Source organism: Mustela erminea, chromosome X (assembly GCF_009829155.1).
Source record: "Mustela erminea isolate mMusErm1 chromosome X, mMusErm1.Pri, whole genome shotgun sequence".
NCBI classification, from domain to species: Eukaryota; Metazoa; Chordata; class Mammalia; order Carnivora; family Mustelidae; genus Mustela; species Mustela erminea.
This window is the reverse complement of record NC_045635.1, coordinates 103,368,917-104,522,349: the sequence shown is the minus strand read 5'-3', so window position 1 is coordinate 104,522,349 and position 1,153,433 is coordinate 103,368,917. Positions and strand designations below refer to the sequence as shown.

At 37.7% G+C, this 1,153,433-nt stretch overlaps 5 protein-coding genes, 1 non-coding gene and 2 pseudogenes across 13 annotated transcripts; 3 read left to right on the top strand and 5 right to left on the bottom strand.

The window, feature by feature from the left end:
* Nucleotides 1–53,804: 53,804 nt before the first annotated feature.
* On the bottom strand, nucleotides 53,805–55,756 carry LOC116583152 (T-complex protein 1 subunit zeta-like). Its single transcript, XM_032331169.1, is given in 4 exon segments — nucleotides 53,805–54,768; nucleotides 54,771–54,981; nucleotides 54,983–55,003; nucleotides 55,005–55,756. Coding segments are annotated over 4 exon segments (1,593 nt in total). The 5' UTR covers nucleotides 55,722–55,756; the 3' UTR covers nucleotides 53,805–54,124.
* Nucleotides 55,757–77,636: 21,880 nt separating this feature from the next.
* On the bottom strand, nucleotides 77,637–80,220 carry LOC116582516 (testis-expressed protein 13D-like). The gene is made up of 3 exons (XM_032329998.1): nucleotides 79,448–80,220; nucleotides 78,479–79,345; nucleotides 77,637–77,917 (listed from the first exon to the last, which is right to left on the bottom strand). The coding sequence occupies exons 1-2, from the start codon at nucleotides 80,031–80,033 to the stop codon at nucleotides 78,489–78,491; spliced, it is 1,443 nt and encodes a 480-aa protein (XP_032185889.1). The 5' UTR covers nucleotides 80,034–80,220; the 3' UTR covers nucleotides 77,637–77,917; nucleotides 78,479–78,488.
* A 41,371-nt stretch (nucleotides 80,221–121,591) lies between these two features.
* Nucleotides 121,592–153,369, top strand: LOC116582345 (annotated as a pseudogene).
* A 62,023-nt stretch (nucleotides 153,370–215,392) lies between these two features.
* On the top strand, nucleotides 215,393–1,009,722 carry TENM1 (teneurin transmembrane protein 1). 7 transcript variants are annotated; one of them, XM_032329994.1, is made up of 36 exons: nucleotides 496,439–496,445; nucleotides 501,291–501,295; nucleotides 506,653–506,662; nucleotides 508,654–508,661; nucleotides 509,873–509,879; nucleotides 518,958–519,218; nucleotides 520,863–520,919; nucleotides 666,549–666,789; nucleotides 697,428–697,666; nucleotides 732,602–732,754; nucleotides 752,467–752,666; nucleotides 754,450–754,660; nucleotides 759,152–759,253; nucleotides 760,545–760,739; nucleotides 764,245–764,445; nucleotides 830,954–831,139; nucleotides 832,727–832,750; nucleotides 834,820–834,966; nucleotides 845,977–846,193; nucleotides 863,359–863,478; nucleotides 869,722–869,983; nucleotides 872,247–872,514; nucleotides 887,427–887,570; nucleotides 895,791–896,040; nucleotides 903,990–904,010; nucleotides 908,853–909,085; nucleotides 936,267–936,421; nucleotides 963,228–963,594; nucleotides 965,693–966,203; nucleotides 978,413–978,585; nucleotides 979,488–979,723; nucleotides 993,964–994,260; nucleotides 1,000,152–1,000,539; nucleotides 1,001,280–1,002,500; nucleotides 1,003,261–1,003,403; nucleotides 1,005,175–1,009,722. In XM_032329994.1, exons 6-36 carry the CDS (start codon nucleotides 518,960–518,962, stop codon nucleotides 1,005,931–1,005,933), a joined length of 7,980 nt encoding a protein of 2,659 aa, XP_032185885.1. In that variant the 5' UTR covers nucleotides 496,439–496,445; nucleotides 501,291–501,295; nucleotides 506,653–506,662; nucleotides 508,654–508,661; nucleotides 509,873–509,879; nucleotides 518,958–518,959; the 3' UTR covers nucleotides 1,005,934–1,009,722. The 7 variants fall into 7 exon arrangements, with proteins under 7 accessions (XP_032185882.1, XP_032185879.1, XP_032185880.1 ...); XM_032329991.1 differs by lacking the exons at nucleotides 496,439–496,445; nucleotides 501,291–501,295; nucleotides 506,653–506,662; nucleotides 508,654–508,661; nucleotides 509,873–509,879 and adding exons at nucleotides 215,393–215,715; nucleotides 232,162–232,228; nucleotides 448,675–448,955 and having other exon boundaries at nucleotides 732,605–732,754; XM_032329988.1 differs by lacking the exons at nucleotides 496,439–496,445; nucleotides 501,291–501,295; nucleotides 506,653–506,662; nucleotides 508,654–508,661; nucleotides 509,873–509,879 and adding exons at nucleotides 215,393–215,715; nucleotides 232,162–232,228; nucleotides 448,675–448,955.
* LOC116583743 lies at nucleotides 651,031–651,137 on the bottom strand. The gene has a single exon (XR_004282857.1). It is a non-coding gene; the product is annotated as a U6 spliceosomal RNA (small nuclear RNA).
* A 3,480-nt stretch (nucleotides 1,009,723–1,013,202) lies between the features above and the next one.
* SH2D1A (SH2 domain containing 1A) lies at nucleotides 1,013,203–1,036,267 on the bottom strand. The gene is made up of 4 exons (XM_032329997.1): nucleotides 1,035,304–1,036,267; nucleotides 1,021,203–1,021,266; nucleotides 1,015,985–1,016,117; nucleotides 1,013,203–1,014,935 (listed from the first exon to the last, which is right to left on the bottom strand). The coding sequence occupies exons 1-4, from the start codon at nucleotides 1,035,438–1,035,440 to the stop codon at nucleotides 1,014,895–1,014,897; spliced, it is 375 nt and encodes a 124-aa protein (XP_032185888.1). The 5' UTR covers nucleotides 1,035,441–1,036,267; the 3' UTR covers nucleotides 1,013,203–1,014,894.
* Nucleotides 1,022,209–1,022,292, top strand: LOC116583740 (annotated as a pseudogene).
* A 10,104-nt stretch (nucleotides 1,036,268–1,046,371) lies between the features above and the next one.
* On the bottom strand, nucleotides 1,046,372–1,049,461 carry LOC116582514 (testis-expressed protein 13D-like). 2 transcript variants are annotated; one of them, XM_032329995.1, is made up of 2 exons: nucleotides 1,047,031–1,049,461; nucleotides 1,046,372–1,046,665 (listed from the first exon to the last, which is right to left on the bottom strand). In XM_032329995.1, the coding sequence occupies exon 1, from the start codon at nucleotides 1,049,459–1,049,461 to the stop codon at nucleotides 1,047,041–1,047,043; it is 2,421 nt and encodes an 806-aa protein (XP_032185886.1). In that variant the 3' UTR covers nucleotides 1,046,372–1,046,665; nucleotides 1,047,031–1,047,040. The 2 variants fall into 2 exon arrangements, with proteins under 2 accessions (XP_032185886.1, XP_032185887.1); XM_032329996.1 differs by having other exon boundaries at nucleotides 1,046,372–1,046,657.
* Nucleotides 1,049,462–1,153,433: the final 103,972 nt, after the last annotated feature.

Below are 1,153,433 nucleotides of genomic sequence, written 5' to 3'. Positions count from 1 at the left end.
AAAACAGAGAAATATAAAAGGGCTCAAAAAAAGACGCACCATTGTCCCATACATAGTGTAATGGCCATGTCACTACCTTGGTTAAATTCTTAAAAATTATTGGTACCCTAAGAGTCATTCCATACCTGACACTGTTAAGAGAAAACTATCAATCTTTGCACCCTCAACGTTAAAAGATGGGCAACATCTTTTTAAGTCTTTTTGGGCTCTGGAGGCAACATATTCCTCATTCAAAAATTATATTTAATCTCAGTTGTGCTGTCATTGCAATTCAGCCCACTATATGTGGCACCCCCTCCAAAAAAGGCTCTGAGAATCTTTCCAAATAGCCATAGAACAGGCTTCATTTTAGAGGCTTTAGCAAGCTCCTCTCATGCCTCCCAGAATCTCTGGCCACCAGAGTTGCCTACAGAATTCTGATGCAAAAAATTGTTCTCTCTGGCCATATGTTATATACCATCAGAGCAGCAATTGCTGGCCACCTACTTGGCTCTTTTGGAAGTTTAGGCTCTCACAGGCCCTGGACCCACAACCCTCTGCACTCAAAAAACTGTTGTACCTTGGGTTATAGAAGCAGCACCTTGAAAGCTTAGCATGACTCCAAAGGCCCCTTTGGTACAGAATGGAGCTAAACCTGGTCCTCCTGGCACATCCCACCTGCAGGAAAGAGCAGACTCCATTCCCTGCTCTTAGTCCCTTGCCAGAGGCCATGGCTACCCAGAGAGTCCCTTGGGATCAACTGAATGAACAGCAATAGATGTTCATACATTTCAGGACAATATTGACATGATAGAAGTAATAGAGCTCCTAAGGGGTTGCTCCTCTTTCATCCCTTAGCTGGATGTCCTGGATGGGGCACCAGACCTAAAGCTCAACACAACTAACCACACTTCATACAGTCACTTCAACACCAGATGCTCTGGCCAACAAATGTCCCCACCTACAAATTCTTTTCAACTGCCTAAGAATTGTCCCCTCTGGGGTAAAGAACTCTGGGAATCTCTTGCCTCACCAATATCTAAAATATAAATCAAGGTAACGGATACTATGATACTAAGGCCATAATACAAGAATGCTTCTTATTTACTTCAGAGCTCCAGACATTGCTGATAGTGACCAAAACACTCATTTCACGTCTCTTAATACACAAAGCTTAGATCCTGAAGAAGGTATTCAATGGCACTTCCACCTCTCCCATAGGTCCCAGGAAACCAGTTTAACTGAGGAATAATGGGTTCCTCAAATAATTCCTATTTAAAAAGGGTGACATGGACCCCTTCTAGGTATCAATATTGCCACAGGCATTGGTTAACTTCATGCCCCATTAACACATGTACTCCCTACTTCAATGCCACATAGGTCTCTCAATTGCTTTAACTGGTCTTAAATAGGGACATCTCTAAAGTTCATGGTTTTTACTACCCCTTCACTGTGTGGTCCTCTTCTCTTTGGTCAAGAGCCTACTTGATTTCCTAAGGTGGCACTTCACCTATTCCCTAGAAGTTGTAGTCATCACCTAGGTTTAAAATGATATCAAGGGATCAACTGTTGTGTAGAGCCTAAAATTAAGACTCAATATTATGTGCTGTCATGATATCTGACAAAACTGGGAGGGCCTCAAATGATCTAACTATAAGTTGCCCTCCTTAGTATGTTCCCACAGGTAAGGTCCCATAGCCAAACAATCCTTCTTATCAATGAGAACAGACACGGTTCCTGCTTTTCCCTGAGTAGTGGATTTCAGTTCCTTGCTATCCACAAAATTATTCAAACAAGCTAAGCATAAACCAAGAGGACATCACACTTCCTTAATACTACAAAACCTGCCCCCTATAGGCAGTGGTGGTTTACTCTGTTCTTAAGAACAACCCCTGTGTGGCCCTGTGTGATATTATGTGCTCTCTTCCCCTGGGCTGTGTGTATATATGACTAATAATTACTGTATCGTCTGCCCAGCGTTGGATATCATATGCTTGGTCATATTCATAACTCTAGGGAAGGAATGTCTTCCTCACCAATAGAATAAATAAGTGATTAAAACACACCCTTTCATTGAGCCATCAATGAGCATGAATGAACACAAACACTAATGAACACATCTCTGTGCTTTCACGAAAGCCTGTCCTCTGCTAGGCGTGGAAAACAGAAGGGAGCAGGGACAAATTTCACTTGGAAGAAATACAAGCTATATCAGGGTAAATGTGGATCAGGTGGGAAAATGACATACAAATGAGTTATATTTGAGAAATACAGACTACACGATCTTCCTTATCCCAGACTAAAATTGTGAGTCATCAGAATTAACAGTATTAAAGTAAAAAGAGAGCAATGTAGAGGAGTTTAAATACCACTTTCCAAAATGTTCCTAAGGAACTTATGAGACAGGAGGTAAATGACTTAAAAGAGCAAGATAACAGGTGGATAATGCACAAACATGTGTTTAAATAGAAATGGGAGTTTTATTTAAACGGAGAAAAATGTGCATTTGTAAGAATTAGAACTAGAGAGAAAAGATCTGTTAGAGACAGGCAAGCACCATTTCTTTGTTCTTTTATTGTTACACAGGCCCGGAGATCCTAAAGAGCAATGGGTCCATGCAATGAATTTAAGAGCTCAATAGCAGATGTTAGAACCATTCAATCTACTAGGAATCTAAGATTCCTTTAGGCTCTTTTAAAAACAGATTCAGAGTTAGGCTTCCCCCTTCAATTTGAAACCTGGTAGCCTAAAATAGGAAAAAAAATTAACTTGGGAAAATTTGATCAATTAGTGCAGGTATTTCCAGGAAATTGCATCATAATTTTTGCAGCAAGCATGAACTAGGCTTCAGATGGCAACATCATCCTTCCAGAGCAGGTGAACACTCCTAGTTCTGTAAGTCAAAGTCTTCACCCCTCTTATGAAACCAGCATTGGATAAGAAACAATTATAAGAATCATTGTGATTTTCCTCCCTGGAAGCATTTTTGATTTAACTACAACAGATTTCTAATACCCATTATACAAGAGCTGGGTGCTCTTGTGATCGCAAGGAAATTCCCTCCTGCCCTGCTATCTCTGAATTTGAGATTTCCTTCAGTTGTCTGAACCTGGAATAATTCCACTTTGCTTTTCATTTTATTCTAGAACTAGTATAGTTTTTGAAGTTTGTATCAAATAAAATAAATAAATGCATTCAAAGCACTAATACAATTTACTATAAAGTGGCAGCTCTTAATTTTGATTGGTTTAGGAATTTAGAGTTGGGAAGTAAAGAAATGAAGGATATTGTCTTTGGTTTTATTATTTTTTTCTCATCACAGCATCTAGCAGAATTCTAAGCACATAGTAAGTGCAAATAAATTCATGATTGTTTTTCTACTAAATGTGCAAATACATGACTCTACAAATTGCTCCCATTCAGAGTGGTTTTTTTTTTTTCCAGTATGATCCATTTTTAATCAGAAAATATACAAACCCAAACCCAATGCTGGGGGATAAGACCTTTACAACTGTTTCCTGTATTCCTGCCTTAATAATATGTATTTACTAGCCTTTTTCTCCTGGATTGGGTAAAGAGAATTCTGCTTACTGGCACACGGTGTAGCCTAGTAATATGGTTCCAAATCTGTATATTGTAGACTCCTGGGCAACTAAGAAGTTATTTATTATAATTGACAAATGAATCTAAAAGCAACTTATAGGGCGCCTGGGTGGTTCAGTGGGTTAAGCCGCTGCCTTCGGCTTAGGTCATGATCTCAGGGTCCTTGGATAGAGGCCCTCATTGGGCTCTCTGCTCAGCAGGGAGCCTGCTTCCCTCTCTCTCTCTCTCTGCCTGCCTCTCTGTCTACTTGTGATCTCTCTCTGTCAAATAAATAAATAAAATCTTAAAAAAAATAAATGCAACTTATAATCACCTGCTCCACAAAGAATAGAACAATATTGAATTGATAGGAGTAAAATAGAAGTAAAAAACAAGGGTCTTTTTCCATAAAATCAGTTGAGACATACTGCCTTAGATAAACTCTAGATACTCTTCTGATCCAATAGTTCCACTAACAATGAAATATAAAATTATTAACAAGTGCTTTCTACATTCCCAAAAGTAAAATTTAAATTCAAAGCTCCAACATATAGTGTCACCCCTGATTTTGCAATATTCCCTGTAGTTTAATGACAAAAGTCTCCAAATGTTAAAAAAATCTTTGATTCTCTTCATTTTTAAAAACATGAACATATGCAAAAACAAGATACAACATTGCATCCAAAGTTCCATCTCAAAAAGACCATAGAAAAACAAAGTGAAATTATGGCTAATGTGTATTTTCTTCTTTATACATTTTTATATTTCAAAAATTTCTAAAACACAAAAATAATTTTTGTAATAAACAAATGTTTTCTAGGTTCTCTTAGGAGAAGGGCATCAGAGAATAATAATGTGTTGTTCCAAATCCAAAAGGATTTGGACATTTATATTTATATTAGGACATGCTGATTATCAAATCACATTTAACTTTCCTCTTGGGACTACTTCATATATTGTTATGTAAGTCATTACTACTGAAAAGCTAAAGTAACCAGAATGTTTTGGAGGCTTGTACATTTGTGTCTTTGGTCTTCTGCTTGCATAAGAGCAAGAAAGGACAAGTGAAGGAGACTCTACTAAGGACTTATTAAAATTTTCAGCTAATCAATTCAACCTCCACAAAAAAGCCCAAAATAGGATCAGTATCATTTAGACCTAAGTCACACTACCTTCATCCAAGATCCAAAAGTCCCTGCTGAGTCATCATACATAAGTGTATGCTATTAGAAGAGGAACAATAAAAAACTATACAATCATCTCAATAGATGAAGAAAGATAAAGCATCTGTTCACAATAAAAATTCTCAACAAAGTGAGGGAACATAGAACTAAGGAGGTAAAAGACCTATATGCTGAAAACTGTAAAACACTGTTGAAAGAAATTGAAGACAACACTAATGGAAATACCATGCTCATGGGTTGGAAGAATCAAAATCATTAAAATACCTGTACTACCAAAAGTAATCTACAGAACAATATCATTTTCTACAGAACTAGAATAAATAATCCCCAAATTTGTATGAAACCACAAAAGACCTCAAATAGCCAAAGCAATCTTGATGAAAAAAGCAAAGCTGAAGATATCATAATACCAGATTTCAAGATATGCTACAAAGCTACAGTCATCAAAATAGCAGGTACTTGCAGAAAAATAAACATATACATCAATGCAACAAGATAGAGAGTCCTGAAATAAATGCTTATATGGTCAATTAATCCATGAAAAAGGAAGCAAGAATATACAATGGGGGAAAGACAGTCTTTTCAATAAATGGCATGGGAAAATGGACAGTTGCATGCAAAAGAATGAAACTGTAGTATTTTCTTAAACCACAATCAAAAATAAAATCAAAATGGATTAAATACCTAAATGTGAGACCTGAAATCAAGCACCTTTGGTCAGGCCTTTAGGGAAACCTCAGAAAGATCAAAACAGACAAACAGAAGTTCTGCTATCTCTAAAAACAGGTACCCACACCAAGAATGTGCGTTGGGGCGCCTGGGTGGCTCAGTGGGTTAGGCTGCTGCCTTCGGCTCGGGTCGTGATCTCGGGGCCCTGGGATCGAGTCCCACATCAGGCTCTCTGCTCAGCGGGGAGCCTGCTTCCTCCTTCTCTCTGCCTGCCTCTCTGCCTACTTCTGATCTCGCTCTGTCAAATAAATAAATAAAATCTTAAAAAAAAAAAAAAGACAACTAGTGTGCCAGGGAGGAGAGTAGGGCAAAGCCAGTTGAAACAGCACAAAGCTCTACTTCTATGTTTAAACTGACTTTTTCTGAATTCTGCCTTTTTCTTGTTATTGCTTAGTTGCTGTAAACTTTTGTTTATTTTCCAGTTCTAAAAAAATATTTTGGTGAAAGTTTTCATTCATTTTTCAGTATTTATCTGGAGATACTTGCCCCTGGAGTTTCCTCCTCTACCGTTTTCACTTTCTGATCATTTTGTGAAAGTAGCATATAGATGATGGGATATGGTCAGAAGGAGGCAGAAGCACTGATCAAAGGTGATATGACTTTTGCTTTTACACTATTTTACCAATTATGGATCACTCCCATTGTGTTGAATACGTAAGAGGCTTGACAGATGTGACTCTCATGATAGTTCATATTGTTGAAGGCCAAGTCACCTTTTGGGTTGCAATATTAGTAATAAAAGGATGAGAATAAATGTGTGATTCTGACACATAATCTATATACAGAAGAGATCAGAGGTCTAGTCAGATTTGGAAGATAATTTAGAAGTAAAAAAAAAGTAATATTGCAGGTTGGAGCCCTCTGGAAGCAAATTTTAACATTTGGAAGGAAGAGGGAGGAAGGAGAATTGGGCACAGTGTAAAGACAAACTGGATGCAAATCTACGAATTTTTGGTCAGTTCCACTAGGAACTCTGTACCATTTATGGCCCTTTGGATTTGGGCCATGGTGAGCCAAAATGAATGGACATTTATATCCCACCTCAGTCAATCATTGGCTTTGGAAGAATATGATTTCAAACAGGTGATTCTCCACAGGTGAGTAACTACCTAGAACTGCTGACAACTGAGACAACATGTCCTTCCTTCCTGGGACTGAATGATACATCTCTGAGAAGACTATAAGCAGAATTTCTAATCCATATTAGGTGCATGTTAATATAACTGGAATCATTCCATATACAGATGGCACTATGAAAAGAAGTGTATAATGCAAAGTTTAAAGTTTAACTGAATAGGGATATATATTATAAAAAGTAATTCCATTTCAAAGCCCTTCAGTCATGCTTCTTAAGAAAGTAGATTTTAAGTCAAGTCTCAAAGGAAATTTTTAAAAATTTGATAATGGAAGGAAGGTCTGTAAAAAAGGAGTTATACTAAAATGGGAGATGTCAATATATTATTCAATTACAATTTTTTAAAAGATTTTATTTACTTTATTTGAGAGATAGAGATCACAAGTAGGCAGAGAGGCAGGCAGAGAGGGAGAAGGAAGCAGGCTTCCTTGCCAAATAAAACTGTAAAAAACAGCATGTTTCATATTTTCCAAAAATGTGACATTGCTGATCAAAAGGTTTAAAGGTATCGTATAATAAACAATGCTTCTCTCTGGAGCATCTGAACAGTTCAGTTGGTTTAGCATCTAACTCTTGGTTTCAGCTCAGTTCATGATTTGGAGTACTGGGATGAAGCCCCACATCAGACTCCATGTTCAGCAAAGAGTCTACTTGAGAATCCTCTCCCTTTCCTCCTACCCCTTTCCCCACTCATGCTCACACTTTCTCTCTCTTTCTTAAATAAACAAATAAAATCCTTTTAAAAATAATGCTTCATCCTGATTTGTTATGGAAAATGTACAAAAATACTAAGCAAAATAAACAACCATCAATACTAGTTAATGATGATATGCTAGGTATCAATAAACTCTGATTTCAAAATTAGTAATTTCTGTCTTCTAAGTCTGTAAATCTTCTTTTTGTCCTGCTATCCATTATTATAATATATTCTTTGTCATTAGAAAAATGTGTACTCTTAAAAAATCTGAATAATAAATGTCTCCTTTCTAAAATAAAATGCACCTAGAGGGTTTTAAGGATAAAGTGATTAAGTTGTGGCTCATATTTCTTCATACCCAAAAGGAAAATATAAAGGCCCCTAGAACATTGGCTCATTTATGAGAGTGAATTTGCCAATGAAATCTATATAACCCTTAACAGAATTTTTTTCTCAATTTTCAGTTCTTTGTCATTTATTTTTATGATCTCATGGCAATACTCTAAAAGCTTAATAAAATTGAGGAGGGTACAACTTAAAATTTCCATCTGAATCAACAAGTTCCTATAATTTATCAATTCAAAATTTAAAAGTTCCTGGGCCAAGCAGTACTTATTTGTGGTACATTATGCACATCTAAACCTGTATGAAGGATTATTCATGAACAAACATTAAGGGAAATCAGGCCAGTACTAAATATTATAGTCTAACAGGAACACCAGAAGCAGCAAAGTCTTCCCAACTCAATAAACAAAACCATTTTCATATTCATGGGAATGATGTGATCAGTAACAAACAAGTACAAAAATATTCCTGGTACAGATAATATTTCTATTTCCCTGAAATTATTCAATAGCTCAAGAAGATTTTATATACTGTGCCTTGGAGCTCCATGAAGTCCTACTCTTCCAATAGAATATTTCCTCCATTTTAATTTTAGAAATGTCTACTTTATATCAAAGAGAGGAAAAGATTTATTCATTCAGTCGGCCATTCAAGAAATAGTTTTAGTGGGGCGCCTGGGTGGCTCAGTGGGTTAAAGCCTCTGCCTTCAGCTCAGGTCATGATGCCAGGGTCCTGGGATCGAGCCCCGCATCGGGCTCTCTGCTCAGCAGGGAGCCTGCTTCCTCCTTCTCTCTCTCTGCCTGCCTCTCAGCCTACTTGTAATCTCTGCCTGTCAAATAAATAAATAAAATCTTAAAAAAAAATAAAAAGAAAAAAAGAAATAAAAAACGAAATAGTTTTAGTGCATCTATTATGGCAGGAAATAGACCAATAAATAATTATTTAATAAATGAAAAGTTGATAGATGATATGGAAAGGATAAACAAAGAAATAGGAACTGATAGGGTAGAAAAGTGGAAGTGTTGCCTCACAGATGGGAAAGACTCAAAGGGAATGCTGTCAGGAACAGAATGATCCAGGATTCTAGGAATCCCAGACTCAGAGACTGATGTGAACAGGACAGAGGACATCATAGGATTCATCCAAATAATTTCAGAACACATAATGGAGGTGAAGTTAGGACACTGAGGGGTCCAGGAGAGTGGTGGATCAAAGTCCTAGGCCCTTCCCTTCAGTCTTGCCAATGATTTCTGGGAAAGAAGGTAATTTTATCCTGAATTAATGGAGTCCTGGGACTCCTTCTTGACTTTTCCTGAGTGAGATATAGAGGCCTCCACATAATAAAATAGAACGTGCATTTTTTTAACACCTTAGAAACAGTGAACAACCTATTAAATGAAAAACAAAGGAAATGTTTTTACAACTATAAATAAAGCCTCACACCCACACTATTTGAGAGATGGCAAAGACTTGTGGACACACTGACAGACTTTAGTGAATTCTTTTTTTCTTAAAAAACTGTACAAGTTCATGGGGCTAGAAATTGCTGATAGACTTTACTTCATGTCTTACAGATATTTTATTGAATAGCACAATATAAAGCAAAGTACAGTAATCATGTATAGTTCACATTTATTCTTGAGTTTCTACTATATTTTACTGTCCACCAACATAAAAACAAGTAACCTGAGGCACTGGCAAGACTTTATTGTGGCATTCTTCAGTAACTTTTATATACTGTTTCCTTACATAATTTGAGAAGCATTAATGATTTTTGTTATAAATTTCTTCATAAATATTTTTACTGATGGATGATGCATTTATTTAAGCATCAGTGGACAAATAAAGTTATCCACGGGTGACTAACAACCTTGAATAAATACCACTTCACTCGGTTGCTATCCATAGTACCTAAGAAATGCAATTACATGCTGGGACCTATTATCCCAATTAATGGACTGTTTTATATTCACTGTGCATTATACTTCAAACACTTTAGAGGCCTGGCCTTCACTTAGCTACAGGCAAAGTAAAATTTATAACAAATAACCAAAAAAAGGCTTTCATTTACTTACCAAGATATGTAGCGTGTAATTATACTTTAAGCATAACTAGGCAGGAATCAAAAATGCCCTTTGATTTAAACCACAATAAAAGTATATTTTTAAAGCTGTAACAAATATAAGTTTGTAAGGAACAAGTTGTCATGGTTTGCTGCAACACTGGAGGTTTCATTATCAACTATGTCTATCTTTCTCTTCTTGTAAGGATATGGCCAAAGGTTAAATCTGATTATTATTTATTATATTCAGAAAGAGTCTCATTATTTCAGGCATATGAACTAAAAGAGCACCAATACATGGAGGTCTTCAGCTAGCTAGATGGGTAAAAAAAATAAAATAGTCTGCTAAGAAGTACACAATTCCTTGTTGTGTTGCTATTTTGTAAATGTCAGCCTTAGGGTATGTTTTACTGCAATGGAATTTGACCACTGAAGTTTAACTCTACTCCCTCTGGTGGTTTCCAAAGCTGTATTACCAAAGCTATAAAATAAAACACAGTTGTAATTCTTCTCCTTATTGTAAGAAGCATTGATTGCCTCTGATTGTATATTATAGCAAAGGGGCAGTCTATTACATAAATTTATTGCATTTTCTTCCTGATAATTACTGGAAGTTATTGAGCAAGGCAGGGAGTTATAGCCAGTAAGTTCCTGCTCTAGCTGAGGAAGCAAATCTACAGATATTTAGTGGACCTAAACAGCTGTAAACAAAACATCATGTTTACAGATTACTAGAAATTTATAATATACAGTGCATTTGAGGTTTTTCTAAAATCATACTCTCAATTCCACAAATATAGAATTGAAATATGAACTGTAGCAAAATACCATGCTAAGTACATCATCTTTGTTTTTTTAAGCCAATTTGACAACCTTTTAAATGTCAAAAGTCAAACCATCCGAACTTGGTATTTCACTTTCCTAAGACAGAGGTATTTTGTTAATTTTTTTTAAATGTGTCACGTGTAGCAGATAGATCATCTATGGTCATGTTAATTTCTGTACTTGAAATTATAATTATTTATATATCTAAACTCATCCTTCTTTAGCAGAAAAACTGTCCAATAATCAAAAATATAACCAACTTTAAAAGGATCCAGGTTACTAAAAGGAAAAGATACAAGTTAAAATACAATATTTAATGTCTCTTTCTGCAAAATACAAAATATAAAATAAAATATAGGGGCGCCTGTGTGGCTCAGTGGGTTAAGCCTCTGCCTTCGGCTCAGGTCATGATCTCGGGGTCCTGGGATCGAGCACTGCATTGGGGTTTCTGCTCAGCAGGGTACCTGCTTCCCCGTCTCTCTCTGCCTGCATGTGATCTCTCTCTCTTTGTCAAATAAATAAAATCTTTCTTAAAAGATTTTAAAAATAAAATAAAATATAAAAAAATTAGAAAAATAAAAACTAAAATATTTAAATATATAAGTATCCAATTCATGCTACCCTAAGTCTGAACTAAAGTTAAACTAAAGTTATATTTATACAGCATAACAGTCAATAAAATGTAGACTGAGATTCAGCTAGCACCATTCACTAGCTTTTCTTATTCATATATTCTAAAATCTAATCGTTTAGATGATCTCTGATAATGGAAGATTAATTTTTACAAGATCAACATGCCTATAGATAACAATTTGGGGGAAAAAACTCTGAAGACACTGGAAAGCAAGCAAAAGGAGGCAGATACTTTCGGGAGATTACACTTGGAAGGAAAGGGCAAAGGTTGAGTTTTCATATTTTAGAGCTTTTTGCCTGAAGAAAGGCCCAAGGCAGTCCCATCTGAGGTAGAAAAAATTGAGTAGAAAACCCAAAACCTTAATGACTTGAAGAAACAAGCAAGAGACTTAGGAGCAATGACAATAGCTGGAAAGTGGAGGCAGTAATTCATAAAGAAGAGAGCCCAGAGGGAGGCCCTGAAACTCAGTGTACAAAATCTTCCTATATATCTAGGTCATGATCTCAGTGTTGTGAGATCTAGCTTGTGAGGTCTGCTTAAGACTTTCTCTAAAAAGAAGGAAGGAAGGAAGGATGCAAGGAAGGAAGGAAGGAAGGAAAGAGAAATAAAGAAGAAAGAGAATCCCAGCAAAGAAATAAAACTATTTTTCAAAAGCCAAAGGGAAATTGGGAAAGGAAAAGAAAATTTCTGAGACAGAAATTCACCTGAATGGATTTATTACTATCAGATGGGAGATGAAAGAATAAAAGGTCAACAAACATGAAGATAAATCAATAGAAATTATCCAACTTAAAGAAAAGAGAAAAATTATTGAGTCTCGATAAACCTAAGGGATAACATCAAAAATTTAAACATACATGTAAATGGAGTATGAGAAGAAGAAACGAGAGTAATAAAATGGGTTGTGAAAACAAGATATTTAAAGAAAAATAACTAAAATTTTCTCAAATTTGATGAAAAATATAAGTGTAGAAATTCACAAAACTCAGCAAACCCCTTATAAGTTAATAGAAGGAAAACCATACCAAGGCATACCATGTCATTTTACTGAAAAAGATATAAATAGAAAATGCTAAAAACAAAGAAAAATGGTAAATCATATAAGGAAGACCATTTATATAAATTATTGTTGATTTTTCATTAGAAATAATGAAGGCAGAGTACAGTGAAATGACATTTTGAGATAAAAACAAAACTAATGTACAAATATCATTTTCACTTTAATAAACTAGTAACATTTAGAAATTATCATTTTTTAAAAATTGATTATTTATTTATATATTTGAGAGAGTGAGTGCAGGGGGAAGAGCTTGTGGAGGGGGGAGAGGAAGGGGAAAAATCTTAAGCAGATTCTCCTTTGAACATGGAGCCTCAGTTAGGACTTAATCTCATGAACCCAAGACCATGACTTGAGTCAAAACCAAGAGTCAGAGCATAACCAACTGAGTCATTCATATTCCTGAGAAATGATCAATTTTAATGCAATTTTATTCAAAAACTGCTGTAAAACATTATAGTAATAATTTGAACAAAAGGTATGCAAAACCTCTGCACTGAAAACTACAAAACATTGCTTAAAAAAATCAAAGATCTTAAAAAATAGAGAGATATACTATGCTCATGGTATTGGAAAGAGACAACATATACTTTAGTATATGTTAATTTCTCCAAAGTTGTATTTATTTATACATATAGATAGATAGATAGATAGATATACTGAAGGCTTATAAATTGTATATAAATACATGACATGTAGATATTATATAGCTCTTTTATATTATATATCCAAATATCTATATATTTATATCTCTCCCTATATATAATCTCATCTTTTTCTATATCTATATCTGTAATGTGTGTGTGTGTGTGTGTGTGTGTGTGTGTGTGTGTAGGCCATTTGGAGACTTTGATAAGTTGTAAAATTTATGTGGATTTACTGAAGACCTAGATTATCTAAAACGATCTTACAAAAGAATAGTGTTGGAGGAATTATACTACTTAAATTCAACATTCATTATAAAACTACAGGAAATAAGACAATGTAACACTGGCATAAGAACTGATAAACATCTGGCCAGACTTATCCAAAAGAAAAGAGAAAGGATCCAAATTAGTAAAATCATGAATGAAAGAAGAGAGATAACAACCAATACCAAGGAAATACAGGCAATTGTTAGAACATATTATGAGAACTATATGCCAAGAAATTAGGCAATCTGGAAGAAATGGATGCGTTCCTGGACACTTATAAGCTACCAAGACTGAAACAGGAAGAAGTAGAACATCTGAACAGAAAAATAACCAGCAAGGAAATCAAAGTAGTACTCAAAAACCTCCCAGAAAACAAGAGTCCAGGGCCAAATAGCTTCCCAGGGGATCCTAAAAAACATTTAAAGAAGAAATAATATCTATTCTATTGAAACTATTTCAAAAAAATAGAAATGGAAGGAAAACCTCCAAATTCATTCTATGTGGGCAGCATTACCTTGATCCCAAAATCAGACAAAGACTCCATCAGAAAGGAAAATTACAGACCAATATCCCTGATGAACATGGATGTCAAAATACTCACCAAGATACTAGCCAATAGGATCCTACATTAAAAGATTATTCACCACAACCCAGTGAGATTTATTCCTAGGATGTAAGGGTGCTTTAACATTTGCAACTCAAATAATGTGATAGAGCACATTAATAAAAGACAAGACAAGAACCATATGATCCTCTCAATTGATGTGGAAAAAAGCACTTGACAAAGTACAGCATATTTTCTTGATTAAAACTCTTCAAAATATAAGGTTAGAGGGAACATACCTCAATATCATAAAAGCCATATGGAAAGCCCACAACAAATATCATTCTTAATGGAGAAAAACTGAGAGCTTTTTCCCTTAAGGTCAGGAACATGACAGGGATGCCCACTCTCACACTACTGTTCAACATAGTACAAGAAGTCTTAGCCTCAGCAATCAGAAAATAAAAAGAAATAAATGGCATTCGAATCGGCAAAGAAGAAGTCAAACTCTCTCTCTGCAAATGACATGATACTTTATGTGAAAAACCCAAAAGATCCCACTCTAAAATTGCTAAACTCATACAGTGATTCAGCAATGTGACAGGATACAAAACCAATGCATAGAAATCAATTGCATTTCTATACACTAATAGTGTCTGAAGAAAGGGAAATTAGTGAATCAATCTAATTTATAATTGTACACAAAACCATAAGATACCTAGGAATAAACCTAACCAAAGAGGTTAAAGATCTGTACTCTAGAACCTACAGAACACTTACAAAGGAAATGGAGGAAGACACAAAGAGATGGAAAAGCACTCCATGCTAGTAGAATGTAAGAATAAACATTGTGAAAACGTCTATGCTGCCCAGAGCAACCTACACATTAAATACAATCCTTATCAAAATATGATCAATATTTTTCACAGAACTGGAACAATCTTAAAATTCGTATGCAGCCAGAAAAGACCCTAAATCACCAATGAAACATGGAAAATGAAAAACAAAGCTGGGAGCATCATGTTGCCTGATTTCAAGCTATATTACAAATCTGTGATCACCTAGATAGCATGGTACTGGCACCAAAAGAGACACATAGACCAAGGGAACAGAATGAAGAGCTCAGAAATAGACACTCAATTCTATGGTCAACTAATCTTTGACAAAGTAGGAAAGAATACCCAATGTGGGGTGGGGGAGAGAGTTTCTTCAATAAATGGTGCTGGGAAAATTGGATAGCCACATGCAGAAGAATGAAAGTGGACCATTCTCTTACACCATACACAAAGATAAACTCAAACTGGATGAAAGACCTCAATGTGAGACAGGAATTCATCAAAATCCTCAAGAACACAGGCAGTAACCTCTTTGACCTTGGCCACAGAAACTTCTTCCAAGACATGTCTCTAAAAGCAACAAAAACAAAAGCAAAAATGAACTATTGGGACTTCATCAAGATAAAATGTTTTTGCACAGCAAAGGAAGCAGTCAACAAACCTAAAAGGCAACCCATGGTATGGGAGAAGATACTTGCAAATGACATAACATATAAAGGGCTGATAACCAAGATCTATAAAGAACTTATCAAACTCAACCTTCCAAAAATAGATAATCCAGTCAAAAAACAGAAGACATGAACAGACACTTCTCCAAAGAAGACATACAAATGGCTAACAGACACATAAAAAATGTTCTACATCACTTGCCATCAGGGAAGTGCAAATCAAAAACACAATGAGATACTACCCTACACCAGTTAGGATGGCCAAAATTAACAAGACAGTGAACAATAAACGTTGGCAAGGATATGAAGAAAGGGAAACCCTCTTATACTGTTGGTGAGAATCGAAGCTGTTACGGCCACTCTGAGAAAGAGTATGGAGGTTCCTCAAGATGTTAAAAATAGAGCTACTTTATGGCCCAGCAATTGTACTACTGGGTATTTACTCTATAGATACAGATGTAGTGAAAAGAAGGGGCATGTGCACCCAAAGGTTTATAGCAGTAATGTCCACAACAGACCAACTGTGGAAAGAAATTAGATGTCTTTCAACAGATGAATGGATAAAAAAGATGTGGTTCATATATACAATGGAGTATTAAGGCAGCCATCAGAAATGATGAATACCTACCATTTGCATCAACATGGATGGAACTGGAGAGTATTATTCTATGTGAAATAAGTCAAGCAGAGAACAACAATTATCATATGGTTTCACTCATATATGGAAAATAAGGAATAGCCCAGAGGACCATAGGGAAAGGGAGGGAAAACTGAATGGGAAGAAATCAAAGAGGGAGACAACCCATGAGAAACTCTGTACTTCATGAAAGAAATTGAGGGTTGCAGAAGGGATTGGGTGGGGGCATGGGGTAACTAGGTGATGAGTATTAAGGAGGGCATGTGATCTGAGGAGCACAGGGTGTTATGTGCAACTAATGAATCATTGAACACTACATGAAAAACTGGTGATGTATTATATGTTGGCTAATTGAATGACATTTTTTAAAAAAAAAGAACAGACAACTATATCAAGGGAACAGAACAGAGCACCCAGGAATAAATCCACATTACAGGTCTATTAATTTTTTACAAAGGCAGCAAAGCAATCCAATAAATGTTCCTAGAATAATCTACCTCACATCATACATAAAAATTACTTTGGTGATAGCCCCAAAGTAAAAATAAATTATAAAATTTCCAGTAGAAAATACAGAAAATTGTTACTTGAGGGTTAGCAAAGGTATTTTTAAGACATAACCCAAAAAAACAGCAATAATAAATGAAAGTGATGAATTTACCTTCATTGATAGTAAAACTTCTGCTCACTGATACACACAATTAAGGAAATGGGTGCCCAAAATACAGGCTAGTAGAAAATATTTACAAAACATAATATGATAAAGGACTCATGACTTGAATTGACATTTTAACAAAAAAGGTAAACAAGGGGCCAATAAGAATATGAAAAAATGTTCAACATTATTAATCACCAGGCAAATGTAAATTAAAACCAGGATGATACACCATTACACACCCTCCAGAATAGTTATAATTAAAAGACTTGACAACATCAAATGTTGGCAAAGATGTAGAGTAATCAGAACTCTCATACACTGTTGTTCAGAATGTAAATGATAATAACCACTTTGAAAAAGCATCGAATAAGTTTTTTTAATAAAACTAAATTTATATTTACACTATCACCTAGAAATTTCACTTTTAGCTATTCCCCCAAGAGAAATGAAAAGAGATCTTCAAAAAAAGATATAAGAGACAAGATGGGATTGGGAGGGAGACAAACCATAAGTGACTCTTAATCTCACAAAACAAACTGAGGGTTGCTGAGGGGAGGGGGTTTGGGAGAAGGGGGTGGGATTATGGACATTGGGGAGGGTATGTGCTTTGGTGAGTGCTGTGAAGTGTGTAAACCTGGTGATTCACAGACCTGTACCCCTGGGGATAAAAATATATGTTTATAAAAAATAAAAAAATTAAAAAAAAGATATAAGAGAATATTCAAAGTAGCATTATTCATAATATCTAAAATCTGAAATCAATTCAGTTGTCTGTGACCAGAAAAATGGATAGACAAACTGAAATACATTAGTACAATAGAATTCTACCTTGTAATAGAAGGGAATAAACCTCTGATAAATACAACATGGATGAATTGCAAAAACACAGACCTAAATGGAAAAAGGCTTATACAAAAGAGTAGAAAAATCAACAGTAATGTTTATATGAAATTCAAGAACAGATTAAATTTATGATAGAATAAATCAGGTAAATGCCTTCTTAGGGTACTAGATGCAGAGACTGACTTAGAGGGACATGCAGGAATTTTCAGAGGTAATGTAAATATTCTGTGTCCTCATTAAGTTACCTTCAGGATTAGGTTCGGAAGTATATGCATTGGTTAAAACTTTAGCAAATGTTGCTTAAGATCTGTGTATCTCATTGTAGGTCCATTTTCTTTCGAAAGAAAAATATGTAACCATATACTGAATTCTAGTTAAAAATATTCATGCTAAAATGTTTAGGGATGAAATATGCCAAGTCAACTTATTTTGAAATGCATCAAAAATAAGATATCTTGATGCATCAATAGAGGAAGGGTAAGATAGATAAATGTGTGATAAAGCAAACCTGCCAAATTATTATTGTAAAATGGTGCTATATAGGTGAGCACTGTGTTATTCTTTCTACTTTCCCATATGTTTGAAATTTTCAGATTTTTTTTTCTTTTTTTTAATTAATTTTTTATTTTTTTTAATTATTTTTTTTTAATTTTTTATTTTTTATAAACATATATTTTTATCCCCAGGGGTACAGGTCTGTGAATCACCAGGTTTACACACTTCACAGCACTCACCAAAGCACATACCCTCCCCAATGTCCATAATCCCACCCCCTTCTCCCAAACCCCCTCCCCCCAGCAACCCTCAGTTTGTTTTGTGAGATTAAGAGTCACTTATGGTTTGTCTCCCTCCCAATCCCATCTTGTTTCATTTATTCTTCTCCTACCCACTGTCATATGATCTCCCTGATATGAGGAAGTGGTGATATTTTCAGATTTTTAAGTGTTGGAAAGATATATGATTAAAGAGACTTGGCCTTTTAGTTACCTACTGCCAATAAAGAAACTATTCCAACACCTGTAATTTAAAATAACAACAGTTTTACTTTATCCCACAATTATGAGAGTCAGGAATACGGACAGGATTTCGCTTGACAATTCTTCATGTGTTGTTGACTGGGATGACTTTAATATTCATTTAGCAGCTAAAGTGATCTGGAAAATAAATGGTTTCACTCACATACAGGATTGACTAGAAGACGGCACAGCTGGGCCCCTTGCCCTTTTCATATTGTTTCAAGAGTTCTACTGATCTTGCCACCCATATAGTTGGACTTCTTATATGACAGTTCACTGTTCTAAGAATCTATTGTGAAAGCTGTCTTAATGGTTAGGCCATCATATTTTGTTAATCAAAATAATCACAAACCAGATCAGATTTAAAGAAAGGAATATCAAATAATTTGTACCTGTCTTTAATCTGCCAAACTTAGCATAAGGGCTTTAACTGAAGCAATGTTGGTATTTAAGTGTTTGAACTATTGAATACAAATTTATTGACTTCCCAGTATAAGTATTCAGAATTTAGTGATACATGGTTTGATAACATGATTCCTACCCTCAATGAACTTAGAGTTTAGGTTGATAGGGAGAGGAGTAAATATAAACTTACAATACAATATGATAATTACTTTAATAGAGGTATATAAAGTGTAACTGGGAACATAGGGAAGGGAGAAGGGAGGAGTCAGGGAAATTTTACTAGAAGAGAGAAAAACTCTGTAGATTCTAATTTTACTAGAAGAGGGAAAAACTGTTGATTCTAAAACAGTAGCAGAAATTTGCCATACCGATATTAAGAAGATGGTATTCCATAAAGAGAAAAAAAGCATGTTACTTGGAAATCCTTTATTGTCCTTTTTATCCACTACCTAAATAATACTCCCCACTCCTTTATGTCCCACTGTAGTTACATGCATTTCCATCATAGCACTTAAATTATCCATTGTATTTATTTACACACATATCTCCCCCACTGAAACAAAAGCTCCTTTATGGCAGAGAAGATCACTTACTTATCTCTGTATCTCTGATGAGTGAAAGATCTCAGTTAATAAATTTTTATGAATGAGATAAAAAAAAATCTAGCAGTTGTTCTGACTTATTTTGGGGTCCAAATTATGGGGATATTTTAGCCTGGAACTTCACAAAATTGTCGAGGTATGTGACTTTGGGCATTGAACTGGAAACTTTCTTGAAATCCATCTCAAAGTGGGAAAAGAGATGCGTTTTAGTATTATAAAATTGCCTCTGTAGAGACAGCCAAAAGGAAAGAGGCCTCGAGCTCTGTTTCTCACGCTGGCACTTCTTCATTCAGAAAAGTGTGAAAGGAATGCACTTGTGATGAACACCAGCATGTTGTATGTAAAGAATGTTTCACTAAATTCTACACCTGAAACTTATATTACATTGTGTGTTAACTAACTAGAATTTAAATAAAAACTAGAAAAGAAAAAAAAGTAAAGCCCCAATCTTCAATAACATAAAAGCATGAAAGTTAAGGAACTGGAAACATTTCTATAAATGTATGAATAAATGAAAAAATAAAATAAAGCAAATAAAAAATTAAAACAAATGATGAAATAACTAAATGTCAACATTAATTCCATATGAGAAGAAGGGACACTACGCGAAGCCCTTTATTTTCATTTTTAAAAATTAGAGTAAATAAAAAGCTAACAAATGTTCTTTCAACTGAGGTGAAAAAAGCTTGTTTCCCCTCTGATCCTCTGCTTGAAGAAAGGAGTCAGAGTATGAATAACATCCTCAAAGTTCTTCAGTGAGACAGCCAAAAGCAGAGAGGCCTTTTCTCAGTAGAGCCTTGATGAAATACTTTCATACTAGATTCCCATATGAGCCAGGACTGTCTCAATCATTTCCCTGTCTAATCAGCAATATTAAAACCTATAACAGGAGATGGTGTAACTGGGTGATGGGCATTAAAGAGGGCATGTGATGTGATGAATACTGGGTGTTACAGGAAACTAATAAATTACTGAGCACCACATCTGAAACTAATGATGTATTATAAGTTGGCTAATTGAGTTTAAATATAAATAAATAAATAATAAATAATAAAAACCTATAACAAAGAAACTTCTGTCTCTTCATAAAAAATCAGCTTTACCTGATACCAAAGGCCTTGTAGTAAATTATCATTAAAGAGAATAAAATTATCACTCCTTAGTTCAAGAAGTCTCCTCAAGGCCATTCTGAAAACCCCAGTTATGAGAAAAGCCCAGCCTAAGAAAACAAGTGTACAATTTTCATATGGTTGTAATATTCAGAAACACTGGCTGTCACTTAAAGCAATTAAAGCTGTAATAAACAAGGACACTTGTGAGAGGCAAGTAAGAATTGTGGGCAAAAGAAAAATAAATACAACCATAACTAATATGTTACTGTACATGTTAATAATTGCTCTCTTTGAATTTGAGAGTCAGGGTGGGGTTCATGGGGTCTAGGGAGGGGAAGAAATGAAACAAGATGGGACAGGGAAGGGGACAGACCGTAATAGACTCTTAATCCCAAGAAGCAAACTGAGGGTTGATGGGGGATGGGAGGGGAGGGATAGGATGGTTGGGTGATGGACATTGGGGAGGGTATGTGTTATGGTGAGGCTGTGAATTGTGTTAAGACTAATGATTCACAGAACTGTACTCCTGAAGCAAATAATACATTATATATAAATAAAAAAAGAAAAAAAATAATTGTCTTCTTTTTAATTTCTTCTTTAGCTACAGATCTTTTATTTCCATCTTTCTCTCTCCTGTGTATATAATTTGAATGCACATTTACTCTGATTGTGAATTTTTTCATGTTAGTACAATTATATTGTCATTTGAATAAATATTTATCTATACAGCACACATACTTAGAGCTAAAACTGAAGAAAAAAATGAATTTTGATACATATCTCCAAACTTCTTTTGTCTATAATGGAAATTATTAAAATCGTGTTGTTATTATTATGCATGACAAGCTTCCCTAAATATTGTTGGCTTAACAAATATATATGTCATTTTTACTTTATATTTATTGACACATCATATTACTTTGGAGAAGATAAAGGATTTATCTTTAGTATAAAGCTATTATTGCCATAATATTTCACAAGTGACTTGCCAATTTCCTCCATTATCATAAAATCCAAATTATCCCTGATGATCAACCAAGTCAGAAGTAAAGACAGCATAAAAGACACCATATTAAAGGAAAATTTAAAACAATTCATCATTGTCCCAGCTTGATTTTTTTTTTATTTCCAGCATAACAGTATTCATTATTTTTGCACCACACCCCGTGCTCCATGCAGTCCGTGCCCTCTATAATACCCACCACCTGGTACCCCAACCTCCCACCCCCCGTCCCTTCAAAACCCTCAGATTGTTTTTCAGAGTCCATAGTCTCTCCTGGTTCACCTCCCCTTCCAATTTCCCCCAACTCCCTTCTCCACTCTAAGTCCCCATGTCCTCCATGCTATTTGTTATGCTCCACAAATAAGTGAAACCATATGATAATTGACTCTCTCTGCTTGACTTATTTCACTCAACATAATCTCTTCCAGTCCCGTCCATGTTGCTACAAAAGTTGGGTATTCATCCTTTCTGATGGAGGCATAATACTCTATCCCCAGGGGTACAGGTCTGTGAATCACCAGGTTTACACACTTCACAGCACTCACCAAAGCACATACCCTCCCCAATGTCCATAATCCCACCCCCTTCTCCCAAACCCCCTCCCCCCAGCAACCCTCAGTTTGTTTTGTGAGATTAAAAGTCACTTATGGTTTGTCTCCCTCCCAATCCCATCTTGTTTCATTTATTCTTCTCCTACCCACTTAAGCCCCCATGTTGCATCACCACCAGCTTGATTTTTAATATAAACAACTTTAGATAAAATATTTAGAATTGTGCCCTTTAATCTTTGTTTTTAAATAAAATGGAATTATAATGTTTTAAAATCTTCCATCCCTAAAAATCTTTCCTCTAAAAATCTTTCCTCCCCAAATATTAACATTTATTTTCTGTTCAATGCATATTTTATTGTTTACCAAATATAGGTGATTACTGTTACTTAATAAAAGCTGAATTCCTATAATGTGCCGGTTACCATTTTAATTGTTTCATATAATATTAACAATAACATTAATAATGACAGATAACATTTAACAAGTGTTTACTATTATATCTAAAGTATTATTCTAAGTGCTTAAATTCATTTAATTATAAAAGTCCTATGAGATAACATAATTTTTACAATTTTACAGATGAGAATATTGAAGCACATCAAGATTAAGTAACTCACAACACCAAAAGCGATAGCAAGAACAAAAAAGCTTTTGTTCTTAAAATAACACCAACAAGAAAGTAAAAAGATAACCCACAAAATGGGAGAAACTATTTCCAAGTCATGTATCTGATAAGGGACTTGTATCTCAAAAATATAAAGAACACTTACAATTCAATAATAAATGACAAATAACCCAATTACCTAATTAGGAAATGGGGAAAAGTCTTGAATAGACATCTGTCCAAGGAAGATGTATAAATGATATCATTATTCACCATGGAAATGCAAATCAAAACCATAATAAAATACCACTTCAATCAAATGGGATGGCTAGATAAAATGTCAGATAATAACAAGTGTTAACAAGGATATAGAAAAAATTTAAATCCTCATGCAATTTTGGTGAACCATGTAAAATGGTACAGTCATTTTGGAAAACAGTCTGGTAGTTCCTCAAATGATTAAATATAGAGTTACTATATGACCTAGCAACTCCACTCCTAGGTATTTATATACCCAAGAGAAATGAAAACATACACCCATACAAAAACATATACAAATGCTTATAGCAATATTAATCATAATGGCCAAAAAATGGAAACAACCAAAATGCTCATCAGTTTACAAATGGAAAAACAAAATTTGATATATCTATACAATGTAATATTATTCTGCATAAAAAGGAATGAGGCTATAACTCATGCTAAAACACAGATGACTCAAAAACATTACACTAATAAAAGAAGTCAGTCACAAAAGACCACATATTATATGATTCCATTCATATGAAATGTCCAGACAGGGAAAACTACAAAGACAGAAAATGGATTAATGGTTGCTTAGGGCTAGAGTTGGGGGTTGGGGTGTGGAGAGTGGGGGGGATGGTGGGATAATAGCTAAAGGATATGAGATTTTCCTTTTGTGGCAGGGAAAATGTTCTAAAATTAACTGTGGTGATTGTTACACATATATATGAACATACTAAAAATAATTTAATTGTAAACTTTAACTGAGTTAATTACATGATATGAATTCTATTTCAATAAAATGGTTTCTTAAAAAAATAGTAAATAACTTGTTCAAGATTCCACAGCTGTTAAGTGACAGAACTGGTAATTAAACTCATGCAGTTGAGCTCCTGAGTTCAAAATTTAAGCACAACACCTTTAGACTCTTATAAGTTTTCTTTAGTTTAATCTTTACAGTAATCCAGAGAGGTGGGTACTATTAATAAATACATGTTCTAGATAAATAAAAAATGAATATATAGACATGGTCTTCACCTTCAGGGAATCTTTAATTAAGCATGAGGAGATACATGCATTAAAAAAACTAAGCATAACACAAGACAAAATAAAATGAATATTGTAAAGGAGGTATGGAATATTGGTAAAAAATGCAAAGAGATCAAAGAAGCATTTGTTATATAAAACTTTTGTTGGATCTCATTCAAGAAAATTAGTCTGTAAAACACTGTTACTTTGAAGTGACCAAAAGGGGATTAGAAATAACATTTTTAGAAACTATTCAAAAACCTTCACTTCTCTATATTACCCACCCGTCATCACACTGACCACAAAATGAAATTCAAACTTCCCTTTGATGATATTTAGGATCTACCACCCTCTAACTTTAAATGAACTTCTTACATCATCTAGATCCTAATACACATCCTATGCTTTAGCCATAGTAAGCCATTTCTTTTCAGGCCTTACCACTTCTTGTCATGATTCCAGTATGGAATCCCATTTCTCCCTTCTCTTTTTATTAAAAAGGCAATTTTCATAGCTCAGTTGAAATTTCAACCCCTCCACTACGTTATGCAGTCTCTACCTATAGGTAGAGACAATGCATCATATATTCATTCCTCCTTTCTAGAACCTTAAGCACCATAAATGTTTGTTGAATAAATTTCTTCTAATTCCAAAGAACAATTATAAAAGTGTTCCATTGTACCTATTTTTTTAAATTTTTTCAATGTTCCAAGATTCATTTTTTATGCACCACACCGAGTGCTCCATGCAATATGTGCCCTACTTAACATCCACCACCAGGTTCACCCATCCCCCCACCCCAGTCCCTTCCAAAACCCTCAGTTTGTTTCTCAGAGTCCACAGTCTTTCATGATTCATCTCCTCCTCCAATTTCCCCCAATTCACTTTTCCTTTCCTTCTCCTAATGTCCTCCATGATATTCTTTATGCTCCACAAGTAAGTGAAACCAGATAATTAACTCTGTCTGCTTCACTTATTTCACTCAGGATAATCTCTTCCAGTCCCATCCATGTGGACACAAAAGTTGGGTATTCATCCTTTCTGATGGAGGCATAATACTCCATTGTATACATGGATCATATCTTCTTTATCCATTTGTCTGTTGAAGGGCATCTTAGCTCTTCCCACAGTTTGGCGATGTGGCCATTGCTGCTATGAACATTGGGGTACATATGGCCCCTCTTTTCAATACATCTGTATCTTTGGGGTAAATACCCAGTAGTGCAATTGTAGGGTCATAGGGAAGCTCTATTTTTAATTTCTTAAGGAATCTCCACACTGTTTTCCAAAATGGCTTCACCAACTGGCATTCCTACCAACAGTGTAAGAGGGTTCCCCTTCCTCCACATCCTCTCCAACACTTGTTGTTTCCTGTCCTGATCATTTTGGCCATTCTAACTGGTGTAAGCAGGTATCTCAATGTAGTTTTTTTTTTAATTTTTTATTTTCTATAAACATATGTTTTTATCCCCAGGGGTACAAGTCTGTGAATCACCAGGTTTACACACTTCACAGCACTCACCAAAGCACATACCCTCCCCAATGTCCACAATCCCACCCCCTTCTCCCAAACCCCCTCCCCCCAACAACCCTCAGTTTGTTCTGTGAGATTAAAAGTCACTTATGGTTTGTCTCCCTCCCAATCCCATCTTGTTTCATTGATTCTTCTCCTACCCACTTAAGCCCCCATGTTGCATCACCACTTCCTCATATCAGGGAGATCATATGATAGTTGTCTTTCTCTGCTTGACTTATTTCGCTAAGCATGATACGCTCTAGTTCCATCCATGTTGTCGCAAATGGCAAGATTTCATTTCTTTTGATGCCTGCATAGTATCTCAATGTAGTTTTGATTTGAATTTCCCTGATGGCTAGTGATGATGAACATTATTTCATGTGTCTGACAGCCATTTGTATGTCTTCATTGGAGAAGTGTCTGTTCATGTCTTCTGCTTATTTTTTGACATGATTATCTGGTTTTTGGATGGTGAGTTTGAAGAGTTCTTTATACATCTTGGATATCAGCCCTTTGTCTATAGTGTCATTTGCAAATATCTTCTCCCATTCCTTGGGTTGCCTCTTTGTTTTGTTGACTGTTTCCCTTGCTCGGCAGAAGCTTTTTATCTTGATGAAGTCCCAAAAGTTCATTTTTGTAAGTTCTGTGTCCGATGTCAAAGAGGTTACTGCCTATGTTCTCCTCTAGGATTTTGATAGATTCCTACCTCACATTGAGGTCTTTTTTTTTTTAAGTATTTTATTCAAATTCCAGTTAGTTGATATACAGTGTAATATTAGTTTCAAATGTACAATATAGTGATTCAACACTTCCCTACAGCACCTGGTGCTCATCACAAGTGTACTCCTTAATCTCCATCATCTATTTCACCCCTCCCTCTGGTAACCATCAGTTTGTTCTCTGTAGGTAAGAGTCTGTTTCTTGGTTTGCCTCACTCTCTCTTCTTTTTTTTTCCCTTTGCTCATTTGTTTTGTTTCTTAAATTCCACATATGAGTAAAATCATATGCATTTGTCTTTCTCTGACTGACTTACTTCACTTAGCATAATACTTGGTAGCTTCATGCATGTTGCTGGAAATGTATTTCATTCATTTTTATTATACCTGTTCTTATTTAGATGATAGTGTCACAAGCCTGTTGTAGACTTCATTGTCAATTGTCACCTGAAACCATTAGCTTATATATGAACTATAATGACTCTAGACCAAGTACCTTGAGGACTCTGAATTTATATTTTATCTCTGTTTCTCTAATACTGTGCTTTGTACACATTAGGCCTATAGTAAAGTGTTACTGAACAAATAAATATCCTAGAGACATAAAAAACACACATATTGTTATTATACAGATCATATCTCAACAATATAAATAATGGATATAGCATACACTCTTGTAGCTTAAAAGTTGTATAAGTGAAGATCAGTATCTACAGTGCAAATATTGCTTTACCACTCTCATTTCCCTTAAATTCCATTGTCAATCCTTAATTTCAAGACATTTGTTATCACAGCTGTTTCTTAAATAACTCGTCTGGTTATAAAAGAGAATAATGTAAAAACACCTTTAAATGTATGTCATGTCAGAAAATGAAGTGTCACCATGAATACTGTAATTAAGGCTAAAAAGACAACTAGACTATAAGCACATAATGTTAAGGATTTTGTATCTCACAGAAAGATCTGTGAAGGTAAAAGTTTTCATGATTGTTCTTAGACTATTTTATTTTAGAAAGTTTTGAGAAAAACGTGTCACTGTTTTATAGTGAAATGGCCTAAAATACATATTCTAGTCACTCAGAAATTATTTATATGCTTTTCTCACTGCTAAATGATTCAAACAATTTCATTTTGAAATGTCAAGCTTGTTGTGCATGCAATATTAAATGGTGATGTGTGACATTGCCATAATCAAGTGACTTTGATTTTCGAAATTGAAAAAAAAATGGAAATTTTAAATAGTGTATTTTAAATAGTATGCACTACAGGGATTTCTGTTCCTGCACAAAAGAGAAAAATCTGGTGTTTGCTCTATATTCTGCGGTTGTAGATATTAAAGGTAGTCAAAAGAGAGGATAAGAAATGGAGGGAAGAAGGCTCTCTCTTTTCCAAAAAAAAGCTCTTTTAAAATTTTTTTCTTGATTTTTCAAGAAATTTACATGACAGAAACATCCTATTTGAAAAGTCAAAAAGAAGAAATAATGCTCCTTTTCAGGAATCCATGCATCTCTTCTTCTTTTTCTTCTTCTTCTTCTTCTTCTTCTTCTTCTTCTTCTTCTTATTATTATTATTATTATTATTATTATTATTACTGTAAATAGAAACATTACATGAGATATATTCTCTTAAATTTTTAATATAATACAATTATTACTAAATGTAAGCACATTGTTGTACACCATATCTCTAGAATTTTTGGTCTTGTATGACTGAAACTTTATACCCATCAACATAAACTCCACATTTCCTCCTCCTCCCAGTTGCTGACAACCATCATTTCACTTTCTACTTTGATGAGTCTCACTAATTTAGATATTTCCTAAAAATAAAATCTTGAAATATTTGTCCTTTTGTGACTGGCTTATTTCACTCATCAGCATGTCCTCAAAGTTCATCCAGGCTATAGCATATGACAGAATTTCCTTCCTTTTTAAGGCTGAATAATATTCCATCATATGTATATACACTTTTCCTTTATTTATTTATCCATCAGTGGACACTTGGATTGTTTCCACATCCTGGCTATTGTAAATATTGCCGCAGTGAAATGGTACTGCAAATATCTCCTCATGATCATGACTTCAGTTTTTTTTTTTTTTTTTGAATAGCTGGAAGGATTTCTGGATAACATAATAGTGTGTTTTTAATGCTTTGAGGAACCTCCAAAGTGTTTTCTAGAGCAACTGCAGTATTTTACATCCCCACCAACAATGCACAAAAGTTCCAATTTCTCCACATCTTCATTAATGATTGTGGTTTTCTTTTTCTTTAATAATGGCTATTCTAAAGGTGAAAGGTGATATATCATTGTGCTTTTCATTTACATTTCTCTGATGATTAGTGATGTTGAGAATCTTTCCATATCTGATGGCCATTAGTATCTCTTCTTTGGAGAAATATATACTGAAGTTTGCCCATTTTTTACTTTTTTAAAATTTTACTTTGAGCTCCAGTGTAGTCAACATATAGTGTTAATATTAGCCTCAGATACACAATATAGTGATACAAAAACTGCATCTATCACCCAGTGCTAGTCACAAGTGTACTCCTTAATCCCCATTGCCTATTTTACCAATTCCCCTTACCCACTTCCCCTCTGGTAACCATCAGTTCTCTATAGTAAAGAGTCAGTTTCTTAGTTTGCCTCTCTTTCTTCTTTTTTGCCCTTTGCTCATTTGTTTTGTTTCCTAAATTCCACATATGAGGAAATCATATGGTATTTGTCTTTCCCTGACTTATTTTCTTTAGCATTATACTCTCTAGATAACCCCCATGTCATTGCAAATGGCAAGATTTCATTCTTTTTATGGCTGCATAATATCCCATCATGTATATATGCCACATCTTCTTTATCCATTCATCAATTGATGGACACTTGAGCTGCTTCCATAATTTGGATATTGTAGATAATGCTACTATAAACACATGGATGCATGTATCCCTTTGAATTAGTGTTTTTGTGTTTCAGGGACAAATACCCAGTAGTAGGAGTGTAGGATCAATAGAGTACTTCTATTTTTAACTTTTTGAGGCACCTCCACACTGTTTTTCAGAATGGCTGAACCAGTTTGCATTCTTACCAACAATGCAAGAGGGTTCCTTTTTCTCCACATCCACCACAAAACTTGTTTCTTGTGTGTTTTTTTTTTATTTTAGCCATTCTGACAGGTGTGAGGTGATATCTCATTGTAGGCAGAAGAATTGCACAGGTATTTCTCTAAAGAAGATATCCAGATAGCCAACAGACACATGGAAAGATGCTCAACCTCACTCATCATCAAGGAAATGCAAATCAAAACTACAATGAGTTATCATCTGACACCTGTTTGCTGATTTTTTAAACAGGTTTCATTTATGCTGTTGAGATGTAGAAGTTCCTTATATATTTTACATATTAACCCCTTATCAAATATATGATTTGTAAATATTTTCTCATTCCCTTGGTTGCCTTTTCACTCTCTTTTTCAGTGCAGAAACTTTTTTAGTTTGATATACTCTCACTTGGAATAGGAAAAAGAGAAAGAGGAAGCAGCAGTGGGCAAATGTCTTTATTGGGAGTCTAAATGGAATACACAAGCAAAAGACATAAGGTGATTTTATTGGTGTGTTTGAATGTCGGTAAGTCACAGTCAGGAAAGGGAAAGAAGGAACATAATCTAGAGACCAGCCTTATTACATTGGTGCACTGGTCACCTGGACAGGGTGCTTAAGCCTGTCTGTGGGGATGTTGAGGCAGAAGGAAATTATGAATTTTTTAAAAATTTAAAAGTGTTATTTTTGTGTGTTAAACCTTTGTTGCCATCACAGAGATAAATCCCACTTGATCAAGTTGTCTTATCCTTTTTAATATGATGTTGAATTCTGTTTTCTGGTATTTTATTGAGAATTTTTTGCATTTAAATTCATAAGCAATAATGTACTGTAGTATTCTGTGGTTTTTTTTTTCTGGCTTTGATAACAGAGTAATACCATCCCCATAAAATGACTTTGGAAGTACTCCATACTCTTTGATTTTTTGGAAGAGTTTGAGAAGGACTGGCATTAATTCTTCTTTAAATGTTGGTAAAATTCACTAGTGAAGCCATCTGGTCCTGGGGTTTTCTTTGTTGGGAGATATTTGATTACTGATCCAATCTCCTTACTAGTTTTAGAAATGTTCGAATTTTCTACTTCATCATGATTAAGTTTTCATAGTTACGTACTTCTAGGCATTTATGCATTTCTTTTAGTTCAATTTGTTGACATATAACTGTTCATAGTCGTCTCTTTTAATGCTTTTTTACTTCTGTGGCATCAGCTATAATGTCTCCTTTTTCATTTCTGATTTTGATATTTTATTTTTCTTAATCTGTCAATTTTGTTTTTCCTTTTTAAAAAAACAACTCAGTTTCATTAATTTTTCCATTGTTTTTCTATTCTCCATTTCCTTTATTTCTGCTCTTTTGTTATTTCCTTCCATCAGCTTTAGGCTTAGTTCTTCTTTTTCTATTTCCCTGAGGTATAGAGTTAGGTTGAGAGTTTTCTTCTTTTATTGTAGACATATATGGCTATAAACTTACTGCTATATTATTGTTTTTGCTGCATCCATAATTCTTAGTATGTTGTGTTTTCATTTTCATTTATCTCAAAATACTTTCTAACTTTGCTTTTGTTTCTTGGTTTGACCCATTCATTGTTCAAGAGTGTGTTGTTTAATTTTGACATATATGTGAATTTTCCAGTTTTCTTTCTGCTCTTGTTATCTAGTTTTCATTACACTATAGTTGGAAAAGATACTTGGTATGATTTCAATCTTCTCAAATTTGCTAAGACTTGTTTTGAGATCTCACATGTGATTTATCCTGGAGAAATGTTCCATGTGTGCTTGAGAGTATGTGTTGTGCTGTTAGGCAGAATGTTCTTTATATATGTTTATAAAGCCTGTTTGGTCTTTAGTATTGTTCAAGTGCTCTGTTTCCTTATTGACCTTCTGTCTGTATGTTCTATCCATTATTGAAAGTGGGATATTGATATCTCCTACTATTATTGTGTTACTATCTATTTCTCCCTTCAGTTCTGTTACTGTTTGCTTCATATACTTAGCTACTCTGATGATGAGTGCATGTATATTTATAATTGTTATATCTTTCTAGTGAACTGACCTTTTTATCATTATATTAGGTCTTTCTTTATCTCTTGTGACAGTTTTGGGCTGTGTCTATTTTTGTTTGATGTAAGTGCAGCATGCTTTCTTTTGGTTGCCACATTTGTGGAATAAAATGGAATATATCTTGATTTTTATTCATTCAGCCACTCCATGTCTTTTGGTTGGAAAGTTTAATCCATTTAATCCAAATTTATTTATTTTTTAAACATGTTATTTATTTGACAGACAGAGATCACAAGTAGGCAGAGAAGCAGGCAGAGAGAAAGGAGGAAGCAGGCACCCTGCTGAGTAGAAAGTCCAATGAGGGGCTTGATCCCAGGACCCTGGGATCATGACCTGAGCTGAAGGTAGAGGCTTTAACCCACTGAGCCACCCAGGCACCCCAGTTTAATCCATTTATATTTAAATTAATTATTGATAGGAAAACATTTACTATAATTTACTATTGTCATTTTGTTAAGTGTTTTCTATTAGTCTTGTAGTTCCTTTGTCTTTTCCTCTCTTGCTGTATTCCTTCATATTTCATTGATTTTTTTTTTTGTAGTGACATGCTTTGATTTCTTCCTCTTTTTCTCTTGTATATTTCTTATAGGTATTTTCTTTGTGGTTACCATCAGGCTTACATAAATCATCTTATACTTACAACAGTTATAATCTATTTTAAGCTGGTAACAATTTAGGTTCGGTTGCATACAAAAGGTACACTTATTTCTCTCCTCCTCCAATATATTATGTTACATTTATTACATCTTTCTATGTTATGTATTCATTAACATATGTTTATAGGTAGTTATTTTTTATTCTTTTTATTTCTATGCCAGAGTTAAAAGTGATTTATGCATCACTGTTATAGTATTACAGTATTCTCTATTTGTCTATATATTTACATGAGCTTTATACATTCATATCTTCCGTGTTACTGATTAGCATATTTTTATTCCAACTTGAAGGACTCTCTTTAACAGTTCTTGTAAGGCAGATCTGGTGGTGAACTCCCTTAGCTTTTGTTTGTCTGGGAATGTCTTTATCTCTCCTTCACTTTTAAGATATTTTTGCCAAGTATGATATTCCTGGATGGGAGGTATTTTAATTTTGGAACTTTGAATATATCATTCTGCTTCTTTCTGGCCTGCACAATTTCTGCTGAGAAATCCACTGATAGTTTTATGGGGATTCCCTTGTACATGATGAGTTGTATTTATCTTGCTGCTTTCAAAATCCTTTGTCTTTGAATTTTGACAATTTAATTATAATACGTCTCAGTGTGGTCTTGTTAAGGTCAAGTGGTATTCTTTTTCTTGGGGGGGGATTTTTTTTTAATTTTCAGCATAACAATATTCATTATTTTTGCACCACACCCAGTGCTCCATGCAATCCATGCCCTCTCTAATACCCACCACCTGGTACCCCAACCTCCCACCACCCCGCCACTTCAAACCCCTCAGATTCTTTTTCAGAGTCCATAGTCTCTCATGGTTCACCTCCCCTTCCAATTTCACCCAACTCCCTTCTCCTCTCTAACTCCCCTTGTCCTCCATGCTATTTGTTATGCTCCACAAATAAGTGAAGCCATATGATAATTGACTCTCTCTGTTTGACTTATTTCACTCAGCATAATCTCTTCTAGTCCCGTGCATGTTGCTATAAAAGTTGGGTATTCATCCTTTCTGATGAAGGCACAATACTCGAAAGTGTATATGGACCACATCTTCCTTAGCCATTCGTCCATTGAAGGGAATCTTGATTCTTGTCACAGTTTGTTGACTGTGGCCATTGCTGCTATAAACATTGGGGTACAGATGGCCCTTCTTTTCAGTACATCTGAAGAACATGCAGCCAAGAATACTTTATCCAGCAAGACTGACATTCAAAATGGATGGAGAGATAAAGAGTTTCCAAGACCGGCAAGGCTTAAAAGACTATGCAACCACCAAGCTAACATGGCAGGAAATATTAAGGGGGGTTCTATAAAAGAGGAAAAATCCCAAGAACAGCATTGAACAGAAATATAGAGACAATATACAGAAAGAAAGACTTCAAACATAACATGATGACAATAAAAACGTATCTATCAATAATCACTCTCAATTGAATGGCCTAAATGCATCCATGAAACAGCAGGGATTGCAGATTGGATAAAACGACAGGACCCATCCATATGTTGTCTACAAGAGACCCATTTTGAACCTAAAGATACACCCGGACTGAAAGTGAAGAGATGGAGAAGCATCTTTCATGCCAACGGGCCTCAAAAGAAGGCTGGGGTAGCAATTCTCATATCAAATAAATTAGATTTTAAACTAAAGACTGTAGTCAGAGATACAGAAGGACACTACAAAATTCTTAAAGGGACTATCCACCAAGATGATCTAACAATTGCAAATATCTATGCCTCCAATATGGGAGCAGCCAACTACATAAGAAAATTGTTAATCAAGATAAAGAATCATAATGATATGAATACATTAATGATAGGAGATCTTAACACTCCTCTTTCAGAAATAGACAGATCATTGAAGCAGAAAATCAACAAAGAAACAAGAGCATTCAATGACACATTGGACCAGATGGACCTCATAGATACATACAGAACATTCTACCCTAAAACAACAGAATACTCATTCTTCTCTAATGCACATGGAACCTTTTCAAGAATAGACCACATACTGGGTCAAAAATCAGGACTCAACCAATACCAAAAGACTGAGATTATTCCCTGCATATTCTCAGATCACAATGCTTTGAAACTGGAGCTCAATCACAAGGAAAAGTTCAGAAGGAACCCAAACACCTGGAAGCTAAAGACCACCTTGCTTAAGAATGCTTGGATCAACCAGGAGATCAAAGAAGAACTAAAACAATTCATGGAAACCAATGAGAATGAAGACACTTTGGTCCAAAACCTATGGGATACAGCAAAGGCAGTCCTAAGGGGGAAATACATAGCCATCCAAGCCTCCCTCAAAAAAACTGAAAAATCCAGAACACACCAGCTGTCTCCACACCTTAAAGAACTGGAGAATCAACAACAAATCAAACCAACTCCACACATAAGAAGGGAAATCATCAAGATTAGAACTGAGATCAATGAGGTAGAAACCAGAGATACGGTAGAACATATCAACAAAACTAGAAATTGGTTCTTTGAAAGAATCAATAAAATCGATAAACCAATCCAAAAGAAAAGAGAGAAAGCCAAAATTCATAAAATTATCAATGAAAGGGGAGGGATCATGATTAACACCAAGGAAATAGAAATAATCATCAGAAGTTATTATCAAAAGTTATACCTCAATAAGTTAAGTAGCCTAGAAAAATTAAATGCATTCCTGGAAACCTATAAACATCCAAGACTGAAACAGGAAGAAACTGATAACCCAAATAGACCAATATCTAGTAATGAGATTGAAGCAGTAATCATAAACTTCCCAAAAAACAAGAGCCCAGGACCCGATGGATTCCCTGGGGAATTCTAAAAACTTTCAAAGAAGAAATAACATCTATTCTCCTGAAGCTGTTTCAAAAAATTGAAGCAGAAGGAAAACTTCCAGACTCTTTCTATGAAGCCAGCATTACCCTGATACCCAAATCAAGTGGTATTCTTGAATCTGGATGCCCATTTCCTTTCCTAAATTTGGAAAAATTTGGCCCATTATTTCTTTAAACGAGTTTTCTGACCCTTTCTCTCTTTTCCTTCTGGAACTCCTGTAATGTGATGTCTCACCCATCCCTTAGGCTTTCTTAATATTTTTTTTCGTTCTTTTTTATTTATTGCTCTTTTGAATAGATAATTTTAAGTGGCTTATCCTTGAGTTCACTAATCCTTTCTTCTACTTGATCAAGTCTGCTCCAGAATCCATATAGTGAATTTGTCTGTTCAGTTATTATATTCTTCAGCTCCAAAATTTCTGTTGATTCTTTTGTGTATTTTCTCTTTTTGTTGAAATTCTTATTTTGTTCATGTAATATTTTCTGAGCTCACTGAGCATCTTCACAATGGTTATTTTTAATTCTTATATTCAGATAATTCACATACCACATTTCTTTAGTGTCGATCACTAGAAATTTGTTTTGTTACTTTGTTTGGACAATTATTACCTATTCATGTTCCTTGTAACTTTGTGTCAGTATGCATACATTTGAAAAATAAATAAATAAACCAGCCACCACTCACAGAATTTATAGACTGACTTTGAACAGAAAAAGACCTTCACCAGTCAGCCTGGATAGAGATTCTGAGGGCCTCTCAAACTGTTTCTGTGGATGTATCTTCTCCAGCCTTTTATTTTATGTTCTTCATAAAGGATTTTTCCAGTTTCTTTTTTTAGGGGCCTGCCATCTCCTGTTCCTTCTAATATTTGTCTGCTATACCATGGTCCCTTTGAACCACAGAGTAGCAACCTACCACCCACCTCCTTTTGTTCTCAGTGGTCTCCAGGCATCTATAATATGCTGTGTCCTGTCTACTTCCTAAGTTAGGTAAGACACAAACCAATTCCTTGGGCAGCTCTCCAAAAAAAAAACTGAATATGGTATACTTGCTCCACTCTTTGTTCACCCTGAGGAAAAGTCCATTAAGCTATATTCTCTAATTTACCAGATCCTCTGGAACAGTAGCATGAAGCCCAATTCTAATTTGTTCTCAGTTCCCCCACGCATCTAGACTATGTCAGATCCTGTCCATACTTGAGACATGTGAGACATTGGATCGCCCCCAAAAAAGCTGGAATGTTGGATGTATGTTACACTCTTCCTCCCAATGATGTGGTATTGTGCCAGGGAGAAAGAATATGATGAGAAGATGTAACAAATTTTCCAACTGGTTTTAGTGTGGATGATTTTGTACTTGCCTGGGGTACGAGAGTCTCTTAATCGGCTTCTGATTTCTCACAAAGGGAAACAGTCCATGTATTGTTGAATTGGTGTCTCTATGAAAGGAAAAAGGGCCCAGAACTTATTAATCTGCCATTGTGCTGATGTCACTTCCATGCATCTTGATTGGTAGTATACAGATAGAATTATTTGGGAGTATTATATTCATTCCAGTAAAATTAAAAGAGATTTCAAAAGAATTATGTCAGATTATGTTTTTCTAAGATCCAAATGCATGTTTGTCATGCTCTTTTTAACAGCAATCAAACCACTTAAACTTTGCCCTTCTACTTTAACAAACCAACCTCATTAGCTAGGTCTCCTTTAATTTTAGTCTAGTTTAGTTTAGCAGTTTATTCATTTACTTATTCATTCACCCATTAATTCACCCTTCCATTAATTCACTTATTAACATTCTGCACTTTCATGAAAGGGCTTAGGAGAAACACAGATTCCAGAGGTAAGCATACTATGACCCAACTCCAACACAACTCACTACCTGTTTTTATTAAAGTGTTATTTGAATACAGCCAAGCTTATTCATATTTTCTAAGCATACTTTCATGGTACAATGGCAGAGTTGAGTAGTTGTTATCATGACCATATAGCCCACAAAGCCTAAATATTCATTATGTGGTCCTTCACAGAAAAATTTTGAGTATCCCACTCTATGCTGTAGTTAGTTCTCATCATTGGCTTGTATAAACATTGTTCTTCATATAAGATAATGGTATTTCAAAATGTTTGCATTTAAATTATATTTATGTGAGTTGAAACGTGCTATAGGAACTCCATCTTTAAGCTTTGCCATCCATGAAGGAGTCCTTTTCTAGAACAAATAGTACAATGCAGATGTTCTACCAGATTTAAAGTATCACCCAGATAAGGTGGATGACATGCCAGGGGAATGGCATCAAAGAGCATTTTGGTCTTAAAAATAGGATATATGTCTTTTATAATCCACTATTTAAAAAGTTTCCACTTTGAAAATAAGGTATACACAGAAGCATCATATACCAGAGCTAAGATTTTAAATTATGACCACAGAGCTTTTAATAGTGGAATACTTGGCATTTATTTGAAACATAATTGTGAGTATTTCTTAATTTCTTTTTCTATTTCTTTTAAACTTGTATTTTTATATAACAGACTATTTTAAAGTAAGTTGAAATTTTACATTTACTTATAATATATTTGTACATACACCATGCACTTTATACATATAAATATATTGTTCATGTTTGCATGAGTAACTGCAAACCAGAGCCCTGTTCTTAACTTGTGTATTACATTACTATTTTATCTAAGAACCTTCCAAAATCTTCCTATAGTTGTATCATGTTACTTTTTAAAATTTTATAAAATGTACCTATTTTAAATAAAGATACCCTTATGAGTAATAAAGTGCATTTTATTCAATCATGTGTATATGTTAAATAGAATAAATAAATTCAATAATCAACAATATGTTATTCAGCAGCTACTGTAGTAGAAATCATTTTACATGTGGCTTTACCCATTTTCTAATGCTCTAATTAGAAATGGGAAAAAAACTAAATTCAGTATTTCTCAGAAGTTACATATCATTATCGATATATTAAAAAATCCAACTTTTTATTAACAAAGTTAATCAGCTTCTCTTCTGATTTTTATTGTAAGTTATTATGTCATAAATTGACTTTGCCTACATGATTGGAAAAAAACATAGTATTCCAAATTAAGTATTCCACTATTTAAAAATGCGCAGTCATGATTAACAATCTCAGCTTTTTATATATAATGCTTATCCATATATCTTATTTTCAAAACACAGAATATGTCATTTTTAATAGTGAATTTTAAAACACATGTTTTATGTTTTAAACACCAAAGGCCTCTTTGGTGTCATTTTGCTGACACACCAAGCCACCTCTAATTGTGTGCTAAAACAAAGAAGTTCTCATTTTACAATTTAAAACCTCCAGAATGTATGCCACTATGCCTAAAACATTTATATTTCTGCTTAAAGGATGGATGCTCCAATCTTCCCAGTTCTTTATTTTACTAAGCATAATCTGAGTAAAATCAAATGACCTTGGACATATTTTAAAAAGAGATGTTTCTTTGTTAGAAATTCTGTACACTTTGGCAAAATGATTTTTATGGTGAGAAAAACAGCTACAGTGGCAATCCATTAATTTAGTGTCTATTCTGCTTTTATTAAGCTCAGCTAATACAGATAGCAAGTACAAGAGTTGGTCTCAATCTGAACTTATTGAAACTATTTAAGCAATTGATATGCGAGTAAGTCAAAAGTTGTCCTGTTTTAAGATGATGGTTCACTCATCATCTTTATCATTCTAACAACACAAGCAGATTTAATTTACCTTAATTTAATTTAAGCAGTCAACAAACATGAAGACCATGTACACCATGTAAAAAGGTACTACATTGGGCACCACCAGTTGTAGATAAGTAAAAACCAATATCTGTGAACTGGATCTTTAGAAAACAATAAAGTGCAAATGTCCAAACAGCTATAATATATGGCAAACCATACTGCTTACCATTTAAGTGGTAGAGTACTGGAGGGGTTCAGAAAAGGTAAAAAGGGCATCTGACTAAGGAATCCTGAGACATTTTATGATTGAGGTACCCTTAAAATAAGCCATATATAAAAATATTAAAAAATAAAATAAGGCATATCTGATTATAATTATAATTAAATACTGTATTACAGAAATACATATTTAATGTATGTTTCCCTAAGTAGAATTTAAATTTCATGAAAACCGGAACTATGTTTGTCTTGTATCCAGTACAATGCCTACAACATTGTAGGCATCCAGTAATTGTTGAATGAATAATATATGAGTTAAAATGTAAATAAAATATTAAAGAAATATGACACATTTTATACTAGAGGAAAATAATGGAGCTTTATATAATTATTGTAGGGAATTTCCTTTAAGAGTAACCATAAAATAGAGGGAGCATAAGTTCTAGAGCAAGACTGCCTGAGTTTCAATCACAACTCTCATTTATAAGCTGTAACCACAGAAGAGTTATTGAATTTCTCTGTGCCTGATTTTCCTCATCTGTAAAATGAGAACATTAATGGTACATAACCCATTATTTATTGAGAGGTTAAATGAGATAATGCTAGTATAATACTACAATAAAACCTGCATACATTAAGCACTCAATAAATGTTAATTGTTATCATTACTGCTGCTGGTACTACTACTATCACTGTTATTAAATCTCATAAACTATTATTAAGGGCCAAGGATCCAAAGGTGGATAGTATCTCTCCATAGATTTTCTGGGAAAGAGATAAGGAAGTGAGTGATTACAGCAAATATTAGCTATTATTTTTAAAGACAAAAAATGGGATTTTTATATTAGGTATTGTGACTAATATAATGTTGCTATACCTGCTATGCACAGATCACCAATCCCCAAGGATTTTAGCTCCAATGAAGTATAATTGATGCTAAAAATAAAACTGCATATCCTAGAAGAGAACACAAGAAGTAACCTCTTTGACATCAGCCATAGTAGCTTCTTACTAGATATGTGTACTGAGGCAAAGGAAACAAAAGCAAAAATAAAGTATTGGGACTTCATCAAAATAAAAAGCTTCTGCACAGTGAAGGAAAAATCAGCAAAACTAAAAGGGCACCTACAGAATGGGGGAAGATATTTGCAAATGACATATCTGATAAAGGGCTAAGATCCAAAATACATAAAGAACTTATACAACCCCAATACTCTAAAAACAAATAATTCAGTTAAAAAGTGGGCAGAAGATATGAATAGATATTTCTCCAAAGAAGACATCCAGATGACCAGAAGACACATGAAAAGATGCTCAACATCACTGATCATCAGAGAAATAGAAGTCAAAACTATGATCAGATAATGCCTCACACTTGTTAGAATGGCTAAAGTTAACAACACAGGAAACAACAGATGTTGGCAAGGATGTGGAGAAAGGAGAATCCTCTTACACTATTGGCGGGAATGTAAACTGGTGCAGCCACCCAGGAAAACAGTATTGAGGTTCCTCAGAAAATTAAAAATAGAAGTACCCTATGACCTAACAATTGCACTACTAGATATTTACCCAAAGGATACAAAAATACTGATTGGAAGGGATATATACATCCTGATGTGTATAGCAGCATTATCAAAAATAGACAAATCATGGAAAGAACCCAAATGTTCATTGACTGATGAATGGATAAAGAAGAGGTGGTGTGTAATGGAATATTACTCAGCCATAAAAAAGGAAAGAACTCTTGCCATCTAAAACAACATGGCTGGAGCTAGAGAGTATTATGCTAAGTGAAATAAGTTAGTCAGAGAAAGACAAATACCATATGATTTCACTCATATGTGTAATTTAAGAAACAAAAGAAATGAAAATGGTCGGGGAGAAAGAGGCAAACCAAGAAATACCTCTTAACAATCGAGAGTAAACTGATGGTTGCTAGAATGGAGGTGGGTGGGTGGACAGGTTAAATAGGTGAGTGGATTAAGGAGTGTACATGTGTTGAGCACTAAGTATTATATGTAACTGTTTAAGCACTAAATAGCAAAACTGAACTAATAATACATTGTACATTAGCTAATTGGGATTTAAATAAAAATTTGGGGAAAGAAAAAAAATAACGAGTATTTGGGACCCAAATCCCTTCTTTATCCAAGCTTGGTAGATGCCTGCTATGTCTATTCTCACACCAGCAGAAGTCTGGGGTTTTATTAAGTAGGGCAATCTCTGAACCACAAGAGGCCAGGCACATACCCTCACCCCAACCCCAACCCTAACCCTAACCCTAACCCTTAATTCCTAATCCGTAACTCTAATTCTAACCATAACCCTAAACCTACCCTCTGAGAGGTCTCTGAAATGCAGGATATCAGGCACATATCCTCACCCTAACCCTAACCACTAACCCTGAACTCCTAACCATAACCATAACCCCTAACCCTAAAGCTATCCCTCTAAAAAGGTCTCTGAACTACAGGCAGGATAGTAAGCACATACCCTCACACGGTCCCTAAACCTAACCCTGACCATTCTTCTGGCCCTAAACCAAATCCAGTGGAATATTACTACATCATCAAAAATATGGAATCTTGCCATTTACAATGATGTATAATATTCTCTATAGTATATTATGCTATAGAGCATAAAGTTAAATCTCAGTTTTAATAATTTGACTTTGGGTATATGAGGACATTAACAATCTGAATGAAGACATTGAATAGAATTATGTCTTGGGTGCCAAGATATATATACAAATACACTATATTTGTATAGTATATACTATAGAGAGTATTATGCTAACAAGTCAGTCATAAGAAAACAAATACTGTATGACTTCACATGAGGAATTTTGTATCTGGAATTTAAGAAACAAAACAAATGAGCAAAGGGTGGGGGGAAGCAACAGAGAGGCAAACCAAGAAATAGGCTCTTAACTACAGAGAACACACTGATGGTTACTAGAGGGGAGGTGGGCAGGGGAATGGGTGAAAAAGATGATGGGGATTAAGGAGTGCACTTGTGATAAGAACTGGGGTTTGTATGGATGTGCTGAATTACTATATTGTACACCAGAATCTAGTATTACACAGTATGAGAACCAACAGGAATTAAAATTAAAAACTTAAAGTTTTTAAGTTTTAGTTTACTTCTTAAATAATTCAAATGCAGTTCTACTGTTTGCATTGTTTCAGGGTCATAATTCAATGACAAGCTATCAAGTATGGAAACACCTGTTAATGGACACTCTGGTTTGTCAAAATTAGAGGGAACCCAAACTGATATTTACAGAAAGATAATATGTTACAGGAGTATATTTAGGATTAATCTATTAATTTATCTAAATAAATTGTTCATTGTGAAAATGCTAGCAGTAAGTCTACCCATCTTGGGTATAACTAACTTAAACATGAAATTAACTGGAGCAAAACTGATGCAATTAATAAATATCACATTATTTTATAAAGTCTACTCTAACAAGACTTCAGGGAGAAATAACTATGACTATTAAATTACATTTAATGAAATTAGCATAAATAAATGAGGTTATTTGTCAAAAGCATTATATATCCACTGTTATTCCTTTACTCATTTTAGGAGGAGAGGGAGCAAAGTGAACACTATACAGCATTTATTTGTATGTCTGTGTGTGTCTGTGTGTGTGCATAAAATACATATATGGAAATGAAGACTTACATGCTCTCTATTCTTGATCTTGCTGAGAAATACCTAATATAGGTACAGTAAATACTACATATGTTCCTTTAAAATTAATAAGTATAAATCCCAGTATTTGATAAGAAATTAGAATTCAAGGACTTTAGTTAGTTGAAGACATGAGTATATGTGTCTTCAATTATTTCTTCCAACAAAAGATTTTTAACTTTTCATTAGTAAACTTGATCGCAAAGTCCTACCAATTTTCAGGAAAAACAAAATTTTTTTTTGCACTGAAGGAAAGCTAAAACACTGGCAGGGAAAAAAAACAAGCACATCACATTTTAGAATTTGGAATATTTCCTTATAATGATATGTTTTGTTGATTCTATTATGGGAATGTAGCAGTAAGCCCTGTGCTGCTTTTTGGATAAAAATACTGAAATAGCAAGAAACCCCTTGATCAATCATTAGAATGTGAAACTTAGACTAGCTGCTACTGTTGGAGATCTTGGGATTTTAGAATATTTGGTCATTGTGCAAGGAAAACAGAAAGAAATAAGCCCAATGGGAAACAAGGTTTTAGTGCTCAGATAATCTATCTACCTCTAAAAGTTCAGGTTTTTATCCCAGTTTGGTGTGGAAATGCACCAATTCTACATTTTCTTTTTTTTTTTTTTTTTACTTTTTATTTTCAAATAATTTTAGACTTACAGAAAAATGGCAAAAACAAGACATAATTCTTTTTTAAGTATATTTTATTTTATTTTATTGTATTTTATTGTATTTTATTTTATTTTATTTGACAGAGAGAGAGACAGTGTGAGAGGGAACACAAGCAGCAGAAGAGGGAGAAGGAGAAGAAGACTCCCCACAGAACAGGGAGCCCAATGCAAGGCTCAATCCCAGGACTCTGGGATCACAACCTGAATTGAAGGCAGACACTTAAGGACTGAGCCACCCAGGCACCCCAAGACATAATTCTATTCAATGCCTTAACTCAGCTTGTTAATGTCCTTATATATCCATAGTCAAATTATTAAAACTGAGATTCAAATTTGGTACACTACTAGTAACTAAACTAGAGACTTTGGATTTAACCAGTTTTCTAATAATATATTTTTAATCTTGTAATTTTAGAATTTGTAATTATTGGGACACCTGGGGGGTGTAGTTGGTTAGGCATATCCTACTCTTGGTTTTGGATCGGGTCATGATCTCAGGATTGTGAGACCAAACCTTGCATTGGGGTCCATACTCAGCACAGAGTCTACTTGGGATTTGCTCCCTTTGCCCCTCCCCCACCCTGCTCATGCACTCTCTCTCAAATAAATCTTTTTTAAAAATATGCATTCCTCTAACAACTAATGATGTTGCAGATCTTTCATGTGCCTGTGGGACATTTATATATCTTCTTTGGAGAGAAGTCCACCTGGATCCTTTGTCTATTTTATGATTGGGTTATTTGTATGCATATGGTTGAGTTATAAGAGCCCTTTATATATTCTGCATATAAATCCCTTATCAGATAAATCGTGAGGAAATATTTCCTGCCATTCTCTACATTATCTTCACTTTCTTGATAATGTCCTCTGATCAGCTCTCTGGTGGTCTACTGACTAGGATAATGTCCTTTGAAACACAGAAGTTTCCAATTTTGATGAAGTCAGTTATCTTTTTTTAATTGATTGTTCTTTTGGTGTCATAACTAAAAAACTGTGAGCTAATCCAAGGTCATGAGTATTTATGCCCATTCTTTTCTGAAAATTTTTAGCTTTAACTTGCATTTAGGTCCATTTTGAGTTGGCTTGTGACTGCCGTGAGGGAGGAGTTAAAGGCCATTCTCACAGCATCATTTGTTGAAAAGATCATTCTTACCCCCACTGAATGGTCTTGGAACCCTTGTCAAAAAGAAACTAATCATAAAGGCATGAGTTTATTTATGGACTCAGAATTCCGTTCCTTTTCATCTATATGTCTATCCTTATGCTAGTAACATACTGCCTTGATTACTGCGGGTTTACAGTAAGTTTTGAAATTGTGCAAGTGTGAGTCCTCCAACTTAGTTGTTTTCTTTTGGCAAGATTTTTCTGGCTATTTAGGGTCCCTTGAATTTACATATGAATTTTAAGATCATCTTGTCATTTCTGCAAATTATTGACTCCTATGATCAATTTTGGGAGTATTTACACATTTAAAATACTTAATCTTCCAGTCCATAAACATGATATATACTTCCTTTTCCTCTGTTTGCTTCTAAGATTTTCTCTCTCTTGTTGACTTTGCACAGTTTTATTGAGAACTGTCTGTGTCTGTCAGGGTTCTCCAGAGAAAGAGTATATAAACATAAATATAGATCTTAGATACCTGTATATTTACATGTAGAGATATATCCACATTTGGAGAGTGAATTAGAGAGAAAGAGACAGAGAAAGGAGAGATATTTATTTTAAAGAATTGACTCCTGTGGTTACAGGAGTAGATTAAGCCTGAAATCTTCAGGACAGGCTAGCAGGCTGGGTATTCTAGCAAGAGTTGATATTGCAGTCTTGAGCTCAAAGTTTGGAAACTACAGCAAAATTTCTCCCTTGCAGTATGAAGGCAGAATTCTTTTCTCTTCGGGGGACCTCAGTCTTTGCTCCTATGGCCTTCAGTTGACAGGATGAGGCCCACCCACATTATGATATGTAATCTGTTTTATTCAAAATCTACTGATTAAAATGTAATCACATCTTTTTAAAAAACCTTCAAGCACAGACTAGATATTGTTTGGCAAAAGAACTATAGGCAAGCCCAGGTTCACATATAAAATTAACCATTACAGTGTGATTTTCTTATTTTGTTTGGTATTTCATTGGGCTTTTAGAATTAGTGGCTCAATGCTTTTCATCAGTTTTAGAAAATCTTCAGCAATTATTTCTTCAAAAATTGCTTATGCTTCATTTTTTCTCTTTTCAATATGAGACTCCATTACCATATGTGTTAGACTTTCTGTATATTTTATGCTCCTTACATTCTGTGTATTGAGTTTTTTTGTCTCTGTGTTCTTCAGTCTAGTTATTTACCTGACACATTTTGTTTCCCTAAGTAACTCTTTAGCTGAGCCTAATCTTCTCAAGACCATCCACTGAGTTGATTTAGTTCACTGTATTTTTTAAATAAAAAAATTTTTATTTGGTTCTCTTTTATAATTTTCAGTTTTCTGTTTCTGTTTACTGTTTATACTCTTTTATCTTCATAGGCAGTTTTTTTAAAGTTTGGTATTCATAATTTCATTAGAATTTTCTGTGTTTCTCTCTGTGTTGTGTATTGTTTTTCTTTCGCTAATTTGTTTGGTTTTGGTCACTCTATCTCATTATCTTCATGTGCCTGGTTTTTTATCAAGGGCTGGCTATTGTATATTAACATCATAAAAAAGATATTGAGGTATGAGAAGATGCCATCTTCCTCCAAAGAAGATTTGAATTTGCTTCTGGGAAAAGGGCTAGGATACTAAAACAATACAGATCAATGCAACCCAGTCACAGAGTATGATATTTTTTGAAGCATACTTTCAGTTTCTGAGCATTCCAGAGTATTTCTGGCTCACCCTTAATATGTTATAATCCTTTAGAGTCTCAACCCCAAGTATAAAGGGTTCATAAGTTTTCCCATTCCTTGGTAAGAACCTAGAGAACCATATAACCTATGCTCAACTTCTCAGGTTTTCAACAGCCTCTTCTAATATTAGCAGATATCATTTAGGGAAAAGCTGACCCAAAGCAGAACTGGTTTAGTGTTTCTTTGTTCTCTCAGTTCTTGACTCCATAATTCCTCAATATCAGCTTTCTTTAGTCTTCAGATAGATGTTTTAAAACATTTTGTTCATGTCTTCTATTTGTTCACAGTAGGACAATTGATCAGCACTAGCTAGTCTGTCAGAGGATGTGAAAGTTTTCCTAAATATGACTTTAATGAAAATTTTCAAACTTCTTCCAGCCACTATGTTGGAACTTGATTGTTTTCTCCTTTTTCTGCCCTAAAGTTCAATTACCCAAAAATAGGTCAAAAGAGAAAGGGGAAAAAAGAAAAATAATGCACAACCTGGATAAATCCTCTGAACAATCAAGAACTAAGTCATTTTAAATGAAAAATAAAATGTGCATTAATTAAACTGAGATAATCACTATGATGAATACTGAACACTAATTATTTCTAAAACTTTGTTTTTTTTAACTAAACTTTTCATTGATTAGTCCCTCCTTTCTCCCTTGATCTAAATGCCACTTCTGTCATATACCACTTTCTTATTTATGTGTATTTCTATTCTGCTGATTCCTCTCTCTCTCTTCCTAATATACTACTCAATATTTTTGCATATATGTTTCTGATATTGGCCTGTTACTATCCTTTACTTTACTGTTCTTATCAATATTATGTATCAGGGTTATGAAATTCTCATAAAATTAGGAGAAAAAGTCTTTTTTTCTGTTTTCTGGCACTGTTTGAATAAAGAAAAGAATCGCCTGTACCTGGGGGGTTTGTAAAACATGTCTTTTTAAACCCACTAGATCAAATTCTTTCGTAATATTAATTCAGTGTATTTAACGTTCATAGGACTATTCTGAGTGTTTTAGTAAATTGATCTTATTTTGAAAATACATTATCTCTGATTTAGTTATTTTGCTTAGTGTCATACCCTCCAGCTCCATCCACATCATTGTAAATGGCAAGATTTTGGTTTTTTGATGGCTGCATAGTATTCCATACTATATATATGTCACTTCTTCTTTATTCATTCATCTGTTGATGGACATCTAGGTTCTTTCCATAGTTTGGCTATTGTGGACATTGCTGCTATAAACATTCGGGTGCACGTGCCCCTTTGGATCACTACGTTTGTATCTTTAGGGTAAATAGCCAATAGTGCAATTGCTGGGTCATAGGGCAGTTCTATTTTCAACATTTTGAGGAACCTCCATGCTGTTTTCCAGAGTGGTTGCACCAGCTTGCATTCCCACCAGTAGTGTAGGAGGGTTCCCCTTTCTCCACATCCTCGCCAACATCTGTCATTTCCTGACTTGTTAATTTTAGCCATCCTGGCTGGTGTGAGGTGGTATCTCACTGGTTTCAGAGAAAGATAATCATCTTATGATCGTATGATAATTATCATATGATCTTTATGATATGAGGAATTTGAGAGACAAGGTGGGTGGTCATGGGGGATAGGGAGGGAAAAAATGTAGGGGCCAGGAGGGAGACAAACCATAAGAGACTCTTAATCTCAGGAAACAAACTGAGGGTTGCTAGGGATGTGGGGGAGGGATAGGGTGGCTGGGTTATGGACATTGGAGGGTATGTGCTATGGTAAGTGCTGTGAATTGTGTAAGACTGATGATTCACAGACCTGTACTCCTGGAAAAAATAATTCATTATAAGTTAATCTTTAAAAACACATTTGTTATTATGTACTCATACTCTTTGAATAAGTATAATGATGTATTAAACTTTTGTTTCTTTTCTTTCAAAAAAAGAATAAGGAAAATACAGATTTACCTGGACATTTTTCTCACTTCATCTTGGTTTTCTAATTTATAGAATGAGAAATATCCTGTTATTAACTTCAAACGTTCCTACCAAAGCAATACAATGGTCCCCTTTTCGTGATAATACTTTTTAATTGTTTTTTATTTGTTTAACATTATTGTCAGAAGTTCCTATATCTTAATAATTATTATAAATATTTAGTATTTCAATTTTTAATCCTGTTGTTTCTTTGTATTTTCTTTAATATCTGCTTTCCTACTTGTGATTTTCTTCCATTTTTTGGTTTTATACTAATGTTCTCTGTCTAACTTTTCAAAGTGAATGTTTGCCTCAGTGATTTTCAATCTTTCCTCTTTTCAAATACATTTATTTCAGGCTAGAAATGTCCTTCTAAATACTGGATTTTTCTGCATTCTACAAGTTTTGATTTACAGTGGTTCCTTTGTTTTTCAGTTTTAAGTATTTGATAATCTCCATCATGGTTTCTACATGGTTTCTTATATAAATATTTATTTAGAAATTTCTTCCTTTAGGAGTTTCTGATTTCCACATATGGCAGTTGTACATGCAAGCTTTATTTGGGAGACACATTGACAGGTTTGCAAGCATGCAGGGAACTCCCTCACAGCATGTGACTGCTCAAAGGCTTTGGTGATGGTGGTCGCTACCATCCTGAAGGGGATGACAACAAGGGAACTCCAGGGTGAGGGGGATATCAGAGATGGGTCTCATGGTTCTAGGTGATGTCCCTCAGCAGCACCGCAGGGAGTCTTTGAGTCCAAAAGGTCTGAAAAGCAACAGTGGTTAAGAGCTTTACAGTTGGAGGATTTCTCTTATCAATGGTTAACATGTCTTGTAGTTTCACAGGGTATGCAAAGCAGGCAGATTCTAAATGGCTAAATATCTGCTTATTTCGGGTATGTTTAAAACAATTAGATGTGCAGGGGCACCTGGGTGGAATAGTCAGTTAAATCTTGACTCCTGATTTTGGCTCAGGTCCTGAGATTGAGCCCCAAAGGGGACTCCATGTTCAGTAGGGAGTCTGCTTGAGATTCCCTCTCCCTCTGCCTGTCCCCCCACTCTCCCTCACTCTTTAAAATAATAAATAAATAAATAAATCTTTAAAAAAAAAACCAATTACGTGTGTAAAAATTTGAGTTTAGTGCCAAAGGGAATTTAAGATAATGGATCTCACCCTGCTGTGTAGGAATAAACAGTCTAGGGACCAATATACAGAGAACATCTTTGGTTCATTTATATAACATGTAAAATAAGGGCATGTGCATTCATCCCATATAGCATGTTGCCTGAACTGCTATGTTTAGTTTTTTGCCAATGGAGCATTATGCAGAAATAATTATATTTCAAGTATACTAGGCTAATTCCTAAGGAACTCTTTTTAACTCTATTACTAATTTCACAATACATGGTAGTACAGTAGTAACTGGCAGTCTGTGGCCAAAACCTGGTCTTTCTATATGAGCCAAAGTAACTAAAATGTAAGATATTTGAGAGGAATGAAACTTGGATCTAGATAATCTGATCCAATGCTTCATTTAAAAATGAAAAAACTGAGTCACAGAAAGACTAAATGTATTATTTGCAGTTATATACCTAATTAGTGACCGAACTACAATTATAATTCAGATCTCTTGGTCCCTAGTCTAGTAGTCTTCCTGCTATGCCATAACAAGGTAAATCTACTAGGTATATTAATAATTTTATAAATAGTATCTACCAATTGCTTTGTTCCTACAGTAATCACTTATGTATTTTAGCTACATTCCTCATTTTTGCCTTTACCAAACCTCATGTTACAAATGATGGAAGTATAGCAAAAATGTAAACAGATATAAAGCCAGGGTTCACATCTAGATTTTGGTTCCCCCAAGCTCTTTCTCTTCGTGATACACAATGGTAATAGTGAGGATACATTTATAGTTAGTAGAGATACAGTTAGTACTACATTGCTATGCTGAAATTCCATCAAGACAATCATTGTTTCTTAATAAATCAGTTATATCAAAGTGTTACATGAAAAGAGCAACACCGAACAGGTTTATCAATTTCAATTATTTCTTACCAATGGGTTGTCATTTCAATAAATACTTATCTGAGTACAAACAAGTTTCTGCTTGCTCCCTAACAACTCTAACATCACAAGAAAGAGAAGGTGTATTATGAGATATGAGGGATATATACAATGGGTTTTATTTTGTTGTGCTCATTGCTGTTTCATGTTTCAAACAAAGTCTATTAATAACATTTACCATGCATTTATCACTATCTCTTGTCACTCAGATTTTTAAACATATAGACCTTTATGAGCATGTATGTTTGTTTAACTACTGTCTTGAGTTATAAAATTGAAATCAGGAATGCTTACAAGTTGCTTCAGTGCTCTTTTTAAGTTTAGACACATTTTTCTCTTCAAGTGGCATCTTAAAGCTAATTTTGGCTTAAAAAAAAAGCTGAGTATACAGTAAGCACAAAATTTACATTTACACACAGACATGAGAAAAGCAAGAGAGTCTGCTCTGAAAGGTAAATATTTCAGAAATATTTCGAGCATGTATATTTCAAAAGTAAGTTATGCTGATAACCTATCAATCTTGGATCATAGGTCATCTGTAACTAGAGTAATTCACCTGAGTCATGTTACTTTTACAGAATAAGGTATTTCTTCTTAGTTTATTAGTCTTCTTTTATTGCTGTTAGTACAAAGTGCTCCATAAGAAAAGTAACACTGATGACCAGACAACAGCATTTCATAAGTGTCTCTGGCATTAATCAGTGTGCTTGAATCCATGGAGCTATTATTTTATCCACATTTAAATCCTGATTACATTTTATTCTGTCTTGGCAATGCTCACAATGTGATCTTCATTAGAATGTATTTTAAGCTTTCACATGCTGGCATGACCATTATTTGTATCCTACGCTGTGAGCAGTAAATCATGTGGAAGATATCTAGATACAGAGTTCCAGGCTCCAAAATTGCCTTCTTGTTTTCATTTCATTCTTAGTGTTCTTCAAGGACTGAAAGGGAGTTTAAAATGTAACTATCTCTGGAAACTAAGCACTTTAACTGGAGAACCTTAGAGCCCTACCATTTGCAAATAAAGATGTCTACCCACTTCCCCCAGTACCTCCCTCTGATGAGTAAACATGAAGTAGTTCGAGTGTATCTGGCTATCTTAGTCCATAGTCTTAGTCTGCTGAATTACTTCAACTGTTTCAGGTATTTGCAGCAAATGTTAAAAGGCCTGATGTCCCAAAGCTCTTCCTATACCACTTGTATTTTTGTGTCCCCACTCTGGAAGTTCTTTTAATTCCCTTAAAAAAGGGCCCCGAGTCCTCACATTTTGTACATTTCCTTTAAGCAGTGTGAAGCTCTAATATAAGAAGGTATTTATGACGAGTTTTCCAATAATTGTGAGTTAGGTCAAATCTGGTATCCAGACCTGGCTTCCTATAACATAAAGCCTTTCATTTTGCTTGCTATTCAGGGTTTATCAAAGTCACATTCAATAGAGACAGTTTCACATAATGTTGAAATCATGAGATTCTGAATCAGATAGACTTGAGTTTGAGTCCTAGCTCCCTACCTTATAAGTTTCTAACCTAAGGCAGTTGTTTTCAACCCAAGATAATTTTATACCCTGCACATTCCATGCCTAGAATACTTGGCAGTGTCTAGAAATATTTTTGGTTATCACAGCTAGTGAGTGCAACTAGAATCTACTGGGTAGAGATTAGGGATGCTGTTAAACATCCCACAATACACAGAATAGGCCCCTAAAACAAAGACTTATATGAGCCCAAGTGTCAATAATGTCCAGGTTGAGAAGCCCAAATAATAAGGCAAATTATTTGAAAGTTTTTAGCTTCCTCATATTTAAAATGAGAGGAGTATAGTCATATCTCAATTATAGGGGTCAAACTGACTATTTGGACATTAACTTTGTTTCAAGTTCAGTGAGTGACTCATAATGTACACCTTATGAGGAGAAGAATTGCTCATTTTACCTCTAGACATATAAAAGAGGAGGCAAATTGCCCTGTGGTTAAAGCAGAGATAGAGGAAGTGGGCCAGGACTCCTCTTGCTAGGCCTCTCCATTTTATACCAGTCCCCAATTTAATCAGATTTATATTTGGCTAAATATCAGAGTATAACAGAGTCCTTTCTTGGTAACTTGAGTTAGTGCCCTTCTAAAGATAGTGCCCCCTCCTTCTCATTGTGTTTCCCATCAGTGGTTCTCTAATGGCTAGAGTTTCAAATCAAGAAGGAACACCATGAAAGTGCATTACAAGAGACAGTTTTCTTCTATTTGGTCCTTTCAGTATCCCACACAGCATACAATGGAGGCAGCTAGCTATCCTTCTGAAACAAAATACACCTTGTGGGTAAGTACATGAGACATTTATAATAACACTTATTTAGCATTATGTGCAAGACATTATGCCATCTAAGTCCTTTACATTATTCACTCATTTTAATCCTCACACAAACAATATGAAGTAGTTACTAATATCTTCTTTTTACAGATGAAGACATTTGGACACTGAGAGACTAAGTACCTTGCTCAAGACAATTATACAGCTAACAAAGTAGAAGGGCCAAGATTCAAAACCAGGATATCTGGCTCTAGAGAATCCAGAGCCTGTGCTATTAACAACTATACAAACCAGAGTCTCAAATAAGGAATATAGAAGAAACTTGGAGTATAATGATCTGTATTCCAAATAAATCTTGTTAAAAAGGCAATTGGAGGGGTGCTTCACTGGCTCAGTCAGAAGAGCATGTGACTCTTGATCTTGGGATTTTAAATTCAAGCTCCACATTGGGTGTAGAGATTACTAAAAAATAAACAAACAAAAAGAGGCAGTTGGAGTTTCATGAATTGGGTGGGAAGAAAAGTACAGTTAAATGCATAAAAACAAGTCAAATTTTAAAGTGGAAGTTAGTGCAGCATAGTGGAATGTATACTGGCTTTAAAATCAGAAAGATTCTGGGCCTAAATTTATCTAAATTTCTTAGATAAAAGAATTTAGTGATCTTGGGCATATTACAATAGTCCATGATCCTTACTTCTTTTTGAAGACAAAAATAACCAAATTTGCAAAATACCTCTAACAGTACCTAGGACATAATAGGCATTTTATAAATGTTCGTTTGCATTCTGCTTACATCTGTTCTTCCTGAAGGAACAAATGAATGTTTTCCTTGGAGTGCCCTAATCTACAAAAAAACATATCCTAGATCACATAGAGGAAATGGTGTCCTAGACAATATGGAGAGCTGTAAATTCTCATCGTGCTTAGTGGTGATGTATTTCTAAAACCTTTGAGTATATGTCTCTCCACCTCATGAATGAAGATGATGTGGTGCAACCATCATCATCAGAGATTCCACCTTAGAACACAGAGTATTAGTGGATTAAAAAAGGCAATATAATGGTCACCCAAAAAAATTTTAATAAAATAAACTAAACAGGCTTATAAAACCAAGCAATGAGCGTAAATATTGTGTTATGAAATAGTTGTTTTGACATATATACACACAGGCACATGATTATGTTCATATGCATATATTCTTATGTGCATACATATGTACATCTACAATCATAGATGGATAAATAGATAATAAGCCTTGACATAAAATGCATTTGTTTTGTGGGGGATAGATACATAATACTCTTGATGTAAAATGCATTTCTTTTGTGGTAAATAAAGATTGAAAAGCACTGTGTCAGAGTTGTGGGTTTTTTTTTTTTTATCTGACAGGATATGTTCACAATGTGCCATAAATAATCTCACAGAAAACCTCCCTTGTGATCAGGGCCCTGAAATTATAAGGTGACTAAGCTAACATGAGTAGGGCAAACAGGCTTACATCGTAAAAATACGATGTAAGAGAGTATTTTTACGTATTTTTGTTTGTTTGTTTTTCAAGTTACATTTAATAACAAGGTAGATAACATATACTTAACTAACATGGGACTTTTGTTATCACTCTAGCTAAAGCAAACATCCTTCTCATTGGGTAAAACCGGCCTGCTTGATGGGTGTACACTGCAGTGCGATTTAAAAAAATACTGTAATTTCAGAACTTCAGAATTTAAGTGTCAGTGTTCTCTTTTTTCATATGGGAAAAGAAGATGCTTTTGAAAATTGTTTGAAGCTTGGACAAAATTGTCGCTATATTCTTAGGATCACTCTATAGTCTTCATGATTTGGATGACATGAAGGAAGCTTCAAATTCAACCTTTTAGAGAAGACATTCCAGCTCACATGATCTCATCAACCAGGAGAATGTTGGTGGCAATCACAGTGCAGGAGTGAAGCAGCTGCTTCTTTACACAATAGTTATCCCATATGCCTACTTCGGCTGCTACCATTGGCTCACCTGTGTTCAGGTCCACACCGACAAGTTGACCTGATTCTGAATGTTCTGCTTGAACTTTAACTAGTGTTTCCTGAAGGTCAAAACCAGAATTCTGAGCAAGCACCTTGGGAATAATGAGCAATGCATCAGCAAATGCTTGAACTCCCAGCTGGGCCCTGCCCTTTACACTGGGCTCGTACTTAATCAAGGCTTCTGCCATTGCCACTTCCACTGCACCTGCTCCTGGAACTACACAGCCATCATCAAGAGAATTTTTAACAACCCTCAAGCCATCTCTTATTGCATCTTTGATTTGTGTGAGTGTGTGCTTATTTGGTCCTTTGATCAATAATGTGACAGAGCGAGGATTGTTACATTTCTCAATAAAAGTGAACTTCTCTTCTCCCAATGTATATTCATAGACAAGTCCTGCATGTCCCAAACAATCAGGACTTAGGTCATCAAAGGAATTTAGAGCCACTCCACCACAAGCAAGAGTCAGCCTTTCCATATTTCTCTTTTAGCTCTACACAGAGCTACTATACCTTCTTCTTTTGCAAGAGCATCTAAGGAAAAGAGGTCAATTCCCTTTTGATTAATAACAACGAATCCTTTATCTGAATCACCACAAACTTTCTTTTTCAATTCTATTATTTTTTTAACTCTATCTTCAATGAATTTTCTTTCAGCCTTTACAAGCTTCTCTCTCTCTTCCGCACTCTTGTAAAAAAAAGCCAGAATTCACTTCTGTTTTTTTCATATTCTAATGACACGTTGCATGTGAGGATGTATGCATCTTCTACTCTTTGTTTCATATCCCCATGTGCCCCATGGTCCAAAACAAGACCTCTGATTAAGCTCGTATCAGTTTCAGATTTATGTTTCATCTCCATGATCTCAACCATGAAGAGGTCGATAGGTTCATCTTGTTTTTTAATGGCCAAAATGGAGTCCACCACAGCCTCTGTTAAAACATCAGCAAGTTCAGCATGCACTTTAGTACGCAGAGATGTTTTGGCCACATCTATAAGTGTTTCCCTGTCCATTTCTTTGCTTACTTTGACTTGTTCCAAAAACTGAAGTGCCTTTTCCTTTGCAGCTTCAAATCCTTCTGTTATTATTCTGGGATGAAGACCTTCAGAAATGTAGAGATCTGCCTGCTTCAGTAGCTTGCCGATGATTAAGACATTGGAAGTGGTACCATCACCAGTTATGTCATCTTGGGCTGTTGCTACTTTGGCTATTAAGGAGGCTGTTGGGTGCTGAATTTGCATTTCATGAAGCAGTACATTGCCGTCTTTAGTGAGCTTGATGTCTCCAGCTCCCGAAACCAGCATCTTCATGGTACCTTTAGGCCCCAAGTTGGTCCTCAGCACGTCCTGCAGGTCCCGGGCCACGCTGATGTTCACCGCCAACACCGCCTGGGCTCGAGCTACCTCGGCCTTGGGGTTCAGGGTCTTCACGGCAGCCATGGCTAACCAGCACAGGAAGAGGAAGAGACCTGGCAGCGTGCCGAGTGTCCAACGCCGGCTCAGCGTGGCCTATTTTTACGTATTTTAAGTATTTTAAGTATCATATTTTTACGATGTAAGAGAGTCACTAAAAAGGACCACATAGTTATTTCTTGGTGTCCCACAGTACTCTCAATAGAGTAAGAAGTCAATAAATAACAATCTATTCACGTTCATGAAGCAATGCAGTAACAGATGAAGCACTACTTAAAACTTTCAGAACCATGTCCTAAAGCAGCCACAGGAGAACTTTTGTACTGACTCAACAAAATTTGCAAAATATATATAGAAAGAGATATAGATATATATTTTTATGTTCATTTTCTATTCTGGCAGGCTCAATAATTAATAGTCCAAGAATATAATAGTCCAACAGTAGTGTCTCTAGATGTTAGATTTTTGCCACATCCCAACAGGATAGAGAAATGTGAGACAGATGATGCTAACATTAAAGGAAAGTATAACTAGTTGAAAAACTAAAACAAAGGATGCAGTTTAACAAAATAGCGTCAACTTAAAATGGAATAATGACAACCTAAAAGGAGATCTCCAACAACATGCCAAAAAAGTTCTCTGATCTCTGGCCTGTTTAATAATTTGGTTAATGAATTCTTTGAAAATATGAATAGTATATCTACTAAATTGGTAGATACCACAAATCCAAGTGGAAGTGAAAGAGCTTTTAATGACAAAATCAGAATCCTTATGGATTATCACAGGTTGGCAAATAACACGTGAAATCTAGTAAGATAAATTATTAAAAGGATAAATATAATGTCCTAACTTTAGATTCAAAAGCCAACTATGGTTCTTAAGAGGTAAGGTGGCAGAGGAGGAGCAGACTGATATGACATCAGGTCCCAGGAGTTCAGCTAGATAGTTATCAAACCATTCCAAACACCTACAAACTCAACAGGAGATAGAAGAGAAGAAGAGCAGCAATTCTAGGAACAGAAAATAGACCACTTTCTGAAAGGTAGGATATGTGGAAAAGTGTTTCCAAAGCGGTGGGAAGATGGACTGTCGGGGGAGAGGCCAGCTTATGGCAAGTGGTGGAGCAACAAAGCACAAAATCAGAACTTTTAGAAGTCTGCTCCACTGAGGGACATTGTTCCAGAGGCTAAGCGGGGGTGGAGCCCTCACAGGGACAGTGTGGTCTCAGGTCCCACGGAGTTACAGAAAGATTGGGGGTGTCTGACTGTGGCAGATCTCCCAGGTATCAGAGCAGGTAAGCGAACTACAGAGACAGAGCCAAGGAGTGAGCTTTCAGATCAGGTTATGTTAAACCATTATCCAGGGCACATCAGGCTACTGCTTTCTTAGCAGGGACCCCAAAAGTGGCAGATCAGGGGAGACTCACCTTCCTCCTCCAGGAGGATCAGCGCAGCAGGAATTTCCTGGGTTTGGAGACTCCAAACAGGTCTGTGCACCAGAGATAGAAATGCTAGGTCACAGGCCCGGTGAGCACAGAGCACAGCCAGAGACCAGGGAGACAGGAGTGATTGCTTATCTCTGAGGGCACACTGGAGACTGGGGTCCTGAGCTCTCAGCTCCTCTGGACCAGAGATTGAGAGGCTGCCATTTTCATTCCCATCCTCCAGAGCTCTACAGAAAGTGGAACAAAAGCTCCTGAGAGTGAACCTGAGCCTATCACTTAGCCTGCCCCTGGCAAAGGTGGTGCAATTCAGCCTCGGGCAAAGACATTTGAGACTCACTGAAACAGATCAGCAAGAACATCCAGACAAGACAAAGCTCACCAATCAAGGAGAACAACAGAACTACAGAGCTAGGGGAAAGCAACACAGAATTCATGACTTTCTCCCCATGATCCTTTAGTCTTACAAAGTTAATTTTTTTTATTTTACTTTTTTCTTATTCTATTTTATTAACTTTTCTTCTTTTTTCTTTTAATATTTTTTAACTAGTTTATCTTAACAATACCCTTCTAGAAAATCTTTTTAAACCTTCATAGTTATAGCCATATTTTATCCCTTCATTGTATTTAACCTTATTTTTTGTATACATATAGGGTATTTTTCCTAAAAAAAAAATTGAGATATAATTCCTTCTAATAGATCAAAACATACCGTAAATCTAGCACATGGTTTTGTTCTAGTCTTCAGCCTGAGCACATGCTCTCCTCTTTTTTTTTTTCTTTTTCCAACCAACTTATCTTACCTATTAGTTTTTTAGAATTTTTTTAAAAAATTTTTATCTTTACAGTCATATTCCACCCCTTCATTGTGTTTACCCTTATTTTTGTGTATATATATATAATTATATATATATAAATAAATAAATAAATATATATATATATATATATATATATATATATATATATATAATTTTTTTTTCCTTCTTTAAAATTCTGGGAGGTAGTTTCTTCTAAGAGACCAAAATACACCCAAAATCAAGTGGGTGGCTCTGCTCTATTCACCAGTCTAACATACACACACACACACACACACACACACACACATAATTATTTTTTTAATTCTTTCCCCATTTCCTCTTCCCCCAGTTTTGGGTCTCTTCTGATTTGGTTAGCATACATATTTCTGGGGACTTTGCCACCCTTTTAGTATTTTATTCTCTCGTTCATATATTCTTATCTGGATAAAATGACCAGGTGGAAAAACTCACCACAAAAAAAGAAAAAAAATAAAGGTGGAACTGACAGCTAGGGACCTAATCGGTATGGACATTGGTAATATGTCAGAACTAGAGTCCAGAATGATGATTCTCAAGGGGCTAGCTGGGCTCAAAAAAGGTATGGAAGATATTAGAGAAATACTTTCTAAAGAAATAAAATCCCTTTATGGAGAAATAAAAGAACTAAACTCTAACCAAGTTGAAATTTTAAAAAGCTATTAATGAGGTGCAATCAAAAATCAAGGCTCTTACTGCTAGGATAAATGAGGCAGAAGAGAGAATTAGTGATATAGAAGACCAAATGATGGAGAATAAAGAAGCCGAGCAAAAGAGAGACAAACAACTACTGGACCACAAGGGGAGAAAGAGATAAATGATACCATAAGAGGAAACAATATTAGAATAATTGGGATTCCACACTTCACAGCACTCACCAAAGGATAAAAATATATGTTTATAAAAAATAAAAAATTAATTAAAAAAAAAAAGAATAATTGGGATTCCAGAAGAAGAAGAGATGGGGGCAGAAGGTATATTGGAGAAAATTATAGTAGAGAATTTCCTTAATATGGCAAAGGGAACAAGCATCACAATCCAAGAGGCACAGAGGATCCCCCTCAAAATCAATAAAAATGGGTCCACTACCCATCATCTGATAGTAAAACCTACAAGTCTCAGTGAAAAGAGAAAATCCTGAAAGCAACTCAGGACAAGAAATCTGTAACATACAAGGACAAGAAGTCTGTAACATACAATAGTAGAAATATTAGATTGGCAGACAGAGACCGGAGAAGCCAGAAAGAACTGGCATGATATATTCAGAGCACTAAATGAGAAAAATATGCAGCCAAGAATAATACTATATCCAGCTAGGCTATCATTGAATATAGAAGGAGAGATAAAAGGTTCCAGGACAAACAACAATTAAAAGAATTTGCAAACACCAAACCAGCCCTACAGGAAATATTGAAAGGGGTCCTCTAAGCAAAGAGAGAGCCTAAAAGTAGCAGATCAGAAAGGAACAGAGATAATATACAGTAGCAGTCACCTTACAGGCAATACAGTGGCATTAAAGTTGTATCTTTCAATAGTTACCCTGAATGTAAATGGGCTAAATGCCCCAATCAAAAGACACAAGGTATCAGAATGGATTAAAAAAAAAAAACATCAATATGCTATCTATAAGAAACTCATTTTAGACCTAAAGACACCTCCAGATTTACAGCGAGGGGGCAGAAAACAATGTACCATGCTAATGGACATCAAAAGAAAGCTGGGGTGGCAATGCTTATACTAGAACAAATAGATTTTAAGCCAAAGACTATAATAAGAAAGGAGGAAGGACACTATGTCATACTCAAAGTGTCTGTCCAACAAGAGGATCTAACAATTTTAAATATCTATGCCCCTAACTTGGGAGCAGCTAAATATATAAATCACTTATAACAAAATCAAAGAAACTCATCAACAAAATACAATAATAGTAGGGGACTTTAACACTTCTCTCACTGAAATGAACAGATCATCCAAGCAAAAGATCAACAAGGAAATAAAGGCCTTAAATGACACGCTGGACCAGATGGACATCACATATATATTCAGAACATTCCATCCCAAAGCAACAGAATACACATTCTTCTCTAGTGCACATGGAACATTCTCCAGAATAGATTACATCCTGGGTCCTAAATCAGGTCTCAACTGGTATCAAAAGATTGGGATCATTTCCTGCATATTTTCAGACCACAATTCTCTGAAGCTAGAACTCAATCACAAGAGGAAATTTGGAAAGAACCCAAATACATAGAGACTAAACAGCATCCTTTTAAAGAATGAATGGGTCAAGCAGGAAATTAAAGAAGAACTGAAAAAATTCATGGAAACAAATGATGATGAAAACACAATGGTTCAAAATCTGTGGGACACAGCAAAGGCAGTCCTGAGAGGAAAATATATAGCTGTACAAGCCTTTCTCAAGAAACAAGAAAGGTCTCAAGTACACAACCTAACCCTAAACCTAAAGGAGCTGGAGAAAGAACAAGAAAGAAAGCCTAAACCCAGCAGGAGAAGAGAAATCATAAAGAACAGAGCAGAAATCAATGAAATAGAAACCAAAAAAAAAAAAAAATAGAACAAATGAACAAAACTAGGAGCTGGTTCTTTGAAAGAATTAATAAGATCGATAAACCCCTGGCCAGACTTATCAAAAAGAAAAGAGAAAGGACCCAAATGAATAAAATCATGAATGAAAGAGGAGAGATCACAACCAAAACCAAAGAAATACAACTAAAAGAACATATTATGAGCAACTATACGCCAGCAAGTTTGACAATCTGAAAGAAATGGATGCACTCCTAGAGACGTATAAACTACCAAAACTGAACCAGGAAGAAATAGAAAACCTGAGCAGACCCATAACCAGTAAGGAGATTGAAGAAGTCATTAAAAATCTCCAAACAGGGGCACCTGGGTGGCTCAGTGGTTTAAACCTCTGCCTTCGGCTCAGGCCATGATCTCAGGGTCCTGGGATAGAGCCCCGCATCGGGCTCTCTGCTCAGCAGGGAGCCTGCTTCCTCCTCTCTCACTCTCTCTCTCTCTGCCTGCCTCTCTGTTTGCCTCTCTGCCTACTTGTAATCTCTGTCAAATAAATAAATAAAATCTTTAAAAAAAAAAAAATCTCCAAACATACAAGAGCTCAGGGACAGATGGCTTCCCAGGGGAATTCTACCAAGCATTTAAAGAAAAATTAACACCTCTTCTCCTGAAACTGTTCCAAGAAATAGAGATGGAAGGAAAACTTCCAAATTCATTTTATGAGGCCAGCATTACCTTGATCCCAAAACCAGTCAATGACCCCATTAAAAAAGAGAATTACAGAACAATATCCTTGATGAACACAGATGCGAAAATTCTCACCAAAATACTAGCCAATAGGATCCAACAGTACATTAAAAGGATTATTCACCACGACCAAGTGGGATTTATTCCAGGGCTGCAAGGTGGGTTCAACAACCACGAATCAATCAATGTGATACAATACATTAATAAAAGAAAGAATAAGAACTATATGATGCTCTCAATAGATGCTGAAAAAGCATTTGACAAAGTACAGCATCCTTTCCTGATCAAAGCTCTTCAAAGTGTAGGGATACAGTTTACATACCTCAATATCATCAAAGCGATCTATGAAAAACCCACCACAAATATCATTCTCAATGGAGAAAAACTGAGAGCTTTTCTGATAAGGTCAGGAACACGGCAGGGATGTCTATTATCATCACTGCTATTCAACATAGTACTAGAAGTCCTAGCCTCAGCAATCAGACAACAAAAAGAAATTAAAGCATCCAAATCAGCAAAGAAGAAGTCAGACTATCACTCTTGCAGATGATATGATACTTTATGTGAAAAACCCAAAAGACACCCCTCCAAAACTGTTAGAACTCATAAAGGAATTCAGTAAAGTGTCAGGATATAAAATCAATGCACAGAAAATCAGTTGCATTTATATACAACAACAGCAAGAGAGAAGAAAGAGAAATCAAGGAGTTGATCCCACTTATAATTGCACCCAAAACCATAAGATACCTAGCAATAAACCTAACCAAGGAAGGAAAGTATCTGTACTCAGAAAACTATAAAGTACTCATGAAAGAAATTGAGGAAGACACAAAGAAATGGAAAAACATTCCATGCTCATGGATTGGAAGAACAAATATTGTGAAAATGTTGATGCTACCTAAAGCAATCTACACATTTAATACAGTCCCTATCAAAATACCATCCATTTTTTTCAAAGAAATGGAACAAGTAATCCTAAAATTTATATGGACCCAGAAAAGACCCTGAATATCCAGAGGAATGTTGAAAAAGAAAACCAAAGCTGGTGGCATCACCATTCCAGACTTCCTGCTCTATTGCAAAGCTGTCATCATCAAGACAGTATGGTCCTGGCACAAAAACAGACACATAGATCAATGGAACAGAATAGAGAGCCCAGAAATAGACCCTCAATTCTATGGTCAACTAATCTTCGACAAAGCAGAAAAGAATGTCCAATGAAAAAAGACAGCCTCTTCAACAAATGTTGTTGGGAAAATTGGACAGACACATGCAGAAAAATGAAACTGGACCATTTCCTTACACCACACACAAAAATAGACTCAAAATGGATGAAGGACCTCAAAGTGCAAAAGGAATCCATCAAAATCCTTGAGGAGAACACAGGCAGCAACCTCTTCGACCTCTGCTGCAGCAATTTCTTCCTAAAAACATCGCCAAAGGCAAGGGAATCAAGGGCAAAAAATGGACTATTAGGACTTCATCAAGATCAAAAGCTTTTGCACAACAAAGGAAACAGTGAACAAAACCAAAAGACAACTGACAGAATGGGAGAAGATATTTGCATTTGACATATCAGATAAAGGGCTAGTATCCAAAATCTATAAAGAACTTATCAATCTCAAGACCCAAAGAACAAATAATCCAATAAAGAAATGGACAGAGGACATGAACAGATATTTTTGCAAAGACATCCAGATGGCCAAGAGACACATAAAAAAAGTGTTCAACATCATTCAGCGTTCAGGAAATAGAAATCAAAACCACAATGAGGCACCACCTCACACCAGTCAGAATGGCTAAAATTAACAAGTCAGGAAATGACAGATTCTGGCAAGGATGCAGAGAAAGGGAAACCCTCCTAAATTGTTGGTGGTATGCAAGCTGGTACAGCCACTCTGGAAAACAGCATGGAGTTTCTTCAAGAAGTTGAAAATAGAGCTACCCTAGGACCCAGGAGTTGCACTACTGGGTATTTACCCTAAAGATACAAATGTAGTGATCTGAAGGGGCACGTGCATCTGAATGTTTATAGCAGCAATGTCCATAATAGCCAAAATATGCAAACTATGCAACTGTCCAAAATAGCAAACTATGCAAAGAACTTAGATGTCTGTCAATAGATGAATGGATAAAGAAGAAGTGATATATATATATATATATATGCGCAATGGAATACCATGCAGCCATCAAAAGAAATGAAATCTTGTCATTTGCAATGACATGGATAGAACTAAAGGGTATTATGCTGAACAAAATAAGTTAATCAGAGAACGACAATTATCATATGATCTCCCTGATATGAGGAATCTGAGAGGCAGAGTGGCGGCCTTCGGGGGTAGGGAAGGGAAAAATGAAACAAAATGGTATTGGGAGGGAGACAAACTATAAAAGACTCTTAATCTCACAAAACAAACTGAGGATTGCTGGGAAGAGGGGGATTATGGAGAGAGTGGTTGTGTTATGGACATTGGGGAGGGTATGTGATATGGTGAGTGCTGTGAAGTGTGTAAACCTGATGATTCACAGACCTGTACCCCTGGGGCAAATAATACATTATATGTTAATAAAAATAATTTTTAAAAAACCAACTATTAAAGTACAGCATGGGAATGACATGGTTTAGCAACAATACATGCTTCAAAAAGAAAAAGACTGGACATTTTAGTTTAAAGTGAATACAAAATGAGTCAACCTTCCAAAAGTGCATTGCAATTTAGGTTATATTACTATACAGGCAAAAATTTTAAATAAAGGAGTTGACAATCTTGCTCAGACCATACCTGAATATGGCACTCAGTTCTGAAAGCCATATTTTAGAATTTGTTTATGTGAAAGCAGTCAAACTGATGACAGAACTTGAAACCATTTTATATGAAGAATAGGTAAAAGAACTAGTAATATCTAAGCTGTAAAGGTTAAACCAAAGAAAGAATACTAAACTACTTTTGTGAACTCCTAAAAGAAGACACTGGGACTTCTGGGTGAAAACTGACACATGTCAGCTTGCATCTTTTTTTTTTTTTTGACAGAGAGAGAGAGAGAGAGAGAGATCACAATTAGGCAGAGAGGCAGGCAGAGAGAGAGGGGGAAGCAGGCTCCCTGCAGAGCAGAGAGCCCGATGCGGTGCTCGATCCCAGGACCCTGAAATCATGACCCGGGCTGAAGGCAGAGGCTTAACCCACTGAGCCACCCAGGCGCCCCTGTCAGCTTGCATCTTAATGTAAGAAAAACTTTGCTGTCTCCAGAGATTATAAATCCCTGGATGGAATGATGGAGTTTTCATTTGGAAACCAGTCATTTTGCAGGAATGTGGCAAATAAGATTAAAATATTAGAATAGTATGATATATAGTGACTTTTAAGGTCCCTTCTATCTTTCAAAGTAAATAATTTTAAAAATAAGTGCTATACATATTATACATCATTTTGTGGCCCTAGGATTGTCCCTAAATAATAATAATAATAAGAAGAAGAAAACTAAGAAGAGGAAAGAATATTAAAAGTCCACAGCCTGGTGGTGGGTATTAAAGACGGCATGTATTGCATGGAGCACTGGGTGTTATACATAAGCAATGAATCTTAGAACACTACCACAAAAACTAATGATGTACTGTATGGTGACTACCGTAACACAATAAAAAAAATAAAACTCCACAGGATTACAAATTCTTTTTTTTAAGATTTTATTTATTTATTTATTTGACAGAGAGAGATCACAAGTAGGCAGAGAGGCAGGCAGAGAGAGGGGAGGAAGCAGGCTCCCTGCTGAGCAGGGAGCCCGATGCAGGGCTGGATCCCAGGACCCTGAAGCCATGACCTGAGCCGAAGACAGAGGCTTAACACACTGAGCCACCCAGGCACCCCAGGATTATAAATTCTTATATCAAAAATTACGTGACAAATATTAGCTGACATTGCCTTTACGTTTGGCACCAAGCAAAACTAAAATCTGAAGTAGAATGTATATTTTAAAGGAATAAGTATAATAAGCTCCATGATAGACTTCAAGTAGTTAGATGAAAACTAATATATCTCTCTGATGCCTAACAGATTATAAGAGACAAAATTTCACCCAAGTGTTTTTAGAACACCTGTATGGTAGAGCTCACACCTATTTTAAAAATTGAGGTATCACAGATTTTTTTTATATTTTTTTTATTTTGTTGTTAGATAAATGGAACCTGAATCCTCAATTGCAGACTGATTTTCTGGGAGCAAATTTGAGTTGGCTGCAGACATCCAGATGTTCTTCTATTCATTTGGTAGCTGGCAAATAGCAGAATTAGTTCAAATACTGCCCATTTTGGCAAATTGCTTTTTCAATTGTAAAAAAAAAAAAAAATCCCCGGAGGAGCGTTCTTAATAAGATAATAGTCTTTCAGTTATTCAATCATTAAAACAACAGAAAAATATGTAAATAATCAAAAAGTTGGATTATTACCACAGGACTGCTGAATTTTTACCATTTGTTTATAAATTCCCCTGAACAGGCTCTTTGCTGTGAGTTGTCTCTTTTGGCAGGCCACTTATCAAAGAGTTTTTAAAAGCACACCAAATAAAATGATTGGTTTCACTAATCATGTCATCGATGGTATTAATCATTGTTTTATTCCTAATCATGTTTATCACTGCTTCTGGGAGAGCAACTATATAGCCACTAGGCAGTAAGGGACCTTTCAATACATCATAGCATAGTATGGCATACCAAAGTATATCATAACATACAATCATCATGGAACATAGATATTTAAAATATTAGGTGATCAAAGTATAAATTTTATCTGCATGAATGTATATATGTATATAAAAATGAATGATTTTCAGCAGTAATGGCTTTTGTACAGTTTAAAGCTGAGGTTATTAAATGTTGAAAATTAACAGAAAATGGTAACAATGAACAAATGCAAATACCCCAATATATATTTTTTCTTATCTTGGCAATCTTATGCATGTTTGCATTTAATTAATTTATTTTTTTTAATTTATTTTTTTAAAGGAAAAACGTAGTCATATAACATGTATTATCTTTCATGCTATTTATTTATTTATTAAATCGCTTTCTTATCATTATTACTGGGAAATATTAAATTTTTTTTGATCTCATAACATCTTACAGAATATTACAAGTGTAAACAAAGAAGATCAAGAGAAAATGAATGTTATGTGCATTTGTAATATACCACAGCAGATAAAGTCATTTGTTTATTTCATTACCCTTTCTCTGGCAAAGAGAAGCTATGACTTTAAGCTTCAGAAAAAAGTTGGTCTTATCTATTTTACACACACGAGAGATCACACACACATACACACGCCCACAATTATAAATTATTTTAATCAAAAATAAAGTATCCAGGGCGCCTGGGTGGCTCAGTGGGTTAAGCCGCTGCCTTCGGCTCAGGTCATGATCTCAGGGTCCTGGGATCGAGTCCCACATCAGGCTCTCTGCTCATCAGGGAGCCTGCTTCCCTCTCTCTCTCTGCCTGCCTCTCAGTCTACTTGTGATCTCTCTCTGTAAAATAAATAAATAAAATCTTTAATAAATAAATAAATAAATAAAGTATCCAATGTGTAAAATCAAACTGTATGCAAAAGAAAAAGTGACTTACTCCAATCTAGTATGGATACCACATTTTTCTTTTAAAAGTGAGGAATATTTTCACTTTTGTTTCCTTTGCCTTTGGAGACATAGCTTGAAAGAAGTTGCTGTGGCTGATACCGAAGAGATTACTGCCTATGTTCTCCTCTAGGATTCTGATGGATTCCTGTCTCACGTTGAGGTCTTTTATCCATTTTGAGTTTATCTTTGTGTACGGTGTAAGAGAATGGTCAGTTTTCATTCTTCTACATATAGCTGTCCAGTTTCTCCAGCACCATTTATTAAAGAAACTGTCTTTTTTCCACTGTATATTTTTCCCTGTTTTGTCGAAGATTAATTGACCATAGAGTTGAGGGTCCATATCTGGGCTCTCTACTCTGTTCCACTGGTCTATGTGTCTGTTTTTATGCCAGTACCCTGCTGTCTTGGTGACCACAGCTTTGTAATAAAGCTTGAAATCAGGTAACGTGATGCCCTCAGTTTTATTTTTGTTTTTCAGCATTTCCTTAGCGATTCGGTGTCTCTTCTGATTCCATACAAATTTCTGGATTATTTGCTCCAGCTCTTTGAAGAATACTGGTAGAATTTTGATCGAATGGCATTAAAAGTATAGATTGCTCTAGGCAGTATAGACATTTGAACAATTTTTATTCTTCTGATCCAAGAGCATGGAATGGTCTTCCATCTTTTTGTGTCTTCTTCAATTTCCTTCATGAGTATTCTGTAGTTCCTCAAGTACAGATCCTTTACCTCTTAGGTTAGGTTTATTCCCAGGTATCTTATGGTTCTTGGTGCTATAGTAAATGGAATCGATTATCTAATTTCCCTTTCTGTATTTTCATTGTTAGTGTATAAGAAAGCCACTGATTTCTACGCATTGACTTTGTATCCTTCCATGTTGCTGAATTGCTGTATGAGTTCTAGTAGTTTGGGGGTGGAGTCTTTTTAGGTTTTCCATATAAAGAATCATGTCATCTGTGAAGAGAGAGAGTTTGACTTCTTCATAGCCAATCTGGATACCTTTTATTTCTCTTTATTGTCTCATTGCTGTTGCTAGGACTTCTAATACTATGTTGAACAAGAGTGGTGAAATCTAGAGGAGAACGTAGGCAGTAATCTCTTCGATATCAGCCACAGCAACTTCTTTCAAGATATGTCTCCAAAGGCAAAGGAAACAAAAGTGAAAATAAACTTTTGGGACTTAATCAAGATCAAAAGCTTCTGCACAGCCAAGGAAATAGTCAACAAAACAAAGAGGCAACCTACGGAATGGGAGAAGATATTTGCAAATGACAGTACAGACAAAAGGTTGATATCCAGGATCTATAATGAACTCCTCAAACTCAACACACACAAAACAGGCAATCATATAAAAAAAATGGGCAGAAGATATGAACATATACTTCTCCAATGAAGACATACAAATGGCTATCAGACACATGAAAAAATGTTCATCATCACTAGCCCTCAGGGAGATTGAAATTAAAACCACATTGAGATATCACCTTACACCAGTTAGAATGGCCAAAATTAACAAGACAGGAAACAACATGTGTTGGAGGGGATGTGGAGAAAGGGGAACCCTCTTACACTGTTGGTGGGAATGCAGGTTGGTGCAGCCTCTTTGGAGAACAGTGTGGAGATTCCTCAAGAAATTAAAAATAGAACTTCCCTATGACCCTGTAGTTGCACTTCTGGGTATTTACCCCAAAGATACAGATGTCGTGAAAAGAAGGGCCATCTGTACCCCAATGTTTATAGCAGCAATGACCATGGTTGCCAAACTATGGAAAGAACCAAGATGCCCTTCAATGGACGAATGGATAAGGAAAATGTGGTCCATATACACTATGGAGTATTATGCCTCCATCAGAAATGATGAATACCCAACTTTTGTAGCAACATGTAGGGGACTGGAAGAGATTATGCTGAGTGAAATCAGTCAAGCAGAGAAAGTCAATTATCATATGGTTTCACTTATTTGTGGAGCATAACAAATAGCTTGGAGGACAGGGGGAGTTAGAGAGGAGAAGGGAGTTGGGGTAAATTGGAAGGGGAGTTGAACCATGAGAGACTATGGACTCTGAAAAACAACCTGAGGGTTTTGAAGGGGAGGGGGGTGGAAGGTTGGGGTACCAGGTGGTGGGTATTATAGAGGGCACGGATTGCATGGAGCAATGGGTGTGGTGAAAAAATAATGAATACTGTTATGCTGAAAATAAATAAATTTAATTTTAAAAAAAGAAAGAGAAAAAAATAAAAGTGAGAAATATTAAAAAAGTGAGGAATTTAACAAAGGGCCACACTGTAAATATATTTCTTCTAAACAAAAATGTGTTTTTCTTTTCTTATTATCTTAGCTCAAAGCAGGTTTATAAAGCATTCATTTTTTTCCCCAGTGATACAATGTGATTATATATGAATTGTTCTTTGATAGTGTTTTAACTCATCATGTAAGTCATTATTATGAGGAAGTCAAATCAATATGCTCACTTTGCTTTTCTTATAAAGGCAAAAGGATGTGCGATTTGAATCCTTACCAAGTTGTGATTTTTTCAAAAACTTCAGAGCAAATCCTTCACTTTCAGTGTTCCTCATTACAAATCTTCCTACTCATAATAAATCAAGAAAAAAACAGTTTTTCATTTGAGACTTGTTTCTACATGTCTAAATATTGAACCATACAGGGGTATGATAATCTCCACAAAAAATAGCTGAAGGTCTTAGATATATGTAAGAATTTTCTGTGTGTGGATTTTAAGAATTAGCTTATTATTTCAAATTTCTGTTGCTACCTATCTCTCATAAGAGAGTAAGAGAGGTTTCTGTATTTTCATAATAAATTTTAATTCATTCTAATTCCTTTAATTATTTTTCCAGTGAAATACATGATCAACTTATTCTTCAGTGAAAAATAATGCTGTAGTGCATGGTTCACTGATACAAAATATGATTTTTATTCAACAAAAATTAAGTTAAGAACCAAATGCATATATCAAAATTAGTGTGAGGTATTCATAAAGGTGGAAAGTTTTGTCTTTTAATTTTCAAATAATTTCATAAAATTAATTTTAATTTTGACTTTACACATATGTAAAATACACTCATTATAAAACTTTAAAAGACTAGTAACATTTTAAACAAAGTATCTCTTGAAATCCTTTCACTAGATATCACGTTTAATATTTTTTCACTTCACTTTCTCATATTTCTATATATCCACATACATACATATTTAAAATATCTTGTAAAAGAAATTACAGCAAATGGAAAAGAAAACTAAATAGTGTAAGAACAGTGAGCTAGGAGAAAGGTTTCATGATTTCAAACATAAGAGAAATGCTGCGAGTATGTATCAGTACTTGTGATGGGCAACTTCTAACATGAAACTCAATGGTCCCTGTCTCCTGGAATTCACAACTTTGTGTGATCTCCTCTCCTCTGTAGTGGGCTGGACCTCATGACTTTCTTTTAACAAATGTAATACACCAAAAGTGATGAGATGTCATTTCTGTAACTAAGTTACAAAATACTGTGACTTCCATCTTTCTAGCACCCTCTCTGTCTTGTTCTTGCTCTTTCTGAGTATTTGCTCTGATGAAGCAAGTTGGAGGGATCCACATGGCAAGGGACAGAGAACAGCCTGCGGCCAACCACCAGCAAGGGAGTGAGGCCCTCACTCCAATAACCAATCACCCTTGAAAAACTGATTCTTTCTGGATTTGTTTACTATTGTTGCTATAATAAATGTTCACATATTTAGCATTTTAAAACAACACAAATTATTATTTTATAGTTCTAGAAATCAGAAGTTTGAAATTAACCTCACTGGGTTAAAATCAAGGCACCAACAGTGCAGCATTCATTTCTAGGGGTTCTAGAGAAGAATCCATTTCCTTGCCTTTTCTAGCTCCTAGAGGCTGCCTGCATTCTTAGCTCACACCCCATCCTGCCATCTTCAAAGCCAGCAATAGCCAGCTGAGTCTTTCTCATATCACATCACCCTCACACTGATTCCTCTTCTGTCTCCCACTTCCACCTTTAATGCCTACACTGGGCTCATCCAGATAATCTAGGATGATCTCCTTATATTAAGGTCAGTTGATTAGCAACCTTAATTCCATCTGCAACTATAACTCCTTTTTACCATGTAACATAACATATTCACATGTTTCAGGGATTAGAATATGGACTTCTTTAGGAGACCAATATTCTGCTTACCACATTGATCAATAACCAGGTTAGTGAGCTTGGAAGGTGATCATTCCACAGTGGAGACTTCATGTGAGTCCCTAAACCCTGGCTGATACTTCGATTGAAGCCTTGTTTAGCAGAGAACCAAGCTAAACCATATCTGGATTCCTGACCCACAGAAACTGTGAGATAATAAATGTACATTGTTGTAAACTGCTAAATTCTGGGTAATTTGTTACACAGCAATAGGTAACCATTACAGCACTTAAAACTAAATTATTGTTTGTATTTGCACATTTCCCCTAGATTTTATTTTGGCAGCCATTTAATTAAAAATAAATGTACTCCATTGATTTCAAGTTGTGGAAATTGCAGGTTACATTTAAGTTACCCTAACCAATAGCTAAAATGATCAATTATGATAGTGTTTATAATGAAAAGCTCCAATTTGCTACACTCACACAGTAATTCTATTACATCAACAATACAAATCACTCTTAGCTACAGACTGATCCTCAGAATAGGATTACAGTATAGGAAGATGATCAATCAGAAAAGGCATGGTGGCCCAGCTATACCACAATGCTTGTAATTATAAGGAAATTGTGGTGCATTCAACAGAAATTGTAGCTACTGGAATCAAATTAATGTGTTTTTACTTACATTTGTTATTCTTCAGAAATTAAGGATGGTTTCACTTCTTTATAAAATAAGGAGCACCAAGAAATGAAATTACTATAAAAACTGAGAAGCTGACTTATCTTTTAAAGCTTTTGGTATAGCAAATGGGTGATATCTATTCCAACTGATTTGTAACTGATTCACGCAATTAAACCATAGGGAAAATGACTGAAGCTAATTGCCCTAGATAGAATAGAACTCACGACTGTTTCCCTAGCACTAGAAAACATCATGAATATTGGCAGAAGCTTTGTCTCTCTCTAGCAAGAAAGTTTAAAATTATGCATTTCCAAATATATATTATTTGATAATTTTTCAGACAGATTCCTTATTTAATGCCTATCATTTGGGTTTCACTATTTCTTCTAAGTAAGGGGGGAAATTATACAATTGTCTTACAAACTGAAGGTAGCACTGTTTTAAGTGTGTTTTCATATATTATTTTATTTAATCCTCACAACATCCCCTATTCAGTACATATTATTATTCTAATTTTATAGATGGGAAAATTGAGCCATAGGAATAATAAGCAACTTTGCTTAACTAGCTGTCACCAGTGAATTCAAACCTAGTTTGAGAATTCAAACCTAGTTTATACCCTATACTAGAAACAAGTTCTGAGAGCTTAGTCTTAATAGTTCTTAAATTCAGAATCAAAGTAGAAAAACAACATTTAAGCATCTTAGAAGTTAAATTATGTCCCCTAAAAATTCAGATGATGAAATCCCAAACTTCAGAACCTCAGAATGTGACTTTTCTTGGAACAGGGTCATTGCAAATGAAATTAGCTGCAGTGAGGTCGATAGGGTGGGCCCTAATCTGACTAGTGTCCTCATAAAGAAGGAAATATGGCCACAGAGGCAGAGACACATAGAGGAAAGATTTTGAAGATGCCCTGGTAGAAGAAGCCATCTACAAGCTAATGAGAGAGGCCTGTAACAGATTTTTCTCTCAGGGCCTTCCTAGCCCAACTTTGCTAACACCTTGATTTTGCACTTGTAGCCTCCAGAACTGCAAGATAGTAAGCTGCTTTTTGAAGACCACACAAAAGTAATAGATTGAACTTTGAGATATTAGAAAGCTCTACTGAACAATGTCTTCTTCTAAGTTCAGGAAAACCGATTTCATTTAAAAAATGAGTAACAGAAGATGATAGGAGGAAATTTTCAAACAAAATTATTATAAACAAAAAAGAGAATAAGAAGCAGAATGACATCTCTCCTGTCAGTGTGGGTTTGTCCTGGAAGGGAGCTCTGGCTGCAGTTTTGAGAGCCCATAATTCCTAGATAATTCAACCCCTTCAACCTTAGGACGTATCACTTATACTCATTCTAGTTTCACTTGCTTTTCTCAACTCAGCCAACTGTTTTATCTAATTTGTACTTGTAGAGTATTTTAATTTGCAGAGTATTTTAGCATTTTCCTATCTTCCAGTCTGTCAGATGATCCATTGTTTCTTTATGATCACCCCCACACAGATTGCTCAGGTCTTAGAGCTGTGAATTGCCCCCAGCCTCTTTTATTTAGAGCTCATGGAAACATGTTATCACCTACTTTTTTGTAGATGTTGTCCATGGATTAATTAATTACATAATGTATTGCATGTTCAATTCACTTACCCTTTGTGGCCTCCATGGTTCTGTCCCTGCACATCCTCTGGGCCAGAGGCAATCCCCTCACATCCAGCCTAGTGCCTGTGGGATAAAGCACCACAGGCAGGGAAAGGCATGTGTGAGAAGGGAGGTTTGTGTGATAGGGGCCTGAGCCAGACTCCTTATGGACAAGTCTGGGATAACCAGAGTCCAGCACCCAGGAAGGGCAACCCAGCTATTTCTTTTCCCAGGACTCCTCTGCCAGCCATGTTAGATCTGCTGAGATCTAACGAGATCATGTTCTTCTGGGAAGAGTGATACCAGCAGCAGCATTTCAGATGTAATATCGACATCCTCTGAACCACATTTAAACCTCAGTCTATCCTAGCCCATCCTCTCCCTGTCCCTCTACCTGGACCTGAATTTACACCCCTATACATACCCGAAGCTACAGAGCATATCTGGAGGGCTCCAACTGCCCTGTTTGCCTTCTTTGGAAAAGCTACACTATATCCAGCTGGACCAGTCCCCAGCAGATAAGTGTTCTTCCTAGTGTTCAAAAGAGGTAAACATTTCCTGATGGAGAGGCTTGGGTGAAGGGGCCATCACTCGGTGCTGGCATTTGGACGAGGTCAGAGAGAGCAGAGAGCAATGCCTTAAGGCTGTACTTTGGGGTGAGAGGCTGGAGGTACAGGTAGCAATGATCTCCTGGGTCAGATTCTATAAACTTTGCTTCTATGGAGAACAACTGGCCCCAGTGATGTGTGATGGTACAGTGCATTTCAGTTGTTTCAGCCTTGGACCTTGGCAGACATCAGATTGGGGCCTCAGGGTTGTGCACCAGAGGCCCGTGTCACTGCTGAGGGGCCTTCGACCTCCAAGAAGGCAATAGACTTGCTGCCAGTGCTTGCACAGTTTACCCCTCCATTCTGGCCTCAGGCAGTCTTGCCCCACATTCTAGTCTAGCCTCTATATTAGAATCTGGTCCCTGACACCTGGCCATAGGATCCTGGGGTGAAGTACCACTGCCCTGTGCCTCTGAGTGGGGGGTGGGGAGGCACTAACAAGGATTGGAGTTTGATAGGTGGTGTGTTGGGACCTTCACCTAGCAAGGACTAAGGTATAAAAGGAAAAAATTAATATGTTAATTAAAAATAAGATTATATTAGGTATAAAGTTTCAGTAATGCAAGATAGAAAAACACTAGGGAACTGCTGTACAATGTTATGCTTATAGTTAGTAATGTAGTTAAATTTCAGTTAAAATTTTGTTAAGAGAATAAGATATCATTGTTTTTTTAGCCACCACAAAAGATAAGGTTATAAAATATTCTGTATAATTCCACATAAAGGATATTTTAAAAATCTATCCCACCTATCTCTGTGTACATATGTGGAATTAAATACATAAAAATGTAAACAGTGGTACTTATCTCCAGTGGTGGGATTATGGTTAAATGGGTTTTTTTTCCTTTTTCTGCATTTTCTAATTTTTCTAAAGTGAAATCAAGCTATATTTATAATCAGAGACATACTTAGAAAATGGTTTCTTCTGTTTCAGATCTCCTTGGTTCTCTTTTCATTTCTGAAATCAAAGAGGACTGGCCCCATCAGAAGACAAAACTCCTGTCCAGGATCAGACATCTTCAGCTGAAGCATGGTTTTATCCCCCAAATAATTATTTTGAATTACTCCACCATTTCAGTCCCTTGGTCTTTACCACATATAATTCTCTCATCCCTAAGGGATCTTGAAGAATGCTGAGCCCTTTGTTCCTGTCCCTTCTGCCCCCAGAGGCTGCTGCTTCCTCTTGCCTACCACAGGAAGTTTTTCTGTATCCCACACCTGTCAATATGGTAGCTGCAGATGCTCCTACAGGAACTACTCTTATTAGAACCACTTCTTCTAATTCTGCTTTTGCTAGTGGAAGTGGAAGGAGATAAACGATAGGTGGTATATTAATTGTGGAAATGGGAATGAGAGTTTGAAGGCATTGCTCCCATGAAGGTCTAGTTGCAGGTATGAAGTGAGGAAAAGGGTGAGAATGTGGAGTACGGGAGGTTATTGCCATGATCCTCTGCCTTTTCCACACAGAATTTTGCCTCTCCCACTTTGGAGATCCCACAGAATCTAAAAGTCTTTTTCCCACATCCCCTGCACTCTCCTGTTCAGAAAAATAGCTATTCTCATTCTTTTATCACCACCACCTTCATAAGTGCCTGTAAGGCAGCTGTACTAGGCCCACCCCTACCAACAGTAACTGTAGTACTTGCTGCAAGGTCTGATTCTTTCTCCTCTTTCTCCAGCACCATTTGAACTCTTCCTTTATTGTACCAGCACTAATCTTAGACCCAGCAGGAAAAATATCAGTACCTGCTCATCTCTCTAAATACACAGGAGACATTAGGATCCACAGGATATCATAGTATCTCCTCTCCTCCCCAGCCAAACAGTTATATGTTTCTTCCCCCCGACAGCCCTCTTTTATTCCTGCATTCCTATCCCAGGTAACCAAGGCCCTCCCTGTTAGTCATATCTCAGAGAAAAGGGATTTCTGGTATGACAGGATAATTTTTGTTGTCCACACCCTCATCTCACTACACCCATTCCAAGAAGGTGTCCAGATCTTTATCCCCGCCTTATACCAGAGGAGATTTACAGTACCAGCCTGTATTTAGTTTTCTATAATCCTGATCATTTTTTTTTCTAAATTTTTCATTTAAATTCAATCAATTAGCATGTATTGTATTATTAGTTTCAGAGGTAGAGTTCAATGATTCATCAGTCTTATATAATACCCAGTGCTCATTATATCATGTGCTCTTCTTAATGTCCATCACCCAGTTATCCCAACTCCCCACCCCCACCTGTCCCACCACCCTCAGTTTGCTTCCCATGATTAAGAGTCTCTTATGGTTTGTCTCCCTCCCTCATTATCTTGGCCAAATTTTGCTAAGGAAGAGAGGAATTACTTAGAGAACAGAGTGAATGGAGGAAGAATACTGTTTATGATACCTAAGCACTCTTTAACCCCTGCCATGACCCCAGAGAGAAGGTAGAGTCCCAGAGGGGAATGGCTACCTGGTGCATGTAGGGAAATGGACCCTAGGCATTAGGGCTTCCAGCGTTAGCAGACATCTCCAAACCCCACTGACCCTGAAGAAGCAAACATGCTTAGCTTCAAGGAACCATCTGGACTTGGTCAGTAAGGGTAGCATGGAATGAAGGCCCCAGAAAATACACTTTCCCCTCCCATTCTTGGGTAATTCTTATTATGAAAGGGGCCCTCTCATAATGAACAAGATTGAACTTTCCTTCACTTTGTTGGGAAAGAAGGAAGACACAGATTTAAGCTGCCACCTTTGACCAACCTGTCCCAACACATGACACAGAAGATACAGGGGGCAGTGCATACTCTTTATTACTAATTTGGATCAGAAAAACCCTGGCAGATATTGAGCTATGTAAGCTGGGCAGATCTCATGGGGGAAACTATAACATCTTTTAACTATAACATCTTTTAACTTATAACTATAACATCTTTTGTTCAGACTGAAGATGATCTACCTCCCCACCCCCTGGGCTCAACCCTGGCTCCCTCCTTCAGCTACCTCAGAAGAGCATAGATACTTGAAGAGAATACACCCAGTGGGAGAGAAGGGGACCAGGGGCATTCTCAAGAGTGTTTGTCCCAGTCCAGTATTATTTTTAATCTAATCCAAGAGAAGAACGATGTCTGTCCATCTTGCGAGCTCTTCATCCACTCTTGACTGGAGAGGGGCTTGGGATGGAGGTAGACAAGACTGAGGGTTCATGTGTATAGCCAATACTCCCTCAAACACTTTCTTTAAGTCACCCAGTAGTCTTTCAGGCCACCAGGAAGAATAGTTTTTCCATCTCAAAGGAAGAAATTACACTTTCAGAAAAGTCCTGCCTTTACTTCCTCATGCTACTTTCCCAATCTTTGCCACTGCTCATTTGTTTCACCTAGGAGCAATGAGATGATTAGTCTAGTAATTCTTCTCATGAAAGTCTCTTATGTTGCTCCCAGAACTGCAAAAATAACTGTTATTTTAATTGGCTTTACCCAAAGGCCATAGTATACACAAGGCAAAGAAGTCACCTCTTATCTCAAAGTATGCTCCCTCTTGTTATCTAAACAAACTCATCCAAAAGTTATGATGTGTGCATTAAATATTAACATATGGCTCTAGCTCCTAACATACACTAGGTAATCAACAACTACTTGTTTAATGAATTAAATGTAACCCATCAAATTTGCTATCGTCTATAGAATTTAACATTGCAAACCACTCAACTCTTCCAAATTAATCCCTTGTCCCAACAGAGAAATTCTAACAAAATTGTTTTGCTGTCCTTTCCCCCCTAATGAGTGCCAGAGCATCTCTTCTTCCCTGACTTCCTCTCATTCTTCTCAGTTACAGCCAATGGGGGTCTCAGTGAGGTGTGGGTCAGCTGGAATCAAGGTGTGATTTCTTTAGACTCCTGGGAGATCTTCTAATGGGATGGGTTCAGCTTCTTCAACAACAAAAAATTTCTGCAGGCTCAGAGACACAAAAACAGGCCTTCACCTATAAAACTTAAAAACAAGAAGCAACATGAACACTGTAGTAATTTAAAAAGGAATAATAACATTTTCAAGGAAAAACAATACTCCTGAAATTCAATACAGTTGTAACTTGAAAACACATGGTTGTTACTAGCCAGCAACATAACATTTTCAGGAAAAAGAGGTTAATAAGAAAACAGAAAAAAGTGAAAAAGGAAAAGGCTTCATAACTTCAACCTCTCCAGGGTGTCAACCAGTCAGCATCAGTTATCCAGAATCCACCATCTGTGAACTTAAATGCAATTAGGAAAAATCCCCTATTTAAAATGTGTGATACTCAAAAAGTAGTCTATCCTTGTTAAAATAGATACATAAAATAAAAACATAGATATATCTATGCTCGTGTGTGTGTAATCAGAATGATAAAAAGTGATTATTGGTATTGGGATAATGGACTACTTTATTTAATTTTTCTGTACCATAATTTTGGTTTTCAAATTTTCTGTGAAGTAAATGAGCTACTTTTTGATCGGGGTAGGGGGCCGTCTTACGAAATTGGTTTTTCTTTAGAGTGTTTCCATTCTTACTTACCTTCCTAAAATTAGTGAGGTTCTCCTGTGTCCAGGCCTCCACTCTCAACTGCCACACAGACTTTCTTGCATTGATAGCAGGGCGTGCACCATGAAAAATTCATAGCTTTACACCATGGGCAGTCCCAATTCTTTGGACTGCATCCTGAGGCAGGCTTCCCCTGGAGTTGGGAATCTGAGACTTTTTTCCCTTTTAATGGCTTGGCTTTCTGCCCTGGAGGTTGCTGTTTCCTGGGGCTTTTTATCACACCACTGCTCCTGCTGGTTCCCAGTGGGGATGTCCCCTGGGGCCTCTCTTGATCTTCTTGGCTGTGGCTCTTGCTGTTCTCCAGGGGGTACTTCTCCTGGGGCATCAATGGACATTCCTTCTGATTGGAGCTTCTGTCTTCCAGGGGTGTTGTCCCCTGAGGACTCTCCAGATCTTTCTGGCTGTGGCTTCCACTGTCCTCCAGCGAAGTCTTTCCCTGGGGACACACAGGACCTTCATCTTGGCTCTGGCTTCTGCTGTCCCCCAGGGGACATCCTCCCTGGAAGGTCTCAGAACATTCCTCCTGGTCACAGAACCTCTGTTCACACAGTGGTGCCATCTGCTCCTGGACCCCCACTGCAGCCCATTGGCCAGGTGGGTAGACCCCCAGAGGTGGCATGAGGGGCATCTGGAGTGGAACTGCTGTTGCTGTTGTTGTTGCTGCTGCTGTGTCTGCTTCCACAACTACTGAGTGTGGTAGAGGTGCCCAGTATGGGAATCCCATTTGGAATGATGCAGAGAATGGGAATGGATGTGGCACCTGCACTGGCAGAGAGGTTTGCAAAGCCTGGGCCCAGGAGCTTGGAAGTGCCTGCACATAAAGCATGGCTGCGGGAGCTGCTGCTGCGGCTGTGGGAGCTGCTGCTGCGGCTGCGGGAGCTGCTGCTGCGGCTGCGGGAGCTGCTGCTGCGGCTGCCGGAGCTGCCATCCGGGCCTCCAAACGGTGCATGGCCTGTGCCTCTGTGGCCATCATCTTGCTCTTCTCATCCATATCCTCTGGCCAGGCAGCGGCCCCACCTTGTTCTGCTCCTGACTCAGAGGTGACCTCCTGAGGAGGTTGGTCAACCCGGCCCGACTTCTCCGCCCGGAGCAGTTGCCCACGCAACACTTTTCTCTCATCCAACACATGCTGCAAAGCAGCCTGCGCACATCGAAGCTGCGCAGCCACCTCCTTGCGCTCCCTGCATAGCCGCTGCAGCTCGGAGGCCAGGGCCCAGGCAGCGGTCTCGCGCTCCTCTACTTGCTCCTGCAGCCAATGGACCCGGCACTCCTGCTGCTCGCGCTGCCTTGCGCCCACGCGCACGCTCAGGGCCAGCGCGCTCCAGGCACAGGCCCTTTTGATGGCGTGCGGCACCTGCGGGTCCGCCACCACGGCCAGAAGCCGGTCCTCTACTTCGTTCCAGGGCCGTGAGCGGAAGGCCACGTAGAAATCTGGGCCGCCGCCATTCAGGAGGACTTCATTGTTGATGAACCTGATCACCTCGGTATGGCGGAACCCGCTGGCGTGGTCCCCAAAGTCAACCGCCATGGCTGCTGCGGCCTAGTTAACCGACTGACTGCTGTGGCCTAGTCAACCGCCCGCCTCACAGGCGATGCCGCCGCCGCCAGTAAAGGTCCACCCCTCAGCTCCCTACTGAGTCCTGCCAAAGTCCTCTCCCAGTCCTAGCCTCCTCCTTGGCTTCTTTTCTCCCTCACTACCAAGTTTTTCCTTTAAAAGAAAAAGGAAAAGAAGAAAAAAGAAAGAAAGAAAGGTGGATTCTCTCACCACACCAGCCCCCCGTGCGTGAAGGGCGACAATAGCGTGATGCGTCACAGACAACAGCTCTGAGCTACGCACGCCACCGCAAGGTGTGCTGGGACTCATCTTTCAGGCTAAGTGCCCCCTGGAAGGCGAACCAGGTGGATGACTGCACTGGGTAGTACAATGGTCCTAGACAGGGATGGGGCACATCAGATTCCTCGGCGATAATAATAGTTCTCGCTCATGCACACAAGGTCTTGGGTGGGACTTTCAAACACACATATTCCCAGTCTTAAAGAAAGGGTGAATCAGAGAAGGTCAGAGAATTTCTAGGGGAGGGAGAGAGTCGAGGTGGAGTCTGATGTTGCCAGACCCCCTGTTCGGGGGCATAAATAGGGTGCAAGCCTGGGGTCTATCAAAATCTAGAAAAGGGGCAGGACAGTGTTGACAGTGAAGGCTGTGGTTGTGCTACCGCTGTGGGAAAGGGAATGAAGCTGCACGTTGGGGCAGCAGTGGGAACCAGGTAAAGAACAGGAATATGTCACCCCAAAATATGCTACTTTGCCACATTACTTTGAGATGAAGTTACATAAGAAACAGCTGATATAAGCAGGACATTCTAACCCTCCTTTGTGCCCCTGAAAGGAGGAACTAAATCACCCATGTGAAGTATATCCACTCTATACTCTATACCGAAAAAGTAGAAAGCACCTTACCACCAGAAATAGGGAATGAATTTAGGGCAAAGAAGGCTACATAAAATACCTTATTACTTCCTCACTAATTTACAACCCCAAACTCAAACCTCTTTGTCTTATGAATTCTTTACATTTTGCGGGGGGCCGGGTGGGGGATGGTGGGGAGAGGGGCTTGAAGTTATAAAAGCTGCCTGCTTGGGCACTTGGGTGGCTCTGTGGGTTAAGCCTCTGTCTTTAGCTCAGGTCATGATCCCAGGGTCCTGGGATCGAGGCCCGCATCAGGCTCTCTGCTCAGCGGGAAGCCTGCTTCCCCCTTCTCTCTCTCTGCCTGCCTCTCTGCCTGCTTGTGATCTCTCTCTCTCTGTCAAATAAAATCTTTTTTAAAAAAAGCTGCCTGCTTTGGTCACCTTTTTTTGAGTCATATTTATATGGAGTTCTTATATGTATGAAATTAAATTTGTTTTTCTCCTATAAATTGTCTCACATTTATTTAATTATTAGCCCAGCCAAAGAACCTAGAAGGGAAGAAAGGAAAAGTTCCTCATTCCCACTTCTACAGTTTTGGCCCCTAGCCTAGGACCCTCCACTACCTGGACATTACTCATTCTGGGGCTGCTGCACCTGATAGATGCTGGGATCTGAAAAGAGACCACAGAAGGTAAGAATTCTTATGACATCAGTCTCCTGGATCTCATAGGGTCTGGCAGAAGTGAAAGAGAAGGTCCTTTTCTTTTTCTAAATTTAATTTTGCAGAATATATTTGTGTGATCAAGTTCCTTGGATATAGTGACTCTGGTAAATATTTATTATCAGTACTCTTGTTTTCTTATTTTTTAATATTTTATTTATTTATTTACTTATTTGACAGAGCACAAGCAGGGGGAGGTCCAGGCAGCTGGAGAGGAAGAAGCAGGTTCCCTGCTGAGCAGAGAGCCCAATGTTGGGCTCAATCTCAGGACCCTGAGATCATGACATGAGCCAAAGGCAGACACCTAACTGACTGAGCTACCCAGGCGCCCCCAGTATTCTTGTTTTCTATTGATCTCTTTCCTCCCAGAGATGGGCATTGTTTTCTTTGGTCTCTATCCTTTGTGTCATTTGTCATAAGGAGGGAAACAATAGGGTAGAATACTTCTCAAACTGGTGAGTTCACGGTTCTCACCAGACTGGCATCTCTTTAAACAAACTTGGCTGTGGGTCCTTTATGTAAAAGCCAGATGAGGTTTTCTTTTCATCTTGTTCTGTCCTGAGCATATGGCCTTGTGACCAATAAGAATATTCCCTCTGGTCTCTGCCAGCCAGAAAGTACAATTACTGGCTTGCATCTGGTAGCCAGCCAAATGGGCTGGGAATCCAACATATGAACTCTCAGGCAACATTCTCTTTGTCCAACTATGCCAGCTCTCAGGGGAGTTTGCCATGAGGTATCCCAGTTCATAAGGGGCCTTTGTTGTCTAAACCACTGTTGTCTTGTTAGTGCTGAAAAAGTATAATTCTTTTTTTTAAAATTTATTTATTTGACAGACAGAGTTCACAAGTAGGCAGAGAGGCAGGCAGAGAGAAAGGAGGAAGCAGGCTCCCCGCTGAGCAGAGAGCCCAATGTGGGGCTCGATCCCAGGACCCTGAAACGTGATCTGAGCAGAAGGCAGAGGCTTAACCCACTGAGCCACCCAGGCGCCCCAAAGTATAATTCTAATAGCACCTGCTCAGTGGCACAGATTAGTGAGTCTGTGATTGGAGGCATCTCATTCTCATGGGAAACTGGAGACATCATTTTCACTACACCATTCTTACTACTGGTGACAACAAATGTTTTGTTTTCTTAGGCTAATTCTGGGATTGAGCTCTCTGGATCTTGTGAGCACTGCATCTTTTGCACTCTCTTTTGGGATGCCTCTTATGTTCATGATTAAGCTATAAAAAGTCTTTTTGGTTTGAGTCTCTATTGAGATTAATATAAGATCCTGCTTGTCAATGCCAGACAATAAATCCTTTGAATTAGAAAAACTTCAATATTTGAAAAATAATTAAAGAGCTCTCATCCTAAACAACTGCCTTGTTGTACCTATGGAAAGACCAAATTATAAAGTGGATACAGAGGAGTATAATTGCTAGCCTTAGAGACTCCCTTAATAAGATTAAAGAATAGAAATTAGAACAAAAATTAAAGTCCACATCCAGTATAAATTCCTCTTTTTAAAATCCAGCTGTGTCACTAAATTGTACACCTGAAACTAATATTACAGTGTATGTTAACTAACTGGAATTTAAATAAAAACCTAAAAAATAAAATAATAAAATCCAGCCCTGTCTTCTCAGCAAATTCCCTTAGCTCCTAAAACTCCTCCATGTTCCCCAGAAAATCCCTTAAACTTCTAGCTGCCTGTTTAAACCTCCCTTTCCCTACAAGATTTACTATAAGCACTCTGGCCTGGTCTCCAGGTCTAGGGTATACATGTTACTCATGTAAATGCTGAAAGCCAGGAAGTGAATTTAACAGAAACACAAAGATAGGTGGTACAATTCACTTTGCCTGTCCCTTACAACTCCCCCTCCTCTCCAGAGCTCTGTAATTGGGCTCATTTGTATTTCCCTTGGATGCAGGGGACAAATCATATTTCAATAGGAAAGAACAGATTGGATTTCCGGTGACAGTCAATGGTCAGAAAGATATTTCTCTTTTAGTTGAGAGGCAAAGTGGGGGGCTTGGGTGTAGGGAAGGAAAAAATGAAACAAGATGGGATCGGGAAGGAGACAAACCATTAGAGACTCTCAATCTCACAAAACAAACTGAGGGTTGTCGGGGGGAGGGGGTTAGGGAGAGGGTGGTTAGGTTATGGACATTGGGGAAGTTATGTGCTAGGGTAAGTGCTGTGAAGTGTGTAAACCTGGTGATTCACAGATCTGTACCCCTGGGGCTAATAATACATTATATGTGAATAAAAATTTAAAAATTAATAAAAAGGAAGATATTCCTATTTTGCAGTAGATTGAGCCAAGAAAGAAAGGAATGAAATAAGGTAAGAATCAACAGTGAGAAAAAGGTATACAGGTCTGGTCCAGTCATCTTGGGAAAGTGGTCTCCTTCAGCTATCATCAGCTTCAATTCCTAGAAATCTTTATATTCACATCAGCAGTTGGAGTGCAGATCTAGTCAGGTTTTGGTGCTTTCTGTAGATGTGACACATGGACACAAGGGTCTATTCTTTGGAGTTTGGCAGCACAGGGTTGGTTAACAGTACCTGATATGGGTCTTTCCAACAGGGTTGAAGAGAGTCTTTCTGGACATGTCTTTTCTAATAGATGAAATTCCTGGGCTGCAAGGTATTATGTTTAAGGTCTTTGTCTCTGCAGAGTACACTGTGGAAAGATTGCTCTACTAAAGCATGGTGATTCCCAACAGAAGCAATTAGGCCTTTGCAATATTTAAGCTTATCTCCTTTTACCATTCCTGGATCAAAAGAAGCAGGAGCAATGACACTGGCCATCGTGTGAGAGTTAATGAATTCCAAAAGGGGTTGACCTGAAATTTAGAACCACTAATGGCAGTGCTGTTGGTTGGGATATTTGAAGATTCTCTACAAATTTTGCCCAATAATGCTATTAGTGCTTTCAGTTAACCCTGAGGATTGAAGGCAGTAAGCACAGCAGAAGTGTTGTAACACTGGTCAAACATCACAGACCTGTTAAAGTGAGTTCCCTGGCCACTATGGAGTTTGAGAGGATTTCCCAGGTAGGGATGATCTTTTCTAGTAGAATTTTAGCCACAAATCTAGCAGTCCAGTAAGAAAACATATGAACTATTACCAAGACATGTTTATATCCATGAGATAGGGGAAGCTAAATAAAATCCATCTGCCAAAACTTGAGTGGTCCATTGGGCAGTTTGAAGGGTCCAGGAGCAGTTGTAGACTGCTTTTTCTGAATTATATTTCAGGCAGGTGAGATAAGCAAAGTAGGCAGTCTGTGATCTTATTAATATTTAGTCACTAGTATTGGCTTATAAAGGTTTTTATCAGTAGACTAATGATTCATTGCATATGTAGTAATGGAAATTTTAGAGTCTCTGGCAGCATTGGATTATTATTTGACTAAAACCAGAATTCCTTTTTTATTGAACCAACATTTAGTAGATTTCCAATATTGTTTTACCCTTTTCTGCAGCCAACTGTTGGACATCTCTAGTCTATTTTTCTGGATTATTATCTGAGGGAACATCACTTTGGACCAAGGCAGAGGTTTAGTTGTTTCTTCCTTTGAGAGCAAAATACTTTGCAGAAATAATCACCCTGGTGGTTTCCATTAGCCTCCAGGGAATCAAGTTTGGAATGTCCAAGGAACTTGATACTGGACAAAGTGTCTGCAAGAATATGACATCTAATAATATCTGTATATAAAGGCCATTGTTAATTTTATCCCTGCTGGAAGTAAGAAAGCCTTGCTGTTTCCGTAACATTTTAAAGTCACAAGCTATTCCAACTTACCTACTGTTAGTATAAATATTTGCAGTTTGGCCTTTGGCTAAAATGCGGGCCTAAGGGGCACCTGGGTGGCTCAGTCATTAAGCGTCTGCCTTCGGCTCAGGTCATGATCCCAGGGTCCTGGGATTGAGCCCCACATCGGGCTCCCTGCTAGGTGGGAAGTCTGCTTCTCCCTCTCCCGATTACCCTGCTTGTGTTCCCTTTCTCGCTGTGTCTCTCTCTATCAAATAAATAAATAAAATCTTTTTAAAAAATGCGGGCCTAATCAAGAATGGGAGAAGATATTCTCAAATGACAATACAGACAATGGGCTGATATCCAAGATCTATAAAGATCTGCTCAAACTCAACACACACAAAACAGATAATCACGTCAAAAAATGGGCAGAAGATATGAACAGACACTTCTCCAATGAAGACATACAAATGGCTGTCAGAGACATGAAAAAATGTTCATCATCACTAGCCATCAGGGAGATTCAAATCAAAACCACATTGAGATACCACCTTACACCAGTTAGAATGGCCAAAATTAGCAAAACAGGAAACAACATGTGTTGGAGGGGATGTGGAGAAAAGGGAACCCTCTTCCACTGTTGGTGGGAATGCAAGTTGGTGCAGCCTCTTTGGAGAACAGTGTGGAGATTCCTCAAGAAATTAAAAATAGAACTTCCCTATGCCCCTGCCATTGTACTCCTGGGTATTTACCCCAAAGATACAGATGTAGTAAAAAGAAAGGCCATCTGTACCCCAATGTTTATAGCAGCAATGGCCATGGTCACCAAACTGTGGAAAGAACCAAGATGCCCTTCAAAGGACGAATGGTTAAAGAAGATACGGTCCATATATACAATGGAGTATTATGCCTCCATTAGAAAGGGTGAATACCCAACTTTTCTATCAACATGGACAGTACTGAAGGAGATTATGCTGAGAGAAATAAATGAAGCAGAGAGAGTCAATTATCATATGTTTTCACTTATTTGTGGAGCATAACAAATAGCATGGAGGACATGGGGAGATAGAGAGGAGAAGAGAGTTGAGGGAAATTGGAGAAGAAGACAAACCATGAAAGACTGTGGACTCTGAGAAACAAACTGAGGGTTTTGGAGGGGAGGGGAGTAGGAGGTTGGGCGAGGCTGGTGGTGGTTATTATGGAGGGCATGTACTGCATGGAGCACTGGGTGTGGTGCATTAACAATGGATTCTGGAACACTGAAAAGAATTTTTTTTTTTAAAGAGTATACAATTCAGTCTGTTGGGCCAGTTTAGCCTAGGGCAAAAGTGTTGCTTCAGTGACTTCAAAAGGAGTTGCAATAGCATACCCAGCATAATATTTATCATTTTCACCTTTTAAATAAGAACCATCAGTAAACCACGGAGAGTTAATGTTATACAAAGCAGTTTCCCATAAGTTAACATGGACAGGAGGTGATCTGTCAGAGTCAAAGGCATGATGGGTATTGCCATAGAGAAGGGAAGACAAGTGGCAGGGTTAAGATTATTACAGTGAGAAAAAGAGAGTTTGAAATCCAATTTTGACAGTAGCCAGCTAGCCTGAGAAAACCTAATTAGCACTCAGTTTGGGGATGTTCAGGATGCCATGAAGCTTATTTGGATTGAAATACAGCCCTTGTTCTGAATATCAGGTCCCGCAAATATCCAACCTGAGTCTGAGCAAATTGCAGTTTCTCTTTGGAGATTTTTGTCCCTTTAAGGTTAGAAGTTTTAACAGGTAGATGTTGCCTTCCTGCAAAGAGGCCTGAGAAGGGGAGGAGAGAAGCAAGTCGTCTACATATTATAATAAAGTAAAGCTTCCAGCTAACTTTATATCATTTAAATCCACTTTTAAGATTTGGTAGTAGGGAGGATTTTTAGTAAAACCCTGGGCCATTACTGTCTAGGCACACTGCTTTCCTTCCCAAGTAAAGAATTATTAACTGACCTTATCCACAGAGAACTCAATCACAGAAAAAAATCTGATGGAGCAAATAAAAGATATTGGAATGTCATCTGATTTACTTAGTTGACTATTTTGGTTGCTATCAAACTCTAGAATCGTCTCACCCTTTCAGGAGAAAAATTCCAGCATGATATTTCTCTAAAGAATCTCAGCCTAATACATGAATAGGGGTGGAGGAACTAAGAAGAAAAGTATGAGTATCTCTTAGAGGGCCTAAATGAAAGGGAATAGGTTTATAGATAGAAACCTGTTTGTATTTATTAAAGATCCCCTCTCTTTGAATTGTTTCAGTATTTTGACATAAGGAGTTATTTCATAACAATAGGGTCAAGCACCAAAAGTGTAGCTCCAGTTCATAAGAAGTTCATAAGTTCATAAGAATTCTCTAAGCCTGGTAAGAGGAATGATTGGGAAAAGCCCTGTAGTTCCTCAGAACTGTATAGCTGGGTGTTTGAAGGGTATTGGAAAGGGTGGTTAAAGGGCTAAACACACATAGGATGCTTACATTTGGAACTATCTTTCCTACAGCATCTTGGTTTTTGCAAGAGTGGCAGAGGCCAGGAGGGGTTTGGTTTTGTTTAGGGGCTTCTATTTGTTAGATCTGGAAATCAAAGATCTTACTGGTATTCCTTTTACTTGAATCCTCTAGGGTATAGGTGAGTTGATTTGCTAAAAAACTGAATCTAGAGTGGATAGTTTCCCATTCCATCCTAGTTCTTTTAACTACAAGAGAAAGATCCGAGTTCAGCCCTTTAATGAACAAAGTTGAAGGTTACCTTAGTGGATTCAGCATCCATAAGGAGGGCAGAATTTTCCTTAAAAACAATGTGGAAGTGATTGTAATAGTTGTTCACAGGTTCACTGGGTTTCTGAATTGCCCAGCCTGATCATAAAAAGGCAATGGGGTTGGTCTCTCATTTAAAATTCTAGAGATTTGTTCAGGATCATCCCAATTAGCTGTTTTCATCCAGTGTTGGGCTTGGCCTTCACCAACATGCATGTGAAGGAGCTGGAACAAATCTAAGGAACGTGTTTGGTAAGTCTGAATGACTATATCAAATTCCTTGGCAAATCTATGGAGAACATCAATAACTCCAGGAAAATCTTTGTCTATGGCTTATAGTTCAGCTTTAGTCAAGGGGACATGGGAAATTAGGGGCTTAGCATTAGGATCTTAGCAAAAGAGGTGATTTCAGAGTCCTGAATACACTTGGAAGCCTCAAGATACAAATTGAAATAGGGGTTCCATTCAATTTTTTCATTTTAGAGCGATGGTTCTAAGAAAAAAAAAAAAAGATCGGGGAGATCGACAGCATCCCATGATAGCCATTGGAATTCTAAATTATTTTTGGTTAAATTGGTCCAAGTAGTAAAAAATGCACATGAGCAGGGACCATAGGGTTTGTTTGTGTGTTTTTTTTTTAAGATTTATTTATTTATTTTAGAGAGTGAGAGGAAGAGTGGAGCAGAGGGGTAGAAGGAGAGGGAGAGAAAACTTTAAGCAGTTTCTGCACTAAGCACAGAGCCTGACTCAGGGCTCGATCTCATGATCCTGAAATTACAACCTGAGCCAAAACCAAGAGTCAGACATTTAACTGACTGTGCCACCCAGATGATCCAGGACCATAATTTTTGAACATAAAACTGGCCTGGGAAATAGAAGGAGGTCCCTCCTAAGAGAATTTAGCAGATGGGGATCCCATTACTCAAAACCAGAGGATCAGAAAACAGAAGAGTACTCAGCAAGAACAGCAGTGCCTTCATAAAAACAAGCACAGATCCTGAATAAAGTCAGAGAGCTCAGCCAAAAGGAAGGAGTTCATATCCAAGAGGACACTTACTTAACTAAAAGGAAGAAGATGACTCACAGAAGCAGAGAGCATAAGGGACTCAAGTTGGTACTTCACATGATTCCGGAGATCATTAGTTTCTGATGGGTTTGTCTCCTTTGGGTCCCTTCCTGGTCACCATAGTCACCATGTAATGTTGACCTTAGAAAACGAAAAATCTAGTTATTTTACTACCAACTTAGTGCATTCAGGAATAGCAGAAAATTGCAATTCAGGACAAGTAAACTATGGCAAACCATTGGCAAGTCTGGAGGATAGATGAGATGAGCCTGCTTTTATACAAGAAAAGAGGAAGCTGGAAGCGGCTGTTTTGCTGAGTTCTCATTGGCTCAGTTTTTGCTGGTCAAGGAGAAATTCTTCCTCCTGCTGGGATATGAAAAGTTTCTTTCTCATGGGGGAATGTGAAGTACGATGTTCTAGAAATAATTCTAAGTCCACTTAATTTAACAACCTCAAACCTCCTCTCTTCATCTGAACATGTGTAGATATTATAAAAGATTGGGACTTTAGAAACAGAACTGTCCTGTACTTAAGAAAAAGATAGAAACTTACTTTTAAGAAATAATTACCCTACACTTCTGATAGTAGAGAAATATACCACAAAACTCCTAAGAGAAAACATAATTTTTGCTCCATCCCTTGAAGATCTAAATCTTAACATGTCTTTGAAATATAAACAACCCAGGAGATAAAACTCTGCTCACAATCACCTGAGACTAAAGAAAAAAAGGGAAGAAAGAAGCTTTTTAATATACAAACTTCATTAAAGGCTCCTTTGCCCAAACACTAGTTCACAGCCTTCTTAAGATTACTTATCAAAAACAAATACAATTCTTAAGAGTCTTCTCCACAAATATTAGTAAAAAGTTTTACTTTTTAAAAGTAAACTTTTAAAAGCAGGTACACATTTTACTCCAATTACAGAAATAGTTTGAATCCAACTGTTATTTATAAACTAGTGAGTTCTGTATTACCGTACCTAATTCATGACCAAAATTTAGAATGAAATTTATGAGGTCTCTGTATGTTTATGTATGTCTATAAATATATGTCATGTATATGTGATATTTTCTTAAACCAGGATGGTATTGCCAAAATTAATTTTTTAAAGGCTCCACTTAATGGCTTAAAGAAAAATAAACGCTGATCAAAATAAATACTTCTAAGCTTTCAGAAATATATTTGAAACTAACAGAAATGTTTTTCAAGTTCATGTGATTTGGAATAATCTTCAGTAAATAAAAGCTAGCTTAATTATATTGGTTTAATTTTAAAAAAATAATGTCTTCAGAGTTATCAGCATTAAATGTAGTGCAGACATATAACTTTTATTCCACCTGGTCTTATTTGTCAAATAAGTTCATGTTATCTCTGTTAGAAAAGTAACTTGAGATGATAGCTAGCTGCTTTAATATCTCGTGAAATTTTCATGAGCAATCTAGATATGATTGCTTTAAACAAATGATTTAAATAGATGTAAATGAGATAAAAGTTAATAGTAAAGTTTTCAATAATAATTAGATTGTATAATATGTCTACTTAAATAGTTTCCAAAATCTTCTTTGGTAACTTTAAACCTTAAAGTTTTGATAAATTAAGTTAAATGATGGAAACTCATTGACTGGATCATTTCCAAACAAATTAAATACTGAAAAATTAGTTACTAAACATAGGTCTAACCCCTTTTGGCTTCTTATTACAGAGAAACTAAAGATATTTGGCTTGGTCAGTAAACATGTTCTGTGCCACACTGAAAAACTGTACTATATAAAAAAAGTATATGCTTCTAAAAATCATGAAATATATTCATAAATCTGCTAATCTAAAGAATGTTGGATTTAACAGATAGTTCACAATTGCTCCCTTATCAGCTTTTACTAGAAATTAAAGTTTTTAAGGGTTAAAAACTATAATTAATTTAATAATTAGTTAACTAATGAGTTAATTTAGTAAGTGTACTTAAAACTCCCAGAAATAGTAAAGGAAGTGGTTTGGGCCTCTGCCTTCAGCTCGGGTCATGATCTCAGGGTCCTGGGATCGAGCCCCACATAGGGCTCTCTGCTCATCGGGGAGCCTGCTTCCCCCTCTCTCTCTGCCTGCCTCTCTGCCTACTTGTGATCTCTCTCTGTCTATCAAATAAATAAATAAAAATCTTTAAAAAAATTAGGATGTGTTTTTGACTAAGAAAAGTATGAGGTATGGAAATGTATTTTGTTAAAGGAAAAATAGTAATTTTGTTTAAAATAGAAAATCTGGTAATTTCTGAGTAACAAAGAAGAGAATAGAGAACAAACTAAATGGATATAGAAAGTTGAAAAGGAAGAAGGAAAAAAATCTTTCCTTATGTAGTCAAGCGGGCTAAAATTGAATAAATTTAAGGGCTTTTCGGTGGATTAAGCCGCTGCCTTCGGCTCAGGTCATGATCTCAGTGTCCTGGGATCGAGCCCCGCATCGGGCTCTTTGCTCAGCGGGAGCCTGCTTCTCTCTCTCTCTCTGCCTGACTCTCCGCCCACTTGTGATCTCTCTGTCAAATAAATAAATAAAATCTTTAAAAAAAAAAAAAAAAAAAAAAATAAGTTTTAATAAAAATTGTATAATTATGCTTATGTAAAACTAAAATTTAATATTCTTTCTTCTGCTAAAAGGACAAAGTTTTCTTTGACTATTGATCTGCTTCTGATAAGAGATTATGAAAGACTTTTTTTTTTACCTTTTAAGTAATCTGATTAGAAAACAAAGATTCTGTGTTTAATCAAAATAATTTAGTGTGTTTCATGCTGTCTTCATCAGGTCTTTCATTGTTTAAAACTCAGTCTTAATGTTAGAAGAGCTAAATTTTGCTTACAACTATGTAACCTTTTGTAACTGCCTTTAAATTGTCACTTTGGTTAAATGTATTGTTCCACAGTGATCTGTGATCCTATTTAATCAAGTATTTTAAAATCTTTCAATATTTTTTTAAAGATTTTATTATTTACTTGACAGAAAAAGAGTACGAGTAGGGAGAGGGAGAAGCAGGCTCCCTGCTAAACACAAAGCCTGATGCAGGGCTTGATCCCAGGACCCTGGGATCACTACCTAAGCCAAAGGAAGACACTTAATGGACTGAGCCACCCAGGTACTCCATAACCTTTTAATATTTTTGACAAATTTCCCCAAAATCAAATTTTAAATGAAGTTGATGTAGGAAAGACATTAGGGTTCAAAGCTGATGGCCAAGAAAGAATTTTTGAGATGTATTTGGTGCAAAAAGTTAATTTTATTAACCAAAAGTATCCATGGGCAGAAAGCTTCACTGGGGTCATGAACAGTGACCCATTATATACTTTCAAGTTGGGAGGGGGTTAGGGAGAGTGTAAGTCTCTAAGGAATTTTGGAAACAAGTTTTCTAGGACCTTGTGGGAGCTAGCTATTATTGTTAAAAGGTCATTTATTACCATCTAACAAAACCTTAGTCATGAAACCCTTCAGATGTATATTGGTGGGCCATATGCTTGGGGAAGATTGATTGTCAATCTTGGGGGTTTAGAGATAAAGGAAATTTCTAAAGGAAAGTTTGTATGTTAAAGTAGGCTTGCAAGATCCTGGAGTGAGGGGATGGGGGTCGGGCTATGATTGCCTTTTGCCCTTAGCAAAGTGTCAACACCAAGGCAGTTGAATCTCTAGAGGAATGTCACTCAGCCTGTTTCAAGCACAGAGTCAATTACAGTCAATGGGCTGTAGGTAATAAGAAAGTTTAACAATTTTTCTTCTGCCTTTGGTCCCCACATCAAAATCATTTTAATGTGGAACAAACTTTGAGATTTCCAGAGGGTCCATGGAACATCTCAAAGTTTTGTTCTCTCTTCCTCCTAGTAAAAGAGATGTTAAACATTAGTGTTGTTTATGTTAAATTACATGGTCAAATAAGCATTGTCAAATAAGAAGTGATATTTAACCTCCTTAGGTTATGTTCATATGGGTATAGGTTATTAATGTAAGTGTTACAGAAATTGTATAAGATTCCTAAAATTGATATGTAGTGTTATCAGTCATAATTCCAATTATTAATATTCCATATTAAAGTGTATGTCACAGAAATAACCAAATTTCTGTGTCAATTGTATTATACTGAACTCTTATCAGATCTTTAATCATGGCCATTTTTAAGTCCTTTACCATTTATACACAGTTGCTGTTTAACTCTGATGCTTTTGCAAGGATGTTCCTGCAAAAGTATTTCATCTTCAAGGAGACCCACAGAAGGGATTCTAACAAGTACATATTTCAGATGACTTTCAGACCATACCACTAACTAAGGATTTACAGAACTCTAATGAAGAACATGACAGCTTCATTAAACTGCTAATAAAAGATCAAGACAAAAAAATTAATTATATGGGACTGAATGAACTGATGAAGATGATTATATAATTTAAATGAATTTTTGAAACATTTTTGCTTATTTAATTTCTTATCTAGATTTAAGGAAGCTATTTTCTCTTTTCTCTTAAACTACCAGCAGTTTGGTAAAGTATACCTTTGTGAAGATAAAACAATTATTTTTTTTCCTTACCTGATCTCACCAGAATTCATAAACTCCTGGCGAGTATTCTTATTTTTGTGGTAGTATAGTTATTAGTAGAGTTCCATAAGAATCTGTTCTTCTTATAACATGACATAATTGAAACATTAGTTATATGACCAAGGCTTTGAATGGAATGTCATATTTGAAAAAGATGTACATAGACCCAGATATGACCAGAAATCCATAAGGACCTAAGGTTGACTTTCAGTAGCAAATATAGCCCCTTGGAAAAACAGTCTAGTAACTTGTTTACAAGGTTCTGGACAATCTCACCAGATGAGTAAGGAGAATTCCTTCCTGCAGGCTCAGGAATCAGGATATTTTGGGAACCTCAATAGGAAAGGAATTAATCCAAATGTGTAAGTATTGCAGGTCAAGACTGATGTTGTGTGTGTCCTTGGCTTGGTTTCCTAGGCTCAAGAGACTTCAAAGAGTTCAATCTGAATTTTTTAATGAAAAGTTCTAGTGAAACAGACTTAAAGAAGCCTGTATGGTCTATCACTATATTCTTGCTGTACTTATGAAAATAATCAAGTTTATTGTTTAAGGCCAAGTTTAATGAGACTAGACTTAACTTGCAAACAAATTAGTCTTACTTTGTTTATCTCTGATAGAAATGAGGTGACTTTCGAGAAAAAAAATGTTTTCAGTAAAATCTATAACAGTCTTGTGGATATCAGATTCTAGTCTTATTTAGTGTCTTTGAGGTTTTGTTATCTACCTATAAATTGGACTAGACTATCCAGAATTCTTACACCACAATTCTCCAAAATAACATTTCTAGTTTTTCTCTCTCCCTTCTGACTTGAAACGACTAAGAAGTAAAACTGCCCTTTTCCTGAAGCCATGCAAGATAAAACTGGACAACTATAAACTTCAGAGAAATTACAGCAGTTCATGTATGGACAGTCTTCATGTCTGTTGCTGTGTGGGCCACTCAGAAAGATCACCAGAGACATTCAAAGTACAAACTAGGAAAATCTGTCAGAATTTCCACTGCTTGCCTGCCTTCACTCCATCACAAGATGCTTTGAGCAAGACATCTAAAAATTTTTTGACTGGCTGCCCTCAGGACTCATACTGGGTTTTTAGTCCACTCCAAATATTAACCATTGTTTTCCTTTTGTTTCCATAGGAATACCTCTTATTAAATACCTGATGTACATATTTACACCATACAGGCCTAATTTGGGGAGCATACCTACAGCACTGCCTCCTGAAATGAAACACGGTTATTTAACTAAACTGACCAATTTTCAAGACTAAAAGACTAGCTCAGTTAAATGGAGAGATCTATCAACTCAACTTCTGAATTGTGAAATTTCTTACAAGTTTCAAAGGCAGGACTGAAGGAGAGCAGAATATGCTACCCCAAAATATGCCATTTTGGAATATTGATTATTTTGAATTAAAGTTACTTAAGAAAGAGCTGGAACAAAAAGGACATTGTAATCCTCCTTTGTCTCCCTGAAATGAGGAAATAAATCTCCCATGTGAAAGGTACCCTTCCTGAGACAGAAAGGTAGAAGGCATCCTTATCACCAGAAATAGGGAATTTAGGGCTGAGAAGGCTGTATAAACAAACTTTGTTTCTTACTCACTAATTTACTACTCCCAAAATAAACCTTCTTGTATCCTCAATCCCTCACAGATTTGTTGTTTCTTTATTTTAGAAGGTATGAAAGCTGGTTGGTATGGGCACTTCTTTAAGTCTCATATTTTTCTGGGGCTCCAGGACATATGAAGTTAAATTTTTCTCCTATTAACTTATCTAATGTCAATTTAACTATCAGACCAGCCACAAACCTAGAAGTGAAAAAGGGAAAAGTTTCTACACCTGCATAGGTTCAGTTGTGTACCTGACACATGAGTAAAGGGAGAACCTGAGAGCTATGAGGGATTGTAAGTCTCAAACCATTGGGGAAGTTTGGTTATGGGCACTAGAAAGAGATCCACTGTGATACTTGAGTGGATAAGGAAGAAAGGGAAGCCAGACCAAGATGCTCTGGAAAAATAGGGAGCTATCAAGAGCAGGAGGTTATAGTGAAGATGAGTGACCTGATTCTGTGAACAAGAGGGAAAGACATTTCTGATTTCAGCATTCCAAACTGGAGTACTCTGATGGATGATGAGACAATGTTTGTGAATATGTATGGAAAGGTGACTTGTGGATGCTGAATCTCAGATCTTTCTGGGGATTTCCAGAGGATACCACAAGCCATGTAGAGTGGTTTACAATTATGGAGTAGAGCAAAGGGAGCTGCCCTTTGCTCAGCTCCTTCTCTTACTTCTTGGTTGCCAAACTGTCCTCCAGCTTCCTGCTTAGTTCCTGCCTAACTTTTTCTCACAATAAACATTAAACTTTCCCTTATCAACAATCAAGCTAACTTCACATATGATTTAGATCCCAGCCTCTTCCATCTCTTCAGAAAGTTCAGTCTAGTCATGGTCTCTCCACTCTCTTTTCTATTTCAGTCTCTTCCTCTCTACTTGTTCCTTCCCCATCACAGTATGAATAAGCTTTTAAGCTTTTTCTATGCTGTATAATGTTCTTGTCTACATTTCCTGTACCTTAATCTCCACCCATAAAACTGCAGAAAGTGTTCTAAGGGCACCACTAGTAACTGTCTTCCCTCTCTTAATCCAACTTTCTTCTAAATTGAAATGTCTGTGGTCTTTGACTAGGTTGACCACTCCCTTTTTGAAATTCATCCTCCTTTTTCTTTTGGAACACCAAACTCTCTCAAATTTTCTCCCATCTTTATGGCTTCTCCTTCTTAGTTTCCTTTTGCTCCCTGCTATGTTTCCACTCATTCCTAAATGCTGGCATCTCCCTGAAAGTTGTCCTCAGACCCCCTTTTTATTCCAGGCACTTTCCCTCATTTCAGATACTTTACCTGATCTTGTCTATTCTCTTGATCTTAACTACCATCATTAATTGTGAAAGACTCACACAGCTTTCAAGTCCTCCTCCGTGTTCTACTAAGCTTCAGATTCATGAACAACTTTCTAGAAAGCTTTACCTGGATCTTCCATATTCACCTTATTCTCTACAATTCCTATTGTCATCAACACTACTTTGGATTAATGGATTGCCAACTTTCTCAACATTTTTAAGGATCTGCTTCCTCAAAGAGTTGTTGCAAAGGTAAAATAAGAGCATATATATTATGTGTATATGTATTCATATATATAGTCTTATATATATGTATATGTATCCATCTATATATTCTTACTATATGTATATATGTGTATATATATATGTATTCATATATATGTAATTCTCCCTTTTAACATATCATTCTCATTAGTATTAAAGAAGTCTTCATGCAGAAGGTGGGAGTTTATCTGGAAAGTGTGATTTGGACAGCAGGTAGAATTTAAGTGAGGATAGCGAGAGGGGAAACAAACCTGAAATTGACAAAATATATTTCTCTGTTATTTACTAATGACCTGCTTGGCCAAGATTTGTTCCAGGTCACCCTGTTCTGCCATATCCAGTTGAATTATATTGCTCAATTCATATGACAACTGACTCTTGTGCTTTCATTCCATTATGTTTTTAGAAGCTGTCATCTGGTTCCCCACCTACCTGCCTTCTACATTTCAGCTATTTCCATGGATGCTCTTTGCTAGAGCTACACATCTAATACCACCAAGGAGGCACCATGTGTGTACTGGCATTTGTGATATTTGCAGGATCTATGTTGCCTTCTGGGTGCTGAAGGCATCATCTGCCTCTGATCAGAAATGAAACATATTCTGTATATGCAAGTAAAAACAGTAGGGTTGTTGAAGCATAGAATTAAGACTACACTTGAAATATGCAGAAAAATAAAAATTCATATTAAGGGGATAATTATGAGGGTAAATGATTTTGTATACAATAATCATCTTTTCTTAGGCCAGGAATAGAAAAAGAAAAAGAAAATGGACAATTCCAGCATGACCTTGAAATATGAAAAAGCCACATTTGATGTGTTTATCTAGTGCTTTATATAGATAACAAGATAGATAACACCTTTCCCTAAAAATAATAACTTTTTAATGCTTGGACCAATTCAACTTGCTTATCATTAAGCAAATATTATAAGTAGCAGCACTGTTTTTACTAGCTATATAAAAAATCATTCAGGTGTAAGAGGAAAAATTATCAATATTACCAGCTCTAATTTTCAAATTGACACTAATCATTGTTGCATATTAAGTGAAGGTAGAAGTGATTCCATTTATCCTAAAAGTAAAGTTGTTCACTGATGATCTTTTCAATAGTCATTTGCATATTTATGTTATAAATAATAATAATGGTGCCAACAAAAAGTTTCTTTTCTGGCCTTTTTAAAATTTTTATTTATTTATTTATTTGACAGACAGAGATCACAAGTAGGCAGAGAGGCAGGCAGAGAGAGAGGAAAGGAAGCAGGTTCCCCGTTGAGCAGAGAGACCAATGCGGGCCTCGATCCCAGGACCCTGGGATCATGACCTAAGCCGAAGGCAGAGGCTTTAACCCACTGAGCCACCCAGGCGCCCCTTTTCTGGCCTTTTTAAACAGTAGTAAATAATAGACAACTTTTTAGTACTTACTCTGTGCTACATGTTTTGCACACTTGGTGTGCTTTATTTTATATAATCATCACCACAACCATGTAAGTTAAAAAACAGTATTACCTCCATTTTTTAAATAAGTAAAATGGGGCTTGAGAAAGCTACATAACTTTTTCAAGAGCCCACAGCTAGTGTATGGGGAAGCCAGAATTAATACTTTGATTGTTTCAGCACAAAACCCATGTTCCTAATATTATATATACTGCCTGCAGTGACATGTTTCCCCAGAACTCTGATACCCAAACTAATAAAATCAATGTGTGATAATGTGATAATATATGTGCCCATATACAATCCAACTGTCCCATCAGGACTACCCCAGCACAACATGCACCAGGACACCCCTGGCCCATGTACACTCTAACTCCTGCTGTCCTGTAATTTAAAAAAAGAATAACCAAACTGAAAAATACACTAGAAAGGATAAAAAGCTCATTAGATGATACAGAAGAATGGATCAGTGATCTGGAAGGTGAAGTAGTACAAATCATACAGAACAGCAAAGAGAAAAAAAAAATTTAAAAATGAGAATAAGGGACCTCTACAACAACATCAAGCACAGTAACATTCATGTTACAGTTGTCCCAGAAAGAAGAGATAAAGAGAAATGAGCAGAGAACATATTTAAATTAATAATGGCGAAAATTTCCCTACTGTGGGAAAAGAAACAGATGCCCAGGTCCAGAAAGCACAGAGAATCCCAAATAAGATGAACCCAAATAAATCCACACTAACACATACTTTAACTAAAGTGGCAAAAGTTAATGATAAAGAGATTATCTAAAAGACAGCAAACAAATAGTCACATACAAGGGAAACAATTTAAGACAATCAGCTGTTTTTTCAGCAGAAACTTTGCAGTCAGAAAGGAGTGGCAGGATGTAGTCAAAGTGTTAAAAGGGGAAAATTTACAACAAAGAATACTCTACCTGACAAGATTATCATTCACAATTGGAAGAAAGATAAAGCATCCCAGACAAGCAAAAGCTAAAAGAGTTCATCGCCACTAAACTGGCATTGCAAGAAATGCTAAAGGGTCTTTAAAGTATAAAAAAGGATAAAAGTTGGTTCACAACTATAAATGAGAGAATATATGAAAGAAAAGAAATCTCACTGGTAAAGGCAAAAATAGTAAAGGTCATAAATCAGCCACTTTAAAAGTTAGTATGAAGGCAAAAAGACAAAAACAGTGAAATCAACTCTAGCTACAATATGTAGTTAAGGGACATGCAAAATAAAAAAGATGTAAGATAAGGTGTCAGAAACATAAAGCATGGTGGGATAGTGAGTAAAATTGTAGTGTTTTTACAATGAATCTGAACTTAAGCAACTATCAGCTTAAAATAGGCTATTATTTATATAGATCAATATATATGAACCTTGCAGTAAATTTAAACCAAAATTCTACAGTAGATACACAAAAATAAAGAGAAAGGAACCCAAACATAACATTAAACAAAACCATCAAGCCAAAGGGAAGGAACAACCAATAGAGAAAGAAAGGAATAAAGAACTACAAAAACAACCAGAAAAAAAATAATCAAAATGGCAATAACTACATGCTATCAATAATCACTTTAAGTATAAATGGACTAAATACTCCAATCAAAAATCACAGAGTCAGAGAATGGATAAAATTAAGGCCTATATATATGCTGCCTATAAGAGACTCACTCAGATCTCAAGATACACACATATTGAAAGAAGTGTATGGGAAAAGATATTCCATGCAAATAGAAACAAAAAGGAAGCTGGTGTAGCAATAATCATATCAGACAAAATTGACTTCCAAAAAAATACTAGAAGACAAAGAAGGGTATTACAACATTATAAAGGGATCAATTCAAAAAGAAGATATAACATTCATAAATATTTATGCGCACAACATAGGTGCACCTAAATATATAAAGCAAGTATTAATAGACATAAAGGGATAAATTGAAAGTAATAGAATAATAGCAGAAAAATTTAACATCTCACTAACATCAATGCCTAGATGACCCAGAGAGAAAATCAATAAGGAAACATTGGCCTTGCATGGCACATTAGACCTGAATTATTTAATAGATATATATACAATGTTTCATTTTTAAACTACAGAATATACATTCTTTTCAAGTGCACATGGAACATTCTCAAGGATGGATCACATGTTAGGTCACAAAACAAGTCTCAATGAACTCAAGAATATTGAAATCATTTCCAAGCTTCACTCAAGCATCTTTTCTGACCGCAATAGTTTGAAACTTGAAATCAGTTATAAGAAGAAAACTGGAAAAACACAAACACATGGAGACTAAACAATGTGCTACTAAACAACCAATGAGTCAAAGAACAAATCCAAGGAAATAAAAAATACCTTGAGACAAATGAAAAAAATGAAAATGGAAACACAACTTCTGAAAGTCTACGAGACACAGTAGTAGCAGTTTGAAGAGGGAAGTTTATAGTGATATAGGCCTATCTAAAAAACCAGGAAGAATCCTCACAGAATATTCTTACTATATACCCAAAAGACCTATAAAAGTAACAAAGACCAAAGTTAGTAGAAGGGAGAAAACAATAAAGATCAAGCAGAAACAAATGAAATCAAGACTTAAAAAAAAAATAGAAAAGATCAATAAAAGTAAAAGCTTGTTCTTTGAAAAGACAGAATCAAAAAAACCTCTTCCCAGACTTATGAAGGAAAAAAGAGGACCCAATAAATAAAATCAGAAATGAAAGGGAAGTTACAACTATTACAAAAGATCTTAAGAGACTGCTACAATTATCTGCCAACATATTGGGCAATCTAGAAATGGATAAATTCCTAGAAAGACACCACCTTCCAAGACTGAATCATGAAGCAAAGGGAAATCTGATTAGGCTAATCACAAGCAATGAAATTGAGTTAGTAATTTTAAAACCCCCATAAAACAAAAGTCCAGGAATAGATAGCTACATAGGTGAATTTATATCAAACATTTAAAGAAGAGTTAATACTTCTACTTTTCAAACTATTGCAAAAATTTGAAGAGGAATGTGTGATTTCAAACTCACTTTATGAAGCTAGAATTATGCTGATAATAAAACCAAATGAAAACACTACAAAAAATAAAATTATAGATCAATATTCCTGATGAACACAAAATTAGTAAACCAAATTCAACAATACTTTGAAAGGATCATACAATGTATCAAGTAGAACTTACTTCATGGATTCAAGGATGGTTAAACATCCACAGATCAATCAACATGCTATACCACATTAACAAAATAAAGAATAAATCATATAACCATCTCAATAGATGCCAAAAAAAGCATTAGAAAATTCAACAGAATTTCTCAACAAAGTGGATTTAGAGAGGACATTCCTCAACAGAATAATAGCCATATATGACAAACTCAGAGCTAGCATCATACTCCATGGTGAAAAGTACAAAACTTTTCTTCTGAGATCAGGAACAAGACAAAGATGTCCACTCTCACCATTTTTACTCAACATATTATTGGAAGTCTTAGCCATAGCAATTAGGCAAGAAAAGGAAATAAAAGGCATCCAAAATGGAAAGGAAGTAAAACTGTCATTATTTGTAGGTGACATGATACTATATATAGAAAACCCTAAAGACTCCACCAAAAGCTATTAAATAATGAATTAAGTAAAGTTGCAAGATATAAAATTAGCGTAAAGAAATTGGTTGTATTTTTACACACTAATGAGCTATCAAAAAGGGAAATTAAGAAAAAAATCTTATTTACAAACTGCATTAAAAAAATAAAATACCCAGGAATAAATTTAACCAAGGAGGTGAAAGACCTGCATTCTGAAAATATAAGACACTGATGAAAGAAATTCAAGATGACACAAATAAATCGAAAGATACACCGTGTTCACAGACTGGAAGAATTAATATTGTTAAAATGACCATACTACTCAAAGCAATCTACAAATTCAATACAATCTCTACCAAAATACCAGTGATATTTTTCACAGAACTAGAACAAATAATCCTAAAATTTGTATGGAACCACAAAAGATCCTGAATAGCCAAAGCAATTTTGAGAAAGAAGAACAAATCAGAAGTTATCACACTCCCAGATTTCAAACTTTTCTAAAGCTATAGTAATAAAAACAGCATGATACAGGCACAAAAACAGACATATAAATCAATGAAACAGAATATAGATGTCAGTATTAAACCCACATTTATATGGTCAATTAATCTATGAGAAAGGAGGCAAGAATATAAGAATATAAAATGGAGAAGACAATCTTTTCAATAAATGGTGCTGGAAAAACTGGACAACTTGCAAAATAATGAAACTGGACCACTCTCTTACTTCATTCACAAAAATAACTTCACAACAGATTAAAGACTTGAATGTCACACCTGAAACCATAAAGTTCCTAAAAGAAACTACAATGAGGAAGCTCTTTGATATTTGTCCTAGCAATATATTTTTGGACCAGTTTCTTCAGACAAGGGCAACAAAAGCTAAAATTTAAAAATGAGATTACATCAAATTAAAAAGATTTACACAGAAAAAAAAGTCCAAGTGGAAAGGCAACCTACTGAATGGGAGAAGCTTTTGCAAATCATATATCCAATAAGGAGTTAATATCTAAAATATAGAGAGAACTTGCACAACTTAATATCAAAAAACAACCTGGATAGGCATTTTTCCAAAGAAGACATACAGATAGTCATCAGATATATGAAAAGATGCTCAACATCACTAATCGTCAGGAGGATGCCAATCAAAACCGCAAAGAGATATTACCCCACACCTGTCAGATTGTCTATTATGAAAAAGACACAAAATAACAAATGTTGGCAAGGGTGTGGAGAAATGGAAACCCTGGCACAGTTGGTAGGAATTAAAATTAGTGCTCCCACTATGGGAAACACTATGGAAGTCCCTCAAAATACTAAAAATAGAGCTACCACATGATTCAGCAATTCCACCTCTGGGTATTCATCTGAAGAAAATAAAAACACCTATCCAAAGAGATATATGCACCCCTATGTTTACTGAGGAATTATTTACAATAGCCAAGATCTAGAAACAACCTAAGTATCCACTGCAGAAGAATGAATGAAGATGTGTGTGTGTGTGTGTGTTGTGACAATATGGATGGATAATGTGTATGTGTGTGTGTGTGTGTGTGTATCTATAGATATAGATATAGATATAGATATATAGTAACAATACAGTTGGACCTAGAGGGTATTGTGCTAAGTGAAATAACTCAGAAAGAGGAAGGCAAATACTGTATGATTTCACTTATATGTGAAATCTATAAAAAAAATAAATGAACATGTAATATAGAAAAAGGCTCATAGATACAGGAAACAAACTGATGGTTACCAGATGGGTAGAGGTTGGGAGGCAGGTGAAATAGGCAAAGGGGATTAAGAAGTACAAAATTCCATTTATAAAACAAGTAAGTCATGGGGATGCAATGTACAGCATAGGGAATATAGTCAATAATATTGTAATAACTTTGTAGTGACAGATGATAACTAGACTTCTCATAGGGATCATTTCATAATGTATAAAAAAATCAAATCAATATGGTATATACCTGAAACTAATAAGATATTGTATGTCAACTATACTTCAACTAAAAAATTAACTAAAAGGTAAAAGAAATTACAAATAGTGACATTTATTTAAAAAAAGTTTTTAAGATTATTTATTTATTTATTTGACACAGAGAGAGAGAGAGATCACAAGTAGGCAGAGAGGCAGGCAGTGGGGTGGGAAGCAGGTTCCCTGCTGAGCAGAGGGCCTGATGGAGGTCTCGATCCTAGAACCCTGGGATCATGACCTGAGCCAAAGGCAGAAGCTAAAATAAAGTTTTAATTATATGTTTTAGTAACTGCCAAAATTCCACTAAAGCAACACTCCTCCCTGATTTTCTACTTCAAAAATGGGCATTCTATAGCTAACAAGAATTAACAATTCATTTTAGATGTCTCTAATAGGATACTATTGCTTTTGATTCACCTCTTTAGGTCAGCATTGTTTATTTTCATAGTAGCAAGCAGTTTTATATTTTCTAGAAAAATTATTTATTACTCTATTCTTGTGGTCTTGCTTCTGTTATTTTCTTCTCAATATTCTTTGCCAGAGAGCTAAAAATATTGTATTACCTTTATCAGATTGCATTTTAATTTGACAGGAAGATTAGGATACAGTCCAATCCCTGCTCCTATAGTTGTATGTCAATAGGGCAAATAAAGCCATGAGTAATAGTAATCCATTTGGTGTCAATCCAGACAATATTACAAATAGTTCAATGGGTGAGTGTTATAAAAACATAAGAAATGCCTTTATCCATTTCATAGGTTAATGAAGCCCCCACAAATAACCTTTTTATTAATAAATGCCATGGATCTGCAAGTCACAAAATTATCTAAAAATTTTAATTTTTTTTCAATCTGTATTACATCTTAGAAGTTAGAAATTATAGTACTCTTATACCTGCTCTATATAAAATAAAGGAAGGAAACATCCTTCTATTAATCCTAAATATTGCCCTCTTAGCTTCTCACTAAATGCTTAATTTCCTGCATTCTGGGCCTTATAACCCACTACTTTACACTTTTCCACTGATGATAAAATTACAGCTCAAGTGTTCAAATATTGCCTATGTTCTCATAACTCCTACATATATATCTCTAAAGTAAATCAGTCATTCAGGCTTAAGACTTGTACTAAACTGCACGCTAAGTGTCTTACAGAAATCTTAATACCACAATTGAATTCATCTCTAAATTCCATATTATATAGTCTCCTTCTTCTATAATTACTTGGCATCTGTCATCATCTACTTAATCACTAAAACCAGAAGTTTTAAAGTCATCTGGACTCCCTTCGCTCCTTCCCTCCCCCATATCCAATTGGTGACTATATACTCCTTAATATTCTATGGGTCTGTCATCACTTTAACATCCACACTACCATTACTCAAATCAACCATCATCATTTGCCTAGACTAACACAATGTCTTCCTAACTGTTCTTCCAACCTCTTATATATTCCCCTTCAAATTTATCTGCCAAAAAAGTTCCAGGCCAAACTATTTAAAACTTTACATATAAGCACATATAAGCATGCTTTAAAAGCCTTCAGTATCTATATTACTTATATAGTAATGTCCAAACTCCTTAATATATTATTTAAGCTTTTCATGATTGTCCCTATTGGCCTTACCAAACTCATTTTTTATCCATTCCTCTATTAAATGTTACATTCAACCAATGCTGAACTTCTTGTCATCATTCACACATCTTCTTGTTTCTCATGTATTTCCTTTGTCTTTTTTATTTAAATTCAATTAGCCAACATATAGAACACTATTAGTTTCAGAAACACAGTTCAGTAATTCATCACTTGCACATAACACCCAGTGCTCATCATATCACGCGTCGTCCTTAATGCCTGTCACTCATTTGCCCCATCCCCCCACCCACCACCTCTCCAGCAACCCTCAGTTTCTTTCCCAAAGTTAAGAGTCTCTCCTGATTTGTTTCCCTCTCTGATTTCGTCCCATTCCATTTTTCCCTCCCTTCCCATATGATCCCCTGCACTGTTTCTTATATTACTCATATGAGTGAAACCATATGATAATTGCCTTTGTCTAATTGACTTATTTTGCTCAGCATAATACCTTTCAGTTCCATCCACGTGTATGCAATTGGTAAGATTTCATCCTTTCTGATGGCTGCACAATATTCCATTATATATATGTATATCACATCTTCTTCACCCACTTATCTGTCAATGGGCATCTTGGCTCTTTCCATAGTTTGGTTATTATGGACATTGCTGCTATAAATATTGGGGTGCAGATACCCCTTTGGATCACTACATTTGTATTTCTGGGGTAAATAACTACTAGTGTAATTACTGGTTTGGAGGGTAGCTCTATTTTTGAGGAACTTCTATGCTGTGTTTCAGAGTGGATGTACCAGGATGCATTCCCACCAACAGTGTAAGAGGATTCCCTTTTCTCTGCATCCTCACCAATATCTGTTGCTTACTGACTTGTTAATTTTAGCCATTCTGACTGGAGTGAGGTGGTAGGTAGCTCATTGTGGTTTTGATTTGTATTTCTCTGATGCCAAATGATGTGAAGTCTTTTTTCGTGTGTCTGTTGGTCATTTGTATGTCTTCTTTGAAGAATATCTGTTCACGTCTTCTGCCCATTTCTTTACTGGATTATTTGTTTTTGGGTGTTGAGTTTGATAAGATCTTTATAGATCTTGGATACAGCCCTATATCTGTTATGTCATTTGCAAATATTTTCTCCCATTCTGAAGGTTGCCTTTTAATTTTCTTGATTGCTTCCCTCATTGAGCAGAATCTTTTTATCTTGATGAAGTCCCAATAGTTCATTTTTGCTTTTGTTTCCCTTGCCTTTGAGACATGTCTTGGAAGAAGTTGATGTGCCCAAGGTCAAAGAGGTTACTACCTGTGTTCTCCTCTAGGATTTTGATGAATTTCTATCTCACATTTGGGTCTTTCATTCATTTTGAGTTTATCTTTGTGTATGGTGTATGAAAATGGTCCTGTTTCACCCTTCTTCATGTGGCTGTCCAATTTTTCCAGCACTACTTATTGAAAAAATTCTTTTTTCCATTGGATATTCTTTCCTGCTTTGTCAAAGATTAGTTGTCCATAGAGTTGAGGTTCCATTTCTGGGCTTTCTATTCTATTCCATTGATCTATGTGTCCTTTTTTTGCCAGTACTATACTGTCTTAATGATCACAGTGTTGTAATAGAGCTTGAAGTCCAGAATTGTGATGCCTCCAGCTTTGGTTTTCAACATCCCTCTGGCTATTTGGGGTCTTTTCTGGTCCATACAAATTTTAGGCTTATTTGTTCCAACTCTGTGAAACATGTCCATGGTATTTTGGTAGGTACTGCATTGACTGTATTGATTCATTGATTCATGGTTAGGTTTATTCCTTGGTAACTTATGGTTTTTTGGCACAATTGTAAATGGGATAAATTCCTTAATTTCTCTTTTTTTTTGCCTCTTTATTAGTGTATAGAATGAAACTGATTTCTGTGCATTGATTTTATATACTGCCACGTTGTTGAATTCCTTTTTTTCTGCTATTAAGAATTTTCTTCCTATTTCCAAACACTTTTCACCTGGTTGACTTCTAATCATATTTAGTATTTAAAGTAGGTATCACCTTATCCAGAAAGCATTCCCTGACATCCCCACCTCAAGTTTTTTCCCCACTACCATATGAGTTATTTTGCTTTATTCATCTTTTTATCTCCATCCTCTAACATGGTACCTGTAATACAGTGAATGTGTATTGAATAAAGGAATCCAAATGGTAATTCCTATTAAATATTGAGATTTAATGAACATCTCTAAACTTATCCCTTCCCTTACAATGTGTAACCTTCAGCTTTCACCTTCTTAGACTAAAGAAAGCTACTCTTTATACTCTACTTTTAAAGATCTTGCTCATCAATCATCCTGATAACTTGTTACTTGTATTTAGAACTTTTCCAGTTCAAACATATCTTCTGGATATGGAGGTAAATCTTTAATTTTCACACAAAGTAGAATATTGCATTTTTATGTTTAATATCTACCATGATTATGCCCATTATTTTCTTAACCTTTTGGCCACAGCAGCATACTGAATTGATGCCTTTAGGACATTCATGTTTTCAACAAATATTTAATAAATGTCTGTTTTGTGCTAGGAGCTGATCATTCACCACAACAAACATAGCAAGAAAAACAAAGTCCCTATTCTCATGCAGTTTGCATCTTATTTGAGCATAGAGGAAGCCAACACAGACAACAAACAAATAAATAAAGAATAAACAATAAAATATGTGTGGCAAGTGCTATAAAGAAGAAAAAAAAGCAGGTGGATGTGATAAATCATCCTTGGGTGCCCAGAGAGGCTACTTTAGGCAGACTCAGCTCCTGTCTATACATGTAAATGGTAAACTAGGATTCCATTAACATAAATATAATTTGTGTTATTTCCTTCAAATGCATGCTGTGTACCACAGTCTCATCAGTGTCCTGCTCATTCACCTTTACAAGTCATACTTACTTTCTGTAATCAGTATGACACATCTTCCAATTCATTTGTGCCAGAGAAATGTTAAAAGTTATTCCACAGAGTCCCTGGTTGAATTCACCTGCTCACATTACAGGAAGTTAGAATGATTTTACAGAGAATGACTTTTTCTGTTTTACAAACTCCAACTTAGCATTTCACTTCTTAAAAGACTATGATGTTAACTGCAATTTTGCCAAATGTATTGTAGATTTACTCTTCCACATAATTTTATTTGACAAACATTTAGCAGACATTATATTATAAACTTATGAAAAGCAAGATTAGTCTCAGCATCTATACTTCTGAGACATCCCAGTTTCTACTTGTCTACCCAGAGAAGTATTTGGCTAGCTTCAATATGTCTACCCAGAGAAGTACATAGCTAACATAATAAAAAGTGTATGGCTAATATAAGTATTTAGCTCATGTGCTCAGTAACCCCTTCACTGTGATAAAACTTTTGTTTCTTTTTGAAAAAATACATTAAAAAATCCAACTGCTTTTGTTGGTATAGAAATAAAGAGAAAGAGAAAATGAGAAGATCTCAGAAAGTGATGGTTCCTAGCCAGCAAAATAGAACTTTTACATGGGAAATTTTAGTGATTATAGTGTTATTTGCAATATTGAGAAATTCTAAAAGTCTCTGGATATGTCTTTTGTGAACATTAAGAGTCTACAGTAGTATTTTCTAAAATTGCCTGATCATCAAAATCACATGAGTCACATGCAAAAGACACAGACTATGGGCTCCCTTCTCTGGATACTATGATTCATGAAATAAACTGAGGGTGAGGAATCTGTATTTTTAACAATTGTACCAGGTGACCGGAATATACTGGTCTATATTACTTTCCTCATAGGATAAAGAACTTGTGAAAATGGATTGTGGAGGTTTTCACAAATAATAAGTACTTCATAAATGTTATCATCTTCTCTACTTCTTCCTTGTTTTTATGGCCCTTCTATGAAGTTGTAATATTTAAGGAAGTCTATATATCTCACTTCTAGAGCTCTTCTTCCTATGTGAAAGTTCTTGCATTTAATTATGGTCTTCTCCCACATTATTACCATATAATCCCAACACGTTTTTTCACCCAAATACCATATTACTAACACGTCAAACCTTCTCGGTAACTGAATTTTATTCAAGCTTTTTTTTTTTCCAAATCAGAGAGAGAGAGAGAGAGAGAGAGAGCATAAGCAGGGGAATGGCAGGCAGAGGGAGAAGCAGGCAGCAGGCAGAAAGAGAAAGTCTCCCCACTGAGCAAGGAACCCAATGCAGGACTTGATCCCAGGACGTTAGGTTTATGACCTGAGCTGAAGCCAGCTGCTTAACTGCCTGAGCCACCCAGGCATCCCTAAGCTTTGTGTTTAGGCCATTCATCAGTATTATTTTACATTTGTCATGTTTTCCATTCAAGTGACTTTCAATTCTCAATATTTTTCTTAGGCTTAAAATAAGGATGATTTCATCCAATTTGTCATGCTTTAGGAAGAACAGATTGTATTACTATGACAGTATTTTAATCAGGACCATCATAGAACTAATTAGAGGAAGAAGTAAAACTTGAAAAGTTTTATTAATTCTTAGTCCAATATTCTTCCCATCACATTGCACTGCCTCTCAGCATGCATTAATGTAAACAATTATAAATGCTCATTTCAGAACAATAAACAAATTGTTAGCTATTACTTATTCTAGAACATCTTTGTTCTGCTGAATCTATAAACCATTTGTACTCAAACTCAATAATATATTTGGAGTAAATATTAATTTAATTTTTGAATTATCAAATAGAATTAGTGGTATCATTATACATTTCTAACCCTTTTACCCTTTTACATAGCAGAACTAGATATGTCAAGTTTCACTGTAAAGGTGAAAAGCAGGGGCATCCGGGTGGCTCAGTGGGTTAAGCCTCTGCCTTCAGCTCAGGTCATGCTCTCAGAGTCCTGGGATCAAGCCCGGCATAGGCTCTCTGCTCAGCAGGAAGCCTGCTTCTCTCTCTCACTCTCTCTCTCTCTCTCTCTGCCTGACTCTCTGCCTACTTGTGATCTCTCTCTGTCAAATAAATAAATAAAATCTTTTTTTTAAAAAAAGTGAAAAACATTCTAAGATGCATTCACTTCTGTTTACCTAAGTTTCTCAGAAATGACATTATTAGGAAAGCTTCCAGTAACACATAGATTTTTAAATATGCTGCATCACCTAATATGACGCAGCAGAAGTTTATGGGCTAATTATAAATTATCTTTGAATTTATATTCTTCTTTATATTGTTAGTTTCTCATCCATATGTCCTGTTTTCCCATACTAGATGATCAGCTCTCAGAGAGCAGAAACAATATGGTAATTTTTTTTTTTTTTTTTTTTTACCCAGAATGAAGTAAATTGTCATTAAGTACTTGCTATTTGGTTGATCATTTTCTCAGAGTATCACAAGGCAAAACAGAATCTCCTGGAAGCATCTAACTGATTTGGACCCCTTATTAAAATGAGGTGAATGGGGGCGCCTGGGTGGCTCAGTGGGTTAAAGCCTCTGCCTTCGGCTCAGGTCCTGGTCTCAGGGTCCTGGTCCCAGGGTCTTGGGATCGAGCCCCACATGGGGCTCTCTGCTCAGCAGGGAGGCTGCTTCCCTCTCTCTCTCTCTCTGCTTGCCTCTCTGCCTACTTGTGATATCTGTCAAATAAATAAAATATTTTTTTAAAAATGAGGTGAATGATTAAAACGTAGTTTTCACAGACTTCCCTCAAGCTGAACCTAGTCTTCATAGAACAGTTGTCATCAGATTTTTAAAAGAAACAATCTCAATAGTTCTACATCCACACTTTTCTGACATTTGTTACCTGCCTGTCATAAAGTAGCCACTGATGCCATTCTCCTCATGAAAATCTCTAGAGGAAAAGACTTCAAATATATAAATCATCAATTGAATAATCAAGAGTTTGCTTAGTAACCAACTCAGAATTCACTTTCATTTTCTTGCTTCTTTTCTACTTTTCAGTGATTAGACCAAACAAAATCTTTCACATTACAAATCTTATATTGAACGACTGTGACCAAACCACCCCTTAGCCATCCATTCTCAAGGGGAAATAAGCCTAATTCATTTCATTCATTTTCACAAATCTATTTTTAATTCCTTTCATTCTATTTCACTGATTCCAAACTCACCATCTCCAATCCCCACCACCACCAGTGATTAGAGCCAAATATAAACAGAACCATGTTTATTCCTTTACTTTAAACCCTTTCTGGCATCCTGTTGACTTTAAACCATTTCTGGTTCCCGTTAACCAAATCCCATTACTATGGCCTATAGGCCCTGAGGACCCAACTTCTAGAAAATTCTTCCACATAAATTCTTGCTATTCCTGTTTTTCATTCTATGCTTCAGCAACTTTATACTTGTGTTTCCCATTGTTTACTTATATGCTTCTGCTCCAAATGCCCTCCCAACTTGGAGTACCCTTACCAAGGTGTCTCCACCAATTTCTTACTCATCCTTTAAGGTTCCAGCTTATTCCCATTCTCCACTGATTTCCACAGTGAGGTGCACACACCTGAGGGGGTACACAGATGATGTACTGGACTGTGGAAAATACTGGAACTTTCATGTGTATGTAACCTTATCTTTTTATTATTGACTTTCTTATTGTATCTTTAATAAAAAATATAAAATATACACATGTACATCTAAACTAACATACACACACATGCCTAAAGGCTAAACACTTTTATAAATGAAATACATTACCAATAAAATTTAGAGTCTACTGCTTTCCTCTTTTCACTTTTGATTTCTCTAAATGACAGTGTAGCATCATTTAACATCTAAGTATTGATGACTACCACATCCATATTGTGAACCCAACATTGCTTCTAACCTTCACATTTAAATTTCCATGTAGGTGTTCTGGACTTATTTCAAAATCAATCTTTCTTAAGTTTGAACCAACATTTTGTTCCTCCTTATTTCCCCAATCTGTTGTTCCTCATTTTTTTTTTTACTTTCATTAACTACAAAATTTTCTGAGTGAACAACCTAGAAGCCTTTCTTGACAGCTCCTTCATTTCCTCCAAATACATTTTCTATTGTATACCCCTCTGATGATATGTTTATTTTAAGCCCTCAATTTTTTATTATAACTGAGCTGTTGGAAGCCTCTTAACTAGTTTCTCGACATCCAGTTTTATTTTCCTTCAGTTCCTCCTTCAGCCTACTGCCAGAGAATCCTTATGGATTGCAAATTAGACTATGTCATTTTTCCTTCTTAAGACTTTGTCAGCCACCACTGATTTCTCAGTAAAATGCATGTTCTCTTAGCATGGCCTGGCAGGCATAGAAGGCCCTTAATGATGATAGGGATCTGGCTATCTCTCCAGAGTCATCTTTGTCATCTTTTCACCCTCTCACAAGATATAGACAAGGGCTTGCTGTTTCCCATGCACCATGCTCTTTCATTGTTCAGTGTGTTTACTTAGGTCATTTGCTTTCTCTAGAATGCCCCTCCCTTAGAGTCCCTTGCAAAACTCAACTCATATGGCCAATTCAGTTCAATTGAATTCAAATTCAAATTCCTCCTCTAGAAATATTTGCTGATAACAATTCCTTCCAACATTTGTTTTGTCCATCAACTGTTAACAAAGAAACAATTAATTGTTAACAAAAAACAATTAATTGCTAATTAAAAATTGATCACGTTAATCTTCTTAGGTGTTTCATCCACAGTTCTATTATGTGTACAGTGTGAATAAATATTATTTTTGAATGAATGAATGATTTGAAGCTATTTTCTGAAAAATCTCCAAGTTACCCATACATCATTAAAAATTCAAAGTTTATTTTTATTAGATCTGAACTATTTCAGAAGATGGTGGAAAGATGACTTCACTATAACAGATTCTGAGAAATTTAGAGCTGTAAGGTAACTATAGCTGCTGATTATTCTCACTCCCATTTTGCTGGTGAGAAAACTAAGACTCAGAGTTTACATACTTGCCTAAGCTATGTAATTAATAAGAGGCAGAGCTGGAAATGAAAATAATCTCTCCTGTCTCTCTTCTCAGTGTGCATTTTCCTGACTACACTAGAAGTTCCTAACCCTTTTTGTGTCAGAGATTCCTATGACAATCTGATGAAACTTATGAATCTGTCCTCAAAACAATATTTTTAAATAAATAAAACACATAAGATTACAAAGAAACTAAATATGTTGAAATAAAGTTATCAAACTTGTTGAAAATTGTGATACAGTAAAATATATGTTTATTAAAGCATTAAGTAATAAGATCTATTGGCAGGTTTAATAATTATTCTAATTTTGAAGTAGTGATGACCATAACTGATGTTATGAGATAGCTACAAGAACTATAATGTGGAGGTGCCTGTGTGGCTCAGTGGGTTGAGCCTCTGCCTTCAGCTCAGGTCATGATCTCAGGGTCCTGTGATGGAGCCCCCCCTTCGGGGTCTCTGCTTAGCGGGGAACCTGCTTCTCTCTTTCTCTCTGCCTACTGGTGATCTCTCTGTCAAATAAATAAATAAAATCTTTTTTAAAAAGGAACTATAATGTGACTTCTATTAATAAAAAAGTCATAGGTACTGCTAATACAACTGTGTAGGCTTTTAGTTTGTTTGTTTGTTTGTTTGTTTTTTAACCTACATTGATCATTGAAGAAAGTGCAAATTTTCAATAACAGAGTAGTGGAAATAAAGAAGTAATAATTTTCTGATGAAAATTCATGGACCAGATACTTGAAACTACACATGTGATAAAAATGTATAGATCTAAACACGCATATCTACACACACATGCACACACACATGTGTGTATGGGTATAAATCTAGAGAAATCTGAATAGGATCAGTATATTGTATAACTCTTAATGTCCTAATGTACTATAGTTTTGCAAGATGTTTTCCATGGGGAGAAATTAGGAAAAGGGTAGATAGAACCTCCCTATGTTTTACAAATACATATGTATCTAAAATTACCTTAACAAAAATCTCAGTTAAAACATTCAAACTCCAAGTTAAGAACCCTCACACTATCAAAATCTTGTTGTAGTATTTCCCAAAGTGTTCTTGAAGATTTGTTCTAAGGCATATGAAAAGGACTGGGAAATCAAGAAACATTTTTTTAAATGCTCTAACTCAAACTTGTCTAAGAATATTTGCAAAAAAAAAAAAAAAAACCACATTATCTTTGTGGAATACTTAGTATCTCAAGTGGACTTGCATTCCACAAACTCCAATTTAAAAGTGCTGCCTTGTTCATCACAGGATCATGTCATCCCTTATCACAACAGCCCATGGAGAACATTCAAGATAGCATTTGAATTAGAATATTGCAGCAGACTGTTACCTCTCTTCTTTCATCCTTGTTTTTGAGCAACATGGTTTACTTTGGGGTGGTGTCTGTTTGGAAGGATAAGGCAACCAGGTGGAAGGGCTATGTGGGTGTACTATAACACTTTCACACTCATTATTTTCCTTTGCAATTCAGTGAGCTGTACCGAATTGAAAATAAATCTGTCAACAACCAAATCAAAAGAAAAAATAAAAATGTTCAGGGCAAAAGAAGAATCAAATTTAAGGGAACATAGCAAAAAATATTTTAAAATAAAAATACACTTACTATAAGATATGTACAGAATTCTCTTCACAAACTTATATATATAAACTCACATTTGAAGAAATTGAGGCATGATCTTTTGCATTTTCTTAGAGAAGGGACCCACCCCTAGGTTGAATTTTGTTCAGCATATCAGTCTTTCTGAATTTTTTCCCCCAAGAGTTCTGAGGGACTACTACTTTGAAATGACTATAAGTTGTATTCAACTTAGTGTAGTACAGTATAGTAAAAAGAGCACTCAGCCTGGAAACATGCAATGAGGATTTTAATCACAACTATGCCACTCACTGTGTGACTTTAAGCTAGTCATTTTGCCTCCCCTGAACTTCTTCTATATGTGCTTTGTTGCCTACTCTGACAAGTGAAAGAGAATAAAGTTTAGACTAGCTGATCTCAAAGGAATCTTCTAGCTCTACAGAAAACTTCTTGTCTTTCAATTATCATATGATCTTTCTGATATGAGGAATTTGACAGGTTGGACACAGGGGGAAGAGAGGGTAAAATGAAATAAGATGGGACCAGCAAGGGAGACAAACCATAAGAGACTCTTAATTTCAGAAACAAACTGAGGGTTGCTGGAGGGGAGGAAAGTGGGATAGGGTGGGTGGGTGATGGATATTTGGAAAGATATGTGCTATGGTGAGTGCTGTGAATTGTGTAAGACTGATGATTCACAGACCTGTACCCCTGAAACAAATGATGCGTTAATCTAAAAAATTTAAAAAATAAAAATTTAATTTAAAAAATAAAAATAAAAAACTTTTTAAAATTAAAAAAAGAATTCTTGTCTTTGATCTACTATACAAAACATATATTATGCTCAAAATGAAAGTATAACTGCCAGCATTTAATGAATACTACTATGCAATAACTATTTCATGTGCTTTACATACATTAGTTATTCTATTATTTATTTGTTTGTTTGTTTGATTATTATGTTACTTGGATTCTCACTAGACCCTGTGAGGTAAATATTACTATTACTACTGTTTTATAGATGAGAGACATAGAGAAGCCAAGTAACTTGTCCAATGTCATGCAGCTAATGAGTGGAAAAGCAGGAATTTGAACATAGGTAGTGTTGATGTGATACACAGAGACAGAAGAAAAATTATTAAATTTCCTTATCCACTGACAAGTCCTTCAAACAGGCAGAGTGACATTCCTCTAGGGACTCAACTACCCCCACCTTAAGGCTTTGCTAAGGGCAAAGGGCAATCCTAGCCTGACTGACCCCCTACCCCCAACCAGGATCCTGTAAGTCCACTTTAACAATAACTTTGGAAACTCTATCTGTAAACCCTCCAAGATAGTGTTGACAATCATACCCATGTATATGGCCCACTGATATACATCTAAAAGGTTTCACAAAAACATTTTATTACTGGTAATGAATAACCTTTTTCTCAATAATAGCAAGCCCTTGCTTCCAACATTCCTTAGAGACTTACACCATCTCTGACCCCCTCCCAACTTGCAAGCATATAATGAACCACTTCTCACAACCCCAGGACAGCAGCTCTTTCTGGCCACGGGTCTTATCCCCACACTTTAATAAACCACAATTTTGTACAAAAGATGTCTCAAGAATTCTTTCTTGTATGTCGACTCTGAACTCTACATTATTAAACCTTATCTATATACTAAGACTTCATCAGTCTGACCTCAGAAACTATGAGTTTAACCAAGATATTCAAGGGGAGCAGAATTTGCCACCCCAAAATATGCCTCTTTGGCATAAGAATTATTGCAAGCTGGTTATGTTTTTAATTGAAGTATAGTCTATATACAATGTTATATTAGTTTCAGTTATACTCCAAAGTGATTTGACAATTCGGTACATTACTCAATGCTCACCATAATAAGTATATTCACCATCTGTCATCATACAACATTATTACAACATTATTGACTATATTTTCTATGCTATAGTTCCAAATTACACAAGCTGGTTATTTTTAAGAAACAGCAGACACAGGGGAAGCTTTGAAAACAGGGTAAAACTACCCTTTTGTAAGGGACATTTACATTTATAAGGAAAAAATCTCCATTTGTAAGGATGTCTCCCTTCTGTACCAGGTCAGAGATCACTCTAAATTTCTAGAAATACTTATCAATGGAGAAGACAATGATCTAAATCCGCATAACACTCATACCCTTGTTTATTGTGCTTTTCCTGATACCCTCCTGTAACTGGTCCTCCCACTCTGGAACATTTTTTGTTTGTACATAGAGATGGCATTTAAAGTAATACCTTGGGGACCCCTGGGTGGCTCCACTGATTAAGGATTAAACGTCTGCCCTCAGCTCTGGTCAGGATGGCAGGGTCCTGGTGATGAGGGAACAGAAGGCTGGCTGAGGACAAAGCAGAAGCTAACACCCTCCAACTATCCCCCACCCCCACTCCTGGGTGGGACATATGTTATATTCTTTAGGAATCTCCCACCCATCTTAATGTTAATACCTTGCTAGAGGGCAAAAGGACCTTGGCAATGGCAAGGCTTCTGGTATCCAGTATCTTGTAGGTCTTCTTAAGCATATGAAAGTTCTATTGAAACCTCCTTTTTCCTTACCTGCCCCCAATTCCATGGTACATAACCTGCCACCCCTCACAATCCCAGGCAGCAGCTCTTCCTGCCCACAGGTCCTGTCCCCATGCTTTAATAAACCACCATTTTGCACCAAAGATGTCTCAAGAACTCTTTCTTGGTCATCTGTCTTGGACCTCACCCCACCGAAACTCACCTATATTCTAGAACTTCATCACTGGGGCCCAGTGTCCTGCATCAGGCTCCTTTCTCAGTAGGGAGCCTTCTTTTCCCTCTGCCTGCAGCACCCCTGCTTGCTCGCTCTCGCTCTCTCTCTCTCTGAAAAATAAATAAAATCTTTAAAATAAATAAATAAATAATAAAGTGATAGTTTGGGCCATTTGGGGGTGTTTCTCAGTTTTCTGGGTATATTCTGGGCAGACAAGAGATATGTATAATATTAAAGTTGTTTTTCTCTTAGTAGTCTGTCTTTTAGAGTAGGGAGTCTCAGCCAAGAACCTTAGAAAGGTAAAGGGAAAATTATTTTCCTACCCTAAAATATGAAAGAAAACTGAAGAAATAAATACACATGCAGAGAGAAGATGAACCAAAAAAAAAGAAGAAAAAATGCTCTAGCCATCCAATTTCAGTAGTTATGTATTCCATATGTATGTCAATACCTTAAGTGGTATTACACATATAGAACAACATGAAGCACTCAGGAAGCTGTTTCACTGTTCTGAAAGTTATCCAATAAAAGAAAGACACTATTAGAGAATAAAGCTTTAGTGGCCTCAAATCCTTATTCCCTGGACTTATTTCTGCACTCAAAAAAAATAGATCAATGTGTTGTTGCAGCAGCTTATGAATAAAATGTTTTTCTTCTGGTACATTCTGCTTGGCACATATAAAATAAAGTGTGTGTACTTTGTAGATAAAGAGCACTAGCCTAGGTGGCGCCTGGGTGGCTCAGTGGGTTAAGCTGCTGCCTTCGGCTCAGGTCATGATCTCAGAGTCCTGGGATAGAGCCCCGCATCGGGCTCTCTGCTCAGCAGGGAGCCTGCTTCCTCCTCTCTCTGCCTGCCTCTCTGCCTGCTTGTGATCTCTCTCTGTCAAATAAATAAATAAAATCTTAAAAAAAAAGCCCATTTAAAAAAAAAAAAAAGAGCACTAGCCTATATGCACAGAAGAAATCTTAATAGTTTCCAATTTACCAGTGAATGGTTATACAACAATATTTTGGTTGGCCATTGTCCTTAGTTGCTGGGAGATAACTTCTAATTCCTTGGGATTTCCCAAGTGATAAGAATGTCTTTGTTATTTATAGTAGGCTGTGATAGTTTATGCTATTAAGGTGACTCATAGTGGGATCCTATATAGTTAAAACCAACTGAGATGACCTAGGTTAGGAGATGGCCAAGGCAAAAAAAAACAAAAAACAAAACAGCTATGTGATTAGATGTTGAAGGCTTTAAATCCTTTAACCTCTGGGGAGGGAAGGTGATGGAAGTTGAACACCATCCCATAGCCAGTGATACAATTAATCATGACTATATAATGAAACTGGAGTAAACAGTCTGGACACTCAAGCTTAGGTGAGCTTCCTTGGTTAACAATACTCTGTATATACTGTTACATATAAATATGCCAGGAAGATGAAGCATCTTGACTCCACTGGGAAAGGACACTGGAAGTTTCATATTTGGCACCCTCCTAGATATAGCCATCTACATCTTTGCTTTTGGCTGATCTTGAGTTTTATACTTTTTGCTATTATAAAACTATAATCATAAGAGGCACTTTCTTGAGTTTTGTGAGTCATTTTAGTGAATTTATTGAACTTGATGGGGGTAGTGGGAAATCCTGAATTTATGGCCAGTTGATCAGAACTGCTGATGCCTGTGGACCTCCAAATAGGTGACTGATGAAGACAGTCTGAGGAAGATTGTGCCATTAACCTATGAAGTTTGAAGTTTGGCCTAATTCCAAATAGTGAGCATCAGGACTCATTTTAATAGTGTAGTAAAAACTTAGAGTATCACATCAAAAATATTTAAGAGAAATTGACTATAATGAAAATTTCTGGAAATTTCTATAATGCTTCAGGATTATACAAACAGCTCTTCATATAATATGCTTCTAATTTTTAATAGTATAAATCATAATAATTTTGAACTCTAAAATAATACTTTTATAGTCAGTCATTAAACCAAACTCATAATCTATGAAATCATGCATTTCAGTGCACTCAAATCTGAATTTCTTGGTGTAAACCAAGACATTCGCAATTGCTTTTTCTTTACTAAAATCAAAACCTTTCAACTTAGATATTATCATGACACTAGATTAACTGATTATATCCATCAGCCTTATGTCAGCATTGGGTAGGCAATTTTTAAACAAAATTTTATTTTTCTTTCACTGAGTCTAAATCCAAACTTTAATTTTTTATCTCTGTCTTTCAAACTCAACTTTCAGTGACATCAACAAGGTTAGGAAAAAGTCTTATTGTGTAATATGAAGATAATAGTGATGAATTTTCAGTAACATCACAGTTCTATGAATATGTCCAGTGATATAGAAACTTGTTATCAATACAAAAGAAAGCCATTTTGTTTGCTGACTATAATGGATTAATCTTATATCCAGATTAAAGAAAAAAATATCTCATTAAGTGAAAGAAGGCTAGGGTGAAATAAGGAATGTAGTAAATAAGGAATTAATTGAACTCATCCCCAACACTTGGAGGGTGAGTCGATTTATTTAGTATTTCTGAAAGAAGCTGTGACTGTCCAGACTGATTTTCTAACTAAATGAAGCATTATTGACCATTGCTGCTTAGTTCAGTTTTCCAATCCTCATGACAAAGAGTAGTTTTAGATCCAGTGCTTCGTTTATCTTTTCAATTTATTTAGTACTCCTTATGTATCCAGCACTATGTTAGGTACAAAGAAAATAGGAATTTTAAAAAAAATTCACTTCCTCCCCTAATGAGCTCTTATCCAATGGGAAAAACAAGCAAGAGAGCAATATGGTAAATTCTGTAAAAGTTATACTCAGTCTATTGGAGCAGAGAAGAAGGAGAACTTACTTCTGGCTGGAAGTATCAGAAAAGCTTTCACAGAGGAGATGGATTGCTTGGGCCAAGACTTCAAGCTGTAGTTTGAAAATAAATCAAGGCAAGAAAGGAGAGTTGTAGACATAGAATAGAGGCATGGAAACAGGGTCACTACACATCCTGCTTTTGCCAGAACTGAGGGGACACAGGATTTACAGTGCTAAAACCAGGAAAGTCCCAGGCAAACCAAAATGAATTGGTCATATTTCAAGGAAATTGTATTCCTTTAGTAGGTGAGGACCAGAATTTTTAAAAACAAAGAATGTATTGCAAGGTTATTATTTAATGACATTTTTGTTTCAGTAATGTGAGGGGTATGTGTCTGTGTGCCTGTATGTGTGTCTGCATGTGTCTCTGTGTGTGTGTATGTGTGTGCATGCACATGTGCATAAAGAAAACCCAAATCTAGAAATTTTTTTCAGATTTTTTTTCAACGATTTTTAAACACTTTTGAGTGGTTACCTGTTCAGAGAATAGACAGGGACCTATTTTCCCAAATAAGCACATCTTGCAACTAAGATAGGCTTTATGTGCATAAAATCCATGTAGTAAAGAGACTCTGATCCCAGAGGAGGCCTCACACTTGATTTAATGTTCTGCTGTCACCATCGTGAAATTCTGAATACTTTTTGGTGTGCATGTGTGTTTTACAAATGAAATCCAATGGCACAATGGAGTATGGGCATGCTGAAAGGAGATATGCCTCGTGGCAGCACCCACACCACCACCACATAAGCACTGAACTTGGGGCCTGAGACCCACTTGCTAGCTTAAGGTAGTCTAGGCTCTTCAGGGCCCTGAAGAAATGACTGGGCCCAAAACCAAGGCCCAGATAGAGAGATATAATGGTGGCAGCAGCAGTGGAAGTAGCAGTGATGGTGATAATGGCTGTGGTCTGGGGAAAAGAAGAGGTTCCTCAAGGAGGCAACACTGGACTTGCAGTGGGAGATCAGCTTGCCCATCCATCCTAGTATACTGTCCCTATATTTAAAGAAGTGTTAATACCTATTCATCTCAAACTGTTTCAAAAAATAGAAATGGAATGAAAATTTCCAAACTCATTCTACAAGGCCTGCATTACCTTGGTTCCAAAACCAGACAGATATACAACTGAAAAGGAGAAGCATATTTCTATATCCCTGATGAATATGGATGTACAAATTCTCAATAAAATACTGGTGAATCAAGTGGGATTTATTCCTAGAATGCTACAAGGGTAGTTCAATATTCACAAATCAATCAGTACCATATACTACATTAATAAAAGAAAAGATAAGAACTACATGATCCTCTCAATGGATGCAGAAAGGCATTTGACAAAGTTCATCATCCATTCTTGATAAAAACTATCAACAAAGTAGGCATAGAGAGAATGCACCTCAACATCATGTAAGAAAGACCCACAGCTAATACTACCTTCAATGGGGAAAAATTGAAAGTTTTTCCTCTTTAGTCAGGAACAATACAGGGATGTTTATTCTCATCATTGTTATTTACCATAGTATTGGAAGTCCTATCCTTGGCAATCAGACAACAAAAAGAAGTAAAATCATCTAAGTCATCAAGGAAAAAGTCAAACTTTCATTATTCTCAAGAGACATGATACTCTTTGTAGAAAACCCAAAAGACTCGACCAAAAAACTGTTAAAACTGATACATGAATTCAACAAAGTTGCAGGATATACATTAAGGTACAGAAATTTGTTGCATATCTATACACCAATATTGAAACTGCAAAAAGAGAAACCAAGGAATCAATCCCATTTACAATTGCACCAAAACCACTAGATACCTAGGAATAAACCTAACCAAAGATGTAAAGGATCTATACCCTGAAAATCATTGAATATTTGTGGAAGAATTTGAAGATGACACAAAGAAATAAAAAAAAAATTCCATGCTCATGTATTGGCAGAACAAATATTGTTAAAATGTCTATACTACCCCAAATAAACTACATTTACTGTAGTCCCTACCAAAACATCATCTGAATTTTTCACAGAAATAGAACAAACAATCCTAATATTTGTATAGAACCACAAAATACCCCAAACAGCCCAAGCAATCTTGAAAAAGAAAAGCAAAGCTGGAGGCATCATGGGGCTCCTGGGCGGTTCAATCAGTTAAACGTCTGTCTTTGGCTCAGGTCATGATCTCAGGATCCTGGGATCAAGTCCTGCATCATTATTGCTGCTCAGTGGGGAGTATGCTTTTCCTTCTCCTTCTGCCTGCTTCTCCCCCTACTTGTGCGCTCTCTCTCTCTCTCTCTCTCTATCTGTCAAATAAATAAATAAAATCTTAAAAAAAAAAAAAAAGCTGGAGGCATCACAACTCCTGACTTCAAGCTATAAAGCTATAATCATCAAGACAGTATGGTACTGGCTTAAAAATAGACATATAGTTCAATGGAACAGAATAGTAAACCCAGAAATGAACCTACAAGTATATAGCCAACTACTCTTTGACAAACCAGAAAAGAATATCCAATGGGTATTCTTTTCTGGTTTGTCAAAAACAATCTGAGGGGTTTGAAGTGGCAGGGGTGGGGTGGGAGGTTGGGGTACCAGGTGGTGAGTATTATAGAGGGCACAGATTGCATGGAGCACTGGGTGTGGTGAAAAAATAATGAATACTGTTTTTCTGAAAATAAATAAATTAATTTAATAATAAAAAAAAGAATATACAATGGGAAAAAGACAGTCTCTTCAACAAATGGTGTTCAGAAACCTGGATAGCAAAATGCAGAAAAATTAAACTGGACCGTTTTATTATGCCAAACAAAAAAATAAATTCAAAATGGATGAAAGACGTAAATGTTAGACAGGAATCCATCAAAATCCTAGAGAAGAATACAGGCTGCAACCTCTTTGACCTCAGCTGTAACACTTCCTACTAAATACATCTCCAGAGGCAAGGGAAACAATAACAAAAATGAACTATAGGGACTTCATCAAGATAAAAATTCTTCACGGCAAAGGAAACCATCAACAAAACTAAAAGGCAACCTATGAATGGGTGAAGATACTTGCAAATGAGATATTTGATCAGGGGTTCATACCCAAAATCTATAAAGAAATTACCAAGCTCAACACCCAAAAAACAAATAATACAGTTAAGAAATGGGCAGAAGACATGAACAGATATTTTTCCAAAGATTGCATCTAAATGGCCAACAGACACATAAAAGATGTTCAATCTCACTGATCATTATGGAAATACAAATAGAAACTACTATGAGATTCCACCTCACATGGTCAGAATGGCTAAATTAAAAACACAGAAACAACAGATGTTGGCAAGAATGAGGAGAAAGGGGAACCCCCTTACACTGTTGGTGGAAATGCAGGTTTGTGCAGCCACTCTGGAAAACAATATGGAGGTTCCACAAAAAGTTAAAAAGAGAACCACCCTATGACCCACCAACTGCACTATTAGGTATTTACTCAAAGGATACGAAAATAGTGTTTTGAAGGGACACTTTCACCCTGATGTTTATGACACCATTATCAACAATAGCCAAATTATAGAAAGAGCCAAATGTCCATGGACTGATAAACTGTGGTATGTATGTATGTGTGTGTGTGTCTGTGTGTGTGTGTATATATACCACAGTATGTATGTATGTATGTGTGTGTGTATATACATATATATACAGTATGTATATATGTGTGTATATATATATGTGTGTATGTATATATGAGTGTGTATATATATGTGTGTGTGTGTGTGTGTATCTACATACTAGAATATTACTTGGCCATCTAAAAGAATAAAATTTTACCATTTCCAAAGGTAGAGGAGCTAGAGTGTATTATGCTAAGCAAAACAAGTCAGTCAGAGAAAGACAAATGCCATATGATTTCACTCACATGTGGAATTTAAGAAACAACAGATGAATATAGATGAAGGGGGAAGAAAGGAGAGGGAGGGAAACCATTAGATACTCTTAACCATAGAGAACATAGGGTTGATGTGGGGGAGGTAGGCAGGGGTGGGCTAAATGGGTGATGGGTAATGAGGAGGACACTTGTTGTGTTGAGTGCTTGGTGTTATATGTAAGTGATGAATCACTAAATTCTATTCTATTCTATTCTATTCTATTCCTGAAACCAATATTACACTATATGTAATATTATGTAACTAACTTGTTATATGTTATATGTTAACATACTTGAATAAATAATAATTTGAAAAAAAATAGTTACAAATCATGTAAGCACTTTCATTTCTTCAACAACCTTAACAAGTTACAGAAAATGTCAGGAAATATTAAAATGCCACCATATAAATTTACATTTAAAATTAAATTCAAACTTACATGAAAGTGATTTGTATGAAGTTAAGTCTTTTTAGAAAAATTGTTCTTTAAAAAAATAATCAGTTTAAATGTGCTAAAATTTGTATTTAGAACTAATTTATAAGAAATTATCCCAATGGTGTAATTGCCTAGATAAAACTCATAATAGTTGCATCACTAGAAAGATCCTTCTCAAACTTAAAAATTAGCAAAACTCATTTGCAATTTTCCATTTGCCAAGTGCAACTGATGTCATTTGCAAATACAGCGATTGAAAATAAAGTTACTAAAGGTATATATTTTAATGATCTCAATGACCTAATAAATGAGTTTACAGAAAATGAGCCAGAAAAATATTTTGATGGGTCAAGATATCACATTAATAAAATATTATCATTTATCATATAATATAAAATAATTATACAAAAAAATTCTTTGTTCAATTTGCAAGGTTATGTTATCAATAATATGTTGCTAATGCCCTAATTATGGTTTCTTTAACATTTGTAATTTAAATTCAATTAATTAACATATAATGTATTATTGGTTTCAGAGATACAGGCCTGTGATTCATCAGTCTTATATAATACCCAGTGCTCATTACAACATATGCCCTCCTTATGTCCATCACCTAATTATGCCATCCTTCTACCTCCCTCCCCTCCAGCAACCCTCAGTTTGTTTCTTATGATTAAGAGTCTCTTACGATTTGCCTCCCTCTCTGGTTTTATCTTGTTTTATTTTTGTTGCTTCCCCTATGATCCTCTGCTTGGTTTCTTAAATTCCACATCTCAGTGAGATCATATAATAATTGTCTTTCTCTCACTGACTTATTTTGCTTAGCATAATGCCCTCTGGTTCCGTCCAGGTCATTGCAAATGGCAAGATTTCATATTTTTGATGGCTTCCTAATATTCCACTGCATAAATATACCACATCTTTATCCATTCATCTGTGGATACAGATCTGGGCTTTTTCCATAGTTTGACTACTGTAGACTTTGCTGCTATAAACATTGGGGTGCGGGTGCCTCTTTGGATCACTACATTTGTATCTTTGGGGTAAATACCTAGTAATGCAATTGCTGGGTAGTAGGGTAACTATATTTTAAGGAAAAATGTTTCATAGTTTAGTGCCTTCACACTTTTTTCTTGCTTTTGAATAAGGGATCCCACATTTCCATTTGCACTAAACCCTGCAAATTGTGTAACCTGCACTTATTACAAGTATTATCATAAAGAGAAACAGAGAATTTTAACCATTCTCCAAATAAATTTTTATTTTTAATAAATAACACAGTAAAAAAATGAAGCTATGGTATTATAAAAGTTATTGTCTTTGTCTATTCAAGATATTTTCCCAGCCCCATTTCTTGTAAAAATGAGGGAATATCTGACCCAGGCTAAAACCATTATAGTAACCCAATTGTATGACCCCAGTGACTGACACAGGATAAATATGCCATACTTTCATGCAAGCCAAGTCCTTCTTTGGGATTTTTCAGCTGTAGGTAATGGTGAAATGTCTCTCTTATCTCTAGTCAAGGAACTGAGAGGATACCAAAAAATTATAAGGATATGTCACTAGAAGTGTCAGAAGCTATTTTTTCTGTCAGGTATAAAAGCCTAGGAAGAAGAAACTAATTCTTTTTTTTAAATTTCTTTTCAGCATAACAGTATTCATTGTTTTTGCACCACACTGAGTGCTCCATGCAATATGTGCCCTCCCTAATACCCACCACCTGACTCCCCCAACCTCCCAACCCCCGTCGCTTCAAAACCCTCAGGTTGTTTTTCAGTAGTCCATAGTCTCTCCTAGTTCATCTCTCCTTCCAATTTCCCTCAACTCCCTTCTTCTCCCCATCTACTTATGTCCTCCATGTTATTTGTTATGCTCCACAAATAAGTGAAACCATATGATAATTGACTCTCTCTGCTTGACTTATTTCACTCAGAATAATCTCTTCCACTCCCGTCTATGTTGCTACAAAAGTTGGGTATTCATCCTTTCTGATGGAGGCATAATACTCCATTGTATATATGGACCACATCTTCCTTATCCATTCGTCCATTGAAGAGCATCTTGGTTCTTTCCACAGTTTGGTGACCATGCCCATTGCTTCTATAAACATTGGGGTACAGATGGCCCTTCTTTTCACTACATAGTAGTGCAATTGCAGGGTCATAGGGAAGCTCTATTTTTCATTTCTTAAGGAAACTCCACACTGTTTTCCAAAGTGGCTACACAAACTTGCATTCCCACCAACAGTGGAAGAGGGTTCCTCTTTCTCCACAACCTCTCCAACACACATTGTTTCCTGTCTTGTTAATTTTGGCCATTCTAACTGGTGTAAGGTGGTATCCAAATGTGGTTTTGATTTGAATCTCCCTGATGACTAGTGATGATGAACATTTTTTCATGTGTCTGACAGGCATTTGTATGTCTTCACTGGAGAAGTGTCTGTTCAATATCTTCTGCCCATTTTTTTATATGATTGCCTGTTTTGTGTGTGTTGAGTTTGAGGAGTTCTTTATAGATCCTAGATATCAACCTTTGTCTGTACTGTCATTTGCAAATATCTTCTCGCATTCCGTGGGTTGCAGCAACCTAGATGAAATGGATGCATTCCTGGAAATGTGTAAACTTCCAAAATTGAACCAGGAAGAAATTGACAACTTGAATAGACCAATATCTAGTAATGAGATTGAAGCAGTGATCAAAAACCTCCCAAAAAACAAGAGCCCAGGACCTGGTGGATTCCCTGGGGAATTCTACCAAACCTACAAAGAAGAAATAACACCTATTGTCCTGAAGCTGTTTCAAAAAATTGAAGCAGAAGGAAAACTTCCAGACTCTTTTTATGAAGCCAGTATTACCATGATCCCCAAACCAGGCAAAGACCACACCAAAAAGGAGAATTTCAGACCAATATCACTGATGAATATGGATGCTAAGATTCTCAACAAGATCCTAGCAAATAGGATCCAAGAGCACATTAAAAAGACTATCCACAATGACCAGGTGGGATTCATCCCTGGGTTACAAGGATAGTTCAACATTCACAAATCAATTATTGTGATAGAACAAATCAATAAGAGAAGAGAGAAGAACCACATGGTCCTCTCAATTGATGCAGAAGAAGCATTTGACAAAATTCAGCATCTGTTCCTGATTAAAACGCTTTAAAGTATAGGGATAAGGGAACATTCCTGAACTTCATAAAATCTGTCTATGAAAGACCCACAGCAAATATCATCCTCAATGGGAAAAAGCTGACAGCCTTCCTGTTGAGATCAGGAACATGACAAAGATGCACACTCTCACCACTCTTGTTCAACATAGTATTAGAAGTCCTAGCAACAGCAATCAGGCAACAAAGAGAAATAAAAGGTATCCAAATTGACAATGAAGAAGTCAAACTCTCTCTCTTTGCAGATGACATGATACTTTATATGGAAAACCCAAAAGACTCCACCCCCAAACTACTAGAACTCATACAGCAATTCAGTAACATGGCAGGATACAAAGTCAATATATAGAAGTCAGTGGCTTTCTTATACACTAACAATGAAAATACAGAAAGGGAAATTAGAGAATCGATTCCATTTACTATAGCACCAAGAACCATAAGATACCTGGGAATAAACCTAACCAAAGAGGTAAAGGATCTGTACTCCAGGAACAACAGAACACTCATGAAAGAAATTGAAGAAGACACAAAAAGATGGAAGACCATTCCATGCTCTTGGATCAGAAGAATAAACATTATTAAAATGTCTATTCTGCCTAGAGCAATCTATACTTTTAATGCCATTCCGATCAAAATTCCATCGGTATTTTTCTAAGAGCTGGAGCAAATAATCCTAAAATTTGTATGGAATCAGAAGAGACCCTTAATTTCTAAGGAAATGTTGAAAAACAAAAATAAAACTGGTGGCATCACGTTACCTGATTTCAAGCTTTACTACAAAGCTTGATCACCAAGACAACATGGTACTGGCATAAAAACAGACACATAGACCAGTGGAAAAGAGTAGAGAGCCCAGATATGGACCCTCAACTCTATGGTCAATTAATCCTCGGCAAAACAGGAAAAAATATACAGTGGAAAAAAGACAGTCTCTTCAATAAATGGTGCTGGGAAAACTGGACAGCTATATGTAGAAGAATGAAACTCGACCATTCTCTTACACCGTACACAAAGATAAACTCAAAATGGATAAAAGACCTCAACGTGAGACAGGAATCCATCAGAATTCTAGAGGAGAACATAAGCAGTAATCTCTTCGATATCAGCCACAGCAACTTCTTTCAAGATATGTCTCCAAAAGCAAAGGAAACAAAAGCAAAAATAAACTTTTGGGACTTCATCAAAATCAAAAGCTTCTGCACAGCAAAGGAAACAGTCAAAAAAACAAAGAGGCAACCCACGGAATGGGAGAAGATATTTGCAAATGGCAGTACAGACAAAAGGTTGATATCCAGGATCTATAATGAACTCCTCAAACTCAACACACACGAAACAGGCAAACATATCAAAAAATGGGCAGAAGATATGAACAGACACTTCTCCAATGAAGACATACAAATGGCTGTCAGAGACATGAAAAAATGTTCATCATCACTAGCCCTCAGGGAGATTCAAATTAAAACCACATTGAGATATCACCTTACACCAGTTAGAATGGCCAAAATTAACAAAACAGGAAACAACATGTGTTGGAGAGGATGTGGAGAAAGGGGAACCCTCTTACACTGTTGGTGGGAATGCAAGTTTGTGTAGCCTCTTTGGAGAACAGTGTGGAGATTCCTCAAGAAATTAAAAATAGAGCTTCCCTATGACCCTGCAATTGCACTCCTGGGTATTTACCGCAAGGATACAGATGTCGTGAAAAGAAGGGCTATCTGTACCCCAATGTTTATAGCAGCAATGGCCACAGTCGCCAAACTATGGAAAGAACCAAGATGCCCTTCAATGGACGAATGGATAAGGAAGATGTGCTCCATATACACTACGGAGTATTACGCCTCCATCAGAAAGGACGAATACCCAACTTTTGTATCAACATGGACGGGACTGGAAGAGATTATGCTGAGTGAAATAAGTCAAGCAGGGAGAGTCAATTATCATATGGTTTCACTTATTTTTGGAGCATAGCAAATATCATGGAGGACAAGGGGTGTTAGAGAGGAGAAGGGGGTTGGGGTAAATTGGAAGGGGAGGTGAATCATGAGAGACTATGGACTCTGAAAAACAATCTGAGGGGTTTGAAGGGGCGGGGGGTGGGAGGTTGGGGTACCAGGTGGTGGGTATTATAGAGGATTGCATGAAGCACTGGGTGTGGTGAAAAAATAATGAATACTGTTTTTCTGAAAATAAATAGATTGAAAAAATTTAAAAAAAAGAAATAATAGAACTGAGATTTGGGGGAAACTATTGACCCAAGTTTATATAATGGTAAGTGGCTGCTGAACCACTGGTTCCCCTTGACAACTAGTATTTTCTATATTACGATTGGCTCTGTTTTTGCCTTTGGCTACACAAAGGTGAGCAAGATTTTAGTCCCTAGTCCCAAAGAATTCAGAGTCTGGTGCAATGGTTCACAAAGACATACTCCTTATTTCTTAGTATGTCCTTTTCCATATTGTTGAAATGATTAGTCTGGTGGTAGGTTTGTACTAACTACATTTACCAAAAGTTCTCATAGTACCTGTGAGATAGAAAGATAGATAGATATCATATTTTAATTTTTATCAAATGATAAGATAATTTCCTGTATAAAAATGACCTCCTTCCATGGGAAATCTGCCGCATCCAGTACAGTACTAAAACGTGGCATGTGATGGACACTTAATGAGCTATATTGTTGCACTCCCCACTACCACCTCCAATTAGTCTTATTTAGAGGTGATGTATTCGGGTACTTAAAAGATTGGGATTTTGAGGGGTGCCTGGCTGGCTCAGTCTCTTAGTGTCTGCTTAGACATCTCAGATCATGATGCCGGAGCCCATGTGGAGCCCCAAATGGAGCCTCGTACCAGGCACCTCCTCAGGGAATCTGTTTCTCCTCTCCTTCTGCTCCTCCCCAGCTCAGGCTCTCTCTCTCTCTCTCTCTCTCTCTCTCTCAAATAAATAAAATCTTATTAAAAAAAAAAAAAGATTGGGATCTTGAGACAAAAAGGACTTGGTCAAATTTCTGTTCTGCTACTTATGATCTCTATTACTACTAGAACGTTTCATAATTTTTTTGTGTGCTTTACTTTTCTTATATGTAGCATGGAAATAATAACAGTACTTATCTCAGGATTTCAGTGTAAGGACTAAATGTAGTGTAGCAATGTAAAGCACTTAGCCTATATTTTGCTGCATAATAAATTTTAAATTTGGGCCTTTTTTCCTAACTCAAAGTTAAAATAAAGTATAAGAAATACCAGCAGGTTATTACATAATCAAAACAGTGTGATCTATAATAAATAAAAGGCATGCACAATGCTATAATAGTACACTGTCATAATTAAATAAATGAGAAAGGCTTACAGACAGCACTTTATATGATTTTGCCACTAAATATCTTTATTTAATTCTGTTTTGACATTACTATTGATATCACAACCACATTATTTGCAAGCACCTAGTTTATGAAACTTGCATGGTTCATATATTATCAAAATTAAAATAAATTACAAAGTAAACTGTTAATTCTATAGTTGACGTCAATAAGGAATACCCATTGAAATCTTTTTTCCCCTATTTACCTCCTTTTGAGAATAACACTACCCAAATTTCTTTTGGGAATTAATATTATTTAAGTCTGAACATGAATTTAGAAGTATTCAATGGATTAATCTATATATCTTGTTAATTTGTAGTAATTGCCTTAACTTTTTTCTATTCTAGTTTTTAAGAGATTTGAATATCAAAGTAGCATGCATTGATTAAATTTGTAAATTGACAAAGTCTATTAATTTGGGAAGCATACATTCTATGCAAAATATCTGTAACACATCCTACTTATTTCAATGTAGGATGAGCGAATATGGTGATCAAGATGCATGTAGATCAAATACCAGCTTCAGTCCTATAATATTTTTTTTAGGATTTTATTTATTTATTTGACAGAGATTACAAGTGGGCAGAGACACAGGCAGAGAGAGGAGGAAGAAGGCTCCCTGCTGAGCAGAAAGCCCGATGCGGGGCTTGATCCCAGGACCCTGGGATCAGGACCTGAGCCGAAGGCAGAGGCTTTAACCCACTGAGTCACCCAGGCACCCAGTCCTATAATATTTTTTTAAAAGAAAGAGTTGCTTTCAGATGCTGAATTTCAGTTATTCCTCATAAACATTTTGAATAGTTGCTCAGTTATAATGCATTTATTTAATGTCTACAAATACTGTATGTATTTTGGCTTACCAAAGACTTCCTTTGTTTCATAACATTTCCGTAGTATAAATCAGGGTTCTGCAAACTGCAGCCCGTGGGCCAAATCCAGCCTGAAATCTATTTGTGAATAAAGGTTTTTTGGAACACATCCACCCACTCCAAAATGTTTACGTATTGGTTGCTTCCTTGGCTTTATAATGACAACAGTGTTGTGACAGAGACAGGAAGACCCTGAAAATGTTTGCTGACCTCTCATTGAAATAACTCAAACCATTACATCATTTCTCTAATATCATGAATCTGTGCCTTTCCACTGGAAGTTTCACTAAACCAAATTTGATTTGGGAACTCCTTTCAACTATGTTTCACTTTCTTTCCTCAGTCAAATTTGTTTAGATTTAGTATAGACCCATTGGTCACATCTAATAAACATATATTCATTCCATGCCCAACTGTTCTATTTGAAGTTTACTAGAGTTAAACAATTTTAGGAGTCTCTTTTTAATCTTTACTATTCTAAACCTCTCATACATGACACATATGATCGCCCCACCAAGAAAGAACTCCTCTCTCATTGTTTGGCTCAGATATATGATAAAATATATCTCTCGTACCTATGGGTGCTCTTCTATAACTCTTCTTCCTCTCACCCTCTGTGAATGTTCTTCTTGGCCTTCTTCTAGTTTGACACTATGTATGTTCATTAAAATTTTCATTTATTCTCATTATTTTAATCACATCTATGACTGCTGACTCCAAAAAGACCACCAACAAATATCTGTTGGTCAAACAAATTTGGAAAATATTACTTGTTGTAATTAGGGAAAATACTACTTTGACAGTTTTTGTAGTATCTTAGAAGGGGAAAGTCAAAGGCAGATGTTTATAAAATTTGAAGGCTTGATTTAAGGTACCTTTTTCAAAGCAGGGATCTGATTAGAATTGGACAAAATTTGTGATATAGATTTTTAAATGTATGAATTGGTGAATACAGCAAAGCGAGAGTTTAAAGTAAGTCTTGTGTACTTTTTTGATTAATGGAGGAATTTTCCCACTGAGTAATCTGAGAATGGGGATATTTACCCTGATGAGTAACCTCTCCACTTGAGAAGAGCAACTATTTGAGCCAGCTTACTATTTAGATAGGTAACTTCTCAGAAAGTTCCTGAAACAGTTATTTGCAACTTTATCTTCATAGGCAACAATTTCCCAGATAGTAATGTTAATACCAATATCCTTACATTTCATCCTGTTGAACAGTATGTCTGTAGGAAATTTGTTTTCACTTCTATTTTAGTAAATATCAAACATCAGCTACAAAATGGTCCATTTACTCTGGTTCCCTACTATACCAGCTCTCATTCTTAGTTTCCTTTCTTTTTCATCTATTTCAGGCATCCTTCCTACACCCACCCCTCTGGCAACCATCAGTTTATTCTCTCATAGTTGTATTTGAGTCTGTTTTGAGGAGGTGAAGTTGTTCGTTTTGTTTTTTAGACTTCACATATAAGTGAAATCATATGGTATTTATCTTTTTCCATCTGACTTATTTTACTTAGCATAATACCCTCTAAGTCCAACTATGTTGTCACAAATGGCAAGATCTCATTCTTTTCTTATAACTGAGCAATATTCTATTGTATATATGTAGGAGTGTATGTGTGTGTGTGTGTGTGTGTGTGTGTGTATACCAAATGTATACCAAAACTTTTTTATCCATTCATCTATGAACACTGCATTGTTTCCATATTTTAGCTATTACAAATAATACTGTGATAAACAAAGGGGTAATATATCTTTTTCAAATTAGTGTTTTCCTCTTCTTTGAGTAAAAAACTGCATAGTGGAATTACTAAATATGACATTTCTATTTTTCATTTTTTAAAAAGATTTATTTATTTATTTATTTGACAGAGAGAGATCACAAGTAGGCAGAGAAGCAGGCAGAGAGAGAGAAAGGAGGAAGCAGTCTCCCTGCTGAGCAGAGCCGGGTGTGGGGCTTGATCTCAGAACCCTGGGATCATGACCTGAGCCGAAGGCAGAGGCTTTAACCCACTGAGACATCCAGGCGCCCCTTTTTTTCATTTTTTATTTTTTATTTTATTTATTTATTTATTTTTTAAGATTTTATTTATTTATTTGACAGAGAGAGGTCACAAGTAGGCAGAGAGGCAGGCAGAGAGAGAGGAGGAAGCAGGCTCCCCGCTGAGCAGAGAGTCCGATGCGGGACTCGATCCTAGGACCCTGACTGAGATCATGACCCTTGCCGAAGGCAGCGGCTTAACCCACTGAGCCACCCAGGCGCCCCTATTTTTCATTTTTTAAAGAAAAAAATACTCCATACTGTTTTCCACAGTGGTTGTTCCAATTAACATTCTTACTAACAGTGCATAAGTATTCCTTTTTCCTTCATATCCTCGCCAACACTTGTTATTTCATGTCTTTTTGATTCTAGCCATTCTGACTGGTGCAAGGTGTTATCTCATTGTGGTTTTCATTTGCATCTCCCTGATAATGAGCGATCTCTTCATATGTCTGTTGGCCATCTGTATGTCTTCTTTGAAGAAATGTCTGTTCTTATCCTCTCCCCATTCTTAATTGGATTATTTGAAAGTTTGGTAATATCTTTATATGTTTAGGAAACTAATCCTTTATTGGCTATGTCATTTGCAAATACCTTCTCCCATTCCATAGGTTACCTCTTAATTTTGTTGATTGTTTCCTTTACTAAGCAGAAGATTTTTATATTTTGATGAAATCCCAAGAGTTTGTTTTTACTCTTGTTTCCATTGCCTCAGGAGACCTATCTAGAAAAAAAAATTTGCTCAGCCAATGTCAGAGAAGTTACTGCCTGTGTTTTCTTCTGCGATTTTTATGTTTTCAGGTCTCACAATCAGGTCCTCAATATATTTTGAATTTATTTTTGTGTGTGGTATAAGAAAGTGGTCCAGTTTCATTCTTTTGAATGTTGTTTTCCAGTTTTCCCAGCACCATTTGTTGAGGAGATTGTCTTTTTACCATTGCATATTCTTGCCTTCTTTGTTGAAGATTAATTGACCATATAATTGTGGGTTTATTTCTGGACTCTTTATTCTGTTCTATAGATCTATGTATGTTTTTGTGCCAATTATATACTGTTTTGATTACCATAGCTTGTACTTTATCTTGAAATCTGGGATTGTCATATCTCTAGTTTTCTTTTTTCTCAAGATTGCTTTGTCAATTCAGGGTCTTTTATGGTTCCATACAAATTTTAGGACTATTTGTTCTAGTTCTGTGAAAAATACTGTTGGTATTTTAATAGGGATAACATTGTTTGTATTTAATAGGGATTAGTTGGGCAATATGGACATTTTAATTATATTAATTCTTCCAATCCAGGAACATGTCATATCTTTCCATTTGTTTGTGTTGCCTTCCATTTCTTCAATCAGTGTCATAGCTTTCAGAGTACAGGGCTTTCTTTTTTAAAAATGTGTTATATTTATTTCACAGAGAGAGAGCATGAGAGAGAGAGAGAGATCACATGCAGGGAGAAGGGGTAGAGGGAAAAGCAGACTCCCCATTAAGCAGGAAGCCTGACACAGGACTCGATCCCAGGACCCTGGGGTCATAACCTGAGCCAAAGGAAGATTCTCAACCAACAGAGCCACCCAGGTGCCTGAATACAAGTCTTTCACCTCTTTAGTTAAATTTACTCCTAATATTTTACGATTTTTGGTGCAATTATAAATGAGATTTTTTTCTTAATTTCTCCTTCTATTACTTCATTATTAACATATATAAATGCAAACAATTTCTGTATAATTTTGTATCCTGCAACTTTACTGAATCCATTTGTTAGTTCTACAAGTATTTTGGTGGGGTCTTTTAGGTTTTCTAAAAATAATATCATGTCATCTATGTCATCTGTAAATAGTGATGGTTTTACTTCTTCCTTAGCAATTTCAATGCTTTTTATTTATTTTTAATTTTTTATTTGTTTGTTTGTTTGTTTGTTTTGCCTTATGGCTGCAGCTAAGACTTTGAGTATTAAGTTGAATAAAAATGGTGAGAGTGGATATCCTTGTTGTTCTTGATCTTAAAGGAAAAGCTTTCAGTTTTTCACTATTGAATATAGTGTTAGCTGTGTTTTTTTAAAAGTCTTTATTTATTTGAGAGACAGCAAGAAAGAGCATGAGAGGAGAGAAGGTCAGAGGGAAAACAAGACTCCCTGTGGAGCTTGGAGCCCCATGAGGGACTCAACTTCAGGACTGCAGGATCAGGACCTGAGTCAAAGGCCATTGCTTAACCAACTGAACCACCCAGGTGCCCTAGCTGTGGTTTTTTGATATAGGGCCTTTATTATGTTGAAGTATGTTCCTTCTAAATACACTTTGTAGAGAGTTTTTACCATAAATGAATGTTGAATTTTGTTAAATATTTTTCCGCATCTAATTAAATGATCATATGATTTTTAACCTTCATATGGGTAATATGATGTATCACATTGATTAATTTGAGGATATTGAACCTTCTTGTATCTCTGGAATAAATACCACTTGACTTATTTTGTTGAGAATTTTTGCATCTATGTTCATTAGGCATACTGGACTTTAATTTTCTTTTTTTGTAGTATCTGTCTGGGTTTAGTATCAGATAATGTTAGCTTCATAGAACGCATTTGGGAGTTTACTTTCCTTTTCTATTTTTTGGAATATTTTGCGAAGAATAGGTGTTAGTTCTTTAAATGTTATTAAGAAAGTCATTGGGAAGGCAAAATACATTTGTAGTACTGTAGTTTAAACAATCTACATATAAGTGGACCCACACAGTTCATTCCTGCTTCTCAAGGGTCAACTGCATAAGGAAAATCTTCATTTGCAAGGCTGTCACCTTCTCTATAACAGGAAGAGAATAATGATTTAATCTCTAGAAATTTTTATCAATGGAGAAAACAATGACCTCAGTCTGTATAACAATTATACCCTTGTTTATTGTGCTTTTCCTGGTAACCCTCTATAACTAGATTCCCCACCTCCCAACATTTTCTTTTGTCTTTAGCTGGAGATGGTATTTAAGGTGGCAGCTTAGGCTGTTTCAGGGACTTACTTAGTTTTCCTGTATATCTTCTGGTTATATGTGAGGTATACATGCTATTTAACTTCTATTTCTTTTTCTCCTTAATCTTTTATTAGATGGGTGGTTCAACCAAGAGCTAAGGAGAGTAGAAAGAAAATTATTTTTCCTTCCCCACAACTTTCAGCATTCAACTAATCATTATGTGCTACCTGTTTACTCTGAATCTCTTTGATGAAACTCTACAAAAAGGTGATGAGATTGGTCTAAAGAAGAAGTAGTTGCACAGAGTTACATAGCATAAGACCAGAAGATGGCCAAGGAGAACATTCACAGAGAGTGAGGAGAGAAATATAACCGAGAGAATGTTATGAAGAGGTAGGAGAAATGGGATATTACTCTGTGTCAGAACCAGGGAATAAGAGAGGACTTCTTTTGTGGTGGGCCAATCCTAATTGTCATGAATAAAATATTTACAATAATAATTAAAATGAGAATAAGTACTTATATTAAACAATGCAAGAGTTAATTATTAATTTGAGGTTTAGGATTATACAACTTCCAGAATTGCAATATAGAAAGAAAAGTTTAACTTACAGGGCAAATGATGGGAGAGAGAGATCTGGAAACCATTGGTAAAACTGAAAGCAAAATTTGCAATGCTATGAAAAATCTTAATTCAAACCTACAACCAATTAGAAGTTAGAGGTCCAAATCATTCAATTTCAGTATTCAATCAGTATACTAAGTATAAAGTAGAATGAGTATTAGTTGAATTGAAATAATGAACCTTCACTATATTTGTAAATTCTCCAGGAGTAAAGGCAATATATTGTTGCTCTGTCTTAATGTACCCCAGAAGATAGAAGCTATAGAAACTAACAAGTCTCAACAAGTTGTTGAGTTTCCCTCAACCACTTCAATTCCTTTCCTCCTGCTGATATTCTGATCATGGATAGTTTGATATTTGGGGAAATTATTCTAGTTACCCATTGTCAAGGAAGTCCCCATTGTAACAAATAGACCTTAGCTGTTTTGGCAATTCTGTGACTGTCAAGTTCTTCTGGTACATATCAGCAGCCTCTAATGATTAGAATAAATGGAGGAGGATCAAACTCAACATCCCAAAACCAAAAAATTCAGTCAGGAAATGGGCAGAAGACATAAACAAACATTTCTCCAAAGAAGACATACAAATGGCCAACAGACACATGATAAAATGTTCAACATCACTCAACATCAGGGAAATCCAAATCAAAACCACAATGAGACTACCTGACATGGTCAGAATAGCTAAAATTAACAACTTGGGAAACAACAAATGTTGGTGAGAATGTGGAGAAAGGGGAACCCTATTACACTCTTGGTGGGAATCAAGCTAGTGCAGCCACTCTGGAAAACAATATGGAGGTTCTTCAAAAAGTTAAAAATAGAGCTAACCTAAAACCCAACATTGCACTATTAGGTATTTATCTAAAGGATACAAACATAGTGATTTGAAGGGGCACATGCATCCCAATGTTTATAAGCAGCAATACCTACAATAGCCAAACTATGGAAAGAGCCCAGGAGTCCATCAACAGATGAATGGATAAAAAAAGATGTGATATATACATACAATGGAATATTACTCAGCCATCAAAAATAGTGAAACCTTGCCATTTGCAGTGATATGGATGGAAATAGAGGGTATTAAGCTAAGTGAAGTAAGTCAGTCAGAGAAAGACAAATACCATATGATTTCACTCATATGTGGAATTTAAGAAACAAAACAGATGAACATAGAGGAAGGAAAAGAAAAATAAAATAAGATGATAATAGAGTGGAAGGCAAACCAGTAAGAGACTCTGAACTCTAGGAAACAAACTGAGGGTTACGGGAGAGGCGGTAGGTGGGGGGAAAGGTAATTGGGTGATAGGCATTAAGAAGGACAGTTGATGTAATGAGTACTGTGTATTATATGCAACTGATGAATCACTAAATTCTACCCTGGTAACTAATAATACAGTATATGTTAACTAAATTCTATTTAAATAAAGAATTAAAAAAAAAAGAAATGGAGGCTGCCTATCCTCTATTCTGAATCCTGCTACCAGGAGAAAATAATTCTCAGACCAAATTCCACCTAAGGTACTAATATTTCTTGGAAACTCATTTATCAATTTTTTAAAAAGTTCTCTTCTCTGTCTCAGATCCACCTTGCATGAAAGACTCACTCTGAAACAAATGCAGTTACATTCTTCCACCCTAAATGGCAGGATGTGGAAGCCTTGTAGTCATAGCAAGTGCTAAAGTTTTCAAGGAAGAGGAGATGCATGGTCAATAAGCTACAGATGTGAAGCACTGCACCCAGAACATAATTTTGGGCTTGCCAATTTTCATCACCTCATTCATATAAAGGAGATTAGTCTTCTTGCACTATTCTTAACTACTTAAATACCTTAGTACTGATATGTTTTCTAATCAAAATTACTTTTAACATTTCTTGTACAAATCAGATAATCCTAAGATGATAGTTTCATTTAAGATACTTCACCTGTTAATAAGCTAGCCTCCAAGTGTTGCTATAGATAAAGATGTTTCATATGGTAATTAGTCACTCCTAGGAATTTAATTGGGATTATGTTTTTTTTCTCTTACTCATCGCACTGCTTATACAGTCCTAAAATATTTTAAAGTAAACATTCAGACAATATTACTTAGCAATTCCTATGGTCTCATATATGTATAAGCACCAACGAAGCCTTTCTCAGCCTCTGTAAACTCGATGACAAAATGTGGGAGAACTACCTTTTATAGAGAAGTAGGATAAACTCAGCTTGACTCTTGGCTCTGCTCTTAATATATAATTTAGTATTTATGTCCATTGCCCCTACTACAATTCTAAATACTCTAAATATTATCTCTTTCTCTGAATTACCACAGCACTTTCGGATCTCTTATAAGATACTTAAGGCAAGGTCCAGTCTGTCTTGATTACTGCTCTATTCATGGCCCATAGAAAAGTTTCTGATGAATGAATGTATCAATGAATGAACACATTAATGAATAAGCTGAGTGATCCCAGACTACTACTGAATCACTCTGAGCCTCTGAAGTTTCCTTATATAAAGAATAGAAATAGTAATAGTACTCAATTTATATTACTAATTTGATATCCTTAATTCAAGTGCACTCTACATAATGTTACCACATTAATTTTCTTGAAACACTATTTTATACAACCCTACCACTGACTGCACTTTCCACAATACTGTGCATAATTATCTCTTTTCTTGTCTGATTTCCCCCCTAGATTGTGAACTTGTTCAAGGCTGAGACTTGACATTTTAAATTGTATCCCTAGATTTAACACGGTGAAAAGCACATAGGAAGTCTCAGTGAAAGATTGTTGAATGAATAAATCTGCCTGAGCCATTGAAATTGTTAAAACAAACCTAGCCACAATTTCCCTCAAATATCTGAGTACCAATTTAATGTTTTTCTTACTTCCAAAGTTTGCCCACTCTTAAGATTTCCACTCTATTATTAAATTACATCATGTTAGAAGTTAGCTTTTCATAGAAAATGAATTCCTCAGAGTAAGTTAACTAAATCAGTTGATTTGTGGCTATGTGTACAAAGGCAAATGAAATAGAAAGTTGAGTAATTGTTCTGTCAATTTAGTCAATATTGACAGCCATTCTAAAGTACTCACACAGTTTACTTTTTACTTAAACAGTACAGATAATTGTCTCAAATTTTAAAAGAATGACCCTGAATTTGTTCCCCACATGACATAAAACGGGTTGCTGTGAAATGGAAAATTAGAACTCATACAAAGATACTAGTACAGGAGTACTGTTCTGTAAGTCTCAGAGGAAACAGTTTTAAAGTGATTTTCCCTATCAGACAGCTGCATGGCATAAGCCTTGAAGAGAATACCAGTGGGGAATATACAGCTTTCAAGGGAGGTACCAAAGAGTTGGAATTTCTATTACAACCAAAACTCATTATTTACAATTCCACACCAACATGCTTAACCCTTCTTCAGAAACCTTTGTCCTACAAGTAAAAAGATAAAATTACTAGAGTCATAATACTTCCAATTGTTCTGGCATTATTCTAAAATAAACAGAGACCTTTAAATTTTGAACTTTAAATTTTTAAATACAAAAAAATTGAAAAATTATATTTCCAATTCTAGTTCTTACATATTAAAATCATTTTCCCTCCCTTCTTATCTTAATATTATTTTTGCTCAAAATCTGAAAATTATTTCAAGAGCTATAATTTATTTTACCTTGTTTTTATTTGATTTGTACTGTCAATCAGTTCCACCATTCATTAAAATTATTGAGTTGATTTAAATATTAAATCATATGTGATGATCATATACCCATTGTTAGTAAAAATAGAATTTTGCTTGGAGATTAGGTTGATCTAGTTATAATTGAGTCTTGAATTTAGTGCTAATCTTCCTGGATTCAGATAAAGTGAGCATTATGGGGTTATAGTTCTTACTTTCTGCAAAAGGCACTAAAATATTTTTTTTGCAGAGACAAATGTTATTGGCATTAAATTATTACATAAATTTGTACATGAATGAAGAACATGACACAGACATAGAGGCTATGACTGGCATTGAATTCCACTTTGATTTGATAGAAGATACAGAAATATTTTCCATGTGGCCATTTCTTATACAGACTCAAAAGTAAAATATAAAGTCATGACAGAAAGTTGTGATCCAATAAAATTGTTGTTGTTAGAAAAAAACAAAAATTTAAGTTCTGTTGAGATAATCTCAAATTCTTCTCCAACAATACTGCCCAGTCCCAGCAGTCTCATGAATATACCCTTCCTCCCTCTTCATTGAGTTTCCTGTCAACTCTGCAAATGCAACAGCCCTAGCTGACCCTGGACCAAATCCACCCAACTAACCAGCTCCTAGATCCCCGACTAACAGAAATCACAAGATAATAAATGTTTGTGTTTAAAAGCTGTAAGTTTTATGGTAATCTGTTACACAATTGTAGACAACCAGCATGTAGATAAAGGAAATATTATCAGATGCAAATGAGCAAGTTTCTGTAATGTATATCTTTAAGGAAAAGCACAACATTTTATTCTCTGGACTGCAGGTTGGCTCAGTCAGCAGAGCATACCACTATTGATCTTGGGATTATGAGTTTGGGCCCCATGTTGGGTGTGGAGATTAGTTAAAAATAAAATTTTCAAAAAAGAAAACAAATTAATTAAAAATAAAATAAAATAAAAATTTTATTCTCATTACTAAATCACTGTTATGACCAAATGGGCCTAACATCTAGACTCCCATAGTGTAATTCTGTGGAGTCATTAAATGAATCAACAAAACTAACTTTGAAATGATCATTTTGTGCCTGATGCATGTGCCTGTGGTATATCTATATATGTTTGTATACACTATAATAATTATAATATTGAAACAGTCTCATTATATTTTCTCTGCAGAATATTGTTGGTTCCAAGCACAATACCTGGCACAAATTATGAGCACATTTTATAATGTTACATTGAATTTAATGGAAGTTGATAATAATGCTGACACTTATCAAGAATTTAAAAATTTGTATTTTATGCTTGCTGGAGGGAAACATGGCATAGTTCAGTGATTCTTAAATTTCTATACACAGCAGAATCTACTAAAGAGCTTGTTTAGAACTCATATTTTAAAAAAAAGAAGAATTTATAGTCTCAAACCCAAGGCCCATGGATTTATTTTAATATGTTGGAGGGAGCCACATGACTTGTATTTTTAACAAGTACCTTTAGGTGATTCTGATATAGATAGTCAGCCTTTAGTATTGTATTTTGGACATGAGCTTAAGTATAGCTCAGATGTTAGCAAGTCCCCTTTAATATCCAAACAAAATGCCTCAAGCTCTCATCCTCTCTACTGTGGAAATTTGTCACAATACTCCAGCCTCCAGTATTTCCAATGGTTTCTTAAATATGATACCAAAAGCACAGACAACCAAAGAAAAAAACAGACAAATTTAAAATTCACCAAATTTAAAAATGTTTGAGAAAATGAAAAGACAACCCACAGAATAAGGAGAAAGATTTACAAATCATATATTCAATAAGGGTCTAGAATCCAGAATTCTTACAACTCAACGACAGAAAGAAAAATACCCCAATTTAAAATGGGCAAAAGATCTGAATAGACACTTCTCCAGCAGCCAATAAGCATATGAAATAATATTCAAAATCATTAGTCACAGGGAAAATGCAAACCAAAACCACACTATCACTTCACACCCACTAGGATGGCTATAACCAAAAGAACAGACAAAAAGAAGTGTTGGTGAGAAAGAAGTTGCAATCCTCATACAGTGCTGGTAGTAATGGAAAATGGTGCATACACTTTGAAAAACAGTTTCAGAGTTTCCCAAAAAATTAAATAAAGAAGTACTATATGACCCAGAAATTGCACTCCTGGAACATACCTGAAATAATTGAATTATTTAATTCAGATGTTCAAACAAAAACTTGTTGAATTATTTCAACAATTAATTAAAACTAATTGAATTATTTCATTTCAGATGTTCAAACAAAAACTTGTAAACAAATATTTGTAACAACATTCACAATAGCCAAAAGGTGGAAACAACCCAAATATCCATCAACAGATAAGTGGATAAACACAAGGTGGTATATCCATACAATGGAACATTATTCAGTCATGTAAATAAATGAAGTAATGATTAATTCATAATACATCATAAATGGAAACATTATACTAAATGAAAGAATCCAGACACAGACACCCCTACATTGTTTGATTCCATTTATATGAAATGTCCAGAATAAGATAATTTATAACAGCAGAAAGTAGATTTGTAGTAGGGGCTGGGGGATATGGGGATAAGAAGTGACTACTAATGGATATAGAGTTCCTCCTTGGAGTGATGAAAATGTTCTGGAATTACATAACGATGATCAATGCACAACTTTGTGAGCATAGCAAAAAAATCACTGAACTGTACACTTTAAAATAATTTTCACAGTATGTGAATTATATCTCAGTAAAATTTTCACAGTATGTGAATTATATCAAAGTAAAACTTTTCATTTAGGGGCCTCTGGGTGGCTCAATTGGTTAAGTATCTGCCTTCAGCTCTGGTCATGAACCCAGGATCTTGGGATCAAGCCCGTCTTGAGCTCTGTGGTGAATAATGTGGTGAGGAATGTGGTGAGGAGCCTGCTCCTCTCTTTTCCTCTCCCTCTGCCTGCCACTCTGCCTACTTGACTCTCTCTCTCTTTCTCTCTATCAAATAAATAAAATCTTTTTTAAAAAAACTTTTCATTTAATAAAGTTCCATTTTAATTGGGCATTCCACATGAAAATTAATAAAAACGTTTCAAGTATTGAAATGAATATTTCAGACTATAAGGCACATCACTACAGTTGTGTTTTGAGAGAAAGCATTTGTTAATATGAGAGCTAGTATCAAAGCTTTCTCCTTTCTTCATTCCAAATTTTATCAGGTATCATTTAGTTGGGTACAAAAAAATCTGACCAGAAGTGATATAAATAGCAATATTTAATTATTTTTCATAACTAGAATTCTGGAATCAAGCTGTTTCAGATCTGATATTGGACTTTGGTGATTTCACAGTACTACTGCTAGGTTGATATCACTTCAATTCACTTGGCCGTTCTGTTGTAATAAAATGATTATTGCCACAGCTCCAAATACCACATTCTTACACCAATATCTGAAACATGGCAAAAGGAAAAAAGGAATTTTTTCTAAGTTCTCACCCTTTTTTGAAGGGGGGATAATAAACTTTCCCAGGAAACCCCCATCAGACTTCTTTCACTTGCAAGAATTAGGTAACAAGCCTACACTTCCACCAATCACTAGCAAAGCAAAGGGTAACTTAAAACAATCATGATCCATTCCCTGGGGCTGGGAATGAATTTAGGATTCTATGTTGGCAAATAAGTTGAAAATGCCTGCCACAGGGCAGTCGAAATACTTTGCCACAATATCATTGGTCTCAGAAGGGCACAATAATTCTTAACTCTGATTACTGACTTCCTGCCACTTTACAAGAAATTCTGTGTTGAGGCACCTGGGTAGCTCAGTGGGTTAAGCCACTGCCTTCGGCTCAGGTCATGATCCCAGGGTCTGGGATCCAGTCCCGCATTGGTCTCTCTGCCTAGCGGGGAGCCTGCTTCTCCCCGTCTCTCTTTCTCTGCCTGCCTCTCTGCCAACTTGTGATCTCTGTCTGTCAAATAAATAAATATTTTTTTTTTAAAAAAAGAAAGAAATTCTATGTTGTTGGAGGAAAAAAAGCAAAACAAACAAAAAAAATTGCTCTACATAGATGCCCAAATGTTTGAGGAATAAAACTGATTTCTTTCCATAAAAATTACTACTGATTTTCCCTGATTATTCTAATTTTTATTGACCTCTCCTTCCTGATTTCCTTGAGCATGAATAACCTCTACTGAGGGGTGAATCCAAACATTGTGGGGAACTTAGTTTATATATAATTTGGGGAACTATATTTAAGAAACTTAATATACAGTTAAGTTTAAAAGTGAACAATTGTTTAGAGTTAGGAAATAAATCACAACAAATTAAACCTTTCAAGTTACTGACAAATACCACAAGCATTGAAAAAAATCAAGAAAAATAACAAATTTTATTACTTATCTGCCTGACATTCATTTTTTGGATGCATAATATTGATCATATCTTCATAAGAGTAATATTTTATAAGTCTTATTGTCTAGAGAGGGAATAGAAATTAATCTTTCTTTTACACAGTTGATCCTACTTAGTGGCTTTTCTAATATTACTAATAAATATGCATAAACATGTGACATCATAGAGATGCATTCACTATTTATAATAGTGTTATAGATTAAGTTCCCTGCAAACAGAAATTGTGATAAATTATATTTCATATAATTTCCATCAAAAATGAAAAGGAACATATGATCCTTTTATAATAAAATTATCAAGAACATTCCTGATAGGAAAGAACACTTGACTAGACTCTGGTGACAACTAAATCTTCTGCTAATAATTTTATATATTTAATGTTTGTAAGACTTTTGCATAAACAGGCTTCTGGTTTCATACATTTCAAATCTTGCTTATCCTTTATTTCCTTCATATTTTGTATTTCCAGTGCCCGGAGCTATAGGTCCTGTTCATATCACAACACACCTCCAACTTTGCATCTTTATGCTGTAGGCATAGGAGGGGATAGGAGTACTCCTGCAAACTACTCTTATCCTGGGGCAGCTAGTAATGACTATAAATAAAAGTAACTCTGAACCACATAGATAAATCCTCCTAAAGCCAAACTAAAAAATTTCCAACTCAACTTCCTCTTAGCCAGATCCTTAATGTGCTTGCAGCTGCTTCAGTCCCAATCTATATGAGCCAAATGAAGGTGAGGGGGAAAAGGTGAAATGTGGAAATGGCTTTGGAACTGAGTAATAGGTAGAGTCTCGATGAGTTTTGAGGTGCATGCTAGAAAAAGCCTAGATTGCACTGAAGATACCATTGGTAGAAATATGGGCATTAAGGGCAATTCTAGTTAAGAATCAGAAGGAAAAGAGGAGAGCTATACAACACTCTTATAATCTTAGAGATATACATATAGCATCATGAACAAAAAGGTTGGTAGAAATGTGAATAGTGAATGCTAAAGATATTTCTATTGAATCTCAGGTAGAAATGAGGAACATGCTATTGGAAACTCAAGGAAAAGTGATCTTTGTTATAGAGTGGTAAAGAACTTGGACAAATTGCATTCTAGTGTTTTTTAGAAAGTATAATTTGTAAGTAATGAATTTGGATATTTAGCTGAGAAGATTTGTGGTAAAGAACTTGGACAAATTGCATTCTAGTGTTTTTTAGAAAGTATAATTTGTAAGTAATGAACTTGGATATTTAGCTGAGAAGATTTGTATGCAATTTGTTGTAGGCCTGCCTTGGTTTCTTCTTGATACTTACAGTAAGTCATGAGAAAAGAGAGAATATTTGAAGAAAAGATTATTATGGAAAAAGGAACCCAAACCTGAAGATCTAGAAAATTCTCAGCCTATTCATATTGCAAAAATGAGAAAGCATGTTATGAAGAAAACATCAAGGGTATGGCAGAACAACTATTTGCTAAACAGATTATACTGTATTACTTAAGGAGTCAATCAACCAACCATTTCAGAAGAAACTGGAAATAGAGAAAGAGTTATACCAGTAGAAATGCTGCCAGCATGGCCTGAAGGGGACTGGAAGAAGGCTGTCAGACTTCTGGGATTCTCCAGGATGGTCCAATAGAGCTATCTGCCTGCGAATGGGCTTTATCTTTCAAGTAAAAGGAAGAATTACCCTGAAAGCAGTTCAGAGGTCAGTGGGGCTGCTACTGCTACTGTGGGCACAGGGGACCCAAGTCTGGGAACAGAGCCTTCTCCTCCATTCCAGAGGCATCAGGCAAACACCCAGAGCTGAGGGGGTAGGGCCACCTTCCAGAGCCAAGGAAGGGAGACTATCACATTGCTGGACCAGGAGGTAGAGCATCAAAGTCAAAGAAGATCATTCTTGAGCCTTAAAACCCAATGTCAACCTATAATCAGTTTCTTGTTTTAAATTTCTTCCTTTTTGGAATGGGAATGCCTGTGCCACTGATGTATTCTAGAAGCAGATAATTTTCTAGTTTCATGTGTTCACAGCTGGAGAGAACTTAGGTTCAGAATGCATGAAACCTGGAGTCTCACCAATATCTGATTTAGATGAGATTTAGATAAGACTTTGGAATTCGAGTGGATGTTGAAATAGGTTAAGGCATTTGTGGATGTTGGGATGGGCTAAATGTAATTTGTATGTGGTAAGGACGTGAATTTGTGGGGGGTGACTAGAGGGCAGAGTATTATGGATTGAATTGTGTCTCCCCTAAATTCCTGTGTTGAAGTCTTAACCCCCCGTGACTGAGAATGTGACTGTATTTGGAGATAAGGTCTTTAAAAAGTGATTAAATAAAAATGAGGTTATATGGTTGGTATATATGATTGGTATCTTTATAAAAAGAAGAAATTAAGACAAAGACACATACTATATGAAAACACAGGAAGAAGATGGCTATCTCCAAGCAAAGGAGAGAGGCCTCAGAAGAAACCAATCTTGCTGACACCTTGATCTCAGACTTCCATACTCCAGAATTGTGAGAAAATAAATTTCTGTTTAAGTTACCAGTCTGTGGTACTTTTTAATGACAACCCTAGGAAACTATCCCCCTAGGACCTTGCAAAGGACCCCTTCCAATAAGGGTCTCTGAAGCCAAAGTTTTATTAGTTTTGTGATATACAATCTCTATATCTCACAATTTATCACTTAATTTCCCTCTATCTTATATCATTCATTAAATATTCTATCCAATTCTCCTGTAAATGCCTCAAGGACATGGACAGTTTTCTGAGTTTTCAATATCCACCCCATGCTTACCTTACCCCTTTTATGTCCCAAGAGAAGACTGAACACAGGAGACTCTTAACAGTTAAGTTTTACTGATTTACTCACCACACCTACATGTCATGTCACCTGGAATTCTTAAAGGATTATTGAAGAGAAAGCATCTGCCAATTCCCTAAGATTAACTTCTTCTCTGAAGTTATGGTTATTGTAATACAGATTTTTCACATAATACTTTTGTTAAAAGCCAGTGTAATTTTAGTATACTGGTGAATACTATCATAGGCTGAAATTATGATATATAAATGTTAAATACCAGGTATCAAATAAATATCTATTAACAACTAAAAATAAGAAAACTAATTTATATCCAGGACCCATATAAATGACATGAAAAGAGAACTATGGTAAGTGACCAACTGAGTGTTGATAACCATTAACTTCATGTTTGTTGAAGCCAGGGCCTACTCCAATTAATAAATTGTTAATACAGTTTCCCAAGAGTATTATATCCCTCTACCCCCGTCTTGGAATCATAATCTGAAAAGTGTCTTTATATATGCAAAATCCTAGTTTCGCTTTTTCATATTTACAATTCTGGTAAATATGTGTAAATAAAAATTGAATTTAGAAAGTAAACTCATGCCTGTTTAAATCTAAAAAGAACTACAAATATCCTAAATTCTAAACATCTGTAATGTATTGCTCCAAATTCTGTTCTTTCTATGATAGACTCTTAAAATTGGTTTGATTTCTGTTTGCTATTCTTTTTTTTAAGGACTTTATTTATTTGACAGACAGAGACAACAAGTAGGCATGAAGGCAGGCAGAGAAAGAGATGGGGGAAGCAGGCTCTTAAAATTAATTTAATTATTTTCCTGATTAATAATGTAATGGGCTTTACTCTCCTAATTCATTAAAAGAAAATACCCAGGGCTGGGAAACACAATAACTGTTATTTTCATAATGATTTACATGGTTCTCCTGATTGTTTCCTAGGTGTTGTCTTGAAAATGAGGTTTAGGATATCTAAATCCATATTCAAATTTCTGACTTTTGAAGGCAATCTGCAGACAGACATTCTTATCAATCAATAAAATCCCACAATCGAGCAAGCCAGTCCTTTTCTTTTTTTTTAATTTTTTATTTCTTTTCAGTGTAACAGTATTCATTATTTTTGCACCACACCCCGTGCTCCATGCAATCCGTGCCCTCTATAATACCCACCACCTGGTTCCCCCAACCTCCCACGCCCCGCCCCTTCAAAACCCTCAGATTGTTTTTCAGAGTCCATAGTCTCTCATGGTTCACCTCCCCTTCCAATTTCCCTCAACTCCCTTCTACTCTCCATCTCCCCTTGTCCTCCATGCTATTTGCCAGTCCTTTTCTTAAATGAAACCTTTGTTTTACCTGACAGGTATATGGAAAAATGTTAGATATGGCCCTGGAAAAAGAGTGATAAAATCCCAGCAGGTCACATCCAGGAGGAGGAACAAAAAATTAAATAAGTCTTATATTATCTAAGGTTTTACAATGTGAGGAAAATTAAAACTAAGTATTATAAAGTAAGAAAAAAGATGTTGAATTGGATTTTCAAAAATCATGAACAAGAATGAAATGTACAATTAAGATATTTTAGTCAATGGGAAGTAGAATGTTTAAAGCATATCTATGTAAACTACCTATTTTCAGTTATGGGTCAATGTTTTGTATGTAATAAAATATTAGGGTTATTGAGCATCTTGACAAAATGGTTATAGTAATACATGTTGCTTGTTTATTTAACCAAAAACATATAACTATTAATGGTTTCAGCTAATAACCTTACAAAGCAAAAAGCCTTGCTTCTCTTTAACCTGCCATACCGAAGGCTAAAAATGTGTTTTATAAAGGGCTTCTGCCTTGATCATCATCATCATTATATAAAAGGGTAGATAATGAATGTATTTTCTAAGTTGGGCTCCATGATATGAAATGCTGAAATAATAAATTATACTTTCATAAAATCATAAGACAAATAAAATAGATAGGTGTTTGAATTGTCCAACCAAAGTCTGGTTATTGACTAGAGTCCCATTAATTAAATATGCATTCTGACTTTAAAAATAATATGTGCTAATTATAGAAAATTGAGAAAACAGAAACGTTTAAAACTAATACTCCATATACAGCTGTATCTCATTTTTTCTCATACATTGCATATCTTACACATCTCTCCATGTACTTCATAATTTTTTGCAAACATCATTTTCAGTGTTTTATTTTAATGGCAACTTACAATAGTGAGCTAAAGAAAAGGTTACACTTCAAAATATATTAGACATATTTAAAACTAAATATTCTGTCAAGAAAGAATATATGTAAGCAGAGTCTGTTATATGTTTATTGGACAACACTACATTTTTTAAAAAAATTATCTGTTTTAGTGGTTCATTTACTTGCTTTCTCATTTATAAAAATGAATAACCATGCCTGAATAAATATGTCTAAAACACATAAAGAAAGTATGTCATTAATACTTTCTTAGAAGAACTTTTAATTCAGACTTCCCCTAATTGATAATTGTAGTTTCTGGTTAAATTGATGTAAACATACAATAATTCAAATACTCAGCCACAAGACTTTTTAACACCCTAAATTATGTCTTCCCTAATTAAGGAACTCATTAAGCTAAAAGTTTAAGGTAGCATATATTCTCAGTACTTCTCTGAACTTAGGTCAGTCACTTGGTTTCATTTTTAGGCAGTGTCTATTCTGAGATTTTCCAGACCATTTTTTAAATGTTATTAAAAGACTATGACAAATTAGTGAACTGCTCGTGAACCTGTCCAAAGTCTTTACCAATAATTAAGAAAAATATCCTACTTTGTTCTTGATGTGGTTTCCTTAGAATAGGGAATAGTGAGAATCTTGAGATTATTTTTAACACATCCATTTCTAAAGAGAGAGAAAGAACAGGTGGCTTAAAGAAAGAATTTTAACTTATGAAAGTGACTAAATCTTTCTAAATCCATAAATAGTATCCAGTCCTCCAGTTGTTCAATTCTTAAAATTTAAGTGCTTTTGGCTATAAAAATATTGCATCTAATAATTTTGAAGTATGCTTTCAGTAATGCATTTTTTATTTAAAAATGTCTTAACATTGAGAATGTCATTGTGAATTATGGAACTTGTCTATATTTAATTTTATTTGGTGCCATGGGCTATGAGGAAAAGATTTTAGTGAACTAAGGGCTAATAATAACTTCACTTTAACCTTAATTATTTTTCTTTATTTCTTTGTTCTTTTTTTATTAGCTAATCATAATTGAGTGCCCTTTAAATCAGGACACCAATGACACTTTGTTTCCAATTAACAGTAAAAACCTTCTTTGATCCTTTGACTTTTTTATGGGATAAATTTATATTTTCCAGACTAACATGCATGACAACATAATTCTCTATACTCATTAATATTCAACTTTGCTGCTTTAATGAGAGAAACCAGGAGAAATGTAATGTCATCTGCTTATCTAAAGCATTAGTAACTTTTGTTAATATAAAGAAACCAAAAATGCTTTTGAATAATAAAGCCAACATCAATTGAGCACTTGCTATATGTCAGACAGCATTCTAAGTGTCCATTATGTAGGAACTCATTTAATACTCAAAAAAGCCTTATGAAACAGGAACTACAGACTAGTGAACACAAATAAATACATTTAACCTACTTTTAGATTTAGTCTTTTATTTATTCCTTGGTTCTATGTTACCACTAAAATGAAACTCTGAAAGAGAACAAACTGGTTCTCTCTTTTGTGACCTGGCTGAGCAAGAGGCACCATCATTGGAGTCAACATTTGCCACAAGGATGGAAAGTTTTGGCTCAAAGATCCCGAGATCTAGAACATTTACCTGAGACTGCTAGACAAACTGTACATGTTTCTGGCCAGACAAACCAAATCCACCTTTTACCAAATTGTGTTAAAGAGGTTGGTCATGAGTCTCACTAACTGGCCTCCTTTGCCCTTTTCCTGGATGATCCAGAAGATGAAGCTGCCTGGTCCAGAAGACAAAACATCTGTGGTTGTCAGGACTATAATCCATGATGTACATGTCCAGGAGAAGCCCAATCTGAAGGTGTATGCACTGCTGGTGGGAAGCCATGCCCAGAGGAGCATCCTCAGAGCTAGGGGCAAGATCCTCACCTTTGATCTGTTGACCCTGGACTCCCCCCAGGGCTATGGCACCATCTTGCTCTCCGGTCCACACAAAGGCCAAGAGTATACAGGAATTTTGGCAAGGCCCCAGGAACACTGCCTAACCACACCAAACTCCACCTGTCACAGAGGGGCAGGAAATTAGGCTGTGCCAAAGTACACAGGGCCAGCCTAGACTACAGAAACTAACCCCAGATCCTGGCTTGTTATTAAAAAGATTTTAGATGCTGAAAAAAAAGGGAAAAGAACAAACTGAGGGTTGCCAGAGGGGAGTGGGGGTGGGGGTTGGGTGAAATAGATGAAGGGGATTAAGAGGTATAATCTTCCAGTTATAAAATAAATAAAACATGGGGATATAATGTACAGCATAGGGAATATAGTCAACATAGGGAATATTGTAACAACTGTGTATGGTGACAGATGGTAACTAAACTTACTGTGGTAACCATTCTATAATGTACATAAATATCAAGTCACTAGATTGCACACCTGAAATTAATACAACATTGTTTTGCAATTATTTTTCAATTAAAAAAGAAACTCTGAAAATGATGCTTAAAACTAATATTTAATGACATGGAAAAGTGCATATGCTCTAATGCTTAAACTCCATATACAGTGTTATATTGGTTCTATTTTACACAGATATATATTCCTGTATATATAAAGAGAAGTTCACCAAATATGCATAGTGTTCCCTCCAGATAATGGAATTTCAGGTGGGTTTTCATTTTCTTCTTTGTATATTCTGTATGATTTGAACCCAGGCAGCACCCACAAATTTAGTCTGACAATAGAATATTAACAAAAATCACATGAAGAGGCACCTGAGTGGCTGTCAGTTCAGCATCTGGATGGCTGTCATTTAAACATCTGCCTTTGGCTCAGGTCATGATCCCAGAGTCCTGAGATGGAGTCCTTTGTGGAGGGCAGCGGCCGGGGGGGAGGGGGGGAGGGGGGAGTGTGTTGGTTCCTGCTCAGTCAGGAGTCTGCTTCTGTTTCTCCCTCTCTCCCTCACCCCACTTGCACATGTGCTTGCTCTCTCTCTCACACAAATAAATAAATAAATAAATCACATGAAGGTTGTGGACCTGACTGATAGAAAAATGTATTGTGCATTAGTGATTAATACTCCAAGACAGAAGGACTAGGTTATAAGAATTGTCGGTCTAGTTTCAGCTGATATTCTGGTGATCTGGAAGCTGTATTTGGTCCATAATAAAATGTGCAGGAGACAACATAAACATTTTCCTTTGTTCTAATGAACCAAATGATCATATACATAATCCTTACTGGTCCATTTCCTAGTCTTCTAAAATTAGATTGAAGTATCCAATGCTAAGGATACAAAAATAAAATCAAAGCATACTTTTTAACTTTATCCTATATAAATGCAAAGAGGTCCGTTTAGTTCTGATCCACATTTTAAAGGATTTAAATGAAGTGTAATGAATTTGAAAGGGGTTAATTACATCTTTATGAGAATGTATACATTCACTAAAAATATTAATTTGAAAACATGATCATAGGGACGCCTGAGTGGCTCCTTAAGTATCTGCCTTGGGCTCAGGTCATGATCCTGGGGTCCTGGGATCAAGGCCTCATCCATCAGGTTCCCTGTTCACCAGGGAACCTGCTAGCATCCTTCTCCCTCTCCCTCTGCCCTTCCCCCTAGCCTGTTCTCTCTCTTTCCCTCTTTTTCTCTCAAAATAAATAATTAAGATCTTTAAAAATTTTGACCATGTATAGCAATGGCAACATATTTAAGTTGATATAGAGAGCTGCCTATGCAAAGATTTCTGAAAGTATGACACCCTAGGTCATGTGTATCAGATTCATCTATAGTACTTGTTTAAAATGCAGAATGCTAATAAAATAAAAATAAAATGCAGAATTCTGGATCCCTGTCCCAAACTAATTGAATCTAAATCTCTGGGAGTGGGAGGCATATTATATGAATTTTCTTTTTTTTAAGATTTTATTTATTTATTTGATAGACAGAGATCACAAGTAGACAGAGAGGCAGGCAGAGAGAGAGAGAGGAGGAAGCAGGCTCCCTGCAGAGCAGAGAGCCAGATGTGGGGCTCGATCCCAGGACCCTGGGATCATGACCTGAGCCGAAGGCAGAGGCTTAACCCACTGAGCCACCCAGGTGCCCCTATATGAATTTTCAATAAGCTCCCTAAATGATGTTAAAGTACACTAAAGTTTTATAGTCTCTATCCTAGAAGTAATATTTTATCTCTGACAATGAGATATTGTTTATTTTCACAATAAACATAAGAACCATAATAGAGTATGCAGTTGTATTGCAAAGCTCAAAATTAAGGACTCAATTTTCCCTAAAGAACAGAGTGCTGAGGGTGAACACCTCCCATTATGCCTCTTGTGGTAACTTTAACTAATGCTTCTTGAATCTGGTTGATTCTCAGAATTTCCTGGCAAGATTTTAAAAGCACAGATTCTAAGGCTCCACATTTCATCTACTGAATCAGAATCTCTGAGAACAGGATTTGGGAATCTAATTTTTTAAACTCCAGGAGATTTTGATGATCAACTATGTTTAGAAACCACTAGTCTAGATTACATGGTAGGTCAAGGGTTTCATTCTGAACTAGTTTTCCTCTTTACCTAGAAGTTCATCTTTCTAGGCCCCAGAGTCTGCCCTAGAATGAAACTGATATTTTTCATTTTATTTTGTTTTTTGGGGAACTTGATGAAAATACTGTTCACTTTGACATCTTGTAGAATCTAGTTCATGGGTGTAGCAATGTATCATTAGATCTACTGACACTGATTTCTGCTAACTGCATTGTACAAATAAACTGTGGCCCATCGGTTGACTAAACATTAACAGCCAATATCAGTGATCTGCCCTGAGTGGCTTATCTGTGCGTAAAACCAAAGGACTGAAAATTTAAAACTAATTTGATTAAGTTTATTTCCCACCCAATTGAGAGTTAGGATTGAATCTCATGAACCTTAATTATAATAAAATGTTCTATGATTCTTTTTCTTGATAAGTGAAATTATATGAAAACTGACAATTCCTTCAAATTAGGGAAATTCAAAAATGGTTATACAAGAAGCCTTTAGTAAATATGCCTAACCACTGCCTGGTTCTTTACAGTTTTGTTTTTGTTGTTGTTGTTGTTGTTTGTTTGTTTGTTTGTTTGTTTGTTTTAAGTAGGCTCCAGGCCCAGTGTGGAACCCAACATGGGGCTTGAATTCATGACCCTGAGCTGAGGGGTGCCTGGGTATCCTCATTTGGTTGGGCATCTGCCTTCAGCTCAAGTCATTATCCCAGGGTCCTTTGATTGAGCCTCAAGTCAGGCTCCCTGCTCAGCAGGGAGTCTACTTATCCCTCTGCCCTTCACCCTGTTCATGAGCTTTCTCTCTCAAATAAATAAATTTTAAAATTTATTTAAAAAAATGAAGACCTGAGCTGAGACCAAGAGTCAGACCCTTAACCAACTGAACCACCCAGGCACCCATTTACTGTTTTCAAAAATCTTTCACATGCATTGTTTTATTTGACCCTCAGAGAAATTGGGTCAAATAAGGATGTCTACTATTAGCTTTCCCATTTTATAAAGTTGTAAGTTAAGGTCTAGAGATCAATTACTTTGTGTGTAAAGTCAGTTAGAGGTAGTACAATCATAGAACCTGGCCCAGAAACCAAATCTTCTATCTCTTAGTGTTTTCCCCCACTATATGATGCTACCTCGTTTATTAAACCATATTCAATGGCACAAAAACAGACACATAGATCAATGGAACAGAAAAGAGCGCCCAGAAATAGACCCTCAACTCTATGGTCAACTAATCTTCTGCAAAGCAGGAAAGGATGTCCAATGGAAAAAAGATAGCCTCTTCAACAAATGGTGCTGAGAAAATTGGACAAACACATGCAGAAAAATGAAATTGGACCACTTCCTTACACCACACATGAAAACAGACTCAAAATGGATGAAGGACCTCAATGTGAGAAAGGAATCCATCAAAATCCTTGAGGAGAACACAGGCAGCAACCTCTTTGACCTCAGCTGCAGCAACTTCTTCTTAGGAACATCGCCAAAGGCAAGGGAAGCAAGGGCAAAAATGAACTATTGGGATTTCATCAAGATCAAAAGGTTTTGCACAGCAAAAGAAACAGTTAACAAAACCAAAAGACAGCTGACAGAATGGAAGAAGATATTTGCAAATGACATATCAGATAAAGGGCTAGTATCCAAAATCTATAAAGAGCTTAGCAAACTCAACACCCAAAGAACAAATAATCCAATCAAGGAATGGGCAGAGGACATGAACAGACATTTCTGCAAAGAAGACATTCAGATGGCCAACAGACACATGAAAATATGCTCCATGTCTCTTGGCATCAGGGAAATACAAATCAAAACCACAATGAGATACCACCTCATACCAGTCAGAATGGCTAAAATTAACAAGTCAGGAAATCACAGATGCTGGCGAGGATGCGGAGAAAGGGGAACCCTCCTACACTGCTGGTGGGAATGCAAGGTGGTGCAGTCACTCTGGAAAACAGTGTGGATGTTCCTCAAAAAACTGAAAATAGAGCTACCCTATGACCCAGAAATTGCACTGCAGGGTATATATCCTAAAGATACAAACGTGGTGCTCCAAAGGGGCACATGCCCGAATGTTTATGGCAGCAATGTCCACAATAGCCAAACTATGGAAAGAACCTAGATGTCCATCAACAGATGAATGGATAAAGAAGAGGTGATACACACACACACACACACACACACACACACACAATGGAATACTATGCAGCCATCAAAAGAAATGAAATCTTGCCATTTGCGATGATGTGGATGGAACTAGAGGGTATTATGCTTAGCAAAGTGAGTCAGTCAGAGAAAGACAACTATCATATGATCTCCCTGATATGAGGAAGTGGAGATGCAACATGGGGTTTTGGGGGGTAGGAAAAGAAAAAATGAAAGAAGATGTGATCGGGAGGGAGACAAACCATAAAAGACTCAATCTCAAAAAACAGACTGAGGGTTGCTGGGGGGAAGGGGTACGGGAGAGGGTGGTGGGGATATGGACATTGGGCAGGGTATGTGCTATGATGAATGCTGTGAAATGTGTAAACCTGGCAAGTCACAGACCTGTACCCCTGGGGATAAAAACACATTATATGTTTATTAAAAATTTTTTAAATAAAAAAATAAAATAAAAAACAGCACTCAAGGAGGCAAAAACTGGATAGATAACTATTTGCTCTTTGGGGGAAGAAAATATATCTTTAATTGGAGCTTTTTCTGAATTCTACCTTCACTGAATGCTGCCTTACTAAAGCAACTCATTTCCAATAGACTTTGTTTAGTTCAGCCCCCTTGCAGATAACTCAGTCATCTAGGCTACAAATCAAAGTATGCAGCACTTCCACACTGATATATTCATAGTATTAAAAAGACAATATCCTTTACTGATAAACAGAGTTTCAAACCACTAATACATTACTTCATAAAAACATGAAAGCAAGGAATGCTGTGCAATACTCCAGATATTACCATTAATGGACAGCTAACAAAAAGAAACCAAACCATCATGACTGTATTTGCAAACAATAAGAAGGAACATTATCCACAATTTGATTGCTATTTTAAGGATAAAAGAAGATTGTAAAGATGTTATTAAATAAGGACCCTAAAAGGTAGGTCATACTGGCCTCATCAAGGTATTATCAGGTTACTGACAAAAACAAACAGGAAAAAATGGGGGCATTTTGAAAAAGAACCTATGTCAGAATGGTGATACAGAATAAAAGTAATTGTTTTTACTTAGGAAGATAGCCCTTTATACTGACTGCTTTGTGACAATTTTCAGGGACAGTGAATAATACAGATCAACCTTTCAAGCCCAGCAGGAAACCTCTTGCTACCATGTGGAGCAGCACATTGGTAGGAATTAGAATAGTTTGTTTGATTCAAATCAAGGACTTATACTGGACCTTAAAAAAATCATTTTATTTGTTGAAGAACAAGCCCTTTATCTCATTCTGTAACCGTCATCTCTTAGCTCTGCAGAGGTTTCAAAATAGAGGAGCCAGATCTTAACAAAAAAGTATAAGCGGTTTTTGAATCTTATCAGCAAACGTTTTCTTGATCAAAGCCGACTTTATCCAAACCAGATTTTTGTAGAGAATTTATGTGTGCCTAGAGGGTAATAAGCACTATAAACCCAATGAATAAAATAAAATATATTTGGCCATATTCTCTCCTGTGCCTAAGTCTCTCCCTGGAAAGTGAGCAAGGTGGTTAAGGAGGTACATTAATGTTTTTAGGCTACTTACTGCATAACTGTGAGAAGGGGTTAGTACCTTAGTGGGCTCCCTAAGCCTCTAACTTACTCCTAAAAAAAGACTTACTGGGAATATTAACCTCCAAATTATATAAAAAGCTTGATCAAGTACTAAAGGTACAAGGGAAGTATTATTCTAGATATGGAGGGGATAGAGCCAGCATGACATAACTTACCTAGTGGAAAAAAATGCTCCAGAAACTGCAATGGACCATGTTTCCCAAAGGAAAAAACAAGGTTTAAGCTACCCAGAAGAAATGAGTGTTTTTATTTTCTCACACAGGAAGAATTACTTAATAGCCCAAATAAATGTGGTTCTCCATTACTCTATCATATGCTTACATAAAGAAAAATAAAATATAACAAGGATACTAAATACTGATCTGTGCAGGTGTGTGTGTGTGTGTGTGTGCACACAAGTGTGTGTTTATTTATGCTTAAGGGAGAAGGGTTCTCCTAATCATATAGATACAGATAGATACACACATACATGCATCCTCTTAGATCAGTATTTGGTATCCAGTATTTGGTATTCTTGTTGTATTTTATTGTTGCTTATGTTCTTTTATATTTATGACATAGTCATCTAATTGTTTTAAATGGAAATATGTTTTCTAAGTGACTTCTATTGTTATTGTTATTGTTCTGTTTTTTCTTATTGAAATAGCAAAATGTCTTCTGTTTAGAAAAACAAGCAGGAAAAAAGAAAAATAATAACTCCCCAAATTCTGCCATTTAGATAAAACCACTATTAACATTTATTGTCCTTCCATTCACTTTTCCAGCATGGATAGAAATATTTTATGCTAAAATGCAAGTTTTGGACCACCTGGTGGCTTAGTTGGTTAAGCTTCAGATTCTTAGTTTAGGCTCAGGTTGTGATCTCATGTGTCATAAGATCAATAAGCCCCATGTCTGGCTCAGTATGGAGTCTGCTGGAGATATTTTCCCTCTGGCCTTCTCCCTAATCTCTCTCTCTCTCTCTTTCTCTCTCTCTCTCTCTCTCTCTCAAATAAATAAGTAAATCTTTTTAAAAATGTAAGTCTTTAAATCAAATGGTTTTATATGTTATCCCTCCCTCATGTACAAAGATAGTATCTTTTCTTTGACTTATATGGAAATCTGTTCATAAATGTTGATGTGAATACTCACGTATTTATCATTCTCTTATTTTAATCTAGGAATATGTATTTGGTTGAACATGCAAAGGTTTCTAAAATTCTATCAATTAATAGACAGATGATTTCTAAGACAGAGCCATCTTATCTGAAATAAAATAGTGCTTATCATAGTGCCTTTCCAAAGAGTTAGGATTCAGTGTTTGACCTGGATTGAACTTTGAATTAGAATTTTATTATCTATGTTTTAAAAATTGAGTCTTTATTTTTTTAAAAAAAAAAAAAAAAAGAAGAAGCAGAAGGAAAGAAGGAAGGGGCGAGCAGTATTTTTTATTTACTTCTAACATGAAGAAATCCTTATTATTTAAAATTTATAATAATATCTATATGTCAAAACATAACCTAACTGATTTAGTACATTAAAAGATTGTGGGAACTAGGCATGATACATCAAAGCAGTGGGGCATCTACTAAAATCTGAAAAAGATACTCCTGAGTGGAAATGACTAAATATTTTAAATTAAAAGTAGAAAAATAACTAAAGCATTTGTACTCAGTGGGGAAAAATATACTAATACTATCAGTATGCATATCTTAACATATTTTTAATTACTAAGTAAAATAATAAATTGTATGGAATCTATTCTTCCACTGAGGCATGAAGATATTATATAAGGTAGTAACAAATGAATCAATGAAAGAGTAAGCCATTTAGCATTTTGCAATTCTCTTTTTTCATTCATTCCTTTTCCCACATGAATATGACCCAAACCTCAGGACCAGAATCTACAAAATTACAACCTACAATAACATTCACTTTCCAGAAAAGTGCTGTGTGTTAGGACTTTGTATAGCTAGATATGTTTATCTTTGAGATTTGGGAACATTTATAAAAAGCATTATGCTTATAAAGTATCCTGTTTGAGATACCCACATTGAAAATATTGTTTTAAGGCAATACTTGCATTACATTTTACTTTCTTCAGCTATAGGCCACACTCTTCCCCATAGCATTTTGCAGAGCTTTTCCCGGCAAGGAATTTCTCACTGCCTTCATATTTCAGATACTGGTTTACAGGAAATTCATACACCCTAGGAAATTTCTGGGAAAGAGTATTACCCATTTGTTCAAATCTTTTTTTAATTAAATACGTGTGCATAACATAGAAGAATTTAATTGTGTTGCATATAAAACACTGATCGAGGCTGCAAGGTGTTTCAGGGATATGGAAATGCAGCTAACAAAAACATTTGTAAAATAAAAAATGTCAGGTGAACTTATCCAGATTCTATTTTAGATTCTTTGCATAGGGAAGCAAATGAAAACATTTAGATAAATCAATAGTCACAAATTCTAGCACTATTTTACCATGTTTCAGTTACACAAAATAAGAGATCCTTAGAAATTCCCAATGGAGATAAAACTCAACAACACAGAATCAAGGAGATCTGAAGAGGTTAGGGTACCTAGCTCCAGGGTCCTTGAAGTATATATATATATACTGTCTCAGATATTTTGCGCTATCATTCTCTTCAGAAAGATTAACCCCTCAGTCACCTGGAAATTCCTAATTCTGAATTTCTGATGACCAAAATGAATTTGGAACTGAAGTTTGCCTTTGTAATAATTGCAAAAGAAAGATTTTATAGAATTATGGGTTCGAGTCAGATAGCAAAACAAACATTCCATTTGATAAGCGAGCACACTTTCCAAACCCTCTTTAAAAATCACTTTAACTGGGGCGTCTGGGTGGCTCAGTGGGTTAAGCCTCTGCCTTCGGCTCCGGTCATGATCTTAGGGTCCTGGGATTGAGCCCTGCAACGGGCCCTCTGCTCAGTGGGGAGTCTGCTTCCCCCGCCTTCTCTGTCTGCCTCTCTGCCTACTTCTGATCCCTGTCTGTCAAATAAATAAATAAAATCTTTTAAAAAAATCACTTCAACTGTTCTTTTTTTTTTTTTTTAAAGACTTGATTTATTTATTTGACAGACAGGGATCACAAGTAGGCAGGGAGGCAGGCAGAGAGAGAGAGGGAAGCAGGCTTCCCGCTAGAGCAGAGAGCCCAATGTGGGGCTCAATCCCAGAAACCCTGGGATCATGACCTGAGCCGAAGGCAGAGGCTTTAACCCACTGAGCCACCCAGGCGCCTGACTTCAACTGTTCTTATTTCCACTAATGGAAAACTTGGGGAAAAACTCAAAAGCAGAAAGAAGAAAACTCAAAATTCCCAAAAATCCAATAAGTCAGAGATACCCACAACTAATATTTTAGATAGCAAAGGTTAGCAAACTTTTTTGTAAAGGTACAAATAATAAATATTTTAGTTTTTGTGAGCCCCATAAGTTTTCTGTCACATTTTTGTTTTGTTTCATTTTGTTTTTCAAACCCTTTCAGAATGTAAAAACCATCCTTAGTTCAAAGGTACACAAAAACAAATCCTAGACTGGACTTGGCCCATGCACTATAGCTCTCCAATCCCTTTTTAGTGTATATCACTAACAGTCATTTCTCTTTTAAAGATTATTATTTTCTATACACCATATCTTAAATAGTCAAAAATAACATTTATAATATTAATATTTTTACTTTACAATTTTCAGTATTAAACTTTGCCATATTTTATTTTAATTCTTCCTTCAAGAACAACTCAATATTACAGATACATCTGAAGTCTCGCTCCCTTCCCAGCAACCAACTTCTAGGGGTTTTATTACCCTGAAGTTGTATATGTATTACTCCTGCACGTGATTTTCAAGCTTTTACTAATCATTTATGTACTCACAATGATATTTTTGTGTGATTTTTAAATTTATATAAAATAATATTATCAAATGAACCTTGTGTTTTACATTCAACATTACGTTTTTGCGATGTCTCCAAGTGTTTTCCTCTTATTTAAGTCCCCTCGATAATGCTGTGTGCATATGTATAAGTTATTATAAGTCATTCTAACTTAATTTAGGGAGTTTGTATTTGGCAATGCTCTGTTAACAATTAGTCTGCATTACTGAATATGTTAACCTCACACCTTACATATCATAGATTAGAGCTGAGGGCACTCAGAGACTATCTAGTCCAAATCCCTTATATTACAAATGAGCAAACATGCCCAATAATAATAACTAGTATGTCCAAGATCACACAGTAAATTCATATAATATTCAGAACTAGAACCTGGTTTTCGTGTTTGTCACTTTGTAAAATTAATAAAGCTTTTACAACTCATGTGTTCCCAGGCCATACTAATCTTGCGTCATAATCAGGGCACAATTACAATAACGAAGCATTTCTCTGGCCTTGCTAGCACTTGTAGAGTTGCTGGAACTCCTGCACCCTTCAACTTGCTCCAATTCGGTGAACATACCACAAAAATTTGAACATGTGCATTGTTTGATTGTGTCACCATGTTCCTTTTAGATACCTTCCAGATCATAATCCTCTAGGAGGTAATCTTCTTGAATATGTTCTGTCTTTTTCTTTCTCTGGCTCCTAAGTGCCATCACAAGTGCTCAAATGGATAATATTCTCTTTGCCTTCTACTTTATACCCTCAGCAGAATGGTGTGTTTTGTTGTCCAGTGTCCTGTGCACATTTTGTATTCTAATAGTGACCACAAATGAAGAACATGTCTATCACATTCCTTGTTATAAGTCCTACAGAGATTTAGTGAAACAAATTTTTAAGAATTTATTGCAGCTCATCTCCTTAGGACTGTGGTAGATGAATATGAGGACTAGACAATGGGACAAATAAAAGTGACAAAATCATTCTGCCCATATGAACCTGTGGTCCCTTGAACAAGGCTTATTTGCCCAATTTTCTTTTTGCTAATAATGAGTCTCATACCCACTCTCAATCCAGGATTCTTCCTGATACTTCATGAAAATAGTTTCCTTGCAAATCAACTCCACCAACACTTAAGATAATGCCCAGAGAGCATAGCTCCTAGGATGATCAGTCTATTTCTCAAACAATGACTTCTTGATACACTACATTTTAAAAATTTTTTTACATTTAAAATTTTATGAAAGAATTGTTTATTAATTTATTCCAGCCTTCCTTATATCATTTTTATTCTGGTATTAAAGATTTATGAGAGCACATTACCTTTAATGAAAGCACTACATTCTTTTTTGTCTCTTCAGCTCTTTTGAGATATAATTGACATATGACATAGTATAGGTTTAAGGTATGTAATGTGATGATTTAATATATGTAAATCTGGTGGAATACTTACTGCAATAAGGTTAGTTAACATATCCTTCACTTCAATTAATTGTCATTTTGTTGCTGCTGTTGTTGTTATGGTAAGAACAATAAAGCCTTACCTCCATAGCAACTTTCAAGTATATCAATACAGTATTAACTATAGTCACCATGCTATACATTAAATCCTGGGAATTTATTCATCTTATACCCAGAAATATGCGCCCTTTGACTAGCATCTCCCCATTTCCCCCACCCATCAGGCTCTGGCAGTCACCATTTTGCTCTCTTTTTCTATGAGTTCAGTGTTTTTAGTTTCACATGTAAGATTGTACAGTATTTGCTTTTTCTGTCTGACTTAGTTCACTTAACATAATGCCGTCAAGGTCCATCCATGTTGTTGCAAATGGCAGCATTTCCTTAATTTTTATAGGTGAAAAATATTCAATTATATATGTACATAACATATATCTATTATATATTTACATACATGTATGTGTGTGTGTGTGTGTATCACGTTTTCTTTTTCCATTCATCCATTAATGAATATAGGTTGTTTCTATGTGTTGGTTATTAAGACAATGCTGCAATGAACATGAAAGTGCAGACTTCTCTCCAACTTAGCAATTTCATCTCCTTCAGATATATATCCAGAAGTAGAATCACAAATCATACGGTAGTTATATTTTTAGTTTTTTGAGGAAACTAAAATGATGTGTTCCATACTGGCTATGTGAATTTACATCCTTACCATCAGCAAGTACTGTATTTTTAATCCATAGGAAATACCATGTGAGATTTCAATATTTAACTACTATTACTATGAAGGAAAATTTAACTATTTATTGTTCATCTTTTTTTTTTTCCTTCTTCTCTTAATAATTAGTCAGGGTTAATGTAGGCATAATAATGGTCCACATCTTAACACTTGGAATCTGTGTATATGTTACCTTATGTGGCATTAGAGACTGCAGATTTGATTAAGGGTAAGAACCTTGAGATGGGAGATTATCCTGAATTATCTGGGTAGGCCCAGTGTAATCACAAGGGTCCTTAAAACTATAGAGTCTTTGTAGGATATAGTGAGAAGGAGATATAACTATAGAAGAACTGTCAGCTAGATGTGACTTTGCTTATATTAAAGATGGAAAAGGAGCCATGAGCCAAAGAATGCAGGCAACCTCTAGAAATTGGAAAAGGCAAGGAAAAGCATTCTAACCTAGAGTCTCCAAAAAGGAATGTAGTCCCGCTGATACCTTGAGCTTATCTTAGTGAGATCTGTATTGGACTTCTGATTCGCATAAGTATAAGATAACAAATTTATTTTGTTTAAACCACTACACAAACTTGTTAAGACATCTGTGATAGCAGCAACGGTGAACCAATCCAGTTAACCATCCATTTACAGACTATGTTTATTTATTACCCGTTTTGTTCCCAAAAATGCATAGAAGGATGCATACCATAAAACAAAGCAGTATAAACTAAATATAGGCACAAAAGAGGAAAAAGGCTAACTAAGAATAGCAACATAATGGGTGCCTGGGTGGCTCAATCGTTAAGTGTCTGCTTTCGGCTCAGGTCATGATTCTAGGGTCCTAGGATGGAGCCCCACATCAGGCTCCCTGCTCAGAGGGAAGCCTGCTTCTCCCTCTCCCACTCACCCTCCTTGTGTTCTCTCTCTTTCTGTGTGTGTCTCTCTCTCAAATAAATAAATAAAATCTTAAAAAAAAGGATGGCACCAAAAATGAAACCTAAGAAAAAAATTAATACAAAAATGCACACAATAAATATATGTATTACAGATGATCTCTAGCTTTCTAGTTGCCGATGTAAAGAAGGAAGTCTGATCAGTTCCATAATTCAAGTTATCATAGTATTCATTTAAAACAATGAACCATATGCTCAGAAATTCAATTTCACTGGAAACTTGGATCAGATGAGAAGTTTTCCTGAAAGAGTTTATAATATATTATGCAATGATAGTGTCCCCACCAAACTCCATATGATAGACATAAGTCTGACTAAGCTAAATTATACCATTAGTGCCATATTTTGATGAATAAAATTTCGTCTACAATTTGCCTAAATCAGTGTAACAATGATCTAAGTTACAAATCTTCACAAGCTTTCTTTCTAGTCCTTGAATCAACTGGAATTCTAGTTCCTAAAATCAAGGAATTTTAGGTCTCAGTGACCTTGAATATCATCTTGTTTGACTCCAAACCTCTACAGAGTTTTAGGATAGAGATTCTCATATCTAGAATCACACCACAAATTACTGTCAGAGCTGGAAATAGAATGCAGGTGTCTCCACTTTTGTTGGTTCCTCCCAAGTCCTTCGTAAACTTCTTTAAAAGACCAGGCACGGCTTCTTTAAAATGAAGGCACAAATTCCTTTTTTTGACATATTCTGCATCATAATTCCAAAGGGTACACTCTCCTCCTCTACTCCAAGCACCACATACTTGATACATAGACAACTCACAAATATTACCTTTTGCTGTTTCAAAACTGGCAGAGTTAACTGGCTAATGTATTCTGTTCTTTCAGTGGACTGTTTTTTCAATAGCTAGATTCCTTTCTTCTCCACAGAACAGAATTTCTTTCACTCTGTATACTCTTAAAAGTAGAAACTTCAGGATATTGCAGGTAGAATAAACTCTTAGTAAAGGGGGAAAAAAGAAAGATGGGTCAACACTAAATAAACATTAGCTACTTATAATTCATTGAGAAAAATGCTTTTTAGGTCAGAATCAGTGTTGCTTCATTTAGTCACACAGTTCTGTCTCTAATCTTCCTGGTAAAATAGTGGCAACAGACTGGCTTCAGCCAGAATCCAGAGTGATCTTTTAATCTTATCTCACGCATTATCTCCCATCTGAATACACAGATCCTTTTAAAAACAACAAGAGCTTAACACATGGTAGAGAGAAATGAGTAACAGAGCAACAAAAAATTTGAAGGGCTGCTATTAAACTGTATTACTGGATGTCATGGCTTTGTTTTGATTATGGTATTTGATGGATAAAATTTATCATTTCTATTGAATATTTAAATTCTGTTTGTACATTGTCTATTTCAATACTGTAATCCATTGAGATCTTTAAATGCTTCAAATTTGACAAATGAAAGTTAGGAATCAGTTATTATCTTAAAATATGGAGCTACGTTTTCATACTTAGAGAGTTTTTATTCTTTCTAACTAAAACAATATGGTCCATTGTTTAACATTCTAAAATCAGAAATATTACATCAGCCATGCAGATAAAGTACTAGACTTTACAATGAAATTTTAAAAGAAAAAGTAATTACCTAAGAGCTGTAGGGATGAATGTATACATAAGGGGCAGAATATGCCAGAGCAGAACTGACAGATTGCTAAGAATAAAACTGAGCAAAAAGCAATAAGACAATAATCATTTTCAATAGTTTTTTCGAGTCCTATTTGTACTCATAGACTCAGACATATTTTACATGTATACTTAGTCAATGTGTAAGCAAGTGTCAAGTGCCAAAGAGCATAGATACTAGAATCCTATTTAGGATGAGGTGACTGCAACAAAGCACATCAAATAAACAATGGGAAGAGTGGGACACTTGGCAAAGTTTACAGATACCCCAGCCATAGTGTATTTCAGAAGAAGGAAAAATCACCTGTGGATTCTATGTAGCTACCTTGTGTGGGCCTGAACAACTAGCCTTCTGGAGGATATCCTATCTTGTTTCTTAAGAAATAACTAAAGCCCTCTTCCGTTGTCTTTAGTTTTTTGGTCAAAGGCCAAAGGCCCTCAGGAGGTCATCTTACCTTCTGCATTTAACAAACGTAAAACATGAGGAGAATTCAGAAGCAATATAAACTCTTATGCAAAGTAAATAGCACAGTGCTTACAGACTAAAGATTTAAAAACTTCCATTTAAAGCTCTAGTCTTAAAACTGATATATATAAGACAGTGCTCAGAAAGACTCTGCCTTGTACACCACTTCCTACTTTCAAATAATGTTAAGGAATTAAGTTTGAAACTTACCTGGCCCTAAATCCTTGACTAGCCTTGATAAATCTGAATACTTCTTATTAGGGAACTTCTCATTTGCATTGATTAGAGAACCATCTGTCTATTTCAACACAAAATTCTAGAGGTAAAAATGATTATTTTTTCTTGCCTCATTCCTAGAATAATATGTTATTTCATAGTGGTATGAACTTAGAACATGTATATTATAGTCTATCTCTTCCTGTTTGGGTTTTACGCCCTGCTGGCACTGTGCAGTGGTAGGAAGTGGTAAACAAAGCAATGTCATTTTTTCCTTTCTAATTAATAAGAAAGTAGCAATTTATCTTTAGAAGCATGGAAAATAGAATGTGCGTATTTATTTCGATTGTGAATAATACCAAGAAAAAAGCATTAGCTGGAAAAGCCTAAGAAATTAGGATGGTGATATATTAAATCATGCAGATGAAAGAAATTTTAGTCAAACATACTAATTATTCAACACACAGTTTCTGTGTTCTTAAAAGAAATTCATGCCTGAGAAGGAAAAGCTGATATGGTAAAATATTGTGATAATGTTTAATACTAAATACTAATATTTAGTATTTAATGCTGAATAGTCCTACTAGTGGACTTTCTGTCTCTTAATCTGGACTAGTCAGCCACCTAATTTAAACTAGAGCACAGATTGCCAATTTCTTCCTTTTATAAGTTGCTTGGTAACTAGAGAGAAAATCTCTTTTCCCTTGTCACAGGCTACACCACTTAATAGCCACTGAGGAAATGCATGTACATAGGGGAATGTGGAGGGCTCAAAACACTGTGTCCTCTTGTCTAGGAGAGAAACAACACATCTCCTAACAAATGGGCTACAAATGACCTCTTCATATACAAAAGATGGTTCGTATTGTCTTTGAATCATGTTCATGACTTTGAAGATTGCCAGAACTCTTACCATCTTTATTCTTCCTACCCACTCCTCTTCTACGTAGAGTATATGTTCATTTAGCCCTGAATTCTCAATCCCTGATATCACAGAAGGTGTTAATCTTTCCTCCAAGGGTCAGAATGGGTTCTGGTAAATCATAAAACTGATGTTCTCAGAAGAATTCTTATAATCGCTGTTCTAATAGAGTTCTTTGTGTCTTTGTATCTACGGAGGGGAGGAAAATTTTTCCCTTTCCTAATTGTCTTTGCTTCTCCTTAGAATGCCCATTTCATTTAGTAGAATTATTTCAAAACTATTATTTAGAAAGTGATTTCTGTCATTCTTTATATCTAGTTCTTATGGGGCTCATTATACAGGTGTCCAGTCCAGCCTTTTATCTGTATGATACACAAACAACATTTTCTCTTCTCCATTTTCACGTCTATTTTTGCTTTAATCTCCACCCCTTTTTCTGTTGTCACCTTTAGGTCTATCACAAAATAACTTTGTGATTTTGAAACTCAATAAATAGGGTGCCTGGGTGGCTCAGTTGTTAAGCATCCCAGCGTCCTGAGATCAAGCTCCACATCGGGCTCCCTGCTCTGCAGGGAGCCTGCTTCTCCCTCTCCTATTCCCCCTGCTTGTGTTCCCTCCCTTGCTGTGCCTCTCTCTGTCAAATAAATAAATAAAATCTTAAAAAAATAAAATAAATAAAAACTTATTTTAAAAGTGCTCAGTTCTCAGAGTTGGAAGAATACTAATACTAAGAAAGTGGCTGTCAGAACCCACCCAACGTGGCCTTGAGGCACATTAGCCCTAATAAACCAGTAACGCCTCCAGCTCAGCATTTCAGATGAGTTCACTGTCAGAACCAATTATTCTTTAGCTCCTCTCCATAACAAATACCACAGACCAGATGGCTTAAGGAAGAGAAATATATTTTCTTATACTCTAGAGGCTGGAAGTTCAAGATTAAGGTGCCAACAAGGTTGATTCCTGCTGAGAGTTCTTTTCCTGGCTTGTAGGAGACCACCTTCTTACTATACCCTCATTCGGCCTTTCTTCTGCATAGAGAGAAAGATCTTTAGTGTCTGTCCACCTTCTTAAAAGACCACCAGTCCTATCAGATTAGGGCCTCCTCCTTTAACCCTTACTACATCCTTAAAAGCCTATAGCCAAATGTAGTCACAATGGGGTTAAGGGCTTCAAAATAGGAATTTTAAGGAGATAAATTTCAGTCCATAACAATACTGTTCTAACCTTGACTATCATCCTTCCCCCTCTCCACAGTATTCAGCCTTCCCCCTCTCAATAGTATAACTTACTGTGACATGACTTTTGAGTGATTGTACTTGACTTTTCAACCTGTTGTCTTGGTATTCCTAGTTCTTGGCTCCTTTGCCTCCATGGTTCAGGTACCACTTCTGTAGTTCTGACTCTGTAGTGAGACTATTCAGTGACTTGCCTCCCCAGTAATTTCCTTAATAGAGAGGCTTTTCTAGGAAATGATAGAAAGATTTTCATTTGATGTTAATGTCCTAGCTGAATTCCCTTAGAAATTAGTGAACTTCCCCCACTATCTATCTTCAACACACCCACCCATTCCCACACAGACTCATGGCCTGCTTCTCCCTGTCCTGGCCACAATCAATTGCTGTAACACTATACTCAAGTCAGTAGGCCCTGCCATGTCCTGCCTGAGTTTTTTTAAAACCCACATAAACATCAAACAAACCATATAACCTTACAGCTGTTGGTTTATTTGTTATTAATAATAATAAAAACACCACTGCCATTCAATAGTGACCCATAAAAATTACAAGTTCAGGTTTTTGGAAGAGCAAAGGTTTTTTGTTTTGTTTTTAAGATCTTATTTATTTATTTTTGTGTGCGCACACGAGAGAGAGAGAGAGAGAGAGAGAAGAAACAAACACAAGTGGGGACGGGCAGAGGGAGAAGCAGACTCCCTGCTGAGTAGGGAGCCTGAAATGGGACTTGATCCCAGGACCCTGAGATCATGACCTGAGCTGAAGGCCGAAGCTTAACTGACTGAGCCACCCAGGTGCCCAGTACAAAGTGAATGTGACGAGCTGAAGTCAATCGTTGACAAAACTATCATGAGATTTATTTAAATGTATTTTTTCATGTCTTTTATTAAATTTTAATTTATGATCATGCCCACCTTCCAACAATTACATTTTCTTTAAATTGAGCCATATGTATGTCAGCTGATACTTCTCCACACTCTAAACTTATATAAAAAAATAATTATCTCCATGGTTTTGTGGTAGTTTCTTCCATAATAGTTTTTGGACTCTTTTCACAATCAAGCGTTATGGAAATTCCAAGTAAATGGCTTAGATTCTTGAGGGTGGGGTAGGTAAAGGAGAAAAAGTATTTCTACTGAGAAAAAGAATCCTCTGAAGCATTTTGTACACCAGTGAATCCCAAAGAGAGAATTGAAATTGATGTCTCTGGGGCAAAAGAGCTCATATAGCCATAGGCAAAATTCTACCTACCTATCTAAACACATCTAACTGATGAGAGACTATGTTGCTTGAGATTCTTCTGTATTCCCAAATGTGCTTAACTTAGATTTCTATATCCTTTGTGCTTTCAGTGGAAATGCTCCAGGAAGAATTGCAGTGACTTAAAAATAGATACATGCCATACTTTTCTTTCCATATTTCATGGCAATTGACTGCTTATTATTTCAGAAGTTTGAATTCCAAAATATCCTAAGCCTGCACTGAAAATAAACAAACAAAAATCTATGAGTTCTGTGCATTCATTGTTAATGCACAGCTCCTGAACACAAGAATTTCATGTGTCTGTCACAAAATCCAGAAAAAACATTGGTGTTCAATGCTTCAGTGTCTAAATGACTGCCTAATGCTGAAGGATGAATAAAATTTGTCTTCAGAATTATTGTTTCTTTATAGTTCATTATGTCTTTAACTGAAAAGATTTTCAAAATAATGTGCATGTTATAAGAAGATTGCTATGCCAAAACCTTTCGTATGGATTTTTTTCTTTTTAATGTTTTCTCCATTGATTATAAAAATACTGTATACTCATTTTTTAAACTTTATAAAAATGTATAAAGAAAAAGAAATGGTCTTTTCATATCCTACCATCTTGAGATGATCACTTACATTTCAGCAAACATCTTTCTGAATATTTCTATAAATTTTACATAGTTGAAATGTATTACATGATTTTTGTATTATTTTAATTAAGATTATACCATAAGTATTTTCTTATATTATTAAAAAGTTTTTTAATGTAATATTAAATAGCGCAGTAATATCCCACCATATAGACATCCCGTATCTTTTTTATTAGAGAAAGAGAGGAGCAGAAGGAGAAGGAGAGAGAGATTCTTAAGCTGGCTCCCAGCCCAGCATAGAGTCCAATGCAGGGCTCGATCTCACAACCCTGAGATCATGACCTGAGCCAAAATCAAGAATCAGACACTTAACCAACTCAGCCACCCAGGCGCCCGACATTCCATAAATTTTTAAACATTCCTCTAATGTTGTGGATTTGGGTTGCCTTTAATTTTTCATTTCTATACATAATACTATGATAAACATCTCGATACTTAAATTTCTGCAGTTTCCTCATTATTTCTAATTGTGGAATTTTAAATTTCTAAATGTGGAAAATTTGAATGGATAAAATTATTTTTAAAAACAAGACAACTTGGGGGGGTGTCTGGGTGGCACAGCCAGTTGGGCACCTGCCTTTGGCTCAGGTCATGACCTCAGGGTCCTGGCATCGACCGGTGTTGGGCTCCCTTCTCAGTGGGGAGTCTTCTTCTCCCTCTCCTTCTGCCCCTCTGCCTGCTTGTGCCTCTCTCTCTCTCTCTCTCAAATAAATAAATACATAAAATCTTAAAAAAAAAAAAAAAACAAGACAACTTGGGACACCTGGATGGCTCAGTCAGTAAAACAACTGCCTTCAGCTCAGGTTATGATCCCAGCCCCACATCGGGCTCCCTGCTCAGTGAGAGTCTGGTTCTCTGTCTCTCATGAAAACACATTAAAATTCTGAATATAAAAAAGCAAAATTTAATTTTGCTTAAAAGCAAATTTCAGTGATATTGTCTTTGTTTCAAATAGGAGTTCAAAATTTAGATGACAACACATGCAGTGTGAGTAACCAAATGACTTTTGATGGTCACAAATTCTAAAAACTCTGACATGAAATTGTGTAGAATAACAAATTAAATCACTCAGGTTTGTCAGGTGAAAGTGAACATGTCAAAAGAGCTTCAGAATTCTCCAAGATACATCCAAGTATAGTTATGTCTTAGTATGTCTTTTGTTCTCCAATAAATAAAGCCATCTTTTGTCAGAATTTACTTTGTTGATGAGGTTCATTGTACTAAGAGATCATTTATAAATCTATGATATAACATCCACATCTTCTGAGTAGGAACTTTAAAAGAAGTCAGTAATGGTTTTAAGTATGCTCTAATTTCTGCATATAGAAAAGTTGATCAAGCTTTTCTACCCAGCAGAAAGAGTTTGCCCACGTTGACAAAGTTTGTAGATTTGCCTTTTTGTAATCCCCTCTTACAGAACAGCAAGCTTGGCAAAAAAAAAAAAAAAAAAAGAAAAAAAAAAGCAACTATAAAACTTGTAAATTTTTCCCATGGCAACCATAATGGCATTTGCAAGACCTTGAATGAGAAGATTCTTCTTAATCCTATGGCCAAAAACCATCAAAAAAGCCAAACACTCATTCTGCAAGTGAGAAATAAGCAAATAAGTAAATAAATTTAATTTCTTTATATATTTCAACCAAGCATGTTAGGACTTGTTTTTTAGGAGGCCAGCAAAATCCTATGTAGTAAAAAATCTCAAATTCTGTTTGTATTTCTCCACAAAGTTTCTTGAGAAAAAAAAAAAAAGTTGATTCAAGGTTTAGGCTTTCAGGAAGTTGACACATTCTACAATACCATAAGTCTAGCGAATAAAAAAAAAAGGACAGAAGGGAATAAGTCTCATGATGCTAGTCTGTGGAGGCACCACAAAAATGCCAATTTAGCCTATACATGACCATGTATATGGAGATTGGGCTTACTATAGAGTGAATGTTTGTGCCCCTCCAAAATTCCTATGTTGAAATCTAATCTCCAGTGTGATGGTATTTGGAGGTGGGGCCACAGGGAGGTGATTAGACATTGAGAGCAGAGTGTTCCTGAATGGCATTCGTGCCCTTATAAGACACTCTAGAGATCTTCCTTGACCCTTCTACCTTGTGAGGGAGCAGTGAGATGTCCCTCTATGACCGGGTAACAGGTCATCACCAGACACCAAACCTTACCAGACACAGAATCTGCTGGCAACTTGATCTTCGAATTCCCAGTCTCTAGAGCTATGAGAAATAAAATTCTGTTGTTTATAAACAATCCAGTCTATGACATTCTGGAAAACCTGATGTATGGTCAAGACTTGCAGATACTCAAACTGTATGAAAGACTACCAAGATATTTTTTTTAATACTGAAGTTTTGCTTGGCAAGTAACTTTTCATTTTCAAGACATCAACAACATTTGAGTCTCTAAAATGGGCTCCTAAAACAGGGATTCTTTTACGGCATTAGAATGCTTTTAACATATAAATACCATATGCAATCTACACTGAGAGATATGAGTGGTGCTATCTTATTCCAGTTCTTGCTGGAGCAAACATTTTAGCTGTCTATTTCTTTATGTCCCATTTCAAAATATTAGAAGAAAAATTATTAATTACAGTGTTTATGAATTTGACAGAAACACTGTCTGTATTTTCTTTGTTTTCTCTAACTCACAATCCAGTTCAGCGTCTTTTAGAGCACATGACTTCTCCTAATCCCTCAAAGTATATGTGGCATATTTTGGCTGGCAGTGTGAAAAGCAATCCTATAGGAAAGTACTAGAAAAGGTTTTGTGTTGAAGTAAATTCAAGTGTTGATTATTTCCTTGTCTTTTCAAATTGAGCTATCTTTTCAAAAATCTACACTGTTGGTTTTGAGTTTCCACAAATGAAATTTTTGATATCTAGGAAACATGATGGCTTTGTCACATCATATTCACGAATGAAAGTGAAGTCAAAGTATGCCTTAAGTATTTTAATACATTATTTTAACCATTTTTGCATTTTCCAACTTAGGCTTAGGGAGATATAAACAACAATATGTCCTTTATTGTAAACTAAGTTTTCTTTAATATGAACCAACATTAAATTATATGAAAAGTCAGAGTATTGTATTATTACTTGATAGTGACATTTCATTCCACCCCACAGTTAATAACACAATTTGGATAAAATATTTCAACACAACTTTGAAAATTAAGGGAAAAATATATACCCACACATATAAGTACATGCATCTATAGACATACATACATACTTTATACGATATACACTAAATAAAATGATTTGGAAACAATTTTTTCATGTAATTTCTAAAGTAATGAGGAAAACATTGAAGTCATGTACATATATTTACACATATATATTTATATATGCATGTGTGTGCATGCACACACATATAATTTTACTGTTAACAGTTAACAATAACTGCTATGCATCCTAACAGCTTCTGTGAGCATGACTATATAACAGGGATCACAGAATATGGGTATTCATGGTGAAGACTTAGTATAACTCCTAAACTGGAGTTATACTCAGTAGACTATAAATTCAGGGGATGAGTAATCCTTTTTACAAATATTTCCATCAAAAAATAAAGTGATATTCAAAATGTACAGATGTGCTTCTTCAGTTTTCATTGGCTGGAACTGTGTTACATTAAAAGTGTCACAGTTTTTGTATTCTATCATGTCCAGCAGTGAAATAAATTCAATGTATACTTGACATTTTCGTGCTTTCTCATGTTGGAAGTTTTCTAACTTAAGTTAGGTTCGTTGTACACAAAAGCAATCATCCATGATTATAATAGCTGGATACATTTTCCCTTATTCCTAACAAGGGAAATAATTCTAGATGTCATAATGTGACAATAATAAGGATCATATACTGTTGGTGCTCATTTAACATGCCATGCCACCTATGTTAATCAGAATAGGGTAGGTTGAAGTTGCAGTAACAAACAACCATATTTTAATAGCCTAACACAGAAAATGTGTAGCTCTCATTCCCACAAAATCCAGTCTGGAGCAGGGCAACTCTCCAGGATAGTTTTCCTCCACGTCATGGTAATTCCTACAGTAATTTGCCTGGCCCCCTACAATAATTTGACTCAACCATTTTAACAGAGAATTCCACAAGTGCCACAGAAAAGAAGGAAGAGCTGGATAGTTGTGCGCTATGTCATAAATGTTTCAGTCCAGAAGTAACATGTACTGTTGTCTACTTAGCCATTTGACCAGAAATGGGAATATGATCCCACCTACACATGAGGGATCTGGGAAGTTAGTCTTAAAATTACAGGAGAACAGGACTGGATATTGGTGAGTATTACTAATGTCTACTATACTGTTCTAGACTACCTTAGAATGAAGCAATACTTTAATAATATTATTCAAAGAACTAGGGAGAAAACCAAAAACGCTGTAAGGATCTTTTGGACCCTGGTTAAAGACTCTTGCTTTACTTCCTAAAAGTTAGAAATCCAACTTTCACTCAACTTACCCCAATAAGAGGCAGAATTATTTAATAGATTAAACTTGAATTTTGTGCTCAATTCTCAGCTGTATCATTTACTAACCATGTGAGCATATGTTCTTGGACAAATGACTTAATATCTTTAATCATTGATTTTCTCATCCTTGGAAGGAGGATGATAATGTCCAGCTTCCATGGAACTTTTGAAGAGTAAGTGAGATAATATGGAAAATGAACTAGCACTGCCTCTGGCACATTCTAGATTCTTAATAAATACAAGTTCCTTTCTCTATCTCCTTTTCCTTCTTCCCTTCACCTTTCTAAATATTTGCATTTTTCAAAGAAAAGAAAGAGCTTTTGTGGTTATGCGATTGTATTCTGAAAATACAGAGTTTGTATCTTAGCTGTCACACACTACTGTGTAATCTTGGGAAAATTACTTAGATCTCTGAGCTTCATTGTCCTCATCTGTAAAATAAGGGTTAATATAGTATCTAACTCATAAAATTTTTAGAAGGATTAAATTATAGTGTATATAGAATATTTAACAGATTTCTCAATAAATGTTAACAATAATTATTATAATCATTATCATTATTAACAATGCAGGGTACAGATTTACATCACAAATTTGGCCTCCTTAAACCAAGCTATAGAAAATGCATTATAGTATTGTATGGTGACTAACATAACATAATTTTTTTAAAAAGATGCAGTATATACATACAATGGAATATTACTCAGCCATAAAAATGAATGAAATCCTGCCATTTGCAGCAACATGGATAGAGCTAGAGAGTATTATGCAAACGCAAAATATGTCAGTCAGAGAAAGAAAAATACCATATGATTTCACTTATATGTGGAATTTAAAAAACAAACGAACATAGGGGAAAAGAGAGAGAGACAAACCAAGAAACGGACCCTTAACTCTAGAGAGCACACTGTTGGTCACCAGCAGGGAGGAGGGATGGGGGAAATAGGTGATGGGGATTAAAGAGGGGACCTGTTGTGATGAGCATGGGGTATTGTATGGAAGTGTTGGATCACTCGAGTGTACACTTGAAACTAATACTACACTGTAGGTGAACTATATTGGAATTAAAATAAAATAAAATAGTAAAAAATTGATTAAAATGCATTATAAATAGCTGTTCAAAATATAATCCATAAACTAGCAAAATTGGCATAATTTAGGAGCTTTTTAGAAATGTAGACACTCAGGCCCTGCTCCAAGTTCACAACAAAATCTATAGTTTAAAAAGATTCTCAGGTGATTTTTACACACTGAAGTTTGAGAACACAGCCCTAATATGTGGATTGGCTGAGTTTTTTTATGTGCTATGCATATTATCAGAATGGTGACAAATAGGACATCCAGGAAGACAGCACAATGTTCTGAAAGGGACAATTGATTGGGAAACAGAAAATCAACATTTAAATTCCAACTCCACCCCTGGCAAGATAATTGACCTTATGCAAATCTTTCAATCATTTTGGTTTTTTTTTTCCTCATTTATAAAATTAAGGAGTTAAACTCTACGTGTGGTTCTTAACCAGGAAGACATACCGAAATTAATAGAGGAGTTACTACAAAATATCTGACAAGCCTGGGACACACGAAGATTCTGATTCATTAGGTCTATCTTGGCATCAAAACTAGGGGTAGGGGGTGCCTGGGTGGCTCAGTGGGTTAAAGCCTCTGCCTTCTGCTCAGGTCATAATCCCAGGGTCCTGGGATCGGGCCAAGTCCAGCTCTCTGCTTGGCGGGGAGCCTGCTTCCCCCCTCTGCCTCTCTGCCTGTGTGTGCTTTCTGTCAAATAAATAAAATTTTTTAAAAAAAACTAGGGATAGCCACTTTTATTATGGAAATCTCCAGAGGTGGGAGGAGTAATAATTGGAGGGCATTTGTAAGACAGTCTCAGAAAAGAGCAGAAAGTGGGAACCTGGAAGCCAACATGCATCATGCGACAGACTTAAGTACTCTGGTACAGGACAAAATCCCATGAATAGGGCAGGTTGAAGAGCTACTATGCTCAGTGTTCTTGTGGGAAGAAAAGAAATTATATGGGGAAAGTGGGAAGGAAGTTCTTAATTCATTTCAGAGGAATCTTACCAATTTCCACATGGCATTACCCTACTCCAACTCTTACAGGTACAACAGACTGGATACTCTCAAACAACAACAACAACAACAACAACAACAACAACAACAACAAACACCTAGTAAGGAATTTGGGCAAATAAAACAGAACAATAAACATAATGTCTCACTTTATTAAACAATAGACCAAGACTCCAGACTGGTCATATAATTTGAGGGAGCTAGCGCAAAATGAAAATATAGGGACTCGTTTTACAAAAAGTATTAAGAATTTCAAGGCAATGACAGCAGAATATTAAACCAAGTGTAGGTCCCTTCTGCACACTGGGACTTGTGTGAAAGCACAGGTCAGATGCCCTGCAAGACTAAAAGAACCCTGGAATTGAAGTCTGAAGACCTGGAAAATATGCTAGATTGGCAACTTTCATGCTGGTTGATCAGCATCCCATCACTTTATTTCTTTGGATCTTAATTTCCATATCTGTAAAAGCAGCTCTGATATTTTATGGCTCCATGGCACACCTTGGAATTTCCTAGAAAATAGGTTGCTTAATTTTTTATTTCTTTGAATAATGTTTAAATGGCATTGAGTCCATCAAACAAATTCATTCAAAATTTTGATTCCCCCCCAACCTTTTATGTAATTTATGTTACTCATCAGACACTACATGGCTAATATAATTAATAAAAAATACTTTTTTCCAATATCTGAGGGCAAAGAGTCCAGATTTTCAGATAATAGTAGAATAGCCATAAAAGCACTTGGAGTTTCTAGTGCTGCACTGGAAGAAGGCTACAGATTTGTATGGAAAAATAATAAAGATAAACACCAAGGTCTAATGATAATATGCATGCATTATTTGGACTCCTCTCAATTATCTGAAATACTTAGTCTTACTAATAGCTCTCGCTATCAAGTTCGTTATCAAGTAAAACAATGACTGCTTCAAAAATACAAAGCTCCTTCTTATCAAGACTTTCATTTCATATACTAATCAAAGAGGAGAATTTAGACAAGCACCGGTGAAACAGAAGCTTAGCACATATGACCAAGATTAACTCAAAATTACTGGAAGAGAGACAGGAAAGAAAGAAGTTCATCCATATGCCCTTGCAAGGGATTTTTTTAAAATAAGCAAAAAGCTTGATAAAAAAACAAACCCTCCATGTCAAAGACTATTTGGACAAAAGCAACACTTAAACAAGATGAAACAGAATACTGCAGGCAGAACAGAAATGGTATCCACTGGAAAGCTAATGTTCCCCAAAGAAGGAAACTCCCCAGAAATTCAGAACAAAGTAAAGGCATAAAGAACCAAAGTGCACATTAAGAATATTAAATTCTACTAAATGAACAAAGTGCTTGATTCATAAACAAGCACAGTAAGGAAGCTTTCTGCTGAGTATTGTGTTCTGCCAGAAAACGTAGGCCATGAGAACATTCAAACAGGTATGCATGGCCATGCAGAGACCGACACCTTATCATAATGCTGTCTTTGGTGTTCACAGCATGGGACCACATTATGGATGAAATAGTCTCACAATGGGGTGGCTATGGACTGAATTGTGTCACACACACACACACACACACACACACACTCATATGTTAAAGCCCTAATCCCCAGTGTGATGGTATTTGGAGGTGGGGTCTTTGGAGGCTATTAGATTTAGATGACATCATGAGGATGGAGCCCCTAAGATGTGACTAGAAGATCAGACCTCTTTTTCTCTCTGCCTTATGAAGGAACAGAAAGAAGGTGCTATGGGCAAGCTGGAAGAAGGTTATCACCAGATACCTATACTACCAACACCTTGATGGTGGACTTTCCAGCCAGCAGAACTATGAGAAATAAATGTTTGTGGTTTAATCCACCCAATCCATGGTAGTTCTTATAGCAGCCATAGGTGATGAGGCCAAGGGTTCTTTTCACACTCTCAGAAGTAACATTTACACCCTACTCTGTGAAATCAGGAAATATCTAGAGATAGCTAATCTAAGCTGCTTTGGATAGTTTTGTAAGTTTTGCTGAATATCATTTGTAATTTTTAATTTTTAAAATTACATTTTATGTTTGCTTCAATTTATGAAATGTTTATTGAATACCTAGTACTTAAACAAATTCTTGTCATTGTATTAATGATTAAGAGTAAAGGAAAGTGTTATCTGTCCCCAGGCTATCTGTATTTCAAAAACCAACACTGGAGAATGCAAAGCATTCATCGTAAAGGAATGATTCCCTAATGGTGGGTCTGCTCACACTGAAAAGCATGGGACTTTTCACCAAACTTCTAAAATCATATTGGGTATGTAGGCACTTTGTCTACCTATAGAAAGGCTGATGTCCAGTTCTTTAACCTGTGACATCTTTATTTCCTTTTTTTTAAAAAGATTTTATTTATTTATTTGACAAAGAGAGAGAGAGAGATCACAAGTAGGCAGAGAGGCAGGCAGAGAGAGGGGGAAGCAGGCTCACTGCCGAGCAGAGAGCCCAATGCGGGGCTTGATCCCAGGACCCTGAGACCATGACCCGAGCCAAAGGCAGAGGCTCAACCCACTGAGCCACCCAGGCACCCCAACCTGTGACATCTTTAAACCACAATATACATAGCTTCTAGTATGGTATAGTGGTTGTTTCATTCATTCATTCACTCATTCAACCATTCTTTCTTTCTTTTATGTAGTCATTCATTTGAAGAGCCATATACTGTGCTACAACACTGGAAATACAATGGTAAACAGTACTGATATTGTCCTTTGCCTTTCAGTTATAGAATAATTAAGTATGATGAATTTTTTAAATTATTTTTGTTATTTTAAAAGTTTTTATCAATTCTAATTAGTAAACATATAGTGTAATATTAGTTTCAGGAATAGAATTTAGTGGTTTGTCACTTACATATAACACTCAGTGTTCATCACAAGTGCCCTCCTTAATGCCCGTCACCCATTTTTAACCCATCTCCCATCCACCTCCTTCCATCAATCCTCAGTTTGTTCTCCATCATTAAGAGTCTCTCTTATGGATTGCCTTCGTCTCCTCTTTGTTTTTCTTTTCCTTAGTGTTCATTTGTTTTGTTTCCTAAATTCTACATGAGTGAAATCATATGGTATTTGTCTTTTTCTGACTTATTTCATTTAACATAATATCCTCTAGTTCCATCCACATCAATGCAAATGGCAAGATTTAATTCTTTTGGATTACTGATTTATATTCAGTGCATATACATACCACATCTTCTATAGTCATTTCATCAGTCAATGGACATCTGGGCTCTTTCCATAATTTGCCTATTCTGATAATGCTTCTATAAACATCAGGGTGCATGTACCCCTTCAAATCAGTATTTTAATATCCTTTAAGTAAATCCTAGTAGTGTATTTGCTGGGACATAGGCTAGTTCTATTTTAAACTTTCTAAGGAACTTTCATACTCTTTTATAGAGTACCTGCACCAGTTTGCATTCCCACCAACAGTGTAAGAGGGTTCCCATTCTTTGCACACTTGCCAATATCTGTTGTTTCCTTGTTGTTGTTGTTTGTTTTATTTTGTTTTTCTTTTTTCTTTTTTTTAGCGGTTCTGACAGGTGTAAGGTGGTATCTCTTGGTAGTTTTTATTTGTATTTCCCTGATGATGAGTGAAGTTGAGCACTTTTTCACATGTCTGTTAGCCTCCTGAATGTCTTCTTTGGAAAAATGTCTATTCATGCCTTTTCTTTTGCCCATTTCTTAACTGGATTATTCTGGGGTGAGGGAATTGAGTTTGATGAGTTCTTTACATATTTTTGGATATGAACCCTTTATCAGATTTGTCATTTGCAAATATTTTCTACCATTCTGAAGGTTGCCTTTTAGTTTTGTTGATGGTTTCCTTCACTGAGCAGAAGATTTTTATCTTGATGGAGTCCTAATAGTTCATTTTTGCCTTTGTTTCCCTTGTCCCCAGAGATGTGTCTAGTAAGAAGTTACTATAGCTGATGTCATAGAGGTTGCTGCCTGTGTTCTCCCCTAGGATTTTGATAGTTTCATGTCTCATATTTATATCTTTCATCTATTTTGATTTATTTTTGTGTATGGTATAAGAAAATGGTCCAGTTTCATTCTTTTGCATGTTGCTGTCCAGTTTTCCCCACACCATTTGTTGAAGAAGACTGTCTTCTTTCCACTGATTATTCTTTCCTGCCTTGTTGAGGATTAGCTGACCATATAGTTTTGCTTCTATTTCTGGGTTTTCTATTCTGTTCCATTGATCTATGTATCTGTTTTTGGTACCAGTACCATACTGTTTTGATGATTACAGCTTTGTGATACAACTTGAAATCAGGAATTGTGATGACTCTAGCTTTGCTTTTCTTTTTCAAGATTGCTTTGGCTATTTGGGGTCTTTTGTGGTTACATACAAATATTAGGATTGTTTGTGCCAGCTCTGTGAAAAATGCTGGTGGTATTTTGATAGGGTTGCATTAAATGTGTAGCCTGCTTTGGATAATATATACATTTTAACAATACTCGTTCTTCCGATCCATGAGCAGAGGATGTTTTTCTGTTTCTTTGTGTCATCTTCCATTACTTTCATCAGAATTTTATAGGTTGCAGAATACAGATCTTTTACCTCTTTGGTTAGGTTTATTCCTAGGTATCTTACGGATTTTGGTGCAACTGTAAATGGGATTGATTCCTTGGTTTCTCTTTCTGCTGCTTCATTTTTGGTGTATAGATGTGCAACAAATTTCTGTACATTGATTTTATATCTTGCAATCCTTACTGTATCTTATATCTTTTATATATATATATCTTTATATATATATAGATATCCTATATTTATAATATATAGATATAGATATATCCTACATATATAGATATATCTAAATATAGATCTATAGATGTATATACATAGATCTATGATATAGATCTATATCTAGATATAGCTCTCTCTCTCTCTCTAGATATATTTTTAGATATTTATAAATATTTACATATATTTCCTTGACAAATATATATAGATATCTAAATATAGATATATATCTAGATATCATATATTATATATAAATATATTATTATATATTGTATATTATTATATATTATATATATAAATATAAAAAATAAAATACTATATATCTTTATATATATAATATAATATATATAATATAACCTTATATATATATATATATATATATATATATATATATAAAAAACTTATATCCCGCAATCCTTACTATATCCTTACTGAATTTATGTATCAGTTCCAGAAATTCCCTGGTGGAGTCTTTCGGGTTTTTAACATGGAGAATGACATTGTCTGCAAATAGTGAAAGTTTGACTTTTTCCTTGACAATTGGATGTCTTTTATTTCCTCTTGTCTGATTTTGACATTAGGACTTCCAGTACTATGTTAAATAACAAAGGTGAGAGTGGACATCCCTGTATTGCTCCAGACCATAGAGGGAAAATTCTTGTTTTTTTCCCATTAAGGATGACATTAGCTGTGGGTCTTTCTTAGATGATCTTTATGATGTTGATCTTCCTTAATGATCTTTATGATGTTCTCTCTATCCCTACTTTGTTGAGGTTTTTGTCAAGAATTGATGCTGTACTTTGTCAAATGCTTTTTCTGCATCCATTGAGAGTATCATATGGCTCTTAACCTTTTATTAGTGTGGTGTATCATGTTGATTTATTTGCAAATATTAAACCACCCTTGCAACCCAAGAATAAATCCCACTTGATCATGGTGAATGATTCTTTTAATGTACTGTCAGATTCAATTTGTTATTATCTTGCTGAGAATTTTTGCATCCATGATCATCAGGGATATTGACCTATAATTCTCCATTTTAGTGGGGTCTCCGGTTTTGGAATCAAGGCAATGCTGGCTTTATACAATGAGTTTAGAAGTTTTCCTTCCATTTCTATTTTTTTGGAACAGTTTGAGATGAATAGGCATTACACTTCTTTAAATATTTGGTAGAATTCCTTTGGGAAATCATCTGGGCCAGGACTTTTGTTGGTTGAGAGAATTTGGATTGCTGTTTCAATTTCTTTGCTGGTTATGGGTCTGTTCAAATTTTCTATTTCTTTCTGTTTCAGTTTTGGTAGTTCATATGTTTCTAGGAATTTATCCATTTCTTCCAGATTGCTCAATTTGTTGGCATATAATTTTTCATAATACTCTCTTATAATTGTAATTGTTTATATTTATATATGTATTTATAATTGTTTATATTTATAATTATGGTGTTTTTCTTTTTGATAAGTCTGGTTCTTGGTTTATCAATTTTATTAATTATTTCAAAGAACCAGCATCTAGTTTCATTGATCTATTTTATTGGGTGTTTTTGGTTTATCATGTAGGTATGTTCATACCATTCATTTCTGTACTAATCTTTATTATTTCCTTTCTTCTGGTTTTAGGCCTTATATGCTGTTCCTTTTCTAGCTCCTTTAGATGTAAGGTTAGATTGTGTGTTTGAGACTTTTCTTGCTTCTTGAGGTAGGCCTCTGTTGCTATATACTTCCCTCTTATGACTGCCTTTGCTGCATCCCAAAGGTTCTGGACAGTCATTGTTTTTTGTTTGTTTGTTTTTGGTTTTGTTTTTTAATTTTTATTTATTTTTTTAAACCTCTTTTCAGTGTCCCAGAATTCATTGTTTATGCACCACACCCAGTGCTTTATGCAATACGTGCCCTCCATAATATCCACCACTAGGTTCACCCAACCGCCCACCCCAAACCCCTCCAAAACCCTCAGATTGTTTTTCACAGTCCACAATCACTCATGCTTCATCTCCTCCTCCAGTTTCCCCCAACTCCCTTCTCTTCATCTCCCCATGTCCTCTGTGTTATTCCTTATGCTTCTGAATGTCGTGTTTTCATTTTCATTTGCTTCCGTGTATTTTTAAAATCTCCTCTTCAATTTCTTGGTTAACCAATCCATTTTTTGTAGGATGTTCTTTAAACTCCATGTATTTGTGGCCTTTCTAAATATTTTCATATAGTTTTCAAGTTTCATAACATTTTTATCTGAAAATATACATGGCATGATCTCGGTTGTTTTGCATTTATTGAGGCCTGATTTGTGGCCCAGTATGTGATCTGTTATGGAAAACGCCCCATGTGCACTTGCAAAGAATGTGTATTTTGCTGATTTAGGGCTAAATGTTCTGAATGTATCTATGAAGTCCATCTGGTCCAGTGTGTCATTCAAAGCCCTTGTTTCCTTGTTGATTATCTGCTTAGATGATCTGCCCTTTGTGTTAGAAGGGTGTTAATGTCCCCTACTGTTATTGTATTATTATCAGTGAATTTCTTTATATCTGTTATTAGTTGTTTTATATATTTGGGTGCTCCCAAGTTGGTGGCATAAATATTTATAGTTGTTAGACTTCTTGTTGGATAGACCCTTTTATTATGATATAGTATCCTTCTTCATCTCTTGTTATAGGCCTTGGTTTAAAGTCTAGTTTGTCCAGGGGAACCTGGGTGGCTCAGTTGGTTAAGGATCTGACTCTTGATCTCGGCTCAGCTCATGATCTCAGGGTTGCAAGATCAAGCCCTGCATCAGGCTCCATGCTGGGAGTGGAGCCTGCCTAAGATTCTCTCTATCCCTCCCTTACCTCTCTACAATAAATGAATGAATGAATGAATGAATGAATGAATGAATGAATAAAATCTAGTTTGTCTGATGTAAGTATGTCTACTCTGGCTTTCTTTGACATCCATTAGCATGATAAATGGTTCTCCATCCCCTCACTTTCAATCTGTAGATTTCTTTAGGCCTATAATGAGTCTCTTGTAGGCAGCGTATAGATGGGTCTTATTTTTTTATCCATTCTGATACTATACATTTTTTGACTGGAGCATTTAGTCCATTTACATTCAGAGTGATTATTGATAAATATGAATTTGTGTGCCATTAAATTACCTGTAAACTCATTGTTTCTGGAGATTTTCTTTGTTCCTTTCTAGTCTTTGTCACTTTTGGTCTTTCTTTCTCACTTAAGGTGTCCCTTTTAATATTTCTTGCGGTGCTGGTTTTGTGGTCATGAACTTCTTTAGTTTTTGTTTTTCTGGGAAACACTTGTCTTTCTTCTATTCAGAATGACAGCTTTGCTGGGTAAAATATTCTTGGCCACATAATTTTCACATTCAGCACATTGAATATATTGTGCCACTCACTACTGGCCTGCCATGTTTCTGAATAGATCTGCTGCTAACCTTATTTGCCTTGCCTTGTAAGTTGGGGATTTCTTTTCCCTTGCTGCATTTAGTATTTTTTCCTTAACTCTGCATTTTGCAAATTTTAATACAATATGCCTTGGTGTGGGCCTGCATTCATTGATTTTGATGGAAGTTTTCTGGGACTCCTAGATTTGGAAGTCTGTTTCCTTCTCCAGATTAGGGAAGTTTTCATCTATAATTTACTCAAATAAGCCCTCTGCCCCTTTTACCCTCTCGTCTTCTAGAACTCTGATACGAATGTTATGCTCTATGGAGTTGTTAAATTCTCTAAATCTACATTTGTGATCCAATATTTTTCTTTCCCTTTTCTTTTTAGCATCATTATTTTCCATAATTTTATCTTCTAATCATGTATTTGTTCCTCTGTTTCTTCTGTTGTGGTGATCATTATATCCAGTTGGTTTTGCATGTTGGTTATAGTATTTTTTATTTCAGCCTGGCTAGTTTTTAGGTCTTTTATCTCTGTGGTAGGGGACTCCCTGGTGTCTTCTATGTTTTCCTCAAGCCCAGCTAGCATCCCTATGATGATGATGTTGTTTTAAATTCTGGATCAGACACATTGCTCATGTCTGTTTCTACTAAATTGCTGGGCATGACATTTCCTTGTTCTTTTTAGGGAGACGAATTCCTCCATCTTGGCATTTTGTCTAGGTTTCTGTGTTCTTCTGTGTGTTAGGGAAGCCTGTTATGTTTCCTGCTCCTGAGAGTAATAGCTTTATTAAGAAGAGGTCATATACTTTCCAGGGCCTGTTGCATCAGGAAATGTTTCTGGTGTGTGTCACGTGCACTGCGCTGCTCTGTTTTGGTTGCTCTTTCCCTCGGGTCAGTTCTCTGAAGAGTTTCTCCTTCCTACAGTGAGGAATGTTTTGACCGTGTCCAGAGTGTCGTGAATTTTACTAGGTGTGCTCTGGTCTTCTTGTTTAAAAAAGCCAGATCCTATTCTCCCTAGGCCTGAAACTTTGCAGCACTCTAGGGTCAGTAGACTTGGTGCATGTGGTTGGGGGGGGGGGGGTGGAGTGCTGGTCTTCTGGGAGAGGGGCCCAATACTCTGGTTCTCAGGCACACTTGTGCTTGTAAAGAAGCAACTGCAAAATGCAGGGAGGCAGGGCTTGGTGTAAGTGGCTGAGCACCCCATTGTTGGTGCTGTTCTGCTCTCTGAGGTTGGTCTGTGTCAATGGGCGGGGGGAAAACTGATGGCAGCTCTCTCCCTCATCCCACTCCTCCCACTGCTGTTTGGGAAGTCCTCACAGAAGAGCAAACAATCTCCCCTTTATGTGTCCCAGGAAACCCTCAGATACCTGCTTTCACCCTGTCTGTGTCTGGGTTGTCTACCAGACAATACAGTATACCTGTGTTTTATCTCAGGCATGGTGACTGAATTTTAAAAGTCCAAACTTTAGGGGTCCCGCCTAGTGTAGACCCTCACTGGTCCTCTGGGGCAGGGTCTCACTGTGCTGGACCTGGTGTTGGTTTACCCCAGAGGGATAGTTGCACCAATGCATCAGGGCTTGGAGTTTAAAGTGCAACAAAAAAACCACCATCCAGGTTAGCTGCCCTCCGGTTATCTGCTCTTATGATAAGGAATGGGGCAGTACTATTGTGCCCACCAGCTCTTTTGTTCCCCTGAGAGGTAATGCCACCTCTCCCAGATGCACTCCAAGAAGAGGGAAAGTCTAAGCCTCTCCCAGTGCATCCTAGGGGATCCTCAGATCATGCTGTCCACTCCTGGCCCTATGGCCCCCACCACAACCACAGAAGCACCGCAACTCCTGCTGGGATCCACCCTGACCAGAGCCCGGACTTCTAAAACTCCAGTCTTTGAGCTCCACTGGTTGTAAAAACTCACAAAAACCAACCCTTATTGTTTTCCCAGTCAAAGGTTTTGGAGAAGTTTTTTCTTTTGCCATCCTCTATGTGCTTCTCTCTCTCCCTTTCTCTCTCTCCTGTCTTTATGACTAGCACTTCCTCCCCTCTGCAGCACCCATGATCCTTTTCTCCCCTAAATCACATCTCTACACCTTCTGCCTTCCACAATGTGGCATCTTGTCTTCCTCTAGTTGTGTAGTTTGTTCTCTCAGTCCTCAGATCAATTTCTTGGGTATTAAGAATGATCTGATACTTGTCAACATTTGAGGGACAAGGAAAACATAGGGTCCTCCTACTACCCCACCACCTAAAATGATGAATTTCTAAGATATTATTTGGAACATACAGCAATGGCTATTTTTTTCTGCATATATATTATAGGTAAAGGTATCCTTATAGCTTGGATGTAAAATAATTTAAATCACAATGGAGACATGCTTAGTTATCTTGTGAAGAGGAAGAAATTAATGAAAAAAAATCTACAAGGAAGTATTGTGAATTAGATAGCAATCTTCCACAATGAATTACTTTTTGAATGAGTAACTTCGGAGAATGTTCACATCAATATGGTTTGTTGGGTTCTGTGAATTTGGAAAGGAAAATTAACTAGAATATGTTAGAAAAATGAGGACAGTACTTCCCCACTTCTTGACAAACATTAAAATACACTTCTCTTTACTTAAAGATGAACAAAAGGAAAAGTATTTTTCAGGTCATTCAGCATTTAAACAGATCAATCTCACTAAAAATCATTGAGATTCAACATATTAAATGATAAAGCAGGGATATTGTTAAATACAGGGCTTACAGTAACAGAGCTGAAGAAACACATTAAGACTACTCCTTTGACATATCACTTTTAGTAGATGCCCTTTACAGAAGACCACTTAACTCTGCCCATTTAACAATCCATTCTTTGCCTTCTGCTTTTGGAAGTGCATTGACATTTGCTCTTCTTATTTCTGTAAACAGTGTCATAAAGCTTAATTTCAATCACAAGTTTCAACAGATTAGAAAATTTGTACCCTTCCATTTTTGTGATGAAAAGAAATATATTTTTCCAGAAGAGAAAAGTGTAATGAGGTTAAGATTTAGTGTTCATGATTATAAGTGATTTCTGTAGTTAATCCACTTAAGTCTTTTTAAAACGTGTTTTGGGCTATATGTTGCTGATATAATTCATGATGTTATAAAGCATATTTTTGTGTTTCTGTTAATTTCAGATAAAATTTTATCATTGGTTAATTAGCATTAACAAAATATGAGTGTTATTCCTTTAACCATAATTTACATCAATTTCAAGCATAATGACATCTTTTGCTTTATTTAAATAATATAAATGGATCATTCTAGGGTCACCTGAGTGGCTCAGTCAGTTGGGTGTCTAACTCTTGATTTTGGCTCAGGTCATGATCTCAGGGTTGTGAGATTGAGTCCCACATGGGGTTCTGCACTCAGCAGGGAGTCTGCTTGAGATTTTCTCCCCTTCTGCCCCTTCGCCTCATGTTCACATGCTCTATCTCTCAAATAAAGAAATAAATCCTTAAAATAAATAAATGTATCATCCCCCCTCCCTGCCCCACCCTGGACAACGGTCTATTCTCTGAATTTAAGAGTCAGCGGTTTTTTTTTGGTCTCTCTTTTTCTAAGACATATGAATGGCTAGCAGACACATGAAAAAAATGTTCAACATCATTAGCCATCAGGGACAGTCAAATCAAAACCACATTGAGATATCACCTTACACGAGTTATGACCAAAATTAATAAGACAAGAGACAACAGATGCTGGCAGGGATGAGGAGAAAGGGGAACACTCTTACACTGTTAGTGAGAATGCAAGCTGGTACAGCCACTTTGGAAAACAGTATGGAAGTTCCTCAAAAAGTTAAAAACAAAGTTACCCTATGACCCAGTAATTACACTACTGGGTATTTACCCCAAAGATACAGATGTAGTTAAAAGAAGGGGCACCTGTACCCCAATGTTGATAGCAGCAATGTCCACAATAACCAAACTATGGAAGTGGAAGGAACTAAGATGCCCTTCAACAGATGAATGGATAAAGAAGATGTGGTTCATATACACAATGGAATATTACTCAGCCATCAGAAAGGATGAATACCCACCATTTGCATTGACATGGATGCACTTATGCTAAGTGAAATAAATCAAGCAGAGAAAGACAATTATCATGTGGTTTCGCTCATAGGTGGAACATAAGAAATACTATGGAGGACATTAGGGGAAGGAAGGGGAAACTGAAGGGGAGGAAATCAGAGGGAGAGATTAACCATGAGAGACTATGGACTCCGGGAAACAATCTGAGGGTTTCAGAGGTGAGGTAGGGTGGCTGAATAGAATGGCCCCATTATGGGTATTGGGAAAGGCACCTGTTATAATGAGCACTGAGTGTTATACACAAATAATGAATCATTTAACACTACATCAAAAATGATGTACTATATGGTGACTAACATAACATAATAAAAAAGGAAAAAGAAATAAATAAAACAGAAAATAAATAAAATAAATGTATCATTCTTCTATCAAAGTTTTATTACCTTTCATACCATTTATTTTTCTTTTTCAGTACAAATAAAAAATGTACCTAAGGAATGAACATACTCAAATTAAAGTTGTACACACTTTGTCTTAGTTTCTTATGGCTGCTGTAACAAATTACTACAAACTTGGTGACTTAAAACAGCACACATTAGTCCTCTTATGTTTGGGGAGACTAGAATTGTGAAAACAGTTCTGCTGGACCTAATGAAGGTGCTGGCAGATGCATGCTCCTTCCAGAGGCTCTAGGGGACAATTATTCATTGTCTTTCCTGGTTTCTGATAGTTGCCCACATTCCTTGGCTTATGGCCACATCACTCCAATCTTTCCTTCCACAGTCATATTGTCTTCTCCTTTCCTGTGTGTCAAAATTTCCTCTGCCTCTCTCTTATAAGGATACATGTGATTATACTTAGGGTGTACCCAAAATAATCCAGGATAGTCTCCTCATCGCAATATTCTTTTTTTATTAACTATTTTTATTAACATATAATGTATTATTTTCCCCAGGGGTACATCTCAATATTCTTAATGGAAGCATGCTGGCAATGTCCTTTTTTTGATGTCATGTAAGGAACATTCAGAGGTTCCAGGAATTAAGACATGGCTATATTTTGGGAGCAATAATTCAGTCAAGCACACCCTCCTAAAGAACATTTAGGGCCATATTATAATTTCCATGGGCCATTCACCCCTTCACCTTTGTGGTCCTTTCCTCCAAACAGAAATTAAAAATTATGTTTTGATGCATGATATAAAGATAAATATTCTATATTCATAGTTATTATTAATATATATGCATTATTATTATGTTCATTTTTTTCTTCTGATGTCAAAGAAATTAAAATTAAAACTGCTGCGAACCTTTAAAAGTGTCATGGGCCCTAGGCACTACATCTAATGGAAAAGTCAGCACTGTATATATACACAACACATAAGGTCTCTGGATCTCAGCAGCTGATAAAATGTTTAAAGAACACAAACTCAGGAAAGAATTCTAATATATACATATATTTTTTATTGCACTTGGGTTCTCAAAATTCACAGGATTTCTGCTCCAGTTTAGATAAGTGCTCCATTTTCCAAGCTCAATCATTTTTTCAATTATGTAATCTTTAAAAAAGGAAAGACAAAATATTTTTAAGGTCTATTTCTTCTATACCTCAATGACAGAAAAATAATGTGGATGATCTTTTTTTTTTTTTTTTTTTTTTTTTTTTTTAAAGATTTTATTTATTTATTTGACAGAGAGATCACAAGTGGGCGGAGAGTCAGGCAGAGAGAGAGAGAGAAGCAGGCTCCCGCTGAGCAAAGAGCCCGATGCGGGGCTCGATCCCAGGACACTGAGATCATGACCTGAGCCGAAGGCAGCGGCTTAATCCACTGAGCCACCCAGGCGCCCCTGTGGATGATCTTTTTAAAAGTGATTTTAAAAATCGTTTCATTCTATGTCATCTCACTGCACATTCTGCATATAACAATACATAGATCATTGTATATGTTTTCTTTTTACTTTTTAAAGGTTGAGTATAAGAGAGAAATAACACTAATAACATTGAACTAAGTCACAGAGCTTCAATGTGACCTGGTTGGATGTCACCCAATTTATGCCTTGTCCAAATTAGGTTTCTCAACAATAATGTCGTTCTATTGTCAAATGGTCCATAATTGTAAACAGTTCATTTTTGGTTTGCAGAACTACATTTCTTTTGGCAATATAAGAAGAGTGAGAAATCATACAAATTTTTATTTTCAGTATGTAATGAAAGATTATGTTAATCAAAGAAATCACAGCTTGGGTATCTAATAGCAAATCAAAGGTTTTTTTTCTCCTTTAGTAGGAAAATGCTATTATTATTGTGCACTGCTTTTCAACTAGGAACTCAACAACTGTATATTTTCTAACATGTATACCTTGTTTCAGAAACTCAGTTCATTAGTTTTATTTATTTATTTTATATAATAAAATTATTTTATTAATAATTAATAAAATATATTAGTTCATTAGTTTTAATAAATTCTTTTGATTTACATGATGCAACATTTAATATTTTATTTTACATATTATTATCTCCAGGAATGTTTTAGCTACACCTCAAATAAAATGTGCTATTGCTGTATCTATTCACTGCTTTCTTTGGGAGAACAGAATGAGTAATTATATATGAAAAGAGTAAATGAGGGGCACCTGGGTGGCTCAGTTGATTAAGTGAGTTGACTCACTTAACTTAAGAGTCATTGACTCTTGATTTCAGCTCAGGTCATGATCTCAGGGTCATGAGATCAAGCATCCAGCTACATGCTGCTCATGGATTGTGCATGAGATTCTCTCTCTCTCTCCCTCTCTGTCTGTCCCTCTCCCTGTGTATGCATTCTCTCTCTCTCAATCTGAAAAAAAAATCAACATTTTAATACCTTTGTGGTTAAAGCTATTTTTAATTTGTTACAAAATAGCAGACTTAAACAGTAACTCCAGTCAGTTTTATAAATATATGGAAGGCACAAAGAGGATTTAGACAGAGAAAATTAATAAATCTATTGTTTTTATAGAAAGGGAAACCAACCAAAGACTATGTCCCACTGAGGAAGCGACAGTAGTGACACATTATAGGCGTTCATTGAAAGCACTGTGTGTTCTGCATTGCTATTTTAAAGATGGAGGTATCTCTACTAGCACGTGATGTTAGAAGTAAAATAATAGTGATAATAATAATAATACATGTATGTATGTTTACAAAAAGTACTCTTTGGCACACACACACACACATACACACACACTCTAACCAAATCCACAAATCGTTTCGATATTCCTAGAATCTAGGAATTGGAAAGAATTCTACTTGTAAGAGTTTCCAAGCACAGTTTATGAGCAGTGCAGATTCCCTCTGTGCTACTCCTGGTAGGTAGACATGCAGTCTCTGCATAACCCTGCCAGTAATGAGCAGTGATGAACAGCATGAAAAGGAGCCTGTTATTGTACAGTAATAGTTTTGAGATTTTGTTGTCTTACTAGGCTCCTCTGTACTCTCATTTATTAGGACTAGTTGGCTTTTTGAAAAGGACAGAATTAGACTTAATCTGTTCTCCACATGACACTATTTTAAGGTAACAATTATGTTCTTTCTCTTCCTTTGGCTAATCACTGCAGATTCTGTTAACCATTCTTCATATGGAATATTTTCATAGAATGAACATGCAGCTCTTAACTTACTACCTAATTTATTGTGGGCCAAAGATCACATGGTGAACCTTGTAAGTTATATGTGAGAGTCACTTATTTTCTATCTGCAACTTCCACTTAATTCTGAAGTTAACTATTCCTTTCCTGAAACAAAGCTCATGAGCGAAACACCTTCCTCTGATATCTCACTATGCCTGTTCTTAAGCAATTTAAAAAGAAAATGTCTTTAACAAAATTGTTGCTTGATGCAGAGGCACTTGAATTTGTTGTATGTGATCATGTATCCATGCAGTTAAAAGGCTTTCCTCCTCATGTGTCAGCATAGCATGCTTTCTTTTGACTGTTCATTATCTTGGCCTTGTGCCTACCCTATCAGTTTTATCCACATATTGCCATCAGTCACAGTCCTTAGGAAGTCATAAACATGTGCTTTTGTTTTCACTGTGTGAATCTAAGTCAAGTCCAGGTGAGCAGAAGGCTTAAAGGCAAGCATTCTTAAGGCTATCGTTTATTTTACCCCTTCCATCTCTTATATACACATTAACACTGAAACAACATGAGACCAACATTCTATTCAGAAACCTGAAGCCATTTAATCTTGTCTTCAATTTTTTTCTTTTTTTCTTTTTTTTTAAAAAGATTTTATTTATTTGACAGAGATCACAAGTAGGCAGAGAGGCAGGCAGAGAGAGAGGAAGGGAAGGAGGCTCCCCGCCGAGCAGAGAGCCCTATGCAGGGCTCGATCCCAGGACCCTGGGATCATGACCTGAGCTGAAGGCAGAGGCCCAGCCCACTGAGCCACCCAGGCACCCCTGAATTTTTTCATTACATATGCCTTCTCCAACTCTCAAGCCTCTATTACCTTGAACTTCCTCCTTCCTCCCAGTCTTCCAATGAGAAGACTTCCCCTCTTCATCCTTCCAAAGTCTTCCTCCTTTACATTGCTTTCCACTATGCCAATCTGTTCCATGATAAACAACCTACCTCTTCTTCACTTCATGAAGCAAAACGTTTGCTCTCTCTCAAGGAAAAGGAAGCTTCCTACAAGAAATCCACTGGAGGGAAAGCTACTTGTCAGTATGCGTTAGGTGAGTGGAGTGAAGCTAGTGTTCCCGGGAATAAGTATTAGCTAGTTCTCCTTGCTGCTTTCAAAATTTTGCTTCTCTACCCTCCTATTAATATCTTTCCTTGAAAATGGCCTTACCATTATTTGACCCACTCCATCACTATAACCTATAGATATCCTGGTCAGCTTTCTACTGTTTAGTTCTTAGAAGCCCAATCAGGTTATAGATTTTTTTTTCTGGAATACAAAATAGCAACATTTGAAACCCAGGATGAAATAAACAAAAATTTCTAAGACCAAGGTCAGAGTCTATGCCATCTGCTCCTGCCTCTCCTCATAGCTAGAGTATATTCATTCATTGTCTTCATTTCTGTTTCCTTGCCTCCATTTGGTAAACTCTCATAGACTACAATTGCCCTTTTGCCCTACCACTGCAAGTGAACTGTTCTCATTAAGCTCTCAATGTCTCCTGGTGGACAAATCCAGTAGATACATTCATTTGACATACCAGTCAAAGAAAGTAGGTCATTCTTAAAAGATCTTATACTCTGGCTCTATGACATTACTTTTCTCTAGGTTTTCCTCTTATTTCTGGTACCTCTTTCTAACCATCCCTTACATGTTGATGTTCCTCCAAATTCTGCCCTAGGATTTCTTCTGGTTTTTACTTTATACCCTCTCTTTGGGAAACAGAATCTTTCTTTTCATCTTTCCCCCTTTACCCTGATCCCAGACCTATCTACTTCTGTCTGATCCTTCAAGTTTCAACCCTAGAATTATTTCTTCTGAGGAGTCTTCCTTGATTCATTTCCTTTCTAACTCTTAGAACCTGCCACACTTCTTGTTCAGAATATGTATTAATTAAATCTTACCTTTACTTGTCTTAACTTTTTAAAAAAAGATCTTATATATTTATTTGAGAGAGAGATAGGAAGAGTGTGAGCAGAGGAGCAGAGGGAGAGGAGGAAGCAGGCTCCCACTGAGCAGGGAGCCCAATATAGGGCTCTATCGCAGGACCCTGGGATCGTGACCTGAGCGGAAGGCAGATGCTTAACCAATGGAGCCACGCAGGCATCCCTGTCTTAACTTTTTTTTTTTTAAGATTTTTAAAATTTATTCATTTGAGAGAGTGAGAGAGAAAGAGAGAGTGGGAAAGAGAGCACCAGTGGACAGAGGGGGAGGGACAGAGGCAGAGGGAGAAGCAGAGTCCCAACTGAGCAGAGAGTCCAACACAGGGCTTGATTCCAGGACCACAGGATCAGGACCTGAGCTGAAGACAGATGCTTAACTTACTGAGCCATTCAGGTCTCCTTAAGGCCTATGGTTTATTGTCTGTGGTTTGTTTCTTGTTTATTAAAGGTTTAAAAGGGATCATCCTTGCTGAATGTTTCTATTGTTAAGATTTCCTAAATCAGTTCTGCATTATTAGTAAATATAAAGTTCAAAGCAATATTTCCTATTTGTTTGGTGCTTTCTCCTTCTTTCCTTGTGAGGTACCAAATTGTCAGCAACATTAAGATAAGAATGTATAACTCTTTCTACTTTCAGAAAAAAATCATTCTAAAATATGTATATAGGTGAAGTTCTTATCCCTATGATGTCTTACCCATGTAAGAACTGAGGTATTTTAAAACAGATATCTACCATATTCTCTATTTGGGTAGCGTATATATGCTTTAAAAATCACATTATTTATCTGTCCTTTTCCTTTAATCTTATAAAATGTTCTTACCACATTCTATAGTAAGATTCTTGGATTTTCATGTGGGTGCTCATTTTGATGAATGGTGTCATTCCACAATTCTTATTTTTTATTTCCACCAGTTATAGTCTAATTATTAATCACATTTGTGGTTAAGCAGCATTCTAAGATGGCCTTGAAGATTCCCTCCCTTTGATATACAGAATTTGTATAAGCCTTTTAAATATGATTACACCTATGAATATGATGATGGCCTTGAAGATTCCCTCCCTTTGGTATACGGAACTTGTATAAGCCTTTTAAATATGATTACACCTATGAATATGATGAGACACCACTCCTCTGTGTAAGTTACTAATCAGTTTTGAGGTTTTTTTTAAAAGATTTTATTTCAGAGAGAGAGAGAGAGCACTAGAGGGGAAGAAGGGCAGAGGGCGAGGGAGAAGGGAGGGCTGAGCAGGGACCCGACACAGGGCTTAATCCCAGGACCCTGGGATCATGACCTGAGCTGAAGGCAGACCCTCAACTGACTAAGCCATCCAGGCACCCCCAGTTTTGACTTTCAATTAATCAAAAGATAGTGGGCCTTGTATAATCAGGTGAACTCTTTAGAAGAAGTGTCAAAGAGACACTTCTGCTGACCTACAAAAAAAGCAAGCATTCATGTTGTGAATTGCCTATGGAGATCACATGACAAGGAGATGTGGGCAGCCTTGAGAAGCTAAGAGAGGTCCCCAGGCAAAAGCCATTAAGAAAATGGGGACTTCAGGCCTACAACTAAAGGAACTAAATTCCACCAACAGTCAGTTTTATTTCAGTCCCCAGGAAATTCACTTTCTTTACTGTTCTGAGTCTCCCATTATTACAGTTTAACAGTATCTTCCAAATTTCCCTGGTGATAAGAACCACCTAAGTACTTGATAAAAACAAACCAAAAAACCTCCACAAACTCCCAAGCCCCACTCACACCCACTGAATAAGAATCTTTAGGAGGAGGGGCTTGATTATCTGTTTTACAAATAATTCCTTCTAGTAAATTTTATCCAGGAAATACGGAAAATACTGTTTTATATCATGGTCCAGAAAATCAGTTTATCTTGACACCAGCTATGGAACTACCTGATACACCAATATATCCTTTTAATGCTTCCTAAATCATGATGTTCGACTGGAAAAAAAAATGAAAATTGCACCTATGTCCCCACCCCCTCCATTTCCTATCCTGAATCAAAAAATTACTGGAGATTTATTATTGCTTACTTCTGGTAATAACGCATATTTTCTAATGCTTCATACTACATTTGGATCTCTTCCTCTTCATCCCATTGGTGATGGAAATATTCCCATCCTTATAAGAATGGCTGAACATATGACATCCATCACTGGACAGATGTGACTAACAACAGTTTATTAATCACATACACTCACAGTCTACAGGAGGAGGATACCACACGCCATGCAGAGCCACCCAAAATAGGGTGGGGATTTTACTTAGAAATCCAACGAAGTACCAGGAGCTGTAAGAAACAGGCTTTGTAGTACCAAGAAGGTGAGAGTGACTCCTGGTGCTCTCAGGAGGATATGATTGATTTGTTTGAATAATTCCACAGGCTAATGGAGAACTAAAACCTGCTACTCAGGGATAAGCAGGAACTATGCCTGGTTTCCTTGATAAGGATGGTTGTTAGACTAGGGGACCTTATCCATGGGAGCAGAGTGAGGTGGAAAACTTGTGCTATTTGAGGCCCTCCTGGTTTCACCAGATACCCAGGCAGCACATAATTTGGTGCCTTAATTTTAGACTTACGCCACACACTAGCTCTGAGGAACAATGGCAGGCGAGACCCTCAGTATATCCTGAATATGTGTACCAGGAAGATAGTTTATGCCCCTTTAATTATGCTGGAGTGAATCTTTAATGTATATTTACATGTAGTCATTTTTTGTTTGTAATATTTATAGCAATAAAAAATCATGTTCCTGGATTCACAGCTGGATGCATGTCATGCATTTATTTCATGTTGAAGTATCAAATTTTCAAAATTATTAATGGAGGAGGGTTATTAAACTATGTTATCATGTAGTTAAAGTCTGTTTTCAAAGTAATCCGTTTCAATTGTACTTAAAATATCTTACAGAATGGAAACATTGAGAAGACTGTAATGCTTTAAATCAAATAAATTTGTGCGTACTTCTTATTTCTTGGAAATTATTAAAAGACATATTTGTCTAAATAGATTTATCCCTGGCTCCAACTTCAGAAACAAAGAGCAGAAAGTCATTAGGTTTTTCATTCTTCTAATAAAAAAGTAGACAATTCTTTCTATATGAAAAAAAATTTAGTCATACATTTTCTTTTTATTTTCTATATCACTTAGAAAGCTTTTTCAAACTGGACATAAGTGCCCTCTTCTTTTCCTCCCTTTCTGCTCCACCATGTGTTGTTGCCCAGTAGAGGAGAATGCTTCCTCCCATATACATAGCTTATAAAGAAGAAAAATAAAGCTATATCCATCTGAACTCAGGGGAAACCATTATTATTTAGACATGCATTCCTATACATAGTACCCTTACTGACTGGGAGTAGTGATTATAACTGTAATAAAAACAACTAATGAAAAAACCCTAACTCTAGTGAGCTAAACTTGCAAACCCAACTTATGCAGTAATCACAAACATCATGTATGTCAATGCAATAGTTGCAAAAATGAAACATGATCTAGTTTAAACCACAATTAATCAGATATGGGCAATGGTTCAGAAATGTGCTGTTTCCATTTTAAAGGTGTTAAAATTTATTACCATATTAGCTTTAAAAATTTTTGGACACTGGGTGTAGGTTTGGAGGAATTTTGAAAATCAAAACTGACAATACATTTTTGACTATCATAAACCACTCAGCAATTATGCTTAGCTGCTATAGTCTCGTCCAATAACTCCACAATCTAAGAGCTTCTGTGCATATTGAGATTCCTATGGAAGTTATAGCATTAATGAAATTGAGTTTTAAATTTCCCTAGGCTCAACCTAGACATTAAGAATATAAATGTAAATTAACAGAGAAGAACTAGCAGCCATGAATACTAACACTCAAATCACATTCATTTTCATTTAAATTTTACACAGACATCAGGGAAACAATTTCTCCTTCCCTCCAAAGAAATTATATTAATAATTTTGGCAGCCTTCTTGTGAAGGAACAATGTGCAACATCTTTACATTACTTATAAAACGGGCATATTGAAAACTAGCAGTTGATAGATTATGTTTGCTTTGCTTGGGGCAATTTTAGATACTGAACCTAAATAGGCTACTCCTGAGTTTAAAGAGATTCTAAGGTTTAAATGTATGAGTTGACTATACTTACTAATCAATAACTGGTTAATGATACATAGTAAGTACTACCAAGTATAATAAAAGGAAGCATAACTTAGTTAAAACAACAAAAACTGTGCATAATGGTATAACTAGTAACTTCTCCCACATTTTTCTAAAGATTCTGCCACAACCAGAGGGTTGTGTGTCTCTTCCCTAGCTTGACTTCTCCTTCTTTCTTCCTCCTTTCTGTCAGACTTGTTGAACAAAAGAGGGGGAAAGAGTAACAAACTGCTAGCTATTTAGTGGTTCGTTTACTTGACATTTGGTAAAGGAATGAGTTTCCAGTAGGCAGAAAGAGAAGTACAAGTCATTTAGAGCTCCTGGGCAGACAAGTGGATACCAAGATCAATCTCTGCTGAGAGCAAAATGAAAGTTGTCCCATAAGTGGCTTCATTCCAAAGTTGTTTATTTGAGACATGTATTTATTCATTTAAGTATGGTTAAGTAGGACAGTAAGAGCAAGAAGCTTAGCTATTTGTCCTATCTCTTAGGACTTTCACTCAGGATAGGGATCTGATCCTCCTCATATGCCTCATAAGGCCTCCTTACTGGACTTCCCATTTGGATTCTCTTCTCTGACAGAAGATTATTCTTTAGTGTTACAGATAATTTTCCTCTGGGACATACATTCTTATATTTTAATTTTCACATAACAATAATCCAAATTCATAATTAATTTTCCACAAAATTCCTGATAAAGAGGTAGGGTCATTATAGGAAAAAAATCTGGGTAGGAGAAAGATCTTCTCTAAAGTTCATATAGGTGAAAAATGAACAATTTTTTTTTTACCTAAATAAATAAATAAAAACCAGAAGAGTGAGAGAGGAAGAAGAAGGTCTTACTGGAGAGATGTCAAAACATACTATAAACCACTATTAATGTAGCATGATATTAGTTCAGAGAAAGTCATTCAAATCATTGGAATAGAATTGAGAACTTTTAAAAAGATGTATACAAGTATGTTAATTTTATTTACAATAAAACTGATTGAAGGATTGTTCACATATAATGCTATATTAGTTTTGGATGTATAACATAGTGATTTGACAGTTTTATACATTATGCAATGCTTGCCCTGTTAAGTGTAGTTACAATCTGTCATCATACAATGCTATTACAATATGATTTATAGTGACTTTAGATAACTTAGAAAAAGATAGAGCTGTTATAAAAGGTTTGGGGACAAATGGTCAATAAAATTGAGAAGAAAAAAAACCAGGCTTTACCCTTAATGGAAACCATCAACAAATATGAACTTAAGAGTTATGATTTTAAAAATATTTTGAAGATAATAGAATAAAAGAATGGAAACTTTTTAAATAGGATGTGGTAAAGTCTTTTTAAGCAAAGTGCAAAACCCAGACTCCATGAAGGAAATAACTGACAGACTTGGCAAAATCAAGTGAGACTGAGAGAAGATATTGGCAATATATATAACAAAAGAGCAATATCTAGAATACATCAGAATTCCAACAAGTCCATGAGAAAAGGAAAATGATCTGTTATAAAATCAAGAAGTGACAAAAAGAAACTTTAAAAACAAAAACTATATTAAAAAGTTCTACCTCATAGGTGATCAAGCAAATGTATAATAAAACATCTGTGAGATATTTTTGTCCATCAAATTTAAAATGGTTGATGATGACACAGTGCCTGGGTGGGGCAGTCAGTTAAGCTTCTGACTTGGTTTCTGCTGAGGTTGGGGTCTTGGGGCTGTGAGATCCAGCCCTGTGTTGGGTTCCAGGCTCCATGCTCAACAGAGTCTGCTTGAGATTCTCTTTTTCTCCCTCTACCCCTCCTGCTCGCTCTCGCTCTCTCTCAAATAAATAAATAAATCTTTAAAAAATAAATAAATGGTTGATGATGTGCAATGTTATTGAGTATAAGGGAAATGAACACTTTCAGACACTCCTCCTAAACCCTGTTTGAAGGGATATTTTGCAATATCAGTCTTTAGTCCACTAAACCCACTCAAGGAAGTTCTTCCAAGGAATTTCTCAAAGAATTGTACAAAAATTTATAATGAAAAAAAAAGAGGATGAATTCATGAATGTTTATTGCAACATTATTTGTAAAAAAATAATAATAATAATTGGAAACTACTCGGGTATCCATCAGAAAATGGTTAAATAAACTATCACACTCACACAATCCACAAAATTGAATAATATACAGATGTTTTAAAAATGACATAGAGAGACACCTGGGTAGCTCAATTAGTTAAGTGTCTGCCTTTGGCTCAGGTCATGATCCCAGGGTCCTGAGACTGAGTCCCACATCAAGCTCTCTGCTCAGTGGGGAGCATGCTTCTCCCTCTCGCTCTGCTGCTCCCCCTGCTTGTGCTCTCTCTCTCTCTCTCTGTGTCAAATAAATAAATATTTTTTTAAATAAAATACATCTATAGGTACTGACCTTGCTATATTTTTAAGTAGAAAAAGCAAGTTTCAGAATCCTGCATATATTGTGATCCAATTAGGTAAGGGAAATGCATATAGCATATTTATATACATAATTGTGTAGCATATTTATATACATAATTGTGTAGAGCCAGGACTAAAGAAATGAATACCTAATTGCTGACGTGTGAAAGTAAGAGCAAGACTAAGGAGAGTTAGCAGAGTGGTTAAGAGCATAGACTCTGGGGTCAGAGAGTTTAGTGACTTTGCTACTTACTAGCTATGTGACCTTGGCAAGTTTCTTAACCTCTCTGTGCCTCAGTTTCTTTCTCTACAAAATGGTGGTGTTATCATTGCTTAGCTATAAGACTTGTTGTGAGGATTAAATGAGGCAATGTATGTAAAACATTCCAAATAAAGCCTGGCATACAGTATACGCTTATTGTGTAAACGTTTGCCATTTTTAAAGGTCTAATTTATTTACTTGAGAGAGAGAGTGGGGGGGGGGGGCAGAGGGAGAGGGAGAAAGACAATCTCAAGCTGACTCCAAGCAGAGCACCAAGTCCAACCTGGGGCTCAATCTCACGACACCGAGAAGATGACCTGAGCCAATATCAAGAATCAAAAGCTTAACCAACTAGCCACCCAGTCACCCTAAGAGTTTGCTATTATTATATTCCTTAAATATTTTGCAGTGAGAATGCATTCATGGATTTCATATGTAGAAAAAAAAGAAACTAAAGGAGAAACTAAAATGAGAATGGGACAGAAATGTTTCTAAAGGAAGAAGAAAAAAGGAAAAAATTATATCATCTACCCTGTAATTTTAAGTACAGCACAACACAATAGAACACTGAATTTGTAATCAGTCATATCTTAAATTGTGCCTATGGTACAAAGAAAAGCTTGGCCGCAATATTTTGTAGCTCTCTTAAAAGATGAACAGTCCAGGGGTACGTGGGTGGCTCAGTTGATTAAGCATCTGACTTCAGCTCGGGTCATGTTATCAGGGTCCTGATCACCTGATCAGGTCTTGATCACCTCATCACTGGGCTCCCTGCTCAGTGGGGAGTCTGCTTCTGCCTCTCCCCTTCACTGATGCTCTCGCTTGCTCTCTCTCTCTCTCTCAAATAAATAAATAAATAAATAAATAAATAAAATCTTAAAAAAAAAAAGATAAACAGTCTATTTCTCTGGTCCCGATTTTCTTTGAAAGATAGAACACAGCACAAGTAACATTGTATGTATTCTGAAACCTAGGCTTTTCCAGGCCTTGTCGCTTCTATCTTTGCTGTCATCGTGGAAGGTTGCCCTGACACCAGCATATCAGGCCACTAGTGTAGCCTACCACACCTACTGGATTCTCCTACTACACTTACTACATTCTCCTACTGGAGAATGAGAGACCATGTGGAAAAGAGCAAACATCTGAAGCACCCAGATGACACCCAGCACCTATTGCCAGATGCATGAGTGGGGCCACTTCCTACCTTTCAGCCTAGATAACCTTCCAGCTGAATGAAGCTGCATGAATGTGTCAAGGAAAAACCAGCATAGAAAATGTGTAGTTAATCCATAGAATCATGAGAAAAAATAAACTGTAAACTGCTGCTGTTTTAAGCAACTAAGTTTTTTAAAAATTAATTTATTTATTTTCAGCATAAGAGTATTCATCATTTTTCACCACACCCAGTGCTCCATGCAATCCGTGCCCTCTATAATACTCACCACCTGGTACCCCAACCTCCCACCCACCCGTCAATTCAAACCCCTCAGATTGTTTTTCAGAGTCCATAGTCTCTCATGGTTCACCTCCCCTTACAATTTCCCTCAACTCCCTTCTCCTCTCTATCTCCCCATGTCCTCCATGCTATTGTTATGCTCCACAAATAAGTGAAACCATATAATTGACTCTCTCTGCTTGACTTATTTCACTCAGCATAATCTCTTCGAGTCCCATCCATGTTAAGCAACTAAGTTTTAAGGCTTCTTAGGGCTTACGTTTCACTGTCATACAACAATAGTTAACTGATACAGAGGATATGAGATCTGATGGAGAAAGGCTACATGGACAGAGAGACCCGTATGCCTTAGTTGTTCCAGACACCCAGCTGAGTCATTAGACATATGCAGAAGGCCATGTGGAATAAACCCAGCCTTAGGTGACCTGTCAACTGAACGCAGCTACTTGAGTGATCTTGACAAGAACAGCGGAAAAAAATTTCCCACCTAATTCAATAACTGTGAAAACTGGTAAAATCTTTTAAGCTATGAACTTTTGGGGCAATTTGTTATGTGGCAGTAGATAATTGACACCAGATCCAAGAAGCCTAACTTACTAAATACATAGGAAGAATCTCTTTTAATTCAGCCCCCTGTTGGGCTCTGCACTGGGTATGGAGCCTGCTTGGGATTCTCTTTCTCCCTCTCCCTCTGCCCCTTCCAGCCCCCATCCCTGCTGGCATGCTCTCTCTCTTAAAGAAAAAAAAAGAAAGTAAGGAAGAAAGGAATAAGGAAAGAAAGAAAGAAAGAAGCTCTTTTAAACACAATATTACCTCTTTAGACATTACCATGGCATGGACTAAGTAAAGATGGTGCTAAATCAAGGCAGCAGATTTAAAGAAAATTTCCTGAATGAGGTAGGAAACTTGAATTCTAATTAAGCTTGGTCACTAGAACATACTACTTTTTCTCTTAAATCTTTTCATTATTTTAATAGTTTGCTTTAGTTATAAAGTTGTTTAATTCAAAACTTTTCTCCAGTTCTTTCTTTTTTAAAAAATGATTTTATTTATTTATTTATTTGAGAGAGAGTGTGTGCACCAGCATGGGAGAGGGAGAGGGAGAGGGATAAGCAGACTCCCTGCTGAGCAGAGATGCCAATGATGATGTGGGGCTCGATCCCAGGACCCTGAGATCATCACCTGAGCTGAAGACAGATGTTTAACTGAGTGAGCCGCCCAGGCGCCACTGTCAAATATTTCTAAAGGACCTACTATATATAACCAAGATATATAGAAGGACATGCTCCTGCCCTCGAAGAAATAAACCTACAACAGGAGAAATAAGCATCTAAATAAATAACTATAATACAAATAAGAATGAGATAAGGGACAAGAGAAGAAAGTACTTTAGCAATTCAAAGGAAAGAGCATTTCAGGATGGAAGTCCAGAGAGCTCTTCCTGAAAAAAGGGAGTAATGAATAAAAGTCTGATAAATATGAATGGACAGCTAGAAATGGAGAAAGAAAGGCCTCCCAGGCATATGTAGGAGTGTTTTAAACCAATTTTTAGGCTTTATTTACAACAGTGTTTGAATGAAAAGATAGACTGTCTCACTGTAACCAAGTGTCCATCTGATGGCCTATGGAATAAACTATACGCTGTGTCAAGACAGAAAGAGCTATAGTAGCCTGGAGCATCTAGAAATTCAAACAAGATATCAGGTATCCTAGAAAACTGATGAATCTACTTTGTGGTGAAAGATGAGTCTTTCCTATGCTCATTCTGTGATTAAAATTCCATTGGTGATAAAAGAAAGTGGTCCTAGAGGAGTCTGCCTTACTAAAATGATTATTACTGAAAAAGTATGTTTATAGTTTCTCTTGAGATAAATAGAATCATACTTTTAAAATTAAAGGCAAGAGTAGGTATAAGACTTATAAGGAAGATTGGTTATATTTTTATATTTTTAATAATAGCTTTCTGATCACAAATTAGTATGTATTTATTATGGAAAATAAAATATACAAAATATAAAAAAGAAAATTAAAACCATTAACAAGCTCATGAATCACTATTAACATTATAATATATTTTTCCTGGTCCTTTCACCATGCATCTATTTGCAAATATTTTATTTTTAGTCAATTCATAGAAACATGAGATTATATGTTTTTGTAATCTCCCATTTTCCTATTTAAAAATATATTGGGAATCAGGACGCCTGGGTGGCTCAGTGCGTTAAAGCCTCTGCCTTCAGCTCTGGTCGTGATCCCAGGGTCCTGGGATCGAGCCCCGTGTCCGGCTCTCTGCTCTGCAGGGAGTCTGCTTCCTCCCCCCTCTCTCTCTCTTCCTGCCTCTCTGCCTACTTGTGATTTCTCTCTCTCTGTCAAATAAATAAAATCTTTAAAAATATATATATATATATATATGGAATCAGTTCAGTTTAAACAAGTTGAGTTTGGAGTAATTATGAGATAATAAGAAAGAAATGTCCAGCCAGCTCTTAGAGATGGAGCCCAGGAGGAATGCTGGGACAGGGCTGTGATTTGGAAGTTATTGAACTAGAAGTAATTGTTGAAACCTGGAAATGGGATGAGATCATCCATACTTTTTCCAATTGTGGGTTACTGGGTTAAGAAAACAATTGATTTGCTTGGAATAGAATAGATAATTTCAAAATACATCACACAGCAGTTGTAAGTGACCATTCTGGATTGCAGTAAAAAAATCAATTTCTTATTGTGAGTCTAAGGATTGAGACTTTAGTAAGAGTGAAAAACACTGATAAGAGGGAAACTACAGCCAGTTTTAAGAAAAGAAGATCAATGGTTGGCATTGGTCTCTGGACACATTTACGAAACTCTGCAAAATTTCTGAAGCCCCCTAAATGCTATTATCTTTGTGGGCTATCTCCATTGGTATTTCTCTAGCAGAAGTGAAAACAGACATAAATAGTAATGTATCGATACTCTTAAAATGACAGTAATAAACTCATTACATGTTAACATATGTAACATGTAACATGTAAAACATAACTTTTATGAAAAAGTAATACATTTTCCCAAACAAAAAATTATTGAGAGTTATAGTATTATCTTTAACTCCTGGTTTAATAGAACATAGCTAAATTCTTCTGCTTTTGCATTCAATTAATTGACCTATGTTTGTAAGAGAATATGAGTGAAAGGCAAATAATATCTTAGTATTATTATGAAGATAATTTTGGCTACACAGATACCCTAAAATTCTCTAAGGAAATCCCAGGATCTCTGCCATTAGAGACCTTTCTTCCTATCTCTGGGATAGAAAGGTCAAGAAGAATAAGGATAGAAAAAGATTTATAACTTGAGGGTCAGCAAGTACAAAGACTTGGTTGAGATCCACTGAACTGTAAATCAAATCACATCACACCTTCCTGGACTTCCCACTGTCCCTAGGGCAGAACTGAAAAATCTTTATCATGGTCCCTAAACCCTTGTATGAATGACTTTGCTCTTTTCTGCCTGTCCTGCCTTATCGTATGTCACTACTCCTCCCCACCTCCTTTCCACTTTTTTTTTTTAAAGATTGATTGATTGATTGATTGATTTGAGACAGAGTGACAGAACAAACAGAGAGGGGGCATAGGGAGAGAGACTCTCAAGAAGACTCCCCACTGTGCACTGAGCCATGATTCTGAGATTATGAGCTGGGCTGAAATCAGGAGTTAGGAGCTTAACTTACTGAGCCACACAGGGGCCCCTCCTTCCACTTCTTACACTCACTACACTCCAGAGACATAGGATGTCCGTGTATTGATTGACTATGCCAAGATACTTCTCACATCAAATACTGTAGAGTCTTTTCTCTGATCCTGGAATATTAACTACTGCACATTCTCCAGGCCTCCGATTAGTAGCCACTTCCTCAGGGAAGCCTATCTAACCCCTCCAACCTCAATCTAAATTATGTCTCCTCTGCTGTTCCCTTGTCAATAGTGCTCTTTTCCTTCAGAGCATTCATCAGTTTAGAAGTGTGTATCTCATTGTGGGATTGGTTTTGTCAGTCTCCTACCAGTGGACCATAATCTACACAAAGATAAGAACAAGTGTGTTTTGTTTATCACTCTGGTCCCCAGTATTTAACACTAAATAGGCACATACAAGGTATTCTATAAATCTTTGCTTAATCAAAGTATGAACAAAAGGATGAAGACACATATGAGAGCCTGTTTCCTTAGTCTGAAAAGATATTATTCATGTTTATTGTGTTGCATGGAAAATGATATTCTAGTTTCCAATCTTCATATAAAATGCATTTAAAATCTGTTTATGATAGATTATCCTAATAATTGTTAGCATCTAATAGCAACTGTTAATGTATATAGCTATAAAAGTTTTCTTATGGTCGTTATTAAGCATGCGTTTTAGAAGCACTAAATGCTTTAGTTATTTCAATACAAATTAATAGTTACCTGTAAGTCAATCATGATAATAATTCATTTTAAAGGTTATTATGATGAGGTCACAAAGTTAGAGAGAAGTTCAAGTGCATTTAAATGCCAACAGAACAATCCTAATTGTTCTACACCCTTTTCAAATTCTCTTTCTGGCGTGTAATTTCATCTCTCAAACAGAAATCATGGTACATTTTGAAATCAATATTTCCCCTTTTCAACAACTGTAATAGTTAAAAAGTGCCAAAAAGTAATGTTCTTATAGTTAAAAAGTACCAAAAAGTAATATTCTTAAAAGTATTCCCAATAAAAAGACAAACACTAGCATAAAGCCAGCTTTCAAATTGGCAAGGGAAGGCACTCCGTTATCTTTATGTGGGTAGAAATTATTGCTATTGCCATATTTTTATGTGTATGCATATCAAATATAAGTGGATTTCATATAAATTAAAGGCCAAGGTGCCATTCTTTTCATTGTCTATAATTTCAAATTTAGCAATTATTTGAATCCATTATAGCAGTAATGCAAATGAATTGCCACTGCACCCTATTGAGAAGTCTTAGTTTTGAAGGTTATGATTAATCTGCATTAGGGATACATTTTATTTTGAGAGTAAGGTGCAGGAGCACTGATGGAGCCTTTCCAACGAGGGATATTCTGTATGAATGTACACCTCTGTAAGCAGGGCTTGCTATGTGGAATATGGAGTTACTGGCTGAAGCTCAAAGGGGGAAAACTATTTTGCTTCTTCTTGGAACTCCAGTCAGAAAAATGGATCTTCAGGATTCATTTGGATACCAAACAGAAATAGGTAAAGTGAAGACTTGATTGGCTTGTCAGTTGTTCTCTTGAGCCTTAATTGGGTGTGTGAAAAAACAATGTGCCCGATTCTGTTCTGAACAGATGGATGCAGAATCCTGGCTACCAACTGTTCACAACCAGGTTCAAGTGAACTTCCTCCAATGTGACTGCTGTCCCCAGAGGGGCCCACAGCCAGCCAGAAATGGGCACTCCCTAGCAGCATGCTGGTGATTGCAATTTTACAGCTCTGTTTATGCAAAGTGTTTGGGTAGAAAATCATTAAGCTACCTCTGTTGCTTCCAATCATTGTAGCCAAAAGTTAAGGTGCCAGCACCATTCATAATCTCTGGTAGCTGATCTCTGGATGACATTGTTATCAGTTGCAATAGGAAATAATGGTGCACCACAGTTTGTATTGAAAATGTGCCTTTGAATACATATTCCCATTAGACAAGCAACCAAACAAAACTCCTTCATTTCAGATAGTTCACATTGATTTTCTTTATGTAATTGTTATTGACTTTAGTCTTCTGATATTATTGTACTTACACTCTTACTTATGAGGGTACTTAGAAACAAGATTGAAATAAGTGATATTCTCCGTTGTGCATTCTTTGCAGAGAATGAAACCTATGGATGAAACAAATACATTAAAAAAAATTCAAGGCCAGAACATCTAAATATTGTTCTCTAGTACCGAATTGTTCTAGGTACATGGTAATGGCCACTCGATATATGCTTGTCCATTAGTGAATTGTTCACAAATCTTTGAACATCTCTTAGCTTAAGTCTCAATTTCATTACCTATCTCCATTGCTGGCACAGTTCCTGGAATGTAGTAGATGCTCCATAATCATTTGCTGAATTGAATTTGTGTAATTACATTGGTTCTGGGAATAAATGTCCAAAAGTGTATGCGTACGTGTGTGGTCTTTGTTAATGAAAAGGCTTATCGCTTTTAAAATTCCTAGCAAATTATTTGAATAATATAACCTAGGCAACTGAATAAATGTCCTATAAAGATTGTGTACTCCATTACAATTGGTTATATTTTCCTTTACATTGGACATCCTGAAACTGGCAATTTAGTGTGTCTTCTTCCTGATACTCACATTCGAAATAGAAATTCTTGCTCCCATGAGCAAAACGACTTGAAAATTCTGCAACTTCCTGCTACTTTGATGTGTCTAGGGAATCCCTAAAGTTGAATAAATGCTTTAGGAAATTCACCTACAGTATCAGGTTGTGGACTTCCAGAAGCAGTAAATCAGTTCTTTGGAAAGGAAGAAAAGTTGACAGAGCCCTCTGTACTTTGGAATTAGAAATGGAAACAATGTTTTTGAAGGAACCAAAGGGAGACAGCTGCAGACCAAAAGAATTAAGGACTCCTGGGAGCTGTGGAAGACTGGTAAGGAAAATGAGAGGGAAGAATGTGAGAGAAAATACAATGAGGATACAGCAATGGAGAGAATTAAAAAAAATGATTAAAAGGACTGTCAAATTGCCAAGAGAGAAACAAGCTGAACTTCCTTTAATGAAATCCCTAGTTATTAACCTCCCCTTCTTTCCTGGGTCTTCCAAAAGACAAAAGAGACAGCAAGTGTGAGTGAGATGATCCTGGTTTTAAATCCTATAGTCTATTTGCATGGCTGTTATGGTTTGTCCACCTCCCATTCTGTTAGAATTTCGTTTTCATTTATGAGTTCTTTCCTTAATAACTGGTTACAGAATTTCCTTAGACTCATAGTGTTTGGAGTCACTGGAGAAGTGACTGGCCATATGTTTCTTTTTCCTTCTTCTAGAACTCTTAGTTGCGAATTGAGGAGGTGTCCTGAAAGTCTTTTCCCTCCACAGTTCAAGATTCTGGTGGTTCCTAACGAGGAATCTTTCTTTTACTTAAGATATTTATGTATGTTTTATACATATACATGTTTTTTGTTTTGTTTCAGAGGAGGGTAGTGGGTTTTAGGAAGGTTCATTTACATATTCATGGCAAGACACAGGTTTTACAACCATGCCTTCTCCCGTTGTCTTTTCCACAGCTCAAGAGAGATGGTTCTGGAAGCAGTTGCTATCCCCTCACAGAGTGGAGTTGTCATCTTTTGTTTCTTTGTTGGCAGAGCGGTGGGGTGGGGGTGAGGGTGGGGGTGAGGGTGGGGGTGGGGTGGTGAACGGCAGGGATCCAAAGGATTCTTGCCCCAAACTGAAGGCGATGTTGGAAAAGGGACGAAGGGAAAAAAAAAAAAAAAAAAAAAAAAACAAAACAGCTCTTGATTCCCAGATTATTTCCCCGAGTGTTAAGCTCGGTATATTTTATTTCCTCTCCTCGGTGGTGTGCCGGGCTTACAGTGCACCCTCTTTGCAAATACCTGTATTAAAAACCAGCAGGATGGGAACACACGGTTCCGAGATCTCCCCCTGGCGTCACCCTATACTACCTCTCGTTCGGAAGTCGAATCCGGTACCCCCTGCTCAGGAGCTCGCAGACCTTACAGCCCGGAAACCGTCCTCGCGCAGCTGCCACCGCCCAGAGCGGAGAACAGCTGGACGCTTTGGTGCGCGCCCACCGCGCCGCGAGCAACTCTTCCGGTAATTAGCGCCCGCCAAGGCTCCAAATGTGCCTTCTTGCAACCCCTAGCGGGCTCTCAACTCGGCAATAGCTTCTCGCTTTCCTGTCCCTGCTCTTGCGGAGAGAAATTACAAACGTGAGTGCACACATACACATTCACACGCCCTTCTTTCTTCACTCAAGAAAACCGGCAGTAAACGTCGTTCTCCCAAAGAAGGTTCGACTCTTCCCGCTCTCTTTTCTTTACCTAGAGGTTAGCAGTACCGCGAACACACGTAGAGCTCTCTCTCTCTCTCTGCTGCTGCTCTGCGCGCCCCCTACCTGCCTGCGGCGGGGGTGACGCTGGGGGGAAGGGGGTCTGGGAGTACGCAAGACTCCTGTTTCTCCAGTTGGTGCAGCTCCCCTGGCTCGGCACTTGGTATCTCCCACGGTCTTGCTCTTGCTGGGAAGCCGGGAAGGAGAAGGCGACTGTGGGCGTCGCCGCCGCCCTTCCCGGAGCCGGAGCCAAACTCCAATAGGGCGCCAAACGCCTCCCTCCTAAGCCTCACATCTGGCCCAGCCGTGCAGATGTTGGCGGCCGGAGAGTTCCTCCACGCGAGGCACCCCAAGTCCTGAGCATGCCCAGTAGGACCCTTAAGGCTCCCTAAGCGAGTTTCTGGACATGTAGATTCCGCTTTTCCGCTTTTTAGAGGAAGCTGAAGAGGGTGTTTCGGAAAGGAAGGATCCTGGGCTTGGGGCAGGGCGCTGGGTTCGCCAGGGTACGTGCCCTCCGGCCCGGCCGGGTGAAGGGCGGAGCCGGTTGGGGAGTCCAGGGACCAGGGCGGCCTGACAGGGCAGGAGCTGGAGTATTGCCCCCCACAACCCCCTCCAAGAGGACTGTGTCAGTGCTGAGCTGACGCGCCGCCAGGAGGCTGCGGGTGGCCGGCCTTGGTGCGCTGGGGTCACACTGTCAGCTGGTGGCAGTCAGCGGTGCTCTCACACAGACGGACGCGAGAGAGCTTGCGGATCACTTACGCACGACACTCACGGGCTTGGCTTTTCTGGAAGGCGGGGGAGAGGGGAAAAGGAGGAACCCAAACAATTTCTCTCGCTTGCTCGCTTTTTTTCTTTTTTCTTTTCTCTTCTTTCTTCTTCTCCCCCCCTCCAAAGTTATACTGGCAAAAGACTTCACATTCTTTCTATCAGTCCTGAGGCTTTACACAGCGCCGCGGAGATCACGCTCCTTTGTGTGTGTGTGTGTGTGTGTGTGTGTGTGTGTGTGTGTGTGGTGTGCACGCGCATTTGTGTATGTCATGACTGTGAAACACTGTCCCAGGCTTATCTTGGGGGTGACAAACGCTCCTCAGAAACCCCTACCTCACCTAACCCTCGAGGGTTAAAAAAAAAAAAAAATCTAGTCATGAGAGTCCCCTGGTCAGGAACTTATTGTGGTACAAAATCTGAATTTAGTTGATCCATATTTCTTTCCTGTGTTCCCATCTCCAGCTTTCTCCTTCCTTCTCTCCATCCTCTGACACCCTGATCTTTCTCATCTCCACTTCCTTTCCTCTGCCGGTTACCTGCTCCCTCCGTCCTCCTCCTCCTCCAGCTCCTCCTCCTTCCCTCATCTCAGCTGCGGCTAAAACCTGGAGTCTTGGGGAAAAGGGAAAAAAAAATCCTCGGCTGTAGAGCTGTCAAACCGGGCATGCTCAGTAGACAGGGCAGGTTTTTTGGTCTCGAGTAGCGGAGAAACATTTTTTGCACCACCGCTACCAGCCTTAGAGCGCGGCGGCGGTGGCCACGGCAACATCAGCACAGCCATCAGCCGTGCAGACGCCCCGCACCCGGGAGCGCGGCGGGCTCCGGCTTAGCCCGGAGTTCACCTCCGAGTGCCCCGGGGGCTGAGCTCACCCCTTCTGCTCGCACACACACGCACACTGTCTCTTTCACGGACACACACACGCGTATACTCTCTCTCTCTCTCTCTCTCTCTCTCACACACACACACACACACACACACACACACACACACACGACCCCGGGCGCAAGCACCCTCTTGGCAGGGATCGTCCGCTGGCGCGGCAGTAGCCAGGTTCGGTCCCTGCCCCCGGCGGCCGCCGGCTTGGAGCACCGCCGCCGCCAGCCAGAGGAGAGCGATGCGGGGGCCCAAGCGGCAGCTCGAACAGTAATGTGGATTTACAGTCGTTTCCCGCAGGAACCGGCTGAGACGCCTGAAGTCCCAGGCACCGGCTGCGCCCGGCGGGGCTGAGCACCTGGCGAGGGGGCGGAGGACCGCACCTGGGGACGCCACCGAAACTTGCGCCTGGACTAGGTAGGTGCGTTTCTCCCCGCCCTCATCTCCTTCCCTCTGGCTCGAGGCCCCCACCCCCCACCTCCCACCCCAAGGACTCGGGCGAACTTCGCCCCGAGGCTGCAGGCGAAGGATGGCTGCACCGGGTTGTGAGCCGTGGGCTGTGTCCGCGCTGGGAGTCCTGCCCGAGGTAGCAGAACCTTAGCTCCTTCTTCTCTGGGTCTCCGCCTGGCCCGGGGCTCTGGACCACCCGGGAGAGGTGGGAGGTCGGCCTTGTTCGCAGTTCAAGCTTCCAATGGGCCCTGGGGGCGCTGCTTTCGGGGGCTTGCTGGGCTTTACAGGCGACACTTTTGCCAACCAACTCCTTTGGTTGTAAAAGGGGGGCCCTCGCCTTGGCTCTTGCGCAGAGCCGGGGCGCTCTAACAAGTGGACCTGGACGCTGGGAAAGGGGGGGCTCGGTCCGAGAAGAGACAAGGGCGCCTCTCCTCCGGCATCCCTCCCACCTGGAGCGTTCGCTCGGGGCTGGACCACTTGGGTCCTGCTGGTGCCCTCTCCGAGAGAAGATGCCTAGGGGCTAGGACGCACTTTAGTACCTGTTTGCTTCTGAATTTCTCTTTGAACCTTAACGCGGGGAGCCCAGATTCGGGGCAGGGGGAACTCTAGAACCCCCTTCTAACCTACACCGTTTGGGGCCCCACCCGGTGCGTCCTCCCTATACCTCAATCTTTGTCAAAAGAGACAGTCATTACGCAGTAGTCGGTGTTCGGGGAGCCGTCGGTTTTGGCTTTAACCACGCGCTCAGCTGCGCGGGTTTGTGTGTGGGTTTTTTGCATTACATCCCGGAATCTAGTAGCGGCCCGTACAACTGCGGAGCGCCAAGTACCCTCTAGGCATGCCTGGAGAAATGTAACCTCACTTCCTTCCACTCCACAACCGGCAGATTGACAATTCAGTTTTAGGATGCTTTTCCTAGAGGTGGTGAAGGGAGACTGTTAGCGCGACTTAGTGAGTGGATGTGTTTGCAGTCAGGAGTGTATTTAAACATTTCAGCAAACCCAGTGCAGCCAGTTGTTTACAATTGCAGAGACAGACGATCTCCCTCCACTAGTAGATGTTGTCTCGACATCTATTTCGCCACCAGGAGAGTAGGGGCGGGGGCGAGGGCTGGTTTGCAGCTCCCGCTTACTGTCGGCAGCTTCGGGTTAGCAGATCTGCATCACTGCTATTGGCGATATGCTAATAGGTATAGAAAAACTCCACATTTTCAATATGAAGCAGCTGGTCAGGAGTCGCCTCAACTTTCCCGGGTTTTTTTCGCCCTGGAATGTTGATCCCGAGGTGTGTTTCGGGTGGCCCAAAGAAATACGAAAAGAAGTTACTGGTGCTATGGAAGGGCAATTAGTAGCCATTCGGTTTTAGAAACCAAAAGGAAATGAAATACCCCAGTGGACTCTGATAGGTACTGTTTGATTAACATTTAGTTGATCGCGTTTGTGGTAAGGGTCACAGACAGCTTCCTTGAATTTTAGATTGTTGTTCTATGATTACAACTAACAAACCAGGTACACTATACTGTGAGAATCAGCCCCTATTCTTAACCTGTTCGGGGAAGACATTGCAGATGTCTGCTCTATTATTATCTTTTGGCTAAAATATCCTGGTTTATCTTCTTAGTCCAAAGACTTTCAATTTGGAGCATAGGGTACTTAAGTGCTGCCAAGAAAGAGTACAGTCTAAGAAGGAAAGGCATTTTATTATTATTATTATTAAAAGTAGAGCCACAGCTTTACATTATGCTCCATGATTACCCAGTATTTGCTTATTTGCTAAACACCCCCTCTTTGCTTTTCACATCTGCAATGTGGGGGAAATGAATTTTTATAAGACATAGTATGCCTCTTAAAGTAAATAACTGGAAAAGCAGAATCTTAGTTTTGCCATTTTGGTCGAAGTTTATAAGACTTTTCGGGGTGATGTATTAACTTATTTACTATTGCAGAGTTGGTTTGTTTTTGAAGGTAGTTCAAAGCTTTCAAATATATTCAACTAATGTTGGAACATTTTAATGATAATAAAAGTCACAAGATACATTTGAAGAGAGGTTCAGGTAATTTCCAAAATGAATCCATGCTTTAAATGTTAGTTGAAAGTGCTCAGATTGTCCCCCAGAATATTTTTGATAAACAGGTGTTTCTGGAACACAACTCTACAAAGAGATTTTGACATTTGCATAATAAAACTAACAGAGTCTAGTCCCCAGAACAATGCCAGACACAGTAGAAAAATGAATATTTTTAATACATGAATTAGTATTTGCCATTAGTTCTAGGTCCCAGTTATGAACATAATATGTAATGAGGCTGAAGGAAAGAAGGCTTTGTAGAATCATTGTGCTGTAAGGGTGATTAAGCAAGACTCCAAATATTCAAACATTTAGGAGTGTTAAAAAGTAAAATCAGATTATATGTAATTACGGTCTCATTCAAAGGCCTAATTCAACGTCTGTCCGAGTACAAATACCCTAGAAGTCTCATTGTTTCAATTCAGCTATCGTATGTGTAAATAACACTGACATAATCATAGTTTCCTTTATAGTCATTGTACCTTTCTGAAGCCTTTAATACAAAGACTCTCGCTGAAGCAGAACAGCTCAGTATAAGTTTATTCTGTACAATAATACTTTAAATGATCAAACTGCAAAATATTCTTTTGGCACATTGCTTCTGAACATTTTCCATGTCAATCTTAAAAACTTATAAGTGGTAAGAAGGTTCAGTACTAATTAACATAACAAATTTTTTTCTATTCTGTTAGAGATAGCCGTTAGAATCCATGTAATTTTTGCTTGAAGCTTGCTTTTCCCAAATGTTCATCAGTTTCAGTTTTTAGTTACTAAGTGCTTAGTATAGATTATGACTAATAAATCCCCTAAGGTTTCCTAAACTATTTATTTATTTATTTACCCACTTACTGACTGACCTGAGGTCAATAGAAGACCAGTGCTTAACATACTCATCATTTTTTTAATAAAAATAAATCTTTTATAGTACTCACCTATTTTTTCTTCCCCTTGCTCTTTCTCTTTCTTGCTCTCTCTCTCTCTCACACACACACGCTATCTCTGAAGAATGCCATGCATCATACATAAAACATGTATAATAATTTTATTAAAATTCTATATTTTTAAAAAATTCCTGTCAGTTTACCCTCAAAAGTAGTAATCCATGCACACTTAAAAAGAAAAGAAGCTTCCCTTCATTTACCATTTGGAATAAAGGTTTGAGCTGGATTACTAGCACAACTACAGGTAAATTAAATGATGAATATTGTAAAAAGGAGTATTTAGCAATTCTGATCAACAGTATATATCCATAGCTGGGAATGTAGGTGCTGATTATAAAAAATTAAGAAGAAACAAATTTCAGAACTGTTTCCATATACAATAAGTGCTTTAAATCATCTGCAGGCTCTGTGTATTAGGTTAAATCACTGTATTGAAGGTAGATTAGTATTATTTTTCTTTCCCATGAAAGGTAAAACATTCTGAATCCTGGATTAATACGTTATTTCTCTTTCTTTCTGTTATCCTGGCTTAATATATTATTTCTATTTCTTTCTGTTTTCCATTAATTTGTTTTAGAACTGAGGAAAGTAAATATCAAATAAATATCACCAGCTAGAACTGTGCTTAGTTTGACCAGATGAATGCTAGAAAAGGGTTCACACAGCTTTTGATTATTCCAATAACCTTGATAGTCCAACCATAGGTGTCTCTTCAGTATGTGGTACTCTGTTATGACAATTATATAATGTATAAGGATTTTGTAGATTGCTAGATGCATGGAGGTACAATTTAGCAAGACCAAAAAGACTGCTTACATTTGGAACCCATGAAAAGTAAGGCTGAGGAAATTGGAATTTGATAGCATAAACTGAAAATTATTGTATAATAATATTTATATCACTTGGACTGCTAACATTTTTGTGTACAATCAAAACAAACTAGTTTTAATTGGAGATAGTAAATATTTTTACAGTTGATGCTGGATCCCTAATATTTAAAAAATAATAATTTAGAGTTTGATAAATAAAGCCTGTTAAATTCTTATGTAACTTTAGGACTCATTTCTAGACCTGGAAGTATAATCTTGGATAATTTACAATTTTTAAAAAAATCCGACTTTTACTTCCTGTCCAAGCCTCCACTTTAGGTAAACAATAGCATATGGTGAAACATGCGTATATGCCAACTAACCACTACCTCTTGGATGATGTTTTCAATGTGATGTAATGATTCTGAAATATTGGGTTTTCCGTTCCCACCCTACTCTAACTGTATGAGTGGAGAAGTTAAGTGGAAAATGGAAATAGGAAAATGTGTTAAATACTCTCTTTTTATATTGGTAGATCACCCCCAGTGAAGGTCTTACTCTGAGCCCTCATTCCTGTGTTTTTGTAGGTATGTGCCAAGATTAGTATTTTTTTTTTCTGGGTGCTTATGACAGGTTTCTATGGCGCTGTCTCAAATATGTGAGTGAAAAGTTCCGTCAACCATCTAGCTGTTTGGGGTGATGCAAACAAACATCTGGTTGGTTGAGAGAATTTTTTACTTAGTCTCTGGATGTTTGGAGTCACTTAACAGGATGATGAATCTTAATATCCATGCCCAAAACAGAAAGCAAAAATAAAATTAAATACTTTAAAATAATGTAGAGTACCTTATACACTCTCGGATTACTATAAAATACATAATGACTTGTATGCCATCCTAAATATACAGCCTTCTATGAAATGTGTAAGATGTTGCTTGTATCCCTTAGCAATTACAAAACAGAAACACACTGGCCTTTTCAACAAGCCAGGAAATTAAAAACTTTAGCTTCAATTCTATCTCCCCCCAACGCCCCCACTACTGATTCATCAGTTTAAAGAAATCAACTTAAAGAGTTTGATATGTTAGCTTCTTAAAATTTTCTGCACCTCATTTTCCACCGATTCTTCCACTGCCATGGAAACTAGACGGGACAGACAGCTGGGAGTCACTAATTCAGGATGGGAACCTGCTTGTTAATTTAATTTCATGCCAGCCTGTTGGTCCCTGAAAGTAACCGTAAAAGGCTGGGGGAATTGAATTTGCGAGCAATAAATGATTACGCAGAACAAAAATCAGTGCCATCTTTGTCATTTTCCTGAAGATCTTAACGCTTACCCTCTTTGTCCCCTACTCAAGCAGTTCTTTCAAAATAATCACAGAAATAGAGTCTTGATTTGTGCATTCCTGTTGGTATTTATGTGTGCTGCAGAGCATTTTAATTCTATGAGGACATTTACAGCTGCAAAATAGTTTCATAATAGCTATTATATTGAAAAAATATGGTCTTTCAAATAATGATTTTGTAGACTTTGAAGAAACCTAGTTAGTGATCATAGTAAAGTTAAATATAAATGATGCTTGAATATTCCAGTAGGACTGGTTATTTTTCCTTTCCAAATATAAAAACTATTTTATTAAAATATCTATGCCCCACTTGTTTTTTTTTATTACAGAGACCAAATGGATTTGAAAACATTTATTTGAAATCTGTAAAACACTCATTTTACCCGTCACCGTAAAGCATACTGATTGTTCTAATTTTAATTGACTAAGTTGTCACTTGATAAGTAGTCAACAATGAGGAAATTGCCTTTTAATGTTTCTCATATTCTGTTGTAACATTTTTGTGGCTGATTATGACTTACAAAATTGAATTTTGGAATCACAAACTCTAATATGAGCTGAATTGCAATCCATGTTAAGCCTTTTGCAATATTATCAGTTATGGGTCCTGATAAACTAATATTTTTTCCTGTGAATTTATGGCTATAAAAAAATTTCTATATTATGGCTAAGAAAGAGCGATTCCCCAAAAGAATTTTCGTGGTGAGAAAAGAAGGAAAATCTATATTTATACGTCACTAGAATAAGTGACCAGAATTTCAAAATATAAATATCCTAGGCAGAATTATTAATGATAGAATAAGGTAGTGATTTAAAAATAGAAAAAAATAAGAAAAATAGTATTTACATTTTTATATTTTAGGGAATATTGATGATATTGGTACTCATTTGTGGGATATTGAATTGCATATATTTTGTTCAGTGGTTTATTTTTGTTACGTAAGCCATTTTAGTGTGATATGAAAATATCTGAGTAAAACATGAAAAATGCAATCATCATCATTGAATATGTAGATTTCCTAGTATTCTCTGTGTTCTTCTTCTGTATCATGTCCATTTCTTCTGGCCTTTCAGCAGATGCTTGGCATTTGGATGTACAATAGCAGTCAGTCATCTAAATGGTTCTAAATATCTGATCAATGAAATTTAGTTATTCATCCAAGTAATGTTCTGCTGTTAACACCTCAGTTTCCCTTTTGAAATTACTGTATATTTACTTTTCAGTTGTTTTCCTATTTAAATGTAAGGTTTTGTGAATATTTGGGATGCTGATGTAGTTGTATATATAAAACTTGCAGTAGAATCCCTATATGGTTATATCAAAGGAAATCCATTTTCATTTTAATGTTTGGAATTGCAGCTTAATGTTTTTAGCTGTCTGTTTGAATGAGAATTTTTAAAGCAGCCAAAATAAAAGCACATTGCGTACTTCGGGGAAAATCTGATCATTAGCTAAGGTCAAGAAGAAAATTTCCCAGTTGCATGGTTTTGCCTAATTGGTGGATTCTAAGTGGTTATATTACTTCTCATGCCTCTGTCTGGTTTAGACACCTGTCAAACAGAAGATGCCAGAATAGATGGTCAATTGGCTTATTAGGTATTATAATCTCTGTGTCCCAGCTGTATATAGGCATTTTAAGAAAACTCTTCAGTTGTTCAGAGAAATTAGAAAAAGATACTGCAGATGGCCTATCTCAATGATCCAGGTTTTTTCAGGTACATTTAAAATTAAATGCCCTAAGAGATGATTAATTCAGGGAAGTTATTGATAATGAACTCATCTTATGCTACACATCCTTTGCACCTATGATGATGCCTTATTAAAGGTGTCTCAATCTTGCTAATTACCACCTGTGTTTAAATATAGAGGTGCATAAATACACTACAACCACAGGGTGACTGGAAGCCTTCTAAATCTGCAGTGTTCCTAGCTAACTCAGTTCCTATCAACATAATGTTTCTGATCAACGTTTTGAATTTATACTCTTTGCATTACCTCCCTTTAGCATTAATGATTTTCTTTTTTTAAAGCTGCTCTTCTTAATTGCAAGCATTTGAGTGATATTGATGTGTGATCTCTTGCTCTATTAACTAGCCCCAAAATATGTTTGTATTTATATGTGAGGGGATGGGATTTTTTGCCAAAGGAATATTTATTAATAAGTATATGTACATTTTTGACATGGATTTCACAAGCATCATTCACAAATACGTACATCACTTATTTTCTTACTCTATGCTTGAAATGAATATATCTTTGTGATTGTGGCTGTTTTTATGTTTAGAACTTTAAACAATGTAGGAAAACATTGACATCATTGCTATGCAAGTCAAATAAGAAACTCCTTTTGGAAATACAGTATTAATTTCACTAATGAGATCTAGTGACTTCTAAGGGAAAAGGCTATGCAGTTGATTGGCCAATTGATACCTATAGCTTAGATTTGAGAAATCTAAGTGCCTTGAAATAACAATAAAGTCACTCTCATTTTCTCCTCCTTCTCTTTCTCTTTTCTTTCTTTCTTTCTTTCTTTCTTTCTTTCTTTCTAAGAATTGAGGTAGTGCATAGGTTTATGAAAAAGGAAGCTCTGAGACACTAAGTTTTTGCAGCAATTAATCTTTTTATTCTTTTTCTAAATCTGACCATTTCTTTATGTGTATCCTAGAGAATTCTAAATGTAATGTGAAATATTATTCTTTGTATTGTTTTTGGCTCGTACATTTTTTCAATGATCCTGGGTAGAAGCTAAAATAATACACTAATTTCCTTGGTTGTTATTCTTTATTACAGATGTACTCTGTGCACATATCCATACGTTGTTGGTGCGTTTGTGATTTATCTTTCATGTTTAGTGTAATAAAATGTCAACACTTAGGTGTGACACCATTTATTTTTGGTTTCAAACCTCTGAAGTGTTAACACAAGGGTGCTACATTTTTTTCATTGTTTTGTTCTTTTCCCATATTTGAGATACTGCCTTGATGAAACATTGGACAACTTGAGAAAGTGAGGTAATTTTAATGTAAACAATGAGAATTCAGTGCAACGGAAATATTTTAAGGGCATTTCAACACTGAATAGAGAAAATTTCAGCAATATATTTCTGTAAAACATGGAATAAAACATGTTTAAGAAATGTGTAAAAGAGGAATAGATGTAATGAGAGAACACTGGTCCCAGATATTTAGCAAAATACTTGGGACTTCTTTGTTGTTGAAAAGGCAGAAAAAGAATCAACATTACAGAGACTTCTAGGGCAATGTGTATTGAAGTCTCAAGTCTTTTCTACGGAAGACTCTCTAGGTCTTATGGACTGCCTTCTTCTTTTCCTGAAGATTTCAGTATTACATGGGTTAGATTATACATCATAAAACAATCTTCATGAAGAAAAAACTTTGTCTTTTCATTTCTTCATTCACCAAAACTTTTTAAAAAGCCTCTGTTTACCCAGTGATAGAAGGACACTTTAAAAACTTAGATTCTAATGGAGGAGACAAACCTCTATGCATATATTGTTATCTTGTAACCGATGCTCTAGAAGAGGAATAATTAGAATGTTTTGGAAGCTCAAAGGTAGATATAGTTTTGTAAAGGATGTGTCATTTGAATTGGCTTAGTCAAGAGAATATGGCGAACCACATTTCTATGGGAGTAGAGTTTCATTTTTTTTCCTATCCAGATGGGGAAATGGAGGTCAGGGTTAATGTCTTATTTTATATCTATGTGCCTGACACACAGAAGATGCTTAGTATATATTTGTGGAGTGAATGAATGTATTAAGATTTTCCTGTACGGAGAGTTATATTGGAGAATGGTAGTTTTCCTGCCATTTATCCAAACTCATGCAATGTAGTATGTTGTAGCAGAGTCTCTGGAATTAGATGAAAGGTTTTAAAGTGGGGAGAGGTCACCAGCTTTGGTTTTTAGAAAGATTGTAGGAAGAATGGTTTGAAGTGGATTAAGAGTAGTAGCATTGAGAGATTGAGAGACTCTGTTGCAACTGTGAGCAGTTATAAGGATAAGAACCAAGACAGTGACAGTATAGATGGGCAGTGGAGAATTCGAGAGCCTCTTATAAGGTAGCTTTAGTGGCATTTGGGAAATGAAAACATTTAGAGGGTGAGAGAGAGGGAGGAGTGACTTAGCGACTTTGACTTGGAAAATTAGGTAATGCCATTAAGCAATTTGGGAACATAGAAGAAAAAGTTTTGGTGAGGTTAATGAGGTCAGGTTTGTATTTATTTAATGTAAGACACCATCTAGACATCCAGTTGGAGATGGTTTGTAACAGAAGGAAATTACAGATCTGAAGATGAAGTCTGGAGGTAGATACTTGTGTGTCATTGGTCAGTGTAGTAGTCGAAATCATAGGAATAGGAAGGGGAGTTCTATAAACCTAGGGAGGGTTTATAGAGTAAGAAGAGAAGCAAGGGTCAAATCTTAAGAAACACTCAATTTAAGAGGTTGATGAAATAAGAGAAGACTTCAGGGAAGTCACATTAAGGTCAGAGAGGTAAGAGGCAAACCAGAAAATAGTGAAATCGAAGCTAAGGGAAGAAAGGATTTTATAAATGCCATCTAGACAAACCATGAAAAGATTATTCACACAAGGAAATAAAAACGGCCAATAAATGTGAAAAAAGCTCAAACTTCAATAATAAAAATAAATGCAAATTAGAAACAAATACAAAGGTGGGTTTTTTTGTTGTTGTTAGTTTTGTAAGGTAATGCAAAGTGTGCTTGCTCAAGTACTACACCTTAGAGTCCTTGATTCATCTTTTTTCACACCTGACATCCAATCAATTAACAAATGTTGTTGACTATACCTTCAGATTATATCGTCTGAATCATTTTATCTTCCTTCATCACTAACACCTTAGACCAAACCACCATCATCTCTCACCTAGGATACTGAAATAGCCTCCTAATTGTACCCTATATACATTTTTGCCCCTCCATAGTTTTTCACATAGCAGCCAGGGTGACCCTTTTATTTATTGTTTTAAAAGATTTTATTTATTTATTTGAGAGTGTGAGAGCGAGCATGGGGGTGATGGCGGGGAGGGGAGGGAGAAGTAGACTCCCTGCTGAGCAGGGAGCTCAGAGCCTGGTAACTTCATAGAGGGCTCCATCACAAGGTGCTGGGATCATGACCTGAGCCCAAGGCAGATCCTTAACCCACTGAGCCACCCAGGTGCACCCAAGGTGATCCTTTTAAAACATAAATAAGACCTTCTGATTTTCCCTCTCTTTTCCATCCAATAGCTGCCTTCTTCTCACACTTAAAATAAAATTTAAAAAATAATTTAAACATCTTTGCCATGGTCTACAAGACCCTACATGATTTGGTCTCTATTGGGCCTCACATCTTACTATTTTCCCTACCAAAACTTGGTCATAACATTCTAGTTACACTTTCCCAACATGCCATGCTTTTTTATTTCTCAGGGCCTTTGCACTTGCCATTTCTACTACCTGAAATGAATTTTCTCCAAGATTTCTATAAGCTTACTTTCCTGCTTCATTCAGCTCTTTGATCAAATATTTTTTTCATAGAGACCTTCTTTGGCCATCTTATGTAATGAGTCCTGTCATGATTCTTCATTTTCTATGCCTTTATATGCTTCTATTTTTCCTCATATTTTTCGTTACTATCTGGTATCCCACTGTACTTTTGTTTATTTATAATTTGTCAAATCTACTAGCATATTAGCTCTATGAGGGCATGGATTTTTATGTCTGTTTTCTTCACTACTGTATTCGTATCACCTAGCACAGTGCCTGGTACATGGTAGGTATTTAATAAGTAGTGGTTGAGTAAATGCATGAATATAAGGACATGATGAAATGTTTGTTGGTCTATATTTGGCAGTTTGAAGGAAAAGCCTCAAAAATGCTCATATCCATTTGACCCAATAATTCTACTTCTGAGAATTTGTCCTAAAGAAATAATGCAAAGCACAGAAAAAGCTTTATTTGCAAAGATTTTCACCATAAATTATTTGTAATAGTGGAAAAAAATGAAGGAACCTAAATGTTCAACAAGGGAATTGCTAAGTGATTTATGGTATACCGAGACAATGTAATATTTTATGGCCATTAAAGATGATGTTTGCAAATATTTTATGATAAAAGGAAAATGTTTATGTTATGCTATCAAGTGTTAAAAGAGGATACAAAATTGTATTTACCCACTATGTAAGAAAGGAAAAAAAAAAAGACTGGAAAACCATGCACAATAGTGCTAAAAGTGATTATGTCTCCTTGAGGGAGGTGGGTATTAGGTGATTTTTTTTTCCTTTATATCTTCTCTATTTCCCAGATTTTCTACAGCAAGTCTGTATGACTTTCATTGCAGAAAAATCCATTTACAGCATATCTGGGTGGCCAGTCGGTTAAGCGTCTGCCTTCAGCTCAGGTCATGATCCCAGGGTCCTGGAATCGAGCCCCACATATGGGTTCCTGCTCATGGGGTGTCTGCTTCCCCCTCTACCTGCTGCTCCCCCAATTATGATCTCTCTGACAAAAAAATAAATAAAATCTTCCTTTTATAACATTTATTTTATTTTTTTTGATTTTATTTTTTCAGTGTTCCAAGATTCATTGTTTATGTACCACACCCAGCGCTCCGTGCAATACATGCCCTCCATAATACCCACCACCAGGCTCTCCCAGCCCCTCAACCCCCTTCCCCTCCAAAATCCTCAGTTTGATTCTCAGAGTTCACAGTCTCTCATGGTTCATCTCCCCCTCTGATCTCCTACAACTCACTTAATAAAATCTTTTTAAAAAGAAAAATAAATTTACAAAACAAAGAGGAAACAAAAAACACAAAAATAAATATTGAACCTTAAAAGTGAGGTTTAGGGGCGCCTGGATGGCTCAGTGGGTTAAGCCTCTGTCTTCAGCTCAGGTCATGATCCCAGGGTCCTGGGATAGAGCCCCACATCGGGCTCTCTGCTCAGCGGGGAGCCTGCTTCCTCCTCTCTCTCTCTGCCTGCTTGTGATCTCTCTCTGTCAAGTGAATAAAATTTAAAAAAAAGTGAGGTTTAGGTAGTAAATAACAAAGAGGATAAACCTGGTCTCCTTGAGAGGTGGTGCTAGAGGGAGAGGAATATACCAGCTGTAACTGGGGCCAACTGTTCTCTGGCTGCTTCATTCTGAAGAGATCTACCGACAAGGAAAGTAATTGAGATCTACTGATCCAATCTAGTCTTTAGTCATTGGAGAACCAAGGAATGCTGAGTTTTCCTGTCAGGATTTGAACAAGATGTTCAAGGGAGATTAGGCAAGTTAAGACTTCATATTGCTGTGGAGAGCACTAGCAATTTGCTTCATGTAAAACAGGAGTGATTACTCACTATATTTCTTCATGTCATGTAGTAAAAACAATTAAGTGAAGTTAGACTATAGATTGCTTGGCTATTCAGCCACAGTCCCCTCTAATGGAAGAGAAGAAAAATAGCATTGACAAGTTTTGGCAGGTCTCATCATTAGAAATGCCCATATTGCCAGAACAAAAAGAAGCTGCAGCCAATAATGTAAACCAAGAAGTTCTCTAGGCCCCAAGGAAGAAAGTGACAATACAGAGTGTTGCAGCATTAATTGTCTGAGAGTACTGATCATTGTAATGGAGAAACTGTCTCTGCTATTAACACAATTATTTTCTACAAGGTCTTGGGTAAACGTCCCATTGGAAAAATGATAGGGCTTTTGAAGTATGTGTAGCAAAATGTAAAGATATACTCATTAGTAAAATGAAGTGTGACCTATATGCAGCCCAAAGTCCCTTGAAAACAGAAAGTGTTAATAAGTTGTTATAGTTATAATTAGTATATAATTGAATAATTATTGAAAACAAGTAAAAAATGGCCCATTTCCTAAACAAATAGGAGTTAACACTTTCTAAGTGCATCTGAGAAAGATATCTATCCATACACACATGTATGCATATTTTAATAAATGTGTGTTCATATATATAGATGTATTTTTTGAACCAGACTCTTAGACAATTCTTTTATTCATTTACCTTCAATTTATGCATTTCATCTCCACAGCCAATATCAGATGATGGTTTCATTTTAAGAGGCTGAGAACTGAAGAATGTAGAATATTATTCTCTATGTAGGACCAAACAAGAGGCAGTGGCACTAATTAAAGTGTGAGTTAGATGAACTCTTAATGAGCTGTTCAGATCTGACTTTAGGACTTTGCTTGCAGGCTCTAGCCTATTTTCAAAACCAATAGTCAATAGTGTGACATGCATTTCTAACATTTGTGGCTCCTGCTGTTTTTGCCTCTGGTGTGCATTATTTGGTTGTGTTCAGTGATGGTCCTGTCAAACTTTCTTACTTTTTTTTTTTTTTCCTAAAGGGTAGCAGGCCCACATGCAGTATTAAGACAGTTAGCAGTTTCTTTTTTGGAATGAATTCTTGATTGAAATAAAGAGGTGAAAGGTGAGGGAAGTGGTACATGTTTGAACTGATAAGTGATGGTAAATGACTCGGGGTATCTTATATAGATCTATGTATGAACTGGCCTTCTTTAGTCATAAATGGGAAGGATATCTTCCTGAAGGCTCCAGTTTGAAGTTTGAGAAGTGAGCAGAGAAGAGCTAAATCATTTCAAAGCCCTCTTGCTTCCCAGTCCTCTGTGTATCTCAGTGAGGCAAAATGCTCCATATAGGACAGTTTATTTATTGATTGATTGATTTAGATTTTATTTATTTATTTGACAGAGAGAGATACGGTGAGAGAGGAACACAAGTGGGGGAAGTGGAAGAGGGAGAAGCAGGTTTCCTGCTGAGAATGCAACCCGGATGTGGGGCTCAGTCCCAAGACCCTGGAACGATGACCCCAGCTGAAGGCAGACATTTAGTGACTGAGCCACCCAGGCATAGGGTGGCTCATCATCATTTCTAATGATGAGACCTGCCAAAACTTTTTAAAGCATTTTTTGCTAACCTCCTTGCAGAATCACCCTGATGGGTCTGAAGCCAATTTCTACAGACTTGCTTTCGTATATGTGGCAAAAGAGCCAGAAATACTTTTTTGTAGTCTAGATCTAAGTACTTTCTGAAATGTCTTCCCTTGAAAGATTCTAACTTAACGCTGTTATGGAACCACATGAACACTTGAGCAGAACTATGTCTTTTTTGAGCAACATTAACAGTGATGAAAAATGTACATCAGGCAGTTAGATTGCAACTAATCAAGAGCACTACTTCAGTCTATTAGGAATGATAGTATATATAATAATATATATATTATATTATATTATATATACTATATAATATATATAGTATATTGGATATGGCGATCATTAGTATTAATATAATACTCTATTATTATCATTACAAGTTCACATAGATGATCTTTGTCAAAGGTGACAATAATGCTATTGACCTACATTTTTTTAAAAATTGCATTTAGACGGGGCGCCTGGGTGGCTCAGTTGGTTAAGCAACTGCCTTCGGCTCAGGTCTCGGTCCCGGAGTCCCGGGATTGAGTCCCGCATCAGGCTCCCAACTCCATGGGGAGTCTGTTTCTCTCTCTGACGTTCTCGCCTCTCATGCTCTCTCTCACTGTCTCTCTCTCAAATAAATAAATAAATTCTTAAAAAAAAAAATAAAAAATTGCATTTAGATATTCTGTCACGATTTACTGTGCAGAAATTTTTAAATTGTTTGCCCTTATTACTGAGATTTTGCCTCAATATAAAAAGAATAGGTTTGGGGAATACTTGATTGATAAATTGGGGCCATAAGGTTAATTGATATCAATCATAAAATATTGGAATACTAAAGCTAAAAGTTTTTGTTTTCCTTTTTCTTTTGTGTTAATTCACCATACTGCCTTTTCTAAAATGGATTTTTGAAACCTTTTTTAATTTGTTTCATTTTCTAAAATTTATATTTCAATTAGTTAACGTGCAATGTAATATTAGTTTCTGGTATACAGTATAGTGATTTAACACTTCCATACAACACCTAGTGCTCATCATGACAAGTGCCCTCCTTCATCCCCACTTCCTATGTCTCCCATCTCCCCACCCACCTAAAATGGGTTTTTGGAGAATTTAAAGCATAGTTTTTTATGTATGAGTCATATATCTTTGTTATAGAAAAATTAGAAAATACGGACACACAGAAAGACAAAAATCATATATATATTACATACATATATGTCTGTTTTTTAAAAGATTTTATTTATTTATTTAACAGAGAGAGAGAGAGAGAGAGAGAAAGAACACAAGCAAGGGGAGTGGGAGAGGGAGAAGCAGTCTTCCTGCTGAGTAGGGAGCCCAATGTGGGATTCTATCCCAGGACCCTGGGATTGTGACCTGAGCTGAAAGCAGACGCCCAACGACTGAGCCACCCAGGCGCCCACATATATGTCTTTTTTAAAGCCAGACTCATGTAATTACTTTATAATGTGCTTTTTAAAAATTTATCAATATATTGTTAACACTTCTGTGTCAATAAAATATGTATACACACAAACACATGTGTGTATATGTAGAGAGAGAGACATGTATCTCTCAAGTTGGGTCAAATGGTAGGGATTATTATAGGACATATTTCCTGCCCTATTGCCCAGCACCAAGTGTAGCCCATCAAGACATATAGTTAATTTTATAACTGTCATGAAGAAAGTCACGTGAGACATTGGAAAAATGACTGAGCTGAAAGTGAGGGGACTTGGATTCTAATCCTTGCTCTGCCACTAACCACAAATGTGACCCTGTGCAAGCCATTTTACCTCTCAGTCTGTTTCTTCAGGGTTGTTTGGAGGATTAAATGAAATGTGTATGTGAATGTTTCTGGTAAACTATAAAGGACTATTTTAGTATAAGAAATTTAAATTACTATAAAATATTTATATTGGTGAAAATTCCTTGAAATTGTGGGCATTTCATCTCAAAATGAGTGGTATATTGAACAATAATTGAATACTGTTAAGCTGGGACAGTCTTTGTGGGTGAGAATTCCATAGACCTTTAGGTATACACATTGTTAATTAAAAAATTCTTCATTAGCAACATAATATGATTGAAGTTTCAAGCAGACCTTTTAGGAGACTGACCCCATTATTCTTTGTGAATTGCAAAATGAAGTCTTTCATTCACAACCCCCATGCCTCCTCCCACCCCAGCCTCTGGTGTGTCTCTTCCTTTCCCTCATAGAAGGACTGCTTTGGAACTGCTTGTACATATGTTTGAAGGATAATTTGGCCTAATTTGTTTACAGGAATTACAAGGGTGACCTTTATTCAGCTGTCTCCTTTTTGATTCCCATAACTTCTGGATCTATCAAGGTATGTGCATTCTACACTGAAATTTACTTGGGGGAATTGAACATTTTGTTGCATACTGAGAAAGGAATGGAATGTTGTATTCATTGAGTGTCATGTAGATGAAATGCATTATTTTAAACCCTTAAAATGGCCATGGTGTAGATAAGTTTGTGTCTGTGCTCCATAACTGTTAAGAGAGTTTTTGCAAAATCTAATATGCAAACTATCCTACATATTTGAATGAAACTGTGACCTTTTCTATATACAGCTGCTAAAACCAAGAGACTCCTTCACTAATGGGTGTATCTGCAGAGTACAAGGACCAGTAGTGGCAAATGAGGATGTCTGGAAACTATTTAGTAGTTCTTGTTGACTGCAAATAAGCATGGCATTTCTCCATATTAATGGAAAAAAATTTCATTCAGAGAATTTTACAGACAAAATAAATATTTGTCTCCTGAAATGAATGTTTTAATTTTTTAGGAAATTCTCAAGTAAAATATCTGTATTGACATGGTATTGCATTCATTTAGTCACCCTTACGCCCTTCTTTTCATCCATCCCTCTACCAGTCTATATGCACAATTAATATTTATTGTGCAACTACTGGGCAAAAATTATTGTGCCTTTTATTTTTGTAAATGTACCAAAGTAGATAGAATTCATCTGGAATATTGAGAAAGCAATTGCTTCTCTATTCAGTACTCTGGTAGAAGGAATATGCAAGAAAATGTAGCAAGGTGGGGAGACTTTAGGTTAATCAAAATCTAAACTTACCTGAAAGACTTCCCTCATTGACTTTCATTCTTACTAAAAATACAAAAAAAAAAAATTGGTCAGGGTGCCTTGGTGGCTCAGTGGATTAAAGCCTCTGCCTTCAGCTCCGGTCATCCCGGGGTCCTGGGATGGAGCCCCGCATCGGGCTCTCTGCTCAATGGGGAGCCTGCTTCCCCCTCTCTCTGTCTGCCTGCCTCTCTGCCTACTTGTGATCTCTGTCAAATACACAAATAAAATCTTTTTTTTAAAAAAGAAAAGATTATTTTTAAAAATTGGTCAATATTCGGTACGTAGTAAGAAATAGAGAATATTAGTTTTTTCCTTTGGTACCTATATTTGGTAGTACTACACATTATTCAAATATGATTCTCATCCCAACTTGTAAAGAAGTCAAAAGGATGATCTGAATTTTTGATAAGTTTTTGGAATCACTTGATACTTTAAGATATGTAAAACAATGAGATTACATAAATAATGAAACACTTAAAATCTTGGAATTTGCATTATCAATTGAAAATATAGTACAAATATGTTAAGTTTTTTTTTTTTTAAATTGGGTTCCAGTTAATTGAGATTAGTCTGTAATGGGAATTTCAAATGGATTTGTCAGTTTTAACAATGCATGTAGTTCCATTTGCTATTCTTCTTGAGGTACTGCCTTTAGGGAATACTATTGCTGGAAAGTTTTGATCGCTATAGGAAAAAAAGTATCAGAAAATAAAATGACAGAATAAAAAAGAAATTCACTAAGGAAGGAAGTCAAGATTTTTGTCTTTTGTATCATTTGTGAAAATAAGGCTCTTAATTTGGGAATTGTGAGTCTGCCAGTGTGTAATATTAACTGAAAGGTATTTTTTCATACTTAAGAAGGCTTAAGTATGTGAAAAATGATAGTCTTCTTAATCTTATGTGAATGAATAGATCAGAATGGAGGAAAAATGCCTAAAAGGCCAAAAGAATGCACATTTATGAAAATAATTGGCACTAAATATTTAAAAGGTTCAGAGAGCAGCTAGTTTTCCTCCCTTAGAGAGACAACATGGTATATTAGAAAAGCTTTTGCCTGTTAATCAGAAAATCTGGGCTCTGCTCCCAGTCTTATACTGCTGATATGGTCCTCCTTGGGTCACTTTTCCACTCTGAGCCTTGGTTTTCTCATATCTATAATAAAAACTTTGGATAGCTCTAACTTTCTTACTCCTCAGTCTATGATTTTTGGGAAGTTAAGGACTCCTCAAGTGTGCAAAATGGAATCAAGGCCATAAAACTGGAATACATATATCAGTTGTTAAAAAGATTTCTGCTTATTTAAGTGTTTTAGTGCATTGGTAATAGACATTTATTTATGTTTTATGTTAAAGTAATTGTGTTTCCTGGGGCACCTGGGTGGCTCAGTAGGTTAAGCCTCTGCCTTTAGCTCGGGTCATGACCCCAGGGTCATGGGATCGAGCCCCACATTGGGCTCTCTGCTCAGCAGGGAGCCTGCTTCTCCCCACTCTCTCTGCCTGCCTCTCTGCCTATTTGTGATCTCTGTCTGTCAAATAAATAAATAAAATCTTAAAAAAAAGTAATTGTGTTTCCTAACACCACTGCCCCCCACCACATACATACCAGTATTGGCATTATAATAAATAGAGTCAAGTAGAAGTTTAGTTAGTAGTCTTATTTTTTCCTCCTTGATAAAAATGCTTAACTTTGGAATGCTGATGTGCTGCTCCTCATTAAGTCTCTTGAAATTCAGCAAAACTCTATGTTTTCTCCCTCTTGCAAGGTGGTCATTCAAGGTCAAGCATCTCTCTGTAACTTGGACTAGCCAAGTGCATAACCCGATGGGTTCAGACTCCAGTGCTTTCAGTCTGGCATCCTTCATGAGCACTGAGTTCATATTAAAGGATTTAAAATATATTCTTCTTCATCTACATATCACAGCAATAACAACCTAGGCATAGGATAGTGCCTGGGAGCAAATAACCACTTGGAGTTAATGATCTGAGGGGCAGCTGAAGGACCATTGATTCTTCCTAGTCAGTCCTTCATCCCTATAAAATGCCTAGTCCTGAGATGGCAAGCCTTCAGTAATTTTTCTGTCTCACATCAGATGGAGTAGTGGCCATAAATAATAGCATTTAATACATAATAATGAGATGTTTTAATGCAATAAAATATCAACAATTCTAGTACCATACAGAGATGGCTATTGTGATCAAACCAAAAGGAGTGGAAAATGAAGTTCATGAATCATAATATTTTAGAAGTGACTTTCCCTTTATCGATTTGAAATGAAATATAAGAATTCATATGGTTTAGGGGAGCAGTTCCCTTTTATTTTTTGCTTATTCTACTGATGAATGATCCATATTAGAAATAATTTTAAAAATGCCTCTGACATCTATTTCAAATAGATTTTTAAAATAGTGTATGTTCAGCTTCCCCCTCCCTTTTTGGCACTAGATTCAACTTTCAAGATATGCACAGCTTTGAACTAAGTAACAAATATAATTCTACAATTTTTTTCCCAGAAGAAACATTTTTCACTTATTTATTACTGTGACAAACAAAAATTCCTATAGCGTGCCAGGCATGGTAAGGGCCATGGTCCCCAACCACAGGCTCATGGTAGAGAGGTGAGGCCTGACTTATATACAGAGAAATAAAATAATTGTTATAGGTGGGGAATGCATATGAATTTACTTGCTCATGCTATTCATATTTTATATTTTAATTACAAATATTCACATATCAGAGCCTACTCAGTAGGGTAATGAGATATATAATCTCAAATAGCTTCCCACTCAAAAAGTCTTTAGGAAACACTGGTCATGGTAGGCAGAATGGCCTCCCAAAGATGTCCATGTCCTAATCCCTGGAACCTGTGAATCTGTTGCATCACATGACAAAGAGGAATTAAGATTGCAGATAGAATTAAGGTTGCTATTCAGTTGACCCTAAAATAGGAAGATTATCCTGGTTCACTGGGTGGACTCATTTTAATCATAAGGGGCCTCAAAAGTGTAAGAGGGAGGCAGAAGTGAGAACCAGAGAGAGTGCAGCTTGAGAAGAGCTCAGCCGGCATTGCTGGCTTTGAAGACAGTGGCCATGAGCCAAGAAATGGGAGTGGCCTCTCGAAGCTGGAAAAGGTAATGAAAAGGATTATCCCCACAACCTCTAGAAAGGAACGCAGCCCTGCCAACACCTGTACTGTAGTCCATCAAGACTCATTTCAGATTTCTAACTTCCAGAACCATAAGATAAATCTGGATTATTTTATGCCACCGAGTCTGTGGTAGTTCATTATAGTGGCAACAGAGAAGTAGTACACTGGGGTTTACCCAGTACAGAAAATCTGCAGCAGAGTCTCTAGTAGCAGTCATGATTGCTGAAAGGCATGGTTTATTCTGATCTTGGAGCACAGAGATGTTTGTCTATGACCATTTTTGTTTTTTCTAGATATGCATTATCGGCCCCAACTTTAGAAGTACAACCATTTATGAGATCCCTAAAATCCTGCTGATTGTGTCAAGAAGAATATAGCCTTCTTTCTCTCTCCTTCTATGGACCATTTAGGTCCCTTTATTTCATCCCCTTGTCCCTCATCCCTCTGCCTTGATGTCTACAATGCAAGGTTTGTGGATAGGTGAAAAGTAGAACGTAACCCTTCTTTCATGGGACACCTACAGCAGCAAGAAAGATATGGGCACTACTATCCTAATAAATTATCCTGATGTGGGTTTTATGACAAGCATAAAATTGGGAATTGAATACAGTATGAAACAGGAGTCTCAAGCTAGTGGCCTACTATTCAGGATCAGTCTTTAAATATGTTTTATTTGCAACCCAGAGCTCTTCTTTTCCTCTCTTCCTCCCCTCCCCTTCCTTTTTTTAAGTTTATACCTTGAGTGTACCCTGTTCCATTCCATACTGTCTGCCACCCCCTTTTGTCTTATTCCTTGCTTACCTAACTCGTGTGTTATGAGCCTGGGCCCTGTGCTATATATAGAGAGGTTAGGTGCATATGCTTTGGGGTTTAAGTAGATAAGGTGATCCAATTCTGCCACATATTTGCTATACAACTTGGGCAAGTAGATTAAATATAATCTTTCCAAACTTTAGTCTCCTCATCTTTAAAATGGGGATTATAACACTTATCATGATGAGCACTACATTATGTATAGAATTGTTGTATCATTATATTGTATACCTGAAACTAATATACCATTGTATACTAATTATACTTAAAATAAAAGGAGGATAATAATTATACCTCATACTTCATAAACTTGTGAGGTTTAAGATGGCACTTTACACAATGATTGCATATAACATAGATCAGCTATTACTCTCACTGCTGTTAATTGCCACTGTGAGAGCACAGAGAAAAGTTAATCAGTTGGATCTAGCAGAGGGATGAGAAGCAGACACCTGAAAAGTCTTCATGTAGAAGGTGGTGCTAGTAATACTGGAGCCATCCTAAAAGTGTGGATTGATAGGAGATAGGGAACAGAAATTTGGTATTATCTGGTGAACAAATGGCAAGGATGGGCAGATGTTCTAAGCAAAAGAAACAGTGAAACAGAAACATTCAATAGTCCTTAGAGAAGCTGCATTCTTTCTATATAGGTAAAGGTGATGTGGAAGGTAAGCATGAGAGAAGATGAGGCTGGAGAGGTAGCCTGGAGATAGATAAAGATGGACTTCTGTGTCCTAAGGAGCATCTCCTTTCTCTTGTTGGCCAATGGTTTTGTAAAGCTACTTGTGAAATTTGAAGTTTGGTCTACTACCCACTGAGCCTCTGTATTGCCTGAGAGCAACCCTGGAAACAAATTAACTTCAGAACACAGTTTAAAAAACATTTCTATAGTCATAGAGGAGCTAGGGAAGGATACTAATATTCACATTTGTGATATGGAGGGTTCACTTTGGTGATAGTATAAAGGATGGCTTGGAAGATGCAATATTGACGGCCAATTAAGAGACTGTTGCCATAGGCCAGATGAGATGATGAGGGCCAGGTGGCAGTTGATAGTGGGAATGATGATAAAGAGATGGATTTGAACAGTGATTCTCAAACTTGAATGTACATCAGAATCACTTGGAGGGCCTGTTAAGTTGCAAATTGCTAGACGCTTTCCCCTAGTTTATGTTTCAGTGCCTCTAGGGTGGGGCCCAGGAATTTGCATCTCTTTTTTTTTTCAAGATTTTGTTTATTTATTGAGAGATAGAGCATGAGAAGAAGGAGGAGCAGAGAGAGAGGGAGAGAGAATCCCAGGCAGACTCCTCTCTGAGCTCAGAGCTTGAAGACCTGAGGCTAAATCAAGAGTTGGATCCTTAACTGACTGACCTGCCAGGTGCCCCAAGAATTTGTATTTCTTTATTTTAATTTTAATTTTGTTTATTTATTTATTTATTTGAGAGAGAGAGGGAGAACAAGCAGGGGGAGGGCAGAGGGAGAGGGAGAAGCAGGTTCCCCGCTGAGCAGGGAGCCTGATGTGGGGTTTGATCCCAGGATCCTGAGATGATGATCTGAGCCAAAGGCAGAGGCTTAACCCACTTAACCCAGTTGCTCCTGGTTGCTACATTCTTTTTTTTTTTTTTTTAAGATTTTACTTATTTATTTGACAGATAGAGATCACAGGTAGACAGAGAGAGAGAGAGAGGAGGAAGCAGGCTCCCTGCTGAGCAGAGAGCCCAATGTGGGGCTCGATCCCAGGACCCTGGGACAATGACCGGAGCAGAAGGCAGAGGCTTTAACCCACTGAGCCACCCAGGCGCCCCTGGTTGTTACATTCTTAAAGGGTTTTTAAAATCCTGTTCCACTTAACTTCTGTGATAGTTTTCATTTCAATGAAAATTTGAGGATTTTTAGAGGGAACCTGATAAGAAGCTACTGGTCACAATCAAGAACATACTTTATATACAGTGTAAAATGTGCCATCTGAAGTTTCTTGCATGTTTCAGGAGAAATTCTTTTAAGACTCAGATATTTTTAAGATGATAGCATTTCATCCTCATTTCTTTAAGTAGATAAAGTTAAACTGTCTTGGGCTCATCTCTCTCCCACCCATATCCTTTACTCTGATAACTAACTTTCTGCATCAATAATTACCGTATTTTGTTTTTGAAACTAGTAAAGACACGTTCCGCTAATACCGAGTAGCTTCAAGTATCTTCAGATTCATGCCCTATACTTCAGTTTGTAGATCTAAAAGGTATATAATATGTCTCATAAGAATATGACTCTTTTTTAAAAAAAAGATTTTATTTATTATTTGACAGAGATCACAAGAAGGCAGAGAGGCAGGCAGAGAGAGAGCAGGGGAAGGAGGCTCCCTGCTGAGCAGAGAGTCCAATGCTGACCTCGATCCCAGGACCCTGGGATCATGACCTGAGCTGAAGGCAGAGGCTTTAGCCTACTGACCCATCCAAGTGCCCCAAGAATTTGAATTTCTAACAAATTTCCAGGGAATGCTGATGCCACAGGTCCAGGAATGACACTTTGAGCACCATTAGATTTGGCATATGCTAATTGGCATAGGTCACTCATTAGATATAAGAAGTGAGAGAAAGGTTTCTGGCTTGGGAGACTGGGTAGATGGTAATATCACTCAGTATTACTGAGATCAAGTTGAAACTGAGTTGAAAAAATTTTTTCGTGGCCTTAGGGTCAGCTAAAAATTTTTAAACATGATTTGTAATCAGATCCTTGGCCCTTTTCTGGATATCTTGACACTGTTCTTTTGTAATGGTTGTTCCCACCCCACATCACCCCTACTCCTACCCAACTTCTATTCATCTGCTTTGGTGCCATTCACCTTCAGGGAGTGAAAGTACAGATTTTGGCCTTCATGGGGGGGAAATGGGGGGCATAGATGGGGATAATGAGTTCCATTTTATACCTGTTGAGTTTGAGGAGCATATGAAACATTTAAATGATAGAATCTCAGAAAAATAATTTAGGCTTCAGTTTTTGTTATTTTGAATTTAAGAAAAGTCTATCTCCTTATTTCAGTTTGGTCATCATCTTCTCATTATGCAAAACCAGAATAGTCAAGACATAGGTCCAGATGTAGTTAGATTGAACTTTTAGTGTTTGTGTAGTCAATCCTTTAAGGATATCTGAGTGTTAAATTTTCTCGTAGCTGACAATCATCCTTTTTATAGTATAGATCAGTGAATCCAAAACATGTTCATTTTAAAATTCCCCTTGAACATTCCAGTGACCTAGCTTTCTCTACTGATTCACCAAAAAGAAAAATCAAAGTACGGCAGAATATCCATGCTGTTCAGTAGGGGAGATTAAGAGAGTATCATGTAGGTTGCCAGTTTTTTGTTTTTTCTTTTCTTTTTTTTGTGTATGGCCTATTTCAGTAATGGTCAGATTTTACACCAAAGCTACAAGCCATCTCTCTAGGTTTGAGAGTAGGCAATGAAAAGATCTTTCAACAGGATAAAGTACCTACATGCAATGGTGAGATGAGGAATAAAACAGGGCCTAATAGACTTTAGTGAAGCAGTAGAAGTGGATACCTAAGCAAGAAGAATGAAACAGAATGACTTGATTTTGTTGCAAGGGGGCAGTTTGAATGTTTCTGGCATATGGTATATCCTTACAGATTAGATGATAGATTGATAGATTAAGAGATTGACAGATCAATAATCGATAGATTGATAGATCAGTGGATAGATATGGATTCTCAATTAAGTTGTCAGCTCATACTTCCATGAAAGTGTAGAATCATCCTTAATGTGTGGGCAGAAATGTGGTAAGGTGGTCAATTTTAGCCACTTACTGCCATAAACTTCCTTGAAAAGATACATTTAACTGTGCCATCATTCTCTTTTGGAGTCTACATCTTAGTGACTGATTACATACTTGTATTTTGTGGGTAGGACAACCATTCATACACTTCCATCTGCAAGACACATAATGAAACTTAACTTGTAGATTGCATTCATTTTCTTGAAGCATTTAGCTCTGATCTTTTAAGGAAAATGGAAACATTACTCGGTTGGTACTTAGTCCTCTACCTTAGGCGGGGGGAAATACAGAAAAACAACCATAAAACTGAAAACAAAGCCGTAGGCTTTTGCTAAGTGTTTATAGATAAGCCATAATCTGAAATGCATATGTATTTGCCAACAAGAAGTCCCACATTAGATGTTTAGGAAATGGGTTCAGAGTTAATAGAAATGGCTTTTGTGGTTTCTGGAAAATCTCTGAGCAGAACTTCTTTAGGGGTGTTATTTCAGCCCCATGATATTGCTATCCTGACGGCTGAATGCAGCAAAAGTGTCTTTTGGGTGAGGCAAAGTCCAGCCCTCCATTTCACCTTAATAAATTTGAAATCACTATGTCTTCAGCCTGACACACTTCCAAAGTATATTGAAAATCACTATATATTCTTTTTTAAAAAGCTGAAGAAAAGTGGAAAAAAAAACAATGACAAAAATTCTGAAATAAGTACAAAGCGGTAATGTACTCACATGCCATGTGGCACAGTATCTGAAGTAGCCAGGGTTCTTTCTATAGGGTAGTCATTGAATTGCTGACCTTCACATTTTGTCCTGTATTTGCTAGATGTCTGACAAATGTCAGATGAAACTGTTCAACTTACATGATTTTAAATGGCTGTTTTCCAAGAACACATCAGCTACCTATTTTATCCCAGACGTATGTATACTACTGCATGGGAACCTCAATTTTGAAAGATACACTTTAACTGACATGGCTGGCTATCACTGTGGGTGACAGATGACTGATTTTGTTCTCTTATTTGCAACACTCTCACCTGGTTAAATGGGGAGGGTATAATTCATAGTGTATGCTGCAAACCTCTAATGATAAATTAACATAAACACTGTGAGTTTTCAATGCCCTTTTTAGTTTTATTTAATTTTACACCCTTCTTTGTTCAAAAGCACCTTGATTGATGCTTGAATAGTTCGTATAGTGTATGAACACAAAATGAAAGATGCACTTGTGGGCATGCCTTGATCCAAGCTTACATCTACATACTGTATGATGTGAGTACCATCTCTGAGTACTAATTTGGGCTTTAATCACAAGAAAACACACAACATTACTATTCATTTTGCTGTTCACAATAGTGTGAGGAGGCAGAGGAAGGAGCTCAAAGAAGATTGGTAATTCTAAGAAAGGCTGATTTCCAGTTAAGTACATTTTCGTAAGTCATTTTGTCATTTGGTAAACACACGATGATTATTCCTTCAGACAGATGAAATATTCATTAGGAAGAGAAGTGAGGAAATCACAGTACTATTAAAGAGTCGCAAGGGAGTGGGAGACCTGTCAAGAACATTCTGACCCCAGAAAAAAGAAATCAGAATTGCCACAGAGAGGGACCACAGAATGCAAACTTTTTTAAAGGTTATTTCCATAAAGTCTGAGGAAATCTTGGCCTCCATTAAGATTTTTGTCCCTGAGAGCCTAAACTGTAAGTATGGTATCTGCTTTGTCTGCAGAATAAAAAAGGAGATCTTCGCTTAATCATTATCTTGGGAGCTGAACATCCTGCTACATTTGAATAAAAATGCCTACTTCATTACTGATGGGAACAGAGAGTTCGGGGTACCAAATGATTTACAGTAGAGCTTACTGACAGGGTTACCTTATAAATGAACAGGCTGTTTAAAGAATACTGGTTGTTAATGTGTTTATTATCAAAGGAAGTCTTGCTGACAATAATGCCCACAAATTCTAAAAAATTTACCAAATGAATGCTGTCTATTAAAAAGCAGGTTTGTTATGCCTTTAGGTAAAATGGGAAAGGATGACGTAGGAAATAGAACTGTGATGTGTCAACAGTATCATCAGCTTTCCTTTCTCTCATGAAATCTCTTAAAAATGATGAGAAACAGAGCTATGAAATAACTGAGCTTCAGGGGACCTTGAGAAATCATTTGCTCTAGGCTTCTGCTTTCAAGAATGTGAATGTCTACACAAAGGGTTTAGGGAGTCATGTCGTCAGGCCTGAGTGTAGTATTCTTTATTTTAGCAAATATATATAGCAATTTATGTGTCAGGCACTGTTCTTAAGTGCTTTATAAATATTAACTGGGCAAATCTGTCACAGCACTGATTTTTCCCTCCTTTCTTATTCTTTCTGCTTGTTTTTTCTCTCTGTATCTTTTCCTGTTCCCTTTTTCCATTATTTGTTTCTTAGTTTTGCCATTGGCCCTCCTCAGCACTGTTCCGGGCTTGTCAGGCCCTCCAGTGTAAGACTATTGAACTCTAGTGTAAACCCCCTTTTTTTCCCTCATTGCTTTTAAGAACGTCATAGAATTTAAGTCAGATTTCTTATTGAAATCAAAATTTTTACCATTTTGCCTTCATCTTGTCATTTTATCCTGGAAGGAAATAAAACTGGCCTAGAAAAATTTGATATCCGCATAACATTGATAGTTATTTCCAGTGTTTTAAGATCACTTCTTTAATGATAATACTTTTGGATAAGACTGGAATTGGAATAGGGATTGCATATAGACCATTCCTCAAATAATTTCCCATTTAAAATTTCCAGTTTTCCAAACCACATGAGCATCTTCTCTCTCTCTCTTTTTTCTCATTCCTGACATTTGGCAAAAGAAGGTGAATAGGCTTTCTTCATTTTATGCTTTCTCTTCTCATTCTTGAGTTTGTGTTTTTTTATTTTATAAATGTTGATGTTCTTTATAAATGACTTCTCACCTTGTTCTTTCACTTTTCTGTCTAGGACATAGATAATCCCACGTGACTGGCATACTTATATTTCAAATAATAGTAGATAATTTGGATTTTAGCTTATTTTTTAAAAAATTATATGGACTTTTCTATGTGTTGTTAATTGACATGAACATGTATATGTGAGAGAGATCTGGCAAGTTATGAATAATTGCTTTATGCCAAGGACTGTTCTATTTTAAACCTGTTATCTCACTTAATCCCCACAATAATTTTATGAAGCCTGTACTATTATCATCTCCATTTGTAAAGCTTAGAAGACTGAGGCCAAGAGAGGGTAAGTAATTTGGCTAAGGTCACTAAGTGTCATGGCCAGTATTCAAATAAGAACTGGGCTACTATTTTCGTATATCTCTATTTGTTCTGAAATCCGTTAAGAGAAGAACCCTGTTTTCTTTTTAATCTGATTTATGTTTATTGTTTGGGTGCCCTAATTTAGGAATTCTTAAGTTATGACGTCTGAATCTTAGACTGGACCTTAAATTTGGCAACAGAATTGCAGACACCTGCACAGAGAGTGTTCTTACTGTGGAATACTTCAACTAAAGGATCCTAATGTGACCCCTCTCAAGAATGATGTTAGTATATATTCTAAAATATAATCTTGAAATGTTGCAGTAGCCAGGATGTCTGGGTGACTCAGTGGGTTAAGCCTCCAACTCTTGATTTTGGCTCAGGGCATGATCTCAGAGTTGTGAGACCGAGCCTTGCATCGGGCTCAATGCTGAGTGTAAAGCCTGCCTGAGATTCTCTCTCTCTCTCTCTCTCTCTCTCTGATCTGCGCCCCCTCCAAATGTTTCCAGTAGCCAAAATCGATTGATCAATCAGTGGATAGATAAGGTAAATCAGAGAAACCTGATTTTCTGGTATCCCCTCATCCTGTGCCTTTCTATATTGCCACTCTGAGAGGAACTTGTCTTTTCTTTGGTATCGATGTTATTCATTTCCTGTGAATCTTCCTTGAGAAAAGAAACTGGAGGTTTCCTCCTGGATTATTTTCTGTTTTCTGTATTCAAACTGTGTATATATTCAAGATCCATTACTTGTTTTCTTCCCTCTACCTTTTCTTCCTTGGGGATTTCATCTACATTTATGACTTTAACTGGTATTTCTTACATATATGAATTTTAAAACCTATTTCTTTCACTATAGTCCCATACCTCCAACTTCTTGCCACATGCATATCCTTGGATATTCTGCTGATGTCTGAAATTCATCATATTTCTCAAGGTGAGCACATCGTCTTTTCAAGGTTGGATCCCTTGTCCACCTTCTCAGTTTCTGTCAGTGATACTATCATTCTTCCAGCTACCCAGGCTTAAAACCTTGGGTTTTCTTTGCCCCATCTTGTACTTTGCCTTCCATATATAATCTGTCATTATGTCCCACAGTACTTCATAATGTCTTTCACTTCCCTCCTTTTTTTGTATCACTGTTATGAGCTTTACTTCTAGTTTAGACAATTTAATATCATGCTCATTAATTCCCTCCTAAAGCTTAGTGTATTTCCTTGCCCACAGCAGGAATTTGGTGTGTTTTGGTCTGTGACTGACTGAGGAACAAGTTACTTCCTCACTCCAGCAGCAGTGAGCAAATCACTTTTGGAAACAGAATTTTTGGAGTCCATGTTTTCCTGCATGTGTGTAGTATCCCTTTTGTAGCCAGATGTAAATATGTTATTAGGGTTGATATTATATATCTGTCTTTCATGAGCTACTAGGAGGAAAAGGACTTAAATTGATCCTGAATTAATGACTTCCAAAGTTTAGAAGGACAATCAGTGCATTTTATCCAGTAAGAGTGGGATAATAAGCTCCATGATGATGGAGGCTGGGTAGACTTTATTTACTGCCAGATTCCAGCACCTAGCTCTGTCCCTAGCATGTAGTAGGTACTTTCAAATATGTGTTGAATGAATTAATATATAAATGCAATGATGGTGATAACTATGTTGCCCCCAAACAGGAGAAAAGAAATCTTCTGATGACTTGTCTTATTCCCTCTAATGTATTAGATTGAGGGGATGATACACAACATACTGAGTTTTTTTCCACATAGTCTTATCTTTAAGACAATAATTGAATCTTTAAGTAAAATTTATGTCCATGCTAAATTACTCTTCTTGTGGGATATCATGGCGTTATTCTACTTGGGCACCACAAATTATATTGATGGGGTAAAATATGTTTTCATGTCTATTTGTAAAATGTGGAATATTATTGAATTACTTTAAGTGTCATGTTTGAGATGAGTTTAGGCTGGTTTCTTTGCATTTGACACATTTCAGTCTGTCATCCTGTCCTTAGAGATGTTGAAAATTAAATGGGGATACTTAAATAATTTAATTTATAAGCTTGCTTACAGCTATGTGGTTTATCAAGCCAGATGTCGGTAGCCTCACTTCCTTGCAGCTCAGATGCTGCCAGACATAAATTAAAATTGTTTCTGCATGTCGGAGATTAGCATGTAGAAAAGGAAACTTTCTCTCAGATAGCCAGTCTCAATGTAGTCTCTGCAGGACATTGCCGTTTTTTCTTAGTCATTGACTAATTTTGAAAAAGAAGAAGAAGGAGAAGAAAAGAGTATAACTCATTCATAAAATAAGCTTATTTATATTTCTGGGGAAATCCAGTGCCCTGTGCATATGATGATGTAACTCACTTCTCGGTCACACAAAGTCTATAGTAGAGATGTCATTCTAGTTTCACGCCTCCCCCTCCCCAGAAGCCATTTTATGTTGTTGTTTAAATGCAGTAGATTTACTCAAGTTTTTATGGCTATACTGTCAACATTTCCAGTTTCTCTTTTAAAAATTGGTCTAGACAATGTTTTAGCAGGGTGTTTTTCCTAGCAAGCAAGTAAGCATCTGAGTTCATCTCCCACACAAACAGAAAATAAACAGTCTCTGTGTAATTTAAATGAGGTGTTGTAGGAGATGACTCCAGTGCATAGAAACAAGGAAGGATTTCTCTCCCCTCTCTGCCTGCATTCACTGTGGAACCTTGGGTAAGTCAGTTGCTCTATCTAGGTTTACTTCTTCTTATATAAATGAGGAGTTAAGGCTGAATCATCTGTGTTTCCTCGCATGCTCTAGAATTCTTTGAGATGTTTTTAAGTCTTAGGCGGCCTTTATTTCAACTCTTTTTGCATGGTTAAATTCTTTCCAACCTTTAAGACCCATGAAATAATCCAAGCTGCATGACTCTAAGTTGACTTTCCCATTTTTTAAAAAATTCCTACAACATTTATATAGACAGAATGCAGAGTTTTGCATGTTTGTATAGTCATATTCTTTTTTTTGTGCATTAAAATTATCTCCACAATTATCAAGGGTCTTGAGTATAGGAACAATGTCTTGTACTTCTCCTGTTTCCTTCGTTAAACCCATTACATTATGAATTACATAAAATTATTAATTGATTTGGATGAAATGTGAATTGCTTCTCACCTGGATTAAAAGAATTTGGGGTGTGAACAGAGAGAGCCTCTTTTCATGAAAGTTTGATTCATTTGGTAGCTAAAAAAGAGCATAGAGGTCTCCTGTGAAATTATTGCCCTAAAGCCCTTATACTGAAGTAATATCCCAGTCAAAAAGAATTTTTTCTGGGTCTTTAGATCTGGGGATTCCATTTGAGACAAACAAGTCCCTGTTTGGCAGGAAAGAGCTATTTTGGTCATTTTTCTTTTCTGGACCTCTAATATCAATTTTCTAATCCAATCCAGCCAACATAAATTGAGCACACACTATGTGTCATGTACTGTGATATACACTGTGATGGGCTAGAGGAAGATTGGTATGTGTAAAGATTGATAGGACAGGATTTTTGTCCTTGAGGGGTTCACAGTGTAGAAGTTGGGGTATAATTGACACAAAAAGAAACAAGCAAAACCCCTTACAATATAATATAATAAGAACAGTAATAGAGGTACATATGAAGTGATATGGAACCAGAAACAAGGAAGCTTCTGACTGTATCTCATGTTTTATGTCTAGGAATATACTACAGAAAGATGACATTTATTTGGGCTTTAGAAAATGACTAGGAACTTGGCTGTTAGGAAAGGTAAGGAAGTGAATCTAAGGTGGATATATTAAAGTAAGTAAAAGTATAAAGGCATGCAATCTATAGTATGTCTGAGAAGGGCCCATCTGGTATGGCTAAATTGCATGATGTTTAGGGAAAACATTTCAGAAGAAAGGACTGGAGGAGCAGGCCAGATTCCTGGCTTATTACTGATCATCCAAGTTCATTTAATTCCCTAGAGAATATATATCCTTGAGCATTTTCTAAAAGTAATGAAGGCCATGGGGTGGGGGGAGACCGTATACAAGAGAAGCTTGTGGAAATATATTCTTTTCTGCCAGCAATTTTTCAGAGCCACCTTCTTCACCTGTCCTATATGTTCAAGACAGGTAGGTTATTTGTTTTCGTTTTTGTTTTTTGCTGCTGCTCTTGCATATCTATTAGGAATGAAGAGATTGTTTTAATTCATTTTAGGACTAATTAAAATAGGAAAAAATCCTGAGTGTGCATCTGAAACTGAACTCTTACAACACAGAGCAGTACACAGCAACACACTCAGGCTTTGATACAATAGATACAGGAAACTTCTGAGCAAGTTTGGAATGCTTTCTTGTGTAACTTTTTCAATCTAGGTGGTGGTCAACACCGGTTCTTCCCTCAGGCAACCAGGGAATTTACATTTACCTACTTCCTTTGTGTCTGCTCCCCAGAAAACAAAGCCTACTCAGAAAAGGATCTGACAAACTTAGTCATTTGGCACCCTGAGCCACTTAAGGCCCTGGTGGGATGGTCTCCCAGTACTGTTTCTGTTTTCACAAGGGGAAGAAGGCCTTGCTGAACTTAAGAGGCTTTTCCTGGTAGTTACTACCCCAGCATTGAGAACAAGTCACTGATAACACTTCGCGGCCCTTTATCTTGTCCAATAATGTTAAGCTACTTGAAGTCTGATATTTCTCACAACTGAAATATGAGAATATAGAGCTAAATTTTTATAATAAAAATGGAATGAATGATTGGATTCTCCAGGCTATTTCTCACATTTACTGTTTCCCTTTAAAATAGTGATTAAACAATATTTTAGCTGGAGAGAAAAAGAGAATAAGAACAAAAGAAAATTCGGGGCACCTGTGTGGCTCAGTGGGTTAAGCCTCTGCCTTCGGCTCAGGTCATGGTCTCAGGGTCCTGGGATCGAGCCCTAAATCGGGCTCTCTGCTCAGCAGGGAGCCTGCTTCCCTTCCTCTCTGCCTGCTTCCCTGCCCTGCCTGTTTGTGATCTCTGTCTGTCAAATAAATAAATAAAATCTTTAAGGGCGCCTGGGTGGCTCAGTGGGTAAAGCCGCTGCCTTCGGCTCAGGTCATGATCTCAGGGTCCTGGGATCGAGTCCCGCATCAGGCTCTCTGCTCAGCGGGGAGCCTGCTTCCTCCTCTCTCTCTCTCTGCCTGCCTCTCCATCTACTTGTGATTTCTCTCTGTCAAATAAATAAAATCTTTAAAAAAAATTAAAAAAAGGAAAGAAGAAATGATTTTCTGGCTTCTCTTACATATTGCTGAGTTTAAGAAACTGATTTTTGATTGGCAAGGAGAGTGTTAAGGTTTTGAATGGAAACGTAGCTATTAAAAGAACTGTATTTTACATAAGCAAATTAGCATGGGCTCAGAGTGTTTAGTTTTGAGATAAAAGTAAGTCTATTAAAAACTATCTAAGGGTCAGATTATTTCTCAGTTCCTTTAAAAGCAAAGCCATAGCCTGACTGAGAAGCAAATTAAGATAGAGGAAAATAATTCTGATTTATACCAGCCATGTGTGGCCACCATAACCAGTTTGTTAGTCAGTTCATTGTAATTGGATTTCTGAATTATTCTTTTTCATCCTACATTATTGCCATCTTTAAAAGGAATGTGGTCATTTTTTAGCTTCTTGCATTGATAAGTAGGTACACAACCCCCACTGTTTTTCATGTGTGTCTAATTTTTGCCACTCTGCTGAAAAATATGTGACAAAACAGAAGTCTGTATATTGCATTTTACTTCCTCAGTAGAAAACAGTTTCAGCAGGAGGTACAGTATAATACCTAGTGCTCACAAGTAGAAACTATTTATTTCAACCAGCTATTATGTCTGTGGTATCCTTGGCTGGGCACTAGACACTGGGAGAGAAACAAAGCAAAAGATGTGTCTTCTTCCCTCAAAGTGCTTATCCTCTAGGATGAGAAATAAGATCTGCACAAATGCAGGTATATTGATTTCCTATGGCTCTGTAGCAAATGAGCACAAACTGAGTGGCTTAAAACAATACCAATTACCTCTATTTCCGTAAGTCAGAAGTCTGGGCATGACTTAGATTTCTCTGCTCAGAGTCTCACAAGGGTCCAGTCAAGGTGTCTGGGTGTTGGCTGGGCTTGCTCTCATCTGGAGGCTAGGCTGGGGAAGGATCCATTTTCAGCTCCCTTGGGTTGTTCAAGAATTAACTTCTTTGCCCCTTTAGAGTTCATGGCAGTTTGGTACTTCAAAGCCAGCCATGGTAGGAGAGAGAGTCTCTGCTGCTTCAAATCTCTAACTTCAGAGGTAACTTTAACCCTCTTGACAAAAAGGCCTTCCTGACAATATCTGACCCGCGTAAGATAAAATCCCTTTCGATTTAGCTAAGGACAACAGATTTAGGGGCCCTAATTACACCTGAAAAATCCCTTTGCCTTTTCTAAATTCTATTCATTAGAAGCAAGTGATAAATGGGGAGAGGGAATTGCATAAAGATGTGACTTACTGAGTGTTATCTTAAGATGTGTTGGCCACGTACATCAAACACTAAATATAAGCATTAGCAATAAAAGTACCTTGGTACAGACAAAAAATCTAAGTGGAAAGTAGGCACAGGAACTGAGGGGACAGAGAAAAAGGGTGATCCCTGCGTAGGAGTAGCTCATTTACTCAGCAAAAGTTTACTCTGCATTTACTATGTACCAGGCCTTGTGTTAAGCTCTGAGACTAAAGCAAATACTGAATGGCAAGTGCCTTAGGTTATTCTAGAAGATTCCAGAATCCTGTTAGATGTACTTATCTGAAAAAGAGATACTAAAGAAATAGATGATAATAAATACATTTAATTATAGTTATGGGTTCCTTATATCTTGTTTTAGAGGTACAATACAGATACACAGGTACACATACACACACATATATATATATATATATACATACCTTGGGGTAGAAAATTGTAATAATCAAGACCAGGTTTGAAGATCTCACTACTGAGTCAATTCAGATAATGTGCCTGGTAAGCAAAGAAGCTTTTCTTATCAGTCAGTGAGTTTAGTATATTAAAGTTTATTCGAATATTTTTTTTGAATTATTACATATTGGATCTGAACACCAGCTGTACCACATACACAGAGCAAAGTCCCACTCCACTTTACCCAGGAATTCCTTAGATTAGTTAAGCAGGATAGTGGAAAACAAGGGCTAAAACCTAAGGTCTATTATTCCAAATCCAGGGTTTTCTATATGATATTTATGAGTTAACAATAAGGAAGTAGGATGGAGAAGAAAAATAATATAGAAAACAAAAGTATGTGGCACCTGGGTGGCTCAGTCGTTAAGCCTCTGCCTTTGGCTCAGGTCATGATTCCAGGGTCCTGGGATTGAGCCCCGCATCAGGCTCTCTGCTCAGCAAGAAGCTTGCTTCTCCCTCTCCCACTATCCCTGCTTGTGTTCCCTCTCTTGCTGTGTCTCTCTCTGTCAGATAAATAAATAAAATCTTAAAAAAAAAGAAAACAAAAGTATCCAGGTTCTCCAGTTGTAACTTGTAATGTGAAATTTCCCTTCTGTGTTCGGTGAACACTTTTTTTTCCCCCTTATTCATTTTTAAGCCCCAAATCATAAGCCTGGAGTTCTTTATGGACTCAGAATACTTATACTCAGAAATTTAAGAAAATTAAAGTCATTGTCCCTGGAACACTTTTTTTTTCCTTGTTCATTTTTAAGCCCCAAATCATAAACCTGGGCTTCTTTATGGATTCAGAATGCTTATACTCAGAAATTTAGGAAAATTAAAGTCATAGTCCCTGAAATGTGCCCTTGGACTCACCTAGAGGGACCACTTGCTAGGAATAAGCTCTACTGAGAGTCCAAACAAGCTTACCATTTTCACAAGGACTGAAATGATGTGAACATTGGCCCATTGGGAATGAGAATTAAATCACCAAATAATTTTGTATAGGCTATTGTACAACTGATAGTTATGATAATAAATTTCAGGACGCTGCTGTCTGCTTGTTCAAATCCACTTTCGGATGTTTGCAGTTCACCCAGTTTTGCCCCAGATTTTGTGTTCTTAATTACTATTCAGGCTACTTTAAGCCAAATGTTTAGTCAGTTTTTCATTTTGTATCTTTACTGTCTACATTCAGGCTTCACATAGTATACTAGAGATACTGCTTGGTTATCTAAAGCTGCTAGGTCCTGTCAATGGAAAAGTGTGCTGCACACTAATTCCTGAGAAAAATGGGCCTTGCTTCATATAGGTGTCTCATAAGTTAATTGCAAAGGGCCTCTCAGGATTCCACTGCAATATTTGCTTTCTGCAGGTGAAAATTGAAGATTAAACAACAGTGTCGTATCTGACCAAAGCTAACAGCCTCAAACCAAACTAGTTGTGGGGATTTGATTATAATAAAATGGAATTTAGGATTCCATTGTCATTTAAATACTCCCTAATATGCAGTTTTATTTGTTTTCACTTACTTGTATCTCATTTCACAGACACATTGAAGGTACATCAACCCTCACATTCAACCATTGTTGGTAACCTGTTTCTCTAAAAATCTCTCCAGAAGATTAAATGTAAAGTTTTCTAGTATCTCAGTATTTAATATATTATAGTATAAACATAATGGACCTTTTATTTTTACACTATAAATACATTAGACTAGTAATTTCAGTCTTTGAATTTTAATTGCAAACTTTATTACTAACTAGCTGTGTGACATTGAGAAAGTCACATTACCTCTCTAGGTCTTGGTTTTCTAGTTTATTTCCCAAGGCTATAGTAATGAAATATCAAGATAGTGTACACAAATAATACTCTAAAGAAAACAAAGTGGGGGCGCCTGGGTGGCTCAGTGGGTTAAGCTGCTGCCTTCGGCTCAGGTCATGATCTCAGGGTCCTGGGATGGAGCCCCGCGTCGGGCTCTCTGCTCAGCAGGGAGCCTGCTTCCCTCTCTCTCTCTCTCTCTCTGCCTGCCTCTCTGCCTACTTGTGATCTCTCTGTGTCAAATAAATAAATAAAATCTTTAAAAAAAAAAAAAAGAAAAGAAAACAAAGGGCAGTGGACAGAGTAGTTATTAATAATAATATCAACTGTTGGTAACTTGGTTGGCATTGTTGTTTAAATTCATCATATCATAAAACTTGTGTAAAAGCTGTTCACTCCCTCATGTGCATATGGGCATTCTTAAAGTAGCGCTATTTCCTTTGAAGTTAAATGACCTTTTTCAAATGAGGTTAGGATGTTTTACAGTTATCAGGTGTAAATGAAAAGGGCCAAGTTTTTCAAAGATCCCTAATGATATCTTTTTTACATAAGACATTATATGTTATTAGATTCTATTCCCTAATAAGTAGCATACAAAATGAGGAACAGATATTGATTTGTTCTGCCTGCAATGCTATTATGCATCCATTTGCATTTTTGAAACATGCTCTATCTCAATATATATCACATGTGCAAATCTCGAGTGCCATCAGCAACAAATCATTTGAGTTATTCTTTACTAAAATTATTTTTCCCTCTAATGGCAAGAATTATGACCCTTGAAGTACCCGGAAAATAACTCAAGCCAACCATGATGGCTTAAAAATGTGATTACTTTATTAGTTTATGGCAGTGATAAACTATATGGTGTATAAGGGGAAGACAAAATGTTTTCCAAAGGAAGTGTCCATGTAATTTTCATTACCTGAGTTCTCCGTTGAAGCAAGGGTAAGGAGTTAACATAGTACTCTTCCTGAATTGTGGGCCTAGTGGTGCCAGTCTTTCAAAAGTTGAACAGAAAAGGAGCTCAGCTTTTATCTTCCTACTGTCATTAAAAACATCTCTGTTTCTCTCCCATCTACATGTACCCATAGGATTATCACCACATCAAGGAACATTACCTGTCATTGTATGCCTTTATGATGCAGGTGTCCAAATTTTTCTTTTATTCCATATTTCACGTAGTAAATTTAGGCTTTCTATGGAGAGAATAGCTTATAAATGAAATAATTCCTCAGCTCTGCATTCACATTTTTCTATGTTAGTGTCTAATGATTTTGTTTTGAGCCATGGGTATATTGGCTATTAATAGAGCCAGAGAATATGGCAAAAATCCAACTTCCTCCACATTTCTATTTAATATGCAAAACCAGTCCTTCTCCATCCTGTTCTTTCCCGCCTTCTCCTCCTGTGTCTCTTCCATCCTCATAATGGTGTTAAGAATTGGTATAATTTCATTAACTAGAGGTTATGCAAATTAATATAGAAGGTTTCTTTTGATGGCCTAGATAATGTGAATGAGAATCACTTTCTCACTGTAAACTAATCTATAATGACAGATACTCAATGTCATTTGTGTCACTGACAGCTTTTAATGCTAGCTTTAACAACACTTGTCCTCCCGAATCAAGTTTGTTTTCTAGTCATAAACATGATATTCCATCATGAATACCTTTTTTGGTGGAAGTTAAACTGAGAAGGTGATTGGTATTGGAAGTAAGCCTTACTCTTTTTCCAGAAACTTCCTATACTTAGGCCCAGTGCAGGTTGACTCTACTCTCTTATGTCTTCAGTGACAGAACAGTGCCTACAATTATGGTATACTGACATAAATTAACATTGATTTAGTGAAGAATGAAAGGCACACAGGAAAGGAGCTTTTCCCTCTTATTTACTTAGTGAAGTATAATTTGAAAGGCTGTTATCACACCTTAGGTGCATTTTTAGCCCAATGAAAGAAGTCAGTGAGGCAAGTTTACAAGTGTTCATGGAGTGTCTACAATGTGCTAGGTACTCTGTTAGGTGCTCTTCCAGGTAAAAAGCAATAATTTGACATTTCAAGTGTTCACTTTATGTTCTTTAGATTTTAAGTGCAATACAAATTGAGGTAAGAGAAACTCAGTGCAGACTGTAGTGCTTATGGATGCCTTTGTAGAGGAACCAAGGAAAATCTACAGTCTGGGGAGATTGAGAAGTGAAAATATTCAATTTGGGCAGAATGGCATAATCAAAGGCTCAGCCTTTATTTCATAGGCAAGATAAAATTATTTGAGGATTTTAAGCAGGAATGCGACATGTTAAAATGGTATCACAGGAGGGATAGAAAGTGGCTTGAGAGGTAAGTCTTTGTCATTTAGAAGGATATCACAGTAAGCCATGTTTATACATTACTTAAACAAATGGCCAGTTTCAGGCTTTGTGTACACATGTGACTGAAATCAGTCAAAGAACTAGTTGTTTTGAAATTAACTGACTTGGAACTGTTGTGAAAACAACCAGTTTGATTGAATTCCGTTGTTTCTCTCCAAATCAGCTCATTATTATAGAGGCACTATGTGTTAATTACACAGAAAAAAATCACTTAAGCTTGTTGTTTCATGGCTTACAGGCAAACCAGCTTGTAGATTACCTAAAAATTTGGCTTTTCAGCTGGAAGTTTCAGTGTTGTGTCGATACAGCCTTTTAAGAGTTGCATAGCTATTGGCAGGCAGTACTAAGATATGTTAGAATTACTAGGTGTTAGGAAACAGACTTAAGTTATCAACCATAGCAAAATAAATCCTTGAGCAAAGAAGTGACAAAAACCCATGTGGCATACTTATTAAATTATTTTCAGTCGTTTAGAATTTACTAACTTATAAGTTAAAATTTACAGAAGGGAGGATAGAGGAGAAAAATAGAGACCAAGAGGTACTTTATTTTATATATAATACTTAAAATAATCCATAATGAAGACTGTATTATTGTTAGGCAATAGGCTTTTCTGAAGCGAAGGCACTCATTTGTCAAGACTGTATTCCAAAGGGTTAGTACCAGGCTAAACATTGAGCAGAGGTCATGAATATTTTTTTAAATACTTATTTTCTCATATCTGAATGTCATTTCAAACTTAACTTTTCCTGAAGGAACACCAAACTGCTCTATCCTTAATGATATCCTGGGGCATCTTTATTTTTGCTTTTCATAGCCAGCCTGAAATATAATGGCTATATCAGTATCTCTAGAACATTAGCTGCTGTGCTTTCTAGATAGCTTTTATGATGGCGGTGTCAATGCCAAGTAAGTCACCTGGTTGTGACAACCTGTAGCAAGGGTTACTCACTGGCTAAATGGCACCACCCTAGGAGATGTAGGGCAGTATGTAGCTTCTTTGAGAAAGGGATATTTCTGTGGCAATTCTTGCCCAACAACCACATACTGCCACTATCAATTTCTTTCCTGCTTCTGGTTTATAGCTGTATCAGTAATACAACATCCAGAGAGACCAGAGGCAGGGATACTATTTGAGAGGCCTTTGGCACAGCCTAGGAAAGTGGTAATCCATATTAAAGTAGTGGCAGTGGGGGTAGTAAGAGATTGACATATGGTAGAGACATCATGACAGTTGAATTTTCTTTTTTTTAAGATTTTATTATTTATTTGACACAGAGAGAGAGATCTCTGTAGGCAGAGAGGCAGGCGGGGGAGGGGGGAGCAGGCTCCCTGCTGAGCAGAGAGCCCAATGCAGGGCTTGATCCCAGGACCCTGAGATCATGACCTGAGCAAAAGGCAAAGGCTTAATCCACTGAGCCGCCCAGGCGCCCCGACAGTTGAATTTTCAAACTTTGGTAATTCCTGGAAGATGGAATGTTAAGAGTGAGAGGGAAGGTCAAAAAGATCCCAGAGTTACAGTTTTGAGCAACTGGGGGTACTGTTAAGTGAAACTGGGATTCACAAGTTAGAGTAGGTTTGGGATGGGGAAAGAAATTCCATTCTGGATATGTTGTCTTTGAGCTGCCCAAAGGAATGGTAGTCAACTGATTGTTGGGATTGTGAGATTAGGGGGTTAGATAAGAGAACAGGGCTAGAGAATCAGATATGGGAATCATCAGTTTGTTCAGAATATAGGTGTTAATTGAAGGTGTGGCAATGAATACAATTGTCTAGGGAGAGAACTAAAGAGTATACAAAACAAATCAAAATGGACTGAGGGAAAGACTTGAGGGGCGGAGAGAGGAAGAGTAGCCAATGAAAGAGTTAGTGAAGGAGCAGTCAGAGAGATAAAATGAAAACGAAGATAATGTAGTGTTTTGGAGTCTAAAGGAAAATAGGGAATCAAAAGGTATGAAGGTGGTAAGCACTATGAAATGTTGCAGAAAAGTTAAATAGGCTGGAGGTTGAAAAAGGCACTTGGCACACTGTTGACCTTATTTAAGGGTTAATTTCAGTGGAGTGGAAAGAGCAGATACCAGATTGCAATGAGTTAGTAAGGAAGTGGAAGAAGAAAACAGATGTTAGGTCAGTCACACATTGTCAGTGGTAGGAACTATTGTGATAAAGTACAAAAAACATGAAAATTTCCTTAAGATTATGGATTTTAATTCTGAAAGTGTACAAGTGCTTCCTCCGTGAATCCAAGGTAGCACCCTGGAATTCTGTCAATAGCTGAGAGTTTTTACAGCCAAAACAGGGAACAACAGAGGTGAAGTCAAAGAAGTTATCCTCTTACTGAGTCCTTTTCACAGTTCCTCTGGGTCTCATAGTACCTGGCACATAGTAGTAGGCCCTGAACAACTGTTAGCTGAATGGAATTGAATCCTTTGAGAATCTTTCTCTTAACATACTGATTGTCTTAGGGAAAAAAAACAAATAAAAGCTTTTCCACTGGCCAGGGCCCATACATGCTACCATGTCTTTTGGGAAAGGAGAAGTTGACATTTTAATTCTTCAGTGTCACCATTTGGTACTGGGCTTGTGGTAAAATGTCCCCAGTTTCTTTGTCTTCCAAAGTGATTTTAATACTAGGAACATCATGTTTATTAGCAAAGGATCTTAACAGAAAGTGCCTCACCTTGATAAACATGCACATACACATACTGCCTCAAAGTCCGTTGGAAAATGAAGGGTTTTCTGTCTGGAACTAAGAATGATCTAGGTTTTTTTTTTTTTTTTCATTAAACATTTGTCAGATTGTCGCAGATAAAATGTTGCTAACATTCTTTCATCTGATTGGTTTATCATCCAGACTTAACCATCTGCATCAAATCTACACAGCCTAGTATGATTAGAACTCCTGTTAACATCCAAATTCTAAACATATGTAGTACTTAAACTTCCTTCCTCCAGAGTTTTTGCATGTTTTGTTATCATATTAAGATTTTCCACATAAGGCTTTATATATAAGAAAGAATTTTCTGGGAGACCTGTTGAACATTGTAAAGTGATGGAGAGGGAAAAAAAACTGAGGAAATTATTCTCTAAAAGTCTACTAATGATTTAAATAAGTTTCTCTCTCATAATGGGGTGTTGAGGTTTATGTTCAGACAGGGTTGATGGCTGTTTTAATAGGACTTCATAAGGAATTTGCTAACTCTTAATTTTAAATGATTATATAATCACCTCAAGTTGTTTTGGATCAAGACAGAGTATAAATAGATAAATTTTATTCCTTAGGATGCTCTTAACTACAACTTGAAAAAACCCCACAACTTGGAATGACTTTAACAATAGAGATTTATTATCTCACATAACAAAAATTCTTAACATAGGGTTGGTCACTTCTGTGGCTTAAAGACATCATTTTATGTCTTGCTTCTCCATCAACAGTATGTAAGGTAGCTTATTCTTCCTGGTACAGTATGGCTGCAAGAGCTTCAGGCATCATATCCTCATACAGTGCAGAAAGGGCAGGAAAAAAAAAAAGAATCATTTGTTCCTGTAACTCTCTAGTGCTAGAAATTTTTCTCACCCTTTTACCCCAAGAAAACTTTCCCTCATACTGCATTGGTCAAAATTGGGTCCCATGACTCTTCCTTAGCCAAAGAGAATGAAATTATCATAATGTAGTTACATTAATCAAGACTGACACTCTGTGATTGAGTCTGGATTTGGGTCTGGGTCTGCAGTTTCACTTGGAAGTAGGGCTAGGGCTGTGGATACAGATTTCTTAAAACAGCTTTATTGAGATACAACTCACATGCAAAAAAAAAAAATCATATATTTAATGTGTACCATTCAGTGGCTTTTGGTCTATTCACAGAATAGCCACCTTTGAACATTTTCATCACCCCTAAAAGAAATACCATACCATTTAAGTAGTTACAGTCTATTCCCTTTGTCCCTAGCCCCCAACAACCACTAATCTACTTTCTGTCTGTATGGATGTGCCTATTCTGGGTATTTCATATAAATGGAATCATACATTATGGGGCCTATTATGACAAGCTCCTTTCACTTAGCAAAGTTTTTTCAAAGTTCATCCATATTGTACCATGGATCAGCACCTCCTTCCTTTTTATGGGTTTATAATATTCTCTTTTATGGATACAACACATTTGTTTATTCATATGCATTGATGGAAATTTGGGTTGTTTCTGCCTTTTGACTATGATGAAAATGATGCTATGAACATTTGTGTACAAGTATTTGTGTGAACATATGTATTTACTTCTTTTACATATATACCTAGTAGTGGAATTGCTAGGTCATATGGTAACCCTATGCTTAAATTTTTGAGGAACTGACAAACGCTTTCCCATGATGGTTGAATGATTTGTTCCAATTTCTCCACGTTCTCTGCAATACTTGTAATTATCTTTCTTTTTTCTGTAATTATCCTAGTGGGTATGAAGTGGCATTTCATTGTAATTTTGTAGTCTTTCTTGAAGCATGTGGACAAGTGGAAGAGAAACGATGCCTGAACAAATCTGGGATCATATTAATAAAAAAGGAGAGAGAATTTGGCTGTTATAGGCCAATAACAGATTCTGATCACAAATAAATAAAAAATGTTCCTATTTAAACTGATTCAATAGCCTTATTCATTTTACTTCAACTTTACTTTTGTTATATGTTTTTAACTCAGAATTTCTCAGTTACTGACTAGAGAAAGATTCCAATATATAATAAGCAAATATATCTGGGCATAATAATTCTATAATTAAAATATGGCATGAACATTTTTTCATGGATCTGTTAGTTATCTGTATGTCTTCTTTGGAGAAGTGTCTGTTCATGTCTTCTGCCCATTTTTTGACTTGATTATTTGTTTTTTGGGTGTTAAGATTGAGAACTTCTTTACAGATCTTGGATATCCACCCTTTATGTGTAAAGTCATTTGCAAATATCTTCTCCCATTCCATGGGTTGCCTCTTTGTTTTGTTGACTGTTTATTTTGCTATGCAGAAGCTTTTTATCTTGATGAAGTCCCAAAAGTTCATTTTCGTTTTTGTTTCCCTTGCCTTTGGAGACATGTCATGAAAGAAGTTGTTGTGGCCAATGTCCAAGCCTGTGTTCTCCTCTACAATTTTGATAGATTCCTGCCTCATGTTTATGTCTTTCATCCATTTTGAGTTTATCTTTGTGTATGGTGTAAGAGAATGGTCGAGTTTCATTCTTCTGTATCTAGCTGCCCAATTTTCCCAGCACAATTTATTTAAGATACTGTCTTTTTTTTCCATTGGATATTTTTTCCTGTTTTGTCAAAGATTATTTGACCATAGAGTTAAGGGTCCGTATCTGGGCTCTCTGTTCTGTTGCATTGGTCTATGTGTCTGTTTTTGTGCCAGTACCATGCTGTCTTGGTGGTCATAGCTTTGTAATATAACTTGAAATCATGCAACATGATGCCCCCAGCTTTGTTTTTTCTTTTTCAACATTTCCTTGGCAATTTGGGGTCTTTTCTGATTCCATACAAATTTTAGGATTGTTTGTTCCAGCACTTTGAAAAATGCTGGTGGAATTTTGATCAGGATGACATTGAAAGTATAGCTTGCTCTGGGCAGCATAGACATTTTAACAATGCTTACTTTTTTGATCCATGAGCATGGAATGCTTTTCAATATTTTTGTGTCTTCTTCATACCTAAGTGTTTTTTGACTGAATTCAGTTTCCAACTGGTTAGTTGTGCTCATATTATATTTTAAAATCTCACCTCTTCATGTGCTCATGAACTATTTCTGCCTTTGCTCTCCTACACAGCTTGGGTCTCTGGAAGCTGACTCTAACTCTTTTTTTTTTTTTAATGATTGGATACTGCTATTTAGTTATCTACCATTTCCTCTTCCTTTGTTGTTAACATAATGTTATTTTTTTCCCGGGTATCCTAGAATCCTAGTGTCATAATCGCACTTGGTATTTTATAAATTAAAGAGAACTTAGAAGTTATTTAGTCCCCATTTTCTTACTGTGGGAGCTGCATTCAAGCCCATACCTTCCAGTTAGGCCTGGCACCTCAACCAGTGATCTCCATTAGTACTCACAGATAGACACAAACATACAGTGATTCCTTGATGTCGGTCTGAGCATCGATGTGAGTGATTTTTCTGACAAATACCATATGGGCCCTTGTTCTCTCTTGGGAACCTATTAAATCAGAATCTATAAGGAGTGGAACCCCAAATTGGTACTTTACAGGCTCCTAAGAATGATTAAAATATGCATCTAGTTCTGAGAGCTGCTGACTAGCATACTTCCCCAAAAATTGCTTTAAGAAGTTTGGATGTCAATGCCATAAAGGGCTGTGCTTGGGTGCTACCCTCAGTTTTTCTGGTTGATATCATGTAGAAAACCATGACCCTTTATCCCTGCTCTGAAATGCTCCTTGGTACCTCTATAAAGACCATCTTTGACTGGGAAGGACCATAATTGATTCAGTTTGGTATTTTCCATGATTTAAAAAAAATATTTATTATCTATGTCAAGATGTAGGTAAGAGCACATCCAAAAAATATTTCTTCCTCTCCATAAAATTGTTGTCTCTATTTTTGGTTTAGGGATGTATGTCTTAGAAAGTTTGATTTCTTTACATTAGTGTCATGTATGCTATATACATTTCGCTTAAAAGATGGGTTTTAGGAATCCTGAGGCACATTGACTATTCTGCATTTTTACCCATTATCATCTAGTGAGTTTGTTCAAATGATGACACATTCCCCCCTGATTTAGTGGGATTATTGCTCAGATATGTATTCAAGCAGTGTTCCAGGGAACATATTTAAGCATTTCCAGGTTTTTTTTTTCTGTGAATTATACCCAAATTAACTCTGAATAACATATGATTGTATTTTTATACCTCAGTTTTGGACTCCTTTCACTTTAGATGTGCATTCCAAACACGGCCATTGGTGTTGAATTCATAATGCAAAGTTGTTTGGAAATCATGGCATGTTATAGTTTGTTCACACCAAATAGACTTGCTGGGAGGTGAGCCGTTCTTGGAAATTGCTCCCAGAGAAACCAATCATCATCAAGTTTTATTACATGTGCATGGTGTAAAGTGCTTCAAAATCTATAACAGCAACAAAAAAAACATGGTATCAGTCGATGGATACAAAAGCATATGTAATATATAAGAGTCTATCTGCAAACAGCCTTGTGCTGAGCATGTGGACTGTGACCTGATACTGACATTTATATTTGCAAGCTGTATTGTATATTGGGGTGATTGCTATAACAAGATAGTTAAATAGGAGCAGAAAATTCTCTGAGAGGTTCTAATGTAAGGTAAACAGCCTATGTCTACATGTATGACTATGGAATCATTTTCTAAGTGATTAAGTAAAAAATGATCAGCTAGACCAGCGTTTCTCAGCTCTGGCTGCATATTAGGATCACCTAGGGAGATTAAAAAAAAATAATGACACCCAGTCTCTACTCACACAGATTCTGACTTAATTGGTCTGGGGTGGGGCGCAGGTGTCAGTATTTTTTAAGCCCCTCAGGTGATTCTAAGGTGCAACCTAATTTGAGAATTCCTGGACTTGACCATATGCCTTGTGAGGTCAGGACAGTGCCTAACATACAGCAGTTCAATAAAGATTTGTTTCATGCAAAGTTGCCAGCAGCAGAGTTGGTAGAAAGCTAAATATTTAGATTCATTTTTTCAGGCATTCAAATGACAACATTTGCTGAATGTTTAGAGTCATTGGAGAGCTGTGGATGTTTACAAAGAACGTGATCTCACAAAAACCCTCATTAGGAGGGGTTCTTAACTAATGGCCCATTATGCTTGTGTCTGGCCTAAGATACAAGTGTCAAGAACAGAAATGCACAGGTCCTGACGTCAAGGTAATCTGCAAAAACTCTACCAATTTCCCATGTTCTCCTTTCTGTGTGGTCTCCTTTCTGCTCTTACCTCTCTTAAGAAATGTAGACAAATTCTACTGTCAGGTGGTCTGCTTTTTCTTTTCATTATAATATGAAGAGGAAGGTGATAATATGTTGAATAAACAGGACAAGAGACCCCTGTGGAAGTTTCAAGATTGTTTCCAAGTCTGTTAGTGCAGTTAAGTCTGGGTTAAACGCATGCTGTAACTTCCTACTTTGAGATGTAGCTTACTCTTTTTTTTTTTTTCAATTGTGTTATGTTAGTCACCGTACAATACATCATAAGTTTTTTATGTAGATGTAGCTTACTCTTAATTGCATCTCAGAAACTTTTCCAAACAAACATTTCAAGCTAGTTTCCATCTCCTACTCTTTGTCATAACTTCGATGACTTCAGAGTCTTATCCCAAACACCAAGGTTATGACTCCAATTTAAATATGTAAATTTAAGAAATGTAATGCCAGTGCCCTTTCTTTTTAGTGTAGATTGGCTCCAAACACTAGCATAGCTGGGATTCCATAATTACTTTGGCCTATAGTAAATCTAGTTGGGTAGTGAATCAGGTAACATTTAACTAATTGATTGTATTTTCTTTTTATTAATTCCATGTTTGCAATTGAGTTATGTATGAAGCAGTAAAAACATCCTGCTGTTCTTTGAAAATGGTGTTATATTTTATCACAGTGTCTAAAGCAACCTAACGTTTAAGGAGATGACATGAGGATTAACCTGCAGCTTTACTTTATGAGCAACATACCTCTTCACAGTAGTCGACACAACATACATGTAGTGAAAATGACAGTAAGCTGATGTATTAAGTGTGGGGACTGGTCTTGTGTAAAAGTTATCTGTGTCACAGCTGGGAGACGTGCGTGTGCATTATTCATCTCTGCTCAGGCACTACATTCAAATCCTTTCCAAGTGTTCCCTTTTGAAGCACTTTTCATGCTGAATTGCTGTCTGTGAATTTGTGTCCTACGTTTAACACCCAGTTTGACTTTTCGCAGAATCACAGTAGCAAAGCAGGGTAGAAACTAAGGGTCAAAGAGTAGCTTAATCTGAAAATTCCAGCTTTATGTAGATACAGTTGGTTTAAGAGGACTCAATGAGGAAGTGCTCTTCGAAAATGAAAGCTCTACAAATGTTAGGTGGGATTATTGTACTCAAGTATGCTTGGCATGAAAACCACTCTGTTTTGCTGATTAGTAGACTTTCACTAATTACCCATCAAGAAAAAGGAAAAAAAAAAGAAGTACCTTTCAATTCTGCTTTCATAGTCTCACCTGACGAATTTAACCAGTTAGGCTTTTTTTTTTTTAAACACTCAGGAGATTAATTCAGTTTATATCTAAAAGAGGAAAAGACCTTTTTCTTCAAGGGTTGACTAGTGTAGAAAGGCCTATAATTAATGCAGCAAGTGATATTCTGGAAATTGCATTTGAATAGAATCATCTCCCCGCCTCTCCCCCACCGCCCCCCCCATCATTCACCCCAAGGACATTCTAACAGTTGAAACTCAGGGAGAAAATTCTGCTTGTTTTACCTTGTGTGTCTTAAAACAGAACACTTGGTGGCAGTCCTCCTTAAGCACCAAATTTTCTTGATTTAGCTCTTTCTTGGGGGAAACAAAAGAGTTTCCCTCAAGCTTTTCTTGAGCTCCTGACAGATTCCTTTCTCCTTTATGTGGTAACTGAATTACTAAGACATTTCCTCCAGTGAGGAAACAGCAGTTGGGGGACTCTAGCCTTATGATTGCTTTTTCATTTGAGACTCAGCTTGCTTAGGAACGAATTATTTCCTTGGGGTTTTTAAGGCACACCTCCATTCTTTGTATTATCACTGATTTAATTGTTCTCTATTCCTTCTTCCTTCTCTCTTTTCTCAAGCAGCTCTTTCAGTAAGTGTGATTTGGATTTAGGCTTGTCATATTGTCCTCTTCAATAACATCTACCAGCCTCTTGACCATACAACACATTTTGAATCCAGAAGGTATTCTTGGGTGGAAATAACGTTGGTCTTCTTCACAGTATCATAGTTCGCACAAACTATGGTCCTAGGACTGTATGGCTGTCCGCTCTCAGAAATTTCCTTATGGAACAATGGCTCCTAAGTTATACTGGAAAACTTTCTCTAAATACCATGAAAGGAGAATCTAAACGTCTGTGTTATTTTTGACCGAATGAACAAAACCTGTCACTTTTCTATAGTTCGTGTCCTTTTCTTTCATTGCAATTGAGTAGTATTCTATACATGTGACTTTTTTTTCTCATTAACCACCCACATCTGCACTATGTGGGGAGGAAAAATGATTTGTCCTGTACTCTTTTAGGTTCTTGGCTGAGATACCCCTGTGCTAAAAGACAGATTAAGAGGAGAAAAACAAGCAGAAGGTTAATAACATGTTTACCTCCTGTATGTGTGGGAGGTACCCAGGAAAACTGAGTTACTCCCAGAAATGGTCAAAACCAACACCTTAAAAATTATCTCTAGCTAAAGAGAAAAGAAATTTGGGCGGGTGGGGTGAGGAGCCAGTTATGGGAGGCTATCAGGACAAACACAGTAAACAAGGGTAAGGTTGTTATACAGTTCTAAGTCATTGCTTTCTCCACTGATGAAAGAGTTTCTAGAGCTTTAGAATCATCTTTCTCTTTTTGGTACAGAGAGGGAGACACCCTTACAAATGGATATTTTCCTTACAAATCTGAAAGTCTCTTATAAAAGGCTAAACTCTACTCAGTTTTCAGAGCTTTACCCATGTCAGTTGTTTCTTAAAAATAATCAGCCTAAAATAATCCTTATGGCAAAGAGGCATATTTTGGGGTGGTATATTCTGCTTCCCTTCAGTTGGTCAAATCATCTTTTACCTTCTTTTTTTAAAGATTTATTTATTTGAGAGAGAGCCAGAGAGCACATGCACAAGCTATGGGGGTCAGAGGGAGAAGGAGAGACAAACTCAAGCAGACTCCATGCTGAGTGCAGAACCTGACCCAGCACTTGACCTCATGATCCTGAGCCCAAACTTGAGATAAATCCAAGGGTTGGTCACTTTACTATCTTCTGCTATGTTTTGTACACTGCTTGGGCATGAGATCCAAGATGCTACTCCATATGACAAAGTTCAGTCTTTGTTAGCTAAAGTTCTTCTGAGGTTTCTGTATATTCACTTCATCCAGGGTTTCTCCACAAAGGCACTATTGGCATTTGGGGTTGGGTGATTTTTTTGTTGTCAGGCATTTGTCATGCACATTTTAGGATGTTTAGCAGCATCACCGTCTTCTACCCACTATGTGCCAGTAGCACACATTCCCCAACAGTGACAGAAACATATCCAGATATTGTCAAATGTCTTCATGGTGAGGTGGAATGGGGACAAAATTACCCCCAGTTGAGAAGTCCTGGGTTAGAACATCTGGTGTCTGGCCTTTCATTAAAAAGCTACAATCAGGTATCAGTACAAACTGTATATATAGTGCCAGTTATACTGTGTGTTTGCACCACACTCATGACCTTCACTATACTTCCTATATTTGAAGAGTTAAAAATAGCCTCATCTGTTTTCTATGATTGTGACATGATTATCCATGTAATTTATAATATCCTTCTTTAAGCCCCATTTTCAAGCATTTTCTCTTACAAAGCAATAATCTATAATATACCACAAATGGTTCATCTGTGTCATTTCTGCATTGGTCTCTGATCTGTGTGTTCTGCTGACTTGCCATTATTTTTAAAGCAGTGATGCTAAAACTATTTTGGATAAATAGTTTCATTGCTCTGTAACTTTGCTGGAAAGATTAAAGATACTTTATTTTAATATTTTGGGGAGATTTCTTTTTTACTAAGGATTTTTAGTCTGCATTGGTTTTTAAGATACCATGTTCTGATGATTTATTTTGTATGTTTACCCTTTCAACATAACTGCTGCTGTAAGCCTGAGATGCATCATGCATTTTCAGAACCGGTCGGGCCACTAGAATTTCCATCCCCTGCCCCAAAATTCCCAGGAATTTTATACAGACAGATTTCCTATGTAAAGATAACTTTGATTTTGTATAAACCTCACTATGCCATTTAAGTAATAAATATTGGTGCATGAACTGGTTTGACTTTCTGCTGAGAACTGCTAAAAGCCTTTTAATAGAAAACAATAGGGAATGTCAAACATTGAATCACGATCTCACTGAAGCAATTTTTCTTAGAAAGACTTTCGTCACACAGAAGTTTTATCCTTGCTCAAATTTTGCCAGAAATTAGTCAGGTTAGAATCTACTATGATGCTTTCTGCAGCTTGTTTACCCATGTTTTTATGAATAAAAGGCATGCTTTTAATATGTTGCTACCTTTTAATGTATTTAATTTTTATCTATCTATCTATCTATATCTATATATATTTAGAAACTAAATGAGATTATGACTTCTTTTTAGGTTAGGCATTCACTAGGAGAGTGGCATAATAGCCACATGCCTGTTTAATAGTATATGACTGGTTGCTTTGAAGCAAATAAGCTAGAATTCTCCCAGATGAGCTACTTATTTTCACTCTGTCTTCTTGCCAGTCTTTACCCTCTAACCTAGGCTACCTGTCTCACAACATAGACCATTTGAAAGGATTGTAGACAGGGCAGAGTTGTCACCACTATAGAAAATTAGTAGTAGATAGAAACTGGTAGTCTTATTTATTTTGGTCTTTTTCAACTACAGTACATTCTCTGTGAGTTTTCACTAGGCCTTAATTTTTAGAACTCCTCTAGATCTATTTAGAACAGTTGAGAAGGGGAAATGAAAGTGAAAACCAAACAGTAACTCAGATTACCTCTTCTGGCCTCATATAAACACAATCTTCATGTGGGAAATGTGAAAAGTCCCTTTCCACAGCTAACCACCATTTTATTTTTTTTAAAGATTTTTATTTATTTAACAGAGAGAGAGAGAGACTGACTGAGAGGTCACAAGTAGGCAGAGAGACAGGCAGAGAGATAGGGGGAAGCAGGCTCCCTCTGGGGCAGAGAGGCCGATGCGGAGGCTTAATCCCAGGAACCTGAGATCATGACCTGGGCGGAAGGCAGAGGCTTAGCCCACTGAGCTACCCAGGTGCCCCACTAACACCATTTTAGACATTTCCTTATCTCTCTTTCTTCCTCCTTGCCTGCCTTTGTCCCTTCCCTCCCTCTTTGCCTTCCTTCCATTTCTTAATAGAAATGTTTAGCTGGTGATGGTCTCCACTACTCATGCTAAAAATGTGTGTTCAATGCTAGAATAATAGTCTCAGTAAGCTAAGAAATAAGAATGTTGTCTGTGTTAGAGGAGGTGGTGGGTCCTAAGTCACCTAAAAGATGTAAGTTGTGGACAGATTGTATTTTATATTCCCTCATTGCATATATCCACCTTGATTTAGTGCCTCACATATGGAAGGTAATTAATTTTACTTTTTTTCTTTGATCAGGGTATCCTTACAGTAGAAGTAAAAGCTGATTCTGTTCTCTTCTATGTTTAGTTTCTTTGATGAACATAGTTATTTCCTTTTCCCAGAGGGGGACAGAAAATGCTCTATATAGCATTACTGCATGATATCTTAAATATGCTCGATTCCAGGGTATTTAAAGTATTAGAATTTATCCTTTGTTACATAGAAGTTATTTTTCTTAATAATTAAATATATTGGTTAATTCATTGACTGCCTACAGATTCACTGAGAACTAAATATTAACCAAACTCTGTGCTAGGTTCTGAAGATATAAGTAGATGTCATTCTTGTCCTCGGGAACTAATAATCTGGTTGATGAGAATAACAAATAACAAATAACTGTGGCTCTGGTGGAACAAGGGCTATAATATAGATATGTACAATATGCTGTGGCAAATAGAGGAGGTTAATTTCATTAATGGAGATGGAGTGGGGTATAAAGGAAGATGGTAACAATTGAGCTGGTCTCAAAAATTGGTTGGAGTGTACCAGTTAAAGAAGTAAGAGTGTATGCTGAGTGCAGGGTGGAGTGGTATCCCTTCCAAGCTACTGGGAGAGCACGAGCTAAGGCATGGAACCATATGACTTGTTTGACATGTATATCATGTGTTCCAGTGTGGCTGGAGCATAACTTGCATTGGAACCACTTAAATCATATAATACTAGAAAGATAGAATCTTGAATGCCAATTAATGAATTTACACTTTATTCTGTAGGCAAAGAGAGCCATTAAAGTGTCCTTTTAAAGTTTTTTTTTTAAAAAAGGTTGTATTTATTTATTTGGGAAAGAGAGAGAGACACAGAGCAGGAGTAGGAGAGGGGCAGAGGGAGAGGGAGAAGCAGGCTCCCTGCTGAGCAGGGACCCTGACAAAGTGCGGCTCCATCCCAGGACCCTGGGATCATGACCTGAGCTGAAGGCAGATGCTTAACCCAATGAGCCACCCAAGAGCACCATTAAAGTGTTTTAAGCTGGATTCTAATATGATCTTGTTTCCATTTTGTGGAGAGAATTTTGATAGCAGTATTGAGAGTGAATTAGAGGGAGAGGATATAGGATATGAAGGAACAAGTTAGGACTTTACTACAACTATCCAGGTGTGAGAGATGAGTGCCTAAATTAAGACAGGGCAGTGTAAAGGAAAGGAAGAAATAAACAGAACTTAGTAACCAATTGTATATGGGGCATAAGGACCAATAGACTATTTGGTAGACCAATAAAGACCAATAGACTATTTGGTAGACCAATAAAGACTACCAAAGAATGGTAGTCTTTGGCTACCACCTAGGATAATACCAAAGGAGGAGAAGGGTCAGGTTTGACTAGGAAAAGTGATGTGGGATGTATCTGTTATAAGATTACTATAGAACACTAGGCATTCAGAACTATTAAAATGGAGTTCAAGAGAGAATTCAGAGCCAGAGACATAGATTTGAGCATCATCAGTATATATGGAAAAGTTAAAACTACGATCTGTGAAATTGCTCCGTATGAGCATGTAGAATGAAAACAAGGAAGAGGACATAACTCAGGGGAAAGACCGGTTTTAAGAAGCTGGTAGAGAAAGAGAAGTAAAAGGATCAAGTAATCGGGCTAGAGATGTAGTAGTTAGATGATAGGAGAACTAACATATAGTGGTGCTTGTTGAGGAACTCAAAGACAAAAATGAGAACAGAAGGGATGAGAAGGGAGTGATTAAAAAACAGGGAAAGACTGAGGAATTAAGAGATGGAGAGAGATTGAGAAAGTAATTGCATTTTGGAGAGAGAGCAAGAGAATGAGCAAGAGAGAAAAAGATTGAAAAAGAGTGAGGTAGAGACAGATGCTTATAGAGAGTTAGAGAGAAAATTTGAGAGGGAAAATAATAGAGCACAATTTCAGAAGGAGCAGTACAAGGGAGATGGAAGTTAAAAGCACAAATGAGGGAAGCTTATTAGAAAATTAGGAGGACATTTCTTCCTTTGGTGCAGATGAGAAAGGAATAAGAATAGATGAACATGCATTTAGAAGGAAAAGGTAAGACAAGTTGAGAGTTCAGACCCTGATGAATTTTGACTTCTCTAAGAATAGGAGAAGTTGCCCTCCATGGCCATGAGAATGAGTTGGTCTGAGAGAAGCAGGGGTGAGTAAAAACAACAGTGCTAGATTTTTAAGGACCAACTGCTGTGAAGCAAACAAACATACATACAAACAAAAATCTTCACAGAGCTGCAGTAGAAGATGTAGGTTTTCTCTTGCTCTCAGCTGCCAGGGAGCAGGAAGGGAGAGAAAAAAGAATGAGGGCTGGGTGCAGGCTTGTCAGTTAGTGCTTCAGATGAGGTAGCAGGTGGGGCATAGGGGGTCTGTGGTCACTGAGGGCCAGGTAGACCCAGGAGTGTCATCAGAAAGGGGCTGGGACTGGGGACTTAGACACAATGTGATTGGAAGTTTCATTGAGGTTAAAAAACAGATTAATGAGAGTGAAGGAGTATATTTTAGGTCTAATTATAAGGTTAGAGTTTTGCAGATTTAAATAGAAAGTCTGTTCTAGCTCAACTAAGTTTTGTAACTTAAAGTAATGTTGAGTAGAACATGAAAAGAGTCCTTAAACTCCCATGAAACATGTGCCTGTGATTAGAGTTGTGAAAGCTCATACGAGTAAGATAAGAAAAACTGAAGCTGGAAATGAAATGCTCTGTGTTTGTGGGCATGTATGTGCATGCTTGTGTGCATGCATGAGCTAAAGCACGAGGATACATGACTTGTTTGACATGTGTACTAGAGCACAAGTTGCATTGGGAAAAATTAAAGTGTATGATACCAGAGAGAGATATATATACACACATTTATACTCATTGTTATATATAAATACTATTCTATATAATATACATCTTATAGATGTACATATATTTTTTTCTTTTATCCTATTTGAAACAAGAAAAGCTGAAAAAATTTGGTGAATCTCTGTTTTAGGGAAAAGGGAAGGATTGCCCCTGGGAGGAGCTGATGGAAATGATTAGGGTCTATGGTGAGATTCTTTGTAGGTGCGCTTAGAATTCAAAGGAACTTTAATATATTGAAGAAATTATTAGATATAGCCCAATTCAATGAGGGCATGTTATGGAATAACATGGGAGGCATTAAAAAAAGGAAAGGAAAGGAAATGAAAGGAAAGGAAAGGAAAGAAAAGAAAAGAAAAAACAGAAGGACAAGAAAGGAAGGAAGAAAAGAAAGAGAGAGAGAAAGGAGAAAAAACATGAATAAGGAAGGCCTGGTTCCTAATCATAAACCCTCTAACTCTTTTGTATGCCCCACTAAATATGTGTTGCATTAACTTAAAAGATGAGTAAGTTTTCCCTGTCAATGGGAAAAAAAATCTGCCAATTAATTCTATCCTTCACTCTGTATCCTAACTCTATCTTTCTCTACCAAAATTCTCTTCACAAAATGGGAACGGATCATGCTAGAAGCCTGCTTAAACCACTTTTAATGACTCTTTGCCTATAAAATAAAGTCTAAAATCCCCTATTCAGTTGGTCCCTAATTATGGTTGATTCTACCTCAGAAATATTTTCTTGAGTTGATCTTTATTCTTCTGTGTTGACATACTGGCCTTGTGTTTGCACAAAATTCACACAGATTGTCTAATAAATTTTGCTGATCATTTATGCCAATTAAAAGGTAACACACTGGTTGTAAAAGCTCTTTCTGAAAAGGGACAATGTTCTAGTTAGTTCTGCTATCATAATGTCCTCAATCAATATGTTTTCTATAATTAAGAAAGTTAGGAAGCAACTTGTAAAGATTTAACTTGGTTCTATGCCAGTGAACCCAAGCTGGATCAAACTTGAGTTCTCAGCTCCAAGAGGGGCATTTGTTCTGTGTTTTCTGCTTGATTTCCCTCGGTTGAAGTGAAATGGATGGAGAATTTTAATTTGTCTTTTTTTTGCATTCAAACATAAAAAGTCATTGGATGCTAGTTGAAAATTTATGAAGCGACAGTCTTGTTAATAAAGATAAATGAGATGGCTTGTTTTATTAATATTAATGTTGCACATAATATAGCTTTGCTAAATAAATATAGGGTTATCGTTTGCAAATTTTGCAAACTAAGAATCTATAGCAAATCTAGAGCTTAAAACCAAATTGTAATTTTCAGGTGCATTTCAGTTGTTGGTAAATTTAAAAAATTAGAGAGTCACTTGGATTTGTTTGAAATATTTGGGAGGTAACCTGGTTATAGCCTTAATGATTTCCAGTATTTGCAATGATGTCTCAATCATCATATAGTAGTGAGGACTAATGCAAAGCATAAAGTGACCTAGTAACTGAGAAGCAGGCTCGGTATCAGAGAATGGTGTAATACAAGTCAGTCCCAACACTGTGTACTCCATGGGGGGCACACGGTCTGGCTGCAGTGAAATGCTTGTACTCTCAAAGGAGCAATCAGGCCTACTTTTCCTATGGGAGATGAAGGTATGATTAATAGTTGGGGGAGGGATGGAAAAAGGGAAAGGAGAAGGCCTTAGACATGCTATTTCACTCACTCATTCATTCATTCATTCATTCATTCTTTCTTTCATTCAATATTTATGAGTACCTATTATGTTTCAGGTCTTATGCTAGGTACTGTGAATAAAGGCAGATAAAGTCCTTGGTCCTGTGGATATTTATCACTTTACTTCTCAGATATGGTACTCGTGTCCTCCTGGGGTGTTGTAAATTGTTTAGAGAATTTGGCTGAGTCTTTCAAGTCCAAGTCCTAACTTAGTAAAACTGATTAACAATGTTGAGGTAGAGAGAAGGCAGGGGAACTGTAGCTGAACAGAACTGATGTAGAGTTTAGTTCTCTTCTCACCTCTTCCCTCTTGACTGCCTTTCTCACTTTTACAATGGATTAGCAAATGGGATGTGTTCCACAGGCAGTACATGACTTCATTTCAAGTCTTTCATGATCGTTTTGAAAAGTGACAAGAATTAGTAGGCCACTATTGACAGCACAGGAGGTAGGTGTGACATTTATTCTGGACCCTTTTTTTATCTTTAGTTTTATGATATGACTGTATGATTACAAGTGTCACTGCATTACTCTGTATTACACTGTCTTACAGTGTAATCTCAGAATAAGCATTAAAGTATAAGAGAGGAACAAAATGTAGACATTGAGCTACATCTTTAGATTTACTGGAAGGTTAGTTTTCCTAATGTATTCTTTTATAAATGACTCAGAATCACTGACATTGCTAATGAATTGAACCAAAATTTATCATCAGAATGATCCTCAGACCTTGTGTACATTTGGATTTAGTAATACACGATTCTGTACTTCATGGGGAACAAAAACATTTCAAAACCAATCTGTTTTGGGGAATTTAGTTACTGCTTGCTTTCTTAAATAAAATGATTTGCATTTTGACTCAAAATTTCTGTGTCAGTGAGACATTTGAACTGTGAAAAAATAAAAACTATCCAAATGTTTTTGAAACATCCAGCAGTTTAATTTTATGGTCTAGAAAAATTAACCTCTAGATTGACTATTTCTCCTGATATCCAGAAATAATATTTTAAATAAGGTAAGGGGAGAAGAAGTAAATGCTATGTTAGTTTTTTTCACAAGAAGAATTGTGGCTTTTTTCTACTTTTTTCTTCACGGTAATTTTTTAATACCTCAATGTTAGTATGTAGGTCTTTTGGTGATAGGTACTTTAAAGGAAAGTTATGAAGGGTTGCACTACTTTCACCTAGCAGCTAACATTAGTTTCCATGGCTGAAGACATGTAAGCTATTGTCAGTTTTGACAATATAGAAATAAGATCAGCTTTACTCAAGAAAGTTTTCATTTAGGTTAATAATATTAGAATAAAATCCCAGCTGAGTCTACATCAGGAAATCTTTTATGCTCTGGTATCATTACACATTCAAGAATAACAACCGTTACTTTAAATAAAATTAAAGGGATTCAATTTGAGGCTGAATAAAAAAATATATTGGAAAACTGTGTATAGTGGAGATATATACTCTTGCTCTGTTGGGAACCCATTTATCTCTGACTCTGAGACTAATCATATTATTAATAGTCATACACTAGCAACTTGAAAAACAATCAGTTTCTTCAGTTCCAGAAGGACTCTCTGAGATATCTTCTCTTGCCTGAAAAACCCTCAGTTTGACTCCATTTCTTTATGAGATTATTAAGTATTTCTCTACAATTTTTGCTTTTGCATGTATATCTACCCCATGATGATGCTTCATACTTGAATTGTCTTTATTGTTCATATTCTTTTATCTCATTTTTTCTCCTTGTTGGAACCTGTCAAGTATTACTGATCAACAGATGTTCCCTTGGTGAGCCAGTTTGAGGCCCTACATCTTATTTCCAAAGAATCTTGCTTACCGCTGATCTGGTGAATCTAAACCCTCACTACTGTTTCCTTTTGATAAGTTTGTTCATGACTGTATAAGCAGCATACACCTATACCAATATACTTAAGATCAGTAGTATTTTCAGGCGGCAGTTTGGATCCATGTTAGAAAGAGAAAGATCTGAATTTGTGTGGTTATAGCTGTATTAGAATGAGGTGTCAAATAATGTGGATGTCAGACTCTAGAATTGCAGTCTAGATTTGATGTCCATGCCAAGGGAAAGTGGCTATGCTATATAGCAGTGGAGTTTTATAGCTTTTTTTTCTTAAGAAGTACAACCATCTCTTTAAGTAGAATCCTATGTGGAACCCCAGTACCTATAATTAAGAAAATGGAGCTGCCCAGAAGAGAGGGCTGAGGCCCAGTCTCTTACCTTCTCTGCTTTCTGCTTGGCCTCCTTCTAATCCTATAACCACGACCCTTAAAGAATTTCTCTGGAGACCTAAGGCTCCGAGGAATGAGATTGAAAAACCACTAGGGTAATAATAAAATGTTTTTCTTAGATTATTGATCATTGACTTTGGAATGTTCTTTTAAAAATTTTTTACATTCCAAAATCAAAGTGTTGGCTATTTCCTGAAGTCCTATCAGTTCACATAAAAATAATTAGTCCTATCATCCAACTGGCATCAGGTAGAATTAAAAAGCTGCCCATATTTACCAACTTATCAAAAGACTAAGTAAACATAAAAATTAATGAAGTTTCAAGTAATTTGAAAGGCATTTCCATAACAAGCCCCACAAATCCATTGCACTGACATGAGGGGAACTAATATTTGTTGAGCATCTACTACCTGCCAAGTGTCCTGTCATGTGCATTATATTCTCTAATTCCCATAACAATCCTGGGAGAGAGAAATTATTCCTATTTTATAACCAATGAAAATTTGGCTTGTAGAGATTTTAAAAAACTAAGGTCACTTAGCTAGGAAGTGGAGAACCTGATTCTGAACTCTAATCTGGCTGGCTTAAATGCTCATACCCTTTCCCCAATATTAGGCTACCTTCCCAATAATACAATGAAGGGAAGCAAGAAGATCAAGAAAATTACATGTACGAGAGTTCTGAAAATCTGTGTAGAGATGCTTTTGACCACAAATGCACTCTTTTTCATTTTCTACCCATGTACTACTACTGTGTTTGTGCCTCTTCTGTTTATTTGTAATACATTTAGTATACTCTTCCTTCTAAACCTGTCTTCTCGCATGCCTCTCTCCTCCTTTCTCCTTTTCCTTCTCTCTTTACTGCCACCTTTACAGTTATACGGTCTTTTTTTTTAAAAAAAAAAAAAAAAGAAAGAAACTAAGAGGTTTTTTAAATTAATTTTTTAAATTTTTTATACATTTATTTAGTTATTAAAGAGTTGGGGGGAGAGGGGAAGAGGGAGAAGGAGACCCGCTGGAAGAACAGACCCGCTGCTGAGCATGGAGCCTGATGGGGGACTCAGTGCAGGGCTCAGCATGGGGCTCGAGATCATGACCTGAGCTAAAACCAAAAAGATGGTCACTTAACGAACTGAACCACCCAGGCACCCCTACAGTTGCACAGTCTTAAGAGGGCTGGATCCTCCTCTTTTCTAGTCAAGGTTCTTTTGGTTGCAAAAAATGGAAACTCACTTAAGATAAAGTGGAAAGGTTATCAAAAGAATATAGAGATCTCACAGAATGCAATGGCAGGGTAGGCTTACTATATTAAAACTTAGTGGCTCTTTTCACCTCTCTGTGAGTGCATACTTTTTCTTACATCTGCTTCTTTCTCCTGGCTTTTCTCTGAACATCTCCTTTCTTCCCAAATACCTCTGCTTCCCTTGATTGACTTCCTCTTCTCAATTGTCTTGAGCATTGCTCAATATGGATATCCAGGCCCTAACTCAGCATGAGCTTTCAGACATAGTACCTGGATCGTTCCACTACATCTCTAAGCCTAAGTTTCTGATGGCATAGGATTGCCATCTTGGCCCAGCTCAAGATAGAAACCTTTGTATATTATGTGTTTTACTCTGGTCCAATTGGCTGAATTGGTATGGTAGGTCACAGGTTCAAATATGGTTCCTTCAGTAGAGACTATAGATAGGGTCTGAACCCCAAGACATGTCAAGTATCCTTTCCTTTACACTAGACTTTGATTCCAAATGTACTTTCCTCCCTGTACCCTAATTACTCTAAATTAGGACAGGAGGGACCCCTGTAATTAGCAGGATGTTCTTCTACAAAGGAGATCATATTGTTCAATTTGGAACTTACAGTGGGAATATATTCAGCTCAATAAGGCCTGGGCATCCCATCATGTAGCAGAAGGCTCAGGAACCGTTGTAGGAAAACAAATGGAAAAAAAAAATTTTTCTTGTGTGTTTTGTTTTGTTTTGTTTTTTTGCATGGAGTCAATCCTTACAAAACTGCTTTTCAAACTGGAATGAGCAACAGGAGAAACCTTTACCATTGGACACAGTTGATTTAGACGGGTGAAAGAGATGAGTATAATCCACTTTGCTTCAAGTTTTCTTACTTGGGTAAAGAGTAGGCAACATGTTTCTGTGAATAAGATGTACTGGATGCTTTGTTTGTGATGGGTTTGTCCATACTTGGAAGAGAAGAATCTGTGATGCTGCTGCCATTTAATTCCTGATAATATATTACAAAATCATTCAAAGAACAATCTTCAGTTACAGGGCAGCCCTTTCATACTGTGTGTGTGCGCTTTGTGTGTGTGTGTGTGTGTGTGTGTGTGTGTGTGTGTGTGTTGAGGATGCAGAATTGCAGTGTGAGCTGGGAGTAATGCTTGTGTTATAGGCTAATGAGGGTATGTTAAACTTTGGCTCTAGGAGTTATGATTTGAGTAGATAAGAGTCCTGATATAGAAAGACTTGATTAAGATCATTCTAGGGTGTGTGAGTCTAGTCTTGATTAATCATGTTGTGAGGTTGCAACTCTTTAATTTTCCAAAAAGCCTAAAAAGTTTTTTTAGTACTTCTTAAGCATTTTTTATTATGAACATTTAACCATGGAGGTATTAAATTGCAAAGTTCAATTGAGTAAATTTTAAAGATCTTATTGGCTTTATTCAGTGATTCATGGATTGGGCAGCATCCCATCTAGCAGATAGAAAGGAGCTCCGAGTAAATGTGCAAAATGAAAGACATATATACAATAATCAGAAAGCAGGAGGACAAGGAAGTTATACCAGCAGAAAGTGAACTGGTGTGTGGCAGGGATCTATGAGGAAGATTACCTGAATAGGGCTGATCAGGTAATTTCAGATTGACTACTTTAAGATTCCATTCCTGAAAGAGGCTGAAGCTGTACTTAGGTTAAGTCTCTGGTGATATGGAGCTTAGCATGAGTGACTCCACTTTGAGCCTCTTGTCTCTCTTTTAACAGATGTAAAGAAGATGATTATAACCAATAAGTTTTCAAACCCAGAAACGTATCACTTTCAGATTTGAGGGTTTTTCCTGAAACTGCTTTGCTTCTAGATAGCCCCTCTTATGTTCCCCACAGTGTCAGCAGGTTTAGTGGTACCTACAGAGAGCTAGCCACTCTGTGCTTCTTCAAGATTTTCTACCTCAGGACCTTCCTATATGATGATTTCCCTAAACTTCATGGATGATGACTTCCCACTTCAGGGAGGCCTTCCCCAACCATCCTATCTAAAACAGACCTCCTCATCCCCCCTCTTCTCTCACTTTATACTCTGTTTTATTTTCTACATTTTACTTATCACAATCTGCCATTATTTTATTTAATTATTTTATGCTTTACTGACTGCCTTTCCCACCAGACTATACGCTCTGAGAGGGTGAGGACCTTATATGTGTCAGCCATCATCAGTATCCCCAGTGCTTTCCACAGTTCCTAGAACATAAAAGGTGCTCAGTAAGTATTTGAGGGACAGATAAATGAAGAAAGCATTAGAACACTATCATCCATGATTACAAATGATCTACCTAAGCCACTGTTTCACTTTAGAAAACACTTAAGAAACCTATTGTCACAGTGGCTGTGTCTCTTATGTTCACTTGGTTTTCATTAGTCTTTTCCATAGAGAACAGAATGAGGGATTTGAGCAAATCATACTGCATGGAAAGTCCCCATATATACCTTTTAAAAACAATACTTATAAATATTATATATATATTATATAAATATAATATATATATAAATATTATAAATATTATATATATATATCCTTATTATAAGTGTGCAGGCTGATGAGTTTTTCATACACTGAACATACCCATGTAGCCAACATGCAGATCAAGAAACAAAATATCCTTGATACCCTGGAAGCCCCCCTCATGTCTGCTTCTAGTCACTATTCCTTCAAGGTTAACTACCATCTTGCCTTCTAACAGTATACATTAGTTTTGCCCATTGTTACTTTATATAAATGGAATAATAGTTTGGACTCTTTTTAATATTATGTTTGTGAGGTTCATCCATCAGCCATATTGTTGCATGTCCACACTTAATGTTTTTAAACAAGTGGAAATGAATTCCAAGACACCATGAGAGGTCAAGGTAAAAGGAGAAGGAAGTTAGTCATTTAGAATGAAGATTGGGGATTTATGTGCTGAAGCAAGCCATGTTCTATTAAATTCATTTTGCCTTCTTTGCTTCCTCTAGCCTTGCTTCCCAAATCTTAAACATGTAGCTTACAAATATCTGCCCTTGGGAAAAATACTTACCGATCCACTGAAAATCCATCTCTGCTACTGCAAAATAAATAAATAAATAAATATTTTGCGCTCATGCTCTCTCTCTGAGGTGTATCAGTAGTATAATTTCTTTATATGAGGGACAGCATTTAATTATTGATTCTTAATGCATATGTTCTGAAGGTGTTTATTAAACTGAGTTTAGGGACATTGTTCTTTGCATCTCAGTGCGGGAGGTATGAGAAGACCTACATAGGGAGGGGTGATGGAAAACTGATTAAGTTTCTGGACTTCACACAGAGACAGATAAAAATAGGATACTATGTGTGATTTAAAATTGGCAAGGACAGGCTTTCAGTATGAGGAAATTTCTTCAAGTTATTAATCGTGAGTTATATGTTTTTGTGACAGTGAAAGGTAGAAGCTTTAATTAAACACACCTTAATAACCTCCCCTTAGAAAATCTCTTTTTAAAAATAAATGTGGCATCAGATAATCTATGGAAGATGTGGAGTAACTCTCCTAGAGTCCTATATAATGAGGAAGCACTCCCTGACAGAGAAGGTTGCCAAGTACTTGCACAAATTACTAAGGAAGGCTGGGGAATCGATGGCCATCTGTTCAGCATGGTTCTCATGCAAGTGTGCCTGGAGCCAGGGGGCTGGTTGACATGATCTTAGAAGGAAAAGACCTTTTGTTTTTCATTTGATAATTATCAGGGTTCTTCAAGCCTAAAAAATCCCTTCAAATTTAAGGGATGAAATAAGTATTCCTTCGGTTCATGCAGTGTGTCTGCCTCTCTCTTAAGCATTTTCAGACTTAATGCCAGAGACTAGTTGGAGGCAAAAGACACCATTTATTTTACTCCTTCCACTCTTAGAATCACTCATTAAAAAAAAAGAAAAAATATTGTGCTGTTGCTTGGGCAAAGAGCTATTATTTACTGTTCCTCATTTTAAAAATATTATTATTATTGCTTTTTAAAGTGGTCAAAATGACACTTTTAAAACCCACAATTTTGTGTGACCTGCACATTGAACCAGCCCAGACACCACTTGAAAGGTCTTTGCAGGCCACTATGGCTCCATGCACAATAATAATCAATACCACTTAGACTACTTTTTGGGTGCATACAGGGTGCCAGGAACTGGTTAGCACTTTACATATATTATCTCATTTAATTTCTTAATGATCTGGCAAGGTAGGTATCATTATCACCCCACCTATAAATGAGGGAAATATTTTTTGGCCAAGTCAGAGAACTAGCCCTCACTCACATAGCTAGTCTTTTCAAGCACTGAATTATGCACTCCCATCCGTCTGACTGCAAGGCCCACATTTCTTTTCTATATTATGATTTCCTAATACTTTGAGAATCCTAACCTATTTAAAATAAGACTGAAACAAATACAACCCCTGATTTGGATATATTTTTAGGTTTAACTGATTTGTTTCCTAGTCATTTTTTATATACTGGTGAGATTGGGCTTTAGAATCAGATAGTCCTGTGTTTAACCCTGCCTTTTCAACTTGTCATTTATGTGACCTGTAGCATGTGACCCTTCAGGTTCCTCTTCTGTGAAGTATATCAAATCAACCTTATAAAACTGTCCCAAGGATTAAAGGATATGATGCAAGTAAAACCGAAATTATACCAAATTATACCAAATACAAAATTATACCAAAATAATAAAGAGCACATAGTAAATGTTCAAGAAGTATTAATAACAAAGATCCTAGGAATGGTTTTTGAACTCATGGGACCTCGACAGTCTCTCCTGTCCTGTTCAATATTTAACTTGGTTGCCTCCTTCAGAAGCTTTTTCTATTCCATCAGGGCCAGAAAATGTTTCCTACTGTTCATAGCTTAGGTTTACCAATTAAATGGAGGTTGTCAACAAAAGAATCATGGTTTTCAAACTTAGATTTTTTTAGCAGCCTGACTTCCCATCATTAAGGTCCAAAGAATAACCACAAGAATATAAACGAGCTTCAATCAAATGAATCATAAGTGTCCTAGAATCTCAAATCTTCAAAATACTGTAACAGCAGAATTCTTGCCTATTTACCTAGCCCTGTGCCTGTCCTATATGACAAACCAAAGACTGTGCCACATGGTCTTATAGAGAATTTTATTTTATTTCAGATTTATAATCTGATTTATAGGATAAGATCTATGGAAGGCTTTACTTATACATTAAATTATATATGTTATACACAAAATTAAATGTGTTTTATGAATCACTTTTATGGGGAAGAATGTAAGAATTCCAGAGTTGAACTCTCCCTAAGATCAGGGATATGTGCCACACCACATCCTTCTTTTGAGTAAAAGCCTATCAGCAATGTTTTTTAGTATACTTGAAAAGCACCTAGGTAGAAGGTAATTAACATCTACTGCAATGTTAATAACTACATTCCAGAATTTCTTTTGGTTTCTCTTGTATAGCTTCACTTGTAGAGCTCTTATTAATGCAATGATAAACTTACAGAAACACATACTTTATTTAATTTTTGGTGTCGGTAAAAGTGATGCATATTCAGAGGGGGGAAAGTTAATTAGCCCCAGGGTTTCATAGACATCATTTAGTAGTCGTCCAGTTAATCTAACATCCTGCATATAACCAATTACCATTGTAATGAGAACTTTAATTTTTAAACTTCCTATCCAATTTCTTTCAGTCATTGCTGCAAAACATTTGAAAGCCAACAATGCAGAAGTTGCTTTATAAGCCTGTGTTAGAAATGGTTAGATCCCCAGAGAGCTAAAATACAGATCACAGACGTGGAATGATCTTCTTTTTACTCTGAGCATTATATAATTTAGACTTTGAAAAAAATAAGGTTATACAAAGGAAGAAACCAAACAACTTTCAGTGATAAAAACATTGTGCAACCATTTTCGTAGAATACACACCAAAGGCCATTTTGCCTCCTTAGCTTTTGAAAGAAACAGTACTATTGAAACTGATATCTTAATAAAGCATGTTGAAGGCAATGGGTGTAAGATTTCTCGTTGGATTCTGCAGGTCTCTGGCTTTTGTTGTTCAGGGCCTTTTCTGCTTTTCTCCTCTCCACTTTCCTCTTCGACCTCTTCTTAAAAAGATCGACCTGTAAGCTGAGGAGGATTCATTTCTACTAGTGGTGAAAGACATTTTCATCCACTACTCTGAGGTTGTATTAATCTGCTAAGCCTTCATAAATTTCATTGTGAAGGGACTTAATTTGTTTCCATTATGAGAACTTTTGAGTACGTTTAGTTATCATAATCAAAAAGCACTTAACTGCATGTGTGCTATGCCAAGAGAATTACAGTGACACATTTTCTGCCCTCTGAGGGGTCATGTTTAAGAGTAATTGCCAGGTTTTGTGGATCACTATGCAGAAGGACAAGATGATGCTTGATCTTGGTGAGCAAACTTGGGATCCGGTTGTCAAGCTACACCACAGGATCTGTGTCACCACTGGGAATTTCAGGGGTGCTGGGAAGTGAAATGAGAGACCCAGCCATGATAGGGACATAAAGAGAAGCCTGGTTAGTTTGTGTGGATTGGAGAACTGCATCCAGAGGGTCAAGCGCAGCAAGAGGGTGCAGGCAGAAGTGGAGTCCAAGCATCGGAGCAAATTGGTCAAATTGCCATGTCAGGCAAGAAGAAACAGACAATAGAGTTTTAGCCCAGATTCAAAACAGATAGGAATGTCCACTTAGTAACACAGCCATGTGGCAATCTGTTTTCCTTCCCTTGCCCAGGTTTTAAACATTTCTGGTGTGTTTGGTTGATGAATACTGGTTTGGACTGCATCTTCAGGTGAGGCAGGCTGCTATAGACGTTGGGTATGGCAATACAGGCTGGGATCCTGGAGTGGGCTCCTTTAATTTTACCTTTGAGACTACATTAATCTGAATAAACATTCATTTGAAGGTCAAATGATATCTGGTGTCTCAGGGTTGCAGTGTATCTGGACTTCTTAAGATTCTGTCTTTCTTGGCAGTGAAATACACAATATAGGCTGACTCCCATCAAAGCAGCTTTTAACATTTAGAACTGAGGGAACCAATTGGTATCTGAATAGAATGTTTTTTTTCTCCCTCTTTCTCTTAGTTCCTAAGGGCAATAGACTTCCCAGAAAGAGATCTTAGATTGTGGTAAACTCCAGGTGATCAGTCGATCTGTTCAGTGGCAAGTACCAAATTAGTCTCTGTTTTCAAAAAAAAAAAAGTTCAATTTTTATTTGTTTTTAATTTTTCCTGATGAAAAGTAGCCACCCCTTTAGCTGCAGGATTTTACCTTGACCTCTAGTCATCAGTTAGTTCGATGCACATTGGCCACTACACTGATTTCAGTTTTCACAATGATACTATGTTTGTATAATGTCTTTGTGATTTGATAAACAGATACTAGTGCCCTTTCTGGAATAAAGGCAAACATAAGCCCTTGGATGAATGAGAGGGGAAGAGGCAAGGACTTTAAGCAATGCTTAACAAGCTGTTAATTACTCTTGATGACATTATGCCACAGTGCCTGTATTAAGGACCATGAAGATGTCTGGAGCAGGGAGCCAGAGAGTATCACTTGGAACCCTGAAGGCAGGGATGAGGTAGTGGGGGAAGCCACTCTATAAAACTCTGGGGCAATCAGTTCGAGAAAGTTAGGGCTCCAATTGAGTTTGACAATAAGCTCTCAGTGATACCTGAAGAATTAAACTGTCTCCTGGGTTCCTAAAGAGAGAGGGAGAAATGGGAGAGAAAGGAACCCACCATTTGTGCATTTGATCTTCATAAAGACATTATCAATAAGGCATTTTTTATCCTCTTTGTTTTGCAGTTGAATAACCTGAAGCTCAGAAAAGTTAAATAATTCACTTCAGCATCATGGTTAAGAATTGAGGCTCTGGAGGCAGAGGAAGCTGAGTTTGAATTTTGGCTTCCCCTAATTTGTAGCAGTAAGAACTTGGGATAGATAGACTTTTTGTGCTTTGGTTTCACCATCTATGAAAGGAAGAAAATAATAATATGTATAATCAAAGGGGCTTTGTGGATATTTAAGGGCAAAATGTGTGTAAATAACTTAGCACTGTCCTATATTCCTAGTAGGTGCTCAAAAAGGATATCTATTTATAGTTCCCCTCCTCCTCATAATCATTACCACCATCACCACGTAAATGTGTCAGGCCCCAAAGCACATGTTGTTTCTGGAACATTATAGTGCCTCCAAGTGCTAGTAAGAGTGGTGGTAAGAAGGACTAAGGAAAGTAGGGAAAGTTAATGTGTATAAGTAGAAAATGAAAAGATAAGGCAGTGAGGGGGAAAAAAGGAAGGGCAAAATTTAAAAAGGATAAAAGAAACTATAATAAGAGGTATGGTCAGGAGAAGGCTGCTGTTAGCAATTGTCTCAAATGCCACACACAGTGTGGTATACACTAGAACAACTCTTCCTTTCTGAGTCCCTAAGGTTACTAGATTGTAAAGAAAAAAACCTCATATGATCAATCAATCAATGAGATTGATTGATAGACCTTCATTAAGCTCTGTTTTAAAATACATCTAATAGATCTGGTCCTTACCCTAACTCAAAGGAGATTAAAAACTAATTATAAGGCCATGCACATGCAGTGAAAAATAATGGTCAACGCAACATGTTTATCTATCTTTAATGGCTGAATTGAGGCAGTTCCATGACCCGGGGGATAGAAGAAATTATTAATTAATTAATTAAATATATTAATCTCCCAAAGGCATGGCTTATCAATGTGCCAAAATTACTTAAATTGTACAAAAACTGTGAAACTATCATGGAACACGAACTCAATTATAAATCATTGCATGAACTTTGATATTGATTCATATGGACGTTCACTGCAACAGCATTCAGCAAAGTAACCAACTATGTGCAGCCCTTGGAAGAAGAATGACTCTACCATGTCTAGATGTACAGGAAAGCTAATTTGTAAGCTAGATGGAGCTCAGTTAGCTTAATGAATTTGCCTTCCCTGTGCTTGCTTGTTTGACCTTTGTTTTATTATGAAAGTAGGGATAAATAGGATCTTTTTTACTTTTCCTCTAGTAACTGACCACCATTTGTACTAATTCATTCTCAGGTTCTACCCCATTTTCTAAGGGGGAACCAGATGCCTTCCACCTGAGAAATTCCTGGTTCTAAGCTTCAGTTATTTTCATGAGTATTGAGTTCAATACACAAAACTATGGCACAATAGCAGATGAAGATTTAACCCCTTTTGGCCAGGTGGGACTTTTAAGTTCTGGGTAGAAATTTCTCACATTCTGAGATTTGAACTTTTGACCTATAGTGGGGCAGCTGATACCTTAATCAAAGCAGTGTTCTCTTTATACGCTGGGTGGCAGGATCTCCTTAATATAAATGTGAGGGAATACTATAAATGCATGTTTAGACCAATGCATCACTAAAGCTATCATTTTATAGAAAGAATGCATGCAAATGTGAACCCCTGAAATATTAAAACAGAACCTATGAAGAAAGAAATCCTTTGTGTTAAGCATGGCAGTTTAGGATTTAATAATAGAAAACAAGATTATTGTTCCTTTACATAATGCCATTTTGAAGAAATTCCGGTAGTAAATTAGACAAAAGGGAATGAATTAATAAACTAATTTATTCCTATTTTGCTGTTTGAAAGTTTGCTTCTTCCAGATCTCTGTTAAAATGCCATTTTATTAGTGGGAACTTAACTCCACTAGCATTCCCTGACCCCTGGATGTTGCTTTGTTTTCTCCATAGTACCTGTTGTGTTCTGACATACTTCATATTTTACTTGCTTATTTATTGTGTGTCTACCCTACCCTGCCCCCAGGAATGAAAGCTTTATAGGCAACGACTTTGTTTTATTCACTGTTGCATTCCTAGTATCCAGAACAGTGGCTGGTACATAATGGCCATTCAGTGCATATTTATTGAATGAATGGATGAATGATCATAAACAAATGAAGGTAAAGTCACAATAACTCGCAAGTTGAATTTTATCTTTGTAGGGCACCTGGGTGGCTCAGTTGTCAAGCGTCTGCCTTTGGCTCAGGTCATGATCCCAGGGTCCTGGGATTGAGCCCTGCATCGGACTCACATCTGCTTAGCAGGAAGCCTGCTTCTCCCTCTCCTGCTTCCCCTGCTTGTGTTCCCTCCCTCACTGTCTCTTTCTCTGTCAAATAAATAAATAAAATCTTTTTTAAAATAAAATAAAATAATCTTTTTAGAAAAGATAAATTCAATTAAGGCATGATCAAAGTAAACATTTTATACTATACAAGTTTTAATTTTATTTTTCTAAAATCATAAAAACATAAAATACTGTAATCTAAGGAGTCTAGTCTCCATTTTAACACTTGATGGTATCTAAGGTAATTAATTTTTAAGTAATTATGTCAAAACTGTTAGCTGTTCTTGTATCTTTTTTTTATGATTTTATTTATTTACTTGACAGAGATCACAAGTAGGCAGAGAGGCAGGCAGAGAGAGAGAGAGGAGGAAGCAGGCCCCCCACGGAGCAGAGAGCCCGATTTAGGGCTCGATCCCAGGACACCAGGATTATGACCTGAGCTGAAGGCAGAAGCTTTAATCCACTGACCCACCCAGGTGCCCCTGGGTGGGGCACATCTTTAATCTCATATCTTTAATTCTCATATCTTTAATCAAAATAATGAACCTTGTCATTGATAACATTATGATTTCCTGGCATTTTACTCTTTGATTTTAGTTTTTATTTGTGTTTTGAGCAGTTGTGTAATATCTTAGGAAAAATGGATAAGATGGTGATAACATTAGACAATTGAATTTGTAGCACGTGTGTGTTTTTAGTTTTTAAATATTCAAACTGCCTCTGCAGTATATCTTTAAAGTTTTACTTGTGATGTGGTAAAGAAAATCCTAGACTGAACATCTGAAGTCTTGGTTCGAGTTTTCTTGGCTTTGTTACTTTTCAGCTAGATGACTTTGGCAAAACACTGAATATTTCCAAGCCTCAAATCCCTTCTACATAAACTTGATGTAGAAGTTTTTACCCTGCCTTTTCATAGGATTATTGAGATATATCAGAAATTCTCTGTGAAATGTGAAGTCCTATTCAACTATAAGGAGTTATATCATGTTCATAAATAATCTCGTTTGTCGGGGCGCCTGGGTGGCTCAGTGGGTTAAAGCCTCTGCCTTCAGCTCAGGTCATGATCCCAGGGTCCTGGGATTGAGCCCCCGCATTGGTCTCTCTGCTCAGCGGGGAACCTGCTTCCCTTCCTCTCTCTCTGCCTGCCTTTCTGCCTACTTGTGATCTCCATCTTTCAAATAAATAAATAAAATATTTTTAAAAAATCTCGTTTGTCAAATGATTTTGCCTTTATTTTTTTAACTTTTTTTCAGTGTTCCAAGATTCACTGTTTATGCATCACACCCAGTGCTCCATGCAATACATGCCTCCTTAATACCTACCACCTTGCTCACCCAACCCTCCCAACCCCCTCCCCTCCAAAACCCTCAGTTTGTTTCTCAGTGTTCACAGTCTCTCGTGGATTTTGCCTTTAGAATTAGAGGTTGTTTTTTTTTCTTTTTTTAAACAAAATGTGTAATATTCTCAGTGTGATTCCTTAGAATGAAATAACATTGAATTGAGGAATACGTCAGTGTTAGGAACAAAGGAGGCGTTTGCAGAGCAGGCATACTTTGCTAAGGAAGAGGTCACCTGTGCCAGCTACTTCAGAGAGGGGTAAAGAAAAGTGAAAGCTAAAAATCCATTGGACTTGTATTTTGAGAGGTCAGTGGTTTGAGTATTGTGGCACCAGAAACTAAATTTCAGAGAATAAAAGAAAAAGTGGAAATAGAGAAGTGAATATGAAACACTTTATTATGTGGTTTGATGGCATAAGAAATCGGGGACTTGCTGATGAGCCTGGAACAATCTTGGCACTGGATGGTTGAGGTGGGGAGGGAGCTTCTAAGCCAGTAGGCAGAAGGGTAGTCTGAGTGAGAAGTCAAGTCACTATTTTCTGAAATGCCATGTGTGTGATGGTGAGCCTCTCTATGGCTGGGTGGGGAAGGATAATATATGCCCATTGGGGAGCTAAAGTCAGAGGCCTAAGAAAGTGGGTCTGTGGTCCAAACAAAAAGAAATGAGGTAATTAGCCAAGAAGCTAAGAGAGCTTAGGGGGATTCTTGGAATGTAGCTGGTGGCATCATAAAGTTTCAAGATCCATAGCATGTGGTGAGCTGCTGCTTTTATATGAACCTAGTGTATTTTGCATGTGTATGGGCATTTCTTTTCAAATTGCTGAACCAGGGGAGATGGGCAACAGGAATGAAGACAAGTTTCGGTTTTGTCCAGTCTTGATTATAGAAATTATTTTTCTAGTGGCAAAGGGCTAGTATACATGATAACAATATCTTTTGAAAAGTATCCCAAGTTTCCTGTTGAATATCAGCATAGATGGACCTTACTTAAGTTTCTGTTCCACAGTACAGAATCTTTCAAGTACTTTGTTTCTAATACACTCATGTAGGACTTGGATATGCTCACGCTGCCATAACAAAATACCATAGACTGGATGACTTATACAACAGAAATTTATTTTCTCATAGTTCCAGAGGCTAGAAGTTCAAGATCAAGATTCTGGCTAATTCAGTTTCTGGTAAGAACTCCCTTCCTGCCTTGCAGAGGGGCTGCCTTATCTCTGTGTCCTCACTTGATCTCTTCTCCCTGTGCGTGTGGAAAAGGCTAGCTCTCTGGTGTCTCTTCTTTTAAGAGTTCTATCTGATCAGGCTCCACCTTTATGACCTCATTTAACCTTAATTACTTACTCAGTGTCCTCCTCTCCAAATACAGCCACATGGTGTGGGGGCGGGGTTAGGGCTTCAACATAAAAATTGGGGGGAGGGGTCCCAAACATTTAGTCCATAACAAACTCCAACAGCATCCTACAGGAAAGTTTATAATAGCTGACTTATATTGAACACTTTTTTGGGTATTCCAGGTACTGTAATAGTTACTTTAAATGAATAATCTCATTGTAGTAGTCAAATATTATGGTGATTTATCACTTATTTGGTATTCATATCATTATCCCATGAGGGTCAGTAAGAGGAGCTCTTTTCCGTGTAATTACTTAAGATCCAGGCTCTTTCCATCTTGTGGCTCTGGTCTCCTCTCAGTCCTAGGAGTCCTCTCTTTTAGTCAGTGGATGATTAAAGAGAGTCAGTATGGCCTAAGGGGGTTTTTTTACTGCCCATGCTTGAAAGAGGCACATGACCAATTAATCTTTAGCAAGAATTTAATCACGTGGTTAAACCCAATAGCTAAGAAATACAGTCTTCCTGTGTTGAGGGAGAGGTGAACAAGGAAATGCAGATATTGGTGAGCTGTAGCAGTCTCTAGCACTCTCATTGAGTCTTCATAGTAATGTACTAAGATAGGTACCATCATTGTCCCAATTTTACATGCGAAGAAAGTGTGAGTAGTTTGTTCAAAGCAACTAGAATTTGGAGATGAACTCAGTGTGGCTTCAGAGGTTTGCTTTTAGCCATCTGTGCTATCTTTTCTGAACTCAGGATAAGAGTTTTATTTCATTACTGTAGTGAACGTTAGACACTTTTGAACTATCCCTCAAAGAGGTTTTAGTAAAACACTTACGTTTGGGTAAGTAACAGATCAAATACTTTGTTTAGTTTTACTTTGTTCTGTTGCTAAAGGAAAGAAGGAAACAAGAAAGAACATAAATGAAATGAAGAAGGGAGGGAGAACAAACAAGAATTACAAGGCATTTGTCGAGATGTTAGATGCTCTTTGATTATATTTAATCTTGTGTACTTGTTAATACCAGCTTATTCACCAGAGATACTTTGAATATATTTAGGGTATGGTTGTGATATCAAAGTATATGTGGTCTTTGTCCCCACATAGGAGGTTTTACTGTCCAGAGAGACTGTGTAGACTCATCTTAGAATTTGAATCCAGGGTCCCTGGGTGGCTCAGTTGGTTAAGCGACTGCCTTCAGCTTGGGTCATGGTCATGGTCCTGGAGTCCTGGGATCAAATTCCACATCAGGCTTCCAGCTCAATGGGAAGTCTGCTTCTCCCTGTGACCTCCCCTCTTGTGTACTCTCACTCTGTTTCTCTCCCTCTCTCTCTCAAATAAATAAATCTTTAAAAAGAATTTGAATCCATTTGTTCATATTGAGCACAAGTTGAAAGGTCAAGGACTAAGATACTGTTTCTCATTGAGCTAGGGGGTTCCTGAGGTGGGGAGGGGGAGGAGGGATAGGAGATTCCCTCTTTCCTTTTATCTAAGTGAATAAAGTGCTGAACATAAATAACAGTAGGCTGCCACTTGTTTTTTGGGTCTGGGTTGACAGTATAGCCACCTGGATTTGGCTTCCTTTCCAGTGTACTACATTAAATGGTGCATTGGTTGCTTTGCAATATTCAGCAAACATCTATTTTTCCCTACTCTTCTATTGTAGTTGGGAATTAATTTCCTTTTGATAGAGAGTACAATACTATCCCAATTCTAGATAAGTTGCACTAACAAACTACAGAATATGAAATTCTAAGCTTCTGAAAGTTATTTTCTTACCATTCAGATGGTATGTTTCCTAAAATGCCAACATATCTCAAAGACAATTTAATTCAGTCTTCTTGAAGCACAAGAAGGAAGTATTTTTCCAGCAAAGCTGTTCTCCTACCATATTAAGTGAAATTTCTTCAGTACTGTAATAGTCCTGGTAGCTTTTGAAGGTGGAAGGAGATAAACTGTTTAGACAGAGTGTGAAAAAGCTTAAATGCTTCCTTCCTATATTAAGGAGAGTAGCACTCTGGGATGGTACCATCTTAAAATAAATTTGTTGGTATGTGGTTGTTGGTAAAGGGATAGGGAAGCAGACACTGGACTGACCCATTCCATTATTAGCAGCCAAGTCAAGATTATTGCCTGTGCATATATACGTGGTCAAAGGAGGGTTCATATACAATGATATTACATTAGGCTTTCATCCTGTGCTGTTGATAGTAACAGTAATATGCATCAGGCCTAGCTTACCCATTCTGAAACACTCTATAATCTGAGAAAGCATTGAAATCAGACTTGTAGAACTGAATTAGAGATGTATGGGTATTAAAATACTCCATCCAACCCATTTCCACATGTACCATCTGTTGTTTCCAGATGTACTGCTTCCTAGAGGCGGTATTCATGGGCATGGTATTATAACAGCAACAAATCGGCATTCCTAGTTCTGGGAATTAATTCCCAGAAATACAAGTTTTCATTGGGTGCACTTCAGGGAATTAGACTCCTCTGTGGCTAGGGACATGCCATTACAACCATAGTAACGGAAATAGACCAATTCAGAGCTTATAAGGCATCAGGGAGCCGTCAAGTTGGGAGCAGTACAAAGTTTCTCTTATGTGCCTGTAACTCGAGGTAAGTTGGGCAGTGCTATTAATTCTCCCCCCTTTTGGTGATTAGATATGCCTAGCTCATTGTAGATAAGGTGTTGGAGGTATCTCTTCTAAGTTAAGTTTGATAAGGGAAGTTATAAAACGCTCCAAAGGCTCTAGAGTATATGCTTAAAGCCTCGTATATAGTCCAGCACCTTAATCGGGTGCTGTCTGTAAAGCAATGGGCTGTCACCTCCCTCAAGACCACTGCTTGCCTCATTAATACCACTGGAACAAATTATCACTTCACAGCCCAGAAATCTTCTATAGCAGTTGTGGTGATTGATGTAACAAGGCTAAAAAATAATGATGAAATGCATGTTCCAGAAGACAGATTCAAATGGCAGGAGCTTCAAAGGCAATTAAATGTGACACAGAAGGAGTCTTCCTGGAATAAAGTATTTTCAAATAAATGGTAAGATAAGTGTGATAATCTCCTAGACTCACATTACACATAAATTAGTTTGCTATGAATAATTATTTCTGAAGGCTTGGTGTGCATTGAAGTAAAAGTTTAGAAACAGCCAGTGTGAACCATTTAAAAAAATACATTTTTTTTTTTTTGGTTTAAGATGGAGCAAAAAACAATGCTTTGGGCTGGCCTCTATGCTTATGATAGGATTTATTTATTTGTGGCCATAGTATTTGAATGACATCTTTTGATATGCTTTAAAGTTTCCCGTTGGTTGGAAAGTAAAGAATCGTGACTACAGATGTCAAGTTTAACTGCCTTCCTCCAAAGTGAGTCAAATGATTCTCATGATGTATTGATTCTATACCACTAAGTTACTAAGCTGTGGGAGGAACCTGCCTACTCAAGAGAGTGCAGCTGTACATTAGATGGTCACCCCAAGGTCACTGTGAAGGGGAAATTTAAGACATGGGAGTAACTAGAACAGCTGTGCAGTGTTCAAGCACTCTGGCATCTAAAGCCTTGCAAAAGGTATACCTCGAACTGTCATTTTGGGTCTGTAAGTGCTATTCTCTTGTTTTTTTTGAAATAAAAACATAGGATAGGAAAAAGAAGTATTGGCTTAGATGTAGCAAGAGGATTTTACAGGGTTTCTTGACTGAAAGATGAGTTAATTGGAAGACTAGACTTTTAGAGAGTTTTAAGAATAGATTTTAGAAGTAACTTTTAAAAATAATGTTTGAGTTAAGTGTAAAATGATCTGAAGCTGTATTGGATATTTGTTTTTTTATTTTTTTTTATTTTTTTTTTTTTTTGCCATTTTTTTTTTATTTCCAGCATAACAGTATTCATTATTTTTGCACCACACCCCGTGCTCCATGCAATCCGTGCCCTCTATAATACCCACCACCTGGTACCCCAACCTCCCACCCCCCGTCCCTTCAAAAACCCTCAGATTGTTTTTCAGAGTCCATAGTCTCTCATGGTTCACCTCCCCTTCCAATTTCCCCCAACTCCCTTCTCCACTCTAAGTCCCCATGTCCTCCATGCTATTTGTTATGCTCCACAAATAAGTGAAACCATATGATAATTGACTCTCTCTGCTTGACTTATTTCACTCAGCATAATCTCTTCCAGTCCCGTCCATGTTGCTATAAAAGTTGGGTATTCATCCTTTCTGATGGAGGCATAATACTCTATCCCCAGGGGTACAGGTCTGTGAATCACCAGGTTTACACACTTCACAGCACTCACCAAAGCACATACCCTCCCCAATGTCCATATTCCCCCCCCCATTTCCTTGCTAATCTATTATTAGCTAAAGTTGATGAGGTCATTTGTTTATTCCTTGGCAAGATCAAAGGAACACATTTATTGAAGGTAGAATATGTATCATTCTCACCCAGGATTATCTAGATAAGAGTCGATGCAACCCCACAACCATTTATTGCATTTTAATAATCAGTTTGACATTTTTTTACAGTATCTTGGCTGCCCTCTTTAATAACATGATCGAATGATTCAGAAATTTGTTTCTCATTGTACAATCATTACACTGTTATTTACCCTGAAGGGGTTGAAGTGTCCTTTTAAAATACAAGTTAAGGACTATTTTGACCTAGTTCTTAAAACAAGTAATGCTTTTGTGCCAGGACACTAGTTAATATGTAAACAACAGATAGAAATATTCACCAACTGTCAAAAGAGGCTGAGAAATTATTTCCACTCTAAGATGTCTACAATTCACTAGTTAGACAAAGAGACACATACATGAATCAAGTGACTTGTTGTTGTTTTTTTAATGGACTTTTAAAAAGTGCATTAACCTCTTAAAAGCCTTGAGTTCGGACTTGGGAAATTCTGCCTTTTACTTACCTGGCTTGTTAATTTCTTGTACATACTGAAAATATATACTTATGGGTCATGGATGGCAGAAAACACATATGACTAATATAACAGCTGCTTGAAATAGAAAAAGCAATAAAATGACTTTGTACTTTTATGATACATTTATAGGCTGGTACTAAAGCTCCTTCCTAATCTCATCCTCTCATCACAACACCCAAATGATTTGTGTAATTATTATTTTATCTATCTTTTTAAACAATGAAAAAAACAGAAGATGAACCTAATGACCCAGTATTCATTTTTTATTGTTACCATCCTTCAATTACATGCACATAGTCATTTTTTAAAAAACCCTAGGTTTTTTTTTTTGTCCTATCCAGAAAGCATGTCACTAAATTTTCATATCTTGTGGCAACTAGCAAACAATAGCTAGAGTGGTTTTGTTTTTTTCTTTTTACACTGTGATTTTAAACAACATTAAGAATTGATTGCTTATATGATGTAGTTCAATTAAAGCACATAGATAAGCCTTTTTACTGAATACTTGGAACCACCCAATTCCAAATTTGTCATGTAATATTTTAAGAAAGGAAATATATTTACATGCACTGAGTGTCTGCTCTGGGCCAAACACTGTCATATATGTAAACTTATTTAACAGTAACTTCACAACAACACTGTGCGGTGGTTATTTTTAACCCTATTTTTATGAAGGAAGAAACCCAACCTCAGAGATGTTATGTAGCTTCTCCAGTGACACACCAGCTACTCAGTGGCAGAGCCAATATTCAAATGTGCATCTGCCTGGTTCTAACTACTACATTATACAGCTTTTAAATAAATGTGGAGAATATGTTTGATAATAATGGCTAAATCGAAATACATTGGAATAAATCTGTGTAATACTGTTCATCAAGGTAAAATTATGTGTTTAGTTTATTAAATTGCTTTATCCAAGACACTAGAATAAATTAAATGCATGAGTGATATCAGAATTTATAGAATTATGTTTATTGGATTAATGCTGTTTTATAATTTATAATGATGTACATCTCTGAACAGTCTACACAATATTTAATGGAAAAGATAAAGTTATTTGTACCCACACATTCATAAAATTATGGTTTTTAAAGCTAGAATTTCTATTTTCCACAACCTCATATATAAAATAGCCAATTACTGAAATTGAAAAATGATATTACTTCAGATTTGAGCTATCTATTGCTTGGTGTGAGGACTGTTAAAGATATTCTGGTACAAATTACTATTTAAAAAGAGGGCTTAAATTAAATACATTCAGCTGTATAATATACTTTTGGCTTTAGGGTATAATATAGTCAATTATTTCACTGTAATTTAATATTGACATATACCTGTGAAGAAAAAATCCAATTACTATGGAGAGTAATTGTATGATTCTACATGTGTAGAAATCTTGCAGTATAATTGCATTCCAGTTATTTTTTCTACTAACCATTTATGAATATTTAAGGCTTTTAATTTTTTTCACTTTCAATCTAAATGATACTTTCTTTTGCAGAATTACAGAAAAAATAGGTTCACTCTAAAAATGACTCTACTATTTATTAGAAATAGTAACTATTCCAGAAAGTATGGCAAAATAAATTCCTATTTCTTCACCAAATCAAGTGCTCAGTACGTATAACCTTTTAATTCAATATGACCTTGTAATTCTGTACCCTCTGTGAGCCTATTGCTTATCTACAGAATGGGATAATAACTACTTCTCAGGGTTGTTATGATAATTGCATTATACAACATATGAAAAGGGTAGTGAACAGTGCCTGGCAATGAGTAGCTATCAAATTGTTATTAAATCAATTAATGTATTATGCATGTAATTCAGCATTTTGAAATATGACTTTGGAACATCTTATAATCTGATGTAGAAATTGACTTTAAAAATGAATTAAATCTCAGATACAATGCAGCTGCTTATTGAATCCCTTTGATAGCTTCCCCAATATTGATCAAAATTATATAGACCTCTTAAGAGCATGCTTCCTTTGCCACATCCTACCTTACATCCCTCCTTTTGTGTTACACTAATTTCTCTCTCAAAGCAGAGCATTTTGATATAGCTGTGTTTCACATGACCATTTTGAGAGGCATATTGACATAACCATATCCAAATAATCCTATCAAATATAAAATCAGTTTTTTTCTTCTTCCAAGGATTGTTTATCTTATGAGACATTTCTGAGCCTGGTTCTGTCTCTACCACCCAGACTGCATGATTCCTTCTCTCCTACTTTACTTATATTTGAATTGATTTTTTATTAAATGTATTCCTTTTACAGTCATAAAAACCATAAGTATTTTAAAAAATTCATACAATTGAGTTAATCTCCAAGGGAGAGATGATTTTTGTCCCCCAAAACTATTGTTATGAAAGAGTGCTGCCTCATAATTTATGAGTACCATTGTGGAAACCGTTAAAGGAATTGTTCTCATAGCTCATCCCTAATGTCTTCTGGGGTTAGCAAAAATTAAGAAATCTACCAAAAATAAGCAGCCACTTAAAAAACATTTTCTGCAGGAAAACAGGACAAATTCCAAAATTATAGTGCTAAGCCACTTGAGGTTAAAAGCATGACTGTTAATAATTTTAAAAGATCAGATAATTTGACCATTCAGCAAACAAAATGAATTATGACTGATACTCTTTTGTGAGAAAAGCATATGTGATAAGCATGGGACCCCTAGTTCTATATCACCAGATGGTGCCGAACCCCAACCTCATCCTTTACCCCATTTCTGAGTTTGTTGTCTTTTCATACTCTTCTGGCATATAGAGCAAGGATGGGGTGAGGCTCAAAGATAGGATGAGGATGATTACCTCACATACTGCTTGATTCACAACAATCTGAATATTTAAACACTTTGCTATTTAAACCCGGTCACATTCTCAAAATATCAGGTACCCTCTTCTTTTCTTTTCTGTATACTTGTCTCCTCTCTCTACCAAAACATCAAGTGGTAGATAGTTGCGCTACAGGACAGAGTTTTATGTCTGTGTGTGTGCACATTGGTGGATAGGGATAGAGTGGAGAATGAAGTGTGCAGTTGGTATAAGAGGCTGGGCATTATCTTCCTTGATTTTTCATTTTGATTGCCTGCTTCAATGTCATGAGACAATTAAAAATTCTACAATTGTATTTTAGAATAACAAAGGATAACAAAATCCTTTTGTTAAAGGATTTTAAGATATTTCTAAATAATAAAGAATATCCATTTAAAATGGGTTTTCAAACCAAAAATTAATCCTTATTCAAAGATAATGTCTTGGAAAATGCAGTAGAAAAACCAGAACATCTGCAAAAGGTACAATTTACTCGTGTCATTATGGGAAATATGTGACATATTTAAAGAGATATTTGTGTAAAAAACAGGCTCAATTTTTGCAAGTAAACTACCTGATTACAGTTATGCAGTAATAGACAAAGATCTGAGTGAGTAGATTGATGAGAGAAAACATCAATATGGAACAAGCTGGTGGTATACTTTAGAAGGCCATGTTGGCCATTGCATATCCTATACAACAGGCATATGTTAACACAGTATCAATAATTATGTATTTGTTGAGCCTCCATGAGCAGTGTGTTTTTATAATATAATGGATGCGGACATTTTAATTCCTCACTATAGATGGCTTTCAGACTAGAGGGGACCATATGATATGCTGACATACAACTGATTGTAAAGAAGAACAGTCTTAAATATTGATTAGGTAGATATTTAAATATTGTTAGTGCATAGATATGATGTAATCTAGGTTAATCCAGAAAAGGTCTCTGAACCTTAAAAGATCAAATTTCTAGAAAAGGGTTTGGTTACTTGGTCTTATTTTTAAATCAGAGGTTTGGAAGACTGCTCAAGGAACCCTGTGATTTATATTATTTCTAAGTCTAGAGAGAAAGAGTCCTGTCACAAGAAAAAGTCCATGAAGAAAGACTGACAGAGGGGTTGGTTGGATGGTATACTATAATGATTATTACACACCACTCATACAGTTAGAAGATAGCAACCGTTCATTTCCATTTTGATCAACCTTATTTTTTTTCTAGGATATTTGTAGCTTATAAAATAGGATAACCTGATTAAATTTAGTCCCTGAATCAAAAGGAATTCTAGATTATTTCCTTTTTAATTCTGGGAGAACTTAAGCCATCTGTTGCCTTGAAGCAGAGAGATTTAGTAATCAGGCACAGCAGTAAGAAGATATTTGTCTAGGGATGCTATTAATTAACAAACTTGGAAAGCATTCCGCATTTCTTATCTTAAAGTCAAAGTACCCCTAACAAGTATATTGGACAATTAGATGAGAAAACCTGTCTTGGGTCAGATGCTCTTTATATTCTGCTTTGGATAGTGCAGAAGAAAATATGAATAGAACGTGCTGGATCCAGTACCATGGGAGGAAAAAAGCAGCAAATAACAAGAATTATTAATTGTGAGATCCCAAATAAGAAAACCCCAATATTTCTTACCTTATGGTATTTACGATTATTATGATAATCATAAAGTCTTATTATATTTTTACATAATCCTTTTTCACTTAAAAGTAACTCTCCTGGTTTTCCTTCTAATTAACTCCTAAATTTAAATTGGAAAATTTGAGCGACAATTTTTTTTTAAAGATTTTATTTATTTATTTCACAGAGATCACAAATAGGCACTTCTCTTCTCACAAGAGAAGCAGGCAGAGGGAGAGGAGGAAGCAGGCTCCCTGCTGAGCAGAGAGCCTGATGTGGGGGCTCCATCCCAGGAGCCTGGTATCATGACCTGAGCCGAAGGCAGAGGCTTTTAACCGACTGAGCCACCCGGGGCGCCCACGAGCAACAAATTTTGAGAGAATTAAAAAAAACATGTTTTTTTGTTTCTGTTTAAATCAACTTTGTTTAGGTGTAATTACCATAAAATAAAATGTACCCTAATTTTAGTGCATACTTTGAAGAGTTTTGACAAATATATATACCCATAGAACCACCACCACTACTCAAGACTTAGGATGTTTTCATCACCACTTAAGATTGATCCTCTTTTGCTCCTTTCTAGTCAATTCTCCCTGTCCCCAGTCTCAGAGAACCACTGATCTGCTTTCTGTCACTATAAATTAGATTTGTCTTTTCCAGAATTTCATATTAGTCATATCATATACTACTCTTTTGTTTATGACTTATTTCCACTCAGAAGGAGGGTTTGTTGTTTGTTTTTTTTTAAACCATCTTTATTAAGATATAATTGACAAATAAAAATTGTTTACATTTAAGGTATGCAACTTGATATTTTGATGTATGGATACATTGTGAAATAATTGCCACAAGGTGCTTATCATATCCATCACCTCACATAGTGACCATTTTATGTTATTTTATTTTATTGTGGTGAGAACACTTAAGATCTACCGTCTAAGCAAATTTCAAGTATACAATACAGTATTTTTAACTCTACCTACATAACTGTCCATCAGGCCTCCGGAATTTATTCATCATGTATAACTGATTGTACCCTTTGACCAGTATTACCCATTTCCTCTTTCCCCTAGCTTCTTTATTTTTTCCCTCCAGCTTCTGTCAACTACCATCTGCTTCCATGAGTTTGACTATTTGAGATTCCACATATAAAAGTGAGATTTTACAATATTTTTCTATCCATGTCTGGCTTATTTCACCTAGCTGAATCTCCTCCAGATTCATCCGTCTTGTTGCAAATGGCAGGAATTTCTGCCTTTTTTTTTAATTTTTTATTTTTTATAAACATATATTTTTATCCCCAGGGGTACAGGTCTGTGAATCACCAGGTAATTTCTGCTTTTTTTTAAGGCAGAATGACATTCCATTATGCATGTGTGTACATATGCATACATATATACTCATTTTCTTTATCCATTCATCTATCCACAGATTGTTTCCATATCTTGAAATAATGTTAATAATGCTGCAGTGAACATGGGAGTGCAGATATTTCTTTGTGATTCTGATTTCTTTTCTTTGGTTTTATACCCAGATGTGGGAATACTGGATCATAGGGTAGTTCTGTTTTTAATATTTTGAGGAGCCCCCATACTGTTTTCCATAGGGGCTGCACCAATTTACATCCCCACCAACAGAGCACAAGTGTTCCATTTTCTCCACATCTTCAACAACACTTGTTAGCTCCTGTCTTTTTGATAACAGCCATCCTAACAGGTGTGAGATGATATCTCATAATTTTGATTTACATTTTCCTGATGACTGGTGATGTTGAGCACCTTTTCATATATCTGCTGGCCATTTTTATGTCTTTGAAGACATTTAGGTCCTTTCCCCATTTTTCAATCAGGTGGTGTTTGGTTTGGTTATGGTTTTGGTTTTGTTGTTTTGCTATTGAGTTTTGTTAACTCCTCATATATTTTGGATATTAACTCTTTATTGGATAGATGGTTTGCAAATATTTTCTTCCATTCTGTAGGTTGTCTTTTCATTTTGTTGTACTCCAGTCCTCATATGCCTCCAGGATATATAAGAAAGTTGAGAATATTCAATCTAGACTTTAAGCAGACCTGTGTTTGAATCCCAGCTCTTCCACTGACTATCATTTTACTTTTGGCAAGTTATTTAACCACCCTAAATCATTGTTTCTTCAATTCAGAGTTAATGAGTGTACTTTGTGGATATGATTATTGCTAGGATTGAATGAGATAATCTGCATAAAGTGCTTTTTTTTGGAGGGCATGTCTTCTGGACTCTCCCAGTGTGGGTGAGTAAACCTTTTTTTTTTTTTAAATTAACATATAATGTATTATTTGTTTCAGGGATACAGATCTGTGATTCATCAGTCTTACACAATTCACAGAACTCACCATAGCACATACCCTCCCCAATGTCCATCACCCAGCCATCCAATTTCCCCCACCCCAGCAACCCTCAGTTTGTTTCCTGCAATTAAGAGTCTCCTATGGTTTGTCTCCCTCCCCAGTCCCATCCTGTTACATTTTTCCCTCCTTCTCCCCCATGACCCCCCGCCTCTCAAATTCCTTATATCAGAGAGATCATATGATAATTGTCTTTCTCTGATTACTTATTTTGCTCAGCATAATACCCTCTAGTTCCATCCAAGTCATTACAAATGGCAAGATTTCATTTCTTTTGATGGCTGCGTAGTGTTCCATTGTATATATCTACCACATCTTCTTTATTCATCTTTTGATGGACACCTAGGTTCTTTCCATAGTTTGTCTATTGTGGACATGGCTGCTATAAACATTTGGGTGCACGTGCCCCTTCGGATCACTACATTTGTATCTTTAGGGTAAATACTCAGTAGTGTGATTGCTGGGTCGTAGGGTAGTTCGATTTTCAACTTTTTGAGGAACCTCCATACTATTTTCCAGAGTGGCTTGCATTCCTACCAGTAGTGTAGGAGGGTTCTGCAGTGACTGCCACATAGAAGGTTCCCACAAATGTTGGTCCTTTTCTTATTCTCTTTGGTCCTTCTATCAGTTAGCTTAATTCTCAAGTAAACTTTTATACCTCCTGTCCTTCCCCAGTCCAAACTATCCTATGTACTACAATCATAGCACTCTCCTAAAAATACTTTTGGATCTTGCTGTGCTCTGCCAGTCTCCAATGGCACCGTGTTACCTCCTGGCTAAAGTTTTAACTTCTTAGCCCAATATTCAAGGCCTTCCACAATCTGACCCTAGCTATTTCCTCCCTATCGTTCTACATGAACTTTTTACTCAAGCTCAATTAGTAGACACCATTGTTTCTCTAAGAGGTTGGAGGGCTTGTTGTTTAAGGATAAGAAGGTTTGGTATTGTGGGGAAGGCTGATGGGGAGATGATGGTGGTGCTGATAGTGTTTCAGAGGAGGACATGATCAGAGAAAACATTTCTTTTTTCCTCTATTCCCCTTCCATTAAAATAGCCTTCCATGAAATAGGCCCAGATTATCTTAGTTAGGAGTATTTCTTTAAAAGACCCACAACTCTTGCAAAATATTACCCTAGGAATGAAGACTATACTGACCTTCTCAATGAATTTATCACAAATAGAAAAAGTAGACATGAAAACAAATAATTTTTAAAATTGTAATGATGTGATACTGCCTTTCTGGATGTATGTATATGTGTATATATGTATTTTCTGTAAAAACATAAAGGGAAGAGTGACAAATTGATATAGGTAACCAATCATTCATTATGAAGGTAACATTTGAGTGTGAACTTGAGGTGTGTAAAATTTCAAGGTGAAAAGAGCATTGAGTAATGGTAAGACAGGCAAGACGTTTGAGACACAGGGAACAGAAGATGCAGAAGGATAGAGATATGAAAGCGTTTGATGTGTTTAGGGAATCACACAAAGTCTAATGAGACTTCAGCAAAGGACTGGCATGGGGAGAAGTAGAAAACAATAAGAAATAGGTTCTGGAGTTAACTTTGAGCCAGCTTGTGGATTATATTATTACAACAATAACCAAATTATAATTTATTGAACACCTATTATATGCTAGGCACACTGTAAAATCCTGTGTATTAATTGCCTTTTAAAAGATTTCTTTTTTTTTTTAAGATTTATTTCTTTGACAGACAGAGATCACAAGTAGGCAGAGAGGCAGGCAGAGAGAGAGAGAGAGGAGGAAGCAGGCTCCCCCCTGAGCAATGTGGGGCTCGATCCCAGGACCCTGAGACCATGACCTGAGCCGAAAGCAGAAGCTTTAACCCACTGAGCCCCCCAGGCGCCCCAGCCTTTTAAAAGATTTCTATCAACCATATGATGCATAAGAAATATTATTATCCCCATTTTATAGATAAGGAAACTGAGGCAGAGATTAAGTAATTGCCCAAGGTTACCAGTTGGAGACAGTAGAGCCAGGACTCAAACCTATGTCTGTGTGACCACAGAATCCACAAACAGGAATGAATGAGGTAATGATGGTAATGAGGTCTATATAGAGCAGAGGGTGTAGACTCTCAGGCATCCTCTTAGGTAGAAAGTGTTAGTGTGGCTTGATGACAGGTTTGGTGTTTAGGGATGAAGTAGAGTGAGGCATGGAGAATAACTCTACGGTTTCTAACTGGGGACGTATTGTTTGGAGGATATGGTAAACCCATTTGCAGAGATGGGGAATTTAGGAGGGAGAGGAGTGATGGAGGGCATTATGACCAAACTTCAAGATCTTCCAGTAGACTGAAGGTAGTCACTAGACAGTTATAAATACACCTCAGGAGATCAGGACTGGACATAATAGATCTGGAACCATCAGGATAATGGCAGTAATAGGAGGTTTAATCATGGATAAAATTGCTCAAGGGGAATGTCTAAAGGTTAAAAAAGAAGAGCACCAAGGATGGAATGCCTCCTTTCTTTGAGATTTTTTTTTTTAACATTTCCATGTTAAAATAGCAGAAGCTTCCTAGTGTTATGTAGGGGATGTTGTTTTTGTTGTGTGGTTTTATTTTGTTTTAACCTTTCTGATATTTTTTGGACTATCATCTACTTGAGAATGGAGACCTCTGTGGTTAATTTTGACAAGCTAACTGCTAACCAGCATTTAGCAGAGCCTTGTGCCTAAGTGTGAATTCATTCTATTGGATTGTCCTAGAACATGGAATTGTGTTATGGATAGGCCTCTGAGAAACTATGAAAGAGGTGCTTTTTGGAGCTGTCAACTAGGAGCCAGAGAGAGTCATGCAGCAGGAGCAGTAGCGCCAAGAAGTTCTTTATGGCTCTTGTCTTACCAAGGCTTGGGCTATTTTCCTCATTTAAATAAAGGTGGAAGTAAGTATTCTCCGGCGTGGCATTTGATAGAACTTAGTGGAGGCAGAGAGAAGTCCTTCCACTAGAGCTTTCATGTTCTAAAGAAAACTTCCCAATTGTAGTAAATGACAAACCCAGTTTTTTATTTGTTTTCAAATTTAGGAAAAATATTTCAATAATGTATACAATGCAACTGTTTAAATGAACTATTCTTTGATTATTCTGGGAATGGAGAAGACACAGGCACCAAATAAAGACTACAATTATTATTTCATTGTTGCTAAAAGACAAAATCGATACTTGATTACTCTGAATTAGTATATCCAGCCATGCAAATCTTTAACCTCAGATTAACTAAATGTAGGACCATGACCCAACCTACAACATAACATTTAGAAATAAAGAATTAACTGATGCAAAGCTTATTTATAAAGCGTGGAGTCGCACTGATGCCCAAGCTATTTTTGTGACTATCGTTCTGTCTAAAATAGTTGCAAAATTATAGAAAGCAAAATTTTAACTAACTGGCATTTCTGTGATCCTTCCTCTTCCCCCTGTCTTTACTCCCCATTTTATAACACAGCTCATGAATGAGATCTTCTACCCACAGTGGTACTTTTTCATCGTAGTACAGGTTGTTTCTTTTGTTCATATTCCAAATAGTTTTACAAATTGTCATTTCTTGTATTTCTAATTATTCATTAAATCATTCAAAATTTAACAATTATGCATTTCATACCTGCTCTGTGTCAGGTAGTATAGTAGTGTACCAGGCCTTGGAGCTATCATGGTGAGGAAAACTCTCAAGGCCCCAGTCTGTATATCACCAGAACCAGGGGATCAGGTTGGAAAAGGATTCCTCCTGAAATGAAAGACAACACGAATCTTCCTAGAGTAGAAGCACAATTTTTTGCAGTAGAAGCCCAGTGACAGATGCATGAAGGTGCAGCTGTTGAGCTGGGGGTATGTCTAAATAGAAGACAGGGAAATGTCCCTCAGAAGACATCCATCTCAAAAGGATGGGAGATACCCTATAGTATCATGAGATATCTCTCATGGGAGATACCCTATGGTATCACTAATTTCAGCCTGTGCTTCAGGAGATGTCATGATGATGGAAGCTTTTCCTGTCTGAGAGAATTTTGAAATAGAGGAGTTTGAGTTCTCTGGTTTTTACACGTGTCCAAGGGACAGAGACTATGTGTTGGGGGCATTGAGTCCTTAGGAAGGCAGTCTTTGTAGTGCAATGTGGATAATGTTTTGGATTCCACCTGAGTGAGGGTAAAACTATGTATAGAACTCTCTAGTTCCCGGGCGCCTGGGTGGCTCAGTTGGTTAAGCCGCTGCCTTCCGCACAGGTCATGATCTCAGGGTCCTGGGATCGAGTCCCACATCGGGCTCTCTGCTCAGCAAGGGGCCTGCTTCCCTTCCTCTCTCTGTGATCTCTTCCCTTCCTCTCTCCTACTGTGATCTCTCTCTGTCAAATAAATAAATAAAATCTAAAAAAAAAAAAAAAAAAAAAAGAACTCTCTAGTTCCCCATTCTTAGAGTCTGTGTGCCCCAAATTGCCTTCGTATTGCCAAAAGTAACTTCATCTATTTGTCCTATGCTCACAAATGTGGTCACATGTGCACTCTAATTCAGTCATCAACCAAACCTACAAGGTAGGTTTTATTCTGTCAAAGATTATAAAACTAAGAACTATTGGAGATGCCCTCAGGAAATTATCAATCTTTACATAAAATGTAAGGAAATGAACAAATGTGGTGAATATCTTGGAAATGGAGCCAACAGGATTATTTTTATAGATTTGGTGTGGAAGATAAATAATATAGCTTCTTTATCATTGCTAGTGACAGAAATTGAATTAATTAAGGTTAGTCTATAGGTGTTGCTAAAAAGCAACTATTAATTTTTCAAACACATTGCTGTATTTAGGTCTCCAGCAACTAAAATAAAAACCTTTAGAAAGGCTTTTCCTTTTCTTTTTTTTTCTTTCTAGTTATTTTATCCTTGAGGTAGCTACAGATTAAGTCATCTAATTATGAATATTCTGTTTGTTGATATTAGGTACGAGGTTTACTAATGTAAAACATTTTTAATGTGAGGAAATTGGTTGTTTCCTTTAGAGGGTCAGGAGATTTGGTTGGGAATTGAGGGAGTTGGATCTTCAAAATGGGAGAAGACACTTTTACTAATGAAAAGTAGACTCCAACTATACAGTGACAGATGGATCCAAGGAGGTTCAAAACTTTGTGAAGGACATTTGACAATATATTAAATGGAAGGATGGAGTTAGAGATCTCATTTTTCCTAGACTTTTGTAATCAGTGATATGCTACATGTGAATCACTTGCCTTTCACGAAGTTGTTCTTCTTAAGGAAAATTTTGGAAATAACTGGGGAAGAGGAATTGAACTCAGATTTCTACACCTCTTACTGTGTGCCAGGAATTGTGGTGAGATTTTTCTGGATGTTATGTCATCCACTTTCCACAAAAACATTGGGAAGAAGTATTAAGCCCTTTTCACAGGTGAAAGGATGCCACTGAACCTTAAAAAGGTTAAATAACTTACTCAAGGGACAAAGCTGGTAAGAGGTAGATTCAAGATTCAAACTCAGGTGACTCCATAGCCTACCTTCTCTTTGTACTACAGACTTAATGGTGACATGAAAGAACTGACTTAGTTAAAACTGCCAATTTACTTGCATTTTTAAAATGTATGTCATAACCAAGCTTCTGACTGTGGTTAAATTTTAATTTTACATTAAGCATGACTGACCTCCCTAAACTGTGGAAATCGTATGGTTATGGAAAGATGTTTCAGTGGACCACATTTTATGGTACCTCATTTTGCTGTCAGGCTTAGGAGAGAAATCCCCCCTAAATAATAATCATGGTTTGGGGCTTCTGTTTTCTATCAGAATCTAAAGGGTTATAATGAAAGAAGAGCCCTAAAAATGTGAAAGAAATCATAGTTTGGGTCAAAGAGAACTCCAAACACTACCTAGCTTGGGAACCATGGCACGTGATGATGTACCATGGTACCATTAAGTCCTGCAGTGTTAGCTCCAAATGAGGACAAAATGGAACTAGAAATGTTTACAGCTTTCATGATGAATTTCTAATATTGAAATCAAATCAACTCAGGGTACCATTTTATAGTATCTATGTCAAAAAGAAAATTATTAGGGCTAGGAGAATCTGGGAAAAGCCAATAAGCACTGAAAAAGAAATCTTTATAATTGGATTTGTAAAATTCAGAGTATATAAATTCAACATAAATACCTACTTTTTGCATCAGAGTTATAAAATTTTTTATTACAAAGGAAAATATATTTTAATGTCAAGTCTGCCACCTCAGTAAGAATAATTTATTGAGAGTCAAAATGTGGATTTAAAACTAATTTCAAATTACAATTATTATTATCATGGACATTTGTTAATTTGTTTCTTATACTTAAGGAGAATTTATTTCAGCAGAATTTTCCTTACTATTTTGGCTTAAGTTTCCATCTCTAGGACATAATCTTGCAAGATCACCTCTCACCCTTATCTCTTGGTGACTGGATACTGAGACAGAACATTATGAACTTGATCTGACAACTTAATAAGATGTAATAAGACCTGAAATAGGGGCAGTGCCCTCTCAACTGAGAAGTTCTAGATAGGCACAGAATCTTTTCAAGGATATGTCTAACTAAATTCCATTTAAGACTTCCCTTTAAAGCATTAAATGTCTTTTCCTGTTTCAAACTAGAATGTGATCAGTTGGAATATTGGTGAGGAACAGGTCATTAGCTAAAACTCCAATGAAGACAATTGGCTTTGGGTTTGATTTTCCTGTTTTTGCGGTTAGCTTAGCACCAGATGGTGCCCTAGTGAGTTCTGTATAAATAATACAATCATAGGGTTGAGTGATTCTCTACCAGTCACAGACTCAAGCAGAAAATAGCACTTGTCTCTTTCCACATAAGCCCATGTAGATTCTCTTATTGCTGAATCGTTCTTATGCAGCTCTAACCTTAAATTGTTGTTATGGTTGGTGGGTTTTTTTTTTCCTGTTTCTTTATTGGGCAAGCAAGCAGCCAAATCCTCACTGTGTCCCACAGGGAAAGGCTACTGAATTTGATGCTCTTTAGCTCACATATCCATCTATGGCACAGAGGAGGAGAGATAAAGAAGCAAAATCTCTGTACTCCCTCTATCATTCCTAAAAGGGAAGTGTGGCCCCCAAACTCCCTTGACAGTTGGTGCACATTAGGGGGTGATGGAAGTGGCTTTGCTTACAGAAGCTCTGGCAACCCCTTGCAGGCTTTCAAGGTCCAGCTCAAGTGCCAACTTCAGCCCATCATGCTCAGTGATCTTTCCTCTTTTTCTGAGTTTATATGATAGTTACGGTTTGCACCTCAAGATCTAGCTCTTTATTATATGCTATTTGGTATAATACTTGCCCTGCATCTCTGCCTTTGGATGTAAGTCTTGTCTTACCTACAGGATTCTAAGCTCAAATCTATTTTCTTACAATCTGAACTACTTAAGACAGAATTGGGCATTTAATAAGTGTTGTTGACTTGATAACACGTGTGTGGGTCACAGCTCCCACACATTGGAGCACAGTTTTAATGGTTAGTACCCCATTCAGGGAACAGAGTTTGTTCATAATGGCACAAAGTATTCTAGTTTCTTAAAAGTGATAAAGAAAATGAAAAGCCTCCCCCGCTCTTCCTTTTCTCTTTACTGTCTAGAAGATTTGACCCATATAGCAGCAAACCACAGAAAAGGTGATGAAGCACATTAGGGGAAAATACGCAGAATCACTAAGAAACTTTTTTCTTTTGAAAGCTTTCTGTATTTTAACTTTGGAAGCACAAATAACCATATACTGTATCTAGCCTTCACATAGGCCTGCAATAAAATTGACCCATTCAAGTGTCTTTCTCAGTGAGTTTGGGGTGCCATTTCCAAGTGATTGTTGCTTCCTATGTATTTGTTGTTTTGTGTAATCTCCCTTAATGTCATTAGGCTATTCAGATCAGGCTACTTAAACCAGTAATTTATTAAATATTCAAATGACCCATTTCACATATTTTCCAAAATATTTTATGGTGTGCAGCAGAGTTCTTGAAGTGTGTCCTGTGGAATATTAGTATTCCATGAGTTATTAATAAATGCTTCTTGAAAACAAATTGGTTGTTTGGTTGTTAAGAGAAATGTTACATTCTCTATTTGTCTTTTGGAGCTTCATATAGCATATTAAAGGCCCCAAGGTGTCCTGCAGCAAAAAGATTTGTTTAATTTGTTTAACTTGACATTTAGCAAACATATTTGACCTTAAGAATAGGAATAATATTTAATGACTATTCTATACCAGGTATACATTAGGTCACCAAATTTTTGCAGTAAGATTCTAAATTGGGTGTTATTATGTATATTTAGAGATGAGGAACTTAGGTTCAACTACATTTTTTAGAAAGATTTTATTTATTTATTTGAGAGATTGAGAGAGAGAGAGAGACAGAGATCATGAGTAGGGGAGAGGGGCAGAGGGAGAAGCAGGCTCCCTGCTGAGCAGGAGCCTAATGCAGGACTCTATCTCAGAAGGAGCTGAGCTGAAGGCAGGCGCTTAACCGACTGAACCACCCAGGTGCCCAGGTTCCACTATGTTAAGGGGTTTGTTCCATGTCATACAGTGACAGATTTTTGTACGGTGAGTTCTTACATTGACCCTGTCACCAATTTTGAATAAGTATGTCAATCTTAATTTCCTTATCTGTGAGTCCCATTAAAATAATAATGTTGGTTTGAAGATTAAAGGAGTTGAATTTACATTATTATATTTTGAAGAAAAAAAAATTATGACACAAGTAGCATTTGTACCTTACAAAAATAGAAAGAGGAGGAAGAGGGCAACAATTAGTCCCAGGAAATAACATGTTCACTCATAATGTATAATGCTAAGTGCTAGATTTTTAAAGCAAAAGCAAACCAAAAAATAGTAGCTGCCCCGAATGATCACCAGAACACATACATTGTCATTTGTAAGTATGTGTATTTTGGGCTTAGTCAGACTCTCAGACTCATGGGTTGATCAAATTGGGTAGTATGGCATTAAGGCTCCCAGCAGTCCTGTTGGGAAATGTTAAGACTAGAAATACATTATGACTAGATACTGCAACTTTGGTCCTTAACTGCAACTTTCCTTGCTTCTATGGCTATAAGCCAGAAGCTGAGCTTCTTTCAATTTATTTTTGTGTCATTCATTAAATAGGCATTACATAAACCACTTGTGGCTCTGCCTTTTCACCCCACCAGTTCCACCATATGGTATCTGATTCTTAGGACACCATTGTCTCAACTTGTCAGATTTACCATATGAGGCAAACCCATTTATTCTTGCCCCTTGCAAGCTGAGTTTTGTGTGATTTTGAAGCAGATACCTTTTCCCCTTTATTTTTGTCTTTATATAACATTGTTCTAACTGTAAATTCCACAAATAAACAAACAACACAGTATTTAATGTAATACACAGTTCCTTTTCTCTCTAAACTTACTCTACATACTAACCTGAATGTGGTGATGGGTCTATGACAACAAGGAAAAGGACTACTAATTAGACGTCTACCTTGCCAAATTGGAAACTGATTTTCTCGTTACCTAAGTTGAACTGAATCCCGTTTTCAATCTAGAAGTAATTACCAAGGCAGTGCACAACTGAACTGGGGCAGACTTCATTTTGCATTCTGCCTCCCTCAACTATCATTAGCTGATATCATAAATATTGATATATAGTATAATACTCCACCAAGATTATTAAAAGAATAATTTAGAAGTCCATAGTGGTTTTATCATCCAGGGTTCTACCATTCTCAAAAGTGTGAGGAGTGTTTCCATGGTTTTCCTACATTTTGTATTTATGAGTTGTTTATGGCTCTGACATTATTTTATGCCAGAATTCATTAACCTTTAAAAAGTTTCTGATATGGTTAGGTGCTATTGTCACCTCTGGTTTCTAGACACACAGAATGCATCCTAAAAAGGGGAGGTGGAACTGACAGCATTCAGATTCACTGGAATCTGCTTTCTTTGGGCACTTGGTCTCTGAGGTGTAGGCTGGATGTACTGGAGAGGGCAAAACTGCCTTTGATGTGATGACATTACAGTTCCTTTGTTAGAGCCCCAAATTACAAGCTTCTTTCTCTGAGAACTGTGATTTCTTGAATGGTGCGCATCCATATCTTTACTGCAAAGAATAGGAGAGAAATAATACCACTCTTTAAAGAATGATTTCAAAATATAAAAAAGGGTAATTACCATGGAATCTGTGCATAGCCTTAACGAGTTTGTATTCTGATAAAAGCATTGCTCTGAAGCAACTCCATGGGTAGATTAATGCTACTATCTGTGGTCTGCTCAATAGAGCTTATGGGACTGAATGGGATGGACAATAAAAAACAAATGGACAGACATAAAAACAGAAACCTCTTCTACTTCTTTCTAAACCCTCTGGTCTTTATGTAGCTCAAAAGATGAAGCAAGTATCAGAAGTACTTATTAACACTTTTTTAAATAGTGAGGCTTCTGCTGTGAAGTAGTGACTTAGGAAGGACTAAGGCTGAAGTTAGGTTTTTTTTTTTTTTTTAAACATCGATTCTGGTCTGAAATAAATGTTCATGTCCTTGGTATAATTTGCTGGTGGTTGTTTGTTCATTATTTTCTTTAGATATTAAATAGGAAGTCCTTTGGTCTCCTTCAAGTTCTGGATGGGCTAATTAGCCATTTTGTAAACCAATATAGTACAGTATTTCATCTGGATAAATTAATTTATAGTCTTGCATTGAAATGTAATTAAAATGTTGTTGCAACTAGTTTTTAGTCCCTAATCAGCAATTGCTGTTACTCTATACATGAATTGGATGGTAAATTTCATTAGCTTGTTTTCCTGGGCAAAAGATAGTGTCTAATCAGAGTCTCTGATCCACAGAGCTGCAGGACAAATCCTTGACCTGAGCTTGCTAATAAGCAAAAGTTGTTTATGCCCTGTTTTAAAGATACGAGGATAAAGATGCTCCTTTTTGTTTTGATAATGTATTTTTCATTTCCTTGATGTTGTCTATATGCTTGATAATACCTGCCTTATGAACTTGAAAAAATAAAGCTATTTTTTGCTACAATTTAAGCCAACATTCATTTATTTTGTTCTTCCTTCGTAAATGCCAGGTACAAGTGCAATCGATTCATCAGTTCGTAGCCAACGCTACTGAAAGGTAAATTTTAGCATTGAAGCTTATCCATTCACTCCATTTATTCTGTCACTCAACAAATATTTATGTGTGACTACACTGTTCAAGGTATTCTGCTTAAATAGACCCTATGTTTTCTTTTTTTTGCAAACATAAGACAGTTTAAGTTTAAAATCTGATGTTAGTCAAATTAAAATTTTAAAATATCAGATTTTTAGCAGAATGAGACCAAATTGGTGACAGTATTTATCAGGAAGCATATTGCATCTTCAGGACTTTAATACTTAGTAACTAATTGTGTAAAGAGCAACGTATTTGCTGAATTAGTGACTTTTTTGGAAATTTAAATTGCTTGACTAATAGCCCTTTAAGAAAACACTGGAAGAATTTTCTGTAATGGTCTGTGCAATCATGTGATTCCCCATCGATAAGCTTTTTTTTCCTGGGAAGGTATGTTACCTCAGGATCAAAATAAGAAATACTGTACTATGTTTCTGTTACAGACCTCAAATTTTAACACATTTAGTAAATTCAATTGAATGAATTAAAAATCGGTGGGGCTTTTTGGTTGCCAAAGGTTATTTAGACTTTTTGGTAACATCTTAGATGAAAGTTTTTAAAATGCTAGTGTTGCTGTTCAACATTGCTTGAATTTGTAGAGATGAGGTTTTCTGATTGTTTCTACAAACACACACACATACACGTGAACACACACACACACACACACACACACACCAATTAATACCACAGTTGAAAAAAGAAGGTTGGGTCTAGGGGCCCCTGGCTGCCTCAGTAGTTGGAGATGTGACTCTTAACCTCGAGGTTGTGAGTTCAAGCCCCATATTGGATGCAGAGATTACTTAAAAGTGAACTGTTTTATGGGTGCATGGGTGGTTCAGTCCATTGGGCGTCTGCCTTCCTCTCAGATCATGATCCCAGGGTCCTGGGATGGAGCCCTGCATTGGGCTCCCTGCTTGCCCAGAAGCCTGCTTCTCCCTCTCCCACTCCCACTGCTTGTGTTCCTGATCTCACTGTCTCTCTCTCTCTCTCTCAAATAAATAAAATCTTTAAAAAAATAAACTCTTTTAGAAAAAAAAAGAAGTTTGGTTCTAGTCAGAACTAGTAGACACAGCATAGTTAATGAATCCATTTGTCTAATTCAAAGTATACCTTCCTGATTGGTAGGGGATAGACCAACAAATGATCCAGAAAGGGGTAAATTAAGAGCAGAAAACAGCCTCTCACTGAGAGGTGTTCTCAGACATCAGATCACAACTCTCAGTACCAGAAGCCCAGTCCTCAGTGGGTAGGTCCAGATGCATAGCCAGCTTTCTAACATGAGGGTATGAGGGTGGTGGTGGTTGGTGAGTGCCGAGGCTAGCCAGGCCTGGAGCTCAGGACTGCACTTTTCTGTGGTGGCTGAGCACACAAAACAGGATACCACTCTTTGACCAGCTTCTCTGTGTCCTACCAGCCTCTCATTTTCACATTGCTATCTCTAACATCTTTTCACCAAAGATTCAATCATCCTTCTTCCAATAGTTTATCATTAAAATAGCTGTAAAGACAGTCCCCCCAAAGCATGTGCTTGTTGGAGGGACTGTTTTTCCCAACACTCTGCTATTGTGGGAATTCTCTAGAGAAGTTTCCCTCACTAGATGCTCTGCTCCAGATGTCATAGGCAATTAGGGCTATTTATTAGTTTCCGTTAATCAAGTAGCATAGACTCCCAAGAGTAGGAGTAATCCTTATGGTCACTGAGGCCAGCATTCATCTGATGTTTGGATCGCCTCTGTTTTTAAAGAGTCTCACAAGTAACTGCCTCCTGAGATAGCCTTTATTCAGTATTTCCACAGGGGTGTTTTCTTTAATGCCAGTCCTAAAAGGTACTTTTCAAAAAGAAGTGGTCCATGGTCAGATAAATTTGAGAAGCAATGGTTAATTACCATTTAGGCTCTGAGCATATTCCTTCAGAAAACAGGCTTGATTAAATTAACCTGGAGTTTCCTTCAGGTGATTTTGTCATAAACCTCCTCCTCCCACATAACACATTTTAATATCTTATTCCACAGAAAATGCTTCAGTATATGTTTTTTCAGATAACACATATTTATTAAAACAACTTAAAATAGCATTAGCTATTTGGACTCCTATCAAGCTGATCTTTGACTCCATGAGTCTTATTCTTTAGTACAACTTGCTCTTTAGCCACATCTTCTTCATGTTTTACTGTACCTGGTTTTTGGACTCAAGTGTTGCTCTACATTTTTTTTTTTTTACATTCATCTTATTGGATCCAGCTCACTACTCCAGCTTGCCTTTTTGGATCCTGGTTATGTCACCCTGCACGTTCACAGTGGCATCTACTGATGTAGAGGGAGCATTCTCTCTACATCTTTATTCATTTTGTTGATAAGAAATGATCAACAGGACTGGGAAAGGTTGAGATCATTCCATAAACCACCATCCTGTGGTTCAGATCAGTAATCTCCCTAATTAGTAACAAATCCTTCAGAAGAGAGGTTCCTAATAGCTGGTGCCTCTAGGCTTTGTGGTTTGTAAACCTATTTTCTCCCTAAGTTTTTTCCAAAGCAAAACTGGTAATAATTTTGTTTCTAAATATAGTTGCTCATCATCTCTTCATAAAACTGATGAAACCTCTTTTGAAGAAGTAATTTTGATCAAAATCCCACTTTATATTTTGCAGAAAATATTTTTGGGATGCCTTAGAACACCCGTGGTGTCTTTCTGGTGTCTGGATAATTTGGTTTGTGTGTGTGTGTGTGTGTGTGTGTTTTTTTTTTACTGTATTTGTATTGTAATTTCCTATCTGGAGGAATAGTCTCTTGGAATTTTATACACTAATTAGTGTGGTTTGTAAAATAATAGATACTTTTCAATGTGTGGGAGGTAAGGCTTTCAAATGCAACATTTTAATATAATTGCTGTTTAAACATCATTTCACTTAAAAGACATGTATTCATTAATTTTTCTTATAACTGGATGTTTGGGGTGGCCTGTTGTTAATTAATCTCCACAGAAAGCAGAAAAAAGTCCAATGTATTTCCTAAACTTGCCCCAAACATCCTATTTTCCCCCCACACATCCTATTTTTAACGTTGTTTATTTAGACTTATGTGCATGTATTTGCAAAGGTTTAGTGCCTACTATTTATTTCCACTAAATAGAATTCTGGAGAAAATTTTTACTTTGTTTGCAAATCACTAGGGTAGTATTACTGAGATTTTGAATTTGTTTTTTTGTATCAGAACATCATTAGATTTTCATTATTAAGGTCAATTTAAGAAAGGAGTATGTCAGAGTCATAGAAACCTCAAGTTCTGAGACTGAACAGACAGGAGTTCATGATTGATAGCATGCCACTTTCTAGCTGAGATACCCTAAATAAATTATTTGGTGTGTCTACACCTCAATCCCTGATTTGTAAAATTGAGATGAGGATGCTGATAGATTATGTACCTCACAGGATTGTTTTGAAGATTACATGAAGAGCATTCAGATAAAGCACTTATTACATTGCCTCACACACATGGAGAGATGGATAAATGATTATCAATCTCTTAAGTTTTATCTATAAGCAAAACCCTTAAAATGTCCAGGAAAAGTTGGCATGTTGTAAATAAAACTTCTATTTGCATAGACTGGCAATCAAAACAGTTATCAAATCTGATGATGACTTTTGGTTACATTATCTGCCTCATAGTCATACAATATAGCAGTATTTTGGAATTCAGACTATTCCAGACAATCTGTTTAATATAACCACCATCCAGTAGTACCCAAGACATATCTCCGTCATGGCGCTTAGCAGAGTGCACTGAAATGTAGATTGTAAGTAGGGTAAAAGGGTCTGCTGCCCTTGCATGGATCAGACACCGCCCTGGCAGTCAGTCTGGAGGAAGAATAAAACAAAACAGTGCCTTTACAGCGCACATCTGACTGTTCTGAATTGTTAAAGTGGAAATAGGTCTCTTTAAGATCATTTAGGTTTAGGATGTGGTTCTGGATATTTTATTTCTCTATCAAAGCCAGCTAATTTGGTTAAAATTCTATTTTTCATTTCTTAGGAACAGCCTAAGTTACAAAAATATGGCAAGTGGTACTGTGGCTTGGAGTTAAATGTCTTTGGATGGAGTACACCCCTATGTAATATTAAAAGGGCAATGAAATTTAGTGACTACCAATCCCATGTAAGGACCCAGAAGAAGAGACCAGTCAGCTGCCCAAGTTCTCTGGAAAGACGACCCAGAGAACAAATCTAGTAGATGATTATCAAGCTGTCAGCAGGATCTCAAGGTTGCTTGTGCAATTTGGTTATTTGCATGAGGATGACCTAATGAGGGGACATGAGTTTGGGCTTGAAATCATAGCCTGCACTCCACTCACTGTGGGCCCTTTGTAGTTGTTCTGACTAAAGATGGCATCTTGTTGGAATTTTTCCTACCAGAGGGGGTGTTTTATTCTATTTTGCACAGAGGTACCTTACAAAGACTGCAGACCTGACAATCAGTCTCCACTCAGCCTTTGTTTCTACCCCCGTATGCTTTCTGACTATACTTTGAAGGGACAGAACCCTTTCATACAGAATTGTCATATGGTAGGGACTGAGAAGGCATCACCTAGTCCCTCTTAGAAAGATACTCTTGGTTCCTACAATATTGTGATTATATATATATATATATATATATATATATATATATATATAGTCATTCAGTTGACCAAGGCTTTCAAATGCAGCATTTTAATGTAATTGTCGTTTAAACATCATTTCATTTAAAAGACATGTATTCATTAATTTTTCTTATAACTGCATGCTTAGGGTGATCTCTTGTTAATTAATCTCCACACAAAGCCAAAAAAAAAAAAATCTGGACACTAGTCCTTTATCTGATATGTCATTTGCAAATATCTTCTCCCATTCTGTCAGTTGTCTTTTGATTTTGTTAACTGTTTCCTTTGCTGTGCAAAAGCTTTTGATCTTGATGAAATCCCAATAGTTCATTTTTGCCCTTGCTTCCCTTGCCTTTTGCGTTGTTCCTAGGAAGATGTTGCTGCGGTTGAGGGTTGCTGGGGGGAGGGGGTTTGGGAGAAGGGGGTGGGATTATGGACATTGGGGAGGGTATGTGCTTTGGTGAGTGCTGTGAAGTGTGTAAACCTGGTGATTCACAGACCTGTACCCCTGGGGATAGAGTATTATGCCTCCATCAGAAAGGATGAATACCCAACTTTTGTAGCAACATGGACGGGACTGGAAGAGATTATGCTGAGTGAAATAAGTCAAGCAGAGAGAGTCAATTATCATATGGTTTCACTTATTTGTGGAGCATAACAAATAGCATGGAGGACATGGGGACTTAGAGTGGAGAAGGGAGTTGGGGGAAATTGGAAGGGGAGGTGAACCATGAGAGACTATGGACTCTGAAAAACAATCTGAGGGTTTTGAAGGGACGGGGGGTGGGAGGTTGGGGTACCAGGTGGTGGGTATTATAGAGGGCACGGATTGCATGGAGCACGGGGTGTGGTGCAAAAATAATGAATACTGTTATGCTGGAAATAAAAAAAAAAAAAAAATCTGATGTATTTCACAAACTTACCCCAAACATCCTACTTTAAATGTAGCTTATTTATGTTTATGTGAGTATATTTGCAAAAGTTTAGCCCCAACTATATATCCACTAAATTGCATCTTATAACTTTTCAGGTAACCAAAAATATATTTCTCATATATCTGGTTTTCATTCTTGGCTTCCTAGCTCACAGCTCCCAAAACTCTTGGAATTTCCTCAGTATTCAGAGTAGTAATAGTATCTTTTGTATGATAATGACATGACCTTCAGAAAACCCTAAGGGTGGTGGCTGCTTGCCAAGGTAACCTACCTTGTGATTAGAGGGTTGGAACTTTCAGTACCCCCACCCACAACCTCCACGGGGTGGGGAAGGGGCTTAAGGTTGAAGAAGCACAGGTAGCAACCTGGGCTTGTGACTGGTGTCTGGGTAGGGGCAGACAGTCCTATGGGACTGAGTCCTCAACCGGGAGAATCTGATGCTGTCTCTGGATAGATAGTGTCAGGATTGAGCTGAATTATAGGACATTGAGCTGGTGTCCCTAGGATTGCTTGTTGGTGTGCAGACGCCCCCTCCTTGCCCCATGTTGGGAACTGAATCTCACAATACCAGAAGAGTCCCGCAATATCTCTAGGAACAGTACAAGGACCCACTTAGTGATAGGATGGAAAGAACTGACACTTTGTAGTAAGAAATAAGAAATCCTAGGATTTCTTTTTTTTTATTATTAACATATAATGTATTATTAGCCCCAGGGGTACAGGTTTGTCAATTGCCAGGTTTACACACTTCACAGCACTTACCATAGCATACACCCTCCGCAATGTCCATAACCCAACCACCCTCTCCCTAGGCCCCTCCCCACAACCCTTGGTTTGTTTTGTGAGATTAAGAGTCTCTTATGATTTGTTTCCCTCCTGATCCCATCTTGTTTCATTTATTCCTTTCCTACCCCCCCAAACCTCCTGTGTTGCCTCTCAACTTTCTCATATCAGTGAGAGCATATGATAATTGTCTTTCTCTGATTGATTTATTTCTCTCAGCATAATACCCTCTAGTTCCATCCACATCATTGCAAATGGCAAGATTTCATTTCTTTTGATGGCTGCATAGTATTCCTGTGTGTGTGTGTGTGTGTGTGTGTGTGTGTGTGTATACCACATCTTCTTTATCCATTCATCTGTTGATGGACATCTAGGTTCTTCCCACAGTTTGGCTGTTGTGGATATTGCTGCCATAAACATTCAGGTGCATGTGCCCCTTCGGATCACTACCTTTGTATCTTTAGGATAAATATCCAGTAGTGTGATTGCTGGGTCATAGGATAGCTCTATTTTCAACTTTTTGAGGAACCTCCATGCTCTTTTCCAGAGTGGCTGCACCAGCTTGCATTCCCACTAACAATGTAGGAGGGTTCCCCTTTCTCCGCATCCTCATCAGCATCTGTCATTTCTTGACTTGTTAATTTTAGCCATTCTGACTGGTGTGAGGTGGTGTCTCATTGTGATTTTGATTTGTTTTTCCCTGATGCCGAGTGATATGGAGAACTTTTTTATGTGTCTGTTGGCCATCTGGATGTCTTTGCAGAAAGGTCTGTTCATGTCCTCTGCCTATTTCTTGATTAGATTATTTGTTCTTTGGGTGTTGAGTTTGATGAGTTCTTTACAGATTTTGGATACTAGCCCTTTATCTGAGATGCCGTTTGCAAATATCTTCTCCCATTCTGTCAGTTGTCTTTTGGTTTTGTTAACTGTTTCCTTTGCTGTGCAAAAGCTTTTGATCTTGATGAAGTCCCAATAGTTCATTTTTGCCCTTGCTTATTCACAAATTACTACTTCTTTAGAGTACTTTACTAATATGAAAATATTTATTAATATTTACTAATTGCCCTTGCCCTTGCCCTTGTTTCCCTTGCCTTTGGCGATGTTCCTAGGAAGAAGTTGCTGCCGCTGAGGTCGAAGAGGTTGCTGCCTCTGTTTTCCTCAAGGATTTTGATGGATTCCTTTCTCACATTGAGGTCCTTCATCCATTTTGAGTCTATTTTTGTGTGTGGTGTAAGGAAATGGTCCAATTTCATTTTTCTGCATGTGGCTGTCCAATTTTCCCAACACCATTTGTTGAAGAGGCTGTCTTTTTTACATTGGACATTCTTTCCTCCTTTGTCAAAGATTAGCTGACCACAGAGTTGAGGGTCTATTTCTGGGGTAAGCCCAGTATTTCGATCCTAATTTTAACACTCACTGGCTTTGTGATCTTGACAAAGTTAATGAAAAATATGGGATATACATCATCAGATTGATTCTGTAATATTTTAAATGGTCACATATGCTGTGGATTTTCTTACATTTGAATGAAACTTGGCTTATGAGCAGAAAGAAATGAATGACTTTTGAGACAAGAAATGACTCCTCACTATTATAAAGCAAAATAGTCATCCTGCCTACAATATTTACCCTAGGCAAAAATCTCCTCTGGTCCATGGAGACTGATAGAATATATGTATGATTCTTAAAATTGTGTGAATTCTTAAAATCAGAGAACCAACTCTACTCTAATGAATGCCTCTGGGATTTAGAGGAAGTGACTCTTCTTGCTGTAATCTGGCCCACTGAGGTTTGAGCTGTAGAGGGGAAATGCCCCACACCAGTACATTTTGAATAGCTTGAAATTTGAGAGCAGCAAACCAGATCACAGAATTCAGTCATTGTAATATCCACTTTGCCAGGCTTACAAGTGTACTTCAGAAATTGCTATGTGGCTTACAAGAATCCTATTCTGCCAACGAAGGTTTTTTTCTTTAATTTCCCAAGTAGAAAGTCCTGTGGGGAAGGGCTCATTGCGTATAGAATACACTTATCAGCCATAATATTCCAGAGTTTTTATTTGTACAGGAGTCGGGAAAGCCAATTGGAGGCTCTAGGTAGCTTTCATTGATAGAATATGCTGTGTGTATAGATTCTCTAGCTGCTAGTCAGGCATTAAGTTGTTTAGCAGGAATCCTGAAGTGTAACCCAAGAAATACATAAGTACAAAATTAAACTCTGGTAATACCCTTATAACTCTTACTAGTCCCAGGAGTATGGGAAGAAGTCCTCCAGAAAATGATTTCCTTTCATGTAAATACTATCAGTAAACAACACTGAATCATAGAGAATATTCTGTGTATTGTTTACTAGTCACTTTTATAATTTGATCTGTGGTTCACATTTATAATTCTGTTCCATATCTATACCTTGTTATTTTCTGTTCCATATCTATACCTTGTTATTTCTTGTTATACATGTTATTTTCCTTGGGTCAGAATCCACATTACTTTGTGGTTTCTCAGGTTCACAAATTACTACTTCTTTAGAGTACTTTACTAATATGAAAATATTTACTAATATGAAAATATTTACTAACATGAAAATATCTAATATGAAAATACTAGACATAGAGCTAAGCTCTATCTAAAATTTGGATTTTCTAGCATCTGTGTTCCTTGAAATCACATCTGCTGTTGGATTTCACTTTCTTGAACAATATTGTCTTTCATTTGACTCCTTTTAATGTGTCTTTGGTTTTTTATTGTTGCTTTCATTGACTACATTTTTGGGAGAAATGTTAGATTAGTTCTACAACTCTTTTTGGCTTCTATAAAGTCTATAAAGCTTTAACTGCAGAGTGGTATCGGGAAAAATAATAATCTTATAATGCATAAAACACTTAATCAAGTTTAATATGACCTTTCCTTTTCCTTTTCTTGATTGAATAGCTTCCTTCTGTTGGGATCCTTAGATTGACAAGCTAGTTAAGCAGGAAATGTGTTTGGTAGATTGTTTGAGTTGTCACATTCTAGAGAGTTTTGCTTTGATGTGTGCTTTGATTAAAAGAAATTTATATACAAGAGAGTGGGGCATAATTTCAGCAGTTGGTAGGGACTACTGGGAATTTTTTTTCTATTTTCATGTGGATATCTTTCTATTCAAAATATTACATTGACAGATATTGGTGTAAATCTATTCCTAGCAAAAAAAAAAAAAAAAAAAAAAAAAGAAGTTTTAACCATCCATGTCCTCATTACCACAAAATCATTCACTTATCCTCTAAAAATATTCTTCATGCTTTTAATTAAAGCTCCACAGTAGATGCAAACGAAACACTTTCTCTTTTGTATTATTTTGGTTTAGGTGTTCAGTTCCCTAGCTGATAGATTTGGATCTCATGAAACTCTATTGTGAATGAACATTGGGCTACCCCTCCTGATCCCTAAATGGTCTTCTTGAGGGCAGGTTTCTGGCTACCTGTCATTACAAGTCCCCATGGATCAATTCTGTGACCCCTGGGATCATTTGCTTGACCCACTCAACCTACCTGGTCTCCTCTTAGTTGACTATACTATGGTTTAAAGATTCCTAACTTCATTGAGCCCTCAGCATTTCTTTTATAAGACAATCTTTATTCCTCCACAGTAAGCTTCTTTTTCCATTCCACTCGATAGCTGTCTCTAGCCATGTCTTCCTCCTTCCCATTAGATGATTAGACCCAATTTCATGAAGAAAATAGAAGTTACCAAACATAAACCCCCTCAGCTTTCCTCATCTCTGTCTTCAAAATATTGTCAAGCATTTTTTTCTCTTCCCTTCGTTTTTGAGTAACAAGCCTGCTTTGCCAATATTTTTTCATCTGTCCTTTCACTTTCTACTTTCTTGCTGCAAATCCTGTAATTCAGGCTGTCATCATTTGTCATCTTCTAACTATCATTGTCTCCAGTCCTCTCCCCCAACCTGCCAATCCAGTCTCCACAGTATAGCCAAAGTGAATTTCTATTCTAATCACATCACTCCCATTTCCAATTCCTCATTGCCTTAAGTTAAAATCTAAAATACTTAACATAGTGAGCAAAGTCCTTCCTAATCTGTCTCATTATATTCCCACTTTCCACCATTCCTTTTGCTGCAGTCATGATCACCGCCTCCTGAACATACCATGTAATTTTATATCTTTGTGCTTTCCCAGGCAACTGTCTTTAGAATGTCCATGTGAAGTCTTTCCCAGTTCACCAGCAAGGTGAACTTGTGTGGTGGTGGGAGCTTAGGGGGAGGCAGGAATAGACCAAGGAGAAGTAGGGAGGCAAATGAGCGGTTGACAATTATAGGTCCCTTCTCCATCCCATAGCCTTGACACATGTAACCTTATGTATTTTATCTGGATCCTCTTATGATCCTCTTATGTAAATATGAGAAGTCAGTATTTTCTATTTTTCTCCAGCACTTTCTCAAAGGGCCTTTGACTGTGTTCCTGGATGTTTTTCCCAATGCTCCTCCATGGCAGAAACACCAAAGGGAGGATGATTCAGCTTACTCCCTTCTTCAAATTACTACCATCTTCACACTCCTCCCATTTGGCTTTATCCCAGACAGCATGCCAAATATTTTTATGTAGTTCTGTTTCAAAAGGCTCTAAATAGACTTATTTGCACATTAAGAGTTATGACATAAGTTTAAATTATTAGCTTCTAAACCAAATTTGTTGAAAGATTGCCCCCATTTATTCATTAATTCAACCATGAGATTATGAGTTCCTACTGTGTGCCAAACCACAGAGTTCTAAGAAAAATGTTCATTGTGCCTTCCAGGGATGGCATATTCTCTTATACTAATTGGAATGGTGTATTCCTCCTGCTTTTTAAAGATTTTTATTCATTTAAGAGAGAGGGAAAGGGAGAGAGAATCTCTCAAACATAATCCTGCTTTGCACTCGGTGCAGAGTCCTGCATGTGGCTGTTTGTTGACCCCGAGATTATGACCTGATCCGAAACCAAGTGTCCCTGGCTCAATCTATTGAGCCACCCAGGTGCACCCTCTGCTTTTTAATTTTTAAGTAGTTTTTTGGAGTTTAATGACCAGTCATGCATAAGGATGAATCTTACTCTCATGCATAAGGATGAATCTTATACCCAACAATCTTAAAACAATCTCATTGCAGATGATACCAGGAAAATTTTGACAAAACATGTTCTTAAAGATAATGGTTTTACCATTCAGTTTGGTAAAACCATAACAGAGGGTTCTTTAATTGTGAGGATGACCTTGAAAATTAATGAACCTTCTCTGATTCATTATAAGATCCTTAGGAGAGATGAATATCCTGCTAAAATGTTATAGACAATCATAAACTTAGATCTGTTGATCTTTCTGAGGTCCTTTGAGCCCTAAGATCCTGTGATTAGAATCCATGCTTGATATCATACATTGTAGTACAAACCCCTCTTCATCTCTCTGATCTCTTTTTTAACATCCCATTTAGAAAAATGTAGTAAAGTTAAGCAGTCTTTGGGCTAATTTCAAATATAGTCTATACTCTTTACATCGCTGGTGATGGGGGAAACTATTCTATCAAGATTTTCCTGTATATTGGTATTTTTGAAGTTATGATTTGGCATGTGATATATAATTTCCTATTGTAATGACTTGTGACATTGACATTTAGATTAAGTGGATTTGATATTAGGAAAATCTTGACTAGTGTCATTGCCATACCCATTTTCCTTCAAAAGGTCAGTTTCTCCTCTTTCTTCATTATAATCCTGCAATTTTTCTGACCTTTGCTGTTTTTTAAAAAATAATCTTTAAAAATTAATAAACTATTTTTAGAACATTTTTAAGTTTACAGAGTAATTAAGCAGATAATAGAGATTTGCTATTACTATACCCCCCAAACTCCCTCTAGCACAGATTTTCCTTATTAACATATTGCATTATTATGGTACATTTGTTACAATTAATAAGCTGATACTGATTCATTATTACTTACTGCAGTCCATAGTTTATTTAGATTTCCTTACGTACCCGATGGGCTTTTTTCTGTTCCAGGATCTCATCCAGGTTACCACATTACAGTGAATAGTCATGTCTCTCTAGGCTCTTCTTAGCTGTGACAGTTTCTCAGACTTTTTTTGTGGGGAGTGACTTTGGCAGTTCTAAGGAGTATAGGTCAGGTACTATGTAAAATGACCTTCTTCTGGAATGTGTCTTAATACTTTTTTTCATGATCAGACTGGGGTTATGGGTTATTGGGAGGAAGGCCAGAAGCAAATAAAATGCCACTTTGTTCACAAAATATCAAGGATACATATTATCTATAAGACTTACTGTTGCTGTTGGCCTTGGATTGCCTGGCTGAGATAGTGTTTGTTAGGCTTCTTCACTGTAAATTTATCCTTTTTTCTCTCTTTTCTATAATGTATTCTTTGAAAGGAAATCGTTATGTGCAGCCCACACTTAATGAGTGTGAATTAGACTCTACTTCCTTGAAGGCAGAATATCTACATTACATTATTTAGAATACTGCATAGGGTATTTGTCTCTTCTTCCCCATTTATGTTTATTCAGTCATTCATTTATATACATATGGACTCATGGATATTTATTTTATACTTTGGGTTATAATAGAGTACTATAGTTCATTGCTCATATTGTTCCAATTTTGGCCATTAAGATATCTTTCACTTGGTTCTTGTGTCCCTCTAACATATCTCCACTGATGTAGGGTATTTTTTCTAGCATTTACTTAGTTTTTGGAACAACAAGATGCTCTGTTTCTTTATTTCAATTCCATTTTTCATATTTGCTTCTTTGCTTTTAATATCCGTGGTCATTGTAGACACTGTTAGAAGACCACAGATGACCAGAAAAAGCTGGTTAATGTCTTAGAAAAGTAGTGTGACTTCATGCCTTTTTTTAGTCTTTTATTATGACTTCAGATTGTAGTTAACAAGAACTCTTCTTATGCTTCATATTGATTCCTCCCCAAATTTAACTGATCTCTATATTAGAAAACTGGAATTGTGAGTGATGACTTTCATAGGTTTGTATAACCTTGGGGGGATTTTAAATTCACTGAATCAGCCTTTGTCTTTAGATGAAAGTAGTTGATATGTTTGTACCCAGGTATCATAGACATTAGTTACAATTCTATATAAAATATTAAAAGTATGTTATATTATTTAAATAATTGAAAAACCATGTAGATTATGTCCTGATAGTAACTTAAAGGGAGACAATGGACATTAAACATGATAAATAAGACAATGATTTTAAGAAAATAACCATATCGGCTTACATTTAGTGTCTCTGTATACAGATATTGTCACTTATACATGAGTGACATTACAGGTGCTCATGATACTACAATCTTCTTTTGTAAGGCTTGTCAGCATTTTCATAATAAACCTACTTTTCAAGGGCATATAACATCTCCTCTAAAATTTCATTTAGGATTTAAACTTGCCAAACACAATTGCAGACTATGAATTTTTTTTGAAAAATTTAATCAGAATCATTGTTTTTGCCCCAGTGCTTTGACTTGTGTGATAGCTACTTTCTTCCTTCTTGTACTCTTGATAAATGGTTTCTCTCTCATCTGAGAATGATGACTGTTGAATGAGAACATTGCCTTAAATTCTCTGAGTTTGATGGGTGGTGCATAATATCATAACTCTTTGATTCTACAGCAGGCAACTTCCAGCAGAGAATATGTTTTCTAAATGGCAGTAAGTGTTTCTTCTTTTTTATAATGGCCTATTAATGTAGTCTCTATGGGTTGTGCTGTACTTCTCTGTTGATGTATTAATAATAGCCAGTTAGAAATTATGAAAAAGTTTATTGGCAATACTTAAATATCTTCAAATTCTAAGAACAAGTTTAGCAAGAAAAATATGAGGCTTATATTTTCTTCAAAACTACCAAATTTCTGGAGGAACAAATTAAGCTTTAAATACATGGAGAGATATACCATGTTCTTGGCTAGGATGTGTGAATATTTAAAATATATAAGTTTTCCCAATTGATATATAAGCTTACAGGTAGAAGAAATTCAAAATTAGCTTATAGATTTCATATAAATTCAACGCAAATTTCTCTTCACTTTTTAGACAATATTCTGAAGTTTATTTTTGAAGAATAATCAGACTAATAGTTAAGTGTTTTAAAAACATCAGCAAGAGATACTAAAATGTATCAATTATAGTAATTACTAATGTGATAAGGTTGTAAGAATGGAGAGGTGATAAAATGAACTAGATAGACTTGAAAAAATAGATATTAGGCCATAAAATCTCAAGTTAGAATTTCACTTCACAATATATGCCTAAATACATTTTTGAAACATTTAAGAGTTAAATGTTTTTTAAAGTTTTAAAATAATAAAGTTGACTGTTCAGCTTATTTTATGATGAGAAGAAATCACAGAAGAAAAAATTATGGATTTAAATCTATAACAGCCTGTATTTTTTCTTAAAAAAAATCATTAACAGAGTGAAAAGGCAAATCAAAATCTTAGAAAATAATATGTGCAATATATATAATGATGTCCTAATATCTGTAATATGTAAATATCTCTTATAAATCAATAAGAAAGGGGCACATGGGTGGTACAGTTAGTTGAGCAGTGGACTCCTGGTTTTGGCTCAGGTCAGGACCTCAGGGTCCTGGGTTCAAGTCCCACATCGGGCTCCCTGATCAGTGGGGAGTCTGCTTCTCCCCCTGCCCCTCCCCACCCTCGTGTGTGCTCTCCATCCCTCTCTCTCCCTCTGTCTCTCAAAAATAAATAAATAAATAAAATCTTAAAAAAAAAAAAAAATTCAAGTTTTAGCCCAGGAATCTTGTTTCTAGAAAACAACCAAGAGATAATAATCTAGATATAGACAAATATATGCAGGGACAATCATTTTATCGTTGTTATTAATAATGAGTGACTGGAACAAATCTAAATGCCTACAAGATGGAAGGAAACATTAAATTATGGTACATGTATTAGAATAATGTATAGGCATTTACAACCATGTTATGTACATGGTTTAAGTTATTTCAGTAGGTAACTTTTTTTATCTTGCACATTTCATCCCTGAGCTTGATCAAATTAAAAGATTGGTATTTGAATCAGGGAAATTTTTGCAGCATTTCCAAATCTCCAGAAAGTTGCTATTCACTGGTTTATATGTTGGATCTTTTGGCCTGAGTCAGGATGAAGCTCTTTTGCTCTTTCATGGGTATCAAATTACACTTGTGATTTGCTTAGATGTCATAACCCTGAAAAGACCTCAGAACTTGTGTCCCAGTAAAGAACCCAGCTTCTCTTCCCCAGTAGGCATGTCAAAAGGTTGACCATTCACTTTTCTGCAACTGTCTTCTCTTTACTGCTAGGTCATTTCTCTCTCCTTATTCACCCATATTTCTACTTGTTCCAGTGCTATCTCCCTACTATGATGGGGGAATATACCATGTAGGTCCCTCAAACAACCCTCTGCCTTTCAAAATGACTGTGTTTAGGGTTAAGACACTTACTCCATCATGAAACAGAATGATAAGCATGGGATTTGGGGTCACACAGACCCCAGCTCTGCTACAAGTTAGTGGACTTTGGGTGAATGACTTTACCTCTCTAAAGCTTAGTTGTTACGGATTAAAAGATAAAATGTACATAAAATGCATTGGTTCATTGAGATACAATAGGCAATTAAATTGGTAGTTATTGTTATAACTATTTTGCATTAGGGACTGCAGGAGACCATTGAATTTCAAAGAAAATACTGATGTTTTAGGAAAACTTTATTATTATTAGCAGCTAATGCTACTAAAAGGGCAGTATCAGCTAAACTGCCATTCTGAGTTATAAAGGAAAGAAGTAGCTCTCAGGAAATGTTCTAAGCAAGTGGCACTTAGAGACCATGCTTCATCTACCTCTCTATCCCCAGCACCTAGCACACTTCCCAGTAGGTAGTAGTGCTCAGTAAGGATTTGTTGAATAGATGGATGGAAGGATGGCTGGCTGGCTGGCAGAGGTGTGACAAATCAAAGCCTCTGGTATCCAGGGAGTAATGTCAAGGAACCTAGTGCATGTGTATCTGGTAAGGAGAGGTAGGGAGGAAGTGAAGGGAAGCTTGATACAAAGGGAGATGGAGGGGTATGAAAAGATACTTCTCAGTGCCTTTTGGTATTTTCTAAAATACAAGGATTTTGTATCTTCTAAAATACAAGGGTTGGGGGGGGCTTTCCGAAAGGATGGTACTGTCATGGATTACACACACACACACACACAGTCATGACCAGGCTAGAGAAGCCCAGGTAGGACATGTTCAGTTTCAGGTTGTAGAGGTGTAGGGACCAACAGACATGGTGTTAATCAAACTTGACCAGTGAGGATAACAAAGTAGACTCCAGAACGCTGGAATTCAGGAATAAAAATGGAACTGCAAGGGCGATTAAGCATTTACTGGGATTGGTGTATAATTATTTATGCTTTGTAAGTAGACCAAGAAGTAGATGCATTTGTTCACTAGGAAACTGAATCTTTGTGAAAAGACCCCAAAAGATGTTGTGCTTTATGAAAGAGGAAAAGTACACATACGCTGTTGGTTTGAAAAGAGAACAGAATGAGGAAGGTTTCAAAGACAAAGGTGGTGTTGACTACCATTCATTCAGTCAACAAATACTCTTGGCAAACCTCTCCTGTGCCAGACAGTGTTGTAGGCACCAGGGATATAACAGATCTACCAGTTTCCTGCTTTCATGGAACTTACCTTCTAGTGGGAAGACAAACAGTTAAGTGAACAAATACACATATAATGTGTTAAGTGGGGATAAATTTATAGGGAAAAGAAACCAAGACAAGGGACTAAAGAAGGGTGTAGTGCAGCTGGAGTGTTATTTTAGCTATGATGGTCAAGGGTCTTCTCTCTGAGGAAGTGACACTTGACCAGAGACAGAAAGGAAGTGCTGGAGCTAGACGTACAAAACCTAGAGGGGGAGTGGAGCGACATTCCAAACAGATTGGTTAATAAGTGAATATGTCCTGAGGTAGTATTAACCTTGGTGAGCTGAAAGCAAGCAAGTAAGGTTAGAGTTTAGTGATATGAGGGAGGCAGGGGCAGTTTGTTATAGGGCCCTGTACAATGTGATGGAGAATTCATTTTATTTTGAGTTTGACTGAAAGCCATTGGAGGCTTTTGAGCAGAGGAGTTAGGTGATCTGATTTATGTTTTAGAAAGATTACACTGGTTGCTGGGTAGAAATTTTAGGAAGGTGAGAATTGAAACAATGAGACTAATTCAAGTTTTGTCATAGTCTGGGTGCAGGCTGATGGTGGTGTGGCCAAAAATGGAAGTGGTGAAGGTGGTGAGGCATGACTAGATTCAGAAGATACTTTGAAAGTAGACCTGGTATAACTTGGCAATATCCCACCTGGTGGTAGGATAGGAGGAAGAAATTTTCCTTGGTCCAAGCTTCTAGTTGGACTAAGAACTAAATTAACATGAGAGAGATCAACAGGAGAGAATCAATGTTCATTTCGTACATAAAGGGGATCCACACAAACAGGAAATTTCAAGACAGGCAACATGAAACTTCTATGACATTCTGAACTGACGAGAGGAATAGGGGTCTAACGATACAAAGGGGAGGAAGACCATTAGCAGAAAGGTGAGAAGAGATGGTCGGAAAACAAAGGTTGCTGAGTTATGCAGGTAAGTTTCTCAGGGAAAGAGGAATCTTTGACCATAGCTCTCTTCCTCGTACAGGCTCTGCTTTCCAATGTAAGTTTGGACAGTTGAGGAAGAGTTAAGAGCTTTTCCTGAATCTGCTGGGGTTTGATTGCTTATGAAAGCACAATAACCATTGTGCCAAAATGGCCCATCTTGGCCATTATGGTTTGGAAAGAGGAACCAGGGAGGGCATCAATGTTTTTGGTCTGAGTAACTGGGTAAGTAGTAATACCACTTATAGAGGTGGGGTTATAAGGGAAGGGAAAGTTGGGGAGGGAAATGAAGGGACAGATTTTGAACATGTTAAGTTTGAGATGCGTGTACTATAACCAAGTGGCAATTAGGAGTATGCAGTTGGATTCATGAGTATGATGTGCAAAGTTGATTAGGATTGAAGTTTTAAAGGATTTTTTTGAAGATTTTATTTATTTATTTGACAGAGAGAGATCACAAGTAGGCAGAGAGGCAGGCAGAGTGAGAGGGGTAAGCAGGCTCCCTGCTGAGCAGAGAGCCCGATGCGGGACTCGATCCCAGGACCCCGGGATCATGACCTGAGCTGAAGGCAGAGGCTTAACCCACTGAGCCACCCAGGCACCCCAGGATTGAAGTTTTAATCTGAAGAGTGGATATGTACTGTTTAAACTGTGGAACTAGATGAGATAATCTAGGGGATGAGTGTAAACAAAGAAGAGGTTCAACAAATATTCGTTCCGTAGAAAGTATCCTCACTGAGATTTATTCAGTCAACAAATATTTCTGAATGCTTCTTATATGTTAGGCACTGTTCTCAGCTCTGGGGATATAGGGAAGAACCAGACAGATAAAGCTAGAGTCCTTTGAGATGTTAGAATGAAAAGCTACATGGCTAATAAGAGGATCAGGACAAACGTGTTGGTCAGAAAGATAGATTAAAACATTGAGCTGTACAAAGAATAAAACAAACCTAACAACTGTTAAGTCAGAGTGCTCTAGTTAAGCCAGAAGGCAGAGAAAATAAGTATTCAGGATATGTGTGGGGGATCGGGGAGCAGGAGAGGATCAGAGTCAGGGACACCCTCAGGAATTAGGTTAAATATCTCTGGAGAACATACAGGTAGAGCTGAATCCTTGGATAGAAATTTTTGAGCCTATTGGGAAAATGTCTTTCACGCAGAGTAGATGTGGAATGGAAGGCATTCACATTGTGGCAGAAAAGACACCCTGGAGTCACAAGTAGAGAAAAGAACAGAAAGACAGTAAGTGGTTATGAGCTTGGGTTCCAAAGTCAGACAACCGTGACTTTTTATTTGCCACCTTTAGCTGTGTGACTTAGGCAACATACTCTTTCTGAGTCCCAGTTTTCCCATCTGCAAAACAGGGAAGAAAAGTACTGAACTCATATGCTGGATGTGAGGATTAAAGTGACGATGGATTGAAAATATCTAATAAGATGCCTTGTATATAATAAACACTGAATAAATGTTAGCTTATAATAATACCGATTCTGATGATAATAAAGTATGACCGTCTTCTACAACTGAGCTAATATTGATCTCCATCAAGCTGGTATTTCTTCCCAACAAATGGAGGACAGAAATGGGGTTCGTGAGGCTCATGGGTAAGCTATGTTGATGCTTGGTAAATAATGCCTGTTTTTGTACTTTTGTGACTTTTTGTTCTCAATTTTACATCTCATCCTCTCTAGAGCAGTGCTTCTCAAACTTGAATGTGCACAGGAATCACCAGGGGATCTTGCTAATGATTCAGATCCCTATTCAGTAGGTCTGGGCTTCTACAAGCTTCCAGGTAATGCTGTTGCTGGTGCTGCTTTCAATAAACCAAACTCGGAGTAGGACTGAGCTAGGAAACTTTTCTGGGCTCTAGACAATGAAGCAGAGCTGGGACAATCAGTGATCCGAATCTCAAAGAAGTGAGGCATGCCAGCGTGATTACACCTGCTTCTTATCTCAGTCTCAAGTGGTTCTGTTATGTTAACACCCAGTGTAAAGAGAGGATTTGGGGGTGGCAAATGGGGTTATAAAAACATGAATGCTGCACACAATCCCTTACAGCTTCCATGTTGCCCTGAAACAGATGTGAGTGCACAGCTGTCTACTACAAAGAGAGCTTCTGAAGGAAGTCTCCATGGAGCAATATATCTTACTTTTATCATTCTCCTCTTTATGATGTTTTCTTTTCTCAGTCCCATGAAAGATCACATAATGGGATTTTATTGTAGCCTGTTTGAATGAATAGGACAATGGAGAAATAATGTCAAGAAAGCATTCCCACAACTAGGAGTTTATCTGAGAAATGTTTGTGTCAGAACATAAGCAACCATTAGAAATGAAATTTGGGCAAGATGAAAAATCATTCAATATAAATTGCATATCGTTTATCAGAAATACTTGTAATATACAGAAAGATTTTCATTATGATTATTGAGATAAAGATGTGTCTTTCAAATACATTGTTCCAATATGACCAGCATATTTTATTGCAAAAATGGTCCTTCCTCAAGAAAGACCTCTGAAAAATAGAGGTGGAAATAGACAGTGTATTCAGATGCTATTGAATATCCTCAGATATCTTTCTTTTCAGCAAGTAAACCAGAAATTGATGATGACAGTGTTCCTGGTTTGTTGGCCTTTTCAATGTGACCCACTCTTTTAAGGAATGAAACATTGAGTTTTATTCTGTTAAAAGGCATTTATTATCTTTGTATATTGTTCAGTCATTCTTTGTTATTTACAATCATTTAGTTTTTTATTTTTAACTCACAGTTTTTTATTTTTTCTGTGTCTGATTGATTGATATGAGAGGCAGAATAGTGAGGCATTTAAGACCATGGGCTTTAGGAAAGATTTGAATCCTGCCTGGTACTTACTATTTATGTGACTTTGGAGAACTAACTTAAGCTCCTGGTATTAGTTTTTTCCATCTGTAAAATGGGAATAATAATAAGAGCCCTTAGTTTATGGAATTGTGTGTAACACGTGAGTTAATATGCGTAAAAGAGCCGAAACTAATGACCAGCGTATTTGTGAACCCTTACTAAGCACTCAGAATATTTCAGATGATCTTACTAATGATGTTACATGATAAACCATTTCATGGCAATGCTCACGTTTTATCTCCCCAGCTGGACTACAAACACATTTTAAGTATGCAGGCAATATCTTTTATTTTCTGTTTATTTCCTTCAGTACATTATTATTTCTGTACATTTGCCATCATCACTATAGATTTGGTTTGCAGATGCAGCTACCAAGAAGTGCATTATAAATTAAAAAATGGAAAGACCAATTAGGAAACACTGCCATCCATAAGCAGTGGGTAATGAGGTGGGGTAAATGGAAAGCACATATTTTCTCACTAATAATTAATTCTAATTATAACAAAACTATTTATCAAGTACCCATTTTACTCTGTTTAGACACTTTATGTCATCTCTTTTGTTCCTCGCAATAATTCTATGAATTGGAACACCGAAACTTGTAGAGGATTAGTAACAAGTTTCAAGTTATTCAATTAGGAGTCAAATTGATTACTCTCTAATTGCAAATACTTCGTTGGTTCTTCTCTTTTTTAACAATCTGAAATACGATTCTTGGCTAAAACAGCTGAACTGAGTTTACAGAACAGTTCTGCTTCTCACGATCCATGTGACAGCTTGGAATTCAGAACCCATGCTTATAAGAAAGACTCTGAAACTAAAGCTCCTTTGTGAAAGACTTCATCCTCTGCCACTCCCTGCCCGGCTCCTGTCTGTAGAACCACATGAGTTGATCATGTCTTCCAAATTTCCTAGTTAATTCCAATTCAAGACTGCACATTGTCTGTTATCATGCCCCAGGATTTGTCCTCCCTTTCTTCATAGGTATAAGTTATGATAATGCATTTCTGGTTTTCCATTCAGTGAGAATAATCCAAATACGAAAACATTGTATTTCTCCATCTGTTTTAACACTTGGGCTTGCTATCACATTGTAATTAGTTAAATTCTACTCTGAGGCAGTGGTGCAGAACAGAAAGAGGATGATCAATATTTCTGGTTCAACTCTAGATGTACTATAATGAGCATCTTGAACATAAACAGGATTACTTTGGTTGATTTATAGTCTTGGTATCAGAAGATTATTAAACCAGTGATAATCTCCTAGCTCTGCTTTGCCTGCAGCCAATAGTTTCAAGGGGTTTTCCCTTCTCTCTATCACTTCTGTTCCTTGCTATTGTTATGGGAGTGCCCAATGATGGGTGGAGGAGTTGGTCACTGGTAAGAGTAGAGTGGTAGATCAGAGAATAGGAGGAACTGTGAATGTATTTTTTATTCCCAAAAGTTCTTAATATGAGAATATATTTTAGTTTATATTGATTCTGTCACCTGAATAATATGTATCTTCAAAGTTTTGATTACAGATCCTTCATTTTCTTTTCTCCCAATTTGAGTATCATTTGCAAACTAGGAAATGTTTGCAGTATCCTCATCCAAATAATTACATTCATATAAAAAAATCTGTTAATGAAACATTAGAGCTAAGGGCTTAATTGCTGAAAAATCAAATCTCAGAGCTAGAAAATTCAGTTTAGGTTCCATGGCAACAAGATCTATTATTAACTGTATAAATGTTATCTAATAACATTTTAAAATTAACATGCTAGTTTAGGTACTTGCAGGACTATATGTAAGGTAAGGTGCTGTTTAAAAATAAAATAGTCTGTTTAAATAGTTTCTCTGGATGAAAATTACGGAAAACATCCAATTCGTTGCAATTATTTTATTTCTTATCAAATTTTATGCTCATTTCTCTATCAGTTAATGAGAAAACGCCTCATTTCTTTTGAAATACGACAGCATTTAATGTCCATGAGTCATATTTCTGTCTCGCTTTTTTTCTAAAGAAAAATCTAGCCAAAAAGGAAAATGCAAACACAAACTTAATGAAGTAGGAAAGCTACTATAGGATGTGTCCTGAGGAGGGAATCTAGGAGAACAGATTGTCCTTTGAAAGAAAGAGTTCTAGACATGAGAAAATATTTGTGAAATGTTTAAGTGTGATAAGGGTGACAAAGGTATCTCAAGTTGAGTAAAAGATATTACATACTTACTTGCTACAAGGTGAAAACCGGCCCAGACTAATAAAAATGAGCGTAGGAAGGTGGCAGGAGTTTTTAGAATAAGCACATCATTAATAACAAGGCAAAAATCATTGAATGTTGAAACTGCTGAATGTATGACTGAGAACTTGCAGTAAGCATATTGAGTGGGACATCAGGAGTGGGACGCTATGCTGGGATTTTCTTAGTCAGACAATGCCCATGTTATAGATGGCAAAACAGGCCAGGGCCAGGCAGCAATTTTCCCAATGGCACTCAGCACAATACTATCAGCCTCAGCACAGCAAAAAATGCCTGGCTCCACCCACCAGAGAGAAAACTTACCAGTATGAGAGAATCCTTCATGATGATGGGATTCAAACACTGGAAGAAGCATTTATTTGAAACACACTCTTAATTTTTTTGAAGATTTTATTTATCTATTTGATAGACAGATATCACAAGTAGGCAGAGAGGCAGGCAGAGAGAGAGAGAGAGAGAGAGGGAGAGGAAAGAGAGAGGAAGCAGGCTCCCCACTGAGCAGAAAGCCCAATGTGGGGCTCAATCCCAGGACACTGGGACCACGACCGAAGCTGAAGGCAGAGGCCCTAACTCACTGAGCCACCCAGGAGCCCCGAAACACACTCTTTATTCATCACTGTGTTGGTTAACTTATGGGATCCAAGCCAAAAAGACATGGTATTTGTCCAGGAAAAGCTTTTTTCAATTTTTGAAGACAAGATCTAACATATTTACATTAAGATCTAAGAACAAGTCCAAGTTCAGGTAAAACATAAGAATCTAAAAGACTACATGGTACAAACTATATACATGTTGGCTAGAGTAGTTAATTCTAGGTAAAGGTAGATAGTTCTGGGGTGAGGTGACTCTAAAATATGATGGAGCTTCAGCTGGACATGATATATTGAAGAGAGGGAAAATTGGCCTTAATAAGAGTAGATATTTAGGTTAATAACAAGGAATAACTTTCATTAATTAAAAAAATATTGAGGTCTTTTTAAAGTACTTTTTGGGGCAGAGAAATCAAATGAATTCTAATATGTGCTTCTTGCTCTTCCAGACTTTATGGTTTAGTGTTAGATACAAAGTATTTTTTTAAAGTTTATTTATTTCAGTAATCTCTACATCCAATGTGGGCCTGGGACTCACAACCCTAAGATCAAGAGTCACACAATTCTCCAACAGAGCCAGTCAGGGACCCCACATACAAGGTATTTTTGAGGTGTAAGACATAAGTAAGGAGGTTGATAATCGATTAAGTACTAAAGAAGACACATAAACAGGAAATCAAGTAAGCATTATTGAATGCTACCAGAGAAGGGGGACTCTGAGGATTAGTGACAACATGGTGATATGGAAATACTGTAAGATATGGAGTCATATAGATTGTGTTCCTATGCAGGCTTTGATGCTTATCAGGTTTGTGGCTTTGCTGAGCCTCTGTTTTCTTTATCTGTAAAACTAGGGATATAATACCTAACTTGTAAGGATCCTATTAAGATTGTCAATAATGGATGCAAGGGTATAGTGTTTCTTTTCGGGGTAGTGAAAATGTTAAAAGATTGATTCTGGCGATAGTTGTACACCACTGAATATACTAAAATCCACTGAATTGTATACTGAACTAGGTTAATTGTAAGATATAGATATCATATATATATATATATGCGAGATATAGTATATATATCACATACATATCACACACACACATATATATAACTGTAAGATATGTGTGTCCCATGTATAAGCTATCAAAAAAAGTTAAATATAAATTTACCATATGATTAAACAATCTACTCCTGGATATATCCATAAGAATAATAAGAATATATATATATACACACAAAAACTTATACTTGAATGTTTGTAACAATATTTTATTCCTAGTAGCCAAAAAGCAGAGACACAACCCAAACGTCCATCAACTGGTAATGGATTAGGAAAATCCAGAGGTAAAAGAACACATATTGTATGAATCCATTCACATAATTTTCTGAAAAGGCAAATCTATAGAGACAGATAATAAATTAGTGGTTGCCAGGGACTAGAAGTGGGATGGGGAGTGGCTGCAGATGGTCACAAAGACCATCACTTTTGGGGTGATGTAAGTATTCCAAAACTGGTTTGTGGTGGTGGTTGCACAACTCAGTAAGTTAACTAGGAATCACTGAATTATACATTCTAAATGGGTGCGTTTTATGGTGTGTAGATTATACCTCAACAAAACTGTAGCAGAGTCAAAATGTCAAGTAATATATAATAAATGGTATATAATATATAATAAATGGTAGCTTTTATCATTGTTGAAGCTCTCAGGAAAGGCCTTCTGGAGGAAGGGGACCTTTAGTAGTGGGTGATAGGTAGGGTTTGGCTGGAGGATGGGGAAGGGAAGAAGGTAGGAGAGGGAAAGAGTAATGAGCAGGAACCTGAGTGAGAAACGGGCCTGGTGTAATTAGGGTTGCTTTTAGAGCTGACTAGAGTATGGAGTATGGAGTTTATTTGAGGCAATATTGGTAGATAAGGAACTGCTGGAATCAGATCTGACACTGAATAAGGACTGGTGACGGGCCCATGGCTGGCACATAACAATGATGAGTGGGTATAAATGAAGAGGTTTGGGTGATAGAGGCCCAGGTGATAGAGACATTTTTATCAGCTGGCAGTTGCCGATCCAAAACCTATAGAAGATGAGTTAGGAAGAGGTCAGTGATAGGATGTGATTGGTACAGGACGGTGTGATTGGTGTGGCCTGACAGGTGCCTAAGCAGTAACTTATATGGGATCAGTTTTGTGTCTGAACAAGTAGGCTAGAAGGGCCAGCCCAATGGGCCAGGCCCAGAGTGACTGGCTTGGCAGCTTGTGAGGTAAAGTTAGTGTTGTGGAGACCTGTAGGTAAAGAAAAAAAATGGTGATGCAGCTGGCTACCTTTTCTCTAGCTGCTCATGGAATCACGTAAGCACTGGCTAACCTGCCTTCCAGTTTTATGAGTTATTTAAGTAAGCAGCCCTGTCAACATTATGCCCTCCAGCTTTCCAGCAAATTCAGTGAGGTCGCTGGGGGAGAACTCTGAGTGTCTTCTTGAAGTTGTCTAGAATTTTAAAGATTTCTCAACCAACTTGAAGCAAATTCTTACAGTGCTTAATCTAAGTGATGTGATAAGATCATGACCTTTTCAGAAATGCCTTTGATGTCAATCCTAATTCTGCTAAATTTTACTTGACAGGGTAAGAATGAAACATTATAAGCCAGTTTGTCAAGCATTTCAGTAATCTGTTGTGGCAATAATCTGCTACAACTCAGGTCTGCAGTGATGGGGCCTGGTGAGTGATGTTCCTTGACTTAGAAGGAACTTATTAAGTGTTTGGCTGTTGATTAATGAAGTAAAAATTCACCAGGGGGGCCTTGAAGTGATAAACTGAACAGGAACCTTGGCAACCATTAGTCCCTCCTGTCCACTACCCATACTGTGATATATTTTGAAAATGATGACTGCTCATTTTCTTACGCCTACAGTGACTCAGAAAAACCAGTGTTGACAGTCAACAGATACAGAAGTGAAAAATATTATAGGTAGCTCATTTTGAGTTTTAATTGTCATTATAAAAATGGGGGAAAAAATGTACCTGTAAAGAGTAGAGTTGTGAAAGCCCATTTTTCTTCAAATGGCCTTTCTGCTGTGTAAATTAAAAAGCTATGCTATCATTTTCGATAATATAAACATAAAAAAGCAAGGAAATTGAAATTTCATTTTTATTTTTTCAGGTATGTTTTATGATTGGCCATAACAGCAGAGTAATTATGTGATTTTTTTAGTTGATCATTTATTAAGTTTTAGAATGCTTTTCATCTCTTCTTCATCATTGTATCTCCTTTTCCCAGAGACCATAGACACTATAGTTCCCAAACAGAAGAAATGGGATTATTTCTGTCTTTGTTGCTTTTCTTAATATTTTTGTGAGCCATCATCTTTCTTTCTGTTAAAATTTCCTTCCATGTCCACATAGATTATTGAGTGCTTAGAGGATTGGCAGCATACAGCAAACTAATTTTCCTGCCCTCTGCCTTGTGCCTCAGTGTGATGCCTGAGGTTTGATTTGAAATATTTGATACTTAATATAGACTAGCAGCTCATGAATTCCTATTAACTTTTTTTTGTTTTCCAGGTTAGACTTTAGCTTGTAATTCCAGACTGTAGTCTTTGAGCTTCTTTTTAGAGGTATCTGTCAATGTGATCATAAGGCGAATGACCAAAAACCTCCTACTTTATCATAAAAGGAAAGACCTTACATAGCACTATGAATGTAACATAACATTCAGAATGTTCAAAACCAAGTGAGCTACAAAACCAAGGTGGCACGGAAGATTCCATCAGATCTGGAATGTTTGCCGGTGTTGCCTCGCAGTTTCTTTCCTGGACTTCTAAAGGCCTTTTGTTCGTCACAGCCCCTCAGAGCTTTGAATACTACAGCCCCAAACCTTGCTTCATGACATTCCCTGTCTGGGCAGTTCATTACCAAAAATTAGGATTTCTTAAAAATGTAGTCAGAAGTTCTTAGTCTGGTAATACAAAGCAACTCTTCATGTTTTGGTGTCCAACAAGTACTCTTATAAATTACTGACAAGTAATAGATGGGAATTCCTTCATGGTTTCCACTGATAGATAAATGTATACCATGTTATCCCTGCTTTTATTGTCTCTTATAAAATATCATCAGATTGATTTTAGAGTAGCAAGGATATAAAATAAATACACAAGATAACTTTCCAATAAAAGAGCAGGAAACCAGCCTTCTTTGTGCCCAAGAATTTTAGTGTCAAAATGGAATGACATTTCTGAGCCACTTCTTGTTTCAGCAAGAAGTGTATATCCATCTCCTACTTGACTCTAAAAAATACAGAGCCAGTTTGTTGTAGAAGAAAAATCACAGGACCAGGAAAGAGAAATACCAGTGTTTAGTCCTGCTTCTCACTAACAAGCTGTATGACCTTTAACAAGTCACTTAAGTTCTCTGCACCTTAGTTTCCACCTCTGTAAAATTATACAGTTAAATTAGATGACCTTCAAGATTCCTTTTGGTTTTAATATCCTATAGTCTAAGATGATGAATGCACATAATACCATATGTACTATATTTATAATTATGTACCTTATTTGTATGGCCTGATGGCAATATATGACTACAGAGGTAGCAATATTTTTAAAAAAATTTTTTTATTTATTTATGAGAGAGAGAGAGAGAAGGAGCACAGGGAAGAGCAGAGGGAGAGGAGAAAGCAGACTTTCTGCTGCACACAGAACACAACAGTGGGATTTAATCTCAGGACCCTGAGATCATGACCTGAGCAGAAACCAAGAGTCGGATGCTTACGGGACTGAGCCACCCAGGTTCCCCCAGAACTAGTAACTTTGTGAAGATGAAAAGAAAGAATGCAGGGCACCTGGCTGACTCAGTCAGTTATGTGTCTGCCTTCGGCTTGGGTCTTCATCCCAAGGTCCTGGGATTGAGGTCGGGCAGTTTCCTTGCGCAGTGGAGGGCCTGCTTCTCTCTCTCCCTCTCCCTCTCCCCCCACCCCCTGTGCTCTTTCTCTAACTCAAATAAATAAATAAATAAAATCTTTAAAAAAAAAAAAAGAATGTGGCTGCTGATGGTAATAATAATATAATAATGAAATAATAATAACTAAAACTTCAGTATTATTAATTCAATCAATGAATAATCATTGAACTCCTAGGTGCCATGTCGGTGGTAGGTGTAGAGGTAAAAAAGATATATTCCCTTTCCTTGCACATATAATAGTAAAGGCCATGGTTCTATAATATAAAATAAAGCCTTAATTAATTAAATGCTTAGGGAAGGGGATGCTAATTGAGGCTTTTAAAAAATTAAGTAGCACAGCTATCTTTTATTTCAATCTTTGTGGTTGGAATATTTTATAAAACTGTAGTCCATTTTACTACTTTAATAAGTACAGTTTAGTGAACATAATTGAATTTTACTTTAGTATTTGGAATATTTTTTTAGGGCCTCAAGTGCATCATTCTGAAATTAGTTCTTATTTTACGAGACAAGTAGGAGACTGTGATTAATTTATATTGGGCCAGACCACTTCTTGGGAGTTGAGTATGTTTTTCTTTAAGATATCTGCTTGCCTAGTTACCATGTTTCTTTTTCTCATAAAAGTTGAGTATAGGACATGAAATAAAATGTTTCATTAGTTGGGCTTCAGTTAATTAAGGTTTTACTGTACATAAAATTCTAATTAGTAACATAGGGATCCAGTTGCTTTTTTGGGGAGTAGTATGCTCAGTTTTTGGTGCCAGATTTGGTTAGGAACATGGGCTGAAAAACACGATGGTGTCCTGAAGAAATCAACTGGAAAGATGAAGGTAAAGCTTGTTGTTACTGTTTTTTTCCTACATTTATTGAGATATAATTGACATATAACATTGTGTAAGTTTAAGGTGTATTATGCAAAATGGATAAAGGAAGTCAAAGTGTGTGAAGTGAAGAGAAAAGAACAGGAGATATATCTACTGTCTATATGAAGAGCTTTCTTGTGGAAGAGAGTAGAATCTCTTTTGGAAGGGATCTGAAAGGTGTCTACTTAATACCTTATCTCCTTCTTTCTCTCTCTGTCTTTATATATATATATATGTGGATAGTTATATAAATGGATAATATAATATATATGGATATATATGGGTATATGTATATATATATGTGTGTGTGTATATATATGTATGTGTATATATATACATATATATATATATATATGGATAATATAATGCTTTAATCCCTTCTACAGCATTCCATTAGGTGACTGAGAACATCTGGAGAACTTCAGAAGCAGCCCATTCCACCCATGACTACCCCCTTTAGCTCTTCTTCATACTGTGCTCAAGTACGTATAGCCACTGGTTTGAGCCATACAGAGTGTACCTAATTCCTTTCCACACCATAACCCCTCAGATATTTGAAAAACAGTTAAGCATGTCCTTGGACTGGGTCTCATTTTTATTCCCCTGAATCTTAACAAGTAGACTTCACTCTCCAGAAGGTGGAGCTAGCATCAAAAACACTCCCCTGCTTAAAACCTGGTGCTTGCTGTTACCTGCAAGATACTGTACAAGTTCCTTGTCATGGCATTTAAGGCTCTGCCTAATTTGATTTTAATTCTTTCTACTTCTGCCACTGCAGGCTATACTCCAACCTCCCTGGGCCTTTCTCTGTTTCTTGAACAAGTTATTTTGTTTCCACTCATGCCTTTGCTGATGAAGGCTTTCTCTCTTCTGAAATAGCATTCTTTCCTTCTGAGACCAATGAACTTACAAGAACTGGATCAGGGAAATCCCAGGTCAAATGCCCTCTCTTTTGTCAAATCTTCATATAGTCCTCTTCATGCCCACTTCCTTTCCTCAGAAAACTGATCCCTAATATGTTCTTATACTCCTAGCCCATGCCTCTTTTAAATATTTTATATCATTTCATTATTTACCCAGCCAGAACGTGAATTTTTGAGGTTAAATACCATGTCTTGTTCATACTTCTTTCCCCTAGATTAACATATTTGCAAAAAATTAATGTATAAGTGATATATAAGCTTCATTCATCAATTTCGTGGGATGTTACCCAGTTTTACCTTTCTAAAATGTGATTCATTCAATCCACAACTTCATTTGTTAGATTTTCATTATGTACCATTCTTAACCTTTGTCTTTCCAGGTTGAAGATGCTTAATAATACTTTTTGTTCCCTATTCCATTCATTTTTTTTCTGGATCTTTTTCATATCTGTCATGGAGCAGAACACTGAACAAGTCTAATTGGGGTTGGTGGGGAGGCACTGTGGCAATTGATAGGATAATAATTCTGGGTGAAAATCCTGAATATTGTCAGACTACCATTACCATTCTTTTCACTCTATCTTGCCTCCCCCAGGGACAGCACCTCATTCTTACTGGATCACATAGCATTTGTGATCATTTCCAAGTCTGTAGCATATTATTAGTTCGTCTTTCTTTGCTCAATAACACAAATCAGAGAGTGTCCTTTTAAAAGGATGTGCACTTTAGTTTATGGTACTAGAATGTTAGTTCTTACTCTTCCCTTGCACATACATTTTCTAAAGCACTGCAGGTCAATTCTGAATCAACTTTTCATAGAAAAGTATAGGATACTTCAAAACCAACTTTCATTTTCTAAAAAAATAGAGAGGAAAGATGCAGAGGAAAAGCATAAAGTGTTGAATGGGAGCCTGAAGTCAGTTGCTTCTAGGTAAAAATTTGAAAGCAAAAACAACCTCCATCTGAAACAAAAACCACACAAAATGAGAGAAGCCATTTCAAACTCTAGCAGTATTAAGAAAGCTGTAGCCTGCTATGTACCTCAGACATGATAGAAGTTTGCCTGCCTCACCAATAGTCTTTGAATAAGCATTCCTTTTGATGACTGACCAAACTTTAGTTCATGAAAGCCTAGGAAAGTGATATAGTAGATCAAGTGGAACCCAAAAGTGAGAAACAGAGATGAATACTTTCTAAAACAGAGGGGAGCAATAGGGAAAACTTTCATTAGATAAACTATGGATTTCCCCCTCCCTGTGAACAAATAGCATTTCTTTCTCCCAGAGTCTCTGGCAAAATGCCCCTTACTTGGAAGGCTCCAACATAATAAACTGAAATCTATTTGAACACCAATGTTATTTTTGGAATAAGTGTTCTATAATTCTTGGGAAGCTACTCATGTCACAGGATTTTTGATGAGATTGGATTTTTCCCCAGACCCCTTGAGTTGGAGTCTAAGGAAAATTATCCCTTTCTTTGGGGGTGTTGAGGCAACAATGATGTGTTAACATTTGCTGTGCATTTCTGCAAACCAATGTACTATTATGGTGAGAAGAGAACCGTGATTCTCTGACCCGCCATTTCTATTTCTGAGACAAATTATATTTAGAAGTCACTGAAAATGAAGTACTTATGCCTTAAATCCTACATCTATAAATACTACACATTTGGGCCTTTCACTTTTTCCTATGCCAGGTATTTCTGCCTTTTAAATAAATGACATATCTAGACTCAAATATGTAACTAGAATCAAAAGCTAGAAGAAGCTATTTTAATTTGAAGAAATTCTGCTTGATGAAATTTCATAGTAGGGAGTCCCAGGCTCACTCCTCTTCGGTGGTCTGATAGGGCCTCTGACCTTCTCTCCCAAGCACTGAATTTTGGCGGAGTTCTTTTTTCACTTATCTGGCATTTGCATGCTAGGAGGCAGCTCTTTAAAGGATTGTGTGAGATTCTGTCAAATTGAACTAGTGTTTTCATGGGGCACCTGGGTGGCTCAGTGGGTTAAGCCTCTATCTTCGACTCAGGTCATGATCTCAGGGTCCTGGGATCAAGCCCCGGATTGGGCTCTCTGCTCAGCAGGGAGCCTGCTTCCTCCTCTCTCTCTCTCTCTCTCTCTGCCTACTTGTGATCTCTCTCTCTGTCAAATAAATAAAATTTAAAAAAATAAAATAAAATTGGACCTAAGTTTAAACAAACCAACCAAACATCAGACGAGAGAACATCTAAAGCATTTGGTACTAGAAATAAAACTATGTTTTCCTGAATCACTGAACTTAAAGTTCCTTGCTTTGTCTGGAATGAGTATGTATGTGGCATGGCAGTATTCCATTCCGTTTAATTCACTGACTCAAATGATGACTTCTTTTCCTGTTTTTTTTTTTTTGTTGTTGTTGTTGTTGTTGACTGATAAAAACCATAAAGTATTCTTTAAAAATTAACAGTTATGGGGACGCCTGGGTGGCTCAGTGGGTTGAGCCACTGCCTTCGGCTCGGGTCATGATCTCGGGGTCCTGGGATCGAGTCCCGCATCGGGCTCTCTGCTCAGCAGGGAGCCTGCTTCCTCCTCTCTCTCTCTGCCTGCCTCTCTGCCTACTTGTGATCTCTCTCTGTCAAATAAATAAATAAAATCTTTAAAAAAAAAATTAACAGTTATGATAGAATCATAGTACATTTCAATCTGAAAGTGATTTTAGAGACCATTTAATCTGACTGCCTTCTTTCTCAGATTATAGAATTGAGGAAAAAAATCCCAGCAAATAGACTCATGCAGGTTTTATATAACCTTGGTATACTCTCAGTTCAGTGATCATTCCAATACTACAAAGTGTTCCCTCTACAGTCAGCTCATTGGGGATTGCAACTTGAAGAGAACAATAATGAAGGACGATAAAAATTGCCACTAATTTTTGTTTCCCTTTATTAGCATAAGTAGCTAGGCTCTGAATCAGGTTTATTGCAGGAGGGACCCTGGGCTAGAAGCCAATAGGAGATGGAACTGGGGAAGGTAGTCCCAGACCATCTGAGTTTCAGAGAAAAGTTGACCCCTCAAAGATTTATCCATGAAATACCCATAGTCCTGTAGCAACCCCTGTGTTCCTTAATTCCCAGCTGCCTACCAGTTTGCCCTCTTTAAGGCACAGACTCAGGCTTGCAAGAGTCCTTATATATAAGTCATTTATTCCTGTTTTGTGTCCTTTGCAAAACTTCCTTGACAAGTAGCCATTGAACACATGCAGGAATGACACATCTTCATGCCATTCAGCTATCCTAGTCCTCTTCTCCACACAGCCTATTTGGTCTGTGGTCTTTTTAAGAGGAGAGGCCCATAGTTGTAATACAACAGTCTAGGTATAGTCCCAAATTACATCAAAAATTGTATCTTTTTTCTTTTGAGGGTCTACATTTCCATTTACACAGCCTGTGTTCATGTCAACCACATTATTCTGCCAACTCATTGTGCTTACAGTCAACTAAAATCTCTTAATCTATATACATATGTTATCTTAAAACCAATTCTCCCACAATGTACTTAATGTAGTAGAGATATTTTTAATGCAAATATAGGGTTTTATATCTGTCTATAAAATTATAATATATTATATTTGGCTCATAGTTACATTCTGACATGAATTTGGGGCATCCTACTTGTATTATTCAACAGGTTAGCTATCCTGACTAGTTCCATTGTCCTCTAAAAATGACTTCTTCACCCATGGAATGGATAAAAATATTAAATAAGATGAGGGAGAGGAGATAAGTCAAGACAAACTAACCAAATGAAACCTTGGTATTGTTGTTCATTCATTTATGTGTAAAATTAATTGCACCATCATATAGTGTTTAAACTCATCCAATAGTCTATCATGACAGACTTTGCAAAGTGCTTTGTTGAATATGAAACACTTAAATGTACCCATTTCCTTGTCCTGTCAATTTTGTCAGCCTGTTCAAAAGGAAAGTGAAGTTAGTCTGTTAAGACAATTCAGAGTATGTCCATGCTGACCACAGTACTAGTTGCTTTCTACTCTCAGAGGCAAGTCCTTACTCTCAGTAATCTTTCACGGGGGCCAAGGAACATAAATGTTTTTAACACTACCTCCTCATGAATGCTGGGCTTCAATTTATTCTTACTAATGATTCTGTTAGTCTTTCTAGTCCAAAAATAAATCTCTTTGACAGGAAAGACAGATGCAAAATAGAGGTTATCTACTTACTGATTTTAGGATGTGTTTGACAAGTATCATTATACCACTGACTCTAGAGGGTTCACATTTGCTCATTTTTAATCTTGCCCTAGATGTACCTACAAAAGCTTCTACTGCTGTGTTTATTGGTCTCTACATCTTTCACAAGTTGTATTAGTTTTAGCTCAATCAGACCCTATTCTTGATCCTATGTTATTATTTCCATTTTTTAGCATTATGGTTTTAAAAAAATCATCTGACTGTCAAAAAGTTCCCAACTGTGGCCATATCTTAATCTTACGTAAATTTCCCCTTTGTCTCCACCAATATTACCAGGATAATGATGATAGAAGGTTATGAAGATGTCCGTGACAGCAACAACAACAACAACAGTATTATAAGAGCTAATAGCTATTAAGTGCTTACTATGTGCTAGACACTCTTCCATCTTCGTCCATTCAGACTACTCAAACAAATTAATAAAGACTGAGTGGCTTCTAAATAACAAGAAATGTATCTCGCACAGTTCTGGTGCCCAGGAAGTCCAAAATTAAGATGCCAGCAAATTCAGGTTCTGGTGAGACCCTGCTTCATGTGGTGGTGGAAGGGTGGTGGTGGAATCTCTATTATGTGCACACTGGTCCCGTTCAGGAGGCCTCTATCCTCAGGACCTAATCACCTTCCAAAGACACCCCACCTCCCAGTGTTGCCACACTGGAGGTTAGGATTTCAACATAAGAGTTTTGGGAGAACACATTCCGTCCATAACATACTTAAAGTGCTTTTCCAATGTTAACTCTTAGCTTTTTAACTTAGAATTTTTAACTTAGAGTTTTTAACTTTTTAACTTAGAGTTAACTTAACTCTAACTTTTTATACCAGCCCTTTGAGATAGATTCTGTAGATCAACATCTCCATTTCACATATGAGTATATGAAGGAATGGAGAGGTAAAATTAGTTCGTTCCAAATCCCATGGTGAGTTAAGTCTCAGTACTGAAAGCCTTACATTTTGATTTCATAACATGGGATCCAAACCTTCATTTTATTGCTTGAGAACATAGGTTATACACTGTAAGTTTGAATCATTAGGGAAATCATGATGCAGTCTCAGAACATCTTCTAGGCAAAATTGTGGCTTATTTTGTACACTAATTCCACATTTGTTTTTGGCATGCCCCATCTCTTCTTCTGCACATTTAACTATCTTTACTCTTTCATGTTGCCAACCTCTGGGTTTCCTCTACTTGTAAGCTATCCTAAGCTCTTCAGCTAAAGTCCTTCATTACCCACATACTGTAGTCAAGCACACTGTTAAACCTGGGGTGTATGTGAAATCTTTGTGGGATTAAATAAATGAATTCCAAACTTTGGAATTCATTATGAATAATGAGTTGTGTTCTTCTAGAAGAAGTATGTGTGCACATGTGCATTCAGGAGCTCGAATGCTTTCCCAAATAAACAATGAGTAGTGAAGGCAAACACAGTACCTGGCATATAGCAGAGCTCAGTGACTGTCTACTAAATGAATAAATGAATGAGGCAGGGTTTCCCTGGATAAAGATCAATATCAATTGTTCCCATTTCTTATTTCTACAAAATATATGCCCTTTCGAACCATTAACTAATTGATGCAGTGTGCTGTCTTTTATTCACATCTGAGTCATAGTAATTATGCCAGCAGTTTACAATACTATTTCATTACAAGTTCAATTAAAAACGTGTGTGTGGATCTGTATGGGAAGGGTGTGTGTGTGTGTGTGTGTGTGTGCACGCGCGTGCGTGTGTGTGTAATCTCCAAAGAGAGAGAAGGATCTGATGGCTTTTTATTTGGGTAAACAGATCAACTCCTGGTGTCTTTCACCTAGGTGAATACAGTTTATTATCTTAGTATCTGGGTAAATCTTGAGGTGCAAATTGACTCAGACCTATTCAAATTTAATATCAGACTTTAGACAAATCCTTTCATAACAAAAAATAAATGGATAACATATGATGGCTTAGGTCTTTTATATATAATTATATGGTTCCCAGAGGGGAGTTATAATTGAATTATAAGCTGCCTCATGAGTATTCTAGCCGGTGTTTAGAGAACCGCGAAGCAGAGCTGAGCAATTTTTTTTCACCAGCTAGAATGTGAACAAGACACCCTATAATTCAATTATAACTAGCCTCCAGGAACCATATAATTATATTATAAAGTAGTTTGGGCAAACTAGAAAACTGAATGTTTTTCAACACATTGTATATGTTTAAATGATAATATGATGATTTTACTTTACCTCTTACCTTTACCAGTCACACAGGTATAGGGACACTTTTTGTGACCTTATTCCCATATACTTTTCACAACTTTCAGAATAAATTACCATCCTAGGAAGTCCTTAGTTTATTTTCCTTTGATTATGGGACTATCTGTACATACCTATGCATCACTTAAACTTTTTGGTCTTCAATTATTTCAACTATAAACTGATAAGATTTCATTTGGGTGATCTGTAAAGTGCTTTCTAACACTAACACTTGCTAAGTCTTGTATTAGTCTGGATTATTCAGGGTAGCAAAACCAAGAGGATCTATCTATCTGTGATGTGGGTGGATATGTGTGTATATACCCACATATTTGTATATATAGGATGTATATCTATCTATCTATCTGTCTATATATGTTGAGAGAGATTTGTTTTAAGGAATGGGCTCATGTGATTTGGGGGACTGGCAAACCCCAATCTGCAGCGTAGCCTGGCAGCCTGGAGACCCTGGGAAGAGGTAGTGTTGCAACTTGTGTCTGAAAGGAGAATACCTTGTCTCCCAGGGAAGCTCATTTTTCTCTTAATGCTTTCTACTGACTGGATGAGGCCGACTTACATTATGGAAGGTAATTTGCTTTACTCAGAATCTGCTGATTTAAATGTTAATTATATCAAAAAAATTACTTTTATAACAACAGTTAAGCTGGTGTTTTACCAATACATGAGTACCATGGTTTACCTAAGTTTACACATAAAATGAACCATCACAAGTCACCATAACAAGAGAATTTGTACTATTCAGGGTCTACTTCTCTAGATGGTAGATTATCTTTGGGGGATAAATTTACATTTATGTAAATTGGGAAGGTGAAACTTTAGCTCTGAAGCTTTGGTACAATTCAGCCTTGTTATGGGTATGATATATGGAGAAAGCAGATGCTATTATTTGTAACAAACTCATCATAAGAAATATTCTTTCAAGAAAGGAAAATGATGTGTTTAGATCTATTTCCTATTGAAAACTTTCTCAGAATTTCCACTCTGTAAATAACTGATGGAACAGTAACTCTCATAGAAAACCTACCCTATGCACTTTGCCACCATCTTATCATCTTCTGGAGGTGAAACTTCATCTTCTTGAGGTTTCCTCTGAACAACTAATAGCTATATTAATTTTTAAAATTTGGACTAGTTTTTATTAAAAAGTAATGCATACAAGTTGCTTTGTTACAATAAAACTAAATGTGTACACACACACACATACACACAAAGTAATGCATACACATGAGTGTACAGGTATGTAAATGCTCAGAGCAGCACTCTTCAGCCCAGATGTCTATCAGCTGGTGAATGAATAAACCAAATGTGGTATATACATACAGTAGAGAGTTATTCAGCCATAAAAGGGAATGGAGTTCTGATTCATGTTACAGTAATGCTGAACATTGAAAACATTATACTAAGTGAAGCAAGACACTCACAAAATGTCACATACTATATGATTCCAGTTATATGAAGTACCATGAATAAGTAAATCCATAGAGCAGAAAGTAGGTTGGCAACTCTCAGGGACTTAGGGCAAGAGTGGGAAATGGGGAGTGACCACTGATGGGTACAGAGTTTCTTTTTTTTTTTTTTTTTTTATTTCCAGCATAACAGTATTCATTATTTTTGCACCACACCCCGTGCTCCATGCAATCCGTGCCCTCTATAATACCCACCACCTGGTACCCCAACCACCCACCTTCAGATTTTTCTTTTTTGAGGTAATGAAAATGCTTTAAAATGAATTAGGATGATTGCACAACTCTGCCTAGACTCAAAGCCGTTGAATTATAGACATTCAATAGGTGACTTACATGGTATGTTAAGTGTATCAATAAGGCTGTGAAAAAGTAAAATACATATGGGAGAAGATTCAGACAACATTGAAGACTATATGTTGGAATTTTAAAGTCTTCCTCTCACTTGTACCCCAATCTGTATTCACCCCCTACTCCTTACAGCAACCACTGTTAATGTGTGTTCCAAACACTGTTTTTGTCCCTTGATTTTTTTTTTACTCAGTGATGTTTTAAAATTCTTTCTGTATCATCATATTAGTATCTTTGACATTCTTTTGAACAGCTGTCTAATACTCCATGTGAATGTATCAAAAGGTATTTAAACATTGCCCTTCTGAGGAATTCCGAGTTCTTTCCAGTGCCTGTGACAATGCTGCATAAACATTCCTCCATATCTATTCACAAGACAGTGCACAAATACATCTGTAGGTTATATTCTAACCCAGGAAATTGTTGAGTAAAAAGGAATGTGCATTTTAGATTTTGCTAAGTATTGATTGCTACATTGCTCTATACAATAGCTAGACCAATTTAGACTCCCATTGACAGTGCTTGAGAGTGCTTGTTCCTCCAATTAACACTAGATATTATCAGACTCATTAATCTTTTTCAATATGATGGGTAAAAAAATTTTCTCATGTCGGTGTTTAATTGTGAACAAAGTTGAACATCTTATATCTTGTCGTATATATTTTTTTCTTTGAGTTTTCTGTGCACTGTTTACATTTCTATTGGGTTATTGGGTTTTTTATTATTGATTTGGAAGCGCTCTCAAACATTAAGGAAATTAGTCCCTTGTCTGTCATAAATGCTGCCAAGATTCCACACTTTCATTTGTCTTTATCTTGTGTTTATGGCATTTTTTGGATGGATACTTTTTTAAAGCATTCTTTTTGTTGCTTTCAAATAGATTGGAATGTACAATGGAAAATATAGTACAAACTGAAAACATACTTTTACGTGACTCAGTTTTTTTAATCAGGCCATGAAGTCCCCTCTAGAGGAAACCCTGAAGTTACCAGGGGTGTCAGTACTTTACAGACCCTTACCCTCATGGATATCAGATATCCCTTAATTCTCATCCTGAAGTTTGCTTTTAGATAAGGGTATTTTTTGTTGTTTATTTTTTAATTGGTCACAGCTTGATCAATAAAAACATGATAACATTGAACAGATTTCAGATCTTTTTTTCCTTTGCCAGGGCATTCTCACTTCACTCAATGGAACAGCTGCCACAGTGCTTACATTATTTGCTAATTTAACGCTATTACTCCTTTCCTATATACACATCAGAGTCTTTACAACATGCGATTTTAACACCGAGACAAAAAGACACATAAAATCGTTTAACGTAAAAAAGGCCATTAAAAATATGAAAGACCTGACAATAGGGCATTAACTATTAGGACTATTACCTTTTCTCTTCCCTTCCTCCCTCCTTCCCTCCCTTCTATTCCTCATTTCTATTTTACTTTTTTCATTTTTTGTTTCCTTCCTTTCTTTGTTCTTTCCTTCTTTCTTCCTTCTTCCCTCCCTCCCTTGTTATAAAAGCAATACACTCTCACAATAAAACAAATGTGTATAGATAGATACAGACATATCATTATAAATAGTGTGTAGGGGCCCCTGGGTGGCTCAGTCGGTTAAGCATTATAAACAGGGTGTATAAAGTAAAACCTCCCTCACTCCCCTGCCTCAAATTGCCGTTCACATGCCCCAGAAAGTACCAGTTTTTTTTAGTGTTATTGGCTTTTGGAATTTTCTATGGGAATACGAATGGGTGTGTACGTATGTGTGCATGTGCATGTGTGTGCACACGTGCAATTTAATATATTATCTTGCAAGAAGATATGCATACAAATGAGTGTGATTCCCATGGCAATAATCATCTCAGGCTATACACTGATGCCTATCATTGCTAAAAATTTTTCTTAGGGTTTCTTTCAGGCTATTGCTTTTAGACCCTGGGAATTTTCATAAAATGTTCTCACTTCTGGGGGCATCTGGGTAACTCACTTGGTTAAGTGTCTGACTCTTGATTTTGGCTGAAGTCATGATCTCACATTCATGAGATGGAGCCCTGCCATGGCCTCTGTGCTCAGTGGGGAGTTTGCTTGAAATTATCTCTCTCTCTCTTTCTCTCTGCGCCGCCACCCCCCACCGCACCCCCCCCCCCCCCCCGCCGCTGCAACGCTGGCTCATGCACTTTCTCTCTCTCTCAAGAAAATCTTTAGAAAATGTTCTCACTTGTGGACTTTGTTTTCTTTGAAGGTGGATTTCATTTTTGAAAATAACCAAATGCTCTTTGGAGTCAAGTCTTTTCAATGTAGGTGTTCAAAATATCTACTATGACCTTTGATCAAAACTCTAGAGTAGTAAACCCAAGTTTTTAAAACAGCTTATAAACCAACACTAAAGATAATTATCAATAAATAATTCTAAAAATGTTTTGAGTAATGACAACATTGTGTGTTTATGGCATCACAAGGTGACATAATCAATGAAAGAGCCAAGGCTCATTTGGGTGTATGAATTCTGCTTTTCTGGTTTTGGGAAGACAGAGTTTTGCTTACAAAATTTGCCTTAGTTCCCCTCCTTAAGAGCCTAAGGAGCCTCATTCTAGGTCAAAGGTTTGGTGCATCCAGAACAGACTTCTGCTTCTGACAGTAGCCCTGTTGGGGTACAGTGACAATCTCAGAGGTGAGGAGAGAGCTCCCTGGATATTTTTGGTGGTCTTTACAAACCCATGGTATAATGGCTCTTTCTTTTCTTTTTTTTTTTTTTTTTAGATTTTATTTATTTATTTATTAGAGAGAGAGAGAGAGAGTGCACACAAGCAGGGCAGAGGGAGAGGGAGAAGCAGACTCCCCACCCAGCAGGGAACCCAACACGGGGCTCCTTCCCAGGACCCTGAGATCATGACCTGACCTGAAGGCAGAAGCTTAACTAACTGAATGGCTCCTTCTTTCTAATATATATATATATATATATATTTATGTAATATATATATATATATAATTTGATATATATATAAAATATATATATCAAACATTATATGTAATGTTTGATTATAGTCTTTCAGGAATAGATATGTTGTTTGAGTTCAGCTGAAATTCATTTATTATCTCTTTAAAAGAAGCAAGATAGACAGGACATATTCTATAATCTTTTATATTGAGACATTTTTTTTTAACTTTTTAAAAGCTGTCACTTAATGAAACCATTATCATGTTCTAACATTCAAGAAGTCCTTGCTTAAGGACAGCTTGTATTTTCAGTGGCTTTGATAGCTAGTTTGGTAGCTTAGAACTTAAACTAATGAAGCATACAACAACGATCTATGGTAATCTGGCCTAGTTTGGGTAGGAATTATGGCACAAATGAATTTTGATTTAAGTATAGTTGATACAGTGTTACATTGGTTTCAGGTATACAACACAGCAATTAGACAAACGACTTTCTTTTTCATTCTGTAACATGTGCAAACACTAGATGCAACAGAACTAGGAAAAACATTGCAATGTGATTATAAAGAGGATTTGTGGTACTAGGTGTGGGGCATGAAAGAAAATAATTATAAAAGCCATTCATGAGAAGTGAGCCTTGGTTTCTAAGCATAACAGGGTAGACAGGAGGACTCCAGTGATTTGGACTCTTAAGAGCCCTGATTTTCAAAATGAACAACAGTGTTCTAAATTAACTGCATATTTCCTTCAACATTTTTTTCAGATTAAACGTGAAACAGCAACCCTTTGTTGATTAATTATTTTAAATATATAACTGTTCAAGTTTACAATGACGCCCTTTGTCAGGCAGCCGTAGCTCTTGTTGAATAAGGACAGCCATATTCCTACTCATTGGTTTGTCCTTTTCAAAACATGGCCTGTCACTGCAAATGAATGAGTAAAAATGTGGGTGAAAGTGTCTTCAAAAGGTTTTATTGCATTTATGTTGACAAAATGTCATTCCTTTATTTCAACAACATGTGTTGAATACCCACTATGTGATAGTTACTGTGATGGTTAGTGGGAATATATAAACCAAGAAGATAGCATCTTCCCTTGCAGAACTCATAGGCTGAGGATAGAAGCTGAAATAGAAGTAGATCTGATCATCTGGGCAATAAAGTATAAAAGGTGCTGGGAAAGAAGTATTTTTGTGGTGTTGATTGACTATACTAAAGGCTTTCTCAATCTTCTCTTCCATTATAAAAGTAAATAAAAGGCAAACCTGAATTCAAATTGCAGCCCTGTCACTTGACTATCTGCAAAACCTTGTGCAAGTTCTCCAGATTCCGTGAGCCTATGTTTTCTCTTTGTCTAATCGAGATAATACTAATAATTACCTCACAGAATTTGGGTGAGCTTTATAATTTATACATATAGTATGACAATTCTTTTGTAAACACTCACTAAATGGCAGCTAGGATCATGCATATTAATACACAATTTGCTTATACAGCTTACATGATGTGTGACTGGGTTTTTTTTTTTCCTTTTCAGAAACAAGATTTTTCCAATTTAAAATGTGGCAAGTGTTAGAAAAGAAAATGGCTGTATTTCCCCAATGCCCTACAAGTACTTGTAGATCACATCAAACATGCTTTTATGGTTACACATTTTGTATCTGTCCAGCATGGGATGCATATTATGCTTGCCTTAAACACAGTAATTTCATTTGCCACTTAATTGCTGGCTCACCCTTTTTTTTTTTTTGTATTTCCCTTGTAGAGGTCATGCCAAGAAAGGCTGTACACAGAAGAATGTTAGCTGCCCTTCCCCCCACATCTCCTTTCTATTCTCTGCTATCTTTCTTGTCAAATTAAAGTCTTAAAATTGGGCTTACTTTAGGACGTAAAAAGCCATCACTGAATAAAGAAACAAAAATACTTGACCGTGACTTATGGCAGAAACTTACATTTGCTGTTTTCCTCTCTCTGTCCTTTATGTTGCTGGCTTCAAGCTTTCTCCACTTAATGTTGAAATATTCAGTCATTGGGGAAAAAAATCAGCCAAACTAGATGGCCATTTATAGATGGAATTTTTTAACTGACTGCACTTCTGGAGATTTTTGACTTCATGATATGTTGTTGCAGACTTATATGTATCTTGCAAATGAGAGATAATATTTGTTTTGGAAAGGAGTGCCAACTTAATCACTTTTTTTGGTTAACTGACTATTAAGCTTAAGTTCATTTTTAGTTTATTACTAGCTAAAAGCCCAATAAGTAATTTTACTTCCTTAGTAAATTCAATAAAGGCATGGATAGCACATTGCATATGTGTAAATTAAGAAATATGTGCCAGTTATTATGGTACCTACTGAGGAAGCTAATAAGATGTTCTTTCTTTCATCTTGGAGAAAGAAGAGTCACAGTATAAACAGAAACTTACTATAGAAATCTCATGTGTGCTATGATAGAAAAATGAACAGATGATAGGGTAATTACCTATCATTTATTCACTTAAGAAGTATTTCTTGAGCACCTATGAAATGTTAGTTACTATGGAAAGCATTAGGTATTTAACAATAAAATAGACATAGTCTCTGCCTTTATGGAATCTAAAGTTGAGACAGATAAGAAATAGCTGTAAAATTAAAATTGTGATAAATGTGGTGAATGATAATTATCAAATGCTATAAGAAAATTTATCAACGGGGCGCCTAGGTGGCTCAGTGGGTTAAAGCCTCTGCCTTCGGCTCAGGTCACGATCCCAGGGTCCTGGGATTGAGCCCCACATTGGGCTCTCTGCTCGGCAGGGAACCTGCTTCCCTTCCTCTCTCTCTTTGAGTGCCTCTCTGCCTACTTGTGATCTCTGTCTATCAAATAAATAAATAAAATCTAAAAAAAAAAGAAAATTTATCAGGGGCCTTAATTTCAGTCTGGTGGGGAGGGAAGTCTTCCTTAAGTGACATTTAAGTTGAAGGTTGAAGGAACTGCTGTAGTGATCATTGCAAAGAAAGTGAGACAAGAATTTATTGCATTAGTATAGTAGTTCTTGGGGTGCCTGGGTGGCTCAATTGGTTAAGTGACTCCCTTCGGCCCAGGTCATGATCCCGGAGTCCTGGGATAGAGTCCCGCATTAGGTTCCTTGCTCAGCGGGGAGTCTGCTTCTCCCTCTGACCCTCACCCCTCTCATGTTCTCTCTTCCTCTCTCTTTCTCAAATAAATAAATAAATAAAATCTTCAAGAAAAAAAAAAAACAGTAACTCTCAAGTAGGCTTGATTTTGCCACCTCTTCCAGGAAACATTTGCATATTTCTGGAGATATATTTATTGTGTACTAGGTATAGGGGTGGGAGACATCATTCTCGTTCTTAATGGAGTTACTCTAGTAGAGAAAATGTAGGTAAACTCTAGAAATAATGGAAGTGATATAAATAATCATTCTGTGCTAAGGAAGCACAGAAGGGATATCTGTCATATCTGGAAAAGGTCAGAAAAAATTTCCCCACAGATAGGATACTTGAATAGATTTTAAGTTGTGAGTAGGAATTCATCTTTCTGAAACTTCTGGAATCATTGATGGAAGAGAGTTGGAAATGTACTGTAGAAAGTTAGAAATGGACTAGGGAAATGAAGACTTGGGAACATAAGACAAAGGTATGACATTCCATAAACTAGCAAGCAGGTTCATGGAAGTGGTCCCTGGAACAAAAGTAGAAATAGGGATTCAGGCCTGTAGCTTGAGCTCCCCCCCCTTCCCTGTCATCCTTATTCCTGCACACACCATTTGGGCAAGGAATTGTAGGGTACAACGTGGTATGGATGGAGGGGAATAGCAGGCTTGGTGTGGGCATTGCTCCCTGGCTGTGCAAAATTCCCCTTCTGTGAGCAGGGGAGTGTCTAGATAAGAGCCAAATCAGGGTCCTCTAATGTGGGATTCAGTAACCCCATTCCAGAAAATGGAGGTAGAGATTTGGAGTCCAATGAGTAGTTAAAAGTCAGGCAGGACACAGAAAACACGAGATCAGGTTTTTGTTTTTAACACAAGATTAGTTTTAGGTAATGGATGTATTCTGGATTGAGGATAGCTTCAGGATAGTAAAATGAGACATCCCTAGCACAGACATCTTGTTCCTGAGATTCCAACCTCTGAAACACCTGTCTCACCAGAAGCTTCTTGTATTATCTCCTACTAGTGAAGGAACCAATGTAAAAGTATAAGCGCACAAAGGGAATTTCTTCAAATTAATTCAAAATGTTGGATATCTAATGTTCATTCTTTTTTTTCTCTACAGGATTGTAGCTAGAGATTTAGTTGATTTTATCTTGGCCCCTGGGATTAGGCTATGACTAAATTCTGATATTAGTTTAATTACCTCATTGTAGAACTATGAGATTTTTTTAAAGCAAAGAGATCCTTAGAACTCATATAGTTTGATGGGCTTCAAGATTTTATATCTTATTTTTTAAGCATCAGAAACATTTGTTTTTGAGATGACATTGCATAATGGTTAAGAGGGTGGATAGTGGACCCAGCCTGCCTGAGTTCAAATTCTGCATCTTTTATTTACTAACTTCAGAACACAGCCAAGTAAGTTACTTTCTCTTTGTCTCAGTTTTCTTCTGAAAAATCACAGTCATGTGAGGATCAAGTCAGCTAATGCATAAAAAGTACATAGAACACTGCTTGGCACAAAGAATGTATCATTTTTTTTTAAGATTTTATTTACTTATTTGACAGACAGAGATCACAAGGATGCAGAGAGGCAGACAGAGAGAGAGAAGGGGAAGCAGGCTCCCTGCTGAGCAGAGATCCACCCATGACCCTGGGATCATGACCTGAGCCAAAGGCAGAGGCTTAACCCACTGAGCCACCCAGGCGCCCCAAGAATGCATCATTTAAATACTTAGTACTTTTCCAAAAAGTAATCTTTTATAGAATCTAAACTTTTATAGCAGGCAAAAGAAGATCTGCTCTGGTTGAAGGGGAAAGGGTGCCAGAAGTAAAATTGGTGGCTGGCCACACCCCACCCTGATTCATTCCTTCATTGCCCCATAAAGGCAGCCTGGAAACACTTGGAAAACCTGAAAATATTTGGAAAACCACTGATCTGAGCCAGTCATCTCTTTTTGCAAATGAGAAAATTGCATTAGGTGTGCGAACTCATTTAATCCTCACAAAAGTTTCCATGCTTTTGAGGTTCAATAATTTGCTTAAGGTCAGGCTGCTAGTAAACTGCACAGATGAAATTTGAAGCCATATAGGAAAGCTAGTCAAAGAATATGGATATGTTGGCTGTCATCTCTACCAACTGCAAAGACTGTGGCACCTTCCCCAAAGAGGACTTTGTCAGCCATAGATTAGATACCTGATTTTGGAGTCATCTCTTAACTTCATTTAATCTCAGTTAAGTTAGAACATAGTGAATTAGAATATAGTAAATTTTCTATCAATATTAGCTATTTTTTCTTCCCAAAGATTTTCACAGTCACCTTCTACTGTGTTTTCTTTTTTACATAATAGTCTTAGCAACTAACTATGTTAACATACCACCTTAAAATTTTCGTAATTAAATTTGTGCCACTTTTGGAAAATGTGTTTGGGGGAACAACCATTATCTCTTCTTCTGTTTTCTGTTGGCAAAGTCGTAACATTTGTCTTCTGCTCATAAAAACACTTGGTGCTGTTGAGTAGGGGTGTGGGAGTTATATTATGTTTGATTTTATGGATCTGTCCATTGGATTGCAATTTTTTATATTTTAATAATATTACTCTTCATGTACATAATGAACTAAATGTTCATTTCACATTATTATTATTATTTTGTCTTTAAAGGAGATGAGACATCTGGTTGCTTCCTTTGATTTGATGTTGTTAGATACTTGACTGTGTGGGCCACTATAGTGTAGGGGTTGAGCTTGCTCCTGCAGGAAGGCAAACAAGGTTTTGGTGACTTGGGTTGGGCTCTTTCCAGTATAAAGTGTCTTCAGTTAAAATCAAATACATTAAATTTCTCTGCTGCATCCAATTACTCCAGTAATTGAAAAGGACAGCATTCTAGTTTAATTATGTGTTCTCATTTCTGCATTTCTTTTAATTTATGGAACTATAAAAAGTAAAGCAATGCAAAAAAACAACCATTTGAGGAGGCATTTGGTAATGTTCCTCTTTGACCCTGTCCATTTGAGATTTCCAGATTTTCTGTGATTTTGGTCTGTCTTCCTAAGCATGGTTTGTTAGCTTCACTGGTTATTTTCAACAGCACATTAAATGTCCCCTGGAACCCTGTTTTCTGGCTGACATTTGATACTGTTTCTGCTATCACCCTTAAGATTCTGTACTTCTCCAGCTATTGGGCTCTGTAATAATGTGCCTGTGTAGCTTACATCAGAATCGTTCAGAAATTACAAGGAAACATGAATGGGGATGTGATTGCATCAGTATTTCTGATGAGCACTTTACTTCCAATAGTTAATAAATAATAATAATAATCATAATCATAAAAAGGAGGGGGAAGACCAAGGTGGGGGGAAGAGGAAGACACCATCAACAAAGTGAAATGACACCCCATAAAATGGGAGAAAATACTTGTAAACTATATATCTCATAAGGGACTTGTATCCGTAATATATAAGGAAATCTTGTAAGTCCATAATATAAAAGTAAATTACTCCAATTAAAAAATGGTGGACATCGGCAAGATTGTGGAATAGAAGGTATCAATATTCATGTGCTGTCCCCCTCAGCAATAATACTGTGATAGCCATTCGTAGACATAAATACCTTTCTTAGAACTTTGAACTCCCAGTAGGAGACTATGAAACCCCAGTGGAGCCCAGGACTGAGGAGGGCCATTTTGAGAAGTTAGGCCTCTGCCCAGGTGGCAAATTTCCCAACCATGGTCCCCAGAAACAGCTTTGTCTCCTTATAGACTCAGCAACAGCCCTATTTGGATTTAGTCCTGCCACCAGCATCATCTGCCTAAGAACTTGGCCAGAGTCATGCCTGTCTGTGCCCCAGATAACAGGCCTGTTGAACTCAGCCCTTGCTGTGGACTATGAAGTGACTGTGACTTCAGCCCCTCTTAGCGTCCAGTCCCTCCTGCCCAGGAGTTGGCAGGAGATGTGCCTGACCATGTCCCTGAGATAGTCCTTCCAACCTTGGTCCTACTGCACATACTGAAATCATTCTGTCACTCAGTCAACCCCTCTCAACCATGGATAGGCAGCACTCCTGCCTACCCATGGGACTACGTGGGACACAAACTCATCCATGTCTCTGAAGCAATGTCTGTCCAACTGCCGATCCTCAACTGGCCCTGTGACTCAGCTCAAGCCCTTCTTAATCATGGGCCAGGAACACCCCTTCCTATCCAGGAAGATGCTGAGAAACCTGCCTGTCCGTGCCTCTGGAGACCACCAAACTTGGTTCAGCTATGGACCTTGAAGCAACTATAACCTGGCTCTAGCCCTTCGCAGTTGTGGCCAAGGAATGGTTCTCTTTCCCAGGGACCTGGAGGGAGCTTTGCCTGTCTGTGTCTCCTGAGGCAGGACTACTGACATCAGTCCAACTGCAAATCCTTAAGCAACCCTGTGACCCAACTTCTCCCCATGCATTCACACTCTGTGGGCAGTCCCACCCACTCAGGAACCTGATGCAAAGCATTCCAGTCTGTGCCCCTGGAGGCCAGCCTGTAATCCGAGGTCCCAACTGTGGACCATGAAGTAACCCTGTTCCTGGGATCCAGCCCCTCTTGACTGTAGTGCAGGGCCAATCCCACCTGCCCAGGGATCTTCCCCAACTTCCTGACCTGTTGGGAGTTTCCCCAGGGACCTGGAGGGCGCCACAACTATCTGCATACCTAGTAACAGGCCCACTGTCTGCAGACACTGAAAAGACCTCTTGTCACATTGCCAGCCCTACTGGCCAAGGTCCTGGAGGCAGTTGCATCCACCCAGGGATCAGGCAGAATCCACCCCCACCTGAGACCAGGGTGACAGGCCTCCCACCCGCATACTCCACTGCGGACCCAATAGCTGTCACACAGTCTAACTCTTAATACCTTACCCTCAATCCCAGAGACAATACCATTAGACTAGGGACTCTTTAGGACATGGATATTACCAGCTATAACCACGCTTTAGAGACTGGAAGAATTATTTGCTCCTTCAAGCACACCAACACCAATGCAGAGCTACACAGAGCAAGAACCAGGCAAACGTGACACCACCAAAGGAAATTAATAAAGATTCAGTAACCAACCCCAAAGAAATGGGGATCTGTGAATTCAGATAATCCCCCTAAAGAAATTATGAGATGCAAGAGAACACAGATTAGCAACTAAAAAAAAAAATCAGGAAAACTATGAATTAACAAAATTAACAAAATTAACAAAAAATTAACAAAAAGAAACAGGAACCATCAAAAAGCAGAACAAAAATCCTGGAACTGAAGAATACAGTGACAGAACAGAAAAATTCAGTAGTTTCAGCAGCAGACTTGAAGGAAGAATCACCAAACTCCAAAAGAGGTCACTTGAAACTAGCCAGTTAGAGGAGCAAAAAAGAAAATGATTGAAAATCCACACTTAATGGGGAGCCTGGGTAGCTCAGGCATTTAAGCAACTGCATTCATCTCATGTCATGACCCCAGGGTCTTGGGATCCAGCCTGGAGTCAGGCTCCTTGAACCTGCTTCTCTCTCTGCCTCTGTTGCTCCTTCTGCTTCTGCTCTCTTTCTTTCTCTCTCTCTCTCTCAAATAAATAAACAAAAACTTCAAAAAAATAAATAAAAAGAAAAAGAAAATCCAGACTTATATGGTCAACTAAATTTTACAAAGATATCTTGAGGAAAGAACAGTTTCTTTAGTAAATGGTGATGGGAAAACTGGATATCCACATGCAAAAGAATGAAGTTGGTCCCTTATCTTACACGATACACAAAAATTAATGTGAAATAGATTAAAGACTTAAATGTAAAACCTGAAACCATAAAACTTCTTGAAGAAACATAGAGAGAAAGCTTCTTGATACTGGTCTTGGCAATGATTTTTTTGAATGTATAGGTAATGCTTTGGGGTATGATGCCAAAAGCACAGGCAACAAAAACAAAAATAAACATGTGGGCCTGCATCAAAACTAAGAAGCTTTTTACAGCAAAGGTAACAATTGACAAAATTCAAAGGCAACCCAGGGAAAGGAAGAAAATATCTGCAAATTGTATATCTGATGAGGGGTTAATATCCAAAATAGCAAACATTTCCTACAATTAAATAGCAAGCAAAGGACCTGAATGGACATTTTTCCAAGATATTCAAATGGCCAATAGTGTGAAAAGGTGTTCAATATCAGTAATCATCAGGGAAATGCAAATCAAAACCACAGGGAGATAATCACTTCACACCTGTTAAGATGGCTATTATTAAATAGACAAGAGATACCAATTATTAACAAGAATGTGGAGAAAAGTGGTAGGAATGTAAATTGGTATAGCCATTATGTAAAACACTATGGAGTTTTCTCAAGAAATTTAAGATAAAACTATAATACGATCCAGCAATTCCACTTCTGGATATTTATCTAAAGAAAATGAAAACACAAATTAAAAAAGACATATGCATCCTTATGTTCATTGTAACGTTATTTACAGTTGCTAAGACAGGAATAAACGTGGGTGACCAAAGAATGACTGGATAAAGAAAATATGGTATATGTGTATATATAATGGAATATTTTTTGACCATAAAAAGGATGCAATCTTGTCATTTGCAACAACATGGATGGACTTGGAGGGCATTATGTTAAATGAAGTAAGTTAGACAAAGGAAGATACCTACTCTATGACCTCACTTACATGAGATGGAGGTGAAGGATAGGGGGTGGGCAAAAATGGGTGAAGGGGTCAAAAGGCACATACTTCCAGTTATAAAAGTAATCATTATTACTGCAATTAATAACACTGTATTGAATATTTGAAAGTTGTAAGAGAATAAATTATAAAAGTTCTCATCATAAGAAAATAAATTTTCATAACTATATATGGTGATGGATGTTAACCAGACTTGTTGTGCTGACCATTTTGCAATATATACAGATAGTGAATCATGTTGCCCATCTGAAACTAATATGTTGGATGTCAATTATGACAATAAAAATGTATAATAAAATATAAGTAGATATTTTCCTTCATAATTTAAAAAAAGGTGCTTTCATTTACTTTGATATTCAGTTATGAATATTTAAAATGATTTTATTCTACACACATATCTTGGACACCAATACTTTCTATTATGATATGAAATTGTGGGTAGGAAGATACACTGGAGTTTTGATTTCCCTTTTTGATGGATAAAAAATCAAAACAACCCCCCAAAATATGTCCAATTTACTCTAGTATTCATAGCAGCATTATTCGTAATAACAAAAAATAGAAATCCACAAATGTTCATTTGTGGAATGGATAAATAAGATGTAAAATATCATTACACGGGAATATTATTCATCCATAAAAAAGGACGGAGTTCTGATTCCTGCTACAACACAGATATACCTTGAAAACATGATACCAAGTGAAAAAGCCATACACAAAAGGCTGCCTACTGTATGATTCCATTTATAGTAAATGTCCTGAACGGCCCAATCCATAGAGCTAGAAAGTAGATTAGTAATTACCACTGTGGGGAGAGAAGAACTGGAAGTAACTGTTAATGACTATGGGGTTTCTTTTTGCAGCACTGGAAATATTTTGGATTTAGAAAGTGGTGATGGTTTTACAATTTTGTGGTTATACTAAAAACTGAATTATACACTGAATTATACACTTGAAAAGGGTGAATTATACACTTGAAAAGGGTGAATTCTACACTATGTGAGTTAGATCCAATAAGGCTATTACTTTTTTTAAGGAGAATAATAGCCAACACTAGGCACTTATATTCTAGGCATTAAGCTAAGTACTTTTCTAGCCATGGTCATATTTAATGGTAACAATAGCTGTATATGCATAGGTGCTGTATTATTTCCTCCATTTTACATATGTGAAAATTGAAGCTTAATAACATTACTCAAGTTACTTTGTAATTTGCCCAAGGTCCCAAAGCCTAAAATCCCAAAACTGGAATTTAGAAACTGGATAGCCATTCTGTACTCTTTGAGTAATACATGTTCTTCCTGCCCATATACATACATACATATATACATACATATATATATTTTTTGAGAGAGAGATACAGAGAGAATAAGAGTGGTGGGGGGTAGAAGGAGAGGGAGAGAAACTCAAGCAGACTACGTTCAGTGATGAACCCAGCACAGGGCTCAATCTAAAAACCCTGAGATCACTACCTGGGCCAAAATGAGGAGTTGCTGCTCAACTGAATGAGCAAGCCAGGCACCCCCTGCCTACATTTTTAATATTAGCTTTAAGATATTGTTAACATGCCCTGTCATTTCCCAATGTAAATGGACCACCCATTCAGATTTTTTTAAGTATATTTGCAGATATATGAAACCATCACAATAGTCAATTTTAGGACTTTCTTATTATAAACAACCCTTCTTTCCCAGCCCTAGGCAACCACTAGTCTGTCACTGTGGTGATAGATTGATAATGACACCTATAGCTATTTGCATCATTGTGTTATCTATTAAAATTGTGTGAGTCAATTATGAGAATTATGAGATGGTAGGATTCCTTTAAAAAATGGCTTGAAAACCTCCACTCTTAGGAGAGAGAATAACTGAATATGATACTTCTAAAGGCAAAGGAGATACATTACAGGTGTTGATTTGCGTTTCTGGAGTTCTGTGCATTGTTTTACTGAGGAAGTGGGTCTGCTCAATAAATAAATAAGTAAAATAAATAAGACAAAGAAGAAAAAAATCTTGATTGATAAAAGTATATTTTGCTTCTGAGAGAGAATGCAGAAATTGTCAGGAACTTTCTTTGCCTTTGAAATTGGCACCATGCCCTCTAGCTAAATGGTTTTGCTAAGTGGCTTTGCTAGAAACCTTTCCTACCCTCCATGTCCCGAAGCTACTGCTTTTCTTCCTGACCCTCTTGACTTCAGTTTGAGTATATGTCTTCCAGTTAACAAGTAATTTGGGGGAGTGTCAAAAGGTAACTAGCATCCCCTGGGTTACAATTAACCTAAAAATTAAAAGGTGCAGTTTAAAATCCTCATTAAGTATAACAAAAACATAAAAGGGAATTTCTGAGTTGGAGTTGGATTTAGAAAGTCACCCTTGAATTAATGAAACTGAATGTACTTGACCATGTACCAGGCTAGGCATTTGAGACAGGATATATATTTGAGAAAGGATATATAGTAAGTTCGGTGGCGATTAGTGGTTTAATCAAAATGAGTTGAAAAAAAATATTTCTAGGAGGTTTTTTCTGTGATCCTACCCACACACAGTGTAAATGCTAATGCCCTTCAGTTTTAATTGCCACTAATTCCTGAAATATGTGAGTGTTGTATTATTTGAATTAAAAATTAGTGTTTTCTTATTTAACCTGGCTGGATATTTGGCAACATCATGTTTCCCTAAGAAATTTTGTTGATTTATTTTTAAAGGTAACATAATAAAAACAGCTGGGGTCTCTAAAAATGATTGATAGTGAATTCTTATGGCTTAGTAATAAATTCTATCTAATATGTATTATTCATAGTGGATGCCTATATCTTGTTAACTCTAAGCTAAGAGTGGGAAACTGCATTATGGTTCTTACTATATAAACCTCAAGTACCCTTTTTGTGCTTAATAAACTCAAAGTGTAATGAATGCTTAAAATATTTAGTAGTTCAGATATGCCAATGTTGATTTTTAAATACTTCTAAAAATTGATTCTAAAAGCAATGAGGTTCTGGGTGGCTCAGTTGGTTCAGTGCCCAACTCTCAGTTTCAGCTCAGTTCACGATCATGGGTCATTACATGGAGCCCTGCATTGGGTTCCACACTCTGCGTGGAGTCTGCTGGAAATTCTCTCCCTATCTCTCTGCCTCTCCCCCTGCTTGTACACTCTATCTCTAAAATAAATAAATAAAATCTTTTTTAAAAGCAAAATGGTTTGTACTCTAAAATAGCATTTAGAATTCTATTTTATAGAAATCAGTTTGTGATCTCTAGAAGCAGAAGTATAAAAATATTACAATCGTCTGCTGAACAGAAAACACTGGGGAAGGATTAAAAAACACTGCTTGGGGCGCCTGGGTGGCTCAGTGCGTTAAAGCCTCTGCCTTCGGCTCAGATCATGATCCCAGGTCCTGGGATTGAGCCCCGCACCCCCAGCAGGGTGCCTGCTTCCCCCCCCATCTTTACCTGCCTCTGCCTACTTGTGATCTCTCTCTCTGTCAAATAAATAAATAAAATCTTAAAAAAAAACACTGCTTTTTTGGAATATTCAAAACTGAATTGTTCCTGCTGATGTGCATGCCCTTTCTTCATATATTTCTATTAAATAATGCTTCAGTAGTAATAAGCCTCATTTACTTATTTAAATGTATTCCTCTTACTCCATTCTTTAACTTGAACACACACACACACACACACATGTGCATGTGCTTACGAGTGAGCAAATATGCTGTGGGTTCCATCGTTTTCAACTTCTCAAGTTGCTTTGCTTTTAGGGAAGTTCATTTGGGAACACAGAAAGATTTAGAGATGAAATGAAGATGACCCTACTGACCCAAAGTCAGAGGGACAGGTCTCTTGAATTTAGAATGCATATGGCCTTGCCACTTTCTTTGTAATCAGTAAAATACATTTCTGCAGCAGTTGTTTGGGGTTAAGCTTTCCTCTGTATCTATGATACAGAGAAAAGATGAGGGGCCCATTTGAAGATGAACCTCCCCCTTTGTCTCATTAGTGCTGGGCATTAACCAACAGATACGGAATTACAAAGAAGAGAACAAGTAACAAGGAACAACTAGGAATTTTATGGCTGACAGAGAGATAGTGTAGGTATCTAGGACATTTTCTTCTTCATTAGGAATGTCTCTGAAGGCTCACACACTTGAGTTCTTTGGAGAGCCATTTAAGATTTCTCATGTGTAAGGTTGCTACTAGATTCAAACAGACTGTGGGTTTCTTGACTGAGGTCAAAGAAAGGTTTTTAGTTGGTGTGAGTGCATGAGCAAGCTTGACTCTTTTTAAAATACATGCTGTGTACAGATAAAAATAATACCTAAAAAGTATAGTGCTTTGTACTTATATCCTTCATCTTCAATACATCTGTAAAAAGTGAACAGATTTGGTTACTTAGTAGACCTCTTCTCAATTTAGTTCATATCACCAGAAATGGCAATATTTAGAATTTGCATTTTCTGTTTTTAGTACTACTCTTTCAATATTTTGTTTTTTCCAAAGTACCTCCAAATCAGGAGTGCAATGTAGGAGTTGGTTGCTCTGCTTCAAGAGGGGAAAAAAAGTTCTTCAAGAGAAAAAAATTTCTAGTGTTTGTAAGTGAAAGTGGTCTATTAATGAATATACAGGGGGTCTTTTAATTAAAATTAAATTGAAATTAATAGGTGAAACTGGCTTTAGCTGAATGAGCCATTGATGTGCTTTAAACTCTTCCAATAAACAAATACTTTTGTTGGGGAAAAAGAAATTTCTTCTGCCCTTCACAGTCCTTGTAGCTGGACTAAATCAAATTGACATGAGATAGATTAGGATAAACTCAAATTTGGTTTTGTACGTAAGGGAATATACATAGATATGAAATTCCATAGACATTCAGGCAACATGAAGTTTATGACATCCTGAGCTGAGGAAAGGGGTAGGGGTCAGAGGATCCAAAGGGGAGGAAGACCTTTAATAGTAGAGTGAGAGGAGATGTTTGCAAAACAAAAGGTTACACTGTTATGCGGTTAAGTTTTTTAGGTAATGAAGAATCTGTTAATATTTCTTTTAATGGTATGGGCTCTTCTTTCCAATGTAAATTTAGGCACTTGAAGAGGAATCAAATATTTCCCTGAATCTGCTGGATTTTGATTGCTTTTAACTCAAAATAGTTTTCATGCCAAAGTGGCCCATCTTGAGGCAGCTTGCCTTTGGCTCCTACAATTTGATGGTAGACTATCTAGAGCTGGCTGGTGATAATTTACTGTCTTGCCTGTTGGGAAATGACTATTTCCTATTTGCACTGAATTCACAGTGATGGTCAGAATTTCTATTGACAGGCTCATGCTCATGAACTCAGTAAACTGGTTTTCTGTCCCATACTTTATTAGTTTATACAGGTCATTTTCATGATTACTAACTGGCATAATGATTAAGAAATGTGGCTTTTCTGAATCCTGAATGTAGATTTCATAATGTCCCTGGCATTTAATATTGATCAGCTTAAAGCCACAAGTGGTAAGGCATCCAGGAGGAAATGAAAAAGGAAGAACATACTCGGTTCCAACTTTCTCCATGGGTATATACATAGGAATGGAATGTCTTAATATAGCTAGTTTATTTAAAACCAGCAACTAAACAAAAATTCTCCATAGCTTTGGGATTAAGTTAAACATCATAACTTTTAGGTATTTTTCAGAAAGAAATTATTATTATATCATTAAGAAATAAATCACTTATAGAATACTAACACTAGTGTTAATATAATAAAAAAATCATCATATCTTTTAACAAATTTGAAATTATTCACCAAGTTACAAGATTGGGTAGTATGCTTAAGCTCCCATTCCCCAGATGTGTGTGTTTTTTTTCCATCTAATAGAGAAAAGTATTCTTGTATAAGGACTTGGATTTAATGGAAAGATGTGAATATTTTCTAGGCTGATAATACACCACAACCTAGAATTTTTATGGTCTCCTTGGTGGTTAGTGATGAAAACGTAGGCTAAAGAGATGTATTTTTGTTTTAATATAGGTTTATTGAGGAAGGTATGATTTTATAGGTTTTATGTTTTTTATTTTTTTTTATTTTGTAACTTGAGAGGTACCTATTCATCTTTAAAGATGAAGGTCAAATTAACCTGTTCCTAAGCTTTCTACCCAAATGTGATTTCTTACCTGTAATACCCTAATTTGTAGAATGTGCTAACCAAGGTGTTATTTAACTCTGTGTCTGAATCTTACATTGGGCAACTCTCATCCCTCCAGATGTTTCAAGTATCAGCTTCTAGTCAAAGTTTTGAACTTTGTAACTTAGTGATAGCCTCTTGTAATTGTTCAATCACATTTTTTTAACAGTCCCACTTGATAAATAGTATAAAAGAAGAGGATTTCCCAGCAGTGCCCTCTCCGATGTATCTCTGTATTTTTCTTTTCTTTTTTCCCCAAACAACTCCCACCTATACCACTATGGTGCCTGAAATTCCTTCTTTAGAGTTAAGGCATTATTGCCCTAAGAGTCCCAGACTAACTTGCAGTTACATGTAGTGACATATTTTGATTGATTAGTTTATCCAGGTCATTTTCAGATTTCTTATTTGGGAGCAGAGTCCTAAAGGAAGTTTAAGTTGTAGCTTGGCTCAGGGGTGAGAAGAACAAGTCTGAAGATCATACTATTGTCCATTCTGCTCTTCAGTCAGAAGACTGTGTAAAATTACCGGTATTACCTAATAAGATCAACAAGGGGTGAGATACAGAAATAGGAAAAGAGGACTTAGAAGGAAAAGTAGATCTACATTATCTTCTTTATCCAAGCCTGCTTCAAAAATCTAAAGGTAACTCAGCTCGTTACTGGCATTCACTTAAAGGTGTATTGCTGGTTTTAAACTTAAACCATGTCTAATTCCGTGATGAAGAGAAATTAATGAACAACCTCAGCTTTCAAGTATTTTTTTTTCTCTAAGAACACTGAAGTCATACTTAAAGCTGTTGAACAGAAAGTGCCCATTAATTGAAGTATGGGGTATGTCCAGATACAAGAGGTTTTTTATCTTATGAAAAGTGCAATGAATAATATAATCTTCAGAAGTCATTAAAGACACACATTCTACTTGACCTGCTATATTTATGTATGCTTTGCCAGCATTTACCCATGTGGTTATATCCTCTTCAGTTTTTTTCTTGTACTTTGCCTCGTTTTTATCCTCCTTACTATTCATACATGCTTCCTTTGGCTCTTCTGGACATTGCCAAGCTAAAGGAGTATATAATCCCGTAAGTGGTACCACTGAGTGGTACCATTTGACGGATGTCACAAGATCTCCTTGCTAAAGAGGATCTTCTGCTGTGTCCTGCACTGGTGCCTGAAATTTCTAACGTTTGGTTATGGTATGTGGCTGAAGCATAGCTCCCTCCGTCCCCGCCCCCCCTCAAAAAACACAAAAAACTCCATAAGGATAGTGTATATGTCCCAAACATGCACATTCACATTTATTCCTTAGAAGGCAGAGAGAAGATAAAATGTCCCATTTACTTAGGACTTCGTAGCCTAGCATGTTAAATTCAGGAAGGATCCTTGAGGTCATCTCCAGTTTTTAATTAAAGTTGGTTTTTTTTTTTGAAGATTTTATCTATTTACTTGACAGACAGAGATCACAAACAGGCAGAGAGGCAGGTGGAGAGTGGGGGGAAGCAGGCTCCCCACCTAGCAGAGAGCCCAATGTGGGGCTCGATCCCAGGACCCTGGGATCATGACCCAAGCCGAAGGCAGAGGCCCCAACCCACTGAGCCACCCAGGTGCCCCAATTAAAGTTGGATTTTTTTTGGTCTCCTTTATGTTTTGTTTTAGAATCTTTTCATTAAATGAGATTTGATACAAAAGTTCAATGAGTAAAATAGATGAATGAGAGAATATTAGGGCTCGCCTCCTCTGTTCATTATCCATTATGTAAGTTTAGTGGTTCTATGGAGTTTAAAATGAACTCAGTCCCAGAGACATTTTGTGGAGACAGAGTTACTAGAAGCCAAATCTTCTGATTCTTAATCTAAGGCTCTTTCCATCCATTGAACTAGTCCCAGTAATTACTTTATTCTTTAAATCACCCAAATTTCTTCTGCTCCATGGAGACATTCTTAATTAACATGCTACATAATAATATTGGAGGAGTATATTGCAGTGGTACTAAAGAGTGAAATGACAGCTATAGGGAAAATAATCCTAAGAGGGAGGAAGAAGGATGATTCTGAAACAAATCTTACTGGCAGGGTCTACAGTGTCTAAGAGAATCTCTGAAATACATAGCTGACTATGGAGATTGGGCAAGTGTATTGTATTATTGGTAATTTTATTCCTTTAATGACTCCCCAGGTGACTTTAAGGCAATATCCAAGTGAAGTGGCCTTTAATAGGAAGGGGAATGAACTGTAGGTCCAATTCTCCCAACTCCAGAAGATTACTTTCTAAAAACAAATAGCAATATCTGGTGGAAACCAGTTTACTGAGGTCATGAGCCTAAATTTTATTGCAAAGCTCCAAATGATGAATAGTGTCAATTTTTTCCCCTTCGGGTCAGACTTTTAACATGAGAGAAAGGAATTTTATATATGTCAAAATAGATGTAATCAATGAATACAAGCAGAACAGTTATTGGGCAGTGAAAAACTGGCTCCAAATAGAATCGTATTAATAAGAATATGCTGTACTAATTAAGATGACAATGAATATCATAACCTACATCTAGTGATGTCTTAAAAGATAGTAATTGATGAGAGTTGCCCATATTAAACATATGAATTTTTTTTTTTTTTTGCAGTGGATGGACCTTAGCAGTTTCCCACTTTGTGGGCACTGCAATCTGAGTGTTTCAGAGGTGCTCACCACGACACAGAGAAACAAATATCATATTCTGACATATTATCGTCCTAAATTCCATAGAGTTCCAATTATTTGGCTTTTGTTATCCTAAGTTTCTATAGCTCTTCCTTCAGAGACACTTCTCTTTCTGAAAGATGTGCAGGCAGATGGCAATATATATTTTGTTGGGGCCTGAGGTTTATATAATTTGTGGTCCCCTCTTTAAAAAACAATACAAGATCACAAATGCAAAATTTGGTATAAAAGTGAATATTTAGAAGGCCTATGGATGTGCAGTGCCCTGAGGCTTAAGCTTCAAGGTAAATCCACTAGTGCATGCAGAACACACCACTAAATAATTTAGTAGTTGATCAGTGAAGGAGAGGGAAATTTTTCAAAAGCCACAACTCTTTGATATTGGAAGGGTTTTTGATATGTTAATGACATGTATAAATACAAGTGACAAGATTGCAATCATTTGGTCAAGAAAGGCAGAATTATAATGCACAGTTTGATAAGATGAGATCTAAATTAGATCAATTAAACTTTGATAGTGCTGAGACAATCTGGTATGTCTTTATGCAGTACATCTTGAGGAATTTAGTTACAATTATTTTAAATCACTGATAGTACATTTTATACCAATAAAATGGGAATTACCAAGAAATACATTGTTTGTTCAACGTTAATAAGAAAAGGCTCAACATTTTCATAAATGTCCTCTTAAACAGATGTTCTTGTGTAACATGTAAAATGAAATCTAGGACTAAAGTAATGATTCATTTTTTAATTTGTGATATAAACCATTTATCATATGGGTTGTTCATTAAATAATAACATCTAGTTATCTTCAGCCTAAAAAGCTTTGTGTACATATTTTTTTATCAGTTTTAGGTTTAGCTATGTTTTTTAATTCACTGGAAGCTTAACTTAAGGTCTATCTATATAATTACTAGCAGGAAAATTAGAATATATACTAATGGTTACTAGTGGTGGATGAACATGATTGACTCATGCTTTGGGGACCAGCCATATAGGCTAGAGAAGCATCTGGCTCCCAGAGTGGTACCATTTGAAGGGGTACCTCAAGATCTACTTGCAAGAATATCTCTGTGTCCTTCACTGATACCTGAAATTTGCACTGTTTTGGTTATGATTTGGGGTTAAAATACTGGCCTGAAAATACAAATCATCAGAAAAATTAAACTTGCCAGATGAAAAGAAAACTCACCTGATATCTATCCATGTCAATACAAAACTAATCAGAGCTTAGCTATAAATACAGTAAATAATGTATAGTCAAGAGGAAGATAATGAGTGTTATTGGAATATATTTATAGTTACACAACTTGAATTTAGGGATAGTATAGGTATGACAAATTGGCTTATTTGCTAAAGAGACCTTAGTCCTACTCTTTCCTGACCTGATTATTAGGTGTGATTTCAGGATTCATTTGAAAACCATAAGTTGTCCATCACGTTAACATGTAGTAATTGGTACCCTCCAGTGACAGAAATTCTTTTTACTTAAATACATGTTGAGAATCAACATTTTTTTAGCTTGATGCTCTGGAATATTAATCCAGAATTAATTAAATTGAGGTCGATAAATCACTTGTCACTGATGATCCTAGCAGTTAACATTTGGTGCTGTTCTACCAAATTCATATTCACTTTTTCCCTTTTCTAGTATTGACTTTTGGTGTTAAGGCCTTGGTCAATTATAATGGTTTGTGAGATGAAAAATAAATTGAAAATGACAATTTTATAGGCTGATTTTATTTTATTTATTTTTTGCAAGATTTATTTATTTATTCAAGAGAGACAGAGTGTGCATGCTCACGCACACACAGTGGGGAGGAGCAGAAAGTCTCAAGGAGATTCTGTGCTAAGCACAGGGCCAGACCCAGGGCTCAATCCCACAACCCCAAGACCTTGACCAGAGCCAAAACCAAGAGTCAGGCATTTACCCGAGGGTGCCACACAGGCTCCCCTAAAGGCTGATTTTAAATTCTAACTGGAAAATTGCCTGCTATAGACATGTAGTCATAATTCAGAACAGGTGTGAATGTCCATGTGTCCGTGATATCTATTGCATGTATTTGGATGTGGCCCTCAGAGAAACCACAGTAGAGTATCAGTTTAAAGAGCAGAGTGTGCCATTTGCCCGTAATAGTTATCATAAACAAGAGTGATTTTATAAAGCAAATATATTTATGTAGCACTACTTATGAATCAGGCCCTGTTTTGAGCACTGTAATATTTACTGATTTAATCTTTACACTATTATTATCTCCATTTTACAGATTATCAAACTGAGAAACAGAGATGTTAAGTAAACCTGCCTAAACTCAGAGCTCAGAGCGGCAGATGGGAGGGTTGAACTGTCTGATGCTGGAGTCATACTGAGTAAAGTAGGTATAGTAAGGAACATGAAAGAAGGCTAAAATGTCAAAGGTCATAGAAACATGTCTGTAAGTAGCCAAGCAGAACTATTTCACACCTAGGAAAATACATTCTAAAGCACATATAGTTATTAGGAGCCACTTACAACAATAAACTGCAAGAGTGGCTAGCGTGAGACAAAGAGGAAACAGCTGGACAGATGTGAAAAATGGGATCACGAAACTCTGTTTTCTTTTCTTTTTTTTTTTTACTGACTCTGTCTTGCTGCCTTTGTGTAATGAGGTATACCCATGAATGTGGCTTTCCACAGGCCAGTTTGAAACTGTTAAAGTTCTTTCCCACTCGATTCTGTTGGAATGACATGTGGAATTCAAGGTACCTTATTTAAAAAGTCTGGGAAAATGTAGTGCACACTACTGAGAACATTCTAAGAACCTAGAGAGACTAATTTATGAGGAAAGATTAAAAGGATTAATTATATACGGCTTAGCTAAGTAATGACTAATGAGAAACATGAGAACTGTCTATGTGTAACTGAAGAACAAATACACCAAGGAGAGAAGGGATTTACTTAGTTAGGCACAAATGATGAAGCTAGAAACATTGGTTGAAATTACAGAAAAGATCATTTTGGCACAATAGTTTATGAAACTTCTTGACAGGTGATATCTACTGGTCTGTAAAATACATTCAGGAAATAAAACAAAGTACAAAAGGGCCCAGTATGTCCTTTAAGTATATCAGCACGGTCTTGGGAAGGTGCAGTGATGTATATTAAGCAGTATAGTCTAGGTTGAATCCTCCGGTCTTACAGTATGATAACCCTTAGAGTTGGGAAGGTCACTGCCCATCCTTCGCATAACTGTTCTGGGGCAAATTAAGGTTGTTAACGTTTTACTCACCTTGCCCAGTGTTATGTCCAGTAGTTTTTATGCCTGGTTGTCAGAATGGGTGTTGCAACAGGAAGAGAGGGGACACCACTGAGAACCAAAACCTGTTCTCCTGTGGGAGGAAGTGTTTCAAGCAGATACCAGATGCTGGATCCCAAGAGATTACATTATACATTGGGCATTTTATTTAACATAGTAGATGTTCATTTATTGTTTACAGAATGAACAAACAGATGGATGACAAGCCTCACTGAATTGGAATGTGCTTAGCTATAAAATACAGTTAGCAAAAAGTGCATACCCATTAGCCAAATTAAAGAAACTAACTAATGTATGTGAAGCCTGACAAAAGGTATATATATTCAATAAATGGTGGCTCTTATCATCTGGTGCTCAGCGAACTGGTATAGAATGATACTTAAGCTCTTCCCTCAACTATTCTCTGCCCTTGTACCCCTGATTATGCCTACCTCATCAGGAGGGTGTTGACAGAGGTCATAATACTTAAACTCTTTGGAGGAATTCAGGACTACAAAATGAGCCACTATTGAAGCTTTCACTTTTGGATTCAAATTAAGTCATTCTGCACAAAGCAGAAGCCTGATGGTGCCACTGAAAAGAAAAATAAATTACCATGTTTCACAGTGTTGTTCTGGTAGAAGAGATTAAGATTATTTTATACCATAGGTTGCCTTACTGTTTTCCTATCCTTTTGATTCTTTGTCACTAGAAATCACCCGTGTTAAATAAGCTGAAAGTCCCCACTGGCCATTGAAATAGTCTCAGAAACACTTAATTTTGGTGAGCAAGGCAATATAGGAATCCCCTGCTTTTTGAAAGTTCCTGTTACACTACTTCGTTTTTAGGAATGACAGGCATGAATACCTGTTTTCGCTAACTGAAAGGAATCCAGGGAGGATTTTTGCTTTTGTGGAAAAAACCAAAAAGCAAAAATAGTATTCAGCATTGGTTTTGCAACTAGCTGTTATAAAGGCAGCTGGCACCTTGAGCAGTGAGAATGGCCGCACCAAGCTCCTTCCCCAGGAACTACGCTGAGAGCATCTCAACCTCAAGCCACCATAGCTTTGAACTGTGTCTGTGAACATCTGTGCTTCATCTGGATTTATTTTGTGCATCTTTTAGCATGATGTATCCTGAGGTATCAGAAAAGTGTAAGAGAACTTATTTTTCAGGTCTGGGAATGCTCAAAAATGTTTTCATATAAATTAATGGTAATTGATTCTTTTGGCTTATGAAAGGTTTCCTTTCAGACAGTGAGGGAATCCTATACTTTTCAATACAAATGTATTATGTCCTAACCTCTCCCCACACCCTGTATTATAGCTGAAATCTATGTAGTCTTTGTCTTTATGGTTCTCTTTTACAATTCTTTGTGCATTTTGACACCTTAACTCACAAGCATTTCAAACTTAAATGTGTTTTTAATTCTCAGATGTTTAAAATCAACACAAGTGTGTTGCAAAACCACGATGCTTTATTTAGGGTGAAAAATCATTCTTTTTAAAGATACAGTGGTTGAGCTTTCAACAAATGAATCCTTAAAATGAATATAACAAAAGCAACACCAGGCATAAATTATATTCAAAGATAAATCAGGTGGAAATAGAAAATTTTGACTAAGTGCCAACTGCTACATAATGTTGCTAAGACTTAAAGAATACATTTACATTTATTTAGCGAAGATTAAAGGCATCTCTGTTTGCAAAATGCCAATTAATAAGGACCTGCAGTTTTAGAGTGAGCATGCATTTTAATTGTTTCTGTGGAATTTTAATAATGCTTCAACTGTCCTTGTAACCCGATTACTAGCCCTCAGTCTCTAGAGTAGCCTGGGAGATAATACATAAAATAGTTTCTGCAATATTTTTTTATAAACTTACCCATTGAGAGTGACATGCTATTGTTTCTAATGGAGCACCATAATGGGAGGACAGCACACCTTCTCCATTCACAAGGGATAGGCCCTGAGACCTTCTTGACTCCCCATATCCTCAAATATCACTCTAGCATATAATTTCCCTCATAAAATGCAGTAAAGTATAACTGAAAAATTTAACAGACCCTTTTCAGACCATTAATGATTCTATAAATACAAGACTGAAGTCATTTACAAAGCCATTCTCTAAGAACTAGCACTTTCTTTTCACTGCCAGTATTAGCACTAGCAGTTGTTTTTCTTTTCAGGGTTATTTTTCATGTAGAAATCAAGTTATCTTTTATCATTATAGTAGAGATGCTGCATATATCCCAATATATATAGAAAGGCATAGAGTTTTGGATGCTGGGCAGTTGGCCAGCTTGCTCACTAGCTATAGTATACCAGCCTCTCAAATCCGAAGATTCAAATTCATGTGTTAGCAACATTATAGGTTAACCACAGGTCATGGGCCTGTGGAGTCATCTCATGAAGCGTTGAAATTACAAATGTTAAATCCATACATTCCAAGAATCTACCATATTTACCAGCTTAATGAGCTTGGAAGTTGCTTTTCACTGGTTATAGCCAAGTATCAAAGGCACTGGAGTCACTGGTGCTATCATCAACCCTACTAAGAAATCTAGAAAAATGTTTTATGTCATAGGTGTTAGACACCAACACTGGCCTTTATTCTGCTATCCATGCTTAGTTTTTGGCACTCCCAAATGTAATATACCATTTCCAGTAAATTTCATTTATTTTACTATTGAAAATGTAGAGAGCATTCTCTTTGTCTGAAAATTAGACGCTAAATAGTATGTATAAGCACTTACTACCTGCAATATACAAATACTGTGCCGGGCAAGAGAGTGAATAAAAACATTACTATAGATGCTTTCATTCGGTGGTTACTCATCTTGTGTCAGACATTGGGTAATCCCTTTACCCTCCTTATCTCATTATTCCTAATGATGAGCCTATGAGGAATTTTCTTTGCCCCTAAGGGGTCTGTAATCTATTTGAAGTGATTAGTCATAAATGTTACATCTGATTGATTCCTTAGGGTGGCCTGACAGACATGAGGGGTTTTACCCCCAAAATATATTAGAAGTCCAACATCCAATTTTCCAAGTCAACTGCATTTTCCCCACCGCAAACCAACTAACTTAGAATTTCTGTTAATTCAAGTAGGTATCTCTGAAGTATAGATACCTTTGTATATCTAATTTTTTAAAAGATTTTATTTATTTATTTACTTACTTACTTACTTAAGATAGAGCAAGTGAGAGAGAGCATGAGTAGGGGGAAGGGCAGAGGGAAAGGGAGTATGTCTAATTTTTAAGAATTTATCGGGAATATTAATAGGAAGACATTATAGTGAACACTTAGTCTTCATTGGACCAATCTGCTTTTGTGCTTTTTATTCCAAAAATTTCCATTGCACATTCAACAGAATCTTCATTTTCTATTAAAGTAGATTCTACAGCCTATTGGACTTGTGGTAGTTTGTAAGATACTATAATTCTTTCCCTGATCAAAATGTCATTATTTTCCATGAGAGTTGCAGGCATGAGACAGTTCAAACATTGTTCCTTTAGAGCAAGCTCAACTTACTGAGTTAGAATTTGTTGATCAGTGCAGATTGACGCCAACTTTCGCAAATGACAAATTTTGGTCTCCCGCCTGCTCTGGTGTAGAGTTAACTAAGAACAGTGTAACATAGAAAATCCTGCAAAACCAAACAGATTGCAGAAGTCTAGCATCTCGGATGGTATGTAGATTTGTTGCTTTTCCTGGAGGGCTCTTCTTATCTGTGAAGCAATAACGACAGATAAATAAAGTCTCCTGAGTAATATATTGTCTAGGGAGTCAAGAGCTCTGGCTTCTCGTCCAGGCCTCAACACAGACTATGTGACTTCTAGCAAGTTACTTTATTTCTGGGGACCACAGTTTCTGCAGAAAAATAAAATGGGATGATCATTTCATAGTGCTATTGTAAGGGCAAATGCAAAAAAAAAAATGTGTTCCTTTCAGAAGAAAGGCACAATGTACATTCAAAGTAGTGTTCTTAAATATGCATGTATGTGTTTTTTCATTGTAGACATGTATAATGAAAACTATTTGTCATTTTATTTAACTGTTGCATCCCAACAAGAGGTACAGATGAATAAAATTTGGTTATAAACAAAGGAAGAATATTGTATAGATGAGCTGAGTAAATTTTTCTTCGGCAATGTATGCAGTTTATGATTATTATAGTCAAGAAGAGGGATATGAAAAAAGAAAGCAAATCTGCAGTTAGTCAGCACCAATGTGGATACAGTAAAGTATTCTACAGCAAACCCATGGTTTAAGAGAAGAAACTGAGGCTTCCGGTGTTTTACCAACCCTTTATTCCTGGTCTCCTACTCCTTATTGTCCGAGGCTGCTTTTTGCACTCCAGAAACTTCATAGCTGGCCCTGAGGAGGTTTAGCAAAGTCTATTGTCACAGCTTTGTCTTCTTTATTGATTTCGAAATGCAGTGAGGATGACATGATAATCTGTACAACTATCCTTCCCCTGAATGACATAATAAACATTGAGTTTTAGGGTTCTCAAAAAATATATTTCGGGGTACCTGGGTGGTTCAGTGGGTTAAGCCTCTGCCTTCGGCTCAGGTCATGATCTCAGGGTCCTGGGATCGAGCCTTGCATCAGAGAACCTGCATCCCACACCCCCCTGCCTACCTCTCTGCCTACTTGTGATCTCTCTGTCAAATAAATAAATAAAATCTTTAAGGAAAAAATATATTTCAACTCAGTAAGCTTTACCTAGTACCTACCAAGTATCCAGCCCAGCATGAGATACTGTGAGCGACTGATGGAAAATAACCAATGTAGTCCTGACACCTAATAGTTTATGTGCTGAGATATAACATTGTTATGCATGACTCTCATACCATCTTTCCTTTGAACCAATAAACTCATTGAGTCCATGAGTCTTGTCTGGTTAATTTTGGGGCCTTATCTAGTAACTTTTTGGGAGAGAGAATTCTTTATACTATGGGACTGCCCCACACCATGGCATGATAAATATCATCCCTGGTTTCTCTAACTAAATGCCAGCAGCATCTCTCCATCACTGTAAGAACCAAAAGCACCCCTCCACACAGACATTTTCAAACTTGGGGCATCTGTCCCCCCAGCTGAGACACACTTTTTATAGTTTTATAGATATTACTTATACACGATAAGAGCTCTGTATACATGATAAGAGCTCTGTTATATTTTCTGGAGGGAGAAATTAATGAAACATAACAATTGGAGAAGAATACAGCAAAGCATAAAATCACATGCAAGAATCTTTGAAACAGAATACTAGTATATTAGGGCTCTGGGAAGTAAGACTCCATTATGTTGAATTATCTGTATGAATTATCTTGGGCTGTGTCTTAAAGCATAGGTAGGCTTTCAAAACTGGGAGAGCAGCAGCCCCTGTAAGTAAGTCAAATTTAAATAAGCACGGTTGTTGGAAGAAACCATGCTGACTGGGTTGGAATATTGCTTTGGGGAGAGGATAAAGAATGTTTGGATATGTAGGAGTGGACCAGATTATAGACAGCTGTAAAGTCTGGACTTGATCCTGTAACCAACAGTTTGCTCCCAAAGGCTTTTGTACAAGGTTATAAGGGTGGAAGTCTTATTTTATGAAGATGAATTTGGTTATTTGGATGTGAGTTGGATTTAAGAAAGCCCATACTGGGGCCTGGGGACAAGTTGGGAAGTTACTGCCATAATCTAGTTGGAGAATATGTAGTTTCCTCTTTTTGTTTGTTTGTTTTCCCATCCTCGTTTTTCTTATATTGTTTCTTATCTCTTTTAGGTAGTGGAATTTTCTTTTGAAACCAAAACTCATTAATGTTTTCTTTCACTTCTCCTTATCCTTCTAACACCAATGGAACATATTCTATACTTTTATAATTTAAAAACATCTGCTTAGTTTTATCTTGTAGCCCTGATTTTACAATTTAAAACCCTGAAACTTAAAGTATTGGAAGATGGAAACAAGAAGCAACTCACTGATCAATCTGTTCTCCTCCTAGAAGAACTGGAAAGCTTTAAATCCAGAGGTTCTTGGGCGCCTGGGTGGCTCAGTGGGTTAAGCCGCTGCCTTCGGCTCAGGTCATGATCTCAGGGTTTTGCGATCGAATCCTGCATGGGGGGGGGGTCTCTGCTCAGCAGGGAGCCTGCTTCCCTTCCTCTCTCTCTCTGCCTGCCTCTCTGCCTACTTGTGATCTCTCTCTCTGTCAACTAAATAAATAAATAAATCCAGAGGTTCTTGAATATGAATGGATGAAGTTCACAGAATAGCAATGCTTTCTAGTTTCTGAAAAGAAAAACTTGATGAATTTCATTATATTAACTCATATTTTTGTTTGCCAATCCTTTTATTCATTTGCCAGTAGTTTAAAATTTTGGTTGGAACTGGGTTAGAAGAGGGGAATGATATATGTCCTTCTTAAATCAATTATCTACTTAAGGTAACAAGAAAAGGGGCAATATAGTTAACATAGCAATATAATATGGCAACAATCCATTAATTTATATTCATAAAAATGATTAAAATTAATATACTAATACAAGATACCTAGACTAGTTGTTTAAACTTTTAGAGGAATACATTTCCAAAACATGTTTCTACTCAAGCATCCATTTATATACAAGTAATCAATATAGTAGTTCAAATTATTTTTATCTACTCATTAAATGTCCTAAGGGACCACTACTAGTAACACTTAGGGGTTAGCAAGAATCGTTGTTTGCAAATGAAAGTAATAAAGCTATTGCATTAATTAAAGTATTTTAGAATTTAGACTTTGTAAAAGAATCACAATTTTCTCACACCACCAAGATTTTATTCTCTGTATAATATATGTGTTAACGTATAACATTAAGCAAAACAACTGTTAGACTTTAGGTAGAGATAAATGAACTTTGGGCATCTGTCATATATAGTTTGAAAGAGCATTCTGGGGAATAGAACAGATAAGATTGAACATTTTTCATGAACAGATAGTTAAGAAAGTCTGGAATATAAAATCTGAGATGCTATAGGAAGCTATTCTGGTGACTCAAAATTAGAGAAAATAGAGCTGTGGCTTTTTACCTTGATGATTAAATTTCCTTTGACATCTTTTTTGAACTAAAGTTTTTGGTAGGCCAACAAAAGAACATCTAGGGTAGATACATTTATGGGGCAAAGAAAACAATAGTTAAGAATGAGAGATGTATTTCAGAGTCCATAGTCTCTCATGGTTCAGATTGCATGGAGCACGGGGTGTGGTGCAAAAATAATGAATACTGTTATGCTGGAAATAAAAAATAAAAAAATTAAAAAAAAAAAAGAATGAGAGATGTATTTTTCCTGTAAGTAAGAGTCCAGTTGAGCTTCCTGGGTTTCCAAATGCTAACCTTCTTTTTGAGTTTTTCAGGATTTAAGTTTGATGCCTAGCCAATTGTGATTCTGTGATTGGGGGCGGGGGGGGGAGGCCTCATGCTGCCTGCGAACTCTTGCAAAAATTAATTTGATTAACCAAATTATATGCAACATAATTATATTTAAAATGCCTTGAAGTACATATTAGTTAAAAAGTAGAAGGTGATATATATATAGTCAGTGATCAACTTCAATCTTTAGAGAATACAGATGGGTTGCATCCTTAGGCAGATCTCTTTCTTTCAGTTGTGCCAGTAAGTGGACCAGAATGGTCATTTCCAATCTTATTCTAAATAGCTACCATGGCCAAAGTCCCCCTGCTTGGCAACCTTGGTCCTCCATTCTGATCACTGCCTGACCCTGATGAACTGGGTTGAACCATGTGTCAACTGTAAGGACCCTTTTTGCCTTAGCCATGGGCAGGCTACAGGGATGTGGAGCACCACTGGTTTTCTCTTGGCTTTCTAGAAAAGGCCTGTAGTGAACTTGATCCTGTGTTCCCTATTTTTCTTATTGTAGCTGCATGAGTCCCCCCACACACCAATAAATATAAAGAAAGAAAGAAAGAAAGAAAGAAAGAAAGAAAGAAAGAAAGAAAGAAAGAAAGAGAGAGCAGTGTAATTTATTATACCTTCAAGGTTTACTAAGTTATCTTAAACATAGGAGAAGTGCATGGACTTTGTAAGCAGGCCACCCTAAATTCCAGTCCTAGGTTTGACAAACATGTGCTTTGTCATGGGATTGCAGACATGTTGCCATATCACTCTGAGTCTGGGCTCCTCATCTATAAAATGCTAAAATGCTTAGTACCTGCTAGAATATTTTGGCTTTAAAGTGAGGAGAGGCATGAGAAGGGTTGGGGTATCTTTTTCTGGATATTTGAAAGAGTTGGTATCATATAAACTGGTTCCCAACAAGAGTGATTAATACCTGTTGTTGAGGTTTAGACTGAGGATAAATAAGAACTATTCTTTTTTTTTTTTAATAAGAACTGTTCTTAACATCTGGCTTATGAATAAATTTAAGGAAAATCAAGTAGGACATAGATCAGGATAAAAGTAAGACTCCAAGGGACTGGAGATAGAGAGCTCTCCAGAAGAAGTATAAAAGAACTACCAATAAGTTCAGTGTTGAGCAGTCTAAAGACCTACCCTAAGCCAAGTGCCTTCATTACTTAATGTGCATCAAGGTGGAATCAGCAGTGCTCAAGGTATCCACAGAGCAGAAATTCAGACTATTTCACGGCCAACATGTATAAAGTGGAAGACTATGCCAGAAAAACAAGATGTGCAATGTCTTTTGTCTAATGCCTATTGGCCTCATAGCCTTTTTGCATCCATTAAGTCAATTAAGTCTCACCACAACTCTGTGAGGTAAGCATGACAGTTATTTCTATCTCTATCTTTAAAACTTCTTTTTAATAGACCAGTACAGAAACAGGTTTTGGAGAAGCAGGAAAAGAAAAAGATAAAAGGATAAATCCAGGCCCACCCCTAACATTTACCAGGCCTCAGAGTATGAGTACATATATATGGAGGTTGACTTACCCTATCCATAAAAATTTAAAAAGCTGTATTTTAAACTGGCATACTTTTAAATAAAATTATTTTGACAAATATAACTTTTTAGTGACCTAGAGGGCCAGGTTCAAATTTAGAACACTTGGGTACCTTTAAGTGTCCTAACATACACACAGTTGGCATTCCAGTCAATGTATAATCTCTAGCCACATCTTGCAAACAGCTATTCTTGACCCTGTTGGACATGGGGATGTGTACAGAGAAGTCACATCTGCCTTTAGGGGTAAGGACTTGGGGAAGAGACCCTTACAAATCTTGGAAATGGCTTCCAGCTTTTTGGGTAGGAAATTCCAGGATCTTGGGCAGCAGAATGAGGTCTCTGCCTCCGTTCCTTCCTCGCCCTCCATCTTTCCTTCTCCATCTATCATCTATCTGTGAAATTTTAGGTAATTATTCTGTAAGATATTTGACTTCTAAAGCCAAATGTCATTAAAGCAGCCTAGCAACAATTTGTAAGAAATTTCGGAATTTATCTGCAGCTCACAATTTTTAGGCTTCTTTACTTTCTCTTCTAACTACTACAATTTGGTGGTGGGGTGTAGCATTAAGTTGCATTAATATGTATTTAAATCAACTTCTCTGACCATTACATCATTTGATGTTTTATAGAATTTAGTATTTGGGGGGTTAATATTTGGAAATCTTTAGTGGCACGTGGAGTCAACATGTAGCTGCAAAATGCCAACTTAATTCCTCAATATGAAACTTTTCATTCTGCTTGAGCTTATCTTGGGTTTTCAGTGCCAGGCTGATGGCTGATTCATAAAGTGGAGAGAAATTTTTAGAAACATTGGATGAGATAGTTTTTATTTTCCCCTGTGTTTTTTAATGATGAAATACATCAAATGTACAGGGATTTCATATAGCAGATCCTTATATGCCTATTACTCTTTGACTCAACTTAAATCTAACATGTTACCATATTTTCTTTAGATTTATTTTTAGGAATTAAACAAAATAAAAAATACAAACAAAATAAAAACTTATTTACCCTCCCATCTTACTTCCCTTCTGCTCAAATACTACTCTTAGATGTAACCAATATCCTGAATTTGATATTTATCATTCCTGTATATACTTTTTTTTTTTTTTTTAGCAGTGTTCATATAGGTTTCTATTAAATACATATCCTTCTTCAATGTTCTTTTGTCTCTTGTTTCTGTGATTTAACTGCTGGTAGGTGAGGTGCTGTTTCATTTTGTTAATTTATATATGTGGTCGATTAGATGAATATACTAATCCTCCTCTGGTAATGGACACTTAGACTATTCCCCAAATATAATTTTACAAACTATTCTGCCAGTAAACATTTTTGTGAGTACTTTTTGTGTGTATGTGTGAAAGAGTATGTTAGAGTATACACCTAGAAGTGGAATTTCTGAGTCAAAGGACATGAATATTCTCAGTATCCTCCTTTACTAGCTGTTGCCAAATGGCTCTCCAAAGTACACGAGAGAGACGCCCACCATCAGTAGAAGAAATTGCTAATTCTCTATATATTTATCAACATTTCTTCTTGTTAAATCTTTGCCAGTCTGTATACATATTATGAGCCCTCACTGATGTAATTTACATGCCACTGATTGTGAGGCACAGGGCTTTTTCATGTGTCTGTTCAGGTTTACTTGTCTGAGAATTGCCTGGTGATAATATTTGTTCATTCTTCTGTCTTTTTTTAAGTTGTCATTTTATTAAAAAAAAAAAAAGTAAATACTGGGTACTAATCTTTGTAGTTCTGATCTTTGCAGTTGTCTCCCAGTTTGTGACTTGTGGTTTCAATTTGCTTCTCGTGTCTTTGATTGATTGGCATTGCATCAAATTTATAGATTAATTTGAGTACAATTCATGTTTTTATGATATTGAGTCTTCCAACTGATGAACATATTTTATTTCTCCATTTGTTATAATCTTTTATGTCCTTCAATAATTTTTGCTGCTTACTCTATAAAAGTTTTGCTGAGCTTCTGCTAGTTTTATTCTCAGGTTCTTTTTAGCCTTTGTTAATGCTATAAATAGTATCTTAGTTCTTATTGAATTATCTAATTGGCTATTATTTGCATAGGGGTTTGCTATTGATTTTAATATATCAATTTTGTTTCCAGAAACCTTGCCAAACTTTCTTGTTAGTTCTGATAGTTTGTACTTACTCTTGGATTTTTCTATGTTGACGTTTCTGTCATTTGCAAATAATAACGGTTTTATCTCATCCTTCCCGTTGTTTTAAAAGATTTTATTTATTTATTTGACAGAGAAAGACACAGCAAGAGAGGGAACAGAAGCAGGGGGAGTGGGAGAGGGAGAAGCAGGCTTCCTGTGGAGCAGGGAGCCCCACGCAGGGCTCGATCCCAGGACCCTGAGATCATGACCTGAGCTGAAGGCAGACGCTTAATGACTGAGGCACCCAGGCGCCCCTCATCCTTTCCATTTTTATATCTGCTTTATTTTCCGTGTTTTATTGTACTGTCTAGGACTTTGATTAGAATATTAAATAGAAGTGGTGAGAATGGGTGTCTTTGTCCTGACTTTTATGGGAACACTTCTAAAATCATAGCATTATTATGTTTAAGTTGTTAAAAGATAATCTTCAAGAAGTTAAGGAACTACAGATGTATTCCTAATTTGCTATATAAAAATAGGATTTTAAACACGAAAAATGTTGATTTTTGTTAAATGCTATTTCTGCATCTATTCAGGTCACATATATTTTTGTTGTTTTATTTTGTTAATTGGTTTAATAACACTGATTAATTCTTCCAGTGCTGAACCTGCCCTTCATTTCTTGGCTAAACTCAGTTTGGCCATGATATATTTTCTTTATTACACATTCCTGGATTTGATTAGCTATTCTTTAAGAGATTTCTGCATAAGTAAGATTAGTCTGGAATTCTTCTCTCTCAAATTTTCCTTGTCAGATTTTGTGTTGTGATATGAGCTACAGTGAATGTGTTGGATAGCATTTGCTCTTTTTTTTTTAGTCTCTAAAATAGTTTATATACAGAAATTATGTATTTCTTGAAAGACTGATAAATTTTGCATCGGAAATTGTGTGAACCTGTTATATCTTCAAGTGGGAGACTTTTGATTACACATTGCATTTGTTTAATGATTATTGTTTGGTTTTCATTTTTAGTTTTTTAGGTCTTCCTTAGATTGTTTTGGTTTTTTACATTTTCCTAAAAAATAGTCCTTTTATCTAATTTTTCTCTTTATCAGTTTTGCGAAATGATTGTTTATTTTATACCTTTTTTAATGAACCAGATTTTCATTTTTTTGTTCCTTTCTCTGCTTTCTACTTTCTATTGTAATAATTCCTAGTGCATATTTTTATTTTCCTTCCTTTTAACTTTAAGTTCAGTCTGATGTTCTTTTTCTAACTTCTTGAAATATTTTACTTACTTATTTTTTCACCTTTCTGGTTGGTTAATAAAAGCACTGAATGCTGTCTGTTTACCCCATTGTATACCTTTAGGTGTATCCCGTGAATGTTGCCATGTAGTACTTTTGCTGTCTCTAATTTCTAAATATATATATTTTAAACTTCTATTGTGATTTCATTTTTAACTCATTTAATGTTTAACAGTGCTTTTAAAGTTTCCATACATCTAGGGGTTGAAGACTGTCATTTTAGTGTTGATTTCTTAGTGCTCATTATGTTTTAGGGATCTCACTAATTCTGCCCTTGAGGCAGTACTTAGCTCCAGGCTGGAGCCTGTGCCTTGTTCTTTTCTCTCTAGGTCAGCCTTTGATTATAGATCTGTAACCCTGTTCAAGAAGCCTTTGTTACTCACCTAACCTGCCTCAGTGTACTTATACCTGACACCCTTCTGGAGCTGAAGTCCTGGGTAGCATTGCATATTTCTGGGCTCAGAACTCAGCACATCATTTGTTTCACACTGCTTTGCAGTTTCTCTTCTGTTCCCAGTCCAAGGAGATGTTAATCTTGTCTTTGAACACAGCTGGTGTTGTTGTTGTTGTTGTTGTTGTTGTTGTTGCTTTTATCTTTTTTATGAATAGTCTATCATTTCTATGTATTTAGAATAGAGGGATTTTGACTTTCTGTATCTTTCACAGTGTTAAAGCATTTACTCCTCTGTAAGGATGAAGAACTGACACAACATCCTCACTTCCCTCTTCTCAACATCAAATTACACTATATGTACTTACACTCTAAATTTTTTATTTTGACTAAGTACCTCTCTTCATACAATTTTGAAAATTTCTCTTTGCTTTATGGTCATGCAGAACAATATTTTTATAGGAACATTGCTCCTTTTTCTTTTGGACCCTTCAGAAGTCCTAAATTCCTAAATAAAATAACACTTTTGCATTGTGTTGGATATTCTCAATATAACTTTTAAAAAATTTTTAACTTTTCATATAAAATTGAAGGTCATGTTGCCTACTGAGAACCAGCTCATGCACGTAACAATGAATCATAAGGCCAAACAGAATTGATTGGGAATTGTTAGGACTCTGCATTCTTAGGGCTTATCAGGAGATTTAGTGGAAGCTAATCACTTCACTGCAAAATGAGCTAGAAATGTGAAGCTTCCTCTTGCATTTAGTAAAGCATATTGATAGTACTTAGACGATAATAAGGTAACTAAGTGCATTATTCCAAGCATACTAAATGAATAGTAAGAATACAGGTCTTGGTTTAAGGGAGATTGGGTGGCTTAGAGGGTTAAGCCTCTGCCTTCAGCTCAGGTCATGATTCCAGCGTCCTGGGATCGAGCCCCACATCGGGCTCTCTGCTCAGCAGGGAACCTGCTTCCTCCTCTCTCTGCCTGCCTCTCTGCCTACTTGTGATCTCTCTCTCGCTCTGTTAAATAAATAAATAAAATATTTAAAAAAAAAAAAAAAGAATGTATGTCTCTTATCAGCAGCATTCATGACCGAGAGTTGTGGCTCCATGCTTTAAAATAATTTTTAATAATTTTTTTTAGGGAAGCTCTATGCCAAATGCGGGGCTTGAACTCATGCCCCTGAGATCAAGAGTCATATGCTTTTACCGACTGAGTCAGCCAGGCACCCCCAAGTGGCTACATGTTTTATACGGAGCTAGCCAGGAACATTATTTATTCCGTGACCCATCCACTGAATTTTTTTAGATCCTTATTCATGAGGCACAAACTACTCAGTAAAATTGTACGCATGTCATCATCTATCATCATCCAGCATTACTCTTCTGGAGCATTACCCTCTCCAGGATGATGAAGAGCCATAAGACTTTGGTCAGTCTTCTAAATAGAATGTTAGTACATGTTCAGGTCTAAAACCTAGCCAATAGGGAATTCTACAGCCTGATACTTGCAGCTTTCAGAACTGATGTGGCCCAAAGCTTAGTGGACCACCTTGTTCTTTGAATACTGCAAATTCTATTCATTCAGTATGCAGAATATGTGATTTATAATAAATCTACATGAAAATGAATGATAACTGAATGCAAGAAAGAAATAAAGGTTATAAAACTAAGTTGTGTTGCTTGGGGGTTCCACAGAGAATATATACACATTTAACGTAGACCTATGTTTTCCAAATAGAGGATATCAGTTGTACTTTAACTCATACGTCAGAGGGAAAAATGATCTCTTTTAGTAGGAACTGCCTTTCTCTAAATTAATTAGACCCCTTGATGTTTGGGATGCTAAACAGAAATTTTAAAAAATAGTTTTGTAGTCATGGAAATACTCTTAGAAAGGTTCATTATATATCATATTTGAGACTGGAGATTTTAGAGCACTGGGCTATTATTTGAGTTCCCAAAACCAAGGATCAAACTCTGTTTACAGTCATAATTTTGCTATTTGGTCCTCATATCACAATGCTATCTGAATCTTTGAAGAGTTAACTTAAAAGTAGATCATATATTTTAAACATTTTGACCTGGAAGTTTTCATGTTGTTTTCAGCTTAATTTTATTGAATCCTGAGTACCATTTCTGTTTGTGCCTTATTGCTGTAGTTTTAGTTTCTTTGAAAAATCTGTATGGGCCTTTCAGCTACTGGGTGTAGAGTCACTAAGCTCTAAAACAAGACCTTTTTTCTTGTGGAGAAACTTGTATGGCCTGTGGAGGTGAAGCACGTAATAATATTTGAATGTTGGGGGACCCTTGCTGTTATATACAAGGAGATAGCAATTTGTTTCAAGCCAGCTAGGCACTCAACAAATAATTTGCTGAGTGAATTAATGGCCATAAATTCTTCTAGAACTTGCTACAACTTCTTTAACTTTTTAGTGCCATATCTGTCATTATCGGAGGTAAAAAGGAAAATATTTTCTGCCATGTACAAATGTCAAGGGACAACTCAGCAGGGGTTGGCAAATTATGATCCTCAGCCAAATATAGCCTGCCTTCTGTTTTTGTATGATTTGCAAGCTAAAAATTATTTTTACATTTTTGAATGGTTAAAACAGAACATCAAAAGAAGGATAATATTTTGTGACATGAAAATTATTTGAAATTCCAGTTTCTGTGCCCATAAACAAAGCTTTATTGAAACATAGCCACATTCATTTATTTACATATCACTTTTGCACTATAAGGGATGAGCGCTGCGTAGTTCAGACAGATTCTATATAACTGCAAAGCCTAAAAAATTCACTCTGTGTCTCTTTGAAGGAAAAAAAAAATGTTTGCCAACCCCTGACTTAGAGGATTGATGAAATGGTTTTCATAAAGATGTCTACTAGGGGAAAAACAGTGCTATATAAGCACAAAAGCGTTATGACTATTTCATTTCTAAATCTGTTGCTATTATTTCTGAGCCATTTGCTTGTGGGCCTTATAATGGTAACAGGTGCTAATGCACAAGAATAGAACAATAACTCCTACCATAATTGTCCACATTCATAGGAAACTGCAGGTATAGCTGCAGCCAGATGTTTAAAGAATGGGAACTGAAATGAAAATGTAAAAGTCTTTACCGGGGGATAAAAAAGGATAAATGATATCGGAATTGTACCTAAGACCTGCTAAGAAGCACAGGCAAAAGAATTATATGTCTTTAATTCAGGTGTATAATCCCTGGGATGGATTTTTAATTGACAATCTCACAGAAATTTTATAAGACCATAAACTGGTTTTCTCTTCTAAGGCAAAAACTTTAATTTTCATGAAGTTTACGTAACATCAACCTGTTCGGGTAAAGTTACATTTGATTTTATAAACAATGAGTCATTTAGAAGAAATTGGCAATTTATTTATAATTCTAATATAAAACCTTGGTGAGATGTTTATATCTCTATGGGGTAAGTGTATGGGGTTTTAATTCTGTGGTGGTGGGGGGAAAAGAATGAGATACCAATTTTGGAATAATATACGGAAAATTGAGCCAATTTTAGGACTATAGCTAGCCATATTTAAGGCTAAAAGCTTACAACAGGTTATCTTAAAACAGTACAAATGGAAGTGTAGTTTAACTAATGGAGTTCATTTAACTAATGTAGACAATAAAACCAGATATTTCACTCCTCAAATGGGATTACATTTTGGCAGTTATCTAGTTAATTTGATTCATGGGGATTTGTAAATTGGATCATTCAGAGTCTGCAGTGAAATGGTGATTTGAATGCAGCCCAGTGGTCTCTGGAGAAATAATCAATTCTTTGGAATTCGTCTGAAGAATTAAGTTTTATTCTAATTACTCACCTGGAGAATTGACTTGAGTCTTCATTCATTAGACTAGGTAAAAAATAAACTTGGGCCTACATTTAGAAAAACCCTCCATGGAACAACTTTGGAAAATTTTGAGCACAGTAATGACAGACCTAAAGCCTATGTACTTGATCAAAAACAAAAAATCAATTATATTGCTTCATGGGATTAGGAGATCTGCTCACTTGTTTATTTAGTAAATATTTATGAAATCCTTCTATATACCAAGACTTTGTGTAATCACTAGGAATTAAATTTACAGAAGTAAATATGTGGATGAGACAATAGGTTCTCTGCCTTCTTGGAGCTCATGTTCTTGTCAGGCAAGAAAGAGAACTACGTTTAAAAAGATAATTTCAAAAAAACTAAAAAGATAATCGCAGATGACAACACATTCCATGTCATAAAACAAGGTAATTCAATAGAGATTGAGATATGAGGCAGTGCTGTAGCAGGTGTGGTCAGGGAAGTCCTTCCCTAGGAGGAAGTCTGGAGCCCAAACCTGAAAGGCAACAAGGAGCCGGTCATGAGGAATAGAGAAGATCTACCCAAAGATGTGAAAATGACCCGAGTGTGGAAGCCAGTTCATTCTGTAGAGTATTTGGTTTTGTTCAACAGTGAAGCCCATCCCATCTTTTTAAAAAATTGTTTAAATGAATACTAATGAAACACCTTCGAAGGACAGTTATGACATGGACTTACTACTATCATTAGTTTTGTTATAATTAACATTTTGTAACTAAGAAGTTAGGTCTTTCCATGCACATAATTCCAATTTGAGCCTCATGTGGTAAGGGGACTAATAATCATCCTATTTCATAGAATAGAAGACTTGGGGTACAGGAAGATCAAGTAGCTTGCTCAAAGCCACCACACAGGAGAAGAGTTTCATAATTGTGGAAGTAGGGCCTGAAAGTCAGATTTTTTTGTTCCAAATTTCCAAATTGCTCATTTTATTACACCGTTTATACCTTAAGTTACACTTGTAATCATGAGAGTCTGGGTACTAATTAATAGCCACTGCAGACAACATATTTCTGTCTGATAAAGATTGCTACTATGTGCTACTTTAAGAAAAGTGATCTAAAAAATTTTCCATCTGAAACTTCATGATGGTTTATGATCAAAATAAAGGGTATGATGGTATGATCAATTATACTATCACACGTGATTGCCCATATTTAGTTTTTTGGCTCCCTCTTTTCAAAATAACTCAACTTGGGAAAATATCAACAGTGTTACATGTTTATTTTTAAAGGGAGAATTGTTCTTTGAACATCAAATCAGTCGTAGTATAAATTTGCAATCTGGTGGGGGTTGGTTTGGTTTATTTTTTGTTTCATTTTTGTTTTTGAGCTGCCCTGACACTAATGCTAAAATGCCCATCTACTCTGGCCTGGGTTTGTGGGGGTATTCATTGACTTAATGTCCATAGTAAAGTAGTGTACATCGTCTTATGTGCAAAACACTTTTGGCTATGGTTGACAGGATTTTCATTTTCCATTCACAGATGTAAAGCATTTTCAATATAACACAAACCTCAGCATAACAAAGTCAGCAATTTATGAGAGGCTCACAGCTCTGCTTACCTTTCATTTGTCAAAGGTTGATGGGAAACATCTATATTGCTTGTTCAATCTGTTAATTGTATGTTTTCATCCAAGCTGAACCGACAAGCTAAGATCTGTCCACTCATATTAGTCTGTAGGGATGTGCTTGTCAATAAGGCCTTTAAACTGCTTTACATGTGACCTATAACTCAAGTAATTCTTAATAAAACAACATTCAAAAGGTTATCTACACTTTAACATTACATTTATGGCACACTCTAAAGAACAGGATATAAACCTCAAGCAGTTTAGTCATTGCTAAGGTTTAGAATTTAGTTAATTTGAGATTGGTTACCATGAACTTTGAGGAAGGAATTTGGAAGTTTACCATTAAAAATACTATGCTTTTATTTTTAAACTACTCAAACTTTTACAAGGAATTTGGAGAAATTTGGATAAGTAACATAGTGAGTTTTAGATATTTTTCTCCCCAAATAAGATCTGAAAAAATTGTTTCAAAATCCAAAGTGTAGAATCTTTGAACTAGAAGCACAGTGGACTATAAGCCCCTTGAGAGGAGTATCGCAACTGCTTAGCTCTGTGTCTAGTGTATAAAAGGTGCTTAGTAAAAGACTGGTGAGTAAATCACCAGTCTAACTTACTAATTTTTCTGTTTTTGAATCGGAGGCCCAAAGAGGTGAAATGACTTTTACATGGTCACACAGCAGTTTAATGGTAGAAGAGAGAACTCTGGTCTCTTACATTCCATTCCACTCACCAGCCTTTCCTCTGTGACCTCGTGTTTCTTCTAGTTTATTTTATTTCCTCAATCCTAATTTCCAGTGACTTAGATTTGGTAGGCGAATGGCTATGTAGGCTAAGTCCCAATATAAGGCTGCACTCTCAACACAAAGAAAGCTTAGATACTCGATCACAGCCTATGTATGGAGCTTGTAAGGTTAATAATGATTCCTCCATAAAGGGGTCAGTTTTAATTTGCTGTGCCTACCATAGGTTGAATCTCAGCAGTGACAGCTGAAACTAATGCACAGCACAGCTTTTTCTCATTAAAGAGCTGTTGGGAAACATTGGGAGAAGAACACTTTCTGAATAAATGATCAAGTTGAATTGCTTGCTCTGATATATTACATATATGCTCCTATGATATATTGCATAATCCTTTGGGAAGTGTTATCTTATTTATGTGCTGGAGGGAAAGTTTCACTAAGGATTGCCAGATAAAACACAAGACGCCCAGCTGAATTTCAACTTCAGATAAACAATTAATATTTCGTTTTCATATAAATATGTCCCAAATGGGATTTATTTGCTAAATCTGGCAATCCGTGATTATTGGTCATGCAAAAACACCCAAGGATGTCTCTATTTGCTTTTTGACAGCCTGCTCTTCAGTGCTTGGTTTTAATAGTTGTAGTGATTACTTTGCTCACCATCTTTACCGTGTTTTTAGAGAATCTTCAGGGCATTACTTCAAACCAGTTGCTAGAGTGCTGGTGATTTACATGACCTGTTAACAGATTAGCAATCCAGGCATAATGGAAACATTTCCCCAGTTGGGAGCTGGGACTAAACCTCTGAAACTCTTCTGTAACCTATGCAAACACATACCTTCTTTTAAGAAATATAAAAACAGTGTCCCCCTGAACACCACTGAGAATGTAATTCTCTATAGATTCTTTAAGAAACTATTTTATCTTTTCTATTTTACAAATATAAAATTGCATTATGATAGTAAGTAGGCTTTTTCAAGTTATACTCCATATAACATTGCTCTAGAGATTTTGAAATCCACCCCTAGAGAACAAGGCCACCAGTCGAGAATAAGTGCTCTTTGAGAGGGTAAAACCAATCAGTGAAAAGTCAACTATTCTCTCAAGCTCTGTTCATTTAAAATTTGAGGAGTACCTGGGGACTCAGATGGTTGAGCGACTGCCTTGGGCCCAGGTCATAATCCTGGAGTCCGTGGATGGAGTCCCACATCAGGCTCCCTGCTCCCTCTGACCTTGTCCCCTCTCATGCTCTCTCACTCTCTCTCTCTCTCTCTCAAATAAATAAACTCTTTAAAAATAATCTGAAAAATTTATTTTATTTTATTTTTTGGTAAGTCATTGTTTCTCAGAGGATAACTTCAGCAAAGGTTAAATAATAATTACATAATTATTCTAGTGTGAATTAGAAAATAATGGTTTCCATTCTGTTATAGAGATAGAAAGCTTCAGTTTGGAAACCACTGGCCCATAGAAAAGCAGAGAAATAGTTTGTCTCTTAAAAAATTCTATTACCTTCCAATTTTTTCCTCCTAAATTGATCAGCTGGGTTGGACCTTTTGGAGGTAAGCAGAAGACTTCTGCCTTTAAAGATGGCAGACCACAGGGGCACCTGGGTGGCTCAGTGGGTTAAATCCTCTGCCTGCAGCTTGGGTCATGATCCCAAGGTCGTGGGATCAAGCCCCGCATCGGGCTCTCTGCTCAGTAGGGAGCCTGCTTCCCCTGCTCTCTCTGCCTGTCTGTGATCTCTGTCAAATAAATAAAATCTTTTTAAAAAAAGATTTCATTTATTTGAGAATGAAAGAGCGAGCGAACATGCCTCTCTGCCTACTTGTGATCTCTCTCTCTCTCTCTGTCAAATAGATAATAAAATCTTTAAAGAAAAAAGGTTTTTAAGAAAAGATGGCAGACCACTTACATACTTGAAAATCCTTTTATTGTGTACACTTATGTAACATTATAATACCTTGCATTTGTTCTCATTTATCTTTTCAACCCAGGGATATAATGATATTATTCCCATTTTGCAGATGAAGAGACTAAAATTCAGACTAAAGAGATGCTTGGTTAAACTATTGAGGATTGGATCATAATCTTTATTACAAACCATAGCTTTTTAAATTTCTATTGAATTAATTTAAAAAATTACATTATTGCACATTTCTTTGCTTCAAGTGTCTATTGATATATGAACTATTAGATTTAAAGGAAAAAGTTTTATGGGAAGATTAATATCTAGGCAATTATAGCACTAGGAAAGAAGCTTAGAACCATGTATTAATTCTCCTCATAGATGTTTGTTTTATTTTCATCCAATGGATAGCGTTAGCATACATAAGAAATATGTAATAGCAGTGTTTTGTATTGTCTCATCCACTTGTGGATTAAGTTTGCTGAGCCGCTGTAGCAGTCCCAGGATTCTTACACTTAATCTGGTTAGGCTGTTGCCTGCCGATTAACTAGGGTTTATTGATTTTTTTCAAGTTGGAGAGCACTGTGACTCAGAAATCTTTACCCTCTGATTTAATCAACCTAAAATAAATACCAAACTTAAACTGATTTCTGAGTTTATCACATAATATCACTCAAGCGTGGACCATCATTTATCATAGTGGCATATCCTGGCCTGCTAAAAAAGGAAAACACAAATTACCTAGTGTAATTTTTTGGTGGAAAGGTATGATAACACCATTTTGTTAATTAATTAGAGATCTAATATTAGTTCTTCATGATACCAAAAGTCAGAAATGAATAATCAGGACCTTTAGTGGTTTCTGTAATATGAATTATGTATTTTAAGGTTATTGCAGACTAAAGTATTAAGCACTGATTACTATTAAAATTAAATACTTAGATATTTATCAGGCTAACTTTATAATGCATAGTCTGTCTTATAGAAAAATTTCTACAGCATTAAAATTTAGATAAAATGTCTAAAATCTTACCCTAAAGCAATCATTATATAGTTACTCTTCTTTTATGACTGCCCGCCCTCATTTGCCTAGACATTTTGATTTTTGATACAATCAGTTTCGTCCTTTCTGTTTATCATCTTAGAACATAAAAAGTTATCAGCTGCTTTAGAGAGGAGGACAATGGGGTGTAGAAAGATTAAGTAACTTCACAAAGGAATTTTCTAAAACTTTTTCCTCAGCCAGCACTAGATAGAACTGTAAATATCGAACATTTGGGGGCTCTGTTTTCCTGATGGAAAAAATCATTCCTAAAACTGTGAAATATTGCTTGTTAACTAAGTAGACAATTTGCACAGTGCCCAACTTTTAAGTACTTTGAAGATATCTGGTTGATTATTTTCATTGGTAAATCAGATGCTTGACAACTATGTTGACTTAGCTATCTTCTATATACTTACATAAAGCTAAAATACCATTTTAGGCAATCAACTAGATACTAAATGACCTCAACTAATATCCATGAATTGTTTTGATCTTATGCACACCCATCGTAGGTCTTGTACTATATCACTGTTTTCATATTTCCTTCCTTTACTGTCTATTTGATTTTAGGGATAACAAAGTACATTTCACGTTAAATATAGTTCTCACGTGATTCAGAGTGTTTTGTTACAAATCTAATTTTTATAGTATTCTGTGGATATTTAAGTCACTTCCAATTGATTATAATGAGATTATCAAGATATATATCAAAGAGAATACTTTAATTAAAGTAATATAATCTAAAAAACTGGCTCTGGGTATGAGGATATGATTAAATTATTATAATTATATGATGCCTTTATTTTAAAGTACAGTTGTAAATATATTAAATTTGAAAATTTGATACTTAAAAACTTTAAGGAGCCAATTCCTTTCTACATAGGTAGTCTCATTTTAATATTTGAAAGTGAACAGGAATCTGTTCTTACTTTCTATCACTGGAATGTGGTATCAGTTTTCTGCCAGAGTTTTCTTGAACACTTAAGTAAACCTTAAATTCTGTTAGTGGAACATTTATCAAAATATGTTTTCTAGCGATAATCCTTAAACAACACATGCACATGTACACACACAGCTGCAGCAAAAACAACAATCGAAAGTTTACCATTTACTATGATGGAGAGATATTGCGTACTTACTGTCCTTTCATCTTGGAGATTCCCAGCATATCTTAGTTTACTAGACACTCCAAAAATTTCTGCAGTAAAGAAATCTGTTTAATTAACCCAGAATTTCCTAAACTCATTTGACCATAGAACTCTTTTTGTGGATGTGTATAATCGTTATTAGCTCCCGAAGAACGGATATTATGGGGAACACACTTTGGCTAATGCTGGCCTCATCTAATTTTTTTCGTTATTCTTTTGGACTAAATTTTGAAGAACAACTACATTTCCTGGAAAGAGCATTGGTCTAAGAGGCAGGAAACTTTTCATTGCCATATTCCTAGTGCCCAGCACAATTTCTGACACAGAAAAGGGACATGTCTCCTCAGTTGTTACAAACTTGCTCTAGTATCTGGGACTAGTCTTTGAATATTTGATCCTTAAATATTTTTGTCTTAAAGAAGGAAAGATCACTTGGCCCATATACTAATAGATGTTGAGAAAATAATGGAAATGAAACTAATTTGAAAATAAAAGTAAAATATAAAATTATGTTCTTTTATGCAGAAATATTCAGGGGAGAAAATATTATGATATCTAGAATTTACTTTAAAATACTCCAGCTTAAAAAAAAATGAAGCACATTTAGCAAAATATTGTAATTATTCAATCTAGGTGATAGGTATGTGTGTGTTTATTATACTATTATCTATTTCTAAATATGTTTCAAAATTTTCAGAATAAAAAGTCTTAAAAATTCAAAAAATGGTATGCTCTTTGTATACAAAGCTACAGTTACTAATTCAGACATGTTTGCATGATTTTATAGAATGAGGTGTAAGATTGCAGAGACGCATGCCTATTTAGTCATCTTGTTCTCCCTGCAACCAAGGGCAGACATTTGTTGAACTGTCAAGTCATTAGGGTGGTCACATCAGAATTTTCCAACTGACTGAAATGAGATTTGAACTTAAAACCCTATCCTCATTATGACCATGCTTTAACATAATAATTCCCAAAATGTGTTCCTTGAACCAACAGCAGTGTGGACAAAGCCTGGGAACGTGCTGGAAATGCAAATCCACAGGTCCTATCAGAAGCTCTGGGGGTGGAGTCTAGAAATCTGTATTGTAACAAGCCTCCCAAATGATTTTTTTTAAAGATTTATTTATTTATTTATTTGAGAGAGAGAGAGAGAGAGAGAGAGAGCACATGTAGGCAGAGAGGCAGGCAGAGAGAGAGGAAGGGAAGCAGGCTCCCCGCCGAGCAGAGAGCCAGATGCGGGACTCAATTCCAGGACCCTGGGATCATGACCTGAGCCGAAAGCAGAGGCCTTAACCCACTGAGCCACCCAGACGCCCCCTCCCAAATGATTTTGATGCATGTGCGGTTTTTAAAAATCCCTGCGGCAACCTATTGTGTTGATCTCTATAGACTGAAGTGCAATATGAAAACTCCATTTTTATAATTGGCATTGTGTGAATTCTCCCTTAATTCTAAATAGGAAAAAGTTAACAGGGATTGTATCATGGGTTGACTTAACATGCTGCTTCTCTAACTTTAGGGTACTGTTTACACAGGTTGAGTAGATTGAGTGAGGAGCTAAGAATATTCTACCATTTTAATTACCTGAGAACCTTGCTGCATACCACAGTGGTCCCATCCACACAAGGCATGCTTGTGGGATGAGAACCTTTCATTCTGCAGGTATATTTAGACCCATCATTCAAGTTGTTGATGGCTTATTATCTTGGTTTTGTGACAAGGATATTATCTAGCAGGGTCTGCTTATCTGTGGATAGTAGATAGCAGCCTATCTCCATCTCTGCAGCATATATAAAAGCACATGAGTTGCTGGATCCTAAAGTTTGGGCTCAGTTGCTATTTAACTATGAACTGGTCGCTGAAGTGGGAACATTCTTCTCAGTTTTGATAAAAAGCAAAAGGGACCAATAGTCATCAGACTGAGGCTTCCAGAAGTTATAAAGTGGTCCAAACTGTTCTCCTTGAGGCTTTCTGGTAGAGGTGGCAAATGTTTTGTATCTTGAAAATAAAATTCTAAATCAGGCTTCTTCAGAGAAATTTGTAAAGCTTTGCATTTCACTATTAACTTGTTGAATTGGAGAGGAGGGTAATTACTTCCGTACAGGGGGAAATTGATGAAGAAATGGAAATTTGGGAACTTTTCTCTAATTGCATAGTTGGCATTATATATGTATTCTAAATGCAAAGCAATATAGCCCTCTTTTCTTACAGTTTTTAATAAGGAAGTCCATTTTGTTGGTCATATTTCACTTTTTATGATAACACTTGGCAAAAGTTCTTCCCTAATGTTCATGGAAACCCAAAACTCAGGCATAGCACCACAGGAAATTTCCTGAAATCATCTCCTTATTTTTGTTGCCCCATCAAAAAATGGCAAAAGCTTTTGGCTTCATAGGGACCATGGCCATTTCTGATCATGATAGCTGCAGTGTGAGATTTACTGGCACTTTCTTGCTGGCAAATTGAGGGCATGTTCTCACTTTGTACATTGAATTAGTATTGCAATAGGTTTTACCATTTACAATGTTTCCTTCTCTGCCTACTCTTAATTTATTCAATTCTAGAGCAATGAGGATGGTGAAAATTTTCCAGTCCCATTTAAGAAATCTCTTGGGTCAGTCAGAAATTCAGTGAATTTATGAAGAAGTGAGTTATGGAAACCAGAGTGTCTTTTAATTAGTTAATAGAATTACTTGGCTTTGTAAAGGAAGGACCCAATTTTTTTGGTCTTTATCTTGCAGTTGCTACAGCAGAGTCTAGTAAGAAGGAAAAAAATGAGGGAGTAAGTCTTACAGAAGTGGCCCATTTTCTCCTTTTGCTTGATTTTCATCTAAATCTATAGGAAATGTTTTTAGTCAAAACCCATTTGGAGAGGGCTTAATTTTGTGAGTCGGATGTACAGCATTAAACATTGAAGTCATTTTTCAGCTTTATTGAGATATAATTGACAAGTAACATTGTATGTATTTAAGGTATACAACATTTGATTTGGTATACATTGAAAGTTGAGTGCCACAATCAAGCTAATTAACACATCCATTACCTCACATAGTTACCTTTATTGCATGTGGTGAGAACACTTAGGATTTACTCTCTTAGCAAATTTCAAGTACAGAGTAGAGTATTGTTAACAATCATCACCATGCTGTACCTTATATCTCCAGAGTCTGTTTATCTTGTAACTGAAATTTTGTATTCTTAGACCAACATCTCCCCCATTTCCTTCAACCCGCAGTCCCTGGCCACCACTATTCTTATGATATTGGGGACTCTAGCAGGCTTTCAGTCTAGGATGGGTTAAAGGCAAGTTTGTGATTAGAAGTGTTCAAACGATTCAGGGGTACCAAGACACTTTTGTGCTTTGACTTAAGCAGGAAAGGACTCTCAATCACTCAGGAGAAGAGCAAGTGGCTTAGAGGACAGGTCTGACTGAAAGCTTTTATGTATATAATTCAGGAACTATTTTGTTGGCCCTAGAAGGCATTCTCCATTTACAGAATTAAAAGAAATTCACCAAGTCCCAACTTTGATTGAACAAATATTGAGCACCTTGCTCTCTGAAGGAGACAATGTATAGCAATTATAAAGTAATAGGTTAATGGTAGTGCAAGGACGGGGTGCTGTAAGAGTCAAGGTGAGAAGCACTATGTAATTTAAGCCCTTGTTCATTTATCAAACAAATATTTACTGGATACCTACTATATTCCAGGCACTAGGTGCTGAGAATGCAGTGGTGAATAAAAAAGACTTAGCTCCTGACTTCCAGGGGCCATATAGTACAGGAAGGAAGAAAATTAAACAGCTATATTCCATAAGTATGATCAATTTAGTCATTCCAGGGTCATAGATACCTTCATGATAGGCAATGGAACCTCATCTTTGGCCTGAAGTGTGTGTGTGTGTGTGTGTGTGTGTGTGTGTGTGTGTGTGTGTGTGTTTAAAATCTCTCTAGACAGATAGAGGTGTAAGTAAAAGTAGCAGAAGGGGTAAAAATAGGTCTATGCCAATGAAGTTAGGGTAAGTAATACTTACTGCTGTAACAACTCTCAAATCCCATTGGTTAAATACAATGAAAGTTAATTTTTTGTTTTTTTGTTTTTTTGCTTACCTCCTCATCCAGTGTGCATTGGTGGGATAGCAGCTTAGGGATTCCACCCTATGCTCCCATGTCTCTCATTTTGGTACACAGCCTTTTCCTACCCTGTAGTGCATCCTTATATGGACATATCTTAACACCCTAACTAGGTTTCTAGCCTCCTTTAGAATCTCACCTCTTAGTTTCCCCAGTGCTGATCATATGCTTGTTGAAAATAATTTTCTAGAGATGTGTAGATTACTTACTAATGGAGTGGATTCAAAGGGAGTTGAATCATAGATGGTGAAAGCAGGGAAAATAACTTGGAGATCACCAAGTTCCAACTACCTTACTTTACAGATAAGGAAAGAGAGGTCTGCAAAATAGTTCTAAGACTATCATTTCTCTCAGTGAGTCTCACTTGATATAGTCAGCCAAGGGGAAACCCTGTCTTCTATGGAAAGGGTATTGTGGAACCAGAGGTGGAGATAAAAGGTAGTTAACCATGGTGTTCCCTGCTTCCCATTACTTTGCAAGACAGGCTAGAGCGGAGCTTTAGCTAACAGTTTTTAGTCCTTGGACCCCCTTTGTCATCCCATAAATTTATATGTACAATGATTCTTTTGAATATATAGCAGAATATAAAAAGAAATGAAAAATAATAAAAATAAGGTCATCATATATGCACTTACTGGATGACTGAAGTACACTCATACTGGGCATGCCCTTGGCAGGCTTATAAGCAAAAATTCCTCTGGAATTTAATCAAGATTCTAGTTTGAATTGAAATAGTTGGGGAGCAGTGGGAAGTGAGCTCATTCAACTACAGTAAATTTAATTCCAGAGAAGTCAGTTCCTGATTGTGATTAGAAGTCTTTGGAAGCTGTAAAAACTAGGAACAGGAGCCTCAACCTCATAGAGTTAGCTGCTCAAGACGAATTTAGGAAGGGTTTAGCTCAGAATATACAGGCATGCTTCATTTTATTGTGCTCCACAGATATTTTAAGTTCATGAAAGCCCTACATTGAGCAAATCTACGGGCACAATTCTCCCCATACCACGTCTACTTTGTGTCTCTGTGTCACATTTTGGTAATTCTTGCAAATATTTCAAACTTCATTATTTTTTAAAGATTTTACTTGATTGAGAGAGAGAGAGAGAGCAAGAGAGTGAGCAAGCACGCATGTGTGAGCTAGGGGAGGAGCAGAAGGGGAGAGAGAGGGGGGCAAGAAGACTCTGTGCTGAGTGGAGTCTGTCCTGGAGCTCTATCCTAGGATCCTGAGATCATGACCTGAGTGGAAACCAAGAGACAGATGGATGTTCAACAGACTGAGCCACCAGGTGCCCCCAAACCTTTTCATTATTATTATTATATTTGTTTCAGTGATCTCTGATCAGTGATCCTTGGTGTTACTATCAGTTTGGGGGGGAGGGGTGAACCGTGTCCATATAAGACAGTGAACTGATAGATGTTCTTTGTTCTGACTGCTTTCTTATGGGCTGTTTCTCTGCCTTTCTCCCTCTCCTGGGCTTCCCTGTTCCCCGAGGCACAACAATATTCAAAGTAGGCCAATTAACAACTCTATAGTGACCTCTTGACTATTTAAGTGAAAGGAAGAGACCCAGGTCTCTCACTTTAAAACAAAAGCTAAGTCATTAAGCTTAGTGAGGAAGATATGTTGACCGCCAAGATAGGCTGAAAGCAAGCCTCTTGTGCCAAACAGCTAAATTGTGACTATAAAGGAAAGTTCCTGAAGGAAATTAAAAGTGCTACTTCAGTGAACACACGAATGATAAGAAAGCCAAACAGCCTTATTGCTGATAGGGAGGAACATTGAGTGGTCTGGGTAGAAGATCAAACCAGCTACAACATTCCCTTAAGCCAAGCCTGATCCAGAGTAGGGCCTTAACTCCCTTCAATTCTGTGAAGGCTGAGAGAGGTGAGGAGGCTTGCAAAAGTAAAGTTGGAAGCTAGCAGTGGTTGTTCAATGAGGTGTAAGGAAAGAAGCCATCCCCATAACAAAGAATGCAAAGGGGAAACAGCAGTTCTGATGTAGAAGCTGCAACAAGTCATCCAGAAGATTAGCTAAGATCTTCAGTGAAGGTGGCTACACTAAACAGCAGATTTTCATTGTAGACAAACAGGCTTCTATTGAAGAAGATGTCAGCTAGGACTTCAGTAGCTAAAGAGGAGAAGTCAATGCCTGGCTTCAAAAGCTCAGAGGAGCTGACACTTGTTAGAAGCAAATGCAGGTGGTGACTCTAAATTGAAGCCATTTGACCATTCTGAAAATTCTAGTGCCCTTAAGAATTATGCTACATCTACTTGGTTCTCTCTAAATGGAACTACAAAGCCTGGATAACAGTACAGCTGTTTACAACATGCTTAATTGAATATTGTAAGACCTACTGCTCAGAAAAAAATTCTTCCAAAATATAACTGCTTGTTGACAATGCACCTGGTCACCCCAGAGCTCTGATGGAGATGTACAATGAGATTCGTGTTGTTTTCATGCCTGCTAACACAACATCCATTTTGTAGCTCATGGATCAAGGAGGAATTTTAACTTTCAAGTCTCATTTAAGAAATACATTTCCTAACACTCTAGCTGCCTTAGTGATTCCTCTCATGGATTTGGACAAAGTAAATTGAAAACATTCTGGAGGGAGTCACCATTCTAGATGCCATTAAGAACATTCATGATTCATGGGAAGTAGTCAAAATATCAACATGAACAGGAGTTTGGAAGATGTTGATTCCAGCCCTCAGGGATAACTTTGAAGTGCACAAGAGGAGGGAGTAACTGCAGATGTCGTGGAAATAGCAAGATAACTAGAATTAGAGGTGGAGCCTGAAGATCGGACTGAGTTGCTGCAATCTCCTGATAAAACTTGAACTGATGAGTTGCTTCTTATGGATGAGCAAAAAAAGTGGTTTCTTGAGATGGAATCTATTCCAGGTAAAGATGCCATGAAGATTGTTGAAAAGACAACAAAGGATTTAGAATATTGCATCAAGTTAGTTGATAAAGCAGTGTCAGGATTTCAGAGGGTTGGCTCCAATTTTGAAGGTTCTACTGTGGGTAAAATGCAACCTAACAGCATTGCATGCTACAGAGAAGTCATTTGTGAAAGCAAGAGTCAATGGATGAAGCAAACTTCATTATTGTCTCATTTTAAGAAATTACTACCAACCCAATTTTCAGCAACCACCACATTGATCAGTCAGCACCCATCAACCTAGAGGGAAGAACCTGCGGTGGCAAAAAGATTATGATTCACTGATAGCTCAGATGATGGTTAATGTATTTTTTAAAGATTTTATTTATTTATTTGACAGAGAGAGACACAGTGAGAGAGGGAACGTAAGCAGGAGGAGCAGCAGAGGGAGAGGGAGAAGCAGGCTTCCTGCAGAGCAGGGAGCCCGATGTGGGGCTTGATCCCCGGACCCTGGGATCATGACCTGAGCCAAAGGCAGACGCTTAATGACTGAGCCACCCAGGCACCCCTGATGGTTAATATTTTTTAGCAATAAAGTATTTTTTAATTAAGGTACATACATTGTCTTTTTAGACATAATGTTTTCGCATACCTAATAGGCTATAGTATAATGTACACATAAATTTTATATGCACTGGGAAGCCAGAAAATTCATTTGACTTGCTTTATTATGACATTTGCTTTATTGTGGTGGTCTGGAACCAAACTCTCAATGTCTCCAAAGTATGCCTGTATTCCTCAAAGGGCTGGGCTTGCTGGCCAGCAAAAAACCCCATTTGTTTGCAACGAATATAACATGTACCGGGTCATTTCTCATTTTATGGTAAAAGCAGACTCAAATAATGTCTAGAAGTTTTCACACAGTTTATTACTCAGTTTAAAAAAAACGAAGAGGGATGCCTGGTTGGCCCACTCAGTTAAGCATTCTACTCTTGATTTCAGTTTAGGTCATGATCTCATGGTTGTGAGATCGAGTCCTACGTTGGGCTCCACACTGAGCGGGGAGCTTGCTGGGATTCTTTCTCTCCCTCTTCCTCTGCCCCTCCCCCATGCTCACGTGAGTACTCTCTCCCTCTCTCTTTCTCTCTCTCTCAAGAAAATAAGTAAATAAACTTATCGTTTTTTTAAATATTTTATTTATTCATCTGACAGAAAGAGAGATCACAAGCAGGCAGAGAGGCAGGTAGAGAGAGAGGGAGGAAGCAGGCTCCCTGCTAAGCAGAGAGCCCGATGTGGGGCTCGATCCCAGGACCCTGAGATCATGACCTGAGCCGAAGGCAGAGGCTTTAACCCATTGAGCCACCCAGGCACCCCAACTTATCATTTTGTTATTAAGGCAAACAACTTCAGTTCATGCCAGAATCTCAGAATCTCACCCGAGTATAGTAACATGTCTCCTCTCATATTTGTAACATTTGCGTTTTGGGAATGTGATGTTTTTAAAAGAATTCTGGAAATACAAATCCCACAAAACAATGTAACTATCTTTTGTTCATTTACTAGTCTTTGTATCCTGACATAAACAAGAAGATGGCCCCAGTGTTCAGAGACTTCTGTTATTCTCAACCATGAATTTCAGATGAACTTTGAAGTTTCAAAATTTTCCTTGCTCTAGGTCAGATAGTATTTTCAATTATTAAAACCATAATCTTGAAGACAAGCATAATTTTTGTAGCTTACTTGTAAATTTGTAATTTTAATGACTTAGTTTATGCTGAACATGAATAATAAACTATCACCTATTAAACCTGGAGAGCACCAGAAGTTACTAATATGATTTACAATGCGCTGCAAAATGAGATTCATTATTATCTTGCATTTTTAGATTTGCAGTAGAGTAGTGTAAACACGTATTTACTTTAATTAAGGAAATAGCAAGTATTTTTTTAGGGCTGTATTTTATGTAGAAAATAGTTATCCAAGAACCCGAAAGCTCACACTCGGTAAAAAGAAATCTCTGCATTTACTGAATTCTACCAGAAAAATCTGTTCATCCTTTTGAAACACAATATCTACGCGTTCCTGATGGCTCCTTTCAGTTCTTGCCAGCTCACCCTGTCTTTAAAGCAAGGTCATTGGGGAGGGCCTTTATTCAAGGGAAAGAGAATTTGAAGTATCCATGTTACTTTTCTTTTCTTTTCTTTTCTTAAATTACCTTTGTAGAAGAAGACATTTATTAGTGGGCCTTGACAGACTTTTGAGACTTACAAAATCACAGGTGGAGGGATAATAGGCTAACTTTAGATCATGTTCAGACTTCTCAACTAACATTCCTTCAGCAAACGGCCGCCCTAGCCTGTAAACTGAGTCCACCATTCTGTGTCTGTCTCTTTTTGCTCTCTAACATTAACATCTGCTTCTATTGATGTTTCATTTAAAGATGGGTTTTAGAAGGCTGCTATTTCATATGGAGTTGAGTGTTTTTCAAGTCCTCTTTTGTTAGGAAATCAAGTTCGATTCCTGTGTCCTCCATGGAAGATCATTTCCCTTGCTTGTTGAAATTTAACCCACTGATCAAGCCCAGGTTTTCCTCACTGCTCTTCATGAAGTCTTTGTCAACTAATCTAGTTAATGATCATGGCCACATAATTTGAATACCCCTAGGACTTATAATGTATCTGTGCTTGGATATCTCATATGGGAACATTGTTATTCTCCATGGGTCTTACATAAAATGTATGATGTGAAATGTGTAACCTATTAATACAAACAAGATTTACATTTTTATATGAACATACATAACTAGAAGCAGAGTTTCTATCATTAAGTTTTCTTCCAGGGGAGTTAATAGTCAGTTTAGAGATGCCGCCACTGCCCCTGAATTTTGGCCAGGGAGTGCTTTCAGAGAAAAAGTCCGTCTCATTTCTTCATGTCACATTTTGTTTTTGACCCCAAATGAAATTATCCAGCTTGATAACTCATTTCATTTGACAGACTTCCTTCAACTTATTATTTTAGGTATTTCTAAAATTTAAATTGAACCTCGAAGATAGAGTATTTCCACTAGGGAATAGGACGAGTGTGTTCCAGGTTTAGAACACAATCAGTAAAGAAGAGTTCCAGAAGTGTTTGGAGCAGTGTAAGTAAGTGTGTGGCTCCCTACAGTGACTACTTTGAATAAGGCAACCCTCATTTGTTAGTATAAATCCTGCTCTTTTGTTAAAAATAAATCCATGATTGCTCTGTTCTCAGGAGGCATATATTAAAGTGTATAGCTAAGTCTTATTGCCTCAACCAGAAGGTAACCTCATGCTTCAGTGAGGCATTTCACCTCAGGAAAGTTACTGAAGTACTCTGTGTCTCATGTTTCCTCTAAGTCACGTGGTTATAATAAGGCCTGTCTCATAGGATGCTATAAAAATGAAATGAGAATATGTAGAAAGCAGTTACACATCAAGCATGCCATGCAATAAATACTCAGTATATGTTAGCCACTATTGTTGTTGCTATTATTGGTTCTGTAGAAGTCCTTGATTACATATATTCTCTTTTTACAAATCCTGTAGCTGGATTTTATATTTTGGATCCCAGTCATGTTATATTAAGTCACCATGCATAGCATTCCTGCTTAAATATCTGTTTCTGAATTTACTCCTTTTCTTGAAATGACTTAGTGGCTTCTTATTTACTTCTGTTCCAACATCAAACCCCTTGAAGCCAGTTTCCATGCTTATATCCTATTACCCGCATTGAAGACAGAGACTAGACTTCTTTATGGTATCTAGTTCATGTAAATTACATTAATAAATAATGGTAATACTATAATGAGCTACATTGAAGGACTAGAAAACCTGAAAGGCACTTAGGGGAAATAACTGGTAGGAAATTTTTTTTTTTTTCTAAAATGAAACTCTCCAGTTTGAGGCCACAGTGATTGGCCATAATGCAGGATCATATGTGAAGCAATTGAAAAACTCACCCCTTCTAAAGCACATGGACAACTGATGCTGTTAATAAACAAACTCAGGGATCACTGCCTTGACCTTGTACACAGATGAAAACAGAGTGGTTTAGGAGATAGAGGCTTTCCCCGGTGGTTTAAAAAATGGTCAGAGGTTGTTCTACTTGAACAACCTTACTATCCATGTTGAAAATGGGACAAGGGAGCAATCAGATCTAAAGTAGAAAATTATAGCCCAATTTGTGTTCAGGTCTCCTTTGTGTCTCCTTTTGGTGTCCAGAGCCACTGCCTCAGACCCTGCACTAAATGTACCAGGGAATGCAAGACTTTGGCATTTGACAGAGCACATTGTCAAAGTTCTTATCATTCCCTTGACCTAAATTAGTGGAAGCATTCATGACAAGAGCACACCAGTAATGTTAAACCACATTAAACCCAGACCTTTTGTCTCTGCAGAATAATGTTCTGTTTTGAGATTTCTCATTACACAAAGTAATGAAACAGCCAAATCACTATGTACATCTGTGTTTGTTGATACTTGACATTTGGTTTTAAAGTGAGATTTAGGAGGACCCTTATTTAATCCGGGTTGGACTCTCCTGTGATCCAATTTATTTGCTGCCATTTGGATTTCATTTCTATGTTGAGCATCCAGTTGCCCCAACATAAAATTAAAAGGCCCTCTTCCTTTAATTAATTATATTTACCATATTCAGCACCATTATTCAGTTCATTCACCTCAAAGAGTTGGAATTAACCCTATCACAGGGCCATAGACAAACGGCAGTCTTAGCTAAAACTGTACTTTGGAGAGATTTTAGAATACAGTTGTAGTTGCTGTTGGCTCACATTCAAACTCCTTAATCTAGCATTTGAGGCCTTCCATAATCTGGCCTCAATTTTTCTCATCCTCTCATAAAACCCCTTGCATGGTCCCCACACAAGGTATTTCTTAATGAATCAGTTATGTTCTACCTTCTCCCCAGCTTTCCTTGTTATGCTGTAATTGAACTGGTCTCTTCATGTTTCTCTGCTTTTCAAACCACCCATCCGTTAAAGTCCACTGAAATCCCACCCTTTCTTAAAAGTTTTCCTTTTAGGGCGCCTGGGTGGCTCAGTTGGTTAAGCAGCTGCCTTTGGCTCAGGTCATGATCCTGGACTTCCAGGATCGAGTTCCGCATCGGGCTCCCAGCTCCTTGGGGAGTCTGCTTCTCCCTCTGACTTCTCCTCTCTCATGTTCTCTCTCACTCATTCTCTCTCAAATAAATAAATAAAATCTTAAAAGGGAAAAAAAAAAAGTTTTCCTTATAGCCTCCATTTCTCTTTCTCTTGTTTCTCTGCTCAATGCTGGTGGCTAGTTGATAAATGTTTCACATAGGTAGATCTCTTCAACAAGATTATAATGGCCAAGTGGGCACAAGGACTGCATCTCATTCACTTGTTTGTCCTCCAGAGTGCCCACCACAGTGCTAAGCTTATAACCAACACTTACTTAATGATCTATGACAGAGTAATGGATTGGTCTGCTGTACCTTTTAATTGTTTATTTGATGAGTATATACTGCTTCCATTGAGTATATATTTCTTATGAGGGGGATTATGAGAAGTTAGAATTTTATGGTGAATGACATATGGGGTTGATTTTCATTTGAAAGTGCAATTATATTATTCTGGAAGGATAGAAGTGGGGGTATTTTTTGTTTACTTTGTTTTTGTTGTTGTTGTTGTTGTTATTTGCCTTTTGGCTGTAACGGAATCGGTAAATCCCCTCCTGGTTTGACATGGAATCTGTTGGTAAGCAGCTGTTAGGTTTCTAATCCTGAAATGCAGAAAATAAAATTGGACTTTGAACTGGAATATCTATTTTTAGGAGTGCTGTATTAGACATGTGTTTTCATAGGGACTTCTCAGAACCCAACTACATCTGTAAGATAGTTGCTAACATAGGGCAGCCTGAATAAATTAGGTTTTTGTGTCACTAAAATATTTTCAGGGACTTAACAGTGTTTGCAAAAAGCTAGGTCAAAAAGTTAATATGGAGACGGATTAAGGAATTTGAAAGATCAAGCACCTATTAGATGATTATAGTACTTCAGGATTATAACTTGGATTTTCTAAAGAATATGCATAATTCTAAGATTTCACTATTAAAAGTCTACTTATTAGTTTAAAATAAAAACCTTCTAAAAGTAGTAGTTTCTCCAGAGAAGCATTTCATACATTTTCTTTATTATTTCACTTAGCATTAAAAGCATAAAAATACAGATATTTCAGCTCATGTGTCTTTTTTCAAAGGAATAACAGTGTTCTAGTTTTTTTTTCTTTCAAATAAGTAGCAACTCAGTCTGTGAGTGGTTGTTTGTGATGTTTCTATAAAAACATTAGGCATTTTAAAGAAAAATGAAATTCAGAAACCCGGGTCAGCAAATTGGAAGTATTAGGGAAAAAATTTCAAAAAGAATTTAAATACTTATACCAGCACTACATGTTTTCCTTTTATGGTTAATGCTCAAATGCTTCCCTTTAAAATTCACATATATACTACTTTGCTGATAATAACAACACTCTGTACTCCTCTTCTTTAAAGCAAGTGATTTATTGTTCTAATGTGGGACTGAGTTGCTGATGCATTCATACACTTCCTTTGGTGAAAAATGCCATGCATATGTTTAGCAGCTGGCAGAAGTCAGGGTTTTAGTTTGTTGCCAAGAAATAGAAAAACACTGAATGTCCCAATCCTATGTTGTTGGCCTAAATAGAAGCAGCACTGTGCCCTGTAGAGTTCTGAACTTGGACTTAGGAAACATGGATTCTAACTCTATGAACTTCTGGAAATTCATGCATTAGTTCATTAAATTAATATTTATTGAGCTAAGGACAAAGCACTGGGCTAGGTATTGGGGCTATAGGAGACTAAAATAGGCAAGATCCCTGCCCTGATTAAACTTACAGTCTAAAGATGGACATTATTAAAATAATCACACCTATAAATTGTTAAACTGTACCTGTGATAAGTTTATGGAAGGAAATATAGAATGCTACAAAGGAGCATATAATAGGGGAACTTAAACAAGTCAGGAAGGTGAAAACAGACATCCCTGAGGAAGTAATGGTTTAATGCCGAAGTCACAAACTGGGCAAAGGTGGGAAGGGAATATCATTCCAGACATAGGAAAAACATGTGCAAAGGCCCAGTGGTGTGAGGAAGTTTGGCAAATTTAAGGGACTGAAAGCAAGTTTGAGTGGTTAGAGCAGAGAGTGAGGACGCAGGTAGTAAAAGATGAGGCTACAGAGGTCAGGACGAGCTGGGTAGTATAGGGCCTTTTAGGTCATATTAAAGAGTTTGCTATTTATCCTAAGATCAGTGGGAGGCCTCTGAAGAGTTTTAGGTAGAGATGGGATGTGCTCAGATTTGCATTTTGAAAACATCAATGACTAAGGCAAGAGGAGCAAATCGGAATGGGGCCAGAGGAAAAGCAGGGAGACCACTTAGGAAGACAGTTGCAATAGTCAAGGGAATGATGATGGCAGCTTGGATTAGGGTGGTGGCAGTGGAGAGAAGTGGAAAAATTCAACAGGGAGCATGTAAAATTAGATGAGCTTAGACTGGATCTAGGGATGATGAGGAGGGGGCTGTCAAGGAAGAAAGATTTGTAGATTTCAGGCTTGTATAACTTGGTAGATGGTGTGTCATTCCTTAAAATGAGGAACACTATAGAAGAACTGTCATTGGTTTTGGGGAACCAGTACAGTAACAAAAACCGTGCATTTTTTATCAGATATATTGAGTTTGAGTCATTTAACCTGTTGGGCCTCAATTTCCTAATCTGTAAGATAAGGGCGATGAATCATTGAGGTCTCCTTTGCAGAGATCAGTAAATTTTTTTTCTGTAAAGGGCCAGATAGTATGTTTGGCTTTGTGGAACTTGCAGTCTCTGTTGCAACCACTCCACTCAGCTGTTGTAGCTGAATTAAATTTACCAGCAGTAACAGTCCTTAGGCCATGTCAACACAAACCTGCCAATTGATTCGATCAGCTGTAGTAAATAATAAGTCAGTTCACTGACGAACTGATGGTATCATAATTTAATGAGTCAAATCAGTAAAATTAGGAGATATGGTAGACTTGAACAGATCTAACAATATGTACGTGTTACTGCTGCCACCTTAAGTGGTGAAAATCAGAAGAGTATGGATTACCCAACAATGCAAAAACTAAGCAAAGCAAATCAGAACAATCATCGTGAAATCAGGGATAAACTAGGCACTACTGTCTTGAGTAAAGTTTATGTTTTAGCGGATGTTGCTTCCTGTTCCTGTCATGGGTGTTGCCCCTGCCTCTGTCTTGGAGCTTCAGTGTAGCTAGTGGGACAGTCCAGCAATGGAGATGCTGTGTGTGTGTGCGCGCATGTGTGCATGCACGTGCGTGTGTGCAAATGCACACACTTAGGAAATACTGTATTATAATCTGCTTTTTAACTTAATGAATGTTTTGGACATTTGTTAATTTTATTAACTTTTGTTCCAAATATACTTATTCTTAATTTTGTGGACTGTCTGTATTTAATTCTCATTTGACTTTGTCTTAGCCACCCCAAATTTTTTTGAAACAGTGTCCTCTTATTCTCAGTTAGTATATATTTTGTCCATTGGCACAGCTCAATAAACATTTGTGTAGGAAGTGTAGAAGCATCATATAATGTATTCCTAAGGTTCAATAACTTTAGGTTTTAAATAATATACTATTGTTGATGAACTGTTTTTTCTGCTTCTTACTATTAACAAGGATGATCAAGGGTTAACTGTGTTTGAACATTATTTATACACTAGGTATGCAAAATGAGGCTTCTGAGTATATGGACTATGGCAATTGGGTGAATAATTGACTATCTCAGGAAAAAGTGAAAATTTTAATCGAATCATACCCATAATTCATCCTTATGAAATAGTAGTTCATTTCCATTCTTTACATCTTGTTATGAATGAATATAAGAAAGCTAAGCCTAAAGCCAAAGATATTTTTCATAAAATTCTTTCTATTTGAGACAGGTAGGTTGACATTTTCATGATTTATTTAATGAGATACTTTCTCTTTCATGCTATATTATTGTTATTTAATATTTATTGAATACTCTACATTGAGATCGTTGGAGGGGGGAAAGAAGGGTGTTTGTCAAGTCTTACTTTACACCAATAATCAGCAAAAGTTTTGCTTTAGCATTGAGTCAAAGCCACTAGCTCTATCATGACTAGGATATGGCAATAAGGTAGCCCAAACTAAAGTGGCCAAAATCTGAAATCCAGGAAGATGGAGAGGGCTAGACAGAGCATTGCAAAGATCCAGAAAGGTCTTGGTGGTAGGTAATAAACCAAAGGAAGTCTAGACATGTAGGTAATTGTCCTCAGGGAAACTGAGCTGTAAAATAAAATATCTAATAAGCAAGTTGAACATGCATCAGAGAAGGCCAAAGGCACATGTTTAGTACTCTGCTAGTCACTAAATGTCAGGCGTAGCCCTACTGGAAGATGAAAGGACCTGAGATTTGCAGCCAGGTTTCCATTCCACAGAAGAACTGGAGTGAAGGCACTGCCCACACCTGGGGGAACTGTAGTTCTAGGCAAGGGAGTTACAGGGAGGCAAGGCAAAACATGTGGTTCCTGGAACTAGGATCAAAGATGGAGCTTAATTATAATGGAGCAATTCTGAAATACTAAGAGTTCTCAGGGTGAGAGCAAGTCCAACAGCAAAGCTGGTTTGATGCCAGACATCTGAGTCATGTAGAGCTTTTTTTTTTTTAATTCTTCCAGTTGTTTCACAATTACTCCCAGATTCAGGGATGGAGAGGGAACGGGGAGTCTTGAACATAAACATGGGGTCTTAGCGACACTGGCTCTTTATATTAGAAGACTATGGATTCAAGACACATCTATACTATCATTGTCAGAGTCAAATGATAAGTGGTATAATTTCCTTTTTTCATCTATTATGTGATTGAAAATTATGGTAGAAATAGTCACAAGAACCACTTTGCTATGTAAATTTGAATTCTCTTACACACACACACACACACTCACACTTTCATAAATTTGTACATCCATAAGAAGAGAATGGAACTGTCCTTAAGTGCACATAGCCTTCCCTATGGGGAGGTGCTCTCTCCCAAATCTAGCCATCTCCTGCCTTGACTGGTCTGAAATCCCTATACAGCCCACTCCTTTGGGAAGAAAGAGAGATGGTTGCTACATGGTTGCTTTGAAGGAAATATATTTCAGATATTTCAGGGAAGACATAGAAGGGGATTAAGAAGTGGTACAAGAATCCCTGCTTGATTCTTTAGGTTTTATTTATTTATTTATTTGAGAGAGAGAGGGAAAAAAAAGGCAAGCGTGGGGAGGAGCAGAGGGAGAGAGAGAATCTTAACCAGATTCCCTGCTGAGCACAGAGCCCAATGTGGGGGGCTCAGTCCCATGACGCTGAAACCGTGACCTGAGCTGAAGTCAAAAGTCAGTCACCCAGGCATCCCCTACCGACACCTTGCCCTTGATATTTTTTGTGCTTTGGACGTATTTCAAGATTTCTTTTCATTTCTAGAAATTCTTTAATAGTTCACTATCACTCAATGATAATAGATGATTGTAGTATTGTGATTTATAAAAAAAAAATAAATGTTTGGTCTTTGTCCACTGTTCCTGGCACAAGGCTCCTAACACCCTTGGAATTTCCTAAGTGGTGAGAGCAATAAAATTGTCTCTTGCTTTGTTAATGAGGTGACTTTTGGACCATACCCGATACTGATTGCCACTGAAGCCAACCACGTGACTGGAAGGTTGGAACTTTCAGTCCCATCCCCTGAGTTTTAGGAAAGGGGGTGGGGGTGGGGGGCTCTGGAGATTGAATTAAAATGCAAATGACCAAAGATTTAAGCAACCATACCTACATAATGAAACCTCCACACAAAAAATGAAACGATGGGGTTTAGAGAACTTTCAGTTTGGTGAACATGTGGAGATTTGGGGAGAGTGGCACCCCTGGAAAAGGCAGGGAAGCTCTCTCTGCTCTCTTTCCCCTATACCTTTAAGATGCATCTCTACCATCTGGCTATTCCTGGGTTATACTCTTTATAATAAACTGGTGATCTAGTAAGTAAAATATTTCTTTGCGTTCTGTGAACTGCTCTATCAAATTAATTGAATCTGACAAAGGGGTTGTTGGAACCTTGCCAATCAAGAAGACGTTTAGGTAACGACTGGGACTTCAAGTGGTATCTAAAGTGGGAATGGGACTGAACCTTTCACCTGTAGAATCTGCTGCCATCACTGGGTAGAGAGTGTCAGAATTGATTTGGTATCCCAAGAATTGTTTGCTGGTGTGGGGAACTTCCCCTGCTACATTAGAATTGATACCAGAATCAATTTAATAATAATAGTGATAGCAGCATCCACTTTTTTGAGCCTTTATTTCATACCAGGTACTATATTAAGTACTTCACTTGCATTATCTCATTCCGTCCCTACCACAATTCTGTAGGGGAGGCACTTCCTACATTTCCTCTCTCTCCAGGCACCAAATTCTCTGTGTCTATGGGGAAGGATGAAAATAAATTTCTTATTGTCTGTAGTCTGAGAGACTAGCACTGTGGCTATCATGGTATAGGTATTCAATGGAAGATTACTGGTTGACTGAGTGAATGCTGTTTCCTTGCTCCTCAAAGCTTCCCATCATGATGTGTTACCTAGGCTTGAACACCTGAGCACATTCTTAGCTCCACCCCCATTAAATTGTATCTTTCCAACATTAGATACCCTCAGGGTTTTTATTTCTGCTGGACAGTTGATAAATTAATCCTGATAGGATGATAGCAGCAGATAATTACTGTGAGTATGTTAATGTGTCACCCCTCCTACATAGCTTATTTGCATTTTAATGGAGCAATTCTGGAGATAATCCCTTAAGGCAAAGGAATGAATCTTGAGGGTGAGAAAGCCATATTCAGTGCCAAGCTGCAGTTGTGGGGGTGGGGAGAAAAGTGGTGATGTACGTAGTTCAGAAATGACACCATTGAGATAGCTGCCTGCTTCACCTCTGTGTTTTGCCAGCTTTGCTGGATAATTTTTAAAAGCTCAGAATTATGATCTAGTGCTGTCTTTTCTTAATTTTATATTAGATTTGTTGATTCTCTAGAGCAAAACCTCAAAGCCCTTTTGGGCAAAGATGAATGGCTAAGCCTAATAAGATGCATGGTGCTGTGAAATTAGATTAATTAACTCGGATTTGAGTTGAAGTTGTTTTTAAGATAAAACTTGTCCAAAATGTATTTGTATGAAATGTTCATTTGCAATGCCTACAGAATGCCACATTGAATGTAATTCTTCTCTTGATACTGGGAAGGGGAGCATGTAGTCAGCCATCAGGAAAGAGGAGAAAAAAACATCTCATTCTCTACCCTTCTCTCATCCCAAAGGCCTGTTTAACTCACCATGTATATTTGGTCAATTATATCCCTAAGAGGGCTATAAGAAATACATTACCACAGACTTTTTTTAAGTTTTAGTAATTTCACCTAAAACATGCACATAGTCAGGTTTTATACATAAATGATTCATTTTGAGGTTAATGGAGCTAGATTATTTTCATAACAAGATGATGTCATTTACTACAGAGGATTAATTAAATCTCTCCAAATGGCTTACTGACCTAGTGTGAATGCTTAAGATGCCCATTTATTCAACAAATGTTTGATGAACACCAACTATATCAGAAACTGAAAGACACAATGGAAATATAAAAATTATTAATAAATATATTTCATATATTTTCAAGCCAGATGTTGGGTTTCTTTTTTTAAGATATTTTATTTATTTATTTGTCAGAGAGCATAAGCCAGGGGGAGCAGCAGATATAGGGAGAAGCAGGGTCCCCACTGAGCAAGGAGCCTGATGTAGGACTCGATCCCAGGACCCTGGGATCATGAACTGAGTTGAAGGCAGATACTTAACCAATTGAGCCACCCAAAACTTTTTTCCTACAGAAGACTTCTGTTAGAAACTGCTTCCATTTGGTTTACTGATCTACGTATCTTTTCTTACAACAAATACTATACTTTCTGGATTACTGTCATTTTGTAATAAGTTTTATAATCAAGTAGCATAATTCCTTCAACATTGGTCTTTTTCAAGATTATTTTTGCTAATCTGAATCCTGTGTTTTTCTACCTGAATTTTCGAATTGACTTGTCAGTTTCTACCAAAAAAGCCCTCTGTTACTTTCATTGGGAAGTTTGAGGAGAATCAACATCTTAATGATATGTATCCACAAACATAATATATTTCTCCGTTTATTTAGATCTTGTTTAATTTCTCTCAGTAATGTTTCACAGTTTTGCACATAGAGGTCTTGCACATTTTTGTTAATTTTTAAAAAATATTTTGTGGAGGTGCCTGGGTGTCTCAGTTGTTAAGTGTCTACCTTTGGCTCAGGTCATGACGCTCGGACCCTGGGATAGAGCCTTGCATCCGGCTCCCTGCTCACCAGGAAAGCCTGCTTCTCTCTCTCCCACTCCCCCTGCTCGTGTTCCCTCTCTCTATCACCGTCTCTCTCTGTCAAATAAATAAAATCTTTAAAAAATATATATTGTATTTTTTGATGCTACAGTATTTGGCATTTTAATTTTAATTTGCTAGTTATTGCTAGTATGTAGAAATATAACAGATTTTCATATAGTGATCACAAATCCTGTGACCTTCATAAATTCACTTTCTAATTTCTTTCAGCTAATTTGTAATCACCTTAGGATTCTCTCTGTAGACAGTCATGTCATTTACAAATTTACAGTTTTATTTCCTTCTTTAACATCTGAATCCTTTTTATTTCTTTTGCTTACTTGATTGTGTGGTCTAGGTTCTTCAGTACAATATTGATGAGAAGTGGTGAAACCAGACATCTTTTCCTTGTTCCTGATCCTAGGAGAAAAATTTCTCATCTTTCTCTTAAGTGATGCTAACTATAACTTTTTTCTTTTTTTTACATAGGCGCTCTTTATAGATTGAAGAAGTTCCTTTTTACTCAGTGTGCTAAAAGCTTTTTAAAATCATTAATGAGTATTAAGTGTTGTCAAATATTTTTCTGCACTCTTTAAGGTGATAATATGAATTTTATCTTTTTTTCTTTCAGTAGTGTGAGTAACATTGGTTAATACTTGAATATTGTACCAAACTTGCATCCCTGAGATAAACGCTATGTAGGGTTTATTTGATTTATTATCCCTCTTTATATATTGCTTAATTTCATTTGACAATTTTGTGTTCATGATTTTGTGTTTATGTTTATAACACATAATAATGCATAATTTTTTTTCTTGTAAGGTACTTGTCAAGTTTGTGTATCAGAGATATACTGGCCTAGTAAAATGAGTTGAGAATATTTCCTCTTCTATTTTCTGAAATAGCTTGTTTAAGATGGTCATTTTTTATTTTTAAAATGTTTGATAGAATTCACCAATAAAACTGTCTGGGTCAGAAATTCTTTTTTGCAATTGGTTTAAAAACTGTAAGTTCAGGGGCACCTGGGTGGCACAGTCTGTTGAGTGTCTGACTCTTGGTTTTGGCCCAGGTTGTGATCTCAAGGCCGTGATCTCAGGGTCATGAGATCAAACCCCCTGTTGGGCTCCGTGCTCAGTGCAAGACCTACTTGGGAGACTTTCTCCCTATCCCGCTGCTCCTGCCCCCACCATGTTCTTTCTCTCTCTGTCTCTTTCAAACAATTACATCTTAAAAAAAAAAAAAACCTACAAATTCAATGTCCTCAATAGGTGGGGATAATTAGCTTTTCTATAGCTTTTGGGGTAAGTTTTGCCAGTTTTTAAAGGAACTTTCCAATGTCATCTGTGATATTGAATTTATTGTTATGGAGTTGTCCTGAAAATTCCCTTATTATTCTCTTTAATGTCTGTAGGATATGTGGTGATGTCCACACTTTTCATTATGATATGTCTTCCACCTTATTTGGTGGTGGTTAGAAATAGTTCAATTCCAAGTACTATTTAGTTACAAATGTCCCTCTTTAGCCAATGCTTCTTAATCTCCAGGCACTTGTTTCTCTTTCTTTTCCATAACCCAACACTCACCTTTCCCAAACTATATATTTACACAGAAAAGCCATTTTATTTTTCTGTATAAACTACTGCTAGTTTATTCCAGAGAATTTTTAATCAATGAGAAAAAATAGATTATCTTGAGCCAATCAAACTTGATACCAAAAAACAGCTACTGCCTTTGAACTTTGATAATCTATAGTAGTTTTCAGATTGAAGAACAATAAAAATCCAGTGTTAGTGTAAATGCTTGGATTAATCATCCAGAGGTCATGTTCTAGAGGTGTTCCTCTAAAATCCTAAGGTGTGAAACATAAATGTAGTTAGGAAACAAAACAGATGAACATAGGGTAAAAGAGAGAGGCAAACCATAAAACAGACTCGACTACAGAGAGCAAACTGAGGGCTGTTGGAGGGGAGGTGGCTGATGGGATGTGTTAAATAAGTGATGGGAATTAAGGAGGGCACTTGTGATGAGCACTGGGTATTATATGTAAGTGATAAATCATTAAATTCTACATCTGAAACTTAATATTGCACTATATGTTAACTAACTGGAATTTAAATAAAAACTGAAAACAAAGAAGTAGTTAAGAAGTAGAAAATCTTAGCTGAAAATTAATAAGTGTCTTTGAAGACAGACTCATACTGTCTTTTAAAATTGAAAGATAGGTGAAAAGGATTAAGATGTACAAACTCCCAGTTATAAAATAAGTAAGTCATGGAGATGGAAAGTATAGTGTAGGGAACATAGTAATGTAATAATGTTGTATGGTAACAGATGGTGACTACTCTTATTGTGGTGAGCATTGAGTAATATATACAATTGTCAGATTACTGCATTGTACACTTAAAGCTAATATAATATTGTATGTCAACTGTACTTCAATATTAAAAATAAAGAAAAAAGATACACACACCCATAATGCAGAGGATGTGGACAGTATATATTATCCATAGTTCCAGCATCATAACTGTTACCACTTTTATGCATTTTCATTTGGTCCTTTTTAGGTGTTTCTGTTTGGTAGTTTTATGCACTGATTTGTTTTTAACTTAGTTATAAACAATAAAGTGTATTTATTTTTCCTTCACTTAACATTATATCATAAGCATGTTTTTAAGTCTCTACATCGTTTCTTTACCTTTACTTTTAATGACGGCATAATAATAAAGTAAGTGGCTATACATAAACATAACTATTTTCCTACTTTGACCTGTTAGGTTTTTTCCCCAGTATTTTGAGTCTCTAAACAGTACTAAAATTGAGTATCTTCACATATATACCTTTTCCCAATATTTTGCATTTTTAATTAGCATAGTTGCAGAGAGGTGACATTATTATCAGGTGTTAAATAAGAAAGCCACAGGAGGTTTTCTTTCTTAATTTGTCAACTGCAGAGACTTTGTGATCATGAACTTCTTATTGGATTTCCTTACATGTTGAAGATGATGACTAATATTGTTATCATGAGATCTCAACTTGGCATACTGAAAAAAATTCTCGAGTGCAAAAAGAAAGGCATAGTGTAGCAGAAACATAGGGACACTTTAAGCCTTTCAAGATCATGGATTTATTGGGGAAGGAAGTGATGAAGGGGTGTGCAGTTAATCCCACTGAAGAGCCAGATGACATGTAGCAGCTTAAAAAGTCCCGCTGCTGAGGGATCTGAGACACATTCACTGGGAAGGCCGTTGTTTCATAGAAAAGCCATTTAAATATTCTTTGTAAGAATTCAAAGCTATAAACAATATGATTGCTTCTGATGTTGTTAGGCAGTATATTGCCTTGTATTCAGAGAGAAGCATGGAAAGTACTTCATAGAAGATTGCCTCAAAGAGAGTTTTGTTTGATCAAGTAAACCCTAGGACAGTAGCCTCCACACTTGGAAATGTCAAGGAAGCTTTCAAATTCTTTCTCAGCATAAGGTTTAAGTAGCATATGAAAGTGACAACTTCATTTCATTTCTTAATTAAGAGGAGAAAGGTCACCCTGACCATCATGTACAGAAAGATTCATGAAAAAATTCAGAAGTATATGCTATGAATACCGTTAGGTTAGCCATTCCCAAAGAAATTTCACACCCTAGTATTTCATTTTCACTGCCTGAAAGGGAATCAGTGAAAGGCAAATACAGGAAATAGAAGATGAAAGAACTTCTTATTTAACATATATCTGATTTTGAGTAGAGCTATTATTAGTATTATTATTTAAACAATAATAGTGATCATCCCTCCTTATATTTACCCCTATGTGTCAGCTTGTTTACCACTTTTTCTAACTTACGTGCTGACTGTTGGTTAGAGACCATAAACTTTTAACTACCAGATTTCCCCCCACTGGCACTGGAGCTCACACTTGATGTGCCACATTTAATTTTCAATGCTTTTTAAAATGATGTTTGAGTTGTGATGTTGTGTAGAAATGTCAGGGCTACTGACTTGTCAACCTCATTATGCTGTGCTCTAGTGACTGCTTCCCAAACATTCATTACATTGCACAGAGACCATGTATATTGTTTTTAGGGCTTTTTCCCCCTTAAACTATGAACTTTAAATTGCTTTAAAAATTAAATGCAGCTAATTAGTGTTTATAATATTTTCTTAATTAAACACAATGAGAAGTCTAGGCTACGTTTTATATGAAACACTCACAGCATTGCCAAAAGATAGCTCACACCCAGTTCATTTTCTGTGACAAGTAGTTCATAAATGATTACGACTCATGCCACATTTGTCAACCTATGTGTATTCTGATGTCAAGATACCTTAGAGATATAAATGACTACTTATCTTTAAACATAGTGGTTGTCACCCATGTGTTAGTCACACTTACTCATGAGTAAATACTTTAAGGTGACACTGCATCAAAAAAAGTTATAGTGGGCCTAGAGGTTGATTCAGAGGTGGGTGCCTTGAGGGTAGTGTTTTTATAAATTGAGCATGTTTGAAGATTCAGATTCCCTGCTTAATCAAAGGGGGTGATTTGTACCACTTCCAAGGAATAAGAATTTTGTAAACTATATTAAATGTAAAATGATAATGAATAGCATATAGTCATTTTTTTATATTCAAAAGGCATTTCCAGTTTATGCTGCTCTTCAGGGTCATCATTAGAATTATCTTTTATGGTACTGGCAGAAGCTCCAATCAATAGAGTTTTCTTGCTGACAGAATGCCAGAACACAGAGTGTTGACTGTAATTCACATGCTTTGTTGAAGCAAAAGGCTCAGCGTCATTTACTGTGGGCATTTTTAACCTTAGATTTTTGAAAGAAACACCAAATGAGATGCAGTTAAGAAAAAATTTGAGAAATACCAATTCTTTTTTAGTCATTTGAGGCCAGTAGCTTTTCTAGGACTTGTATTAACATTGGCAGAGGGGGAAAATTGCTCTAGCTTTGTATCACTGAATCATATTAGAAGAATTTTATATAAGCACATGGATACTACAATTCATAGGAAGTCCCAAATGTTAACTTACTCAACAGTGTTCATTCATATGTTGAAGCAACCGGTAATATAACATGGAGTCTCTCTGAGGCTGTGAAGGGGAAGAAATTTATCATTATTAGTTTCTATCTAGGGATGAGCTCAATTCTTCTCACTTAATATTAAATCTACAGAAGGCATTCCATGAGGATTTAGGCAAGTCCTGTCTCTGCCCTGAGGCTCAAACAATCAGGTCCTGCTAGAAATCAACCCTGTAAAATCAGTTGTTGCTAGGGCATTTTGACTTAGGAAGCACAAAAGAAAGCACTTTGCAGTCACAAGATACCTTCCTCAATGGTCTACTCTGGGGCCTAAATATCAAAACTAAAAATTAACACCTTTAGTGAAAGGGCCTTTAGTGAAAAAGCCCTATTTTCAAATAACCTCTGTAAATTTTAACTTCTTCTGGGAGGGATAACCTATTTAGTTCTGATTAGTCATTAATCACTTTGAATAAGTTGTTGACAGGTTGACATCTGGCAAAGACCTTAGAGAAAGGGATACGTAGATGTACAAGTAACCTTTGATGAAGGAGAGGAAAGAGGGATAGATTTGGAGTAGGGAAGAAGGGGAAGTGCTATAGGAGTGTCTTTTGTTCAGTCTGGGCACAGCAAAAAGCCACTGGGATTCTGAGAAAGTGAGGGGAAGGAATTAGCGGTGCATGTGTTGAGCGCACACACATTGACATGATTGAGAGAGAAAGCAGTGGTTTTAGAGAAAAACTTTACCTACTGATTGTAATCTATAGGAATTGGTAAGCAATTATTGAAGAGCATTGTTATTCTTTAATTTTTATTATTGGAAATTCCTTTTCTTGATGTGATTTTATTTGTCTATGTCAAATCTTCATATCACTCTTGCATATACTGTCCCTTTGTCAAGATTTCCCACCACCTTAAGTCTGATTCAGTGAGGGCTTATCATGGTTGCTCAAGTTTGGGTTGATAACTTTCTCAACCAAGTCTGTTTATTCATGATTCATGAAATGGGATGTGTCCATATATGTATGTATGTCAGACAGTATGCCGGGCATTTTATTTGCTTCTGAGATATACAGAACTAAATAAGCTATGAAACCTATCTAAGCCTCTGTTTTCCCACTTATGATAGGAAAGATGTGATACTAATGACAACAATGATGACAGCTAATGATGAGGAAGTGAGGACTTATTGTGTGCCCTACACAAGAATAGGAACTCTATATATATTATTTTAAAATAATATGTGATATTTTTTCTTTATATTAGAATGTGTTCATTGTAAGAAAACACAAGGCAATAAAAGCAAAACAATAGAAGTTTGCCTTTAATCCCATCATCTAATAATCAGCCTAAGAGTTCTACCATCTAACCATTGCTGATACCTTGATGATGTATATGGTTTCAAACTTGTTGCTACAAAATACATCCAACATAGTTTTTGTTTCTCATATCAACATTGCAAGGTAGATATTGTTATTCCAGTTTTATAGATGAGCAAACATGAAATTAAGTGAATGAAAAAGCCGGTAATAGAACCCAGGTCTGTCTGACTCAAAAGCTTACTTCAATATGCCGCTTCTCATTCTTCTTTAATAGAGATACTCAAGGATACATACGCCTCCCTTTGGCCATCCAAATGTCTGCATCTGCAATGAACTCCAGAATATTTTATTTCTTCTCTTGTATGAACCACCTTCCTAGTAAGCAGTCATCTGCATGTAAGACAAGGTTTACCAGATAAGAAAGATTGATCATACCAGTTGTGAGGACCAAGTTATCCAAAATGACAGGGATGTTTCTGGAAAAGACCCTGGTTTCACCTAGTGAATGCCTCCACTTAAACACAAGGTCTTCTTTCGGAATTGGTATTTTCTCTGAGAGTGTTTGTTGAAGTGGTAACAAAGGTTCTTGTAGCAGATAAAGTAAAAATTTCTTGTTCTTAAAAATCTACAGACATGACTTCTTCAAACACCATGTGGTGCTCTGCTCTGCTCTCCAGCATCTCCCTTCCCTGTTAGAGAAGAAACAGACTCATTTGTAACAAGGATTAGATCCTTTTCACCAAACTAAGGTCTACTTGGGGATTTTACAACCCTTCCAGGCACAAAGATATCATTCTATATAAGAGCACTTAGCTGATGCATGCGTTGTTTTATTGTGCTTTACTTTGTTGTACCTTTTAGATACTGTGGGTTTTTTATTTATTTATTTATTTATTTATTTATTTATTTATTACAAATTGAAGGTTTGTGGCAATGCTTTGTCAAGCAAATCTATCAGGTGCCATTTTTCCAAGAGCATTTGCTTACTTTGTGTCTCAGTGTCACATTTTGGTAATTCTCGCAATATTTCAAACTTTTTCATTATTAATGTATTTGTTATAGTGATCTGTGATCAACAGTTATTACTTGCTGAAAGCTCAGATGATGATTAGAATTCTTTAGTAATATTCTTAATAAAAATATGTACATAATGTTATTGACATGATGTTATTGCACATTTAATAGATTCCAGAATTATGTCAGCATAACTTTTATATGCTCTGGGAAACCAAAAGATTCATTTGATTCATTTTTACTATGATATTTCCTTTATTGTGGTGGTCTGGGACTGAACCCTCAATATCTACAAAGTATACCTGTATTTTTAATGTACTTAGTTGCTTTCTGGATTAACTTCATTTTCTTTTTTCTTTTTGGTGGGTTGTTTTTTACTCTCTGAAATTAAAAATCCTTAATCTCCAGCCCAGAGATAAACCCAAGACCCACTTGTATCCTCACTTTCTCTGAGCTGATCGGGAATCCAGATGACAATCTAGAGTCCTTCGCTACAGTGGGTAATCTGGATTGTTTGTACCCACAAATGGGTCAAGCATATTGCATTCAATGTTCCCTCAAGTCATGCCAAGTCCATGCTCTCATGGGTTTAGATTTCAAAAGAAAGGGCTAGGAGGTTGTGCATTTCCTGGCATGGGGTATACCTCTTAGTGAAATGAAAGACACTTTGCAGACCAAAAGCTGGCATGAAACATACCTTTGATTTCATCAGCAAGCATGCCATATGTCACAAAATTCTCCTGCTTCCTCCCTGTTATTTCATCTGAATGCCTCTTTCCTGCACATGGCTCTTGTTTGCAGTTAAGTAAAATGAATAGTACAGTTAATTGATGTAAGTAACTTGAATTCAATTGGCCTGAGTTAGTTATTTGCTAAATTAATAGTATTCTGAATTGGATACTCTTTATGGGAGGAAACATGTTATAGTAAAAAGAGCACCAGACTAGGAGTCATGAAACCTGGGTTCTCATCCAGTGTTTGCTACTGCCTCACCAGGTTTTGCAAATATTTGAGGCTCTGTTTTCTTATCTGAAAGTGAGAGTAATAATGTTTTCCTCTGGTGTGCTATGTCATAGGGGTATAAGCATATAAATTGTAATATTGTATATGAAATTTAGAAGGTTTAAAATGTCTGAAATGCTTTGCCACGTGTAAGGTACTATTACTATGTACCTTATAATGAATGGCCAGATGGCTACACATCTAGTTGGGCGCGGATAGGAAGAGCAGAAAGGAAAGTAAAAATTACAAGTTCTCCACATAAAACTTGTCATTCCTATTTTTCTGATGGAAAAGTAAAACATCCTCAATGTAGAGAATAGGGAATATGTAATAAGGAAATAAAAATTACTCATAATCATACAACAGAGATAACTCTCATTAGCTATTTTGATGTATTTCCTTTCAGTTTTTCAATTTTTTTTCAAATAATTGGTAATAAACCTCTATGATGAGTACTGTTTTTCTGATTAAAAATCAATAGAGGTTAATTGTAGAGAATTTAATAGAAAGTTAAAATTCTGTGTAATCACCCCCCTTCACCTCCCGTGAAATTAGTTTTAACAGCATTTCATTTTTTATTTCAGTTTTGTATCTTATTTTTTTTCATATAACATTGTATTCTGGTGTTTTCACAAATCATTGTTCTCCAAAACTGTTTTAACTTTTTATTATCTAAAATTTTAAACATAAGCTGAAGTAGAGAGCATAATTGAATGAACCCAACTCTTAGCTATCACATAACTTCAGTAATTTTCTTTTCTTTTTAAAGATTTTTTTATTTATTTGTGAGAGAGAGAAAGAGCAGAGAGAGAAAGAGCAGAAGCTGGGGGGAGGGACAGAATGAGAGGGAGAAGCAGACTTCCTGCTGAACAGGGACCCGGATGTGGGACTGGATCCCAAGACCTCACGATCATGACCTGGGCCAAAGGCAGACAATTAACCAACTGTGCCACGCAGGCATCCTAATTTTCAAATCATGGACAATCTTGCTTCATCTACACTCCAACCAATTTCCTCTCTTACCTCCCTCAATTTTTTGAAGTAAGTCCAACATATCTTATAATTTCATGCATTATACTTCAGTATTTGATTATAAGTATGAAGACTCTAATTTAACTGTATTACCCTATTGCACCTTAAAAATAAACAATAAATCTTTAGAATCATTAGATATGCTGTATATTTCCAAATTTCCCAGACTATCTCATAAATGTATGTGTCATTTTTTCATTTGTTTGCTCAGATGAGAATCCTAAATAAGAGGTACACATTACAGGACATCTGGGTGGCTTTATTGGTTAAGAAGATGGCTCTTGAATTTGGCTCAGATCGTGATCTCAGGATCCTGGGATTGAGCCCTGCATAGGCCTCCATGCACAGCAGGGAGTCTGCTTGATGTTCTTTCTCTACCTCTCTTTCTGCCCCTCCCCAAGCCCTCTTGCTCTCTGTCTCTCTCTATATATAAAATAAATAAATATTTTTAAAAAGGGGTACACATCACAATTTTTTTAAAGATTTTATTTATTTATTTGACAGAGAGAGAGATCACAAGTAGGCAGAGAGGCAGGCAGAGAGAGAGAGAGGAGGAAGCAGGCTCCCCACTGAGCAGAGATCCCGATGCGGGGCTCGATCCCAGGACCCTGAGATCATGACCTGAGCTGAAGGCAGAGGATTAACCCACTGAGCCACCCAGGTGCCCCTACACATCACAATTTATAGCTGTATCTCTTAAGTCTCTTTTAATCCCTGCATTTCCCTTTACTCTTTTTGTTTCTCTCTCTTAAAATTTATTTGTTGAAGAAATTGCATAATCTTTTCCTATACGGTTTCTTATGCTCTAGATTTCCCTCTTTGTATCCCTGTTACATTATTTATGTTTCTCTGTCTCTAGTATTTTTTATAAACAGGATACTAGATCTAGACTATAAATATAATGCAGAACATATATTTTTCATAATTCTGGGGAGTCATATTAAAAAAGAAAAAATGAACATGTGAAATTCATTTTATTAATATATTTTACTTAACCCTGTATGCCCAAATATTTTAGTATGAATATATAATCAATGTATTTTTATTTCTTTTAAGATTTTATTCATTTATTTGGATGAGAGAGAGAGCACATGCATGAGCACAAGCAGGGGGAGCTGCAAGCAGAGGGAGAGAGAGAAACAGGCTCCCCACTGAGTAGAGAGCCTGTTGTGGGACTCAATCCTAGGACCCTGGGACCATGACCAAGCCAAAGGCAGATGCTTAACTGACTGAGCCATCCAGATGCCCTGAATATATAACCAATATAAAATTATTAATGAGACCTTTTACATTGTTTTTCTTGTATTAAATCTTTGAAGTATTGAGCAAAGCCCCCACAAATCCTTAACATATAAGATTTCTACAAAGTCTGCCATTACAAGATCAGTTGTGGGCAGCTGTAGAGTATTCACAAATCCACTTCCTAAAAAAACAACTATAAACCATAAAGCTTGAAAAGTTGACAAAAATAGCCCTTTAAGCACTCTGGGAATCAACAAAGACATATGACAATCCAAGAAGCACTTATACTCGAATAAATTATTGGACTGTGGGTAACAAAAGTGGATATCCTCTGGTGTTTGGCCTGGGGCTTCTCATGTTCTACCAACCACTTCTCCCAAAGACGGGTCAGTGCTCATGGTGGGGTAGGCTATAAGATTGTAGAGGCACTACCATGGTTGAAGATGGTTGACTTGATGTGGACAGGGGCATGACTCCCACATCCAGTGACAGTGTTTGTAGAAGTGGTAGTCTTGGTGGCGTTTGGTGTGTGCAGAGGGTAAACAGGTCTCCTAACCTGAGTAGTGAAAAGTATATTCATGTCTTAGACTATGCATGTGTGCAGGAAACACTGAGGATTTAAAAGGGCTCAAGCTAGCTACACTTGTACAAGAGAGATACAGAAAGGACCAATGGAAAATAAAAGTGGCAAACTTGAAAATGGCGTGAACTTCAAATGTGCTCCCTTTCCCACACAGAGATCTATTGCAGAAGATAAAACACAGGCTTGAGATGGTTAAGCACAACCTCTGTGCATCACTGGCCTCAAAGTTATAGGGACAGAGTTCAGCCTTAGGAAAGCATGCTTAAACAAATAATATATCAACGTGCCTGGGCAGCCTAGTTGGTTAAACGTCTGCCTTTAGTTCAGGTCATGATTCCAGCGTCCTAGGATCCAGTCCCACATTGGGCTCCCTGCTCAGCAGAGTCTGCTTCTCCCTCTCCCTCTGCCGCCCCCTCCCCCCGCTTGTTCTCAATCTCTCTCTATCTCTGAAATAATTAATTAATTAATTAATTAATGAAATCTTGAAAAAAGAAAGAAGGCAGTAACTTAAAAAAGTACAATAAAGATACAACCAAATAAATCAGCGGACACACATCATTGGGCAACATGTTTCACAGAGTTAGCCCAGGCAGATTACTAAATAAAGAATGAAAAAAATCAGCAACAATTACTTTCAGGGGAAAAATCAGAATCCAGAGTTGCTACAATATATTACTATCCAAAATGTCTAGTCTTCAACAAAAATTTATGAAATATGCAAGAATAGGAGAACATGACCTGTTCTCCGTAAAAAAAAAAAAAAATCAGTCATATAAACTGTCTCTGAGTGTCTCCAGATGTTGCAATTAGCAGACACATCTTCAAAGCAGCTATTAGAAGTATATTCAAAGAAGTAAAGGAAAACGTAAATACTTAATGAAAAGTATGACAAAAAAATGAACAAACTAGTGATTTTCAAGAAGGAAGTAGAAATTATAAAAAGAGCCACATGGAAATTTTATGATTGAAAAGTACAGGAATTAAAATGACAAATTCACTAGAGAGACTCAATAGCAGAGTTAGGATGGCAAAACAAACAATCAGTTAACGTGAAGACCGATCTGTACGAATTGTCCAATCTGAAGAACAGACACTAAACAAATAAAAGTAAAATGAACAGAGATATGTGAGGTAACATCAGGAATACCAGCATATACATAATGTAAATCCCAGTAGGAGAGGTGAAAAGGCCAGGGGCAGAACACAAATTTAACACATGTCAAAAGATTATATTTGGAAATTAACTGAACATGAAATACTAATACATGCTAAAGCATGAATGAACGAGAGCCAGATGCAAAAGGCCACATATTGTAAGGCTTCATAGAACAGGCAAATGTATAGAGACAGAAATTGTATTAGTAGTTCCCAGGGGCAGGAGGGAGGTTGAATTGGGAGTAATTGTTTCATGGTGGTGTTTTAAAACTAGATGGTAGTGATAGTTTCACAACTCTATAAATGTAGCCCCACATCATGAAATTTTACACTTAAAATAGATTGATATGTGTGTTATATAAGTTATACCTCAATTAACCTTTTTAAAAAAGAAATAGTAAACCAACAATACAAACAAGACAAAAAGATCAGTAGCATTGACAACTCCGAGTAGTATTTTTCCAAACAATAGATAACCTAGCGTTGATACATTTACTGTTGCAAAAATCAGCAATTAATAATTACAGCTATATAAGTTGTTTTATATTTTGCATGGTGCTTTCATATGTATTATTAGACTCATCTGCAAGCACTCTTAGGAAGGAAGGGCAGTTAGCCTTTATTATGCCGAAGGAAAAGAGGTTAGCTCATTTATCCAGTATCATACAGTCAATGACACAAGATGGGCCCAAACTCAGACTTCCTGACTCCAAAGTTAAGTGCCCTTCCTACATTATGCCAAACCGACTCTCTGTGGTGGCAACCCAATTGTAATTACATTGTATTACTCCCTGTAGGTGAATATGGAAATTTAGATATTAGAAGAGGGAATCACAAAGGTGAAAATTACAGTTTAATCCACGCTGTGTTCTTACTGAGTATCTGTTGATGAGGAGGCTGAGAAAGTCTAGTAAATTTCTTGCTTGTGAGTTGGCATGGTATAGAGATTTGTATCAAATTGGACACACATGACCCAGCAGTACCAAGTCAATTCTTGCTTTCTCATCTGGAGTGTCTAGTAAATGCAAAATGTGGTAAGCAGGGGAATTGTGTTGCACACTGACACCTTATAAGTAAAAGAACGAGAATCTGTGACCCTCATATAGCAAAGACGTTAAGAGTATAGACTCTTAAAAAAAAAAAAAAGTTACAATGTGCCTGAGTGGCTCAGTGGGTTAAGCATCTGCCTTCAGCTCAGGTCATGGTCTCAGGGTCCTGGGATCGAGCCCGCATTGGCTCTCTACTCAGCAATCTGCCTGCTTCCTCTGCCTACTTGTGATCTCTCTCTTTGTGTCTCAAATGAATAAATGAAATCTTTAAAGTACATATACATATATATATGTATATATATGTATATATATACAAGATTACATTTACCATTCTTTTTTTAAAAAAATGTTTATTTATGTATTTTCAGAAAAAGAGAGAGAGCGAGCACACAACAAGCAAGGGGAATGGCAGGCAGAGGGAGAAGCAGGCTCCCCATGGACCAAGAAGCCTGGTATGGGACTCGATCCCAGGGACCTAGGATCATGGCCAGAGCCAAAAGCAGATGCTTAACCAGCCAAGCCACCCAGGCATCCCAAGGGCATAGACTCTTTTTTTTTAAATTTTTTATTTCTTTTCAGCGTAACAGTATTCATTGTTTTTGCACTGCCCCAAGTGCTCCATGCAATCCGTGCCCTCTCTCATACCCACCACCTGGTTCCCCCAACCTCCTACCCCCCACCCCTTCAAAACCCTCAGGTTGTTTTTCAGAGTCCATAGTCTCTCGTGGTTCACCTCCCCCTTCCAATTTCCCTCAACTCCCTTCTCCTCTCCATCTCCCCTTGTCCTCTATGCTATTTGTTATGCTCCACAAATAAGTGAAACCATATGATAATTGACTCTCTCTGCTTGACTTCTTTCACTCAGCATAATTTCTTCCAGTCCCATCCATGTTGATACAAAAGTTGGGTATTCGTCCTTTCTGATGGAGGCATAATACTCCATAGTGTATATGGACCACATCTTCCTTATCCATTCGTCCGTTGAAGGGCATCTTGGTTCTTTCCACAGTTTGGCGACCGTGGCCATTGCTGCTATAAACATTGGGGTACAGATGGCACTCCTTTTCACGACATCTGTATCTTTGGGGTAAATACCCAGGAGTGCAATTGCAGGGTCATAGGGAAGCTCTATTTTTAATTTCTTAAGGAATCTCCACACTGTTCTCCAAAGGGGCTGCATCAACTTGCATTCCCACCAACAGTGTAAGAGGGTTCCCCTTTCTCCACATCCTCTCCAACACATTTTGTTTCCTGTCTTGCTAATTTTGGCCATTCTAACTGGTGTAAGGTGGTATCTCAATGTGGTTTTAATTTGAATCTCCCTGAGGGCTAGTGATGAACATTTTTTCATGTGTCTAACAGCCATTGGTATATCTTCATTGGAGAAGTGTCTGTTCATATCTTCTGCCCATTTTTTATATGTTTGTCTGTTTTGTGTGTGTTGAGTTTGAGGAGTTCTTTATAGATCCTGGATATCAACCTTTTGTCTGTACTGTCATTTGCAAATATCTTCCCCCATTCCGTGGGATGCCTCTTTGTTTTGTTGACTTTCCTTTGATGTGCAGAAACTTTTGATCTTGATGAAGTCCCAAAAGTTCATTTTCACTTTTGTTTCCTTTACCTTTGGAGACATATCTTGAAAGAAGTTGCTGGGGCTGATATCGAAGAGGTTACTGCCTATGTTCTTCTCTAGGATTCTGATGGATTCCTGTCTCACGTTGAGGTCTTTTATCCATTTCGAGTTTATCTTTGTGTACGGTGTAAGAGAATGGTCAGTTTTCATTCTTCTACACATAACTGTCCAGTTTTCCCAGCACCATTTATTGAAGAGACTGTCTTTTTTCCACTGTATATTTTTTCCTGTTTTGTCGAAGATTATTTGACCATAGAGTTGAGGGTCCATATCTGGTCTCTCTACTCTGTTCCACTGGTCTATGTGTCTGTTTTTATGCCAGTATCATGCTGTCTTGGTGATCACAGCTTTGTAGTAAAGCTTGAAGTCAGGTAACGTGATGCCCCCAGTTGTATTTTTGTTTTTCAACATTTTATTAGCCATTCAGGGTCTCTTCTGATTCCATACAAATTTCTGGATTATTTGCTCCAGCTCTTTGAAAAATACCGATGGAATTTTTATCGGAATGGCATTAAAAGTATAGATTGCTCTAGGCAGTATAGACATTTTAACAATGTTCATTCTTCTGATCCAAGAGTATGGAATGGTCTTCCATCTTTTTGTGTCTTCTTCAATTTCTTTCATGAGTGTTCTGTAGTTCTTCGAGTACAGTTCCTTTACCTCTTTGGTTAGGTTTATTCCCAGGTACCTTATGGTTCTTGGTGCTATAGTAAATGGAATCGATTATCTAATTTCCCTTTCTGTATTTTCATTGTTAGTGTATAAGAAAGCCACTGATTTCTGTACATTGACTTTGTATCCTGCCACGTTGCTGAATTGCTGTATGAGTTCTAGTAGTTTGGGGGTGGAGTTTTTTGGGTTTTCCATATAAAGAATCATGTCATCTGCGAAGACAGAGAGTTTGAATTCTTCACTGCCAATTTGGATACCTTTTATTTCTCTTTGTTGCCTGATTGCTCTTGCTAGGACTTCTAATACTATGTCGAACAAGAGTGGTGAGAGTGGGCATCCTTGTCATGTTCCTGATCTCAACGGGAAGGCTTTCAGCTTTTTCCCATTAAGGATGATATTTGCTGTGGGTCTTTCATAGATAGATTTTATGAAGTTCAGGAATGTTCCCTCTATCCCTATCCTTTGAATCGTTTTAATCAGGAACGGATGCTGTACCTTGTCAGATGCTTTTTCTGCATCAGTTGAAAGAACCATGTGGTTTTTCTCTCTTCGCTTATTAGTTTGTTCTATCACATTGATTGATTTGCGAATGTTGAACCATCCTTGTAGCCCAGGGATGAATCCCACCTGGTCATGGTGGATAATCTTTTAAATGTGCTGTTGGATCCTGTTTGCTAGGATCTTGTTGAGAATCTTAGCACCAAGGGCATAGACTCTTGAACTGGACTTTTTGGATTTGATGTCTGTCTCCACTAGCTGTGTGATCTGAAGAAAATTACTTACCTATTTCTGCCTGTTTCTTTTTCTACAAAATAAGGAAAACATATCTCATTATGAAATTTTTGAAGATTAAAAACAATCATGGATATAAATTTCTTTTAAAAAATATCTGGATTTTTTTTCTAGTCCTCCAACTTCTGATAATAATAATAATAGAAGAAGAAGAAGCATTATTATTTAAGCAAGCTGACCACTTAAACTTCTACTAGGACCTTTCCTCTGGTACTTGTTTTTTAAAACTGTTTTTTTAATCATATTATTTTCATGGGCTGCCGTGACCACCTTGTGAAAGTCATAGGATTAACGATATTAGGTATTTTTCCACTTTATAGTAAGAAGATGGTGCCATTCTACTTTGTCATAATGCGGGGTGTAGAACCTACATTTTGAAGCCCCTTCTAATATAGGCTGCTGCCTTTGGCATACCATAGTCCCCCCCGCCCATCCATGGTTTCACTTTCTGTGGCTTCATTACACATGGTAAACTGAGGTTTGGAAGCAGATGATCCTCCTGACATTTCTCAGAAAGTCAATAATAGTCTAACACCGTCACTAAGGCCTGTATCATTCCCCTCACTTCGTCTCATCCTGTAGGCACTTCATCATATCATATCGTCACAAGAAGAGTGAATGTACTACCATAAGGTATTTTGAGAGACTACATACATTCCCATAACTTTTATTATAACATATTACAATTGTTTTACTTTATTAGTTATTGTTGTTAATCTCTCATTGTGCCTATTTTAGACTTTCAGTTAAATTGTATCATAGCTATGTATGTATAGGAAAAAACTTAGTTTGTATAAGGTTTAGTACTATCCCTGCTTTCAGGCATTCACTGGGGATCTTGAAACATACACCCTGCAGGTAAGGTGGGACTATTGTAGTTAGCATTTTCCTAGAAGAACCAAATACTTGGTGCAAACGCCTGCAATCGTTATTAACCCCTGCATCCACCTCTATAATTAAATCACTAAAGGGTCTATATCTTTGTAGCATATGCAATGTTAATTTGATTAGCTCCACTTCCATCTAATATTTAACATAATTGAAAACAAGGTTCAAGTTAGGAAGCAGTGAAAATGCTTCTGCTTCCAATTGTTAAACATGAAATTTGAGAGACTTACTGAAAATGTATGATTTTCACTGAACTAAGGCAGAATGTGGATAGCAGTAGAGAGCTATGATTAATAATTGCTATCTGTGGGGCACCTGGGTGGCTCAGTGGGTTAAAGCCTCTGCCTTCGGCTCAGGTCATGATTCCAGGGTTCTGGGATCGAGCCCCGCATTGGGCTCTCTGCTCCTCAGGGAGCCTGCTTCCTCCTCTTTCTCTGCCCGCCTCTCTGTCTACTTGTGATCTCTGTCTGTCAAATAAATAAAATCTTTTAAAAAAAAATTGCTATCTGTAAGCTATGGAGGAAAGTGATCTCTCTGTTCAATACCATATTTAAAACCTATTACTTCTCAAGATACCATATTAAATTTGATGCTACATTTTAGATAAGTATGTTAATACTGAAATTACCACAAAATTTACAAAATCCCAATGGATTTCATTGTAAGAAAAATGAATTGAAAATGATTGTTTACTTGGTGAAATCAGCTATTGCTCTTCTCCAAAGAGTAAAAAAAGCTTTTATACATTGAGTTACCTTCAATTTTCTTGAAGATTATTCCTGTATTAAGTGTTTAGCTGATTTACATAATCCACCACAAAGGATATTGAAAAGTTATAAGAAAGATAATTTGAAATTACTTTAGGAAGTTGTTGGAGTTTGAAAAGACATGATGTGATGGAGGTAGATGTCACTGCCATTCAGATGTAGTATTATTTTCAAATTACTGAGGGATAGAGATGTGCTTTGTAGTTATACAGTTAAAAAAAAAATCTCTGCCTCAATTGGAAATAGCAACTGGAGATTCTGGGCCCTCATTTGGCATGCACTAAGCTGTTGCCATTTATCTACTGATATACTCAACATGGGCACCTAAGTGGTTCAGTCTTTTAAGTGTCTAATTCTTGACTTCCGCTCAGGTTATGATCTAAGGGTTGTGAGATTGAGACCTGCATGGAGCTCCGCGCTGGGCATTAAGCCTGTGTAAGATTCCCTCCTCCAGCCCCTCCCCTGCCAAACAAAAGCCAAAACAAACAAACAAACAAACAAAAAAAGAAATACCTACAAATCTTTAAAATCGGGATTTGTATAGTTCCAGTCCGCAAATCTTTGTCCACGTTCATGTAGGCTTGTGTGTGTGTGGTCTTTGGAAAGTTATGGAGTCCAGATTCCCTAAGCAGAATAGAGAATATTAAATGAGAGAAAATATTTCAAATAACTGGTTTAGAATTCTGGTTATTGGTTTTTCTTTCAAAACTATTTTCCAGGTTAGAGTTTCTTTGTAGAATCTGGTGACAGCACCAATTTTTCTATTTATAATTCTCTTTCTCCATTTGGCTCAAGTGATCTAGCATCAGTGTCCATAAAAATGTCCAAAAATAATGAGAAAAAATAAAGATACACGCAGCCAGAAAAAAAAATCAACATCTACAGGGAGAGATGTGAGATTAATTAATCACTCTTTAGTTGGGGAATTACAAGGCTTCCATTTTTCTCTTTCAAAATGGCCTGAAGAGTCTGCCCAGGCACTGTGAGGACACCCACTGCAGCTGTTCTCAGAACTGAGTCAAATCAGTTTTGGAGGAGTATTTTTCCAGGAGGGACCTTTCAGCCTTCCATTGTAACATTTAAAAAATGCTAATAGAACAGTTAGCTTAAACAAGCACATCCGAACCAATGCAGGAAACAAAATTTCATTTCAACTTTTGAGTGTTATCTGTTTGATATAATAGGATATGTATGTAGCACAAAAGCAGTCTACTTTGAAAGTCATCATTTCCTGGATAAGAAGCCCCATATGCAGTACATAAAATCCTCAGCCTATCTCCTGAAAAATGATTTATTTCTTTTTATTTACTAAAATATTACGGTTGTGACCATGAGATAGACACCAAAATACCTGGCCAATTCTGCAACAAAATGAAACTAGGCTTTAGGTTTTATGTACCTCTCTGGGCTCTCATCACACACAAATTGATTTTTTAAAAAAATTTATATATATATTAGAATTTAGCCAAACTATAGTTATTTAGTGAATAACTAAATGAAGTCAAACAGCTGCCGAGGAATTAGATACTAACAAATTGTTTTCAGAATAACTCTTGGTTTTACTAAGTTTATCATATTTTTCTGAAACAGGTGCTTTCTGTCCAGCCAGTGATCATGCTTTACTTTTAGTATAAAGTTCAGTCATCTAAAAAGGACCCCAAAAAGGGCAAACAATAAACTATGAAAGATAGTTTCAGCAAGTGTTATGGATAAAGGGCTTATTTACTTATTATATGCTACTGATATATTTTAATTAAAAAAAAAACACCTCAGTCAGGTCCTCAGTAGATAAATGTGCAAAAGCCATAAGTAGTTCACAAGAGAGGAATTAGACCTAGCAAATGCATGTCAAAAAAATTAGCCTCACTAATAATCCGGGAAATTAAAAACTAAAAGAAGATACCTTTAAATTTACTTATTTCAAATAGACCTTAAAAAATAATACTCAAGGTTGGCAAGGGTACAATGAAAGGAGAGTATTGCTAATGGCAGTGTAAATCATTACAATCCCCCAAAGCCACAAATATGTTCAAACCTTTTGGCTTATTAATTCAACTTCTTGGAATTTACCCTAAGGAAATAATAAAAAATGTTGAAGACATGCGTGTTATCTTCAAATGACTCCAGTTAGAATATTTATAAATGGGGAGAGAAAATGTAGAGACCCAACAATAGGGGAATGGGTATGCAAATTATGGTACATCCACTTTACATTGCTATTAAAAATGACAGTTACAGAAATTTTGTAGAAAAAGGCAAAGATATCTAGACTGAAGGAAGCAACATGAAAAAAACGTATTTGTGTATTATGACTGGAAGGAAATGGACCAGAATGACAGCAGGTAGGATAAATGGGGCAGATTTCTCTCTCAGTCTTTGAAAGAGTCAAGTGATTATCTTGCTTTTACAGTTTTGTTTGTTCCCCACAATTCACTATTTGTGTGTTCCCTTAAGAAAAACAAAGGTGGGAGAAAAATCAGACAAAAGTTCACGTTCCATTTAAGAGCTTCCTAAGTCCAGTCTTTTCTTTCTTTCTTTTTATTTAATTGAAGTGTTGTTGATACGTTTTATTAGTTTCAGGTGTACAATATAGTGATTTGACATTTATGTACATTATGTAGTGTTTACCATGTTAAGTGTAGTTACCATCTGTCACCATACAAAGTTATTATAATATTATTGGCTATAGCCCCTATGCTGTACTTTATATCCCCATGACATATTTATTTATTTTTATTTTTTTTAAAGATTTTTATTTTATTTATTTAACAGAGAGAGAGATCACAAGTAGGCAGAGAGGCAGGCAGAGAGGGAGAGGGAAGCAGGCTCCCTGCTGAGCAGAGAGCCCAATGCGGAGCTTGATCTCAGGACCCTGAGATCATGACCTGAGCTGAAGACAGAGGCTTTAACACACTGAGCCACCCAGGCGCCCGACATATTCATTTTATAACTGGAAGTTTGTACATCTTAATCCCCTTCACCTATTTAACCTGTCTTCCTATCCCCCTTCCCTCTGGCAAGTGCCTGTTCTCTGTATTTGTGAATCTGTTTCTGTTTTGTTTTGCCTTTTGTTTTGTTATTTAGATTACACATAGAAGTGAAATCATACGGTATTTGTCTTTTTTTGATCTGACTTATTTCACTTAGTTATAATACCTTCTAGTTCCATCCATGCTGTCATGAATGATAAGATTTTATTTTTTTTATGGCTGAGTAATATCCCGCCTCTTGTGTGTGTGTGTGTGTGTGTGTGTGTGTGTGTGTGTACATGTACCACATCTTTATCCATTCATCTATCAATGAACATTTAGGTTGCTTCCATGTCCTGGCTGTTACAGATAATACTACAATAAACAGAGGAGCCTGTATCTTTTTGAATAAGTGTTTTTGTTTTCTTTGGATAAATACCCAGAAGCAGGATCGTTGGATCATACCGTATTTCTGTTGTTAATATTTTTGAGGGACCTCCATGCTGTTTTCCATAGTGGCCGTACAAATTTACATTCTCCTCAATAAGGCATGTGCTCCCCTTTCTCCACATTCCTCACCAACATCTGCTGTTAGTCCAGTATTTTGTGAATGAGTCAATCTGGATTAATGTAAAAGGTCCTCAATGAAGAAAAATTAGTATAATAATCCCAAGGAGTACTATCCCCCTTTGCTAGCTATTCTCCAGGTGCTAGGTGGCCTCACTTTGTCTGTCTGCTATGTTCTGAAAAAGTCCTGTTCTCTTTGAACAATGTCCAATATATTTTTTAATTTCTTCTGGAGTAGAGTGTGTCGTTTTGGTGAAGGCTCCAATGCGTGAACAGTTGCTATAACTAGGACAAGCCAGTTTTCCATTTTGAGAGGGTATATATATGATTATTAATAAGAAATGGAAAGAAAATAACAGAGGAACAGGAAGGGAAGTTATCCCAAGTACATAAATATATACAGATCAATGAATTCAAAAGTAATATTTTAGTTAAAATACGCCATAATAGATTGGAATGTGTGTGAAGGGTTGGGAAGAGGGAGAGGAAAGGAACAAAAGTGAGGAGGGGAAGGGGACTGATAAATAATGTAGACTTGGCTTGGAATAAACCCACCATCTTTTTCTAGTTCTTTTTAAACTTTTTATTTAAATTCCAGCTGGTTAACATAGAGTATAATACTAGTTTGGGGTATACACTTATAGTGATTCAACATATCCATACATGACCCAGTGTTCGTCCCAACAGATGCACTCCTTAAGCCCCATCCCCTATTTCTCCCATGTCCCCACCCACACTCCTCTAGTAACCATCAGTTTGTTTTCTATGTTTAAGAATCTGTCACTTATTTGTGGAGCATAACAAATAGCATGGAGGACATGGGGAGATAGAGAGGAGAAGGGAGTTGGGGGAAATTGGAAGGGGAGGTGAACCATGAGAGACTATGGACTCTGAAAAACAATCTGAGGGGTTTGAAGGGGCGGGTGGGTGGGAGGTCGGGGTACCAGGTGGTGGGTATTATAGAGGGCACGGATTGCATGGAGCACTGGGTGTGGTGCAAAAATAATGAATACTGTTATGCCGAAAATAAATAAAAAATAAATTTAAAAAAAAAAAAGGAATCTGTTTCTTGGGGCACCTGGGTGGCTCAGTCTGTAAAGTGTCTGCCTTCAGTTCAGGTCATGGCCTCAGGGTGGTGGGATCGAACCCGGAGGCCCATACTCAGCAGAGAGTCTGCTTGAGATTCTTTCTCCTTCTGCACCTCCCACTGTGCGCGTGCTCTCTCTCTCTCTCAAATAAATAAAATCTCAAAAAAAAAAAAAAAAGGATTTTGTTGGGCCTCCTGTGTGGCTCAGTGGGTTAAAGCCTCTGCCTTTGGCTCAGGTCATGATCTCAGGGTCCTGGGATCAAGCCTGGGATCAGCAGGGAGCCTGCTTCCCTTCCTCTCTCTCTGCCTGCTTCTCTACCTACTTCTGATCTCTCTTTCTCTCTGTCAAATAAATAAATAAAGACTTTTAAAAAATGATTTTGTTCTATTGCTTTATCTCTCTCTTCCTTTGTTTTTTTTGTTTGTTTCTTAAATTCTATGTAGGAGTAAAATCAAATGGACTTGGGTCTTTCTCTGACTGACTGATTTCACTTAGCATAAACACACCATTTTTTTTTTTTTGAGAATCAGTCTAAGCTTCCCTTCAATTTCATATACAATCGTGAGATTTTAGAGCTAGAAGAACTCTTTGAAATAATTTGATCTCCTTCTTACATTTAGAAAAACTAGAGGTCCTAAGAGAGAGGAGGTGATATACCTTAGGTCACTGTGCCAAGTGTCTTCTGATTGACAATGTGAAGTAGCGATTAAGAGTATGGCCTTTGGAGCATATTGTATAAATTGAGATCTTGGCTCTGCAATTTACTGGGTATGTGACCTTGGTCTAGTCACTTAACTGCTCTGTTCCTTGATTTTCTTTATCTATAAAATGTACCTACTTCATCAGACACAGTAAGAATTAAAGGAGTTAATGTGCAAAAAGCATTTAGAACAGTTCCTGGTGGGCCTGCTACATGAGACCTGCCACCTGAGTTAGCTGCTGCTGCTGTTACGGTGCTGATTCTGCCATTCCAAGGCCAATGATTTTCACTACCAAGTTGTCTTTTCATAGACTTATGGTGACTAAAGAAACATGTACCTCCCTGGGTCTTTTCCAAAGTCACCTTGGAGTTTATCTTAGTAGCAAGTAGCAAGTAGAAAACACAAAGGTAAACCACAGGTAGTGACATTTGAATTTATACTGTGTGACCTATCTGACTGTATCTTTTGCAGTAGAGAAGATAATTGGCTCTGATTTTCACGGTTTCATACTAGCAGCATGTATTTTACCTACACAGTTCCTTTTTGTAAAGTTTATCATTATCAAAATAATAGAGAAATAAGAAAAATTGTTTTGCTGTGAACAGCATTTGTGTACATTTGGTTTTTCTATGAGTTGATAGTGTGCTCATCATGTCTAAAGAATGTATGCTAGTCAGCGGACCTCTAGGATGCCTTGTTGAGCACTGAATGAAGAAGTCAATAACGCACATATGAGCCTGTCCTTAACCTTAGAGTATTTAGAACAGCATCTTTTCAGAATTATTGTGCTTTCAAACTCTGTTAGATTTAAAGTATTAATCTTTCTCTTAATGTTGTCCAATTTATTTTATTTCCAAAAAGTGAACCATTTGTGAGTGAAGTCAAGCTCTGCCTCACAGCACTTTAGTAAATATCATAGTTTCCAAGCTCTAGGCACGAAGTAGGGTACCACCATATCATGTGCCTAAAGAGAGCTGGAATGTCTCTTCTGCTGTCTGGGCCCACTGACACAAACATTAAGACAGGAAGTCATGGTTGAAATAGGTTAGGGAGCAGGGAAGGATTATTTTCTCTTGGTTTATACCAATTTGTGGTTTAAAGGAAGATTGCTTCCAAGAACCCTCAATAACCTTGAATAGATGTGACATTAGTAGCTGATTCATAGCTGTGAATAGCTGTGATTAGAACTCCAAGAATGGTTCAAAATGGATATAGGAATATTCCTCTCCCTCTCTCTCTCTTTCTCCCTTCTGCAACCCCCCCAGGAGTTTTCAAGTTGCAAATAAACATACTGAGGGGAAAGAGAATGTCTGCATTTCATACATAAAAATAAGGGTGATTTTAACATCATAAATCATAGTTGCCAGAACACAACATTAGGCATTAGAAGTGAGATGTTTTTCATTTTTAAATTTAACTTGTTAGGTTTGAATGGTGTTAAGATATATGTAAATTCATAACCAACTGAGGCTTAAGAAGGAATGTTATTTTGACCATACCTCTGCTATGTTAATCCCAATCAGAGTGAACCAAACTTGATTGAAAGAACAAGTGAGAGATGGGAGAGAAAATTTTATATATATATATATATATATATATATATATAGTATATATTAAAATAACTTAATAAAATGCTTTCTGTTACTATATATATAAAATATATATATACAAATATATATAGTAACAGAAAGCATTTTATTAAGTTATTTTTAATATATACTTTATATATATATATAGTAACAGAAAGCATTTTATTAAGTTATTTTTAATTAAGGTTCTTGATTGATATTTTGTTTTTAAGATTTTATTTATTTATTTGACAGAGAGAGAGAGGGGATACAGCAGGGGGAGTGGGGGAAGGAGAAGCAGACTTCCTACTGAGTAGGGAGCCTGATGTGGGGCTATCCCAGGACCCTGGGATCATGACCTGAGCCAAAGGCAGATGCTTAACTGAGTGAACCACCTAGTGCCCCAAAAGAACTGATTTTATTTTTATTTATTTTTTAAAGATTTTATTTCTTTATTCATCAGAGAGAGAGAGCACAAGCAGGGTGGGAGCAGCAGGCAGAGGGAGAAGCAGTCTCCCTGCTGAGCAGGGAGTCTAATGTGGGACTGGATCCCAGGACTCCGGGATCATGACTTGAGCCAAAAGCAGACACTTAATGACTGAGCCACCTAGGCGCCCCTCTTGATTGGTATTTTTGCATCATTCATGTCCTTATGTGGAAAATAGCTCTCCACCCCTACTTGGTAAACTTTCATTCTTTAATGAATGAAAACTCCTACATGTTGGCTCAAGTGAAACTAGATTAATTTTACTGAAGCCTCCTTTTCTGGGTGGAAGTCCAATTCTCTGCTGCTAAGATTACTTTTCTGGAAGTCTGCTATTGATAGGTTTCTCACTTTGCACTATTTGTAGTAAAGTCAGGGTCTAAAATCCAGCCAGCTGTCCACCTTATGATGCACATACTATGGGAACTTAAGGAGAGAGGGATTAAAATTGGCCTTCATCACGTAGATGCCCAATAGAATTTCAGTGATTGTTATGTTGGCATTAGTGATGAACAGACAAGCTGAATCAAGTCCAGTCTTTTCCAATATCCTCACCTTTAGTGCTTAAACACTGCTTTGTCTTTGTTTATGAGTCCTTTCATTTGGCTTGATAGTGGAGTTGTTTATCACTAGCATTGGACTGTGAATTCCTTGGGGACGGAGAGAATGACCTATACATTTCCACATTCTCTCTAGCCCCTCTTGTGAATGCTGGGCCACAATGTATTCGGTTCATTCAGCAAGTATTGATCAAAGAAGCATAAGACTCAGATTCTGCCTTCATGTAGTCTACTACATGCCAGACATTGTGCTTGTTTGGGGGATATAACAGTGAATAGAAAAGATAAAAACACTTAATGGAGCTTACATTTTAGTAGGGGAGAGACAGATGACAGACAATAAACAAATAAGCAAAATATATAGTATGTCATTTGGTGATAAGTGCTACAAAAGATAGGAAGGAGGATGAGAGGTGACCCCTTTTTAGTGGTTTACAACGGGGTGTTGCAAAGGCCCTGAGGTGGAAACACACCTGAGATTTTCAGAAACCGTGAGAAGGCTGATGCACCTAAAGGGCATGAGATAGGTGGAAATACTGGAGATGAGATTAGAGAGGTTAGGGTAGATCAAGGTGAACCTTGTGGGGATCTTGTTGGTCATTGTAAGGATTTTGGCTTTTCTGTTGAAAGAAATGAGACACTAGTGTTGCTTCTGAGCAAAGGAGAGACATGACATGACTTAGATTTTAAAAGCTTCATTCTGGCTGTAGTGTGGGGAATGTGCTATAACGAGAGCAGTGGTAGAAGCAGCACATCAGTTAAGCTCTTGCAGTAATCCAGGTGGGAGATGATGGTGTGAACAAAATGGGAGTGGGGAAGTGGAGAGGTGTCATTGGATTCTGGATATATTTCAGAGGTAGCACCAACAGAATTTACTAATAGATTATATGTGTGTGGCAGGAGCAAATGGAAGAGAGGAGCTGCCATTTACCTTTTACCAAGATGGGGAAGACCATGGGAGGAGCAGGTTTGGCAAGCCATGGGAATTGGGACATCAGTTTTGAACATAGTAAGTTTGAGAAGCCAGGTAGAGATACTGAGTGGGTGGTGGGATATTCACTTCTGTGGCTCAGAGGAGAGATTATGCTGAAGCTATCAGTTGGAGAGTGTATAGACAGTGTGTTTTATGAGATGACGTGAGATTAGATTGTTGCCAAATCATCAGTATATATTCACTTACAATACTTGATTTGCTTTCTCCAACTATGTTCATCTCTGGTATTAAGTGATACCGAACTCGCTGTTTCTGTAGACCATTTATGGAACTTGTAGGATAGGTGTTAGTTTCTACTATGTGTGTGCCTAGAGTAGTGTTAAGTGGTATGGGGGCTGCAAAGAAGCATAAGACTCAGACTCTGCCTTCAAGGACCTTATCATTCACTTAGAAAAGTAATACTTCGATTCATGAAACTGTTCAGACTACAAAGGATTAGGTACCACTGAATGCCTATCAGTCAATGCATAAGCTTTATTGAGTAATTTCTGTATTCTCTGTGTTTGCTATACACACAAGAGAAATTCCAAAAAACGAGATTCTGCACATGATTTAGGAACCACAGTCTAGATGTCTGTAGATTTCATTGAAAATACCTGTGGCTATGGGATGCTTGGGTGGCTCAGGCGGTTAAGCAGCTGCCTTTGGTTTGGGTCATGATCCTGGAGTCCCAGGATCAAGTCCCACATCGGGCTCCCTGCTCAGATGGAAGTCTGCTTCTCCCTCTGAACTTCTCCCCTTCATGCTCTCTCTCTCTCTCTTTCTCAAATAAATAAAATCTTAAAAAAAAAATACCCGTGGTAAAGAACTTAAGAAAAATAAAGGAGTCCATTTCACTGCAAAGTAAAATCATAAAGTTATTTAGGTTTGAACTAGATTTTTTTAACATTGCACAGAAAAGGACCAAGTTGCAGAGTTGCAGCATTTGATGAAAATGATAAAATAATGTAAGGAATGAAAATAAGTAAATTTTTACAGGGCTTTAAGCTTTTCGGAGGACTTGGACATCTCAAATGGCATTTGACATTCTCAAACCTGCTCAAACCTCTCTGTGGTAAGGCAGAAAATGCCTCTACTTGCCCTAAGAGCCTTAGTGACTTCAAGCTCAGCATTCTGTGGGGGAAAGCGGGGTCTCTCAGTGATTTATCATGAAGCTTTAAAATTTCTATCTCTAAACCCAATTCTTATACCAGTATAATCGCCAGAAGTGTTGTTTACATCCTCTTGGAACTATGAAGAGCAAAAATTTACCGCCACCTAACTCATTAAAAATTCTCTGCAAGCCCAAGGCTCAAAAGCCACAATATGGACACGAAGAGCTCAGTCCCCCTCAAGGACACTTTATTTCATGAGCCTCCCTCATTCACGATTCTTCCCTTCTTTAAAACCCCTTTCTTAAATGCAGTATTAAACCGGAGGCAAGACTGTGGGGTTTTTTTTTTTTTTTTCTGAATGTCGTTCTCTTACCAGTTTTCAATTCAAATGTGGGATCTGCTAGGTTAGTATTTGTACTCCTGGCCACTTTCAAATCTTAGAATTTTTTTTAATATAACCACTGACATTATCATTAAGAACACGCACACAACTTAGAAAATGTTGTCCTTTATTTGCATTCCAATACAAATAATTTTGAAGGTTGTCTCTCTTCTACCTCAAGTATTTTCTGATGCTGCAACCTCCAGTTTAATCCTAAATGCTTGCCAATGTGTGTATGTAACACAGAGTGTTATTATTGCCTCAGGCTAGCTTCATGTCATCTAGTTTGTCTTTTGCTTCACTCCTTTGATAGTATTATCAGAACCAATTGTGAATCTGCCAGATGCATTTCCTCTCAAAAGGACAAATCTAAGAAGGCTTGTGTTTTTCCCTCTCTTCCAGGACTGCTTACATTAAAGGAGTTCCTCTTCCTTCATTTCATGAAATTGAGCTTGCTTAATCAGACATGGAGCAAACAGACTGCAAACCCTACCAGCCTCTCTCAAAAGTCAAACATGAAATGGATCTAGCTTATACCAGTTCTTCTGATGAAAGTGAAGATGGACGAAAACCAAGACAGTCGTACAACTCCAGAGAAACTCTGCATGAGTATAACCAAGAGCTGAGGATGAATTACAATAGCCAGAGCAGGAAGAGGAAAGAAGTGGAGAAATCTACTCAAGGTATGTTTTTACTGGATTTTTAGAACTAATAGTATTCCTCAGTAGGGAATGCTTGTGTGTGTAAACTTATGTTTCAAAAACAAATTTGCTGATGTTAACTGCTTAATAATGCTCACTGCTTACATACGCTTAGTGAATCTGTTCATATGCCAGTCCAGCCGAGGTTGTAGGTTACATGTGCTTTTTATGGATTATGCATGAATTTAGATGCAACAATCCTCTTATCAGAGCATACAAAAGTTGTCTAATCCTACAAATAGCCATTTACAGACTGAAGGATAAATAATTTATAGTAAGATGAAAAATAAACAGCTAAGTGCTTTTCAAGCCATTGCCTATATGGGACAAAAGTCCCAATAAATATTTGGCTTCTAAAAGAGCTTTAGAAAGGTTAGTGGAGACCACCAAAGGCCTGGAAAGTCTGTCATCAAAATGTGGACACTTTGTGCAACACAGTCTTAAGGGAAAACACGAATTTGTTGGAATCCTTCCTACCATGGCCGGTATGTAGAGCAGATCCTTTGGACAACTTTGGTTTCTCAGTTAGGAATTGAGAAGACAGTTTTTAATAAATAGAATACCGGTAGATAGAAATATGATTGCCATATTCTTTTTGATTGATAGTTAAGCAGTGGTAGATGCTCTTAACTACACAAAAGAAAAGACACTGACCAGTAAAGGTTAATATATATTTTTTAAAGAATACATCAGTGCTAAAATGAAAAAAAATAAGATTTGATTATTTAGATCAGTGGTTCTAAACTTAGGGACCCTGGAGCAGCAACAGTGGCATCACACGTAGGACTTGCTAGTGATGCAAATTCTCAGGCTCCACTGCAAACCTACTGAGTCAGAAACACTGAGGGGGAAACCCAGCAATCTATGGTTTAACAAGCCCTCCAGGGGATTCTGATGGCAACTCAAGTTTAAGGACCACTGCTCCATCCCTTTTTAAAAAAAAAAAAAAATTAGAGATTTTGTTTATTTACTTGACAGAGAGATAGGGAACGTAAGCAGGGGAACACAAGTGAGAAGGAGAAGCAGGCTTCTTGCTAAACAGGGTGCCCAATGCAGAGTATGCAAGCTCAATCCCAAGACCCTAGGATAATGACCTGAGCTTAAGGCACATGCTTAACGACTGAGTTACCTAGGAGCCCCTGCCCCATCCCTTTGACATCTCTTTTACTCAGAGAGCCTCAAAGATCACATCTAGTTGGATGACTTCCAAGTATTTATCTTCAGCTCCATCATTTTTCCCAAACTCTAGCCCTACATTTTCAGTTATCTGCTAGGCATTATCGAATGAATGGACACCTCCACTGACAGCTCTAAATTAATATATCTAAAATGGCAGCAGTCATCTTAACATCTCTAATTGCATCCCTTTTCTTTCCATCACAGCATTTGTTAATGATGCTCCCATTCTCCCCAGCCATCTATGTATACTTTCTGTACCTAATCAACTGCCTCTTCCAGCAGATTTAATTTCTACTTGTCTCAAATCCATCTTCTTTCCATTAGCATTATCACTGCTCTCATTTTCTTTTGCCTAAACTCTTTTTTTTTTCCTAACTGATCTCCTTGGACCTTACCTCATCCCTTCAGTCTTTTTGCCATGCCATCATCTTTCTGTTGGAATGCCCTTCTCCTCCATCTCCCTTTCTCCATATTCAACCATCTTCAAGGCCTAGTTTCCCAGCAACTTTGCCACAGAGCCTTTGTTGCACTGTCATCCTCTTTGTGCCCATTTCTGATTTTTATTATTTTTGTATATACTTGTCTAGAATGTACACTCAGTGAAGATGCAGATCATTATTTATTTACTGATTTCTATTTTTCTATAATACTTTGCATATAATCTGTGCTCTATAATTTTTAATTCAAGGAATAAGTTGTTATCAACCAAAACACAAGTACTTACCATACATTGAAACCTGCTTTTTAAATACTGACATTGACACAGGTTACTTTTTTTTTTAAAGAGTAATCCATGCTGAGATGAAAAAAAATTCATTTGATTATCTAGATCAGCGGTTGTCAAAATGTGAGGCCTAGACCAGCAGCAACAGCATCACCCATGAACTTTTTAGAAGGGCAAATTCTCAGCCATTGCCCTGGACCATGTAAAATGCAGTTATTATAAATGAAAACTATTGTACTCTAATTAGTTTTAGAATCTTACATTAGAGGAATTTTAAATTGAGTCAAAGACTTTATATATTCATACTAACATTAAATATAGCTTAAATGTTTATGATATTAGCTATATTACACATTTTTAGCTCTTATCATAATTAATAAAAGTTTCATATTTGTCTTTTCAAGTAATTCATTTTAATCTTTCCTATTTGTTCTGCTAATGACTGTAAATTTGTTATAAAATATTTTTATTCTTCTATTTTTGGCTCTTTTATGCCTTAATAAATGGACAGTTCCCATTAAAATATTTTTCTATAAGTTTGTTTTTACAGAATATGAACTTGCAATTGTGAGTTATGGGTTATGGGAATGAAGTGTAGAGTGCTTGACCTCATATGTTGTGAGTTTAAATGAGAATTCACGTCTAGTGGCAGTTTGTTCTAAAAATATAAGCAATTTTGTACTGAGTCAGTGTAAAGAGCCTCTAGCCAGCCTCATATTTTGTCTCTGCATTGTGATCAAAATAAATTTTGAGAAGACGGAAGTTTGTTTTCTATGATGCCGTCCTAACTTTTTTTCAGTGACCTATTAGTATTCAATAAGCTTTTACTTAGCACTTGCGATGTGTCAGACCTTCAGTCAGTGCTAGGGTTGGAGATGACTCCAGTAGTTTCTGCTTGCAGGAAACCATACACCATAATGTGGTGGAGAAAATAGATATCAAACACATCACTGCAATTGAATGTAGTAAGTACTTTTATAAATAAAGTGATATGGAAATACACAGGGAATTGGGGTCCATAGAAATGTAATATTTGATCTAGGTCTTAAAATTTGAATATGATCTTACTTGGAAAAGGATATTCCAAGAGAGTAGATCAGCAGGTGCCGAAGAATAAAGCTGTGAAAAGGCCTGGGATGGTGAAAATCTCAGTGTGGCTAAGAGTAAGGTATACTGGAGCTAGATCAAAAAAGGTATTGCATGCCCAATTTAGGAGTTCTTTTTTTTCCCTTGATGTATCAAAAACCACAGCTTTTAAGTGATGGAGAATTTCATGTTGAGTATGATTTTTAGGATGAGAGTGTAGGAGAGAATTATGGATATATAAGTAGCAGTATAACAGATTGATTGCAGGTGGGAAAAATTGGATGCAGAGAGGCAATCTATGAAGCTACTGAATTAGCCCAGGCTAAGAATGGTAATGACGGTATAAACTCTGGCTATCTCAGAAGAGGTAAAGAAACATAGTACAGAGATGTCAGTGTGGAGGAATTGATAGGAGTTGGTAATCGATTAGTTGTTGAGGTTGAAAGAGATAACAGAGGAAAGGACACCTCGATTTCAAGTTTGGGACACTGGGAAGATGACGCTCCATTTACTAAGAGAAGGAAAATAGGAAGGAGGGTAGGTTTAGAAGGGAAAAGAATGAATTTCTTTCTGGACGTGTTTATGTGTAAGATGCTTGGGTGACATCCCAGTTGATTTTCCTATCAGGCACTTGGAAATGCATGTCTAGAATTCAGGAACAATCTGGACTGTTGATATAAGTAGATTTGAGTTCTTTAGTATCTTACAGTAGGAAATGCCTGGGGTGGATGATATCACCCAGGGAGAATGTGCAGAGTGAGACTAGAAAAAGACCAAGGACAAAAACCTGAATCTATTATCCGTGAACTTACATAAATACATTTTCAACCTATTTAAATTTTTAGCTAGCACTATCCTTTGGTGCACTGACTTATATATACTCAAGTATAAAGATCCAGGAGGTGAAAGTCCAGAAACTTGGGATATTATCAGTCACTGACTCGCTGATCTTTACAGATATCTAAGGGAAAAATAAGGTTTTTTAGGGGGGAGAGAAATGAATTATTTCTCATTAGGCAAAACCGTGAACCCAATTATCATCTTCTTTGTTGAGGTCTGAAATCTACTTTGTTGTCTTATTCCATGTATTACTACCCATGAGCAAAAGAAAATATTAATAACTTTCACATATTTATGTGGTGGTAGTACTTTGTATTAACCTAGAATTGTCATTATCTTTGAGGAATAAAATTCTCAGAAAATTGCTAAGTCAGGAAGGAAGAAAACAAATATAATCGGGCACCTGGCATAGTGGCAGACACTCTGCTAGATGCCTTTCAGGCTTATGAGCTATGCTGCCTTAAGCAAGTTACTTCGGCTCTCTGAGCCTGTTTTTCATCTGCAGAATTGACTTCATTATCATCATTAACAACACCATAATCACAGTGTTAAGAATAAAAATAATAATAAAAATAAATCTTGACAAGTACCTACTCTGTTTCAGGACTCTGCTAGGTACTCTACATTCGCTCCTTAAACACCTTATGAAATATGACTTATTATCTCCAGTTTACAGATAAGGTAACTGAGGCTTAGTGAGAAATAACAGGTCAATTTCTGCAGCTAAAAACTGGTAAGAGTTGGACTGGAAGTCAAGTCTTGGGCTCTGAAGTTCCTATCACTCACTACACTATATTCCTTCCATACCTACCTCATGAGGATATGATAAGTATCAATTATGATTGTAGGTGTGAAAATGGTTAGGAACTCCACAAACATTAATTTCCCTTCACTTCCTTCCCCGACAACCTTGCCAGCCTCTTTTTGTTTCAGTCACTAAGGGTTTACAAAGAGGTTTAACAAGACTTTTTATTCTGTTGATCTTAAGAAAAGGGCAGATGATGTGCTAATTTATTAAAGATTTTATTTATTTGTTTATTTGACAGACAGAGATGACAAGTAGGCAGAGAGGCAGGCAGAGAGAGAGAGATAGGAGGCAGCAGGATCCCCGCTGAGCAGAGAGCCTGATGCGGGGTTCGATCCCAGGACCTTGGGATCATGACCTGAGCCGAAGGCAGAGGCTTTAACCCACTGAGCCACCCAGGTGCCCCTGTGCTATCTAATTTATAATGAGATATTCCTGAGTCTGTTTGTTTGTTTCACTTTGTAGGGAAGCAGTTGTGCCATCTAATTCAAGATTTATTTGGAGGAAATATTAATAAGAGGAAATCCTTAATCCCATCTGAAAATATCTTTAAATTCCTATTTTTGTTTGTCAAGAAAGCAGCACCCACCGCCCCAGGTACACACAAAGTACTGGATTCTAAAACTGATTTTCTTATCTCCAAAAGATTTCGAATTAAGGGATGGACACTAATCTAATATTATTCACAATTCTTTACTGATGGGTTAGATGAGCCCTAGGCAAACTTATTTTATGTGCTTTTCGGCAGGTCTAATAGCCAAGGTAGATTTCCCAGAGGCACAGAGGCTAGCGGTTTTTCCGAAGCAGACTCACTTCCATGGGAGACATCAATTAACTAAAAAAATTAGTATAAGCCAAATTAAAATATCAATATATGAATGTATGAGCCAAAGATAATAATTTTAGTTATGAGAAGTGCCCTATAATTTTATAATAAGATTCATTTTGAATGTAGCCATTTTATGGATCAGTAATTATGAATGTGAAAGAGGTATAGTGAGGACCTGTTACAGATCCCACAAAATCACAGACTCTTGAGATACTACATCTGACACAAACATTTTCTCTTTGCCTTCTTGCTCTTTTGTGGCTTCTTTTTCTCCTGATGTGGTTTTTGTTTGGTTGGTTGGTTTCCTCTGCCTTACAACCTAAGCTTAAATCTCACATTATCGCCATCTGGTGGAATAAATTTAGAACTGTTGATTTGTATTTACCAAGATTACATGGAAGCAAACGTTGGCATCCATGCATCCGTAAATCCATCCGTCCATCTGTCCATCTATCCATTTTTTTTCTCATTTACTCATCAAGCTTTCATTTAGTGTCAGCTATGTTTCAGGTACTTTGCTAGATGGATGAAGTTAATCTTCAAGTAAATGGACACAAGTGACTATTATTTCTCCCCTCCTTGCCCCAGGCAATATTCCGTAAGTGGAATATTGCCCCTTCATTCCACAGAAGCTGCTCAAATACCATTGCCACTGGTGCATTCAAGGAGCAAACAGAAGCCCAAATTTGAGAAGCATATTTTTAGCTTCTTATTTCAAGCTCTTAGCAGTAGTATAAACTATTATTTGTTTAACATATAGACATTTTGGGTAACAGTTCCTATGAAAATCCTAAAAGAACTTTTAATCTTAGAATCTGTATTTACATGGTAAAGATCACAGATGGTAGGTATAATAGAAGGTAGCAAAGCCTATAAAATGAAAATTTTACCAGCATTTGATAACCTCTAATGAATTCAGTGTTGTGAGCATATCGTACCTCTAGTTTTCACAAGTTTCTGGCATAAAAATCTGTGACTACTCAGAAAGGACCTAGACTCTAAAAGAAAACTATGTTATTTGGCAGTAACTCCACTTGGTTCATGTCTTTTAGTCAGTTTCATTTGTTCATAAAACTTACTTGATAAATATTTACTTACATATTATCTTAAAGTGTGATGAAATGTCAGTGGCACTTGGGCCACTGCTCCCTCTAACTTGCCCCTTGGCAGACGTCCCTGATCAAATCATGGCATTCTTTCTTGGTGAGCCCAACGGCAACCTCACACTTCCATCAACACAGCATTCCATGCAAGCATTGTCAGTAGGTTGTCAACAGTAATTAAGATGAACCTCCTTGAGATGAAACCTGCTTTCTATCTGTGCTCTGCTTACCTGTGCCAAGTTTTGTGTTAAACTCTGAAGATAAATAGATGAATAAGAAACAGGTTTTGCCCTCAGAGAATGCAGAGTATGGTAGGAAGGCAAATATAAACCGGCAACAGTGGCACAAAGTGACTGATGTTATAATAGTGATATATGTAAAGTACCATGGGAGTCTAGAAGCTAGAACCACGTAATTGGCTTGGAGATGATAACAATGATTATAAGAGAAAAATCTAACATCTATTAACCACCAGGCACCAAGTAAGGCACTTTAGATGGATTATGTTATGCAGTCAACCTAATAATGCTATAAGGTTGGGATCATTTTATCCCTGTTTGCAGAAGAGTATAGTGAAGCACAGAGGTGCTAAATAACTTGCCTAATATTACAGAGGTAGTAAGTAACAGGAATGGGATTGGAACCCAGACAATCCGACATTAGAGCCCACTGCCATAACTACCACATAGAGATAGACAGCTCAAAATTCAGATCTCAAGTTCAAGGAAATGATGTTACTCTGTGTGTGTGTGTGTCTGTGTGTGTGTGTGTGTGTGTGTGTGTGGTGTGTTTGGAGTCATCTATAAATAGATGGTTCCAGAAGCAGTGGGAGTGGAAGAGATAATCTAGGGAGAATATGTACAGTTCAAAATAAAGAGAGCCAAATATGATACCCTGAGGTACAATTGCACTTAAAATAATGGGCAGAAGAAAAGAGGTGGTCTAGAGATATCAGAGAAAGACCAAAAGGAAAGGGTATCACTTAAGCCAAGGGAGGGGACTTTCTAGCAAAAGATGTGACTAATATCGTCAGACTCTTCAGAATCAACAAGAAGAATGAAAGTTGATAAAAGTCAGTAAAACAGGCAGTTTAGAAGGTCATTGCTGATTACTTTCTTTCTAGGTAATCAGCCCATTACACTGCCCTGAGAGAAGAACACATTTCCAAGATACTATGAAAGTGGCTGACAGCCAGCTGGAGATAAATTCCCATCCCCAATCAGTGTCTCCTTTGTTTCAAGGCTGGAGTAGGCAACTACAGCCTGTGGGCAACTGCTATCTTGTGATCTACTTTTGTAAATAAAGCTTTATTGAAATACAAAAAAAAAAAAAAAGAAGGTCATTGCTGACATTAGACCAGAGATCCTCCACCTTGGCTGGCATGAAAATTACCTGGGGAGTTTTATGAATCCCAGAGCTAAGACTGGTCCTTAGATGAATTAAGCCACAATATCCACAGATGAGACCTACGCATTTAAAAGAATTCCTCAGGAGGTTGCAGTGTGCATCCAATACAGGGATTCACATCCTTGGAGCAAACAATTTCAGTAATCTTAGAGAAAGATCCCGATCATAAGGATTTGAGGAGTGAAGCAATTGAATGTGATGACAGGAATAAGGCTCTATAGGAGAATGTTTTAGGATCTCAGGTGGAGGGAAAGGTTTTGAAATGGTTCGGTGCCTCCTCTGAGATAGGAAATAAGTTCTGAAGTGGAGTGGCAAAAGTTGAAGTTCATGTTGTAATGATCTCAATTGTCTTGGATAGAGACAAGGTTATCTGATGAGAGTGTGGATTGAGTCAGGAGTTTCAGATGAGTGACAAGAGAGGTTCTTGACAAATACATCTGGAGGTCAGGAGAGGTGAGAGAGAAGATGGAGATGTGAAGATCGTAATGGCAATAAATATTATTGACAACTCTGTGTCAAACATTCTGCTGAGTGGGCTCACATATAGTTTTTATTTAGTCCTTATCATAACTCTTTGATGTAGAGATAATCATCGTGACCCTTCAATTATAGTAAATAGATGTAAAATATAAATCCATGAATTTTTTCAGACTAAAGCCTATTTCTTTTCCCAACACTGTTAGGTTTGGCTCTAGTTGGTGATGTCCACACTGTGCAATGAATAGTCATTCTCATTTGGGAAAATGGTTCCCAAACAGTATTGAGGGTCAAACTAAAGCTGGAAAGTCTGTACTTTTGGGGTGCCACTCTGTGACAGATTTAAGGGAGCTAGGATGCATAGCTGATGAGTTGAAGCTTCTTCTAAGGACAAGCAAAATCCAGACTCTCCTCTGTATGTTACCAGTGATCTTTCTGAAACACAAATCAGATCATACCATTCTTCGGAATATCCTGTAGTGTCTCCCAGTGCTCAGAGTAATGGTTTTTCACAGCAAGGGGTACAGGAGGAGAAACCACTAAATGCTTTAAGAATCTGATCAAAGCTCCGAATCTTCTGTTCAGAAGGAAATGCACATATATACAATATCTGCCATGCATTTCAAGGGGCTCAGGAAGCCCTTGAAGTCTTGCATCCATAGATCATGGGTTAGGATTCTCTGCTAAGGGAATTTGATTTCTACTTAGTTAATGCAACTTAAATCTTCCAAGATTTAGCACTAAAAGGAGCTACAAGGAGAAGCCGTTGGGGGTGGGAGCCAGCCAAGTAGTAAACTCAGCCCCTGAATTTCACCTTCCCTTGGCATTATGTCACCTTGATTTACTACTGTCATCATTAACTAGGAAGGTTTCCACCCACTGCTAAATCCACAGATGGTCTGGATTATGTTTCTAACAAGGGAGGCTATCGTTCCTTATATTGACATTTATACAACACACCCTGACACACAAATGATATTTTTAAGTTATGCTGATGTGTGCAGAGATACATATCATTCAGGTAAGTTATGAACACGATTTTGGAGAAGGGAAGGGAGCCAGAAAGGTGGAAGAATGGAGGAAGGGTATTCACAGTGATGAGTATAGAGCGTGCACCTGCAAACATCCTCCTGAATGCCATCATCTCTGTAAAACTCCCCTTTTTATCTTTATCAGATAGCTCCGAGTATTAGGTAACCCTAGTCCCGTACAATTCACCACTTCCTAAATACCAATTCATTGTCAAATGAGTAGTATTCACCTAGTAGAACTAAATTTGATGGAAAAACTTCTTTCTATAGATTCTTAAACTAATTTTACGAAACAGCACAGGGTTACCATTAATTACATATATATTACATGGGTGCAATTTTACCTTTGATCATCTCTCTTGCTGTTGAACATTCTTTATCCAGGCATAGGCAGGTCAGTTTCTCAATTCTTTTGCCTTGCTACTTCTGAGCCGATGTGGCCTTTTGCTCTCAGTCTGAAAATATCTGTTGCCTTTGCACATCCATTTCTCTTCTGCTGTCTGTCCCTGAGCCCACTTTGCCTAATACTGAGTTTAACCCTCTAATGTTTCTTCTTACATCTCTGTTAAGGCCTACACTACAGTAGGGAGAATGATAATGGTGTTCTTTTCTTAAACAACTCTTTACTTAGTGGAATTGTGTACTTTCCTTTGAGGACCTGCATAATTTCAGAACGAAAGGACTGGCTCCCTGTTGAGGTGTCACATAGATGACCAGGCCCTGGGAAACAAAGCCACTGTCCTCTTTCAGGTACATAATTTGGTTCCTCTCTGTGAATTGCTTCAGCTCCGGGGGCAGGATCAAAGGGGATAGATAGCCCTGGGATTGTGGCAATGGGGGACCAAAAAAAGCTTTGTTCTTTTCCTTTTAACTCTTGGCGGCCCATTTATCATATGGTTAACACAAAGGCCAGGCAAGGGTAAGTCAGATAATTTGAATGACAAACAAGAGAGGTGAGGTGGCTGAGACCCAGAGACTATTGAAGATTCGGTTCAATAGATAACAGGGAAACTGAGGCATCTTGGAGGGTTTCAGTTCAGAGAGTTGATTGAGACTATGTCGGCATTACATGCTGATTCTCTTTGATTACAAAGATTTGAGCAAGATTCATAATTGGCATTTCAAGATGTAGCTTTTTATTCATGTGAACAGTCAAAAGCAGTTTTAAATATCTGCAGAGGCATGACGCTGAGGTATGCCAGCATGTCCTGTCAGGAAACCGTCCTGTCAGAAAACTGTTATTCTGTTTTTTTGGTCATCTGTGAGGCAGAACTAGCTCCATATACAAATAAGTTCTATTTATTTTCAGAACTCTTTTCTTTCTCATTATAATTCTGAAAGGGTCTAGAGGTGACAGAAGATAAATCTTGAATCCCCTGGAACCTTGGAAATATTCTCATTTGAAGCCTTTATATGAAAAGCTGAGGATTCTGCTGCCCTGTCAGTCTAAACTGAACCATATGCAGTGCTATTTTTGGTGCCAGTCATTCCCGTAACACATGAAGTAGTTAATTTTATTACTCTCAAGTCTTTATCTGTTTGAGCAAATGACCCTTTGTGTCTTTTATGTCATGTAAGAAAGCAGTTAGAAATGAGCTCAAAGGCAAGAAAAAATTAAAAAGGACACGCCCAAACCTTTCATAGAATTTAAAGGTTTGAGTTAAGATTCATTTCTCTAGCTTCAGCTGAGACATTTACAAGGCTTCACCAGTAAAGTCCAATTATGTCTCCTCATTAATGGTTCAAGCCCAGAGTTTCAAGAACACTTTAAAAAAATTATCACATTGACGTACAACCAGGCTAAATGCTAACGTGTCTTAAACTAATCAATAAATAAGTCCCAAATCACCTTCACTAATTGGAAGAAAAGCAATCTGTGGTTTTGAAAAATGAGAGAGTCATAAGAAATGGAGAATTATATTGTATGTTTCATATGTATGCGTATACATGTATATGTCATATATTTGGTGATGGTCATAGTTTATATATAATAAATAATTTTTCATTTTATATTTATAGGTCTAACTTACAAATAATTACATATGATTTAAAGAAACAATGAGGTGGATCAATATCCAATGTAATCGCTCTCTTGTTTTCTATGAATTGCATTTTCTTAAGCAAGACATAGATGTATATAATAGAGAGGCAAGACAGAAAAGAAGCTATATGGAGCAGCATCTAAAATTCATACGCGGACACTTATGTCTCCTCTTTTATAGCTTCTCACCCCAAATGCTTGAAGCCCCATGTATGCTCGCAAGTGTTAGTGGCTGGCAAGCTCTGTGTTTCTCAGTTGCTTCTCTCAGACTACCTCTTGCATAGATAGCAATAAAGCTGATTTCTGAAGCATCCTCAGTGTAACACACAGCCAGGGCCAACGGTCAGCATAGCTTTGCAGTCTGCACTATGATTAGCAGGACCGATTTGTCTGGTCTATGGATCATGGTACCTCTGATCAATTTGACTTAAAAATGCAGTCAGGCTGGCTGTGCCATCTTTCTGCCATCACGCTTTGGCAATTAACTTGAGAGTCTGGAACAATATTTGCCACATAATAGGTGTTCAGTGAATATTTATTGAACAAGTGAATTTACTAAATGTGTAGCACTTAGCATTCTCTTCTGTTACATTTAATTTGTAAAAGGCTCAAATTTGAATACTGGCCACCTTGATTGCTATGTATCTTTTTTACTTTTCGGGGAAACGTATTTGATAGTTTTAGCATATAATGTTTTGTCTGAGTGGTTTATAGTCCTTACCATACCGTAAAAAACTAGCTGAGATAAAATGGTTATGCAGTTGAAGTGTAAGTTCAAAACCTTCTGCAGTTAACAACAATTAGCCCAAAATCCGTTGACAGAAGGCTTTCTAAAATGTATGAGTCCCCCCTTTTTTTCTCCATGCCGTAGTTTGTAGAGTTGAATTTAGATGTGGAATTAAACGGTTTAAGACTTCATGTGTATGCAGGAGGATATTATCCTGATCAGTTACTTCGACTGTGATTGTACTAGACTTTAGATATTGAAGCCATTGAATAGGGGCCTCAGTGTACAAATAAAAAACCTGAAAGCTTGGAGATGGCTTTGTATTGTTGATATTTGTCTCATTCTTTTCAGTGCCAACTGCCAGTGGTGAGGGGAAAGGGAGGTACTTGAACTAAATGTCTCCCTATTATTTAGATTTTTATTAATTATGGTTATATTATTCTAATATGATGACCTAAAATGTATATTTGTAAAAAATGTGTATTTGCAAATCTTACTGGCACATATGTACATATTATGGGATTGAGATTTACATTTTAATATAAAGTTTGGAGCTTATGTCATTAGAATTCTGCCTTTATGAGAACACTGTGAAGGGCTGTCCTCCTGGGATTTGTAATCTTACGTGACATCCAGATTCAGCTAGAGCGCCATCAGAAAGTTACCTTTGCAACAAACTAGACTGACTCTCATAAATCATTCTCTTGGTAAAACACTTGAACTTTCGCTAAAATAATGCTTAAAAAAATAGAAGCTGTAAAAAGAACACAATTAAGCAGTTTTTATTACTCAGGTTCCAAACCAAAGTTCAAAGCACTTAAAATTGAATTACAAGCCTGCCAAGGACCTTCAGAGGACATGCCTTCAGGCAGGACCACACTAAACCTACCCCTTAACAAATTACATCAAATCTGATTCTATTCCAGACCTATCACCAGGCTTTGGTGAGACTATGGTGTGTTGATTTCTCCCTCCCTGCGTTAACATAGTGATTGTAATTTTTCCTCTATATACTTTTAAGTCTTACCAGAGAATCCGTAATCAATACTTTCCAGAGGAAGCATTCAGTATTTGTTAATTGTTTATTTTGAAAGCGTCAAGAAATTTCTACCTTTTTCTGGTATTTGACCGTGTTTACTGCTAAGTGTATGTTACCAAAATTCCACAGGTAGCACTTTAAGCCTCTTTCACCTTGTCCTGTCTTTGGAACTCATGGAGTAATAACCAGACATCATTAACCAGTAACTGGGCACTTATACATAGTGCGCCATTTTGCATGTTGTGGGTCACACATTTAACAAATACTTTTAAATTGAATTAAAAAGTTGAGTACTAGGATGCCTGGGTGGCTCAGTCAGTTAAATGTCTGCCTTCAGCTCAGGTCATGATTCCAGGGTCCTGGGATGGAGTCCTGAACCTGGCTCCTTGCTCAGTGGGGAGCCTGTTTCTCTCTCTGCTTGCTACTCACCCTGCTCTCTCTCTCTCTTTGAGAAATAAATACATAAAATCTTTAAAAAGGGGGACACCTTTGTGGCTCAGTGGGTTAAGCTTCTGCTTTCAGCTCAGGTCATGATCCCAGGGTCCTGGGATCGAGCCCCACATTGGGCTCTCTGCTCAGCGGGGAGCCTGCTTCCCCCTCTCTCTCTGCCTCCCTCTCTGCCTACTTGTGATCTCTCTGTCAAATAAATAAATAAAGTCTTTTTAAAAAAATTGAGTGTCATTGGGATACTTGGGTGGCACAGTCAGTTAAGTGTCTAACTCTTGGTTTTGGCTCAGGTCATGATCTCAGGGTTGTGGGATCAAGTCCTAAGTAGGGCTCATCACTCAGCACAGAGTTTGCTTAATACTCTCTCTTTCTCTCTCTTTCTCTCTCTTTCCCTCTGCCCCTTTCACCTAAAATAAATAAGTCTTAAAAACAACAGATTGAGTTCATTGTTTTGGTGTATTTGTTGATTAATTTTTCAAGGTGGTATAATATAAAGAATACTGACCTGGAATTATGACCTGAGCTGAAGGCAGACATTCAACTGACTGAGCCACCCAGTTGGAGTTCATATTGTTCTTTTGCTTAATAGCCTAGCACAGTGTTACCACACAGTAAGTACTCAGTAAATATTTGCTGGTGGAATGAATGGATTGAGTTGGATGAATGAAGTCTTGGGCACCTGTCTCAAACATGACTCCTCAGAGGCCACTGTTTCTCTGTCAGTCACGCTCTTGGCACTACTCTGGCTATCCTACCCTCTGCAAACTTCCGTCCTGACTGCAACACTAGAAACTCCTTACCCTCATGTTAAATGCCAACAAACCTCAATAAAACAAAGAACATGCTCCTTTGTGGTGCATGCCATCCAGCCATGCCACTTTGCTACTCTTAAAGGTATGGTCCTTCATTTCTTTCATGGTTTTGGAATCGATAAAATTCTACCAGTTGAATCCAAACTGTTGATATAACCCTGGGTTCCTTTGTACCAGCTTTCATTTGTGGCTGAAGTATTGGAACAAACCTGCTTTTTCTTTCTCTTCATCTGGCTAGGTCCTTCTCAGCCCTTTAGTCCCCATCTAGACACTGGCTGGTCTGGAATGCCTCCCTTGATTCTGTGCAATCTTGACTGGATACCCTTCCCATGTGCTCCTATAGCACTCTGCACATACTCCTACCATAGCATCCATTGTCTTTAATTGTAATTGACAACAGACAGTTGTTTCCTTGTTTGTTTCTCCAACTAAATTTTAAACTTCTTGAGGGCAGGGACTGTGTCATTTTTGTTCTTGTAAACTCTGCCACAAAGTAAGTGCTCAAACGGTATTTTGTTTTCTTTTAATAAGAGAACTTTTTACCAAGTTTTGCTTCCTCTTATGTAAAATGAAGCTAATATTTCCTTGCAGTGGTACAGAGGATCAACTGAGATTGTATACATAAATCATTCTGAAAACTGCCAGGACACAAATATTATTCCCAGTTGTCAAATCCTTTCATAGTGCCTTCAATTCACAGAATGCCAATTACAGCTATTTTCAGAGAGTGATTTCTTGCCCATTCTTAGGATCTGGGAAATTGTGTCACTGGAAATAACATGAAAATGAATGAGGTAGAACTTTGTGCATGGGAATAAGGGAGCATGCTATGTCCCCATTACCCAGTCCGATTTCATTGAAGAGTCTATGTTCCCATGCATTTGATGTTGTAGCTTAACTGTATAGAAGACAAATAGTGGAAACAGGCTTAACAAACTTTTTAGCCCTGTCTTAGTGACTAGAGTTTGTAAGACCTTCAATTAAACTGTTTTGAAACACAGAGAATCGGTTTTGGTTCAGTTCTTCTCCAGAATGTCTCAGCTAAAAATGATATGATTAATGCCAGATAATAAAAATTTTAAATCCTGAAAGAGTATTGATGAAATCCCTGACATCCATCTTTTCAGTATTGTAGTCAAGTACATTAACCAATTGGATTAGAAGAATCTTATTCTGCCCTAATCTGCCAAAAGCATAGTGGCTTTTGTTATACTGTAGGTCTGAAAACTCTATCCAAAGTAGGGTTAGCGTTAGAACATATACTCTTTCTAATACTTGCTGATGGCATTGACCTCAAGGATGGGGTTTTTGTGACCCTTCAACAGCAGAGGAGTCTTATCCTGTCAGATCCTTCATCACTTTCCATTGACTTTGCCACAAGTCCATTTGAAAGGTTTTATGAACCAATCTCATTTCAGTTACTGTCATTGCATACCCATATTTATTCATAATTCTGTACATACTAATGGGTATTTATGTTGGGAATGCTCGAGAACTAGTTTAAAAAAATTGAACAAATTCATCTCTTCACTTTCCTTTGTTGATAGACTATAGGTGATACATGCTATTGATGCTGTAGTTTGAATAAATGAAACATTACTATTTAGTTTGTTATCTTGATGTCCATCCTAACCAAGCATCCACTGGATTATTTTGCAATTTAGTCTACTCAGAAAATGGGAGAGTTTCTAATCTTCTAGGGTATTTTTTTTCTTCCTTGAAAGGTTATGATAACTAGAATTGGTAGCTCATAAAAAGCCCAAATCAATATTGCCATTGACTTAATCCACATAAGAGGCTTAACTTCATAGGTGACTTCTGAGTAGCTGAAACAAAACAAAAATCAGTCTCTGGTGAGTTCCCAAGTTTAAAATAAAATTGAAAACTGTTGAAGAAAAATGCTTCTAGACTAGCAAAGAGAGCAAGGTGGGACCTTGTAAGTAATTATATTTCAGCAAATAAATCCTCATGCTTTCCCATATTCAATAAGAGCTAATATTTATTATGTGTCAGGTACTGTGCTAAGCATGATCTCATTTAACCTTTAAAACAATCTTATGGCATTTAGATACATGTATAATCCTCAGTTTACAGGTGATAGAGACTTACAGAAAAAGGTTTAACTTTTCTAAGATGACACATCTAGTAATTGGCCCAGTTGGCACTTGAACATATGTGTTCTAGGCACTAAAGGTCATGCTTTTAATTGATACACTATATATATTAAATGGCATTCATCTGATAGAGTAGTTGATATTCATGTGGGTCTATGATAGAAAATAATCCTCCTTACCTAGCATAGAAATATCTGGATGATTTTCTTAGATATAGGAAAATACCCTGAGCTTTCTGACTTTAATGTCAGGAATTCTCTGTGATTAGCATCAGGCATTAGGCCAATAACATTTGCAAGATGGCCAGCCATGCATGACTAAAGTGTATATTGTGGCCATAGGACAGTACGTGCGTGCGTGCGTGCGTGTGTGTGTGTGTGTGTGTGTGTGTGTGTGTATTTTGTCAGGATAGTTGTCTAGGATGAAGATCAAATTCTTGACCTTACTCTTTCTAACATTATGTACTAACTGCCTGCATTAACTGAACCAGAGGTGATTTACTCATTTACTCATTGATAACCAATTTATTCCAAGGCCTTTAGTTTAATAGCCTTTCCTGTTTTGAAATTCATACCGTCTGACTTTTGTTTTCTCCTTCCTTCTACCTAATTAAAGTGGGCCACCAAGGCACCTGGGAGGGTCAGTTGGTTGAGCATCTGACTATTGATTTTGGCTCAAGTCATGACCTCAGGGTCCTGGGATTGAGCCCGATATCAGGTTCTGTGCTCAGCGGGGAGCCTGCTTGAGATTCTCTCTCTGCCCACCACCTCCCCCAGCTGGCTCGTGCTTTCTTTCTCAATAAATAAATAAAGTGGCCTATCAATATTCAGTCATTTTACTGACAGGCATTTTCCAGTGTCTTACTGTTGCATCGTGGTCTTCTTCATTTCATTCTCTACTAGTATGTACAAGAAAGCTGACATTCAGGTTAACAATTTTTCTAGTATCTAAGCCTAAGAGTTTCTGGACATTCTTAGCAAATACCCTTGTCAAGATCACCAAGGCCTCCACATTCCTAAGTTCGGTGATCTAGTCTTAGTTCTCATCTTGACCTTTCAGCAGCATTGGACTTTGTTGATCATTCCTTCTTCTTTTCTTGATTTTTGGGATGTCATATTTTTCTGAGTCTCCTCCTGTGCCATGGACAATTCCTTCTGAGTCACCCTATGATCCTCCTCATTCTCCCAACCATGAAACACAGGAGACCCTGAGAACCTCTTCTCTTATCTTTGAGGCACTTATTCTCTCGCTCATACCATCCTGTCTTGTGTTGTTAATACCATTTATATTCTAAAAATTCTTCAACTCCAGTTTGAACCTCTCCCCTAAAATACAGATTCATATCTTCAGCTGGCTATTTTTCATCTCCATTTAAATGGCTGATATGTATCTCAAACTTAACATATCTGTACCAAATACCTCTTGTTCTCTACCTCATATTCTCTCATCCCACCTTTTTATTACAGCTGTTGCTGAAGCTACCAGTTGTGTGCATATGTGCACTACCAATACCTCTTCTCAGCTGCACCAGATGGCTCTCATTTTCTGCCTTTTCTGTTACTTTTTTTGTGGAATGCCTATAGCAACCCGCTCAACCATTTTGAAGCAGGTGCAAAGCTGGAAGTGTGAGAGAGTTAATATGCCATGGACAACTGCTTGACCTATAAGAGAAAGCCAGTCATGAATTCCTCCCACTCCTGAGTTCAAACAATCTTTCAGGAGTTTTTTTAAAACTCCTCAGAGGTCCCCAGTAAGATTAAGCTTTAGTTGCCCATAGCTGTGTCCAGCTCAAAAGCTCACCCTTGGATTGACTTCCTTTTCTTCTCTATTTCACTTTTTCTGGACCTCTGTTCTTGTTATGGGGATCACTTCCCCAAATTCAGTCTCTGCACACATTCCCTTGTTTCAGCTTCTGCTTTTTAAGAAACCTGATTGAGAAAATATTCAAAAGTAAACTCCTGATTGTTCCTCCAAAACTTGTTTCTCCTTTAATCTTCTCCAATTTAGATGATGAAAACTCTTCTTTCCAGGTCCTCTTATCAAAAACCTGGGTGTGGGCTTTTTCAATTTCTGTGAAATAAATGTCATTCGGATTTTTTGGGGATTGCAATAAATCTGGATTGCTTTGGATAGGCTGGCCATTTTTACAATATTAAGTCTTTCAATTCATGAACATGGGGATATCTTGCCTTGTTAGCATCTTCTTTAATTCCCTTTATCAATGTTTTATAGTTTTTAGTGTACAAACCTTTATTCCTTAGTTAAGTTTATACCTAAACATTTTAGTCTTTTTGATGTCACTGTAAATAAAATCATTTTCTTAATTTCCTTTTCAGGCAATTCATTGTTAAAGCATAGAAACATAACTAATTTCCATAGGTTAATTTTTTATCCTGTAATTTTCCTGAGGTATTTTTTTTATTTTACGTTGTTTTATGGAGTCTTCGGCATTTTCTACATATGTGATTATGTCACCTGCAAACAGGTACAATTTTTCTTACCTAATTCCTCCGGCTAGGACTTCTCATTCTGTGTTAAAAAAAAAAAGTGGTCACTGTGGAAAAACAAAACAAAACAAAAAAATCTAGGTGTGATCTCTACCTTCAAAATATATTCAGAATCTGACTAATTCTTCCTACTTCCTCTGCTACTACCCTGGTCCAGGCCACTGTTATTTCTCATTTTGATTTTTGCAGTAGTCTTTTAACCTATCCCCCTACTTCTGCCCTTGCACCACAGATCATTCTCAATATAGTAGCTAGAGAAATACTTTTTTCTAGAGAGGGGGAAATAGAGAGAGAAAGATAAAGAGAGGAGGGGCAGAGGTAGAGGGAGAGAGAGAATCCCAAGGAGACTCCATGTTCAGCACAGAGCCCAAGGTGGGTGGGGCTCAAACTCACAATCCTGAGATCATGACCTGAGCTGAAATCAAGAGTTGGATGCTTAGCTGACTGAACCACCCAGGCACCCCTAGAATACTTTTTTAAAGAAGATTTATTTATTTATTTATTTGAGAAAGAGAGAGCATGAGCAGAGGTTGAAAAAGAGGGAGAGGGAGAGAGAGAACCCTCAAGCAGACTCTCCGCTGAGTGCAGAGCCCAACTTGGGGCTCGATTCCAGGACCCTGAGATCATGATCTGAACTGAAATCAAGAGTTGGACGCTCAACTGGTTAAGCCACCCAGGTGCCCCTAGAATGATACTTTTAAAGTTGGGTGTTGGGCATTAAGGAGAGCATGTGATGTGATAAGCACTGGGTGTTATACACAAGTGATTATTGATTACTACATCTAAAACTAAAGATGAAACTAATGATATGTTGGCTAATGGTATTTAAATAAATTAAAAAGAGGAGTGGAAAAACCCGAAGGGAGATCATGCCTCCTCCCCCCAGTCAGAACCTGCAATGGCTCCCTATCTCACTCAGGGTATAGAAGTCTACATGATGTGGTCTTCATTTATATTTGTGAGCTTATCTCCTACTAGTGACTACTTCATTCATCTTGCTAAAACCACATTGCTTCTGTGTTTCTCAAGCAGTACACAAATATTTCTGTTCCAGGGCCTTTACAATTGCTATTCTGTCTGCCCAGGATGTTCTTCCCCTTGAAATCTACAAGACTTGTTCTCTCACCTGATGCAGGCCCATACTCAAATGTCACCTTCTTAGTGAGCTATTGAAAATTACAGTCCTTCTCCTCAAACTTTTTTTTCGTGCTTTTTTTCCCCTCCATAGTACTTATCACTTAAGTGACTATAAAATTTTAGTGCACACTGAGACTTTTTTTTTTTTTAGAGAGAGAGTGTGAGTGGGGGAGGGACTAGAGGAGCAAAGGGAGGGAGAGAGAGAATAATAAGCATGTTCCATGCTCAGTGTGGAGCCCATGTGAGCTTCTTTCTCACGACCCTGAGATTATGACCTGAGCCAAACCAAGAGTTGGACACTTAACCAGCTGAGTCACCAGGTGTCCCCAAGACTGAGACATTTTTGAGTGTGAAAGGGTACAATAAGAATAATCACGCTAGGACCATAGACAAAAACCAGGTCTGAAACAGTGGAGACATTATGGTCATCTTACTTAACACCATTTAACATACTATCTTGCTCATTTTTTATTTATATTTTATATATTTATGTATACTTTGTGTATTATATCTACTTACTATACTATAATGTTCAAGTATTTATACTTATTACTTATTTTGTTTTACTCATTTGTTTTCTGCCTTCCCCATGAGAATTAAGTTCTGTGAGAGCAGGGAGTTTTGTCCATTTTGTTCTTTGCTGCATCCCAGTACTTAAACAGTGCCTGGAACATATTAGGCATCTGATAAATGTTTATAGAATTAATACAAACCCACTAGAATAGTGTCTGACACATAATTAGCTCTCTCTCAATGAATATTAGTTATTGTTATCAATACTTATTATCATCAAGTAGAAGTGATTGCTTTTAGCTCTAAGAATGGTGCTTCTTGGGTGGTATTATTCTATTTTATTTACTCCTCAGTGATATTTTCATGTGCTACTTGTATAGAGATGCTTGCAGCTGCCAAATAACTTTTTTTGAAATTGTCTTATCCAGTTTTTTTACTTAACATGCCTAGTATTTTGGTGACTTAGAATAATTTGCGATTCATGACATAACTGGTGAATTGTTCTTTTGTACATCAGCCAGATAAAAAATTAACTGGTAAAACCTTGCATGAAGTTTGTGTTTTAATACTCTGGATTAGCTTGTTTAAAGTTCAGTTGTGAACATTTTAAAAAAATGCTTGCACTTCTAATTGTAATAACAAGTAGCACATCCCCCTCATACACTTTATCCATTGGAGAGTATGGTTAAAAATATCTTAGAAGAGTGATTTGAGTTCTTTCAGTAGAATTCTAGAAATGCAAATTCAGATAATTGTAATGATCAATCATTTACTGGTATGTTAATTTCTTAATGCATTCAATTTATCAGCAGCAGGTTTTTCCTAATTCTAAAGAAGCAACGCTTAATTCTCTTTTTACTGATTAATTGTGGAGAATTATACTTCTGGCGGTTGACAAAGGGACTTACATGGCTTGCTTCAATACCATTCAAGACATAGGTAAATAATAAAAGTAAACAATTCATGAGAAGTGGAAACATAATTAACAGCAGTCTTATGAATGTTTGTCTCCTCTTGTAAAAATCCTGGCTTGAGCTTCCGGTTTTCTTTGGATGAGAAGTACTTGTAGCTCATCAATGTATAATCCCAAATGCTCCTTAAACATTTAAAAATTGACAGTAGCCAATTAGGTAATTCAGTTGGACAAGAATTTATGGAGAATTTACTATTCAAAGAATTTCCTTTTGGTCACAGCCACAAATTAAATACAGCAGCATCCCTTTGTAAAGCTGATGTTTGGAAGCATAACTGGTAGCTTTTTTATTTTGGCTTTTGTCTTACTGAGCCTTTATATTTCAAGGCACAGGCTTTTCTGTACAGTACATCTGTAGCCTTATAATCATGAGATGTGTTATAAGAGGATTGTGCTTTATTGAGATAGAATGGATGCATTGAAAGTTCACTTGGTAAGTTCTTTTATTTTAATACTGAATTTCATGCTGAGAAGCCTTGTCTTCCAACCTTTTGTGCAGATAGTGTCCCTTATTCCCATTTGCCCCCCTTTGGATTGCCTCTACTATATTGTCTACTAGAAAGATCACATCACTGGGTCAAGACTTATGCTTTCAATTTTGCTTCATTCACTCACTGAATGACCTTAGGTCTTCTTTTAACTGCCTTTACTAGTATATTAATAGTCACCTGGGGTCTTGTGGCACAGTTAATCAAAGTCCTAAAAATAATTTGAAATGTGCAGCCCTCCCTTCTGCCTCTGGAGAGAATCTTTGAACCAAAGAAGAAAAGTAAAATGGAAAGGGAGATTTGCTAAGATAATCAACAATATCTCTGTGTGATGATTTCTTTTTTGGCACTGGCCTGTCTGATCCTTCTTAGTCTCCTAAAACTGAAATACTCATTTCTGAGATTCTTCTTTATAGTTCTTCATTTGAAGAACAGACCTTAGAAAATGACAAGACTGACATCTATTTGAAAAAAAAAATAATCAAAATGGTTATATTTCTTTATGATGCCTATGTTGAGGTGCAAGAGTACAGAAATGACTTCCAATATATGCTAATCATATAATATAGGGCTTGATCTGCATATAGATATGGCTCAAAAGAAGTGATTGAACTCCAGCAATATCTAAGTTGTAATAAGAATTGAGGTAAGAATTAAATTCTCCTCTAACTTGCATTGCCATCTCTTTTTCTCCACTGTTTTTTACCTCTCTATTCAGTGCTATTACCAGTATTTAGTGACTTCTTATTGATATTAATAGACTTGTACTTTACTTAATTACAGGCTTATCAAAATAAGGTACATTTTAAACTATTTAGTGAGCCCAATGTGTGTGGGGGGATATTATTTTCAAGATGAACTTTGGTGTTTTTTTTTAATTAATTTTTTATTTTTTATAAACATATATTTTTATCCCCAGGTGTTTTTTAAGTACATACCTTTCCTTGGGGACAATTTCATAATTTTTGTGATTTCTGTTGGCAATGAGGTGGATACACATTGAAAATTTACCAGTTAGGAAGACATTAAAATCAAGAAAAAGAGATGATTAGGGGCCTAACCTCGGCACTGAATGTTTGAATAAAGAAAAGGAGACCTACATGAGACAAATCAGAATTGGCAGGGTTTAGTGGCTGATAGGATGTGGATGATGAAAGAAAAAAGGGAGTGAAGGTTTTCATCTTTGGTAAGTCGGTGAAGATGGTTGGTAGCAATCAAGGTAGGGAAGATGGAAATGTGGAATTTTAGAGAAAAAATATTCTCTTCTGGACATAACTTTGCAGGGGCATAGGTTGTCAAGGTAAAAAATACCTAATATGAAGTTAGATGTGTAAACTTGGATAATGGTGTTAGAAAATGGATTTGGGAGTTGTTGCAAAACTGATAGGTGAGATTGGATGTGATCACTTAGGAAGAGTGTGTATGGTGTAGAACACAGAAAAAAAGAAGGTAAGGGGCAAAATCATGGTGTACACCAACATTTAACATTGGCAGGAAGAGGCGTCCAGAAAAACTGTTGAGTAGTTAAGAGAACTAGATGGAGAATCAAGAAAGAAGGAAAAAATCTAGAAAGAGAGGTAACAATATGATATATAAAGAAAGGTCTAGTAAAGACTCTGAAATATTTACCAGATTTTGCAGTTAGGCATCAATTGCTGACATCCAAGAGAGTTTTAAGGGACAGAAGACAAATTCCAGTGGGTTGAGGAATGAGTGGAATGAAGTGAAGACATTAAGTATAGACTTTTAATATTCTAGGCTGAGAAGGAATGTGATGGCTAAGAACAGGGACAACAGGTTCTGGGAAAGGATTTTTTTTGTCTTGTTTTATGGATGAAAAATTAATTGCCCACATAAGCCAGCTTAGCCCTGTGCTTCCCATAGTAGTAATGAATAAATAAGTATGAATGAATGAATGCATGCTTATCAAAAGAGGGAAGTGGACTAATGAAGAAAGAAAATTTCAAGCGGTAAGAAAAAGGTAATATCTGGTGGGGCAATGGCCTGGAAAAAGTTTAAAGGGCTATGATCCAGAATACAGGTGGAAGTTTTAGTCTCTGCAACATGAGAGAAGAAAGGACCATTGAAGGAGTTCATGCTATCTCATAACATAGCTCTAGTGAATCAAATATTATCAGTGGAGTCTCGAAATCTTTTTAGTGGTCTTTATATTTAAGTTTCATTTTCTTTTATGTACACAGTAAGAAATACAGCCAGTAAAGCCTCAGGAACTTCTCTTGCAGCCCTAACCATCCCAGGAGAGAAGAATTCTGTTCTGTAGGCTTCAGTCCTAAAATACTAAGCAAGGACTCTGATTACTCCTGCTTGGTCCAGTGGCCCAATCCTGGATCACGACCAGGAGTGGGATCTGTGAAAGGTACCTTGATGGATAAAACTCGGGTTAGGTTTTCACACGCCAGCTGATTAACTCTGGCAATTCATTGCATCAGTCCACCCATATTTATTGAGTGCTTACAGTGTGCCAAGTCTTATTCTAGCTGTTGGTGACATAGTGGTGAAAACACAGACATGGTTCTTACCTTGGGGAGCTTATACTTCAGGAAAGGGAGATAGATAATAAATAAAATATTTCTAGTTATTGATATAGTCTCTGAAGAAAGTAAAACAGGTTTATGATCCAGAGTAACTGGTGGTGGAGTCTACTTCAGGGAAGTCTGAAGAGCTGACACCTAGATCACAAGAAGAAGCCAGCTATTTGGAGTTTGGTGAAGAGCACTGAGGCAGAGGGAAGAACAAGTGCAAACGCCCTGAGTAGAGAATGAACTTGGCATATTTAATTGAAGGTCACGGTGGCTGGATCTTCCTGAGTAAAGGGAAGAGTAGTGTGAGATGACGTTAGGGAAGTGGGCAAGAGCCAGATCATCATAGGACCTTGTAGTTCGTAATAAAGGATGGCCTGTGGGGCTGGTCCAGTTAAACCAAATGGCAATTTTTGTAGTAACCATTTGGATGGAGGGCAGTATTCCTAGGAAAAGGATACTTAGCACAGTAACATGAGTTTCTTTATCAGCCCATGTGCAGAAACAGTGGGAAACAAGGTAAGGCCTCCTCCTCCAGAACTGACAGGGCAGGTCAAATGGAAAGATGAAGGGGAAGGGAAAGGTAGTGTTGCTGAGAGGCTAGTTGAAATGACTGATCCTGGATTCATGACCACCACAGTAAAGGGCTGATGTTAGGAGGTGGTTGTCATGGTCTTCGTCAAAGCTGAATAGTAGATTCTATGGCCATGAGAAAATCCAATAAGTAGAAGTGTAGGATATCATCTTCAGAGTGAGATCTCCTAGTCAAAGTATAGTTATAATGCCCTTTCTCTTTCGGGTGAATATTTGTTTTTATATATGTAAATCTATTCAACCCAAGTCCGTGAATACCTAGTTTCAAGAAACTTGCTGATGTGGGTTCAAATTACCTTCTCCTTCACCCCTCCCTTTTTAAAATTGTGATCTTTTCCATTATTAAACATTGGCATTTTTCCCAGGGATGGCACTGAAGAAGAAAATCAATGACATATCTAGCCAGCCGCCTTGGACTGAATGGGCATTCAAATAGACTCCAAGGGCCAAGTACAGATGGTGATTTATTGTGCATACAACTTCTACAGAATGCCTTCATTTGAGCATTGATGTATATACAATTACTTACCAGAATGCCGCAGTTTTACAATTTAGCCAAGAATCTGTGGAGAGATTATATTCACTAAGAAATCCACAAATGTAGCTTCCATCCTTTTCAGTAATTCTACAAACTCTCAGTAGTCTTCTGCATGAAGAAAAGAGATTTCAAATATAGTCCTTCCATTTTACCATATTTCTCACTATTTGCCTCCCCATGCAATTTCCATTTTGGAACCAATTTAGATTTATTAAACCATATTCCCCTCTTGACATGTGAGTAGATGGAGTTGCTAGAGGCAAATCACTCACTGTGGCGATTGTAAAACCCAAAATTGCATTAGTCATCTACACATATCACAGGCTTGCTCATTGTAAAGATCATTTTTAGGCAGTGTTTATGGGATACTGAAACAACCAATTGAAAGTTGAATGATTTAAGTAAACCAGATACTTGACATCTCACAGGCAGAAATAAAAAACAATGAGGGCACTCCTAAATTCCTTTTTCTTATTGAAAATGGTTTGAATTACCAGCTTGTCCTTATAATCTGAACCTCAGTTGAAATCATAAAGGTGTTATTACCTTCAGGAGGATAACTTCCAAATTTTGTTTTTTCTCTCTGGCCAAATATTATCTCATTGCTGGTGCTATTTTGAGGATGACACCCCAGTCCAAACATTTTTATAATATTATGGAGAATGGGTTGTTTATAACTGGAATTAAATTATGATTTTCTTTGCACCAACATACACAGGGTTATATCACAATGTATTTTCTTCAATATTTTGGCTAGATTTCAGTGAAAAAATGTTAATCATTTTAATAGAAACACTTCAGACAACTCTTTAATGCAAACAATACACGGTCAAGATTAATAGAAGCTATAAATAAAAAGAAGCTGTAATAGTATTGATAAAATTCAGCTTGGCAAATGAAAATAAGGAAGTTCAATAACAAATAATATACTGCAATGACATAGCCCATCGAGTTGCTATATGAGGCAGTATGAGTAATAGCCCTTCGAATTATTTATGTACTTTTTAATACAATCAGCATCTTGGATGGTAAGCTACCAGAAGGGATAAACAAACTTATTACGTATGGTGCTGAACCTAGTACCATCCCCAAATTAAATGTGAATATTCATTTGATGCTGCATGATGGTGCTTCTCCTAATGTGATTGTGCCCATCATTATTGACTAACTTTCCAGTTCTCATTAGTATTTTTTTAATCTGTATTTCCTCTGTCCTTTCTCAGGGATTTTCCTCATTTGAATCTTAGGGTGAGTTTCATAATGGAAAAGCTCATAGTCTCTGTCTGTTAATTCAGAGAGAAGCACTGACATGAACATCATTTATTTGCTGAGCATTGAAATCGGTACTCTTGGAGCAATAAAAACAAAATAAAATCTATGAATGCAATTTTCCCATGTATAGAGTCTAGACAGGAAGGATAAAAATATACCTGTGGAGGAGTTTAAAGGCATGTAAATACAGCTTACCACAATATAAAAACAAATCATGAAAGTTCCATTTTATTTTTAATTGGATCCATCCATTCATGATAACAGTAGTTCTATAGATAGATAATCATTGTTTTATTGATTCCATACTACCATATGATTTGTATATTATTATGAATGGGTCAATAAATGGGTGAATGTTTTCAGTGGCTGTTGTCAGTTTTTATGGTGAGGTGTCATGGATAAGTGCTAAATAGTTATAGAACATTTTAAGAGTTGTGACTAGCCACTAAAGATCAATTTATTAAGAGCAACCCTCCCTCATGATTAGCTGTATTTTGGTTTTGCATCAAGGACAGTATCATCATTATTAGCACCCTCAGTCAATTATCTGTTATGCACCTGCTTTATGTTACATTCCAGAAATATATAGAGAAGCAGAATAGCAATTAGGTGCTAGGCACTGTACAATGTACCACAAGAAACAAATGTAGATTCTGCCTTCATAGAGCTTATGGTGGTCTGGTAGGGGAATTAGTGAACAATGCTGTGAAGGTAACCAACAGAGTATTTTGTTCAAAGGTAACAGGATAAGGCTAGGGATCTACTTAATATGTTCAGGGAAGGGATATCTAAAAGAACCCTCTTTAAACTGAGGTAAGAAGGGTAAGAAAATGCCAAGCATGTGAGGAACCAGGGGCAGAGCACTCCAAGGTGGGGGAACAGCATATGCAAACCTTTAAGGTGTGAAAGGTTTCAGTAAGTTTCAGTAACTTTGAGGAGACCAGTGTGTCTATAGCATAGATAGGGAGAAGAAAGATGGTACTTGATGAGGCTGGCCAGGTAGGAAGAGACCTAGACCTAGGGCTCTGTAGACCATGCTGAAGATTTTAGTCTTTCTCTTAAGGGTAATGAATCAGGGAGATACTGAATAATTTTAATCAGGGGTAGGAGTAGGCTTTACATATTTAAAAGATAACTTTGCAGGGGCTCCTGGGTGACTTAGTCCATTGAATGTCAATCTTCGGCTCAGGTCATGATCTCAGGGGCCTGGGATCCAGCGCCAAGTTGGGCTCCCTGCTCAGCAGGGTGTCTGCATCTTCCTCTCCCTCTGTCCCTCCCCCACTGCTCATGCTCTCCCTCTCTCTCCTTCTCTCTCAAATTTAAAAACAAAAAATAAAAACATTTAAAAATAAAAGATAACTTTGAGGGCACCTGGGTGGCTCAGTCAGTTAAGTGATGGGCTTTTGGTTTCAGCTCAGGTCATGATCTCTGGGTCTTTAGATACAGTCCTGTCTTGGGCTCCCTGCTTATGGGGGAGTCTGCTTCTTTCCCTCTCCCTCTGTGCCTCCCCTTCCCTTCTTTCCCTCTCCCTCTCCCCTCCCCTTCACCAGCTCATGCTTTCTCTCTTTCTCTAAAATAAATAAGTAAATCTAAAAAAATGACTTTGGCTGTTGTTTGGATAATGAATGGGGGATATAAAAAAGAATAGGATAGGTCAATTGCAAAGTTTTTGCAGAGGACCATGCAAGAAGTGCAGCTAGAAAGAAGTGGACTAAATCTAGATATACTTTGGAGATACAACCTACAGAACTTGCTGTTCTGTGTTATATTTGAGTCGGGAGGGAGGAGAAAGAATTAAGAATGAATCAGTTTTCTGGATGGAGTGACTGATGTGGTGAAGACTAAGAAAAGTAAGTTTTAGACTATAAGTCAAAAATTCTGTTTCAAATATTTTCATTTAGAGATACCCATTAGATATCTAAGAATATAAATAAATAGTTTCATTTACCAGCCAATGATGTATCAAGTTCAGAAGTTTCTACCATGAAAATAATTGATGAGTAGTTTGACAGTCCTGCTTTAATTAATTCAACAAACATGTGTTGAGTTTCTGCTGTGAGGCAGGTATTATGCTGAGTGCTAGGAATAACAAAATAATCATAGTCACTGCTGGTAAGGAGTTTATTATAACCTACTGAGGAGACTGAAAAAACCTGGATAACTTAAAATCCAGTGTGATAAGAACACTAGGAGGAACATTAACTCAAACAGGAGGTTGGAAGGGTCAGGGAAGGATTTCTGGAAGATATGACATCTGAGTTCAGTTCAAAAGTAAGATATCTGGACTAGCCAGACACAGAGGAGCAAAAGGTGTTCCAGACTGTCTTGATTAGAAAAAAAAATAGTATCTATAATGAACTTAAAACAAATCTGAAAAAGAACATTTTCATATTTTTCTGACCACAGAGTATTTTTATTGTTGTGCAGTATGATAATCGAATACATCCATGTCAGAATCATAGAAGTGAAAGAGCTCTTAGAAACCATTTAGTACAGATGATCCATGACTTAAGATGGCATGAAAGCAATATGCATTCAGTAGAGACCATGCTTGGAATTTTGAATTTTGATCTTTTCCCAGGTTAGTGATATGCAGTCCAATACACTCTTGAGATGCAAGACACACACCTGCCAGCCAGCCACGAGATCATGAGGGTCAACAACTGATACACTCACAACCATTCTGCACCCATACACCGTTCTGTTTTTCACTTTCACTACAGTATTTGATAAATTACATGAGATCTTCAATGCTTCAGTATAAAGTAGGCTTTGTGTTAGATAAATGTGTCCAACTATAGGCTAATCTAAGTGTTCTGAGCAGGCTTAAGGGAGGCTAAGCTAAGCTATGATGTTTGCCAGGCTAGGTGTATTAAAGGCAGTTTTTCTTGACTTGCAATATTTTCAATTTAAGATGGTTTTTTTTGGTATGTGACCCTGTTGTAAGTCAAGGAAGATCTGTATAGCCACCTAGTTTTACAGATGGGGGTTAGATTCAGAGAGGACTGATCTCTCCAGATAATCAATTCCACTGTTAATTTTTTGTTTTCAAATACTGTGAGTAAATTGTGAATGCACAGTCTAAGATAATTATTCACCTGTAAATAAAATATTGTTTATTTGAGAGAGAGAGAAAGAGAGAGCTTAGCCTAGCCTCCCTTAAGCCTGCTCGGAACACTTAGATTAGCCTATAGTTGGGCACATTTATCTAACACAAAGCCTACTTTATACTGAAGCATTGAAGATCTCGTGGAGGCAGGGAGCCCCACGCAGGGTTCCATCTCAAAACCCTGAGGTCATGACTGGAGCTGAAGGCAGACACTTAACCGGCCGAGCCACCTGGGTGCCCCTGTGAATGCCGTCTAGATGGTGCCCCTAAGCACTAATTTAATCTTCTGAAATACCCACCTATTATAAGAGAATATTTTGTTCCCAGAAAGATTGAGTCACACAATGATTCTGCTCAGTTATTATTTCCCCCTTAATTCACAATGAAATAACATGAGGTAATCCTTCAGTAAGTGTATGTGCAGGGGCACCTGGGTGGCTTGGTCGGTTAAGTGTCTGACTCTTGATATTGGCTCAGGTCGTGATCTCAGGGTCCTGGGACGGAGCCCTGTGTGGGGCTCTGTGCTCAGCAGGGTGTCAGCTTAAGGTTCTCTCTCTCCCTCTTCCTATGCCTCTGGCCCTCCCCCAGCCCTCCTCTCTCTCTAAAATAAATCTTTAAAAAAATAAGTGGTATCTGGAGTTCAACAGACTATTTAACATTATAAGGCAACATTTAATGTATAATCCTTCAAAATAATAGTACTGGTCACGTTTTCTTATCTCCTAAACATTTATAATGTTCCACTTTCTTCCACTGGACACACCAGTGTTTTAGGGCAAATGTGAAAGAGCTGACTATTCAAAGTTCACTTATATTTGGTTGTCTCATAGCTCTCTGTTCCTATCTTTGCCAGACTGACTCTCTCTTCAGCTACACCACTGACTTCACACCTGTTCTGCCACTGCTGTTTCTAGTATTGTACACAGTAGAAAAAGGAATTCCTCACAAACCATATACAGCAGTGTCCCCTTATCCGCAGTTTCATTTTCCATGATATCAGTTGCCTGTCGTCAACTGTGGTCAGGAAGCAGGTGATCCTCCTACCAAACCATTAGAAGGTCAGGAGTAGCCTAATAGTATGACACAAGGCCTATGTCATTCCTCTCACTTCATCTCATCAGTGAGGCATTTATCATCTCACACTGTTACAAAAAGAAGGGTGAGCACAGGACAATAAGATATTTTGAGAGAGAGTGAGGGAGAGAGAGGGAGACCACATGCACATAACTTTTATTACAGTGTATTATTATAATTGTTCTCTTTTCTTATTGTTGCTGGTTTCTAACTGTGCCTAATTTATGAATTAAACTTTATCGTATGTATGTATGTGTGGGAAAAAAAATACATATAGGGTTCGGTACTATCTGCAGCTTCAGGCATCCACTGGGGTCTTGGAATGTATCCCCCATGGATAACAGGGTCTACTGTACTCAGTGAGCAAAAAGAATACAAAAGCAGAGAACAACAGCATTTCCCTTTCTTTATACTCCCTGCAATGCTAAATACAGTAAATGAGCTGAAACCTTTCGCAAAGAGAGCAAATTATGCCACAGTAATAGCAGTGCCTTCAAAATCAAAGGAAAGAATTGTATAGTAGATCCTCACTTAGACAAGTTAAAAAGAAGCTCATCTGAAATGTTTGAATATATTAGTAAGAATCACAATTTTATTACTTTGAAATACAGACAGTCATGCGCTCTTATGTAATGCAAGTCCACGCAGTCTCTTCAGGGGCTGATTTTGGTAATATCTGAGAAAAACAAAAGGAAAATCACCTTAAATCTCCATCAGTAAGGACTGGTTAAAAAAACCCATTCTTCCATGTAATCTAATACAATGCAGCCCTTAAATAGGATGTAAGCAGATATATCTCCAAGATGCTATGGTGTTAAAGAAAATAAAGTATAGAATTGTCTACGTCAAAAACTTTCATAGTTCATCTGAAATATATTATGCATACACACGTATATGCAAATACACACATTACACTTTACATATTACACATATGTGTGTGTACATGTAGAAGATATGTAAATATTCTTAATTGTTACGTCGAGTTGCACTTAGGAAGGGGCATAAAAGGAAGTATTGCTTTTCATCTTATATTTTTTATACTTTTAGAAATGTTTTTACCCTGTGCAAGTATTCTTTTTTATGATAAAAATGTATGAGATAACATGAAAATATTACTGTGAGGAATATATTGTCCAAAATAGTATACATAGTGCTGTGGAGCTATATAAAAATTATGGGATAAAGTATGCCACAGTCACTTCAAAATGCAGAGGAACTTAAACTGACTAAATAAAGTGTGGCCAATTAGAGATTCTTTAGAGTCCGTTTTAATGAACAGATAAGAATGATTACCAATTATTGGAATGTAAATGCATGTCTTTAAAATGCCTTGCAAAAGCTTATTTTAAATAGCTTAAACTTTCCTCTCCAAATTTTAATTCTGGGATTAATTTCTTTTACATGCATTTTTCACTAATAGTAAGTTTCTAACAAAACCTTTTGGAATTCTAACAAATTCTGGATTTGTAGAACATGAATGAGGATTTTGAACATCTTTTCAATATTAATGGTAGATAATATTTTATCCCTCTTTTAAAGTACTCCTTGAAATATTAAATTAAATATTGTCTATAAGTTGAGTAATCATTCCAGATTGTTCTTAGCACCTTCACGAGTCTTTAGATTTATTAATCCTCTTTGAAGTCATGGACATGTTCTGTTGGATGAACCAAATGCTCAAACTTTGGGTTGTTGAAAGAGGATTTTCACAGTTGGTGGACTTTGTGTGCCTTTCTCTCTTTGGCTGCTGGGTTTGGCCTTTTCACTGCTTATTAACACCTTCATGAAAGTGCAGCTGACTGAAAAAGAAAAAGGTGAAGTACAGACTGGTTAATACTGCTGCCCCTAGGGTAAAAATCTCCGAGGAGGATTGCATGAAAACCGCAGGTTAATTTTCTGTCACACTACCACATAGATAATCAAGAGTTGGAACCATGGAGTTGGAGGATTTGGCTTTAAGATTACTCTTGAGATTATTTTTAAATAGAATTTATGATTAATATGAAGGTGAATTCACCAAGAGTAGTGACTTTATTATGGAGCCCATTCAGAGCTACCTCTTGGGATTTTTTTTTTTTAACTCCAGCACTGATTGTGATCTTAAACTTAAGTATGCAGAGATGTCCAAAATTTAATTAAAGTAAAAATTTTTTAATTTGTTTTTCTGTTTGAAATTCTATGCAACTTTAGGGGGGAAACCCACCTGAATTGTGATGATTTATTTTACTTTAATCTCTAGGGACTTTCATTTCCATACTAATAAGAATACCTACACTGATTCTTATACTCCAGAGTAAACATAGTAACTGTGACTCATGCTGAAGGTCATATTTGGAATCTCATATTTCCCTCGAGTTTTAGTTACAAACATTCTTTCTGGGATTCTTTCTTGCATTTGCAAATCCTATCCATCCCACAAGGCCTAACTCAGGTCTCCTTTTTTTGATAAAGTCTTCCTTCCTGACTTCAGTGTATATTGCTCACTGCCTTCTGTGAACCCTTACGGTTATTACTGTCTGACATTCACAGTCTTGCAGTTGACTATTTACTGGCTTAAGCACTGGTCGTAAAGCCTGTCTCCCCAATGAAATGGTAAGTTCGTAAGGGTAGGGACTGCAAATACTTCTGACTGTACTGATGTAAAGAGCTCTTGAGTTTCTTATAATACTTAACATAGAGTGCCTAGTAGGTGCCCAGAAATAGTAGATTTTTGTAGCCCATTTTTGGGCCATACACAAGTTACGTTTAAAATTCCTTCTATCTCGCTATTGCCACTGCCTCAATTAGTTCCATCCCTTACTATATCATTTTTTTAATAAGGCAGGACAAAATATTGCCACTGATATTGAACTCTAGTTTGGCTTATCTGCTGGCAGCAGGCTTTCCTGTAGGGCATTGTGAGCGTTTACAAAGCTAGTATAGCTAATCTGTTACGGAGCTATCTTGCTCTTTTGGTCTGATTTATTTTCATGGGGCTGCAATATTCTCTGGATGACTGTGGAAGCTCAGAATTCGACTTTTGCAAGCATCAGTGACCAGGTAGTAACTCTGTGGAACCAGAAATTATGGCTTGTTCACAAGTGACCATCTCCACTTAAAGGCCAAGCACTTCCTGTGGTGATGAAGGGCCTTTTGGCAAACGTATGTGAGAGGAAGTGGGCATGGCAATGTATTTTCTCTCCCCCTTACCTTTATCTACACTATCAGTCCTAGCAGGCCTCATGCTACCTGAGATCCAATACCTTTAAGTAATATTTTAATGTAGCACATAATAATTTCTCTCCTTTCTCCAGCATAGGCCATAGAAAATGTTTGTCTCCCTCCTCTGCTCAGCTTTTTAAGGAATTGCCTTCTATCTGCCAGAAAATTAACTTGAGAGACTATGAAATTGGAGAGACTTCCATGGAATCTTGTGTGGCGACTCTGCAGTCATTCCTGCCAAGGAAATAACTCCAGAGGAATCAGGGACAATATTTAAGGCTCGCAAGAGGCATCCTCGCTTGCTCTTAGGCATTTTCTGCTGCTTCAGCCTTGTGGTTCTTTTCCCTGAAAAGAACAGGTGTGCCTGACAGCAGGTGTGTTTGTTCTACTTTTCCTATGGCAGCTGTCACTCCCCAGGTAACTCCCTTTTCCAGGTGGTGAATTCTTACAACCCATCATCTTCTTTCCTGGCTACCATTACTTTAAAAAAAAAGGTTTGGCTGTCAATCCTCCCTCGTTGGACTTTAGATGCTGTCGAAACGTTATTGTCATTGTTGATATTTTTGCTTTTGCGTTTAAGGTTGAGTTTTTTTTTTTTAAAGGGGAAATATGTCTTCAGATCGATTCCATTTACAAAGCAGACAAACTTAACATTTTCCTTTCAAAAGCCTCCCTGAACGTCTGCAGCCCTTTTTGATTTGGATTTGAGTTTCTGTGACAGCTTTGGATTTCTCCATTTTTGCATTTTCCAGTAGATCTTGGGGTTTGTCCTCCGTCAAGGCACCTGCTGCTGGGACTGCCAGTCACCACATGCTTGGCTTTCATTTCTATTCATAGCCTGTACTTCTCATAACTCTAAAGGACTATTTGATGCCCCCACATTGTTTAATATCTACATGATTAAAACAGCTGAGAGAATTAGCACATGTCCTAAGCCCAAGGAAAAATCCAGTCCAGGAAAAAATGTAGGCCCAGATCATTTTTAGTAAGCTCTGTTGCTCAGCTTTACCTGTTTTTCTGTTGGACTCCCTTGGGCATTTTGTAACTATTTGAGGGTTAGCTTTAAAAGGATACTTTCAGGCATGTTTTCACTCTTAGTAGAATAACATTTACTGAGCTCTCATGGTATGTAGGACCGTTATAGTGGTTTCATGGTGAGATACAAAAGAAGTCAGCATACCATTCTAATACTTAAGGAATCAAGTGTTCTGGAACTTAAGATGGACTGACAGAGACAAAATGCACACACACAAAAGACTAAGGTGCTTTTTGAAGGCACCAGATGAGTAAGACATGAGTACCAGTTGGGTGCTGGGGGGAGGTGGTGCATGGAATGAATATGTTGTCACAATTGGAAGGAGTTAGGCATCTTTAGTGAGAGCCCCAGAGGAATGAATGGTGTGTGAGGGCTTTTCTCACGAGGGTTCTCAGGGACTTCAACAAGAGAGTGAACAATGCAGAAAACAAGCTTGTCTTCACATAGAGTTATATGACAATAGTAATAGTAACTGTTGCTATTTGTTGAATTTTTACTCTCTGCCAATGTAAAATGAGTGGAAGAATAAGAAAACAAGAAAATATAAGGTTTAAAGAAGTACATTCTATTTATTTATTTATTTTTTTAAGTAGGCTCTACACTCAGCACAGAGCCCAATGTGGGACTTGAACTTATGACCCCGAGATCAAACTTTAGCTGAGATCAGGAGTTGGACAGTGAACCCACTCAGCTACCCAGGCGCCCCTAAAGAAATGCATTCTTGAAGTGTCAAGTCTATGACCATGGGCTTTAGTCCAGCTAGGGAAGTAGGTAAAGTGTGTGTGTATATGTGAGTTTGTATGTGCATATATGTGTGTGAGAGAGAGATAAAGACAGGGAAAAAAGATGGGGAGGGACAGAGAAAGACAGATACATAGAGAAACTTGGAGAATGGGGCTGGATCTGAGAACTAGAGGTTACAGTGTATAGTAGGTCTCGCCTTCCCCATGGTTTTATTTTCCATGGTTTCAGTTAACCATTGTCAACTGTGGCCCAGAAATAAATGCACTCCATCTTATGAACTCACCAGAAGGTCAGTTTAACACTACGTCACAGTGCCTACATCATTCCCCTCATGTTATCTCATCATGTAGACATTTTATCATCTGACATCATCTCAAGAAGGGTGAATACAGTACAATATTTTGAGAGAGCATATTCATGTAACTTTTATTATAGTATATTATTATAATTATTCTCCTTCATTTTTAGTTATTGTTGTTAATCTCTAACTGTGCCTAATTTATGAACTAAACTATATCACAGGTATGTATGTATAGGAAAATACATAGTTATATAGGGTTCAGTACTGTCTATGTTTTCAGACACTCACTGGGGGTCTCGGAATGTATCCGCCATGGATAATGGGGAAACACCATAGGTGAATAAAAAGTTAAGTGAGGAAAGGAGTACAATCAGAGAGAAGCTGTGTTCAAAGAGAAGGATCCATCGTTCTAGGTCTGGAATTAAATTCTCTACCTTCTGAATGGATTTTTCAGTAAAACCTTGGACTTATTTTGCTCCTGCATAATAAAATAGAATATTTAAATTTGAAAGTGGAGTTTTCACAGAAAATAAAGTGTTTCTTTAATATGCTAAATTCTTGATTTGTAGAGTACAGCAAATTTTTCCACATATTTGTAATCCATGGTAATTCTAGGGCATAGCCTATTGGAAATTAGAATGCCAAGGCCATGTCAAAAAACTAAGTAGGTAGAGATTTACAGCGAATTATTTAAGAGACTCACATCATCACATTAACACATGGCTTAGCTGTATTATGACAGTGGAAAACCTGGCATAAGAGCCTTCTAGAGCACCAAGTAATATGCCTGAGATCCCTTTCTTGCAGGTGAATTCTCTAGTGGCAGTTATCACAATTTATGCCAAAGGCTTATATTTATGCAGACATAATCTCTGGCAGAAATTTCACAGCCTTTACTGACAGAACTGACAATGTATATAGACCCAGGCTACTAGACAACACCAGCAATCAGTTATTAGTAAACAAATATTAACTATGTCTTGACCATGTACCTAACACCAAGCTAGAAATAAAGGGGATATTAAAAAAAGAGGCATGCACAGTCCCCTCAAATACTGAAGAGTCTAGTTTGAGCAATAGGACTAAAGAAACTAAAATAGTGACAAGGCTATATTTAATCAAGAGCCATGTTAGGGAGTGGTGAGTATTTTAGGATGTTAGACTAGGGAGAGGTCAGTTAGAGTGACAGACTGGGGAAGTCTTCATGAAGGAATTGGAAATGGCCCCACAACTCAAAAGACAGGTAGAATTTAAAGAGGAAGAGTGAAAAACAAACAAACAAGAGATCTGTTCACTTTGATAATAAGTCAAAAGAAGGCAGAGAAGAAACCTGGTATTTTCATACCTTCTTCTCAAGAGGGATACAAGTATGATTGATGTGGGAGACCTGTATGAGATCAATACAAAATAAGTTAGGTAAGGCCATATTATCAAGGGACCTTGACAACCAGGTCAACTATTTTGAATTCAACATACTGAGAAATGAAGACCACTGATAGTTGTAAGGTGGGAATATAAAATGATCATTAGGGGAGCATTTTAAGATGAACATGAAACTGATATATAGGACAGTTTAGAGAAGGTAGGGAATCATATTCAAATGTTACCATTGCTATAGAACATATTTGATTTCAGTCTCACTTTTCAAAGAAGTTATGGAAGCCATTCCCAACCAAGTCTTAGATTCTGTTGTTAGAGGGACCATGCACTCGCCTCAGTGGAGGAAATCTCTTGCTTTCAGTTTTGATTCAGTTTCCACCAATGTTTTTTAAGGAATTACCATGATTTTTTATTAGAGCAACCTCTCAGATTTTCTACATCTGAAACTGATAGAATAGTTTGGCAACCCCTGTTGTAGGAAAAGTGGAGCATATAAAAAAGTGGCGTTTTCTTTTGGGAGAAACAGTATGTTTTAGAAAGAAACGATGAGCAAACCAGAATAATTTAGGTGGATGACCTAAAACCCAGAATGTAGCTGAAAATAGAAGGGCAACCAAGTGCCTCACAAATAATGACAAGCTAGAATAAGAAGATGGGCAATGCAGAGAACGCAGACATGAACCAGATTTTACCACAACTATACATAAACATTGATTATAAACATTAATTCCTTATTTCAGCTTTGATTCATGTACTTGGGTATTTCCCTATCCAACTTTGTAAGGATAAACCCAGTTAGATTTATATCATCATCAAAGGAAAACTGGTTGCTAGATTTGAAAGAAGGAAATATTTTTCTTTAAAAAAAAAATTGGAGGGGTGCCTGGGTGGCTCTGTTGGTTGAGCCTCTGCCTTCAGCTTAGGTCATGATCTCAGGGTCCTGGGATCGGACCCCATATCGGGCTCTCTGCTCAGCGAGGAGCCTGCCTCCCCCCGTCCCCCGCCTTATGCCTGCCTCTGTGCCTACTTGTGATCTCTCTCCCTGCCAAATAAATAAAATCTTTAAAAAAATTGGAGGTGGGGATACAGGGTAGCTACTTCTCCAATGAAAACCTTTTAAAGAAAATTGATTATTAAGAGTGGGTTAATTAAATGACACTGTAAGGAAAAAAAAGTCAAGTATATCTTTACTTATTTGTCTTTTGCCTTCCTCAGTTCTTTCCCTAGAGCATGATCTCTTTTCTTTAGAACATGGTTCTCAATCCTGGTTGTACATTAGGATCTCTGTGGGAGCTTTCAAAAAGTCTGCTGCTAAATAAGACTTTACTCTAGATTAATTCAAGCTTTAGGATCAATCCAAATCTTTCCACGGTATTCTTATTGGTAGCCAAAGTTGAGAAGTACTATATTAGATTAGTACCAGCGTCTTTCTCCCTTCCCTCCTTTATGTAGTCCCTTAAGGCATAAAACTTTTTGCAAGAGACATATATTTTAACAAAACTAAAAACCGTGACCCTTAAGATCGAAAGCTCTTGAGGACAGATCCTTGGTTTGTTCACTTTCATATAATTCATGGGGCTTTGATCAGTAAAGTTTACTAAATTAATATTAGGGAGAGATGTAAGTAGTAACCAGGATTGGAAGTAGGACCTAGGACAGATGAGTTTCTATGTAAGGGGTGAGGGGAAGGGAGACTTCATAGTGTAGGATATAGTAGTGGTGGCTGTAGTGGGAAAGTCTTGGATAGGTCCCGTGGATATAAAAAACAACTTTAGAACTATAGTCTGTTGGGGCGCCTGGGTGGCTCAGTGGGTTAAGCCTCTGCCTTCGGCTCAGGTCATGATCTCAGGGTCCTGGGATCGAGCTCCACATCGGGCTCTCTGCTCAGCAAGAAGCCTGCTTCCTCCCTCTCTCTCTGCCTGCTTCTCTGCCTACTTGTGATCTCTGTCTGTTAAAAAATAAATAAATAAAATCTTTAAAAAAAAAAAAAAAGAACTATAGTCTGTTGCTAGATCTTTTAGCTATTTGTAATGTGACTTTAGGTAAGTTGCTTATTACTGAATGTCTCTGATCTTTGTAAAGTGAGGAAAATAGTTCCAGCCCCATCTACTTCACAAGGTTGATGGGAGATTCAATTGAAATTTATAGTTATGAGTGTTCATTTGACAGTATTTTTACATACAATATGCTAGATATATGTAAAATTGTTATTACAATTCATAAAGCCAGTGAACAGACTTTTTGCCAGGATGAAAAGCCTAGAAGAATTAAAGAGAACAGTATAAGGGTCTTTAACCCTCAAATCCAGTAGGAGTGGGAGGAATAGATTGCCTTTGAAAGGCTTCATCTGTCAAAGATTGCATTCTCATAAACCTGAAAGATTATGTTCATGGTAGACATTGCCTAATTTTGGCAGGCTTCAATAATGCAATAAAAATAATCCTAGAGAAGAAACTTGATAGGAATTCAAGTTCCAGGTACAGTATTAACTGTCTTTATGAACTTGGGCAACAGACACATACATGTACTTGGATTTGTTCATTTGTTAAAGGGAAGGAATCAAGGCATTATCATTTGTTGAAATTATAGGCATATACATATCACATATGTATATGTATATATGTATACATATCACGTGTATATACATATGATTTCAAGTAAACAAATGAAATCAGCATATATTTATTAAACACCTGTTAGATGTCAGGAAATATTTTTGGGGCTGTGAATAGAGCAGTAAAAAAAAAAAAAAAAGAACAAATATTCCCTACTGTCATGAAACTTATTTTCTAGTAGGAGTTGGGCATAATATAATTCCAGGTACCAAGAATTGCTATTGAAAAACAATAAAAGCAGGGTAGGGACACAGAGTAATAAATTAAGACCAAAAGAGTGGATGTCTTCTATGTGCCAAGATACACTGTAGATACTTCCCATGTGTTAATTTCATGGAATCTTTATAAGTATCCTATGCAAGACGTATTATTATCTTCATTTTGAGGAGAAGGAAACTAAGGTTCAGAAAGCTTAATAAACTTGCCCAGGTTATATAGTGGCTGCATAATAAAGTTAGGCTTGGAACGCAAACCCTGAGTTTAAATCCCATGGCCTTTCTACTATATGTGGCCAGCCCTTATGTCATTTAGTCTATGTTCCTATATTCCTTTCTGCAAAGTAGCAATATTGGACTTCATCAGAAACTTAAATCTGGTGTGCCATGCACTGTACATATCTTGTGTATTTGAAGAGAGTAAGATTTGTTAAATTGAATTACTTATCAGTATTTAAAAGTAAGAGATTTCATATACAATTATTGATTTTCAAATTGTCTTAAAGCATAGGAAGCTCAACACCCCAGACCTGAATTCTCAAATGTCAATACCAGCTGAAGCTGAGCAGTCATACTTCTTTTAGACAGGACAGGTACTCTCTGGTTCTCCATGGTCCTCTCCAATTCATGAGGCCATCCCTGACCCTCTCCACTCATTTATATTACCTACCTGGGCCATGCAGGTATCTATTTATTTATTTATTTATTTATTTATTTATATTTATTTTTTAAAAGATTTTATTTATTTATTTTTATTTATTGTTTTATTTTTTTTTTAAAGATTTTATTTATTCATTTGAGAGAGACAGTGAGAGAGAGAGAGCATGAGCGAGGAGAAGGTCAGAGGAAGAAGCAGACTCCCCATGGAGCTGGGAGCCCGATGCGGGACTCGATCCCGGGACTCCAGGATCATGACCTGAGCCGAAGGCAGTCGTCCAACCAACTGAGCCACCCAGGCGTCCCTTGTTTTATTTTTTTAATGATTTTATTTATTTATTTGACAGACAGAGATTACAGGTAGACAGAGAGGCAGGCCAAGAGAAGAAGGGAAGCAGGCTACCTGCTGAGCAGAGTGCTCGATGCGGGGCTTGATCCCAGGACCCTGGGATCATGACCTGAGCCGAAGGTAGAGGCTTTAACCCACTGAGCTACCCAGGTGCCCCCCATGCAGGTATTTAAATTTGCAACTCACCAGACCACATAGTGTGAAAAGCCCCCTCCAATTTCAAAGTTATGATCTAATGCTGAAAATTCAGTCTTAAGCTTTATATATTTCTTTTAGCTTTTAACTATTCATTTGACAGCCTTAGCTATATTTCAGTGAATTTTCTTCCTTCGTTTGTTCTTCACTTTGCTTATTTTTTATGGTTTAGCAACCATGTAAATGATAATCAAAACTGCACACTAATTTATTTTTTCATTTTATAATATGATCCAGTGAGTCTTTATGCAGGAAAAAACGTGAAACATGCTAAACATGTTAAAAGCCTCAAGAATGCATATAAAATATAAACAGCATAATTAACAAGTAATACATAATTGTAGTTAAATTCTGCCAGTGTGGAAGCATGCAAGCCAGGTTAGAAGTCCATGTTTTAGTTATGTCTAGAATTCACTATAGCCTTTAAAATCCAAATAATTTATTAAGCTAATATTCGTTAGAAGAGAAAATTCAGTGATAATACTGAAGGGGGTTCAGGAAAAGATCTCTTCCATGAAAAGCATTCAAAGTATAATTATTCTTAAGCACAACATTATTAAAATGTATTTCTATAATATGAAAGTTTTTATTAGTATTCTGTGATATAAAGTGCACCATTGCAGCATTATGTTAAGTTCTTTTTCTGTATTTGGAAGTTTCATAGCATTTCTTTTATAGTGGTAAACAATGGAATCTCTGCTAGGCTTAGAGTGAATTACAGTTGTTGAATGCTGTGGGTACAAGTTGTTTTGTCAACTCAGAGACCTCATTATCTGTCTGTGTGGTTGTCCTAGAGCGGCCCTGAGGCACAGTGGCCTCTACAGTCAGGATATCCAGATTGTTTTGTGGTTCATACTCTATAGTTTACTTGTTTGATTTCACACAGGTGGAGTAGGAGCCCACTTATATAGTGTTAGGTGAAGGATGACAAGGAGTCCCCTTCTTGTGTTCTAGCCACAAATGGCTCTCTGTATAGCCTAACACAATGCCTGCGATTCCGAGCTTTGAAGAGTCATTTCTTTGGGTAGAATTATTGTTCCCTTCTGGAAAGCAGAACCATTAGGAAGAGGTTAAGCCATTGTGTGAGATATAAGTAATAAAGGCTTCATTAACAGCATGAAATCATTGGTTTGTGTGCCAAAGTGTCATGGACTGTAGAGTCAAGTCTGGGGGAACAGGACACAGAATAGCAAACTCTGGATGTGTGTGTGGGATGCTTTGAAATATTTGGGTCAATAGAAGGTATTCACCAGGAAGGTCATGCCTGGGATGAAGCTTTTTGGTAGAAACTCTTAAACAGTACATACTTGGTTGGGGGTAAAGGGCTGGGTATAAAGGAAAGGGACAGTAAAAATGGGGAAGTAGGAGTGAAATAAAGTTAAATTTCATCTACTTCCTGCCAGTCCCTCCCTGGGTTTAACCCTCATGATATCTGTCGGTTATAAATTAAAAAGATAGTAAACCTTTAATTACTGTGAGTGCTTGAGGAATGGGGTGCTATAACTGAAAGCTTTTGTTAATTTAGATTAAAATATACTGTAAAATAAAGATACCAAGGAAGTTGCAAATTGCTGTGAAGGGGCAGATAAGAGAGAAAAAGCCAATTTAAAAATTAAATAAGAAAATGGAAAGAAGAATAAACAATGAAGAAGAATATTAATGTCCTTATTTAATTTTTTAATTGACTTTTTCACATTATCTGTCTACCCCTCCACTCCCAGTAATTTGGAAACATACTGTTATCTACATTTTACAATATTGTATTAGTTTTCCATTGCTGTAATAAATTACCACAAACTTAGTGGCTTAAAACAACACAAATTTGTTATCTTACAAAGTTCTGGAAGTCAGAAGTTTGAAATGAGTCTCACTAGGCTAAAATCAAGTTGTCTGCAAGGTCGTGTTACTGTCTGACGCTTTTCAGGGAGAATCCGTTTTCTTGGCTTTTCTGGCTTCTAGAAGCTATCCACATTCATTGGTTTATGGCACCTCCCTCCATCTTCAAAGCCAATAATGTTATATATCTCTCTCTTATTTCCTCTTTTGCTCATTCTTCTACTTTTAATGCCCCGTGTGATTATATTAGATGCACTCAGATAACCCCAGATAGGTCAGTTGATTAGTAACCTCATTTCCATTTGCAATCTTAATCCCCCTTTGCCATGGAACCTAATATATTCACAGTTTCTGGGGATTAAGACATGGACATCTTTGCGAGGCCATCACATATTCTGCCTACCACAAGTATAATAAACATAAATTATTACACTATGATTAAGACATTGTATTTGTCGCAATAATATAAATGGCTTGACATTATTCCCAAACAAAAATTTACAGATTTACAAGTTTTAGGTAAGTACATCTTAAAGAGAAATATTCAACAAAATGATGAAAAACGTTTCAAAAACAAAGGAATGGACAAAGGTGTGCAAGAAATTCTCAATAAATAGAGAATAGAGTGAGAATGTCAGTATGGATAAAGTGACATTTAAGACCAAAGCATTAAAGTAGAACCTACGTGTATTCATTCATTCAACAAATAAAACTTATTGTGTATAGCTATTTGGAATAATACATGAAGCATTTAATAAAACTACAATGACAGCTGTAGAATAGAACTCTCAGAATTTGAAAAATAAGTAGGCAAAAAAGTAACAAGACAATAGATTTTTCCCCCAGGTTCTTATTTAAATTCCAGCTAGTTAAAATAGAGTGCAATATTAGTTTCAGGTGTAGAATTTAGTGATTCATCACTTCCATACAATACCCGGTGCCAAAACAATAGATTTGAATAATATAGTTAAGAAGCTTGACCTAATATTTTGACAAATACACAGAATTACACACTCTAATGCAAAATAATACACATTCATATCTTGTGCTCTGGACCATTTACAAAAATTGATCCTGTATTTTGCCCCCAACCACACACTCGTTAATAAATTCCCAAGTGGAGAACTGATAGTTCACATTATCTAATGAGAATGTTATAAAGCTAAAGATCAACAATAAATATATGGCAAAAAGTAAACAGAAAAAAAATCTTGGAACCATGGCTCAGTTGGTTGAGTATCTGTCCAACTCAGCTCAGGTATTGATCTCATTGGTCTTGGAAATCAAGCCTTGTGTGGGCCTTTGTACCCAGCAGAGATTCTGCTTGGAGATTCTCTCCCTCTGCCCCTTCTCTCTCTCTCTCTCTCTCTCTCTCTCTCTCTCTCATATAATGAAATTAGAAAAAAATCTTCTCTCGAATAATGAAATTAGAAAAAAATCTTACCTTAAAAAAAATTATATTTATTTATTTATTTGAGAGAGAGAGCATAGAGGGAGGGACAGAGGGAGAGGGAGAGAATCTCAAGCAGACTTGGCACTGAGCACAGTGCCAGAAGTGGGGCTTGCTCTCACAACCCTGAAATCATGACCTGAGCCAAAACCAAGAGTCAGACGTTCAACTGACTGAGCCACTCAGGTGCCTCTGTAAAATACTTCTGATAAGTAATTTTTTGGGTCAAAGAAGAAAGCTAACAAATTTAAAATTATTTTAAAATAGGGGCTCCTGGGTGGCTCAGTGGGTTAAAGCCTCTGCCTTCGGCTCTGGTCATGATCCCAGGGTTTTGGGATTGAGTCCCACATCAGCCTCTCTGCTCAGTGGGGAGCCTGCTCCCCCCTCTCTCTTTCTCTGCCTGCCTCTCTGCCTACTTGTGATCTGTCTGTCAAATAAATAAATAAAATCTTTAAAAAAATTATTATAAAATTAAAAAATGAGATGACTTCATAAAAAAACATAGAGATGTGGCTAAGAACAACGTGAAGGAAGATTTATGGCATTAAAGGAGTTTAAAGAAATATTGAAAAAATTAATCCAACTTAGGGAAACAGAAAAAGAAAAAATACACATATCATCACATGACATGTGGAAAAGTAGGTGGACAAAACTAATGAAAGTAGGTGGATAAAACTAATAAAGATGTTAGTCAAAATTAATTACAGAATTTAAATGTGGACTTAAAGCCAAAAGCTGGTCCCACAAAAAGATTCATAGAAGAGAAGGTTCTTGGTTCTACACTTAAATATATACTAATAAATTTCCTGAACTCCAAGGATAAAGAAAATCTTGCAGGATTCCTGGCAGAAAGACAATATTATCTACAAAGAAAAAAAATAATAAGAGTGCTATTGGTTTTCTCATCCATATCATGGAAGCTAGAAGACAGAAGAAGAGCATCTAGAAATTTCCAAGAGAAAAGGACTACAATCCAAGCATCTTACCACCCAATCAGAAAATTGTTCACCTGCCTGAGTCAAAGAAAGATGTTTGAGGACAAGCAAGAATTCAGAAATTATATCACTCTCATATGCCACTGAAAAAAGTTTGAGAAAAAACTCAAAAGAAACAATAAGTGAATCAGAACTAAGACCTCAAGATGACAGAAGATAAGCAAAAGGGGAAATAATGATAATCAATGAACCTGTGTCCCTGGAAAAATAATTAAATTTAAATGAAAATACAGAAGCTTAGTACAAAGTTGCAGACTGGAATTTTTTAAACAGAAAGGATATTTTATAAGGGAAATGTAATAATACTCCAAAGCAAAGTGTCCAAAAGAATTATAATGCAACATATGTATATATGTGGAGATAATTTTAAATTGTCAAGTAGCCAGCATTTTAAAAATTAAAAAATAGATGAAATTAATTTAATAATATATTTCTTTAACTCAGTATAACTAAAATATTATTTCAATGTGTAATCAATATAAAAATTAACGAGATGTTTTACTTTTTTTCATGTTAAGTCTTAGAAATCTCACATGTATTTTATACTTGTAGTGGGTCCCAATTGGGACTAGTCACACTTGAAGTGCTCAGTAGTCACATGTGGCCAGTGGCTACCATGTTGGACAATGGAAACCCATAACTGAAAATCCTAAGCCATCTCAGCAGAAACATTGGACTTGGGATGAGAAGAAAGGGAGAACATCTCATGAGATCAGGAAGATAGGAGAGAAAGATGTTGAATGCAATATTGTTTGTAGGGTTAACAATAACAAGAACCTGGATGTATAACAACAGGACATTCATCAAATAATTAATGACACATTCATAACATCAAATATTCCCGGATAATGAAACAAGTTAGAGGCATAGCCTATCCTCAAGGAGCATCCATGTTTTGTCTTGAAGTATAATAAACAAGTGTAGCATAATGCATAAGATATCCCATTTTCATAAAAATAAGAGGAAAGTCTCTTTATATGTGTCTATATATTTGTATATATTTTTATGTATATTGAGAGAAAAGTAAGGAAAGATTCTCACTCTACAATGAATATCAGTTGCCTTGATAGGACTGGAGGAGCCAGAGAAGGAGTTATTAATTCATAATTATCTTATGAACATTTATATTGTTTGAAGTGTTATAATGAGGGATTTGGGGGACAATTTTTAAAAATATCTTATATAGTATGAACAAGGGTGAGAAAGAAAGAGAAATAAACAACATTAGCTCCTGGTGCATGGGCAGGACTTCGATGGAGTCAGACAAAGCCTGCTTTGAGAGCATTATTAAGTCATTAACAAAAGGAGTGTGGGATTAATGAACAATAGAAATGAGGTATCTTTTTGAAATAATTCTGTTATACAGAAGTCCATTCTTAAGTCCAGCATGAATCTATGGCCATACCACCCTGACCATGCCCAATTTTATCTAAGTCAAGTATGAAACCCAGAACCCATAATGGAAAAAAAACTGACAGATTTGACAACATAAAAATTGAACACCCATAAACAATATTGAGAAGCAATAGGTTGAGTGAGAATACTTAGGACATATAAAATGCAATGAGATAGTATCTTCTATGTACAAGTGAAAGAATTGCATAATACCGATAAACGTATGAAAACACATTCTAGTCAAAGGAGATATAAATACATATAAATAAAATACAAATGAAAATAAGATCACATTTTCACTTCTAATCTGATGAAAGGAACAGAAAGATGTTTGATGGCATCTGCTGTTGACAAGGACATAAGGAAGCTGGCACTTGGGTACACTATTGGTGGGAATGGGAATTAGAATGATCTTTTGCAGCATAATTTGGCAGAAGCTAACAAATCTTAAAAGGCACATATACTGTGACCTAACAATCAGACTTTCAGGAATTTGTGATACAAAAGAATAGCAGGAGTGCAAAAAGATGTCTGTGTAAGGATGGATGTTAAATTCCAAATACTTGGAAACAAGCTAAATGTGCGGGCCTAGTTAAATAAATTATGATATCCTCAGACAGTAGAATTCCTTACAGTATTAAAAGAATTAAGTTGATATATATGTTCTGCCATAGAAAAATGTCCATGGTATAGTATTGAGAAGTGAGAGAGACAAGTCACAGAACAATACACAGCACGTGTATTATATGTAACATATAACACTCTTGTAAAAACAAAAAAATACATTAAAAAATCCACTTCACACATGTGTGTTTTCAACATTTTTCAAATAATACATAAAACAATAAAAATACAATACAATTTCAGTCTATATAATGCTTAGAGAATGAGGAATTCAAGTTAATCCATATTTTTGGTTGATTCAGAGGTAACCGTAATTACATTTATAGAGCTACAGTTCAAACCTAGGTCTGTCTGGCACCAGATTTTTTCACTACAGAAAACCCCCTGGTAGCCTCCCTTATTGTATAAATCCCTAAAATGAAATTGTTTGGGGCGCCTGGGTGGCTAAGTGAGTTAAGCCTCTGCCTTCAGCTCAGGTCATGATCTCAGGGACCTGGGATCAAGACCCGCATCAGGCTCTCTGTTCAGTGGGGAGCCTGCTTCCCCCTCTCTCTCTGCCTGCCTCTCTGCCTACTTGTGATCTTTCTCTCTGTCAAATAAATAAATAAAATCTTTAAAAAAATAAATAAAATGAAATTGTTCATTTTCATTTACTTCTTCCTCATAGTAGAAGGTTACCTGGAAAATGTTATTTGGTTAAAAATTTTGGTCTGTTGAGTTCCATCAGTTAATGTTCTATGTATTTATCCCGCAACCCGCCACCTACCCAGTATAAGAAATAAGATTATCACCACTACCTTTTTGGCTCCTCTGTGTGATCCTTCCAGATCTCAATTCTCACCCTTTCTCCTTGCTTTTCTTTAGAGTTTGACCGTGTATGTATACATCCCTAAATAATATATTATTTATCAAACCTTTATAAATGTAGGATATGTATTTTTCTGGGACTTGCTTTTTTTGTATTCAGTATTACATTAGTGGCACTTGTCTATGTTAATGTATATAGATCTACTTCATTTATTTTCAAGGTTATATTCTTTCTTTGTATGACACTACCACAATTTCTTTGTCATATAATATTTCATTGAAGAATTTCATGGAACAGTCTTAAATAAACTACAATATCATGGATGCCATAAACTACTGAGTACCTGCAGGCATAGCCCCTGTTATCTGTCTGCTCAGTTTAGCAATGGAAGAAACAAACAAACTGAAGAGCTGCTATAAGGCATTTAATAAGTATTAAAATAAAAGTGTAAATAGAAGACTGTGGAAGTATTGGGGAGGGCCAGATTAACTGACTGGAACAAATCTTTGAAAAGATATTATTTAAACTGAGTCTTGAAAAAATAGAACTTTCAACAGGTAGATATAGAGAAGTTGAAATTTCTATGCAAAAGAATCACTTAAGCCTAAAAGTGGGAATGTAAGGACCATATTCAAATAATGAATAGCATGTGTGTGCCTGGACTGTAGGTTTTTGAAGGTGGCTTACTTAGGTTAAGCAGGAACATAGTTTAGAATCACACAGATCTGTGATAAAATTCCAGCTCCATTTTTTTAATTGGCAGGATTACCTAACTTGACAGGTGACTTGACCCTGTTCTCTCATCTGTAAAATAAAATTAATAATTCCTACCTCTCTGAGTCATTGCAATGATTGTATCTCTAAATTGGAAATAAGATATACAGTATCCGGCACAAAGTTAGTGCTTACTGCATGTCATTTCCCTTCTCTTCCTTGACATTGACTTGAGTAAGGGTTCTTACACTTTTGTTTCTTACGGAATTGAATGGATAAACAACGGAGAGTAAATTTTTCTTGGAATTTCTCTTCAGTCTCAGAGCCCCATCTCAACACGTTGCTTCCGGTGGAAAATCAGTGGCTCTCTGACCCAACTTGTTAGCATTTTCATTGAATTGTTCTCTTTCTAACTTGTGTATGCAAATATCAATTCCCATACTTTCAGAGACAGCCCAAACTAGGATATGAAACTCAGGCTAAGGAGTCTGAGTAGCAAGAGGGAAGAACATAGACAAGGTTTCTGTTTGGTTAAACTGAGCTGAAAAACAGCATCAAGAATAGGTTTTTGAAATTGAGCCCAAATCTAATGAGTTAGGTGTTCCCATTCTATATCTATATCTATACATAGGTGTTCTCTTTCCATATCTAGAGGCAGAGCTGATGTCAGAGTGTAGAGACCTCTGGCCTATAAATTATTTGGCTAGCATGGAAGATCATTGAGCCACTCATGTCCAAGGGACTTTATTTTATTTGATGAGGGTGAGAAAGCCAGACGAGCCAGTGAATATACTAGGAAGAAGCAGAGTGTGCATGAGTTAAACAGGGGTGTCCAGAGTTGAATCGTATCAGCAAGAGACAGATCTGTAAGCAGGCACAAGCACATAAACAGGGCATATTGGAGTTGAAGATTAAAAATCTGTAAGAGGAATATATCATAATTCAATTAGTTATCAAGCACTGATTATGGACCAGGGGCTTTTCTCTTGGTCCTGGGGATATACAGGTGATATGCCATAGGGGAGCTCAAAATCCAAGGCAAGAACAAAGAAGTCTGTGTGGGATTAAAAAATGAGGTACAGGGGCGCCTGGGTGGCTCAGCGGGTTAAGCCTCTGCCTTCGGCTCGGGTCATGATCTCAGGGTCGTGGGATCGAGCCCCGCATTCGGGCTCTCTGCTCGGCAGGGAGCCTGCTTCCCCCTCTCTCTCTGCCTGCCTCTCTGCCTGCTTGTGACCTCTCTCTGTCTATCAAATAAATAAATAAAAATCTTTAAAAAAAAAAAGAATGAAGTACAAACATCCATTAGCAGAGACTTGACTGTGAAGATATTTTTCAAATCCATCTCTAGGCTATTTCCTCTGATTTGTTTAGTAGTCAGGACTGATTACAATAATGGAAACCCAACTTCAAGTAGCTTAAGAGGAATAAAATTTTTTCAGCTCATATAACCAATCAACAAGATGGATGTGGTCTTAGGAAAGCTGGAACACAGGTTGGAACCATGGACTTGAATACTGTTAAGACTCCTACTTAAACCTAGTGTTCTCTGCATGTCAGCTTCATTATGTACAAGATGGAAATCTGGCTGCTGCTGACTCCTCTGGTCTTTCAACCTTACAACCTGCCTAACTGAGTAAAAGGGACAGGATCCTCCTCTGTCTACTTGCAGTAAATGTTTAAAACATAAGGAAAACTCAAGGATAGATCTGAATTGGCCTGGTTCCTATACCAATGTCTGGACAAGTCTCTGTGGACAGGGAGGGTGTGAGGTATTGACCAACACTGATCAGATGTCCATCCTTTGAAAATCACCATGGCTAATACTGCAGTCCAAAGGTAGGGGCTTCTTTTGAGATCAAAAGTCTAGATTGGGAATAGAAAGAATGATCTCTTCAGATTAGTAAGATTGCAGTATGGACATGGCCACTAAGAGAATCACTGTGAGCCAGTCATTCAGACATGTGTCAGTTCTGCTGGGCAAGAACACGTATGGTCTAAAGATATTCAGGTAGGGATAGGTACTTGGAAACATTAGGCTGAAATGGAAAATACAAGAACAATTGTGACAGTAACAGGTACGGAGAGGAAGTTCTGAACCAGCTGAAAGACTTAGTTATTCTCTGTTGCCTATAGAACACACTTGAAAATACTTATCTTTTTAGTTGAGATCCTTCACAATCTGCCTTTCCAATACTATCTTCCTTTTCACCCTGTATGTGAATTAATTAATTAATTCTCTGATCTGGCCAGAATCTGGTCTATTGAGCAAAGAACCCTGTGCTGAAGTTACCCTCAGTCCATTTCTATCTGTGTGCTTATGCTGCTGTCATTACTGAGAATGCTTTCTTTTTCTTTTTTTTAGATTTTATTTATTTATTTGACAGAGACACAGTAAGAGAGGGAACACAAGCAGGGGGAGTGGGAGTGGGAGAAGCAGGGAGCCTGATGTGGGGCTCAGCTCCAGGACCCTGGGATCATGACCTGAGCCAAAAGCAGATGCTTAATGACTGAGCCACCCAGGTGCCCTGAGAATGCTTTCTTGATACACTCCTTTATTCACCAAATATGTATTGATGCTTCTATGTTTTAAAAAGGTGTTCCCGATACTGGCTAGAATAATCAAGAGAGACATGGTCCCTGCCTTCAAGGAATTTACGTTCTGGTAGTGTTGGACAATCATTATATAACTATATAAATGATCTTAAAATTAAAATTGTAAGTGCTACGGAGAAAAAAAAGAGACCTAATGCCATCTCTAGGGCCAAGGATTGAGCGAAAATCAGAAAGATAAGAAGGAATTAGCCAAGTGAAGATATGGGAGGGGGCAGTAAGGAAAAGGAGGGAACTATGTGTACAAATGTCATGAGGTGAAAAGGATAAGATATTTGAAATACTAGAAGAAGTACAGCGTTGCTGGAGCAAGAGAGTAAGAGGCCAGTGTAGGAGGAGATAAGGAACCAGATCATCTAGGGCTTTGTTTGGCATATTAAGGATTTTGGTATTTTTCCTAAATGTAGCTGGGAAATATTAAAAGGATGTGAGGTGATTAGTTTTATCACACCTTTGATGGCTATGCAGAGACTGAATTAGAGGGACATGGGATTAGAAACAAAGAGACCACTTAGGTTATTGCAGTCATCTAGGCTAGATATTATTGCAAGTGGAAAAGGAAAGAAGGAGATAGATTCAAAGTGCAATTTTGAGTTAAAAATGGCAGGATTTAGTGTGTTGCATATGGGCAGGTAAATCCTAGGTTTTTGGCTTTGTGCAAACTAGCCGATGGTTGTTGCATTCACTGAAAGGTGATGCCAAGAGGAGGATCAGATTTGGAGACAGTGATAATCATATTAGTGTTGGACCTTTTCATTGTATTAGAGGTGTCTTTCAAACATCCAAATTAGATGGCAGATGAACAGTTAGATATTAAAATCTGGATCACAGTGTTAGAGTCTAAACTCTTCCCTCTGCTCATTCAAACACTACCTATTAAATCCTAGCTTAATCTACTACTGCCATGAGATGTCACTGAGTTAGTTTTCCCATTCTGAGCTTCCCTTCCTAGTGCTTGTTGCCTAGACTACTCCTTAGGCTCCAGTTATATACTGTGCCATGTGTATGTAAATCTGTCTTGTTTCCATAATCAGAAAAAAAATTTTTTTAAGTAGGCTCCACATCCAGTGTGGAACCCAATGAGGGGCTTGAACTCATGACCCTGAGATCAAGACCTGAGCTGAGATCAAGAGTAGGACACTTAACCAAATGAGCCACCCAGGCACCCCAGAAATCTAGCTTTTTGATATTTGAGACCATGTTAGATTAGTCTATCCTTCACTAACATCACCAGTTATACATAGAGTTAGAGTTCATTTTACTTGGAACAGAGTGAGTGCATATCCTTTCTGCTACTAAGCAGTAGATAGAAACAAAAGGTGTTAAATACAGATGACCGGGATTTTAATTTTGACTTCACTAGAAATGAAGTGGCCACAGTCAAGTGGCTTAACTGCTTCAGAGTCACAGTTTCCTTAGTAGTTGATTTAGAATATTAATCCCTGCCTCCGAGAGTTATTGTGAGAATTAAATGCAAAATTGTTAGGTTTAAATGCATAATTGTTAGGATTAAATGCATAATGTATGAGAAGTATATAGCATAGTTTATGGCACATAGTAAGCACTAGATATGTACTAATAGTTGTTATTGTTATTGTTATCATTATTGTTGTTGTTATTATTATTTTTATAGGGCTCAGAAGCTACCAAAATTTACTGATATCCAGTGGCTAGGGAAAGGTGACAAATTAGTGAAAACAGAATTTAGTAAAAGCACATGCCTGCTCTTCCATGTTTTTTTCTATAATAGGATTTCTTGTCATTCTCTAGTTTGCAGATCAGACATCAATTTGTCTCCTTTATCTCTGGCTGGACTTTGGCCCCTAGTTTTGGAGACATTCTAGTGGAGTCAGTTTGTTTCTTATGTTTTACAAAGCATAAATTAAGGTGTGGCTGAAAATCACAATGTAGGAGCTGTGTGCACATGTGGATATATTACATACATAGGTACCTGTTTCATCATTTTTATTAAGAAGATCCATTTCTGATGATGTGTGCCATGTATTGGTCACTGTGTTGCTGACAAGTAAGAAGAAATCATTCATTTGCAAGGAGAAAAACGTATTAACTCTTAAAACTAGTAAGGGTTACTTTTAGCAAATTACTTCATTGCTTTAATTGTTCCCTTGTCGCCCTACACGAATGTATCTGAACGCTTTCTGTCACTTTACTAAGAGAACTAGGATATTTCTTTTTTTTTTTTTTATTTCCAGCATAACAGTATTCATTATTTTTGCACCACACCCCATGCTCCATGCAATCCGTGCCCTCTATAATACCCACCACCTGGTACCCCAACATCCCACCCCCCGTCCCTTCAAAACCCTCAGATTGTTTTTCAGAGTCCATAGTCTCTCAGGATATTTTTTTTTTAACATGAATAGCCTTGGGAGAGAGTGTGGACTTTTTTCTTTATTTGTATTAAAGAAATATTTATTTGTGGAATCACATTGGGAAGTATATGGTAGATGTAAGTTGCTACTTCCACTTATAAAAATCCAGAATATCTTTTAAATGACTGGTAGCAGTAAGAAAAAAAATTACGATAAATGTTCTTCCAACTTCAATCCTCGCATACTTTACTTATGAGTCCGATTTTATACTTAAATTATTCTACTAATTCTTATTGTTAAGGGCTTTTTTATTGAAATGTGGCTTTGGAATCTAGTGGTATTTTTAATCTACTGGTAGACAATATGTATTTCAGTTTCATATGTGAATAATTAGAATTCAAAATGGCCTTTCCAGTTAGTTTTCTTTTCACACCTCTCCTAAGGCCAATTTGAATTTTATGTAGGTTAAGAAATAAAACTGATTTCCTAGATGAATGAAAGTTATCTTTCTATAATTTTAGCCTAATGCTAAAATTAAATTGTTCACAAATGGACTGTTTTAAATAACCCTGCCCAGACTTGAAATTCTTATGGCAAATATTATTTGGCATTTATATAGGATACCCTATTCAGATTGGGCTTTTATTTATTGATTATATATCATGAAGTGGAACAGTGATATGCTTATAATTTTATAGATTAAATTGTGGAGTAATTCAATTTTTCTTTTCCTCCCTCCTAGCAAGACCCAATCACTGAAGACTGCCTTTCTCCTTTCTCCCCTACCCTCAAGATTATTTTCAGCTCCCAAGTATTTAGCCAGAAATCTTCTGGGAAGCAAAGTGAATGCATATATAAGGGCCAAATGCAGCATATTTTAGCATAGCTTCCCAGGGTCCTCAACTTCCCTAGTGGAGGATGCACAGGGGACATCATTTTCACATAGTAAATTGCACTTGTTACAAGAAACTAAATTCTGGGTGTTACTGCTTTCATATACTCAAGATTTAACAGAGGCTCTGGTAGGACCCTGAATGAATACCCAAATAAAATACATAGATAATAATGCACAAATTAATATGCAGATGAAAATCTGTGTGATTCTGATGCCAAGTTTAATCTGACCTCCGTTATTACAAATTTATTCCAGTCAGCTAGAATATGAGCTTCATTGATGGCAAGGGTCTTTGTTTTGTTCATTGCATTTTCTCTGGTACTTGGAACACTGCCTACCACATTATATGGCTCATAAATATTTTCCTAACAATTTCTTTATATTCTGGATTAAAACTCAAAACTCTAGAGTTTCCAGGCTGCTTTGTAGATTTCTGAAAAATTCTTAAAACTTGGTTGTGTATAGATGAATGATTCTGGAGTCCTCACATCTAGAAACACTAAGCAGCATGGGATATAATTTAAAACAAGTAAGTCCCAGTTCCTTAGCATGGCATGTAAGGCCCTTTGTAAACTGGCCCCGCTACCCACATACCTGTAGGATAGACACAGGGAATTGTTTGCTATTCTTTGAATTCACCATTCCCTTGCATGTATCTTTGCCTTTTAACACAGAGATTCTCTCTGCCAGAAATGCTTTTACCACCTTTTTAAGATGGTGAAAGGCATGTTTACCACCAGAGGCATATTCATTCTTTGAGATGTAGTGCAAAGTATCATCTGTTCTCTGAAGCCATTCTCATCTTTCAGGGTGGATGAGTCCCTCACTTCCCTTAGAATCCATAGTCTTCTGTGTACAAATTTGTCCTGGCACTTACCTCCTGGTTTTGTCGTCATTTCAATGTGTGCTGTAGATTGTCAGTCCTTCTAAGGCAGAGAATAGGTCTTTTTTTCCCCCTTGTGCTCATCTGCTTGGATCCTACCGTAGTGCGTATTGCACAGGAGGTGCTTAACAAGTGCTAACTGAGTCACTTCTAAACTGCGTGTGTGAAAAGTAAGGGTGTAAGTGTTCTGTTAAAAATGATACTGTACGGTGTCTGGGTGGCTCAATCGGTTGAGCGTCTGCCTTTGGCTGGTGTCAAGATCCCAGGGTCTTGGGATTAAGTCCTGCGTTGGTCTCCCTGCTCAGCGGGGAGTCTGCTTCTCCCTCTGCCCCTTCCCTCAACACCGCTCTCATGCTCTCTCTTACTCTTTCTCTCTCAAATAAATAAAATCTTTAAAAAAATGATACTACTATGTAATTTTGCGTGGGTTTGGAAAGAGTAAGTATACAAAACCCAGCTTAGATTTATCAGATTTGCTAGCACGGTGCTGCCCTTTGAGGCAATTGGCTGAAAAAAGGAACATTTGAACAAAAAAGGAGAATTTAAAATGGTGGGAGGGTTCTAGATAAGGAAGTGAAAGTATGGAGATTAAAATACTGGATGCTGGATATGGAGTGGGAGAGGTTAAAGGACAAGTAAACGGACAGAAGGAACTGACTTACCTTAGAATCCTGTCTAGGACAAACCTTGGAACTAGTGAAAGCCAGCAACTGTGTCCAAAGTCAATGTCCAGCCAAACAGATGTTTTGTCAATGTAACATCACATCTCTGCTTGGCTGTTTTTTTTTTGGAGTGCTTTGTCCCCCGAGATGATGATTTGGGGATTGAGTGGAGACAACTGTTCAGTGATTGTGCAGACTTGAATTGTATATCAGTAATGTCCTTGAACAATCCTCATAGATTATTTGACCTGCAAATCTTTCTAAAAGCTATAAAATGAGCATGATTGCATTCATGTTTATAAATTGTCCATTGTTTCTTAAGTGCCTGAAATGTTCATTTGCTTATTCGGGTTAAATGTTCTGAGCAACGTGAATAAAGAATTGGGCCATATAAGTTTCCAATTCAAAAGCACTAATGTTATTGTTGCTGTTTGTATTTGTTTTCTAGCTTTAAGAGGTTTTGAAAAACGCATTTTGTGGAACTTGCCTGCAGTATTAGCACTAAATGATAGCCAAAGAGAAGCATGCTTTTATCTAATTTCATACCTCCTTGATAAATTTAAAATAAAGAAAACTCCTCCTCAACATTTAATCAGAAACTGTAGGATATTTTCAACTCGAAGTCTTTCTCTGAATGCTGTAATACATGTAAAATTCTTTGTGTATATCACAGATTTAGGCTCTGTCTATTTAGCCTGAGATGATAACACTACCTTGCAAACAGGAAATGCCCCCAATTTTGATCTGATTGTCTCTTATGGCGGGGTGATAATGTGCTGAAGTAATACTCCAACATGCAATTCCCAATGAATAATACTCATCTCATCTTTGTTAATGTTGTTAAATAATTTCAAAACTCTCCTTAAGGCAGCTGCTGTGAGCTAGGGAGCTAAACACAGGAGAGGCCAACGTTTTCTTTTATTTGTCTGCCTGTAGACACAGATGTTGTTTGTGTTGTCTAGAAACACAGAATATGCTCTAAAATATCACTGTTATTTTCAGTTAATCAAAGTGACATGATGCTGGTGAAGTGAATCCATAAGAATTAGTACCAAGTGGATAATACTTCAAAAGGAGGTATAAAAATACATTAAGTCATACAAGAACTAATGAGCTAATAGATGTACAGCTTAAGGGTTTCTTTTTTTATACTGTCAGTGACAAAGGAAATGCCCATTGTCTCACAGCTGCCATATCCCTCAATGTATTTTGGCGGCTGGCTGTGAAAATCCAGATGGAAACAGCAGCAGCTGAATGAGACCTGGGAGCCAAGAAGCAGGAAGTTCTTTCACCAGCCACACACACATTGCACAAATGAGAACTCGGCTGTTAATTTGAATGTGCTACTTATTACTTCATAATGCTGTATAAGGTGATTAGGATTCTGTTAAAGTTGTTCTGAGTTCACTTTGCCAATTGGTATCTGTGTGGCCTTTGGACAGTTTACTTAATCTCTCTTTGAGGCTTAGTAGCTTTTTAAATATATATATATATAAATAGAGATAATAATAACCTTTCTTGGGGGCACCTGGGTGGCACAGTCAGTTAAGTGACCCACTCTTAGATTCGGCTCAGAGACATGTGATTGAGCCCGACATTGGGCTCCACACTCAGCATGGAGCCTGCTTAGAATCTCTCTCCCTCTGCCTTTGCCTGCCCCCACCCCACTTGCTCTATCTTTCTCTCACATAAATAAATTTTTAAAAAAATTTTCAAAATATAATAGCCTTTCTCACAAGGCATACTGTGAGGATTAAATCAAATAATGTATGTTTTGGGGCCTGGTCAATAGAAGATGCTAAATTCATGTTTGGATGTGTAAAACTGTGTGTTCCTTGGTAGCTTGACCTCCATCCACTTGTGCTCTAGGACTGGACAATGTGTGCTTTGAAATTAGAACTAGTAGTCCAAGTGGCTTAGTCTAAAACCTTGTACTTTTAAAGGTAGATTAATTTCCCAATTTCCACAGTAAATAGAGAATGACCTTTCTTTCTAAATATAAGTTTGTACTGGCAGGACTATAATGTAATCACACTCTCAAAAATAATTCTATCATTTCAGATCAACTATACTCCAGAATGAGGTCAACAGTGGCCCAGATTACTAGAGTGTTTGACTACAATGCTGCTGTCTCTATATAATAACCCATGCAGCTATTGACTATATAATATATGTATATACGTGCTACTAAAGAGCTGTTGCAGAAATCAGTGGTAAACAATGGGAATATCACTAACCTCTCATTGTTGAGAAGTAGATTTTGAGAGTTGTTTAAAGAGTAGGGCTGCATTTGCACTAAATTAACCAGATCCTCTCATCTTAGTCTTTGAAACAGATAACAAGCATTTGGTCAGAATGATTATCCAGGATCATGAGAGAAATCTGTAGCTATAGAATAAAACAAAAGCAGGTAACTTGCTACATGGGAATGGCAAATGTGTGCCACAGGTATGTAGACGACCTGCTTTATCATGGTACTTTATTGCTCAGCCCAGATTGGCCCAGAAATTCTTCATGCCACATTAGGATCAAACCTAATTTGTTGATCATGTGTATATCAGTTTATAATGATCTGAGCATTTTGGAATTTCATTGTCTAGAATTGAAGCCCTTGTGATTCCACTAGAGTGAAGACAAAATGGCAGACAAGTCAAGAGAAACTCATCTATCATTTCCCTCATTCGTGGCAGTTTCTGAACACAGATTGATTTTTTAGTGTTATCAATCATGTTACTTTGTTCCATTGTTTCCAGTGTTCAACCGGAACATTTAAATTAAGCAGAAAATATTCTTATTTCCTACTCCTATTTTCTGAAAACTTGCTTATGAAGGTATAATATACAATAAATTGCCTATTTGTAGTGGGCAATTTGGCAAATTTTGATAAATATATAGACCCATGAAAATATCAAGACAGTCATTATAGTGAACATATTTATTACCTCCCAAAAGTTTCCTCTTGCCCCTTTATAATGCTTTTCTCTCTGCCACTACCTATCCATTCCACTCCCAGGCACCCACCGATCTGTTTTCTGTCATTAAGATTAGTTTGCATTTTACATAAATGGCTTACGTACCATGGCTCAAGTTACAATTTTTCCATTTATGATGGTGTGAATGCAATACGCATTTAGTAGAAATGGTACTTGGAATTTTGAATTTTGATCTTTTCCCAGGCTACTGATATAGGTTAAGAAACTCTATCATGATGCTGAGCCAGAGCTCCCAGGCATTCGTGCAATTACCAGGGTCAACAACTAGTACACTGACAACCTATACAGCCATTCTGCTTTTCACTTTTAGTACAGTAATTAAAAAATTACATGAGATATTCAACACTTTATTGTAAAATAGACTTTGTATTAGATGATTTTGCCCAACTGTAGGCTCCTGTAAGTGTTCTAAGAACACTGAAGGTGCGCTAGGCTAAGTAAGCTATGATGGTCAGCCAGTTAGGTATATTACATGCATTTTTTACTTCCAGTATTTTCAACTCACAGTGGGTTTATCAGAATGTACTCAATGCCCATGAATCACGAGATTTTTTTTTCACTCCAGCTGTTGGGAACAGGGACTATTTCCAGCCCTGTTTCAGACTCAAAGTTGTTTCCTTTAATCCTTTTAGGTGGTTTGTTGTTCAATCTCAGGTGATTTTCGTCCATGCTTGTGCCAGTCAGGACTCCAGTGACTAATGGAGGTTTGGAGTGGGGGAGCTCTGCAGGTCTCTGGAGTTCTCTTTCTATGTAGCTCTCTCCGGTTTGGCACTTCTGTACTGCAAATTCTAGCTGTCTTGGCTTTCTCAGACAACCAGGTCCATCTCCTTAACTTAGAGAGGCTGCTGGGATCCACCTATGATCTTCCTCCCTGTGCTGAGCCCTGGAAAATCTTCGCAGACAGTAAACTGAGGCAATCATAGGGCTCATCTCATGCATTTCCCCTATCTCAGGAATCACTGTCCTTTGTTGCCCAATGTCTAAAACACGTTCATTTCTTACATTTTATCTGGGTTTTGTTGTTATAGTTTCAGGTTGGAAAATAAATTTGGTCCCTGTCATTCTGTCTTGACTGGAAATCAAGAATTTAATGTTTTAAAGTTTTAAATTGTCTAGAATTTAGTGCTTTCCCATAAACAGAATTCACATTCAGAAGTCCCTGATGTGTGTCCTAAGAGTTCTTTCCACAACCTTTGCTCAATTGGAGAGTTTCTTTTATATTCCTGAAAAAAACATTTCATGAAAAGTCTTTCTGAGGAGCCACCTACTCATACTCTAGGACACTCTCCAGATTTGTTAAGATAGTAATTTCTATCTGGCAAATGGTATGAAACTGATGGATGAGAAGGATGAAAGAAGTTTCCACTCAAGCTAGCTGAAAGATTGTCTTTACCCAGGCTTTTACACTGGTTCTAAGAAGCTTCCCGGTTCTATACCCTGGGGTATATTTTGAAGAATTTTAATACGGAGTCATTTCCCAATTCATTAAACCAAACAATATAGTGAGGGCAGCTTCCTTTGTGATACTATTTCAGTCAGAAGACAATAGAGAGAACGTGTTCTCCATTACTCTGATACTGCTATAAATTGTTTTTCCTGATTCCACAGCCAGTGGGCTGCTGTCTCTCTCTTCTTGGCAAATTTGTGGAACATCTATCATTTGAAATGCATAGCTGATTTACCAAAATAGCAATTTTTCAATTTGCAATAGTAGGCATTGTTTTATGGTAAGCAAAGCTATCTCATATGCATTGGAATTATATTCACAAATTTAATCCTTTCAAGAGTGCTTCCCTATTAACTACTGACTTTAAAACTTTGGTATTTAATGATCAGTCCTTGACTAGAATTATTCTAAGGCCTGAGGGGATGACAAAACTACACTATATTTATGTAGTCCTTAATAAATCATACAACACTTTGTGGAAATTATCTCATTTGATTTTGAGAGATACCAGTAAGTTTAGAAAACACCGTAGGAAGTCTGGAGGTCAGATTTAGTAGGTAATACAGATGATACACATGTAGACAAAAAAGAAATATACAGTCAGGTATAAAAATATATAGTAAAAATTAGAAATGCTGTGGATGAGGAGAAGATTATTGAAAGAGGGGAGGAGAAATTTGGAGAATTCTTTGTGAAGGTACCAACACAGGCTGGATATTAGGAATCAGATTAGTGAAAAACCAGAGAGGGGGGAGGTATTGCAGGAGCCAGCACAATATGTCCAGAGATACACAGGCAAAGGAGAATGGGGCATCTTTGAAAGATGGTAAGAAGAACCCCCTTAAAGAGCAGAATGTGGTTTATTCAGTAGTAGTAGTAGTAGTAGTAGTAGTAGTAGTAGTAGTAGTAGTAGTAGTAGTATAGTAGTTGTTGTTGTTGTTTTAATAAACAGTGACTCCAGTGCACAATTCTATTTTGGTATCTTTACTCATTCATCACAAAATAAATGCTTACAGATTAGTGTAGAATGTTACAGAAGTCACACTGTTTGCTTTTCTAAGTATGGTTTGAAGCACTCACAAGTGTTTTTTGTGGTCACTTAACTCTTCAGCTCACCCGTCTTGCTTCTGTAAGTGGACTTGTGCCGCAGATTAATGCCGTTTAAAATTCACATGCACACACACATTAAACAAACAGCTTCACATGCTTCGTGAACATAATGAAAATGCAAAAGTATACCTGGAAGACCACAGTGGTCAATAAGAATTCAGGATTCGAAGTGTTATGAACAGTCAGAAAATTGGACCAACAAAGGTAAGAAATGAGAAATTTTTAGGGCCATTGAGCACCATGCATTTTCAGTGTTCAGTAGCCCTGAAAATTTCTCATTTAGGGCAGGAAGTTTCTGTCTCATTCGAAATGTTGAAATAAAGGGAACATGCACAGGCTCTCATTGATCTAAATTTCTGTTGAAGTGCAGGACCTCCCACCATCTTTTCTAGTCCCTGATTATTTTTCCAGACTCTTGTTATGAAGACTATAGAGCAAGCCTCACATTTTTCACTGTGGTGGGAACTGCTGTGTGTTAGTGTCAGAGCGAGTTTGCCCATCTTCTGTGAGCACACTCTAACTGCGTCCTGCACCGACGTGAATCACTAGTTCAAGGAAATAGGCAGAAGTTGCTTCTTGCCATAGTAAATGTCCTTCCTTCTTAGCTTGATGAAAGTTGTTCTCCTAGCTCTCTAAATACGATTGGAGTCCCTTTTGATTCCCTCCAGGTTCCTACCTCAACTCCCTTCCTTTTGACTTTCTGTTAAAATTCTGTATCCTTCTTTGGTCTGAGCCATTTTGACAGATTTGCAACTCAGCGTACTCCCAAGAGCATCCTCTTTGGCATTAACATGGTCTGTTAACTATTTTCTGGGTTGACTCCAGTTAGCCAATATTGGCCACAAAGCATGAACATTTCTACTTCAGGCTTTTAACTCTGCCCAGATTTTTTTTTTGCTGTGCTTGTCACTGTACTGACAGATGGAGAAATCTTGAAAATTAAATAGGGCATAATTGGTAGATCCTGAGTACCCAGATAATGGGTACATTTGAAACCATGAGTGGGGAGATTAGGCTTAGGAAGCTTTGCTGTTTTCTTTAAGTCCTCTGATAACCACAGGCCCCAGATGTACATGTGGGAGCACTCGGTCTCTCACTGCTGTGCCCCAGAAAAGACTGATAAGCCCTCAGCAGAAAAATAAAGGTCACGTCTGGTGGTGTGCCTTTATTACTTTGTTGTTATTTGGACCTTAAACAAAGCTCTCTGTGGAACTTGCCAAAGGACATGACGTGGTCCTGTTAACTCACTCTGCTCAGTGCCTCGTACAGTACTGTGCATTCGATACAGCTTTTTCTTGAAGTAAGAGAAGAGGAAATTAAATTGGGCTAATTTTCTAAGACTAAGAGGAATCAGAGAAGTCTATTTTGTTTTGTTTCCTTGACTTGAAATTGAGTGGGTGTTCAGTGGAGCTGTGTTTAAGTAAACTTACATGAACTTGTTTGTTTGACAATTTGATAGCATTTTATATTCAACCCACTACACTGAGAAATACAAAATGGTACCCAACAGTGAAAATTATCTGTGTTCTTTCTGGTGTTGCTCACTTCTTTCCCTCCTTCCCCCTTTACTTCCTTCCTTCCTTCCTTCCTTCCTTCCTTCCTTTCTTTCCTTCCTTCCCTCCTTCCTCTCTTGCTTAAGATTGTAGTAGCTCATTATATTTTTCCCTAGAGCCGGTAATGAATTATTAGTGGGTCAGTGATACTTTTTAATTGTGTGACTTTTTATTCATCATGCTATAGAGTACAGTTTGATAGCCATGTTTATAAACTGACAATTTTATGTCTGATGAATAATTATTTATTCAGTTGATTTTATTATGTTATTTACTTTACATACTCTATCACTACTCTTGCAATTCACAATGAATACCTAAGCTGTATCAATACTTTAATATTGCAAGTCTTGTAATCATGACACAAGATCTTATTTAGCTATCATGTGTGATTATCCTTCACAATAGAACTGTGAATAGCACCTTGATTTACAAAACCACTAATTCTTTCCCCATTTGTAAATATTAACCATTCCACACTTTGCAATAACAGAGCAAGCTATAATTACAGAATTTTAGAACAAGGGAGTTACCTAGAGATCGATGTCCAGGTAGACCTGAATATTTTACAAGTGGGGAAACTGAGACCCTAAGATATTAAGTGGCTTATCCAAAAACAGCATGGCTAATTAGAAACATCTGCTTTTGCATGTAGTCCATAAGGCTTCTCATGAATCACAGTAATTAAAGCTAATAATTTTATTCCCCTCCCTCTTCCTTACTTTGGAAATGGACTACACTCTTTAGAAGTTATATCACAAGTTACTCATGTCATGCGTAAGATTAATCATGCTTTTTGGCCTCCAATTATCTATTTGGAGTGTGATGCCATAAAGCTCCCTTTTTAGAGGAATTTTGGAGGGGTGGAATTTTAAGGAAAATAAAATCTTGAGCTTATTGAACTCAAAATGGCATTTCTAGAAAAATGCTGATATAGATAACTATGACTTTCCCTTTCAAGTTTTGATAAATGACTTCTCCAGGCTGAACACCTGAAGATCAATCCCTAGATTCAGAGAGAAAACTCCATAGTTCATTTTACTGGGCACTTTATAGCATTTAAAAAAATATATTAATTTATTAGCATTAATAGTGGCCTAAAGTGATCCTTTGTGCCAGATCCACTCAACTTAGTCTCATAATCCCCAGCTACAGAACGTTCCCTTAGATGCGGAAAGTTCACTAATAATCAGTGTCATTCTTTGTTTCCCTCCTACAATTAGCTTTCAGCTGTTTATGTTCCTAGGGAAAAAAAGTGCTCCCTAGAGAATCACAGAGAAGTCATGCATCAGTTAGCCCTGATTGCTTGTTGACTTAGATAGAAAGCAAGACAGCATTTTGACTACCATTTTATTCATGCTACATGAACTTTCTTCCACAAAGAGGAAAAGAGTAGGGCCTGCTTCTAAGTCAAGACCTGTGGCTCCACCTATGAAAATTGACTGTGTCTCTGCTCTCCTCACTGTCCAATTTCCTGGTGGTATAAAATCCACTAAAAGAATTTTATAGAGGTATAATTAAAGTACAATAAACTACACACACTTAAAGTGTACAACTGATAAACATTGGCATGTATACACATGTGAAACTATTGTCACAATCAAGACAGCAGACATGTTTCCTTGTGCACCTTTGTCCTATACTTCTCCCTCACTCTCTCCCTCAGGAAACTGCTGATCTATTCTTTGTCTCTATAGATGGGTTTGCATTTTCTAGAATTTTGTTTAAAGAGAAGCATACATGTAAACATGCTGTTGGTCTTCATTCCCATAGCATAATTGTTTTGAGGTCCATGTATCTTGCCATGTATCAGTAGTTCATTCATTGTTAGGACTGAGTAGTATTCCATGCATCCTGTGTGTATAGCTCTACCACAGGTAGTTTATCCTTTCAGCTCTTCGTGGATACTTGGGTTGTGTCTTTTTTTTTAAGTTATTATGAATAAACCTTATGAACAACCTTGTATATAATTTTGTTTGGACAAAAGTTTTCATTTCTTTAGGATAGGTATCCAGGAGTACATTGATCTCCTGTTAAGGATTGCTTTACCTTTTTAGGAAAAGGGCAAATTGTTTTCCAAAGTGGTTGTACCATTTTACTTTCTCACTAGCAGTGTATATGGTTGCTCCACATCCTTGTCAACACTTGGTGTGGTCAGAAGTTTCTTTAGCCATTATGGTTAGGACTGTAGTGGTATCTTATTGCAGTTTTAGATGACTAATGATGTGGAGCATCTTTTCAGTTGCTTATTGGTTGTTTGCATACCTTTTTTGTGAGACATTTTTTCAAATCTTTTACCCCTTTAAAAACTGGATTTCAACTGTATTGATTTGCTCATATTTTGTCTCTTACGAGACTGCAAAATAGGTTTTCATTATAATAAAATTTAAATACATATTTGTGAAGCCCCAAGTACTTCATTCACTTGGCAACATCTGTATCTGTTTATTCTTGAATTATAATTTCTTATGATACCAATCTATCTTTTTAAATCTTAGATATCCTAAGAGTGTACTGTCATTTCTCTTATGGTTAGGTTTGGTAAGAGTAGACCTATAATAAATCCAATTGAACTTCATCTTCTCTAGGGAATATATAGTATTTAGGTAACAAGGTTATATGTGCAAGGCTAAAAACAACCACTTAAGGTGCGTTGTAAGTGCTTTATAGAAAATGCATCCTATGGGAATTTTGAACACCACCGAGACTTTTGTGTATTTAAGGAAATAATTCACAGTGGTAACGTTGATTTTAAGAAAAGGAAGTGTTCAAATCCTTTACTGGGAGTAAGGGAAACCTTTTCTTTCTCTCCTTTTATTTTTGTTTGAACATTAAAAAAACAACTGATAGTTACTTGGATTGTTACTTTTTCTAATTATGTATCAACAAGGGAAGTGTATTTTTACCAGGTTGTTTTAATTACAGAATTTGTAGTTTAATCTTTGTGTTCAGATCAGACTATTGCTCCAATGGAAATCTTACGTGATTTTTTTTTATCATATTACACCACATTTCCTTAAAAGGGAACAAATCCATGTTCAGATTTCTTTTTGAATGGGAAATAAATCTCTTTAACAAAAAGACATTCTTCTTACATTTGCCAGTGATCTTTATTTTTTAACCATATCTAGTATTTTATATATAAAATGTCAAATTGGCTGTGTATTTATTTTTATTTGTTCATCCTTTTCCAGTGAATGTCTTTACCATGACTCAGATGCTCATATTGTAGTCTTTGGAAAATAACATCTCAGTGTCATTGTATGAGTGAAAATAAATGCAAGGCTGTGCTTTTGAAAGTAAATTTCCTAATTAGTGCCCTGAATCCAGGGGAAATAAATGGGGACACTTCATAGCAATTCAATTCAAGCCCTTTCTTTCTTGTGTCTCCAAATAGAATTACAGCTGGTTGCTGCAGAATCTTTGGTAATGCCCCAGTAAGGTTGTTCTCTCACTTTGTCCCTTTTCCTGGCTCCCACTGACTTCAGGAAATATCCAGGGATGGAGTTTTCAAGGTGTGGTCCCTGGGCCAGGAGCATATAGGCCTTACCTGGGAGCTTGTTAGAAATGCAGATTCCCCAGTCTTCCTCCGGACCTTCTGAATCAGAAACTGAAACTGGAGGGCAGGCACAGCAATCTGTATTTTAAGAAGCCTTCCAGGTGATTCTGAAACATGCTGAAGTTTGGGAAGCATTGGTCTAGGGGAGTGAAGGAAGTCGTGAATGCAGGCATGTATAAAATTCCTTTCCTGCAGCTTTAAGCTGACAGGTTCATGGTCAGGTTGCTGTAGCAACAGTTGCACAGTAGGATTGGATAATGAAACATTGTGAAATTAAGAGGCATGAATATTAACTGATCACAATATTCTAGATCACTAAGATTTATATTGGGCAAAATGGATTTTTGCTTTTAGCCTTATGTCATGGAGAAGCACAGTTTCCTGAGGTTATATGTTTGACAGGTAGAAAACACGTCTATTTTTAATTACTGCTTTGGAATTTAGACAAATTTCTGTGGAAAAACAGAACTACTCTTAGAAACATGCAGCACAGAAATCCTAAGTAATGAGCTTAACAGTGACTTATAACCCTGAGAAAATTAATTTATAATTGAATTATCCTAATACATTATAGTAGCCTTCTCTGCCCACGGTATCTGTTTCATAGAGCACAGTGCTGAGCACCTAATGGCTATTAAATAAGCATTAAGATTTGATTTGTTAAATCCTTTTTTGGCAATTATATGTCACATAAACAGCTATTTTTAAAACACATATTCATATTCTGCACTCTTCTATCTAATGCATGGTCTGTCTATATAAATTCTAACACTTTCTGTATTCAAAGAATTGAATTCATTTTAGGGTTTGCATTTTATTGATATGTGCTAAGGATTAGATGCACTCAGTTAAGCTTCTTCCCAGCCAAATGACATACCCTGTCTCTGATGTCAGTCTGAGAAAATCCTATATAGTGTACAACATCCCCGGATTACCTTATCTAAGTATTACATGGACATTTCAGATGATATATCTTGGCATGTGGTCATTTTTCATTAACTTATTAGGGACTGTTAAAGCATTTTTCCCCCTTTCTGACACCTTGCCATAATTGAATGCAAAATTGAATGTAAGACTGAATGCCTGATATACATACAGTAAGTGGATGGGGTTTCACCAGTGTCTAGTGGACACCGTGCCCAGATGGGTGTTTTAGGAAAAAGGGATCTGTTGCTACCTGCCATGTGCAATAGACAAATGATACCTACACTTTGGACCTTATTTTCCTCAACGGTAAAAAGAGGGGATTCATTACATCGTCTGCAATATCCTAAGCATTATATGGATCTAAGACTTGGGGGGAAAAGTGGGGGAATCCAAACTGTGAAGCTCTGCTAAGGTGAAATATACAATTGAATATTTTTTATGTATTTGTTAAAATGAATGAATGAAATGAATGGATGAAACAGAATCATTAGCCTCAGGTAGGCCTCAAACTCCTTTGGAGACTATGGGGAATAATGATATTAAACACTCATAGTTTCAGGTGGTTAAGCTAATGTGTTTTGGGAAACATACTTTAGAGAAGTATGTTTAAATATGTAATATTTCCCCCCAGATTTTTCACATTGAATTATTTATTCTTAACCCTAATGTGTATGAAATACTTAGGAAAGCCAATAATTTTATTATTTTAAGCATAGGTGTGCTCTACGGATCATATATATTCTTCCTAGAAGAGAAATATCTTTTAAAGGACAGCTTTCTACACTTTATACTCGTCTGCATTCACTTATTTCATTACATTTTGTGCAACCTAAAATTGTAGCTATAAAGCTATTTTGGGCATGCTTTTTCCAGAGCCTTGTAAGAATCAACAGGAGCATAATTTTAAGCTACAGAAGTGCAAAATAAGCACAGAATCCTAGCTACCATAAATAAAAAGGCCAGAATTCTAAGTTTGCAAAAACACGTAATTACTAGCGGGGGGGGGGGGGGGCGTAAGGATAGAAAGTAGAATTTTATCGGATCTTTCTTCCTATTTCTAAACTTTTCCTGTGAACTTCGTTTCTTCTCAGAGATGGAATTCTGTGAAACTCCTCACACTCTGTGTTCTGGCTACCAGACAGACATGCACAGTGTTCCTCGGCACGGGTACCAGCTAGAGATGGGCTCTGATGTGGACACGGAGACCGAAGGTGCGGCCTCACCTGATCATGCTCTGAGAATGTGGATACGGGGGATGAAATCAGAGCATAGTTCCTGTTTGTCCAGCCGGGCCAATTCTGCACTGTCCTTGACTGATACAGACCATGAAAGGAAGTCGGATGGGGAGAATGGTAATAGAACTATCTATACTGTTTAAGTAAAACCCAGAGAAAATGCAGTTTTTAGCCTTTGATTTGTTTTTCTTCCCTCTGTCTGCTTATCTTTCATGTAATGTACAGCATAGAAATGCAGGTTAGTGGGTTCCCATGGACAAGGTATGTACCCAAGTATCTGGAAAATAGACACCCCTATTTGTAATAATAGATAAAATGCTTGTTATTTCTGGTGATCCCCCAAAGGAAATAATCTCATGTCATCATCGATATTACGCATGTCGTATTTATTACTCACCTTTTTTTTCATCTTTATTTTCCAGTGCACTACTAGTGGTATTTATTACAGAAAGTATTCATTTCATGTATTTTGGCTTTACATCAACATATAAACAAGGAGATGAATGACTGTATACCAAGCTTGTTCTGTATATGCTTTCTGTTTTAATTCGGACTAACCTGTCAAATGTACAGACAGATTCAAATTAACCAGGTTAGACTGAAACAATAAAAAAAAAGCTCAAAAGGTAGATTAACTTCAGCCATTTGCCAGACACTTAGTAATAATACCAATATCATTAAATTACTATTATATATTCTTTTTTTAGAACTTTTAGAAACAGAAAAATTTTGTCTTTTTGAATTGGTGAGAAGAGGTTAATTTATTTTACTTCTGTCCCTACTGAAGAACAAAATCCTTTCGTAAAAAGCACATTAATGCTTATTAAACACATTAGTCTGTGCTCTTCATTCTGTTTGTATAAACTTCATAGGTCCCATTATTGTGACCACAGGTCTCCTCTGTTAGCAGTGGCTAATTAGTGTTTTCTCAGGTGACAAAGCGGTAGCCAGCCACCCTATACCTACAGCTTTTTCTATTCTGTCCTCTGCCTTGTTCAGCCCATAGGGGACCCTGGCTACAATGGTATAATCAGGAATGACCATTTACCCACTAGTTAGAATATAACTTCCTTTATGTTAGACCATAACATTTTTAATATCACCAAGTATGCTTGGAGTCTTCATTTTTTTTTTTTTAGTTTATTTTCATGTACGTATGTATGTATGTATTGCTGGCTTTGGCCAAGAGTGTAGAAGGTGAATTATGGAAATGAGAAGGGAACATAGGTGATCTATGTATGCATAGTCATATAAGTGAAAGAGCATTAGGATAGAAGTAATGAGACCTTGGATTAGTCTCTAAAGTTTTCTGGGCTTCAGCTGTGAAACAGAAAAAAAAAATGACCAAATTTATGTAAAAAGGATGTTAGATGATCTACATCACTAAGACTTCTTGTACCTCATGTCTATCTTGACATACGAAGTTATATAGCAGTTCACTGCATTAAAACATTAAGATGAAAGAAGTTTCTCCATGGATTTCCACCATTCTTCCATTTCCATAAGACTCTAGGTGTATGGGGTTTCTTTTGAGGTAATGGAATAATTCATCAATATATTGGTGATGGTTGCAGAACTCTGTGAAAATACTAAATACTACTGAATTATACATTTTAAGAAGGTGAACATTATGATATATGAATCATATTTCATTGAATCTGCTTTTAAAAAAATACTACCAGATGAAGGGTGGGGATTAAAGATTGAAGAATCCCAGATACATTGGATAAAGATTAATTCGTAAAATGTTTAATATTACAGGTTTTAAATTCTCTCCTGTTTGTTGCGACATGGAGGCTCAAGCTGGGTCTACTCAAGGTAAGTCTATCCAAATATTTGGCCACTGATTATTTTTACCTCACCCCATCCCTGATACCCATCCCACAAAGTGGAACTCTGCCCCCCGACAAACAACACACGGGGCTGGTTATTTAACCTGTCAAAGATTAGTTCATTGGCTGCTTATTGGTTTGCATTTCTCTGGAAAACTTCATGTGTGTGTGTTGGTAGTGAAGAAGAGGTGAGGCAACAGCGCCGGACAAGGAAAAGATAAGATCCAAGCTGAGGAAACATTGATTTAGCATGGAGGTGTAGATCTTAAATCAAGACGAATTGCGTTTGGCCTTATGATTTCCTACGTTATCTATGATTTTTTTGCATGGCTGTAGTCATTAATTTAATTCAGATATTGTCATAGCTTTACAACACCTAGCAAATGGCTTTGGTCTTTTCTTCAGATGCTCTGGCTTGGGTTTAGAATCCTGCTATATCCATGTCATCAATTATAAATAGCACCTTTAATGAAAGAAATGTTGTTCATTCTTCCCTGTAAACCTCTGTTTATATTGTATCATTTTTTCAGTGAGGAGTATTGGTGTCCTTTTTACTTTTGTCTTCGTTGCGCTCATTAGGTTTTGCCTCTTTTCCCGAGGCATGAAAGAAAGCAATATTTATAAATGATTATGATGCAAATCAAACTCTCGAGGGGGAGGGGCAATTCTCATATCTGACAACAAGGCAATGACGTGAAATTGGAAGGTGGCGGGAGAAAGGGATCAAAGAAAGATATATCAGAATGAGCTTTATTAAAATGTATATTCTCCTCCCCTCCCCCCCACCATGAGAACTGATGATTGGAGGGAGCCACTATACTGTATCACTGTGTCTTATTCATTGGATGTATTAGGGACTTTCAAGAATGAAACTATTCAGTTTCATTTGACCCTCGGTCTAATCAACCATCTGTCTACCTTGACAGTGTAATACTATTTACTGAGACAGAGCTGGAAGACACAGGAGTAAAGGACATGCATCCTTTATTTTCCTTGTAGGTTTATTTTCCTTATGGTTTATTTTAGGAACTGGATAGAGTATCACAAAATTGGGCTGGGCTGCTAAGGAAAACCAATGATTGAGTCTGCTAAAAACTCATCTTCACTGTGAGACTCTATTGGCCCAATAGGTACCTCTAAGAATGATTTCAACTTTTGAGAGGTAGTAGAGCATAGTGATTATAAGTTTGGACTGTGGAGCCAGGGGACCTAGGTTTGAATCCCAGCTGTGTAATGCTGGGAAAGTTCTATAAAGTTTCTGTGCCCGAATTTCATCACCTGTAAAATAAGGATAATATTAATGTCTACCATGAGGATTTTGTGATGATTGAATAAACTGATGTATATAAAGATTTGGAATAATATTTGTAACATGTAAGTACAATTTGAATGTTCATTATTATTATTGATCAGCACAACACAATTTCCAAACAACACTTAGTATCTTTATCTCATATGATCTTCTGATCACTCGGCGAAATAGATTCTCTTGTTATATGTGAGTCAAGGAAGCAAAGAAATGGCTATTTAGAAAATAATCAGTTGCACTTAACTAGCTGGTTTCTGAATTGCAACTGATTATTTTCCAAATAGCCATTTCTTTCCTTCCTTGACTCACATATAATGTGAACTTATATAACTTTTTCCTTCTTGGTGAGAGTTCTATACATCTTACTCTGACTCCTACTACTAATTTTCAATAAAGAGTATACAATTTAGAATCTTAATTTATGATCTATAGTACGATTTCACCAATTTGACTCTATAAACTTTCAGTCAGTTATAACCAGGTGTGAGCAGTCTTCAACATTTCCCTAGGTTCTCACAGAGGAGGTTTGAGTTAAGATTAAAATATAAATGGTTGGGGCGCCTGGGTGGCTCAGTGGATTAAGCCTCTGCCTTCGGCTCAGGTCATGATCTCAGGGTCCTGGGATCGAGTCCCGCATCGGGCTCTCTGTTCAGCAGGGAGCCTGCTTCCCTCTCTCTCTCTGCCTGCCTCTCAGTCTACTTGTGATCTCTCTCTGTAAAATGAATAAATAAAATCTTAAAAAGAAAAAAGAAAGAAAATGGCTATCAGGGGGCACCTGGGTGGCTCAGTGGATTAAGCCTCTGCCTTCGGCTCAGGTCATGATCTCAGGGTCCTGGCATCGAGCCCCGCATCGGGCTCTCTGCTCAGCAGGGAGTCTGCTTCCCTCTCTCTCTCTGCTTCTCTGCCTACTTGTGGTCTCTGTCTGTCAAATAAATAAATACAATCTTTTAAAAAATATATAAATGGTTTTTCTAAAAGCATATTAATTTGAAGAAATAGTTATTTTCAATGAATGGAACTTAATTTTTTTGTGCAAATGTTGCTATTCATTTCCCATTGATCTCATCCATTCATGGAAGGAGGCCTAGCAGGGCATCTTTTTCATTAATCTGACTTTGTATATACTATATTTGAAAAGAGTAAAATGGCATAAATTTTTAAGATTTATGTATTTTACTATTTCAGACTCCATGCCACCCCATCCCTGTGCCTCAGTTAGTGTCAGTGACTCTTTCTTTCATTTCCGTCCTCCTGTAGATTCTGATTTGGAGATTATTGATGAAACAGTGGCCCAAATATCATAGACCAGCTTAGGACAATTTAGGCCTCACTCCTATAAATGTGGGAGAAAAGTGAAGATTGGGGGAAATTGTTAATTTGGGTGAGTTATTCAACTGAGACAGATTCTGAGACATGATTTCAAGGATGCTTTCAATTCTGTCCATCCTAGATTATCACTTGGATATCCTACTCATATTTCAAAATCATGTCTATAAGGACTTGTATCTTTCATTTCATTAATTGGTTAAGCCTTTCAAAATGTTTAATTTTTTCTCATTTTCGCAAACTCTATTTGGTTACCCTTAATTGAATTTAAGTCTCTGACATACTATAACGTATGAGGGATTAAAATAAATAGCCGTCCATTTTAACACTGATACTCTTGGACTGAGCTGCCTGAAGCAAAGGGGAAGGGAAGGAGAACATAGGGTAGCAGAAGGGCATCCAGATTTCTCAGCTTTCATAGGGTGATCGGAACACTAATGGAGTTTATTTCCATTCCCTCAGATTTGTCCTGAGTAAACTGTCTATTGATACTTAATGGTCTGTTTAGGAAAAATGCAGATTTACTCAAGTTAGCTTCATCCTGAGGCCTGTGAGCAGGACCCTTTGCTATCAACCATACTTCTTTATTCATTTTTACCCCTTCACCATTCCCTTTTCACCTTACTACCAACATTGCCCTGAGGAAAAAAATAAAACCGAGAGGCAATATATTTTTGTAGCTCTTCTTTGATCTTACAAGGATAGAAATGCTGGTGGGTCAAACCTCTGGTCCTCTAAAACACAGTTCTGCCTCTACAGGTGATCCAGTGGGCATTTCTTAGAAGGATTCTGCAGTCCTGCTTGAGTATCAACCTCAGCAACTAGGGTACCCCTCATAATTACATTTGACTATACCTCAGACTGGAGGAATAAACGATATGGGCAGCTAAATTTGGGTAATCAATTTCCAAGAATGTGTTTTTCACATATGGCCTAAATGAAACAGTTGGATTATAAAAAGTGAAAATGAAATTGCATATCAAGAAGCTAAATAGAGAGAAACAAAGAAAAAGCATTTTAAACCTGTAACTAATAAAGTATACAGATGGTCCCCAATTTACAATGCTTAGACTTACATGCTTTTGACTTTATGGTGTGAGAAAGTAATACTCATTCAGTATTAATTCTACTTTGAATTTGAATTTTGATATTTGCCTGGAGTAGTGATATGTGGTACAATCCTCTCGTGATGCTAGGCAGTGGCAGTCACAGCCCCCAGTCAGCCACTTGATCACAAAGGTAAACAACTAATACACTTACACACATTCTGCACCGGTATAACCGTTCTGGGTTTTTTTGTTGTTGTTTTGTTTTGTTTTACTTTCAGTACAGTAGTCAACAAATTATGTGAGTTATTCAACACTGTATTATAAAGTAGGCTTTCTTTGAGATGATTCTGCCCAACAGTAGGCTGATGGGAGTGTTCTGAGCAAGTTTAAGGTAGGCTAAGCTATGGTGCTCAGTAAGTTAGCTGTATTATGTGCATTTTCGATTTACAATATTTTCAACTTGTGATGAGTTTATAAGGTCATAACCCCATGTAAGTCAAAAATGATCTGTAAATCATGAAGAAATGTATAGCTATATTCTTGTTTATAATGATATTCCTGTGCAAGCCATATTTATTGAGTACCTACTCACTGCTAAGCTCTGTACGGGAGACTGGGGATATGGTAAAAGGTGAACAGTATAGAATCCCCAATCTCAAAGAACATACAGTCTAGCATGAGGGATTGAGGCCCTGTTAGTTAGGATTATTCATTATCATTTATCACTGTTAATGCAGGGAACAGAAACCAACTTGACATAGCTTGAAGAAAAAACCACATTTACCTAAAAGAGCATGAGAATGCTTCATGGCACCAGGGCAAGAGTGACTAGACAGCAGGAAGGAATTAGATCAGAAGACTTGCCTGGACTTTGCCTCTTGCTTCTGAATACAGTTCCTTCCTTCCTGCCTCTGCAGGTTGATTTCCTCTAAATCTCCATTTTAAAGACACACCTAAAACTGCACACAATCCCTCAGTTTGTATATCTTCTGTTCAGGGGAGAATTTGAAATTAACCTGATAATTTTCAGTGCCATTTCTTTTTAAAAAATTTTTTTTAAAAAGATTTTATTTATTTATTTGACAAAGAGAGAAAGATCACAAGTAGGCAGAGAGGCAGGAAGAAAGAGAGATGGGGGGTGGGGGAAGCAGGCTCCTTGCTGAGCAGAAAGCCTGATGCAGGGCTTGATCCCAGAGCCCTGAGATCATGACCTGAGCTGAGGGTAGAGGCTTAACCCACTGAGCCACCCAGGTGCCCTTCAGTGCCATTTCTAAATTCCAAGGAGGCAGGATAATTTTCCCAGCCTGAGTCAGATATCTGCCACTGGACCCATCAGCTATACCAAGGGAATGAGGTCAGTAATACAAATGTTGCTTTGTAGGAACCCACCCATTGGGTTCTTAGAGCAATTCTCAATGCAGGACAGTCAGTCAAGTGGGCACATATATCCAAATGGCTCTATTAGAGAGGAGAAGGAGCTAATTTTAATATAATCCAATCAATACTGTGATAAAGATAGGTGCAGTTTGCTGTGAGAATGCAAGTGATCTCAAACCATTTATCACAGTAAAAATGGTTATATTAATGCAATCTAAATAAATTTTGCTCTCTATAGAGTATGTGGTTAAGAACATGGTCTATAGTATAAGGTAGACCTAGGTTTGTACTCTGGTTCAGCCATTTACCTGCTGTGTGTCCTTGAACAGATACCTAAAGCTCTCCAAGCCTCAGTTTCTTTGTCAAGTGGAGACATCACCTTTGTAGTTTTTTTGTGAGGATTAAGAGAGAAAATTAATATACTGCTCTTCACAATGTATCTGACATATGTTACGCACGCAGTCAGTGTTAGTGGTGGTTTTCTATCACTCAGCAAGAATTTATTATGTGCATAATCTGGGGTAGGTGCCTCCAGGTGAAGGCTCTCTTGGCAAGGATTAACCAGACCTGCCAAGTGACTTCTGAAATATCTAGCGTCCCAGGAATCTCTAGCCTAGGAGGGTCTGGCCTACTTTCTCCTCATTTCCATCTGGGTAACATGCCATGCACTTGTCTTACCTTCAATAATACATCATTTCAGTAGCCAACAATCTTGTTCTGCCAAGTATAGAAGACTGTGAGAAGAAATTAAATGAAGTACTTCAGACGTGGCTGAAGGATCACTTGTACCATTGTTTTTCTGTGGTCTTTGTAGTAGCCCCTTAAGGTAGAACTGGGATTTCAACTACGCAGAAGCCCTGTCGATTTCCATGATTGTTGGGCAGCTGAGATCCCTATATGCTGGTCAGGAACTTTACAGGTAAGGGATTATCTGATATAATCCCATAATAGCCAAAAATAATCCATTAGTACTGCTCCCTGTTGTTTCTGTACTGCATATCACAGAAACCTGGTAATATACCATGTGCTACCAATAAACACCATGCCATCATAGCCATGCATATGGTGTTCTCAGACCCTAAATTGTTTCATCAGAACAGCAGGAGTTGTGAAAAAATAGCCAGCCTAACACCTGGGTTTCTTGAATGACATGCAATAGTTATACCCAAATGAGGAGTCATTCCTTCTGATATTTGACCATGTGGGGCCATTCATGTGCATTTAATGGAGGGAATTGGTTTGTTTGTTCTACATTTCTTTCCTTTGGTTTTTTGTTTTCCCCTGGTAATGTAAGTTGTACAGGACACTTCCCTAGCAATGATAACAGTTCCTCAGGAACCATCTGAATGTCAAAGGAAGTGTGTGAAACAATGCAATGACTTGGTAATAGCTTTGGCAGGAGCTTTGCCATATAACTGACATCCTAATGGCTCTGCTGGACCCATTAGGCATGTATAAGACAGCACAGTTGACTTTGTAATGGCTCCTTTGGAGATGTTACACGATCACAGGAAGTGTGTAAGTCATTGAGATTACTTTATGTGTGGGTAAGACACTTCTGTGGTGACTGTGATAATCTTACAACTGAAAACAATTTTGATATTATTGAAATTCAAACCATTATAAAGTTAGATATAATGAGCTCATATTTTCTTTTTTGTAGGTTATTTTAACTAGTATTTTTTGTAGTGTTGAAGTACTATCAGAGGATGGCTTAAAAATTGAAACAGTAAACACAGGCTTAAAGCAAAAAATCCTTCTCCCTCTTACACTTCAGGTGCCACTCTTGAGGGGTGGCCAGTGTTAACAGTGTATTATGTATCATTCCCCAGATGTTCTGTACATGTACAAATGGGTGGACATACTATAAAAAGCCTAATAACTTCTTCTAGTTAATATTCTATTTTGGACGTTCTCCCATATTTGTAATACATAGATCTGTCTCACTCTTTTTAATGCTTGTGTAATATTCTGTTTCTGTATCATTTATTTAGTCAGTTCCCTTATTCATGGACATGTAGATTTCCAATGCTTTGTTATTAAAAGCAGTGCTGCACTTAGCATCTTTATACACATCTTTTTGCACACCTATTGGATAATTTTGTAGAAGTGGAAATGATGGGTCAAGGATATGTACATTGAGCATTTTTTTCTAGATATTACTAAATTTCCCCCTTAAACAACCAATTTATCTTCCTACCAATGTGCCTGTTTTCCCATGTCCTTATCAACACTGACAGTGATATAAAAGATTTTTAATATGTAATCTGCTAGATGAAATATGGTATCTTCTTGTGCTATTATTTTGCATTTTATTGATGAGGGACCCTGTGTATCTTTTTATATGTTAATGAATCATTTGCATTTCCTTGGTTCTGAATTGTCTTTTGACATTCTTCACCCATTTTTCTATTTGAATTTTTACATTTCTTACTATTTTTCCAGAACACTTCATATATTAAGGTTAAAAATCCTTGCTGTCATATATTATGCTTGTTTCTTAGTTTGTCATTAGCCTTTTGAAATAGGTTCATAGGATGTGTGTGTGTGTGTGTGTGTGTGTGTGTGTGTGTATTTTTAAGTGATCAAATTCAATCATCTGTACTCTATGACTTCTGACAGTACATGTAGAAGGAGGGATAGGTGATAGGCAGATATAGAAGTAGTTATCAACATTATGTCCCCAATTCTAAAAACAAATTGCTTGAAAATTTATTTTAACTTTGAATTAGAATCTAAGTATCTATACACAAATAATCTAAATGTCTGGTATGTATACATGTGGTATGCATCATGGATATATTTACATGAACTCAAACTTGAATGTAAAAGAAGTTAAATATAATATGAATAATGTTGATATTAAAGTAAATTAGAATTGTTTATTAGTCTTTATTGTTTAACCACTTACTTCTTTAGTACATTAAATAACATGAAAGAAGCTAAAATGAGTTAATGTGCTCACAGAATTAGCTTATCAATAGATTTTTTTAAAAAATGTATGAATTTTTAAATTCAAATTCAATGCAGATCTTGAACTCAGGGCTCTAAGATCAAGATCTGAGCTTAGATAAAGAGTCAAGCACTTGATGGACTGAGCCACCTAGGTGCCCCAGTAGATTAAGAGGTTAGGAAATGTAAGAAAAAATATGGTTGAGCATATACTCACTAGGAATAAATGACAGTGCACGCATATCTTGGTGCTTCACAGATACCATGTGTGGTAAAAATTGAAGGTTTATGGCAACCCTACTTTAAGCAAGTCTGTTGGCACCATTTTTTTCTACGGCGTGTCACATTTTGGTTCAAAATTTCAAACTTTTTTTATTATTATTATATTGGTGATGGTGATCTATAATCAGTGACCTTTGATGTTACTATTGTAATTGTTTTGCAGCACCACAAACCATGCCCATATAAGATGGTGAACTTAATAAATGTTGTGTCTTCTGACTGTTACACCAACTGGACAGTCCCCCATCTCTCTCCCTGTCTTCCAGCTACCCTATTCCCAAGACATAACAGTACAGAATTTAGCACAATTAATAACTACAATGGCCTCTAAGTGTTCAAGTGATAGAAAGAGTATCACATTTCTCATTTAAATCAAAAGCCAAAAATGATTAAACTTAGTGAAGAAGGCATGTTGAAAACCAAGATAGGCTGAAAGCTAGGTCTCTTGCACCAAACAGTTAGCCAAGTTGTGAATATAAAGGAAAAGTTGTTCTTGAAAGAAATTAAAAGTGCTACTCCACTGAACACATGAATGGTAAGAAAGCAGAACAGCCTTATAGCGGATGGGGAGGAAGTTTTAATGGTCTGAATGGAAGACAAAACCAGCCACAACATTCCCTTGAGCCAAAGTCTCATGCAGAGCAAGGCCCTAACTCTCTTCAATTCTATGAAGGCTAAGAGAGGTGAGGAGACTGAAGAATAAAAGTTTGGAGCTAGCAGAAGTAGGTTCATGAGGTAAGGAAAGAAGCCATCTCCACTGCATAAGAGCAAAGGGGAATCAGCCAGTGCTGATGGAGAAGCTGCAGGAAGTCATCCAGAAGATCTGTCTAAGATCATCCATGAAGGTGGCTACACTAAACAATGGATTTTCAATGAAGACAAAACAATCTTCTGTTGAAAGATGATGCCAGCTAGGACTTTCGTAGCTAGAGAGGAGAAGTCAGTGCCTGCCTTCAAAGCTTCAAAGGATAGGCTCTTATTACATAGATAGACTCTTATTACATCTGAATTCAGCTGGTGACTTTAAGCCAAAGCCAATGCCTGTGGGAGGGAACTCTACCTTATTTTTGGATATTGAGAATTCCAGTATTTCATTACTATAAAAATGTTAAAATAGACATCTTTGTGATCAAAGCTATGCTTTGTTCTGCTTTATTATGATAGGCTTATACAACAAAAATAACTGGTTTCAATAATGTTTACATTAAGACCCAAGATACATATTATGAAATTATTTCTGAATTCATAGCTCCGCATTAGCAAAGCATGAAAATAGCAGTTTCATTGTTCACTCACTTATACTAGGTGATTTACTTTAAAATATTTCTTGCCAATTTTTCAATGAAAGGGAAAAAAATGAAACTGTGTATTTAAAATTACATGTCAGGGTGTCTGTGTTGCTCAGTCGTTTAGTGTCTGCCGTTGGCTCAGGTCATGATCCCAGGGTCCTTGGATTGAGCCCTGCATCAGGCTCCCTGCTCAGCGGGAAGCCTGCTTCTCCCTCTCCCACTCCTCCTGCTTGTGTTCCCCCTTTCGCTGTGTCTTTGTCAAATAAATATATAAAAATTTTAAAGTAGTTGGTAAAAGTGAACATCTTTGCTTTGCTCTTGACTCAAGAAATCCTTCTAGTGCTTCCTCACTTAGAATAAAATTGGGTTTTATGATTTTACATGACATCATGCTATGGAATCATATATATTTTTAAATTATAAATAATTATATTTATATATGTGATTATATATAATTATTTATATTATAATTACATTTATAATTATAATGAAGTATATCATTTAATTATATATCATTATAGCATAATAATTATAATAGCATATATAATAGAATATAGAAGAAAGTAGATTTGTATCAATATATAGGTATATTTAAATAAGAATCTCTATGAAAAATTGGTGGTCAGCAGTATAGTAGAGTGGTTAAATGCAAGGGTTTGGAACCAGACTGCCTGGATTTGAAGCTTGGCTTTGCCACTTACTAGAAAAATGACATTACTTATCTTCATTATAGCTCAATTTCTACATATGTAAATGCGGATATTATTAGTACCTAAGTCATGGAGTGATTGTGAGAATTAAACTCATTAATATCTGTAAAATACTTAGAACAGTGTCTACAGAGAGTATATAGTATGTATTTATCAAATACAACTCTGGATTTTATTAAATGCCTTTTAGCATCTAAGCAATTTTTCATATGATTTATCTATTCATAGAGTAAATTAGAGTAACAGATTTCCCAATAGTGAACCATCCTTGCATTCCTAGTGTGAACTGCACTCTGTAGTAGGGTATTTTTCTTTTACTCTATTGCTGGACCTTGTTTCCCAGTTATTCCAAGAAGCTTGCTTCAATATTCACAAGTACAATTGGTTTTTAGCTATATTTTGGGAATCCTTTTTCCGCTTTAAATCGCAAAGTTTTTCTTGCTCCCAAAAAGTTTTTAAAGATTTGGAAGCTTTCACTTTTTTTATGCTCTGAAAATATTTACGGAGCACTGAAATGATATGTTCCTTAAAAGACTGGCAGATCTTGCCTATGAAACTAATTCTGCTACTTTTTTTGGTTTGGGTAGTTCTTTGGCAATTTCGTTTCTATTGCATTAACCAGAAAGTTTAGATTTTTCTCTGTCTTCTAAGGCCAGTTTTGGGCATTTATACTTTTCCTATAAAACCAACCACTCTACCCAGGTTTTTTTTTTAAATATTTTATTTATTTGTTTGATAGTGAGAAAGAGAGAGAGAGCACACACACAAGTAGGGGGAACAGCAGGCAGAGGGAGAAGAAGGCCTTCTGCTGAGCAGGGAGCCTGATGCGGGGCTTGATCCCAGGACCCTGGAATCTTGACCTGAGCCGAAGGCAGGCACTTAACGACTGAGCCACCCAGGCGCCCCTCTAACCAGGTTTTCAAGTGTATCTTCAAAGAGGTGCACAAAGTAGTTTCTTAGGAGTTGTTCAGTTTCCTCTTTATCTATAGTTATTATGACAGGCTTGTTTTTTTTTTTTATCTTCTCCCCTTTCCTTGATTATGTATTCTATTGCCCCCCCGACCATGAAATGACTCAAATGGAAAGCCATGTCCTGTTCTTGGAAGGTAAATCTCAGCATCATAAAATTCTCCCCAAATTAATTTTTAATTCTAACATGGCTTCAATAAAAGTATCAGTTGGCCTTGAGTTACTGGCTCTGATATTCAGATTAAAAACAAACAAACAAGTGAGAACACTTTGAAAATATTTGGGAAAAAATATAATGTTGTGATAGTAAGTTTGCCAGTTATTAAAATATATTTAAGTTCATTTTAATTATACTAGTGTGGTGCTAGTATATGAATAAATAAAGTGTTAGAATGGAAAAGGAAACCCAAAAATGGACTCAAATATAGACAGGAATATAGAATATTTTAACGATGGCATGTCACTAACAGGAAAACATGAATTGTTTAAAAAGGTGTTAGGACAATTAGGTAGCTATCTACAAAACAATAATATTGGTTCTCTATCTCACTTCCTACACCAAAATAAATAAATATTAAAATAATTACTAGAAAAAAACATGGGAGAATTTTTTCCTGATCTTAGAATAGGAGAAGCTTTTCTAGATACAGGATGTGAAAACAAGCTATAAACAAAAATTTTGCCATGCTATATTTGTAGCATCCAGAGCAAAGGGTTAATTTCCTCTTAATGTAAGAAGTACTTACAGTCAATAAGAAAAAAGCTCCAACAGTAAAATGAAAAACAATTGATAGAGCCCATAGAAAAGGAAAGAAGAATGGTTCTTGAACATTTAAAAAATGTTAACCTCACTCCTATGAGAAATGCATAATAGAACCATATGTTATTATTTATCACCTTTCACATTAGTAGTAATAACAAGCTAATAATATGCTTTGTTGATAAATGTGTATGAAATATTGATTATAGGAGTATAAATAGAGTCTCTATGAGAGGAAATTTAGCAAAATCTAGCAAAAAGTCTACCTCCTTTGACTCAGCAGTTTTACTTCACAGAATTTATCCTATAGATATTGAATGAATATGCAGTGATATGTATGAGGATGTTTACATTAGCATTGTCCAAAATACCAAAAAATCAAGATATGGAGAAAATGTTCATCAGTAAGAGACTTCTTGAATAATTTATGGTACAGTCATGCAGTGGAATATTCTACAGCCTTACAAAGAAGGAGATATACGTGACAGGAAGAGAAGAGGAATGGTTTAGGAAGAATTGTGTAGGGCTATTTTAACTCTGTTGATGCCATATTTGTTTGTTATTTATTTACTTGGAGCATTGTATTTCTTTTTTTTCAGATTATTTTTATTTATTTATTTGACAGACAGAGATCACAAGTAGGCAGAGAGAGAGAGGCGGGCAGAGAGAGAGGGGGAAGCAGGCTCCCTGCTGAGCAGAGAGCCCGATGCAGGGCTGGATGCCAGGACCCTGGGATCATGACCTGAGCTAAAGTCAGAGGGTTTTTTGGTTTTTTGGTTTTTTGGGTTTTTTTTAATTTATTTATTTGACAGAGAGAGATCACAAGTAGACAGAGAGGCAGGCAGAGAGAGAGAGAGAGGGAAGCAGGCCCCTTGCTGAGCAGAGAGCCCGATGTGGGACTCGATCCCAGACCCCGAGATCATGACCTGAGCTGAAGGCAGCAGCTTAACCCACTGAGCCACCCAGGCGCCCCAGCATTGTATTTCTTAAACTAAGTGGTGGTGGGTACATGGGTGTTTAAATTATATCTTTTTGTACCCTTTTCTAGATATATGAAATATTTTAATAAATAATTTAACGTGAATAAAATGAGACAATTCTGTGTATTAAAGGAGAATGAACTTCGACATACATCATTAAACAAAAACCAGAGGGTTTCAGTCATTGTGTACAGCAGTAGCTTTTTTGTTTGTCACTCAGTAAGAAATACTTTTTACATTGTGACCTAGTTTGTAATGAATGTATAAATAAAAATAAAAATTAGCAACAAAAGTTTCATAAGAAAATACCTACCCTTACTATGAACAACAAACCCTCTGACATTTTTTATTCCATTTTATTTCATGTCTTTGTAGTGTTAATTGTGATCCAGCATATTTATTTTATAACCCACTAATGGGTCACAACCTCCAATTTAAAAACTGATGTCTAGCACACACTACACTTGGTGTGTAGTTTTTAATGGAGCTACATATATATATATGCTTCTATATACATAGAATTTCTCTGGGAGTATTCACAATAAATGGATAATTCTGATTACATTTATGGAGGGGAACTAGGTGACTGTGGGGCAGAGGTTAGAGAGAGATTTGTTTTTCTATGCACTCTTTTGTACCTTTAGAACTTTGTACTATGTTTTCAAATTTTTTTATTTAACATAATTAAAAACTAAATAAAATGAAAATGATATCAGAACAGAATAAATGCAACTCACTTACTTTCCAAACTACATTTTAAAATAACCAATAATTGCCACTTAGAGCTCTTTCCATTGTTTCAAAGAAATGGGGAAAAAAAAAAAACCTCCTTCCCTATAAACATAGGATTATAAAATATTCCCTTTGTGGCAATCCTCAGATTTAGCTCTTGATTTATTTCTTTAACACAGCTTTTTTTGGTGTGTGTTCTTTCTAAAAACAACGTGAGAAATCTATTAGACTGAGGGTAACATTTTGGTCTTTACATTACTATTAAGTCACTTGCTCATTCTGACTGTCAACATGAAATTAGAGCTCTATAGGTGGAAGAGCGTACTCTACTTTTCTTGAAAAAGCTGTGTTTGGAGATCAAGTTTCTGTCTTACCCAGGAAAGAAGGCATGGAAGCCTGGTTATCCAGTGGACCAGTAGTTTTGTTTCAAATTTCTCAGACAAAATTAGCAGTTCTAAAACAAAAAGGCAGCTGCAAATTCCAAACCTTTCATGTAACATACACCGTGCTGTTTTCCTTTGAAATAAAAAACATGTATTTACCATTTAACAATTTCAAAAGTGTACACCCAGTTGTGTTTCCATGAGCAAATGGCTATTATGCTAAGTGGTTGATTTTAAATAAAATTTCCTTATTCACCAAAGTCCGTATTTTTGACATTTTATTTTCAATTTTATTTTTTTATTAGTTTCAGAGGTAGAATGTAGTCATTCATCATTTGCCTATAACATCCAGTGTTCATTCCATCAAGTGCCTTCCTTCATGCCCATCACCCAGTTATCACTTCACCCATCCACCTTCCCTCCAGCAACCCTCAGTTTGTTCCCTAGAGTTAAGAGTTTCTTATGATTTGCCTTCCTCTCTTCTAGCCACCATTATCTGAAAATCGCACTTAAAAAATTTTCATTTTGATGTCTGTAAGTGCAAAACTAGTTTAAGATCATTGATCCTTTATTTTCATTGTTCCTTGGCAAGTTTATATCTGCTGAAATAGTTCTACAGCCAGATTGATTGTGTGGCCTATATGAGTTTTCTCTGTAAAGGTTTAATAACTTTTACTGTAAAAAAAAAAATGGCAGTCTTGTGAAATTATCCAAACCTTTATCTTCTACCTGTGCTTCATAACCTGGGTTACCACTGCTAAACAAGGACCAAAACAAAAGAAGTATAAAATTAGGGAGTATCCCACTCCCTGTTAAATGTGTGACTTCTCTCTGCTTTCTTCACATGGCTTCTGGGCTACCGTGCTCTTCATTTTACTCTTATTTCAGTGGTCACTTCTCTATCTTACTTGCTGAGTCTTCCTCTTCTCTCTGACCCTTTAATGTTTTCGAGGACCCAGTGTTCAGTCTTTGTCCTAGAATCTTCATTAACACTCACTCACTTGGTGATCTCAGACCATTCTTGAGGCTTAAGACACTATCTAATACACTGATGAGTTCCCAATTCATCTCTCAGCCAAGACTTCCAACATCCAACTTAAACTACCTACTTGATAATACCACTTCACTATCTAATATTCATCTTAATTTTTACTTGTCCAAAACCGAACTCCTAATCTTCCCTCTACCCCAGGCTTGCTTCACTTGCAGACTTGCCTATCCCAATTGATGCCACTTGCTTGGACCAAATATCTTGGAGTCATCCTGAAAACTCTCTTGCTCTTGTAACTTAAATCCACTCTCAGCAAACACTGTTCCTTTACTACCAACTCCAGTGCTCCCACCTTCATCCAAGCCACCATCATCTGCTACCTGCTTAATTCAGCAGCCTCTAACAGTTCTCTGTTTCCCAGAGTGATCCTTTTAAAATGAAAGTCAATTCTGCTGAAACTATTGCAAGGGCTCATTTCAGAATAAAATATTTACAGTGGTCTAACTTGCCCTCCATGATCTAGCTTTCTCTCTTATCTTACTTCCTTCTGCATTTCCTCTTGTTAGCTGTGTTCTAGCCACACTGGCATCTTTGTCGGCCTCCAAAAAACCAGACCAAAACAAAATCCTTCCAGCACACATCTGCCTTAAGGACTTTGTTCTAGCCGATTCCTGTGCTGGGAACTCGGTTCCTCTAGGTATCACATATTTAACTCTCATACATCCTCAAACATTTATTCAGCTGTCTCCTCCTCAGAGGGGCCTAATCTGAACCATAGCTATAGAATATTGCAATATTCACTTCCAACCCCAAAAATCCCAGTATGTTTTACCTGGCTCTACCTTTTCTTTTCTTTTTCATAGCATATATCATCTTCTATATAATTTACCTAGGTAGTGTGATTATTGCTTATTCTCTGTTTCCCACATCAGAATTGTAAGTTCCACAGGGGCTGGGATCCTTGTCTGTTTTATTCACTGAACTCTTTATAGCTCATAGAATAGTTATCAACAGTAAGTAGGTATTCAGCAAATGTTTTTGAATGATTAAGTAAAGATATGTAATTTTCGGTATATACATTTTGGCTGTCCCTTTACACAGAACTGAACAACCGTTTTTAATTTATCTGAACTTTTATTTTTTTTTTTTTTGCACAATGGATTTTTTAGGGCTTTGTCTTTATGTGTAAACCAATTTGGCTTCTGAATGAGTTGGTCCATCAGCTCAATGAAGTTAGTAGTTTTGAAACTCCTTAATTAATAGTTGAATCTGTTCCTATTTTCTGGTTTCCTATTCACTTAGTTTTAGTTTGTGATGACTGTACTTTCTTGTATAGGTAGAATATTCAAATGAATCTGTGCATGGAAAAACAGCAGCAACTGATATGCCAAATCAATGCATGTAGACATAACCATATTCAATCTCAACTAGACTATAAGACAAATGAGTATTATAGGAGAACTTTATAGTCAGCATAGTTGGTTTTAAGGCTAAGAAATAACAAATACCAATTGACTGAGTGTCCATAAATAAATAAAATACATACATGTATCTTTTTGAGTGATTTATGAAAATAAGCAAGTCAGTCAAAATTTTCAAATAAGTTGATTCATTTAAGACATTGCCTAAATTGATACGTTGTCTGACTGAATTGCCTGGTCATTCCAGTGGAAACTATTGAACCTTTTATTTATGAAGATAGAACCATATTTTAGAAAATAATGCATCAATTGACTTTTTAAAAAGCACTATTGATCAATCGATCCAGTCAAAATTGTCAAGAAATGTGAGTCTATAGGATGGTCAAGTCTAAAGTAAAGCTAGGATAAGAAAGTATAAGATGTTAAAGTAAGATGTTACTAATCCCATGTTATGTCAGTGTTTTGAGGAAATGTCTGAAAAAAAGAGTGGGAACTGGAAGTTCAAACATTTTAGCTTTGAATGAGTCATAATACCATCAACTCATGACATTTTCACCAGTCTTCCTGTTCGTACTGGTGTCAAAACAATGCCACAGCTGACACTAGGGGACCTCAGGAAGGCGAAATAAGGCAGACGAAAGCTGAACAAACACAAAAAAGGAAAGAAAGGAAACACAATAGTAACTCCATGGATTAAATACTTGATATATTTTTTTATTTGCTCTCAACATATGGGCAGAAATTATTTTAACCTTTGGCTGCTTTCATTTTAGTCCTGGACCTATAGGATACCTTTTGTTGATTTGTATAACTTGTGTGGCAAACAATAAGGATTTGGAAAGGAATTTTATCTTTTTCTTCAGGTATAGTTTTGTCCCTAAGCTCTGTCATATGTGCATCAAACTGATACTGACATTTTTCTCAGCTTCATCCACAAAGTTTATCAAGATGTTTCTGTTTTACTTAGGTTTCTAAGCAGCTGCCTAGAGCTGGAGTCCTTTGGATTTTTTTTTTTTATCATGTTCTCCTAAGAGCCACAATTTTATAGAAAGAAATTAACACAAGGTAACTCTCAGCAGAAAAGTGGTTTTCTCTGATAATAGTTTCCCTCCAACGTAGATGCTGGTCTTTACTCACAAGAACTAGAAAGAATAATTTGGACATTTTTTTCTTGTACCTTATACCTTGGGCCTGTGAGACGTAAAATAAAGAAATATCTTGCTTTCTAAGAAGTTAGGTTTCAGTTGTTCCAGATTGAATTAGTGTAAATAAAATAGAAAGAAGAGCCCTAGCAAATCAATACTGCATTGGTAGTAAACTGGAAAATACTGACAAATTATCCTTTTAGGCCTTAGCGAGGTTTAATCTAAACATCGTTTTCTCCTGACAGTATGAGAGAGAAGAGAGTAATTTATTACACAGTCCTGATATGGATGAGAAAAGACTGCTGCTTGTTCTTCACTGTTCTGGCTCTTTCCTTCACCATGCCAGTTCAATTTTTGTTTTGCTCCAGAAAATCATTCTCCAATAATATGTTTACAGGTCTTGTAACTTGAATACATAGTGCTGCTGCCTTATCATGGTACATCTGAGTACTTGCTAGCTTGTTTAAGGATGTAGATTTTTTACTGCTCTGTTGGAGACTCAGGTTTCTCTTATTATATTCCTGAAGCCCGTTTCTAAAGCATTATATGCAAATCATCCCCTAGTTTTATTATCATGCAAATAATTACCATTTCCCCAAATTTATGATTTTCATGACTGATTATTTTTGTTTCTTGCATTTACTTAAGGTGGTCCCTATTTTTAGTGCAGTTAAAATGTACTACCCATTTACAGGAAAGAGAAACTTGGTGGTTTTTGAAGGAAAGAAATAGTGTTTCTAATTTCTTACAATGTTTAATTGTTTTGTCATATAATTCTTATTCTGTGTGATAGGTGTGAAGTACAAATATGCAAAATGTGTGGCAGAAAAATTAGGTCAGCAATTTGTTTATGTTTTTCTGTTAAATAAATTAGTCATGTTAAATGTCACGTTTTCCAACATAGATATGATAAAATACCATTTATAATTAACCCAAGAGGGATATGGACATAAGAAAACCAAGTACTTTCTTGAGGCAGAATCATTTCTCAGAATACTGCATTATGAACAATATTTAAATTTCTGGTTATATTTATCCCACATATTTTCCACAACTTAAAGTCTTATTATATTAACATTACACCTCAGTGGTTATTATGAGAGTAGTAAAGAAATGAACCTCAAACTTTTTACACATTTTGGGGATTGTATATACATTTAAATATTAGTAAATGTTTTCCCACTTAATGTACCCCATACCAAATTAAAGCCTTCATACGTTTAATTACTCATCTAGACTCCAGAAATATTTAAATTCCCAGGTCCCTTTAGCCAAAATAACTAAGTAATTAAGTTAGGAATGGTGAGCTTATTTACAAAAGGGGGAATTTTAATAAGAAACTCAGTTAAATTTAGTTTTGTTGGTTCAGAAGGGAAACAGATTTCTTCTGGAAAATATTTTCTAAATGTATTATGGATATATGATTGGACTATCAAATATAAATGTTGCAATCTTAATCTACCATAGACCAAGACATTGTGACAAGCTATACATTATATAATTGGCAGCCTGCTGAATATGCCAGTGAATTAAAAAGGGAAGAGGATCAATTTGATGCCTTAAACATAATTAACCACCATGTTTGAATTTGCTTTATTTCAGATATTGTCTGAAACATTATTACCATTTTGCAAGACCTTTTAAGTTATTAAACATTTAAAAATTCCCTTTGGGAGCATGACACCCATTATAGGAGAGATTTGGGGTGTGTAGGGGGAGAGATGATTAAAAATAAATGTGGTCACCAGACTTCTATTTAGCAGCTTGCTTCCTTAGACCTAATGGTGCTGATAAAAGTAATTCTGATGGCATTATTAGCCTATCTTTATACTACTAGGCCAATTGACAAAAATAAAATCAATATTTTTTTCCAATTGTCAAGACAGCCAATCACCACGGGTTTGATTGGATCACAGCATGGTCGATCTAATTCATTAGTTAAGATTACCGAAATAAACCACACTTGGAAAAATTCAAATGCAGGTTTGTGGGTAACTGCCAAGTAGTGGAGCAGTTCTATAAAAGCAAGCTCATCAAATGATTTCTGCAAGTCATTATTTATGTTCAGAATTGATTCTGTGAATAAAGTCATTTGAAGGGTCTGGAAGATAGAAGTAGAAAAAAATGCTTTTTAAAATTTAAAGTGAAAAGATCTGTTAACATTTATTAAAGTCTGTTTAACACTAGAATTTATTTATTCAGTAAGCATTTGTCAAGCACCCACCATGTGCAAAGGATTGGGAACCCAGAAAGGAACAATTAGACATTTCCCTGATCTTGAGAAGGTCACCCTCATTGGGCAGGGTTGGGGAGTAAACAAAATAGATAAATAATTATGGTGTGATATAGTAAGTTTTATAAGAAAGATGTATGCAAAATTCATGCAATGAAAGCATAAAGAATAAAATAACAAACTGGGGGAATCTGGGAATCCTTCACATAGAAGGTGATATTTGAGGTATGAAAACAAATCTCCAAAGCAGAAAAGAAAAGGAAGGACACTTCAGGCAGAGCAAACAGAATGTGTATGAACACAAAGGCATTAAAGGGCATGGCATATTCTAGAAATGGCAAGAAATTGAATCTGGCTATGTGATAGCATGCTAACAGAGACAGATAATACATGATACACGAAAATAAATTGGGGCCAGTTTGCAAGAGCCTCATAAGCGATGCTGAAGAGTTTAGATATTTTTTCTCCTGAAAATGTGGAGCCACCAATTTAATTGTCAATGTGATAAGATTTGTAGCTTAGAAAGACAACTCTTATGTAATTACAGAATGAGGATTGGAATTCATTCACTAATTCAACAATTTATTGAACACTTACTATTTGTTCAGCGAGTGGTGGAGATAAAAAGACCAATAAATCACAGCCTCTGCCTAGAAAACTCAGACTTGTAGAAAAACAGATATGCATACAATGAAAATTCGATATAATATGTCCTGTATTATAACTATGCCCCCAATACAATGAGAACATAGAGGAAAGAGTGCCTGAGTTATCCTGAGGAAGTCAGATAAAGCTTCATAGAGTATGTTGATAATTGAGTTAAGACTTGAAGGATAAGTAGAAATTTGTCACCTGGGCAAAGAAGAAAGACATTTTGGGGTAAGGAAAATCTAGAGGTAACTTATGTTCTTTGAATGGCAGAGTGAAATTACCCTACTCTTTCTCTTCTCTGAAATTACTTAAATACAACAAAGAGAATGTAAGAAACAAATAACTTTATGTCCAAACTACATGAATGAATGAATGCTGTCAAGTGCAGTAGTGATCAAGGAGTATAGGAAGATGCCCAGAGATGACTAGTTTTCAGACAAAGCCGAGCATACTTCCCCAAAGTAATCAGCTCACATCGTGAAATAAACCAACAATCCTTTATTTAGAAAAAGAGTAATAGGATCTAAGAGACTGTTGGTGGAAGCTTCCATGGGCCAAAGGGAGTTCAAGTATTAACCAAGAAACACATACATAAATCATCTTTGTAGTAATCATTTTGAAGAATGATAGAGGAGAGAGGCTGAATTTTGAGTCACTCTACAGCTTCCAATATTCACTGACTGTAAATAAATAAAAGCGAAAACAGCTCTGTCTGTCTGTGTCTTTGTCTCTTTCTATGTCTCTCTCTCTCTCTCTCTCACACACACACACACACACACCCCATGTCCAAAGGAGCTTCATTCTAAACCAGGGAGAATTCCTGTTAGTCAGGAACAATGCATTTGACTGTCTTCTACATGAACCTACTACTAATAGCTGGTCTAAGAAGAACTAACCTCATTCAAAGATGGGTGGTAATCAAAGTGGAATGAGAACATACTCTATACAAAGGAACTATAAGAAAAATAAATAAGTAGGAGAAACAAATGGCCTGTAAGTACTCACCAGAGAAATGTTTCCCCCAAGCAGAACAAAGTAGGACATATTGCCATCAAAAGACATAGTATATAAATCAGAGAGCTCAAAGGAAAGTGATAAAGTTATAATGAAACAACATAAAAGAATAAAATATGAAACAGATATGAGAAAAAGGAGAAAAAAATTAATCATGGGACGCCTGGGTGGCTCAGTTGGTTAAGCAGCTGCCTTCGGCTCAGGTCATGATCCCAGCGTCCTGGGATCGAGTCCCACATCGGGATCCTTGCTCCGCAGGGAGCCTGCTTCTCCCTCTGACTCTGCCTTCCACTCTGTCTGCCTGTGCTCGCTCTCACTCTCTCTCTCTCTTACAAATAAATAAATAAAATCTTTAAAAAAAAAATTAATCATGAAAATGAAGCAAACATTGAAGGCAGCACAAAGAACCAATATGGTCCAAGATACCATAAGACACATGAATGACAGAACAAAGAAAAGCAAAGAAAATTAATGGAATAAACAAATAGCTTTAAAGAAATAGAAAATAAAATCCATATAAGATGGGCACAGGAGATCCAATTGAAGAATCTAAGTGCAAATGTTATTCCAAGAAGGAGAACAAAACAGAAGAAACAAAAAAAAATATGCAAAGATATAATTCAAGAAACATACTAGAAATTAAATAAGACTGGAATTTATAGGTTGAAAAGCATAACATATCCCAGGAAAAGTGTTGAAAGATTGATCAACATTGAGACACACCCAGGTGAAATAACTGGACTTCAAGGATCTCATGGGTATCGAGGCAGAACAATTAAGTATATATAAGAGACTATTTAACAAAAACCTTCAGCACTAAGAGACCATAAATCAGTGCCTACAAAGTCCTCAGGGTAAAAGATAGATCTCATTAAATGTAAGGCAAGCAAGGTGCTTAGGGCACAAAATTTAAGGTAGCACTCAATCTCAGGTGCCAACACAACACTTACACAAAAGAGTGAATACCTTTTTAAATTCTGTGCCCTAGGAGCCTCACTTGCCTCTCCCTATATCAGCTCTGAATACTGGCTAAAAAAATATAGGATACTTTAGAAATATATATATATATATGGAGAGAGAGAGAGAGAGAGAGAATATTTTATAAATTTATAACTACAAAGATAACCATTAGGAGGAACAGTAAAACTAAAAACAGAATACAAAACTTCCACATTATCAGAAGAAATGTGCATACATAATATATACAACAGATAAAATATACAGTATGTCAATTAAAGGAAAAGAAGCAATAAAATATATAGAAAAATAAAATATAACCTAACAAAGCACAAAAACAGCCATATTAATTTTTAATGGGCAGAGACAGTTTGTCCTCAATACCTGTTTTTTGCTTCTTACTTAATAATGAACCCACAGATGTCAGCTGGGTTTCTGGCCACCAGAGTAGACAAAGTTTAATCTTCCAGGGGCTCTTACACCTAGATTTGGTCATATGACTAAGTTCTAGCCAGTGGAATATCAGAAAAAAGGATATGTACAACCTCTAGGAAATATTTTAAGGATAATGGTTTCTCCTCTTTTTTCCCTTCCATTGGCTGAAATAAATATGTTATGAATGGTGGTATCACAATCATTAGGAGCTACAGAGGGAAACTATGTGTTGAGGATGGCAGCACAATAAAATGGAAGGAAACTTAGTAATGATTTAATGACTATGACGCTACCATATCAACCCTAGACTACCAATCCATATGTTTTCATGAGAGAGAAATAAACTTCTATCTTAAGGAAGAGCTTTCTTTTCCTTAGAGCTGAAATTATAACCTACTTAATATAACCTACATGTGCTACAAGAAGGAGATCTCAGAATGCATCACAAAGTATACCATATATATGGTAGGCGGAATTCTAAGATGGCCACTATGATCTACACTCTGATGTTACTCCTGTGATTATGTTGGTTACATTGACAAAAGCAACTTTGTGCATGTAATTAAGGTTAGTAATCAGCTGACTTTAAAATTGGGAGGTTGCTTGGGTGGGTCTAACCTAAGTGCATGAGTCCTTTAAAAGGATAGAGTAGCTGGTGGCAGAAAGGAAAGTCAGAGAGATTTACAGAGTGAGAGGGATGTGATGTGAATTAGGTTCTCTGTTGCTGTCATGGAGGCAGCCATGGGGCAAAGACCTGAGACAGGACTCTGGGAGCTGAGAGAAGTACCTGGTGGCAGAGAACAGTAAAAATGGGGGACCTCAGTCCTAAACCCACATGGAATTGAATTCTGCTAACTACACTAATGAGCCTGAATGAGGCCCCTGAGCTCTAGGAGAGAATGCCTACACCTTGGTTTCAGTCCTGCAGTTTCCTGCTATTGTCTCCATTTTGCAGACCTTCCACCATAAAGTCATCTTGCATTTTCTAGTTGTCTCCTTTTTTTTTTCCTGTAGACTCTGAACCATAAAGCTTTACTCCTTATATCTACAAGGCTTTATGCATTGTAGCTTTGAAATTGCAGCCAAATCCATTAGCAGTCTTTTTAACATGACCACCAACCTAGTCCAGGCCTTTATCACTTTGTGACTAAGTGGCTCTAACAACATCATAGTGAACTTCCCCAACACATATTCTCTCCCTTTCCCATCCCATGACCTATCCCATATTAAAGTCATGCTGTTTAACTATGCTTTTTATCACATTTCTTTATTCTAAAAACTTTGGCTTCCCAAATTCTCTTACAAGACGTTTAAGTTTCCCTTTCTGGCATTTAAAGTAATTCATAATCTGACTTCTCTTAATCTCTCCACCTTAATCTCTCAAAAAAGTGAAAATTTTATTATAGTCTTGCCTGTCATCTCTAGACTTCAATTTGTTTGTTCTACTGAGAATAGGATGGAATCTCTTTCTCTACTTGGCTGTATTTTATCCCTTCTTCAAAGTGTGTCTCATATATGGAGTCATCAGGAAGCTCTTACTATGTATTCTAGTCCATATTGACATCCTTTTCTTAACTTCTGCAATACTCATATGTTACGCTATCTCTAATTGTTTTAACTCTTTGATATCTATACTTGGTTCTTTATATGTGCGTGTATACATTTGTTTTCCTATCTTCCTATCTAGTCTATAAACTTCTTGAGAACAAGAGAATGCCTTGTATTTCTTTTTCAGTCCATGGTACTTAGCACAGTGCTTTGTCTAATGTGAACATGCAGTCTAAATAGTTATTCATTGGTTTCAGGCGATGAAGCTAGTTGGTAATGTATTTGTTGGTCAAAAGGACCTATATTGTTGCCTCTTTGAATCAGACAATAACTGCCTTATCTGCCTGTTCTGTAAATATGTATCTTTAGTGAAACTTTATGAACCTAATATATTATATAATTCATACTCTTGGGTCTCCGCTTTGTTTTTTTTCCCCTATTCCCCACTTGCTTCCATATTGATTTGATTGGGAACGGATTGGGACCTCCAATTTTGCTGTGTTAATTTTAGTACATTTCTGCAATCATTCTATATGCTGTGATTATTAGGTGGTGGTGGTTTTACCCTTGAACTGAAATGACAAAGTGATAGGCAGGTATTGAAGCATACCGTCACAGGGTGGATATACTTTCCAAGTAAACTATGCTTTTTCTTATGGTTTTTAGCAAGACTCATTCTCCTCACAACCTATGCATCTTGCGTTTTTCTTTTTTAAAAAAATATTTTATTTACTTATTGACAGAGAGATCACAAATAGGCAGAGATGCAGGCAGAGGTGGGGGTGGGGGTGTGGAAAGCAGGCTCCCCACTGAGCAGAGAGCTCGATTCGGGGCTCGATCCCAGGACCCTGGGATCATGACCGGAGCTGAAGGCAGAGGCTTTCACCCACTGAGCCACCCAGGCACCCCATTGTGTTTTTCTTTATAGTGTTTTCAAAGACTGTGCACACACACACATGCCTGAGTATGTACATAACTTAGTACACTTTGAGAGTGACATGACCCAGTTCAGTCTGGCCTAAGGACAAGTTGAATGTTTGACTACAAATGTATATTTGTCTTCAGGTATGGCTTGATCAGAGCTCAATTTATGTCACCAAACCCAATTTATCTCTATCTGTTGGTTCAGATTCTACTCTCTAGTTGTTAGCTACACTGTCAGGCTATGTAATGGTGGCAAAATCTCTTCTAATGGGGGAAGAAAACCTTCTTTCTCCCCAGAAATCTTAGGAAATTTCTAAGTGGTTCTTATTACCTTTGGTTTAGTCATTTGCCCAGCATTGAAGAAGTCACCTTGGCCCAAGGAATAACACTGGCTGATTTTTTAGGCCCATTGAAGACCTACCTGTGGAGCTGAGAATGGGGTCAGCCTCACTCCTCAAAACATGAGAGCTGGAGAGAAAGGTGGTTTATTAAAAAAACAAACAAACTTAAAGTACAATATTTTTTTTAATAATAAAAAGTTTGAAAAATACTGATAGCAAAAACAATAGCTCACCACCATAGTCTGGACTAGTGGTTTCTTTTTCTGACCTGTATTTACTACTCAGATTGCTTCTGAACCTCTTGTTTTTGAAAAAAATACTGTACTGCGTTTTTTAAATAGCTTTATTGAGGTATAGTTCACATGCCATGCAATTTAGTGCTCTTCTGTACATTAACAGCTATGTGCAAATATAACCACAGTCAATTTTAGAACAATTTCATCACCTCAAAAAGAAGCCCCCTTTACCCTTTAGCAATCACCCTACCACCTCCACATCTTCCCGCTCTAAGAAACCACTAATCTTCTTGCTGTCTCTTTAGATTTGCCTGTTACTGACATTTCATACAAAAAGAATCATGCATTATTTGGCATTTTGTGTCTGGCTTCTTTCACTTTGTGCATTTTCAAAATTCATCCACAGCATAACATACATCAGGATTTCATTCCTTTTAATTGCCAAATAATGGTTCATTGTAGGGATATGACAAATTTTGTTTATCCATTCACCAGTTGATGTGTCGACATTTGGTTGTTTTCACTTTTGCCCTTCCATTTTCATAGAGAGTTTTCTTTTTTTTTTCTTTTATGTTTCTATTGTTCATCTTGCTGATTTTTAAAGTCATTATAGAGATTTTTATGCATCTATATATCATTTTTCCCAGTTGAAAATTATTTGTTCTCCTGGGAATCAGATAAATGTGGTTTTCCCTCAGATGATAATAATCTTCTGCTCATATCTGTGGTCATGAGAGCTTTACCCTCTGTGAGATGCAGAGGTAGCTCCTAAAACAGTAACTTTCAAACTTTTTTGGCATAGATTCAAATAGGAAATTCTTTTTCATTGCAACCCAGTAAACACATAATACATGTATATAATTAAATAAAAGTTTCACAACACAGGTTACAAAACACTACATACAGTGCACTATGATATCTTATTCTATTCTGTTCTAGTCTATCCTATCCTACCTTATTCTTACCCACCATATTCTTTTCTCTTGTTTTCAATGTACCTTTCATGACCCCATACATTACTTTCACAACCCACTAATGGTTTGCTACCTGAAGTTTCAAAAACACTAGCCAGAAAGATCCTTTCTCATCTTTCTGAGGTGAGGGTTGAAGAATGATCTTTTATTTCCGGATACCGACCATATGTTGATGGATCATAGAAAGCCCCTATGTTGACAACTCTGTTTCCAACCTACTGACCTTGAGAAGCAAAAGTAATTATTAGCATAATTTATTATGCTGGGAACAGCTAGAGTAACTATGCTATGTATTTTATCCCCTTCTTTTAGGAATTAACTACCCTGTATGACCCATAATTTTTTTTTTGTACCAAGAATCTAATATTTACCATTTAAATGCTTTATGATGACAAAGTCTTTATGGGCCTTCCTGTCTGTACTTTAAAGGATGCCTTAAGGTTACAAAGTGTCTTTGGAGTGACAAGTCCAAAGGAAGCAGAAGCAAAATGTTCCCTGTGGAAACTAGAATAACCTGAAAGACTGTTCAGGCTCATTTCTCATATGACCCGCTTTACTAAATTTGACTTTAACAGTTTAGCTTCTAAAAGGAGGGGTAATTGCCAGTCAGAATTGAAATGGCAGTGAGTGAAATGTGTCTCTAGGACACAATATGATAATATATAATAGCGACTTATTTTTTTAAAAACTACAAATCCTCCCCACCTTACATTATGTCCCTCGTGCTTCCCAAATGAAGGGACAGTCTTACTCTCTTCCTATGATGCCTTTATTGCTGACTTTACTCCCCTCCCCACATATTCCTCCCCCCACATATAAGCTGGGAAAACTCCAAAGTACCTCCTACCTCCTATACACAAATCTTCCTTTCTCCTTGTCTTTATTTTTCATGCTCCCAGAGCCTCTTCCACCTTGTATTTGTGACTGCCATTTCCAAAAGACCCCAAAATTTAAAATTGACAGGAAACACAATCTGAATTAGAGAGAGGGGCAGAAACTTCAACTTCTTTTTTTTTTTCTTATTCAGTTGTCTCCGTGATCCTTCAGAGAACTTAATTTTTGATTGCAAAATTAAAATCAAGAGGTAACCACACACTGTGAGGAGCTCCAGGAATTCCAAAAAGGAAGAGAGTAAAGATATTCAACCCCTCCCGCTTGTTACATGTTCCTCATTTTCCTTATTCAAACTCTATCCTTTTTTAAATCTATATTTCCAGCATGGTTCATCATAGCATAACATCATGGTTCAGCATAACAGCTCCATCAGGCATTCCATTTTAGTCCTTTTTTGTATGGAGTTGTTTCCTTGGGTGGAGAATTACGCACCAAGCAGCACATTTAAGTCATGCCCACTAATGGCTAGGAAAGATGGGTTTGTATATATACTTTCCAAATGGCAGATAATGTCCTAATCAGGTAAGAAAAAACAGAAAAGTCATAGGTGAAAGTTAAGTGAATGCTTCTGTAATGAAGGCTTATCCTGACTTCAGCTAAGAACTATGACTCATAAAGGTAAATACAAGAAGGTCTGGATATCAGTTATCAAATGTAAAATATATTAAAATCTCACAGACATATGAAATAGCAAATATGTTTTCATTTATTTGTGGGCAATAATGACTTCAATTAAGTCAGCACATCTCAAAATAACAATAATGAAAATTACACAGGTTAGAAGACTATAAAATTGACTTGAATAAATAGTTTCATTTCACCTTAGAGATGTTGGTTATTATTCAGTCTTTAAGTATAAAATATTCTTTACATGTCCATTTGCAAAAAAGATCATTTTTAACCCAATTCAATTTTACATTTTTCTATTATCCTACCAGGCAGAGTTCAATGCAGTATAGTTGGACTTGTGTTATCTTTTATTGAATAAGTTTATCCTACTTGTCCAGAGTTAATACATTTTTCTACTTTGGAAGTCATTATTTAAACTCAAATGTGTTTTCCACTATTTTGCCTAACAACAGTTTAGAGAATCTATTTCATTGAAGTATGGCTTTAGATTTTGAGATTCTTTCCCTAAATAGTATTTATAAAACACATTTTTTGTGGTTCTATTGTGAGAGTTTTTTTAATAATTGGTATTTTAATATGTTTTGGACCATGAGAATGATACATACACTAGATTTATCCTCCTCCTTATTTTTGGTTTGGACAGAAAAAATTGCTATTGTTTCAGAAAAAAAAATCTTCTTAACAATACAGAACAAACTGAGGGGTGATGGAGGGAGGTGGGTGGGGGATGGGCTAGATGGTTAATGGGCGGTGAGGAGGGCACTTGTTGGGATGGCGCTGGGTGTTGTATGTAAGTGATGAATCACTAACTTCTACTCCTGAACCCAATATCGCACTGTATGGTAACTACCAGAGTTTTAATTAAAAAATTTTTCATGAAGGGATGTTTAAAAAAAGAAAAAAATATATCCACTTGAAATAATCTGCCTCTATTTTTTGACAGACAACCCATCTGAAACCCTAACTTCATAGCTCCCGACCTTCTTCCAGCCAGTGTTCATTGCCTCCACTCTGCTTCAGCAAGTCACTTTTACCTCTTCACTCCCACTAACGTACCTCTGATGTATCATCAAGAGCTCTAGGTCCCTCAATCCTCCCCAGCTTCCTATCTACTCTTCAGATTTTTTTCATGCTTTCTGTTTTACTAATCCTAACACTTTTTAACCACAAACTCATTGACATCCTTGTGTCTCACCATGTCACCAGTCCTCAGCCTTGGATCATTTTTACATGATGTTTTCTTTCTTCTTCCCATTATGCTTCTCATTGCCAAAGACAATCACACCTGATTTGCCACTGCAAATTCATAGTGTCCAGGCTTAGCCAAGCCCTGAAGACTACCCTGTCTTTATTTTTGTGCCAAAGTCAGATCCCTTTCTAAGAATGCCATTCTTACTGTTCTGATGCCAGTTTCTTTGGACTACTTTTTCCACACCCTGTCAGGCAACAGAAAATGTTGCTTCCTACCTCAGAGAGAAAATAGAGGTCATCAGTCATGTTACCTCCAACTTCCTACCACGCTACCTTCAACATACCTGTGTTTATACTTAGTCTTACAAGAAGTTTCATGATCAGAAATAGTCATCCACCTTTTCAGTGCCAACTCTCATTGTGTGTTTTCAATCCTATACACTCCTCACTTCCTCTGGAGCTGAAACTGTTAGTTCTCTCTCATTACATTATTCATTTCTCCATTGTAAATACTTCCTCCTTTACCATTCAGTCCTCAATCTTCCTGGATTGGTCCTTAATTTTTTCAGGTCTTTACTTAAATATGACCCACTCTGAGAGTCCTTTCTACATTATCTAAAATTACAACTTCAGAGACCTTACCCACAAATATGCTCCGTATCCCTTTCTCTGTTTTAGTTTTCCCTTTAGCTCTTGACACCATCTAACATACTTTAAGTTATCTTGTTGCTCTGCTTTCCCCACTAGAATATAAACTCCACAGGGTAGGGATTTTTGCTTGATTTCTTATTACCTATAATAATATTTGGCACAGGGGGTCCTGGGTGGCTCAGTGGGTTAAAGCCTCTGCCTTCAGCTCGGGTCATGATCTCGGGGTCTTGGGACCAAGCCCCGCATCGGGCTCTCTGCTCAGCCGGGAGCCTGCTTCCCTTCCTCTCTCTGCCTGCCTCTCTGCCTACTTGTGATATCTTTTTGTCAAATAAATAAATAAAAATCTTTTTAAAAAAAATAATGTTTGGCACATGATAGGAATGGGATAAGTAATTATTGAATGAAATGAATAAACAAACAAATTTGACTTCTCTTTCCACTACTCTATAATCATGAAGATCATCACTGACATTTTGGCCAGATCTTCATTTTTGTTCTCATCCAACTTGAACTTTCAGTAGAAGTTAGTACTGGTGTCCACTTGTTCCCTTGGGAAAAATGATTTCTCCAGGTTCTTCAAAGTTTTTAGACTCCTTCAAAGATACCTCTTTATCATTACACCCTTTAAAATTCTCAATGTTCCCCAAAGCTCTGTCCTTGGACCTTTTCTATTTTATGCTCTTTATTCTGAGAAATACCTTTAAACACCATCATTGGCTTCCCAGTCTATATCTGTAGTCCCCACTTTGCTCCAAAACTATTTCTGACTCCTGTTGGGCATCTATAGGATGGTCCACATGGTCTTCGAACTCAATACAACCAACATCAATTCATCATCTTCCCTTCTTCCAGAATGCCTCATTTTCAAAATGCCATCAACATCTGTCCAATCTCCCAAAGTATATACATTTTGAATTTATTCTAGGTTCCTTCTTCTCCCCTACTTCTAATTCTGCTCCATATTCTAACAACTGTACTTAATTCCACTTCTGACCTATCCCCTTTATCCCATGTCCAACATGTCTGCTTTAATTCCAAGCCTTATAATTTTTCACATGGGATGTAACAAATTGTCTGATTTTTTTTTTAATCTTCAGGCCTGCCTTTATACAATTCAGCTTTTACACTATCACCAGAAATTCCTTTGTCAGTACATATTTTCCCATGCTAGTCTCCTCTTGAAACATTCAGTGACTATCTATTACATTGTGAGAGAAGCACTTATATTCCATAAAGTCCAGCTTCAACCTACCTCTCCAGCCTCTGAAATTCAACAGGCATATTTTTTTATTCACTTTTCTTTCAAGTGCACCAAGCACTTTCACAGTTCTTCAAATATAGTTCCTTTTACCTACAATGTTAGTTTCTTTCCCCTAAATCTAGCCAACTGTTAAGCACTATTTAAAAGCCAGGTCAGGGGGTTCCGGGATGATTCAGTCAGTTAAGTGTCCGACTCTTGATTTCGGCTCAGGTCATGATCTCGTGGCTGTGGCATTGAGCCCTGTGACTGGCTCTGTGCTCAGTGCAGAGTCTGCTTCAGAGTCTCTCTCTCTCCCTCACTCTCTCTCTCACTCACTCTTTCTCAGATAAATAATTTAAAAAAAAAAAAAGCCAAATCAGCTTCCAGTTCCTCTGTAAACCTTGTCCAGATCTCACAAAGAAAGTTACCTTGCTCTCTAATCTTCTAGCATTCTGTATCATACATATCTGTTAAAAACATGTCTACATTGTACTTTAGAAATTTGTTTAGCTTTTGGTCTGTTACTGGATCGTGAACCTCTAGCTCCCAAGTAATTAAGATAGTCTAGCTGAGAAGATAAAATTTAGACTTAAAAGATTAAATAGTGTAAGTTATGATATGATGATTATTCTATGAGGGAAACAGGCTAAGGGTAGAAAAATGGAAGCAATCAGGATTGGTTTGGGAAGCCTGCATGGAGGAAGTGGATTTTGAAGTTTGAATGAATTTTGGACAAATCAAGAGGCAAAGACCCACGATTTCACTTGAGGATTGTACTCTGAGCCAACATGAGAAGTTAGAACTAGAACAAAAATGTCAAGAAGAGGAGTAATTGGATACCTACTGGGACAGGGAGATTTGAATCTAATTGTGGGTTGCCTGAATGTCATGAATTTATTGCTGCATTGTGTATGTATGTTCATAGGCACATACGTGCCACTTAGATACAAGATACACAATTTGTCTGTTATTGGTTGTTTTTCTTCCCATTCTCAGTCTGGGTCTGAACCAAAAGTTTTCTGAAGTCCTCAGAGAATCTGATTATCCTCTTTCATTATTCTGTTTATTTAAAACTGTCCTCCTGGAGTCTCCTCTGTTCATTGATCAGTCTCTGATCTCAGGGGCTAAATTATACATTGTACTGATTAGGGAAGGAAAGCAGAAAGGAGAAGGTCCTAAATGGGATAAAATGTGGATCACGGAGATCGTTTGCTTGATGTGGCAACAATTTCCAACTGATAAGGTGAAAAGGTAGTAAAAGCAGCAGTGCATATGGGTCTGCATTTTGAACAGCAAATTGTAACCATAGCATTGGATGTCCCCCTTACTCTCTGGTTGTCTCTTTATTCAGAAGTCTAAGTTAATTAAACTTGGCTTTCCTAGTGTTTGAATGCCAATTCTAAATGCCTGCAGTGAGAAAATCACAACCTATAAAATCAGTCAAAATGCACATTCTAAAAGAGTCATCACAATTGATAGTGATATTTCCTAACATCCTTCCATCCTGGTATTCCTGCTTTTTTTTTCTCTACTGTTTTTATTTCTAATTATTATCTGTTGAGATTAGTGGCTTGCCCTTTGCTTTCTGGCATGGCACATTGTAGAAATGCTTTGTGGTGGGACTTTAATTTGTTCATGATGACACTCTTCTGCCTTTGCCCATGGGAAAAATAAAATTGAGTCATTCTTCCTCTGGCCCTCTTCAGCTACATATCCTGTCAGTATGATGTTTATCTCAACTTGCCTATTGATGATTACATTGATTGTGTTGTATTCTAGTATGCAGCTCTGTGCTTCTGGCTTTTTAGTTTTGTAGGGTTTGCCTCCTCTAAAAGGATGCCTGTGTGAACTTAAAAAGTCACTGATCTCCTGATACTAAGGAACAGAACTATGCTTGGATTATCAGCCACTACTGGGTTGAGCCACTACTGTATTAGGGGTAACTCAAAGAAGAAATTATGTGACTGGCAGAATATATAAAGCAGTGTGATAATGAGCCACATTTGTAGCCAGGTTCTCTTGTAATAACTCCTCAGTTTTTATTGTAAACCACTGCAAACGAGTTCAGGAAAACGTAACAGATTTGAGGGAAAAGAAGTAGGATTAGAACTATTATCTTCGTCGGGATAGCTAGACTACCAACTTCTTTTAATCACTGGTTTTTAAAGTGAAAGTAAAGTGGGTTTTTAAATATTGGATCATTTGTTGATTTTTACATTCTTTTTTATGTCCTGTTAAACACAGGTCTGGGGTATGAATCTTGACTTAGCTACCTACTAGATACCTATATCTTGGGACAATTTTATAACCTCTTAAATCCACAATATTCTTATCTATGGCTACTTCACAGGAGTAATGTGAGGATTTCATAAGATAAGAGATGTAAATGTATAGGATAGTGCTAACAAACAGAAAGTGATTTATAAAGCTCAAGTGTATACATTTGTCAGTGGTTCAGCAGGAGGGAGTTGGTAGACAAAATAGTTGGTCGAACAGATTCTCTTGTCTTCTGCTGGTTAGTTTGGCATCAGACAGATTTTAGAACAAAGTAATTATATTAGTTTTCTGTTGCTGTGTAATAAATGAATGCAAATCTAAGGACTTAAAGCAACAGTCATTGTCTCAGAGTCGTTATGAGTCAGGAATCTGGGCACACCCACTGGATCGTCTGTTCAGGGTCTCTCCAGAATGAAATCACAGTGTTGGCTGGGACCGAGATCTCATCTAAGGATCCTCTTGTGAGCTCACGTAGTTGCTGGCAGAATTTAATTCCTGTGGTTTAGGACCAAATTTCCCATTTTCTTGCTAGCTATCAGCCAGGGGTCACTGTCAGCTACTAGAGGCTACTCTATAGTCCTTGCCACATGGCCCCTTCCTTCCGTAGATCTCCTCACAGCATGGCAGCTTCTTCGGAGCCAGCATCTGGCAGATAGACAGAGAGAGAGAGGGAGGGAGAAATGCTCTTTACTCATTGCTAGTAAAATGAGTCTTATATGTATAAGCAATACTATGATTAGGGGAGTGGTAGGTCATCACCTTTTCTATATTCTATTGGTTAGAAGCAAGTCACAGGCCATGAACATGGGGGCACTCTGGGATCTATGGGCCATGGTACACAAAGAAATAATAGATAATTCACTGGCCTAAAACCAAAGAGAAATAATGGGTGTGTCCCTGAATACTTTCATCTGCTTGGTGAGAAATAATATCAAATGGTTTTCATTTTTTTTTCCTGAGTTTATGACTTTTGAAACTACTGTTTTAGAGATGATTGCAGTAGGATTTTCCTTAAAAATGTATCAGTTACACAAATAACACATAATTATATGCTTATTGTAAAATGAAGTAAACCACATGAAAGTATAAAACTGGAAAGTCCCTTATTCTTCACCCCTACCTGTCCCAACCCATTCCTGTATCCAGAAGTGCTCAATAATAATAGTTTGGTAGGTATCCTTCTGTAAATTTTTAAAACCTACATCATATCAGGGTGCCTCAGTGGCTCAATTGAGTGTCTGAGTCTTGGTTTTAGCTCAGGTCATGTTCTCGCAGTAGTGAGATGGAGCCCATGCCAGGCTCTATGCTCAGCAGGGTGTCTGGGATTCTCTCACTCCTTCTCCCTCTGCCCCTACCCTGTTTGTATTCCCTCTCTCTCTCAAATAAATAAATCTTAAAAAAAAAAAAAAGCCCTACATGGGATCATGCTGTATATGTTCTATGGCTTGCTTTTCCTGTTTTCTATGTCAGTATAGATAGATCTGCTTCTGCAACTTGATATTCCTTTATATGCATGGACAATTAGGTCATTTTCAAGTTTTTACTTTCATGAGCAACACCACAGTGAGTTCCATGTACATGTATATTTGTGGACCTGTAGAATTGTCCTGTAGGAACAGATTCCCTGGAAGTGGAATTGATGAGGCAAAGGATATACACATTTAATATTTTGATAGAAAATAAATGAGAAAATCTAACATTTATATACCACATTTACAGGCCTACAACAGTATGTGAGAGTGCCCATTCTTTTTCACTGAACGGTCTTTTCCAAAATTAGCGGTATGTGACTTTTAGCAACTTTATATGAGGAACAATAGAAGTTGGTGAGCATGGGGATGAGTAGGAGTTGAGAAAATACTAGAAGCCATGAGCAAGGACAGCACCCCTTTGGACAGCCACAGAAAAGTTAGGTACACTAATAGTTTTGAAAATGACTTCCAAGGCTGTATTAAATCAAAACATGCTGTCTCTCATGGCCTATAAAATTAGAGTACTCATTCTAATCCAGCCCACATTATGTCCACATACCTACCACGTATGGAAAGGAAAGGGGAGGGGTAAAGAGTGAGACTGGCTCATTTAGTGAGTGAACATTTGAGGAGTATAAAAAATGTCATGGAATGTTGGTAATGCATGTTATTAACTCAACAGCTCTAAGAGTCCTTCTTCAAAGCTGTTTCCAAATCACCTATGATTACATGATTAGAGACCTCTTAAAACAAGTAAAATAGTTCTGTAAACTAGGTTATCTATCAGAGTACTAAAAAGCCTGCTGAGAGCTATCATGTAAAAGTGTCACAATGTGTACCCCCCAAAAAAGAAGTACAATTGCCTTGATAATATATAATAATGCAGGAAGATATATTGTAGGATAATATTGCTGGGGCTACATGGAGATTTTTCAATTTGCTGATTACAAAGCCTACACAGAATCTCAAGGCTCATTCCAAACCACTGTGGTTTGTTGAGACCTGCATTTCTTATTCAGTCTTCTGAAAGTACTTATGAATGCTGCAGAAAGACTCAATTTTATCTAACTTCTGACCACTACATTCTGATAACTACTCCCATTTAGTTTTTTTGTGTTGAATGAGTATATATATAGGAGGAACACAACAAGCAAATAAACCTTTGTCGGTGCTTTCTGCTTTGCGTGTGTACACTTTGGGTTAATAATGTCTACAGTTTGCGACTCGATCATGTAAAGTGGTAATCTTAGTTTAATCCAATTGGTTTAATCACCCTAAATTACATGTCTAATACAGAAGTTATACTACTCTACCAGTGCTGAAAGGTACTGATTACAGGGTATCATCAGCAAATAGTGTTTAGAAAGATTTGAAGACATTTTGTATGCAAGCAATTTTTAAGGAAATAATTTAAAAGGTTTCTACCATTTCTTAAATTTAGAGATAAATTATTTCAAATATATCCTAACTTCCAAAAATATATTATGATAAAACCCTAGTTTTGTACTATGTACTAAAAAAGAGAAACAGTCACTGTGTTTATGAAAATGCTGCTTACCATATCCAGCTCTTGGTAATTGATGATAGATGTCAACATATTAAAGACTGAGAAATCCTATAAAAGAGAAACCTGTAGAGATATGTTTAACACAAAGTTTCCAAAGTTTATTTGTATTGAGAATTATCTTCTCATACAGCACTCACTAATATTCCCATTCATTAGGAAACACTGATTTAAGAGATATTACTCATATTAGCATAATTTAGCTATAAACTATTTATTTCAATAATTAGCATGCTATTTTCTAGTCCTTTTGATTCATTTGATGAAAATTTTAATTCCCTTTAAAAATACAAATATATCTTAAAATATTAAGGTAATATATTTAGCTGGCATTGATGGCAGCTTTTGTTTATAAAACTCATCATAAAATGCTTATTAATTAAGATTGTTGAATTATCCATGCAATGGGGAGGAAGATGATTTTGGATAACCACACCCCTCATTTCAAAACATTATTTGATTCATGTTTAGTAAAAAATGCAGCCCTTAGAAGATGGTATGTGATAAGCCCTCATCTTTGAATTAATTTATTTTTCCTGTTATCATTGTAGACTTTGCTTGTGAAAGATAATCTAAGGGCACCTCAGGAATTAGATAAAGAAGGAGTGCTGGGTCACCTTCATCCAAGCGATGAACTGATAACTGTGATTGAAAATTGTAGTCAACTTAAAACAAAACAAAATAAAAAAGGAAATTACTGTCAAATGGAAGTGTGGCTTTGAAAGCTGAACCCTTATAAATTGTATTGACAGGGAACCTGCACCTGAGCCACGGTGAATCACTTCACTTGGATTATATTTAATGGCAATTGGAAATATCCTTGTTCCTTATGCTTTTATTATATGGCACTTTTTTGTGTGTGCGGTGGTTCATCTTAGAGACTCAAGTTTATTGGGAGATAAATTTTCAGTGTTTCATATGTTGTCTTTAAAGAAACAGTGGTCACCACCTGCCGCTTGACACCCACCGATGTCGTTTTTCTTCCCAATCAAAAGAAGCAGGTCAGCAATTTCCTAGCAGGATGAAAGTAATAAAGGTTACTTTTTCCCCTGCACTATATCATGGTCAAGGCTTACCCATAGTAAGATTTGGGCGTATTTCTTCCTGACTTCCCTCCAACCACCTCACTCCCCACAAGAAGAAACAAGTATTTATGTAATTATCATGAGGCTGAGAATTCCATATTATCCTCTCATTTGGATTTGAGTAGATAATGTGTTTTCTGCGAAGGCTCCACTTTGACTAAGTGACTTCCTTGTGCCAAACTTTTTACCACTTCAAAGCATCTGTGTAACCTGTTCCCTGTGCCTGCAACATTCTCTTCCCCTCTCTCCTCTGCACGTCCACTCACCCATCTTCTGCCCTGCCTACCAGACACCTATGCATCCTTTATATTTAAACTTAGGTGCCACTTTCTCTAGAACACTTCCCTACCCCCTCCTGTATACACCTAATCACACCTATAATTTCCCCTCCTTGTCAAATAAAAACAAGATTGTAAGTCCCAGGGGGTTAAGAACAAGACAAAATGAAATTTTTGAATTTTTAGACTAATTCAGTGTGTTTCTTTTATTTTTAGTCCCCCTCCGTGGATTCAGTGGTTCTCCAGCTGTAATGGGCCTGCTAGTCACCTGTAGTGCTTATCATACATGTCGATTTCTAGACTCAGCCCCAGAGATTATCACGTGGCCTGTGATGGGCCCATGGATCTGCATGTTTAAACAAGCTGCATAGGTGGGTCCAATGCAAGTGGCCATGGACATCATTTTGAAAAACATTGGGAAGTCAGAAGTGATAGAGAGAGAGAGAGAGTGTGTAATATATACTTATTAAAATAAACACCATCTGCATCTAGCCAATTGTAGCCGTCCCTAAAAATACAGCACCAAATGGCAGACAGTTTATTTTCAAGGGACCAAGTAAAGAACATATTTTACCTCCAGCACAACTTTTATTCATGTTTGCCAAAGTTCCACAGTCAGTGACATATAATTTTTCAACATGAAATATTACTTCTGTGGCGGAGCCTGTGGTTAAAAGCCTTAGCTATCATTAGCTATCAGAGAGCATATAGTCTTTTACTGGAAGCACTCAAAACACAGTACAAAATGATCACCCCTCTTTCTCCATCATCACCACCCCATTCAACCACATAGTTCATCACAACTCAGAGACTACTGCTCAGAGCACCAAAGGGAATGTTGCAGAAGGAGAACTTTCCAATGTAGATTATAGACTATAGCTTATGAATGTATAAGAACTGGAGAATAATGTGGGTCATGATGTGTCTATTTGCCTGGCAACAGATTCTAGAATTGAGTAAGTGGATACATTAGACATGATAAGCTGGAGTACACCTTTACAGTAGTTTGTGTGTTATAAATAGTAAAGTATTTCTATATTTGTAAGGCTTTGAAAATTGCTTTCGACTTGATTGGAAGATCCAGTGCTGTACACTCTAGGTGATGCAGTAAAGGAGAAGGTTTGCCTATGTGTAAGTAAAGATTCCGTAGAGCCCTAAACTAGAGAAAGATAAACCTTTCCACAAACCATGCATCTAGAGAGCAGCATAAGGAAAGCCACTTGTGTGTAATGTGGCTCCCCTGGGAATAGAGCAAGGAAGCTGGAAATTTGATCAAAGTTCTTGATTCCTCTCTGGCTGCTAATGGTAATGAATCATTTTATGCATCTGTTCTTTGCATTCCTGTGGCATCCCAGGAGGAGAGGAAAGTAAAACATAAAACCCCAAGGAAGTCAAACAAGAACACACAATGAAGAAAACACACTCTAGAAACTAGGTATCTCAGTGAATGGTGGTACAAGCCTCTAGTGGTGCTGCTTGGAGGTAGGGAAGCCCAGCTGAGATCTGCGTCAGGACTTCTAGATGTATAATGTAGAAATAGAATCAAGTATGGACACTTCCTTTAAAACAAAAGTAATTTTGGCTGAAAGAAATATGCAAGGGCTATCCGAATTTCCTCCCAAAGGGCTGCTGCAGTATTTTATAAACCATGTGAAAAATAAACTGGTTAGTTTCTACTCAGGTTCATGCATTGTTCAAATTAGCTGAAGAACACTTAAGGGAGGGTTGTGAGGTGAGGAGCAGATCTCTGAAAAGAAGGAGGTTGTGATGAGGGTAAGATAAGTGAAAAGGCAACAGGAACTGGCTGTAGTTAATTTGCTCCTAGACTCTGGATCAAGTGCTAACAGCACATTCATTAGACTCCCAGGTACTGAAGGTGTTGCAAATATCAGTAAGAATAAGGGGTTCCAGCTGAATAGAATATCAGCCAAAACTGCTCAGGAAATTGGCATAGGTCTAGAAAAGTAGAAGATAATGCAACTTGGATAAAAACACTTTCTCATTTTGAAAGAGAAAGAATGCTTCATGAAAACAACTTTTATCTGTTTATTGTAAATAATAGAAACACTGTTGGCTATGTAATCTTACTTTGGCTCGTATGCCAATAGTAAGACATAGTATATGATCACTTCTTGCTACTCCTTGCATTTGAGCTTAGACACCCTTCATGACAGGATTTGAGGCTTCCACTACTATGAGTGTGTCCATGTTTTTTTTAATTTTTAAGACTTACTTATTTTAGAGAGAAAGAAAAGCTCGAGCGGGGGGGAGGGGCAGAAGACGAGGGAGAGAAGCAGATTCCCTGCTGAGTGCGGAGCCTAAGGACATGGGATTCTATCCCATGACCCTGAGATTCTGACCTGAGATGAGACTAAAACACTCAACTGACTGAGCCACCCAGGCACCCCCAAGTATGTTCATGCTTCATGTAAAGACCTAAGGTTTGGAAGAAGAGGTTAGAGTGTACAGGAAATGTCATTGTTTCATCTAAGGGAACCTGAATAGAACGACTGGCAGTAGTGGTGTTGAAGAATTCTGTGCAGTTTAATGGACTCCAGGAAGAAAAAAACTATTTGGTGTATTTTTTTTCTGGAACATAATCTGCTTGCATTCTGATCTTCAGTCTAGAAAACCTTGGTAGTTAACCTGAACATAAAGTCATGTTCTATGGACTGAATTGTGTCCCTCAAAATTCCTATGTTGAAGCCCTAACCCCCAATGTCATGGTATTTGGAGATGGGACGTTTGGGAGGTAATTAGGTTTAGGTAAGGTCATAAGGGTGGGGCCCTCGTGATGGGATTAGTGCCCTTGTAAGAGGAGACACAGAGAATTTGCTCTCCCTCTCTCTTGTAAGGACCCAGCAAGAAGGTGGCTATCTGCAAGCCAAGAAGACAGTTTTCACCAGAACTCAGCACTCTTATGTCAAACTACCAATTTCCAGAACTGTGAGAAATAAATTCCAGTTGTTAAACCACACACTATGGTATTTTGTTATAGGATTTAGCCTGAACTGATGAAGGCGCAGTATGGCTGTCATTCAACTTCCAACTTGGTTTCTTTCCCAGGAAACCATTAGCAAAGGAATATGCTGCTTGTGAGCAAAGAATGGGTGATGTTTGTATATCAGCCTTAATTATTTCAAACCCACGAGATCATTCCATTTTCACAGTCACATTTTCACATTTCACAGTCATTCAGGAGAACCCTGAGGAATCATGTCTGGTCTAAGTTTTTTTTTTTTTTTTCATTCGTTTGTTTATTGATCACAAATACTCATCAAGCACATACTCTATATCATAAGGTACTGTAGGCATTGGATCAAAGTACTGTGAAACTCTAAGCAGCAGACTGCAAGCATGGAAATCCCAAGGGGTGATGAAGAGATATCAGAAGAAACAAGGAAAACTGAGGGAGAGGGAAGGTAAACATCTATGCCATGATTTTATCTGCTGCAAATCTTGAACTATTTCTAGGGACCCAAATTGAGCTTCTAGAGGCCAACTGTTCAGTGACAAATATAACTTGCTATTGAAAAACGGACCACAAATAAACCAACTTAGAATGATCATACACAAAAGACAAAGTTATTCAACGTGTTCTTGATATGTCCTGAAGGCTTTATTTTCAGATTTTCCAGAGTTTATATAATCTCCAGCAGGTCCTCTGTTTCCATCAAATGATGCTGGTATCATTTGTATTCCCATTCAGTAAGTAGACCACGGTTTGAGAGCATCCAAGGTGATAAAGACATAGTAGGTCTTGAACACAGGTAAAAGGACCAGTAGGTGGCATGTTGATTCCATGTCTGTTGAAACCTCTCTAAATTCATTCCCTGTTTTTCATCATTTTCAGAAAGAGGCAGCCAGATTACTCACCTGCTAGCCAAGGTGGGTCATAACCTGTGCTCTACATGTGGAGCTTTTGAGAAGCCACAGGTTACCAGGAATGATGCTGAAGCAATTGTACATGATTGGTACTCCTCTGGGCTAGTTTTGTCCATTCTTTCCTACTAATGGGGAACACATGTTGTGTACTGAGGAAGTCCTTTTGCCTTCGCAGGAGTCCATGCTTTCATTTACAGAATACAAGCCCCCTAAATGTTGTAGCTGGGCTTAGTTTTAGTTTAGACTCTATTGCTTATCTGTTTGCTCCCCTGTTTTCCTTCTCTTAAACTGAAAGGACAGAAGACGGAATGTTTATCTAAGTGTATGCTTTCCACTGAGGTAGAAAGGCATGGGGAAAATACTTTTACCATCCAACTGAGGGTAATGTTTAGAGACAGATAACTATTTTCTGACTATTTTTGCTGCTTGTCATTTTACTAGAAGTATCTAGTTACATGGAAAGGTTTTACTCTTCTAAGCCCTCAGGTGCAAACTCTCTAGAAGTAATTTTAGGCATAGGAATATCTTATCCATGGCGACCATGCCCTATTTTGGTCAATAGAAAAGAGTAAATCACCTTGAAATAAGCACAGCGAATCATATTCTAAGCTCATTCCTGTTCTGTTAGAGAAATTGAACTGAAATATAAATGTGAAAATGGTGTATTAACTTTGTTGTAACATATTAATGCCTAAGTATGTGTTTGTGTAAATACCTGGGGGGGGGGTCTTCAGGCTCAGTTTCTTTCGTTCTTTCTTGCTTTCTTTCTTTCCATCTATCTTTCTTTCTTTCTCCCTTTCTTTCTTTCTTCTTTTTGGAAATGCCATTAATATTGAGCACTTAGAGCTTTACTTTTGAGGTGGTCAGATAGGCAGCTGGGTGCTGATTATGATTACCACATATTTTAAGCACAATCTGATTTATCGAAGGAAAATAGATCAGCAGCTTTTTGGAGCATAAGACATTTCAAAGATGTTGTTCAGTGTGTGTTGGCAGGTTTGTGTGGTTTCAAAATTATAGGCGGCCTCTTTTCTCTTCTGCACATTTCTCTGCAAATGTCCATTTGAGGAGTTAATCTTAAATTGTTTCAAAAGCTTATCACCTAACATAATGTGTACACATAAAGATACTTGAGTGGTCATTCTGTGAGTTAAATAAATGTCTGAATTTTTTCTATGCTTCTACCATCTTTATTACTAAGTCTCATTGCAAAATGAATAGATAAGGCCCAGAGTTAGGTAATGATTAGTCTGGAAATTTAGTAAATACTGTATAATTGTATTATGCTCTCAAAGTATTCAATATGAGCCAGATCAGTCTTGAGACTCTTCCAAGAGAGTTTAGTTGATGGGAGTGCTATAAAGGTGGCTCTTGCCTGTAAGGAATCTCATATCCTGTGTTCCAGTGACATCATTATCATAAGGTTATTGTCTAGCACCTTGCCTTTATCTAATCATGGGCATCCAAGAAAAGATGCATATTTTAAAAGTAGGATCTGGTGGTCAGTATTATTATCTTCATTTGAAAGATGGAAGAACAGTGGTCCAGATAGATCAAGCTACATGTCCAACTTATAAGAAGTCATTGCCAGAGACTGAATTCTCAAGGCTCCAATCCCATACTCTATCCACTCCTGTCACTCAGCTGTGAAGCCATCAAGGATTTACTATAAGCAGAACTAAAAACAGCAGGACCTCCTCCACTTGTGAGGTACCAAAGAGATAAGGTCCAATCACTTGACAGACTGGATGGAGGCTGATTGCATCTGAAGGACATGCGCCAGATGATTTAAAAGGACTTTTTTTTTTTTGTCCATGTCTAAAATGACCATTGAAGTACTTCACTTAAAAAAAGATGTTATAAAGATAAAGTTTCATTAGTTTCCCTATTCTGAATATGGTACCCTTTTTTGACTAATTGATACACATTCTTATTGCCTGAAAAGAGCCAATTCCATTGCTTCTGTCTAATCAGCAACTTTACTTCACCCTTTTGTACACTGAGGCACTCCATTTTCTGTCCCTTGTCTTTTGTCCACACACAAACACTGACTTTTTTTTCTCCCTAACCTTTTCAACATACAAAAAAAAATGTAATATTTATGTGCTCCCAACCAATATTACACCTATATTTACAGCTTGCCACATTAGTCTCATGCTGCTTTTTTGTGAAAGAAACAAAATGTTAAACACTTATGTAAAGTTCCACCCCATCCTTTCCTTCTCATAGTTAGCCACTCTCCTGAAATTGAAGTTGATTCATATCATTTCATGTATGTTTTCATAATTTTATTATATATGTAAGTGCCTACCCATCACTAATACTTATAAAACTGTTTTGCCTCTAAAAATTACAGAAATATCGTACATGTTTCACAAATGGATTTTTTTCAAACAGCTTTTATTTTGGGGCTTTGTCCATGTTGATAAATATAGATCTGGGTAATTAAGTGCTGTGCAATATTTTGTGAATAAACCACAGTTAAACTATCCATTTCTTCTGCTGATGGACATTGAAATTAATTGTTTTAATTTTTTTAACAACATGATTAGGGCTTCAATGAACTTCCTTATTCTTTTCTCCTAGAATACACCTGTAAGAGTTTTCTAGGATAGATACCTAGAAGTGGAAGTGGGTTTTCACCTTCAAATTTACTAGGTAGTTTAAGTTGTCTTCCAAAGTAATTTCATTTGCTTTCACTCCTACCAGAGATTTGTAGGTACTCCTGTTTCCTCCTGTCCTTGATAACACTTACTATTATTAGGCATTCTAATTTTTTTCAATCTAATGTACGAAATAGAATCCCATATTGGTGGAGTCAAGTATCTTTTCATAGTTATCAGCCATTAATTTCTTCCTCTGTGAATTACCTCATTTTGTCCTTTTTCTAGTTTTCTTTTGAGCAATTAATGTTTTTCTAATTGACCTGTAAGAATTTATTATATATTCTAGATACTGATTCATTTTCAGTTATATACATTGAAAATCTCTCCTCTCGGTCTGTGGCTTGTCTTTTCACTTTGTTTAGGGTTTCTAACCTTTTCAAAGCTTTTTCTTTTATTTCAGTTTTCAAATGGAAAACAAAAAATGATAGAAAACTTAGACTCATATCCTATTAATCCTATTATTAGACAAAAACATCTCTGTTAGTACAATTCTTTTGATCTTTCTTCCATATAACTTCCAAACTCAGTAAAAATCTAGAACAAATTCTATAAAAAGATCACTGCATCTTTGTGATCACAGAGCAAAATAAAATTAATTTTGGATTGTACTGATGTGGTGCACATTTATTTCTTTTCTTCTTGGTCTTTCTGCTTCAGCACAAAAGCTAATTGATTATGCATTTACCAGGCCCATCTGCCCAGTTGAAGGAACAATCTCTCTAGCTAGCTAGAGAACTGCTCTTCTTCACAAGTTACATGAGCTGGTATGCCTGGAGGACATGTCTGAAGTCTCTCTGCTCATGTTTTATCCTGTTTGATTTCATTATCTTTAAATGTGAGCGATGTATCTTTTGTTTGTGAGTAAGATTAGAGAGCATGTTTTTCCAATACACATCTGTAAAAGGAAAAATGTTTGGCAATGCATTTTTGGCTTTTTTACACCTAACAAGATAGCAGTTAACATCTGTCTCTGCAGTGTTGTAAAATTCTTTGTACCTGTTGTTTTCCTGTCTAAAACCTATAATTAAAATAATGCCATGTTTAAAATGTTTTTCCATTGCCACCACTCTCATGAGTTTCAGCAAATCCTTTTTGTTATGCCATAGATCCAGTAGACGTGTTAGATGGGGAAGAGGCCATGTCACATTCACTCAGATGTGATTGTTTAAGGTTCCTCGATGGATGTAATATGATATGTTTAGAGGCAGTGTTTAGATGGTTTGAACATAGCCCATTTTACACTTCACTGATTTCTACCAAGCAGAGAACATGTCTGCCTTTGTTTGCTACGCTGATGGAGCCATGTTCACCTCTTTAGACATAATTGCCTTCAAGGAGAGGAAGTCCTTTTTTTCAACTCTATTGAATGGAAGTCTGAACAAACTGATCGAGACATGAGAGAGTAAAATCTGTGTGTCATAGCTGATTGGCAAAACCTAAGCCTCAAATGCGAATCTGGATTATACGAGGTTGAGACAGGTGAGCAGCCCAGGAACATAACCTGATTAACACCACAAGTCGTGGGATTAATAAACTGGCATCAGTAGGGGAAGGATACAAATCGAGATAGAGGTCAAGGATCCAAAACAAATACTGTGAGAGTGACAAAGAACCAAACTCAGAAAGCCAAAGCAATAGGAGTAAAGCAAGAATAATGTAATAGCAAACTAAGAGACAGTGTGCAGACTCTGCTTTCTTAAGCAAGCCATTTTATTTCTTTGAACCTCAATTTCATCATCTTTAAACATGAGGATTTGATTATTGACAAGGATTCTTCTAGCTTTAACCTGTTTTAATTCTAATTCTAGGATGTAAGAAAACACAGAGGACTAATGCTAAATCCGGATACCAGGCAACTGTCTATGTTTATGAAAGGGACATATCAGCAGGCAGACAAAAAAGGTGGTGGTGTAGAATATTTGGGTGGTCACGCTGTATTTTGAATCTTTATAAATTTGCTAGAGCTTGAATATATAAGGAGTAGAAAAGTACAAGGAAAATATCTTCCTTCTGAAAAAGGATTAAGACTTTCTTATGCTTATATAGTGAGAAAAGTGGTGGTCAGACTGGTAAAGAGCAATCTAGAGAAGAGCAGGAGGGAAGAGGTAGGAGAAAAAAGAAGAAAATAGAAAATTTTGGAGGTAAGGGTTGTAAAGGAGCTGGAAGAGAGGCTCAGACACTAGCAATGAAAGAGGGCTGAATAGGACCTGGAGACCAAAAATAAATGGTGCTTTGAAGGGAGGGGGATACTTATTTTCCTGCATAATGACAAATATACCTGTAATTCATACATATATGTACTCTTCTTTAGAAACTACTGATGTGGACACAGGAAGTGATACCACATATTTTAGACAGCAGTTCTTAGTATGACATTATATTGAACATCCTTCAATGGGACGACGTGGAATTGTAATTTTAGAAGGTTCATTTTCTCAGCCCCTAAGCTAACATTGCTAAGCCACCTGTGGTCCATGAAAAATTGTTTTATTGCCAAAGGTATCATGTGCCTTTCCAGAGTCCACCCTCTATATTTTAAACCCAGTTTTGCTCCTGCAAACACATCCTTGTGCATGCCACAGCTGTGCCTCTTTCCTGTGTCCTTGAAGTAACTTTTAACGAGTGGGTAAGTGAGATGATTCCCCTGGGGAGTGATATTCGAATGATCATTTCTCACTTGTGGAGCCCCATTTTGCTGTTATTTCTTTAATTTTAATAATTCTCATTACCTTGAATCATTTATGAAGGTAGCTCTGTGCCAACTCTTAGTGACCAGACCAACTGAAAACAAATCAGTGACCTCTTAGAAGCTAATGTGGCGAATGTGTCCTATTGCTCCCGATAGGATGGGAAATATTAACACTTAGGGTAAGAGGTTAATAAAAACTTGAGTCAAATGTTGTAACGAATTCATTCATAGAGAAGAAATGTATTTTAACATTTTGTAATACATATAAAACATTTATAAATATCAACTAATGTATATTTAATGAACATAGCAAGGATTCTACTGCCTAATATCCAAACATTATATTTCATAATTATGATCTGCTCACTGGGCAACATTTCACAGATGAGAGGTCATGGCTATGAAAACAATTTTTAGAAGCATAAGCCCCAAATGTACATTTTATAGCATTTTAGCAAATCAGATTACTGTATTTACCCATGTTCGTCTCTGTCCCTTAATTTTGAGAAAATAGACTTTATTATTGTTATTTTAGTCAGAAGATATTTACTGAGCACTTCCTGTGTGCTGTAGAGTCTGAAAGGACACACAGGAATTTACTAGGTCACAAAACGGGGCCGACCTTTTCAGACAGTGGAAATCCCACGTGCAAAAAAGCCAGAGCCACAAGAACATGGAATTATTGGAGAAACTAAGGCTAGCGTGGTTTACCCAGAGCAAAAGTTACCTGAAGGAAAGTGAGGTGAGAGAGATGAAATTTACCAGCAGCCTTTTGTGTCATCTGTGGGATTTGGGCTGTGGGGAGCATGTAAGTAACATGACTGCATTTGCATTTCAGAAAGCTAAATCTAGCAGCAGCTTGAAATAGAGACTGAGAGAGGGATGGTTAAATCTGGACATAAGGAAGCCAGTTAAGAGGTTATTTCATTGATCCAAATGAGAAAGATTGGTTGGGACTAAAGTTGTGGAAGAGGAAACGAAGCGACCAAAGAAGCAACATGGAGCAAGTGAGCATGGGCGTTGGAGTCCGTCAAAAATACTCTTAATTCCTGTGATAGTATTTTCTATCTCTGTGGCTTTTTGAAAGTTATTAACTTCTTTGAGATTACAGTGATGTGGTACAGTGCCTGGTGTGAGTGCTCAGTAAGCAGGTAATATTATTTTACTATTTGGATGGTGTGGTCTGTAGGACTTGGTGACCAGCTGTATGTGGGGGTTGAGAGAAAGAACAAAATCTATAAGAGTGCCCAAATTTTCCCTTCAGATAAAATTGTCAGTGGCAGGCATAGCCCCTGAGAAGTTAAAGAGTGGCATAAATGGCTATTTTTCAATAATAGAGATTATGTGTGCCACCCTATTTGTACATTTATATTTGGGGGTGTGGTATCAAAATAGAACCAGTGGCTGGTGGCTGTGGGGTAGAGAACTGGAGAGAAAAAGAAAAGCTAAGCAAGACAGATGAAACAACTAGAGGTAAGAAGTTAGTCTTCATAGAGCTTAACTGAAAGCTAATGGATGATTTTAAGGAGGCAAGTAATGTAGTAAAATTATGAGGAAATGTTGTGAGTCCTAGAATCATTGAATTCTAAAGCTGAAATACATTATAGAGTCCATCCAGCTCAATTGCCAAACCTATGACTTCAAGAACCAGCTAAGCACACAAGCATTTCTGCACAAAAGCTACCTGTGCCTCATCCAATTCAGTATCTTCTGGGCAGAGCCTTTTTGGAAAGGATGATGGTGATTTTTTTCATAAAATGCTTCTCCAGACCTACAGGGGCCATTTGGTAACCACTCATAGATCTAGCATTAAAAAGTGTCGGTAAAAAAAAAAACTCTTGTGCAGATTTAGCCTATGTTTAGAAGTTCATCTTTCTCCTTATAAACCCACCAATTTAGGTACCAGTGTGTACCTTCCATTTTAGCTGTTGGCTCTTGATAATTTCCACTCATCAGTACAAGGCGTGTAATTTCTATTGGACTTTCAGCTATTTCATTTTTTGCTATTTGCCATAAAGAAGATGTGCTTTGATGGCCAAAATTGCATGTAACCAAGTTTTGAGGGTTTTTTTTTCCCATTACATCTAATAATGATGAATAACAATAACAATAGTAAAGAATAACAACAATGTGTTTACAACATACTTAATATCTGCCAGACACTCTTAAGTGCTTTACACATATGGACTTCTGTAATTCTTATATGTGATAGACATCTTTATGTTCCCATTTTACAGGAGAGGAAACCAAAGCCAGAGAGCTTAAGTAGTTTCTCCAAGGTCACACACCTAGTAAATTGCAGAGCCTATATTCAAACACAGGTAGTTCCAGTCTGACTCCAGAACCCAGGCTCTTAACCCTTCATCTTACTGACCAATAATTATGTTTTGCTGACTAAGAAACAGATGCTACATTGAACATTATCTAGCTCTGATCTCTTCAGGTATAATTATTATAACTCCCTTACTAGTATTTATTTCTCTCATTTTGCTTCTCCCAAAATCTTCATCCAAGCATTTACTTCTGTTTTGACAATGGCCTTAAGATGCGTATATTTGCATTTGTTCTCATTTTGTTTAAGATCTTGATTATGAATATATGCCCTGGGCAATAGCAAGGGTTACACCAAAAAAACAAGGGAGAGGGAATGGATGAATGGATGGATGGATGGATAAATAAACAAATGAGCCCCCTCACACACACACACACTTCTTGGCTCTCAAGGGACTCTGGGATGTGATAAAGCAAAACACTGTTAAAAATTCATACAAGTAACTTGCTTTGTATATTATGCATGGCAACTAAACTTTTTAGTGTCTTGGCAAAGCCCTGGGGCACTAGAGAGGTACCTCAGAGCAGAGAAAGTACATTTGAAATGGTAATGAGAAGCGAACCGTGTGACAAAGTGCTAGTCAGTGAAATATTTCTCTGAGACAAACATATATTTTGGAAAGGGTGGAAAGTCATTGACTGCTGCCATAACATGACCTATTTTAATGTTTTCTTTGTTGCCCCCACGCTATGCTTAGATGACTTTACAGAGGACACAATTTTAAGAGTGCAATAAATACCAGTCCTTCAGAAGCTTGATGATAACATGTTGGGTTGTTAGTTCTCAGGATGGCAACTTTGGGTTTCCTTGTTTTAAGCCAGCAGTAGATCCTATATTAAAGCATTTCCAAGGTTTAGAATCCTTAAAATACTACTCTTTTTTAAAGAAAATTCCAAAGTTCTTCTTCATCGTGCCTTAATAGACTGTAAACTTGCTTTTTCTCTGGACCATTGGATAAACAGTGAGTGAATTCCTTATATAACAAATTTTTGTAGGTACAAAGTTCATTAAAGTCTCAGCCTTCTGGTTGCTGATGAATAAAATATGATAATGAAAAAGAAGCAGCTTCCAAGTTTGCAAGAGTCATTGAGTACCATTTCTCACCACACACAAATCAGCTTCAGTATTCAGTACAGCCTGTGGGATCCTAGTATAATGCGCTGTCTTAAATCAGCTGGAACTTCCAGAGGCTCTAGGTTTTTGTTCAGTACTTTGGAGTAGGAGATTGGGAAAGAGAGGCTGTCTAGGGAAGGTTGCAGTCCTGGCCCCTAAGAAGAAATTTAAGGGAGCAGGAGAGGTAGGCCACAGTGGATTGTGAAAACCACAGACAAGATCTCCAGAGATAGCGCACTCAGAGGACAGAGAATGAAGTTGTGTAAATATTGCATTGGGAACAAGGAAAAAAGGCAATGGATACACAAATCTTCAAAAACTTGTCCTTCGCTAAGGCAAAGACAAGTATGGGCTGGCCCTGCACTAAATCATCACAGCCTTTTACCCTCAGGAGCTCCAAAAGAAAACACTGGAAACCTGGAACACAAACAAGCAAAACCAGGATCTACTTCCAGTGTCGTTTGACATATATGTGATGCCTTTTGGTTCCTTTGAGAAGGCTTTGGAGTTCAGTGTCCTGACTTTGTAACAAACCTTGTGTGCCTGAGGAGTGGAAGTGGTCACGAAAAGGCTCAACAGCCTGGCGCCGTGAATTTTTCTTTCATTATTCAAGGACCATAGGCTTTCAGCAGTGTAGAAACAGATGAGGTCACATGACCATCAGTACTCAGACTTCTCCCTGGCATCCCTGTAAGCACTCACAGGTGTTCCCTGCAATTTGCAGGATCACAGCTTCTCACTGAGTCTTTCCAATGATTTTGGGGCTCGCTGCCCCCACCCCAAGTATATTGCATGCTCAGAACCAGTCCTTTCACAGTCTTCTGCTCTGGCCTTCCTATGGCCATTGCCACAACTAATGGTACACTCTCTATGTGTATCTTTCAGGGCCCCCAGTGTTGCCCACCCCTTCAGTGTCCCTCACTGTGTCACCAAGGCCATACTCTGTTCTGTGTAGAAAGGAGCAAACTGCCCCTGTCCCCTCTTCTGTGTTTGTTTTTGTTACCTGGCCCCAGAAGAAGCACTACAGATGCTCCGTCCCTCATGAACACAGTTCCTTCGGTTTATGTCCGTAACCCTTATTAAGTAACAGATTTGTGGAGCCAGACAGAGAAGACACATTATGCCAGGCCATTGTCAGTTCTCTATCTCTAGGCCCAAGGTAGAGCCCTCACCACAGATTTCCACAGGATGCCTGTATTCAAAGGTCTCCCCCGACCCATCCAAATAACCAGTGCATTAAACTGCCCTGGGAGGTGTTGTAGGCCCTATGCTCATTCTCACTTATGCTGAGCCTGGACCACCCAATTACCTAACTGGGGGATTCCTAGTACCTTGGAGGCTTACTATGTTTGAGGTACTGGGCCAAATGATTTTCCCCAGGTTTTAAGTGCTATCTGAAGAAACACTAGGAATGAGTATTTAAGAGGAGGTTTGGGGGTTATGTTTCTTTTTTTCTTTGGAGGTGTGTTAGAGTGTAGATACTACTTGTGATGAATATGGCCCACGGACTCTAACACAATAAACTATGTAACAGCTACCATACAACCACAAGGCCAGACAGGCTCAACTTTTAAGTTTACAGAGGGAGAACACTTAGAGGAAACAGTAACAATGTCCAAACTAAACGATTTTTCCCTTTCTTCTGAATCTCTCACCCACTAGCTTTTGTTGCCTTGGACCTTTTTAAAGTAGAGGCCACTAGTCTTGTATATTGTGCCCCTGAGACTAGGAATATGCTGGTTTGAAGAATGTAATGTCTTAGAGGACACAGACTGTGTCTCCTGTGTATCTTTCCATCATCTGGCATGCGTGTACTCTCAATGAATATTAAACAATAAGGTGTGACCCTCTTAACCATAAGAGATGATTCCTCGTTTTGCGATGATGTGCCCTGGGAATAAAGAATGCTTCCTTCATTTTCCATGGCTGTCAAACTGGCATCTTTCATCAACACTAAATTTCCTTTTAAGTAGTGGAATGCCTTACACAGTTTTAACAGGAAATCTCTCAACACCTCTAGCTATTTGTTGAAAAGAAAACAACTCTTTTTTTTTTCCCAGATACATCTTGCAGAAAACCATTTCACAAATAAAATACAAAAATGTAGTATCATATTTAGAGGGAAAGAAATAAGGTCCTGAATCATAGTGCCAGTTTCATGTTTTCCTTAATGTTGCAAAGGTGATTATTTTTGCCATAATCTTCTGGCCGTTAGCCCAGGATGGCAAGCTGCATAGTGCCTTGTTAAATAAAAGAGAGGGGAGACTTTCTTGAAGCCATTTTTTTCAGAGGATTTGTACATATGTATGTGGGAGGAGTGTGGATAGAATTCTCAGGACAAAAACTTCCCATCGATTACTTTCATAATAATTCATGAAAAAATGGAGGTCTATCACTTGTTATTAATTCAAGCCCAGGAAATATACTCTGATCATCAGTATTGTTTCCAAGCAACATATAAATATCATGGAATGTTCCAAACCACCAAATAGCTTACACTCATGATGCATTTTGTGGCTCACCCCTTCCTTCTTTCCTTCCTTCCTTCCTTCCTTCCTTCTTTGCTTTCTTGCTTTCTTTTATTTTTAGTTGGGAGTCTGTGTTGGTTCAAAAAGGAGAGGAGTGAGCACATACAGAATGGGTTAGTACCTTGCCTCGGCCTCCAGGATAATCACTCTTTACATTTTGGGGATCCATTCGAATGTGTATAGTTCTAAAAAGAACAGTTTGTTTGCAAAGGGGCTAATTCGCATGAGCTGCCACTGCTGTCACGGGAAGTCCTGCTGACAAGGCTGAGGTTGGCAGAGAAACAAATAAAAGCAACTGATAAATGTCAGAAGTGAGTTGTAGTAAAACATACTGTTTGTTTAATGTTGATAAAAGGGCAGGTGGAAAGTACATCAAATCCTCTTCTCAGGGAGTTCTTGACTTATAAATTGCAAATAGTCACAAGAAATTAAATTTATGTCTTACTTAGTCATAGCTAAAACAATACAAGTGTCCTAGGAGTAGAGCACACAGCAGGCCACACTACTATTCCATGCTTACTTTTACCAGATCCAAGAATTATGAAAAGTTGTGTTTCAAAAAGATGATAATTCTAAGGTGTCCTTTCGCCCTTGTAATACCAGAGCAGAGGGACAGTGGCATTCCAGAAAATAACCCCAGGGTAAGATAATTTATTGTTTGAAATCAAAATGTTGTTGGATAAAATGTGTGTAAATGGTTGTTAATCAAAGTCTGTTTTGAAAGCGACTTGATTTCTATTCAAATTTCTGAGATGCATTACCTTCCACTCTGATTACTCTTAAATTGGCCATGACTCCTAATGTTTTATCATAAGTTTTAATTTCCTGCTCTTTTTATGTTATCTGACAATACTAGCACTATTTTAAAGGTCACCTTCTTTTAAAATACACACATATAAGGAAAAGGATGGACTTGCGTTGTGAATAATAATTTACTTGTTTTTCCTTGTTCTTTATGTCTATGTTAACTATATTGGCTTTTCCAAAAGAAGCAAGATCTGTGACTAGTTAGAACAAAATATTGTAAATTACATGTTAATTTCTTTTAATGCAGTAATACAAAGTTCTGACTTGGTATTACAACCATGCTGTTCTTGGGATAATAAGGGCACACATGCTGCTTATCTGATTGACACTTCTTTCAGAAGCAGGAGATAGTTTTATTGACTTTGGTGTAAATCCCATGGTCCAGGCTTCCTTCATATAAAAAATAATAATGCGAACCTTCGCTGTTGGGAAGGTCACAGACTTTGGATCTGAGATGAAGATCTGTTTTATTTGGGGCTCCCAAGCAAAATTTTCATACAAGAACTCATCAGATTCACTTCATGGCAAAATAAATGCATTTTTACTCCATCCCAGGTGTAGGGTGAGAGACCCCTATGTTGTAGGGGGCGGCTTGGGTGGTATTTACACTTCAGTATTGAGTCCCTGTAAACTCAGTTAGCAAAGTGCAGGTCGTCCAGGTGGGCTTGATAAAAATCAGAAAAACCTACCTGAAAATTTGAGCAAATTCACTTCTTTTGCTTTGCTTTACTCTCCTAAAGAATCTGTGATTTGGAGAGAAGTGACATTTTTTTTTAAAGATTTTATTTATTTATTTGACAGACAGAGATCAGAAGTAGGCAGAGAGGCAGGCAGAGAGAGAGAAGGAAGCAGGCTCCCCACTGAGCAGAGAGCCCGATGCGGGACTCCATCCCAGGATGCTGGGATCATGACCTGAGCCGAAGGCAGAGGCTTTAACCCACTGAGCCACCCAGGCGCCCAAGAAGTGACATTTTTTTTTTAAAGATTTTATTTATTTATTTGACAGAGAGAAATCACAAGTAGATGGAGAGGCAGGCAGAGAGAGAGAGAGGGAAGCAGGCTCCCTGCTGAGCAGAGAGCCCGATGCGGGCCTCGATCCCAGGACCCTGAGATCATGACCTGAGCCGAAGGCAGCGGCTTAACCCACTGAGCCACCCAGGCGCCCAAGAAGAAGTGACATTTTTAATGTTGGAAACATTTGTCATCGTTATTGTTTGAGACACCACTAATGTAAGAAACAACCAAGAGGTGTGGCAGTGGGCAAACAAAGTGACCTTCGCAGATAAGGATGTCGCCAAGAAAACTCAGAGTCTGAACTTCTGATGTCAAGACTTTTTAAATTTAATTTTTTCCTGATTTTTGAGGAAGTAGATAGTCATCATAGAAAATTTAGAAACCACAGAGCAGTAAATCTTGAAAATATGGAAAATTATAAAAATGCAAGGGGGAAACTTTATTCTTCTACAAACCAGAAGGAACAACTATCAACATTTTGGCTTATCTTCTTGCAGTTTTTTCATTTTTTATTTAATGTGAACCATATTATTTATGTTATGTTACATCTTGTCTTTTGTTTAACGCTAGTCACGTGTAAGTTATAATACCAGTAAATGACTTTTTGGGAAATCATTTTAATGGCTCTATCGTGTTCCATAATTTACTTAAATATTCCCCTGATGCTGGATATTTAGAGTGCCTCTAATTTTTCTGCATTCTAAATAATTCTACATTGACTACTTTTTTGCTTGCATCTTTGCCTGCATTTCAGAGTATCTCCCTAGGAGAGCTTCCAGCAATAAAATAATAGGTCAAACAGAATGAACATTTTTAAGATTTCTATTATGGTTTCAAATTCATTTCCAGAAAACCTTAGCTCATTTATGTTACAACCAACAGTGTTTGAAAGGACCTGTCTTATTACTTGTTTTCCCAGCACTGAGTTTTAATAATCTTTGCTAATTTTGTTGATACAGGTTTTGTGTTTGTGTGGTTTTGTGTTTTAATTACCATTTCTGCCTTTGATTAATTTTCAAACTAGTGTAAACTTGTTTTCAGACCTGAAGACAAGATCCTGCACCACTTCCTTAGGAGATGAGATGTTTTATTTACAGTAAGAATTGCCTGTTGAGTATTGGTGCATATTTGAAGTGATATAATAACTATTTCACACACACATATTTTATATCAGTTAAATGCAAAGAATAGTTAATTACAAAAGGATTACAAAAGGATGAAAGGAAAAACACTTGCATAATTAATACTTGATTCTTCTATCCTTTCTTTATTCATTACTTTTTCTCATTTGAAGAGTTTAGTTGAGCAGAAATCTGTTAGAATGCAGCAGTGCTTGACTGGAAGTGGTTAGGAGTACTCCCCCTTTTGAAATTTTTAATTATGGCCATTATACCCCATAAACTTAAAAAGGTGAAGCAATAGTAAACCTCGCTTGTTTGGATCTTTTTGGATTGGTATTTCCTGCCCAGTTTTCTACCTAAAAAGGGAAATTTAAAAAATTGACTCATGTATGAAAGAGAAATTCTTCATTTTCCACTTGTGGAATATCATTCAGTCCAAAATCCATCTGCATGATAATAATACTTTCCTTACTTTTCTGTATCTCATCACCTTCCTGTTTCAAAATTTTTACTTCAGTGCAAGTAACACGTGTAGAAATCAAGTAACATGGGGAAGAAATCTCTGCCCTTTTATTACATTTTATTTTTTATAAGACAGACGTTGGGATGTGAGCTTAATCTATTTCTAGAAAGCCTCAAGTAGGAAAAAATACTGCCCTTAAGAAGAACAGAACTCTGACCATAAAGTACAAAAGAGGAGGTAATACTTCACATTAGTAGTATTGCACATTAAATGGGTTGTATTTTTAAATTTCAAAATTACATCCTGCTGTTGTTTTATTTTACTATTGCTGTTATTTTACCTGGGCCTGATTAAAAAAAAAAAAAAAAAAAAAAACCTTGGCAGTGGTTTCCAGCATGGACTTTGAAGTCAAACAGACTTGTACAAACTCCTTTCATTTCTTATACCTACCTGTTTGGTTCTTTTTTCCATCAGGTGGCTATTAACCACACTTCGTGTTGTATGTCTTTTATGGCTCTACGTGAAGTGCATGAAAAATATGTGTACAGTGGATATAGCAGCTACAAAAAAGAGGTGCTGATGGGTACAGAGAGCTTCAGGTCTAAGACATTTGCCTCATTTACCTTCAATCAGCTGAGCTAAAGAAGCATCAATTTTCTCTTGAAAATTTTTGACTAAAAGGCAAATCCCTCTAAATATCTTATTAAAATATTGATAACTCTTTTTATCCCTACATTTTGTGCAATTACGTGCGAATGAAATAAATGTGAAGGAATGAAGAGACAAAAAGACAGGAGGGAGGTCCTATAATGGAGGTCTGGTTAAATAAATTAGGGTATTTTTCTAGAGTAGAACCATTATGCAGCATTAACCATAATGCTTTAGAAGACTAATAACATGAGATATTTTTCATGATATGTTAAGTAGAAAAAAGCTGATTATAAAACAGTGTCTATGTAATGATAATAATTTCTCAGAAAACATAATTATATATGTTTTAAATCGGCTAGAAAAATGTCCACTAGATTGTTTATGATGATTGTATGAAACCTGTAATAGTTTTGTACGTCTAAAATATTATTTTCAGGGAAAGGAGGAAAAATAAACTCTATAAAGATAGTATATGCAAATACTAGCCTTTTGGGCTCACAGATATTTTTAAAAACTACTTTTTCGTGTTTCACACTTTTGTCTTTTAATTTTCCCCTTTGCCAGCACAAGGAATTATGAAATGTTATTGAGTAATGACATATCAAAGTACAAAGAAGAAAAAAAATTGTTACAGCAAAGTTTCCCTTGTTCAAATCTTCTTATTTTACATTGATTTAGAATGGTAGGGGAAAAATAATAAATAATAGTTAATAAATTTCAACCCAAGATTTCCACACAAATTGGCAAGCATATTTATTTGTTTCTAAATCATTTCTTTGAAAATTTGAGGTAAATTTCCATTTTTACAAGTGGCGATTGCCCCTTAGTACCAAACCTAACATATATGTCTTTGCCATATTACAAAAATGATAGTGAAATGTGAAGACAAGTAAAAGAAAACCAGCATAATATAACAGTGTAGGTTTTAGGCTCAACATGTTTCTTGGTCCATTCAGTCCTTGACTCTACTAAGCCTTTGGCAAAGGACAAAATTTGTTACTAAGGCACATTTTCCCACAATCCACTTAGGAAGCAGTCATGAATATAAACTTTTAATGGTTAACTACCATGCATTACCTTCCTATTCCTTCACTGGTGCAATGAAATGCTGGAAAAAGAAGGGAGCATAGAACATTAGGTAGCAGGGTTATAGGTAAAAGTTGTTTTAGGATCAACTTGTTACCGATTCTGGGACATAGATTCTTTTCTGCTTCTGTTGCCCATGACTTGCTCCAGGCTCATTCTGCTACAACAGAAGGTTATAGAAAAACAGCATGAAGCTCAAGTGTTTCAGTCCTTCATTCAGTCAATAAACACTTCTTGAGAAAGTCACAATACTGACACTTTTGAGGTTACACAGGAGAATAAGATAGGAACTCACTACCATGAAGTTTGTTCTGGTAGAGGACATAAGCCATACACAAATAGAACTTACTTTATTCACTTAGAAAATGAAAAGTCCTGGAGCGCCTGGGTGGCTCAGTGGGTTAAAGCCTCTGCCTTCGGCTCAGGTCATGATCCCAGGGTCCTGGGATTGAGCCCCATGTCGGGCTCTCTGCTCCGCAGGGAGCCTGCTTCTTTCTCTCTCTCTCTGCCTGCTTTTCTGCCTAGTTGTGATCTCTGTCTGTCAAATAAATAAAGTATTTAAAAACAAAAAAAAAAAAGAAAAGGAAAGAAAAGAAAATAAGTCCTATGAGAAAGGGACAAAGAAGATTATGTTCAGCTGGTGGAAGCTTGGAGATAAATCATGAGGGGATTTGCGGAGAGCTTGCATTTCAGTTATGACCTAAAGTGCAGGGAGCGCTTTGGCACGAGTAGATGGATGCAATGGATGCACATAAAAACAAACCCTGGTTGGCTCAGTTGGTTAAATGTCTGCCTTCGGCTTGGGTCATGATTTCGGGGTCCTAGAATCAAGCCCTGCATCAAGCTCCCTGCTTGAGGAGGGTCTGCTTCTCCCTCTCCCTCTGGTCCTTCCTCCTGCTTGTGTGGGTGCTCACTCGCTCTCTCTCTCTCTCTCTCTGAAATAAACAAATAAATAAATAAATACAATCTTTTTAAAAAATAAGCCCTTTTCTGGTATATAACAATGATTATTTCCATTTGTTAGGGTAAAAGGCTTAGTTGCTGTAACGAAATAACCCAACAGAAAAAGTTACTGTACTTTCATAGAACAGCCTGAACAGTCCCGGGTGGGTGAGCAGACACCTTGGCTGCACACAGTCATACAGGGACCCAGATTCCTCACCTCATGTTATTCCATCGTCCTCTAGGGCCACTGTTATCATCTGGGTGGTTGAAACTGCTCCTACCACCTCCTAACTCCGGCAGGTAGGAAGGGGAAAGAGTGGAGGGATCACTTGCAGTGGGTTAAGGTTTCCACTGGTGAGCAGTCACCTAGCTAAACTGCGGCCAGGAAATGTAGTCTCTGGCTGCATGGTCATGTGATTTCTAGAATTGTTTTACTAAAGAAGAAAGGGAAAACAGATTTTGATGGGTAACTATTATTACTATTGCATAGTACTGACCATCACCATCCCATCAATGTACCCTAATAATCTGAGATACCGAGTCCATCTCCCTCAGCAGTGCATTTTCTACTATACAAGTGGCTTAAGCCCAAGGTATTCTTGTCATCATTCCTATGGAATAGAATCTAAACCATTCCCAAGGCCTAGCTCAAGCTCTTATTTGGTAAACTTCCCTCATGCTTCCCTCATGCTTAAATACAGTTTGTATCTTTACCCCTAAGTATCCCAGGCTGTGACGAAATGGGCTGTAGAGTGAATGACAAAACCAGCAGATCCAGAAGCACTGAATTCCCTGTTTTTTTTTTTTTTTGATTAATGTATATCACAGTACAGTGGCAAGGGGAAAATTGATTGAAATGTTTTATTCTATACTAAATTCCTCTCTTTCGCCTTTTTTTTTTTTTTTAAAGATTTTACTTATTTATTTGACAGAGAGAGATCACACATAGGCAGAGAGAGAGGAGGAAGCAGGCTCCCTGCTGAGCAGAGAGCCCGATGTGGGACTCGATCCCAGGACCCTGAGATCATGACCTGAGCCGAAGGCAGCGGCTTAACCCACTGAGCCACCCAGGCACCCTCTCTTTCGCCTTTTAAAAACCATTTACTGAAAAAAAAATCTTCAGGTTCATTTTGAAATTTCAAATAATAGCTCTCTTTTTGTGAAATATTTTGCAGTAAATTAAATGGGTAATAATGAATGCTGTGGGGAGTTTATACCTTTCATAATATGTACTTTTGTAACTGTTCTAATTTTTCATGGTCATCTTGGATGAGAAGTGGCGCATCATCTTATTTAAGCTTGGGAATTATACCAAATGGGGATTTTGAGTGCCGTGCAGAAATGTCTTTTTTTAATCAATTTTTCATTCTATATCCTGTCGACATAGTGATTTGTTTGTGACTCAGAAATGGCAGGACAAGCCACCAGTCTGTAGTGATCACTTGTCTCATGGAATCTTAATTGTAATGCTAATTCAGTCTTGAAGTTAGTGAGACAGTCAACTAAATGTAAATAGTATAAGATATAAGGAAAGCATTTAGTAAGTCATTGGGAATTCTGTTTTATCTTAATGTGTTGAAAAATTTGAAAATTAGGAGAAAGAAATGGGAGCATATGTATGAAATTTTATAAAGTAACTACTGAATCTCAGATATTGTTCTAGATGTTGTAGAGGGTTTTAGAAATAGGAAGAGTGAACTCAGCATTTGGTTGATCTTTGCCTCTACTGAATGGAAGGCAACAGATATTTTCAAAAGGGAAAGTGGTACTGACAAGGCAATCTATCAAGTGTGGGTTATAGCAGAAGACAAGAATTGGCCTGTCAGGCAGGAGATGTGGCTTTCAGGATATACACCAACTGGATATGTGACCCTCAGAAAGTTTCTCCTTCTCTCTAGGCCATAATTTCCCCATCTGCTATATTAGTGGGTTGCATTAAGTAGACTATGATCCCAAAGAGATTATGTGATTAACTTATGTAGGTATATAATATAAATGATCTACTTATATTAAGAGAATGCAGAGTATTGAGGGAAAACAATACAAGTGTGAGAAGTTCACATTCCCTGTGATGATGATGTTTAATGGACAAAGATTATCTAAGATTTTCAAGTGATTACTTTCAATGACTTTCAAGGACCCTTCTAACACTGAGGTTTCATGATTATTGGTAGGAAAAAAGTGAGATCTCTTTTATTCTCTTAAAAACCCTTAGAGGATCTAAATTAGGTGTTATTTTCACATCTATATCTGTATTCATCAGATGGATTGGAGAGAATCCAAATGGAATGAATAAAAAATGAAGGTCTGTCTATGTGTCTCTGTAGGGGTGGGAGGTGGGTTCGACTCTGGGTAAGATAAAAAAATTTAATTTACATAACCATCAGGAAAACATGAAAATAATATATAACTTACTGAAAAGTGTAAGTAAAGCCAAGTCAAGAAAGAAAAATGAGTTGTTTGATACAGGGAAGAATTGGAATGAAAATGATGGGATGCGTGTCAGAAAAGTAGAATTGGAACAGAACACTAGGACAAAAATCCATTGACTGACATATGAAAAAAGAATGGGGTTGGAATATTTTAAATTCAGATGTCCCAGTGTCATTTAGATTAATTTAAAAAACTTGAAACTTGAGAATTTCATGATGCTTGTGCATAAGAGAGGGCTAAGGTTAGCAATAACTTTCAAAAGCAAAGAAGTTTCTTGCAATGATAGAGGCCAGAAACATTTCCTCCCTACTCTCTCAGGCATTATGTTTTCTTGCCTGTTTCCTGAAGGAAGAGCCTGGATTGGTTAAGTTTCAGTTATACCACTCTGTAATAAAGGAAGAATTATAGCTTAAGGCTCTAGGTATGAAATCATTGAGACCACATGATGTAGTGTCAATTCTAGATTCTAGTCCATACTGCCAGTGACACCAATGACACATCAATGACTTTACCAAATCACTAAACCTATCTATAAGAGTTTTCTCATATAACCAAAGGGACTACCACCTCCTGTAGTTGGATATCATGAGAATCAAATAGGAGGTAAAAGACTTTGAGATTTTGAGGTGCTATAAAAATTCACCAATCTTCTGTACCTTCTTTGCTGTCCTATTTTACTTTTTAAGTAAGCTCTATGCCCAGCATGGGGTTTGAACTCACAATCCTGAGATCAAGAGTGACATGTTCTACTGACTGAGCAAGCCAGGTGCCCCATATTTTTTTTAAGTGACTTGGTTCATAAGATTGTGCGTGAAAATATTTTGAAATTTAGGATTGGTTGAAGCACCTGGAAGTTTTAAAATTCAGATGAATTGGGGCACCTGGGTGGCTCAGTGAGTTAGCCTCTGCCTTCGGCTCAGGTCATGATCTCAGGGACCTGGGATCAAGCCCCTCATCTGGGGCTCTGCTCAGCGGGAAGCCTGCTTTCCCCTGCCCTCTCTTCCTGACTTTCTGCCTACTTGTGATCTCTGTCAAATAAATAAATAGAACGTTTAAAAAATTCAAATGAATTTCTCTGATTATCTTCATCCAAGACCTTTTGTTATTAGAAATAAGAATAATCTATAGTCTGACTAATCTAAGAGCAGCCACTGAATATTGTGGTTGGACTGTTTGGAGTGTTTAAAATTTGTTGGATTGTATTAAATTTGTAGTCTCCCCAGAATTATGCCATTATGTCAATTACCTTATTTTGTCTAGAGCTGGCCGGGGGTGCATACCCCTGTAATAACCTTACTCTAGGGTTACTGTACTTGCTCATAGGCAAATTGCTTAATTTCTTTAATTAATGTTTCAAATATTCTCACACAACCTGACAGCTTTCTGCAGTGGACTGACCTGAGCCAATTAGATCATGTGGAAGTTTTAGTTTTTGTTTTTCATAAACAATGGTAGCCTCTGGTGAGGTCTCCAGATGATTGAGGGTTATTCTCCAAAACCTCACTATCAGATTATAATATAAGCAACTCTCAAATCAAATGTTGCTATACACACATTTATTATTAAAACATTTATTAGCAATTCAGCATATAAAAACAGTTCATTCAACCTGTTCTGTAAACTCAAAGAAATCCCAGTTCACTATCCCTACAAGTGCTCTAGAGACTCAGAGACAATTTCCCTCAGATCTGAAATACTGTAGGGTTAACCCTGTCATACAATAACTGCTCCTAGAAGTGAGTGGGTGTAGGTAACCATGGTATTAAATTTAGATATGTTGTATTGGTTTTTGTTGCTCCATTGAGAAATGATAATGGTGACAATGATGGTAATGATAGAAAGATTAACAGTAAAAGTAGAAAGCACATTACTGTATCATATTTTCATCCCCAAAAGGTAAATTTCACAAGGGCGGGAACTTTGTTTTATTTACAACTCTAACTTTAGGACGGAGAATTGTGCCTGGACCATAGTGGGCATTTTATAAATTTCTGTTGATTGAACCAATGAACAACAATAACAACAAACAATTTGAGTAACTGGTGGGTCAGGCACCGTTTTAAGCTTTTTCCATGCATTATTACATTTACCACATAAACCCAAGGAAAGCAAATTAAATAGAGTGAAACTTTTACTGATATAAATGTTCAGGAAATAAAGTATATTAATTAGTTGAATTTTTTGGTTAGCAGAGCATTACACTTCCAATTTCTTTTTACTTTAACCCTTTTAATTACAATTTTTTTTAAAGTCAGTGACTTTCCTGCCTCAGTAAATTGGACCTAGAGGACATTCTTTAATATTTGGTGAGCTGACTGAAGATTTTCTCAGGGCCCGGGAGAAACCCCAAGCATCTCTTGTTTCATGCAGAATCATAAATGGAGGTGTAATACATTGGATTAAATGCTTGCATAATTTCATAGCATTCTCTAGAAGCTGTTTTTTCTTTTTTCTTCCTTGGGGGTGTAGTTGAAGTTGTGTGGGTGAAATTTTACTATAATCTTGTTTTTCTCTGCTGGTTCTCTCATTCACTCTTACATATGACCTGGAGAGGCAGTAGAATATGGTGGAGGAAGCAGAGGTGTTGGAATATGAGAAGACTCTTACAATTCTAGCTCTGTCATTTAACTGCTATGTGATTGAGGCAAGTTTCTTAACACCTCAGAACTTTGTTTCTGCTTGTATAAAACGGGCAGATTCCCACTGAGTATAGGTTTTTTGTGAAGATTGAACGAGGTAGTGTATATAAAGCTCCTTTCACATAGCTATGGCTGCTTCTGTGATAATCTCATGCAATCGGAAGGCAACGTCAAATACAACTTGCTTTAGAAATACATAAAGCACAAGAAAGAGACAATTATTTGAAAATTTGTAAATCTTCTATAAAATGTATCAAATGATTAATTAGAAAAGTACTCTTTCCATTTAGATGTGATAGAATACTAATCCCAAATAACTAAAATAATTTTTAAAGTTTTAGAGCAAATCGTCCATTTAATAAATCCAGTATAGTAAAATGTCTTAATTTTGAAACTAATTATTTATGATTATAAGTGCAGTGGCTAAACTACATTCCATTGCTTTGTTTTAGTTGTGGATTGATAAGCAAATTCAGACTTTTGAAGTAAGGAGGCAAGAAGCAGAAAATACTTGATTTTCAAACATTTTTCAACACTTTATAAGTATTTTCAAACACTTTATAAGTACTCTTATAACTAACTGATATGGAAATCGTGAGTCATTCTTCTCTATTTTCAAAAGCAGGTGCTTAGGGATATTTCTTTAGCCTGTATTGAACTATTGTATGTACTCTAAATATAGTATGTGTACACATACAGACATAAATACATACATGCATATATTAAACATTTAAAAATGTATTAATGAGTTATAACTGGCATATACTATTATATGACTTTCGGGTTTATAGCATAGTGATACAACAATACACTACTCAGTTCTTACCATGGTAAGTCTAGTCTCCATCTGTCACCATACAATGATATTGCAATATTATTGACTATATTATTAAACTTCTCATCTTCATGACTTATTTGTTTTATAACTGAAAGTTTGTACCTCTTAATTCCCTTCATCTATTTCACTCACCCCCCCACCCACCTCCCTTCTGACAACTTCTGCATTTAAAAATATGTTTGTATTTTTGTTTTGTTCATTTGTTTTACTTTTAATATGCCACATATAAGTGAAATCATATGGTATGTGTCTTTCTCTGTCTGACTTATCATAATACTGTCTAGGCCCATCCCTGCTGTTATAAATGGCAATGTCTCATCCTTTTCATGGCTACATAATATTCCTGTGTGTGTGTGTGTTTGTATGTGTGTGTGTATTTGTGTATGTACCACATCTTCTTTAGCCATTTATCTATCAATGGACACTTGGAGTGCTTCCATATCTTGCTATTGTAAGTAATGCTGCTATAAACTTAGGGCTGCATATATCTTTCCAAATTAGTGTTTTTGTTTTCTTTGAGTTGTTGGGAAGGAAAAAAAAAAATTTCTTCTACCCATCAAGGTCTTCCAGCTGGACTAAGAATAAAATTGCCATGAGACAGAATAATAGAAAAAAAAAACAAGTTTTATTACCTAAACACAGAGGCCCAATAATGAAATTGAAACTTAAGAAAGTGACCAAGACAGACAATTTTTTATACATTTTAGACCAAGAGACAATAAATTTGTGAATAATTGACAGGATAAAGAAAATAGATGTTTGAGATTATTAATTAGTAAAGAATTCTAGGTGGAATTTCTGCTAAGGTAGTGGATTAGTAAAAAAGTAGTAACAAGGTTTGTTGTCTGCAGCTTTTTCAGCTTCAATTTGCTTATCTCTGGTAATAAGGCTGTTTTTGTCTTTTTAACTCTTAGTACAGGAAGGATATTTTTCATGTGGGAGATTTGTTTCCTGCTTTCAGGGGGACAGAAAATGGTCTGAGTGCCCTCACACTGACTCATTCTTAAGTAACTTTTATTTAAAATAATCATGGGGCACCTGGGTGGCTTAGTAGGTTAAGTGTCTGACTCTTGATTTAGGCTCAGGTTGTGATCCCAGGTTCATGAGATCAAGACCCACATCAGGCTCTGTGCTGGGTGTGGAGCCTGCTTAAGATTCTCTCTCCGTCTCTCATTGCCCCTCTCCCTCTCAAAAGTAAAATTTAAAAATAAATAAATTAAATTAAATAGCATGCAAAAGTGGGCAGCTGGCCTTTGGTCCCTTGCAAGGGACCAAAATCCCCAGTAGTGAAATTATTGGATTGTATGGTATTTCTATGTTTAATTTTTTGAAGAATCTCCATATTGTTTTCTACAGTGGTTGCACCAATTTACATTCCCAGCAGCAGTGCCTGAGGGTTTCCTTTTCTCCATATCTTCACCAACAATTGTTGTTTCCTATCTTTTAGATACTGACTATTCTGACTGGTATGAGGTGGTATCTCATGGTTTTGATTTACATTTCCCTGATGATGAGTGATGTTGAGCACCTTTTCATGTGTCTATTGGCCATCTGGATGTTTCTTTGGAAAAACGTCTATTCAGGTCTTTTGCCCATTTTTTAATCCCACTGTTTGGGTGTTTTTGATCTTGAGTTGTAGAAGTTCTTTATGTATTTCAGATTTTTTATTTTTTATTTTTTTAATATTTTATTTATTTATTTGACAGAGAGAGAGAGAGACAATGAGAGAGGGAACACAAGCAGGGCAAATGGGAGAGGGAGAAGCAGGCTTCCCAGTGAGCAGGGAGCTGGATGTGGGACTTAATCCCAGGACCGTGGGACCATGACCCAAGCCAAAGGCAGATGTTCAACAACTGAGCCACGCAGGCACCCCTGGATTGTTTATTTATTTATGAACTGTAATTCTTAAGAATTTTTTTTATCAAAGTGATCTGAAAAAGAGATTACATATTTTGTTGTATTTTATCAACCCTGGCTTTGTCATATCCTTTCTTTCCTGTGATGCTGGTGTAATTACCATTTTATGCCCAGAGGTTGATTTTGTCTTTATGACAGCTGTATGATTTTCATCTTTGTAATCATCTCTTGGTATATTCAAAAATAGAATAATTTCCAAAACATTCAGAAAGAAACAAAAGGATGTTGTGTTCATTTTCAAACATCAGATCAATTCTTTTTCATTAACACAATTTTGTAATATTTTAAAATACATTTACTAATTTTCAAAAACATGTAACCCCTAAGTAAACTAATTTTTTTTAAAACTTGGATCAAGCTATTTTTTCCTCCAGAGGAGTCTTTCTCTCTGCTATTTTATTTCCTTTTGTTTCATACCAGTGTTTCTATTCTGTCTACTGCTCAAATAATTCTTTGCCAAGTCTTTTCAGATTGTTGCATTGAACAATTCTGTGTCATTGAACAATTCACAATGTCTTAAATCAGCTTTATTTCCCTAAGTACAGTATTTAGATAAAATTTTCTTTATTCACCTAAAGTACTCCTTTTTTAATTAACAGAGAATCTTTTATTATTGAAAATTATCTCTAAAGTATAAAATGCTATGTACATACTGATGGTATTTTAAAGAAAAAAATAGAATCTATTTAGCTTCTGACCATAATTTTTCTGGCAACTATTTCAGAAGACAATAGTCATTTAAAATTTAATATTGTTTGGTGTTTTGCAAATTCCCAATTAGAACATTATAATTTACTGTATAATGAAATCACTGTTGGAATAAAAATCTCTGGCTTTAGCAGAGTAACTCAGTTGTGTCTTGGTTTCAGGAAACTTTCTTTAATGCATTGTTTCATGCCATCAAATTAAAAATTGTCTTTATGAACATTGAGGAACACTACAAGTTGTGTTATTTTATTTACTTATTTGCAGCTGGGATACAGCATATAATTTGAGAAAGATAAGCAGAGTCTTTTATTTTATGCACATGGGCTCCTTGGAGTGGATAAATAAGCCTTTCTAAAACCCGGAACTGATCCTGACAGAGCCCAGGTATTGATGTGGTAGCCTGCCAGCCATCTACGGTCATGCATAGCCTCTTGAACTCCTCATTAGGAAATAATGAGGAGACAGTCATAAATACATCCAATTGATCAGGCATTATTACTGATGCTTACATTTCCTCTCAGTACTGGTTAGGTCAACTCTAGTGTTTTAATTAACAGTTTGTAACACTTGCTGATGGAAACATCAGATACATGCCATCAAGACAGAAATAACTTTTTTGCTTGATTTAGTAAAAACGTTAAATCCTGTTAAGACTTGACTACTATAGTATTAGCATTGGAGGTTACTTGCAGGGTCAGCTCACACCCATAGGATTCAGTTAAATAAACTGATCAGAAACTGGAGTCATTTCTGGCCACTGGTGCCAAGCACATGCTGCCTATCCTCCATTCTTTCTCATGCTTGCTTGTGTCAGCCCTACTCTATCAGTCAAGATCTAACCAGGAAGAGAAATAAAAATTAAAACAGAGAGATTTAATATTGGAACTTGGTTACACAGGTTATGGAGGAGTTGAAAAGCTGAATATGGGACATTGAGGCTACCTAAGTATCAGCAACAGCAGGAAGCCACCACTGCCTCCAGGCTGAAAGGGGCAAAGGAAGTCACCTGCCATGAAAGCCTAGAAATGGGAAGCAGGAATAAGAAGCAGAGGAGGAGAAGCATGAATAGTGGATATGAAGGCAAATAGAACCAAAATAAGCACAGCTGTGATTGGCTTTGGGAGGAAAATAAGAAGAGAACAAAAATTTGAAAGTAACTTTGAAACTCTGGAGGAGTGAATAAGCCATGTCAATAATAACAACAACAATAATGATATTAGTGGTGGTGATGATAATGCTCATGCTAACAGCAGCTAGCATTGTGGAGCACTATGTGTCGGGCATGTTCCTCAGCATGTTAGACATTAGGTCTATGTTATCCAACAACATTCTGATGAGCTCTGCACTATGCTTATTTCCATTGTACGGTTGAGACCCGGATACAGAAAGGTTATTTAGCTTTTCCAAGGTCACATAGCCAAGGCCAAGGCAACCTGACTCCAGAAATGGGGCTCTCTGCCCTACATCTAATATCCAAAGATACGCTATACTGTTTCTCTCTTGGCCATCCCATTCTCCACAGCCATCTACACAATTGACGAGGTCTTAAGTTCATTTGATGGCACTATACCAACTCTAGTAAAAAAAAAAAAAAAAAAAAAAAACCTTTTGCATGAGATGTAGCTTTAATTAAAACATGTCCTTTTTAGTAATAGGTAACACATTCATGTAGTACAAATGCAATGGTGTTTTTGAACAAAATGAAATTACTGTTTTTCTGTGTCAAAAACAGTTCAGTACTGGCAATTTCTTATAGTTAGACCTAATGTAGAGAGGGTATCCAGTAAGTAAATATCTCCCTCCCTCAACCCTCACCCCCATTTTCTCTGAAATCAACTTCTCCACCCAGTTTCTTAGGTATCTTTTCAGTGATATTGTGGAAATATGCAATCATATGCAGTTATATTTCCTCTTAGAGCCCAAATAGAAGCACACTATATTTGTTGCTCCAAACCTTGTATTTTTTCATTTAACAGAGTATCTTAAAGTATCTTAAACAGAGTATCTTAAAGGACCTTATTTTAAGCAGCTGCTGCATTTCCAGTTGCACCACTGTACTGTAATGCATTTACCAATACTGCTTTGAGTTAGTGTCGTTTAAGTTAGTTTTATTTATTTGCTATTACAAAAACATACTAGTTTTATTTTACACATGTAAAGTACTAGAAGTAGAGTTTGTATCCCAAATTACTTGCACATTTTTAATTTTGATAAATATTGACAGTATTTGTCAGATTGTCAAATTGCCATCAGTAGAAGATGGACTAACCTGAATTTACATTAGCAACATAGAAGAATGCCTATTTCCTCAAACACTTGCAAACACAGGGTATGATCAAATGTCTTGAATTCTGTCCTATGATATTCTCAAAATCCAATATTGCTATATTTTCATTTCTTTTTTTGCTATATTTTTCATTTCATTTCTTTCATTTCCATTTCTTTTATTATGAATGAGAAGGGGAATTTTTCATGTTTAAGAGCCATTAACATTTCACTTTCTATAAGCTATTTGTATTGTTTGTCACATTGGATTGTTGGTCTTTTGTTATTGATTTGTAGGTTTTTGTATATTAAGGAAATTATTTATTTGGGACTTGATTTATGAATACTTTTTCCAGTTTGTTTTTTGTCTTTTATCATTTTAATGGCATATGTATGTTTATGTGTGTGTAATTGTTTTTGAAAATGTTCTGTATGCTTTAAAAATGCACTTACTCCCAAAAGCAGACTATACCTCCTATTCAAAAAATCTGAAGGAAAGAAACTATATTATTAAGAGTTTCAAAATTGGCTGGCTTGGGGCACTTGGCTGGCTCAGAGGAACATGCAACTCTTGATGTTGGGGTCATGAGTTTGAGCCCACATTGGGTGTAGAGATTACTAAAATAAATAAACGTTTTAAAAATGGCTGGCTCAGTTTGGATGAAATTGGGAAAGTGCTAGTGGTTTCTTTTATTATAATCAAAACTATCATATCCTTTATCTCAAAATTTATATCCTGGACTTTTAATTAAAAAATGATTATGTATAGAGGTGCCTAGGTGGCTCTGTCAGTTGAACAGCCAACTATTGGTCATGATCTTAGGGTCCTGGGATTGAGCCCCATCTTGGGCTCTGTACTCAGTTAAGAGTCTACTTGGGATTCTCTCTTTCCATCTCCCTCTGCCCCTCCCCCCACTCAAGCTTGCTTTCGCTCTCTCTCTCCAATAAGTAAATCTTCTAAAAAAATGATTACATATAGGCTTTCACTGCAGGCTTGGGAAACTGTCACATAAAATGTATAGGAACATTTTTTCCTGATACCACATTGTATTTATATAAAAGTAAAAGTAGAATAAGATGGAACAAGAAAGCCTTTCAGCATTTTCTTGCTGTGATCCCTGTTTCTGATTTGTGGAAACAAATTGGAAGCCTTTGACCAAAATTATTTATAAAAACTTTGGAATTTTATGGTATTGAGGCTATCATTAATTCTACTGACAAAGTCATGACATTTTCTAGGTAAGTATTACAGTCATTTATATCTATCTATATGACCGTAAAATAAAACCTTAATATTTAGCAGTGCTTGAGACCACCTGTTTCTTTTCATTCTTGCCAAACATGAATGTTTAAGAAAATCATTGATAATGATACATTATGTGCTATCTTGTTTTAGCTGCTTTTAATTTTTAAAATATTATTTTGGACTTTTATTATTGTATTCTAAGCCTATTTGATAACTGTTAACAAATGTTTTACCTGTCCATTAGTTATTAGTACAAATGATTTTCTTTTCCAGAGCTTTTTCTTAGTGCCATGCTAAATTTCAGTCTGACTTACATTCATGATGTCACAAATATCTCCCATAACCATTCATTCTTTTATTCATTCATTATAGTAATCAATATGATTGTATTGAGCATTTCATATACAGTCACTGGGTTTTGTGCTGGAGATAGAGCGCTACTGAGGAGCTTGTGTTCTGACTCTTTTAGTGAAGTTGCCTTCTTTATCATCATCACACTCCATTCCTCTCTCACCTCTTTTTACTCTATCAGCTTCTGAAAACCTAGTATGCTCTTTTTTTTTTTTACCATGTAACTCAATTCATTTGAATTTCTACCTCATCAAATCCAAACTCTTCTTTAAGGATTCCTAAGTTAGTAATATCATCTGTTGGTTCCTTTTGTATCTATTTGATGTTATTTTCCATGACTCCCCACAAAACTTGCTTTTGTACTAATCTCCTCTGCACAGCACACTGCAGAATCACTCTTCCCATTACTCATGTTGTTCTTCTCACCTTATCTGTCTTCCCCACCCTTCAAGGCTAGCATGTAGCTGAGTGAGAAATGCATACAGTGTCATATCTGGATTCCTGTCCCAGATCTTACCAGCTCTTAAAAACTGTGTAACCTTGAGCAAGTTAAATGATATGAGGCAGCTAGCATATTTCCTGCCACAAGGAAGATACTAAATTTTCTTTCCCCACCCTCAGTCCACATGGTTTTCCATGGAGACTTCCCTAAATATACACTCTCTTCCCTGGACTGCAAATACTCCCTATGTCACACAAACCAATACTATATTGTAATGCTGTTGTTTGTCATTCTTTTCTCCCTAACTAGCTTATAAACATCTTTAAGTGAAACTTTACTCCTTGCACATCCATTAACCCCCTCTCCAAAGTATCCATTATAATGCTAATGTACCAGACTTTCAATAAATAATTGGTGCTTGGTTTGTCTATAATTTGAAAATAGGAGAGCAGTGTCAAACTTTCTTCTATTAGTAAAATAGAATTCTAGGTACACATATAGTCTGAGGACCTAGTACTTCTTTTTTCATTTTGTCATAATCCCTGCTGATGTCTTACAGATGATTGGATACAATAACAAGAACCATGTTATGACTCATAAAAATCTTTTTTGTCAGAAGTCACTTTTCAATACCTCTTTTTTTTTAATTTTTTTATTTTTTATTTTTATTTCCAGCATAACAGTATTCATTATTTTTGCACCACACCCCGTGCTCCATGCAATCCGTGTATTAGGATTGTAAGGGGAAATAGAATCAAAACTGTAGTGATTTAAAGTATCATAGGATAGAGGAACCAGGAAATCAACATATTTAATTATAGATTTTGAATGACTTCAAAGGAAACCCCGTTTTTTTCAAGGGATTAAACCAGGAATTGGGCCCTTATTACAGGAGGCCACTTGGGCCTCCATTTAGCTAGTTTCTGGCACATTCATTGACAGGAATAATTTAATGATTGTGAATAATCACCAAGTGTAGGAAATAAGGTCCTCTTTGAATCATAAAGCTTTTAAACATGAAAAATATTATGCATTTGTTTGAGAATGGTGAAATGTGTGAACTAATTTCATATTGTCCTACCAATTATGAATGTGTTATTTCTGGCAAGCAAGTCTCTTTAAAATTGCATATGCTTAGTTCTTTGCCAGGGAGGTGAGAGAAAAACATTGTCAGCCTCTTTATACCCAGCTGGGGCCAGGTGTTGTTCATTAACATGTAAATAGTGCAATTACTGCCAATTAAGATTTTTAAAAACATTAAAGTCTATGGGAACACAGTTATATTACCTATAAAATTTAAAAAATATATATGTACATCTTAGTGCTTTACATTCCTACAAGTCATATAATATTACTTGTACTATTAATTACACAATGCAAGTTGCTATTTCTTTGTAGAATGTCACTGTATTGTGGTTAGAATGGAAAGTAACAGTACATTGATTGGGTTAATGATTACAGCCAAATATTGAGATTTTTATGGGTTATATTGATAGGTTATAGTGTTTCATCCTTGAAACATACTGTTGAACTCCTACTGTGTTTAAGAACCTGTGTTGGATGCAAAGTATTCAGCGATGAACAAGGGAAACATGGTCTCTGCCCCAGGGAGATTATAGTCCAGTTGGGCTCCACATAGAAACACACAATAAGCATACAAATAAACAAATAGAACAATATTGTTATAAGCACTCATTTAAAATGAAAGGGTGCCATCAGTAAACATGATAGAGTATAGCAGAGATTAGAGACTTAGAAAGAGAAAGGAATCTCTCTGTGAATAAGCAAAATTTCAACTGAAACCCAAAGGGCTGGCAGGTGGCAACCTAATGAAAGGAGTGGGGAAGGCGGCATACCAGCAAGAGAGAACAGTGCTTAGGACACACTTCAGGATACTGGTTGCCTCTGAGGGGTGGGGGAGCAGAGTAGAATTTAAGAGAGGTAAGAATGGGATTTCAAGAGCTAACTATAATGTTTTCATTCTTTACTAAGAGGCATGAAGCAAATATGATAAAAGGTTAATGTTTGTTAATTTCCCATGTGGATTTATGGATGTTTGTTATATTACTCTCAGTACTTTGCTATGTGATTAAAATATTTGATCACTGAAAGAAAAAAAGCAAATGAGAAGCGAGAACATGGAGCTGAAAACGTTTTTCAGTAGTGTAAACTCGGCTTAATTTGTTAGAAGACAGACTTAAAACTTTCAGTCTATTATTGCCTAAATCTAGTCTTTAGAAAAATACTCTTCATGTTACTTGAGGTTATTCAAAATCCTTAGTTGCTCCTGATACTTAATTACAAACCCTATTATCCAGTGATGACATAAATGCTATCAATAGATGTAACATGACAGCAGACACATCTTTTTGCTGCACCCTACTTTAAGTTGCAATAATTTGTTTTTACAGTAATAAGGCCACTTGGGGCTAAAACACCGGGACTTAAAAAGATACCTATGCAGTTAACTTTTCCAGGTAACCAAATCCCTTTATTAAGAACAACTAAATAAGCCCATTCTGCATCAAATGCCATTATCACTGAGCTAGCATAGTTATCGTGTTTCCAGGGAAAAATAAGTCATGCCATCCTCTCTGAAAACTGCAGTCAAGTAAATAAGGGACTCTTGAAAGAAAGTTTTTGAATTGCAGTACTTTAAACCCTGCTTTATCAAGGTGATTTTATGCCTGGATTGACAAATTTCTAGGAATACATGGTGATTGAAAAAACAGGAAGAAAAATGGTCCTACAAATTGTCTTGAGCAGCCCCCAAAAGCTATGTGATACGGAAAACCACCCAGAGACTCATCAATGAGGCGTTGCCCTTGTTCTTCTGTTGTCCTGGCTGAAGACATGGAGCCAGGCCCACCCAGTTCAGTCACATTAGCACAAAATTTCAGTTCAACAAATATTTGAATCATTACCATATACAAGGCACTTCTTGGGCTACAAAACTGAGTAAGGTACAACCTGAATGCACAAAGACTGTGGAGATGAAATACAAGTTCTAGTCTGTTTTGGAGTAGGAGTAAGAATGGGAGTGGGGGACAAGGTAAGGTGGCTGGAGTTAGGAAATGACTATATTTCTTTCAACTCCTAGATAAAATGATTCAAATTAGACTGATGCCCTTATTCTTATCACATTCTCATAGAAGACAAACTAGTGGAAATTGAGAAATATTCATTGTAATTAAATGGCTGTTTTAAATACCAAAGGGAAATTAGTTATATATAATTATCTTTCATAATCCAGGAAGCCTTTTTTTTCCATAAAAAAAGTCCAATTATAACAATGAATGTCAAGGTCCCTTAACTGTAAATCTTACAGTGGATGCTTAAATAGCTAAGGTTGTATTTAGCACTCCAGAAGATACAGGTTGGTACATTATATAGAAATTTTATCCTGCCTTAGAAACTATATCCTTCTATATTTAGTATAATAATGAGCCTGCCCCAGCAAAGTACAATATTCTTGGAATGTAATGTTTGATGGTGGTCCCAAGATGGTGGTACTCAAGGTACTTGTTTTTGAAAGAAGAAAACAGAAAGATTATCCTGTGTTTTAAAGTTGAGAAGTCCCGATTTTATAAATGACTTGGATAGAAAAGTGCATAAAATATAATGTGAAGGTCGGAGGGGTCTGTTATCTATTCCAAAATAGTGATCCCTGGCGGAAAAGCAATGTAGTACATATTGCCATGTGCTGTGTTGTACCATTGTTCATAAGCAGGACCTGCTGAACCGAATAAGCACAGATGTACTTCAAATTAATATTTAATCCAATACCAAAAGCACTTAAAGGAGTTAGGGATATGAGTTCCTCATAAGAAATGACTTCTTTCTCACAGAGAGCAATTATGGAACCACAAGATAACACAAATAAGATTGACATATTCTCCTTAGGCTTAAATAGTAAGTCTGGAGGTGAAAGTATATTGTTGGCTTTTTTTTGGAATTTACTGAATATTTTTTTAAAAAGAAAAAAATATTTTTGAATGGCATGGCATGGGTCAAAAGTAAAACTAATATAATGATTTTGATTGAGAGACTATCTCAGTCCTCAAGAATAGATAAGAGTACCTTTTAATTGACATTATTAGAATATTATTAGAGTAAAATAGAACCAGGTAACCCTTATTAATCTTTAAAAAGAAAGTGCCTACAATTAAGTTACAATTCCTCTTCCTTCCTATTGCTTTTTGAGGGCATCTTTAGAAACAAATCCCCAAAAGAAGTTTGAGTCCAGAGCCATCTCCTGCCTTTTATTTTAACCTCATTTTGTTCCAACTTTGGGCCTGTGAAGGATTTTAGAGTGACATTACATATTGAGTATTCAGAAACTATCACCTTAGGTTAAAGTGACATTGCAATTTCTAGGGTTTTTTTTTTTTAATTACCTGTAAAACAAATGACTGAACCTACCAATTCAATAGGAGGTTTAAAGCAAAGACATTTTGAAAGTATAATAGGTATCAACTGGAACCACTGTACAACAAAGAAGAGCAAGCAATATTACACTTACTGTCATGTTTCACTTTAAAATGTTAGCTCATTCTGAAGGACAGCTAGCCGTTATATGATCAAAATGCTACGTAGATGTTGTATTGAGATGACTATTTTTAAGTGGTGGGTTCGGCTTATACATTATGACAATAGAAGCTTTCTACATCTTTAGTTTGAGAGGAGATTAAAAAGCATTCCATCCCAGTTATTCATTCAACAAGTATTGAAATGTATTACTTATTCATCCACTCAATATATTTGTTGAGCACCTATTATAGCCAGATGCTAGAGAAAGAACACTGAACAGTGATGCTTATGGAGCTTATATTCCAATGTGGAAAAGAGGAAAATCAAATAAAGAAAAAATATTGAATTAATGTTATAAGCACTATGAAGGAAATACACAAGATGTGATGAGGCAAGGGTGGGCAGGGTGGGGGGAAGGATCTTTCAAGCATAGACAAGGGACTTGTGATGGGAAGATATAACCCCATCTAGGACAAAAAGACCAATGTGCCAAAAATAAGGCGGACCAGGAGAAGAACAGCTCAGTGGAAACTGTAAGCTAAACAGCAGCCAGTTCACAGGCCTTGGAGGCCAAGATAATGAGTTTGAATGGCTTCCTAAATGTAGTAGAAAGTCACTGGAGGGATTTAATAAGCAAGGGAGGGGAATTTCCAATTTTTCTTTTCAACTTTATTCTAGACCTGATTATCATACAGGAAATAGAACAAAGCGGGTAAGATTGGAAGTGGGAAACCAGGCAGGAGACTGTTCCAGTTATTCGGGTGAGAGATGATGGTAGCTTGGAATAGGGAACAAAGAGAGGTGTGTAGATGTAAGATATACTTCTGAAGGAAGCCAGTGGTGATGAACTAGGTATACAAGAAGGAGAAATCTGAGATGACCCCATTTTGTTGCTTGAGCAGTTAGATACCTTGTGGTGTCACCTAGGTAAGATGGGGGAAAGGAGTATGGTGAGACTGAGGGAATTAGGAGTTGCATTTTAGGCATATTAAATGCAGGTCTATGAGATATTCAGAGCATAAATTGAATTTCAGGTGGATGTACAAATCTAGACCCCAGAACTCTGGAGTTAGTCTTCCACTAACTGGGAGGAGTCAGCACACAGCGACATTTGCAGTTTTCATAGTTCTTGATAGTCCCTGGACACTTACTCCTTTTATTCAGGACTGTGCGCAAAATATCAGCACTGCCTCCCTGGCAATTCATCCTACTTGATGTTCTCTTGTGACCTTGACTTGAGAGAAAGTGCCATAGGATGAAGGAGTATTGTTAGGATACAGAGGGTTAAAAAAAAAAAAAACTACACACACACCTGGATTGTATAGTTTTATTTAACAATGCAGATTTGGGTGGGAATTCACAGTCCGAGGGGAGGGAGGAACCTCTTGGGAAGAAAAGAGGCAGCTGTAAAGGAAACGGAATTTAAAGAAAGAGGGAAGAAAGCCCTCCTTTTTGTTTCATTTCACAGCTTTGTTATCGGACCAAGCCTGCCACTAAACATTTATCTGTAAATTATTCTGTGTTCCTTTTTATTAATAAGAATGGCAAAATTTAATGAGCACTTACTGTACATCCAGCACCATCTAAGTACATGAAATAACTCATTTAGTTCTCTCCAGAAGCTGTGGGATATTTGTTATTTGACCACATTTACAGATTAGGGAATAGACACAGAGAGGTTCAGTAATGCCTAAATTAATGGGCATTAAGTGATGCGCTGGGATTTGAACTTTGGTAGTCAGTTTCAGAACTCCTGGTCTCACCACTGCACTACACCTTCAAGTTCACATGTAATATAAAATGTGATTGTAAATGGCATTTTTTCTTTCTGTTAAGTAGGTCTTTTCGGTGCCATTGACATCCTAATATTCACTTTTCTTATTCTGTAAGCGTCACATGTTTTATGGCACAGAGAATGATTGTGATGATGGTTCTGGAACATTAAGGTATCTGCTTTTTGGGCTACTTATTCTGTGATTTTTTTAATTTTTGTTTTCTTCCCATATTTCTTAGCTCTTGCCCTTTAAAAACAGTAACAAGAGCAGTATTTACTGGTCATTATAGAAACCACTACCCAATTCTGCAACACTGTTATATTCACCATGATTTATTGATGAAGTCTGCCATCTCAAACTCTTCATCCATATTTCCTCCCTTGGGGAGAAGACTATAAAATTATCTCTTTGCCTGGCACAGTTAGTTCCAGAAACTTCTCTCTAACTACTGTCATGGTGAACAACTTCAGCAGCTGTTCCAGATCCAGAGCCATTTTACCCCATAGAGAAAAATGAAGTATGCTAATTGGCTAACCTATCTATTATAATATTTATTTATTTAATGATAGTTAAAAGTTAGTTTAGCCGTATGTTACAGCACATGTTTAGAAACCAGCCTATTTTCAAACTAACATTTAAGAAGTGCTCAACTGTCAAGAAAAATTTGATTGACTGAAATTTATAAACAAAACAAAAATGATCTTTTAACTGAGTTTAAGATATTAATGACTTGCCATTTTTAACCTCAAAATACTTAAAATTCATTGAAACTTTGTTATAATCAATTGATTTTCAACTTACTAACTTGAAAGCATTTTGCCTTTTTAAAACAATTTTTTAAAAATCCTAAAGGAAACTTTTCTTCCCCTGATGCTTAGGTCCCATCTGTCATTAAGCATATAGGCTTGCCCTTTCACTTTTACAAATGGTTTATTTCTCTTTTCACATGTTCAGATTTTCATGAAAAATATGAAACAGTGTTTGCTCTTATTCTGTGGCTGAGAAATAGCATATTAAGACACTAAGGAGTTGATTACTAAGAAACTTATAGATGGATCCTTGCAAAAGGAACTAAAAAAGTTTCTCTCTTCTGATTATGGTCAGATGGTTGAAGGTGGGTTCAGAGATAATTCCCTTGTCACTGGCGTATTTTTCTAATACGCTGACCAGGGTATAGGCACAAATGACTTACAGTTAATGAAAGCTTATAGTCTGTAAAGACTCTGGAAATCTGCCTCCAGAATACCTAGCATAAAATTTTTATTTGACATTTAGTAGGAAAAGAAAATGCAAATTCTTTCAAAGAAAAAAATCTATCAGAAAAAGTGTTGGGGAAAGGAGGGAGTATGGGATTGGGTAGGGGGGATATAAATTGGATTACTTGAGTTATTGAAATGATTCAGGGAGGCAAGTTTCTAGAACTCCCAGTCTCCCTCTGAGATAATTTAGTCCTCCCAAAGATAGGTCGGGTGTTTCCCAGAGAGAGGAAATATTGTACTATCTGAAAGAAATAAAATCCTTGCCTGGATCCATCCTTCATAGGAAGGTTAACATCTCCCTGAAGGCTCTCTATCACCTCTGGAGACAGTGTGGTGTGTCTGGGGAGTGTATCTTTCAAACACATACACACACAATCTCTCTCTCCCACACACACACATATATACACAAACCACTAAAATAAGAGAAATAATGACTCTACTTATTGCCAGCTTCTGACTGAAATGTGCCAATTCCATTGCTCTCATAATGGAGAAATTAATATATCCTGTCAAGACCACATGATATGAATAGTGAAATGCTGTGAAGTGACTGCATATAGAAGAGTCGGGAAATCCACTTTGATCTACATTTTTGATGTTTGATAATTGCACTTATTATCGGGTCCTTTATGCTCTTTTTCTTTGACATGAGATCCATTATCAGTGACAGCATGAGTGTGAGTATGGGTTTGATTTGAAAAACTACTTAAGATGAGGTAATGGAAAAGAAGCTTTTTTTTGTCCAGGCATATTAAGAGAATGGAAGAAAATTAAGTTTCTTCATACAATGCCTCCCTTGAATTATTTCTCTTTTCTTTGTAGTATTGTTTTGGCACCTTATGAAGTTACTTCTTTTTTAAGGATTTGTTCCCTAAAACGTTTTGTATATACATAGACTGCTATTTGCTTTGATGCTTTCATTCTACAAGAAAGCATTCAGTGAGCAGTTTTAAGAAATTCTGGTCACAAAGAGTTGTACAGGTCGCATAGCCAACCTTTGCTTCTTGAGAAATCATTATAAGTAGAATTCATAGGCATATGTGGATAGGAAAGGACTAGAATCAGAACACAAACTCATATTTATAACAAGACAGATAATTGGCAAATTCATTAATTAGGATTTTTTCTGTATCTGTTAATTTATTTTAAATAACACTTGTTACCTTGATGCAAGTCATTATTGGCAATTAATATGTGATAATGTATTTGAATGCTTCTGCTTGCCTAAATTTCACAAGGGCCAAGGCTAATTTAGCACTTTAATGCAGAATTTTACACATTAACAAATTAGTATTCATCACAGTGAAGCCTAAGTAAAATGCTGATTCATTCATTTACTTATAGGCATTACCTACTGCTTGGTCTTTGGCTGTCAATATGTATAATATGGTATAAATAATACATAGTTGTAAAATTCTTTCAGCCAAAACTAAATTCTATTCCTATACTTCTGTTTATGTAGGAACTGAAAATTTTTCTCTACTTCCTTCCTAGGTTCATCCACTGATCCAATAATTAATTTAATATAATAAGACAGATTAATGAGAAAAACAAAAAGAAATTTAATAACATGTATACCTCCTGCATAATTGAGAGAGACCCAGGAAAACTCAGTAACTCCCCTAATGGCCCAAGCTAACACTTTAAACACCATCTCCAGCTAATGACAAAAACATTCAGGCAGTGGGGAGCCAGTTATGGAAGGCTATTAGGAAGGCACAGTAAACAAGGTTATGATGGTTACATATACTTAAGTCATTGCCTTCTGCAAAAGAGTTTCTAGAGATTGGGTCATCCCCTCTTTCTGGTATAGCAAAGGAGACACCCTTACAAATGGGAATTTCCTGGGGTCCCTGGGTGGCTCAGTGGGTTCAGGCCTCTACCTTCAGCTCAGGTCATGATCCCAGGATCCTGGGATCGAGCCCCACATCGGGCTCTCTGCTCAGCATGGAGCCTGCTTCCTCCTCTCTCTGCCTGCCTCTCTGCCTATTTGTGATCTCTGTCTGTCAAATAAATAAATAAAATCTTTTTTAAAAAATGGGAAATTCCCTTATAATAAATGTACATGTTTCTTACAAAAGTGTTAACTTCTATTTGGTTTTTAGACCTTCTCTGGTGTCCACCTCTTTTGTTTAAATAACCAGCTTAAAATAATCCTCATGCCAAAGAAACATATTTTGGGGTGGCAAATTCTGATCTCCTTAAAGCTTTTTTTTTTTCCATCCAATTTCACAAAATAGTAGAAAGGCTTACATCATTGTCAGAACTCCTTTGCTGTGCCAAACCCCGATGCTATGGTTTGAATATGTTCACTATGGACAAAAGGGAACCTGCTGGGCATTGGTGACCCTCCAATACCTTTTTGATAGAGGTTGACCCTGGTACTAAACAATAAATATCAGGCTACAATAAGAGTTATCACTAAAGGCAGAGCCTGAAGTCAAAGGATTAAACAAAATTACTAAATTGGAAAGGGGCCAAAAGCAAACCTGATCTAAAATCTGCCTATATCCAATAACATCAAGACAAGATTTATTAAAAGGGTAACCTTTTGCAAAGTTTGCGAAATTCTTTCACTGAATTAATTCCATGTGGTGAAAGTACACACAAAATGTTTGTAGAGAGACATTAATTGTTGGTAAGATTACACTTCCCAGACATTTTCACAGAGTATTAACTTTGATACCTGATCGATACCATAGCTGATGACCTCAGATATTTCAGTTCCAACTAGTATACATCTGCTTTTGTATAGAAGTGTTAACAATTAGCACTGTAATGAAATGCTGTATAATACTTTGAAATTGAGGGTTGTGTTGGGTGGACAATAACATTTTCATTTAAGTGATAGAGTAGGGTATTGAATGAAATTACTAATGTTTTCATGAACACTAAGAGGAAGCTATATAATCTCTGCAATTGCCCCTTTTGATTTGAGACTTTGGTGTCACATTTTCATATTGAGTTGTTACATTTAAAAGCATAAAAAGTAGTCTATCACATATTTGCATTGAGTTGTTAGGCCTTGTTCATTCCTTTACTTTCTCTTTTTCACTTGCTTTCTGCATTATCATGGATAGTGTTAAAGAAAAATTCAACTGAGTAAATTTGAAGATCTAATTGACTTTATTAAGCTATTCCTGAATTGGGCAGCATACTGTCTAGCAAATGGAAAGGAGCTCCAAAGAGTCGTATAAAATGAAAGGTTTTTATAGGAGGGAGAGTGAGAAAAGGAAATTACTAACAAAGAAAGAATTGTTTCAGGAAAAGTCACTTTTTCTAAGAGAGGGAAAGCAGGGGTTCTTATGCAGTTGACCCTATCTTCCTTTGGAGATGAAGAGGACCCATGTGACAGATTACCTCATTGGTGCTGAACTGAAAATTTTTGACTGGCTGGTTAAGAGCACATTTCTGGAGGAGACTGAAACTCCAATTAGGTTTAATATTAAGCCCCAGTTTGGTGACTTGGCTTAACATAAATGACACCATTTGGGGCCAAGGTTTTCTTTTTGACAATTAAGGAGAAGGCAAGGATTTTAAAATGATTTGCTTTGTCCACATAAATAGTGACTCAGATGAAAAAATAGCAAGTTGTGGAACCATAATATTGCATTCCAGTTGCATTCCATATTAAAATTCGACTACAGGAGCAACAAGCTTCCGTTGAGTTTTCATTTCTGCTTTGTAACGCGTGCGTGCACGTGTGTGTGTGTGTGTGTGTGTGTGTGTGTGTGTTTCTTTTTTTTGTTTGTTTGTTTGTTTGGTTGTTTTTTTTTAATTTTTTTTTAATTTTTTATTTTTTATAAACATATATTTTTATCCCCAGGGGTACAGGTCTGTGAATCACCAGGTTTACACACTTCACAGCACTCACCAAAGCACATACCCTCCCCAATGTCCATAATCCCACCCCCTTCTCCCAAACCCCCTCCCCCCAGCAACCCTCAGTTTGTTTTGTGAGATTAAGAGTCACTTATGGTTTGTCTCCCTCCCAATCCCATCTTGTTTCATTGATTCTTCTCCTACCCACTTAAGCCCCCATGTTGCATCACCACTTCCTCATATCAGGGAGATCATATGATAGTTGTCTTTCTCTGCTTGACTTATTTCGCTTAGCATGATAGGCTCTAGTTCCATCCATGTTGTCGCAAATGGCAAGATTTCATTTCTTTTGATGGCTGCATAGTATTCCATTGTGTATATATACCACATCTCCTGATCCATTCATCTGTTGATGGACATCTAGGTTCTTTCCATAGTTTGGCTATTGTGGACATTGCTGCTATAAACATTCGGGTGGACATGCCCCTTTGGATCACTACGTTTGTATCTTTAGGATAAATACCCAGTAGTGCTATTGCTGGGTCATAGGGCAGTTCTATTTTCAACATTTTGAGGAACCTCCATGCTGTTTTCCAGAGTGGCTGCACCAGCTTGCATTCCCACCAACAGTGTAGGAGGGTTCCCCTTTCTCCGCATCCTCGCCAGCATCTGTCATTTCCTGACTTGTTGATTTTAGCCATTCTGACTGGTGTGAGGTGATATCTCATTGTGGTTTTGATTTGTATTTCCCTGATGCCGAGTGATATGGAGCACTTTTTCATGTGTCTGTTGGCCATCTGGATGTCTTCTTTGCAGAAATGGCTGTTCATGTCCTCTGCCCATTTCTTGATTGGATTATTTGTTCTTTGGGTGTTGAGTTTGCTAAGTTCTTTATAGATTCTGGACACTAGTCCTTTATCTGATATGTAGTTTGCAAATATCTTCTCCCATTCTGTCAGTTGTCTTTTGATTTTGTTAACTGTTTCCTTTGCTGTGCAAAAGCTTTTGATCTTGATGAAATCCCAATAGTTCATTTTTGCCCTTGCTTCCCTTGCCTTTGGCGTTGTTCCTAGGAAGATGTTGCTGCGGCTGAGGTCGAAGAGGTTGCTGCCTGTGTTCTCCTCAAGGATTTTAATGGATTCCTTTCGCACATTGAGGTCCTTCATCCATTTTGAGTCTATTTTTGTGTGTGGTGTAAGGAAATGGTCCAATTTCATTTTTCTGCATGTGGCTGTCCAATTTTCCCAGCAGCATTTATTGAAGAGGCTGTCTTTCTTCCATTGGACATTCTTTCCTGCTTTGTCGAAGATTAGTTGACCATAGAGTTGAGGGTCTATTTCTGGGCTCTCTATTCTGTTCCATTGATCTATGTGTCTGTTTTTGTGCCAGTACCATGCTGTCTTGATGATGACAGCTTTGTAATAGAGCTTGAAGTCCGGAATTGTGATGCCACCAACGTTGGCTTTCTTTTTCAATATCCCTTTGGCTATTCGAGGTCTTTTCTGGTTCCATATAAATTTTAGAATTATTTGTTCCATTTCTTTGAAAAAGATGGAGGTTACTTTAATAGGAATTGCATTAAATGTGTAGATTGCTTTAGGTAGCATAGACATTTTCACAATATTTATTCTTCCAATCCAGGAGCATGGAACATTTTTCCATTTCTTTGTGTCTTCCTCAATTTCTTTCATGAGTACTTTATAGTTTTCTGAGTATAGATTCTGTGCCTCTTTGGTTAGGTTTATTCCTAGGTATCTTATGGTTTTAGGTGCAATTGTAAATGGGATTGACTCCTTAATTTCTATTGCTTCTGTCTTGCTGTTGGTGTAGAGAAATGCAACTGATTTCTGTGCATTGATTTTATATCCTGACACTTTACTGAATTCCTGTATAAGTTCTAGCAGTTTTGGAGTGGAGTCTTTTGGGTTTTCCACATATAGTATCATATCATGTGCGAAGAGTGATAATTTGACTTCTTCTTTGCCGATTTGGATGCCTTTAATTTCCTTTTGTTGTCTGATTGCTGAGGCTAGGACCTCTAGTACTATGTTGAATAGCAGTGGTGATAATGGACATCCCTGCCGTGTACCTGACCTTAGCGGAAAAGCTTTCAGTTTTTCTCCATTGAGAATGATATTTGTGGTGTGTTTTTCATAGATGGCTTTGATGACATTGAGGTACGTGCCCTCTATCCCTACACTTTGAAGAGTTTTGTTCAGGAAGGGATGCTGTACTTTGTCAAATGCTTTTTCAGCATCTATTGAGAGTATCATAGGGTTCTTGTTCTTTCTTTTATTGATGTGTTGTATCACATTGACTGATTTGCGGATGTTGAACCAACCTTGCAGCCCTGGAATAAATCCCACTTGGTCGTGGTGAATAATCCTTTTAATGTACTGTTGAATCCTATTGGCTAGTATTTTGTTGAGTATTTTCGCATCTGTGTTCATCAAGGATATTGGTCTATAGCTCTCTTTTTTGATGGGATCCTTGTCTGGTTTTGGGATCAAGGTGATGCTGGCCTCATAAAATGAGTTTGGAAGTTTTCCTTCCATTTCTATTTTTTGGAACAGTTTCAGGAGAATAGGAATTAGTTCTTCTTTAAATGTTTGGTAGAATTCCCCCGGGAAGCCGTCTGGCCCTGGGCTTTTGTTTGTTTGGACTTTTTAATGACTGTTTCAATCTCCTTCCTGGTTATGGGTCTGTTCAGGCTTTCTATTTCTTCCTGGTTCAGTTATGGTAGTTTATATGTTTCTAGGAATGCATCCATTTCTTCCAGATTGTCAAATTTATTGGCGTAGAGTTGCTCATAGTATGTTCTTATAATAGTTTGTATTTCTTTGGTGTTAGTTGTGATCTCTCCTCTTTCATTCATGATTTTATTTATTTGGGTCCTTTCTCTTTTCTTTTTGATAAGTCGGGCCATGGGTTTATCAATTTTATTAATTCTTTCAAAGAACCAGCTCCTAGTTTCGTTGATTTGTTCTATTGTTTTTTTGGTTTCTATTTCATTGATTTCTGCTCTGATCTTTATGATTTCTCTTCTCCTGCTGGGCTTAGGGTTTCTTTCTTGTTCTTTCTCCAGCTCCTTTAGGTGTAGGGTTAGGTTGTGTACCTGAGACCTTTCTTGTTTCTTGAGAAAGGCTTGTACCGCTATATATTTTCCTCTCAGGACTGCCTTTGTTGTGTCCCACAGATTTTGAACCGTTGTATTTTGATTATAATTTGTTTCCATGATTTTTTTCAATTCTTCTTTAATTTCCCGGTTGATCCATTCATTCTTTAGAAGAATGCTATTTAGTCTCCATGTATTTGGGTTCTTTCCAAACTTCCTTTTGTGGTTGAGCTCTAGCTTTAGAGCATTGTGGTCTGAAAATATGCAGGGAATGATCCCAATCTTTTGATACCAGTTGAGTCCTGATTTAGGACCGAGGATGTGATCTATTCTGGAGAATGTTCCATGTGCACTAGAGAAGAATGTGTATTCTGTTGCTTTGGGATGAAATATTCTGAATATATTGTGATGTCCATCTGGTCCAGTGTGTCGTTTAAGGCCTTTATTTCCTTGCTGATCTTTTGCTTGGATGATCTGTCCATTTCAGTGAGGGGAGTGTTAAAGTCCCCTACTATTATTGTATTATTGTTGATGTGTTTCTTTGATTTTTTATTAATTGGTTTATATAGTTGGCTGCTCCCACGTTGGGGGCATAGATATTTAAAATTGTTAAATCTTCTTGTTGGACAGACCCTTTGAGTATGATATAGTGTCCTTCCTCATCTCTTATTATTGTCTTTGGCTTAAAATCTAATTGATCTGATATAAGGATTGCCACTCCTGCTTTCTTCTGATGTCCATTAGCATGGTAAATTCTTTTCCACCCCCTCACTTTAAATCTGGAGGTGTCTTCGGGCTTAAAATGAGTTTCTTGGAGGCAACATATAGATGGGTTTTGTTTTTTTATCCATTCTGATACCCTGTGTCTTTTGACAGGGGCATTTAGCCCATTAACATTCAGGGTAACTATTGAGAGATATGAATTTAGTGCCATTGTATTGCCTGTAAGGTGACTGTTACTGTATATGGTCTCTGTTCCTTTCTGATCTACAACTTGTTGGCTCTCTCTTTGCTTAGAGGACCCCTTTCAAGATTTCCTGTAGAGCTGGTTTGGTGTTTGCAAATTCTTTCAGTTTTTGTTTGTCCTGGAAGCTTTTAATCTCTCCTTCTATTTTCAATGATAGCCTAGCTGGATATAGTATTCTTGGCTGCATGTTTTTCTCGTTTAGTGCTCTGAAAATATCATGCCAGCTCTTTCTGGCCTGCCAGGTCTCTGTGGATAAGTCAGCTGCCAATCTAATATTTTTACCATTGTATGTTACAGACTTCTTTTCCCGGGCTGCTTTCAGGATTTTCTCTTTGTCACTGAGACTTGTAAATTTTACTATTAGGTGACGGGGTATGGGCCTATTCTTATTGATTTTGAGGGGCGTTCTCTGAACCTCCTGAATTTTGATGCTCGTTCCCTTTGCCATATTGGGGAAATTCTCCCCAATAATTCTCTCCAGTATACCTTCTGCTCCCCTCTCTCTTTCTTCTTCTTCTGGAATCCCAATTATTCTAATGTTGTTTTGTCTTATGGTGTCACTTATCTCTCAAATTCTCCCCTCGTGGTCCAGTAGCTGTTTGTCCCTCTTTTGCTCAGCTTCTTTATTCTCTGTCATTTGGTCTTCTATATCACTAATTCTTTCTTCTGCCTCATTTATCCTAGCAGTGAGAGCCTCCATTTTTGATTGCACCTCATTAATAGCTTTTTTGATTTCAACTTGGTTAGATTTTAGTTCTTTTATTTCTCCAGAAAGGGCTTTTATATCTCTCGAGAGGGTTTCTCTAGTATCTTCCATGCCTTTTTCGAGCCCAGCTAGAACCTTGAAAATTGTCATTCTGAACTCTAGATCTGACATATTACCGATGTCTGTATTGATTAGGTCCCTAGCCTTTGGTACTGCCTCTTGTTCTTTTTTTTGTGTTGAATTTTTCCGTCTTGTCATTTTGTCCAGATAAGAGTATATGAAGGAGCAAGTAAAATACTAAAAGGGTGGCAACAACCCCAGGAAAATATGCTTTAACCAAATTAGAAGAGATCCCAAATCGTGAGGGGGGAGAAAGGGGATAAAAAGAGGTCAAAAATTAAGAAAGAAAAAAAAAAGAAAAAAGAAAAAAAAAGAAAAGAAAAGAATTTAAATAAAAAAGAAAACAAATAAGAAAAATATAAAAAAGAAAAAATATATATATTAGATAAACTAGTTAAAAAATGTTAAAAAAGAAAAAGGTAAAAGTTAAAAAAAAATTTAACCAGAAGGCGAGAAAAAAAACAAAAAATGAAAAAGAAAAAAATTAAATTAACTGCAAGACTAAAAAAAAATCACAGGGAAAAAGCCATGAGTTCAGTGCTTTGCTTTCTCCTCCTCTGGAATTCTGCTGCTCTCCTTGGTATTGAAACCGCACTCCTTGGTAGGTGAACTTGGTCTCGGCTGGATTTCTTTTTTTTTTTTTTTTTTTTTTTTTTTTTTTTAAGATTTTATTTATTTATTTGTAAGAGAGAGAGAGTGAGAGCGAGCACAGGCAGACAGAGTGGAAGGCAGAGTCAGAGGGAGAAGCAGGCTCCCTGCGGAGCAAGGAGCCCGATGTGGGATCATGACCTGAGCCGAAGGCAGCTGCTTAACCAACTGAGCCACCCAGGCGTCCCTCGGCTGGATTTCTTGTTGATCTTCTGGGGGAGGGGCCTGTTGTAGTGATTCTCAAGTGTCTTTGCCCCAGGCGGAATTGTACTGCCCTTATCAGGGGCCGGGATGAGTAATCCGCTCGGGTTTGCTTTCAGGAGCTTTTGTTCCCTGAGCGCTTTCCGTAGAGTTCCGGAGGACGGGAATACAAATGGCGGCCTCCTGGTCTCCGGCCCGGAGGAGCCGAGAGCCCAGGGCCCCACTCCTCAGTGCGCCCTCAGAGAAGAGCGCCCAGTTACTCCCGTCTGCCTGACCTCCGGCCGCGCTCCGAGCTCACTGAACCTGCGACCGTTCAAGGTAACACCGAGCTGTGAGCTTACTGTCGCCTCTGTCTCTGTAGCCGGCTTTCCCGTTCCAATACCCGCAAGCTCTGCGACACTCAGACACCCCCGATCCTTCTGTGACCCTGCGGGACCTGAGGCCACGCTGACCCCGTGTGGGCTTCGCCCCGGTTTAGCCTCTGGAGCGATGTCCTTCAGCGGAACAGACTTTTAAAAGTCCTGATTTTGTGCACCGTTGCTCTGCCGCTGGCCGGGAGCCGGCCCCTCCCCCCGGGGTCTATCTTCCCGTCGCTTTGGATTCACTTCTCCGCTGGTCCTACCTTTCAGAAAGTGGTTGTTTTTCTGTTTCCAGAATTGCTGTTCTTCTTCTCTTCGATCTGCCGATGGATTTTCAGTTGTTTGCAATCTTTAGATAAGCTATCTAGCTGATCTCTGGCTAGCTGAAGTAGTCTCAGCTTGCTACTTCTCCGCCATCTTGACTCCTCCTGTGTGTGTGTGTGTTTCTTTTAAGCTCTTTCATTTGGATGAAGTTGATTTCCAGAAATCTTCAATTTGTGGGTAGGGTTCACTTAAGAATTTCATGAGTGTTTGAGAAAATAATTTGAATGTTGACTGATGGTTCACTAAATCCTTTGAAGTTGACCACACAGTTCTCCCACATACCATAAACCAAAATTGGTGTGGGTAGGTATGAAAGGAGGTAATCTATAGAAAAAAGTTACTTATTTTGTAGAAGGATTTATTACAAATTCATTTTACATCATGTGGTTAAAACATAATTTAACAGATAACTGATCATTTATGTACATTTTCCAGAGCATGTGTGTTGGATATAGAAGAGATATATCTGAAAACATGATGGCAGAAACAAATACCTTTATTAATTTGTCAACTACTTCCCACTTTGAAAATATGAGTTAAGGCAGAGAGCTAAGGCAGAGAATACAGTGTAACTTTTTTCCCTACTTCCAAGTAAGATAGAATCATGGTGAATATTATGCTTTATATTTAATATTCTCACAATGTACATTTTCCAGCTTTACCTGGAAATGTCCCAATACATTTATATATATGTAGATTATTTTTTATATTCAAGAGTAATATTATTCTATTACACTGATAATAAAATATATGATCCATATATAGTTCCTACTTGAGACAAATGTATTTCCAGTATGAAGCTATTATAAGATGTTCCAAATATGCATGGACTATTCAAAACTAGAATAAACACTATTAAAAAACAAAATTCAACTGAGTAAATTTGAAGATCTAATTGGTTTTATTCAACGATTCATGAATCAAGCAACATCTCATCGAGCAAGTAGGAAAAAGCTCTGAAGAGCTATAAAAAAATGGGAGACTTTTACAGGCAGAAGGGGGGCAGGGACAGGGAAGGAGTGGATTAGCACTCTACTGCTGACCAAAAAGTTCCAAAATAACTTGTTAAGATTACATTCCTGGGGGAGGTTGAAACTGCATTGAAGTTGGCTGTTGAGATTCAGTTTGGTGACATGGGGCTTAGCACAGGTAACTTCATTTTGGGCCTGTCGTTTCATTTTTTTAAGAATCCTCTCCTTTTGACCAGACTCTCAGCTCAACTGAGAGATGCAATCAAAATTTAAGACATTAGTGCCACTACCAAGTACCACTCTGTAGTTCTCACAGCTTTTATCGATCTTCTGTGTGATATTCACAAGTCTTAATGATTTTTGCTGAATCTCTATGGTAGTCATAGGTCACGACTTCGGGCTTACAATTTTGAAGTCAATCATTCCTTTCATTTCTTTTCTGACATTCCAGTTTTAGGGAGATCATTTACTTGGTTGTTAGCAGCTGCAAACATGCATTTAAAGCTTTTGAGAAGATACAACACACCAGGGAGATTACTATATTATTATAAGTAGAATAATTCTCAATGTCTGGAGTACCATTTGGATCCATAGTCCCCAAGATCAAAACCAGTCAAAATCAAATAAGTCAAAGAAAAACTCTGCCAAAGAACTCACCTTCTTAAGCCAAGTGGCTTGCTTAGCGATTTTCTATAAATGAGTTTCAACTTCCCCAGAAGTGTTAATCCAGGTGCAGCAGGTGGTATTGACCACAGAATAGATACTTTCTTGTTCAGCAAAAAGATAATCAAAGGCTATCCTATCATCAAGAATATTTTGACCGGGAATCTAAGGATTTTTGTTGGAAAGCCATTGTTTTGGTACTGGATTCTGTAATATTTTGAAGTGTTAAGGAGATGTTCCTGATTATATTTTCCCTTAAATTTACTCTAAACCAGAGGAGTTGGACCCTGCCAGGGAAGCGAATTCTTACTCATAAATGCTTCCTGGTAGTTGCATTTAAATCTGTGGCTCAAGACTGGAAAGATGACCACCATGGAGGCCAGTAAAATTTCAAGGGTCTGTAGAGTACACTGGCTGTTTTGGTTCTGGCTATCCTTACCTTGTCTCTTTCTTTACATGTAGCCTGGACACAAGGGTCCCCAGGTTTGGGGTTGTTAGCCAAAGACAGGGAAACAGACCAGGGAGTCTCTAATATCATGGACAGAATGAAGTTCTTGATGGCAAATCCAGCAGTCTGAATGGTTACCCCACTTAATAATCACCTGAGAGACAGTCGATGGCATTATCTTTCTAGACTGATGCCACAGTCAGGGAAGGAAAGAGAAGAAGAAAGGGTTTCATGTTTAAGTGAAGTACGAAGTCTTGATACAGTGTTTTGGGAAAAAGAGTCTACCTTGATGTCAGCTGCTTCTCTTCCTCATCAATTTGATTTAGAGTTCTCCAACATTTGCACAGGACCAGATTTCAAATGTAGCTTTTTTCAGCTTTAAGATACATATCCAAGGTTCAAGTCCCTAAGTTTGGCCACCATCTGGTGAGGATGACCTGGTATAGTCCCTTCCAAGCAGATTCAAGGTCAGTCTTTATTCTTAGTGATTCCAAATCAGAAGTGTAGGAGAAATTTTGGAAACATTAATTTGGGGAATGGTAGTCAGATATTTGAGGAAATTAAAATTCAGGATCCAGTCTAATTTACAGGTATACACCTTAAAGATAAATAACATGATGAGAATTTAGTATTTACAAAAGTGCAGACATAATTTTTCTTTTTCCCAAGTATGATCACAGTAAAATGAATTTGTTTGGATTGGACTTGGCCCCATTATTTACTTAATGTAGCAAGGACAGTCATTGACCATATAAGCTCTGTTTTAAGACAACTTTGTTGGAAACTTGTAAGCAAGATACCAGGTCTAGTTTTCCAAGGGACTTTATTGGATCTATAAAGTCAACCTTAGCTCCTTAAAACTGTCTGGTCATATCTGAGTCTATGTAAATCTCTCAAGTATAATATTCCAGCCATACCTTTGGTGATATAACCAATGTTTCTACTTGTATCCTGTTAACAGGGAGAACAGATTCTTACTGGACTTACATGAATAATTATTTTTCCATGAAAAGAATACTCAGGAGTCCAAATTCCAGAGCCATCAGGTAGAGAGAAAAAAACAAATGTTACATCATTGTTTACAAAGTTACACTTTCCCAAATTGTTGTAAGTTATAGAGAAGTAAAGAGAAAAATTTCCTCAAACCTGGAAAAAGAAAACATTAAGGAATCACTATTGTTTTAAACAAGAAGTCGTAAAAATTATAGGGGCTTCTGGGTGGCTCAGTCAGTTAAGCATTCAGCTCTTCATTTCAGCTTAAGTCATGATCTCAGAATTCTGGGATCAAGCACCATGTCAGGCTCTACACTCAGTGGGGAGTCTTCTTGAGAATTTTCTCTCTCTCTCTCTCTCTCTCTCTCTCTCCCCCTCTGCCCCTCCCCCACTTGCACATGCTCTATCTCCAAAATAAATAAATAAATCTTTAAAAAAACATTAAAATCCTCCCCCTCAGCTTATTCAGTCCCATGTTACTAATTCTTGTTCTGCTTGAATCCAGTTTCTCCATTAGTTCTGGAAATTCTTACCCAGCTTAGTTTTATGATCTTAAAGTTATCAGAACCTAGTACATGTCAAAATTCTTTTTCTTGAATCTCCTTGAAGATGAAGGCTTTTGTAGGAACACTTTTTTTTTTTTATAAAGATTTTATTTATTTATTTGTAAGAGAGAGAGTGAGAGCAAGCACAGGCAGACAGAGTGGAAGGCAGAGTCAGAGGGAGAAGCAGGCTCCCTGCGGAGCAAGGAGCCCGATGTGGGACTCGATCCCAGGACGCTGGGATCATGACCTGAGCCGAAGGCAGCTGCTTAACCAACTGAGCCACCCAGGCGTCCCGTGTAGGAACACTTTTGCAAAACATTAGAGTAAAATAATAACTGTCTGTAAATGACAAATGACTTAAAAATGCCCATTGTTAAAAATATGATGAGTTTATTATAATGGAATCGACAAAGAAATTTGGTTATTTCTATAACATACCACATTTCAAGATAATAACTGGGCTTTTGGCTACCATCACATATGAGATTTTTAGGAATTTTATACAGTTTCTGGAACACTTATATTAATAACATATGCATACAAGGATATACACAAAGGTTTAGCATTACTTATTTGACAATGCTTCCCATGTAATTTAACATCTCAGATATGCCTAATTATTTTAACATCTTCCTTTTTATAAGAAGAGAGAACAAATCAATTGAGATGTTCTAGGATACCTCTGAAAAATCCCAAAGTTAGTTCAAGGTCAAAAACACTTCATTTAGCATTTGATTGGGGGGAGTTTGTCAAAAATATCAAAAGGTTTTAAAACACTTAATCAAATAGGATCATAACTCACTGTGAAACAGCACTTAATTATTCCTTTAACCATGATGACAGTTAAAGACTTTGTAGGCAAATACAGAAATTTATATAGTTGCACAATTTCTTATTAAGGGTAGGTCAATAATCCACAAAAACTTGTCTTTTCAGCACATGAAAGAAAATTAAGAATTAGCTTTATGTAACTATACTGTTGATATTAAAGCTTATTTTTAAAAATGCTTATAAAAATTTATTCAATTTTATCCAGCTTGACCATGCATTAAATTCCTTAACAAAGATCAATCAATCTTTCTTTCTTTCTTCCTTCCTTTTTTTTAAAGTAAACTTTCTACGATTCCATTCTTTGTTTTTCCACTTTCACATTCTGAAATAACCAACCTTTCTTTAGGCCAAAGTTACTTTATTTTTCCACAGAAAAAAAATACATTTCAATTCCTTATATCTTCTTTTACTGAAAACACATATCCCATTTTCATCACATATGGGAATGTTTCCCTTATTATTTCTAGTAGTTGTGGTTACATATATTACAATGCTTAATCCTTAAAAACTTTAATTTCTCATGAAAATAAGTAATTCATTGCAAACTGTCTTTCACATTAACATTCTATAGTTTGGCAAATTTATAAATATTTTTAATAATTTTCAGAGGCATATACTTTCTCAGAGTCAATCAGTGTGGCACAAATCATGTTCATTAGTAGATGAAAATATCTTTAATTCCTCCATAAAAGAAAGCATAAAGTAGATCACCTGTATTCAGTAATTAACATTTTGGTATTTTATCTTATTTGGAAATGTTCTGTATGTTAATGACTTTAACTTATCAGTTAACTTAGCAAAACTTTAAGGTTTCAGGTTACTGGAGATTTGGGGAAACTATTTAAAAAGTTTTTATTACATTCACATCTACTTAATTTACTTGTTTTTAACAACTATATTTACATTACCTACAAAAATTTTCCTAGACATTATACATCAGTCATCATTCTGTTATTTTTCTGGTTGACAAGTTTTGTGACTGATAACATGAACTTATTCAATTAGTAAACCAAGGTAGAATGAAATTTTTATATTTAAAGTTGAAAACTCTAAAGATTTGCCAACTTTAAACTAATAAATTTTAAATTATCTTTAATACCAAATATTTTCCCAGGTCACATGTACCTGAAATTCATTTGGTTGAGTTTCTAATATATTTTTGGGGGAATTTAACTTATATAAGCATTTAATTTTCTTTAAGCCAGTTAAATAGAGCTGTTTAACCAATTAATTTTGGCAATAACATCTGGAGGTAGAAAAATGCCACATATCTACAAGATGCACATATATAGTAGACACACATGAACATACAGACAGAGAAGAGACCTTATAGTTTTCATTCTAAACATCTTAACCATGATATGGGTAAAGACATTTTTTGTGGATAAGACATTTAAGTTGTTTATTATTATTATTTTTTATCATTCACCAAAGCTTCAAATAACCTTTCCTTCTGATAAGAATTACCTCCCTGAAGTTAGTACTTTACAGAAATGGCCTAGATTTATATCTCAAAGGCACAGGGATAGAATGCCAAATTCCTCCAAGAAGAACTTTGTTTCCTGAGGCCAGAATATGTACAATACTCACAAGCCTTTTGAAATAAATAAGGGAAGTTTTAGGATTGGTAAAAAGTAATGGGTGGACTTTGAACTGCCTCAGGAGCTGCACAGTTAGCTTTACAAAGATCTTTAAGATTAGGACAGTTGTTCTCAATTCCTCAAAGAAATGGGTTGCAGCCTAAATGACATCATAGGTTCATCTACCTGTCCACCTACATTATCCTAAGTTTACCTTTTCTTTAAGGGTGAAGATTTTTGACTAAAGTGGAAATCAAAAGATTGCTTCTATGGTTTGGATTTAGAGCTGTTTGTTTTAGTAAATCCTTCCAGGGATGCTTTAGAAGGCTTTTTTTCTCCCTCTGGGTACGTAGTTCTATTTCAACTTAGGGAAGAAGGCCTAAAAAAATCCTATCAGGCTCTAAATACCAGCTACCAATTTGTGACCACAGAGGTACTCAAAAATTCTTTAAAATATATTGTCAGTTTTCAGCTGGGACAAATAGTAAATATTTTTGTCTGTATTAAATAATACCCTGGACTTAAGAGGCATTCCCAAAAAGGGTACAAAAGATATTTTACTTTCCTCTCTTTACTGGGTACTACAGACAGAGATTTGGGAGAGCTGACTCTGGTAAGAATACTCACCCTTAGATGGCTTCTGCCAGTTTTTCCAGGGTCCCATTTGTAGGGTCCAAGTGGGGTTTAAAATAGAGGGTGTATCTTTGGTATCTATCAGAATTTGACAAGGTTTTTCACTACTTTTCATTTTCTTTTCCCCTTATTTAAGGAAATAACGTTAAGAGTTGACCAGAAAATCTCTAGTCTCCTCATCAGCCCTGGGAGGGGCTCATATGGGAGCCATCCTTCAAAGGTAGATATGGTGTGTGTAAGGCCACTAATTCAGCAAACTTCTGTTTATGACTGTGTAGTCTTTTCAGACCGGAAGGATAATTCAGGATTACTAGAATGAGTACTCAAATAAACGAAGACAGAGGGAAGTATTATAAGTTATGTTGGTCTTATGACCATTTGTTTTATGTCCTTAATTGTTTGTTAGTCTTTTGCATTGACTCTTTTAATGAAGCTATTTTGGAATTCTTGAAGTCTTTTGAAATCTACTTACATACCAAGTAAAGTAAGTGTCCCATTCCCATTTGTTTGATTCAGAAACCCTTACTTTCAAATGCACTTCTTAAATGAATGATCTTGTCTAACTGGAACACTTCCAATAGTAGCCATTGTAATTCTACATCATTTTGAGTAGGATTTTGCAATTTTAAATTAAATTTTAAACTTGCAATTTAGCTCCAGGACCAAGTTCTTAGACATAAAATAATCAGATGTGCCAGAGAGAGCATGCTTAACCCTTTGGAATTTAAAGATCTTATTTTAAAATCTATCTATCTATCTCTCTACCTACCTACCTCTGTATTTTGGGAGCTCTCAGAGCTAGACTAATACCAAAAAAGGATGTGTTGCTAAGTCAGGAATTGTGTGATTTTTAAAAAATATTTTATTTATTTATTTGACAGAGCGAAAGAGACAGCAAGAGAGGGAATATAAGCAGGGGAAGTGGGAGTTGGAAAAGCAGCCTTCCCGCTGAGCAGGGAGCCTGATAAGGGGCTGGATCCCAGGATCCTGGGATCATGACCTGAGCTGAAGGCAGATGCTTAATGACTGAGCCACCGAGGTGCCCAGGAATTGTGTGATGTTTTATAGGGTGCCTCTCAGGGTAGTTTTCTTGAGGTTGGCAAGTGCCCAACCTAGTGTCAATCAAACCCATTCCATGACCAAGTTATCCTCACACTGGAGTCTGAGTTATGTGGGCAGCATTATAACAGCTTTTACGTGCTCAACCCATGCCCACTAATTTTGCAGCTTTTTTTGCTTTCAAGATTTCCATTAGTAATAGCCTTTGCTTAAATTTTTGTTTACCCAAGGCCTTGTACTAGACTCAGTCCAGCTTATATCTGACCCATTCCATTTCTGGGCTCAGTTCAATTCTTAAGTCAGATCTAGTCCAATTCCAGCTGGTAACCATCAACAGTTACCATTATGGAAGCTGGGAATTAGGAAAAGGATTAAAACAGCAGAGCTCAACAGATGAGGAGTATGGACTGTAGGCTCCACATAAATGGGAAACTGTGAAGTGTCACTAACAGTTCCCATATTGATCTTGTGACAGAATCAAAGGCTGGGGTTTGTAGTCAATTTGGGAACTATGGAATGCCAATTAGATCAGGAGCTACACACAAAAAACTCAGAATTGAGAGGAACTTATTTATAGCCCTTAGAAATGGTGAAAAAGACAGAGAATTCAAAGAGTTTGTCGGGTACCATGCCTCTTTTTGTCATTGTCCCCAAATGCCATCAGAAGTTTACTTTGGATCTCACTCCAAAGTTCACTTTGGTTTCTGCCACCATCTGTTTAAAATTTTTTGAAGATTTGGTTGGGATTATTCAGTGATTCATGAATTGGGAAGCATCCCATGTAGCAAATAGAAAGGAGATCTGAAGAGCTATTAAATAATGGGAGTTTGATAGGCAGAAGGGAGGAGAGATAAGGAAAGAGCAGATTACTTCACTCTGGCTGACCAGGAAGTTCCCAACTGACAGGTTAAGATTACATTGCTGGGGAAGTTTGAAACTATAATAAGGTTAGATATTAAGTCTTGGTTTGGTGACATGGGGCTTAGCACAAGTGACTCCATTTTTAGTCTGTTGCTTCTTTTTTTAACACTATTTAACAAAGCACAGTATTTGGGAATCATCTGAAATTTCACTTATGTGAATATTGATTACAGAGAATGATAAGATAGAATTATTATCTAGAAAGACTGTATTGCAAATCAAGGCCTCTTGGGGATATAACTATCGTGTTCCACTATTTGGTACTTCAAATCCATTCTATTTTTTAAAGATATTATTTACCTATTTATTTTAAAGAGGGAGAGAGTGCATGTGAGCAGGGGTAGGCAGAGGAGGAGGGAAAGGGAGAGAATCTCAAGCCAATTCCACACTGACCATGGAGCCCCTCATGGTTGATCTCATGACCTTGAGATCACAACCTGAGTCAAAACCAAGAGTCTGTCACTTAACCAAGTGAGCTACCCAGGCACCCCAAGTCCATTCTGTTCTTTATAGCTTCAAGAATTACCTGATCATCAAGGGTCTGCCTTACCTTAACCAAACTTGTATAAAATCAGTAGGTCAACTGATTAATTTAAAATATGAAACACAGCTTTCAAGCTGTTTAAAATACTTTTGTCAATGGTCCGAGCATTAATTTCCTGTTGGGAAGCTACATGAAAAGTCAAATGATAACCAGGTTTCTAGACAACAATGGACATGAGAAGGAAAAAAAGTTTGTTTAGAAGATCAAACTCTTGGGGCACCTGGTGGGTCAGTTGATTGAATGTCCAACTCTTGGTTTTAGCTCAGGTCATGATCTTGGGATCCTGGGATACAGTCCTGAGTCAGGTTTTGTGCTCAGTAGGGAGCCTGCTTGAGATTCCCTCTCCCTTTCCCCTTAACCCTCCTGCCTCTCTCAAATAAATGAATAGTCTTTAAGAAAGAAGATCAAATTCTTAATATCCCAGTATAGGATATGTGGTAATCTAATACCAGATACTTAAGTTCCTGAAACAGGGGACCCCCCCCTTAATTCAGCAACATGGGTAAGGGGGGACAATGATAAATTCTATAATTCCCCTTTTCTATCTCACATGTTTCTGATAGCACATTCTTTCTTCAGGTAATTTACTATAATTCTTAGCATGTCAATTTAATCTCACCTGGCTATTCCTGAAATACTTGACCACTCAGTCATGGATTATTATTTAGGATGGGTTTCTTCTACAAATAATTGATCTCATTCATTACATTTTTGTCCTAATTCTCTTCTCAAGTTCTGGTGTTTACTTTTAAATTTGGGAAGGCACCTTATTTTCATGTGTATATTGCTTCCGATTCTTAGCCTTGAACCATTGCCACATCCAGGACCTCATTGATAGATGAATAGCCAAAAAATAGAAATATATGTAGCTATGTAACTAAGACTCTTAACTGCAGGTAACAGAACCATAAACAAAACAGTGAGAAATTGAACTTATTATAAGAATATGAGATTATATCAGAAAAACTAAGGACAGAAATCATTATAAGGCCTATGAAGCACTGGGACCAGGAATTAGAAAGAAGTCAGTAACTCGCATGGTCTCAATCTCTCCAGGTATTTCTCTGCCCATTTATTTTCTTCTCTCTGAAGATAATCTCTGTTTGTTTATTTCTGTACATGACTGGAAAAGGTGACACCTCTGATTTTTAATTGACATGACATCTCAATTTAAAAATCTGACCGAGACTGACTAAGGCTCTGTTCCAATTCTAAAATCCTGGAAGAGATAACCCAATTAGTAAATCTTGGATTGGAGACCCACTGCCAGAATATTTAACTGTCAAAATATTAGGAGAAGAATTACATAAGAGCAATGGGGGACTTATTTCTGTAAGTGTTTGACAGTTTTTAGAAAAAGGAGAAGGTGAGCTAAGCACATACCCCCAGATTGATTGTTATATATGAAGAGGCTAATAAGAATTGGGTATTTCGGGACGCCTGGGTGGCTCAGTTGGTTAAGCAGCTGCCTTCGGCTCAGGTCATGATCCCAGGGTCCTGGGATCGAGTCCCACATCGGGCTCCTTGCTCGGCAGGGAGCCTGCTTCTCCCTCTGCCTCTGCCTGCCTCTCTGTCTGCCTGTGCTCGCTCGTGCTCTCTCCCTCTGTCTCTGAAAAATAAATAAAATCTTAAAAAAAAAAAAAAGAATTGGGTATTTCTTTGACTTGAATTTCCTCAACTTTTATTTCAAATATTGTAATTTTCACTTTAATTTCCATTTGCCTTTTTATATTTCCTTTTTCTCTGATAAGATTTTCTTTCTATTTATTATGACCATATCGTTCTTCATATCTATGAACATAGTTACAATAGATACTTTGAAATCCCTTGTCTGCTAATTCTAACATCTGCGTTACCTTGGCATGAGTCTTGGTAATGCCTCTTCTCTTGAGAATGGGTCACATTTTTGTATTTTATCATATATTGAATAATTATGCTTTGTATTTTGGACATTATGATTGTTACACTGTAGAGACTCTGGATTCAACTATATTCCTCTAAGGGATATTGATTTTTTTTCTTTATATTTTAGCAAGCAACTCGATTGTTTTGACTCAGACAATAAACTTTGCCTCTTGGATTGCAACTCTAATCTCAATTCAGTTCTATTATTCTTAGGTGGAGTCTGCCTCACACATAAATTCTTCTAGGCTCAGCTGGAGATTTGGGCAGAGTTTATGAACAGTATGGGCTGCAACCTTTCCATCTCCTTTTGGGGATTCCCTGATGACTCTCCAGTGGCTGTAATTGCCTGAACTCTGTCCTCTGGCTTTAAGCCAATTTTCTGTCAGGGTTTTTGTACCTTGTGTAACTTAGATAGTTTTCTACTTTCAGGTCAAAGAAATCCCACAAAAACTTGAAACTCACTCATCACTTCTCATCTTCCCAGTGTTGATTCTCCTCCAGAATCTACTTGCTTTTAATTACACTCTAGTGCCTATAGGTCATTGATATTTGTATTCGATTTTGTCCAGTGGTTGTTATCTGCAAGAGGGAAGGGTATGGCAGAAGTTTATTCAACTATACTCTTCACTTATGAGACAGCTCCCCCTGCTCTTTATATGATAAGTTATTTTTTTTTTGTTTTTAAATGAAAGTAACACAAGCTTATTGTAAAAAAACAAATAGTAAAAATAACATTTATATAATGCTTAATATATGCTAGGCCCTGTTCTAAGTACTTCATGTATAATAGCTAGTTCATGAAATCAAGTACTGCAAAATTATGTAAAGTACATTTAAAAGTTCTACTTCTCCTAAAAAAAAAAAAAGAAAGAAAGAAAGAAAAGAAAAGTTCTACTTCTCCTGGGGTGCCTGGGTGGCTCAGTTGGTAAAGGCTCCGACTCTAAGTTCTGGCTCAGGTCATGATCTAATGGATGATGAGAATGAGCTCGGGCTTCATGATGAACTGACAGTCTTCTTGAGGATTCTCTCTCTCTGCCTCCCCCCAACACTCATGTGCTCAATCGTTCTCTCTCAAATAAATATGTCTTTAAAAACTTTCTACCTCTTCCATCATTCTACTCCCCGAGAGACGAGTATTCTTTCTGATACTGTTTTTACAGAAATGAGATTATACCGTATATTATTTTTCTATGATCTGCTTTTTTCACACTCACAGTTTATCCTGGGTATCATCCCAAGTTATTTGAAATCTTGAATTATCTAAAATAAATTGGCTTCTACAACAACACCTGCTACTACTGCAACCTACACATACAAACATGCACATGCTTACAGGCTGTATACTTTCATAAAGAAAGTTGCATGGCCATTTTGAGCAATGAGTTTTTATGGTTAAAGTAGCTTTAACTAATTTCTCTCCCTCCTCCTTGAGATGGTTAAACAATGCTCATGCACAGTGTCAGAGTATCGAGATCAAGACCACACTCTGTATTTAACTGTACTTTAGACTATACTCTGTAGTTAACTGTACTTTAGAATTAATTAACTCTTATTTTAGTCCACATAATCACTATGAGGGTAAAAATGAAAAAAATATATGAAAAATACTTTGAAAAGCTTAAATTGCTGTTTGAATCCAAGTAATACCAATTCAACCTGTATTTCTTGAGTGACTACTGCATGTGAGAGTCTGTGCTCATTGCTGGGGTTTATAAGAATGAGTGATAGTTGTCTTTCTCTGCTTCACTTATTTCGCTAAACATGATACGCTCTAGTTCCATCCATGTTGTCGCAAATGGCAAGATTTCATTTCTTTTGATGGCTGCATAAGTGACTCTTAATCTCACAAAACAAACTGAGGGTTGCTGGGGGGAGGGGGGTTCGGAGAAGGGGGTGGGATTATGGACATTGGGGAGGGTATGTGCTTTGGTGAGTGCTGTGAAGTGTGTAAACCTGGTGATTCACAGACCTGTACCCCTGGGGATAAAAATATATGTTTATAAAAAATAAAATATTAAAAAAAAAAAGAATGAGTGAGATACAATCTCTGTTGTCGAGGTGATACGATCCAGTTTTGAAAATGAGCATTTGAACATGGCTAAACTATGTACCAATTTAGAAATACAGTTAATGCTATGATACAGATTTTTAAACCGTGTTATAGGAGTAGCAATGGGAGAGCAATTAATTCTGACAAAGAGGATCAGAGAAGATGTCTCAGAGGTGATAAAATGTGAGTTGGACTATGAATAATAAAAAGAAATTAAGGTATGGGACAGAACAAAGAGAATGGATTCTAAGATGAAGGAACAACATAGGTTCAGTCATTAAAGTTATTTTTTTCTTCTGAGAATACCAAGAAATATATTGTGGTTGAAGCAGAGGTATGGAATTTGACTGTGGGATAATGGGAGGTAAGGATTAATAATTTAGAATGAGAACAGTAGAGTGATTCACATTTAGATTGTGAAAGACCTTATACCCATCTTTCTAAGGATCTGCATGGAGTATGATAGCTAATAGGTGAAGGATTTTGGCCAGAGGAATAGCATGGTACAGTAGTAAAGACATTGTTATCTTCTATTACCAAATAGCCTAAAAATGTACAGTGGCTCAAAAATAGCTATTTCTCATTCACCTAAATGCAACCTGAAAATTCTTGATTACTAGGCAGTTCTCCAAGTTTTCACCCAGTTCTTCCAAGGTCCCAGTCTCTTTCCATCCTACTCCATTGTCTTTTACCCATGGCTTGAAAAGTTGCCGTAGTTTGTGTACATTAAACTAGAGGAAGGGAGAAGAGCAAAAATGGAAATTTTTATGGACCAGACCTGAGAGTGTGGTACTCAACACTTCTATATTCTAGGCTCAGTCATATGTCTAGACCTAGCAAGAAAGGCTGGAAAATATGGTCTGTGTTCCTTAGAAGAGGGAAAGGATTTAGTGAAGAGCTTGGTAGTCTATGTCATGCACAGTCAGATTTAATTTTTAGGAAGTATATTCTGGTGGCAGTATTGATGGATTCAGGTGAGACTTCTAAAGGCAGTAAGAACAGATAAGAGGCTGTTGTAAGAGTTCAAGTGAGAAATAATGAGGCCCCTAAGACATTTGCAGCAGGGATAAAAGGGATACATTACGGAGGTAGGATTTGATGACAGATTTGGGGGATGTGGATGTTGATGACACAATCAACTAAATGAACAGTAAATTTCTCTATTTCATGCTGATAATGCTCATCCAAAAGTAAAAAGTTGCTTTCTTAAACTCATTAATTATTGAGCACTAGTTGATCAGAACACTTTACTAAGAACTATAGGAAAATAGAGAAGAAATATTTGATAACGCCCTTTTGCTTAAGGAGTTTTTAATCTTTAATACACCCAAAGAACAACTTTAGAATTTTATATATATCCACAACACAAATTAATTCACCACAACCTGAACCCAGAATGCTAGAGATATTCAGGAGGAGAGTTGTGATCAGGAGTACATGGGATCATTTAGGTTAAGTTTAGGGTTCAGATTTTATTTCTTCATTTAACAAGTTATGTATTAAGTGTATGGTGTGCCTGATAATTGTATTCCCTGGCTTATAAGAGGTCGATGTGTTGAATGAAATATTAGCTGTTGAATTAAACAAATAAAGCACAACCCTTGTTTTTGAAGGACTTAACTAGAAATAAGTAATAGGATCAGTAGGGTTAACATACAGATAAACAAGCTAGATAAAGTGTAACAGATGCTATGATAGAATAGTCTAGTTAGGGCACAAGGGAACAGTGTTCAGGAAGATGTTTATAAAGGAGGAAGCCCTTGAACTTGTCTTGAAATAAGACTGCCGGAAATGACACAAATCAAAGATGAAAGGTGGAGGAAGAAAGGTCTTTTCAATGCCAGGGCAAAGAGAAAGAAATGACAAGTGAGTGGGCAAGATGTGAAGTATAGTGTTCCCTGAGGGTAGGAACTAGGTTATGTTAATATCTGTACCTTCTTGCCTACCATAGTACTTAACCCTTAACAGATGCTCAGAAACATTGGATTCTGTCCCTAGGACTATTCTCATAGCCTTTGCTAGTGTGTCTACTTTACTTCTGTCCAACTTCAGACATTTAAGTAATTAACAGAGGTGGTAAAATAATGATTTTTCCATCAGTAGTTGAAAGCTCTGCTTGTCCCTGCTGGTGAACTCATTCTGCATTCCCCTAAGGCTACAAAGTCATGTGCAGGTGTATGTGGTTGCTTTAAATTGCAATTGCAAACCTTCATTGATAGAAGCCATCTGAGTCCCAATTTCTCTTCAAGTGAGATGCCTAACTGAAAGAATAGTATCCCCAAATACCATCTTGAATTCAAGATCACATTGAGGCAATAAATAAAGATTTGTGTGATGTGAATCACTAATGGTTTGAGTATCTCTTACTGGAGCAGAACTGTATTTCTTAAAATCTAACAACCATATTTTCTTAGTGAAATTTACTGTTTGAAATGTGTAAGTACACTTTGGTCTTCGAAGGGTAATAATTTTAACCTGAAATATTTCAGAATAAGATAATAAGTTAACACTTGGCAGAGTTCGAAAATGTAATTTAATTTCATTGGAATTTTTCCATCTACATATTTGTATATTTATGCATAAATAAGTATCTATTATAATTTAGGTGCTGTACTTTAATTTTCCATGAACTCAATCCCTAATCCACACTGATAATGCTTTTATAAAATTTTTATTTATTTTTTTAAATAAGTGTTAAGTGTCCAACCATTGGTTTCAGCTCAGGTTTTGATCGCAAGGTCATGAGCTAAAGCACTGTCTTGGGCTCTGTGCTCAGCATGGAGTCTGCTTGAGATTCTCTTTCCTTCTCCCTTTGTCCTTCCCACTTGTGCACTCTCATTCTCTCTCTCTCTTTTTTTTTTTAAATTTATTTTCAGCATAACAGTATTCATTGTTTTTGCACCACACTCAGTGCTCTATGCAATCCGTGCCCTCTCTAATACCCACCACCTGGTTCCCCCAACCTCCCACCCCCTGCCCCTTCAAAACCCTCAGATTGTTTATCAGAGCCATAGTCTCTCATGGTTCACCTCCCCTTCCAATTTCCCCCAACTCCCTTCTCCTCTCTAACTCCCCTTGTCCTCCATGCTATTTGTTATGCTCCACAAATAAGTGAAACCATATGATAACTGACTCTTTCTGCTTGACTTATTTCATTCAGCATAATCTCTTCCAGTCCTGTCCATGTTGCTACAAAAGTTGGGTATTCATCCTTTCTGATGGAGGCATAATACCCCATACTGTATATGGACCACATCGTCCTTATCCATTCATCCACTGAAGGGCATCTTGGTTCTTTCCACAGTTTGGCAACCGTGGCCATTGCTGCTATAAACATTGGGGTACAGATGGCCCTTCTCTTCACTACATCTGTATCTTTGGGGTAAATACCCAGTAATGCAATTGCAGGGTCATAGGGAAGCTCTATTTTTAATTTCTTGAGGAATCTCCACACTGTTCTACAAAGTGGCTGCACCAACTGGCATCCCCACCAACAGTGTAAGAGGGTTCCCCTTTCTCCACATCCTCTCCAACACTTGTTGTTTACTGTCTTGTTGATTTTGGCCATTCTAATTGGTGTAAGGTGGTATCTCAATGTGGTTTTGATTTGAATCTCCCTGATGGCTAGTGATGATGAACAGTTTTTCGTGTGCCTGTTAGCCATTTGTATATCTTCATTGGAGAAGTGTCTGTTCATGTCTTCTGCCCATTTTTTGACATGATTATCTGTTTTGTGTGTGTTGAGTTTGAGGAGTTCATTAGAGATCCTGGTTATCAGCCCTTTGTATTGTCATTTGTGAATATCTTCTCCCATTCCATGGGTTGCCCCTTTGTTTTGTTGACTGTTTCTTTGCTGTGCAGAAGCTTTTGATCTTGATGAAGTCCCAAAAATTCATTTTTGCTTTTGTTTCCTTTGCCTTTGGAGACATATCTTGAAAGAAGTTGCTATGGCCGATGTCAGAGGTTACTGCCTATGTTCTTCTCTAGGATTCTGATGGATTCCTGCCTCACACTGAGGTCTTTTATCCATTTCGAGTTTATCTGTGTATGGTTTAAGAGAAATGTTGAGTTTCATTCTTCTATGCATAGCTGTCCAATTTCCCCAGCTCCATTTATCAAAGAAACTGTCTTTTTTCCACTGTATATTTTTTCCTGTTTTGTTGAAGATTATTTGACCATAGCGTTGAGGGTCCATATCTGGGCTCTCTACTCTGCTCCATGGGTCTATGTGTCTGTTTTTGTGCCAGTACCATGCTGTCTTGGTGATCACAGCTTTGTAGTAAAGCTTGAAATCAGGCAATGTGATGCCCCCAGTTTTGTTTTTCTTTTTCAACATTTCCTTAGCAATTTGGGGTCTCTTCTGATTCTAGGGATATCTAGGGGCACCTGCGTGGCTCAGTGGCTAAGCATCTGCCTTTGGCTTGAGTCATGATCCTGGGGTCCTGGGATCGAGCCGGGCCTGCATCGGGCTCCCTGCTCAGCAGGAAACCTGCTTTTCCCTCTGCCACTCCTCCCCCTGCTTGTGTTCCCTCTCTGGCTGTGTCCCTCTCTGTCAAATAAATAAATACAATCTTAAAAAAAAGTAGAGATATCTAAATTCCTTTGGTGTTTTCCTGTTAGTAAATACTTACATTACAATAAATGGGCAGGACGAATATTTGAGAACAAACAGACTCAAGTTTAGGTTCCAGGTTTGCCACTTACTAACAGGGTGACCTTCCTGAGACTTTATTTCTTCACCTGTGTCTTAATCCATCTGGGCTACTGTAACAGAGTACCATAAACTGGGTGGCTTACAAACAACAGAAGATCAAGCACTTTCTCAGTTTTAGAGACTGAGAAGCCAAGATCAAGGTGCCAGCAGATCCATTGTCTGGTGAGGACCCATTTCCTTGGTTCATATAGGCTGTCTTTCTAGTGTATTTCCTCATGGTGAACAGGGTGAGATAACTGGAGTCTTTTTCTTTAAGGGCACTAATTCCATTATGAGAGCTGTATTTTCTTTAAGATTTTATTGATTTATTTGACAGAGAGAGAGAGAGCACAAGTAGTTGAAGTAGCAAGCAGAGGGAGAGGGAGAAACAGGCTCTCCACTGGATAGGGAGTCCCATGTGGGCCCCAGTCCGAAGACCCTGGGATCATGACCTAAGCCATAGACAGCCAGTTAACCAACTGAGCCACCCAGGCTCCCCGAGGGCTGTATTCTTAAGGCCTAATCACCTCCCTAATGCTATCACAATGGAGATTAGATTTTAACTGACAATTTTGGAGGGACAAACATTCCATCTGGAGCAGTCTATAAAATGCAAATAGTAACAACTACCTCTGGTAGGATTTTGTGAGAATTAAAGATTTTGTTGTGGAAATTACCAAGTATGAGGTCTTTAAAGATTGGAAACTTCTGCCACCAGTGGTGTTGGCCGTATCTTTCAAGTCAAGTCATACTTCCTGGGGGAAGGGAGCAGGGAATTGTGTTTGGAACTGTTCTCTGCATATTACAATTTGAAAACTTCTTCCCTTTGTACCAATATTATTGCAACTCCAATGTGTACAACAAATAAAAGTGAAAATGAGGGCCCCAAAGCTCCAACCTTCATCCTAGTCCCTAAGACGTGTTCCTGAAACAGAGTGAAAACCATTCCCTCAGTGGCACCCATTTAAAAATACAGGGGAAACTTAAAACATGACATTGATAACAATAACAAGATAGCTAGGAAAACATTCTGAGTTTCTTGGAGATCCCTATATGATCTAAATATTTACTCTGTGGTCACTATGATAAAATCACTACAGTAGAGATGTATGAGGAAAGTGTGCACTATGCCTACATTTTTTTAAATTCCAGTATAGTTAACATACCATGTTGTATTGGTTTCAGGTGTATAATATAGTGATCCAACAATTCTATACTTTATTCAGTGCTCATCACCTATTTCACCCACTCCCCCACCCACTATCCCTCCTTAAAAATACCAGTTTTTTCTTTATAGTTAAAAGTCCACTTTTTGGTTTGTCTCTTTTTTCCTTTGTTCATTGTTTTGTCTTTTATTTTTTTTAAAGATTTTATTTATTTATTTGACAGAGAGAAATCACAAGTAGGTGGAGAGGCAGGCAGAGAGAGAGAGGGAAGCAGGCTCCCTGCTGAGCAGAGAGCCCGATGCGGGACTCGATCCCAGGACCCTGAGATCATGACCTGAGCCGAAGGCAGCAGCTTAACCCACTGAGCCACCCAGGCGCCCTGTTTTGTCTTTTAAATTCCACATGTGAGTGAAATCATATGGTATCTGTCTTCCTCTGACTTATTTCACTTAGCGTAATACCCTCTAGACCTATCCATGTTGTTGCAAATGGCAAGATTTCATTCTTTTTTTTTGTAAGACTTATTTATTTGAGAAAGAGAGGGGAGGGAGGGGCAGAGGGAGACAGAATCTCAGGCAGACACCCCACTGAGTGGAGCCCAGTATAGGGTTTGATCTCATGACCCTGAGGTCATGACCTGAAGCAAAATAAGTGTTGTTTCTTAACCAACTGAGCCACCCAGGCACCCTTCATTCTTTTCTTATGACTGAGTAATATTTCATTATATATATATATTATATATATATATTACATATATATATATAATCTACACACACACCACATCTTCTTTATCCATTCATCTATCAAAAAACACTTCAGTTGCTTTCATAATTTACCTATTGTAACTAATGCTGCAATAAACACAGGGGTGCTTATATATTTTCAAATTAGTGTTTTCATATTCTTTGGGTAAATACACAGTAATGGAATTACTGGATCATCTGGTAATACTATTTTTAATTTTTTGAAGAACCTCCATATTGTTTTCCAACAATGGCTACATCAGTTTGTATCCCTACCAATAGTGTACCAGGTGTTTTTCTTTTCTCCACATCCTTTCCAACACTTGTTGTTTCTTGTGTTTTTTATTTTTACCATTCTGACAGGTGTGAGGTGATATCTCATCGTGGTTTTGATTTGCATTTCCCTGATGAATGATGTTGGGCAATGTTTACATGGTCTGTAGGCCATATGTGTGACTTTTTTGGAGAAATGTGTATTCATGTCTTCTGCCCATTTTTTAATTGGATTATTTGTTTTTTTGGCATTTCTGACCTATCATTTTAAAAAGAGACAAATAGAAATGGATGTCCTTTGACTAGAGAAGTATAAACTTTTCATGGTTTCCCGTCTTGGCTGAAGTTTTGCAGATGAGGTTAGCTACAATAATTATCAGGGGACTTACAATTATTAGAGAAAGGGACTAATTCCCTCAGAGAATGCAAGGCCACAACTAGACCAAATAACCTTTAAAAACATGAATAAAAACAACAACCCTTCCTCAAGATACTTTGTTATAATCCATTTGAAAATTACTATAAAATATTGGTTGTTAGATTAAGATGCTGTTTATAGCCACCTTCCAGAAAACTGTTTTAATAAGTCTGTAGGTTTTCAGTATCCTCAGTGATCCACAGCATCCCCAATATGAATGGCACACCCTGGAATGGAGCACTTTTGTGTAGTGTGCAATCTGCATATCATTATACAGTGACCCTGACGATATCCATATTTTTAAATGAAGATGAATTGTTTTGGTAATTAAAAATGGCAGCTAATTAAAAATTCAATTTTCACTTAAATTTTTTTTGCAGACTCCTTAGGAAATGAGTTAAAGTAATGCAGTAAAATCACATAGATTCTTGAATTTCAAGGGCTTCTCTGTAGGTAGATAAAATAGCAGAAATTCAGCTGTCAACAAAATTATAAGCACATTAGGTGCTATCTATGAATTTAAGTGTAAAATTTGTAGTAATCTTCCTGGAGATGATTGAGCTGAATATAATTTACTCAAATTGGCAGATGAAATTCCTTCTTTTGCTTATTTATGGTTTTAAATATATTGGATATATAAATGCATTGTCTTGACTCTTAAGCTTAAGTACCTTCAGAATATTGAAAAACCAAGGAAACATTTATTTTATTCCTAAAAAGGAAACTTTTAACCAAAGTTCCACTTACTGGAACAAAAACATTTTGCAATTTAAAAAAATGATTAAATAACCCTGGTAGTAAAACTCTGTTTTGCGAAATGAATCCACTGGGTAATGAAAACCAAGCCAATACAACAGGGGTCAGCAAACTATGGCCCCTGAGCCAAATCTGGCCCACCACCTGTTTTCATAAATGAAGTTTTATTGGAGCATAGCCACATATTCATTTACATATTGTCTATGGTTGCTTTGGTGCTAGACAGTAGAGTTGAATAATTAGACAGAGACCATATGACCAGCAAAGGTTAAAGTATTTAGTATCTGGTCCTTCACAGAAAAAGTTTATAGACTCATACAATATTAAATTGTTTCAGTTAAATATTAAATTATAATTTCAATATTAAATTATATAGGGTTATAATTTAATACAAAAGTATTTCAATATTAAATTATGTGGAATTTCAATATTTAATTATATGGCTTTATGAGCAATTCATAAATATAAGAAAGAATATTCCACACCACTTTACTTTAAATGTTAATTGTTATCAGGAAAGGTATTGGAAATTAAACAGAATACTTTAAGCTCCCTGTTGTGTGGCTGTAGTGAATCCAGACTTAAGATCACTAAAAAGCATCAAGGACCAATACTGATATCAAGCCATCCCATAGAAGGTGCTGTTGTGATAGTCATAATTTGAGGAAGATGCAAAAAGTTCTGGAATATGGTTCAGCATCAAGAAGACTAGGGAAAACACTAATGGAAGGGATGGTTCTCGGACTTTATTTGCAGAACCCTTTCTTCAAACAAAATTTCAAAGGGAAGGAAACCCAAGATACCAAAAAAAAAAAAAAAAAAAAAGGTGAAGGTGATGATAAAGCTGGGGTGGATGAACTTTAAAGTTCTGCTTGATTGGATCCCTCTCTCTCTGGCCTTCTCCTCTGTGCAGAGGAGCTTTGTATTTCCAAATTAGTAACATATCACTGAAAGTGAATCAGAAAGCTTACTGAAAGAAAAGGCATATTTGTATGTCCATCCAATTGAATTTCCAGCATGTCCTAATGTTTCTTATGCTCTGTTGCCATCTCCCACTTATTTTGTCTTTGATTTTCCTGTTATGAAATATTTGTGACAAATGAAAAAGGTTGAGTTTAATATTGACTCAACAAATTTTGTAAAACTTTAACTCAGTAAAAGTACACATAAACAGAGAAGTATTTTTGGTATGCTGTTCAGCCAGTAGTCATAGAAAAGTTTAGTACTTCTTGAAAGAAATAGTATTTTTTACATTCTGTTCCTTGGTTAAACCAGTACTTTCACAACAGTGAATAATAACTGTAATGGATATAACTTATTGAGTACTAGCCATGTGCCAGGCACTATTCTTGATACTTGCTGTGGATTAATGCATTAATCAAAATTCCTATGACATGGAATCTATTATTATATTCATTTAAGTTGGAAAAAACTAAGGCTCAGAGTAGTTAGTAACTTACTCCAGGCTCCCTAGCTAGTGAGTAGCAGAGCTGGAATTAAAGATTTGAACTCAGTCTGATGAGAGCCTTCTCTCATTCTCTCATAATCACTGCTTTTAAATTTTTATCTTTTACTGCCCTCTATTGAATTCATTTTACTTTATTCTTTTTCTTTCTTTACTAACAATTATTCATTTTAGTTCTATTATTGTAGGACATACCTTAAATTTTTATCACCTTTATTTGGTTTGAAGTCTAAAATTAATAAGTTTCTCTACCCTTTTCCTAAACAATAAATGGAGCTTAGAATGCTTTCATATGGATCATCCTCTCTTCACTTATGTGTAATTATTCTTGATTATTTTGGTTCCATTTTTTCTTAACACACGAAATTATAATATTTTCTACATTCACTGCTCATTTAGATTTACCCATGTGTTTATCAATTACTTTACTCACCATTCCTTTTTACAGTTCAGTCCTTCCTTTTAGATTGTTTTTATGCTTCTTTAAGTGCATTGTTTCATTTTTCTTTCATCAAGGGTCTGTTGGCGGTAAGTTCTCCATCCTTCTAGAGAATTGTCTTCATTTTACCCTCAGTGTTGACTAACAGATTTGCTAGATGTGGAATCCAATATTGGCATTTTTCTCCAAGCATTTTGAAAATATTACCTCATGATCTATCAGTTAGAATCCTTCCTGATATAAAGAATATACCAAGACTATTCAAAATAGTAGTTCAAACAACAACAATACATATTTTTCTCTCATAACATGCAATCCAGACCTAGGCAGAACCAGGGTTGGTCAGTTGAGCAGCTCAATATATCAGGGCTCTGGATCAGTTTCTCTGTGACTTGTCTTTTATGTTACAGTTGTTAAATGGCTGACAGCTACAAAATCATGTCCTAATGATGACAATGCCCAAAGTCTTGAAAAAAGAACAGACTTTTCCTTACACATCTCTGTATATATCAGATAGAATAATCTTTGTCAGAAACCTCTCAGACTTGCTCTCATCCAGAACTGGGTGACATGCCCAGCCTCTAATCTAGGCACTGGCAAAGGTGAATGGAATATTCTAGTTGCTTGAACTAGTAATGGCACTCAGGGTGGGGCACATCTTTCATACCTGAACAACTAAGGGTTCTGTTAGCAATGTGAAAAAGGTTAATGGCTATTGGATAGGCAATCAACAGTGCTTGCCACACATTATCTTATAGCTCCTGTGGTGTAATTGAGAAATCTGCTGTCAATCTAATTAATTATAGTTCCATTATAGGTAATCTCTTTCTATTTAGCTGTTTTAAGTCTTTCTCTTTGATGTTGTGCTTATTCACATCATTCAGGAAACAGGTGCCAAGATGTGATTAGATGGGCAAGTTTTCTGGAAGACTCTTTGAAGGATAAAAGAGAGGGAATAGGAGAAGACAGGGAGAATATTCAGGTTCTGACATTTATGGAAGAGAGAAAAATGAGGAGGAGGAGTCTCAGACTACTATGCAGATTTAATAAAGTTTTGGCCAGGCTGGTGGAGAGTCCTAGAACCAAAATTACCATTAAAACACTTCCCTATCTTGCAGAAATGGACTATATTAATACCCAAATTATGTTCAACATTTGAGGGGGACGTAGACCACAACCTAGCCTTTAGGGTGGACCTAGTACTGGATTCAGAAAGGCAGGGATTGGGGCTGTTAGTCAACAATGCACTCATAACAGATCCGGGTGGTATATGTTCATGGCTGCCTCAAATGTTCTTAATGTGTGGATTTACTTTTATTTATCCTGCTCAGGGGTTGTGCTCCCTGAATCTGAGAATTTTCTCATAATCTCATTTTTTATTTTTTAATCAGTCTTGGAAAATTCTCAGTCATCATCGCTTCTTCCTATTTTCTTTATTTTCTGCTTCTAAAATTTTTATTAGGTATGTATTGTGCTATGTCATTATATCTTCCATGACCCTTACTCCATCTTTTAGATTTTTCATGTCTTTATCTGTCTATACTATACTCTGTGTAATTTCTTCAGATATGCATTCAAGTTCACTAGTTCTTGCTTTATTTGTGCCTTACTTGCAATTTAACTTGCTCTTGATGTTTTATTTTCCATTGAGTTTTGCATTTTGATTTTATATTTTTCTTTTTTCTTTTTTTGATTTTATATTTTTCATTTTTAGAATTCTTATTCTTTTTGAAGTCTACATGATCCTTTTTTTTTTACAAATGGTGTTTTATTGTTATGTTTTACATTCTAACTTTAGCCATTTTAAATGTGCTTTTTTATGGTCTCTAAACAAAGACACTGTTACCTGATATTCTCAGGGATCTAATCTTATATTTTGTTGAGAGTATTTGCTTTTGTTTAAAGTGGACTATTTCCTCATATAATCTTTAACTTTGGATTGTGATCTTGTTTGCAGTTGTCTCTACCAAGGCATCCAGATACTCCATATGGTGTCCAGATACTTCCATACTAATGTCTCATATTGGTAGTTGCTAAACCACACAGAAAATATAAACTCAACCATAATTCATTGCATGATCTATATCCATACTTATGAATTCTCAGGAATGATTTTTTTATTGTTTTTACCCAGAGCCCAGGCCAGAACAGACGAGATTCTTTTTTGTTCTTTTATGCCAATGGGCAGATTTTTTCCTAGTACACCCTTTTTTGAAGTGTCACATTCTGAAGGTCCATATATAGGCCACATAGGCAGGTCTCAGTTGCAACTTCCTGCCTTTGGATAACTCAAATCCTGTTGTCTTGCTTCTTTCACCTTAGCCTTAAAAGCCTGTTCTTAAATCACCCACTTGCAAAGGAGCTGCTATGTCAAATCCTGAGCATGCCATTCTTATTGAGAATTCCCACCCTGGTTTTGGCTTCTGAGTTTTTTTTAAACTTCTGAGCGTCATTCTTCATTTGAAAAGATAAATGATATATTCACCTAGCATTTTTAGGTGCTTTGTGGTATAAAACATTTTAGGTTTTCTAGTCTACTATTATTTCCAGAAGCTGAATTCTTAGCTCTTACTCTATACATTTTCTCTGTAGTTTGATTTTCAAGCATCAAACTTTGCTTGCCATCAATATACCTTTTCTTTATAGTTTAAGAAATCATGATATTAGAAAAAAAATCTTGATATCACTGACTTCAGAGAAAACTATAGTGCTTCCAGGGAAGCTACAGGAGGTCACAGATATGCTAGGCATCGATGCTGGAAAACGTTTTGACCAAGCTTACCATTGTGTCACTGGAAGAAAAGCAGATGCCTTTTCTAAGGAGTACTAGAAAGTCACGTTGTTTGTTTTGTTTTTGTTTTTAAGCATAAGTCATTGTTTCAAGGAAATTGTTCTAAATGTTACCTGTTTTCTATCATCTCCTAAGAGAAAGAGAAGAAATAAACTGCTGTGACCCAGCTGGTTAGTTGTGTATGTTACGAAGTTTTATTTTGTAAATAAAGAGTTACTTTTCTTTTTTATTTTTAGAGGGGTATGGCAGGGAGGTAGAGGGAGAGGGAGAGAGAGAATCTCAAGCAGACTCAGAGCCAGACATGGGGGCTTGATCCCACAATGACCTGAGTTGAAATGAAGAGTCCACATTTAACTGACTGAGCCACCCAGGCACCCCAAGAGTTACTTTTCTTGAGAAAGTATATTTCTGAGTCCTGTAAAACTGGATGAAAGATAGCTGCTAGATTATTATCACAGATCCAAGGTCCCATCTAGTGACAACAGTTTATGTAAACTTATGTCCATATAATTCACAAAAATAAAAGTAGGCTCATTTTTTATGTAATTGACATGTATCAAGCTTTCCAACATTAACTTTTTGATAAAAATGTTTTTTACAATACATTGTAATATTCTTTTAGGACTTCTGTAGAGGAGATTTCTAATGGCTATCTACCAAGTAGCTATTCTAAGTTAGAGATTTGTTTTTAAAAATGTTTACATTTTGTATACCATTTAAGGAACAATTTGTGAGTTAATATAACAAAGTCTCATAATTCAAAACTTATTTTCATGTTGATAGAGCTAAGCTGAAACTTACCCTGAGATATCCCATCAAAAGGGTACTATGAAGATTGTAGAAGGTTTGTTTCACCTGCTTAAGAGCATAAACTATTTTATACATGTCAAAAGCAAGAAGAATACAATTAGCATTTTTATTGTTTTAAAGTTGGTGACCATAAGGGCTTCTCTAAGACATGAGTAGTAGTAACATTCATGCAGTGCACTTGAGAGTAATTATCACACGCTTATATTTTAAGTATGATTTGTACTTTACAATTAATAAAACTTGACTTTCTGAATTAGGCTGAATTAATAGAGTTTAAAAATATCTCTAGTCATTGTCTTAAATGTAAATATTTTATATTCTGAAGGAAAGCACAGTGTCCTTCTCTTAAGCTGTTTCCTTTGAGGAATCATTACATTTTCATGACTCACACCTTTGGGTTCTGTTTTCACTTACAATTCCAAATCGAGCTGTTCATGTCTCTTCTCTATTTCAAGCAATTTTTGCCCCATTCATTTTGAAGATGTGGTCAGAGACAGGGGATGAGTGGATAATATTCAATCCAAACAACATGACTACACATAATTGAAAACATTCACTGCATTTTAAACTGACATTTAAGGATTGCTCTGGACTAATTTATCCTGCCCTCTTCAGCCTACATATTTCTTCTGTGCATAATTCCTTCTTGAAATTAATGGGAATTTGGCATGTGGCAGGAGTACATGTTTCATGGAATGCGAATCTAGGACCTGTCATTTAATAAGAAATCTGCTCCGACCTTAATTGGCCTGTCTCCCTATTGTCTTTCACTATGCTATAGCAACACAGGCAAGCCTTCCATTCCAATGGGAAATGCAACTATTTTAAAATGCAAGGCCCATGTGGACTACCATGAGCAGGAGGCAAGTAGTGTGATCTATTAAGACTGAAGGTGGAAGGATTTTGAAATGTTATGCTTACCAGACATAGCATAAAAATAAAAATTTCTATGTGCTGCCTTATGACCATTTTTATTACAACATATATTTTTACTTACCCATACCAGTAAATCCTGGAAAACATCTTAATTATACAATGAGCTTTAAATTGAAGAGAAAGTAAGGGTTTTTTTTAGTTGTTCTTCAGTACTATGCACACTACACTGCAGTTTAGCCTTTACCTTAACATCTACACTTTCTACATTTCCATTATACAGATAAATATTCTTATAGATAAAGCGAAATAACTTTTAGCATCTAAAACATTTTCAAGTAGTTGTTAATATTTGCCAAACACATTGACTAAATTATAGTATCCATGCAAGGGAATACTATGTAGCTTAAAAGAAAAAATGATGAGGAAGATTTCTGTGCTGTGTGATGTGAAGCAATCATAAGATGTATTTTTAAGTGAAAAAAAGCAAGATGTAAAAATGTGTATGTGGTATACTATATTTTGCATATGGAAAGGGGCAAATAATAGTATATATTCATATGCTGTATATTGGCAAGAAGAATACTGGAAAGATGAATAAGAAACTAGTTTAAAAAGGACCAACTTCAAAGGGTTGGATGAGGAATGGGGTGAAGGGGGAAGGAAAAGAAAATGAAGCTTCTCAGTGTGTATCTCTATATACAGTTTTGGGTTTTTAAAATATTTATTTAAATTCAATTTAGTTAGCATATAGCGTATTATTATTTTCAGAGGTCGAATTCATCAGTTGCATAAAACACCCAGTGCCCTCCTTAATGCCCATCACCCAATTACTGAAGGAACAACCTTCAGTTCATTTCCTAGAGTTCAGTGTCTCTTAGGGTTTGCCTCCCTCTCTATTTTCATCTTATTTTATTTTTCCTGGCTCATTTTTAGTTTTGAAATTTAAATTTAATGGAATACAGAGAAAAGGAATTTACCAATACATAAAAGACTGTTTTACCCTCTGATTCCCCAAGAATACTATAAGTTTACGTGGTGGATCTAGATTTTTTTCTTGAGTCTACTGTTAACTAGCTATATGACCTTAAGCAAATCCCTTACCTCACGTGGACTTCAATATTGTAAAATAAGGAAGTTAAAATAGATGGCCACCAAGGCCCTTTCTTGTTCTAACATTCCATGACATAAACTGGGTGACCACATAGTAGGGGCATATAGAAGTCAACGTTTTGTTTTAATTCTAGTATAGTTAGCATACAGTGTTATATTTGTTTCAAGTCTACAATATAGTGATTCAATTAAGTCAGCTTCTTAAGGATTAGAATTTTATCTGATTGATTAGAGTATTTATTGCTACTGTAGGGTTTTCGGTTTTGGCTAATTGTTTTCTCCAAATAAAATAATAGTTAAAATGGGTTTTCTTACCCAGGCAGTTAGGTGCACATTAGGTATAAATTACCTTTTGAAAACCTGTATTTACTGCTGTACTAAAGAGAATTTCTTTTAGCTTTGGACAAAAACCTTATACAAATATTTTTAATGATATTATAAATGTACTAACAGATGAACTTAAAACTAACTTTAATTGCTAATCAGTATTTTGATAAGCTTCTGAGTCTTTATTAAATATGTGTTCATGTTTGATATCCATTCTGTTTAAGCTTCAATTATTTAATTACAGGTCTTGATATGAAACTAATCATGCATATATCTATACGAAGCTTGCATACTGACAGGATAAAATCATTAAATAGTCATTACTGTAAACTGACGTTGGCCTGAAATTTTTGCAGTTAACGGGGGAGTTGATGCTTGATGAACAATCCAATTAAAACTGGCAACAAAAGACCTAAAATGTCAGCCAAATTGCTTTTTAATAGTCAATGCAGCCATCACAAAACATAAACATTAAAGTCCCCATAGAAGCATAAAGCTTCATGGTGAAACAATTCTAGAAAATGAATAATAATTACAGCATCTTGAGGATTCTTTTAATAGATGTGCAGTCATTAAAAATATTTTGTTAGTTAGAATCAGATGACAAAGTATGTTTTGCTGAATACTTCCTCATATTTGTTATTGTCATGGTTTTATTTCATGTAAGTATAATTTCTAATATTATAAAAAAAAAGTTATTTAAAAGACATTTTAAGAACCCTGAAGATAAAGTTCTGAAAAAAAGAAAAAGAAAAATATACAATATGACCTGCTAACATCTCAAAATGTAAAACAACAATGAATCCTCGGTTACCCTAAAGTTTAAATGAAAAGACAGGGAAGCCAGTTGTTATCTCCATGGGCAACCTGAAAGCAATGGCTAACATTTAGACTCTTGAGGATCTAAGTGTGTAATAGTGGACACGTGACTGGATTAATCACCATGATGTTTCCTACTGTCCAGCAGTTTGATCTTTAGTTGAAGATACAAATTCATATATTTTCCTGAACTTTTTACTTTTGGTTTAAATGTTTCACACATGGAGACCAAAGGGTTAGAATGCCATGAAAAATTGTCTTGTATTTTAAGAGTAATTCAACTTCACCCTTTGCCCTTACTGCCATGTTTTTTCAAAAGCAAAGAAAGAAGTGAGGTTTTTGTCTTTGTGGAATTATAACACAGGAGAAAACATCAAGTGGCTCCTCTGGGAAATGTTCAAACCATCAGGGTTTTAATGATATATTCATTTCTTTTCCCAGTAAACATTTGCAGAACACTTCTTATGTGTCATCCAAATGTTGTCCACTCTGGGAATCTGGAGATAAGTAAGATTTGGATACCGTCCTAAGCTTCCTTTTTAACTGAAGGTTAAACACGTAAATAGTCAACTGTAATACAAGGGGGAACTTTGTGAAGAATTCAAATCGAGAAAATAAAAAATACTTCTCTCCCAGATTCAATGTGAGTTAGGACTCCTTAGCCTACCATATATTTTTTAAAAATATTTTGTAGCATAGATATAAACAGTAGAGCACTCAAACAGATGGTGTCCTAATACATTTATGTATTAGAATTTCTGTCAATTAAATATTGCCTTCCTCTACAATCATAGTATAATTTTATGTGCTATGAAGGGTAAATTGATGTTCATACTTCTCCAGCTGTGGTTCCTCTGTTTTATCTGTTGAGGAAGTTAGTGATGGGTTTTCAGAACAACAATTTAAAAAAAATCTCTCAAAGGAGTGATATAGGCACATTGGGACTTCAAATTCTATTAGCTGAAACAGTGAGGAGAAAAGCCTATAGGAATATAAATGAAACTTTAATGGCACCATATCACAAAATATTAAAATGACCCAACGACCAGTAAAAACTTCCTTATCTTCTTTTTATCTTAATACAGCAATGACTAAAATATGGAGGGAAAATTCTAACATGTAGGCTGTATCTCTAAACCATCATCTCAGCCTGTGGGAAAATAAAAGTGCCTTGTTCTGTATCATGCATGTAATCAGATAAAATGATGTCAGCAATTTGATTAAGTGTTGGCTTAAACAGACCAAATCAGCCAGCTCTTTTGTTAATATATGGACCACAGAATAATAAATATAAAGATAATTTTCTATTCCTAAAGCAATCTTTTAATATTCACACATTTCTTTAAAATGAGCTTTCAGTGTGAAAAAGAGTAGATACATAACATACATACATAGAAATTCTTGTGACCTCATGTGAATTGCTTTATGTATATTTTGCAGTTTGTCAATGTCCATTCATACTAAAAAATATGTCTCACATATTTTGCAAGGAATTGAGCACCTTTATTATCTAGGCATTGTGTTGGACACCATGGGTGCAAATATGAGTAAGATAGAGACTTCAGTCTCAAGCACCTCATTGCCTAGGTAAGGAAGCTTACACTAAGAAGTAATTATAGTGCTGTGAGATCTCTGATAACTGTAATAAAGCATGTGAGAACACAGAATAAGGAAATGGATAAAGCCATCACAGAGAAGATAACATTGCCTAGAAGATTTGTGTTTGCCTAGAAGACTCGTGTTCATCCTTTAAGACCCAGCTTCACCGAGGAAGGAAGGAAGCAATGACATCTAAGCAAAAAGCATGTACAATGCCTTAGAGACATGGAAGTGCATGGCCTATGTGAAGTGGAGGGATGGGAGATAAAACTTCTGCCATTTATATGCCCCACTAAGAATTTTGTACTACATTTTATTGGCAGTGAGCAACCACTGCATTAATTGTAATTAAGAGAACAGTTGTGGGATTCACTGTTTTGGGTTATGTATTGATAATATATAAATTAAATAAGTTGTTAATAAATTCCAGAGATATCAAATGTTCTTTTTAGATAAAAATCCAATGCTTAGCTTTCAAGGTGTTATCTGTAGTCAATGTTTTCTACATTCCCCTGATATATTTAAGTCAGGTAAAGATTTTCTAAGATGATTTATTTATAAAGCATGATTAGCATTTTCCCCCATAAAAGCAGGAATAAAACCAGTATTGTGCCTATACAGAAACCCTAAATTTTTAAATATAATATTTAAGTAGAACTCTTAAAAGAGGTCAAACAATGAAATTACGCTACATAATTCATAACTAACTCAAGGATGGTCAGAAAATAAATTTTTACTATCCCAGTTATTTTAATGTTAAAACCAATAACATGAAGATTTGGTCATTATAAATTACTTTTGAGCAACTTAATAATTTAGTAGGCAACATGGTATGTAGATCAATGACTTCCCATTTATTTATCTCACCATATCACACAGAAATATATTTCACATCATAATAGATAAAACTGAAACAAAAGTTTCATGAAATAGTTCTTACCTTTACTAAATAAATTCTTAACTTCACTGAAAAGTGAAATCATAGAGCTGATGCTCCGTGATATATTCTATTCTATTTCATTTTTTAGACGCTAGTTAAAATCAGTTTCATGACCCAGCATTTAGTCACAGGCAGAAGTTTGAAAAACATGGTTATAAATAGAACAGTTCAAAGACTTGGGTTCTTTTTCTAGTTTCTCTTCACCACTTACCATCCCTGTGATCTTAGTAAAGTCTCTTGACTTCTCTACTTTTTGATATACAAAGTGAGGATGATGCCTTCTCTGTCTATCTTGCAGACTCCTGTTACAAGGAGCAAATGAGATACTTCAATGAGCTTTGCAAACCATAAAACACTATATAGGTATAAAAAAGTGATATCCGTAAAATGAAACTGTACTTCATTGTTTTGTATTTCGTGTGACTTTGGTGAACCTTTTAATTTTTCAAATGCATCCCTGGAAAATAATTTCCTTGGGGGTATCTAGTCACACCAGATATATCAGAAAATAAGGTTGACAAAGTGTTTCCAGTTCTGAATAAGAGACAGCAGTGACACTAGTTCAAGTATGGTTTACATTTTTGGCTTCTCAGAAGAGAACCTGATACAGATCACCACGCTTTAAACTAAGAAGATGCTTGTTAAAATAATGGGAGGAATGCATGGCTTCATATTGTGTAATTTGCTTATATGACACATCTTTTATGATACATGGTGCCCCTGTTAAAGTTAGCCTTTGGCAAAGATATGTCATAAACACATTTGCAGAGCTCTAATAGGAAGAAATCTATAACAGTGAAGAGGGAGACAGGCAAGCCATTCATTTGAAAAAGCAATGTTTAGTAAAATATTATTATGAACTGCCTGTGTTCAGTTCTTGCCTCACCAAAAAATGACCTGAGATTTAATATAATTTGATGATCAGTTGCCCAGTTTACTCCATTCTTCCAGCTAGCATTTATTGAGCACTGACTGTGTGCCGCACTGCAGATGTTATAAAGTCATGAAAAAGAAGAAGCTGTGGGCACTGCCTTTCAAAGAATTTCTGCTCTGTTAGGCAAAGTAAAACAAGTATTTAGATATGAGGCACAATGTTAAGCCATTTTGGTTGTGTGAAGCAGCGACTTACTCAGACTAACTAGCTCAGGTGACGAGGATTTATCATGAATATGCATATCCAAAGATTGAAAATGAATCCAGCTCTAGAAACCTCAGCCATACAAGCTTGTGAATCTTCAGCCTGGGATTCTGCTGCTCATATGACATAGGGACTGGCCTCATGTCTGCTATTTTCTGTGACCATCTGCTTCTCTTCCTGTCACCACCTAGCTTCATATGTCTTAGGAGGTGCCAAGAGCATAAGAGGAATATGGTGCTGTAGGAGGTCAGAAGAGAAAAATATTGCTTCTTTATTTATATTTCAAGGAATGCTTAATGAAAGGAATAGCATTGGTATTGGGCCTCAGAGGAACAGTGGGATGTAGACAGAGTATGGGATGAAAGGACATTCAGAGTGGAAAGTCAAGTATGAAAATAAAAAGTCAGTGATGGAAAGCACCAGTTGTCTCTTTTGAACAGTCAACATTGCAATTTGACTGGAGAAAATGAAATATAGAAAGATACTAGGGCAAAATCATGACCTTTTAACCTCCCAAATGCATAGTTTTAAACCTTGAAATTGAACTCTAATTCAATCAACATATACATACATATTAAGTGTATTACAATAATATACAATATATGTTACATAATAAGATTTAACACAGAATGTTATATAACAATCATGATACCGATATTATGTATGGATTATACTTACATATAATTAATTTTCCAATTGCAGAAACAGTTCAAACAAAGCATACTTCTGAAATATCTTCCAGTGGCCTTTGTTGTGGTTTATTTTGCAGAAAGTGGAACACATTTGTCACTCCATTGGCAAGATTATCTAGTGAGGCATGGCATTAGGCATCGCATGGATTGATAACATGAGAAATTTACTGTCTTTAGAATCCATCACTTAATTGAGGGACAAGACAAAGAAGCACAGACATAAAGGTCCCAGAAGCAGGTGCCTCTGTCACCAAGTGCTTGCATCATTTCTAACCACTGTACACGGGTACTACAACCCAACCCCTCTTGTTAGCTTTCTTGCCCTCTTCATCTTTTCTCAGGTCCCTTACTCCTCAATCTGCCCTACAGCAGCAGCAAGAGATACCTCAACGGTTCTCAAATTGAAATAACTAGTCCTGGGTTTAAAGGCCACCCTCATATTCATCTGACTATGTTCATTTCCCATTTGTACCTAGCTATGCTCTCCTCTCCAGAGTGGCAGACCATATTTGTCATTGGAAAATACTGTCTTGAGGGTCTCAGAGTCTTAATAGAAGGCAGAAGAGCAAACAAGGAATCACTGATAAAATTTGATTGCTTTTGATAAAGTAACATGAATAAGGGCTTAAAACATAAATTCCTTGATAAATGTTGGGTCAAAGCCTAACCAAACTCTGCAAATAACAGTTACATGTTAAGTAGTTGAGATACGCCAGCAAAAGACTTTTTTTTTCTTACCAATTCTCCAGGAAATAGAAGCTAACTAATCCAAGGTGACATAATTACAGAAAGATTCAACAAATCCTCGGTCAGATCCGGGATAAAAGGGTATCTACTTGCTTCTTTTGAATGCTCTCCGGAAAGAGAAGGCCACATCCAAGAATATTCCAAACTAATTCCAAACCCAAGAGATCTTTCTGTGCCTTTTATGTGATCCAACTACTGTCATAGCAGTGATTATATTGTAAACCACACATAGAAATGACTCTATAAAGATATGTGTTCACATAAAACCTGGAATATTTGTGGAATGATTATATGTGCATTAATGATGCGGCAGTTAGTAGTGGCAGTTCTACTGAGAATAGCAGGCAGTCTGCTAGGGAAACAGAACTTCATGTCTCATTATTTTTTTCAACCGACTCTAAGCTTTTGGAAGGTGTGTGTGTGTGTGTGTGTGTGTGTGTGTGTGTGTGTGTGATAATGAAATTAAGCTTTTTTATGCAATCTAAAGATTTAACATGTAATTTTGTTTTATTGAACTTCTTTCCAGAATCTTAGATTAAAAATATTTATAAGGTGGGAAAACAAGGTACTGCTAGTTCAGTATAAAATATTATAATAGATTCATGGTAGAAAATAATTTGATACACTAAGAAAGTATTTCTAAAACTAAATGGGCTTGGCACCTGAAAAATGTAACTAAAACTAGGGTCAGGTAATGTGCTTTAATTGTATACATGTCTGTCCCCCATGCGCTGGCCCCCAACCCACCCTACTGATCTTTGGAGGGCAAGGATATTCACTTTCACCATTTTTCTTGAGAACAAAACATGCCTAACACTTAAAAAGTACTCAATACACACTTGTTTAGAGAATAACCAGTTTGGGGTTGGGAAGGTAGTACCTTAGCATTAGCATGCCTTTTGTTTCCTGTCCTATCTCTTATTTCATTGTTTGCCTCTGCCACCTTGCCATTCCCATACACAGTTCACTAAGCCGTCAACAAACTGATCTCTTTCAGTTGGGCCTTTTCCCATACCCATGTATCAGTCAACTTTTCGGTGAAATCTTACTGACTAGTCTCTTATCTTTTTTAACTCTGCCACCATTCACTATTCCCTGCTCAGTCAGTTGTGTTTATATGTATGTGCTTAACCTTACCCCCGTGTCAGTTGTATGACCTTTTTCTCTGATGACCACCACTATTTCTTGCGAGTTTTCAGGTTAATACATATGTTTGCGGAGGGGGAGAGAGGATTGAATGGCAGATCGATGTCTGCAATCTTTGCAATGAGGTTAGTCAATAAACAATTCGCACAAATGTATTTTTGCTCTTCTTAGTCCACACTGTAGTTTATTTTCTGAAAGACATGATGCTGACCATTTGGTGTAAAGGTACAAAGTTGTTATGATAGCAAGTAAAGGCATCCTCATCACAAGTGCTACCCTTGGAGACCATGTGATCATGGGCAAATAACAAATTTTCCACACTTCATTTTCCTTGTCTTAAATTTCATTGTATTTATGGATTGCACTAGCAACTATATCCTCACAATAACTTACTACATCTTATAATGGGAATGGTGTATTTACAGAATGATATTTGCAACTCTCTGTCTGAGAACTGAGAGTAATTACAGTAGAAAACCATTTACTCAGAATGTCTGAGACCTGATCTGCTCTAGATTAATTATACCAGTGTTTAGATATTTTAATTCCAAATGAGAAAATAATTGTCAAATATGCTAGTTCATAAATTGTTTCATTTAGTGTGGTTTGTAAAGTATAGTGAGAAAAAAGTTTAAAATCATCTATGTGAGAGAAAGTATGATGCATAATATGGACTGTAAACTATGATAGAAAATAAACCAGTTTGTAAAACACAGGTCTTAGAAAATACTTACTTACTGGTAATACAGTATCTGATCAACTGAAGCATAGGTTGGTGCTGGGTACTGAACTGTGTCTTCCCCAAATTCATATTATTGAAGCCCTAACCCTCAATATGATGGGATTTGGAGATGGGCTTTTGGGAGATAATTAGGTTTAGATGAGGCCATAAGGACAGAGCCCTCATGATGGGATTAGTACCCTTATAAGAAGAGACATCAGAGAGCCTGCTCCTTCACTCTCTCCCTGTCACATGAGGATTCAATGAGAAGGCAGACAATTCCAAGTGAGGAAGAAAGCCTTCACCAGAAACCAACCATGCTGGCACCTTAATCTGGGGCTTCTCACCTCTAGACCCATGAGAAAAAAAATTTTTGTTGTTTTAGCCACTCAGTCTATGGCATTCTGTTATGACAGCCTGGCCTTATAAAGACTCTTGCCTATGTATCATTTTATTACCTCCAGATTTGGGTGAGTAGTAAGTAATTGTTTTTCTTTTATCATCATTTGATAAAGTCCCAAATTTCCAAATGCAATCACTTTTCTTTTTAATATGTAAATTAAAGAATGAGCTATATCTGTTAACAGAATTCAGTGCATTAAAACTGTGCTTACCCATTAAAGCATAAATGACCAAGAACATCATATTTCTTTTTGCTACCAGCAAGATTCACGATGATAATCATGTAATCATCTAATTGGCCCACCCTCTTCATAATGCTTGGATTTGGCTACACTTTGATGTCACTAACCTACATTATCACACTATCAATCACTGTATGACTGAAGTAAAATAAAGAAGCAATTAGTGAAGGAATGGCATGACTTTCCTACTGTGGCCAAAAGAACAAATAACAAAATTTGCCATTGTAACCGTTTTTAAGTATATAGTGGAACACTGTTAATTATATACATACTGTTGTGCAAGGGCTCTCTAGAACTTTTTCATCTTGGGAAACCAGAACTATTCCCATTGAATAGCAGCTCCCCAATTTCTCCTTCCCTCAGTCCCTGACCATTTTCCTCCTAAAAGTTTGATTACATACCTCACATAAGTAGAACTACATGGTATGTTTGTGACTGGCTTATTTCATATGTAATATCCTCAAGGTTCAATCCATGTTGCATTGTATGACAGGATTTTATTATTTATTAAGGCTGAATAATGTTCCATAGTATGTATATACAATGTTTTCCTTTTCAATTCATCCATCAATGGACATTGACATTGCTTCCAACTTTGGCTAGTGTGACCAATGCTTCCATGAACATGGATGTGCGAATATATTTTCAAGGTCCTGTTTTCAGTTACTTTGAATGTATAGTCAGAAGTGGGATTGCCAGATATATGGTAATTCTGTTTTCTAATGTCTTTGAAGAACATTTATACTGATTTTCCATAGGATCTGTAACATTTTACATTTCTGCCAGTGATGCACAAATTTCCAGTTTCTCTGTATCCTCTTCAAATCTTATTTTCTGGTTGTTTTTCTTTTTGTTGTTGTTGTTGTTTTGTGATAGTGGCCATCCTAATGTGTGTCAAGAATATGTCATTGTGGTTTTTATTTGCATTTTCATGAGGATGTTGATGCATCTTTTCAATATGCTTGTTGGTCATTTATATATCTTCTTTGAAGAAATGTCTCTTCAAGTCCTTTGCCTATTTTTTTAAACAGGTTATCTTTTGTTATTGTTGAGTTTTAAGATTTCTTTATTCCTGATAGTAACCTCTTATCAGATATATTGTATGAAAATATTTTCTCCCATTCTGTAGTTCGCTTTTTCACTCTGTGCATTGTTTCTTTTGCTGCACATAATGAGTAATCATTTAAAAAGTCATTTTCTTAAAGATTTTATTTATTTCACAGAGAGAGAGAGAGAAAGAGAGAGAGAGAGAATTCAAGCAGAAGAGTGGGAGAGGAAGAAGCAGGCTTCCCACTGAGTAGGGAGCCCGACCGATGCAGGGCTCGATCCCAAAGACCCCAGGATCATGATCTGAACCAAAGGCAGACACTTAATGACTGAGCCACCCAGGCACCCCTAAAAAGTCATTTTAGAAAATCACTGTTGTTCAGATAGACACTTATATTCATTAGATTCCTATATAAACAAACCTCTCTTGCAATGTTTAGATCATTAGGGGTTTGTTTTTTTTGTTTGTTTTTACATTTTTTCAGGTCTTTCAAATGGAGGTGCTGTATAAATTAGATTAGAATGTATTATGAAGAATATAGTAATTGGTGCAAAACAAGTCACAAAAGTCCATAAAATATAAAATAATATTTAATTTTCTTTAAAAGAAAAGAGATCTAATACCCCTAGGGTTTTTAGACTTCAGATTTTGGCATATCCATGAAGTATTACACTGTGGATTTGTATAATAGAACAACCATTAGAGCTGTTTTATTGAGGGACACTTGTAGTAGCTACTTGGACTACCATAACCTCATCATTATCCATTGCTGTAACTTTAGCATGTCTTTAGAAAAGGAAAACCCTCATCCATGACTCATAGTTTCAGGATATCCATGTTATTTTAATAATCTTTATTTGAAACTAGTTTGATAGTTTCTGCGAATAGAAAGATGGTTATCATGAATGCAAATTATATAAAATGAGAATTTATTTTATAGCCATAGTGTTTCATTAGTAAATATGGTAAGGGTTTTTTTAGTTTTTATTTTATTTTTTCGATGTTCCAAGATTCATTGTTTATGCACCACACCCAGTGCTCCATACAATACATGCCCTCCTTAATACCCACCCCTAGGCTCACCCATCTCCTCAAACCTCTCCCTTCCAAAACCCTCAGTTTGTTTCTCAGAGTTCACAGTCTCTCATGGTTTGTCTCCCCCTCCACTTTCCCCCAATTCACTTTTCCTTTCCTTCTCCTGGTGTCCTCCATGTTCTTCCTTATGCTCCACAAATAAGTGAAACCATACGATAATTGACTCTCTGCTTGACTTATTTCACTCAGCATAATCTCTTCCAGTCCCGTCCATGTTGATTCAAAAGTTGGTATTCATCCTTTCTTTTTTTTTTCTTTTGTCAAAAAATATGGAACACTTCACGAATTTGCGTGTCATCCTTGCACAGGGGCCATGCTAATCTTCTCTGTATCGTTCCAATTTTAGTATATGTGCTGCCGAAGCGAGCACGGTATTCATCCTTTCTGATGGAGGCATAATACTCCATTGTATATATGGACCATATTTTCTTTACCCATTCGTCTGTTGAAGGGCATCTTGGTTCTTTCCACAGTTTGGTGTCCGTGGCCATTGCTGCTATGAACATTGGGGTACAGATGGTCCTTCTTTTCACTACATTTGTATCTTTGGGTAAATACCCAGGAGTGCAATTGCAGAGTCGTAGGGTAGATCTATTTTTAATTGCTTAAGGAATCTCCACACTGTTCTCCAAAGTGGCTGCACCAACTTGCATCCCCACCAATAGTGTAAGAGGGTTCCCCTTTATCCACATCCTCTCCAACACTTGTTGTTTACTGTCTTGTTGATTTTGGCCATTCTAACTGGCATAAGGTGCTATCTCAATGTGGTTTTGATTTGAATCTCCCTGATGGCTAATGATGATAAACATTTTTATCAAGTGTCTGTTAGCCATTTGTATGTCTTTATTGGAGAAGTGTCTGTCCATATCTTCTGCCCATTTTTTGATATGATTGTCTGTTTTGTGTGTGTTGAGTTTGAGGAGTTCATTATAGATCTTGGTTATCAGCCCTTTGTATTGTCATTTGCAAATATCTTCTCCCATTCCATGGGTTGCCTCCTTGTTTTGTTGACTGTTTCCTTTGCTGTGCAGAAGCTTTTGATCTTGATGAAGTCCCAGTTCATTTTCGCTTTTGTTTCCTTTGCCTTTGAAGACATGTCTTGAAAGAAGTTGCTGTGGCCAGTGTCAAAGAGGTTACTGCCTATGTTCTCCTCTAGGATTTTGATAGATTCCTGCCTCATGTTGAGGTCTTTTATTCATTTTGAGTTTATTTTTGTATATAGCATAAGGGAATGGTCAAGGTTCATTTTTCTATACATAACTGTCCAATTTTCCCAGCACCATTTATTGAAGAGACTATTTTTTTTTTCCCACTGGATATTCTTTCCTGCTTTGTCGAAGATTATTTGACCATAGAGTTGCAGGTCCATATATGGACTTTCTACTCTGTTCCACTGGTCTATGTGTCTGTTTTTGTGCCAGTACCATGCTGTCTTGGTGATCACAGCTTTGTAATAAAGCTTGAAATCAGGCAAAGTGATGACCCCAGCTTCGCTTCTCTTTTTCAACATTTCCTTAGCAATTCAGGGTCTCTTCTAGTTCCATATAAATTTTAGGATTGTTTGTTCCGGCAATATGGTAAGGTTTTAATGTGCAGATAGAAAAGTAGTGTAAATAAATCGTTCAGTTTTCTTTTTAAAGAAAGCCCATTAGGCAATCTCTTCTGATATTTTCAGGATCAACTTGGGATAAAATGATATACTAAATAAGTTAAAGACTATTAATAAGTATCACATAAATTATATAAGTACTACTGAAATGAGGATATTTGCTACTGAGAATTAGAAGGAAACATTTAATGATGCATGCATGAGCATATTGAATTGCATCTACAAATAAAGTAACCCATTACATGGATTTTATTGTAAGTTGTTACATAGCTAATTCAGTCCCAGAATTTTATCTTCAATGTTTACAATAAATAGGAATGGCAAGTGTGATAGAAGTACTGTCAATAGGGTTTGCTTTGAATCCCGGGAAAGATGGCTGAGTGACAGTAAACAGAGTCAGTTCAATGCCACAGGACCTAATGCCTAGGGCTAAATTCTTCACTTCTCTGTCTCTAAAATGCGTACAATGTATGACCTTAAAACATCAAATTTTCTTTAAAAAAATAGAAAAAATTTATCTCCTTAGAATATTTTCAAAATCCCATTTTCTTAACAATTTTTTAGATAGTCCAGTGTCATAGCATACTAATTATGTGAGCAGGAAGATAGAATAGAGAGGTACAAGAATAATAACACAAAGAAGCAGTACATAAAGCTGATAATATCTTCACAATGAATGTGTTTAGGCTAATGTTTTGTTTTCATGGCACCAACACAATTGATTAAAACTCTTCTAAGTCAGTTATGTCTTTTGGATTATGAAAAGCCCCTAATCTGATATGGTCTGTTTTAATGATAAATCCACAGCTATAGTCTCTGTGACAAGACATTATGTAAATGATTTCAGGAAGGTCAGAAGAGGTCTTAACATCTGAGTAGCCATGCCTTTGCCCATCTTGAGCTGCTGCTCCTAAAAGAAAAAAGGGATGTATTTTTCCTTTCATCTTACTTCACATATCTTAATAAGACATACACAGGTACATATCTTAACAAGATATAGATAAAGAACTACAGTAGTTCCTTCTTTTCTGCAGTTTTGCTTTCTGCAGTTTTAGCCAGCCTTGTCAATCACACTCCAAAAGCAGATGATCTTCTTTCTGACATATTGTCAGGAGGTCAATAGTAGTCTAACGCTACGTCACAAAGTCCACATCACTCACCTGACTTTCTCTCATCGCACAGGCATTTTATCAGCTCATATCATCACACGATGAAGGGTGAGTACAGTACAATAAGATATTTTGAGGGAGAGATTACATTCCCATAATTTTTATTATAGTATGCTGTTATAATTGCTCTATTTTATTGTTAGTTATTATTGTTAATCTCTTACTGTGTCTAATTTATAATCTAAGCTTTATCATAGGCATGTATGGTTCAGTACTATCCATGGTTTCAGGCATCCACTGGGGGTCTTGGAGTGTATCCTCCATGAGTAAGGGGGCGATACTGTAGGAGCAGCAGCAACACTGAATTCTTTGAAAAACAGCTGTCTTCTAATCTAAATTCATGAGAACCATTATGGTTATGAGTATATTGGTAACTAAAATTAACCAAGTTTATAACATCTACCAGGCAATATGCTAAGTACTTAGCGTACAGCCTTGGTCTGATGTCCATGCTCTTTACATGTACTATACTAGAGTATCATTAATATGCAAAGCTTTAAAATAAATATATTTGGATATAGTATAAGGCAAGTCATCTACCACAAATTAGGGTGACACATAGTTGCATAATTGCTCAAATATCATTAGCTTATAATGTGGATGTCGATCCTGGTGCCAATATGATAAAGTTCCTGTGTATTTATTTAATATGAAAGCTATGCCTATGGAACACCATACTTCTAAGTAGCAGACATAGTTTGTTCTGTGGCATTTTGCTATATGCTATTTTAAAATGTCTCTGAATATTCCTGACACTTTATCGAGCTATCTGCACTCCTTCCCTCATGGGATTTTATATACTTTGAGGGAATTCTTTGAAAGCCAGTTTTGCTTGCAGCTTTGCCCAGTGAATAAAGCATCAGATAAGTGAATAAAGCATCAGATAATATTTGTGAAGGTCTTTGAGAGATGCAGATGAAAGGTGCTTCCTAAATACAAAGCACTAATGTTGTATTCATGAAAATGGTTTTTCTTCATATCCTTTGCTCAAATGTTAAAGTCCCAAGGTGTTACTGCAATAAATACTTTAGAAATGCATGTATACCCCCAAATCATTTAGTATAGGAGAAAATGCAAGTGAATGCACTCAGAGCACTTAAATAAAAAATCATGAAATAGAGTCTGTTATCTGAAGTAAAAGGGAATGAGAGCATAATAAGAAAGCTAATCAATAGAGAGTGTTTGGTGTGGCTTGGAGGAACAGGAAAGGAGTCAACTGTTCTTATATTGACTCATGACTTCAATAATAGCTTCTTAGAACCATTTTGAAGAAAATAAGAAACGTGTGAAAATTGTAAAATGTTTTTTAATTCTAATGGAGAGTTTTAAATAATCAAAGATGTTGGAATCAGATAGCTTTTCTCTTAAGTTACTTACTAGATGGTACCTGAATTTTATAAATTTTGCTGAGTTCAATAATTAATCATGCTTTTAATAATATTACTTAGTGGTTCTACGTGCCAGGCAGTCTCTAGTAAGTGCTTTATACATGTGACCTCATTTAACTCTCAAAAAAACATTGAGATATTTTTTTAGAATCCCTATTTTACAAATAAGGAGACAGAGGCTTGTAAAGGTTTGATTGCTCACTATCAAACAGATAGTATGTAGTGGAGCTGTGATTTAAATGCAGACTGATCTGATCCTAATGTCTGTAACTTAACTACTGCCTCATCAGGAAATGTCCCAATGTTCTCGCTAATTTCAACAGGTCACACAGAGATGAGTTCCTCTAAACAAGTAAATTGGTAGTTGAGAAAATGCTCTACTTGATTCATGTTATTGAATGTAAACAAATGAAACCAAGATACTTTCCTCTTTATCTGCTACTTCTGAGTATAACATGTTCCATAACAGTTAGATTTAATCCCTTCTCTACTTTGGCTTCTCCATCATTTCTTTGGAAAGTTATAAGCGATAATAGAGTATCTCTATACCTTGACCTGCAACTGACTTTTGATCACTACTAGAAGGCCCCGTGGTAGACTATGGCCAGACCTGCCCAGAGAAGTCCTGTAAGGGAGTGTACGTGGGCAACACCTAGGCCCTGTATTGTCTATACACAGAAGGGATAATTTGTCCTAGTGCTGCTGTAGCAAGAATTTGGAGATTGGAGCGCGTGACATGAAACCTGCATGATAGGACTTCCTGAGTAACAGAATTAGGCTTTATATAAGCTGCTTCCAAATACTAATGAGGCTGGGAGTACAAAAGACCACAACCTCATAGTAATATGTTCTTGCACCTTGTTAGACACATCACTGTCTGCAGGCCAGCAATACTACCAAATCAAGGCTTGCCTTTGTGGAGTACAAGGAACGCAGCATGGAGCCATGTACACATGCCTGCATTCTAATTTTATTTGTATCCTTTGTGTGCTTACTTGCAGTTGGTGAGTAAACCAAAGCGAAAACAAACTCGAATCAAGTCCAGGTTGTCATCTCACCCATCATCACCAGATCACACTCTTCAGTTGGGTCTAGTGTAGACCCGGAGTATTAATACACAGGAAGGAGTTTCTCTGCACTCGTTCACTGATTTCAAGCACTGCAAGAGGTCTCTTTGAAAACTGCTTCTTATAAGCATGTGTGTTTAATCCTCTGTCCCTCTCAGCAGGTCTTCTATTGTACATAAAATGTTTCCCCCAAGAACCATTTGAAAAAAGTTATTTAAATGACCTTAACTAAGAATTAAGTTGCTTAAGATACTTTGTTAAAGAGTTATCAGTCACTACCTATGGAGTATTTCCTTAATTTCTAGGATTACCATTTATCTTTATTAGTATAGTCTCATACTAATAGTTTCTTCAACATCTGTTCTCATTTTTTCTCCTGTTTATGCCAGCTGACTGTCTTCCCCTTGAGACAAGCTAATTTTTTTAGTTTTCCCAAGGCATCTACATGGTAGGGTGGGGAGGAACCTGTCTGAATTCACCACTTATTCAATCTACTCTAACGTTATATTAGTAGATTCCACTAATTTGCTCATTTTGATGGACATTTCACTTGATCCACTAGCAAACACATCTATATCAATATATCAGTATGTTTCCTAATTGAGCTGCCTTCTTGTGACTTCATTAGCCATCTTCCAGTTAATGAAGTCTCAAGTGCAATCTATATGTAATTTGAGGCTACATGTGAAAAGACATCATTACAAAAGAATTTGTCAGATAACTTTTTTGTATTCTGGATGATATTCATCCAGAATCTTGCATTTTGTTTGGGGAACCATAAAGACCTAGTTAAATTGGAGGGAGTCCAGGGAGATAAGCAGTAATGTAATTGAGGGAATGAATCAGATTTTGAAGGAAAAATAAAATGAGTTAAATATGCATAGCTTAGCATAAGCAAAGTTTATAAGGCAGGCTTAGTAATATATCTGAATGTTGGCACCTCTCCAACAAACAGCTCTCTTTAGCATCTCACTAAAATAACATGTTGAAAAACTAGAAAATGAAAATTTGTAATAAGGAGGAAATTAATCAATGAACATTTCAGGCAGAAAGCTTCAGATACAAGCTGTGCCCACACAATGCCAAAACAACTGGTAGGAACGGGAAGAATTCAATCAAATAAGATATTTGGCATCATAAAACATTCTCTCACACCGTAGATATTGTAATTGTTTTTTTAATAAAATAAACTTACTTAAATTCCAACCAAAACTTTGAATTATTCCAATTAATTAAACTCATGAATAAACAAAATTTTAACCTTGCAGTGACTGAAATTATGGGCTAAGTGTTTGGGAGATATAAAGACGATTCAGACCTAGATCCTGATGTAAGACAAGGAGATTTGTAGCTTGATTGCAAGCTGGGAAATAAAACCTACTCTCTCCCTCCTATTAGTTTCCTATTAGGAAACTCCCTCAGTAACCCAAAGATCAGGCAAAAAGGTTGATGGCAGCCAGTTGTATTCTACCATCAGCCATCAAGATCACAAATAAGTAAAGCAGAGAGAGTCAATTATCATATGGTTTCACTTCTTTGTGGAGCATAACAAATAGCATGGAGGACAAGGGGAGTTAGAGAGGAGAAGGGAGTTGGGGGAAACTGGAAGGGGAGGTGAACCATGAGAGACTATGGACTCTGAAAAACAATCTGAGGGGTTTGAAGGGGCGGGTGGGGGGTGGGAGGTTGGGGTACCAGGTGGTGGGTATTAGAGAGGGCACAGATTACATGGAGCACTGGGTGTGGTGCAAAAACAATGAATACTGTTATGCTAAAAATTAATTAATTAATTAATTAATTAATTTTTAAGAATCACAATTCTTTTTTTTTTTTTTGGCCCCAACATATTTGAATAACATGTACATGTGTATAACAGTCCCGTGAGAATACCAAGATTTTTGTTCCTAATCCCCACCCTGCCCCATTTTCTATTTTGGAGAGGAGGAATAAACAAATTTTTCATCACCCCCATGGTATGCATATAATCGTTTTACCAGGAAGTGGGTGTAGGAACTAGTGATCAGAATGGTTTATGGGATCACAGCTGATCATCCAACTTTGCTATGTTTAGATCTTATAGTTGAGAACTTGCTGAACTCTGGCAAAACGTGGGTGAAATGTGAGAATTGTCTGGTCTTGTGAATGCTACTGTAACAGTGCTGTCTGTCCCACACTGTTTCGGGTGGTAGCTATGTACCTGTTCAATCCCCAGGTATACATACTAGAACTCATCTTCACCACCCCATTGGATGTCCACAGGTCTCCTTTCTTCTTAAAGTTATGCTGGGGGAGAGGAACTACAGAGTATGTGGAACATTTTTCACCAAATAGCCAGATAGTATTGGTTAGATAATGGTATTAATAATCAGTACATTTCTTCAGTCTTTACTTGAAATAAAGTTTGGGGTGGAGGGGCTAAAACCTCCCCAGCCTTCCTTAGTCCTCCATGCTTTGTTCCTATCCTGTAGGATTGCTTTGTCTTTTACTTCTTGTTTTTTATTACTCTTAGTATAGCTTGCCCTCATTATTTAACATATGGTAGTATGAAAAATATTTTTCTTAGAGTTTCAAACACAGTCATAATGTTTTCTTGATTTGTGCTCCAAACATTCAGAGTTCCATTTTCATAAATAACATTAAAATGATTTTTATCCATTGCTTTTTGAACAAATACAGGATGACCATTTGTAATAGTCTAATAAAAAAAAACCCAAAGCTCTGAAAGTGAAAACTTTGTAAAATTCCAGAATATGTTATTAGCTAATTTATTAAATGATTCACTGTCAATTAATTCATAACCCTCCATTACCTACTTGCAAATAAATAATGAACTTGGGATTGAAAATAATTGAAATACCTACATACAACTTTGGTTTGAGGATAAAGTAAATATGAACTTTTAAGGATCATTACTTTCTTATATTTTCTTTTTGATATACTTCACTGCCTAATAATGGAAGCCACAGCATCATTGTCAGCATAAGATAAAACAGGGCAATTATCTATTTCTTGTTTCCTGGTACATAATGGATAATAGAGTTTCCTTCAAGACCACAGTGAAAAAGGCTTTGGCCAACCACTAATTTCAATTGTTAATTAATACTGTATATTAATATTTAGAATTTGACATTTAAAATTCCAAGTCATACTATAAAGTAGAGCTCTTTACCACTCTATTTAGAAAAATGAATAGGTAACAATTGTATTGACCTCACTTTTCCTTTTTTTATAACATTGCCCAACTGCTCTGAAAATATAAGCAAGGATGTATCCATCCTGTATTTTCACAACCAAGAAAATTAGGTAGCTTGAACATTTCAATAATTTAAGGAAAACAGCATTTAGCCACAGTCCTGTCTTTTTTTTTTTTTTCTTGATGGTGAAGTCCTAGTTTGTTTGTCTTAATCTGTGTCAGAGAGTTGATTGAGTTAACAAACCAGCCACTTATTGGCAGGAGTATTGACTATTATTCGTAAGATTGGCTAATTGCGCTATGTAAAGCCAATACAGTGCACAGCACAGTTGGATTCCCCCTGTAACAGGGAGAAATGGGTTGGGATATGTGTAGCTTGTACAATACACAGGAGAATAAGAAAAGAAATTAATGAGACCTGGAAAATAAGAAGCTCAAACTTGCTGGAGGTAGACCAGCACATCCTTTGAAGATAAGCATCAGTTTATGGAGAGACTAAAGTGTAAATACAAGTTTCAGCATAAACGTGTCAAAGGAGTGTAGGTGCTTCAATGTTGACCTTTATTTTCAATGTTTGTACCAAAGATCAACCTAACTGACAAAAATTAATAGAGCATACTCTTTTACTTGCTGTCTTGGTAAGAGAACCATTCGAAGTCCTCAAAGGATATACTTCACAGTCTCAAAGATAGTATGCAGCATCGCAGAGCCCTGGAACCATGCATAGTGCAGTCATCTAGAACCAGACTGAAACCATGTAAACTGGAAAACATTATTTATTGTTGACCTTCCCCCAGATCTTCTGTGACTCTTCTCCTGCAGTCATGTGCTTTAAATGCCAATTCTCTGTTTCTCTCTCCTGCTGCCTCTTTCTTTTGTCTGTCTCACTCATATACATGCCCATACATACACACAAATATCTATTAAACATTAGCTATTAAACAACCAGGGCCTAGACTTTATTTCCGTTCTCAATCTAATGGTTTATTTAACTAATGAATCTGCTTTTATTGAAGGCTAAGGGTACATTAATATTAAAGTTGTATTATTTGAGCCAGGGAAGTGTACCTGTTTACTCAATTTTCTTCTGAAAACCAATTTTCTTACCTTCATATTCTTTGAGCCTCTAATAATAATTATAAGGTGGAGAACAGAAACGTCCACAGCCAGATACACTTAAGACTAATTTGGTGATCACAAAGCACTATCAAGTTAATGGATATTAGCCATAACATGCGAATTTATAAACCACCTCCTCACGGGTTGTGAAAGCTCCTTGTGGAAAGTAAAGTAGTATAAAGTAGTAATATACATTTAGAATTAGTAGTAATAGTTAATATTAATAATAAACCTCTCCTCTTTATTTTAAACCATTTCCTCTTTATTTCCTCTTCTGCCTAGGAGGGCGAACAGCTTAGAAAAGCAACCCAGGGAACCAAAGGCTTATAATTGGCCTCAAGAGACTTGACACAAGTAGTTATGGCAATAACCCTTGGTGCCCTGATGTTCCTTGCTCATGTAGATTACCAGGGCCTTCATAAGCATTAATTAATGTTACCTCATAAGAGTTCAGAGAGGCGGTTAAATACTAATACAGGCCCATAATCCTTCATCAAAAATCTTTGGGGTCCTTTTGTTTCAAAATTCAGAATTTTTCAGATTTTACAAAGGTAATGCCGTGCATATATTATATGTTATGTAACTCCCAGCATCCTTTAACAATGCATCAATATTTCTGTAACTAAATGTATAAAAATTCTCTAAATGAAATAAAGACCATAAATACCTTTATTTCAGTTTAGATCAAGTTTTGCTACCAAATGAATGAGAAAGAAAAACAGTTTTCAGGAATCTTTTGATTCTGGAGCTGCCGACGAGGTATTGTCCCTCCATCTTCTCTTTGGCCAGTGATGTAATGAAACACAGACTGAAGGCCAAGAAGGGCAGACATGTTTTCTGACTCCCTGTGACCTTTTTCTATACCTTTGAGAATGTATGTGCTTGGGGTGCCTGGGTGGCTCAGTGGGTTAAAGCCTCTGGTCATGATCCCAGGGTCCTGGGATCGAGCCCCGCATCGGGCTCTCTGCTCAGCATGGAGCCTGCTTCCTCCTCTCTCTCTCTGCCTACTTGTGATCTCTGTCTGTCAAATAAATAAATAAAATCTTTAAAAATAAAAAGAATGTATGTGCTTCTCTTGGCAACATATACTGCATAGTAACTTTGGGGAAGAAAAAAACACATTTTGAAGATTATTGTCCTAGTATCAGTACAGAAAAGTTTGATTGGTTAACAGGGATCTGGTGTGTCTACTTTGGTCACATTTTTCAGAAAAGAATTATCCATTTGGCATTGCCATATTAATGACAGTATTTATTTTTAACACTTACAGAAAATTATTTTCATGTACAGTCAGTTCTGCTACAACACATGTTTTGAAAACATTAATTTGTTCTCATGTTATTGGTATCTTTGAGAACAATTTGAACATAAGACAAATTTCGTGTTTGCATATGTGTGATTCCATCTGTTAAAAATACTGGGGAAGGCAGAAAACTGCACCCAGCAGAACGAACCATGTAGGAATATACAAAATGCACACGTGCATATACCTAAAGCATCTACCAGTTGTCTTGGACAACTGGTCGCGTTCTGTTAGGACCTTCACCCATCCACAGTTGGGGTTAGATCTTTCTGTGTGACTCAGACAACCCTCCTTCCATCACTCCACAGTAACTTGTAAGTTGCAACCCATCTGACACCCACTTTCACAAGCAAACTTCAGGTCTTGTGCTCCAAACCCTTTTTCCCCATAAACCTTTTCCAGTGCATGATTTGGCATAGGGCAATGAACGTTAGAAATGAATGTAACTATCACCTTATAGCCCAATGGACTGTTAATGAAGCATAGGGGGTGGCACCCTAATGGACCCTTCAATAAGTTCCCCCACAGTGTTTCTGAGTAGAAGTATTCTAATTTCTGGCGAAAAGTTGCTCGAGCTAAAAACCAACAAAACAGGAGGGCCTGCGTTGCTCCATGAGTTAAGAGCTCTGCCTTCGGCTCACGTCATGATCCCGGGGTCCTGGGATCGAGCCCCACATCGGGCTCTCTGCTCAGCGGGGAGCCTGCTTCCCTTCCTCTCTCTCTGCCTGTCTTTCTGCCTACTTGTAATCTCTGTCTGTCAAATAAATAAATAAAATTTTTAAAAGAAAAAAAAAACAGAAAACCCAACTAGGCATGCCCACTTTCTTTTCCTGCTTCCCTTTGGAGACAATGGCAATGTTGTTTCTGAAGGCCTATACTTCTGTTAACAGTTTTGCCACGCCTGAAATGCCTGAGATATACAATTTGGAGGAATTTTCCTTGCCTGGAGATTTTTCTTACCAAGTTATTTTGGACCTCAAACCTGAAACTGGATCCTACCCAAGTATATTATGTGAATTAAACCTTTCCATCTGAAATCTTAATTTACTTTCAGAAAGGTTTATAAGTATGTCCAGATATCCACATTTGCATAATCACTACACCTCCCCCCTCCCTTGTGTCTCTCTCTTGGACACAGAAATGTATGGCTGCCAGATACATTTGGAAGTGAGTGCATGTGGACTCTTCACCCCTTGGAACTGGTGTTCTAAAGCTCCTGACACTGAACCCTAATGTATTTTTCATTAGTGTTTAATGTTGGGAAATCCCATTTCATGGAGCCCAAGGATTAAATTACTTCATTTGGAAGAGAGCAAGTGCACTCCCCATCTTTTTCCTGAGGTGAAAAAAAGAATGAAGCTGAGATCATTTGCATTTCATAAGGGCTTAAGGTCTGGATGTATTCCACTCAATTCCACAATCCAATATTGTAAAAGCTTTTAAAGACAATATTAACAAGTAGGGAAACCACTGCATATTTAAAATGTGGAAATAAAATACACAATAAAATAGATATAAATCAACCCACACGCACACACACACACAATCAAAATAACTATACAAAGCAGTTCTACCTGTAGCAGAAGTGCTATAATATTTTATAATAATACCATGATTGTACTTTTCAATGAAGCAGAATTTTTATCATGTTTCATAATAAAGGAGTTGCAAAGATTTTAAGGAAATCTAGCAAGCAATAAATCCAGATGGTAATGAGTGATTATTCTTTTTTTTTTTTTAAAGATTTTTTTTATTTATCTGACAGAGATCACAAGTAGGCAGAGAGGCAAGCAGAGGGAGAGGAGGAAGCAGGCTCCCTGCAGAGCAGAGAGCCCGATGTGGGGCTCGATCCCAGGACCCTGGGATCATGACCTGAGCCGAAGGCAGAGGCTTAACCCACTGAGCCACCCAGGTGCCCCATGAGTGATTATTCTTTTGAACACTTGTACTGAATAGAGACTTTGTATCTTTTGAATAACTGTACTGACACAAATACCTACCGATTAAGATAATAGATGTCTCGTGTCATTTGGAGGTGTTCTGGACCCAAGACCTAAACTTGATTCCTTTTCTTCTTCTGCCTCTGGACCCCCACCCCTCATTTCCCTTGCTTGCATCATTAAGTTCATGGATTTAGATGGCAAGTCTATAGAGTGTGTCACTGCAGCTCTTTCCGTGTCTTGGACGGACATGATTTTAAGCACCTTCTTTGGGGTATCACTGTCCTTCTCCATGGCCGTTGGAGAGAGTTCACTAAGACCTTGAAGGGGAAAACCTACTGCTCTGTGAACTATCAGATAGATACCCAATGGCCACATCAGAATGAAAGAGCTCAGGGGACACGGGGAGGGGTTCTCTAGGTCCCATGGGGGAGTTAGGAATCTTACCCTGTACCTAACATTGTGCTTATATGATATGCAAGAAAAGGAGATGATCTTGATCTATGAAATATGCAGTCAATTTTGGTAGATAAGACAAAAACATGGGCTAACAAGGAGACTACTATAATATTGCAAACCCAGGGGCCAAAGTTATGATAAGAATAGTAAATGTTAAAGTCAGAGAAGACAATCATATTTATTTTCCAAAATACCTTATGGAAAAAAGTGCTGGGCTGGGTGGGAATCATCAGACATAGGCTGACAAATTCATGCAAGGTGAATGACTTTGAGCAAATCACGTTATCTCTCTGAGCCTTGGTTCCTCATCTGTAAAATGGAGAGAGGAGAAGGGAGAGCTGAACTAGGTGATCCCTCTAGTCATTTCCAGTCTGAAAGTTTCATCCTTCGACTACATTTAATAAACAAGTAGTCATTGACATACTATGTCCAAGCACGTTACATGAATTAAATTTAATTGCTAAGAGAAAGGATGATTATCTCCATTTTACAAATAAGGAGTTAACATTTCTAAATGACAGAGGCAGAACTCAAACCCAGGTTTGCCATAGCCCCAAATTCTACGTTCTTTCCACAATGCTGCACCACATACTATCACACCAAATCATCTTCCTTTTCCACGTTTAAGGAGATAAGATCTAAGGGAGGGAAACAGACATATAAACAAATAACCACAATGGAAGGTAGTATGTCTTAAGTGAAAAATCCAAAGATACGGAGGAGTCTGTGTCTCTAAAGCTTAAAGGGGTAAAGAGAGCTTGTATGACAAAGGTCTACATGTAGTGAGTGGAGCACTGGCCAGAGAGTCAGGAGACGTGGGTTCTAGTTTTGGCCATGCCAAGTGTCCCTGGACAAGCTGTTCTCTGGACATCAGCTTTCTCATCTGCAAAACGAAAGTATCTTCAAGGTCTTTGGGGTTCCAACATTTAATGCTTTTCTGAGTCTAAAGATGGAAAGCATACTTCTAGTTATGGTTATGAATATGAGCCCAGAGGTTTAAAAAAATTAATGAGATGTTAAGTGCTTGTGATGATATTTTTAGTGGATATGGGATTTGGGCTGGGCCTGGAATAATGGGGCTGATTTTGAAAATTCATGAAGCATTTTAGTTCCTTTTAAATAGCCAAGGGTAGCGGACTATCTAAAGGGATATTTTATATTAAAATGAATGATCACTACTCCTTTCCCTATCTATCTTTTGTACATTTTCCTTTTTCATACAGCAAGTTTATTTAAAGTAGAAAACATAGCCAAGAATTTGTTATGCTCTTGGGGCACCAGTATTATTTTAAAATATGAAAACCATGCCAGTGTCTTCGAAATTCAAGTTTGAGGTAAAAGGATGGAAAGAAGTTATTTTTTTCCCTGTGATCAGCCACTGCAAAGTGAGTCTCAGCACAAACCAGCTGAGCCCTTTTGCTAGGCATGGAAAGCCTCTGGCATTTTTCTGCTTTTCAACTCTCAGTCATTTGGGAGGTGGGACAAAGCCATGCTGTCTACAAAGTTTATCCAGAACGTGCTGGTGTTACAAGAGATCACTTGACATCTATTATGTTTCTCCTGTAGAAAAGAGGTGGCTATCAGCTACAATAGTGATTCCTTTTCAAAGGGGTTTAATTGGGGCATTTCTCATGGGCCAAATTCTAACTCGCTGTCTATACATGTGCCTGCCAGGAAAACAGTGGAAAAATACCAAACAATAGGAACAACAGAAGTCTGAGGACCGCTGTCCCAGGCTGCCCCCACTGCAAACAGGCAGAGAGAAAAAAAAAAATGGTTTCCCTTCTGCCAAAGCTGCAGCTAATATGGCAGAGCTCCTAGAAAGGTGTGGCAGGTGGGGGAGGGGAGCAGATTGTGTGCTGCACGGCCATGGAAATACATATAATAACCTGAACAAACTCCTTTTAGCCTATCTCTAACAAGTAGCACTCTTCGTTGGGGGCGGGCGGGGGGGGGGGGGATGGGTGCTGGCGAAGAGATGAGTTTCAGGCAGTCGAGTTCCACACTCAAGGAGCTGAGCTGTTTTTCTGAAGTAGGGATTTGCTCCTGGGTAGGCAGGCTAGCATCCTTTCCTGAGGTGAGCCAGAAGGTGGCCTTATACTTTTATTTCGAGGGTCGAATGATTTCTTTGCAACAAATTTGTGCCTTTCACTGGTATTTTCTGAAGTGAGACTTTTGCAACTGATGGAAATCGGCTCACTTCTGTTCTGTAACTTAGTGTCTTCTTGATGATTTATTTGTTCGGTAGCAGAAACTATGACAAATTGTGTGAGGCAGCCTCATTTACTTTTTAGATGCTATAGCCCTGAAGAATTTGCATGTAAATGCAACTGTGAATGTTTTACATTTCATAAGCGTGCTGCACGTGTTTTTGTAAGTTAAGTGACATTTTTACAGATAGACTGAACTTGAGACTCGGCCCCCGCCCCACAGGTTATATTCTTCTGAAATCCTCAGTCTGACAAGCTGTGTTTTCCTGACTGCCAAGTGGGAGAGTAAGTCTCTATTTGGTGTTTTTCTTCTCTCCTCTTTAGACATGCAGAGCAGCCCACACAACCAGTTCACCTTCAGACCCCTCCCGCCGCCGCCGCCGCCTCCGCATGCGTGCACCTGTGCCAGGAAGCCGCCCCCTGCCGCCGACTCTCTTCAGAGGAGATCAATGACTACCCGCAGCCAGCCCAGCCCAGCTGCTCCACCTCCCCCAACCAGTACACAGGATTCGGTTCATCTGCATAACAGCTGGGTCTTGAATAGCAACATACCCTTGGAGACCAGGTACTTCAGCTATTATTGATCCCAATAACTTAAATATTGGCAGAGGATGATCCCACCTAGTGCCGAAATTCATCTCACCATAGACCTCTACAGAGACACGCAGATGCACTCAGAGAGGCACACCCAGATGCCTGGGCAGAAGGCAGCCCCTCTGCAGGCACAGGAGCACACACAGATGCACACATCTAGATTTGAACACACTCACTGACACAGACCAAAACAGATTCACTTGGAAAGATGAAAGCACAGTTGCATAAACACCCCACAGGCAGCCACCCACCAAAACATATGAAACAAAGCAATTATCTCATCTACCAATACTCCTTCCATGTAAAAGGCACTCCCTCCTTGTTTTAGGAAACTGTAACATTACAGGAAAATCCAAACACAATTAGAGGAACAGTGATAATTTGGATTTTATTTATTATAAGATTCTTTCAAAAAGTAAGTTGTCTTCAAATGTTTTTAAAAAGGATTTGCTTCATAGATTGAAGGTCCATGTGTACTTTTTAAAAAAAAGATTTTATTTATTTATTTGACAGACAAAGATCACAAGTAGGCAGAGAGGCAGGCAGAGAGAGGAGAAACCAGGCTCCCCGAGGAGCAGAGAGCCCAATGCAGGGCTCGATCCCAGGACCCTGGGATCATGAGCTGAGCCAAAGGCAGAGGCTTTAACCCACTGAGCCACCCAGGTGCCCCTCCATGTGTACTTTTAAAAACTCAATTCTGCCTCTAGGGTGCTGTTTGGTCTTTTGACAAAAAACTTTGCCTCTATTTTTCTGGCACTTCACATATTTGGGCTTTCAGATTCACTCTTTAAATCTTTGGCATGGGATTAAAGTTACAGATCTAGGTGTCTTGGTCATAATAGACTTTAGCACTAGAGGCTAAATGAGAAATTATTCATCATTTCTAGGCACTCCCTCTTAAATCAAAAATTGTAACTTTCTATTAACATAGAAAGACATTACCCAATAAAACATATGATTTTGTTATCTTTTAAATTCAAGGACTTCCCCTTGCCTTCTATATGCCTTATTTAGATCTACTACCAAAGCTTTTTCTGAACACATTTGTATGTAAACAATGGGTATAATATATCACTTGATAAGCAATGTGTGCTGTCAACTCTGATCAATTTCCATCCCAATATCTGGGAATTGGAATGGAAAGGGGAGGACTAATAAACCCACATTATGAGCCTGCTTATTTTTTTTCATAGCAGATTAAGTTGTATGCCAGCTGTGGCATCGGTGAATATGTCACCACCAACAAACTGAGAGCACTGTGGCTCAAATCCAGGAAACTCTGTATCATCCATCACTATTAGATTAAATAGATTCATAAACTGATATTTCTGTTATCTCCCAAGAGAAAATGTAACAGTCAGCTCTGATGGTGAAGATAACCCAATTAGAACTGTACTAGTAATAGTGTTTGTGTATCGTTTCTTTCTTTCTTTCTTTCTTTCTTTTTAATGAAAGAGGAAGGTGAATGAGGTGAGAGAAGCAGAGAACAATGTATATCTTCAAGGAGTGTTTGCTAATGTTGGTGATTTACTCACTCCTGCTTAAATTTATTTACTCACTCTTTTAATTCCTTTGCAGGGCTTAGTGATAGAGAGCTAAGGAAACAATGGGGCAATCTGGTTATCTAGCAATCATGACAAGGAAAAAAAATCATGACACACTCCTTCCCTCTAAGAAGCTGAATAACAGGAAATCTGGAAGGAGGATGGGGAATGGGTCTCAGGCAAATGAAAAGGGAAAACTATTCTTATTTGAAGTGTACATCTAGGCATGTTTGTACAAACTGCACCCACGGACCTTCTGTATCCATGCAACGAATGTATTAATTGGTCTCAGCTTCATAAGAAGCAGAGAAGAACATAAGTTTTCATGTGAGATTGTGCAGAGAGTACCTTTTTAGTACATTTGGGGATATATTCAGTATCACAAAGACAAATTTTTAAAAAACCTAGAAACACTATCAGCTTGATGAGATAGGATTTCCCAAATATATCCTTTAAAATGCTTGCTTCGCATGGAGTCAGTAAAAGGTAGCTCTGGGGGTGTGCTGGCAGGTAATGATATGTCTCAGCTTCCTAATCTCTAAAAGTGAACATAGAAATGCCTGTCTCAACAAGTTGTGCAGAAGATCAAGCTAGTATGGCAGAAAGTGCCTCGTACATTGCAAAGCGTTATACAACTCAAAGGTATTATATTTTTTTTATTTTTTAAATCATTATTAAATTATTTTAAAAATTAAAAAAATAAAAATTCTTATAATTAAAAATTCTTTTAAATGTAATTTTATTAAACTTTATTAAAATTCTATTAAAAATAAAATTTTAAAAAATACTGTTATCCTTACTAAGTAGTCACAAACCTCTGCTTAAATAGCTCCAATACAGGTAATTGATTTATTCCAAAGGCATTCCATCCCATCTCAGGCAACTATTGGAGGATATTTCTTGAACCCAAATCTCCACCTCTTTTTTTTTTTTTAAGATTTTATTTATTTGACAGAGAGAGATACAGCAAGAGAGGGAACACAGCAGAGTGGGAGAGGGAGAAGCAGGCTTCCCACTGAGCAGGGAGCCTGATGTGGGGCTGGATCCCAGGATCCCGGGATCATAACCTGAGCTGAAGAAAGACACTTAATGACTGAGCCACTCAGGCGTCCCCCAAATCTCCCACCTCTTAATTCTGCCCATTTCTCCCAGATCTAGTTCTACAGTCTCCCAGAATAAGTAAAATGCCTCACACGCCTGACAACTCTTCACCGCTCCTGATCCTGTTCTTCTTTGACTGAAATGTTTCCCTATCAGCTGGTTTCAGATCCTCCATCTTGGTCTCTTTCTTAGAATACAGTTCTAAACTGCTGACTGCACTTCTCTTAAAGTGTCTTACCCAAGGCTGAATGCAAGTGGGTAGTTTTATTAGGCTCCTTGGTAGCAGGGAGCAGTTTGTTTAGGTTGCCTCAAATAACTGAGAACATCTTTTCAAGATTAAGTAGTCCCCCCTTATTGGCAGTTTTGTGTTCTATAATTTCAGTAACCCATGGTCAACTCTGGTCTAGAAACAGATAATCCTCCTTCTGACTTAGCATCAGAAGGTCAGTAATAGCCTGATGCTGTGTCAAAAGGCCTAGGTCATTCCCACATTTTATCTCATCAGATAGGCATTTTATCATCTCACAGCATCACAAGAAGAAGGGAGAATACAGGAAAGTATCTTAAGAGAGAGACCATATTCATATAGCATTTATTATAATATATTGTTATAATTACTCTATTTTACAATCAGATATGTTGTTAGTCTCTTACTGTGCCTGATTTAGAAATTAAACTCTATCATAGGTATGTATAGGAAAACATAGTATATATATAGGGTTTAGCACTACTGTTCTTCATTTCAGTATCCATTCGGGATTTTGGAATGTGTCCCCTCAGATAAGGGAAGACAATTAACTGTATTCTCTCAGTTAGGTGAAGCCAAGGGGAGAGAAAGGGTCATATGCTTTAAAAAAAAAAAAAAAAAAAAAACTACAGCACGGCTACCTCTAGTTGCCCCTTGAGCAAGGGCTGGGAGTAGAGCTGATGTACATTTAGATGAAACTCTCAGCAATCACCGTGATTGACTCATTCCAAAATTTGTGCTGTGACTGACAGTTGGTTTCCACCTTTGTTCTTTTTTGTAAAAAAAAAAACTTTTTTTTAATATTTTATTTATTCATTTGACAGACAAAGATCTCAAGCAGGCAGAAAGTCAGGCAGAGAGAGAGGAAGGGAAGCAGGCTCCCCGCCGAGCAGAGATTTTATTGGTTTATTTGAGAGAGAAAGAATGAGCAAGAGAGAGAGCACAATTGGGGGGGCGGGGCAGAGGGGGAAGGAGAAGCAGACTCCCTGCTAAGCAGGGAGTCCAATGCGGGACTCGATCCCAGGACCCCAAGATCGTGACCTGAGCCACAGGCAGATGCTCAACCAACTGAGCCACCCAGGCACCCTGTCCCCTTTGTTCTGACTAAATATTTCCATTAATGCTGTTTACTCCAATATCAGTTTTTTTTGTTGGTTACATAACACTACTGGTATACATTGAGAACACTTAGTAATTGAACTCTTACAACTTCTTAAAAAGTTCTGAGGCTAAGCCACCTTTCTTTTATTCTAAAATTGTATAGTTGGAGATTTTTTTAAAGATTTTATTTATTTATTTGACAGAGAGAATGAGAGAGAGAGAGCAACAAGCTGGGTGAGGGGCAGAGGGAGAAGCAGGCTCTCTGCTAAGCTGGGAGCCCAACACAGGGCTCAATCCTGGCACTCTGGGACCTGAGACAAAGGCAGACTTTCAACTGACTGAGCCACCCAGGCTCCCCTATAGTTGGAGATTTTTAACTGAGTGTTTGGGATGGGGGGGTGCAGGTAGAAATATGTTTAGAGCCTTGATTTGGCTTAATTTGATTTCACCTTGTTAGTCCATGGAGGTATAGTTGAATTCTAATTCTGCCATACAAAGTATTTGCATTGTATTGATCCCATAACTGTATCATCTGTACTTTTGTTAGGTTTGCTCTCCTCATTTCTGTGTCAGTCATCAGTAAAAATGTTATGTAAGGGACACCTGGGTGGCTCAGTCAGTTGGGCGTCTGCCTTCAGCTCAGGTCATGGTGTCAGGGTTCTAGAATCAAGCCCCGTGTTGGGCTCCCTGCTCAGCAGGGAGTCTGCTTCTCCCTTTCCCTCTGCTCCTACCCCTGCTTGTGCTCTCTCTCAAGTAAATAAAATCTTTAAAAAATGTTATGTAGGACAAGATCAAGGTGGGAGATCTGTGACATGTCCCTGGAGTCCATCCTAGGGGTTGACACTTATCCATCAGGCAACATTCTTTTACTAGGATACCACCCACATTTCTCCATCTTGTTTATAGGCATATCATCAGAGACCTTGTCAAATGCCTTGTTGATATCCAGATACAATATGCCTACATTTTTACTGATCTGCCAGTCCAATAGCCATGTAAAACTAAAAGTGAAATAAGATTTGTTTAACATGACTTGTTCTTAGAGAATTTGTGCTGCCTGCTCATGCTTACTATCTTTTTTTTCTATTTTTCTTTTTTAAAAGATTTTATTTATTTGACAGAGAGTGATCACAAGTAGGCAGAGGAGCAAGCAGAGGGGTGGGGGAGGAAGCAGGCTCCCCGCTGAGCAGAGACCTCGATGTGGGACTCGATCCTAGGACCCTGAGATCATGACCTGAGCTGAAGGCAGAGGCTCAACCCACTGAGCCACCCAGGCAGCCCTGGTTATTATCTTTTTTAAAATGTGCTTGCAAATCATCCTATTAACAACATGTTCTAGAATTGTGCACTCAGTCAACATCATATCCCTTGATCTAGTTTAAGGATCCCATGTACTTCCTGTTTCTTTTAAAAACCAAAGCCAGTATGCTATCTCCAGTCTTCTGACACATATCACCCACACCATACCTGAAACTTTAGCAACTATGACAAGGCAATAAAATCTACAAGACTTGTCACCACTCTGGGACGGAATTTTAATTTATTTAGAACAGTTGAGTGCCTTCTTATAAATGATCTTCTTATTCTAAACCTATATCTAAAAAACAACAACAACAACTTTACGTTGTCTTCAGCAGGGTTTTTTTCAAGTTTCAGGCTAACTTGGGGTAGAAACCTTCGCATTATTTTCATCACACCCTCTTATATTTATTTATCCTTGATTTTCATCTCCTCCTTTTGTTCCATGTTCTTTAGAAATCTAAACTGAATAGAGAACACCCCGTGTGGGCATACTGGTTTCAATAGGCAACAAACCTTTCCAACTCTTAATTCATCTTCTCGTTTTTTAAATGTCTCAGGGCATAGAATCACATTGTCTTCACTTTAGAGAATGGTTTTCCTAAAGTCTAGGATTATGCTTTGTAATGTACTTTTTGACTTTAAGCTACATTGGTTGCTTCCACAAAAGGTTCCCATCACCTTAACTCACCAGTTTCTCTTCTCCAGTCAGTAAGGGAAGCAAGTCTTATTTTCTCGACCTTCTCAGAGGTAGAGTTTTCAGCAAAGGAGGTTGAGGACCTGTCACATATTTGCCTTTAGTTAAATGATACATCTAGCAGTTGTCTTTGGAGTTGAAATCACTCATATTCACCATGCTTTACTCTTAGGACACTTTTGTGGTCTGTGTTGGAAATGAGCAAGTGGCTTTTTGGAGACTCCCCGATCCACCATCTATTAGCATATAAACTTGGGCATACTGTGTTAACACTACCTCAGTCTTCTCGTCTGGAAAATAAGGATGATAGTAGCAACATTTTCATAAGGCTGTTGTGAGGATTAAAGGAGTTAATATCCACAATGTATTTAGAGCAGCCAGGCACATAGTAAGCACTTGGTAAATGTTAAAATAATAATACCAACAGCAATACACAAGAAACTCTACTTTTGTTCCTATTTTTGTTTTCATCTAATTAAAGATGTTTCTACCCTTATGTTCATGCTTTCCCCAGGTAAACACATCATTTCACTTCCTTTCTTAGTATGCTTTTAAATAGAACATACTCTTTTGCCACTGTCTTAGTCCAAATGGGCTGCTGTAACAAAAACGCTATAGACTGGGATTTTTAAAGAGCAGACATTTATTTCTCACAGTTCTGGAGGCTGGGAACTCTGATATCAAGGCACTGGCAAATCTGGCATCTGAATTCCTATTTCATAGACTGCTGTCTTCTCTCTGTATCTTCACATGGCAGAAAAGGCAAGGGAGCTCTCTGGAGTTTTCCACTCATAAGGTCTAATTTGGGGAGCTCTCTACCCTTATGACCTAATCTCATCCTAAAGGCTCAACCTCCAAATATCAACACACTGCAGATTAGATTTCAACATGTGTATTTTGGGGGGGATATACTCAATTTATAGCAACTACCAAATTCCAATCATTAGAACCATTCCCTCCCTTAGGTTGTGATGGCACATGTCTGTGGGGCTTTGTAAGAGTGCCCTATGATAAATCTTCAGAACAACTTCAGATTGTTACCTGCCTTGTGTCATTCATAGAAATAACTCCCCCACTACCCAGTATATTCAGAATTATGTCCTGCCCTGAGCCCTCCCTTACTTAGAAATCAGTCTTTCCAGATCCTCCTCTAAGCCTTATCTTTTTTGTGGTGGGTTGAGAGGAGTGTCTTTCACAACTGGGAAAGATGCACACATTGCCAAGATGGAGAGAGAGAGTCTGGGTGATGTGTGTAAGTGTACATGCTCAAATAACACTGGACTAAGCTACTTAATATAGTTGTGATTTGGGACACATTACTTAACTTCCATGGGTCTCGATTCCCCATCTGTTCTGTGGAGAAAATGGCAGATCCTCCCTTGTGTGGTTGTTTTAAGAACCAAATAAGATAATCCCTGTAAAACATCTGCTCAGAGCTGGGCACGTAGAAAGTATACAGTAAACAGTATTTTTTATATAAAAGCCTGGGACTGACATGCTGGCAAAGAGAAGAATTCAGGGTCATGACATTTGGAAGATCAGAAATAGCAGGTCAGATTTTGAACCCAGGCTGTAGGGCCAGGGTCTTTACATCCAACCACTTATTGTAGTAAGGAAGGCAAAGTGAAATAAATAACAATACCATAAGTGCTCTATTAAATTTGAGTAATTCCAAGGTAGGAACACTTGGAGGTGGTAGATCTAACCCTAAGGAATTGTTGAGATAGGGAAATGGGAAAGTAGAAATTTTCCTGAGAAAATGGCCTGAATGTAATTTATTACTACTAATAAATATAATTAATAATAAAATCATGAGGCAGCAGTAGGTGAAAAATGGAGGAAAAGGCATTCTGGGAAGAGTGTTACACTCAAAGGCATGCATAGTGACCAGTTATCCATTTTAGTAATATTAAGACATTTTTTTTTAATTTTTTATCTTTTATAAACATATATTTTTATCCCCAGGGGTACAGGTCTGTGAATCGCCAGGTTTACACACTTCACAGCACTCACCAAAGCACATACCCTCCCCAATGTCCATAATCCCACCCCCTTCTCCCAACCCCCCTCCCCCCAGCAGCCCTCAGTTTGTTTTGTGAGATTAAGAGTCACTTATGGTTTGTCTCCCTCCCAATTCCATCTTGTTTCATTGATTCTTCTCCTACCCACTTAAGCCCCCATGTTGCATCACCACTTCCTCATATCAGGGAGCTCATATGATAGATAAATGAGGCAGAAGAAGACATTATTTTTTCTATTCTTCCCCTCCCTCTTCTTCCATTTGCCATTCATTTATTTTAAATTTTTTTTAAATTTTTATTTATTTATTTGAGAGAGAGAAAGAGAGAGCACGTTCACGAGTTGGGCAAGGGGCAGAGAGAGAAGCAGACCCCCTGCCGAGCAGGAAGCCCAACGTGGGTCTTGATCCCAGGTCCCCGGGATCATGACCTGAGCCGAAGGCAGATGCTTAACCTACTAAGCCACCCAGGCATCCCCATTTATTATTTTTTTAAGATTTAATTATTTATTTGAGAGAAAGAGAATGTGTGCCTGAGTGCAAATGGGGGGAGGGGCAGAGGGCAGAGCCTAATGTAAGACTCCATCCCAAAACCCTGACATCTTGACCTGAGGCAAAATCATGAGTCAGATGGTTAACTGACTGAGCCACCAAGGTGCCCTTCCATTTGCCATTTAAACCTTTTTCTAGCTTGTCTGGTCTAGATATACTGGTCTGATATATTCCTTTTAATACTAATAAGAGATCATCATTCTGGAACCAAAGTCCACAATTTTTAAGCTATGATCCAGAAATCAAAATTTCATTCTGAAACTCTTGCTGTTAAATTGTCATATTCTCCATTCTTGTCCAGAGACTCATCCTTGGATATACTTCAGTTTGCAGATCCTTTTATTCTGATTCTTCTCCAGAAGGTCTCTCTTCCCCTGCCTGTGGGATAAACCTCAATCCCAAAACTGTTCTGTACTTTTAGTGGTACAGTGTTACACCTTCTTCATGAAAGTTGGAAGAGTGGTTAAGAGTTTTGATTGTAGAAGCCAAAAAATGTGGGTTTGAGTTTCCATTCTTCTCCTTATTAACTGTCTATATTTGGGCATATTATTGCACCTTAGTTTCCTGACCTGGAAACTGGGTTAATAACACTCATTTTCATACTGTTGTTACAAGGATTATTTTAGACCTCACATGTGATTTGCCCTCATTTTAGTTTCCTCCCTCTTTCTGTTATTCCTCTGCGTCATATTCCTCCTTTCTCCATTCCATTGGTACTGCCTTTTGTTCCATTCTAGCTTCTCAGAATCCTGACTGTACCACTTTTCTTTCTGTGTTGGTCTTTCAATTCTGTCCACACACTTCGTATGTGAGTAGATTGCTCTGCCTTTAACACAAGGTTAAATGGAGTACTACTCATTTATATCAGGAACTCAAATATAACCCATTCCCCACAGAAAACTGGGACAGTTCTCTTAGCTTCTTGACCTCTTCATCTGGATTTACTTTGAAATGAAACTATGGCCATTTTTAGTTTCTCTTATTTATTCTCTTTGCTACTCCACAATTCAAACTCCTAACTCAAACTTTACTTGATGCTCTTACTCACGGGGAATTTTTGGCCAAGTGTTGGCTCTAGACTTTTACTTGGACCAGCCCTAAGAGATGATGATGGACATTAGCCATGATCTACTCACCATAATGAGTCTTACTTAGAGATTTTGCGTGATATTTAATACTATTGAGAACTTGTATTTACTATTAACATAACTGCTTCAACTCACAAAGACGAATCAGAATTGTGTGGAGGAGTCATGCCTGGCCAGAGGAGGGGGTAGCAGCTATTTTCATTGACTTTTAGTGTATGCTGACAGATGGCTGTAGCTTGGTATGAGGCTAACTGCCCTTGCTGGCTTTAGGCCAGTGTGACAGTCAACAGGATTATTTTTACAAAAGAAGAGTCAGGGCCATTGATGGAGGAGATTTTGGCAAAGAAAGGAAATAAATGAAATTTATATGACGCATGTTTGTGACCAGACTTTTAGAGCTAGTGTCTATCTTGGGGAAATAAGAAATATTCATTAATAGTGATGGCAGTGATTTAAGTATTTATGGACTAATACTCCTTAAATATTAACCCATAAATGTAAGTTCTCCAGTGGTAGTTATATTTCTTTGTTACATAGTACTGCTAAAATATACCTAACATTTATAAGTAGGATTTTTTTTCTTTAGTACATTTGCAATGGAAAAGTAGATTTAGAGACATAATTTTTTCTTTCAATAATGACTAAAGAAAAAAAGCTCAGAATGTACATATTCAGTGCTTAGATCTAACAATATCTCATGCTTTAATCCTTTAACAGCACTGGGGTTAGCAAAATCTATCTTCAGCCACAGATTTAAAGATTCTTTTTAAGACGGGAAAAGACTTCGTAGAACTAATCTATGCCCTATAAATCCTGTTTACTACAGATGAGCAGGAATCAACCAAGCTTTTCAGCCTACACCAAATGATGGATGTGGAATATGTTGAATTTACATGAAGGAGAATTCTGTAGCCTTAAAAATATATGTTACATAGGGAGAGTAAAAATAGATCTATAATAGTCTATTGTGCTAAAGCAGTGAAGAGCAGTATTTTGGAGATTATCGTGATACAGTCTCTAGTCACTTTGGTGGTGGTATTATTTTTTAAAAAATGCTTTTGATTTGAATATTTTCAGTTTCACTTTCAAAGTATAAGCCATAGGCAAACATAATGTGTTTCATTTTATAAGGAAAGGAAATTTCACCATAGGTGAGATGAAATCTGGTGTTAATATGGAGACTTTTTTTTTAGCAATTCAAATGTGAATCTAAACAGATGTTTCAGGGAATTTTTTAAAAAATGAGTTGGTTGGTGAAATATGTGAGTGTACCAAACCAAAATTAAGGGTTTTTTGTTTTGTTTTGTTTTTAATTTTTTATTTTTTATAAACATATATTTTTATCCCCAGGGGTACAGGTCTGTGAATCACCAGGTTTACACACTTCACAGCACTCACCAAAGCACATACCCTCCCCAATGTCCATAATCCCACCCCCTTCTCCCAACCTCCCTCCCCCCAGCAACCCTCAGTTTGTTTTGTGAGATTAAGAGTCACTTATGGTTTGTCTCCCTCCCAATTCCATCTTGTTTCATTGATTCTTCTTCTACCCACTTAAGCCCCCATGTTGCATCACCACTTCCTCATATCAGGGAGATCATATGATAGTTGTCTTTCTCCGCTTGACTTATTTCACTAAGCATGATACGCTCTAGTTCCATCCATGTTGTCGCAAATGGCAAGATTTCATTTCTTTTGATGGCTGCATAGCATTCCATTGTGTATATATACCACATCTTCTTGATCCATTCATCTGTTGATGGACATCTAGGCAGCAATGTCCACAATAGCCAAACTATGGAAATTAAGGGTTTTTTTTTAAAGATTTTTATTTATTTATTTGAGAGGGAGGGAGGAGAGGGAGAGGGAGAGGGAGAAGCAGACCTCCCCACTGAGCAGGGAGCCCAATGCAGGGCTCAATCCCAGGGGATCATGATCTGAGCAGGAGGCAGACGCCCAACCAGCTCATCCACCCAGGTGCCCCCAAGATTAAATTTTAAAGGAATCTCTGTACAAGACTTTTTGCCTCCGCTCCATCATATATACTTACCTATCCTGGGTTGTATATTTAAAATAGAAATACCTGGTTTTGATCAAGAGAGATACTAGTTCTTAAAAATTTCATTGACTACAAAGTTACTTATCCAGTTAATCATAATAAATATTTACATTGCCATGTCAAGTTAATAGACACTTGTCTGTTACATTTTACTAGAAGTATGAAATGTATTTGAAGTAACAAAGAATGATTTTCTTGTCAATTATTCTCATTTTCTACAGAGGTGTGTGTGTGTGTGTGTGTGTGTGTGTGTGTGCGCGTGTGTGAGTGTGTGTGTGAAAGACATTCTACTAAACATCTCCCTTTGGGAGAACCCAGCTGGCTCTTTATTAATTCCACAACACAAAAATGTTTGCAGCTTTAAAAGCAGAAGATAAGATCAGGTTAAGTCTTGAGGTCTTTGAAATGTCTCTGTAAGAATTGTGAAAGTGTGGTCCTGACTATTCCATTTAAAGAACAAGAAAACTCAAAAAGAATTGTTCCCTTTGGCGAAGAGATAAGCAAATAAACAGTAACATCTGCTTCTCCATTCTGTTAATCTTTTCTGGTGTGATATCTGAGTATATAAGAATGTGTGTAATGTGAATATGTAAAATGAAAAACAGTTCAATATAAATACTATGATAAATTAATTCTAGCATAAATAAGTTTTTGTAAATTTTGACAAATATTTGTTGAGTGCCCACCATGGATCAGCCAGTATCTAGTTGCGAGGCTACAACAGAGAACAAAACAGGCAAAACCCCTGCCTTTATGGAGCTTACATTCTAGTGAGGGAGCCAGCCTTTATCCTCAGATTTAATTATTTTGGGGCTAATAATAATTTAGGACCAGGGATCTATAGATATAGTATGGGAGAAGGAGGAGAGGAGTCAAAAATACCTCTTAGAAGCCTTTCTTAACCTGCCTTTGCTTTCCCACAGTACCTTTCATAGAATTTTCCCTTATCTGTGGGCTCCCAGCATCCTGTGTGTATGCTTATGAGGACCTTATTCCATAGTACATTTGCACTCTCCAAATATTTTATTTACTTGTCTTTATTCACTGTTGCGACTTGAGTGAAGGACTATATCTTCTTTTTTTGCTTTGATTCCTCAGTGCTTAGATAATATTGTTCAACAAAATTTTTGTAAGGTATATGGACAGAGTGAGCAGAGAATTATAGATGGAGTAGATTTCTGAAATTGGAAATAGTAATTGGTTGGAGCAGATAATGAGGTTTGTTTGGGGAATATTGAAACATCCATGAGGGACATCCATACTGGAAATGCTCAATATCCAATAAATAGTTGAAAATAAGGATCTGGGTCCCAGGAGAGAAAGAAAGAGAAAGTTTTCCTCCTACCACCTACCAAATGCTTGCTCTATGCTGAACATTTCGTCAAGCCATTATCACATTTATTCTTAACTTACATTTTTTAAAACTGAGGCTTAAAGAAGTTGAACAATATGTTGCAAGGTCACCAGTTAGTATGTAATGGAGCTAGTTCACTTCTGTGTCTGTCTGATTCCAGAGCTCATGATAGACATGAATAATGGAGAATTTCATGGGTAGACATAATAACTGAATTTCCATGAGTGACGGAGGAAACACTGAAAAACCTAGACAGGGTTTAGTGCAAGAAGAAGACCATAAACCAAACCATCACACCATTTACATCTTAGAGTAGTTCATGAAAGAAAATAAGCTGGCATAGATAATTGAGGAGTAATCATGGAAGAGAAGACACAACGGAAACAATTTCAAGGAGATGACCATTACCATTTTCAAATGCTTCAGAGGAGTGAACTTGAATGTGGATGAGAAGAGACCATTCTTTCTGTTGACTTTGAAGCAGCCATTTTCAGTAGAGTGACGAGACTGAAGCTAGACTGCAGTGGGTTGAAAGAATTGGTAAGTGGTGAGAAAATGAAAGTGGAAGGTAGACTACACTTCCGAAATGGAATAGTAGATTGAGAGGAAGCTGAATTAGGACAAAACTTTCATATAAATTGAAAGGAGGAAAAAAAGAGGGGAGGCTACATTCAATGTGGAGGTCGATAGTAGTCACCAGTAGAGCAATATAGTTGATAGAAAGAAACCAACAGACCAAGTTGGAGATCAAGTTTCCTTACTGGTAACAAACGTGGAAACTTGCAGGAATGGTCACATAATGCGGAAGAACCCTAAATGATCTCTTACAGTGGTAGAGGTTTTCCAGGTTGCCAGGTTTCAACAAGGGAATACCACTGATGATGCCACCACCTCTGGGGATTATAAGTCCCTTAGTGCAAGAAGTTTGTTTTTCCTATTCTTACAGTAGAGGGTGGCCCTAAACCCTTTCACCCTTATTTAACATTGGCTCAAATATAAGTCATATTTGATAAAAGGGCAAGCAGCTATCACTGGCCAACCCAAGATTATCATTTGGACTTCCTGTCTCCATCTGTCATACACAAAACACTAGGCAGTCCTCTGTTGCTAATGAAGATACTTAATAGTGACATATGTACACACAGGGCTTTCATAGACATTATAAAATCTAACTTGTGATTATTTTCAATTCAACTATCAAAATATCAAGTATAACATAAAAACACAGATATCACTGATTCTTTCCTTTTCTAGTGTAATATTACTCTCCCAAATAAATTGACTTTCTCTTCTGAAAGAAAATATTCACACTCTGCTATTTCCCCTACCTTTCGACTAAAATAATTGTTTTTCTTTAAAATCTGTAACAGTCTTATTCTTCCACATTTTGTCATTCAATATAGTATTTTATGGTAACATGGCTGGTTACTTTTTAATAGATACATTTTCAACTAAATGCTTTTTCTTTTTTGCCATCTTCCTAAGACTCAGACTGTAGACAATATATATTGTATATATATGTGTATATGTCTGTGTGCAAATGTGGGTATATGTGCCTATGTTAGTGTGTATGTATAAGTTTCTGTTCTTCAGAGTCCTTTTGCTGGTTATTTCATTTTAACGTGAAACAACCCTGGGAAGGTAGACATAATAGAAATTATGTCCAACTTAAAAATGAGGAAACTAAGTCATGGGAAATTTTATTAATGTGTCCCTATGGCAGTTTAGAGCAAGAATTGGAGCTAGAATTCAAATCTCCCTGCAGCCAATCCAATATTCTTTGCACTCTAACAGTTTGTCTCTGGAATGTAAGCTATCCCTTTTTGTCTTTCAGTGAATATTTATAGTTCAGCTAAATTTCCCTGCCTGGAGATGTAATCTACGTTTTATTCTATTTATATTAAAATCTTGATGAGCCTAATGCCCAGAAAACTGGGGGTTCTGGTTAATTGGATTTGGTGAATAGCTTAAGGTTAAATAGAGCTTTTTAAAAATTGCCATTCTTGTTGAAAATCATTCTTAAATATGAATCTACTTTCCATTTTAATCCAAATGATCATAATTTAATCTATTATAATTGAAAATCTTACATTAAGTAGGAGTTGTCATTCTGAACATGATTTTTTTTATTGTATAGCACTTTGGATGTAGAAAATATTGTAGAGTGAACAAAATGCATCATGGTTCCAAGATATCCTTTGTGAATATTGGGTGGCCTTTCCTGAGTAGTTGAAAAAACACTGGATTTAGAACTGGAAATCTTGAGACCAAGTCCAAATCTGCCACTAAATAGCTATGTGACCTTGATAATGCCTCTTTCTTCCTCTCCAATCTCGTTTTGCAGTCAGGTGAGGGAATAAAGCTAAATGGTATTTGATGTCCTTTTGGTCTTTACTTGCTCTGTTATTCTGTAGCTTGCTCAGGGTATTTTTCCAGTTAGTTGGATGCTAATGAATTACAAGATTACAGATTCTAAGTCAGATCTCTAATAAGTCAGATAAATTGAAATTAAACAGTCATGATTCCTTCAAAATTTCCAGAAGCCAAGAAGAAATGAGGAAAACACTGCACATCCCTATCAGGGGTAATGCTAATGGCAGACAAACATAGGAAACCAATCTTAGGCCAGTACAAGACTAGTCTGTGAACATGTTTTACCCCATACACATAGGTGCTCAATAGAAGTTTATTAAATACATGAATTTAAAAACAAAATCCTTTATAGAGACAGGATTCAAGATGCAACACCTCATAAAGAAGTCTACCTTGCCTTGGGTCATATTGAGAAGCCCCCAGTGTTTCAGTATTTTCTTTCAATTTGTCATTTTCTGTCTAATTAAGAAATAAATATAACTTTACTTTATGTTTCTTATTCAAAGATAAAAATGCAACCTGTGTTGGGTTTAAGTTCCAACCAGACATTTTTATACTCCATCCTCTGAATCCATGATGATACTTTTTTCTGAGTACTGACAATGATGCCAAGAGAAAATAAGTTTAGACTCAATATTATATTTGCCAAATAGAGATGTATATTTAGAGGTCAGAGAAGTGCGTGGAATGATTATATTCTTGAAATTGACCTGACCTTGTTTATCTCCTTGTGCTGTCCCTGACTAATTAAAGCAAACCAATGGGTTTCTTCTTTGTACTCTTGAATCCATGCAGCATGGAACCAGAGAGAGAATATTTCCCTGGAAGGAATGCCTGGTTTCCACAAATTCTCCTGCGTTCACGTGGGATTTTAGTTTCTGAGCTTTAGAGCATAGCACAAAGCTAAATTTGACTGTTGTTTCTTAGGTGACCTTACCTGAGGGGGGTTAATGTTGTTTCAATTGCTATGATTATTGTATATTCTGCATGTTTTAATAAGTATATCGGGGTTTGGATTTATGCCTTGTGACAGTTCTTGAGAGGTACAATTTGAACAGCAATTCTAAAAATTGAAAGTAGAAAGTGTTTCTATTCTCCATATCTTACAAAGATTTCCTTGTTTGGTCAGCAGGGGTAAAAGTTGGAGGTAATTATGAGTGAGCTGAACGTGCTCCCCAGCCCCAGGATTCAGGGTATTTGCTTGGATAATAAACCAATCCCAAGTGCAGATAGCCTCAAGGGAGGAACAACTGTGAGGTTGGAAGGAAGATAAGATCATGAGTGACTGGCAAGAAAATCTTTTTTTCTGGGAGTCTTATAAAGAATGATAGATTCCCTCCCACAGGGATGTTGAATACTTCAAAAACCATAAGTGACTCTTAATCTCACAAAACAAACTGAGGGTTGCTGGGGGGAGGGGGTTTGGGAGAAGGGGGTGGGATTATGGACATTGGGGAGGGTATGTGCTTTGGTGAGTGCTGTGAAGTGTGTAAACCTGGTGATTCACAGACCTGTACCCCTGGGGATAAAAATATATGTTTATAAAAAATAAAAAATTAATTAAAAAAAAATGCATGCTCCATCAGAGGAATAGTTTTAGACCAACGTTTCTCAACCTCAATATGGCATTTCAGGCTGTATGATTCTTTATTGTGGGCACTTTCCCATGCATAATAGAATGTTCAGTAGCATTCCTAGCCTCTTACCCACTAGATGCCAGGAGCACCCTCCCCCTAGTTGTGTCAACCAAGCATATCTCCAGACAATGCTAAATGTCCCTTGTGGACCAATTCATCCCAAATTGACAAACACCATTTTAGACTAATGGTGAAACAAAATCTTTTGTTTCCTTACCTACTCACTTTACTCAACCCCTCTTAAGATTCTAGCAGTTTCTTTTGTTCCCTTCCCATCTTCCCTCTTCATATTCCTTTCTTCTGAAGACTTTGTTAGTGGGTTTCGATAATTCTCTAGTTTATAGTATAATTTGTGTTGGAAACCGCTGCTATAAATTGAATGTTTGGATCTCCCCAAAATGCATCTATTGAAAACCGAGATGATGGTGTTAGGTGGGGCCTCTGGGGGATGATTAGATCCTTAGGTCCTGAGGGTAGAGCCTTCATGAATGGGGACTAGTGCCCTTGTGAAAGAGGCCTCCGATTGCTCTCTGACCCCTTCCACCCACTAGATGCCCACAGCAGACTGGGGAATAATCTGTAACCCAGAAGAGGCCCTTCACCAGAACCCTACCATGCTGACACCTCGATCTCAGACTTCCAACTTCCAGAACTGTAAGAAATATATTTCTGTTGTTTATAAATAAAGAACTGAAGTTGATGGTATTTTGTTATAGCAGTTCTAACAGACTAAAGCAACCGCTAAACTAAATCCATTTAGCTCTAGGTTTCCCCACCCCCACCAACTGGTTTCCTTTTCATATAGAGGTAACTCCTTAAATAACTTTATCCCCAATTAACTTGTCATATCCTGCATTTCTGTGTGAGAGTCTTAAGCAAGAGGAATATATTTTTGAATGTGTATCAGTTTGTGTATATACTTAATTGGCTTGTTTTCTGAGAATACAAAACCTGGAAAAAGCAATGTATCACTGCTGACTATTTGGATCAGATCCAGACAGGGGAGCCCCAGGTGACCTCCAAAGCCACTAACAAATGATCCTCTACCGTGGCATATATAGCCATATCTATCTATCTCTATCAAATTTCCTTTCTTATTCCATTCCTTTTTCGTCTATGCTCTTCATTCTCCCTTTGTTCATTCTTTGTTCTCTCTCTCTTGAATTTACTTTAGATCTACACTACTCTTGGGCATTTCGTAGCTCTTCTGATATTGTTCTTTGCTGAAAAGCTTACAGGGACACAGAAGCCTGAAAGAAAATGGCACATTTGGGAAACCACGCATGACAGGATGGCCAGAGCTTAGAGTGCATTGGAAATAATGGCAGTAGTGAGTTTGAGAGGTCTGCGGAGGGCAGACTGTAAAGGACCTTAATAAAGTAGTACACCTTCATTCCAAAAATAGGAAAAACACATTAAAGTAGCTACAAATGCCACTACCCAAAGATAGTTACTATTAAGATTTCTGTGTTTTCTTCTAGATCTGATCTCTGTAGACTAAGGATTTAGAGTTGGAGTTGTTTGTGTGTGTGTGTGTGTGTGTGTGTGTGTGTGTACAGCCCCTAGCTTTGCTTGTACTGTATGAATTGTTTTTTCTGCCAACATGGAAAATTATTCATTGCCTTAGAAATTATTTGGTTAATGAAACAGAAATGCTTTAAAATTAAATCAGGTAAAGAGGAGGTTTTTTAAAAATGATAGAAGACCCCATGTCCTCCATGCTATTTGACATGGGGACTTAGAGTGGAGAAGGGAGTTGGGGGAAATTGGAAGGGGAGGTGAACCATGAGAGACTATGGACTCTGAAAAACAATCTGAGGGTTTTGAAGGGACGGGGGGTGGGAGGTTGGGGTACCAGGTGGTGGGTATTATAGAGGGCACGGATTGCATGGAGCACGGGGTGTGGTGCAAAAATAATGAATACTGTTATGCTGGAAATAAAAAAAAAAAACCCAAAAAAAAATGATAGAAGATAATCTCCCAGGGAAAGAAAAGGACAATGAATACAGCCATGCCTAAAGAGAGATGGAACTTTCTCCGTTGTTCTCTTGCTTTCTGGAGCCGCATGGTGTCTCATTACTGTTTCTTTCTGCACATATTCTCTCTTCTAAGGTGTCACTTTAGATGGAATTTGTTTATCTGTTCCCCTATCATGTTGTCACTCCAACTCTGGCTCAACATAACTTTCATCTTGGCTTCCCTAGATGATGAGTTTCTGTGTCTAGATTTCTGAGAGAGGGAGAGGGAGAGAATACGATTGTCTCCAAGGTTGGTTATCCAGTTCTGCTACAGTTAACTCTGATTACAAGCAATGCAGAGTGGGATTGGGACAGTCATGGATAAGGGTGCTCTGTCCAGGCTCTGCTGAGAGACAATTATCGGCATAATATGCTTATGTGATTGAAAATTCTTAATACAACTTCATAATATTCCATGGAATGAACATACTAGCCCCCCCGCCCATATTTGAGTCTGGTCTTTTAGTCATTGGATGAGTAAGGAGACCGAGGATCCTGGATGGAAGAGTTCTAGGGAAGAAGACTGGAATGTCAGGTATCACTTTTGCTCACACTTCCGATGAGCCAGAATTCACATGACCATACCTAATGGAAATGTGACTGGGAAATATAGTCCATGTGCCCAGGAAATAAGGCAAACAAGGATGCTGGTGAGGAACAGACAGCTTCTGCCTCAGGCCGTTTCTTTGATTTTGAGATTGATAGTTCACAGGACAGCCGTGCCTTTTGTCAGTCTGTCCCTCAGAGAAATGTTAGACTGGATAGGTTAGAGGACTGATTTGAGTGTCATTTCTTCCTTTACAGCATTATAAAGCATTCTTTGCTTTAATGCACATGTATGAGTAAGACAAACCACTAAAAGCTAATATAAGGCTAAGGTTGATCAACACCCTTCAAACAGTGCATTAGAATGATTATCTGTATTTTCAAACTGAAGAGCTTAGTGGGAAATGCTTAGGTTCTCTTCTTACTATACTCCTTCGAAATACTCTTTCTTTAAAATCAGGTGTCCTGGGGAGCCTGGGTGGCTCAGTGGGTTAATCCTCTGCCTTCAGCTCAGGTCATGATCTCAGGGTCCTGGGATCAAGTCCTGCATCAGGCTCTCTGCTTGGCAGGGGGCCTGCTTCCTCCTCTCTCTCTGCCTCCTCTCTGCTTGTTTCTCTGCCTACTTGTGATCTCTGTCTGTCAAATAAATAAATAAAATCTTTTTTAAAAAATCAGGTGTCCTTGTCAATAGATTACAGTTCAATTAACATAAATGGGGAAAATACATATCTGTAGAAAATAAGGACGAATAAAAAAGTAATCAAGGGAGTTGGGGGAAATTGGAAGCAGAGGTGAACCATGAGAGACTATGGACTCTGAAAAACAATCTGAGGGTTTTGAAGGGACGGGGGGTGGGTGGTTGGGGTACCAGGTGGTGGGTATTATAGAGGGCACGGATTGCATGGAGCACGGGGTGTGGTGCAAAAATAATGAATACTGTTATGCTGGAAATAAAAAAAAAATAAAAAATAAAAAAAAAAAGTAATCAAGGCATAGAATACTCTGCCCACTACCCACTTCTCTAAAAAGAAAGATAAATAAGTAAGCCAAGTAACCAGTGAAACCAAGTCTATAAAACCAGCAAGTTGCTCTGTTAAGTAAAATTGGGAGTGGACATTGAGTTTGTAAAGAGACGTAAAATCTAATTTCTTCCCAAAATCAAGATTTTTTTTTAAAATCCCAGAAAGGTTGGGGTCTGGTTTAATTTTAAACATGTACCCATAAATTCTGCCTTGATGACATGCTTATTCCCATTTAAAATGGTCCCTGTTGGGAAATGAACTACAGAAAACTCTGGAGCAGAATTCCACTATTCCTTCATGGAAATGATGTATACAATCATAAGAGGATTCAAAATCTCACCCACCAACAGCTTTTTAAATTTTTTTGAGTTTGAAGAGAGATTACAGCTTTCACAGCATACCTTAGGAACTAAATTACTATTAAGTATAAAGAAAATGAAAAATTGGTAAGCTTACTTATCTAAGTAAATAATTTTTATGTTTTGGCCTGAGCCTTTTCAAACAGGAATATTTACATTAGTAGAAAATATTAATTTGATATTTACCTCTCAACTAGTGTAGGATTTTTTAATAAACATTTTTTAAATTAAAGTTATATCTACAGAGAATGGATCTAACTTGGAAAATGAGAATGAGAGTGTGTCTTGAAAAGGCACTATTATAAAATAGAGGATGATTGTTTATTTTAATTTATTTTGGGGTCCACTAAAGCAACTCAATCAAACAGAATATATAATAATTTCTTTCTCCAGCCTTTATATATGTATGCCAGCACACCTAGCTCAAACTTATCTCTGAATATCCTGTTACAGAAATGTTTAATTTATATAGGGAAGTCTGATAACACTATTACATAAAAGATGTTCTGATGTCTTTCATATTCTAAAAAGGAAGACATGACTATTAGCTCACTGTGTACCCTCCTGATATCATTTTGTCATTTCTGTAATTTTAGGACTTGAAACAAATATTTCCATAAAAACATCTTCAGTGGAATACTAAACATATATATTCAGTTTGAGAAGAAAATACCAAATGATCACATGAGTTAAGAAGATTTTGTTAACTAGTGATTAACATTATGAATCATACCAGTGATGTCATAAGTTAATATGAAGTTAATATGTGCACAGTGGTTAAGTAAATGGGTTTTATTGTTCATGCATGAGTTTAAAACTATTTACTGAGCACCTACTATTTGCTATGCACCATTCTAGATGCTGAGGTTATAGCAGTAAATAAGACAGACACTTCTACTCTCATGTAGCTTATGTCCAATAGTCAACAAAACTGAAGTAGATTCCCAGCTCGGTCACTTACCAGTTGTGTGACCTTGAGAAATTTATTTAACTTTAATAGCTGATTCTCAGCCTCCTAAACTGTATATGCACAATAGCACCTTCCTTTATGAGGTTATTGTGAGGATTCAGTGAGAAGGAAGCACAAGGTATTTTAGCAGAGTGCCTAGTACATAGATGTGGTTTAGTGTATGGTCATTGCTGTTGCCATTATTATTAGCAGCAATTATTTTTAATTTTTAGTATTTTTATTAACAATGATTCATTACCCAAATGTCTTACAAAAAGAGATGAAATATGAATCAACTATTTCTTTGATTCATTCCTTTTAGATTATGTGAAAACAAAATGAAAGCTTATAGTTGCCCTTTTACGTTCAATAAACCAAGAGATATTTGCTCACAAGTGAAACTTAGTTTAGAGTTCCCAAGCCTCATTCATTCTGCACAGTGAATCAAGAGCTTTTTAGAAGAAGCAAAGGCATCATACAAATCAATATATATATTCATTGAGTACCTTTGAAGTATGAGACAACATACGTAGAAATTAAGACTTAGTCCCTGCGCTCAAGGAATACACAATACAGGCAGGGTAGATATTCTGATTAAAAGAAGAGCGGGAGTAATATCCACAAAAAGATTTTTTTTAAGATTTTATTTATTTGTTTGACAGACAGAGATCACAAGTAGGCAGAGAGGCAGGCAGAGAGAGAGGAGGAAGCAGGCTCCCTGCTGAGCAGAGAGCCTGATGTGGGGCTCGATCCCAGGACCCTGGGATCATGACCTGAGCCGAAAGCAGAGGCTTTAACCCACTGAGCCAACCAGGCGCCCCCACAAAAAGATTTTTAAGATAGCTCTCCTGTTAGCTACAAACTACCTCACTTGCAAAATTACAATATCAGTCTAAACCATACAGCATTGCCATTCAAGTATAAACAGTAGAACTAATGCTTAGACCTAGAAAAATTAAGGCTTAGATGGGTATCCTGAAACTCTTTAAAAAGAAAAAAAATGCGTAAAAATACACAACAGAGAGAGAGTATGGATTTTTTTTTTATAAACACTTAGGATGTAATGTTTGGAGGGGATATATGGGCAGGGATGGCTTAAAATTTGGAAGAAAGAACCCTCTAGCAAATAAAATGAAATCCTCCCTTACGTAGCCGTTAGGAGAGAAATACAATTTGTTACCTTAGGAGGTTGTCCAAGGTGGTAATTCCATTGAGGTTCAGAAAGAGTTTGGATGAATACTCTTTGGGAGAGCATATTCTAAAAAGGACTATGAGGAATGGCCTACGAAAGACAAATTAGAGATGATGAGGTTGATAATTTTGACTAGTAACTACACTTTTCTGCAAAATAACATTAGGTGTTCTTGTCAGAGAAGAAAATGGAGCTGACCCAGCATGGAGTGTTTTAAAATTTTCTCACGTTTTTGAAGGCATAAGAATAAATACCTATGAATAGACATTTCTCCAATGATGCTATAAAAATATCCAACAAGCCTACAAAAAGATACTCAGCATCATCAGTCATCAGAGGAATGCAAACCCAAAAGCACAATGAGATGCCACTTCACACCCATTAGGATGGCTACCATCGAAAAGAAAAGGACAGCAGGAAGGAAGGAAGGGAGAGAGAGAGGGAAAGGAAAAGAAAGGAAAAAAAGAAAAGAATAGAATTTAGTGCTAGTGAAGATGTAGAAAAATGGAGCCTGTGTGCACTATTAGAGGGATTGTAAAATGGTGCAACCGCTATGGAAAATAATATGGAGATCCTTCAAAAAATTAAAAATAGAGGTGTTGTATGATCCAACAATCCTACTTTGGGGCATATACTCAAAAGAATTGAAAAAGGATCTAAGAACATATTTGCACACTCATGTTCATTATTCACAATAACAAGAAGAGGAAGCAGTCCAGATGTGCATGGATATATCAACAGGCAAAGAAGATGTGGTAGGTACATATAATAGAATATGATTCGACCTTGAAAAGGAAGGATATCTTGTCCTGTGCTACACATGAGGTAACTTCTTATGCTAAGCGAATTAAACTACAAAAAGACAAATACTGTATCATTCCACATATATGAAGTATCTAAACTAGTCCAGTTCATAGAAAGAAAACAAAGTGGTTGGTTCCCAGGGGCTGAGGGAAGGGGGAAAATGAGACTACTGAATGGGTATAGAGTTTCATATTTGCAAGATAAAAATTTCTGGAGATCTGTTTCACAACAACCTTAATAAAGGCTACTGAACTGAACTGTACCCTTAAAAAATGGTTAGGATGGGTGCACCCGTTGGCTCAGTTGGTAGAACATGCAACTCTTGATCTCAGGGTCGTGTGTTCAAACCCCACAGTGGGCATGGAACCCACTTAAAGTAAAAAATGAAAACAAATAGGATGGTAAATTTTATATTTTGTAATTTTTTATCATAATAAAAATGCATTTAATAATTTTTTAAATGAATAAATGTCTAAATGCCACAATTCTATCTGAATGTGATTTGGCCATAATAACTTGACTCAAGGCTTTTTCATTTCAGTCTTCTGTTTTATTTTACTTTTTTTAAATCACCCTCAGCTGTGAACTGGAAATAAGTTGAATTCCTTCTTCTGGGTATAAAAATGAGTCAAATGTTTATAGCTAAGGGAATACAGGTTTAGATATTCATCTCATAAGCATGTTTACAAGATGTAAAAGAAAAAACTTCATTGGTTATTTATGCATCTGTTGTTCAAAAGCTGTAGATTTCTGTCTATTTCCTATAGAATTTTAAGTGCCACATTAAATCACATTATTTAGTGCTAACAGATACCCTCAGAATTATGTAGCATGAGGGGTTTGGAAAGAGAGAGTACATTTTCCCCTTTTTTATAGATGATTTTAAAATCCTTACAGGAACATTTATTATATTCCCACTTACCACCACTGGGTCTCATCAGTCTTGAAGATATTTTTTTTTTCTCAATTTCCTCATATGCCCATTTCCTTTTGGCAATATCTTGCTTTTCCTTTTTAAATTTGAACTTGAATATTAAAACAGATGCAAAGGAGAGTACTACTTACACATAAACTCTTGAACTGCATTTTTATCATTTGCTCTGTGCAAAAAACCCAATTGTATGAAATTGATAGCAACATTTTAGTATATCCTCCGGTCCCCAGGGAAAAGCAATGTGCTTAGACAGATGATCTGATTTTATGAGCACATAGCTGAAGTCTAGCACTGCGCATTTGTCTTTATGCTCCTACTTTTTTCAGGGACTATGAAAACACATTTAGGCAGTAGTTTCACTTTCCAACAATGGACTGCAAAGCCTTTGACAATACGTAGCATTTGCAGTGCTGTTTTTCATGATGCATATCAAAGTATAGATCACTTGAGCAAAGAATCTTAATCTCAGCTTGTTAATAAGAAAACAGGAACCTTACTATATGAACTCATTTTATTATCTACCCTCACTGAGGGCTGTGATTTGGATTCCACTCAAATATGAATTAGTTTAAATGTTGCTCTGCTGCGACTGCTGAATTTATTCATTATGCTGTAATATTTTACTTATGAAACTGCATTTGGAAATCCTTTGGTGTATATCACGATGAAATTACAGTGCTCGGGGATATTGATTATTGCTTGTAATTGCCATCATAATAGCCAACAATTCTCTGTCTTTCTTTGTCTTTCTTCTCCCCCTTAATGATATACTAAACCAAATCAATATCCAACATATGGGGCCACTTACATTGTCTCGAAAATCCGATTGTTCTCCTTCATAAATATGTAAAAGATCGAAGATTTTATCTCCAATCACTGGGTGAAAAGCACTCCCATACTGCTGGATTTCCCTTTTATCCTACAGGAACATATCAGGGTGTTGCTGTGCAGGACTGGTTATACCTAAGTGACATCTTGTCACCTCCACAGTAACCACCAGTTTGTTAGTGGTGAGGAGATGGGGAGGCTGCTCCACTCTGCTGTCCATAAAGTGTTACATGTCTTGCTCACTAGTAAATTAGATAGCCAGAGGGGAAAACATCAGCTGGAGGCGCTAACCAAACAGTAAAGAAGAAGTTCCCCTCCTTATAAATGGAAGAGATCATTTCAGGGACTAAAGAGGAAGTACAGGGGCACCTGGTTGGCTCAGTTGGTTATGCGTTTGCCTTCGGCTTGGTCATGATCCCATGGTCATGATCTAGTACCGCATCAGGTTCCTTGCTCAGTGGGGGAGTCTGCTTCTCTCTCTGCCTGCCACTCCCCCTGCTTATGTGCTTTCTCTCTGTCAAATAAATAAATAAAATCTTTAGCTAGATAGATGATAGATAGATAGATAGATAGATAGATAGATAGATAGATGATAAATAGCACAATTAAATGGAAGGAGTATAATGGTGTGAGTCACTTTTTCAATATATTTATCCCTTATTTCTAACTATATACTGTTTCTCCATTCTGGGGATACTTTAAGTAACTTTAGAAGCAGTAATAACTGCTTTTCCTTCTTAACAACTAAAAGGTAACTTCATTGTAATGCTTCAACGTTCATCCAAAATATTTAAGGTGGTCTTTAAAACTTACCTTAGTTTTGAGATAAGTGACATATGGAAGAATAGACATGTATTATGTGACACACGGAAGACATGTGACATATGGAAGAATAGACATGTATTATGTAGTACTGTTTAAATGGATTGTTATCTATTTAGCCTGGATCAGTTAACCCAGGAGCTTAGAACCGGGTGGTAGTCCAGTGAAGACTGGTTGGCAGGTCACCTAGTGCAGAGGAAATACATTCTTTTGGAAGTCCCTGATTCCAAGTTCATTTATGCCATTAAGTACCTGTGCTACTTTTACGTAGTCCATTTCATTTTCTGGGCCTTGGTTTCCCTAACTACAAAATCGGCGTGTTGGGCTAGTAGATAATCACGGAGATCCCTTCTTTCAACTCTGTAATTCTTTAGCTATCATTCTCATGTTTGTCACTGTTCCCAAGGGGAACAGGTAAATGTGGCTCAATTCAGTATTACCCACGTGCTTCTTCTGTACCTTAACAGGTCTGCATTTGTACCTTAATATGTCCGTGACCTGCCTCACCCAGCAGAGTCAAGGTTAAGAGCAATTGGCGGCTCTGGAGCCGGCCTGCTTGTGTTTGAGACAACTTCCCCAGTTAATAGCTGTGGGACCACGGACAACTTAACCTCTCTGTGCCTTGCTTTTCTTATCTGTAAATGAAGATATTTATTTTAATGGGGTTGTTGTGAAGATGAAATGATATACTGGTTTATTAATTACTTAGAACCATGCTCGGCACAAGTGAGCACTTAATGAATGCTACCTCTTGTCATCATTATAATAACTACTATTATCACCACTTTATTCCTGCTGAAAACCTCTTTTGGTCTCTGTTTCTTCATCTGAAAGATGAGACTAATAGTATCAGCCTTATAAATGTATGAGGACCAAAATATTGCACATAAAGTGCCTGGTGCCTGGACTTTCTAGGTGCTCAGTAAATCATGTTCACATAAACAGAACCAGCTATGCATATGGTTGGTATAAAACAGTGCATTTTTTCCACTTACCCCACCTACCTTTTTTCTGATAACTTGTTACAAAGGCAGTACAAGATCAAGGCAGAGAACTTCAAAAAAAAAAAATACCAAAAGATAACACAAGTTACTATTTTTACATGAGCGTATATATTTTTTTCATTTTAAAAATTGTATCCGGGGGCACCTGGGTGGCTCAGTTGGTTTAAGCATCTGCCTTTGGCTTAGGTCGTGATCTCAGGGTCCTGGGATTGAGTCCCACACCAGGCTGTCTGCTCAGCAGGGAGTCTGCTTCTCCCTTTCCCTCTAGCGCGCTCTCTCTCTCTCAAATAAATAAATGAAATCTTTTTTTTTTTAAATTGTATCTTATTGCCCATACTGTTTTGAAACCTACCTTTCTTCCCTTGTTGATCTCTTTAAACACTTCCTAGTGAAGAGATCTTCTTTTACAGTACTATTTGTAATGGCTATATGGTATTTTACTATGTGTTTGTAAAATAATTTACTTAACCAAGTACTTATTATTGAGCACTTGGGTGTTTAATTTGCACTATTACAAATTACACTGAAATGAACGATTTGTATACATTGTCAGACACATCATTTCCTAAGGATAAATTATTGCAGGCTGCATATTTAAAATCTTCTGATACTAATGACAAATTGCCCTCCAGAAAGGCTTGTGAATGTGTACTACTCTCAGCAACCCTGCCCTTTATATAACCTTTACCCTTATGGTACTAACACAGAATTCTCTAATGTGGAGATTTTTCATGAACTGGCAGCTTAGACAGTTGTTTTTTCCTCTAAACATATATGCTTTTGTTCTTTAAAGTGAAAGTTGGAAATCAGACTTATAATAGTCTTAATGTTTTATACATTTGGTCGTGTGTGACAGGGTGATGTTGGCTCTCTATTTAGTGGAGGGGTTTCTTATAGTTAAAATGTAACACTAGAACGTGTTTTGCTTAACAGTGCATTCTACTGCTCCACGCAGCACAGTAGAGAGGTTAAGATTAAGGATTTTGGAACCAAAGTGACCTGGGTTCCTATACTGGCTCTGTCATTCACGTACTAGGAGGATGTGGGCAAGTTTTTTTTTTTAAACCTCCTTAGGCCTCCATTTTCTTAAATCACAATGAGGATAATAATACAGCCTATTTCTTTTTAAAAAGATTTCATTTATTTATTTGATAGAGAGAGAGACTACAAGTAGGCAGAGCTGGAGGCAGAGAGAGAGGAGAAGCAAGCTCCCCGCTGAGCAGGGAGCCCAAAGTGGGGCTCGATTCCAGGACCCTGGGATCATGACCTGAGCTGAAGGCAGAGGCTTAAATGACTGAGCCACCCAGGTGCCCCAATATAGCCTATTTCATATGAGTGAAGACTCACTGAGATTATGTGTTTAACACAAAGCCTGGCACATAGCACTAAGTCAGTGTAAAGTACATGCACAAAAACATACTTTAATGTATTTGTTTTTGGCAGCTCCTTCCATGTCCCTAAATCAGTACTGTTTTTGAAATATCCATATTGCAATAGTCATAAGCAGTCAGTAATCATCATATAGTAATTTAGACATGACAGCAGCATGAAGTTCTAGAACAGGCAAAATTAATACATGGTAGGAAAGATGTTAAGTAGTAGTTACCTGGGGAGGTGGGGTAGGGACTTACTTAGAAAGGCAGGAGGGAACTTCCTGTGGTGATGGGAATGTTCTCTCTCTTGATATAGGTTTATGTTGCACAGATGATTGCATTTGTCAAACCTCAGCAAATGTATACTTAAAATTTGTGCATTTCATCATGTATAATTTTTTTAGTGAAACATACTTACATATAACATTATGTAAATTTAAGGTGTACAACCTGTTGATTTGATACATTTATATATTGCACCAGGATTGTCATTGTAGCATTAGTTAACACCTTTATGATGTTGCATAATTATCATTTCTTCTTTGTGGTGGGAATAATTAAAATCTCAATTAGCAAGCTTGATGGTTATAATACATACAGTTGTCTATAGTGACTGTACTGTACATTACATCTTCAGGACTTACTTATGTTCTAGTTGCAAGTTTATACCCTTAAACATCTTTCCTATTCTCTGACCTCTCAGGCCCTGGTTACCAGCATTCTGTTTTCTGTTTTTATGAGTTCATGGATAGACCTTGAGGGCATTATGCTAAGTGAGACAAGTCAGACAGAGAAAGACAAATACAGCATGATACCACTTATATGTGGAATCTGAAAGAGTTCAACTCGTCATGGATAAATTTTACACTTAAAAATCTGTAAAAAAATGTTGAACTCTAGATAATATGCAAGTTAAAAGGGAAGGATAATATGCTGATATATGCAATTTACTTTGAAAGGCTTGAAAATTAAGATGGACTGATGTATGAAGGCAGGAATGGAGATATGGATAAGTATGTGATAAAGTTAGTATAGTCATATGTTAACTGTAGCATCTAGTTGGTAAGTATATGTGTGTTTACATAAAATCCTTTCAACTTGGCTGTATGTTTGACAATTTTTGTAATAAAATATTGCTTGAAAATATGTCTGTGAAAGCTAAGCCCTAAATAAATATACTGGTTTCTAGACCATTCAGATTTCAAAAATGCCCGATGATACTTCTCATTTGTTTTTGAATCAACTCTTGAGTATCATATTTAACAACGAGGAGCAGGATAGTGAATAACATCAAATGTGAATGTCAACACTGAAGAGTCTGAGAAATTCACTAGCCAGCAAGTCAGGGAACAGAGGATCTCTTTCTGCCTCCTAAAGGTCTAAATGAGAAAACAAAGGAGACCACCAAAGGCAATTTGGAATTAAATGTTAGGTAGATGAAAATTTTGAGACTCTGTCAGTTTTCCTGAGCCTGTCAATGTGTGATTGTTGGAAATGAGTGGGGTTTGTGTTTTTGTAACAACTGGCTTTGTTTTTTGTTGTTGTTGTTTTTTGTTTTCATTTAAATTCAATTAGTCAACATAGTACATCATTAGTTTCAGAGGTAATGTTCAAGAATCCATCAGTTGCATGTAAGGACCAGTGCTGGCTTTGGTTTTTATAGCCCCCAACTTGTGTTTCCTTTCCCAGGCATTTCCTGTTTAAACATGGATCTGGTTCCTCGGCTATCTTCAGTGCAGCAAGTCAGAACTACCCGCTGACGTCCAATACCGTGTACTCACCCCCTCCCAGGCCACTTCCTCGAAGCACCTTTTCCAGACCTGCCTTTACCTTTAACAAACCTTACAGGTGCTGCAACTGGAAGTGCACGGCCTTGAGCGCCACTGCAATCACGGTGACTTTGGCCTTGTTGCTAGCCTATGTGATTGGTAAGCCTTTTCTTCCATGCCTGTTTTCTTCTTAATCAAATCTTGTTTTGCTTGTGGTGGAGGTCCGGGGTGAGGAGCGGGGTGGGTCGCTCTTAACTCAGACCTAGAATTTGAAGCAAGACTTAGTATTATAGTATTATAAATAACAAATGGATTGCTAATGAATGTTGTTTTGGTTTTTTTTTCTTTTTTGCACTTCCTAACTTTAAATACTGCTGAGGAGAGTAAGGAATGCTTTTTGAGAAGAAATATTTATACTACTAACGCAGTCTTATTGATTGCAATTACTGTAGTTAACCATTTTCCCTTCAATTAAAAGGTTGTTATGGTTTTCTCATTAGAAGTCATAAGTACCAATCTACAATAGCTTCTTAAATTATAGTTAAACAATAATACTGCTACTGGATTTTCAGGTAGCAATTTCATTAAAGTAGTAGTTATTTGGAAGCTATCGGAAAATCCAGGGCATAATTTCTCCCCAAGAATTTAGTTTTACACTGGGATTTAAAAAAAAAATGTATTCTTATTTTCACAAGGAAAATGGCTGTGGAATTGTATAGATACTATAGAGAAGTAAAGAAGAAAACAGTTGTGAAGCACTCTTTCCACACGTTTAAGAAAAATATTGTTTGGAGTCACTCTGATTAAAGTCACCCTCACTTGATAGCAAATTGTATTGATTTTTTGGGATGGCATTTTATTTTGACTGAACATTAATTTCTTTGCTTGAGTGGTTCTGCAGTCTAAAATGTAAATTAACTAAAGAAACATGCTCTTGTGGAAGCACTATTCCTAGAATGAATAGAATATCATTGTAGAAAAAAAGTCTATCCAGGTATGGCACTGGTGACTTCTTTTCAGGTTTAACCCTGTTTCCTAATTGAAGCAGAATTACTCATGAGGATACAATGAATATGATTCTGAGAAGTAGATCACAATGGGTTTAGACTTTCTTATAATCATAAATAATAAGGGAAGTTTGGTGTATTCTGATTTATTCAAAATGTGAACAATAAGAAAGTTCCCTTAACCAGATTTATTGGAGTCCTAGAGCAGGGGCTCCTAAGTTAATAGATTTATTTTGTAGGGAAGTCACTGATAATGTCAACAGTATAGGATCATAGCCTATATTGATGTTCATAATTATCTTTTATATTTTTATCATGCTATCTGAATACATTTGAACAATGCTTCTATTAAATGTGGGTAACATTACCTATAATATTAAATATTTGTCTTTTATCTCAGACATTTTAAGGTAACCCAACATGTATGTTTATTTGGTTTGTAATAGCCTGTAGTGATAAATAACGCTGAAGGAATGAAGGTATTGGATGAGAAAGTACTATAATACAAACCCAGTTTTAATATGGAATCATTCAAAACAGGAAGTAATTTGAGAAGTTTAAATACATTAGAGGCCCTTTTAAATGTTCTTGTTCAGTTATGAGACAAACTCTTATCTTACAGGTTATCGTCTATTACCTGTTAGTATATAGAGAGATAATGTTTTAGATATAAGACCCAACCCCTGGTATAAACAAATCCAGATAATAACAAGCTCTTTATTAATAAGTTAGATGGTGTTCAAGCCTGTTTCCATGTAAATTTATTATGATAGCCACTCTGGTATTGAAACTCTGAGACTTGTTTATTCGTTTGTATATTTATTGATTTCATAAGTGAAAATAGAACATTTCAGTCATTTCCAAGTCTGCCTTTTTTTATAGGGTGAACAATAGAATATGATTTCGACATGACAGTAAGGTAATATAGCGTGGTCATTATGAATATGGATTTTCAGACCTCTACCCCTTATTAGGCATGGTAGCTTGGGCAAATTATTTAGCCTTTTAAGGCCTGCGTTTCCTCATCTGTTAAATGGGCCTAAAACAGTACCTATAACACAGAGTTGTTGTGAGAATTAAATGAGTCAATATAACTAAAGAACTTGGAATAGTACCCAAAACACAGTAGGTATACTATAAATGTTAAATATTATTATTGTTGTTGTTATCATCATTCTCTTTATAACTATGCCTCACTATTAAAAGTCAGTGGTTCTCAGAAGTAACCATTTTGTTCACAGCTGTATCTGAGCACCAGGGTCAGTGCCTGGCACATAACAATCCTATCGGGGAAATTTGTTGACAGAAATGACTAATGCTAAGCATTTTACTTGTATTAGCTCATTTAATTCTCACAACAATCCTTAAGGGCAGGTATCAGTATTATATAGTATTATATATAGTATAGAGATGAGTAAACTGAAGCACAGCAAAGAGAAGAGTTTCCATAAAGGTCATATTGAGATTAAGAGGTTGCATCCCTGAGAAGTGGGATCCTTAGCCTTATGCCAGAGTGGACTGACTCCAGAACTCACAACCTTCAGCACTAGGTCTTGCTGCCCCTCTAACACTCCAGTAAACTCTGCAGCTTACTGACTTCTTAGTCTGCTAAATAAATCCACCAATTTTTTCTTACTAAATTACAAAGTAAGTTACATTTACCAGGTCATCCACTGCAATGGTATGTGCAGCTAAGCTTTGTTGATTGGTGGGAGTTATCTGTTGAAGTCATTTACTTTGTGATTTTTTAGATGTAGAAATATCAGGCTAATTGCTGTAGCACAGTAGGTTGAATGGGTTCAAAATGAGATATTAATGGCTAATGCCAGAACTTTTTTCCAAGTTCTGTCATGAACTGAACATTATGTGACTTTGGATAAGCCCTTTAAAATCCCTTCCTCTACCCCATCTGTGCTGTATTGCTAACCACCTCAAGAGGGTAGAGTAAGAAATCATCAGTAGGCATACAGGTAAAAGATGTCACTGTAACATACAAGATGATTTTCAAGTGGCTTTCTGTGGTTGAAGTAAAAAAGTATTACATTTCAAAAATATGAAACTATTTCACTCTCCACTCTTGCCGAGTCTGTAAGAGTCATCAGGATTTTTTTTTTCAATCCCCCTTTACAGTTGCTGTATAACCCAAGTAAAATCTTATTTACTGCTTCTGTTTCCCGTGCAAATTCCTTTCTGCTCTTTTATTTTCCTCTATTATCCATTATACATAACCTTCAGATACTAATGTCTAGGCACTGTGCCGCCCTCAGTCCACTGGGGGAAATCACATTGATATCAATGGAACATCAGTAGACTCTGTAGACATTATGGCTCTGTAAGTGGTCATTGGAAAACTATGGAAATTCAGCACGTGAAAAGCCAGAGCTAGGTTGTTTGGGCAACCAGCCCCATCCCCACACCTACTCACCCTGTCTTTTGGGTCAACAAGAGAGTAATTCCTTTAAATAAGTTTTGAGGTCATAAAATTTGGTGAAGGGAGACATGGAAAGGTACTAATTATATGAAGGTATCATGGAATGGCTATTGTCATCACTTTCCCATAAATCTGTACTATTTTCCATGTGAATCAAAAAATATGACCTTATGCTTCATCCTCTCTGATATTTTGGCATCAGTGATGTATCAGTGCCAGTCAGAAGCACATTTGCTTGAATTTACAAATAAGCTGTATGAAGTAGTAGTCAGGAAGACAGACGACCACATGCAATGCATCTAGAGAAGGTGAGGTTAAGGTACTTCATCAATGGTTGTGAAGGGCACAAATGCAGCTTCTCTGGTAATCTTTGATGTTTTGATCAAGTTTATCCACAGTCAGCACTTTCTATAAAAGGCAGGAGAGACTCACAGGAATACATTGTGCCTGGAGTCAAATGGCCTGCTGCACAGAATGTGTTGGAGGAGAGTAGGGATTTCTGGCTCTCAAAACCAATACTATCAGTTAATGACTTGGATGTTCCTTTTCCTTTGCCATGAAATTAGAAGCTGTTCATCCCACCCTCAGGGTATGTAGGGAGTGTCCAAACTCTATAGATGAAATAATTTAAGTCCATAATTCTCCTTGCCATGACATACGATATAGCCCACATGTGGAAAGTTGACCAGAATGGATATTAATACAGATTTAGGGGACAGAGAGTGTTGAGCCCAGTACTTTGATCAAAAGTTTAGGGATGAAACGATTCAAGAGGGCAAAGGGCCTACTTCACTTTGCTCTCTGCACCAAAATTGAGTAACATTGATTTAGTGCTTTCTTGTGCCTCTTTTATACTGATCCAATTTGCCCTGCTTTCTGGGGCCATTACAGTGGAATAAGAAATGCTGGAAAAGATAGAATGAGAGGCATAGAATGTGTTCATTTTGTCTTCTTCTCAAAGAAAGTGTAACTACCTCACAATAGAGTGAAGAAATAAAACAGAATATGGCAAATTTTGATTTCAGAAAATTCAAAAACTTAGATTTTCTTTAATGTAAAGAATAGAAATGGAGGATTTTCCCCCATTAAATCTCAATACACAATGCCCCTTCACACAGGTTTTTTTTTGTTTGTTTGTTTGTTTAAATGGGAAAGCTTTTTATTTATTTTGGGGGGCAAGTTTATTTATTTGTTTATTTTATTCTTTTATGTTAGTTTCCATACAGTACATCATTAGTTTTTGATGTAGTGTTTCATGGGTCACTGTTTGCATATAACACCCAGTGCTCCATGCAAGCCGTGTCCTCCTTAACACTCATTACCAGGCTCACTGCCCCCCCAAGTCCCCCTCCTAAAACTCTCTGTTTCTGGGAGTCCATAGTCTCTCATGGTTCATCTCCCCCTCTGATTTTCCCCCCTTCATTTTTCTCTTCTCCTAATGTCCTCCATGCTATTCCTTATCTTCCACAAGTAAGTGAAACCATATGGTAATTGACTTTCTCTGTTTGGCTTATTTCACTCGGCATAATCTCCTTCAGTCCCACCCATGTTGATGCAAAAATTGGGTATTCATCCTTTCTGATGACTCAATAATATTTCATTGTGTATATAGACCACATCTTCTTTATCCATTTGTCTGTTGAAGGGCATCTTGGCTCTTTCCACAGTTTGGCAATTGTGGACATTGCTGCTATGAACATTGAGGTACATATGGCCCTTCTTTCACTACATCTGTATCTTTGGGGTAAATATTCAGTAGTGCAATTGCGGGGTCATAGGGAAGCTCTATTTTTAATTTTTTGAGGAACCTCTACACTGTTTTCCAAAGTGGCTGCACCAATTTGCACTCCCATCAACAGAGTAAGAGGGTTCCCCTTTCTCCACAACTTCTACAAAATTTATTGTTTCTTGTCTTGTCAATTTTCGCCATTCTAACTGGTGTAAGGTGGTATATCAATGTGGTTTTGATTTGAATTTCCCTGATGACCATGATGATGAACAATTTTTCATGTGTCTGTTAGCCATTTGTATGTCTTCTTTGGAGAAGCATCTGCTCGTGTCTTTTGCCCATTTTTTGATATGATTGTCTGTTTTGTGTGTGTTGAGTTTGAGAAGTTCTTTATAGGTCCTGGATATCAACCTTTTGTCTGTAATCTCATTTGCAAATATCTTCTCCCATTCCGTGGGTTGCCTCTTTGTTTTGTTGACTGTTTCCTTTGCTGTGCAGAAGCTTTTGATCTTGAAGTCCCAAAAGTTCATCTTCACTTTTGTTTCTTTTGCCTTTGGAGACATATCTTGAAAGAAGTTGCTGTGGCTGATATCAAAGAGGTTACTGCCTATCTTCTCCTCTAGGATTCTGATGGATTCCTGTCTCACGTTGAGGTCTTTTATCCATTTCGAGTTTATCTTTGTGTACGGTGTAAGAGAATGGTCGAGTTTCATTCTTCTACTTATAGCTGTCCAGTTTTCCCAGCACCATTTATTGAAGAGACTTTTTTCCACTGTATATTTTTTCCTGTTTTGTCCAAGATTATTTGACCATAGAGTTGAGGGCCCATATCTGGGCTCTCTACTCTGTTCTACTGGTCTATGTGTCTGTTTTTATGCCAGTACCCTGCTGTTTTGGTGATCACAACTTTGTAGTAAAGCTTGAAATCCGGTAACGTGATGGGCCAGTTTTATTTTTGTTTTTCAACATTTCCGTAGCAATTCAGGGTCTCTTCTGATTCCATACAAATTTCAGGATTATTAGCTCCAGCTCTTTGAAAAATACCGGTGGAATTTTGATTGGAATCAGAAGAAGTGTTTGTTCATGTCTTCTGCCCATTTTCTGACTTAATTATCTGTTTTTTGGGTGTTGAGTTTGAAAAGTTCTTTATAGATCTTGGATTCAGCCCTTTTTTAAAATTTTTATTTATTTTTTAAATTTCCTTTCAGTGTTCCAGAATTCATTGTTTGTGCACCACACCCAGTGCTCCATGCAAGTACGTGCCCTCCATAATACCCACCACCAGGCTCACACAACCTTCTACCCCCTGCCCCTCCAAAACCCTCAGATTGTTTTTCAGAGTCCATAGTCTCTCATGGTTCATGTCCCACTCCCATTTCTGCCAACTTCCTTCTCCACTCCATCTCCCCATGTTCTCTGTGTTATTTCTTTTGCTCCACAAATAAGTGAAACCATATGGTAACTGACTCTCTGCTTGGCTATTTCACTCAACATAATCTCTTCCAGTCCCGTCCATGTAGATACAAAAGTTGGGTATTCACATGCTTAGCAAAAGCCATCTCATCACTTTCTAGTTATTTCATTAATATCTCTGTGCCTCAGTTGCCTCGTCTATAAAATGGGAATGTTGATAATACCTTCCCCACGGATTTTCTTTTTAATTAAGTGAAATGAAGCATGTAAAATGCCTAGAACATTGCTTAGCAGGTCTAAATTAAGATTGATTATTATCAGTGGAACAGGATTATTATTAGGATTATTAATTTGAGCCAAGATAAGCATAATGAGCATATAATTTATCCTAACATGAACTACTTTTATTTCCCTTCTTGTCAAATTCATCTGAAACAACTTTTTCAGAGCTGGAATGTCTATTTCATAAGAATCATCTAATGGGTTTGTTGTTTCCTTCTGCCTGGCCTAAAATATCTGTAACTTTGCCTTTATTTTAGCAATTTCCCTTTTCCTTGGTGTTTTGACCCTTCAAATGGTTTTGTATTTCTATCTGGAGGCCATATCTGGGTTGAAACACATTTTCATTAAAATACATTATAGCTTATAACATTCAAGAAATGACTCAGCATAAAATGCTAAAAAGCATTTTACTTTATCCTTATAGAACATTATCAGTCCTTTTGGTGTCCTGTTTAATACTTATTACTACTTCCAGTTCACTCTCGTGGACCCATTCATGATAATGATGACAGATTCTACATTAACATTGACTTTGCCTCCTACCCATGAATCTACTAACTTTCTAGCAATCTCTCTAAGAAGAGATCTGGGAAATGGTGGTATAACTTCAGTCTAATTATAAATCTGCCGTCATGCATTTATCAGAGCTCCTCTTTAGAAAAGATTTATATTTTCATCTGACATCACCTTTTGGTATAATATGTTCCATAAGTTTTATCCCCACTATGTTAAGAGGCACTTTTACCTGTCATAAATAAAAGTATAAATTCAGTCCAAATAAAACATACTAAAATAACAGGAAGAAACTGTATCACATAAAACTAATTTGCAGAACTGCAGTTAACACCTATTGCTTAAAATGAAGGCATTTCAATAAAAGGCAAATATTGTACTTATTTTTTTAAAAGATTTTATTTATTTATTTATTTGACAGAGAGAAATCACAAGTAGATGGAGAGGCAGGCAGAGAGAGACAGAAGGAAGCAGGCTCCCCGCTGAGCAGAGAGCCCGATGCGGGACTCGATCCCAGGACCCTGAGATCATGACCTGAGCCGAAGGCAGCGGCTTAAACCACTGAGACACCCAGGCACCCCAAATATTGTACTTATTTTTTTCTTGGAACTCTAGCATGTTGTGGATTTAAAACATAGAGTAAGAGAGAGAATTTCTTGGGTGAATGAGTAGTGAGTACTAAATATGTGTCTTATGTCAAGAGATTATTTTGTTAAAAAGAAAAAGGAGGGAGCACCTGGCTGGCTCAGTAGGTGGAACATGAAACTATTGATCTCGGGGTTGTAGGTTCAAGCCCCACATTGGGTGTAGAGATTTCTTAAAAATAAAATCTTAGGGGCACCTGTGTGGCTCAGTTGGTTAGGCGTCTGCCTTCAGCTCAGGTCATGATCCCAGGGTCCTAGGATTGAGCCCTGCCTCAGGCTCCTTGCTCAGTTGGGAACCTGTTTCTCCCTCTCCCTCTGCCTGCCACTCCCCATGCTTGTGCTCTTTCTACATATCTCTCTGACAAATAAATAAAATCTTTTAAAAAAAGAGATTATTTGGGGCACCTGGGTTGCTCAGTGGGTTGGGCCTCTACCTTCGGCTCAGGTCATGATCTCAGGGTCCTGGGATTGAGCCCCGCGTCGGGCTCTCTGCTCTGTAGGAAGCCTGCTTCCTCTCTCTCTCTCTCTCTCTTTCTCTGCCTGCCTCTCTGCCTACTTGTGATCTCTCTGTCAAATAAATAAATAAAATCTGTTTTTAAAAAAAGAGATTATTTTGTTGTCTCAAGAAGAGGCACTCACCCTACTAAGTACTTCCTATACAGCACTTTCTTTGCCTAGGGAGAGAAATTAAAATAAGGCATTGTGAAATAGATAAAGATCCACCAGAAGGCATAATAAAAGAGGACTGGACAGAATGTTAGTAAAAAAAGTTTGCAGCTTTATATGCTTAAGAAATTTTAGAATAGCAAGAATCAATTTTGCAAATTCTGAAAAAAAAGTCTCAAGAAACCTCTGATTTCAAAGTAAATAATGTGAACTCTACTGCATAAAGGAAATTTCATTCTTGTTTAATTTTCTTTTCATCCAAATTTTATATATAATACATATATATTATATGTTAGGGGAATATTTTTAGACCCACATTGCATAAGTCGTTAAGCTATACTTACTCTGAAGTGAATAAGAATATACTAAATTAGAGCAATGGCTTCGAAACAGATGGCAGGTTAACCCATTTTAAACTTCAGAAATGTGGCTGAATTCTCACATAGAACAGCCAGAGTGTGGAAGGCCAGTCTCAGCAACAGAATATCTGATTCATCGTAGTCAAAACTAAGAGGTGGCATCTTATGGGGTGGAGATGCATTCATTTGGGGCTTAGCAATATTCCCATTACAGAGAGGTGAAAAGGCACAATTTGTTTTGTTAGATACAAGTATATGGGAAAAGCTGAGGAAGCACGAATGGAGGACATGGGAGAGTGGTAGGAAATGAAGGTAGTAATCAGGAGCAGATCATGAAAGGCACTTTAAGCCATGTTAAGGAGCTTGTAATTTATTCTGAGAGGGAATAGGGTATTTTTACGGTTTTCATAAAAGCAAGAAAATTATTTGCTTGTCACTTTTAGAAAAATCTCCTGATGGCAACAGGAAGTTGGAACTGGCAGGTAAGATGATGAGGGCTGTGAAGTCGAAGGATTGAAAGGATGAGGACAAATTAGGAGAGTATCGTAGTCATCCAGGTGAGTGAGAGTGAAAGCGTTATCTTCTGGGAATGGAGAAGGAGAAGATGGAGTCAAGAAGTACTTAGAGGATAAAACACACTTGACTTAGTGACTGCTTAGGTGAGGCAGAAGAGGGAAGTGTTGTTTGGTTTATAGGCTGGGTAGGTAGTGATGCTGTTAGACCTGCCATCATGTTAGAAGAAAGAGGTTTAAGGGTGAAAATGGATATTCAGGTCAAGACACTTCACACATTATTAGATATCTGGTACTGAACATTTAGAGGTGTCTATCAGTGAGAACACAAAAATCAAGGGAGTAGAACAAGGGAAAAAGCGTGAAGGCTAGAACTCAGGGGAACACTAATATTCAAGAAGACCAAGCACAAAGGATCTGGTGAGCAGACTAGGAAAGAGCAACTAAAGAGGTTGCAGAGAAACTTAAATGGTGGTAATAGAACAGAAGCCCTCAGTGTGTGGTCTGGGGACCTCTAGGGACCCCAAGACTGGTTTGAAGGTCCACAGAGTAAATCTGTGTTCATAATGGCATGAGGACATTATTTATCTCAGTCATTTTTATGCTTTTATAAAATAGACTTATCACAAAATAACATTATTTATGTTAAATTGTAATGGTTTATTGTTATTATTCAATAAATTAATAAATACTGGTAAGAAGTTATCAGTCAGTTTTTAATACAGTTAGTATTAACTCTATATAGCTTACATCAACAAAGTCTCTTTGGTGCCCTGAGTAATTTTTAAGAGCATGAAGAGGTTCTGAGGCTAAAATATTTGTAAAGGGCTGAGGGAGGGAGACAAAACACCTGTTTCAAGAACTATTAAGTGAATTAAGGGCCAGTTATTGTTTACACCAAAGTAGAGGCCGTCAGGTGGAGTGCAGCAAGAGGACAAAGGGATAAGAAAATTATAGTTGCTGGTGATAGTTTCTGAAGTGATCAGCCAAAGGACCAAACTTAGAAGGGCAGGAAGATAGAAGCTAAACAAAAGGCCAGTCCAAATGTCTAGACCCCTTAATGATTTTGTAGGGTAGTAACGGCTATGAGTAAGCTTAATAGCTAAAATGAGATAATCAAACGGTAGTGCATCAGAATTTTAGATTTCAGACTCACAAAAATGTGCAAAAAATGTGAATCCCTTAGATATTTTAGACCATGAGATATGATTCCCTCATATATCTTAGACCAAGTCAAGAAACATATATGAGGAACTCCTTCCAGGTGAAATTTGCTCAGGGAAGCCTAGATTCTTGGCTAGGTATAATCTCACAAGGGCCCTGGGCAGACTCATAAGCCCACCAAAGTATGGATAATGTTTAAATAAGGGCATTGCATTACATTGGATCCCCCAGGATAGGCAGGACACATGTGGAATTCCAGATCACAGTATGGCTCCTCAAGATCTCCTTCCTTGGGGTTTCTATTGATCTTTATGGGATAATAATGAACAAATTAAGAGGGTCCAAGATGACCCACTGTAATTTTCTGCTGATCAAAACCTCATCATAGCATTGTCAATCTAGTGAAATGTAGGCCATCTATAACACATTATAGTTAACTACCAGAGTAACTGCTTACTATATGAGTTTCTAAGGAAGGGCCTCACAAATGATAGGAAATCCTTAAATAAGAAAAGACATGGGATAAAAAACAAAAAGAAACTACTCTTGATTCCATTTCTTTTATATTAAACGAGTTTTGTTTCTTAATTAAATGATTAAGAAACCAAAGGCTATCATAATGTGTATGGAACGTCAGAAGAGCTTGCTGAACTCTTAGCTAAACTAGTTGTAGCTGTGGCTGGAACTGAATGCAAATGTGATTTTGACAGTAAGCAATCTGTGCTATTCTACCACTTAGAACAGAAGAGGCAGATTTTGCTTTTTGATATTCAAAGGTTTCACCAAAAATCAGTCAGCCCCATTGTTTACATTGTCGACAACCTTGTTTCAACTTTAGTTGAGTTTTGGCCTTTGTTCACTGAAGGAAGCATCTAGATTCGCTTTGATCTTGAATTTTATTGTAATTAGACATAAATATCAAATATGGCACATAATGATATTGGATAACATCCTTTGTGTATAGCCTAACCCCAGGTACTTTGCAGAATTAACTATTAAATTATGGAGTTCGATTAAAATGATATTAAACAGAGGTGGTAGATACAAGGTTTTAGATATTACTGTAACATGGGGAGAAAGCCATGAGTTACAACATGGGGGGTTAAGGGGGTAGGAGAAGAATAAATGAAACAAGATGGGATTGGGAAAGAGACAAACCATAAGTGACTCAATCTCACAAAACAAACTGAGGGTTGCTGGGGGGGAGGGGGGTTGGGAGAAGGGGGGTGGGGTTATGGACATTGGGGAGGGTATGTGCTATGGTGAGTGCTGTGAAGTGTGTAAACTTGGCGATTCACATACCTGTACCCCGGGGGTTAAAAATATATTACATGTTTATAAAAAATAAAAAATTTTTTAAAATTTTTAAAAAAAGATATTACTGTAACAAGCCACCAAGTTAATGCCAGTTGTACAGTGCATGAGAGAGATATCCACACTCAAGAAATTAGGAATGAGTAAACTGTGCTAAGAAAGAAAGTGGAAATTTTTGAAATGGAGGCATTTTGTGAAAGATCATTTGCTACCTCCAGACACAGAATTCAAATTAATCCGAATCTTCTGAAGTTATCAAATCATGAAGTAGTTTCGCCACCGGCTCACAGAGAGCCAAGATGTTTTTATTACCTTTGACCTTGTGGTAAATCTAACCTCAGTTAGTCCATAAGTAGTTGAAGGGTCAGATGGATTTTGAACCTAGGTAAACTATTTGTTTTTTTGGAGGTGTAAATCTTTATGCCAGTGGGAAAATGTAGTAAAGCACTGCGCATGCTCAGTGTGACTTCAAGGCTATAATAGCCCATGCTCAAGGATTATCATAGAGGTCACTGCAGAGATGGCACTGGTTAAGATTTACCAACAAAGAAAGCTGTGGGAGAATTTGAAAGCCAGCTGGTACAAATAGAACCTTTCTTTGTCATGCCTAAAACACAGCCTTCTCAAGATTGAATAAAACCCAAACAAGCCATTTAGTATCTTTGGTTTCTGTTCCTGACTGCTGTATATTTTTAGTTTAATTTTGCTGACCAAATCCTGCCCTTGGATTAGCTGGCATTACTCTCTTTGATGATAAGCACTAATCTAGCCCTTTAAAGTAGTGAACGCAGTATAAAATGCAGAATAAAGTATAAAACGCAGAGATAAGAACCCATTAGCAGGAGGGGCAAGGAAGCTGAATTTTCAAAATAAGAGATTCAGTGGACAATCAAGAGTAAATACATACATATACTTCCCCAAAAATGATTAAAAGGGTTTATAGAGTCCAGTAATAAGTATGTCTTTTGACCCAAATAAAACAAACTTAATTATTAGTATACATAGCCAACTGGTGAATATAGTCCTATTTTTATAGGAAATTATTGTGCATATCTCTTTTGTGACTTAAGTAGGTAGAAAAGAACAAAAATGTTTAGATTTCTCACTGACCATCTCAGAAGCATTCCTGCAAATGAGGCCAAGGTCATGAACTCAGTCACTTTTTCTATATTTTAGCTCTGTTCTATTTCATTACCAAAGCCTACATTTTCAATCTCCTATTTTGTTCCATACCCCAAATCAGGAACCTAGTTTTGCCTCCTCTCCCTAATAAAACCTGAACTCAGAAATGAATCTGATGAACTAGACAGGTTTTTTCTTGGACACACAGAATTTGTTAATGTTGTCAACTAATTTAAAAACTTGTCTAAAGATTTTACATAAAATCTCTGGTTTATATAAAATTTCTAGTCTCTCTTGAAAAATAGAAATTTCTGGCATACTGAAGCCTGCATTCACCCATTTGCCTATGCATTTATTGAGTGACTATGAGCCAGGCACTATTCTAGTCTTTGTGTGGCAAAAATAATATGACAACCATTGAATAGAGATAAATAGGGACTTCTTCAAGAGGACCACGAACTCTCCAGTACATCAGAATACCCATGCTTCTGTCGTCACTCTCTCATATTACCTACCTTCCTTCCAAGCAGGTATTTAAGCTTGCAACCCATATAATAAGATAATTCACACTGAAGTAAAAATGGCTGTGACAAAGAAAACGCATTATATCTCCCTAAGATTTATTTGCATTTTAACAGAGAAGACAGAGTTGGAAGCCAGGAATGGCAAATCTCTGACATTAATATCATCATTTCCCTTTCCCAGACCCATAGAAGATATAAGTAATCACATGGAACAAACGTTCTTTACTGCCTAGTCTAGATTCTTCAGTCAGAGTTTACTCAGAAGTTGAAATATATTTGCCATCAGTACTTTGGCTTAAAGAAATGAGATAATCATTATGAATTTATTATTACAGGTTTAGGAGGAAGAATTATGTAGGACCAAAAAACACACCTGAAAACACAACTCAATCACCCTATTAGTAAATCTGCCCTTTTCACAGCTATGCATGATAGCCCTGAGTATGGCCAACTATCTCATAGGTATGTAGAATTGAACATAAAGAACACTGAGCAGGTAAAATTATAACATATCCGCACTATTAGAGATTCATTTCAAATGAATGTCTTATCAGTACTGGGTACACAATGTTCAAGTGTGTCTATACATATATTCCATAAATATAAGAATAGATACTAATAATGAGTTCTGAGTTCCTGTAGAATAATATTGATCCCTTAAATCTAAATCTGTCCACCTCGTCCTCCATAAAGAAATGCAAATCAACAAATAGAGCAAATAAAACCATACATGAGCCAGTTCAATAGCATGTGTAGGAGATTGAGAGTTCTACACACTTCAAATTATACATAAGAAGCGAAATAAACACCCAAAAGAAGCAAAGCTAGCTCTATAGCCCCAACCAGAGCCCAGAGTCAAGCGGAGAAAGACAACTATCATATGATCTCCCTGATATGAGGAAGTGGTGATGCAACATGGGGGCTTAAGTGGGTAGAAGAAGAATCAATGAAACAAGATGGAATCGGGAGGGAGACAAACCATAAGTGACTCTTAATCTCACAAAACAAACTGAGGGTTGCTGGGGGGAGGGAGGTTGGGAGAAGGGGGTGGGGTTATGGACATTGGGGAGGGTATGTGCTTAGGTGAGTGCTGTGAAGTGTGTAAACCTGGTGATTCACAGACCTGTACCCCTGGGGATAAAAATATGTGTTTATAAAAAATAAAAAATTTTTAAAAAAAGAAAAAAAATTATACTCAATAAAAATAACTATAACATATGGTGTAGCAATTCTAATAAAAAATAATAAACAACAACAAAAAAAACTAAATAGAGAAGAAAATAAGAGAGCTCACGCCCAGTGGTGGCAGAGTTAATAAAATAAAACTTCCATTAACAAGACGCCCCACCTTTAGTAGACAGCTACTGAGAACAGATCTCAGACCTGGATTTGGGAACACTAGCTACTGAAAACTGAAATGTGGAATGTACTTTAAAGCATAAAGAACTAGAGTTGCTAACTTGGCAACCACAACTTCCGAAGGCATAGGGGAACTGACTTGGAAAGAATGTCCCTTAAAGGCTTGATGGTGAAGGGAAAGAAGGAAGCAAGAGGTAGAATTTTAGAATCCTACAGAAATAAAAGTGAATCACAAAATTAAGGGGTATACCAAACCCCCTATACAAAGGGCACTGTTGATTTTTTTTTAATTGCTCTTTACCAAAGGTCAAAAATTATAAGAGAAACTATATCTTATTATAAAATAAAATATATCAAAACAAACAAAAAAGAAATTGCATTTTAATAAAAACTAAGGAACATAGTAACCTGTTAAGTCACCCAAACTCCTGACTCCTACAGGCATATGACTATTGTTGCTGACCTAGGAAACTATTTCAGAATGAACATAAAAAAGCAAATTTTTCTGTAAGAGGAAAAAATAAGAATCCTGTCAGCTGATGAAGAACCTCTCCAAATAATCACCCCAAAGAAGAAGAAACAGCAACAAAATACATCAATTTTTAGTATCCTTAAACAAATATTTGAAGATATGAAAAAACACTCAAATGATAAATTTTAAAACTCAGAACAGAAATGTGCAAAAGGAAGATGCAAAATCAGAATTGACTGAACTCAGGAAATAAATTTCAGAAAGTCATCTTGAAAAAGAAGACCATACAGAATGGTGACCAAGAGAGAAAAGATCTGAAAATATAATGAGATGCAGTGATGGAAGGTACTAGAATAGTGAAGACAGTGACATAGAAATAATGAGGTAAAAGAGATCAGAGAAAGTGACTGATATAGGAGATAGGCAAAGCAATTGGACTATATCTAATTGTCATTCCCAATGAAGAAAAACCAAAGAATAAAAGAGAACTAATATTTAAAACTATAATCAAAGAATACTTTTGAAAAATAAAAGACCTGAGTGCAAGTATTTAATGGAAAAACTGGAAGTACCCTGGAAATCTGATTCAAAACAGCCAACGCCAAGTCATATCTTAGGAAAAATAGTAGCCTTTAATGATGAAGAAAAAATAATAATCTCGTGGGCCTTGGAGCAGGATAAGTCATTTATAAATGAGAGAAAGAAAAGTCAGGTTTGGCATCAGACATCTTCACAGCAGACAAAGCCAAGTAAGAACAAAGCAACATTTTCAAATAACTTAAGAAAGGGAGTGTGGGCCAAGGATTTTATTCAAACAAGTTCTCTTTCAATTATTAACGGTATAGAAAAACAGTTTTAAACATGCCAGAAGTTCGGGAATACTGTACTCACAAGCCATACAGATCTGGAGTACAAACTTTTTCTGTGAAGGATCAGACAGTAAATACTTCAAGCTTTGCAGGCTGTCCGTCACAAGTATTCAACTAGCACCAAAAGCGGCCAGAGACAAGATGTAAACGAACGACTGTGACAGTGTTCCAATAAAATTGTATGGACAACTGAAATTTGAATTCAGTGAAAATTTTCACATATCCGGAAATACTGGTATCCTTTCAAGTTTTTTCAACTATTAAAAACGTAAAGATCATTCTTAGCTCACAGGCCATATCGAAGCAAACAGTTTGCCAAGTTAGACTGAGGGTTAAAGTTTGTTGATCTATGATTTAGAGAACAAGCTTCATCCAACTAAGACGATGCGGAAATCTTTGGCAAAGGCCTATTGGTGAAAATTAGATCTATTTAATTGTGGATTTAAGATTATAACAAAGGTGGGGAAATAGATGGAAAAATGGTATGGAAAATAGTATGTAAATCTTATATATTTTGATGAAGTAATAGTAATTCAGCTACATCCGGGAGAAATGAAAAGGCAAAAGTCAAATAAGCTCATTGATTGCCACATAGAGGGTCAAAATATAACTTTAAGTTGTCAAACCAAATGGTAGATGATCAAGCAAGCACAGGGGAATAAGGGCATTATAAAAGATAATAGCATAAATGTACTCAATAGAAGAAAAATAGAAACCTTCTTAAATACCAAAAGAAAAATTTAGAAACCAAGGAAAACAAATGACATGGAGAAATACAATAAAATAACATAATACTGTGAAACATAAATGATATGGTACAGTTGTGTCATATCCATAAATGTAAATTGGTTAAACTAACCTATTACAAGGAAATGATTTTCAAAATAGGTTACAAAGCAAAACTGAATTCTCTGCTGTTTATAATAGACACACCTGAAATAAAGGGAGTCAGAAATGGCTAAAAATTAAAGAATTTACCAGGTAAATGGAAGCAGTAAAAGAACAAATCTTACAATCTTCATTTCAGGTGAAGTAGAACTCAAGCCAAAAACCGTAAAACACAACAAAGAACATACTGTATGCAGTGCCATGACTATCTCTGCATAAATAACCCAACAACTGATTTTATAAAGCAGAAACTACAAGAGATACAAGGAGAAATAAACCAAAAGAACTGGTAATAGGAAATTTTATCCTCTCTGGTCACATGGACAGAAACTTACTAAGTATATAGAAGACCTAAAAAAGCAAAATCTTGTGGCTATATATTGAACTTAACATCCTGATAGAGAATATACCTTCTTCGCAAATGCACACAGAACATTCACAGAATTTGATCTTATATTAGGTCCCAATAGGAACTTCAATGAGTTTCATAAAGTAGAAATAATACAGACATTCCCAGATCACAGTGAAATGAAAATAGAAATTAATAAAAATTTTAAAAACAAGGCTATTCACCTGGAAGTTTTTTTTAATTTAAAAAAAAAAAAAAAAAAAAACCTCTTGGGGCGCCTGGGTGGCTCAGTGGGTTAAAGCCTCTGCCTTCGGCTCAGGTCATGATCCCAGGATCCTGGGATCAAGCCCCGCATGGGGCTCTCTGCTCAGCAGGGAGCCTGCTTCCCCCACCCCTCTCTGCCTGCCTCTCTGCCTACTTGTGATCTCTGTCTTTCAAATAAATAAAATCAAAAAAAAAAACTTGTGTAAGGGGAAATAAAACTGAAAATTACAAAATTTCTAAGAATAATGATAAACACACCACATGTCAAACTGTATGAGATAGAATTAAACCATTTATGAGGAAAATTTGTATTCATAAAAATGAAAATAAAGCTTAAAAAGCAATAAAATAAACTAAAGAAAACACAGGAAAAGAAATAATAAAGATAAAGCACAAATTAATGGGGTAGAAAACAGCAAAATAATAGAAAAATAAAGTGTTGTTAAAAATCAATAGGCAGACCACAAGCCACCTTAAATCAAAATAGAGAATATAGTCCGCGGTATTGTAATAGCGTTGTATGGTGACACGTGGAAACTAGACTTGCAGTAAGCATGCCATAAGGACGTAGAGAGATAACAGGTCACTATGTTGAACACCTAAAACAAATGTAACTCTGAGTCCACTATACTCAAAAAAATTTTTAGAAGAAGTGGGGGAAAACATACAGAATACAAAAGGAGGGGCACCTGGGTGGCTCAGTGGGTTAAAGCCTCTGCCTTCAGCTCAGGTCATGATCCCAGGGTCCTGGGCTCGAGCCCCACATCCGGGGGTGGGCGGGTCTTTGCTCAGCAGGGAGCCTGCTTTACCCTCTTTCTCTCTGCCTGCCTCTCTGCCTACTTGTGATCTCTGTCTGTCAAATAAATAAATAAAATCTTTAAAAAAAAAAAAAGAATACGAAATGAGAGGAATTTATCATTGAAACAAAGGAAAGTTTTTAAAAAATCCTAAGTGGCTTTAAAAAATAAAGTTAGGGATGCCTGCCTGGCTCAGTCAGTAGAGCATGCTTCTCTTGATCTCAGGGTCATGAGTTCTAGCCCCATGTTAAGCATGGAACCTACTTAAAAATAAAATAAAATGTTAAAGAAAAAAAAAAAGGAAGGTGGCTCCTCTGCCTGGATCTCCTTCACAGGGGTTGTGTAGTATTCAGTAGACCCACCAGCAATGGATGAAATTGCCTGTGTCCCTGTGGACCTACCACTCTGGTGTGTCGCAAGCTTGTGAATCTTTGTCAGTGGGATAGGTTAGAAAGGGTATCTAAGTGGAGTTTTATTTTGTATCACGAATGAAGCTGAACATCTTCTCATATGTTTAAAGATATTTTTGTGAACTGTATACTATTCATGTCTTTTGTCCATTTTTCTGTTGAGTTTGGTTTTTTTTTTTTTTTCCTTTTGGTTCTCTTTGTCTCAAATTTTAAGAGTTCTTTATGTATTAGGAATTTCAAACTTTTGAATACATAACTGTATACCCTCAGAAGAACATATTCTAAAGACAAAAAAAAACTTTTAATTTCACTTAGTAGGTTTCATTCTGGTAGTGGTCTTGGTGTAGGAATTCTTTTTTTTTTTTTAATTTATTTGACAGAGATCACAAGTAGGCAGAGAGGCAGGCAGAGAGAGAGACGAAGGAAAGCAGGCTCCCTGCTGAGCAGAGAGCCTGATGCAGGGCTCAATCCCAGGCCCCTGGGATCATGACCTGAGCTGAAGGCAGCAGCTTAACCCACTGAGCCACCCAGGCGCCCCTTGGTGTAGGAATTCTAATACTATTTTGTGTATCTTGTATGATAAGCAGATGAGTAAACACTGATGTTATTGAGAACAGTGTTCACCGTGTGAAAAAGGAAATAAAAATATGGAATGGGGGAAGGGAAGAACTCTGCGATATTGGATTAGTATTAGAGATGTAAATATGAACTCATTCTTTTAAAAATATGCAGATATATGTGTATGTGTATATACATATATGAGTGTATATACATATATACAGGTATTATGTATACATACATGTTAGCAAAGCAGGTAATAAAATCTGAAAGTTTTGTTCAATGAGTACATATCCCTGCTTTGTCCCCTAAAGGACTTAAAAACAATGACACATTAGTAGTAATGAGCATATCTTATGCCCAAACTTAGGTTTCTAAATACATTTTCTATTAAAGGCTGTTTGCAGAAATGGCTGTTTCTAGGTGTGTGGCAGAGAAGGTGAGTGCAAGGTAAGCCTAAAACATTTCGTGCTCAAAAGCAAGACATGTCAAAATGACACAGAAACCGATTTGAAGAGGCTCCCCCTGGCCTAATTTGAGCTTCAAAAAGAGCTATGATAGTAATGGGTTCAACACTGAACAACAAAAGAATCTGTGAGTCTCTAGTAATACTAAAAAATAAATGGGCACGTAATTTCTAGAAATGGACATGATTTCTCTTTAACTCACACAGGTCCCTTTACTCATAGTCATGATATCTTTCAAATTAGGTATTATTATTTTTAATTTACATAAGAGAGAACTGATGCTCAAGGGTCCAGCAGTTTGCCCCAAACCAGGAAAGCCATCACTCTTCAGGTCTAACTTTTCAAAAAGAGCCTATGCCCTCACTTATTACACTAATTGGCATCTAAAAATGAGTTCATATAATAGATACAGTTATATAACTTCCCTCATGAATATATTTATTATTTAATATTTTTCTATAACATTATTTTAGTGGCAACATTATTGTATAGATATAGTTATTGATTTAACCAATCCCTATTTGCTGGACATTTAAATACTTTTCAATATCTTAATAATATAGCAACATCATGTTGAACATGGTTGTTTTCAAATCCATTCTGTTCCTTTTCTTAGGATATATTTTTAAACATGGAATTGCTGGATCAAAATGTTTAAAAACATTTCCAACACCTTAGATATATATTACCAATTTGTCCAAACATTTTGCAATAATTTATACTCCTAGCAGCAGTATGCAAGAGCGCTCATTTCCCTGAACCCTTGAAAACTTCTGATATCATCATCTATTAAAAAAAAAAGTAAAGGGAAAAAAGCCATTTTGATTGGTAAGGTTGTATTTCACTGTTTTAGCTTACATTTTTAAATTACCACTAGGGTTGAACATTTTAAAATGTCACTGCTAACTTGCATTTCTTCTTTTGTGAATTGCCTACTGATGTTTTTTGCCCATGTTTCTCCTAGAGGGTTCAGCTGATGTTTATTGATTTATTAAAATTTTCATATATTAAAGATTTTAACATAAACTGCATATCTTAACAATAAAGAAACAAAATTACAATTTTAAACCATGAGGAAAAAAATAAAAACCGAGAGACTGCTGTATTCTCTTTCTACATCTTCTGATAGCCTGGCGAGACATTTCAAGAAATATTAAGAAAAATTTTAGACCTATTTTCAGGGGTTATATGAGGTTCAGTAAGCTTCCCACATTCCACGTTTCCTTTAAAGCAAAACTTGAATCTATTTCAAAGATAGAAAATAATGCTTTGGGCAACAAAGTGATCAGATTTAACACAAATGCTAAGAAGGTTGGGATTTTTTAAAAAAGAGGTTGTAAAACCAATAGAAAATACATTGCATATATATGACTCCAGTTACATGTGACCCACTAATCCAATAAAATAGTGTCCATATGAAAAGATTATTCTACTGATGTTCACGTATTTTGAATTTATGGAAGGTGGTTATAGAGCTTGCAGTTCTTTTCTATACACTTACCTAAGCTGGATAGACAAAATGAGTTTCAGCAATCACTGTGTGGGCAAAGAGCAGAGTTTTCCTCTGTACAAAAGCAACTGGCTGGCATAAAATTTTAAGCTATAACTTTGGCCTCATTAGCCCAATAGTCTATCTAAATTACTTCAGTACTTAATGTCATTGGATGGTAGAAATAGATCACATCTTCTCTTGGTCCTGAATAAGAGGGAAGCTAGTCTCTGTGTGTCCTGGGGCAAGCACTTCCTCTCCTTAAACTTTAGTTTCCTCTTCCATAAAATGAGGAGACTGAGCCAAATGGTTGATCTGTGGTCTCTCCTTTTCTGAAATAAGATTTTAGTTTTAGAACACTTTTTGATCCACAGAAAAAAATGCAAAGATAGTACAGAGTATTCCCATGTACTCATCTGGTTTCTCCCATTATTAACTTCCTGTACCACCATGGCACATTTGTCACAACTAAGAAACCAATATTGATAATTACTCCTAATTGAACTTGATACTTGATCTGGATTTTATAAGTTCTACCCCAATATCCTTTTTCTGTTCCAGGATCCCATCCAGGACAGGATATCATAGTCAGTGTCATATTTCCCTTACCTCCTCTGGAATGTGACAGTTTTCAGTCCTCAGTGACTTTAACAGTTTTGAGTAGCACTGGTCAGCTTTTTTGCAGATTGGCCCTCGATTTCAGTGGTGCTGATATTCTTGTGTTGAGATGGGGGTTATGGAAGAAGACTGCAGAAGGGCCATTACCATCACATGATATCAGGGATACCATGCATGACATGCTGTCATGGACATGCTGTCACTTATGAGGTTAACCTTGGTCATGTGGCTGAGGTAGTGTTTGTCAGGTTTCTCCACTGTAAATTTACCTCCTCCCTCTTTTCCAAACTCTACTAGTCTGTGGTCTTTTTAAGCTCTAACATAATATGATTTTATTTTTTTATTTTTTTTTTTACCATGATTTTATTATGTTCCAGACAGAGCTCGTTCACAGATCAGTTTACTGGAGTTGATCGATCACCTGGGAATACATACTTCCCTGGGTAACTCAGCTGAAAATTTCCTTGGGACCCATTTCATACAAAACACAGCTCTATGAGAATACTCAGTTATGGTCCATAAAATGATACTCTAACCATTTTCTGCTAATCTTTGTAGAAAGTACACTCTACTTAAAGTAGAGTGATAACAATTTTACAAATCTGAGGGATGCTGTCATTTCTGGAAACCTTTCACAAAGGGAGCCCAAAATCTACATCTTCCAAACCTCAGTGATCATGATGATGGAGGGAAGGAAATGAGCAGCTTTGGGAAATGTTGGTGGGGAAAGGAGAGAGAAGAATGTCTGCTCTAAATTAAGTCCAGTGTTTAGAATTAGGAAATTTCATGAATTTTTTTTTCTGTTTTCATTTTATTCCGCTATGCAGCTATGTGAGGATGGCTACTGAAATTCTCTTAGAAACCTTGGTCCCTCTATGTTGTTCTCACCAGAAAAAGGTTTTGGAAAGGCTAGCTTGAGGGGAGAATTAACCAGGTGTAAAAATAATAATGACTAACTCTTACTGAGCATTTATTACATGCCGGGCATTTTTCTGGGTACCTTACATGTATGGACTATTATCATGCAAATTTAATGGTGAGACTACTGAGACACAGGGATCAAGTAATTTGCCCAAGTGTAGCAGAGCTGGGATTTGAAACAAGATACCTTCTCTCCAGAGTCCTTGCCCTTAACTACCACATGGCAACTATCTCCCTTTAGATAGACTGTAAGCTCTGGGAAGCAAGGGTTTTTTCTGACCAAGCAATTACTGTTGTATTCTCAGAACCTACGACAGTGTGTAACGCATAGTAATCAGCTGATAAATAATTACTGCATGAAAGCATGAAAGGAAAGGAAGCCTTGATGATCCTGGTAATGAATCAAGCCCAAACATTGGTGACTTGTCCAGAAGTCACCTGTCCTGGTGCCACCTCAGAAAACCCAGAACAAACTGGGTCATTATAATCTCCTGCACTTTATTCTCTGTTTTTTACCCCATCTGATCAAATTGTGTAAGGCAGCTATAGTTTTCTACCACTCATCTGTCTTCCATCTTCCCATTTATATCTCCTGACTCCCCAACTTCGTACAAGCCCTGCTCTTTAATGCTAACTCTGAATAATCAGGTAATGCAAACTCAAGTATTAAAATCTCAACATCTAAAAGTTTGCAGAAGAACACATACCGTGTATCTGTGTCTCTGATGACATGATGAAAATCAAAAAAGTGAGTTTTAAAGCATCAGCTCTTATGGGTTGATGACACAAATATTGAATATATTTCCATTTTTTAATTTAAATACATCCAGAGCAAATAGTAAGATGAGGAGAGAGCTTCGGTATGGGTCTGTTTCTTATTCTCCATATTCACTGGTTTCATCTGGATCTTTTGAAAGAAGTATTATTACAAATACGTATTTGCGTATTATTACAAATACACCCTCAAGCCAGTCGTCAGTAATGATGAAGTAACAGGCAGTAATTTGGACCATAGCACAAGGGAGAATTTGCTGAGCAGAAAATGAAGTAAAATGGAAAGAAAAAGAAAATTTTAAAGAAGAATGAAAAAGTGCTGATTCATGGCCAGATGGATATTTTTGCTGCATTATTCATTAAATGATTCTTTTTGAAAAAATTTATCCCATCATTATGCCAGCGATTCCTCCTGACTCCACAAAGCAAATAATAATATAAAGGTAAGACAGACTTGAGTTATGGAGAGCACTTATTGGTGCTGTGACATGAGATGAAAACACTAAATAATTGTGTCTGTCTGATAAGGAATACACAGATGGGCCTGTTATGCAACTGCAAATGGAGATCATATATTACACCTGTGATAAGGTACCCAAATAGACGTGTTATTTATAAATATTGCTGCAGCCTGGGGATGGAAAATATAAAATACATAGTAAATGAAAGTTTTAAGATAATATAATATAGAACTAGGATATTAAAATGATTTATTACTTTGATAGAATCTTCTCTAGCCACTAACCTAGATATAAAACTAGAACCGTACTAAGTCCAAAAAGGAAAAAAATAATGTCTGCTGCAATACAGAATAATTCATTTCATTTAGAAAAGGAGAAGTAGGGGTTCAAACATGTGGCTCAGCAAGAAAGGTGTCCTTGGTGCCTCTGGTTTACCCCCTCAATCTTTTCTTCATTTGGCATTGAGTTTTACTGTTTCACCATAGCAGGCTTGCAAAATGTGGTTTGTAACCGAATCAAGGAAGAGGGATTTTTTCTTTTCTTTCTTTCTTTCTTTCTTTCTTTTTTTTTTTTACTTCTTTTGTTTAAATCAGTGAAGTCCTTTCTTTCAAAGGAAGTCTTACCCAGCCCCAACACAACAGCTTTTCAGGCTTCCAAAAATGTTTGAGAGGAATCTCAAAGCCATTTTGACTCCATTCAAATTACTTTGAAAAGGAACAGTTACGTATGTTTTATTTATGCCCACGAGGTAGTACAAGCACAAATAATATTTTTAGTAGAAAATGTATATGTATAACCCTAGGAAAAAAAGAAAATGTGAATGAAACTTGCTGAAGCAAATGGAAGCCACCATAAACAAACACGCATTGCTTACTTTATTTAGTTCTTCAAAAATGCTTCTCTGAAAACTAATGGTTTTCCATCTTGCATGTAATCTGGTTATTACCTGGATAAAACCAAGATTTGAAGGTAATTTATCAAAGGACTATAGTTCACTCGTATACCAATTTGATGTTCAATATAATGAAAATGGGATTTATTTTAAGATAGAAAGGTAACCTGGTTTCTGTAATATTAGCAGTCACTGCATTTAATTCAAGTAGCATTTATTTCTGCAGTGATGTTCCTTATTACGGAAGCATCTAGCATCACATAATGTCTACTGAACTATTGGTCTGCTGAAATGGCTTCCCCTAGGAGTTAACTTGAAAGCCTGAAGTCATCAGGGGTCACCATCTGGATAATGTACTTGGCATATTTTTCAGGAAGGGAACTGTTCAGCATACAAGTAGATCTATAGCCTGACAAGCTTTGGAAGTAAAGTGCAAAAGCAGTATCATTCCCTAGCCTGAAGGAACATGAAGCAAGATAAGTGAGGGAACCAGTGGAGGAAGAATGGCTGAAAGAAAGGAAAAACAAATTATCTTGAAAAATATCACATACTTTTATCTTGGCAGGATTTGAAACTTATGACATCACCTATTATGGGCAGGACTTTGTTTGTGAGACAGATTTCAAACTTTCTAAATAGGTTATTTAGTAGAATTAGAAGGTAACACCAAAAAATTCTTGCAACAAATAAACCTTTCTTAGCTGAATATGTGTACCTTTTGAGATGTAAGATGAATTCCTTGAAAGCAAACTTAGAGTGCAGTTTCAAGGTTTACTTGTGTATTCAGTATCAAATCCCAATTTATCTTGTTATTAAGTGGGTTTTAGTATTATCTAGAAGAGAGTGGACACAAAATACCAAAAGATACAGAATAACATGAAAGGTTTCATATGTCCTGACAGTACCATTGTTAGAGGTATTACAATAGATTTAACTGCCAAAAGAGAGTTCTTCCAAACACCCACATTTTTCTTGTTCAGATATTCTGAGGATAATTTTTGAGACCAGTAGATTTCAAATTATGTCTTTGGAATTTGGGTGCTACTCTTTTAGAACCCCAATCTCTTTCAATCAAGAGTTCTGTTTTATCTGTTTTATGTGTTTGGGGTTGTCCTTATTTAATTGCTGAATTGCTCTTCTGCTTTAAATTGTTCCAAGAAGTTTTGTTTTAGACAGAAGATAATAATACAAGAGAATGAAAAAACCAATGCATCTATTCATTCAGCTTTTTTTTTTTTTTTTAAAAAAAAAAGGTTTGTTAGGGGGCGCATCTGGGTGGTGCAGTTGGTAAAGTGTCCAACTCTTGGTTTCAGCTCAGGTCGTGATCTCACCGTCCTGAGATCAAGCCCCAAGTGGGGCTGCTCAGTGTCTCCTGGAGATTCTCTCTTTCCCTCTCCCTCTGCCCTTCCTCACCATGCACTCTCTCCTCTCTAAAACAAATAAATAAATCTTTAAAAAAATAATGAAAAATTAAAAAGTTTTGTTGGGGGCACCTGGGTGGCTCAGTCAATTAGGCGTCTGCCTTCAGCTTAGGTCATGATCCCAAGGTCCCTGCTTAGCAGGGACCCTGCTTCTCCCTCTGCCTGTTGCTCTCTCTCCCTCTAACAAATAAATAAAATCTTAAAAGGAAAAGAAGGTTTGTTGAGCACCTAGTATTTTTATTATATAACACATGATGAATATGTTATCATTGTAAAAGATTCTAAAATTACTAGGAAAATGTTGAAGTCCCAGCTCCCCATTGTAAAGATCAACGGTTTGGGGGTATGATCCTTCCAGTTCTCTCTGTATGCATTTATATATAAAGAGATACTTTTTTTTTTTTTAACTTAAACAGGATCATCAGATATGCATTGTTCTACAGTGTTTTTTATACAAAACCTAGAGCTCTTTTCATGTCAGTACGTGTAGGTCAACCAGGGGTGTGTTGATGTTTGACAACAAGCTCTCTGTGAAAAAAAAAAAAAGGATTTGCAATGTTTTCTGGTTCCTGGAATGTTCATAAACCCACCATGGGTGTCAACTACCAACATGAAGTCATTGAAGGTGGAATTGGGAAGACATGTGCACAGTTGGCTCTTATAAACCAGTATAAGCTTGCTACAGCACACCACTGAATCAGTTCTTTTTTTTTCTTTTTAGGCTTTTTATTTTGAAATAAATTTAGACTTACAGAAAAGTGAGCAGATGTAGCTCTGAATTGCTGTGTACCTGTCACTCAGCTGCCAGTATTAACATCTTGCATAACGATAGTACAATTATTAAAAGTAAGAGATTAACATTGGTGTGATGCTATTAACTCAAGAGTTTAATACTGGTTTCTCCAGTTTTTCCTTTTTTTTTTTTTTTTTCCTGTTCCGGGATCCTATCTGGGATCCCACATTGCATTTAATTGTCATGTCTCCTTCAATCTGACAGTCTCTTGAGATCAGTCCTTTTAATTCTTACATAAGATTTCATAGCTTGGATATACCACCTTCTCAGAGATGGATGTATTGGTGGTTCTTTTTTTTTTTTTTCTTAACTATATTAACAAAGTCATTATGTTAACAACGTTAGGTTGAATTCCCTTGTACATACTCCTTCATACACAACCGTGATTATTTCTTTAGTAGTTTCCTGGAAGTTGAATTCCTTGGTCAAGGAATATTCCCAATTTAAATTTTGATTGATATCACAAAATTGTTTTCTAAAGCTCCTTTACTACTTTATAGTCGCATCAGAAGTATGTAAGTAGAGTACCTCCTGACTACTAGGCACCGAGTTTAGGACCAGGGATAGAAAAACCAAGACATGGACCCTTCCCTTTGAATGCTTTCATAATAATGAGGTAGACATATCAATGGATAGCTTCGATATAATGTGATAGGTCCTAGGAGAGGGTGCTAAAAGAGAAACATCCCATCTCTTTGTGAAATGTTCTAGATAGGCAAGATCAACGTTGGCCAATACAAATACAAAGCAAACCACATATGTAATTTAAAATTTCACAGTAGCCACATTCAAAATGTGAAAAAAAAAGTTGGGATTAATTAAAATTCTTATTTAATTGAATATATATCTAAAATATTGTCATTTCAATATGTAGTTACTATAACAATTATTTATTGGATATATTCTATTTTTTCTTTTATATTAAGTCTTCAATTCTGACTAGCCACATTTCAGATGTTTGGCAGACACATGTGCAAGTGGCCACCATGCTGGACAGTACAGACCTAGGTCATTCAGCACTGATTTCCTACTTCTACTTCTGAAGCATTCCTATGGTCTCTCCCAGAGGGGAATATTTTTGCCTTTTGAAAGGGAATGGAATGAAGAAGCAGTATCAATTATAAATATTAATAGAGACCATCAGTCTTACTTAAGAGAAAAAGACCAACGTCCCAACAGAGAGTACAGAGAAGTAACTGCAAGGAGACTCAGAGTTTTCAGCCTAGAGAAATGTGCAAGTTAAGAAGAGCTTATTCTCCCAAAGTTAGCCTGCCTTGAGATCCAAGGTGCTTGATTGAGTTTGGTGATCAGGCATGATGAGATACTCCATTTGTTACCTTTGTAATACATTTATAATTTCAGAGTGTAGCTTTGTGCAATTGGATAAACCAAGAAGGATAATAATTATAAAATGTACAAGACTCAACTCTAAGGTGTATTTGTTAGAGGAGCATTAAGGACTGCCATTCTTAATAAGCTGAAAAGACATTCTTCCTGGAATATCTGAATAGGCATATACATTCTTTCTTGCCATTGAATTTCAGTAAAGTGCAGTGATACGGTACTGGTATTCCTGGAGAGATCTGGGTCATTTCAATCTTTACTCACTGAGGATGTATATTTTTATATATGTCTTTAGGAAAAATAACTTTGACTTTGGGGCCAGGAGTACTTCGATTAGACCTACTATAACCAGCATTGCTCATTTGGAGGTGGATGTTCCAGTATGGGTGATTTTAGTTATATTACTTTCTATTCTTTCTACTTTCTATTCTATTTCTAAAGTTTATGAGTGGCCAGTTTGTGAAGTTGGTTAGAACACAGAAATAGTACAATCATGGGTGCAATCCTTCAGTTTAAAAGTTTTCCTACCACCCTTCTTCCTGACTGAGCTCCATTCATACTGGGATCCTTAGTGTTCCTCACACATTCCACACAAAGCTTAAGGGTTTTGTGTAATTGCTATTCCTTCCTCCTGGAAGGTTCTTCAACTAAATATTCATATGACTTCACTCCATTCAAAACTTGGTTCAAATATTACCTCCTCTGAGCCTTCTTTGTTTCCACACAGCTATATTATATTAATTATAGCATATTTTTATTCATTGTCTACATGTCTAAACCCACCACCCTCTCGTATGAGTTCTGGGAAGGTAGAGATTTTGTAAAAAATTTTATTCACTGCTATAAACTTAGAAAAACAGTGCCTGGTGCAAGTAGGCACTCAAAAAAATATTTGTTGAATCAATCTATAATATAATTTAATACTGTCTATTCATTACCAGCTATACCCTTAATTCTAACAGTTGGTTTATAATGTCTATACTTGGGTTTGGGAGACTTGCCTCAAAATGTGGCTATAAATACATAGCATAGATCTGATTGGAGATCCACTAGAAGCTGAAGACTCTCTATCTTCATCCTGCATCCAAGGCTGATGTGCCATCAGTGTGTCCTGGTGAGGCTGCATTGGTTGTTCATTTCCGATTCCCTATTGATCAGCCAGTATCTATGGTGTCCTGGCTGTTAAATTTTTTTTTTTTGCCTTTGCATGTATTTCCAACGTTTCCAATGTGCCAGGATATGCTTTGAAGATATTTGTTGAATGAATTAATAAATACATCCCCATAGAAAGTACTGCCGTATCTTTCTAGTGATGTATGGGTATGTCCCAAAGGTCAATATAATTTAATTTTATTGGTCTTAATATGAACAAAACATTATTTCTAATAAAACACAAAGACTGGAGTTATGTAGTTACCTTAGTCTACCTGCACATACGTTTTGACTTCCTTTCTCAAATCAACAGAGGAAAGTTCATTTTGGAGGAGAGGAAAGACTATGTGGTTTTTCTTTGGTACCCATAGTCTATAGCAAGTAAGTTAACTTGCATTATGTATTCATACAAATACACATTACAAATAGCTTCTTACCTGTAAAAGACAAAGTAAACTCAAAAAATTATAAAGCTTCACTGCCCTGAAAGGTTGTTCTACTAAATGTGCCCACACCTCTCTATCTGTCTTGATTGGTTGGAAGCAGCCTAATTCATTCTGTGGTGAAAAATTAATCCTTACCTTATTATTTTGAAGTGATTCTCAGCACATGGCTGAGAATTTTTTCTGTCATTTTTGAGTGCCCTCAGGAAACTGGCTTAACTTAAAGTGTATAAAATATCCCCCTTGAACTTTAAAATGAAAACTACTATGCCTTTTGTTCCTTATGGCCAATCTAATTTCACAAAAGTAACTGAACCAAGGGAATCCAACACATTTTCAATATGGCTTCTAACATCCGTCATATTCACATTATTGGGGAACAGAGTAGATAAAATTTTCTTAAAAAAATAATAAGCCTCTTTAATTGGAGTATGTTAAACTAACCATACTTCGAATCTTTTGCCATACTGTACCTGACTCAGTACCACTATCATTTGAGTTTCAAGGGTTTCCAGTAATTGCAAGAGAAATTCATCAGGCAGCACTGGCCTTAATCCAAAGAAAAGGATAGAAAGCAATTAAATGCTTAAGAGTTTTAAGGATAAATTAGGAGGTAGGTGTTAGAAATCTCTAGCTCCAACCAAAAGTGGATGAATGATTTTTAAATAGGCTATCTGACTAGCTTTCCTGTTCCCAGTTGCAAATCCATATACTGTATATGAGTATTAGACATACAAATTAGCCCCTTTTACTATGCCTAGGAACATAAAGGAAAAGGTTAGTGGGTCAAGAGCAGGTACCCCCTTTTGGTAAGATTTGGTTGATGTTTAAAATTGCAATGAGAAAACAGATAAAAGGATTTCCAGAGCTTCTGTCCTAGTTACTATTTTCTTCCAACATTATCTGCCCTCAGTGACCTCATTCACTCTCACAATGTCCGCTGTAGCCTCTGTGCATACATGATTCCACAGTCTTGTTCTAACCTTAATACTTCACCAGAACTTCAAACCTCCAAAGCTCCTGGGTCAAACATGACTGTCTGGATAGCCCATTGGCAGGTGGAACCCAGCACCTCCAAAGATGATTTCATTATATTTCTCCCAGCACCCCACCCTGCCACAAACCAAGTAGTCATCAGTCAACAGCTAGTTCAACTAGTCATCATTTAACAAACACATCTCCAGCACCAGTTATCTGTAGCTAGTGTTGGGCTAAGTGCAGAATCCCTTAACTCTATTAAATCACTGCCCCATGCTTTCAGTTACTCAGGCTCAAAACCTAAACTTTGGATTCCTCCTTTTCCCTCATTTTTTTCTATTCTTGCCCCCAGAATATTCACATGTGTACATGAGCACACAGGTGCACACATACACACACACACACACACACACACACACACACACACAAAACACAACTAGCTGCCAAACCCTGAGACGACATTTATGCCATTTCTCCTTAAGGAATCGCTTTCTTTGCACTCCCACTGCCACTGCCCTAATTGAGACGCTCATTATTTCTCACCTTGATTATTGCAATGCCATCCCAATTTGTGTGCCTGCCAAATCCTTAGGCCTCCAATTCGTTGTTCTCCACACTAGTATTGGATTTATCTTTCCGCAAAGGGTGCTCTGATGATATCATTTCTTTACCTAGAAACCATCAGTGCTCCCCATTGCTATCAAATTAATCTTCCTAAAGAAAACTGATCATAACACTCATTTGCTCAGAAAATAGCAATGCCTCCCTGCTGCCTAATAAATTGAATCCAAATATCTAAGTGTGGCATTCAGCGTCCTCTACAATATGGCCCTAATCCTCCCTTTGAGCCTTAACTTCCACTACCATCTATGCGTAACTATACTCTAGCCAACCCCAGCAATTTCCTTTGCCTCAAATGCATGTTGTGCTTTACAATATCATATTTTCTTCAAGCTGCCCCCTCACGCTACCCATTGCTGTCACCTGTCAGAGCCCTACACATTTTTCAAGGTTCATCTCAAATCCTACCTCGTTAAAGCATCCCTGATCAGCCAAGCCAATTTTAATCTGTTGTTCCTTTAAACCACTTCTTTTAAACGGATTTTATTTATTTATTTGACAGACAGAGACCACAAGTAGGCAGAGAGGCAAGCAGAGAGAGAGGAGGAAGCAGGCTCCCCTGCGGTGCAGAGAGCCCGATGCGGGGCTCGATCCCAGGACCCTGAGATCATGACCTGAGCCAAAGGGAGAGGCTTTAAGCCACAGAGCCACCCAGGCGCCCCTAAACCACTTCTTTTTTTTAAGTTTTTATTTTAATGCTGGTTAGTTAACATGCAGTGTATTATGAGTTTCAGGTGTACAATTTAGTGATGCAACACTTCCATACAACAGTCCGTAATCATCACAAGTGCCCTCCTTAATCCCCATTACCTGTCTGACCCACTCCACGACCACCACCACCTCCTCTCTGGTAATCATCAGAGAGTCTATACCTTGAGTATAAAACAATTAAGTTTTTCAAATATGTGTTCTCTAGAATTTAGAGTCTGTTTCTTGGTTTGCCTTCCTCTCTTTTTTCCCCTTCGCTCATTTGTTTTATTTCTTAAATTCCACGTATGTGTGAAATCATATGGTATTGGGCTTTCTCTGACTTATTTACTCAGCATTATACCCTCTAGCTCTGTCCATATCTTTGCGAATGGCAAGATTTCATTCTTTTTTATGGCTGAGTAATATTTCACCATGTATATATATCTCACATCTCCTTTATCCATTCATCATTCGATGGATACTTGGGCTATTTCCATAATTTGGCTATTGTCGATAATTCTGTTTTAAACATGGGGTTGCATGTATCCCTTTGAATTAATGTTTTTGTATTCTTTGGGTAAATAACCCAGTACTAGCAATTGCTAGACTGTAGGGTTCTATTTTTAACTTATTGAGGAAACTCCATACTGTTTTCCAGAGTGGCTTCCCCAGTTTGCTTTCCCACCAACAGTGTAAGAGGATTCCTCTTTCTCCACCCCCTCGCCAACACCTATTATCTCTTGTGTTGTTGATTTTAGCCATGCTGACAGGTGTGAGGTGGTATTTTATTCCTGGGTTGCAAGGGTGGTTCAGTATTCACAAATCAATCAATGTGATACACCACATCAATAAAAGGATAAGAACCATATGCCCAATGTAATAGATACAGGAAAATCATCAGACTAAGTACAACATCCATTCATAATAAAAACACTCAGCAAAAAAAAAAAAAACCAAAAATAAAACAAAAACAAAAACAAAAAAAAAAACACTCAGCAAAGTAGATTTAGAGGGAACATACCTCAACATAATAAAGGCCATATGTGGAGACCCACACCTAACATCATCCTCAGTGAGGAGAAACAGCTTTTCCCCTACAGTCAGGAACAAGACAGGGATGTCCACTCTCACCACTGTTATTTAACATATAGAATGGAAAGTTTTAGCCACAGCAATTGAAAAATAAACCACTTCTTTTCTTCTTAAAAATATTTTGTAAGGCATTTTTATTTGAAACTAGAGAATAAACAATTTCTTTTAAAACAAAAATTCTCTTCCCCCAGATGGCAAACACTGCCCATTTTCATTGTAAAAAGTATCAACAATACATAAATCCTAAAGAAGGAAATGAAAATCCTCCATAACCTCCATGTTGTGAACATGTTGCTATATATCCTCCTAGCCCTCTCTCTCCCCAGACATCAACACATCTACACACACACACACACATATTATAGATCATTCTATTCATACTGTTTAGTAGCCTGATGTTTTTCATTTGATGCATCATAATTATTCCCATGCCAGTTCATAATCTTCTGTAACATGATTTAATAGCAGTGTAACCTTGTACTATTTGTAATACCAGTTATTTCATTAATTTCCTTCTGATGAATATTTAGACTCATCATAACTTTCTACTAGTTTTTAAGTGTTACAATAGATAGCTTTTTAGTTTGTACACATTCATAATTAACTCATAGAAATGGAATTGTAGGCTAAAAGGGTAAGCCAAATTTTAAGGTTTTTTGGATAAATGATACTATGTTACCTTCCACAAGGGTGGGTGTTTTTTTTAATACTCTCATGAGAGTATATGAGAGTGCCCACTACACTCTGATCAACACAGGTATTTTTTAATCTGGTAACAATTGAGCCTGTACTGTGTCAGTTATGCTGCATTATAGTAATTTTACACTTGTGTTCTTCCAGCTCCTACCCTAATAGGCATCTATATTTTAACATCTGCAGGAGCTATCATGGGACCTTATGCATACCAGGCACTCGGGAAACTGGCTTAGTGAAGGCCTACCATGTTCTCATAATTGCCTGTCCACCATCACTCTGCAGTTTCCATATACAAAGTAGAGTTCCATGACCAAGGGAAATGAGAAGGGATAACAGTGTTGAAGACCAGCATCTAATCCCATTGTGGTTGCTTCACTAATGTCCCAATGTCTATCACTGGGATAGCTAGAGCCTCAACATTTTAACAATAGCTATTTGTAAGGGCAGCTCATGTATGATACAGGTATAAACTCAAAGCTGCTTGGCCCAACTAAAAGAAAACTGGTCATGGCATTTTTAGGTGGAAAGAGACAGCTGGTTTGGAGACTTCCTCAGCAAGTCTGGAATAAGTTCATGTATGGCTTGTTTTCTTGCAGCAGTACATTTGTTCGGCCTGACTTGGCAGTTGCAACCAGTTGAAGGACAGCTCTATGAAAATGGAGTTAGCAAAGGGAACAGAGGGACCGAATCCGTGGATACTACTTACTCTCCAATTGGAGGAAAAGTTTCCGATAAATCAGAGAAAAAAGGTACAGTGATCAAAATGACTGATTTATTGATTATTGATTACTTTTCTTCTAATTCGGTTATTAGAACCAAAGCTGGGATGGTTTCACTTCACATTAAATTTCATGATCACTCGAAAGAAGTACTCTACGTGGACAGAATAAATACATGTAAATGTCTTATGAAAGCAAATTTTCCTTTCTCTAGTGCCTTGAGTATAAACCAATTAAACTTTTCAAATATGTAGGCAATTTTGAAAATAGATAAATATTTACAGGATGGAGGTTTCAATACAATGGAAATTGCATTTCACATATAACTACCCTGAAGCAACATGGGATTTTGATTAAGTTCGCTGTGTCCAAGCCTAACATTTATATATAACATTTTACAAAGGGTATATGGAAATTTCTTCTGTTTATAATAAGAAAAAGCCTTTTATGCTTAATATAAGGGTGAATGTTTATGTCAAAGTGGGGGAACATGAATTTTTTTCTAGTGGGAAACATGAATTCTTTGCAGTTGGAAAAAATAAAAAAGTACTCTGAGTACTGAATTGTTCAATTTAACCAATGTAAGCTTGAGCTACCTGACTTATTTACAATAAATGTCACATACCAGCACTCCCAACATCTTCACATTGAATGATCTGAGTCTCAATATACAAGTATTGAAAATAGCTGGAAATTTCTATTCTAATTTCTCTTGAAATAGGATTCAGCACACCGGGACTCAATGTAAAATTTCAGGATGTCAATTCCAAAAGCATATATTGAAAACAGAACATAGAGCACAATCCTAAATATTTTTAGGAGATCACATTCAAACAGATGAATGAATGAATGACCCAAACCCTACCCTCAAGAAACTTAAAATCTTATGGGGTAATAAGACAGTCTTACTTTGGCTGATGAGTTGCAAACAAGATATTTTGTTTTGTAACTGCTCGAGTTACTAATCTTTACTTGTGTTTCTAATTTCTTTTGGGGTTATTGGTAGGGTGTGCTGTTTGGTTTTTGCTTGCTTTTGAAAATGTAATTCTATGCTTCAGTAAAACTCATGCTTAGGTTTCAGGAAAACATTATGATTTGTCCTAGTTTTTGATTCACAATGCAGCTTGCTTTATGTCCTCGTTTAGAAATACTGTCTCTAGCCTGGGCTGACCTTTCCCAGCAATTCCATTGTTGCTGCTGAGACGGGCTGAGGGTCAGAGATGACAGAGGAAAGGGTCTGAGTATACTTGGACTCTGGCTTTTTCTCTCTTATCTTCTTTCCCACTCTTTGATTCCTTTATATGTGCAAGTGCAAGAGCCACCATTTGGTGCCTAGGGGTTTCTTGCTGTTCACACTTGAAATTCATGAGTTATCTGTTTGAGGACAAAAAACACGCAAGACAGAAGGTCACTACATAGTCATTACCAGAGCATATTCATTTGTTTACTCTAATTCAGACATCTGTAATTCCTTTCCACAAAGTACCGTTGACCCTTGAATAACATGGGTTTGAATTGCCCAGGTCCTCTACAGATTTTTTTCAATAAATACAACACAGGCCTCTTTATGATTTTCTTAATAACATTTATTTCCTCTAGTTTACTTTATTGTAGGAAAACAGTATATATTACATGTAACATATGAAATCCATGTTAATCAACTGTTTGTATTACTGGTAAGGCTTCAAGTTAAGTTTTGGGGGAGTCACAAGTTTTACGAGGATTATTTGACTGCATGGGGTTAAGAGGGAGGAGATGGCTATACCTAACCCCAGTGTTGTCCAGGGGTTAGCTGGAGTTTTCTGATGACTGGAATTTTTTGCATAATTAACCATGTGCCAAGAATTATTCCGGACCCTTCACATGTATTATATCATGAAGGTAACATTACGGACCTCATTTTCCAAATAAAGAAACAGAGGCTCAGAGAGGTTAAGTAACTTGCCCAAGGTCACAAAGCTAGAGATTTTCTCTACCCTGTACAGAAATTCACACACGAAACGTATATGAAAACCACAAAAGACACTTTACCTAATGAAAGCAAAGCCCCAGAGTCTATTCATGATGGCTTTTAGAGAAATTCTATACAGCTATATTTTAATATGTTGTAACAAGTTTCATAAATGAAAAAACGTTTTTAAGTTTCTGCTCAATTATAACAACAAACAGGCTGAAAAATTCCAATTTAATACTTTATGAGGAAAAATTATTAAGGATTGATGCCATATATACCAACTTGTTATCTTAAACTGATTTTTTGTGGCAGTCTGAAAAAAACCTTAACTGTAACTGCACATCATGGTTCTGCTGTATTAGGTCTTTACTGCATATCACTCACCGAGTAAAAACATAGCTCCTGTTTTATAATGCCATGTGTACACTAAACCAAACCTTGCAGAAGATGAAATATACCTAAAAGGATATTTTCAACTGGTCAGCTGTATCCTGTTATGATTTTCTAGACATCGCATACCCCATAAATACAGTTGTAGAAGCTTGTCTTAATGATCTTGTATGCATTAAAATACAAAACCAAAAAACAAATAATCCTTTTTTTACATTGTAAAATTTCAGGATGTCAATGTTTTTTACATTGATTTCCTCACTCTCCTAGAGGACTGGACATTGTAGGGCTGTGGTTAAGATCCTAGACTGTGGAGTCAGACTCATCTGGCTTTGAACACTGTGTCATTTCCTGGCTCTCAAGCCTCAGGCAATGAGTTGATACAACCTTGCTGAACTAATATCCTCTTCTGCAACACAAGGACGATAATAATAGTACTTGTCTCATAAGTTGGTTGGGAGGAACAAGTGAGATAATGGTTTTAGTGCACAGTGCCAGGCACCCAGTTAAAGTTAGCAGTAATTATTGGAACAAGTGATTGGAAAATTGCCTTGAGTTTATTGACATCCCATTAGGTACTGTAGATCCTGCTTCAAACTGCTATCAGGTTTTCCACAAATGATGGCCTTCTTGAGATTTATGTTTTCTCTTTTTAAAGTTTGATCTCTCTTTGCTTAGCAAGTTAACATCTACTATTTCATAATCATCATTACCCTCATTGTCAAAGATGGATAAATAGAATGACACTGTAAAAAGAAAACCAAATTCTATTGGAATTGTTTCCCCATTAACAGTAGTTATATATATCTGCTTCTCCTTAGGAGACTAAAGAATTTTCTCACCATGTAGTTTTCCAAATGAAAGAAAACAGAATATTTGATTATAGACATTTAGCATGCTAATGTTTTATTTTTGAAATGTACTTGAATAATTTGAATTTAATTTCAAAAAGAAGACATAAGTCACAATCACATATTGGAATCTGCCAGAAAAGCCAGCTGTCAGTTGTTCAATAAACATTTATAGAATTGAAAACATTATACTAAAACAGCCCCTACTACCTTAGAAGTTTATAAACTAGTCATAACTCTTTCTCTTTAATGCACAGTATGTAACAACTACTTTAAACAGAGCAAGGGACAGAAAAAAGTAAAAGGCTTACTCCCAGACCTAAGTCACATAACATCCATAAATTGAACTAAATATAATTACAGTGTAATTTAGCAACTAATATGGAATGCTAAAATCTGAAACATTATCAAATCCAAAGTCTTTGTTTAAAGATGAAGAAACTGAGGTCCAAAAGGGTCAAGAACCAGAGAGAAATCTGAACCAGAACAGAGGACATTTGATTGTACCTCTTCTGTTTTCTCATCTGTTATTGAAATAATGTAACACAGACTAAACATATAAATGGCTAAAGAGGTTTTCTAAGGAAGTGTCAAAGGCAAAAACTGAATAGGTAGGGAAATTAATTTTATTCAGGCTATTGCAATAGGGAAAGCATTCCAGATCTGGAAGATCAGAGTGTCTGAGCAAAGTGGATTTTGCCTTAGACTTTTCTAGGACTACTGGATAAGGAACATGTGGGATGATTTACAGCTGGGGTTGTCTTGTGCTCAGAAGTCTTAGTCAGTCAACTGACCAGGAAATGTTTCTGTCCGCATCTAGCTAGTTGAAGGAGAACAAATAGTTCTGATCTCAGCTAATTATTTATGAGGCAAAGAATAGGCAATTGGAGGGTCTGTATCTGGTCTTTCAGCAGGCTCCAGCAAAAGGGGAAAGGTCCTTCTTTGGCGTTGTTACAGGTCAACATAGGAGTCTTCTGCAGTTCTTATGGGATCCATGACAAAGGGTAGACAGAGAGCCATATCTAATAAGTCATAGGGGAAAGAGCTTTTAATAAGGTTGTTTTTGGTTTTTGGTTGTTGTCCTAAAACATAAAAGAGTGAGAAGGTTTTGGAAGACAAAAGGTTGGGAAGATTTCTTACCCAGCAGTTTTCCAGGAGCATAGGGCTCAGGTGAAGTCCAACATCGTCATCCGTCATCTGAATAAGGAAGTTTATCGGGTAGTGGACAGTACTAAATTCTTGTAGGTTAGATGCCAAAATAGAGCATGGGAACAAAAAGCAGATGGGGAGACAGAGCTAAAGGATACTCAAGTCCACCTTTATCTCCTTTATAATTTTTGCAAAAGTCTGTCCTTGGGGGAAAGTGGCATTTCTCTTAAATTCATTCTACAAGATCTATCTCCACAAAGTTGAAGGGGGAAGAAAAGGTACTTTCTAGTTCAATATCTGCTGAATATATGACCATAGAAACAACATAGAGCTGATTGACATGACACAGCGTACAGCCTGTCTTGAAGATGCGTTAGCCTAGACCAAGCAATGACTAGAGCTCTTCACCTCTCTGGGCTCAGGTTTCTTATCTGAAAAAGGAGGGCGTTGGCTTTGTCCGGGTTGAAAAATAATTTTCCCTCTAACCTTCTAGTTTCTAGGCTGAGGCACCCACCCACCCCTGCTGTAATAATAATAATAATAATAATAATAATAAAACAGATTAACAGGAAGGAGAAAAACAGTTTAATAACATGTTTGTGCCCTGCATATGCAGGAAAGACCCAGGAAAACAGAGTAACTCCTGGAATGGCCCAGGCCGCCACCTTACATACTATCTCTAGCTAAAGACAAAAGCTGTCAGGGGCGGGGAGGGAAGCCAGTTACATGAGGCTGTCAGACAAAGCACAGGGAGCTGGAGTATGGCTGCTAGACAGAGTGAAGTCCTCTTTTCCACTGATGAGTTTCTAGAGATTTAGGCACATCTTCTTCCTGGTACAGAGAGGGATCCCCCTTACACATGTCAATTTCCCTTATAAATGTAAATGTCCCCTTACCAAAGGACCTTCTACATGGTTTTTCTGTCTGCCATTTCTTCAAGATGATCCTTACATCAAAGAATCATATTGTGGGGTGCCAATTCTGCTCTCCTTCAGCTTTAAAACTTTTAGGGAGTGGAGGAGGGATAGTAGGCAGGGAAACACATTTTGCAAATTATACCTTACCTGCAAAGCATAAATTTAAAAAAAAAAAACAGATAAAAGCCACATCTCTCCAGATAAAATGGGAGGGGGGCTCAGATTCCTGCCACAATTCCCCCTGCGTTCCCCTTTCCTTTCTTTGCTCTCCATTCTCCTCCCAGCTGCTAATGCTTTGACAAACAAGGGGTGATGCTCTGTGGGACTGGCTTATCTCTAAGGTCCCCTCCAGCTGTGTACATTAGGAGTCAGTGAATTCGAATTCTGCAGTTAGGGAAGAACAATTAGCCCTTCCAAATAAAAGTGGACCTATTTTTGCAAAAGGCATGTATAACTCCTGGAAAAATGTTTGAAATGTGTGTCTGTAAAATGTGCCAACCACTTTGCCATTTAAATTTACTTGCCGAGAATTCTGTTGTAATTCAAATAATTAATTCCCAGTTTTCTGCCTTATAAGTTTGGATTTCTGACATGTGTGTAACAATAACAGTCTGCACTTAGAGAACATTTACAATTTCAAAATACTTTAATGTCTTTCATCCGCATAACAGTTTTATGCTGTAGCAGCTATTGTTACCCTTGTTTTACACTTGAGAAAGGAAAACACAAGAAGGTTAAGAGACTTGGCTTGCATAATAGATACAACTACAGGCACAGCTGAAAAGAGGATCTAGTCTTTTAATGTTAGCTCAAGACCCTTCTTCGAGCCTCTTCTTTTAAAATTTCTTTTCTCAAGGCCAGTTGCTTAAGTAACAGCTGTCTTGATTAAAAATCTGCATGCATGTGGCGAAATGTGTATATTTTCTGTAAGAGTTCTTAGACCTGGATTCAGCAAGACTCCCCTCCTCCTGAAAACAGAACACATACCCCTTTGGGATTCAAAGTTAACAACCCAAATGTACCTTTCAAGACCTCCTTTCATTGTAGACCTAGCTGGAGAGAGGGTTGTGTGTGTGTGTGTGTGTGTGTGTGTGTTGATTGTTTTTGTTTTTGTTTTGTTTTGTTTTGTTGTTTTGTTGTGGTGGTGTTTTGTTGAGTTTTACCTGTGGCATATTTATATTGGAGGCAATTTATTCAATGACAGTTGTGGACCTTAAATAAAAAGTTGAATTTCAGATTTACTTGTAGTTTCACTGACATTTATTTCACAGACCCAGCCAGTAGGTAAAGATTCATTTTGTGGTACAAAAGTAAAGAACTGCACCAACCCCACCCAGGTAATCACTGTGCGTTCGGATGGAACACAGTCCTGCAGTATAATTCTGTGGTTCTTCAATATTGGTTCATAGGACATGTGGATATTAAAATGCACTCAGCTGCCCTTTGAGTCAACCCATAGTTTCGATATCTTTTACTTAAAGGATATTAGAGCCCAGGACATTGTGGTAGAATTGGGAATAATTCATATAAGTACAACAAACCACATGAATAAAATAGTAGTAATGCACTAACAAAGACAACAATGTTGGGAGCGTAACATTATTATTTTTAAAGATTGATGGCAAATTACAGCAAATGTTTCCTATAATGCTATATAGATGTTTCTCTAATACAAGGTTTCAGGGGGTCCAGCTAGAGTGCTGCAGCTTGTTTTCAACTATATTAAATCACTTTATCAATATACTTCAGTTTTAACAAAAGCTTTTCTAAAGCATACTGGAAACCTGACTTCTAAAACAGATTTATGGAAAGGGTTCACTAGGCTAAAAGGCAAACTTATTTACGGTATAAAAAATTCATGTTAAATGTTCTTGGTCATATATGTTTAATGTTTCCTTTTAATCCTTACTTTACTTTGTTTGTTTGTTTGTTTGTTTAACTAATAGACACCTTTCCTGTGGAATGTATCTCCTTCGTGGTCCCTCTAGCCTAACAGCATACATCTGACAGGGGCGCTGCTGGTATGCTGTGGAATGGCATAGGGATCCTCCTGGAATAGTCCTTCAAAAGCTAGGGGATCTGCCCAGAACATCTTTATACCATCACAGTTTTTTGAGAGAAACAGTGCATTGTAGAAATTTACCAGCCATGTGTGTTCCTAATTCTGTTGAGTATCTGTTTATATCTTATGGCTATATTATTTTTGGAGGAATTTCAAACTTCTACTAGCTTTTGCATGAAGTCAAAGGTAATTCTCATATGTAAAATTTGCTTTTGAAAACAAAATCTTAAGAGTTCCAGGGTTGAATGCACAAGTCTGCATTTCCCTTTGCGTAACTTCGGCAATCCCGTAGATAATAATCACATATCCTTTCTTGGCCTCCACCTTTCTAATACCATGAGCCCTTGGTTTTACTTCTGAACTCTCCTTGTAACTGTATTTTCCTTGGTCGTTTTACTTGCCTTTTCCTATGTCCATTATATATCCTACCGAAGGTATGAGAACTGCACACAGATACCATAGTCCCATTGCCAGTGGCTCAGAGAGTGGGAAGAATAAAAGCAAAAAGTTAGATTGTAGGAGAAATGATTCTTGACCTCCCCAACCTCCAATATCAAGGGAAGAAAAATGAAATGTTACTGTTTACAAGCATACAAGTTCATGATTTTTAGTGCTATGTGAGTCAAGATGCTATTTTAACTGTACCAAGTACTATGGAATGCGCACGAATGAAGCAGAAGACATAGCTTTTGCCCTTGAGAAAATCCTATTCAGCAGGAAAGCTGGAGGAAGCACGAATACATGCACACACAATGCAAAATAACATGCAACCAACTGGTGTACAGAAATAGAAATAAGATGGTTAGGTGATTAAGAGGCTTAAAAGGCAAAAGATGAAAAGATGATTGTTTATTATAGAAGTAGTTTGAGCTGGGCCTTGAGAAACCAGAAAAATCAATCCAAGTTGACCTTAAAGAGCACATATTTAGGAGAATGGACTAATAGAGTAGTGGGGGGAAATGCAGATGGTAATAGCCTGTGGTAAATGGATAATGAAGCAGTAGAGGCAGCAGATGGAGACAGCTTGGCAAAGAAAGGAGATAAATAGTATGATAGCTAGATGAAGGCGCAGTTGGGTCATTTTAGTTGTTGTTTTTTTGTTTTGTTTTGTTTTAAGAAAGACTTGTGCTTGTTTGAAGACAAAGAATAAGAAACCAGTAAAGAGGGAGACATTGAGAATGCCAGTAAGTAAAGAGAGAGTGAAGGGTCCAAAGTCTGGACAGAAGAGAAGGAAGGAGCCTCAGAGAGAAACTGGGACACGGAATTTTATGGCACACTGAGTATGAGAGAGGCATATTGATGTTGTGAAAATGAGAGGTAGGAGTTCCAAAAGAGGACCCGTAGATGTTTGTGTCTTGTTCCATAGATGCTACTATCTTTCCAAATTTCATATTACTGTTGTTGTCATCGTTATTTTAAGATCTTATTTATTTATTTGAGACAGAGAGTGTGAAAGAGAGAGCATGAGTCGGGGGAGCAGCAGAGGGAGAGGGAGAAGCAGACTCCCTGCTGAGCAGGGAACCCAACACGGGCTTGATTCTAGGACCCTGAGATCATGACCTGAGCTGAAGGCAGACACTTCACTGACTCAGCCACCCAGGCGCCCCAGTATTGTTGTTACTATGTGTTATGAGTTTTAATTGGGAGATGTTTTAATTTGATATTATTGAATATTTTCCGAGTTCCTTAAAGATGGAAGTTAAAAGCGATAGCAAATACGACAACCCCTGAAAACTGTTGCCTCTGCAGGCTGCTTCTTTTTCCCAGGGCCTGGCACAAGAAGTTGTACAATCCCCTTATTACTCTCAACTATGGGATAGGTGGGTCTTAATATAATCGCCTTTATGAAATGCCCGGAAGGTAGATGTCAAGATTTTAGACAGCCATGACTGCCCTGTCCTTTGGGGATTTACATTCTAAGATACAAAAGGGGGTGCTGGATAAATTGAGCTGTAACTAGCCCAGTGTTAGTCTGACATTGTTTAAAAATACAGAAAATGGGCATCCTTGCTGTGTGCTATCAATGACATATTCCAAAATACTGGGCAGGAGACAATTCATCAGATATCAGGTATCAGATAACCATCTAAAACCACTTGGGAACACATCAGAACTCTTGGACAGATCATGATAGTTTGTGTGTATATGTGTCTGCAGGCTCTACATACCAATTTAGAACTTAGAACCATATCTTTTGGAACAACTTTAATGAGCTATATTTTACATACTATATAATTCCCAATTTAATGTATACAACTGAGGGGCGCCTGGGTGGCTCAGGGGGTTAAGCCTCTGCCTTCGGCTCAAGTCATGGTCCTGGCATCGAGCCCCGCATCAGGCTCTCTGCTCAGCAGGGAGCCTGCTTCCGCCCCTCGCTCTGCCTGCCTCTCTGCCTACTTGTGATCTCTTTGTCAAATAACTAAATAAAATATTTAAAAAATAATAAAATATACAATTCAGCAATTCTTAGCATATTCAGAGTTGTGTAACCATCATGGCTATTTAATTCTAGAATATTTTCATCACACTGAAAAGAAACCTCATGGGCATTGGTAGTTACCCGATATCCCCACTTCTCCCCAGCCCCTGGCAACCACTAATCTATTTCCTGTCTTTATAGATTTACCTACATGTACGTTTTATATAAATGGAATCATATAATGTGTATTCTTTTGTGTCTGGCTTTTTTCAGTTAACTTAATGTTTTCAAAGTTTGTCCATGTTGTGGCATGTATTGATACTTCATTCCTTTTTATGGTTGAATAATATTCCACTGTGTGAGTATACCATATTTTGTTTATCTAGTCATCAACTGATGGACCTTTTGTGGTTTTTCACTTTTTTTGCTATTATAAATAATGCTGCTATAAGCATTCATGTACAAGTTTTTGTTAGAACACCTGTTTTCAGTTTTTTAAGAGGCCAAAGTTAAAAGGGTGCCAATTTCTCCACATTCATCAACACATTTATTGTCTATCATTTTTATTTTAGCTATCTTAGTGGGTATAAAGTGGTATCTCATTGTGTTTTTAACTTGCATGTTCTTGATGGCTAATGAAGTTGAGCCTCTTTTCCTGTGCTTATTGGCCATTTGTATTTCCTCTTTGGAGAAATGTCTATTTGGATCCTTGGCCCATTTTTTAATTTGTTTATTTGGATTTTTACTGGTCAGTTTGTAAGTCTTCTTAATGTATTCTAGATACAAACCTCTTTTCTAATATATGATTTGCAAACATTTTCTCCCATTCTCTAGGCAGTCTCTTCACTTTCTTGATTGTGTCTTCTGAGGCACAAAAGTTTTTAATTTTGATGAAGTCAAATGTATCTATTTTTTCTTTCATTTTATGTGCTTTTGATATCATATTTAAGAAACTACTGCCAGGGACGCCTGGGTGGCTCAGTGGGTTAAGCCACTGCCTTCAGCTCAGGTCATGATCTCAGGGTCCTGGGATCGAGTCCCGCATCGGGCTCTACTCAGCAGGGAGCCTGCTTCCCCCTCTCTCTCTCTCTCTCCCTGCCTCTCCATCTACTTGTGATTTCCCTCTGTCAAATAAAAAACATTTAAAAAAAAAAAAAAAAGAAAGAAACTACTGCCAAACCCCAGGTCACAAAGAATTATGCCTGTAATTTCTGCCTGAGAATTTTACAGGTTTAGTTCTTAAATGTAGAAATTTGGTCCATTTTGAGTTAATTTTTATATATGGTGTTGAGGGAGTGGTCCAACTTCACTCTTGCTTATGGATATCCACTCGTCCATCACCACTGGTTGAAAGGCTATTCTTTCCCCCATTGAATTGCCTTGGTGCCTTTGCTGAAATTCGGCTGACCATAAATGTGATGTTTAATTTCTTGACTCTCAATTCTATTCTATTGATCTCTATGTCTACTGTGATACCAGTACCATTACTGTAGTTTTGTAATAAATTTTGAAATCAGGAAGTGTTTTCCTTTTTTTTTTTTTTTTTAAGAGTGCTTTAGTTGTTCTGGGTTCCTTGAATTTCCAGGTGAATTTTAGCACAGCTAGTGTATTTCTGGAAAATGGGAGTTAGAATTTTGATACGCATTGCATTGACTCTGTAGATCGGTTTAGGAAGTATTACCATTTTAATAACAGTAAATCTTGTAACCCATGAATATGGATGTTTCCATTTATTTAGGCCTTCTTTAATTTCTTTCAGTGATGTTTTGTTTTTCTCAGTATACGAGTCTTGCAATTTTTTTTGCATTTTTTTAAATTTACTTACTTTTTATTTAATTTCAGTATAACAGTATTCATTATTTTTGCACCACACCCAGTGCTCCATGCAATCCGTGCCCTCTCTAATACCCACCACCTGGTTCCCCCAACCTCCCACCCCCTGTCCCTTCAAAACCCTCAGATTGTTTTTCAGAGTCCATAGTGTCTCATGGTTCACCTCCCCTTCCAATTTCCCTCAACTCCCTTCTCCTCTCCATCCCCCCTTCTCCTCCAGGATATTTGTTATGCTCCACAAATAAGTGAAACCATATGATACTTGACTCTCTCTGCTTGACTTATTTCACTCAGCACAATCTCTTCCAGTCCCGTCCATGTTGCTACAAAAGTTGGGTATTCATCCTTCCTGATGAATACATGAGTCTTGCAACATTTTTTTAAAAAGATTTGTTTATTTATTTTAGAGAGGGAGAGAAAGTGTGCAAGCCAGTGTAAGCTGGGGGTGGGGAGGGGCAGTGGGAGAAGAAAAGAATCTTCAGGCAGACTCCCCACTGAACATGGAGCCGAATGCGGGGCTCCATCCCAGGACCCCGATATCATGACCTGAGTTGAAACCAAAAGTTGGACACTCACCCAACTGAACCACTCAGGTGTCCCAACTTGCAGCTTTTTTTGTTAAATTTATCCCAAGTTTTTACATTCTTTTTGATGATATTGTAAGTGGAAATCATTTCTTTAATTTCCTTTTTTGTCTTTTCATTGCATGGTCCATATTTATTCATTAGCATTTGAAAATTTTTTCTTGCTAGTGGCAATATTATTTTCTTTTAAGGAGGTATTTTATACCATATTGACCATGACTCTGAGTAATTGATTAAATATGTAAAAATGTGATGATAAATTTGAGTTTTATATCCATTCAAGTTTTCACCAAAGAAATTCAGAGAGATTGACTACTTCGTATACCATTGGTAATAATCCACAGACTGAGATTCTACAAACAATTTGTGTTTCAGTGTATGAGATTGTATATCACATCAAGAGAGCCTGAAATTTGGAAACTAATGTTTGTGAATATTACTTAGTGGTCATTATAACACACCAGAAGAGCTGTGAAATTTTTTTTAAAAAATTTAACAAAGTGTAAATCCTTATGGCAGAACTTCAAGAAATACTTCTAAAAAGATAATTAAGTCTTTTAAACAACAATATGTTCAACAAACAGATATACAGGGTCAAAATGCAATTCAAAATTTGTCTTTTAATTAATGGTGAGATTTTAAACAATACCATTTCACTTCTGTCTGAGAAGATGTATGTAATACTAGATGAGGTATTGTATTGGCACATGAAGTCTTTCAGTGTCTGGACGTAATTGTTTACACTTACACACTCAGGTATTTCTCAAGTGTAATATTTGCTAATGGACTTTTCCACACAATCAGTGATCTATTATCAGTGTCAGGAAGGCAGGAGTATTTTATGTCTAAACATATTTTATTCACAGTTAATTCCCAAAGGTCTTCGTGTGATGTTTCAGTTCTTCTTCCCACTAAACCTGATACCAAAATGTCAAAGTAAATGATCAACATTACTAAATAAATTACCAAGATTACTATTTTATTAATTCATCCAAACAATATTTACCAAGTGCCTACCATGTACCAGGTTCATTCTTCCTTTTCTTTTTCCTGCATACTCCTCAGTTATAGAACCGATATAAAAAGCATGTGTAATATACAATCTGGAAAATCTGTCCCTGAAGAACTGAGAGTTGAATACATATTTTTCTTCAATAGTTTATGTAAAGAAAAGTATACAAGGCTACTTAGATGGGAAGGGTAGAATAGGTTTTCACTGTCCCCTTTATATCTCTTTGCAGCTTTTAATCACAGGAATTAGGGGTTCATTTCACCTCTCCATTTTGTCCCAAGCACTGAAATTTTAAATTTCATAATGATTTTCAAACTATGAACCGATTATTACGTTTGAAGGAACAAAAGGGAGGTGGTACTTGTGCCATGAGACACACACTAGGATTAATTCAGGTGAATGACCATACCAAAGGTATTTGTTGCTGTCTTCTGAGGATTTTGAATGTGCTATAGGGTGAGGTGAAGGGCAAATATGATCTTAAGGCATGTTTCTTTTTCATCCCTTTGGACAACATGCAGTTCAGTTAATTAAAGCCAGTATCTTGAAAATATATAAATAAATAAATAAATAAATAAATAAATAAATAAAAGCCAGTATCTTCTTAGCTTAGATACATTTTATGTAACTATCTATGTAACTTGCAAGTCCCTTAAAAGACTGCTAAGACTGCCGTTACGGACAATACCACAGCCTTTAACCTGGTCATTTTTACACGAGGACCTGATATGAGAATCTTTTTAACGACCGCATGTCAGTATCATCTACTCATGTTTCACTGAGTTTTGTGCAGGATCATTAAATCCAGTCTAGCTACATTAAGTAGAAAAAAATAAATACATGTCTATGTCCAGCAGAGCGCTACTTACCCCTGTCTTATAAGGACAGTTTTGTTAATAATTATGTTCTTAGCATTCAGTTATGTGTCTGAGTCTAGAGATAATGAGGGCTTGGTTCCATTGCACACAGTGTCTGTCACCAATTCCGGGCCTCTATATTTACCTGCCAGGTAGCTTGACCTTTTCGTTTTAAACTATGCAACTGTCAGTTAGCTTGCGATCCTTCCACACGGCCTATCTGCCATTGGTTTTTACCACTCAGTAGTTGGTGCCTGTGTTGCAAGCTATAAAGAGAGTGTTTAGCTCAAACTAAATTGGGGGATATTGGGGGGTATTGATATGAGCCGTGGCTCTTCCTCTTGCATTTCTGCAAGGGAGTGTTCTGCTACTGGAGAATGTGGTCTTCCTGGGCCTTTCGATATGCTGTAGCAATCTAAGTGATTAAATGACATTAAAACATTCATGTTACAGAATCCGGACCTTTGTGCTTGCTATACTTTAGCCCTGCTGCTAACACTTTGCAAATGAGGGATCGGGGACCATGTTAAGTTTGGCCAAAACTATTCCACTTCCTTATCCTGGCACAGAATGTCTTCCTGAAATCACATTCCATATCGTGGAATCCACATCCGTTTTCTCTGCATGCCATTTTCTTCTCTTTAGTTTTCCCCTTTGAGCTACATTAAGAAAAAAATGAAATAGTAAATTAACTAAGAACACTACATTGTAACCCGTAACAAAATTTGAGAGAAGACAAAATGGAGCAGGCTATTTAGCGATGTAGATTGCTAGCAGGGAGACGTCCCCCTTTCTGATACACTCGATGTTAAAGGTTAGAGGCTGAGAAATTTTCCATCTGCAAGCTGTGAGAATTTCTCTTTAGCACCAAATTGCGGCAACTCGCTTGCTATGCTATTTTTATTTAAATTATAGTCCACATGTTCATTCATGTTGTCATGTCTCTTCATCTATCTTGTTTTAATTGTGATGCAGGCTTTCAAAGGGTAAGACCATCTTTTAAAATCATTTTTATAAATGACTAAGTATATATGCTTCAGATATTTACTAATGCTAGTAACCAGGAAGCTCCAACAACACAACTTCACGAGTTTCTTTTGATTTAGTGAATAACATTTAAGTAGCCTCATTATGCAGTATATGATGCTATAAAGTGCAGAAGGAAGACATGGTGTAGCATTTGGTAAGGCTCGTATATAAAGGTTAATGTCCATCAGCCAGTTTTGCCCTGATTTTTTAAAATGACAGTGTCTGCATTCATTAAAGGCTATTTGTAGCACTTTTAAAATAGTGTTTGTTGAACATAATTTTAAATTATTTTATGTTCATAATAGTGTTTGAACAACCAAATGATGCATTTTAAGAAGTGATAAGAGTCGCTGATTGAGGACAGCAATTGAACAAACTGAACATTAGGTCAAAAACGGAAGTATCCACATAAACACAGTCTGTTAATTGTCTGCTCTTTGAAGACATCTGTCAGCTCCAGGACCTTAGGAGTTAAATGCATAATCAATCCTTTGGGGACAAGACCATTCTGTCTAACATAGGAAAAAGTAACTTTCAGTGAAAAATAAGGTCCTCGGTTGGTCATTTATCATCTCAAAGGGCATATTTTATTATAAATGTCAATTCCACAAAATTATGTGTCCTGTAATACATAATTATGTTCAAAATTGCATTTGAAATCTATTATTAACAGTTAACAGTGAACATTCTTAAAATAGTTATTACTCTTGGCCTTAACACAAAAAGCAATAATGGAGGCATTTTAGGGAGTTAAAAGCTAGAAGGCATTGGCCTCTGAATAAAGCCACTGCAGGTGTGTTTCTTAATGGGCTGTTAATTTTATAGCAAGTGAACACAAAGGACAGAGACCATGTGTGTTTTTAAACTGTGTTTGGTGTGGAGAAAGAGTTGATGGCTGAAAAATATAAAGGCAGTATGAAATGAGACCAAATTGGATTTTCCCTCTTGAAGTATGATCCTTGTGGCTTGAAACCAAGGCAAGCAAATTCTTGCCCCTCCTCTTTACCCCTTCCCTCCCTGACACCACTTAACACAGAATTCCACAGAAACATATAATAAACTTGCACATTGGAAATAATTAGAAAATATGGCGATAAATAATAAAGATCAGCTTGTCCAAACGCGACATCCTCTCACACTAATCATCTCCTTTTAGTTTTCTTGTTTTTGCCACTGGCATTGTCTGAGTCACCCCAACTCAACAACCATGGAGTCAGTTTGACTCTTCCTTAGCCTCCATACTTAGCATTCCAGTGTCCTAAGAACCTTGCTTCTCAATGTGTAGCCTGTGGACCATGCAACATGGGCATTACTTGGGAACTTGTGAGAAATATCCAACCTCAGACCTACTGAATCATAATGTGCATATTAGCTAGATGTCCTTCCTTAAGCACATTCAAGTTTGTAAGTGCTGTGCTAGAATCTTCTTTTACATTGTCTTTTCTTCTTTTTTTTCTTCCCAAGAAAATAACTTTTATTATTATAAATCAGTCTCTTTATATTTTAAATACTTTTTTTTTGTAAAATATATGTCTTCAGATTTTACTTTTTAATCCGGAGTGATGACTTTACCTTTTAACATAAGCATTTAGTTCTTTGCTCTTTATTTTATTATAATTTATCTTCCATCTTCTTTATGTTTTCTGATTCATCCATCCAGTCTGTGCCTTCTCTTTCTTGCCTTAGTTTAGATAATTTTTTTATCTCAGTATTATTTTCTCTAGCATGAAAAATAGATTTTTATTTTTTAGTATTTATGTTTGAAAGTACAATAAGATTTTTAAAATTTATAATAATCTGAAGTTCATTGATATTTGTATCATCCTATAGGATAACCCAGTTTTGGGGGTTTTTTTTCTGAGCTTGCTATATTATTTTTTCTTTGGTGTCTAGGTGAGGCTTATTTTTTTATTTTTTAATTTTTTTTATTAACATATAATGTATTATTAGCCCCGGAGGTACAGGTCTGTAAATTGCCAGGTTTACACACTTCACAGCACTCACCAGAGCACATACCTTCCTCAGTGTCCATAACCCAGCCACCCTCTTCTGACCCCCCTCCCCAGCAACCCTCAGTTTGTTTTGTGAGATTAAGAGTCTCTTATGGTTTGTCTCCCTCCTGATCCCATCTCGTTTCATTTTTTTAGGATAACCCAGTTTAATACTTCCTCAGTAATATATGATTTTGTTATTTTATCAAGCAGAAATTAACAAGTATAATTGTATATATTTAAAGTATACAACATGCTGATTTCATAGACCTATACAATGTAGAAATGATTAAAAAGGTGAAGATAATTACCACATCCATCACCTCACATAATTAACTTTTTTGGTGTGGTAAGAATGCTTAAGATCTACTCTCAAAAACATTCAAGTATATAATGCCATATTATTAACTATAGTCACCATGTTCTACGTTAGATTGTCTGAGCTCTGCTAGTAACTAAAAAGTCGTACCCTTTGACCGACATCACCCCATTTCCCCCTCCCTCCAATCCTGGCATCCATTCTAGTTTCTGTTTCTATGAAATTGACTTTTATTCTTTTATAGATTGCACACATAAGTGATATCATGCAGTATTTGTCTTTCTCTGTTTCGCTTGGTTTACTTAGCATAATGCGCTCCAGATTGATCCATGTTGTTGAAAATGGCAAGATTTCCTTTTTTTTAATTGAGTGGCTGAATAATATTTCATGTATATATACACAATGGAGTATTTTATATATATATATATGTATTGTATATTATGTGTATATATATATGTATATAAATAATATACACATCACATGTTCTTTATTCACTCTTTCATCAAAGGATATTTAGGTTGTTTCCATATCTTGGCTGTTGTGAGTATTGCGGCAGTGAATGTGGGTGTGTAGATATCTGCTCAGGATTTTGATTGCAGTTCCTTTGGATATATACCCAGAAGTGAGATTGCTGGATCATATGGTAGTTTTATTTTTTGAGGACCTACCATACTGTTTCTCCAAAACAACTGTACCATTTTGCATAACCACCAACAGTGTATAAGGTTATAAAGGGTTCCCTTCTCTCCACATCCTTATCAACATTTGTTATTTCTTATCTTTTTGTTAATAACCAGCCTAACAGGATATGTGGTGTTATCTCATTATGGGTTTGATTCACATTTCCCCTAATGATTAGTGATGTTGAGCACCTTTTCTTATACCTATGGGCCATCTGTACGTCTTTTCTAGAAAAAAGTCATTTGCCCATTTTATATTGGATTATTTGCTTTTTTGCTATTGAGTTGGATTATTTGCTTCTTTACTATTGAGTTGTATAAATTCTTTATATATTTTGGATATTCACCCCTTATCAGATACATGGTTTGCAAATAATTTTCTCCCATTTTGTAGGTTGCCTTTTCAATTTACTGATTGTTTCTTTTTTAGTGCAGAACTCTCTAGTTTGATGTAGTCCCACTTGCTTATTTTATAGTTGCCTGGAATGGACGATCCCATGTAAACTGTTGAGCCCACCCTAAATTTAGATCTTCATGTCATTTCACCTGAATTATTGCACCATAATTCTCTATCATCCTTGTGTTTCCCTGCTCTAGATCATTCCACCTTCTGCCTCAAGATTAGTCTTTCTAATGTACCCAAATATTTCCCCTCTTCTTAAAAACCTTTAGTGGCTTTCCATCTTTACTCGATAAACCCTCAGGATTGGCATGCAAGGCCCTATGATGCCATCCTTTCCTTCCAGCCCTATCTCTAACTGTTCTTCTCCATAGACACATAGCCACCACTATAGCTTTACAAGTTTCTCTTCTCTTTGTTTTGGTGCAAGGCGTTCCTTCCCAGTGGAACATTCTTCTCAACAGCTCTGTTGAAATCTTCTCCCTCCTTTAAGGCCCATCTTCAGCACTACTTCCCATAAATACCCTTTTCTCATTCATTCATTCATTCATTCATTCATTTGTTCATTGAATAAATATGTACAGAGCACATATTGTTTGCATACATTCCTCTAATTACTGGGGATAAAACAAGGAACAAAGAAGCCACAGCCTCATGGAGCTTATATTCTATTGGGAGAAAATAGGTAATAGACTAGTAAAACATATGGTATGTTAGGGGGTGATAAGCACTAAGAAGAAAAATAAAGGAAGATAAAAGGCATAGAGACAGCTAAGAATGAGGAGTATCCTCCAACCAAATACCCTTTACTCCTTTGAATACCTAGAGCACTGATTTTCCTTTACCACATAGTTATTGGACACTTGTCCTATTTTCTCTCATATATTTAAAGCTCCTTGAAAGCAAGAACTGCATCTTGTTCATCGTTGTATCTCCTGTTGCTACCCAGACCACCTCAGTAAATAGTAGTTAAAATGAATCAAATGATGGAAATAAATGCAATAGTAGTTCAAGAGAAGGAAGAGACTGGTATAGTGGTTGGTTGGGAAGGGCTCCTTGGAAGATATTTTGGGTAAAGTCTTGAAATATGGGTAGGGGAGGGAGGAAAAAAGAGTTTAGTAAGTCATTTTCATATATTTGTGCTGAAAAACTAAAAACCATTAACTTATAAGTATAAGTTAATATATAATAAATATATAATTATATGCATAATATATAATTATATAATATATAAAATAAATATTATATAAATATAAATTAATATTATATGCAATTTTCTTTACCTTTAAAACCAGTGTTTCAGAAGGGACGGGCGATAGACACTGGAGAAGTTGACATTGGTGCACAGGTCATGCAGACCATTCCACCCGGCTTATTCTGGCGTTTCCAGATTACTATCCACCATCCTATATATCTGAAATTCAATATTTCTTTAGCCAAGGACTCTCTGCTGGGAATTTATGGCAGAAGAAACATTCCACCTACACACACTCAGGTATTTGATGTTATAGGTATTTCTTGACCCTTTTTAGAGGGTGGTGGGATGATTAGTTCAGGGTTTGTGAGTCGCAAAGTGTGTGGGAGTCAAAGGTAAAGGCATAAGTGGGTAGGAGAAGAATAAATGAAACAAGATGGGATTGGGAGGGAGACAAACCATAAGTGACTCTTAATCTCACAAAACAAACTGAGGGTTGCTGGGGGGAGGGGGTTTGGGAGAAGGGGGTGGGATTATGGACACTGGGGAGGGTATGTGCTTTGGTGAGTGCTGTGAAGTGTGTAAACCTGGTGATTCACAGACCTGTACCCCTGGGGATAAAAACATATGTTTATAAAAAAATAAAAAATTATAAAAAAAAATAAAAAAATAAATAAAATAGTAAAAAAAAAAAAAAGGTAAAGGCAGACAATGTTTGTAATTGGCAAATATCCAAAATAATCACACCCAAAGGAATGAAAAAGAATGACATTGAGAAATAAGCAATAGCATTTAGTGAGCAAATTCAGAAAAGAAAGTTTTGTTTTTTTTTTTTAAAGATTTTATTTGTTTATTTGACAGACAGAGATCACAAGTAGGCATAGGGGCAGGCAGAGAGAGAGAGAGAGGGAAGCAGGCTCCCTGCTGAGCAGAGAGCCCGATGCGGGACTCGATCCCAGGACCCTGAGATCATGACCTGAGCCGAAGGCAGCGGCTTAACCCACTGAGCCACCCAGGCGCCCCAGAAAAGAAAGTTTAAAAAAATACTCTTGAAATTTGAATTTTGTTTCCTGGAACAGGATGATCATGAGCTGTCCCTGTCCCCTCATCTTACTTAGCTTTGGGGCCCACACCCCCCCTTGGCTGGCTCCATATGGCCTTGACCCTTTGTCCCAAGGAAGAATGCAAATCAATAAAGGAAATGAGTCCAAAAGGGAGGTTTTATCTTAGAGGTAGAAATTTTTTCTTGTTATTGTTAATAATAACTGAAATATGTAAAACCTCTATGGCTTACAAAGCTCTTCTATGGTTTACAAAGCTCTTCTATAAATGTTAGCCACCTGATTTCTCTCTTTTTTTCCTTATCTCTTCCTTGCATGAACCCATTTGGGGCCCTGCTTCATCTAAGAAGTAGCATAAGGAATCATAACCAAGAGGGGATTACTTTTTTTTTTTTTCAACAGATATGACTTCAGTCCAAACCTTACCTTCTGGATGGGAATAGGCAGGGAATTAGAATGCCATTCAAATGTAACCCCCTTTTAAAAAATGCCCAAGGAAATGTGTGCCATGTGCTTGTCCACTGATTAGGGGAAAAAAGGAGGGAGTCTTTTGAATATTTAAATATGCTACCACAAAGGTAGTAAATTATGATGAATGTTCTCAAATTTTATATTGTTTAGTTGTTTTAAAAACTATAAAATTCTTGAATTTGTAGAGAAGATCATGGTCACATTTTTTAGGGAAATGTGTGGTTTCGAATATCTTTTGTCTGATACTTCAGTAAAATATCAAGATTCTCTTGCCTAATACTAAATAAGATTCTTTTCTATTCCTTGGCTTACTTATTTTTAGACAATTATTTTGAATACTAATAAATACATAAACTGAAAGGTTTATGACATTTATAAATATAGTGGGTTTTTTTTCCAGAACCAGGCTTAAGTATACTTAAGAAAGAATAACTTCTTCTTTTGCATTCCTCAGAGAAGTATGAAGTAGAAATAGGGCAATTTAAGTTAATGTTTTTCATTAGTCTAGAAGTAAAAGTAGTGGCTTATATTTGTGTGTGTATTTGTTCCAGTTTGATTTTGTAAAACTGATGGATGGAAAACAACTGGTCAAGCAGGACTCCAAGGGCTCTGATGATACACAGCACTCGCCTCGGAACCTGATCTTAACTTCACTGCAGGAGACCGGTTTCATAGAGTATATGGACCAAGGGCCTTGGTATCTGGCATTTTACAATGATGGAAAAAAGATGGAGCAGGTGTTTGTGTTAACCACAGCAATCGGTAAGCTGCCTTGACTATTATATTGAATTAACAGCATAGTTCTAGAAAGAGATGAGTGATTAAAGTAATATAGATGTTTAAAAAAAATAAAGTAATATAGATGTTGTTTAAACTCACTGCTCATTTTACCTTAAAGTCCTTATTCAAGATAGGTCACTATGAGAAAGACTTTTATTATTGTTGTCATTAATGTTGTTTAAATGCTGATTACGATTTTTTAAATGCTCCATTATTTGCACCACTACTGTAGAATACTTGCCATGTACCTTTTTTTATGTTTTCAATAGGAATAATTACCTGGATGATAATATTACCAGGGCTGCATCGATGAACAACTTCAATGAAATAGGGAGTAAGCAAGAAAATCTCTGTTAACTCAAGAGCTATTGGAAAAGAAAAGGCAATAAAAGGTTTTTGAAGTGGAAAAACCAGCATCAGTCTAGTTCTTCATTAGAACAGCTGGTTCTAGAACGAGGATGCCTTCAAAACACAACCTAAGGGTATTTAGAGAAGAGTCTTAGGGATAATAACAGGTCACTCAACGTCCTTTCTTTTAGACTTTTTGAACCCTGAGGGGAAACATCACACAGTATTTTATTGTGTGATTTTTCCTAAAACACATGTCTTTAAAAAGAAGGGAAAATATTTTACAGCTGTCAGTTTCCTATACAACTCTCACCACTTTATCCTTTAGTTAACCTGTTCAACCATATGTTTAGGAAGATGTGTTGACTGTTAATAGATATACCATCTGCTCTTTATAACAATTACGTTCTATTTTTACTTGATGCTGAAGACCTTGAGTCAGTAGAAAATGGTATTCTAGCCATAAGATTATCAAAAACTCTCCTCTAAAGTAATCAGAAAGGCTATAAAAATCCACTGATGATTTTTCCCCTAGAGAAAAACTCCACTGATTTTGCATCTTCAAAAGACAACGTATTTGTTAAAATAGAAAAAAATATTTTAAGTCATGACACTATTTTGCAATGCTCACAGAATCAATGGAGCAAATTTAATAGATACACCTTTCGTGGTATTTTTCTGTCAAGGCCCAATTCTGATAATGCAAATGCCAATGAGTTATGAGAGGTTGAGTTTCTCCTAAGAAGTCAAGTAGTTAGAAGATCTAAAACATTTGTGAAGATTTTCTCCCTTCCTGGTATCCTTACCAATAAGCCCAACTTAAAACACTAACCCAACCATTAACCTTTCAAAAATCAATAGACCCAGAAACATGCTTGAAGTTTTTTCCCCTCCCTTACTTCCCCCCAAAAAGAAGCTAACCTTTGAGATAGAATTCCTATTATCCACATTTCAAGCTGTCAGTATCCTATGCAACAAAGTATTTGCTTTTTCCTTTTTTGTTTTTACTTCTCCTGAAGCAACAGAAACAATTCTGCAATTCCACTTAAAAAGACTCCAAGTAAATTTCTGAAAAAAAATCAAAGGTATTAAGTTATTTATTCTATATTCTCCCCATTTTTTTGTTTTTATAATTTATCTTAATTAGAGTAAAAAGAGGCTAATATATTTGATTAAACAATTAAAGGTTTGTATGCATTTAGCTATGCTAAATGCTACTCATTCTCTCATGATAATGTGAGAATCAGTTGATTGATCTTAACTATATTTGGTTTGCTATTAATAAGGATCAAGACAGTATTAACAACCAACATTTATTGAATGACTAATATAGGCTAGCTGCTGGCCTATATTAATATATATTATTTTCTAGTAGTGTAGACAGAGTTGTCAATATCCCCTAATCTTCAGCCAACTTGCTCTGTAACATGATAATATATACCACTTATGGAGTGCCATTCCGCCCCCAAGCACTGTACCAGATGCTTTACATTCAGTTACCTTGTTTGATTCTCATCACAACCCTGATAGTATAGGTGTAGTGATATTTATATAATAAATAAGAAAATGGAGGCTTGGAATGAGTAAATAATGTGATAGACTCTCACAGCCAGCAAATGGCAAAATTGAAATTTGAGACATCCAGTATGTCTGATTCCAAAGCCCATGCCCTTTGTACCAAAATTATTCCATCAGACTATTCATTACCGTTAGTTTCTCCCATAAGAAAACCTGCCAGAAGCAAAACCCATCATCAGTGCAGATGCAGATACCAAGGGGCTGCAGACTCTAGAAGAACAGAGTTTTATGCACAGACCTTTAAAATCCTTCTCAAGTCTAATGAAGTGCAGTCAAGGAAGTGATTCTGAAGTAAGATTAAAAAGACAGAAGGCAAGATTTCACCGAGGCCTACATAAATAGAAAAACACATTCTTTTTCACCTCTGGTTATTTACGTGCTCCTGCTGTAGCCATCCTCCTCCCGGTGTCTCTTTCAGACCTGGTGGAGGTGGCAGCTTCCAGAACCTCCCTATATTGACTTCTCTTCTCACTTGCATTGCTGGTGTTAAGCTCTGTGCAACAGTGTGGGCGGAGGGGCAGATCTTAGATAAGTCAATAAGATGGAGGGATTTTTATTTATTTTGATAGCAAACTTTATTAAACATTTTTTTTCCTACAATAGCTACATTCCCACAAGGCCACTTCCATAAAGTTGTCAATAGGAGCTTGTCTGAAATTGAATTCAACGGTATTTACCTTTGAATGTGTCCTCCATGGCCTCCTATTAACCATCCAGGGCAGGGGAAATCCAAATGTAGATCTAAGAAGTGCCACTATAGCTTGGTACAAGAAAGATGGATTAAGTAGAAAATAGAGAAATGATTGTTCCATCTCTGAATGAAAAAAACTCTGTGCCTCTTCATAATGACCTTTTAAATAAATTAATGATTTTATGAAAATAACTAATGTTTTAATAAGTTAAAAATGGGTAGCTCTTTGTCAAATGCTCCATTCCTGCCAGACCAGTTGTAGTTCAGCAAATGCCACATATAAATTTCTTATCCAGTTCAGTTTTCAAACACAGGGATCAGAGAACAGATTATCATAAACCTGCGAGGAGCCATGTGATATATTCACATGGGGGAGAGAAGAAGAATCTCCTCTGCCACTGGATTCATTCTCAGCTTTCTAAGAATTCCACAAATAAACTAGATACCACATTCTTCCTGTTTTATTCTACCCAAGGCAGAACTCGAAGTCTAGATCAGCAGTTGTCTATGGAAGTTTACTGTATGAAGCATTGGTTCTCAGTGCTTTAATACGATGAGCATCTGCAGGGTCACCTGAGCTGCATCCTTCAGATTCAGTAAATCTGGAATGAAGCCTAGGTTTCTGCATTTTAAGTGCCTCAGGTGATCCTCCTGATACAGGTGGTCAAAAGGCCACAATTGAAGAAATATTATTTCTCGACCCTCATTATAAATTCTCGTAGCTGAGCGGAAGATGCCAAGACCACTTCCTAGAATATCTCCTTCCAATTGGAAATAGCCTATGCAGGTGAAACTAAAAGAAGTAGATAATTCGGATTGAAAAGGAAAAATTGGTACATACGAGAAGTATGAGTTTAATGAGCTAGAACATAAAACTCTGAATCCAAGAATGCTAAGTATGGAAAACTTCTAGAAGGAGTAATGAGAAGATTATTTAAGAAAAAAAAAAACTGAAAGAAGAAAGCATACATACCGTAATAGTTCATGGACTTGGAATTTGATTTTATTATATTCAAATACAATTCTAAACTAGAAATAATTTTTGTCAGCGTCTGACTTTTGGGTAACATCATACCCTTTCAGCCAAGTTACTTACCACAAGACTTATCAAAGTTCTATCGCACTGTACATCTTTATGTCACCAGAACTACCTATGGGCACCTTCAAAGCCTTCTCAATTCCCCTGAAGCCTATTCTTCTCTAAGAATGGATTGAAGGGAAATTAGTGGCAGAGAACTGATAAGCATTTACAGTCAAGAAAGCATTTCTCAACAAAATACTTAGGTTCTAATGCTTTTAGTGGTGGTGAATTTAATATGAACACTTACTTTAAAAGCCTTCCATTGTCACTTATTAATGAAAATGAAATACTGATTATCATATTTAAGCTGTCAAGATGGTAGATCAAACATTTTAAGATACTAGAGAAAAAAATTTTTATTTGCTACAACCTAAATTTGAAAAATAAACAGTAGACTGAGTCTTTTGGGTTGCAATTTTAAGCCCATTTCGCTTTTGAGAAATGTCCTATAATCCTAGGACATTTTTAGCTTTGTTGTGAATGTCTCATAAGAATACAATTCATCTAGACCCTTTATGTACATTAGAGATAAGGGTTGGTTTTTAGTTTCACTCTTGAATAGCTAATTCAGCAATTCCAGGGCCCTTTTAATAATTTGGTACTGCATGTGACATCTTGCAAAAATCTTTGGCATCTGATTTTAAATAGTAAGTGCTCCAAGACAGCACAGGGCAAGACTGTTACAAGCCCAGAGTTCTTGCAATTAAAAAAAAAAAATTAAGGACACTACAGCCTGACGTTTACTCATTTTTTTTCTTTTTCTCTCCATTACTAGAAATAATGGATGACTGCTCAACCAATTGCAATGGAAATGGAGAGTGTATCTCTGGCCATTGTCATTGTTTTCCAGGATTCCTTGGGCCTGACTGTGCAAGAGGTAATGTTGCTCTGTTACTCCAGTTGGTTTAAGGAAATACGTGTCCTTTGAGAACTCAGGATCAGTAGCAATAGGAGGAGGAAGAGAAGTGGCAGTAGTAGTGACAACAGCAGCAGCAGCATCTACCCTACCACCACCACCACAACCAAGAGCTGAGTACTTACCCTGCCAGACATTGTTCTAAACACTCTGTTACCTCTTCAGATTCATACTTACTGTGATAGCCCGGTGAGGCAGATCTACTGTTTTCCCGGTTTATTGGGCAAAGTAACAATTTCAAAGAGGTGAAATAGTCAGGGTTGCCTAACAGGTGGAATTTGTACTTAGGACACCTGTAACTGCTTATACACAGACCCATGTAAACCAGAAGGAGCAGGCAGTCACCAAACCGGTAAGTAGCCTTAGAAAGTAAAAACTGGCAAGTCATAAGTTAAACTTGGCAAACTTTACTGTTTCCTAGACTTGCCAAAGTTTAATTATTGAAAAGCTTTAGGTATGTCACACTGTGTTTCCCCATAGGCTTACAGTTATTACCGTAGAGATGCTTTCTGCTCATTTTCAGTATATTCTTACAGTTCTCAGTCTGCTAATGCTTTAATCTCAGGTTTCCCAGCCACTCAGTTTCCTTAGATTAAATTCTGCACAGCTGAGAATTCTATAGCACTTGCTGGCTTCCCAGGAGCATGATAGGTCTTGCAAGTCTGGGGATGAGAAATAAAGATGACGGCTGGTATTAAAAATTGAATAAGACAAAAGATTCAGGCCCTGCCCTCAAAGAGCCCATAGTTTTAAGAGGGAACCAACATTGGCAAAGCAAAGTATTCTAATAAAGGTCTGCACATGGTGTCATGGGAGTAGACATCTGTCCAGCATAAATCTATTTAAATGTATAACTTTTTAAGGATAACATTTTATAATATGAATAACTTCCCTATTTATCAGTTTTTATACTTTGGGGGTTTTTCTTTCTAAAAGTGGAAAAATCTGTCTGAGGAAGAAAAGGCATAAGAGGAAAAAACCCTAGCTTGAAATAATAATAATAATAATAGGTGAAATCAAAGGCAAATTCTTGACATAATTTTTATATTTTTGTCACTTATCCTTACTCCACTCCTATAAGAGGAAAATTCTGTTAGCAATACCAGACACTTGCCTATTTAATAAAGGCTAAGACAGAAAAAATAATACAAATTTTTGCCTGAAATATTATACAAGAATCAATAGAGAATTGCCCCTTCGGAGATTTTAAAAGCTTTCTGAGAACACTACAAGTTCATTTGCCAACCTTCAGATTCGTGCCCTGTGCTGTGTGGCGGGAATGGAGAATACGAGAAAGGACACTGCGTCTGCCGAAATGGCTGGAAGGGGCCAGAGTGCGACGTTCCAGAAGAGCAATGCATCGACCCAACATGCTTCGGTCACGGCACCTGCATCATGGGAGTCTGCATCTGTGTGCCAGGCTACAAAGGAGAAATATGCGAGGAAGGTCAGAGCCCCATTTTCATCTCTTGCTTCAGGCTTTTCTCTCCCCAAACTGTCCAGGTGTCATTGTGTGCTTTTAGTAGAGATGCAAGTCATCTTTGCAAGCTGTGAATGTTCAATATGTCTTTAGTACACGAAGCAGAGGGCTGGAGTCGGGGGAGTTCACGTCTCTTCGGACAGTCTCTGCTATTAACATGAGGCTGTGTCTGTGACACTTGCAGATCGGTAAGGAAAAATGGTGCTTCCCCCCTCATTTCTAACACTGTTTTATAACTTGAAAATTTCCATACTGATGATATTAGGTGTTAATTCATATACTTTCATTATTACACAGTACATTAGGCTCCATCTTACTTTAAAGCACATGATAAAAATAATAATATATGCACATTTGGAACCATTTCATTGAATGTTTTCTTTGGGAGCAATTTGTAATTACCATTATTATCATTGCTTTATATTATTTATTTTTACATAACTCATGCTGAAACTTGACCTCCGTGCCTAAGGAAGCCAACTTACCACTAATGAGTTTCAAAGCAGTGCCTTTATGTTACAATTCACCCCAAAGGAACCTTTATGCACACATGCACAAACGTAGCTTGAAATGGCAATAGTTTTCTCATTTAAAGAGACACATTGGAAAATAAGTTTACTAGTAATCAGACCTTTTCATGCCACATTCCTCAAATAAGACTGATTTCAGAAATAATATTAAACCATTACCATGGGAGATGGTCTCATCACAACTGTTGTTCAGGAAAGAAGCTGCTGAAAATGCACTATAATTGCTTTTTAAAGATGGCTCATTAAGACAATTACACAGCATTCTAAAGGGTTTAATCTCATTTTGCTCTAAGAATTTAGCTTCCCACCTCCCGTTAGCAATAGTATAGACTTTTGGTGTGAAGATTATATCTGTTCCAACGAACGGTGTTGGGCCTAGACAGGGTACAAGAGTACCTCTGGACATTGTTTTTATGGTGATCCAACCACAGTCATTATATTTAAGTTGTAAAGTCAGATGTTATGTGGACATATGCATGGTCACCAAAACATGGTATCTCTCACAACACCTACAGTTTGTAATGAAAATGTTTGACCAAATTAATTTAGGCCCTTCTAATCAAAATTTGGGAGCAACTGAAAAATGGCTTAGCTTACATTTCCCTTCTAGGGATCGCTAAGAAAATTTGTGCAATAACCAAGATAGCAAGGAAGAATGCTCACCATATTTAACAGTATGAACTTGTCAAATACAGTAGAAAAGAATATTTAAGTCAGACCACAGACTAGAAACTCACAGGCTGAACTGGGCTTATGGATGGACTTTGTTTGGTTCACACAGTGGTAATAGTGGTAGTGTTTTTGTTGCTGTTGTTTTAATGTGATCCACTTGCCAAAATATAAAAACAGAGAAGTGTCCTATAAAAACCTCTCTTTTGCCGTCTCTTGAACAACTGGAAAATCTGGTAATACCGGGACCATGTTCCTACGTGGTGATGATTACCTGGAACAAAGAAGCAACAGTTTCTGTTAAACTGGATACTTCCAGTTTACTCCCAACACACTGGCTTCTTCCGACCAGTTTGTCTATGTCATGTAGTCCTGGCCCATTCAGCCATATGACTTCATGCCTCGGATCTAAGTGACTTAGTTAATCGTTGAAGGTGGCCTTTTAATAAAATAAATTATACTAAATTAAATCTCATTTTATTTGTTAAAGTTGTTATGTTTTAATATAACAAAATGACCTCCTTCTAAAACAATATTCTGTACTTTTAGACTTTCCCTTCCACTCCAAATAATGAACAAAATCAAAGTAGATGTACCTTTTAGTATTTATTTGCTGATTAGCTCAGGTAGTAAAGAATTGTGCTAAGACCTTGAGATTTGGGGTTAATTGTAATGGCGATAGCACTAATTATAATGATGCTTAGTTACGCTTACTCTGTTCCATGATAGTAGGCCACACCCAAGACCAGACCTGTCTTGCCATTGAAGGCAGGTTTTTATCAGTCTGTTTTCACTGCGGGAAAAGTAATTCAAAGCATACATCCTCATTATGGGGACTTATTTTAGTCTCATCTTATTTGTATTGGGAGAATAGAAAATCTGAAATCAACCTTGTCGTTTCCCCTGGAATGGTCACTCAGTTAAAAGCACAAAACAATTTTCCCCAAGGCAAACACAGAGATCTACTCTTAAGAGTTTATACCTTTGGGGGCGCCTGGGTGGCTCAGTGGGTTAAGCCTCTGCCTTCAGCTCAGGTCATGATCTCAGGGTCCTGGGATCGAGTTCCGCATTGGGCTTTCTGCTTGGCAGGGAGCCTGCTTCCTGCTCTCTCTCTCTGCCTACTTGTGATTTCTCTCTGTCAAATAAATAAATAAAATCTTTAAAAAAAAAAAAAGAGAGTTTATACCTTTGTTAGAATGTGTCCAAAAATTTCCAAACTCACGGAATCAGAGATAAATAGAATTGTGTCTGTGATATTCTAGAATACTGAAAACTATGTCACAGCATCCTGATGGAAGGAAAAAGCATAAAAAAAAAACTTCAGTAATTTTTAAAATTAGGCTTACAATGTTGCATTTTCAGTGTTTCCAAGAAATTAATGAAAGATTATAATAAATTCATTATATGCATGTTTTCACACAACAGCAGTCAGGTCACTTAATACCTAATGATCTAAGCTTTATAAAAAGATATGTATGTTTTAATATTTTATATATTTATATATTTTTATATTTGTAGACACATTTTTGTATGTAGTATATTTGTATATTTTATGTATTTACTTATTTATTTTATATTCTCTGTATAATTATTATGTATATCTTCTTTAGTCACATCAAGTGAAAACCATTTCTCAGAGCTGTGATTCCAATTTCAAAAAAGACAAGGAAGGACTCCCCAAAAATTCTTTGGCGTTTTTACAAAGCTGAGGAATCCCTATCAAAGGCCCACACTGGTACACCCACCCATATGTGTGGGAGTACTACACATTGCTCCAGTTTTACACAACAGATGTATGGTTTTCTTTGTCTTCTTTTTTTGGGGTGGAGGGAGAGAGAGACTCTTTTTTTTTTTTTAAGATTTTATTTCTTTATTTGTTAGAGTGAGAAAGAGAGAGAACACAGGCAGGCAGAGGCAGAGGGAGAAGCAGTCTCCCTATGGAACAAGTAGCCTGATGTGGGACTCGATCCCAGGATACTGGGATCATGACCTGCGTCGAAGGCAGCCACTTAACCAGCTGAGCCACCCAGGTGCCCCACTTCCTTCGTCTTCTAATTTTAGGATTCAGCCTTAATGATACCCTCCCATATTTTTAAGTGTTAATATTCTTCTGGTTTGAATCCAGCCTTTGCATGAGACATGTTATTACCTAATTAAAACAGTATTAATGACATAGTAGGAAATCAGTGTGCGTATCTCAGTTTCATTGTCCTAAGGTATATAGGCCACACCTGTTAACTTTTTTCTTTTTTCCTCCTTTTTGGCACCTTCAGAGGACTGCTTAGACCCAATGTGTTCCAGCCATGGCATCTGTGTAAAAGGAGAATGTCACTGTTCTACTGGTTGGGGAGGAGTCAACTGTGAAACCCCACTTCCTATTTGTCAAGAGCAGTGCTCAGGACACGGGACTTTTCTTCTGGATACTGGAGTGTGCAGCTGTGATCCCAAGTGGACAGGATCTGACTGCTCAACAGGTACATTGGAGTTACCTCTTTCTCTTCCTTCCTACACTCCCAAATCCTCATTGGTCTTTGTCTTACGGTGGCACTTCTTAAAGTCTGATCTGTATGCCTTCATGGGTCATAAGGGACTTCCAAGTGTTTCCTAGGCTAGTATTTGACTGGGTTTTCATAAACAACATACTACTGGACTCGTAATTATATCTTTTGTTGCTGTCAATCTGGATTTGAACCTCTGTCCTCATTCTGCATTTTCCTGCAGTCATTTTATCCTTTCCCATGCCTCCCACTGTCGGTTCTCTACAGGTTATTTTAAATCAGTATCTCCCTCAAACTCAAATAATCCTTCATTTCCGGTCAGCTGCTGAGTATTTCCGCTGGGCGTTCCATCCCTAAAAAACGGAACTAAGCTCAGGAACTCTAGGAACTCCTTGGCATATTGCCACCCAATTACTATTCCCACAACTTGGCTGTCCTTTTCCTATCCCCTACCTTAAAATCAGCAATAGATTTCCACTGTCTAGAGATAAACTTCAAATATCTTTGGCTGATATCAAAAGCCCACCAAAAACTATTCCAAATCTCTGTCTCCAGACTGTCTTCTACTTCTGCTTCCTGCATAATGCCTCTTTCTGCAAAAGGGCTCTCATATGCTCTGCTCACTCCCAACGTATCACACGTTCACATTCTCTCTGTGCCCTTTCCTCAGCAGGGAATGCTGAGGTACCTTTCCATCTATGAAAATCCAACACATCCACCAAGACAAATTACAGTTTTAACTATTCTATAAAATCTCTCCTGATCACATCGAGAGGAGCCTCTAAAACCCTACCGTACTCCTTGCAAGAGAGTAATTACAAAAAATTGGCATCGTGATATAGTTATTTGTGTACATGATTTGTTTTTCCACCACCTAAACTAAAAATATTGGGTCATTCTTTATACTTTTCTTCCTTATCCTCAGGTCATGTGCTCATTAAATGAGTAGAATTAATAAACAATAACTCCTATGGAACCTCTGCCTATGAATTTTTTGGAGGATATAAAATGCCATGTGCTAAATAGGAAAGATGAGAAGCTCTATGAGACTTCTTGTATCACTGAATTTGTTTGTGAACCAAAAAATCTATAGTCTCATGCTGTAAAGAAACAAGAAAATCCCTCTGTTAAGAGCATTAATTCTAACATAATTTTTTTACAAAATTGTGTTGCCTCACATAGAAATAATATGGGACAGAGGATTGCAATTTATAGTTTCAGAAATGGATAAAATGATAAAGACAATGTAATAATAACTAAAATGCAGACTAAAATGCTGAGAGTTTCATTTATTTACGGAACAGATGTATGTGTGCCTGCTATGTGCTTGGCGAGGTGCTTGGTTGCTGGGGCTGTAGTGGCAAACCAGATGGATGTGGTTCTTGCACAGGAGAAGCCTATAGTCTGGTGGAAGAGACACATAGAACAAACTAGAAGATGGTTAGAGAAAGAAAGTAGCTGGGTATTGCGGCTCTAAACTGAGTACTGATTTACTTGCTAAATGTTATTGAACCCCTTCCAATCTTTCATGTGTCAGACATAGTATGTCTAGAGTTTCAAGTTTAAAACAAGAATGTTAACATTTGCATTATTACTAAAGCACACACTCACATAATTGCTATCTAATAGGCACTATTCTCAGTGTTGTACATGTATTTTTTTAATCTCCATAACATTTTTTTAATCTCTTACCTGTGAGGTAAGTCCTGTCATTGTGCCCACTTACAAAGGAGGAAGCTGAGACACAGAGAGGTTAAATTAACTTGTCCAAAGTCAACTGCATAGTAGTTATCAGAGCCTAAACTTGCACTGAGGTATTCTGGCTTCACATTCCAAACATTTAACCACTGTACTGTATTTATTGATTGAATAGTGATTCTGTATCGTACAATTTCTCCCTAAGGCCACTCACATCTGTATGTGCTTTTTCTGGTGCCTCAGAATTGGGCAAAACCTTTGGCGATATACTAATCACCAGTTGTACAAATTCAAATATTTGCATTTCCAATGAATCAACATGAAATTCATTGTGCTGAGAGTTTCTTTTTCCTCAGTCCACCTCTTCCACCTAATACACAAAGACATGCACCAATCCTATCAGCAGAAATCAGAGGAGGAAGAAAGGACTAATGATAAACATGCCTCTACACTTGCCCCTCCCCCCTTCCAGATGAATTACCCTAAACCCTACCCCACTCCTCCCTCATCTCAAATCCCCCTTACCGACCCAAACAAATCAAATGATGAGCAAAAGTGATAGTCCCATAGAAGATTAGGTGTGGAAGAAAGTATAGAGATATCTGCTTCAGTGTTTCATAGGTGTGGTGGTTTCTAGTCCTTCTGCCTCAGCATCACTGGAGATTCTAATACTTGGAGGCACAGAGACATTAAATGGTTTGCCCATCGGTGAAAGCCACTGCAGTGGTCTAACCTCCTCACTTACTTGTTCATTTGCCAGACATTTACTGAGCCCCTATTATGTCCCTGGCAGCATGTGAGGCGATAAAACATTTGTGAACAAAGATTTTAAATGTCTCTCACTTAAGTGCTCTAAAAGAGAGAGAGAAGCAATGCACAAGGTGTATTTCACATTATCTGAAGGTCTAGGAAGTGGTCACAAAAGACTGTATACCACACCTATGAGTTTGGACTTGAGCCTGAGGACAATGGAAAAGCCGTTGAAGGGGTTTAAAGAGGTTAATATCATAACCATGTTTATATTTTATTTTATTTAAGATTTCCTTTATTTATTTGAGAGGGAGGGCGAGAAAAAGAGTGTGAGTCGTGGGGAGGCAGAGGGAAGGGAGAAGCCGACTCCCACTGAGCAGGGAGCCCAATGTGGGGCTCGGTCCCAGGACCCCAGGATCATGACCCGAGCTGAAGGCAGGTGCTTCACCAACTGAGCCACCTAGGTACCCTAACTGTGTTTGTATTTTAAAATGATCACTCTGAAAGTAGTTTGGAGGATGTAGTGAAAAGTGATGAAAACTTGATATAAGGGAATTTAAGCTCAGATGGAGACAAAAGGATGGATATGAAAGTAGCTAGGAGACCTGGTTACTGGAAATGTGTTAGGGCAGGTAGGAATTTTCACTAACTCTTTGATGTCTACAGTGGGAGACTGGATGAATGGTGATGACACCGCTAACAGACAAGTGCATTATTTATTTATGAAACAAGTTTTCATTGAGCACCTACTATGTACAGTGTGCTAGGATCGTGGGACCCATCAGTGAGGAGAATAAAGATTCCTGTGCTACTGGGGCTTGCAGTCTGGCAGGGGTGAGACAAGCAGTAAACAGTGAACAGTGGAGGTGCCTGGCTGGCTCAGCCGGAAGAGCATGCGACTCTTGATCTTGGGGTTGTGAGTTCTAGCCCCATGTGGGGTGGGGAGATTACTTCAATAAACAAGAGTAGGGAAAAAAACAACAATGAACATGTTTCAAGTTTTTAAAACATGAGGAACCTGAGAGCCTGAGAGGTTGAATAACTCATCCTAGACCAACAGCCTGGCTGGTTGCAAACCTGCAGATAGAAACTGGTTCTGCTGATTTTGTTCCATGCCTGACATTCTTGTCAGCCCTCCATCCTCACCCCTGCCAAAGGAAGAAGGAAGAGTTAGATAGGAGCTGGGACTCCGGTGAATAGATGAACTTACAGAAAAGGGAAAGTTCAAGGAGATGAAGGGCATCAAATATCAAGTGCACAAATGATACATTTTTGTCCAGAGATCCTAGATGAAAGCCACATTCATCCATTCTGGACCCAATAGAAAAAGAACACTTAGAAGCATCTCTTGCTCAAAGAAGCAAAAGAGCGGATAGGTATGACCCAAAACTCAGCAGCCTCTCAGGCAAAAAAACCTTCCTAATAAAACTACCAAATTGAAAAATAGGGGAAGGAAATGCCTTCCAAGTCTCTAGTGCCACAGTAAGAATAGTCCTTCTGTGATTTTTAAGCTCCATAAAGGTTGTTCCCACAGAGCATATTTAACCATCAAGATGATCTCACTGTGCAGACTTTTAATTGAGTGTGCTCAGTACAGGAAGGAATTTAACATCTGATTCTTATAATGGATCATGTCATTTCAAAGGTGGATAGGCTCTTTGCCATTGATCATTTTCTTCCTCTAAGCGAATGAAGCTTAGCTGTTAGTATGTTATCTGGGCTGCTCTGATACCAAGAGGACTGCCGTGGATAGTTTACTGATGACTTTCGGTCTGTTTGCAGGTACGTTGAGTATTGTTAGCAGCACTGAACTGATACTTGATATAGGTTTCTCTCACCTGAGGGTCTCATGGTAGTTCACAAAGGTTAACTCATTAGTCTTTTTAAAAACCTCAAGAGGGATACAATTGAAGCTTGTTATAACATGGTTGAGATTTGGATATACCACAGGTCAAATAACGCTCCCTTAAAACGGAACTCCTTGCCATGAAATCTCAGTAATACATTTAACCTATGCTAAGGCTACTGGCCCTAACCTCTACTATTGTCATTTTAAAGTGCATTTACTATATTTCTTTCATAAAATCTGGCTTCTCCTGGTCACGTAGTCTTTGAGGGGGAACATAAAAGCAGAGTTCAGAGCTTTGTAGTCCTCTTTCCTTGATGAAACTTCCTCTGAGCCACCCCATCTATTGTTACTCATAGATAACTGACAGCGAAATTCATAGAAGGTAAGCATTCATGTAGAGAGGACAACTCTGCTCCTCTCTACTGTGATCCTCTCTCATTATACTGTATCTTAGAAGTAGATTAATCAGCTAGAGAGAGATGGAGCATTCAGCTCTGAGATATTTCTGAACATTCTATTTGCTATACAGCAGAAGCCATATGAGGTACTATCATTGTGTACCCCATCCACACATCCGGGGTCAGTTCCTGAAGATCCCATAAGGCTTTGTTGTAAGGATATTTGTTTTCAGGCTAGTCTGTGACATGTGGCCATCTTGTCCACCAGAGACATGACAGTATATGTATGTGTGTTTAGGTATAGTCACAGCACAATGACCCTGAATGACTTGCTTAACTTCTTGGAGTACCAGCTGCCTCATTTGTGAAATGGTAGATTAGCCAAATGGCCCTTGAGGCCCCTTCCAACACTGAGATCTATGATTCTTGATCCTGTATATTGAGCTTTTGACACTGATTATGAATGGTTCATGGATACAGTCCATAAACTCTTAGCTCCATATTGTTTATGGTGAGAAAATATTAATTGTAGGTTTGTTTTCATTATAAATACATCCATGCTTTGATATATAGACCATGTTGTTTGAGAATTTGCCTCTATTTATAGAGGTACACGTATACACACACACATACGTGTGTGTATATATATATCTTCATTATAACAATGTCTCATTATGTTTTTAAGTGTTCCCTAATGGATGTGATCTGCATCTACTAATAAAACAGATAATTAGAGAAGGAAGTTGTAAGAGGCTCATATAATTATTTTTTCCAGGGAAACTTTCCTTGATAATACAAAGACTGTATGCTTTAAAAAACATTATTAGTTTTCCCCTTTATTGAAAGTGCCAATAATCAAAAGATTCTCATCTGACCATACATGTCTACCACATACAATGTATCACTTTCCTGTAATTTCTAGGTATCGATCAGACCATTTGAAATGATTAGTGTGTACACTGTATTTTTCCTACAGACATTACAGAAACAGCAGGGTCATAAATGCCATTTGACAAAGAAGCTTTGTTCAAAATGTAATGCACACGCTATGGGCAGCACTATGTAGCCATTCATCATGCCAGTGAAGAGAAAAATCTACTCATATATAAAATAACTAGAATTTAGCATCTTCCATAGAAAAGAGATAATTAATGTAACCAGATAGGAGCCTAGCATTGCAGGTGCTTTTCCCTATTTGGTTTTGGACACACACCTGAATTTCTTAGGAACAGTAGCTGAGGTCTCAGAAGAAATGTTTCTGTTAATTAGCAAACAATGTTAGCATATCATAATGCTACAAATTCCCTGTACTTAAAGAAAAGCTCGAATATAGACAGCTAGCCACTGAAACATGATAGAAGGTTTTATAGTGCTTTTCAGCCTACAAGGACAAAAAGCTTGTGACTAATCCCTACATAGATTCTATTAACTTGCTATTCAAAGTATGACAATCTCTGATCAAATTTATTTTAAAGTAAATCCTTTTCTATTCAGTAAAAGAATGAAGAATAAACCTTCAGGTGGTTCTGATTTGATTGATTTAAAAAAAAAAGAAACCTAATAGATACAGGGGCTACAGCATTAACACTACAGTGAGGTCAAAACATTAACTCTAGATTGTTGAATCAGTAAGTGAAGTTCATTGGAGGCACTAGAAATACAACTCAAAACCATCCTTAAGAGAATTACAAGTCAAATTGAGTATGTAAGACTAAATCCACAGATATATCTCTGAGAGAGGTATGAAGTAGAAAAAAATCACGCTATTATTATGATTTCCTAGCAACATGTCCCACTCAGAGATAGTCACCCCCTAAGCCTTTTTTTGTCTCAAGTGAAAATAGAAATTGAGCCCCAAAATGTTCTCCTATTCAAAAATCCCATATCTTTATAAAAGAGAATTCATTTAATGACCATTAAATTGTATATGTATGTACATATGTGTGTGTGTATAGATAGATAGATATAGATATAGTCAGGTGATTCAAAGCACAACAAATATCAAATGTTTTCAAAATACATCTTTTACATTTTGTTCGGAGACCATGAAAACCACACCTGTAATGCCAGCCTTAGCAGGCAGCAATGCAAAATCCGGTGGAACTTTTGACAACTTAACAAGTTTGCACAGAGAGGTAAGTTTGCAACTGCCTCTCTGTAAATCTGAGGTAACTACCGACTGTTCTAGGACATTAAAGTTTTAAAATTGCTTTTCAAACTAGAGACATATATTTAAATAAGGTGGTAATTGTGAGGCAAGAAAATGTAAGTAAGCATGAGTGTGAAGAGGTATGCTTATTTACATGGTTAAAGTATAGTCACTAATAAGGAATACATTTTTACACATCTATAGCAGCATCTAAAGAAAACAGGAAAATTTTGTGCTTCACTTGAAATACATTCCTCTCATTTCCTCAGACTCTTACTCTGCATTCTGGGTTCGTTTGCTAGTGGGCACCTTTCTCGGTTGTTTATCTAAATGAAGTGAACTCGGACACAGCGAAGGGCCTATATTTGGCCCTGTAGTTGGGATCCCATAGGGAGCTGGATGCCCCCCTGCACAGGGTGACCTGCTGCCTGGCAGTCCTCTGTCAGGGCAGAAGGAGGAGGTGGAAAATGTATTATAGTGGAGAAGGCTGTGAGAGGTTAAAGGAAGCCAGAATGCAGTTGTACAAAACTGGTGGCCAGGACATGGGTAATGAATCAAAATACGTCCCAATTCCATATGTCAAAATCAGATGATTGGAGATCTACCCCGTATATCTCCCCCCACCAATAAATTAAATGAGACTTTCATTCCTAAAACACAAATATCCTACATTTATCTGATGGTTTTTATTTTTTCTCCAAATACATTTATATTCATTTTCTTCCTTTTATCATTATGGACATAATATGGGGGTCATTATTTGATGCTGGATTGCACATTGATCTATGGTGATACAAAATGTCTGCAAAATACCTGAAGGACTATTCCAGATTCTGAGTCATTAGAGAGAAGGAGAAGAGGAATGGGAAGAACAGGGTTTAGTCCTTCATGAGAGACTAAGGACAGTACATTTTCACATTAGGTGGAGCTCAGAGCAATTCTGAATGGGGTCTTGCATCTGCTATAAAAAACTTGACTTGTACCTAAGCTTCCAAATTCCCAGTAACCTGGTAATAAGGTTTCTGGGAAGCCCTTTCATACTGTCCATAAAGTATAAGTAGAGTAGGTAATAGTTTCCTCATTTTATAGCTGAAGGAACTAATTTGCTTTGAGACACAGGACAACTTAACTTGATTTTGTATGCTTCAAAGTTGAGGCTGGCAATAGCATTCACAGCCCAATGCCCTGTCTTAAAGATCACTGCAGATTCATTTTTTTTTAAACCTTGCTTGTGACATGCTGAGTTTCTTGAATGTAAAGATGCTTGTTTTCCATTAATCATAAGAAGTATTTAGTCATTATTTCTTTAAACCTTGGTTTTCCTACATTCTTTATTACCTCCTTTTGGAAGTTCAATTAGACTGCCTACTCTGACCGTTATGTCATTTACTTCTTTTTCCTGTTTTCCATGTCTTTGCTTCTTTGTTATAGATAATTTCTTCAAATTTGTCTTCTGGCTCACTAAATATCTCTTCAGCTCTGTTTATTTTGATGTCTAACACTTCCACTGAATTTTTAATTTCAATGATTACTTTTTATTCCTAAAATTTTAACTTGTTTTTTTTTTCAAATATTCCTCATTGATTTTTGATAATATTTTCCTCTTTAATCCTGTTTCTGGCTATTCCCTTTAAACATATGAAACAGTTATTTAATATGCTGAGAATGTAACATGTCAAGTCTTTGTGGGTCTGGGTCTGTGTTTTGTCATTTCTATCAACTCTTGCATATGACAACTTGCTTTCTTGTTTCTGTTATTTTTTTTCTTGTGAGTTCAAATATGTTGAAATTTTCTCTCAGTCTTGTGTGAAGCCAGTATTCCCCTGGGGAGGATTTACATTTGTGTCTGCCAGGAGCCCTTCTCCTACAGATCAGAGTAAACTTTAAATTAAAAATCTCAGGTCACAGTTTTTTTTGACCATATAGATAATATAAACTCGGGCTCCACGCCCTCATGAAACTTGACTAGTGGCCATGAAATCTAGGAGGAAGTTAGTTACTTAATATCTTCAGACCTAAGCCTGAGACAGATCATTTTCTTCCAATCTATCTTTGCAAGGCACATCGTCTTCTAGATGGGTTTCAAATATGGATCTCCAGTCCTGCATCAGCCCAAAGTTTAGCTAATAATCTGTTGCCCCTCTGAACCCTCACCAAAACTTGACATACAGCAGATGCTTCCAGTGTCCTGGCAGAGCTCTGACTCTCAATATAATCTTAGGCAACTCAGCCACTCTGGGTCTCAATGTACACATCTGCAAAATGTGTTTTTCAACTAAGTGCACATTTAAAATCTATTTTTCAGTAATTTCCTTTTTTTTACTCTAAGTGGATAAAAAGTTTAACTTCCAGTTAAAGAATTCTTTCTACTGAAGTATGGGTAAACACATTAGAGTCCAGCAAACTTAAAAAGAGTTCATTCCATGCTACCAAAATGCTTCAGTTAATGTGCATTAGGAGAACATTCTAAGAAGTTTTGTTCAAAAGATATTTCTGAAACCATAGCAGTCAAATTAACAGTGGAGTCAAGAATAAACAGTTTCAACAATCAAAAAGAGCTTCCCACACTTCTCTGTTAGGTCCATTGATTTTTTGAATTTTATTCTGCATGTCAAGCATCTAGCATTTAAAGTACTCTAAATACCACTGCCTACTTTCTTTTCCAGCACACTCCCTTTTGTTCATTTCCTTGTTGACAGACTTACTGGTATAATCATGGAATGCTTTTACTAGATTAGATCTTAGAGAACACCTAGTTCTGCCCACTCTTTATATAAGGAGAGAAAACTGAGGCCCAGAAAGGTTGAATGACTTATGCTGGATCATGCAGCTAATTAGGCCCATAGTTAATATGAGAAGCAAGTCTTGGGATTTCTGGTTTAGAACTCTTGTTCAATATACCATTCAGAGAAGCTTGCTCAGATTCAGATATTACCTTTCCATTGTCAGCACTGGCACTGAATATCTAGAAAAGTGGCAATGAGCATATACAGAGCAGTATCCCAGCACCTCTTCCTAGACTGTCAGAAAATTATGAAAATTGTCAGAGATTCAGGACAGAAAAAAATTCAGACAGAAATGAACTCACATCCCAGCTCGACTTTTAAGTTACTATGAGATCTCGAGTAAGTTACTTGGTTTTTCTGAGTTTCTCCTGTAAAATGGGCAAATAATTCTTACTTTGTTGAGTAGTTGTAAGGGTTAAATGAGATAATATATGTGAAACACCTAGCATAATGCTTCTCCCATCATAGACATTAAATTATAATAATAAATGGCAGCTATTATTGTCATTATATTTCAATTCTTATTGTAAAGACACATTTCAAAGACAAATCTTTTGTAAGTAGAAGACAAATTAGTAGCTGTCTCAAAGAAATTCATTTTCAGATACTGTAAAGCTGAATTAGTTTAAAAGAGTATGAAAATTCTCTCTACTCCAAAGGCATTGCATGCTTTTGTTCCTACCTCAATGGTGTTGTTTCCTGTGTTTGTAGGATAGATGTTTTACTGAAAAGTTGGCTAAAAAGTAGTTGTTCTGTCTTTTCACTCCCTTTCCTTTAAGTTCTGCTATTCATTATGAAATCACAGTCAGAGAACATTTATATTCCGGGTATGTCAGATAAGATTAGAGTTCAGCGACAAGAAATACCTCCCTCAAGGAAAAAAAAAAAAAAAAAAAGAGTGGCTTAAACAAGATATGTGTGATTTTCTCTCACAAAAAAGAAATCTAGAGGAAGGCAGTCCAAAGCTTGTGTGATGACTCCAGAAAGAAAGCTGCTTCTCACTCACACCTCTCCTATCCCCGGGATGGACCTTTATTCTCATAGTATGCAATGGCAGCCAGTTTTCCAGCTACCACATCTTTGTTCCAGGCACTAGAACACAGACTAGGGAAAGAGGAGAGTACTTGTCCCTCTGTTTTGTTTTTTTTTTAAGATTTTGTTTATTTATTTGAGAGAGATTTAGGGCACGAGTGGGGGTGGGAGGGACCGAGGGAGAGAAAGAAGCAGACTCCCTTCTGAGTGGGCCTCCATGTGGGGCTCCATCCCAGGACTCTGAGATCATGGCCTGAGCTGAAGTCAGACGCTTAACTGAGTGAGCCATCCAGGTGTCCCTACCCCCTCTCTTTAAAGGAGACTTCGTTGAAGCTACTGCTGGAAATGGTCATCTGTATATTATTGACCAATAACTAAGCCACAGGACCATACCTGGATGTAAAGGAAGCTGAGAAATGTGATCTTTATTTAAGGGAGCTATGTGCACAAGTAAATAAGATCAAATTTCACTGTAGTTTTCTAGCTCCCGACCAACACAACAGGCCAACATGAGCAGTTCTGTGATTCACTGAGTCCCCAACAGAAAGACAAATGCATGGCTCAACAGAAATAAAACCTTTCTTTGTATTAAGAGCAGTGAAACACTTCACCTACAGATCTTCTTTAAGCTTTGGTAGAGAAATGAATTAAAGTATCTCCTTATGAGTTTCTATATTTACTTCATGTTGAGAGCATCTGCGTGGTTCAGTTGGTTAAGAGTCTGCCTTTGGCTGAGGTCATGATCCCGGGGTCCTGGGATTGAATCCCACATCCAGCTCCCTGCCTAGTGGGGAGCCTGCTTCTCCCTCTAACCCCCCACCCTGTGGTCTCTCCCTCTTTCTCTCTCTCTTTTAAATAAACAAACCATAAACAAAATATTTATATTTACTTCATGTTGAAATGATAATACTTTGGATATATTGGGTTAAATAAATATAAAAATTATAATTATTTATTTAAAAGAGTTTTACCTGTATTTTTAAACATTTTAGTTTAACTCCTAGAAAATTTAAAAATTTTCACGTGGCTTGCATTGGCGGCTCACATTCTATTTCTACTGGACAGCACTGCTCTAGCATATGGCAGTATTTACTTTAGCCTACAAAATATAACCAAATGTATCTTCCAAAGTAAACTGATCCCATTCAGATACCAAGGTGCCTGAACAAGTAAACTTATAGTATAGAATTGTTGGCAAAGTTAATCATATGTAGAGGTCTACCAAAAATGATGATTTTGGTTTTAGTATAACTGACCAAGAATCCTTCTTGGCAATAATAAGACATCAGTGATAACCATTCCTAAACCCACCTCTAATGTATGACAATAAAACTGTAATAAGGAGACATAAAATAATGCTTATAACTCTATTTCCTATTCATTAATAGAATTCTACAAAATAAAATAAAGAATACAAGTGTGGGACAATAGTAGAATAATTAAATGCCTAATGATAACCTACTTCTTGTGAGCCTGTGAAACACGGGCTTTGAATCTCTCAAGAAGGAAACCAGCATATCTTTCAGATAAAATATCTAATAAAGTAGTGGGTTTATAACTTAGATGGAGTAAAGAGGTTTTATGTAATTAAATGAGTTAGAACACTCTGGGTCCAGTCAGAAAACCCACAGAGATCATAAACAAACCGGCAAAGCTTAGAGCTTGTTGTTCAGAGTGGTCTTGGATGGCTCTTAGGCCATGAAATCTTCCTCAGATGTTTTATTTAGCTTGATTGTTTACAAAATCATGTGTGCTATATAAAGGAGAATTACTAGGATCAAGTCAGGTTCCTCAGGGTCGCCAAGATATCAGTTGACATCTGAGCTGCCATGACCTCATTGTCCATATTTGTACCTTGTGTAACTGCCACAGAGCCTGGCCTCTTTATGGGGTGGAACAACTGAATTCAGATATTTCCACAAGGTCATATTAAATCTGAGTTTTTACTTAACAAAAAGCTTTTCATAAACAGAACTTGACTTTGGTAAAAAATCTAAATCACTTCTTTTTTATTTATGCAGGTCACAGCATTAACTTGGCCAGAGTTATTTGTTTTTCTCTAACATTCTTGTCAAACCACATACTAAGAAAGTAGAGACAGACAGAATATCCATTTTTTTTAATTTTTTATTTTTTATAAACATATATTTTTATCCCCAGGGGTACAGGTCTGTGAATCACCAGGTTTACACACTTCACAGCACCATTTTTTTTTTTTGATGAACATTTCAGAAAGACATTTTATTCTGAGAATGAACTTCAGGTATTCTCAGAATATCCATTTTAATTACAATCAATCCATTCATAATAGGAGCTCTCCTTTACTTGAGGCACATAAGGGAAGGGTTGAAATGGTCCTTGGGAATCAATGGACCAATAGATTGCGAAAGCCTCTCTCAGTCCACCTCAGCCCTCTTGGCCTCTTTATGTTTTTGGTCCACAACCTAATGCAAACAACCTCCTGAACAGCCATACCAAGGGTTAAAATAGTGAAGAAATAATTAATTTCCTACTTTTTCGTGATATCCATCTTAACCATCAGAATGAGAAAAGAGAAGCTAATCCTAGTCATGAATCCTATACAGCAAATAAAATCTATAATGTTGGCCTCCAGGCTAGATACAAAGTTTCTTGTAGATTTATCCCACATCTTACCCTTCAGTACAAGCAGGTTTGGTGCATAAATACATTTTTTATGTGTGAGGAAATTTCCTTTTGGGTTAATACAGCTCTCTCTAAAAATATATCTCCCTCTAAAAGATTAGTTCATGGCCAAGCAACCCACATAGTCCCTGAAGACTTCTGGTAGAAAGCAATAGGATCCACCGCCATCCTAGAATTCTGCTCTTGAAATATGATTTAACTCTACCATAAGGAGTAGAGAATGGATAAAAGTTTAAAGATGATTTTAAAAGGACCGTATATCTAGGTGAACTATGTACACCTTGACAGGAGATATACAAGGGTAAAGGCAAATTATTTCCAGATTGCCAAAGAACTGAATCAAAGAGAAGATAGTCCAGTTACATAAGTCAGATATTCAATAACATTTCTCATTACCTCTGTCAAGTTTCACAGTTAATTGTTTCTTAGCTTAAGTGGGGAGGAAAAGAGGCAAAACTCTCAGATATAGGAAGATACCTGTGTTAAAAAGAGGTTTCATGAAATGCTAAAACCAACCCAAAAAGGCAATGCAACAACAGGGTCTCTACCAATGGAATTCCAGCCTGGAATGTTCCAGAAAATTTTAATCATCAAAGAACCTATTGGTGACTCTAAGGAATCTATTTCATACAAATAAATACACCTGATGTAATTAAGTAGTATATTGTCTGCTGAAGTTTCTACTACCATTGGACTAGCTCATCCTAAACTGGCAGACAAGACCTCTGGCTGCAGTTTTCAAACCCCTATTTCTAAGAATGTACTAGGCATACTTTTTCTGGCCCAGATAACTTGTATCGTGGTAGAGCTAAATAATGATTATAATGAGGAGTATGATAATAATGATGATCATTACATTTATTGAACTCTTACTATATACCTGCTCTACACATATTATCCATTTAATCTTCAAGACAAGTAAGTACTTCCAAAATATTTTCTATACAGCTGTTTTCTGCAAGTTGTTATAGACACCCCCGAAAAAAATCCGTAGTGAAAAAAATGAAAGGAGAAATACTACAGCTCCCACTTGGAAATTCACAAAGTACATTCTCATATTATATATTACAGATTCTAAAAAATCTAAAAAAAAATCCCTGCATAAGGAAAGCTGTCTATAAGAGCTTCCCCCAAAATTTTGATCAGGAAACCCAGGTTTTGCTTAATATTTTCTTCATATTCTGTGAAGCTAACAGTGTTCTTTGGAACATACTTTGGGAAAAGCTGCTATAAGATGCTATTGCCATTTGATAGATAAGGAAATGAAAACTTAGAGAAATTCAGCAGGTCCATCTATTCCCAAAGCCCATACTCACCTTATACTATAATGACTCAGATAAACACTATCATGGTATTCTCTGTCTATTATATTCAAGATGCTTTACATATTTTGTCTCTCACCCTTGTAACAATCTTGCAGTAAAAGCACTGTGATTCCCATTTTACAAATGAAGAAACTGAGGCTCAGTTAGATCCAATGACTTATCCAAACCTTGCCAAACAAAGAAGCTTATCCAGGATTGTCAGCAGGAATGTAGAATTGGCTGGTTCTGGTCATGTAGTCTTTTTTTTTTTTTTTTAACATATAATGTATAATTTGCCCCAGGGGTGCAGGTCTGAGAATCATCTGGCAAATCATCTGGCTTACACACTTCACAGCACTTACCATATCACATACCCTCCCCAATGTCCATAACCCAACCTCCCTCTCCCAACCCCCCTCCCCCCCAGCAACTCTGTTTGTTTTGTGAGATTAAGAGTCTCTTATGTTTTGTCTCCCTCCCGATCCCATCTTGTTTCATTTTTTCCTTCCCTACCCCCCAAAACCCCCACTTTGCCTCTCAAATTCCTCATATCAGGGAGATCATATGATAATTGTCTTTCTGTGATTTACTTATTTCGTTCAGCATTATACCCTCTAGTTCCATCCACATCATCACAAATGGCAAGATTTCATTTCTTTTGATGGCTGCATAGTATTCCATTGTGTATATAGACCACACCTTCTTTATCCATTCATCTGTTGATGGACATCTAGGTTCTTTCCACAGTTTGGCTATTGTAGACATTGCTGCTATAAACATTCGGGTGCACATGCCCCTTCGGATCACTACTGGGGTGCAGATGCCCCTTCATGTTTTTTATACTTTATTAATTATTTTCATTAACATATAATGTATTATTAGCCCCAGGGGTACAGGTCTGTGACTCGCCAGGCTTACACACTTCACAGCACTCACCATAGCACATACCCTCCCCAATGTCCATAACCCAACCACCCTCTCCCTACCCCCCTCCCTGCAGCAACCCTCAGTTTGTTTTGTGACATTGAGAGTCTCTTATGGTTTGTCTCCCTCCTGGTTCTGGTCATGTAGTCTTAAGCAAATTACCTAATGTCTTGAAGCTTCAATGTCCACATCTATAAAATGGGTATAGTACCTCTGACATACAATAGTTATTCAGCAAACTGTGTTACGCAAGTTAGTAGTAAGTTTAGTCAAGCCAGTATACAGTAAAATAAATACATAGTGAGGCTCAACATTAGAAGTGTAGTTCATGAATGTATTCACTGCCTCTAATGTAGACAGGAAACTGGTATCAGTCAAGTTTTCAGGCATCATTAGAGAGGACAACTGAGGGTTAGAAAGTAGCAGGCAGCCAAATAAACCCCATGCCCTGTGAGGGAGGATATAAATTCTGTAAAGGTTATACTTTCAGATCCAATTGAAAAGGTTCAGCACAGTGTAGAGAAAAGAGCACAATTTGGAGTCAGATAGATCTGAATGTGATGCCACCTTCCCCCCCTAATTATCCACATGATCTTAAGCAACTTATTTAACGTCTCCACACCACAACAGCCACCTGAAAAATGGAATTAACACTGCCTTGCAAGGTTGCAGTGAAGATTAAATGAGATAATATATGTCAAGAGTCTAGCACTGAACATGCCATTCATTTCATGGTAGCTTTGGCCCTAGGGCTTTGACTTCTCCTTTCTAGAGCAGCAGGCTTTAAAACAGAAGGGAAATGTATCAGTGAATGGGCATTGGCCTGGTCCCAGAAATAATGCCTGGAGCCCTCTACAACTTTAAGAGTGGTCTGGGGTGGAAACTGATTTTAATTACAGTCTTTTTTTTTTTTCAAGATTTTATTTATTTGACAGAGAGAGACACAGTGAGAGAGGGAACACAAGCAGGAAGAGTGGGAGAGGGAGAAGCAGGCTTCCCGCCAAGCAGGGAGCCCGATGAGGGCCCAGTCCCAAGACCCTAGGATCATGACCCGAGACGAAGGCAGACGCCCAACAACTGAGCCACCCAGGCGCCCCTAATTACAGTCTTTTAAATATTAATCCCAAAGTGTCCTTAATCGCTGCCAAGAGTGACATGTGTCACTGTGAATGAGGAATCCTGAGAGAATAAAGTAATCAAAAAAATTTAAAAAGCAATGGGGAAGGAAGATTTCCCAACTTTGGCAGCTGATTTACATGTATTAAACTGATATAACCAGGTGCAAAATCCTTGGGCAAAATTTGAATATTGCTATTTTTTTCCTTTGAAAATTTCAAGCAAGGTATAAATTGTGTGCATATTTATGCAAATATTTTATAGATGTGTTATAGATACAGTTGAGGAAGGCATTTCCCCCATTCTATGCAGAAACCAGTGAAATAATTCTGGAGTATGCTCTAATGACTGCCTAAATAGAAGTGTATGTAGCATTTACACTCTAAGCATGCACTTAAACCAGAAAGTCACACACTCGCACACTCGCACAGTAGAACACAGTATCACATGCAAGTCACACAGATGTACAAACACACCTACACCTATATAGTCCTGCCATATGTACACTCATGCACATAAACAATCCTCACACATGCACACACATATACTCGGGTTCTCACACTCACATAATCTCACATACACAAAGACACTTGCACACTTATGTATGCATTCAACCACATTTGCCAACTCATGCACACCCATGCACACTTGCACACGTTCACATACTCACATTTTTTTACACACACACAGTCTGAGTTTGTGTGTCCATTTATAAAAAATAGCATCATTAGTTGGAATAAGAAGAAAATTATTCTATACTAATATCCTACCTCAAGCTTATTTTGTATGCCGATTGAACACTTAAGATTTTATTTACTTAGGTTACATTCTGCATCAGAGACCGTAGAGAATTTTAAAGGCTATAAATTGTATTCAGGCCTTTTTAAAAGTTAACTCTCTCTCATTCTGTCTCCAAATACAGAACATCTTTAAAACTGAAGTGCTTTGGGGAAAAAAATGTAAAATTTTGTAATAGTTGTAAATTGGTATGTGCCCTGTAGAGTAATTTAAAATCATTAGAATGATGCATTTTTTAAAGTAAGTGCCTCACAAGAAAATGAGTGAAGCAATATCACAGTATATTAATGGAGCTCGAGATATCTTAAATTGATTTTGAAATTAAACATCAAAAACTGCAGCTTGAAAAAAAATAATTAGGGTAAACCATTATATAGCAATCAAAAAGAAAAAAAAAACCTCTTGAAATTTAGGAAATTGCAAATTAAGGGTGTCAGTCATCCTGATTTGGCAAGGGCAAGGATTGTCAATGAACAGAAAACATATGCCTACTGAAAATATTCTTGAAAACCGAACTGTGCCCAGGGTTTGCTACTCTCTTTTGGTATCTGACATTGGGCTTTCTTTTGCTTGTATTACATATCAGCTTGAGAGCTTCGTTTAGCAGTGGGCTTGCAAACCTTTTATCAGTGGAAGACTTGACCCTGTGAGCCTTTTGCAAAGGAAGCCGGTGGCACTAAACTGGAGAAAAGGGTCAGGCTATTCATCTCCTCTTTTCCCACCCCTAAAATTAGATTGAACTATACAAAACTGCTGATACTCCATCTATAAATGTGACATTTTCATATGACTCAACCTAATATTTTCAATATAACTAGATCTGGGAGAAAAATTGTAAGTATCTGGGAAGTGGCCTCCTTGTTTTGATCCCAGCAGGTATACTGAAAATAAAAGTGATCTAAAATTCTAGTTATGTAGCTAGTTATTTAGTTGCTATTAGTTCATTCATTTAAAAAATGGGAATAAAACCAACTCTCCACACATAGCTCAAAAATTAGAAAGAGAAAATTAAATAGCCAGTATGTTTTTAAATAGTGCAAATTATGGTACAAATAAGCTTAAGTGCATCCTCACTTGTCTGGATCTTTCACTTAGCCAGATTATTCTCAAGTGTAAGCTAGCTTGCACCAAGACTTTCTCCATTTTTCTTATCAGGGTCAAATACTTATCAATTTGAAGTATCTCCATACAAAAGTATTTATCTTCAGCCACCCCTGCAGGAGAGGATTTAAGAAGTCTTTTTCAACATTATGTGGCTTTCTCTCTTATATGGACTGAACTCAGTCTCTGCTAATACAGGTGCCTGTCGTTTCGCTCTAGTCCCTTCTTCTGCTCCTGTCTTCTTGGGTTTCTGACAACTCCTTGTCAAATGGAGTGACAAGAGGCAACCCATCCCCTCCTTCTAGATCACTCTTATTCTTTATTCTTCGTGGACATCCTGGTGATATTTTGTGCTTTGTTTATGACCTTAATCACTTCTAATAATTATTTCCATAAGACAAGTGGAATGATTTCAGGCCTAGAAAGAACTTCAGTCAGGTTCTCTGTAAGGCAACAGGCATAATTAAGCATCTATTATGTGCTGGATCCTATGTGTTATGGGAGGAGGACATACAAACAAAATAGTGATCCAGACAGACAGCATTTCTAGACAGGAATTTGGCAAATGTGCAATGCGACTCACAGTAATTATTTAAAATAAAAAGAAATCAGTCACAAATGTGCAGGAGGATCTGAATGGTTAAATAAATTACAGTGCATCAGGGGATATTGTATTGCCATTCAAATGTTTACAAAGAATTTTTCATTTATATTAGAAAGCTTTAAGATATAGGAAGTCCAAGAGCAAACTGAAAAAAAAAAAAATGCGAATCCAGGGGCCGCAGGCTGTCGCAGTAATTTAAGCATCTGACTCTTGATTTCAGCTCAGGTCATGATCTGAGGGTTGTGAGATTGACTTGAGCCCCGTGTGGGGCTCTGTGCTGGGCATGGAGCCTGATTAAGATTCTTTCTCTCCCAGGGTCTGCCTTGGGCTCAGGTCATGATTCCAGGGTCCTGGGACCGAGCCCTGCATTGGGCTCCCTGCTCAGCAAGAGGCCTGCTTCTCCCTGCTTGTGTTCCCTCTCGCAGTCTCTTTTTCTGTCAAATAAATTTTAAAAAATCTCTTTTTTTGAAGATTTTATTTATTTATTTGACAGAGAGAGATCACAAGTAGGCAGAGAGACAGACAGAGAGAGAGGGAGGAAGCAGGCTCCCCGCTAAGCAGAGAGCCCAATGCGCGGCTGGATCCCAGGACCCTGAGACCATGACCTGAGCCGAAAGCAGAGGCTTTAACCCACTGAACCACCGAGGCGCCCCATAAATAAAATCTTTTAAAAAAAAGATTCTTTCTCTCCCTCTCCCTCTGCCCCAATCATCTCTTAAAAAAAAAATAATAATATCTAATATATAAACAAATTACATAAAGTACATAATAGAAGGAAAGATGCCAAAATATTGACAGCACTTTTTGCTAGCTTGAGGGATGCTTTTTTCTTCTTTATTCCTCTTTGTATTAGGGACTCGGGGATTTAGGATTATAGAAAGCAACATATTTTAGAATCCTGGCAAAAAGATCCTTGAGGACAAGTAAAAGCCCTTATTCATTCAAAGAAGACTTCCTAAAAGACTTCAGGCACTTGTAAAGCTTTTCAGACAGGTCATGGTGACCAAGTCTTCTCCAACACCATTTTAAAAAATAGAATAAAAAACATACATAAAATATAGCAAGAGAAGTCAGGTTGTGGCTATATGGGTGAGTTTCAGTGGGGGAGGGTATAGTTTAAAAATCAGAATTGCTTATGATGGCAAACCATGGCATTTTCTTTTTAGGAAGTTTGGACAGCAATTTTTTTCATCTGCTTATTAAGATTCAAGTACAATTCAGGCACTGTCCTGAGGATAGAAGGGTTAACTGATTACATTCTTGAAGTTAAATAAAGCCCTTTGTCCTCAGAGCACATGATACAGCTGTGGTCTCACAACTTCATACCCTTTACTGTGTGCCATTCTGAAAATCTGTTCAAACCTGTCTTTATAGTCTTTAGGAAAGCAAATGGAAAAGATCCTCGATTCACTAGTAACCAGAGTAATACAAATCAAAAAGCGATTTCTTTTCTCACTCCTCGTATTGGTATCTTGGTCAAGAGGGTCGGGAAACAAGTATTTTCTTGCTCTTTTTGTCAGTGTGTTAATTGGTACAACCTTTTCATCAATATCTATCAAAATTTAAAATACACAGAGCCTTCATCCCAGTAATTCCATTTCAAAGAAATACCCTAGAGAAATGCTGGTATGTGTGCACAAAGAGTCATTGCTGATAATAGAAAAAAGTTTAGAAACTATCCAAATGTCTCTTTGTAAAGAATTATAGAACATCCAGACTACAGTATGCTATATAACAAAGGAATAATTTAGTTCTAAATAGACTTCACAGTATGTCTTGGAATGATTTCCCAGTTCATGAAAAATATATACAATATTATACCATTTTGGTTAAAAATACACCCACGGAACAGGCATGTATCTATGTATACCTGTGTTAATTTCATGCATAAAAAGATGTCCAGAAAGAATTTTTAGCAAAGAATTATTGGTGGCTACCCTCCTAAGAAGACACTGTGACTGGTTGCTCAAGATGGATAATTATTTAATCTGAAGTCAGAGGTTTTACAATGAGAATGTGTTCCTTAATTAAAGACAAAGGTAACTAAAAATTAGGGTGCAGATATATAATATAGAAATGAAGACAAGTACTAAAAATAGATGTTTGTGGTATCTGACAAGGACAAAAACTAGGAAAATTGGGCTAAACCTAAGAAGGATAGTGGCAACATGGGTTTTAGGGGGAGACAGAAAACATAATGGAAAACATCATGCTTATAAAAGCAAAAAAAATTAAGATTAAATAACACAAAATATGCAGAACTGTAAGAGAACTATAAAACTCTACTGAAGAATGAGTGAAGACTTGTCCCCCACTAGGTTTCAAAATATGTTATAAAATATAAGTAAATAGGGTACCTGGGGGGCTCAGTTGATTAAGCATCTGCCTTCAGCTCAGGTCATGATCGCAGGGTCCTGGGATCAATTCCCACATTGGGCTCTCTGCTCAGCAGGGAGTCTGCTTCTCTCTCTGCCTCTGTCCCGCTTCTCTTCCCCCCGGCTCGTGTTCTCTCTTACTCTCCCAAATAAATAAATACAATCTTCAAAACAAAACAAAACAAAACAAAGTAAGTAAGTAAAACTAGTTGGTACTGATACCTGAATAGACACATTATAGAACAGGATAGAGTCTAGAAAGCAACTGAGTACGCTTAAGAGTTTAGAGTACAATACATCAGTAAGGATAAGATAGAAAAACCATTAAACTCCAAAACATTAGGTCCCAACCCAAAAGGCCTGAGAGTCTGACCACACCTATCTGAGTAAGTAGGAAAACGATGGGCGGAATGAGAAAGTCAAAGAATTCCCCAGAGTAGGAGTGAGTTTCAATATTACTGGTTTAAATTTACTCATTTTTCATGTTTTTTAGAATCTATAATTTTACTTAAAGATTTTACTTTCCTGGAGCACTTGGCTGGCTCGTTCGGTGGACCATGTGCCCCTTAATCTCAGGGTTTGAGCTCCATGTTGGGTGTAGAGTTTACTTATAGATAAAGTCTTACAAAAGAAAAAAGATTTTACTTTCTTGTGATGGCACAGGAACAGGGAGGGGATGTTCGGGAGGACCAGTATGTATGTGAGTGAAGTCCAGGTATTATTGCCCCTTAATATTAACTCTCACTTTCATTTCATTAACAGCCTCTCACATCTTCTGGAGAACTTATAAAGATGGTCTTCTTACTGAGGAATCTCAGTATTTCTTATAGAGTCTAAAAGAATTCTAGGAGCTGCTGGGGGTGGGGAACTAACTGGTGAACTAGTTTCCTTTCTGGGAAAAAAAAATGATCATCATAACAGGAAGAAAAGCTTAATTCAAGTCCCTGAGGAATTTAAAGTAAAAATCATAGGGCAGCAAGATGGAAACCCCTAGGTTTTTGGAACCAGTCCAAGCTGAACCAGAAGGGCCTAATGCAGTCATTCATTGATTTGAGAGATAGGATATGTCAAAGGTATTAGAGTTACAACGAGGCAACCTACAAGGCAGAGGCTAGCCTGCCAACCTTTACTTGATCATTTGCTGCTTGATATTACTGGCAGGAGGGTCAGAAATATTACCTCTTCCCTGCCCCCTTTCCTCTTTGTGTTATACCTAGTCAATTCTCAATTCCCCTCTGCTTCAGCTCCAGTCACCTCAAAAATAAACATTCTCCAGAAAGCCTACCTTTACTACACATATATCATTGTCTTTGTACCTGGCACTGTTCAATCTAGTCAGGTGTGAAAATTAAGGAAAGATGATTAGAAACCCCTTAGTATCCTTTTGTCTCGGGCCACCCTTATCATTCCCATTTAGTGACACCTGTTCTGTGACACCTCTCAGGGCATATGACAAGATACTAAGCACCTTAGTTCCTACTTAAAAGAAAGAAACCTGGTTAACAACATCAGTAGTAGTGATACTTTGGCCTGATCACAAAGAAGTCTAAAAATTGTAAGAAAAGCCTAAGATTAGTGACCAAACTTCATATACTGGGGAGTTTCTGAGGACTCTTATAAAAACCACTTTTCCTTGTTAGATTTTTCTTTCTTAGCACCAGAGCCACAGGGTGGGGCAGGGGGTGGGTGAGGAGATTCTCAATATGGTAGAGTCTCCCTTCTTCAGATAGAAACATCTTGAGCAAGTAGTTTCCTCCTTTTTTGAATTCTTACATAAGAAATTTCACCTATTTATTCTGTGTATGTTTACCAGATACTCTTTGCCAGGCTTTGTGCTTCCATGATGCAGATACAATGGCGAAAAAATCCAAACTCAATCCCTCCCTTCATAGAACTCACACTTGAGGTGGTCGAGTGCAGAGAAATCAGGTGTTCCATTTCTATTACAGACCCCTCATGAAGATTAAGGATTCTTCCCTTGTTAAATATGTTTCTTAAAGCTCTATAAGGGGATAGACTCTGCAGCAGTATTTCTTAAATTTCAGTGTGCATCAGAAATAACCCAGAGTACACTATGGAGTATGATGCCTCCATCAGAAAGGATGAATACCCAACTTTTGTAGCAACATGATGGGACTGGAAGAGATTATGCTGAGTGAGATTAGTCAAGCAGAGAGAGTCAATTATCATATGGTTTCACTTATTTGTGGAGCATAACAAATAGCATGGAGGACATGGGGACTTAGGAGAAGGGAGTTGGGGTAAATTGGAAGGGGAGGTGAACCATGAGAGACTATGGACTCTGAAAAACAATCTGAGGGGTTTGAAGTGGCGGGGGGGGGGGGTGGGAGGTTCGGGTACCAGGTGGTGGGTATTAGAGAGGGCACGGATTGCATGGAGCACTGGGTGTAGTGAAAAAATAATGATACTGTTATGCCGAAAATAAATAAAAAATAAATTAAAAAAAAAAAAGAAAGAACCCAGAGTGCCTACTAAGCATACAAATTTCTGCCCCATCCCCAAGATTCTAATATGGGAAGTCTGGGATGGGAACAAGGTATCAGCATGTTTAACAAGTTTTCCAGATGATTGTGATGCAGGTGACTACAAGGACAACAAATTGAGAACACTGCCTTCACTCTTGCTTATAGCTAATTAGTAATTCGCAGATTTCAACTTAAAGCAATTAACTTTTGTTCAGTCTTTTCTGGACGCAGAAACAGATGCTCAGCATCTTCTTCATATAGGAAATCTAGACACAGCCTAGAATTGATCACTTTGTGTTTGATTTGAGGTTTTTGACCATATTAATAGCCCATTGCTATGCAATCAATCAGAACAGAAAAGTAGTCATTTCAACCATTAAGAAGGTCAACAAAATAACTCAGTTGATGATGCTATGGTAGCATTTAGACATGTCCAAAGTCCGACAAGTCACAGCAAAGACAATTTTTTAATTCTTTCCTAATCATTGTGACAAAACTTAAAGAAAAATACCTGAGTAATTTCCACTGAAGTGGTTTAATTTCATGATCCACCAATGGGTGGTTCAGATCTGAATGTTGGCAACTAATGGCTGTAGGAAACATTTATGTCCTCATTCCTAAAGGAACATAATAATACCAGCTTATTTGAAGATTAGATGGCATAACATATAAAAATGCATATTACATGGCTCTGGTAGGTGCTCAGTAAATATCTTTTTCCTACCGAATCATCCAGACTTTGTAGAAGTTAATCTATATTAAAAAGTCATTGAGTAGTTGTGATAGCAGTGTATATGATACTACTAAAAACCAAAATACAAAGAGAGACTAAGAGTAAACATTTAGGCAATTCATGAACTATCATTCTTTTTTTCAGTTGATTTTCTAGAAGTTGTTCATTTGGGGCTCCCGGGTGGTTCAGTCATTAAGCGTCTGCCTTTGGCTAAGGTCGTGATCCCAGGGTCCTGGGATTGAGTCCCGCATTGGGCTCCCTGCTCAGCGAGGAGCCTGCTTCTTCCCTCTGGAAGAAGGAAGCCTCCCTCTTCCATCGCCCCCCACTCCACCCTGCAACTGCTGTGTTCTCTCTCTCTCTCTCTCTCTCTCTGTCAAATAAATAAATAAATAAATTCCTCTAAAAAAATTTGTTGGTTTTATGTAAGAGGCTTTGGCTGAAAATGGTGCTACCTTACCTTTGTGAGGCATTGCACTTTTCAAAGCACTTTCCCAGTAATGATTTTATTTGATACTTGAAATAACCCTGTGAGGAAATGAAATTATTACCATTCGACAGATGAGGAAACCAAGGCCCAGAGAAAAGAAGTGATTTGTCCACACACACCCAGTTCATGGAGTACGTAAAGTAAATATTGTTTCTTGAGTAAATACAGTTCTTCCTTTATAAGCTATTTAACAACTGAGATCATGCTTGAGTGTCAATAAAGTGCTTACATTTCAACAGCCTTCCAACTCACAGTTTGAAGCCAAGACACTTTCATGCAGAAACACCTCTGATCTAGGCATAAAATGTTACCTTAACCAACATTTACTCAGCTGCTTTGCTTGTCCTTCTATGCCCAGAGCTACACGTTTTTTTAAAAGCATAAATTTTTATATTATCATCAAAACACATTGCTTTCTTCTTCCTTTTGTGGAAAAAACAGGACTTCAGAATGCTGTAGAAATGATAGTTACTGGCCTGATATTAAATCTTGGGCCTATTCCTAGCAATGAGACCCTATTTTGGTCTTGAAAGTACTTTTATCATAACTTCCCTGATAGGAGCATTTTGCCAAATGCACTAAGTGAACCAGGACACACACAAAAGAAAAGTACCTGCTCCATGCCCAGATTTTATAGATTTAGATCCTGAACCATTTGGCTTTGACCATCCCACACCTCAATTCTTGTTTTTTCTTTTTTTTCTTTCAACTTCCCCAATTACAATGTTTAAACCCCTTCTACATGTATACCTTATGCCAAATCCCCTCCAGTTTGAGTCTTTCTCAATTCCCCCTGGTCTATATCTCTGGTTCCACCTTGTAGTCACTGTTCAGTACTTCTAGACTGCTATCTAGGTAACCTCCCTTCTAGCTTAAATAAACTTTGGCTCCTTTCCTCCCATGTACTAACCCATGCACGGCCACCTCCATGTCAGTCCAGCCCTGTTTTATGTACATGACCTAGAAATAGAAGAATTAGAGATTGTTTCCATGGGCCAGCAAGCATAGCATGGAGCTTCTTGGAAGGAAGATATATTAACTTCTCAGGAACAATGATCTATACCATGGCTTATTTTTTAGATTACCTTGAGTTTTCACACATCGGGCTGTCAAGAGAGAATCTTGTATGAGGACTGCACTCTTTACAAGTATCATAGGGGCAAACAGGGCCATCCCAAACATTTGTGCTAAAATTTAAGGAGCTTAGAGCCAAGATACAAATGGAGACCACTGGCCTGGGTCCAGACCCTCTTCTCTTCCCAGCCCCAACGCTGTTCTACACCAGGCCCTCCCACCTCCAGAAAACCACTGTCCATTGGCCATCTCTCCAGTCTGGGAGCTGCATATACAGGCAACACATTCCATAATGGGCACAGTCCCAGATAGCTCACATAGTCCCACATGGCTCAGGCCATAATCAGGGCATCTCAGGCTCCCAGGAAGTGCTCTAATGGGGGTTGGAGATGCAAACTCTAGGTGGTCCTCTACCACTGGTCCAGTGAACTTCTTGCCCCATTAGAGGAGTGTGGCTTCAGGTTGGCCATATGGAGCCATTTAAAATGGCCTCAAAAGAGACCCTACCTACACAGGTCTAAGGGTGAGATAGCATAGCATCTTGGAGTTATTAGTACTAAGGCCCAACCATCTAGTGCTATAGAAAATACATTGGGGAAAAGATTCTTATGATATTATCAGGTGAGCTATGATCAGGAAGGGAAAGAAATGAAATTGAGGCAGAGATGGGCAGATTTAAAGGTTACAAGAATAATTTGAAGAATTAAACACTTAATGACCACCTGACCTATGGTATAGTTGGATCTCCCATTTCCCACTCTCTCTTCATTCTTTGCTTTGATTCTATGTGAATTTTCAAGGATACATTTTTTAATGGTTTGTTGAAATGAGGGTCCCACTCTGTTCTTCCTTGTCTTGTTTTCAGAATAAGGGTGGCATTATTATTATTATTATTACAGACATTAAACTCAAGTACACTGGGATCAGCAGGTGTCTCTTTCCCAGATCTTCTCAACGCACTTCTTGCCCTGGTAATTTCTTTTTTTTTTTTTTTCCTCATAAAGCCTCAGGCCTAGGAAGAAGGGAAAGTTTAAGGTGATATACATGACTTGAGACATTATGATAATGGATCAGAAAGTGCTTTGTAAAGGGTAAAGTTCTATACAAATGTCAGTTGTTGATCATCTCAGCAGGCAGCATCTTTCAGTAGCAGCCTTATTTCAAATAATACCTCTCGCACAGCGCCAAAGGAGAACTTGGTGCTAGGGTATTCAGTTAGCTTTATAGAACATAGAAGGTAAAGGAAGGTAACATCCAGTCAATAGGATGAAATGGGGATTTTCTTTTCTTTCCTGCTCTGGAAAGAAAATGGAGTGGTGGACTAGTAAATTGATGGACTAACCTCCGGTATGATCAGCTATATAGGTATCACATGTGAAAAGTCTGTGCTGTGCATTCGTATGTGAACACAAAATTGATTTGGGAATGTGCTTTGGTAGGCATCCAGGTAGGTAGATAGTAGATCAAAAAATTGATGGATGAGTATCAGAATAGATAGACAGGAAGGAAAGAGAGGCAGGAAAGGGAGAAAGGGAAGGAACAAAGAACACTCAGATGTCAGGTCCTCCTCTTCTCTCCACCTTTCCAACTTGGCAAATATGGATCTGGAACAAAAATATCCTTATTGTGTATATCATTATGTAATCAGTTGTCATTTTGAGTACATATCACAATAGGAAATCTCTTCTCTCTTGGGGATTTGCTGTTGGGTGAAAAATGCTGCATGCTTTTTAATCCCCACAGTTGGGGATAGATGACACTGCTGGAAGGAGGAGAATTCAGGGTTTAATTCCTAGAAAAGACATTGTCACATATGTTTGCGGTACAGAAGATTGTTCCAATCTTGTAGATTTCAACATTTTTATTCTACATAACCTACCTGATGGCTGTGGCAGACTTCTCCTCTTGGTCAGGGCAGCTTCTCACAGTATAGATTCTTAACTGAGGTAATTATGAGAATGGGTATGGTGAAGTGTGTCTAGCTTGAAAAAGCTCCCCCCAGGTGGTTGCGCCACCCCCAATACACATACGTGCACCTTGACATCACTGTTCTACCCATTTTTTTTTATTCTAGGCCTAAACAAGCATCCCTGAAATATATATACACTTTGATTTTTCTCTCTTGATTAAAAACTGTTCTTCATAAAAACTAGTGGTACCGAGTGACCTTTCTCATATTCAAAGCAATCATTTTCCTTCTAGCCATAATTCAATAAAAGAATTTTTGTTTTCTGAACAAACTGTATTTTAAAATTCAACAAGGATGAAAACTTATACCCATATTATATTAAAACATTTACTCTTGCATGCAAGGCAAGGTGCTTGTTGGTAAGAGGCAGCTGTGGAGTTCAAAATGAATCTAAAAATGTGTACCTCCCTTAGAAATTAGTTTCTCAACCATGCTGTGCACTTGAAACTTAGCATTCATTATGGGTAACATTGTGTGCACCTAATACATTATGACATTAAAAGTCACAATATTCCTGAGGATTTTCTGTATCACAGTGGGAGAACCAAAGTCTAGTGAGTAGAACAAAAGACAAAAAAGAGATCAGTCTGTGATCTGTTCTCATTCTAGCTTCTATTTTATCTCATGACCCTGAAAGAGATTATTGGCCTTTTTATCTTTAATAAAAGATTCTTATTCTGTGTATATGTTTTCTGTGTATATTGGGGCAGGGATTTTGATTTGCGTTCACTAAATCCTAAAGTTCCTTCAGTGTACCTTACTATCTTCCAAAGAAGCAAGGAGAAGTGAAGTTGATTTTGAACTTTTCGCCATTTTCTATCTGTTTTCTGTAAATAGGGGTTCTAAGTAAGATTTCATGTAGACAAAGGTTGTTGTGGGAGATATATGCTTATTCACCACAAATTCCAATTGTTTTCTCCTGTGGGGCACAGGGCCCCTTTACAGTTACATGGCGCCATATGATTCCTCATGTTCTTTTATCCTGCCTTTGAAAGGTGTAAAAACGTTGTGGTGATGGTAGTGTTTTAAATCAGAGCATCACCTACTGAATTACATTTCATATGTAGAATGAATGAGAGGTGAGCTTCTGTTGTTTCAAGCCACTGAGATCTGAGGGCTCATTTGTTACCTAATGTAACCTATACGGACTGGAGCAAATGTCCTTTCAAGGCCACTGCCATAATAGAAAGAGCAAAATGCCAAGAGTCCTAAATCTAGTTCCAGCTCTGCTATTGGCCAGCCATGTGGCTTCAGTCAATCTAGCTCATTTCTTAAGCCACAGTTTCCTCTTGTTTAAAAAAGCAGAAATAAGTAAGCTGCATGCTTCACAGAAAGTTTAGGAGATATGAAAGAGTACTTATTTAATTATCATATTATTTTATAAACTATAATCAGTCTAAATGCTTGCAAATCAATATCATGCTGAAAACTTCTAGAAAGGGGAAGACAAAAGACTGAATTCCTAAATGCTTTCTCCCAAGTGCTTAAGTCCCTCCCGGGTAGAAAAGATCTCAAGTGAAGGCTGTAATATCCCTTTTCAAGCAACTAGTATACCTAGATCTGGCTGATTGAATTCACTAAGGATTCATCAAGAAATACTATCTCCTATTGAGCTCTGACTGCACACACTTAGGAAGAAATGCAAGACACGTTATAATCAAAGAATTTAGGTGTTAATAAATTTTATAAAGCTTGTTAAAGACCAAAAAATAGGTAGAATCCATAGCTTTTCTATATTGTAGCACTTGATTACTATGAAAGAGATTCCAAAGGCAGCAGAATTTGGAAATTTGAAATGCATGTTCTCCTTTCAGTGACTTTTTATATTCAAAGGTAAAGACTAAATACCTGTTACCTAAACTGTATAAATTTGTATGCCATGGAAGATATTTTCCTTCATCTCTGAGCTTTGAGCTCCTATTATTGTACTAGGGGCAGAATCATGGCATTTTGAGCTTATATATTGTCAGCTTTCTGAAGGGGTTTAGAATGACATTAAGGAGGGAATGTGACGTCATGAGTACTAGGTGTTATATAAGACTGATGGAACACTGAACTCTACCTCTGAAACTAATGACACATTATGGATTAATTAATTGAGTTTAAATATTTTTTAATTTAAAAAAATTTTAAATGAAGGTGTTTAGAGCAATATAATCAAACTGCTGTAGGATTTTGGACAAATCATTCTGGGCCTCTGTTTCCCAAATATCAAAACGAAAATAGCTATCTTTCTCTTCACTAGAGGGGTGATTATGTACCTGTTAACTTGGGCTTGTGACTTAGAAAGCATTGTGAGCAGTTGTGAGACAGCCCCCACTTAGAAACTGATTATAGGAAATATCAATTATTATCTTCTGATCATCCACAGCTAACACAACATAGCACTTACCAGCATTATCTTTATTCTCTAGACTGCCCTTGGGGGATACCAGGGTAAAAATCTATATGTGAATTTTTAATATCCACCTCGTATGGTGACTGCATATTTACAGCTATAGCCATGCACTTTCCATCCCTTCATGCTTCCTTGGCTTTAGGCATCAATCTTATATTCAAGGGTCATAATCCTTAGGGACAATGTTGCTCTTTCCTGTACTCTAGCTGAATTATTTCTTCCAGTCTCAACCCTTTGTGTGCACCTGCACTGTAGGTTTCCATGACACTTAACTCCAGTGAGGGCAACCAAGGGTTACGTGAGAGGAGACAGAGGCAAGTCTGGGTTATATCTTTTGATGAATTTCATTTCCCCAGTCCAAGTTCACTAGCAATGATGAAACACAGTTCCTTTGGTATTGCTACAGTTTTGATTAAGCATGTTAAGAGTCTTGCTGGCTGCAGTTTGAACCCCTAGCAACACCTGTCTTACAGTTTCACTTGTAGCATGCCTTGCTCAAAACCAAATGCTTTAGCTACATGGGAGAGAAGAAATAATAGCACTGGTTCAAGAAATCTGCAAATCCATCTCCTCTAAAAGCTTAATTTTTAAAAAGTTGATCTTGGCTTGGGAGACTTTTACTTCTTCAACGACTACGTCAGCCTAATTTTCCACCCTATCAGATTAAGCTTTTATTCACTTATTGTAAACGATTTCCCACAATATCCTTACTTGATCTGCCAACTTGCACGATCTATGGGCCTTGGGGGGAAATGGGGAAGGCAACTTCTACTATTCAAAAACCCCTCATGTGTTGGCCACAGCATAATTGTATTTTTGCTTTACACCTATATCATGGTTGGGTAAACAAAGTTATACCCAATGGTGAATGAGTAATCCTTTTCAGTAGTATCAATTTCCAGAGCTTTGGCCCCATGAAATGAAATATCTGTTAGTATGTTTACCATTACCAGTCCAACTCATAAGATTGTATTGATTAGATTTTTGCACTGCAAAAATACCATTTTAAACCAGAGTGAAATCAATATGGGTGTGTATTTTTTATATACAAATTGGATTTAGCTCAAAAAGAATATTCTTCGTTGGAGCAGAAATAAATCTGGAAAGAAAATCTGATAAAGCATCCTAAAATGAAAAAAAAAAAAAAAGTTTACCCTTCCTGGTGCTTCAGTCCTTTCCCCTGACTATTAATCTGAGCTCAGTCCTTGCTGTCTGAGCGGAGATTTCTTTTCTGCTCAAAGCAGATCAATGTTTGCACAAATTAGGACTTGAGATAACATCATCAGCGTGCAAATGCCTTCTTTAGATTTAAATGACACAATAGCGGTCCATTCAGCTCTTTGGGAAGCAGCAGAGACTGAACTACAAAACAGGCAGTGAGACTCCTGATGGCAGTGCGCTTACTGTAAAGCACAGAAGCTCTTTCTCTTGGAGCACTTAATGCTTCAGAAACATCCCACCAGATGGGGTAGGATTATTTCCAGAAAGCAATTAAGGCAGTTACTGGAGCGGTAGTAAGGCATCACTGTGAGTAAGCAAATAGCAAAGTTGCAGCCCCTCAATTTGTACTAGTTTTCATTTGATTTGGTTAAAGCTGAAGTTCAGAGATAATGAATATGGCTTTGGAAAGCTGAAAAGTGATGTCTATTAACTCTGAATGTGGACTTCCCATGCATGAGGAAGACTATAGCTTATTCCCAAAACAATTTTATAAGCACTCAACTAAAACTAAAGACAGTGTTCCCCGGTTCCCTTATAATACTGACAAGAGCATTTTTCTAATAAAAACCCAGAGCACCTGTCCCTGGGCTCCTCACCAGGAAGTGCTCACGAATGTTCGTTCACTGACACTTTTCACTGTGTCAGCTGATGAACATGTGCACTTCATCTTCCCCATACCTGCCACTCCCATAATCTCCCCATCTCAGGAATGCAATTCAGATCTTTCAATACCTTCGAGGTCATCATTATCTCTCATATCTACATCCAGCCCACCAGCAAATCTTAATTGGTTCTATGCTCAAAATGTATAAAGAATCTGACCACTTCTCACCACCTACACTGCTACTATCCTGGTCCCAGGCCACCAACTTCTCTTGCCTGGATTATGGCAACAGCCTTAGCTGGTCTCCCTTTGTCCACTGTATACCCCTAAAGAATGATCATTTGTAAATGAGATCATGTCACTCTTCTGCTGAGAACCTTCCATTGTGTTCCCATTTTGCTCAGAGTGAAAGCTGACTCCCTGCCTAGGGTCTACAAGGCTCCACAGTCTATTCCTGCCCACTCCCATGACTGCTCTCACACCATCTACTACTACCCTCTTCCCCTTTCATCCACTCTGCTCCAACTACATATTTTGGATTCTGGCCTCTTTCTTATTCCTCAACACTGTGGACATGGTCTCACTTCAGACCTTTCTACTTGGTGTTCTTTTTGTCTTACCCCCAGCTAGGTACAAGGCTCTTTCATAACAGGTATCTGTTCAACTGATACAATAACAATAATTGATACATTAGCGAAATCACCGTATGTAAAATAGCAACTCCCTACCCTCTATCTCTCTGGATCCCTCTAATCCTATTTTAATTTTCAGCATTACAGTTATCACCACCTGAAATATCCTGTACTCAATTATTTATTATTTGCCACACCCTCACTCCCTTCCACACACTTACACACCAGAATTTAAGCTTCGCAAGGTAAAAATTATCTGTTTTGATCTCTGCTGTATATCTGCTGCCTGGAACAGTATTTCCAGTGCCTGGAACAATACCTGGCACATAATAAGTTCCCAACCAATTATTTGTTGTCAAGTAAATCTAGCAAAGTACCAAATCATCCACCATTGGGTCTCATTCCCTGTTGTTTCCTTCTTCCTTCTTCTCCATCTCTTCCCTTCTCCATCACATCTATGACTCATTGAAAACATGTTGGTGGGTACTTTGTGGATATTGTTCTGTCTCTTTTAACTATGACAAGAATTCTATAAGGTATATATTATCCTCATGTTAAAAAACAAAGAAATTAATACCCAAAGAGTAATGTAATTTACTTGAGATGACTCAATAATATATCAGAGCTATGATCTAAACCATAGTCTGTCTGATTCCAAAACTCATACTCATTCCATTTGTGTATCCCTAGTGACTTCTTCAGCTTATCTTCTGATCCCCTTTCCCCTCTGCTCTTCTCCCTGTAGCAACTAGAGCATTAATAAAATCCAAGAATGTCGGATCCAAACGGAAAGTTAAACATTAACTTATCTAACAGTCTTGCTTCCTCTCACTCCTTTCCCACTTTCCACCATTTTACAGTTGGTGAAATTAAAGCCCAAAAATATTAAGATCTGTCCAAGGTCAAGTGGATAGATAAATGAAAACTAGAACCTTCTTATTCCCATTTTGTTTTCTCAGTGGAACACATACTCATCTTTTAATAGCCAACAGGATTACATGAGGTTGTTGAGAAGGGATTCAGATTAAAAGGATGATGAAAGTTCTTAGGGAAAGGAAAAAGAGATGGAAGAGTGGCTAGTCTCCCCACACCAAACCACTGGTTCTAAAATAATAGAATGCATGAAAATTACCTAGAATATTGTTAAAAGACAAATTCCCAACCCCCCCCCCAACACATTTTGATTCAGTAGATCTAGAGTGAGGTCCAAGAATCTATACATTTAAGGATCCCCAGCAGGTGACTTGTGAGCCATATTTTGCTAAACCCATATAATCCAAACGCACGAGGTGACAAATATATAGTCTTGCTACAAAGTGCCATAGAAATTATTTTTCAGGAAAAACATCACATTGCTTCATTTAGAAACTTGGAGGCAATCGAATTGTCATTTCAATACTGAAAATAAGATGGAGTAGTTTATAAGTTTCAGGCTTTAATATACATTGCCACAATAAGAATTCAACTTTTCAAGTCAGCAAAGTAACACAAGATGAGAAAAAAAGTCTACTTGGTTTGATATATGATGACAAAAATATGTATGCTAATTAAAAGCCTCTCACTTAATGGGAACTATGCATTTATTAATGATGCATGACATTGGCATTCCAGTGGAACAGTAGATCACCTTCCATATTATCCAATGCAGTATATTACAGTAAATACCCCAAGGATTAATAATCTTTCATTATGGGAAAATCAAGTTTAAAATCATTGTTAGGTTACTGGACAAGTGACATCAGTCCTCAGAGGCTGAAAATACAGACAACACTGAGCAAAGCAAACACTACGGAAGATGAAATTGGCAAAGCCAAAACCAGAAGGATATTTGTAAATGTTACCTAGCTGTGCTTTCAATATTGGAGAGAGATACTGGAGATTCAAAAATGGAATTTGCTCCCAAAGTTCACCAACAATTCTCTTGCCCCTTGACTCCATATAGAACAGAAGATCCCATATAACTCCAGATCACACCTGGAGTTATTTGAGGAATAGACCAATGGAAAAAAAAGTTGTTTTATGTGTGATTTTTAAGGTAAAACTTTCTGTTGGACCCAAGAAAGGATAAAATTGTTCTTAGACACATAAAACCACCTGGTCAAAAGTAGTAAAATTCACCACTTTTATTATCTTTACTGAAGGAAAAGCCCATCTAGTATGGTGAAAGTGGTATTGAACTTGAGAGAACACTTTGAAAACTTGTACTCTAGATATTAAAGGCCAATTTTCCAAAATGCAGCCTCCTTTTTGGTTGAACTCAAATTGATTTTTTCAAGAAAATTCGGAGCCTGACACTAACTTCATAAGATTTCCTGGGGCTCTGTTCTCAAGGCCTTTTTTTTATTTTTCTGTGAGTTCCATGTAGAGGAAACCTACCATCTGTCCTAAATGGGTTATCCTCTTTGTTCAGGGTCTAGCGGTGTCCTTCAGAAATAGAAAGAGCATAAAGGGGAGGGACAGAGAAGGGAAATAATATGTGCCAGTTGGTGTACTAAATGTTTTCATAAATATCATCTATTTCAAACAACCATTTTGAGTAGATGTTTTTATCTCATTTGACAGACTTGGAAGCTAAGGTTAAATTAAAATTTCCCCAAGTCCACATGGCTAGTAGATGGCAGATCCACAATTCAAATCCAAGTCTGTCAATTATGAAAGCTCATACTATTTCTATATATCAAGATTATGTTGATTTATTAAGTTGTCAAAGAGTTTTTTCATATTTACACCATATTTTCAATGTTCCTGTAAGTTAGGATGGATAATTGCATACTCCTTTTTGCAAATGAAGACAAAGACTCAACCCAAACCATACATCCATATTCATGTAGCTAAGTAGCATATCTGGGGCTCCCAGTTGGGTCTCTGGATTCTACCTCATGCACCAATAACTTTGTATTTAAAGATGACATTGTGAGACGGAGAGGGGAATTGAGATGGGGGAAATTGGATGGGGAGGCAAACCGTGACAGACTGTGGACTCTAAGAAACAAACTGAGGGTTTTGGAAGGGAGGGGGGTGGGGGGTTGGGTAAGCTTATGGTGGTTGTTGTGGGGGGCACATATTACATGGAGCACTGGGTATGGAGCATAAACAATGAATTTTGGAACACTGAAAAAAGTAAAAGTAAAGTAAATTAAAAAATATAAAGATGAGTTTCTGCCCCAACAACTTCAAACTGATAATCTAAGGTGTTTTTATTTAAAAAAGTAAAAAGTAAAGAAATTTGGGGGAAAAGCAATGTGATTCTGTTTGAGGAAGCCAATGCTTTTAAGGCATCTCCTACATAGAGAAATATTAAAAATACAGGTTTGAACCTACTACACATTATTACTCTTTCATATCATTGTTAGCTTCTGAAATAAAAATATAATTAAGAGATAATGTCAAGGGACTAGAAGATGTCTAAGTAGAAAAATTTCCTGTGACAGCTCAGCAATCCAAATGTCAAGGCAGAGTAAAGTACCTTCATTTTTGAGGAGGAACTGCTGATTTTGAGACGGCACCATATCACTCTGTCTTTTTTCCATTATGCTGAATAATTTATGTAGATTAAATAAATTTACAACAGAAGTTAGCGCAAAGGTGTGAGAATAACCAAAGAATATAGTCAAATTAAAGGGTGAAATGCTATTGTGATAATGTAATGATTTTATTAAAGTGTCATTTGCATGTATTATAGAGCAAATAGCTTAAATGAAAAAAATAAAAATTGGGCATTTTCATTAGAATCACATCCCCATTTAATGCTGGCTGGAGTAAGTATGATATTGTAGAAGTTAGCATTTTTCTGCTTTACTCACCTCTGGTCTCTCAAAGTAATGGAATGTATTGATAAAGCTTCTATTTCATTGTGATGTACACCTGTACTTATTATATAGCAATGAACTGTCTGGATTTAGGTTCTACTTAAAAAAAAATAATTCCCTTTATTGCCCAGCCAATCACACTTGCTTAGCATATAAACTCCTACCAACTGACGTAGGTCATCCAAACTACTGTTGAATGTAGTCCAGTGTAGGGATTAAAAGTATGGGCTCTAGAGTCAGGCTGTGGGTTCAAGTTTCTACTGTACTGCCTCGTAGCTATATATGACCTTGGGCAAATTACTAAGCCTCAAATCCCCACCTCTATAGAGTAGGGTTAATAACGGTACCTCAATCATAGAACTGTCGTGAGCACAATGCCTAGTATCTGAAATTCCCAGTTAATGTTAGCAATGGCTGTTACTATCATATCATTAGTATTGTTAAGTGCCAGAGATCTGTATGTTGAGAATATATTCTGTGTTCTTGATAACCACAGTGGAATGACCGTTTGTTTAAATGACAAGAGAAATAAATTATGTCACAGTTCTGAAAGTTAAAAGTCTAAAATAAAACTATCAACAGGGAAGCATTCCTTGCCTCCTCCAGCTTCTGGTGGCTTTCAGTCTCCAACTCTATGTGGCCATTTCCTCTTCTCCTCTCCTGTTCTATCTCTTGTACATTCATTTATCATTGGATTTAGAGCCACCAGGTTAATCCAGGATGATCTCATCTCCAGATCCTTAATTACATCTGCAAAGGCCCTTTTTCAAAATAAGGTCACATTCGCAGGTTCCAGGGGTTATGACAAGGGCATATCATTCAACCTACCACACTCAGTAAAACATCTTTAGTTTCATTTCCTCTGTCTCCATTACCTCTTAGATTGATACATCCAGGAAGAGGGTTTGTCTTACTCTGGGCTACAGTAGCAAAATCCCATAGACTGGGTAGCTTACAAACAGCAGAAATTTCTTTCTCGTGTTTCTGGAGGCTAAGAAGTGCACAAAAAGGCACTGGCAGATTCAGTGTCTGGTGAGAGGCCTGCTTTCTGGTTCATAGACAGTGTGTTCTCACTGTGTCCTCAAGTAGCAGAACGGGCAAGCTAGCCCTCTAAGTCTCTTTGATAAGGACCCTAATCCCATACATGTGGGCTCCACCCTCGTATCCTAATCACTTCCCAAAGACCTTACCTCCAAATACCATCGCATTGGGGATTAGGGTTTTAACATATGAATTTGAGGGGTGCACAAACATTCAATCTATACAGCTGAGTTGTGTCATTTTATATCAGATTTTACCATGTCAAAAACATGATCTCTCCTCTATACATAGCACCCTCATTCTGCCTAGGATCCCCACTTGCCACCCCACCCAAGTCTTCTTTACCCTGAGCAGTACCTCAGACTCTGGACTTATTTTTTTCCTGTAACTTCCCAACAATTTTATCATTTTTTAAGATTTATTTATTTATTTGTTAGTTTTTTAATTTATTTAGGGAAGGGAGGGGCAGAGGAAGAGAGAGAATCCTGAAGCAGTCTCCCTGCAGAGGAGGGAGCCTGATGCAGAGCTCAATCCTAAGACCCTGAGACCACAACCTGAGCTGAAACCAAGAGTGAAATCATTACATGACTGCCACCCAGGTGCCTCTATTATCATTTATTTTAACAATGTTTTGTTCGTGCATTGTCCCAAAAATCGGTAAGAAAAATAATATAGGCATTACAATTAAAATCTGTGAGAAAACCAACATACTGGGTGAGTTCTTTTCACTAGACCAGTCACTGGTTTTTGAGCTCCATTTTTTGGCAACAGAATCTTCCAGTTAAATCTTCTCCAGTAAAAACCTAAATAAATAAAACATAAAATTGGAGTTGCTCATGTGGACATGGAGGTATCTGAATTATAATGGGATAATACCTTAGTTGTTGAGATTTCGGGCACTATGAGCTATCTATCCTTTGACTCTAGAATCAATATATTTAACCCATTTCTAATGATGCTGAACAGATAGGACCTTCTCAACCTAAAATCTGTAATTATGTGCTAGTTCTTTAAAGTTCTGATTAGTGATTCCAAGTGATAAGAAAACTAGAGAACATTATTGTGATTTATAGAGAAGAGTAAGATTTTCAGCTTGGAGAGTATTCAACTTTGGATTTATTATGACACCTCAGAAGTTTACTAAGTTAGTCTCAGTGTTTTTTTCCATCACTGAAAGGTTACAGAATTTGTGTGTGTGTGTGTGTGTGTGTGTGTATACTCATTTAAGGGAGAATAAAGGAAAACTTGTTTCCCTAGTTCCAATACAAATGATATATCATTCCAGCTTCTCTTGCAAATACCCTAAAATCCCCTGCTCCACTGGTCCTCCTTGGCAAAACTCAAACAATGAATGATGGCAGTTGATACCCTTTTTCCTGCCTGTACCCAGCAACCAAACTCTCTTAAAGAAAAATTGTTCTTTGGGTAGATTGGTACTAATAAAATTTCCTGGTGACCAGTCTCACCTGGGCCCTCAACACTGCCCACCAATACTACCATGTTTCTCAGGTTACCTCTTTCTGTCGTCCCCCATAATTATTTTTTCAGAATTTCTCTACTTTTCTCAAACTTCCAATTTTCCCACCATCCATCCATTCTTAATGGAAGGTCTTGCCTCCTGCTTCATGAAAAAAAAAACAAAAAACAAAACAAAAAAACCAAAAAAAACCATCACATGAGAACTTCCTCAGTTTTCTAGCATCAGATCTGAAAAAATCAGATTGTGTCTGTGCCCACGCCTTCTTTCCTCCTCCTGCTGTAATGCAGGAAGTGTCCTGTCAAAGGTCAGTCCTTCCATTTGACCTCTAGATCCCACCCCTCTCCCACTCTTTCTCGCATGTAACTTTAACTCCAAACTGTCTACTAGACCTTTCTCAAGAGCTCTTAGAGGCAGGCAGAGAGAGAGAGAGGGAAGCAGGCTCCCTGCTGAGCAGAGAGCCCGATGCGGGACTCGATCCCAGGACCCTGAGATCATGACCCGAGCCGAAGGCAGAGGCTTAACCCACTGAGCCACCCAGGCGCCCCTCTCAAGAGCTCTTAAACACAATCTTTTCTCTCTCACTTGAAAAAAATTTTTTTAAATCTCACGTTCTCAGCTCTTGCCCCCATTAATGATTCAGCTTCATTTCTCCACTTCCTCACCTTCCATTCATCTTTTCTTTTCATTTTGAAAAATCACAGGCTTGCAGAAAAGTTTAAGTACACTAGAAAGAATTTTCCCCCGAAACATTGAAGAATAAATTGTTGACCCATTTCCCACAAATCCTTTATTGCATATTTCCTAAAAACAAGGGTTTTTTTCTTTTCTTTTCTTATTTTTAGAGGTTTTATTCATTTATTTGTGAATAAGAGAGAGAGAGCATGAGCGGGGAGAGGCAGAGGCAGAGGCAGAAGGACAAGCAGACTCCTCACTGAGCAAGGAGCTCAACACAGGACTCAATCCCAGGGCCCTGAGATCATGACCTGAGCCAAAGGCAGGCACTTAACCGACTGAGCCACCCAGGCACCCCTGTATTTCTCTACATAACCACAAGACACCAATTAAAATCAGGAAATTAACATTCATACATTACTGTCATCTTATGCTCAGAAGCCATTCATGTTTTATAGTTGTCCCAATAGTGTCCCTTATAGCAAAAGAATCTGGCACAAAATCAAGCATTGCATTTTAGATGTTACGGCCCTTCATTCTCCCTCAGCTTGGAACAGTGCCTCGGTCTTTCCTTGACTTTGATGATGGACATTTATGAAGATTGTACACGCCTCTTATTTTGGAGAACGAGTCTCAATTTTAGGTTTTCTGTTATTTCCTCATAAGTACATTTAGGTTATACATCTTAGGCAAGAAAACCACAGAATTAATGCTGTGTTCTTCTTATTGTATCTCATCAGATGGTGTTCATTATTGATTTGTCTCACTACTGGTGAAGTTAACTTTGAATGTTTAATTAAGATGGTATCTGCAAGGCTTCTCCACTATACTATCTCTCTCTCCACTTGTAATTAGCAAATGTTTTGGGGGGAGGGACTTTGAAGCTATGTAAATATTCTGTTACTCCTCAGACTTTCAATTTATTCATTTATTTGTATCTGTGTGAACTCATGCTTTCCCAATAACTTGATGGATTATATTTGTTACTATTTCTGTTTGTTTTGATATGCAGATTCTTTTGTTTTGGCCAGTGGTCACCCCTTTAAGCTGACTTTTGGGTCCTTTTGACATGTCATCATCATTCTTTGATCACTTCCTTACCTTCTGGCACAGTAAGATGTTCCAGTCTCATTTTATACTTTTCCTGTTCTATTCCTGAAATCAGGCTTTCTCCAAGAAGCCCGATTCCTTTTGGTGTAATGGTATTAAGAAGTCAAGTTCTGGACACTAAGTGTGTTTGTGGCCTGCTATTCACAGGGCCTCACAGTGAACATGGCTAGGGAATATACACATACATTTACGTGCATAATGTACCCATTTATATCTATATTAACTGTTTATATAAAATTGTGGATTTCTATTAATACATCCAGTTCCAATCCAACACCACAGTGTTCATTCTAGTTTTCTCCCATTTGATACTTACAACTCTCTTCTCTGATAGGGATTTTAATATCCTTATCCTTAATACATGTACCCTAGTCACTATTAGTCAATTTCATTCTCACTTCTACCCCTCATCACTCTACCAAAATAGCTGTTAACAAGTTATCAATGATCATTTTTTCACTAAATACATTGAACACTTTTAAATGTTCATCTTACCAGACTTCTGGTAGCACTTGGCATAACTAACTGCTATATATACATATAGTGTTTCTGAGTTTCTCCCTGTATCTATGGCATATCCCTTTCACTCTGTTTTGCTGGATCTTTCACTTCTACTTGACCGTTAAAGTTCATCAGTCTTTGGCCCCACTCATTTCTCATCTTAGTCTGCATGCACTCCTTTGGCTTTAATTACCAATTTTAATAGTGACTCACAAATATAGCCTCTAGCCTTGACTACTCTTTTTAATTCCAGACCCAGAGATCCATCCATCTGCCACTTGATCTCTTCACTTGGATTCCTCAGTGACACCTCATTCTAACATGTCTAAAGCTGAACTCATGATCTTCCCCCTAAAATCTGCTCTCCCCTCATTATTCCATATATGGGTAAAGATAACAACATAACTGCCCACACCATTGTCCATGCCAAACCTCGACACCACTCATGGCACTTCCATCTCCTTTGACCCTGTCTTATCTAAGCAGTTACCAAGTCTTGTTGCTTCTACTTCCTAAAAATATTTTGAATACATCCTTTTCTCTCTGTCTCCATTGCATTCACTCTAGCCTTAGCAACATTGTCTCTCACCTGGAATTCCATAATAGTCACCTAAATGATATTTAATTTCTCCTTCTTCCCACCCTATTCTCTATATTGCATACAGAGAGAACTTTTAAACATACTCCTGATTTTTTCACTCCCTGACTGCCTTTCAATATTTTTCCATTTCTACTACAGTCAAGTCCAAAGTTTTGTCGTAATGTTTTAAGAGACCCTGAATTCTCTGACCTCTCTTTCTCCAGGCTCATCTCATACCATTCTATTCCTCTCTTTTCTGTGCTTCAGACACATATTACCCATTTCATCTCCCTTATTACCACACACATATACCTGCACATTTTATAGGTTTCAATGTAAATACCAATGCCTGAATGAGATCAGAACCTTGACACCCTGGAATTATATTAGGTCTCCCTGTTGTATTCTCATTGCACTTTGTATTGTCCCTCCATAGTAGATATCACAGTTCATAGCTACATATTTCTTTGAGTATTCATACAGTAGATTTTATGCTCTTGAAGGCAGAGCCATATCTGTCTTTGTTGTATTTCCACCGGTTAGCACAATGCTTAACTCATGGTGCACACTCAAAAAATATGAGATAGATGAATGGCTGAAAAGTTGAAAGGAAGTAAAATAGGAAGGAATGCTAATCTTCACAATGACAAATACTTGGGTAAAAGATAAACATTTCAGCCAGACATTTAAATATATCCAAATGGTCACATACTTTAAGTTTATATACATATAAACAATTATTTTTCTCTTTTAAGTCAGACATAAGAGCCAGTTTGATTGGATGGCTTATAATCATTTCACTTTGTGTCATTCAGCAATCACTTTGATTTGGAAACCTTTTTTTGTTAACTCAGTTGCTCAAAAATGAAATTGGATTGTATCCTGGACACAGCAGGAAGGTAATTTAAAGAACCCATGAACATTGTTGAAATTATCATGCAAGCTTATTAAATGCAATGTATATTTAAATTGAAAAAACTTTCTTTATTAAACCTAGATAGATGAATTTTTACAGCTTCCAGCACTAAAATATATTAGATTTGAGAGTCAGGTTAGATTAATTTCTAATCTTTATGGAAATCATTTTTATTAAAAAGTGGAAAGTTAAGAATTTGACAGTTACAGGGCTTGGATAACTCTAAAAGGGTCATCATTTAAATATGCAGGGAAAGTAAAATCAGAGTGCTTTCATGATAAAGATGATTTGTTTATTTTATATGCTCATTTTTAAAAGCTGTTTTAATATTTAGACTTGTTAAGGAAAATCTGAAATGTGGTTGAATATATTAAAACCTAAATAAAAGTTTTGACTTCCATTTCTACTTTAAGAGCCAACCAAATAAATCTTGGCCTGGACTAAGATGCTAAAATGAAAAAGATTAAGGATATATTTTCACTTATAATGTAAGTGATAAAAATATTTAATTTTTATTTGAGAATACATTCTATAATTTTCAAGTTAGCCAGTATTTTCTACTTTTATCAAAGAATATTTCACATAATTGTAATTTATTAGCTGATCATTTCCATTTCATACTGTTGCAGTTTAAAGGACACTTTGGGTATTGGGGGTGATTCACTCAGAGATGCATAAAAATGTTATTTTCCCCAGGAAATGGCTGACAAGAGAGTGGGAGGAAGCTGCCTCTCTCCTTTGAATTTGGATTGCTCTTGGTGCTCTTAAAAGCTGGAAACCAAATATCATAGGAATACAACACTTTCCACCTCCAAAAGAGCAAGGGCATTTGTCTAGTGTGTTTATTAGCAGTTTGCAAGTGGCTGGAGGTGGTAACTGATGAGAACTGACTTTTGAAGTTTTCAAAGGAATTAACTATTCTCACAATCTGGGCCTTTCAACCAATGATTGTATAGAATGACGTCTTCACTAAATGAAGATAAGAATGAAAAAGAGAGATTCACATATTTACTTATGAGTATCCATCAGAGAAATTTAGAAAAGGAGTTTACCAAGTACACATAAGAAAAGGCAGTCCTGTTCATAGCCACTAATTTCATCTTGTTTCATTGATTTAGTGTTATTCTCAGCCAAATGCCTAAGAATTAACACTGTCTCCTTTCCTGCCTTCTTTTTGTATTCACAGCAACACCTAGCATGGAGCTTTCAATGTGTAGCTTAGTAAATATCTATCATTCTGCATCTTTTGCTAGCATTTTAAATTCAACGCATCCAAAACCAAACACAACTCTCATCCCAATCAATCACTATCTTTTCCAGACCTCCTGATTTCCTGCAATGGTGGCAATGTTTTTCTAATCATCCAGCCTGAAAATTCCAGTCAGACACTTTTATGTTTATCAGTAACTTATTTATTCAACAAATATTAAGGTCTTATCATGTCCTGAGCTGTATGGGGTACTTAATAAATGTTTGCTAAATGAATTAATGAAATAATTCCCCATGTATTTGTTGAGTGCTTCTCATGTTTTGGGGAATATAAGAGAGAAAAAAGATTGAGACCCAGCTGCTGCCTTTATCACCTTATAATAAGGTAGAGGGAACAATGCATATATATAAAAATCTACAGTAACAGATTAGATGCAGTAACAGCTATAAGAGATGTATAAACAAAGCTCTGTAGGAAAACAAAAGAAAGTAATACCACACCTGCCTTGGAGCAATATGGACCATGACCCGTTACCAGAAGTACTTGTCATTCATGCTGCAAGTCGAAGGATCATTTGGGAAGATAGAGATAGGCTGTGGGAGAGGGAATGAAGAAGGATAGGAACACACGATGTAGCTCCAGATACATGAAAAAGAAGGAGATTCAGGACAGGACTTGTAGTCAAATGTGTCTGTAGCAAAGGATACAAAGGGTGAAATAATGAAAGCTTAAGTGAGAAATGTAACAATTGTGGTTTGGATGAGAAGAATTTAGATTTCTAGGCTAAGGATTTTGGACATTAGTGTGCTTTGAGAAACTGAAATATTTTTACATACAATGTGTCACCAGAACTGTGCTTTGTCCAGAGAAGAGAAACTAAGATGTTAAGAGTAAACAAACCATGGAATGTCTTGTAATATGTAATATGATGAATATTCGAAGGATTCAGGAATGGTTAGAAGAGGAACAACTTTGAGATCAAATAGCTGTTTTTGATTATCCAAGAGACTGGCCAGTGGAAAAGAGAGTCTGTCAATATTTGGTAGATCAAAAGGACAGAAATAAAACACTGGTAAAAGAAGACAGCAGATTTTCATTCAAATCAACAAATTACTTTCTAATATGGCTGAATAAAAATAGTATTGGAATTGACTGGTTTCATGAAGCAAAAACTAAACTTTAGGGAAAATATCAGAAAAGTAGGAGGCTTGCATGTCAAAGTGAGGGGTTGAACGAAATGAATTTTGCACTTCTCCCAATTCTTAAGATTCTAGTATTCTGGCTTAGAGTTGGCTGTGGGATGATTAAAGAGAGAACAGAGCTTTTAAGAAACCAATAGCAAGACTTCTGTGAGACTCAAGACACAAGATGATAAAGGTCCTGATATGTGTATTGTAAACAGACATAATCATATTAGCTAACACTTAGTTAGCATTTATTAGATACTCAGCACTATTGTAAGCACTTTAAACATATTGACTCACTTGATCTTTACAGCCCCACTTTATAGATGGGAAACCAAAGTACAGAAATATGTAGTGACTTGCCCAGAGTTGCATAGTTAATCCATGGCTGAGCTAGCATTCCAGCCCAAGAAATCAGGCTTCAGAGTCCAGACTCCTAACTACCATGCTATACTGGCTCTCCAGAAAGAGTGAGAGATAGAACTAGAATTGAAAATAGAAGAAAGACCTGACTAGCGCATAAGGGAGAAAGAAGATGAAAACATAATGCCAAGATTCCTAGTTTGGAAAACCAGGAATATTATCACGGTATTAACAAAAATAGTGAAATCAGGGTAAGAAACTGGATTATGAGTAGAAATTAAAAGGTAGGTTATGCACATATTGAGTTTAAGGTGCTGGTGGACTAGCCAGGTAGAACTATGTAGCATGATATTTGTGAAATTGAAAGTAAGTCAAGGACTGTAACTTTGTCTAAACACAGCTAAATTACTATATTACCTATGTATAGCTTTTCTGCAGTATAGTGCAACCTCACTGGAATGCTGGTATTGTGGGACAAGGATAGACATGAAGTCAACTTCTTTATTCCATTATTAATCCATAGAAGAATGGATACGGAAGCTTTTAGGACACATATAAAACATTTCTCTTAGAGCTCAAATGACACTAATCACCATAGAACCTTTTAAACATTTTAGTGATGGCCATAGAGTAAAATTATAAATTTAAAAAACCAAATGTATTAAGTGGCACTAACTTGTGTATTCAAATGATATATAAGGACAGTTATATGCCTTTGTCTTCCTCATGCAGAGGATTTTGTTGACTCTGGATTCTTTACATTTCCTTTCTCCTTGTCATATTTATTTATAGGAGTAAAAATAAACTGTAGGCACGTGGTCTGCTGGGCGATGATGGCAGCTTTGTAAATACATATGCAGCCCTTCGCCATGTCTTTGATAAAAAGCTGCTCTCCATGCCTCTGTAATGCCTTGAACACTCCTTCTGCGTGAAGGATGCCGGAGCCTACCACAGTTGCACAGGTGGCCTTATGACTGCTAGCATTGTCTCTCTGGTGGACTGCAATTAGACTTCATTTTGTAAAGTCAGAGAGCCCTTCACAAGAGTGCTGAATGAGGAAAAAAACCAACTCTTTAAACCCTTTCAAATTCAGAATACATTGGTCCATCTGCATGAAGTGTCCTTCCACCAGACAGCTTTGGCTTCACCATTGAAGTCTGCTTTCCAATGCGGTTGGGGGCTTCAGTGTGTCTGTGAAGATCTTTCAGTCCATTGTTGGTAGAGCTTCTGGGTACATGGACTTTCCTATGCTAAACTGGGAGTCCTACTGCCTTAGCAAAACACCAGTGTGGGAGTTTAAGATGTGCATCAAGGGAATTAATGAAATTCATTTGGAGGACAAAAGAGGTAATACCAAAATTCTGTCAAGAACGGAAAACAGGTCTAGTATCAGTCAAGGAAAGGAGAGAAAATTCTCCCTAGTGCAATTTTAACATTATATCAAATCTTTCCAAAAGAGCAAAACTTTATAAAGAACAGCTGTCTTTCCAATTAATACTTCTTAAGCAGCCACTCTGAGCCAGGATGTAGAAATAATTGTCCCAATAGTTGTTATATATAGTTTTATAAGTGAGAACACTGTTTTATTGAGGCCAGTGATGTGAGTTTTTTTCCCTGATGAGCCAGTTGTGCCTACCCTTTTAGGTGGTCACAGACTGCAAATAGTTAGCAAGTATGATAAGAAAGTCTTGGGAAAATGCTGTGAATAGATCACACAGACTTTCCCACAACTAAACACTCAATCCAGAGTACATGGCCTACTACTGAATGATAGGTTGTGAGTTCCCAAAGTTCTTATTTTCTCCTTAAGGGTAATGGTTTACCCTAACAACCTGGTACCTACTGGGTCAGTGAAAAGCATTTGTGAGACAAAGTATCTAGATTTCTACATTCTTTGGCAACTGGGAATACTGTAGGCTAGGTGAGTGCATTGGGTTCATAATAAAAAGATTGACAGAGAGAGTTTCTTGCACTCCATAGCCATGAATGAGTAGAGGCTCACCCCAGCCTCAATGCTTCCGGCCTCTGATCACTGAGATAAGCAAAATATGAGCTCTAGACTTATGGGAGAATATTGTATTTGGCCAAAAAGGAAACAAGATTTATTCCAGGAGAAAGAGTCTAGTATTGAAAAAAAAGGCCAGCTGTTTTATTGAATTCAAAAGTTGTAAACAAGGCCTGATTTCTTTCTCTTACCAGCTTTTTCAGATTTACCATAGAACAATTCACCAATTTATAAAGGAAATCTAAAGCCATGTGATAACCATAATCTATGAAACATTAAGTTGAAAGACAATTCTACTCTTGGTCTTTGCATATTAGATTCTTTCACATTTTTATTCTTATCCATCAAGAATTTAAGAATCATCTCAAGGTTTTTATAAGTTGGAATGTGTTGTGTTGTTGTTGTTGTTACTCCTGCTTGTATGTTGCTATTTGTGCAGAACGAGCTAGCTGACAGTTTGTTAACCTCTTCAATCAGATTCTTGTTCAAATGTAAGATAGTGTTAAGATTACTAACCTATATTGAAGCCCATTGTAATTCTGGGGCTGAAGGACAGTGTCATGCGTATGTCCTAGGTTTTCTGTAACTAAAGAAATGTTCACTATTACACATCAAACACAAAAAATGTAATCTGTAGCCCAAGATAAAAACCAAGTCTTTGTCATAGCAAGGTACTTGTAAAGATCCCATGGACATCCTACTGAACTAATTCTATGCAGTAAAATAAACACATTATCAACTAATATTTTTCCAATTGCTTTTCAGAGAAATAGAGACCAAAAAGATGTGTGTGCACATGTATGTGCGTGCCTGCATGTGTTCTATTAACAGTTACTTATATTAGTCCCACTCTACCACTGAGGAATGAAAGGAGCTGAAAACCATAAAATAAAAATGATTCAAATATTTGAAAAAATAATACCAAGTACACAAACTTTTGTTCTTGATAGTATTTCTTATTTGTGGTTGGTTCACTGCTTGGTTTTAGTGAAGAACCTGGTGTACACGGTAAAAACTTAAGCCCTGGGGCACCTGGGTGGCTCAGTGGGTTAAGCCTCTGCCTTTGGCTCAGGTCATGATCCCAGGGTCCTGGGATCAAGCCCCACATCGGGCTCTCTGCTCAGCAGGGAGTCTGCTTCCTCCTCTCTCTCTCTTGCCTGCCTCTCTGCCAACTGTGATCTCTATCTGGCAAATAAATAAATAAATAAAATCTTTAAAAATTTTTAAATAAAAAAAAAAACTTAAGCCCTTAAGCTGTGTGAGTCCACACTGATTACATTTACCAAATCAACTTGCTTTTTCCCCTCTTACTCTTATTTCCCGTGTTAATGACACAAGACAGTGAGAAAATCCTCATAATTTCCCCCAAATAACATTGTGTTATAATCTAACAAAGAGAAAGGTTTCTACCTATTCAAAATCATTCATTCCGAATTCTTGATTTTCCTTATGCCCCCAGCCTGATTTCCTTTGATCTTTCTGGACAAGGAGACACATAATTATTTCTTAATTTTTATAAATTTTTACATCAATGGTGTTATTTCCTTGTTTAGAATGTCACATTGTACTATTGAAAATATTACATAAGTATATGAAATGTATATTTTAGAACCTATAGACATCTAGATTTAATATTTTAGGGTCTCCAGTGTTATCACTGTCGAATATTGGGCACAGCCAAAATGCCAAGAATAAAAGAGTTTACCTTACTGGGAACTTTTGTCTAAAAAGTAAATCTCAGAGAAAGGGTTCTGAGGGAGGCTGTGAAGGATTTACTGTTTAATCAAATTGTTCTTTGTCAGCATGCAACAAAGAAGTGTTCAGTTGTATCCTAGTTCAATTTATACAAGTGTTGTTCATTGTCGACATGCATAAAGAAACTTATTAAAAATGAAATGTCTCAATAGAACTTTAAAGTGTCTGCCTGTATTTTTCATGTTCTTTTCCAATACATCTGCACAGAAGAATGTTTATATTTTAGCATTCTTTTGTCATATTTTGTAGCCTGTAATGTTAATGTATTTTCAACCAGATAGAAAATATTACACATAGAATAGAACTACTCATGAGACAAATATGTGAGAGCAAATATTATTTCTATCATGTTTATAAATTATACAATTGCCAGCATCTGTTTTCTGTTAGTCCTTGTCCCACACCTACCCCACTGCTGATTATAAAAAGATTGGGATTGAAAAACATCTTAGAATCGGTCCAGAAACTCCATTTGGAACTGGATGCAATTGCAGGGATGTTGATGCAGTTCAAAATGAGGAATGCTTATTGTTTAAGATCTACTTCTCCATTTGTAGTAATTTATTTCTTAGAGGATTCCTGCACTCATGAGGATATTGCTTCCCACCTGGTACTTGCGGCACTGAAACTATAAATCAGATTAGTGGTTGTGGCTTGTATCCATGGAGGGCTTTGTGTTGAGGAGTGCTAGAGTTAGGGTAAGTCATATCTCTACTTATTTATTCAATAGAGCATTCCCTAAAGAAGGTTGTTTCTCACTGATTCTTTATATTCTTTTATAAATTATTATTAAATATTTCAGTGGTATAAAATAGCATAATGAACAGCTATCAACCCACAACTTAACTTTAAAAATTAACAAATACAAATGAAGTCCCTATGTGTCCTTTTGTGGTCCTATTCCTCTCCCTTCCCTGCAGGGGAAATGCCAGTCCTAAATTTAATCACCCTTGTACGTATTCTTACACTTTTACAAGTACATGCATACCTATAAAAATGTGTTTTCTCCTTGTGTTTAAACTTCATATGAATAACTTGCTTTCTTCTCTCATCATTATTTTTAAAATGTTTAACCATATTGAGGCATGTACTTCTCCATTCAAATTAGCTTCTGGGTTTTTTACACTGTATGAAGGCAGCAAAATTTATCCATTTTCCTACTGATACACATTTAGGTTAGGACACACACACACACCAATGAATTCACTTCTTCAAAATGTTCTTGGGTATTCTTAGTCTTTTCTGTTCCATATAGATTTTAGGATCTGGTTTTCGAACTCTATGAAAAACGTTGTTGAGATATTGACTGGAATTACATTGCACTTACAGAACTGATAAAGGAAAATTGACCTCCTAATGATATTAAGGCTTGTGGGCCATGAGCACAATCTCCATTGATTCTTTGTATATCTTCTTCAATTCAAAAAGTTTAAACATCTATTTTGTATTTTATTTTTTTAAGTTTTTATTTTAATGCCAGTTAACATACAGTGCTGTATTAGTTTCAGGTGTACAATATAATCAACAATTCCATACAATACCCAGTGCTCATCACTAGAAGCACACTCCTTAATCCCTGTAACCTGTTTCTCCCAATTCCCCCACCCCTCCCCTCTGGTAACCATCAGTTTGTTCTCTATAGTTAAAAGTCTGTTTCTTACTTTGTTTCTCTCTCTCTCTTTTTCCCCCTTTGCTTATTTGTTTTGTTTTTTAAAGTCCACAGATGAATGAAATCATATGGTGTCTGTCTTTCTCTGACGGACTTATTTTGCTTAGTGTAATACTCTGTAGCTCATCCATGTCATTGCAAATGGCAAGATTTCATTCTTTTTCATAACTAAATAACATTCCATCGTGTGTGTGTGTGTGTGTGTGTGTGTGTGTGTGTGTGTGTACCATATATTCTTTATCCATTCTTCAATCAGTTGCCACATGGACTGCTTCCATATCTTGGCTATTATAAATAATGCCACTATAAACATAGGAGTACATGTATCCCTTTGAATTAATGTTTTTGTATTCTTTGGGTAAATGTACAGTAGTATGATTGCTGGATAGTAGGCTAGCTCTGTTTTTTACTTTTTGAGGCATGTACATACTGTTTTCCATAGTCGCTTTGCCAGTTTGCATTCCCATCAACAGTGCAAGAAGGTTTCCCTTTCTCCACATCTTCGACAACACCTGTTGCTTCTTGTGTTGTTGATTTTAGCCATTCTGACAGCTGTGAGGTGATATTTTATTTCTGGGTTGCATGAGTGCAGCAGATTTCTGTATGGTGATTTTCTATCTTGGAATTTTGCTGAATTTGTGTCTCATTTCTAGCAATTTTTTGGTGGAGTCTTTTGGATTTTCTTATGTAGAGTATCATGTCATCCGCAAATAGTGAGAGTTTTACTTCTTCCTTGCCAATTTGGATACCTTTTATTTCTTTTTGTTACCTGATGTGGCTAGAACTTTCAGTACTTTGTTAAGTAACAATGGTGAGAGTTGACATCCCCGTCTTTTTTCTGACCTTATGGGAAAAGCTCTCAGTTTTTCCCAATTGAGAACAGTGTTAGCTCTGGGTCTCATATATGGTATCTACTATGTTGAGGTATGTTTCCTTGAAACCTGTCTTCTTGTGGGTTTTTATCATGAATGGATGCTGTACTTCATCAAATGCTTTTTCTGCATCTATTGAAACGATCATATGGTTCTTTTTTAAAATATTTTATTTTTTTTATTTGATAGAGATCACAAGTAGGCAGAGAGGCAAGCAGGGGGGTGGGGAGCAGGCTCCCTTCTGAGCAGAGAGCCTGATGCGGTGTTCAGTCCCAGGACCCTGAGATCATGACCTGAGTTGAAGGCAGAGGCTTAATCCACTGAGCCACCCAGGTGCCCCAATCATATCGTTCTTATCCTTTATCTTATTAAGATAGGTTTTGCATTAGTTGATTTGGGAATTTTGAACCACCCTTGCAACCCAGGAATAAATCTCACTTGATCACAGTGAATGATTTTTTTTAAATGTATTGTTGAATTTGGTTTGCTACTATTTAAAGTCCCCTACTATTTAAAGTCCCCTACTATTATTGTATATCTTGTTGAGGATCTTTGCATCTGTTTATCATGGATATTGGCCTATCTGTCTCTTTCATTTGTGATGTCTTTATCTGGTTTTAGTATCAGGGTAATGCTGGCCTTATAAAATGTATTTGGAAGATATTTCTATTTTTTGGAATACTTTGAGAAGAGTAGGTGTTAACTTTTTTTTTTTTAAAGATTTTATTTATTTATTTGACAGAGAAAGAGAGGCAGTGAGAGAGGGAACCCAAGCAGGGGGAGTGGGAGAGGGAGAAGCAGGCTTCCTGCAGAGCAGGGAGCCTGATGTGGGGCTCGATCTCAGGGCCCTGGGATCATGACCTGAGCTGAAGGCAGACACTTAATGACTGAGCCACCCAGGCAACCCTAACTCTTCTTGAAATGTATGGTAGAATTCACCTATGAAGCCATCTGGCCCTGGACTTCTGTTTTTTGGGAGTTTTTTGATTACTGATAAAATTTCTTTGCTGGTTATCAGCCTGTTCAAATTTTCTATTTCTTCTTGATTCAGTTTTAGTAGTTCATATGTTTTTAAGAATTTATCCATTTCTTCTAGGTTGTCCAATTAGTCAGCATACAGTTTTTCATAATATTCTCTTATAATTGTATTTCTGTGATGTTAGTTGTTATTTCTCCTTTCTCCTTTGTGATTTTATTTATGTGAGTCCTTTCTCTTTTTTACTTGTGAGTCTGGCTAGGGTTTATCAATTTTATTAGTTTTTTTTTTCAAAGAACCAGTTAATGGTTTCATAGATCTGTTCTATTGGCATTTTTTTTAGTTTCTATATCATTTATTTCTGCTCTAATCTTTATTTATTTCCTTCCTTCTGCTGGTTTTAGCTTTTGCTTATTTTTCTTTTTCTAGCCCCTTTAGGTGTAAGGTTAGGTTGTGTATTTGAGATTTTTCTTGCTTCTTGAGGTGGGCTATATTGCTATAAACTTCCCTTTTAGAATCATTTTTGCTGCTTCCCAAAGGTTTTGGACTGTTATGTGTTCAATTTTATTAATTTCCACATACTTTTTAAATTTCTTCTTGTATTTCCTGTTTGACCCTTTCACTGTTCAGTAGCATGTTATTTAACTTCCATGTATTTGTTGTCTTCCCAGATTTTGTGTGTGTGTGTGTGTGTGTGTGTGTGTGTGTGTGTGTGGCTGACTTCTAGTTTCATAGCATTGTAGTCAAAAAAGATGCATGGTATATGAGTTCCATCTTTTTGAATTTGTTGAGGCTGGTTTTGTGGGTTAATATGTGATCTATTCTGGAGACTGTACCATATGCCCTTAAAAAGAATGTGTATTCTGCTGTTTGGGGTTGAAATGTTCTGAATATGTTTAAGTCCATCTGTGTCTATTATTCAAAGCCATTGTTTCCTTGTTGACCTTCTGCTTAGATGGTTTGTCCATTAATATAGGTAGGGTGTTAAAGTCCCCTACTATTATTGTATTATTTCAGTTAGTTCCTTTATGTACATTACTAACTGTTTTATATATTTGTTTGCTTCCATCTTGGGTGCATACACATTTACAACTGTTTTATATTCTTTTTCGACTATCCTCTTTATTACTACATAATGTCCTTCTTTAACTCTTGTTACAGTCTTTGTTTTAAAGTCTATTTTGTCTGATATAAATATTGCTACACTAGTTTTTTTGTTTGGGTTTTTTTACATCTATTTGCATGATTAATGTTTCTCCATCTCCATACTTCTAATCTGCAGGTGTCTTTATGTCTAAAATGAGTCTCTTTGAGGCAACATATAGATGGGTCTTTTTTTTTTAATCCATTCTATCATCCTGTGTGTTTTGATTGGGGGTTTAATCCATTTACATTCAAAGTAATTCTTAAAGATTTTATTTATTTATTTGAGATAGAGTGAACGAGAGAGAGAGAGAGCACAAGCCGAGGGAGAGGCTTCCTTTCATTAAAAGAGTCCCCTTTAATATTTCTTACAGGGCTGATTTACTGTTTCTGAACTCCTTTAGTTTTTGTTTGTCTGGGAAACTCTTTACCTCTATTTCTATTATTAATGATAGCCTTGCTGCATAGAGTATCCTTGGCTGTGGATTTTTCTCATTCAGTACATTGATTATATGACACCACTCCCTTCTGCCTTGACAAGTTTCTGTTGAGAAATCACTTGCTAGCCTTATGGGCTTTCCTTTGCAAGTTACTGACTCCTTTTGTCTTCGTGCTTTTAAGGTTTTTTTCTTTATCACTATTTTTGCATATTTAATTATAATATATCTTAGTGTGTGTCTGCTTTTGTTGATTTTGATGGGAGTTCCCTGTGCTTCCTGGATCTGGATATCTGATCCCTTCCCCAGATTAGGGAAGTCTTCAGCTATTATTTTCTTAAATAAATTTTCTGACCCCTCTTCTCTCTTCTTCTTCTAGGACTCCTATAACAAGAATGCTATTACATTTGATGGAGTGACTGGGTTCCCTAAGTCTATTCTCATTTTATGTAATTCTTCTTTCTCTGTTTTGTTCAGCTCAGTTACTCTCCATTACTCTGTTTTCTGGGTGACTAATCTGTTCCCCTCTTTCTTCCATCCTGCTGCATTCAATCAGGTCTGTTTTTCAATTCATTTACTGAGCCTGTTATCTCTACTATGTGTTAAGGGCCTCACTCATGTCTTCTTCCTTTCTTAAGTCCAATGAGTATCCTTATGATAATTGCTTTAAATTCTCTATCAAGCATGTTATTTATATCTGTTTCATTACATATCTGACCATGGCCTTGTCCTGTTCTTCCATTTTGTCTGACTCTCTGTGACTATTTCTGTGTGTTAAGAAAGTCAGCTCTGTCTTCTGCTCTTGAAAGTAGTGACTTTATGAAGAGGTGGTCCTGGAGTGCCCTGATGTGAAGTATCCCCTGAATGGGGATTCACCAGAATGTGGTACTTCAGGAGAGTATCCTATGTATGTTGCTTAGGCCCTGTTGTTTGTTGTGCCTGAGTCACTTTTCCTTTCAGTGCAGTCATCAGCCCTGACTCTCTGGCTGTTGTGGTCTGTGCTTATTCTCTGTGGTGCTGATGGGACTGAGGCAGGTCATCTCTAGGGGGTGCCCAATGGGGACCTTGGGAGCAGGTTGGCAGTGTTAGCAAAATTTGCATTGGGCCACTAGGACTATGCCAGATCCCCTAAAATGCTTCAGTGGCTAGGACCTATGTGCTAGGGTGGCAGAGGGCACAGTGCAATGACTGGGCATGACATGAGGTAGCAGCTGTGCACCCGGCATATGAGCCTGGTGTACATGGGTACCTGGGCATGTGGCTGGGCACTGCATTGCAGCTGTGCTGGGTGCTCACTCAGCTTTAATGAAATTTGCCCTGAGCCAATGCTACAAGTGCCTGTGCCACCCCACCTCTCACAGATGACTGTTTATGCTGGAGTATGGGAGAGGAAAATGGCACATACCAACTCCCTCATTTTCAGTGAAGTCCCCCAACACTCTCTGAAATCACATTCAATAGATTTGTCTCCCATTTGCCTCTGGCACTGTGTAAACTGCCATTTTTATGTTGCCTCTTTGCACAGGCTTCTGTCTCTTTAAGGGCAATGACCCAGCTATCACTCACCCTCATGGGTCACCCAGTCCTGAGACTGCTGACTTAAAGCTCCAGGCTCTCAAGTCCCACTGGCTATATAAACTTACAGAATTCAGCCCCTCTGGTTTTCTAAGCCAAATATTATGGGGCTTAGTCTTCCCCACGTGAAATCCCTGGTGTGAGGGCCTGTTTCTCTGCCCTTTCATCCCCATGCAGCTCCATCCCTCCTGCAGGCAGCTTCCCTCTACCTTTCTGACCTTCCTACCTTTCAAATGTGGCTTCTTCTTTATGTTTAGTTATGGTGTTTGTTCTGCCAGTCTTCAAATCTCTCTCTGGTTTATTGACTTGGATGGATGATATCTAGTTGTAAACATGGGACAGGGTGAGTTCAGGGTCCTCATACTCTGCTGTCTTCCCAATCCCTTAAAAAAGTTCTAAAAATAATACATAAAAGAATGTTGAACTTTTTTTGCTAGATTTATTATTGTGAGATTTTTTAAGTGCATATTTTAATTTGGCTTCCTTATATAGACACGATGTTGATCTTTTTTTCTGTTGATCTTTTATCCAACAACTTTGCTGTCCTCTTCTTTTTCTCATAGTTTACCTATACATTCCATTTTGTCTCTTCTTTTTCAGGTATTACACATTATATATTTTTTTGTTACCTTATGACACTAGCCAACATCTCTAGTACAACATTGAATTAAAAGCATTAATTATAGCACTTCTGATTTTAAGAGGAGTATCTTTATTATTTTATTAGTAAGTGTGATGATTACTGTAGGATTTTGGAAAACCACTTTAATAATAACCAGTAAGCCCCCTTCTAGTCCTGTTTTGCTTAGAGATTCTATCATGAGTAGTAACTGAATTTATACAATCCTTTTTCTGTATTTAAGATAATTTTTCTTTAATCCATTATGAAATGAACTTAAAGTGAAGTAGATTAATTCAATAATTAATTATATGAGTACATTTTCAAAAGTTAAACCATCCTAGTGTTCATGCCTACTTGGTTGTAATAACCTTTTTTTAAAAAAGTTTTTATTTATTTGAGAGAGAGAAAAAGAGTGCCTGTATGAGTTGGGGGAGGAGTAGTGGGAGAAGGAGGAGTAGGCTCCTTGCTGTGCATGAAGCCTGACACAGGGCTTGATCCCAGGACCCTAAGATCATGACCTGAGCCAAAGTCAGATACTTAACCAACTGAGGCAACCAGGAGCCCCAGTTTTGATATCTGTATTTGTGTATGCGTGTGTGTGTGTGTGTGTGTGTGTGCGCGCGCGCGCACGCGCGCACGCTGCTTTGTTTTCCAGATCTTTTATTGGAGATTTTTGCAGACATGTTTATTAGTGAGATTGGCCTGTAGAAAAGTCCCTTTTTTCCTTATCCCATTTTGGAACTAGATTATAGTAGTCTCACAAAATCCTTCAGGAAGACGTCTCTCTTTTCTTGTTGTCTGGTATTGCTTAAAGCAGAGATTATCTGTTCATTGGAACTTTAACAAAGTACACATAGAAAACCATATGGGCCATTATCAGTTTCTTTAATGGGTATTCAGGCTTTGTATTTCCTCTCAAGTCATTTTGTTTCCTTGAAAAATATGTAACTCTTCTAAGGTTTCAAACTTACTGGCATAAAATTGTTCAGAGCACTCTCGTTTATTTTTATATTTTAATCTTTAATGTTTATTTGTATCATTTCTTTTCCTACTTTCCTTGCTTTCTCTTGCCAGTGGGTTCACTATTTTATTATTCATGTCAAAGGCACAAGTTTTGGTTTCGTTGATCTTCTCTATTGCTTCTTTGTTTCTGGTTTCATTAACTTCTGCTCTCCCCTTGTTTTTGTTTCCTTCCTTCTACTTATATGCATGCTGTCCTTTTTCTAACTTTTTGAGTTGGACACTTTGTTCATTAATTTTCAATTGTTCTTTTCTATTAAGTGTATGTAAAGCTGTAAATTTCCTTTAAGTAACTGTCTAAGCTATATCCCACAAGTTTTTATAAATAGTATTTTCAGTGTTATTCAGTTCCTAATTTCCAATATAATGTTTATGTAATCCATGAATTATTTCGAAGTGTGTTTTTAAAGAACACTTTTCTTTGGTGGGCTCTTTTTTTTTGCTTTTTGTTTATTGATTTCTAATTTTAGTGCACTTTGCTGAAACACTGTGATCTGTAGGATGTAAAATCTTTGCCATTTATTGAGCCTTGCCCTGTGAACTACTATTTGTCAGTTTTAGTAGGTATTCCCTATGTGCTTGAAAAGAATATATATCATATAATCATAGCTTTGGGGTTCCATATATGTCTAGTATATTAAAGTTGTTAATTGTACTATTCAAATGTTCTACTTCCTTACTAATTTTTTATCTTCTTACTACCTATTGTGAAATTTGTAATTTGTCATCTTATCAGTCTATCAGCTTTTGCTTTATTGATCTGGGAGCTATATTTTCTTATTCGGTCTGGATTTTTACATCTCCCTGATGAATTATTTCTTTTATCATTATGTAATGGCTCTTTTTATCCATAACAAAGTTTTATACCTTGAAATCTGTTTTGTCTGATGTTATAGCTACACCCTGCTTCTCTTGGATGATACTTTTCTAGAGTGCCTTTTTCTTACCAAATTTGTATTTATTTATGGTTTTTTATTACCAAATTTGTATTAGTATATTTCAGTACATCTCTTATTAACAGAAACAATATAAATTAATTTTCTTTTCCACTAAATTCCAGAGTCTCTCTCTTTTAAATTTCAAGTTCAGCTTGTTTTTATTTACTAGGATTGCTGACATGTTTGGTCTTATAACCCAGAATCTTCTTTTTTGTCTCCTATTCATCATATTTATTTTTTTCTTTGTCTTTCCCCCCTTTCCTGCTTTTTTCATTGTTGTTGTTGCATTATTTTTATTCTTTTTCAACTTTAGAAGTTGTAAATTTCTTTATATTTCTGTTCTTTTGGTCATTACAACTGATTTCTTAACATTTGTTAAAATGTAACACATATACAGAAAAGTACAAAAGTCATAAGTATACAGCCTAGTGACACCTGTTAACTGCCACCCAAGTCAAAATGTAGGATACTATAACCAGAAGCCTCCTTTGTTGCCCCCCCAATTATTGCCTCCTCCTTCCTTCCTCCCCAACATAACTATCTTGACTTCTAATATTTGCCTGCTTTCCAAACATTTTATCAATACAATCTTACAGTATGTATGATTTTGCATCTCATTTCTTTCACTCAACATTGTTTATAGAGGAATTCATCTGTATTATGGCACATAGCTATAGATCACCCATTTTCATTGTGACATAACTATTTTTTTGTAAAATTATCTATCATAATTATATCTTCTATTGTTGATGGATATTTAAAGCATTTCCATTTTTTGGCTAGCACATATAATTCTATAAATGCTTTTATACACATCTTTCAGTGAACATTTGCTTACGTGCACTTCTGTTGAGTAAATACTTAGAAGTAGACGCACTGAACCACAGGGTATACATATATCAAATTTCAGCAGATAATGTCAGAGAGATTTCCAAAGTGGTTGTACTGATTTACAAAATCACCTGTAGTATATATATGAGACTTTTTATTACTTCACATTGTCACCAACTTTTATTACTTTCAGTCTTATAGATTTTAACCATTCTTTTGTGTGTGCAGTGTATTTCATTTTTACCTTATTTTGTATCTCCCTGATAAGTGATGATGCTAAGCATATTTCCATACAGTTTTGTAGACTAGGAGATCCTCTTTTATAAAATATCTCTTCAGATCTCTTGCCCACTTTTCTTTTTTTAAGATTTTATTTATTTATTTATGAGAAAGAAAGAAAGAGAGTGGAGGGAAGGGCAGAGGGAGAAGGAGAGGCAGAGAACCTCAAACAGACTCCATGCTGAGCATAGAGCTCAACATCGGGCTCATTCTCATGATCATGAGATCACGACCTGAACCAAAACCAAGAGTCAAACACTTAACCAGCTGAGCCACCCAGACATCCCAAGATCTCTTGCCCATTCTTGTATTGAGTTATATGTCTTATTATTGACTTGAGAAAGTTCTTTGTATATTCTGGATACAAACTCTTTTTCATTTATATGGGCTGTGAATATATTCTACCACTTAGAGCATGTTTTTTCTTTGTCTTTTGATTAGAAAACAATCTAATTTTGATACATCCCAATTTATTATTTTTCCCCTTGTGGTTAGCATTTTTGCATACTGTTTAAGAAATTTTTTTATGCTAAGATCATGAAATTGTTTTCTTATGTTGTGTTCTGGAAGTTTTGATAGTTTATATTTACTACATTGTATCTGGAATTGATTTTATATATAGGGTGAGGGGTTTTTTTCCTAGTGGATATTCAGTTTCCCAGAACCACTTAAAACAGCAGTCATTTCACAGTTGCCTGCCATGCCATCTTAACCATAATTCAAGTATCCTTATAAGTTTTAGGATTCTATTCACTCTCACTGATCTACTTGCTATTGTGTCAGTACCCAATGTCTAAATTAACATAACTTTACAGTAAGTCTTGCTGTTGGCTAGAGTACATCCATCTTCTCACCTTAATCTGCTTCTTTCTTTAGCTGGTTAATATTTACACACATGTACAAACACACACACACACACACACACACACATACACACAAACTGCCAAGATATTGATTGAGGTTGCATTGAATCTACAGAATAATATGGGGGAAACTGACACCTTTAATTTTGTTTTTCAGGTAATGAGTTTGGCGTAGTTTTCCATTTATCCACGTCTTCTCTAATTTTTTTCATAATGTTTTACAGTTTTCATCATAAGTCTTACACATATTTTTTAAATTTATTACAAGGTATATGATATGCTGCTGTACACATGGTTTAAATATTTCTCAGTGTTTGTTGTTGTTAAAAGGAGAACTTTTGTATATTTTAGCCTAATATCTGAAGAACCTGCTAAATTCACGTATTCTAATAATTTATCTCTATAGATTCTTTTCATACTTAGTATAAACACAATCATACTATCTTTGAATAATGATGGTTTTATTCATTCTTTTTCAATTTCTATACATTTTTTTCTTTTTCTTATATTATTGCACTGGCTAGGATCTCTAAAATTATGGTGTATAGAAGTAATGATCATAGACATCTTTTCTCAGTTCTCAATAATAGAAAAACTACTTCAACATCTCACTATTAAATACAGTGTTTGCTGTAGGGATTTTTTGTAGCTAATCTTTATCAGATTAATGTTCCTCTTAGCGTTAGTACTATAAGGCTTTATCATGAATAGATGTTTAGTATTTTACTAAGTACTTACTGCATATCTATTTAAATGATCATATGATTTTTTTCTTTTATTTCATAGATATGATGAATTACATTGATTGATTTTCAGATATTAACATAATTGTATATTCCTAGAATAAGCACAAATTGATCATTATTTCATGTTATGTAATGCTAGATTTGTTGTTTGCATTTTAAGATTTTGCATTCATATTCATGAGTGAAATTGACCTGTATTTTTTCCTATAATATTCTTGTCAGGATTTTATATCAAGGTTATGCTGGCCTCATAACTCACATTGTGATGTTTCCTCTTTTTCTATTCTTTGAAAAAGATTATTCAAGATTGGCAATTTTTCTTTCTTAAAAGTTTGGTATATTTATAAGTGAAGTCATCTGAGATGGTGATGTTCTTTGTGAGAATATTTTTCATTGTGGATTTAGGTTCTTTATAGAAACTATTCAGTTTCCTTTTGTGTGTATGTGTTCATTATTGTAAATTGTGTTTACTAGGAATTATTCAAAGATAGTATGATTGTGCTTATACTAAGTACGAAAAGAATCTATAGAGATAAATTATTAGAATACGTGAATTTAGCAGGTTCTTCAGATATTAGGCTAAAATATACAAAAGTTCTCCTTTTAACAACAACAAACACTGAGAAATATTTAAACCATGTGTACAGCAGCATATCATATACCTTGTAATAAATTTAAAAAATATGTGTAAGACTTATGATGAAAACTGTAAAACATTATGAAAAAAATTAGAGAAGACGTGGATAAATGGAAAACTACGCCAAACTCATTACCTGAAAAACAAAATTAAAGGTGTCAGTTTCCCCCATATTATTCTGTAGATTCAATGCAACCTCAATTTCATTGAAATTTTCAAATGTGTTGACAAAAAGTTGTTTGCAATGTTGTTTTATGATGTTTTATGTTTGTACATTCAATAGCAGTGTCATCTTTTTCATTCGTGATGTTCTCTATTTTCTTCTTCATCAGATCCCATCAGTTATCAGTTTTATTGGGCTCTGCAAATTGTCAAACATTAGCTTTCTTGATTCTTTATATTCTACATTCCTATTAATTAATTCCAGCTTTTTAAATTATTATTTTCTTTCTTCTACCCTCTTTGAGTTTACTTTGCTTTTCTTCTTTCTAATTTCTTGGAACGGATGCATGTGTCATTGTTTTCAGCTGGTTTTCCTTTATACCTTTAAAGTTTTCCTGTATACATGGATTTAATTATACCAATTTTGATATGTTCACTATATTTTCATTCACTTAAAGTATTTTCTATTTTCCATGATGATTTTCTTTTTGTTCCATAGATTTTTAGAGGTATATTTTGTAATTTCCAAAATTATATGGATTTTATAGTTACCTTTTGTTTATCTTTTTAAATAATTTTTAGAAGATTTTATTTCTTTATTTGACAGAGAGAGACACAGCAAGAGAGGGAACACAAGCCGGGGGAGTGGGAGAGGGCAAAGCAGGTTTCCCATGGAGCAGGGAGCCCAATATGGGGCTCAATCCCAGAACCCTGGGATCATGACCTGAGCTGAAGGCACATACTTAACAACTGAGCCACCCAGGCACCCCTCTTTATGTTTTTATTTCAAGTTTAAGTCCACAATGGGCAGACAATATGCTATAAATAATTTCAATACATGAGATACATTGAGACTTGCTTTATATTTATAATCCAACATATGGTCAATATTCATAAATGTTCCATGTGCACTTAAAAATTATGTGGATTTTGTATTATTTATTGTAGTGCTCTATATGTGTCAATTAGATCAAATCTGATAATCATGTTACTCAAATATTTTATATCCTTTCTGATTTGTTGTGTGCTTGTTCTATCACCAGTTAATGAGAAAGGGGGTCATCAAAGTCTCTGACAATGTTGTAAATTTGTCTTTTTCTCTTTTGTTGTTTCATATACTTTCTGATTTGTTGTCTGCTTGTTCTATCATAAGTTACTGAGAAATGGGGGCATTAAAGTCTCTATGTTGTAAATTTGTCTTTTTCTCTTTTGTTGCTTCAATTTTGCTTCATATATTTGGCTTGATATTTTCTACACTATTAGAAATTTCTTAGCCATTATGTGGTCAAATATATATATATATATATTTTTTTTCTGGTACCCATGAGACTAACAAAAGTTCCACTCAGCTTCCAAGTCTTCCAGCTGACTCAACCAGAACTGACAGATACTTCTAGAGGAAAAATATCCATAAATGTAAAATTCACCTCTCTCGGTTTTCCTTTTCTCCTAAAATGTGACCCAGTAATTCTTTACTCTTTTGTGAACTCCAGTAATATCCAAAAGTTTTTAAATATATTTTGTCTAAATTTTCCAGTTTACACCAGGAGAGAATAGTAAAGATTACTGAGGTCACGATTACTAGAAACAACTCCACCTCTAAATTTTTATATGCATACTTGACAAAGTATCTTACTTAACTCCTGAATAGTACAAAGTTTTAGAAATATTTCATTCTGGACACTCCATTGCACATATTATTATTAGGTAGTATTTTATTTTAATATTGTTTTATAATTCCCAAATTTATTACTATTAATTATATTATTAATATCATTATAGTTAATGCTTCCTTTCCATCTCTGTGGGCTAGTAGATAGAGTTTATTAGTTCTTATCTCACTGAGATTGTATCCCTTCAAGCATCCTTACTTTCTGCAGGAATTTCAGTCTAACTCCCCATCTTAATGGGCCAAAAATCTTATCCCTTTTTCTCTGTGTACATAGATACCCAAGCCTCTAGTCATTACTGGGCATAATAACTACTTAGAGCAGCCAAAAGGTTGACTTATATGCTTACTTCTTTGGCTGTTAGCTGCATCTTTGCTTCTGACAGTTGATAATTCTGTTTCTTGTGAGTCAAGACATGTAATTTTAAAAATTATTACATTGTATTCTACAGTTCTAAGGTTTATTAGTTCTAAGGTTTATACTGGGATGGTTTAAGGATAGGCTAGTCTGCCATTTTGCTGATACTGTTCATCTAGTCCTGTTATTTTTCAGGAAATCACCAGAATGATAGTTTTTTCTGTGCTTAGAGTTTATAGTTGTATAAAGCAATATACACAAAAATTTGCCTCTAATTTTTCTGTTAGCTCTGATTTGATTGGCTTTGACCCATTTAGCTCCCTAATCTTAGAAAGGCCCTTTCAGTTCAGCCTTGGAGAAGGCTTTTAAGGGGAACATAATTATAACCTCAGATTCATGACAAGAACAGAAGTTAGAAATCCAGATTATCAATTAGAGATTCAGAAACAAGATATAGAGAGTAGTTGCTATTTCAAGATCAACCTACTTGAACTATCATTTATTAGGCAAAGCTCCCCCCTTTTCTTGTATTTTGTATTTTCTTGGTTCTGTACTTTTCTTACAATCTGCTGACCCTACACACAGTTTTCCATTCACTGTTCCACCCATTCAAGTCTGACTTTACAACTGCTGCCTTATCAATACAGTTCTTCCTAAAGCCACTAAGAATTTCCATATTGATAAATTCAATGGACACTTCTCTGCCGAAATTTCACTTGATCTCTCAGTATCCACTGTTCCTTCTGTCATACCTTGACCCACAGAGAATACTTGTGAATGAATTAGTGAACAAATTGATTTAGATAGTAATAAAATCCATACTCATGTCTTTATCAGAAGAATATTCTCACCCACTGAAAAATAACTCTGCTAAGTGTGCAGTAGATACCATTGTTACATATATAGAGCTTTGTTACAGATAATATAGAGTAATACAAATATTATTACATGTCAGTACTTCTAAATATATAAAACCTGTTTCAGAATTTGAGATTATGAAAGATAGATGACTTGGCTTCAGAACATTCTCTGTTTCTTTCAAGAGTATATGGCCAGTTGTACCCAAAACCTATTGCATTATTCCTTTTTGCGTTCTTCCTATAGGCTTTTATCCCCCATTTCCTCCTCCAGCAAGGGTATTCAGTCAAGAAAAAGGTTTGCCAAACTTTTACTTTAGCTTCTCTACTGTCATAACTTTATTAATATTCATCATGTCTCAACAAAAAGTCAAGGGGACAGAGGAGAGAACCTCAGCAGAGGCAGTATACAACTTGTTTATACTGGCCAAATAATGAATGGCATTTCCAGATAAGACTGTATTTTAATCAACTAGGATTCATTTTAAATGCTTAAAGTAAAATGCAGATATTGTTTGTATGTTCAGGGAAACTAGTTGATTACCATCGTTGGCAGCTTTACCTTTTGTATATTATAAATTTTATTAGAAAGCTATCTTTCCAATTGTAGAACCTCTCTTCCTGAATGAAGTTAGAGCACCATTTTACTGTGTGTGTGTGTGTGTGTGTGTGTGTGTGTGTTTCCCAATGATTGCTTGCAGCATCATAAAATCCTTGTAGCATTATTTGTGATCTTAATGAATTTTTAGTGAAACCCACTTGACATTTGTTTGGCAGTGACTTCATTTCTAAGCCTTGAATGCCATTATCATTTTATGGATGTTTCAAAATCAATTTGACTTAGGGTTTATTTTATACTTAGAGACTTAACTATCTTTTTTATAGAGTTCCTCGCAAATTCACTGAAATGCTAGAGGTCTTTGTGACATTTAGTGTATATATTTAAAATATAAATATAGAGTGGGATTTTTGGTAATTTTAATGTCTTTTGGAAAGAACAAACTCTGGTTTTAATAAAATATGTAAACATATCTTCTCTGAATTTCCCACAGAGCTCTGTACTATGGAGTGTGGTAGCCATGGAGTCTGCTCAAGAGGAATTTGCCAGTGTGAAGAAGGCTGGGTAGGACCAACATGTGAAGAACGCTCCTGTCATTCTCACTGTGCCGAGCATGGCCAGTGCAAAGATGGAAAATGTGAGTGTAGCCCTGGATGGGAGGGCGACCACTGCACAATTGGTAAGTACTGCCATACTTTGAACAAACTACATTGGATTAATTGAAGAAGGAAAAGCATGTTAGTGATAAATCACCAGGCTTTTCATAGCATTTGAGGTTGGAGGAGAGAAAAAGAAGGGTTAGCCATAAGTTTGAAAGTTTGGTTACCTGGGAGTATTCCCTCCTTGTTGATAGTATCTTACTTCTTTGTTGTGTCATTTCTTTGCTCATTACTTCAGTATTTCTTGTATTTTCTGTTTTCTGGTGCACTGAGTTACTCAAACGAAAGATGGCACATTGGAATAAAGTGTCATTAGTTAATAAGAGAAGTGCTTTTGTTGTGAACATAACATTCACTGCCCATTTTTCCTTTTGCAAAGTATAGGTTGTTTCACTTGAAAGCACTTAGAGGCAATTTCATTAAACAGGACTACTTTAACAGAAGCCATTTGATATCATTAGGAGCTTTCTTTAATGTATATGAGGAAGGCACTCCTGACCTACCATCAATAGAACATCTGTATTGCATTGTTTATCAAGTAGTATAGAGAATTCGTACTGAGGCATCTACCTTCTCCCACCCCTTGACACAACTTTCACTAATTTTGAGGATGCTGCCTGTGAGAACCGTCTGTGGGTATGACAGAGCCTATGTAATAAATCTATCATGTGGTCTTCACGCTATAAAAAGACCGTAATAATAACTAGAGGTTCAATTTCAAAATACTTTTATTTTTCTGGAAAAAATCCAAGTCCTTGACACATACATGTATCTGCAACAAGGCCTCCTTCATGTATAGACAGACAAGTACAATTCCTATTGTTCAGCTAAGGAAAGTGGGTCACTGTGTGTTCCTGTGGCATTCCGTGAGCACACAGACATCGCATGCAGAGCAAAGGCAAGGGTGCACCTCTGGATACCCAATTCATTGCTTGTGGGATTTTTATTCCCCACCAGACTATACCACCGCTCTTATTTTTAGGTGAAAGTATTTTGTTATAATGGTTGAGACCTGTCAAAGTAATGTATACTATATATAACATATATAACATATAATCTTAATAAACTATATTACTACTGTACTAAAGGTATAGTAAGTCTTGTTCTGTGACTGTGGAAAATATTTAAGATTCATTAAAAAGTGGTGAGGGGTGAGATTCCGATGCGGCATAAGTAATTACATTCCCGCACTACAGTAAGTTTATTGCCTTCACATAAGAGGATTTAAATATTCTGATGATTACAGAAGGTGGTTACTCCAGAATTCCCTTCTAAAGATATTACTAATAAGAAGTTCAAGCCAGTGCTCTTTCACAAAAGTTATTACTGAAATGTAAAAATGCAGTTCTTATACTTTTAATGAAATATGACACTTTTTTAGGAAGCCTAATAGAGTTTCTTGCAGAAAAGCCATTAATATCTTTCCCACAGAAAATATTATTCACAAACTACATAGGCCCATGTACCAACTTTTGAGCTGCAGGCATTTCGGCAGTTCACAGTTTGCTGTTCTGCTCCCAGGCAACAGATGGTAGACCATTAATACATGTTGGATAGCTGTGGTCTCCAGAAATTCATTCAATCACTCTTTTCCTCCCCCCTTTTAGCTCACTACTTAGATGCTGTCCGAGGTAAGATTTTTCTCACTCATTTTATAACAGAAAAATATTGTAAATGGAAAATATGCATGTGGGAAAGGAAGGCTGGGTGGGGTATACGCGCACGCACGCGTGTGTGTGTGTGTTTCGGGTTTGTGTTTTTACTTCTGGTAGGCTTCCTTAAGTGCGAAATTGTCAGGTCACGATATAATAGTCTGACTAAAAATTCATTTGTTTTTCTAACAACAAAGAGTCTTTTTCTTTTGGCCGTAGTGTATAATGGATTGACAAGCAGTTTTAAGAACTGTTTTTCTTGGTCTTTCTATGGAGTGTGTGTCTGTGTGTCTGTGTATATTTCACAGGCAGGTAATTATTAAATGAACTGGGTTTGACTAGGCAACGGAACATTTTCTTTAACTTAACAATATGGCCCTAAGTTTATGTACAGTATCTTTTCGAGGGCAGAAGAATTCTCCCCTTATAAGTCACCCATCGTGCATCCTCCTAAGGATCTGTCTTTGATAGAGACAATAAGGGTTTTCTGTCAGATATCCTGGCCTTTCTTTACCTCAGCCTCAGAAAGTTGACTATGTTCCAAGTTATCCCTGATTTCTCTGTATCCATTGTATATCTATGATCACGGAACTAGATGAGTGGAGCTAGATAAATTATTTTCTTAAATCTATATATATTCATCCTGTACCACTTCTTGAGGAATATATATATGTATACATATATATATTCATGTATATATGTATATGTGTATACATATATGTATACATATATATATTCCTCAAGAAGTATATATATGTGTGTGTATATATATATATTCCTCAAGAAGAATATATATATACATATATATATTCATGTATATATGTATACATATATATTTACACATAATATATATAATGAGAGAGTCTTCATATTTTCTAACAGCCATCTGTCATTTTATTTTTTAACGTTGCTTCTTCATCTGGTCTGTTGATAGTTACTTAGCCATTTGGAAGGAACATTGTGTTATATCTACAGATTTTCAAAAATTATTTTCCTCCTTATACTTCTGGAATTTTCTTTCAAAGACAGCAAATGAAAAAATATATTGATTGGATTCTCTCCAGTAAAATTCAGATCTGGTCTTGTGCTGCTACTGCGAAAATTCCAGAAGCTATATGCCATTATTGCCATCTCTGTTCATCTGTCCACTGAGCACTTGGCACATACACAGTTGCCCTTTTGAATGGCCTAACTCTGAACTATTTGTATATAGAGTAGGACATCTCAGAGAAATTAAAAGTCTAGAGACCATTGTTAGTGTTTACGGTTTCCTCTTGACTGTATTTATCCAGTCATTCTCTAGAATTCTGAAGATCTCAATTTTGCTTGCATTAATTCCACTAACATTTGTTGAGCTCTCTTTCCCCTTCACACGTATATAACATATACACACACAGGCTTGATAATATTATGCTAGCTTCTGAGGGATACCAGATAAACAAAAAATTTAACCCTCAGCCCTCGGATTAATGATAATCTTGAAGAAAAAAAGCCAAATAAATGTAAAGCAACTGCAGCATATTTCTGAGGCATTTATATGGACAAATATTTAATGGCATGGTCTGAACGGCGTACCAACATACGGAAGTCCTGAAGCAGTACCTCACAAGGGAAAAATCAGTACAGACTGGAAGTAGTTAGGGGAAGTTTCTTTTCATAGAAACTGCTGTCTTTTCCCAGCTTATTGGCCATAACTAGATATGGTATCATCTATCCAGTTTTGATTGAGCTGAGAAGAATTGTTTTTTCAAAAAGAAACAAAAAACATTTTTCTGTCCCCATCGGTTTTCATCTTAGCTACACCAGAGTTTGGGAATTGGGGTTAGCATTAATAATGCTTAATTGGCTCTCTAAGGAAAAGCACAGGCAAGTAAGGGATAACAAGTTCCCTGGGAAGGTTTTGTAAGCAAGCAAGTTCCTCTTCCATTTATTCAACACCTCATCAGAGTGGAGCCTAAGCGATTAGATGCTTTCCTATAGGTAGATACATCATTGTTGCCCAATCCCATTCTGATGTCTCCGATTGTTATTCTTTGCTGTCTTTACAGATGGCTGTCCAGGGCTCTGCTTCGGAAATGGGCGATGTACCCTGGATCAAAATGGTTGGCACTGTGTGTGTCAGGTGGGTTGGAGTGGGACAGGCTGCAATGTTGTCATGGAAATGCTTTGTGGAGATAACTTGGACAATGATGGAGGTGAGTTATTTACAAAATGTAAATATAAGAAAGGAATAGCCCAGCACAGTGATGACCAATTTGGCCAAGAGTGAAAATTAGGAACCCTTTTTAGAAACGATATTGAGTTATATACTTTTTAAATCTTGGTTTATTGAATATTTACTATCAACAGACAATATTGCAAACTCTGCATGCATTATATCTTATTTAATTCTCAAAACAATGCCATGTGGTAGAGGCACTACTTTCGCTACTTCTAGGTGGGAAAGGTAATGTTTAGAGTGGGAATACTGTGTGACTTTTCCAAGATCACACAACTAGAAAATCACAGCACCCAGGTTCCAGTTCAGGTCTATATGACTTCAGACTCTGGTTCTCTTAACAGCTACAGCCATGCCATCTCCCATATCTGTGGCATTTATTGTACCGTTTATTATATCCATGTGCCCCTGTCCAAACTGTCAGATGCCTACACTATACACACTGTGAAATCATTTTCTTTGTTCTTAGTTATTTAGAGCAACCTCTTAATTTAGTAATGCTTTGTATCTTTCAAAGGACACAGCATCAAGACAATTCACAATAGAATTTTTATATTTAATTCAAGAGTTGCACATGATGTTTTCAAAAGCCATATTGGCTCCAAGGCCTCAGGGTAACGTAACCACTCTTTTTTCAGTCAAACAAACAAAAGCATCTAATACATTGTTCAGTCAGGCCTCAAAACAGCCCAGATCACCTCTGAATGAACCTAAAACAGCAATTTCTCACTTTCTCCTTTGTTTCTAGTCAAGGAAACATGAAGTTAATAAAAAAAGTTTTCTTTCTAATCTTGTGTATTAGCTTAAAATGAAATAGGTCATTAAATTTGATTCCTCTGCTTTCTATATCTGCTTAGACAATTATATACCTTGTCATTTGAAACCAAACATAAGGCTTAAATCAATAAGGTAGCAATCCCACTTTGAGGATGGCTGGATTTATGTAAGAGTTTCCTCCTTTACTAGTTCTGGCCAGCAGTTTACTTCAAAACTTTTATAAGAATTTATGAATTTTAAATGGAAGCAACTTCGTGATTCAGTGCATAGGGCTTTGAAGTTAAACTTTCTGGCTGCTATGTACTTACTGGCTGCTGTGTGATTTGGGAAAATTTCTTGGTATCTCTGTGCTTCAATTTCCTTATTTCTAAAATGGGACTGAAAATAATATTAACTCTCTCCTAGGGTTATTGTATTTAATAAAACAGTTCCTGTAAACTCCTTAAAAGATGATAGACTGCCCTCTCTTTCCCCTTCACACATATATAACATATACACACACATTAAACTTAGTATAACAGCCCATTTTTGGAAGAGACTGTTGACTAGCTACCTAAATTGAAAATTTTAGGGGAGGAGAGGAAAAAAATAAAACAAGACGAAACAAGAGATGGAGACAAACCATGAGACTCTAATCATAAGAAACAAACTGAGGGTTGCTGGAGGGGATGGGGTAACTGGGTGGTGAACATTAAGGAACGCATACAATGTAATGAGCACTGGGTATTATATAGGACTGATGAATCACAGACCTGTGCCTCTGAAACCAATAATATACTATATGTTAACTAATTGAATTTTTTTTCATTTTATTTTATTTTATTTCTTTTCAGAGTTCTAAAATTCATTGTTTATGCACCATACCCAGTGCTCCATGCAATACATCCCCTCCATAATACCCACAACCAGGCTCACCCAACCCCCGACCCCTACCCCTCCAAAACCCTCAGTTTGTTTCTCAGACTCTTAAATTTGAAAAAATATTTAAAAATTAATAAAAATAAATAATGTTGAATGAGGAAAACAATTGAAAAAAAATTTATTTGGGAAGCCAGAGTGAGATTTTCAATTACATGGTGCACTGATCCACTAGTTGCTGGACTCTTATGGCCCTTTGAGATTCATTTTCACTTTACTTTCCCATGAAAACTCTGGCATAATACAATACAATACAGTACAATACAATACAATATAGTATAATATAATTACCAGTAATATTAGCATACTTGTATCTAGGATTTACTATGTACAAGGCACAGTGCTGAGTCCTTTATGTGAATTATTTCATTTAATCCCCATGAGGCAGGAACTACTTTTAATATACTCCTCACAAATTAGGAAACCAAGACACAGAGAAGTTAAATAAGTTGCTCAAGATCATATAACAAAGAAATGATAAAACCAGGTATAAACTTTGGTGGTCTGCCTCATTCCAAAAAGGATTTGAGGTTGTAATGGAGATTTCCCAGTTGATATATTGATTAAAATGCTTATGCTCAAAAAATACTTTAACAACCCCTATGATTGTAATATCTAACTCAGGGTTAAGCCAAAATAAGTTTCCTGCCTTAATAAAGTACAGCTTGATAAAAATAATTAAATATTTAATTATCAAGCATTTTTATGGCCTCAAGGTCACCTTGAGGCAGCCAAAAATGTTTAATGAATGTATCAGTTAAATATTAATGAATTGATGGATTACCAGTTCTTAATATCTGTGGTATATATAGACGCAAACGGTATAGAAGATTTTGCTCAATATGTATTGACCTCTGAGCATTCCTTTAAAACTGTGTATCTATGTGCGAATCAAAAATCAACGACCCTGATTTGAGTTCACTGTATTTTTATGATTGTTTCTTTAGGGAGTGGCAAGGAAGGCTCCTGGAGAGTTCCAATTACCGTTTTTTTCCTTTAGTAGGATTAAGATGATATTGATGATAAATATACATCTGGTTCTACCTTGAGATGGAAAGATGGATTAAATAACCTCTGAAAGCCCCAGGACTGAGATTTTGGACAATAATTTGAGTCTTATGCTGTTTAAATATTGTCCCTAGGAATACATTAAATGTCCTTCATTTGGTGGTTTCAGCTTTCCAGCTAACCAGAATGACTGGATTCATTTAGTTGGATATGACTAGTGATTAATATTTGCATACATGTTTGTGTGTATGTGTGTGTGTGTGCTTTAATTAAATCAGAAAGTACCAATTGAACCTTTTGGGGAAAAAAAATGGTCCTCGTTTTTAAAATGTAATTCTTAAGAAATCTTCCCAATCAAAAAAAATCACTTTAAAGCAATTGCTTCAAGTAGCTGCTACCTGATTGCTCTATATTATAGCAGATACTTAAAGAATGGCTGAATTTTTTTGCATTCTAATCAGCTTTGAATGCTCATTAAGTATTGCTGCTGTTTCCTGCAGCTTTGACTTCAGTTACACTCTGATTCAATGCATTGTGACTCTTAGTAGCTAATTGGGCTGCATTGAATATGTGGGTGATACAACGGGTCTAGGAGCTACCTAAAGGCTCCTTGAACAGTAAGAACAGAACAGAGAACAAATAACCTTTGGATTTTTTGTTAACATGCAAAACAAAGAAAGCTATCTTATGCATTGTATATGTAAGAACTAATTACCATAGAAATTACAAACATTTCAAATACCTTGACCTCATTTCTTTTTAGTCCAAAAGCACCTACCATGTGCACAACCCTGTGCTTGGAGGAGGAGACTTAATATTAATGTGAATGCTGACCACAGTTTCATGTGTTAATTATGTGTACCGATTTGGGGTTTAGAAAATGTGATCATCATATGTTACATGCACATATGAATTGACATGAGAAAAAAAGTTTAGACATTATACCAGCTGAATCAGAGTAACTAAAACAAATAGGACAAGTTCAAACTTATCAGACATTAAAGTATATTTTAAAGCTATGATAATTAAAACAAAGTGATACTGGTGGAAGAATAGACAGGTCAGAACAAGCGAATAAAAGCTCTGTCACACACCCCCGTACAAATAAAAATTTAGTGGATTATAAAACCAGCACCAAAAACCAGTACTGAAAAGAAACATTATGAAATAAATGGTGCTGAGACAACTACTAAGAAAAAAAAACAACCCTTAGGTTTTCAGTTTCTAGCATATTCCAAAAAAAAAAGATAAAAATACTACTGATTAATAAGTTCTGTGTAAGAAAACCTCAAACACAAATAGAAGAAAATATAGGTGACAGATCTCAAGACAGTAAAGGACTTCTTAGACATAAAAGCAAGGAAAGAATCCACAGTAGGAAAAATAGTGATAAGTAGGTCCTCCTAAAAATTTCAAAATTCTTTCTGGTGTTCATCTAAGCTTATAGGCCATCCAACATCTAACCATTTGGAGATATCAAAATCTTCACTGTCTGATATGGTAGCTAATAATGACATGTGACTATTTCATTTTAACTTAAATAACATTTAAAAATCTGGTTTTGGGGGTGCCTGTGTGACTTAGTTAAGCGTCCAACTCTTGGTTTCATCTCAGGTCATGAGATCAAACCCCATGTCCAGCTCAGTGCTCAGTGAGGATTCTGCTTGAGATTCTCTCTCCCTCTCCTTCTGCCCCTCCCCATCACACTCACTCACTTTCTTTCTCTCCCTCCCTCTAAAATAAATAGATATTTAAAAATTCAGTTTCTGGGCTCCACTAGGCACATCTCAAAGGCTCAGTAACCACATGAGCCTAGTAACTACTTACTAGCCCAGATCTAAAGCATTCCCATCATTGGGAAGGAATTTTATTGGATGGTACTGATCTAAATGTTTGACCCAAATGTGTACCTTTCAGCCAGACATTGCATATGGAGTGTACCCAATTTTCCACTCGTTCATTACTACTTTGTGCCAAGTATTGTGCTTGGCTTTAGGGATCAAATGACAAGAAAAGCTTCTGCCTTCATGGAGCTTATGGTCTAGGAAGGGAGAAAGATATTAAATAAGAAACAACACAAATAGCAACATATTTACAACTGTAAAGAGTGTTATAAAATTTTTAGAGTGCTGTAAACATGTATGGGGGCACCTAACCAAGTCTACATGGTAACGCAGGCCTCACCTGAGTGAGGGGCAGAATACCCCAGGCCAAGGAAACAGCATGTACAAACGCGCTACAGTGGAAATGCGCTAAGCTCTTCTAGGAGGTGAAAGGCAAGTCATTTTGACTGGTATGTGGGCCAAAGAAAGATTGGTAGGAGCTGAGAATATGAAGGTAGACATTAGCCAGATCATACCAGATCATACAGAACAGTGTGAAGTTCATAGGATCTTCAGTTATCAAACAAAGATTACATTTTATTCACTCTAGTTATAGAGGGAGGCAAGTGGTTTCTGATACTGTGGAACGATTGTTAAGGAGGTTAAAAAGATGTGGAATAGGAGTGTCTAATCAGAGCAACCCTTTCCCCCCTGATCTTTTAAGTATTTGTCACATGCTTCCCAAGCTTCTCTTATACAAACTCTTCCAGTGGTCTATATTCATATTCATTGGTAAAATCAATAAGTTAATTGCCTAAAAGAGAATGATCTTCCAGGAATCATTCTTCATAACAAGTCACCATTCATTAAGAACAATAGCTATTTGCAAGCCTGTTTTATGATATAGTGTTTCTAGATCTAGAAATCAGCACCCTGGGTGAATTATGAACACATAAGCTCATGGATCAATAAGCCTCATGTTTTGAATGTCACCAGCATGCTGCAGTGTTTAATAAATAGGAAAACAAAATAGAAGGAGCAATGAATTGGTAACATTTGTTCTGTTTAAGGGCCAGACACCCTCTCCACATTTACTTTTAAGATTTGGCTGGGACAAAAGACCTAGCATCGCAAAGTGTAGTCTTAATTATTCTCTTCTGACCATAACACCCTCGTTTCCAAACAACCCATTTATTAAAGGATCATCACTTAGTTATGAGCGCTTAAACTGTCAAGTAATGCCAGATACAAAACTGGGAAATCTACACTCCGTAACTCACCTAAGCACTCCATGACTAGATCAGTCACATTATCTATCAACTAAGGCTAGTCATACTTGACATCTGCCTACCTTGCAGTGGTGAAAATGAATGAGCTAGTATTTGAAATACAGTAATTTAAAGAGGCAATAAATGTGTGGTATTAGTAAAGAATCTACTTATAACTTATGTTTTTTGACACATTAGTTAAATGCTTATTAATCTCAAGGTAAATTTACAAATGTCATAAAAGTAGGATTTTTAAGACATCCATTTATTCATTCAATACATATTTATTGAATGCTTACTTTCAGCCTGGTGCTCTTCTGGGGCAGAAATAGCAATAAATAAAAACAACTACATCCTTGCTTCCATGGAGCTTACATTCTAATCATGAGAGGCCAACAATAAACCAAAATTTGAAAAGAACTAGTATGATAGAAGATGCTAAGTGTGATGGAGAAATTTTTTTAAAAGCAGGGAAGAGGATATGAGTGTGGGACAGGGATGCAGCTTTAAATAAGGTGGTCATAGAAAGCCTCCCTGAGAAGATGGCCTTTGGACTTCAAAGAAAGGAAGGGTGATCCATGTCGATAATGGAGAAAAAACATTCCAGGCATAGGAATAATGGGGAAGGGGGTTATGGGATAATAGGAGGTAAGGTCAGAATGGTGAGAGAGAGGGAGAGTGAAGAGCCAGACTGTGGGGAAGTTAAGTCATTGTCAGGACATGGACCTCTACTCTGAGTGATTTGAGAAGCCATTGATGGCATCTGGGGACCAGAGGACATGAACATTAGTGGCATATAAACACTTTACTCTCCTGACCCAGAAGAAGTCAATTGTATGAGTGATTTGAGTGGGTCAAATTCTGAGTGAACTTGAGCCTCTCCCTTTTTCTTCTTACTAATACAGCAAAATGCTGGGGTGAAAGTCAACCTGGTTAGGTGAAAAATCAAACGAATTATAGACTATTTCCCAAGGAAAGACAGTCCTATTACCTTCTATGCATGTAACAGCAACAACTAAGCAAATAGGAATGCCTGGTACGGGGGCCTGCTTTGGTAAAAATGTATGAATGATTTAGAATTAGCCTATTTTTATGGGTTTCTAAAATGCCTGAGAAGATTTTGTTTAACTGAGTCATTGGAATGATCAGCCCTTCGATTTCTTTTTCACTATTAATTTTCTTGGCAGACCCTCTATTCTGTATATGCTGAAAAGGTTAAGCTTCAATCCAGCCCCTGTCCAAATGATAACAAACTGTGAATTTGTGAAATTCAATGAATAAAGATTTACTGTAGCATTAGTGTCTATTTAGAGCCACACAGGATCCTATCTGTCTGACAACCTAACCAAGCAAAGTTCACAAAAGGAACACATTCGAATGAACTGACTATGCTACATGACAGCTAATTGCCCTCTGGCCGCTAATAAGGCACCATCAATGGAAGTGGGCCTGAACATTTTTAGCAGCCACTGCACACCATTGGCACCTACCCTTAGGACTCTAGCCCTAGACTCTTTGAAGTCTATACAGTGCAGCACTTGGTTAATGGCAAACTCTTCAGGATTATCATAGCATGTGATCCTTTCAACAGCTCTGTGGGAAAGGCATTTTTATAATCCCCATCTTGGAGGTGAGGAAGTTGAGAATCCAAGAGATGAAATGATTCATCCAGGATCATTTAGATTGTAAGTGGCAAAGTAAGATGAGACTCGTAGTCTGGTTCTTTGACCTTAAGCGCTGTGTGTATTCTAAATCCCTACATTAGTCAGGTACTTGGAAGTCTTACAGCCTCAGTCGTACTCGCTTAGATGATGTTGCTGATCATGTAGATTTGTAGTCAGAATGCGGGCTGTTGATATGACTCTCAATTTCTCCCAACTGTGCAGCCACATTCGGCCTCCCCTCCTTTATATGTAAATGAAAATGAGAATGTCTACTTAACAGGGTTGTTGTTGGAATTAGTTGAAATTGTAGATATGGAAGTACCTCGGGCCACACCTGGCATATTAACTGATTATACATGTTTCCAAATCCTTTGGGCTACCCTATCGTGAACTAACTGTCCGTCTCTATCAAGATGGTAATATAGATGTTGTCCCTAAAAGGATATATATTTACAAATTCATTTTAAGCATTAGAAAAATATGGGTTTTCCCTCTATCATTCATATTCCTTTGTCTGATCATTCTTTCATCTAAAGGCATCCATCTAGGAAGTAAAAGTTTAGTAGGAAATTACTTGAGCATATACGAAAGAACCAGCATCCTTGATCTTTATCAGCCCCGTTCGAGCCTGCCGGCATCGCCCCTAACGGGTTGGCAAAGCTAGGAATGGTGCATGCAGTGTTTAGTCCTTCAGGATAATTTTAACCTCTTCCTCTTTTGCTGGCTTTTATTTATTTTTATTCCTTTTAAAAAGGAACAGGCCCTAAAAGTAAAATCCGTGAACATTTGATACGTTCCTATCTGATACCCCGAGCCTGGCTGTCAGGAGGGTGCCACAGCTGCCATTTTAGAACAATTAAAGAACTGGTAATAGTACCCCCCACCAAAAAGAAAGAAAGAAAGAAACCCACACATGCAGTGTGACTCTCATTTTCACTTCTTTGTAACAGTCTAGACATACTGTATGGAGTGTTAGCCAATGTGATAATTGGTACGTAGATCTTTGCCCATGGATTGGGCTTACCTTTGAATTCTAATTTGGGGGTTGCATACCATTATTGGGCTGCCTGCCTGCAGCCTTTCTAGATTCAACAGAAGTCTCGCTGTTCTCTCAGAAAACAGAGGTCTTAGAGGGTCAGCCCGTTATAATAGGCAATTATTAAATATGAAGCATTAGCTTGGAATTTATAGCCCATAACTAGATGGGAATGTGAGTCCCAGTTTTGAATTGGCTCTGTGTTTGGTTTTAGAATTCAGTTTTGAAGACCATTTGGTGTTTCTATTTATTTAAACTCGGTTTCTTTTCAAAACTAAGTTCAAATTTGTGGCTGACAGGTTGAAATCTGCAAATGCCTGATCCAACGATCACTAGTGCTTTTGTAACCAGTTGAAAGATAAGGGCGACTGCCCATTTGAAAAAGGAGTTTTTCCTTGTGCGGTATGTCATGCACCAGTCCCAGACATCAGAGAACTCTTCTAATCAGCCCGTTATTTTTGCCAGCTTTTCAGTGCATCCAGATGTTTAATTAGCAGAGTAAAGAGATAATGTGCTAATAGGAGACTGACAACCACCTACGGGAGAGAGAGGTGGTGGCGGTATCTAAAATCTATAGAAAATCTGTTAATACGATTTGCTGAATGAGAGGAGAAAGGAGAGCAGAAGGGTACTTCTTACTGGAATGCACCCACACTTAAAAGCTAGTCATCGGTGAGAAAGAAATATGTGTACAGAACAGTAGAAATCGGGGCAAAAATACACTGAACAAACAGGGAAGGCAAGAAAGCAACTAACTGCATTTTAAATCAAAGTAGTGTGTATGGCACAGGGAATTTGAAAGGACCTCATGTGCGGAAAAATATTTCCTGGGTGCCCTAGGGCTACTGTTCCAAACGTCTTCTCTCTGGGTGTCGCTGGCTTTCATTGCCCTCAGCTGTAGCACGCCACCTCCAGCTCTCTGGGAAAGCGAGCAAGCCAAAGAGCAGCGGGAAGCCAGGGGCTGGTAACTTGCAGCAGCCCTAAGGAGCCAGTCATCCATCTGAACCTCTCTATTCCGCAGCCAGCCAAGAAAATTAGCTTCTTTATATTTACCCTTGTTAAACATCTAAATTAGAGCCACTTGTCTGCTCTAAGGACCTTGGAAGGACTTTATTTGTTTGTTTGTTTGTTTGTTTTGCTCATTGGGTGTGAATGGGGTGTCCATATGCTCAGTTAACCACTCGCATCCCTTCTCTTTGCACAGAGTCTCCTGTAACACTGCACTTTTAACTAGTGTTAAGAGTCTGCTGTTTGTACACCTATCTTCCTACTCAGCTCCGAGCTCCCAAAAGCAGGAAAAGGGTCTTTTTATCTCTTTACTTCCTCAGTCACCTAACACAGTGTTTTGCGCCTATTAGATTCTCGACGTAACCCCTCCTCCTGCAACCCCTGTGCCCCTCTACCGCCTCGTCAATTCCTCTACCAAAGAATGAAGCCTGTATGTGATTGTTTTTATTGTTACAACCATGGATTCAGGAGTGTGGAGTAACCAGTGAAGGCCTAGGAAATGAAAGAGAGCAACTCATCACATTCATATACCTAAGATTTATTAGTATTTTCATCAAATAACTGCTGTTAGGACCAAGTAAGCTCTAGTTGCTTCTACAAATTCAAAAAAAAAAAGTTCTGAAACATTAGTGTGCTTCAGAATCATCCAGAATCACCCAGATTAAGTCTGCATAATCCTGGGCTTGGAAAAAATCTGATTTAATAGGTGGGGCTCAAAAATATGCATATTTAATAAGCTCCCCAGATAATCGACTGCACATTTGAAAATCACTGCCCTGCTCCAGACACTTATTCACTGTGAAAACATCAACTTCTGTTTTGAGAATCACCAGTAGGGATGCCTGGGTGGCTCAGTCGGTTAAGGGTCTGCGTTAGGTCAGGTCATGATTTCAGGGTCCTGGGATTGAATCCCACATTGGGCTCCCTGCGCAGTGGAGAGCCTGCTTCTCCCTCTGCCCGCTGCTCCCCCTGCTTGTGCTCTCTCTCTCTCTTTCTTTCTGTCAAATAAGTAAATAAAGTCTTAGGGGAAAAAAGAAGAATCACCACTAGACAAGAATATTAGGAGATGTTTTAAAAAATACAAATTCAAGCTGGCAAGCATTTGTTAATTATTTACTCATAAATGTACCTGATGTGAGAAATTCAAAAAGAATTAGAAGAATCATTGTTATCCTGGAGGAATGTTCTTGCTGAGGAAGAAGGAAATTTCTATAGAGAGTGACACCTCATGGAATACTGTATCCAAATATAAACAATGTGGGATAGCCCACAAAAGCTCAAAAATTCAGGGAAGAAAGATTTGTGAGCAAAATAGTTTGTGCCATCTAAACTCAGAGTAAGTTTTCATGAGAAACATGAATTTAATAGATTCTAAATTCAAAACATGCACAGCTACCTTTGTATTCTAGATTGTTCTCCATTTATGCATATTTTAAACAATGTTGTTTCTCTTGAAGCTAAATTTAAAAAAAAATTTTTTTTCAGATGGTTTGACAGACTGTGTGGACCCCGATTGTTGTCAACAAAGCAACTGTTACATAAGTCCTCTCTGTCAGGGCTCACCAGATCCTCTTGACCTCATTCAGCAAAGCCAACCCCTCTTCTCTCAGCATACCTCAAGACTCTTCTATGATCGAATTAAATTCCTCATTGGCAAAGACAGTACTCACGTCATTCCTCCAGAGATCTCATTTGACAGCAGGTATATGTGTATTTATTTTATCCTTAATAAACAGTGGTTATGTTTTTCCTTAACTGTGAAAGGAAGATACCTTCTAAAGATCAGGCTACTTTCCATTCCACGCAGTACATATCGATTTCTTTTTTAGGCTTCTCTGGAATGCCCAAGATCTTAACTATCAGTTAAGAGAGAGAAGTCATTTCTTGAGATTCTTTATCATACAGGATAAATACGTGTGTGTGTGTGTGTGTGTGTGTGTGTGTATGTATACAGTTGACCCTTGAAAAACAGGTTCGAATTGCATAGATCAACTTGTATGCGGATTTGTTACAGTACAGTACTATAAATGTATTTTCCTAATGATTTTCTTGATAACATTTTTCTCTAGCTTACTTTATTGTAAGAATATAGTATACGATACATATAACATCATATAACATAGAAAATATGCATTACTCAGCTGTTTCTGTTATCAGTAAGGCTTTCTGGTCAACACTAAGCTATTATTAGTAGTTAAGTTTTTAAGGAATCAAAAGTTATATGTGGATTTTTAACTGCATGGGGAGATTGGCACCTCTAACCCCTGTGTTGTTGAAGGGTCAGCTGTGTACACACACACACACACACACACACACCCACTCAAGATGTGTATTATTTGTAGTAAAGTATGGGTGGGACTTTAAATGACAAAAACAGAATGGAAATGTAATTTGCCAATTTATTACTTAGCTTCTGGATCTATCCCTTGAAAAACCTTGAATTTCAAAAGCTAAATTTTGATGTAAAATGTTTCTATATGGAAGAATTGGGTGAATTTGACATGCTAATGTGAAATGCAATATTTGTGAAAATCTATCTTCCAGGAGTGCCTGGGTGGCTTAGTCGGTTAAGCGTCTGACTCTTGATTTCAGCTCAGGTCATGATCTTGGGGTCCTGGGATCTGTGTGGGGCTCCCGTGGAGTCTGTGTGGCATTCTCTCTCCCTCTACCCCTCTTCCTGCTCATGCTCACTCTCACTCTCTCTAAAATAAATAAACAAAATTTTTTAAAAAGAAAGGCTCTCTTTTAGAAAAGCTGAGATGCATGAATTGTCCCTAAAGACCTAACAACAAAGCCCAGCCTAGTGTGTAAAGAAATCTTTAAAATTAACTCCCTTATTTGAAGTGTAATCACATAAACTTCTCGTTATCCTCTGCTTCATCTTCAACAATGATATAGTTTACTAATTAACACTAGACATAAATAAGTCACTGAAGTCAACATTTCTAGTCTCTTAAAAATGTCCTCCTTTGTTCATTCCACAAGCAGATGTTTCACTACTTTCTAGACTTACAAATGGGAATTCAAAAAATCTTGCAAAGTATCTGTCCAGGAGCCCCTGTCTCTCCACCACTTTGTTGCATGCTGGTGGGTATGATCAGTCCCCAAGAGAAAGCTCAGTCAAGAATTTATATTAATATTAAAAAATTATATTAATATGAGTGACAGTCCAAAAAAATGACAACCCCATCTGGACCTATACAAAGTAGAAAAGGATAAAAACCAGATGTGCGTGGAAATGTAAAATATTAAGCATCCTTTCCACAAACTGTATACAAGAACTGATACTGAAACTTAAAACTTCCTTATTGTTGTTTTTTTTTTTAATTATTGGGCATTTGTGACCTTTTACATGTCTGACAGAACCCAAAACCCAAATGCCAGCACTTCACCAGAAAGGCCTGTCCCGCCAGGGCATCCGGTGGAAGTTTGAGTTCTCCCAAGAGACTCAGTCATCCCCATTCTGAAATGTTTCTCCCAGCACAGTAACAACTCTGGGATAACTTTTGGAGGGGCTGTAGTCAAAGTCATTATTTAGGTAGTGGAGACTTAGGGATTTTACAAAAGAGGGCCAAAAGGAACAAAAGGCAGCCATTACCCCCATTCTCCTATTTAAGGTAGAGGGAAGTCACCTCTCTGCAGCTTTGTCCTTGCTCAGAGAAAATGAGTCCAAACAACAACAAAAAAACAAGTGGAAGAAATAACAACCCCCATGACATGAAGGTCTGTTAAATGACTCTGTGAACTCAAGTGAAGGGAGAGGCCTGAGAGCAGCAGGAGACAAGTCGTTGTGATCCAGAGCAGGACGGCATCAGAGCCATGAACTTTGCAAAGCCAAGAGAGACTTGCACCCTTATGGTTCAGCTTCAGGGCAAAGGAACCGATTACCTGTGTTAGCTAAGGTCCTTCTCCTTCTCCTGGTTTGATTGAGTTGTCCTCATTCCTTTGTAAAATGCTCCAAGGTATCATTTGGCTCTGCAGGTCCCCTTTATCTAGTGGTCTTATCTATTAGAGACCTAAGGAATGGGTCAGAAAAGGTGGAGGCCTTTTCCAAAGGTTAGAGTTGAGGACAAGCGATCTCATTTTTTCCCCTAAAAGATCAACACCTGCAGTGTCACTCTGGGTAAAATCAATCTGACAACGATCACATATAAATAATAATAGTTACAAGCTCTTACATCTAAATAGTACCTTTTCATTTGCAAAGTCCTCAGACATGCCTAATTTCATTTTATCTTCACAGTATGCCTGTGAAGTGGGTGTTTGTATTCATGCACTTTATATAAGAGGAAACAGGTTCAGAGAGATCCAGTAACTTGCCCAATGTCACACAGCTACCAAGTTTGTAGCGTTGCAACTCATGTAATCTTTCTGTTACACCACAGCTGCCCCATTTCAACTTGTCCTTAAATAAACCTGGTGACTTAGATCTAATTTCTGCTGGAGAATTTACATCTGGGTCAAAACACACACACACACAGACACACACACACACACACACACACACACAACAAGTGGTGTTTAAAAATCCAGCGCCATTTAATGCATTTCAGTGGCCTTATTTCCAAACTTCAAACCAATGCTAATGAAGTTCCTGTTGGTAGAACACAATTGAATGACGGGTAAAATGGGCCCTTTGCTCTACGTAAATTGTTCTTGAGCATTTATTGTGTGTCAGGTCTCCTACTGAGCATTTACATGGGCTATCTCACTTAATCCTTACCAAAACTCTACGTAGTAGACACTAGTATTGTGCCTACTTTCCAGGTGAGGAAACCAGGACCAAGGTACCAAGTAAGTGACTTGCCCACGGCCATAACCCTCGAGTGTCAGAGCCAGGGATTTGAACCCAGGCAGACTGGTACTGGGAGCCTGACCTCTGAACCACTATGCCCAGCCCCTTTGGCTATTTAGAAGGCTGAGCTAGCTAACCCTGAAAAGACTTACAGCCTTTAGACGTCCCTGGCTGTGGAGTTGCACTCTTCAGACAGATCTAGAACATTGCTGTCCCAAAATCAGGTGACCCACTCTGCTTTTTTGCTTTTGTCACATAACTGAGATCTAGCTGGATAAGCAGATAAAGAGAACATTGTCAAGGGGCTCATTTGCCTGCTGGCAAGGTGTGACCCCACAGATGACTCGCTGTTGAGTGTTGCCACCATCAGAAGCTTTTAGAGCTAAAGACAGTGGCATGCAGGTGACTAATTATTGCAAGGACGCACAAAGGTTAAATATCTGTTCATCCTTGTGCATCCAAGTGAGACTAGCTTTTTGTTGTCTCAAGTTTGCTACTCTGGCATGTGAGAGCCCATAAAATGGGTACCTCCCGTGCCCCATGAGAGCACAATGTCTCTGTGAGCATGTAACCTGCGCACAGTCACATCTCCAGCAAGCCCAACCCAGCTACTGGTTTTTTTCCCAAGTACATTTTACCCGATAGCCTGAGTTTCTTTCACTTTTTTCGATCTGCTCCAAACATGACTACAAAGTAAACCACATATTATACGTGCTCTGTATGACTTATTACTTTTTAATAATGTAAATAGGTGAACAGAAGCATTATTGATCTTCAGTGTCTAAGCATTTAATCACTATTAATAATGTAAAAGGTTTTTATAAATATGTAAAAACAAGAGTACATTAAACTAAACGACAGCAGTAATTTGCAAAGCCAGACATTTCACTCGCCATCACTAATGGAGAAGTGCATTTAAAAAACAAAATCCTACCAGGGTTAGCGCAACCGCTGACAGCAAGGTCTGGCCAAACTCATTTGTCTGTTTTGTAGCCGTGAGAGGCTGACCCCGCATCAGTCCATGTCAGGCATCTACATCAGAGGTTGCTTCCTATCAGCCCACAGATGTATTTTGTTTGCCCAACATTTTGAAATTAGAAGATCTCATATAAAAATTGAAATGTGTTCCTTCCTTAGGAAATTTACAAACTGGGCATCTCTGCACCCATGGGTGTAGCGTAGCGTAGGCGCTGTGCAGCAGAGGGCCACTGCCTGTCTGGATGGGCTATGACATGTCACTCTAGCTCCCCCTTCGCTGTTCTCCTTATTCCTGGCTCACTTCCCTCTCTTCCATTGGCATGCCTGGCCCTGCTGGTATTTGGGGTTGTCACCTCGGGACCACATAACTTCTGTAACCTTCCTTGGAAAGACCTCAAGTGTTTGGTTTTTTCTTTCCAATCTCTTTCCCTGAGGGTCCTTAAATACTTAATCTTATCATTTTACTTAATCTGGGGCCTTTAGTACCTTGGTTTAAAAAGAGAGGAAAAAGTGACTGGACATGAACTGGAAATCACAGTAATGCAATATTTCCACCCTTACTAGAGTACCTGCGTTTACCTTGTGAAGAGTTGGCATCCACTCTGCCTCGTACCTTAGGCTCCCTTGAGGCAGTGGATTTTAACCTCAGGTAGCTCAGCTCATCAACCACGACAGCAGCTAATCCAGGGCCTGCTGTAGTAGAAGCAAAATGTCCACTTTCTATGAGAAGGGTGTGTCTGTTGAGAGGCATTTGACTATTATGTTTATCACTTAGAAGTTTTAAGAACAATTCAGATATCTAAGAATTGTGCTGCTGGGTGGAGTTATGGCAGCTTCTTTTGCCCATTCCGGTTGGAATGCCTACCCTTAACTGAGAAGTTCTAGAGTGGCGACCAAACTTAATACAGCATTAAGCACATAACAGCACTGTTAACAGACCACAAAATAAAGAAGTTTAACACAATGGTAGGCTTCTTCCACTTTCTATGAAATTGCTATATTTCAATTTCTTGCTCTACTCTAGGATATACCCAGAATTAGCTCTGGATTGTCCTAATTGCTGAATCTTAAGTTCTGTGAGGACATGGACCAAGTCTGATTTGTTCCTTGTTTTGGTTATCTGTTGCTGTGTAGAAAACTACTTTAATGTAATGGATTAAAATAAATTTTATTATTATATTTCATGATTCTGTGGGTCAGAGATTCACATAGAGCGTGGCCAGGATGCCTTGTCTTTTCTCCATGATGGTTGGGCCCTCAGCTAGGATATCTCAAATAGCTGGGGGCTGGAACAGCTGTACAGCAACCAAGAATCTCTCTTTCTACATACAGCCTTTCTACTTGGGCTTCATATTGGCATGGAAGTCAGCCTTGTATATGGTGGCTCAGGGCTCCAAAAGGGAGCATTCCAAGAGACAAAAAATAGAAGATGCCAGTCTCTTAAGGCCCATGTCTAGAAATTTTAGCAGTGTCACTTACATTACACACTGTTAGTTATAGCAGTCACAGAGCTTGCCCAGATTCAAAGTGGGGAAGACATAGAATCCCCCCTCTTGATGAGAGAAGTATCAAAGAATTTGTAGCCACCTTTAATATACCATACCACCATACCCTCAGATTCTAGCACAGCACCTAGCAAAAAGCAAGTCAACAATGAGTGAGTGATTTAGTTGTGGTAATATTGAAGTGCCCTTCTCCTATTTGCTCATGAAAAACTCATTTTTGTTGCCTAGAACACACAGATGATATTAGGACCTCAAATAAGTTAATTCCCAAACATAGAACCAGCCTAAAGGTAAGATTACTATTCTCCAAATAGCACAGAAACAAATTCATAAAAGATGAAGTGATTATCTAACAGTAGCAAAGTGATTACTTTTTTTTTTTTACCTTATGAACCATTCCACCACTGTAAGAGCCTACTCATAATTGACATCATTTATAATTTTGTATAAGCATCAATAATCTTCTCTGCCTTCAGTGGGCTAGATAATCAAAATTTAGAACCAAGAAAAAATTAGAAAATAAGGAGCAATATCAAGAAGCCAGTGTGAAGGCTGCTATTAACTGGCTTACTTTGGTATGTGTCATTATTCCATCTCATGAGAAAAACAAAGTGCCCAGGACAAATTGAGGTACTCCAGTGCCTTGAGCGTGGCATTCTTGGCAAACTCTACTTACACAGGCCTTCCCCCCTCCTTTACTACACCCCACTCAATAATAAAACCTTGATTCATGCTCCTGATTATTCATGATACCTGGTAACAGCCATAATTACTTATCATAACTTGTTTAATAAAACATGCTTTTCTGTACTGAGTTGAGCTGGGAATTTATACCATTTGAAATCCTGTGAATGGCAAAATGAGTTACTGAATCAAGAGGGAGGTTAACGGGGGGAAGGTTCCAGGAAGATGGGTCTTTGTACAGAAATGGCTGATCTTGAATAGAGAGTAGGACTTAAGACTTAAGGATACTAAACTTGATATTTGTATTTTGAAATTTGTATTTTATTGAAATACTAGTACTTGCAGAGTAACCAAGGACTTTAAATTCTTCTAGAAGAGATAAATTCCTCTGCTGTCCCTTGTGTAGTATAATATCCTGATGTGAGCTCATGTTTTGAAAAGTTAAAAGGATAGATATTCACTCATTTGAGTACCTACTGTGTGCCAGGAACTGTGTGAACGAAAGGAAACAAAAGAAACAAACATTTATCCACAGAACTCCCCTTATGATTAAATGGTAGAGGCAGTCAAACATCAAGTAAATGCAAAAATAATTAACTTAATTACATATTGCAATAAGTTCTGCAGGTTATGAAACATCAGGTTTTTGAGGGAGCCTGGAGTTCATCAACTCTGGGGTCTCGAATTCAACTACTTTGAACCTAAGTGGATGTAAGACAAGAGGTATTGTAGGAAATGAAACAAAGTCATTAAACAATGACAGAAGTGAGACTGATCTGGAAGTTTTCAGCAGTAGCTCAGAGATGGTACTAATTAACTTAAGTGAGCATGAAGAGCTCCTAAAATTGACACAAACAGGAGACTATTGATGACTTGCAAGGAAAACACAAAGCTTATTTGGACCATAAGCAACTTAACTATTTGCAAGAAGTTCCATCCTTTGAAAGGTGGAGCTATAAGTAATTTTTTTTCTACAATTTAAAATGTTTGTATTAAACAGATGAATTCAATGGGTAAAAAAAAATCAATCATCAAAAATATTCTCACTTACCACAGTGAAAAATTCCCATTAACAACACTTTGGCATCATTTATAATGATGGATCCTACAGTTTCAAGATACTCCTCATTGAGAAAGATTAATCATTTCACTCTTGAGATCGATGACCATTACAATGTTTACTTGGTTCATTTATCCATGTGATTATGGGCACTGTCCTAGGCTCTGAGCTAAAGCAGTTGAAGGGCCTTCCCCATACAGTCCTGTGAGGAAGAGTGATAATGAAAAAAGGTACATATCAGATAGGTATAAGTACTTTCAATTGATACAAAGAAAGGTTAGGGACAGAGAGTGACCATTTTAGACCAAGTGGTCCAGGAAAGTCTCTCTGGAGAAATGACACTCAAGCAGAGACCTCATGGCATTCATTCTATATCTCAGATGACCTTGGGCCCTTAGACAACAGAATGTCACACAAGCCAAGGCCTGGCAGAGACTTTTAGAGACCCACTAATCAAGATTCTGTGACATTATGTGAAAAGGTAAAACAAACTTTTCTTAAGGAATTACTATACACTGGTTACTGTACTAGGTTTTCCTGATAAGGCAATGGGGTGCCTGTCCTCTAGGAGTACACTGAGAAAATTTGAATACTTCGGACAAACTGAATAGCCTCTAGAAAGAGAAATGAGCAACAGCCCTAGACTGTTTAGTCATGAAAAAAAAAAAAAGCAGATCTTCATCAATTAGTGTTGAACCCAAACTGGATTAAATATATAGAAACCACTTGCTGATTTGGAAGTAGGAAGAAGAGGCAAGAAAAGCTTACATTTTAGAATATTTATTAAGGAAATCCAATGTTATTATGGTATTCAAGCATTCATGGAAGCAACACACAGTTGAGTCTACACACAGGTAACCCCCAGAAGGTCTGTAACATTACCATTTGTGATTTTGCTGAGATACAAACTTGAATCCATATGTTTTTTGTTTAACTTTCTCATGCATCTTTTGGTTAAGAACCTCCAAGTCTATTTGCTAATGGCATGTTTTTGTGTAGTTGTAGTCTAGGAACATGAAAAACATTATACCAGATACGCAACTAGGGGTTGATAAACACACAGTGCAACAATTAGTGAATAACTTGAATACATTAAGGACTGAGGGAAGCTATTTCTACAGCATCAGCATCTGCAAATCTGTCTCTTGTTCACCTTTCTTTCTGAAGGGAGCCACTGCCCATGATCTGCCCATATTTGCAAATGGAGTCCCAGGTGTGGTTTGGCTCCACCACAGCTCCCTGTGATTCTATTTGTCTTACCATATTACTTGTCCTGAGCAACCTCCTTTGCTTATCACTTCTGCAGTTGTTGTCCTAAGTGGGAAGGAAGATTGTTGGTACTTGCTAATAAAGCACTTTGATCTCATTGATATGAAAGGTGTTACGCATGTGAAGATGGGATCTCCCGATTTTTCAGACAACTCTTTTGTCTGATGCTAAAGTTTAAAAAACACATTATAAAAATTACAAAGTGCTAAAGGTTCCCAGATTTATAGTGCTGACTACCTCCTGAAATCAGAGTCAACACCTACAGGTACCAAAGAGAAAGAACGTGTGACTTTCACTTCCTTGCAAATGTTCCTGGGCAACGAAGAATAAAAAGAAATCAGAGCACAGATCTTCAAAAGGCTGTTCAGTTGATTATCTGTGGTATTTTGAAACTCAAATGCTCTGAGATGCTTAATAGCTGTGATCAGTGATACCAGGAGCTGTCTGTCTATAGCTTATCTCAGTATGGATAGGTATTTTCTAATATTTTATCCATCTTACTGCTCCATTAAGAAATTCAAAAGGCTCAAATCCTTATGACTTACTTCTTAGCCATACTATTTGCTTGCCGTGTCTCTAGCTGGTTCTATCATCTCAATTTGTCCTGAGAGAGGGTAGAGTAAATGCAAGTTTGGGGAGGAGGAATGAATGACAGGGGATGGCTCATCTCCACTACGCACCCTGCACATAGAAAGTACTCAGCAGTTCGTCAATGTCCACAGGAACTGATGTCCTATGGATAGCAAAAGCACCGTCCTTGTAGGTAAGCTCCAACTTTCTTTTCCTTTGTAGCCGCATTTTAAGAAAGATTCGCAGTATAGCTCAGAATCCAGGTCAAAGGGCCTCCATCACTCCACCACTTTCTAGCTGTGTTATCTTGAGCAATTTTTTGTATTATTTTTAACCTCTCTGGATCTGTTTCCTCATTTTTTAAAATGGGGCTAATGGATATTAAATGAAATAAGATGATACGGATATTAAATGAAATAAGAAAAATACTCAGTGTAGTACCTGACCCACAATAAGTGCTTCATAAATATTTTATTGACACAAATTTGTCTATATATTTGTATACATTATATATATTTAACACAAAAATGGGGTACATAGAGAATATAACTAGAAAGATATAATTCAAAAGTCATTTTACTGGGTTATTTTACTGTCATGGCAACTTGTGAGGTGGCTGAGGATAGGTCAGGGAAAAGTCACAATGGGCGAGTAGTGAGCCAAAACTCCAACTGGTGTGGGTGGAGCTGGCTCCACATTTTCTTCTGTGGAAGGAAGAATAATCGGAAGAATATTCCCCGGCCAGGCTATAGCCAACTAGGCAGACTTCCCCTATATTTAATGACTAGTCATTATTTGAAGGGCAGCGTCGCAGAGAAGTGACAGGAAAGGTTAATGAGGTTAATAAAACCCCATAGGGCTGATTACAAAGAAACCATTTAAGTAATATGTAAAACAGGAAAAAAAAAAAAAAAAACAAATAAAAACGAACTTAGGACTGTTCAAGAGTTGCAAGGGCTTGCAGGACAAATATTTCAGGATTCAAATTCCGGACAAAAATAATCATGCATCTAAATGAAGCAATCTGGCACTTACGCGGTCCTGAAAATGTGACTGTGTCGTCAGTTTTCTTATTGCTTCAAAACACTTGATCTTTTTCCCATTACTTTGGGGATCTCAGGCATCCAAAGCAAGCCTGCTTTTGACAAGCAATTACCAGGGCAGATGGGAAAATAGCCACCGTCCTCAGGGTGAGTGCCCCCATTTTGTTTTACTTGAAACATCACTAGCCATGAGGAAAATAATTCTGCTTAAAAAGCTATCTGCATTTTCAATAGCACCACCTTTCCCAGAGTCCTAGAATGTTGATGGGTAATGCTTCCAGCTGCTTTTAATGTTACCCATTTAGTAGGTATTATTTATTTGGGCTAGTGACCAACTGAGTGGGATTCAATCAGCCTGCTCTATTTAAATAAAAACTAATGAGATTTTATTGCGTTTGCATATGAACATTCACTGCATTCGCATTTTCAGAACATGAAAACAGGTTTATGCTATAACATTAAATGTTGGCGTGGTGCTGTACCAGGTTAGATAACATATATCAAAAACCCAGCATGTGTTGTGTGGAAAACCCCCCAAATATCTGAATATTAGAACCCTCAAATGTATTTAAATTATGAAATACCACATTGTAATTATATGGTGATATATAAAGGAATAATGGGGTTAGTGTTCATAAATTAAGCATTTGAGGAGAACTATCCATTCATTCTTCCCAGTCACAGGGTTACTGTTTAATTCCCCGAAGTAGTCAATTATCAAACAAAACTCTCATGATGAGAAATTCACAATGCGCAATCCAGAATGCTGGCTTCTAATAAAGGAACTGTAAGGCATCTGCCGTGCAGGAACCTCAAAGTCGTCTCTGAAATCTTTGAAGCGGTGCTGTGAGGGTACATTGCAAGTATCTTACATCTTCATATAAAAATATTTGAGTTGAAGTTCTGCATAGCTTTCTTGAGCAGGTGCCATATACACCAGGCACCAGGAAGGACACAGGAAAATCACAGTCTTTGCCCTGGAGTAGATGATCTAATAGAAAAGGCAGACACATATATAACTCTCACCCAAGACAGGCGAGGACAAGTGTGATAACATGCATCCGAGCACTGTCTAAAGAGAATAATAAGGGTGGAGAAAAAATTGACATTTACTTGAGACAGATAAATCAGGTTAAAACATTGTTTCATTTTATAATCTCTAGATTTGAAAGAGACCCTACAGTTCATCTTGTTGTCCAACCTCCACTTTGTCATGACAGTTTCAGCATGACCCCCAAACTACCATTTGGCAGACTCTTCTCCAGAGGTTTATATGAAGGAGTTACAAGTTCATGCCTCATGGATTTATTTCATAACTGTGCGATGGTGAACCAGTTAATGATTTTGCCTGCCTTTGTGTAGTTTATGTCCTGTACCTTCCTCTTGAGGATTTCCTAGCTCTTCATTGGCTGACCATGTTCTAGTCTTGCTTTCACTAAAACGGTGATTCTCAAAGTTTGTCGGTCTTTAGACTGGCAGCATCAGCATCACTTGGGAACTTGCTAGGAATGCACATTTCTGGGGCCCCATTCCAGAACTGTGAGTCAGAAACCCGGGGCAGGGCAGCCCAGCCAACTGCTTTTACCAGGCCTTCCAGGTGATTCTGGTGTGTGATCAAGTTTGAGAACCACTGATCTGTACACAAGAAGGATTACCAGGAAGGACTGAGGACGAGGATCACAGTACCCAGATGTGAGGACTTCTCTAAAGAGAAGATCCTTTATTCATTGCATGACGGCAGTGGATAAGTTGTTTCAGCCCAAGTGACACCATCTACAGCTGTGGAATTTCACAGTCTAATAAGCCTGCAGAGATGACAGGAGAACCATTGAACCACACCTTATGTGCAGCACGTTTCTGTTCCCTGGAGACTTGAACCAAATAAGGACTCCTGGAGGAATTTACAGAGCAGAATTCCAGCGCTAGTGAGCACAGCGTTCTCGTGGCTTCTCTCAGCCCAGCCCTTTGCAATGCTATCTCTTCACCAGAACTGTCAGCTCTGGAAAGGTTTTCATCTGTTCTTATGGAGAAAGCAACCTAACCTGCCCAACTGCTGCTAGATCCCCCGCTGGCCAGGACCTTGATTTTGAATGTTACCTTTCAAAGGATGCTTATGCTCCTATTAGCAGCTAAAGCAAATTGTTATAACTTCCCTACCCTGGGCCTCCTTTTCCTTGCAAAAGATTTTAATCAGAAACACAGTGCAGTAAATTACATCTTCTTTCAGCAATTTAGTTTTCAGTGTTGTTTTTCAGACCAACTCTTGTGCTTGAGGTTAATGTTTTTGCCTGAGGTGTTGCATGAATATTGGATATTTGACACTGAAGACAAAAGACAACAAATAAGAAAAGAGTAGAATGGAACCAAGAGTTTATTGAAGGCTAGGGATAATTTGACTATGCCACGAAAATAGCAAATACAGAATGAATTAGACCTTTCGCATCAGAACAGTCTAACAAGCAGCTTGTTCGTTAAATAAGGTTCCAGTAAAGTATATTCTGACTTGCATTTCCCAGGGTGCCCTGCTCTTCAGACCAAGCTCCAAATACCTACAGGATTCAGCATTTAGTTAAAGGGAGAAGCAATTCCTTTGGGGTTGCTGCTTTAGCATAGCGACAGCAAGTAGACAGCTTGGCAGCAGCCTGTGTTCTCCAGAGAACGGGAAAAGAGACACTTGTTAGGGGTGATCTATCCCCATACGTGTTTCTAAAGTCACATTGGTCAGGTCCATCTGAGTTCAAGTTCTCTTGCTCTAACCCAGAACAGCAGGGAGAGGTTCTTGTTTTTTTAGGTTCAAGGAAGGAAAGCATCCCAACCATGTCTGTGAATCAAAGAAGAATGAGCACCAAGCAAAGATAGAAATCAGGCAGTATCTGCCTTTGAGGGTACAGTAACAGACACACACAACCAACACCAAAGACAGTCACACAGGGTGCACACCTGCTGTACACATGTGCAGGGCCAGTTTCATGACAGTCCAGACAGTAGCCTTCTTTTAGCTCATTTGAAAGGCTCAAGAGATGGGGTGCCTGGGTGGCTCAGTGGGTTAAAGCCTCTGCCTTCAGCTTGGGTCATGATCTCAGGGTCCTGGGATCGAGCCCCACATCAGGCTCTCTGCTCAGCAGGGAGCCTGCTTCTCCTCCTCTCTCTCTCTCTCTGCCTGCCTCTCTGCCTGCTTGTGATCTCTGTCTGTCCAATAAATAAATAAAATCTTTAAAAAAAAAAAAAAAGAAAGGCTCAGGAGAGTCCCATATATTTAATGGGAAAAAAGTTTCAGAAAAAGACGGGTCCTTGAAGGATCGGGACTCAGAATGAGGGTAGTTTGATATGGCAAAAATTTAAGAATTCAAGATGTTTCCCCAAGATGACCCAAGGACAGGCCAGGTATGAATACTTCCTTTAGATGGTGATTTGAGGATACTGGAAACCCTCTGGGTGAGGAAACAGGGAAGAACCACAATGGGAATGATGAAAAGCCCAGAAGGTGGGATGTGACACTACCAAAGACAGACCCCCGCCATACCGAGCTCTCTCCTTCAAAAGGACCTAAACTAGGAAAAAAGATGAATTATATAGGCTGCCTTGGATATAAGAAGCACAACCCAAACAGACAATGTAAAGTGGGGAGGAGAGACAACATTTCAGTGAGTGTGTGACTCCGGAAAAATAAAGTACCTACCAGGCTACCGTCCACAATTATGAATAATTGAATTTAGAAGCCAGTAGTGCACAGAATGGCAGTTGAGCTAAGCAAAGTGGCACAGAGTACACCATACTTGCAGGAGGATATATGAAGGCTCCCTCAGGGCCATCTGGAGCAGCGGTAGCCTCAGGAAGCAAATGGCCTCAAGAGCTTTCTTTCTGAAATGGAGAGTTTGCCTAGGAAGATGTTTTCCCTAGATTTCTGCATGCAGTGCCAATCAAGATTACTGCAAATTAGAAAACTTTAATACTGTCCTGAAATTTAGACAACTTCCACTGACACAGGATGACTGATGTTGGTCAAATATTACAGTAAGTACCAGTAATCCAGGAATGAAAGGAGCTGAGAGTTATTCTTGTGAAAAATAGATGACATGGAGTGTGTAAATAATGGGAGAAAATGCAGCAAGATACAGGGAATCTTAGAACATTTAAGGCCTCATACATTACAAAGAGAGCTCAATGCTGATAAATGTAGAATAATAAGTTTTATGGGGTTTTATCATATGCCATAAGTTGGCGTGCATCATAAAACATGAGAAATTTAAAAATAGGGTAGTAGAAAGACAAGTCTGCGCATTATTTATGAATGATGAAGAGTGAAATGAATGAGAAGAAGAACAGGTAGACAATGTCTTGAATAATGATGACTTTGATGAGTCGTTATCACACAAATCTGTGTGCTTCATAAAATATGAGGAATATTAAAGAGCAGAAGAGTCAAAAGACAAGTCTACTCAGAATGAGATACAGAATGAAGGAAGAGAGGAATATAAGAGAAATGCACAGAATAATGATGACTTTTATGAGACTTTCACTCACCAGCCTGGATCCTTCATAAATATAAACTGTATAGAAAATAAAAGAGCAGCAAAGAGAAGAGACAGGTCTGCGTCTGTCATAAAATATGAGCAAATAATGCCAACTAGGCTCGACAAAATAAAAACAAAAATAATTGAGCCTAGTATAGCTGTGGGAAGACACAATGTCTAGAGTAATATGAACAAATAAAATGAGTAAGTGTGGAATTGTCTTGCCCAAAGGGATTAAGGGACCGCCTAGGTAGGCTTTATTGTTGCAAAGGCCACCTCGTTAACTGGTAGAGCCTGGGTAGGTTTGGAGTTACTCCCCTGCCCCCCAAAAAGCAGTCAGCACTTGAGGCTCAGGAAGCCATGTTTAACTGATTTCCCAGTACCTCTTCTCAGCCCTTTGAGCTTCTTCTATCCCTAAATAGTTTGCAGATTTTCTCAACTCGCTTCTACTCATCTATACCCTGCTTGTCAAATTTTGTTTTACAAAGACCTTCAAAAGGTTACTGTATAAAACCAGAGACATCCTTTCATTTTCATTTCTTGTTACATTGGACTTAGAACCTGGGACCAGATCTGTCAGTATTAGTTCAAAATCCAGAACTCATTGACTTTCAAATAAATGTCTTCTCTATTAGAACAAATGGGATTTCAAAATCTCAAACTTTCAAAATATCCCCCAAAAGAGTCTGGGAGAATCAGAGGAGGCAAAGCAAGTGCCAGTATGCCATTTGCATACCATTCAGAACCATGATTTATAGAACTCATGAAGTGTACAGCTCATTGGAAAGAAGAAAGCCACTGATCTATGTCAAAACTAGAGGTGTTTGTCTGAGCTCAATCCATGAATAGCAACAGTTATTCTAGCTTACTTTTGGATAGTACTTAATGGCTTGTAGTTAGTTTGGGGGGAAGGCTGTGGGTAATGTAGGATAAATCCTATATTAGCATAACATATCCAACTCCTCTGATTTTGTGTGACAGAACTTTGTGTGGAGTTTAATGGCTATAACATACAAAACAAACTTTGGCTGGCAACTGTCTTTCTATTTTTCAGAGATTACTTTCCTCTCTCTCTCTCAAATGAGCTATGTGGCCATAGCCTTTAGATAATGTTGCCTCAACTTGCTAATTCTGTTTGAAGAAGGTATCTTGCCAGGGTGGAATTATTATGGTTAGTTTGAAAAGTCATGTTTGCCCAAATAACATGGCCATCTTTAATCCAAGATTAAGATTCCCTGGATCTACTGAATCCCACTTGGTAAAAAAATGACACTAACTCCCTAGGAAAAAAATCACTAACCTTGCTCAACCTTCCTAAACACTACCAGCTCCAGGTATAAAATGCACATTCTCGAGCTCATGGCTGCCAAAACTAGGATTGGACTCCCCCATCCACGAGTGGTGAAAAAACTCCCCCCACACCACTGCTACCCCTTGTAATTGCAGAACAGTAAAAAAATCTTTGGTTGGAATTTGTTCCTGGGCCCTCTTCTTAACTGCCAAGCTCCTGAAATTTGTTAAAACTTGGTCAGACTAGAGTTGAAAGTATACACATTTTAGAAGAGTTGGAAGTATACACATTTTAGTGGGCTATGTCTGGGAGACAGCCCAGTTTAGGGGCTAGTTTAATAGAATCCCATTTTTTGGCAAGGTTGAAATTTCTTTGTTTAAAGGGAAAATTGCCTGATATTTTATTTCAATTAGGCAGAAGAAACAGAATACTATAGCCAAGGACCATGTCTCTTTTGCAGACTATCTCTTAAAATTTATCCAAATAAGTCTGCTTATTTAAAAAAATTGTTTTTCCAAAAAGGCAATTTGGCAATATGTATCAAGAGCCTTAAAAATGTTCACACCTGTGTATGTAAATGCATGGAAAATGCACACAACAAAATGATGTTGCTGATTACCTCAGAGGAGAAGACCCAACAACTGGGAGAGGGAGGTGGTGAGCAGAGACTTTAGTCACATATGCTATATACTTATGTATTAACTAATGTAATGAGTTATAATTTTAATAAAAGAAAAATATTCTTCCACAACTAGGACTATCTCCCAAGGAATAATAAGATATTTAGTGCTGGAAAAGTTAAGAAACTATGAAATGTTCTAAAATAAGGAATGGATTAGAGTTAAGGAATATTGTTTTAAGGCTATATTGTATAATCACAAAATGATATATTATGGAATTTCTGATTACATTGGACAATGTTAATTATATACTTTTTAAAATATCAGGATGCAGATCTATACTGAGTATAATCCCAATTTTGATGAATAAAAAAGATATATATGTCATCCTCAAAATGTTATTAGTAGTTACTACTGGATTGGTGAAATTATTGTTTTCTCTGTTATACTTGACTATGTTTTCCAAAGTGTCTCCATCTTGGCTTCGGGAATCTAGTTTCAACGTGCCTTTATATTTGCCTTTGATCTTGTGTTGCAGGCGTGCTTGTGTGATTCGAGGCCAAGTGGTGGCCATAGATGGAACCCCTCTAGTAGGGGTGAATGTTAGTTTCTTGCACCACAGTGATTATGGGTTTACCATCAGCCGGCAAGATGGAAGGTACGTCAGTATTGCTTCTAATCATTGTGGGGGCCAAATACTGACTTCTAGCTGTAAGTCAAATGGCTTAGATGATACAGTGTTTGTAAGTCCATCTTCCTTCTACCTGTATTTCAGAAAGTCACTGGTCATATTTATTTTCTCTATTTCCCAACTAAATCAAACCAAATTTTTCTTCTATTATAACTGTACACTATTACCCAAGTCTTCTTGAAACCCTAGCCATTTGGAAAGTTTCCTAGACTTCATCCAATTCCATATATCAATCTGACTTCAAAATTCAGTGTGATGATGCAGGTCAGAAAGAGGGAGCCATGGAGCACTTGGGCCATCCTTCAACGGCAGCCTCAAAATATTTTAGAAATGAAGACATCCAAAAGGTTTCTTCCAGAAGTACAGAATTCAGCCTCATTAGGATATTTATTTTAATGTGTCCTTCCTAGATGGCCTATTTTTACTAGTGGCTGCAACTGATTGACAAGCACAGTCAGCCTAACCAATTCCCTTTGGTGTCTGTATAACTGTAGTGATTTAACCTCAACACGAACCACCAGGCTACTCTCTAAGGGGTTCTCAGGTTCTCTGAAACCTGGGAAGTAAGACCACTAAGTAAAACCTTTTCATCCCAGAGAAGTATTTGCTCACAAAAACATTTCTGTTTATCATTTAGGTTGACAGTTTGTCTATCATTTAGGTAGACATTTGTTCAGAATATTTGAGTCAATAGGCTCATGTGTCCAGCTTAAAGGTACCTCTTTATGACTCTCAGGAACATTGTAATGATGGCCTTGGGGTGCCCCAGTCTCCAGATGGCTACTCTTAAAAATGAACTACTCATGACAAGCTGCTTTAGGAATCACATAAAGAGATGTTGGCTTGGAAGTTTATCACAGTGTGAAAGACTGTCTTATTTCAAGAAACTACAATCAAACCTTATCAATCCTAACCACTTCAGAATTGTTAATTGTTCAACCTAGGCTATGCTGAATTTATTTTTTCAACTGCCTGTCAAGAAAAAGATTATAAAAATTAATTAAAGAACCTAATAAGGAAAAGTTTAACATACTTAAGAAAAACTGTTTCTAAGACTTCAGTAAATCATATGAATGATCTGTATGTAAATTATATTGCTAATTATTAACTAGCCATCTATATATTAGAATAAGCTTAGCAAAACTACTCTGGGTACAGATAGTCTGAACACACACACACACACACACACACACACACACACACACATATCCATTGCATATATATGTATATATGCAATAAAAAGTACATTTCCTTTTAAATAGTCCATAATTGGAACTCTCTACTAATTCAAAGGGACCTTTCTCCCAATTAGATTGAATGATAAAATTTTGGTAGTTCCCTCACCAGTGACTGGTACACAGAAGTGGCCTCTGCCTTGCCAGCATGTTCAACCATGTACCAGAAATTTTAAAATGGACTATTTCTTTAACTAGAATATGCCCTCAGAGACATTTGACCTCTCTTGGAGAACTCACGGGCCTTTAGTATGTGTAGAAAGGGTTTTTTTTAGTATGTGTAGAAAGGTTTCAGTGAATTATTTGATATTTACAAAAGAGCTTAAAAGAAACAAGGTCTAAAAAATCTAAAAATTTCTGTTTCCAGTTTACTGACAACATTAAAAAGGAACAATTTTTGTCGTCATTTTTGTGTTTTTTGTTTAAAGTAAAATGCCAAGACCCTCATCTGCTGAGTTCTCTGTGAGAACTAGGTTTATGTAGATGACAGATACAGCCAGAGTCCCCTCTGGCAATAACTCTCCCCTCAGGCTCCACAAAGGGTGTAAGCATTCAAAATCTGTGCCCCAAATGCCAAGCAGACTGTCCCACTGTCATCTCCTGGACATAAAGTGACAGGGTGATGGGAGTTTCCATTTATATATCTCTGCTTTTTGCTCTCTCAGACCAAGTACGTACATTTCAAAAGCAGAGTATAGTAAAGAAACTATACCCGAGAGCAAAAGGATTCTAGAAAGACTGAGATTAGCATTTAAATACCCAGTAGACAGGGAGTGATAGGTAAGATGCTGTAAGAAGCCCTCTGTCTCCAAATCTCAGTCCGACCTATCTGCCCCCTTGCCTGTAGTTCCCACCAGTGGTATCACTGCTTTGGGTTAAGCTGTTGACTCTAAAAGTCCCAGTTAAATGCAAATATGTTGTGTGGGATGTAGAACTAATTACCCCCATTATCATCCATTTGCTCAAGTTAATTGACAACTTTCCCTAGAGAAGCAAGAAAAGTCTAGGTCATGGGACCAAAGTGATGTATAAAAAGCAGAAGGAAGGATGTCAGTGGAAGAAGGAGCCCTCTAAAAGGAAAAAGGCATTAAGACATGCAGATTGGGAGAGGCCAAAGTAGCAGAATAGAAGAAAAAGGCAATTCTAAAGGAAAAATGAATATGTATGAGTGTCTACTGTATGCCAGGCACTTTCATAAGTGTTGATCTGTGTCATCATCCCAACAGCTTATGGGATAGGAAACATTATTATCATCTTCCCCATTTGGCAGATGAGAAAACATATCCAAATTAACACAGCTGATAAGGGTCAAGCCCAGAATTTGAACCCAAGTAACCTGGCTCTTATCTTCTATGATTAGCCACCTTCAACTCAGATTATGTAACAGGTGCTCAGGAAAGTTTTGAAAGAGAACTTTTTTATATTATAGTTCAGCTAGTGATAAGCACAGTAGGTGAAATGCTGACCTTCTTAGAAGATTCTTGAGAAGCACTAAAAGGTCTCCGGAACTTTGGAAGACTTTGGAAAATAAAATGGGGAGTTCCCTCTGATTCCTCTCAAGTCAAGAGTTTATGGATTTATGGATACTGTAATGCAGAAATAAGCATTTTGCTTTGGCCTCAAGTCTTCCATCTACAGTTAGGACTGGTCTGAGTTACTATGGATCAACAAGTCTCCAAATAAATAGGTCCTCTCTCCCTTGGGTCTTTTGTACTCACTATCATATGACTTCATAACTTGTTCTTAATGACCCATGCCAATGGAGATCATTTGTGGTGGGGGAAATCCCAAAGAATTAATGATCCCGGGAACATGCAATTTGGCACTGGAATGATTAGATGGAATTTTGGCCCCAGAGCCACATCCACCTCTGCGGCAATTGATTGAGTCAGTCTGACCATGTCTACTGTATATACCACGTAGGCTGGAAGAGGAAAAAAATCAGTCAGGTTTCTTCAGAAAAGCAGAACCTGTGTGTGTATATGTGTGTACATACATACATACAAATGTATACATAAGAGAGAGAAAAAGAGATTTCAAGAAATTGGCTTGTGTGATTGTGAGGTTGGCAAGCTCAAACCTGTAGAGACTGGTAAACTGCAATCTCTTGGGAAGGAGTTGATACTACCTCAGCAGTTTTGAAACAATTCCTTCTTCCTCAGAGAAACTTCAGTTTTGCTCTTAAGGTCTTGCAACTAATTGTATGAGGCACTCCCACATTATCAAGGGTAATCTCCTTTACTTAAGATCAACTAAGTGTAGATATTAACTACATATACAGAATGCCTCCACAGCAACACCTAGATTAGTGTCTGAATAACTGCGTACTATAGCCCTGCCACACTGACAGATAAAAGTAAACCATCACAGGAAACCTAGGGGAAGTTCCCAGAAGAATTTAAAAATCGGTACCTTCGGGACGCCTGAGTGGCTCAGTTGGTTAAGCGGCTGCCTTCGGCTCAGGTCATGATCCCAGCGTCCTGGGATCGAGTCCCACATCCGGCTCCTTGCTTGGCGGGGAGCCTGCTTCTCCCTCTGCCTCTGCCTGCCACTCTGTCTGCCTGTGCTCGCTCGCTCTCTCTCCCTCTCTCTCTCTCTGAAAAATAAATAAATAAAATCTTTAAAAAAAAAAATCGGTACCTTCTTCTATAGATAATCAGAAGCTGGCCTACAGTTCATTTGGTCTACACGAGGATACATCTATAAATGTAATAAGGCCAAGGATCCGTTTTGAGAAGAAAGTTAACATTTGTTGAGTCCTTGACCCTTAAGTCTTTCTCTTATTTACTCATTAGCAGTAACAGCTGAGTGATAGATTATATTAGCCCAATTTTACTAATCAGGAAACAGAAATTCATGGAAGTTAAATAACTAGCCCAAAGACACAAAGTTAACACGGCAGAGCTGGGATTCGAACCCAGGGGTGTATGAAACCAAAACCCATTCTTTCTATAAAACAAGATGCCTGTCCTGTCTGCTTAATCTTTCTAGACATAGAGAATAATTCCCAGGTACATACGTTTTTCTTTGGATAGTGTGTGTGTGTGTGAGTGTGTGTGTGTGTGCGCACACACACACACATTTGTTTTTGTTTTCAAATAAATAAGCACTTCAGTTTTAAAGAGGCAAGAGCCAAGGTTTGGGCAAAGCAAACTTGCCCATGGACATGGAAGTAAATCAACATAACATGTTAATTAGAGGAAAGGTCTCTTGACAAGTAGTGTAGGATTTCCCCCACCATACATGCCTTAAACTGCTTCTGTATTATCATGAATTCAGCCTCTCTGCCTTAAATCATAAGCCATTTGGGTTTTCTTTTTTTTTAGTTCAAACCTAGATTATTTTCTATAACTATTGTAGTCCTTCAGACCCTCTTTTTGAAAACTGCTTTATTACTACAGCCACTTGACTAAAAAAAATAGCAATAAAAAATACAGTGTTAGCCATCCTTTGTTACTGCCCATTTATCTTTATCTGGGAGATTTCTGCAACAAGACATGATTGGCAATCCTATAATAAATATAATAAATGTCATATGAAGGGAATGGTGAGCTATCCATAATTAAGTCTGATTCCCTATTAGGACATTCTATCATTGAAAAAGTGTTTTACAGAAAGATCTCTTTTAATGCAGGGAATTGCTTACATCTCTCTCCTGTGGATTTAAGTTGCTTTGAATATTAAGGAGCATCATATTGCCCTTTATCCATTTTTATGATATAATGGTAATAATTTATCATTATCTTACTTTTACATAGGATCTTATGCTTTTTGAATGCTTTCAAATACATTATCTCCAAAACATCATTATGCTTACAAGAGAAGTAAGGTAGAATCATCTAGTACAGAATGAACTGAAATCTAAGTCTGTTATGCTCCAATGCAAGAGTAATGTCAAGTACCACATCAAGTGATGGACAGAATTGGCTTACAGGAGAGGTAGTCTTGCTTTGTCAGAGATATGGAAGCTGTTGTCAGCGGAGATGGATAGGGTCCATTACGGGCTGTCTTACAAAAGGAAACCAAGAGGCATTCTAGACAGACCCAGAAATCCTAAATGTAGACTTCAAGTAGAATCAGGAGGCGAAGTGGGCCGGCAGATGTGGAGGGTTCAGGCATGGTATTGTTCAAGCAAATTTCACTGAAAAGCTTTCCTCTGCTGCTATCTTTCTCCGAATCCCATCTCAAAGACACCACCAGATTTTGACACTATGTTTGTGATTCTGAACAAGATAGTTAACCTTTTGGCTCTTTACTTTTCTTGAGTTATATTATAGTAATTTTTTTGAGGATGAATAATGTATTATATTAAAGATGCTGCTGAATGTTAAGTGGTAAGTTACAGCTTTGCAGAAATACATGCAGTGATTTTGTTTAAGATAGTATTAAAATTGGTTTACAAATTCAGAGTGAACATCAACTGGTGATACGGAGTTTTCCTCAAAAGTCTACTGGATAGTGAAAAGAAGTCATCCATATATTTAGCTAGAAGGAATTTATAAAAACAGAAATATGAATGGGTGGAGTTGAGCCCCAAAGGAAAGAAAGTGCACTAAAATTACGTATTTTTTAAATTATTTTTTTAATATATTTTTTATTTTCAGCATAACAGTATTCATTATTTTTGCACCACACCCAGTGCTCCATGCAATCCGTGCCCTCTAAAATACCCACCACCTGGTACCCCGACCTCCCACCCCCCACCCCTTCAAAACCCTCAGATTGTTTTTCAGAGTCCATAGTCTCTCATGGTTCACCTCCCCTTCCAATTTCCTCCAACTCCCTTCTCCTCTCTAACTCCCCATGTCCTTCTGGACTGGAAGAGATTATGCTGAGTGAAATAAGTCAAGCGGAGAGAGTCAATTATCATATGGTTTCACTTATTTGTGGAGCATAACAAATTACATATTTTTTAACTTGAACTTTATTTTGGTTGTTCATTTCATTGAAACTGTCTTCTGTTTTTCCTTCTCAGCTTTGACCTTGTAGCCATTGGTGGTATTTCTGTCATCTTAATCTTTGATCGATCACCTTTCCTGTCTGAGAAGAGGACACTCTGGTTGCCTTGGAATCAGTTCATTGTGGTAGAGAAAGTAACCATGCAGAGGGTTGTATCAGACCCACCATCCTGTGACATCTCCAACTTTATCAGCCCAAACCCTATTGTGCTTCCTTCACCACTCACATCATTTGGAGGGTCCTGCCCAGAGAGGGGAACTATTGTTCCTGAGCTGCAGGTGGGTACATTGGCCTTTAGATGCATGAAATCATAGTATTAAGGAGTGGTTCATGGTGTAAAATGGCTGGATTCCTTTTCCTGGTACTTCTGCCAGCCCTGTAATGGGCTGCCCTTCATTTATCAAGAGAGGCCTTCAAATATAATCTCTCTGGCACACATTTGCAAAGTGATTGGCCAGGGCTATAGGGTGCTATCTATGGCCATAGAACAAAGCAAGATGAACTAGCTGTCTTGAGAATTAAACCCCAAACCTTGACCTAATGAACACTGTGCTCTAAAGAACAAAGCTAGCTAGCTAGCTCAATAGTGATAACAGTATAATCAATGAGGTGGGACAAGTTTGTGGTCCTGAAATTAAAGCTCCTTAAGAAATGTAGTTTTCTTCCATTGTCTAGTTTGTATCCATTGTCATTGTTCTCAAAAGTCATGATGATGCCTGTTGGTTAGCTGTGTTTGGTAAAGATGGTTTTCAGTCCTATGGGTTTTGTTTAAAGCTTTGCTTTTGGGTATTCAAGCATTATGGTTAGAGGAAGATGTATTTTTGAACCTTGGTATTTTATAGTTCCTGAGAATTTTTCTTCATTGCGCCTTCAATATTTTCATTTCAATATTAAGCCATTCAAACATCTATAGTATAATTTCCTCATCATATTGTAGAAACATTTAATGATAGTTAAATTCAGAAGCCACCAAAATGGACCCAAGTCACACAGGTCCAGAATTCAAGAGGTATAATCAAGAGGAAGTCAATGGACATTTTGAGATTGAATTTTTTTTCTTCCATCACAGCATTCCCAGCAGCTGTTAGCAATGCCCGAAGGATACCACCTGTGAAAGACTCCCCCCAAAAATAGTGCTGTGCAGGAAAAGGAGTCCAATGAGTTTCCCCTCCTGTCTTTTCCACTGGTTTTCCTTAGAAAGGAAGAAAAAAACAAGACCATATTTTATGAGTGCATTGAACATACTCCAGTCTCTGTATATTTGTCATTAGGAAGTACAGGTCTCTTTCTGCACAGAAGTTTTCAGACTCCTCTAGGATTGCATGTTTCCATAGGGAAATCATGTACTAAGGTGGTAAGTGTCCCACTGGCCTTCACTGTTGTACTTCTGCCGTCATCTAAGAAGACAAAGCCATTGGACAGCTCGGGTATCAACGAACTAATGTAAAGGAAGGAAAATCAGGCAAAGAATGGACAAAAACAGTTTATGTCCCCCAGAAAAAGAATGACCAGAAATCCTGGACAATATGAGATACCATGTGTCTAACAACCTGTCCTACTATGTGCACTCGTTTGGAAAAGGAACAAGGTTCTGAGCTAAAAATGAGTGAGGACACAAAGTATCCACACTATTCATGTCACCTTAAAAGTATTGGATAGGCTCTTTCTTCGGCTGAGTTTTGAAAATTCAAAGTCATGGAACACAGGATTCAGTTTTAGTGACCACTTTTGGTTGTTTAACTCCATCTGTGCGAATAAACAACTAAGCAATAGCAATTAATTAAAGAAGCCAAGTGGTAGTTTCATTCTGGGACCAGCATTTAGTGTAAAATGTGCATAGGAGTTAATAGGAGTTATTTGTTTCTCAGTCACAAGTGCCAACTTGGAAAAACTTATTCCCAGCTACTGGTAGGTCGAAGCACAGAGAAATATGTAAGCAAAATTTGATTAAAAAATTGACCCTTAGGGTCATTCCAAAGGTCCAAAGAAGACAGGTTTGATGGCATCAGTAAAGATTAATTCTAGGGAAACCATAATCTCTGTCATAAAATATCACTTTGCTGAGCCTGTTTCTGGAGTTCTTCCTCCTAGAGAGCCTAACCTGAATCAGGATTATAGCAGTGGTTTTGTGATATATGACTTAATACACCAAACAAGATTTTCTGTATGTATATATAAGAAAAAGACCCCTCAGTGCAGCACAGAGCACTGAAATGCTTGACATTCAGCAGTATGATCTTCTCTAACTCCTACTAAGCAATTTTTGGAACACTGTTGACAAACTAAAACTGTTCTTTTCACAGTCTTTCCTGGCAGGGAAAAAAGGAGCACAGTCCTCAGGGTTGCTTGCATGTCTTGTCCCCATGTGGATTCAGTGGAAAATTCGAAACCTATGGCCACACAGCCTCCCCAAGATTCTTGCCTTGGCATCCTCAGGATCCCTTTAGCCTCTCTCCTTTGGTGTGTCTCTAAGACTAGAAAGCACGCAGTGTCCTCTACCCATGACCACTGATAGAGCTCATCTGGCTTTTTGTCTTTCAGGTTGTACAGGAGGAGATTCCCATTCCTTCCAGCTTTGTGAGGCTGAGTTACCTGAGCAGCCGCACCCCTGGGTATAAAACCCTGCTCCGGATCCTTCTGACGCATTCGACCATTCCAGTGGGAATGATAAAAGTACACCTCACGGTGGCTGTGGAAGGACGGCTCACACAGAAGTGGTTTCCTGCTGCAATTAATCTCATCTACACATTTGCTTGGAATAAGACCGACATCTATGGACAGAAGGTTTGGGGCCTGGCAGAGGCTTTGGGTATGTTGAACTAATTCTTTGTAAATAACAGCATTATGTTCACCAAACAGAAAATACTAGTTGCATATTAATTTGTATGTGGAATAATTATGTACCAGAACATTATGGTTTTCTTTTATTTAAAGGATCTAAGGCATTTTTTCATCCAGACCACTTTCTTTGAACCTATTTAGTGTTCCCTTTTGACAGATTTTTGCCTCAAAACTAGTTTAGTTCTCCTCTCAGGATGGCTGTGTACCAGAAGCGTCACACACTATCTGACTTGTAACTGTCTCCAGAGCTGAATATTGCCTTCTAACTGTGACCTTTGGTGTGGCGTTCTTTAGGCCATGTTTTGGGGTTTGACATTTAGACTGTCATTTCCACTTAGAAACTACAAAATTTTAACTTATAGGCATCTCCACTTATTAACTCTTCTGTCTAAGATAGTTAAACTCCATTAACTTGTTACTTCAGTAGGCTAAATGCAAAAAAAAAAATCATCTCACCTTCTTAGTCCTTTTGATTTGCTGTTATTTCAAGACTTTAAAACCTAGATCTTAGAGATAGTAGGAACCTTTAGAGGTCCTTTGGGCCTATGGTTCTCAGATATTTAATTCTGTCAGATAAATGACATTTAAAAAAATTAACTGAAACAGATTTGCCAACTTTTTATTTTGCCAAGCAAGAATATCTTAAAAAGAAAGGGGGAAAAAAACCTACTATAATCTACTACTCGCCTACCACTACCATAATTTCATCAAGGAGAGGGATATCTTAACATCAGAAAAGAGAATACTCTGTCCTAAAAAAATGACAGTAAGCAATCTAATACTGATGCTCAGAGAGAGACAGACAGACAGCAATGTCTTTTTTGCCCTCTCACCCTGTAGAAGACAGTGAAAACTTTCTAAGGGACCTGACACTTGGAGTCACAGTTGGGAGCCATTGACTTTTGTGCCTTCAGGCAGTATTTCATGGAAACCACCCTTGGACAGATGAGAAGACTATTTTTAAAGTTCTCCAGAGGAGATGTTTTCATATCCTCCCTTGGAAGTGTCTATCATGGAATAACTCCCATATAACTGACATTTATCTTTTAGACTGTGGTGTGTCAATTTCCCCCCTGTCTTTCCAGAGAAAAACAAATAGAGGGCGAAAACAAAGACTAGTGACTCTTCTTTGTCCAAGAGATCCTCATATATTTAAAAAATTAACTCATCTTAGTTGGACTTTATTAGAGTGCAAGAAACATAGAGTGGTTCAGATTTCCTCAGTTAATGAGGAGTTATTGTAAAGACATGGGAAAGTAAGAAAGAACAAGAAAAGGTATCAGCAAACTGCAGCCTTGCTGAAGATACATTGTAGTTCTAGGAAGCCAGCATCTGCTCTGTCAACTTAACAACATCTCCAGTTGTCCCCTCTGCAACCAGGGTCCGCTGCCACCCTCCATGGTGACTCAGCTACACTGATACCTGAACTCATCACTTCTCCCATACAGACTTCTGCTCAATCCCTATTTCCATGACTGTAGTGGTTAAGAGAACAACTCTGGTGCGAGACTCCCTCATCGCTTGTCTACTTAGTAGCTATGAAACACTGGATCCATGAGTTAATCCCCAGGTGCCACAGTTTCTCCATCTATAAAATGGGTATCATAAAGAGAATGCTGCTCATAAGTTATTATAATAGGAGGTTTAAATGAGGTAAATAATGTAAAGTGCTGCATTCACAGTAAGCACTCAATAGATGTTCAGCACTGGTAGTGTTTTTGCTGTTCTGTTGGTGGCTGGAGTATTGAGATCACAAGGTATAAAGCTTGGAACCTAGGTAGGTATTTCTTGTCTCAGCTTCTTTAAGTAGGGAACTGGGTATAGCAGGCAAGCACTCAGTTATTCTCCATTTTCCCTTCTTGCGCCACACACACACACACACACACAATCTCTTCTCTACCCTCCTCTGGGCTATGAGAGGCTGGCTTCTAGGGAACCCAATGCCTGGACTCATTCACTCTCTGGCTTCCCATTTGAAGTGGTCAAGGGGTGGCACCATCTGGAGACTGCAGGGTGGAAGGAGAAGGAGATCAGGGTATTTCCCCCTTTCCCTGCCTCATTGCAGTTCTGGCAACAACTACATTAGAAGATGGCGGCTCCTGCCTGGTAGCCCCTCCTCCACATCCCCAGGCTCGCTGGTCTTCTGTATCATCATTCCCTCCCTTTGCCCCTGCAAACCCGGGAAGCTTCTCAGTGTTGCCAGTCCCTGAGTGGGTCACCAGCCCTTGTCGATTCCCTTCACCCTGCTCGTGTTGCTGTAAAGAGCCCCTTCATCTGACTCTCTGCATGAACACTTGAATATGATGTGTGATTCCTGCAGGGACCTGGACTGTTGCACACTCAAACCTCATGTTCTCTCTGGGATACTATCCTAAGGATTTTGCTTCCCTAGGATAACCCAAAATTCCACTAACTTTTCTCCATAGGGCTTTGTGTTCTACTTTCTTATTTACCCTCCACAGAACCCCTACTGGTTCACTGAGTTTTGTTTGTTTGTTTGTTTTTAGTTTTTTCTTCAGTTGTGACACTTAGCAGTTTACCCAGTACTCTCATGAAGAGCTGACCAAGACAATGTCTAGAAGCTATTTCTTGCCAGGGTTCCCATAAATGCAGCTCAACCTTACTTTTTTTTTTTCTAAGATTTTATTTATTTATTTGACAGACAGAGATCACAAGTAGGCAGAGAGGCAGGCAGAGAGAGAGAGAGAGGAGGAAGCAGGCTCCCTGCTTGAGCAGAGAGCCCGATGCGGGACTCGATCCCAGGACCCTGAGATCATGACCTGAGCCGAAGGCAGCGGCTTAACCCACTGAGCCACCCAGGCGCCCCTCAACCTTACTTTTTAAAATAATGGTTTTATTGAGATATAATTCACATACCATAAAGTTCACCTGCTAAAAGTATACAAATAAGTGATTTTTAGTGTTTTCACAGTGTCATACAACTATCAGCAATATCTAATTCCAGAACATTCTCAGCATTACCCCACAAAGTGGCACCCCATGCACACTAACAGTCACTGTTCACTCCTCCCTCTTCTCCAGGCCCTGACAACCGTCAGCCTCCTTTTGTCTTTATGCATCTACCTCTTTTGAATATTTCAAACAAATAGAATCATACAATATATCATCTTTCATATTTGGCTTCTTTCTCTTGGCATAGTGTTTCCAAAGTTCATCCATGTCAAAGCATGTATCAGTGCTTCATTCCTTTCTGTGACTTAAGAATATTCTGTTGCGGGACGCCTGGGTGGCTCAGTTGGTTAAGCAGCTGCCTTCGGCTCAGGTCATGATCCCAGCGTCCTGGGATCGAGTCCCACATCGGGCTCCTTGCTCCGCAGGGAGCCTGCTTCTCCCTCTGCCTCTGCCTTCCACTCTGTCTGTCTGTGCTTGCTCTCACTCGCTCTCTCTCTCTCTCTCTGACAAATAAATAAATAAAATCTTTAAAAAAAAAAAAAAAAAAGAATATTCTGTTGCATGGATACCACATTTTGTTTGTTCATTCATCAACTGATGGACATTTGGGCTGCTTTACACCTCTTAGATATCATGAGTGGTGCTGCTATGAACATTCATATGCAAGTATTTCTTTGAATATCTCTTTTCACTTCTTGGGGAAATATACCTAGGAATAGATCTGTTAGATCATATGGTAATTCTGTTTGACTTGTTGAGAAACCACCAAACTGTTTTCCATGGTGTCTGCATCATTTTATCAACCTTACTTTATGCATAAAATGTGTTACTTCTCTTTCTTTTAAATACCTCCAGTGCTAAAGATTCTAAAATTTTCTTCCTTGTTGTAGTTAAGCACTCTTCATGACTTAGCCTCTAATATACCCATGGATTATTGAATAAATAGCTAAAACACTAAGAAAAGCAAAGACTTTCTAGTATACGCATGAGTGATGAAGCCTCTGTTCCTACTGTTTGCCGATGGGTATTGGTTTACTTTCTATTTCTACAGTGATATTCCTGGTTCAAACTTCCTGAAGCATAGGGCGCCTCGGTGGCTCAGTGGGTTAAAGCCTCTGCCTTTGGCTCAGGCCATGATCCCAGGATCCTGGGATCGAGCCCCTCGTTGGGCTCTCTGCTCAGCGGGGAGCCTGCTTCCTCCTCTCTGCCTCTCTGCCTACTTCAGATCTCTCTGTCAAATAAATAAATAATCTTTAAAAAAAAAAAACCTTCCTGAAGCATTCTAACTATAAATTGGCCTTAATTAAAATGCTAAAGTATATGTTGTTGGTTCACTTTTAAGGCTAATAATGGTAACAAAAGCAAAAGAAAATTAATGTACTCAGAAATATCCAGAGAGGAAAAAAAAAGTGTTACTCATAATATTTTATGTGCACGTAAAGGACATAATTTTTTAGGGCAGAGAAAGAACACTGGCAAAGATCTCAAACAAATAGTCAAAATAATCTCAAGCATGGTGCCTAAAATGGGTCATGGAATATTTACCTTGTAGGAAATGTCCCTGGTAATCATGGTTAAAGGGATCTTTACTTACTACCTAGTCTCCATATCCATATCCATGAAGATTAAGAGAATTTGACAATGGTAAAATTTTAGAGCAGGTGGTAGAATGAAGTGGGAGAATCTAATTCTCTGCCTATGGATTGTGAGCACCTGAAGAACACAACAGACTATAAATGTTCAGGTCATAAATGAGTGAAGACAAAGGGATCAAGTATGTGGCTGCTGAGCTTGTACCTTAATGGACAGGACTAAATCTGAAACATGAAGAAAATATTTAGCTGTACTCCTGCCCATATTTTATAATCGCTTAACTAATGTGAGAATAAACAGACTACATTTTGCACCAGATATTGACAATGTTGCTATATATACGTCATTTCTCAGGTTTGCTTCAGATTCAGAAGTCCTAGTATAGTCTTTTGGCATGCAGAATAACGACCACCGCCCCCAAAGATGTTCATCCGTGATATCTGTGAATGTATTATGCTACATGGCAAAAGAGAATAAGGTTGCAAAAGGAATTAAGGATGATCAGCTGACCTTGAGATAGGATGATTATCCTGGATTATCCAGGTGGGCCTTAAAAGTGGAAGATGGAGTCAGAAAGGGAGGTCAGAGTTATAGGAAGGTATAACCATAGAAGAAAGGCACAGCAGGGTCAGATATTGCTGGTCTTGAAGATGGGGGAAGTGAGCCAAGCAACAAGGATGCTGGTGACCTCTAGAAGTTAGAGAAGGCAAGGAAATGGATTCTTCTTTAGAGCCTCTGGGAGGAATCAGCCTGCTGACACCTTGATTTTAGCACAGTGAGACCCATTTCAGACTTCTTACCTCCTTAACTGTAAGATGATAAATCTGTCTCATTTGAAGCCTCTATGTTTGTGGTAATCTGTTACAACAGTAATAGGAGGCAAACCTTGACCTATACAGTCCCAGTTATAGCAAGGATTTGGGTTAAAACTATGGCTGGAAAGTTCTCCCACTCTTCTTTCCTTTTCAAGCCCGTTAAATATGAACCTCTGTCCCACCTATTTCTGGGCGATGGAGAAAGAGGAGATCAGCTTTAAACAAGCTGAATTTGAAGTGATGGTGAATATCTAAACTGAAAAGCCCACTTAGTTTGGAATGTAGGACTCTTGTTTCTCACGTAGCTCAGCTAGGGGTATTGGTGGCATTCCGAAAGGATAGGGTGTCTCAGAGGAAGAATAGAAGGTTGAGGGACAGCCACAGTGAGAAAGGAGTGCCTAAGATCCTACAGTATCCCACCGTTTTTTGTTTTGTTTGGTTTTGGTTTTGGTTTTGGTTTGGGGTTGTTTTGTTTGCAATGCAACAGCTTTCGCAAGTAGACGGACAATACCAGAGTAAGTAAATTACCAACAGAGATTGTGTGAACTACTTCCTTGGGAAAGTATCAATGACAACTGATAAGATTGATTAATCCAAGTACAATATTGATCAAGTAGAAGAAGAGTAAAATCACCCCCAGGGTTGCAGTACAAATACCAGAATCTCTAGTTCATCCGGCTTAAAGATTTTGTTGTCTGATACACAGATAAGACTCCACTGCTAAAAAACTCCATCTGTGCATTTGAAATAATTTGGCCCTAGTACTTGATTCTCTAGTTCTAAATAAGGTATGATGTCTGGAAATCATTGTATATTATTTAGTTTCTTTCCCAACTCTGCCTCTTGCAAAACAGTGTAAAAAAATCATTATTGTTAAGTTCACAGAGCTGTTAAAATTCTAGAGATGGCTTATTTAATTTGACAAACTGGCTTGTTCGGGGGCTCTGATCTGCATCCATTATATGAATTTTGTCAAAATAATTCCCTATGTCTGCCTGGGTCCGCATACATTATCAATATGTAATAATGCATTCTGCCCGGTCTTCATTTTAATTAAATTAAATCGCAGCGGTTTGAAGTCCTGGAAGTTCAGGAAATCAGCCATCGCCTTTAGTAGCACTGCAATAAAGAATTCTATTTTTTTCAAGGTTATTGGCAACAACAATTGCATAATTATTTAATACAGTAGTTTGGCAAGAAAGAGTGGTGTTTCAGAGAGAACTAGACTTCCTAAAGGTTCACGGTGCATAGGAGTCTGTCTAAATTGTGTTAGAGAGAAACAAGGGAACATTAATAGTAATAGGTACTAAGCTACGGTTGCTTTGTGCACACAAAACATCACCGAGAACGATGCTTTAGTGTTCATAAATTTCCCTTCAGTAAAACCTATGCAGGCTGGGCAGCCACAAAAATCTCAGCCACTGAATATTTTAATAATAAATAGGTAGTGCTTTACAATTTGCGAAGTACTCTCACGTACATGATCTCATTTTAATCCTTATAACATTCCTGCCTTGTAGGCATAGGGCAGTGAATATGATCCTCGTTTTGCAGAGGGGGAAACTGAGGTTCAGAAAGAGCAAGTGACTTGCCTAAAGTCCTCTCCAGAGCAGGGATTCAAACTCGGATCTCCCAGTCCTGAGTTCTGCACGCCTCTCCCTGAGACCTCCCTTCACTAAATTGACCAACCCACCTTACCGAGCACCCAATTCAACGCCCCAGTGGCTTTCTGTCAAAGAAGCTAGCAGAGATAATAATCTTTCATCATTTCGCTCCACTCATGAATTCATAATCGTTAACTGAGAGCAGGGCTGTTTTATCCATTCAGCTTTATAGGCAGAGCACCAAGGATATGAGTTTTTCAAGGACCGGTGAAAATGTTTGCAACCTGAAAAATAAGTATATTGGCACCAAAATATGAAAAGAAAACCAGAAAATCAACATTAATAAATGTTTAAATACATGTCTACAAAATGAAGCATTGTGTCAGCTTGTCAATTGCTTCTCAATTTTCACACTTGCATATGAAATATGTTTAATGCAAGGTATGTGTTGTGGGTTGTATCCATTTTAATACGTTTGACAAGATGTGAGATAGGACCTCCAGAAGTAAGCATGCCTGGAGCCTACCAGGATTTTTAAATGATGCTGATATCCTGGTAAGCAATGGTCCATGCCCATTTCAAACTGCTAGGCACGCCCATTAGTAGATTATGAAATCTCTCTGGTGAGTTGACCAGTAATTTTTTTTTAGGATTTTATTTATTTATTTGACAGAGAGAGAGATCACAAGTAGACAGAGAGACAGGCAGCCAGAGAGATGGGGAAGCAGGCTCCCCGATAAGCAGAGAACTCGATGCGAGGCTCGATCCCAGGACCCAGAGATCATGACCTGAGCCAAAGGCAGAGGCTTAATCCACTGTGCCACCCAGGTGCTCCGACCAGTATTTTTTTCATGGAACAAAATGGAACAGAATGGAATGGCATAGAACAAAAGTGAATAGAATAGAAAATACCAGAATGTACCACCTGGAGAATGTAAAGCTATTAGAAGAACGTTGTTCTAGAAAACTTGGTTTCGATTATACGCGCGCGCGCGTGTGTGTGTGTGTGTGTGTGTGTGTGTGTGTCTCCCCATGTATATGCTGGGTCACAAATAACTTTCAGGCATAAGAATTTGAAAGCCATTGGTAAGATGACATAGTCAAGAGACAGAATCTTTGGATGATTTTCCAAACCATAGGTCCTATTTTCTAAGGTAGCATTTATAATCGTTCTTGCCTTCTAGTCCCCTCTACCAACCCATACCAGAGCAGGATGGAGATATCTCTCCAAGATTGGGTGACCATATAATTTATCATTCAAACCAGGTACTTTTGATGCTTGGGATGCTGTTCATAATTACATCAAGACAACAACATAACTGGATGCTACTTTGGGCCAACCAGAACACAGGGTACTTTTCCTTCAAGGCTAGGCCCGGCCTCCTTCCAATCCTTATCTCTTTAACTCAGAGTAAATTAAAAAATTATTTATTTAGCACTTCTGAACCATGGGTCCTGCCCTTTATAACTGTGATCTAGCATAGCGGAAAGAAGCACTTGCTGATGAATCACTGCCATTTACTAGCCAGATGACCTTGAACTAGTCACACTACCTCTCTGACTCTCATCACATCTATCAAATGGGAGTAAATGTATCTTCATAGGTTTTTGTGAGTCTTCCATTTAGGTAATATACACAAAAATGTATTTAACTATTGTGTGTTATATAAATGTAAGGCGATATTATTTTTGTGATAGTTATTAAAGGGGTTGTGGATGAAAGTTCCAAAAGATAGGTAACCCTTCAGGGTCTGGCCTCTCTCAAATGACAAATTATCCTACCCTGGGTAATATCCACTGTATCTGCAGTGCTCAGCCCATCACCTGCATGGCACATAGAGCAGCTCAGTGAAGGTTTGCTGAGTTATTAAATAACAGCCCCCTTCTTTCTATTATAACATTATATCCCTTTTAATCAATCACATTGTTTTAAAAGATAACCAGTCTATTTTCAAGGTGACTCTATTTCCTAAAACCTCTCCCAAGAAAAATGCCTAAGTACTGCAAGAAGATAGTAATGTTTTGTTTTATTTCACACTGGGAAGAGGAAGGGTTTGTTCTTCATTGGTTTTTGATACACTCGAGAGAAACCCACCCTCTAGGCACCCTGACCTTTTTTAAATCTCCCAGAGATACCAAGCCTCAAGGCCTTGCACACATGCTGCTCTCTCTAGAATATTCTTCCCTATACTTCGTAAGATAAACCCCCTTCTGCATAAAGAGGCTTTTCCTTGTTTCACCATTCCACCTTAAATTCTCTTGTTATACTCACTACTAATACACTTCATTTTCCCGTCATAACATTTATCACTCTGTGTGTGTGTGTGTGTGTGTGTGTGTGTGTGTGTGTGTGGTTTTTATATTTCGTCCTCCCACTAGAATGTGAGCTCCATGTGGCCAGGGGGGCTAGGCAGTGACAAGAGGAAGTCTTGTCTTGTTCTGTGTTCTTCATCCTCATAGTTCCAGTTCCTAATAAGAGATCCCCATTAAATATTGCATATTGGTTGAATGACTGAACAAATAAATGAACAAAGCTGGAGGCTAAAGCAGACCCCTTAGCCTTGCCTATGAAATGGAATGACATGCCCCCAAGGGAGAGGAGAGCTGTGCCCAGGTACACAGAGGCCATCACAAATGTGAGTGTGAGCCAGAACATCATCCTGCCTTGGTGGCCTCTAGGTCATCCATGTTCTGGGTTCACTACTACACAGTGAGGCTCAAACAGAGCAGCTAGGGGGAAAAAATCTCATTGTATTAGATTTCAGTGTACAGGACCTCCTGTGTGGTTACTTCACTGCTGGATGCTTTTTTCTTTTCCTACTGCTACCTCACTTTTCTTCATCCTGCTACCTCACTTTTAGCACTGTCATGTCTAAACCTTATTTTTGTATACTGCTAGGGTATCAATCCCAAGAATTACCAAAACAAATCCAGTGATTCATTTTAAAAAAATACATGATAACCAAAGAATTTTTTTAAAGATTTATTTGTTTGTTTGTTTGTTTATTTGATGGGGGTGGGGGTCGATGTACAGCAGAGGGAGAGGGAGAGAATCTTAGAGTCCCCACTGAGGACCCTGAGATCATGACCTGAGCCAAAGTCGAGAGTCAGACACTTAACCGACTGAACCACCCAGGTGCCCTGAATAGAGTTTATTTTAGGACCACAAAGATGGTTCAACATTAGGAAGCCTATTGCTATAATTCACCAGCTTAATAGGTTAAAAAAGAAAACTATGGGAATATTTCCATAAGTGCTGAAAAGGCACTTGATAAAAATTCATCACCTGGTGAGCCAGGAATAATAGATAAATCAACAAAGCATTTCAGGCCACTGAGCAATGTGTCAAACTGAGGAGTCTCTGGGGTCATCCTATCCTATGATAAATCACCAGAGAATAGGAAAAGGTAGAAGTTCTAAGAGAGCATACCTGTTCTCAGTAGATAGCACTATATCTATATAGTCTAGTCTTAGTCTACTGTTGCCAAGGCCTTCATTTGGTTCTTTAGGTCTCTTGTCTTTGGTCGTTCTTGTTCGTTGTTGTTTTGCATTAATCTATTTGAAAAGAATGGGAAATGTTTATTCTATTTAATGATTCCTTTTGGATAAAAAAGCTTTTATCTTGTTGTTTTAGTGTCATGAAATTATTTTTAGATATTCCTTGAGTTCATGAGGTAACGTGTCAGTTTCTCACACTATCAAACTACTTTTAATTATGTATTACTTTCATAAATGCAACCATTATGATTTCTGAAGCTTTATCCTGAAGCTGCTGAAAATCGTCTGCCTAATCTCATCATATTTTGCACATTAGCTTCCTTGCATAACATCTTTACCTTGGTTGTTTATTGTCAGTCTCTTATCCCAGCCCTTATAGATGAATGTCACAGTCACTGAATTGGATGTCAGGGGCACCATGGCCCTCAGCCTTCTTGCAATCCCCACATTATACAAAACCTGCTGCTTGGAGAAGTAGAATGAGCATTCAGTTCTTTGCCCCATGTCCAGTGACTTTGGGGGAGCAAGCTACAATCTTTCTTTATAAACAGGTATAATAAATTCTTCTTCATAAGCCAGTGTTAATATTTGCAAGATGACTAACAGTCAGGTCAAAGGTGTGATCCTGTGACCAGAGGACAGAACCTTCTGCAAATGTAACAGTGCTATCTTGACCAGCAATGACTCTTGGTGAAGAAACATCCCATTAATATCTCTGTGTGGAGGTAAGGGAGAGAACACAGGAAAACAGAAATCCAGACAGAATTAAGGGTGTCTCAAGGCAGGCAGTCACATCGTTCAGAAAATGCCTTCTGCTATACTAATGGCTCTTTTCTCCCCTACCTTCCCAATATATACAGTCCAGGGACCACCCCCCACCACCACCTATGTCGGCCCACTGCCAGACCAGTGTGTCTTCTGCAGCTCCTCTGAAATATTTACAAATGATTATTTTTTCTTCCTATCACGTTACTCAGCTGCCACAGTACCAGGCAGAGTGTAATGTCGGGGCTCAGCATTTTCGTTGCCAGCCCCGAAGAGCCCCTCTCCCCCCAATTTTTATTTATATGAAAAAGAGCAGGCATTTAGTGTGCTACAGTCTGCCTCCACGAGAGAAGTCTAGGATTGGTTGCTTCTGTATTTGCCAGTTCCCTGTGCATTTGGAGAGTAGCTCAGCTCTGTAGGGTGAAATGTCTGCCTTCTCCTAAACTGACTGCAAATTCTAGGATTATGTTAAAATGGGCTGCTGTCGGAAAGAAACCTCGCCTTATTACTCTGAGCAAGAAGCCACATGCAAAAATACCCCAACATACAGCCATTCTCATTAAAGTTAGTTGAGATTTTGGGTAAGTCTTAAGTATAAATTATAACTTTATTAGCTCATAGAGCTTTCTCCCAAGAACGTAAACCTAATAAAAATTAGAGGGAACTTATTAAGTGGCTGCCTTGTTGCTATTTGCCATGACTAGGGGAAAAAAGTAATATCATTGTGGGGTTTGCAGCCAATGCACTTTTTTGTTGTGGACGAGAGAGCAATTCCAAAAGCAGATATGAGGTGAAGAGTATATATCATTACCATTGCATTGAGAACTCTTTAATTGATACTTTATATAAGCATTTCCTGCCACAGAGTTAGGGGGATCTTTAACTGTTACTGAGAGGGAAAAATCCGGCTCCAAACCACCACCGGAGGTCACCAGGGCACACTACTTATTTGCAAAACTGCATAATCACCTTCCGGAGAAAGGATTCTAAGGGAGCTCACCAGGCTTACAATGTACAAAAAGCAGATCCTGACAATGGTAGGGAAGGAGATGATGGCTTTCAGGGAACCTGTAATTGTCGCTGTGATTATTTATTCATCAGGACTTTTAAATGTTGGCAAGAGAAGCAGAAACCGTGTTATTCAACACACCAACATGCCCCCACGTATACTTTCTCGGCACCTGATTTTGCCAACATGAGATGCGATGCTCTCTTCAACTTTTGGGTTTAATCCCCAACCAGAATCGATCAAACACGATGTTGAGAGAATGCACTTTGGAATCACAGAGTGTTAGTGCTCAAAGGGGCACTGTACAAATTATCTAGTGCAAAAAAAGTCTTTGGTCTGAGATCTCTATCTGGATTTCGGGAGGTCACTGAAGCTCTAGAATTATATACAAAATTATGTGTACATCTGCATTTTTCTTTTTTTTAAAGATTTTTATCTACTTATTTGAGAGAGAGGGAGAGAGAATGCATGAGCAGAGGAGGGACTGACGGAGATGGAGCTGGAGAAGCATACTCCCTGCTGAGCAGGGAATCCTGACCCCGCCACCATGACCTGAGCCACCCCGGCGCCCCTCCTCTGCATCTTTCTAGGAAGAAATCTAAGAAGATTCTTAACTTCTATCAAATTCATAATAAAAGTTTACCTGACCCAAAAGGGTCTAAAAATTAGCAATTCTAGTCCATCTTCCACTGTCTTGACTTTCTTACCAGAGAAGACCATGATTCTCAGAGATGCAGAATAATTCACCTGACACCAAATAGCTAGTTAATGGCAGACCCAAAAGTTGAAACCTTTTTTGACTCTAGCTCTAAAACCAACTCTTTCCACTCTACCAGAGTTGTTTAACAAGCATTGTGGGTCATGATATCTAAGAGGTTGTTTGACAGCAATGATTTGTGTCATATCTATAACCCAAAGTAGACTACCTTTGAGATGCTTTTCCATCACTGAAATTCTGTTTCCATCCACCTTAATAGAGAACAGCATTGACACAGAATGATCCCGAACTAATTTCCATTTAGAAATTATTTCCATTTTATGATTAATCTTTCCCAGTCCCCATTGATCTCCCTTGCTAATAATGCTTGGTTAAGGCTAATAATAAAATGAGTTTGCTTTCCCTGAGTCTTCACCAGCTGATGGCAGGGTAGAAGGGCATCCCCATCAGGACCGGCTACATAATTTGCAGGGCCCAGTGTTAAGTGAAAATACAGAACCTTGTGTTAAAAAATTATTAAGGATTTCAAGGCAGTGGCAGCAGAGCATTAAACAAAATGTGGGACCCTTCAAAACATGGGCCCCTGTGCGACTGCACAGGTCACACATCCCAGGACGATGGCCCTATAAGATCCCTATTAAAGCTTTGGTAGAGCAAGGGACAAAAAGAAGCCAACATATGATTTAAAATTGACCATAGATGATCCACAATGCTAGAGAGTTGTATATTCATAATCATAAGGACTTTTTGGCTTATAAGTACATATGCTCATACACACACATGCACATATAAATCAGTTTGACTAAAATTACCATCTTTTCCCTTCACCCAATGCCAAAACCCGAAACTAGTTTGCTTTAATTTTTCATCTTAGGTCCTATTTTTCTGGCATTGTTTAAGCACATATTTTCATTACCAGTTTTCATAATCAAATGACAAAATGTGGGATGAGTTCTCCAGAGGCATCTTAAGAGTCAGGTAGAGACAGAAACTGGAAAAGCAATGGCCAACTACTCGCTAGGGATATTTGAAGCTTCCAGAAAGGGGGAAAGCAGCTTCGGGGTATGCAGTTTAATGAGCCAATACTCCCAGGCTTAGGACATTATGAGGACAGAAAACATTTTAAATTCAAGACTCAGAAATCTGGGGTTCCAGCAGGTAAGCAGGTTTACCAACTGAGAAAATGACTGGGATTTGGTGTACTTGAGCTCAACATATTTCAGAGGAACCCTTGCTACCTCATTTCCCACTTCCCATTTCAGTGGCATTCCAGGGTTCCAAGTTTAATGCGCAACATCTGTGCTTCATAAGAGTTGAGGCCAAATGTTGGGTGATATCCCATTGGTTAGCTCTATGCAGAAACCAAAATATAATGTGCACAAGGTGGAATTTACACTTGCCACGCTCAAAGCAAACTCAGACTTCTTGGCAAACTAAAGGCCAGTTAGCACAAGAGAAAATATAAATTGAACAAATCGATTTGTATTAGTCTCATGTGTAGTCAGTTGTTGTATAAGTGACCCAGCACACCAAAACCAGCTTCCTAAGTGCGTTTTGCACCCTAGAGAGAGAAGAAACCAGCCCTCCTTGCGCCTCTTCTAAAAGAGTAAAGAAAAAAATTGTATCAGCATAGCTTAAGCCTTCAGAGAGCGTGTTTCTTCAGTTTTACAACACAGCCTCCAACCCCAAAGCCCAAAGCTTGATGTCAGTAAACATACGGTATGTACCTAATGGCAGAGAGCACGCGCTCACTCATCTGAGTATGTACCCGGTACGTGCTGACTGGTGATCACTTTTGGATGCTGGCGCTCTGCCGTGCTGTGTGAGGAGAAGGCACTTGCAATCGAATTTCAACCCGCATCAGAATTCAATAGCAAATGTAATACCCACAGAATTATCAACCATTGTAAAAATGAAGGAAATATTTTGAAATGTGTTCATGTGTTATTAACTCTTTGTTTGCAGTATCTGTGGGATATGAATATGAAACATGCCCTGACTTTATCCTCTGGGAGAAAAGGACAGTCATCTTACAAGGCTTTGAGATGGATGCTTCTAACCTAGGAGGCTGGTCATTGAATAAGCATCATATTCTGAATCCTCAAAGTGGTAAGCAGCTTTTTTATTTTATTTTATTTTATTTTATTTTATTTTATTTTCAAAGGATGTACAATTTTTATTTTTATTGTTTTAAAGGTTTTTGTTGGGGCACCTGGGTGGCTCAGTGGGTTAAAGATTTTTGTTTATTTATTTTAGTGGGGGTGGGAGGAGCAGAAGGATGGAGAATTTTATGCAGGCTCCATCAGCACGGAGCCTGCCCCAGGGCTCGATTTCATGACATTAAGATCATGACCTGGTGGAAATCCAGAGTCGGATGCTTAGTCGACTAAGCCACCCAGGCACCCCCAGTGGAATTTTTTTAAATTGTGATAAAAGATGCATAACAAAGTTTACCACTTTGACCATTTCTACGTACAATTCAATGGCATTAAGTATATTCACAGTGTTGTGCAACCATCACCATTGTCCATTTCCAGAATGTTTCCATCATTCCAATGAGAAAATCTGTACCCATTAAATAGTAACTCCCCATTTCTCCTCCCCCAGCTCCTATGCTACTTTCTGTCTCTATGTATTTACCTAACTTAGGTATCTCACGTAAAGGGAAAGAAGTACATGTTTCTAAAACTTTTCAGACATACTGCCACGTTTCCCTCAAGAATAATAGTCCATTTCATGGTCAAGAGTGCCCATTTCTTTGCACTTAAGAAGCTTTTAAAATATTTATTATTACTGTTTTCTTAATGCAATATATATACACACATACATAGTGCTATATATATGTATTACACATGCACAACACATATTTGATGCGAAAAACTTGGGAAAGTACAAGGAAAAAGTTACCTGGAAGTCCAGCACCTAGAGATAGCCAAATTAATACATATATCTTCAAATACAGCAATCTGATTTCAAATTAGTGCTAGTATACTGAGACCTCTTCATCATGAAGTTCTATAAATCTGGGTTTTAAGAATCATCTATCATCATTGCTCTATCCCAAGTAATTAACCAGTGTATCTGACGCTAACCAACTTTTTTTTAAAAAAGATTTTATTTATTTATTTGACAGAGATCACAAGGAGACAGACAGGCAGGCAGAGAGAGAGGAGGAAGCAGGCTCCCCGCTGAGCAGAGAGCCCAATGTGGGGCTCGATCCCAGGACCCAGAGATCATGACCTGAGCCGAAGGCAGAGGGTTTAACCCACTGAGCCACCCAGGCGCCCCACTAACGAACTTTTTTAAAAGTATATTGTGTTTTATATAATCTAACACTCCATCAATCATGCCAGTATTTTACAGGAAATGCTGCCAATTAAACTATGACATACACTGATTGCAAGATACAGACTTATTTCAGAGATGTTAAAAATGTGGAGCAAAATGTGCACCTTAGGATTGAGGAATCATCCATGTGATAACACTTTTCATAAGGCTTTGGTGCCCTCCATCCCCGTTTAAATACAACAACCCTGCAGTGTGGCATTAATCCCATTTTAAAAATCAAGAGTCAGAGGCTTACAGTCATGTGACTTCCCCCAATGTTCATAAGTGACTAGAGCCCTGTGCTCTTTCTCTCTACCATAGTTGTTTGTCCACATAAATGTCAGTAGATCTAGTGAGAAGCTAGGAACTGAATCAAGGAACAGTAATGGTTAAAAAAAGAAAAGGCAGGAGGAAGACAGGAGAAGTGGTGAAAGAATCTAGGGAAGAGGGCAGTCCTGGACTTCACTTAGTTTCAAGTATTCCAAGTCCTGGACTTAGGAAAAGAGGAAAAGGCAGAGAGCTAGGACACTGTCATCTTCTATCTTTGCCTTCTTCGAAACATCCTTACTGTTGTCCCTTTCTCCTAGTTTGCAGTTTACACGTTAACTGAATCAGGAGAGGGAACCCAGGTGGCCCTTGAGCCCATGGTCTCTCAGACAAACTGATTTCACTACCCTGGTTATAAACGCTTCACCCAAGTTCCTCCACCTTGTTTTTCGTCTTTCTGGGGAGTTGGTTATTGGTGTTCCTGTCCAGTTTTCATATGAACATCTATCGGGAACTTTTCATTTCAAAATCTCATTCCTTTTCATCCAAAGACACAGATTCTCAGCAACCATTAGTAGAACATGGACTTTGGGTTATTTCTCCAGGACTGGGGATGCAAATGTCTTGAGACAGTTACACTCTTCCATCCAGCCATCCTTGTCTGCATCTGACCTTTAGGAAACAACTGGTGAAGTTCAGGTTATCTCATAGGGCCATGAACTGACCAAGGCTAAGAGATCCATTTTATAATCACACCTATGATCTTATTTTGTTTGCACCATCATTGAGTCAGCTGAGTCAGCCAGCCACATGGGCTGAAAAATTTTGATTGGCTAAACGAACCAGGTTTGCTTCAACCATGATGTGACACCACCCACCATAGTCCCAGGATGGGACCCCGAAGGTAAATGAGCCCATTGCCATAAGCCTTCATTATCCCTCCTTCCCCTCTTTCAAGGAACATTCTAAATTCCATTTCAAATTGTTTGTTTTATTTGAGAGCAAAGATTCGGGCATAGATATAAAATGTCAACTCTTTTCTGTTGTCAAAAGGAGAATCACAGTTTTAAAAGTACAAAAACGAAAGGGCAGATGCCACTTATTAAATTATGAGGTTTTTTGTTTTGATTTGAAAGAGTTTGACATTTTAAGCAGCGGGTTCTTTTCCACACACTTTTATTGGCTTGTATGGATTGTCTCTTTCAAATGCCTGTCATTGACATTAAGCACAAAGTGGGAAATGACCTCAATTGAACCAGCCCCCAGCTGTGTGTTCCCAGCCCTGTGTCCTCTTACTATTTTCTTCACACAGGCTTAGAAATTCAGAGCAGAGGGGGGCCATTGAGAAAGTTGGCTTTGGGATCCCCCTTATTTCCACAGATGTGTTCTCTCCACCCCTACTTTGCCAGTCATCAGTTTTTAGGCAAGAGGTACTGAATTCTTTCTGAGAATCTTTTTAACACCTTTTTTGAAGTATAATTTATACACCATGCAACTCAGCCACTTTAAATGTACACGTCAGTGATTTTAATAAGTTGTGGAGTTGTGCACCCAGCACCACAACCGTTTCAGGATATTGTTGTCTCCCCAAAAAGATGCCTTGTGCTCACCCCAGCTCCACTGAATCTACTCTCTGTCTCTTTCTGAGAATTTTATTCTGAGAAAGAAACCTTATTTTAGATAGTTTTTTTTTTTTTAAGGAACATTTTTTCATTGGATCATCTCATTTGTAGGCACATTGTATTTCTAACCAAGAACTTGTCACACTTGCCAGGAAACAGATCTGAAGCCAGCTCTGCCACTGCCTTTCAGCCTGACCTTGGACATGAACACCTCTCTTGGGATGTTTTCAAAGTGTAAATCCCACCCACAAAGGCAGTTTTAGAAGCAGGAATGATAAGTGTGAAGGAGCAGCTTTGAAAAGACCAATTTAGAAAGCAATGCTCTTTCCCCCTCAGGTCAGACAGTCTTTTCTGACTGATTAAGGCAAGAGCAACCGTCTTTCCAAATTCCCCCACTCCACTTCTTTCTGGAAAAAGCCTAACTCTTTAAGCACCCTGCGTTTTTGATCTGAGACAGATGGCAGATTAGAAACAAGAATCTATCTTCCCCCAATTTCCTCTCACTGGTTAAAAAGACACCTGTAATTAGATTGGATGTCTGCTGCCATTCACTTCTTCAGTTTTTCTTTAGTTGCAAAATCATTATGCAGTGGGTAGCTTCTAGAAGGCAGTGTTTTCAGACCATTTGTCATTTTAGTTGCAGCAATTATATTTACCTGACAATTAACCATTGGTTGCAGAGAATTGTTTCCAAATATTGTGCCTGATATATGTAGATGGTTTCTACTTTCTGAGATGAAAAAAAAAAAAAAACCAGGAACTTGTATTTTGTAATATTATTCCTTCAAAATACATCTTCTTAGTGATTACAGAAAGTATATATCCTTACCTTTTAAGATAAATCAGTTCTTTAAAATTATGAGGAATAAAATGTGTACATGAATCATCTATTACTGAGGTAAGCTATTTGTTTTAGTCTATCTTTGTATCAAACATATCTCCCAGTTGAGTGTTAAAAAATTATTAAAGAAAACAAGCCAGGGCACTAATTGGATATCGTCATCTGTCTGAAATGGATAAAGAATTTCTTTTAACTTAGTCTCCAAAACAGGCCAATAGTTTGTCGACAAATGGTTTTACTGGGAGGGGAAGTAAATTTCCATTGATCACACTGGCATATCTCCCAGCTTGTGTTTATATCCTCTCAGTCAAGTCCTAAGAGAAATATGTATTGTGTCCCTGGTTGTTCATAAGTCTGAAAAATGGTGTCTTCTTTGATATCAGCATAAAGCACCACCCACTGGCTTCCGAGGGGAATTTTTATTTCAAACTTATTTATAAGCTTCAAAAGAAGTTCTGAGCAAGGTAGCAGGAGGGTGTGAGTAGTGCGTTTAAAAGTATGCTTAACTTATTATACAGCAGACCTGGCTTTTTGGCAGAGAGAAGGAAAACTTAGGGGAGAAAATGTGCAGTAGGCCCCATTCAGTGGGGTTTCTTTGTTGACTGCCAACAAGACACCCAACCCTTAGCAGGAAGTTGGCCTTCATATAAAAATGTGCGTTGTCCTAGGATCATTTGATTCTGTTTTCAAAATGAGCATGTGTGGCAGAATAAACTGGAAAGGAGGCAGCAGTAATTGATCAAGATTTCCAGGAACATAAACAAAATATTTTCAAAGCCACCTTTTGCAGAAGAATTGGTGTTAAATCATTGTTGCTAGATGGTATGCCCCGGTTCTATGTAATGGAAGGTTAAACAGATTCTTGAAACAACAAAAACACCCTTCAGAATGATCTATTTTTCCAGGGCAATACAAAAGGGGTTTGCCCATTTTTGTTTTGATTGCTTCAGCTTTAAACAGGAATGGTAATTTCAGTACACGGGCACTTTAGTACCTTGCATGAAAGCAAGACATCAATTGTTGAGATGTAATCAGAAAGTACATTGCCTTATGTTTTATTTCCTTTAATCATTCTTCTTCTTTGATGGAGTGCTGGGCTTTCTAATAGAAAAGGGGAGTTTTAGAATTGCAGGCTTAGAAGAATGGTTTAGAATAGCCATCTTTAGTTTTTAAATTGCCAGGAGCCTGGTAATAACATGTCATTTTGAAGGTAATTGTTAACTATACCGTTATATTGATATAAAAAAGATGGAGATCTACCTGTGAAAATAGATGTTAATAGCAAATCTGGTATTTCCAAGCTAATAATTGGACATATTTCTGAGTGATATACCCTATAATGCATTGCTGAAATACAGACATGCTAAACAGTTGGTTTCCTTATTTGTTCGAGAACATATCATAGTCTCATTGGTAGGATATTCAGTTAGTGATCATCAGGAGGTTTCTTTTCGATGATGTTGTTTGATGGTCATCCCAGTTCTCATTCACTTCCAATTCATTTAAACTGTAGCGTTGAGCACATTGCGATTAAGTGTTTTTTTGTGTGAAATGAAATCCAGTCCTATTAATCTTACTGAATTAACTGTTCAAAATCTTACGAATTTTTTTACTGTCTAATAAAGTTATTAATAAGAAAGTAGTAATCCTCATGTTGCATCACCACTTCCTCATATCAGGGAGATGATATGATAGTTGTCTTTCTCCGCTTGACTTATTTCGCTAAGCATGATATGCTCTAGTTCCATCCATGATGTCGCAAATGGCAAGATTTCATTTCTTTTGATGGCTGCATAAGTGACTCTTAATCTCACAAAACAAACTGAGGGTTGCTGGGGGGAGGGGTTGGGAGAAGGGGGGGTGGGGTTATGGACATTGGGGAAGGTATGTGCTTTGGTGAGTACTGTGAAGTGTGTAAACCTGGAGATTCACAGACCTGTACCCCTGGGGATTAAAATATATGTTTATAAAAAAATAAAAAATTTAAAAAAAAAAAGTAGTGATCCTCAAGATATCTCACAGTTCTACTGTAAAAGACAAATTTGTTGGGACATAAGCTCATAGCTGCTCCTGCAGATCATACGTTGAAAAAATAGGCAAAAATCACCGTAGGAAGGGAGAGTCAAAGTACCTAGACTTGAAATCTGAAGGCTGTATGATGTATGGGACTTGTTTCCTGGAAAGCCCCTTCCAAGTACATATTTGGTGTTATGGTATTGTGCATGTTTTACCCTCTTACTTATTTTGGCCAACAAAGTTCCTATTTCAGAGTGATTAGTGGTGTCCATTGTAGGACTGTGGGACCAAAAGCTGAAAGAAAACTGGGGAAGACATTTCAGGAAATGTTTAGGGAGAGTAACAGACAAACCAAGGAGATAGAGAGCAGGGGCAATGGGGGAGGGGGGAGAAGACTCTACAAGATTACTGTATTCATTCACTTACCATCAGTTACTTCTGTCTGACACGTTGGCATGTCTTCTTACAGCATGGGTGTTTTACCTGCCCGGGCTCATTGTGAGCAGACTTGAGCGCAGCAGTTCTTGTTCCTTGGATTTTTCTGCCCAGGTTCAGCAGGTTTGCAAAATCACTGGGATTTGACAAGGAAACTACAAGAGACTCAAAGCCTATTTCGAATATTTACTGAGCTCTTACAATGACTTGGCCACAAAGATTGGCACTAAAATGCAGAAAAGAGTAAGACAGAGAGTCTGCCTTTATGGAGCCCACCCTCTAATGAGAAAGATAGAGAAGTAATGAAAACTGTATCATACAACATAGTCGGTGTTATAACGGAGCTACGGAAAACAAACTGTGAGCACAAAGGGGAAGTAACTCATTCTGCCTGGACAGAGCACTGGGGGGAAAACTGAGCTGAGCTTTGAGGGATAGGTAAGAGTTCCCCAAGCAGACAAGATGAGGAGGGCTTTCAAGATAGACGGAAATGTATATACAAAAGCAGAACAGAATGGGAAAATGTGAACGTAATTGTAAAACAGTTCATTATCACTGGAATCGAGATACAAATAAGAAGATGATGAGAGTAGGCAGTGGTCAAGTCATGAAGGACTTTGTATGCCTTAATAATAGGGAAGGTGCCCCTTATTCTATGAAGGAAGTGGAGCTGTTGAAAGATTCTAAGCCACACACTAAAACATCTCAATGGAAAGAGGTGGAGGGGGGATGGTGGGGAGATAGGTATGTGTGGAGACCGGGAGACGAAGAAGTGAAGAAACACTGCACTAAAGCAGTAATGATAGCAATGGAGGTGACAAAACTGGTTCAGCATATCGTAGGAGTTAGACTCAGAGTGGGTTTCATAATGAATTAGGTGTAGTGAGTGAGAAAAAGAAGAGCCGCAGTCAAGCCCACATTTCCAAGTTGGGTGAATACACTCATGTACACTCATCCTAAGATGAGTAGGCAACATAGGAGGAAGAGCAGGGTTTGGTAGGGGGAGCAGAAAAATAGATTTCCCTTTTACTCTGTTGAGTTTGGGGGGCCTGTGAGGCATCCAAGTGGGGGCGATTGAGCAGGAAATTGCAGGGCAGGTGCCAACTCTGGACAGGAGAAAGTTTCAGCCTACAGAGATAAGAGTTAAATCTGTAAGAATGGATGAGATTGCCCAAAGAGAATGACTACACAGTATTTTCCAACATTTTCATAAGTCAGTATCTCTATTTCGTGCGCTGATGATAGTGAGATATGGTCCAAAAGAGTGGAAAATTCAAGTTCCTTTCTTATATCTTTGAAGTACATTCTAGTGGTATGACTTTTTTTCTTTGCACAGAAGTAGATTACCTTCTTGATGGTGTTTTGCTAAGGTTAATATTAAAATTGACTGATACTTCCTTTTCAGGAACCAGTCAGTTGCATAGTGAGGGTAATTTGAAGTCAGACAGGTGTGTACCGGGCATCAGGAGAAAGTCAGCCATGAGATGAAAAATTAGCCACAGATTATTCACAGAGCCCAAAGTGAACAGGTGATCATTAGAAGTTATTCATCAAATGTTTTATTGAGGCATTTAGAATCAGCACTAACGGGCCTGGACGTATTAACCCATATCACAGGTAGACAAACTGAGGCCAAGTGTTATGCTACTGTTTGTGGTGGCTACGCAGTGAAACAAAACGACAGTGCTTCACTCCCAGGTTCTTTTATGCCAAGCCAAAGTTCGATGCTGCTTTGAACGAGAGGGAGATTAAAATGTTACTGAGAATATTGTGTGGTAATTGTGGGCTTTTTATTCTTTTTTTTTTTTTTCTTAAATCTAGGAATCATCCATAAAGGGAATGGAGAAAATATGTTCATTTCCCAGCAACCCCCAGTTATATCAACCATAATGGGTAATGGACACCAGCGGAGTGTAGCCTGTACCAACTGCAATGGCCCAGCTCACAACAACAAACTCTTTGCTCCTGTTGCCTTAGCTTCTGGCCCTGATGGTAGTGTGTATGTTGGCGACTTTAATTTTGTAAGACGAATATTTCCCTCGGGAAACTCCGTTAGTATTTTGGAATTAAGGTAAGTCTCCTCTAATCTCTGTTTGCTTAGCGGATGAGGAAAAAGCAAGAATGAGATAACGTGAAGAGAAAGACGTTGCCAGAAAGAGCAGAAAGTGCAGTTGCCCATAATTTAACCCTGAGCCTAAGATGCAGGAATAGGGACAAAGGACATATGTCAACATGCCCACTCCTTTGGAGACCCAGGAAGTGTTGACTTCCCTGTATGTGTGGCCTTCCCTGTTAGCATTGCTGTCACTGACATGGATCTCAGTACTTCCAGCTGCTCAGGTAAGTCACTCAACCTCTGTTGGTCACGATGGACATTGTTCAAAAATATTTGTTTCATTCTAGCAGGTAGAGGTAATGCCAGATCCAAAAGGCTACATTTTCCAAGTTCTCCAGGTTCAGTCTTTTGAAGTGGTCACTTCATAAAAAAGAAGATAGAAGTCTGTGTTTGTGTACCCTGATAAGGAAGGAAGAACTCAGTTTTTTGTTTTTTTGTTTTTTTTACACTTGAAAGCTCTATTCCATTGGGGGAGGAAAAAAGATTAAAGCATTCATCGTTAGACTTTCTTAATCCATTCTAGGAATTTTCTTGGGAGTCCAAAGTATTTTGACACCTTTTGAAAGGAATTCATACCTTCTGGTATTACATGTTCTGAAGTTACACAAAGATTACAACTAAATAGACTATGGCCTAATCAGCGTTATTTCTCCTTTTCTGAAGTCACAGGATGCAAATATATGCCCTCTGGAGTCCTAGAAAAGGGAACCACCCCTGCCCATACCAGTGAGGGTAGACAGACCTGTTTTCTTTCTTCTGGGTAAATGGATAGAGTCTTCTCTCCAGTTGGTTATGACAGCTTTATCCCTGACACATACCTTGGGAACTTTAGGCTGAAAGTTTCTCTTGTTCCAGGAGATTTTGATGCCATCCTATAAACTCATCCATAAAACAGTTGTTGCCTCAGGCATCACCTCATTGTCCTGAAAGATAGTGACCAAAAATAGTGCCTGGGAGAACAGAGACATTGATGGAGTAACTTCTATATACAGGGCACCATCAAGGCCAGTCAAAACATATGAGAAGTCTTGGGTCATTTCCACTTAACATTATGTTCACACAAGCATGGAAATTTGAATATATGAGGACATTCCTTGAAATTTTTCAGATTCTCGTGCTTGCTCTGGAATCTACCTCCTTTTTCTCAGACTAAGTTAGTCCTTCACACCTAGCTGAGGACATCTTCCAGTCCCAAGACCCCATCATTTTTCAAAGTAATTCATTCCAATTTTAATGTTTCTTAATTATAATTGGAGACACTGTCATGGAGAAGAAAGCTGTTAAGTCCCTTGACTGATTTTTTAAAAATAGGCTAACATTAAGATTTTATAAGGGTAAAGTGCACCTAGAGAGTCTACAGGGGTATTAAGTCATAGCACCCTGCTCTAATCAAACGTTCACGTACCTTAGGGCGTCACACCTCATGGAGACTTGTCATTTCCATCAGTATATCTCTTTGGGCACATACTTACTGGAAAGCGAATGAGGAAGGACAAGGTGATTGTATGCCCACATTTAGAAATAATTTCTACAACATTCAACATTGTTTTCAAAATCCTAGGGATGCTCCTTTTACATGATGCCAAACATTGATGGAGCACTGAACGCTTAATTCACCATCTAAATGTTTCTAGTCATGCAGATATTAGCTCTCAAGTAGACAAAGACCTCACTAATCCTATAAAGCCTATATAGCTAGACCTCTGTAGCTAACTCCTCAAAGGAAAAACCATAAGATTAGCTAGAAAAACAAATACCAAGACTAATAATATTACCATAAAGAAAACCCAGCTAAGTTTAGTCCTTTCCTTTGTGATTTAAATGCAAATTTTCCTAAGGTGGAACAATTTTCATTCACTGATGAGATTCTCCTTTGCTCAGGGATCCTTAACAGTTCACAGATTTGCATTTTGGTCCAAAGTACCTTATGACCTTCAACACAAAGTCATTCAAAGAATAAAATCACGTAACTTGGACCCCAATTGCAAAGTGATTTTCTCAGTATAAAGAAAAATCCATTTCTGGCAGTGTGAAGTATTGTCCAATCCCTCTATTCATTCTTACTCCACAGTACTGTTCTCTCACATTGTCACAGCTCTTCAAACACATAGGCAAGCACACGCCATGAGCTCACACACCCAAGCTCTCTCACTTAGCCTGAATCTAGCTAGCTTTTCTGAGCTCACATCCTTTAAAGCAGTTCTTCTTAACTTATTTTTTTTTAATTCTCAGCCCCCCTTTCAGAGGGCTGTTGGACCTCTTCCCCGGGGGGCGGGGGGGGGGGCATGTTCACACAAAATTGTACGTGTGTTTTCAGGGGTCCCAAATTTCCCCTTTCTGCCTGCTAGCAACCTACCCCTTTCATAGACTCATGGTTACCATTCCCTGGATTAGGTTCAAACGGAAAAGAAGTAGTTCTCTCTTGTGTTAGGTTCAAGGAGGAGAAAAATAGTTTTCCCTTATCTACTCTAATACTCCTATGCTTGGCCATCAGAGAAAGAAACTGATGGAATTTACATGATTTTGACCTAATTGATAAGTAACTCCCTATTTTCCTATAGTCAAAACCATCAAACTAGTTTATGTCAGCAAACATTATCTGTTATCTTTACTCAGACACTAATAATAGTTCTTATTAGATTCACCTAAAAACTGTGTCTGGCTTGATCAGTAGTCTATACTTTATACATTGCATCTTTGACGTATGATTGGTAAATTTATTTATTTTCTTTATAGCTTCCAGATTTAAACTTCCTGTGGAGAAATAAGTTGATATAATAAGTCTCTGCTATGTTAAGAACCATAATGTTCAATGGATTCCATTGCATATAGATAGAAACTTCATTTTGTACCAGTTTTTTTGTTGTTGTTAAAATTTGTTGATTTAATTGCTGCCATCACCCTCCCCCTCCCAGTGCGTATTAGTCATTTTACTTGGTTGAGTCATCCGTTTCCTTGGAAACACAGACTAATATAGTCATTATGTTATTGGTTGCACTTAAAGCTGTGAATGGAAGAGCAAGGTTGTCAATAGGTTATTACAGAAGGGATAGAGAACATTCCAGATCTTGACCCTCTGTCAAGGTTATTCATTATATAACTTAACCATTCTGCTCTCTACTTCTCTATCTATAAAACTGATTTCAAGTTAATATTTGAGCATCTTCTTACATGTCTTATGTGGTTTAAGTTGTTTTAAGACCCACAGATGCATAGTTCTCAGCCCAAAGTTTGATGGCATTTTGTTTGCTCTGACATAAAGTTTGCTCCTACTGGATGCCCTTCTATCTTTCCTTCTCTTCCATCCTCTTGTTTCATTGTGGGCCACATTGAAAATTTCCAGGTGCCCTTTGACATGTCAAAGATTGGAAGACTGTAGATTTTTCCTTCCTCAGCTCTGCTGATCCAAACTCTCCCTGATTGAATTTCTTTCATCTGACCTCAGAAATAATTGCATTTTCATTGGTTGCCAATCATTTATTTCCTTTAGCTGGCCCATCATTGACTGAATGGGGAGAGTAAGGAAAAGTCAGTTCTGTCTTTATCATTAGCAATATAGCAAGAGCAACAATATTATTTCTTGTTATTTAAAGTATAGAGTACTCTTTTGCCCATTGACTACAGATTTCATCCATACATACACATCTTAGTCCTTCATTCCAGTGGGAAATTGAGGTAAGATAATAAAGAAGAGAAGATTAAAAGATCATTATGTAAGTAATTAAACCTAAGGGAATCTTAAAAATACATTCTGTGAGGATTTTTATAAAGACACATTCATTTCTATAAGAGATAGTTTAGGCCTAGTTATCCCTGTGGTTTTGCTTCTCATGTTAAAATTTCATACACACACATTTTGGTAACACAAAAGGAACATCACAGATTTGTGAGCTTAGTGTTAGAAAAGTCCATGGAGATATCTGGTACAACATGGCACCCACTACATGCCTGACGTTTGATCACATCTACTTCGTTTGATCCCTTTCAGTTAATAGGAAACTTAAATACCCCTCTAGACAGCCCATTGAATCTTTGGAGTGCTCTTTTAGAAAATTCTTGCCTACACTGAACTGAAATCCACCTTCATAAAACATCCACTCAGAAACAGCAAATGTTAGCATCTGCAGCAGCTTGGCAGCCACTCCTCTCTTAGACCTGACACGTTTCCATGTGTGTGAAGACAGACCTCATAGGTTCCTGGGCTCCCTCTTCTTCAGTGTGAACATCCCCAAGTCTACTATTTCTTATCAATTATGACTTCATTTCTTCTTCCTTGGATTATGGCCTCAGGGCCATAGTTCGGTCTTCTGAAACTAATAGGGATAATTATATACATGAAAATAGGAGGCACCATATCAAGTCCTTTGTAAGAATTCAAATATGAATATCCCTTTGCTTCCCTCTCAAATTCTAATTTCACAAATCTATTAGAAAACCTATTAAGCATGAATGGAAATTATTTATTCTTTATAAAAACCTCATGCTGTTATTGTTCATGATGCTGATATTCTCCGGATATTTATTTTGTCCATCCCTCAAAATGAAAGAAAGATGAAAATAAGAACCTGGCAAAAGTTTCTTGGTACCTTGAGTAACTTGGACTCAACATATGTCAATGTGACATAAAAATTTCTCTTGCAATTCTACCGTTTCTTTTACAGTGACTGGTTAATATTTCCTCCATCGTTCTCAGGACTTGATTCCTGTCCCTGACTAGGGATCGAGTGGAACTAGAGTAGCACCCACTTAGGAGCAGTTAGCATGCAGAAGGCCAGGGGAACTTGTAGAGCACGCTGCTGAAGGAACAAATGGAGTCTGGATTTTGAGAGCTTGGAAAATAACTGAGAAATGGCCAAGAACCATCCTTTTGTCAGCAACACTGGAGCAACAAATAGAGAAACACTCCATGTAGATGAAATAGGTGGTGACCTTACCAGGGTGAGCTCATGTATTAGTGGTAGCACTCAACGGTTCCCTCCCCCGACCCAGAAACATCTTTGCTGGCCTTCCAAGGTGCCCAAATTCCCGCTCTAAGAAATGTGTTCCCTTGAGCTGCCACATTGCATCTTTAAGAGTCCCCAACACAGGAACCTCTGTTAGAATGACCTATCAAGCTAAAATCATCGTTAGTCCTTGGGCACTGATTCATTTGTTGGATTGGCTTCCAAGGAACGGCCAGCTAAAAACTGGGCCCTAAAACACAGGACAGGTAAGAAGTGAGAGGGGCAAGGGACATAGCCAGAACATGAGGGAAGATAGTCTTAGGTGAGGGTTGCTGGAGTTGGAAGCTCTCAGAAATCAGCAAATGGCAGAAGTGGGAACTTAGTCTTCAAAGGAAGAATATCACAGAAAGATGAGTAGGGAGGGAAGACCACTTTGGGACATCAAATATTTCTGGCTAAGCATAACAACATGCGGTTGAGTGCTATGGCCACCACAGAGCAGGCCAGGCAAACTCACGATGCCAGATCACTAGGCAGCAACTCCACAGTAGGCATATCCTCTCTTTCTCCATCCCTCACCTCACAAAAGTAGAAAAGGAATGGGTCGAACCTGACGTTAAGTGAAAGAAGCCAGTCACAAAAGGGCACATATTTTATGAGTCCATTTATATGAACCACCCAGAATAGGCAAATCCATAGAGGCAGAAAGCAGATTCATCACTCCCTGGGCCTAGGGCAGGTCAGGAATAGGTATTGACTGCTAATGGGTATGGGCTTTCTTCCTGAGGTGATGAAAATGTTCTGGAATTGGATGATGGCGATGGTGGCACAACTCTCTGAGTGGTACTAGAAACTGCTGAATTGTACTTTTTGGAAGGGTAAATTTTATGGTATGTGAATTATATCTCAATAATTTTTTTAATTAAAAAAGAATAGATGGCCCTTTTAATCATCTTGAACCTGAGAAAATCCAAGATCGGCTTAAAGACCCTACCATGGGGAACATTTCTTGCTCGCAAAAAGATTCGCAGTTCCACTCCTTTCTCCTCCTAAGTGGTGGCCAGCTTCAAGTCAGTGAGTTGCCAGGCGGCAGTGCCTACCGATGGGCCCAGGCACTTGTGAAGAGCTCACACTGGCACCTCAGCGTGTAGTCAGTTGCTAGCTAGACAACGAACTGACTTTGGTGGTGGCTCAATCCTGAATCAATAACTATAAGTAATTCTGAGACAGAACAAGGTCACACACTGGAAATAAATTCCGTCATTTTCACTTCCTCCTTCTGAGATGTTAATGAGAGAAGCTGCTCTGCATAATACGGGACATCTTTCCAAATTCACAGCGACATTCTTGGCAGGATCAGAAGCAGCTGCAAGAAAGTCAAACCACTCTCCTCCCCACCCCTTGCCATTACCATTTCAAAACCCTTTGTAGCCACACAAATGGTTCTGTACCATGAGAATCTTCATTTTGGATGAAGCCGTGTTTTAATGAGGTCCTTCTAGTACTTCCACAACTAAACTTCCTTTGGGAAATGATTTGAGCCAGCCTGGAGCACACTCACCTGCTAATTTAGAGGCTGCAAAAACAGGCAAGGGTCTACTGATAAAAAAAAAAAAAAAACTCAAAGAGGTCCAAATGCCTGAGGCCAGATTTCTAATCAGAGCTTCCAGGCTTACCTTTTGACCTTTTGTGTCAAACCACAGGATGCCTACCCTTTTGAGGCAGGCCAGGGAAAGAGAAGAGTCAGTGGATCCTGACCTGTGGCCCAACTAGTAAAATCCCAGAAAGATTTTCTTTAAAAAGAGTTGAATCAGTAGGAGCAGATAGCTACAGATGAAATCATTTTGTATCTTCTCTTCTTCCCTGACATTCTGAAGAATAAGAACATTTTCTAGTTTAGATAAAAAGATGTGTTACCTTCATGTTTTTTTTTAATGACATAAAGGGCGAGATTTAAAAGGATTTTCAAATTAAAATGACTGTATTTCACAGATGATTATAGCCTTTTAATTCAGGGCAGATTTGACCCAAAGTCAGGCCTGTACACAGACTGCATCCCCGATGTGAGAAGCTTCATCTCAGGTCCCAGAGTACCATGTGCCAAGACACTTACCAATGAGGGGCCCCCAAAGTGGTCTGCTTCTTCTGACCTGATGGGTCTGTTTTGCTGACCCAAGTTGCCCCTTTAGAGCACAGAGCATTAGAAGACACAAGAGCTTAGTAGTTGATGTTCATGATGTTTTACTGAAGCTAATCTGATGCAGCAGTTCTGATACCAGGGACATTCTGCCATGGTCTAAGAGAAAACATATATACTTTTCATTTAAGTTTTTGAGTATTGCTAAGGAATGTGCTGCTGTACACAAGAGATGTCTCTATCTTATCTCTGAGATCATATAAGTGGCTTTGGGATAGATTTGGGATGTCTGTTGCACACAAGGCTTGATTTTACATTTTGGTGAATGGCTTTCAAAACAGACTCTGGAATGGTCAGAATCTTTGTAGTGGCTACTTCTTCAAAGCCAGTGGTTCTTAAGAATCCAGTGGTTTTTAAACCTTTGTCTGTATCAAAATCACCAGCTGGGTTTGTTAAAAATCAAACTTCCGAGCCCCACTTCCACTTCAAGGTTCTGACTGGGGAGAACCCCAGGAAACTGCTCATAGAGCGGGAACCCAGGTAGTTCTGATGAAGATGTTCCAGAGGGAAAAAACTGCCTTCGAGCTCTGCCCACCCACCAAGCAAGATAGCCAATCACCCTGACGCCATCTTAGGAGGAGAAGTCAGGTGGGGTCAGGTCCACTTTGGCTTGTACATCCAATGAAATGATCCCCATGGAGTTTCTAATAGCCACAAACTGAGTTAGAACTGGGTGTGTCTGGTTGAATTTGGCTTGTTGAATGATACTGATGATTCTCTATTTGTTTTTACTTGCTATTCGTGGATAACCTTGTGCACCCTAGAAACAGAGATACCAGACATAGGTAAGCAAACCACACCGGCAGCGACCTAATGCCCCTTCTTGCCTAACAGGCCACCTCCTAATAACAGGCTAACAGGGAGATTTTAGTTTTTCAGTAAAGCGAAAGGAATAATGTGAAAGCACGTTTAGAAGTTAGGATTCTGGTAAGTGTCTAACAAAAGAAGAGAGCTCCACTGAGTGGGAATTTGCTGGAGGATCAGACTGTATGGAAAAGAAAACAAGATAAGTGAGACCTGGCAGTTCAGTACTTCATGGGAAAGCAAAGTCTTAAGTCTCATTATGTTTTCCTTAGGTGATATCACAAATGAGTCTGTAAGTTCAAACAGATTCAATGTTTTCAAGCTGCGGTAGTAAGGGAGGTGATACGGCAATCTTCTCAGATCCAGAAATATAGTTGGCGAGTGTATTAAAAGACAGTGACCATGATGACCTTCTTGAATAAGATTTTTCCTCTTTCCTTTTGTGTGACCTCATGGTTTTTATTTCTTCCCACCAAAAAGAAGTAATAGAAAAACTTTAAACCAACCATTTACCAACAATGACACAGAGCTCTGAAATTAATCATAATGAGCATTTCTATTCAATTTGTTTATGCATTACACTTGTCAAAACTGTTCTAAATTACCTGAAATTGCAAAGGAGAAAATTGAATTTGTTCATTTCCGAATGCCAATTGTCATCAGAATGGCACTGATAGGGTTTTTAATTTGGATTTCGTTTGAGAGATGCCACTTCCTAAATGCCAGTGCACAAGCTCAGCCTCGCTACTTTGGCATAACTGATTCCTTAAGCAAATTAAGCTGGTTGTCAAATTGCTTACTGGTTAAGTGTTGCACAGTATTAATTATAAGCATTAATTGTCCATTTAACAATCTATGTGATTTTAACTAGCATGAATGAAGTGATCTTTGCTAAGTTGAAGGGCACCGCTCAAATGTAAAGCTAACCAGAAGGTGACAATAAGTCTAACACTGAAGTTACAAAAGAAATCTTCACATATCTCAAATTGCAATATGCATGTGGACACAAGGGATTAGAACAAATTGAAATGTAGTCCAGCAGTTTTCTTTCTCGGGTATGGCATGTTTTTAAAAAGTGGAAAGAAACCAATCTCCAAAGAGCTCAAGTGCACTTGGGAAATGGCAAGAAATGGCAAGAAATTACATATCAATATAGGAGACCTTCCTGACTGTTAGCTGTCAAGAAAATAACATTAATCAGATTTGAATTTTGTGTGTTGGGCTATTCCATTTTCTAAAGGCCAGCACACAAAATTTTAAAACAGCCTAGCTGAGCAAAATAGAATATGCTGCTCGGTTAGAAGAAGGCAGGAACAACATTTTTTTTTTTGCTACCTTCAGGACTAAAGTATTCTGAAGGTACTTTGTACACACAGTCACATAGGATCTAATCTAGTCTCAGTCAGGGCATAGTCTTGTTAGTGACCCTGGGCAAGCCCTTTATGTGTCTGGGTTTCCTCAGCTGAGATTTGAGGAGAATGATAATTTTAACTTCCCTCACAGGCACATTGGGGATATTCAATAATAAATGAATGTAATGCATTCCAAAGTGCTTTTCTGCGAATAACATTTCTCTTGGAAAAATAGCCTATGGACTTTTCCTAAACAAAACATGATTAATCTGGCTCAGCTGAAACTTCCACCAACTGGCTACCAAAATATTGAAGGGTGTTTCAGGGAAAGGTTGTGACCCCCTTTTTATTCTAGAAAGATCTTATGGGCACTGGAGAAATTTTATTCTAAAGGCAAAAATTCAACTAAATATGTAAAAACTTTTACCCAAACCCCTATTTAAGCAGTCTTTGCTACAGAGATGTCTTGTCTGATATGACTGCCAAATCAATTCTGGAGTCTGTTGGGGCCCTTTACAGTTTATTTACAGCAGCTGCCATGGTGGTTCCAGGGTTGAAGATGTCCCTGGAATCTACTGAATTCTCTTATTTGATGAAGTGAAGGTAAGTAGAAAAAAATCAAGTATTCCAATAGGATCTGATTTTTTTCCAATTAAAACTATAAACTGGGTCTCAAATCAGTATCTGCTAGCTTTTACTATCATTAACATACACAGATATGCTTAGAGGGCAAATATAATTACAAATATAATCAGAAGCATGCCAGCCCTTAAGGGCAACTTAATTACCCTGATGATCCTCTCCCTGCCATTTTGCTGGGGTAGGTAGCCAAGACCTGGACATTTCTGTGTATTAGTTAGTTTCATGTCCTACAGTTTAGTTCAGAAGTAACTGAACATTAACCCCATCAGAGAGTCTGCTGGCACTGAAGACAGAGATGAATATGGTTCCTGCCTACAGAGAGTGTACAGTGTAGTTGGAGAGATGTGAAAAAAATAGTGCTTACACCTAGCACTCACATCTTGGTTTCCAGTACCATTCTCCAACATAAGGAACCAGGGGTCATTAGCAAAATGATTCATTCCAGTACTCAGGCAGAGATTATAAGAGATGAACCTTGAGCAACTTTTAATGCCAAAAAGTAGAGAAGGAGTAAAACAAAAACAAAACAAAACAAACAAACAAACAAAAAAAAAACCCCTCCACGCTGATGGATGTATGTCAAAGTGTCTCACAAGCCAACAGGAACAGTGGCCAATGCCAGAGCCTTTTGAACAACAAAGTAATGTAGCATTGGGTTGTAATAAAAAAAATAAACAAATACCCATCTCTACTGATACAAATGAACACCTGAATTCATAAATAAATGGAGGAGAAAAGATAAAGCTCTCATACAGAAGATTTCCAAATTGTTTATGTAGACACTCTACCCTCAAGAAGGTGGAGTATAATTCCCTACCCCTCAAGTGTTGCCTTCACAGAGTGACTTCCTTCCAAAAAGCACAATCTGGAAATTGGGAGAGAAAGAGTAACTTTACACTGGAGAAACCTGATAAACTCTACCTCAGCCAGGTGATCAAGGTCAACATTGACAATGATTAGTCATGTTGAGTTATGTATCTTTGATTTGATTTGATTTGATTTGATGAGAATGGCACTTTACCCCTGTGGTCTTCCCCTCCAAAACCTATAACCTCGGTCTAACCAGGAGGAAAAAAAATTAGACACATTCCAGTAGAGGGAATCTTATAAAATACCTGACCAATACTCCTTAAAACATTTAAGGTCATAGAAACAAGTCTGAGAAACTGTCATAGCCCAGGGGGCCTAAGGAGACATGATGACTAAATATAAAATTCCATATCCTAGATGGAATCCTGGAACAGGAAAATGACATTAGGTAAAAACTAAGGAAATCTTAATAAAATATGGACTTCAGTTTATCTCTAAAAACAATGCTAATACAATATGACAGGTGCTGATAAGTCATATGTCCCTCCTCTTCTCAGCTCTTATCTTTCCTCCTCTACTTCTGTTTACACACTTGACAATCATAGCCTGTTTGCTGAACCGACTCCCACCTTGGACCATTAATTTCATGAAGAAAGGGGCTGTATCACACAGAAGAGGTCTACAGACCACAGCACAGTTCTCGGCACATTAGTGCACTTAGTAAATACTTCTTCATAGATTAATGAACAATTACGTGGTTAGTGGTACTAAGGAAGGAACTCAGATGAAAGAGGAGAGGCTTAGATAATGACCATGAAGATAAAGAGAAGTGGAAAGACTGGAGAAGAGTTTAGGAGGTAAAATTTTTAAAAGCACGATGTTTTACTGGATATGGAGAATGATGGAAAGAAGGAATGAAGAATAGCTCCTGGCTTTGACAACCGGGCATGGGCCAGGATTTGGGGCTAATTAATATGATATGGAATCCCCAAAATACGGGTAAATGCAGTACAAATAACCCAGACTAGAGATTTGGGAAGGCTTTCTTCAGGAGATGATAACTGAATAGAGTCTTAACAGGCATGTGAGGATTTACTAAGTGAAGAAAGGCTTGTCTACCACACCAAGGAATGTTAAAAAGTTTTTAGGGTTCTTAAAGATAGGGATCCAACCTTAGGATCAAGCAAAATATCCCCCAAACCAACATTACCCCAGTCATCGAAAAAATGGGATTAGGAAGAATCAAAATGAATGAATGAGCTCAGCCATGTACACAGATAAAAATATCACAAGAGATCCCATGCAAATATGTAATTAAAGAGTTTCAGGAATATCAAAATCCAATCAAGGTAACTTTACCATCACCTTTAAAAGATGCAGTTGATTTGATTATAACCCTCCAAAAAAGTCAAATATAATCAGTTCTACTATGTCCTGAAAGAAGACAAAATGGATTAGAAAAATGTGGTGGTCAACTAAAAAAAGGAAGATTAGAGAGGAAAAGTTTGGCAATGCATTTCCAGCACAGCCTTCCATAAACAACACGTCTTTCAATTTACAACAGGACCCTGGAGGCTGATAGGGTCCCCAGTGAGGTCGGAAGCCTGGAGAAGTAGGGTTCTGAAGGATGGGAAGGCAGGAAAGAAGGACTTCTGTTTGGGATTTGTTGAGTTTGAGGTGACTGTGAGCCATCCAGGCAGGATTGGAGCGGTATTGATGAAAAAAAAATTATTTCACGGGATTTTCTGTCATCTGCTTCTTTCTCTGCTCCCCAAATGGAAGGTATTGAAATGCCAGCTTCATTTCAGTTTAGCAGTACACACTGAGTTTTTTTTTTAATACCCAATCCCCTTACTAGAAAACCAAAGTAGTATCCATTCCCTCAGTACATGAGAAAGAAGATACATTTATTTTTTTTTTCATCTCTTAAGAGAATTTTCCATTTGCAACAAAAAACAGATCCCAGGGAATGCATATTGAACAAACTGCTTTGAATAACTTTACTTTTCTCTCCCTTAGCACAAGTCCTGCTCACAAATACTATCTGGCTATGGACCCTATGTCTGAATCACTTTATCTATCAGACACCAATACTCGAAAAGTCTACAGGTTGAAATCTCTTGTGGAAGCGAAAGATCTGTCCAAGAATTTTGAAGTGGTGGCAGGAACAGGTGATCAGTGCCTTCCCTTTGACCAGAGTCACTGTGGAGATGGCGGAAAAGCATCAGAAGCTTCACTGAACAGCCCTCGAGGTAAAAAAAAAAAAAAAAAAAAAAAAATATTGAATCTTTTGTTCATCTAAAGACTTCATTTGGCGTCACAAAATCTTAAGACTGTTGCCGTACTGTAGTCCATCTATCTCAATATTGCTTCTGACACACATTGTCTCTGAAGTCCATCCCAGAAGATAGGCATGGTCAAGGCTAATTTCTAGGTAATATGCATTTGTATAGTCATAAGTGTTATTAAAATGTCAAAATGTTTATTCTCCTTTCTGCCTAGGATAACAAATTCAAGTTTTGGATTGGGGGAGGAGATGATTTTGCCTTCTGTGGGAACTTGACCTTACTGCTGTCTGTCCTAAATTTATTCCTCAGTCTTCAAGAGTCAATCCTCAATTCTGTTGCCTGGGATTTGTGAATAGATCTGTGTTCTCTCCATCAGCTTCATAATTTTATAGACTTGGAATCAATTCCCATCTTAGGCCACTAAGCAGAAGGATGGTCAACTTTAAATGTTATCATATATCGTCCACCATATCTCGTTAATTATTTAAACATTATTCTCTGTTCCTTCTCCATGATGGGGTGTGTGTATGTGTGTGTGTGTGTGTGTGTGTGTGTGTGTGTGTGTGTGTGAAAGAAAGAGAGAGAAAGAGATGCACACACACACACACACACTTTTACTTTAGTAGGTTTTATGAAGTATTCATTTGGTGGGTTTTAAGAACCAATGTGGTCCTTTTAAACTATTACACAGATAAAACACATTGGTTGCAGAAAAATTAGAAAAAAGAGAGTGCAAAAAATATTTTTAATTAAAGTCACCCATAATTCTACCACATACAGAAATCAACTGTTAATATTTTGGCATATATCCTTCTAGACTTTTTCCTGTGAATATCATATATTTTATTTTCTAATAATGGAATCATAGTATAGAATGCTATTCTATAATCTGCTTTTCACACTTAATATATTATGAACATCTTTCCATGCCAAAAAGTATAGTGAGGTCAGTGTGTTTCATTTGTTAGATGGTCACTTATTTCAAATATTAAGAGGTTACTCTTTAGCCATTTGACATTTGCCATATGGGTATTAAATTCCAACTATAATCAGAGTTTAAAGCCTTCCCTTTCTTCAAGGCCATATTCAAGTCCTATGTCTTTTGTAAATCCCCTCTGGCTAACCCCAGCCCATTAAATCTGAATTTCTCTAACAGGGTCTACACCACCCAATTACTACTAGATTATATTTTGCCTTCTTTTACTTCTTTTACTTCCCGGTTCTTTCACGAATGGGAGGTTTTTTTATTACCAAGGCAAGCTACTTGAGCTGAGAAGCTACATCTAATATTTCTTCTAAATCTTCCCCACTTCCCCAGCAATATCTTGTACAATGTGGGATCTCCTATACATGCTTGTCGTGTAATTGATCAGTTAGGTAACGCTTATGTATATCAAATATTCCTAAAAGGAATTTCAGTAACACTTTAAAAATATGGCCTTTCTTTCCCAAAAGGAATATAAGCCCCACAAGTATCATGGTAAAGTGTTTTAAGATGTTTCTTGTCTGGTGCCAGCTCTCATTCCTTACACATAGTAGGTTCACAATAAATATTTGACGAGTGAATGCTTAACTCAGTGCAACATATAATCAACTCATCTTTCAAGGAAATGTATTGGGCTAGGTCCCACCTTTAACACAGGTTTAAAACTCTTGCCGGTATTATAAGAATTTCTGCATAAGAAATAGGGAGGAATCAAGCTTGTATTGTGCCTGAAATTGACATCCTCCTGAGTTGCTACTCATGAAAACCGCTCATCTCACCTACCACATTCAACCTGCCACATAAAGGAATGAGTATCTCGGCTTTTCCAAATAGAGCAAATAATTGGCTCACTGCAGCTTTTTTTTTCTTTTTTCTTTTGCTTGGAAAGCAGCAATAATAGAGTCCTGATGAACAGGATTTACATGAACTCTTAGAGCATCAGTAATGAGAGTGCCAAAATTTATATATCTATTAAAGTTAATATTAAACTAAGTTTTTCTTCTTGTTATGGCTAGTAGTACATTTTCTTTTGGCTTGATTTACTCATCTTTCTATCCAAAAGTGGCCTTTATAATAATCCAGTACACTTTATTCATCCCAAAGCGGGCAGGAGCCCTAAGAACATCTGGCCAAGGCTTCGGAGAGCTGAATGTCTAATCCAGCCAAGACAGCTTTCACATAACCTACTGAAGCTGATGTTGACAACATCTGCTCTGATCTAGTGAATGAACGAGGATATTTAAAGGAGGGGAACGTGTGGCTCATATTCAGTATCCACCACGTCTTCTTCAACCATTTTAACAGTATTTAAAGACCCTGTTAGGGATCTTCAAAATCACTCAGAAGGCAGAACCTGTGTCCAGACATTCGTTGCTCTTGAAATTGCTGGTCAGAACACTCAGATGTCTAGCCAAGGCACCTTTCTCTGTGCTGAATACAGACAGCGCTCAACCTTGGCAATGAATCAGAAGTGAGAGTCTCATTATATGGAATGCTGCAGGGCAATTTCATAGACTTCTGTAGAAGAAGGAAAAATCATGCAAGAAGTCATTAAAGCACAGTGTGCAAATTGAGGGAAGAGTATTGCTAATAGCTAATGATATCTTTGAGGTTCTCCTGCAGGTTCTTTATCTCTCAAGAAAGACCAGTTGTTTTGTTTTGTTTTGTTTTGTTTGGGTTTGGTTTTTTTGCTTTACAACTACCAAGCACATCAGCTCCTTCTTCCTACCCCCATAGAAAGACAACAAATGTTTAACGGATTTCTTTAAGGAGAGGTTTGATTTTTCTCTCCACCAAGAAGCTAATAAGGAAAAGCTGTAGATGAGTAGAAAATGGAAATGTACATCTAGGGAGTACAACTTCTAGGTTAGGAAAGAGAGCTTGCTCTAAGACTTTAACAAGCAACATACTGCAATTATAGGCAGGCTCTCCAACATGTCCTTAATTATGCAAGGTAAGTCAAATAAATGTTAATCTGTAAGACAGCTCATTTATTTTCTGAATATATTCTAAAAATAGGATGAAATGAAATTTGCTTTTGAGATCATTCGTCCTAAAGTCGGAATAAATTACCAAATGGGATTAAAAACCAGTCAGCAAAAGGTAAAAGGTTAGAAACCACGGGATATTTTTTTTCTTTCTTTTCCTTTTCTTTTGAGAAATGGCAGCTAATTGTGATGAATGTCAGGTTAGGGAACCTAGACTTTCTTGTACAATCCATGTAGTCAGTGTTTTTCTGGATGACCCTGTGTAAGTCACTGAACCTCGCTGTGGTTTCATTTCCCAGAACACTAAAATAGACTTAATGATGCCATTGACTAGTTGTGTTACACTGGATTAGTCATTTAAACACTGGATCCTGAGATGATGTATCCATCAGTTGTCAACTTGAGGGTATATGATGATCTCCCTCCCAGCTCTAGTGTGTTACAACAACTATAGCTATAACTTTGCCTGTGTTCCATGCTTTCCAATTCAGTACATCTACTTTCCACAAGAATGCACAAGGTCAATTGCATTTCCCCCAGTTCTATAGATGAGGAAACAGAGACTCAGACAGGTTAAGAAACTTACCCAAGTTCTCACAGTATACAGATAACATTGGAATTCAAAACTGTGATGGGGTGGAGGAAGGCCTGTGATGCCTCCACTATACCTCCTGGTCTCTCTTTAAGCTAAAATCCATGATCTCTGTTAGGTATTCTGGGAGAGTAAGAAATATTGGAAAATGCTTTTTATTTTTATTTGCAAGATATGGGACTTTTAGTCAAGTTTCCTTTTCCTATTAAAATTATTTTTCTGAGGTTTCTGACCTAGCAGTGTACATAGTAGAAGACACAGCATTTACATAGTCTCTAAATGTAATTATTCAAATAAATCTTCAGGAAACCTTGTCACATCTTTTTGGAAGATTCTGCAGTTAAGAATTTCACCAACTCTTTCTTAAGGGATGCAGGCAGGAAACCTTCTCTTTATTAAATTTCTTGATTACAACTAGTAACTACACATTCTGTTTAAAGGAGAAATGGAAGACTCCCTGAATAGAATTTCATGTAAGATAGCCCCTGGGTACTTCTCCTGGGAATAAGTCTTTATCTGATCCAGTTTTACGCACTTTGAGTTGAATCCCAATAAAGAGAAACATTTGCCATTTTACTCATCAATACTTCACTGTAATGGGGCAAGGAAAAAAGTTTAGCAAAGAGGCTGATGGTGTGCTAATCCCTGGCATTGTATATGAGTTTGAACTGACTTTGAAAGATGCTTTTAAAACATGCATGGATGATGTAGTTGAAACTTAGGTTCCATTTATTATTTTTACTGCAACTTTCCTTAATTCTACAGAGAACTCAAACTAATGAGTCATGTAATAGATGACCAAGTATTTAAGCAGAATGTGAAATGGTACTAGGTGGGAATATAAAATAAAATTTGTGACAAGCTGAATACATTTTTTTAAAGTAGATACAGAGGGTGAAGGAGTGACTGGACAAGATGAAATTAATCAATGACTTAATTTGGTTCTCTTGGACCTCACCAAGGATTATATCTCTACTTTCATGTGACTCTTTAAGCATACTGACCTCCGAACTCAGGAGAACTTAGGCAATATTCAGATGAGTGCAAACAGCTCTTGCGCCATTCCCTAGCCAGTAAGTGATCCTTAAATTTTGACAGCTGCCAGAGTGTTTTTAGGGTATTCATGACCCTAATCATACAGGAGTCACTTGAACTTTATTAACAATTAAGAAACCTGGGTAAGCTAAAGTGCAGACAAAAATAATCTGGTTTTTGTTCCTACCCATATATATCTGAGTTAGATCCTGAAGCTCTCCTGACTACGTGCTATTCTGAAAGGCTGGGTTTGGGGCTCATGGAAAGATGCTAAAACTCTATAGTGCAGTGTCTCGGGGACACCTTAGACACCTAATCAGTGTGTAAGGGAGAGAGTATAGTGCACAAAAGGTACGAGAATGTTTCTTTGGTTCTCCTGTGCAATGGAGAGCAGTAAGGTTTTTCCAAAATTCCTTTAGGATCCATCACAGTGGCATAACCGTTTGGATTGACACTCGGACCAGCACTCACCAAAATTACAGGCGAGCCACAACCTGAGTGAAATGAGTGGTACATTTAGGAAACTACAAATAAATCAGTATTGTAAAAATATCCAAGAGTAATAAGAAGAACAGGGGCAGGAACAAGAAGTTTGGGTTTTATCCTATTGGCAAAGGAGTTGAAGTGGGAGAGTGACATAATCATGCAATGCATGCGTATTTGATAGACTGTCGTGGAGAAGGGGTAGTGCCTGCACAGGAGTGAGGCTGGGGCAAAGAAATCATAGACGTACTGATATTTATAAGACAGGCAATGGAAGGGAATCTAATGAAGGAGACAGAGAAGAAACCTTCATAAAAAAAGAAAGTGGAAAAAAAAAGAAAAGAAAAGAAAGTGAACAGAGCTTGGTATCCAGGAAGCTGAAGGAATCATTTGTTTCAAAAAGGTGTGGAAAACAGATGACGTGTTACACATTTGTAACCATTGGATTCGGCAACGAGAAGTGCATTGCTGACCCTGCTATTGGTGGTCTGTACAGCAATAGGGATGGAAGCCAGATTTCAGTAACTTAATGAGCCAGTAAGAGGAGAGAAAATAAATACTTCTAAATAAGATCGCTCTCCTGAGAAGTTTAGATGTGAGAGATGCAACGATAAGTAGGGAGAGGACAGGGCGTTCAGGGGAGGCTTCATCTACAGGAGATACATTATTGCTTATAGTTAAATGCAAAGATACAGAAGACAGAAAATAAATGATGAAACCGGGTCTGGAGGAAACGGGGAGGGAGTAGGTCTTGAAAGGGAGAGTAGATTCGAGAGACAATGCTACAATACTGGTAGGTGTAGTGATATAGATAAATTTGTAGGTAGAAGGAACTAGAAAGTTGATGGTACTCCATTCTAATAGCTTCAGTGTTCTCTGAGAACTGGATCTATTCTGCTAAAAATGAGGAAGTCACGTTAGGCAAGATTTGGGAAAGCCAATTTGTGAAGAAGTCTTTCTGGGTGAGAACATTCTACAACCTGGTTCCAAATTCCCAGATCAGCTTCAAGACATCTTCCATGAGAACTTTCCTCCCACAGCCTTGTCCTAGAATCAGAGGTGCCTTGAGAAAAATGTGTTTGACAAAGCCTTAAAATTCAGGCAAAATAATTGTTTTTTTATTGCTCAGTGATCCTGTGCTATGTCCACTTCTGAAGATTCCTTTCCTAAACTATGTTTTTGATCTCTCAGTTTATGGTAGCTATATAAGAGGACTGTGTGCCTCTGAGACAACCAGAATGAGAGCTAAATGTGTTCCCCACAGTTGTTCTAATGCATCTGCCTATGAAGGTCAAAAGATTTTGACCTTATATTATGTCAGCAGCTAGAACCTGCGAACCTTTCTGTCTATTCTGTCAGAATCCTAAAGCCATCAAACTGTTGTTGTGGAGAAGTCAGACAAAAGGAAGGCACCTACATTTAGCCTTGGCTAATTGGTCCAGGAAACATCAATGGTTGGTACAGAGAAGCCTGTATTAAGTTCATTTAAGTTTTATAAAGGTACAAATACATTATTGAATGACTTTTTCTTCTACATTTATTTTAATTTTCATGCATGCATAATATTCTAGCAAACACGAAGATCATATTTTAGAGGCCAAATACCATAAGAAAGAAGTTCCCAGGTTCTGGAGTCAAACAGAACAGGATGCATATCCCAGATTCACCATTCATTAAATGTGTGACCTTGAATAAGTCACCTAAATTTCCTGAGCTATGGCTTCTTCATCTGTGAAGTTAGAATATTAATAGTGCCTACGCAACCATGTTCAGTAATAGATGTGAAGTGCCTTGTAAAGCGCACTGCCCATCATGTAGTGTGGACACGTTAAATGTCACCTACCATTATGACCAGGCTTGCTGTATTGTTGCTAATAACAGCTTTACTTATAATAGTAACCCAACCATGGAGTAAGTTACTTTGGAGGGAGGCAAGTTCCATGTCCTTGAAAGTCAGTCTGAGACTTGATCATTTCCAAGGAGGAACGGTGCCACAAAAGTAGAACAAGTCAAGGTAGAGTGGAATTCTGGAATTGTATGTGATTTGACCAGTCAATCCTTCACTGCCTTGAGATGCAGTAATTCTAGTGCTGCTTCCTTACACATGTTGCAAAGGTCATTCCATTAGCTGCCCACCATTACACCATTAAATTCACTCCGTAAGGGTTTTCTTCCGATATGAACTCCCATGTTTACTCCGGGGGCGGGGGGTATTGCCTGGAAGAGCAAAGCCTGAATTCCTCATTAAAACACTTGATGTGGGCCTTGAGGGCATGGAGTGCAGGATGGATGTGTTTGGATAAATGAGATCACCCAAGGGTGTCAAGCCAAGGTGGGAGCTACTCTAGGTAGCATGGGGAAATGTGATGCTAGGTATCTAGTGGAATGGAGGCAAAGTGGGGAGAGCCAGGACAGAGGGTGGGGAATAACAGTAATATACTTCTCTGCAGCATTGTCCAAAATGAAGCATAGACTCCTACATATCAAGACAAAGAGTATGGAATTATGATCCTTCCCCCTTTTTATTTAGATCACTAACCAAGACAACTTCACTTATCATAGCTCCTCAGTGGCCCATCTTTCTTACCTGTCCACTGAAGAATCACCTCAGCCGATAAAAAGAAGAACTCCCTCCCTACCAAACAAAAATGACAGAGATCACACAAAAACAGACTGCAAATCACTGAAATCATATTTTGAGTGGTGTATTATGGTAACCTATAAATAACTAATTGCATAAAATTGCTTTAGTAGTTTCTAGATGGCAGCTTTAATTAAAAGCACCAGAGACATTTAGAAGTTTAGAAATGGATGGCATGTAATTTGCCCTTTTACCAACCATAAAATGGTAATTAAGGAATTTGATTCACTTCTTCCTATTAAAAGTTTTATGAGAATAGCAAGTTCCTTCTAAATACAGTTTCTCTTCAGCAGAAGGTGGTACGTTTGCTTTATCAGTCTTCTCCAGCAGGGTAAGATGTTTTAATGTACAAATTCTGCAGAAGTTAATTAGGAAATTTCTTTCAATGCAAAATCTTTGTTTTTAAGGCTCTAAAACATGAAACTATATTAGAGCTAACCCTTTGATCAAGGCCCATTAATGCTCTACCATCTATAGGAGATAACCCAATAACTTGAAGTTTACCCAATGCATAGAGCTGACTATCAAATCAAAGAAAAGAGAGGTCAGTTCCTGGTGAGTGCAGCATGCATTGCTGATTCTTGAAGGAATCTGAAAACTACAGTGCATTACAATACTGGGTGAATTAGGGGTGCCTAGGTGGCTCAGTGGCTCATGACCTCTGCCTTCTGCTCAGGTCATGATCCCAGGGTCCTGGGATCAAGCCCTGCATTGGGCTCTCTGCTCAGCAGGGAGCCTGCTTCCCTTCCTCTCTCTCTGTCTGCCTCTCTGCCTATTTGTGATCTCTGTCAAATAAATAAATAAAATCTTTAAAAAAATACTGAGTGAATTAGCAGGTGTCCAGTGTAAAACTCAAGCAACATGCAGCAAACCCAGATGTCTTTAGAAATCCATGATTTTAACATCATCACGAGCTAAAACACAGCTGGAAATGAAGCCAGGAAGCCCATTTTTATTTTATAATTGATCAGTTGATTGCATTTTTGGGGCCACTTCAGCCCAAATATTTTAGATGGCATCACACAGAACATTTAGACCGGAGTTTTGAAGGCACTAATGACTTAAGTTATATGCACATAAGAAAGACAGCTGCAAGGGTTTGTTTTTTTAAGTCAAGCAGATTCTCTAAAGTTGTCTAAGCTGGATGATCTACACAGCAAACCGATCAAGTAGGACAGGTTTGACATGTCTCCTCTTCTTTCCCTCATTCAGTGATTCCCTTGGCTAACTGAGTCCTTGCCCTGTCCCTCAACCTGTCACCCCTACATAGAAATGCACCCTATTCTCTTCCCACCCTCTCATCAGGACTGGGCAGTGGTATACTAAAAGGAGATGGGACAGTGGGAGGACTATTTCATCGGTGACATTGTTTAGAATTTCTCGGGAATGGTGATAGTAAACACAGACCTGCTATTCATCTGTTTTATTATTGTTTTTACTATTTGTACTGAAAATTCATTCCCCTAACTGTCAGCACCCAGGACAGACCACTCCCGCCATCCCCAAACCTTGGCACACCCTTGCAGGTATAAGGAAAGTACTCGCCAAAATAGTATTCAGTGGAAAGCTCAGAATACAAACTGTAGAAACAGCGCTGCCTCTCCAGTAAGGGTGCAGGGGTACTGTGTACGTCCAGAGAAAAAGTGCAAATGGAAGTTTTCCAGGGGCACCTGGGCGACTCAGTCTGTTGAGCGTTTGGCTCTTGGTTTCAGCTCAGGTCATGATCTCATGGGCGTGGGGGCGAGCCCGCATGGGCTCCACACTCAGCGGGAAGTCTGCATCAGATTCTTTCTCCCTCTCCCTCTGCTCCTTCCGGCTTTTGCATTCTCTCTCTCTCGCTCTCTCTCTCTCCAATAAATAAATACTTCCATACATAAATACATACACAAATATTTTAAAAAGGAAGTTTATCGAAACGTTAGCAGTGATAATTGCTGCCTACGGAATATTGAATGATTTTTATTTTTTTTCTCTTTAGTTTTCTGAGCATTTGTTATTATAATTCAACAAAATTCAACAAAAGACAAAACATGATGTTTTAAAATACACACACACACACACACACACACACACACACACACTGTCCTGTCCTGTGGCCAGTCTCTGAGGACTTGGGTTACTTTGCTTCCATAGACAACTGTTGTCCTGCAGGGGTGTCCTAGTATTGATGGATGATGGTGGGTTACTCTGATCTGAGCAACCTACTGAAAGGGGCAATACCATAAGTAAAAAAAGAAACCTAAATGGAACCCTTTGAAGGCATCCTGGCAGGCCAGTAGTAAAAGATATTTTAATTACATTTATTATTTTTTAAGAAAAAGAGTATAAAAATACAAATTGAAATGGTCTCACCTTCTAGCTAAGTCCTGTTGATATTGAAACATAAAAACAGAAAAGTAATAGTGAGTATGGTTCGAAAGTTTGAACTCTAGAAAGGTACGAATAGCAGATTCCAGAACATTTTACCACAAACACACACAACCCAGTCCCTCATTTTAAAAGTAACTAGTGTTAGGAGTTTCTTTTGATTCCCTGGAGACCTTTATATATTTTCCCCCTTATGTGAAAGGAATCATACCATATAGATTACACTTCACCCTACTTTTTTCTTTTAATAAAATATTTTGAAGACATTTCCATAAAAGCATGTACATACCCTACCTCTTTGTTCTTAAGAACCTTATCATTTGACAATATATGGCTATACCATAACTGAGCCACTTGCTTCTTGATGAATATGTTGTCACTTTTTAAAAAATTTTTTACCACTAAAGTGCAGTGATGAACAGCCTAGTTCATATATACTGGAGCACTTTTGCAAATACATACATAGGGTTAATTTTTAGTGGTAGTAGATATTACCAAATTGTCCTCCCAAAAGATTGAGCACATTTACACACTGTTGTATGTAATGTGTAAATGCGCCCATTTTGGCATACCCTTAGTTGCTCTGAGTATCCTTAGACTTTTTCATGTGTGCCCATCTGATCAGTGGGAAATGGGCTCTTGTACCCTAAAGCTTTAATCTGAATTTCTTTCATTGTAAATGAAGCTGAATGTCATCTCCTGTTTATTGTGACCATTTGTACTTCTTTTTCAGCAAACTCACTCCACCAGTTTTTCTACTGAACTGTTGATCTTTGTGTTTTGTCAGTTAGAAAGGCATTCCTTTGTCCCTCATATGGGTTGCAGATATTTTCCAGGTTTGTAATTTCTCCTTTTTTTAACCATATAGAAGTTTTCTAACTCTGTGTGGTCAGATTTAGCAGTATATTTCCTTCACGTCTCTAAGGTTTGTGCCCTCCTGGAAAAGCCTTCCTGTAGTAAAGGTATTTTTAAGGCAGATGGACAGTCCTTTCAGTAACCCCTGAATCATACTATGTAGCTTTCTCCTTTGGGTCCCATGAAATTTGGAAAACTCAGGAAGCATTTAGAGTAGTTTAAAAGAAGATACTTTGGAGTCAGGCAGATAAAACTGAGTTCAAATGTATTACCAACATCTTCTAGCCACTGTTTTCTCGTCGGTAAAATGGAGATGGTGCGCCTACCTTCCTTACAGAGTTCTAGAGGATGAAATGACACGCTGTGGGCTCAGCCAGTTCCTGGCACAGATTAAGTACTGCATAAAGTAGGAAGAGGAGAACGAGGATAAGTAGATAAGTTTCAAAACAAATAACTGCTATTAACTGGATTGTTTTCAAGATGAGTAATAATCATTTTGGCTTCAAAATTGACCATATTCAAATTCTTTTCTGTCAAACTTCATTGACGGTACATTCGCAGCCCTAACTTAATTCTGTTTGCTTGGAAAATACATTGTCCAACTGAAGGCGGGATATTGCAACCATGTATTTAAAATACTTGGAGAGAGATACTGGGAAAAGCTCCATTGAAGGAAAAGCTGTGGAAAGTCACAAGTGCATATGTGCATATGGAGACATGTGCTAAGATGTCACTACAGTAAAAAAATGGAAACAGCCTCACAGTCCATCAGTGGAGTCTTAGTCACATGACAGAATATAGTATAGCAGTAAAAACAAATTTAACTACATCTACATATAAAAAGCATTAATGGCCACAAAACATACAGTTGCACAAATAAAAGAAAATTGCCAAAGAAATACATGGTGTAATGCCATTGGCATACTATAGTGGTAAAAGATATATAAAACAAAAGTTTTACCATTTTAAATATATAAAACATGAAATTTACCATTTTAGCCATTTTCAAGTGAACAGTTCTTTTTTTTTTTCTTCAAGATTTTATTTATTTATTGGAGAATGAGAGAGTGAGCGAGCATGGACAGGGGGAAGGGCAGAGGCAGAGGGAGGAGCAGACAGCCCTCTGAGCAGGGAGCCAATGCCAGGCTCCATCCCAGGACCCTGAGATCATGACCTGAGCTGAAAGCTGTTGTGAGCCCACTGAGTCACCCAGATGTCCCTAAGTGAACAATTCTGAAGCATTAAGTATATTCACATGGTTATGCAGCCATCACAGCCATGCATCTCCTACATAAGTGTCTGAAACACATAAACAATCCTAGATATTTACAGACACATATGGATGCAGAAATTCTGTGGAAACATGTGTGGAAGTGATACCCGCTACCTGCAGGGTATGGTTACCTCTGGGGAGAAGGGAAAAGGGAGTAAGGATAAGGACATGGGGCTTCAGCTATATTCATAACATTTTCTTTTGATTTTTTCCTGAGCCATGTGAAGCGATTGTTAACATCTGTTAAATTTGGGTGGTAGATGCAAAGCAGTGTGTCGTGCTATTTTCTGTGTTGTCTACCATTTGAAATATTTCAAAATTTCAAAAAAAAATTAAGTCAAAAGCAGGGATTAGAAAGAAACTTGCAAATTGATACCTGACAATTACATTTTTTTGAAGATTTTCTTTCTTTCTTTATTTGACAGAGAGATAGAGAGCACAAGTAGGTGGACCAGCAGGCAAAGGGAGAAGGAGAAACAGGCTCCCCCACTGAGCGGTGAGCCTGATACGGGGCTCGATCCCAGGACCCCAGGATTGTGATCTGAGCCCAAGGCAGACACTTAACAACTAAGCCACCCAGGCACCCTCTGACAATTTCATTTTTAAAAGTGATTTGTTTGTTTGTTTGTTTGTGTGTGTGTGTGTGTGTTTGTTTGAAATAAGGCTTTCATGCCTACAGAGATGATACTCAAAATATTTAACAACCTGTCAGGCACAAGTCCCAATGTATCAGAACACACACTGGCTTTGGCCCTGGAAGTAGGGTCTTTAAGGCCTCCTACAGTGGCCAACACACAACTGTTCTTTTCCGTACTGATTGGATTTGAAGCTGTAGAGCCTTACCAACACCTCTAGTGTGTATCCGTATGTGGGATTTCCTGAATAGCTGACCGTGAATTTCCTCAATATTAAAGAGTCTAAGTAGAATGAGTCTGCTTTATCGTTCCCCAAAGAAAGTCACTGTCGCCTTGGGAGTGAGTCCTGGCCCATTTAAAGTTTCTCCCTGAGGAATCAAAGGCTTAATAACTCAAATGTAAGGTTATCTTCAAGCCCCAAATATCAAAGCCTGGCCAGGAAGCCCCAATGTTATTTGCTCTATATTTCTTCCAGTTTCATTTACTAGCAATTCTGTTTGGTTTTTCAAAAAGCTTGTTAAACTGTGTAATAGGTTTTTGGGAAAAGGAAGGTGGGTAGGTGCCTGATTTTACCACTATTTACTCAAGAAAGAAAGCTGATTACAGCCGTAGTTACCCTTAGAGCTCAGCAATCATTCCTCATTTTGGAAGGCATCTCTAACCCAAGAAAACTGAAGCCATAATAATAGATTGATAGGTCTGCTTTGCCCCCTCCCAAAGCCAAAATTCATCAGAATGGCTTCTGCCAAGGTTATCTGCTTTGGTTTCTATAATCTTTTCCTTGTGTTCTCTTGAACAAAGTAAAATCAGAACTGTAAGAGACTACTACCCGAGGCCTGCTTTAGGACTTGACTCTCAAAAGGCACTGCCCCACCTTTCTCTGAGTGGTAAAATTGGGAGCATTTCTGGGGAGAGGGGCCCGAACAGCGGCTACTTTTCAGTCTCCTGATTTTAGCCTGTTAGGCTTGAAATTTTATGAGAAACCACAGATGCACACAGCACCTTCAAGACCTCTGTTGTGGTTTGTTTTGTTCTGTTTTGTTACTAACGCTAGTATTTTCTTTTCCAAGTATATCTGGTCTAGCTTTAACACATAACTTTATTCAAGTTATCTACTTAAATGTTAAAAAAATTATCCATTAACAGAATACCAAAACCACTGCCTTCTGAATTGGCCCTAAACTGATACCTTCCTAGTGCCTGGAAATGCTAGAGAGTTTTGAATTAAGGAAAATGAGAAAATGGTATCTGGCTGTATTTTTTAATGCCTCTATTTCCTTGTGTTTTCGCTCTTTTCTTAGACTCACTGTTATTCATTTAGACTGGCTGTTATTAATTTGCTTTTTCCTAGTTGCTCAGATTGTTCCCTTTCTACCATAGATCTTAGTCATTTATTCTATAAACCTTTCTCGGTTTTTATCTTAGTGCTTTCTAGCACTCCTGTGCAGCAGGAGCACACAGCTAAATGCTGTCACCAAACACTGCAGTGATCTCTTGTGACAACAAAGAACTCCTGGTCATCAAACAGGTATCCAAAAATGCCATCATCTTAATTAATACTTTCAACATATTTAACTGGTATCTGTAAGACACCAGTGCCAGTGGCCAACTATGCTACTTAGAAGACTCCCACTTGTTTTAGCTATTCTGTCAGACCCACATCATGCTCCCAGTAGATCTTGTTAGAAAAAAAAACATGTTCACTGAGCTCCACCATTTTGTTCAGCTTTTCAAGCAGCAAATAATCTGGTCTGCCTAGGAAACTTTGGAGATTATGAGTGGACTAAAAAGACATGGTCCCTGCCCATGAGTGGAATATGATTTGGTTGAGGAGAAAAGAGAGGAATCCTTAGAGAAGACTATAATCTAGCTTTAGGTTGTGGGATATAATCTATAAACACTCCAAGGGTTCAGAGAATGGGGAGCTGATTGGCATTTGGAGGAAAAGGAAGGGGAAAATGAACAGAAGGGGGAAGACGTGGAAGAAAAGAAAGGAATCCAAAAAAGAGGGAAAGAGAGCTGGAAACTAGATTCGAACCTCTATTCTTGATAGGTAAGGTTAAGTAAACTCAAAACAGAATAAGATCAAAGAACCAAGGCAAAGAAGAGAAAGTAGGGCAGTGGAGAGCAAAAAGCCAATGCTAAATGGGCAATGAGTAACTCAGCCCCTCCTATGAAGATGAGGATGGTCCTGAAATGGATTTGTTAAAATGACCTGTACTTTTATCTCAAGTGCATTCTTGGGTCCTGTCAAAAGGACACAGGGTGTCAAAACACCCTGTGCTCTCAGTTATAGGCCAGACCTTAGATTTTCAACCTAACAACACTATGCCTGTTGTGATCCTCATTCCTATCCACTGGGACTGGTAAAATCACATGTCTTCCCCTGGGCTCAGAAGATTTCTACCATCAGCAAAGAATGATGAAATTGTCTGATGTAACTGACAAGGAAAGAGCTTCAACAAGGTATTTGCAAGTCTTTGGGTCAGTTTGTGGATTGTAATTATTGAGGCTAGACTGGCACTGTGTCTTGAAAAATGAGCAGGATTGGGAGACTAGGAGAAAGAAAGGGCCCTCCATGAACAGGGAACATAGCACAGGCAAATAATGTAGTGATGGCAAAAAGAAAGGTATGTTTTGGAGCCATTATGTAGACCACTTTGACTGGAAAAGTGAAACAGGACCCTGTACAGACTCACCATCATTGTCAGCATGGCGGAGATGCTGACAGAATTCCACGTCGGGTTCCTGATCTCTAAGTCAATCCATGCTGAAGCAGGTACTCACGTAGCGGATAACCGCCAGCATGATTCCAGAAGGCTAAAAATTAATCAAAATCATAAATATGAACATCACTTGTGTTAACCTTTCAGAAAGATTTCACAGAGTAGATTTTTTTAAAACCTTTTTTTATTAACATATATTGTTTGTTTCAGGGGTACAGGTGTGTGATTCATCAAGAAGAGATATTATTTTATTTGATCTTTACAGTAATTCCCTGACGTGGGCAGCTCAGCTTTTAGTCCCACCCATAGACAAAGGCAGATACCTGAGCACTGGAAGATTGTGGAAAGTTTGGAAAGTTAGTCAGTCTCAACCAGGTCACCCAGCTTCTAGCCCCAGACTCTTCCTCCTCCTTCATTCTCTCCCATGAACATGTCTGGGTGGTTGAATTTCAAGAAAAGAGATGGGGTTGGCCATGGAGACCCCAATCTCAGCCAAGACAAGGGTAGGGAAATCACCACCCCCCATGAACAAGGCACCCCAGTAGTTTTCAATTCTTTTAAGAAAACCTTATTGCCTACAGATTGTCAAACCTGTACATGAGGATGTGGGAAAAAAAAGTGTTGTTTGTCTCCTCAGGCAAAGTGCTTTGACTATTTTTTTTCTTTTACTCAGCGGTCATATTTATATGTGTGTGTTGTAATCGAAAACTGATTGAGCCCAAATCAGCCCTCCTAAATGCCTCTTAATCTCCCATGTAAGAGGTTTAAAAATTATATTCATGCAGTATTTGTTACCCTGCCTTACCTTTTGCCAATGACTGTTTGCCACTTCTGACTTTGTGAACTTCTCTTCCAGTGTCAGCTTCATTAGTCAAGATGTACAGATGTTGGAAGAATTTTAAATGGGCCTTCTGTGTTGTTTTTGAATGGGCACTACATGCAAATAATTATCCTACAGAAATTTTAATTCTTCTTGAGTTAGCCCAATTTTGTGAATAGCAAGCACTGTCAGGCTTAATTCCTCATATTCCGCTTTTATTGAGTATTCAGGCCAAGGTATTCTACTTAGTTTGCTTTTTTATTAGAACCTCTTGGTCATTCACATACCTTGAGAGAGACTCATTTTTCCCTAGAGTGTAACAACTGCAATTAGTTTTTGCTGGTCCATGGGCAATAAATGAACTTTCCCTCCTCAGGCTAATTGTTCACATAATGTTCTTGTGAGGCAGTTTGTTTCCTTAGCATGACAGAGGCATTTCCTCAAAATGTATCTTAGTAGTGTCTCAGATATGGTTACTTGATGTTTGAAGAATTTTTTAAGAGGGGGAGGGAATATAAAGTATTCAGCTTGCATTTGGTAAACCTCATTAATCTTAGCCCATATGTACTGAGTCCCCTTAAATCTCAGCCCGCAGGCATCTTTTAAGCAAGAATTCTAGCACAAAAATAAGAGATGTGTGTTTCAGCTTGAACTAGAACCATCTATTTACCCCAGTATATCTTACACACACACACACACACACACACACACACACACATTTTCCTCTTTAAAACAAGGAGAAATAATTCATACCATTACTAGTATCTGGTAATGTTAAATTACTGTAAAATATTGAGACACCACCACCACCTCTGGCCCAGGATCTCCCTGAGCCAACTGCATAGCATGGAACTTCATTTATTTGGTTCTCTGGATGGAAACTTTAGCCATCTCATAAAAGCTTGAAGGTTTTTATACCAACCGCTCAATTGCAGTATTTCCCTTAAGCTAACAAAATTGTTTTCAACCACTACCTCGTCTATGGTGAATCTAACATAGGGCAACTCTGCTACTGACAAAGGTTACATGATGCCTCATGGACTTCAATTGTATACTATGTCCGTCCAACATGGAAAAGCCTAAAATGTCCAATCAGGGCCTATGTGAAAATGTTTGTCCATGATTCTAGGCTTAGACAAGTCACTTCCAGAAAAAATTATAGCAATGACTGAGCAATTGGGACACCACTTAACACCACCTTATCCTTTTCAATGTGCTTCCATTTCATTGGCTCTTGTGAGCTTCACGCCATTTTACCCTTTATAGTAGTTGGATCTGGATTAGGAAATCAAGACACTAAGTAGTTTAGTGTCTGAGTAGTTAAATGCCTTCCTCAAAGTCCTATAGCAGATCTATAACAGAAATCAGCCTGAAACCCAGATCCCCTGATGTGACCCTGGAGCCAGCATTCTCTCTGCTTTTCCTTATGTGAAAGCAAAGAAGTGAAGCGCATTAAGGCAAAATCTTGAGGTATTTCTGCTTCCTTAGTATTCCTGAGATGGTAAGATTGGAAGACATCACACGATCATAACACAGAGCTCTTAAAAGAGCAAAGTGGATTGGGGGGAGCCTGATCTATTCACTGTGGCTAGCTACATGGATCAAATTAATTTGCAGATCATTGGATCCATGGTTCTTATTCTATTTTGGTTGGTCAACGCAACCACTTCCCCTACCAGTACTCTAATCATCACTTATTGATAGGGGACGGTACTCCTCTTAAAGGTCTTTAGAGAGAGAAAGTATCATTCCCTCCTTTCTAAACTCACTGTTAGGGAAATTCACTTGCAGCTCTTGACCTCATGGCAGGCTTTACTTGATTTAGGTTGGGTGTGTTTCAACGTACAGACAGTCCCCAAGTTACGGTGTTTTGACTTCACTGTGGTGCAGAAGCCATACACATTCAGTAGAAATCATACTTTGAATTTTTATATTTTCCCAGGCTATCAAGATGCAGTACAATATCTCAGGAGGCCAGGCGGCAGCAGCCAGCCGCACCTCCTGGCCACATGATCACGAGCAAAACACAACCATTCTATTTTTCACTTTCCACACAGTATTTGATAAATTATAGGAGATATTCAACACTTATGATAAAATAGGCTTTGTGTTAGATGGTTTTGCCCAATGGTAGGCTAACATAATTATTCTGAGCACATTTAAGGTAGGCTACATTAAGCTATGATGTTCAATAGATAAGGTGTATTAAATGATTTCAGACTTAATGATATTTTCAACTTACAATGAGTTTATCAGGACGTAACCTTATCATAAGTTGAGGGAAATCTGTAAATGTGTGACAATGAAGTCTATAATTCAACAAGTTTTATTGAACATCTGGTGCCCGGGTCTACTGGATTTGATGAGATTTAAAAGTAAAGCATAGTAAAATCCAGTTTTTGCCCTCAAGGAGTTTTTGCCTGGACAGAGCATGATTGGAGAATTCACATTTTAAAAATCCCCCCAAAATAGACACCAGCTTCGGTAGGTTAGAAAGCAGAGGGACCAAAATGAACTGGAGTTTGTACGTAAGGCATTCCGGAAAAGAAACATCTTGTAGAAGGCCTAAATGGTGAATAGGATTTCAGTTGGTAAATGTAATAGTCAGGCCAAACTAACTATATGGAAAAGGGGGAACAAAAGGAAAAAGAAAACAACATGCACTCTCAGTGGCTTAACAAAAACAGTACATTTTTTCTTGCTCACATCATAGTGCAAATGGGTTGCCTTCGGGAGGTGAGAGAAACCTCTGCCTCAAGTGGTAATTCAGGGAACCAAGCTCCTTCTGGCTAGTAACTCAATCCGTCTGTATCTGGGTAGCCTGTGTGGGAAGAGGGGGATCCATGGAAGAGCTCAACAGAGGTTTTGTTAGGGGCCAAGCCTAGAAGTAGCATACATCACTTCTGCCCACACCTAACTACAGAGGAAGTTGGGAAAAGTAACCTAGCTCTATTCTCAGAAATAAAAATAGGGTGACCTGAATACATAGCATTGTCTCTGCCATACTAAAGTGGGAGGATTTTCTGAAGGAAGGACAGGGAAGAGAAAGGTGGCAGACCAAAAACAGAGTTGAGTTCACCTGGGACACCTCCTTTTCTGGTTTGATTTGACTGAATTTGGTGAATTTGTCACAAATTTTGAGCTTTGATCATGGTGGGGACAAAAGAGGCTGCATTCTTAGCAAGTATTGTATTGTCAGCCATCCAGATTATTTCATTTTCCAGTGATGAAAATCACAAATACATTTGATTATTTTGGGTTTTACAGTGCTAGTACCAGACATAATTTTTAATAGACTTTAGTTTTTAGAGCAATTTTAGGCTCATAGAAAAATTGAGCAGAATCTTCACACATTGAAACTACTCTGTATGTTACTCTAATGGTAGATACATGACAGTATACATTTGTCCAGACCCATACAATGTCCAACACTAAGAGTGAACTCTAATGTAAACTGGGGACTTTGGGGTAATAATGATGTGTCAATGTAGGTTCATCAGTTGTAACAAATGTACCACTCTGGTGGGGGATGTTGATAGCGGGGGAGGTTATGCATCTCTGGGGGCTGGGGATATATGGGACATCTCTGTAGCAAGACATAACTTTTAACAGCTGTGCTACACTGGTTATTAGATTCACTCCAAGTTCATGGATCTTCTCTGCCCACAGCAGCCTTTTCACTGACATTATATTCCTCCTGATTATCCTTTAGCAAGCATCATAAATCGGCAACTCGAGGAATAAATCCAGTTCAAAAATATAATTCATTTGGCCCATACTCTATTTATTTAAGAAAAAAATTGAATGCATTTATGTGGCATGTGCTCTTTTGTGAACCTCAGTTTTCCCTAGAACCTATATAATCTAACAGCTGGCACCAACTTACAAATTTATGTCACCTGCCTGACCCCTGAAAACATAGGAGTCTGTAACCCTTGTTTCTAGGGACTACTTTTTATGTGGTAGGTCATACTGTAATAGTCAAGTAACCAAAATCCCCATCACATGGAAATTCTGAGTACTGCCTCAAAATTCACCAGCTTTGTGGGGGTGAAGCCACAGAATATCTTTGAAGGATAATTCTGAAGAGGTCCAAGAGATCCACAGGAATATAAGAACTCTTAACCATCTTTTGAGAAGGGTCATTAGTTGCTCTGACAATTTAACAAAAGCAATGGACCATCTCCCCATACACAAAATACTTTGCAGATAATTTCATGGAGTTTTTTGAAGCCTCTGAAACCAGTCTATATACCACTCCTGTGGTAAAGTGATAGATTGCCCCATTTAGGCTTCATGGAAGAGGGATTAAGAGAATGGGCATTGAACTCAGACAAACGAGCTAAATCTAGAATTTTCTAGGTAGGTAACCTGAAGTTATTCACTCAACCTCTGAACTTCTATTTCCACATCTGAAAAATGACAATAATACCTACTCCACAAAGCTGCTATGAGGATTAAATGAGAAATGGATGTAGAGAATCCAGCCCCATGCCTGGAATATCATAGTAGTCTCAGCAAATGAAAATGGTTATTCTTAAGTGTTAGTAGACAGCCTTTATGGGTTTTCAGTGGCACTTACCTGGATTTCACACTAGGCTCAACAGTAATTCAACACGGCCATTCAGATTTTGCTTATGTGTCACTTACTCCAAAAAATCACTTGTGACCTTCATTTCCCCGGCCCATTCCCCAAGGTTACTCCCACGGCTTCCTGCACTTGCTCTAAACTCTAGCTTATCTCAAGGTGCTGTAATTGCCTTGCCATTGATTCCTCTCCCCCACCAGATTCTGAGCTCTGTTTTATACTACTCTGCTGTACTTTGAGTGCCTAGCACTGTACCTGACAAATAATAGACACAAAATAAATCTAATAACGAATCAGGAGAGAGAGCTTCCCCAGCAAGCTTTTAGAAAAATAGTGGTTGATGGATATAGGAGAGCCCTTCATTTACTGTGCCTTGCCCTGAAGGTTAAAGCTTTGAGAGGGTCAGAAGATGAAGAGAAGACAAATGCTAAAAACTGGTCTTTCTTTCACTCGGAATTCTTGGTTAACTAACCCAAACATCTATGGTTCCTTATGATACCTCTGAAGCCCTTTAGAAAGTACCTTCTGAGCCGTGAAAGAAAGGACCTTCCAGTCAGTAGAATATTCATTTGAATGCTTATCATTTTTAATTTGTATTTAAATTCTTTGGAAATTGACCTTTACTGTTTAGAATATACTGTAACTTTTTTTATTAAATAATATCAGATTGAATAAGGCACACCATTCACTAGTCATATAATATTATAGTGAGTTTTTTAGAGTCTCTTACTGAAGAAATCCTGTTCTCATTGTTAAGGACACAGTGAAATCGCTTCAGCTGTTCATTAAGCTCTGCCTTCTTCCAACCCTAGTGACACACAGATATTTGTAATTCCTCCAAGTTCTAGAAGCTCCATTTAGGGGCGCCTAGCAAGAGGACTTAATAGGCTTACTGTGCAAAAGTAACTTGACCCTTTCTGATCCCAGTGGGTAATTAAGTGGACAGTAATCAGATCAGTTGGAGAATGGACTTTTTTGCCCCTCGGAGAATTTCCATATAGACCAACATATGATACCAATTTTCAGAGAAATGGATTACACATAAACAAAGCTAAATATTTTAATCTCTTTCTGATTTAAAGTGCTCTCTATGATCAACAGCTAATGTCAGATACACAATTCAGCACTTTCAGTGTTGGAGATTGAGCCGATGCCATATTGTGCTTAGGACATTTCCTGAAAGTTTATTTTAACCATTTATCTCTGTATCATAAAATTAAAGAGCACATTGTGGCAGGGGAAAAAAAAAAAAACAGTATTTCAGTTTTCTGGTTGCTAGGGCTCTAGATGGAGAGAATTTTATGACTACTTTCCAAAGCCTATATTCTGAAAGAAGGTTCATTTTTTAATATAGAAATAATAAAAATGTAGGTGGCCTCAACAGCTGTAATTTTTATAAATTAAATACAAAGATGCCTTCTGCCAACATTTGAAATTGGCATTCTGCACAACCAAATACTCTGATCTTCGCTGTTACCTAATTCAAGATTTGAGCCACTGTTTCTGGGCTATTAACCTCCACATCTGGACTCACAGTGACCTCACGTCAGGAAATCCCTGCCTGCTCCAGTATCGATCAGCAGTGTCCTCTTCCCCAACAAGTGATACATTTATTAGTAACTGTCCAGGCCGCCCTAGCTTTAGGCAATTGTCTTCTTCAGAATTATAGTATTTATTCATTGGAGGATAATAAGACAAGGGAAGGAGTCAAATAATTTCGCCTGTAATTTGCAGCTGTTTCATACAGAGCTATGCTTCACAGAGAAAAGAGCCTGCAGTTCAGATATTATATAATGTCCCCTACTTTGCATAAGATGTGGGGAATAATTTTTTTACAAGATGCACTTTATTTATGAGCAGGTCCTTCCATAGAAAGAGCTTGTTAGGGCTTAATGCTGATGAATGGAGACAGCACCATTCACACTTCCAGGTTATGGTCTGTCAGTGCTTTCATTATATGCACTAATTTACAAGGATTTATTTATTTTCTCACAAATGTAAAAATGTGCTCCAAGCTAAACATGCTGTCTGGGCATCTGAGCCCAGTGTTTTCCTTACTGGAGGTGGGGTGGTATGGGGACTCAAGCTGTATGTGTTCTTCTTACCTTCCCCCACCCCCCACCCACTGCCTAACCTTGTGGCTACATCAGAGATCTATATATTTTTGCTTGCTCTAAAAACGAATACTGGTTAAATTTTTTTAAACCCTGGAAGTGGTCTTCTCAATGCAATCTAACTCCTATCTTAGACAAAGACTGTGCCTTCTATTGTGTTTTTAAGTGATAATGAAAATGCTGTCAGCAAGCACATCAACGGATGTGGCCATTGGAACAAATTACACCCACAGCACTAGGTACCAAATTTTGGAAGTCTGGGTACGACAATATCAAAACACGAAAGTCAGTTGCATCTGCAGATCTCACTAGCCCCAGATGGCTTTATGTGCTCTGAAATCACTCACATCCCCGTCCCTGAAAGATAAAGCTTAAAATACACGGGGCATGTGCCACCTTCTCCCACTCAGCCTAACAAACAGTAATAGCATCATTGACTTCCCTGGGCTACAACAATACTCATTATGGGAGGGGAGACCACTCCCTCGCAAGTAACGGCAAAAAGAATTCTTTTCCTGCCTGGGAATTTCAGTTTTGTTTTTAAACTTAGTGAAAACTAAGTATCCCTCAACCCTCACCAGTGAAGAGTTTGTAAAACTAGCTGTTTGAGGATTCTGTTTGTGTGCATATTGGTTAGCTGGTTGGTTGGTTGGTTGGTTGGTTGGTTGGTCGGTTGGGGAAGGAAAATGAAAATATGTACATATAAAACATACCTGGATGCATTAAGAAAACATCTATCACACAGCCCCTCAAAGACGTTTCTACTATTTCTTTTTCAACTCCAAGCATAACTCCATCAAATTTAAAGAGTCTCAGGAAAAAACGGACTCTTGTAATTTGGACCATGATCAAAGAAATTCCTACACAAATATATGAGAGGAGAATATCCTACAACCCGTCAGCCAAATAAGCCCTGAAGGCCAACAGTGAGGATTTAATAAGCCTCATCTGTGGAATTCAGCCGACGTGAACAGAGAGAAAGCAGTTCCCAGTGTTCAGAAGTAAACAAAAATTAAAAGTGGAAAAACCATGTTAAGTCCAGGATTATCCTCCCTGGATTGGTACAGACTTTAGCCTCTGATGGAGATGAGGAATGCAGTGGTCAAAGGAACAGAACTGTCCTCCCTGGTGTCCACACAAAGATGGAAGGACTCCCCCCCCCCAACACACACACACACAAACACTCATTTTGAGAACAATACATTTATTTCTCTATACCTTTTGTGAACCTGTTCCAATTTTTAAGGAATACATTTATTTCTCTATACCTTTTGTGACTCTGTTCCAATTTTCAAGGGATTGGAAGCTCTAAATTTACTGCCTCCTCCTTAGAGCAATGCTTGCAGGATATTCCTCTTAGTTTCTATGCATCTGGATTCTTTGTCCTTTGATCTTCACAGGACTTGGCACAGTGACATTCAGTATGTATTTGGTAAATACTTCATGATTTCAAACACTTCGAGTGGAGCTCCTCTCAGCCTTTCTCTCTCAGACCTGAGTCTTGATCTTTCACTCAATCCTCTTGTGACGAATTTTAACTTTCGCACTCGCTGATATTTAATACAGAGGTCATAGAAGTTAATCATATGCATGCCACAAAGCAGACTAAATAGTAGGCACTCGAGATACTGATTTTGCCAAAACAAAAAGCAGAGGTGCCCCTTGGTTCGTCCTCAGCCCAGATGTCCTGGGAATGTAAGAAATGCTTGTGTGCCACCATCCTTTGACCTGCTCAATCTTAAAAGTCTTTTTAAAAACTCCTTAACGGTCTTTCTGTATCTGCAAATGAAAAAGAGACTTATCAACATGAACTTCCCCTTGTTTGGACATGCTGGTTTCCTTGGAGAACCCTCCAAAACATAGACGAATTTAGAGCTATTCGGAGAAAGTTAAAATGAATCTGTAACTTTTATAGATATTAAGGATTAATACTTCATGAGACCTGAGTCTCATGTCAAGTCATGAGACATCAGGGTTAATCAAAGTATACCATAAGGCCAAGTCTTAATATTAACCTGCCAATGAATTAGTTCATCTAAAAGCAGTCTATTAAATTGGGTTTACAAACTGTCTTTAGGTGAATTCACTCTTCACCACGGAGATGATTTTGTATGTGAATGTGCACACACTGCAAAAGGGCATGCTTGTTATCACAGATGTTCCTAACTTGAATATATATTCTGTGTTTCACGAGGTCCACTGGGTAAATGCGAGGTAGGAAAAGACTAAATTGTAGACCAGTTTTTAAAGTAATGCCATGTGGTTATTTTCAAGAGCACTATCAAAAGCACCAAGGGAAGCAGGAGTTGAGCCATATGTTCTTTATATGCGTCTGACACTTTTAAATGTATTATTTCATATGATATTTATAACAACCTAGGCAAAGAGTAACCAACTCATCCCAGTTTGTCCAGAACTGTCCCAGTTTTAAAACTGAACCCTGCCTCAGTCCCAAACTAAGACGGTTGGTCACCTTAGCTTAGGTAAGGAGGTAAACAGACTTATTTCCGGCGTGGGTGAGGGTTCCCCCCACGCCGCCAGCAAACAGTTCTCCCATACCAGCTCTGTGCCCTACAGTTTCACTCAATTCTGACACAATTGACCCAGAGAAAAGGTCAGATCCCACAGGTTAAGGGCTCAGTCCCACAAAACTGCTCCCCACACACCTGTGCTTCTGGCCCACCAGCTATAGACTGGAGGTTCCAATAACCCCTTCTCTGGGTTTAGCTAGAGGGGCTCACAGAACTCAGAGAAACTTTTACTTACTAGATCACTGGTTTATCATAAAAGGCTCTAAGTCAGGAACAGCCAGATGAAAGGTCCGCATAGGACAATGTATGTGAGAGGGGGTATGGAGTTTCCTTGCCTTCTCCAGGCGCGCTGCTCTCCACAGATCTCCATGTGTTCGCCAACCTGGAAGGTCTCCAAAGCCTGTCCTTTTGGGTTTTTAGTAGAAGCTCTATTACATAGATGGGATTGATTAAATCATTAGCCATTGGTGACTGAACTCAGTTGCCAGCCCCTCTCCCCTTCACGGACGTCTGGGGGCGGCACTCAAAGTTCCAACCCCCTCTATTCCTGGATGGTTCTCCAGGTTCTCCAGGATTCAGTCCAAAAACCACCTCATTAGCATAACAAAAGACACCTTTATCTCCCCTGCCACTTTGGAAATTTCCAGAGTTTTAACAGCTCTGTGCTAAAAACAGGGACGAAGGCCAAATATATATTTCTTATTATAAATCACAATATCACAAGCAGATAATCTTTTCCGTATTTCACAGAAGAGGAGGCTACAATTTAGAGAGACGAATGACTCAAAATCACACAGGAGTTGTAAATGATGTATTCAGTATTAGAACCCAAGCCTTCTAACTGCTATTATATATTTTCCAAAACACCAGGCTGTAATTAACACAATGTGTAAAATCTACTGTGAGAATTTTATTGGCTTTCATTTTTTTCTAGAAGTTTAACCATTCCCTTTGTGACACCATAATTTTGCTCTCCAAACTCCTCTGAATAGGTAACACAGAGGAAAAAACTCAGTCCAGTTTATCAGAATTATTACAAAGTCTCTGTGAGCTGAGTGTGAATTGATGACAATAACTTTAATGCTTTCCAAGTCAGTTATTTCTAATGCAACTATGAAAATAAGCGTTGGCCTGTGCATCTACAGCCTAAACGGAATGTAACGTACCCTGCCTCCTCTGTCTTTTCCCATTTATCTTAAAGAGGATTTTTTTTTCTGTTTGTGGAGCTAGGCAAGTATTAGAGAGGGGTGGCAATATAAAGGTAGACAACCCAAAGTGATTAGACCTTCCTTTATTTCCACATGTTACATTTTATCATTTCTTCTCAATACACAAAGAAGTGAATGTGTGTCCGAACAAACCTCTCCCATTACTGTCCTGTCTGTGCTGAGCAAAATTGAATCCATATGTCTTTAAAATGCTTTTCCATTTCTGTGGCTTCTTTCAAAATACGGATCTTGGTGCAAATGTGGCCCACTAGATTACTAATGCTCATTTGCTCTTTCCCAACAGGCATCACAGTGGATAGGCATGGATTCATTTACTTTGTCGATGGGACCATGATTCGGAGAATTGATGAGAAAGCGGTGATCACAACTGTAATCGGCTCAAATGGTCTGACATCCACACAGCCATTGAGCTGTGACTCGGGAATGGACATCACTCAGGTAGGCACCGCTGGTTTTCAAGCGCTATCACCATTTGGCATCATGGAAATGGATAACAATTTTCTCATGCAGAAATTAGGTAGAAAGGAAGCCTGGTGTATCTGTTATAACACCAGATAGCAGAAGTTTCTCTTTCTACAAGTTACCTTTTTGCCTCCGCAGAAAAACTCACTTGGGAGTAGAGCTAGGTGATTCAAAGTTGAATCAATTGGAGGGTAAGGCCAGTCTTTTGTGAAGTATTTTCCAAGAAATAGAATTTTATTATTTTTAAATAATGCAGTAACTCACATTCGAAAAACCACTGATGACCGAAGTCCTTAGAAATCTTTTATAATGTATATGTGAGCATGACTTGTTATTCATGTGTATGTAAACAGCTTTCTTTAGGGCATTTGAAAGTCTTAAGCAGAGGCAACTTTCCCTCTGAGATCTAGTGTACATTTGTTTAGGAAAGCTCTTTGACAGAATAAAAAGGAAAATTCAGTGTAACGTTCACCTGAGTTGAAAATTCTGATTTTACCACAATTGTACAAAATTGGGATTTGACACAGAGAGAGGTTATAGAGCATACAACATAATCCCAGCACGCTGTGTGCGTCTTCCTTAGTCTGCGGACACGAAGAGGTTGGTATGTTGAATGAGAAAAATAAACCACACAGACCTCAAAGGGATTTTTGTGCCCTAATAGTCCATGAATCTGTGACTCTGGTGAAGCAGACTATTAGATCATCTTTTTAAATGAATTAGAGTAGAAGTTGAGAATTTTAGGATTGAGTGTATCAGACAGGGTGGTTTTGACTGCAAATAATGAAACATGTACCTAAAAATATTTTCAACAATAAGTTCTCCTGATGTCACATCAGGATGTGATGGTCAGAGGTGAGAAAGATGCCAGCAGACTTCCTTCTTGTGTCACAAGGACAGGAATCGTCCTTATGTCACATGGCTCTTGCCTCTACCAGGCACTGGTGGAGTCCCCTTGAAGTCCCCTTAAAAGGGGAAATGGGGATCACCAAAATGGATTCAGGCCCTCTGGAACAGGGTCACCTTCCCGAAGTCTGTTACTACCTAATCCTTGAGCCAAAATCGGGCTTTTCTTGGCAAGGAATGGAGGGCTGCTGCATGGGTGGGCAACCAGTGATCTCCTCCACAGTCAGGACATTCCAGCCGCTTCATTCATTCATTCCTGGAACAAGGAAACTCAAGCGAACACATCATCCGGAAACCTTGCTTTAGTCACTAGCTCTAGTCTCCCCTCCTATCTCCATCCTCCAAACATACACATGGCTATAAAATTCTAGAAATGTGCCTCTTGGGGTTTTTTTTTTCTTCTCTATGTGCCCCTACCACACCCCAGAAAGGCAGAAAGTAGTCAGAGATAGTCAACTACAAAAATAAAATGGGAATTGGAAGGCCTGGAAAACTGGTCCAATGAATGAACCATCCTTCAGAGAGAATTGAGTAGATCAGGCTGTCGCATCGTAGAGCAGCCTAACTTTCCATGATGCAAAATCCTACAGAAGGCAAGGAAAAAGAGCATTATTTATGGCAGTAAGGAAGGGTGTGAATGTGTTTCTATGGAGGAGGGGGACGAAAAAGAGAAGATGCACGTATATGATTCACTTGTGGGATATTTTTAACTTAAAATAGGACACTTAGTATCGCAATCAGTCAAGTCTAAACAACTTCTCTGTTTCTGTGTGGAAAAATTATGCTCAAAAGAGAATTCTTTGTCTAAATAGAGCAAACATATGATCCTCATCACCATGAGAAGGGTTCTTTCTCACATGGCATTTGCTAGCCATAATTGCCACAATAAAAGCTATCTCATCCCTTTCGGGCTGGAACTTAGAGTGTAGCCCCTTGAAAAGGAGCCCTGGTAACCAGGAGACAGAATCACATTCTTGCTATGGCATTTCATTACAAGCCACAGTTTCCCCAATGCCCTCCCTCCCTTTATTTTACAGAACTTCGGCTTTAGAGAAACAGTAGCTTTGGGGGCTCCTGGGTGACTCAGTTAAGCATCTAACTACTGCTCAGGTCATAAACTCAGGGTCCTGGGATTGAGCCCCACATTGGGCTCTCTGCTCAGCGGGGAGGCTGATTTTCCCTCTCCCTCTGCCCCTTCCCCCTGGCTCATACTCCCTCTCTCTCTCAAATAAGTAAATAAAATCTTTTAAAAAGAAAAACAGTAGCTTTGGGGGGCATAGGGGAATTTAGTGGGGCAGAATGGGAGGAAGGTATTAGAAATTAACAAAACTGACTAGGAAAGAAAGCAGGCTTTATGTCCAAATTCTTTGGCAGCTTTCTTTGCTGCTGTCCATTATTTCCTGTTCTGTGCTTAAAGCACCCTAAAGAATAATTAGAATTCTTCCTCTTAGGCTGGCACAAAACAATGAGCCTGTAATGAAGTCTACCTCAGTATCGAGATGATGACCCTCCACCTTTATTAGGGACTTGCTTTTCATGGTTCCATTGCCTTAGTCTGGGATTATCTCTGCTGCTCCAAGTCCCATTCTCCATCCTCCTCACACCTCACCTCCTCCAGGGGATGCTTCCCTGATAGTTCTAATCCTCACTGTTATTTTACTCTCTTACAAAAATTGAGTAACACCACATTTAATAAGGTAATCTGTTCTCTTGTCAAACTGTATCCAGCTAGTCTACCAAGGTAGACTGTATGTTCTTTGGGTATGCATAATAAGTGCTCAGCAGACACAGTTAACACATAAACCAATACCAAAAGGACAATATGGTGCAAAGAATATGGAAAAGTGGTGAGAAATAAAGCTAGAGGTACGTAGCGATGACAGGGTGATGTTTTATCCAGTGGACAATGGGGAGCCAATAATAACATTAAGCAGAGAAGTACTGTTTAAAAATATCATTCTAGGTGTTGCATAGAGAATTGAAGGAAAGGAAATGGTGTTATAGGCAGGGATTCAGAGGCTGTTGAAGTAATATATGTGTGATGGGGAATATATATATATATATATATATATATATATATACACATATATATATGATAAGCACCTTGTCAAAAGACTTCTTTAAAAATTAAAACACTTTCCAATGTTTTTTGGATGTCCAGATGATGTTTCTTTGGGATAGAACTCTGGTGACACCGACCATAAAGCTGTTCAGTTTAATGAGGGTTACAGAGGCAAGCAATGATAATGACCAAACCTAAAGAATCAGCAGTACGGATCAAGAAACCTAGGTAGATTCGTGAAATATTGGTGCTAAAATCAAAAAACTTGTTGATTGGACTTAATTTCAGAATTAATGAAGTCCAGGTACGATGGTACCATTCCCTGAGATAAGGAATACAGGAAGAGGAAACGCAAGTTTGGGGGCAAGGGTTGAGTGACGGGCTCAACTCAGGACATGTTGACTTTGAAGTGCCAAGGCAGCTAAATATGTCTTTCAGGCGATTGGAAACAGGTCTAAAACTCAAGGCCTGAAATGGAGGTTAGATTTGGGATTATCAGTCCACACATGCACAAATAGGGTGGTGGATGAGATCTTCCAGGGAGAGTACATAGCATCAGAAGAAAAAAAGAGAGGGAGAGAGAGAGAAGGCTTAAGACCAGACTCCCAGGACATCAATACTCAGGAGAAGTCTGAGGAGTGGGAGGCCACAAAGGAGACCAGAGGGGAACACCTGACAGTTAGGAGGAAAACCAAAAACATGGGCAGTCAAAATGCCAAGGGAAAGAAGCTTTTCAAAAGGAAGGGAATGGTTAATATCAATTGCTGCTTTAGCGGTCACATAAAGGAAGCTGGGTTGTGTTTTTTTGTTTTTTTGTGTTTTTTTTGTTTTTTGGGTTTTTTTTTTTTAAGAAGCCATTTGGTTTGACAGCATTCGTGACTTTGATAGGAGTGCCTGTGGTAGAGTGCTAATTAATTGGAGTAGGATTGCAGTGGTAGAGTGGGAGGTGAGGAAATGGGGAAAGTGAAAATAGATCACTTTTTTGAGATGCTTGGCTGGGAAGGGGAGACTCTGGCATTAAAGCAGATCAGCTCCCAGGTGTGTGCAAATCAGCACCCGGGTGTGGCACAGGTGGACAAAAAGTGGCGAACGCTGAGTGAACTCAGCTGGGTGAGAGCATATAGTGCCTAGCACGAGAAAGCCAGTGTATGGCACAGCTGCCCAGATGCTCAGCCTCAATGGCCAGTGTTTCCCCCGCTTGTTTAGACAGCTATGGCAGACTGGGGCCTTGTGTTTTCCCGGACTGTACTTAAGAACATGGGCTGTCTTCAGCTAGAAGGAAGGAAGCTGAGTTGAGAGCTTAGTAACACCTGCCAAGAGCAAAGCCCCCGTTGTTTCTAGTAGTACTTACGGTGATCCAGCTGAGCTTATACAGTGCTCAGTTTCATATTTCAGTAAATCAAAATATATTGATGGGTGAGGGTGGAGATAAATGTCTGAGTGAGAGCACACAGAGTCTGCTGGCAGAAACAGACAGGAGAGAAAACAGAGGCCTTGCAGCATGAAGACTTGAATCAGGCCTTATGAGGAGCTTACTGATTCTCAGACTGTGTGGCAGCATCATACATTATCAAAAGACCTTACAGAGTCTCCACTGTTTGAAACCTTTAAAGCAAATGTTGGATAGCAACAATACAAGCCTCTCTGGACTCAGGAAGGGGAACCAACTATTCTCTTCAGGCCCTTTCCACCCCGAAGGTTGCTTTGCAGAAATGTAACTCCATTCCTGAAGTTTCTTGTTACTGTCCTTGCATTTCAAAACCAAAAGGGATCCAGCAAGGGATGACCCATCCATGGTAGCATAGTACCTTCTGAAGCTGAGAAGTGATATGGAGAACATTCTTCTTTCTCTTCCTTGCTTTTGTCTTTTGCACTTTTCTGAGGCAAACCTGAACCCTGGGAAGAATGAATGCTCCATAGTCTGCCTTAAACTTCAGTAGATCATGATGTCCTCCCCTACAGTAATTCTAACAAGGACAGCTACCACTTATTGAGAGCTTACTATGTGCCAGGAACTATGCTAAGCTTCTTATTCACACTTTTCCATTTTATCTCCACAACCCAACCAGCCTTGAGAGGTAGATATGATTATCTCCAGCTACAGAGGAGAAAGCTGGTAGTCAGAAGGATTGCGTATCGTGCTATGGCCACGGAGTTATGAAGGGATACAGCCAAGATTCAGGCAAAAGCTTTCTGACCCCCACCCCATGTGCATTTTTCCAGCTTCTACATTTTCAGTGACAATTGGAGATGACCAAATATCATTTAGTAGTTAGTGGGTGACAAATGCTCTTCGGTTGAAGAATATGCTGTATATTCACAGAATGTGTGTTTATTGGCACTTAGGAAATAGTTTAATAAAAACTAATCATCTCAAGAAATGAAATTTGCTTTGACAATAAAATAAGCCATTTGTTCAAAAATCAATACCTTTTTTTTTTGATTTACTGAAATGTGAAACTGAATTCTCGGTATAAACTCTGAAGCATAACTGCCCTTTGTAAGCACTGCTATAAACAACTAAGCCCTTCACTTCAGGAGATGAGTTGATTCTGAAGAGATTGGGCTCTTTATTTCCATTGCTGCTTTTGAATCATCCTGCTCTGGTAACTCACTTCCATCTCATGCCTGACTGAATGGAACTGGGAGTTAGACCAAGTCTCTTGGTGTTGATAGCAAATTTGACAGCTGGCTTACTCCTCAGAGCCAACCTGATGCTCTCCCAAAATCAGCCCAATAGCAGATATACAAGAACGTGGACCTTTTGTGTGCATAGATGACGTAGTTGACCCACTGTCCATAAGACACACTTTCAGGTGTTTGTCTAGAGTACCCAGTATAGAACCAGTTCTTTATAAATGCTTGTTAGATCATCTGTATACTCCCCAGTGGTTCCCAAAAGCACCCAGCTGTCCAACGGACCTAACAGGTGGAGGGAGGCATCATCCATGGTTAAGGAAGGACAGTAACTGGTTCTTTGGAGGAACAAAGTTTGCTCCATGCAATTCATCTGTTCAGCTAGTCTACTAGGAATCTTACTTCTCCTCCCAATCATTTGATGCTGAACTTTGCTCCAGAATAGTCTCACCAACCAACCTCTCTTCAAATGCCTCTTGTGACAGAAAACTCGCTACCTCTTCCAGGCAGCTCATTCCATCTTTGAATGTCTCTGACTGATAGAAAGCTCTTCTGGAAGACCTTTAACTTTAACTTTGTAGTATCCTTCTAACTTTCACCATCTAGTCTTACCACAACTCTTGAGGCCCTGTGTTATTAATCTAATTGGTTTTCTATGCAATAAATGTATTAGTGAACCAAGGACTATACTGGGCACTTTCATTTATGTTATCTTATTTATACTCATGACAGTCCTTCAAGATAAGTATTATATTTCCCTATTTTTAATAAATGTGAAAAACACTGTTCAAAGAGGTTGAGTAACTTGGTCAAGTTCACACAACCAGTAAGTGACAGTTGAAATTTAATCCTGATCAACCCGATGCCCAAGTCCACATCCTTTTCACCAAGCTGCTACACCAAACTGCCTCTTACACACAATAGCCTTCTCAATCTGTGTGAACAACTCCCCCAGGCCTCCTAAGGCACATACCTGATTCATTAAACTGCCCCTCACTTAGCATGGTTTGGGTTCTTTTGCCATTCCCCTCACTATTCTCTGAACATGTTCCCATTTATTAATATCTCTTTGACAGTGAGGTTTCCAGAAGTGCATCAAATAATCCAGATGTGCTCTAACTCAGAGGTAGAATGAGGACTATCCCAATCCTCTTTCTATATTCTCTGTTTCGGTTCATTTTGCCTAGTGGTTTTCAAAAGGACTTCTGCCAGAGAACATTTACTTCAAATGAAATAAGTCCCCATTGATAAAACTGATGCAAACAGCAGATTCAAACAAGAAGTAATATCCCAGAACCTTCCCTATTCAGGCTCACTCCCACCCAGTGGTACTTCACGTGGCGACCCCCGAGAAGGCACTTTTGCAAAATGCTAGGGAAATAAAGAGCACAGATTAAGAAACCACAGCTAAAGTTAAATTGGACTTTTGGACACTTTTGATCTATGATGTGACTACAGAGGGTTAAAAATTTACATGTCTTTCAACGTCCTCTCCTCATCTTATACTTGTACAGTTGGTTATTTTTGTCATAGTACAGGATCTTACATTAGTCTATATTCATTCCATCTCACTAGATTCAGTCCATATCTTGGTATTCTTCTGCCATTATCCAGTATCTTCACGATCCTTCCCAGGCTTGTGTCACCTATTGATTTGATGAATGCCTTCTATGTCCTCATCCATGATAATAATGCTGGACAGATAGGCCAAGATGAAATTGTGGCACCACTAGACTAGTTATCTGTTAAATTGTGAACCCATCTGTTTGAACTATTGCCTATGGGTTGTGATTCATAGTGGAGCAGGAAATCAATATAATGGCTTATGATGAGCTTTAAGAAGAAAGGAAATAGAACACAAAACCTTAGAGTGCGTCGTGTGTAATAAGGGTGAGTACGTATTGTTTTGTGAAAGTTTTATTTCAATTGTAGATCCTGGATAATTGTGTAAAATGTAGTTCTTACTGAGGGTTACAGTCAAAACCAGCTTGAAAGTCTCTACCATCACCTTTATTTGCTTCAGCTTATCCACAAAGAAACCTTACCGGGCTGGTAACTCTGTTTTGAAGGGAATAAAAATCCCTTGACGTAATTTGTTTCCAGTCAACGTATCCATAAACCCCACTTCCTCATCTAAAAACTAAGAAACAATGGCTTAATAACCACATTTGAGGATCTTTTCCAAATTGAAATCTGGTTTCTTCCATGCAACTTCTGAGGCATATCTTCTGATTCTCCTTGAAGTTGAAACTATGTTTATTCACCTCTAATCTTCCAGCACATCTTCTACTGCCCACTGTTTTTCAACAGCCACAAAAAAATTTGTTCTAAAAACCCATTTGCAAGTTCTCTCTAAGAGGTCATTCTTCCTGGTCAGGAAACTTGAACTCAGTTTAAAGAAGTTAGGTGCTGTGCTGCAGTCCCTTCAGCTCATCGTGGACTCCAGTAACTTTGAGCCAATATTCTTCGCAGTCATTCTCCTTAACAGAGAAAACAAAACTTTCCCCTCTCTTATCCCTCAGCAGCATTACACCACCTGCCCCAAGGAGCGGACCTCTGCCTTCCCTGCTTGTTTCCCACTTTCTACATAACTGAAAAAGCCATTTTTTGGTGTCCTTAGAATTTTTTGCAAGCTTCAGATAGACTAATCTCAACTGGGTGTAAGGGGAACTAGAAAGACTCTTTCTCAAAATCTACATGTCAATTCAACTTTATACAAGTGGTTTTTAGCATTTTCTGTTGTTTTGGAAAATACATATATAATGACACCCAGGCATGAAAAGTTACAGTAATCAGGGATAATAGGAGGGGGACCAAAAATAGTAGTTTGGAACAGAAAAGGCACCTTCTTTTCCCTTCCTCAACACTTGTCTGATGTTTCTCATTGTCTCTGCCTCTCTTCCTTGCCAACCCTTTCATGTCTACAGAATGTCCTCCATCACCCCGAGTGATACAGATGATATTGAAACTCAGGTTCTTCAGGGGTTACCTGCCTTTTCTTTGTGCACTTCCATCACTCTCCCATGTGCACACTGAAAGGGAACAGAATTAGATCTTTCAAATGAAGGCCATTATAAGTAAAATTCCCTGCAGGGACAGACTTCTAAATTTTGTGAAGCTCTGTAGGGAATCAAGAAAATCTGAATTATAATAAGTTTCCTTGAATAAAGGGCTCTCCCAGGGGGGAAAAAGTTTATTTTCAAAGTTCTTGCTACCAGAGATGAAAATCTCACCACCTCCATCCCCACCACACCCTCCCAATGCTTCAGGGACTATGGGGCTGGTCTCACTGTCAAAGAAAAGAAGAGGCCTGTGGCCACACTCCAGATAATCCAGACAGAGGGGTAGGTGATAGAATTCGGGAAGGAGGGAGTTGCTGGCAAACAGCAAGACAGAGGAAATGAAAGCAACTCATCTGAGATCTCTGTAAACACCTCTGTTAGGGGCCAGCAAAATTGGCCAACAGGCCCGGCTAAGGGGGTGTACAAGAAAGGGGACAAAAGGGATAAGAGATTAGGAGTGGAGAATGGCTCAAACAACAGATTAACAAGGCCCAGGAAGTAGTAAAATGAAATAAAAATATATTTGTGGTAACCCTTGTGCCATCCATGTACTTGATCCTATTTGGTCACCTTCCAGTGGTGACTGCCAACTTACGGATTGGATGGCATCAAAACTCGTACCAGGATGGACAAAATCCAGTGTGCCCCTTCCATAGACTATTACACAGCCTCAAACAACGCTTATCACCTACTACAACATAGATGAAGCTCGAGGATATTCTGCAAAGTGAAATAAGCCAGTGCCCAAAAGGAACTATTTCACGATTCTACTCACAGGAAGGAACCGAAGTCATCATAATCACAGAAACGGAAAGTAGAAAGGTGATTGCCAAAGGAAGTGGGGAGAGGGAATTAGGGTTTCACAGGCAGAGTTTCAGTGTTGCAAGATGAAAAAATTCTAAAGATCTGTTGCAAACAAAATGAATACATGTAACACTACCAAACTGTACATTTAAAAATGGTCGAGATGATAAATTAAACCTTATATGGGTTTTCCACAACAATAATAAAAAATTCATATACACCAAACCTCCAGTGGATTTTCCCATTTTCTTTCACTGTTCTCATGCCTGGACAACATGAATTGTGCAGCAATCTACCTAGTCAGCAATTGGTTCTTGCAGCAATCCAAACGTAAGCATCCTAAATCAGCAATGTTCTGCTCTATTCATTTGAGCCACATGCTCTCAGTCAATCCCCATCAGTCACAGCCAGTCCCTCCTGCTGATCTGAAGGCTCCTACTATAAATGTAGAAATGAGAGTGGGGGAAGTGCTAGTCTATGCAAGGTAAACAGGGACCTCAGTCTCCATCAACCATGGCAGGAAGGCACTGCTAACATGGCCACACACTCTTCTCAAAGACCTCAATCTATCGGTAACTCTAAATGTGAAATTGTTTAAAATAGAAAATGAAGACTACTAAAAATGAGCAAACTTCCTAACTTCCTAATACAGACAAGTTTAAAAGGTTGGAACATTTTCTTTTCTTCCATATCACTCGGGCATATTTTACTTAAGTTCTCTAATCACGTATTTCCCTTTGACCAAGGTAGCATGTCTAGTAGAAAGAACATACACAATCTTGGGTATGAGTCCAGATTCTGTGGTTTATTAGCATGTCTCCTCAGGCAGGTTCCTTATGGTCTCCAAGTCTGAGCTTCCTCAACAGTATGAAGTGGAATAAAAATGCACATTGTCTCCTAAGGCTGTCATGGTAGGCAAACAAGAAAACAAAAATGAAAGAACTTTGGTGTTGGAAAGGTTCTTGCAACTGTAAACTGTGAGTTTTAACAGAACTGAAGAAAGAGAGGGCATATGGCATTACCTGTAATCTTGGCGTTTCCGTGTTCATCTGCCATGCTGGTTACGTGGGCAGCATGTGGAAAAGAACGTGGTACAAACCTTGATATAAGTAGCGATCAAATTCTGCTGTCACAGAACTTGAGATGGCAGGTAACATTGTTCACATATGATAGTGGCACCAAGAATCATTAAAGAAAAGTCTTCTTTAAGAGTCCCTAGTGGTGGGGCACCTGGGTGGCTCAGTGGGTTAAGCCTCTGCCTTCAGCTCAGGTCATGATCCCAGGGTCCTGGGATCGAGCCCCACATCCGGCTCTCTGCTCTGCGGGGAGGCTGCTTCCTCTCTCTCTGCCTGCTTGTGATCCCTCTCTCTCTCTCTCTGTCAAATAAATAAATAAAATTTTTTAAAAAAATTTTTTTAAAAAGAGTCCCTAGTGGCTCTCCACGTTACTCACCTGTAAATGAGTGATCCATAAGGGTTTATGCCTGAAATTACATGATAATGCTAAATAAACACTACCTTTTGTTTCCATTTCTTTATTCCAGAAAAAGACCATCTATTTTTGAATCACTTATTCTGCCCTCCTCTGAAACATGGCAATAGAGAAAAAAATAAATCATTTTTGTCTACTTGTTGACCCAAAAGAGGTTTCTCGATAATTTCAGATTCAGCACTACACTTGGAAAACAAACACTAGAATTTTTAGAGCTGGTTAATTATTCCTCCTTATGAAGGCTAATTCAATAAATGACCCAATTGTTGATTAAGTGTCCTCGCTTTCTTTCATGCGAAAGCACTTGGAAAGTATGAGCCACTTTACAAATATAAGGGATGATGTAAGATGTTAATTGGCATCTTCAGGAAATATTTTCTGTTGATTCATCATGCACTTGCTAAAATGGGAGGACACAAGAACAAAATAAGTCTGCAAGGTGGTTATTCTGATTTGGTAATATCTGTGGTTGTCACTCTCTACTTTAAATGCATTCCTGGATAATGTTATTTATTGCTCATTTTGCTCATTCCATTCAGACCTACTCTCCTCACTCTGTCAAATGCAGAAGAACACTTTATGGAATTGCAAAGGAGAGGCGAACTTTTCTCTAAGCCTTTCATAAAAAGTGCAAGAGACCAAATCAGGTCTCTTGGGTAGACTATCCTTCGTAGTTCTACCAATAGGAAAAGTAAAGCATAGTGATTGGGAACACAGGCTAACTGGGTTTAAATCCCAGATTCACCACTTGCTAGATGTGTGCCCCTGGGAAAAATTCTTCATCTGTAAATGGCAATGATGATGTTATATTCCTTGATAGGGAAGGTGTGGGGATTAAATGAGATAGTTTATGTGTGAATCACTTAGCAACGTGCCTGGCTCAAAAATGTTGTTAACGAGTAGCAGTTAGTAGCAGTAGTGTTTTGTATTTCCATCCACAGAATGGAAAATTGAACCGATCATTTACAAAGCCAAAATCAAAAGGTCCAAGAAGTTTGGAATGGCTATAGAAATTGTGTGATATTCCTTTCTGCCCTTTGTACACAGGTGCACCTTTTGCAAAGAGGCATGTGCGTACCTATAGATGAGTTTGATGGGCTATCACCACTAATGTCCTCCAGATACTGGTCGTAGCCTGCTGTAACCTTCACAGAGTGCTTCATCTGCTTAATGCTGATGTGGCACAAATCTAGGTCACTTACAGTATGTTCACTGTAGTCACTGAATGGTGCCCCCAAATCCTTCATTTTCTTTCTACTTTCAAGAAGTGTCATGCCGACTATGGAACCGAGGCTAGAATGTAGTGTGAGTTTCATATGTCTGTGATTTTGATATGTATGGATTTTAGATCATCTTCCATCTCTTTTAAATCAAAAGGTAAAAGAGCAGCTCATTCTGTAGGTGGCCTGCAGCCATCCTAGGTAGGTCAATTTCACACACAAAAAAATAAATATGACAGATAAGTAAGGAGACAGAGTTTATCTAGGTCAATATGGAGAATATGACTCTCCCAAGACAAAAACAAGAGGCTCCCAGCTACGTAGGAAATCAAAAGGAAAGACGTTATAAGGCTGACATATTCCTAGGAAAAAAGCAGTACTCTAGGATTTTTGAAGCAAGCTTAGTGTATGAGTGGCTTTGTCTATTCAGGGACCCTTCTGTTTTATGAAGATTTTCAGGTTCCAAGCATGTCTGTTTTTAAATATTCTAATACATTAAACCCCAAATTTAACAAAGTAATCAACTGGGGGAAAACGCATTGCAATAAGATGATCCACAGAGTTCCTTTAAATATCATTTCCTTTATCCAAATTCATTTTTTAACTGCATTTTTCAAGCCTGTACCTCTAAGGAAAAATCACAATCAGGGAATAATAACCTATTATCAGAGATATTTGCATTGCTCCCTCCAAAGTGACAGCTCGGGTTGTTTATATAAGAAGTGGAGAACAGCAGGCCAACATCTTCAACTCCAGCATATCCAAATTCTGCTGAAATGTCTGCACACAAGCAAATAGCAGAGTTGTCAGGGGCCTTAAAATAAAAGTCAAGTACCGTGCTCAATGCTATATCGAAAACGTAATTTATCACATAAATAAAACTCCCTCAGCAGTGTCCTCTTTCCACACAAAGGACAATGGCACGTTAGTTCTTATTAAAACTATTAAGCACCAGAGGAAAAGCATCTTCAAAGTTCAGGGAGAGTCACAAGATGCAAAGCTTGCAAACTTCTTTTGAACCACTCAGTCTTCCACACATTTCTTCAGCAGGCGCCATGACCTGAAATAAACCTGAAACTCTCCAAGATACAGAGTTATCTGGTTGGTAAATTCAGTGGTTAACATCTAGGTCTATACAGCCAATATCCTGGGCTAAGTCCTTATGTAAGCCAATTGGCCTAACTATATTTCAGACCATACCTTTGAACGTAGCCCCATTCCCTATTAACTATGGAAAGGGAAAGTGTATGAATCGGTGCCAACCCACCTTTGTTAAATGGAAACACAATTCAGAGAAATTTCTGTTGGCTGTCATCAGGAGTGTCATCTTCCCATGCAAAAGTTAGTTTATTCAGAAAAGTGAGCACAGGGACATATAAAACATTTATCAAGGGGCCCCACCTGTTGAGAGGTGTTTACCTTGAGATACATAAGAAGAAGATTCTGAAGGAGCAATCCCGATGTCTGACAAGACTAGCAAGAGGGAATATAAAAAAGATATTTAGTAATAAATGTACTATGACTTATAAGGAAATGTTATTGTTTATAAGTAAACTCTAAGTACATGGGAAATGTTGTCAGGGGGCAACCTTCTAAACCATTTAGTATAGAATTCTGCCTCCTAAAGAGGCATGTGGGAGAATGGCATGATCCGTCATGAAATCTTCCTCAAAAATCACAAGAGTGAAAAGTTTCTAGAGAATAATGACAGCAATATGACAGTCCCAGAGAGTCAGAGAAGCTCTGGTCAAAGCCAATCGCAGCCAACTACCTAGAGTCCAAGCACGGTGGATTTACTTTTTTTTTTTTTTAAAGATTTTATTTATTTATTTGTCAGGGATAGAGGGAGAGAGAGAGAGCGAGCACAGGCAGACAGAGAGGCAGGCAGAGGCAGAGGGAGAAGCAGGCTCCCCGCCGAGCAAGAAGCCCGATGTGGGACTCGATCCCAGGACGCTGGGATCATGACCTGAGCCGAAGGCAGCCGCTTAACCAACTGAGCCACCCAGGCATCCCGGGTGGATTTACTTTTTATGCATATTTTCTGGACATGGCGGCTTCACAGGCCAATAAGATAATGCAGAAGATGCTAGTAGCTAATAACTTCTCTGGTTCTTCCCCAGTTCTTGTTCACCTTTACTAGTTTTCTCTCACCACCGGCTTACAATGGGTATTGCGCTTCCTCTCTCCTTGTAAGAGGCTTCAGGCTGTGACTACCAGTCAAAATCCAGCCAGAAAAACATATCACTTTTTTTTTTTTAACAGAGAGAATTTAATAATCGGGAAAGGGCTGCACAGGTTTTAGAGGGTTGAAAAAAAAGTTTGAGGGGCGCCTGGCTCGCTCAGTCGGTGAAGCATCTGCCTTCAGCTCAGGTCGTGATCCCAGGGTCCCGGGATGGAGTCTCCGGAGTCAGGCTCCCTGCTCCACGGAGAGCCCACTTCTCCCTCTCGCTCTGCTCCTCCCCTCTGCCCGTGCTCGCTCTCGCTTGCACTCTCTCTCTCTCAAATAAATAAATAATCTTTTAAAAAGAAAAATGGTTGAAATAATATCTGCAGGAATCAGCCACCACCTCTAAGGCTAAGGAAACAAAAGAAAGGTTGGAGTTGTCAGAACCCAGAAAGATGGAGGATTTGCTCTGAGGAGGTGGGACGCACTCCTCTGAGAAGGGAATGCCAGCCAGCTGCTTCTGGAGCCTCTGAGGTGGCATGATGAGACTGATTCTCGGCGTTTAAAGAAGGGTCAGCTACTGCCGTGGGGGTGAAGAACTACTGTTGCAGCCATGCTGACTGGGAGAGAAAGGAAGCACGAAGGAGCAAGTCCCTTCTCCTTCCTCTAGCTTTCCAGAGTCGCTTTATTTCCCCGACTGTCAGGACGTAGCAGAAATCCAGCTGGCAATAGAGAAATGCAGTTAGCAGAGTCCCAGCCCCAGCATCACAAAACAACGACCGAAGGGGTGAGTTGGGAGCTTTGAGACAGTAGCTTAATAACGAGCACACTGTGCAATGAGGTGTTAGATTTCCATGTCATTGTTGTTGCCAGAGTTACTCAGATATGCTTACAGTTTGGACGAAACATTAATTGGAATGGACTGGTTGCCACAGAGGATTTCATCATTCCTGAATCCGTAAGAGGGTGTTATTGGGAAACCTCAACCAGAGTCGCTCGACATGTTTGCGAGAATGATTCTGACTCCCCTTTTGTTGAAGCTTGGATACTCAATATTCATCACCACTTTTTGCTTTTGTTCAGGCTCAAGTCTGTAGCCTGCCTGCTTCCTTAAATGATTCTGTACACATGGTAAGTGGTCAGGTGGCCAGTCTCCAGAGTTCTGGAAGCATGAAGCCTGAGCTGGGCCATCTGTTGAGTGCGTGCTGTTTTGTATCACACACGGGGAAGTGGTGGGCAAAACCCAGAAGCACACTGGAGGCCTAATGAAAATAGGACCAGTTAAATCTTTCCTCTAAATGTTCATTAGGCCATCTGCTCTTATTAGTATCCTTATCATTTGGAAACATTACAGAGTTAAGATAAGAGAGACAATCTGTGGAATGCTGGTCTAACTTGAAATGAACTTTTGAGTAGAGCCATCATGAGTTCTGATATTTCTCTTCCCATTTAGAACCCTGCCCACTTATATTTTAACATCTCCATGGTACAATTTTTTAATATGTCCTTCCTGAATATTATACCAGAAAGAAGGCTTAGCAATAGCTACAGAAATGAAAACATAATCTTGGAGTGGCTGATCAATGAAATCAGACCATTTCATAAAAGCTGTGCAGTCATACTTCTGGCCTGTAAATTGCTTTAGATGCCAAAGGGAATTGGAAGCTTGGTCTGTTCTGTCAAGCCAATACTATAATATTAACAACCTGCAACAGACAAGTTCCTGCAACTTCTCAGCAGGAAGAAACTGCAGAATGACTCCAGGAGCTTCTTCTAAGTCCTTGGCTCCTTTGCAGGCAAAGCCTTGGCTCTCAGGAGGATAAGAGCCCCATTTCTCACTATGTGAAGACCCACATGGTCCTCTCTTGCCTGAATTCACTCAGAATGTATGACCTCATCACCTCCCTCACATTTTATCCCATGATACCTCGGACTGTTCCCTAGTTGTCTTGCCTTCTGCATGCGTGTCTCCCACAGTGCTGAATATACAGTAGGTATTTCATAAATACGTGTAAAATGAAAAGGAAACAGAGACTCAAGGGGAAAATAGCAAAGCTTTCATGGGTCTCTCCCTACCCGTGGAAGTGCTGAAAGGGTTAAGTTCTTTGACTCTAATGGTAAAACCCAAGATGCAGAGAGATACAAATAGTAAGTCGGCAAGTAGCATCATGTACAATATGTTCTTCTTACAATAACAATCAAATTTACAAACAAATTAGCTGTGCAGTCTGAAGGACATTCTGTAGTTTTCACACTGGGCCTTCATCTCCTGCTGATAGATGACTTTGACTGTAAATTGAAAACTGGAAGTGGTTAAACATTCTGTGTATTCACAAGTGCCATTTCCAAAATTGAGGCTTCAGAGAGGAGATGCAGAAAAGGGTCGACGGAAACTCAGAGCAATTATGCCTGTTATTAAGATGAGGTAGTGGCAATTACACAGCAGACTCAGAGAGAGTGTGTACGTGCTGATTGCTCGGAGGGAGCCTGTAAGAACAAACTTTTATAGCACCCATCAGGCCTTGGGTCTCTAGAGGAAGTACAGATTTTCCGCCACTCTGTCAGTGTGCTTTTGGACAGAGCTTATGGCCCCAGGAACCATCTTGGAAGGGATACATGCTTGTTTTCTTAATGAGCTTGAATGAAACTCTTATATAATAGAATGGCTTCATTCACTGTTTCTTTCCTCTAGGATAACCATTCTCAAGCTTCTGGGCATCAGGACCCCTTTGCACTCCTAAAAACTGTTGGGGATCTCAAAGAACTCTTCTGTATGTGGGTTTTATCTATCAATATTTGCCTTATTAGAAATTAAAATGGTGGGGGCGCCTGGCTGGCTCACTCAGTCTGTAGAGCATGTGACTATAGATCTCAGAGTTTTGAGTCTGAGCCCCATATTGGGTGTAGAGATTATTAAAAATAAAAGCTTTTTAAAAAAAGAAATTAAAACTGTGAATTTTTTTAACACAAATATATGCTAGCCACAGATACCCTCTGTAAAACTCCACTCACTGTACACTCATGAGAATGTATAAAAGGAAAATAGTATTATTTAAAAAATAGTTTGACTTCACAGACCTTGAAATAATTCCAGGGACCCCTAAAGTGCACAGACCAAAATGCAAATGCCATATGACCTCAATTCTAAGACACCATGGATCATAAGACATAGCATCAATTTGACAGCTTGGGGGTAGGGGAGAAATGCTCCATTAAATGTATGTAGTGATTAATAAGACACATTCTCACTTCAGAAAACTTAAAATATGGAAGAAGTAAGAAATGCACTTCTTAAGATTGAGGAAATATGCCAATTTCTACTAACCTCTGTGGGTCTCCGGAAACCCAGATTTACTGACTCAAACATGTTGATGAAAAATAGTATTTCTTACAACCTATTTGCATTTCATAATTGTTAAATGCTTTCACGAATTGAAAATATTACAGTCAGTGAGGCACTAATGTTTTCATTCAACGAACATTTGCCAACTGTAATGCCAGATACTGGGAATGCAAAAATGAATGAGACCACATCCCTGCCCTTGAGGACTCACAGACCTAGCAAAGGCATAGGAAGGCAAACATATATTTACAGTATGATAAAGAAGCATTGGATCTGAATGAGTCATGAAGCTGGAAGCAGCTTGAAGTACCCAAAGATGGAGCACTGGGTATTCAAGAATGCTTGAGGTTAATCGCTAAGTTTAAGCAATTAGTCATCCCCCAAACAAAGGGCTGCCCTGGTGGACTTTGCCATATGTGTCAGTCACTTTCAGACATTAATGTATTTCAATTTAATTTAATTTTGCAAACACCGGTGATCTACCCAGAGACATAGAACTAGAAATCTGTTAGAACCATTTGACCATAATGGTATAGTCAGTAACACTGGTCAAAAACAAAACCTAACAGAACATTTTTTTCATTGTGATTAGATTAAACTGAGAATAACAGAAACCCAACCCCCCAACATAACAGTGACACAAGCACAACAGCAGCCAGACTAAGGTATATAGTGCAGGACTAGGATGGCAGCTCCATGAGATCATTTGGGACCCAGGCTTCTGTATTTCTGCTCTGCCATCCTAACGCATAGCTTCCATTTTCATTGACTCCTCATGATCTAAGACATCTGCCAAAAATCTCAGCCAATATATTCATATTACAGAATGGAAGGGAGGGCAGAAAGAGACCCCTTCCAATTGGGTCAGCTCTCTTTACATAGCCACTGAAAGCATCAATTTAATGGTGGATATTTTTAAAAAGAGAGGGGGCACCTGGGTGGCTCAGTCAGTTAAGCATCTAACTCTGGGTTTTGGCTCTGGACAGAGTCATGAGATCTAGCCCCATGTCTGGCTCCACACTGGGCATGGAGCCTACTTATTATTCTCTCTCCCCCTCTCTATGTCCCTCCCCTGCCTCTCTCTCTTTCTAAAAAATAATAATACAAATGAAATAAAAGTGTGGATACTTCCATACTTCCTCTTACATCTTATCGACTTGAACTTTATCACATGGCTACAGAGAATTGCAAATAAGACTGGAATATCTTCTACTGTAGACAGCAGTGTGCCCAGATTTTTTTTTTTAAATGGGAATTTACTACTACAGAAGAAAGAGTAAATGGATGTTAGGGTAGGCCTAGAACTAGTAGTCTCTGCCACAGGCATCATAGTAACCATAAATTTAGCATTTTGTTTTGACCCTGATACTGTCTGAGCTTCTTCAAATTTATAAAAGCCATCTAGAGAAAGTTTGGTTTTCTGCAGCTAGAAAGCAAAATGACACCTTTCAGAATGATGGCCCCTATTGATCTTGCTTTTAAAAAGTAGAAATTATTAACAGATGAAATACACCAGGACTGCCTTGAAGCTTTTTGTTGTTTGTTTTGCTTTGCTTTGTTCCCCCACTACCAAAACATTTTAAGAACACTGGAGTAGATGTAATTTTAATCTGTAGGTTCAGCAGCAGAATGGTTTTTAAAGATCAGTCCAATTGTACCTCTTGATTAGATTAATCCTGACTATTCATCTGTAGTGAATAATGTGACTTAAATGTCCGTTATTCTGATTGGGCAACCATGAAGACAGACCACACTGATGCATCTGACCAAAGGTTGAGAGGTTCCTCGAACTCTCCAGCTGCTATTCGGAGAAACACAAGAGTGTGGGTCTGAGAAAATGGGAAATAATTTGCCAGTTGACAAGTCCATGTAATCCTGGTGTATTTCATCTTCTAATAATTTCCACTTTTTAAAAGCAAGATCAATAAGAGCCGTCACTCTCAAAGTCGTCATCATGCTTTCCAACTGCAGGAAACCAAACTTGGTCCAGGCAGCTTTTTCCCTCTTTTATAAATTTGAAGAAGCTCAGACAGTATCAGTGTCAAGAAATGAGAAGGCCATTTGAAACCTGACAAAAAGTGATGCTAACAATCTGGAGTTGTCAGCTTTTAGAAGCATGGGGAAATCTAACATGGAGTTGGCAGAACACCTGGCAGAGAGCACTCAGTCCCGTCACTGTATCTTCCCCAGGGCTGGCATACTACAGAAGAGATAATCATACATTTCCTGGAAATTCCTACTGAAGAGGCCTCAGAGATCAAAATCAAACAGAGTCGTTTTTCAAATGAGCCATAAGACTGAAAATGTAAAGGATGGAGATTAGAAGTGTCATGTTTAGGATGGGGAGAAGGGGCTTTTGGGAATCAACTGGTTTCTGCAGCACAAACTTTGGGGAAAGAAGTTATGAGCACTTGGTGGCAATTGTATAGTAACAGTCAGGATATATGTTTCTGAGGCTCTTCCACAAAAGTCCATTTCTTGAAATAGATGGAATGCAACAGAAATAGTCGAGTACTCTGTGTTGATAGCAACCCCTTGTAGGTACCAGAAAATAAAGGAAAGGAAGTCAGCAAAAGACTATAAACTCTGTGAAGGCAGGACCCAGTCTGTCTCGGTTAGACTGGCTCCCTAGTGCCTAGCATAATGCCTGAAATAGATATTTATTAGTAAAAGAAAGGAAAATAATTAAAGTAGCATGCTCTGCCCTTGGAATTATACCAAGAAGCCTGTTACACAAAGCTGGGGACTCCAAGGAATAAGCTAAAATATTAGCTGTGAAATTGGCTGACATGTATGTGAAGTAATATACCCCTATATAAGCCAAATTTTTTGGAAGACACATAGCTTAGAAGGATTCTTAAGAAATGAAATCAATGAGCAGGGGGGAAATGGCTGGTGACATAGAAGCAAGGGAAACTTTGAAAGACCATGACTCCTGTATGAGTGAACTCCAAAGTTCATGAGATCACCAAGAGGGAGGATATTGCAATAGACAGGAACTCACCAGAAGAAATTCAGACATGTTCTGTGATAAAAAAATAAATAGCAGGCCTTTATAGAGCTCTTCCTGTGTACCAGGTGCTATGCTAAGTGCTTTATATAGATTTTTTTCAATTCCTGTAATAAAAGCTTGAGAGAAAATATTATTACTGTACCCAGTTTCCAGATGAGGAAGCTGAGGCTCAGACAGGTTAACTGATTTGCTCCAACGTTTAGCTATGTCTGGAGACATTTTTGTTGTCACAGTTTAGGGGGAGGTGCCACTGACATCTTGATGCACAGGAGACCCTCCACAAAAAAGAATGATCTGATCTCAAATGACAATTGTGCCTCAGGGGAGAAATTTAAACCCTGCCCCTGGCAAACATTTAAACATCCTTTATCACCACTATATACCTTACTTCGACTTTATGCCCTAGTAACCCCGACCCACGTTATTTCCCCCACTCCCATATGGTTCCATGCTCCTGTTTTCATTCCGTCTTTTCCCTCTGCTGAAATCACTTCCTCCCTTTGCTTCATTCATCTCAGTACCTTAGCTTCATCCTTCAAGATGAAGCTGACGTTTCTCTTCTAGGAGTTATTGTCCCAAACTCCCTCTCCTCTGTTCCCATGTCACTCTGGGCATACGTCTGGCATGGCACCTAACCACATTATATTTAAATGAGCTGTTTCGGGATCTGCCTCTCCCCACCCCCCCGCCTTGACTGTGCACTAATCAAGGGCAGGCAGGGACCTGTTTTCTTTTCCCTTGATAATAGTGCCTGGCACAGAGTAGGCACCCACAATGCATTGAACCGAAAGATGGCAAGTAACAGAGACAAAGACAAATCACTCAACTTCTAATCAGCTTTGATGTTCTCCGCCAAAGAGAACAACCCTTAGATGAATTCAAATGAGGAAAGGGGAAGCCAGAATTGGTGAGGAGAGTGTGAAGAAGTGTGTCCACTCTACTAGCTGAAGAATCGGATGGCATAGAGGCTAAGAGCACATATCCAGAAATGGTTATATCAGTTGTTTCTTTCTCAAGCGATTGCTCTAAGCATATAAAGTAATAATCCATGCAAAGAGCCTGACACACAGGAAGCACTCAATAAACAGTAGTTACTTTTATTAAAGGCTCAGATGAGTGGCCCTGGAATTGTATAGGTGTTATTGATTAGGATCCATTCAAAGGAAGGGGAGGCACCTATTTATACTTTAAAAGTAAGTCAATTTAAAGAAAATATTACATCAATAACAATGCTGGTGTTATGGGCAGGGCAAAATTCATAAAGACACGTCGACAACTGAAGTCTGGTAAACAGAACTGAAAGGGCACTGTGCTGAATGGTACATGGACTAGATCCCTTCTAGCGCGAAAGGTCTTTGACTTTGAAACCATTATTAATGTTAATCCTGTTTACCATCCCCTACTCTGTCCAGGCACTGCACTGAGCACCTAGGATCACTATGTCATTTAATCCACGCAGTAACTCTACCAGAGAGACTGTTGCTAGCCGCTTTTCCTCGTGGCAGATGAGGAAACCAGACACTCATAGAGGTCACCTCAGTTGCCTACAGTGGCACACAGTACAGGAAGGAACTAGCATTCGAACTGCTAGAAAGAGCCTAAGTATAGAAATTATGGTCTGTGTCGACAGTGGGGGATTAAGTTTATGACTGAGTTAAGTTTATGACTGAGGAATTTTCTAGTTCAGTCTAACTGAGGGCTCATACGTAAATACTGCATTTACACATGGATTTTCCCCTATAGGACTCTGCTGCTTTATGTACTGTTAGCTTTGGTCACAATTAGCTGGATCTTTAAACCACCCACAGGAATGGCTGACCTGAGAGTTAAGTCCCTTTAAGGCACATTTTCAATTAGCAGAGGAAGACATAGTGCTGTCAAGGCTTGACATCCAGACCAAGAGCTCCTTTCCGCTCAGGGTTATTTCTCAGGGCGCATGGCTGGGAGATGGTCACATTCCCCCAGCCGGCGGCTACACCAGTGACCTTTAATGCCAGTTTAGCATAAATATATTTTGACATTTCAAACAAATTAATGTATTTTTACAAGGTGGGGCAACCACCACAAATTAGGCCAAATGGTTTGCCTGTAGGCCAGGTCACCAGGCAGAGATTCCAGAACTTGCCTGCTGTTCCATCTCTTTCTGCTCCCACCCCCAAAGGAAATGTTTCTTTGTCCCCAGAAATCATGTGGACAAGTGCCAGCAACCCTCAGGGATTAACCAGAGCTTTACCTTAGTAACTCAAAATTCTAGGGTCTCTACAACTAACAGATGCTAATTCTCACTGCCAGAATCAGCTCAACGATTCCGTTCCATATATTACGTTGTGTGTTATGGAAATACCTCGGTAGTAAATATAGTGTTTCTATTGTGTGGCTATAAAGCACCAGTTCCTTGAAAAATTATCTGGAAATGGGAGCACTTAACACGAGAAGGATATAAAAGGAACTGACAACCTAAGGGAGGTGAAAATGTCCAGGTTCTGAAAAGGCAGACCTTGGATTACTAAGTAGCCACACATCTTTCATTTGAGCAGATTTCATAGACAAGCTGCCCAGCCAAATCAAATGGGAATTAAAGGGATTCTGTGTAGCTAGTACAGAAAGTATTTCAGAAGCACAAAGGCCACTTTAGTCACAGGAAACTGCCAGAGGGTGACTTATTTGATGGAAAAGAAAACAAACAGACACAATAGCTGGTGTATTTTTGAGGCAATATTAAATCTAATAAACATGACACCAATAGTATTGACTTAAATCAGGTGGGGTGAGTTGAAGAATTTAACAGCTTATCTTCCAACTACCAGCCTTTATCTCAGAGGCAGCCCTGACAGCAGAGAACAGAGTCCAAAACATGTCCTTCTCTGACTCCTGCCAGGTGTGTGCCGTCCCCGGCCTCTGCCCTGGCCTCAGCTCTCAGAATGGAGATAATTAGAACGTCATTTCTGCCAGCTTTGTTTTTTCTGGGTCACTGACTTCAGACTTGATCGAAATAGGAGTGCTGTACTGAAATAAATTCATTTCCTCTTCCTCAGCCAGCCCCAGGTTATTTCCTGGGGGACTGTGCTCCACAGGAGCCGCGCACGCAGACAGCTGCTGTACGGGAGCGACAGTGTGTATGGAGGGCCAGAGCAAGGGCTCCTGGTGGAGGAGGCGACACCCTCCACAGCAGTGGCTCTCCTTCTCCCTCTCCCTCTCGGTGACAGGGCGCTGACAGGCACAGGCCTCAGACAGACGTGCTGAGGAACACATCACAGCAAACTGCTCCGGGAGCTGTTAAAGCTGGTGTTTAGTGTTTATCCAATGGCCTCGGTCTGAAAGGCTCTGTAGAACATGCATAACACAACTCAGCTTTATACTCCATTAGTATTCAAATTCCTAGCTGCCCAGAGGCATATGGTGCTGACCAGGGAAGGCCAGTCTATATGGAGGTCGACGGCATGCAGAGACATGGGGTTAGACACTCAGAAACAGGAACAGAAAGCACCAAGTGGTAGGGAGGGGAAGGCCAAAGACAACCTTTGTCTTCATTACAACATCACCAGTTGCCCTCCATTAAGACGCAAAATGAAAGGGAAGGCCTGTCTCACAGTGGCCTTTGTGCACTTCATTACTAAGAGTAAGGCCTCTTCCAGCCAGGGATGGAGTGGGCCTCCCAGTGTAGTGGGAGTCCGGATCTTGTTTTCAGACTTACAGATTCAGTGAAAAAAACTGAAAGTTTCCTTGGGCTTTCACTCAAGGCAAGAAAAGTAGCCAAATTCTTGTTTCTATTTTGGCCAGGAATGGGCCAGCTTTGTCTGTCTTTGTCCAACCTAAGGGAAGAGCTGTAAAGTATAGAAGAGTGAGTGAGTGGGGGGGCAGAGAGTGCGTGGAACACAGTTCCCTGAGAAGTGCCCAGTGATAAAATAGCTATTGAGATGTCAAGGCAGGTACTGGACTGACCACTACATCCAGAAAAGAACTAGAGTGAAGTTGTGTCTGGTTGGCATGTGTATCCCAAGCGCCTAGCACAATGTTGGACCCAAGATACAACACACACTCACACACAGCAGTCCTTTTGATTCTGACTGCCCTTAACATGCCTTAAATCCATCTTCTTCTCTCCATGCCCACTGCTACCATCCTAATTAAGGCACTCTCATACCGCACCTGGCCCACTGCACAAGCCTCCTAACTGCAGGCCTGCCTCTTCTCCTGCCTCCTTTACTAGTATCTTCTCAATAGCAGCCAGTGTGTTTCCTCTAGAACCCAGATATGTCACCCTCCTACTTAAAGCCCTTTAGTGGTCTCTCTCACCCATCAGCACAAAGCTGCACATTGCCTGGTGTATTAATGGGCTAGGACTTCTCTAACAAAATACTCTGACTCTTGGTTTCAACTCAGGTTGTAATCTTGGGGTCGTGGGATCCGGCCCTACACTGGGCTCCCTGCTCAGCATGGTCTGCTTGAGATTCTCTCTCCCTCTCCCTCTTCCCCTCCCACTCCTGCTCGCTCGCTCTCGCTCTCTCTCTCTCCCCCTGAAATAAATAAATCCTTTTTAAAAATACCATAGACTGGATGGCTTTAACGAGACAAATTTATTTTCTCACAGTTCTGGAGGCTATAAGCTCAAGATCAAGGTGTTGGCAGCTTTGGTTTCTCCCGAGGCCTCTTTCCTTGGCTTGCAGATGGCCGTCCTCTTACTGTGCCCTCACGTGGGCTTTTTCTCTATGCATACACACCCCTGGTGTCTCTTTGGTGTCTCTTCCTTTTCCTCTAAGGACACCAGTCTTGCTATATTAGAGCCCCACCCTCATGATTTCTTTTCATTTTATTTATCTCTTTAAAGGTTCTGTTGCCAAATAGCGGGTTGCATGAATTTAGGAGGAACATAATTCAACCCATAATACCTAGCCACTGACAACCTCCTTATTTTCATTGCCTACTGCTCCCATACATTCAGCATTTATTATGCTTACTGAATTGTTTGTAGTAACCTCAGTGGGCCACACCATCTCCAAACTCTGGACATTTGCCTATGCTGTTCCCTCTCCCTATGATTGCTTTCAATACTGCTCCTACACCCCCCACTCCCATTTTCACCCCATTTCTCTCCTACTGGTCATTTCAGGTAGTATCTTTGAGAATATCCTGCCTCATGGTTTCTAATATTGGTGAAGTGCTCTTATACCCTCTTCACTGCTTCCTTCTCATAACATGGAGAATAATTGTTTAATGGCCCTTCCAAGGGCTCCACTAGACCATGAGTCATTTGAAGGCAGAGGCTGTGTAACGGCTTTCTTTCGAATCCCCATAGCCTAGCACAAGTCTTTGCCCAAAGAAGGTACTCAGCAAATATTCAATGAAAGAACAAATTCACCTGTTAGCAAGAAAAGAGAGATGCAGAGTGAGGCAGGTCAAGCTAGGTGGCCATGCATTGTGACTTAGGATTCCACACCACCAGCTGATAAACAGTGCCTGAGTATTCCACAAGACGGATGCTAGGTCTGTGCTAATGGAAGGTTCTGTCCCAAAAGGTTGCTGTTACAGTAAAATCATCAAGTTACTCTGGCACTGTATTTTCCAGAAGCCTCTATAACTTTGCTTTTCCATGTATCTACAGGACAGTGAAAGAGATCTGTATGTCATAGAGATGCAGAAGCCCTAGAACATTGGTCCTTAAACTTGAGTGTGCATCAAAACATGTTGGAAAGCTTATTAAAACACAGATGACTAGGTCCCACCCTCAGGGTTTCTGATTTAATAGGTCTAGGTTGAGGTCTGAGAATTTGCATTTCTAACAAGTTGCCCAGTGATGCTGTTGCTGGTAGTCTGGAGATCACACTCTGAAACAAACACTGCTCTAGGAGATCCTTCTGGAATTATTGAAAACTAATTTTCTTTATATTGGAAATGGTATAAATGATAAATATGTCTCTCAGAACATTTGATCAACCATCCTGCCCCAACTTTGCCAGACAACATTGACATTGCTGAAATTCGTGAGACAGAGGAACCAATAAGCTGATTTTTCTTTCAAGGTAAAACTGCCCCTGGAAAGATATTGTAACCTAATGGTGTGTGTTCTGCTCTTTTTGCAGGTGCGATTAGAGTGGCCAACAGACCTTGCAGTCAATCCTATGGACAATTCATTGTATGTCTTGGATAACAACATTGTGCTGCAAATTTCTGAAAACAGGCGTGTACGGATCATTGCAGGGCGCCCCATTCACTGCCAGGTGCCAGGCATCGATCATTTCTTGGTCAGCAAGGTGGCAATTCACTCCACTCTGGAGTCAGCCAGGGCCATCAGCGTCTCCCACAGCGGGCTGCTCTTCATAGCTGAAACAGACGAGAGGAAAGTAAACCGCATTCAGCAAGTCACCACCAACGGAGAGATCTCCATCATAGCTGGTGCCCCTACTGACTGTGACTGCAAAATTGATCCCAACTGTGACTGTTTTTCAGGTATGACCTTTTTAGCAATTCACCAGCTCCCTCTCTCTGTTTCCAAAAGAAAAACGCACAACAGAAAGGCCAAAAGGAAAACTAAAGTGTTATTTGTGAACATTAGTGTGAGTGAGTGGAGAAAGTGATGGGTTGGGGCCACATAGCCTAGTATCTGGTCATTGCTCTGCAACCAACTAACCAAGTGACTCTGGGAAAGATACAAGACCTCCTCATGACTCGCTTACCTCATCTGTTAGAGATGTCACTTCTCTCAGTGATATAACCTTGCTGTACTGAGGGTAAGCTACTATAACAAAGGTTTAATACTCAAGTTAAAATCACTATATAAATATAACATCATGACATGATTTGTACTTTGGATAAAAGGAAACACAGTAAAACCTGCATTTACTGATTTAGCTAAGGAAAAAATTACTTCCCCTAAGTGACTGGTTTCCAAGTGAACAGTGCTTGCTATTTGAAACCCAAAGTGGGTAGCTCAGTCTGATAAGCGTTCAACTCTCGATCTCAGCTCAGGTCTTGATATCAGGGTGTTGAGTTCAAGCCCTACATTAGGCTCCATGCTGGGTGTGAAGCCTACTTTTAAAAAAAATTCTGAACCCCAAAGAGACTAGAGCAGACTGCTTTGAAGATACATGGGCAAAATAAAATCCCACAGTGGAGGGTTTTCAGGACATTAGTCTACTACTTGGGCTGTTTAAAAAATGCCCAGGGAGGCCTGGGTGGCTCAGTCGGTTAAGAGTCTGCCTTCGGCTCAGGTCATGATCCCAAAGTCCTAGGATTGAGTCCCGCATCCGACTCCTTGCTCAGCAGGAAGCCTGCTTCTCCCTCTGCCTGCCACTCCCCCGCTTGTGCTCTTTCTAACTCTAACAAATAAGTAAGTAAAATCTTTAAATTTAAAAATAAATAAGTAAAAATCAATTAAGAATGTCCAAAATTTTCTTCCTAGACAACGGTGCCCATTACTTCCAACTGAAATATATATACATATATATAGTATATAGTATATTATATTATAATGTATTATATATATATATAAAAGTATATTATATATAAATATATATGTTTGTGTGTATATGTGTGTATGTATGTGTGTATATGTGTATATGTGTGTATATGTGTATATGTGTGTATATGTGTGTGTATATGTGTGTGTGTATGTATATGTGTGTGTATATATATATATATATATATATATATATATACACCTTTTCCCCAAAACACGAAGTAGATATTCCAGATAACAAACACTCCTCTAAAATGTCAATAGATACATTTATTGCCGGGATGTGGAAATCCCTCCATGCTACCTGCAGTCCTATTAAACTGCTCATCTGGGCCCAAAAGATTCTCTTAACCTTTGCCTTTTCTTGGGCTAGAGGAATCAAGAATGAGCAACTTGGTCGATACGACTTTTGATCAATATTTCCAATGTTTTCCTGGACAATTAGTTTTATACTTCTTTCGCTAATTTATATCTTTCATCCAAGGCAAATCTAATGTTTATTCCAGTTATCAAATTTGATGTTCTGAATCATTGTTGCACTTACAGACTTAGTGTACTTTGACAGTGTGACAATGGGAATTAGCCAAAGAAAGTTCCTGTGAGCATAGTAGAATTGGAAAGTCCTGAGGTGGGTAGGTCCACAAGCACTGACAGGCATGAATCTCATGGATTTCCAGCCACATTCTGTGCAGCTTCCATTATTTCCTGTTTTTGTATCTTGTGATATAATAGGATTGAAGATTTCACAAAACTGATAATTTCATCTCACTGTTCATCTTCACTGGTACTGACTCAGGAATTATGAATAAGTTTCAGATTTGTCAAGGGAGGGGAATGCAGAGAATAATGATTCACTGATTGTTCCCTTTTAAATGATTCTTTTCTTTTAGAGATCGTACTTTTAAGTCATCTTCATACCCAACGCGAGGCTTGAACATGCAACCCAAGATCAAGAGTCACATGCTCCGCTAACTGAGAGAGCCAGGCACTCCTAAAATGACTCTAGATGTACAATGATTTCTGTATATGGTTATGTTCTTACAAATGCTTGCGATGACAATCATTAAAATTGTGGTCTTTCTCTCACAGGTGATGGTGGCTATGCCAAAGATGCAAAGATGAAAGCCCCCTCCTCTTTGGCAGTGTCGCCTGATGGTACCCTATACGTCGCAGACCTTGGGAATGTTCGAATTCGTACCATTAGCAGGAACCAAGCCCACCTGAATGACATGAACCTTTATGAGATCGCTTCACCTGCCGACCAAGAGCTCTACCAGTTCACTGTCAATGGAACCCACCTGCACACCCTGAACTTGATAACAAGGGACTATGTATATAATTTCACCTACAATGCCGAAGGTGACTTAGGTGCAGTTACCAGCAGCAATGGCAACTCTGTGCACATTCGCCGTGATGCAGGCGGGATGCCCCTTTGGCTTGTGGTGCCTGGCGGGCAGGTGTACTGGCTGACCATAAGCAGCAATGGAGTCCTGAAAAGAGTGTCTGCCCAAGGCTATAATCTGGCCTTGATGACCTATCCAGGAAACACAGGGCTTTTGGCTACCAAAAGTAATGAAAATGGATGGACAACTGTTTACGAGTAAGTTTCTCATTCTCAACATAGGCTTTATTAAGCTTTTATTTGAAATTATATTATAGTGGGAAAATGCCTTAGTAATTGCTGGGTGTTACATGCTATTTTCTCCTAAGAACCACAATAAAAAAACAAAAGTCAAGGAGAAAATTTTACCTAACTCCTAGGGTTCAAACCCATTTCTCCAGAGCCGTTTTGCAGAACATAATAATGAAAACAGAGACTGAATGAAGAATCAGGTGTGGCACTGCAGGAGACAGGAATGAGGTAGAAGCCTAAGTACTCAAGAAATTTACAGCATAGCTGGGAAAACAAGGTAAATTTTCATTTAAATAACAAAACTAAGAAAATAGTTCTAAAGCAACAAAGAAGCAGTGTGGCTTAACTAGTATTTATTGATCCCTGTGGGGCTTAATGAATGAATAAATGAATGTGTGCCCAGCCCAGCCCAGCCCAACTCAGTATAAGTTGCTGTGAGAGGTAATAGAATTTAAAATATAAGAAGTGGACGCTGGCAAGGGAGTGTAAATGGGAGAGGCTGCGTGCCATTGGCTGCTTCGGTGAGATGTGGAGCAATGCTCCTGCACAGGCTTGGGTTTCCTCGATTTCCCTGCCCAAGTCAAAGAATCTGCCACAGACTGGCATTCGCAGACTGGGTCTGTAATGACTTTGTTTAACTGGGAATTAACACAAGGTGTGTCTGACAGCAAGCTACTAGAAAGTGTCATGACACGGAAGGAGACCATTGTCCTTGCTTTTCCAAGCATGGACGACCTTACTTTCAGGTCAACTCATTTAGAATGCTGGTCTGCCACCACTTGACAAGCATCTTTTCTACAAAAGGGAATTGCTGAATTTTTCACCAATGTACTGAGTGAAGATAATCTATGGAATCTGAACCCAGAGTCTAAAGTGGCATCAAAGTTGAAAAGTGTGACGAGTAGAAATGTTAAGTATGAGGGGTTCCTGGTGTGAGTATTCTGTAAGGGTGCAGAGAATATGAAGTGGATATGTCCAATCCCGTGAAAGCCTCCTGAGGAAAGGGACAAAACAATCGGCCTTCACATTTTGGATCATTTCCCAAAGAAATGCCACTTGTACAATAAAGCTGGACAGCTATTTTAGTTTCACTTAGAAATATGTATTCAGTTGTTTCTGTTGCAAGTCTTACTCTTTTGTTTGAAAACTTACATCTTAATAAGAGTAATAAAAGCCACTGTTCACTGAAGCTTTACTATGTGACAAGTAGCAGCCTGAGTGATTTACATACATTTTTTATTAGATCCCCAAAATAACAACATGGGATAGTTGCTCCTGGTATGGCATTTTATGGATGAGGAAGCAGAGGCACAGAATGCTTCACTTGTCCTGATTCACACAGATGTCTAGGTTGTAAACTCCCAACAGTCTGACTCAAGAGCTCCAATTTTTAAATATACCACCGTGAAGAAAGATAGTTTCTAATGAGAGTATCTTTCAAAAATTCATGCAAGATCACACCACAGATGAAATTAGACAACTATTTCAAAAGCTAATGGTTAACTTCAGTCAAGTTACAAGAAATGGCTGAAATATGAACTAGTTTTCAAAATAGCCAGTTCAACCATTCATTCACTTAGTCATCAATTCATTACACTGTACACTTTACAAATATTCCATTTATTTGTCAACTATACTTCAATAAAGCTAGAGGAGAAAAAAGCAAAACTAACTAGTCCATTTACTTATTTAACAAATATTTACTGAGCACATACTTTGTGCCAGGCAGTACAGCTGTGAATGAAACAGATAAAAATTCTTACCGTCAAGCCACCTGGCCAGCTCAGTCTGTAGAGCTTGAGACTCTTGACCTTGGGGTCATCGGTTCAAGTCCCACATTGGGTGGGGAGCCTACTTAAAATTTAAAAAAAAATTTTTTTTTTAAATCTCTACCTTCATACAGCTTACATTATACTGGAGGGAGACAAGTAAAATGTACAGAATTTCAGATGGTGCTAAGTTCTGTGGAAAATAAAGCAGGGTAAAGGAGATCAATAGTGTGAGGCAGAAGAGTTTTTCTTTTGGGTACATGGTCAGGGAAGTCCTCATTAAGAAGGTGGCATTTGGGACACCTGGGTTGCTCAGCGGGCTAAAGCCTCTGCCTTCTGCTCAGGTCATGATTCCAGGGTCCTGGGATGGAGCCCCACCTCGGGCTCTCTGCTCAACAGGGAGCCTGCTTCCTCCTTTCTCTACCTACCTCTCTGCCTACATGTGATCTCTGTCTGTGAAATAAATAAATAAATCTTTTTTTAAAAAAAGAAGGTGACCTTTGAGTAAATACCTGTAGGAGGTGAGGGAGTAAACCATATGGATATCTATGAGGAGGGAAGAGAAAGAACATTCCAGGCAGAGTGAACAGCAAGTACAAAGGCCCTGCAGCAGGAGCCAACCTGATGTGCTGAAGGAATACTAAGGCAGCCACTATGACTGGAATGGAGTAAGAATAGTGGGGAGATAAAATCAGCGAAGTGACCAGGGCTACTTCATGGAGGACTTTGTGGTCCTCCATAAAGATTTTGACTTTTACGCTGAAGTAAGATGTAGAACCACTGGAGAATTTTAAGTAAAGGAGTGACAGAATCCGACTTACATTCCATCTGTATTGAAGACATCCGACTGTATGGTGGAAACAGGGGAGCCCAGTGGTGGAGAGGGGAGAGGTTTGCAATACTCCAGGCAGAAGATGGTGACTTAGACCAGGGAGTAGGGGCAGTGATAAGTGGTAAAATTTTAAGTATATCTTGGCAGTCGATCTATCAGGACTTAACCAATAGTTTGGATGTGGAGAGAAGAGAAGGAGGGCTAGAGATAACTCCAAATGCTTTCACCTGAGCAACTAGATGACAGACTTTCTATTTATCCTCACAAGGAAGACTGCACAAGGAGTGCATTTACAAATACCATAGGCTCTCATTCATACGTGGAACCTAAGAAACAAAACAAATGAGCAAGGAAAATAAGAGAGACAAACCAAGAAGCAGAGTCTTAACTCTAGAGAACATATTGATCATTCCCAGAGGCAAGGTGGGAGAGGGGATGGGTGACACAGTGGATAGGGATTGAAGACTATACTTACTATGATGAGATCAGGAGTTCAGTTCTGGATATAATCAGTCTAGTTAGACTTCCAACGGAATACCAGCAAGAGACCAAGAAGGACAGTCCATGAAGTAGGAAGAAAAGCAGGAGAGTAGGGTGTTCTGGGAACCAAGTACAACAGGAAGTATTGATCAGCTGTGTCAGATATTCCAGATAAGTGAAGTAAGACAAGGACTGAAAATTGACCATTCAATCTAGCACTGTGGACATTATTGTCTACCATGAGAAGAGCAGGTGCTATGGCTCCATGGGGGACAAAAGCCTGAGCAGAGATGGTTTAAAGAGAATGGATATACACATGTTCATGGCAGTATTGCTCATAATAGCCAAGAAATTTGAAGAACCAATGTTCATTGGGACATGAATAGGCAAACAAAATGGGGTACTTCCATACCATGGAATATTATTCATCAATAAAAAGGAATGAAGTTCTGACACATGCTATAACATGGATGAACCCCAGATACATTATGCTAAAGGAAAGAAGCTAGTCACAAAGGACAAGTATTGTATAGTTTATTTATTATTATTTTATATATAAATTTCATTTATTTTAAATGTTCACAAAAGGCAAATTCATAAAGTCGGAGAGTAGGCGGGTGGTTGCCTGGGACTGAAAGGGAATAGAGATTGGCCGCTAATGAGGAAGGAGTTTATTTGGGGGATGTTGGAATGTTCTAGAAGTAGTAGTGATGACTGCACACATGGTGAATGCACTAAAGCCACTGAATTGTATACTTCGAAATGGTGACTTTTATGGTATGTGAATTATATCTCAATAATAACAATAAAGGGCACCTGTGTGGCTCAGTCAATTAAGCAACTGCCTTTGGCTCAGGCCATGATTCCGGGGTCCTGAGATTGAGCCCCCCCATTGGCCTCCCTGCTAAGCGGGGAGCCTGCTTCTCCCTCTCCCTGCCGCTCCCCCTGCTTGCGCTCTTTCTCTGTCTCTCTCTCTCTCTCTGTCAAATAAATAAATAAAATCTTTTTTTAAAAAAAATAACCTTTAGAAAATAATAATACTATAAAAGAAAGTGACCAAGAGGAGAGAAAGTGGATACAGTGAGTAAGTAATTCTTAAGAGTGCAACCACTGTGTAAAACAGTATGGAGGTCCCTCCAAAAATTAAAAATTGAACTACCCTATGATCCAGGAATCACACTATTGAGTATTTACACAAAGAATACAAAAACACTAATTCAAAGGGATATAGCAGCATTGTTTACAACAGCCAAGATATGAAAACAGCCCAAGTATCAAGTATCTATCAGTGGATGAATGGATGATAAAGATACACACACACACACACATATACATGCAATGGAATGTTATTCAGCCATAAAAAGAATGAAATCTTGCCATTTGCAATCGCATGTATGAAGCTAGAGAGTATAACGCTAAGCTAAATAAGTCAATTAGAGAAAGACAAATACCATAGGCTCTCATTCATATGTGGAACTTAAGAAACAGAACAAATGAGCAAGGAAAATAAGAGAGACAAACCAAGAAGCAGACTCTTAACTCTAAAGAACACATTGATCATTCCCAGAGGTGAGGTGGGAGAGGGGATGATTGACACAGTGGATAGGGATTGAAGACTATACTTATGATGATGAAAAATAAAATAAAATTATTAAAAATTTTTTAAAAAGTTCTTCAACTGTATTGGGAGAAGCTTAAAATGAAACACCAGGTTAGTTAACCAAACTTTGGGTCAAAACTATTGGCCTCATTTATGGACCTGTGGTAATTTTTTTATTTTTTTGGTAATTTTTTTTTAATTTGATTTCAAAGCTAAATGATTACATTGACATGATTGTAATAAATTATGTGATGAGTGTAAGAAGAAGAGAACTCATCTGAGGAAGTTTGCTATAAAGAGGAGCAGAGAAAATGGACCTGGGGCAGGGGGAATGCGGTAAACAGAAGGAGCGGTTTTAATGACAGAAATAACAGTATATTTGCATACCGATGAAAATGATCCAATAGAGCCAGCGTAAAGAGACGTTAGACATTATTTTACAAACGAGGAAACTGAGGCCTAGATAGAGATAGAACTTCCCTGTTCACATTGCTAGCTGGCTGGGTCTCGAGTCAGGTCTTCGAGCGTCTAATTCGGTGTTCTTTCCACTACTACCCCCATTGCCTTCCAGAAAAAAGAGGAGGATATGGGATTGCAAGAGTGACCGTGGGAAGTCTGGGAAGCGAGATTTTCCCGTCCGGTAGCAGGAAAGGGGATAGAAAGGGAGAGTAAACAGTCATTTTTTCCTTCTCCCTCGTTAACTCCAGCCAGGACGATGCTGAAACCCTCCTGACCAAAAAAGCGTCTGTAGAGAGAAAGTCCCTTTTCCTCCTGAAGCACTCCCTTCTGGTGCTGAGCAGGAGTCCCCAGAAAGACACTGCCCCTGTCCCTTCTGACCTGCACAGAAAAGAATGAGCCATTTCCCAACCTACATAATGTAACTAATCCTGCTTATGGCCTTCTCTGTACAAAATCGGACATCTTTCCCTTTTATCCCCCAACGTGTTAGCCAGTTCTGACCCCTCCTTCAAGTTTCCCTTTGTCCTTTCGAGGCTGAGGAACACAAAACTGGACCTACTATTCTCGTCCGAGTCAGAGCCCTGCAGTTCTCTGAGGTGCGGAGGCTGCCGCCTTCTGTGGCCAAAGGGGACAAACTGTTCGCCAAGGTGGAAATAGAAATTCTGTTCTGAGTTGAGAGACAGAGAAACAGAAACAGAAGCAAAATTTGACAGGATGGAGGATGGCCACGTACAGGTAGCTAAGCCAGTAATCCATCCAGCTTTGATTATCTGTGGCAATGGAGAGGAGAAATGACATAGATGACCCTGAACAGTGGATCATCCAAATGGGATTTTAAAATGTTTCTTGTGCAGTGGTAGTATGTGGGCTTGTGTTGTGTAATGTGATGTTGTTTAAATAGTTCACTGATTTTCATAATTCCGTTGGACTTGGACTGGGATCAACATTGCACACCCCAAGTATTAGTACGTGATGCTTGACTGCTCCTCAGCATCCTGACCACAGAGAAATGGTTAACAGAAAGGTGATTGTCAAGGCAGGAATACGGACCAAATGAGGCCAGTGTTTTGGCCCAAGGAGGCTGGCAGGTTCGTAACTGCTATGACCTTACAGCAGTGGGGGCCCAAGAGAGGGGCCCAGCAGCTCACAGAGTAGGCAGGCCTTCTTTGCCCAAAAGTCTCGAAGAGTAGTTAGGATGCCCTTGCTTGTTTCCTAAGTATTTCCCTGGCAAAGGCTTCTGCTCTACAAAACTGGAAAGGTTCCAGGCTGAGGCCAAAGCATCAGTGTCGTCACTGCTGCTGGTCCAGGCTGAGTGGACGGTTCTGCAGGCCCTTGCCCTTTGGACTCCTTGCCTGAAGAGAAGGAGATTTCGCGTTTATGTAATTTCTCGATCCCAGGTCTTCTGTATTCTCTTTCTGGACTTTGTTAGCCCATACCCCACTCCCCGAAAAAAGCCATTGACTGACAAGTTAGAAAGCCTTCATAATAGGCTGAGCGCCTCCTGGGCTATTTTATAAATGCTCCGTTGCATGGAAGATGGCTAATGACGGATTCTTCCTCCTCCCTGGTAAGATTAGAAGAAGAGGTAGGGTCAAGGTAAACAAGCCATGCCTCTGGGTGAGATATTTACCTGGGCATAGGACACGATTCCCGTGTAAGAACTGGTTATATAATCCATCCAAACATATCAATATGTTTCCAGTGTTCTCTAGAATCTCAGAGTAGAGAGGGAGCTAAGGAACCATGCGGTCCAGCCCCCCGCCTCCAGGCAGGCAAAGGATTTCAGTTAAGCAAGAACAGAGAATTGTCAACTGTTCCTTCGGGTCTCCAGAGACAGAGACTCTCGACACCTCTGCTCAATCGCCTCTCCATGTGTGTGCTTTATGCCCTTGACAAGGATCAAGAATGGACAGACAGAACTTCCATGGGCCATGCTGGGGACAACTGCAATCGACACAGGGAGTGAACAGAAGCAAGAGAGGCTACTGGCCCAAAAAGCTTCCTGGGGCTGGTAGGGAAGATGAGCTGCAGCACACAGGACATGTACGGAAGCTGAGCCTACCCTCCCAACGCCACCATCGCTGGCTCTGTCTCCTCTCTAAGCACATGGGATGTCAGATCCACCCATCTCTTCCATTTCCACAGAAATCATCTTATTTCCCTCATGCAACAAGTAGGCGTAGTGAGAATCTCCTCTGTAGCAGATACCGAGAATACAGGCATGAATGAGACCTGGGGGTCCGGCCGTCCCTCTATGGGTATGAGTTTACAGCCTAGTAAGGAAGACAAGTCCCAATGATTGGCAATCACAATACATTGAATAAAGGCAAGAAGCCCCCATCTTCTTACACAAATGAAGGCTGCAGCCTTCCTGCAGGTCCCGCTTGTCCACATAACCCTTTCCAAGATTTGCTGCCCCCAAGGCACTGCTTTCATCGTACTGTTCTCTCCTTGCAAAGTCTTCTGTGCCTCTGCATTCTCCACTGCCTCCCTGCTTTCCTCCAGAGCCCAGTACCCCAGGTTCCCTCTGCTCTGGTTGCAACATGCCTCTCGACTTTATCACGTGCTACCCTGCTAGAGGAACCTTGTGCCCCAGCAACCCAGGTCTTCTCCTGGACATCCCATCCACCGGCATGCTTTTCTTCATGCCACCACCTGTCTTTGTCTCTCTACCCCCATCTTCACCTATCCAGGGACTGAGCTCTACCTACCTTCCAGAATTCAAATACCCCCTTTTCTCTTCCTTCTTTTCTGCTCGGCACAGTCGAAAATGACTTCTGTCTCTTCTGAGCTTTGACAGCTTGTTTATGGAAGAACATGGCAATATTCTGGCATTAGAGTGATTTGCGTGAATGTCTTATCTGCCCCACTAGACTTTGCATTTCATTCAGCACTACATCTCCAGTACCTAGCACGAGACTGGTATTTATTGAGTAAAGGACAAGTGGAGACAGGACGGCATGATGGACTTGCAGCCAAATCAAAGGAAGCCAAAGGAAGTGATTGGTGAGGAAGGGGAATCCAGTATTTCCTACAGAATGTTAATTAGGTTGATCAGGTTTCTGTCATGAGAAGGTAAAGAGGGTCTGTTTCCCTTTAAAAAGTAAGTAATGAATTTTCCTTCTATAATCATTAATATTTTCTTAAGAGCAAAGGTGGGGGGCTTCTAGTTTTTACTCTGCATGGTTTAGCCCTGGCTTAAATTATTCTCAAGAAAAAGGGTGGACTATCCCTTATGAGAAAATATCAGACCACATGTATTGTAAATAATGTGCAAATATCCCCCTACCCCCAACTAAACTATATGCTCCTCAAGGACAAGAATGAATTCTGAACTTCCTGTATAAATGTTTTCTTTGCTCCAATGGGGCATATCTGCATGCACACAAACACACACATACACAAATGCACACAGCCTTTGAGGTGCTGAGAAAAACAATAGTTATACTCAATACTTCATTGATCAGTGCCCTGTGAGACCCTCATAGTGGAATTCTATAAAATCAGGACAGGAAGGGACAATATGAGGGCAAATCTCCTCACACCAGACCCACTTCTAATGACTATGAAGGTGAGACTCATTGTCTGACCACACAATTCACCAGCCAGAATTTGCAGGCCTGGTTACGAGATTGCTACTCCAAGCCTTGGAAAGGAGGGGCTTGCTACCATGTTGTGGCCTGAGGGGATCAGCTGCAGCATATTGGCTTGTACTCTGCACCAAAGGATGCAGGCACCAAAGGGAAACACACAGCATAAGAGGTTTTGATTAAACTTGTATCTTTGACATTCAGTCTGGAAACATGCATTCCCCTGTGATGGAGAGAAAAAAATTCAAGCAAGCCATAAGAAATCAAAGACTCCCTTTATTTCTTCGCCACTTTTGAGCAATCTTTCCAAAGTTGTGGGAATTAGCAATGATGAATATTTCTGCCTGTCACTCTTCCTTTGGAAATGACACCACAAAAGAGAGGCGGGCCTATATGTTTAGACCTAGGGCCATACAAAGGACAGAGACAGCACACTGAAGATACCACCAAATGTGATCACTATGACTGACTGGCAGAATTGGGGTCTGCGTGTGTATTCGGTAAAGGGCTTTAAGGATATTTTGGGGGGGTTCCCTTCATTTTTATTGAGATATAATTGACACATTACACTGTAGAAGTTTAAGGTGTACAGCCTAATTACTTATGTATAAGACTGAGAAATGATGACCAAAACAAGCTTAGTTAATATCTATCATCTCACAGATACAAAAATATAGAGAGAGAAATGGTTTATTCCCTCTGATGAGAATTTTAGGGTCTACTCTCTTACCAAGTCTCCTGTGTATGGTAGTACATCAGTGTTAGCTATAGTCATCATGTCACACATTACCTCTCCAGTACCTATTTCTCTTATAACTGGAACTTTGTGTCTTTTGACTACCTTCATTCAACTCCCCCAGCCACCCCCGACCCCACCTCTGGTAACCACCAATCTGATCTTTTCTGAGTTCGGTGTGTGTGTGTGGCGGGGGGGGTTGTCTTAGATCCTTCAAGTGAGATCATACACTATTTGTCATCGTGTGACATATTTCCCTTAGCGTTATGCCCTCCAGGTAGAGTGCCTTGCTTATGATAGAGTTAAAGTCAAATACACACTTTCAAAAAAGGATGTAGGTCCAGCCACAGAAAGGAAATCAGTACTATAACTTTCCAATACCCAGCAACTGGGCTGACCCCCAAAACCGTTGCCTCCCTCATCAGAAAGGATCATGCAGCTACCTCCCAACTAGATCTATCCAGGTAATTAGTCTTATCCAGGACTATAAATCTTTCCTTTCCAAATGTACTCCAGTCAATTTGGGAAGTGGGGATGGGAACAGAATATGTAGGAACATGGCTGTGCTCTTGGGAATCAGCTTTTAAATGTATAATTGCAGACAAACTGCACCAGCGACTGAGCTTAAAAGGTGTTTGAAGGAGGGGGCTGGTTAGGAAACCAGATTTATCCACAGGCCACTGCTAAGTTTCATTTGAATTTTTGGCCCTGGTACCTCTGCTCATAGATGGCTCAAAAGGCATCTGATCTTGACATCTTGCCCTGAGGAGTGGACACAACCACTGCCTTCACCTTTAGATGAAATCTTGCATTAAAACAAGAGGCTATGTGCCTGAAAAAGAAAGAAACTGCCCCCAAGCTGGAAAGCCCATTGGGAACTTGCATGCCTAGCATCTTAGGTGAGATTTCCTGAGGAATGAGGACGAGTGACCTTGCCAAGTTTTGAGGACACTCCTTAGAAATGAGGAAAGGTAATCCAATGGGGCCGAGTTGCTGTCGATGGATGTGAAACGGAGAGGAACTGCCAGCCGAGTCTAGGCTGTTGGGACCCCAATCTCCCTGATGAGGAAGGCAGCTTCCTTCTATCTGCTGCCTAAAAACACCTCCCTACAGGGAAAAGCAACTTGGTATCTTGGGGAAATTAAAGGTAGACACTGTTTTCCTCTCCTGGAAGGAAGACCAGGCAGACAAGGTTGAGGTTGTGCTGGGCATTCCAGCCCTTCCACGGCCCTTTCTCATCAGGGCTCTGCATTTTGCAGCCAGAGCCCCAGAACAGACCATGGACAAAGGGAATGAGCAGGGGCCTGGGTTCTGCCATTAACCGCAGGCACAAACAGCACCCTTCAGCTTTTCCTTGATAATAAGGCCTGGGCTGCATAGCAGCAACACGCCAACACCCATTTTGAAGAATACCCCCTTAAACAAAGGATGCCTCCAATTAAATAATTGGGCTTGGCATATCTGTGATATCAACTGACCTATTTGATTGTTTTCATTTGCATATGTGACTGTAGCCCCAAGTTCAGTTCTATCAGATAAAATAAGGTCTAGCCCCTTTGCTGACGCCTACTAAACACTGGTCTGGGTTTTAAAATTTGAGCAACTACCCAGGCTGAGTTCTTTAAAACCTAGTGAACTAACACTAAATCACTATGCCATTTTGCGTAATTGTCAGAGGAGGAAATAGTAGAGCCAGTCTTCGCCTTTGTGTCCAGGCTGTATTCTGCTCACTTTGGGTAAAAAGAATATAATTGTTTAACATTTTAAAAGCAAATAAAAGTGCTTAAATATTTTGTAATTTGCAACTTGAAAAGAAAACAGTAATGGGTTTCCAAGTGCATGTCTTTACTTTTAATGAAGTGTTTATTTTTCATGGTTCTATTGACAATAAAAGAACAGCTCCACATCAAAAGCCTTCAGGGAAGCAGTTTCCATTTGGAGGACAGTGAGATTGCCAATCATTCTGATTTTTTTTTATAAAGTAAACTCGCTAGACTATATTTCCGGATATAGGTTATTGCCTATTATCCCAGGTAATTATTTTTTTTTTGTCTCTTACTCATATAGGCAAATTACAACACATTATGTACTATATTATAGAAAGATTTTTTTAGAAAAAATTAACTGACACTGAGATCAGGGGGCTCCAGAATGTTTTAATGAACATGTTTCCATTATCTTCTGTGCTTGTTCATTTTGTTGGAAGAATGATTCATTCATTTCAAATTTGGCAACTTAAACAGCAGCAAATATAATTTTCCTATCACAATGCAAAATCAGTTTATTGCCCTTCCAGACGTTGGGGGCCGGTTGTGCCTCCTGTTCCTTTGCCAACAGCACCCTCTGCTGGTATTTATTATCCATCACATCTAGTGGGATCGACCCAAATCGCAAACGGAGGCCTCCTTGCAACATTACACACAGCAGGACATGATTCATAAATCAGTTTTCCACCCTGGTGATTCATTACTAGATATATTTTTTCTGTAAAACAGCACAGCTCAAGGAAGTCATCAAGAATTCAGAAGCTGCAAGAAATACCTTCGTTTGATTAATCATCTCTCTGACCTTTTTCTTCTTATTGAACAAGGTTAATAATACTTGTTATCACTCAAAGTTAAACTGTATTAGCTGCCAAGTGATTTTTATTTGCAAAGGCCTGTTATCACTGCCAAGAGGCTTCAAAGTTGGGATTGGTTACATTCCTCAGGTATGACCCCGAGGGACATCTGACCAATGCAACGTTTCCCACCGGAGAGGTCAGCAGCTTCCACAGTGACCTGGAGAAGCTGACGAAAGTGGAACTAGATACTTCCAACCGTGAAAATGTCCTCATGTCAACCAACTTGACAGCAACTAGTACCATATATATTTTAAAACAAGGTAAGGATACTTCCCACTTCACCTGACTGTAGAGGTACCGTTCTTAATTTCTACCATCAAACCTCTGCCCACCGTTAATAAATAGAACTCACTTCCGGCTGAGAAGATGGCTTCTTCTCCTTGTTTTCCAGCTATGGGGGCTGAAACCCAAATAAAATCACACCGTTCACAAAGTTCACGTAGCAACATTGGACCACATCTCTATGGGAGCGGTGAGGTTCAAGCCCTGCCCAATCTGCTCTCCCTTCAAGTCATTTCCCAGCACCCAGCTGTTTGTAAAGCTCTTTTAGGCTCTGATTGGGTTATATTAAAGAAATGAAGTCTGTGCCCCATCTGAGATTAGCATTCTAAATCAATGCTGATGTGGGTGAATAACAAGGATGAATTGGGACTCTTGTTAGGTTGTGGGGCCAGACGCAGAACTGCCCAGAGTTCAGGTTCACGCTAACATGATGAGTAGCAACCTTTGTCCGTGTAACCCTTTTGCAGGGTGTGGCAAGGGTGTGCAACAACCAAGTGCAATGCCAAGCTGAACTTCAGCCTCTTCTCCTTCTAGCTCCCAGCATATCAAACTGAGGAGGCCAACCCACCAGGTCAGAGAAGGATTTCGTGAGGGAGTTCTTTAAAAATGAAAAAGACAAGCCAGAAACAGCCTCCAGTATTAGACAGGAATCTTTTATCCAAGAAAAAAGATAGCCCAGCTAGGCGAATAACAAGACCCAAACGGATAGAGAGTGCATGTGGCTGTGAGAGTGGTGGTCTAGCCCAGAAGGCATTTGGGTCCACAGCAACCCACCTGCTCATCCTTCCCCACACTTGCCTCCGGAACCTAAACTTGGCTCTCCTCTGCTTCCTGCACTTCCCTTTTTTCCCCTTGTCCTGCTTTGCTCCTCTGCCTACAGAAAACACCCAGAGTACCTATCGGGTGAGCCCGGACGGCTCCCTACGTGTGACCTTTGCCAGCGGGATGGAGATCAGCCTCAGCTCAGAGCCCCACATCTTGGCCGGGGCGGTCAACCCCACCCTGGGCAAATGCAACATCTCCCTGCCCGGAGAACACAATGCGAACCTCATCGAGTGGCGGCAGCGCAAGGAACAAAACAAAGGCAACATTTCAGCTTTTGAAAGGAGACTGAGGGTAAGGCTTGACCGGATGCGAGATACAGAACTTCTGTTTTATGTTTGAAAACCACAAAGCTGAGCGCCTGGGTGGCTCAGTGGTTTAAAGTCTCTGCCTTCAGCTCAGGTCATGATCCCAGGGTCCTGGGATCGAGTCCCGCATCGGGCTCTCTGCTCGGCAGGGAGCCTGCTTCCCTTTCTCTCTCTCTGCCTACTTGTGATCTCTCTCTGTCAAATAAATAAATAAAATCTTAAAAAAAAGAAAGAAAGAAAAAAGAAAACCACAAAGCTGCCCTAATCCAAAGTCCCATTGCGACAAAGCTTTTCTAGGTGACTGACTAGCTTATATGATATACTAATTCAAGAGAGGGTGCTAATGGCTGATAATGGTTCAGTATCCTTAAATGAACATTCTAATAGGAGCTTTCTTTGTCATTAGCCAGCTAAAGTGCTCTAATAGTAGCAATTTCAGGCACCAAGAAAGTCTGGGTGGAGAAATGTGTTGAGTCAGGAGGCCCTCCAGAATCCCTCACAGCATGCCTGGGAGATGTTGTCGGGTTCACTACCTTGACCCAGCTCCCTGCTTTGGGAGTAGTTTAGACTTTGTGCGGAAAGACCAGGCAGGCACACATGCAAGGATGCAAGACGTAAGGCAACATTTGGACAAAGGCAAATTAAAAAGGAAAAGTCAGTGAATGAATGATATCATTCCCGTGAATACATCACTAAAGGCCAGAAGGGTAAATGGCCAGTACTGAGAGTGGACTAGTGGTGCTCTGAGAGCTGCCCAGAGGAAATTAAAGGTTTTGGGGGAGAGGGGGTTCAAGTCCTCACCAAGCACAACTCACTGCAGTTAGCCAGAGATCTCTGTCAAACCTGTCTTTCTGCAGCACACAAAGCCTACAATCACCACAGCACTGTGTCTACCTGTCCCTTATTAAGCATTAACCAATGTTCAGATGATATGACCAACTTCCCAAATATAGTAACATTCAATATCAGCCCCAGAGCAACTGCCAGCTCGAGGGAAACAATCACTCACAATTGAGGCCAGGCCGGCTTTAAGCACCTGTGTCAAGCTGGGAGACCTGGGATGCTTGTATTTTCTTCACGCACGGTACAAACTCGCTCACAGTGAAAATGTGGTAACCTTCAGGCTGTGGAAACACAATGAGAGACAACCACCCAGTCCCGGCACGAAACAGTCCAACGAGTCCAAAGGCATGATATGGACAAAATAATGCATGACAGTACTCTTTTTCAATCTTTTCTGTTGGTGACACATAGACACAAACTTCAGTGGCCTTCATAATGCCACGAAAAGTTGTCTACATGTGCAAGTCAATTTGCATGTTTTGATTCTATCGGCAATCTCTATCAGAACACAGATGGGCCCACGGATGGGCCACTGGATTGAGAAGGAAAACCAGTGCACATAGTCACACACCTGTCTGCGTGGGAGGCAGTGAGGGTTTCTGTCAGAATTCTAGAAATGGGATCTCCTCGATAGAGCCCTAAATGGGGAAGTTAGTTGACCTGGCTTAAGAAATGCGTTTATTGGGGCACCTAGGTGGCTCAGTCTGTTAAGCATCTGACTCTTGAACTCGGCTCAAGTCTCAGTCTCAGGGTTGTGAGTTCAAGCCCTGTATTAGGCTCCATACTGCTTGTGGAGCCTACTTAATTCAAAAGAAGGAAAAGACATTTATTTTCTTTATTTTCTTCACCTGTGAAATGAAAATATCACACTAGAGCAAATGGCTTAACAACCTCATGGATTCACCATAGAATAATTGTATCAAATAAATGATCTCTTAGTGCCTTCCCCAGTTTATAGCCTCAATAAAACATTATGAACCATATCATATACAATGTACCTTTGGGTTTTCCCATTCTTTAGGATAACCCATCCTGTACTACATGAGTTTGGGATTTTCCACTTTCTAAGCTTACCCACCATTTTCTTTTTCCAGGTACACAGATAATGGAGAAATTCCAAACTATAAGTTACACCTCATATCCCAAAGTGCTCTTAATGTTGAAAAACTAATGGCCATAAAACATTTGGGGGATCTTTACTATAAGAAGTGAAGTGTTATTTAGTTAATTCTATTTATAATTGACCCATTTCTGGGGCGCCTGGATGGATCAGTTGATTGGGCAACTGCCTTCAGCCTGGGTCATGATCCTGGAGTCCTGGGATCGAGTCCCACATCAGTCTCCCTGCTCAGGTGGGAGTCTGTGTCTCCCTCTGACTCTCTCCCCTCTCCTGCTCTCTCTCTCTATCTCATTCTCTCTCTCTTTCTCTCAAATAAATAAATAAATAAAAATACACAAAGAAAAAACAAAATTTTAAAAAACAATTGACCCAGTTCCCTTCCTGTGGTATAGTTGAGCAGATTTGTGAAACCGGTTATAAAGGCAACAAATTCAGGACCTTCTCTTCTATGTGACTTCCAGGGTACTTCCTGAGGTCCTCCGACAGAATGGAGCCCCTCCTCAGCTGAGGGGTGTTACCATGCATGTCCCTAGAAACCTAACAGCAATCCTCGACATGTTTAGTACCTCTGAGTTAACAAAATGCTTTCACAGCCAGGATTTTATTTGATCACCACAACCATCAATTGTTGTTATTCCCAACTTACAGATAAGGAGACTAAGGCCCAGAGAGGTTAAGTGATTTGCCCAAAGTCAAACAGCTATTAAGGATCAGAGTCAGCCCTCAAATGCAGGTCTTCACGGAGCGCAGCACTCTTTCCACTACATGATGCTGTGCTGCCTTGATCCTTAAAATAATTAATCTATAAATCATTGCCCCACTCAGTGGAGCCACCTTGGCAAGGCCTGACTCCTCATTTCAATGCTGACAAAAAGAGACAAATAATCGACTCTAATGTACTGGCAAGTGTGGGTGGAGCAGGACAACTGGCTGGCCTCCGGGCAGAGAAAGCGGGGAAGAGGCCAGAGAAGGGCAGCTGTTTAACTGGCTGATTCTTACCTTCTCTCCCCATCCTTATGCACTTTGTTTACACTGATGCCTCAGTTTCCCCAGATTAGGCAAGTCCGATTTTTTTTTTAAGATTTTATTTATTTATCAGAGGGGGGGCAGAGAGCGAGCACAGGCAGACAGAATGGCAGGCAGAGGCAGAGGGAGAAGCAGGCTCCCTGCTGAGCAAGGAGCCCGATGTGGGACTCAATCCCAGGACGCTGGGATCATGACCTGAGCCGAAGGCAGCCGCTTAACCAACTGAGCCACCCAGGCGTCCCGGCAAGTCCGATTTAATGGAGGGATATGCTCCCCTGACGTAGGTGTGAACCTGGTTTTGACAAGGCAAAATCCTCTTTCCCCGCTGAGTTTACTATTGCAGAGACGGTGCCCCTTCATTTCTGGTAGCTTTTCAAGGGGCAAGCAGATAGCGTTACGAGATGTAACTTTCTCTCTTCCTGGGCCTGACAGGGACCCATTTGTAGCATACATATAAAGAATAAGCCTCTCCGATGCCCTCCAGTACCTCAAGGCCTCGGACTGAATCATTTATTTCTCCTGGTGGAGCAGCCATTCCAGAGCAAGGGCAGGTAGGGGTACCAGGGCTCTTGAGACAGAATCCCGGGTCCAGAGAGTCCCATAACATAGAAACCCCTGCTGTACCATAGGAAATAGGACTCCTCTTTGAAAAACCAAAGGTGTGATTGGGATTTTTAAACGTGCTTGAGCATCAGGTCATAAAACACTAATTGTTCAGGCACAAAATGACAGATCCCTTTAAAGGCCCATTGGGTAAGATGATGGGCTTTCCAAAAAGCTACCTATCACATCGACCCTAGACCTTCTAGCTCGAAGAAAACGCAGAGAAGGATAGACTTCTCTTGGAGATCAAGCAACAAGCGTTGCTCTTCTCCGATGACTGGTGAGGGTTTTGCACACAAAGTCAGGGTCCCCTTCAAGGTGAGCAAGGCAGACTGCTGAAAAACATGATATTCTGCTCAGCCTGGGAAGTTACCTCTGGGCTGTCCTTCACCAGCTCCATTAAGTGAAATAAATCACACCAACATCCTGAGATTTCCTTTATTTTAAAAATCCATTTCCCCCCAACCTGAGGTGTGTCTGAATCATCTTCCTTGCCAAGTACTTTTACATCCATTCTGTGTATCTGTGTCTGCTGCTTAAGCCTGTCCCCATAAATGCATTTCCCCGGACAATGGCGAAATTAGAGATTAGATCACAGTGGAAGCCATTGGGAAAGAATTGGACATTCACCCACAGCAAACCAGTTTAGGAACTTCACCCAGCTTGCACCTTGCCACCTCCACGGATAATAAAACCATTCTAGGAGACATAACCCAGCACTGGATCCCAGAGTTTTTCATAAGATTTCACAGACTGAGATGTGAGGTTACAGCAAAACCCTTGCCCTACAGCCTCCTTTATGAAAAGAAAAAAAAAAAATCCAGGAAGCTTAGCACTTCAAACCAAAGTCATAAAATCAAGTAAGATGATTATGTGTTTACAAGCAAAATGAAACAAAGACTAATCTAAAACCTCACAATTGATTTCTGTCCCCTCTCCACTCAAAGATAACTGAGAACGGGGTAGATTGGTTTTTCAGCGCAACATGTTTATACGTGCTCTGAGCTCTGAAAGGCCAAACAAGCCCAGATACAGCACAGAGTCCCAGGCTGACAAATGATGGCGAATTTGGGAGGCAGCCAAAAGGGTTCCAGCATCTCCCTACATTCTCAGAAAATGCCTTTGCTGACAGGGCACTCAGCTGCGGGCTGCTGGGAGTTGGAGTTCACATCTGCTTCACGCTATTTTAACTTCTTTCTCCCCAGGTTTGGCTGGAGGGAATTATTTTGTGAAAACTTAGATAAGGAGGCTGCTTGCAGATAGATGAATCTATTTAAAAAATATATCTGTGGTTCTCAGCCCCAGATAACCGTGGGTCTACCTCTAAGGAGTCACCGGGAGACAGGAGATTTCAGGCATCCAGGCAAGTGGGCAGAGTTGGTTTTTTGGGGTCAGGAGATTCTTGGAATCATAGAAGCTACTCTATTTGTTAATCATGAGTCAACTCCACTAAGATAACTAGAAAGACAGTATGATTTCACATACTATTCCACATGCATATAAACATTAATGATGTGGTATAAAAAATTTCAAGTGTCTGTTGTTACGGTTACACAAACAAATTCACCAACAGGAAAGTATTTCAACAAGAGCAAATTAATATAACGCAAAAAGCATCCAAGGTAAATGATATGGCAGAAGTCAGGTGAGGAGAATGAACAAGATTTTGAGGAAGAACCTATAATCTTGCACCACTTTTCCCGTCTATGAAATGAGGGATGTGGGCTGTGCAATCTCTATCATTAGTAGCATTTTCACAACGGATCATGATTACAGCAGCTAACATTCACTGAGTTCTTACTATGCGTAATGCCATATGTGAACTCATTTAGTACTCATTACACTTTATCAGCTGGCTTCTATTGTTATCATTCTCATTTTAAAGATTAAGAGAGAGTCATAGAGACAGGGCACCTGGGTGGCTCAGTCAGTTAAGCGTCCAATGCTTGGTTTCAGCTCCGGTCAGGATCTCAGGGTTGTGAGATTGAGCCCATGTCAAGCCCCACACTGGACTCAGCTCTAGGCACGAAGCCTGCTTAAGATTCTCTCTCTCGGGGCACCTGGGTGGCTCAGTGGGTTAAGGCCTCTGCCTTCAGCTCAGGTCATGATCCCAGAATCGTGGGATCGAGCCCCACATCGGGCTCTCTGCTCAGCGGGGAGCCTGCTTCCCTTCCTCTCTCTGCCTGCCTCTCTGCCTACTTGTGGTCTCTGTCAAATAAATAAATAAAATATTTAAAAAAAAAAGATTCTCTCTCTCCTTCTCCCTCTGCAACCTCCTCTCAAGAAAGAAAGAAAGAGGAAGGAAGGGAGGAAGAAAGAAAGGGAGAAAGAATGGAAGGAAAGAAGGAAGGAAGGAAGGAGGAGGCACAGAGAGGTCACACACAGCTAGTGTGTGGTGAGAGCACAATTTGAACCCAGTCAGGTCAACTCAATAGCCCATGTCCCAAAATCCCTACGGGCAGTAAGATTTTGTGGGCTGACAAGGTAAGGAGAATGTCTTGGCAGTAAAAAAAAAAAAATAGAAGTAGAAGGAAATTCCCGATGGGGTAGTAGCAGCTGATGCTAACATGAAATACACGCCCTGTTCATTTATTGGCAAATCTGTGAAATAAAGGAAGCCTGAATCAACCTAATAATTATCAATAAAAAATAAAACCTGTAGCATCGTACAGGTTTCTAAAAATTGATTGAATTTTTGATTTCTAAAAATCAAGTACTAATTACCTTAAAACCATTGAGTGTAGAGTAGCGGGTACTAATTTAAAATCAACTGGTACTTTTCTATCCATTCTCATAAATTCATGGAAATTACAGCACATCTCCCAAACTGTGAGGTTATTATTTGGCCCATCTCACTTACTCACCTTCTGACTTCTTCAGCAAAGTTAACAGGTTAATCCAGTTGCACTGTGAGCTGAAATGCTAGAGAGCATCCTTGAAAACTCAGCTTTCTCTTCTCTGTAGAAGAAATCATGGGGCACCTGGGTGGCTCAGTCAGTTAGGTGGCCAGCTCTTGATTTCAGCTCAGGTCATCATCTCAGGGTCCTGAGATGGAGCCCTGAGTTAGCCTCTATGCTTAGCAGGGAGTCTGCTTGAGGATTTTTTTCTCTCTCTCTGCACCCCCCACCAGGCTCATGCTCAAGCACTCTTTCTGTGTCTAAAATAAATAAATAAATCTTTTAAAAAAAGAAATCAACTGCCATAATCATACTTTACTTAGAGCTCAACACATTTTGTGTATGTGTTTTTATGGATATAATTATATATTTATATAATATAATAATAAGATATATAAATATATTCAGTTGAACCATAGTAAATTGCCCTTTTTGTAGGCCAAAAACAGCCAAATATCAGCAAGCAACTTAATATATTTTTATCCTACTAATTGAATGAGTATTGAATTGGAAGAGTTGAAAGGACTTTCTCTTAAGCAATTAAAACACAAATTCCTAGGAAGGAGAGAGAAAGGCTCTGAGTGGAGACAAAGGGCCCTTTTCTTTGGAGATTCCGCCCATACCTACCCTTTCAGAGCACTTTGATTTCTGCTAGAAACACAACCCGTGGCTCCTTAGGGCACTTGCTTCCCTCTTCCTTTTCTAGTTCAGGTATGATCAAAAAGCAAACCTTTCTCCTTACTTCTCCTTAGCAAAGCTGAAAAAAAAAATAGAAGGGAAACCAAAGGATGAATTAAAGCATAGATACTTCCTCCCCCATGAAAAATTTTTACCAAGTCCAGCTTTCTGATTGCAACATACGTATGAATCATCAGTTACCCAACTCAGAGGTCCCGTTCAACGTGCAACCTGTCCGAAGAGACCCCTTTTAACTTGGGGCTATTACCAAATTTCACCCATTTCTAGAGCCCCTCTTTTTTCCAGCACGAGAACTGGTGTAGACTATTTGGAGGAAGAGTGTGTTGAGGGCAAAAAACAGTTTCCTTCTACCCTTCTAAGTTCTTTGGCTGGTGTAATAATTAAACCGACATAAAACAGATTAAGAGGAGAAAAACAGCATAAGTTTAACAACATGTATACCTCGTATGTAACACGAGAGACCCAGGAAAACTGAGTAGATCCCCAAATAGCTAAAGCCAATACCTTAAGTAACATCTCCAGTTAAAGACAAAAGATGTTGGAGATGGGGAGTCAGTTACAGCAAGTTACCAGGAAAGTGACAATAAACAAAGATGCAGTTGTTGTGCTGTTTTAAATCCTCACCTCCTAGTTGCTAAAAGTTTCTACAGATTTCGCGATTCCCCACTTTCGGGTACAGAGAGACACCCTTACAAATGGAAATTCCCTTATAAATGCAAATGGGCAACTTCACAGTTTTTCAAGAGCTTCTCCTGTGGCTGTTTCTTAAAAATAATCAACCTCAAATAATCCTTATGTCAAAGAAGCATATTTGGGGGTGGAAAATTCTGCTCCCATGCAAGTGGAAATAAAGATGGATGGCCCACACTTAGGTCAAAGGAGTTATGAATGTGAAGCTTTCCCAGCCTTGCTTATGACCCCAACAATCACAGGCAATGAGCTTCTCACACGTAGTTTCCGCAGGAGAGTAAGGGGGACACTGTTGCATCTTTTACTCCTTCACTGCCTTTTAGCTCTTAGCCGAATTTTATAGTAACTTCTCTTTTGGGTTCCTTGACCCGATGCCAATGTGGGAGGTGGAGTTTCCCACACCAAAAAGCCATCCTTGGGACACCAGCTGGCTGTCCTGCAATTCAGTTACAATTCAGAATTGTCCTCCAATTCCCGCACTATTTACCAAGAAACAGCATCCGATTCTGTGGGTTAAGGGTTCAGTCCTACAAAACTGCCTCCTGCCCATGACTTCAGAAACCAGTCACCAAGTCCAAGTCGGTACCAGGGCCTGATGGACTGGCTATAAATCAGAGGTTCCCACAACCCTTTTGTTGGATTTGATTAATTTGCTATAGCAGCCCACAGAATTGAGGAATATTTTGTCTACAGGATTACCAATTTTTTTTTAAAGATTTTTTATTTATTTGACAGAGAGAGAGAAATCACAAGTAGGCAGAGAGGCAGGCAGAGAAAGGAGGAAGAAGGCTCCCCGCGGAGCAGAGAGCCCATCATGGGGCTCGATCCCAGGACCCTGGGATCATGCCCTGAGCTGAAGGCAGAGGCTTTAACCCACTGAGCCACCCAGGTGCCCCAGGATTACCAATTTATTACAAAAGGATGTAACTCAAGAAGAACCGGATGCAAGTGATGTAAAAGGCCGGGTTTGGGGAAAACATGTGGAGCTTCCATGCTCTCAGGATGCGCCACTCTCCGAGCATCTCCACTTGTTCACCAACCCCGAAGCTCTCCAGCCTGTCCTTTGGGTTTTTCATTACTTAGGAATGATGGATTAAATCTTTGACCATTGGCAATTGATTCAACCTCCAGCCACTCGGTCCTTCTCCAGAGGTTTGGAGGGAGATACTAAAAGTTCTAAGCTCTAATCATGTGGTCGGTTTCCCTGGCAACCAGCCCCCATTCTTTGGTTACTTGAGGGCCCTCCAAAGGTTGCCTCATTAACATAACAAAAGGCAGCTTGATCTATCTTATCACAGGAGATTCCAAGGGTTTTTGGAGCTCTGTGCCGGAACAGGGTCCAAGACCAAATACATAGCCCTTATAAATCACAATATCACACCTTACAAACCTTTGAAAACATTTTTCAGCAATATCTGAATTTCAGAGTACATTATTCAGAAAAAGAGAAGCATGGTCGCCGACGAATTGACAAGCAGAGAGAGAACATTAGACATGTCGTCCTCTGCTCTTTGTACCACTTAACAGTGATCCCTGCTTGTGTAACTATAATGACTTTATTAAGAAATGTGTTCTCGAGTAGTAAACTTAATCTATCAGACAAATAAAACCACAGATTTAGTTGAACTGGAAATCACTTGTTACTTTGGCTCTTTAACTATCATTATAACATAAATTGTAACAGTTACAACCATCTCTGGGAGTACATGGATATTTTACAGCTGTTGTAAATGAGCGTTATTACAGTTGGAGATATGTGGCTATAAAACCACAGGAAAGGTAGTTGAAGACAGAGCACCTGGTTACGTATAGGTTTCCAAGCCCTGCGTATCCAAAGACAGAAAATATGTGCTTCACTATCGCTTTTTAGGTAATAACAGCAGGTTACTGTATCTTTACGCACTACAACACTGCACACATTGGCTACAGATGGTTTAAAGAGTCATGATTCCCAATCTGTGTATGTCTCTATTCCCCGAATTAAAACTACCCCTGAGACTAACAGCATTTCCTTTCAAATAATTTAAGTATCTAATCTGTAGTCTTCTGCAAAGAATTCGTGGTGTGGAACATTTGATACATCATTTTTTTTTTTTTTGCAGAAGCTCAAAATTAAGGGCAAATATTATTAGCTAGCTGGTGAAGAAACTGAGCCAAAAGAGATTTTTTTTTTAAAGGAAAGTGCCATACCCCGTAGAAAAAAATGAAGAAAAACCTCATGAGCAGACAATTCATAGGAGACATACACGTCACCAATAGACATTAAAAAAGGTTCAACCTCAAGTTTCTGGGTGGTTCAGTGGGTTAAGCCTCTGCCTTTGACTCGGGTCATGATTTCGGGCTCCTGGGATCCAGCCCAGCATCGGACTCTCTGCTCAGCGGGGAGCCTGCTTCTCCCTCTCTGCCTGCCTCACTGCCTATTGCGATCTCTCTCTGTCAAATAAATAAAATCTTTAAAAAAAAAAAAAACACTGCATTACAAAAAAAAAAAAAAAAAAGGTTCAACCTCACTAGTTATCAAACAAATGCAAATTTAAACCACACTACTGTGGTAATTTCCCACTCTCCTATTGAGAAAAGTTTACTAACAATGCTAATACTTACCTGATGCTGTTAAAGAAGGAATTAGATGGATTTCCCCTCCACGCACTAGTTAAGGGGAGTATAAATTTGTAGAAGCTTTGTGCACTATAAACTAATGACTCATGTTGAATCAGGGGCCTTTGATATGTTCTTATCACTTCACCCAGTAATTTCACTTCTTGAGTTCTCTATTAAGGAAATATTTATTTACAAATATGTTCAACAAAATATGAAATATGAAAAAAAAATGGAAACTAAAAACTCTAAATTCCAACAATAGGAGAAAGAATAAATAATTATCATGTAAGAAGATACTAGGCAACCATGAAAATCCACATTTTAAGCATATTTAATAATACAAGGAATGTTTGAGATAAAACGTTAGCTTAACAGGAGGACATAGAGGTTTTAAGTACAATCCTCGTATTTTTGGAATGTATGAACAGATTGTGCATAAAAGAGGGATGAATGGGGTGCCTGGGCGGCTCAGTGGGTTAAGCCGCTGCCTTCGGCTCAGGTCATGATCTCAGGGTCCTGGGATCGAGTCCCGTATCGGGCTCTCTGCTCAGCAGGGAGTCTGCTTCCTCCTCTCTCTCTCTCTGCCTGCCTCTCTGCCTACTTGTGATTTCTCTCTGTCAAATAAATAAATAAAAATATTTAAAAAAAAAAAAGAGGGATGAATGGAACGCGGCCAAGTATTAACAGTGATTAACATTGGAGAGTGAGATTCCAGGTAATTATTTCTTTTTATATTCCTTTATTTTCCAATTTTCCTGCGATGAGAAAACATCACTCTTGTGCTGGAGAGTGGTGTTTGAAGAAACTATTTTGAAAACCACAGTGAGCAAGGGAAGACTGGACTTTGAAATAAGAATGCGGGCTTTACAGTTGTAGGAGTGGAAAACTTTTCCCATCTTCCTTTCTAGGCTCTTTGGTTGGTCTAATAAAATTTATGTGAGACAGATTCGTGAGAGAAAAACAAATTTAATTTTGTACTTATGAAGGCTCCACAAAAACACGAGAGGTTCAAAGACAGTCAAGGCAGTTTGAGGCTCCTTATACCATCCTGAACTAAGGCATGGGAGAGGGGCCTGGGGCTTCAAAGGGGAGGAGGGTACTTCACAGGACAAGAATAAGAGCAGATGTTTGGTAATTAGATGTTTGTTCTGCCATACAGATAGGTCATTCAGGTACAAAGAAATCTCAGGTAATAGCGCTCTTCCTGACCCAGGCCCCCTATCTAAATGCTTTCAGATGGTTAAGGAAGACGTGAAAGATTTTTGGGTCTTGACTGACCTCAGCTCACAATAATACACACGCCAAAGTGGCATGTTATGAGTGGCATATCCTGCTCCCGTTCACAGTTATCTGGCTACTAAGATAAAAAATTCTGTCTGGATCTTATATGTGGAATCATTTAAAAAAAAAAAAAAACAACTCAGGTACAGAGAACAGGTTGGTGTTTGTGGGGCGGGGGGTGGGGGGCAATGAGGGAAATAGGTGATGGTGGTCAAAAGTGTAAACTTTCAGTTATGAAATAAAGAAGTCCTGGGGGGGACACCCGGGTAGCTTGGTCGGTTAATGCCTTCAGCTCAGGTCATGATCCCAGGGTGCTGGGATGGAGTCCCATGTTGGGCTCCTTGCTCAGCAGGGAGCCTGGTTCCCCCTCTGCCTGCTGCTCCCCCTGCTTGTACTCTCTCCCTCCTACTCTCTGGCAAGTAAATAAATGAAATCTTAAAAAAAAAAAAAAAGATTATTCAGAAGCCCTGGGGATATAATGGGCAGCATGGTGACTATAGTTAATAATGCTATATCATATTTTTGAAAGTTACTGAGAGAGTAGGTATTTTTTTAAGATTTTATTTATTTATTTGAGAGAGAGAGTATTAGAAGGATGAAGGGCAGAGGGAGAAGCAGACTCCCCGCTGTGCAGGGAGCCAGCCATGGGACTCCGGGATCACGACCTGAGCTGAAGGCAAACACTTAACCAACTGAGCCACCCAGGTGCCACTGAGAAAGTAGTTCTCATCACAAGTTAAAAGTTCTCATCACAAGAAAACAAATTGTAACATGTGTGCTGATGGATGTTAACGAGACTTACTGTGGTGATCATTTCACAATATATACAGATATTGAATCTTTGTGCTGTACACCTGAAACTAATATAATGTTGTATGTCAATTTTATCTCAGTTTAAAAAAATAAAAATTTTTCAATAAAAAATTTTTAAAAAGCTGTTTTTGTACCAAGATTTTAAAATTGAACTCTTGAGACCCCTAGAGGTTTCATGATTGGGTTTCAGAGCCCCCTGGAGGTTTTATTTATAGTGTACGTGTATGTGTTTATGTGCATTTTTCTGGGGACACAGTATGTAGCTTTAAGATATTTAAAAGGATCCTTGAGGGGTGCCTGGGTGGCTCAGTGGGTTAAAGCCTCTGCCTTTGGCTTGGGTCATGATCCCATGGTCCTGGGATCAAGCCCCACATCGGGCTCTCTGCTCCGCAGAGAGCCTGTTTCCTTCTCTCTCTCTCTGCCTGCCTCTCTGCCTACTTGTGATCTCTGTCTGTCAAATAAATAAATAAATAAATCTTTTTTAAAAAATTAAAAGGATCCTTGACCACAGAAATAAAATGATCATAAAGTTTAGCTGAGTATCGAGTGAATCAGTTTAGTTCAACTATGATGAATGTAGTCAACGCCTAATGTTGATTTTTTTCTCCCTTCCTCATTAGCCAAATATTTAACATTCTGTTCTGGATCCTGTTGACAATTTCTACAGATATAGATCTAGTACCCCAAACTATAATCACCTTGGAATCTGACACATGGACCCACTGAAAAGCCTAACCCAAATGAGAAAAGTAATCATCGTATTTTTAAAATAACAATTACCAGTATTATTTTTACATTTCACCAGGTTCCTGTATATGTAATCTTACTTAATTCTTAGCACAACTCTGTGGTATGAAGTGATAATATCACTCCCATTTCACAGTTAAGAAAACTAAGCCCCGCATAAAAGAAATGACGGGTGCACAGACAAGCAGCTAATGAAACGGCTCCTGACTCCCAGGTTACTGCTGTTGACCCATTTCAAAGTCTCTGGTTTTTTGTTTGAAGGAGAACACCTAAAATATGCCTTTTGGGCATAAAAATTATTTTAGGATGATTTTTTTCCCCCCTTAGAGTGAGTGCACATTTGTGTGCATGCGCAGTTCCAGGGTGGTGGGGCAGAGGTGGAGAGAGAACAGCCAAGCTCTACGCTCAGGGCCTGGAGCTCCACTAGGAGCTTGATCCCACCTGCTCTAGATTATGATCGCAAGATCATGACCTGAGTCAAAGCCCAAAGTGAGCCTCTTAGCCGACTGAGCCACACAGGCACCCTTGGACTGATTTTAAGAAACAGCAAACAAACAGAAGCTCTGAAAACTGAGTAAAAGTTTACCCTTGTGTAAGAGACGTCTATGTTTGCAAGGGAAAGCTCCACTTGCAAGGGTGTCTTCCTCTCTGTACCAGAAAAGGGAGGATTCCTGGCTCTTAGTCTCTGGAAACTCTTTATCAGTGGAAAAGGCGAGGACCTAAATCTGCATAAAAGCATACCTGCTTCACTGTGCTCTGCCTGAAAAACCTGCCCTTCCCCACCCCCAACATCTTCTTTTGTCTTTAGCTCCAGGTGGATTTAAGTGGCGGACTTCAGGATTGTGAATGCACTTGATGCGAGGAAACAAAACAGCGCTAAAAATGTGTCTCGTATCTGTTTTGTAGGCCCATAACCGAAACCTGCTCTCCATAGATTTTGATCATATAACTCGCACGGGAAAGATCTACGATGACCACCGGAAATTCACCCTTCGAATTCTTTATGACCAGACTGGACGACCTATTCTGTGGTCTCCTGTAAGCAGATATAATGAAGTGAACATCACATATTCACCTTCGGGATTGGTGACGTTTATTCAGAGAGGGACGTGGAATGAAAAAATGGAATATGACCAGAGTGGAAAAATAATTTCGAGAACTTGGGCTGATGGCAAAATCTGGAGCTATACCTACTTAGAAAAGGTAAGTATGTTGGGAAAATAAACTAGTTTTGAGTTTCTGAATAAGAACACTGAAAATGGCCCTCAATTACCAATCATGATGAAGAGACCTACAGGAGTCTATTCTGGCTGTTCTGCTCTGTAGAAGTAAAAACAACAACAAAATGTACCTATAAGGATAAGCAGCTTTTCTGTTAAAAACGTCCCCCAACCCCACACTCCGCCAGGTACTCTTGCAAACTGAAGCCAGGATAATGGCTTAGCTTTCTCCTCATTTGAGCGTATTTGTTCATGCTCTTGAAAAGGTATCCTTATTATTATGAAAGCTCATACTGAGGTAAAATAGGTACAAAATTATAAAATTGTGTGTTAATGTATCTCAGGTCTGGAGAAGAGCCTCTTAGAGGATACGAAATTCTAATTTTGTTGGGATAATCAGTGAAGTTTTAGTAAGTATACATTTGAGGACTAATCTTCACAAGTAATCAGTCCCAGCAAATGATGGCAGTGGGGCTTCATTGGTAATAGTCCTTTGTGTGTGCAGTGAGTCTCCAACAGCACCCGTAATGGGAGCCTGTGGGCTCCCGTCTGGTGGAAATAGACAAGGATTTTAACCCCATCCCTGGAACCATTTATCAAACAGCCCCCACAGGGCAAAATCAGTAGCAGAGAACAATAAGAGAGAATGATTTCCATCTACCATCTCAATTTCTGAAGTCCTCAGATGGCAACTCTTATTTCCCAAATCTGTCCATTCAACTGAATTCACCAGTCCTGAATTAATTCCTGGGAAAACTGAAAAAACGCTTTCCCTTGAGGATTCAAGGGTAATCAGTGCACGTTAACCCCTAGAAGTTCTTACAGAGGTCATAGGAGCTTATAACTCCCATGACAGAATTTCACTATTTGTACCCAATAATGTCAGGCCTTTTTGACACACTCCCCAAAGTTTTTTTTTTTTGGGGGGAGGGCGCGGGGGGAGTGTGCCAGTGGTTGTATGTCATTATAAAACTATAATACAACTTCCCAGAGGCAGTTGCTAGGGAACTTGCCAAGTTGGAAATGCCAAGGAGATAAAGCAGAATTTCACTTGGGAACCAGGGTAAAGAAGAGAGTTCTCTGTTCTATCCACCCCTTGTCTGCCGAAGAAATAGGTCAAATTTTTAATCTATACTCTACACTGGGAACATCTGAATCTTATAGAGTGGGTCTTTCCTCTTGAATTTTGGTAATAAGAATGATCTGCAAAAATCCTATGGCTCATGTCCACAAAGTACTAAACCTGGCACAAAGTTCCCTGAATCCAAATATTTGGTGGCATACTTACAGGGGTAATGCATGTAACAATGACCTTCATATAAAAAAATAAAAATAAAAATAAAAAAATAAAAAAATTTTTTAAAAAGACACCACTGATTATTAGATGATAGGCTGATTTGTTTTTCAAAGAATGAGGATGGGTTTGCACTAACCCTTCCACAGGTCATACGTGGTGCCTAGTGCAGTAGCCAACACTCCCTAGGAATGTGCATGGGTTTGAACTCCTAACTTCATTAGCACCATGGTTTGGCCACTGAGCTCTCTATGACTGACTGTAGACAGTAGCATCTGAGTCTCTAAGACTTTACCTTTAGGTTGCCCATACAATAGCAAAAGAGCCTATTAAAAACTTACGTTTTAGCTCTTCATACAGCCTCTTTGACACCGACGAAGAAATTATTTTATTTTTTCTCTTTTCTGAATTAACTATTTCAACAAACTTTCCTGAGCAAAGAATCATGTGAAGGAAACTCCACGTAAGTTCGCTTTGCTCCAGAAACCGAGTTGGCAATCTCTTTAAAAACAAAGAAAACTGTGAGACTGCCGGTGTCTGCAGTGGACAGAAATAAGACGTGACTATGTATCATCTATCAAGAGAAGCTCTAGTGCCTTCCAAAGAATACTTTACTGGCCAGTGAGACAAACTGAATCACTTGCACCTTTTAGTTGACTTTTGTCCCTTTCTTGAGTTCACATTTAATTTGTTCTCTAATTAAAAGGTAGCCCCAGGGCTCCTGGGTGGCTCAGTCAGTTAAGCGTCCAAATCTTGATCTCAGATCAGGGTGAGGAGTTCAAGCTCCGCGTTGGGCTGGTTGCTGGGTGGGTGTGGAGCCTACATTTAAAAAAAAAAAAATGGGGCGCCTGGGTGGCTCAATGGGTTAAGCCGCTGCCTTCGGCTCAGGTCATGATCTCAGGGTCCTGGGATCGAGTCCCGCATCGGGCTCTCTGCTCAGCAGGGAGCCTGCTTCCCTCTCTCTCTCTCTGCTTGCCTCTCTGTCTACTTGTGATTTCTCTCTGTCAAATAAATAAATAAAATCTTTAAAAAAAAATGGATAGCCCTTGACTTAAACAATCATATTATGCAAAATTCAGAACCTGCAAAATAAACAACTATGGAATGGTTCTTTACTTTCCAAAAATCATTTATCATGAGATTGACTTTTTTAAAGATTTTATTTATTTATTTGACAGACAGAGATCTCAAGTAGGCAGAGAGGCAGGCAGAGAGAGGGGGAAACAGCCTCCCTGCTGAGCAGAGAGCCTGATGTGGGGCTCCACCCCAGGACCACGACCAGAGCAGAAGGCAGAGGCTTTAACCCACTGAGCCATCCAGGCGCCCCATCATGAGATTGATTTTATTAACGTTATAATTACCAGTAATAATAACTAATCCACTGAATAGTTATGATGATTAAATGAAATAACTGAATATAAAGCACCCAGAACATCTAATCATAAAATAAGTTAGTTTTTTCCATTTACGTAATGCATTATAGCATTTATTTTCCAGTTGCTAACAAATGCTACTTATTTACTGTTACTTAAAGGAAAATTAAAATAAGAAAGAACAGAAGGAAGGAAAGGAGGAAGGGAAATGAAGGAAAGAAAAAAGAAGAAAATTAAGACATTTTGACATTGTGATTCTAGAAAATAGGGAAGGAATGCTGAATTTACCAAAATCCAATGTACACGTAACTTTTGCAGTGAGGTGGTGAGGTTCTGTGTCTTCCTGTGCTCTTTTCGTCTTTGCTGGCACATTCTTTCACTATGTCTGGGGCAGAGCAAAGACAGAGACTGGCTTTTGTAGTGTATTTCAAAGTAAGAATTCTCAAGCTTGAAAATGTATACCTCATTTTATGCCTCAAAATACCCCTGTAAATTTGCTTGCCACCCCTATACCATGATATATTTAAAAGCAACAGCAAATATTTCACCTTAATGTACAGAAATTTTGTAGAGATCGTGTGACTTCCTCTAGAGCAGTGCAAGTTATGTGTATCATTTTCATGCACAATGGTCTGCAGCCATTAGGAGAAAAATAATTATTTGGGTAATAGCTGTGGTTGCTTAAATGATCTCTTCTCTATTAAAAAAAATCAATTATTGTTTCTTAAACTTTCTCTATGTGGTCATTAATTCTCTATCTTGATTTATGAGACTTCTCTGAGTTAATTATATTTTGAAGACTTGTGGAGCTAAAATTTTGTATTACGGTAAATGTAAATCTTCCGGTTTCCTAAAATCGTTCCTAAGGACTTCATTTTTAAAATGCATTTAAAGATATTTTATAATCATTTAATAAGATGTTTTGTCTGATACATTTACACAAAATTGCCTCTTAGGGGCTGAAATTTTCAAAGGCTGCCTAAGGGATACAATGCAGGTTGCCTCGAGCTTCCAGGTGGCCCCACACTGCCATCTGGTGGTTATTCGGGTGCTTTAACTTCTCAAATTTCTACCATCGCTCATTTCTATTCTTGTTCAAATGAATATACACGCTTGCTCTTTTTTTCTTCTTTACAATGATGTCTTTCACGATCTCACAACGCATGAAAAAAATACAAAGTCTCCAGCTCTATTGTTTAGACTCAGAAGAAATGCCCTTTTTTTCCTGCTGTAGCCGCACGGTGAGCTCTGGATGGACCCATAAGCATTGTTTTCGAACAAACTGATAATAATGCCCACCCAAAGTGAAAAAGCAGCCAAGTGAGAGCTAAATGGCATTCTGGCAACACAACAGTTACATTCACGAGATTTCTAATCACGTCATCCACATGCCTGCCATTGGCAGAAAGCTTTAAAACAGGGCAGGGAGCTTTTGAGACAGCACAGCGTGAGCAGCACCTAGGACAGGGTCCGGCAGCGGTTCACTGCTGAGCGATGGATGAGACAGGGGAGAGAACACAATGGCAGTGTGCTATAAATGTTTGGCAAGGCACGCACAGCGACTGGAAAAGGCATGGCCCGGGAGGCTGGTACTAGATAATGTGTGGGAGCCATATGGTGATTGTCCCTGGCCCGCATCACAGGTGACAGATGTCATTTGTTCATGGCAAACTGACAGAAGAGACTGGAAAGGAGCTGAGAAGTCTGACTTTGAGCAGAGAGCTAATGCAAAGGCATTTTTCACCAGCTCCCTCCGGGTTCTGTTGGTTCCGCCTTGGTCAAGGAGGTGGCTCTCCCTTCATGTCCTCGTGCCAAGTCTCCTGCTTCTGGTCATCGGGGCGTTTTCAGAGCTGCAGGTTGTCCCCAGGTGATGAGGTGACAGGCTTGTGGCACGCAGCTTTGTACCCTCAAGACAGAGTACTTGGTGGGAAAAAACAGAAAGCAGGAACAAACGAGTGAATAACTGTGGACTTTGACTTCACAGTACTGACATGTGATTCAAAATCAATAATTCTCAGAAGGCAGGGAGGATATGCAGTTCCAAGAAATAGATTTAAAACTAGAATATAATTTCATATTTAGAAGAGGGAAGTGTACATTATATATGCTTCTATAATTTATAGTCATAAATATTTATGTAATTTATGTTTAGAAAATGAAAAGGTACCTATTGTTTTCATAATGCAAACTTCAGAAAATAAAGCTCAAATGAATGCCTTTGCTTGATAAGGTAATTCTCAAGAAGGGAGGGGTAAAGCTTTTTTAGAGAGTTATATCAGAGTCTTTAGGGTGAACATTTTTAATTTTTATTAAAAGATGAGATCTAAATGCTTTTCAATTAGAAATAGGATTAAGTTCTCTGTAAAATAGTGCTCCTTTTATGGTTGTATTTAAAGTTAAATAAGGTAAACCAGTATCAGTGAAATACCTAATCACACACGAGGCATTTAACCTCAACAAATAACTATTTCTGAAATACAGATCAGTTGGGAGGAAAGGGGTTGCATATCCAAAGAATTCTTCACTTTTTAATGGCATGGTCCCCTAATGCAGTTCTAAACATGAATTGCTCGTCAACTATACTCAATTTTTTTTAATGTCAACTACAGGGCCTCCTGGCCAGCTCTGTTGATAGAATGTGAGACTCTCGATCTTGGGGTTATAAATTCGAGCCCCACATTAGGTGTGGAGATTACTTAAAAATAAAATCTTTTTCAAAAATGTTAACTGTACTCAGGGCGCTTGGGTGGCTCAATTGGTTGGGCGACTGCCTTAGACTCGGGTTGTGGTCTTGGAGTCCCAGGATTGAGCCCCGCATGGGGCTCCCTGCTCGGCGGGGAGTCTGCTTCTTCCTCTGACCCTCCCCCTTCTCGTGCTCTCTCTCTCTCAAATAAATGGATAAAATCTTAAGAAAAAATGTCAACTATACTCAAAAAATAAAACGTGAATTGCAAAGGAATAATTATATTATTTTATATACAAAATTGCTTGGTTGCTTGTCTTTCTCCTCCATTACACTGTGAGCTCTATGAGGATAGACCTCATGACTGCCCACTACTGTATCTACTAGGGTCCACCTCAGTGCCTGGCACATAGCAAGTGCTCGATAAATCTGTGCTGAGTGGATGAATGTGTTTCTTTAATCTCCTTTAATCGCCTCAGCTTCAGTGGTACGTGTTAAGCCACTTTGCCTTTGTCTCGTTTCAGTCTGTGATGCTTCTGTTACACAGCCAGCGGCGCTACATCTTTGAGTACGACCAGTCGGATTGTCTGCTCTCAGTCACGATGCCGAGTATGGTCCGCCACAGCCTGCAAACCATGCTTTCAGTGGGCTACTACCGAAACATCTACACCCCGCCAGACAGTAGCACCTCTTTTATCCAAGACTATAGTCGAGATGGCCGACTGCTACAGACCCTGCATCTGGGAACAGGGCGCAGAGTTTTATACAAATACACCAAGCAAGCAAGGCTGTCTGAGATTCTCTATGATACCACTCAGGTCACATTAACATATGAAGAGTCTTCTGGAGTCATTAAGACAATACACCTGATGCACGATGGCTTCATTTGCACAATCAGATATAGGCAAACAGGTTTGTTGTGAAAGGGTGGCAATGGGTCAGTATTTTCTTATGACATTTTTGCTGGCCACAGTGTGACATAGAAGCACTGACCAATCCCATAAATGTTCACTCTGGTTGTTAAATTATCTTCCGTTGAAAATTGAAAACCTATTACAGATCGAATGAAAGCCGATTCCTTAAATCCCACCAGGCGTTTCTCTGTCTCTGTCTCAGTTCTCAGAAAAGTTGAGATCTAAGAACCTCATCCAACCGTGTGCTCCTTCCTAACTCACTACCAGATCTTCCCAGAGATGCAGCTGCAAGAGTTGATCCTCCCTGAAACGATCTCAAGCCCCATGTAACCTCCCTAAGCCTCAGAGGATGGCAAAATATGTTCAAAGTCAGGACTTTGTAGCACAGGTTAAATGAATTGAAAGTACTTTCTTCGGTGATTATAACAAGAAAACATGTTGCTAGTATCAGTTTCCTCACCCCAAGGCACTGGATGGGCTGTTAATTATATAGTTCCTATAATTAAATTATTCTATAACTATAGCATACGGTACTTTTTTCATACTTAATGGCCACAACTATGAGAGTATATATCTATGAGATGATCTGCCCAGGCATGAGGTATCAGAAGTCGATCTCTAATTATGTTATTTTGAATGTAGAAGTATCACTACTAAAGGCACTGGCACTAGATCTTTTTGATTGCTCAATATTATGCATCTAGCTCTGTTCTCACTGCTTTTATTTTGATCCCTCAGGACCCCTTATTGGACGCCAGATCTTCAGATTCAGCGAAGAAGGGCTGGTGAATGCTCGGTTTGACTACAGCTACAACAACTTCCGAGTCACCAGCATGCAAGCTGTGATCAATGAAACCCCTTTGCCCATAGATCTGTACCGATATGTTGATGTTTCCGGTAGAACAGAGCAGTTTGGAAAATTCAGTGTCATTAATTATGATTTAAATCAGGTCATAACTACTACAGTGATGAAGCACACTAAGATCTTCAGTGCCAACGGACAAGTTATTGAAGTCCAATATGAAATCCTAAAGGCCATTGCCTACTGGATGACTATTCAATATGATAATATGGGGCGTATGGTAATATGTGATATAAGAGTGGGAGTAGATGCCAACATAACAAGATACTTCTATGAATATGATGCTGATGGGCAACTTCAAACTGTTTCTGTAAATGACAAAACCCAGTGGCGTTATAGTTATGATCTGAATGGAAACATCAACCTCTTAAGCCATGGGAATAGTGCTCGTCTTACTCCTCTCCGATATGACCTCCGAGACCGCATCACCAGACTAGGAGAAATTCAGTATAAAATGGATGAAGATGGCTTTCTGAGGCAGAGGGGAAATGACATATTTGAATATAATTCTAATGGTCTGCTGCAGAAAGCCTACAATAAGGCTTCTGGCTGGACTGTGCAGTATTACTATGATGGGCTTGGGCGACGTGTCGCCAGTAAGTCCAGCCTAGGGCAGCACCTTCAGTTCTTTTATGCAGACCTTGCCAACCCCATAAGAGTTACTCATTTGTACAACCACACGAGCTCAGAGATTACATCCCTGTATTATGATCTCCAAGGTCACCTTATTGCCATGGAACTAAGCAGTGGTGAAGAATATTATGTAGCTTGTGATAATACAGGCACCCCACTGGCTGTGTTCAGCAGTCGAGGTCAGGTGATAAAAGAGATATTGTACACACCTTATGGAGATATCTATCATGACACTTACCCTGACTTTCAGGTCATCATTGGTTTTCATGGAGGACTCTATGATTTGCTCACTAAATTAGTGCACCTGGGGCAAAGAGATTATGATGTTGTTGCTGGCAGGTGGACAACGCCTAATCATCACATATGGAAACAGTTGAACCTCCTTCCTAAACCATTCAACCTCTACTCCTTTGAAAATAACTACCCAGTTGGCAAAATTCAAGATGTTGCCAAGTATACCACAGGTATAGAACTTTACACCAAACTTGAAATAACTCCATGGTGTTTATTACATGATCTCAGTGCCTCCGTAAATATACTTCCTCTTCCCACCAGCTAGTGCACAAGTTATTGTGCAGTCACTCTCTTCCTTAATCTTCTAGAGTGAGCGCAACTATGCAAGTGGCATAAAACATGATGCTTTTGCATCCCAGGACAACTATTCTTTCTTTTTAAGTTTTCTGTTTGTAGATTTTACTCTTAAAACTTATATGAGGGGCACCTGGGTGGCTCAGTTGGTTAAGCGTCTACCTTCAGCTCAAGTCATGACCTCAGGGTCCTTGGAATGAGCCTGTGTTGGCCTCTTGGCTCAGCAGAGAGTCTGCTTCCCCCTTCTTCCTCTCCCTCTCCCCCTGCTTGTGCTCACTCTCTCTCAAATAAATAAATAAATAAATAAATAAATAAATAGAATCATTTTTTTAAAAAAGCATATCTGAATAATTTCATACAGGAAAAATTCAGGATTATGTTCCATCAGATAAATCTAACATTGTGGTCTGTGTGGCCTCAGTACCATTACCATATTAAGAGTTTCAGTATTGTAAGCTGAACCTAGCTCTGTGATTACCCATGAATCAAAAGGCTTCCCATTTTAGAGCTGGTGAGAGAAGGGGGAATTTTATCCCTAACTTTCCATTGGCTGAACATTTAAAAGGCAGGCTTTCTACAAAGGTTGTAAAATATGGGCTTCGTCATTTTTTTTCTTTTATATTTTGTGCCTCACAGACATTGGAAGTTGGTTGGAGCTGTTTGGTTTCCAGTTACACAATGTTCTACCTGGATTTCCCAAACCAGAATTAGAAAATCTGGAATTAACTTATGAGCTGCTACAGCTTCAGACAAAAACTCAAGAGTGGGATCCTGGAAAGGTCTGTAAAAATTTTACCATCTCTGTTTATCCAAAAAAACAGAAGGGCATCCAATACCATGATATGGCATTAACAAATACTTCCTTACTTATTTTTGAGTTGTCTTGAATATTCACTGAAATGTCTACAATTAATGAGGAGGTAGAAAAAAGCTTCCATGAGGAAAGATCAGGGAGTTGGAGCTTTTAGAAAAGACAAGACTAACATGGGATTTAATGACCTGCTGTGGTAGACAAACAGGAGAAAATAAACTTTTAACAAAATTCTGGATCAGCCTACCAAGGGCAATTTTGGATTCTGTATAGAGGAAACTGTTCACTGACAGACATAAAAGCTTCAGATTTCCAACAGTGAAATAATTTAGGGAGTAGCGCATTAAAAGCATGGGTAGAACAGAATTAAATTATTCTGACAAAGAAAAAGTATGTAAGAGCAATGAAGTAAAAATAATAAATACTATAGGGATAAAGTCTCTGGGAAAATAAGAATACAAAACTATTCACAGTTCGGCAGATAATTTCATCAAGAATATGAGGTACAAATGAAAACAAGAGGTAACTGTTTCTTTCAGTTGAAAGAAATGCAGGAGTGTCTCTTTGCAGGAAAGAAAAATTACTTCAGCAAAATAAAACTGATGTTTGGATGGGAGGGCTTGAAATGTAAATTAGGGGCGCCTGGATGGCTTAGCTGGTTAAACATCTGCCTTCAGCTCAGGTCATGATCCTGGGGTCCTGGGGTCCCGTCGGGTCCCCTTGCTCAGCAGGGAGTCCGCTTCTCCCTCACCCTCTGCCCCTGGCCCCCCTACCCCCACTCATGCTCTCTCTCTCTCTCAAATAAATAAAATCTTTTTAAAAAATTATAAGGGAGGGGCGCCTGAGTGGCTCAGTGGTTTAAGCCTCTGCCTTCAGCTCAGGTCATGATCTCAGGGTCCTGGAATCGAGCCCCGCATCAGGCTCTTTGCTCAGCAGGGAGCCTGCTTCCTCCCTTCTCTCTGCCTGCCTCTCTGTCCACCTGTGATCTCTCTCTGTCAAATCAATAAATAAAAATTTAAAAAAAAAATTATAAGGGAAAAACAAATCTAAATAGGTACTGTAGGCTTATTCTGTTTTGTAAATACATATAATATGAAAAAGTAATTTTGCAATTAAAAAGTAATTAATAGTCCTTTTTATAATTAAAAGTCCTTTTAAAAAATGAATCAAAATTTTGAAATTGCTGAAGCTTTGTTGTGGATACTTGGTGGTTCATTATTCTCTTTATTTCCTAGTATGTTTGAAAATTCCCATAATAAAAAGGGGGTTTTTTTTAAGTCCACTTAAGAAGATTAGTGAATTTCTTGCTGATTTGCTGTGGTTATTTAGAAGGTCATAATCTGTTTAAAAGCAAGAATAATGCCATAAGCCGTCTCTACTCCTCACTGTGATTAATGTATCACACCACATACAGTAACAAACAGCTAGTCGGTATTAGTTAAACTGGTGAAGTTGAAATGTCTTTTTTTGGGGAGAGCTGCACCCACTTAACTTGAAGTGACTTCTAGTTCTGAGATTCTGTGATACCAAGTTTGAGCATACTTCCTTATGTTTAACTCATCAAGACCTCAAGAAGTATATGCCAGGTGACCAAGTAACCTGTTAGTCTTGTCTTTGCCAAATCTCTGGTGAAGAGATTCCGATTTTGGCTTATTGTGACATCACTCACCGGCACAATAAAGCAAGAAGGTGCTCTTCACAATGACCAAGCATTTGAACTGTGCTTTCTTCTTTCCTAGACTATTCTAGGTATTCAGTGTGAGCTCCAGAAACAGCTCAGGAATTTCATTTCCTTGGACCAACTTCCTATGACTCCCCGATACAATGATGGACGGTGCCTTGAAGGAGGGAAGCAACCAAGGTTTGCTGCTGTTCCTTCTGTTTTTGGAAAAGGTATAAAATTCGCCATCAAGGATGGCATAGTAACAGCGGATATTATAGGAGTAGCCAATGAAGATAGCAGGCGGCTTGCTGCCATTCTCAATAATGCTCATTACCTGGAAAACCTACATTTTACCATAGAGGGGAGGGACACTCACTACTTCATTAAGCTTGGGTCTCTGGAGGAAGACCTGGTGCTCATCGGTAACACTGGGGGGAGGCGGATTCTAGAGAATGGTGTCAATGTCACTGTGTCCCAGATGACTTCCGTGTTGAATGGGAGGACTAGACGGTTTGCGGATATCCAGCTCCAGCACGGGGCTCTGTGCTTTAACATCCGGTATGGGACAACTGTCGAAGAGGAAAAGAATCACGTGTTGGAGATTGCCAGACAGCGCGCTGTGGCCCAGGCCTGGACTAAGGAACAGAGGAGGCTGCAAGAAGGGGAGGAGGGTATTCGAGCATGGACAGAGGGGGAAAAGCAGCAGCTTTTGAGCACCGGGAGGGTACAAGGTTATGATGGGTATTTTGTTTTGTCTGTTGAGCAGTATTTAGAACTTTCTGACAGTGCCAACAATATTCACTTTATGAGACAGAGCGAAATAGGCAGGAGGTAACAAAAGAAATCTCTGCCTTTGCGTCACCAAAGACTGCCTGTTTTTAAAACATAAAATGGTTTATTGTATTGGTTTTCTAGATCAGAACTCTGTATATGTAAATATGGAGGAAAAACATATCCAACTGCCTTTCAATGTGACGGAAGATGGTATTTTAATATTGTTTGTTTAAACTCTTTAAGAAATGACAGAGATTTTTAGTTCTTGTGTGGCAGTATTCAAAATAACACAAGTAAAACAGCTAAAAAAAAGTTTTCAGAAAGCACCACTTTAAATCTGGGGAGCCATGCATATATGTTCAAATATAAAGGACCCAAGGTTCTCTATCTCTATTGTTACACGAAATTTCACGTTTAACTGTTGGCAGAACTTGTGGGTTATTTGAAAATGTGGTGCAACAGTATTCTGAACCTTGCATTTCGAAAGACTGCCAGCCCTTTCACATTTTCCAGATCTGTTACGGGAAACTAACAAAGAAGTGTAAAATGTCCTCAGCCACCATCTCCCAGAGTCAGGACCCATTTGCCCTTCCTCCCTGATTATTCCTCCTTGCTTGTTAAAGTAAATGCCATGTTTTTGTGCTGTGTTTTGGCGTGTGGTGGCTGGGGTCGGCCTACCACGCTTCCCTGTGGGTGTGGTAACCAGACTGAAAGGCCACTATTTGCTTGTGTGTACATGATACCAAGGCAGCTGGCCAGTGTAACTTCTCCCACAAAACCCGTTTTGACTACATTTTTTTTTTTTTTAACCAAATCGTAAGCATAGCTTTTATTGACCTGGGTAGGAAGTTCTCCTTTATATATAGGGTGTGTTTTGGTTAGAGTTTCACAATAGTCATTCTGTATTGATACACTAATCCAATGGTTTTGTGCACACAAAAGGTAATTTACTACAAATGATTCTGCTAGAAAAAAATAAGAGGCTTTAGCAGGCATACATGCCTGGGATACCAGTAAATATGTTCACTACTAGTGCAGAAATTCACAAGAGCCAAAACCTTTATAAAAACAGACCTAGTAGTAAGACAAAAGGAAAGTACCAAAGGGAAGACCAAACCAAACATCACAGTAGTCATCGCCACATTGACTCATCCCACTTAGATTTATCCTTCAAATGTACAATTCTGTATTGAACATCTCCCAGCCACAGTCAAGAAATTTAATTAAGCGAACCCTTTCCGATCTAAAACATTTCAGCTCATTATAGAGAGGCAGACTGTTTTTTACTAAAATAATTTATATGGTCCGTTATTTTAGTTCTCTGTCTCTACCCATTTATTTTGATTTAATCATCTGTCCTGCCTGGGAAAATAACTATTTTCCAGGAAGGGTTATTTTGTTCCATGATCAGTTAAACTTTGGAAAAAGACCAGGATTAGTGGTAACATCAGCTGCAGTTTCTCAATCGTTATGAATCCTAGAGTAAAAAGAAGCCCCTTGGTGAGCTGTGAGATTTGTGCCCAGTGACAAAGAGACAGTTGGTAAAAAACGCTGTGTAATTGTAAGTTACCACAAATGAAAATACATGACAGCACAATGCGGCCTGTTGAAAATTCCCCTGAGCCAGCCTCACCATCTTTCATCACTGAGTCTGCACATTTGCTATGTCTGAAGGAGAATTTATGATGGAATGTTACAGTTTGGATTCTTTCCAGCTACTACCTAAATGCAGTGTGAGGTCATTGCCTTGCTCTGTGATGACAGTCTTCTCTGAAAATATGCAACGTCAGAATTCAGGCTCCCATTAAGGTTTTTAAAGAGTCTGACTCCTTACTCCACCAAGCAGAAGGAGGGAAAGGCAAGCGCCTGCACGCAGCAGGAAAGGGTAGATTCAAACATTTATTTCATTTTCAAACACTTCACGTTGGGATTACACATGTATTCCGAGAGAAAGACAGAGAGAGGTGATTCATGATAAACTCCTCTCTCTTTTTAATTGGAAGCACACCAGCTCAGGCGATTACTGATACACACTACAATCATATTACTGTGTTGTTTGTTTTTCCCCCCAACTCCTGAATCAGGTCTGTGTTAGTGGTACAGTATTTATTCAGGACGGAATTCTAAAATTATGAACAAACTTGTTGAAAATTTGAATACCTCCACACCAGCCTAAAAATGGACCTTAAGTTCCTAGAACCTCTGATGTTCTTTTAAATCAATGGAAAAATAATTTGCGAACTGTATATAGAGAGTGCATTCATAAATGTGATGATGTATTTTATCACTAATCTAAGATGTCAATATTAGAGTCTATTTTGCTTATATTTTAAGCAATTATTATACTTTTTTGCAATTCACTGATGATGAATCATTTTCGAACTGCTTTAAATATCCATTAGAAACAAATATTTGAAGCTTTTACTTAATAGTAATTACCTTGAACTGTGCATTTCTAGTTTGTAATACATATTTATTTAGTTTGTGCCTTTAGTTTCTTAAAGTTATATTTGTATTATATTCAGGAAATGCACTTTTTATCACTTACAGTTGTGGTTTTAATACTGCCTTGAACTACTGTTATTCTCTTTACCACTTCCAAAGTTTTTGGGAGGAAAGAGAAAAAACCCCAAAAGGTTAGCACCAATGAACAGTAAATCTAAGAGAAACATTTTGGCATTTCTTATAAGAACATGGAGATACTGGGTACATCGTTCAGCTGAGTACAAAGTATGCCTTCATCGTTTTGTAATTCTGAAGTCTAACTTAATGAAAGAACAATTCGTTTGCATTTCCTGGTGAAAGTAAATGCATCTTAAAGTGAAATAGTTGAATTTCTCATACCCAGAGCACAGGCAGCTGACCCGGCACAGCCAGACACCATTCAAGTACGTTCGAATGAGAGCACCCTAGTTGGGGCTCTCGTGAAGAACATTCTGGGTTGGAGGCAGGGAATACTCTGTGGTGGTTTCTTTTTCCTAGTTAGGCCCATTTTATTTGTGCTGTTTTGTTTTGTTTCGTTTTGTTTTTCTCTTGCACTACGGTCTAGAGATCCAAATGAACTGCAAAGTTCGCAGCTTAACATTGAAATCCATTTCTTTTTAGTTGTCATTATAATCATTATTGATTAGAAGCATGACTCCTGAAGGAAAGGGAAATAAAGCCCAATTCATCCCAATTTCTAGCAAAACACTCACCATATAAATAAGCGTATGTTTTATTTTTAACCCAGCAAAATATTGTATAAAATAAGCGTGTCCTTTGCTGTCAATTTATCTAGGAGATCTATAATATATAGACTATATATATATAATATAATATATATAAAACATAGCCAAATGTATAAAAACTTGACAATGTATAATTTGGAATTCACATGCTAACTACGTAGAGAGGTATAAAATCGAATGATAATTTTTCTAAGATTTTTCTTTTTCATAACTGTTAACACAGTTTCAAGCACTCTATCATGTTATTCCTACTCTTTCTTTTCTTTCCTTTTTTTAAAATCTATTTTTAACCAGACCAAGCCCCACTGTAATATCACCTGAGAGAGTCAGGGTGAAGTTTTTGCATTTATAAAGATACATTCCTGTAAGGCGATTGTAATGGAAGCCAAAGTACAGTAATCAAGTATTGAAAGACACTTTGGCAGAGACTGGAGTGTATTCTAGCTTGTGGAAAGACAGAAGGCTACAGATTGGATGCAAAATTCTTGTTTTCTTGGAGGAACTCACATACACATAGCTGACCTGACTAGTACTTCAGATCTCAGACTGCTCTTCCACAGCCTTCTGTAAGGTTCTTTATTCTGCAAAAGAAAAACAAAAAAACAAAAAACAAAAAACATTAAAAAAAATTAAAAAACACAAAAAAACACAAAAAAGCAAAAACAAAACAAAAAAAACAAAAAAAAAAACAGAAAACAACAAACAACAAAAAAGAATTCAACCACAAAATAGTGACTGTTATTTCAGTGTGTCCTTCACGTGAAAGCTATTAAGGACCAAACCTACTACTGTGTGTAAGAAGAAATTACTTCCTAAACAGTAACTGAAAATAGTTAGTTCAACTTGCTGTGGATTTTGTCTTGGCAGTTGTCATCTTACATTATTTGTCAAAGGAAATGTGTTTGGCAGTTAAAAATCTTTCCTTAGATTTAGTGGTGGACTTTAACCTCTTAAATAAATGTTAGTATATCAGATTGTGTCCTTGAAAAATATTTTACTTGTATGAATCATGACAATGTCTAAATCTTTACTCTTCTTCTGGCAAAAGCATCGGTAAGAAAGAGGGTGAAAAGAGAAGTATAGCCTTTACGTCAGAAAAATATTCTTTTTAGCTGCTTACTTTCTCATGAACAGTAAAGATGTTTACAGTGTATGCCAAGATTTTCAGTTTCTATATAACAACAGTTAGAGGTTCTAATCATACTGAAAATTGTGTTATAATGGCCTGAGCCATGTTGCTAGGAAACAATAGGTTCCAATTTTGTATTCCTGCTCTCACTCCTGTGCTGAAAAGTGACTGGATACTGTACAGGTTCATGTTCTCTGGCTGCGGTTAAATGGTCTTTTGCATTTTGCTCTGGCTTTCAGGCCAGAAGCATGCATTTTTCTACAAGAGCATCACAACAACATGCTGTAAATATTTAAAGTTCAACATTACGTGTCGATATTTGAAAGAAAAAAAGTACTTTGAATATTTCATTTTTAAAAAATAAAATTGCAAATGAACACGGTGTCCCATTTTATTCATGCGCCAAACTGCATTCTGGAATCTGTCTGGTCACCTGAGAATTGAAAAGTAGCTCCCTAACAGGGAACAATAAAACCGCATCATCTTGAAAATGAAGGTGCAGAAATCCAAAAGGCACTAATCCTAAGCAGATGTCCCTTCATTTTTATGTTTCGTACAAATAGGATCTCTGACACAAATGACCACTTAATAAAAAAAGAAGAGTAGCTGTTCCAAGTTTAAATGCCTCTAAGCTATTACTTTAAAAAAAAAAAAAAGGTTCCTTTCTCTTGTGGATGCTTTTCTGAGCAATGGAAAGAAAATGAAGAATTGCAAACCGGGTGGGGAGAACAAAGCACGCAGGTGCATTGGCATAAAAGCCAATGGGGGAGCGAGGCAGTCAGGAAACACTAAAAAATAACAGCTCGAGGGTCCTGGGAGATCCCAATAGCCATTTGGCACTTATTTTTCACGTGAAGATATTTATGAGTGACACTGGGAAAGCAGACCAATAGATCTTGCAAAATTCAACTTGATAGTAATGAGGCACCCATAGTCCAAACAACCTGTTTGTTTCTGAAACTTGCTTGGAATCCTGGAATTTACATCACCCTTAAAAGCCCCGCTGCCTTTTTATTCAGTGATATATACAGTAGTCTCCCCTTACCCCTTATCTGCAGTTTTGCTTTTCAGGGTTTCAGCCACTCACAGTCCCGCAGTCAGCCACAGTCCAGAGGCAGGTGTCCTCCTCCTGACGTTGTCAGAAGGTTAAGAGTGGCCTAATGCCGTCACAGTGCGTCACACTCGCTTCCTCTCATCACACAGGCATTTTATCACCTCACGTCATTGCAAGAAGGGTGAACGCAGTACAGTAAGCTATTTTTAAAAAGACCGAGACCACATTTGTGTATCTTTATTATAGTATATTGTTTAAATGGTGGTATAGTCTTATTAGTTATTGATGTTAATCTCTTGCTATGCCTAATTTATAAATTAAACTTTGTCACAGATACATACATATAAGAAAAAACATCGTATATGTAAGATGTGGTACTATCCACATAGTGGGCCTACTGGGACAGATAGAGTGAAAAGATTCGTGAAGCAGAAGACAATCCCAGTTGCTCCAACACAACCAATCAGCAAAAGGCCATGGGGTCCTCGGGAGGTGGATGGAAGTGTTAGTATCACCTGGTAATTTAAAAAAAAAATAGCCACCCCACCCAACCCTCAGTGTGCAGAAAGAAAGAGGCAAGAGCTCCTACACTGAAAGAATTATTAAACAAGAGAAGACATTTCTCCATATTTCTTCTCTATTCACCCTCACTATTAGAGGTCTTTGAATTTAAATTTTTAGCAATACTACTTCCTTAAATTTATATAATTTTAACACCTCAGTAATCCTGGGAGGTGAGCAAGCCTTCATTGTTCCGACTTGGCAAAGGCAATGATAGTAACAGACTGACTTACCCAAGGTCACACGGATAATCTGGCAAAGCTGAAGAAATTCAAATATCAAATGTTATGTTGATGGGCTCTCTCCAGTCAACCGCTTTTGTTCTATCTTTGTACATAAAAATATTCATTTAAGAGGCCAACGACCTAATGATGACAATTCTGCCTCTTACCACAAGTTTGGCCAATGACCCCAGACTATGAAATTTCCCAAAGTAGGTAGTTTAACTTCACCTCTAGCTGCAAACTCTAAAATAATGTATCCCATTTACTGTGAGGACAAACATAGGCGACAATGTTGAATTTATAGCTCTCTAACAGGAACACTAGGCATCTTGTAACCTTGAAATGCTCAAGGGCAAATCTGGATTTTATTATTAATAGATTCTGGATTCTGAACTCAATAAAGTGACTCAAATAAAACATGAGCTGATGTCTAAACCCTCTTAACAGATTTTAAAACTATTTCTCACATTTTTAATTCTCTATCCGTTCTTCCACAAATAATATCTTCAATTCATTTATAAATTCATTTATACTAGGAAGCTTAATCAGAGGCATCCTCTGTAGACTTCTTCTACCTGTGTACGACCACAAAGCTTACTTGCTTGTAATAGCCAAACTGACAATTACTTAAGCTTGTCTCCCTTCCTGACCTTATCTCTTAAGAACAAACTAAGAGGAAATGAATGAGTGTTTGATAAACTGTCATGTTCTTTGTGGGCTTGCTGACACACTTTTTTTCTGAAGAAAGGTGTACACTTGGAAATATATGTGCATTTTTCTATCTTGACTCAGCATCTTACGGGTATATGTTAGCATGGCAATATTTTAGATATGGCAAGGATATGACCTTTCTGTAAAGCCGCAAGCTATTATGTACTGGAAAACAACAAGAATGCTTATGCCGGGAGAGAAAAAGTGAAAAAAACTTTATGAGTAAAAGGCCAGCAGAAGAAGACAGTGGATAGGCACATCAACTGGAAAGTTTGACAGTAGCAGACTCAGAAAAGAACTTACCTTTTTCAAGGAACCTGTCCAGTAAGATCAAATGGCTTTCACCAATGCTTTGTTTAATATATTAATAGCACTTATCTCTGAATATTTTTAAAAAATATTTTAAGACAAATTAGGTAAGTAAAGCTTTCAAACACTTTATTGAAATATGAAAGATCATTAACGATTCAAAAAAGCTTTTTCAAAAAAGACTCTGGTAAAGAAACATGCAAACATAATTCATATATTTGGGATTATTACAGAAAGAACAAGTCAGAGAGGGTGAAAACTATTTACACCTATTAAAATTTAAACCCAAGCTACAAAAAAGGAAAAATTATCTAAACATATGCATTTTGTTTTGAAAGTTGGCTTTCTGAATTCCTTTGCAAAGTTAAAGTAATGCCTTTTTTTCTAGAAATGGTAAAAGGCCCATAATACATTATTATAGCCCAACTCCACCTCTGCACTCCCACTGCAACCATCTTAAATACTCAGACACCAGATCTTGCCAGTGCACGGAGAGTAGCTCTGTCTCTCGGCAGTTCATCCAGCTCACCCCCACTCCTGCACAACCCAGAATGCCAATGTATTAGTTTACAATAGAATTTAGCATTTTCCTCCAGACCACGGACCAGAGTATTTGTGTTGACTCATTCTGCCTCTAACAACAGATCCACCTTCACAGTTGAGAACCTCATTTAGCATGTGCTTATCCCCTTTAAAGGACATCTTTTGCTCTTTTTTGTGTTACTTTTTTTTTTTTTAATTGTTACTGTTTTCTTGTCCAACTAGAGATGGAGCTGCCTGAGCCCAGGGGGCTGGGTGTTTTTACTTCTCTACCCCAGTGCCTATTGTGTTTGTTGAATTCTAGGAGCCCTGAAACAACTTCATGTATAATCAAATCACAAAAGTCATAAGGATATACGTGTGAGAAAAAATTTATAAATATCTGTCACTGTGTAAAATCTTGGCTCTCACTTAGGTTGCCATCACTTGGAGCTAACTGTTAATAAACAACACAAGCATAAGGTTTTCAGGGCTCCCATAAGGCTACCTCATCGGGAGATCACTTGTAAATCAGCTACTCGTGAGCACAGCTGCTGAAGTTCCCTTTCAAAATAAGGTTTTACACGGAGTACCAACAACTGGGGTAGAGGTAGATGAAAAATCCTGTAATATCAAATGTAATCAACGTTTAGAGCATATTTTAAATTACGGGCTTTTTAAACTCCAGACTGGTCTGTGGATTCTGCTATCCAACATCAGAACACTAGGCAAAAAAGTTGCTTTTAAAATTAAACAGAAATTCTTTCTTCTTTATCCAGTACTTTTTTTTTAACACACAGCGCACAACTTCATAACTCCTCAAACACCCTACAACACCATAGCCAGTGGAGAGTGTGATATTTAATTAGAACCACACATGACAAAGACGAGGGACGAGAAACCAGCTTCCTGCCATCTAATCAAGAAAGACATTTTAAAATCAGTAGCTGTCAAATAATATTTCACTAAAAAATTATGCGTTTGAGAAAAAACAGGATTTTTTTATTTCTATTTGGCAAGAATTGATATTAATCTTTTATAAAGTATCATTATGCTTTAAATCATTTCCTATTTGTAAATAATACTGAAAATAACCTTATTTCAAAGCTCCACATTATCGGCAAAGTCCATTTCAGCTTTTACATCACGCTAGATACTTGCATTACAGGACTATGATGGTTTTAGAAATACATTTGTAGCTCACTGAACTGTATTATCTACAATATATAAGACTTAGCATATATTTAAATTATAGAAAATAAAGTACAAGGTATTTGATTTTTCTTCACGGTGCTTTCAGGAAGACATCAGGATCTTCTCTTCTCCCTAAAGAAAAATAATAATAAAAATCAAGAAAAAAATAAACTTACAAGCTATTAAAATTACAGGTTAACTGGAACTTATAATCATAAAATTTCCAATGGCATAAAGCTCACAAAGATATAGCCCAGTGATATAGCTCAAGCAACCAGTACTTAAAACTGAATTGTAAAGAATGGAATACGGAGCAGAAAAGAACAGTTTGTAATTGTGATGTGTAATTTGTAAGTTGGCGATCTATTTACATCTCTATTATAAAGGCTAACTACTCATTAATTTAATTCAGCACTTAAGTCTAATTGTCAGTTTATGCCTGAGCCTGGGTCCCTGTCAAAACAGGACATAACATCTCATTTTTCTAATCATAAATATTTATTGTTTCAATCTAGGCATATCCTCTTACTCCAACCAAGTGATTAACCCCTTTCAGGAGATGAATAGACAATCACGCATTTGCAAACGTTGTCCAGTCATCTGTCGTCCCCTTGATACATACGCTAACATAGCTTTGCTCAGGAGATATTAACAACGCGTGCCTGTAGCATGACAACGTGTACTGATTATGTCTCCTTCGCTACCATAAAATGTCACTAATTCAAGCACCACAAATTCAGAAATGACGATCACGTGGGCCACTCTTAACACTAGCCTTTCCATGCCCGAAGGGAAAATGCAGTTTACTAGGCAAAGGTGAAGGACGGCCCAGGTGTTTTCAGAACTGTGTAAGTCCCATCGTTCAGGCGTTTTGTGTCTGAGTTAGTGAAGTGAAATGGTACTTCTGTTTTGGCAAAAGGGACAGTGGAGACCAAGATGGGAAAAGAAGGATTTAAATGTCATCAAATTCTTTATACGTTCCTGGAGTTTTATTAAAAGTTTACAATAGAGCAGATTGAAATCATAGCGTGTGCATAGTTCCCTCTTGCTCCATTGGCTGGTAACACCTACTTCCCCACTGCATGATTCTTACAGAACGTCCCATAAACATATATTTATGAACAGGTTGACTCATGACCCTGAGCTGCCAAGCCCTGTAGAAAAGTAACAGTAAACCATACCTGTAGCACCTTGTGAACACTTCTTCTCAACTGGATACTGCAGAGGTATTACAATACCTTGATCTGGCTTCTGAAATGCTGAAATGAGATTTTTTATTTTCCGGAAAAATCTTTTATGAACCCCAGGAGCTGTCTGGAAAATAAAAGGCCAAGCAAATTATTCACCTACCTCCTAATGACACAAAGAGGCCTACAAAATGTGTGTGTGGGGGGAGGCTTAGAGAGGTAACACTTGTGTAACTTGTTCAAATAGTTGAAAACATAAGGAAGAAGGAAAAACAACATTTCTAGAAGAGCTTACTTTGGTTGGCTGAGTTTCTCTGCAAGAGGAGCTAATGAGCTGTCATTTCAGCTCTCCCAAGGGTGGTATTAGTTTGTACAAGCTCTTGCTCCTCACCCAGGCCTTCCCGCCTGCTACCCATCACACATCCCGAGCCTCTAAGGGTATACAGGCCATTACCCACAATGAATGCACCAACAGAGACGATGCAGTTAAACACAGAAGGAAACACAGATCATATAGGTCATTAATAAAAAGCCTAAAAAACCAAACCAACAACAGCAAGTTAGCCTCCCCATCATCATTCCACAGTAAAAATGCTACACAGGAAATTAAAAATTGCCCGTTAACGATACACACAACACATAGCTAGGTAGTCCCCTGACTCTCAACTCACGATGCATCCTGCCTCATCCTTCATGTAAAATTTTTTCCTCCTCGGGGAAACTTCCCTATCCTCCCCAAAATTGCTCTCTGCCAACTCCTCACCATGACAAGGTTTTCTCTATGACGCGAAAATGAAAGACTCTATAAGGTCACCTTTATTTATTTGTTTGCTTTTGAAGAGATCATTATTTGCAAGTGACTATTAAAATGTGTTCCTTTCCTGACATCAATTCTCTTGTGAAGGCACTGCTGAAAACAACAATTTCCTGCAAAAGCTTATGAGCCCAGCTTTAGGCAGCAGCTCAAAACTGTCATTTTACATAAAATAAAATAGTATTGCTATAAGCAATTGAACAATGACTAGTTTTGGTGTTGTTGTTGTTGTTGTTGTTTTGTTGTTGTTGAAAGCTGTTTCTCAGCTATTCCATCTGGAAGATTTTTGAGGAGAGAGCTGTTTGTTAGCATTTAATGAGAAAACATGAAGGCTGGCATACAAACCTCCGCCAACTAGACTAAAAGCTAAAGACGGCACGCTGTCCATAGTAACTCGCAGTCATTTCCTACACTGGGGCAAGTAACTTTTTTTTTTTTTTTGAAAGCACTGAAAAAGCTCTTTTTAGATTTAAATTAGTGTCCTCTCAGAGGCTCACACAGCTCGGAGCCTCTGTAGATGTAGAACACTCTCCCTCTCTGCTCCACCCCTATGGTCAACACACCTTCCCAGAACTGGGGGCACCTGGGTGGCTCAGTCAGTTGAATGGCCAACTCTTGGTTTCAGCTCAGGTCACAGTCTCAGGGCCCTGGGATCGAGCCCTGCATAGCGCCCTGCATTGGGCTCTGTGCTCAGCAAGAACTCTGCTTGAGATTCTCTCTTTCCCTCTCCCTCTTCCCCTCCCCATGCCCTTCTAAAAGAAGTAAACAAAGCAAAACAAAACCAAAAAAAAAACAGAACTCGAACCAAAAAAAGAACCAGAACTCGACTTGAGACCTCATCCAAAATACCATGGCCGTTCTTACAGAGCTCCAAACAATTCTTTGGCTCCAAGACAGAATCTCTAAATTGCACGGTAGGTCAGAAGCACAAAATACCTCCTTGTATCTTTCTCACAGCACTTTTTCAATTCCAGACACTTTCCCATCATTTGCCTCCGCTATTTCCTCATAAATCAGCAGTGATTGGCTGATTTGCTTGTCCCCATTTGACAGATAAGAAAAGGAAAATACAAGGATGCCTGGGTGGCTCAGTTAGTTGAGTGACCGACCCTTGATCTCAGCTCAGGTCTTGATCTCAGAGCTGTGAGTCCAAGCTCTGTGCTGGGGTCATGCTGAGCATGGAGCCTACTAGAAAAAAAAAGGAAGGAAGGAAGGAAAAAAGGGAAATGCAAAGGGATAATTCAGCTTGCCCGAGGTCACACAGATAACCAGAAGCAGAACTGGCTCTAGATCCCAGCACCCAGTCTTCTGTCTTTCAGGCCAATACCCGCAATGAGTTCACCAACAGAGAGGGTAAGACCAAAGAGTTTCTAGAGAAGTTAGAGTCACCAACCAGAAAAGAAACTGTACACTCCCCCAGTGTGGAAAGATTTCAAACCACACATCTTTTTAGCTGTTCTTGTGGCTTGTAAAACCATTTATCAACAGAAGCATCTTTTTATGGGGACTTACATGCAGTTAACACTTGATTATCCACACTAACAAAAAGGAATAATAGCACTGGATGTACAGTTTGAACATGGGATGTAATGTGTCACTGGCAAATGACTTTCCTAAATGATAGTGTTTTGCTTAGGTTAGTAAGTAAAATTATTTAGCATCTACTGATCTACTGATGATCAAATATCCAGAAAAGCCCAAAGGCACTGAAGTCCACAGGGAGAGGTTAGATTTTTTTTTTTACAAGATACTGATGACAATGCACGTATTAATAAATCATAGTTGACTATGTGTAGAATTCTCTAAATCAACAATTTAGCAAAATTTTAGCCTGAGTCTCATGAGATAAGTTAATACACTAGGCAACGATAAAACCTAAAAGTCTATCTAAAAGTAGATATTCACATAATATTTGTCTTTCATAATTTGGGGGCTCCAGATTTGTTTCAAAAAAATGCAGTGTTACTGCCATGATTTTTCCTGCATTGTGGCAAACTAAAGCATTGTTCCAAAAAGCAGTATAAATATCTGTCATTTAACCAATTTTGAAAATACATTTACCACAAGAATTATACCACTGACAATTCCCATTCTGTCACTGAACTCAGCTATTGTTCGAATTTGCACACATCCCATACTGCCACCTCTTAGTTATCCATGGAAACATGTTTTGGATCACAGCTGGTCTTCAATATGCTCTGGAGAAATTTCTTCCAGTCAGGTGATATGAGCTCTGAGCACACACACTAGTTTAATATTCCCTTTGCAAAAACATAACTAAGAAAGCAAATTTAGTAGATAGAAAAAAATGCAATATGCATTTCAAAAATAAATCTAAAGCATTTTTTTTAAAAAACTGTTTTCCCTTTGGAGAAAACATGCCAATCTTCTGCTCTCTTGGTGCAGATAATTACAATATTATTGTTTAAACGGGGTTAGACCAGACAACAGGATGAAAGGACATTTATGTTCCCTTTCTTCCTTAACATGATCACAAGCCTGTAAGAATCCACCTATAATGTTATACCTAAGTATAACATTTTAAACAAATTTAAAGGCAAGATTAGCTAAACCCTAATAATTTAAGAACCTTTCCATAAAGAATATTCTTCAGCAGCCGAAGGCTACTTCTCTAGGGAGAAAGGCTATTTCTAATCAAAGTATATGCAAATATATATGTATATATCACACACAACTATTCTTCCTGATAAATGAAATTTAATTTCTTATTCAATCCGCTCTGCAGTGCTGCAGAGAATTTTAAAATATAAATGGGTATAAATCGTTTTGATTAGAAATGTTACGGCTTTGCCTCTAATTAGTATTACAGTATTAATTATCACAGATAATTATAAATTAATTATTAATTATAATTAATTATTATTAATGAATTATTTATTTACGATATAAAGCAACAACATGTTTCAAAACTTGCCCTAATTCTTCTCTGTAGTTCAAAACATTTGTAGTCTGCAACTTGGGCTTTCTAGTTTACTGATGAATTTGTAAATGTTAGAGCTATTTTAATTTTTTTTAAGTCTAGGCTTTAGAATTTCTTAAGCGTATAGATTGAGTTATTAACAGAGGTTGATATTCACGTTTATGTTTTCAAACAGCTCATAATAAAGTGCTTTCATCATAAAGACAGTCTGTTTTTAAAGACTCAGAAATCCGAGAAAGCATGTGAGGTCAAAGGTTTCAGTTGTAGAGGCCTCTACATTGGTAAGATGTGATATCCTAACCTGGTACATGGACGTAAATTCACTCTGCAGGCATTACGTGCAATGGTATGGTGACTTTCAATGTTTTCAAAGCCATCAGAGCCCATTTTTCTAATGAATTTCTATTCGAGCCCCAGTTGATAAGCAAAACAAAAGCAAACTGTTCAGATCAAAGATGAATTGGGCACCCAAAAGCATACTCACATTTGTCCTCCTTTCCCTCTGCCCCCCTACCCCCGCCACCCCATGGCACCCCGGTGGAAGAACCTTAGAATTTTGCAGAGCACACCTTTAAAACCACTGCGATGTTCCCTCTAATTTTATTCTGCCTGCCCGTGTCCTTTCCACATGGCCCAGCTGGGAGTCTTACTTCCACACAAAGAGCAATATTGATTACTAATCCTTGGAAAATCCTCCCTTCTTTGAACTCCTATGCTAGATAATATAGCAATTGACCATATACAATCATATTGTCCAGCAGTTTGGGTGAGCTCACATTTTTGAGGGCTTTCTATGTATCAGGTCCCATGGCTAAGAGCTTTCTTTTACATGCATTATCCCATTTAATCTTCAAAATGAGACCTATGAGTAAGGCACTATTTTTAGGCTCATTTTACAGATGAAGAAATTGTTCAAAGAAGAGCTAAGTAACCTGCTCCAGGTCGTAGGTGAGGAGGAGGGGGGACCAGACCTGGAACCCAGATCTACCTGACGACAAACTCTGAGCTCTCACATCACTATTTAATTCGTATCGTATCTCCCCAAGTGTTTTAGAGGCTCTTAGAAAACAAGAGTCATGTTTTTTAATCCACCATAGAACCAGTGTTCATATTGGTACCATTCGGTAAATAATTGCTTATTTAACCATTTTACACATTTTGTATATGCTTTTTAAAATTTCGCATAGGCACTAAAAGTTTGACACAATGCTTCAATTTTTTAAATATTTTCTCCAAAGTGAGATCATTCTATACAATGGTGGCTGAACAGAACTGGGACAAAAATTATCTAAAGCCTTTTTAATGATCCATGAACAATTCTGGGTTGGAGATTTAGTGATTTGAATCTGATGAATATTGGGGAACGTAGGATTTGACAACTCTTTTAAAAAACCAGGCTAAATTTAAAACACCTCTCTGATACCCCCAGGAGCAAAAAATAAGTAAAAGAACTATACCTCAGCACTCCAAGAACCTGTTTCTGTCTGGGACACTCGGTATGTATAAATGTAACCTTGATACCTGTGAAAAAATAAACTTCAGTTACTGAAACATTCCAAAAGATCAACAGATGCTCTAAATTTGAGCTTGACTATTCCACATAAATGTTACATATACAGGGACACACATATATGGCACCACTGCATTCATAGGAAGAAAAGCATGGGGGATCGAACTTGCTTGCGTATTATATCTGGCTAATCACAGTTTTTAGAGAGCCTTTTTTATCTTTTCCCTTTTTTAAAATATGGGAGTTCACACTCTTAAGGATTTGTCTAGTTGAGAGACTGGACAGAAAGAAACTAGAGACCTGCTATAATTAGTAAAAACCATGGATTATTAAATAGATTGGAGGAAGGATAGTCTTATTTTTTAAAGATTTTATTTATTTGAGAGAGAGAAAGAAAGTGCACATGCAGGAGGAGTGGCAGGCAGAGAGAGATCAGGCTTCCCACCAAGCAGAGAGCCTGACGTGGGGCTCCATTCTGAGACCCTGGGATCACGACCTGACCAGAAGGCAGATGCTTAACTGACTGAGCCACCCAGGTGTCCCCAAAGTGTAGTCATACTACCTTTAAGTACATATAGAGCCTTAAGGTGAAAAATATTTCACTGGGATAATGTACTATCAGGTCCACTTAAGAGTAATAATAATATTAATTATAAATATAATACTGTATTTCTATAGTATTACTACTGTGATTACTTTACAATATAATATAGCAATAATAGAAATTTGAATTAGAAAGGACTCCTGGGGCGGTGGTTCAGTTGGTTAAACATTCGACTCTTGGATTCAGTTCAGGTCATGATCTTCGGGTCATGGGATCAAGTCTCCGTACAGCTCCCCACTCAACACGGAATGAGCTTGTTCCTCTCCCTCTGTTCCTTCCTCCACTTGCTCTCTTTCTCTCTTACTCTCTCAAAAATTAATAAATAAAACTTTTAAAAAGACTCCCGCTAAGCTTTGCGCAGTGGCAGTATGGTGGCCAATGGGGTTTATCCGAGGTGCGATCATTGCTAATTGAAAAAGACTCCCATTGAAGCACTTGAAAGCAGCTTGTCCTTTGGGGTAAACATTCTCCACTATCATGCAGTGTATAAGCATACTGTACAACTATGATTGATGCCGCGAGTTATAGATGCTGTATTAGTTTGCTTTGGCTGCCACAGCAAAATACCATAGGCTGGGAGGCTTAAACAAAGAAATTTATTTTCTCACAGTTCTGGAGGCTGGAAGTCCAAGATCAAGGTGCTAGCAACATAGCTTTCACTCTTGGCTCATAGGCAGCTGCTTTCTTGCTGTGTGCTCACGTGACTTTTCCTTGTGTGTGCATGTAGAGAGACGTGTCTCTCTTCTCATAAGGCTACCAATCCTAGGATTAGAGCCCCACCCTTACGGCCTCATTTAACCTAAATATATTCCAAAGGCCTGTCTCCAAATGCAGCCACAGTGTGGGTTAGAGCTTCAACATATGAATTTGATGGGTACACAATTCAGTCCACAGCACATGCATTATCACTTTCGGACCCCACAACAGTCCTATGAGCTTTATATTGTGAAATTAATCTTATAGATGAGGACACTAAGACTTTGAGAATCTAAGTAATGAAAACCACACTACTGATCCAGCAACAAAGATGGGATTTGAATCAGGCCTATTTAAGTCTAGAGCCCTAGCTCTTGGTCCCATATTGTAATGGATATAGATTATAATCTAACAAATTTTACTTCATAGAAAAGTAGGTTAAACTTTGTTCTGAATTATTTCAAATTATCAGTAGGAATATGGATCAAATTCTCTGGATCAAGAGTTTTATTTTAAACATTTTCTGATTGTTATTCTTAGGCACAGGTTTAAGTCAATATAGATCTTTGGTTAGAATACATGCTAGCCATCAAAAGAAATGAAATCTTGCCTTTTGTGATGATGTGGCTGGAACTAGGGGGTATTATGCTTAGCGAAATAAGTCAACCAGAGAAAGACAATTATCATATGATCTCCCTGATATGAGGAAGTGGAGATGCAACGTGGGGGGTTTGGGGAGGTAGGAAAAGAATAAATGAAACAAGATGGGATCGGGAGGGAGACAAACCATAAGAGACTCTTAATCTCACAAAACAAACTGAGGGTTGCTGGGGAGGGGGGTCAGAAGAGGGTGGTGGGGTTATGGACATTGGGAGGGTATGTGCTATGGTGAGTGCTGTGAAGTGTGTAAACCTGGCGATTTATAGACCTATACCCCTGGGACTAATAATACATTATATGTTTATGAAAAAAATTTAAAAAATAATTTTAAAAAAATAATACATGCTAAACCCTGGTAAAAATAAATGTGTTCAAACTTTGAAGAACAGATGATTCTAAAGCATTCTAAACAGAGGGTCATCCTCAAGCAATTGACTTCACTTACCATCAGTTCCCTTTAGAACTAAAAGTCTTTAAGGGGCACCTAGGTGGTTCCGTCAGTTGGGTGTCCACCTCTCAGTTTCAACTAATGTCATGATCTTTGGGTCCTGGGATTGAGCTCTGTGTTTGGCTCTGTGCTCAGTGGGGAGTCGGCTGGAGATTTTCTCTCTCTCTCCCTCTGCCCCTGCTTGCTCTCTCTCACAAATGAATAGAGAAGATATTTGCAAATGACAATACAGACAAAAGGCTGATATCCAGGATCTATAAAGAACTCCTCAAACTCAACATACACAAAACAGATAATCATATCAAAGAATGGGCAGAAGATATGAACTTGGGGCAGAAAAGATATGAACTATGAAGATATATAGTTCATATGAACTATATAGCTCTATAGTTCATATGAAGATATGAACTATGGGCAGAAAGATATGACACTTCTCCAATGAAGACATACAAATGGCTATCAGACACATGAAAAATGTTCATCATCACTAGCCATCAGGGAGATTCAAATTAAAACCACATTGGGATACCACCTTACACCAGTTAGAATGGCCAAAATTAGCAAGACAGGAAACAACGTGTGTTGGAGAGGATGTGGGAAAAAAGAACCCTCTTACACTGTTGGTGGAAATGCAAGTTGGTGCAGCCACTTTGGAGAACAGTGTGGGGATTCCTTAACAACTTAAAAATAGAGCTTCCCTATGACCCTACAATTGCACTACTGGGTATTTACCCCAAAGATACAGATGTTGTGAAAAGAAGGGCCATCTGTACCCCAATGTTTATAGCAGCAATGGCCACGGTCGCCAAACTGTGGAAAGAACCAAGATGCCTTTCAACGGATGAATGGATAAGGCAGATGTGGTCCATATACACTATGGAGTATTGTGCCTCCATCAGAAAGGACGAATACCCAACATTTGTAGCAACATGGACGGGACTGGAAGAGATTATGCTGAGTGAAATAAGTCAAGCAGAGAAAGTCAATTATCATATGGTTTCACTTATTTGTGGAGCATAACAAATAACATGGAGGACATGGGGAGATGGAGAGGAGAAAGGAGTTGGGGGAAATTGGAAGGGGAGGTGAACCATGGACCCCGAAAACAACCTGAGGGTTTTGAAGGGGTGGGGGGGGAGGTTGGGGGAACCAGGTGGTAGGTATTGGGGAGGGCACGTATTGCATGGAGCACTGGGTGTGGTACAAAAAAAAAGAATACTGTTACGCTGAGAAGAAATTTTAAAAAATGAATAAATAAATCTTTTTTAAACTGTGGATTAAATTACTATATTTTTAATCAATATACATCAGTAGTGATTACCTAAAGAGCAAAAAAAAAAAAAAATCTAAAATACTGCAATCAGGTTCATTCAATTTGTGAAACCAAAAATATTCAATTTAATTGCTGGTGTGATTATAGGAAATATTTCATTTTTGCCAGCATATTTAGATCATACCTAAAATAGCTTGATACATGCATATATATAATATGTTAAATAAATATATAATGTTACGTTGTTAAAGTCTTTTTTTTTTTTTTAAAGCAATAAAATCTACCTCAGAGCCCACTGGTTACAGTACGTACTCTACAGGGAACAAGGCAAGGACTTTGATTTCCATTTTTCACCATGGGAACTTGAAACATAAGGCTTTAAGTGATTTTCTTCGTCACATAGCAAGATGGAGATAGAAGCAGAGAAATAGCATAGGTCCTTGGTTCCAATTTCCCGATGGGAAGCGATTAATGGCAGTAATTCCGTATCATTAGAGGTGATGTGGAAATGCATTATTTAAAATCTCAGCGACGAGGCAAGCAAAATCGTAAGCAACCAGTTTTCACTTTCTGAAACAGCGAATCTCTAAAAAAATACAAAAAATCTCTCCCTACTATCATTCAGCCTCATTTAGTCAAAATAAATGAGTCTGTTTTGAAAATTGTTTCCTAACGAATCTGATCTTATCTCACTTTCAGTTAAGCAGCAGGAACCTGAGTACCACTTCAAAAGCCCTTACCTCCTTCAGTCTCTGAACAACCTGGTGTCAGTGGCAACTAAAACTTCTCGTGATTAACCCATCTAATATTAACAATTTCCTACTCCCCCGCCCCTCAGATTTCTGAATGAGCAGAATTGCTTCACCCCACAAATAAGCCAGTAGTTCATCTCTTCCACTTTCAAGTCACAAAGTAACTGACCAAGAATCCCCTGTACTCAACTCTCATTACCCTATGGTCATGGATGGAGGAGATCTAAAACGCGGCCGTCCAAATTACATTGCCAGGGTAATAACATCAGCATCACCTGGGAACTTGTTAGAAATGCAGGGTCTCGGGCCTTGCCCCAGAATTGCTGACTCAGAATCTGTATTTTAACAAGATCTCCAGGTGGTCTGTAAGAACGTTAAAGTTACAGGTAAATTGATTAAAATGCAGAGAGAATGCCCACACCTTGCTGGGATCCTTGATGGAAATTTCTGCAAAGTCAAGCTGGCTTCTTCAACTCACCTAGGGTACTTCTGCACCACCTCCTCCTTAGTCACTCAGTCTCAGCTTTCGGAATTAAGAGTACACTTACCATAAGGAACACTGAGTCATGTATAGAACTGTTGAATCATTATACTGTACACCTGAAACTGATATAATCCTGTATCTTAACTATACTTTAATAAAACTGTTTTAAATTTCAAAATAAAATTTTAAAAAAATAAATAAATACAAGCTGAAGCTTTCCAGTTGCTTCTGTCTTCATTGAGTAGTGTTTCTGTACCATGCACTTCTCTTCTCCAACAGAATTTCATGGTTTTGTTTTCTGTAGCTTGAGTTATTAAATAATAATTTTAAAATATAAAATTAAACTAAAATATTGATAATGTTTTTTTCAAACTACATATATTCTCTCCTTATCCACTAAAAAACCAGTTCTAGGAAATAAATTGGGAATAAAGTTATAAAAAGAGCTATAATACCGTGCATATTTTTTACTTAATGAATGACCTTGCTTATCTTCTTACACTCCAAGGAATCAAAGGACAAATTAATTTCATAAAGATTTTCATAGTAGTTCTATTTTAAGGGTGGGGAAAAAAAAGAGAATCAACCTAAGTACCCCTAAATAAGAATGTTATGCAAAATAAGAAAATAGTAACAGAAAGAACCATTCAAAATTATACTGAAGTGCAAAGGTATTAGAGTTCTCTTATATTCTTCAAAAAATGTTAACCTCATGGGGTATGTTAATATAAAATTATGGCACATGAAAGAAGTGGACACACAGAGACACCCCCTGATTACAACTATTCAGAACTGTACCTATACGTATATTAACTAGAAGCAAATTTAAACTAATATAAATTCATCTTTGCATATTAATTTTTCTTATAAAGTTATAAAAGTATATGTTATAAAGTTATATAAGTATATATCTATAATTTATATATATATACACACACACACACACACACACACTTTTTTTAAAGAAAAAGAAACAAAATTATAATTTGGTGCTTTATAAATCTAGTCTAAGGCACAAACCAGAAAAATATAATTTATGTTTAAAATCTGTTACATCCCTTTTAGAATTATCTTTTCTCCGAATCCTTCCATTAATACAGACAAACCAAGAATGCTCTGTATTTTAAATTCCTTCCTCCACCAAATCCTTTGTCAGACTTGTTGATTAGCCTGGAATTTAAAATTTATCATGAAAAAAAATCTAGAAAATGAATAATTAGTAGACAACAGTAGGGGCTTTTTGTTGCTGTTGTTGTTATTGTTGTTGACACTATTTTTAACTAATATTAAAATTTGCCTTCAGTTTTTCAAAAGCTGTCTCAACTCTTAAAAAAATGCTCTGGTTAGAAATGAATGAGAAGAAAGCAACCTGACATTTCTTCTTTTCTCAAGGGGTCAGTGTTAGGGACAGACCTTGGTTTAGAACTAACAAAACCACATCAATTCCTTCTTCATACCACTTCAAGGACTACACAAAAGAAAAAGTTTAGTTACATCTGATTCTTTATGACATTGCAAATAAAGCATGCTAGTGACTGATTTTTTAACAAATATTTCAGAACTTTTAAACCCAGAAGAATGGTATCTTATACAAAGCCATCATTATTGAGACTATACTCTGAATCAAGAGATTTCTGAATTTCCTCTTGACAATCTTTCTTTTTTTCAGACTGAACTTGAATTTACAGAGCCATCAAGTCATTCAGCTTCAAGTCTGATGGGAAAACTATGTAAAACCAGTTTCAATGAGTCATGACAATAAATATAATCTTTTCTTTCCCTGAACTGCCACAGCACATTTTATTTATGTACTCCTAGGATGCTCTGACTTTGTATTGCAATTATTTGTAGATCTCTTATTTATATTAATACCTACTACATGTTAACTTTATATTAACTCATGTAATAATCATCTGAGGATTATTAATCCTATGAGGCAAATGCTATTCTTATCATTTCCCTTTTCACAGATAAGGAACCTGAGATACAGAAATCTTAACTTGCCGGAAATAAAATAGCTAGTATAGGGTCAAGTTGGGATGCAACCAGAGAGTCTGGATGAAAGATCTGAGCTCTTAACCATCTTTCTACGCTGCCTCTCTCTTATATCAGAAGAAATGAATTAATAAATTGGTCTTAAAGTGATTCAAAAAGCACAGTTATCAAAAAGGGAGGGAGTCTGTTTGGCTTCAGGGCTGGAAGTGTCCACCGAGGGAGAGAGGGAAAGAAGGGGCTGAAGGAAAGAGGCCAGTTGAGGAGAGCCCAAAAAAGATTAACCCAAAATAAATAAATAAATAAATAAATAAATAAATAAATAGAATTTTTTTAAAAATTAAAAAAAAAAAAAAGATTAACCCAGACTTTCCCTTCACTTAAGCAAATGACATCCTCAGACTAATCTTGCACCTTTAATTTCACATTGTCAACTAGAATCAGCACTTGTTTCACTGGCCTGTGAACTGTCCGTTTGGTGGTTTATGTAATGCAAGTTTAATCGTAGGTTGGGTTTCAAGCTTGCTCTGCCATTAATGGGTTGTATCAGAAAATCCGAACGAATTCTGATGACCTAAATTATCATGAAGATAAATGCGGTACCAACACACATATCCAATTGTAATAAAAAACTAACTGTAAATTAAGTCATAATTTCTCATTCTTGAGTTCTTTGCCACAACGTTCCCCTCTATTACTCTGATAAACTGGGATTTTATTTCATCACTGTTCCTTCCCCCATTTCTCCAGTTCAATGGTTTGATAGACTCTTTATTCCCAGTTATCACTTAAATCTCAAAGGACAAAAAGATAACTATTCTCTCATCTAAAGATGTATGTGTCAAATGACTTCATTATGTGTCCTTGAAGCTAAAGAATATAACAGCATTTCAGCTTCCAAATCTTCCATTAGATAGGTAACAAACAAAGTCAGAGATGTACAGAAGGATGCTAATTATGGAAATAAACTATTTCTGCAAACTAATTATTTTAAGTATTTTAGGTTGGTTTTCTACCTATCACAATCAAACTACCCCAGTGGGCATCTTGGACTTTCCTGATGGCTGTCTATATTGAGAATGAGAAAGGAAGAAATGTCGGAATTCAAGTGTACCTTAGTGAGAAGAAAATATACATAGAAAATCAAAAAGGATAAACTAAACTACACTAAAATAAAATAAAATAAAATAAAAAATATTTGCATTAATAAGAGCATTTAGTACACAGGATGAATATAAGAAAAAATATGCGAGAAAGGAAGAAATGTCAGAGTTCAAGTGTACCTTAGTGAGAAGAAAATATACATAGAAAATCAAAAAGGATACACTAAACTACACTCAAAATACAATTTAAAAAATTTGCATTAATAAGTACACAGGATGAATACAAGAAAAAATATGTGAGAAAGGAAGAAATGTCAGAGTTCAAGTGTACCTTAGTGAGAAGAAAATATACGTAGAAAATCAAAAAGGATACACTAAACTACACTAAAATAAAATAAAATAAAAAATATTTGCATTAATAAGAGCATTTAGTACCCAGGATGAATACAAGAAAAAAATATGCTAAGTCAGTAGTTTTCTTAAGCAACAGAAAAATATGGTAGAAAAAGAAAATTACATTTACAGTAGAAACAAAAAAAACTGACATGGACATCCATACATACAATGACTAGAAATAAACTAAACAAAAGTGTGCAAGACCTATAGGAAGAAAACTGCCAAACTTTACTGATGGATATAAATTTCAAAAATTAACAAATGGAGAAATGTATCAGGTTTTTTGATCGGAAGACTACATTCTTTAAAGATGACAATTATTCCTTAATTTATTAATGAGTTTAATGTAGTCCCAATGGCACTTTTTTTTAACTTAACAAGATTATTCCACATTTCATTTCAAAGAACAGTAAGAATAGCAAATAATTCGGGTTCCTGGCTTGTTCAGTTGGTGGAGCATGCAACTCTTGATCTCGAGGTTGTGCGTTCAAGCTTTACATTGGATGTGGAGATTACTTAAAAATAAAATTTGGGTGGGAAAAATAAAAGCAAATAATTATTTAAGTGTATTAAACATTATCATACTATAGTGCTGGTAATATAAGAATAACTAGATCACTTGACCCAAATAGACGGGAAATACTAACTGCTATATGTTAGAGTTTAATATGTAGTAAAATAGGCTAGGAATTGATGGGGAATGGAAGTTGTATTTATGAGTTCTATTAGAACAATTGTTAGCTACTTTGAAACAAAATCAAATTAGATCTTTTCTCATCAAAATGGAATTAAAAATGGAATTAAAGAAAATGTAAACTAACCAAACCATAAATTGAAAATGAAAACTGAAGTGAAGTGGTATAGCATCTCTGGAAGAGAAAGAACTTTCTAAGCGAAGGAAGCAAAGGAAGAAATTAAGCACAAAGAAAATGAGCGACAGATTTGACTATTAAAAATGTTAATTTCTTGTGTATCAGAGAAGAGTAATGGCAAACATCAAACTGAGAAAAGATACTTGCAACAGATGAAGGACTAGTATATAAAAATTCATAATGTGTTAGGAAAAGTAGTAAGATCCAAATGGTTAAATGGCAAAGCACACAAAGAGCCAACTTATGAAAAAGGAAGTACAACAGCTTACCAACCATATAAAAGACACTCACTCACTAATCAAAGAAATATGAAAGAGTGAGGCACCAAACTTCAAGAATTTTTGTTAACAATATACCCATTTCTAGGGATGGCATAGTGAAATGGACACTCTCGTGCATTACTGATGAACATATATGTAAACTGGCATAACAATTTAGGAAAAATATTTGGCGATCATGTATATGTCAGGAATCCTAAGCTGTTAATGTTCTCTGACCTGGAAATTGCACAACCTCAAGTTCATTATAAGGAAGTAATCACAAATACAAGGAAGTATTTACGGACTAAAATATGAATCATGATGACATTTTAATAGCAAAGAAAAATGGAATGATTCAAATGTCTAAAAATAATGACTGGTTAAGGAAAGTATAGTACGATCACTGGCCAAACTATCATGCAGCCATTAAAAAGGATGTCTTAAAACATATATGAATAGGTTTTTTTTTCACGTTAAGTGGAAAATGCAATAGAATACAATATTGTAAGAGCACTTATGTATTTAGAAAGCAAATTATTTTATTAAAATATGGAAGGAAACTCCCTTAATTTTCAACAGTAACTATGTTTAGGTTATAAAACTATAGATGATTTCCCTCATTTTCATGACTTACATTTTTCTGGTTTTCTATAAGAAGAATAGGTGTTGGGAACTATTTTTAATAGACTCATTATATAAAAATCTGCATTTATGTGTTGAAAATGCCTGAAAGGAAAACTCACTTTAAAGGAAGGTGAGCAATTCCGTAAATGGAAAACTTCTTTAGTAGTTTATGAGATTGAATTTTCCAGAACAGAACAGAGGAAAAGGCCATATCTAAAGGTCATGATTGGGGGCTCAGAACCAGGGAAAGGAGCAAGCACAGTTTGAAAATAGCGTTTAAAATAACCTTTGAAAGGCACACATAATGTATTATTTCTGCAATGAAAATACAGAAACTAAAGCTCAACCAAGCCTTCTTGGATAATGGGAGAAAACCGGAGATGGAATGAGAAAATATTCTGAGCTCTATCTTGTTCGTGTGTATATGACACCATTTACATTGTTATTTCTACTGCATATCATAAGCACACAAGTTTTAGTTTCGAATGAATACGTAGTTTATTTCAAAATAAAATTTGATTTTTGTTACTACAGTGTAGTACTAAAATGGGGCATGAAATTTTTATGTTTATCAAAAGCGACCCTTGGCTCAAGAAGAGTGAGAAACTCTCATAAAAGACAATGTATCCTTGTGTCTTTCCTCTGTAGCACAGCCTGGCAATAGATCTAAGACTTCGAGGTCCCAGTGTGCCCATCAAAAGACTGGCTAGGAGACTCCCAGTTGGCCTACCAAATTCTGCTACTTCATAAGGAGGTTTGCGTGGAGAGCTGAGAGTCATAAAAATTGCATTTATGCAAGATTCACTTGGGGTAAAAACTTACATGTTTGAGAATTTCCCATTCTGCCTAAGTTAATTCCTTATGTGGTCCTGGCCTACATAGGCAAAAGGATAAAAGTAGTCTTCTCTTTTGCGTATTTTTCCAACAGCGATCTTATACAAAAGGTAGGCACACATTACGATTCCTATTTAACAGGTATGGAAATCAAGACCCAGAGAAGCTGAGTGACCTCCCCAGAGCCCACAGCCTGGCCTGATTATCCGTCTAAAGCTCTTTGCAGTAAAGAAGGGTATTTGCCTTGGCAATCCATTTGTTAATTCAAAAATATTTATTGAGTGTCTATTATGTACTTCATAACGTGCCTCATAATGGCTATTATGTGCTAGGTTGTGTTCCTGGTGCAGAAGAGTTTCCATTTTTGCTGAAGGACACAGCAATATGTAAGTAAACAAGCAAATGCCAGCTAGTTTAAAGCTCCTTGAAGAAAAATAAAGTCATAGAGTATAGCAGGCACAGGGAGAAGCTACTTAATTTAGATAGGGTGGTCAAGGAAGTGGTCTCTGAGGCAAGACGCAAAAGTAACAAAGTGTAAAGATCCTAGGAGGAAAACACAGTTGGCAGGTTTGAGAAACAACAAAGGTACCAATGTGGCTGAGTCTTTAGGTGCATTCTTACCGCACACTGTCTGAACTTACTCTCCCGCCCAGGCTTCTTTTTTATCTCTAGGGTAAGGGGCTCATTATCTCCTTTCTTAGCTTCTTTAAAGAAGCCTTTTCACTTGTCCACTCATTCCTCCACACTCTTTTGATAAGAAAAGAGCCGCAGTGTACTAGATGGCTTTCACCGCCCTTCCCCAGTTTCCACTTGGGAAAAACAATTATGTAAACAAATCATAAGGATCTGAGCCCAAGACTAGTATCAAAAAGACAATAAATAAGAAGTGTCCGTGAGGATGCGGAGAGAAGTGAACCCTTCCACACTTCTGGTAGGAATGTAAATTGGTTTAACTACTATGGAGAACAGTACAGAGGTTCCTCAAAAAAAAAAAAAAAAAAAAAACACGGGAATAGAAATACCATGATCCAATAATTCCATTACAGGGTATTTACCCAAAGAAAACAAAAACACCAATTCAAAAAAAAAACATATTCACCCCTATTTTATTGCAACATTATTTACAATAGCCAAGATGTAGAAGCAGCAAGTGTCCATCACCGGATGAATGGATAAAGAAGATGTGGTATAATATATATAATGGAATATTACTCAGCCATAAAGAGAATGAAATCTTGTCACTTGCAATGACACGGATGGAGCTGAAGAGTATCATGCTAAGTGAAATAAGTCAGGGAAAGACAAATACCATATGATTTCACTTACATGTGGAATCTAAAAAACAAAACAAAACAAAATACTCTCAAATACAGAGAACAAACCGATGGTCACTAGAGGGGAGAGGGACGGGGGGGGGGGGGATGGACAAAATAAGTGAAGGGGATTAAGAGGTACAAATTTCTAGTTATAAAATAAAAAATAAGTCATGAGATGAAAACTATAGCATAGAGGATATAGTCAACAATACTGTAATAACTTTGTATGGTGGTAGATAACAACCACACTTATCACGGCGAGCATTTTGTAACGCATAGAATTGTCACATCACTATGCTGTACACCTGAAACTAATATAACATTGTATGTCAACGGTACTTCAAGAAGAAAAAAAATCCGAACCCAAGAGATCCACCTGCTTCCATGTATTTCTCTTAAAGTCTTTATAATAAATGTATTTAGCATGGCCTGAGAGTTGCCACCAACATGGCTTGACCATGGAAAAAAATAATAATAAATAGAAAACAAAAATCATCTAATAATGGCCTCAGTGTGATCTTTCTTCACTGACTCGGGAAGTATTTCACAGTCTTCCAGTGTATCATTAGGTATCAAAATTACTACCGAGCATTCTCCTTCATTTTGTTTCTGACTAGAACTACTACACAGTGCAGGTGTTTCTTGTGTGACAAAAAGTGATCAAGCTAGTTCCTTCCTTAGAAATGCCCCGTGAGTACTGAAAGAGCTCGACTGAAGACAGATACAATAATAATAACAACAGCTTACGTTTACTGAGCATTTATTATGCATCCAGTCCAGTGTTAAATTCTTGACCTGCATTATCACACTCTCCTATGAGATAGTTCGTATTATTATACCCATTTTATGGACAAGAAAACTGGAAGGCCGAGAGGTTAACTTGCCCCAAGGTCACAAGCCTCCCATCAGACTGGCAGTGGATCAGGTCTCAGATCTCCCTGATTCTGGAGCCCTGGAGCAAAGATGAAGGTTCATCTGATTCAAAATGGGCGTTAGACTCAGGCATGCCTAGGTAAAGGGCAAAGCTGAATCATAACAACGGGTGTTTTTCCTCCATGCCCTCCACCACTACTGTCAGTCCTAGCTTTTTATCAAGAAGGGTCCCATTTCTGAAACTCCCGGCCCCCACACACAGCTCCTCTAAAAGAAGCGAAGTGAGTAGATCCAGAGAGGCAGTCTGACTTCCAAATATCCCCCTCTCTGCACCCCAACCTAACCGGCACTGCATTCTTCAAGTAATGGATTCCGTTTCTCGGTCATCCTCCTCTCCCAGAACGTGATGGTTTCCTCTGGGAGCACACCTCCAATTCCATGTAAAGAGATCTGCCGAGAGGCCTTTCCTTTTCTCAGGAGCCGGCGGCCCCGGTTCCGGCCCGTCCACCAGCCCAGGGCTCCACCTCCCTGGCCTCCACCTGAGGTCAAAACGGGAAATCGGGAGCCTAGATCTTTCTCAGAGCAAAGGTAGATTCTAGGCTGCGTCTCCCCACCCCAAAGGGCATTCTCTGCCGCTGCCACAAAAGAGCCGGGGAGGCCTTTCTGGAGAGTGAAGTCTCTTGGAGTGCAATCCCCATGAAGGGCCTAACCCGAAGCCCAGTCCGCGCCCACCCTGGGCTGGACCTGAGGAAGACGGTCTCATGAGCACAGAAGGAGGCCTCAGCATCGCCGGCTGCCGCCCGCACCCCCAGCCAGAGCCCTCAGTGGGTCTGGTGCCCGTGGCCACCAAGATGTACTCACAGCACACACAGGCAGTACACGCCCGGGACGGTCTCACTGTCTCTCAGCAAATAGCTGCCATCCAGACCCGTGGCAAGTAGGAGCTTCTCCCCTGTCTCCCGGCTGATTTTGCCGTGGTACACAGCCACTGCGTCCATGACCTGGTGGACTCGCGGGCCGCTGAGGCGTGGGACAGTGGAAGGCAGAGGCCGCTGCTTGCTGCAACCGGGCCCCAAGTCAGCCACCTGACTCCCAGTTCAGCCAGATGTGCAGAAAAAGAGAGAGGAGCGCCGGAACAACAGGATGTTGTCTCTCTGCCTTAAAACCTCCTTTCACACTTCAATTAAAACCAGCTCAGCAATTCAGAGGCTTGGTTATTGCCACAAGGTTCAATCCCCCTCCCCGCCCCCACCCTCCCTACCCCTGCAACACAACACAGGGTTCGGATGAGAGGGGAGGCCAGTTGGAAGGAGGTCTTTGCAAGATCTGGGTTGTACGACGGTGGCAGCCCCTGGCCCACAGACAGGAATGCTTGCTAATGCTTCCGTTCCTGCAGTTGTCCCGGGGGCCACCAGGGATGACTTAGCTTCGCTAGTCCTCAGAGGTGTTGATGATAGAGGCAAAGGTGTGCATGGCCCTCATGTGGGCCAGAAACATGCTGACAGAGAATGAAAGAACCAAAAGCTCTGAGACCAAAACACAGAAACTACCGGTACTATCAGCTGGGAGTCACTCCTGAGCACAGCCGGGAAGGTCCTTCACAATCAAAAGTAGTTGGTGAAAAACCTGCCTGGGCCAAGTTTCCTTTTCTACTCTTCCTAGTCCTCTTGAGTAGTCCCCATCCTGAGCAAATGCTGATTTTTCCTACTTTCTTGGCCAAGATCCCAGAGGGCTGATCGAGGGACAAAAATCAATCTATGTCCAGGCCGCCTAGATGGCTCAATCAGTTAGCATCTGCCTTCCACTAGGGCCATGATACCGAAGTCCTGGGATTTCCGGCTCCCTGCTCAGTGGGGAGTCGCCTTCCCCCCCTCCCTCTGCTCCTCCCCTGCTCATGCTCAGTCTCACTCGTGCTCGCTCGCTCTCTCTCTCTCTCTCTCTCACACACACACACATATAAATAAAACCTTAAAAAATTAGTCTGTGTCCAAACACGTTCCAAATTTTTTTTTATGTGATGAGCCTTAGATGAGAGAGTGAATCATTTCATTGGTGCTTTGTCTTTATGTGGACTTGTATATGTCCTTTGAGGTACGGGGTTTGCCTTTCCACATTTGGGGCCTAAAACTTGTTTTAAATCATATTGCAAGTGTTGATAATTATATCCTCTGTTGTTAACAGAGTATGTTTCTTCTTCAGTTGAGGCTAAACTATCATTAATTTTTTAAAGCCTTTCAACTTTCATTTCCTTCTCTGAAATGAAGCATTGCTTCTATTTTAAAATATGCAGTTAAGTAATATTCTCCTCAAACTTCCCCTTTTTTACTGGAATAAGACTTTTTTTAATGCTTGAAGCTGGATGGCCTTCTACATTGTTCCTGTTGATTATGTAAAATATTTGTAAAACAGGAATTTAGATAATTGAAGTCCTGTGTTTGTTGTATCTCTTCCACGACTTCAGTACCTAATTCCAGCACCTAATTCCATGAAAGCATGGCAAGGCTGGAACCTCAAGGCTGGCAGAACAAGTTCTAAATCCTCACATGCCCTACTAATTGATCAGGTGCACAGAGTTGCTTTTCCTCAGAGCCAGATATGTTTTTGCCACCTGCTAGAGTTGAGAACAATCCTCTCAGATTTCAACGGCAGCTAGTAGTGACTCACTTTTTTTTTTCTTTAAGTAAACTCTACCCCTGACATGGGGCTCAACCTCATGACCCGAGATCGAGGGTCGCATGCTCTACCGACTGAACTGGCCAGGTGTCCCGTGACTCTACTTGATTGAAACATGCTCATCCTTAGACTCTATCAACCTTAGTAGATGAAGTGTAAGCATAAGCCTCTTACAACACCAAGAATAAATACAGAAAGTAAAATAGTATTCAAGAGGATATTTGGGGGTAGTAGCTCTGGGGAATTGAGCCAAGAGCATCTCATCATCTTTCTACCTCACTTGTTTATGGTCGAGTCCACCTTTCACCCTCCCTCGTGCTTTGGGTCAAGGAAGAAATCAATCTAATAAGTGAATGCATACATCAATGTTAAGGATTCAAGAAGTCCGTCCTGAAATATCTATATTTTGAGTGGGCAAATGATTAGCCCAAAGAAGTTCATCACAATGGTGAAATTTCAGACGTGAAAGGGGAAGACAGGGTGGGGGGTCCAGGCCCTCATCCAGTCCATTCGGACAACAGCGCACCTGTGAGGTGAGCTGTGAGAACATTGTGTCACGTAGGTAAAAATGAAACCTAAATGTTGTTTGGTTTAATGTTTTGGTTTTGGGGGGGGTGTTTGTTTTTTTGTTTTCGTTTTTTGGTTTTTGTGTTTTCTTTGGTCTCTGCACAACCCTGTACAAATCATCCACAAATTTAGGAACAGCACAACCTGGATCTGACAGCAGAAGGGTACCGTGCCTTCTTCTTTTCGTTCTGTTTTTGGTTCTGTGTTGCTAAAATAGCACACCTGTCAAAGCAGCCAGGTACGATGGGGTTCAGCACAACTAAACTCGTATAAAAAAAAGAACAGATAAATTATAAGGTAATAGTCCAACTCTCACATCCAGCATGTCGTTGTCATCTCACAAGCAAGCTGACAGCTGGGCCAGCCCTCTATTGCAGTGTTGATGAAAAATACCGACATCATCACTCTAGTGCTACACCAGTACTGAACCTGACTTTTTAGCAAATTCAGAACTTTGTGCCAAGCTTGAAATATAGAGCAAGAGAGTTCAAAATGACTCTCTTCCTTCTCTCTCTTGCCATGCTCACAAGAGAGGAAAAGGGGAAAATGAGAGAGGGGAGAAATAGACTTAGTGGAGGTACCAGGAGAGAGAGAGAAAGAATGGGCCCCAAATACAAGTATAATCCACTCAGAAGCAGAATTATCTGATGAATCCCGTATTGCCTATCTCCTGCACTAGAACGTAGGGTCTTTGATGGCAGGAATTTGTGTACTTCACTCACCACCACAGTATTCTCCATGTGGCACATTTTGTTTATTTTTTTCATCTGTTTTTGTTTATTTTTAATTAAATTCTACACCCAACGTGGGTCTCCAACTCCCAACCCCAAGATCAAGAGTCTCACACTCTGTGGACTGAGCCAGCCATGCATGCCCATCTACCACATATTAGATGCTTAAATATATTTGCTGAGTGAGTGAATGAATGAAATTAGTGCTCAAAAGAAAATAAGAGAAAAAATGCATACACATACACACTTGGTTGTACATTCCCCTGGCCCACCTTTGGAACGGCAAAACAAATTGGAAGGAGGATTAATCCAGCAGTTATGAGGGCCAAATTATACTCCATGTTTTACCATGAAATCACTTTCTCTTTCTGAGCCTTACTTTCTCCATCTGCCAAATGGACTTGAACCAGATGACCCTTAAAGCCACTTTCAGCTTTAACATTCATTTTGTGCTTTAAACAGAAGCCAAGAGTACTTTCCAGAGAAACAGAGGGGAAACGGACTGAGCTCATTTGTGTGCAAGAAGCAAGAGCTGTTTCCTCAAATCTCACCCAATAGAGGAAAGATTTTTGTTCTTGTTTTTTAAATGACCTAAGAAATAAAAATCATGAGGTGGAGGAAGAGAGCCTCACAGTTTAAAGCAAACTACAACCTTTTAAAATATAAATGCCATTTAAGTCAAATATAAAAGCATCGACAAACTGTCAGCCAAGGTTGAAAGTGTCCTCTTATCTAGACTTGTCACCTCCTGAGGTCTCTGAGAGGTGACAGAATTTTGCATGTGGATGCCCTGTCTGAGGTGCTAATTGTCTTCATTTCAAATGCCCTAGGCTTTTCTCCAACCCAGGTAGATTAAAAGGATGATGCCAAGGGTGGTCAGTTTTATAGAGTGGATCTGACATTTCAAAATCTTTTTCTCTAACCTTTCAAAACTAACTTTGTTCTTCAACTAGCTCATCTATAGGTGTGAATTCTCCTGTGACAGTGTTATGATTTGGCACCTATGGTGACTTTACACATTCTCGCGGCACTTACTAAAATTCACTTCCTTTACAAAAATGAGAAAAAGAAAAAAAAAATGTCTTGAAAAGAGCACCTCCTTTTGAAAATATCTGGGTTTATCTATGAGGCTAATTTTTCTAACGCCCCTTTGTTTTGTAAGCGAGAAGCCAGAGACAGGGTTGTGTGTGCTTAAGGCTATTTCAAATATGCTTATTCTTTCAGCCAACATCATGGGCACCTACTGTACGATGGACACTGTAGCAGGTATTTAGGTTAGAGAGAAGAGCTGTGACTGAGTAAAGGATGGGTTTCTGTGGGAACAGTAGCGGGACATCTAACTCCGCTTCTATTCTAAACCTGCACAACCTCACTGAGACAGCAAGTTCTTGATCTTTCTGTCTGCCCCGTATGGTTCCTTGTACTTGTCCTAGTTTTACCTCCTTCATGACTTAGAGGACACTTACTAATTCAAGCTAAAAAACTCTTGCCTGCTTCTGAAGTTTTGTTCTTGGAATCATAGCTCAGCTTTGCTAACCACATCTTACATTCTAGGCATTTCTCCTAAACATTTTACATGTATTATCTCGTTTATTTTTATCAACAGCCTTATGAAGCAAATTATTATTATTATTATTATTATTATTATTATTATTACTATTTACCTACATTTTACGAATGGGGAAGCCAAAAGTCAGAGAGTCTATGTAGCCTGCTCAATGCAACACAATTGGTCAGTGTCCCACCTGGGAATTGAATACAGGCTGCTGACTTCAGAGTCTGTGCGTTTCACTAATATCCTTTTCTGTCTCCCACCCTTAATTCTGAGGTCACTGCACTGAATTGGTTGGGCTTCAATCTCTTATCTAGCAGGTGTAATTTTGACTTCTGGAATATTCTTCATATACTCCTCAAGTGTCAACTGTTCTCATGCCCTGACTTGTAGCATGTCTCTGCCTATCTATGTGCTTTATGAGATCAGGTACACTGCTTTAGCCTGGGCCTCATTGATTAGCATGTCTTGGAGGCTCTTACAGAGTCAAGGTCTGTTCACCCAGGCTTACAGATCTGGAACCTGGATCATCAGCTTATCCATCTAAAGTAATAGAACACTGAATCAAGTGGTGTTGTACACCAGAAACTAACACAGCACTGTATGTTAACTCTACTAGAATTAAAATAAAAACTTAAAAAAAATTAGAGTGAAGTAACAGAACACCACGTGGTCTGGGTGTCTTCTGTCCCGGGTTGGCTCGGATGCACATATGAGATCTTATTAAGGAGTTTTTCTCCTTCTCCTTTTACTCAACCACATGAAGGCCACTCTGGCCCGGTTTTTCCTTATCTTTCCCCATGAAGATAAAATGAAATAACATACATGATGTAACTGGAACCTACGATGAATTCCTCTTGGCACATTGACCTTAGCACAGTACCTGACCTAGTTAGCACCTTTTTTCCCCCTCTCTCTACCTCTGCAGAGAGTGTGGCTTCTTATTTACTTCAAGGAGTCTATCATTTCTGACGCTGCCTTCTTTCACATTCGTTGTTTACCAACGTCTGTCCTGTGGTCTCCCTCATTTTGGTTTATAGAAACAAGTCTTCTCATCCCACATCTTGGCGCCTGACAACATGTCACCGTTCTGATTTCATCAAGCTAGTTGCCTTTGGATCATTACTGAACCTTTCCTCTATTTCCTTTCGTCCTGGGTGGGGGCACTCTGGGTCTGATAGCACCGCAAGAAAATACCATTTCATTGTAAAGGAGGCTCTAGCTTTCTTTCTAAAAATCTGTTCTCTTTCTTGGAAGTTCAAAAATAGAGAACTTAAACTAAAAGATTAAAGTCCAAGAGACTGTTATTTTGTCTATACATTTTTTTTTTGCCTGAACATTGTTTTAAGAAACCTCTGATGTTTTGAAACAGGGAAGGCCACTTTGATCTATACCCTATGAACACCAAAATTTGGCGAAAGAACAGGATGAAATGGACTATATAAACGTATCCCTGAGCAGTTTTGTAGACACAAAGGAAATATTATAACCCAGGAAACAAAACAGTTAATAGTAGATTTCTGAATGCATTTTGTAGTTACAAATGTGACACTGGCATCATTTTTCTTTTTATTCTCAGTGATAAATATTTTACGAAAAATGCTAGAAACATTGATCAGTGTGGAGTTTAGTGGTATGAGTCTTTTACAAAGCAGGTCATATATGTCCTGAAATTCAAAACTGTCTAGACAATATCAGGAATTGTAGTGGTAAAGGTATGAACTTTTCAGTCCTTACTCAATCCTTTTCTTTCCTGAAACCAATACGGTCACTGAAATTATCAAAGTAAATATATATCAAACAAAAAATAAATGAGATTAAATATCCTAAAACTTTGACTTAGAGATGAAACCCTCAGAGAGCTCTTTGTCATCACTTTATAAACACTGGGGTAAGGTTAAATGCTGCCTACCACAAAAATAATCACAGGTTTCTGCCTTGTGTGCAATTATTTTTGTAAAGTAATATATAGAATGAAGAATCAAACCTAAAATAGTAGATATAAACATAAAAAGCAAAGAACTGGAGAATGTCACAAGTAAAGCTGTAATACTGCATATTATTTCAAAATAAAACAAAGTTAACTTTCTCAGCAACTTTTTCTGTTGACTGGGGGCACAATCTGACACCATCTGACTACCATGGAAGCTTTGCAACCCCAAATACATACTGAACATGTATTTTTTTAATCCTTTAACACTTACTCGTATTTATCATGCTTTAAAACTACTAGCTTTCTACAGAATTGTTCCTAATTTGCATCCTCAAAATTCATAGACGTTTAAGAAGGTACTAATGATGGGCTCTAAGGTATTATCACTATCACAAAGAGCCTAGGAAAATGGTCCATTTGCCTGCGATTAGGCTGCCTGTAATAATAATAGTGATAATAATATTCAATGAATTCCCACAAAAATCCTAAACTTATATGACAAATGACTGCTTTTAGGTGGAAGTATATCAAGTTTGTGTGAGGGAACCTTGGAGATATACATGCTTTCTTAATTTTAAATGAGAGAATAATCACATATTAAATAATGCTGTTTGAGACACAGAATCTTTTGAAAACTGACATCTCCAGGCCAGAAAATATGATTGAATAATTGATGAAAAGGATGATAATACTGTTTGGAGTATATTTGTCATATTTCTTCTAACCAAATAGGAGATTATAGAGGGCGATAGTAATGACTTCCATGTTGTCTAACACAGTGCCCAGCACATCCGAAGACTTTTCTCTACATGCATTCTCTTTGTTTGATCTATAAAGTAATAAAAACCTAGGGATTTCTACAGGCACTTCTTCCCTCTAAAACTGACACCAGGAAGAGTATATGATCCTTTTTTACAATTGCTTTATGGCCCAGGGAAGTTGGGCTAGATGGGCCAGGATCTGACCTACTGGAGGGATTCTTAGGCTCATTGAATAGAGTGCTTCCAGCATGAACCCAATAGGAAGTTGTGCTCAAGGAACTGTACTAGGTCCCTTGGGGGTACAGATACTCAGTGTGGCAGCGTTTCCGATGCCTGTCTCATTGTGGTCTTGAACACTTCTCTTAAGTGCCCAAGAACAAGCACTGTCAATGAGAAAAATCTGTTCAACCGCAACCTCCTAAGGTCCCAGGCCAGGATTGTTTCAGGATCCTTAATTTTATGTGAGGCTTAGTTCCAGTGGACGCCCTCACTCTATCATGTGCTAGAAGCGAGAAAAACACTCACGGACGCTATGCACAATGCCTGCACCACATAATAAGAATCTGCCACAATTCAGTGTTGAGACTTTACAAAGCATGCGATAAGGAAATTATGTATTTCTTTGCCATTCTGTCATAGATTTAGTACCATGATTTTTTTTAAAAAGTCAATTCTAGTCCCCATTTTGCAACACCAATCGGGAAGCTTTTGCAGTCTCCTTTCCCCGCTGCTTCCTCGCTGAACAGTATACGTGCATATATATTAGGCTGTTACAGCTGGCCCCTTATCCACTTAAAACAAAAACTGAGTGATTCAGACAGACTTCAGATAAGCAGTCAAGATGGGCTCTATCTTAACAGTACTGAACTCGGCTATTTATAAACATTTCATAAGGCCAGTCTGCTGAATGGAATACAAATCGCCTCCACTGCCTAAATTACCGCCAGCACCTCTTGGTTCCACAGTCTGGAGATAGTAAGTGGTCCTACTCACTGGCAGCCAAGCTGGGCACATGTCACAAAGCTTGAGAAATTCTAAAAGAGCAGCATGACCATGACCACCACCAGACTGTTACTATGTCTCGAAGTCTCTCCGTTACAATCCTGTCACTGGATTTAGGCATTGATGACCCATGTGACATGCAAATGTATTACTCAGTAAGGGTAAAAGGTTAAGTATGGGAATATAATGGAAAGAGCAGAGGAATTAGAGCTGGTACATTTCATTCTGAAGTCAGGCTTCACCAGTTCCCAAGTTTGGGTATTGAGTTACCCTATCTGTAAAATCTTCATACTCACTTTGAAGAACTGCTGATATGGGTACCTCTTCCTACCTTAGAGTCACCAAAAAAGATAATGTGCTTAGAGCATCTGGCATATAGTAAGCACTCAATGGTAGCTCTTGCCATCATTAACGATGCCTTGTATTCATTACCACAGCACCCAGAGCCACAACCCTGAGGGTAGGGAAAGGTTCCCTGGGGCTCAGGGAAGTTCAGTAACTTGTAGAGGGTCACACAGCTAATGAATAGCATCACAAGTATCTGAAACTCAGGTCTCTCTAATCCCAAAGCCCAGGTTCTTGCCTCAGAAACTGCTACTGTTTCTTGTGTATATGTGGCTCAGAAAAAAGTAGTGATTTGACCACCTTAATGATTCAGGTTGTTTTGGAAAATGTCAACCCAGAAAGACTGTAATAATATTAAACTATATAAAAGCCACGCACAGGGTGAGTCTGCTTTCATGCAGCCCTAAAGGCATGCCAACAAACAGCAGAGTCTTTTCAAAACCATAAATAAAGCAACCATAGTGAGATCTAGTGACCTGCTAGTACAAAGTGGATTATACTGGAAAATTCCCAAGTCCTATCTATGTATCATCTTCCCAAAATTCCAGGGAGCTATCAGCATACGCAAGAGTATCACAAAACCAACCCCTAGCTCAGAAAACCTAGCTTTAGGTTGATATCCCTGATGGTCCTCCTCCCCCACAATGCTCCCCTCTAGTGAGCAAGTCCTCCCAGTTACCAGGACTGAGGAGAGAGAGAAAGCCGGTGAGGTAGGGCCAGTTCTCTGCCCCACCCCTGTCCCTACACCTAGCAGGCAGCCAGGTTCCACACATCCCCACCCCGCCCTTTACCTCAGGGAACATTTGTCTTATTAACAGGCCATCTAAACCTGAATGTTTTCCAGAATCCTGAGCACCTTGATTGGATTGTGCATAGGAGGGGACAGCACCTTGCAATGCAGAAATATAGGAGGGAGATTCGTGCTCACTGGACCTCTAGGAGACTTGGCCTGAGGGAAATAGTTTCATGGTACACATAGGGAGCCAGGATACCAGGCATCCGGGCTCCCAGCTTAGACAGAAGCCTCCTCCCCACCTCACCTCTCGTGACCCTTGGGCCCAGGAGCAGCAGGGACCAGGTGGACTCAGACAGCGAGGGGAACACGGACAGTCACAATGGATTGAAGGCCCCATAGAAGCTCCCCCACTCCCAGCCTTGGGTAACTCACTGGAAGAGGAGAGGCCCTCTAACAGTGAATAAGATCGAAATTTCCTTCGCTTTGGTGGGACAGTAGGAAGATGTTGGTTTAAACTGACGACCCAGAGCAAACCTGCCCCGAGATGCACACCACACAGAAGACCCAGGGGACAAGTGCACACTCTTTATTATCAGAACCAGGAAGCCTCTGACAGAGGCTGAGCTTGGCGAGCTGGGACTTCATGGGGGAATCTCCAGAACACCATTTGTTTAGACTGGAGACCATCTAACTTCCCACCCACTGGGCTCTACCCACCTCGGGGGAGCAGAGAGCCTGCAGGGAACACACCAAATGGAAGAGAAGGGGCCCCGGGCATTCCCAAAAGGGCTTGCCCCAGTCCAGCTCTTTTTTAATCCAATCAGTCTTCCAAGAGGAGCACCATTCACAGCACGATGTCCGCCCTTGGAATCCATTTTGTTCTTCACCCATCTTGACTGGAAAGGAGCTTGGGAAGATGGTGGTCCAAAGCTGAGGGCTTGAGAGCATAGCCAACACTCCCTCAAGTACTGTCTTGAAATCACCCAACAGTCTTTCAGGCAACGAGGAAGAGAGCTGTCCCTCTAAAAGGAAGAAATCAAGAGTATCGGAAAGTCCCACCTGCACTTTCATGAAGCCACTTTCCTGATCTCTGCCACTGCTCACTTGTCTCACTTGTGAACAGTGAGATGAGCAATTCAGTGACACAAGTCCTTTCATGAAAGCCCCCGATGTTACTCCCGGAACTGCAAAAATATCTGGATGTAGGTGCTTGGGAGGCTTAGTGACCTGCCTTCAGCTCAGGTCACGATCCCAGTTTCCTGGGATATAGCCCTACATCTGGCTCCCTCCTCAGCGGGAAGTTTGCTTCTCCCCTGGCCCCACCTTGTGATCTCGCTCTCTCAAAAATAAATAAATAAAACCTTTAAATACACACACATCTGGATGTCATTTCAATTGGGTTTACCAGAAAATCGTGCTGTATGCAAGGCAGAGACATCTTCCTGATACACTCTGTATCCCAAATTAGGCTCTCTCCTGTTATCTAACCAAACTCGCCAAATCAAGTTATAATGTGTGCACCAGGTATTAACATATAAGTCTAGTTCCTAACACATACTAGACAGTAACTATTTGTTTAATGAATTAAATGTAATCAAATTTACTATCATCTATAGAATTTAATACAACAATACCCCCTTCAACTCTTTCAAATTAATCCTAACAGAGAAATTATACTCTAACAAAATTGTTTTGCTGTCCTTTCCCCCCTAATGAGTGCCAGAGCATCTCTTCTTCCCTGACTTCCTCTCATTCTTCTCAGTTACAGCCAATGGGGGTCTCAGTGAGGTGTGGGTCAGCTGGAATCAAGGTGTGATTTCTTTAGACTCCTGGGAGATCTTCTAATGGGATGGGTTCGGCTTCTTCAACAACAAACAAGTTCCGCAGGCTCAGAGGCACAAAAACAGGCCCTCACCTATAAAACTTAAAAACAAGAAGCAAACATGAACACTGTGGGTTACAAAGGAATAACAGCATTTTAAAGGAAGAGCAGTGCTCCTAAAAATTCAATATAGTTATAAGTCAAAAAACACATGGCTGTTCCCAGCCAAAGTCATGGCATTTTCAGGAAAAGGATGCTAATAAGAAACCAGAAAGGAGTGTGTATTTACATATGTAGTACCCACAATGATAGAAAAGTTGTTAGTTTCAATATTGGAATAATGGACTTTTTTATTTTCTCTACAATAATTTTGGTTTTCACATTCTCTGTGAAGTAAATAAGTTACTTTTTGATCAGAAGAAGGTCTTGGGAAATTGGTTTTTCTTTGGAGTGTTTTCATTCTTACCTTCTTGAAATCAGTGAATTTGTCCTGGGTCCAGGCCTCTACTCTCACCTGCCACACAGACTTTCTTGCATTTATAGCAGGCCTTACGCCATGAAAAATTCATGGCCTTACACCACGGGCAGTCCCAATTCACTGGACTGCATCCTGAGACAGACTTCTCCTGGTGCTGGAAATCCAAAGCTTTTTTCCCTTTGGGTTGCTTGGCCTTCTGCCCCTGAGGCTGCTGTTTCTTTGGGCTTTCCCTCACACCTTCACTCCAGCCATCCCCTAGGGAGATATCCTGGGGCCTCTCTAGGTCTTCTTCCTGGCTTTGGCTACTGTTGTCCCCCAAAGAGGCCATCCCTTGGGATCTTTCTGGATGTTCTTCCTTGCTGTGGTTCCCACTGGCTCCCAGGGATGCCATCTCCTGAGGCCCCTCTGGATCTTCTTCCTGGCTCTTGTTCCTACTGGCACCAAAGGGGGCCATCCCTTGGGGGATTTTTGGATCTTCTTCCTGGCTATGGCTCCCACTGGCCCCCAGGGGTACCACCTCCTGAGGCCCCTCTGGATCTTCTTCCTGGCTGTTGCTCTTACTGGCACCAAGGGGGGCCATCACTTGGGGTTTTTTTAGACCTTCGTCCTGGCTGTGGCTCCCGCTGGCCCCCAGAGGTACCACCTCCTGAGGCCTCTCTAGATCTTCTTCCTGGCTATGGCTCCCACAGGCCCCCAGAGGTACCACCTCCTGAGGCCTCTCTAGATCTTCCTGGCTATGGCTCCCACTGGCCCCCAGGGGTACCATCTCCTGGGGCCCTCTTGAATCTTCTTCCTTACCATTGTCCCTGGTGGCACGAAAGGGGGCCATCCCTTGGGGTCTTTCTGGACTCTCTTCCTGGCTGTGGCTCTCACTGGCCCCCGGGTATACCATCTCCAGGGAAGTCTCTCGATCTTCTTCCTGGCTGGCACCAAGGGTAACCACCTCCTGGGATTTCTCCGGATCTTCCTGGCTGAGTTTCCAACTATCCCCAAGGAGTACCCCCTGGGGACTCTCTAGATCTTTTTCTTGACTCTGGCCCCAGCAATCCCTGGAGGGGACCATCTCCTGGGCCTTTTCTGGACCTTCTTTCTGGCTCTGGCTCCAGTTATCTCCAGAGGGGACCATCCCCTGGACTTTCTCTGGACCTTCTTTCTGGCTCTGGTTCCAGCTATCCCCAGAGGGGAACACCTCTTGGGCCTTTTCTGGACCTTCTTCCTGGCCCTGGTTCCAGCTACCCTCAGAGGGGACAACCTCCTGGGCCTTTTCTGAACCTTCTTTCTGGCTCTGGTTCCAGCTACCCTCAGAGGGGACCACCTCCGGGGCCTTTTCTGGACCTTCTTTCTGGCCCTGGCTCCAGCTCTCCCTAAGGGGGACCAAGCCCTGGGCCTTCTCTAGACCTTCTTCCTGGCTGTGGCTCCAGCTATCTCCAGGGGGGACCATCCCCTGAGTTCTCTCTAGACCCTCCTGGCTCAGGTTTCCGATGTTCCCCACAGGAACTGTATTCTGGAGGGTCTCAGGACCTCCCTCCTGGCTAGAACTCTTTTGGTCCCATGGTGGGGCCACCTCCTCCGGGGAGCCCACTGCAGCATTTGGACCAGATGAATAAATCCCCACAGGAGGCATCTGAAGCGGGACTACTGCAGCTTCCGCATCCATGACTACTGTCGGTGGCAGAGGTGGCAAGAAAGGGATTCCCACTGGGAGAGGTGCATGGAATGTAAGTGGGTATGGCACCGGCATCGGCACAGGGGGTTGTATGGCCTGAGCGCAGGGACCTGGAGGTCCTGGCATGTAAAGAACAGTTGCCGGGGCTGGCACCTGGGCCTCAAAATACAACCTACTAGGAAGCCCCATGGCAACCACATCTCTCTGCTGCTCGGCATTCAGGGGCCAGGCTGCAGTCCCAAACTGCTCAGCTCGAGGCCCAGGCAGCGTTTCAGGGGCCAGCGGGTTGACCTGGGCGGACCTCTCCACTTGCTGCAGCCGCCCGCGAAGCACATCGCACTCCGACAGCGCCTGCTGCAGGGCGGTCCGCGTGAAGCGCAACTGTGTGGCCGCTTCCTCTCGGTCCGCACGCAGCCGCTGCAGCTCGGAGGCCAGGGCCCAGGCAGCGGTCTCGCGCTCCTCTACCTGTTCCTGCAGCCTCCGGACCCGGCGCGCCTGCTGCTCCCCCTGCCTTGCGCCCACGCGCACGCTCAGGGCCAGCGCGCTCCAGGCGCAGGCCCTTTTGATGGCGTGCGGCACCTGCGGGTCCGCCACCACGGCCCGAAGCCGGTCCTCTACTTCGTTCCAGGGCCGTGAGCGGAAGGCCACGTAGAAACCCGGGCCGCCGCCGTTCAGGAGGACTTCATTGTTGATGAACCTGATCACCTCGGTATGGCGGAACCCGCTGGCGTGGTCCCCAAAGTCAACCGCCATGGCTGCTGCGGCCTAATTAACCGACTGACGGCTGTGGCCTAGTCAACCGCCCGCCTCACAGGCGATGCCAACGCCGCCAGTAAAGGTCCACCCCTCAGCTCCCTGAGTCCTGCCAAAGTCCCTTTCCAGTCCTTCTCAGCCTCTTCCCTCTCTACTTCGTTTTCCTCACAAAGAGTAAAGCAGATTCCCTCACCACACCAACCTCTACCAGGCGAGGGTGTTACACGTCACAGAGACGATCCCGAGTCACCCCGCAAGGCCTGCTGGGATCCAGCTCCCTCTGCAGAGATCCCCTTACAGGGCGAATAGGCTAGAGGACTGCACTGGGCACTGCAGCGAGCCTATGGAAGAATTTGTTTCTAAGAACTTCAGGACAATCAATACCCAGCATGGTGGAATGAAGTCCTCACTGGGTGGTAGAGTTGCATAGGTGGGTACAGTTCTGCTCTTATCTCAGTTCTGTCTCCTATAACTCTTCAGTTCTGTCTCCTATAACTCTTCAGTTCTGTCTCCCATAACTCTTCAGTTCTGTCTCCCATAATTCTTAGGAACTACTTCAGTCCTTCAATATAGTCAGTCATACTGTCTATACACTTCCCTTGCCGACCTGAACGAATGAACTTGGAGTCCCCGTCGTCAAGATAATCCAGTGACTGAGCTATGAATGCCCGGAACTCTCCTTATAAATTCACTCTCATGTTTACTTGATCAGCTATTCTCAAAGGGTGTCTCTCTTCTTCTTTTAGAGTAAATGTTCTTCTCATAATCAGGCTTTTCCTATAAGAAATGCTGAAAAAGTGCTTTAAGCTTCATTAAATAGTAACTGGAATCTACATGAAGAAATAAAGCACATGCTAAAGGTAACCACATAAATGAATGCAAAAAATAGTATTCATGCATTTTGTAATTCCTCTTTTTTCAAAATGTCATTTAAAGAATGACTACATAAAATAATTGAAGTCTGTCTTCAGGGGCATACAATGTATAAAGATGTGATTTGTGACAATAACAGTGTAAACTGTACAGAATGAAAGATTTTTTATACCAATTGAAATTAAGTTTATATTAATCTAAAATAGACTGTTAGACATTAGCATGTTAATTAAAATCCCCCCCAAAAAACACTAAGAAAATAACTTTAAAAATATGCTGAGAAGGAAATAAAAATTATTACCAAAAAAGGAGTCAATGAAACATAAAAGAAGGCAGTAGTGGAGGAATTGGGGTGGAGGGAAATGTAAGACCTTTCTTAAAGATGTATTTGCTTATTTGAGAAAGACAGTGAGTGGGGGTGCAGCCGGGGAGGGAGAGAGAGAATCTCAAGCAGACTCCCCTCTGAGCACAGAGTTGGCCACAGAGCTCTATCTCTTGAACCTGAGATCATGACCTCAGCCCAAATCAAGAGTCAGATACTTAACTGAGTGAGCCACCCAGGCATCCCTGATATAAGACATTTTAGAAAGCAAATGGCAAGATGCAAGTCCTTCCTTATCAGTAATTATATTATAATTAACAGGCAGAAATGGACAGAATAGCTAATTTTTTAAAAAACATGACCCAAATATATGTTGTCCCTAAGAAATTCATTTTCGATTCGAAGATGCACACTAGTTGAAAGTAGAAAGATGGAAAAGGCTATTCCATACCAACAGTAATCAACTGAGAGCTAAAGTTACTCTCCAAATATCAAAGATTCAAGACCAAAATTGTTAAAATATAAAAAAGGATAAATCATTTAATGTTTTAAAAAGTTTAATCTCCTAGATGGGATTTTTTTTTCCTCAGGAAACAAAAGTGGCTCAGTAAATCAAAATCAATTAATATAATACACCACATTACTAGAATGAAGGAAAAAACCCGTGTGGTCATCTAACAGATACAAAAAAAAAAAAAATCCAAAATAATGCAACACAATATCATGAGAAAAATATCTCAAAGAGCAAAATAGAAAGGAACGTCCTCAACCTGAAAACAGGCATTTATGAAAACCCAGCTGCTGACATACTCAAGGATGAAAGACTCAGAGATCTCCACTAAGATCAGGAGCAGACAAGAATGCTATTTTCATCACTGCTGTTCAACATGCCCTGGAACTTCTAGCCAGAACAATTAGTCAAGAAAAGGAATTTAAAAAAAAAAAAAAAGATGCCTGGGAGGTTCAGTCAATTAAGCCGCTGCCTTCAGCTCAGGTCATGATCCCAGGGTCCTGGGATCGAGTCCCGCATCGGGCTCCTTGCTCAGGGGGGAGCCTGCTTCTCTCTCTGCCTCTGCCTGCCACTTTGCCTGCTTGTGCTCTCTCTCTCTCTCTGACAAATAAATAAATAAAATCTTTTTAAAAAAATAAAAAATTTTTAGAGAGGAGAAGGGAATTGGGGGAAATTGGAAGGAGAGGTGAACCATGAGAGACTATGGACTCTAAAAAACATTCTGAGGGGTTTGAATTGGCGGGTGGGTGGGAGGTCGGGGTACCAGGTGGTGGGTATTATAGAGGGCACGGATTGCATGGAGCACTGGGTGTGGTGAAAAAATAATGAATACTGTTATGCCGAAAATAAATAAAAAATAAATTTAAAAAAATAATAAAAAAATAAATGTACAAAAAAAAAAAAAAAAGACAGTGATTCCTGAGGCTTCTGGGTGGCTCAGTGGGTTAAAGCCTCTGTCTTCGGCTCAGGTCATGATCTCAAGGTCCTGGGATCTAGCCCCACATTGGGCTCTCTGCTTGGTGGGGTGCCTGTTTCCTCCTCTCTCTCTCAGCCTGCTTGTGATCTGTCAGATAAATAAATAAAATCTTTAAAAAAAAAGAAAAAAAATTTTTTTAATTTTAAAAAGGAATAAAAGACAACAAAATTGGACAGGAATGAGTATAACTCTCTTTATAGAGAACATGATCCTATATATAAAAATTCCCAAGGAATACATAAGAAAGTAACTAAATCTAATAAATTCAGCAAAGTAGGAGCATACAGGATTCAACATGTAAAAATTAGTGGTATTTCTATTTACTAGCAATTCCGTTTCCAGAAAAATTAAGAAAATAAGTTAATTTTCAATAGCATCAAAAGACGAAAACTCTTAAAAATACATTTAACCAAAGAGGTAGGTACAAGATTTACACTGAAAACTACAAAACATTGTTGAAAATAGTTAAAGGAAACCTAATAAGTAGAAAGACATTTTGTGCTTATAAATTGGAAGATATTAAGATAACCACACTCTACAAAGTGATTCACAGATTCTATGAAATCCCCATTAAAACCCCAGTAGCAGGGCACATGGGTGGCTCAGTCTGTTAAGCATCTGCCTACAGCACAGGTCATGATCCCAGGGTCATGAGACTGAGTTCCACATCAGGCTCCCTGCTCAGGGGAGAGTCTGCTTCTCCCTCTCCCTCTGCCTGCTGCTCCCCCTGCTTGTTCTCTCTCTCTCTCTCTCTCTCTCTCTCTCTGTGTGTGTGTGTGTGTGAAATAAGTAAATAAAATCTTTAATTAAAAAGAAAACAGTATCCTTTTTCTTTTTGCAGAAATGTTAAGGCTGATCCCAAAATAACATGGACAAGGGACCCTAATAGCCAAGATAATCTTTAAAATGAAAAATAACGTTGGAGAATTCACACTTCCTGATTTCAAAGCTTACTATACAAGGTTAGAGGATCAAAATAGAGTGGTACTATCATAGAGACAAGCAGATCAATGCAATAGAATTGAGAGTCCAGAAATAAAGCCATGCATCTATGCAATCAATTTTCCACAAGGTGCCAAAACCATTTAGTGGGAAGGCAATAGTCTCCAGCAAATTGTTCTGATATAACTGGATATCCACATTGAAAAGAATGAAAGTAGACAATTACCTCAGTCCATATACATAAATTGACTCAATTTTTGTGTGTTGTGTTTGTTGTTGCTGCTTGTTTGAGGTTGTTGCTTTAGTTACTTTTCTAAATGATTTTTGTGAAGTATCTAATTTTTTCTTTCATGTATGGCCACTGAAGTCTGTGTTCCATTAGCTCAGTGGTCAGCTAGTATATTGACAGAGTATCTAGAAACACCTGAAGCCTCAGACATTTTTTTCAGAAGTTTAAAGGCTCCCCAGTCTTGGAAATTTGCCTCTGGGTTGGGACACTCCTTCAATGCTTAGCCAGGCTGATTACAACACTGCTTTCACCTTTACTCTTGCTTGTGCAGAGCCTGAAGGTCAGCTGGAGGTGAAAGTTTGGGATCTTCGTTGAGGATTAGGCCTTTTCTGAGCGCGTATCCAATCTTGGGCCCATGCTCTTAAAAGCCCTCACTTCCAGGGCGCCTGGGTAGCTCAGTTGGTTAAGACTGGACTCTTGATTTCGGCTCAGGTTATGATCTCAGGGTCGTGAAATGGAGTTCTGCATTGGGCTCTGTGCTCAGTGTGGAGTCTGCTTGTCCCTCTCTCTCAGCTCCTCTTCCCCACTCCCGCATCAAATAAATAAATTAATTAAATCTTAAAAAAAAAGAAAAACCCCTCATTTCCCCACATATCTCCTTTCCCACTCTCTTCCCAGCCTTTTTGATCCATCTGTTTGTCCTGCTAGCCCTTTCCCAAGGCTCATATGGTCAATTTTTTTAAGTGCTTTTTGGCAAATGCCATCTGGAAAGCTACCCCTGACCTGGAAACACTCTATGTTGGGCAAAACAAAGGCAAGCCCTTGTACACCAGCCCTTCAGGGATCTACCGGACAGATGGAAATACACAACTACAGTTCTTTGAGAATAAGGTCTGTATTGGTCCCTCAGGTACTTGGCAACCTTCACTAGTTGCTCAGGCTGCTTGCTTGCTTTCTTTCTTTCTTTCTTTCTTTTTAATATTTTTTATTTATTTATTTGACAGAGATCACAAGTAGGCAGAGAGAGAGGCAGAAGCAGGCTCCCTGTTGAGCAGAGAGCCCAATGTGGGACTCAATCCCATGACCCTGGGATCATGACCCAAGCTGAAGGCTGAGGCTTTAACCCACTGAGCCACCCAGGCGCCCCGCAGACTGCTTTCTTCATGGCCACATCCAATCTGGTATGTGGCGAAGGACAAGTAGGTCATTTAAAACATCAGAAAACAAAATTAAAAAAAAATCAGAAAACTCTTTTGTTGCAATGCACCTGCTTCTGTTATTAAGCTTTGCTCTGGTTGTTGCAAATTTTCAGCAAGACTCCAGAGCTCTGTAAAAGTTGATTCTGACAGTTTTTGCTAGCTCATTGATGGAGGGATGGAAATCTGGGGTTTCCTATTCTGCCATTTTTTTGTATAAAGAAAGGTATCATCACCCCCAAAAATTAGTATTCTGAATGAGATTAATTTCATCTCATTGTCATCTCTCACTCATCCTTGATAGCTCAGCTATCACCTCCTCCAAGAAGACTTTCCTGACCACTCCACAACCAATACTGTAATTAGTGTTTTTTTATTCCTTTTTCTCATCAACTAGACTTAGTCCCTTGAGAACAAAGACGGTATACTTTCATTTCTGGATCCCTAGGACTTAACAGAGTTCCAGATACATGCTAGCGCTTATAATGACCAAAGAGAGGGGACAATGGCACAATGAAAGGGGAAAAGGAAAGCAAGGGAGAAAAACACAAACTATTCCATGATTCTTATAATCCTAAGGCAATATCCTCATCATGGTTTCAATCCAAAGAAAAGTAATTTTTTTAAAAAGACACACACATCCCAAAAGGAAAGAAATTCACCATATCCACACTGATGCATCTATCTTTTGGAGAAGGGCTTTTATACAAAGTTAAACTTCATAACAACTTCAAACTATTCCTAAATTAATGCAACATTTCATAAATACTGAGATGTTTTAAAATTATTATTATGAAATTTGAGATACTTTTGTCCTTCAAGACCTTTGTGGAATCAATTTCCATTGTATTAAAACAGGAAGGTGATATAGAATGGCCTATAAAGTGAGATTTTTACAAGTAACCTGAATGAGTTATCATTCTTGATGAAACTATGATAATATCACAAATACCACCACCCTTTACTTTGCAGGTGTGCAAGTTTGCAAAGTGTGAATATATGTTTACAAGAGAGCAGAACAATTCAATTGTATAAATTAATCAATCTGAGAAACCACATTAAAAACATAGCTAATTTTTCATGATTTTCAGTAAGTTCATATACTTTCAATTTTAGTATAACCTCTGTCACAAAGGCTTCATAACAACTTTAAATGATAATCATTGATGATAAAGGAAGGAAAATAACATTTTAAAATTCATCATTTTAGTATGTATCTACGCTTGTGCAGATTTAATCTCCCAAGAATCAAAGGTGGTAAATAGACTAGAGAAAAAGCATATACAGTAAATATAAGCTATATATGCTGAGTACTGAGGAATAATTTTATACTGTTTTAGTTAGGAAAATTTACACCTTTTATTACATTTGCTTTCTTCTGTAATACTTTGCACCCACAGTGACCTCTACAGTATAGCTGCCCAACAGATGCCAAAAGAAAAAAGAGGAGGCGCCTGGGCAGTTAATCTCAGAAATACTGGTCACATTCCCTGAAATTTTTTTTCCCCACGTGAGCAGAATACGCCAGTAGGAAACCATAGTAGATAATCAACACAGGGTGAGCATATAGCTGAATGCAATGTCACATTGTAAGTAAATATGACTTATAATCAATTTCATCTAACCCATATTGACAACACACATAGTTATTATTGTGCATATGGTAAAATTAGCCATGAAGAGCAAGTAGATTTCATAAATTCATTTTATGCAGACAAACTGGATTTTTGTATTTCCTTTTTCCTTGTTAGTTCTCAAGTATCTGTAAGTGACATCACAACTGAATATTTTCGCTGGAGTCATTCACAACTTTAAGTCTTTTCACCCCCACTTCCACCTCAGACATACTCATACACACAATCTCTTACATCTGCTTACATTCCAGGATTCCCTGGAGAACTCAAGGAAGTGGAGACTCTGGGACATTGAGCTCCAGCAGACTAACTAGCTGGCAAGTCATGCTTGGATCACCACCCTTGGAGGGGAGGGCAAGGACAGATGAGTCATCAGCCAAGTGTCTTGGTGTGAAACAAAGAGGAATGGACTCTTAATCCTCTAGGACCTGAGAGTCTGAAAGTTGGGCCAGAAGGTAAGGGCTAACGTAGAAGGGGAGGAACCAACTGGGTGGCAGATTTGTGAGCAGCTGTTTCCTTCAGGCCAAGCATAGACTGACTAGTACAGAAAAACTGGGGACACAGCCTTTGAGAAAAATCATGGGACTAGAGGGACTAGGCTTGAAGGAAATGGATAGATCCTTTTGCCCCAGCTGTTCTTAGAAATAGCTTACCAGTAAGATCACCTCCAAAATATATTTATATCATTAGTATAAATGCATGTATACTATAGTGCAAAATGACTACTGTTCTGGTTTTGATCTGATGGCAAGGAGGAAACTTTTGAGGGTACTGAGTACCTAAAGGTCAATAGGTGATAGATGATGATTGAATAAACAGGAAGAGGTAAGGTCATCTTCTGTTTTTCACCAGTGGTATGGATGAGCCCAACCCCACACCATCCCTCAGCCTCTTTTGAAATGCCACTTAAGGTATTTATTTTCCACAACCTTTGTTAGCCTTGCTCAGTGGACTACATTTTGCTACTAGAAAGGAATGGGCAACACGGACACCTAGTAGGACTTTATCCAAATCTTCCTAACTTGAAAAGGACAGGCCTATAAAGCCATTGATAGAAGAAATCAGTTATCTTTCCAGACTTGCCTCAAGGCTGAGAGGAGAGGATGGTGGCTTCTTCACAAACTCTTGCAATGCCTGGGTTCCACACCCGCCTACTGTCCTGTTTTCCACAAGGCAATGACAAGGAAGAGAACTGACCATTCTCTGGAGGTGCCACCCCAGTTTCTGGAAATTTGGAACTAGAGTTTAGAAGAACCCAAATCATACAATGCCTTGTGCCAGGTAAGGGCACTCATTACCCATAACCCTAATAAGTACAAACTTATATAAACCCTGCAGGAGAGACAGACCCTGAACCCATCAGAGCAGCAACCGAGAAGACAACATTTCCGCCCTATTCTCTCTATCCAAGGGTGCCCTCAGCGCTGTGCCCTCGTCAGAGATGTGGGAAGAGGAGGAAGAAAACTTCCTCTGACCCCTCTGTCCAAAGTTCTTCTGGCTGGACTAAGAATTAAATTGACTTGAGACAGATTAACAGGAGAAAAAAACCAGAGTTTCATTACCTGCTTATGGAGGTCCAATAATGAAATTGAGACCCAAAGAAATGACCAAGGCAGGCAGGTTTTATACATTTTATACAAAGAGGCAATAAATTTGTGAGGAATTGACAGGACAAAGAAAACTTTTATTTGGGAGCTTCACTTAGTAATGAATTCTAAATGGAATTTGGGCCAAGATAGTAAATTAGTAAAAAGTTATAAGGTTTCTGGGGTGCCTGGGGGGCTCAGTCATTAAGCATCTGCCTTCAGCTCAGGTGGTGACCCCAGGGTCCTGAGATCAAGCCCCACCTTGGGCTCCCTGCTCAGCAGGGGGCCTGCTTCTCCCTCTCCCACTCCCCCTTCTTGTGTTCCTTCTCTCACTGTGTATCTGTTAAATAAATAAATAAATGAAATCTTTAAAAAAAATGTCTCTTTACCTCCTGGTGTAGGAAGGGGCTCTTTCCCATGAGATATTTATTTCCCACTTTCAGGGTGATAGAAGAGATTCTGAATGTGCTTCTTCAATAGGCTATTTTTAAAGTAAACTTAATTCAAAATAATCAGTATGTCATTGTGGTACATTTTGGGGCAGCCTGCCCTGGGTCTCTACAGGTGCTTCTGCTCTGAAGTGCCACATGTCATCTCTCTGAAATGCACCTATTTTCATCTGCCCTTACTCACCCACAGCTGAATGAATGCTTTTGATACTTTCTTGCTGGTCAGTCATAACAACAACTATGATTTAAGGAGTGCTTACATGCAAAAAAAAAAATGTATGTGTTACCTCATTTTATCCTCAAAACCATCCCATGTATTATAGGTACAATTATGATCTCCTTTTACAAATGAAGAAACTGGGGCTCATAAAGGTTAAGTAATTTACCCGAGCTCACACAGCTAGGAAGTGGTGGATTTAAAATTTTTGTGAGCACTTTGCAAACTTGCTTTAGAACCTTTTAAGAAATTTAATGTTAATGATACAACTAAAGCTCTTTTCTATCACATTTTCTCCCTCTTTTGCTTCCTCCTTCTCTTTCCAAGTTTGATATACATGTTCTCGTGTATGCTTTTATAGATATGTATTTATTCATAAATGATATAGTATTATCTCTGCAGTAAATAATATCAACTTTTTTCAAACTTGCATTTTCCACTTTCCATGATGTTTTCTAGATCTTCCCATCTTAATAACTGTAAACTAGTTCATTCATTTTAACGGTTTAAGAGTCTCCTGTTACACATCTGTGAGTATGTCCTTTGAAGTAGAATTTTCCCCATGCATGCATCTCCGGTCTTATTATATATTGTTAAATTGTTCTCCAGAATGGTCTTACCTACCAGTTTACATTTCAGTCTCATTACAAGTACAGAATTTCTGCATTCCAGAACTTACTGACCAGAGTCATCTTAAATATAATAGCACAGTTGAAACAATTGATGTTTAAGAGACAGGACAAGGTAGCAGTTCCCAAGCCTAAGTATCTGTCAGAATCACCCAGTAGAGTTATAGAAGGACTGGCCCCAGATCAAATGCTCTTTGGGTGATCCTGATGAAGTTGATCTGTGAACAAGAATTTGTAGACGACTAGTCTCAGCTGCATTCTGACCATATACTCGTCCAAATTTTCATTTTTAACCTACATGTTAGACTACTAGAAAACAACATACATGGCTGCACTGACTGCTCCCCTTTATACATTACCATAAAATATGTGCTTGGCTTTTATAAGGGCTATCACAGAAGAACCCTGTAAGATTGGGAGTGAGGACTTAATCTCACAAAACAAACTGAGGGTTGCCGGGGGCGGGGGGGAGGGTTAAGGAGAGGGTGGTTGGGTTATGGACATTGGGGAAGGTATGTGCCATGGTGAGTGCTGTGAAGTATGTAAACCTGGTGATTCACACACCTGTACCCCAGGGGCAAATAATACATAACATAAAATAAAATAAAAATAATTTTTTTAAAAAAAGATTGGGAGTAAGGAGGTGGCTGGCTGGCTCAGTTGGAGGAGCATGCAACTCTTGATCTCAGGTCATGAGTTTGAGCCCGACGTTGGATGTAGAGATTGCTTAAATAAATACACCTTTAAAAAAGAATTGGGAGGAACGAGGGTTGAAATTATGTAATTCTGTTTCATACTGCTGTATTCCGTGTTGAAGTCCCTAATTAAGAAATAATAGTCTTGGGATGTCTGAGTTGGCTCAGTCGGTTAAGCGTCTGCCTTCGGCTCAGGTCATGATCCAGGGGTCCTGGGATGGAGTCCTGCATTCAAGCTCCTTGCTCACCGGGGAGCCCACTTCTTCATCTTCCCCTTCCTCTTGCCTGCCTCCCCCTGTTCAAGCACTCGCATGTTCTTTCTTTCTCTGAAAAATAAATAAAATCTGTTAAAAAAATACTCTTGTTTTAGCTGCCCCAAATTTACCAACAGCAGCCAGACAAGAAAAGGGGAACAACCTTACACTGTAAACTTTTAAAAGAGAGAACCAAGGGAAAAAGTTCTGGTGCTCCCAAACCCACCTCCCTTATTATAGTTAGGACTGAAGAAAGGAGGAGTATTTACAAAAACCATACAACTTCTACCAATTTTCTTCAATTTATGAAGACATGACCTACAAGGGTAAATAGGAATAAAATTGCTTAATTTTTCTTGAGTCAGTTTTAATAAGTCCTATTTTTCTAGGATTTTTCCAACTTGATCTGAAGTTGCCCATTTGGTTATTTATAATACACTCTATCTCTTTAATGTCTGCAGCACATGTAGTGATGCATCATTTTTCGTTTCTGACATGGATTATTTAGATCTTTTCTTATTTCCTTGATCAGTCTTGCTAGAGATTTGTCAATTTTATCCATCTTTTTGAAGGAGCAACTTTGGTGTTGTTGGCCCACTTTTGTATTACTGTTTTTTATTCTATTTCATTAATTTCTGTTCTCACTGATAATGTTAAACATCTGAACCCTGTAGTCCCACCCATTTGTGGACCACTCTGCCTCCACATATACCAAAAGGAGACCAACGTCTACTCTTCCTCAGTGCCTCAGATAAGATCTGTTTCCATCCTTTCTCGTGACTTCCATACGATTTACCCACAATTGCCTTGTTTACCTGCCTCTATAAAACCTCAGACCCACTTCCTTTTCTTAGAGATATTCCTCATTAAGGGGCTTACCTGATTGCAATAGCATGCATAAAATCATCTCCTTAATTGTCCAGTGTATTTTGTTCTTCACATCACCTTTACTGCTTTCTTCCTTTTACAATCTTTGGACTAATTTTTTTAATGTAATGAACTCTTTAAATTTCAATCTTTCTTCTTTTTAATATAGATATTTATGGCTAATTTTCCTTCAAAAAAAAAAAGACTAACTTTCCTTCCAGGTACCAATTTAGCCAAATCTCTTAAGTTTTGGTAGGATATATCTACTTATCTAGATATATAGAGAGATTTGTATTATATATACAGTTGTGAGATATATATAGACATATATACATATATATATATATGTTGTGAAGTTCAAAGTGTCTCCTAATTTCCATTATGATATCATTTTTAATCCAAGGATTATTTTAAAATCTATTTCTTAATTCCCCAAATAAAGGGATTTTCTAGATATATTTTTATTTTTGATATCTAATTTAGTTGCATCAAGGTTAGAAACTACATTCTTTATGATTTCAGTTATTTGAAATGTGGTAGGAACATCATTATGGCCCAGCTCACGAATATATTTGATAAATGTTTCTGTGTATACTTGAAAACAGTTTTTTCTGCAGTTTTTGATATAGTACTCCCAATATTTCATTAAGTTTGTTCATTGTACTGTGAATAAAATAATATAACATTAGATTATCACTCAAAATAAATATGTATGAGTCTATACTCATAGAAACAAATGATTGAGGGGTGCCTGGGTGGCTCAGTCAGTTAAGCATTTGCCTTCAGCTCAGGTCATGATCTCAGAGTCCTGGGATCGAGTCCTACATCAGCTCCCTGCTCAGCAGGTCATCTGCTTCTCACTCTCTGACACATAAACAAAAATCTGAAAAAATGTTTGAATAAATACATAAATGGGAGAGAAGGGACAAATCTCCCATGTAAAAGGTTTTGAAATAAATTATATAGATATTTCAACCTAAAGGGGAGGGAGCATAATTTCCTACCCATTGAGTGTGGGTTTTAACTAAATGACTCAATCCAAAGAATAGAGTGTGGAAAGGGGGAAATAATAACATCACAGTGGAAAAACCTGGCCAACACTAACTTAAACAAGCAATCAGAATTAATATCATCAGAAATAAGACATATTGAAATCACATACCCTTTGATATGATACAATGAGATGGGTACTCAACTTCTATGGTATTCTTTCCAAAAACCCATAACCGCGGGAAAATCAAGACTTCAATCATGAAAAAACATCACATCGAACAAACCTGAATTAAGGGACATCTACAAAATACCTGACCATTTAAAATTAGTAAGGTTATGAAATACAAAGACTGACAAATTGCTACATATTGGAGGAGACTAAGGGGTTAGGACAAATAAATCCCATGTATTATTCAGGATTGTATACTACAAACAAAAAGAGGACGTTCATGGATTTGGTGAAATCTGAATAAGTTCTGCACATTAATTAATAGTAAATGTACCAGTGTTAATTTCTTACTTTTTAAAAACATGCTATGGTTACTTAAGATGTTTATATTAGAGGTACCTTGGTGAAGAGGATATGAGAACTCTCTATCCTATCTTTGCAACTTTTTATATATTTAAAGTTATTTCAGTATTAAAATTTTACTAAAAGCACATCTATTCATTGTGTTGTCTAAATTATATTTATACATATACATACACATGCACAGAAAGACAGAAAGAGTTTTTGTTCTGCCTATATTGTCAATTATTATGAGTATATTGAAATTTACCACTATGATTGTGGGTTTGATTCTCCTCGTAGTATTCTCAATATTTGCTTTTAAATTTTGAGGTTATGTTATTGGAAACATAAACATTCTTTTTTTAAAAAATATTTTTTATTTATTTGACAGAGAGAGAGAGATCATAAGTAGGCAGAGAGGCAGGCAGAGAGAGAGGAGGAAGCAGGCTCCCCACGGAGCAGAAAGCCCGATGCGGGGCTCAATTCCAGGACGCTGCGATCATGACCCGAGCCAAAGGCAGAGAGGCTTAACCCACTGAGACACCCAGGTGCCCCGGAAACATAAACATTCTTAATTGTTATATCTCTTGGTGAACTGAAACACTTATTTGTACGACAATTCCCTTTTCCTCTCTAATAATGATTTTTACCTTAAATTCTATATTGTCTGTAAATAATAGTAAGCTTTCATGCTCTTTACTATTTTCCCCTCATTTTTGACATGCTAATTCCTTACCAGGTTGCCAGTCCTCAGTGCTTGTGGGTATGTAAATTAATACAATTCTTTCAGAATAATTTGGAAATATCTTCTAAAGCTTAATACTTGCCTACCCTCTGACCCAGGAATTCTATTCCTAGATAGATACCCAAAATAATTGAATACATATGTTCTTCAAAAGACATGCACAAGAAGAGAAGCTTTATTTATAATAACCAAAAACTAGAAAAAAGTCAAATATTGATCAATAGTAGAATGAATAAATAAATGGTGGTATGTTCCACCAACAGTGTAGGAGGGTTCTGCTTTCTCTGCAACCTCACTAACATCTGTTGTTTCCTGACTTCTTGATGTTAGCCATTCTGACTGATGTGATGTGGTATCTCATTGTGGTTTTGATTTGTACCTCCCTGATGCTGAGTGATGTGGAACATTTTTTCATGTATCTGCTACCCATTTGTATGTCTTCTTTGGAGAAATGCCTGTTCATGTCTTCTGCCCATTTCTTAACCAGATTATTTGGGCTTTGGGTGTTGAGTTTGATAAGTTCTTTACAGATTTTGGATACTAGCCCTTTATTTGATATGTAATTGCAAATATCTTCTCCCATTCCACAGGCTGCCTTTTAGCTTTGTCTGTTTCTTTTGCTGTGCAAAAGCTTTTTATCCTGATGAAGTCCCAATAGTCCCTTTTTGCTTTTGTTTCTCTTGCCTTTGAAGACGGGTCTAGCAAGAACTAGTTGCAACCAAGATCAAAGAGGGTGCTGCCTGTGTTCTCCTCCAGGATTTTGATGGTTTCCTGCCTTACATTTAGGTCTTTTATCCATTTTGAATTTATTTTTGTGTATGGTGTAAGAAAGTGGTCCAGTTTCATTCTTCTGCATGTGGCTGTCCAATTTTTCCAGCACCATTTGTTGAAGACACTGTCCTTTTTTCCATTGGATGTTTTTTGCTGCTTTGTCAAAGATTAGTTGACCATAGAGTTGAGAGTCCATTTCTGGGTTCTCTAATCTGTTCCATTGATCTATGTGTCTGTTTTGTGCCAGTACCATACTGTCTTCATGATTTCAGATTTGTAATGCAGCTTGAAGTCTAGAATTGTGATGCCTCCAGCTTTTCTTTTCTTTTTGATTTTGCTCTGGCTATGCAGGGTCTTTTCTGGTTCCATACAAATTTTAGGATTGTTTGTTCCAGCTCTGTGAAAAATGCTGGTGGTATTTTGATAGGGATTTCACTGAGTGTGTAGATTGCTTTGGGTAGCATAGACATTTTAACAATATTTGTTCTTCCAATCCATGAGCATGGAATGCTCTTCCATTTCTCTGTGTCTTCCTCAATTTTTGTCGTGTTTTATAGTTTTATAGTTTTCTGGTGCAGCCACTCTAGAATCAGTGTGAAGGTTCTTCAAAAAGTTAAAAATAGAACTACCCTATAACCCAACAATTGCACTACTAGGTATTTATCTGAAAGATGCAAAAACAGTGATCCAAAGGGCACATGCATCCCAATGTTTATAGCAGCAATATCCACAATAGCGATACTATGGAAAGAGTGCAGATGTCCTTCGACAGAGGAATGGATAAAGATGTGGTATATATATAGAGAGAGATAGAGAGATAATGGAATATTACTCAGCCATCAAAAAGAATGAAATCTTGTCATTTGCAATGACGTGGATGGAACTAGAGGGTATTATGCTAAGTGAAATAAGTCAGAGAAAGAAAGACAGATATGATATGATTTCACTCATGTGGAATTTAGGAAACAAAACAGATGAACATAGGGGAAGGGAAGAAAAAATAAAATAAGATAAAAACAGAGAGGAGGCAAACTATAAGAGACTATTAACTATGGAGAAGAAACTGAGGGTTGGTGGAAGGGAGGTGGGTGGGGAGATGGGGTAATTGGATGATGAGTATTAAGGAGGGCACTTGTAATGAGCACTGGGTGTTGTATGTACTAAATTCTACCCCGGAAACTAAAAATACACTGTATCCTAAATAAATTCAATTTAAATAAGGGCTCCTGCACTGGGTGTGATGCATAAACAATGAATTCTGTTACACTGAAAAGAAATAAATATAAATAAATAAATAAATAGGGGCTCCTGGGTGGCTCAGTTCATTAAGTGTCTGCTTTGGGCTCAGGTCATGATGCTGAAGTCCTAGGATCAAACCTCACTTTGGGCTCCCTGCTCAGCAGGGGAACTTCTCCTTCTCCCTCTGCCCCTCCCCCTGCTGTGCTCTCTCTTACTCTTGTTCATTCTCTCTCTCAAATAAATAAATAAAATATTTTAAAAATTGCATTTAAATAATTTTTTAATTGCAGTATGTTCATACAATGGAATATGAGCAGCGGCAATAACAAAGAACAATCTGTTGCCACGAAAACATGGTTGGAGGCACCTCAGTGTTTCAGTCAGTTAAGCGTCCAGCTCTTGGTTTCAGCTCAGGTCATGATCTCAGAGTCCTGGGAGCAAGCCTGACATCAGGCTCCATGCTCGGTGGGGAGTCTGCTTGAGGTTTCTCTCCCTCTTCCTCAGCCTCTTCCCCACTCTTTCTCTGTCTCTCTAAAATAAATAAATAAATCTTTTTAAGAAAATAGTTGACTTTCACATACACAATGTTGAACAAAAGAAGCCAGAAATAAGAGTACTTTCATATAAATGATTCCATTCATATGAAGTTCAAGAACAAGCAAAATTCAATGTCCACAAGCTTTTTTGCAGCTCCTGTAGTCAGGAGGTAAAGTTTATTTCTCCACCCCTGGAATCTGGAATGGTCTTGTGACCTGCTTTGACCCAAAGAATCCAATGGAGGTGACACTGTACAATTTCTGGGCAATTTGCTGTTGTCTTGTTGGTTCCCTGAGATGTCCATGTAAAGTAGTCCAGTCTAACCTCTTAGAGGATTAAATATCCATAGGGGGAAAGAGGGGCCCAGCTGACAGCCAGCACCAACCACCAGAAATGTGTATGAAACCATTTTGGACCATCTAGCCCAGTCAAGCCGCCAAATGACTGCAATCACATGAGTGACCACAGGTGAACTAGCAGTATTGCCCAGCTGAGCTCAACCTAAGTTCCTGACCCACAAAATTATGAGCAAACAAAATGGTTGTTACTTGAAGCCCCTAAGTTTTAGAGTGGTTTGTGATAAATAAAACTGATACAGTGTTGGAAATCAGATTACTGGTTATCTCTGGTGGGTGGATATTGACTGAGAAAGAGCCTTCATCATGTCCACCAAAGAAGTCTTAATTCTTGGAACCTAATATGGAATATGATAGGTTACCTGGAAAGGGGCAATTAATGTTACAATGAAATTAAGGTTCCTAATCAGCAGATGGGGAAATTGTCCTGGATCATCCAGGTGGGTCCCACATCCTTAAAAGTAGAGGCAAGAGGCAGAGCACTGGAGTCAGAGGGAGAGGTGACTACAGAAGAGATCAGAAAAAATGCAACATCTCTGGCACTGAAGATGGATGGAGGGAACCACAAGGTAAGGAAGGCAGGCAACCTCTAGAAACTGGGAAAGGCAAGGAAATGGATTCTCCCCTACAGACTTTGGATGGAACTAGCTCAGCCCATACCTTGATTTTAGCTTTGTGAGACCCATTTCAAACTCCTGATAATAAAATTGTGTTGTTTTAAGCCACGAAATTTGTAGTAATTTGTTATAGCCACCGTGGAAAATGAAGAAACTGATGTGGATGGATCTGCTTATACCTCCTAGGGACCAACAATTTCATTCTACACCCAATTACTTCCTCAGGTGGTAAAACAACCCTAGAAAAGCTAGGGTAAGAACAATTCTCCTGAGCACAGCCTCCAAAGGCCAAGACCATCATTGAGGGCTGACTTCTTGGGTGTAAAATCTGAGCAGTTACACAGGGGCACATGCTTAGGAGGACCCCACCCTTGATTTAATGCTGTGCTGTTGCTCTTTAAATCCTTAATAACTCTTGAACAAGGGGTCCTGCATGCTCATTTTACACTGGGTGCTGCAAACTACATTGTCAGTCCTACCAGCATCCAGTTCATTCTTCTTTACTCACCACCAGGACCAGACCAACAGACCAGCCTCTCTTTAAGTTGTTGGTGACTTTATTTCGTGAGTCCAGTGATTTTTCCTGGCATTAGGCCTTAAAGAGGGCTACTCTCCTCTACCTTGATAAATCCTCCTAACTCCAAGTCTCAGGACAGAGGGGTTAGACATATAAGTCTGTTCCCCGCCCCCCCGGACTTCTGCTCTAGACTTCTATACATCTATCACGAAGATCTTCATAACTGACGTGGCCTCTTGAAGACCTCCTGCAGGGTGCCTTTCTGATTGCCTGCATAGAGTGACTGACAGGTCATTTCTCTGAAAAGGAAAAAATGTAATTATCTCAGACACCCTACTACATATAGAACACTAGTGCCTGGAGATATTAATAAGTATTACATGAAAGAGGAGTGATGTAGCCAAGGATCTTTGTCAAACTGACTTTAAAAAATTAAATTGCTTTTTTTTTCTGAGGGATTTCTTAGCTTACCTGATGTGCTAAAGCACATTATGACTCTCCAAGGTGAGGGCTGAAAAAGAGCTGAAGTGTACAGTACTTCACGAACCTATTTGACCTCTTTTCTCCTAGGGCTCTTGCAGGACTAATTTTCCACAGAGAGTCTTGAGAACTGTTCTCCTAAACCAATGAAGCCCATACCAAGCTGAACCTTTAGTTTATCTCCTTTTCCATTGAAATGTAACCATACAAGCAAGCACACAGCTAGGTGAGAAGACGTCCTTTGTCTAATTCTTCCCTTCCTCTGCCCCTCTGCTCATATACATACTCTATACAGAAGGATGGGAGCCTAGGGGGTACCATTCAAATCCGTGCTTATTGGGTGGGACCACGATAGTGATGACGATGATGATAGCTAACGTTTATCAAGCACTTGCTCTGTGCCAATAAGCACTGTTCTAAGCACTTGTCACATACCATCTTATTTAATCCCATGGCTTCTTTAAAGAATACCTGGCATTTGACACAAAGATTCTCAATATACAGTTGATGTCAATGGACACAGGTGATGGTAGAGTGGGCATTTTTTGTCACAAGCACATCTCCACCCAAGAGATTATAGAATTACTTTTATATGCATAAAACAAACAAACCAAAAAAATAAAAAACCCTTTCTAAACCAACAGTGTGAACTATTGACAGTCGATTGTAAACCTGTTGGGGATGAAGTTGAAACACCTGGCACTTTTTCCGTTCAAATATACATCAGCAAGTGACTGATGATATTGCTGTTCAAGAAAACCTAAGATTTGTTCTAATGATTACTCAAGTGAGCTCTAAAGCAAATGCTGGGGGAGATATGCTCTCAGCCTTTGAAGTTATTCTCAGGTCATAAAATATTTCTGTAAACACATGTAGAGGATGTTCAGTTAATGAAATACTGAACACAAAAAGTGAGTTCACTTGGTTTTTGATCTTTTATATAAAAAAGTGATAATAAAAGCCAATATGATGGCTCTCACTCTCACAACAAATTGCTTTGGAAACCAAATTTCTTCAGGCCTCTTTAGCCTATGGATACTAGAGGTCCTATTAAACATAATCACCAAATTTTGCTGGTTCTTCCATTCAGTGCACCTAACACCTCAGTTTCTTTGATTTAAGGGCCCTCCAGAGTGTTTCTAGATGTTCCTAGGGAATGAATATCACCTGTGAGCCCAAATGACTGTCTAATCAGTGCTTTTTGCTACTCTGTTTCCACCTTCCCTGCCTGCTATCTCTGCTGGGCACCATGGCATCCTGATGCCTCTGTCCTCCACCAGGCATCTTCTGCCATTACCTACTGAAAGAGGACTTCAACTATCTCCATTTTGACCTCAAACTTTCTAATTGATTAAGTTCTTTCCAGCTTATTTCTTAACTCAGGCAAAAGTCCCTGTGGGCAAATCATCCTGGAGTGGGAACTGAAACCCCCTCAAGCATTATGAACTGCCCTGAGCCAGCAAGACCCTGCATGACTGACCTCAGGACAGTGATCAGCCTGACCTTTCCTGCCCACCTGCATGTACCCACTAACTTTTGTCCTACATTTTCCTTATATGAACCTGGAAGGATTTTCAGCACTGTGGGTGCATGTCTCTGAGATGTTAGTCCACTGTGTTCCCGGTGGTGGCCTCTCTGAAATAAATCCTTCCCTTGTCTCACCACCACTCGTTTCTCTGCCTTTGGATTTTGCAATGGCCAAGCGTGGTTTGTTTGGGACCCCTGGAGCTGAGGGCTCTCGCACCCCTGAGCCCCAGTTACACCACCAGGGTCCTCCGATGTCTCACTGAAGCCAAAGCCCTGGAATCCAGAGATGTCAGCTGTGTAGGGTTAGGGTAGGGTGCTCTGAGGACAAATGGGGAAGGCGGCTGCTTGCGCTTTAGAATTTTTTTCAGTGAAAGGAGGAAGAGTGGGTAGTATAAGTAAACTAAATCCTCATCATTCTTATTGGGAGCACGCAGATATCACTTTCATCATAACTATTGAAGGGGAGCAGAATTTACCACTCCAAAATATGCCTCTTTGGCATAAGGATTATTTTCGCCCGGTTATTTTTAAGAAACAGCAGACACGTTAGAAGCTCAGCAAACGCAGTGGAAGTTATCCTTTTGTGAGGGAAATTTACATTTATAAAGGCAAGCTTTCTTTGTAAGAATGTCTCCCTGTCTGTACCAGGAAGAGGGGGGTTACTCAATCTCTAGAAACTCTTATCAGTGGGGAAGGCAAGGACTTAAATCTGTATAACAATCCTACCCTCATTTACCGTGATTTTTCCTGGCAACTTCCCAAAACTGGTCTCTCCAACAACCCTCAACATCTACTTTTGGTTTTGGTTGGTGATGGTTTTTAAAATGTCGGCTTGGGCCATCTCAAGGAATTACTCAATATTCCTGGGTGTGTACCATGTGTACAAGAGGTATACATATTATTAAACTTATGTTTGTTTTTCCTCCTGTTCATTACAGTGGGGTGTTTGCCAGGAACCTAGAAAGGTTATTTTTCCATGCCTACACTACTCAATCTCACATGTAAATGGACAGGGACACAAATTTGAGTGATTCTTTTTTCCTTAAACAGGAGTTCCTAAACATTCGGTGTGCCAGGCACACCTCTGGCGGTCTGTTGAACTCCATGAACCCTTTCTCAGAATAAGGTTCTTGAATGTATCAAATAAAATGCATCAGATTACAAAGAAAACCAATTGCATTGAAATAGTTATCAAACTATTTTTAGCACAAATTTTATATGGTAATGCAGCTGCTTTTATTAACACATTAAATAAATGATCTAGCAGCAAGTCTAACACCACAATTATTCAAAGGGGTGCATGAGTAAATAATATTTTAAGACATCTGAATAAAATTGCAATGTGATATAAAAATATCTGTGATATTGTTACTATGATTGGGGTTTGTTGCCTATGTTCATAATTGAGAGAAATGCTAAATTTCAAAGCTGTAACTATTTTCCCTTCCAAGTTCATGGATCCCATGAATTCTATTTGTGAACCCTAGGGTAAGAATCACCGCCTTGAGGCACCTGGCTTGTTCAGTCTTGATCTGGTCATGAGTTCAAACTCCACGTTGGGCATAGAACTTACTAAAAGGAAAAAAAAATCATTGCCTTAGAATAAGTTCTCTTTAAAGAGTCTGAAGGGAAGGAAAAATTCTTTTCTACGCTCAAGGTCTTCCAACTGGAAAAAGGATTCAATTAACATAAGACAGATTAATAGGAGAAAAAAACCCCAAAGTTTTATTACATGTGCACGGAGGCCCAGTTATGAAATTAAGACCTAAAGAAATGACCAAGGCAGACAGTTTCTATCCTTTCTAGACAAAGAAATCATACATCTGTGAGGAATTGACAGGACAAAGAAAACTGTGGAAGCTTCAATTAGCAAGGAATTCTAAACAGAATTTGGGCTGGAGTAGTAAATTAGTTAAAAGTAACAAGGGTTCTTTATACAGCTCTATATTTCCCATTTCTGGTGATAAGGCTGTCTCTACCTCCTGGTACATGAGAGATTTCCTGCTTTCAGGGGGACAGAGGAAGGTCTGAGTGTCCTTCTTGCACAGGTTATCTCTGAATGTTGCCAGGCAACATTCTGAACATCTCTGAATGTTGAACTGGGGAAACCTAGAGCCTCTCCAGCCCATCCTAAAGATGTCACAGAAGGTTTTGTCATGAGAAAGAATTCAAGGATGGACACAGAAAGCGGACAAGCAACACAAGCCAGAACACTTATTAAAGCAAAAGTACATTCTTGAAATGGGAAAGCAGCCAAGCTCAGGAGAGAGCTGTGATCCTGGGGTTTGGGTTTCTTTTACTGACAGGTGAAATATTCATTATGGGGGCAGGGATTTCTTGGAAACAGGGTTTCACGCCTTTTCTTCCTTATGTGGTCAGGGGTTTCTTGTCATGGCACCTGCCATCTTCGGCCTAACTGGTTTGATCTGGCTTCTTGCAGAGTGCTCCCAGGACAGGCCTTTCTCCATACCTGGCCATGACTTCCTCTTGGCTGGCCTCCAGATATCCTGTTAGTACCTAACTAACTGTCTCTAACATTAACTTTTATTTATAATAATCAGTATGCCAAAGTGGTCCGTCTTGGGGCTGCCTGCCTTGTCCCCGCAAGTGCTTACAGGGCTCCATACTAAAAGACTTAGAGCTGTCCATCCCTGCGGCTCACTGCATTACCCCAGACAAATTCAAATCCTAGCCAGGACTCAAGGTGGGAACACTACTGTATTTAGACAAAATGTTTTTTTTAAAATAGATGAGTCTATTATTAGGATATTTCTAGATAATCAAAAGATCTCATTGACTCACTTTTAACCAAGCATTGCTTCCCAGTCCCCACAATTCCCATCAATCCACCCACCACACTGTGACAAGACTGACTTTGTATCTATTTATGTGTTTTTTTAATTTGACAGAGAGAGAGATCACCAGCAGGCAGAGAGGCAGGCAGAAAGAGAGGGGAAAGCAGGCTCCCTGCTGAGCAGAGAGCCCGATGTGGGGCTCGATCCCAGGACCCTGAGATCATGACCTGAGCCAAAGGCAGAGGCTTAACCCCCCTGAGCCACCCAGGCACCCCAAGAGTGGTCTTTTTAAAATGCAAATATGATCCTGTGACTTCCCTGCTTAAAACACTAGGTTCTTCTGGCCCTGTCACTTTCAGGGAAAAAAAGACATTTCATAAGCTAATTCCTAAATGCTACCCCACCCCTCCCTTATCCAGCCGTGGTTTATGCTGCTATGATTCAGAATCACTGAACCACAAGCGCTCACCCATATGCACCTACTTTTGTACACACTCTTCCCTTTTCCTGAAATGTCCTCCCACCCCATCCTTTTTTATTTTTAAAGATTGTATTTATTTATTTGGCAGAGAGAGATCACAAGTAGGCAGAGAGGCAGGCAGAGAGAGAGGGGGAAGCAGGCACCCTGCTGAGCAGAGAGCCCGATGTGGGGCTCGATCCCAGAACCCTGGGACCATGACCCGAGCTGAAGGCAGAGGCCTTAACCCACTGAGCCACCCAGGCGCCCCCTCCCACCCCATCCTTACCTGGCAAATTCCTTCTTGGTGTTTAAAATCCAGCTCAAACACTAACTCCTCTGAGAGAAGGTGTCAGGCCTTTCCTGGCCTCCCTGGGAAGAGTTTATTACTTTCTCCTATGTGCTACCACTCACTGAACCTTGACTATACATATAGTGTGGCACTTATATAAACTAGTTTATTGAATGAGCTAGACACAGTAGGGTGTAAGCAGAAAGCAATATAATTCTTTCACACCACTGCTTCACACCACAAGCTCTGTGGAATCATTTTTCCCCACCCCTGCATGAAATTTCAGACAGAACTCATACCTTTTTCAGTCACTCTCAGATATTAAAAAATAGTTTTGTTTTTGGGCATTACAAATTCCAGTCCGATCTCATACATCGCAGCTTTCAGCCATCACTGATTTCCAAGTTTCTCCCCTCCCTCAGTTCCATCAGGAAACTTGTAGTGGGGAAAGGGTAGGGATTGTGGTTGGCCTCCCCCCCCCATCTACCTTCTCTTCTATCCCTCCTCCCCCAGTCACTGTGCTGTCTCAAACCCTGCCTCTACGGTTGAAGGAGAGGGAAGGTCGAGAAAGAAGAGCCAAAACAAGCTTTCATTACTGCTTCTGTTTTCACCTGGCATTGGAGAGTGCCACAGATGTCCAAAGCTGACACTTTCTCTGGCGAGTCGCTTGGAACTCCCCTGTCACTGGGCTTCTCTCACGAGCAGTTTCTTTGACTTGGGCAACAATTTTTCCGGCTGGCCTCTTTCAACAACTCTGTCCCTGGTTTCTAGGAGTCCTTTCTTCTGCTAGGAACAATTCATACCTCTGAGATATCTTCCTAGAGGATATCCCTTATAAGATGACCCAACTCTAAATCCCTACCTTGGTGACTCCTTCTGGTCCCTGGGAAACAGACAGCTTTGCCCATATGTTGGTGGATGTACCGCTCCCTGCAAATGCAATGTTCTCTTTCCTCTGTTGTCACAGGTTGTTTTAGCCATGGTCTCTCTCACCTTAAGACTTTGTTTTCGGATGTAAGTCAATTGCCAATCCCTGCAAACCTCAATCTCCGGGGGATATATGTCAAGCCCTTGGAGTAGTTCTCTTGCGGACCCATTTTCACTTAAGTGAATGGGAAGTGTCTCTTTCACTCTCCCATGAGCTAAAGAAACTCTAAGACGTTCTCACAATTCTTCAAAACCATCTTCTCTACCACCTTCCTCTCAATCAATCCCAAACTTCTCTTTATATACCTTCAGGGTGAGTAATAGGGGTAAGAGATTATAGTTTGGAAGTCATGCTTTAGCAGATTCTATAAAGATGGTGTATCTCCTCTCTTTAGCATATGTGACTCCTTTGTTTTCAGCTTTGGATTCTCATCCAAACTGAAACAGGAAAAGTCCCATTTTAATATCTGTTGCATAGGGTGGCATCCATTACAACACTATGAGTTTTTTGACACCAGGAAATAAGTTTCATTAATTTTTCCATCATTAGAACCCAGCATAGTACCTGGGAACAGAAAATTGCTCAAAACTATTTGTTGACTCTAGTTCAAGATGTGGGACTTGGTACATCTTCACAATTCCGCCTAGAGTCCATTAAAATAAAAGTATAGCAGAACATAAAAGAATAAACCTCTAACAGGAAAAAGAATGAGATGAAGGTGAAAGTATTGCCAATAAAAGAGATCCCAACACATTTCTAGGAGAAGGAAAGTAGATGTGAGCAAGTTGGCAGGTGAAACAGATGGATGAAACCACAGTCTAGAAGATATTATGAGGAAGCTACAGCGGAAATGGAAGCCAGCCTGCCTGGCAGAACCCTGGAGATACTCTGGGCTCTGAGTCAGTAAGTACAGAAGGGAGCAAAAATGAGAGGTGGGGATTTAAACTGGGGAATTAATTGAGGATTTGTAAGACAGAACAACTGCATCAGTCTCCACTACCATATTCCTCCCTAAATCTTTTGCCCAGAGTAATAGTTACTGGCATTTGCCAATAAGCAAAAAATAAATTTTTTAAAAAATTAGAGTGCTTTTAACTGAAAAAAATTAAATGCCACGGAAAAAGCTAAGACTTCTAGGTTGGATATTGGCTTCTCAGAGAAATACCCTTTCTCAGTGGGCATTTGGAAGGCCCATTGCCAGACAGCCAATTCCCAGCCTACCCACTTTAAAACAAACCTTGACAAGCAACCAGTCCCTCCTGTCCTGCATCATAAAGATGTCCCTGTGAGAATTCCCAGTCAGCCGTTCGAGGAAAGAACTACCTGGAAAAAAGACTGCCTTCATACAGAAAACAGATCTGCTTTCCAAAACAGCAAGAGGAAAACTCACATCAGCTACACAGTAATCTTTCTTTAAAAACAAATGGACAGGATAGTGACATCACCAAAAATGGCACAATAGGGAACTATAGAGCTCCATCCCTCCACAAAAGCAACTAATGAGCTGGCAAAAACAGAATCAACTTTTGCAGAACTCTGGAATCTACTCAAAAACATAAAACATCCAGGGAAGGCTTGGCAAAGAAAGAAGTGGCTGCTATGTGGTAAGAGATAGATGTAGCATTTTAAATTGCCTGCCTATCATCCCCCAATCTCCAGATTGTCGGTGGCTCTGAGGATGGCAGCCCACACTACTGGAGCAGACTGTTAGTAACAGAGGGAGCAACAGAACTTACTCTCCAAGACTTGAGTTCATCCATTTCTATCTGTCTGGTGGCCCCCTGAAGAACAGACACAAGGGCTTGCCTTCGTTTCGTGTGACTCAGTGCATTCTCAGGACTGGAACAACTGTTTAGGCAGCATTTACCAAAAACATTTAAAGGCACAAGTATTGTCACAGCAGAATGTGGCAAGGGACAACAGTTAAGACAAGTAATAGGCCACGACATATGGAAAGGAACGGGTTATAGAAGGAGCTATGTGTGGGTATAATGGATTTTTCTAAAAGATTGCATTTATCCATTTGAGAGAGAGAGAGAGAGAGAGAGAGCAGGGGGAGAGGGAGACGCACACTCCCTGCTGAGCTGAGAGCCCGACATGAGGCTCAATCCCAGGACCTGAAGGTCATGACCTGAGCTGAAAGCAGACACTTACCCATCTGAGCCTCCTAGGCATCCCGGGTATTAAGGATTTTTTAATGTTCCCATATATTCCAAGGAATTGAGAAAGCACACACATACCCAGTCCCAAGTGCATGCACAGAAAATATTATTGAAGACCTTAAGCTTTCACTTCTGACTCACCTTCAGGCTCTGCATAAGCGTGAAGTGAAGACTGAAGCAGAACTGTAAACAATGTGACCAAACATTACAGGAGTACCTACGACAAATTTAATGTATCAAGAATGGCAAAAGATTTTTTTAAATTTCTGTGGCCTCAGGCACTTAAACTCTGTCAGAACGCTAGGTGACCCATAGATGTCATTGGCCACACACAACAAAGAATAGGGTTCTTACAAAGATTGTTCAGAAAAATCATTTAAAAACTATAACCCATAACATAAGTAGTAACAAAAACTTGGGCTGGGGAGGGAAGGGAGGATCTGATCTCCACAAATGGCATGTTAATATTCAAAATGTTTTCAAAGTTTTCAACAAAAAATCTCAAGCATAAAAAGAAATAAGAAAGTATGGCTCATTCCCAGGAAAAGATAAAATCAATAGAAATTGTCCTGAGGAACCCCAGATTTGGGCTTACTAAACAAAGACTTCATATCAAGTATCTTAAATGTTCTCAAAGTCCTGAAGAAAACCATAGAAAGAGAACTAAAGGAAACCAAGAGAACACTGTATCATCAAACAGAGAATATCCAATAAAGCAAAAAAAATTATAAAAAAGAAACAAAATAGAAATTCTGGAACTTAAAGTTACAATAAGTAAAACAAAAACTTCAATAGCACAGTTTAACAGTAGATTTCAACAGGTAGAAGAACAATGAGAACTTTTTTTAAAAGATTTTATTTATTTGATAGAAAGAGAGAGTGTGCTTACAAGCAGGGAGGAGGGGCAAAGAGTGACTGAGAAGCAGACTCCCCACTGAGCAGGGAACCCAAAATGGGGCTCTATCCCGGGACCCTGGGGTCATGACCTGAGCCAAAGGCAGACACTTAAACAACTGAGCCACCCAGGCACCCCTAAAAGAGAGAAGTTGAAGATAAATGAATTGAAATGATCCAGTCTGAGGAGCAGAAAGAAATGGAATGAAGAAAAAGGAATACAGCCTAAGGAACATGTAAGATACCATCAAATATGCCAACATAGGAATAAGGAGTCCCAGAAAAAGAGAAGAGAGAGAAATGACCAGAAAAAATATCTGAAGAATTAATTCCCAAATTCCCAAATTGGGGATGCCTAGCTGGCTCAATCACTGAAGCAGGCAACTCTAGATCTCAGGGCCATGGGTTCAATCCTCATGTTCAGTTTAGAGCTTACTTAAAAAAATTTTTTTAAACTCCCAAATTAGATGAAATATTTGAATCTAAATATCCAAGAAACTCAACAAACAACACTACGTAAGATAAACTCAAAGGAGACCCACATTAAAACATATAATCATATTTTTTAAAGATTTTATTTATTTATTTATCTGACAGATCACAAGTAGGCAGAGAGGCAGGCAGTGGGGAGGTGGGAAGCAGGCCCCTGCTGAGCAGAGAGCCCAATGCGGGGCTCCATCCCAGGACCTTGGGATCACAACCCTAGCCGAAGGCAGAGGCCTCAACCCACTGAGCCACCCAGGTGCCCCAAAACATATAATCATATTATTGAAAGGCACACAAAAAGAGAATCGTGAATCAGAAAGATAGAAGTAACTCATCATGTACAGGGTAAGATCAACAACCAATTTCTTTTCAGAAACTATGGAGTCCAGAAGGCAGGGTTTTAAAATATTTAAAGTGCTGAAAGAGGAAAATCTTGTCAGTCAGGAATTCTATATTTGTCAGAACTATCTTCAAAAATGAAGTCAAGGGGCACCTGGGTGGCTCAGTGGGTTAAAGCCTCTGCCTTGGGCTCAGGTCATGATCTTGGGGTCCTGGGATCAAGCCCCGCATCGGGCTTTCTGCTCAACAGGAAGCCTGCTTCCTGCTCTCTCTCTGCCTGCCTCTCTGTCTACTTGTGATCTCTGTCTGTCAAATAAATAAATAAAATCTGCAAAAAAAAATGAAGTCAAAATTAAGATATTCACAGATAAACAAAAGCTGAAGGAGTTCATTGATAGTACATCTGCCTTACAAGAAATACTAAAGTGTTCTGCCAGCTGAAATCAAAGCACACTAGACAGTAACCTGAAGCCCTATAAAGAAATAAGGAACACCAGTAAATGTTCTTTACATATACAGATAAATATAAAATCTAATATTTTGAGTGTTCAACTTCTCTTTTTTCCTATATGATTTAAAAAGTAAAAACTACTAGAACTCATAAATGAATTCAGTAAAGTTGCAGGATACAAAACCAATGTACCAGAATCTGTTGCATTCCTATACGTGAATAATGATGCAGTAGGAAGTGAAATTAAGAAAACAATCCCACTTACGATGACACCAAAACAAATAAAATATATAGGAATAAACTTAACCAAAGAGGTAAAAGACTTGTACTCTGAAAACTGTAAAACACTGATGAAAGAAATTGAAGATGACACAAAGAAATGGAAAGACATTCTATGCTCATGTGTTAGAAGAACAAATATTGTTAAAATGTCTATACTATCCAAAGCAACCTACCCATTTGATGTAATCCTTATCAAAATACCAACAGCATTTTTCACAGAACTAGAACAAACAATCCCAAAACTTATATGGCCACAAAAGACCAAGAATAACCAAAGCAATCTGGAAAACCAGAAACAAAACTGCAGGTATCACAATTCCAGATTTCAAGTTATATTACAATGCAATAGTAATTAAAACAATATGGTACTAGCATAAAAGTAGACACATAGATCAGTGGAATAGAACAGAAAACCCAGAAATAAACCCACAGTTATATGGCCAATTAATCTTTGACAAAGTAGGAAAGGATATCCAATGGGAAAAAGATAGTCTCTTCAACAACAAATGGTGTTGGGAAAACTGGACAGCAAAGTGCAGAAGAAAGAAACTGGACAACTTTGTTACATCAGACATAAAAACAAACTCAAAATGGATGAGAGACCTAAATGTGAGACTTGAAACCATAAAAGTCCTTGAAGAGAGCACAGGCAGTACAGCTGTAGCAACATATTCCTAGATAAATCTCCTGAGGCAAGGGAAATAACAGCCAAAATAAACTACTCAGACTACATCAAAATAAAAAGTTTCTGCACACTGAAAGAAACAATCAACAAAACTAAAAGGCATCCTACTGAATGGGAGGAGATACTTGCAAATGACATATCCCAAAAGGGTTAGTATCCCAACTACATAAAGAACTGATACAACTCAATACCCCCCAAAACAAATAATCCCATTTAAAAATGGGCAGAAGACATTAACAGACATTTCTACAAAGAAAACATCCAGATGGCCAAAAGACCCATACAAAGATGCTCAACATCACTGATCATCAAGGAAAGACAAATCAAAACTTCAATGAGATAATTATCTTAAATCTGTCAGAATGGCTAAAATCAGCAACACAAGAAACAACAGGTTTTGGTGAGGAGGTGGAGAAAAAGGAATTCTTTTGCACTGCTCGTGAGAAGGCAAACTGGTGCAGCCATTTTGGAAAACCATACAGAAATTCCTTAAAAAATTAAAAATAGAACTATTCTATAATCCAGGGATTACACTACATGGTATTTACCCCCAAAATATGAAAACACTAATTCAAGGAGATACATGCACACCTACGTTTATGGCTGCACTATTTACAATAGCCAATATATGGAAGCAGCCCATATGTCCACTGATAGATGAAAGGATATAAAAGGAGTGGTATCTATATACAATGGAATATTATTCAGCCATAAAAAAGATTGAACTCTTGCCATTTGCAGCAACATGGATGGAGTTAGAGAGTGTAATGCTAAGCAAAATAAGTCAAAAACAAATGCCACATGATTTCATTCATATGTGTAATCTAATAAATAGAACAAATGAGCAATGGAAAAATAAAGAGAAAGAGAGGGATACCTGGGTGGCTCAGTCAGTTAAGTGTCCTCCTTCAGCTCAGGTCATGGTCCTGAGGTCCTGGATTGAGTCCTGTATTGGGTTCCCTCCTTAGAGACCTTAGAGAGGAGCCCACTTCTCCCTCTGCCTGCCACTTTCCCCTGCTTGTGCTCTCTTTCGATGACAAAGCAATAAATAAAATATTTTTAAAAAAATAAGAAAGAAAGAGTGAGAGAAGATAAACCAGGGAACAGACTCTTAACTATAGAGAACAAACTGACGGTTTCTAGAGGAGGTGGGTGGGAAGATGTGGGAAATAAGAGATGGAAATTAAAGACTATACTTATGATGGTGAAATAATAAAATAAAAAATAATAAAAGACTAAATATATAGAATAATAATTATAAATCTATGTTAATGTGCACACAATGTGTAAGATGTAATTTGTTATAATACCAACATAAAGGGAGGACAGAAATTTATAAGATTAGTTTTATATACAATTTTTGTATTTTTTTAAGAGAGTGTGCACATGCAAGTGTGGTAGGGAGAGGCAGAGGAAGAAGGAGAGAGGGAGAATCTTAAGCAGTCTCCACATTCAGCACAGAACCTGATGCAGGGCTCAATCTCACAACCCTGAGATCATGACCTGAGCTGAAATCAAGAGTCAGACATTTAATGTACTGAGCCACCAAGGTATCCCATATATACAATTTCTGTATACAACTGAAGCCAAGTTAGTAGTAATTCACACTGCTTTGTTATGCATTTAACATGTAACCACTAAGAAAATATCTTAAAAATAACAAATAGTATGGAGGACATGGGGAGATAGAGAGGAGAAGGGAGTTGGGAGAAATTGGAAGGGGAGGTGAACCATGAGAGACTGTGGACTCTGAAAAACAATCTGAGGGGTTTGAATTGGCGGGGGGTGGGAGGTCGGGGTACCAGGTGGTGGGTATTATAGAGGGCACGGATTGCATGGAGCACTGGGTGTGGTGCAAAAATAATGAATACTGTTATGCTGAAAATAAATAAATTAATTAAAAAATATATATATACAGAAAAAAATGAGAAAGGAATCAAAATGATAGACTAAAAAAATCAATTAAACACAAAAGAAAGCAGTAATGGAGGAACTAGGAAACAGAAGATATAAGACACATAGAAAACAAGTATTAAAATGGCAGAAGTCCTTCCTATTCAATAATTGCATTAAACACAAAAGATTTAAACTCAACAATTAAAAGAAATCAGCAGAATGGATAAAAACACATTGTCCAGCGATATGCAGTCTATAAAAGACTTAATTTAGATCCAAAAACACAACCGATTTGAAATTGAAGGTTGGGAAAAGATACCCTATGCAAATAAGAGCTAAGAGAGCTGGGGTGGCTATACAAATATCAGATAAAATAGTCTCTAAGTCAAAATTTTTTATGAGACAAAGAAGTACTCTATACATTGATAAGAGAATCAACCCATCAAGAAGATATGCAATTATAAACATTGACACATCTAACATCTGAGCCCCAAAGTGTGTGAAACATTGACAGGAATTGATCAGAATGAAGTGAGAAATAGTGCTACAATGATAGTTGAAATTTTCAATACTCCTTTCAATTATGGGTAGACAAAGTAGAAAAAAGATCAATAAGGAAATGGAGAGCAACACTATAAACCAATTATACCTAACAAAAGCATACAGAACACTCCATGCAAAAAGAGCAGAATATATAGTCTCCTCAGATACACATGGAATATTCTCCCAGATAAGCCATACATTAGGCCACAAAATAAGTCACAATAAATTTGAAAACATTTAAATCATACAAAATGTCTTCTCTGACTACAATAAAATGAACCTAGAAATTAGTAACAGAAAGAACACGGGAAAATGTATACAGACGTGGAAATTAAGCAATATATCCTCAAATAATCCGCACGTCAGAGAAGAAATTTAAAGAAAAATTAGAAAATACTTTAAGATGAAGATGAAAAACAACATACCACAACTCATGAAATGCAGTGAAAGGAGTGTTCAGTGGGAACTTTATATATGTAAACATCTACATTAAATAAGAAGGAAGATTTCGGGATGCCTGGGTGGCTCAGTTAGTTGTCTGCCTTTGGTTCAGGTCATGATCTCAGGGTGCTGGGATCAAGTTCCCTATCAGGCTCCTTGCTCAGTGGAGAGCCTGTTTCTCCCTCTGCCTGCAGCTCCTCTTGCTTATGCTCTCTCTCTCTTGTAAATAAATAAATAAAATCTTTTTTTAAAGGAAGATCTCAAATTAAGAACCAAGCTTTTCACCTTAAGGAATAAGGGGAAAAAAGAACATACTAACTCTAAAGCTAGCAAATGGAAGAAAATAATAGATTTTACTGCAGATATAAATGAAATAGAGAATATAAAGACAATGGAGTAAATCAGTGACATCAAAAGTTGGTTCTTGGAAAAGATCAACAAAATGGATAAACCTGGAGTCCTGGGTGGCACAGTTGGTTGGGTGTCTGACTCGTATTTTCGGCTTGGGTCATGATCTCATCCTCATGGGATCAAGCTCCCCACACACTCAGCATGGAGTCTGCTTGGGATTCTCTTTCCTTCTCCCTCTGCCTCCCTTCCCTCTCTCTCTCTCTCTCACTCTCTCTCTCCCTCTCTCAAATAAATAAATCATTTTTTAAAAAATGAATAAGACTTTAGCTAGACTAAGGAAAAAGAAAGAAGTGAAAGAGAAAGAGAGGAAAAAAGAGAAGTGAAAAATCCTTTCTCTAAGGAAAAGAGAGAAGTGAAAAATCAGAAGTAAAAGTAGGAACATTGCTTCCAACCATACAGTAAAGATGCTCAACATCAATGGTCATTAAGGAAATGCAAATCAAAACCATGAGATTACCACTTCACACCCACTAGGATGGCTACAATCAAAAAAGAGAAAATAGTAAGTTGTAGCAAAGATGTAGAGACATTAGCAGCCTCACACATTTCTGATGGGAATGAAAATTGTGTAGCCAGTATAGAAAACAGTTTGGTAATCCCTCAGTGATGTTAAACATAGAATTACTCTATGACCCAGCAATTCCCCTCCTAGGAATATACCCCCCCAAAACCTGAAACGTATGTTCACACAGAAACTTATAACAAATCTTCATAACAGCATTATTCATAATAGACAAAAGTAGAAACAACTTAAATGTCCATCAACTGATCAATGGATAAACAAGATGTCGAATAACCATACAATGGAATATTGTCCAACCGTAAATAGAAAGGAAAGGAAGTCATGATACACACAACAACAACAACATAGATGAACTTTGGAATCAAATCCTGAAAGAAAGAAGCCTGATACATAAGGCCCCATATTATATGATTCCAGTTATATGAAATATCTGGAATAGGCAAATCCACAGAGACAGAAAAGAGATTAATATTTGCCTGAGGCTTGGGGAAGAGGGAATAGTTACCGGGTTAATGGCACGAGTGTTCCTTTTGGATAACAAAAATGTTCTAAAACTAGGTAGAAGTTATCATTACACAACATTGTAAATGTACCAAAATATCAATGGATTATATGATCATATGGTAAATTTTATGTCAAGTGTATTCTTATCATAATTTTTTAAATGGGCAATATAACAACTGATCAAAACTAATATTACCATGAATACACTATAGAAATGAAAATAAACTACAGGTATACACAATCATTTGATGAACTGCATAAACATAAGTTTGAAAAAAAACCAGACACAAAAGGATACATTCTGTATGATTTCATATATATAAAGCCCAAGAAGAAGCAAAATAACTTCAGTGCTAGAAGTCAAAATGGTGCTTATTTTGGAAGATGAGGAGTGGGAATTAGGAAGAGATATGATAGAACAATTTGAAATGGTAGTAATGTTTTATTTTTTTGATTTGGTGGTAGCTATTTTAGTATGTTGATTTTGTGATAAATTTATAATCATTTTACTTCTTTTCTGCATGCTATATTTTAATAAGTTTTTCATTAAAAAAAACTAACATTACTAATAATGGGAAAATATCACTTGCCCCCGATAAAATGTGCTAAGGACACATCATTTCTATGTTATTTCCACCAAAAAATGCATAACCTGAATTTAATCATAAGGAAATGTCATACAAACCAAAATTAAGAGAAACTTTGTAAAATCCCTGGCTGATACTCTTTAAAAATGTCAGGTCATCCTCAAAAAATTAAAAATATAACTATCATATGATCCGACAATACCATTTCTGGGTATTTATCTGAAGGAAACTCAAACACTAACTTGAGGGGCATTGGGGTAGCTCAGTCAGTTAAGCATCTGACTCTTTGTTTCGGCTCAGGTCATGATCTCATGGGTGGGATCCAGCCCTGCATAGGACTCTGCTCAGTGGGGAGTCTGCTTGAAAATTATCTCCCGCTGTCCCTCCCGTCAACCCACTCACTTTCTCTCACCTCTCTAAAATATATAAATCTTCTTTTAAAAACCACTAACTTGAAAAGATATATGTATCCTATGCTTATTGCAGCATTAATTACCCTAGCTAAAATATGGAAGCAGCCTAAGTGTCCATCAATGAATGGGTAAAAATGTGGTATGTGTACACACACACACACACACACACACACACACACAGGAATATTACTCAGTCATACAAAAGAAAGAAATCTTACAATTTGGGACAACAAAGATGGACCTTGAGGGTATTAGGTTAAGTGAAATAACTCAGAGAAAGACAATACCATATGATCCTATTTATATGAGGAATCAACAACAAAAACCCTAAACTCATAGACAACAGAGAATAAATTGGTAGTTGCCAGAGGCAAGGTATGGGGGTAGGGGGTAAGTGAAATAGGTGAAGGGTACAAATAAGGGTACAAATAAGTCATATGTGCACTAGATAAGCTTCATTCAGGCATGAGTTATATTAGTGTTGGCTATGATTTCTTAGGTTAATGAATCAATAATATATATTAAAGTGTCTCTAAACAGAGACACACATAAAACAAGGTTATGTATTGATCGGCTGATGAAAATATTGTGACCCAAGGCTCACAGGAACTTAACCCTCTATTTCCCAGAAACAATGGTTCAGGATTCACTAATTCAGAGTTGGCAGTGACTTTATAGAGTGTAACTACTACAAATAATAGAAATCAACAATTCCATCATAGTGCTGATCAGAGGTTTTAAGTATATGCTCATATGTGTAAGTTTTAAATGCCTGTTTTTTTTTCATGGCATCTAGCTGAAATTTATCCTTAATAGCTTTTTAAAAATTATGTTATGTTAGTCACCATACAGTATATCATTAGCTTTTGATATAGTGTTCCATAATTTTTTGTGTATAACACCCAGTGCTCCATACAATACATGCCCTCCTTAAGTGTCTGTTTTCTAAAAAATTCATGGGATGTAATTTACAGCATGGTAACTATAGTTAGTAATACCACATTATATATTTGAAAATTGCTGAAAATAAATCTTACAGGTTCTCATCACAAGAAAAAAAAATCTGTAGCTATGTGTGATAGGTATTAATTAGACTTATTGTGGTGATCATTGCACAATATATACCAAATCATTATGTTGTACACCTAAAACTCATGTAATGTTATATGTCAATTATATCTCAATTTGAAAAAGTATCAGATCATAAAAGGCACAAAAAAAAATGAGGAACTGCCACGAATTAAAGGACACTAAGGAGACTTGACAACTAAATACTTCATGTGCTCCTGAATTGTATCCTGGAGCTGGAAAATGACATTAGTGAGCAATTGATGAAATTTGAATGAGTTATATTGATGAGATAATTTTATCAATATTAATTTCCTGATTTTGATGATTGTACTATTGGTATGCAAGACATTTACATGTATACAAGAATTCTTTGTACCATTGTTACATTTTTTAAGTCAGAAACTGTTTCAAAAAGAAGAGGTTTAAAATTTTTAAATTAAACAATATGGAGAAGCAATCAAGAATCGTAGTCAGGAATCTAAGCTTCTTTTATCTTGTTACTTCATCCCCTGGGGACTTATTTCATGCCTGTTCCAAATTGGTGCACCATTGCGTGCATCCATGTTCCAGGTAAGGGACGGAGGGGGTAAGGAGAGAGGACAAAAGGAAGGATAAGCAGGCTACAATCTGGAACTTCCAAGTACCACTTGCACTTAAATCCCATTGGCCAGAACTTATATAGTCACAGTTACCTGCAAGGAGGGCCATGGAATATCTTTATTTTTCCATCTAAAAATTAGGGGGCTTCCTACTGTTTTAGAAGGGGAGACTAGAAATTAAAGGGCAACTGGCAGTCCTGGTCGGGGCCTGATCCAGAAAATAGTGGATTCTTCTCAGGAGGGCAGGAGAGGAAACTTTAGTATTATGACCATGCAGCAGGCCTTGAGAACAACCAGTCCAGATCCAAGCAGAAAAACAGACATGGCAAAAAAGAATGTGGCCTCAATTTAATAAATGGCAGAATGAAAAATTTGGAGAAAATTCAGTTACTACAAAGTTAAATAGAATTAAAATAAAGTTGCAATGCTAGTTTCTCAGTGTGATTGAAAGTGACTTTTATGCCCAAAAAAAAGCTATTATTAAATGGGTTTCATTTCAATTGATTAAAGCTAGAAAATTTAAAACACATTTCTCTTGATTTTTTTCATTTCAATTTGCAAAGTTATTCTATTTATTAATCAGTCCAATTTTAACTTAATTAACTAAATTCCCTTAAACACTTAAAGTGCATTTTCAAATATATTTTTAAATACTTTACATGCCCCTAGCAAGCACTAAATAATTAAGTTAATTAAACCATACTTAAACAATTCTAATAAACATAATAAATGAAATGTATAAATATGGGAAAATCTGAAGTTTGCATAAGTGTTCTAATACATAATTTCCTCAATTTACAATGGGGTATGGGTCTCAATAAACCAGTCGTAAGTTGAAAGTATTTTAAGTTGAAATGCACATAATACATATAACATACCAAACATCATAGTTTAGCCTAGCCTACCTTAAACGTGCTCAGAACACTTAAAGAACCTTATAGTTGGGCAAAATCATCTAACACAAAACTTAAAATAAGGTATTGAATATCATGTAATTCACCAAATACTGTACCACAAGTGAAAAACAGAGTGATTGTTTGGATGCAGAATGGTTGTCAGTGTATCAATTGTTGACCTTCATGATCACATGACTAACTGGCAGTTGCAGCTTGCTGCCACTGCCCAACATCAAGAGAGTGTAATACTGTGGTGCCTGGGTGGCTCAGTGGGTTAAAGCCTCTGCCTTCAGCTCAGGTCATGATCCCAGGGTCCTGGGATCAAGCCCCTCATTGGGCTCTCTGCTCAGTAGGGAGCCTGCTTCCTCCTCTCTCTCTGACTACTTGTGATCTCTGTCAGTCAAATAAGTAAATAAAATCTTTTTTAAAAAAGGAGAGAGAATGTAATACTGCACATTACTAGTCCAGGAAAAGATCAAAATTCAAATCCTGAAGTACAGTTACTACTGAATGTGTATCACTTTTGTACCATCATAAAGTTGAAAAATCTTGAGTAAATTCTAAGAAAAAGTAAAGTTAGTATCGTGAGTGGGCTATTAAAGCATGTGTTGGGGTGGCGAGGAAGGAGCACAACCTGCAACCTAGCAATGCCATTTTCAGTTAAAAAAACCCTAGAGAATCTCTTGTATATGCACATAAGGAGACCAACATAAGAATGTTCATTGCTGGGGCACCTGGGTGGCTCAGTTGGTTAAGCGTCTGTCTTTCACTCACATTATGATCACAGGGCATGGAATCAAACCCCTCGCTGGGCGGGGAGTCTGTTTCTCCCTCTTCCTCTGCTCCTCTCCCCTCATGTTCTCTCTCTCTCTCTCTCTCTCTCTCTCTTTCTCTTGCTTGCTCTCGCTCTTGTTCTCACTCTCGGTCTCACTCTCCATCTCAAATAAATAAATATCTTCAAACAAACAAACAAACCAATGTTCAGGGGCGCCTGGGTGACTCAGTCTTTAAGCATCTGCCTTTATTTTTTTTAATTTATTTTTTATTTATTTTCAGCATAACAGTATTCATTATTTTTGCACCACACCCAGTGCTCCATGCAATCCGTGCCCTCTATAATACCCACCACCTGGTACCCCGACCTCCCACCCCCCGCCCCTTCAAACCCCTCAGATTGTTTTTCAGAGGCCATAGTCTCTCATGGTTCACCTCCCCTTCCAATTTCCCCCAACTCCCTTCTCCTCTCTAACTCCCCATGTCCTCCATGCTATTTGTTATGCTCCACAAATAAGTGAAACCATATGATAATTGACTCTCTCTGCTTGACTGATTTCACTCAGCATAATCTCTTCCAGTCCCGTCCATGTTGCTACAAAAAGTTGGGTATTCATCCTTTCTGATGGAGGCATAATACTCCATAGTGTATATGGACCACATCTTCCTGATCCATTCGTCTGTTGAAGGGCATCTGCCTTTAGATGCTCAGGTTGTGATCCCAGGGTCCTGGGATGGAGCTCCACCTTGTCGGGCTCCTTGCTCACTGGGAAGGCTGCTTCTCCCTCTCCCACTCCCCCTGCTTGTGTTCCCTCTCACTGTGCCTCTCTCTGTCAAATAAATAAATAAAATATTTTTTTAAAAAACAGTGCTCATTGCTATACCTCTTATAATAATAAAATTTTAGAGCCACCTAAATGACCATCTGCAGGGGAATGGGTGAATAAATTGTGATACAGTCATTCAATTGTATACTACAGAGAAGTTATTGTGAAAGGACTAGAGCTACATGTATCAACATGGAAAACTTCACAAACAACATTGAGCAAAACAAGCAAGTTGCAAAATTATAAATACAAGATACTGCTGCTTGTGTAGTTTTAAAAAGGAAAATCAATACTAAATATCATTTATAGATATATATACATTAAAAGTATATATATAGGGCACCTGGGTGGCACAGTCAGTTAAGCATCCAACTCTTGGTTTTGGCTCAGGTCATGATCTCAGGGTCATGAGATCCAGCCCCATACATGTGCAGCATGAAGCCTGCTTAAGAACTTAAGATTCTCTCTCTCCCTCCCTCTGCCATTCCCCCCTTCTAAAATAAATAAACTTTAAAAAAAATATATATATATATACACACATAGATATATACATGGGGAAATGTTAAATATCAAGTTCAGGATAGTAGTTATCACTGGGGAGAGAAGGAGGAAGGGCAAGGAGACCTTGATATTTCAACTGTATTTATTTATTTTTTCAAAGATTTTATTTATTTATTTGACAGAGAGAGATCCCAAGTAGGCAGAGAGGCAGGCAGAGAGAGAGGAGGCAGCAGGCTCCCCGCTGAGCAGAGAGCCCGATGTGGGGTTCCATTCCATGACCTGAGCTGTAGGCAGGCCACCCAGGCTCCCAAAAGTTTTGTTTTGTTTTGTTTTGTTTTTTATGTACAGCTTCTCCTGAAAAACCATGACATCTTGCAATATTAGGCCAACAGTTTTTCAAGACCATAATTTGCTGGTGTACTGTCCACATTATACGAAGCATGTACTCATTCTCTACCACTGCCACCAGGGTGGCAATTTCATTCAACCTGTATTACCTGCTTAGTGCCTGTGGACATTTAAGTTAGGTACCTCCACTCTAGTACCACTCTACTTCCATTTTCCCATTAGAAAACTTGTTTTGTACAATGAGACATTTTTTAATAACATGTGGTTTCTCAGGAATGGAACTATTAAGTTATGGCCAAACAAATTATTACAAGAAATAAAAACAAGAAAATTGAAGAGAAGGAAATAAGAGTAGGGAAATTGGTGAGTTTATTTGTATACATAGTGAATTTGAAGTGTTAAAAGGATGCCCCACTGAAAAGATTTAATAGCCAGCTGGAAACTCAATACTGGGGTTCAGGATGGTCAAGCCTAGACATAAGGATTTGAAGTCTAAATTGGAGTAAAATTTCTTGAGCACCTACCGTGTAATAGTTACTGTGCGAGGAACTTTAACAGATGTCATCTGCATAGTTCAAGACACAGAACTGAATTCAATTACTAAGGATGCACACAGAAAGAAGTAAAGGCTGAACACAGAATCTGGTGGAAGGAATCTTCAAATGTAAAGAGTTTTAGAAAAGATGAGAATTGAGGGAACATTAGAAGTGGTTAGAGATGGAAGAGCAAGAAAAAGTAGTGCATGGTGCCAGATGCCAAGAGAAGAGAGAATGTAAAGATAACAACAGTGTCCATTGTTACAGAGAGAGCAAGGAAAATGAGGAAACAAGGAAAGATCATTTGGGCAATTAAAAAGTCTCTGGTGAGAACAGACTTGAATGGTTTCCACAGAGCACTGAGAACGAAGGTAAGATTCAAGAGGTTAAAGAGTAAAGGGGTAGTTAATAAATGGGAGAAGCAAGTGAGAGGGGATAATGGAACATAAGGAAGAAACAATGCTAAAATTTAAAGCCCATCACCAAAATTCTCTGGGTTATAGAATGGGTCACTTCCACATCCATCTTCTTACATCTCTGCTCCAAGGAGCTGGGACAGAATGAAGAGAACATATAGACCATGTCCCTACCCTCTTAAAGCTCATGGTCAAGTGAAATGGTACCAGGAAAGAGTTACTTTGAAGGTGGGATAAAATAGAAATGCAAAGCAAAAGGTTATGAAAAGAAAAAGAAGAAAAAAGAAGTCAAAAGGACAGTTACAAAATTACAAAACAAAGATAAAAATAGAAATCTTCCCAGTTATTTTTTTTAAGTAACCATAATCAGGGTGTCTAGGTGGCTCAGTCCTTCAGCATCTACCTTCGGCTCAGGTCATGATCCCAGGGTCCTGGATCCAGCCCCGCATTGGGCTCCCTGCTAGGCAGGAAGCCTGCTTCTCCCTCTTCCGCTCCCCCTGCTTATGTTCCCTCCCTTGCTGGGTCTCTGTCAAATAAATAAATAAAACCTTTTTAAAAAATAATAATAAAGTAACCATAATCCTTATTCCAAGCTGATAAAGATAGCATGGATACATACACAAACATAAAACCAATTTTATTTATATGTGCAAAACTTGCATATAAAGTACAGTGAAGTGAATCCAACACCATACAAAAATAATAATGCAAATAATATGAATACAGTTATTTCAGGAATATAAAGATAGTTCAATATAATTAAACCTAACCACATTATTCATAAGAGCAGCAAAGGAAGAAAATATTGTGTTTATAAACACAAATGGCAAAAAAACTTTGATTAAATTCAATTTTTAATAACAGAATGAAAAAGTCTCTTAATAAACTTGAAATAGAAGGATGTTTCTTCATTAAGATAATTCTTACTTAATCCTGGGAAATTTATAGCAATACAGGCCTACCACAAGAAGAAAGAAAAAGATCTCAAATAAACAACTTAACCTTACACCTAAAGGAATTAGAAAAAGAACAACAAACCAAACTTAAAACCAGCAGAAGGGAGGAAATAATAAAGACCAGAGCAGAAATAAATGATATAGAAACTAAAAAACAAACAAACAAACAACAACAACAACAACAAACAGATCAATGAAACCAGAAACTGGCTCTCTGAAAATAATCAAGAAAATTAAAAAGCCTTTAGCCAGACTTACCAAGAAAAAAAGAGAAAGGATTCAAGTAAATAAAATCACAAATGAGAGAGGAGAAAGAACAGCCAACACCATAGAAATACAAACAATTATAAGAGAATATTATGAAAAACTATATGCCAACAAATTGGACAACCTAAAAGTGAATAAATTCCTAAAAACATATAGCCTCTACAAACTTAATCAGGTAGAAATAGAAAACTTGAGCAGACTGATTAGGAGCAAAGAAATTATATCAGTAATTAACAACTTCCAACAATCAAATGTCCAGGACCAGATGGCTTCACAGATGAATTTTACCACACATTTAAAGAAGAGTTAATACCTATTCTTCTCAAACTATTCCAAAAAACACAAGACGAAGGAAAACTTCCAAATTCACTCTATGAGTCCAGCATTACCCTGATACCAAAACCAGATAAAAACAGCAGAAAAAAGAGAACTACAAGCCAATATCTCTGATGAATATAAATGCAAAAATCCTCAACAAAATATTGGCCAACCAAATCCAACAATACGTTTAAAAAGTCATTCGCCATGATCAAGTGGTATTTATTCCTGAGTTGCAAGTGTTATACAATATTCACAAATCAAGCTGATAAAGATAGCATGTGTGTGCACACACACACACACACACAAACATAAACCAATTTTATTTATGACATGATACATCAGGTCAATAAGAGAAAGGATAAGAACCATATGATCATTTTAATAGATGTGGGAAAAGCATTTGACAAAGTACAACATCCATTCATGATAAAAACCCTCAACAGAGCAGGTTTAGAGGGAACATACCTCAACATATAATAAAGGCCATGTATGAAAAATCCACAGTTAACATCATACTCAATGGGGAAAACCTGAGAGTTTTTCCCCTAAGGTCAGGAACAAGACAAGAATATCCACTCTCACCACTTTTATTCAGATTAGTACTGGAAGTACCAGCTGCAGCAATAAAACAACAAAAAGAAATAAAAGGCATCCTAATCAGTAAGGAAGAAGTAAAATTCTCCCTATTTGCATATGACATAATCCTATATGTAGAAAACCCTAAAGACTCCATCAAGAAACCACTAGAACTGAAAAACAAATTCAGTAAACTCACAGGATACAAAATTAATTTACAGAAATCTGTTACATTTCTATACACCAATAATGGAGCAGCAGAAAGTGAAATTAAGAAAACAATCCCATTTATGATTTATAATTGATATTCCCCAAATAATAAGATTCCTAAGAATAAATATAACAAAAGAGGTGAAAGACCTGTACTCTGAAAACTATAAAACACTGATGAAAGAAATTAAAGAAGACACAAAGAAATGGAAAGACATTCCATGCTCATGGACTGGAGGAACAAATATTGTTTAAAATGTTTATATTACCCAAAGCAATCTACACATTTAGTGCAATCCTTTTCAAAATACCAACAGCATTTTTCACAGAACAAGAACAAACAATTGTAAAATTTGTATAGAACCACAAAAGATGGCAAATAGCCAAAGCAATCTTGAAAACCAAAAGCAAAGCTGGAGGCATCACAGTTCCAGACCTCAAGTTATATTACAAAGTTGTAGTAATCGAAACAGTATGGTACTGACACAAAAATAGACATATAGATCAATACAACAGAATGGAAACCCCAGAAATAAATTCACTATTATATGCTCAATCTTTGACAAATCAGGGAAGAATATCCAATGGGAAAAAGTCTCTTCAACAAATGGTGTTGGGAATACTGGACAGCCACATGCAAAAGAATGAAACTGGACCACTTTCTTACATCACACACAAAAAATACATTCAAAATGGATAAAAGACCTAAATGTGAGACCTGAAACTGTAACAATTCTTAAAGAGAGCACAGGCAACAATCTGACATTGGCAACTTTTTCTAGATAGGTCCCCTGAGGCAAGGGAAACAAAAGCAAAAATAAACTATGAGGATTACCTCAAAATAAAAAGCTTCTGGGGCGCCTGGGTGGCTCAGTGGGTTAAGCCGCTGCCTTCGGCTCAGGTCATGATCTCAGGGTCCTGGGATCGAGTCCCGCATCGGGTTCTCTGCTCCGCGGGGAGCCTGCTTCCTCCTCTCTCTCTCTCTCTGCCTGCCTCTCTGCCTACTTGTGATCTCTCTGTGTCAAATGAATAAATAAAATCTTTTAAAAAATAAATAAATAAAAAATAAAAAGCTTCTGCACATTGAAGGAAATAACAAGACTAAAAGGCAACCTACTGAATGAGAGTAGATATCTGCAAATGACATATCTGATAAAAAATTAGTATCCAAAATATATAAAGAACTGATACAACTCAGGGCATCTTGGTGGCTCAGTCAGTTAAGCGTCTGCCTTCAGCTCAGGTCATGATCCCAAGTCCTGGGATGGAGCCCTACCTCCCGCTCCCTGCTCAGTGGAGTACCTGCTTCTCCCTCTCCCTCTGCCCTCCCACATGCTTGTGTGCACTCTCTCCCCTGCTCTCTCCCCAATAAACAAAATCTTAAAAAAAGAAAAATTACAAAAAAGAACTGATACAACTCAACACCCAAAATACAAATAATCCAGTTAAAAAATGGATAGAAGATATTAACCGACATTTCTCTAAAGAAAACATCCAGATGGCCAACAGACCCATAAAAAGATGCTCAACATCACTGACCATCAGGGAAATGCAAATCAAAACTACAATGAGGTATCACTTCACATCTATGGCTAAAACTAAAAACAAGAGAAACAACAAGTGTTGGTGAGGATGTGAAGAAAAAGGAACACTCTTACACTGTTGGTGGGAATGCAAACTGCTGCAGCCACTCTGGAAAACAGTACGGGGATTCCTCAAAACATTAAAAATATAACTTCCCTACAATCCAATAATCTCACCACTGGGTATTTACCCCCAAAATACAAAACCACTAATTCAAAAGGATATATGCATCCCCATGTTTACAGTGGCATTATTTACAATAACCAAATTATGGAAGCAACCCAGTGTTCATGAATGGGTGAATGGATAAAGATGTGGATATATACACAATGGAATATTACTCAGCCATAAAAAAGAATGAAATCTTGCCATTTATAATGACATGGATAGAGCTGGAAAGTATTATGCTAAGCAAAATAAGTCAGTCAGAGAAAGACAATTATAACATGATTTCACTCATATGTAGAATTTAAGAAAAAAAAACAAAGGAGCAAGGGGAAAAGAGAGAGGCAAATCAAGAAACAGAATCTTTTTTTAATCTTTTAATGTAGTTTTATTTTTTTCTTCCAAGTTTTTATTTAAATTCCAGTTAGTTAGCATAGAGTGTAATACTAGTTTCATGTGTAGGATTTAGTGATTCATCACTTACATATCACACCCAGTGCTCATCACAGGTGTCCTGCTTAAAACCCAACACCTGTTTAACCCATCCCTCTGCCCACCTCCTCTCCAGCAACCCTCAGTTTCTTCTCTATAGCTAAGAGTCTCTTTTATGACTTGCCTTCTCTCTTTTCTTTTCATTCCCCTATGTTCATCTGTTTTGTTTCTTAAATTCCACATGAGTGAAATCATATGGTATTTGTCTTTCTCCAACTGACTTGTTTCATTTAGCATAATACTGTCTAGCTCTATCCACATGATAGTAAATGGCAAGATTTCATTCTTTTTACAAGTGAATAATATTCATAAGTTATATATATAGATAGATAGATATTTATATATTTTTTAAATATATATACACAAAATACTCCATTATAGGTAGATAGATACAGATATAGCACAAATGGGTATATATGTGCCACATCTTTTTTTTCCTTTTTTCTATTATGTTATGTTAGTCACCATGCAGCACATCATTAATTTTTGTTGTAGTGTTCCATGATTTATTGAAGAAACACTCTTTTTTTTAAAGGTTTTATTTATTTATTTGGCAGACAGAGATCAGAAGTAGGCAGAGAGGCAGGCAGAAAGAGATGAAGAAGCAGGCTCCCTGCTGAGCAGAGAGCCCAATTCGGGGCTCGATCCCAGGACCCTGGGACCATGACCTGAGCCGAAAGCAGAGGCTCTAACCCACTGAGCCACCCAGGCGCCCCTGGAGAAACAGACTCTTAACCATAGAGAACAAACTGATGGTTTCCAGAGGAGAGCTGAGTGGTAAGATGGGTGAAATAGGTGATGAAGATTAAGGACTGCACTTGTCACAATAAGCACCAGCTGACTAAAATAAAAATGTTCAATAAATAAACGTTCAATAAATAACTAAATAATTAATTAAAATACCCAAAAAAAGTTTTGTTTTTTTTTTAATTTTTTTTTGACAGACAGATATCACAAGTAGGCAGAGCAGCAGGCAGAGAGAGGGGGAAGCAGGCCCCCCGCTGAGCAGAGAGCCCGATGTGGGGCTCGATCCCAGGACCCTGGGATCATGACCCGAGCCGAAAGCAGAGGCCCAACCCACTGAGCCACCCAGGCGCCCCCCCCAAAAAAAGTTTCTTAATCCAAATGCCAAAATCTTACTTAAGGGTAAAACACAGGAAGCATTTTCTCTAAAGTGAGAGCTAAAATAAGGATTCCCCCTACAATCAGCATTATGAACATTTTCTAGAAATACTTTCAATAAAATATGAAAAAATAATCAGAAATATAACTATTAGAAAGGATACACAATTATGATTCTTATTAATTATATGTTTGTCTTCCTAGAAATGCCAACATAATCAATTAATTGAAAATCTATGGGAGTAAATGGCTGTATATAAAAAATAATTACACAAAATCAACAGCCTTCCCAGATAACAGCAATAACTTATGAGAAAATATATTATATGAAATGGTTAGAAATATTCTCACTAAGAAGCCCATAAGACCTATTCAAAGAAAATTCCATGAATAAACTGAGAGATTAAAAAAAGATTAGAATAAATGGAGAGATGTATAAAGTGCCTGGAACATAAGCATAAGGCTCATCATCATAAACATGTTGGTTCTTCCCCAAGTTATATCTGTAAGACAATTTCAATCAAATTGATAGAACAGAAATTATTTTATTGGAAAAACAAAGAACTTTTTCCCCCCAAGTTTATACTGAAATGAATTCTAAATGTATTCAAGAGCCAATTTCCTTTAAAATAAACCTATAAGAATATCTAAGGTAGAATATATATATATATATATATATATATATATATCTGCTATCAGAATGATAAAAGCAATGGAGGAAAAAACATAAAAACAATGGGGGAAAAGGAAAATATTGATAGTTAAATATATAGTTAAAGCCTGTAATTTCATAAAAAATATAACAAATAACAAAATGCAGACAGGAAAAATTTCAACGAATAAGATGGATAAAGTATTCACATACAAAGGACTCTTAATGAGCAAAGGATATAAACAGATAAACCACAAAATAAGATATACAAATGGTCACTCAGTGTGTGAAAATAATATTCAGGCTTGGGATGCTTGGGCGGCTCAATCGATGAAGTCTGCCTTCGGCTTAGGTCACAATCCCAGGACCCTGGGATCAAGTCCTGCATTGGGCTCCCTGCTCAATGGAGAGCCTACTTCTCCCTATGCCTGCAGCTCCCCCTGCTTATGCACTCTTTCTAACAAATAAATAAACTCTTTAAAAAATAATAATATTCAGGCTTATCCTAGTCAAAGAACTAATCAGATTATTTTTTTCTTCTATCAAACTGGAAAATGTGGGGGAAAAAGGTAATATTTAATACCGACAAGAGTTTTAGACAAGATAGTCTATCTCATGCACGGCTGGCTAGAGTATAACATGGTAAAACTTCTGTAAAACAACTTATCAATATGTATCAAGAACCTTTTAAACTGTTTCTCTTCTTTTACCCAGAAATTCCTTTTCCAAGAATCTGTCTTAAGGAAATGATCAGGTAAATGGACAGATATTAGATATTTATGTTTAAATTAAGAGGACATTATGATTTTTCCTCTGAACTAAGCTATTCTTGAGAGTTAAATAAGGCATTGTTGATAATTATTCCAGGACAACAGACATTAATAGGAATAGTCCCTGGCAAACTGGGTCATATGGTCATAGTTTAAAGCCAGTGATTGCTGCATTAGAAGCTTAAAATGTACATAGGGGCACCTGGGTGGCTCAGTGGGTTAAGCCTCTGCCTTCGGCTCAGGTCATGATCCCAGAGTACTGCGATCGAGCCCCGCATCAGGATCTCTGCTCCGCAGGGAGCCTGCTTCCCCCTCTCTCTCTGCCTGCCTCTCTGCCTACTTGTGATCTCTGTCAAATAAATAAATAAAATCTTTAAAAAATATAAAAATAAAAAATAAAATGTACAAAGAAAAGGCAAAGGTTAAGTAATAGCACATCTATATGATAGACTAGTATGTAGCTAATTAAAATGATGTTTCAAAATGCATTTAAATATAATGTTGTATGTTAATAAAAATAATTTAAAAATAAAATAAATATATAAAATATATAAAATAAAAATAATTTAAAAATATATAATGTGTGTATATATATATATATAAAATATATTTTTAAATTAGGATAATAAACTATATCTAATATGATTCAAAGTGGCCAGGGCGCCTAGTTGGCTCAGTGGGTAGAGCATGCAACTCTTGATCTTGGGATTATGAGTTCTAGCCATTGGATGTAGAAATGACTTAAAAATAAAATTTAGAGGCGCCTGGGTGGTTCAGTGGGTTAAGCCTCTGCCTTCAGCTCAGGTCATGATCTCGGGGTCCTGGGATCGAGTCCCCCATCGGGCTCTCTACTCAGCAGGGAGCCTGCTTCCTCCTCTCTCTCTGCCTGCATCTCTGCCTACTTGTGATCTCTGTCTATCAAATAAATAAATAAAATCTTTAAAAAAATAAAATAAAATCTAAGAAAAAAAAAAGTAGTTGAGTTCCTTGAGGTGCCTGGTTGGCTCAGTCTGAAGCATTTGTGTGGCTCGGGGTCTCAGGGTCTTGAGTTCAAGCCCCACACTGGGTGTAGAGATTACTTAAATAAATAAAAACTTATTTTTTAAAAAGTGGCTAAACACGTAAAGTGTAAACATTCCTTGACCGCCTGTCTACCATCTAATCCCCTTTGTCTCCTTCCTAAAAGCATTCCTATTTCCCTCCCTCCTTTTGGCGGTGTCTGTCCCTGGATGGGCAGGTATTAAGTGGAAGACAAGAGCCACAGCTGTCATCTGGCCACGGTTATTAGTTCCTATTTGTCCAGTGAGTGGAGAACTTAGGACTTTTATTCAAAGCTTGCTGTGAGTCCCCAGAAGCGTTGCTCCCTTTCCCTCAAGATCTAATCCATGATGGAAGTCAACATCTTAAAGAGAGAAGCTAAGAGACTCTCAGAGAAATTTAGCTGAAATCTGATCACACAATGCTAGAAGCCTTCATTACATCTAGATTTTTTAATTAACAGGAACCAAAATATTTATTCTTTAAGCCAGTTTTCAGTGGCGTTCCTGTTACTTGCAATCCAAAAATCTGAAATGATATAGATACACTACAGTAGTCTTCAATCTGAACTGTACATTAAACTCACCTAGGGAGATTCTAAAAATGCCTATACGTAGGTTGTGTACCCAGAGATTGATTCCAGGTGTGTTCCATGTTCCAGGTGTGGGATTTGGGCACTGGTGTTCTTTTAAAACCTTCCCCTGGTGATTTAATATGCAGTGAAGGTCAAAGACTAGGAATATATTATACTATATATATGTTAGGTATATATAAAAGATTGGAAGGAAAGTACATCAAAAAGTTAAGAAGGATAATCCCTGGGTATTGAGACTGTAGATCCCCGGATCGTGGGATCGAGTCCCACCTTGGGGTCCCTGCTCTGCAGGGATTCTGCTTCTCCTTCTCCCTCTGCTCTTGCTCATGTGTACTCTCTCACTTATTCTATCTTACAAATAAATTAAAAAAATCTTTAAAAAAGAGGGAAAAAAATATACAATCTATGTGTGGCATCTCTGTGGGCAGATTTTACCCATGGTATTTGTATACATAAATGTTTACTATAATAGGATTTTTATTATATGCAGTTATCATAGCAAGTGATAATTCTCTTTATATCTAACTCCAAAACACAAATGTTTTTATTAATATCTAATTTGTTCCAGTGTTTATTTGCAAAATAGAAATTTATTTAGAGAATATAGAAAATTCCTATGCATATTACAGATCTACAAATAACTTATAAAATATATATTTCATAAATCTAGATTATCCATAATTTTATAAATTTGTAATTCTTATATATGATTTATATTATAAACAGAATTTGTTTAGAAAGTATTAATTTTGTAAATATAAATATATTTCTCAATATAGATATCATATAGCTTACTTATAGAATAAATTTCTGAAAATGATTTCTAAAATAAATTATTTCACAAATGGTTACTAGAAGAAGGAGAAAGGATTTATTTTGAGGTGCTTCTTTCTGGATCTTTGTTTCCTGTTTTGATATCCTGAACTCAAAGGAAAGATTCAATCACTAAGGAAAGAAGAGCTTCCTCATTGTGTATGCTTCACTGAAGGGCATGCCTGATAAGCTCACAACTGTTTAAAAACCATCCGGGGGCGCCTGGGTGGCTCAGTGGGTTAAAGCCTCTGCCTTCGGCTCAGGTCATGATCCCAGGGTCCTGGGATCGAGTCCCGCATCGGGCTCTCTGCTCAGGAGGGAGCCTGCTTCCTCCTCTCTCTCTGCCTGCCTCTCTGCCTCCTTGTGATCTCTGTCTGTCAAATAAATAAATAAAATCTTTAAAAAAAAAAAAAAACCATCCGAACTAGATTCACTAAAGGGACTCACTAAATAGCAGATGAGCGTAGAACTGAGGCACCTGTTACTGCATTGAACTGCTCTGTTCCTTCCACACTAACAGTTGAGCCTCTTTCAATTTGCAGTAACAGAAAGCAGTAGCAGCACATAGAAAGCAGGATCGCATATCATCACTTCTCTGTGATTTTGAAGCTCATTAAAAAATATATTGTCCAAATGATCTAGCAATTATTTTTGTGGTGCATCCATGGAGTGAGACATATTCTGATAGCATGTCAACAAAGTGCCAGGCCCTGCGAGGGGTACCCAGGAATTATTTAAACATTCTGTTCAGTTGGCTGGGGTTTCTTTATTATAAGTGTTTTTTTTTTTTAATTTGGCCATCAACATTTGCTATTTCTGCAGGCTCCTCCTGGTTCATCAGACCATGTCATCAGCACAGGTGACTTACTGTGTATTTATCCAAAATAGTCAACAATTAAGTCATTTCAATAGGAGGTATGGGGAAGGACACCTAAGATAAAGCCCTGCTTCACTCCACTGCCAATTATAATTTAAACAGGCAGGTATTTTTACCAGCTCTGATTCTTACAGAATTGTCTCTTTTCTTTTTCCAGAAATTTATAATACCCATAAAACTTCAGAAGATAATATAACAAATACATATGTTTTCATCATCCAGAACTGAGGATTGCTAACACGGTCCTCAGTGCTTCGAGTTTTTACACACACACGAACAGAACGCTGCACTGAAGACAGTTCACGGTTGTCCTCAAAAGCCATTTGTTAAATTTTTTTGCAATTTTGAGAGCTGATTGCTAAACCTTTAGTAGCCTGAAATTGGCCAGGGTGGGAATATCATTCCTTGGAAATCCACCAATGTTGTAAATCAGGGTTTTTTCAATTCCTGGAGAACTAGTTGTTAAACATTTATCAGCACATGACTTCTCATATATAAAAGAGAGAAAAGCTTACAGGTAAATTGAGCTCATCTTGGACCCACACTTGCAATCCCATCCATTATGCTTCTCCCTCCTCCGAGGCAGTCACTATTATGAATTTGGTGTGCGTTATTCTAGAATATAGTCTATACTTTAAATGTATTCTTTGCATGTATCCATGAAAAACAGCATAATTTGGGTGTATTTTAAAATGTGCTGGGGTGCCTGCATGGCTCAGTCAGTTAAGCAAGCATCTGCATTCAGCTCAGGTTTTGATTCCAAGGTCCTGGGAGGGAAGCCTGTATCAGGCTCCTTGCTCAAAGAGGAGTCTGCTTCTCTCTCTGCCTGCTGTTTCCCCTGCTTGTGCACTCTTGCTTTCTCTCACACTCTCTCTCAAATAAATAGTCTTTTTTAAAATGTGCATATACTGCAACTTACATTTTTCACTTGACATTTTGTTGCAAATGGATGTAGATCATTCTTTTTATCTACTATTGAGAAGTCTATCATCTGAACATATGTTATCCAGACATGCTGCTGTTAGTGGACACCTCGGTTGTTTCCAATGTTTTGCCATGAGAAACAACGCTAAAATGAATGGTCCTTGTCTATACAGACACCAGTTTTTCTGGGTTTATATGCAGATGTATACTTGCTGGGTTGGATGCCTGTTGTCAAGTTTACTAGATATTGCCAAGTTCCTCTCTCAAGTGTATAAAACCAGTTTATAACCCTAAACCTAACCCTACTTAACAGGAGTGAATGAGAATTCTCTTTGCTCTACATTCTAGCCAACATTTGGTACTGGCCGACTTTTAATTTTTGTCAGTCTGATGGGTGTAAAATGACATCTCATCGTGATTAATTTTTGTTTCCTTGGCTGCTAGTGCGGTTGCACATTTTTTTTCTCCTATTTATTGGCCATTTGTGTTTCCTACTCTATAAATTCCCTTTCCTTTGCTCGTTTTTCTTTTGGGTTGCTTGCCTTTTTCTTCTTGATTTATAGGAGTTTTCAATACATTCTGGATACTAATACTTGTCATTTCACTTTGTTTATGGTAAGTTTTTTTAGGTTTTTTTTTTGTTTGTTTTTTGGTATTGGACTGGGTGAGAGGCAGGTACATTTCGTCTCTGTGGGCTTTTTCAGGATGTAGCCTGTGGGCCCGGCGGTCAGAGGACATGTTTCACTTGCCCAGGGTGATAGCTAACCGGAAAGATAAAACCTGAAAGATACAGTTTCTAAGGCCATGAGTTCTGGTCGGCAGATCTACAAACTAGAGACTTACTACGTGCTGCAGCCAAACTGAAGTGTTTGGTTTGGTTTGGTTTGGTTTTTTTTCAATTCCTCCTTACGATCTTCCTTCTAGGCATTTTCGCATGCCGTGGAATGCTCTGCGGTCCCCTGTGTGTGCCCCCGAAGTACCTTCTACTTTTTCTCAATCAGCACTTAACCACACTGCACTGCAATAACCCGTCTGCTTCTCTGTGTCTCCCACTAGACAGTGAACGCTGTGTGACAAGAGAGGGGTAATTTCTGCCTTTGTAGCAGAAGGCTACCAAATCATTGCTAAAATTTGTTGACTAAATGAGTGAATGAGTGAGTCCGGTGAAGATAGGGGCTGCTACATGGAGGGTTGGAGAATATTTCATTTATTCACCCAGCACCAAACCACTAGCTCTTGGCAGGGACCAGCTAGTGATATGGGCGCTCACTCGTGCCTGCAGAGCACAGACCACTGATGTGGGTGTCTTGAGGGAGAGAAGCAGAGTGGTGTGAACACGCACGGGAGACAAGTGTCTCCAAGCCAGCGAGTGCGAAGGAGTTTGGAAAAATCTCTCCCTTAAAGATGGAGATAGAGCCAAGAAGAGATGACTATTTAATAATCAGCCTCTTAATTAGAGTGTAAATGAAATCCTCCCCAGCAATCGTCAGAGGCTGCTGTTTGGCTTTCTTAGAGTAAATGAGTTTGACCACGTGTTCTTTTTCCTGGGGTCAAGTTACAGCAGTTCGTATCAGTGAATCCCCAGTATATGTGCCCGGTCACGCACTTCAGCTTTGCCCCTTGAATAACAGAAGAAACTCAAGGGTCACTCACTTCCCATCCCCTTCTTATTCTACATTCACTCCTTCTAGCTACAAAATGCTTCCCATGTCCGCCTTGATTCTCATTCTCACCCCCAAACCTGGATTCTCCACCAACCCTCTGCAGCTCCTTCATGCCACCAGGCTGACTGCCCCACTACAGTCTGTTCCCCTTCGGTGTCATGTTTGTACTAGGCACTGGCTATGCCCTGAGAACTGAAGAATGAGTAGGAGCCAGCCATCAAGATTCTCAGGGAAGAGCTTTCTAAGCAGAGAAAAGGGCTAGTGCCAAATCCTCAAGGTGAAATAAAGTCTGGATTACTCTAGAAACTGATAAAAAGCCAGAGAGATAAGAGTTTCATAAGTGAAGGTAGAATAGTACAAGATGAGGTTATAGAGATGGGCAAGAGAAAGCCACTGGAAGATTTAAAGTAAGGAAATGAGGGGCTCCTCGGTGGCTCAGTGGGTTAAAGCCTCTGCCTTCAGCTCAGGTGTGGTCCCAGGGTCCTGGGATCGAGCCCTGCCTAAAGCTCTCTGCTCTGCAGCGAATCTGCTTCCCTTCCTCTCTCTCTGCCTGCCTCTCTGCCTACTTGTGATCTCTGTCAAATAAATAATAAATTAAAAAAATAAAGTAAGGAAATGATAAGTTTTCTACTAGTTTTTTTTTTTTTTTCACCTCTATGGCATCTGCCAGTTCTCACCATAAAGGCGGGGTTGGATAAAGTGTGTAGTCCAGCTCTTAGGGAGGATCTATACCCTTAGGAAGGGTCTGTGCACAGTCAGGGATTTCCAGGAGACGTTCACAGAAGATAACGTTCTGGGGTATTGTCAAAGGGGGACTGCAGTTCACGGAAAGCAGTGTAAGAAAGCACAAGCCTGGGAGAGTGAGGAACAAGCTGTGCAGGCTTTATCAGTACCCCTCTCTGGCCCTGGTTCATCAGCTCTTCCTGAATCACATTGCAAAGCTTTTTCCAGTCTCTATCCCCAGAGTAATCAGCATTCAGGCATTAAGGGCCAGACTGGGCCAAAATGACGTACAAAGATTGGAGCAAGCACAGATTTATTTGCGAGTTGCTGTCTGGGACTCAGGAATGTGCACCTGCACGGGAACACTCTTCACTCCCAGGGCAAGGGACAGCCGGCACATCTCTAGTTAGGAAGCATTTCAATGGAGTATTACATCATTGACACAACATAACAGCCTCCTGGGTCCTTTTTCTATTGTTCAAACATCTGTTTCCTCTCTTCTCCCTTTGCCTCCTTCTGGGGTTCAGGAGCCCTCTTTTGCACATGGTTCCTTTCCTGAAAAATCATTCTTACTTATTTTCCTGGAACTAGAGAAGAATTAGAAGGTCTGACCCTTTCCCTTCTGGACTCTGCCTCTCAACTATTAAGGCCTAAAAACAAAGGTGTTAGAAACAGAAAGAGCTTCCTTTCTCTCAGGGACAAGAAACCCTGTCATAATTTGCCTGATGGTTCTACTGTGCTTACAAAGCCTGCTGTTTGCTTGAACACAGGTTCCTTGCTCAGGGCCTGGTTTCCTGATCTCTGGTTTGTTTAAAGATACAGGAGCATATGTCACTGGTGGCCATGTTTTATAGCCAGCTGAAATCTCCGGTAGACCAGGATGGGCCCAGCAGCAAGGTGGACTGCCCCAGATTGAACAACCCAAAGAACCAACCCTCTTCTCAAAAGGAGCCAATGTAGGGGCACCTGGGTGGCTCAGTGGGTTAAGCATCTGCCTTCGGGTCAGGTCATGATCCCAGGCTCCTGGGATCGAGTCACACATCAGGCTCCCTGCTCAGTGGGGAGCCTGCTTCTCCCTCTCCTCCCAATTGTGCTCTCTCTCACTAGCTATCTCTGTCTTTTTCTCTCAAATAAAATCTTGAAAAAAAAAAAAAAAGGAGCCAGTGCTTTGCTATGAAGAAATGTGCCAGAAACTTCTCTGAGACCTCCTCCTCAGAACTGAAAAAAAGTCAAAACCAATCACTGGGGGTTTATTCCTAGCAGATTTCCATCACTGGAATAATAAAGCTCATGCTACTTACCAATGAAATGTGATGTTCAACTCAAACAACAAAAGATGTTTATCTATATTCAATTTTAGATCTCCTTACATAGATGGAATTATATTTCATCAGGTGATTTTTTTTTAAGTCTGTACAAAGCTCCCTCCAATTCTGGATCTGATATGAAGCCAGTACTTTTCAATACTGCTTAGGAAAAACAAAGAGGAAGCCTGAGGGACAGCAGTGGGTCAAGTATGCATTTGTGTGTGATTCTATATACCTAAAATTCTACTCACCTCTCCCTCTAACCACTCAATATGCTGGGAAGACAGATGGTACCAGAAGAAGAAAAATATAACTCCATCATGAAAGCATAAAGCACCCATTTGCCTTTCTCTCTTACTTATACAAAATAACTGGTCTAATACTAATTGAAATGCTACCTGTGCCCCAAAGTCTTCTTTTTTCCATAAAAAGCTGAAAAGCCACCTAAATTCCCAGCCTAAAATTTGAGATCATGCAAAATAGGTTTCATTTCAAAGCCCCTTCCATGTGGAAAACAAAGGCAAAATAAAGAGTTAAATTTCCTTACTACTTACAGTCCATTGACAAGTCCCTGAAACAGGTAGAATGACCTTCCTCTGGGAGCTAAGCTGCCTCTATGTTGACATTTTGTTAAGGGCAAAAGGCAATCTTAACACGACCCACCAGGATCCTGTGATTCTTTCTTAACATATAAAAATTCGGGCGCACCTGGGTGGCTCAGTGAGTTAAGCCTCTGCCTTTGGCTCAGGTCATGATCTCAGAGTCCTGGGATGGAGTCCCGCATCAGGCTCTCTGCTCAGCAGGGAGCCTGCTTCCTCCTCTATCTCTGCCTGCCTCTCTGCCTACTTGTGATCTCTCTCTCTCTCTCTGTGTCAAATAAATAAATAAAATCTTTAAAAAAAAATTCATATGGTGCCTGGGTGGCTCAGTCAGTTAAGCATTGCACTTTGGCTCAGGTCATAATCTCAGGGTCCTGGGATTGAGCCCCATATTGAGCTCCCCACTCGGCAGGGAGTTTGCTTCTCCCTCTGACCCTCCCCACACCCATGGGCACACGCATGCGCATGCGTGCTCTCTCGCTTGCTCTCTCTTTCTCAAATAAATAAATAAAATCTTTAAAACAACACAAACATTCCTTTGGAAGCTCCCTTTATCTCTACCCCCCCAACAAGATACATGTTAGGAATCATCCTCCAAGCATATGGCCCACTGATAAACATCTGATTGATGTTTCATGATTAAGTTTTTACTAAACAGTAATAAATGACATTTTCCTAACAATAGCTACCCCCTCAGGATCCTGGAAGCCTTGCTTCCAAAATTACTTAAAAGATTTACACTCTCCCTACCCACCTCCCAACTTGAAAGTATATAATGGGCCACTCCTCATGACCCCAGCGCAGTTCTTTCTGCCTATGCGTCCTGTCCCTGTGTTTCAAAATAAAACCACCTTTTTGCATGAAAGACATTTCAAGAATTCTTTCTTGGGGGCTCTTGGGTGGCTTAGTGGGTTAAAGCCTCTGCCTTCACCTCAGGTCATGATCCTGGGGTCCTGAGGTCAAGTCCCGCATCGGGCTCTCTGCTCGGCGGGCTGCCTGCTTCCTCCTCTCTCTCTCTGCCTATGTCTCTGCCTACTTGTGATCTCTGTCAAATAAATTTAAAGAAAAATTTAAAAAAAAAAGAATTCTTTCTTGGCCCTCAGTTCTGAACCCCAACATTTTTCTACATCACCCTCAAATCATTTTTCTCCTCACAGGCACATTTCTTCATGTCCCTCTACACACCCACACATTCTCATAGTTCCCTCTATGAAATGTGTCATGAAAGAGAAAAGTTAACAAGATTGTGTCTTTTTTCAGCTTTAGTGAGGTATAATTGACAAAATTGTAAGATATTTAATGTATATACACACACATTATACCTATATAAACATTTAATTTCTACTCTCAGCAAATTTCACCTATACTATACAATGTTATCGACGATAGTAACCATGGTATACACTAGATTCTCAGACTTTTTTCATCCTATAGCTGAAAGTTTGTCCCCTTTCCCAACCTCTGCCTATTTCCCCAAGTCCCCAGTCCCTGGCTACCAGCCAATTTTCTACTCTGTTCCGATAAATTTGGCATTTTTTTTAGATTCCACATATAAGTGATACATGCAGTATTTGTCATAATTCCCTCTAAGAAACATATCCTGAAAGAGAAAAATTGTCAAGATTATATTATAAAGGAATGGAGAGGGACAATTAAGTTTTAACCTTGAGCTATTTGGGTCTTTCACTTGCTTCTGGGTCCCTTCCAAATCCTCACTAAAAGAGGAACAACTCAAAAAAAAAAAAGATTAAAAAGAAAAAGAGTCAGATGCTTAACCGACTGAGCCAACCAGGCTCCCCTCTGTGTCATATCTTGATAAATCTCACTGAATTTCAAACTTTCAAAAATAAAAATAGCGACAATGTATTTCATGATGTATGCTTATGAAAATCTTTGTACATGTACACATACATAAGTGTGTGTGTGTGTGTATAATATGCTTTTGTGTGCTTATATATAAGTGAAATGAATGACAGCAATGACACAAGGGATAAGAAGGAGGAATTAGGATTAGATTGTTTTATAAGGTATTCACACCACCTTTGAAGTGATATAATGTATGAAAGTGGACTTGGATTACTTGAAAATGTACATTGCAAACTCTAGAGTGACCACTAAAAAATGTTTCAGAAGAAGTATTTAGGGGTAGCTGTGTGGCTCAAGCAGTTAAGTATCTGCCTTCAGCCCAGGTCATGATCCCAGGGAGCCTGCTTCTCCCTCTCCCTCTGCCTCCCACTGATACTTTCTCTCCCACTCTCTCTCTATCTCAAATAAATAAATAAAATATTTTTAATAAAGCATTTTTAAAAAGTGTAATTGTGACATCTGGGTGGCTCAGTTGGTTAAGCATCTGACTCTTAATTTTGCCTCAGGTCCTGATCTCATGCAGCATGAGGTGGTGTGCCACCTAGGGCTCCATGCTTACTGGGGAGTCTGCTAGAGATTCTCTCCCTCTCCCTCTGGCTTCCCCCCCTCTAAAATAAATAAATAAATCTTTAAACAAAAAAAAAAGTAGGAATGACTCATTTCTTTGAACACCCCTCCTGGTCCCAGGGAACTGAAGCACTTCTTCATTTGACTAGTCATGAAAAGTCCAAAAGTCCTCAGTGATCACTAGTTACAGCTAACTTTGATGAATGCAGGAGAATATGGGAGACTAGGGCTCCATCTGGTTTCCATCCCTTCCCCTGTGGCCCCAACAAAGCTCTTCAGAACCCTCAGCACTCCACAAAACACAGGGTTGGTTTTTTTTTTAGACTTTATTTATTTATTTCAGAGAGAGAGAGGGAGAGAGAGCATGAGCAGGAGGGGGGAGGGTCAGAGGGAGAATAAGGCTCCCTGCTGAGCCTGAAGCCCAATATGGGGCTCGATCCCATAACCTTGAGATCATGAGCTGAGCCAAAAGCAAGTACTTACCCAACTGAGCCACCCACGTGCCCTGAAACAAAGTTTTGAAAAACTGGACAATTCTACTTCCCCCATTCTGCTCCCTTCTCCCTTGGTTGAGCCCTGTTGGGTCTGTTTAGCCTCTCTTCTTTTTTATTTATTAAGTTTTAATTCATATAACATAAAATTAAACATTTCAAAGTGAACAATTCAGTGTGAATTGAGTACATTCACAGTGTTGTGCAACTACATTCTGTATCTCGTTCCAAAACATTTCCATCACTCCAAAAGGAAACCCCATCCCCATTAAGCAGTTCCCCCAGCCCCTGGCAACCACCAAGCTGCATTCTGTCTCTATGGATTTATCTATCCTGGATAATTCATATAAATGTAATATATAATATGTGACTTTGTGTCTGGCTTGTTTTCACATAGTATGTTTTTGAGATTTATCCACATTCTAATATGAATTACTACTTCATTCCTTTTTAAGGATGAATACTATTTCATCATATGGATGTATCACATTTTGTTTACTCATTCATCCATTAATGGACTTTCAGATTGGCCTCCCTTCTTCAGGCTCCTCTTGTTGCAGTCATAAAAGTCTCTGGATCTCATCTGTCAAAGCAAGTGTAGCAGAATCATGCAATCTGTAAAAAAACTAGAGTCAACTTATGGGAACTCTGGACCCGAGCCTGTACCCTCCTTTAAACGGTGGTTTCTCAAGTGGGGGCAATTTCACTACACACCCTCTGCCACCCTGGGGTCATTTGGCAATGTCTGGAAATATTTTTGGTTGGCACAACTGGGTGTATGTTAGTATATAATGGGTAGAGGCCAGAAATGTGTTTAAACATTCTACAGTTCAAAGGACAAAACCCACAGTAAAGAATTGTCTAGACCAAAGGGGAAAAAGAAAGAATGAATTTAAAAGATTTTTTAAAAAGATTTATCTGGCCCAAGGTGTTAAGAGTGACAAGGTTGAGAAACTCTGTCAATTTAATGTGAGATCAGCTGACTTGCCAGATGTTCCAGAGCAATTTGATAGAATGCACAACTGTTCGTAGATCTGATCACTTTGACTCTCTTGAAACTGTAGTTATGTATAAAACATTCATGGATTTGATATACATGTACTGAGCACCTATTTATTGGACAGAGTCTGGCTTGTCTCAAAGTATTCACAACCTGAGTTTCATATGAAACCATTCATTTATATATCTTCTACATGAGATGTCATAAAGCTAACAAATCTCCTTCCTAGGGGTATGAGATTTTCGGTGTTAATTTTGTAAATTGTAGAAACACTAAGAAACTAGTTACTATATCTATAGCATATTGTGTTAGTACCATTTCAACACAATAGACCATCTTATTTGACATCTCTCAACCTATACATTCATACTTCTGTGGCTTAGTGACCCAGGCCTCAGCTAATTGCGGTTTCACAACAGGCTTTATAAACCTTGATCTCATCTTTTTAGACTGATTCTTTCATTTCTTTAAAAAGAAAAGAGAAATATTATGTTCTTTCTTGCACTCTCTTATTCTTGGTGGCTGAGGTGTGTTTTGAGTTTTTGCTTATTTGCTTATTTAATGACAAAAGGGAGAAATTCAATGGCAAGGAAGAAGGCATCATACGAAAACCTACACTGTAGGAGCACTTGGCTGGCTCAGTCAATAGAACATGTGACTCTTGACCTCGGAGTTGTGAGTTCAAGCCCCACATAGCAGGGGTAGATTAGTTAAAAATAAAATCTTTAAAAAAAAGAAAGAAACCTAAACTGTTGATATAAGACGTGTCAAAACTGCCTCCCCACTCTCCTCCCATTGTGCAAAAAAATTACGTAAATGGCTCCCTAGGAAATGCTAAATGTCAACATCTACTACCCCCCTTTTGCCTAGCCTATACACACTGGTTTATGATTAAGAGGAAATCTTGATTGCCTAGGCTATACTCTGTTATGGTGAAGCAGGAAGTTGGTCCTATTGAGATTTATTTTACTGCTGTCAAGGGATATTAAAAATTAAATCATAATATTAAATATTTTCATAAAGGTTAGGTAGGCATGTTTGATTTCTTTATTGCTCTATTGAATGTCAGAGGCTAGAGCATTCACAAAGGACTGACAGTGAAGAATGATGGTATTTATGAAACAAATGTCATTAGGTTTACATTTGAAGAAGATGCATTCTTGAGACTTTACTTAGAAAACTATACACAAAGTAATTCCTATGGTAAACTAGTTTTTTTCCCCCACTAAGACTGTTAGTATCAACTAACAGATTCTAGATTGTCTACTTGAAAAGCCATCACAACAAAATATATCTGAAACAATGAATGAGTCCTATTACGGGTTTCTTCTAAGCTGGGCATATACCTCGGCAGGGACACATAAACTCAGGAGGCTCTTGAAGAGCTCTGGCTACCTCACACAGCTGAGGAGAGCAGCGAGGCCCTCAGCAAGACAATGAAATTGTTCTTCAGGGCCCAAATCTCAAGTTTCTGTGTTCCTTTTTTCCCCCCAGAGAGAAAGGTAAAATTCAGCCAGTACAGAACCCAGCCGAGTAGTGATAGAGCCAAAGCATTCAGCAAGACTGGTCAGATGAGATGAAGGTGGACATTCTAAGAAGAGGTCATTCACCTAGAGAGTATGGAGCCTCAAAATGAAAGCAAATTAGAGAGATAGTATGTGTGTGCATGTCTTTATTATAGTATTTCTCAGCATCTTTAATATCCTAAGATGCAATATAACAGTGTAAGAAAGAAGATAGTTTATTCTGCAAACATGATTTGACCATTTTTCAAAGAATATTCATGTCCTGTGGGACCCTGTCGTTTCATGGAACATAGTTTAGGAAATGTTGCCACAGGTACATATATTCAGAAGTCAGCAAGGCATCTGATAAAGCTCCTATAATATCCTTGTGAATAATACAGACTAATGAGAACTGGATTAAAAACCCGCTCGTAGGACTGCCAGATAAAATCCAGGATACCAAATATTGCATGGAACATACATAGTTTAAAAAATCATTCATTTCTGGGGCGCCTGGGTGGCTCAGTGGGTTAATGCCTCTGCCTTCGGCTCAGGTCATGATCCCAGGGTCCTGGGATCGAGCCCCACATCGGGCTCTCTGCTCAGCCAGGAGCCTGCTTCCTCCTCTCTCTGCCTGCCTCTCTGCTTACTTGTGATCTCTCTCTGTCAAATAAATAAATAAAATCTTTAAAAAAAAAATCATTCATTTCTTATATAAAATTCAAACTTCAAATTTAACTAGGCATCCTGGGATTTTTGTCTGTTTGTTTCAGTTCAATCTAGCAACCATACGCTCCTAATAAGGTTCATGAGCTTCCTAACAAATGTTTTTTTCTGTCTTCACAAGATACATTTCATTATTTAAGTCGGCACCATACCCAGCATGAAGACCAGTGTGGGGCTTGAACTCACGGCCCTGATATCAAGACCTGAGCTGAGATCAAGAGTTGTACATTTAACCAACTGAGCCACCTGGATGCCCTGGTGTATTTCATTCTTAACCAGCAACCCACTGTTCTACTACCATGAGTCACAGTCCAGATCCTTCTCAGCATCATGAACGTGGTCAACTGTTAATTTCCATTCTCTGCCTAAGTCATCCCTTTTCCATATAAAAAAATAAAATAAAATAAAATGTAACCTGTACTCCAAGCCCTTCAAGTTTTACAACCAACTTTAGAATCACTAAAGAGCCAGTTCAGTCTTTTTTGATGATGTCATTTATTCCCACAGGAAGCAGCAGATGTGGATAGGGGTCAATGAGCTCAACAAATCTTGGCTGAATCTGTTTTGTGGCTGTACACTCCAAGGAACATTGTGGCAGTTCTGCATTGCTCTCTGTCCTCCTTATTCATTTACTGAGCAGAGTTCCCAACCACCTAGAATGCACCAGGCCCTGTGCTAAGCATTGGCTATATACAAAAGCTGAAAAAGACAGACATCGTCCCTGCCTGCGTAGAGGTTACATTCTAGTGAGGAGAGAAGGGGAAAAATAAACAAGTAAATAAACTACATTGTCTCACATAGTGGTGAGTTGCTCTGAAAGACATCAGAGGAATGGGACACTGTGAGTAGGCTGGAGGAATGCTGGCTACATTAGGTGGGATGGTCAAGGTAGGCTTCTCTGAAGAAGTACTATATAAGCTGAAGAATGAAGAACTGCAAGTTCAACATGCCAAGAGCCAAGGGAGTAGAAATCCGGGCAGCACATGAGCCAAAAACAGGCCTAGAATCAGTAACAGGACCAATGCTAGCACAGTGCTTGCTCTCTTTCTACTGAGGGACAGCAACCTCAAAGGCTGAAGTGAAGGAAACAGAACAAAAAATAAGTCCTGAAGAAACAGAAAAGCAAATGGCATTTGACCTGTACCGCCATTTAATACAAGAGAGAAAACACGGAGGCAATGGCTGGAGAACAGTACTTTTATCACTCACATACAGCCTTTATTTTCAAGGAAGTTCTGGAAGTTCTCACCTCAAACCTACTGTGATCTTTCAGATTGCCTCTGTCTGGCTTGCTCCTTAGGGAGAATATGCAGCAGTGTTTTTTGGACTCAGCACTCAAACCAGATGATCTGGCTCTGAAGAGTGGAATAAAAATGATTCTCAGATCATTTGGGGGAACTTTCCCTCCTTAGACTGGGTAGCAAAAACAGCAAAAGCAATTAGTCCTCAACTTCCTTTTAAGCTCATCTTGGGTTTGAGCTTTTCACATTTATTTTTAAAAGACTCCCAAATTACCTGCTTTCTGAGGTAACAGAATGATCAACTGTTTTCTCATAGTTTGGTGTGGTTTACTATGAAGTTGCTAAAAGTGAAGGCGGCGGCCAACTGAAAACTTGAGTGTCAAATACCACAAGTAAGAGATGCAGACTGACTAATGTAGGTTGTTTCAGAGTGGTATTTACAGAATGTAACACAGTGAATGTAGGCCAGATATGGAAAAGATAAACTAAGATTCTGCATGTTAATTATGTATGAAAATGCATAAAGTTACTTTAGCTTTCAGATAAGAGGAAAAGGTGTTGTGACTGCCAAAAGGTGTTTTTAGGGAAGTTTTGAATAGAAAAGGACAGATTGGGGGCTCCTCAGAAGCCTGGCTGGGTGTTTTCCAAGATCCCTTTTGGGGCAACAGCAACTTAGTGAATTTCCCATTGTCTGACCTTCAGCCTTATGATCCCAGCAGCCTTACTTTGTCAGCATACCCAGGGTAAACTCAATTTCCAAAAGTCTCCCCATTGTTCATTCTACAGTGTTCCGTAAGAGCCTTCTGTGTGCCAGACTCTGTGTTCTAGACACTAAGATGGAATGGTGAGCAATATGATATTGTGAGCAACAAAGCCCTTCTGATGGGTGCACTATTTCTTCAATTCAGTCAGTACCCTTACAACCTAAATGCCTCTGGTTTCACTGGTCCATGAGGTCACACAACATTTTAGGGACCAAATCTGAGCATTCCTCCTACTCAACTGCAAAAGATCTGGTCTTTTACCAAATTCCCCTCCCTGGGAATTTTTGAGGGTCTCCAAAAGATACTTACACATTCTTTAGACCCATCCTAGTTAGCCAGTACAGCAGGTATTCAGGAAATAATTCTTATATGAGTAAATGAATTGGGATAATCCCTTACATTTAAGTTTACAAAGCACTTCATGGCTCTTTCACCTTAATTAATCACCCAAGAAGCACACCGTAGACTATGTGACACTCTGGGGGATAACTCTCCCTGACTTCAAGTGGCTCAAATTTCATCTATGGAAAACAAATATATACATATGACAGCTAAGAATCCAAATGAGCAATATGGCTAGTGAGAATTGCAGAAGAACTCAACAGAGCATTTGGTAGCTAGGCAATGGTAATACAAAATCCTAACACAGCAAAAGGAAAAGATGAGCTGGGAGCTGTTCATCGTGGTTAGAGCCCAGTGGTAAGACCCATCTGGCTGGAGCAGAAGGCATGGAAGGAAACAGATTTGGATAGGTCAGATGCAGCCACGGTAAATGACAGGTCTTCAGGGCCAGGTTCAGAATGGGGATTAAGGAATACACTTGTCATGATGAGCACTGGGTGATGTATGGAAGTGTTGAATCACTCTATTGTACACCTGAGACTAATATTACACTGTATGTTAACTATACTGAAATTAAATTTAAAAAGAAGTTTTGGCTTCGTTGGCAAACAGGGAGGGGTCATTTCTGATTGGTGCTTATGCAGAGAGAAGCATAATGATATCTTCAAACTTCAAACTTCACTGATAAGGAGAAAAGTGAGACCACTGATGGAAATGGGAAGCTGAAACATTTCAACATATGAAAAGAGTTATTGTAACAAGATTTGAAGTCAGAACAAAATCAGAATGTCTTTCCAATATATGTTAGTTAGCAGGGAGAAAGAAATAAACTGGTTGAAAGTATCTAATGTCAGGTTTTAACTAGATTCCTAATAACCATGTCTTGATAGATCTTTCCCACTAATTACATTCAATTAAACAAATACCAACTAATCAGCCGGTATATACTTATGTGTCAGGTTCTGTGGGTATAGGAAAGAAGCACAGAGCACCTTGTACAGTCCCAATCATCAGGAGGTAACAACCTGGTAGATAATGTTATCATTATTGAGAACCTGCCAAATGCTAGATTCCTTGCTAAATGCTCTCCATGAATTTACATGAATTTAATCCTCTCAACCACCCTGAGAGGTAGGTATTAGTGTCTTCATTTTATGGATGAAGAAACTAAGATTCAAAAGAGATTAACCAAAAAAAAAAAGCTAGAATTACTTGCCCTGGGTTACAGAGTCAGCAATCAGTGGACCAGGATTCAAATTAAGGTCTGTGTGATGTCTGCTTTTAACTACTACCCCATTATCCAGGGCTTACATGCATAAAACAATTAAGGAACAATACCAGATCAAACCACTCAGCACTTCTCATTCCTCTTTGTGGTCTTGTGTGCTTTGTGTGACTGAAGGCAGGTTCATAAGGGAAATGAAATGTGCTGTGGAGTATTATCTTGAGATAATCTTTTGAGAACTAAAGGTGGTCAAGCTGGAAAGAGAGAATACAGAATTTCAGTCCCTCAGGGCGCCTGGGTGGCTCAGTGTGTTAAGCCGCTGCCTTTGGCTCAGGTCATGATCTCAGGGTGCTGAGATCGAGTCCCACATTGGGCTCTCTGCTCAGCAGGGAGCCTGCTTCCCCCTCTCTCTGCCTGCCTCTCTGTCTACTTGTGATCTCTCTGTCAAATAAATAAATAAAATCTTTAAAAAAAATTTCAGTTCCTCAATACTGTGATTCATTTCTCCCTCTCTGATTATTGATCTACATTCTCCAGTGACTTTCCAGCTCTACTCCTTCACCTTGACCTATCTTTAGACCTCCTAGATATGTAGCCTTTCAGTGGCCTACTTTGAGCCAAGCATAGAACATATAATATTCATAGAAGTGAGGCACAAGGGTAGCATGTACCTTACCTAAATATCCCTTCTTTCAGCTAGGCTCTTGATAAGACTTGGGGCAGATAATTCAAGGTCATATTCACTATCAAGCATCAAAAGCAAGTCGGTGGTCTACTCCAATTTTTTTAAAGGTTTATTTATCTTAGGGAGAGAGAGAGAGTACAAGCAGGCAGAGGGGTAGAGGGAGAGAACCTCAAGCCAACTCCCCACCAAGAAGGGAGCCTAACAATATCGGGCTCCTTCCCACAACCCTGAGATTATGACCTGAGCTAAAACCAAGAGTTGGACCCTTACCCAACTGAGCCACCCAGGTGGCCCATCTTCCAAATTTTTTAAAAAGATTTTATTTATTTGTTTGCGAGAGGGAGAGAGAACATGAGAGAGGGAAAATCAGACTCCCCATGGAGCCAAGAGCCCGATGCAGGACTCAATCCCAGGACTCTGGGATTGTGACCTCAGCCAAAGGCAGTGGCTTAACCAACTGAGCCACCCAGGCACCCCCATCTTCCAAAATTTTAACCCAGTCAGTTAAAGCACAGAAAAGCACATACTCCAAATAAAAGTAAATGTAGATTTATTTAAAAATTATACATGCATACAACTATACTAATATATTGCTTATATTGTAGTATAAACATAGGAAACATGAATTTTGGAACATGAGAGAAGATGAAATCAACAGTATTTAAAACAATTTTTTATTAGTGGCACAAAAATAATTTTGTCCTCACTTAAAAGAATTATTTAGCATAATTTTCTAATGAGAATAATATGACTTAACACATTTCCTTAATTTTTTAAATCTTATGATACTTCCATTTGAAGGACTGGTTTTGAATGTAGGTGATTTTGATACTAGTTTTTTTTTTAATTTATTTGACAGACAGAGATCACAAGTAGGCAGAGAGGCAGGCAGAGAGAGAGGAGGAAGCAGGCTCCCTGCTGAGCAGAGAGCCTGATGTGGGACTTGATCCCAGAACCCTGAGACCATGACCTGAGCCGAAGGCAGAGGCTTAACCCACTGACCTACCCAGGCACCCCTTGATACTAAGTTTTAATGGATATCTTGGGTGAAAAAGAGGTGACAAAGACACATAGATCCAGCGGACATATCTCATTGTCTGTACTTAACATATCGTCAAGAATGTGTTTTTTAAAATTTCATACTCCAATCACTCAAAGGTTTTGTTGTAATTTATCTGATAAATCCTTTATATTTCCCAATGTCAATCAGTTATGCCTGCAAACTAATCAGCAGGTGGATAGCTTAATAGTTTGAACAAATGGGTTCAAATTTACTAAAAGTCTTCATCTGAAAAAGTGTTAAAGTGGTTAGAGATATTTTTTCCAATTTTTAAAAATTATGCAGCTAGCAGAAGTTTTTCTTAAGTAACAAAGCAACAAAAATCACATTAAAGAGAAACATTTTTCAGTATCTATTTTATTTTATTATTTTTAACTCATTGAAAATTTTTATTTTAATTCTAGCTAGTTAACATACAGTATCCATTTTTAAAATATATTTTTTAAACAGTACTTTTCACTCATTAAAATTCACCTTGAAGGGATAGATTAAGTCTTTTTTTTTTTTTAAACTAATCTTCTGGGTATCATACTATTGCCAATTACTTAACAAGTGAAAGTCAGCAAATTTGGAATACTCAATCTTCTTTTAAAAGAAAAGAGGTATCTTTAAGTTCAACAACTTTTAAAATCTTTCCCTCAAGATAACTAGTGAACCCTCAGGCAGTACAAAAGATTTCCATGGTCACTCTCCTTATAGAGTATTCAAAAAAGTTCTGTTATTTGAGATACAAGCCAAAACCTTCTCCCTACACAGGTAAACCACAGTATGCTACAATATACTAAAAGCAAAACAAACGAGGCCACTACTGAGAACCACTAGGAATTGTGACATATGTGACGCATCTAACCCAGAGATCCAAATGAGTAGGCACTGTCTATTGACAGATTAAACATTAATAAGGCTTAATTTCTTTCTTTTTTTAGAAAATTTTATATTATTTCTTTGTTTTAAAGATTTTATTTATGTATGTATTTGTCAGAGAGAGAGAGAGCACAAGCAGAGGGAGTGGCAGGCAGAGGGAGAAGGAGAAGCAGGTTCCCCACTCAGCAAGGAGCCCAATGTAGGACTCGACCCAGACCCTGGGATCATGACCTAAGCCGAAGGCAGATGCTTAACCAACTGAGCCACCTAGGCATCCTTCTTTCTTTTTTGGATAAATAATAAATGTAAATTATAATGTTTTCCCCACATCCAAATAGACTATCTTGCACACACCCTGTGGGTCTATAAATCTTTGGAGACCACTGGCCTGGGTTAACTGATTAAGTACAAGCTGTGAACTCCAAAGCCAAATGAGTAGGTGTATGGTAGGGAGAGCATTACATTAAGGGTTCAGAAGCTTTCACAATGTGTCAACCAGGGGAAGGCCATCCTAGGTCTGCTCAGAAGTGGGCTGAAGGAGTAGCTAAAACAAAATAGAATCAGTGGCTAAACTTAACACTATGAAGTGCTTAAAACAATATTCAGTTCCATACTAGGAGACGTACTTGGGGAAGTAATAGACTTATTTCTAAAAAAAAAATAATAATAATAAGGAAAAAAAAATTCCTGTAGAAAATAACACACCTAAAACATATTAATAATAGCTAGCACTTCTAATGCTTTCTGTAGACTTAAAGCAATCCCCCACTTCCTATAAGTTTAACCTGTTTACCTGTGAGGTAAATATAGTCTCATCTCCACTTTCTACATGAGGAAATGGAGGCCAAGGGGAAGACTTCACTTGACAAAGGGTGCACACCCATAGAGCGGCAAAGCCAGGCTTAGGATACAAGTGTTGCTGCTCTTCTTTGAGCTGAAACATGGCGCACAACAGTGCTGTCCTGAAACCAGCAGCTCAATTCGGACACAAAACTATTGAATCCCACCTTCAGGAACTCCTTTCCTCATCCTTGGGTTCTGACATGGGATCATGTCTCTGAGATGGGATCATGACATGGGGCCAAATGCCCTCTCCTGGCTCCCTGACTTCCCAGAAACTGATAAATCCCCTGAAAATGTGCACTTTGCTGTCTGCAATCCTTAGTCTTCCAAGGACAAGGAGCAACTCTGGAAATGTACTTAGTGCAATGTGGTTTGTTTTCAGCTACAGCATATGCTTATGCTTATTCCTCCTACCAGACCATAACCCATAACCCATGCATCGGGATTATGCAATGGTTCTTCTTAGTTACCCCCCGCAACAGCCCCTAGGACAGGGGATGCGATGCACAGAGTAGGAACTACCACAAAATCTTATCAACTATGACATATGTGGATAGAATAAAGGTGAAAATATTAAAATTCCTTTGGCTTTAGCACTTTGAAATTTAATGTAGCATCCTACATAGAACTAATTTGTTCTTCAAGGCAGCTTATTAATGGGAAAGAGAAATGGAATATTCCTAAGGGAATAATTTCAGTACAGATGAAGGTCAGCTAGTCTTTCCTTTAGAAAGTGTTAATATCTCAGCATGGCACAAAGTAGCATGGCACACATCTAGCATAGTTACCCACATCATTTTCATATCTACATGTGTATGTATACATATATGTCAATTATTTATATGCATGTGTATGTATATGTAGGTATATATGTCTATGCATATAAATATGTGTGTATATGTGTATACATACACACAAATATATATATTGGAAAAATAACACATGAAAACCAGAGTAATTATAATGATTAGAGAAGCTACAGAGCGTCACAGAAAAATATGGGTTAAACTAACAGTGCAAACCTGGGAAAATTAACTCTTTGTGTCAGTTTTCCAGTCTTTAAAATGGCAAAATAGGGGCACCTGGGTTGCTCAGTGGGTTAAGCCGCTGCCTTCAGCTCAGGTCATGATCTCAGGGTCCTGGGATCGAGTCCCGCATCGGGCTCTCTGCTCAGCAGGGAGCCTGCATCCTTCCCCCACCTCCACCTGCCTCTCTGCCTACTTGTGATCTCTGTCTGTCAAATAAATAAATAAAATCTTTTAAAAATGTCAAAATAATAATTTCTACCCCATTGGATTATCAGGAGGATGAAATAACTAATATTTGTAAAATCCTCAACCCACTGCCTGGCAATTAGTAAGCACTCAATAAATGATGGCTTTTTAAAAATGATGATAAGCTATCATTATTATGCTAAGAGCAAGAAGCCTAAAAGCTTGAGGCCCCTGGGTGGCTCAGTCGGTTAAATGTTAAAAGTGGCTCAGGTCATGATTCCAGGGTCCTGGGATAGAGCCCCACATTGGGCTTCCTGCTCAGCGGGGAGTCTGCTTCTTCCTCTCCCTCTGTCCCCGATCCCATTCATGCTTGCTATCTCTCTCAAATAAATAAAATCTTAGAAAAGAAGCTTAAAAATTCATTTCTTTTGGAGTGAACTGAAGAAGGCCCACATTATCACTACAAAAAGCTATTTCACCAGGAGAAGACTTGAAGAATGTGGTCCAATAGTCTATGAAGGGATCTGATGAGTACAATGCTAGAAAGTTATTTTCAGTGTAAGTGGAATACTGACCAAGGGGAAATGGGTAAAATTCAAGTAGGAGGGACACGGTTGGAAATAAAGTTTCTTGAATTCCTAGGAAATGGAACAGGCTACTGAGAGAGCTGGTGGTGCCCCATGCCTAGATATTGACCAAAACTTACAAAACACCCATTTGCCCAGCAGAAAGCAGGTCTCAGGTCCTAAGTATTCTATTTATGAATCTCTAGTACACCATATGCCCACCAACTATAATGGGAAATTTCCATTATCAGTCTCTAGGTAAACCATACCAGAACCCTGGCTTGCGCCTTTGACAAAGCTAATTCACACGGCCACAATGGCCGCACTCTGCCCCAACACCAGAAAGATCATGATCCCCAGGTATACCTTCCCAGCACCACTATCACTTTCACCTTTAAATGTCATCTGAAGAGATTAATGGGCACATTAAATTTTCCACCTACAAATGAGCAAATCCAATTTTTTTCAGATGACTCAAGCTGAGAAATAATCTGAATTTTCCATCCAACACTGAACTCAGAAAAGACAACACCGACACCCACATGGGGTTTTGTTAACTTTCTTTACCCCAAACTAATCTGAAAAGTACATTTCTTTCTGAACACAAAAGGCCCAGTTGTAGAATTATCAAAGTGAGACAGGATCATGACATAAAATTAACTATTTTATGTCAAAGAGGTATCCATGAGCATGCCATTAGTTCTGGCCCTAGATTTTGAGTTCTGTGACACTACTTCTCTGCAGATCCAATGCTCCTTCTGTATTCTGGGGGTTAGATAAACCTCTGGACTGATCTGACTTCTACATTTTAAATACTGGAATCCAACATTTGTCAAGACCCTATCCATCTTCACAGCTTCTTAGAGTACATTTCCCTCAATTTCAAAAGAAAAAAGAACTGTATGTGTTTTCCCATCTTAGTAAGAGATTGGACAGATTACTAAAAATAGCTTGGAAAAGGGGCCCAAGAGGCAATTCTGCTTTTTGAGAAGGTCAGTTTTCGAGGTGCAACGCAGGACCATACCTAGGGTGCAGAGTACAGAGAACACAAGCAGGAAGCTTTGCTTTTCATTTCACTTTATTTGCTTGCAGAGGGTGATACTTTGGGCTCTCCGCACACACACTAGACAGCTCTGCTTCTAACCTACAAATCTAGGTTATTTCTAGAGAAGTGACAACTTCTCTAACGGCTAATCTCTCCATTCACGTCATGGGCTTCACACTCCTGACTTTGCTGGAAACTAGCTACAGGGTGTTTAAGAAAGCCCTCTGAGATGCTCAGGCCAAGAATGCCTCAGAGGATCACATTCTTGATTGATTCTTAGTAATCTCTGTGGTCAACCTGCACTTTGAGTGATATGAGAGAGAAGCTTAACACCTTGGAGAATAAACCAAACATACAACCAATGAACTGAAATGCTTATGTGCACTAAATACTGCCATCCTAATCTATATGGGTCCAGCTTTGCGCAAACACGTGACTCCCAGCATGCACACACAGATGAATGGATACATACACACACACACACACACACACACACACACATAAACTCACAACCCTACCCTATCCCATGGGTCCTACGCTTCCCTGCAGTTCTGCTACGCTAATTAGATAAACTGCTTCACAGCAAGGCTCTGATAACTATTTCCAGCTTAATGTGTTGGTGTCCCTCCCCGCCTAGCTCCCTATATTTTAAATATAGGCTCCAGAACACATAATATTTTATTTCTTTTTCTAAGGAAAGTTCAGGCCTTGGGGCCTGCCTGTAGGGGAAGAATTTGGCAAAGGAAGATCCTTTCCCCACACCCTACAAATCACGAGTCTTGGGCAAATGCCTACTCCCTCGACATAAAGCTGGCTCCAAGTCTAAACACACACATATGGTGTCCAGCTGCCTCTCACTTCAGAGTCAGAGACTTGGCCTTCCTCTTGTCTTCCCCAACCTACATTCCATCACCTCCTCATAGATCACTGATGGGAGCCATATGTTCAGAATTTACATGTAGTGTATTCACAACGGAAAAATCTGGTCAGACTTCTGCAATAGATATCTGGATGTCAACTTCGTTACATTTCTCTGGACATAGAGCAAAGCCATTTGGCAGTCATATGTCTCTCCACATGTTATAAAAAGTAAAATAATAATTTTTTATCCTTAGGTAGACTTCCTTGACTGTAGATTTTGAAGACTTTTGTAAATATTCTCACAAGCATGTGATTCCCTTTCATCTGTTTAGGCTAATATATCACTTTTAGAGGTGAAACTTAACTCTTTACATTTCTAAATACATTCCAATCTGTCCTCACACAGAAAAATATATACACTTCTAAGTCATTCAGTTGCAGAAGCCTATATTCTAGCCCAGACAGATGCTTTCCCATCTCCTGCTCTGTGCCAATTTAGCGCTTGCTTGTACAGTGTCTTATACGGTCTTCTAATTGCTTCCGATGTATTAAGCCAATCTTGCCAACCATATTGTAAAATCCTCGAAGCCCCTCCTTACATAGCCCACAGAACCTACCACAGTAGGGAGCATACGGTAGGACCATTAAAGTGAATGGGTGAATCAAATTAATCTTCTTAATCTATTCTCTAACTATTGGGGAGGACATTTTAAAATAAAATCAAGGCATACGGGTGGGAGGAGAGTGTGATAGCGTGAGGGAGTTTTCTGGGGAGATGCTTACATGAATCTATAGATGTGTTAAATTTCATAGAACTATACACTTCCCCAAAAGACAATTTGACTATAATTTCAAAACTTAAAAAATTAATCAGAGAAGTGAACATTTCTTTACCTACTATTTCTTCACTAATCTTAAAACTTACTCTGGGGCGCCTGGGTGGCTCAGTGGGTTAAGCCACTGCCTTCGGCTCGGGTCATGATCTCGGGGTCCTGGGATCGAGTCCCCGCATCGGAGCCTGCTTCCCTCTCTCTCTCTCTCTGCCTGCCTCTCTGTCTATCTACTGTGATCTCTCTCTGTCAAATAAATAAATAAAATCTTTAAAAAAAAAAAAAACTTATTCTAACCCTTGTTTCCTATCCAGAATTGAATAAAATGTTCCTTTCCAATCACCCTGAATTTCATAGAGTCAAGTTCCCCAAAACACAGTTTAGAAATCTGGGACAACCATCACATACGTTTCAGATACCTCTGCTCTTGGATAAAGGGTATCTTCTGAATCATGCTAGATGTTACAATATCCAAGCAGATCTAAGAATACTTGGGGTCTAAGAAGTTTATTAAAATGACAGAGCATGGACTAGAAGCTATTTCAAACCCAGTGCTTTTTCACTGTACCATGGAGGTCAACTAATCTGGGATTCTTCTATGTAGAAGAATTTAATGGTCCCTGCAGGATGATGTTTACTCTTTAACCATACCATAAGAGTTGATTTTTCTTGGGGTGCCTGGGTAGCTCAGTGGGTTAAAGCCTCTGCCTTTGGCTCAGGTCATGATCCCAGGGTCCTGGGATCGAGCCCCACATCGGGCTCTCTGCTCAGCGGGGAGCCTGCTTCCTCCTCTCTCTCTGCCTGCTTCTCTGCCTACTTGTGATCTCTGTCTGTCAAATAAATAAGTAAATAAATAAAATTTTTTTTTAAATAGATGAAGTCTTCAACAACAGCCTTATAAGATATTTAATTAGTTCTGCAGAATTCCAAAAAACAACCTGTAAAAAATGTTCCTCAGTCAAACAAGTTGTGACTTCAGCAAATTAACTGCCCTACTCTGAGACTGTTTCCCCATCTGTGAAATTTGGATGTTGGAGTAGTTGACCTTTTAATTCCCTACCAGCACCAACAATCTTTGTCCCTGTGACTTCATAAATTTTGTTTTTCCACCGACTATGTGATCCTTTCCAACCTGTTTTCGTAGTGTGTATGTATGCTGGATATATCTTCAGTGGTCCAGGGTATTCAGTTTCTCTTCTGCATCCTCAAACGACGCCAACCTCAAATGTAGACATAACCAACAGTTTGCAAACAGATATAGTGATTTATGAAGGAAAAAAAAAAAAAGCTCTTCACAGCCTCCTGACAACCCCCTCAAAAAATCAAAAAACAATAAAACCTTCTCTACAGTTCTTGATGCCAGAAAGTATGCTATTCCTTGGTCAAACAGTAGAAGAAAGGGAAAAAAAAAATGTATTGACTATCCACTATGTGCTAGACACTCTTAACATAGATTTTATCTCATGTATTATTTACCAGAATCTTGCATTAGATATTATTATCCCCATTAAGAAACAGGCTTGCGGGGACGCCTGGGTGGCTCAGTTGGTTAGGCAGCTGCCTTCGGCTCAGGTCATGATCCCAGTGTCCTGGGATCGAGTCCCACATCGGGCTCCTTGCTCCGCAGGGAGCCTGCTTCTCCCTCTGACTCTTCCTTCCACTCTGTCTGCCTGTGCTCACTCTCACTCTCTCTCTGACAAATAAATAAATAAAATCTTAAAAAAAAAAAAAAAAGAAACAGACTTGCGGTGGATTTGTCTTCTGTCACCTTAGCTAAGCTGGAACTGGGGTCTCTAGGATCCTCTACTCTATTCCAAGTAATTCAGATTTAGCATAGGCCATGAGAGAGATTTTTTCATGAAATGTGAGAGATAGAAGTGAAGTAATGGCCATCATTTTCTTATACCCGGATGGTATGTGCAGGGCACCAGGTGCTACTACAACTTAGGCATGCTGCCTGTAAAACATCCTGGCTCTTGTTCTTGGCTTTTCAGCAGTGTCTGAGCCCCCCAGCAACCACTAAGATTCTTCCTTCAGCTGCTGTGAATTTGGGGGTAACACACATAGGCAACAACTCCTCTCTTCCCCTCCTATCAGAGCTCCTCCTCCAGCTTCTCTGACTCAGGGGCCAGGTGTGTGTTGAGCTCCATAAGGAAGTACACCACCTTCTCCTGCAGGACTCTCCCAACTTTGAAACCAGAGGTTTAGAGGCTGTGAGAGATTGACATGGAGTCCAGCTTGTTCTCGTGCCTTCCAGCTGGTCCTCATAAGTTCTAGAGTGGCCTTACTCTCTCCTACTTCATGCTCATCTCTCCTGACTATATGTCCTGTTGACTTCAAGTCCAGCATCAGATGCAGAAGCAGCAGTCTGATGTGAATTGTTTCATCAGCTCCCACAATTGTATAAGATCAAATCCCCAAAATAAATACTTTGTTTTATATACTCCTAATGGTTCTGCTCCCCTAATTCAACACTAATAAGGCTCAATGAAGTAAAATCGTGTGCCCAAGGTCACAAAGCTAGGAGCCGAGTTACAAATTAAAATAGGTTTATCTGGGGTGCCTGGGTGGCTCAGTGGGTTAAGGCCTCTGCCTTCGGCTCAGGTCATGATTCCAGGGTCCTGGGATGGAGCCCCACATCGGGCTCTCTGCTCAGCAGGGAGCCTGCTTCCTCCTCTATCTCTGCCTGCTTCTCTGCCTAATTGTGATCTCTGTCTGTCAAAAAAAAAATAGGTTTATCTGACTCCAAAGCCCTTTCTTAATAGCTTAGATAAGGAATTTGCTGTTACTTAAGCTCTGATGAGAACTAGCACTAATTTTCCCAGGGAGATAGTAAGAAACTGTACTCACAACTCCAAGCCCCGTTCTTTTTCTTTCTTTTTTTTTTTTAATTAACATACAATGTATTACTTGCCCCAGGGGTACGGGTCTGTGACTTATCAGGCTTACCCATTTCACATCACTTACCATAGCACATACCCTCCCCAATGTCCATCATCCAGATACCCTATCCCTACCACCCCACCACCAGCAACCCTCAGTTTGTTTCGTGAGATTAAGAGTATCTTATGGTTTGTCTCCCTCCCAATCCCAGCTTGTTTCATTTTTTCCTTCCCTACCCCCACAACCCCTATCCTGTCTCTCAAACTCCTCATATCAGAGTGATCATATGATAATTGTCTTTCTCTGATTGACTTATTTCGCTAGCACAATACCTTCTAGTTCCAAGCCCCCTTCTTGCTTTATTTCCTGCCAAAGAATTTATCATCATTTAACACACTATGTATGCATTGAACTACTAGGTTTTGTTCACTGTCAGTACACTAAAATATGAGCTCCATGAGGGCAGAAATGCGTGTTTCATTGGTTCATTGATATATCTCCCCTACCTTGAAAAGATTTTGCACATAGCAGATGCTCAACAAATATATGTGGTAAGATGAATGGAACTGTCATACCAGCCAACAGGGACAGCACTTTGAGGTAATAAGAAACACTAAAAGAACCCAAATTTAATTAATTTAAATTAAATTTAAAATTTTAATTTAATTTTAATTTAATTTAAAAATTTAATTATAGGGCACCTGGGTGGCTCAGTGGGTTAAGCCGCTGCCTTCGGCTCAGGTCATGATCTCAGGGTCCTGGGATCGAGTCCCGCATCGGGCTCTCTGCTCAGCAGGGAGCCTGCTTCCCTTCCTCTCTCTCTGCCTGCTTCTCTGCCTACTTGTGATCTCTCTCTGTCAAATAAATAAATAAAATCTTAAAAAAAAAATTTAATTATAAATTTTCTGAGTATCAATCTCTCTTAAAACAAAAGTTAATGGTGAGGACAAAGTGTATTAATAGTGTCCAGAACTTATCTACATAGTGAGAAGCCACCACTAATAATGACACAAAAACTTAAAAAAATGTATTGTCCATGATAATCTGCTGTCCCTGACAGTAGCTCACCTGTACAATAAAACTACGTTTGCAAGTAGCCCTACTTGTAAATCAATCATTGTTTGACTTCTGACCTTCACCTCCTTAGGAAATAACAACTAGAGGACGGTAGGAAGAAGCACAAATACCAAAGTATAGACTGTCAGAGCTAGAAGTACTTCAAAAATAATCTTTCATTTTATAGGTGAGGAAACAGAAGGCTAGAGAGAAATGATTTATCTAAGGTCACACAGCTAGATCTGGATCTGGTCTCCTGCCATCTAGAATCAAATCTCTACTGTGACTTATCTAAGCAGTAAAAGGAGAAGAATAGAATCTACCTCATAACTGACATGAAAATTAGATGAAATAACCTATAAAAATTTTAATAATTCTGTTTAATTTAATAATAATTTAATAATTCTGTGCCAGACACACACACATACACTACACCCCCCCCACAAACACATACGCTATAACCCATCAATATAAATCTTCCCACTTTTCTCCTTCTTTGTCTATATATACACACCACTCCCACCACCTAAACAAGCTTTTCTACTTATTTTAACTATCCTTTATAATGACGATTCTGGAATCACTTTAAGAATCTAAGGAACCCCAATAAAAATGCAAACTTCTGAAACAAAGACACTTATTTGCTGAGCAAACAGATTCATAGCTGGGTTTCTTTAGCTAGCATACTCCACTGACACATTTAAAATTGGAATTGTTTACCAAAAGTTATCGACTACCACTTCAGGATGAGGAGCAATGGCAGAGTTCCAGGCACACCTGCATTCATTTCAAACCATCTGGAAAATTCCTGACATCCTCATTTCCCCCAGTGTAAGTTTGATGGTCCCCATGCTGTTGTCTGCCCTCCAAAAGTTGATGAAAAGGAAGTCACTTTTCAGAGGGGAGTTCTATTCTGAAAAAACGTTGGTAGTAGAATCTCTACTGAATCTTTACAGCATTTTGCTAGGAGATTCCTGAAGGCACAAATAAATTAATTGAAGAATGAAGCAATGACTGGAAGTAGAATTTGGTGGGGGGTGGGGTGGAATACACTGCCAGCTGTTTCCTCAAATATCATTCTGTAGATAACTACATCTTCTGCCACTTTTTAAAGCTAATTCTGTTGGGGTTACCTTGAAGATATTGCTAGAAAGCTAAATGTGCTCTCCACAGTCAGTGAAGTCTGTCCAGAAAACCATGGTGAGAGCACATACCTATCTTACACTTTAAGGTCAAGACTGAATTAATTTTCTAACTATTTCCAGTCATTAGCCACTAGTAGTCTGTCCTGAAAGACTGTCCTTCTCCACAGCTATCAAAGTGCTTCTGTTTACTCCTAGGGCCTTGACAGGCAATGGGAACTCAAATTCTGAGCAGGTTCTGCTGCACTCCAGTGGCAGGGCAGAAGGGAAAAAGAAAGTGAGGCTCAAGTCCAATTCCTGGCCCATCCCATGATCATATAAGCACTAAAGCCATCACGAGATCCTCCCAGAGACCCCCAAAAGAGAACACTACTGCTGTTTTCCGTAATTCTCTTTGGACTCAAGACTTGCTATGTGACAAGCTTCTAAGAGAAATAAAGGCAGGCAATCAAGCCCACCATCCACATTCTACCTATGGATCAGCCTCCAATCATTAAGAACAGTTGGAGTTCAGAAATTTCGTTTTTTTTTTAAGATTTTATTTTTTTTATTTGACAGAGAAAGAGAGATCACAAGTAGACAGAGAGGCAGACAGAGAGAGAGGGGGAAGCAGGTTCCCTGCTGAGCAGAGAACCCAATGTGGGGCTCAATCCCAGAACCCCAAGATCATGACCGGAGCTGAAGGCAGAGGCCAACCCACTGAGACACCCAGGCACCCCCAGAAATTTCTTTTAAAAGCAATCTTCACGTGATAAAAAATACCATAAGATAGATGCTTTGGGTCATAACACATAAGAGATGTAGAGTCTCAAAGAGCTAGGTTGGAATCCAAGTTCTATCACTTTCTAGTTGAGCATCCTTAAATAAATAACTTAATCTCCCTACATTTCAGTTTCTTCATCTATAGCATGGAAATTCTTAAACTACTACTTCACAGGACTGTTGTATTAAACAACATAATACTGTGTTACAATGTCTACCATTTACTTCATAATACTTCAGCAAAGACAATGTGATAATATTTATGTGACGGTGGGTTTCAGCTTTACTTCTAGGGTCAGTCATTTGCCCTCATCAGGATGCATAGACGGGGACAGGGAGCTACAGTTATGCCAGAAAGGGTCATATTCCAGAAGTGATGGTCACAAGTGCTTTTGTTACCTATATCTCACAGAACTATCTATACTTTACTAATTAGCATAATAAATGTCAAAAATTGGCTTTCATTGATGAAAAATAGTGGCCTGTTAACTTGTATGATAAATATTAAAAATGGGATATAACTAGTTAAAAAATATTTTAGAAACATTCTCACCTCTGCATGAACAGGTTATAAAAACCTAGGGAATCCTGTAGCCTGTCTGTACCCTTACAGAAGGACTCCAAAACTAATACCTAAAGAGTCCTATTCCAGCCATTGCTTAAAAATTTCTCTTAGTTGTCTAACGTCTACTATAAGACACAAAAATCCTGCTTGTAGGCGGGATGTCCCTAGAAACTAGAGGGCTCCTCCCTAAAAGTAATTAACGACCTCACAAATCAACTTTTGAAGAACTCTTGAATATAAAATAAAAAACTGACAATAACCAGGGGACGACTTGAAGAAGAAAGAGGCTGCTTTGTAGTAAGAGAACACTGCGCTATTCCAAATTGCCCACCCACCATCCCCACCCCACAGATTGGCAGTAACTTTGCAAACCACAGCCTGAGCCCTTGATGCAGATTGCTAGCGCCAAGGAGAGCAATATGGACCTTATTCTCAAAACACAGGGTCTTAACCCATCCTGCATTTCTCAAGGACCAGAGCAAAAGCTATCTTTTGTTTTGCCCAACTTGGAGTTCCCAGTATGAGGGCAGTTTCCCAGGGAAGAGCACTCAAAAAGGCACAAGTACTAGTTATAGATGTCTGGGAAAATGAACAACACTTGGGACAAGATAAAGACCAAGAAGCCTGGAAAGGAAGAGATTCGAAAAGGAGCTACATATGGAAATAAGGGCTTTTAAAAACTCCTGTGCATACCAGACAATCCAGGAATGCACACACATGCCCTTGTGGGATGCATATTCAGAAAAGGGCAGGGAAGACCCAAAACTTTAACCTCTGGTTAGGCTTCAGGCTCTGCACAAGTTGGAAATAAAGACTAAGACTTGTAAATGGCCAAGCACTGAAGAAGGACGTCAACACAGAACCAATCTGCAAAGACCAGGAAAGTAGTCCTTTCTCTTTCTTTATTTTCTCTTCTTTTTATCTTTTGTTGGCTGTAGACACTTAACATAACTCTGTCAAAATGCAAGCTGACCACTAAGCTAACAGAACAGAGACTTTAGGAGCCACAGATGATAAAGAATATAGACTTTAAAAAGTAGTTTAGAAAAATCCACAACAAATAACAGCAACAAATTCTGGGAAGGGTGAAGAATCTGATTTCTAGAATTGTCACACTGTAATATTCAAAATATCCAGTTTTCAACAATAACAAAAAATTACCAGGAATGCAAGGATACAAGAAAGGATGATCCATCTATAGAGAAAAATAATTAATTGAAACTATTCCTTAGGAAGCCCAGGTGTTGGAGTTAGTAGACAAAGATGTTAAGCGGACTAACTGTCAAATATGCTCAGAACCTAATGGAAACCACAAACAAAGAACTAAAGGAAACAAGTAGAACGATGTCTTAACAAATAAAGAATATCAATGAATGGATAAAAATTAAAGAAGAAAATAGAAGTGGAAATGAAAACTTTACAAGTGAGGTTTAGCTACTGTTTCACCATCCACTGTGTGCCAATGTATGCATAGATTCCCAGAGGAAGAGGAGAGACAGAAAGAAGCGCAAAAATATATTGAAAGGAGTTTTGGCCAAAAACTTCCCAATTAGATGAGAATATGAATCTGCACATCCAACAAGCACTACAAAACCCTGTCATCAAAAAACCAAAGATCTTTGCACCAAGACACAATAATCAAATTGTCAAAAGACAAAGGAAAAGCAGCAATTTTAAAAAAATATTTTATTTATTTATTTGAGGGAGAAAGAGAGCACGTAAGCAGGGGGAGGAGCAGAGGAAGTAGGAGAAGCAGATCCCCCGCTGTGCAGGGACCCTGATGCAGGGCTCAATCCCAAGACACTGGAATCAGGATCTGGGCCCAAGGCAGATCCTTAACTGACTGAGCCACCCAGGTACCCCAGGAGCAGTTTTTTTAATACCTTTTTTTAAAAGAATTTTTAAGTAATCTCTACACCCAATATGGGACTTGAACACATATTCCCAAGATCAAGAGTCGCATGTGCTACTAATTGAGCCAGCCAGGCACCTGGGAGCAGTATTTTTTTATATTATTGAAACTTAATATTAATTCAAACTTGATTAGTATAAAGATGTTAATGATAATCTCCAGGGTAACTGCTAAGGAAAAAATAATTTAAAAATACAAAAAACTGAGAAGGGAATCAAAATCATACATTATAAAAATCAATTAATCACAAAAGAAGGCAGGAATAGAGGAATCGAGGGACAAAAAAAAAGGTCTACCTCAACATCCAAAGAAAAAAGTAAATGAAAAAAATGGGCAGAGGATCCAAACAGACATTTTCCCAAAGAAGATATACAAATGGCCTATGAGCACATGAGAAGATGCTCAACATCATTCAACATTAGGTAAATGTAATTAAAACTACAATGAGATACCATTTCATACCCACTAGTGTAGGTATACGTTCAGAGAGAGATGAATGGATAAGGAAGATGTGAGATATAGATCTATATCTAGATCTAGATCTATATAGATCGAGATATAGATATCTATATATCTATATAGATCTAGATCTAGATATAGATCTATATCTCACACATATATATATATATATATATATATATATATATATATACACACACACACACAATGGAAAAGGATCAAAAAGAATGAAATCTTAAATGTAAAGGCAAATTTTGCTTTTGCACCAATGTGGATGCAACTAGAAGGTGTTGTGCTAAATGAAATTAGTCAAAGAAAGACAAATACCTTACGATTTCATTCATATGTGGAATTTAAGAAACAAAACAAATGAACATAGAGGAAGGGAAGAAAAAATAAAATAAGATAAAAACAGAGAGAGAGGCAAACCATAAGAGACTCTTAACTATGGAGAATAAGCTAAAGGTTGCTGGAGGGGTGGTGGGTATTAAGGACACTTGTGATGAGCACTGGGTATTGTATGCAAGTAATCACTAAATTCTACCCCTGAAACCAATAGTACACAATATTTTAACTAACTTGAACTTAAATAAATTCTTTTTTTTCAAGTGAGAATATTTATTGAAGAGGAATGGGAAAAAAAGGTAAGTTAACAAATATAATGGCAATAAAATACTCCAGAAGGATATTGGGGAAACTAAAAAGCAAAACAAACAAAAACCTTATTTCTGAGAAAGTTCTAGACAGAGTGAAACAGGAGTAAACAAACAAGCAAAACAACAATAAAAACAGCAAAACCACATAAAATTCCAGGAAAAATATCTCCTGTGTTAATGATTGAGAAAAAGAATATGTCAAGAGTGTATTAGGAAAGTAAGATAATTTTTTTTTTTAATTTGACAGACAGAGCACAAGTAGGCAGAGAGAGGAAGGGAAGCAGGCTCCCCGCTGAACAGAGAGCAGGCTGGATCTCAGCACCCCTGATCATGACCCAAGCCAAAGGCAGAGGCTGTAACCCATTGAGCCACCCAGGTGCCCCAGGAAAGTAAGATAAATTTAAGATCAGTTCAAGGTTTATAAGAACAGAGAGAAAGGAAAGACAGAAAGTGAGGAAGAAAAATGTGCTTTGCCGCCCCCAAGAAGAATGAACTGTGCCATGTGTGCAACTCTTGTGGCTTCGAGGTGGCTGGGGACTGGGGTAGGGGGTGGGGGATGGGGTGGGGTAGGAGCTGGGGGCAGGGGTGGTTGGAGAAAGTTCTGGTACAGGAATGGCCTGTGTCTCTGATGCCAGTCCCAACTCCTGCCCTTCCCTCTCCCCCATCCACCATCACTGGGACTTATCCTGGGGTCCTCACAGCTTCTTGCAATCCAGAAGGAAGCCGGAAATATTAATAAGGAACGTACTTTCCCCACCTCCTTGGGCCACTAACTTGCCTTTTATTCCATAATGGTTTGTGTAAACAGAACGAAGCTTTGTAGAATCAAGCAGATCAGAACATTTTAAAAAGAAAGCAAAATTCTATTTTCAGGGAAAATTTGCCGAACCAATGCTGAGACCAGCTATTTTTGAATCACAAGATACTTTTGTATCTTAAAGGAAAGACTATCTTGTTTCTTGTAGAGCATTTCACAGACAATTTCCACTATTTTTTTTACATGTTTTTAAAGACTTTATTTTATTTGAGAGAGAGAGAGCTGGACTGCACGTGTGAGCATGAATGTGGGGTGGGGGCTTTGGGGGGGGCATGAGGGTGCAGGGGAGAGGGGCAGAGCAGGGAGGGAGAAGCAGACTCCCTGCTGAGCAGGGAGCCCAATGTGGGACTGGATCCCAGGACCCTGGGATCATGACCTGAGCTGAAGTCAGACATTTAACCCAGGCATCTAAAAATTTTCACTATTAGAAGTTGGTTGCATATTGATTTGCTAGCTTTCTGTGAATAATTCTCCTAGTTCCACGTATTATCATGCTAACATGGTAACTTCTAGCATTTAAAGTGTAAAGTTTTGGCACATCCAAAATATCCATGGCCATGGTATTGTCACTTGCTATCAGAGGACTTATTTTGCCTGGAAACTTCAGGTTTTAGCTCTTCCCAGAAGCAGCACAGTTTGGGAGAGAAAGCTCGGTTCTGCCTCCAGAAGATCTGAAGAACGGGATGAAGTTAACCTATAAGCAAACATGTTAAGCGTCTACGCTGAACCACCCCTACGTATGGGGTGGTTCAGTGTAAACTGAACCAGTATGTCAGGGCCTCACTGTTATGGCGCCATGGGGACAGGAAGAGAAGTGGTCTGCCTCCCTGTCTTCTCCCCTGTCCACTAGGGCCTGTGAATGGACTCCTTTCTGCAGAAGCAGGAGCGGGATGGTTGGACGCTGAGGGCTGGAGACTTATCTGGACATGGAGCCTGGTTGAGAGCAAAAGCAATGGACAATATCCAGTTTGGGGGTTGTCTGGGAAGCTAGAAGCATACAAATCCACATTGAGAGAAGAAGGAAGGATGCCGGCCCTCTCTTGGAGAATATCTGTCTACAGAAGGCTATGAGCATTAAGCAAAAATAAATAGGACTACTTCTAGATATGTGCCCCAAACAACAGATAGCAGGGACCTGGATATTTGTACACCAATGTTCATAGCAGCACTCTTCCCAGGAGCCAAAAGGTGGACACAATCCAAATGTACACCAGCAGATGAATGGATAAACAAAATGTGGCAGACACATATGACGGAATATTATGCAGCCATAAGAAAGAATGAAATTCAGATCCAGGCTACATTGTGGATGAAACTTGAAAATGCGCTACATGGAATAAGCCCAAGGTAAAAAGATAAACACCGCACAATTGCGCTTACCTGAGGGACCTAGGAGAGGCAAGTTCACAGTGGTAGAATGTAGAGATTATTAGGGTTGGAAGGAGGAGGAGGAAATGGGAGTTCCTGTCTCATGAGGACTGAGCTTCTGCTGGGGATGATGAAAAAGTTCTGGAGATGGACGGTGGCGATGGTCGCACAACAGAGTGAAGTACTAAATGCTCCTGCATTTGTACCATTTAGCTAAAATGCTAAATTTTGTGTTATGTATATTTTACCATAATCAAAGTAAAAGCAAAGGCAATAAATACTCAAAACCTTAAAAAAAGGGGGGGGGACAAAAGTACCACATAGTTCCGATGCGTGCCCATCACGTGGATACTGCCCAGTGAATGCTAGTTTCTCTTTCTTCTCTCTTGCTTCTTCTCCCCCCGCCTCCCCATCCCTGCCTCCTTCCCACATGCAGGGCTCTCAGTGTAGTATCCTACTCCGAGACACTCCATATATTCCATTTAATCTAACCTCAGAGGAAACTGTTCTTAAACATCCTCGAAAGCGGGTGCAGAGTAGTTGTAGGACCTCATTCTAGTAGCTTCCTTTCTGTCTCCGGTATGGTCACTGTCTCCCCTTCAGCTAGGTCACTCCCATCAGTAGACCCATGAGTGCCCCATCATTAAGAACAACCAACCAAACAAACAAAAAATCATGAGTCCATGTTGCTCTCTAGCAACTGCCCCAATTCTGTGCCCTCACTCAAAGCAGAAGTTCTTCATCCTGTTTAACCACAGCCCTGTCCTCAACCACTGCCATCTGGCCTCCTTCTCCCAACTTAAATAAATTCTTGAAGGAAAGAAAAAGAATGAAGTGTTGGCAAAAGAATGCAAGTGTTGGCAAGGATGTAGAGAACTAGAAACAGCCATATATTACTGGTAGGCATGTAAAATGTTGCAGTCCAGTGAAAAGCTATTTGGTAGTTCCTTAAAAGCTAAACAGAATTACCATCAGACCCTAAAATCCCACTCCTAGGTATATACGCCAAAGAACTGAAAACAGGTACTTGATCAAATAGATGCACAACATGAATGTTCACAGAAGCACTATTCATAAAAGTCAAACGTAGAAACAACTCAAATGGTCATAAATGGATAAAAAAGTGGGATATCTATACAGTAGAATATTACTCAGCCACAAAAAAGGAATGATCTATTGATCCATGCCGCAACATAGATGAACCTTGAAAACACCATACTAAGAAAGGAAGCCAGACACATAATGCCACATATTGTATGATACCATTCATATGAATCTTCCAGAATAGGTATATCCATAGAAAGTGTAAGTAGATGAGTGGATTCCAGGGGCTGGAAGAGTGGTGAGGGGAGAAAATGAGTGGGGGAATGAATGCTTCATGGGAATAGGGTTCTCTTTAAGTGTGACGAAATGTTCTGGAATTGGAGAGTGGTGATGCTTACACAATATTGTAAATGCACTAAACGCCACCAAATTGTACACTTTAAAATGATTAATGGTTCATTTTATATTAACTTTACCACAATAAAAATAATTTTTTTTTAAATTCTGTTTCCAAAATGTGGCTGTGCCTTCCTCCTGTGAGCCTTCTAGGTATGTTGTGGTCAAAACCTTTTAAATGACAGATTGCTGAGACATTATCAGGTTTACAGTACAGGTTGTATGAACTGTTTTGTCACTACCATTAATGAATGTTCATTTAATAAATGTTGAGATGTATGACAAAATTTAGTCCAAGACTTGCTTTCATTGTAACTCCCTAGGGAGGGATATTGTGAAAACATAAATAACCCTTACCCATCTCAAATTCATACTTCTTTGCCAGCCACCATTATCTCCGAATAAATAAGCATAAATAAAATCAAACTGATTAGGGCCAGTTTATAATATATGGTACGTGTTCAAAGAATGTTAATTGTTATTAATTTCAAAATGAATTTAATTATGGCTCATTAACAGACACAAGAACAGTAGAAAGGGAGGGGCTGATTAAGAGACTCTCCAAATTAAGCACATATGTATCACCAGACAAAGTAAAATCATACGGAATACAACTTTCAGAAGTGCATTACCATCACCACACATGCAGAACTACAAACGCTGCCAGGAAAATGGCTGGGAGGCCATCAAATACCTTCAGGCAATAATATAAGGTATAAGGTTTATGCTTAATCATAAAAGCAAATTTACCAATTCCTACTGGTTAAAGAATGCTCTCTTAAAAACAAATTGCATTTAAATTTCATTTAGAATAATACATCCTTAAATTTGCAAAGGCTTTTCACTTTCCTAAGAATGCTCACATAGCTAATCATCTTATTCTTTCCACACCAGTGTGACATAGGTAGGGCAAGCATTATTCCTATTTTACAGATGAGGAAACTGAGGCACCATGCAAAGGAGTAACTTGGCTAAAGGTACACACAGACTGAGGTCTTCTAATTCTCTGCCCAAGGCTTTTTTTCAAGTGAATTTCCAATTATATAGATTCAGGTTCAAATGTGTTCCAGGCAAAGAGAGAATCACAACTGAGACAAAAAAGCAAACAATTAGACAAAAGAAACCAAAACAGTGTGAAGCCACAGAGCAAAATACATGATACATTTTTCTCCATTTTTCACACTTTTCTTCATCCCCATTTGCAAAATCACCTTGCAAAAACTTAGGTAGCATTCAGAGAGAACAGCCAAATAGATTCAAATGAGAAAATCATACCACCAGCACTACACCATCACCCCACCCCACCGGAAGCCAAAGCCATTGGCCTTTACCAATGTGAGGAACAGGCCACTGAATGCAAGCGCAGAGCTGCGGCAAGTCAGGCTTTCACCTTGCCCCAAGAGTCAAAGCAATAGAAACTGTAATGGAGATAACTTCTATCCAAGTAAGATCACCTGCAACTCTGTTCCAGAAATCAAGCATGGAAGCTACTGACTGGAATGGAGTTAGCAAAAAGGAAGTAACTCCGCATGGATGTTCCATCTCTTTAAACTGCAAACAGTTCCTACCGGCTCCGATAGTACTTTTAGCTTATGGTACATAAATACTTAAAAAATTGGCAAGCGTCTATACAATACTTTTTGTATTGGCTCAGTGTACAGTAAAATTCAGAAGGGCACAAGAGAGAAAAAGTGGCAAGTACAGTGCCCACACTTCAAAGAGCCTTACTATCAAGTTGGGGAGAAAAGAAACCTATATTCATGAAACAAGCAGGTCAAAGTAGAGGGCATTAGATAATAAAAGGCTAAGTTGGGTAGGAAAAGAAGAGGCAACATGAAAGGTCAGAAAAGAGGCAAGAAGAAAAGGAACTTCTTATTTTTTTTATTTTTTTTTAAAGATTTTATTTATTTATTTGACAGAGAGAGATCACAAGTAGGCAGAGAGGCAGGCAGAGAAAGAGGAGGAAGCAGGCTCCCCGCTGAGCAGAGAGCCCGAAGCGGGACTCGATCCCAGGACCCTGAGATCATGACCTGAGCCGAAGGCAGCGGCTTAACCCACTGAGCCACCCAGGCACCGGAAAAGGAACTTTTTAAATCCTAATTAACCACCTTATGAGTTAGAAACTAATATTATTCCCACTTTACAGATGAGGAAATGGAAACTCAGAAAGGTTACAGAAAAAAAAAAAAAAAGAAAGAAAAGATTACGTAAACTGCCCAAAAACCAGGTGGTTAAGTGGTGGAGTCAGGAGTTCAACATAGATCTGTCTGACTCCAAGAGGACTGGGTAAGCAGAGAACAAACGCCTCCTGGAGGAACTAGGGCCTGAACCAGGCCTTAAAAAATGAGATGGGCTTGAAATTTTTAGGACCTTGAAAACAGGCAAAAATTTGGTAACCATCAAAAGGCATCGTGTCGAGTCACATAATGAAGGCAGCATATTAGGACCATGACTCTACGGTGTTATGCAGAATGACCTAAAAGAGTAAAAGACTTGAGTCAAGAAACCAGCCGTGAGTTGTTACAGAATGCAAGCATGCAATGCCGTACATCAGCCTAAACCAGAGTACAAGGGGGTATAGGGGAGTTGAATTAAAATATCTCAGAAAAAAAAACCCACCAGGGTGAGGTGACTTTAAAAATAGGGGTTAAAGGAGATGGATAAAAAAAGATTCTAAGAGGGTATGTGCTATGGTGAGTGCTGTGAAGTGTGTAAGCCTGACGATTCACAGACCTGTACCCCTGGGGCTAATAATACATTTTATGTTAATTTAAAAAATTTAAATTAAAAAAAAGATTCCAAGAATCTGAGCCTGAAGTACCCTGAGAATACTGGTACCACATAATGGAAATGTCATCAGGAAGGGAAGCAGGCTGAACACTTGGTTTTGAGCAAACTGAGATTGAGATGTGGACAAAAAAAAAAAAAAAAAAGTCCGAGTAGAGATGCCAGGGGACAGTTGAAGAAATAGGTCAGGAGCTCATATGAGGTCAGAGCCAGAAGAGGCAGTCTCCACATAGACATGCTAGTTGAAATCAGGAATGCTGATTAGTTACTATGGCAGGCATTGTGATTTGCCTACCAAAAAACTATTCCTCATTTCTTCCTTCCTTACAGAATCCTATTTTTTTTTCCTAGAGCAGACACTTAAGGGAGGCAGGAGCTCTCATGCTCCAGAGGGAAAAATCAGAAGGACTGATCTAGGCCAGTGGGTCTCTACCTTGCTTCTGTAGAGGAATCAACTGAGGAACTTTTTTTTTTTAAGATTACTTATTTATTTGACAGACAGAGATCACAAGTAGGCAGAGAGAGGAGAAGCAGGCTCCCTGCTAAGCAGAGAGCCTGATGCAGGGCTCGATCCCAGGACCCTAAGGACCATAACCTGAGCTGAAGGCAGAGGCTTTAACCCACTGAGCCACCCAGGTGCCCCTCAACTGAGGAACTTTAAGACACTGAGGCTTGGGTCCCACAATTAGAGATTCTGATTTAATTGCTCTAGGATATACCTGGGCGTGGACTTTTTTTTTTTTTAAAGCTTTCCAGGTGATTCTTATGTACAGCCAAAATTGAGATCCTCTGGTCTAAGCCAATCATGGTAGTTTCACTCCTCTCATCTGTAATTAATTTATGTAATCTTAAACCACTGGGTCCTGAAGGGAAACTGGGAAGGACGTGGAAAGTAGGGTTTTCTTATTCATAAATGCACTGTAGGAAGCGAATTTGTAGTTCTTAAAGTAATGTACTAAAGATAGCAGACCGAGAGACAGAAGACCCCTGGGTTCTTTTTTTTTTTTTTTTTTAATGTATTTGACAGACAGAGATCACAAGTAGGCAGAGAGGCAAGCAGAGAGAGAGAGGAGAAAGCAGGCTCCCTGCTTAACAGAGAGCCCGATGCGGGGCTCGATCCCAGGACCCTGAAATCATGACCTGAGCCGAAGACAGAGGCTCAGCCCACTGAGCCACCCAGGTGCCCCAGACCCCTGGGTTCTTAATGCTCTCTTGAACCATGGAACTGACCAATTCTGGATCCCCCTACCTTTAGATACATTGTTATAAGAAATAATATTTGTACTTACTGTTTAAATCATCTTGAGTTTTCTGTTACTTGCAGCTGAAAGCAACCCAATTGGAAACATATATAGATGTCTCTGCCATGGATTTCCATAAAAAGATTTCACATACACTTTAGATATGAAGTATTCATTAATTTCATTCATTGATTTTCTTTCTCCCTCCCTAGTTTTTGAGTTCCCAGAAGACAAGGATTGTGTCTAACACATTTCTGTATCCCCAGAGCACAATATAAGTCTTCAAACGTGGGGGTCCCCTGCGTGGCTCAGTGGGTTAAGCCTCTGCCTTCATCTCGGGTCATCATCTCAGGGTCCTGGGATCAAGCCCTGCACCAGGCTCTCTGCTCAGCTGGAGTCGGCTTCTTGCTCTCACTCTCCCTCTGTGCTCGCTCGCTCTCTCTTTCTCACTCTCTAATAAATAAATAAAATCTTTTTAAAAATAAGTCTCCCAACATGAATAAATATTTAAACATTAAAAAAGTATGATGGATGAATGAAAGCATACAGAAAGAAAAGGAGAGTGTCAGTGGCTGTGTCTTCAAGAGAATCCATAGTTGGGATGAAGAAAAGAGGAAACCAGGAAATACAAGAGAGATGTGGTCAAAGGGATAGAAGAAAAACTAGCATAAGGCTGGGTCACAGAAGCCAAACTATTAAAACATTTAATAAGTTAAGGTAGTCAGTGTCAGTGGGGACAAGAAAAAAAAATCAGAGTGAAGAAAAGGCTACTGAGATTTGATGAGAAAAAAGATATCTGGGAACCTCTGCTATGTATTTTCACAAGCAGACACAAGCCCTCAGGAGTAATTATTTCTCAACAATCTAAGTTACTCATCCTCTGCAATGGAATCTCTGGCATAATTAGGTGCTTAAGCTGAAATTACTATTCTTAGTCAATGTAGCATTAATGGAATCTCAATAACTCTGTCTTCAGTTTGGTTTCTGGTGATGTCGTCAGCTTTGGGGACCCCCCATACCCAACAGAAACTAGCTCAAAGTCAAGAGTTATTACCATCATCCATGTAACAAGGTTAAAATATCTCTGGAGAAAGAAGATACCAAGTTTTCTCTGCAGGAAAGTGAAGAACTTTGGGTGTCAATTACTTCAAACATAGCATAGCACCTGTCACAAATACATCAGGTGATATGAAAAGGTCAACTGCTTGCAGCCTTACTTTCCTGCTCTCTAATCAACAGGGGGTTTCCCAGGGTGGCAACACTCTCATTTAAGATAATTTGGAGCCCTAATTTCCATTTCAGATGATAAGTTATCTCTACTTTTGATTAAACAAGTAACTTTAACCCATTGACATGGACTTCTTCTGCAAGATTTTGGTGTCTGAGAATGATATTTCTGGGAAGGAGTCTGGGGGAAAGTCCCCTTCTTCAGTACATAAGCCCTTTCTCTTCTTCCAGCGGGGAGCTTTTGCCACTGCCCAAGTAGAAAGCAATAGATCCTGTAGGTAATAAGCACCCTCTGAGAACTCTGTGAGGTCTACTGGAGCCCGTTCTAACCTCTAAAAATTAGCTGAGAAAGGTCAGGAGCTCCCTAAAACCAATGAAGTTTGACCTCAGCATAGTCTCAGAATAGTATGATTGTATACCACAGTCCAGTGTTTCCCATTGTTTCCTGTCATAGGTAAAATAATGACAACCCCCCAAAGATGTCCACATCATAATCCCCAAAATCTAAGGGACGTGTTATATTACATAGCCAAAAAGACTTGGCAGATGTGATTAACTTAAATATCTTGAGATGAAAAGATTACCCTGGATCAGCTGGGTCCAGTAGGTCCAGCATAATCACAAGAGTCCTTGTAAGAGTGAGGCAGGAGTGTCAGAGTCAGAAGTGGTGAGGAGAGTAGTGGGGAGAAGGGGAAGATGAGGGGGTTAAAAATGCTAGCTGATGACTTAGAAGATGCAGGAGGAGTATGGATGGCCTCTAGAAGCTTAAAAAAAAAAAAGGGCAAGGAGACAGATCCTCCCCTAGAGGAGGAGCATGGCCCTAATGATGCCTTGATTTTAGGACTTCAGAACTATGAAACTGTAAGATAACACATTTGGGTTGTTTTAAGCCACTGAGTTTATGCTACTTTGCTATAGCAACAATAGGAAACAAATACACTTACCGTCATGGTTTCTTCTGAATAATACAAGTAGGTGGTCAAATAAATTTACAGTCTCTAGCCTTCTTTTGGAAATTCACCAGGCACATTGCTTAGTTCACTAAAGGCTCTGAGAAGTCCTATGGAAAAGAAACCTGTTTAACTCAGTGTTGAAAAAATGTTTAGCTGCAACCATTAATTATACTTCAGAACAATGTTCCTTTCTCACCCGTTTGAAGTAATGCTGCAAAAAAAAAAAAAAAAAGAAAGTGAAGTAATGCTGCTGATAACTGATTGCATGGTAACTTGACTGAAGCTGAAAACAGACGTGTTAACCAAAGAAGAGGCTAGTGTTGAGATCCAGATGGCAGTGAGTCAAAGAACAAGAAACTCTCAGTATCTTGCTCAGTTGCCCCAGGAAAGCTCATTCTCACATACAAATAGAAGTATTTAGTCCCTGCTCTCTGATCTATCTCGAGGGTGGGGCTATCATAGGCGGATGGCAGATGCCATTAAAATAATCCCAGAATGGAATGAATAAATCACGGGGCTAAAATGCAGAGTATAGGGAATAGACAATGGTATTGTAATAGTGTTGTATGGTGACAGATGGGAGCTCTGCTTATGGAGAGCACAGCATAACATGTAGAGATTTGAATCACTATGCTGTACACCTGAAACTAATGTAATAATGACAACTATAGTAAAAAAAAATTCGTTTAAAAAATAATCCAAGGAGTTCCCCTAGTTCTCATTCCTTGCTCCCCAAACAACCTTCTTCTATTATTAACCTTCCTTTTTGAGTCTGGCCTTACCAGTTGACATTCTAACTCCAGTCTGATAAGCAATTCTCTGTACCCCTGGAAAAAATAAAATGGAACTCTGGCTTTGTATCTCTATCCCTTGTGATTTAGATTTGGTTAGCATGAGTGCTCGCTTCGGCAGCACATATACTAGATTTGGTTAGCATGAGTCTATCTCCATGAGATAACTGACCTCTAAGTGTCTCTTACAAAACTGTCTCTGGGCCTAACTAGTTGCTGACTAAATTGTCAGACAGACAAACTTTCTTACTGACACCTCTACCCTGTCTCATTCCTCTAGTCGCCACATCCTCTCACAGGCAATTTCCTTCTCTGTAACAGCTCTGTCACCATGCCTAGGAAAAGGTCACTAAAATTGTGGTCAGTTGACCGAACAGTTGACTGCAGGAGGAGGTCAAGCAGTATTGCAGAAGAGCAGAAGAGGGCTACCTGGGCAGAGAACAGGAGACAACCTCGAACAAATGTGAAGATCCTCTCTTTGGACCGATTCAATGAATATAAATGAAGCTACCACATCCATTACCCATACTGATAGAGGGAGGAGGTCAGAGCAGGGTAACAAATAGTACCGTGTGCCGGTTGTTATCGCTTGGTAGAAGCCAGGTGGAATGAGGAGTTAAGCTATTGTCTTCCCAACGCTTCATTTCTGGGACTTTTTCCTTTCCCTCCTCTATCTACGTGGTATCAGTGAGAACTCCTGTTCCTGCAATGTGACTTGCTGCCCTCTGTCTAGAGTTTTGTAAATCCCTCCTTTATGAGTTACATTTGGTTAGCAAAAGTCAATCCCCAGGGAACTGAGTCCAGGACTGGACATCTAATCCAAACTGAGCTAATAAATTCCCTCCAATAGGATTTATTTAATTAAGAGAGGGATCAGTTTCACTCTTTGGATGGTCAGTTTCATCACATATGAAGCTTGGGTGGTATTAGAAACCATATTTTCCTCCATATGGTCTAGAAAGAGAAAGCTGATCTAATGGAAGAAAGAAGAATGAAACGGAGATACAAAGAGATACATGCAAAAGTGGTAGAGAATCCAGGTAGGACTTTCCCAGGGTCCCAGTTCATCTCTGTAGATCACTTACCTTCCGAAAACCTAGCTCTTGGGACATCCCTGAATCCATACTAAAAAAAAAAAAAATCTTATTGTTTAATCTGTAAAATTGGGATAATATCTCTACCTTGTATGGTTGAATTAAAGGTCTCTGCTCAGCGGGGAGCCTGCTTCCCCTTCTCTCTGTCTGCTTGTGATCTCTCTCTCTCTCACATAAATAAATAAAATCTTTTTTAAAACGTGGGGGGTGGTCAGGCTCTCAGTCTCAAAGGCAAGTTCTGGTACTCCTTATGCAAATCCCCACGTTTCCTCCGGACAGCTGTCAGTCCTGTCACTGGGCATATACTGTTTTATATTTTTGTAACTAAAGGGCTGTTTTCATGACTTGCCCAGAAAAAAGGAAGAAAACCTCAAAGGAAATCAATGTCTTCACTAAAAACTGCCAGTAACTCCCAAATAGTAGCTTCCCTGCTTAAGAAATAAGTGGAGTCCTTCTTCACTGGGAACCGCAACACAGATTTGCCATCCCCGGTTAGAGAATGGAAAGACAGTGGCATCTAGAAGGGAGAAAGGCCAAGTATTTCCAGGTGATGGAAGTACAAACGAGGCTAGAAGCAACAAATCCACACCACAATTTTCCCTATCAGTAACCTAAGGCAGTCAAGAGGGAGTATTACTTCTGGGGATTTCACCCTAGCAAGCTGAGAACCTCACGGACAAATACACGCTCCTTGAAGGAGCACCTGCAGGGAGCCCACAGACCCCACTGCAGGAGGTCAGGGATGCTTTCAGACCTGCTTATTAGCAACCTGGCAACAAGAGCTTCACTCCCATTGGGTCTACTTATTGAGCAGATCCAGAGCAGTGGATCTCAATGTGTGGTCCCCAAACCAGCATCACCTGCTGAATTTTCAGGTGCCTCCCCAGACATGCTGAATTAGAAACTCTGGGGGTGGGGACCAGCCATCTGTGTCTTAATCACCTGATCCTGATCCTGATCCACAGCCTCAAATGTGATTACCACTGGCCTAGATCTATTTTAATCAACAAGCTCTGTGCTTCGTGCTGGGGTGGGGTTACCAGATAAAACATGGAACAGCAAGTTAAATTTGAATTTCAGATAAACAACACTAATTTTAATATAAGTATGCCCAAAATATTGCATGTGATATATTATTCATTTTTATGTATCTGTAAAGGCATTTGTTGTGTACCTGGAATTCAAATTAACTAGGCAAAAAAGAAAAAAATTGGGTGTCTGGGTGGCTCAGTTGGTTAAGCGACTGCCTTCAGCTCAGGTCACCATCCTGAGTCCCAGAATCTGGCTCCCTGCTCAGCAGGAAGTCTGCTTCTCCCTCTGACCCTCTCCCCTCTCGTGTTCTCTTTCTCTCTCTCTCTCTCTCAATTTGGTAAATAAAATCTTTTTAAAAAAGAAAAAATTAACTGGGAATCCCTCTTTCATTTGCTAAATCTGGCGACTCTACGTGGGGGAGGAGATCCCAGAGAGGGTGATGGCGGCACTATCTTAGCACTTAAAGGGGGCAGAATTTGCCACCCCATACTATGCCCCTTTGGCATAAGGTTTCTTTTAGGCTAAGTATTTTCAAGAACTACAGATGCAGGGAAAGCTCTGAAAATTGAGACGTTCCCCTTTTGCAAGAGTCATTTACATTTATCAAAGAAATCTCCTTTTGTAAGGGAGTCTCCCTCTCAGTACGGAAGAGGAGGACTCTAATCTCTAGAAATTTATCAGTGGAGGGGGGCAAGGACAGAGACCTGCATAATAACTGTACTGTGGCTACTACACTTTTCCTGTAGCCTTGCATTAACTGGTTCTCTCCATCCCCAACGTCTTTTGTCTTTTGCCAGCGATAGTATTTAAGGTGCTGGCTTGAGCCATTGCCGAGAGTTTACTCAGTTTCCCTGGGTCCCTCCCACACACACAAAAAGTGTACATGCTATTAAACGTGTTTGTTTTCCCCTGTTGATTTGTTTTTTCATTATAGGGGGTCTCAGACAAGAATCTAGACGGGTAGACGGAAGACAATTTTTCCCAGATCATTCGGGTGTGCAAAGCTTTAACATAGAGAACAATCAAAAAGAGCGTGTACTTGAGAGTATAAAACTTAGATCTCAGGGGAATTCAAAGCAAAAGAAGAACACTGGGCAGGGGGCTTGTTGGATAAGCGAGAAAAGAATGTAGGAATCAGATCTGAGTTAACAGTTTAGACTCCAGGGGTCCTGGCTGCTGCAATTTCTGGCATTGAGACTTGGTTGTTTTGCTTTCTTCTCTCTTCTGACCAAACTCCTGCCTTGTAGCCATAAGTCATATCTGTGTGAATTAGAAAGAGGAGCTCTTTCCTTGGGTGACCTGGGTGCAGAACTTGGAATGTGGACCTGGGCTGTAATTCAGCTCCCACTGGCCCTCTAAGCTAGGCACAAGCTATGCAATGCTTTGTGGCTGCTCTGAGCCTACTGCCCCGTGACAGGTCTGCCTATCTGTGGGCTAACTTGGGACTCCTCCAATTGCTTACACTTGTCTGCTTTGTTTCAGGGTCCTGGCCATCAGTGAGGGGGGCCTCTACCCCCCCCCCCACCCAACGCTCGGTTTTCTAAAGCCATGTTTGTCAAAAGCATCCGTGTGCAAATTCCTTTGTTCATAATGGTGGCATTCAAGTTGAATTGTGCATGAAATTGTCTTGCTAAAGAAGCAGCTTTCTCTCTATAAAAGGGGGCAAGAGAAATTGAAGGATCTGATTAGTTAATAAGAATTCTGAGTAGTCAAATTCCAAATTAGCATAAAACAATTTCTTGTTCAGAGCACGTGCAGCCAGAGTAAAAGAATTCTTTTCTTCCTCTTTTTTGTTAAAACGTTTTGTTCTAAAATAGTATAATCACAATAAGACATTCCAATGTGTGAATTATAGTATATTAAGTCATGACTAATTGCATTGATTTGCATTCTGGGTTTTTTAACATCTGTGTGGTAATTATCCTAATCCAATTTGTTATGCAGAATACAATCAATGTTATGTATGTTAGTGTTTAGAGTCCCTGACACAATTTCCTGTAATAAAACAATGAAATACAAAGGTAGCTCAGGTGGAAAGACAGACACATCTTTTACAGATATCAAGCTCCCTTTCTTGATCTCCCAAATTAGCTGGGGCTGGTGGGGGGGCAGTGGATCAAGCAAATTTAATTAGCATTTTAAAGGGAGACCCAAGAAAAGAGAGAAAGAAAAAGCAGCATGCACAAGCCTGCTGAGCTCCTGAGAAAGAGCGAGAGCAGGCTGTATGAAACCTTCAGGAAGACTTTTTTCTAACAGGCTGTGGCTTTCACAAGCAGCCAGAAATAATGTCCTGACCTCACCTGATAATGAGGCTATGGGACGGTGTTCTGCTGACGCAGTGCTATTTCAGTAAGGGTTGCATCTTACCTGAGGGTCCGGGTTTAGCTTTAAACCTTTCATTTTTCTGTCCTTTTAGGAAAAAGATAGGACTCTGCCTAATATCTCCCAGAAAGTCCTAGGAATCTGGGGCATAGACAAAGTATCTGAGCCGCTTTTAGGCACAGGCAAAGCCAGCAGCTCTGTCTGTGGAATCTGCAGGGATACTAGACAGCCTTACCCGCCCCCCAACACCTCCACATGGGGACACATGCATACACGTACCTTTGCCGCCCTCTGGCCCCCACCCCGCCCTACCCCCTCCCTGCCTGATACCCGATTCTCCTGCTCTGGGGACATCCAGTCCTTTAACTTCTGAATTTGTCATTTTTTAAAAAACATCAGTCTGGGACGACTGGGCAGCTCAGTCCCTTAAGCATCTGCCTTCAGCTCAGGATGTATCCCTAGGTCCTGCGATGGGTTCTTGCTCAGCGGGGAGCCTGCTTTTCCCTCCGCCTGCTGCTCTCCCTGCTTGCGCTCTCTCTCTGACAAAATCTTTTAAGCAAACCAAACAAAACGAAACAAAAAACAGTCTGCCTCATCAAAAATATAAACCTTAGAAAGTGGTACCTAACAGCCTCTTTCAGAAGAAAAAAAGGAGAGAAAAGGGTACCAAGGTGTCTGAGGGACAACAGACGCCCTGGCTCAATTGGTGAACATGCTACTTTTGATCTCTGGGTTGTAAGTTCAAGGCCCACGTCAGGGGTAGAGTTTACTTAAATTTGGGGAGCACCTGGCTAGCTTGGTCAGTAGAGCATGTGGCTCTTGATCTCAGGGTCCTGAGTGCAAGCCCCAGCCAATTAAGCCTGAAAAAAAGGCCCTCTTCCACTGAAATTTAGACAGGCTCTTCTAAGCCCTCATTTCAACTAGGCCCTGCCCTTGGCCTGTTTTTAGCAAAGAATCCTGGCAAGTCAGTTTCGCAAAAATCCATCCCCCACCAGAGACCTCTGATCATACTTGATATCTGTCAAGTTCCCCATCCCCCCAGCCCTGATTTTTTTTTAAGATTTTTTTTTAAGAAAGAAAGAACAAGTTGGGTGAGGGGCAGAGGGCGAAGCAGACTCCCCACTGAGTGGGGAGCCCAGATTCCACGTGGGGCTCATCCCAGGCAGCCCCTTAACCACCGAGCCACCCAGGCATCCCCAGCCCCGATTCCTTTAGCCAAAATCTTGATATGCCAGTTTAGCAAGTACTCCCTCACCTTTGAAGTCTGTCTTGGTCAGCTTGGGCTGTTATTACAAACTACCATAGGTGGAATGGCTTCAGAAACATTCATTTCCTACAGTTCCAGAGGCTGGCACATCCAAGTTCAAGAAGTTGGCAGGTTCAGTCCCTAGTGAGACTCCTCATCCCGGCTGGTTGCTAGCCACCTTCCCACTGAGCCATCATATAGGGGAGAAGGGGAGGGAAAGGATGCTGGGCGCTCTTCCTCTTTTTATAGGACCACTAATCCCATCATGGGGGCTCAGCCTCATGACCTCATCTAAATAATCACCTCCCAAAAGCCCCATCTCCAAATACCAACATAAGAAAGGGGGGAGCAGATACAAACATTCACTCCAAAACAACATCTAATCAAATTCCTCTAAGTAATTTTGCATCCACTGACCCCCCTCAGTCTGCTCATTGGCTAATAATCCCCCCTTGTTATGTTAGGAATTGAATTCAGTCTCTGTCTCTCTCCCCTATTGCAATAGTCTTGAAGAAAGTCTTTACCATTTTAACAGGTGTCAGAATAATTTTTCTTTAATGGCCCTTTAAGGGGAAAAACTGCCTCCACTGGACACCAGGGCTCCATTTAGCCAACTACTCTCTAGTTAGTCAAGACCTGATTCAGCCCATTAAACAGGACCCCGGTGGCTCCAAGCAGATGCCTAATACAGAAGCAGGAAAGACTCTGCTAAGGACTGGTAGTTCTTGATGGGAATTTGTTGGCAGTACCTGTGAACAAAAGTGTGAAATTCTCATCATTCAAACAAGAATTTCCTGAACATTTACTCTAGGTCTTGCCCTATGCTAGGAACTGGGGAATAAGTCTAGGCCCCTTTGCTCTCAAAGCTCATACAAAAGCAGGCAAGGCAGACAGGTAAACAGACAATTATGACACACTTGAAGGCTGTGACCAGCTTATTGTAACCATTTGCTGGAAGGTGAGGAACCAGCAATTACAATTAATTGGCAAAAGTCTTCCTTGGATCACATTTCTGAAGTGATCTCTTCACCTTGTTTACCTCAGCAGAGCTCCTGCCTCATGCTTGTCCAACAACATCCCAGAGCAAATCTTTTTTCCAAGAGTTGTCTTCCAACCCCCAGCACACGGACACTTTCATGGCTAACCTCTGCCAACAAGATAAAGCCCAAACTTGTTAACCTGCCATTTCAAGCACTCTGTGCTCCTCAAAGGAAGGCTTTATCCCCATGAGCACTGTGAGTGAGCAAGGATGCTGTACACTATCTTGTAACGTTACGAGACAGGATAGTGCAGAACAGCCCCTTGATTCCTGGGCGCACACTGTCATCACTAGAACTTAGCCAGTGGCAACAAATAATAATGCTGGAGGGGCTGTCTGACTCAAGAAAAACGAGAGGGACTGAGCTCAGAAGGAGGGGAGCTGAAGAACAAACGTGAAGCAGAAGAGAGCCCATGAAGCACATCACGCCAGCTGTGATGCCCGCCCTTCCCAGAAACCAAACTTCTCTGCCGTATCCCAAAAGCCCAACAAAAGAGACAGCAGGATGAGCTTCTAGAAGTTTCAAGAAGCAGAAGGGTAGCCACAAATGCAGGATTTCAGCCAGGTGCCACTGAAACACTACCTTGCAAAGAAACCTTGAGGCTTCTCTCGGCCTCTATGTATCTTCTCACCATTAAAATGGAAGTGATACCGCCATCCCTCCGTCCACAGAGACAACAGGAGAGACCAAAGACTTGACAGAGCTCTGTAAACCGTAGGCAGCCATTCTGGTATGAGGGTTTGTTATTACTAACTGATGGGCCCTCTGGGACGTGTCGAGAAGGTTTTATAGCAATACAGATGAGGGCAACAGGTTGCTTCCAGGAATAGGAACAAGGAGAGAGGACAACACTGACTCAGACAGGGGCTCTCCAAGTCACCTCTCACCCAGGGCCTACGTGCTTGCCGGGATAAAAAGCCTCTGCCACCACCTTCCTCCACCCCCTATCAATATGGCAGCAAAGCACCTGCTGTATTGATCACAGAAGCCAAGACCTAACCACACATAATCACTCGGTGGCTTCCCCTTTCTTTTTAAAAGCTTATCAGTATTATTCTTGAAATCCCGGTCCTGGCATGCCCTGAGAAATATCCATTTATGGGAGGCGATGTGCCAATAAAGAGTGTTTGCGGACCTCCCTTCCTTCCTGAATCGGAACCTCCAGAAGGGGCCACAGCCTAAAGAGAGGACTAAGTGAAGTGTGTCTGGCATGTCTGCAACTTTTCAACAAACTACTCCCCACCCATCAAAATGCCCCACCCACACTCTTCTGGGGAGCCCCCGGGGGGAGAACGAGCAACACAGCTCACTGATGTGACATATGGACCAACAAGTAAACAGCACACCGACTCTGAAGGGGAGGAGGCATCACAGACTCCCTGCGAGTTCCAGAGGGAGATTTATTTTAGGGGCGGCAGGGCATAGAGCCTTGTCAATTTCCCTATAGACAGCCATCTGCTAGTAAGGAGGACCCTACTTTGTTAGGCCTCTGAAACCCCACAAAACTCTCCTTTGGTAATCACTGTCAATCACTTGGCAGCTGGCCCCAGCCCTGGGGAATTTTGTGGGAATGCCTATAAATCAGTGTAGCAGAGGAGAACGGCTGCAGAGTTCTATTCTATGGCTCTTGTTTGGAAGCGCCTTTATTTTTATTTTCTCCTCCAGTAAACAACATATCAGACTGATACGATAAGGGCCAAGGTCTGGAGACAGAAGTAGCAAGGGGCTAAAAGCCGAATAATAGCCGACGCATCTTTTCTTTTCCTGCCATGACTTGGGGCTTCCAGAAGTGGTCTGCCAGCCTAACACTAAGCCCTGAGCAGAGTCTGCAGCTCTTTGAAAATTAAAGCATCAGTAGGAGCCCAAGGTCAGGTGGGACAGGGGGAGGCTGAGGGTGGATGGTGGCTTGCAGAAGAGGCTTAGGTCAGGGTTTAAAGCTAGGTTTAGAAATGGCTGAAAATGCTATCCTATTCACTGATCAGGCTAAAAAGGGGAATGGACAGAAAATTGGAGACAAAGATAAATGGAGACCAACCCAGGAGCACAGGGAGATGTACAAGTGCCATACAATATAACTCTCTGTGAGAATGGAAACGTTCTATAAATGCACCATCCCATATGGTAGCCACAAGCCACACATGGCTATTAAAGCCCTTGAAATGTGGCTGGTATGACTGAGAAACTTAATTTTTAATTTTCTTTAGTTTTAATTCATTTAAATTTAAATAGCCACATGTGGGATTTCACTCAGGATTTCAGCTAATGGCTACCATAGGGACCAGCCCAGGCCTTAGAGTTACCACACTCTCTGGGTTCAAATACTAGCTCTGCCTCTTGTTGGCTGGGAGACTGGAAAATTACTTAAGCTCTCTGTGGCTCAGTTTATTCTTCTGTGAAATGGAAATATTAAGGGTTCTCACGGAACTGTTATATGAGCGAATGTGTGGAAAGCGATTGGAGAGTGTCTAGTGTATAATAAGGGCTATAACTTTTTCCAGTTCGAGACACTCCATAGAACACAGTCTTTCAGCCACTGCAAGAGTGGCTGGAGAGAGACCCTTGACTCCTACAGAGATAGCAAGTAGAAGTCTTGCCTCTTCCTAAACCAGAATTTACAAGAGCTGCAATTCAAATCATTGCCCTCCTGGTGAAGAGCTGAGAACAGTGTGTACGTGGTAAGGTGCAAGAGACAGTGCTCAGCCCTAGTCACTCACTGTCTGGATCTAGTTCCTCATCACAGACACACAGAATACTCGTTGTTGGTCCAAGCACATCCAATTACAGATACGTGAGAATTCTGGCAGATGTTACCATCCTCAGCAGTGGGAGAGACAGGGAGGTGTAACCATGGAGATCTGAATTTGAATCTCAGCCTACCATTAACGTACAGGGTGAGATTAGGTCAAGAACTTACCTTATGTGAGCCTCAGTTTCTCCATCTATAAAATGGGGGTCTATTAATTCCTATCTTCCAAGACTGGTGTGATGATTGAAGAAAATAATATAAAAAAAAGCACTAGATTAGCCAAAACACAGATCTGCTAGATTTGACTAGCACAGTGCCTGATAGGTGCTATTTTTATCCATATCTGTATATTG

Coding starts and splice junctions, on each gene's coding strand:
- LOC116582516 (XM_032329998.1), bottom strand. CDS start 80,033: ATGGCGGTTGACTTTGGGGACCACGCCAGCGGGTTCCGCCATACCGAG. Junction 79,346..79,447: donor AGAGGCACAGGCCATGCACC/GTTTGGAGGCCC, acceptor CAGCCGCAGCAG/CAGCTCCCGCAGCCATGCTT.
- TENM1 (XM_032329990.1), top strand. CDS start 448,739: ATGGAGCAAACAGACTGCAAACCCTACCAGCCTCTCTCAAAAGTCAAA. Junction 697,667..732,601: donor GTTGCTAGCCTATGTGATTG/GTAAGCCTTTTC, acceptor GTTTTCTTGCAG/CAGTACATTTGTTCGGCCTG. Junction 832,751..834,819: donor CTACTTAGATGCTGTCCGAG/GTAAGATTTTTC, acceptor CTGTCTTTACAG/ATGGCTGTCCAGGGCTCTGC.
- SH2D1A (XM_032329997.1), bottom strand. CDS start 1,035,440: ATGGACGCAGTGGCTGTGTACCACGGCAAAATCAGCCGGGAGACAGGG. Junction 1,021,267..1,035,303: donor GTGTACTGCCTGTGTGTGCT/GTGAGTACATCT, acceptor ATTTTTTCACAG/GTATCAAGGTTACATTTATA. Junction 1,016,118..1,021,202: donor CAGGTTCTTGGAGTGCTGAG/GTATAGTTCTTT, acceptor TTTATTTTCCAG/ACAGCTCCTGGGGTTCATAA.
- LOC116582514 (XM_032329995.1), bottom strand. CDS start 1,049,461: ATGGCGGTTGACTTTGGGGACCACGCCAGCGGGTTCCGCCATACCGAG.